Source organism: Nomascus leucogenys, chromosome 22a (assembly GCF_006542625.1).
Source record: "Nomascus leucogenys isolate Asia chromosome 22a, Asia_NLE_v1, whole genome shotgun sequence".
In the NCBI taxonomy this organism is placed as follows: Eukaryota; Metazoa; Chordata; class Mammalia; order Primates; family Hylobatidae; genus Nomascus; species Nomascus leucogenys.
In genome coordinates this window covers 102,832,217-103,797,051 of record NC_044402.1, presented here as the reverse complement: position 1 = coordinate 103,797,051, position 964,835 = coordinate 102,832,217, and the positions used below count along the sequence as shown (strand labels likewise).

The following is a 964,835-nucleotide window of genomic DNA, read 5'->3' as shown; positions in this document are numbered from 1 at the left end:
GTCAGGAATTCTGAAACTTGAGTGTGGACTGGAATCACCTGGAGGGCTTTCTAAACCAGATTGCTGGACCACACCTCCAGAGTTCTTTATTCAGTTGGTCCGGCCCAATTTATTAATGTATGTTTAACAAGTTCCCAGGTGTTGCCTATGAAACGGCCCTTCTGGCTCAAAAAGTCTATGATTCCAATTTCTGGCAGCTGGGAAACTCCATCTAGAGAGGTGCTTTGTACACAGCAGAATCTAAGATGCAAGAACATAAACCTTTGTTGCCACCAAGATTGATTAAGCAAAAAAGGGTAACTACAAAATCTGTAAAAGAGTATATAGTTATTAGGTTCAAGGATGAGATTGTGTACCTCATGAAAATCTTCCACTACTTCTCCATAGTTATTTAAGCTGATGAAGGTAATTGAAATCTGTTCATTTTTACAATTTTTCAGATGAACTGGTATGATAAAAGTGCATTTTCAAGCCCTTAGAGAGTTACAATTATAATAAAAGTACACACTTCACATGAACTTCTTATAAACATAAATAAGCAAACTCATTGCTCTAAGAACCCATATTTAAGAGCTTTAGTACAAGAAGATTTTCAAAATTATAGAAATCTAATATACCCATGTATGAGGTTGTGAAGTTATAACCTATCTTAAAAAAATCTCTTTCTTAAATTTATTCCAGTGTTTTAAAAATTATTAGCCCCTTCTAAGTCACATGTAACAGAAGCACATCTTACCTTTAAAAACTGTAACTTCTAGCAGGACAGGGTGGCTCGTGCCTGGAGTCCTACCTACTCAGGAGACTGAGACAGGAGGATCATCACTTCAGCCCTGGAGTTTGAGACCAGTATGGGGCAACATAGACCTTTGTCTCTGAAAAAAAAATTTTAAATGCATAAAAACAATTAATTTTGTATATGATTTAATAGCCATCTCTTTTTTATATTTTTTATTTATTTATTTATTTTGAGATGAACGTCTCCTGTGTCACCCAGGCTGGAGTGCAGTGGTGCAATCTTGGCTCACTGTAATCTCTGCCTCCCAGGTTCAAGCAATTCTCTTGCCTCAGCCTCCCTAGTAACTGGGACTACAGGCACTCGCCACCACGCCAGGCTAATTTTTGTATTTTTAGTAGAGATGGGTTTCCACCATGTTGGCCAGGCTGATCTTGAACTCCTGACCTCAGGTGATCCGCCCACCTCGGCCTCCCAAAGTGCTAAGATTACAGGTATGAGCCACCACATTCAGCCTATCTCCTTTATAAGAACATATTGTTGCTCATTTCAGGCTACAAATGGGTCAAACAAAAATCAAATTACAATATATAATCGTTATATACTGACTGACCTCCCTCATATCTTGGAAAATTCAAAATGTTCACATATTCATCAGATAAATTCAGGATGGATGCACTATGGAGAAAAGACCAGGGAAACAATGCTCAAGGCAGACACTGGTTTGAGGATTATTAAATCAATCCAGCTAAGAAATGATGGTGATCTCCAGGGAGAGGAGATGCAAAGAAATGGATGGAGTAATAAATATTTAGTAGGTAAAATCAATAGGGGTTGGTGAATGATTAAATATGGAAGTTAATGAAAGAGAGGAGTCAATGTTGGTGGTAAGATTGCTGGCTTGGGCACTTGGGTAGTTGGTGGTGCAATTTACATATAAATTATATAATATTTCACATGCCTGGAAAACTTCCAATTTACATTTATTTTCTGTATGTTTTGATCATTGTTATCAATAACACTGGCATACAGGACACTGTATTAGACTCTGTTGATACTATGCTACTCTAGGTAAGTTATTTAATTAAATAAAAACCTTCAGTAGTATAGCATGTTTTGCCCTCTCAAAAGTCTTTAACAGCTATGGAGGGAGAGGGGGCAAAATCAGAGTAATTAACATGTGTTCAATGCCTACTATGTGTCAGGCATTTATTCTGCATTTCACATAAATTAATCTTCACAACTAAATGCAAAGTAGGTTTTATGATCCTCATTTCCAGATTCAAAAACCAAGCTTTAGAGAAACAAACTAACCAAATATACTTGGAAGTCAGGGAGTTAGCAATTATACCTGGTTTTGATTTTTTTTAATGTTTTTCTTTTCCATTATACCATGCTAAATCACACTTCTAGTTTAACTCTGTAAATGTAGTACTTCAATAATGCACATAAACATTAATAATGCCTATTGAACATCCATTACATAACCTCTTTTAATTAAAAAAAAAAAAAAAGGTTAATTCTTGCCAGGCACAGTGGCTCACGCCTGTAATCTCAGCACTTTGGGAGGCTGAGGTGGGAGGATCACCTGAGTTCGGAAGTTTGAGACCAGCTTGACCAACGTGGAGAAACCCTGTCTCTACTAAAAATACAAAATTACCTGGGCATGGTGGCACATGCCTGTAATCTCAGCTAGGGAGGCTGAGGCAGGAGAATCACTTGCACCTGGGAAGTGGAGGTTGCAGTGAGCTGAGATCGCACCATTGCACTCCAGCCTGGGCAACAAGAGCGAAACTCTGTCTCAAAAAAAAAAAAATTGTTAATTCCTTTCAATAAAACGACTTTTTGATACTTAAAGGCATTCACTAAGTATAGAGTTTTTTTTTTTCTCAAAGCTGAACACAACCAATTCTTGTATTCTTCATCAAATATTTCACAGAATTATAGAATGTACAAGGTGGAGGGCATCTTAGAGATTATCTAGGACTTACCCCAACCTTTTACCGATGTGGGAACTGAAACTAAGAAATATTGATTGCCCAAGGATACCTAGTAAGTGTGAAAACCTAAACTCAAAATCAGGAGAAAGGAACAAAATACATTTTAGATACAAATATTATTTTTGAGCTGTTTCATGATATTTTGATGTAAATTCAGTTCTTATCCTTACAAGTAGCTGCCTCCTTCTGGGGTCTTCACCATCTTGTCAAAATCTTTAAAATGTGAACCCCAAATTGAACTCAGTATTCCATATTTCAAGCAAAAATGATACCAGACAACAATCCCAATACATTTTTTTTGGAACTTGACAACGTAATTTTAAAGTTCATGTATAAAAATAAAAACACAAGAGTAGCCAGGACATTTCTGAAAAAGGATAATCCAGAAGAAAACTTGTGGTTCTAATTAATAAAAACACATAAGGTAGCCTGTAATCCCAGCACTTTGGGAGGCCAAGGCGGGCGGATCACCTGAGGTCAGGAATTCCAGATGAGACTGGCCAACATGGCAAAACCCCGTCTCTACTAAAAATACAAAAATTAGCTAGGCGTGGTGGTGGGCACTTGTAATGCCAGCTACTCAGGAGGCTGAGGCAGAAGAATCACTTGAACCCGGGAGGTGGAGGTTGCAGTGAGCCAAGATTGCACACTGCACTCCAGCCTGGGTAACAGAGCAAGACTCGTCTAAAAAAAAAACCATAAAGTAGAGTAAATGAAATTATCACCAGAGTAGAATAAAAATTAAAAACTTGACTGGGCGCGGTGGCTCACGCCTGTAATCCCAGCACTTTGGGAGGCCGAGGCAGGTGGATCACAAGGCCAGGAGATCGAGACCATCCTGACTAACATAGTGAAACCCCATGGTGGCAGGCACCTGTAGTCCCAGCTACTCCGGAGGCTGAGGCAGGAGAATGGTGTGAACCCAGGAGGCGGAGCTTGCAGTGAGCCGAGATCATGCCACTGCACTCCAGCCTGGGAGACACAGCGAGACTGCATCTCAAAAAAAAAAAAAACTCTAAAAACTCAACCCTAGTAAATACAAGAATTAAATATGTGATCAACGTGACATTTCAAATCAAAGGGAAATAAAGAGTACTAGAACAACTAGATAACAGGAAAAAAATGTTAGATCATGATATAAAAATAAATACTGGGCCAGGCATAGTGGCTCACACCTGTAATCCCAGCAATTTGGGAGCCCAAGGCAGGCAGATCACTTGAGCTCAAGAGTTTCAGACCAGCCTGGGCAACAGAGTGAGATCCTGCCTCTACAAAAAAAATAGAAAAATTAGCTGAGCATAGTGGTGCACACCTGTAGGCGCAGCTACTCAGGAGGCTGAGATAGGAGGATAGCTTGAGCCTGGGAGGCAGAGGTTGTAGTGAGCCGAGACTGTGCCACTGCACTCCAGCCTGGGCAACACAGCCAGATCCTGTCTCAAAAAAATAATAATAAATAAATTCTGACTGAGAGAAGTGGCTCACACCTGTAATCCCAACACTTTGGGAGGCTGAGGCAAGAGAATCACTCGAGCCCAAGAGTCCAAAACCAGCCAACCAGCCTGGACAACAAAGTAAGACCCCTGTCTCTACAAAAAGAAAAAGAAATTAGCCAGGCATGGTGATATATGCCTGTAGTCCCAGCTACTCGGGGAGCTGAGGTGGGAGGATCTCTTGAGCCCAGGAGATTGAGGCTGCAGTGAGCCATGATCTGCACCACTGCACTCCAGCCTGGGCGACAGAGCGAGACTATGTCTCAAAATAATAATAAATAAATGCAACATAAATTCAAGATTTAAAGTTTTAAAAACACTAATAGAGGCTGAGCACAGTGGCTCACACCTGTAATCCAAGCACTTTGGGAGGCTGAGGCAGGCGGATCAATTGAGGTCAGGAGTTCAAGACCAGCCTGGCCAACATGGTGAAACCCGCCTCTACCAAAAAATACAAAAATTAGCCAGGCATGGTGGTGTGCATCTGTAGTCCCAGATACTCGGGAGGCTGAGGTGGGAGAATCGCTTGAACCGGGGAGGTGGAGGCTGCAGTGAGCCAAGATTATGCCACTACACTCCAGGATGGGTGACAGAATGAAACCCTATCTCAAAAAATGAATACAAATACAAATACAAAAACTAGCCAGGCATGGTGGCACATTCCTGTAAGCCCAGCTACTTGGGTGGCTGAGGCATGATAATTTCTTGAACCCAGGAGGTAGAGGTTGCAGTAAGCTGAGATTTCACCACTGCATTCCAGCCTGGGCAACAGAGCAAGATTCTGTCTCAAAAAAAACTTAAAGAAAATAAAGGTAAATATATGACATTGGAATGGAGAGGACTTTTCTAAATTACATTTTTAAAAAAAGGAAAATAAAAATGTTACACTTTCATATAATTTAAAATAGCACAAATAATTTAAAAAAGACAATCAGGAAAATGTCTGATGTTTATGATGAAGGGTTAATGTTCTTACTATATAAAGAATACATAAGAAGCTCTTAGAAATCAACAAGACAAATACCCAATAGAGAAAAGGACATAAACAGGCAAATTTACGGTGGCTCACGCCGGTAAACCCAGTACTTTGGGAGGCTGAGGCGAGCAGATCACGAGGTCAGAATTTGAGACCAGCCTGACCAACATGGTGAAACCCAATCTCTACTAAAAATACAAAAATTAGCCGGGCACAGTGGCGCACGCCTGTAATCCCAGCTACTCAGGAGGCTGAGGCAGGAGAATCGCTTGAACCCGGGAGGTTGTAGTGAGCCAAGATCACACTGCTGCACTCCAGGCTAGGTGACAGAGCAAGACTCCATCTCAAAAAAACAAACAAGCAAACAAAAGGCAAATTTACAAAATAAGGAATACAAATAGTCGATAAATGTAACTAAAAAAGGTTTGATACCCCAATTATCAAAGAAATGCAAGTAAAATAAAAAGATAACATTTCTCACCTATCAGATTGACAAAGATTACAAAGAATGACAATTAAGACAATATCAACCATACATATTCATGAATTTGATATAACCTTTCTGAAAGGCAATTTGTAAATGTATATAGTGTGTGTGTGTAATCTGAATGGCCGAATTGTAGGGTTTTTTTAGTTTTACTCATCTTAATTTCTCTAAAATGAACGTAAATTATTTTTCTACAAGTCCAGTGAGACTTTTATCTCCTTAAATTAGAAAGGATTTCTTTCTTTTTTTTTTTTTTTTTGAGACTGAGTCCCACTCTGTCGCCAGGCTGGAGTGCAGTGGCACAATATCGGCTCACTGCAACCTCCGCCTCCTAGATTCAAGCAATTCACCTGCCTCAGCCTCCTGAGTAGCTGGGACTACAGGCTATGCACCACCACAGCCAGCCAGCTAATTTCTTTCTTTCTTTCTTTCTTTTTTTGAGATGGAGTCTCGCTCTGTTGCCAGTCTGGAGTGCAGTGGCACGATCTCGGCTCACTATAACCTCCACCTCCCGGGTTCAAGTGATTCTCCTGCCTCAGCCTCCCAAGTAGCTGGGATTACAGGTGCCCGCCACCACACCCAGCTAATTTTTTGTATTTTTAATAGAGACGGGGTTTCCCCATGTTAGCCAGGATGGTTTCGATCTCCTGACCTCGTGATCTGCCCACCTCGGCCTCCCAAAGTGCTGGGATTACAGGCATGAGCCACCGTGCCCGGCCAGAAAGGATACTTTTATTAATGCAACCCAAGATGACTTTTTTTTCTTTTTTAGTAATTTTATCATCAACTTGATTTAAGTTATCTGTTAGCTTTTACACAGTACTCAGGATAAATGCATACAGAGTTTTTTATTAAAAAATGATGTGATTGGCTGGGTGCAGTGGCTCATGCCTGTAATCCCAGCACTTTGGGAGGCCAATGCAAGCAGATTCCTTGAGCTCAGGAGTTTGAGAAGCCCCGGCAACATAGTGAGACTCCGTCTCTACACAAAATAAAAAATTAGCCAGGTGTGGTGGTGCATGCCTCTAGTCCCCATTACTAGGGAGGCTGAGATGTCAGGATCACTTGAATCCAGAAGTTTGAGGCTGCAGTGAGCTATGATCATGCCACTGCCCTCCAACCTGGGCAACAGTGAGATCCTGTCTCTTAAAAAAAAAAAAAAAAAAAAGACCAAATTACTTTAAAAAAAAAAAATCCTAACTCTGCAATACAGCTGTGCAATACAGGATTCCATGCTTTATAGCTGTGTGAGTTCAATCTGTTTTTGCAGGAAGGGTTTCCTTTTTTTTTTTTTTTGAGACAGAGTCTCACCCGGTTGCCCAGGCTGGAGCCACGATCTTGGCTCACTGTTGATTCGAGTGATTCAAGTGATTCTCGTGCCTCAGCCTCCCCTAGTAGCCGGGATTACAGGTGTGCACCACCACACCTGGCTAATTTTTGTATTTTTAGTAGAGATGGGGTTTCACCATTATGGCCAGGCTGGTCTCGAACTCCTGAACTCAGGTGATCTGCCCACCTCAGCCTCCCAAAGTCCTGGGATTACAGGCGTAAGCCACTGCACCTGGCCACAATATTTTTGTTTTATGAGTCAAGGTCTCACTTTGTCACCCAGGCTGGAGGACAGTGGCCTGATCTTGGCTCAGTGCAGCCTTGACCTTCCGGCCTCAAGTGATCCTCCAATCTAATCCTCCTAAGTAGCTGGCACTACAGGCGCGCATCTGTATTTTTGCAGAGACAGACTCTCGCTATGTTGCCCAGGATTCTCAGACTCCTGAGCTCAAGTGATCGTCCCACCTTGGCCTCCCAAAGGGCCGGGATTACAGGTGTGAGCCACCACACCTGGCCTTTTCTCTTTATTATGAAAGTACAAACATACAAGTATGGAGAATGATATAATGAATAAACATTAATTTGTGACATGTGACAATGTCTTCCATTTTTACCTTACCTTCTCATCTTATTCTTATGCTAAAGAATTTTAAAGATAATTACAGTAATCAGGACATTTAACCACTACATCCTTTAGTACATATCTCTAAAAAACAAGGACATTTTGTTACACAATCACAGTATCTTTTTTTTTTTTTTGAGGTGGAGTCTTGCTCTGTAGCCCAGGCTGGAGTGCAGTGGCGTGATCTTGGCTCACTGCAACCTCTACCTCCTGGGTTCAAGCGGTTCTCCTGCCTCAGCCTCCCGAGTAGCTGGGATTACAGGCACCCACCACCACGCCCAGCTAATTTTTATATTTTTAGTAGAGATGGGGTTTCGCCATGTTGGCCAGGCTGGTCTCAAACTCCTGACCTCAGGTGATCCACCCACCTCTGATTCCCAGAGTGTTGGGATCACAGGCGTGAGCCACTGTGCCTGGCCACAATATCATTTTTATATCCAACAAAACCAACTATAATTCCCTCATATTATCCACTACCCCAATAGAAAACATTTTTCAAGAAGAAACTACTCTTTTTGGAAAAAGATAATAATTATTATCTCACACAGTTTCTGAGAATCAGGAATCTGGGAGCAGCTCCTCTGAGTGGTATGGCTCCAAGTCTCTCATAAGGGTGTAGTTCAGGTGTCAGCCAGGGATGCTGTCATCTGAAGGCTTGACGGGGCTGGGGAATCCTCTTCCAAGGTGACTCATCCACATCTTCTTGATGCAGATCTCAGCTCCTCATTCGTGGTTTTAGTTCCTCACCACATAGACCTTCTAGTAGAGCTGTTGCATCCTAGTTCTGGAGGCTGGAAGTCCAAGATCAGGGTGCTGGCAGTTTGGGTTTCTCCTAAGGTCTCTTTTCTGGCCGTACAGGCCATCTTCTTTCTGTGTCCTCATGTGGCCTTTCCTCTGTGTGCACATCCCTGGTCTCTTCACATATAAAAGATGCACAGGGCAAGGTATAAGGGAAGGCTTTCCCTGGGCTGCCACCCTCCAGGAGCCTCCACATGTTCAGATACCTGGAAGCTCCAAAAAATTTATTTATTTTTTTCTCCTTGAGACAGGGTCTTGCTGTGTCACCCAGGCTGGAGTGTAGTGGCTTGATCATGGCTCACTGCAACCTCCACTTCCTGGGCTCAAGCTATTTTCCCTCCTCAGCCTCCTGATTACAGGGATTACAGGGTGCATGCCATCATGCCTGGCTAATTTTTGTATTTTTTCTTTTGGTACAGATGGAGTCTCACTACGTTGCCCAGGTTGGTCCCGAACTCCTGACCTCAAGTGACCAGCCCACCTCGTCCTCCCAAAGTGTTGGAATTATAGGCATGAGCTACCACACCCAGCCGAAAATTACTCTTATAAAGAAGAGAGTACAGGCACGGTGGCTAACGAGGTGGACAGATCCATTGATTCAGGAGTTTAAGACCAGCCTGGACAACATGGCAAAACCCTGTCTGTACAAAAAATACAAAAATTAGCCAGGCATTGTGGCTTGGATCTGTAGTCTCAGCAACTCGGGAGGCTGAGACGGGAGGATCACTTGAGCTGGGTAAATTGAGGCTCCAGTGAGCCATGATCCTGATGGCGCCACTGCTCACCAGCCTGGCAACACAGCAAGACCTTGTCTCCAAAAAAAAAAAAAGGGCCTGGCGTGGTGGTTCACGCCTGTAATCCCAGCACTTTGGGAGGCTAAGGCGGGTGGATCACGAGGTCAGGAGATCGCAACCATCCTAGCTAACAGTGAAACCCTGTCTCTACTAAAAATACAAAAAAATTAGCTGGGCGTGGTGGCGTGCACCTGTAGTCCCAGCTACTCAGGATGCTGAGGCAGGAGAATGGCGTGAACCTGGGAGGCACAGCTCGCAGTGAGCTGAGATCGTGCCACTGCTCTCCAGCCTGGGCAACAGAGTGAGACTCTGTCTCAAAAAAAAAAAGAGAGAGAGAGAGAGAAGACACACTGTATACCCGGAACACAACCTGAAATTTAAAATTTTTTAAACATTAAACCATAAGAGAGTGGACAGTGTAAATTTGAAATTATGCACCATAATGTAGTTCTATGTATAGCAATGGGGTAGGCTGGGTGCTGTGTCTCACGCCTGTAATCCCAGCACTTTGGGAGGCAGAGATGGGTGGATCACTTCAGGTCAGGATTCGAGACCAGCCTAACCAACATGGTAAAACCTTGTCTCCACTGAAAATACAAAAAAAAAAGAAAAAGAAAAGAAAGAAAGAAAATTAGCTGGGTGTGGTAGCTCACGCTTGTAATCCCAGCTTCTCAGGAGGCTGAGGCAGGAGAATTGCTTGAACCTGGGAAGTGGAGGTTGTGGTGAGCCGAGATTGCACCACCACACTCCAATCTGGGTGACAGAGGAAGACTCCATCTCAAAAAAAAGAATGGGGTAGCTAGCTGGGTGCGGTAGCTCAGGCCTGTAACCCTAACACTTTGGGAGACAGACTGGGGAGGATCACTTGAGTCCAGAAGTTTGAGACCAGCCTGGGTAATAGAGTGAGACCCCAGTCTCTACAAAAAATAAAAAAATTAGGCAAGCTTGGTGGCATGTGCCTGTTGTCTCTGTTACAGGGGAGGCTGAAGCAGGAGGATCACTTGAACCCGGGGAGTTGAGGTGCTGCACTGAGCCATGATCCCACCTCTGGGCGGCAGAGAAAGACCCCATCTCAAAAAAAGAAAAAAAAAAAGAGAGGACCGTGGATCTCATCAAAGATGGCAGCGCCATCTGTGTCCGGCATTACCAGAAAAGTCTTCATGTGGACAGTCTCAGGGGCACCACGTAGAGAATTTTGGTCTCAATCCAGAAAAAAGAAAGAACCAGTGGTTGCTGAGACAGTAGAAGAGGTGAAAAAGGAATCTATCCTCAGTGTGTCTACCCTCATGAAGCCGAGCATACATACCGCCTGAAGATCTCCAGAGTCGTTTGGAATCTTATGTTAAAGAAGTTTTTGGTTCATCTGTTCCTAGTAATTGGCAAGACATCTCCCCGGAAGATGGTCATCTACAGTTCAATCTCTTGGCACATTTAGCTGGGTCATGTAGTCCCTAACTCCAGACTCCACCAGATGTGCAGGGTTAGAGATGTTCTTGATTTTCTATAATGTCCCTATTCAAGATAGATCTAAATTTGATGAATTCAGTGCCAGTAATCTGCTCCCCAATTTGAAAATCACTTGGAGTTACTAAGCAATTTGGAAGAGAAACACACTGAAATCATTTTTTTTTCCCTGAGCAAGGGGGCTACTTATTAGACCTTTTGATACTGCACCAGGTGAAATACTACCAGAGCTGTTCTCTAAACCCACTTTTTCTATGGAGGAATGTATCATCTCTTTTTTTTCTCATATTATGAATGGGCAAATAACAGGACTTTCTACTTTCATATTTGCTGGAACCTTTTTTTATTGTTTTTTTGAGACAGAGTCTTGCTCTGTCGCCCAGGCTGGAGTGCAGTGGCACGATCTCGGCTCACTGCAACCTTTGACCCCTGGGTTCACGCCATTCTCCCGCCTCAGCCTCCCGAGTAGCTGGGACTACAGGTGCCCGCCACCACACCCAGCTAATTTTATTTTTGTATTTTTAGTAGAGACGGGGTTTCACCATGTTAGCCAGGATGGTCTCGCTCTCCTGACCTCATGATCCGCCTGCCTCGGCCTCCCAAAGTGCTGGGATTACAGGCGTGAGCCATTGCACTCAGCCTGCTGAAACCATTTTTTAAATGAAATTAGGTCATTAATAATTTATGAAAAGTTTTGAGAGGACACTGTCATTAACTTGGGTTTAAGACAGGAGGACATTGCAAGCTCACACCCTTCATAGGCATAAAGTAGTAGTTGCAAGAAAATATTTTTATCCTGTTAGGACTCATATCTAAGATAGAGTTATTATACATTGCACATATACAAATAAGCTTGTATTAGATACCTATAAAGGAAACATGAAAGTATGTTGTATATTATTGACCGTCCTAGATTAATTTCTTTTGGAATTAAAGTAGATTTGTTAAAGTGAAAAAAAAGAAAGAAAGAAAAGAAAAGAAAAAAGAATAGGATAGAAAATGTATCTCCCAAAATATTTATATTAAAATTTGTATTTATTTATTTTTTTAGAGACAGGGTCTTGCTCTGTCTCCCAGGCTAGAGTGTAGTGGTGCCATTTTAGCTCACTGCAGCCTCAAGCTCCTGGGTGATCCACCCACCTCATTCTCCTGCCCTAGCCTCCCAAGTAGCTGGGTCTACAGGCATGAGCCACTGTGTCTAGCCTATTCATATTTTTGTTTTAAATTATGTTGAAGATTTTCTTAAACTTCAAGCTTCAAAATGTATTGACTGAGTTTTTATTACTGAAAAGTATACTAACCTTCATTTAATAATATGAATTACAGAGTTTGAAATGTAATAGTTTTTCTGATTATGCATTAATACCATTGGAACCTGTATGCTAAATATTAACTGACCTATGAAATGTATAATTTTCAAACCTTGCTAATTTTTTAAAAAACAATTTGTTTCTTGTCCATTGCAATAATATTGCAAACAAAGAGATTATACTTTTACAAAATTGCTAACTGAATACTATGATGCTTGGTAATAATGTCTCATTTATGTAGTACAAGGTTGATAAGAATAAGGGTATTCTTGGCCACCAGTTGCTATTTTCATGAAATAGAATGTAGAAGAGGTTAACAGCAAACAAAAACTGATTCATGATTTTATCAAAGTTATTTCATGTATCCTCTTGGAAAAGGAGTAGAACAGAATAATCTCGATATTTTAAAATGGCAGGGAACACTGAATTTAACTACAATTAAAATATTTCAGTAGGATTTCTTCCTTCCTCCTCCACAGGAATTAACAATATATATTTCTCAGAGATTTCTGTTAACTACTTCTATTATCTAAATGTCTACCCATATGACTAAGTGAATGATTCATATCACTGAAATATTTCATAGGGTTTTATAATGATATTTCAGGGGAAAGCATCATTTTAACTTCCAGCAGAAAATTTTCTGGCAATTATGGTTAATATACAGAAAAGTAAGAGTTTCATGAGTGAAATGGTTTAAGAAAAGAGATTTTTAGTGTATTAGAATTCTTTTGTCAGGGTGTGGTGGCTCACACCTGTAATCCCAGCACTTTGGGAGGCCAAGGCGGGGGGATAGCTTGAATCCAGGAGTTCCAGACCACTCTGGACAACATGGTGAAACACCATCTCTACAAAAAATACAAAAACTAGCCAGGCATGGTGGCTTGAGCCTGTAGTCCCAGCTACTCAGGAGGCTGAGGTGGGAGGATCACTTGAGCCCTGGAGGTTGAGGCTGCAGTGAGCAATAATCATGCCACTGCACTCCAGCCTAGGCGACAGAGTGAGAGACCATGTTTCAAAAAAAAAATATATATATATATATATATATACTTTTGCAACTTTAATAAATGTGTATTATGAATTTTTTTTCTTTTTTTACAAAAAGATTGGCATCTATTCATTGCCTACTTTGTAAAGAATTGTAAGACATTCTAGAGAGATTTAAACCACTTAAAAGAAAAATCGTGAATGAGACATTTATGGATATTTGCAAGAACAACTAGCATACACCCAAGAAGGATAGCCCTCAAAAACCACCGAGTCACAAGTACCATGCCCTCTAAAGTCAGACATGTTCGGGGGACAATTATACTCCAACCAATATAGTTGCTCAGAATTCCATTGCTCAGAGGGACACTGTGCTTGGGGTTTAATGCTTTGGGGGCACTGTCTTTAAATTTTTTTTTTTTTTTTTTTTTGGACAGAGTCTTGCTCTGACACCCAGGCTGGAGTGCAGTGGCTGATCTCAGCTCACTGCAAGCTCCGCCTCCCAGGTTCAAGCAATTCTCCTGCCTAAGCCTCCCAAGTAGCTGGGATTATAGGCATGCACCACCACGCCCGGTTAATTTTTGTATTTTTAGTAGAAACGGGGTTTCACCATGTTGGCCAGGCTGGTCTCGAACTCCTGACCTCATGATCTGCTCACCTCAGCCTCCCAAAGTGCTGGGATAACAGGCATGAGCCACCACGCCCGGCTGGCTTTAAATTCTTAATAATTTCATTTTTGAATTTGTGTTTTGTAAGTGAAGTCCAATGGGACCATGGAGCATGCACCAGGGACTTAGAGCCCACCTCCATGCATCCCCCTACAGGTTCCCAGTGACTAGCTGCCTGCTCCTTGGTGCCCCGATCCCCACCCAGCCTTCCTCTCCCCAACTCTGCTCACTACTACAACCACTATTGCCTTCTGCCCTGAGCAGTAATTGGATTACATTGGCAGGAAAGTGGAGGGGAGGCTCACTTTTCCCTGTGGTCACCCTCAGCCTCCAGTGGGGATCTGGATGCAGGTTGGAGGGGGCCCACAAGCAGTCTGTTTTGGAGTATTTTCAGGAAAGGCAAGGAAACACATGCTTTGGGCTGGCAGCACCACAGCATGTTCACCAGGTGACTGTCAGGGCTCTCTAGACCACCCCAGTCAGTAAAGTGTCCTAGTGCAGGAGATTTCAGTTCCTTGGGGTCGCATACACCAAAGGTTGAAAAGGCAGGGCCATGCGAAGAGGAGATTTCCTCCTCGACTAGGTCTCACAAATTATATAGCCAGTAGTGACTGTGCCTCTTACAATAAAAATGAACTCGAAAACCTTTATAAACGTCATAACATGGACTGTGGGACATCTTTCAAGTGTTTTGTTTGAAGGCTGGGCATGGAAATTGTGTAAAAGGAAGTGAAGAGGTATACCCGGAGCGTTTGCTGGATTGGGGCTCAGGCCAGAAGCTGCTTCTGGATTATCTCTGTGCACATGCATGCCATTGCAGAAAAGGGTCTTGTGGTTCTGAGACATCCTATGATGTCAGCTACTGATTAGATTGAGAAGAGCCCAAGGAAGCTGGATCAGTTTTAGGGCTAACCGAGAGAGTTGGTCCAGAATGTACCAAACTTCCTAAGATCACCCTGTAAATCTTCTAGATATGAAAAAAGAGAAACAGAACAGATTCACAGTTCTACTTCAATCCCAAATTTCATCTTGGGTTTGAAACCAGAAAAATCTCTGATCACAGAGAGAACAAGATGACATTTACCTTTGTGGCATCACTGTGCTATAGAACTGCCCTATTGCTTGATTTGCATTTTCTAATATTATATAATTTCTATAGGGCACCATCCAGATAGAAATATACCACAGAGCTCAATTCTTGTAATTAGACCCTGTATTGGAAAATATAAAAACCTCAAAGAGACAGAGATAAAATTTATACACACATTAAGAAAGGTTGTCATGGCAACTTTGCTTGAAGATATGTATTTTTAAATCTAAGTAAATTTGGCATTCAGAACATTTGCATCTCCCTCAAAGGTTCTGTATCAAGAATATTTTTAAAAATTGTTTTCAAATTTCTTCTGAATCTACACTTCCTTGAAAGCTTAAAAAATCCTATGAATATAATAGCATCATAGACTTAAGCACATATTTGCAGAAGGCCCTATATGAGAAAAATCCAAAGTGAAAGGGTAAAAACATTACTTTTCTACCCCCAGAATCCCTAGGCTTCTCCCTTTAAAACGTTAAATTGTGAGCAGGCTATGCCCATATAATCTCTACAAGGTCCTTTCATGCTCTAAAAATCAATTAGCTGTTAGTTGATGACCTTGCAATATATGCAACAAATTATGGAAACTGAACACACCTAGTGCTGCAGTGTAATTAAGCAACAATTAATACAGACCACTACAATAAATACTGCCCTGTAACTTAGCCAAACCAATTCTTAGCTTTGTTTCTTCTTGCTTTGAAAGCTCTCCAGTATTCCTAATCAGCATCAATGTTGAAAGAATTCCTTGATAAGATACCTAGTTTAATCATCTTGCTCATACATTGAAAATAAAGTGATGAGGCCAGCCGTGGTGGCTCATGCCTGTAATCCCAGAACATTGGGAGGCCAAGGTGGGTGGATCACAAGGTCAAGAGATGGAGACCATCCTGGCCAACATGGTGAAACCCGATCTCTACAAAAATACAAAAATTAGCTGGGGGTGGTGGCACTCACCTGTAGTCCCAGCTACTCAGGAGGCTGAGGCAGGAGAATTGCTTGAACCCAGAAGGTGGAGCTTGCAGTGAACCGAGATTGCGCCACTGCACTCCAGCCTGGTGACAGAGTGAGACTCCGTCTCAAAAAAAAAGAAAAGAAAAGAAAAGTGATGGGTCCATGCCTGTAATCCTAGCACTTTGGGAGACCAAGGTGTAAGGATCACTTGAGTCCAGGAGTTTGAGACCAGCCCTGGCAACAGAGTGAGACCCCGTCTCTACAAAAAAATCAAAAAGTTAGCCAAGTGTGGAGATGCATACCTGTAGTCTGAACTACACAGGAAGCTGAGGTAGGAGGATTGTTTGAGCCTGGGAGGCAGAGGGTGCAGTGAACTGAGATGGCACCACTGCACTCCAACCTGGGCAACAGACTGAGACCCTGTCACAGAAAGAAGAGAAGGAAGGAAGGAAGGAAGGAAGGAAGGAAGGAAGGAAGGAAGGAAAGAAGGAGGGGAGGGAGGGAGGGAGAGAAAAGAAAGACTGGGAAAAAAGGAAAGAAAGGAGAAAGAAAATACAGTGATGGTTTCACTCCCAGCAGTTCCTTGTGCTTCTTCTCCAATTATAGCCTATGACAGAAGCCTGTTGTGACCTTTGTCATGTAGTTATCTCCAAGTTTCTTCCTATGTTCCTCTCAGCCACTGACCTAAAATGTCCTTGAGCTATGTATTAGTTCATTTTCACACTGCTTATAAAGAGATACCCAAGACTGGGCAATTTACAAAAGAAAGAGGTTTAATGGACTTACAGTTCCATGTGGCTGGGGACGCCTCACAATCATGGCAGAAGGTGAAAGGCACGTCTCACATGGTGGCAGACAAGAGAAGAGAGCTTGTTCAGGGAAACTCCCATTTTTTAAAACCCATCAGATCTCATGAGACTTATTCACTATCACAAGAACAGAATGGGAAAGACCTACTCACATGATTCAATTAACTCCCACCAGCCAGTCCCTCCCACAACACGTGGGAATTCAAGATGAGATTTGGGTGGGGAAACAGCCAAGCCATATCATTCCACCATTGGCCCCTCCCAAATCTTATGTCCTCATATTTCAAAACCAATTATGCCTTCCCAACAGTCCTGCCAAAGTCTTAACTCGTTTCAGCATTAACTCAAAAGTCCACAGTCCAAAGTCTCAACCGAGACAAGGCAAGTACCTCTGCTTATGAGCCTGTAAAATCAAAAGCAAGTTAGTGTCTTCCTAGATACAATGGGGATACAGGCATTGAGTAAATACAGCCATTCCAAGTGGGAGAAATTGGACAAAACAAAGGGGCTACAGGCCAGATGCAAGTCCGAGATCCAGTGGGGCAATCAAATCTTAAAGCTCCAAAATTATCTCCTTTAACTCCATGTCTCACATCCGAGTCATGCTGATGCAGAAAGTGGGTTCCCATGGCCTTGGGCAACTCTGTCCCTGTGGCTTTGTAGGGTACAGCCTCCCTCTCGGCAGTTTTCATGGTCTGGCATTGAGTGTCTGTGGCTTTTCCAGGTGCACAGTGCAAGCTGTTGGTGGATCTACCATGCTGGGGTCTCGAGTATGATGGCCCTCTTCTCATAGCTCCACTAAGCAGTGCCCCAATGAGGACTCTGTGTGGGGGCTCTGACCCCACATTTCCCTTCTGCACTGTCCTAGCAGAGGTTCTCCACAAGCGTCCTGCCCCTGCAGCAACCTTCTTCCTGGACATCCAGGCATTTCCATACATCCTCTGAAATCTAGGCGGAGGTTCTCAAACTCTAATTCTTGACTTGTATGCACTTGCAGGCTCAACACCATGTGGAAGCTGCCAAGACTTGGGGCTTGGACCCTCTGAAGCCATGGTCTGAGCTCTATGTTGGTCCCTTTCACCCATGGCTGGAGTGGCTGGAACACAGGACACCAAGTCCCTAGGCTGTACACAGCACAGGGACCCTGGGCCCAGTCCACAAAACCACTTTTTCCTCCTAGGCTTCTGGGCCTGTGATGGGAAGGGCTGCTATGAAGACCTCTGACATGCCCTGGAGACATTTTCCTCACTGTCTTGGGGATTAACATTTGGCTCCTTATTACTTATGCAAATTTCTGCAGCCAGCTTGAATTTCTCTTCAGAAAATGGGATTTTCTTTTCTATTGCATTGTCAGGGGCAAATTTTTCAAAGCTCTGCTTCCCTTATAAAACTGAATGCCTTTAACAGCACCCAAGTCAACACTTAAATGCTTTGCTGCTTTGAAACTTCTTCCACCAGATACCCTAAATCATCTCTCAAGTTCAAAGATCCACAAATCTCTAGGGCAGGGGCAAACACCACCAGTCTCTTTGCTAAGACATAGCAAGAGTCACCTTTGCTCCAGTTCCCAACAAGTTCCTCATCTCCATCTGAGACCACCTCAGCCTGGATTTCATTGTCCATATCATCATCAGCATTTTGGTCAAAGCCATTTAACAAGTATCTAGGGAGTTCCAAACTTTCCCACATTTTCCTGTCTTCTTCTGAGCCCTCCAAACTGTTCCAACCTCTGCCTGTTACCCAGTTCCAAAGTTGCTTCCACATTTTTGGCTATCTTTTCAGCAGTGCCCCACTCTACTGGTACCAATTTACTGTATCAGTTTGTTTTCACACTGCTGATAAAGACATACCTGAGACTGGGCAATTTACAAAATAAAGAGGTTCATTGGACTTACAATTCCATGTGGCTGGGGAGGACTTACAATTAGAGTGGAAGGCAAGGAGGAGTAAGTTACATTTTACGTGGTTGGAAGCAGGCAAAGAGAGAGCTTGTGCAGGGAAACTCCCCGTTTAAAAACCATCAGATCCCATGAGACCCATTCACTATCAGGAGAACAGCACAGGAAAGACCCGCCCCCATGATTCAATCATCTCCCACTGGGTCCCTCCCACAACACGTGGGAATTATGAGAGCTACAAGATGAGATTTGGAGGGTGACAGAGCCAAACCATATCAAGCTGCTTCCCAACTCAGTACCCGGAGAGCTCTGGGTGCTAGAAGATTCAAGGTGGTAAAGCTCTAGGACATGAGACTGTGGGGTTCTCCCTCCTGGGGTGAAACACAGGAAGACAGAGAACACAGTAATAATGCCATGTATGTTTTGTTTACTGCTGTATCCCCAGTGTGTAGCATAAGATCTGGCACACATGCTCAACAAGCAACTGTTGTATGACAAATGGGTCCCATATCTTTGGGTGGGAATGGAAAAATCAGGACAGGGATAGGAGTCAGTGGAGCTAGAGGACACACTGGGCTCTGGCAGAAGAGAGGTGGAGGTAAGGGAGAGAATATGGTATTCAGGTGGTTCACTTTTAAGGCTATGGTCATTCTTAGACTAGAGAATCTCTGGACCATATATAGTTTAAGGAATTTGTCTCTAGATCATGTTGGGCAAAACGAGTTGTTTTATAAGAGACTACTTCTATGAAATCTGGATTTTACAGGAACTGGTTTCATAGATGTTGTTGGAAAAAAGAGTACCTTCATCAAATACATTTGGAACATTCAGAGTTTAACCAAGTTAAAGTAGGTTTCTTTTTTTTTAAGATGGAGTCTCGCATTTTCACCCATGCTGGAGTGCAGTGGCACAATCTCAGCTCACTGCAAGCTCCACCTCCCGGGTTCACACGATTCTCCTGCCTCAGCCTCCCAAGTAGCTGGGACTACAGGTGCCCACCACCACGCCTGGCTAATTTTTTGTATTTTTAGTAGAGACGGGGTTTCACCGTGTTAGCCAGGATCGTCTCAATCTCTTGACCTCGTGATCCACCTGCCTCAGCCTCCCAAAGTACTGGATTACAGGCGTGAGCCATCATGCCTGGCCTAAAGTAGGTTCCTTTACAGTAGGACTTTTTGGCTCTTCCAATATTAATATATATATTATAAATATCTGAGAAAGAATATAGTATGGAGAATCTGAGAATGAATATCAAGGAAACTTCTCAGAGTATCTTACAGGATGGTGTTTCATGAGACATTGTAGGAAATAATGCTCTCACTAACCTTGTAAAAAGCCCTTATCTTTAAACATTTCTTGGTTCAATGATCATCTAGTGATAAGATATAGAAGGAACAGGATGGGGTTGGGTGCAGTGGCTCACGCCTGTAATCCCAGCACTTTGGAGGCTGAGGAGGGCAGATCACCTGAGGTTGGGAGTTTGAGACCAGCCTGGCCAACATGGAGAAACCCTGTCTGTACTAAAAATACAAAAAAAAAAAAGATTAGCCGGGCATGGTGGTGCGTGCCTGTAATCCCAGTTACTCAGGAGGCTGAAGCAGGAGAATTGCTTGAACCTGGGAGGCAGAGGTTGCAGTGAGCTGAGATCGCACCATTGCACTCCAGCCTGGGCGGCAAGAGCAAAACTCCATCTCAAAAAAAAAAAAAAAAAAGATATAGAAGGAACAAATGACTACTTGGTTACCAACTATTTTAGTTGTATTTTGTATAGTACTATATTATAAATCTATGTTCACATCTAATACAGGCATGAGTGGAAGGCAGGCATACAACATCCTCTTAAACACTTCTATCAATAGAGTATTCAGCACATCACAAAGTAGCTTTATGGATAGTTTGGCTTCTGAATTTTTTTTTTTGAGACAGAGTCTCGCTCTGTCACCCAGGCTGGAGTGCAGTGGTGCAATCTCGGCTCACTGCAAGCTCCGCCTCCCGGGTTCACGCCATTCTCCTGCCTCAGCCTCTCCCAGTAGCTGGGACTACAGGCGCCCGCCACCACACCCGGCTAATTTTTTGTATTTTTAGTAGAGACGGGGTTTCACCGTGGTCTCGATCTCTTGACCTCGTGATCTGCCCGCCTCGGCCTCCCAACGTGCTGGGATTACAAGCGTGAGCCGGGATTCAGCGCCCGGCCCTGAATTTTTTTAAATTAATAGTAACATTAATAATTTCCTTTATTCTATGTGCACAGAACACCGGCAATAAAGATTTCATTCATTTACTCAAAAATATTTACTGGTTGCCTTTTTGGGGACAGGTACTTTATGACTTTATGACATAGTTACAATGGTAAAGTAACAAAATTTCATTTCATACCATCATGTGTTTAAAATTAAAATAAGTATTTTAGATGTAGATAAATATGTTTTTCTAAAAATTACCAAACAGGATTAAGTAATTTATTTGATCATGGCACTGTATCACATACTATAACAAGGTCTATTTATCACATACTATAACAAGATCTATTCCCAGTCTCTAGAAAGCCAGCCAACGGGCTGGGCGCAGTGGCTCACGTCTGTAATCCGAGCACTTTGGGAGGCCGAGGTAGGTAGATTACGAGCACAAGAGATCGAGACCATCCTGGCAAACATGGTGAAATCCTGTCTCTACTAAAAATAAAAAAATTAGCTGGGGGTGGTTGGCGTGCGACTGTAGTCCCAGCTACTTGGCAGGCTGAGGCAGGAGAATTACTTGAACCTGAGAGGGGGAGGTTGCAGTGAGCTGAGATCGCACCACTGCACTCCAGCCTGGTGACAGAGACTCGGTCTCAAAAAAAAAAAAAAAAAAAAAAGACAGCCACCGAACTGTAAACCAATTAAATTGGGAGTAGAACTGGAAGAGTGTGATTTATTGCCTTTATAGCCTGAATGTCTTACAAAATGGGTCCCAACTCAAACTTTACAATTATCCATTTAGTGTCATAAAACTCTATAAGTCAAATATTAAAACTGATCTATGTCTATTCCCTTTAAAAAAAGCCTATTCCCTGAAGCCCTTACAAAAATGAAGTAATAAAGGTATATGTTTAACATGTATGTATTTATTTATTTGAGGGTTGTGCTTTGTCATCTAGGCTGGAGTGCAGTGGCATGATCATGGCTCACTGCAACTTCTACCTCCTGGGCTCGAGCAATCCTCCCACCTCAGCCTCCTGAGTAGTTGGGACTACAGGTGTGCGCCAGCACACCTGGCTAATTTTTGTATTTTTTGTAGAGATGGAGTTTCGCCATGTTGCCTAGGCTAGTCTCAAACACCTGGACTCACCCAACAAGCCTGACTTGGTCTCTCCACGTGTTGGGATTACAGGCATGAGCCACCACACCCAGCTGGAAAATGTTTAAAATTAAGTGAAAAGTAGATCATGCTGCAATGAACATACTATGTAAAAATGTATGCACGTGGAACAGGGAAAAATATAAACAGTCGTAGAAATGTGGTTAGGTTGGTAGCATTCTTTTTTCTCTTAAAAATTTCTTTTTTTGGCCAGGCACTGTGGCTCACACCTATAATCCCAGCACTTTGGGAGGCTGCCATGGACAGATCACAAGGTCAGGAGATCAAGACCATCCTGGCTAACATGGTGAAACTCTGTCTCTACTAAAAATACAAAAAATTAGCTGGGCATGAAGGCACTCGCCTGTAGTTGCAGCTACTCGGGAGGCTGAGGCAGGAGAATTGCTTGAACTGGGGAGACAGAGGTTGTAGTGAGCCCAGATCATGCCACTTCACTCAAGCCTAGGCTGAGACCTCCAGAGTCTGGCTGAGACCTCCGGAGTCTCGGTCTGTCACCTAGGCTGGAGTACAATGGTGCAATCTCAGCACACTGCAACTTCCACCTCCCAGACATTCTCCTGCCTCAGCCTCTCGGCTAGCTGGGATTACATTCGTCTGCCTCCACGCCCACTAATTTTTGTATTTTTAGTAGAGATGGGGTTTCCCCATGTTGGCCAGGCTGTTCTTGAACTCCTGACCTCAAGTTTTATGCCCACTTTGGACTCCCAAAGTGCTGGGATTACAGAAGTGAGCCACGGCACCAGCCAAAAATGTCTTTTAATATTAGTGGTATATTATTCTCTCAATAAGCTTTTTTTTTTTTTTTTGAGACAGTCTTGTTTTATTGCCTAGGCTGGAGTGCAGTGGCACAATCTTGACTCACTGCAACCTCCACCTCCCAGGTTTTTTTTTTTTTTTCTCATGCCTCAGCCTCCCAAGAAGCTGGGATTACAGGCATGTGCCCCAAAGGCCAGCTAAGTTTTCTTTTTCTTTTTTCTTGGTTGAGATGGATTTTCACTCTTGTCACCCACACTGGAGTGCAACGGCGCAATCTCGGCTCACTGCAACCTCCGACTCTTGGGTTCAAGCGATTCTCCTGCCTCAGCCTCCCGAGTAGCTGGGATTAGAGGCACCTGTCACCACGCCCAGCTACTTTTGGTATTTTTAGTAGAGATGGAGTTTCACCACGTTGGCCAGGCTGATCTCAAACTCCTGGCCTCAAGTGATTCACCTGCCTTGGCCTCCCAAAGTGCTGGAATTACAGGCCCGGCCTATTTTTGCAATAATTATGAATAGCACACCATTTAAGCCTATTGATTGATCCCTCCTTAAATAACTAAATACACTACTGGCCAACATGGTGAAAACCTGTCTCCACTAAAAACACAAAAAAATGGCTGGGCACAGTGGTCCACGCCTGTAATCCCAGCACTTCGGGAGGCCAAGGGGTGTGAATCACCTGAGGTTAGGAGTTCAAGACCAGCCTGGCCAACATGGTGAAACCCTGTCTCTACTAAAAAAAATACAAAAGTTAGCTGAGTGTAGTGGCACATACTTGTAGTCTCAGCTACTCAGGAGGCTGAGGCAGGAGAATTGCTTGAACCTGGGAGGCAGGGGTTGCAGTGAGCCAAGATCATGCCACCACACTCCAGCCTGGGTGACACAGCGAGACTCTGTCTCAAAAAAAATAAATAAATAAAAAGAAAGGGACCAAGCTCGGTGGCTCATGCTTGTAATCCCAGCACTTTGGGAGGCTGAGTTGGGCAGATCACAAGGTCAAGAAGAGTTCAAGACCAGCCTGACCAACACGGTAAAACCCCATCTCTACTAAAAATACACAAATGAGCTGGGCGTGGTGGCACGCGCCTGTAACCCCAGTTACTCAGAAGGCTGAGGCAACAGAATCGCTTGAACCCTGGGAGGCGGAGGTTGCAGTGAGCCGGGATCGCGCCACTGCATTCCAGCCTGGTAACAGAGTGAGACTCTGTCACACACATACAAAAAAGATAAAGAATGACAAAAAGCTGTGCCTACATTCAGAGTGACAAGAATACTAATGTCCTGCTTGTAGAAAAGACTATTGGTTCAGAATATGTTAAATGCAAATAATATTTTGTATAATATATATAAATTACATATGCATAAAAAGAGTATCTATATTAGAATCTTTTTTTTTTGAGACAGGGTCTTGCTCTGTCAACCATGCTGGAGTGCAGTGGCACTACCATGGCTCACTGTAGCTTTGACCTCCTGAGCTCAAGCCATCCTCTCGCCTCAGCCTCCTGAATAGTTGGGACTACAGGTGGTGCCACCAAGGCTGGCTAAGTTTTTATATTTTTTTATAGAGACAAGGTTTTGCCACATTGCCCAGGCTGGTCTCAAACTTCTAAAAGCTCAAGCAATCTGGCCGCCTCAGCCTCCCAAAGTGCTGGAGTTATAGGCATGAGTCACTGTGCCCAGCCTACATTAGAATCTTAACAGTGGGGCTGGGCATGGTGCCCCACGCCTGTAATCCCAGCACTTTGGGAGGCCAAGGTGGGCAGACTACTTGAGGTTGAGCAGTTCGAGGCCAACCTGGCCAACATGGTGAAACTCCATCTGTACTAAAAACACAAAAATTAGCCAGGCGTGGTGGCACATGCTTGCAATCCCAGCTACTTGGGAGGCTGAGGCAGGAGGATCATTTGAACCTGGGAAGCAGAGGTTGAAGTGAGCCGAGATGGTGCCACTGCACTCCAACCTGGGCGATAGACAGCGAGACTCAGTCTCAAAAAAAAAAAAAAAAAAAAAAAAAAAAAAAAAATCTTAACAGTGGTTAACTTCAACTAGTGAGACTATTAACTGAGTTTGACATTTTTGTGTTTTCCTAGATTTTTCTATAATAAACATTATTATTTCATAATAAAGCAGTAAAGATTTTTTATACAAACTATTTTAAGATAAAATAAACAAATTTTGACATAGGGGTTATAAGTTAGGTAGAATCTATTTGTATAAAAAAATGGAACTGTACTTTTGTGGGCCAAATAAGCATCATGTAAGTTTTTTATTTTTCCCAAACACATGCACAGAATTAACATTGCCTTAAATTTTGTTAGCACAAGTTTGAAAGAGCTCTTTAGTTCATAAAAAAACGTTTTTTGGGCCAGGTGCAGTGGCTCACACCTGGAATCTCAACACTTTGGGAGGCCCAGGTGGGAGGATCGCTTGAGCCTAGGAGTTTGAGACAAGCCTGGGTGACGCAGGGAGACCGTCTCAAAAAAACAAAACCAAAAACAAACAAACAAAACCAGCTGGGCATGGTGGCATGCACATGTAGTCTCAGCTACTCTAGAGGCTGAGGTGAGAAGATCGCTGGAGCCCAGGAGGTGGAGGCTACAGTAAGCTGTGATCACATCACTGCACTCCAGCTTGGTCAACAAAGCAAGACTGTGCCTCAGAAAAAAAAAAGAAAAAAAAAAAAGAAAAGAAAAAGAAAAAAATTATGTGCTTATGGGTTTTTTTTTTGGATAGAGTTTCACTCTTGTTGCCCAGGCTGGAGTGCAATGGCACAATCTTGGCTCACTACAACCTCTGCCTACTAGGTTCAAGCGATTCTCCTGTTTCAGCCTCCCCAGTAGCTGGGATTACAGGCATGTGCCACCACGCCCAGCTAATTTTGTATTTTTAGTAGAGATGAGGTTTCTCCATGTTGGTCAGGCTGGTCCTGAACTCCTGACTTCAGGTGATCCGCCAACCTCAGCCTCCCAAAGTGCTAGGATTACAGGCGTGAGCCACCGCACCCAGCCGTTTGTTTTTGTTTTTGTTTTTGTTTTGAGACAGAGTTTTGCTCTTGTTGCCCAGGCTAGAGTGCAATGGCACGATCTCAGCTCACCACAAACTCTGCCTCATGGGTTCAAGCGATTTTCCTGCCTCAGCCTCCCAAGTAGTTAGGATTACAGGCATGCTCCATCATGCCAGGCTAATTTTGTATTTTTGGTAGAGACGGGGTTTCTCCATGTTGGTCAGGCTGGTCTCAAATTCCCGACCTCAGGTGATCTGCCCGCCTTGGCCTCCCAAAGAGCTGGGATTACAGGTGTGAGCCACTGTGCCCGGCCATGCTTATGTTTTTGAACAATACACTTCTGAACTATCAAAAAGAATATAAATCAAAATCACTGAAGTAGTTTTTAAAAACTCCAAAAGCTACAAAACTTAAATTACTTACTTCAATATCAATTAAAAACCCATTTGATAGTTCAATAACTTGAGTCCTGCTAGAATCATTCTATAAGCCATCAGTGATAGTGAAGTGGCCAAAATTTGAGTCATTTGATAAGTACAAAGAACACAGATTTTTGTCATTCTTACTGTGAAGAAAAACAGTGAATAACTTAGTTTATATATTACAGTATTTTTATTTAAAAAATTATCTAGAGAATAACTTTTTTTTTTTTTTGAGACAGAGTCTTGCTCTGTCGCCCAGGCTGGAGTGCAGTGGCACAATCTCGGCTCACTACAATCCCCACCTCCCGGGTTCACGCCATTCTCCTGCCTCAGCCTCCCGAGTAGCTGGGACTATAGGCGTCCGCCACCAGGCCCGGCTAATTTTTTGTATTTTTTGGTAGAGACGGGGTTTCACTGTGTTAGTCAGGCTGGTCTCAATCTCCTGACCTCATGATCCGCCCGCCTTGGCCTCCCAAAGTGCTAGGATTACAGGCGTGAGCCACCACGCCCGGCCAAGAATAACTTCTTTTTAATCATTTGTTAGTCATGTAACTATGGATAAAACATACTAATCTAGCTGATTCCTCTATGCTCTCTTTTCCTTGATTCCAATCATTATTAGTTATTCTACACTGCCTCATTTATTGGCAGTTATGCCAACTGGCTGACTCTGGTTCAACTGCCCTATTTTTGCTTTCATCATTGTTTATCATATCTCACTTGCTTTAAACTCCACCTCTTTCATCTCATCTGATCTGACACTTGGTTTACATATCAACTGGCTACTCTAACCTTCTACTGCCAGTTTCCAACCCATTCGAGGTACTTGGGTAACAAAGATGCTCTATACACACAAAACCACAGAAAATAAGTGGGAAGGGATAATAAATTTCACTTTATAGATTTTTTTTTTTTTTTTTTGAGACAGTTTCACTCTTGTTGCCCAGGCTGGAGTGCAATGGCATGATCTCGGCTCACTGCAACCTCTGCCTCCCGGGTTCAAGCAGTTCTCCTGCCTCAGCCTCCCGAATAGCTGGTATTACAGGCATGCGCCACCACGCCTGGCTAATTTTGTATTTTTAGTAGAGATGGAGTTTCTCCATGTTGGTCAGGCTGGTCTTGAACTCCTGACCTCAGGTGATCTGCCTGCCTCGGCCTCCCAAAGTGCTGGGATTACAGGCATGAGCCACCACACCCGGCCAAAGTTTTAGAATTTAAGTTATCCCCCAAAAAAATTTTTTTTTTCAAAAATAAAGACTGCATCCAATTAAATTCTATGTTAACTGGTAATGACTAGGTCTAAAATGTTAGGTATTTACCAATAAATGACATAAAACAACTCAGTAACAAAGGGATTTTTTTTAAGAGATAGGGTCTCACTTTATCACTCAGGTTTGGCTGAGTGCAGTGGTGTGATCACAGCTCACTGAAGCCTCCAACTCCTGGGCTCAAGCGATCCTCCCGCCTCAGTCTACCAGAAAATATTCTTGAAAGTAAAATTACAAATGAAATTCAGCAGTGTTAAAAATAAGCTCACTTGCAGACAATTATCATTTTTCTTCCTTTCTTTCCTATCTGTACTTGGCATATTTCCTATGGTGGCTGTCTTAAAGAAAAAAAAGAATCCTTCATAGTGTAGCCAAAAAAGCTGGACTAATATACAATGCTATCAGTAAAGTATTATATATAAAATTTATAAGTGCTAAAGTGTAATTTTGAAAGACACTTAAGATGCTTTTTTTTTGTTTTTTTTGAGACAGAGTCTCGGCCCTGTCACCCAGGCTGGAGTGCACTGGAACGACATCAGCTCACTGCAACCTCTGCCTCCCAGGTTCAAGCGATTCTCCTGCCTCAGCCTCCCAAGTAGCTGGGACTACAGGCGCAAGCCAGCATGTCCAGCTAATTTTTTGTATTTTTAGTAGAGATGGGGTTTCACCACGTTGGCTAGGATAGTCTCAAATCTCTTGACCTTGTGATCCGCCCACGTCAGCTTCCCAAAGTGTTAGGATAACAGGCATGAGCTACCGTGCCCAGCCTACTTAAAATATTCTTGAAATAGCTTCCCCCACCTCCTTTTTTTTTTTTGAGAATGAATTTCACTCTTGACACCCAGGCTGGAGTACAGTGGCACGATCCCAGCTCACTGCAACCTCCACCTCCCGGGTTCAAGCGATTATCCTGCCTCAGCCTCCTGAGTAGCTGGGATTACAAATGTGCACCACCACACCTGGCTAATTTTTTTTTTTTTTTATTTTTAGTAGAGACGGGGTTTCACCACGTTGGCTTGGCTGGTCTCGAACACCTGACCTCAATTGATCCACCTGCCTCGGCCTTCCAAAGTATTATAGGCATGAGCCACTGAGCCTGGGCTTTTTTGTTTGTTGTTTTTTTAAAGACAGGGTTTTGCTCTGTTGCCCAGGCTGGAGTGCAGTGGTGTGATCACAGATCACTGCAGCCTTGACCTCTCCTGGTCTCAAGTGATCCACCCACCTCAGCCTCCAGAATAGCTGGGACTACAGGTGTGTGCCACCATGCCCAGTAATTTTTTTGTATATTTGTAGAGGCAGGGTCTCCCCATGTTGCCTGGGCTGGTCTCGAACTCTTGGGCTCAAGCAATCCACCAGCTTCGGCCTTCCAAAGTTCTGGGATTATAGGCACGAGCCACTGTGCCCTGCCCCAATATTTTGTTACTTACTAGTGAGACTAAACACTTTTTCTAAAAGTCTGTTAGCCATGCTATCCTATAAAAGCTGTTTGTTCATGTCTTTTGTCCATTTATCTTTTTTTTGTTTTTCCTGAGACAGAGTCTTGCTCTGTGGCCCAGGCTGGAGTGCAGGGGTGCAATCTCAGCTCACTGCAAGCTCCACCTCCCAGGTTCAAACGATTCTCCTGCCTCAGCCTCCTGAGTAGCTGGGATTACAGGCATGTGCCACCATGACCAGCTAATTTTTGTGTGTGTGTTTTTTAGTAGAGATGGGGCTTCACCATGTTGGCCAGGCTGATCTCGAATTCCTGACCTCAGGTGATCCACCCGCCTCAGTCTCCCAAAGTACTGGGATTACAGGTGTGAGCTACTGCACCCGGCCAATTTTCTGTATTTTTAGTAGAGACAGGATTTCATCCTGTTGGCCAGGCTGGCCTTGAACTTCGGACCTCAGGTGATCCACCCGCCTCGGCCTCCCAAAGTGCTGGGATTACAGGTGTGAGCCACCGCACCCAGCCAATTTTTTTTTATATATTTTTAGTAGAGACAGGGTTTCATCTTGTTGGCCAGGCTGGTCATGAACTCCTGACCTCAGGTGATCCACCCGCCTCAGCATCCCAAAGTGCTGGGATTACAGGCATGAGCCACCACTCCCAGCCAATTTTTTGTATTTTTAGTAGAGATGGGGTTTCATCATGTTGGCCAGGCTGGTCTCAACTCTGGACCTCAGGTGATCCACCTGCCTCGGCCTCCCAAAGTGTAGGGATTACAGGTGTGAGCCACCGCGCCCAGCCTATGTTTCTATTTTATGCATATTCAACAAACATGATTCCCCAGCTTCTGCAAAATAATTTCTTTCTTCAAGAACATTGATTTTAGAGCTCACACTAAGAAAAAGAATACAAAAATAATGGCATAAAAAGTGAAAAAACAAAAATAAAAAGTAGAAAGCTAAAGTTTCCCATTAAAATGATCAATATACTATGCAGTAAGTCAAATGTGTACAATGAATTAAGAAAATATATAAAAATCCAAATTTACAAAATTAAGTACAAATAGGTGTTTATATTACAAAGTGATACTGGTTTATAAATGGATTCAACACAGTTTTTTTAAATGGTTGTTTTCCTCAACCAATTTAACAATGATTTTAAATGTATAAAATTTTAATATCTCTTTGAGACAGTGATCCAAGCTTCTTCCCTTGATGATGTTACCAGTTCATACTTTGTTTCAATAACTTGTCCCTCCACAGAAAGTAGGTGCAGTCTCTTCACCAATACACTAAGAAGTACTGTGGTCACCATATATGCAAACCTAGTCAGGAAGAAAGTCAATTAGTTATTAAAAATTATACTTTAAACCTGCACGTTCTGCACACGAACCCCAGAACTTAAAGTACAATAATAATAAAAAAATTATACTTTAATCATGTAGATTGCCCATTCTCAGCAACAGTGATCATCAAAATTCTAAGAACAGAGTCTGGCATTCTATTATTCACCTCAATTCTGGACACTCCTGTGTGCCTGAGAATCCAAGTGAGGAAAAAGTTTTCATTACTAATTCATCATCAAACCGATCTGGATCAAACCTGCAAAGAAAATTTGAGGTTAATCACAATATAGCTCCACTGGCATTTTACATGTTGACACGAAAAGAACACAAGTATGTAATAAAGTTAAAAATCAACTGAAAATAGAAAGCGCTCTTACATTATATTTATATTTATATATTTAAATGTCACTTATTTTTATGTTCCCAAATTATTTAACATATATTTAGTCTATTGCTGTTTCTTACCATATTCTATTTTTTGAGACAGGGTCTCGCTCTGTCACCCAGGCTGGAGTGCAACAGTGCAATCAAGGCTCACTGCAGCCTCGAGCTCCTGGACTTAAACTATCCTTCTACCTCAGCTTCCTGAGTAGCTGTGACTATAAACACGTGCCACCAGGCCCAGCTACTTTTAACAGTTTTTTGTACAGACAGGTTCTCCCTATGTTGCCCAGGCTGGTCTTGAACTCCTAGGCTCAAGCGATCCTCCTGCCTCAATCTCTCAAAGTGCTGGGATTATAGGTGTGTGAGCCACTGAGACTGGCACTTTATTATTTCTCTCTTTTTTTTTATTTTATTTTTTTGAGACGGAGTCTTGTTCTGTCACCAGGCTGGAGTGTAGTGGCATGATCTCGGCTCACTGCAACCACCACATCCCAGGTTCAAGCGATTCTCCTGTCTCAGCCTCCCAAGTAGCTGGGACTACAGGTGCGCGCCACCACACCCAGCTTATTTTTTTATTTTTAGTAGAGACGGGGTTTCGCCATGTTGGCCAGGATAGTCTCGATCTCTTGACCTTGTGATCCACCTGCCTTGGCCTCCCAAAGTGCTGGGATTATAGGTATGAGCCATGGCACCCGGCCTACTTTATTATTTCTAAATGATAGATGCAAAATATATTTCTCGAGAATACCAAGGTATAAGATTGTTACACGAGTTTATATTATTTTGTGAACTATAAGGATAAATCATAGAAAATCATATAATGAATATTTAAATTTAAGACCTGTTACATGAGACCACCCTATCAATATGTAAGACATTTTATATTGCTTCTTCAACTGAAATTTATGTCTTAAAATTGGAGGCTCCAGCCTTAAAATTATGTTTATCAATTATATTACATCAGATTTATTAATAGGTGAGAGAGGCTGGACATAGTGGCTCACGCCTGTAATCCTAGCACTTTGGGACGCCAAGGTGGGAGGATCGCTTGAGCCCAGGAGTTCGAGACCAGCCTGGGCAACATAGTGAGACCTCATCTCTATTAAAATTTTTTAAAAGGCTGGGCACAGTGGCTCAAGGCTGTAATCCCAGCACTTTGGGAAGCAGAGGCAGGTGGATCACAAGGTCAAAAGATTGAGACCATCCTGGGTAACATGGTGAAACCCTGTCTCTACTAAAAGTATAAAAATTAGCTGGGCGTGGTGGTGCATGCCTGTAGTCTCAGCTACTCGGGAGGCTGAGGCAGGAGAATCACTTGAACCTGGGAGGCCGAGGTTGCAGTGAGCCAAGATTGCGCCACTGTACTCCAGCCTGGCAACAGATTGAGACTCCGTCTAAAAAGAAAAGATATACGATGCTTCTCTTAAGCCACTGAATTCTAGGAGGGTATCTGGATTAAAGCGAATGAAATGCATACTCTATATATGTGTGATTATTATCATTATTTTTTATTTTTTTGAGATGGAGTTTCATTCTTGTTACCCAGGCTGGGGTGCAATGGCATGATCTCGGCTCACCACAACCTCCACCTCTCCTGCCTCAGCCTCCTGAGTAGCTGGGATTATAGGCACACGCCACCACACCTGGTTAATTTTGTATTTTTAGTAGAGAAGGGGTTTCTCCATGTTGGTCAGGCTGGTCTCAAACCCTCAGGTGATCCGCCCGCCTCGGCCTCCCAAAGTGCTGGGATTACAGGTTATCGTGCCCAGCCCATTATTTTTCACAGATGGCGTCTTGCTTATTCCAAGACCAGCCTGGCAACACAGCGAGATTCTGTCTCAAAAAAAATAAAAATAAAAATAAATTAAAAATTTAAAAAAAGTAGCCAGGCGTGGTAGCGTATACCTATAGCTCCAGTTACTCTGGAGGGTGAGGTAGGAGCATTGCTCTAGCCCAGGAGGTTGAGGCTGCAGTGAGCCCGTGTTTACATCACTGCACTCCAGCCTGAGTGACAGAGCATGACCCTGTCTCTGTCTCTAAAGAAACAATAAAAATAAAAAATAAAGTCAGGGAAATGAGGGGCCTAAGAAACTTTTTGTTGTATAGAATTTCTGTAAAGTCACTGAAGAAATATGCATATATTAAAAACAAAACAAATAACCCACGTACCACAGAACAAAAAAATTCCTCGCAAAAACAAGTATTTTTAAATGACTTAAACTCTGAATTTTTTAAAAAGGGAAATTCTTGGGAGCTAAGGTATGAGGACGTAAAGGCATAAGAATGATACAATGGACTTTAGGGACTTGGGGGAAAGGGTGGGGCGATGAGGGATAGAAGACTACACATTGGGTACAGTGTACACTGCTTGGGTGACGGGTACACCAAAATCTCAGAAATCACCACCAAAGAAATACCACCTGTTCCCCAAAAACCTATTGAAATAAAAAATAAATTTAAAAAAAGCAAAAAGAGAAGCAATAAAGAACAGAAAAATGCACTGGAAAAAAAAAAGGGTGGGGGGGCCGGGCGCAGTGGCTGTAATCCTAGCACTTTGGGAGGCTGAGGCGGGCGGATCACGAGGTCAGGAGATCAAGACCATCCTGGCTAACATGGTGAAACCCTGTCTCTACTAAAACTACAAAAAATTAGCCGGGCATGGTGGTGGGCGCCTGTAGTCCCAGCTACTCAGGAGGCTGAGGCAGGAGAATTATTTGAACCTGGGAGGCGGAGCTTGCAGTGACACTAGATCGCACCACTGCACTCCAGCCTGGGCGACAGAGCGAGACTCCATCTCAAAAAAAAAAAAAAAAAAAAAAGAAATTCTGCTTTTTTTAAAATTTTTTTTTGAGACGGAGTCTTGTGTCTTGCTCTTGTTGCCCAGGCTGGAGTGCAATGGCATGATCTTGGCTCACTGCAACCTCTGCCTTCCAGGTTCAAGTGATTCTCCTGCCTCAGCCTCCCAAGTAGCTGGCATTACAGGCATGCGCCACCACGCCCAGCTAATTTTTGTATTTTTATTAGAGACGGGGTTTCACTATGTTAGCCAGGCTGGTCTTGAACTCATGATCTTGCGATCTGCCCGCTTCAGCCTCCCAAAGAGCGGGGATTACAGGCATGAGCCACGGTGCCGTCTTGCTTTCATTTTCTTAAAACAGATGTTAATTACTTTTCACTTAGTATAAAAGTAGTAATAAAAGAGACAAAGAGTAGCAAATAGCAGATTCAGGTAAGAGAAAAAGCAGTGAACAGAAGATACAATGGGGATGCAAGTCAGGCTTGGTGGTTCATGCCTGTAATCCCACCACTTTGGGAGGCAGAGGTGGGAGGATGGCTTGAGCTCAAGAGTTCAAGACCAGCCTGGGCAACATGGTGAAACCCCATCTCTACAAAAAGTACAAAAATGAACCAGGCGTGGCGGCGCGTGCCTGTGGTCCTAGCTACTTAGGTGGCTGACGCAGAAGGATGGCTTGAGTCAGAGAGGTCGAAGCTGCAGTGAGAAGTGATTGCACTACTACATTCCAGCCTGGATGACAGAGTAAGACCCTGTCTCAAAAGAAAGAGAAGGGGATTCACTAGTTTTCTTTTGTTGTATCATTGCTACATATTGAATTTTCTCCTCAAAACTTAGGAAAGGAATGCAAAACGTGCAAACACAAAAACTGACAGTCACGAATACAATGACAAATATTTCATACTTGTGTGGAGATGGCCAAGTATTAGGATCTTGAAGTACCACACCAAGGGCATAAAGGACGAGGGTCTGTGAAAAAAAAAAATCCAATTAGTCAAGGACTAACAGAGATAAAATGACTCCTAGAAAGTCAACTTATTTCAAACTTCTTTTAATATGGATATTGAATACAAAATAATAATTTTAAAATAATGGAAGAAACCACAAGTGATTATTTTGGTGATCTTACAATAAGGAAGGCCTCCCTAAGCATGTCACAAAATCTAGAAACTATAAAGGAATAACAGACTTAACTACATGAAAATTTAAAATCTGCATCCAGAGTTCATGTCCTTTCTAGGGACATGGATGAAGCTGGAAACCATCATTCTCAGCAAACTATCGCAAGGACAAAAAACCAAATACCGCATGTTCTCACTCATAGGTGGGAACTGAACAATGAGAACACATGGACACAAGAAGGGGAACATCACACACCAGGGGCCTGTTGTGGGGTGGAGGGAACAGGGAGGGATAGCATTAGGAGATATACCTAATGTTAAATGTCGAGTTAATGGGTGCAGCACACCAACATGGCACATGTATACATATGTAACAAACCTGCACGTTGTGCACGTGTACCCTAAAACTTAAAGTATTAAAAAAAAAAAATCTGCATCCAGTTAAAAAACAATAACAAAAAAAAGTAAGCAACAGTAAAAGTTATTTGCTATATAACTGACAGAATTTGTATAATATACAAAAATATATACATAAGCTCACTAGAAAAATGAGTGAAAGTTATAGACAGAATTCACAAAAGAAAAATACAAACTTAATATATGTATGAAAATTTGTTCGATCTCTCCAATGATCAGAGAAAAGCAAGATTCATAAAATATACATAAGACTCAAATTCAGAGGCAGTGAGGATTTAGAAAAAAAAAAACATTCTCATACATTGTTGCTAAAAGTATAAAATGCCTTTTAGAGAACATTTTAAATTTAACATACACATGGCCCAGTGCAGTGGCTAATGCCTATAATCTCACCACTTTGGGAGGCTGAGGTAGGAGGATCACTTGCACCCAGGAGTTCCATATCAGCCTGGACAACATAGTGAGACTCCGTCTTTATAAAAAATAAAAAAATTTAGTCCAGCTACTTGGGAAGCTGAGGTGGGAGGATCACTTAAGCCTGGGAGGTCGAGGCTGCAATCACACCACTGCACTCCAGCTTAGGTAACAGAGCAAGACCCTGTCTAAAAATAATAATAACTGAACATATACATGGACTTTGACACAAAAACTCTGAGTCTCAGACTCTACTCAACACCTGTACCAGTATATAATTAAAAAAAATAACGTCAATCATAATTTCCACTAGTGGGGGCTGCTTAAATAAATTATGCTAGATGGGCATGGTGGCTCATGCCTGTAATCCCAGCACGTTGAGAGGTGGAGGCAGGTGGATCACCTGAGGCCAGGAGTTCGAGACCAGCCTGGCCAACATGGTGAAACCCCATCTCTACTAAAAATACAAAAATTAGCCAGGGCTTGTGGCGCTAGCCTGTAATCCCAGCTACTCAGGAGGCTGAGGCAGGAGAATCACTTGAACTCGGCAGGCGGAGGTTGCAGTGAGCCAAGATTGCATGACTGCACTCCAGGATGGGTGACAGAGTGATACTCTGTCTCAAAAAATTAAATTAAAAAATAAATTATGGTACATTCACACAATGGAATATTATGCAGCCATTAATAATAATGAGTCAAATCTGTATCAAGTGCTAGGTGTACTAATAGCCATGATACACTCAATAAAAGAAAATTAAAGAACAATATAGAAAGAGTAACTTTTCACATATAAATTCTGTTTAATACATATGTATATGTGTGTTTCTATACATATATACACAGAGTAATATACATACACAGAAACAGGTCTATAAAAATACATACTAAACTGCTAACAGTAGTACCTTTTGGGAAGGAAGACTTTTATATTGTTTGAACTTTAAAACAAGCACAGATTATTTTGTAACTAAAAATAATTTTGTCTTTTAATAATGGGTAGCATTTATTTGCCACTTTAAACAAATTTAAAATACACACCAGGCCGGGTGCAGTGGCTCATGTGTGTAATCCCAGCACTTTGGGAGGCCAAGGTTGGCAGATCACCTGAGGTCAGGAGTTCAAGACCAGCTTGGCCAAGATGGTGAAACCCTGTCTCTACTAAAAATACAAAAATTAGCTGGGTGTGGTGGCGGGCGCCTGTAATCCCCGCTACTCAGGAGGCTGAGAAAGGAGAATCCCTTGAACCTGGGAGGTGGAGGTTGCAGTGAGCCAAGATCGCGCCATTGCACTCCAGCCTGGGTGACAAGAGCAAAACTCCGTTTAAAATATATATATATACACACACACCAAAAGAGTTGAGAATAGCTGAATGAATTAAACATATTAAATGTTTTCTACCTCTCTAGGAATAATAAATTGGTCAATTTTTCCTTCAATATCTTGAAGCTGGGCAGAAACTGGAGTCAATTTGGCAGTTCGAACAGTTTCACAAAGCACATGCTGACAGTATCTGTTTTAAAAAAAATTTTTTTGAAGATGTTTATTTTGGGAGGCAGTTAGAAATATACATACATTTAAAAAACGTTCTTCAACAACTGCTCAAACATTCCCAACTTGAAATAGTCCCATCATAATTCTTATCTCCTTAAAGATATATTATATATTAGAAGTATATAAAGATTAAAATTTTATAAATTTTTTTTTTTTTTTTTTTTGAGGCGGAGTCTCGCTCTGTTGCCCAGGCTGGAGTGCAGTGGCGCGATCTCCGCTCACTGCAAGCTCCGCCTCCCGGGTTCATGCCATTCTCCTGTCTCAGCCTCTCCGAGTAGCTGGGACTACAGGCGCCCGCCACCACGCCTGGCTAATTTTTTTTTTATTTTTAGTAGAGACGGGGTTTCACCGTGGTCTCGATCTCCTGACCTCGTGATCCGCCCGCCTCAGCCTCCCAAAGTGCTGGGATTACAAGCGTGAGCCACCGCGCCCGGCAACAATTTTATAAATTTTAAAATAAATACATTTTTATAAGATTTGTTATAAATCTGTATATAACTCTAGGTAGATAAAGATTTCAACAAATAAAAACACTTTTAAAAGTAACAAGAAAACTCAGAATAATGTTTCTACAATTTTTAAAAAGTTTATTTTTAGCACGAAGCTAACAGAAAATTATAAAGAAAAATACACATAACCTAAGTAGAGAAACATTTTGTTTATATATTTCTAAAGATAACTAGGAAAAGTATTTTCAGTAAATATATCCTTAATGTATAAAACCTCTTTAAAAGTAATTAAAATAATCCAACAACCCCATAGAAACAGGGACAGAGAATACAAAAAGCAATTTACAAAAACTTACAAATAGCCTGAAGACATATGAAATGATACTCAACTTAATTAACAACTTAAAGATTGCCAATCGCAGCATTTTTTTTTTTTTACTTGCCAGATTGACAAAGATGAAAAAGAATGAGAGCAGATATTACTAGAAAAAAATGGAGAAAAAGACATTCTCATATCCAATTGGTGGAAGTATAAACTGGTAAAACCTTTCAGAAGCATAATTTGGCAATATATATCAAACTCTTAAGTGTACATCACAATGAGAAGAATAAAAACTAAAATGTATTGCAATCTTGCTATGAGTCAGTTCACTTAAATACTTTATATACAGGATCTTATCGAATCCTTACAAAAAACCCATGGGTGCTATTATTATTCTAATTTTACAGATTAAAATCAGAGGCAGTTATTTAAGATCACAGAGCAGGTAAGTTGTGTTGACAGGATTCAAATCTTAACCACTGTCCTACTGCATACATCCTTCAACTAGAAGCTCACTTCTAGGACCGTATTATACAGAAATACTTGGAAATATTAGTAAAGATGTAAGTACAGAAGTGTTAATTGTTTGTAACATCAAAAACAACAAAATCAAAAGGGGAAACATTCTTCCTTCCTTTCCTCTGTATAAATATTTATTACGTACCTGCTAATGTGAAGCACTGTGCTAGATACTGAGCTACAACAATAAACAAGAGATACACCATCAAAGGAGTTCAGAATCTAGTTGGCAGTGGGGAGGCAGATTGGATAGGACATAAAGGATGAACAATTAAGCATAGCACATGTTATGATAAAGGAAGTTCAGGGTATTACTGGAATATAAGGCAAGAGCAGCTACTCTAAGGAAAGGGCTTTGTAGAGAAATAAACACAGGCTGGGCTGGGCGCAGTAGCTCACGTCTGTAATCCCAGCATTTTGGGAGCCAGAGGTGGGTGGATCACTTGAGGCCAGGAGTTCAAGACCAGCCTGGCCAACATGGTAAAACCCTGTGTCTACTAAAAATACAAAAATTAGCTAGGTGTGGTGGTGCATGCCTGTAATCCAACTACTTGGAAAGCTGCAGCATGAGAATCGTTTGAACCCAGGAGGTGGAGGGTGCAGTGAGCTGAGATTGCGCCACTGCAATCCTGCCTGGGTGACAGAGAGGGACTGTGTCTGAAAAAAAAAAAAAAAAGAGAAAGAGAAATAAACACAGGCTGAAACCTGCAAAGCAACAACAACATTAAAAAAAAAAAAACTCAAACCACCACCCACAATAAAAAAAACTCCACCCCAAAACCAAAAACCAAAACCCGGACTTAACTAAAGAAGAGAAAAAAAGAGAATCTATACAGAGGAATAGTTTGTGCAAAAGCCAGGACAGGAGATAAGAAACTAAAGACTTTGAGTAGAGCTAAACTGAAAGCTATGAAGAGGCATAAGTGAGGATAAGGTGGGAGTACACAAGGCCCAGCTTTTGAAATGCTTCATAAGCTGTATTAGAGAGCTTAAACTTTTAAAAATTATTTATTTACTTATTTATTTTTATGAGACAGGTTCTTGCCCTGTTGCCGAGGCTGGAGTGCAGTGACACTCTATCATGCTGCAGCCTCAACCTCCCAAGCTCAAGCGATCCTCCCACCTCAGCCTCCCTAGTAGTTGTAATCATAGGCACATGCTTTTACATCTGGCTAATTTTTAAATATTTTGTAGAGACAGGCTCCCACTATGTTGCCGTGAATGGTCTCAAACTCCTGGGCTCAAGCAATCCTCAGCCTCAGCCTCCCAAATTGCTGGGATTATAAGCATGAGTCACTGTACCTAGCCCAACTGTTATGGGCTTAAGGGCACATTTACAAACGAACTTCACCTTCTACTTCATACACTTCTGTATGATAAAAACTTCAAAAGACAACTAGTATTACTTTTAAAATAATAGTTATAGTCAATGTAATAAATAAAACTTCCAACATTTAAAAGCCTCCTAGTTCTTTCCAGTGGTTATCTTCTTTTTTTTTGAGATAGGGTCTCACTGTCACCAGGATGGAGTGTAGTGGTGTGATCACGGCTCACTGCAGCCTGGACTTCCTGGGCTCAGGTGATTCTCCTATATCAGCCTCCTGAGTAGCTGGGACTACAGGCATGTACCACCATTCCTGGCTAATTTTTTGTATTTTTTTTTTTTAGAGATAGGGTTTTGCCATGTTGCTCTGGCTGGTCTTGCACTCCTGGCCTCAGGTGATCCTCTCACCTTGGCCTCCCAAATTGGTGGGATTACAGGTGTGGGCCACTGCACCCAGCCACTCTATCTTTTCTATAGTTGATTTTATGCTCCAAGGTAGGGTTGCTTGCTACCCAGTCTCAGACTTCTAACCTGGAAGCAGTCACAGTTGCAATTTTAAAAAAATTTTAATTAAGGTATAGTTATATGCAATAAAATTAACCCATTTTACCCGTACAGTTTGAATTTTAGTAATTGTATATAATTGTGTAACTACAACCACTAGTAATATATAAGACGGTTTCATTTTCTTCATGCCCCTTTGTAGTTGTTCCCCATTCTTAGCCCCCAACAGTATGCTTATCACCACAGTTCGCCTTTTCTAGAATTTCACACAAAGGAAATCATACAGTAGCCAGTATTTTATGTTTCACTTCTTTCACTTAAATCACTAAGATTCATCTGTGTTGCTGTGTGTATTGATATGGTGTTCCTTTTTATCACTTGGTAGTATTCTATGGTATGGTAATACCACAATTTGTTTATCTATTTACCAGTTGAACATGTGAACTACTTCCAATTTGGGGCTATTTTGAATAACACTGCTATGAATATATGCAAACAGGTCTTTGTGTAGTCATGTTTTCATTTATCTTGGAATGAAATTCCAAGGAGTGGAACTGCTGGGTCATATAAGTGTATGTTGAACTTTTTAAGAGCCTACCATATTGTTTTCTATTCTTTTGAGACAGGGTCTCGCTCTGTAACTCAGGCTGGAGTGCAGTGATGCAGTCACTGTAGCCTCGACCTCCTGAGCTGAGGTGATCCTCCCACCTAAGCCTCCTGAGTAGCTTGGACTACAGGCATGTCCCAGCACATCTGGCCAATATTTTGCATTTCCGTGTTGCCCAAGCTGGTCTTGAACTACTGGGCTTAAGTGATCCACCCACCTTGGCCTCCCAAAGTGCTGGGATTACAGGTGTGAGCCACCACGCCCGGGCAAGCCTACTATATTATTATCTAATGTGGCTGTACTATTTTTTATTACCATCAACAAAGTATGAGTGTCATACTTGCTTGACTTTATTAGTACTATTTCACAGGCTAAGTTAAACATTTCCCACACAACCTTATGATTTTAAAAAGCAGATTCATTTACCTAATAAAATCTACATATAAATACTTTAAGTCCTATAAAAATATGTAGCTTTCCTAGATAGCAACAATAGCTTTAAATTAGATAAACCAGTTCAAATTTACCTTTTAATAATCATCTCCGCTTTTTATTGTGTTCTTACCTGAGCTGCTCAATTTTCTCTGGAGTAATAGGACCATTTCCAAAAACTTGGTTTATCTCTTCATATAATTGTTTTTGAACTTCTTCAGAGGTGGTTAAAAAACAGATTGCCCAGGTACACACTAGGTGAAACATTATATGAATAACAATGAAAATAGCTAACTCGTGGCTTGGGTATAGAATAAGAAAAAAACTACTTATTTAGGGTGGGGTTTTTGTATTTGCTTTTTTTCTCCCATGATATAGAAGATAGAAAAGTGCTACTAAAAAGTAAAATTCTTCACAGGGTTTATATTTCATTGAATGGAACATCAATATTTACAGAATGCCCTCCAACAGACATAGTGCAATCTGGATGCCTTCTTTCTTAAAACTGATAAGTAACTGGAGCCACTTAATTTTACCTTAGGTAAAATAGTTATGATAATGAATAAATTTCATATCTGTAGGAGTGCTCAATGTTGGTTATTGCAATGGATTATCTGATGCACTCAACCTTATTAGGCCAATTTATCAGTTCACTTAGGAGCACTAATGAAATGATTCAGACAAATCAAGCTAGCAGATTTATCAATAAATCAATACTCTAAAATATTTACTTGTGATGGTAAATACACTGGCTCAAAATTTGTGAGTGGTTATTGCTTAGAACAGTTCTCAACCAGACGTGGTAGCTCACATCTGTAACCCCAGCACTTTGGGAGGGGATCACGCAGAGGGGATCACTTTGGGAGGGGATCTGAAGCTGGGGGATTGCTTAGGCTCAGGAGTTCAAGACTAGTCTGGGCAACATGGCAAAACCCCATCTCTACAAAAAACTCAAAAATCAGCTGGGTGTGGTGGTGTGTGCCTGTAGTCCCAGCTACTTGGGAGACTGAGATGGGATGATCGCTTGAGCCTAGGAGGTCGAGGCTGCAGTGAGCTGTGACCGTGCCACTGCACTCCACCCTGGGCAACCAAGCGAGACCCTGTCTCAAAAAAAAAAACCAAAAAAAACAACAAAAAAAAACAGTGGTTCTCAAAAACCACCTGGGAGATGGCTGATGCTATAACCTCACATTCACAAATTCTGGTTCAGTAGGTTTGTGGTAATGTCCCAACATCTGTACTTTTAACAAATGGAATATCACAGGCCGGGTGCGGTGGCTCACGCTTGTAATCCCAGCACTTGGGGAGGCCGAGGTGGGCGGATCACGAGGTCAGGAGATCGAGACCACGGTGAAACCCCATCTCTACTAAAAATACAAAAAAATTAGCCGGGCGTGGTGGCGGGCGCCTGTAGTCCCAGCTACTCGGAGAGGCTGAGGCAGGAGAATGGCGTGAATCCGGGAGGCGGAGCTTGCAGTGAGCCGAGATTGCGCCACTGCACTCCAGCCTGGGCGACAGAGTGAGACTCTGTCTCAAAAAAAAAGAAAAAAAAAAAAAAAAAAAAAGGAATATCACATTTATCTCAATTAACGCCAAAATCAGAAGATCACTGGCTCATGGCTTACTTTAGCTTAAACTGGTTTATGGATTATATTCACTGAGGAAATGAAAATGTAAAGAAATTACATGTTGAGAAAAAACCAGAAGAAATGAAAATGTAAAGAAATTACATGTTAAGAAAAAAACAGACGAAAAAGAGTAGTTATATTTCCTTTAGTAATACACTGGGATTATAATTATTAAAAGAATGGAACCTTCTGAACATATATACTACCTCTTTCCCTAGAATATGTTTGAGCTGACACCATCTGTAGCTCTATTGTTCCTGTGTCAAATACTTTTTAATATCCTTCTAGTAACTTGTACTTTACTTACCAATGATCTCTTTCCTGAGCTAAGGGTTAACTTAAACTTATCTCAAAGTTAATTTATAAAAAAAAAGTTCACCTGATTCACCTTATTACCCATATTGTTATCATTAAAATCAGTAGTTACCTGGTACTCAATTACTCTGATTAGTTTTCTTATATCTAGAGTTCACAAAAAACATGAGTGACTGCCTGTCCTTAACTTTTCCCTACATATGCCTCTTCATTATGGCTTCTGAGTGAACTGTAGAATTTCTGTTTTACAAGTGATGTGAAAACTTGTGCAGTGTACAATACGTATGTCACACAATTTTACAACATAGAGTAATATACAACTGAAGGATTCACCACAAAGATTTGCACACAGTGGTCAATCCTGTACTCTGCTTGACTATATTATCACTTAAAATTAATATAACAGGCCAGGCGCGGTGGCTCACACCTGTAATCCCAGCACTTTGGGAGGCTGAGGCGGGCAGATCACAAGGTCAAGAGAAGGAGACCATCCTGGCCAACATGGTGAAACCTTGTCTCTACTAAAAATACAAAAATTAGCTGGGCGTGGTGGCACGCGCCTCTAGTCCCAGCTACTTGGAAGGCTAAGGCAGGAGAATCACTTGAACCTGGGAGGCAGAGGTTGCAGTGAGCCGAGATGGCGCCACTGTACTCCAGCCTGGTGACAGAGCAAGACTCAGTCTCAAAAAAAAAAAAAAAAAGAAATTAATATAACAATATGAATTTAATAATCTCACATTGGCTGGGTGTGGTGGCTCATGCCTATAATCTCAGCACTTTGGGAGGCCGAGGCCGGCAGATCACGAGGTCAGGAGTTCGAGATCAGCCTGGCCAACACAGTGAAACCTCGTCTCTGATAAAAATACAAAAAATTAGCCAGGTGTTGTAGTGGGCGCCTGTAGTCCCAGCTACTTGGGAGGCTGAGGCAGGAGAATCGCTTGAACCCGGGAGGTGGAGGTTGCAGAGAGCCGAGAGTGCACCACTGCACTCCAGCCTGGGCGACAGAGCGAGACTCTGCCTCAAAAAAAAAACAAAACAAAAACAAAAAACAAAAAACAAAAAACTCACGTTGACTTTTGGTTTGTGGGGTTTTTTTTAGATAAGGTCACACTCTTGTCACCCAGGCTGGAGTGCAGTGGTAGTGATCACGGCTCACTTGAGGCCTTGATCTCCTGGCTAAAGTGATCCTCCCACCTCAGCTTCCCAAGTAGCTGGGACTACAGATGCATGCCACCATGCACAGCTAACTACAATTTATTTTTTTTTTTTGTAGAGATTGTGTCCCACTATATTGCCCAGCCTGTCACACTGGTTCCTTTGTAGGACTCTATTAAAAATGATGGCTGAAAATAGCTTTAAAATGTGATTTGAAGCCACTTAATGTGCTTTAAATACAATACTGAATAAGACACAATTTCATAGCTTAGAGATAACTTGGAAGGTCATCTGGAGCTAAACTCCTATTTTAGAAAAGGAGGAAAATGCAGAGATAAGTATCTTGCCCAAGGCTAATAAGGGGCAGAGTAAGGACTTATTAAGGTTTCTTGTTTATCTACTCTCTCAAAAACTTCGGAGGAGCCTTAAAAAACCACTAACCTACATCCAAATACATAGCAATACTCCTAAAATCTCCCTAAAAACTGAAAATAAGATTAAAATATTAATTCAACCTTGGAAATAGTCACTTTTCTTGGTGTCCGGAGCACAAGTGATTTAGATTTTTAAAGGTCTTTAGCAAAGACATATTTATTTTTAACGTAATGCATTTTAAAAACAAGGATTTTAAATCTATTTTTATATTAATTTTTTTTAAGCTGGGGTCTTGTTTTATTGCCCAAGTTAGGCGAACTCCTGGGACTCAAGCAATCCTCCCACCTCAGCCTCCAACGTAGCTGGGACAAGTGTGCACCACTGGACCAAACAAGTAGGCATTTTTAAAAAAAGGTTGAATAAGGCAGGACGTGGTGGCTCACACCTGTAATCCTAGCACCTTGGGAGGCCGAGGCAGGCGGAGCACCCGAGGTCAGTTCAAGACCAGCTTGGCCAACATGGTCTTTTCTTAAAATATAAAAATTAGCCAAGTATAGTTGTGGGCGCCTGTAATCCCAGCTACTCAGGGGGCTAAGGCAGGAGAATCACTTGAATCGAGGACGTGGAGGTTGCAGTGACCCGAGATCGCGCAATTGCACTACAGCCTAGGTGACAAGAACGAAACTCCGTCTCAAAAAAAAAAAAAAAGGTTGAATACATTATTTTTGACATATGCTTACCTAAATTCAATTTAATCATCTATAGTATCTGGACATTTCTATATGTCAAAGAAGAAAAATTTATGGGAAGTTTACATTTGTATCATTTTAAAGAAAGTTTCCTTAAACATTAAGGGATTTAAATGAAATCCTTCAAGTGAACACAAATTTTATAAAATTTATATTCATGTCCTAATACTTCCTTCTGTTTTTTTTTTTTTTTTTTTTTTGACACAGAGTGTCGCTCTGTCACCCAGGCTGGAGTGCAGTGGTGCGATCTCAGCTCACTGCAACCACTGCCTCTGGGGTTCAAGCGATTCTTTTGCCTCAGCCTCCTGAGTAGCTGAGATTACAGGCATGTGACCCCACACCCGGCTAATTTTTGTATTTTTAGTGAGATGGGGTTTCACCATGTTGGTCAGGCTGGTCTCGAACTCCTGACCTTGTGATCTGCCCACCTCAGCCTCCCAAAGTGCTGGGATTACAGGCATGAGTCACCATGCCTGGCCTCCGTTTGTTTTTTGACAAGGTCTCACTCTGTCACCCAGGCTGCAGTCCAGTGGTGCAATCATGGCTCACTGCAACCTCAACCTCCTGGGCTTAGGTGATCCTCCCACCTTAGCCTTCCTTACATAACTGGAATTACAAGTGTGTGCCACCAGGCCTGGCTAATTTTTGAATTTTTTATAGAGATGGGTTTCCGCTGTGTTGCCCAGGCTGGTCCCAAATTTCTGGGCTCCAGTGATTCATCCACCTTGGCCTCCCAGAGTGCTTGCATTATAGCTGTGAGCCACCGTGCCTGGTCCCCTAATACTTCCTTTAAGTATTTTTATCTTAGTATATTTTTATGCCTATAGAAGTATTTTTATAAATACTGTATAAATAAATGGTACTCCACCAATCTAAAAACCAAGTGAGGAAACTTAGAAACATATCAAATATTTTACAATTTTACATAAAAATCACCTTCAATTCCAACGAGAGGAGTTCTTTTAAATTGTGATTTCTGTGGCCTATATACTCTTGTTGGTAGACCTTAGTAATAGCAGACTAGCTTGGAGTCAAAGTGGACAGCAGCAGCAGGAAATGAAAAGCTCACTGTTCTGGTTGGAAAGGTGTCAACAGCAGTTCATTTTAAAGGCACTAACAAGAATTCACAATCCATAAAATGTGTCAAGAAATTTATGGCAATTTTCAGAGGTGGCTTTAAGCACTTGGGGTTAAGAAAAAAAGCACTTATGTGAGTCAGCCCTTTAAAACATGACTAAAAAAGACGGAAAAATTATAAAGAAGTCCTCTAAACAGTGTTTTATTTTTGTTTGTTTGTTTTGAGACAGTCTTGCTCTGTTGCCCAGGCTAGAATGCAATAGTGTGATCATCACTCACTGCAGCTTCAACCTCTTGGGCTCAAGTGATGATCCTGCCTCAGCTTCCCAAGTAGCTGGAACCACAGGCATGTGCCACCACACCCAGCTAATTGTTATTTTTAGCAGAGACACAGTCTCACTATGTTGCCCAGACTGGTCTCGAACTCCTGGGCTCAAGTGATCCTCCTGCCCTGGCCTCCCAAAGTGCTGGGATTACAGATGTGAGTTGCCATGCCTGGCCTTGTTTTTTTTGAGACGGGGTCTCACTCTGTTTTCAGGTTGGAGTGCACAATCACAGTTCACTGTAGCCTCCATCCTTGTGATTCAGCCTCTTGAGGAGATGAGACCACAGGCGCAAGCCATCATGCTCAATTAACTTATATTTTTGTAGAGAGAGGGTCTGTTTTCTGGGCTGGCCTCCAACTCCTGGCCTCAAGAAATCTCCCACCTCAGCCTCCCCAAGTGTTGGCATTACAGGTGTGAGCCACTGTGCTCAGCCTGTATATTTAGTAATTCCTCTGAAAAAGAAATCAATTTATACTTACATTTTGCAGTTATTATGCAACTGGCCAGAGAAAATATCATACTGTCTTCTAGGATCTAGGAAACAAAACTAAGTTTAGAAAGTGTGAAAAATGTAAGGTAGCCTATGTTAGGCCCTGCTAAAATAATCTACAGCATAAAATTAGTGTCAATGAAAAAAAAGTATATTATTTCATTATGATGTTTTCATTAAAACAAAAAACCAAATCTGTATAATGTGAATACCAACCTAAATACCACACTGCTTTTTAAAAATATTTTTAAAATTGATAAACTATAGTTGTATGTATTTTGGGAGTACAAGTGATTTTCGGTACATGTATACAACATGTAATGATTAAATCAGGGTATTTGTTGTGAATATTACGGGTTCATGATATACTTTGGTAAATAAACTCAGTCCTATTTTTCTGGCTTAGCCTAGTAAACAGCAATGAAGCCTCAGAAATAGGACAGAAGATCTCATCACTGTCCGGAAGCCGAATTCAATTTCTGCACCAACATATACCGAACTACTTCTGGCTACAAGGACTTGCATGTGTACAGTGAGGCAGAAGATTCCTACAATGAAGAGGTGTGGCAATAACAATTCACCTCATTGGCCTGACAATAACACAAATGCAGTGGTATGCTGGCAGTATTGTCAACAAGCCACACTGCCACACCTGGTCAAGCAGGCAAAGTGATTTAGTCTAATATACCTAACACAAGTCCTTCTCCTCTTTTGTAATTCAAGAATTTTGGCTCGATTTAATAATATTAAATAATATACAGCTGCCTCAAAGAGCTAAATAATAGAGACCAAGTACTTGTACTACTAATGATGTACAATAAAAGATGTACGATGCAGCTGGGCGCAGTTGCTCACACCTGTAATCCCAGCACTTTGGGAGGCCCAGGCGGGCAGATCATGATGTCAAAGAGATAGAGACCATCCCAGCCAACAAGGTGAAACTCTGTCTCTACTAAAAATACAAAAAAATTATCTGGGCGTGGTGGTGCACATCTGTAGTCCCAGCTACTTGGGAGGCCGAGGCAGGAGAATCGCTTGAACCCAGGAGGTGGAGGTTGCAGTGAGCAGAGATCGTGCCACTGCACTCCAGCCTGGCGACATAGCAAGACTCCATCTCAAAACAACAACAACAACAAAAAAACCCCAAAAAACATGAATGATGCTTCTCTTAAGCCACTGAACTCTAGGAGGGTATCTGGATTAAAGTGAATGAAAAGCACACTGTAGGCCGGGCATGGTGGCTCACACCTGTAATCCCAGCACTTTGGGAGGCTGAGGCAGGTGGATCACGAGGTCAGGAGGTCGAGACCATCCTGGCTAGCATGGTGAAACCCCATCTCTACTAAAAATACAAAAAATTAGCCGGGCGTGGTGGCGGGCGCCTGTAGTCCCAGCTACTCGGGAGGCTGAGGCAGGAGAATGGTATGAACCCGGGAGGCGGAGCTTGCAGTGAGCGGAGATCACACCACTGCATTCCAGCCTGGGTGACAGAGCGAGATTCTGTCTCAAAAAAAAAAAAAAAAAAAAAAAAAAAAAAAGAAAAGCACACTGTATATATGTGTGATTATCACTATTTTTTATAGATGGCATCCTGCTATATTGCCCAAGTTGGCCTTGATCTCTTGGGTTCAAGTGATCCTTTCACCTCAGCCTCTCAAGTAGCTGCGACTACAGTCATGAGCCATTGTGCCTGGCTCTGGCTTATTTTTTTAGCTTATAAACATTTAACAATTATATCACCTGTTGGTCACTAAGGTTCCCTTGTAATAAGGAGTCAATGAAAATACGTTGACTGAAGTTCCTTCCTTTTCGTTCTTTTATGATGTTCCTTAAAACAGACTCCAGTTGCATGAGGGCTTAGAGAAAAAAACAAAATAATTTTAGAATACAAGCATTAGTGGAGATTGAACTTTAAAAAAATAATTCTGTGCAATGTTACCATATGAAGAAGAAAACCTTCAAAGTTAGTAACCAACAACAAAGAAAGCTAATTTATGTTTAAACTCATCATTTTCTTCCTCCTTTCTTGCCAAATTTAACATAAATACAAAAAAGTGCACAAAGCATGTAAGTACAGTTTAAGGAATAATTATAAATCACCGCCAACCACCTAGGTCAAGAAGTAGAGCAATGCCAGCACTTGACTTTTTCTTTTATTTTGAGACAGAGTCTTGCTCTGTTACCCAGGCTGCAGTGTAGTGGTGTGATCTTGGCTTACTGCAGCCTTGCCTTCCCAGGCTCAGGTGATTCTCCCATCTCAGCCTTCCGAGTAGCTGGGACTACAGGCATGCTACCACACCCAGCTAATTTTTGTATTTTTGGTAGAGACGGGGTTTCACCATGTTGGCCAGGCCGGTCTCAAACTCCTGGGCTCAAGCAATCCATCCGCCTGGGCCTCTTAAAGTGTTGGGATTACAGGTGTGAGCCACCACGCCTGGCCTAATACCAGCACTTTAGAGGCCTCCAAACATATAAGCCTTTCTTCCCTGATAAGCCACCTTCCTTCTAAATTCTGTCTTCTTAACTCCATTCCTTTTCCCAAATCAGGAATCGCTTATTTAGGGATAGAAACAGATGTGAGATAATCAGAAAAGTAAATTTCTAAAAACCTAAAAGAGGCTGGGTGCAGGGGCTCATGCCTGTAATCCCAGCACTTTGGGAGGCTGAGGCAGGTGAATCACGAGGTCAGGGGTTCAAGACCAGCCTGGCCAAGATGGCAAAACCCCATCTCTACTAAAAATACAAAAATTAGCTGGGCTCAGTGGCAGGCACCTGTAATCTCAGCTATTCAGGATGCTGAGGCAGGAGAATCGCTTGAACCCGGGCATCAGAGGTTGCAGTGAGCCAAGATTGTGCCACTTCACTCCAGCTTAGGTGAGAGAATAAATAAATAAATATTTTATTTATCTCTAAATAAATAAATATATAAAATAAAAACCTAAAAGATACCAATAACTGATATCCAATGGCCCACAAAATTATACACAAATGTTTCAGTCTTCATCTTACTTGACCTATTATATCACTGATGATGTTGATAACATACTCTCCAAGAAACACTTTTTTTTTTCTTTTCTTTTCTTTTTTTTTTTTTGAAACAGAGTGTTCCTCTGTCACCCAGGCTGGAGTGCAGTGGCACAATCTCAGCTTACTGCAACCTCCGCCTCCAGGTTTCAAACGATTCTCCTGCCTCAGCCTCCCAAGTAGCTGGGACTACAGGCGTGTGCCACCACGCCCGGCTAATTTTTTGTATTTTTAGTAGAGACAGGGTTTCACCGTGTTAGCCAGGATGGTCTCCATCTCCTGACCTTGTGATCCGCCCACCTCAGCCTCCCAAAGTGCTGGGATTACAGGCATGAGCCACCACGCCCGGCCAAGAAACACTTTTTCATGTGGTTCCCAGGACTCTATACTCCCCTAGATTCCACACTTCCCTCCCGCTTTACTGCCTGCTCATTCTGTCTCCTTTTTTGATTCTTTTTCAATCTCTTGAATTTCTCAGTAAGGAAAGGCTCAAGGACAGGGCTCAGTTTTGGGACCTCTTTCCTTTTTCTATCTATATTCACTACCTGGTGATCTTTAATCTCAAGACTTTCAATGCAATATATGTACCACACACTTCCAAATCTGTATTTCCAGTCAGGAGTTCTTTCTCTTCAGCTCCAGACTCACATATCTAATTGTAATAACAAACTCAACCTCTGCACTTGGATGTCTGAAGCATACCAAACCCTGAACTCTTGAGCTTTCCCCCAAATCCTAGATCTTCCCATAGTCTTCCCCATCTTATTTCCCGACAACTTCCTTTTGCAATTAGGCCAAAAAGCTTGGTGTCTCCCTCTCCCTTATACCCTAATTTTAATCTGTCAGCCAATGTTGGTAGGTCTACCTTCAAAGTACCAAATTATTTTCTTACTCCTTTTTTTTTTTCTTGTTCTATATTTTCTGTTGCCTGCCACTTGGTCCAAGCCACATTATCTCTCATGCTGGTTTATTGCAGTAGCCCTCTAACTAGTTTCCCTGCTTTTGCTCTGGACCCATACAGTCTATCATACCAGTCAAAGTGATCCTTTTATAACATAACTCAGATTGTAACTCTGCTCAAAACCTGCCAGTGGCTTCCTATCTCATAGTAACAACCTAGTCACACAATGGTCTGTAAGCCATACAAAACCCATTCCTGTCTCCAGTCTTTCTGACCTCATTTTCTGCTCCTCTTCTCACTCACTTCATTCCAGCCATACTGGCCTTTCTGTTGTACTTCAAATACAGCAGAAGAGTCTTACTTCAAGGACTCTGTAATTACTTTTCCTCTACATGGAATATTCTTCCTTTGAACATCTGGGTATCCACATGTTCTGCATGACTGGTTTCATCTCTTGCAAGTGTTTACTCAAAAGTCGCCTCATCTTGGTGAGGCCTTTCCTAATAATTACTTAAAATTGCAATCTCCCAACCCCTGGTACTCCCTATCCCCTTCTGGTTTTATTTCTGTCTACAGCATTTTTCACCTTTTAATGTACTATTCAATTTACTTATTTAGATTACTGTCTGTCTCTTCCCACTAGAATGTGGTGCCACAAGGGCAAGAAATTTTGTTTAGGTTCCTCAGCACCTAAAACATGCCAGGATATCATAGATCTACATTAAATATTTATAGAATTGAATCAATATAATACACATTAGTGATTAAAATAAGAAATTATTCTCAGGCACAGTGGCTCACGCCTGTTATCCCAGCACTTTGGGAGGCTGAGGTGGGTGGATCACTTGAGGTCAGGAGTTTGAGACCAGCCTGGCCAACATGGTGAAACCTTGTCTCTAGTAAAACTACAAAGATTATTTGAGCACAGTGGCAGGCGTCTGTAATCCCAGCTACTTGGGAGGCTGAGGCCCGAGAATCGCTTGAATCCAGGAAGCAAAGGTTGCAGTGAGCTGAGATTGCACCACTGCAATCTCACCCAGCCTGGGCAATAGAGTGAGACTCAGTCTCAAAAAAAAAAAAAAGAAGAATTAAAATAAGAAATTATTAACACTATAAAGAAGTTATTCCCAGGCTTTGCTACACATTAGAAACACCTGAGAAGTTTTTTCAAACAACAGTAAAGCACAAGTCACACCTCACATCAATTAAATCTGAATGGTTACAGGTAGGAGTCAGGCTTCAATATTTTTAAAAAGATTCAATGTGTAGCAAAGTTTGGGAACTACTGTTGTACATTCTCAACCCTACAAGTACATTAGAATAATCTAGAGAGCCTTTACAAAAATACCTGATGCCCATGACACCCAGATCTCAGATTCTGAATAAACTGGTCTAGGATAAGGCCTGATCTTCAGGTTTTGTGCTTTAAGTTCTCCAACTGATTCTAATGTGCAAAGCAGGTTGGGAATTAAACACAGGAAGCTCTGATCTAGTCATGGGATCCCATTTTTATAAATACTAGAACATAATCATTTCTAATAAAAGCTCAAATTTGATTTATGCCCATGTTACAGCCCAAGGAACACATTATGCCAGACAATTTACTTTTATTTAGAATCAAAGAATATAAATTATTTTCATTTCATGTTAATTTAACCAATATTTCTGAAATACATTTTTTATCAAGGGGAATTAATCCAAATGCATTGATCAGGATAATCATAATGGTCATAAAAACCAGATAGCAGGAAATGCGTCAATTAAACTGGCTTTTTTTTTCTTTTTTACTTCTGTTGGACCAAGAAAATCACTCAAACAGTAAGCTAATGAGGACAGGGATTTTTGTCTCCTGTGCACAGAATAGGGCCTAGCACAGCCTCAATAAATGTTTGTTGAAAGGATGAAGAAAGAGAATCCTGTGAAGCAATACTATAATGTATAGAAAACAATCCATTTTTCTAATGCAGCCTCTGTATTTTAATTTATCCTGCATGCTTCCAAAAAAATGAATTGAGGTAGCTTACAATAAAAGTATTGGCCGGGTGTGGTGGCTCACACCTGTAATCCCAGCACTTTGGGAGGCTGAAGTGGGCGGATCACTTGAAGTCAGGAGTTCAAGACCAGTCTGGCCAACATGGCGAAACCCCATCTCTACTGAAAATACAAAAATGAGCCAGGCATGGTGGCAGGCACCTGTAATCCCAACTACTGAATCGCTTGAATCCCGGAGGCAGAGGTTGCTGTGACCGCACCACTGCACTCCAGTCTGGGCAACAGAGACTCTGTCTCAAAAAAAAAAAAAATTATTTTAAAAAAAGTATTAAAGCTTTATAATTATTCAACCACTGACAGAGAATACAGAACAAAAAAATAATAAGGGAGAATAATTAATTTGGGGGTACTATATTACATTAAAATTGCTATTTTTCTGTGTAAATTGTATAAAGTTGAAATCAATGCCAAACAACATTGAAAATATTTTTATTCAATGTTATAATGGCAAGAGTTTTTTAGGTTGCTAATTTTTTATTTTTATTTTTTTTTGAGATAGAGTCTCACTCTCTCACCAAGGCTGGAGTGCAGTGGCACGATCTCAGCTCACTGCAACTTCTGCCTCCAGGGTTCAAGTGGTTCTCATGCCTCAGCCTTTTGAGTGGCTGGGATTACAGGTGTGTGCTGCTGCACCCGGCTAATGTTTTGTATTTTTTTAGTAGAGGTAGGGTTTCACTATGTTGGCCAGATTGGTCTCAAACTCCTGGCCTCAAGTGATCTGCCTACCTCAGCCTCCCAAAGTGCTGGGATTGCAGGTGTGAGCTACCGCACTGGGCCTATGTTGCTAATTTTTTAAAAGTTTTTGAGATGGGGTCTCTCACTACATTGCCCAGGCCGGTCTCAAAATCCTCAGCTGAAGCGATCCTCTCATCTCAGCCTCCCAAGTAGCTGGGACTACAAGCATGTGGTACCATGGCCGCCATTTTTTATAAATATCTGTAATATTTAATCATGTTGACATTTCCCTACTAATTCCTATAATGTTGAACCTTTAGTTTGTTCCTGGTTTTCTACTTGCAGAAACAGTACTACAAAAATATCTTCATGAATATTGTCTTCTTTCATATAATTTCATCCATTATTTATGGTTCTTAGTATGCATTATTAAACTGCTTTCTTAAGATTATACCCTTATACTTTCCATTAATCCTATAGGGTATACCAGCTCTACAACACTCTCATTCTGCAGTCAGTGCTAGAGTTTCTTTTACTAACTTATCTTTCCTCGCTTCTGTTAAAGGAAACTTTCATTGAAGAAAATGTAGAAAAAAGCATAAAGAAAGAAAATATAGGCCGGGCACAGTGGCACATGCCTGTAATCCCAGCACCTTGGGAGGCCGAGGCGGGCGGATCACAAGGTCAAGAGATCGAGACCATCCTGGCCAACAGGGTGAAACCTTGTCTCTACTAAAAATACAAAAATTAGCTGGGCGTGGTGGCACACACCTGTAGTCCCAGCTACTTGGGAGGCTGAGAGGCAGGAGAATTGCTTGAACCTGGGAGGCGGAGGCTGCTGTGGCCGAGATCGCACCACTGTACTCCAGCCTGGTGACAGAGCAAGACTTTGTCTCAAAAAAAAAAAAAAAAGAAAAAATATAAATGACTTTTAATCTCACTATTCAGAGATAACTTTATTAAAACTGGGGCACATTTATTTTTTGTCCTCACTAAAAATTAAGAGTGACCAAACTTACCATCTTCATATTGCTTTTTCCGAGTTGTATTTTTATCAAGTGACCCATCTAGAAAGCCTTTTCCAATCTCAGACCAAACCTGAAAATAGGTAAATATACATATCTATTATCTAATAGGTAGAATTTAAAAAATAATATAGAGCAATGTAACCTAATGACTTAGGAACTCTTTAACTCTTTTTTTTTTGAGTCAGGGTTCTGGCTCTGTCACCCAGGCTAGAGTGCTGGATTGCAATGGCATGATCATAGCTCACTGCAACCTCCACCTCCCAGGCTCAAGCCATCCTCCCACCTCAGCCTCCCAAGTAGCTGGGACTACAAGTGTGTGCCACCAATGCCAGCTAATTTTTCTATTTTTTGTAGAGACGGGTTTCACCATGTTTCTCAGGCTGGTCTTGAACTCCTGAGCTCAAGTGATCTCGTCTCAGTCTCCCAAAGTGTTGGGATTACAGGCGTGAGCCACCTACCCAGCAGGAACTCTTCTCACCAACAAATCTGATAATTAAGCTCTCCTTCTCAACTGGCTGCACAATCCTTTACTCCACAGTTTCAGAGGAGAGGGTACAAATATATTTCAATGACTTCAGTCAAGGCACTTTCAAACTAATAAGTGGAAAGTGAAAAATTCCTTTTCTCTAAAAGGAGTAGGGAGAAGAAAAACGACACAGCAGTAGAGTCAATCCTCATTTTTTCTTCCCCCACCCCTAGACAGAGTCTCGCTGTGTTGCCTATGCTGGAGTGCAGTGGTGTGATCTCGGCTGACTGCAACTTCCACCTCCCGGGTTCAAGCAATTCTCCCAGCCTCAGCCTCCTGAGTAGCTGGGATTACAGGTGCCCGCCACCACGCCCAGCTAATTTTTGTATTTTTTAGTAGAGATAGGGTTTCCGGACCGGTCTCCAACTCCTGACCTCAGGTGATCCACCCGCCTCAGCCTCCCAAAGTGCTGGGATTACATGTGTGAGCCACTGCGCCCAGCCCTCATTTTTGTATTATACTGGCATAAGTGTAAAAATAAAATTCACGGGTAATTACAAATTTCTGTTTCACCTGTAATATTGACAAACATTGGCTGAGGTAAAGAAAAAGGTTAAAAGTTAGTCTGAGATTTGGATATGATAAGCAGCAGAATAGGCTTCCAAATTTTCACAATTTGGTCATTGGCCCCTGAAAAAACTTTAACCTGATTTTAATTCAAAAGTTCTAAAAGAATTTAGGGAAAGAACATTTATTAAACAATGACTAAATACTGTATTTGAAAAACAATAGATTTTTAAAAGTCCTCAATTCTTACCTTAAATGAAAACATTTCAGATTACTTAAATGTTAAAAAATCAAACTATTGGCCGGGCGCGGTGGCTCAAGCCTGTAATCCTAGCACTTTGGGAGGCCGAGGTGGGCAGATCACAAGGTCAGGAGTTCGAGACCATCCTGGCCAACATGGTGAAACCCCGTCTCTACTAAAAATACAAAAAAATTAGCCGGGCGTGGTGGCGGGCGCCTGTAGTCCCAGCTACTCGGGAGGCTGAGGCAGGAGAATGGCATGAACCTGGGAGGCGGATCTTGAAGTGAGCCGAGATCGCGCCACTGCACTCCAGCCTGGGGGACAGAGCCAGATTCCATCTCAAAAAAAAAAAAAAAAAAAAATCGGACTATTGAAACTACTGTAAAAATGAATAGCAGGCCGAGTGGAGTGACTCACACCCATAATCCCAGCACTTTGGGAGGTCAAGGTGGGCAGATTGCTTGGGCTAAGGAGTTCGAGAACACGGTGAAACCCTGTCTCTACGAAAAATACAAAAAATTAGCCCGGTGTGGTGGTGAGCATCTGTGGTCCCAGCTACTCAGGAGGGTGAGGTGGAAGGATAGCTTGAGTCTGGGAGATGAAGGCTGCAGTGAGCCGAGACTGTGGCACTGCAGCCTAAAAAAAAAAAAAGAAAAGAAAAAAAAGTAAATATTTATATAAGACCCTTAAAGTTCAAAAGCAGTTTCTAAATATGGCAGAACACAAGGCACAAATTCACAATGAAAGAGTTAAATTGATTTAGCTACATAAAAACATTAACATTTGTGATACTGAAAAAGTATCACAAAACTTTTATTTGCTATAAATAAATGTAAAAGGAAATAAAAACAGATTAAAAATAAAGAGCTGTTCTAGATTAGTAAGAAAAAGCAACAGAAAAATAGAAATATAGGCAAAACAGCCAGGTGGGCCTAAAATCCCACCTATTTGAGGTCAGAGGATCCCTTGAGCCCAAAAGTTTGAGACCAGTCTGGGCAACATGGTGATACTGTGTCACAAAAAAGTAAATAAAATAATGAAGAAACATAGGCGGAGGACATAAAAAAAAATCCCACAAAAGAAACCAAAGTGTTTAACAAAAGTACAAAAATATGATTTTTGGTTTTTTGTTTTTAAGACAGGGTCTGGCTCTGTCTCCAAGGCTGGAGTGCCATGGCACAATCATGGCTCACTACAACCTCCACCTCCTGGGCTCAAGCAATCCTCTGGCCTCAGCCTCATAAGCAGTTGGGACTAAAAGAATGTACTACCACATGCAGCAAATTTTCGTGTGGTTTTTTTTTGTCAAAGATGGGGTTTTGTCATGTTGCCCAGGCTGGTCTCAAACTCCTGCGCTCAAGTAATCCTCCTGCTTTGGCTTCCCAAAGTGCGAGGATTATAGGGGTGAATCACTGCACCAAGGCAAAAAGATGTTTAACCTCACAAGTAATAAAAGAATTACACAGGACGGGCGTGGTGGCTCACGCCTGTAATCCCAACACTTTGGGAGGCTGAGGCAGGCAGATCACCTGAGGTCAGGAGTTCGAGACCAGCCTGGCCAACATGGTGAAACCCCATCTATACTAAAACTATAAAAATTACCCGGGCATGGTGACAAGCGCCTATAATCCCAGCACTTTGGGAGGCCAAGGCAGGTGTATCACTTGAGGTCAGGAGTTCGAGACCAGCTGGCCAACATGGTGAAACCCTATCTCTACTAAAGTTACAAAAATTAGCCAGACGTGGTGGTGGGCACCTGTAATCCCAGCTACTGGGGAGGCTGAGGCAGGAGAACTGCTTTAACCTGGGAGGTGGAGGTTGCAGTGAGCCGAGATTGCACCACTGCATTCCAGCCCGGGCGATAAGAGTGAAACTCCGTCTCAAAAAAAAAAAAAAAAAAAAAAAAAGAACTATATATTTCAATCATAAAATGTCATTTTTGGCTTACTGGATAGGCAAAAATTTTGTTCTTTGAGACAGGGTCTCACTCTATCATCCAGGCTGGAGTGCAGTGGTGTGATCCTCCTGGGCTCAAGTGATCCTCCCCTCAGTCTCCTGAGTAGCTGGGACTACAGGCAGGCATGCCACCACACTTCACTAATTATAAAAAAAAAAAAAAAAAAAAAAAAAAAACTTGAGACAAGGGTCTCACTGTGTTGCCCAGGCTGGTCTTAAACTTCTAGGCTCAAGTAATCCTCCTGCCTTGGCTTCCCAAAGTGCTAGGATTACAGGCATGAGCTATCGTACCTGGCCTAGAAAGGCAAATATTTAAGGACCAACAATTCTAAATGTTGTCAAAAGAACAGGGTAAGAGCACACTAATATTGGTGGAAAAATACTTGGGACAACGTTTGTAGGGGGCAGTTAGGACATACAATATGCAACTGAAGGAAAGATGTATGTTTTTTCACATTTTAACACCTGTGAAATCAGTATGCATCTTACAACTGATGACATCTCCCAACTGTTTTCATATAAGTAGCAGTCATGATGCAGTCGTCAATAGCTCTGAATTCACAAACTGGTTATTATTCCTGGTGGCATGACTGGATAATGGCAATCCCTTGGTATTTAAGACATTAAAATATCATTTCAGGGGTGGGCAGGAGGATAAGAAATCACTTAATGGGTACAATGTACATTATTTGGGTGATGGATACACTAAAAGCCCTGAATTTACCACTACACAATCTATGCATGTAATAAAATTATACATATAACCCATAAATTTATACAAATAAAAAAAAATCTTTGAAAGCCCACTCTGGTGGCAAGGCTGTGGATGTAAAAGAAAAACAAAACACAAATCATTTGAGGAAGAATAAGTCCTGTTTATAGTCTGAAAAGTTTCCTTTGACAGCTTTTAGTAATATTAAGAAAACATCACATTCTTGCCAAAAATACGTATTTTGAATCTACTCATGAAATATCAAACTCAAATTGAGGGATAGTCTGCAAAATAACTGTCCTGTACTATCCAAAAATGTAAAGGTCTAGAAATGAAGAAAAGCTGAGGAACTGTTCCAGATTAAAGAGATCTGGTATCTAAAAGTACTGAGTAATCATGAATTGGGTCCTGGAATTGGAGGGGAGGAGACTGAGAATCTACAAGATTATTATTGATACAACCAAAGAAACTTGATAACTATGTTGTCACTACATAACAGAATATCCTTGCTCATAGGAAATATCAACTGCAATATTTAGAGGAAAACAGGCAAAATGTTCAATTTACTCTCAAATGGTTTGAGGAAAGGGGGAGGAATGGACAGATAGATAGGAGATGAATGACAAAAGCATGTGGGGCAAGATGAAACAACTGCTGAACCTGGGTAAAAGATATATGGGAGGGAGGGAGTTCCTTGTATTAACTGTAACTTTTCTGGAAGTTTAAAATTATTTCTATTTTGAGGTTATAAGAAAAAAAAACACCAGCATAAAAATATGCAGGATAGATATCAGCAACTGGAAGAAAATCCTGGAAACAGCGGTGAGATCGCTTTTTTTTTTTTTTTTTGAGATGGACTCTTGCTCTGTAGCCCAGGCTGGAGTGCAGTGGTGCAATCTCAGCTCACTGCAACCTCCACCTCCCAGGTTTCGGCGGTTCTCTGCCTCAGCCTCCCGAGTAGCTGGGATTATAGGCTCCTGCCACCATGCCCGGCAAATTTTTGTATTTTTTAGTACAGACGGGGTTTCACCATCTTGGCCAGTCTGATCTTGAACTCCTGACCTCGTGATCCACCTGCCTCAGCCTCCCAAAGTGCTGAGATTACAGGCGTGAGCCACCACACCCGGCCGAGATCTTTCTTTTTTTTTGAGACAAGAGTCTCACTCCATCACCCAGAGCTGAAGTGCAGTGGTGTGGTCTTGGCTCACTATAACCTCTGCCACCCGGGTTCAGACAATTCTCGTGCCTCAGCCTCCCAAGTAGGTTGAATTACAGGCGCAAGTCACCATGCCTGGCTAGTTTTTCTTATTTTCAGTAGAGACAGGGTTTTGCCATGTTGGCCAGGCTGGTCTCAAACTCCTGACCTCAAGTGATCTGCCTGCCTCGGCCTTCCAAAGTGCTGGGATTACAGGTGTGAGCCACTGCAGCCAGCCAAGCCTTGTTCTTGATAGGCAACAATCTGTATTATTAAACCACCCAGTATGATGAAATAATTGTTTAATTTATTATTATTTTTTTTTAGAGATAGGATCTCACTCTTGTCTCCCAGGCTGCAGTGCAGTGCTGCAATCATAGCTCTCTGTAGCCTTGAACTCCTGGGTTCAAGTAATCAATCCCTCATGCCTCAGCCTCAGTAGCTGGGACAACAGGCACATGCCACCATGCCTGGCTAATGATGAAAGAATAATTTTATTTATTTATTTTATTTATTCGAGGCAGAGTCTTACTCTGTCACCGAGGCTGAAGTGCAGTGGCACGATCTTGGCTCACTGTGACCTCCACCTCCCAGGTTCAAGTGATTCTCATGCCTCAGCCTCCCAAGTAGCTGGGATTACAGGCACCCACCACCACACCCGGCTGATTTTTGTATTTTTAGTAGAGATGGGTTTTTATCATGTGGGGCAGGCTGGTCTTGAACTCCTGACTGCAGCCTCCCAAAGTGCTGGGATTACAGGTGTGAGCTGCTGTGCCCAGCCTGAAAGAGTAATTTTAAATTTAGCCCCAGACTTACTGTGCCATGATTCTTCTGGAAGCAAATGACTTCCTGATCATCTTCAAATGTACTACCCATTACCATCTGTGTAACAGACTTCATAGCAAAACCGAGCATATGCTGGCTGAGGGGCACGTGCTGGGTCTCTGAGTAGGTGAGCCATTTATCTAATAATTCTTCTGAAAGCTGAATGAGAACAGAAAAGCACAATGATTACTATTTATTCTTTCTAAATCTCAGAAAATGTTACTAAGTAGATTCATTTAATAGCAAACAGTTAAACTCTGTAACCAAAGTCAACATTCAGGTAGGAATCTGTCAGACTAACACTAGCTCCATCTATAATTGCATCCTCAATGGTTCAGGTTCAGCTTCTGGCAAAGGGCTGATATGTAAAACTAAACAGAACCACTACCACAACAATAAAAACAGAAAACATAAATTAAAAACTCAAAGATAGAAAAACCTTAAACCCAATGGAAATTAAAAGACCATACTCTTGGTATCTAATTAAAAATAATGAAAAGTCTGCCACAGAATGCCTGTGACATAATAATCAATAAACACATGAATATATATAAAAGTCCTAAACATACTTCAGTGACAGAAACCTCTCAGTCTCTTTGTCATTCCTTCCTTCACCGAATATTTATTAAATACCTATGGAATAAAAACAGAGTCTAGTAAAAAGATTACAAACAAGCTTTAGGCCAGACACAGTGGTTCATACCTGTAATCCTAGCACTTTGGGAGGCAAAGGTGTGTGGATCACCTGAGGTCAGGAGTTTGAGACCAGCCTGGCCAACATGGTAAATCCCTATCTCTACTAAAAATACAAAAATTAGTCGGGTGTGGTGATGCACGCCTGTAATCCCAGCTACTCAGGAGGCTGAAGCAGGAGAATAGCTTGAATCTGGGAGACAGGGGTTGCAATGAGCCAAGATCACGCCACCGCACTCCAGCCTGGGTGAAACAGCGAGATTCTGTCTCAAAACAAACAAACAAACAAACAAACAAAAATTTGTAGATGTAATTAAATTAAGGATCTCGAATGAGATCATCCTGGATTTACGATAGAATCAAAATCCCTTATCTTTATATAAAATAAAGGTAGAAGGAAAATTTAAGACATAGATACACACAGAAAGTAAAGAGCTCTGAAAGAAAAACACAGAAAATGAATAACGGAATGTGGGTGCATAACAAATGAATAGTGTACAAAATCAAAGTATAAAGGTGGGAGAGAGAATATGGAGTTAGTAAGGCCCTAGCATTGTTGAGTAATTGGTAAAAGTTATCATTAACATTAGACTATAATAAGCCAAGCATGCCTATTGTAATCTCTAGGGCAGCGGTTCTCAACCAGGGTGATTTTGTCTTCAAAGGACATTCAGAAATGTCTGGAGACATTTTTTTATTGTCACAACTGGGGTGAGGTGCTACTGGCATCTAGAGGTAAAAGCCACAGATGCTACTAAATATCCTACCATGCACAAGATAGCCCTCTACAATAAATAATCATAGGTCTAAGTTTGAATACTGCCAAAAGTGAAAAACCCTACTCTAAACAAATATTAAAATAGTTAAAATATATAACTAATAAGCTAACAGAGAAAATGGAATACTCAAAAATATTTTATTATTTCTAAAGAAGGCATGAAAGAGGCCGGGCATGGTGGCTCACACCTGTAATCCCAGCACTTTGGGAGGCTGAGGCGGGTGGATCACAAGGTCAGGAGATCAAGACCATCCTGGCTAACATGGTGAAACCCCATCTCTACTAAAAATACAAAAAATTAGCCGGGTGTGGTGGCAAGCATCTGTAGTCCCAGCTACTCGGGAAGCGGAGGCAGGAGAATGGCATGAACCCAGGAGGCAGAGCTTGCAGTGAGCCGAGATTGCACCACTGCACTCCAGCCTGGGCGACGGAGCAAGACTCTGTCAAAAAAAAAAAAAAAAAAAAAAAAGAAGGCACGAAAGAAAGAAAGTATAAAAGTATAAAAGGCGTAGCTCAAATAGAAAACAAATAGCAGGCCGGGCGCGGTGGCTCACGCCTGTAATCCCAGCACTTTGGGAGGCCGAGGCGGGTGGATCACGAGGTCAGGAGATCGAGACCATCCTGGCTAACACAGTGAAACCCCCTCTCTACTAAAAATACAAAAAATTAGCCGGGCGAGGTGGCAGGCGCCTGTAGTCCCAGCTACTCGGGAGGCTGAGGCAGGAGAATGGCGTGAACCCCGGGGGGCAGAGCCTGCAGTGAGCCGAGATCACACCACTGCACTCCAGCCTGGGCGACAGCGAGACTCTGTCTCAAAAAAAAAAAAAAAAAACGAAAAAAACAAATAGCAAATGGTATACAAAGAGTAAAATTTAAACCCATATGCATCGGAAATTTCATTAGCTACAAATGAACAGAATATTTCAATTAAAAGATTAAAATAGGCTGGATTAAAAAAATACAACTATATACTAGTCCCAGGAGACATCCTCCAATTATGACAGAGAGGTTGAAAGTAAAAGAATGAAAAAAGATAAAACATTAAACACTAACTGAAAGAAAGCTAGTAGAGTTAGTATCAAGAAAAATAAACTTTAAGGCAAGAAAGATTACTAGAGATAAAGAGGGATATTTCATAATGACAAAGTAGTCAGTATCAAGAATATATAGTAAGACTAAGTTGGAAAACATTCAATTTCCTAACTTCCAAACATACAAACCAAAAACTGACAGAGGCTGGACACGGTGGCTCATGCCTGTAATCCCAGAGCTTTAGGAGGCTAAAGTGGGAGTATCGTTTGAGGCCAGGAGTTTGAGACAAACCTGGGCAACATAGTGATACCTCAACTCTACAAAAAAAAATAAAAGTTAGCTAGGTATGGGGGTGCACACCTGTACCAGCTACTTGGGAGGATCGCTTGAGTCCAGGTGTTCAAGGCTGCATTGGGCCATGATCACACTACTGCATTCCAGCCTGTGTGACAGAGCAAGACCTGTCTCTAAAACAAAAACAAAACACCCACGCCCCCACACAAAAACCTGACAGAGCTCAACAGAGCTAAAATAAAAAATACACAAATCCACAATTACAGAGGAAGAAAACTCCTCTCAGCAGCTAAAAAGAACAAGCACATAAAAAAGATCAACAACAATCAGAGAGCACACCATTTTATTTACCAAAAACAACCATATGCAGGGACACAGAGCAAGTCTCAAAGACATTTCTTTTTTTTTTTTTTTTTTTTTGAGACAGAGTCTCGCTCTGTCGCCCAGGCTGGAGTGCAGTGGCACAATCTCGGCTCACTGCAAGCTCCACCTCCCAGGTTCACGCCATTCTCCTGCCTCAGCCTCTCCGAGTAGCTGGGACTACAGGCGCCCGCCACCATGCCCGGCTAATTTTTTGTATTTTTAGTAGAGACTGGGTTTCACCGTGGTCTCAATCTCCTGACCTCGTGAGCCGCCCACCTCGGCCTCCCAAAGTGCTGGGATTACAAGCGTGAGCCACTGCGCCCGGCCTCAAAGACATTTCAAAGGATTGAAATAATTGAAGGTATATTCTCTGCCATTAGTGCAATTAAGCTAGAAATCAATACAAAACAGATAACTAGAAAAATTCTACCGTTCTGGAATTTAAGCACTATACTTGTATATAACCCTTAAGCTAAAAAAGCACAATGGAAATTAGAAACTATTTTGAACTAAATGATAATGGAAATATAGCACATCAAAACTTGCATACGGGCCAGGCGCAGTGGCTCACACCTGTAATTCCAGCATTTTGGGAGGCTGAGGTGGGCAGATCACGAGGTCAGGACATCAAGACCATCCTGGCCAATATGGTGAAACCCATTCTCTACTGAAAATACAAAAAATTAGCCGGGCCTGGTGGCAGGCGCCTGTAATCCCAGCTACTCGGGAGGCTGAGGCAGGAGAAGCACTTGAACCACGGAGTCGGAGGTTGCAGTGAGCCGAGATCATGCCACAGCACTCCAGCCTGGCGACAGAGCGAGACTCCGCCTAAAATTTAAAAAAAAAAAAGGCCAGGCGCAGTGGCTCACACCTGTAATCCCAGCACTTTGGGAGGCCGAGGTGGGCCGATCACCTGAGGTCAGGAGTTCGAGACCAGCCTGGCCAACATGGTGAAACCCCGTTTCTACTAAAAATACAAAAATTAGCCAGGCGTGGTGGCAGGAGCCTGTAATCCCAGCTACTAGGGAGGCTGAGGCAGGAGAATTGCTTGAACCCAGGAGGCAGAGATTACAGTGAGCCGCGCCATTGCACTCCAGCCTGCGGGACAAGAGCAAGACTTCGTCTCAAAAAAAAAAAAAAAGCTTGCCGGGCACAGTGGCTCGCGCCTGTAATCCCAGCACTTTGTGAGGTCAAGGCGGGCGGATCACAAGGTCAGGAGATTGAGACTATCCTGGCTAACATGGTGAAACCCCATCTCTACTAAAAATAGTAGGGCGTGGTAGCAGACACCTGTAGTCCCAGCTACTGGCGAGGCTGAGGCAGGAGAATGGCATGAACCTGGGAGGTGGAGCTTACAGTGAGCCGAGATCACGTCAGTGCACCCCAGCCTGGACAACAGAGTAAGACTCCGTCTCAAAAAAAAAAAAACAAAAAACAACAACGACAAAAAAACTTGTATATGACAGAAATATAGAGGGAAATGTATAGACTTAAATTCATATATTGGGAGGGAAAGTGCTGTTTATTAATGATCTAAGCAATCATCTCAAGAAACTAAAAAAAGAATAGCAAGTTAAAACCAATGAAAGAAGAAGGAAGGAAATAAACATAAGAGCATAAACAAAATTAGAAAACAAATATAATATATAGAGAAAAAAGTTGGTTCATGTAAAAAAATTTAACAAAATTCAAAGACACTATATCAGTTAGAAATGTATTGCCCCAACCTATAAATTCATTCTTTCTGCCTCGCTGTTAATAGACTTGCAGGTCTGGCATGGTGGTGTGCATCTGTAATCCCAGCACTTTGAGGGGCTGAGGCAGGAGGATCACTTGAGGCCAGGAGTTTGAGACCAGACTTGGCAACATAGTGAGACCACCATCTCTAATTTAAAAATAAATAATAAAATAAAATAATATAAAAATCGACTTGGGTCTTTTACATATTTTTCCTTTGCCACCTGGCACGATGTTAAGCTTTCTCAGTATAAGGTGCTAGAGAGACATTTGTAAGAAGAGTTTTGCTTCTTGGTTCCCCTGCTTGTCACAGAGCAGGCCACTGTGATGTCTGAAGCTTTCCAGTGTCAGGGTCCTGCAGTGCACTGGAAAGCAACCAGCAGCTTCCCCTATCAGCCCTCCCCGAGGATGCTTTTGTAAGAGATGTCCTCCAACCCTGCACCACCTCCTGCAGCATGGAGTGGCCAGCAGCTTGTCCTGCCAACTCCCCCAAAAAAGTTGTGCCTCAGGTGAGACACCTCTCCATGAACAGCTTTCCCCACCACCCTGAAGGACAGCATACTAGAGGATAAATTTCCAACCAGGTCCAAAGGGCAGATTTCCGACAAGTTTTGCTAATATGGCACCATAGCAACCCCTCTGCCATTCACAGCAGCTGTGGCTCCTCCAAGAAGCCTGAATCTCAGTCCTGAGGAAGAGGGGTCTTCTTAGTGCCCTCTGTCTTGGCTCTGGGGTTTGTGACTGTTCCTTATATCTGCTATTCCTTTTTTTTTTTTTTTCAAGGAGACAAAGGAGCCCAGGAGCTACAGGATGCAGTGCGCAGTGATCACTCCCATCCTCCTGCCTTGCCTCCTGAGTAGCTGGAACTATAGGCATGCACTACCACACCCAGCTAATATATATTTTTTACTTTTTATTTGTAGAGACAGGGTCTTGCCATTTTGCCCAGGATGGTCTTAAACTTCTGAACTCAAGCAGTCCTCCCACCGTGGCCTCTCCGAGTGCTAGGATTATAAGCATAAGTTACTGTGCCCAGCTGTATTCCTATATGCTTTAGAGTTCTCCTTAGAGTAGCCCCTATTATAATTTTTTTTTATTTTTGTAGAGGTGGGGGGGTCTCACTATGTTGCCCAGGTGAGTCTTGAACTCCTGGACTCAGACAATCCTCCCAACTTGGCCTCCCACAGTGCTGGGATTACAGATGTGAGCCGCCATGCTCAGCCTATAATTCTTTATATAAAACTTTCCCTGTTCAAATAATTATATGCCTTCTTTCTCCCATTGGACCCATACAGATAAAGACCTCTGGAAACACTAATCAAGAAAAAACAGAAAAAAAGAGAGAGAGAAAGCACTATGAATCTTAAAGACATTAAATATATAATGGAATGTTTGGCAATAAAGCAGGAAAAGAAACTAAAAATCTTAAAGTTGGAAAAAAGGAAATAAATTGTCATTAATCTCAGATACCAGCTGGGCTTGGTAGCCCATGCTAGTAATCCTAGGGCTTTGGGAGGCCAAGGACGGATGATGGCTTGAAGTCAGGAGTTCAAGGCCAGGGTGGGCAACAAAACGAGACCCTCTCTCTACCAAAAATAAATTTTAAAAATTAGCTGGCCATGGTGGCACACACCTGTAATCCTAGCTACTTGGGAGGCTGAGGCAGGAGGATCCCTTCAGCCCAGGAATTCGATGCTCCAGTGACCTATAATTGTGCCACTGCACTTGAGCCCGGGCAACAGTGCAAGACCTTGACTGAAAAAAATTAAAAAAGATACCTGATTTACCCTAATGTGATTATTACACATTGTATGTCTGTATCAAAATATCTCATGTACCCCATAAATATATACACCTATTAAGTAACCACTTTTTTTTTTTTTTTTTTGAGATGGAGTCATGCACTGTTGCCTGGGCTGGTGTGCAGTGGAGCGCTCTCAGCTCGCTGTAACCTCCGCCTCCTGGGTTCAAGCAATTCTCCTGCCTCAGCCTCCTGAGTAGCTGGGATTACAGGCACCTGCCACCACGCCAGGCTAATTTTTTGTATTTTTAGTAGAGACGGAGTTTCACTTTGTTGGCCAGGCTGGTCTTGAACTCCTGACCTTGTGATCCACCTGCATCGGCCTCCCAAAGTGCTAGGATTATAGGCGTGAGCCACCGCGACTGGCAAAAAAAAAACTTTTTTAATGGATACTTTTAAAGTTAATAAGGCATACTCTTAAGAGAACTACCAGATATTTAAATACAAAAATGCTTACAATGTGTAGTCAGAACATTTTCAGGAAGAATGAACAAAGTTATAGAAGAGGGAAAGGAAAATAAATCCAAACTGACCAAATGGATTTTTTTTTTTTTTTTTGAGACAGGGTCTCACAGTCGCCTAGGCTGGAGTGCAGTGGCGTAATCTTGGCTCACTGCAACCTCTGCCTCCCAGGCTCAAGCAATCCTCTCGCCTCAGACTCTTGATTAGCTGGGACCACAGGCATACGCCACCATGCTCAGCTAATTTTTCTATTTTTTTTTTTTTTTTTGTAGAGACAGGGTCTCATCACGAGAGGCCAAAGTGGGTGGACTGCTTGAGCCCAGGAGTTTGAGACCAGCCTGGGCGACATGGTGAGACCCCATCTCTATGTGAAAAATTTTAAAAATAATAAAAAAAAAACTTAATTTTATGTAAATATATCCAGTTGTTATGGAAGTTTAGAGACGGTACATGGAGGGAAGCATATTTAACTAAACTAGAGGCTGGAGTAGAAGTTAGCCAGGCAAGGCTGGGAAAAATGTTTCAGAGGAGAAAAAAGACAGACCTATGGAAGTAAGAGAGGAGTCAAAGAATTTAGGAACATTAAGTTATCAGTATTCATTCACTGATGTAATAAATATTGACTGAGGGCCTGCTCTATAACAAGAGCCAAGTATACAGCAGTAATCAAAATGAAATAGTCCCTACCTTCATGGAGCACGCACTTAAGTGAGGGAGACAGACACTCAAAGGATTACAAAAAATAGAATTACTGGTGGGTGTGGTGGCTCATGCCTGTAATCCCAGCACTTTGGGAGGCCAAGGCGGGTGGATCACCTGAGGCTAGGAGTTTGAGACCAAACTGGCTAACATGGCGAAACCCTGCCTCTACTAAAAATACAAAAATTACCGGGCGTTGTGGCATGCACCTGTAATCCCAGCTACTCGGGAGGTTGAGGAAGGAGAATTGCTTGAACCTGGGAGGCAGAGGTTGCAGTATGCCAAGATTGCACCACTGCACTCCAGCCTGGCAGACAGAGCAAGACTCCATCTCAAAAAGAAAATAAAAATAAAAATAAAAATAAATAAATAAAACAGAATTATAAACTGGGAAAAGTGTTGTAAAGGAAAGGCACGGGGTGTTATGATAGCATCTAAAAGGGGAAACTGGCCGGGTGCAGTGGCTCATGCTTGCAATCCCAGCACTTTGGGAGACGAAGGTGGGAGGAACACTTGAGGCCACGAGTTCAACACCAGCCTAGGAAACACAATGAGACACACGTCTTTACAAAAAATTTTAAAAACAACTAGCCAGGCATGGTGGCACATGCCTGTAATCCCAGCTACTCAGGAGGCTGAGGTGGGAGGATCCCCTCGGCCCAGGAATTTGAGGCTACAGTAAGCTATGATCAGGTCATTGCACTACAGCCTAGGCAACACAGCAAGACTCTGCCTTAAAAAATTAAAACAAAATAAATAAAAGGGGACCTATCTAGCAATGTGGGATGATCAGAGATAGCGTCCCTGGGGAAGTGACATTTAAACTAGGAGCTGAAAAATGAACACACATTAGCTAAGTGTGTGGATGACTGGAGGTGCATTCCACGCAATGGGAATGGCATAGACAGGCCCTGAGATAGGAGGGAACAGGGTACATCTGAAGACAAAAGAAAACAAGTGTGGCTAGACTATAAGCCAAATGAGAATGTGGGAAACCAGGCTGGAAAAGTAGCCAGGCTAAATCACAAAAAGTCCTGAAGACTACGTTAAAAATGTGGAGTTTGTCCCAAGAACAAAGGGGTTTTCAAACTAGAGTCCACAGATACCAAAGGGTCTGTTCGTGGAATCCAGTGCAGTCCACGAACTTGGATCAGGGGAAAAAACAATCGTTCTTTTTAACTAACCTCTGAATAAAACTTAGCATTTCCTTCGATTGTATGAGTATAGGCTCTGACCTTTTAAACCAATACAAATCTCAAAATATGTTCCCATTATAAATACTGGAAAAATCTCATAATAATAATTTTGGCCCTTGCATCACTACTTTAAAATCATGGAAGTTTCCAGAAGAATTATTAGATCTTGCTATTTAATGCATTAACAAAGAGGCAAATATAATATCACAAGATTTTTAAAAAGTATTAATATTTTGTAACTATATTGCTTTGCTTTAGCTATGCATTTAAAAATGTTATTCTCAGAAGGAGTTGAAGGTTTCATCAGACTGCCAAGAGGTACCTGTGAACTGCAAAGCATGGGAAAATACACGGGAAGGAAAGGGGAAAGAGAAATAAGCAATCCAGGTAAGATTATGGAAATCTAAACCAGGGTGATGGCAATGCTGGTGGGAGAGAAGTAGATCAATTTGAAAGGCATTTAGAAGGTAAAATTGACATTAGGGATTCTTTTCAAATATGATTTTCTTTTCTTTCTTTTTTTTTTTGGAGACGGAGTCTCACTCTGTTACCCAGGCTGGAGTGCAGTGGTACAATCTTGGCTCACTGCAACCTCCAACTCCCAGGTTCAACTGATTATCATGCCTCAACATCCTAAGTAGCTGGGACTACAGTTGCGTGCCACCACGCCCAGCTAATTTTTCTGTATTTTTAGTAGAGATGGACTTTCACCATGTTGGCCAGGCTGGTCTGGAACTCCTGCCCTCAAACGATCCACCCGCCTCAGCCTCTCAAAGTGCTGAGATGACAGGTGTGAGCCACTACACCCAGATCAAATGTGATTTTCAAAGAATACCAAGTGCTATAAAAATGCTTACAATACAATGGTAAATAAAAAACACAAAGACTATCCACATAGTATAATCTGATTACATTAAAATTCTATTGTGCACACAAAACATTGGAATGATAACAATTTTTTTTTTTTTTTTTTTTTTTTTGAGACGAGTCTAGCTCTGTCGCCCAGACTGGAGTGCAGTGAGCGGCATGATCTTGGCTCACTGCAACCTTCACCTCCTTGGTTCAAGTGATGCTTCTGCCTCAGCCTCCCGAGTAGCTAGGACTACAGGCATGTGCCACCACACGCAGCTAATTTTTGTATTTTTAGTAAAGATAGGGTTTCATCATATTGGGCAGGCCAGTCTCGAACTCCTGACCTCAAGTTGAGGCAGAAATTTAAAAATAAATATGCATTCATTCAAAGTAACAGGCAAGGCAAGGGTTAAAAAGAAAAGAACAAGTCCAGGCGCGGTGGCTCATGCCTGTAATCCCAGCACTTTGGGAGGCAGAGGTGGTGGATCACAAGGTCAGGAGTTCAAGACCAGCCTGGCCAAGATGGTGAAACCCCATCTCTACTAAAAATACAAAAAATTAGCTGGGCATGGTGGCGGGCGCCTGTAATCCCAGCTACTCAGGAGGCTGAGGCAGAGAATTGCTTGAACCCAGAAGGCGGAGGTTGCAGTGAGCTGAGATCACGCTACTGCATTCCAGCCTGAGCAACAGAGTGAGACTCTGTATCAAAAAAAAAAAAAAAAAAAAAAAAAAAAAAAAAAAAAAAAAGAAAAGAAAAAGAAAGAAAGAAAAAAACAAGTTTTCCTCTGCCTAGCAAACTCACTTCAAGGACAGTTATAAGATAACATTGTCCAGAAAGCCAAGGCCAAAGGAATAGGCTCCAAACACCACCACCCCCATCCAGAGTAAGGTTAAAGGAAAAAAAAAAAAGAAAAAGACAAATTTTTTTACTGTTACTCCTTTCCTTGGCTTCTTAAGCATGATTATGTATTACAAATGTCTGTATTTAGCCAGTTCTTGTTTTTCTTTCAAGGCAGCTACAAAGTCACCAGCTATGCAAGGCCACAGCTTATGTTATGCTATAGATTATGTGACCTGTCACTGTATGATTAACTGCTTTTGTTTTGCTTCTGTAAATCCGCTTATAAAAACCCCGCTCTGTCTTTGTTCAATGTTCAGTTTTTTGGATGTGAATCCACTGAGCTGGTGCGTACCTTAAAATAAACAATCCTCCTGTTCTCCATATCAGTCTCTCTGGTCCTCAGTTCCCCGCAACATTTTTGGTGACCACGAAAGGACCCAAGATGGCAGGTTTACTGTCTCCTTTGCCTCTGGGGGCCACAGCCCTGGGCCAGGGGAGACCTGTGAACCCAGGTGCTGCCGGGAGAACTTCAGCCCATAGGGGAGATCAGCTCTCCCTTGACCTGGCGCCCCTACCCAGCAGCACAACAGAACCTAAAGAGGGGCTACAGGACGATTTCAGAAACAGCACACTTCAGGAACCGCAGTAAGGTTTTGGGGCCCAAGGCAGGACCCATGGGGATGGAAGGGGAGCCTGATCACCTCCTGGGGTGTGCTGAATAGTCTGACCCAGAGGGGCTTGGGGTGACAAGAGTGGCTCGTCAATTCATATGAAACTCACACCCAAACCAACACAGGACGTGACAGTGGCTCGCTATGTCAGTTACAAAAGGGAAACTGGAGGTGGCAAGGGTGGCTCGCCACCCCAACTAGGAAACTGGAGGTGACAAGAATGGCTCACCACCCCAACTGGGAAACTGAGTGGCCACTCTCACCACCCCAATTACGAACACAGGAACTAGGAGTGGGGAAGTGTGTGAAAGTGTGTGAATGGAGGTCCCTAATTAGGCTCATCAGCCATGAAGTGGGGAGTCACAGATCTCTTAGCATGGACTGTGTGCTCCGAGAAAGCGTGGGGCCGACTAAGACTAGTGGCAATCTGCATACGGCTAATAGGAGCTGCCCTACAGCTCAGAGTTGTAGTGGCAATAAGGAACTCTCCAAAGCCAAGCAGCGTCTGAAAACTCCTATCATGGAGCACTTTGGGAGGCAGAGGTGGGTAGACCACTTGAGGTCAGGAGTTTGAGACCAGCCTGGCCAACATGGTGAAACCCTGCCTCTACTAAAAATACAAAAATTAGCCAGGTGTGGTGGTGTGCACCTGTAATCCCAGCTACTAGGGAGGCTGAGGCATGAGAATTGCTTAAACCTAGGAGGCAGAGGTTGCAGTGAGCCGAGATCACACCACTGCACTCCAGCTTGGGTGACAGAGTGAGACTCTGTCTCAACAACAACAACAACAACAACAACAACAACAAAATATATATATACACACATACATACATACATACATACATACAGAAACTTCTTCAGGTGCTCTCGACTCTCATCATTCCAACTTATACGGTGAGTCTGGATGTTAAGATTTTTGTTTTCTTTTCTTTTGTGTGTGTGTGTTTTGTTATTGTTGTTGTTTTTAATTTCAGAATAAAATTAGCTTAGAGGGACAGGAAAGAAAAGAGTAACAAAGACAGTACACACCAATACTCAAAAAAAAAAAAATACGATTATTTATGTTGTAGAACACTAGACCAAACTACTTATCACCTTACCTTTAGGAGGAGGGCAAAGTTACTCTTCAGAGAATTAGTCACACCATTTTCATACAATTTTTTCCTCATGTGGTTTTCACTCACACTGCCACCACCAGATTGATACCTTAATAATGACTTCAGCATGGTTTCAAAAGGGTCCGCTGAAACAGACAAATTAAATATTTCTCTATCAAAATAATCACTCAAAAATATATCCTGTAAGAGAACAAGAGATCAGGGAGGTAACGAATTGTAGCTGAAAGCATGGCAACTGTTTTTCATAATTCCCTTAACTGTTTTTATTTTTTATTTTATATATATATATATATATATATATTTTTTTTTTCTTTTGAGACAGAGTTTCACTCTTCTCGCCTAGGCTGGAGTGCAATGTCATGATCTCAGCTCACTGCAACCTCTGCCTCCCAGGTTCAAGCAATTCTCCTGCCTCAGCCTCCCAAGTAGATAGGATTACAGGCGTGTGCCAATACTCCTGGCTAATTTTGTACTTTTAGTAGAGACGGGGTTTCAACATGTTGGCCAGGCTGGTCTCGAACTCCTGATCTCAAGTGATCCGCCTGCCTCAGCCTCCTAAAGTGCTGAGATTACAGGCATGAGCTGCCGCGCCCGGCAAACTGTTTTTAAAATATGAACAATTTAAGAGTCAGTGAAAACTGGCAAGAACACAATATCCTGACTGGAATTCCACTGTTAAGTCATTAATACTGACATAAATTTTCTACCTATATAACTATCATGTCTTCAAATTTTTTTAAAAAAAGCACATTCCCCTGATTTTAAAGCAAAATGGATAAGTTTGTGATTTGTGGTTATCAAGTATTACAGTAAAATTATGTAGCTGAATTCAAAAATTTATTTTCTCCAATACTTGTTTCTTTAATGACTATTGTTTTCACATGCCTACAAAGATACACTGTCATTGTAAAAACAATTCAAACAATACAGAAAAGACAGAAAAATGCATCCCAGATACTGTTAACATTTTAGACATTTTTCACAGCTGTTATCATCTCTTTTTTTTGAGACGGAGTCTCGCTCTGTCCCCCAGGCTGGAGTGCAGAAGCACAATCTCGGTTCACTGCAAGCTCCGCCTCCTGGGTTCACGCCATTCTCCTGCCTCAGCCTCCTGAGTAGCTGGGACTACAGGCGCCCGCCACCACGCCCGGATAATTTTTTGTATTTTTAGTAGAGACGGGGTTTCACCGTGTTAGCCAGGATGGTCTCGATCTGCTAACCTCGTGATCCACCCACCTCGGCCTCCCAAAGCGCTGGGATTACAGGCGTGAGCCACCGCGCCCAGCCTAGCTGTTATCATTTCTTAACAGAGAGAGAGAGACAGAAAAATCTGTCAGATTTCACAAAGAACTACATTCTCCTCTTTCAGAGCACTTCTCTCAGTTCATTAGTGTGATAATTTGAATGTTTACATACTTCCCTCACTCTCCAACATTAGCCTAGAAATTCCATAGGAGCAGAGACCATTCTGGTTTTCCTCATTATATTCCCCGACAGAGCCATCTTTTCATGTTGTATAAAGCCTAGTAATTAAAAGCACAATCTTTTTTTTCTTCCTCAGAGATCCTTGTTCTACAAAAGCACAATCTTGAACCAGACTGCCTGACTTCAAGTCCTAGCTCTATCACTAATTAGCTGTGACCTTAGGCAAGTAACCTCTCTGTACCTCAGGTTTCTCTTCTGCAAAAAAGGGATAACCATAATACCTTCTTCATGAAGTTGTTCTGAGAATTAAATGAGTTAATATTTGTAAAGGGCTTGGAATAGTGCTGAGATATCATAATTGCTATATAAGTATCTGATAAAACCAATCTACATCATCATATTCAGGCCTGAAAGTATTCATTTATTCAGCCATTGATATTTAGGTTGCTTCAAATTTTTTTTTATAAACAATGCTAATATAAATATTTTCTCATATCTGTGATTATCAATTTATGGATCAACTCCTTAAGATATTATTGTTAGGTCAATGGTTACTGTCAACTTTTTTTCCAGAGAGCTTGTATAGTACATGTACACCACATGATTCCCCATTCCCTCATCAACAATGCGTTCTGCCAGTATTCTTCATCTCTTCTAGGGAGATAAGTAAAATTTCTCATTTTTATTTGCACCCAGCTGAATATTAGTGAGGCTGAAATCTTTAAATTTGTTTACTCCTTTCTTAATGATCTTGTTTTTGCCCATTTCTCTAAAAGGGCATTTTCTTTTTTCTTTTTTTTTTTTATTAATTTTTTTTGCACACAAAAACAATAAACATTTTCTAAAAATACATACAAACAAAAAGATGCATATCAAACATATTAGGAAGGTTACACATGGGAAGTCAGGGAATAGAAATGGGGGGTGGGAGTTAAAATAAATGAGAGAGGGACTTTATATGGATCAGTGATAATAACTCAATCCTCTATTTGACAAAGAAGAGGGAGAAGGAAGAGGAAGAAAAAGAAAGTGGGATAAAGGATCAGAAAGGGAGGAAAATAGAAAAAATTAGAGTATGACTCCAGGGTAGACCTGTTTTGTTGTCACTGAGTTGGTTGGTTGGTTTGTCTGTTGTATTTTTCATGTTTCGCCAAGTTGGCCAGACTGGTCTCGAACTCCTAGCCCGAAGTGATCAACCCGCCTCGCCCCCCAGAGTGCCGGGACCACAGGCGTGAGCCACCACGTCCAGCTCCCCCATTGCTTCTGGCCTCCGTGGTAGACCTCCCAGACGGAGCGGCCCGGCAGAGGCGCTCCACACTTCTTCCCGGACGGGGCGCCCGGGCAGAGGCGCTCCTCACTTCTTCCCGGACGGGGCGGCCGGGCAGAGGCGCTCCTCACTTCCTTCCAGACGGGGCGGCCGGGCAGAGGCGCTCCTCACCTCCCAGACGATAGGTGGCCGGGCAGAGGCGCTCCTCACTTCCCAGACGGGGCGGCCGGGCAGAGGCGCTCCTCACTTCCCAGACGGGGTGGCCGGGCAGAGGCGCTCCTCACTTCCCAGACGGGACGGCCGGGCAGAGGCGCTCCTCACTTCCCAGATGGTGGGTGGCCGGGCAGAGGCGCTCCTCACTTCCCAGACGTGGCGGCCGGGCAGAGGGGCTCCTCACTTCTTCCTGGACGGGGCGGCCGGGCAGAGGCGCTCCTCACTTCTTCCCGAACGGGGCGGCCGGGCAGAGGCGCTCCTCACTTCTTCCCGGACGGGGCGGCCGGGCAGAGGCGCTCCACACTTCTTCCCGGACGGGGCGCCCGGGCAGAGGCGCTCCTCACTGCCTCCCAGACGGGGCGGCCGGGCAGAGGCGCTCCTCACCTCCCAGACGATGGGTGGCCGGGCAGAAGCGCTCCTCACTTCCCAGACGGTGGGTGGTCGGGTAGAGGCGCTCCTCACTTCCCAGACGGGGTGGCCGGGCAGAGGCGCTCCTCACTTCCCAGACGATGGGTGCCTGGGCAGAGGCACTCCTCACTTCCCAGACGGGGCGGCCGGGCAGCGGCGCTCCTCACTTCCCAGACGATGGGTGGCCGGGCAGAGGCCCTCCTCACTTCCCAGACGTGGCGGCCGGGCAGAGGGGCTCCTCACTTCTTCCCGGACGGGGCGGCCGGGCAGAGGCGCTCCTCCCTTCTTCCCGGACGGGGCGGCAGGGCAGAGGCGCTCCTCACTTCTTCCCGGACGGGACGGCCGGGCAGAGGCGCTCTTCACTTCCCAGACGATGGGTGGCCGGGCAGAAGCGCTCCTCACTTCCCAGACGATGGGAGGCCGGGCAGAGGCGCTCCTCACCTCCCAGACGATGGGTGGCCGGGCAGAGGCGCTCCTCACTTCCCAGATGGGGAGGCCGGGCAGAGGGGCGGCCGGGCAGAGACGCTCCCCACCTCCCAGACGGGGCGGCGGCCGGGCAGGGGCTGCAATCCCAGCACCCTGGTAGGCCAAGGCAGGCGGCTGGGAGGCGGAGGCTGCCGCGAGCCCAGACCACGCCACCGCACTCCAGCCCGGGCAACACCGAGCACCGGGTGAGCGAGACTCCGTCTGCAGTCCCAGTACCTGGGGAGGCTGAGGCGGGCAGAGTACTCGGCGTCAGGAGCTGGCGACCAGCGTGGCCAACATGGCGAACGCGCACCTGCAGCCAAAGGAGAAAAAGCAGGCAGCGGTGGCGCGCGGCGGCAGTCCCAGGCAGTCCGTGGCGCGGGCAGCAGCGAGCTGAGTAGATTGCAGCGTGGGCCACAGAGGGAAAGGAAAGGAAGGGAAAGGGAAAGGGAAAGGGAAAGGGAAAGGGAAAGGGAAGGAAAGGAAAGGAAGGCTCTTTTTTCTTTTTTGAGATGGAGTCTCGATCTGTCATCCAGGTTGGAGTGCAATGGCACAATTTCGGCTTACTGCAACCTCCACCTCATAGGTTCAGGCGATTTTCCTGCCTCAGCCTCTCGAGTAGCTGGGATTACAGGTATCTGCAAACATGCTCAGCTAATTTTTGTATTTTTAGTAGAGACAGGGATTCACCATGTTGGCCAGGCTGGTCTCGAACTCCTGACCTCAGGTGATCCGCCCACCTCAGCCTCCCAAAGTGCTGGGATTACAGGTGTGAGCCACCATGCCTGGCCTATTTTTTCTTACTAGTTTTTAAGGACTATATATATTTAACATATTGGTGGTAAATTACTTTTCCATTTCTCTTTTAAACTTTGTCATGGTGCCTTTTTATTTAACAAAAATATGGCAATCAATTACTACCCATCAGGTGTAGCAATGTGTGGCCAACATTTTACCATCTCTCTTTCTTCCTTTCTCAAGGTGATTTTGACTTTGTTTTTAAGTTAGAGACAGTCTCAACGTGTCTCCCAGACTGGTCTTCAACTCTTGAGTTCAAGCGATCTTCGCACCTCAGCTTCCTGAGTAGCTGGGTCTACAGCTATGTGCTACCACATCCATTCAAAGTGTTTGTTATTGTACTAAAATTTTTCATTTTTATGTAGACAGATTTATCTAACTTGTGTTTTACAGCTCCTAGATCTTGTACCATTGTAAGAAGAGGTTTATCTACATTCTCTCTAACCAAAAAGAAAAAATTTAATATTTAACCATGTTTTCTTGTATTACCTTTATGACCTGATATTTTAATCATCTAGAATTTATCTTGATATAAGAAATAAGGCAGAGGCCAGGTGAAGTGGCTCACATCTATAATCCCAGCATTTTGGAGGGCAGAGGTGGGAGAATCGTTTGAGTCTAGGAGTTGGAGGCCAGCCTGGGCAATGTAGCGAGACCTCATCTCCACTAAAGAGTAAATAAATTAGCCAGGCATGGTGGTGCATGCCTATAGTCCCACCTACTCAGGAGGCTGAGGTGGGAGGATTGCTTGAGCCCAGGAATTGCAGAGGTTATACAGTGAGCTGTGATAGCACCGCTGCACTCTAGCCTAGGCAAAAGCTGGCCGAGTGGGGCGGGGGGAATAGAATAAGGCAGGGATTGAGATTTATTTTTTACAACTAGCTAAACAATATTCCCCAAAACATTTATTACTTTTCCCTTTTGTCATAAAATGCTATCTTTATCATATATATTTGGTTTGTCTTCTGAACTCTCTACTCTTTTACATGTTTGCCTAGCTTGACCACAGTATGAGAGTCTTTTTTTTTTTGAGATGGAGTCTCTTTCTGTCACCCAGGCTGGAGTGCAGTGGTGTGATCTCAGCTCACTGCAACCTCTGCCTCCCGGGTTCAAGAGATTATCTTGCCTCAGTCTCCCAAGTAGCTGGGATTATAGGCGCACATCACCAGGCCTGGCTAATTTTTGTATTTTTAGTAGAGACAGGGTTTCACCATGCTGGTCTCGAAATCCTGACCTCGGGTGATCTGCCTGCCTTGGCCTCCCAAAGTGCTGGGACACCAGGCAGGAGCCATCACGCCCGGCCAGGAGATTCTTTTTTTTTAAGAGACAGGTTCTTGCCCTGTCCCCTGGCTGCCTGGCTGGAGTAGAGTGGCGCAACCTTGGCTTACTGAAGCCTCAACCTCCTGAACTCAAGCAATCCTCCCACCTCAGCCTCCCAAGTAGCTAGGTCTACAGGCACACATATCACATCTGGCTAATTTTTGTATTTTTTGCAGCAATGGGGTCTCACTATGTTGCCCAGACTGGTCTTGAACTCCTGGGCTCAAGTGATCCTCCCACCTTGGCCTCCTAAAGTGTTGGGATTATAAGTGTGAGCCACTACGCCTGGCCAGTACAAGATTCTTTAAATTAATCTAGCTTTATAATACTCTATACTAACTGATGGCACAAGTATTTCCCTCATTAATATTCTTTTTTTTTTTTTTGGAGACAGAGTCTCACTCTGTTGCCCAGGCTGGAGTACAGTGGCGCATCTCGGCTCACTGCAACCTCCGCCTCCCAGGTTCAAGCAATTCTCTTGCCTCAGCCTCCCGAGTAGCTGGGACTACAGGCACACGTCACCACGCTCGGCTAATTTTTGTATTTTTAGTAAAGACAGGGTTTCACCATGTTGGCTAGGATGGTCTCGATCTCCTGACCTCATGATCCACCTGCCTCGGCCTCCCAAAGTGCTGCGATTACAGGTGTGAGCCACGATGCCCAGCCCATTAATACTCTTTTTAGGATTGTTTCCTGGCTGCTCATGTACATTTACTCTTCCAGATATACCTTGGAACTATTTTTTCAGGGTCCCAAAAAAATCCTGTTGGAATTTACACTGAGATTTTATCATATATGCTTATAAATTAAGGAAAAACACAATTATTTAAAATACTATCTTACATTAGGTAATAAGACTTCAGCACAGTGCCTAGCACATAGTACAAAGCATTCAATAAATGTTGGCTATTCCTATCCAAGAACGATATCTAGATCGATATAGTTTTTATTTATAAACAGTCATTCTTTTTTTATTTTTGTGAGACAGAGTCTCGCTCTGTCGCCCAGGCTGGAGTACAGTGGTGCAATCTTGGCTCACTGCAGCCTCCGTCCCCGGGGTTCAAGAGATTCTCATGCCTCAGCCTCCCAAGTAGCTGGGATTATAGGCGTGTGCCACCGCACCCGACTAGTGTTTGTATTTTTAGTAAAGAAGGGGTTTCACCATGTAGGCCAGGCTGGTCTCGAATTCCTGGCCTCAAGTGATCCACCTGCCTCAGCCTCCCAAAGTGTTGGGATTACAGGCGTGAGCCACCGTGCCCAGCCTAAACATTCATTCTTATAAGGTAAGGATCAGGTAATTAGAAAGACAATTAAACTTACATGTCTTATTGGGATTGATATGCTGCTTCAGTACATCAACAGTGCCCAAACTAACCACGAGGCGCCTGCCAAACCAGAAGGAGGCCACAGGCCCGTATCTCTCATGCAAATTAACCAGGAACTCATGCAAACTTCCACTATTCACAATATCTGGAAGATTACCATCTCTGGCAAAAGAACAACATTTGACAAAATAATCAATTTAACTTGGAAAAATCAGAAAAACAACAGTTGACTCTGAATTAACTGTGTCAATAAATGAGAACAAAGGTTCATGAAATTCAAATTACTGCAAAATACAAAACTCAATTCTATTTGCCTTCTTGCTATATTTCTATAGTTATATTTAGATATGGATTTATCTGATATTTTAAGAATTCTTAACACTTCAAACCAAATACGAAAGCTCCATAGGAACATCCGACTTAGATACTGGAAAGCTATCCCACTTTCCCAGCACCTAATTCTGAGATGGCAATGGACATCATCGGCTGGTGAAAATCATCAGATCAGCCATGGCAATCTTTTCTTTCTTTCCTTCTATCTTAATCCTCTTTTCAGCTTTCTCTGGCAAGGGGAAGTGAAAGCAATGAAATGTTTTGATTTACACAACCCTCCTTTCTGTTAACAAAGTTTAGGTTACATGCCAAGGTAAATTTAGGGCAATCAAAGGAATTGAAATAAGATGAGTGATCTAAAAATATGGTTTATCATTTTGATTTGTCTTCTGAACTACCTACTCTATTCCATCTGTCTGCCTGGTCCTACCACAAAATAACCTTAGTTTTCTTTTTATTTATTTATTTTTTTTAGAAACAGGGTCTGGCTCTGTGGTCTAGGCTGGAGTGCAGTGGCACAATCATAGCTCACTGTAGCATTAAACTCCTGGCCTCAAGCGATCTTCCACCTCACCCTCCTCAGTAGCTGGCAAGAGCTACCATGATTGGCTAAAAATATGGTTTAGTCTTGATATCAATAATGAATAATTAACTCTACTTAATTCCAAGAAAATAATTACTCACTTTTCTTCAGTTGGAGTAATCCCTGGAATTCCTGCAGCTTGTCTGGAAGCCTTAAAAAAAAAAAAGTTTATAATAATGAATTATCATATATCCCGTAAGTCAGATGTGTTTCACTAAGACATCTGCAGGACCTTAAATAATAGCTTTCCAATTAAGTTGAATCTATAAAATTATTTCCATATTAAAATACAAAAAAAAGGGGTTCTTTGCATGGAAAAGAATGATTTCCATGTCCTTTGCAGGGACACAGATGGAGCTGGAGGCCATTTTCTTTAGCAAACTAATACAGGTACAGAAAATCAAATACTACGTGTTCTCATTATAAGTAGGAGCTAAATGATGAGAACACATGGACACATAGAGGGGAACAATACATGCTGGGGCCTCTCGGAGGGTGAGAGGATCAGGAAAAACAACTAATGGGTACTAGGCTTTTTTTTTTTTTTTTGAGACGGAGTCTCGCTCTGTCGCCCAGGCTGGAGTGCAGTGGTGCAATCTCGGCTCACTGCAAGCTCCGCCTCTCCGAGTAGCTGGGACTACAGGCACCCGCCACCACGCCCGGCTAACTTTTTTGTATTTTTAGTAGAGACGGGGTTTCACCGTGGTCTTGATCTCCTGACCTCGTGATCTGCCCACCTCGGCCTCCCAAAGTGCTGGGATTACAAGCGTGAGCCACCACACCTGGCCAATGGGTACTAGGCTTAATAGCTGGGTGTGGTGGCACACACCTATAGTCCCAGCTACTCAGGAGGCTGAGGCAGGATAATTGTTTGAACCCGGGAGGCAGAGGTTGCAGTGAGCTGAGATCGTGCTACTGCACTATAGCCTGGGCGACAGAGCAAGACTCCATCTCAAAAAAAAAAAAAAAAAAAAAGGCCGGGCGCAGTGGCTTACACCTGTTAATCCCAGCACTTTGGGAGGCCGAGGCAGGCGGATCACGAGGTCAGGAGATCGAGACCATCCTGGCTAACACGGTGAAACCCCGTCTCTATTAAAAATACAAAAAATTAGCCAGGCGTGGTGGCAGGCGCCTATAGTCCCAGCTACTCGGGAGGCTGAGACAGGAGAATGGCGTGAACCTGGGAGGTGGAGCTTGCAGTGAGCCGAGATTGCGCCACTGTACTCCAGTCTGGGCGACACAGCAAGACTCTGTCTCAAAAAAAAAAAAAAATTATTTCATTCTGGATATTATTCTTCCTCTGTGTCAATTAAACTAAGGTGTTTGAAAAATTTAATATACACTCTACATCAACTAACACATATCCAGTACATTTTTCTTTGTTTTCTTTGTTCTGCGTTTATATATGGTCCCAGCTGGTTTGGCTTAAAAAAAAAAAAAAAATCAAGGTCCATTCTAATACTTTCATTATGATGATGCAAGAAACAGAAGAAAACTGCTGTGCTGGGCCGGGTGCAGTGGCTCTTGCCTGTAATCCCAGCACTTTCAGAGGCTGAGGTGGATGATCACTTGAGGTCAGGAATTCAAGACCAGCCTGACAAACATGGCGACTCCATCTGTACTAAAAATACAAAAATTAGCTGGGCATGGTGGCACACTCCTGTAGTCCCAGCTACTCAGGAGGCTGAGGCATGAGAATCACTTGAACCTGGAAGGTGGAGGTTGCAGTGAGCTGTGATTGCACCATTGCACTTCAGCCTGGGTGACAGAGTGAGACTCTGTCTCAAAAAAAAAAAAAAAAAAAAAGGAAACAGAAAAACTGCTGTGCTGGAGCCATTTTCTTGAGTGGGTGAGAAGGTAGGAGATCTAGTACAGGAGTGAAGAGATGGGGTGGGGGGCATTTAATTGGGAGCATAGCCAATTCATAGTAATAGGAGGGAACGTGGAATGTAAGGGCACAAATTTAGGCAGATAGGCAGGGTGGTGTGGAAATTATCTCCAGATTGGTTTTATTTTTTCAATGAAATAGGCCAGGTGTGGTGGCTTGCATCGATAATCCCAGTACTTTGGGAGGCCAAGGCAGGACGATCATTTGAGTCCAGGAGTTTGAGACCAGCTTGTGCAACATGGGGAAACCCCGTCTCTTTAAAAAGTACAAAAAATTCGTCGGGTGCAGTGGCCAGCGCTGTAGTCCTAGCTACTCAGGAGGCTGAGGCAGGAGGATCACTTGAGCCTGGTAGGTCGAGGCTGCAGTAAGCCAAGGTCACACCATTGCAATGCAGCCTGGGTGACAGAGTGAGACCCTGTATCAAAAAAAAAAAAAAAAAAAAAAAAGAGGCCAGGCGCAGTGGCTCATGCCTGTAATCCCAGTACTTTGGGAGGCCGAGGTGGGCGGATCACTTGAGCTCAGGAGTTCAAAATCAGCCTGGCACACATGTTGAAACCCCGTCTCTATTAAAAATACAAAAATTAACAGGGCGTGGTAGTGGGCGCTGTAATCCCAGCTACTCAGGAGGCTGAGGCGGGATTTGAGCCCGGGAGGCGGAGGTTACAGTGAGCCGAGATCACAACAGTGCACTCCAGCCTGGGAGATAATGCGAGACTCCATCTAAAAAAAAAAGAAAAAGAGGTGAGAGCAGATCACGAGGTCAGGAGTTCAAGACCAGCCTGGCCAACATAGCGAAACCCCGTCTCTACTAAAAATACAAAAATTAGCCAAGTGTGGTGGCACGCGCCTGTACTCCCAGCTACTCAGGAGGATGAGGTGGGAGAATCGCTTGAACCCAAAAGGTGGAGGTTGCAGTGAGCCGAGACCACACCATTGCACTCCAGCCCCAGCCTGGGTGACAGAGTAAGACTCCGTCTCAAAAAAACAAAAAAGAGATTATCAGTTATTGGTGAAGACAGAAGATGTGAAGATAGGGAAGGAATGAAAAGTTATATAGAAGATTTGGAGAGTGAATGCACCAGGTGATTTCCAGACACCCCACTTAAGGTTTATGAATTAAAATGAGACTGGTCACTATGGCTGTGTTCTTTTCTGCCTGTGTTTTTTTTGTTTGTTTGTTTTCCAGCTGTGTGGGTTCAGGGGTGGAATTGACAGAACATTTGATTTAATCACAATTAGGGTATGCTAGATGATTATGACAAATGGATACAGGGCAAAGGAACTGAAGGTATATGCAAAGGAGTGGTTATAGTAACAGACCATGGAACCTAAGCTTTTTTTTTTTTTTGAGACATGGTCTCACTCTGTCACCCAGTCTGGAGTGCAATGGTGCCGTCTTGGCTCACTGCAGCCTCGATCTCCCAGGCTCAAGCAATCCTCCTGCTTCAGCCTCCCAAGTAGCTGGGACCAGGGACCACAGACGCTCACCACCATGCCTTATTTATTTATTTATTTTAGAGACAGGGTCTCACTATAATGCTCAGTCTAGTCTCAAACTCCTGAGTTCAAGCAATCCTCCCACCTCAGCCTCCCGAAGTGCTGGGATTATAGGCTTGAGTCACCGTGCTGGCCATAAGCTTCTTAAATCATCAGTTTCTCCTTTATGACTTGACAGCCCTCATCAGCATAATGTAATTTCTCCTACCTTAAGAGTCTCTTCACCTCACTTCCCTCTGTAGTTACCAGCCCCCTTTACTGCAAAACTCTAAAGAGCTATCTATACTTGATTATCTCTGAATCCACACCATTTAGGTTTATCACCCCAGTTACACTGAAACCGCTCTTCTTAAGATTACAAATGTTGCAGTGGCTCATGCCTGTAATCCCAGATCTTTGGAAGGCTGAGGCAGGAGGATGCCTTCAGCCCAGAAGTTTGAAACCAGCCTGGGCAACAAAGCAGGACCCCATTTCTATAAAAAATTTAAAAATTAGGTTGGGCGCGGTGGCTCATGCCTGTAATCCCAGTGCTTTGGGAGGCCAAGGTGGGCAGATCACTTGATGTCAGGAGTTCGAGACCAGCCTGGCCAACATGGTGAGATCTTGTCTCTACTAAAAATAAAAAAATTAGCTGGGTGTGGTGATGTGTGCCTGCAGTCCCAGCTACTTGGGAGGCTGAGGCAGGAGAATTGCTTGAACCTGGGAGGCAGAGGCTGCAGTGAGCAGAGATCATGCCACTGCACTCCAGCCTGGGTGACAGAGCGAGACTTTGTATCAAAAAATAAAAAATAAAAAATTTAAAAATTAGCCAGCTGTGGTGGCATGCGCATGTAGTCCCAGCAACTTGAGAGGCTAAGGTGGGAGGATCGCCTGGGGCCAGGAGTTTGAGGTTACAATGAGCTATGATGGTACCACTGCACTGTAGCCTGGGCAACAGTGAGACTCTGTCTCTTAAACGAAACAAAACAAACAAAAAAATGATTACCAATGTTATTAAATTGTTAGGCCTTAACTTTACTTAAAATATCTGCAGCATTTGACTTAGCTGATTATCCTCTTCTGCTTAAAACATCTGGCTTCCTTCTATTTATGTGGCTGCTCCTTCTCAGTCTCCTTTGCTGGCTCTTCTTTCTCTCCTCAACCATTAACATTGGAGAATCCAGGGAATGGTCCCTGGGACCTCTTCTCTCCTGTATCTAAATTGTCCGGGAGATCGCAACCAGTTCTCCTCGCTTTAAATACCATCTTTACTTTGATAGCTCCCAAATATGTATCTTCAGCCTGGACTTTTCCCATAAACTCAAGACATATATTCAGTTACTTCTCAACATCTCCACTTGAATGTCTAACAGGCATCTCAAACCTAGCCTACCCAAAACCAACTCCTCATCTCTATAAATCCCCACTACCTCCCACTAAAACAAAACTAAAGAACCACCACCACCAACAAAACCCCTGATCTTCCCTGGAATTAATCTATCCTTCCAGATACCAGGCTAAAAATAACTGGTGTTTTCCTTGATGCCTCTCTTTCACATTTCACATCCAATCCACTGGGAAATCCCATTGGCACTATCTTCACAATTGACTAGTTCTCATTATCTCTGCCACTACTACCATGATCCAAGCTGAAATGATAATATCCTCCTAATTACTTGGCTTGCTTCCATCCTTACCTGGAGACCCATGTCTATTCATGACTTAGCAACCAGAATGATTCTTTTAAAATTTATCTAACAAAATTAAATTTTAATTCTATTCAATTTCAAATGGCATTCATCTGCTGAAATCCTCCAGCGGCACACAGCAAAAGTCCATAAAAAAAGCCTTACAAGTCATTTAAAATCTGTCCTTCACTCCCATCTTTTTAACTTTCTCTCCTCTGGTATCTTCTTCATTTACTACACTCTAACCACACTGGTCCCCTTGCTTTCCAGAAACACACCAGGCGTGTCTCCCTCTGAGGGTTTGCATTTGCTGCTCCCTCGACCCGGAATGCTCTTTCTCAGAATGGCTTGCACCTTCACCTGAATGACTTGCAGCTTCACCTTCTTCGAGTTTCTGCTCAAATGTCTCTGTAGCTCTTGGCCATCCTACTTTAAAACAACAATCTACCTATCCCCAACTTTATTTCTACCCACAATCCTATGTTATTTGTTTGTATTGTCTGTTCCCCTTCTCTAGGAAATAAATTCCAAGAGTCAGGAATTCTCTGTCCGGTTTCACGGCTGGATTCCCAGCACATGGAACCGTATCTGGCACATATCTAGTGCCAAGAATAAACAGTGTGCTTCTATGAGCTGATCAAAGAAGAGTATCATTTTAAAATCACCAAAAATTCAAGAACCACTAAAATTGTTTAGTTTCTCAGAAAACAAGATTTCAGGAAGTCCCTGATTGTGTAGTTGCAAGATTCCAGTCTAATCCATTTACCTGCTCGGAAAAGAACATTTAAGAAGGTGTATGGTCAATTCCAGCAGTTCAGCTACTTTTCAACTTTCACTGTAAAACCACCACCTTGCTTTGTAGAACAGGTGTTTTTTTGTTTGTTTGTTTGTTTTGAGATAGAGTCTCGCTCTGTCGCCAGGCTGCAGTGCAGTGGTGCGATCTTGGCTCACTGCAAGCTCCGCCTCCCGGGTTCAAGCGATTCTCCCGCCTCAGCCTCCTGAGTAGCTGGGATTACAGGCGCCCGTCACCACAGCCAGCTAATGTTTGCATTTTTAGTAGAGACGGTGTGTCACCATGTTGGCCAGGATGGTCTCGATATCCTGACCTCGTGATCCGCCCGCCTCAGCCTCCCAAAGCGTGCAGAACAGGTTTTAAAGACGGTCCTCAGCCATCAATGCTTTTGTTTTCAGACCCTCCCTCTCTGGCTGACGGAGGCAAGTGGAGAGAGGAGGACCGGAGGCTCGGAGAGGCGGCAGCGGCCGAGGCAACCTCGCACCCGAACCGGCAGCGCGGCGCTCTCCCCAAAGAAGCATTTGCCCCGGAGCCCCTAAGAGGAGCAAGACCTGGACCTCGAGCACTTTGGATTCCAGTCAGGATAGATCGATGGACAGATGGAAAGGAGGAATACACAAGTGCTGGGAGAATCCTCAAGAAAGGAGAAAGGGGTGGCGCGCCCAGGAGTCTCCTCTCTGACACACTGGGAAATGAAATTTGGGTTCGGCGGAGTTATGGCCAAAAAGCTGCCCAAAGTACTTGAGAGCCGCCTTGGTGAGTGACGCCAGGGTGCCTGGCAAGGTGAGGACGGCTCGCGGGGGGGCGGGCTTTTCCTCAGCAGCTCTACGCCCGCCTGGCCCGGCGCCTGAGGGGTAGCGGCGCAGCCGACGTAGCTCTCAGCGCTTGCCCGGAGGGGCGTCACGTGAGTCCGGGTGCGGTCCCCGCGCTGAAGCCCTGGAGAGAACCCGAACCCTCCCCTCAGGCCCGCCCCCTGCGGCCCGCAGCGGGCAGGTTGGCCTGGATGCCGGCGACAGAGAGACTGGGGCGGCGCCCGGGGCCCCAGAGAGCCAAGACGGCGCTCACCGGGTAGAGGTAGAGCACCGCTCCCACCAACGCCAGCAAGAAGGTAACGGCGAAGATCGCGAAGTCCAACATGGTTCTTCCGCCCAGGGAGCCACGTCTCGGATCGGCCGCTCGAGCAGCAGCGCCTCAGCCTGGCCCAATTTAAGGCGTAGCGTGTGGGCGGGGGCACCCCGCGGGACCCGCGAACCAACGGGCCGCTGGGGGCGTGACCGAGGCCTCCGGCCGGCGCCAGCGGAAAGAGCAATGGATCGCCGAGGAGCCGGGGCGTGGGTTCCTGGGCGCAGCAGGCCGAGGCTGAGGCCGCCTAGCGCCAGCCTCCACCCCACGGCGGGGATTGCGGTGCACACGATTTCAGACAGAATATGCCCGCCACTTGGGACCGAGTTGCTGGCGAAAGCAGCGCCCAGGTTTCCGAGAAAAGTTAGGAGTTAGCAGTGCTCTGTCCGCCCAACACTTTTCCCAATGGATTCAGAATTAAAACCTCTAAACCAATGATTTTCGAAGAGTGGTCGCCGTACCAGCTGCATCAACGTCGCCCTGGAGCTCGTTAGAGATTCAGATTATCGATGCCGGGCGCGGTGGCTCCACCTGTAATCCCAGCACCTTGGGAGGCTGAAGCGGGAGGATCACTTGAGCCCAGGAGTTTGAGACCAGCGTGGGCAACATAGTGAGACCGCCGTCTCTACAAAAAAAAAAAAAAAAAAAAAAAAAAAAAATTAGCCGGCAGTGGTGGCGCGCGCCTGTGGCCCCAGCTGCTCCGGAGGCTGAGGCTGGAGGATCGCTTTAGCCTGGGAGGCGGAGGCTACAGTGAGCCGAGATCGCACGACTGCACTTCAGCCTGGGCGACAGGGCGAGACCCTGTCTCAAAAACAAAACAAAAGGAAAACAAAATAAAAAGATTCTCTATCCCAAACTAGACCTACTGAATCAAACACTCGGGGTGGGCAGGGGTAGGGGGCGCGTACAACAGTCTATTTTAACAGAACCCTCCTGGGGACACTGTTACACACTTAAATTTGAGGGAAAACCATCACTGATCTAAGTGGGACAGGGAAGTCTCTGGGAGTAAAACAAGAGTAGATACGCCTTGTTTCGCAGAATTTCTGTCTGAAGTACTAGTAAATGTGGTTCTTTGACACTTTCTGGTGAGCGGAGGCTGCACACTGTTAGGTTTCCTTGCTCTGTTAACTGACTTTCGGTAAATTGCTTGAGTTTTCTAAGCTTCCATTTCCTTCTATGTAAAACAGTGAAAATAATACCACATGGAGTTGCCTGTAGGTTAAATTACATATTTTATGAAAATCACTTAGCACAGCTCCTGGCAAAACCGAGTAAGTGCTACCCTACGTCAGCATTTGGCGTTTGTTGCCCTGGGCATAAAATACCCTAGGACCCCTCTTTCTATTTCGCATGGCTCAGAAGTTTTGACGTGGCTACTGAAATACAAAGCAAGGCCTGCTACTTACTAGTGCTGCTTTTTGTGAAAGTGTGCTAAAAGAATTTATAGATTTTATAGCTTTAATAATATAAAATGTGAAGAACAGGCAGCAATTTGGCAAGAGAAATTCCAGATTGCATTTTACAGCTTCTATGATAAATGACTGTTACATAAGCAGGAAACATATCTCATTGAAAATGCCAACTCTTTTGGCATCTATAGCAAATATAATGAAACATGCTGTTTAATATTTCACTTGGCAGAAATTGTATTTTTAAGTCTTTCTCTGCATGTAAATATGCTTTAAACTGTCGTATGTTCAAAGTTCATTTTTAAGTCTCTTGTTTAGAATTTTAAAGATATTTCTTGTCAAACTGATGTTCCCAATAGGTTTTCAAAACAGTAAATGTAAGAGGTTTTTTTTGTTCTTGTTTGTTTTATTTGTTTGTTTTTGAGACGGAGTCCCCCTGTGTAGCCCAGCCTAGAGTGCAGTGGCGGGATCTCGGCTCACTGCAACCTCCGCCTCCCAGGTTCAAGCAGTTCTCCTGCCTCAGCCTCCCGAGTAGCTGGGATTACAGGCACGCGCCACCATGCCCAGCTAATTTTTGTATTTTTAGTAGAGATGGGTTTCACCATGTTGGCCAGGCTAGTCTTTAACTCCTGACCTCGTGATTCGCCCACCTGGGCCTCCCAAAGTGCTGGGATTACAAGCGTGAACCACCGCGCCCGGCCAAACCTAAGAGTTTTAACTGCATAAGGTAGCCATATAACCGTAATCTTAGGTACCAATCCTTCAGGATATCTAGAATTCTCTTTTAGTCCTAAATTGACCTACATCCTGAGACTTTCTCAACTTTGAGGGCTGTAAAACAGAGACAAAAATTCCAGAAATTGGTCAGGGCACCATATTTTATAGCGTGAGTCTCTAAAACTAGACATCTACCTCCTCTTCCTGTGTTCCTAAAATGTTTTGCCCAGATATTCCCTAAAAGCATATATAAACAATATGTATAATATATATATACACACATACACACACACACATATATATCTTTTCACACATTTTTCTGTATTGACATCTAAAATTTTTATCTTGACTTTAAAGGATTAAATTTCTGGCATATTATAAATATTCACGTTTTGAAATTGTTACAGCTCTCTTTTAAGTGTATGAAAAGGAATGTAAATATAATAGTGATGTGATAACTATAAGATTTTTTTTTAAAACACACAAACTTGGCCAGGTGCGGTGGCTCCACCTGTAATCCCAGCACTTTGGGAGGCCAAGGCGGTCAGATCACTTGAGGTCAGGACTTCAAGATCAGCCTGGTCAACATAGGGAAACCCCGCCTCTACTAAAATTACAAAAATTAGCCGGGTGTGGTGGCAGGCGCCTGTAATCCCAGCTTCTCAGGAGGCTGAGGCAGGAGAATCGCTTGAACCCGGGAGGCAGAAGTTGCAGTGAGCCAAAGTGGTGCCACTGCACTCCAGCCTGGACAAGAACAAAACCAAAAACAAAACAAAACAAAAAACCCATAAACTTTTTGTGAACAACTGGAAATTTTCCATGATTCCTTTTTCTGAACTTATTTTTATTGCACTTATCCGACAGAATTTTATTCTAATGAAATTATTTTTATCCTTGAAAGTAATTTTCTTCATCACCTGTCAAACTTCTCTTCAACATGTACTCATGTTGAATTAAAAAATAGTTTTTGGGGCCGGGTGTGGTGGCTCATGCCTGTAATCTCAGCACTTTGGGAGGCCGAGGCGGGCAGATCATGAGGTCAGGAGATCGAGACCATCCTGGCTAACACGGCGAAACCCCGTCTCTACTAAACATACAAAAAAAAAAAAAAAATTAGCTGGGCGTGGTGGTGGCGCCTGTAGTCCCAGCAATTCAGGAGGCTGAGGCAGGAGAATGGCATGAACCTGGGAGGTAGAGCTTGCAGTGAGCTGAGATCATGCCACTGCACTCCAGCCTGGGCGAAAGAGAGAGATTCCGTCTCTAAAAAAAAAAAAAATAGTTTTTGGGCCGCACACAATGGCTCATGCCTATAATCCCAGGACTCTGGGAGGCTCAGAAGTTCACTTGAGCCCAGGAGTTCAAGGTTATAGTGAGCTATGGTTGTGCTACTGCCCTCTGTCCTGGGTGACATAGTGAGACCTAGTCTCTAAAAAAAGTCTAAAACACACAAAAGTTTTAAACTCCGTGGCTTTAAAAACTCCTACAAATTTATTTATTTTAATTTTCTTTTCCTTTTTTTTTTTTTTTTTGAGATGGAATCTCCATCTGTCATCCAGGGTGGAGTGCAGTGGCACAATCTCGGCCTACTGCAATCTCCACCTCCCAGGTTCAAGTGATTTTCCTGCCTCAGCCTCCTGAGTAGCTTGGACCACAGGCACGCGACACCACACCCAGCTAATTTTTGTATTTTTAGTAGAGAGGGGGTTTCACCATATTGGCCAGGCTGGTCTCGAACTCCTGACCTCGTGATCCACCTGCCTTGGCCTCCCAAAGTGCTGGGATTACAGGTGTGAGCCACCGCACCCAGCCTTAATTTTCTTTTTTGAGACGGAGTCTCACTTTGTGATCCAGGTTTGGAGTGCAGGGGCACAATCCCAGCTGACGACAACCTCCAAATGAATCTCTGGTTGGCTACTACTAGATTCCTTGGGTTGGAATTGTGAACACACAATCTTCTTATAATATAGGGTCATTCTCAGGGTATGCTTACGTTATCACTGTCAGGTGTGTCTACCATGCAACTGTCACCATTGATGTTCATTCCTTCAGACTATGCCACCTGGGCTTCTTATGAGCTCGCTTCTAATTCCACCAAGAGCCATCAGTAGGCTGAGGCTGAGAAGAGAGCAGCTTTAGAAGCCTCCTGTTTTGCTCCCTCTCAGCTCTGAGCCATATTTGCTGGCAGGAGCTACATCCCACTATATATATATAGCTCTTGAGGTAGAGCTTCCTCCTATGATCCTCCAACCCTCTCTGAGCAACAGTAATATTTTCTCTCCTTGCCCCTTCAGACCTAGGAGTGACAATGGTTTCCCCTGTTGCTAGTCTCTGGATACTTCAGCATCCTTTATTGGTTCCCTTAATCCTCCCCACACTTTTGTATATAGTTTCTTCCTTAAAGTCTTTTGAACCATTGGAGTGACATACTGTTTACCATCAGACCTGACTCTAGTTGGCACAAGGAGTGGCTCCCAGAAACAGTTCAAACAGTTCCTCAAGTTGGAAATTCTAGGACCAGTTTAAACACATATTTGACAACCTCATGATGAGATTCATTCTTGATAGTGATAATGTGTAGCATGCAGTGACAAGAAGGTTATTCGAATTATTGCCAGTGGTGACATGGGATGGAATGTCAGTAGGGAAGAAATTTTACATGGTCAAGTGATTGTTGATAGCAACAATGGGTATTGCAAAAGATTGTGGAATAGGCCGGACGCAGTGGCTCATGCCTGTAATCCCAGCACTTTGGGAAGCCAGGGCAGGCCAATCACTTGAGGCCAGGAGTTCAAGACCAGCCTGACCAACATGGCAGAAACCCTGTCTCTACTAAAAATACAAAAATTAGCTGGACATGGTGGCACATGCCTGTAATCCCAGGTTCTTAGGAAGCTAAGGCAGGAGAATCACCTGAACCCAGGAGGCAGAGGTTGCAGTGAACTGAGATGGCACCACTGTAATCCAACCTGGGCGACAGAGTGAGACTGTCTAAAAGAAGAAGAAGAAGAAAAAAAAAAAGATGGTGGGCTAGATGGCTGTTTCTGACTGCATTATAGAGCTTAGGAAAAGAAAAAAAAACAAGTTTTAGGTGTTGACATTCCACCATAAGATGGTATAAATGAAGGACCAGAAGGCTTCCATTCTTCTCGAAAGAATATTTTGTGGCCAGGCATGGTGGCTCACGCCTGTAATCCCAACATTTTGAGAGGCTGAGGTGGGCGGATCACCTGAGGTCAGGAGTTAGAGACCAGCCTGGCCAACACGGTGAAACCCCATCTCTACTAAAAATACAAAAATTAGCCGGGCATGGTGGCAGATGCCTGTAATCCCAGCTACTTGGGAGGCTGAGGCAGGCAGAATTGCTTGAATCAAGGAGGCAGAGGTTGCAGTGAGCCAAGATCGCACCACTGCACTGTAGCCTGGGCGACAGAGCGAGACTCCATCTCAAAAAAAAAAAAAAAAAAAAAAAAAGAACATTTTGTGCAGCTGCACGGCAGATATGGCTGAGTTACAGGCCCTAAAATCTAATTGTGCAGGTTGTAGAGTTATAATGCCAGCTAAAAGCAGAATCTTGCCAAGTCTTTTATTCTAAATTAGGGCACCGTTTGAGAAGGAATAGGACTCTTAGATCAGTACATTTGGTCAGAGAAAGACAAAGCTGAAACCCCAAGTCCCGCTGAACCTTCCTTGCCAATGGGAGTGGGCCCATCTCCCCTGTCTGAGGAAACTAACTTCCCTCACGTGAAAGTCTTTCAGAAACTTCTTTTGGGTCAGTTATCTCTGAGGAAGAATTCCCATTTCTCCTCATTATTTCTAGGCAATAAAGACTGATAATAGGCTGGGCGTGGTGGCTCATGCCTGTAATCCCAGCACTTTGGGAGGCCGAGGCAAGCTGATCACGAGGTCAGGAGATGGAGACCATCCTGGCTAACACGGTGAAACCCTGTCTCTACTAAAAATACAAAAAATTAGCTGGGCATGATGGCGGGTGCCTGTAGTCCCAGCTACTTGGGAGGCTGAGGCAGGAGAATGGCGTGAACCCGGGAGGCGGAGTTTGCAGTGAGCCTAGATCGCACCACTGCACTCCAGCCTGGGCGACAGAGCAAGACTCCATATAAAAAAAAAAAAAAAGACTGATAATAATAAACTAATAAAATAATAAACATAATAATGGACTGTCTGGGTAAAAACAGTTAAACCCATCATGGCCCAGGGAGACAATTACCAGTTTAGTTCTTAGAGAACAGAGGCACTGCAAGAAAAAGGGGACAGGTGATGGTACAGCAGGGTGGGTAATTCGTCACTCACAGTTTACTATTGCCAGCACATAGTGATCATAAAAAGCAGAACACATTTGGTTGGTTCTATTGTTGTTTTAAAATGCTCTACTCATAATGCCTGGACCTGGAGCAGAACACTGCTTATACATCAAAGGAGCAATGAGATCTTGCTAATTTGTATTAGAGGGATGCTGAGAAGCATGTATGGAAATGGGTATTTGTTTAAGGAAAAGAAAACATAAAGGGTGGTAAGGGCCAAATTTATTTATATGGTTTCATTCACTCAGAATTTGGGAAGTCAATGTGTTAACTTGACATATTAGGCCATTTTCATGCTGCTGATAAAGACATACCTGAGACTGGGCAATCTGCAAAAGAAAGAGGTTTAATGGACTCACAGTTCCATGTGGCTGGGGAGGCCTCACAATCATGGTGGAAGGTGAAAGGCATGTCTCACATGGTGGCAGACAAGAGAACTTGTGCAGGGAAACTCTCCTTTATAAAACCATCAGATCTTGTGAGACTCATCCACTATCAGGAGAATAGGAAAGAGCTGCCCTCCCACCGGGTCCCTCCTACAACACATGAGAATTCTGGGAGCTACAATTCAAGATGAGATTTGGGTGGGGAAACAGCCAAACCATATCATTACACTTCAGCCCCTCCCAAATCTTCTGTCCTCCCATTTCAAAACTAATCATGCCTTCCCAACAGTCCCCCAAAGTCTTAAGTCATTTCAGCATTAACCCAAAAGTCCACAGTCCAAAGTCTCATCTGAGACAAGGCAAGTCCCTTCTGCCTATGAGCCTGTAAAATCAAAAGCAAGTTAGTTACTTCTTAGATGCAATGGGGGTGCAGGCATTGGATAAATACACCCATTCCAAATGGGAGAAATTGGCCAAAACAAAGGTGCTAATGGCCCCATGCAAGTCCAAAATCCAGCAGGGCAGTCAAATCTTAAAGCTCCAAAATGATCTCCTTTGACACCATGTCTCACATCCAGGTCATGCTGATGCAAGAGGTGGGTTCCCATGGTCTTGGGCAGCTCTGCCCCTGTGGCTTTGCAGGGTACAGCCCCCCTCCCGGCTGCTTTCACGGGCTGGCATTGAGTGTCTGTGGCTTTTCCCGGTGTACAGTGCAAGGTGTCAATGCATCTACCATTCTGGGGTCTGGAGAACAGTGGCCCTCTTCTCAGCTCTACTAGGCAGTGCCCCAGTGGGGACTCTGTGTGCGGGGCGCTCACCCCACATTTCCCTTCTGCACTGCACTAGCAGAAATTCTCCATGAGCACATGACCCCTGCAGCAAACTTCTGCCTGGACATTTAGGCATTTCCATACATCCCCTGAAATCTAGGCAGAGGTTCCCAAACCTCAATTATTGACTTCTGTGCACCTGCAGGGTCAACACCACATGGAAGCTGCCAAGGCTTGGGGATTGCACCCTATGAAGCCACAGCCTGAGCTGTACCTTGGCCCCTTTTAGTCACGGCTGAAGCAGGTGGGACTCAGCGCACCAAGTCCCTAGACTACACACAGCAGAGGGACCCTGGACCCAGCCCAGGAAACCATTTTTTCTTCCTCGACGGCTTCCAGGCCTGTGATGGGAGAGGCTGCCGCAAAGGTGGAGACATTTTCCCCATTGACTTGGAGATTAACATTCAGCTCCTCATTACTTCTGCAAATTCCTGCAGCCCGCTTGAATTTCTCCTCAAAAAATGGGATTTTCTTTTCTATCACATTGTCAGGCTGCAAATTTTCTGAACTTTTATGCTCTGTTTTCGTTTTCAAGCTGAATGCCTTTAACAGCACCCAAGTCACCTTTTGAATGCTTCGCTGCTTAGAAATTTCTTCCACCAGATACCCTAAATCATCTCTCTCAAGTTCAAAGTTTCACAAATCTCTAGGGCAGGGGCAAAATCCCACCAGTCTCTTTGCTAAGACATAAAAAGAGTCACCTTTGCTCCAGTTCCCAACAAGTTTCTCATCTCCATCTAAGACCACCTCAGCCTGAATTTAATTGTCCATATGATTATTAGCATTTTTGGTCAAAGCCATTCAACAAGTCTCTAGGGAGTTCCAAACTTTCCCACGTTTTCCTGTCTTCTTCTGAGCTCTCCAAACTGTTTCAACCTCTGCCTGTTAACCGGTTCCAAAGTCGCTTCCACATTTTTGAGTATCTTTTCAGCAACACCCCACTGTACTGATATCAATTTACCATATTGGTCTTTTTTCACGCTCTGATAAAGACATACCCAAGACTGGGCAATTTACAAAATAAAGAGTTTTATTGGACTCACAATTCCATGTGGCTGAGGAGGCCTCACTATCGTGGTGGAAGGTGAAGGGCACATCTCACATGGCAGCAGACAAGAGAACTTGTGCAGGGAAACTCCCCTGTATAAAACCATCAGATCTTGTAAGACTCATCCACTATCATGAGAATAGCATGGGAAAGAGCTGCCCCTCATGATTCAATTACCTCCCACTGGGTCCCTCCCACAACATGTGGGAATTGTGGGAGCTACAATTCAAGATGAGATTTGGGTGGGGACACAGCCAAACCATATCAGCTGAACACTTGAGAATGAATCTGAATATGCTTGTTTGGTTAACTGAAGTCTGGATTCAATGTTGGCCTACAGTCATTCAAGTTGGGATGCCAGAAATTTCCTGGCTGGAGTGCAGTGGTGCAATCATAGCTCACTGCAGCCTTGACCTCCTGGGCTCAAGTGATCTTCCTGCCTCAGCCTCCTGAGTAGCTAGGACTACAGGCATGTGCCACCACACCTGGCTATTTTTTTGTTTTGTTTAGTTGGTAGAGACAGGGTCTTGCTATGTTGCCCACGCTGGTTTCAAACTCCTGGCCTCAGGCAATCCTGTTTCAGCCTCCCAAAGTGCTGGGATTACAGGCATGAGTCAGCATGCTTGGCCTCACCTGTTTTTGTAAATAAAATTTTGTGGAAGACAGCTATGCTCATTTATGTTCTATGTATGGCTACAACAGCAGAATTGAATAATTGCTACAGAGTTATGTGTAAAATATTTATTGCCCGTCCCTTTATAGAAAAAGTGGGTGAACTCCTGCTATAGAAGAAGTACAAAGGTTTAGGGAGATGGAAATATGGGTGTGGATTTGCTTGATGTGTCAAAATATTCAACAATCACCCATCAAGTTAACAATTAGTCAAATAAATGATACTCTATCCTCCTGCCCCAAATCTATCTTTGTAGAGCAGAAAAGATTTCTTTTCTTACCCATCACTAGGTTCATGGCTGAGCCCCCTACAACAAAGGACAGGTTACCAAGAAAAAGTGTACAAATTGGCCAGGTGTGGTGGCTCACACCTGTAATCCCAGCACTTTGGGAGGCTGAGGCGGGCGGATCACGAGGTCAGGAAATTGAGACTATCCTGGCTAACATGGTGAAACCCCGTCTCTACTAAAAATACCAAAAATTAGCTGGGCATGGTGGTGGGTGCCTGTAGTCCCAGCTACTCGGGAGGCTGAGGCAGGAGAATGGCGTGAACCTAGGAGGCAGGAGAATGGCGTGAACCCAGGAGGCGGAGCTTGCAGTGAGCTGAGACTGTGCCACTGCACTCCAGCCTGGGTGACACAGCGAGACTCCGTCTCAAAAAAAAAAAGAAAAAGAAAAACTGTACAAATTAATTTTACGGTCGGGTGCAGTGGCTCATGCCTATAATCCTAGCACTTTGGGAGGCCGAGGCGGGTGGATCACTTGAGGTCAGGAGTTCAGGACCAGCCTGGCCAACATGATGAAACCTCGTCTGTACTAAAAATACAAAAAAATTAGCCGGGCCTGGTGGCAGGTGCCTGTAATTCCAGTTACTCAGGAGGCTGAGGCAGGAGAATTACTTGAATCCAGGAGGCAGAGGTTGCAGTGAGCCGAGATCACATCATTGCACTCCAGCCTGGGTGACAGAGCGAGACTCTGTCTCAGAAAGAAAAAAAAAAAGGAGACAGTGGTGCAGTTATAGCTCACTGCAGCCTTAAACTTCTGGGCTCAAGTGATCCTCCTGCCTTGGCCTCCTGAAATGCTGGGATTACAGGCATGAACCACCATGCCCAGCCTTAATTTTAAAATGTTAATCTAATTTTAAATTACTTGGGTAAACTGTACTTGGTTATTGTGTTAGGGTTCTCCAGACAAACAGAACCAATAGAATTGGCTTATGAGGTTAGGGAGGCTGAGAAGTCCTATGATATGCCATCTGTAGGCTGGAAAACCAGGACAGTCGATGGTGTGGTGTAGTTCAATCTGAGTCTGAAGGCCCAAGAAACTGAAGCTCTAACACACATCTCAGGGTGGAAGATGGATGTCCCAGCTCTAGAAGATAGAGGAAATTTGTCCTTCATCTTTTTGTTCTATCAACAGATTGGATGATGCCTGCCCACACTGGTGAGGGCACATCATCTTTACTCAATCTACTGATACAGATGCTAATCTCTTCTGGAAATACCCTCACAGACATACCCAGAAATAATGTTTTACTGCCTATCTGGGAATCCCTTAGCCCAATCATTTGACACATTATATTAACCATCACCGTAATAATGCATTATCCTTCTTATACATTGCTAGCATTGACCTGCTAATATTCCCTTAGGGATTTTTGTATCTTTGTTCATGAGACAATAGCTTAGTTTTAGTTTTTTTTTTTTTTTTTTTTTTTTGGTGGGGGTGGGGGTGGGGGTGAGGGTGAGGGATGGGATTATACATATTCCAATTTTTTTCTTTCCTTTTTTGTTGAGATGGAGTCTTGTTCTGTCACCCAGACCCATGCAGTGGCATATCAGCTCACTGCAAACTCCGCTTCCTAGGTTCAAGCGATTCTCGTGCCTCAGCCTCCCAAGTAGCTGGGATTACAGGTGTGTGCCACCATGCCTGTCTAATTTTCGTATTTTTAGTAGAGATGGGGTTTCGCCATGTTGGCCAAGCTGGTCCTGAACTCTTGACTTCATGATCCACATGCCTTGGCCTCCCAAAGTGCTGGGATTACAGGCATGAGCCGCCATGCCCAGCCCCAATTTATTTTTTATTGTCCATAGGATCTTAAATCATAATTTCTCCCACTCTTTTCCCCTTTCACTTCACTATCCAGTCTCCAGACATTTTTATACTCTTCTCAAGAGACAATGCCTTTCTGAGATTGCCACATCGAATCCTGCACACTAAGTCCATTTTTAATATACGGTACTCTGATCCACTCACATTCTTTCACTTTTCATTACTTTTGCACTTAGGATGGCCTTTCTCTTTCTGGGAGTCTTTTTAAAAAACTCAATGTTAGGCCCTCCATTTCCCTACTCTCTGCTTTCTTGGACCCACCTTCCTTTCTGCAGAGGTTTACTGTTGAAACTTGAGATAGCTCTGCTGGAATTTGGCTTTTTTGTATTTTTAATTTGAAGTCTGTACTGTTTGTCTTCTAGATATCTCGAAGGCATAGGGTTGTGAGGCTGTATTTGTTCTTCTTGTTCATCTGTATGGTTTTTTAAGAGGACATGTGGAAAGATTTGAAGTTAGGTAACTGTCCTTATCTTAGGCTCCCTGTAAGTACAGATTCATCCATCCATTTGGATTTTTTTTTTACCATTCATCCATTATTTTCCAATTCCCCAAATTGTATCATCTTCTCTCCTGTTTTCTTCGTCCTTATAGGTTTATGCCTTTAAAATATTCCTTCATTGGCCAGGCATGGTGACTCATTCCTGTAATCCCAGCATTTTGGGAGGCCGAAGCAGGCAGATCACCTGAGGTCAGGAGTTCAAGACCAGCCTGGCCAACATGGTGAAACCCTGTCTCTGCTAAAAAAAAAAAACCAAAAAACCCCAAAAAACAAAAAGTCTGTCCTGCATACACACGGGTGTCACAACCCATGAATACTGTATTTTCTTTTATTTTTTGGGGACAGGTTCTTGCTCTGTCAAGAAGGCTGAGTGCAGTGGTGTGATCACACAGCTGGACTTCCCAGGCTTAAGCCTCTTGAGTAGCTGGGACTACAGCTATGCACCACTGTGCCTGGCTAATTTTTGACTTTTTTATAGAGAAAGGGTCTATGTTTCCCAGGCCAAATACTGTATTTTAGATCTGTATTTGGTTGAAAAAAAATCTGCATATAAGTGGACCTGTACAGTTCAAACCCAAGTTGTTCAAGGATCAACTGTATGTAGTGAGAAAATATAAGCTCCAGTATCATTGTGTGAAACAAACAGATTTATTTGATGCTTGGAATGGTGTTATGAACTTGTTTTACAAAAGCAAGGCAGTCTTAATGAAGTGCATAACTAACCTGGCTTTGATTGTCCAGTGACTGAGAATCTTACCAGATGAATTAATGCAGGAAGTTTCCAATTCTAATGAAGTGTCTTCAATAAAGTGTAGTATAGTGAATGGATGGTGCTAGTAGGTAAAGGTTAATGTTCATCTCTGTTGTTTTGTTATTCTGGGTCTAGAGACAAAAGTACAAACAAGAACCTGGAACAGAGTTTGGCTTCTGTCTTATTATGGACTAGATTCTATTAACCTTGACAAAACCAGAAGGATTAGGTCAACATTTAGATTGTCAAAGTTGACTGGATAAAAGGTTCATTTTATTTTATTTTTAGAGACAGAGTCTTGTTCTGTTGCCCAGACTGGAGTACAGTGGTGTGATCATAGTTCACTGCAGCCTCAAACTCCTGGCTTCAAGTGATCCTCCTGCCTTGGCCTCCCAAAGTGCTAGGATTAGAGGCGTGAGCCACCACGACTGGCCCTAAAGATTAGAATTATGAAAGAATGTAGGTTTAAAAAATTCAACCTAATACATTATTTGGTTAACTACAAATGGAGATTTATGGCATATAATCATTTGCTAAGGGAAAAACTAAAACAATGTTTGTTTTCAGACAGGGTATTTCTCTGTCACCCAGGTTGGAGTACAGTGGTGTGATCTTGGCTCAGTGTAGCCTCCACCTGCTGGGCTCAAGCTAGAACTACAGGTGCATGCCACAATGCCTGGCTAATTTTTAAATTTTTTGTAGAGACAAGGTCTCTTTATATTGCCCAGACTGGTCTTGAACTCCTGGGCTCAAGCTATTCTCCAGCCTTGGTCTCCCGAAGTGCTATGATTACAGGCATGAGCCACTGTGCTTAGCCTGTAACAATGTTTTTGAGGTAGCTCTAAAGTGAAAGGCTAAATATCTGTTGTTACATATGACAAAAAATAGTCAATTGACATGTATCTTGTGCACATAGGATTACAGAAGAAATTCTGCTCATATGAGAAAGAAACAGTGATCAATTTTCTAATTAACAAATACTGTATTCAATCTCTTGTCTACTCAAATAACTTAGCCAAGGATAAGTTCTAATCAGACTCTATGAATTGAGAATTACAAATCAACTGAAGAAAGTAACATCACTTTTTTTATTTGATTCAAACCCATTTTCATATACAAAGCTAATTTATTATGTACAAAATAAATGGACATTCTTAGAAAGTGTTAGAATACAAATTTTCAAGGGCCTAAAATAAGTGCAAAATTTTCAATTATCTTTAATCATGCTATACAGAAACAAATCAAGTATTAGCTCATATATACACAATGAATTTTTAAAAATAGCACTTAATGTAATAAAACAAAACATACATCTCATATACTTAATTTTAAAAGGATGAGGAAGGAAAGAATGTATTGCACCAAACTAACAGTAACTTAACTACAATGAGAAAAATCAAAATTATTTATACATTTTTATTAAAAATTGCTCAACTTTAAAACGTTTTTGGGGGCATACAAATATCCACTGAGTCACAGTTTGCACAGTCAATAATTAGATATAAATACGGCATAATATTTTCTTTTTCATGGTCAATTCCAGTAGAATAAATGAGAAGGAACATTTTAAGATAAATACACAACTTTCTGAATTCCTTCAATATTTAAGTAGCAGCACAATTTCCAAGTACTTTTAAAAAACAAGTCATTCTGAATTTTTAGTTATTCTGCTCTGAATTGACTATGTGCATATACATGCATTCAAGTCACGGTCACTCTCTATAACACTGAAATGCTATTGGAGTCCCAGAAAAACTGACAAAAGAGATGAATTAAATATGTTTCATATTTTTATGCCTCAGTAGATTCATTTTTATAGCAATGAATCTGAGAGAAATGGCTGTCTAGCCAGATATGATTACTTTTTGCTAAATTTTTTGCTCCAAGTCTATAAAAGCAAACAACTGGAGGAATGAAAGCCATACCTGTTAAGAGTTTCTAAATGGAACCAACCAGCCACACAGTTTTCTAAGAAGTTTTCTTATATAAAGCTAATTACAAAATATGCAGTTAGCCACAAAAAAAGTTTGGTGATGTTGTTCATCAATCACAGTCTTTGAGAGTAGTAAAAAGCAGAATAGGAAAAAAACAGTTTAAAATATAAAAGATCTTTAATAGTAAGATCTACTATAACATGCCATAATTTTGGAAGAAAAATAGAAATTATTATAATTAAATTGCTAAAAAGTCATCTAAGAAAATCAAAATTTCAAAATTCCAAAGGAATTATTCTTTCCAAAGGGAAAAATAAAGTTATCCTCTTTAATCCCTATATAAAAAACAGACACTGACAGTTTTTCAATTAAGTTTGACTACTGATATCATCCTACCAGAACCACTTCTTAAAGTGTTTGTGATTAATATAACTTTCACATTCTGAAGAGTAAAACAATTACGTCTAATACAGACAAGTATCTTTTTCCTTCCAAATAAAGAGAAGCATTTATGAATTTGTAGGTTCAGCCCGCTAAATTGTAAAACATGTTGCTTAGTGTCAGAATATGTTACCAAAAGAAGACAACCCAAAATAGCATTTTAATGTTGACTAGTACACTGATTACCACAGAATTGCTAGTTTTAGTACATCTTAAGTTGAAATATTACTAAAATAAAAATTTTAAAGGTCCAATTGGAATAGGACTTCTTTTAAAAAGTAGTTTATTTTTAATTGATAAATTTTTAAAAATCCCACCTAAATCCTAATTTTTCTTCATCTTACAATGCTACATTGTAACAGCATTATAAGCCACTAATCACTCTGTACACTGAAAAATAATTATAAATTAATTTAAATAATGAGACAGCCATTACATAAGTGGAAACACAGACATACATATACCCCTCCACTAACAGTCAAGTTTGAAAAATGAATGGGTAATTTTTTTAATGACAAAATTATGTTATTACTATTATTGTTATATTTGCAAAATATGTTTCCAAGGAAACATGAAAACCGTACCATGAAAAACAAATATTGAATTAGTAGCTTTCTATTTGTTCTTTTCCTTCTGAATTTTCAGTTCATAAGATTATGGGCATTAAGACAAAGGTAAATATTGTTGAATGTGCCCTTTTACTTATCACTAAAGCCACTGGCTTTACAGGTCCAAATCCTGCAATGTGTTTAGAAATCACTCACATGTGACAAATGTCAATGAGATAATCACCAAACGAAGGAGATGTGTCTGATGAATTACTATAATCAAATAAGTATCTGATAATACAGCCACTATTAAATGAGATTTTTATACAGAAGAAAACCACATAACTGCTATAGTCTAGAATGGCCTTACATTTCTTAACACAGAAAACTGAATTATTTCCTGTTTGGAATTAAACATCTTAAATGTTAATGCTTTATTCTCTGTTATACCTATAAAAAATTAAAGATTATTTCCATACAGAGGCTGTACCTGCAAAAGTCATTGGAAGTAGTAGATAATTTATCCAATGCTTTTTAATTAGGAAAATTCTATTGATTACAAGCTTCAAGGCTATAAGAGATCTACTTTTATGTTTTAAATTCATCATGTTAGTCATGTTTTTTCTTCTTTAAAATGTTGCCTAATTCAAGTTTGCAAAACATTCACTGAAAGTCACCAGGAACTAATATTAGCAAACAGATGTACTTTTCTGGAGGCAAATATTAGTTATAATTTTCAAATGTGAACAGTCTAAAGAGAGTTCATGATAAAAATAATTCAACTGAAAGGAAATTTGGTTGTTTTTGTGGCAGGCAAAACAAAGATAATAAAGCCATTCCAAGCAAATTTGAGACAAAATGTCTCTCAGGATAATGATTAAGCCTATTTTCAAATAAGTCTGAATACTGGATCTGGTTTATAAAGATAAATGGACAAATTTCTATACAGAAAAAATTTTTAAGATATCACATAATAATCCTCAGACATAACTTTTTAATACCAAGAATATTAAGTAAAGAGATTCACGAAGTCCAAAGCAGTGCCTAGATATCTGTATATTTATAAACTCCATAGAGAAGTCTGATCTGCAATATCTATTAAGAACCACTGGCCTAGAAACTGCTAGATTTAAATTTAAAAAAATGTATTTTTGGAGGCAGGGTCTAACTCTGTCACCGAGGCTGAAGTGCAGTGGTGCAATCACAGCTTATTGCAGCCTTGATCTCTAGGCTCAAGCAAACTCTTTGCCTCAGCCTCCCGAGTAGCTAGGACTACGGGTGCTTGCCAGCACACATGGCTAATTTTTTAGTGTCTTGTAGAGGTTTGGCCCACTATGCTGCCCAGGCTAGTCTTGAGCTCCTAGGCTCAAGTGATCCTCCTGCCTCAGCCTCCCAAAGTGCTGAGATTATAGGCGTGAGCCACCATGCTTGGCCTAGATTTAAATTAAAGAAGGCAGGCTGTGGTCCACATTTTAAATCATATTAAAATGATGACTGATAACACTATATTGTTACCTACAGTCATCAAGAAAAATACCACATGACTCTGATAAATACAGGAAAACTCTATAGAGCAATGCTCTGGATGGAGTCAAGTTTAAAACAAATAATATGTTGAATATATACAATATACGAATTCAGCAAAAAGAATATTGAGAATGGATTTTGTTAAAGAGCAATGAAAATGTTTAAGATTGCTCACTTATTGCGGAGAAACAGTTTCAGCTGATGAGAGGCACAATGTGTAGGATAAGCCATGAGTATGGCTGATGATGCAAACAAACAAAAAGGAAACAAACAAACATGTTTCATTTCCTATATCCCAGTCAAAAACTGTATCCTAAAGATAGGTTCAAGAACCTGTTTCCAGAAGACAGGTTTAAATATATATATTTGAAAAAACCAACCTTTACACACACATATCCCCAACAGACACCCACGATATTACATATATTATTTAATAATATAACATTTATATTTAATATAGTCCTAGGACTTGCATCTTTTCAGTGGAAAGGTGGTAAAGATAATGCTACTCATTTTATAAATATATAAAAGGAGCTAACTTCCCTAAGTTCAATTACAAGATTTCTCAGTGGTCTCTTTAGTAGTAACAACATAAAATATACATAAAGGCAAAGGTCATATCTCTATCATTGTTAAATAAAAATCTGGTATCCAAGTTAACAGTTTCCCCTGACCACTCCTTTTCACACAAAATATAAAATGTCTTAGGTTAAGATTCAACCGTCAAATCTGAATTTTAATTCTGAGAGTGCACTTATTCTTTTCAGAAGCATAAACTTGATTTTCAATACAAGTACTCTGAAGGATAATTTTAATACGCCCTAAATAGAGAAAAAAAAGAAACCTCACTGGTGTTCCTTGCTAATGACAGAATGAACACTTGGTATTTTTTCTTCTACAAAAGGATGCACTGCACTGTGACCTAAAAAAAGTTAACAGATTTTTATTTTGTTATTAACTTCTTAATAACACACGTGAGCTTCACAGGCTAAAAAGAAAGACTAAACCAACTTGCCAAACTTCATTTTTATACACTTTCCTGATTTTTATGCCCTGATCTATTTTTCCTTCTCTCTTACAATTTTATCTGAGTAATACCAGAATACTGATTGAAAACAGCTGTAAAAAAATTTTATAAACGTTCTTTATTCTCTAAGCGTGCACAGCTATTTCATGTTTTAATACTTGATCTCATTTTCCAAAAGTAAAATAATTATCTTGGTATAAATCTCTTCCTATCACCAGGATGCTGAGATTTTTTTTTTGTCATCACCAGTATCAAGAAACAAAAGCATATAAAAAGTTTTGCAAAGATAACAGACTTTTTTTTTTTTTGAGATGGAGTCTCGCCCTGTTGCCCAGGCTGGAGTGCAGTGGTGCGATTTTGGCTCACTGCAACCTTGCCTCCTGGGTTCAAGCGATTCTCCTGCCTCAGCCTCCTGAGTAGCTGGGGCCTGCCACCACGCCCAGCAAATTTTTGTATTTTTAGTAGAGACGGGGTTTCACCATGTTGGCCAGGCTGGTCTCGAACTCCTGACCTTGTGATCTGCCCACCTCGGCCTCCCAAAGTGCTGGGATTATAGGCGTGAGCCACCACAACTGGCCAGATAACAGACTTGGTAAGAGCCAACTTGAGATACTATATTCACCAATTGAAATGTCCACCTATTATTTCATTCTAATGATACTGTTCATTTCTCTCATTACATAATATATAACTAATTTCTATGGATAACATCTAAATATACCAGAATCCTCAAAAGTACTTCTTTCCAATTATTTTATCTAGTGATTTTTAATTCAGTAGGCTATACTCTTTAAATGAGTAATATATTATTCAGCTAATAGTTGTTTGCTTCTTTTAATAGATAAAATTTAAGTTCCATTCTCTAGACTGTTGCTCGTATTCTCAAAGATTTTTCTCTAAATTCCGTATTTTTTTTTCTTTTCTTTGAGACAAAGTCTCACTCTGTTGCCCAAGCTGGAGTGCAGTAGTGTGATCTCAGGTCACTGCAACCTCCACCTCCCGGGTTCAAGTGATTCTCCTGTGCTGCTCAGCCTCTCGAGTAGCTGGGACTACAGGCACGTGCCACCATGTCTGGCTAATTTTTGTATTTTTAGTAAAGACAGAGTTTCACTGTGTTGGCCAGGCTGGTCTTGAACTCCTGACCTTGTGATTCGCCTGCCTCAGCCTCCCAAAGTGCTGGGATTACAGGCATGAGTCCACCACGCCCAGCCCCCATTTTTGGTTTTTACTTTTTGGAAAAAGCAATATAAGAAATACTTTCACTACCTCGTACATCTAGTATTAGTCCAGGTAGGATATCTATTTTATTGTGAACAAAACTTATTTGTACTATAAAGTAAAAACTGCTTATTTCTTCCATCTAAAAAGCAGCATAGTAAAACATCATAAACTTAGGCATTTTTTCTAATTATCTAAGTTTTAGAAAACTTATAAGCATCCAAAATAATTTTCAAATCCAGTATTAAGTAACCTTAAAAATAAAGAAGGCATTTTTACATCAAAATCTCTGAATAACAAAATAAAACTTAGTAGGTTTTGATTTAGAAAAAGTTTCTTAAAAAAAATCAGTATTTTAAAAACTAAAAATCAATCATGTTAGTTCTGCTGACTTGAAATCTCCTGAAAAACTGTAAGATAAAAAAAAATATAGTCACGGTGGCACCACGGGTGAAGCACTGGATTGAAACCTCCCATCCCCCCCCAAAAGAATAAAATAAATGGATGCCAGTCTCATTTATGCATCATAATTATTGCTACTGAACTTATTTTGAGACTTTTTTCAATACAAATTCCTGAAGTCTTAAGAAAAGACACCTTGACATTTACATATGTTCTATTTTACAATTGTTGTACCAGTTTATTTCAGTTATTTACCTAAAACATAGCTATTTTTTCCTTAATAAAACAGAGGATTTTTACTTATTGGAAAGAAAATTCTTCTATAGCTTTTCATTAGCCCTGACTCACATCAAATCAAATCTATTCAAAAGTTCCCCTAAACAGAATTCTTTATTTCTTAAAATTTTTTTACTCACTCAAAAGATTATAAAGAAAAGGGCACTGGATACTGTGGTCAACAGGAAAGCGAAATTGCAAAGGAAAAATTTCTCTAAGATTCAATTGAGAAGACAATTGGATGTAAGGACATCTATGATTTGTGGAACAAAAAAGAATACTATTACTGGTCACAGATCCCTTTAAAGAAAGCCACGTAACCACTCCTTCCTGAAAATGCATTTAACATACAAAATCTCTGCACAATTTCAGAGGGATTCACAAGTTCTCCCAAACACATGAAATCTCAGATTAATAACACTGGTAGTTGTAAAAGCTCTCTGACCTAACTCAAAAGATAATCTTACAAAAAATCTAAGTTTAACAATGTCTTTGAATTCTAAATTAAATAAATCAGACTTTTACTTTAAGATCTTAATAATCAAGCACAACATTTAACACTATAATAATAAAATTAGCTCTAATCCTAAAACATGAAATAGAAATTTTTAAATTACTATATATAAATGATTATTTTAAGTTATGCATATCTTTTCAATTCATTCATCAATCACACAGTTATCCTAAGTAAAAACTCAACATATTTGGGTATTACTAACTCTTAATTATTAGAGTAAAATAGTATTTGCTTAGTGAAGAGTCAAGAAATTTTGAACTTTGCAAATGCAAATTGTGCTGCAAATGCTACTTAAAAGGCCCAACTGTCAAAATCACAATTAGCACTTTTGCTTAATTATATTATTAAGGAAATACATCTGTAAAATGTATCTCTAGTTCCACTTTTTTCTACTCAATTTTTATTATTTAAGGACAGTAATAGATTTCAGTAACTTCTCATTAGTAACATGCTAAGTAGTAATAGAATTAGCTAATGTACCAGTTTCAATATTCTTATTTTATTCTTACCATGCCAACCTGTAACTTTTACTGAGTTTTGAAAATCCAAACAGATACTTTAAAATATTATCCCCAATCAGGAGTTCCATAAATAAATTGATATATTTTCATTACAGAGGTCAGTAAATAGGAAAATGATCACTTAAGAATGTATTTAAAGCCATCTCTCTCAACTGTCCCATTATCTGTACTCTTTTATTAGAAAAATCTTAAATTTTATCATTTGGAATAATAAGAAAATTGAACGAATTTCTCATCTTAGTTTGTTTTAAAAATGGATACAATGACCTTTAGGAATGGGCCACAAAATCAAATCAAATGTATTTTCTGAAATACAGCTTAGTATAGACCAAGAATTAGTTTATATACCACAGCAAATTGTGGTTATCTGTAAATGATTTTCAGGGATAAAAGCCTTGCAACATTGCAGAGAGTCGAGAGATGTGGTTAAAGTGACAAAGCAATAAATCAGGTTTCAGTAATCGTAACAGAAAATGGAAATAACAATCACTTGGAATCTTGAGTATTATATTCAGTTTCTCCAGCTGAAATCTGGCTGAGACGCTTGCTCGATCCCCACAATTTTCGAGAAAGCTGACCTGAACGCATCTGTGTAAAGTAATCCAAAGAAATAAAGAATAAATATTAAGAAAAAATAAATGATATGTAAGACACTGATTTTGCAGAGTGAAAAGAAACAAATTGTTAGCAGAATTATTAACACTTTAAAGGTTATCAATAATAGAGAAAGATGGCCAGGTGTGGTGGCTCATGCCTGTAATCCCAGCACTTTGGTAGGCCGAGGCAGGTAGATCACTTGAGGGCAGGAGTTTGAGACCAGCCTGGCCAAAATGGCAAACTCCCGTCTCTACTGAAGATACAAAAATTAGCCCAGCATGGTGGCACACGCCTGTAATCCCAGCCACTTGGGAGGCTGAGGCATGAGAATTGCTTGAACCTGAGAGGCAGAGGTTGCAGTGAGCCAAGATCGTGCCACTGCACTCCAGCCTGGGCATCATAGTGAGACTCTGTCTCTCTCTCTCTCTCATACACACACATACACACATAATAATAACAATAATAATAATGAAAGACTTTTACACTTATTTTGTCTTTGAGATAGGTCTAATGTCAGTGTGTACATTTAAACAATTAATGGCCTAGTTATGTCAAAGTTACCAGATTCCTTTATTTTACAAATTATCAAAAATACGTATTACTTCATCAAAATAAGCTTCTCAAAACTATTATTTTTAAAAAATTTTAATTAATTTTTTATTTGTTTGTAGAGATGAGATCTCACTATATTGCCCAGGCTGGTGAAGTCCAGGGCTCAAGCAATCTTCCCACCTCAGCCTCCCAAAGTGCTGGGATTACAGGTGTGAGCCAACACACCTGGCTCAAAATTATTCTTAATTTTGCTAACAAGACATACAGGTTTGGAGATTTTCTTTTCTAGAATTTGCAGTACTGTTAATGCCAATCATAAGGATAAGAAGAAAGTAAAATAAAGTTTTGATGAAAAGAAAGTAATTTTAAAATATTTTAAGACTTTCAAAAAATAATATTTAACAAAAGAAGGATAAAAAGTAATGTAGAAAACAAGGAGAGCATAAGGCCCTTGAAGGCAGGAATTGCATTTTGTTCACCATTAAATTTGCATCACCTACCATCCTTCCCAGTGTATAATAAATATTAACCAAATAGTAATTAAATCAGTGAATAAATAAATGTCTTTTAAAAGTGTTTATACATCCAGGTGGGACAAAAATCCCCTATGGTTTGTTACAATTACTTTCTCAAGTGCTTTTTTTTTTTTTCTACTTTTTAATGGTGATTCCACCTTTTTTTTTTTTTTTTTTTTGAGACAGGGTTTCACTCTGTTGCCCACGCTGGAGTGCAGTGGTGCAACCTCAGCTCACTGCAACCTCTGCCTTCTGGGCTCAGGCAATCCTCCCACCTTAGCCTCCTAAGTAGCTGAGACTACAGGAACATACTATCATGGTTAGCTGATTTTTGTATTTTTAGTAGAGACAGGGTTTCGACATGTTGCCCAGGCTGGTCTCAAACTCCTGGCCTCAAGTGCTTCACCCACCTCAGCCTCCCAAAGTGCTGAGATTACAGGAGTGAGTCACCATGCCCGACTTGCCACCTTTTTTAATGGTCACTTTTCCTTTTTTTTGAGATGGAGTCTCGCTCTGTTGCCAGGCTGGAAGTGCAGTGGCACGATCTTGGTTCACTGCAACCTGCACCTCCTAGGTTCAAGCGATTCTCCTGCCTCAGCCTCCCAAGTAGCTGGGACTACAGGCATGCGCCACCACACCCAGCTAATTTGTTGTTGTTGTTGTTTGAGATGGAGTCTTGCTCTGTCACCAGGCTGGAGTGCAGTGGCACGATCTTGGCTCACTGCAACCTCCACCTTCCTGGTTCAAGCAATTCTCCTGCCTCAGCCTCTGCCTCCAGAGTAGCTGGGACTACAGGCACGTGCCACCACGCCCAACTAATTTTTTTTTGTATTTTTAGTAGAGACGAGGTTTCACCATGTTGGCCAGGATAGTCTTGATCTCTTCACCTCGTGATCTGCCCACCTCGGCCTCCCAAAGTGCTGGGACTACAGGCGTGAGCCACTGTGCCTGGCCCATACCTGGCTAATTTTTGTATTTTTAGTAGAGACGGGGTTTCACCATGTTGGCCGAGTTGGTCTGGATGTCTTGACCTCGTGATCCGCCCACCTTGTCCTTCCAAAGTGCTGGGATTACAGGTGTGAGCCACCGTGCCCGGCCTAATGGTTGCTTTTCTAGGGTATATTTATTGGAATGATAAAAGATAAGCCTCATACAAAGTACTAGTGGCTTTGGCATGCTTGTTTTGCAGTTACATTTGCAGATGTATTTTCCGAAGCACTACTACCTTACCATCTGATTTTTACATATGACTTTCACTCTAATAGAATAATATATAAAACTGGTACATGATTAAAAAATATATATTAATCAAGATTTTGATGTTATAGATAAAAATAGATCTTGAAATAGAAATATCTTTTTGTAACTAAATATGGATCTAGTTCATATTCTACACTGTAGTACAGTCTTGCTCTGTCACCCAGGCTGGAGTGCAGCGGCGCAATATCAGCTCACTGCAACCTCCAATTCCCAGGTTCAAGTCAAGTGATTCTTTTGCCTCAGCCTCCTGAGTAGCTGGGATTACTGGCGTATGCCACCACACCCGGCTAATTTTTGTATTTTTAGTAGAGACAGGGTTTCACCACGTTGGCCAGGCTGGTCTCGAACTCCTGACCTCAACTGATCCGCTCGCCTCGGTCCCCCAAAGTGCAGGGATTACAGGCGTGAGCCACCATGCCCAGCCATAATAACATTAATTTAACGACACTTTTGTTAAAATAATATGCTGAAAAAAAGCATAAGGACTAAAGAAATTTCAAATATTTCTAAAACAGATTTTTACGATCTTTAACAGGTTATTATAGCCACTGACTGTGTGACAGTAATTTCTTCCCTTGAAATAACCCCGACAGATCCCATATTGTTAGATTTCTCAGAAAATACCAACAGTGACTTAAAAAAAATTTATAATGCTTAATTTAACTATGTAATAACACAAATTATTTGGAAGAATCAGTAAGTTACTGGAGTATAACTACAAAGATTTCCTAAGAGTGAGAGTTAGATTTATGATATCTGAATATTCAATAATTGATAAATCATTAGCAAGTAAATTTAACTATAGGAAACTCACTGAGAATAAGCACACTATATGGGGATATTTGTAGTTACAAATAAAAAATGATGCTTTTACAAAAGAACAACTGACAAATAGTTATGATGAGTATTTGTTAAAACTAAAGTAGTTTTATTGTTTGAGCCTACATTTTATTCTTTTGCAAAGGCTCTTACGTATTGAAAATCTAAGTTGTAGTCTTGAATCTAGATTTAGAAGACATGACCTTTCTTATTCCTATAGAGTGGTAGATAGAATTGCCAAAGGTGGGCTTTCAATAATAACATAAACATCACTCTTGAATAATAGCTTTATCCTGTTTTTATTTACTGCCTTTTGAAAAATCAAATTTGGTTTTTAATTTGTTTATCCCTAATGGTGACTTCTCAATCAGTTGGAATGAAGGAGAACCAAAGTTAATCCCCAACAGCATGAGAAATGAAATTACTGATGCTAGGTATTACCTCAGCAGGCTTGCCAACACCCACTACAATCAATTTGCCATCTTCTAAACCTACAAGAATATGGCTGTATTCTTTGGTTACACAAACACAATGGATAGGTAGTCGCATGGCTAATGGGTTGATGCTGAGATTCAAGCTAGAAAAGAAATAAAGAATACAGACATAATTACATGGATTTATAATGAATTCACAGGATTTTATATCTGGAAAATAAATTAATGCTCATCTAGTTCTGTATTCTAATTTTACAGATGTGGGAACTTGTGTCCAGAAAGTCTAAGTGACTCACACAAGGGCCTGTATTTACAGCATTACTTAAGATAATTGATAAATAGATTTTTTCTCTATTTTTGACATCTATTTTTCTTCTAACCATATATAATCAAACAAAATAATAAAACATGAACCTAAAATATAAGAATTTTCTTGACTTCCTAGAGAATCTTACTCTTTTTTCAATTTTCCAACCCATTCTATTATTACTTCAGTTTTTACATGTTACTATTACATTCATCATTTATCTAAGGTAAATAGTCTTTACGTTCCCTTTAGAGAGATTAGAGGGAAGGTGAGAGACAAAGTAAGGAACACAACAGTTAGATAGGATTCTATATGGATACTAACTAGATTTTTATCCTTCGTGTTTTTCCTAAAACAGATAGAAATAAAGTTCCTGTACTAGTCACCGTTCTCTGAGCCTCAGACTCCCAGTGGGCATTTGTTCTAGTCTTGCTCTGATCTTATTGTCAAAATGCAGCACAATACACACCATGTTCACTGCGGTTCCTACGTCTTTGTGCTTTATTTCCTCACATATTGCCTACCCCATCTCCAAAAGAAGGCCCTCCCTGTCTTTTCATGTCCATTTAATTCCTACTAATCCTTCATCAAGACTCCTCTGACTACTCAGATCCAGATCCATGCTAATCCTTAATGTCTTTAAAACTCATCATGCGCATGTAACTGGGACCATATAACTTAGCTCTTAAACAGTTCACAACAGTACACAAATATTGATATTTCCCCAACTAGTCTTTTTTTTTTTTTTTTTGAGATGTAGTCTCGCTCTGTCACCCAGGCTGGAGTGCAGTGGTGCGATCTCGGTCACTGCAACCTCTGCCTCCTGAGTTCAAGTGATTCTCCTGCCTCAGGCTCCTGAGTATCTGGTACTACAGGTGCCCACCATCACACCTGGCTAATTTTTGTACTTTCAGTAGAGATGGGGTTTCACTATGTTGGCCAGGCTGGTCTTGAACTCCTGACCTCAAATGATCCAGCTACCTCAGCCTCCCAAAGTGCTGGGATTACAGGCGTGAGCCACCACGCCCAGCCTCCAACTAGTCTTAAACCCCTTAAAAACCATTATTATGAGTAAGCATCACAGTATTGAGCACCTAGGCACTCTCATTAAATGCTTTTTGCCTTGCTGATTCATAAATGAGAGGTGGGTAAGAAGCCCAGAAATCTCGGGCCAGGTGCGGTGGCTCATGCCTGTAATCCCAGCACTTTGGGAAGGCTGAGGTGGGTGGATCACTTGAGGTCAGGAATTTGAGGCCAGCCTGGCCAACATGGTGGAACCTCGTCTCTACTAAAAATACAAAAATTAGCTGGGCATGATGGCACGCACCTGTATTCCCAGCTAATGTGGAGGCTGAGGCAGGAGAATCGCTTGAACCTGGAGGCAGAGGCTGCAGTGAGCCAATATCATGCCACTGCACTCCAGCCTGGGTGACAGAGAGCAGGTCTCAAAAAACAAAACAAAACAAAAACACATATCCACTACTCCAGTATCTCTCTCCTTCACTAGATTAAATGACAACAGATCTCCCTACCAATTTTATACACACACATGCTTAAATATGTTAAATATACTCTATTTTACCACAGTTAAAAAAAACTTTATAAAAATTCAAACCATCATTTGGACAAATTTCCAAATCCATAATACAGATTTGGTACTATGAACATTTTTTTCTAGCTCTACATATTTAAAACATTTCTTTTCAGACAGGGTCTTGCTCTGTTGTCCAGGCTGGAGTGCAGTGGTATGATCATAGCTTACTGCAGCCTTGACCTGGGCTCAAGCAATCCTCCTACCTCAGCCTCCCAAGTAGCTGGGAACACAGGAACATGCTACCATGCTCAGCTAATTTTTAAAGATTTTATTTTTAGTAGAGATGAGGTCTTGCTATGTGCCCAGGTTGGTCTTAAACTCCTGGGCTCAAGCATTCCTCCCTCTTTGACCTCCCAAAGTGCTGGGATTACAGGCAGGAGCCACTATGCCAAGCCTAAAAAATTTTTAATTGTGGTAAAATATATATAATGTAAAATTTTCTACATATTAAAAAATGTATATATATATTTCCTTTATGAATCCAGGAATACTTTAGCTTCTCCAATTTTTTATACTTGCTAAAAGATAAATTTTTATAATAAATGATAAATCAAAAGATTAAAAATCTTAGACTCCTGATTTTCACTCTAGACTAGAAGTACTGCCACCTTTTCTTAAGTGATACTTCATTAGTTTTTATTACTTACCTGTGGAGATCTCTTATAGACAGGAATCCTTGTAAGCTGCCTGTGACAACGTGTTCTCCAATTATACATATATCTGATACTTGTTCCTTCAGGATTTGAGACCCTAGATACTTGCCATTTATAGAAAACAGATGTAATGCATTCTTATCCTGAAAAGAATTAAGGAAAATTTAACAATTTCAAATAAAAACTGAGTTTTTATATTACCAGTTAAAACTCTGACTATAACAGAGTAATTATTTGGCTTAACATTTTGGGATAAAAATATGGCTATATTTAAAGACCAAGTGTGTAGACAATATTATTAAAGTGATTTCAAATCAGATTGCCAAGTAAATATTAAACGAGAAATCTCACTCTCTCCAAAGAAGAATTAAAATCTCATTTAGCCCTCCCCAAAACTCTACATTCTTAAAACAAAAGAAAAAAATTCTTTTTCTTTTGAGATGGAGCCTCGCTCTGTCACCCAGGCTGGAGTGCAGTGGCACAATCTTGGCTCACTGCAAGCTCTGCCTCCCAGGTTCCCGCCATTCTCCTGCCTCAGCCTCCCAAGTAGCTGGGACTACAGGTGCCCGACACCATGCCCGGCTAATCTTTTTCTGTATTTTTAGTAGAGACGGGGTTTCACTGTGTTAGTCAGGATGGTCTCGATCTCCTGACCTCGTGATCCACCTGCCTTGGCCTCCCAAAGTGCTGGGATTACAGGCGTGAGCCACTGCACCCAGACTTTTTTTTTTTTTTTTTTGAGGCCAAGTCTCGCTCTATTGCCCAGGCTGGGGTGCAGTGGCATAATCTTGGCTCACTGCAACGTCTGCCTCCTGGGTTCAAGCAATTCTCCTGTCTCAGCCTCCCTAGTAGCTGGGACTACAGGCATGCGCCACCATGCCCAGCTAATTTTTGTATTTTTAGTAGAGATGGGGTTTCACCATGTTGGCCAGGCTGGTCTGGAACTCCTGACCTCAGGTGATCCACCCGCCTCAGCCTTCCAAAGTGCTGGGATTACAGGCGTGAGTCACCACTCCTGGCCCCCCAAAATTCTTAATATTGAAAAAGCTTAGGCTGGGCATGGTGGCTCATGTCTGTAATCCCAGTGCTTTGGGAGTCCAAAGCAGGAGGATTCCTTGAGCCCAGGGGTTTGAGACCAGCCTAGGCAACATAGGGAGACCTCGTCTCTACCAAAAATTAAAAAAAACTAGCCAGGTGTGGTGGCACATGCCAGTAGTCCCAGCTACTGAGGGGGCTGAGGCAGAAGTATCACTTAAGCCCAGGAGTTTGAGGCCAAAGTGAGCTATAATTGTATCACTGATTGCGCCACTGCACTCCAGCTTGGGCAACAGAGTGAGACTCTGTCTCAAAAAAAAAAAAAAAAAAAAAAAAAAAAATATATATATATATATATATATATACACACACACACACATACACACACATACATATATTAATTAAATAAATAAATAGTGATGTCACAGACAGGAAACAAACATAAAATTGAGGGCTTGTTTATTTATGCCCTGCCTTATGCAAAAGGAATTTCAGTTGGCTATCATTTCCAGTTTCCACTTAAGCTTAAAAAATCCTACATAATCAGAAATTATTTTGAAATCATATATTACACAAGTCAATAGAAATCTCAATAATAAAATACTAATGTGAGGCTACCATTGTGGTAGAAGTCCATCTAATGTTAAGAAACGAACAACTGAATGATGAAAGAAAAACATCCTCTTTAAAATATGGTGTTCTTTCCTTCTTCAATAAACCTCATCTATAATGTGGGGAGGGAAAGATACGCTATTGGGAGTCTACCCCTATTGCATGAAAGGTCATATACCTTGAGGGTGGTCTTTTCTTCAATGCTGGAGTAGACAACAATATGTCCTTCCCAAGATATAGCCAAATTAGGAATGGTCAGGAACAGAGAACTCTCACAAGGTGGTCGTAAAGTCCTCATGTACTGACCTTTCTGAATGGTATGTATAATCACCGTTCCATCCTACACACAGGATATATCAGAAAATGAAAAAGACAAAGAAAAAGAACAGCAAAAAAGAATAAAAGTAGAGTGGGCCAGATAAAGAAATGTGGGAAAGGAACCAAGAAAATGATTATTCCATCAAGGATACATGCACCTTAGGAAAAATTCCAACTTCAAAATTTCAAATAGTATTTTATTTCCTAGAATGTCCTCTTCCCTTAAATAATAAAATGAATAAAATCCCAAAATGGCATTCAGTGTTTTCTTTATTTTGCAGTCTATTCTACTTTTGCAAAGTCCTATACAAATATGGTATAATATTTCTATACTCTTATCAATTCCTCTGAAAAACTTTTTAGTTATAAATGTTGGTAATAAATTTGTAGACAAAATAAATAGTATTTCTTAAAGGTGAAATCTTACCCTTGATCCTGACACTGCCATGTCTAGCTCAGTGCTGATGCCGACACTCAATACCTCATTGGTGTGTCCATAAAGAATCTGAAAAGGTTTAGATGCTAAGCCCACAGGAACACCTCCCTAATAATAAAAGAGAAAAGCAAAGGTAAAGGTGGTTTCTTGTTTCCTGTTTTTCACTAAGTTTATATTGCATTTAAGCCTTCTAATCACAAACTAACATCGCAACTAGTTAACAGCCACTGAGTCTATTCATGATAGTACTCATTCTTACATTTCTACTTGGATTTCTGAATTATTCTCCATCTCAAAAACTTAACTAAGCTCAAAACCTTAACATAAATTGTTGCAATGTGGACAGTCTTGGATTAATTTTTCCAAGTATGTTATTTCCCCTTTTAATCTACAGATTTATTCTTCCTTAACTTCAAATAAACTTTTTGTGTTATATTTCTGAATAACTTTATTTTTTTGAGACAGGGTTTCTCATTCTGTTGCCCAGGCTGGAGTGCAGTGGCATGAACATGGCTCACTGTAGCCTCGACCTCCTGGACTCAAGTGATCCTCCCACCTTAGCCTCCCTGAGTAGCTGGGACCACAGGCATGTACCACCATGCCTAGCAATTTTTAAAATTTTTTTGTAGAGATGAGGGTCTTGCCATGTTGCCCAGGCTGGTCTTGAACTCTGGGGCTCAAGTAATCCTTCCGCCTCAGCCTCCGAAAGTGCTGGGATTATAGGTATTGGCCACCATGCCCGGCTGAATAATTTTTCCATTTATTGGGATCGCTGCTTCAGGGACATCAATTATCTTTATGCTGACTGTCTTTGATTTTTATAGCTATAATTCTTTCTCTAACTGCTTTAAAGTTACCTTTTTATTGGCATTCACTCTGATTACATCTTTTTTTCCAGGCCACTAATTTGATTTGCAGCCACATCAAACCTCTTTCTTGTAGTTTCTGCTTCAGGTTTATTTGTGTTTGTAATGGTATTTTTTTAATATGTCTTGGCTGCAGCCCTTTGAAAAAACATTTGTGGTACACAGTAGGTATATATATTTATGGGGTATGTAATGGTACTGGTTTTAATCTCAACTTGATTCTTCTGCAACCTTCGTTTTCATCTTATAATGCTATTTTATCATTTCATGTTTGATCTTCCATTTTATTGAACTGCCATTCTTATGTTTTCCTAATAACACAATTGTATTGCAAAAAACTGCTCTCTGAGTCATCTTCCAGAAGAAAGACTCTTTCTTCATGTCTTTAGCGTGCTTTGTCTTTAGCATACACATAGTTGTATGTTATTTGTTTTATTTGAATAGTTGCTATTTGTATTTGTGATTATCCTAGACAACTCTGCCCACACCTTCCACCTGTTCCATGTGGTGTGCATTAATTCCCCTTGACACTCTGCTACCTGCGACAAATTTGTCTTTCCCTGTGAGTATCAGTCTGAGTGCATAGTGCACTATATTTAACTTTTAAAACTCAGGTAATTCCTATATTATGGAAGTAATTCCAGTTCAAGAGAAAGAGGAGCCCTTCCTAAATTTATTTGGTAAAGATTGCATATCCCCATACTAAACATGATAAAGACAGAACAAAAAGATCTATTTTACTTAAGAGTAGAGAAATCATTAAAGTACTAGCTAATAAGATACATCAGTGAAGTGTAATAACAATATTCCATAAACTATGTGGGTTTATTATAAAAATTCAAGGATGGTTCAAACCTAGGAAAGTTCTCAACATAATACATTACATCAAGAAGAAGTAAGAGAAAAATTATAAATAAGATAAACTGGGAAAAACAGCTGTAAAAAACATTATTGGAAATACAAAATTAGAACATGGACTGTGGATTAGCTAATGGTATTGTATAAATGTTAAGCATTCTGATTTTGGTAACTTCACTGGGTTTATGTACAAGATTGTCTTTGTTCTTAGAAAATACACACTGACCTATTTAGGGGTAAAGGAACATGATATCTTCAACTTTTAAATGGTTAAAAAAAATAAGATGCTGTAAGAGGGAGATACTAAAAGAGACTGCTAAGACACATGATACAAAATACACTATTTTTGCAAATTTTTTACAAGTTTGAAATTTCATTAAAACTATAAAGTTACCAAAAGAAAAAAATAATAGAAGGAAGCTAAATACTTAAATGTGAAAAACACAACTAGTGAAACCTAACAGCAAACACCATACTAAATGGTAACATTGGGGAGGCATTTTCATCAAAATTAGATATAAGGCAGAGATGCTCACTATAATTTTGCTTACCTTATTGTATTAGCTAATAATATAAGAAAATGAAATAATTAGTATATTAGAAAAGATAAAGCAAATCACATTTATTTTCAGATCACATGATTGTATTACCTACCTTATTTTCAGAAAATCCAAGAAATACTAATAACCATGAGAGTTGATAAGAGGATTTGGCAAAGTAATTCGATATAAGATAATTGTACAGAAATCAGTCAAATCACTATATAGCTTTTCTTTATATTAACAATAATCAGACACAAAAATGATTTTTAAAACCCTACTAAAAACAGTAATAAAAAACATGATAATTTGAAGTAAGTATCACAAGGTATCAGATCTAAATGAAAAAGAAAGAAATTTTATCAAAGGACATAAAAAGGACCTGAAACAAACATGAAAAGACACTTCCTATTTCTGTAAATAAATAACTATAAAAAATACCAAATTATTGGGAGGCCGAGGTGGGCAGAACGCTTGAGCCTAGGAGTTTGCGACCAGCCTGGGTAACATGGCAAATACAATCATTTTCTCTCTGCTAAAAATACAAAAACTAGCCAGGCGTGGTGGTGCATGCCTGGAGTCCCAGCTACTTGGGAGGTTGAGAAGCGAGGATTGCTTGAGCCTGGGAGGTCAAGGCTGCAGTGAGCCATGATTGTGCCACTGCACTCCAGCATGGACGACAGAGTGAGACCCCGCCTCAAAAACTACAACAACAACAACAACAACAACAAAACCAAACCAAAAAAACCCCAAACCAAATTAACATATAAATTAAATACAATTTCAGTAAGACTAAAATGGAGTTGTTTTTTTTTTTTTTTCTTCAAAAAAAGAGGGTATGGGGCCGGGTGCAGTGGCTCACACCTGTAATCCCAGCACTTTGGGAGGCCGAGGCAGGCAGATCATGAGGTCAAGAGTTCGAGACCATCCTGGCCAAGATGGTGAAATCCTGTCTCTACTAAAAATACAAAAATTAGTTGGGCGTGGTGGCGTGCACTTGTAGTCCCAACTACTCAGGAGACTGAGGCAGGAGAATCGCTTGAACCCAGGAGGTGGAGGTTGCAGTCAGCCAAGGTTGTGCCACTGCACTCTAGCTGGGCGCAGGACAGAGCAAGACTCCATCTCAAAAAAACAAAAAAAAACAAAAAAACAAAAAACAAAAGAGGGTATGGTTAAAACATAAGTTCATATGTAAGAATAAATACCTATATAAGACTAGCTGAGAACATTACACTTTAAGTGTAATGCTTCCTATTCAGAAGTAAACAAAGCCTTATCCAATGTAGATAAATAAATTACCAATAAATTAAAGATTGTAATATAAGAAAACAAAAAAAATTAGAAGAAAACAATTTTTTTTTTGAGATAGGATCTTGCTCAGTCACCCAGGCTGGAGTGCAGTGGCAGGATCTCAGCTCACTGCAGCCTCTGCTTCCCTGGCTCAAGCAATCCTTCCACCTCAGCCTCCCACGTATTATAGCTAGGACTACAAGCATGTCCCACGCTCAGCTGGGTTTTTTAAATGGAAGAAAATTTCTAGATACTTTTTATAAATTTGGAGTGGGAGAAAGCCTGTTAAGACAATGTAGAAAACATAGAAGCTGATCGGGCGCAGTGGCTCACACCTATAATCCCAGCACTTTGGGAGGCCAAGGCAGGTGGATCACTGAAGGTTAGGAGTTCGAGACCAGCCTGGCCAACATGGTGAAACCCCATTTCTGCTAAAAATACAAAAAAAAAAAAAAAAAAAAAAAAAATAGCCAGGCATGGTGGCATGTGACTGTAATCCCAGCTACATGTGAGGCTGAGGCAGGAGAATCGCTTGAACCCGGGAGGCGGAGGTTGCAGTGAGCAGAGATCATGCCATCTCAAAACAAAACAGAAGCTATTTAACAAAAATGATACTTCCTGGACCAATATTATTATGAGAATGCAATCAGGTTGATGAAAACTATAAATCTATCATTTCTAGTAGTCCCACAAGAAAGAAAGCAGAAACGTTACTATGCTAAAAGACAATAAAATAATTACTGTTTTCCTAGGAGAGGTAAGAAGGAAGAATCTTTGGAAAGCAATAGGGAATAAGGTAATGAATCAGACAGTAAACCTAGGAAAAAATGCGGTGATTCGAACAGGACAAAATGTGGGTAAAAAGAATACAAAGGAGCTCAGTCACTGCCAGAAAACAATTCGATGTCCTAGTAGAACATTTTGCTAGTACACTCAGGGTGAATCTCTGATCTAAATCAAGAACATTTAAATGTGTGACTACCTGTTGTGTTATTTGCCATATCATACATGTAGTATCTCTGGAACCAGAAATCAAATGTATTCCACAGTAATCTGTAGCTAAGCAAGTCACAATATCTGTAAGAAAAGGAATTAAATAAAATGAAATGCCTCGTTTTGCTAAACTAGAACTTTAAGAGCAATTTTTGTTAATGTTCAAACTATTTCTAAATCAGTTATGCCAACAGGGAGGAATGTAGACATGGTACTGGAAAAGCATTGGGGAAAAAAGACACAGGAAAGCAGCAGTGTCAAAATCACCTTGGACAGCTTTCTTTGAAATCTCCCTTCTCTGAGCATGAGAAGCAGACATGCGGTGTGGGGAATGACTACCACAATCTTGGGACGAGGTTAGATAGTTTGAGATGGATCCCCAGTTAATTTTCATATGCTACTTTGCTTTCTCATCCCCATTCACCTTCTACTCTCATTGGGAATTGTAATCCTATAGAATATATGTCCTTAGAAAAACTGCACATACTATACTATAAATTCACAATACAAATATATTTTTCCTAAACTGCAAACAGCTGAGGTAAGTGTTATCTTAGGATTGACTGGTACAGAATTAGCAGAAGACTCCATTTTCCTTCCCTAACAGGTTTATTAGAAAAAAATCTACTCAACATTTTATTCTTATATTGAAGACTAATACACTAAGAAGTAGCAAGTTAAAACTACATTCGACAATTTCATCACTCTCATGTTTAACTGTTAACATAGTAATACAGCAGTTGATGTCTTATTTAATGACAGCAGATTTTATTAGCATTTTGTCTTAAAATTCTTACTTTTATCATTCATTAAAAAAAAAACTTAGCCTAACATTTTCCAGATACTATGAAGCTGTATTTAATTTATATGGTGCTTTATTATACCCAAAATACATGAGACACTCCTACAGAAAGTATATATTTATAATCCTACACAATAAAAAAGTTCACTCAGCTTCAAAGGTAAAATTTAATGCTCTTTACAAGGAGCATGTACTACTTTTATACTTAAGAAAAAAAGAAAATTTTTGAGCATTTTTGGAAAAAAAGCTAATGCTTACCCATATGCCGGATGATGTGTGAGATAATTTTGCCTTTTGTAAGTGACATCACTTGAATGCTATTATCCCAGTATCCAGAGCTGAAGAGCAACTTTGCATCATGTGATACTACAAATAGCTTAGAAGTGATCTCTAGCCCGGGAGCAAAAGGACCATTCATACTGCGCTGAGTTCTGTAAACACAATTAAATATCAGACTTTTCCTTACAAGATCACGTATACTGATGTGAACTATTCTTTTTAAACCTCTCTAAAAAAGAAATAAAAAATTAGTCCCAAATGTCCTATTTGAAATGTCTATTAATAAACGATAGACTTTCAGAAAATACGTTATCTCACTGTAATATTTTTCATAAATTAAGAATATACATAACAATCTCAAGTGGTATGCGAAAAAAAGTGAGATCAGTGAAGGTGTGAAGAAAGCTTAAATCTTGGATTTCAAAGACAATTTAATAAAATTGGCAATTTTGTAAATGGCAGCCTTAAAGTTTAAAGACAAGACAGGATATGACAGGACTAGGAATATCAGAAATAAACTTAAACCAGGGATGTCCTACACAAGGTGATGAATAGGAGATAAATCAGGCAGATAAGTGTGTATCTAACAACACTTATGATGACTGTTCTCCATTTGAACCAAAGCAAGCATGCTAGTTTTATCAGCTTCCAAGTGCAATACCTGTGAGCTTAGCCAATCCAGATTCTGCAGAAAGACAAGTGATTGCAATTCAGTGTGTATACAGGAAATGAGCGCTAATTCTCATACTCTATCTATAAAACTTTATTGTTCAATATTAATTTGCTGAGAATATGCTTCTTGCAAAACATAACAGTACTATGTGGGATAAGAAAGAAAAAAATACATTTTCCTTAATCTCATGAAGTTGTATTCTAGTTGAGGAAGACAAAGATACAGTGATAACAATTACATCATTTTAAATAGTTTTCAAATACATGGTGTAATTTGATCCTCAACATGGAGTGTGATTTTTGAATTTTATTGTAATTTTAGTTTTTTTGAGGTGGAGTCTTGCTCTGTTGTCCAGGCTGAAGTGCAGTGGTGCAATCTCGGCTCACTGCAACCTCTGTCTCCTGGGTTCAAGCGATTCTCCTGCCTCAGCCTCCTGAGTAGCTTGGATTACAGGTGCCCACTACCATGCCTGGCTAATTTTTATATTTTTATTTATTTATTTATTTTCTTTGAGATGGAGTCTTGCTCTGTTGCCCAGGCTGGAGTGCAGTGGCGTGATCTCGGCTCACTGCAAACTCCGCCTCCCGGGTTCACGCCATTCTCCTGCCTCAGCCTCCTGAGTAGCTGGGACTACAGGCGCCCGCCACCACGCCTGGCTAATTTTTTTGTATTTTTAGTAGAGATGGGGTTTCACTGTGTTAGCCAAGATGGTCTCGATCTCCTGACCTCGTGATCCACCTGCCTCTGCCTCCCAAAGTGCTGGGATTACAGGCGTGAGCCACTGCACCCGGCCAATTTTTGTATTTTTAGTAGAGACGGGGTTTTGCCATGTTGGCCAGGCTGGTCTTGAACTCCTGACCTCAGGTGGTCCGCCTGCCTCAGCTTCCCAAGTTCTGAGATTACAGGTGTGAGCCACTGTGCCCAGCCATGAATGTGATTTAACTAGAAAAAAAATAAGCAAACAAACAGGACCACTCAGTGTAAGGGAAACACCACTTTAAGTGAGAACATAACTTTTGGAGATTAAAACACATAGGTCTTATTTTTACATAATAAAGTAGAATGAAATTACAAGGAAGTCTATTATTCCTAATGTAATTGTATTTCTATAACTCATATTATGGAAATTAAGTTTTGTATGTAAACCAGTATAAATTCAGGATATAACTTAAAAATAAGGGAAGGTTGGGGAGGGGAGGGAATGGAGGGAGGAAGGAAGGAAGAAGAGATAATCTGGATCTCAAAACATTACTTTCAGGGCCAGGAGGCCTATAATCCCAGCACTTTGGGAGGCTGAGGTGGGCGGATCACTTGAGGTCAAGGGTTCGAGACCAGCCTGGCCAACATGGTGAAACTCGATTTCTACTAAAAATAAAAATTAGCCAGATAATCCCTTGAGCTCAGGAGGCAGAGGTTGCAGTGACTGGGGATTGCGCCACTGCACTGCAGATCAAGACTCTGTCTCAATAAAAAACATTTCTTTCAGAATAAATGAATCAATTAATCTAGTTTTTTTCCTGGCAATATGGTATCTGGTATAGCTATTTTGCTTTAAATATTCATTTACTTACTTTGGATTTGTCACAGTTTGATCCTTGATGAATGTAAAGTAATTAGAAATGTTTCTGTCATAAGGCAACCATCCATGGGTTCCAATAACATAATTCATGCTTATTGTTATCTGGAAAAGAACATATGAAGACTCAAATTAAACGAAATATTAAGGAAAGCAGCCCAGAATAACCAGATGCTCACATGACATTGGCATTTATCACTTAGGGAACACTGTGAGACTGTGTACTCCAAACATGAAACTCATTAAGTACATCTTAAGATAATTCAAACAGAAAAAGCTCTTTGTTTATCTTTTATTTTTGGAGCCAGGGTTTCACTCTGTTGCCCAGGCTGGGGCACAGTGACATGATCTCAGCTTATTGCAACCTTCAGGCATGTGCCACCATGCCTGGCTAATTTTTGTATTCTTTGTATTTTTTGTAGAGACATGGTTTCACCATGTTGCCCAAGCTAGTCTCCAACCCCTGGGCTTAAGTGAGCCTCCCACCTTGGCCTCCCAAAGCATTGGGATGACAGGCATGAGTCACCACACCTGGCTTTGTTTATCTTATTGTAAGAAAACTTGTCCAATTTTTTTTTTTGAGATAGAGTCTTGCTCTGTCACCCAGGCTGGAGTGCAGTGGCATGATCTCAGCTCACTACAACCTCCCGGGCGCAAGCAATCCTCCGACCTCAGCCTCTTGAGTAGCTGGGACCACAGGCATGCACCACCATGCCTGGCTAATTTTTTGTATTTTTAGTGGAGATGGGGTTTTGCCAAGTTGCCCAGGCTGGTCTTGAACTCCTAAGCTCAAGCAATCCACCCACAGCCTCCCAAGTTCTGGGATTACAGGTGTGAGCCACTGCGCTTGGCCCAATTTATCTTTCTTTAGGAAGATTATTTTTTCTCATGATTTCTCAAAGTTTATTAGCACTTATCAGCTGGCAGTTGGAAGAAATTCAGGGACCAGTCTTACCATAAAAATATAATATATATCATTTAGAACATAAACCAGAAGGAGAATTTACAATGAATACAATGAACTGTTAAGGTCTCCCTGTAGTGACAGTCATAGTAAGTAAGTTCTCCTCTCTTCAAAATGAAAAGCTTTTATCTTCTTGATTATAAAAGTTAACAAGCTACCCCCGACAAACGAAATTCTGGTAACTTTAAAAAACGCAGGCACTTTGTGAGGCTCAGGTGGGAGGATCACTTGAACTCAGGAGTTTGAGACCAACCTGGGCAACATGGCAAAACCTGATCTCTACAAAAAATACAAAAATTAGCTGGCCATGGTGGTGTGTATCTGTAGTCCCAGCTACTCAGGAGGCCGAGGTGGAAGGGTCACCTGAGCCCAAGAGGTCAAGGCTGCAGTGAGCTGTGATTGGCACTCCAGCCTGGGTGACAGAGTGAGACTCTGTCTCAAAAAAAAAAAAAATACATATATATATATACACACACACACACACACACACAAACACACACACGCATATATATATACACACACATATATATATAAAGATTGAAATTCACAAGATTGCCACTGCTCAAAAATACTACTACTATTTTTGTATATCTTTTTATTTATTTATTTATTTTATTTAGAAGGAGTCTCACTCTTGTCACCCAGGCTGGAGTGCAGTGGCGGAATCTTGGCTCACTGCAACCTCCACCTCCTGGATTCAAATGATTCTCCTGCCTCAGCCTCCTAAGTAGCTGGAATTACAGGTGCCTGCCTCCACGCCTCTCTAATTTTTTGTATTTTTATTAGAGACAGGGTTTCACCATGTTGCCTAAGCCGGTCTTGAACTTCTGACCTCAAGTGATCCACCTGCCTTGGCCTCCCAAAGTGCTGGGATTACAGGCATGGGCCACTGTGCCCAGCCTATTTTGGTATATCTTTTTAGATTTTATTTTCTGAGCAAATGTTGCCCAGGCTAGTCTTGAACTCCTGAGCTCAGGCAATCTGCTCGTCTCAGCCTCCCAAAGCGCTGGGATTACAGGCATGAACCACCATGCACAGCCAAAAAGTGGCTTTAAAAAAATATTTATTTCCTCTTTTTTTCTAAGTTGTAATGAATATAGGCATAGCAGTGTGAAAAAGGTAAAAATCAACTTACCAGTAACTCAGGGCTGCCTTGAGACATAAAAGAACGATACTGATTTTTGGGGACGGTGGCCTTTAATAGTGGAATACCATCACTAATCCCCTACAAAATAAAAGAGGTTTAGTGGCTGGTTCTGCTCATCTTTATTAGGTACAAATTACCGAAAACCGTCTCTTTAAATAAGGATGAATCCTGTGATACATCATTTTACTCTCTTGAAACATCTAATCAATTAATTTAAAATGAAGGAAAGGAATTATATACCATGTATAGATGGCGTACTTGAAATTTCTGAAACTCATCACCTTCTATGCAACTATTCTGCTTTTAAAAAGAGATGTAGATTTCAAAGAGCAGCAATAATTTAAAACAGCCAATGATTTAGGATCTATCCTAAGTTACAATGACATACATATAAAGCAGAAAATATGGATCATATAAGAACATGTTTCTCAAATAAGTCAAATGAGAAAATTGGTCATGATTTATAGAAATTTCCTTTTGGGTCTAACTTTCAAAAAACACTTCTAACCCATTAACTGGGGTACTTCCTGAAAGCCACAGTAGGACTAGAAAATAAAGACAGCGCTCAGAAAACATCTGCCATTATCTTCTAACAATGTGAAAGAGAACAATAATTTGAACTCAGTTCCTTGATGTGACAATCGTTCACAAGTGATACCTAATATTTACTAGGTAAATGATAACATTATTGGGTATGTACTATGTATCAGGTGTTGTTCTAAGAACTTAATAGGGACTAAGTAACAAATTATAAAATTCATTATAATTTATAAAATTTTAAAAAGTTGATTATCTTTTCTCTTCACGTTGTGAATTAATCCAGAGAAGAATGACTTGCATTTGAACAAGGCAAAATGAAAATGGTGCCTGAAAAAAACCCATTTATTAAGCCCTTGCTTTCACTACTACCTCTACTTTCTTCACAGTTTGAACACCTATGAAGAGATGACCTACAAAAGGCCTTCTCTTTTCATATTAATATATGGGGAAATACCTTTTACGAGGATGAAAAGGGTACAAGTTATCCGTACCCAAGGAAATCTATGTGTTCTTTATACTGATCCAGATACTGAATGTGTCCTGGAGAAAGCTACTATGTAACATGGTGGGTACAGAGAAGGGCAAATGCGTTGCTGCACCTGCAAATGGAACTTGGAACGTACTATATTACAAGAAAAGTCACAAATGATTAGATAAGATGAAAATAGTTCTATTGGCATTATAGAAGAAATACAGTATTGCATGTCCATCAGATTATGGGTCAAATAGGGTCTCATGTTGTTTTACATGCAGTAAAGAGTTAACATAGCAGGCCTGAGACTGCCATCATTGTTACAGAAAGGCCTACTTGCAAGACTGGCCTTTGGTTGGCATCTGGGACTTGGCTGGTGAACAGTTCATCCTTACACTGACATAAAACTTTCCCTCAATGACAAGGGTGGCTCACTAAACCTAGAGTGTTTGTGCAAATAGTATGGTTTATGCCAAACACTTGTTTTTCTTCTGGAGTCTGGAATTTTGGTATGTGCTAGGCAGAGGGGTGTGTACACGACCAGCCTCCAATAAAAACCTTGGGCACTGGGTCTCTAATGAGCTTCTCTGACGACAAAAAATGTGTTTCCACATTTCATTACTGAAAGAATTAAGTAGATCTTATGTGACTCCACTAGGAGAGGTCTCTTGGACACTTGTGCCTGGCTTCCCCTGGACTTCACACCATGTGCCTTTTCCCTTTGCTGATGTTGCTTTGTATCCTTTCACTGTAATAAATCTTAGCCATGACTACAACTACATGTTGAATTCCGTGAGTCTTTCTGGCAAATCACTGAACCTGGGGGTAGTCTTGGAGACTCCCAACACATCCTGGGAATTAGTCATAATTTCTGAGCATTGTTTTTATGTGTTCTGAGTTCTATGCAACTAACTTTGATACTTTTGGAAACAACCAAGTTTGTAGAGTTTGTATTGCAATCCTAAATAACTATTTCAGTAAACATGGATTTAGGAAAAGAGTGACAGATTAATTTTGAAGTGCTTTCACAAACACATGAAAGCATCTACCAAAATACAGTGGTGTACCCCATAAAACTGTTTAATTATTACATCAATTTAAAAATACAGTGATGCTTACTACAATATTGTTCATTTGAGTAAAATGTACTATAAAGCTTTAACTGTTTTTTGTTTTTTTGAGACGGAGTCTCGCTCTGAGTGCAGTGGCGTGATCTCGGCTCACTGCAAGCTCCGCCTCCCGGATGCCATTCTCCTGCCTCAGCCTCCCAAGTAGCTGGGACTACAGGCGTCCACCATGATGCCCCACTAATTTTTTGTATTTTTTAGTAGAGACGGGGTTTCACCACCATGTTAGCCAGATGGTCTCAACCTCCTGACCTCGTGATCTGCTGGTCCCAGCCTCCCAAAGTTAACATAGCAGGCCTGGGATTACAGGCGTGAGCCACTGCGCCCGGCCAAAGCTTTAACTGTTATAAAACTCATAAACATTTTTTACACTACATTATCAAAAAATATAATTTTTTGATAATTCATTTTCCCATGGTATTGAATCTGAGAAACACGATGCAGTGATACTGCAATGCAGGGTTTTACAAACTACAGCCTATGGGACAAAGCCAGCCCACCACCTGTTTTGTAGGCGGTGGGTGAGCTAAGGATGAGTTTTATATTTTTAGATGATTACATTTTAAGTGGTTATATATGTATCTACAGAATATTTTTGAGTTTGCCTTTTGGCCTGCAAAGCACAAAATATTTACCAGTTAGACCTATCTCACCGCTGCATACTTTTCAAATAAGTTATTATTTGAAAGAAGAAAGAGTTTACCAACCTCTGCTGTATTGCAGAGACTGTTCAATGTATATTTTCAAACTAATCTTAGTAACTTCTTATTTTCAATTTTCTTTTCGTGAAGGGTTAATACTATCTGTCCTAACCACATTCATAGGTATGAATGCATTTTATAATCACATTCTGAATTACTCAAAGTAATTTAATATGTATATTTAAACATTTGAATTTTTTATTTAACCTCTTTCTTTTTTTTTTTGAGACAGAGTCTCGCTCTGTCGCCCAGGCTGGAGTGCAGTGGCACAATCTCGGCTCACTGCAAGCTCCGCCTCCCGGGTTCACGCCATTCTCCTGCTTCAGCCTCTCCGAGTAGCTGGGACTACAGGCGCCTGCCACCACACCCGGCCAATTTTTTGTATTTTTAGTAGAGACGGGGTTTCACCTGGTCTCGATCTCCTGACCTCGTGATCCACCCGCCTCGGCCTCCCAAAGTGCTGGGATTACAAGCGTGAGCCACCGCGCCCAGCCTAAACTCTTTCAATTACACCATTAACTATTCCTGTTTTACTAGACTACTCATTCTATCAATTAACAATGGACTTATTAGGATCTATTTTATATATGAGCAGACATTATAATTAAGAGCTATTAAGTTATCTCCATCTACATATCATCTCGATTGTCACAAGAAGCATTTTAAGTCAAACTATTTATTCTTCTTTGTCAGGAAAATGTGAAGTAGATGAAAGAAAGCCAAGAAAAACAGTTCAGACTACCACTCAGCAGCAAACAAAAGCTTCCAATAAAAATGTTTTAAAAATCCAACAACAGATTATTACAGTATAATTTACTATCTTAAATATTATAATCCTTACTTCCCATTAAATAATAAAAGAACTTTAAAGTGTACAGAATTTAGAGAAAACTCTTTTTGATATTACCAAGTAGGATATTACCTCTATAAAAAATGACTTGAGTTCAGGAAGGTGTTGAAACAGGTTTAGGGTTGAAGTGTCTATTTTGGTTGGCTTCTGCACTGCTTCTTCTGCTGATAATCTTGGAGGGTGTGGTTCCTTCAAAATAATTTTAAGGAAAAACAATTCCATATCTATATTATTAATCTCTCACTATGTTCCTTCATATACACCAGGCTCTAGCTACAATGAATTACATACCATGCATTGTTGACAATTACAGGCGTTGGCTCAGACTATTCTCTTAGCAGAGTTACTACTTTCTTCATTTCTTTGGAAACCCCACTTCTACTTTAAAGTTTTTCTTACTGATATCTCTCCTAAATTTTTAAGTCAGAATGTATTATTCTCTTTTATTATTTTTCCTTGGCAAATAATTTACATTTTAATTATAATTTATTTCTTTCTATATTGGATTACATATAGTTGTTTATGGTCTGTCTTCCCCAACTAGGTTATAAGTGCCTTAAAGCTAGAGAAGCCTTATTCATTTTTGGATTTCCATACTAGACCAGTATCTTACACATGTTAGATGCTTTGTAAAATTAAATGTAGTATTCAAAATTCAGAATGTATAATTTGGATGAATCTTTAATTCCTTGACAAGATCAAAATGTCAACACTGGCCGGGCGTGGTGGCTCACACCTGAAGTCCTAGCACTTTGGGAGGCTGAGGTGGGTGGATCACTTGAGGTCAGAAGTTCAAGACCATACTGGCTAACATGGTGAAACCCTGTATCTACTAAAAAAATTGGTCAGGCGTAGTGGTGTGCACCTATAGTCCCAGCTACTTGAGAGGCTGAGGTAGGAGAATCGCTTGAACCCACAAGATGGAAGTTGCAGTGAGCCAAGATCGTGCCACTGCACTCCAGCCTGGGTGACAGAGTAAGACTCCATCTCAAAAAGAAAAAAAGAAAAAAAGTTAACACTATCAGAATCAAATTATAGGTACTGCTGCATACTTTTCAAGTAAATTTTGTTCTTCCTCAACTTTCATGTCAGAAACACAGAACAGTATCATCTATAAATATGAAATAAATGGCAAGTAAAATGAACATTTCAAAGGCACAGTTAAAAGGCAAAACAGGATTCTATCTAAAGTAAATTCTTGCATCTCTACAAAAAAATATTGATTATAGGCAATAGATGTGAAAGCTGTAAGTACTAAAATATTTAGCTTTTAGATCGGGCGCGGTGGCTCACACCTGTAATCCCAACACTTTTGGAGGCTGAGGCAGGCAGATCACCTGAGGTCAGGAGTTCGAGACCAGCCTGCCCAACATGGCAAAACCCCGTCTCTACTAAAAATGCAAAAAATTAGCCAGGTGTGGTGGCGGGCCTCTGTAATCCCAGCTACTTGGGAGGCTGAGGCAGGAGAATCGCTTGAATCCAAGAGGCAGAGGTTGGAGTGAGCCAAGATCGTGCCATTGCACTCCAGCCTGGGCAACAACGGCAAAACTCTGTCTCAAAAAAAAAAAAAAAATTAGCTTTTAATAAATATTATTCACTTTATTTCAAATCAAAGGCTGATTTTTGTATCATTTTTATGACAATAAAAACTAATTAGCACCACTTGTGAAACAAAAAAGAAAGGTAAAACAGGTGTGAAAATATGGTAGCATCTATTTCAAAGCCCTATGAAGCATTCTGTTTTAGTCTATTACTTTTGCCTTCTGACTGTACCAGTAGGTAAGGGATAAAGCATTGACTTCATATATGACTATTCTGTAAAAACCAATGTTGGAGGTTCCAAGCAAACTGTTGCTAAGGAACAGTAAAAATTACAAAGCTTAGCCCAATTACTGTATTGACAGAAGTACACCTATAAGTTAGAGCTTAGATACACTACAATTAGCTGTGGCGATTTCAATTCAATACTGTATTCAAGAGAGATACAAAGATGATTAAGAGAAAGTTGCTGCCTTTAATGTATTTATAATGTACTGAGGCAAATGGATAAATATATAACCTAAGGCAGAAAGTGTCCTAATTAGGTAGCAAATAAAGGCCCATAAGAAGATGTTAAGGGATCTAGTTTAACAGGGAGCTTACAACTACTCATTCAGAGGAAACATGGCATGCCAGAAAGGCTTTGGAGTTAGATGGTCAGGCATATAATCCTAGTCACTTTCTTGTTGTGTAAACTTAGAAACTAAGTATTTAATTTCTCAACATTATAGGCTAGGTATTACTTTCGTGAGGCTTGGCTTTAACTCCTAAAAAATGAGGATAGCTGAATTTTTACTATGAAGATTAGGTAAAGTACCTAACAAACACAGTGATTGCTTAAGAACATATCTAGTTAATAAATGATTTGTTTTTGTGCATTCTACATCACTAAATTCATATACTGAAAAAGATCAAGACATCTTTGAAAACTAACATTAGATTAATTTCTATTAATCTAAACCTGTGTGACATCAGGAAGATAATGATTTAATTTCAGATACCAGTATAGGGAAAGAAATATATGTAGTAATATTTAATAATTTGATTCTACATTTTAAATATTCTATAATTTGATTCTAAAGACTGGGTTTGGGCTCTGGAAAGCAAGTGCCTTTTTGGGCAGATGTTAGCTATTATAAGTTTTATATGTGGAATGAGTCCCAGTATGAGGACAGTTTTAATGGCATACCCTAACAGGTACTCAGTTTTTCCTCTTGGAAATAATGTAAGACTTTCTGAGCAAATAGAAATCTTTCTGTGACTGAGAGTAATTGGCTATATATATGGATCTTGACTGCAATATTTTGTTGTGTACTTAAATCTACTTCTTAAGTTGACTTAAATCTACTTCTTAAGTTGTTGATAACACATATGACTTATGACTTACCTTTAATAATTGACAAGGTGTTTGCCCAAAATTATTAATCATCCCTTCTAAGGCTTTTCTTTCTTTCTCATCTTTTAAGGCATCCAGATCCACAGCTCCTAAAACCAGAAGAAGTCAACTTACTATAGAGTGAAAACAAATCAGCAAGCCACATCACTGATTAATGTATCAGGCTCATTGGTGTATGTGTGTGTACACATCTTTTTTTTTTTTTTTGAGACACAGTCTTGCTCTGTTGCCCAGGCTGGAGTGCAGTGGTATGATCTCGACTCACTGCATCCTCCACCTCCTGGGTTCAAACAATTCTCCTGCCTCAGCCTCCTGAGTAGCTAGGACTACAGGTGCATGCCACCACGCCCAGCTAATTTTTGTATTTTTAGTAGAGATGGGGTTTCATTATGTTGGCCAGGCTGGTCTTGAACTCCTGACCTCAGGTGATCTGCCTGCCCCACCCTCCCAAAGTGCTGGGATTACAAGCATGAGCCACCACCCTGGCCTCATTGGTATAGTTTCAATAAAATATTATTCCATTCTTCAATTTATAACATTGTGAAAAGGTAATTAAAAAAATCAGCAACTCATCAAACATTAAATATATATAGAAATTAGCCAAAATATTTTAAGCAATTCAAAGTTAAATGATATTCTATGAAGGTTTCTATTGGGCCAGGGGTGGTGGGTCACGCCTGTAATCCCAGCACTTTGGGAGGCTGAGGCGGGAGGACTGCTTGAGACCTGGAGTTTGAAACCAGCCTGGGCAACAAAGTGAGACTTCATCTCTCTAAAAAATTTAAAAAAATTAGCTGGGTGTGGTAGTACGCCTGCAGTTCCCAGCTACTCAGGAGGCTGAGGCAGGAGGGACTGGTTGACCCCAGGAGTTCCAGGTTGCAGTCAACTATGATTATGCCACTGAACTCTAGCCTGGGTGACAGAGCAAGACCCTGTCACAAAATAAATAAATAAAAAAATAAAAATTTCTTTTGCAAAAATACAAACTATACTCAGAGTACACCTAATTGTTTTGGTTATGATAGCCAAACTCAAACAAGAGTAATAACTACACAAAAATACTGCTTTAGGTTATTGCTTGAAACAAAGGTTTCAAAAGGTAATATTCTGGTTAACTGATTATACTCAGCCACACCTAATATGGATTGTTACACGACTAGTAATTGGCTAAACTAGGTAAGTCCAAGCTTCTAACAGCCTTACAAACCTATTACCTGAATGGATACGGCATGGCAAAAATATTCTCATTTACTAAAAGTCTCTCATAACTTCACACTATTCACAATCTTTAGAACTATTAGTCTTCTTAAGGATTAGTAAAGAACTACTTTTTAAAAATCATTTTAAGGCCATCAGAAGATATTCTTGATTCTGAGCTAAATAATGCCATCATATGTATCATTTGAAGAATCTGTTATTTGTAACTTCAAAGGCCTTGTTTCAAAATCTGCTACTCTTTAATACTGAATATTTAATGTTTGACTCAACTGGATAGGACAAATACGTTAGAGATCAAAAACTTTTATGATGTTAATAAGTGACATTTATAATTAGATTGGCATATATACACTTAACTACTATTACAAAAAAAGCAGCGGTCTCTTAATCTTTCAGGTAAAAAGATGTTTTTAAAATGTAGTCTTTCTCATATTAAATAGGCTTCAAATAACTGTAAACATATATTAAACAACAGTTTCTATCAAGGTAAAGCAAGAGAAAAAGTGTATAGATTTATACCTTCATAACTACAATAATAGAAAACATTGAGTGCCTCTACTGCAGCTGGTCCCCTCTGTTTATAGCCAAAGATCAGATCTATCCATTCATGAAGATGAGCTGAAACATATTCAGACTCCTAGAAAAAGAACAAATTTAATAATTAATACAGAGATATCTTCCAACTACACTGTAAATTCAGTTCTTTAAAAAAGTAAGGACAAATGAAACATTTCCACACACAAATCTTTCTGGCAGCAAAATAAAATTATCTCAAAATTTTTAGTAGCGTTGGCTTTTACCATGTTGGCCAGGCTGGTCTTGGAACTCCTGACCTTCAGGTGATCCACCCACCTTGGCCTCCCAAAGTGCTGGGATTACAGGTGTGGGCCACCGCACCCAGCCAAAAGTGAACTCTTTGATTTGTAAACACAATTTAAAGAAAATATAAAAAAGCCAGATATTGCTGGGTTCAAAAATAAAAAAAAAACATTGCAAAGCCAGGCATAGTGGCTCATGTCTGTTACCCCAGCACTTTGGGAGGCCAAAGCAGGTGGATCGCTTGAGCCCAAGAGTTCAAGACCAGCCTGGGCAACATGGCGAAACCCCCTCTCTACAAAAAATTAGCTGGGAATGGTGGTATGCACCTACAGTCCCAGCTACTCAGGAGGCTGAGGTGGGAGGATCACCTGAGCCCAGGAGAACATGGCTGCAGTGAGTTGTGATAATGTCACTGCACTCCAGCCGGGGGACATTTCTCAGTCCCGGGATCTCTAGAGGGCAAAAACTCTCAAAATGAGAAATTGCCTAAGGCAACTATCAAATCAGAATGTCACCAATAAAATATGGTCTTGGATATAGTTCAAGGATTTGGCTGTAAAATAATCTCTTGAGACCTCAGAAAGATTTAAGGTTGTGCCCCACAGACCCACTCAACTAGAAATTAGAGTGTCTAGGAATCTTAAGAGCATTTTTCCATAGTAGCCGTCCATCCAGCCCAAAGTAGAGAAGGGACTGTTTGGTAATGTTGAATGGCTTTTGTCCAATAGAGCTGACACATAAGAAACCTATAAAGTTTTAAATGGAATTAGACTAGTTTAAAGACAGAAACTGTTTAAAAAAGAAGAGAGACCTTTGGCTTTCAATTCACTGTGGTTAGGAAAGAGGCTGACAAAGATACTCATGTAAACAAAGTTTGTTCATTTATTTATTTATTTATTTTTATGGAATGAAAAGAATGACTTAGTGGGGAGCCAAAAGCTCAAAGGTAGAACCAAGAGCCACTGAGAACCCCTCTCGGGAAACAGGACTGGACCCTGACAGAAGATCTGAAAGCGTGTCCTTAACTGGAATTCTGAATTGCTATAAACCAGTATTTGTATTTGAGACTGCTAGGAGCCTCCTGCTTTTCTCCTCCTTTTGAATGGAAGTGTCTGTTATAAGTTCTCGTATCCTTTCATACCACTGTTGTTATATGGGGGCAAATAACTTGTCTCTTTAGTTCAGGTTTCAGATCCAAGAGGAGCCACATCTGAGTAGTTTCATCCACACACAGACTTGACTCAGATAATGAGATACTGAATTTTAGGCCTCAAGCCTTAATGCAGAATAGCAAACTACTGTCTGTGGGTCAAATCTGAGTTGCTGCCAGATTTGTAGATTAGTAGTAGAACACAGCCACATCCATTTGTTTTTGCACTACAATGGCAGAACTGAGTAGCTGTGACATACATCTTATGACCAACGAAGATTTACTATCTGTCCCTTTAGAGAAACAATTTGCCAATTCCTTCCCTAATGAGATGAGAGTTTTAGGGGAAGGGTGTCGAGAGGAAATGAATATATTTTGAATGTAGGAGGAAAATAATTTGTGACCAGAGGGCAGAATACATATTGATTTAAGATAGCTACAAATTCTTTCTCACTCTCAGCATTGAAAGATGGAGCTCAATTTCCCTGATACTGTTACTGCTTAAACATTACAAAGTGGCAGAAGTGATGCTATGAAGAAAGAGTGGAAGCTTCCACTTTTGGGGAGCACTTAGCTGCCAGATGAGGAGTCTGACTACCCAGTTGGAGAGGAGATATCCTGAGATTACATGGAGAAGGAGAAAAGCTAGCATCCTACCGTTTCGATGCAGCTTTCAGATGACTCCAATCCCAGCTGCCATATGACTGCTATTAACTGCATGAGAACCTCAAGCAAGAGCAGCAGAATTCCTCAGTTGAGGCCAGCCCACCCACTGAACTGTGGGAGATGATGATAAAATGGCTATACTTTTTTCTTATTGTTATACTTTAAGTTCTGGGATACATGTGCAGAACATGCAGGTTTGTTATGTAGGTATACACGTGCCATGGTGGTTTGCTGCACCCATCAATCCGTCATCTACATTAGGTATTTCTCCTAATGCTATCCCTCCCTTAAAATGGCTATACTTTTAAGCCACTGAATTTTAGAACAGTTTGTTACTCAGTAATACATAACTGAAATATATAATTCTAATATCTTATTAATAGGGTTGTGAAAGCTGTATGGATAAAAATGGAGTCCCTTATGCCAAAACCTAACAAAATCCAGCAGAGAGGCCATCAAGGAGGAGCTCTTATGCATACATGCCTACATGCCTACAATAAAGACTATGACAAAGACACTCTGAAAACCACAACCATACACCAAGAATACTTCTGCGAGGATGTCTGCCCAGCAACTGCCTGTTCAACCTTGGACTAATGCCATCCTTGTTATTAATCCGTGTGGTCAAGGACAATTGTTTCAAAACAATTTATGTAAACTTCCTCACTTTACCTTTAAAAACCCTTGCCTTCCTGGGTACATCTCTGGTGCTTAATGGTTCACCAGGGCACAGGTATTTTCAGACTGCAATTCATCATTCATTCCCAAATAAACTCTTTTTTTTTTTTTTTAAGATACAGGGTCTTGCTATATTGCCCAGGCTGGTCTCAAACTCCTGGGCTCAAGTGATCCTCTCACTTCAGCCTCCCAAGTAGCTGGGACTACAGGTGCACACCACCCACACTTGGCTAAACTCATTTTTGCTTTTCTAAATTTTTTCTAAATTCCTTATTCATGCATAGGGTTAAGGCATACAAATATTAAAATCAAATTCTGAATTTTATAAATATATACTTATTTTATAAATATATAATGATAAAAAATGTTTCCAAGTACTGGCTTAATTATTTTCAGAGTCCTCCAACACTTCAGTTTAGGTAAAGAATAAAGTGAGCTACTGTGGGGAAAAGTGGAGCCATCAATATCATCTGCAAGATAGCAACACAATAACCAATGTTAAACTAACCCTCACTAGTCCTTCAATTCCAAATTAGGAAATTTAGCTAAAAACTAATACTTTATTTATTTATTTATTTTTGAGATGGCTTCTCGCTCTGTCTCCCAGGCTGGAGTGCAGTGGTGTGATCTCAGCTCATTGCAACCTCCACCTCCTGGGTTCAAGAGATTCTCTTACCTCAGCCTCCTGAGTAGCTGGGATTACAGGCACCCGCCAACACACCCAGCTAATTTTTGTATTTTTAGTAGAGATGGGGTTTCGCCATGTTGGCCAGGCTTGTTGCAAATTCCTGACCTCAGGTGATCTGCCCGCCTCGGCCTCCCACAGTGCTGGGATTAGAGGCGTGAGCCACTGTGCCCGGCTTTTTTTAAAAGTGGCATTTAGGGTTTAGCTGCCTTTTTTTGCTTGTTTCTTTTTTTTTTTTTGAGACAGTCTCGCTGTCACCTGGGCTGGAATGCAACGGTGTGATCTCAGCTCACTGCAACCTCTGCCTCCTGGGTTCAAGCGATTCTCCTGCCTCAGCCTCTCGAAGTAGCTGGGATTATAGGCATGCGCCACCACGACTGGCTAATTTTTAAATTTTTAGTAGAGATCAGGTTTCGCCATGTTGGCCAGGTTGATCTCTGAACTCCTGACCTCAGGTGAGGCCTTGGCCTGCTTGGCCTCCAAAAGTGCTAGGATTACAAGCGTGAGCCACTGTGCTTGGCTTAGCTGCCTTTCTTTTAGAAACTTAGTGAAATCTTTCAGAGAAAACAAAAATGTACTCATCCTTGTTAGATTTGAAATAAATGTGAAAACTGTAAAACACCAAACTACACCAGCTTGGTGACTGGAACATTTACATATACAGCAGATAGACATTTTACAGAGCTGAAATGTTTAATATTTTGATATATATATATATATTTATTCATGGTACTATACTATAGTCTTACTATATCAGAAGATTCATATCCTCAAAATAAATTGCTATATTGTACTTTCTAAAGTCAGCATATACAATAGATTACAAACTAATCTAGAAAAATAATTAAGTCAAATTATCCCATCCTCTGGAAAACACAACTTTTATCTTATTATTCTGTCTAATAACTAAATGCAAAAGTCTTACCAAAGCTTTCCTATGTTTATAGATGAAATCTTCAGCTGATTTAGCCCATTTGGGGAGAATGACATCATTTACTAATTCTTTGGAAACTTGTAGACGACCCAAGTTAAATTCTAAGACATGTAAAAAGAAAATGTATCAAATCATTTTAGATTATAATAAACGAAGTAAAACAAACAATAATGAGGGCATATTCCTACGCAAAACATATTTTTTTCTTTTAAAATTCTTATCTATTGGAGTACATACCAGTTAATGTAAAAACAAAAATAACTAGTTTTAAATTAGCTATTATAAGGTAAATTAGAGTAAGAATTAAGTTGTTAAGCAAGAAAAGTGGGGGAAACTATAGCTACAACCCTTATTTTAATCTGACCAAAATGCAAAATTAAGTTTTCTTCTTACACTTAAAATAATGAGAAGGACACTGTCTCTCTAATAGTAAAATACAGCTCCTTAAAGCTTTTTGGTGTAACTCATACCTTAAACTCACCTACTGGAAGAGTTATATTTGTCTGGTGGAAGAATAATATATTTACATACCACTATTCTAAATAGATACTTGCATAGTAAAGATTTGCTCATATGGTTAGAACATGGCATTTTGATAAAATTTCCCCAAATATGAGGTTGTTTTGTTTACACAATGTCGCAGGGGAGAAGGGGGACTGTTAACACAAAAAACTTCAAAAAAGAAGGCCTTAAAATACCAGTATGCTGCCTTAAAATACCAGTGTAACACAAGTTGGAGAAGAGTTTAAATGTCATAAAATGACAGGATGCACAGGGTCTTTGGTTTTATGTTAAACCCATCACAGTGTAGCAGATATTATTCGTTGCCCACCTGATAGTCATTCCCTCTTTTTATTTGCTAGCAGAACCTTTATTTCATTCAAGTGTCCATCTCTGCCCTATATTTCATGCCCATTCCAGGTGACTGGTCTAGGGGTTGGTATATGACCCAGTTCTGGAGAGTGAGGAGAAGTTATGAGAAAGAGTTTCTCACTCTTAAGAAAGGACACAATGGATTAACAGCCTCACTTATTTCTATGATACTGTTGGATCTGCCTATGATGCCTAAAACTGCATTAGGCATTTGTGACCACGAGAGGAACTAGCCAAAGCCAAAATAGAATGGCAGAGTGAGAATACATAAAAAAAGTTGGCACTGATGATGCTAAGCTATCTGAAACTACCATACCTCAGGATTTTTATTATGGGAAACACTAAAATTTCCTTGTTTGCACAATTTTGAGTTGGTTTTATTAAATTTTTTTCCTAAAGGCATTCTGTTTTTCTTTGCTTTTTAAATTTTTTATTCTTAAAGGCATTCTAATTGATATATTTGCTTTCTCCCAAACCACTCATTTCAAAGAGGCAATGTATACCTAGAAGTGGAGGCCATCAGGACAATGGTGCTAAAGACAGCAACTAACTCTGATATAAATTGTTAAAGAGTACCTTAAGTTCTCTATCCAAATGTAGTATGCTTATCCCTCCTATTCTAGATACTCTGCTTTAGGAGAATCCAGTCCAACAGCTGACTGAGAGTTTAGGATCAGACTCAGACAACAGATTTACCTCATTTTCTGAAAGTCACCAATTCTGACTGCCTTACTGTGATGCCCTGCCTCCAACAGCTTATTCCAGAGTGCATGGTCAAAGTGACATTAAGCCCTGGATATGTTCTCCACAGTATGACAAATACTTGTACTGAATAAAAGAAGGGTCAAACATTAACATTACATGTTAGGGCAGGGAAAAAAGTTGGTAATAACCCTTTAATACTGGGGAACCTCTCTAAAGAACACCAATAGTAAAAATATTGCTAATTTCCTTATTTGTACTTAAAAGTAAATGTAAAACTACCTCACAGAAAAAGGATTTGGACATTTAAAAAGGTATTAATACTTAACTCCATACTTCTCTACTTCAAAAACACAACATAAATTTTCAAACATTATAATAACTTATATCCTGTCATTTTAATTTGCCTACTCTTGCATGCTCTAAATCAGGAGTTACGAAATTTTTCCTATAAAAAGTCAAAGAATAAATATTTTTGGCTTTGTGAGTGATATCATATCTGTTGCAACTACTCAAATATGCCACTATGCTTACTTTGAAAGTAACCTTCTATGATACAAAAATGAATTTGCTGGCCGGGCATGGTGACTCCCACCTGTAATCTAAGCACTTTGGGAGGCCAAGGCGGAAGGATCACTTGAGTCCAGGAGTTCGAGACCAGCCTGGATAACAAAGTGAGACCCCATCTCTACAAAAAAGAATTGCGGGCATGGTGGTGCAGATCCATAGTCCTAGCTACTCAGGAGGCTGAACTGAGAGGATTGCTTGAGCCCAGGAGGTCAAGGCTGCAGTGAGTAGTGATCACAGCACTGCATTTCAGCCTAAGGGAAAAGCAAGACCCTGTCTCAAAAAAAAAAAAAAAAAAAAAAAAAAAAAATTGGCTGGCTGTGTTCAGTGAAACCGTATATATAAAGACATGAGTTTGCCCATGGAGTTGGTTAATAGACCTGTAGTCAGCTGACGGTTAGTCTAAATCCTTGCCTTATCTAACTCAAACACTTTTAACCTAAGTGGTGAAATAGCATATGGTCATTTTTGCTTCCCTAGTAAACACTGTAGTCTGATAAATTCTCTTACTGATTCAAATTTGACTCCTTTAGCTTAGTTCCCTATAGCACTTCCCTGGAAGGTAAGACTCATAGCAATAGTTCAGCCCTGTTACTAAGTAATCCATAGACAGAATGAATCTTAAGTAATCTACAGGATATTACAAAAATGTCTTGAAAGACATTTTTGAGGCTCCTCCATTGGGACCTGCTAGTCAAATTTTTAATCCTCTATTTCTTACGATTTTGATTTTCCAAAAACTCTGGGAAATAGAAGAATTCAGGAATAAGTTCTTTAACATCATATGGATTATCCATAAGAGCTTGCCAGGTAGCAGGAATAGAATGGAACTGTCGATCTGCACAGTCAAACCTGCATGTAGAAATTAAAAGAGAACGTAAATATTGAATGAAATCAACAACAAGACATGAAACAAAACTTTTAAACTCCCTTCAGGGTTCCTAATGATTAGAGGTACTGTTTTCTGAATCTTCCTCTTTAATGCCTACACGTACAATTTACTCTCTTTATTATGATAATCTCTATCTTTCATATTGTGTTGTCAGGAACTAAATACTCTAATTTTAATCACCAGTAGCACCTTAGTTGAACTAGTTGAAAACCAAATCACACTGGAGAAAAATTTCAAATAAATTAAATGTAATCTTAAGAGTCTTTTTAGGGCTGGATGCGGTGGCTCACGCCTGTAATTCCAGCACTTCGGGAGGTCGAGGCAGGTGGATTACCTCAGGTCAGGAGTTCAAGACCAGCCTGGCCAACATGGTGAAACCTTGTCGCTACTAAAAATACAAAAATTAGCCAGGCTTGGTGGCATACACCTGTAATCCCAGCTACTTGGGAGGCTGAGCCAGGAGAATTGCTTGAGCCCGGGAGGCAGAGGTTCCCGGGAGATCGTGCCACTGCACTCCAGCCTGGCCGACAGAGCAAGACTCTTGTTTCAAAAAAAAAAAAAAAAAAGGCACTTTTGCTGAATAAAATTTATTATAGAAAGTGAATGTTATTTCAATATTTGAAAATCAGTATAAACATGATTATAAACATTATAGTATCAATATACTTGGTTAACAGATCTGTAGGAATGCTGCTGATTTAATCACTGATATATAAATATTTTTACAAACTCTTCCTCTTAAAACCAGACAGTGAGTTAGGGAAATAACTCTGTGGCTAAAGCTTTTATGTTTTACTTGCATAATCTATTGTCTTATTTTAATATTATTTAATTTTCAATTAATTAATTTTATGTATTTACTTATTTTAGAGATGAGGATCTCACTATGTTGCCCAGGCTAGAGTGCAGTGGCTATTCACAGGCACCATCATAATGTGCTGCAGTGTCAAACTCCTGGCTTCAGGAGATTCTCCCACCTCAGCCTTCCAAGTAGCTGGGACTAAGAGGCCCAGGCCACTGCTCCTGGCTTAATTTTATTTATTTAAATTTAATCATGGGCACTGCGTCTATAGTAGCTGAATGAAGCTCAAGTGGATATGTTGCAATTGTATTATGCTTTCCCTAATAAAACAACAGTATAAATCCCTTCTGTTTTATTTCATTTGATATTGTTTTCCTGGATTTATTAAGTATTTAATGGCCTTGAGTCTAAGGTAAGGCTATGCTACAAGGAAAAAAGGTGACATTAATGACCAATTTGTTTCTTGTTTTTTACGCCTATTTAATCTTGGTTTGAAGCAGAGCTGATCTTAACAGAATTTTGAATTTAATTATAATTTAATTATAGACATCTGACCATCTAAAACATTTCAGTATATAGTATATTCAAGAAGACATATAGTTTTGAGATAAAATTAACATATAAATTGCTCGTTTTAAGTGGACAATTCAAGGGTTTAATTCAGTATATTCATAATTGTGCAACTATCATCACAGTGAATTTTACAACATTCTCATCACTCCAAGAAGAAATGTTGTACTTGTTAGCAGTCACTGCCCATTCACCCTACTCCCACCCCGGAGACTGCTAATGTACCCTATATCTCTATGCCTATTTTTATTTCATTTTGCCTATTCTGACTATCTGTGTATTTTGGACATTTCATGTAAGTGATGTAATATGTGCCCTTTTGTCTCTGGCTTATTTTATTTGGCATAATGTTTTCAAGGCTCATTCATATTATAGCATCTATCAATACTTCATTCCTTGAATTCATTCATGGCCAAATAATATTCCATTGTATGGATATATCACATTATTCATTTATCAGTAGATGGACACTTGTTTGTTTCTACTTTTTGGTTATAAATTATATTGGTATGGCCAGGTGAGGTGGCTCATGCCTGTAATCCCAGCACTTTGGTAGGCCAAGGTGGGCAGATCACTTGAGATCAGGAGTTCATGATCAGCAAAACCCCATCTCTACCAAAAATACAAAAAAATTACTTGAGTGTGGTGGTGCACACCTAGAGTCCCAGCTACTTTGGAGGCTGAGGCAGGAGAATCGCTTGAGCCTGGGAGACGGAGGTTGCAGTGAGCTGAAACTGAGCCACTGCACTCCAGCCTGGGCGACAGAGTGAGACTCTGTCTCAAAAAGAAAAAAAAAAAAAGGCTGGTATGAACATTTATGTACAAATTTTTGTGTGCATATATGTCTTCAATTATCTTAGGTATGTATCTAGAAGTGGAATTTCTAGGTTATACAGCAATTCTATATTTAACTTTTTTTTTTTTTTTGAGATGGAATATTTCTCTGTCACCCAGGCTGGAGTGCAGTGACATGATCTTGGCTCACTGCAATGTCCGCCTCCCGGGTTCAGGCAATTCTCCTGTCTCAGCCTCCAGAGTAGCTAGGATTACAGGCACCCACCACCACGCCCAGATAATTTTTGTATTTTTAGTAGAGACAGGGTTTTATCATGTTTGCCAGACTAGTCTCGAACGCCTGACCTCAAGTGATTTGCCTACCTCAGCCTCCCAATGTGCTGGGATTACAGGTGTGAGCCACCACACCCAGCCCTCTAAATTTAACCTTTTGAGGAACTGCCAGACTATTTTCCACAAAAGCTACACCATTTTACATTCCCACTGGCAGTATTTATAAGGGTCCCAATTTCTCCACATGCTCTTCAGCACTAGTTACTATTTGTCTTTTTTATTATAGCTATCATAGTGGGTGTGAAGTGGCATCTCACTGTGGTTTTGATTTGAATTTCCCTGATGACTCATGCTGTTGAGCATCTTTTCGTGTGTTTACTGAACATTTGCATATCTCCTTTGAAGAAATGTTTATTTAGATCTGTTGTCTATTTTTTAATTGGGTTGTCTTTTTATTATTAAGATATAAGAACTCTTCCCCCTCCCTCTCTTTTTTTAATAGAGATGGGCATCTCACTATGTTGCCCAGGCTGAACTTGAACTCCTGGGCTCAAGCAATCCTTGTGCCTCAGCCTCCTGAGTAGCTGAAGTTATAGGTGTGTGCCACCTCACCTTGAGTGTAAGGGTTTTTTGTATATTCTAGGTACAAATATACAAAAGTCCCTTATCAGATACAGTTTTCATTTCATTTCATTTCTTTTCCTTTTTCTTTTTTTTTGAGATAGAGCTTTGCTGTGTCACCCAGGCTGGAGTACAGTGGTGCAATCACGGTTCACTATAGCCTCGACCTCCTGGGTTCAATCTATCCTCCCACCTCAGCCTCCCAAGTAGCTGGGACTACAGGTGCACACCACCACACCCAACTAACTTTCTATTTTTTGTAAAGATGGGGTTTTGCCTTGTTGCCTAGGCTGATCTCAAACTCATGGGCTCAAGTGATCCACCTGACCTGGCCTCCCAAAGTGTTGGGGATTAAAGGCATAAGCCAACATGTTTGGCCAGTTTTTACTTTCTTGATGGTGACCTCTGAAGTATTATACAATCTATTTTTGAAGCTTTGTAAAAAATCATTTAGTCATAAAATTATTAAAAGCTGAAAAGACCTAGTTATACTTTATTGCATTTTTTTTTTTTGAGACAGTTTCACTCCTTCACCCAGCCTGGAGTGCAGTGGCACAAGCTCAGCTGACTGCAACCTCCGCCTCCCATGTTCAAGTGACTCTCATGCCTCAGTCTCCTGAGTAGCTAGGACTACAGGCATGCCTAGCTAATTTTTTTGTATTTTTAGTAGAGACGGGGTTTCACCGTGTTGGCCAGGCCAGCCTGGTCTCGAAATTCTGACCTCAGGTGATCCACCCATCTTGGCCTCCCAAAGTGCTGGGATTAGAGGTGTGAACCACTACACCTGGCCTACTTTACTGTATCTTATGGAGAGAAAAGTATCTTCTATCAGATACTTACTTTGGGAGGCCAAGGTGGGCAGATCACTTAACATCAGCAGTTCAAGACCAGCCTGGGCAATATGGCAAAACCCCATCTCTACCAAAAATACAAAAAAATTACCCAGGTGTGGTGGCACACCACACAACACGCATCTCAGTGAGCTGAGATTGCACCACTGCACTCCAGCCTGGGTGAAGGAGTGAGACTCTGTCTCAAAAAAAAAAAAAAAAGATGCAATAAAGTATAACTGGATCTTTTCAGCTTTTAATAATTTTATGACTAAATGAATTTTTACAAAGCTTCAAAAATAGATTATATAATACTTCAAAGGTCACCATCAAAGGTTACATGGTACATGTAAAATCTGGGGATGTTTAGTGATCTTAGGGCCAGAGTCTCTTCTTGAAAGCCAAGGCTTATTGTACATACACAGAAATAAGGAACCCAGGCTAACTGTGAGAGATAAAAGCTACAGGGAAAGAGAACAGAATAGGCAATATTTACATAGCTCTGGATCGGGCAGGGAAGGCAAAATGGTTGTTAAAGAATAAGGCAACATGGGGAGCGGTGGCTAACGCCTGTAATCCCAGCACTTTGGGAGGCCGAGGCGGGTGGATCACGAGGTCAGGAGATCGAGACCATCCTGGCTAACACGGTGAAACCCCGTCTCTACTAAAAATACAAAAAATTAGCCGGGCGAGGTGGCGGGCGCCTGTAGTCCCAGCTACGCGGGAGGCTGAGGCAGGAGAATGGCATGAACCCCGGGGGGCGGAGCCAGCAGTGAGCCGAGACTGCGCCACTGCACTCCAGCCTGGGTGAAACAGCGAGACTCCGTCTCAAAAAAAAAAAAAAAAAAAAAAGGATTAGGCAACATGGAGACAAAACATGTATAAATAGGGAGCTATGTGGAGGATTTATTGAGGAACAGAAGATTCATGGAAAAGCTGATTTTCCTTCCTAGGAAAATGTACAACATAGGTAAGTTATAATACCCACAGTGTAAATACAGTGGTATCAAAGACTTGTTTGAGCTGCTGTAATAATGTAAGAGTCTCTTATTGCTCCTCCTTCCATTCCTCACGATACACATTTTTAGGACTATATAGGCATTGGCATTGGATTGGTTTGACTCTCAGGTGATGCCTTAGATTTAGCTCTAAATCAGATTTAATGCTAAATCCCTGGTAGATTCCTCAAAACAGTAAGAATCACAAAGGCACACTGGGATAACACTGAAAAAGGAATTCTCCTTAAGTCACTTGTGTGAGTCAGTTTGAGTGACTCATTCTCAAACTAGTTTATTTTTAGCTGATCAAAATTTAATACAGGAGAATAAAAAAGACATGTTACATAGTACATGACATGAAGGCAAACAGTTTTCAACACTAACATAGCATAAGAAAATAGCTTATTTACTCAAAACATACCTTCCACTCTGAAGTTGGATGTGGAGGGTGGTGAATGGTTCTACACGAATGAGATAGTGCATGACCCCCGCAGAATTTGAATAGTGAGTACCATAGTGAAACTTATCAATAGTTCCCATAGGATCCTCAAAATTTTCATATCTGTGGGGAAAAAATCCTAAAGTTTTATAACCACAATAATAAAGTACATAAGGGGGCATAAGTTTGTATTTTATTTCTGAAAATACGGTTTTTAAAAAGTCCATCCTTCTTCACATGCCTCACTATCAAGCTCTGTATTCATATCATCATTATACCATACTAGAAAATGAAAAAAGTTTTATTCCTTAATACTTTTCTCTGAACAACAAAATACCATAAATACTTCATTCTGGAATAGTTTTTATTTTTATTTTATTTATTTATTTATTTATTTATTTATGACAGAGTCTCGCTCTGTTGCTCAGGCTGGAGTGCAGTGGCACGATCTTGGCTCACTGCAAGCTCTGCCTCCTGGGTTCACGCCATTCTCCTGCCTCAGCCTCCTGAGTAGCTGGGACTACAGGTGCTTGCCACCACACCCGGCTAATTTTTTCTATTTTTAGTAGAGACAGGGTTTCATCATGTTAGCCAGGATGGTCTTGATCTCCTGACCTCGTGATCCACCTGCCTCGGCCTCCCAAAATGCTGAGATTACAGGTGTTAGTCACCGCACTCAGCCTGGAATAGTTTTTGTTATGCAATAATAATACATGTTCATTGTAGAAAAATTAGAAAATAGAGAATCAAAACAGAAGAAACTTAAAATCAACTACAATTCCACATCCCAGAGATAATTAACACAAATTTTTTGGTGAATATCTATCTATCCTAATGTATAAATTAATATACAAATTTTTTTACATAAAAGTTCTACATATATTGTTCATAACAATATATTTTTCATTTTTCATTTAATAATTTTCATTTAACAATTTTTCATTTAACAATTTTCTACAGACATCTTTCCAAATGACTGAGTAGTCTATTTTTAACAGGTACATAATATTGTATAGATGTAACACAATTTAACTATTTCTTTACTTTTTAGACACTTAGATTGTTTCCTTGTACTTTTTTTTTTTTTTGCTAGTATAAAGCACTGTGATAATTAAACATCCTTTTGTTGCCAAGGTAACAGGAAAAAAAAAAAAGGAAGAACCAGTCAAGAATTGTGAAAATTAATACCTAGAAATCTAAAGGTAAAAGAAAAAAGAGATGGCGGATAGGAAAAAGGCCTAAACCAGATTATTACCAAAAGATATACAGTGATTCTTCAAGGTCTATCACTGATACATGCGTAATTGGTCTGAACGGTGACATCTGAATTAGTGTGTATAAAATCTAAATAAGAATAAAAGTTTTTTGTAGGCCATAAACACTGAATTTCAAAAACGAAAATAGTAATGGGTTCATTAAGCTGGAGCCAATTTCCTTTTACATACTAATCATGAATATTCAGGGTAATAAAAAAGTTTTCAGGTCAAAGCCATTTGTATCTATGCAAAAATGTACCACTAAAATGTAAAACAACTTGCATCTTTAATTACCAATAAAATAAGTTATTTATATGAGTGTTTCCTGTAGAACACTGTTTTAAAAAATTACAAAACCTTCTTTTGGTTATTATCAGATAAAAAAGTTTGACTAATGGCAGTGATGGTATACATATATACACAGCAAAGTTCCACTGGTAAATCAAGTCAAATCAAATATTAAACATCGTAAAAATCCTAGGGAACGTTTGCAAAGAAAAAGTAGAAAAAAAAAGTACCATCTACTTTCATATCAATCTATAACTAAGTTAATTTGTAAAATAGTTTTGTTCTTATTATTAGAATTCAAAACTCAAAAGTCATCCCTAAGTTCACAGGGAGAAAAAGGGAAATTAAAATCAGGTTATTCTGTTGCCTGTGGGCAGCTTGCCTTGAAAAAATTAATCGTGAGAAGTTGACAGGGTAGATCATAAACAGAACTATAAAATTTTCTTCTTCTTATCAAAATGACATGTTCTAAATTGCCACACATTCTCTCTTCTTCATTCACATTATTACTGAAAACACATCAGTATAAGTTGTATATCTACCCAAATATTATATTAGACAGATACTTTAATATGTTTGATTATTAAGTTATAAAGTTTAAAACATCTTGGAAGAAAAATTTCAAGAATTTATTACTCTTTAGCACGTACTTATTGCCTGGTAAAAAGAAATTCTGAGCAATATCAATTTAAATTTGGTGATGAAGGGAAATCAACACAAGTATAGTCAAGATTTCTGAAGGGCAACCAAGATATTTTCAAGAAAACTTAGTGAAATAATTATCAGACTCTGATTATCAAAAGTAGTAGTACATTAAAAATAATTTTTTGGTTGGCCATAGTAAAAAATCAATACAAATTCAAAGAAGCAATGTGTATTTTACAAAAGGAATAAGAAGCACTTACTTTTCTCGCATAGCTTTGGCATTTTTTTCATTAACTACCCCAATTGGTTTGGAAAGATCTCGAAATACAGCAGGGTTATTAAGGTCCAATTCTTCCGAAGTATAATCTTGTAAAATCCAGGGAAACTAAAAGAGCCATAATTTACAATTTAGACATTCCTTCCTAGAGAAGCTAATATCCTCATATCTAATATCAAATGGTTACCTAAAGACAAAAAGGGATAGTCTCTAAAAATATTTTTTCCCTGTTGTAAATATCCATTCATCTTTAGTTCAATAACCAGAAGCATTATTTCCTATAATTCCACTGGAATCTTTTCTTTTCTTTTTTTTTTTTTGAGACAAAGTCTTGCTCTGTCGCCCAGGCTGGAGTGCAGTGTCATGATCTCGGCTCACTGCAATCTCTGCCTCCTGAGTTTAAGCGATTCTCCTGCCTCAGCCTCCTGAGTTGCTGGGATTACAGGTGTGCACCACCACGCCCAGCTAATTTTTGTATTTTTAGTAGAGACGGGGTTTCACCATGTTGACTAGGCTCGTCTCAAACTCCTGACCTCAGGTGATCCACCCGCCTTGGCTTCCCAAAGTGCTGGGATTACAAGCATAAGCCACCGCGCCTGGCCCCACTGGATATTTTCAATGAAGTGAAAGAAAAAAGGCTTTTATTTAAATTAGTTTTCATGTTTATATACTTTTTGAAAATAACTGGGTAGAAAACATACAGAAAGGCCAAAGTGTTTTTATATTTTTTAAATAAAAAATAAGTATCATGTATATACTTCTGTGATTTATAAAACTGTAGAGCAATTCCACATTTATAAGGTTTATGCAAAACTTACCACAGGATACTGTGCAAGGTCATTATAGGTTCGTCCTGCCATTGTATTTATTTGAATGAGGTAGTCAAAATTTGATATCTCTCTGTTTACCCATTTCTAGACAGCACAAAAAAGAGCAATATCAAAATTTAAAAATCTACATCTCTTAGACATTGGTAGCTATTACTGACAGGACCAAGAACGGGCTAAAAAAAAAAAGAAGGTACAACAGGGAGATAAATCAATATACTTTTCCTAAATTTACTTCTTTTAAAATATTGGTCTCTAAAAAAGGAACAGAAAATTCAACATAAATCTTATACCACAGTCTAGAAGGTCTTGATAAAAATTCTTTCCTAAAAAAAAAAAAAAGACTTGTCTTTTCTTCAATTAAATGTTTTATTTGAATACCTTAAAATTTTTATTTTATTTATTTATTTTAGAGAAATGGTCTCACTCTGTCACCCAGGCTGGAGTGCAGTGAAGCAATCATAGCTCATTACAGCCTCAAACTCCTGGGCTCAAGCTATCTACCTGGCTTAGCCTCCCAAGTAGCTAGGACTAAAGGCATGCCCTATTACACTGGCTAATTTTTTAAACTGTTTGTAGAGATGAGGTCTTGCTTTGTTGCCCAGGCTGGTCTCAAACTCCTGGCCTCAAGTGATACTCCTGGCTTGACCTCCCAAAGCATTGGGTTTACAGGCATGAGCCAATATGCCCAGAATAAACGTCTTAAAATTTCACATTTTACTTTATTTCATTTTTTAAATTACTTTTTAATTTTTGAGACGGAGTTTCACTCTTGTTGCCCACGCTGGAGTGCAATGGCATGATCTCAGCTCACTGTGACCTCTGCTTCCAGGGTTCAAGTGATTCTCCTTCCTCAGCCTCCTGAGTCGCTGGGATTACAGGCACCCACCACCACGCCCAGCTAATTTTTTGTATTTTTAGTAGAGACGGGGTTTCACCATGTTGGCCAGGCTGGTCTCGAACTCTTGACCTCAGGTGATCCACCCACCTTCGTGCTGGGATTACAGGTGTGAGCCACTGCGCGTGGCCTAAAATTTCGAATTTTAGAAGGACTATTTCACTTAGAAATTTTTGTTACAAATTGAAATTTTCATAAGTATATTAAAAAACAGTATCTTGATATACTAAAACTATCCAACTATTTTAATGAAACATTACATTAATTATCCTCAGAGGATACTTAAGTATAGCCCAATTGTTCTTGAGTGCCAAGTTGAGGGATCAGCACTTAAAGAATAAAGTTTATTGCAGAGGCAACAGGAAACGTACTTTATTAAGTAAAACTTTTTTCACTGGCAATAGTAAAGAATTGCTGATGGGTCTTGAATAAGGGCAACACTTAAGAAAGATTAATGTGTTTGTGGGAGGAAGGAGAGAACCAGGAAGCAAAGACCCCAATTAAGAGACTACGAACAGCCCTGGAAAGCCAAAAACAATGGCTTTCCTTTGAGTCCTGGCAGAACAAATTCAAGTGACACTGGGATATAAATAAGAATATAATTCATGAGAGCATTAATTCACTTTGGTGGTAGGAGAATTGGCATTTTTTGGCCCTTTCCAGGCCCTTTTTTCCTTTTTTTTAAACCTCATGCATTGATTATTTTTATTATTAAGACTTTAAAACCCATGTTATTATTATTATTATTTTTGTGACAGAGTCTTGCTCTTTCACCCAGGCTGCAGTGCAGTGGCATGAATCTTAGCTCACCACAACCTCCGCCTCCCCGGTTCAAGCGATTCTCCCGCCTCAGCCTCCCGAGTAGCTGGGATTACAGGTGCCCACCAACACGCCTGGCTACTTTTTGTATTTTTTAGCAGAGATGGGGTTTCACCATGTTGGCCAGGCTGGTCTTGAACTCCTGACCTCAGGTGATCCGCCTGCCTCAGCCTCCCAAAGTGCTGGGATTACAGGCGTGAGCCACTGCGCCCAGCCCTATTTTTTAAAAAGAGAAAATTATTGACGGATATACCCATGAACTGAATGATACAGGAGGTGGCAGGGAGGGCACTGTCTATGTGAGGGAAACAAAGGAAGATTCAAAGATAATTCAAAAGATCAGTCTGAATGGAAGAACAGTAGTTGTAAAAATCAGAGGAAAATAATCAGAAGAAGTCAAGTTTTATTTAAAATGAAGAGCAGAACAGTTCATTAGAGACCATTACAATTTCCTACCTGTGTCAATCCTGATGCTTTGAATAACTCCTGTGGTGATCTGCTTCCATAATAACTATTTGGAGAATGAAGTGACAACAGTCTGCTATATATTTTGTTTCTAACCTATAAAAAACAGCATTTTATACTTTAAAAACAAATCAAGACAAACTTGGAAGATTATGGTAGTCACAATAGCTGTATTGAGAGACAACTCACCCTTTTAAAGTATACAACTTAGTGTTGCGTGGTTTGTTTTGTTTTGTTGAGACAGTCTCTGTCGCCTAGGCTGGAGTGCAGTGGTGTGATCTCGGCTAATTTTTTTGTATTTTTTGTAGACATGGGGTTTTACCATGTTACCCAGGCTGATCTCAAACTCCTGGGCAACAAGTGATCCTCCCATCTTAAGCTCCCAAAGTGCTGGGATTACATGCGTGAGCCACCACACCTGGCCTCAGTGGTTTTTTCTTTTTACTATATTGAAACAGTTGCGTGACTATCACCATTATCTAACTTCAGAAATTTTTTATCACCTCAAATAGAAATCCCATAGTCACTAACAGCTACTTCTCAATTCTGCCTCCTTCCCATTCCCTGACAATTATTAATCTAATTTCTGTCTCTATCGGTTTGCCTGTTCTGGACATTTCATATAAACAGTAGATTATGGTTTTAATTTCTCTATTATACTTGCTGAGATCAAGCCATGTATGTTTACAAAAGTTATCATGTATAACGGAAATATTAGACTTTGAATCAGAAAACTTGCTCAAGTATACTTCAAATTTAGTTCTGCAATTTACTAATCATCTTGGCAAATAAATTAAATTAAACATAATATCTATCCTTATAGTACTGTGAATTATTCAGGGCTATACAAATGCAAAGTTATAAAATTCACTTATAGTTTCTTTAACTATTAAAAAAGGAATAATGGAATTTGCCTTTTTTTTTTTTTTTTTTGAGATGGAGTCTCGCTCTGTCACCCAGGCTAGAGTACACTGGCGTGATCTCGGCTCACTGTAACCTCTGTCTCCAGAGTTCAAGCAATTCTCCTACCTCAGCCTCTCGAGTAGTTGGCATCACAGGTGTGCATCACCATGACCAGCTAATTTCTGTATTTTTAGTAGAGATGGGGTTTCACCATGTTGGGCAGGCTGGTCTCAAACTCTTGACCTCAAGTGATCCAGCTGCCTCGGCCTCCCAAAGTGCTAGGACTATAGGTGTGAGCTCTCGCACCCAGCCAGAATCTGCCTCATTTATTTATTTATTTTGGAGACGGAGTTTCACTCTTGTTGCCCAGGCTAGACTGCAATAGCGTGATCTCGGCTCACTGCAACCTCCGCCTCCCAGGTTCAAGTGATTCTCCTGCCTCAGCCTCCCAAGTAGTTGGGATTATAGGCATGCGCCACCACGAACAGCTAATTTTTGCATTAGTAGAGATGGGGTTTCACCATGTTGGCCAGGGTGGTCTCGAACTCCTGACATCAGGGGATCCACCCACCTTGGCCTCCCAAAGTGCTGGGATTACAGGCGTGAGCCACTGTGTCTGGCCAAATTTGCCACATTTAATCTCATGGTTGTTATAAAGATTAGCTACTTTATACAAATGTACTTTAAAGACAATAAAGTTATACAAACACCTAGTACTTAGCAGGGACAGACTTAGTTTAATTACATGACACAGTTTTCCATAAAACACATGCTTTGTATTTTCCTATGAAGGAAAACTGTCTTGTAATAGTAAAAAGACTTCCTTTTGTAAAACTAGAAGAATGGTCTTTAAACATCTTAATCAAATCATCAATAAGTCAACCTGGGTTCCACAGAAGAATGGAAAATTAGTTATTGTATGTGCTAATGTGAGTCTTCTGAAAAGCAGATGCCAAGACACAATTAAACTGCAAATATTTTACTAGGGGAGATGCCTACGAGAGAAAATGGGAGAGCTCTACAAGGTGGGGAGAGCTGTCAAACTGTAATACATGTCTGACCTCAAGTGAATGAGAGAGGGAAGGAAGGCCGGGCCCAAGCATTCTCAGTAATGAGCCCAAGCTTACACAGCTACTGGTGGCGACAGTACATGGACCCTGGCAATCTGGCTTTAGAGCATATGCACTTAACAACTTACATTATTTAAGAATTTACTATATTCCTAGAAGAAATAGATTCCTCATTATTTTTGAATTTGAAACCAATCTAATTTAATAAATCTTGTCATAGCTTACATATTGTATATTACATCACAAGTGAATGTAATGAGGCACTAAAAATTCTACTTTATCTAGCCATATATATAAAAACTGAACTCCCCCAAAACTCAAATGTAAATAAATCTCAACAAAAATTCATACACTGATTAGCCCCCAAAGTATGTATTTTTTCCTCTAACATTTTATCTTGACAAAAGAATACAGCCCAAAGTCCCATTAGAGCTCACTAGCTGGAAACGTATTTAAAGCTAGCATTTTGGGATTTCCTGAAACCATAATACATACCTCTTTTTTGAAATTGAGAAAGTAGTTGGATTGGTCAACATGAAAAATCTCAAGGGCTGATCTTCTTAAGTTGTAACGCCGGAGGTGAATCTCCCGAATTTGAGAATGAGGCCACTTGAAATCAAAGCCTACTCCTGAAAACAGAAGAAATCTTGTGACTGAGATATCATATAAAGTTACTCATGCCATGTAGAAAATACCTCTTAGTTCTTGACAAAAGGTTTTAGGAAAAAGAAATTCAATTTCTATACTATATAAACCATTTGTTAAATGTGTTGGATATTTAAACTGGTTCTTTTAAATTATGTTAAAGTTCTATAACTATTCTACTGCCTTCCCATTGGAATACAATATAATTCTGAATACATCTCAGAAACAGTTTTCCTTTTCTCTGTATGCTGGCATCTTAGATTTAATCATCCTTTTATTATCACATAAAGGATGACATGAGAAGCCTATAGGAATAAGTACACATACAAAGGTATGATAAAATGAAGACTGTATTAGGTTGGGTGCAGTGGCTCACACCTGTAATCCCAGCACTTTGGGAGGCTGAGGTGGGTGGATCACATGAGATCGGGAGTTTGAGACCAGCCTGACCAACATGGAGAAACTCCGTCTCTACTAAAAAAAAAAAAAAAAATACAAAATTAGCCGGGCATGGTGGCACATGCCTGTAAGCCCAACTACTAGGGAGGCTGAAGCAGGAGAATTGCTTGAACCCAGGAGGCAGAGGTCTCAGTGAGCCGAGATTGCACCATTGCGCTCCAGTCTGGGCAACAAGAGCGAAACTCCATCTCAAAAAAATAATAATAACAACCACTGTATTTTGTAACTTACGTTTACAGCAATTCCCTAGAGCCAAACCCTTAAAAATGCACTGATAATTTTTAAAAAGCATTCCCTTCCACACCTTGGTGAATAACAAATTTGACTCCTTACTGACTTTCCATTTCTCCTTTTACATGATAGACAGTTCTATCTTACTGGTTTCTTCTTCTCATTTATGATTGATAAATTGGATACTTAATTATTGAACAGCAAAAATTATTTTTTCCAGAACTCCTCACCATCTTCTTTTTCAATGCTGCCATCATAGAAGTAAATGTGTTGAGTAGTGATTTCTAATCTGCCAGGAATTACATCAATTATTGTAATGAGTTCACAGTCTTCCATCAATACCAATTTTTCTTTTTGATCCTGTTCTTCTTTCTCATCACTGTAAAAACAAAAAGCCAATAAACAGAAAAATCTAACCATTTATTTTTCTTAAATAGAAAAGAATACCATATTTAAATATAATCTCTTTTTCTTTTTTTTGAGACAAGGTCTTGCTGTCACCCAGGCTGGAGTGCAGTGGCACAATGTCGGCTCAATCACTGCAACCTCTGCCTCCTGGGCTCAAGAAATCCTCCCACCTCAGCCTCCCAAGTAGCTGGGAATACAGGTGCATGCCACCATGCCCAGCTAATTTTTATATTTTTGATAGAGGTGGAGTTTTGCCATGTTGCCCAGGCTGGTTTTGATCTCCTGAGCTCAAGGGATCCACCCACCTCGGTCTCCCAAAGTGCTGGGATAATATGCATGAGCCACCGTGCCTGGCCTCAAATATAAATCACTTATCTGTCAAATTAATGTCCAGGAAAGAATATCTGAATTACCCTCAAGAAGTATTCTGCATATTAAATTACTTAGTGTCCAAATATTTTTATTACTCAATGATTCAGTTTCATTAAAAATAAGCTTTACATCCTGATTTTATATGACCCATTATAATAAAACACAGTGAACCTGTAAAACAACTAGCAGAGGACAGTTGAAAAATAAGGCAATATTGGTCATGTCATTTTAGTTATATTCTGGGAGACATGAATTGACCCACAAAATACATGAATCTGTGACTAAGACTGCATTGTAGTGGTGTTTGTAAATAATTATTAGAAGTACTAAATATGAATCTTAAACTATAAAATGAGACTTTCAAGAGTAACTAAAACTAGAGAGCATCACCATCATAGCATTCCCCTAACAAGGGAACTGGAGATAATGCAAAGAGCTACTATTGCCATACCTTACTTAAAGTGAAGTCACCTTACATTAGGAGAAATATTATTTATATTTGCTGGAGGAAGTAACTGGAGAGACAGTCTTTTGGTGGCCTAGGTGACTTTAACTGCCAAGTATAGAAATAGGAGCTACTGGGTGGGCGCGGTGGCTCATGCCTGTAATCCCAGCACTTTGGGAGGCAAAGGTGGGCAGATCACCTGAGGTTGGGAGTTCAAGACCAGCCTGACCAACATGGAGAAACCCCATCTCTACTAAAAATACAAAATTAGCCGGGTGTGGTGGCGCATGCCTGTAATCCCAGCTACTTGGGAGGCTGAGGCAAAAGAATCACTTGAATCTGGGAGGCGGAGGTTGCGGTGAGCCGAGATCACACCATTGCACTCCAGCCCGGGCAACAAGAGCAAAACCCTGTCTCAAAAAAAAAAAAGAGGAATGGGAGCTCCTACCACTCACAGAATGTTATTCAAGTAAATCTTTTAAGCCAGCTACTCTCTGGTCCTAGACATTTCATATCTGCCTTATGTCCAGGGTACCAATGACTAAGTCTAATTTTATTTTTAGTGGGTTTCCATGAGAAGTTCTGTATCACCAATTTAAGTTTGTAATGTTGCAACCATTTATTTAAAACTAAACTTTTCTTTTTTTTAAAAATAATTACTGGAAAGAATGTTTTCCCAAACACTGAAATACTAATATTTACAGTGATAAATAGAGCAATGAGTAACCCTTAAAAAGTAAATAGTCTGAGGGTTATTTATATTAAATGACAAAAAGTATTTTGGTTCTTCAGTGTAAAACAAATGAGTCTGACATCCATTAAATTCACTAGTCATCAAAGAAAGAAAAAAAAATCAATTAAAAAGCCAACTGAATATCCACCAAGATAGTTCCCTATATAACTGCCCCTACCCAGTACCCTGAAAATAATAAAGGAAATCTAAAAAAAATTACTGAACTAATACAAATAAAAATCCTGATTATGCTACCAAAGGATACTACTGAATCTAGTCAATTTGTAATATATATATTTTTTGAGATGGGGTCTCACTCTTGACACCCAGGCTGGAGTGCAGTGGTGCAATCTTGCCTCATTGTAACCTCCACCTTCCAGGCTCAAACATTCCTCCCACTTCAGCCTCCCAAGTAGCTGAGACCAAAGGCTCACATCACCACGCCAAGTTAATTTTTTGTATTTTTGGTGGAGACGGAATTTTGCCATGTTGCCCAGGCTGGTCTGGAGCTCTTGAGCTCAAGTGATCTGTCCACCTCGGCCTCCCAAAGTGCTGACAAATTGAGGGCCACCATGCCTGGCCCTCAATTTGTAATATTAAGATGAGCTTCAAAGAAATATTTGCCATGTGTAGTTTATAATGTAAACAAATAATATATTTGGGACATAGCTACTCATTCTTGGCTGAATATGTGGCTTTACGAACATAGAAAGTTAAATATTAGGCTGGGTGCAGTGGCTCACACCTGTAGTCCCAGCACTTTGGGTGGCCAAGGTGGGAGCATCACTTGGGGTCAGGAGTTTGAAATTAGCCTGGCCAACATGGTGAAACCCATCTCTACAAAAAATACAAAAAATTAGCTGGGCGTAGTGGCACAGGCCTGTAATTCCAGCTACTTGAGAGGCTGAGGCATGAGAATTACTCGAACCCAGGAGGCGGTGGTTACAGTGAGCTGAGATCGCGCCACTGCACTCCAGCCTAGGTGACGGAGTAAGACTCCATCTCAAAAAAAAAAAAAAAAATCAAATCAAATCAAAACAAAACCCCCAAAACTCACATTAGGGCAGATATACAAATCATGAACTTTAAAGGTAATCCCTAAGCCATGTACAGATCCACTGGCAAAGGATGGCAGTCTTACTGGATCAAGGGGTTTGTTTATTTTAGAGATGGCGGGGGGGTCTTGCTTATTTATTTATTTATTTTAGAGATAGAGTCTGGCTGTGTCACCCAGGCTGCACCGCAGTGGGGTGATCATAGCTTACTGCAGCTTTCAACTCCTGGACTCAAAGGATCTTCTTGCCTCAGCCTTCCCAATAGTTAAGACTATAGGCACACACCACCATGATGCTGGCTATTTATTTATTTATTTATTTATTTATTTATTCGAGTGGAGTCTTGCTCTGTCACCCAGGCTGGAGTGCAGTGGAGTGATCTCAGCTCACTGCAACCTCCGCCTCCTGAGTTGGAGCGATTCTCCTGCCTCAGCCTCCTGAATAGCTGGGACTACAGGCACGTGCCACCACGCCTTGCTAATTTTTGTATTTCTAGTAGAGACAGAGTTTCACCATGTTGGCCAGGATGATCTCAATCTCCTAACCTTGTGATCCACCTGCCTCGGCCTCCCAAAGTGCTGGGATTACAGGCGTGAGCCACCACGCCTCACCTATTTTTTTTTTTTTTTTTTGAGATGGAGTCTCGCTGTGTCGCCCAGGCTGGAGTGCAGTGGCGCAATCTCGGCTCACTGCAAGCTCCGCCTCCCGGGTTCACGCCATTCTCCTGCCTCAGCCTCCCGAGTAGCTGGGACTACAGGCACCCGCCACCACACCCGGCTAATTTTTTGTATTTTTAGTAGAGACAGGGTTTCACCATGTTAGTCAGGATGATCTCAATCTCCTGACCTCGTGATCCACCCGCCTTGGCCTCCCAAAGTGCTGGGGTTACAGGTGTAAGCCACCACGCCTGGCCTATTTTCTTAGAGAGAGGGTCTCACCATGTTGCTCAGGTTGGTCTCAAACTCCTGTCCTTTAGTGATCCTCTTGCCTCAGCCTCCTGAATAGCTGGGATTATACTCATGAGCTATAGCACTCAGCTGGATCGGGGGTTAAACACAACCTCTAACCAATGACTGACCACCAAGCTATGCTGACTCACAGACAATCCCTACTAGGCCAGGTTTTACAACAAAAAACAAAACAAAAAAATCCCAATGAATAGAGACACCATTGGCAACACACAGCCAGTTAAAACAGGCTCCACAGAATTAATTTGGGAAAGTAAACAAAAAAACAAAATCACAACAGTAACAACCATAACAGAGGGAGATCAGAAGCCAGATTGGCTACAGTTTGTTATCAAAAGTGTATAGTTTTTTTTACAAAAATTATGAGAAAACAAAGAAAAAGGAAAGTATGAGCCATAAACACAAAAGCAATAAAAAGAAACTGTCTCTGGGGGACCTCTGATGTTCAATTTAACAATGGTTTCAAAGTAGCTATCATAAATACATCAAAAGAACAAAAGGAAACTATGTTTAAAGAATTAAAAGGAATTACGGCAATGAAGCTAATCAAATAGAGACTATCAATAAAGAGACAGAAATTAAAAACATTTAAAAAAAGAACCACGCCGGGCATGGTGGCTCACACCTGTAATCCAGGCATTTTGGGAAGCCGAGGTGAGTGGATCACCTGAGGTCAGGAGTTCGAGACCAGCCTGGCCAACATGGCAAAACCCCATCTCTACTAAAAGTAAAAAAATTAGCTGGGCATGGTGGCAGGTGCCTGTAATCCCAGCTACTCAGGAGGCTAAGGCAGGAGAATTGCTTGAACCTGGAAGGTAGAGGTTGCAGTGAGCTGAGATCTCGCCACTGCACTCTAGCATGGGCAATAAGAGTGAGACTCTGTCTCAAAAAAAAAAAAAAAAAAAAAAAATAGCGGGTGGGGGGGCAAGTGATTTGCATATATAGTCTCCAAAGTAGATCTATATTAATGGCAAACAAGCACATGAAAAGATGCTTAACATTATTAGGTACTAGGAAAATGCAAATAAGATAGATAGGACTTCAAACCATCTAGGATCGCAATAATGAATTTTTACAAACCCACAAGGAAAATAACAAGAGTTGAGGTAGATGTGGAGAAATTAGAACACTCATACCTTGCTGGTGAAAATGTAAAATGACACAGTCCCTGTAAAAAACAGTTTGGTAATTCCTCAAAAGTTCAAACAGAATTATCATATGATCTAACTATTATACTCCTCAGTAGATACCCAAGACAACTAAAAACTTATGTTTGCACAAAAACTTGTACCTGAATATTCATGGAAGTACTATTCATAATAGCCTAAAAGTAGAAACAACCTAAATGCTCACTGATTGATGAATGGATAAGCAAAATGTGATTATCCATATTTTGGATAAACATAAATGGTTATAAGTGGAAAATTATTTAAAATATTATTCAGCCACAAAAAGGAATAAAGTACTCTTATATGCTATGACATGAATGAATCTTGAAAACATTATTCCAAATGAAAATAAGCCAGACACAAATTGTAGGAGTTACAGAAAATGTCCAAAGTAGGCAAATCCACAGAGACAAAGTAATTAGTGGTTGTCAGGTTATGTGAGAAGGGGAAAACTGGGACCGACCACTAAAAGGTACAAGATTTCCTTCTGGGGTGACATAAATATTCTGGAATTATATAGTAGGGATGGTTGTACAAATTTGTGAAAACACTAAAAAAACCCCACTGAATTGTATGCATTAAAAATGATAAATTTTATGTTTGTGAGATATACCTGGATTAACAAAAATAAAGACCTCCCTGGATAACAAACAGAGAGTTTGTGGCAATCAGACCTTCCTTATTAGAAATACTAGAGGGCTGGGTGCAGCAGCTCACTCTCTGGTGGCCTGTAATCCAAGCACTTTGGGAAACCAAGACAGGAGGATCATGTGGGCCCAGAGGTTCGAGACCAGCCTGGGCAACACAGTGAGACCCTGTCTCTGTAAAAAAATTTAAAAATTAGCTAGACATGGTGGTGCGCCTATAGTCCCAGCTACTCAGGAGGCTGAGGCAGGAGGATCACTTGAGACCGGGAGGTGGAGGCTCCAGTGAGCTGTGATCACACCACTGCACTCCAGTTGAGGTGACACTGGAGATGTCACCTTTTTTTTGAGATCCTGTCTCAAAAAAAAAAAAAAAAACCCACAGAAAAACACACACAAAAAAACTGGAGAAAGTCTTTTAGGCTGAAAGGAAATGATATCAGATGATAAATGAATGCACAAAGAAATAAAGTGCACAAGTATGATACTTGATAATTATGTAGCAAACATAAAATAAAGTATAACATATATTTGTTTTCCTCCTATAATTCATTTAAAGACAACTGCATAAAACAGCAACTATAAAACTGTATTACTGAACTTATACAAAGAAATGTAATACGTATGACAGTAGTAACACAAAGAGGAGATGAGGAAATTAATATATTTTACATTTGCTTAAAGAAAGTTTTTGAAGTACAACTTAAAAATTTTAAAATGTATCTAAGGCTTTTCAGGTTATCTGTTTCTTCTTGCGGGAGGTTGGGTAATTTGTATCTTTCAAAGAATTTGTTTCATTTATGCTGTCAAACTTACAAGCATAAAGTTATTACTATTCTTTTCAATCATTTTATTATTTGTGGCAATATCTCCTCTTTCAATCCTAATATAGGCAATTTATGTTGTCTTTCTTTTAGTCAGTCTGGCTAGAGGTTTATGTTTTTTGCTTTTTGTCTGTTTGTTTTTAATAACCAGGTTTCAATGTTTTTAATCTTTCTTTTTGTTTTTCTTTCATGAATTTCTGCTTTGTCTTTATAATGCTCTTTCTTTTGCTTAACAGTTTATATTTTGTGCTGTACATTTCTATCCGAACACAGGTATAGCTGAATCTCACAAATTCGACGTACTGCTTTCATTATCATACAGTTCTAAATATTTTCTAATTTCAAGGTCCAGTTCCATGTTATCCCAGTTCTAAGAAGCCTTCCTCAATAATCTCAGTTAATACTGATAAAATCCTAACAGCTGATACAGCATTAACTGTTGGACCCTGGAAATACACGGTGTTAGAATTTCAAGCAAATCTTTTCCACAATTTTGCAATCCCCTTTCTCAGAAGAAAATAATTTTAAATATTTATACATACACATTTGCTCTAGCTGTTATATCCTCTTCAGGAAGGTCTAATTTATCCTCCTCCATATCACTAACTTTTACTTGTTTCACTACTTCCAAAAGCAATGTATCACTGGAAGGCTGTGAGTGTTGGATACCTGTTTTAAACACAAAATATCTATTAAACATAAAGTAAAAAACAATATTATAGCCTTTCTGTAATTTCTGACTGTTGTGTTCCTGACTGTTAGATGATAACAATATGTATACTGTAAGTAAAGATGGTACTTTGATTTAGAGTAATCCTTGATGTTTGATGGCGATTTTGACCACTACTATTCATAAGGTAAAAAGAATAAATGTTTTAAAAATAATAGTATCTATTTTTAATAATGGTATTATTTGTTTCAGAAATAGGCCAAGTACTCTCTTTATTTATATTTAATTCTAAAGGTTGCCAATAATTAAGTCAAAGGAAGAAATATTCTAATTGTATTAATGTAATAGAACTATTTTTACTGTGCATTTGTACAAAAGCAATACTAAGAAAGAATATATGATAAATTGTCTTTAATTGGGAAATAATACACAGACCAAGAGCAGAAGTGTTTACTTTCTGGACCACATGGAATTTAATACATAATTCTGAGGCATACATATGCAATACATGTAATGTATTTTATAAACTAAACATCCTGTAAAAAGGCAGGTCTGGTATAATGAAAGAACATGGTCTATGAAGTGGTGAACCTAGACTCAAATTTAGTTTTGCCATTTATTAAGCCATATGACCCTTCTGAATCTATGTTTTCTAAATTGTAAAATGGAGACTTCATCACAAGGTTGTTATGTATATGAAAGGTAATATATGTGAAACATCTGGTACACATTAAATATAAAATAAATGATAGCTACTATTATATATTTACCTTCCAACTATCTGATTAAAATAAGAACAGTAATACAAATATATGCATAATTTATAGGATTGGAAAAAATTAATATACTTAACTATGAATAAAGATATTTCATTTATGGCAAAAATAATTCATATACAATATATAAAATAATACAATACTGCAAATAACTATAAATAACAAAACACTATAAAGATGACAAATCCTCCCTTAACTTCTCAAATGATACCACTGCTCAGACATAAGATGAATCAACATAATGTACAGCTGCATTTTTCTGTGTAAATCTGTTTGATCATACCTTCTTCTACATTGGGAAGTAGTGATTCACATTTTCCCTAGAATGAGTTAGTAACTATTTCTACTGAACATGTTTTTTCATGAGGCCTAATTTATTGTTAAAACATTTAATTAACGAAGTACATGACAATGCAATAAAAAGTGAAAAGAAGGAAGCCTAGGTAGTCTGATAAAAATAGGAAATTGACTTTATATAGATGTATGGTACTATTCCATTAACAGTATGAATTGAAAATCTGATGAAAGATTGGTGAAGAATGGAGAATGAAGGATGGACTGCAGCAAGGAGGCCAGCTGGCAAGCTACTGTAAGTTTGGAGAAAGCACCAAGCTAAGCCATGGCAATAGCAAAGGGAATGGAAATAAGGAAAAACATTCAAAGGTTATGTAAGAGATAGAATCAACAGGACACAGTACATAAAGAGCTATTATATGTAGGGATTTCAGAGAGATGAGGAGAGACTTGTGGATAATGTGGATTTTAATTTCAGCAACTAGTATATGGAGATACTGATAACTACAATACCAGATACAAGAGAAGTAGAAACTAGGGTAAGGAATACACATATGAGAAAAGATAATAAATTCAGTTTCAGAAATGTCATATGGAGACTGTGGAAGAGGTATCCCAACAGGCAGTTGGAAACATTGTTCCAGAGTTCAAAAGGAAAGTTGGAACTAGAAATACAGATGGGAAAGCAGCATTACATATATGGTGGGTTAGCCATGAGATCACTCAGGAAGAACATAGGTAAAAGGCAAGATGCTAGGAATGGATCTGGGAACATCATCATTTAAAGGTGTGCAGGAAAAAAGTTTTAGAAAAAAAGACTAAAAGTTGGTATAAAAAGTAGGAGGTTAAGCAGCAGAGCTAAGAAAGAAATATATTTACAAGCTGAGTGTGATGGCTCATGCCTGTAATCCCAGTACTCTGGGAGGCTGAGGTGGAAGGATCACTTGAGCCCAGAAATTCAAGACCAACCTGGGCAACAGCGGGAGACCTTGTCTCTACAAAAAAAGTTTAAAAAATAAAAAATTAGCTGGGTGTGGTGGTACACACCTATAGTACCAGCTGCTCGGGAAGCTGTGGCAGGAGGATCACTTGAGCCCAGGAGCTCAAGGCTGCAGTGAGTGGTGACTGCACCACTGCACTCCAGCCTGGGTGACAGAACGATATCCTGTCTCACAAAACAAACAAAGAAAAAAAGGAAACGAAAGAAGGAAAGAAATACACTTACAGAAGAGGATAACCACTAAATGCTTCAGAAACAATAGAAGCAGGGTGAGGACTAAAAATAAGTTGTTAAATTTGCCAATCAGAAAACAGCATGTCTAATAAAGAAGTACAGACAAAAAAAAATTTCTTAAATCAATATTTTTTTTTTTTTTTGAGAGAGGGTTTTACTGTGTTGCCCAGGCTGGAATGAAGTGGTATAATCATGGCTCACTGCAGCCTCAATCTCCTGGGCTCAAGCAATCCTCCAACCTCAGCCTCCCAAGTACCTGGGATCATGGGCGCACACGACTGCACCCAGCTGACTTTTAAAATTTGTTTTGTAGAGATGAGGTCTCATTATGTTGTCCAGACTGGTCTTGAACTCCTGGGCTCAAGCGACTCTTCTCCTTGGACTCCCAAAGTGCTGGGATTACAGGTATGAGCCACCACACCTAGCCAAACCAAACTTTTTTTTTTTTTCTTTTTGAGACAAGGTCTCACTCTGTTGCTCAGGCTGGAGTGCAGTGTCACGATCGTGGCTCACTGTAGCCTCGACCTCCTGGGTTCAAGCAATCTTCTCACCTCTGAGTAGCTCCAACTACAAGCATGTGCCATGCTGCAAAAAATCGTATTTTTTGTAGAGATGGGGTATCACTATGTTGCCCATACTACAAACCAAATATTTTTCTGATACATTTAAGAATATATTTTCTTTTTGACTCTTCAAATTCCCTAATTTACAAGTGGGTGTGTTCCAAAAGATGCTTCATAAGTCAGCTGTTTGAAATTAATAATGGATTTTCCATCCAAAATAGTACTTTAAATTATGGTTAGCTTTGCAGGTTAGCCCATAATGAAAACACTATTCTATACATCTGTGATGGATTGCTTATAAAAAGCAGTATTGGGGTAAGTAAAACAAAACAAGATAATTTTTAAAAAAAAGAATACCATGAATTCTGGCAGTTAATGAAAATACTCTATAGACAAAACTAAGGAGTAGGCAAAACATTTTGCAGTTAATTCTGAAGTATATGTCAAAGAACTTTAAAGATATTAAAGAGTGATGCCTTTTTTATGATTTCCAATTTCACCTTGAAATATATAATTTTTTTTCTGTACAGTTTTATTGTCACTATTACACTTGGAGTAAATTTTTAAAGTGAGAAAAACAAACAAAAAGAACAACTGAGACTAAGAAGGGACATAAAATTACATCTGTGTGCATGTGTCGAGGGGTGAGAAGGAGAGGAAAAAACAGAGGAAACTTTATGGAAGGAGATTTCTTAGCAAAAGTCAAGAAAATAATATGGAACACTATTCCTTAAGTAACTATTAAAGTCATTTACCAAAAGATGTTTTTTGGGTGTTAATGATAGTTACATTTCAAAGAGTAGAGAAAGATACTCTTTCTCTACAAAGATACTTTCTCTACAAAGATATCATTATCTTTGTAGATAGAAAGATACTTTCTCTACAAAGATATCATTATCTTTGTAGATAGAAAGATACTTTCTCTACAAAGATATCATTACAAAGATACTCTTTGTAATGATAGTTACATTTCAAAGAGTAGAGGAAAAGTAGAGAAAGAAGAGGATACAAGATTCTTTCAGAGAAAAAGCTATACACAACTGGCTATTGCTATGTAAGATAACACTCAAAGTTAGTGTTTATATCATGGACAAGGCCATTATTTTGAATTAAGGAAAACCACTTACTGTATCTGATTTATTTTAAAATGTAAGACTCTAAATGGTAGGCATCATGGCTCTCTTGATTTATTTTATGGCATCAAATGTTTTGGCCATATGTTAAGGCAATTAAAAAAAATAAGATCTGACCAGGCATGCTGGCTCATGTCTGTAATCTCAGCACTTTGGGACACTGAGGTGGAAGGACTGCCACTTGAGCCCAGGAGTTCAAGACCAGCCTGGCAATACGGTGAGACCTTGTCTCTACCAAAAAAAAAAAAAATGCTGGGCATGGCATGGTGGTATGCATTGGTAGTCCCAGCTAATCAGGAGGCTGAGGCAGAAGGATCAATTGAGCCCAGGAGGTCAAGGCTACAGTGAGCCATGTTCAAGCCTCTGCAGTCTAGCCTGGTCAATACAGACCCAGTCTCAAAAAAATAAAAATAGTTTAAAAATAACATCTAAAAGTTGGTACTGATGTCATCTAAAACTACAACATAATATGCCTATGACTACCAATGATTTGTTGTTGTTGTTGTTGAGGAGTTTCGCTCTTGTCACCCAGGCTGGAGTGTAATGATGCGATATCGGCTCACTGCCACCTCCACCTCTCGGGTTCAAGTGATTCTCTTGCTTCAGCCTCTAGAGTAGCTGGGATTACAGGTGCCTGTCACCAGGCCTGGCTAATTTTTGTATTTTTAGTAGAGACAGGGTTTCACCATCTTGGCCAGGCTGGTCTCGAGCTCCTGACCTCAGGTGATCTGCCTGCCGCGGCCTCCCGAAGTGCTGGGATTACAGGCATGAGCAACTGTGCTGGGCCCAATGATTCTTGATAAACATTTTGGGGTATTTCACAGACCTATCTTAACAAAGGGAGAGATGACAAGTGAGACAGTTATAAATGAAGGGCTTCCTAAAGAGTTGCAGAAACCTCTTAAGATCTGTTTTGAAATACTGTGAGGCTAAATTTTTGTTTGTTTTGAGACAGTTTTGCTCTTGTTGCCCAGGCTGGAATGCAGTGGCGTGATCTCAGGTCACTGCAACCTCCGCCTCCCGCGTTCAAGCAATTCTCCTGCCTCAGCCTCCTGAGTAGCTGGGATTACAGGTGCCCACCACCATGCCTGGCTAATTTTTTATATTTTTAGTAGAGACAGGGTTTCATCATGTTGGCCAGGCTGGTCTTGAACTCCTGACCTCAAGTAGTCTTTTTTTTTTTTTTAGAAAAAGGCATTGGCCAATCTAAGATACTAAGGGTCTAGAGCCCTATAAAAATAGGTTATAATAAAAGGTATAAAGGATTGCTAAGAATTATGGCTGGGTGTGGTGGCTCACACCTGTAATGCTAGCACTTTGGGAGGCAAAGGTGGGAGGATAACTTGAGGTCAGGAGTTGGAGACCAGCCTGGCCAACATGGTGAAACTCCGTCGCTACTAAAAATACAAAAATTAGCCAGGTGTGGTGGCATGTGCCTGTAATCCCAGCTACTTTGGAGGCTGAGGCATGAGAATCGCTTGAACCCTGGAAGCGGAGGTTACAGTGAGCCGAGACTGTGCCACTACACTTCAGCCTGGGTGACAGAGTGAGACTCTGTCTCAAAAAAAAAAAAAAAGAAAAAAAAAAAGGATTGCTAAGAATTCTGTCTAACATTAGTATTAGCCTCAGTCTTGATGAGCAAAAAAACTAAGAGAAAAGAACATTGTTTCATTGCAAGAGACATAACAGTTGATATGAAGTACAGTATACTTTTATAATTAAAAATTTTTTTCTCTTAGAAATTACAATCAATGGAAGTATTAAATCACCTTGGATTTAGGCCAAATGTAACAGGACTGAAAACATATAGTCATTTAAATATCAATTATAAAATGCCACCTTTCCTTCATAAGTAAACACATTTAAAACAATAAAATAACAATCATCAACTCCATGAACACACTCTCATTATCTTCAACATATAATTAAACAGTCATTGGAACTCACCCAGATTATCTCTCAAGGCACTAGCTTCCTCATGGGTTTTGAAATTATAATTCGGTACCAGCTTAAGTCTCATGCGGGAATAATTCTCTACATTAGCTAGCTTCCAATGAACTGGATTCTGTTTCCTAAGAATATTCATAAGCAAACAAGTAAAATTATTTAGCTTAAGTTACAAAGATTGTTTGATTTAAATAGTGTAAAAAAGTATCAAGTACTTTACATTTGTTTAGTACCATTTTATTTTATTTTTATTTTTTAGAGACAGAGTCTCATTCTGTCACCCAGGCTGGAGTGTAGTGGCACAATCTCAGCTCACTGCAACCTCTGCCTCCTGGATTCAAGTGATTCTCGTGCCTCAGCCCCCCAACATAGCCGGAATTACAGGCATGTGCCCCTACGCCCAGCTAATTTTTGTAATTTTAATAGAGATGGGGTTTTGCCATGTTGGTCAGGCTAGTCTTGAACTCCTGGCCTCAAGCAATTTGTCTACCTTGGCCTCCCAAAGTGCTGGGATTACAGGTGTGAGCCACCATGCCCAGCCTACTTAGCACCATTTTATAAAACTGTTCACATTTTTTATCTCATTTAATCCAAATAACTCTGATAGAACCAAAGTGAGTATGCATAGCTGCACTTTATACACGAGGAATCTAAAACAGACTACATTATTTGCCCAAGATAACAGAAGGTTTACAGGTAGCAGAAATAAGATTTGAACATGGACTTTCAGACTTACAGCTTGATAACTTTACTCTCTCACCGTTAAATGGGAGTTCTTAACTAGCTACACAGATGGTTTATGTTTCCAATAGTTTTCAAAATAAAAAATAATTTTACTACAAATAAAGACAATATAATTGCAAGTGAATCAAAGGTCTAAATATAAGAGCTAAAACTATAAAACTCCTAAGAGAAAAGATAATGATAAAACTTTATGACCTTGGACTTGGCGATGGTTTCTTAGATATGACACCAAAAAAACCCAAAAAAATAAAAACAACAACAAAATAGATTCAACTGGACTTCGTTAAAATTAAAAACTTTCCTATATCAAAAGGGCTGCTATTAATAAAGTGAAAAGGCAATCTACATATCTGAAAACCATATATATGATCAGGGTCTATCTATTATTCAGTATATATAAATATATAAATATATATATATATATATATATATATATATATACACTCTTACAATTCAACAAAAAAAATCAAACAATCTAAAAATGGGCAAAGGACTTGAGCAGATATTTCTTCAAAGAAGTTGTAAAAACGACCAACAAGCACGTGAAAAGATGCTAGACATCATTAATCATTAGGAAATGGAACATGAAATCATAAAATACCACTTTACCCTCACTAGGAGGGTCATAATAAAAAATCAGGAAATGACAAGTTTTGGTAAGAATGCGGAAAAATTGGAACTCTCACACATTGCTAGTGAAAATATAAAATGATGCAGCTGCTGTGGAAATCAGTCTGGCAGTTCCTTAGTAAATTAAACACAGAATTATCACACAACCCAGTAATTCCATTCATAGTTTATAGTCAAGAGAATTAAAAATAAGTGTTCAAACACTTGTACACAAATGTTCCCAGCAGCATTATTCAAATTAGCCAAAAAGTGGAAAACAATCCAAATGCCCATCAACTGTTGACTAGATAAAGAAAAGAGGATATATCCTTATAAGGGAATACCATTCAGCCACAGAAAGGAACAAAGTACTGATACATGCTACTACATAATGAAAACATTATGCTAAGTGAAAGATGGCAGACACAAAAAGTCACATATTGTATGATTCCATTTATATGAAATAACCAGAACAGGCAATAAATACAGTCAGAAAGCTGATTAGTGGTTGCTAGGGGGTGGGACAGAGGATAATAAGGAGTGACTTTTTAATAGGTACAGCATTTCTTTTTTAGGTGATAAAAATGTTATGAAGTTAGACAGTGGTGATGATTATACAACATTATGAATATACTCAGTGCCAGTGAACTGTACATTTTAAAATGGTTAAAAGGATAAATTTTATGTACATTTTACCACATTTTAAAAAGGCCTGTATAAAAAAAAGATAACATAATTAAGCAAAACAGAAGTGACTGAGGATCAGTTAAGTGAACTGTAAAATATTCAAACATACAACAGCATTAGCCCTAGCTCAAAGAGGTGGTATCAGAAAGACAGAAGTAAATTGGTTTAACACTCTCTAAGAGTCTAAAGTCCAATAAACTTCTTATCAAAGGGTCAAAGGAAGGCAAATAACTGTATGATAAAAAACAATACAACCTCGAATCATTCCAGACCTATAATTCACAAAAAGACAATAAATAAGATTAAAAGCACCCTTTTATAAATTGAACATTTAAGAAATTGGAGTGAAAGGGGGCATTTGCTCAAAAATTTCTAGACCAGAGTACTAAGGAAAAAAGAGTACTTAATAAAATTATATCCTCTTACCTTTTAGCCCAAGGTCCCCTTTCACATGTAAGATACAGCTGTATTGCTTTCCAGCGTCTAAGAGTGGCTAACTGTTGACTGCTAAGTTGTTTAAGCATATTATTATACCTCAGGTTCTCTTGGCGTGCTTTTCGATTAAATGGCTCCACAAACAGCTCCTGAAAGAAACAATAAAAAATAAGATCATTGACTCATATATTTACAGGTATATTTACATTTTAATTCCATAATTTAAAATTTTTGACCAATAATATCTTGCATTATGAGAAAGAAGCTAGTAACCAATAAGCTTTTCTTATTCCATTAGAATCATTTTCTTTGATGAAGTATGACACAATTTTACCTATAATCTATTTCTATTTTTTAAAACTTAAAAAGAAAAACCAACCAACAATAAACACTTGAAGAACTTCAGAAATGGAAAGTGCCTTAACACAGAACTTTTAAACTCAAGATAATTAACCTCCTACTTACTGTCAAGTAAAATAATTTTCCTCTGGGATCTTTTGATTTATAAGGCATCTAAAATGAGACTCAAGAGGAAAGAAAGTAGAAATTGTATACTACCAAGACATAACTTTAATCTGTGAAATTAATGCTTATAGGTTTCAAAGAAACAAACTGAAGACTGGCTTATCTAACTCATATCAATATTCATCTATTAGAAACTAAAATGACAGCATTAATTTGTTTCAAACAAACCAGCACTGAATTACATTAAAAAGAACAGTTAAAATTTTAAACAGTTCCTTCCTTCCTCCCTCCCTCCCTCCCTTCCTTCCTTCCTCGCTTTCTTCTTTTCTTCTTTCTTTTCTTCCCTCTGTGGCCCAGGCTGGAGTACACTCGGCTCACTGCAGGCTCCGGTGATTCTCCTGCCCTGGCCTGCGGGCTGCCTGGGATTGCCGGCGCGCGCCACCACCCCTCCCTCGTTTTTCTCCTTTGGCTGGAGGCGCGGTTTCGCCATGTCGGCCAGGCTGGTCTCCAGCTCCTGACCTCGAATGGTCTGCCCGCCTCGGCCTCCCGAGGTGCTGGGACTGCAGACAGAGGCTTGCTCACTCGGTGCTCGGTGTTGCAGGGGCTGAAGTGCGGTGGCGTGGTCTTGGCTCGCTGCAGCCTCCGCCTCCCAGCCGCCTGCCTTGGCCTCCCAGGGTGCTGGGATTGCAGCCTCTGCCCGGCCGCCGCCCCGTCTGGGAGGTGGGGAGCATCTCTGCCTGGCCGCCCATCGTCTGGGTTGTGAGGAGCTCCTCTGCCCGGCCGCCCCGTCTGGGAGGTGAGGGGTGCCTCTGCCCAGCCGCCACCCCGTCTAGGAAGTGAGGAACGTCTCTGCCTGGCCGCCCATCGTCTGGGATGTGAGGAGCGACTCTGCCCAGCCGCCACCCCGTCTGGGAAGTGAGGAGAGCCTCTGCCCGGCCGCCCCGTCTGGGAAGAAGTGAGGAGCCCCTCTGCCCGGCCGCCCCGTCTGGGATGTGAGGAGCGCCTCTGCCCGGCCGCCCCGCCTGGGAAGTGAGGAGCGCCTCTGCGCGGCCGCCCCGTCTGGGAAGTGAGGAGCGCCTCTGCCCGGCCGCCCCTTCTGGGATGTGAGGAGCGCCTCTGCCCGGCCGCCCCTTCTGGGATGTGAGGAGCGCCTCTGCCCGGCCGCCCCGTCTGGGAAGTGAGAAGCGCCTCTGCCCGGCCGCCCAGTCTGGGAAGTGAGGAGCGCCTCTGCCCCACCACGCATCGTCTGGGATGTGAGGAACGCCTCTGCCCGGCCGCCCCGTCCGGGAAGTGAGGAGCCCCTCTGCCCAGCCTCCACCCCGTCTAGGAAGTGAGGAGCATCTCTGCCCGGCCGCCCCGTCTGGGAAGAAGTGAGGAGCGCCTCTGCCCGGCCGCCCCATCTGGGAAGAAGTGAGGAGCGCCTCTGCCCGGCCGCCCCGTCCGGGAAGTGAGGAGCGCCTCTGCCCGGCCGCCCCTTCTGGGAGGTGAGGAGCGCCTCTGCCCGGCCGCCCCTTCTGGGAGGTGAGGAGCGCCTCTGCGTGGCCGCCCCTTCTGGGATGTGAGGACCGCCTCTGCCCGGCCGCCCCGTCTGGGAAGAGAGGAGCCCCTCTGCCCGGCCGCCCCGTCCGGGAAGAAGTGAGGAGCGCCTCTGCCCCGCCATCCATTGTCTGGGATGTGAGGAGCGCCTCTGCCCGGCCGCCCCGTCCGGGAAGAAGTGAGGAGCGCCTCTGCCTGGCCGCCCCATCTGGGAAGTGAGGAGCGCCTCTGCCCGGCCGCCCCGTCTGGGAAGTGAGGAGCGCCTCTGCCCGGCCGCCCCGTCTGGGAAGTGAGGAGCGCCTCTGCCCGGCCGCCCCTTCTGGGATGTGAGGAATGCCTCTGCCCGGCTCCCCCATCTGGGAAGTGAGGAGCGCCTCTGCCCAGCTGCCCCGTCTGGGAAGTGAGGAGCACCTCTGCCTGGCCACCCATCATCTGGGATGTGAGGAGCGCCTCTGCCCCGCCGCCACCCCATCTAGGAAGTGAGGAGCATCTCTGTCCGGCCGCCCCGTCTGGGAAGTGGGGAGCACCTCTGCCTGGCCGCCCCGTCTGGGAAGTGGGGAGCACCTCTGCCTGGCTGCCCCGTCTGGGATGTGGGGAGCGCCTCTGCCCGGCTGCCTCGTCTGGGAGGTCTACCACAGAGGCCAGAAGCAATGTGGGGGCTGGACGTGGTGGCTCACCCCTGTAGTCCCAGTACTCTGGGAGGCTGAGGCGGGTTGATCACTTGAGGCTAGGAGTTCGAGACCAGCCTGGCCAACATGGCGAAACATATGAAAAATACAACTGACAAACCAACCAACCAACCAACCAAGCGACAACAAAACAGGTCTACCCTGGAGTCGTAGTCTAATTTTTTCTATTTTCCTCCCTTTCTGATCCTTTATCCCACTTTCTTTTTCTTCCTCTTCCTTCTCCTTCTTCTTTGTCAAATAGAGGATTGAGTTATTATCATTGATCCATACAAAGTCCCTCTCTCATTTATTTTCTTTAATTCCCACCCCCCATTTCTATTCCCCGTCTTCCCATGGGCAACCTTCCTAATATGTTTGATATGCATCTTTTTGTTTGTATGTACTTTTAGGAAATGTTTATTGTTTTGTGTGCAAAAAAAAAATTAAAAAAAAATTTTAAACAGTTTTAGAGAGGTACTACAGCAATGTGTGGTTAAAAATACATGCCTTGGAGTTAGACCTGGATACAAATCTTAGCTTTTCTGAGCTAATTTTCTTATCTAACTTTATCTTTAGCTTAGTTGTTTCTCTTAGCTAATTCTCTGAGGCTCAGTGTCCTCTCATGTGTAAAATGAGGTTAACAATAAGTGTCATAATAAAGATGAACATTTAAAGTACTTAATATAGTGCTAGAAAAATAGCAAGTTCTCAATAACTTGTGGTTGTTGTTGTTATTATAATTGTTATTGTTAACTATTATTAGACTTAGTAGGAAATCAGTTGTTTTGGAATACAATGTTACTAAATATTTTAAACAGATCATTGCTGAGAAAACTGAGGAAGTCATGACAGCTCCATGGCAATTAAACATCAGTTCCACAGTTTTGAGGTTCAATAATATCAGGATATTCTTAAATTAGGTATTTCTAGAAAACCTAAAGGTAAAGTTATAGGGAAAGTGTTGATGAGAATACAAACTGGTAGAACTTCTCTCAGGGAAATATAACGGTATTTATCATAAGCACTACATACTAGTAATTCCACTTATCCTAGGGAAATCGTCTTGGATAGCCACAAAAATATAACTATAGGGATGTTCAATACTATTTGTAATAAAGAAAAAAACTAGTAAATGAGTCTATCAATGGGAAATACATTTAAATGTACTAATATATAAAACAATGGAATACTTTGCAGCCTGGCATGGGAAGATGTTTATAATATATTTTAAGTTAAGAAAGGAACAACGTTCTCATTTTGGCTTAACCAAATATATACACCTTAAAATTACTTAAGACTATTGAGTCGGCCGGGCGCGGTGGCTCAAGCCTGTAATCCCAGCACTTTGGGAGGCCGAGGCGGGCGGATCATGAGGTCAGGAGATCGAGACCATCTTGGCTAACACGGTGAAACCCCGTCTCTACTAAAAATACAAAAAATTAGCCGGGCGTGTTGGCGGGCACCTGTAGTCCCAGCTACTCGGGAGGCTGAGGCAGGAGAACGGCGTGAACCCGGGAGGCGGAGCTTGCAGTGAGCAGAGAGCACGCCACTGCACTCCAGCCTGGGCGACAGAGCGAGACTCCGTCTCAAAAAAAAAAAGACTATTGAGTCTTCCAGTTCATGAATACCGTGTCTATCTGTATTTATTTAGGTCTTCTTTAATTTGTTTCGTGTTTTTTATTTTTTGGCATATATACAGCAGATGCTGTACATATTTTGTTAGATTGATACCTAAGCATTTTATTATTTTTAGAGCTATTGTAAAAGTATTTTTAGAAAATCTGTTTCTCATTCATTATTCATTGCTAGTGAACAGAAATATGATTAAATTTTGTGTATTTTATGTCCTGCAGCCTTGCTAACCTTGCTTATTTATAGTAATTTATTGGTGTAATAGAGCCCTTAAGACTTCCTACACAGAGAATCATGTTCTTTAGATAGTTTTATTTCTTCCTTCCCAATGTGAATGCTTTTTTATATAGTTTTTCTATTCTTACTATATTTACTAAGATTTGTGGTACAACAGTAACTAAGAGTGGTGAGAATGAATATCCCTGCCTAGTTTCCTATCTTAGGGAAAAGTACTCAGGTTTTCGCCTCTGAATATGAAGCTAGTGGTAGGATTTTTGTAAAGGTTTAAGTACTTCCCTTCTATTCCTAGTTTGCTGAGCTCTGATTACAAATGGATGTTTAATTTTTTCAAGCACTTTTTCTGCATTTACTGATATGATAATGTAGTTTTTCTTGTTAAGACTACTAATGCGGTTCAGTATATTAACTAATCTTCAAATATTGAACTAGCCCTGCATCCTGAGGATAAATTCCACTTTGTTGTGTCATATATTATTATTACCATTATCATTGTTGTTCTTGAGACTGAGTCTTGCTGCTCATCTACACTGGAGTGCAGTGGTGGGATCATGGCTCACTAAAGCTTTGACCTCCTATACTCAAGTGTTCCTCCCACATCAGCCTCCTCAGTAGCTGGGACTACAGGTGTGTACCACCACACCCAGCTAATTTTTTAATTTTTCTGTAGAAATGGAGTCTCCCTACGTTACTGAGGCTGGTCTCGAACTCCTCGCCTAAAATGATCCTCCCACCTTGGCCTCCCAAAGTGCTGGGATTACAGGCATAAGCCTCTGTGCTTGATCTAATGTATTATTTTTAAAATATATTGCTAGATTTGTTTTGTAGCTATGTTCCTGACAGATACTGGTCTGTAGTTTTCTTGTACTATTTTTCTATGATTTCACTATGAAGGTAATATTACCCTCATCAAATGAGCTAGAAATGTTCCTACTTCTCTATTTTTGAAGAGACTGAGAAAGTGGCATAATTTCTCCATTAAATCTGTGGTAGAATTTGCCAGTGAAACCATCTGGGCCTGAAGTTTTCCCTTTACGAAGGTTTTTAACTATAAATTATATTTCTTTAATAAATATAGGACTTTTCAGGTTATATACTTATTCTTGAACTAGTTCTGGAAATTTGTGTCTGTCAAAAAATTGATCCATTTCATTTAAGTTGTCATATTTATGTGCATAGGGTGGTTTGTAGTAGTCCTTTATTACAATGTTGATGTCCGTGGAGTCAGTGGTGATACTGCCTCTTTCTTTCCTGGTATAAATAATTTTTCACATCATTCTCTCTCTCTTTTTTTTTTTTTTTTTTTTGCTTTGTCAATCTTGTTAGAAGTTTATCAGTTTTACTGATATTTTGAAGAATTGGACCTTGGTTTCATTGATTTTCTCTATTATTTTTCTGATTTCAATTTCATTTACTTCTGTTTTTATCTTTATTCATTCCTTACTTTTGCTTATAAGGATATGGATTAATTTTGTTTCTGTTTTCCTTTTTATTTATTTATTTTTTTTGAGATGGAGTCTCACTCTGTTGCCCAGGCTGGAGTGCAGTGGCATGATCTCCGCTCACTGCAACCTCCGCCTCCCAGGTTCAAGCAATCCTTCAGCCCCAGCCCCCCTAGTAGCTGGGATTACAGGCATGCGCCACCATGCCCAGCTAATTTTTGTATTTTTAGTAGAGATGGGGTTTCGCCATGTTGGCCAGGCTGGTCTCGAACTCCTGATCTCAGGTGATCCATCCATCTCGGCCTCCCAAAGTGTGGGGATTACAGGTGTAAGCCACCTCACTCGGGCATTTCTCTAGTTTCTTAAGGTAGAAACTTAAAATTTGATGCCTTCTTTTCTAATATAAACATTATGTCCTGTAAATTTCCCTCTAAGTGATGGTATGTATCCAGCCTCCTTAGGGGGATCTATTAACATACTGTCAGCTTAATAAACTTTTTACATAATCACTATATAGAACATTTTACTATTAATTGATCTTGTTACTGATTAGCTGTTTTTCTTCTAATTCTAAGATAATTTTTAGACAAATAATAGAAATACTGCTTGTTTTAAAATTTGGGGCCTGTATTACTCTTCATCAATATTAAACGCCTAAAATCAACAAGAAAAAGTAGATATTAAAACATTTACTTTTTACCTGAAATTTGAGCTTGCTTTCCCCTCCTTCCCGGTCTCGTTTATGCATATTGACCATTAAAGCTTCATAACAATCCTTCCAATAAAGTGCCATGTTCTCATGACCATCGTAAAATGTATGAGTTTCATACTGCTTCATATAAGGTACAATCTTACCAAAAAAAAAAGATACATAAAATTTAATATATGACTTCACCTCTATAAAAATGGTAAATTAGCAGAAAAATCTCGATCAAAAAAGATAAAACTTACATATTTTTCAATGTAAACTTGCCATTCATTTGAATTACAATATTCTTGAAAATCTTCAAAAAATGACGAACTACCATTGGTAAAAGGTAAAGAAGGTAGGTGCAAGTTCATGAAGAGAAGCTCATAAATTTTGGAAACCAGGGTACGAACAAGGGGAATCAGAAACGAGTAGATTTCAGTCTGTTCCTTGATTGATTGACTTAGAACATGTTCCAGCTTCCCTAAAATGTAACATGCTTCATCCTGATTTTCAATCACTTTGGTCTGAAGAAGGGTATTTAGCTTAGCTGATGCCATTGCACAAACCTGGAGGAAAATAGTTTAGATGAGAAAGAGCAGACTAAAGCAAACATTTAGTGAAAGCACAAGTTCTGCCTGGCTCTGTGGATTCAGAATTTTTATATAACTGTCAAGAACTGTGAAAGGTCTCAGATGTTACTTTGCCTCCAAGCTAAAGGGTTAGCTGTACAGTTTCACAGGTATTGGCAGAAGACACAAGACTCCTGAGTCAGAGACCAAGATCTACAGCAATAGCAGTAGCCAGAGTATCAGCATTTGCACGGTTTTCTCAAAGTGCAATTTCCACAGTGAGAGATGAAGAGGACTAGATGATGTCTGCACATGTAGACACATTTTAGGAGAGAAACAACCAGTATAAAGAGAACCCAAATCTTTTTTTTTTTTTTTTTTTTTTTGAGATGGAGTCTCACACTGTTGCCCAGGTTGGAGTGCAATGGCGTGATCTCAGCTCACGGCAACCTCTGCCTCCTGGGTTCAAGCGATTCTCCTGCCTCAGCCTCCCAAGTAGCTGGGATTATAGGTGCCCGCCACCATGCCCGGCTAATTTTTTGTATTTTTAGTAGAGACAGGGTTTCACTATGTTGGCCAGGCTGGTCTTGAACTCCTGACCTCATGATCCACCCGCCTTGGCCTCTCAAAGTCCTGGGATTACAGGCGTGAGCCACTGTGTCCAGCAAAGGGAACCCAAATCTTTTATACTGGGCAGCAAACTTGTCTGATTTTGCTATGGAGGGAGACATTATCTTTATTATACTGGATAGCAAACAAATCTTCCCTTTTCTCTGGAGGAAGACATAACCTCTATCTTCCAAAGTTGCTCATATGAACAACCTCAAAAATCTAGTTCATAACAAAGGCAGCCAGAGTCACTACTCAAGATATATAGAAACACAAGAGACCCATGGAGAACTGTCTACCAACAATGGCTGTAGGAAAAAGCACTCTCTTTCTCTGGATATGAAAGAAGTAGCATACAGCCCTAATTGCTATTGGCAGCTGTTTTGTGTCCGTAAGGGAAGCCAGCTTAACACAAGGTGACAGATGATAGAGAGTGGTGCTGTGAGAACAGCAAATAAATGGAACTGGAGCCCTGACTGAATCCTGCTTAAACTCATCTTAACTATGAAATTCTCAATTATATGAGCAAAAAAATCTTCTTAACTAAGTCAGTTTGGCTTGATGTTCCTGTTGTTTGAAATCAAAAGTACTTTGATACATAAAGAACAGGTATATAGGAGTCCAAGTCCTTGATCAGAAACCGAACTACCCTTAAAATTCCCGAGGAATATACATAGTCAGGGCACAAGCCCAGACAAAGAAATACTGTATACTACTACTAAGCTTTGGCCTTAATCCCCAATGAGGAAAGGTAAATTAGATCACTAGGGGTTTCCTTTTTCCTTGGCTACAGAAAGATCCAAGTCTTAAAATTAAAGCAGGAAAAATGATATATTGTGTCTCCTTCTCCCTTAACCCTATATCCTCACTTGGATCTACATTACTTCCCAAATAAATAAAAGAAAAGAAAAGAAAAAAGTATTAGAACCTGAAACCACTTCAAGAATGTATCTGTGCCAAAAGCTGGTCTGGGCTGTACACACAGGTCTTTGCAGGATAAGGCAACAAGAGACTTCAGGTACTCTTTCCATGTAAATCTTAGCAATGTAAACAGCATTAGAGGAAACAATCTCTAACATGACTCAAAGCTCTGTCTTCTCTACCCTGCTCATATTTTCCCCCAACCCATTCCTCTTACCACCTTTTAGTTTTTGAATCTGACTAAAGGAACTGAATTCCAATAGAGTCCAATAAATTAAAGAAAAAAAAGTCATACAATCCCTGCATCCGGGAAGTACCAATGTTAATATTGTGGGCTTTTCTTTGGTATGTGTTTAAGAAAATACTATTTACATAAAAAGTTAAATACCCAATGTTTTGCTTTTAACTTAATGTCATGAAATTAAATAAACACTAAGCTTACACATTTATTTAAAAGTACCAAGGTACTTTTAATGAATATAAGATAATTTACTTGACTACTGCTTTAATTTTGGATACTGACATATCACATACATATATTGCTTTCTTTTCCCTCATTATAGTCTTGCACTAGGGTCACCTGAGGAATTACAAAAAATACTGATGCCCAGGCTGGGCACGGTGGCACAGGCCTGTAATCCTAGCACTTTGGGAGGCTGAGGTGGGCGGTTCACCTGAGGTCAGGAGTTTGAGACCAGCCTGGCCAGCATGGCGAAACGCCATCTCTACTAAAAATACAAAAATTAGCTAGGAGAGGTGGCACATGCCTATAATCCCAGCTACTTGGGAGGCAGAGACCTGAGAATCACTTGAACCCAGGAGGCAGAGGTTGCAGTGAGCCGAGACTGTGCCACTGCACTCCACCCTGGGTGAAAGAGCAAGACTCTGTCTCAAAAACAAACAAACAAAAATACTCATGCCCTAGTCTCACCCCGTTCTGAATTAATTACTATGGGTGATGCCCTACATAGGTATTTTTAGAATGCTCCTCTAGGTGATTTAATGTGCAGCCAGGGATGGGAATCATTGGCTGAGCTAAGTCAACAGGGGGAGTAGGGAACCAGGCTAACTGGAGACACTATATACATCTAAATGAATCAACAACCATGCAGTCCTATTTTTGAAAGAAGCTGGGAAATCTTGGTTTTTATGTAAAATTTTTAATACTTAAATACTGGCAATTGATTAACATGTATGAGCCAAATAAAACAAGTTTGCAGGCAGCTCTATTATAACCCCTATACAGAAAGAGGTTCCTGTTCTAGCCTTTAATGTGTACAATCTCAGGGAAATATATTTTTACTTCTGAGAGAATAAAATTACACAATAGGCTAGAGAGAAATGTTTTAGGTCACTAACTACTAGTAGACAGAATCAGTCTTATCTGGGCCGGGTGCGGTGGCTCACACCTGTAATTCCAGAACTTTGGGAGGATGAGGCGGGCGGATCACATGAGGTCAGGAGTTTGAAACCAGCCTTGCCAACATGGTGAAACCCCATCTCTACTAAAAATACAAAAATTAGCCATGCGTGGTGGCACATGCCTGTAGTCCCAACTACTTGGGAGGCTGAGGCTAGGGAATTGCTTGAGCCTGGGAGGTGGAGAGATTGCAGTGAGCCAAGGTTGTGTCACTGTACTACAGCCTGGGTGATAGAGCTAGACTCCGTCTGAAAAATAATAATAATAATAATAGTCTGTCTTATCTGTAGGTGCTGTGCTTGTTCACTTATTTATTTAATGAGTACTTATAAAGCCCTTATTATGGAATGGGCACTGAATACTTTATTGTGAACCAAATAAATACACATTTTGTTTAGGAAAATTTCATCAAATTAAAAAACACTGAGGGTAAACTACAAATGGAAGAAAAAAAAGTCCTAACATCTAAAATAAAGAACTACCTGGCATGCTAACTGCAACTACTTTAACAGTCATTAGGCTAAAATTAATGAAAAAGCCAAAAAGGCTATCCTCATTCTACTTCTAGGTTGAAAAAAAAAAAAAAAAGAATACCATAATGAACATCTATGTGTATAAAGGTGGTTCTGTATTTTATTTTAATTAATTTATTTATTTATTTTGAGACAGAGTCTTACTCTGTTGCCCATGCTGGACTACAGTGGCACGATCTCGGCTCACTGCAACCTCCAACTCCTGGGTTCAAGCGATTCTCATGCCTCATCCTCCCAAAATGGGGTTTCGTTATGATGGCCAGGCTTGTTTCAAACTGCTGCCGTCAAGTGAATCCACCCACCTTGCCCTGCCAAAGAGCTGGGATTATAGGCGTGAGATACTGCGCCTAGCCAGTTTCATATTTTAGATTATTACTTTAGAATTAGTTTCAGAGTAGAATTACTAGACAAAGAGTATAATCTTTTTTTTAAAGTTCTTAGTTAATATATTTAAAAATTGCATTTAAGTCTGTATAATTCAAAATTCCACCATCTGTGTACTTTAATGCCCATATACTTGTTTAGCTTTTCCATATTTTCCAAGTTTTCTACAATTGAGTATGTGTTACTTTTAGCATGAAAGGAAAAAAAACCCTATTAGTAACATAGGGAAATGAGTTTTATATAATAGTAAGAAAAAGAAAAAATACAAAATCATCCAAATACATGACATCTGAAAAAGATATATCCATAGAACAAGAAAGAAGTAATGTACTAAAATGCTAATAGTTATTTTCTCTTACGTTATGCTGAATTATTTATTTTTTCCTCTATGCTTTTGTGTATTTTCTTTCTTTTTTTTTTTTTTTGACAGAGTTTCGCTCTTGTTGCCCAGGCTGGAGTGAAATGGCATGATCTCAGCTCACCACAACCTCTGCCTCCCAGGTTCAAGTGATTCTCCTACCTCAGCATCCCAAATAGCTAGAATTACAGGCATGCGCCACCGCACCCGGCTAACTTTTTTGTATTTTTAGTAGAGACGGGGTTTCTCCATGTTGGTCAGGCTGGTCTCAAACTTCGGACCTCAGGTCATCCGCCCGCCTCGGCCTCCCAAAGTACTGGGATTACAGGCATGAGCCACCACGCCCAGCCGCTTTTGTGTATTTTCTACAATGAGTATGTGTTACTTTTACAATGAAAAATAAGTATCTATTAAAAAATAGAATTACTTCTCTACGGCATTCACAATAATATAAATAAATAAAAATAAAAAATAGAATCATCAGACTATACTCTTTTTTAAAAATAGAGTGACCGGGGGCAGTGGCTCACACCTGTAATCCCAGCACTTTGGCAGATCACATGAGGTCAGGAGTTTGAGACCAGCATGTCAAACATGGTGAAACTCTGTCTCTACTAAAAACACACAAAAATGTGCCAGGCATGGTGGCAGGCACCTGTAGTCCCAGCTATTTTGGAGGCTGAGGAACAACAATCACTTGAACCTGGGAGGTGGAGGTTACAGTGAGCCGAGAGCCACTGCACTCCAGCCTAGGAGACACAGAGAGACTCTGTCTCAAAAAAAAAAAAAAAAAAAAGGTGGGGGTGGGTAACCTGTTGTCAGAATTTTAACCTCTCCATGTTCTTATTAATATTATATCTAGTTTATGTAAATCAGAAGCCAGCCACACCCCAACCTCCCTGCACCAAATACAAAAATGGAAACATCAAAATAAAATAAAAAGGGCCAGGTAAATAGCTGTGAAAATCTTATCATGACTAATCTAACCCAGGTTCTCACAAGTACCCCATGTAAGTAGAAAAGTGAGACTAAAATTCACGTCAAACTTTTTCAGCCTTTTCCATTTTAAATTTAAAACAGAAATAATAAATACTCCTTGTGACCAATATTTATATCTAAAACCTAGCACAATGCCTAGTACTTTGCAGGTTACTTAGTGTGTGATAAATAAAAAAATATGAGATAGAATGTAAAATTGTGAATTAGTAAAATAGCAGAAAAAATTTAAAAGGAATAATTTAAAAAATAATTTTTCTAAAAAACTCAAGCCCTAAACTGCACATACATAAAGTCTATACAGGCTACCTAGCACCTGAGTAGTTACACTGAATACAGATGATACGAGCAATGTTTCTAATATCAGCTATGTATAAATCCTGTAAAAGGAAGCCTTAAAATTATATACAGTTATTCATATCAGGAACAAATAACAAATTAACTGCCTCTCCAGCTCCTCAAAACTCCAAATGAAATCATGGATACTTTTAGAACTAATGAAAAACTTAAAATACCAAAAAGACATTTTAATTGGCTTGTTACATAAATAATACCTATGCTGCATGCAAGCACAGAAAATAATATAAAAGAATGGACAAACCTGCAAATTACCCCTTCCAATGAATCCTAGAAGCAACTGGATCTGAATTTGAGAGAGTTTTACCCATATTGGACTTTCAGAATAGCAGACTGACAGACAGTCAAAGAGCAGCATCATATCCTCTAAAAGCTATCACAAAGGAAAAAAATTGAGAAATAAAAACATTGAGTTTTTCTATTTACTGATGATCAATTTTCCCCAACATTAATACATACCACAAATATTTCAAAAACTAGTCCAATGTTCAGTTGACAAAAGCCAAAAGAATCATCCTAGTAATAGCTAACAAAATCTGTGACTATTCATCACATCTTATCCTTGTTTATTGAATCTGATTAAGCATTAACACTCTAAAAAGAGGGGGTGTAAAATTTTTCTTTGAATAAAGTTCTTAACTACCCAAAATATAATTTTAAAGAGATATTACTGCACCTTCTCGGTCCACATGTTTGAATTAACTAGTCCCTCTGACTGAAGAAAGTCCTGTATGATCAGCACTAGTCGGAAGGCGTTTTCGGCAGTTACTGGATTAGTTTTTGCTTCTCTGTTTTCTGAGACTGCCCATTCTAACATCTTTTGTAGCAAACTAAATGGAAAACAAAGTCCTCTTAAAACCATTGTGAGCTTAAAAAAATAGGATATTAAAAACAAAACAAAACAGCTTGAGAAGCAGCATTGTATCTCTAAAGATATACTATCTCTAGCAGGTATCCCTAGATACTGTAAATGGAAATTGATTTTTTTTTTTTTTTTTTTTTTTTGAAACAGAGTTTTGCTCTTGTCGCTCAGGCTGGAGTGCAACGGTGTGATCTTGGCTCACTGCAACCTCTGCCTCCTGGGTTCAGGCGATTCTCCTGCCTCAGCCTCCCGAGAAGCTAGGATTACAGGCATGCACCACCATGCCCGGCTAATTTTTGTATTTTTAGTAGAGATGAGGTTTTGCCATGTTGGATAGGCTGGTCTTGAACTCCTGACCTCAGGTGATCCGCCTGCCTTAGCCTCCCAGAGTGCTGGGATTACAGGCATGAGCCACCACGCCAGGCCTATAAATGGAATTTAACAATAATGGAGAAACGTTGAAATGTTTGGAGTATTTATCTTTAATATACGTAGTATTAAAAGTCAAAAGTTTCCTGTTTTACTTGACTATAAAAAAGCTATGACAATAATTCATATTCTATCCTTCAAAAGATACTTAAATTAGTTTCTTTAAAGCTGGAAATTGGCAAGGTTAGGGAAGAAAGCCTTATTATGCCTTACAGAGGGTCTTGCCCTGTGGAAAAAAGATGTAATACTTCCCTGGTGTGCTACCATTATAGACTCCTATTATCTACAGCAGGAGTGTCCAATCTTTTGGCTTACCTGAGCCACACTGGAAGAAGGACTGTCTTGGGCCACACATAAAATACAATAATAATATTTTAACGATATGTTTTAACAATAGCTGATGAGCTTAAAAAAATCACAAAAAAATCTCATAATGTTTTAAGAAAGTTTATGAATTTGTGTTGGGCCACATTCAAAGCCATCCTGGGCTGCATGTGGCCTGCAACCTGTGGGTTGGACAAACTTGATCTACAAGGAACCCTAAATCCTTCAGAGAAATAATTATCATGAAAACCCAACTCCCTTCTCTTAGCAGGAAACACTCAAATTTGGACAAGCCTGTAGAAAACAATGTATCAAGTCCTCAAATACTGCAAGAAAACAGTTTAAACAAAAAATCTGTAATCACTTACGATCCAAATTTACTTAAGACTTAAACCTCCTCATCCTGGAATGAGTTTGGGATTCCTCTTTAGATCCTACTAGTATGGCAAAAGATAGGAAAAGGAACTGAGCACAAAGTTTCTCTTTTTCTCCTTTGTTATATCCACAGAATACTGAAGAAATGTTCAATAACATTATTTTAGACTCCTGCTGTCACCAAAAGGAGGATGGAAAATCACTAACTAAATGCTTACGTTAGTTTTATTTCATCTGATGGTCGAAGTAGTTCACTGGATATTCCTGGTTTACTTAGTGCTGAAAACACTTGTCCTCGTTCAATCCAAGTATCATCATCAGACTTTTCTAGTCCCTTACACATTACATAATTCAAAATATGTGTCAGTAATTGAAGAAGCTCCTCCTCACATCTCTATGGAAAATATAAAGTAATTTTAAATAACTAGAGGGTGTAGTTGTTCAAAGCACATCATAAGAACCATTACATATAGTTCTTGTAATCATTTAACATATTTTTAAAGTCCTTAATGAACGTGGAACTTTACTAAGCCCTAGAGATATAAGATGAGTAAGACATTAGCTTTGCTCTCAAAAAACTCACAATCTAGTGACTTCCAGGTTTCTAAACCTTAGGTCATGAAACTTAGAACATGAATACAATATGAAATTGTTAACAACTGCTCACATATTTCTAAGGATTAGAAGTATATATCAGACATGAAAATAAAAACAACATTTGGAAAAATAAGCAATTTTACCTCTTGGCTTTCAAGTAAAGAGATGTCATCACTAAAGCCCATATCATTTGTGATGCTGCTTTCTTTGTCAGAGTGCACAGAAAACGATTTAGTAGACTCTACCGGGGATGGTGTGCTAGGCAGACTGTCTGGCACTTGACTTCCACTATCACTCATTTCACATGAGTCAGTTCCACTGAGGTCTAAACTCAAATGTGAAGGGTTACTATGCCAGAATTCTTCTTGATTCTCTGATTTGAAAGACAATTCTCCCACAGAGCTGTCTTCTGGAAATAATGGTGTGTTTGAGTCTAAAGAGTGTCTATCCTCCAAACTCCACTGATCGGAAGACAAATTAGCTGAGGCAAAAGAGGTGATTTTTTCCTCATCTGTTTTTTCATTAAAGTTCTTCTTAGTATCTTCAGTTGACATATTTTTATCATTGTCTTTCCTTAAAACAGCTCTACTGTGCTTATGAAGAGTATTTCCGTTTTCCAATTTTGCTTTTAAAAAAAGCCTAACTAAGGTGTCTTGCCAACCCACTTGTTGTGATATTTGATGCGCTGCATCTGGCTGGGACTGCAAAATTTGTAAAACCTGTAAAAAGATTTACAATACAAAATTCTTCAAAAAGCACACAGTACTTTATATCAAAAATAATCTCTTTTCAGTTATTTTAATGATAAAGTAATTTAATGAGAAACTATAGAAGAATATACTTTCAAAAGATTATATTCTTAATTAGATTATAAACTATTTGGAAGACTGGCACTCTGTTTCCAACTAATCTCCATATTACTCATTGTACAGAGTAAGAGTACACTAAAATATTTGCTGGAAGATCAAAAAGAAAAATTAAAATGAATAGGATGATGGTATATATTAAATAATAGAGTAATATCCTCTCAACTAAATACTTTCCATGAGCCCCTACATTTGTTCAGGAAATATTATTGCACACCTACTATGTGCTAGGCACAGTTTTAGGCACTAGCATTAGGGGAGTGAATAGGACACATAAGACATTTTGATAGAACCTGAGTATACCAAGGATGTTTTTCTGTCTCGTTTTTTTCAGGGAAAGTTAAATTTTTTTTTTGAGACAGGGTCTTGCTCTGTCGCACCAGTGCAGTGGTGTGATCTTGACTCACTGCAACCTCCGGCTCCCAGGTTCATGCAAGTCTCCTGCCGCAGCCTCCCGAGTAGCTGGGACTACAGGCACATACCATCACGCCCGGCTAATTTTTGTATTTTTAGTAGAGATGGGGTTTCACCATGTTGGCCAGGCTGGTCTCGAACTCCTGACCTCCTGTGATCTGCCTGCTCGGCCTCCCAAAGTGCTGGGATTACAGGCATGAGCCATGGTTGCTTTTGCAAAAACTTTTTTGATTGGTACATCTACACTAAAGTCTACATTGTTTAGTAAGTCTATATTATACAAACAGAACAAAAACTAAACTTTAATTCCAGAAAATGAAATTTCAGCAAGATGGACGCCACTGCTTAGCCAGAATAGTAAACAGTGACATGGGAATACATATGATCTCTACTATCCAATTGATTTCAATTTTTAGATAAAAACAAGTTCTTAAAAAGCTTTAGACATTCAGTTAAGATCTTTTAAGACAATTTTATCACAAAGCCAATAAACTTCTATGTAGATGAAAAGAACTCTAGCTTCCAGTGTTTTGAGTATCTGTCTTAACAGAAGTTTAGCTCTGACAAATTTCAGAGCAAGAGATGAACAATGTTGGTAAGGACTTCAATATTACTAGTACTAATATACGTTGATACAGAAGGCAAGGAGTCACAATGACGTGAAGATTCTTTCTTTATTAATGCAATATCAATCAGTGAGCAACTGTTACTTTATAGGTGCAGAATACCAATTTTTTTCCTCCCAGATTAAGATTTATTTGGCAAAGAAACTTTTCATGCTGACTTTAAAGTTTCCATAAAATATGACTTATTTTATACACAAAAAATAGATAAAACCAAGCTGTACTGAGAGTTCTCAGTTTCTAATTATACATGAAAAGGAAAGGATCAATTTATATGACCTGCTCCAAATACTCAGGGCTGAGTACATAGGGAAATAATCACTGTCACACACACTGTTTGTATAAATGTAAACTGGTACAGTTATTTTGAAGGACAATGTGGAAAAATCCATCAAAATGTAAAACGTTAATACTCTTTGAAACAGCAATTCTATTTCATGGAGTACGCCCTACAGATGTATTACCACAAATTGGAAAACATAAAAAGAATTCATAACAGCAGTTTGTAACATGGAAAAGCAGGAAACAACCTAAATGTCTATCAATCAGGAACCAGATAATACTTTATTAAATAGCCATACAATGAAACACTATGCATTTCCATTAAAGAGAAAAGGAAATTATACATATATATTATATAACAAATATATATATTTTTCTTTTCTGTCAGTTAAACTACATATGTGTGTGTATATATGTGTGTATATATATATATATATATAAACCATATATAGAGATCTCTTATTCTCACACACACACACACACACACATACATACATATATATATATATATCTCAAGAACTATGACAAAATCAGGAGGTAAAATCAAAAAAAAAAAGCAAGGAAGCAAATTAAATAGGTCAATGGTTACTAGTGGAGGACAGAGAAAGTTATGATCTGAAAGGGGAAGACAGGATAACTATCTCTTGACTTAGTTAAAGGTTAACTGTGTACTAAAGACAAATCATTGTTGGAATACTCATAAACAAATTATAGAAAATTATTTCCAGAAAGTTTCAAAAGATTCAGAAACTCTATAATATGGTATATTAATTAGAAATGGTCACAATCATTGAAGGTTCTTAATAAGAAAATTATTCTCTGGTAATAAATTGACTCTGGAAAGAACATATTTGCAGGAGACCATGAAGAACTAAGAAAACATTCACATGCTAATTTCTTATGATTACATGAAGTTAATTTACTTCAAAAAGAAAATTGTTTACTTATAAAATTATGTCATTTATAAAATAAATGAAATTTTGTATCTGCTGCAAAATAATACAAAGTTATTTATAGCATGATGGTGATGCTGCTATCATTAAAATACATCTTAAGAGTTTACTGACCTTTCTGCAGATGGCCACTCTAACATTTATATGTGCTCTGTGAGATATATATACCACAGATAGTAGATCTTTGAAATTAATAACAGGATCTGTGGTAGGAAAAACAAAAAGTTAAAATTAAATACCAGAGATAACCAAAGAAAGAACTGTGGATAATGTTTGTATAACATGCTGAAATAATTATTTCATTTTAAAATATGAATTATAGGTATGTTCAAATTTTAAAGAAAAAACAGGTTTAGAATGTTTGACATCCTCCTGAGTCAACCCTAAATAATTGTTCCTTTCTTTTGATTGCTTGAACATACTGTCCATACTGCATGGCTCTTATATTATTATTTATCTTTTTATATACATGTCTTATCAACAAGATTATAAACTAATCAAGACAAAGAACCTTATATCCCCAAACTCCCAGCATCTGGCATAAATTCTACTATCTGTCATTAAGTACTGAAAAAAATTATTTAAAAAAATTAGAAGCAGGGCATGGTGAAACATGCCTGTAGTTCCAGCTACTTGGAAGGCTGAGGTGGGAGGATCACTTGCATCCAGTATGAGGCTACAGTGAGCTATGATCACACCTGTGACTAGCTACTCCACACCAACCTGGTCAATACAGCAAGACTGTTTCTAAAAAGAAAAACCAAAAAACCAAAACAAAACAAACAAAAGAAACAAAAAAGAATATGTGAAATTAGTTTTCATTTGCCTTTAAAAATTTAAGTTCCTTAAAGAAAAAACAATCTTTTGTGCATATTTTCTGTAGTGTCCTTTTCTTGTTCCGTGGACTCACTTTTAACTTAATCACTTAGTCAATAAACATTTACTGAGTAAGGAACTGTGCTATGCCCTGGGGAGACAAAAACAACAAAACTACATACGATATGGTATCCAAGGAAGGCCCTGCTGAATCAAATAACAGATATTTTAAAAGCAGCCTGAGAAAGGTATGAAAAAAACTTACAGGAAAAAACATTTCTTAAATATGTTAGCTTTATCAGCCTTATTCATACCTGTATTTATGATTTGATGGGTGAGGTTTTTAATAAGAGAAGTATTAACAAGTGCTTCATTAAGAAGGAGTCCCAGTCCTGAGTAGCCAACTTCTCTGAGTCGAATATGTTGTTTACTACGCTCATAAACGTTCGTGCATTTCAACATTTGTTCCATAATCTGTTCACAACAAGTAATATATTCTCAATATAGAAAATTAAGAATAGCTTGTCATTTAACATTAAAAATGTTAACTTATTAACATTAAATATGTTAGTATTTATTAGCATTAATATTTAATGTTAGTAAGTATTGCTATTAACTTATAGCAATATTAACTTATAGAATAAAATAACGCTATTAACTTATAGAATAAGATATTGCCATACTTTGTTTTTGGAGCATCATTTTATTCCTTAAGTATAAAAATGTCAGCATTAACCCATTTATGCCAGAGGTTGCAATTTTTTGAATTGCAGACGTGTGAAAAGTCAGACCTTGGTGATGACCTTGAGCAGCGGGATATAAATAACTCCCACATGCTCAGTGTTCCAGTAATGGAACACTAGGCATAAAAGAATTTAATAGGGAGGAGCACTCCCTATTATACTATAATGTAAAAATGGATTTCAGAATAAACTGGGCAGGGCACAGTGGCTCATGCCTGTAATCCCAGCACTTAGGGAGGCTGAGGCAGGCGGATCACCTGAGGTCAGGAGTTTGAGACCAGCCTGGCCAACATAGTGAAACCCCATCTCTACTAAAAATACAAAAATTAGCCAGGTGTGGTGATGCGTGCCTGTAGTCCCAGCTACTCAGGAGGCTGAGGCAGGAGAATCGCGTGTACATGAGAGCTGGAGGTTGCAGTGAGCCAAGATCACACCACTGCACTCCAGCCTAGGCGACAGAGCGAGACCCCATCTCAAAAAAATAAACAAATTTTAAAAAAGAATAAACTGGACTGAAATTCATCTGTATTTGAATAATTGGTATGCTTAAAACTAGTTTAATTACATGGCAAATTAAAGAGAAATAATTTAAAATTTTGTTTCTTAATGAGAAAGGCTTAGATGGAAACAAATCATGTAGCTTGCAAGAACAAATGTGTGTCAATACACCTCTGGATCAATCTAATAATCCACTTAAGTAACAGTTATTAACATTAAAATAATTTTCAAGGATAAGTAAACATTTGTGAAGCAACTCTTCCATATATTTTATAAGTTACTGATCTCTCTGGACTCAGTTTCTTCATCTGTAAAATGATAATAGTAATAATACCCACTTCATAAAGTTATTGCAAGATTAAGTAAGCCAATATATGAAAAGTACTTAGTTCCTGACATACAGTGGTTGCTACATAAAGTTTGCTATTATTATTAGCTGTTGAAATGTTCTGAATTGCCACATAGACCCACCAAGTCAAGAAGATGAGAGGTTTTATATTGAGGATGGTATGACAAAGTGAATATTCCACTGAGATGATTTTCAGATTACAATATAATTAGTTTTTTAATATGCAAACAACTGAAATACAAAAACTACATATAAAAATAAGTTGAACATCTTAGAGAAATAGATATAAAAATAATTTATAGTCACAGAATGGATATATTGCAAGAAAATTCATATACCCACAAACGCCCCAAAATACAAAGATGTTTAAGAAATGTTTGTACCTTAAAAATGATTTCTCTTAGTCTGTCAGAGTACTTCTGATTTAAGAGCAATGCATACAGTATATCAGCATTTCCCGGTTCAAAAAGCAGTAAGAAAAGCTGACCTCTAGTTGGGCTGGTACGTAGGAGACTGAAGAGCACATCCAAAATTCCAAAGAGCTTTTAAAATTAAACAACACAAAACAAACCACCACATTCATATATACAAGCACAAATAAGGTCATAAGCCACAAAAGTTATTTAATTAAATCCTATATACTTTAATGTTTTATCTTAACTTCACTATATCTGATATGACGTCTTTTTAAAAAAATTCTGTTGAGACAGAATCTCCCTCTGTCACCCAGGCTGGAGTGCAGTGGTGTGATCACAGCTCACTGCAGCCTCGACTTCCCAGGCTCAGTGATTCTCCCACCTCAGCCTCCCAGGTAGCTGGTACTGCAGGTGTGCACCACCATGCCTGGCTGATTTTCTGTATTTTTGGTAGAAATGGGGTTTCGTCATGCTGCCCGGGCCAGTCTCAAACTCCTTGGCTCAAGCGATCCACCCAGCTCACTGCACCTGGCCTCTGATATCTTTGGAACCACACATGCTTTTGTCTTATTCAATTTCCTTTAGTATAACCTTTCACTATTCAAATTTACCTGTTGGACCCATATTTATCCTCTTTTATCCATATGAAAAGACATCTCCTCCATAAAGTCTTTCCTGGTCTTTGCAACATGTAAAACCCTCTTGGAAAACACCTCATAGAACTTTGTATCTCTCTTATAGATATTGTCATACTCTTCTTTGTTTATAGTTATTTGTAAACTTCTCTTATTGACCCCTGCCCCATTAGCTTAAAAGAATAATAATTCATCATTATATTACATGTAATGTCTAATATTATTGTGTGTAAACAGTAAGTCCTCAACAAATAACTCTTTAACTGAAATAACCAAAAAAAATATTGTTGGCAATGAATCATACATACAGCTATCACGAAATAAGATGGGAATAATGAGAAGCTTTTGAAGCGGTCCAACCTTATAGGAAAATAGCCTGCATTAACTCATCTAATACTGATAATGAAGTCATGTAACCACTAATAAATATTACATATAGAGGGCAAAATAGCCTAGTCAACATAATTCTACTTAAATTTGTGGTATTGCAGAGCTTATACCAGAAGAGCACAAAAATGGCTCTAAAATTTTTTTTTAACATTTGGGTTCTAGTTTCAGGTTTATCGGTTGTGTGACTTTTTAAGTCACATAATCTCTCTGAATATAAATTTCCAAAAGCGTACATGCAAAAAGTAATTCCTGGTCTGTATATGTTATAGCAGTGGTTCTCAAATTTTACCATGTGCACGAGAATAATCTGGAGGGCTTGGTTCAGCAGTTGAATCAGTAGTATATCTGCATTTCTAACAAGTTCTCAGGTAAAGTTGGTTAGGGGCCAAACAATGAGAACCACTAACTTAAAGGGTAGTTCTGAGGATTAAATGGGATAATGTACGTAAAACTAGACACATATTTATAATTTACTCTTTATGTAACATTTTATGAACCAAGGTTATGTTAGAAATCTACCTACTAACGGCTGGGCATGGTGGCTGACGCCTGTAATCCAGCACTTTGGGAGGCTGAGGCGGGCGGATCACGAGGTCAAGAGATCGCGACCATCCTGGCTAACATGGTGAAACCCCATCTCTACTAAAAATACAAAACTTAGCTGGGTGTGGTGGTGCGTGCCGTGCCTGTAGTCCCAGCTACTCGGGAGGCTGAGGCAGGAGAATCGCTTGAACCTGGGAGGCAGAGGTTGCAGTGAGCCGAGATTGTGCCACTGCACTCCAGCCTGGTGACAGGGCAAGACTGTCTCAAAAAATAAAAAATAAAAAAAAAAAAGGAAAGAAATCTACCCACTAACTTTGATGATAACTTCGATGATAGGTAAACATACACCATGTGGGCTATGAAAACAGGCTTCAGAATTGCCAGACAAAGCAATCATTTCCATATATTAAATTTTCTAGCTAATTGGAAATATTAAATTACACTGTCACCTATTTTATGAAAAATTTAGTTAGTAGATAAAATTTACTTCTGGCCTGGCATGGTGGCTCACGCCTGTAATCCTAGCACTTTGGGAGGCCTAGGCAGGTAGACCATTTGAGGTCAGGAGTTCAAGACCAGCCTGACCCACATGGTGAAACCCTGTCTTTACTGGAAAAAAAAAAAAAAGCAAAAAATTAGCTCAGTGTGGGGGTGCACACCTGTAATGTCAGCTACTTAGGGGGCTGAGGCAGGAGAACCACTTCTCCTTCTGGGAGTTGGAGGTTGCAGTGAATCGAGATCGTGCCACTGCACTCCAACCTGGGTGACAGAGCGAGACTCCATCTCAGAAAAAAAAAAAAAAAGATAAAATTTACTTCTTAAGTGCATAATATTGAATGTGACACTACACATATTTTACTATCAAAATATTTAACTAGACACAAACATACATTCAGAAGATGATGTAGCAACTCAAATGTTAAAAAGGAAAAGTAGATTTATCTTAGGCATAATACCTGTTCTTCTTCATTAGTAGCAGCTATGTACCCCATAATACTTTGTATCTCTTCATGAGATCCACCTTTGCACAGAAAATATTTAATTAGTCCATACAAAGAAGTCCTTATTGTTCGAATATCATCTAGAGACAGTTCATTATATTTACAACCATTCCTGAAAGACAAAACAAAGTATAAGAATTGAAATTTTAATTTTTACATTTCCTTTTTTCTGAGATGTAGTCTCGCTCTGTTGCCCAGGCTGGAGTGCAGTGGCACAATCTCGGCTCACTGCAACCTCTGCCTTCTGGGTTCAAGCAATTCTCCTGCCTCAACCTCCTAAGTAGCTGGGATTACAGGTACACGCCACCACGCCCAGCTAATTTTTGTATTTTTAGTAGAGACGGGGTTTCACCATGTTGGCCAGGCTGGTCTCAAACTCCTGTCCTCATGATCTGCCCACCTCAGCCTCCCAAAGTGCTGGGATTACAGGCGTGAGCCACTGCGCCCAGCCTAATTTTTACATTTCTATATTTTCTATATAAAAGAAGTCATAGTGTTAAAAAAATATTTCCATGTAATTCTGAGATTCATAGTAACTTTGGGTTGCTTTTCTTTTTAAGGAAAATTTTCTGAGTTAAGAGTTTCAGTGAATAAAATAGCTTATGTGAATACAACACCCACTGCATAGCAGACATAATAAGTGCTTTACATTATTAACTAATTAATTTAATCCTCAAAACAACCAAAGGAGGTAAGTTTTCTTATCTCCTTTCAAAAATGAAGAAACCCAAGCACAGAGAAGTTGAGTAATTTGCTTACAGTTGCACAATTAATGAAAGCCAGATTCAAACCCTGTGTATGTGATCCACTGTTCATCATTTTAACCTCCACTCTATCCTACCTCTTTCCAGGTAAAACATACTAGAATCGCTGGTAAAGAGAAAGTCTACGGTCTACACATTCCAGTCAAGTAGCAGACAGAAAACAATATATCAAACTGAGAAGGAACAAGGGCATCATACCCATAATAAATCCTAAGTGTATCTAGGAGAAATTGCACACCATACTTCTTTCGGAAAACTCTCCTGCTGTCTTTAATGATGGTTGAAAGATACTGTATGTGACCTAAAATAAAAAGTTCAATGGTAAGTAATACAGCTAAAATAAAGTCAATAGGTAGTTATAAATTTCTAAAACAACTATAAAATTTTTATCTGAAAGCCTGCTCTCACCGATTCGAAAGGGAAAATCTCCACGGTTCCAAATACGAAAGTCAAAGAGTAAATATTGATACATTTGTTGCAGGAGCTGCATATTTTTCTCTAATGATACTTGTTCAATTAGTAACTGAACTGCCATCAATACATTAACATCCATCAAGGTGCTTGGCACCTGAAACCAAACAGAAGAAGGTTTCATATAGTTCAGTTTAAATAACTGTCACTAAGCTATAATTTTAAATCATTAATCAGAACATCTACTAAGTGTAAAAACAGAAAAAACCACATTAGAAAAACAAAAACTTAAGTATTGGTTTTTCTGATATTATACCAGAGTATATTCTCCTAGTGTCATATTCCTAAAATAGTCTTATATTTCTCAACATCCCAAATATCAAAGCTATCAAACAAGGTTGTATACATCAAAGATTATACACTATTACATAAAATAGGTATTTCTTGTATAAGATGATTCCATACAAGTTTTTAAAAGACGCCTGTGAAACAAATTATATCCACTAATATAATTCAAGTTGTAATAATCTTTAAAAATATATTTATTAGGAAGAAAAAAATCCCAACATCAACTGCAAATCACAATCATTAGTTACATCAACACAATGTTAGACTGGCTCACCTTCTGAAGTAAAGCACCAAGAGTTGCAACTCCATGAGAGTGAATAAGATTGTCCTGGTTGATAGGATGTCTCTGAATAAAATGTTTCACAATCAAGATAAATGTTGCAACTAGGTTTCTCTCTAGTCTTGACTCTGTGGAATCAGGAACATATTAATTATCATAATTACTCTAATCACTTTTATATCACATTTTCTGTATCTTAATGCACACTGTTGCACAAAGTAGAAATCTGGTTCAGCAGTCGGCTTCCAACGCTCTATTGTACAGTAGAATCAGAAAAACCAGCAACTACGATATTGTATATTTATGTGCATATATTTTCTCTACCACAAATTTAACAATGTGGTCATATTTCCACTAAGAGTATAAACTAAGGATACTGGAGATTAATCTGTAGTTTTTTGATGAAAGTATTATAAACTTTCTGAATGATATTAGTAAAAGTAGAAACAACTGCTACAGCTACAAATGGTTAAGTTTCTTCCTAATGACAGTAAAACATTTTCATCTATTTCTCAATTAATTCTCAAATTTCTCAATGACTATTTTGTGTTAATTTCATCTTAATACCTGAGGCCTTTGTGGAAGTCAATACGAGCCAATCTCCTTCAACAGGTGTTATTGATTCAGGAACTGTGCTTTCATTCTTTTCTTCAGGAATATGTCCTTCACTAAAGTGGCTGATTTGTTCCAATAAAGGGAAGAGTACATTTAACCCGCCTATGCAGTTTATGATATCCTAAAGGGAAAATTATAATGTTTAAATCTTATAAAAGAAGGACAATTTTGTCATTTAATATCTTCACATGCATGAAGTTATAATTTGCTAGATAAACCTTTAAGCAATGTAGAGGATAACCTAAGCTGAAGGAATTTTTGTGTAGGAAGATGCTTTACAGGGTAGCCTCAAGGGTCACCATAATCAAAACTGAAGAGAGATCAGGCCAGATCATTTTTACTCCACCTTCATTTTCCAAAGTTTAGGGATTTCGAACATAGGCAAATGAAACATAGCCCCATAAGTGGACTTTATAATGTAACTCCAACAATGGAAAAACAACTGTCACTAGGCAATTAGGCATAATAAACAAGAGAATAAATAATGAAAAAAAATGCAGTTGGTGGTAGAAATATGACTGACTCCTCGACTTTTAGTTAACAAAAAGGTAGAGAGGGTATTTCAGCCAAAGTTCAAAGTTTTGGATATTTTGGGTAGCTTAATAAAATATTTTCTATATCTTTTGATAAGTTACTAATATCACTGGCTTCAGTTTCTTTGTCTGTAAAATGAGGATAATAGTAACACCCACTTCATAAAGTATTGCAAGGATTAAGTAAGCTAATATATAAAAAGTGCAGTCTCTGACATACAGTCTATACCATACAAGGTTTGCTCTTATTATTATTAAAGTGTTCTGAATTGCCATGTGGACATAACTTAAGTCTTCAAACAACCTCTTCATATTCTTTGCTTGCTTTCTTAGAAATAAATTTTATTGCGTATATTTCAGGTTTACAACATGTTGTAGTATACACATAGATAATAAAATCGTTACTATATATAGTGAAGCAGATTAACATTTCTATCATTTCACATAGTTACTTTGTGACAAGAGCAGCTAAAATCTACTTATTTAACAAAATTCCCTAATAAAACGTAATTTTATTAACTATAGTCGTCATGTGTTACATTAGATTTCTGGATTTGTTCATCCTACATATCTGCTACTTCGTTGGGCTTTTCTTGCTTGTTTTTGAGACAGGGTTTCGCTCTGTCACTCAGCTGGAGTGCACTGGACTGATCACAGCTCACTGCAGTCTCGACCTCCCAGGCTCAAGTGATCCTCTCACCTCAGCCTCCCAAGTAGCTGAGACTACAGGCATGTGCCACCACACCCAGCTAACGAGTGCATTTTTTGTACAAAGTTTTGCCATGTTGCCCAGGCTAGTCTCAAGCTCTTGAGCTCAAGCAATTTGCCCGCCATGGCCTTCCAAAGTACTGGGATTACAGGTGTGAACCACTGTGCCTGGCCCCATATCTTCTACTTTGTTTTGACTGTTTGTCATACCAGTTTTGAAGAGCTCTTTGTATAAATAAGTAAATTAACTTTTTGGAAGGCAAATATTATTTTACCAGTTGTCATTTAACTTTTTTGGTCTTTGATTTGGCTACAGTATAAAAATACGTCTTTCTCTTGATAATCTGCTGCTTTTTGATTTCCACATTAGCCAAAAGTCTAACTAGTTAATAATCCACATAGCTGTAACTCAGGCCACAAAAAAAGGCTTTGATTTTCAGGTATGTATGGCACATATAAACAGATTTCTATATATAAAATACCACATGGAATCAGCTTTGTAAAACCAGTCTTACAAGTAAAGCAAAAGTTAACTTATGAAGTGTCAATCATGTCATAAATCTTACTATGGTAACAGATTAAAAAAGTGTTCTGGCCGGGCATGGTGGCTCACGCCTGTAATCCCAGCACTTTGAGAGGCCAAGGTGGGCGGATCAACTGAGGTCAGGAGTCCGAGACCAGCCTGTCCAACATGGTGAGACCCTATCTCTACTAAAAAATATAAAAATTAGCTGGGCGTGGTGGCAGGTGCGTATAATCCCAGCTACTTGCTGGGGCAGGAGAATCGCTTGAACCTGGGAGGCAGAGGTTGCAGTGAGCCGAGATCCACTGCACTCCAGCCTGGGCGACAGCAAAGCTCTGCCTCAAAAAAAAAAAAAAAGAAAAAAGAAAAGAAAAGAAAAAGAACAAGTGTTCTTATACCAAAATTAAGGAGAAGAAAAATGCTTTATATACCATGAATAACATGAAATTAACACTAATTGATAGACAAATTTCTACATAGGCGAAATTATCTTAATGATTTCTGTTTCACTGAAATAATGTATTTGGTTGGTGTTAACTGATTGGAAAATTTTTTTTTTCCTGATTTACCAGCAAGTCCTCTTATAATTATCTCTTATTTCCCTGATTTACCAGCAAGTCCTCTTATAATTATCTTTTATATTTCTTTAACTTAGGTTATAACTTCTATTTAAAATATCATTTAAGGAAACACTATATTTAAGAATTAAGCCTCTCTCACCCTAAACAACCTTTACTAATTTAATCACTCAGTCAACACTTATTTGTTGCATAACCTTGTACCAGGAACTGGTTAAAAAAAAAGAAAAAAGCAGTGACCCTTCCTTGAAAGTTCTTTTGGACTACTAGAGCATTAACCAAGCAGTTCCTATTTGCCATGGTAAGTGAAATAATAAAGTGCTAGGGATACCAATAAGAGCAGTTTGGTCTTGGAAAGTAAGTAGAAGCCCCTAGATGGAAGCAAAGTTCCAGCTGTGACATAAATATGAGGCCAATGAAAAAGGAAAATAAGATTTGAGAACCCATACAGACATGGCAAAAACATTCAAACTCCACACAGACAGTTGCCCCTGCCAAGAATCAATTTTTTTCTCACTGACTTTATAATGAACGACATTATCCAAGGACTTGCTGCGCACAAAGGTAACTACATTTCAAACCAAAGTCATTCAACTACGTTAGTCATTTAACTTTGCATTTGTTTATCCTTCAAATTGTATGTTTGCATAACATTTTAACTGAGATCTATTATTCAGATCAACCTGGCAGTGCTTTGAAAACAAAATCTTTAATAAGAGTATCAGTAAACTTATGTAAGATGTTGCCCAACATTTACTATTAATTTACCTTAATGTCCCAGTTCACTACTTTGTTTCCTGTTAATCTTCCGTGCAAACAATTAGTAGATAAATCAAGACAGATTGAATTTTTACAGGCCTAAGAATAAAAGAAAAATATGGCAAACAACCAATTAGAACAAAACATAAATTTAACCACATGTAGAACATTTCACCATAATACAAAAAGGAATATAGGATAGTCAAAGATAAGACGCCCATAATGTGAATTTTAGTATTGCTGTTCTCTTTTAAAAGAAAGAATCAGGGCTGGGTGTGGTGGCTCATGCCTGTAATCCCAGCACTTTGGGAGGCTGAGGCAGGTGGATCACCTGAGGTCAGGAGTTCGAAACCGGCCTGGCCAACATGGTAAAACCCCCATCTCTACTAAAAATATAAAAACTAGCCGGGTGTGGTGGTGGGCACCTGTAATCCCAGCTACTCGGGAGGCTGAGGGAGGAGAATTGCTTGAACCCAGGAGACGGAGGTTGCAGTGAGCCGACACGGTGCCACTGCACTCCAGCCTCAGTGACAGAGTGAGACTCTGTCTCAAAAAATAAATAAAAATAAAAATAAAAAAGAAAGAATCAGGAATCAGATTCTAAAGCACCAATTTAGAAAAGTAGGTCACTGCTACTTGTCGTCTGACAGATGAGCTATAGCTAGAACTTGTTCACCAGCCACAGGTTTTTTTTTTTTTTTTTTTTTTTTTTTTTTTTTTTTTTTGAGACAGAGTCTCACTCTTGGCGCCCAGGCTAGAGTGTAGTGTTGTGATCTTGGCTCACTGCAACCTCTGCCTCCCAGATTCAACCAATTCTCCTGCCTCAGCCTCCCGAGTAGCTGAGATTACAGGGGTATGCCACCACATCTGGCTTAATTTGTATTTTTAGTAGAGATGGGGTTTCACCATGTTGGTCAGGCTGGTCTCGAACTCCTGACCTCAAATGATCCACCCACCTCGGCCTCCCAAAGTGCTGGGATTACAGGCACGAGCCACTGCACCCGGCCTCGCCAGTCACAGTTTTTAAATTTTTCTCTTTCAAACAAATATATGAAAATAGATTTTTGGCTTTAAAAAAATTCAATGTTTTACTTCCATTAGCACTTCCCTAGGCACAATTTCAACATACACATAAAACGTGTGATTAAAATGAGAGATAAACCACAGAACCAAAAAAAAAATCATGATATAAAAATACAATTACAGGCATAAGATACTATTTTCCCTCATGTTGTTGCCAGACAATTCTGGCTGCATTCAGAGTAAGAGCTTAGTCTGTAACTTTAGAAACAAAGTTATTTGCTAACCTCCATTCGTAAAGGCATGTTAACTTCATATTCAATCTGAATTTTCAGGTAATGAAGCATCCTTGAATCTAATCTAATCCCCATTCCAAAAGAAAGTAAACCTACAAATTTTAGCACACATGATGTAGCTACTGCTTTCCTCTTAAACAATTGAGAAAAATTGCTTTAATAAAACAAATACTTAAACATTAACCATCTCAGAGACAGACATGTCTTTCTCCAGTCGCTACTTTAGTCTGTAACTAAAAACCGTATCTATAACCTGTTTTAACAGAATATCTCCTAATGGTATGACTGCCTCTAGAATCCATTCCTCCAATCCAACTTTCACACTGCAGCTTAAGACCATTTCTAAAATGCGAACCTGATAACATTACTCTTCTGCTAAAAATTCTATCCATTGCCTATTATTTACTCTGACATAGAAGGTTTGCTATAATGTGACCTTGCTCTCTAGTCTCATCTCCTCTTGCTCAGTGTCCTATACGCAAATACATGTAGAACCCAGTTTTACAGTCTATGCCTTTTTAGGTGATATTTACCATGCATCCCTGCTCAACCTTGTCTTTTAAAACACAAATGATACCATCTTCTTTATGATTTTCTAGCTTCCTGGAATAATAAACCACTCCTCATTTGTACCCTCACTATTATTTTGTACATTATTCCAACAAAGAAATATTGTATATTAGTTAAGGATATAAATTAAACAGGCTGGGTTCTAACTCCAGGATTCACTAGAATTATGAGTCTAAGCAAGTTACTTATCTTACTGAGCTTCAGAAAACTAAAGCTTAGAAAAGATAACAGATAATACCATATACCTCTCAGGGCTTTTGTGAAGATTAAGTGAAACAATACACATGAAGCACTTAGCATAGTGCTTAACATATTGTTAACACCCCATAAATGGTAGCTAAAAAGAAAAATAAATGCTCATAAAGTTATGTTGAACTCATTTTTTAAAAAAATTATTTTACTTTAGATTGTAAGCTTCTTACAGACAGAGACTTTAATTTATTTATCTTTGTATCCTAAGGGTATAGCATAATTCTTGGCACTAAGAAGACATTCAATAAATTTTAAGCAAATGGATGACTAAATACCTCCTACAAATGAGTACAAAAAATAAAAAACTGTTGACTATTTAAAAAATCCTCTGGAGCAGCTTTTCCCAAACTAGCATTTGTTAATAACTAAGTTATAATAACAAAATATGCTCTATGCTCAAATACCTGGTGAAACAGTAGGACAAAACAAAAGTAAACTGGTTTCTTTATAGCAGAATTTAAAAAATGTATCACTAACCTCCAAGAGGGATATAAAGAATGCAACAGGGCCAGGCACGGTGGCTCATACCTGTAATCCCAGCACTTTGGGAGGCCAAGGTGGGCAGATCACTTGAGGTCAGGAGTTCGAGACTAGCCTGACCAACATGGTGAAACCTCGTCTTTACTAAAAATACAAAAAATTAGCCAGGTGTGGTGGCACATGCCTGTAATCCCAGCTACTCAGGAGGCTGAAGCAGGAGAATCACTTGAACCCAGGAAGCAGAGTTTGCAGTGAGCCAAGATCACGCCACTGCACTCCAGCCTGGCAACAGAGCAAGACTCCGTCTCAAAAAAAAAGAAAAAAAAAGCAACAGGCTGTATGCAGTGGCTCACGCCTGTAATCTTAGCACTTTGCAAGGCCTAGGTGGGTGAATCACTTGAGTCCAGGAGTTCAACACCAGCCTAGGCAACATAGTGAGACCTTGTCTCTACAAAAAATCAAAAAATGGGGTGGGAGTATTGCTTGAGCCCAGGAGGATAAGGCTGCAACGAGCCGTGATTGCGCCACTGCACAGCCACCTAGGTAATGGGAGTGAGACCCTGTCTTTAAAAAAAAAAAAAATAGAACCCAACAGTCCCCCAAATTTATTTAACTATAGAGTCCCTGTCTCACGACATAGCAACATTTTACAGAAACATTCCTTCAGTAATCTGTTTTATTGTATTTATCAATAGTCATATTAAGTTTCTTGGGGAAAAACAAGACAATAGCTATTTTTTGGTAGTATAGAATTTTTTACTTTCAATGGTAAAAAAAAAAAAAAAAATCCAGCCTTAATGTTAACAAATTCAAAGTTACTTTGTAAAAAGAATATGATGACCATAATGTCAAAAAGACCAGTCAGGCCTGGTGCGGTGGCTCATGCCTGTAATCCCAGCACTTTGGGAGGCTGAGGTGGGCGGATCACTTGAGGTCAAGAGTTCAACACCAGCCTGGCCAACATGGTGAAACCCCATCTACCAAAATGCGAAAATTAGCCAGGTGTGGTGGTACATGCCTGTAATCCCAGCTACTCGGGAGGTTGAGGCAAGAGAATCGCTTGAACCTGGGAGGCAGAGGCTGCAGTGAGCCAAGATTGCACCACTGCACTCTAGCCTGGGTGAGAGAGCGAGACTCTGTCTCACAAAAAAAAAAAAAAAAAAAAAAAAGTTGGCTGTCACACATCCAGAACTTGCCACTAAATATATTGTTTGGATTATATGCAATTATTTCTTAGCTATCTATGCTATATAGCGGAGAATGAAAATAGGTGTAAGATATAATTCTTGCCAAGAAATAACGTAAGATATATTAAACAAACATGTATCTTTGGGAAAAGAAGTTATACAAAGCAAACAAAAATATAAGACTCAAGAGACATTATAACCAATGCAATGCATAAACTTTGACTGGACCCAGGATTCATTTCTAAAAGGCTATACAAATATTTTTGGAAAAATTTGAATACAGAGTATATATTAGATGAATTATGGGCCATTTTCTTAGGTAGGTAGATGATTATGTAGAGATATTCAGGGATGAAGTGTCTTGATAGCTATGTCAATTTGTTTTCACAAATGATTTGAGACAAAGTCAGCAAATACAGTAAAACATTAGTAATTGCTTAATTTAGGTGAAGAGTATATAGGATATCACTTTACCATTCTTTTGACTCCTCTCTAGGTTTGAAATGTATCACAGCAAAAAGAAGGGAGAAAATAAAACTAATAAGCAAATTTTATTAGGTCAGATACAAAAAATAAATATTTAAAAGTAAGGCCAGACACGGTGGCTCATTCCTGTAATCCCAACACTTTGGGAAGCTGAGGTGGAAGAACTGCTTGAACCCAGGAGTTCAAGACTAGCCTGGGCAACAGAGTAAGACCCTGTGTCTCTATAAAAAATAAAAATAAAATAAAAAAAAAGCTCAGCATGGTGGCACATGCCTGTAGTCCTAGCTACTCAGGAGGCTGAGGGTGGGAGGACTACTTAAGCTCAGGAGTTCAAGACCACAGTGAGCCATGATCCCACCACTGCACTCCAACCTGGGTAACAGACTGAGAACCTGTCTCCAAAAAAACGGTGTGGGCTGGTGGAGTAGAAAAAAGTCCTTTTTCCTTTTACTTATCTAATAAAAGCAACTGAGGTCAGCAAGGACTGAGGAAAAAAAGACAAAAGAACTGGGAGAAACAAAAGAACTGGGAGGAAGAAAAGAACAGCAAAAATATTAATTGCTTCCACCATACTCAATGTTACATGGACTCAGAATATGTTTTGGTTTTGTGAGATTATACATTTTTTTTTTTTTTTGAGTCGGAGTCTCGCTCTGTTGCCCAGGCTGGAGTGCAGTGGCACAATCTTGGCTCACTGCAAGCTCTGCCTCCTGGGTTTGTGCCATTCTCCTGCCTCAGCCTCCCGAGTAGCTGGGACTACAGGCGCCCGCCACCACGCCCGGCTAATTTTTTGTATTTTTATAGAGATGGGGTTTCACCATGTTAGCCAGGATGGTCTCGATCTCCTGACCTCGTGATCCGCCCACCTCAGCCTCCCAAAATGCCAGGATTAAAGCGTGAGCCAATGTGCCCGGCCGAGATTATACATTTTTGTATATCTTTTTCTAGTTTAGCCAGCTGGTGCATGATAATAATTTATTACTTTCTTTTTGGTGTTTTTTTTTTTGGAGATGGAGTCTCAGTCTGTCACCCAGGCTGGAGAGCAGTGGGGCGATCTCAGCTGACTGCAATCTCTGACTCCCGGGTTCCATCAATTCTCGTGCCTCACCCTCCTAAGTAGTTGGGACTACAGGCACCTGCCACCATGCCCGGCTAATTTTTTGTATTTTTAGTAGAGACGGGTTTCACTATTGTTGGCCAAGTTGGTCTCGAACTCCTGACCTCAGGTGATCCGCCCACCTCAGCCTCCTAAAGTGCTGGTATTACAGGCATGAGCCACAGCCACTGTGCTGGGCCCTTTTTTTTTTTTTTTTTTGAGACAGGGTCTTGCTTTGTTGCCTAGGCTGGAGTGCAATGGCGCAATCACAGGTCACTGCAGCCTCAAACTCCTGGGCTCAAGGATCTTCCCGGCTTTGCCTCCCAAGTAGCTGGGACTACAGGCGCGTGCCACTAAGCCTGGCTATTTTTTTTTTTTTTTTGCATTTTTCATATGTTTTATAGAGACGGGGGTCTCGCTATGTTGCTTAGGCTAGTCTGGAACTCCTGGCCTCAAACGATCCACCTGGGCATCCCAAAGCGCTGGGATTACACGTGTGAGCCACTGTGCCTTCCGTCCATTTTCTCCTTTTGAAGTGAACATTTTTTCTTCTCTTTCTTTTTTTTTAATTTTTGGCTATATCACATTTAAAAAAACTGAGCACAATTCTGTTTCATCTCTCCTTCTAGTAAACTATGAGAATACAAATACAAACAATTTCACTTACTGAAGTCAATTCATCGGTACAACTTCCAACTGTAACTATTGCCATTAGTACCACAGGGATGACATAATGATAATATTTGGACCCTCGTGGAGGAGGTATACCTTAATTTTTACTGCTTCTCACCTTCCTTTGAAAATTCATGATTATTTTGACGGCAATTCAAACTCCTCCTTTTAATTACCCAATGAAATGCCAAAAGGAATAGAAAAGGAACTGCAGTTCACAACATAGTTATAACTAGATGGACAGTTCACAGATTTACTCTGACCTTTGCTGTGTAGTAAAGAAGGATGTTACCAGGCAGGTCGGCCATGTCAGACTCTTGACACTTCCAAGGGCTTAAACAATTTGGACCTGAAAATTATTTACACACATATACACACCATTGAATATATATGGTCTCCTTGGTTCTGTGTTATCAGAATAAAATTTAAAATTAAGCTGTTTCAAGCTACTCAAACAACACAGCTGAAACCCATTAAGCTAAAATTTACTTTGTTTCCATATTCCAGTTTATCCAAAACCTATAAAAATTGGGAAATAAATCAATTTCCATTACAGAAAATTTTTTTATATAGTATTAAAAAACTATTATCAGCCAGGTACAGTGGCTCATGCCTATAATCCCAGCACTTTGGGACGCTGAGGCAGGTGGATCACTTGAGCTCAGGAGTTTGAGACCAGCCTGGGCAACATGGCGAGACACCATTTCTACAAAAAAATATAAAAAATTAGCCAGAGGTGGTGGCATGTGCCTGTAGTCTCAGCTACTCATGAGGTGAGAGGATCACTCAAGCCTGGGAGGCAGAGGTTGCAGTGATCTGAGATTGTGCCACTGCACTCTGTCCTCAGCAACAGAGTGAGATATTGTCTCAAAAACAAAAACAAACAAAAATTATTATCTGGCCACGCATGGTCATGGTGGCTCACACCTGTAATTCCAGCACTTAGGGAGGCTGAGGTGGGAGGATCACCTGAGGTCAGGAGTTTGAGGCCAGCCTGGCCAACATGGTAAAAACCCCACGTCTACTAAAAATACTAAAAAATTAGCTGGGCATGGTGGCAGACGCCTGTAATCCCAGCTACTTGGAAGGTGGAGAATCACTTGAACCCAGGAGGCGGAGGCTGCAGTGAGCCGAGGTCGTGCCATTGCACTCTAGCCTGGGCAACAAGAGCAAAACTCTGTCTAAAAAAAAAAAAAAAAAAAAAAAAAAAGAAATAAATTATAAACAACCTAAGTAAATAACATGTCTTGAATCCAAGGAAATATGGAACCATTAAAAATGATCATTTAGGCCTGGCACAGTGGCTCATGCCTGTAATCCAAGCACTTTGGGAGGCCAAGGTGGGAGGATCACTCGAAGCCAGGAATTCAAGACCAGCCTAGTGAACATGGCGAAACTTTGTCTCTACTAAAAATAAAATAATTAGCTGGGTGTGGTGGCACACATCTATAATCCTAGCTACTTGGGAGGCTGAAACACTTGAACCCAGGAGACAGAGGTTACAGTGAGCCAAGATCAGCCACTGCACTCTAGCCTGGACAACAGAGCAAGGCTCTGTCTCAAAAAAACAAAAAACAAAAAACAAAAAAAAGAAAAGAAAAAAAAGATAAGGTTCTAATATAAAGTCTGAAATGTGGGCAATCCCATTCATCTCAAAATTCCCATGCAATCTAAAAAATACATTTAGACAAATAACAAGCTATTCTGCAGAGTTACATCACTCCTAAAAGCTTAACTCCTGAACATCCTGTTAGAATATACATATAATTTTGAAAGTAGTTAGGATCCAATAATAACTATTAGTACATATGTTTAAAATCATAGCCAAAAGAAAAACAAAATGAAAAACAGTTTGCAAACGTATTCAAGGTCCCCTAATTCTACCACCTTCATGAATTATTCAGGTATATTAATGTATCAGTTGAAAAAATGACAAGTTTTGGAATAAGGCTCATGATTTTGGAAGCAGTTATATAATTTCTTCTAGAGATACGGTTATATTTTGTTTCATCAATTCATTAAAATCTGTCAAAAGTACTGGCAGTGTTATGGACTGAACTATGTCCCCCTAAAATTCCTATTTAAAGCCATAATCCCCAATGTGACTGTATTGGAAATAGGGCCTTTAAAGTGGTAACTGGGATTAAATGAAGTCATCAGGATGGGGCCGTAGTCTGAGAGAACCCCTTATAATAAGAGACACAGGAGAGGCTGGGCACGGTGGCTCACGCCTGTAATCCCAGCACTTTGGGAGGCCAAGGTGGGCGGATCACAAGGTCAGGAGATCGAGATCATCCTGGCTAACACGGTTAAATCCTCATCTCTACTAAAAATACAAAAAATTAGCCTGGCATGGTGGCGGGCACCTGTAGTCCTAGCTACTCAGGAGGCTGAAGCAGGAGAATGGTGTGAACCTGGGAGGCAGAGCTTGCAGTGAGCCGAGATCACGCCACTGCAGTCCAGCCTGGGCGACGGAGCCAGACTCCGTCTCAAAAAAAAAAAAAAAAAGAGAGAGACACAGGAGATCTCTTTCTCCGTCCACATGCACACAGAGAAAAGACCATGTGAGAACATAGCAAGAAGGCAACCACCTTATAAGCCAGGAAGAGAAGCCTCTCATATAGAAGTGAGAGCCTGATCCTGATGTCACCTCCATCTTGAACTTCTAGCTTCCAGAACTGTGAGAAAATAAATTTCTGTTGCTAAAGCCACCCAGTCTGCGGTATTTTGCTAAGACAGCCCTAGCAGACAAATACAGGCAGTATTATGGATGATATGTGAAATATTTCCCAAAGGTTTGCTTTATTTATGCCTACAAAACAAAAAGTATGGTATGTGGAGGGGCTTTTTCTTCCCTTTCAGCTTCAATTAAAACAAATACATTCTTCACATGAAATATATTCTTCAGAATATATTTAGACAACAAAAAACCTCTAAATTTGCTTAAGCATTATGACTGTACATGCTTACCTGCTAAATATAATGCCTTCACCTGAGGAGGTTGCAGTGGTTCATAAAAGATGATAACAGATCCTAGCTGACCCTCCAGAGATGTGGGACACCCCCATTCACTGTCTTGGGTTCCAGCTGATATCAATTTGGTAATCAATTTTGATTTTTCAACTGTTCCTCCCCAGGAGGCTGATGACAGAATTCCACCAAATGATGTCCGATGAGGGGTAATGGGAGAAGAGAAAGGTGGATCTGGGATTTGGGATGGTGGAGGAGTGGTGGTTCTTTGCCCAGCTGAACCAATGCAACAGGAAGTAAAGGGCTAAAAACAAACAAAAAAATTACACAATTTTAATTAACATATATCCTCATATTTAACATAAAATTACACAATAAAATAGTACATAAAATTACACAAATAAATAAATTGAAAATAAAAGTGGAAGCAGTTTTATTTTTACCAAATCATGAAGTGTACATGCATGTGTATACTTACGAAATTATTAGCAAAATTACCTTGGCCTATAGAATTTGGATGCATTACTTTTATGACTCATTTTATATTCTTTGGTAATTTTTGAATTTTTAAAGTGTATATGATTAAGAACTTTTTTAACTTTACTATTTTTGAAAATAGAGAAAACTATTTTTTCTCTTTAAGATGTATAAATATTAATCACAAACTATCCTGAAATGGTCACTGAGATGAAAACCAACAAGAAATTACTTGAATCCCAGGACTTGAGAAATAATCTACTCTATTCCACTATCTTCAGAAAAGGCCCTCTAGTGTTCTTTGAGAACCACTTCAATATATAAACTCTATTTTATACCTAACTAAAATATGAAGGTTTTAAGCTTCTTCATTATTGTTTCAATTATAATCAAGTTAGAAGAGTCCATCACAATATTCTCTTACGTATTTCACATACTTAGAGAGCTTTTATTAAACGACAGATTGATCTGCTCTATTCATTTCTTTTGCTTTCCTGTTATAGGTCTTTCTTTCCAAGCCTTTGTTTCTTCCTTAAATGTTTTCCTTTTTTCACATTGTCTGACTTCATCTAATAATGACAGGCTGACAGAATTGAATATTAATGTGTGGAGTCTTACTACATAGAAAACACTTTAAAATCTGGGGCCACATATTTACAATAAACATAACCTTCTACCTTAACTAAAACATTTCAAGAATTCTCAATCAACAGGGCCTGTAAAGAGTAGGTTGGATATACTTACTTCATTCATGGCAGGAAATCTGAGAGGGGCAGAAACCTTCTGTTGTCCATTGTCATAGATATAGACGAAGCTCTGACCAAAAGGCCTTTTTCCAGGCATATGGACAATAGTTATGTTGTGCTGATAAAGTGAAACACACATTTAAAAGGATAAAATTATATTATGTCTTTGGAATGACAAATGCTTTCAGAATTTTGCTCTATAATTTGTACAAATAGTAGAACATTAAGATTAAGTCCGGGCACGGTGGCTCACGCTTGTAATCCCAGCACTTTGGGAGGCCGAGGCGGGCAGATCACGAGGTCAGGAGATCGAGACCACGGTGAAACCCTGTCTCTACTAAAAATACAAAAAAAAATTAGCTGGGCGTGGTGGCGGGCGCCTGTAGTCCCAGCTACTCAGAGAGGCTGAGGCAGGAGAATGGCGTGAACCTGGGAGGCGGAGCTTGCAGTGAGCCAAGATTGCACCACTGCACTCCAGCCTGGGCGACAGAGCGAGACTCCGTCTCAAAAAAAAAAAAAAAAAAAAAGATTAAACGTAGTTAAGTGTTAATTAAATTGATGTTCTCAAAGTAACAATTTTTTCCATAGTAGTACAAAAGCACGTAAGCATATTCTATAAAATATACACAATTGTAACAATACCTTTTCTGCATTTCCAAAGCTTTAGTATTCCTTAGAATCATTTTTAAAAATGAGAAGCATTTTATATTTTAGAAAACAATACAAACGCATTATTTAAAACAACCTATCAGCTAGGCACAGTGGCTCACACCTGTAATCCCAGCACTTTGGGAGGTGGGCAGATCAGGAGTTCGAGAACAGCCTGGCCAACATGGTGAAACCCCACCTCTACTGAAAAATACAAAAATTAGCCGGGCGTGGTGGCAGGCACCTGTAATCCCAGCTACTCAGGAGGCTGAGATAGGAAAATTGCTTGAACTCGGGAGGTAGAAGTTGCAATGAGCTGAGATGGCGCCACTGGACTCCAGCCTTGGCAACAGAGCGAGACTCTGTCTCAAAAGAAAAAAACAAAAAAAAACCACGAAACAATCTATCATCTCATTTTATTTTATCATTGTTTTAAAAAATCTTTTTTAGGAAATTGGGTCATGCTCTATAGCTGAGGCTTGAGTGCAGTGGCATAATCACAGCTCACTACAGCCTTGAACTCCCCAATATTCTCCTGAACAGCTATGATTATAGGTGCGTGCCACCTCACCCAACTAATTTTTTAATTTTTTGTAGAGAGAGTCTCACCCCAGGCTGGTCTTGAACTCCTGGCTTCAAGCAATCCTCCCACCTTGGCATCTCAAATTGTTGAGTTTACAGGTGTGAGTTACAGCACCCACCCCATCTCATTTTAAATTGAAATTGAAAATTAAATTTACTTACAGAGATGGGCGGATTACAAGGTCAAGAGATCAAGACCATCCTGGCCAACATGGTGAAATCCTGTCTCTACTAAAAATACAAAAATTAGCTGGGTGTGGTGGCATGTGCCTGTAGTCCCAGCTACTTGGGAGGCTGAGACAGGAGAATTGCTTGAACCTGGGAGGCAGAGGTTGCAGTGAGTTGAGATTGTGCCACTGTACTCCAGCCTGGCGAAAGAGCAAGACTCTATCTCAAAAAAAAAAAAAAAGTTTACTTATAGAAAACCTTAAGACATCCTAACATTCCATTTATTTATTTATTTATTTATTTATTTATTTACTTACTTAGAGACAGGGTCTCACTCTGTTGCCCAGGCTGGAGTACAGTGGCACCATCTCAGCTTACTGGAGCCTTGACTTCCTGGGCTCAAGCGATTCTCCCAACTCAGCCTCCCAAGTGGCTGGGACCACAGGCACAAATCACCATACCCAGGTAATTTTTGTATTTTTCAGTAGATACCGGGTTTCACCATGTTGCCCAGGATGGTCCCAAACTCTTGAGCTCAAGTTATCTGCCCGCCTTGGCCTCCTAAAGTGCTGGGATTACGTACAGGTATGCCACTGCGCCCAGCCTCATTTAAATTTTTTAGCAAAAAATGGCTGCTGTTGAATTTATGACAATGGTGGAAAATACCATTAACCATACTAGAAGTTAAATGTGATGCCCTAAAGCCTTACCCAGAGGGAATCAAAGAAACTGTGGTCAGGAAGCATAACCGTTGCATATTCTCTTTTTGTGCACACTGCCACGACCAACATACCTGAATGGGTAATAAAGGCTTCAAAACCCATGCCACTTCCTGTAAAAAAACTAACAAAAATACATATTATCAGAACTTTTGAAGTTGGTTGTTCAGTTTCATCATCATTAAAGTACATAAAACCATAAAGCCATCATGAACATCTTTACCAACAATTCTGTGGCTTAAATTCTATTGCCACACAGAAGTCCAACCTTGTTTCAAAGACCCCTTTAAAATCCATTTTGGTCATAGGAGTTTAGGAAATAAAAGGCAGCCTTGTAAAGTGGAATTCCACTAGTAAAAGTAAAAAAGTAAAACCACTAATTTTCAAATCTTTAAAATTCTTCCAAATAAGATTCAGTAAGCATAAATAAAGGTCTTTAAAATCACAAGGCATAGGCCAGGCGCGCTGGCTCATGCCTGTAATCCCAGCACTTCAGCAGGCTTAGGTGGGCAGATCACCTGAGGTCAGGAGTTCGAGACCAGCCTGGCCAACGTGGTGAAACCCTGTCTCTACCAAAAATACAAAAATTAGCCAGGCATGGTGGCTAAGTAGCCTGTAGTCCCAGCTACTTAGGTGGCTGAAGCAGGAGAATCGCTTGAACCTGGGAGGTAGAGGTTGCAGTGAGCTGAGATCATGCCACTGCACTCCAGCCTGGGCGACAAGAGCAAAACTCTGTCTAAAAAAAAAAAAATCACAAGGCATATTAAAAAGTAGTAGCTACAAAAGTCTGGATGTACATACACATAGGTTTTCTGTTCCTTCATATAAATATATAGCATATTTATATATAATATATATTTATAGCATATTCAATGGAATAGAAATCATTACTCATATCATTACTCATTTTTTATTCTTTTTTTTTGAAGCAGAATCTCACTCTATCGCCCAGGCTGGAGTACAGTGGTGCAATCTCAGCTAACTGCAATCTCTCTGTCTCCTGGGTTTAAGTGATTCTTGTGCCTCAGCCTCCCAAGTAGCTGGGATTACAGGCATGTGCCACCACGCCTAGCTAATTTCTGTATTTTTAGTACAGACGGTGTTTCTCCCTACTGACCAGACTGGTCTTGAATTCCTGACCTCAAATGATTCGCCCACCTCAACCACTTAAAGTACTAGGATTACAGGCATGAGCCACCACACCTGGCCATTATTTATTTTCATGGTGTTTTTTCTGTGTATGTGACAGTCTTGCTTTGTCACCCAGGTTGAAGTGCAGTGGTGCAATCACAGCTCACTGTAGCTTCAACTTCCTGAGCTGAAGTGATCCTCTCAGCCTTCCAAGTAGCTGGGACTACAAGTGTGTGCCACCACACCTGGCTAATTTTTTTATTTTTTGTAGAGATAAGGTTTTGCCTTGTTGCCCAGGCTGGTCCTGAACTCCTGGCCTCAAGCAATGCACCTGCCTCTACCTCCTAAAGTGATGGGATTACAAGCGTGCCACCACACCTGGCCCATTTTCAAGATTATTACTCCTTTTTCCCTTCACTTTTACACTACTTTTAAGAAGGAAACTTGTGGCCAGGCGCGGTGTCTCACGCCTGTAATCCCAGCACTTTGAGAGGCCGAGGTGGGTGGATCATGAGGTCAGGAGATCGAGACCATCCTGGCTAACACGGTGAAACCCTGTCTCTACGAAAAAAAAAATTACAAAAAATTAGCCGGGCGTGATGGCAGGTGCCTGTAGTCCCAACTACTTGGGAGGCTAAGGCAGGAGAATGTCGTGAACCCAGGAGGCGGAGCTTGCAGTGAGCCGAGATCGCGCCACTGCACGCCAGCCTGGGTGACAGAGCCAGACTCCGTCTCAAAAAAAACAAAACAAAACAAAACAAAACAAATAAACTTAACCAGCAATATTTGAGATAAACAGCTATTACTATGAAAGCAATGAAGCACTTATAATTAAACTGTATAAAGCTTAAGGATGAAGAGACTTTAGATAAGCTGTATATCTAAAAGCTAGATGCTCGGAAACAGTTTTCCTGTTTAAGAATCACAGCATATATTGTTATGACAGTATTAACTTATATTCCATAATTTTTACCAATACCTGTACAATTGTTTCCTTTTCCCTCCTTTGTTAGCAATGCCAAGAGTCAACTGATTCTGATCTAAGCAAAACCAAGCACTGAAAGAAAAGGCAGACCCTGGCCATTTCTGTATGGGAGGCACAGAAATTCCTGCCAAACTATGTGACAAATTGAAATACTGGAGGGCACTCTCTAGACTTAGTTTTCGGGCCATTGTCAGGATTGCTCGAGTCACGGGAGGGACATAAGGGTGACCAGACTCAGATTCATCCACTCTCAGCAATCTTAGTAGTCGACGGATTTCTTCTGAGCTCACTGACTGACTCCCCAAGGAACCATGGATTGCAATTAAGTTCTCAGCACAAGTTTGATGGAGGGAAGAATGAGAGTCAAGGGTTTCAATGATTCTAATCCCCATGTTTGCATTGACACAAGTAGTTCGACTCTGTCTATTAATACAACAAATTCTTTTCAGCCAATCAGAGATGAAGATTTGCAGGTCATGGGATTGTAGTTCTGGAAGCCACTGGATAAGAAGCAAGAGAGGGTGGACATTACTAATGCCCAAAATCCCAACTGAAGTGTGGTCACCCTCTACAGCCTGAAAAGCAACATAAAAGATAAAAGGTTAGTTACCATTTTCAAAACGGATATTAACAGAAATTCTCTTGATAAAGGTTATAAACTCACCATATTCATAAGTTCTTTAAGTAATTCCAGTGGTGGCTGACCCAGGGATTTTAATACTTCAAGCATATGTGTATAACCAATTCTTTCTTTAAATACTTCCTAGGGGATGGGAAGACAATATATCAAAGTACATTTTCAAAGACTGAGTATGTTGGAATATTAAAAATATTAAATAATACTCATTTATGCTAATTAACTTAATATTAAATAAAGAAAAAGATACGAATTCACTATTTGCCTTCTTAAATCACGTCTTCATTTTAAAATAGATTCCATATAACTTCTGGAGTAATAAAGTTATAATTATCTACCAAAATTCAAAATAAATGAAATTAACAATAACTGTGTTATAGAATTATTATATTATTTGCAGATTAGGGCATATGACAATTCTTGTATTTTCTTCACTTGATTTGCAATTACTATAGTAGTAGTTAAGTCAAAACAAAAATAGAGGAAAAAATGAGGAGACTGTAGGTAAGAGGAGTCAGATACCAGCCTAAAAAGACCCAATTAAAGAGTTCCTGCCAATTTTGAACAGTGGTCAGAAAGAAACTGAGTACAAAGAGTTTTTTCTCTGCTACTTGTATCTAAATGGTCTGAATTATCTGGAACATTAAGTTCATTTTAGGAAGTTCTATGTCACATGTATTTTTGAACCAGTAGGCACCCAAAGTCATAAAGTGAAATATAAAGACAACTGGAAAACCTAAAACATACTAAAGTGCCCCATTACATTAGGTTGGAATATATACACTCACTACAAAATCAAAAAATTTAACAAAACAAGTAAAGCTGGTTTCCTTTAGGGAGGGAAATGGTTGAATGTGGGTCAAGAATAGGAAGGAAATATTTTCTCATTATGTATTTTTGTTATATAATCTTTTGAATTTTAAACATGCCAGCTATTATACGACAAAAAAAAAAAAAACTTTCAAGGAAGACTGGAACATCTTTTTTGATGTTTGAATTTCAGAATACAGTACAGGCAATCCATTATACTCATAAACCAGTTATTTAGGACTTAAAATGGTTTCCATCTTACAGCAACTAGTATTAAATGGAGATTAAGTCACAAGCCAGACTGTAAAAGTTGTAAAAGCCTATTCAATAGGAACCTAACCATGAGTTAGGTCAACATTTCTAGGGCAAAAGTTAGAGTCTCCTAACACAAACCAATGTAATCTAAGGAATACAATGAAAGGCATGTTTCAGAAAACAGGGAGTAATTAATTCACTTCTGGTACCAGAAAGGTGAGGCATGAAGTATATTAGATGTGGCAGATAAGAGTGTAAAGTAATAATAAAAGTCACTGACACGTATTTAGCACTTATCATGTGCCCAGCACTATGCTTACCACTTCACGCAGATGACCTCACTAATCTTATCAGTATATGAGGAAACTACCAGTATAACTGGACAGAAGAACAGTCAGTGGCAGTGAATGAGAAGAGACAGAAAACTCTAAGGGTTAGTGAATACAAGAAGCAGAATTTCCATGGCCAAACAACCTGGAAAAACTAGTATCAAATTGATAGGCTATTCAAATGTGAAAAATGTTCATATTTTAGGCAGTCATAAACTAAGGGTCATTATTTTATTAATGAAGAAAAACTCTGATATAAAACTTAATTTTTTAAACTCATGAACCACAGAACCACTTAAAAGTATCCTTCCAACACCAGTGCTCACGTCCCATTCTTTGCCAACACTGTAAATCCTATCAGTTTGCAGTTCAATCATTAATGTCTTTTAAATAAAGCAGTGCCTATAGGGGTTTGTCTTAAAATTATCACAAGTATAGGCAAACAATAAGTAACCTCATTCTTATACTAAGATATTTTGTGAATGATTTTATTTCAGGTGTTAAACCACATGTATTATATACTTTCATATATCACTTCAGAATTTACATAGTGAAAATTGGCACATCTATTTAAATATTTTAAAACTTGGAGATAAAACAGGCTAACAGCAGACCTTTCAACAGAAACCCATACAAGCCAGAAGCGACTGGGAGCATATATTCAGCTTTCTTTTTTTTTGAGATAGAGTCTCGCTCTGTCGCCCAGGCTGGAGTGCAGTGGCATGATCTCAGCTCCTGCAAGCTCCACCTCCCGGGTTCTCACCATTCTCCTGCCTCAGCCTCCTGAGTAGCTGGGACTACATGTGCCCGCCACCATGCCTGGCTAATTTTCGTATTTTTTTTTTAGTAGAGACAGGGTTTCACTGTGTTAGCCAGGAAGGTCTCGATCTCCTGACCTCGTGATCCACCTGCCTCAGCCTCCCAAAGTGCTGGGATCACAGGTGTGAGCCACCGCACCCAGCCATATTCAGCATTCTTAAAGAAAAGAGGCTGGGCGCAGTGGCTCACGCCTGGATCCCAGACTTTGGGAGGCTGAGGGGGGTGGATCACAAGGTCAGGAGTTCCAGACCAGCCTAGCTAAAATGGTGAAACCCCACCTCTACTAAAAATACAAAAATTAGCCAGGTGTGGTGGCAAGCACCTGTAATCCCAGCTACTCCGGAGGCTGAGGCAGGAGAATTGCTTGAACCCGGGAGGCGGGGGTTGCAATGAGCCAGGATCACATCACTGCACTCCAACCTGGGCAACAGAGCAAGACTCTGTCTCAAAAAAAAAAAGAAAGAAAGAAAAAAGAAAAGAAAAAAAATTCCAAAGAATTTCATATCCAACCAAACTAAGCTTCCTAAGTGAAGGAGGAATAAGATCCTTTTCAGAGAACCAAATGCTAAAAGAATTCATTACTACCAGACCTGCCTTACAAGAGATCCTGAAGGGAGTGCTAAATATGGAAAGGAAAGACCATTACCAGCCACTACCAAAACACACTTAAGTACATAGACCCATGACACTATAAAGCAACCATTCACACAAGTCAACAAGTCTGTATAATAACCAGCTAATAATATGGTAGTAGGATCAAATCTGCACAGATTAATACTGACCTTGAATGTATATGGGCTAAATTCCCCAGTTAAAAGGCACACAGTGGCAAGTTGGATAAAAAACCAAGACCCAGTGGTATGCTGTCTTCAAGAGACTCATCTCCCATGCAGTGACACCCATAGACTTAAAGTAAAGGAATGGAGAAAAATCAACCAAGCAAATGGAAAACAGAAAAAAGCAGGGGTTGCTATTCTTACTTCAGACAAAACAGACTTTAAACCAACAAAGATCATAAAGACAAAGAAGTTACGTAATGGTAAAGGGCTCAATTTAACAAAACCTAACTATCTTAAATATATATATACACTCAACACAGAAGCACCTAGATTCATATTTCTTAGAGACCTACAGTATACTTGGACAGATCATTGAAGCAGAAAACTAATAAAGATATTCAGGACCTGAACTTAACACATGACCAAATGGACCTAGCAGAGATCTACAGAACACTTTACCACAAAACAAGAGAATACACCTTCTTCACATCTGCACATGGGACATATTCTAAAATTGACAACACAATCAGACATAAAATAATCTTCAGCAAATTTCCAAAAACCAAAATCATACCAACTACACTCTCGAACCATAGTACAATAAAAATAGAAATTAAGACTCTGAAAATTGTTCAAAACCATACAATTACATGAAAATTAAACTGTCTACTCCTGAACGACTCCTGGGTAAATAATAAAATGAGAGCAGAAATAAAGAAATTATTTGAAACTAATGAGAAGATACATCATACAAGAATCTCTGGGACATAGTTAAAGCAGTGTTAAGAGGGAAATTTACAGCACTAAACGCCCACATCAAAAAGTTAGAAAGACTGCCAATCCAACAACCTAATATCACAACTAGAGAACTGGAGAAACAAGAGCAAACCAATCCCAAAGCTAGCAGAAGACAAGAACTAACCAAAACAGCGCTGAACTGAAGGAAATTAAGACATCAAAAACCATACGAAAGATAGGCCGGGCACAATGGCTCACATCTGTGATCCCAGCACTTTGGGAGGCTGAGGCGGGCAGATCACTTGAGATCAGGAGTTCAAGACCAGCCTGGCCAACATGGTGAAACCCCATCTCTATTAAAAATACAAAAATTAGCCAAGCATGGTGGCATGTGCCTGTAATCCCAGCTACTCAGGAGGCTGGCAGGAGAACTGCTTGAACCTGGGAGGCAGAGGTTGCAGTGAGCCGAGATCGTGCCACTGGACTCCAGCCTGGGTGGCAGAGTGAGACTCTGTCTCCAAAAAAAAAAAAAAAAAAAAGAAATACAAAAGATCAACAATTCCAGGAGTTGATTCTTTGAAAGAATTAATAAAATAGATCACTAACTGAACAAAGAAAAAAAAAGAAGATCTAAATAAACACAATCAGAAATGACAAATAGGACATTACTACTGACCCCACAGGATACAAAAAACCCACAAAGACTACTATGAACACCTCTATGCACACAAGGTAGAAAACCTAGAAGAAATGGATAAATTCCTAGAAACATACAACCTCCCAAGATCAAACCAGGAAGCAAATGAATCCCAGTACAGACCAATAATGAGTTCCAAATTTGAATCAGTAATAAAAAGCCTACCCATCAGAAAAAGCCCAGGACCAGAAAGATTCACAGCCAAAATTCTATCAGATACATAAAAAAGAGCTGGTACCATTCCTACTGAAACTTTTCCAAAAAATTGAGGAGGAAGGACTCCTTTCTAACTTCTTCTATGAGGCCAACATCACCCTGATACCAAAACCTGGCAGAGACACAACAAATAAAGAAAACTTCAGGCCAATATCCTTGATAAACATAGATGCAAAAATCTTCAACAGAACATTAGCAAACAGAATCCAGCAGCACATCAAAGAGCTAATCCACCACGATCAAGGAGGCTTTATCCATGGGATGCAATGTTGGTTCAACATATGCAAATCAATAAATGTGATTCATCACATGAACAGAACTAAAAACAGAAACCACAAGATTATCTCAATAGAAACGGAAAAGGTTTTCAATAAAATTCAACATCGCTTCATGTTAAAAACCCTCAACAAACTAGGCATTGAAGGAACATACTTCATAATAATAAGAGCCATCTATGACAAACCCACAGCCAACATCATACTGAATGGGCAAAAGCTGGAAGCATTTCCCTTGAAAGCCAGAATAAGACAGGGATACCCTCTCTCACTACTCCCATTCAACATAGTACAGGAAGTCATAGCCAGAGCAATCAGGCAAGAGAAAGAAATAAAAGGCTTCTAAGTAGGAAGACAGTAAGTCAAACTCTCCCTGTTTGCAGACAATATGATTCTACGCCTAGAAAACCCCATAGTCTCTGCCTAAAAGCTCCTTGATCTGATAAACTACTTGAGCAAAGTTGCAGGATACAAAATCAATGTACAAAAATCAGCAGCATTCCTATACAACAACAATATCCAAGCTAAGAGCCAAATCAAGAATGCAATCCCATTAACAATCACCAGAAAAAGAATAAAGTAACTAGGAATATGGCTAACCAGTGAGGTGAAAGATCTCTACAACAAGAATTACAAAACACTGCTGAAAGAAATCCAAGATGACACCAACAAATGGAAAAATATTCCATGTTTATGAATAGGAAGAATCAATATTGTTAAAATGACCATACTGCCTGGGCTGGTATGGGGGCTCATGCCTGTAATCCCAGCACTTTAGGAGGCCGAGGTGGGCAGATCATTTGAGGTCAGGAGTTCGAGACCAGCCTGGTCAACATCATGAAACCCTGTCTCTACTGAAAATACAAAAAAATTAGCCAAGCGTTGGTGCACACCTGTAATCCCAGCTACTTGGGAGGCTGAGGCAGGAGAATCGCTTGAACCTGGGAGATGGAGGTTGCAGTGAGCTAGGATCGTGCCACTACACTCTAGCCTGGGTGAGAGAGTGAGACTCTGTCTCAAAGAAAAAAAAAAAATGACCATACTGCCCAAAGCAATTTACAGATTCAGTGCTATACCTATCAAACTACTAGTGGCATTCTTTACAGAATTAGAAAAATCTATTTTAAAATTAATATGGAACCAAAAAAGAGCCTGAACGGCCAAGGCAATCCTAGACAAAAAGAACAAAGCTGGAGGCATCACATTACCTGACTTCAAACTATACTATGAGATTACAGTAACCAAAACAACATAGTACTGGTACAAAAACAGATACATTGACCAGTAGAACAGAACAGAAAGCCCAGAAATAATGCTGCACACCTACAGCCATCCAATCTTCGACAAACATGACAAAAACAAGCAATGGGAAAGGGCTCCTTTTCAATAAATGGTACTGGGATAACTAGCCAGCAATATGCAGAAGATTGAAACTGGACCCCTTCCTTACAATACACAAAAATCAACTCAAAATGGATTAGACTTAAATGTAAAAGAGGACGTGGCAAAGATTTCATGATGAAGCCGTCAAAAGTAACTGCAACAAAAACAAAAATTGACAAATGGGACCAAATTAAACTAAAGAGCTTCTGCACAACAAAAGAAACTATCAACAGAGTAAACAGACAACCTACAGGATGGGAGAAAATATTTGCAAACCATGTATCCAACAAAGGTCTAATATCCAGAATCCATAAGGCACTTAGACAAATTAACAAGTAAAAGCAAATAACCCCACTGAAAAGTGCGCAAAGGACAAGAACGGGCACTTTTCAAAAGAAAACAGGGCTGGGTGTGGTGGCTCATGCCTGTAATCCCAGTGCTTTGGGAGGTAGAGGCAGGCAGATCACCTGCGGTTGAGAGTTCAAGACCAGCCTGGCCAACGTGGTGAAACCCCATCTCTACTAAAAATACAAAAATTAGCCGGGCTGTGGTGGTGCACACCTGTAATCCCAGGCAGAAGCATCGCTTGAACCCAGGACGTGGAGGTTGCAGTGAGCTGAGATCGTGCTACTGCACTCCAGCTTGGGCAACAGAGGGAGACCCTACCTCAAAAAAGAAAGAAAGAAAGAAAGAAAACATACGCAGCCAACAAGCATATAGAAAATGCTAAACATCACTAATCATTAGAGAAATGCAAATCAAAACCACAATGACATACCATCTCACACCACTCAGAATGGCTATTATTAAAACATCAAAAAGTAACAGATGTTGGCAAGGTTGTGAAGAAAAGGGAACACTTATACACTGCTGGTGGGATGTAAATTAGCTCAGCCATTATGTAAAGCAGTCTGGCAATTTTTCAAACAACTCAAAGCAGAATTACCATTCAACCTCGCAATCCCATTATTAAGTAAATACCCAAGGGAATATAAATTGTTCTACCATAAAGACACATGCATATGTATGTTCATCATAGCACTATTCTCAATAGCAAAGACATGGAATCAACCTAAATGCCCATTAATTGTAGACTGGATAAAGAAAATGTGGTATATATACACCACGGAATACTACACAGCCATAAAAACAAATGAGATCACATCCTCATATCCTTTGCAACAATGTGGATGGAGCTGGAGGCCATTATTCTAGGCGAACTAACACAGGAATAGAAAACCAAATACCACATGTTTTTACATATAAGTGGGAGCCAAACACTGAGTTCATATGGACACAAAGAAAGGAACAATAGACACCAGGGCCTACTTGAGGGTGAAAGGAAGGAGGAGGGGGAAGATTGAAAAACTACCTATTGGGTACTATGCTTATTACCTGGGTAGCAAAATAATCTGTACACCAAATCCCTGTGATATCCAATTTACCTATATAACAAACCTGCACATGTACCCCTGAACCTAAAAAAAGCTAAGAAATAAAAAAATAAAATAAAAGCTAAGAAAAAAAAAAAAAGCTGGAGGATAGATGTTTCACCTTAGCAGCTGGAGATTTGTTCATTACTGCTGTCAAAGCCTGAATGGTTGATATGGCCAAACAATCCAATTGTCCCTGAAACACCTATTGAGGGAGAAGGGGAAACAAGAAATTAACAAATGTGCTCACAATTTTTATAGAGTTAGGAAACCTTTGGTCTGAAAACCTGAAAAAATAATTACTTAACATGCATTACATTCCTCTTCCGATGAAATGGGTTTCTGAAACACTATAACCTGCAAGGAAAGTTACCTATTTAAAAGAAAAATAAACCACATGTCAAGGAGGATAAGGCAACATTCACTTATTACATTAAAATGTTTTGAGAAAAAAACAAGCTTAACACATGCTTTTTAAAAATAATGGACAATCTCAAGAGGAAGGGAGGGAGGTCTATCATTCATTGGAAATCCTATTACTTTTTTTTTTTTTTTTGAGATGGAGTTTTGTTCTTGTTGCCCAGGCTGGAGTGCAATGGTGCAATCTCGGCTCACTGCAACCTCCGCCTCCCAGGTTCAAGTGGTTCTCCTGCCTCAGCCTCCTGAGTAGCTGGGATTACAGGCATGCGCCACCATGCCCGGCTAATTTTTGTATTTTTAGTAGAGACAGGGTTTCTCCATGTTGGTCAGGCTGGTCTTGAACTCCTGACCTCAAGTGATCCACCCACCTCGGCCTCCCAAAGTACTGGGATTACAGGTGTGAGCCACCACGCCCAGCCAGAAATCCTATTATGTTTTAATTTCCCTTCAAAACTACACTTGAACCATCCAGGTTTAAATTCCATTTGCATGTATAAAAAGACAGCTAGTTTCCAAAGCCTGTTCATCTAGTTTCCAAAGCCTGTGTTAAAACTAAGATGGCATGTGCATATGCCAATTAATTATGCTTATAAACAATTAAATATATGTATTTTCATATAAAATGGAAAATTTGAGGCAGACACAGAAAATGAAATACATATCTCTAAGTATTGTCATGTTTTTGAGAAGGCAACTTTTAATCCTAAAAGTTGTCTGAAAAAAATAAAAACTAGCCTAATTTTGTCTATTACTGTTTAAGTTTCATCAAAAAAAAAGAGATATGTTAAATTCCAGGGCAGTGTATTTATAGCAAAAACAAAAACTACATCAAGAATATTAAAAAACTGAACACGACCGTTATATCCGGCTTAGACAATCATGAAAGCATAGAATCACTTACAATTTGGAATTGTAATGTGAACCTCTAAGAGACTATAATAATTGTTTTATTAATCTACATAAGTAGGCCTTAAGAGGGATTAACATTTATATAGAAATCTACAACAATATTCTGTAAACTGGTATTTCACATCTAGAATAAAAAATAATATGATAATGTCTCTTGTTACACAAAAATTCTATTTATAAACTTGGACGTTAACACAATGTTAATAAAAGACATTATGTAAGTTTTCTTGCAAATATTTTGGAAGAGAAAAATATTGATTTTTAAAGATAGTTTTTTTCAAACTAAATTACCTAATGTATTGAGAGAAGCAACATAAATTACATATTTTTGCTCTATCATACCTGTATAGACTTGAATTTCTAGAATACAAAAAGTCAAGTTTTATGCTAAATTAACAGAGAGTTCAGCATCTTCTTCCCTTCCTCCAAGATTCAGGTTGTCCATTGAATTGTAATCATCGCTTGTCAATAAGAAGCAAAGAATCAAGATATTAACAATGACCATACATATTCACAAGAAAGCCCTAAGGTCCCAATATACCACAGTGCTTAGAAAAGTCACCACCAGGTGGACAGCATTGATACTGAGATCCCATTCCTGTACTTTATATCTCCTCAAATTGAAAAGACCATACACACGTAGAGGGAATGGAATGGTACTGATTGTTTGTATCAACCACCAAGATATTTACCCTTTAGATGAAAGCAATTTTTAATTTTAACTTTTTAGTAATTTTCAAAAATAATTAATGAATATTAGAATTTGACAATGTTTGTGTATTTTAGGACATAAGAAGAAAAGCACAGGAATAGTTATTCCCATTGGCTGATTTTGGACTTCAGCTGAAACAAGATGCAGGCTTTGTAGATACCTGGTCCTCATTCATTTCTGTCAGTAATTTGTTGGCAAGGTCTTTCTCGTTCTTGTCTGCCACCTTATTGTTAGCATTTAAAAACAGCTGTTAAAAACAGAGACAAGAATAATGGAGAAAGAACATTAAATTGTTACCTATAAGCAGCAATGAAGATTAAATGGGTTTCCATGTATCTTGAAAATAAACCCAAGAATTCCCTTGTGAAATATACTACACTTTTAGAAATTAAAGATTATTCACTTTTTGGATTATGAACTAATAGTAGTTTAGATATTTCTCTCTTGGAATTCAAAGTTACTAAAATAAGAAACAATGGCAATAATTAGGATTAGTTAATATTCCTAAATTCTTAAAGAATCAGCAGAGAATGTCTCACAGTGATATGGTTTGGCTCTGTGTCCCCACCCAAATCTCATCTTGAATTGTAGCTCCCCAAATTCCCATGTGTTGTGGGAGAAACTCGGTGGGAGTTCTCATGGTAAGGGAATAAGTCTCATTAGATCTGATGGTTTTATAAAGGGAAGTTTCCCTGCACAAGCTCTCTTCTCTTGTCTGACGCCATGTGAGACGTGTCATTCACCTTCCACCATGATTGTGAGGCCTCCCCAGCCACATGAAACCGTGAGTTCATTAAACTTTTGTAAATTGTCCAGTCTCAGGTATGTCTTTATGAGCAGCATGAAAATGGACTAATACACACAAAAAAGAAGGAAAGTTGTTACTGACACAAACTAAAGATACTGTAGTACGTACCCAGTATGGTTCTATAGTTAAGGAAGTTTGTGAAGTGCTATCAAACTAACTTTACAAACGGTTCTTTCTAGAAGTACTTCTTCAGAGTCTCAAACATGCTAATGTGTACTTTGACAAGGGAGGTCAGGGTGCAGCATTTCCAAAATTTATCTGACCACACATTTTATTAAAACATTAGTTTAAAAGTATTCTCCAAAGTCATCAAGAATTGAGCTTCATTTATATTCATTTGTATTCTGTAAAGGAAAATTGAGATTATCTCTAGCACACATGGGCATTACCCTCTTCTGAATAAAATAAAGAAATCAAGTATTTTAGTTGCAGCATATAAAAGTCAGCATCCCAAAAGGCCTTCAACTTGCCCACAATTTGAGTACAGAGAAAAAAAATTCAAATGATATTCAAAGGGAGAGACAGATTTATAAAGGAATTTATTAAGAGCATCCTAAGGAAGAAGGTTCTTAGGAAGTTCTATTATTTCAGAAATGAGAAAACAAAAGGTCGAGTTACATGCTGAAATATGCAATATAAAATAAACTGCATAGAGGTATGGTATTATATGTTATGCAAGAATATATATAAGGCTTAACAACAAATTGATATATACACTACAGGCCTTGGAATCAGAGACCTGAGTTTGAATTTTGGTTCTGCAACTTATTGGCTGTCTGATTTCAAGGAAAACTACTTCTCCAAGCTTTTCTCAAAAATAGGGAGAAAAATACCTCATCAAATAGCTATACATATTAAATGACATAATCCACGCTAGCTTATTAGCATAGTATCCGGTACATAACAGAGACTTAATAAATGAAAGGTGTTGGCTGGGTGTGGTGGCTCACGCCTGTAATTCCAGAATTTTGGGAGACTGAGGTGGGTGGATCACCTGAGGTCAGGAGTTCGAGACCAGCCTGGCCAACATGGTGAAACTCCGTCTCTACTAAAAATACAAAAATTAGCCTGTAGTCCCAGCTACTTGGGAGGCTGAGGCAGGAGAATCACTGGAACCTGGGAGGTGGAGGTTGCAGTGAGCAGGGATAGAGCCACTACACTCCAGCCTAGGTGACAGAGCGAGACTCTGACTCAAAAAAACAAACAAAAAACAAATGAAAGGTGGTATTATTACAAGCAAAGGTTTTTAAAAGAATAATATTTCGGCTGGGCGCGGTGGCTCAAGCCTGTAATCCTAGCACTTTGGGAGGCCGAGGCAGGTGGATCACGAGGTCAGGAGATCGAGACCATCCTGGCTAACACGGTGAAACCCCGTCTTTACTAAAAATACAAAAAATTAGCCAGGCGTGTTGACGGGCGCCTGTAGTCCCAGCTACTCGGGAGGCTGAGGCAGGAGAATGGCGTGAACCCGGGAGGCGGAGCTTGCAGTGAGCCGAGATTGCGCCACTGCACTCCAGCCTGGGGGACAGAGAAAGACTCTGTCTCAAAAAAAAAAAAAAAAAAAAAGAATAATATTTCATATTTAGGTCAAGGGAAACAAATAGTCAGATAAAACTGGTCAATGTAAAAATGAGTAAAATCTTTCCAGAAAGCTGTAGCAATCCGTAAGAAGAATCTTTAAAACAATTCTTATTCTTTAACTCAGTAACTGTATTTCTAAAAATCTACCCTAACAAACAGTCAAATACACCAAGATTTTAGCAGCTGTAAAGACTAGGTAATGGTTTTGAATTCTTCTCCTTGCTACTAAAGATAATAGTTTTCTTCTTTGCTTTTCTCTTCTTTTTTTGAGACGGAGTTTCACTCTTGTAGCCCAGGCTGGAGTGCAATGGTGCAGTCTCGGCTCACCACAACTTTCACCTCCTGGGTTCAATCAATTCTCCTGCCTCAGCCTCCTAAGTGGCTGGGATTACAGGCATGCGCCACCACGCCTGGCTAATTTTTTTGTATTTTTAGTAGAGACGGGGTTTCACCATGTTGGTCAGGCTGGTCTCGAACTCCCGACCTCAGGTGATCCGCCTGCCTTGGCCTCCAAAAGTGCTGGGATTACAGGCATGAGCCACTGCGCCTGGCCTATTCTTTTCACTAATTCAAGTATTTTTGGGCAGCTTAAAAAACTTACATTAATTCAAATCATATCCCTGTAATTTAGTAAAACAAAATAACTGATAAATGCTTAAGATTCATCATATCTATCATAAACGTTAAATGTATGATTCCATGGAATTGTAAAGTACTCTATAGTATGATGAAACTCATTTGCCAAGCCAAGAAGCCTTTACACAAATACAGAAATCAACGCATACTTAAATAGGCTGATGAATCTCATACAAAAAGAAAGCATGAAAACAGCAGCAGTCATTCATAAATTGTTTATGATATTTTAAACTTTATTTGCCAAAGTTTCCAATGGGTCTAAATAGCAAAACTGTCTTGATTCTATACTACTATATAAAAAGAACATAAAGGATTCATTTCTTTACTAACAAACAAATAATTTAAACAAAAAGTAATCATGGACATCTGTGGCATCATGCAGTATATTTGGGGAGTTAGGTTTTCATAAGATTTCAAAGATTTTTATATATTCAGGAATCATATCGACTATGTCCATAAAATGTTTTTATATCAATAAAACCTTTGATTCTCCTATATTTAATATACAGAAAACATTTTTTCCTACTGACTAAACAGTGACCTTAAGTTCCAGTAATACAATTAGAAAATTATATATTACAATGGACTTAGGGTCAGAAAACCTGGGTTAGAAATCCTACCTCCATCAATTATTAGTGTTGACCTTGGGCTAATCATTTAATGCCTCAGGACATTTTTCCTTACTTGTATAATGAAGAAGTTTAGAAGCTTATTTCAAGGATTCCCCTTTGTTGTGAAGACTTAATGGCTTCAATGAATAGTGATAAATCTAAAGTAATTCTGACAAAAAAAATATTCCGGAAATAAGGAAGACTATTACTGCCAGCAGGGAAGGCCCAGGTCCCAAAGCTTGGTTTTCCCTGTTTTTTTGCTTGTTTTTTTGAGACAGAGTCCCGCTCTGTCACCCAGGCTGGAGTGCAGTGGTGTGATGGCTCACTGCAACTTCCACCCTCCAAGTTCAAATGATTCTTCAGCCTCCCTAGTAGCTAGCATTACAGAGGTGTACCACCATGCCAGCTAATTTTTGTATTTTTAGTAGAGATGGGGTTTTGCCACGTTGGCCAGGCTGGTCTCGAATTCCTGACCTCAAGTGATTGACCCACCTTGGCCTCCCAGAATGCTGGGATTACAGGCATGAGCCACCATGCTCAGCTGGTTTTCCCTCTTTAAAGGGATTTCTTCTCCAGCATTTTTGTTTCAAAACAAAATGTGATAGGTGGTATCAAATAATTAACTTTTAAAGGTCATGATTCCGGATGTAAATTTTAAGGAACTTTGGCCTATAAAGAACAAATATTAGCTCACCATCATGATAGCTATGACAAACAGCTTTGTATTTTTTAAAAAGATATTATTCATATCAGAAATTTGTTATATCTGAGTTTCATATACTGAAGAAAAACCAATGCTAACAAATTTTAGTAGGAATTATATTGTATCCTAGAGATGACCCTATAAAGCAGATTCTTTTTTTTTTTTTTTTTTTTGACGGAGTCTCGCTCTGTCGCCCAGGCTGGGGTGCAGTGGTGTGATCTCCGCTCACTGCAACCTTCACCTCCTGGGTTCAAGTGATTCTCCTGCCTCAGCCTCCCCAGTAGCTGAGACTACAGGCACGTACCACCATGGCTGGCTAATTTTTTATATTTTTAGTAGAGACAGGGTTTCACTGTGTTAGCCAGGGTGGTCTCAATCTCCTAACCTTGTGATCCGCCTGCCTCGGCCGCCCAAAGTGCTGGGATTACAGGTGTGAGCTACCGCGTCCAGCGGATTAGCAGATTCTTTACACATGTGAGATGTTGGCTTTATCATTGAATTTGTCTTTATAACAATCTACTTCATCAATATATTCTTTACTATTTGATTTTGATGCTGTTCTTTACTGCAGTGAAGTGACATAAATGCTTTCAGAGATATCCCTCAAAACAGTGTGAAAAAATTCAAGGAGCTGATACTAAAATCTTTATTCTGAATTACTCTCATAGAATTAACCCCTGGTATTTTCAGCAGGAAATCAATGAGAAGAATATCTCAAATAGAAAGGTAAAAGCTCTTTGAAGTAGTTTCATTTACAGAGGCTTTATAAGAAGCTCTCTAAAAAATTTCTGATACCATCATGATACATGGAAATATTCTATATACTCTTTTTTTTTTTTTGAGACAGAGTCTCACTCTGTTGCCCAGGCTGGAGTGCAGTGGCACAATCTCAGCTCACTGCAACCTCCACCTCCTGGGTTCAAGCAACTGTTCTGCCTCAGCCTCCTGAGCAGCCGAGACTACAGGTGCGCACCACCACACCCAGTTAATTTTTTTTTTTTTTTTTTTTTTTGTATTTTTGATAGAGACGGGGTTTCACCATATTGGCCAGGCTGGTCTCGAACTCCTGACCTCGTGATCCGCCTGCCTCAGCCTCCCAAAGTGCTGGGATTACAGGCATGAGCCACCATGCCTGGCCCCACAATTATTTTTAAAAAGACTTTAGAAATGTCTACAGGCTAGAAATAATCATATATAATTTATTCTATTTTTCTATATTTACCTTTTTTCCTATAAAAAAGAACATTTTCATAATAAAAAAATACGCTTTACCTTAAAAGTAAAAAAATGCTACTTCTACTGGATGCTCTCAGTTATAAGTGGGAGCTAATCAATGGGTACACATGAATGTACAAAGTAGAATAACAGACACCGGAGACTCCAAAAGGTAGGAAGGTGAAAGGAGGCTCGAGGTTGAAAAATTATCTATTGGATATAATGTTCACTATTTGGGCAATGGGCACACTGAAAACCTAGAGTTCATGGAATATATCCATGTAACAAAACTGCACTTTTACCTCTTAAATCTATAAAAAAAGTTTTTTTTAAAGACACGCTATTTCTTACATGAGAACTTATACGGTGAAATAAATTACAGCCAAACATTCAAGCCAGTTATGTGGGTAATAATTAATTTGAATGTGCATTTAAAAAATCAATCCATATATCATAAAATAAACTTCAATATGCCTATTTTAAAATTATGCCCATCAATAGCAGACGCAAGATATGTTCATTGTTAAAGAAAGATTTTTCTGAAATTTGACTTTAAAACATTTTTCTCACAGTGGCAAAGGAAAATATTTCTAAGCAATTAAATTTTATTCTTTTTAAGTTAAAACAGAAAATGAAAAGAATCACTTTCAAAAAAGAGACAAAAGCAGAGATTTAGTAAATTTATTCATCTGAACACAAGCATTTCCCCTATTGCAACATCCACGATGTCCTAGAGAAAAATGGTAAAAACATTTGATTCTGCAAAAAGAAGTAACTGTCTTTAAAATGCGGTTTCAAATTGTAACATAAGACTGACCCTTAAGATTTATGAAGCTGAATGTGCTTCTTTTGTATTTTAGAGCTTAGGTTTGTTAAACTGACCCCTAATTTTGTGGTGTGTGCCTGATCCTAGGTTCTCGTCTCTCTTAAATGCTACCCGCCTCTAGTTATTGTATTTGTTTGAGCTTCATAGGACTTCATTGAGTTGGTGATCGCTAGATGGCCTAGTTTGTGCAAATATGTGTTGGTTTCTCTCCATATTCCTTTAGGGTTTTATTGTTTACAAGCTTCTTTTTTGTATTGAGAGAAAAATAGCCAAAGCATCTTTGACATCTTTTCTGTGACAGGCAGAAAGACCTGGAACAAAGTGGGGATCTTTTTTTTTTGAGATGAAGTCTTACTCTGTCACCCAGGCTGGAGTGCAGTGGGATGATCTCGGCTCACTGCAACCTCCGCCTCCGGGGTTCAAGCGATTCTCTTGCCTCAGCCTCCGGAATAGCTGGGATTATAGGAGCATGCCACTACGCCTGGCTATTTTTTGTATTTTTAATAGAGACGGGGTTTTGCCATGTTGGCCAGGCTGGTCTCGAACTCCTGACCTCAGATGATCTGTCTGCCTCGGCCTCCCAAAGTGCTGGGATTACAGGTTTGAGCCACCGCATCTGGCCTAAAGTGAGGATCTTGAACCATCCTTTCTTTTCTGTTCTCCTTACCCTATTACCTACTGGACTAGATCTTTTGTCCTGAAAACTTGTCTCTTACTCTGCCCTCTTTTACATTCCCCTCCTCCAAAAGAAACCTATACACCCACACACATACTTGGTTAATTCTCGGGGTATCTCTGCAATTCCTAAATGATTTATGCAAAAATCCAGAAGAAGCTAGGAACTCTCCAACCCTTGTTCCCAATCTCGCAAGTCAAGAACTTTTCTTGATGTGATTCATGTTAAATACTTAGGACACTGCTGTATTTTGGATGGATCAAACCTACTTAATCTTTAATCTTAAAGCAGATAGAAACAATTGGGGGCCTTCCATGTAGAAAGTGGGGTCAGGAGGGCAAGAAAGGGAATATGAATATATATCCAAGTCACTCTGGAACTTTTATGTGGGTATAAGAAACTTACGTCAAAGTGGCCACAAGATTGTTTAATAGGAGATAGAAGGATATAACTCCATGTTTACTGCTAAAAACCAAAGCTTTGTGTGAAATCTTGAATTTATGGGGAGAGAGGGAGGGTACCTGTGTGTTCTTTTCCTGATCCCTTCCCCTCATTCCTGAACTGCAGAAGACTGAGCTCCTTTGGGCTTTGATGACCCCATCACTGAGGGGTTTATTTGATAGTTGATTTTGCTGTACTGGGTACTTCCTTTCCCATTTCCTAATCATTCTGTAATACACATGCTGACTCTTTTCCCTTCCCTCCTCCTTTCCCTGGGAAGATACAATCAATTAGTAAAGACTTACTGGTAGTGAAAAAAATTGTAATGAATCCTAATTTTCAAATTAATCATATTCCAATACATATCATAATAATTTAAAATTTGTAACATAGTTATACAGAGAAGGAGGGCAGTCTCCCATTGGAGTTTATATCATTTAATACATGATGTAGCTGTTCTAATACTTTTAAAATAAGCCTGAGTTTTAGACTCGAAAATACTAGCTATAGAGTAAAGATGAAAAAGGAGAGGAAAAGCATTTTTATGCCCCTTCTTTGGCAGAGTTGTGCAGCCAAACAAATTTTTAAACCAAATACATTTTGCTTCTGATATTTATTCTGCTCCCTTACCCTAGTATAATCCTGTTGTTCTAGGCAACCAACTGCAAATTTAATCAATTCAACTTTATTTATTAAGCTTCTACTGTGTGCCAAATACCTAATGATGGGAGATAAGAGATTAAAGTCAGCCTGCTTGCCTTCAAATAGACCACAGTTGAGTATGAAACACAAAAAGTTTAAGTGCCACCCCATAGACTTGTAAAGGATACTAATATGTATCTATCTAGACCCAGCAGCATCAGAAAATATTACGTAGTAATTTTTTTAAAAGAGCAGAAATTACTTCAAGTAGCTATAAAAGCATGAAGGAGATAGATTTAAAAAGCATGAATAAGAAAACATGAAGCGTTTAATAAGGGTCATTGTAAGAAAGGCTTAATAGGCAGGCCTTGGGTCAGATGTCTTTGAGCCTTGTACAAGTCATGGTATGGAGATTTAAAAAATCACTAGAATATTTTCATGGTTTGGGAGAACATCTTAAGCAAAGGATTGATATGATAACATCGATGTATCAAAAAGATAGTTTTGGCTTCAGTGTAGAAGCGTATAAGGGTGAAAAGGGGCCGGCCTTGGTGGCTCACGCCTATAATCCCAGCACTTTGGGAGGCCGAGGCGGGAGAATCATGAGGTCTGGAGTTCCAGACCAGCCTGGCCAAGGTGGTGAAACCCCATCTCTACTAAAAATACGAAAATTAGCCAGGCATGGTGGCGGCTGCCTATAATCCCAGCTACTTGGAAGGCTGAGGCAGGAGAATCGCTTGAACCCAGGAGGCGGAGGTTCAGTGAGCAGAGACTGCGCCACTGCACTCTAGCCTGGGCGACAGAGCAAGACTGTCTCAAAAAAAAAAGAGTGAAAAAGGAGAAAACAAGAAAATGTTGCAATAATCTGGCAAAAAAATTAAAGCCTGAAATAAAGCAATGACAGTGGGAATAAAAAGTCATATTTGAGAAATGTTTAAAAAATGAAATTGTCCACTTTGGTGACATAAGCAGATGTGGGAGATGAGAGAGATCAGGAAAAGTCGAGACTGATTTCCAAGTTTCTCCTTTGAGAAACTGGGTAGATAACGGTGCCTTTGACTTAAATTAGAAATACAGGAAAAACAGGCCGGGCACAGTGGCTCACGCCTGTAATCCCAGCATTTCTGGGGGCTAAGGCAGGCCAATCACCTGAGGTCAGGAGTTCAAGACCAACCTGGCCAACATGGTGAAACCCGGTCTCTACTAAAAATACAAAAATTAGCCAGGCGTGGTGGCAGACACCTGTAATCCCAGCTATTTGGGGGGCTGAGGCAGGAGAATCACTTGAACCCAGGAGGCAGAGGTTGCAGTGAGCTGAGATCATACCACCTCACTCCAGCCTGGGCGACTTAAGCAGCTGTAGGGATAAGATAAGAAAGGGCAGACAAAAGAGTAGGGGATGAACTGTTCCATTTTAGATGTGGCAAATTTGAAAATTTTGAGAGACATTCAAGTGGAATTTCTCAAGAGAGCTGAACTAACAACAAGAAATTTGGGTATTATACATGATATCTAAAGCCACACATCCAAAGTTGAGACATCCAAAGGATAAGCAAATTAAGAAAGGTTGGAAAAAAGAGCCTAGAACCAAACAGAGAATGCCAGTATTTTTAGAAAGGGTAATATTCCAGAAGGACTAAAGAGTGGCCACAGTGATACACAGTAAAAAAGATCAATGTAGAAAAGAAGGTAAGTGTGTTGACATTTCAGAAACAAATTTTTTTTTAATGTTTCAAGAAGTCTGTTCTCCACATTTCATATTTTGGCATCAAAATTCTGTTTTGCAACAAAATATAATCGTACATTGTGCAAAATTCACTTACAAACATATTAAAGTTTCTACAAATCTGCATTAACTTCCACAGCCTCTGAACAACTGCAGAAAAGGTTAACACTGATAGTGGAAAAGCTATCAAGTAGCTGGTTCCTTCAAAATTTTGTTTGTATTAGTGTTATAATATGATTTTGAGCTATCAAAAATATATTTACAAAAGTATCCTATTGATATTATTCAGCTTGATGTGGGATCTTACTTTTTCATTAATAGAAATATATATTTTTACATTAGGAAGTATGGGAATTATTACCAGTTTTCATCTATGAGCAACAATTTTGGAATTAATATATTTATTATTGTATGGGAGAATCAATATGCTATCAATGTTTCCATTTACAATGAGTACGTATTACTTTAATTGTAATAAAAAATGTTATTTGACCCTGAAAGGGCACCAAATCATTTATGAATTTTATTTAAATTATGCAAACATATCACATATTTGGAGAGAAGAATGGAAATAAACACCCAAAATCATCATTTGGGTCATTACATGGTGTAAAAGTTAGGAATAATGGCCATGAAGTCAAAAAGAACTAAACTGAAACTCTCGCTCTGAAACTTCGTGCCTAATTTATAAAGTAGTCATTATGAAGACAACATATATTTTGTGACCTCAAAAGAAAAGTGTCTGATACACAATTGGTACACAATAAATATTGGTTAGATAAATCATTTAATTAAAAAGCTATGTCTTGGCCAGGCGCGGTGGCTCACGCCTGTAATCCCAGCACTTTGGGAGGCTGAGGTGGGCAGATCACGAGGTCAAGAGATGGAGACCACCCTGGCCAACATGGTGAAACCTGGTCTCTACTACAAATACAAAAAATTAGCTGGGCATGGTGGCGCCCGCCTGTAGTCACAGCTACTCGGGAGGCTGAGGCAGGAGAATTGCTTGAACCCAGGAGGTAGAGGTTGCAGACTGCACCACTGCACTCCAGCCTGGCAACAGTGCGAGACTCCATCTCAAAAAATAAAGCTATTTCTTATACAAAAACATTATTCAGTGAATGACATACAATTTGAATTGGAGTAATAGGTTTGCACCAAACAATCCACATGTTTTATATAATACTCCCTATAATCAGTGGCCTGTATTTATAGGATATGTAACTTGGAGTCTACAAACTGTGGTAGAAGACAGTGTTTCCATGAGAAACAATTGTTTTTCAAAGACTCATCTTAGTATATTCAGACACAAATAGTTACAAGAGCTCAGAAGCAACTAATTACTTAAAGGGCCTCAAGGGTATTTCTGGATGGAATGAAAATAATATACTTCATGAACTGAAATTCTTCCCATACAAAGAAATTCCAGTTTGACTACCTTTAAAGTATTTAGACAATTACAAGTGATTTAATACTAGTTTCAATTCAAGATAAAACTTGGTTACGTAATTAAATGCAAACAGATTAAGTATAAAAATTAACAAAAATATGTTCAAATGTGAATCAAAACAAAAAATAGCTTCTTAAAATCAAAGACAACAACAATAATAGAAAAATACCTTGCAGTTTTGCAGCAGTCGTATGAGATGTTCAAAGCAATTGCTGTTAAGAAAAATGGCCTGAAGAACAGGCCTATCTGTACAATCTAACATGGCTGTGATGGTATCTAGGAAAATAAAAAGAAAATCATCCATGTAAAAATGAAAATTTGGGATCATACAAACATTTACTCTAATCATTTTTCTTTTTAATTTTTAAAACAATTTTGATGTTCAGTATTTTTAAAATGACACCAACACACAAAAGCACATAAAAGCATTTTTATGCTTTTAGAAGCTATACACCAAACAATTAATGTTCGTTATGAGTGGGTGGCAGGATATAAATAACTTTTCTTTTTACTTATCTGAATTTCCTAGTTTAGCTCTAATGAAAACGTTTTACTTCTATAAGGAACTATCAGTTAATAATATTTGTATTTAACAACCTTACACGGGAATACAATAAGAAATCATAATATATTGGTGAAGGAGCTTGCAGAGCATAGAGACAGAGATAAATAAGCAGAATGACACAGAACAACCAACACAAAGAGAAGGGAAGAGAAACACACACACACACACACACACACACACACACACACACACACAGAGGCTCTGAGGAAAAAAAGAAACAAAAACGGAAGCCCTCTAGAGAAAGGGCAGATTTTTGAAGTGACCTCTACAGAGATGTTATAGAGGCACATACAAAATTGATTGTATGTGACTCTTTACCATAGGTTACTACAAATGGTGCTTTCTGAAAATTTACTTTTCCTAGAATTTCAAAGTCATAGCTAACTTTCTTTTTAACACTGATGCTTTTAGGAGATTACACTTTCAAAACAATATAGAGACTTGACTTTGTTATGGTTAAAGCAAAGAGGTTGTAACAAACACATCAATTCTATATAAATTATTTTGAAGTCAAAGTCTAAGCAGTCATATGATATCTGAATTAAATAATCAATACTTTCCATACAATGGCCCTGTATTTCAAAAAAAGTGGTAGATATGAAAATAAAAAACAGACTCAGAAAAAGTTGTCATTATGTAATACTTACTCAGCATTTTGATCTGTAGAGCAATAAATCGGTTTTCCCACTGTCTGGACCTTCTTTGATTAGGTAAAGCTGAATGATCTGAATTTAGCAATTTAAAATAGTTCTCGAGAATAGTACTGGTTTCCACCTGACGCTGATCAGAGTTGCTACTGAGAAGGATATGTACCACTTCTGTAAGGCACTTCAGAGTTAGTTCTGCCTTCCTACCCACTTCTTCAGGATCTCCATCCTCCCAAGAATCACAATCTGCCAAAACTCGCATAAGAACTTCCATAGTGGCTGGAGAAATTGCTTGCAAAGCATTCCTCTGAAACATTAGAGACAATAAAAATGAAACCTAAAACTAATGAAGAGTTCTCTATGTTTGCAACAAGAATTTAATACATCTGCAGGCAACCTTTTCTTTTAATAAATACACAAAAATTTGTAACAGATACTCTGATAGACACTGCTGGTGGTTCATACATATTAAATCTTCCCTTCCTCTCAGAAAACTCACTTTACACTCTCTCTTGTGGCTAAGGGTAGCCATGTGACATAGTTCTGGTCAAGGATATATGGTAGTAGACTATGAAGAGGGTATCACTTTATAAATAAAAAGGGAAGGACGCTTTGTCCTTGGGCCTTTCACCTTTTCCTGCCTAGAATGTAAACATAATGCTTGCAGCCACCTTTATATCATGAAGAGATAAGTCCATGATTAAAGTAGCAGGCTACAGAAAGAATAGGAATATTGAAGGACCTCAGTCCTTGATGTTCTTATTGAGTTGCTGTACCAGCTCAGCCTAAACCTGGATTTCTTAAGCAAAATGAAACATAAAAAACCTGAAATCGATTAAGTCTCTCTAAGGTTTTCAGGCTGGTTACAGAAAATCCATCACAACTGATTTAAACATGTAAGATGACTGGTTTGGTTTTGATTCTACAGACATATTTCTGAAATTCCATATACTAAGTAATTGGTAGCTATATGTCAAGGTGACCAGAAAAACACAGAAATAAACAATATGTATTGCCCTAAATTGTTAAATTACAACATAATGAAACAGAACATAGTTATGCAAAATTATCTGAATTAGCACTTAAGCCATTAGGACTGTTTCCATCAATAATACATAATATAATATAATATAATACATAATATCAACAACAATAATTATTACTATGGAAGAAACTGCTAATGGCCCACCCAACATTCAATTTCCTTCACCTTCCTTATTCAAAGAAACTGATGTGTTCCTGGACACATGGCCACCTAGAATAAATTCACATTTCCTAGCCTTCCCTGCTGCTAAGGAGGCCAAGGAAGCAAGTTTTATCACATTTTTTATGTGGACATATTTTCCTTCTCTATAGTCATATGACTAAGGTTGGCAAATGAGATCAAAAGACAGGGAGTGTCAGCTTTTCAGGACCTCTTTGTTTTTTATTTTTTCGGACAAGATCTTCCTCTGTCACCCATGTTGAAATGCAGTGACATGATCAGGGCTCACTGCAGCCTCAACTATTCAGGCTCAAGTGATCCTCCTGCCTTGGCCTCCTGAGTAGCTGGGACCACAGGTGTGCACCATCATACCTGACTAATTTAAAAAAACTTTTTTGTAGAGACAGGGTCTCCCTGTGTTGCCCAGGCTCGTCTTGAACTCTGGGGCTCAGAGATCCGGCCACCTCGGTCTCCCAAAGTTCTGGGATTATAGGCGTAAGCCACCATGCCCGGCCTCAGTATCTCTTTAAAAGATACTTGACACATCACATTTGTATCCTTCTTCCTTACCCCCTCTATCTTAGAGCCCCAAATATGAACATAATGGCCAGAACTCTAGAAGCTATCTTGCAGCATGAAACAGAACAGTAAGCATGACAGATTGACATTCAAAAGAAAACTGAATCCCTGAAGATCCCTGAGGCACCAGATTAACTCTGAATTATTTATTATTTGTTTTTAATTAGAAAAGTAACTTAAGCTGTTTTAATTTTATTAACTGCTACATAAAGCAAATCATAGATCTAACTGATAAAACTTTTATTTACTTAGTTTTTAAAAGTACAAGTTTGTTAAGTGCTGTACATATATTACGTCATTTAGTCCTTACAAATCTCCCATAAATGTTACTATTTCCGTATTATAAATTAATAAGCTAAAACATATGTAAATAGTTTATCCAAGGTCACACAACTAGTTAGAGATGGACACTCAAACCTAGGTCAGGCTGGCTACAAAATCTTTGTTTTTAACATAACACAAAACAGAACAGGTTTCAAATACGCCAGTGGGAAGCCCAGATATGATGCTTTGGGAAAGGAAACCAGTAATTAGACTTTCATTTTTCTGATCCTTATGACACGACCATTCTTTAGCCTTTATATATTCATTTCATCTAAACCCCCTTATACTAATGCCATATTCAACAAACAACTTTCCAACTTTGATATAAATCCCACTATAGCTATGCCTGGATCGCAAGGATTTTCGGTACATAAAATAATAAATTTGACTTCCAGTATCTACTTGATTTTAGTGTTAGGTTTCATTATGGAGGTCTCCTGGGGTTTGACTACCCCTAGGCACTAAGAAGAACAAGGCTCTGTGTTTTCAAAAAGAGAAGGGGATCCAATCAGCTTCTACATTAGTCATAACAATGCCACTTCCATTTTCATTCCTGTATACTTATTCATTTTTTCACTGTAGTAGAGAAATGATAGAAATGGGGAGATAATGATCCAAAAGAAGGAAATCAGCTAATACTGGAATGTGATTAAGCAAACTTACACTGAAAAATAAGATTCTGGTCACCACCCCTCTCACTACAAGGACACTCTTTTCTTCTACTAGGGTGAAGAGGAAAAGGTCACACAGCCCACCTGGAAGCCTAACTAGGGACTCTGGCTAGGTGCCAGAAAAAGGACAGGGCAAATAAAACAAAAGAAATGGAAATTTCACTAGCGCTCTGGAGGCTAACAAGGTACAAGGGTAAAAAGGAATAAAAATATATTTTTTAAAAAGGCCATTGAGCATAAGGGCCATGCAATGAAAAAAAACATACAGAGAGAAAACAAAACAGAGCAAAAACAAGGAGGAAAGGGGAATTGCATTAATATCAACAGATAGGAAACTCTTTTTTTTTTTTTTTTTGAGATGAAGTCTTGCTCTGTTGCCCAGGCCAGAGTGCAGTGATGCGATCTTGGCTCACTGCAAGCTCCGCCTCCCGGGTTCACGCCATTCTTCTGCCTCAGCCTCCAGAGTAGCAGGGATTACAGGCGCCCACCACCATGCCCGGCTGATTTTTTTTTGTATTTTTAGTACAGACAGGGTTTCACCATGTTAGCCAGGATGGTCTCGATTTCCTGACCTAACAATCCACCCACCTCGGCCTCCCAAAGTGCTGGGATTACAGGGGTGAGCCACCACGCCCAGCCAGGAAACTCTTAATCTCAGAATGGTATTTATAAAATTAATACTCAATAAAATATATCTCAATTGGACATATTAAATAAAAAGAAATCTCCCAAATACATAAAGTCAACTGTTGATGAAGTTCACTTGAGAAACGAAAATTATACTCTCTCAAATCTCCAAACAGAATAAGAAATGATAAATAAATTATCAAACAAGTAGCAATTGCTTACTGCTAGAAGATTAAAAGTTCCCTACAGCTATAAGTTAAAAAGCCTTATAAAAGGCTCTTGAACTCAAATAAATATCTAAGCATTAAACTTCATGATGCTGTCCTGAATGTAGACAAGGATTTCCTCCTAAATGCCAAAAATAATAAGGTAATATGCCTAGTGTATTATTGGCATAATTTTGTATCTTTAAATAAAATTTACTTAAGTTTTTAAAAATACAGGTTTCTAAGTTTTTAAAATTATAATTTAAATACGTAATTTGGTACAACAATATTAAGAACATAGTACACAGATGCTAGTAAGAGAATGTTTAATGTGAAAGAAAAACTGATAGTTAAAAAAGAGAAGATAAAAACTTTCGACCTAAGATAGAGAAAGAAACAGAGGGATAGAGGGAGGGAATTACAGAGATTTATAAACTTGGATGGAAAAAACCAGATATCTTAATTTCTACTAATCTCTAACTAAAATTTAGTATTTCCTTCAAGTTTAAATGTAAGCAACAAAAGAACAGTAGTATAAATAATACTTGTGATTTTGTTGGCTAGGCACAGTGACTCACACCTGTAATCCCAGCACTTTGGGAGTCTGAAATGGGCAGGTTGCTTGAGCCAGGAACTGCTCAACCTGGGGAACATGGCAAAAGAGTGTCTTTACAAAAATACAAAAATTAGCTGAGTGTGGTGGTGTGCACCTGTAGTCCCAGCTCCCCAGGAGGCTGAAGTGGGAGAAATGACTGAGCCAGGAGGCCAAGGCTGCAGTGAGCCATGATAGAGACACTGCACTCCACTCTGGGCAGCAGAACAAAACCCTGTCTCAAAACAACAACAAACAAAACAAAACAAACTTGTGATTTTGTCATCAGTAAAAATCATATGCATTTTCATTTATTACAGCTGTTACAGTCTCTCAAAATATCATTTATGCTAATTTCTTCTTGGAAGTTACATTAGTTTCTAGACTTGCTGTTACACCTTTTTTAATTTAACGTATTATAAAGAAGCACATATTACTATGTCACAGATTTGTTTTATTAATATTTTAGTAACTGCATTTCAGTATAATTGGTTTCCTTTATTTCAGGCATTTAAAACATTCTGACAAAGGGCTTTATCAGATTGCCAAAGGGCTGTGTGGTATAAAAAGTACAAGTGTTAGGAACCTCTGATCTAAACTGTGTGGTTTAAGAAAACACATGTTTATACATGTACTTTCTGAACTATAATCCTTTTGTCAACTAGAATTTATATTCAAAGTTTATGACAGTGGTAAGGCATGGGGGACTCACGCCCGTAATTCCAGTACTCGGGGAGGCTGAGGTGGGCAGATCGCTTGAGCCCAGCAGTTTGACCCCCCTGGGCAATATAGCAAAATCTCGTGTTTGCTAAAAATACAAAAATTAACTGGGCATGGTGGTGTGTGCCTGTAGTCCCAGCTACTTGGGAGGCTGAAGTGGGAGGATTGTTTGAACCTGGGAGGCAGAGGTTGCAGTGAGCCAATAGTCGCACTTCTGCACTCCAGCCTGGGAAACAAAGCGAGACCCCATTTCAAAAAACAAAAACAGAAAAGTTTATGACAGCACTTAGATGCTTACCTTAAAAAAATACTAGAAATTCTTTTTTGTAAATCTAAAAACACTAGTTGGATTTGTTGAAAAAAAAAAAACATATAAACTTACAAAAAATACATTTAGTATTATAAGTACAGAAAAGAGTGAATAAATTTGTGTCTTTAGAAACCAAACTACTAGACTTTGATTTCATCAAATGGACTGATGAGGTTGACTTCCTCTATCATCTGAAATAAAAACTAGTGCTTGAAAGCTAACATAAATAAGAATTTACAATACCAAAAATTGTTAAATTTGTTTATTTATTCAGTAATTTTATTGTCAGTGCTAAATATTACTTAGGTTTTTTGGAAAATAAAAGAAGTAGATTAGTTATAATATATAAGTTCAATATTTGTATGGTGAATGAAATTATAAAAAGACAAAGAACATACTAAATAATCCATGGAAAGCTTTTTGCACTGTTAATTATAATTTTATTTATTAAATTTCAACACTTTCCTTACCTGCCCACCGGCTACAATGGCTCCAAAGAGATGCAGTAAGCAACATTTAAGACTTTCCTTGAGATGTTCACTTTCCTGAAAACATTCTGTAAATAATAAATAAATAAATAAATAAATAAGATTTGTCTTTCACATTATGATTTATCTTTAAGGAATGTCTGATGCAAACACAAAGAACTATTTGTGAAAAGGCTGATCTGTGTTAAAAGCCAGGGTTGATATGCATTTTGTCTTAGGAAAAGAAAAGAGAAGCCATCTACTAGATAGCATTTTAGGTATTTACGTCATCTCACTTAGTTCTCATAATTCTCCATATAAGGATATTTGGCCCCCATTTATAAATGAGGAAAAGGAAGGTCAGAAGTTAATATCTTGCCTGAAGTCACATGGCTACTAACTGACAGGGCTAGAAACTAACCCAAACCTGGCATAAAATTAGTTGTCTCTCTCTTTTTTTTTTTTCCTTTGAGATGGAGTCTCACTGTATCGCCCAGGCTGGAGTGCAGTGGTGTGATCTCAGCACACTGCAATCTCCACCTCCCAGGTTCAAGCGATTCTCCTGCCTCAGCCTCCGGAGTATCTGGGATTACAGATGCCTGCCACCACACCCAGCTAATTTTTGTATTTTTAGTAGAGACCTCAGATGATCCACCCGCCTCAGCCTCCCAAAGTGCTAGGATTACAGGTGTGAGCCACCGCACCCGGCCCCTTGTCAGGTCTTTATGCTGCTTTTTCTTTGTCCTATGCATGTATAGCCTTTTAAAAAAATAAATAAATAATTTATAATTTTAAAAGAAAGGTTACTATTGGTACCAGAATTTTAGAATATTAGCCCTGGAGTGGATCCAGGAAATCTTTTTGTCCAATTCTTTCATTTTCTAGTTGACTAGTGATGGTCAATTTTTACTAATGAGAGGCGTAATAGTCTTAGTAAAGAGACATCTAGGCTGGGCGCAGTGGCTCACGCCTATAATCCCAGCACTTTGGGAGGCCGAGGCAGGCGGATCACCTGAGGTCAGGAGTTCGAGGCCAGCCTGGCCAACATGGTGAAATCCCGTCTCTACTAAAAATGCAAAAATTAGCCAGGTGTGGTGGCGGGCACCTGTAATCCCAGCTACTTGGGAGGCTGAGGCAAGAGAATCTCTTGAACCCAGGAGGCAGAGGTTGCAGTGAGCTGAGATCGTGCCACTGCACTCCAGCCTGGGCGACAGAGCAACACTTCATCTCAAAAAAAAAAAAAGTACATAGTACATATATGTACTCCTGCATCATACTTTTTTTGCTTTTTAACTTAATACATTCTGGACATTACTACATCTTTCTACTTTTTTTTTTTTTTTTTTTTTTTTTTTTGAGACAGGGTCTTACTTTATTGCCTAGGCTGGAGGGCAATCACAGCTCACTGCAGCCTTGGCTGCCTAGGCTCCCGTGATCCTCCCACCTCGGCCTCCCAGGTAGCTGGGACTACAGGCACACGCTACCATGACCATCTAATTTTTTGTTTTTTTTTTTTTTTGTAGAGCCAGGGTTTTGCAATGTTGTCCAGGCTGGCCTCAAACTCCTGGGCTCAGGTGATCTGCCCACCTCAGCCTCCCAAAGTGCTGGGAGTACAAGGGTGAGCCACTGTGTCAAGCCTGGACATTACTACATCTTAACAGATACACCTGCCTAATTCATTTTTTGTAATGACTAGAGGGCATACACCACTACAATGTGTTACCTTCACTTAACCAGTTCTCTACTGATAAACTGCTATGCTTTTCCCCTTTCTTTTGATGCTGTTATGAATACCCTTTTGCATATGTCATTACACACTGGGACAAGACCATAACAATAAAATTATTTCCAGTAACAAATGTTACCAAAAAGAAACAGCTTTGAGGTAACCTGGATAGAAACTTATAATTAAAAAATTAAGAAGTTCCAGCTATATCAGAATAACTGGTACTACACATGGCTTTCAGCTATAAACAACTAGAAAACTGGAGAAAATCAGTTCCAGAAACTGGGTCACAGAACTGTGATACACACAAGAAGGAAAACAAAGTAAGCACAAGGATTACACCACAGATTCCTGTTTGGAGACACTTTCTGAACTGCTACATGGAAAGGAGGAACCCTAAAAGAACAAGCCATTTGCTGAGTTGAGGAGACAGAAATCAAAGTTCAGGGAGGCCTAGGCAACTGGAATTTGTAAAGCAGAGTACTGGAGTGGAGGAAGCTATACAGAGGAAGTGCTCCAGAAATATGCACAGGGCTCATTTTGTGTCTCAGTATCTATCCTCACACAATAGTGTGATATCCCACAAGATCGGCGAAAAACTACGAAGAAATTGTAAGCTAAGTAATTCTCTGATTTTACACAGAGCTAGAAGATGACAGAGTTCCATTCAGCCACAGTGGACACACAGAAAGATAATACATAAAAAGGACATAAAAACATATACCATGCAAACTCTCACCATAAGATTGCTGGATGGCTATATTAGTATCTGACAAAGTAGGCAAGAAATATAATCAAGGCAAGGAATGTTATTCATGATGAAAAGTGGAACTCAATAAATATAAATAAGAAAATACAACTCAATGAGTTTAAGTTTATTGAAGTCACAAAGAGTATTTTCTCTTGCCATAATGGAAATATATTAGAAAGTAATGAAAAAAAGATTATCTGGAGACCCTTTTCATGAGATGGCATTAAAAGGAAGGTGGTCCCTGCCCCTCCCAAAGCCAAAGCCAAAGCCAAGGCTATGAAGGCCAAGAAGGCACGGCTAAAAGGCATCCACCCCACCCCCCACACACATACAGTCTGCACATCACCACCTTCTGGTGGCCCAAGACACCATGGTTCCAAAGGCAGCCCAAACATCCTCAGAGGAACTGTCAGAGAAGATACAAACTTGACTACTATGCCAGCACCAAAATCCCTTTAAGCCACTAAGTCAGCCATGAAAAAGATGACAGGAAACACTTGTGTTCACTGTAGATATCAAGCCCAACAACAGATCAGACAGGCCATGAAGAAGCTCTATTGACAATGATGTGGCCAGGTCTACACCCCAATCAGGACTGCTGGAGAGAAGGCATATGTTAGACTGCCTCCTGATTATGATGCTTTCAATATTGCCTACAAAACTGGGATCATCTAAACTGAGTCCAGCAGGGTAATTCCAAATATACACTTTTTTTCACCATAAAGAAAAAAAGGGCTGGGGGTGGAGGCTCATACCTGTAATCCTAGCACTTTGGGAGGCTGAGGCGGGTGGCTCACTTGAGGCCAGGAGTTCGAGACCAGCCTGGCCAAGGTGATGAAACCCCATATACAAAAATTAGCTGGGTGTGATGGCGGGCACCTGTAATCCCAGCTACTCGAGAGGCTGAGATATGAGAATTGCTTGAACCCGGGAGGCAGAGGCTGCAGTGTGCCAAGATCACGCCACTGCACCACTCCAGCCTGGGTGACAGAGTAAGACCCCATGTCAAAAAAAAAAAAAAAGAAAGAAAGAAAGAAAAAAGGATCTGGAAACTCCCCCAACATGTGCAGATTAAACAATACATTCCTTTTCATTTTATTAACGTAATCTTTTTTAATTGACAAATACAAATTGCATATATTTATGGTGAACAATGTGGTGTTTTGAAATATGTATACATTGTGGCTAAATCAAACTGATTAACATATACATTACCTCACATACTTAACTTTTTTTGTGGTGACCTCTCTTTTAGCTACTCTCTTAGCCATTTTCAAGTATGCAATGCATTGTTACTAACTACAGTCACAATGTTATGTAGTAGCTCTCTTGAATTTATTCTGCCTAACCGAAATTTTGTACGAAATTTGACCAACATTTCCCCAATTTGAAAGTATTTTAAACCAAATAAGAAAACTTCGTTTTAACAAAATTAAAACAAACATATCAAAATCTGTGGGGCACAACTAAAGCAATGATTCATGTTCATTCTAGAAAAGAAGGTCTAAATAAAGATCTAATCAAAGATTGACCTTTCACTCTAAGAAGCTAGAAAAAGAAGAGCAATTAAGAGGAAGTTAATATTAAAGATAATAGAAAAAATAATGAAAAAGGAAACAAACAATAGAGGAAAATCAATGAAATCAAAAGCTGGTTCACTGGAAAGATCAATATAAATTTTTAAGAGACAGGGTCTCACTATGTTGCCCAGGCTGGAATGCAGTGGCTATTCATAGACACAATCATAGCGCACTACAGCCCCGAACCCCTGGGCTAAGGTGATCCTCCTGCCTCAGCCTCCTAAGTAGCCGGGACTACAGGTATGTACCAGGATCAATATAATTTAAAAACCTCTAGCTAGACCAATCAAGAAAAAAGAAGAGAGAAAAATGTAAATTATCAAAGTCAGGAATGAAAGAGGAGACATTAATTTAAATTCCACAGATTTAAGAAGGATACATGAAGAAATACTATGAACAACTTTATGCCAATAAATTCAACACAATTTATGTGATGAAAAACACAAATTCCTTGAAAGACATGAATTATAAAAACTAACACAAGAAGAAATAGAAAATCTGAGTAGCCCTTTATCTAGCAAATAAATTTACTCCATAATTTGAAACCTTTTCACACTGGGCACAACACACATGCCTATAGTCTCAGCTACTCAGGAGGCTGAGGTGGTAAGATCACTTGAGCCCAGGAATTCAAGACGAGCCTGAGCAACATAGCAAGATTCTGTCTCAATGAAAAACAAAACAAAACCTTTCCACAAGGTAATCTCCAGGTCCAGATCTGCTGATGAATGTTAAGAAAATCATAATAGCATTCTCAAACCAACTCTCACAGAAAATAGAGGAAAAGAGAACCCTGCCTAACTCATTTAATATGACCAGCATTGTTGTTTGAGCCACCAAATCAATAGTATTTTGTTATACCAGCCCAAGCAGACTAAGACAGATTTTGTTACAAAGAAATAGAGTGCTACCACAACAAAGACCTAAGAATACAGAAGCAGCTTTAGAACTGGGTAATGGGCAGAGGCTGGAAGAGTTTTGAGGTGCATGCTGCAAATAGGGAACTTCAGGGCAATTCTGGTGAGCTCTCAAACATAAATAAGGAGCATGTTATTGAAAACCAGTGGAAAGGTGATCCTTATTATAAAGTGGCAAAGAACTTGGCTGAACTGTGTTCTAGTGTTTTGTGGAAGGTGGAACGTGCAGCAAGCAATAAAATTGGATATTTAGCTAAGGCGATTTCTAAGCAAGTGTTGAAGGAGCAGCTTAATTTCTCCTTCTGACTGCTTATACTTAAAATGTGAGAAGACAGAAATAAACTAAAGAAGAAACTGTTAAGCACAAAAGAACCAGAAGCTGAAGATTTAGAAAATACTCAGCCTATCCAAATGATAAAAAACAAACAAACAAACAAACAAGAAAGCTTGTTCTAAAGAAAATACTGAGGGTGTGACTGATAAACACACCATGGGTATAACTAGTGGACCTAATCAGCCAGCTTAGTGAGGCCAGGAATGGATATGGGATTATACCAGAAAAGACACTACCATGTTGAACTAAAGGGGACAGAGAAAGTGGGAAGGAATGAAGGTAGACTGTTAGACTTCTTGGATTCTATAGATCAGACTACAAAGCTATTCAGTTTGAATGTGTGATAAGAAAAACTCTGAAAGCAATTCAGAGATTATGAGGGCTGCCATTCCCACCAAAGATCCAGGAGGCAAGGCTGTTTCCTCTTCCTTGGTTTCAAAGGGTAGGAGCACAGGTCAGGTTTCAGTGGGCCAGGATGACCTACCTAGTGCCTCAATGGTGGAGCTGCCCTCACAGACAGCATTATGGGTGGGGCCCTTGCAGAGAACTGGGGTCGGGGTGACACTGGCAACCCAGTGCACATGAAGTACAGAGTATCAACCAAAGAGGGCTATTCTCAAGCTTTAATGCCTAATAGAATTTACCTTACTAGGTTTTAGGCTTACCTGAGACCTGTCACCCCTTTATTCCTTCCACTGTCTCCCTTTTGGAATGGGAATGTGTATCCTATATCTGTTCCAACATTGTATTCTGGTTACATATAACTTATTTGTTTTCACAGGTTTACAGCTGGAAAGGGACTTTGAGTCAGGATGAATTGTAACTTCAGTCTCACCAGTATCAGATTTAGATATTTAGATAAGATTTTGAACTTTAGACTTACAGAGTTGATGTGAGAATGAGTTAAGACATTTGGGGCTATTGAGATAAAATGGATGTATTCTGTATGTGGTAAGTACATGAATTGGGGGGGCAAGGACAGAGTGGTATAGAGTGAACTGTGTACCCCCAAAATTAATATGTGGAAGCCCTAACATCTCCCCATGTGACTGTATTGCAGACAGGGCCTTTAAAGAAGTGATTAAAGTTAAATGAGGTCATAAAAGTAGAGCCTTGATCAAAGAGAACTAGTGCCCTTGTAAGAAGAGGAAGAGACAACAGTCTTTTTCCAACATGTGAGGACACAGCAAGAAGATGACTATCTGCAAGCCACAAAGACAGATCTCATCAGAAAATAAACCCTGCTGGACTTTCCAGACTCCAGAACTGTGAGAAATGAATTTCTGTTATTTAAGCCACCCAGTCTACAGTATTTTGTTATGACAATCCAAGCAGACTAAGACAAAAACCATATAAGACATACAAGGGAAAAAATCCTAGAAACCCTTACCGTCCTTGAACAGAGATACAAAATTTTTAAACAAAAAAATCAATCAAATGCAGTATTACATAAAAAGGATAATATACTATAATCCTAGCACTTTGGAAGACTGAGGAAGGAGGATCACTAGAGGCCAGGAGTTCAAGACCAGCCTGGAGGCAACACAGCAAGACCGTATCTACAAAAACATTTTGTTAAATTAGCCAGCTGATATGGTTTGGATCTATGCCCCCACCGAAATCTCATGTTCAACTGTAATCCCCAGTGTTGGAGGTGGGGCCTGGTGGGAAGTGACTGGATCATGGGGGCGGATCCTTCATGCATAATTTAGCAGCAACCCTTTGGTGCTGTTCTCATGACAGAGTTCTCATGAGATCTGGTCATTTAAAAGTGTATAGCACCTCCCAGCTTTCTCACTCTTGGTCCTGCTCCTGCTTCACCTTCTGCCTTAAGTAAAAGCTTCTGAGGCTTCCCCAGAAGCAGAGGCTGTCATGCTTCCTGTATTGTCTGCAGAATCACGAGCCAATTAAACCTCTTTTCTTTATCAATTACCCCAGTCTCAGGTATTACTTTATGGCAGTGTGGGAACGAACTAATACACTGCTTATGATGGTGCATTCCTCTAGTCCCAGCTACTTAGGAGGCTGAGGCAAGAAAATCACTTGAGCCCAGGAGTTTAAGGCTACAGTAAGCTATGATTATACCATAGCACTCCCGACTGGACAACAGAGCAACACCCTGTTTCTCAAAAAAAAAAAAAAAAAAAAAAAAAGAGAGACAGAGACAAATAAAAGTTAATTATATAATCACAACGAAAGGTAGTTTAGGCCAGAAATATGATGTTAAATATTTGAAAATCAATCTATGTATTTTGCCAATTAACAAGCACCTCAAACAGATGTAGTAAAAGTACACTTAAAAAAAAAGTCAATGTCCATTCAGTAATAAAAACTATTAGCAAACTAGGGTTAAAATAAGACTTCCTCTACTTAATAAAGGGCATCTATTTTTAAAAACATATAGCTAATATCATATTTAATAGTGAAAGACTGAATTTTTTCCCTTCTACATGTGGGAACAAGGATATAAAAATCAATATACAAAAACAAATTATATTTCTATATACTAGTTTTAAAAATGAAAAATACAATTTAAAACAAATCAGGCTGGGCATGGTGGCTCTCACCTGTAATCCCAATACTTGGAGAGGCTGAGGTGGGAGGATCACTTGAGGCCAGGAGTCTGAGACCAGCCTAGGCAACATAGTGAGACTTTGCCTCCATGAAAAATTGTATTAGCCAGGCATGGTGGCACATGCCTGTAGTCCTAGGTATTTGGGAGGCTGAGGTGAGAGGACGACCTGAGCTCACAGTTGGAGGTTATATAGTGAGCTATGATTGCACTACTACACTCCAGCCTGAGCAACAGAATGAGACCGCATCTCTCTCCAAAAATGAATAAGATAAATCATTTACAAGCATACAAAATATACAATACTTTGGGATAAATTAACAAAATAAGCACGTAACCTATATATACAAGAGACAAAGGCTTTTATGGGATACTTTACTTCTAAGCCAAGTGGCTCCCTGACACACCAATTTGATTTTATAACCTCACTTGGAGGACCAAAGAATAGCCCTTGCATGGCTGTGAGGACTCCTGACAAATAGAAACACCTTATACCGTTCTACTGGCAGGCTGGGTTTCCTGTCCTATATCCTCTAAGTGAGGCCAGTTTCCAGAGATGGTCTACTATGGAGCTTCATTACCTAGCTAAAGCCAGTATCACTACTGGTGGTCAAGCAGAGTCAGCACTGCAGTCATCTTCAGCAAGCAATCAAAGGACTATTTCTGTCTTCTTTCATTTCACAGGGAAAAGAAAGAACTGAAGCAAATATGGCAAAATGTTAAGTGACAAATTTGAATGGGAAATACATACTCAAGGAACACACAGTGTTCCATTTATAGTCTGCAAATTATTCTATATTTTTGAAAGATGGCATATATAAGTCACATACATAGGTGCTAACTCTCTCAAATTTCCTATTTTCAATAAAAATTCTGAAGTTCTAAAATATACCACCAGTGGCCAGGCATGGTGGCTCATGCCAGTAATCCCAGCACTTTGGGAGGCTGAGGTGGGTAGTTCACCTGAGGTCAGGAGTTCAAGACCAGCCTGGTCAACATGGTGAAACCCCGTCTCTACTAAAAATACAAAAATTAGCCGGGTGTGGTGGCGCATGCCTGTAATCCCAGCTTTTTGGGAGGCTGAGGCAGGACAATTGCTTGAACCCAGGAGGTGGAGGTTGTGGTGAGCCAAGATCGCACCACTGTACTCCAGCCTGGGCAACAAGCATGCGACTTCTTCTCAAAAAAAAGTAAATAAATAAAATAAAATATACCACCATCATTAAAATATTCAGCTATTCTAAAAAAATTTTTTGAGAACAGCAAATTAAATAAAACCAAGTACAATAATTGCAGCCAAACACAAATCACGTACCTTACTCCAGTGACATGTTCTTACAACCTTTATTTTATAAATTAACAAAGCTGAATCAAGATCGGAATCAGAGTAAGAATAAAAAGTAATCAGAGTAAGATGATAATCATAGCAAGAGAAATAAGAGGTGTTACTTACGATAAAAGAAAGGGACGAATTCCACTGTGAGAGAAGCTGGTTTATATTTCTGTCTGCTCTTTTCCACAGTACTAAGGATTCGTCTATCATTAAAAAGAAGTTAACAATAAATTACAACATGGGCAAGCAGACATGGCATAATTACAAGAACAATTATAAAACAAATTTAATATTTTACTTTTGATTCGTGTCTTGAACTATGTATCTCTAGGATTCGCATAATCTTGAAAAGGAAGTCTAGCCAATAACTGAACTGCTCATCAATTAACAGATTTATTTTTTTGAATTATGCAACATGGTAGCTAGGTTAAATCTCTAAATAACTGGAAAATGAACAAGAAGTCAGCCCTTAAAATTTCCAGCCTGTAAAAGATTTTGTTTAGCAGTAATGCTAAACTGACAGCTGAGACTAGTAGCATATTATTACAGTAAAGTTGAAATTTATCAGAAATCTCAGACACTCTGCCACTTTCTGAAACTTTATAATAATGGATAATGAGGCCATACGTTAGCTTCTTTCATATTGAGGATACAGATCCAGTATGGGCTGGGATTATTTTTGTTTTTAATGATAATTCCAGTAATTTTGATGGATGTTATGTTTCCTACAGGCTTTGGTAAAGCCAATACAAATTGCACGTGCTTTTAACAAGAACATTTCAATTCGATACAAAATGAATCTCTTAGATGGGCATAGTGGTGTGGAGATTGGAGAATAAAGAGTAGTGTTATGATGATACTTCCAACTAGTAGATAGTAAATTTTTTTAAATCACAGATATTTTTTCATTCCCTAAAAAAAGCATTTAAAATTACTAGACAAAGCCAACAAAAATAGAAAATATTTAAAGGACAGCCACATAGAAATTCTGTACATCTAAATATGATGTACTGATAAAGCACTGGTCTAAGATGCTTTCTTCTTAATGACCATAATTGAGCTACTGAAATTACTTTCCTTATAATTATTTCAAACCTAAGAAGAAATGTCAATAGATCATAGAACAAACCACATAGGACAAGCATAGGTGGACTCAGTGACGGCAAAATAAAGAGTTCTAAGATCCAGATCTACTATCTAAATTCATTAGAAATCATATTAGACCTCATTTGCTACTGCACTGCTTTCTAAATCTATGCCTATTTCCAGTGTGTGGAAGGCAGAACAGTGATTATACCAGCTGTATTTATTTTAATTTCAAACAAAACATGTTAGAACATTAATAGATCTTCTTATTTAATTAAGACCATTATCAAAGATTTTCATGTCTTTGTAACAATACAAAATTCACTGGAGTTTCAAATAAAAAATTCAATCACGTGGTAGAAAAACTAATTTTAAAAGGATAAAATTTAATTTAGCTTTCAGTTAGGTTTTCCCATGAGATTATTTCCAGTTTGTGCATTCATTATAAATTATGGTATTAACTAATAGATTGCTTATATCCTATCCAAACAACCTATGCTACAAACAATAAACATCCTCACTTGATTAACATAATAAAAATGTACTTCTACAATTCGTGATCAACGACTCATTCTAAAGTTCCTGTGTTAGATGTAACATATGAACATAATTTCCAATATATTTGTGGTAAGAATTTAATATGCTAACATAAACAAAAGGGGTGAGAACTATTACATATATTAGAACACAAAAATTAAAGCACAAGTAGTTTGTACTGCATGTTTTCAATAAGTTAGTAGAGCTAAAAATGAACTTTAGTCTTATACCATTTGTAGAATACAGCATAGTTAATTGCTCCATTATTACTTGATATTTGGGCCAAGCATCTAGCATTTAGCAGATGCTAATACATATCAACCAGTTCTGAGAGGGCTGTAAAACACTTATTTGCATCTCAGTTTTCTAAGTTTATGTTCTTGGTTGATTTAACCAGGCTTCTTTTTTTTTTTTGAGACGGAGTCTCGCTCTGTTGCCCAGGCTGGAGTGCAGTGGTGCAGTCTCAGCTCACTGCAAGCTCTGCTTCCTGGGTTCATGCCATTCTCCTGCCTCAGCCTCCCGAGTAGCTGGGACTACAGGCGCCCACCACCACACTCGGCTAATTTTTTGTATTTTTAGTAGAGACGGGGTTTCACTGTGTTAGCCAGGATGGTCTCAATCTCCTGACCTTGTGATCCACCCGCTTTGGCCTCCCAAAGTGCTGTGATTACAGGCGTGAGCCACCGCGCCCGGCCACCATGCTTCTTTTTTGTACTCATATCATACCTAGGACATAATCATTGTACTCACATCATACCTAGGACATAATCATTATTCTTAATTTTATTTGGAAAAAGTCCAAGTTCTGGCAAAAGATGCAACAATAAGAATAGATCAAAGAACATCAAATAGAGTTTACCCAAGTTCACTGTTAACACTTTATCCCCAATTTTTTTTTTCTTTTAGAGACAGGGTCTTGCTCTATTGTCCAGACTGGAGTGAAGTGGTGCTATCCTAGTTCACTGCAACCTCTAACTCCTGGGCTCAAGCGATCTTCCCACCTCAGCCTCCTGCAAAGCTAGGATCATAGGTGCAAACCACCATACCCAGTTAATTTTTTTTGTTTTTTGTGAAGATGGGGTCCTGCTATGTTGCCCAGGTTGGCCTCAAACTCCTGGGTTTAAGTGATCCTCCTACCTCAGCCTCCCAAAGTGTTAGGATTACAGGCATAAGCCACTGTGCCTGGCCTCATTATATATAGGAAATTACATATATCATGGTCCTTCATGTCTTAATATTTTAGTGAATATTTGCTAATAAGGATATAGTTTTATATAACACCACAGTATAGTTACAAACTTCAATAAATTTAACACTGATACAATACTTCTATGTAATCTACCAACCGTATTCCAGTTTTGTCAGTTCACCCACTAACATCCTTTGTAGTATTCCCTCTTCCAATACAGCTTCCAGGCCAGGGTCAGGTATTGCATTTAGTGTCTCTTTAGCCTCTTTTAATCTGAAACATTTCCATAACCCCATTTGTGATATTTTTAAAGAAAGTTGTCCTCCAGCCCTCCTTTTTTAAAAAATTAGAATGTTCTTCGCTTGGGATTTGCTTGTTTTCTCACAATTAGATTCAGACTATGCATGCTTGGCTGGAATAACACATAAGCAAAGATGTGTCCTTCCTAGGGTTATCACATGTGGAGCACATGATACCCATCTACTTCTTACTGATGATCAGTTAATTTTGATCATCCAACCAACTGGATTATTTGGCCCAGTACTGTCCAAAATAATTACTGATTGTTCAATTACAAGTAATAAGTAATTGTGGGGAGACATTTTAAAACCATACTCATGGCCGGGCGCAGTGGCTCACACCTGTAATCCTAGCACTTCAGGAGGCTGAGGCAGGTGGATCAACTGAGGTCAGGAGTTCAAGACCAGTCTGGCCAACATGGTGAAAACCTGTCTTGACTAAAAATAAAAAATTAAGGCCGGGCGCGGTGGCTCACGCTTGTAATCCCAGCACTTTGGGAAGCCGAGGCGGGCAGATCACGAGGTCAGGAGATCGAGACCACGGTGAAACCCTGTCTCTACTAAAAAAAATACAAAAAAAAAATTAGCCGGGCGTGGTGGTGGGCGCCTGTAGTCCCAGCTACTCGGAGAGGCTGAGGCAGGAGAATGGAGTGAACCCGGGAGACGGAGCTTGCAGTGAGCCGAGATCGCGCCACCGCACTCCAGCCTGGGCAACAAAGCGAGACTCCATCTCAAAAAAAATAAATAAATAAAAATAAAAAAATAAAAAAATAAAAAATCAGCCGGGCATGGTGGTACACGCCTGTAAACCCAGCTACTTGGGAGGCTGAGGCAGGAGAATTGTTTGAACCTGGGAGGCGGAAGTTGCAGTGAGCCAAGATCACGGTACTGCACTCCAGCCTGGGCAACAGAGCAAGACTCTGTCTCAAAAAAAAAAAACAAAAAACAAAAAACAAACAAACAAAAAAAACCATACACACATCATGCTCCCAACAAAAACTTCCCCTAGGTTTAACATCCATGAATGATTCTTGCCTGATCCAATCTTACGATGATGTGTGCAAAATGTGTTTTTTTCCCCAACTCCAGCATCTCCTCTATATTTACTAATTGGCACATGGAATTTTACTGTAAGCAACACCCTTCACTTCCCCCTTATCTATCTATCACTGGTATGAACTCATAAATTTTCTTCCTGAATGGTTAAATAATTCGTTACTGTAATTATTTTGTGCATATATTGTCTGAGGTTTGACAAGTAGGAGGCACAGGGCATACCTTAACATAATTAAATTATTTTTCTCTGTGGCAAGGCAAGGAATCCTACTAAACTTGCACTAGTCACAAAGTAGGAACTCGATAAGAATATTTTTGAATCAATGTTTAAATGAATGAACAAGTCATATTGAAGGAAGATTTCTTTTTCTTTCTTTCTTTTCTTTTCTCTTCTTCTTTCTTCTTCTCTCACTTCTCTTCTCCTTCCTTCCCTCGCTCCCTCTTTCCTTTCCTTTCCTTTTTCCACTCCTTTCTCCTCTCCTCTCCTTTCCTCTCTCTCTCCCTCCCTCCCTCCTCTTTCTTTCAGGTTTTGCTGTCACCCAGGCTGGAATGCAATAGTGTGATCACAGCTCACTGCAGGCTTCAACTCCTGGTTGATCACTTCAGTGATCCTCTCACCTCAGCCTCCCAAGTATTCAGAACTAGAGGCACACATCACCACACCTGGCTATTTTTTTTTTTTTTTCTAGATGGGGTCTTACACTCCTGGCCTCAACCAATCCTCCTGCCTTGGCCTCCCCAAGTGCTGGGATTACAGGTGTGAGCCACCATGCCTGGCTGATTTATTTCCCTAAACTTATTTTAGTTCCACTTGAGGAAATCCTTCTAACTTTCTGAGGTTCTGTAAGTAGAATCAAAATTGAGATACCAGATTAATCAAATCTACAGAACGCATCTACTTGTTGTCATCAAATAAGAAAAGAAATAGTTTTACATGGCTCTGTATTTGGAATTATGTTAATTTTAATTAAATCTATTCTAACCTGCTTTTGCTATTTTGGTAAGCAGTAAACACAAACAATGAATAAGAAAATATATATCTTCTAAATTTCCACTTAATTTCAGAATCAGATTAATAAATAAGGTATAAATTATTGCTGTAGATCCCTTTGTATAGGTCTTCCATGAGCAATGGATTTCTCCTAATTCTATTTTTTAATCTCCCTGTCAAAGTCAAAGAAACCCAAAGAATACCCTGCTTTACCATTTATCTTTGAAGCAGTTCTTACATTACTGGCAAGATTGTTGTGCATATTAGAGATAACACATACACAGCTTCTAACGTAATTCCTGGCAAATATATGCATGTATTCATTAAATGCTGCTACTCATCCTCTACTTTGCCCCCCTTTCTGCTGCCATCTTACATATGCAGAATTATCTTCCTATATTATATTAATAGTATATAAAATTTTCTTCTTTTTGGGTCTCTGGGCTGCGCTCCTAGCTCGGGATCCCTCTCCTCAGCTCTGAGAGGCCTTAGGTGGTTCTGTGGCAGCCTCTGTTGCCTGTGACCTGCAGGCCCTGCAAGATCCCTGGGCAGGATGCCAGAGCATGCTGGAAGCTGGAACATGGACTCAGTGACTTTTGAGGATGTGGCTGTAACCTTCACCCCTCAGGAGTGGGCGTTGCTGGATTTTTCCCAGAAGAAACTCTTATAGAGATGTGACGCAGGAAACCTTCAGGAATTTGGCTTCTACAGGAAACAAATGGGAAGACCAGAATGTTGACGATCAAGTCAGAAAATATGGGAGAAATGTAAGTCATATGGTAGGGAGACTGTGTGAAGGTAAACAAAATAGTCAAGGTGGAGAAACCTTCAGCCAGAATTCAAATCTTAATCTGAACAAGAAAGTTTCTACTAAAGTAAAACCATGTGTATGCAGAACGTGTGGAAAAGTCTTCATATGTCATGCATCTCTTCACAGGTATATTATATCTCACTCTGGATACAAACTGTTTGAGTGTGAGGACTGTGAAATGAAGCCATATAAATGTAAACAATGTGGCTTAATTCTCTCACAGGTGTTTGAAGACACATGGTAATGCACAGTGACAATGGATTTTATAAATGTACAGTAGGTGGGGAAAACTTTATTTTCCCCAGTTTATTTCAAATGCACCAGAAAACTCACACTGGAGAAAACAACCCTATAAATGTAAACATTGTGATAAAGACTTCAATTATTCCAGAAACTGTCATGAACATGAAATAACTCATAGTGGAGAGAAACCCTATGCATGCAAGAAACGTGATAAATTATTAGCTTCTTCCTATGCCCTTCGACAACACGAAATGATTCATACTGGAGAGAAACCCTACAGATGTAGAGAATGTGGTAAAGCCTTTACAACTTCCAGTTTCCTTCGTAAGCATACAAGGGCTCACAGTGGAGAAAAGCCTTAGAAATGTAAAAAATGTGGTAAATCATTCACATTTTCCAGTTCCCTTTGATGACATGAAAGAACTCAAACTGAAGAGAAACCCTTTGGATATAAGTAAAGTGGTAAAGCCTTCACTTTTCCCAGATCCCTTCAACAGCATGAAAGAAGTCATACTGGAAAAAAACCATGTGAATGGAAGAAATGTGGTAAAGACTTCAGATGTTCTAGTTCTATAAGAACAAATGAAAAAACACATAGTGGGACTGTGAGGAATACTGGAAAACACGCAATTTTCCCAGTTCCCTTTGAAAACTAACAAAAACTCATACTGGTGGAAAAATGAATGTAAAAAAACTGGTAAAGTCCTCAGTTTCCCCAGTTTCTTTCAAAGACATAAAAGGGTTCACAATAGAGAAAAACCCTGTAATTCTAAGAAATGTGGCAAAGCCTTCAGTTTTTCCATTTTTCCTTGAAATATGTAAGAAGTCAGTGGAGATAAGCCTTATAAATTTAAATGTGTGGTAATTTCTTTAGTTCATAAGTTTCATTTGATACCTAAAAGAACTCATTTTTGAAAAATTCCTATAAATGTACAGAGTGTGAGAATACTTTCATTTGTCTAACACATGTTCAAAGATACATGGTAACAAACTGTAGATGGACCTTATAAATGTGAGAGCACTCTGGATTGGAAGCACAGTAGTCTGGAAAATACAGAAGTGTTTTCAAATTTAACAATTACTTCAAAAGTTTTGTAAAACTCTCACTAGTAAGAAATTCTATAAATGTTGGTAAGTTGGAAAGCCTGATGTAAATTAATGCTCACAAATGCACATAAGTGGAATGTAATTATAATTACAAATATTTTGCTTATCAGCGGTTCATTGTTAAAGAGGGTCTCTGTGCTTTTGATTTCCACTTTCGCAAGAAAACATCAATGTGAAAATTCCGTAGATACTCTTAGCAATGCTACATGAGTTTAATAGGTAGTGGTTTTTTAAAAATTAAATTAGTAAAATTCTTCTCTCTTAAGTGTGTTGGATCTCTGGGTGAATTAAAATGTATTCCTATATGGAGGTAATTTTAATTTTTATGTAATTTTTAAAGTTATCTGATTAATGGGCCAGTGAAAAATGTGTTTTTGTTAATATTTGGAATTTTCTGACTGGCCTCATCTGGCAAGTTTTGGTTATCCATATATGTTTTCTACTTTATATGGGAAAATGACTCTTTTTTGGTGTAATAATCTTTATTATATTTTCCTTTTTAATAAAGAGTTATTATCAAAAAATTTTTCTTCTTTTTGACTCTCAAAAACTGTTTTTAGCTACGAATTTTATTTAATTTGTTATCAGAGCTAACTTTTTATAAATCTTCTCTCCCCAACTTTAAATTCATTTTGCTCTTATTATTAAAGATTCCTTTAAAAGCCTCTCTTCTGCCATTTTCAGACTGATTTTATGTTCCTCTTTCTGTATCTGTCTTGCTGTCTATAAAGAAAAATTATGTCATTGTTTCAAAACTTAAAATGTTCTCTTAGATTTGCCACTGCTGACAAGTCTAAGGCGGAGGACGGAGAAGTAGCAAGAGTAGGAGGAAGAGGAGGAGATACACTTTCCTTAGAGAAATCTCTGGCATACATGTCAAAACAGGGGGAACACTGATTAGTTAGAACCAAAGTGCTAATGAGTATAAAGACTACAGATGAAGCACTGTTAAGTGTCTCTTTGTATCTTTTCTTTTTAAAAGACAGGTCTCTATAGCTAACTGAAGCCTTGAACTCTTGGGCTCAAGCAGTCCTCCCACCTCGCATCCCCAGTAGCTGGGACAACAGGCATGAGCCATCATATCCGGCTCCCTCTTTGTATCTTTAAAGACTCACAAGCAGGGCATAAGCAGAGATAAAAGGTAGTCACGGCACTAACTGACAACTATTTCTACCCATTCTAGTCACATGGTAGATTTTAACTTGGCCCCACTGTAGTAGATAGGGACATGTAATCACAGTTCTGGCCAATGAGTTCAGAATGAAAATGACATGTGTCATGTAGCATGACCAGACAAGACAAGAACATTAAATTGCCAATTTGACACTTTTCAAAACTTTTTCTCTCACACATGGTGACCAGCAAACGCTAAAATGCTGGCTGCTCTGTTAGCCTGGGATCTTTAGTGACTCTGATGAGTAGAGGCTCTCTGCCTATTCACAAAAGACAGACAACATGAAAAAGTAATAAATCTTTTGTTATTCTAAGCCCCTTGTTTGTTACTGAAGCATAATTTATTCCTCCTGTCTAACTGAAATTATGTATCTTTAACCAACATTTTCCTAATCTCCATCTCCCAGGATGTATTCTTTTTTTTTTGAGACAGAGTCTTGCTGTTTCGCCCAGGCTGGAGTGCAGTAGTGCTATCTTGGCTCACTGCAAGCTCCACCTCCCGGGTTCACGCCATTCTCCTGTCTCAGCCACCCGAGTAGCTGGGACTACAGGCGCCCGCCACCGCGCCCGGCTAATTTTTTGTATTTTTAGTAGAGACGGGGTTTCACCATATTAGCCAGGATGGTCTCGATCTCTTGACCTCGTGATCCACCGGCCTCGGCCTCCCAAAGTGCTGGGATTACAGGCATGAGCCACCGCGCCCAGCCGATGTATTCTGATTTCAATAAACTATTACATCACTATATAGAACATACAAAAGGTGTTACCACATAGTATATATAAATGTTCTCTCAGTTACCAATTCTTCACCATCATCTAATTGTATGGTGGCTATACTACCATGGGAACCCTGAAAAGCCTACAAAAATAATTTAGTAATGAAATGCTGCAATCATGTTGCAGGAAGTAGAAATTATTTACAAACGGGTCGTGTTAAGTTGAAAATGAAAATGGAAAATCGTGAGGAGATTTAGGAGATTTAAAAAAGAGGTCTGATTGAGAGTGATGAAACAATTCTTCGTAATCTGTACCCACAGGTAAGAATGATATGTGACTTTAAAATTCCTCTCTTTGAGTTCTGTACTGGTAATTCAGCTATTGTCACTAAGCTACCAACCCACCCTTCTATATGCTCTCTGCTTTGTGATGCTGGGGCAGGCATCATGCAAACTTTCTTTTTCCAGCTGCCTCCCTTTTGGGCTCCCTAATAGAGGGTACCAGATGAAGCGTGGAAAAAAAAAGAGAGCAAGGACTGGTTCCATATTGCTCTTTTTCTCTATACTCATCAGCATCACTCCAGCAAGAATTCTTAATTGTAGTAATGGCAGTTGGTTCCTGTCTTCAGCTTATTTTTGGCAATCCCAGAATGAGCCTCTTGACTGCTCAAGAGATATCAGCACCAGCTATGCAATGCTCCTTCCTCAGAGGTCTGAACCTCAGTGCTGTAGGGCCTCTTCTCCAAAAGTCTAGATTCTGATAACTCCATTCTCTTCCCTTTGTTCTCATGACCCCAGGGAAACTAGCTGTTTCCTAAAGTCAGTGTCCCACCTTTGATTTGTCAATTCTCTAATATTTATCAATTTCCTTGTATTAGATCTTCTCTTTTAAAATATCAAGTGTGAGGAGGCTGCGTGCAGTGGTTCGTGTCTATAATCCCAGTACTTTGGGAGGCTAAGGCGAGAGGATTACTTGAGCCTAGGAATTCAAGACCAGTCTGGGCAACATAGTGAGATCTCGTGTCTAAAAATAAAAATATTTAGTCTCATTTATGTTTTCCTTATGGGATCCTGACGACAGAAGCTCTACAATTAAAAATAAATGGACAAAGGCCGGGCACGGTGGCTCCCAGAACTTTGGGAGGCCGAGGCAGGCAGATCATGAGATCAGGAGATCGAGACCATCCTGGTCAACATGGTGAAATCCCGTCTCTACTAAAAATATAAAAATTAGCCGGGCGCAGTGGTGCACTCCTGTAATCCCAGCTACTCGGTAGGCTAAGGCAGGAGTACTGCTTGAACCTGGGAGGTGAAGGTTGCAGTGAGCTGAGATCATGCCACTGTGCCACTGCACTCCAGCCTGCCAACAGAGCAAGATTCTGTCTCAAAAAAAAAAAAAAAAAAAGAAAAAAGAAAAAAAATGGACAAAATACTGCTAGAAAGCATTTTCGAATTATAAAGTATGTTTTTTAAAAAAGAACTTTTCTTGAAAAATATGTATACTGTATTTGATGCTACTCTGCCTTTAACATTTCTTATCAGATTATTAGTATTCAAAACTGCATTGCAAAATACAAGTTCAGGGCATATGTAATTATTCAGAAGCAGAATTTATCACTAATTCATTCCCTCCAACATATTTCTCTAGCTCAGAGTTAAACCTGTGGGTCTTATATACTTCTTTCCAATTGCTTTCATAGAGAAGACCTGCTTTGAAGAATCAAATATATTATGACATTCAGGTTTTAAATGAACATTATTATTTATAAGACATACCCTGAAATTCTATGTCTCCAATTCCGATATGGATCATATAAGCTTTCACAAAATGCCAATGCGTGGATCACAAATTCTTCAATAGATGTCTGATCTGCCATTTCCTTCTCTTTTTTTTTGCTTTTTAACTGAGAACAAAGTTAAACATAAATTAAAGACATATCTTACTTATCATCTAACAATAAGTCATTTGTATTCAAACAAGCCAAACTTTTCCTTTGAGACTAAGAGTCATTTAATCATATGGACTGGATATAGCCTCTAAGATTTTAAATATGTCCTACGATAGGTTTAAAATAAATAGCCAAACATCTTTTGAAAAAGTAATGTTTTCAGTAGGAAGGATATGTGATAAATAAATAATACATAAAAATCACAAATTGTATCATTTTAAAAGCCATTTATAAAACTCTTGAATTTTTAAATTAAATAACAGTATATATAATAACTACTTGTCTATATTTAGGTAATATGTATAAGATTTCTGAAATACACATTACCCAACAATAAGTTTAAGTCTCTTCTCAATTATTACCTCTTCTGAAAATATTTAACTATACTAACTATAATATAAAAAATAGTAGGCCAGACAATGGTGGCTCATGCCTGTAATCCCAGCACTTTGGGAGGCCGAGGCGGGCAGACCACCTGAGGTCAGGAGTTTGAGACCAGCCTGACCAACATGGAGAAACCCCGTCTCTACTAAAAATACAAAAGTTAGCCGGGCGTGGTGGCACATGCCTGTAATATCCAGCTACTTGGGAGGCTGAGGCAGGAGAATCACTTGAATCTGGGAGGCAGAGATTGTGATAAGCTGAGATCAGGCCATTGCTCTCCAGCCTGGGCAACAAGAGCAAAACTCCATCTCAAAAAAAAAAAAAAAACCAAAAGTAAAACCTAGTTGCTCTCAGTAAAGTGACAAAAAAGATTAGTTCACACCTACTTGCTGAATATAGAGTGTTGTCATGGTGATGACATAATTAATGTACGAGCAAGTCCCAATTTCTTCCACATTTGATAGATTTCTGTGAGAAAAAGAGACTTTAATTTTTTGCATAAGAATGGTGAACAAAACATATGTTCATGAATTCAGCTTGAATTATGAGAACACATACTGGCAAACAAAATGCAAATGACATCTATTAAAACATAAAATCAATGTGGTTATATAACTGCTTTCCCACCAACTGTGAAATACACCTCAAGCACCATTTAACTACTATAAACAGATAACATTTAAAAAGTATATGCTGATTAGTATCTATTTATTATTGAAAATTGGAAAATATCACAAAGTAGAAACAGAAGAGAAAAAATAAACACCAATATCTTGCAATCTAAAAATAAGCAACTATGTTCATCTATATTATTTCCTTACAGATTTTTGTCCCTATGCAGATTCTTAGTTTTCTTTTTTGTATATACTGTTTTCATTATAACACATGTGCAGTATAATCATTTTCACTTTGCTTTTTGAATTACGGTTTCCTTTTAAGGCTCTCATATTTCCTCAACTACATTAAAAGTCCTTGAAAAAGGGCTAACAGCATCTTTACTTACTCTAAGATGGCACAGTACCATATTTTGTTTAAAGCAGTGGGTTCATAAGTGCTTAGTGTTTAACTAAAATATGGTCCCTCATTTTTATTCCATTTTTATAAGACTGAGGTAAAACAGACAATATTTACTATACCTAAAATCTTTTCCTTGACATAATAAAAAAGCAACGTTCATTAATTTTGTTATGAGATATTGTGATCTTGTAAAACATTTTATATCTTAAAATCCAGTAAATGCTAATTTTAGAAAAATTAACAGAATTAACAGACTTCTTCTGGTTTTTTTTTTTAAGAGATGGGATCTTGCTCGGCTGCCCAGACTAGAGTGCAGTGGTGCAATCACAGTGCACTGCAGCATCAAACTCCTGGCCTCATGCAATCCTCCCACCCCAGCTTCCTGAGAAGCTGGGACTACAGGTATGTGCCACTAGGCCTGACTAACTTTTTACATTTTTTGTTGAGATGAGGGTCTCACTTTGTTGCCGAGGCTGGTCTTGAACTCCTGGGCTCAAGCAATCCTCCTGCCTCAGCCTCCCAAAGGGCTGGGATTACAGGTGTCAGCCACCACACCCACCCAACCAAAAGACTTCTTAATGTAAGAAGTCAGACTGGCATGACAACTTGGAGAAAACAGGGTACAGGCAGAGGCAAAATTGGAAGCCTCTGCAAGAATTCTGCTTCCAATAATAGTGGACTAAGATCAGTCCTCTCCCTGAGAACAACTAGAAAACATGGACAAAACATTTTTTAAAAAATCTGTTTAAAGGCATGAGAAAATTAATAAGGAAGTGAAAAATTATAGATCCAAGATACAGAACAAGGAAACACAGAAACAGATGAGACCTGCATTTAGATCCATTTTTGCACTCATGACTTGTACCACTCCTGACAAAGGAAACAATGAGAAGCTGCCGATTACATCTGACAGTCTCACAGTGCTGAAAAGGGACAAAAACTAGAATTCAGAGCCCGAAAATGACTGTCTCTAAGGCTATGGTTTAAGATCCCAAAAGACAACACTCAAGAAGTAAAGGTGAAATGAAAATAGATTAGTAGTCACAGAGACTAAGTCCAAGTCAGCTCAATCATTCACTGTATTAGAGGGATCCTACTTTTCCAAAAACAAATGTACATTAACTGAAAAGAAAGACAATATTATCCCCAGCCTAAAAGTATCTCTATGATTTTTCAAAAACAATAACCAACACTTACTCAAAAATAACAACTCACATGAGAAGGCGACACAAGTTTGAAAATCAAAAGAAACAATACACAAAAGAAACAGACCCACAATTTGAGCAAAAGAAAAAGAAAAAGAGGTTGAGTGTAGTGGCTCATGCCTGTCTGTAATCCCAACACTTTGAGAGGCAGAGGCAGGAGGACTGCATGAGCCCAGGAATTCGAGACTAGCCTGGGCAACGTAGCAAGACAATAATTTAAAAAAAAAAATTTTTTTTTTTTTGAGACGGAGTCTCGCTCTGTCACCCAGGCTGGAGTGCAGTGGCATGATCTCGGCTCACTGCAAACTCCACCTCCTGGGTTAAAGCGATTCTCCCACCTCAGCCTCCCAAGTAGCTGGGATTACAAGCGTGTGGCACACCATTCCCAGCTAATTTTTGTATTTTTAGTAGATATGGGGTTTCACCACGTTGGCCAGGCTGGTCCAGAACTCCTGACCTCAAGTGATCCACTCGCCTTGGCCTCCCAAAGTGCTGGGATTACAGGCGTGAGCCACTGCACCCTGCCAGCAAGACAATAATTTTTTTAAAACAATTGGCCAGGCATGGTGGTGTGCCTCCCAGCTACTTAGGAGGCTGAGGTGGGAGGATCACTTGAGCCAGGGAGGTTGAGGCTGTAGTGAGCCATGATCATGTCCAGTACACTCCAGCCTGGGTGATGGAGCAAGACTCTGTCTCAATTTTTTAAAAAAAGCATAATGCATGAAAGAAAAAAGTTAAGTCAAACTTTATTAAAATTAAAAGCCTCTGTTTTGCAAAACACTATTAAAAGAATAAAAAGGCAAGTCACAGACTATCAAAAAATATTTGCAAACCAGATACCTGCCAGACACAGTGGCTCAGGCCTGTAATCCCAATATTTTGGGAGGGTGAGGTGGGAGGACCACTTGAGCCTAGGAGTTAGAGACCAGCCTGGGCGATATAGTGAGACCTCATCTCTACAAAAAATAATCAGCCAAGCATGGTGGCATGTACCTGTGGTCCCAGTTACTTGGGGTGGGGGGTACTGAAGGAGGATAACTTGAGGACGCAGTGAGCTGTGATCACGCCACTGCACCTCAGGCAACAGAACTCACTGCACCTGGGCAACAGAGTAAAACCCTGTCTCAAAACAACAACAACAACAACGACAAAAAAAACCCCAGATACCTGATAAAGGAATTACATCTCACAACAGTCAAAGATGTCTTAAAACTTAATAAGAAAACAACCCAATTTTTAAAAATGAGCAAAAGATCTAAATAGACACTTCACCAAAGAAGATACAAATGGTATACAGCCATATGAAAAGATGGCGAACATCTTTTGTTATTAGGGAATTGCAAATTAAAACAATAAGATACTACAAACACCTATTAAAATGGCTAAAATATAAAAGAATAGTATAATCCAATATTGGAAACCATGGAGAGCAACAGGAACTCTCATTCATTGTTGGTGGGAATGCAAAATGGTATAGCCATTTTGGAAGATAATTTTGCACTGACAAAGCTAAACATAAGCTTACTGTATGATACAGCAATTATACTCTTCAGTATTTACCTAAATGAGTTGAAAACTTATGTGTATGCAAAATCTGCACACAGATGTTTGTAGCAGCTTTATTCGTAACTTCCAAAAATTGGAAGTAACCAAGATATCCTGCAACAGGGGAATGAATAAACAAACTGTGGTATGTCCATAAGTAGGGTATTATTCTGTGACAAAAAGAAATGGGCTATCAAGCTACAAAAAGACACGGAGGAGGACCAGGTGCGGTGGCTCATGCCTATAGTCCCAGCACCTTGGGAGGTCAAGACGAAGGATCACTTGAGCCCTGGAGTTCGAGACCAGCTTGAGCAACATGGCGAAACCCCTTCTCTACAAAAAATACAAATAAATAAATAAATAACTGGGCATGGTGGCATGTACCTATAGTCTCAGCTACTCAGAGGCTAAGGTGGAAAGATAAATTGAGCCCAGGAGGTCAAGGATGCGATAAGCCCTTATCAAGCAGCTGCACTCCAGCATGGGTGACAGAGTAAGACCTCGTTTAACAAACAAACAAACAAGAAAAGTCATGGAGGACGCTTAAATGCATATTGCTAAGTGAAGGAAGCCAGTCTGAAAAGGCTACATTCTGTATGATTCTAATTATGACACTCTGGTGAAAGCAAAACTAAAGACACCATTAAAATACCAGTGGTTAAGCCTCATTCTAGATGAGAATGGGTACTGCTGATCATGGTGTCCAAAAAAGTTAATGTGGCTAAATTGAGACACAGGCTATGCTTCCATCACAGAACCCATGCTGCAGTGGTGACAATGAAACCTGTAACATTTGGTATGCTTATGATTAAAAAAAAAAAAAAAATCAGTGGTTGCCAGAGGTTGGGGTGGGCAGGGGTGTGGGGTGTGTGTGTGTGGGTGTGTAAGGAATGAATAGGTGGAGCACAGGCCATTTTTAGTGTAGGGAAACCATTCTATATGATCCTATAATGATGATTATGTCAAACTTATATATGACAATATAAATTAGTCAAAACCCATGAAACTATACAACACAAATAGTGAACCCTAATGTGCACATGGACCTTAGTTAATAATGTATAAATAGTGGTGCATCAGCTGTAATAAATGTATCATACTAATGCAAGATATTAATAATAGAGGAAACCAAGGGGTATGGGAAAGCAGTATGTGGGAATTCTAGATTTATATAAAAACAGCTCTAAAACATAAAGTCGATTAAAGTTTTTAAATGGAGCTTTTAAAAAGTAAAGTGAGGTCTCTGGAAATAGAAACATGTTCTGTGACTGGTAGCTATTGAACATTAAATTTATCATAAGAAACTATCTCCTACCCAAAAAATTTTTTTTCAACCAAAAAATTTGTTGAGCATTTCATTGCTTCCCTCTATTACCAAAATCTAAACATAATGAATTTAAAACAAATATCTGTAGGATTTTTTTATTTCAGCAAAATTGTAGTAGGTAGCTAGCAGAAAATATAGCAAATTATCAGAGGTCAACTTATGTCTTACTACCTGAATAAACCCTTTCCCTTTAATCTTTTTTTTTTTTTGAGCAGAGTCTCGCTCCATCACCCAGGCTGAAGTGCAATGGCACTATCTCGGCACACTGAAACCTCTGCCTCCCAGGTTCAAGAAATTCTCCTGCCTCTCAGCCTCCTGAGTAGCTGGGATTTCAGGCGCCCACCACCACGCCTGGCTAATTTTTGTATTTTTTTGGAGAGACAGGGTTTCACCATGTTGGCCAAGCTGGTCTCGAACTCCTGACCTGAAGTGCTCCACCTCCTCGGCCTCCCAAAGTGCTGGGATTACAGGTGTGAGCCACCGTACCCGGCCGCATCCTTCAACCCTTATAATTTTTGTATTATTTTTCCAAATTTTAAGGATGAGGAAAAACACACAAATAAAAACATGTCTAAGGCTCTTGGAGAGCCTAAATTAGGGGTGAAATGTTTTAGCAATTATTGCTCAATCATTCCATAATTCCTGCAAAGGCAATGAGAAATTAAGCCAAAGGTGACTAAGAGGTAAATTAAGTCCCTACTCATCTACTAATTAATTATAAAATATTTATAAAACAAATAATGTATGTTATAGAAAGTGGCTTCCAAAAAGAAAATAGATTTAAAGATATAGAATGTAGCTTCCGAAATGAAGATAGGTTTCAAGAGGAATATGAGCCAATAAACCAATGGTTCCTGAATTCTTATATGCATATGCCCCTAAACCAATGGTTCTTGAATTCTTATATGTAGATGAATGTGGAATGCTTGAAAAATCCAGATTTTGAGCCCTTTTGAAACGAATTTCCATAAGCAAGGCTCAAGCTCTATATTCTACTAAGTTTCCTTGTTGTTATTCATGCATACCAAAATGTAAGCACCACAGACCTAATTTATAAATGTGGGAAATGTGATAACCTACGGGATAATTACACTTTATTTGATAAAATGATAAAATGAAATATCTGAATGATTTATTTTCACAAATAATAACACAGAGTAATAAAAATGCATATACATTTACAGGTGAGAACCATATGAAAAATACTGGTATAGTAATTTCTTGCTGAAGAAAAACTGTCATTGACTTTAATATAATTTTTTTAAATCTTGGCTAATGATGCTATAACTAGGTATAGTAACTAAAAGGATTTCCAACATACTAACAAACCACAAGCCTATTCCAAAAAGTACACTTACTCTTTAAAGCTCCATATGAACTACAAACATCACTAATAATAAATAAAATTAATTATTATTTTGGTAATGTAACAATTACATTAAAACAGATAATTAGCTTATTTTTTTCTTTTTTATTTACTTAATTTATTAAAGTTCTAGGATACATATGCAGAATGTGCAGGTTTGTTACATAGATATACACGTACCCTGGTGGTTTGCTGCACCCATCAACCCATCATCTACATTAGGTATTTCTCCTAATGTTATCCCTCTCCTAGCACCCCACCCACCGACAGGCCCAGTGTGTGACGTTCCCCTCCTCATCTCCATGTGTTCTCATTGTTCAACTCCCACCTATGAGTGAAAACTAGCTTATTTTTTCTACTAGATACCTGCAAAGAATAATGAAGAACTTGACAAGCAAAATTGACAATGTTTGCTGTTGTTCCTCTAACCCATCTGCCATTTTCTGAACACACTGTAGCAGCTGGATCCTCAGAACCTGCAGAATATTATCAGGAAGCAGAGATATTCCTGGAGGCATATCATCTACCCTACAACAGAAAGGGAAAAAAATAAGAAGCCTGTTGAAATGTAAGAAGAAAATATCTGGCATTTAAATGAACTTCATTTTCAGCCCAAATCCTAAAGAAGCTCTTTTATTCATTCCAGATACTCTGTGCCTTCTCGTCTGCAACACACCACCAGATGATTAGTAACTAGATTATTAGAGCAGAGTGGTTTTTCTTATTTCAGAAGAGGGTTACTAAAGAGAGAGACAGACAGACTATTTGATATCTTCAATTGTACTATTTTTAATGAAAATATTTGGGATAAATTATGTTCCACTTAGAAATACTATGTATACTAAATACTGTGTATAGCAGTGTGCATACCATTTCTAAAAGAAACAATAACTGTAAAGTAAAAATGAAGTATCTACATAACTAGTTTAATATGTCAACTGTTGGCCAGGTGCAGTGGCTCACGCCTGTAATCCCAGCACTTTGGGAGGCCGAGGTGGGTGGATCACGAGGTTAGGAGCTCGAGACCAGCCTGGCCAACATGGTGAAACCCCATCTCTACTAAAAATACAAAAAATTAGCTGGGTGTGGTGGTGCACACCCAATGATTTCATTGTATCATTTTACCAAATAAAGTGTAATTATCCTATAGGTTATCACGTTTCCCACATTTATAAATTAGTCCCAGCTATTCAGGAGGCTGAGGCAGAAGAATCGCTTGAACCCAGGAGGCAGAGGTTGCAGTGAGCCGAGATTGTGACACTGTACTCCAGCCTGGGTGAAAGAGTGAGACTCTGTCTCAAAAAAAAAAAAAACAATTTGTCAACTGCTTTACTAAACATCATTGTTTAGTATAGACTCCCCAAGCCATGTGATCACAAGAGAGAGAAAAGATAACCAGCAAAAGGAAAGAAGAGAGATAAAAGGGTATTAAAAAAAAAGGGGGGAAATGTAGAGCTCTGAGCATGGGCATCAACAGAAGACTTTAAAAAGTAATATATCAATATTTTGTGACAAATGGTTTCTATGTAAGACTATATGGTTCTTTAAGGGCAAATGCCAACATCAGAAATGAGTGGTTCCTCTTGTGTTTCTTTCATAATAAAAACCCATACCTGGATTGAAAGTCTAAAGACATGGGTACTAAATCTCATCTCTGTAACATAGAGCTGATCACTTAACCTTTGCAGTTCCCCATGGACGGTGAAGTACCCAACCTCATGAAATAATAAATCTGTGTTCCGAGAGGAGATGGTTTTAAGTGGGCTATGCAGATGAGCACAAGAGATGTATGGAAGGTCACTCCTGTGGTCACACAACCAAAACCAGAGAATACCTCCCTCCCTCCACATCAAAAATCAGTAGCTTAAATAAAACCCTATCATCTCTGGGGATGGCAGAAAATCCAAAGCATAACAAAGCATGGATATCTTTTTTTTTTTTGAGATGGAGTCTCGCTGTGTCGCCAGGCTGGAGTGCAGTGGCGCGATCTCGGCTCACCGCAACCTCCGCCTCCTAGATTCAAGGGATTCTTATGCCTCAGGGTCCCGAGTAGCTGGGATTACAGGCACATGCCACCACACCCACCTAATTTTTGTATTTTTCGTAGAGACGGGGTTTCACCATGTTGGCCAGGATAGTCTCGATCTCCTGACCTCGTGATCCGCCTGCCTTGGCCCTCCAAAGTGCTAAGATTACAGGCACGAGCCACCGTGCCCAGCCCAAAGCATGGATATCTTACCAGCCTGAAAGATGTGGGCTTAGAATCAAGGCATGTTGAGTCACAGATAATGAAAAAAATGCACTTTTCTTATAAACCTGTTTCTGGCCTGAGGTCTATACCTGGTTGAAACCTATGCCAAATCAGCTAAGAAATAGAAAATTGGCTGGGCAACATAGCAAGACTTCATCTCCACTGGAAAAAAAAAAAATTAACCAGGTATAGTGGTACATGTCTGTGATCCCAGCTACGTGGAGGCTGAGGCAGGAGGATTGCTTGAGCCCAAGAGTTCCAGGTTGCAGTGAGCTATGATCATGCCAGTGCACTTCAGCCTGGTTGAGAAAGAAAGACCATTTCTCAAAAAAAAAAAAAAAAATAAGTAAATAGAAAGAAATAGAAAATTGTGACTGCAACTTCTCTCACCATTATAGTGTGTTCAAAGAGATTTTTACACCATACTTAAAAACTGTTGCTAACCTGAATGGGTAGACAATTCCTGTGCTGCCACAGAAGGCATTACAGTAGAGGGACCTGCAGAGAGAGGTTAATATTTCCAGGGAAATGAGAGATAGGAAATATCCTGGCAAGTCCAAAAGACTTGTGGAAGACCTGAAGACATTGACCTAAGGAGAAGGATAGTAGAAACACAACTGAAGGGGCCAACATCTTAGAGTTCATCTAAAAAATGGAAGTAATCATACAAGTAGTATGTTCTATCAATATTTAATATTCTGTTAACATTTTAATAAAACAGATACAAAATAAAATTTTAAACACAAATGAAAAAATATCCATTCTCATGTGGGTTGCCAGTACACGACAGGTGGTTGCCAATACTTCTACAGGCAACTACATGTCTACTTGTGTGGTTTTTTTTTTTTTTTTTGAGATGGAGTTTTGCTCTTGTTGCCCAGGCTGGAGGTGCAATGGCGCAATCTCAGCTCACTGCAACCTCGGCCTCCCGAGTTCAAGCGATTCTGTTGCCTCAGCCTTCCGAGTAGCTGGGATTACAGGCAAGTGCCACCACGCCCGCTAATTTTGTATTTTTAGTAGAGACGAGTTTTCTCCATGTCGGTCAGCCTTGCCACCACGCCGGCTGATTTTGTATTTTTAGTAGAGACGGGGTTTCTCCGTGTTGGTCAGGCAGGTCTCAAAATCTCGACCTCAGATGATCTGCCCGCCTCGGCCTCCCAAAGTGCTGGCATTACAGGCATAAGCCACCACGTCCGACCTGTATGTCTACTTTTTAAGGAATGGCAGAGCTTTCGATGTGAATCTGCTGTGGTCTGAATGCTGGTATTCCTCCAAATTTCATATGTTGTAAACTAACCCCCAATGCAATAGTATGAAGAGGTGAGGCATTTAGGAAGTGATTAAGTCATGAAGGCTCTGCCCTCATGGATGGGATTAGTGTCTTTATAAACAGAGTGAAGGGAGCTGCCCTGCCCCTTCCTCTGTGTGAGGACACAGTATTCATCCCTCTGCTGTGTAAGGACACAGCAAGAAACAGAGGACAGGCCCTCACCAGACACCAAATCTGCTGATGTCTTAATCTTAGACTTCCCAGCTTCCAGAACTGTGAACAGTAAATATCTACTGTTGTTCTTGGCCGGGCTCGGTGGCTCACGCCTGTAATCCCAGCACTTTGGGAGGCCGAGGCGGGTGGATCACCTGAGGTCAGGAGATGGAGACCATCTTGGCTAACACGGTGAAACCCTGTCTCTACTAAAAATACAAAAATAATTAGCTGAGCCTGGTGGCGGGTGCCTGTAGCCCTGGCTACTCGAGAGGCTGAGGCAGGAGAATGGCATGAACCCGGGAGGCGGAGGTTGTAGTGAGCCAAGATCAGGCCACTGCACTCCAGCCTGGGCAACAGAGTGAGACTCTGTCTCAAATAAATAAATAAATAAACAAACAAACATCTACTGTTGGTCCTTAAAAAAAAAAAGTTTCTAGTTCTGTAATCCACAATTTTTTTAAGAGATAGGGTCTTGCTATATTGTCCAGGCTGGTCTCTAATTCCTGGCCTCAAGCTATCCTCCCACCTTGGCCTCCCAAAGGGCTGGGATTATAGGCTTGAGCCATTGTGCCTAACCTATAAAATTCGAGTATCACCTGCCCTATTTTACAGGGGTCTGAAACCAGAAGGTCAATATGCATTTTCAGCTGTGAAATATAGAAAGATCTATAAAAACGTAATATATTTTAAACATGCTATCACCAAAGCCTCAGAATCTTTTCATAAGCCACTGTATACTAATTTCCTATCCCTTTAAGAAAAATACCCGAATCTGAACAGAGCTCCCTAAAGCATGCCTATGATTAAATGACAATTATACTTTATAGTTACCTCTTGTTCAGCTTATGCTTAATATGAAGTATTGCTAGTATTTTTACACTGTGTAAAAGGCTGTTTAACTATACGCAGAAAAACCTGAAGCACATAAGTAGTCACATGTAGAATACAGTTAGCCTCTTTCTGAACCATCCTACAACATAAATTAAGAAAGTGTTTTATAAAATGAACACCTGATTGTAATTAAATTATACAGAAAAAAGCCACAAAGCATATTATAAGGAATGCCAAATTCTATAACCCAGTTACAAATATTTCATTTTAGTTGGGGCACCATTTCACTTGTAGCTTTGGATACTTTCATTCTCTTATTTATAGGTAGTACCAGAAAATATCTCATTAATATATATATATATACACATATTTTTTTTCCTGCTAAAGGGCTAAAAAGAGGTAATCTAAAAATAATATACAAAGATTCAGATACAACCAATTTTCAAAATTAAGCAAAGCTATTCCTCCTCACTTTTCCAAAAACGTATGTCAACAAGAAAGAAAACATTCTACTTTCCAATATTTTATTCCACTTATTTAAAAGAGTATTTCCTTGTCCTTGGTCATCCCATTCTCTATATGCACATTGGTTTTAATAAATAATTAGTAAAAAAACAGCTTCTAAAAAATGACTAAAGAGGACAAAAATTAGCTCCTAAGAAAGATTTTTTTTAATTATAAAATTGGGGCTTGGTTGAACATGCCTTACAGATAAAGTTGAAATTTTTGGCCGTGTTCCTAATGTTATGAGCATTTAAGGACTTGGAAGCATTTTCCCACCTCTAGGGCTTTACTGTTCAAAATCCTATGCTTCTTTTGTTGCAGTTTCCCAAATTCCACAAATCTGTTCCATTCCTCTGTTTGGCTATTGAATGTCTACTGTAAACCAATGGTTGTCTGTGTCTACTACAGGAAGCAGCCTAGGTTGAAGTTCAAAGGCTTTATATTCTAGTAAAGCCATCTCTGCTTTACATTATGAATTCTCTAAGGTCAGTTTACTTTATATGAGGATTAGCCATATGTCTCTTATCTTCAAGGTGATTTGACTAATTTCATAAAATATCTTGTACATAGCATGTACTTAAAAATTTGAATGTTTTCTATTAGAAAAATTAAATTCATGGTTCAGTTTTTTGACAAAAACATGAAACACAATATTAACTAAACAAATTATATCACAAATACAGCAATGCTCTTGGTGTTCTTCGTGTTACTTTAAACATAGTGGCAATATAAGTCTACATAATGTTTTTGGAAACAATGTCCCAAGAAAGGAGACACTGGTAATGTATGGATAATAACAACTGTACCTTAGAAACTTTAGAAGCCTTCATTCTAATATTCCAAACATTTAAAGGCTCAAATCCTAACTCTATAAAATTCTGAGCTCCATGATTTAAAGCAAGCTATAAATTATTAAAACAGAAGTACTTCTAAGCACAAATCATAAGAATATTATTTTGTTGGTAAAAATTAGTAATAAATAATTTTATTTTGAGAAAAGGTCAAGATTTAATACTCCCTAAACTTTATAAACCTAACATGAATAATATTCTAATGAGGAGGACATCTGAAACTGGATTTATAAATAATGAAGTACTAGTCTTTTTTTAGTACACTCACATCCTTACTTGAGTTCAGTATCCTGGTCCAAAGCTCTAGCGACGTCTCTGGATTATCACAATTACCTCTTAACTGGGCTCCTTGCCTTCAGTCTCAACCCTCTCCACCAGCCACTAAAGTGACTTTGAAACACAAACTTGATCAAGACACTCTACACAGAAAATTTTTCAGTAGCACTCTTATTTTCCATAACAACAACAAAAAAGTCAAAGTCCATTTGTATTGCATGCATGGTACCTCATGATCTGGCCCCTATTTGATTCTCTAGACTCAATTCTCCTTTACTACTTCTGATTGCCTACCTCTATCCCCAAAATGCAAACACTTTTCCTCCTTGAAGATTTAATTCTCCAGATACTCTTTCTCATCATTAACCACCAACCATTCTTCCCTTCTCCCCTCAATACATTTTTTTTTTTTTTTTGAGACAGGGTCTCACTCTGTCACCCAGGCTGGAGCGCAGTGGCACGATCACAGCACACTACAGCCTCAACTGTCTAGGCCAAATCGATCCTCCCACCTCCCACCTCCGCCTGCCAAGCAACTGGGACTACAGGTGCACACCATCATTTTTAATTATCTGTAGAAACAGGGTTTCGCCATGTTGCCCAGGCTGGTCTCAAACTCCTAGGCTCAAGTAATCTGCCTGCCTCAACCTCCCAAAGTGCTGGGACTACAGATGTGAGCCACTGCACCCGGCCAACACTTATCTTAAACTGGCACTCCTTTTGTGGCTAGATGCCTCTCCCCATTTTTCTTGCATTTTACCCCAGCCAATCTCTCTTACTGAACAACTATTAGGCCTTCAAGATAGCTTAAGATATAGAAAAAACTTTATCTGAAAAGTGGGCCTGGGAAATGGTATGAAAGTGGGGAGTGGTGGTGGGTGGAAAAATGAAAGATTTGTACTTTCAGTAGTACTTTTCCATAAATTTGAATTTTTCCATTTTATGATTTTTAAATCTAGTTCCTAAAAATCTAAACACTTCACCTCCTCTAAGATGTTTTCTAAGGTCCTACTGTAAGGCCAGGAATGAAAATAAGTTTCAACTCATATGCCTATTGTATAATAAAGAATACATATCTGGTCTTTGTCTCAGTTTTCTGGCACATAGCTTCAAAAACTCTTGAGATTTTTTGAGTGATATTCAGAATATCTTTTGTTATTCATAATAAGCCCTATGGATTACACCTGAGTCTATGCAAATGAAGTGACTCCAGGTAAGCCCTTAGTTTCAATAGAAGGCTGCTCCTATCAGAAAGACCAAGCATTGGCCAAGGGGCGGTGGCTCACACCTGTAATCTCAGCACTTTGGGAGGCCGAGGCAGGTGGATCACAAGGTCAAGAGATCGAAATCATACTGGCCAACATGGTGAAACCCTGTCTCTACTAAAAATACAAAAATTAGCCAGGCATGGTGGTGCGCACCTGTAGTCCCAGCTACTCGGGAGGCTGAGGCAGGAGAATTGCTTGAACTTAGGAGGTGGAGGTTATAGTGAGCCAAGATCGTGCTACTGCACAGCCTGGCGACAGAGCAATACTCCTTCTCAAAAAAAAAAAAAAAAAAAAAAAAAAAAAAGAAGAAAAAGAAAGAACAAGCATTAATTAGAGGGCTGGAACTTTCAGCCTCACCACCACTTATACTCCTAGGAAGAAGGAAATTTAGCTCAACCACATAATCAATTATGTAGTAAGACTCCAATAAAACTCTGGACACCCAAAACTTGAAGAGCTTCCTAATTAGTGAACACGCTGATGTTCAGGAAGGGCAACACACCTTGACTCCATGGAGAGAGGGTGTGGAAGCTCTGCCTCCAGACTCTTCCACACCTTGTCCTATGTGTATTCATTACAATAAAGCTGTAATCATAAGTATAGTGCTTTCAGTGAGTCTTTCAAGTCAGTGTAGTGAGTCACTGAACTTGAGGTGGGGAGGAGGTGTGAGAGCCCAGAATTTATAGCCAGTTGGTCTGAAGTGTGGGTGGTCCCCAAGACTTGTAGTGGCTAATGTCTGAAGTGAAGGCAGTCTTACAGAGGACTTTGCCCTTTATACTTGTGGGATCTGGTAGTTAGTGTCAGAAATGAAGTGTGTTGCAGAACACCAGTTGGTAGTGTCCTAGAAAAGCAGAGTTTTCTAGAAGCCAGGTCTGGCATCATCAAGAAAGACTATTGTCATCAATTAGCTATGTCTCTATGAGAATAGGGTTATTCATGAGTATCAAGAGGGTAACATAATTGCCATCCTTGTAATATGTCATCAATGAAATCTTTGTGCCAAAAATGAAAAACTCATCCAAGGGTAACAAATTAGTGTTTCTACATACCTGGTAGGCAGCTTTTCAAAGTCAACGTCTAAAAACTGTTCATAGCTAGAAACAAAAGTGTCCAACCATAGCTTCAGGTAATCTGGATCTTTCTGAAATAACAAAACCATTATAATATTAAGTATGCCTATCAGGAAAAAAAAATGCTTCCACACCTATTAAGCAGATACCTAAAGAATCAATACTATGAAATCTCTAAGTGATATTTAGGAGTACATATGTGCTGTTTTAAAATGTATATTAAGTATATAGAACTGTCAAATGGCTTCTCATGTCACTCAAAGAGCTAAAATCTTAACAATGTCTTATAAAAGTTTAAACAATTTGCCCTCCCATATCCCTGTAACCTTGTCCACTGTTACCCTGTACTATACTGGCCTTCTGGCTGTTTCCTGGGACATGCCAGACATGCTCTCAACCTAAGGACTTTGCACTGGCTGTTTTCTCTACCCAGAACACTCTTTTCCCAGGTATCTGAATGGCTACTCCCTCATCTTCAAGTCTTTTTTTTCTTGACAACTGAACATTTATTTATGTGCCTTTCTTCTTATGTGTATTTCAAGTCTTTTCAAAACAAGGCCCCAGGACTCTCCAGATTAAATTATGTCTCTGGGCTTGGTCCATTGCTGCAGGAGTCTTAGGGAGCCTTGTACAAATGCTTAAGTTACTCATTTACCAACAATAAACCCTAGGATAGAAAATGCAACAAAGCAGGACTCCTTCTTCCATGGCATGTGCTGATTTCTGATGAGGCAGCAGCCAATATAGAAAACACTGGAATTTTTCCTTAGAACTGGACTGTGATGAGAGGTGCTTGCCATGAACATAAGCTACTATATTTTCTTTAACCCTTCCTTTCCAATTTTTGAAGATAAGGCAGGGAATAATCTTCTCTGAAGATACCTGATGATAATTTCCCCCAAAACAATAACACATGCTTCCACTGCACTGTGCTTTCAAATATTCTGGGTCTTGTTCAGCTGGCAGATGAGCTGACTGATGCATTCACCCTGATAGCCATGTGAGCCCACCTCCTTGAGGAAGCCCACTATATTTTTGGTATATAGTGGAGGTTGCAGTGAGCCGAGATCGCACTACTGCACTCCAGCCTGAGCATGATGGGTCACCGAAAGGTGGAAAGGGCGCAAGAACTATGAGATCTCCTGGAAACACTTCCCTGGGAAGGCAATTTCATGAATGAGGTCTTCCAAGCAAATGACACCAAACTTCTCCAGGTGCTCCTCAATCACTATGTTGTCTGTCAGAGCGATGGTCTTACTCTTGACCTTGGCTTGTTCACTTTTCAAAGTGAGTTCCCACACAGACTTCAGATTTGGAAATCCCAAGGTCACATAAGTTTCCACTATAAGCAGCATTTTTAGGTTCTGGGAGTTGACTTTTACAAAGACACCACTAAAGATTTTCTTCAGGCGAAGTCTTACAATGGTTCTCTCCACCAGTAAACTCATGCCATTAATCTTTTTGATGTGTACAACAAAGGCCGTGGCATGTGTATCTGGCAATTCCAAGGCATGAGGTCTCACTTCTAGTCGTCTGAGACGCACCTTGTCACATTTCTGCCTCCAGGAATCATGTAGGAATGATTCCAGTCGCTTAAACCTGAGCCTTTTTCCTTTCCTCTGCTCCTTCTTTGCCAAAAGTGCCTGCTTTGCCTGAATGGCTTTGAGGGTTTGATAAGCCTTCCTCTTTTTCAGGAGATTTTCTGGAACCAAAGGGATTTTAATCTGCTCTTGCTCTGCCATCTTTCTAGTGTTGAACGACTGATCATGCACAACCCCACCCCAAGTCATTTTTTAAATGACATATTCTCAATGAGGCCTATTTTTACTCCTTCTTAAAACCAGAAACCTCACCACCCCTTTACCTTACCTTATCATGTTCCCTCCACCATGATCCTTGACCACCTTTCATCATGCTGTATAATTTCCTTATCAGTTTATTTTTTGTCACTTCCCCAGAATATAGTTTCACAAGTGCAGAGATTTTCATTTGTTTGTTTACTAATGAATACCAGTACCTTAAATAGTGGCTGGTACTGAGACTGTGCTCAATAAATATTTGTTCCATAAATTAAGAATAAGTGTAACATGCATAAATGAAATCAAATTGGAAATGGATCATTAACGTAAACATAAAAACTGAAACCCAAATTTTCTAGAAGAAAATACACCAGGCACAGTGGCTCACGCCAGTAATCCCAGCACTTTGGGAGCCCAAGGCAGGCGGATCACCTGAGGTCAGGGGTTTGAGACCAGCCTGGCCAACATGGTGAAACCCCATCTCTACTAAAAATACAAAAATTAGCCAGGTATGGTGGTACAAGCCTGTAGTCCCAGCTACTCGGGGGGCTGAGGCATGAAAATTGCTTGAACCCAGGAGGTGGAGGTTGCAGTGAGCCAAGATAATGCTACTGCACTCCAGCCTGAGCAACAAAGCAAGACTGTCTCAGGACAGGACAGGACAGGACAGGACAGGACAGGACAGGACAGGGAAGGGAAGGGGAGGGGAGGGGAGGGGGAGGGGAGGGGAGGGAGGGGAGGGGAAGGGAAAGGGGGAGGGGAAGGGAAAGGGGGAGGGGAAGGGGAAGGGGAGGAGAAGGGGGTGGGGGAGGGGAAGGGGAAGGGGAAAGGGGAGGTGAAGGGGAAGGGGAAGGGAAAGGAAAGGAAAGAAAAGGAAAGGAAAGAAAAAAGACAGGACAAGACAAGACAAGACAAGACAGACAAGAAAGACAAGACTAGACTGAATAACTTTGCTACCTGGGGATAAAGAGAGGTTTCTTAGCTAGGACAAAAAAATCATAAACTGAAAAAGAAAAAAAAGATAACTGGTATTAATCAAAATTTAAAACTTTTACTCATCGAAAGACAGTATTAAGAAAATGGAGGCTGGGTGCAGTAGCTCACGACTGTAACCCCTGCACTTTGGGAAGCTGCTGTGAGAGAATCGCTTGAGCCCAGGAATTCGAGACCAGCCTAAGCAACATAGTGAGATCCCATCTCTTCAAAAAATAGAAAAAAATTAGCTGGGTGTGGTTGCACATGCCAGCAGTCCCAGTTACTCAGGAGGTTGAAATTGGAGGAATTCTTGAGCACAGGAAGTCAAGACTGGAGTGAGCTATGATCATGCCACTGAGTGACACGTGCCATTAGTAAACGAAAAGATGAAAATCTCTGCACTTGTGAAACCTATATTCTGGTGACAGAGTGAGACTCTAAAGAAAAAAGAAAATGGAAAGACAAACCACACTGGCTGAAAATATTCTCAGGGACTTGTATGAAAAACATAAAGATCTCCTACAAATCAATAACAAAAAGACAATTCGATTTAAAAATGGGCAAAAAGTCCTCTCTCTGGTCCGTGCCTCCAAAATGACAAAGAAAAGAAGGAACAATGGTCGTGCCAAAAAGGGCCGCGGCCACGTGCAGCCTATTCGCTGCACTAACTGTGCCCGATGCGTGCCCAAGGACAAGGCCATTAAGAAATTCGTCATTCGAAACATAGTGGAGGCCGCAGCAGTCAGGGACATTTCTGAAGCGAGCGTCTTCGATGCCTATGTGCTTCCCAAGCTGTATGTGAAGCTACATTACTGTGTGAGTTGTGCAATTCACAGCAAAGTAGTCAGGAATCAATCTCGTGAAGCCCGCAAGGACCGAACACCCCCACCCCGATTTAGACCTGCGGGTGCTGCCCCACGTCCCCCACCAAAGCCCATGTAAGGAGCTGAGTTCTTAAAGACTGAAGACAGACTGTTCTCTGGAGAAAAATAAAATGGAAATTGTACTTAAAAAAAAAAAAAAAAATGGGCAAAAAGTTTGGACACTTCACAAAAGGGAATACACAAATGGCCAAACGGCATCCTAATCTGTGATCAATATCATTAGTTATCCAGAGAAATGCAAATTAAAACCAAATAAGATACTATTATATACCCACTAGAATGGCTAAAAGTAGAAAAACTATATCATGTTAGTGAAGACGTGCAGTAACTATAACTCTCATACATTACTGGTGGCAGTATGAAATAGGATCACCACTTAGAAAAGTTTAAGTTAAATATACACATATCAAACAGCCCAGCCATTCCTCTCCCAGATAAATGAATACAAATATCCACAAAAACACTTGCACAAAAATGTTTATGGAAACTTTGTTTATAATAGCCCAAAGCTGAAAACAAAAATTCTATCAAGTTAACGGATAAACAAATTGTTGTACATTCATAAAATGGAATACTATTCCAGGAATAAAAATGAACTATTGATACTTACAATGACAAAAAAATTTTTCAAAAATCTATTGAGCAAAAGATGTTAGGCATCAAAGCACATACCACTTATTTATTTATTAATGTATTTATTTGTGTATTTATTTATTTATTTATAAGACAGGTTCTCACTGTTACCCAGGCCAGAGTGCAGTGGCAAAATCACGGTTCACTATGGCCTCAAACTCCTGAGCCCAAGGAATCCTCCTGCCTCAGCATTCCAAGTAGCTGGGATTATAGCTATCATGCCTGGTTAATTTTTGTATTTTTTGTAGAGACAGGGTCTTGTTACGGTCTCAAACTCCTGGCCTCAAGTGATCCTCCCACCTTGGCCTCCCAAAGTGCCAGGATTATAGGTTGAGCCACCTCAACCAGCCTGATATCACTTATATGCAGTTCTAGAGCAGTCTATGGTAACAGAAATTAGACAACATGGCTGCCTCTGGGAGGACTGACTGCAAAGGGGCACAGAGGGAACTTTCCTAGGTGATGGAAATTTTCCATTTCTTGACTAAAGTAGCGTTTATACAAATGTTTGCATGTATCAAAATTCATCACATTTGACACTTAAAATCTGTGTATTTTAATCTTTGTGACATTTCAATAAAGCTGAGTTGAAAAAAAACTATGATCCCTTGGAAATTTTTAAGTATATTGACTGTATCTCAAAAAATGATGCTCAATTCTTTTCCTTTGCCTCCTCAGTACTTCCTTATGTCAGTCAGATTTCAACATGTGATTTAGGAGTCTCAGTTATGTAGTCATTAAATATCATTGCTTAAGTACTGCTCTTGGTTAAAGGGAACTCAAGGAACTTACTTCCCCGAAATAAAAGCATTACACTACAAATCAAAATCTAAAAGAATGTTCCCAAAATATGCAGGGACTACTGACCTTTTGTGTATTTGCTTTTTCTATTAATATACGGTTCTAAAATCAGCTTGTAAACTATGGCTCTCTACATCATTACTGAGAAATCAGAAGGAAATATTTTAGAAAAAGAGCTACCTTTTGTGAGAAATTTTCTCAAGAGTTTCACTATTTCCTTTTTTACATGTCCAACTAGAATGTGATTCATTTATTCATTCATTTATCCATTCAAGATAGAACTCCAGAAACACAAGTAGCTGAAGTTTTCCTTATCATTGTTCCTCTCCAGTACAGCAGAGAATTACCTCTTGGCAAAAGACACAAAACAGTCACACAACACCATAAAGAATTAATGCATTTCTCTCCTAATGCATATTTTATTTAGGAACTCTATCGTATCTGGTTCAAATTCTAAAGGTCTGGCTACCAAATGTTTGGCAAGCACAGAGTTCACCTACAAAATTGAGCAACTATAAGGGAAAAAAAGTACTTAAATTTGGAGGTGTTTCATTTATTAAGAAGTAAAGCACTCACAATTTTTTGAACATCTGCCATACACTAAGTAGTACAGCAGGCATTTAAAAAATATATCACCCCATTTACTCCTTACAACTATGCAATGAAGAAGATTTAATTTCCCCCATTTTACAGGTTAGAAAATGGAAGTTCTAAAGATGTATAATTTGCCCAGTCACACAGCTAGTAAAGGATAATGCTGGAATTAAAATATAAGAATACACAAATCCAATATGTGCTGTTTTCACTACACTACAATAGCTTTAACTGTGTGCATAAATAAAATGGATCTTCAGTGGGAAAAAGAGGAAAAGAGGAGCTTCATCAGGATCAGTAAATTCAAGGTAATAAAGTATTTAACATACAAAAAAAGCCACATTTTATACATTCTATAAAAACGCTTAGATCATTTCACTGCCAAAGGCCATGAAAAGAAAGATCCCCACACATAGAAACAATATTAATTAAATCTCAAGCTGAGTCACTTTCATGGTTGAGTTTGCTTTATTGAAACACCAGCGTCAGGCCTATCTCACCATTTGTACAGTATTTATTTACTAATACAACACACAAATGTATTAAGTAGTGCAGGAGTGCTGGAGCCAAATTACTTGGACTCTAATCCCTGCTCTGTCACTTTCTTAAACAAGTCAGCCTATGTTTGTGCATCACTTTCTTCCTCTATAAAAATGAACATAATGATGTCTCACAGGACTGTTGTGAAAATTAAATAAGCTAACCCATGTCAAGGGCTTAGAATGCCTAGCACATAGTATATGCTCAATAAGTATCAATAAAAATTATTTTCATAACCTACTACGTGCCCAAATCAGGAAACTCCGACAAAACAGTAATGTTCTGTGCTATACATATCTAAATGTTTCATGATCTCCTTTGACACCTAATTTTAAATTTTACTCTTTTCATTTCAAATCTCTTTGCATTTATTATCTGTGTGACTTTCAGCAGGTAACTTTACCTCTCTGAGCTGTTCTTTGTCTGTAAGATGATGATAATACTTCCCACCTCATAGGGTTGTTGAGAGCACTAAATGAGATAATGCACAAAAGGCACTCAGTAGTGCCTTATATTTAGCAAATGCTCAGAACATGTTGGTTACCACAATAATTATAATACAGACTTTGCCATCAAGTTGGTCATGATCCAATGTAAGAAAATAAGCAAAATAATTACAAAATCAACTTTATTGATTCGGTACTCAAATATTCATCCAATCATCCCATCTGCCATTAATTAAGACAAATAATCTTTCTTTCTGGACTGTTAGGTAGCTCCCTATACACACCTACTAATGAGATTTTTTTTTTTTTTTATATATGTATTTATTTACTTGAGACAGGGTCTTTTTTTTATTATTATTATACTTTAGGTTTTAGGGTACATGTGCACAATGTGCAGGTTTGTTACATATGTATCCATGTGCCATGTTGTTTTGCTGCACCCATTAACTCGTCATTTAGCATTAGGTATATCTCCTAATGCTGTCCCTCCCCCTCCCCCGACCCCACAACAGTCCCTGGAGTGTGATGTTCCCCTTCCTGTGTCTATGAGTTCCCATTGTTCAGTTCCCACCTATGAGTGAGAACATGCGGTGTTTGGTTTTTTGTCCTTGCGATAGTTTACTGAGAATGATGTTTTCCAGTTTCATCCATGTCCCTACAAAGGACATGAACTCATCATTTTTTATGGCTGCATAGTATTCCATGGTGTATATGTGCCACATTTTCTTAATCCAGTCTATCGTTGTTGGACATTTGGGTTGGTTCCAGCTCTTTGCTATTGTGCATAGTGCCACAATAAACATACGTGTGCATGTCTTTATAGCAGCATGATTTAGAGTCCTTTGGGTATATACCCAGTAATGGGATGGCTGGGTCAAATGGTATTTCTAGTTCTAGATCCCTGAGGAATTGCCACACTGATTTCCACAATGGTTGAACTAATTTACAGTCCCACCAACAGTGTAAAAGTGTTCCTATTTCTCCACATCCTCTCCAGCACCTGTTGTTTCCTGACTTTCTAATGATGGCCATTCTAACTGGTGTGAGATGGTATCTCACTGTGGTTTTGATTTGCATTTCTCTGATGGCCAGTGATGATGAGCATTTCTTCATGTGTCTTTTGGCTGCATAAATGTCTTCTTTTGAGAAGTGTCTGTTCATGTCCTTTGCCCACTTTTTGATGGGCTTGTTTGTTTTTTTCTTGTAAATTTGTTGGAGTTCATTGTAGATTCTGGATATTAGCCCTTTGTCAGATGAGTAGGTTACAAAAATTTTCTCCCATTCTGTAGGTTGCCTGTTCACTCTGATGGTAGTTTCTTTTGCTGTGCAGAAGCTCTTTAGTTTAATTAGATCCCATTTGTCAATTTTGGCTTTTGTTGCCATTGCTTTTGGTGTTTTAGACATGAAGTCCTTGCCCACGCCTATGTCCTGAATGGTATTGCCTAGGTTTTCTTGTAGGATTTTAATGGTTTTAGGTCTAACATTTAAGTCTTTAATCCATCTTGAATTAATTTTTGTATAAGGTGTAAGGAAGGGATCCAGTTTCAGCTTTCTACATATGGCTAGCCAGTTTTCCCAGCACCATTTATTAAATAGGGAATCCTTTCCCCATTGCTTGTTTTTGTCAGGTTTGTCAAAGATCAGATAGTTGTAGATATGCAGCATTATTTCTGAGGGCTCTGTTCTGTTCCATTGATCTATGTCTCTGTTGTGGTACCAGTACCATGCTGTTTTGGTTACTGTAGCCTTGTAGTATAGTTTGAAGTCAGGTAGCGTGATGCCTCCAGCTTTGTTCTTTTGGCTTAGGATTGACTTGGTGACACGGGCTCTTTTTTGGTTCCATATGAACTTCAAAGTAGTTTTTTCCAATTCTGTGAAGAAAGTCATGGGTAGCTTGATGGGGATGGCATTGAATCTATAAATTACCTTGGGCAGTAGGGCCATTTTCACGATATTGATTCTTCCAACCCATGAGCATGGAATGTTCTTCCATTTGTTTGTATCCTCTTTTATTTCATTGAGCAGTGGTTTGTAGTTCTCCTTGAAGAGGTCCTTCACATCCCTTGTAAGTTGGATTCCTAGGTATTTTCTTCTCTTTGAAGCAATTGTGAATGGGAGTTCACTCATGATTTGGCTCTCTGTTTGTCTGTTATTGGTGTACAAGAATGCTTGTGATTTTTGAACATTGATTTTGTATCCTGAGACTTTGCTGAAGTTGCTAATCAGCTTATGAAGATTTTGGGCTGAGACAATGGGGTTTTCTAGATATACAATCATGTCATCTGCAAACAGGGACAATTTGACTTCCTCTTTTCCTAATTGAATACCCTTTATTTCCTTCTCCTGCCTGATTGCTCTGGCCAGAACTTCCAGCACTATGTTGAACAGGAGTGGTGAGAGAGGGCATCCCTGTCTTGTGCCAGTTTTCAAAGGGAATGCTTCCAGTTTTTGCCCATTCAGTATGATATTGGCTGTGGGTTTGTCATAGATAGCTCTTATTATTTTGAGATATGTCCCATCAATACCTAATTTATTGAGAGTTTTTAGCATGAAGTGTTGTTGAATTTTGTCAAAGGCCTTTTCTGCATCTATTGAGATAATCATGTGGTTTTTGTCTTTGGTTCTGTTTATATGCTAGATTACATTTATTGATTTGCGTATGTTGAACCAGCCTTGCATCCCAGGGATGAAGCCCACTTGATCATGGTGGATAAGCTTTTTGAGGTGCTGCTGGATTCGGTTTGCCAGTATTTTATTGAGGATTTTTGCATCAATGTTCAAGGATATTGGTCTGAAATTCTCTTTTTTGGTTATGTCTCTGCCAGGCTTTGGTATCAGGACGATGCTGGCCACATAAAATGTGTTAGGGAGGATTCCCTCTTTTTCTATGAATTGGAATAGTTTCAGAAGGAATGGTGCCAGTTCTTCCTTGTACCTCTGGTAGAATTCGGCTGTGAATCCATCAGGTCCTGGACTCTTTCGTTGGTAAGCTATTGATTATTGCCACAATTTCAGAGCCTGTTATTGGTCTATTCAGAGACTCAACTTCTTCCTGGTTTAGTCTTGGGAGGGTGTATTTGTCAAGGAATTTATCCATTTCTTCTAGATTTTCTAGTTTATTTGCATAGAGGTGTTTGTAGTATTCTCTGATGGTAGATTGTAGTTCTGTGGGATTGGTGGTGATACCCCTTTTCATTTTTTATTGCGTCTATTTGATTCTTCTCTCTTTTCTTCTTTATTAGTCTTGCTAGTGGTCTATCAATTTTGTTGATCTTTTCAAAAAACCAGCTCCTGGATTCATTAATTTTTTGAAGGGTTTTTTGTGTCTCTATTTCCTTCAGTTCTGCTCTGATTTTAGTTATTTCTAGCCTTCTGCTAGCTTTTGAATGTGTTTGCTCTTGCTTTTCTAGTTCTTTTAATTGTGATGTTAGGGTGTCAATTTTGGATCTTTCCTGCTTTCTCTTGTGGGCATTTAGTGCTATAAATTTCCCTCTACACACTGCTTTGAATGTGTCCCAGAGATTCTGGTATGTTGTATCTTTGTTCTTGGTGGTTTCAAAGAACATCTTTATTTCTGCCTTCATTTCATTATGTAACCAATAGTCATTCAGGAGCAAGTTGTTCAGTTTCCATGTAGTTGAGCGGTTTCGAGTTTCTTAATCCTGAGGTCTAGTTTGATTGCACTGTGGTCTGAGAGACAGTTTGTTATAATTTCTGTTCTTTTACATTTGCTGAGGAGAGCTTTACTTCCAACTATGTGGTCAATTTTGGAATAGGTGTAGTGTGGTGCTGAAAAAAGTGTATATTCTGTTGATTTGGGGTGGAGAGTTCTGTGGATGTCTATTAGGTCCACTTTGTGCAGAGCTGAGTTCAATTCCTGGATATCCTTGTTAACTTTCTGTCTCGTTGATCTGTCTAATGTTGACAGTGGGGTGTTAAAATCTCCCATTATTATTGTGTGGGAGTTTAAGTCCCTTTGTAGGTCACTCAGGACTTGCTTTATGAATCTGGGTGCTCCTGTGTTGGGTGCATATATATTTAGGATGGTTAGCTCTTCTTGTTGAATTGATCCCTTTACCATTATGTAATGGCCTTCTTTGTCTCTTTTGATCTTTGTTGGTTTAAAGTCTATTTTATCAGAGACTAGGATTGCAACCCCTGCCTTTTTTTGTTTTCCAGTTGCTTGATAGATCTTCCTCCATCCCTTTATTTTGAGTTTGTGTGTGTCTCTGCACGTCAGACGGGTTTCCTGAATACAGCACACTGATGGGTCTTGACTCCTTATCCAGTTTGCCAGTCTGTGTCTTTTAATTGGAGCATTTAGCCCATTTACATTTAAAGTTAATATTGTTATGTGTGAATGTGATCCTGTCATTATGATGTTAGTTGGTTATTTTGCTCATTAGTTGATGCAGTTTCTTCCTAGCCTTGGTGGTCTTTACAATTTGGCATGTTTTTGCAGTGGCTGGTACCGGTTGTTCCTTTCCATGTTTAGTGCTTCCTTCAGGAGCTCTTTTAGGGCAGGCCTGGTGGTGACAAAATCACTCAGCATTTGCTTGTCTGTAAAGTATTTTATTTCTCCTTCACTTATGAAGCTTAGTTTGGCTGGATATGAAATTCTGGGTTGAAAATTCTTTTCTTTAAGAATGTTGAATATCGGCCCCCACTCTCTTTTGGCTTGTAGAGTTTCTGCTGAGAGATCAGCAGTTAGTCTGATGGGCTTCCCTTCGTGGGTAACCCAACCTTTCTCTCTGGCTGCCCTTAACATTTTTTCCTTCATTTCAACTTTGGTGAATCTGACAATTATGTGTCTTGGAGTTGCTCTTCTCGAGGAGTATCTTTGTGGCGTTCTCTGTATTTCCTGAATCTGAATGTTGGCCTGCCTTGCTAGATTGGGGAAGTTCTCCTGGATAATATCTTGTAGAGTGTTTTCCAACTTGGTTCCATTCTCCCCGTCATTTTCAGGTACACCAATCAGACATAGGTTTGGTCTTTTCACATAGTCCCAAATTTCTTGGAGGCTTTGTTCATTTCTTTTTATTCTTTTTTCTCTAAACTTCCCTTCTCGCTTCATTTCATTCATTTCATCTTCCATCACTGATACCCTTTCTTCCAGCTGATTGCATCTGCTACCGAGGCTTCGGCAATCTTCGCGTAGTTCTCGATACTTGGCTTTCAGCTCCATCAGCTCCTTTAAGCCCTTCTCTCCATTGGTTATTCTAGTTATCCATTCGTCTAATTTTTTTTCAAAGTTTTTAACTTCTTTGCTATTGTTTTGAATTTCCTCCCGTAGCTCAGAGTAGTTTGATCGTCTGAAGCCTTCTTCTCTCAAACTCGTCAAAGTCATTCTCCGTCCAGCTTTGTTCCGTTGCTGGTGAGGAACTGCGTTCCTTTGGAAGAGGAGAGGCGCTCTGCTTTTTAGAGTTGCCAGTTTTTCTGCTCTGTTTTTTCCCCATCTTTGTGGTTTTATCTACTTTTGGTCTTTGATGATGGTGATGTACAGATGGGTTTTTGGTGTGGATGTCCTTTCTGTTTGTTAGTTTTCCTTCTACCAGACAGGACCCTCAGCTGCAGATCTGTTGGAGTTTGCTAGAGGTCCACTCCAGACCCTGTTTGGCTGGGTGTCAGCAGCGGTGGCTGCAGAACAGCGGATTTTCGTGAGACCACAAATTCAGCTGTCCGATAGTTCCTCTGGAAGTTTTGTCTCAGAGGAGTACCCGGCCGAGTGAGGTGTCAGTCTGTCCCTACTGGGGGGTGCCTCCCAGTTAGGCTGCTCGTGGGTTAGGGACCCACTTTAGGAGGCAGTCTGTCTGTTCTCAGATCTCCAGCTGCATGCTGGGAGAACCAGCATGTTCTTCTGGTTCTTCAAAGCTGTCAGTCAGACAGGGACATTTAAGTCTGCAGAGGTTCCTGCTGAATTTTTGTTTGTCTGTGCCCTGCCCCCAGAGGTGGAGCCTACAGAGGCAGGCAGGCAGGCCTCCTTGAGCTGTGGTGGGCTCCACCCAGTTGGAGCTTCCTGGCTGCTTTGTTTACCTAAGCAAGCCTGGGCAATGGCGGGAGCCCCTCCCCCAGCCTCGCTGCCACCTTGCAGTTTGAACTCAGACTGTTGTGCTAGCAATCAGCGAGACTCCGTGGGCATAGGACCCTCCGAGCCAGGTGCGGGACACAATCTCCTGGTGTACCGTTTTCCAGGCCCGTTGGAAAAGCGCAGTATTAGGGTGAGACTGACCCGATTTTCCAGGTGCCGTCTGTTACCCCTTTCTTTGACTAGGAAAGGGAACTCCCTGACCCCTTGTGCTTCCCGAGTGAGGCAATGCCTCGCCCTGCTTCGGCTCGCACCCAGTGTGCTGCACCGACTGTCCTGCACCCACTTTTTGGCACTCCCTAGTGAGAAGAACCCATTACCTCAAACGGAAATGCAGAAATCACCTGTCTTCTGTGTAGCTCAGGCTGGGAGCTGTAGACCGGAGCTGTTCCTATTTGGCCATCTTGGCTCCACCCCGAGATTTGTTAAATTTAAATCCAGTCATCTCCTCTGTCCTGCCCAAATACTTTCAATGGCTCCCTATTAGTAAAGGATGAAGTCTGAACACTTAACTTAGAGCTGTGCTGTCCAATATGGGGGCCACTAGTCACATGTGATTACTTAAATTATGTTAAAGCACAACAGACGTTTAGCTTCTCATAACACCCACTAACCTTTTGGGAGGCTTTAGAGAGGATAATGGAATTAAATGATCCATGCAATTTCCCCTAGTTCTTCAGAGACAGGGTTACAGCTAAGAATAGGGGGAATGCTTTATTTGCTCTATGCAATGATATTTGGATTACAGTATTCACTCAAGTTTTAAAACTATCAAATTTTAGATGCATACAAATATTTCAACCATATGATGGGCAGTTCCTAACTTAAATATGAATTGAATTTTAAAAGTTCATCTAAGTCAGTTATATTTATATTTTCTAATATCCTACCAAAAGAAGATAAATTCCCCCCACAGAAACATTGTAAAAGTGACTAATCTTGCAAGTCAGCCCTCAAGTTTTTCTGATACAACCTAGCAACTATTAAAAACGTTTATTAAGTACAGGCCAGCCAGGCACAGTGGCTCACGCCTGTAATCCCAACACTTTGAGAGGCCAAAGCAGGAGGATCACCTGAGGTCAGGAGTTCAAGACCTGCCTGACCAACATGGAGAAACTCTGTCTCTACTAAAAATACAAAATTAGCCAGGCGTGGTGGTGCATGCCTGTAATCCCAGCTACTAGGGAGGCTGAGGCAGGAGAATTGCTTGAACATGGGAGGTGGAGGTTTCAGTGAGCCGAGATCGCGCCATTGCACTTCAGCCTGGGCAACAAGAGTGAAACTCCATCTCAAAAAAAAAAAAAAAAAAAAAGGCTGGGTGTGGTGACTCACACCTGTGATCCCAGCACTTTGGGAGGCCAAGGTGGGCAGATCACAAGGTCAAGAGATTGGGACCATCCTGGCCAACATGGTGAAACTCCGTCTCTACTGAAAATACAAAAAATTAGCTGGATATGGTGGCATGCGCCTGTAGTCCCAGCTACTCGGGAGGCTGAGGCAGGAGGATCACTTGAACCCGGGAAGCGGAGGTTGCAGTGAGCCGAGATCGCTCTACTGCACTCCAGCCTGGAGATAAATCAAGACTCTGTCTCAAAAAAAAAAAAAAAGCACAGGCCAACCATGTACGAACTAGGGACCATGCTAGACCATGAATATAAAGACAAATAAAATACAGTCTTGTCCTCAAATTGCTCGTGGTTCAAGAGAAAAGAGGTATAAACAAGTAAATGCAAAACAGCCTGTGAAGCAAAACAGTCTGTGAAGCAACACAGTTGTGAAAAATACTGAAATAATACAAAGAAGGGAGTCATTGATTCTGTCAAGGGTGGGGGTAAATGTGTAGTCCCAAATGCTCAAAAAGGTTTTCAAAGAATCATAAACAGATACTCTCAGGGAGGGTCGGGGGAAGAGAGGAATCCAGACAGAGAGAAAACAGCAAGGTATGTTCGAAGATGTATAACATTTGGTATCATTCCAGTGTGGAAATGATAGGAAGCAGTGGATAATCATATAGGATTATAAGACTGGAGAAGTCAGCATTTCCTAACCAAGTATTCATCCCAACACTTTTCACTTAGATGATAATAGATACAATTGGAAAAGTTTTTTAAAAAAGGGTGGTGGGGGTTGTGACAGTAGAAACTACTGATCATCATTTCCTAGATCCGGTATTTCATTATGAGTAATTTCTGCAAAAACCTGACAATTTCCTCATAATAACACCATTACTACTAGAAAGATTTGCAGAAGAAAGAGCTATTTATTATTCTCAATCCCACTTCCAGATTCTTAATTAAAAGTATATCCAGATGCAGACTGTGTTTATGCTACTCATCCCAAGATGTTATGTAATGGATAGTGGCCTGTTCATTATAAACCGATTCCTTAGTACATGCCAACTTTCTGATATATGTATATTTCCCACAACAACTGAAAATACATACAATAAATTTGGGAACTTTCACACTTAAAAAGGTACAACTTCCGGATGGGCATGGTGGCTCACGCCTGTAATGCCAGCACTTTGAGAGGCCAAGGTAGGTGGATCACCCGAGGTCAGGAGTTTGAGACCAGCCTGGCCAACATAATGAAAACCTGTCTCTACCAAAAATACAAAAATGAGCCAGGTGTGGTGGTGTGTGCCTGTAGTCCCAGCTACTCGGGAGGCTGAGGCAGGAGAATCACTTGAGCCCAGGAGGTGGAGGTTGCAGTGAGCCAAGATGGCACCACTGCACTCCAGCCTTGGCAACAGTGAGACTCTGTCTAAAAAAAAAAAAAAAGAAAAAAAGCTACTATTTCCTTCGCTCTTTCTTTGGGTTTCTGTTCTTATGCACGATCTCAGCTCACTGCAAGCTCCGCCTCCCAGGTTCACGCCATTCTCCTGCCTCAGCCTCCCAAGTAGATGGGACTACAGGCGCCCACCACCACACCCAGCTAATTTTTTGTATTTTTTAGTAGAGACAGGGTTTCACCATGTTAGCCAGGATGGTCTTGATCTCCTGACCCCATGATCCGCCTGCCTCGGCCTCCCAAAGTGCTGGGATTACAAGTATGAGCCACTGCGCCCGGCTGTTCTTATCTTCTTAAACAAATGATACAATAGTTGTCTATTCCTGCATAACAAATTACCCAAAATTTATTAGCTTAAACCAACAAACATTTATTATCTCACTGTTTCTTACGGTCAGAGTTCAAGAGTGGCTCAGGTTGGTGCTTCTGGCTCAGGATTTCTCATGATCTCGTAATGAACATGCCAACTAAGGACACAGTCATAGCAAAGCTTGACTGGGCTGAAGGAACCACTTAAAAGCTCACTCATACGGTAGTTCGCAAGAGCCTTCTATTCTTTACAAGATGGGCCACTCCGTAGGGCTACTCATTACTGAACTTCTGGATTCCCCTGGAGTAAGCAATCAAAAAATAATAAAGAACAACTGAGGTGAAACAATAGTGTCTTTCATAGCCTAATTTTGGAAATGACATACTATCACTTTTGCCAAATTCTACTGATCACACAGATCAACCATGGTACAATGTGGGAGGGGATTGTACACAAGAGTGTAAATACCAGGAGGTGGGATCTGAAGATTGGCTACCATAAATGACTAGTTCATTAAGTTTTAGTCTTTTTTATTTCTAACATATGTATTTAAATTTTCCTAAGTAATTCTGTAGCTGCCAAGTTCTAAAATGTGCTTTTATCGTTCAATTTTTTAAAATTCCAATTTTTCCCCCATTTCAAGACAGTCTATTTCTTTTTCAAAACTGCCAGGTCACTTTTTTCATATTTCTATGATTCTAAGATTCTTAACATTTGACATCTTTGAAATTAAAATGCATCTCAAAATTGCCCTTAGAGAGGTAGCTGACATTTGCTCTTGCCTGTTCATGTGCAAACCTGGTAGTAGACTTCATATTGACGTTCCTTCACTAGATTAACATGTATAGTTAGTACTACACATAAGTTTAACTACCATTCAAAATGTCTTCAAAAAATTATACTGTGATTAGGCAATAAAATGAAATTGTGTACAAAGAAAGGCATTGAGAACAGAGCAATAGGATATAATTTGACATTAACGAAGCAAATATTCATTACCACAGGAATGATCACAATGGTATGTTTTCTGATGAAAAGCTTAGTGCTTTATAAACTTGAAAATGAGAGATACTCTCAAATAGATGAAAAGGAAATACGCATGTGAAAAGATTATCTACCATAAGCCAAACAATGCAAACGAAGACAAGAGAAACTGCCAAATCACTAGGAAAAGATGAGAGAAATTTCAAAACAATGAGAACCTGATATGGTCAATTCATAGATCAGGAAATAAGTTATAAATCTGCAGTTTAACTGCCAGCATTTTTCTAAATGTTACATAAAGTAATGGCATATTTTATAATCAATGTTTTCAGATTCCATGATATATAGAATCTGTTCAACTTTTTTTCTGAGATAGCAACAACAGCTCACTGCAGCTTCAACCTACTGGGCTTGAGTGATCCTCACACCTCAGTCTCCCAAGTGGCTGTGACTATAGGCATGCACCACCATGCCTGGCTAATTTTTGAATTCTTTTTGTAGAGACAGGGCCTCACTATGTTGCGCAGTCTGGTCTTGAGTGATCCTTTTGTCTCAGTCTCCCAAAGTGCTGGGACTACAGGTGTGAGCCACTGTGCCTGGTATATTTATTTTATAATCTCTGCCTTCTACTATCAACATATGAAGTCTTTCTAGATCCATGTTTACTGTCTACTTCTGTTGGTTCTCACTCATGCACTTTCCCCTGAAGTCCTAGTGGAGGGAGGAGAGTTAAGTGGGTTTGCTTAGAATCTAGTTGTTCCTTATGCCAAAGGTGTAAGCTTTGGGAATCAGAAGGGAAATTTTCTTAGACTTCTCATTCCGGTTAGTCCCTTGGCTTTACATTTGATACTTGTTCTTTATTATTATTGTAAATTGTTCTTTATTATTATTATTATTATTATTATTATTTGATCACTTACTCTGGGGGAATCTAGAAGTTCAGTACTGAGTAGCCCTATGGAGAGGCCCATCTTGAAAAGAACAGAAGCCTCTTCTAACTTCTACCCACTTACAAGGCCATGAAAACAAAAGCTCAAGTTCACTAGGCAAAAGAGGCTTTCATTTACCTAAGTTTCTGCTTTCGTTAAGATTTGGTTTCATTATGCCTTACCATGTTGCCAGTTTTTCAATGCTTTTAAGATGTTTCGGTCATGCCTTACGCGTGCCTGGAACATCTTCTGTAACTATTAAGCTACTATACATTCTTTAAAATCTTTATTGATGCTACCTCTTCCACTAAGGTATACCTGATGACTTCATCCCTCCATCTTGCTTTAGTTTACTTATTATCTGGACCTACAGTCTAAGTGGGAAACTGATTCTAGCTGGAAAAGCATGCCCTCAGATGAAGTCATAGTCAATTAAATAGATGAAGGCAAAAATTTTAATGAAAGGAAAACCCATCACATCCAAGAAAGGTTTGGAAGCCACTTTAACACAAACAAAAGTAGTAATACTGTAATAGAGGTGTATGTATACAAAATAGGCTTAGAATACACCAATTCCTGGTGAGAAAGGTTTCAAATTTTACTTTTTGTATGTTTTTATTAGCTTTTTTTTTTTTTTTGAGACAGGGTCTCACTCTGTTGCCCAGGCTGAAGTACAGTGGCAAAATCATGGCTCACTGCAGCCTCAACCACCTGGGCTTAAGTGATTCTCCCACTTCAGCCTCCTGAGTAGCTGGGACCACTGGCACATGCCATCATGCCCAGCTAATTTTTGTATTATCTGTAGAGGCAGGGTTTCATCATGTTGCCCCAGGCTAGAATTTCTTAAAAGTTTATGTAACTATCCATTCAGATAACTAATAAAGTTCCAGGTCTGAACAATATACTGTGGAAAAATCACAGTTAAAATCAGCAGAACTGGCCCACATCTGCAATGTTAGGTAAAATATGTCCTGTTGCATGAATTCTGTGTTTATCTTGGAGTTTCACACATGGTGGTCAGGTAAAGAAGCTTCTGATGCAGGCTGGGTGCGGGGGCTCACGCCTGTAATCCCAACACTTTGGGAAGCTGAGGCGGGCAGAGCACTTGAGGCCAGGAGTTTGAGACCAGCCTAACCAACATGGTAAAACCTCGTCTCTACTAAAAGTACAAAAATTAGCCAGGCATACAAAAATTAGCCACCCTATAATCACAGCTACTCAGGAGGCTGAGGCACGAGACTCACTGGAACTCAGGAGGTGGAGGTTGTAGTGAGCTGAGATCACACCATTGCACTCCAGCCTGAGCAGCAGAGCAAGACTCTGACTCAAAAGTTTCTGATGCAGGTGTTTTTGGGAAGTCAGTCAAGTTATCAAAAGGGCGCATTGTGGTCCAGGATATAGATGGTAGGGAAGGCTGTGCATGTGTGGGGACAGGGGGTATATGGGAATGCTCTATACTTTCTGCTCAATTTTTCTGGGAACCTAAAACTGCTCTAAAAATACAATTTATAAATTTCTTAAAAATTAACCAAATAAAAAAATAGGAAAATATAAAATTCAACGGACATGTGCATACAGCAGGCACCCAATAAAAATGAGTCAAATGGGACTAAAGTTAATTCTTTAGGAAAGAAAAATATTATTACTATAAATGTATTAAATATATTAACATGTCTATATTAATATATAGACATGTTAATATAACATTGACACTTGTCAAATGGAGTTTAAAACATTCCATGAAACTTGAAATGATCTTCAAGTTTCATGTCAAGTTGAAGTTTTTCAAATTAAATATATTAATAATTTGTAGTAGTAAATGTAATTAATTTACACATCCATAAAGAACTAAAAGTCTCTGAATAATGAGATTTTCTGTAACTGACTTCCTGAATACCTGTATTTTCTAAATTTTCTACAATTAAGTTATATATCTTAATTAAAAAATTAAAGCTCAGCATAAAAGTAAAATATTACTATTTTTTCTTAGAACATAAATCCAATCAAAAAGTCAAGCCAGGCACAGTGGCTCACGCCTATAATTCCACCATTTTGAGAGGCCGAGGCATAAGGATTGCTTGGACCAGGAGTTCAAGACCAGCCTGGGCAACATAGCAAGACCTTGTCTCTTTAAAAAAAAAAAAAAATTGGGCCAGGCTCAGTGGCTCACACCTGTAATCCCAGCACTTTGGGAGGCCGAGGCGGGCGGATCACTAGGTCAAGAGATCGAGACCTTCCTGGCTAAGGTGGTGAAAAACCATCTCTACTAAAAATACAAAAATTAGCTGGGCGTGGTGGCATGTGCCTGTAGTCCCACCTACTTGGGAGGCTGAGGCAGGAGAATTGCTTGAACCCCAGAGGCGGAGGTTGCAGTGAGCCAAGATCACGCCACTGCACTCCAGCCTGGTGACACCGCGAGACTCCATCTTAAAAAAAAAAACAAAACTGTTCAGAAAATAGCCAGGTGTGGTGGCACACACTTGTAGTGCTTGGAAGGGTGAAATAGGAAGATCACTTGACCCCACGAGTCCAAGGTTATAGGGAGCTACTACGATTATGCCACTGTACTCCAGCCTGGGTGACAGAGCAATGCCCTGTGTCTTAAAACAGAAAGTCCATATATTTTTCATTTTTCTCCATAAAATAAAGTTCATTCACTAGAAAGGTTAAATCTTGTATTTTGAACAGACAAAAATCACTCAATAAAAAAGAAGTATAAATTCATCTCAGAGTGGCATCATAAATTACACACCTTTCCTACCATTCAAATGTTCAGTGTCAGTAAAAATTATGTAGTAGTTAAATGCATCAAACAACATTTTTTTTTTACAGAGGTAAACTGTTTTGAAATGCTTGACTTTTGTGTGAAATGGGTATATCATTTAATCTTCTTTAAATCTGAGTAGATACCTCTACCAGCCTGAATGTAAGTCACAAAACATCAAGAAAAATGTTGATATCTCTTAGATGTGGCTAAGTTATTTTTTCATTTTTTAAGACAGCAGGGTCTGTATAAAATATATTTGAGTAGAGCTCATTTCCATTAATGAAAACAAAGTGGCACATTATAATGTAAATTCCATTATTTTAAATAAAAGCTGACAAAGGGATGAGGAAACAAGTGTTGCTAACCCTTGCCTGAATTCTGATACCTTCAAAGGATTTCAAATATGGCTATGGCACATTTCATAGTCAATCTACATAGTTCCCCATATCTTAATAGATTTTGAATGACCAGAACAAAATTGTCACAAAAAAACTGAATTATATTTCCACAAAAGAAATCAAGGGTTGGGGGTGAAGGAGTTAAAAATAAGAAGAAGAAATCAAGGGTTTTTGTCAACAGCCAGGCTGAACATATATTAAAACACTACAAGGCATTAAACCTTGATCTAGAAGCAATTTACTGTACGTCTTTAACAATGAAAGACTACTGAAAATTAAGTAGAACACCTGATTCCAAATGAACCTACTTAAAATGCATAATGAGGATTCTACTAAAGGAGAATATTTAAGCCAGAGGCAGTGACTCACGCCTGTAATCCCAGCACTTTGGGAGGCCGAGGCAGGCGGGTCACAAGGTCAAGAGATTGAGACCATCCTGGCCAACATGGTGAAACATTGTCTCTACTAAAAATACAAAAATTAGCTGGGCATGGTGGTGCACGCCTGTAGTCCCAGACACTTGAGAGGCTGAGGCAGCAGAATTGCTTGAACCCAGGAGGCGGAGGTTGCAGTGAGCTGAGATCACACCACTGTACTCCAGCCTGGAGCCTGGAGACAGCAAGACAAAGACTGTCTCAAAAAAAAAAAAAAAAAAAAAAAAAAAATTTAAAATTGCAACTACTGAATACCAATAATTAAAGCAAGTAACAACAGTGATTCTTTTCAATTATGTGAAGTCTTAATAATATCATTTCTCTGCAACACAATAGACTAATTATCCACATCTTAATGTATACACACATAAAACTATTCTTGGTAATTGTATAATATATTCTAAGAGGTGCAAACAGGTAATATGAGAAATATCAGCAGACCTATAAAAAATGAATAAGGTAATAAAATATGTAACATTATAAATTACACTGATCTATGATTTAAAGCGGTTATACACAAAAAAACAGACATAAATATACATGTCTCAGCCCCAAATTCTGAAGCTAACATAACAGGAAAACCTAATCTTTTTCCTGCTAAAATGAGGAGCAAGACAAGTATATCCCTTATTTCCATTACTATAGAATATTATGTAGGAGTTATAAGATAATGTAACTAAACAAAAGAGAACTAGAAGCAGAAGAATTAGAAGGGGAGGGAAGTCCTCATTTTCTGTAGGGGACTTCCTAACGCAGAAGGCAAGCTGCTGAGAGAGCTGCTTAGTCACAACAAAGTGTAGTCTCCAATGCCCACTTCAGATACAGCAAAAGGAAAATGACGGGGGAAAAAAAAAGAACCTCCAAGAAAACACAGCCAAGAGCAAAAGAGTAGCCATGGCAGGTACTGAGTCGTATGATGGAACATTTCTTCTCCGAGGATAGAGAAACTAGGCAATATTTGCCCAGTTGGATTTGCAGAGGACAGATACCAAGTGTCCTCTGAGTTCACAGATCATAATATCAAGAAAAACCACAATTGGATCTATATATACCACAGATCCCATGTTTCAAGACTGGTATCATGATTGGATGAGAGTTTTGGAGTTCTTGAGATAGATATGAAGTACATTTTGCATATAGGAGAAATATGAATAATTGTGCCTAGAAAGAAGACTGCAGCAGATTGGATCTTTGGTCCCAATTCTTTACTTGCTTGTAGCAAAACCTGCAACGTAATTTTGCAGAAAGGAAAAAAAAGCTGTAGCAAACGCAGAGCAATCAAAGTACGTCAGATATAATGATTGTTCAAGGATTGTTTCTAAAACTAAGGTCCAAGAATGCTCGGAGTTGTCAGAAATATTTTCAGAGGTCTATAAGCTCCATATAGAAATTTTTAAAGTTTGCACTCCTGTTGTTATTAATTTCTAAATTACTTTAAGCATATTAGGAAAAACTACCTCACGACTAGTATTGCTAATCGATTTCACAGGTCACATTTGGATTGCTACCAAGGGATCATCAGTGACAGTTCAATTCATAAAGCAATATTTTTCAAATTACAGATCTCTGGATTTACAGATGGATCCCTAGGTATCCGAGAATTTTCAGATGCTCTACAGCAGTGCCACACAAAGTGTGGTACACAGAACAATAAAGGTCCTTGGCCAGGTTAGTACAAAGATAAAGAGGAAACATCTATCTACAAACTTTAGTAGCAGTTTGGTAGTAATTGTAAGTCTATTGAATTTAATAATAAAAAATTAATAATATAAGGACTTGCATTTTTAACTTTTTCACTCTTTTCAGAACTGCTTTTGCAAAAGCCATCTATTTATTTATTTATTTATTTTTATTTCAGACAGAATCTTGCTCTGTTGCCTAGACTGGAGTACAATGGTGCGATCTTGGCTCACTACAGTCTCCGCCCCCCAGGTTCAAGCGATTCTCCTGCCTCAGCTTCCTGAGTAGCTGGGACCACAGGCCTGCACCACCATACGCGGCTAATTTTTGTATTTTTAGTAGAGACGGGTTTCACCATTTTGGCCAGGCTGGTTTCGAACTCCTGGCCTTAAGTGATCTGCCCACTTCGGGCCACCAATAATATGTAAACTGTCAAATCCAATACATGCTCCATAATGCTTTTCCTTTTTTTTTTTTTTTTTTGAGACAGTCTCACTCTATTGCCCAGGCTGGAGTGCAGTGGCACAAACCTGACCCACTGCAACCCCTGCCTCTTGGATTCAAGTGATTCTCTTGCCTCCTAAGTAGCTGCCAATTACAGGTGCATGCCACCCCGCCCAGCTAGCTTTTGTATTTTCAGTAGAGATGAGGTTACATCATGTTGGCCAGGCTGGTCTCAAACTCCTGACCTCAAATGATCCTCCCGCCTTGGCCTCCCAAAGTGCTGGGATTACAGGCGTGAACCACCAGACGTGGACCATAATACTTTTCTTGACTGCCATGTTGAATTTGACACCCCTGACTACTTGTTTCTTTCTTTTTTTTTTTTTGTGAGAAAGAGTCTTACTCTGTTACCCAGGCTGGACTAGAGTGGCATGATCCCAGCTCACTGCAGACTGAAACTCCTGAGCTCAAGCAAATCTCCCACCTTGGCCTCCCAAAGAGCTAGAATTATAGGCATGAGCCACTGCACCCAGCCAATATCCCTTTACTTTCTGAGGCAACCCAGTCACTCCTGGCTCCTCTCTCTTTTAAACTTACAAACTCTTCTTTCTCTGTCACCTATTTATTTATTTATTTAAATAACAGAGACGTGGTCTCACTGTTTTGCCCAGACTGGCTCCAAAACTCTGTCTTCTTCTTAAATGACAATGTTCTTCAGGACTTCCTTTTACCTTCTTCTTATTCTCATAATAACCCTCCAATAATTCCCAATATGAGAACTCTCAAATCTTTATTTCCAGCACAGACCTCTCTTCTGAACTCCATATATTGAGTATTTCTATCTGAATGTCCCACAAACATTGAAAAGTCAGCATGCTTACCTGAAAATCTAGTGATCTTGTCTAGCTAACTGTGAATGGGAAGACCACAGGGTTTTTTTTTGTCCGAAACAAACAGAAAAAAAAAAACACACAGGAAATTATTTCAGACTCTTACACATCTGCACATTATGCTCCACATCTATACTTAAGTACTATCAATTTCACCTTCTTCCAGGGAAATTTAAAGTTTGATGCTCAAAAGGAAAGAATTTAAAAAGTTAATGCATCTTAACAACGTTTTCATTTCAGGTCCACTGATATAAACTATACATTTCTTGCTTTCATACCTAAATTCTGAAAACAAACATGTAAGTGGTAACTACTAGTACTAGGCTGTTAATGATTTTGTTTTGTTTTCTTTAGAGTCAAAGAACATTACCTTCCTTACATACAAGGCCGTTATCAAGCCATAGAAAATCAAGAGCCATTTTCATACTTTGCACATACCAGAGACTTATTAAATGTGGCTTAAATTATAAGAGTTGATATGTATTGGTCCATCTTACTAAAAACTTATTTAGGATTATAAACAAAATTGTACTAATAAGTTAATAATTTTCTCATTAAACAAATATTCACTAATTCCATTTTTCCAAATCTATGTATAAAAAGAGATACTTGCCTTTTAACTGAATAAAACACCTCTAAATTCTATTTTCTTTTTGAAACAAAACTTTTATTCTGAAAAGGAAGTTTACTCTGAGCTCACTGCAAAACTATCTATTTCAGTCATATTCCAGATTTAGCAGGACAAAGGGCAACAGCAGGAAATGGAGCATCATCAACATCCAAAATAAATTTGGTTTAGAGTAGGGAGGACCCTCAAATCATTATTCAAGATAATTAAGCACTATCCTTGAAAGCAAAAATAAGTACTGATTTAAAATCAGTTAAGACATTCTCAGTTAAGACATTCACGAATACAGCTTCATGACTACTGATAAAATAGTAAGAGAACATTGCCCTTTATTATTATATTAATACAAGGGCAAATGGAAGTAATCCTGATACACACATGTCCACACCCACACATCTGCAAAATACTTATAAAGATTACATTTTTATCTCTTTTCCTCTTAAAATATAAAATCTCTTTTCTAAAAAATTTTGACAGATAGTTAAAATAGTTATGTTTTTCCATTTGACAGATGAGAAAACTGAGATACAAAGAAACTAGGTTAACCTTTTAGGTCCTTAAGATCAGACACAGAATTGGGACTAAGTATCACCTCTAATACTGTAGCTTCACAAAATTGTTCAGGGCAAAATTCAATCTCAATAAAATAAAATGAAATAAAAAATTTTTTAAAGCTAATGACAAAAATGAACCATGGTTTTCAGTCTACACTGCCACATTTCAAAACGCTGTGCTTTTGAGTCACTTTGTATCTTTTTACCCAGTTAATGCATTTGATACTTTACACCAGACAGAACAAAAATAGCTTAATCTTATCTAGACTTTGAGAGGCTCAGTTTCTTCTACATATTCTGGTGACCAACTAACTGCAGCACTCCCAAAAGGCTAAGTGTCTAATAGGAATACGTCCTTAAGTCTGTCCAAGGGTTCCAGTTGAGATAGGGAATTTATGATACATGTCTTTTTCTTTCTTTTTTTTTTTTTTTTTTTTTTTTGAGACAGAGCCTTGCTCTGTTGCACAGGCTATAGAGGGTAGTGGCGAGATCTCGGCTCACTGCAACTTCTGCCTACTGGATTCAAGCGATTCTCCTGCCTCAGCCTCCCCGAGTAGCTGGGATTATAGGTGCCCGCCACCATGCCTGGCTAATTTTTTTGTATTTTTAGTAAAGACGGGGTTTCACCACTTTGGCCACGCTGGTCTCAAACTCCTGACCTCATGATCCACCCACCTTGGCCTCCCAAAGTGCTGGGATTACAGGCGTGAGCCACTGTGCCCAGCCGATACATGTCTTTTTCTACACACATATATGAATCTCAAAACTTTGTATATAATAATATAGAAACAAAAATTGTTCTCAGCACCATCTCTCTTACTGTAAGTACGTTAAAAGTGAATTATCAAAAAATACAGTGAATAACATGGTGCCTACTACATACATATAAACTAATTTTTTTTTTTTTTAAATGGGGTCTCACTCTGTCACCCAGGCTGGAGTGTAGTGGCACGATCTTGGCTCAATGCAACCTACACTTCCCAGGCTCAAACAATCCTCCCACCTTACCTCCTGAGTAGCTGGGACCACAGGTGTGTGCCATCATGCCTGGCTAATTTTTTGTATTTTTGGTAGAGATGGGGTTTCACCATGTTGCCCAGGTTGGCCTCAAACTCCCAAGCTCAAGTGATCCACCTGCCTCAGCCTCCCAAAGTGCTGGCATTACAGGCATGAGCCACCACACCTGCCCTGAAATCTTCAGACATTAAAAAAAATACTGGGCTGAGTGAGTGGCTCACGCCTGTAATCCCAGCACTTTGGGAGGCTGAAGAGGGTGGATCACCTGAGGTCAAGAGTTCAAGACCAGCCTGGCCAACATGGTGAAACCCCATCTCTACTAAAAACAGGAGTTCAAGACCAGCCTGGCCAACATGGTAAAACCCGGTCACTACTAAAAATACAAAAATTTAGTTGGGCCTGGTGGCATGTGCCTATAAATCCCAGCCACACAGGAGGCTGAGGCAGGAGAATAGCTTGCACCCAGAAGGTTGGAGGTTGTGATGAGCTGAGATTGGGCCACTGCACTCCAACTTGGGCCACAGAGTGAGACTCCGTCTCCAAAAAAAAAAAAAAAACAAACAAACAAAAACAAAAAAAAAAACAAAAAAAAAACTGTATACTTAAGTACTAGTATTAAAATACTTCTATACTTAAGAAAAATACACTCAGACAAGTAGTTAACTACTGAACGAAATCCAGATACAAGATTAAACCTGTTCAAATTAATGTTTAACTTATAAGAGCTATAAGAAATGTGCTGTTAATCAAATCCTTGACCCTGGGTGGGGACAACCATTTGAAGGCAAGAAGAGTTCAGACTATATAATTTGGTTTTTTTCCTTTTTTTTTTTTTTTTTTTGAGATGGAGTCTCACTCTGTCACCCAGGCTGGAAGGCAGTGGCGTAATCTCTGCTTCGCTCACTGCAACCTCTGTTTCCTAAGTTCAAGCGATTCTCCTGCCTCAGCCTCCCAAGTAGCTGGGATTACAGGTGCATGTCACCATGCCCGGCTAATTTTTGTATTTTTAGTAGAGACGGGGTCTCACCATGCTGGCCAGGCTGGTTTCAAACTCCTGATCTCAAATGATCCATCCACCTCAGCCTTCCAGTGAGCCTTACAGACATGAGCCACTGCACCTAGGTTCAGACTATACAACTTGAATTAATAGTCTTATACACTAGTGAAAGAATCTTTAGAAAGCAGAAATGTTGGGTGATTAGAAATCATCCTGCTTGTATTATGCAATAACTACATAAGGTTTACAAAGTAACCTATTAGGAAGAAGACACATGTTTCTAACAATTTAATTAAAGCCTATTCCTAGAAGGAGAAAGTGAAGTTAGGCCTGAAAAGTTTGGTGAGAAACCAAATTGCACATCACAAAGAAATGGTAAGTATGTGAGGTGACAGATATGTTAATTAGCCTGATTTGATGATTCCACAATGTATGCATGTATCAAAACATTACATTGTACCCCATAAATACATACAATTATTATCAATTAAAAATAAAATCAAATAAATTGCCAAGTTTTATACTCAAATTCTTTCAAATATTGGGACTCCATCTGCTAAAAACTGAAACTGCTAATTGATTTTAATTCTACTTAAAGGACTTTAGTCACTAGTATTTAAGCTTACAACTGAACCCAGGCAGAAGACATATGTATTCCATTAGCATTCTTTTAGCATTGCTATGACCAACCCAAGGGTTATTTCTGAGGTAGTACTACTACTAGACCTACTGAACTTTTGCAATGTTCAGGGACAACTTTTAAAACATGACAGAAACGCTGTGATGGTAGGTACCTTAATATTGACCTATTGTTAATACACTGTGGAATATCTGTGCCAAGGTTAGCACTGTGGCAAATACGGAGGAGGTCTTAACCTTACTGCCCGGAAGCAGTCCTTCATAACTCTTCCAAGGTGTCTTCTTTAATCAGGTATGTATACAGTGTTTTGTGTAGACATCAAACCAAGCAAGGCAACAAAACAGCAGACACTTTAATCATTAAAGATGGACTTTATACTCAAGAAAAACAATTGATCATCTTGGGAGGATGCTAGTAAATTAAGTCATTGTGAAAACTGACAAAGAGAATCAAACATATATGCCACCTGCCTTCCCTTTAAGGAACTGTAATCAAATGCTGATAGAGACAGTTCTCAATATAAATTATACAGTTTTGCAAAATCCTAATAACACATATAGGCAAAAATCACAGATGGCCACTACACTAATAAATTATTCTAGCCCTCCACACCCAAAACAACCCAAATCAATCAGGCCTCTGTTCGGTCAGTTTCCAGATACCAGAAGAGAGGAACAATTAAATAAAATCAAGGGAATTCAGTGAGCAAAATGTTCAAACTGTAGAAAACTCTAAGGTCAAAATCTGGTTTCTTCAACACATAAACAGCAAAGAATAAAAATATGGTGAAGGGGAGCCTATAGATGAAAATGTTTAGCAGATATTTTCAACAAAATACCTGTATACTTTGTTTTAAATATTGAGCCAAACAGTGGGAAAATACGAATATTAAGACACTAGCAGGAAAGTAAGAACATTGATCACATATTTGATAATTTTAAAAATTGTGTTGTGATTGTTTTTAAGAGGAGTTATTATACATATTTAAATATTCACAGATAAGATCATAAATTGTCTGGGATTTGCTTTAAAATAATTAAGAGATAGGGCAAATTGACAGTTATACATAAACTGTGACTGAACATGAGCTGGTAATAGTCGAAATTGGGTGACAGACACAAAAGAGTTCATTATAACATCTTCTCTACTTGGTGCATGCTTGAGAATTTCCACAATAGAAGTTTAAAAAGAAAGAACTAAAAAGTTCTACATAACAATCTACAGAATAAGAACAACAACAACAACAACAACAAACTGCTTATCCCTCAGAGGTCAAAACAAACAAAAATCTGAATACTGAGTTAGATAAGCATTCTCCCTGTATATACATACATGCACACATGCTTACTCAACAAATGAGAAAAACTGAGACCTAAAGAGGTAAGTCTTGTTCAAGGTTACAAAACAAAGCAGCAGCAGAGCCAAAACTAAACTACAATTTCAAGCTCACAAAGAGGTCTAAGAAGCTTTTGAAACTAAGTGGTAGAAAATATTTTCATAAGAAGATCTGAGTCCTCAAGTGGTCTGAAAGCTCATTAAAAGTGTAAAAAAAAAAAAAAAAAGCCTTAAAAGTTTGTCAGGTGGGAAAAAAAAAAAAGTCAGCTGCTTTGAGAGGCTAAATGCTAGAGTGAGAATAACAAGGCAAAAAGTATAGAGAACAACTGGGTACAGTATTTGGTAGTCATCCTCATTAGAAAGAAGACTTAAATCTATGAGGTATATTTGGTAGCTACCTGATTCAAGGTGTCTGCAGAAGAGAATGTTGTCTACCTTACAAAAAGCTTATTCATTAACCAGTAAAATAGAAAATCACGGTTTTAAATAGTCTTTGACAACAAGTGAAAAAATTTTAAATCTTATTAAGCACACAAATTATTTAAATCTTAAACCTAAAAATGAGATTTATATTCCTGTCCAAGAAGAGATAGGCTTCAAAATCTGACAGTGAAGGGCCTTCATTATTGAGGATTAACATTTCAAAAGAGAAGGGATGCATGTTTATATTAAAAGCCATTAAGAATAAAATTCAGTGTATGCCAATGAACTATACTATCTGTTTAATAAGCTTTAATATTAAATTTAATAGTAAATCTACCTAAAAAGAATATAACTTATTAATGAGACACGTAACCCCATTCACCAATGTCATTTTGAAAACAGTAAAACCTAGTAAGTTTGATATATTTTTAAATAAATCATTTTCAAACTAGTGGGTATTCATACTAAAAATTAATTTTAATTTTTGGTTAACGTGTTAGTGATTATTTTCAAAAGTGGTGAACTGGATTCCTTTTTTATTGGAAGCGTCTATTTTTAAAAAGACATTTCTGGTATTAAATTACGCAAGACTAAAAGCTATTTTAAAAATTCATATTAAGCATTTCAAAGTATATGTCCTTTAGCGATTATAATATATACCAAACCAGGAAGTCAAAGAAAATTCCAGTGTAATCTCTAAATTTAATATGACAGATAAATGAGACCACTGTTAAATAATAATCTGCCTTTTAAGGAGCATGAAAGGATAATGCAGAAACAGAAGCTGTGACTTGAGAATTTCACCACACAGACTTAAATTAACTCAAATAGTACATTGGGGTGTTTCTCTGACCCTTGCCAGTATCTTCAAAGTAATAATGTACCTCCTCACTTGAAAAACATGTTTTTAAGGAGTACTCTTCTCAATAACCTAAAATCAAAGCTATCAAGTAAAAATTCACATAAAGACAAGGAGGGGAAAGAACATTATTTCTGAGTGACAAAAATATTAAAGAGTAAAAATGGATAAGTACGCACTTCAGTCAGGTAGTACTGTGTTTCTCGGCTACTCAGTACCCTGTAACCCTTGGATCAGTTTTCCCATCAGTAAAAGGGGATGATCACAATATTCACCTCACAGTATTGTAGTGAGGAAGAAATCAGACAATGCTCAAAGAGTGCTAACTTAGTGGCAGTCACACAGTACGCAGTTCAATCAATAACCTTGTGATGCAATTTCAAAGGTTCGTTCCAAGAAAAATGCTTAATGCCCTTCTCATAAAAATGTCTCTATCCTAAACTCACTTGTGGGAGAAAATGAAAAGCACAAACAAAAATAAAAATATTTTATTTTTCTCTTAAGGGCATAATTTCACTTATATAATTTTAGGATCATTTGGGGATAAGTATCAAATAAAAGCCACACCCTACAGTTTTTAACAGTATGCCAATATTGTATGTGTGTTCAAACCTGAAAAAGAGGAAAACAGAAAATCCTTTAAGTGCTTTTAAGTTTGGGGTTATTCGTATGACTAAATACACTATTATCTATTAAATAAAGTGTTAATACTGCCAGTCACAAATTTTATAATAAAGTTTTAAAACATAAAAATAAAAAGGAAAGCAATTACCTTTGTACAATAAAGCATCCAAAGTTCAAAGAGCCTCTCTCTGGATGCCATTCTGGCTTTCACTCTGGCACTTTAAGTTTTCCTTAAAAAAATTATGTTCAAGACTACAGCAGGTCCATTTTATTTTCCAAGTTTTTCAGCCGTTACAGTAAAGCTCATAGCAGTAAGGAAAGCAAAAAGAAGTGAAACAAATGGACTGTCCTCCGGTTAAAAGCAAAAAGGCAATTTCAGCAGTCACTCTAACATATCTTCATCAATGGTAGTTGGCCAACTAAATAAATCTGTGAAAGAGAAAAACATCCACAGGTTAGAAAAAGAGGCCATATTAAAAAATCTATACTTATCAGAAACTAAAGATGTATCTTCTCCACTTCCCGCAAACAATCCGATATACTTTAACATGGACTGATTAGATTTCATAGAAACTTGTGTTTCAGGAAAACATCACAGCTAACACAGCATGTCCACCATAGAATCCTCTAGGGCAGACAGACTCCTAGAGATGGGTACATGTTCATAACCAGAAATGCGTCCAGTGAAAATAAGGAGCAAGACTCCCTTCCCACTCATACCTTTTGTACAGATACAAGGAAAAGGCCCACATCTCAGACATTTCAAATACATCAAAGCTCTTAGAATGTTCTTGTTCTGGTCTCCTCTTCAAAGCTGGGGCCAGGCGCGGTGGCTCACGCCTGTAATCCCAGCACTTTGGGAGGCCCAAGTGCGTAAATCACCTGAGGTCAGGAGTTCGAGACCAGCCTGGCCAACATAGTGAACCCCTGTCTCTACTAAAGAAATACAAAAAATAAGCCGGGCGTGGTGGCGGGCACCTGTAATCCCAGCTACTCAGGAGGCTGAGGCAGGAGAATTGCTTGAACCCGGGAAGCAGAGGTTGCAGTGAGCGGAGATCACGCCACTGCACTCCAGCCTGGGCGACAGAGCAAGACTCCGTCTGGGGCGTGGGGAGTTGTTGGGACTGTTTGCTGTGTTGCAGGGCAGGGCGTGGGGGCGGGGGAGGAATTCCCAGTTCGTTTGTTGTAACAATCCTCGGAGAGTGGAAGTCCACCCGCCCACCTGGCCTTTCCACCTTTCCATCCAAGAGAAGTGGGCACGCACGCACCGGGAGGAACTTCCCGAAGAAGCATCCAAGTGTTTGGGGGAATCTTTTAATTTCCTCCTCACATCCCAGACAACCCAAACAGAGGCAAACTTAAGGTGTGCCAAGCTGCCAAGAGAAGTTCTAGAGCTGAGGAATGCGGACTTGGCGTCTCCCGACCGCGATCCCAGCCTGCACTACAGTATCGAAACACTCTGGGACAGCCTAGCCCACTCACAGCCGCCCCTCACTGCAGCCCCTCCACCGCCAAGCACCGGGGCCCTCCCATTTCTCGCCATGCCGCCCCCTCTTCCCAACGGCCCGCTCCCCATCACCGCGCTCACATTGTGTGCCGCGCCGCAGCCGCCGCCCGGCCGCCGTCTAACTGCTTCCCTTGACCCCTTCCCAAGGCGAAGCCCCGTGTCACCCCGCAGCCAGGCAGGCGGGCGAGCGGGACGTGGGGGCGGGGCGAGAGGCCGGGAGGAGCCGGGGGCGGAGCTGCCCCCTGGGCTAATCATTTCGGCCGCTGAGGATTTACCCAGCCCTCGGGCTGCAGCTGGTCAATGGTCGCGTAGGCCGGGGATGGGCGGGGTGACCTGAAGCCCCGCCCCAGCATACCTGCGCAGCCGCAGTCGACAAGCTGTGGCTGCCCATCTCTTTGCTGGCGCCGGCCGCGGCGCTGAAACCAGCCTTCCCTCAGCTGGACGTGGAGGAGGGCTGACGTGCCGACGTCTACGCCCGCCCCGCTTTTCGCTGATGGCGTCATTTCCGTGAGTCATCTGAGGGCGTGAGACCCTACGGTGTTAAAGGGGATTTTGTTTCACTTATTTGTAGAACCGGGATTGGTTCTGGGAATTTAAGAGTAATGTAAAAAGACAAAAGACACACGCACACACCCCCAAAATATCCTGTTTTCCTTTTGTGCCTGCTTTCGTCGTCACCGAGTGTCATATCCAAAGGGCTTATTTTACCACCACTAAAGACTTCGAAAGGGTTTTGCTTTTTCAGAAAAGAAGCAAAAGGCATTTACTAGCTATAGGCAACTTTCAGAGAGATTTTGTTTTGTATAAGGAAGGAAAAACGCGTAAGATAACTCACCTTTGTTAAACCTAAACATTTCCACAACTTTTTATTGTGAAAGATTTCAAGTATATTCAAAAGTAAACTAGTATAACGAAACCCTGTATACCGTCACCCAGCTTCAAAAATGATCAACTAATGTCCTATCTTGTTTCATTTGTTTTTTTTTGTTTGTTTGTTTGTTTTTTGAGACGGAGTCTCGCTCTCTCGCCCAGGCTGGAGTGCAGTGGCGCAATCTCGGCTCACTGCAAGCTCCGCCTCCCGGGTTCACGCCATTCTCCTGCCTCAGCCTCTCCGAGTAGCTGGGACTACAGGCGCCCGCCACCACGCCCGGCTAATTTTTTTGTATTTTTAGTAGAGACGGGGTTTCACCGTGGTCTCTATCTCCTGACCTTGTGATCCGCCCGCCTCGGCCTCCCAAAGTGCTGGGATTACAAGCGTGAGCCACCGCGCCCGGCCATCTTGTTTCATTTGTAACAACGATCCACAAATTGCCTGTGAAGAGCCAGAGAGTAGACGAGGCGCAGTGGCTATCGCCTGTAATTCAGAATTTTGGGAGATCTAGGCGGGCGAATCCCTTGAACCCAGGAGATGAGCCTGGGCAACAGAATGAGACCCTGTCTCTGCAAAAGAAATTTTAATTAGCTTGGCGTGGTGGTGCACGCCTGTAGTTCCAGCTACTTAGAAGCTAAGGTGGGAGAATCGCTTGAGCCTGGGAGTAAAGGTTGCAATGAGCTCCGATGGCGCCACTGTACTCCAGCCTGGGCGACAGAGCGAGACACTGTCTCAAAAAATAAAAATAAAATAAAAAAAAGCCAGACAGTAAATGTTATAGGCTTTGCAGCCCATTCTGTTTGCAACTTGCTTAATGAAAATCAAAAGAACAATATTTTGAGATATGAAAATTAGACGAAATTCAAATTCAAGTTTCAGTGTCCTAAAATTGTATTGGAACACAACCATGCCCATTCCTTTAGTATTGTCTATAGCTGCTTTCACTCTACCATGGCAGAATTGAGAGTAGTTGCTTGCAAATTACGCCTTCAATTTTTTATCCTGAAATTACATTTTACATTCAGCATTTCTCCTTGGTTGTCCATTAGGCATGTGAAATTTTGAAATGTCAAAACTTCGGGGGAAAAATATACTTTTCCTTTGGGATACCCTATTTTAGTACTTAGCAACTCTGTTCTTGCACTTGCTCAGTACAAGAACCTAGGAAGTGTGCTTGCTCTCTTCCTCATGTACTTCACATCCAATCTAATCTTTTCAGCTATATCTCCAAAATATACCTAACCATCTCTCCACACTTTCTTCCTTAAATGGATGGTGGTATAGTAGTAGTAACCACTATCTTGATTTCTTTTCCTTTTTTTTTTTAATTAAAGGCAGGGGCTTCGTATGTTGCCCAGGCTGGTCTCGAACTCCTGGGCTCAAGGGAGCCCCCTGCCTTGGCCTTCTGAAGTGCTGGGACTTCAGGCATGAGCCATTGCACCTAGCTGTGGCTACTGGCTTTAAAATGGTTGAAGTTATACAAAATATTTTCTAGCTTATGGTAATAGCCTTCCAACTTGTTTCCCTGACTCTGCCCGTGACTCTACCCCCAATCCATGGATTATTCTCAGCATAGCAAACAGAGCGATCTTTTAACATGGAAGTAAGATGTCACTTCTCTGCTAAAAAGCCTCCAATGGCTTCCCATTCCACTTTAAAAGGCCTGCAAGGACCTACTTCATTTTCCTCCAACATTTTCCTCTCTGACTTCTCCAACTATTCTGGCCTTTCTTACCTTACTTGAGACATGACTTCTTTGCTGCTTTTCAAAGGCACAAAGCACACTCCAGCCTCAGGGATTTTCACATGCTAACCCTTCTACCTGGACATCTCTTTCCCCAGATGTCTGCACAAAATCTTTTTTTTTTTTCTTTTTTTGAGGCAGAATCTCGCTCTGTCACCTAGGCTGGAGTGCAGTGGTGTGATCTTGGCTCGCTGCAACCTCCACCTCCCAGGTTCAAGCAATTCTCCTGCTTCAGCCTCCTGAGTAGCTGGGATTACAGGCGCCCACCACCACGCCTGGCTAATTTTTGTATTTTTAGTAGAGATGGGGTTTCACCATGTTGGCCAGGCTGGTCTCAAACTCCTGACCTCAGGTGATCTACCCGCCTTGGCCTGCCAAAGTGCTGGGATTACAGGTGTGAGCCACTGTGCCCGGGCTGCACAAAATCTTTAAGAACCACCTTATCCAGGCTGGGTGTAGTGGCGCACACCTGTAATCCCAGCACTTTGGGAGGTTAAGGCAGGATTGCTTGATGCCAGGAGTTCGAGACCAGACTGAGCACCACAGTGAGACCCCCACCTCTATAAAAAAATTAAGAAAAAAATTAGCCCAGTGTGGTGGTACTTGCCTGTAGCCCTACCTACTTGGGAGGCTGAGGCGTGAGGATCACTTGAGATTAGTTCAAGGCTGCAATGAGCTATGAGCATGTCACTGCACTGCAGCTTGGGCAAAAGAGCAAGACTCTGTCTCTAAAAAAGTGAAATAAAATAAAAAGAATCACTGTATCCATGAAGCATTCCTTGACCCTTCTTGCCAAAATAGCAACCTCTCTTCCTTCTTTACTCTTTTTCACTGTAGCACTTATCAGCTGATATTAAATGTATCATTTGTTTGTCCAGCGTGTGTTCCCCCTAAAAATGTAAGCACCATGAAAACAGGGACTTGTTCACTGCTATATCTTCAGTTTCTTGAACAGTTCTGGAACACACAGTAGGAATTCAATAAATATTTCCGGGCTAATATGAATGAAAGAAATTAGCTTTTTCACCATATGCCTCTATATCCTGAATCTGTCCAGTTTTTCTATAAACTGTTAATTTACAGCATGTTGGACTCTTCAAAAGACTAGCACTATAAAACATAATTTGTAAACTAGAGCAAAAAGTAATAAATGTGTTGTCTATAAACAAAAGTTGATAATATGGTACAACTTGCTTCTCAAACTTTCACGTGCATACTGATAACCTGAGGATCTTGTTAAAATGCTGATTTTGATTCCGTAGGGCTTGGATTCAGTGGGTCAGCAGTCTATCAAGCTCCCAACTGATGCCAGTGCTGCCAATTCACAACCACACTTTGAAAGTTTCCTACAGTTAATACAGAATGCATTTGGTTGGTTTTGGAGGCAACACTGATAGATTTGCATGGATTCATCCATCTATTCTTATTTTCTTCCCCTTGCATCTGACTGGTGACACAGATTTGAAGAGGTATAATCTGTGGCTGTGACACAAAACCAAACCAATTGCCACATATAGGCATTGAATCTCCAAGCATGACATTATTGCAGTTACAGCTAGAAAGAGAGAAATACATTGTCTAAGATGCCACATGACAGTCCCTACTGGGACTCAAATGATAGCACTATTTTGCTTTGGTGTCTATCATAGAGGCAGTCCTCAGCTTTGCCAGCAAATAGGAAGACTCCAGAGGACTGACCCTTAATAAACACACAAAGAACTAAAACATGTAACCTGTGTGTCCCTTCTTTCTGTCTCATAGGAGATCTCAAGTTATGCATTGACAAGGAGAAACTCAGAAAACTTAACCTGTATTGTCTCTAGGAGTCTACTAGTTGATTCTCTTTTCCATATGGTAATTCAACTAAGGCTGGTGCCCATCAAACTTCTGTGAACCAGGATTACCCCAGTTTAATATCTTTTTTCCCTTTTCCCTTAGACAAAATACCCAATGGATATTAGTAGAGAATTAAGTAGTTCTTTTTCTGAAGGGTGCAAGTGTTCCCTAAAGCTACAGAGAGGGGAGATGAGGAGTTACGCCTTTGTTTAGATAATTCTTTCCTTTGTACCACATACAAGGCAATAATTATAACACCTCACTGCATGGGTTTAATAAGATGTCCCTCCTGGATAATACCTAGTTTCTTAGTTCTCAGTTCTCCTGTGTCTCTTCCCCGTAGTCCTGTCTTTAAACCATTCCCCTCTATAGTGTCCCCATTATACTCACAGAGTAAGAAAGGGTAGATCCCAGCCCCTTCTTGAGCCTGGCAAATTCTACTGCATTTAGGTAACATCTAGGTGTCAGCTAGATGCCAACATTCTTCCTCTGTTGAGGCTTCTGATGGCTCCCAGGAGTGGGGATAAGCTTTGGTTTCATGAGTGAGCCCCTCAACAACATTGAGATGTTTCTCTACCAATCAAACTACAGCTACTTTTTCTCCCAGTGTACCTTAAGATAAACACGTTTACCACCTTCAGAACATTTTCTTTCATAAGACTATATGACCCAGCAGCTTCTAAAATAGCCTGTCCTTTTATGTTAAAAGTATATATGTGGCCTGATTTTCATGAAGAAGGCCTCCACATTAATTTAAATGGTCGTGTACTCACATAGCGTCTCAGTTTATGTCAGAGCTATGAGTTTCAGTTCATCTCACCAGATATAACCTTAGAATGCCACTAAATTGGCCGGGTAGGGTGGCTCACGCTTGTAATCCTAGCACTTTGGGAGGGCGAGGCAGGCGGATCACGAGGTCAGGAGATCGAGACCACAGTGAAATCCCGTCTCTACTAAAAATACAAAAAATAATTAGCGTGGTGGCGGGCGCCTGTAGTCCCAGCTACTCGGAGAGGCTGAGGCAGGAGAATGGCGTGAACCCGGGAGGCGGAGCTTGCAGTGAGCCGAGATTGCGCCACTGCACTCCAGCCTGGGTGACAGAGCGAGACTCCGTCTCAAAAAAAAAAAAAAAAAATGCCACTAAATTTATTAACAATGAAAGAATATACCTGCCAGCCAGGCATGGTGGCTTATGCCTGTAATCCCAGCACTTTGGGAGGCCGAGGCAGGTGGATCACTTGAGGACAGGAGTTCAAAGACCAGCCTGGTCAACATGGTGAAACCCCATGTGTACTAAAAATACAAAAATACAAAAAATTAGCTGGGCATGGTGGCAGGCACCTGTAATCCCAGCTACTTGGGAGGCTGAGGCAGGAGAATCACTTAAACCCAGGAGGTGAAGGTTGCCATCAGCTGAGGTCACGTGCCATTGCACTCCAGCCTGGGCAAGAAGAATGAAACTCTTGTCTCAAAAAAAAAGTGTATTATGGCCCACAATGTGGTCTAGCTTGGTGAATACTCCTTGTGAGCTTAAGAATGTGTGTTCTGCTGTTGTTGGATAAGTAGTCGACAGATGTCGATGTTACTGTTCAATTCAACTATGTCCTTATGTCTGCTTGATGGATCTGTCCGTTTATATAATAGAGAGGTACTTAAGTCTCCAACTATAATAGTGGATTCATCTATTTCTCCTTGGAGTTCTATCAGTTTTTGCCTCACATATTTTGATATCTGTTGTTAGGAAAATATGTGTTAAGGATTGTTATGTCTTCTTGGAGAAATGACCCCTTTATCATTATGTAATGGTCCTCTTTATCACTGATAACTTTCCTTGTTCTGAAGTCTGCTCTGTCTGAAATTAATATGTTTACTTCCTCTTTCTTTTGATTAGTATTAACGTGGTGTGTTTTTCTTTACCCATTTACTTTTAATCTATGTGTTTTTATATTTAAAGTGGGTTTCTTGTAGATAATATATAATTGGGTCTTGTTTTTTGATCCACTATGTCTTTTAAATGACATATTTAGACCATTAACATATAAAGTGATTATTGACATAGTTGGATTAACATATACCATATTCATTACTATTTCCTATGCATTGTACTTATTCTTTGTTCTTATTTTTGTCTTTCACTCTTTTTCTGCCTTTTACATATATATATATATATATTATTTTTTTTTTTTTTTGAGACAGGGTCTTTGTTGCGTAGGCTGGAACGCAGTGGCATATTCATGGCTTATTGCAGCCTCAAACTCCTTGGCTCAAGTGATCTGCCCACCTCCATCTCCCAGGTAGTTGGCACTACAGGCACACTCTACCATGCCCAGTTAACTTTTGTATTTTTTGTAGAGACAGGGTCTTGCTATGTTGCTCAGTCCGGTCTTGAACTCCTGGATTCAAGTGACCCTCCCACCTTGGCCTCCCAAAGTGGTGGGATTATAGGCGTGAGCCATGGCACTTGGCCAGTGCCTTTTAAAATCTTAATTATTTAATATGATTCCATTTCCTCTACTTTTGTAGCATATCAGTTTTACTTTTTTTTTTTTTTTGAGACGGAGTTTCGCTCTTGTCACCCAGGCTGGAGTGTAGTGGCGCGATCTCGGCTCACTGCAACCTCTGCCCCCCAGGTTCAAGCAATTCTCCTGCTTTAGCCTCCCAAGTAGCTGGGATTATAGGCGCCCATCACAATGCCCGGCTAATTTTTGTATTTTTAGTAGAGATGGGGGTTTCACCATGTTGGCCAGGCTGGTCTCGAACTCCTGACCTTAGGTGATCCACCCACCTTGGCCTCCCAAAGTGCTGGGATTACAGGTGTGAGCCACTGTGTCTGGGCCAGTTTTACTTTTTTTTTTTCTACCTTATTTAGTGGTTGTCCTAGAGTTTGCAGTATACATTTACAACTACTCAAAGTTCACTTTCCAATAGCACTATACCAATTCATAGGTATTGCAAGAACCTTATAACAAAACATTCCTAATCATTCCTAATTCCTCTCTCCTGTCCCTTATGTCATTTCTGCCATTCACTTACACATAAGCAATTGTGTGTATATACACGCACACACAATTACATTGTTGCCTAGTATTATTTTGAACAAACTGTTGTGTGTTAGATTAACTGAGAATAAGAAAAATAAGAGTTTATATTTTATATTCATTTATTATTTCTCTGATGCTCTTCATTTATTTATGCAGAGAGTTTCTGACCTATGTGTCATTTTCATTCTCTCTCAATAAGTTCTTTTTTCTTTTTTTTTGAGACAGAGTCTCCCTCTGTCGCCCAGGCTGGAGTGCAGTGGCGCAATCTCGGCTCACTGCAAGCTCCGCCTTCTGGGTTCACGCCATTCTCCTGCCTCAGCCTCCCGAGTAGCTGGGACTACAGGCGCCCGCCACCATGCCCGGCTAATTTTTTTGTATTTTTAGTAGAGACGGGGGTTTCACTGTGTTAGCCAGGATGGTCTCGATCTCCTGACCTCGTGATCCGCCCACCTCTGCCTCCCAAAATGCTGGGATTACAGGCATGAGCCACCGTGCCTGGCCTTAATTATTTCTTATAAGGAAGGTCTATTGGCAACAAACGCCCTCAAATATTGTTCATCTGAGAAAATCTTTGTCTTTCACTTTTATATGATAATCTTACGGGATACAGAATTCTAGGCTGTTTTTTTTTCTCTCAGTATGTTAAACGTTTCACTCTACTGTCTTCTTGATTGCATGATTTTTGATGAGAAGTTGGATATAATCCTTATCTTGCTCCTGCATAGAAAGCTGTTTGTTTTCCTCTGGCTTCCTTCAGGATTTTCTCTTTATCTTTGATTTTCTGTAATTTGAAAATGATAGCCTAGGTGTAGTTTTTTTTAACCACTTATCCTGCTTGGTGTTCTCTGTGCTTTCTGGATCTCTGGTTTGGTGTCTATTGCCAATTTGGGGAGATTCACTGTCACTGTTGCTTGAAATATGCTTCGCTTCCTTTCCTTTTTTTCCTTCTGGTATTCCTATCACACACATTTATACCTTTTGTAGTTATTCCACAGTTCTTGGATGTTCTGAATCATTTTATTCAGTCTTTTTTCTCTTTGCTTTTCCATTTTAGAAGTTTCTATTGACATATTCTCAAACTCAGAAATGTTTTCTTAGCCATGTCCAGTTTACTAATGAGCTCATCTTCATTCAGTCTACTAAGGAGGATTCTTCATTTCTGTTATAGTGTTTTTGATCTGTAGCATTTTAAAAATTCTTTCTTAGAATTTACATCTGTGCTTACATTGCCCATCCGTTCTTGCATACTGTCTGCTTTATCCATTAGAGCCCTTAGCATATTAATCATAGTTGTTTTAAATTCTCAGTCTGGTAATTTCAACATGCCTGTCATATATGAATTTGGTTCTGATCTTTGCCTTATGTCTTCAGGTTGTTTTTTGCCTTTTAGGATGCTTTGTAATAATTTTTTCTTTTTTTTTTGAGATGGAGTCCCACTCTGTAACCCAGGCTGGAGTGTAATGGCACAATCTTGGCTCACTGCAACCTCCGCCTCCCGTGCTCAAGCAATTCTGCCTCAGCCTCCTGAGTAGTTGGGATTACAGGCACGTGCCACCGCACCCGGCTAATTTTTGTTTTTTTGTTTTTGTTTTTCAGTAGAGACAGGGTTTCACCATATTGCCCAGGCTAGTCTCCAACTCCTGACCTCAGGTGATCCACCCACCTCGGCTGGGATTATAGGCGTGAGCCACTGGGCCCGGCCTGTAATTTTTTCTTGATAGCTGAACATGATGTACTAGGTAAACGGAACTGCAGTAAATAGACCTTTAGTAATGCAGTGGTAAAATGTGGAGGAAAGGGAGGCTTCCTGTAGTTCTGTGATTAGATCTCAGTCTTTTAGTGAGCCTGTGCCTCTGAACTGTGCTTTTCAGTTTTTCCCCACCTTAGCTGGTACAGGATGATTAGTATGATTAGTATGCTGCGGTTATCTCCCTTCTCCCACGTGGACGTCTAGAGCTGAATGCAGTTGGGTATCTCCCTTTGCCTAAGACGGTTAGGCTCTGGTAACACAGTTTCTCTTGAGGGCAGGCCTTGTTAAGAAAAATAGAATGGCTGGATGTAGTGGCTCACACTTGTCATCATAGCGCTTTTGGAGACCAAGGCGGGAGGATTACTTGAGCCCAGGAATTTCAGACCAGTTTGCGCAACATAGTGAGACACTGTCTCTATAAAAAAGAAAAAAAGAAAAAAAAAGGCCAGGCGCGGTGGCTCACGCCTGTAATCCCAGCACTTTGGGAGGCCGGGGTGGGCGGATCTCCTGAAGTTAGGAGTTCGAGACCAGCCTGACCAACATGGTGAAACCCCGTCTCTACTAAAAATACAAAATTAGCCTGGCATGGTGGTGCATGCCTGTAATCTCAGCCACTTGGGAGGCTGCGGCAGGAGAATCACATGAACCTGGGAGGTGGAGATTGCAGTGAGCTGAGATTGCGCCATTGCACTCCAGCCTGGGCAACAAGAACGAAACTCCATCTCAAAAAACAAAAACAAAAACAGAATGCCCTGGGTTTTTTTCTGTGTGTGTGTGGTTTTTTTTGTTTTGTTTTGTTTTTAGATGGAGTTTTGCTCTTGTTGCCCAGGCTGGAGTTCAATGGTGTGATCTTGGCTCACTGCAACCTCCACCTCCTGGGTTCAAGTGATTCTCTTGCCTCAGCCTCCCAGTGGCTGGGATTATAGGACCCTGTTACCACACCTGGCTAATTTTGTATTTTTAGTAGACCGGGTTTCACTGTGTTGGTCAGGCTGGTCTCGAACTCCTGACCTCAAGTGATCCACCCGCCTCGGCCTCCCAGAGTGCTGGGATTACAGGTGTGAGCCACCGCACCTGGCCGCCCTGGTTTTTTTTTAATTTTTATTTTTATTTTGTTTATTATTTTTTTTGAGACGGAGTCTTGCTCTGTGGCCCAGGCTGGAGTGCAGTGGCGCAATCTCGGCTCACTGCAAGCTCCGCCTCCCAGGTTCACGCCATTCTCCTGCCTCAGCCTCTCCGAGTAGCTGGGACTAAAGGCGCCCGCCACCACGCCTGGCTAATTTTTTGTAATTTTAGTAGAGACGGGGTTTCACCGTGGTCTCGATCTCCTGACCTCGTGATCCGCCCACCTCAGCTTCCCAAAGTGCTGGGATTACAAGCGTGAGCCACCGCGCCCGGCCGTATTGTAGGTTTTTTTTTTTTTTTGAGATGGAGTCTCGCTCTGTCGCCCAGGCTGGAGTGCAGTGGTGCAATCTCAGCTCACTGTAAGCTCCGCCTCCCGGGTTCATGCCATTCTCCTGCCTCAGCCTCCCAAGTAGCTGAGACTACAGGTGCCCGCCACCATGCCCGGCTAATTTTTTTGTATTTTTTTTTTTTTTACTAGAGACGGGGTTTCACCGTGTTAGCCAGGATGGTCTCCATCTTCTAACCTCGTGATCCACCCGCCTCGGCCTCCCAAAGTGCTGGAATTACAGGCGTGAGCCACTGCTCCTGGCTCTATTGTAGGTTTTACATGTTACTGAAAAAATAAATCATTAAACATATTGTCATTTGCTGTGTAATTTCATGTCTGTGTACAAAGTCCATGCAATATTTCAGAAGTTAAAATAATTCCCTTTTTATAACAAGTCATTCTGTGCATTTCTGCTCATTTTCTCTTTAAAATAAATGTCTTCAATCCTTTATTATGAGCAGAATTATTTCAAATCTAGGCCAAGTAAGGAAATTTAAGAATCTAAGATATAATGGTTGTGGCTTAATCTCAAATATAAAAATTACTCACCTAAGTATTAGTAGTAGCAGTCTGATACTACCTGCAAGTTCTTATGTCTATATAATTTCAACTCCTATTTATACATGTAATACTAATAAACATGTCACTTATTCCCTATAATTGTCTTCAGCTATGAAATAAGAAAATAATATTTACACTTGGCTCTATCCACAGAAATTTTGTGAAGAAAAATTGAGCAACATGTGAATACACTTTGAAATAAAGTAACAAATCCTATCTTATGAGAAAAATACAAAACTCAAATGATATATAGTATATATAACAGGTTTTTCTTTTTTTTTTTGAGACGGAGTCTCGCTCTGTCACCCAGGCTGGAGTGCAGTGGCACAATCTCGGCTCACCGCAAGCTTATAACAGGTTTTTCTACAAACTACGCTTCAATGCTGTCATGGCATACCAGCTGATAAACTGCTCTGCTAGTTTCCTAGGACTGAAGGCCATTTCATACCTGCCCTGGAGAATACAAGAATAGCTACAGTTTTAACTATTAGTACAGCAGTAAAAACACACAAGGTTTTCCTTGCATGCCACTCTGGATTTGATTCAACTTCTCAAAAATCTTACATCCTTAGTTCACCTTTTTAAAAGTCCTTCAACTCATCCCAATATTGCTAATGTAGTATTTCACAAATGCTGTCTTATTCATTGGCTTGATATCTCTGAATTTTAACTACTTGATTCAACTGCTGTAACTTGAATTATTTTGCTCCATCTTTTCAGTTTAATATTCTAATGTTTTAAGTATAAATGTTTCCCAAAGTGCCCTGGCATTGAGAGTTAAGAAGAGAAAAAAGGGAAAAGTTACTATTCCACTGAAATTTGTATTAGCAGCTGGCTGGCTTCCTCAGAGTTCCTCCTAAAATTCATTAACCATCGACATCATTCAAACAAATGAATCCATGCTGCTCACCCTAAAGCACAATGCATGGATTTGCCTGTGTGAAGCCACATGATCACAAATCAACATCTTCCCTGTGACCTTCAATTTGGTGTTCCTATTTGAACCCACTTATTTCAGTCCTTTTTTTTTTTTTTAAGACGGAGTCTCGCTCTGTTGCCCAGGCTGGAGTGCGATGGTGTGATCTCAGCTCACTGCAACCTCCGCTTCCTGGGTTCAAGCAATTCTCCTGTCTCAGCCTCCTGAGTAGCTGGGATTACAGGCGCATGCCATTACGCCCAGCCAGTTTTTGTATTTTTAGTAAGAGACAGGATTTCACCATATTGGTCAGGCTTGTCTTGAACTCCTGACCTCAGGTGATCCACCCACCTCAGCCTCCCGAATTGCTGGGATTACAGGCATGAGCCACCACGCCCGGCCAGTTCTTTATCTTAATGCATGATATGTGTCTCTGAATAGTTCTTTATTATACAGGGGTATCTCAATTTTAGCTGCTCTAGAAGATGGCTATCTTTTTGATGTGGCTCTTTGAACTTCCTAAAGTGGATTTTCATGTGAACCACAAAATCTATAAGTTGGATCATCATAAACATACGCCCCTAACTTTGGTGAACATTTTTGGTCATTTTTGTATGATTCAGTAATAAATAGATAATTGATTTAACTTAAATTGATCAACTCAAGGGAAACTTACCTTGTGTTTGGCGATCCAGATTTAAACTTAATGTCATTGTCTAATGTCATAACTAGATTTTCTTCTGTGTTCCACTTAATTTTCAATTTTCATATCAGAACAAATTATTTGATAATCTTAGGTACATTTAAAGTCATTGGTTAATTACATGTGATTCAATAGTGACACTAAGTAAACGTCTTTTTAAGACTTTGGAGTCAGACAATTCTACCCTTTCCAGATGACCTGCGGAAAACTATTTACCACTTTGGACCTCTTCATCTAAAAAAAATGGGACACGATAGTTTCTTTTGCTGTGCAGAAGCTCTTTAGTTTAATGAGATCCCATTTGTCGATTTTGGCTTTTGTTGCCATTGCTTTTGGTGTTTTAGACATGAAGTCCTTGCCCACGCCTATGTCCTGAATGGTATTGCCTAGGTTTTCTTGTAGGATTTTAATGGTTTTAGGTCTAACATATAAGTCTTTAATCCATCTTGAATTAATTTTTGTATAAGGTGTAAGGAAGGGATCCAGTTGCAGCTTTCTACATATGGCTAGCCAGTTTTCCCAGCACCATTTATTAAATAGGGAATCCTTTCCCCATTTCTTGTTTTTGTCAGGTTTGTCAAAGATCAGATAGTTGTAGCTATGCGGCATCATTTCTGAGGGCTCTGTTCTGTTCCATTGATCTATGTCTCTGTTGTGGTACCAGTACCATGCTGTTTTGGTTACTGTAGCCTTGTAGTATAGTTTAAAGTCAGGTAGCGTGATGCCTCCAGCTTTGTTCTTTTGGCTTAGGATTGACTTGGCGATGCGGGCTCTTTTTTGGTTCCATATGAACTTTAAAGTAGTTTTTTCCAATTCTGTGAAGAAAGTCATTGGTAGCTTGATGGGGATGGCATTGAATCTATAAATTACCTTGGGCAGTATGGCCATTTTCACGATATTGATTCTTCCAACCCATGAGCATGGAATGTTCTTCCATTTGTTTGTATCCTCTTTTATTTCATTGAGCAGTGGTTTGTAGTTCTCCTTGAAGAGGTCCTTCACATCCCTTGTAAGTTGGATTCCTAGGTATTTTATTCTCTTTGAAGCAATTGTGAATGGGAGTTCACTCATGATTTGGCTCTCTGTTTGTCTGTTATTGGTGTACAAGAATGCTTGTGATTTTTGTACATTAATTTTGTATCCTGAGACTTTGCTGAAGTTGCTTATCAGCTTAAGGAGATTTTGGGCTGAGACAATGGGGTTTTCTAGATATACAATCATGTCATCTGCAAACTATCATCAGAATGAACAGGCAACCTACAGAATGGGAGAAAATTTTTGCAACCTACTCATCTGACAAAGGGCTAATATCCAGAATCTACAATGAACTCAAACAAATTTACAAGAAAAAAACAAACAACCCCATCAAAAAGTGGGCAGAGGACATGAACAGACACTTCTCAAAAGAAGACATTTATGCAGCCAAAAAACACATGAAGAAATGCTCATCATCACTGGCCATCAGAGAAATGCAAATCAAAACCACAGTGAGATACCATCTCACACCAGTTAGAATGGCCATCATTAAAAAATCAGGAAACAACAGGTGCTGGAGAGGATGTGGAGAAATAGGAACACTTTTACACTGTTGGTGGGACTGTAAACTAGTTCAACCATTGTGGAAGTCAGTGTGGCGATTCCTCAGGGATCTCGAACTAGAAATACCATTTGACCCAGCCATCCCATTACTGGGTATATACCCAAAGGACTATAAATCATGCTGCTATAAAGACACATGCACACGTATGTTTATTGCGGCACTATTCACAATAGCAAAGAGTTGGAACCAACCCAAATGTCCAACAACGATAGACTGGATTAAGAAAATGTGGCACATATACACCATGGAATACTATGCAGCCATAAAAAATGATGAGTTCGTGTCCTTTGTAGGGACATGGATGAAACTGGAAAACATCATTCTCAGTAAACTATCGCAAGGACAAAAAACCAAACACCGCATGTTCTCACTCATAGGAGGGAATTGAACAATGAGAACTCATGGACACAGGAAGGGGAACATCACACTCCGGGGACTGTTGTGGGGTGGGGGGAGGGGGGAGGGACAGCATTAGGAGATACACCTAATGCTAAATGACGAGTTAATGGGTGCAGGAAATCAACATGGCACATGGATACATATGTAACAAACCTGCACATTGTGCACATGTACCCTAAAACCCTAAAGTATAATAAAAAAAAAAAAAAAAAAAAAAAAAATGCAAAAAAAAAAAAAAAAAAAAAATGGGACACGAAATCTCCCATTCCTTACAGCCTGCCTACTCCTTTCAAAGGTGAATTTAAAAAGTGAAAAATTCATTCCATTGTGTTGGGAGTTAGGTTTCTATTGGAAGAGAGGGGGAAGAAAACCCATCATGTTGGGAGGGTTGGTTAATTGAAAAAATATCTACTTAAACTTATCCTCTGCAACAAAATAATTTCACTATACTAAAAACAACACATAAGAAAGCTATAGGAAATTTTAGATAAATGTTTATCTGCTATCTAGTTGAAGGAGGAGAATTGTTTAAGCACAGAAGTCATCAAAATTAAAAGGCAAACTACAAACCAGGAAAAGTAACAGAGAGTTGATACACTTTATAAAACATGTTGCACTTCACACAATAGCCTTGAAGAAAAATGAGATGAACCTAGTATAGTGTGACATGGTAACAAATCTCAGACTAAAGTAGGTGTCCACAATTAAAACAACAAAACTATGCATTACACTGCTACATAATAAAGATTTTGACTTTCGTTTGTCTGTGGTTCCTGATAGTGAATCTTGGAATTTCCCAAGTACTAGGAGTATATTTGTTATTCATGAGTGCCTTGAATCACACCTGAGTATATGCAATGAGATGACACATGGTGGGCCCCTAGATAGCTTCAGGATGGGAACTGGTCATGCTATAAAGACCAAACATCTAATTAGAGGGTTGGGTTGGGGCTTTGAGCCAATGATATCAACTCAGCCTCCTGTCCTCCAGGAAAGACAGGAGGACTGAAGAATGAGTCCAATCATGGGCCAGTGATTGAACCAATCATGCCTATGTAATAAACCCCCCTGAAAACTCTGGACATGAAACTCAGTAGGTCTTCCTGGTTGGTGAATACATTGATATGAAAAGTGAATAACACGTCCTGATTCTACAAGAGGGCACAGAGGTTCTGCATTCAGGACCCTCACAGACCTCATCTTACATATCTGTTCATTTGGTCATTTCTGGTTTGTATCCTTTCTAATAAAACTGTGGTTGTAAGTATAGTACTTTCCTGAGTTCTGTGAGTTGTTCTAGCAAATTATCAAACCTAAAAGGGGATGTGAGAACCTCTCAGATTTGTAGTAGTTGAAAGTGCAGGTGGAGCTGGGAGTGGTGGCTCATGCCTGTAATCCCAGCACCAGCACTTTGGGAGGCGGGCAGATTACCTGAGATCAGGAGTTCAGAGACCAGCCTGGCCAACATGGTGAAACCCCATCTCTACTAAAAAATACAAAAATTAGCTGGGTGTGGTGGCACATGCCTGTAATCCCAGCACTTTGGGTGGCCAAGATGAGTGGATCACCTGAGATCAGGAGTTCGAGAGCCGCCTGCCAACATGGTGAAACCTCGTCTCTACTAATAATACAAAAATTAGCCAGGTGTGGTGGTGGGCACCTTTAATCCCAGCTACTCGGGAGGCTGAGGCAGGAGAATTGTTTGAACCTGGGAGGTGGAGGCTGCAGTGAGCCAAGATCATGCCATTGCACACTAGCCTGGGCGACAAGAGCGAAACTGCATCTCAAAAAAAAAAAAAAAAAGAAAACAATTTAAAAGTGGGTGAGCTATGATGCTGGCTGCAGTTAAAAAAAAAAAGAATAAAAAACAAATAAGAAAACAAAAATAAAAGTGGGCGAGGCTGGGCATGATGGCTCATGCCTGTAATCCCAGCACCGTGGGAGGCCAAGGTGGGTGGATTGCTTGAGCCCAGGAGTTTGAGACTAGCCTGGGTAACATGGTGAAACCCCATCTCTACAAAAAATTAGCCAGGCATGGTGCATGTGACTGTAATCCTATCTACTATGGAGGCTGAGGTGGGAGAATTGCTTGAGCCTGGGAGGCAGAGGTTGCAGTGACCTGAGATCACACCACTGCACTCCAGCCTGGGTGACAGAGCAAGACCTGGTCTTAAAAAAAAAAAAGTGGGCAAAAGATTCAGACACATCAATAAAGAAGATACAGAGATAGAGATGGCAAGTACAACATGAAAAGATGCTCAATAGTGGTTATTAGAGAAATGGAAATTAAAACCACAGTAAGATACTACTACCCACCTATTAAAATCTCTAAAACCTAAAAACTGTTCATAACAAGTGTTGGCTAGGATATAGAGAACCTGGAACTTTCATACACTGTTGGTGGGAATATAAATTGTTACAACTACTTTGGAAAATCATTTGGCAGTTTGTTAAAAAGTTAAATATATACCTAACATATGACCCAGGAATTCTACTCCTAGATATTTACCCAAGAGAAATGAAAGCATAAGTCTGTACAAAGACTTGTACACAGATGTTCATGGGAACTTTATTCACAATAGCCTAGAACTATTAATGTCCATCATCAAAAGAATAAACAAATTATGATATATTCATAAAATGCCCTTCTACTCAGCAGCAAATAAATGATTTATTCATAAATGCTACAATATAGACAAATCAAAAAATTACTATGCTGAGTGACAAAAGCCAGACCAAAAAAGGTTCATACTGTATGATTTCATTTGTAGCAAATTGATCTTAAAGAAAGCAGATCAGTGGTCTGGTGATGGTGGGGTGGCAAGGAGGATTAAATAAGAATGGATCACAAAGAAGTACTATGAAACTTTGAGAGTGATGAATATGTTCATTACCTTGCTTATGGTGATTTTATGGCTGTATACATATGACAAAACTTATCAGATTGGGTACTTTAAATATGTACAGTTTATTGTATTTCAATTATACCTCAATAAAGATATTTAAAAATAAAATCCCTCCTGGTACATGATTCACATCCTGTACTCTGGTTTTAGTATTCTTATACCCAAATCACATCACCAAAGATTTTCCATATTAACCATACAAATTATTTATTTTTCTCAGGAATCACTTTAGCATCCATTAATAAATGAGTTTTTTCTATTCCCAAAGTTTTAAGAATTCAGTCAGCAAGGAATACTTGTATTATTCAACAGTAAACTTTATAGATAACATGTATGTGGCAAAAGTATACTAAGGCTTTGTCCTTATGACTAAGTTAATTAAGTAGAATGACAGATTTTTAGATATTATTTAAGATGTTTGATGTCTAAGCCAGCTGATGGAGAAGAACCAATGCAGTATCCCTTCTTGAGAGATTAAGATTTCCAAGGTCCTCAAAAATAGGTACAGAGTGGAATAAAGTTTAAAAAAGAGCAAAGAGGGAAAAAATTAATAATCTCTTCTCTTTTGATCACATACTTTGTCATTACTCCTAAAATATAAAGCTGTACTTGAAAATGTCATGGTGCCAAAATGTCGGGGGCGGGGGGGAGAATTACTTATTATACACATTGTTTTAAAATGTTGATGCTTGGCTGAGTTGCAGGGTATTAAATGCATATATATCTCCCCAAAATGTAATGCCAACAGGAGTTACTTGTAGTTATGCTTAAAACTTTCAGGTTCCAAATTGGACATAAATCTCTGGCCAAAATTCTCAGGTATTCAAGTGTTTATTCAGCATCTTCAAGATGAACAAAATTGCCACTATCTCTAAGAAAAACATAAAAAGAAAACTAACAAGTATAAGAAAAAAAAACAGGATTTTTAATGAAAAAAATACATAACAAGGACACTATACATCAAGTTGCTATATATATATACATATATATATATATGCACACACATTTTTTAAACCTCTTTTTTTAAACCTGGTACAAGTTAAACAACATCTTTCTCATACCCACATGATTAAGTATGTATTCTGACAGGATATAAAGAAGATGAAACACAAGCTGGTGGGTCTCAGAATTAGAAACTCTGATGCAGGACCAGATCCCAAAAGCTATGTTTTCTATCACTTTTGTGACGTTTAGGAAACATTTACCTTGCATAAGATATAAAAGCTTTTCCTTTTAAGTATACTAACTGTTTGTACAGAAAATCGCTATTGAGGGAAAGGTCCACCATGGCTGTATTTATCTATAATTCACTGTAGTATATATAAAGTTCACTTGGAAGTTGGGAATGTGAAAACTATAATGAATAAACAAGCTGAGCTGTAATTGTGAATTTCTTACTGCTAATTTAGAATGTCCAACTCACTCCTACAGATATTACAACTTACAATACATGACACACAAAAAAAAATGTCAAACTTTGCTGTAGAGCTGTTAGAGAAAGCCAATATAGATACTGAAGATTTTAGGAGCTTGTATTTAATACCCTATACATTTCAGAATAATTAAACATTTTAAATATGTAAACATAGTTTTCAAACAGTGATGCTGAGCACCTTTAAACACAATACTGATACATTGTGACTAAACATGCATTTAGATGACAGTGAATTTTTAAAATCTAATTTAGAAACCATTTTTAAAGAGCTACTCATTGAAATACTTACATGAAAATACTGATAGCTCCAGTTTCTACCTAAAAACCAAAAGAGTACATAATTAGGGATTTAAGCTTTTCTTCATGCTCTTGGTTTTTGTGGGGTTTTGTTTTTTTGGTTTGTTTGTGGGAAAGTTGCTCTGTAACTTTCTGATTAAAAACCAGTATCAGAAGAGACATTCACACAGAATCAAGTGAGAAAAATATTATTTTTTTATATACCAAAGTCTGAGTCCTCTGACACGTCTCATCCTCACAGGTAACTGACTAGAGTTTGTATATTAACAAGCATTTCTCCTTAGCAACTCAACATCAAAAAAGAAAGGAATGTCTCCAAAAGAATGTAGTTCAGTTGGTGAAATAGCTAATAATAAACCATTACCACTATTACCACTATTGAGAGGTAAAGATTTATTATTTAGAATCTTGAAAGAAAAGGATTCCATAAAAACTAGAAATAACAAATGAAAAGAATATTACCTACAGTGAAACACTAAACTATAAATTAATTTGGACTTATTCCTTTTATGTACACACAGATTAAGAGAAATCTGGATTTGAGGTAATTAAGAGCTGTGTTTAACTTAGTGTAACATAATCAAATTTGGCAACCTGCCTGTATAAAATGCCAACATCAAATATTTTCAATTCATAGGAAAAAGTAATTTTTATTAAAAATCATACATATAACTAAATATTAGCTTTGCATTAAAAAGGGTATAAATAATAAACTTTATATTAAATAAAATATAAATCTAAAGAGTAAGGAATATTAGAATTCCACCTACCTCTACTATAACAGTACTTTATATTTAGATACATGTCATGTACCTGAAACAAAGTCAATTAAGAATGGGAGGCTGGACTTAGAAAAGCCAAAAGTGACTCATATTCATGTAAAGTATTAAGGTTAAATTTGATATTATATTGTGAATGTTTTGAATATTAAACATTGATATCCATTTAAAATCTTTATTTTTAAAATATAAAATATACCCACAAATGGTCTCTGGAGAAACAAAAGCCTTTAGGTTAATTTCCTGACAATTATAGTTGATATTTCTAGTTTACCAATCTTTTTTTTTTTTTTGAGATGGAGTTTTTCTCTTGTCACCCAGGCTGGAGTGCAATGGCGCAATCTCGGCTCATTGCAACCTCCGCCTCCGGTGTTCAAGCGATTCTCCTGCCTTAGCCTCCCAAGTAGCTGGGATTACAGGTGCCCACCACCACACCCAGCTAATTTTTGTATTTTTAGTTCTAGAAACTGGGTTTCACCGTGTTGGCCAGGCTGGTCTCGAACTCCTGACCTCAGGTTATCCACCCACCTCGGCCTCCCAAAGTGTTGTGATTACAGGCGTGAGCCACCATGTCCAGCCTAGTACCAATCTTTAGACAACAGATGCTTAGAATGAATATACTGCTTAGTACTTACTTGGTATTTGAAGTTAATATACTTACTTAACAAAAAAAATCCCAGATCAGATGTTTTAAAGTTTTAAATATAAACTAAATTTTAAACTATAAATACTTACCTTAAAATACTAGAAATCCTAATATCATCAATTCAGTAAGAGCTCTGGCATAGAAAAATGTAACTACAAATCAAATTATCTTTTAACCAGCTCTGGATCTTCATTACAAAATAAGGGGGAAAAAAATCCTCTGCTGTCATCAAAAAGTTTCCCAAATTATCTGTAAACACCAAGGAATTCTATTATTCTTTTTCAATTCTCTCAATTTCTACATATTTCTGCCTATAGTGTTTTACTTCTAATATAGCACAAATTCATGCTACATATGTTGACTTCTGTTGCTTATCTGATTAATTCAAGTAAAAATTCTCAGTACTTACCAAGACACTTTAAATTTCTATTAGATAACCATTAGTATACTATTGGTTTGTAGTTAAAAGTACAAAAATTAGAAGGGAAGAGGCTAAAATGCAACTGCACAGTTTCCACAGATGTAGCTGCTGGACTTTGTGTTATGATGTAAAATCTAATACTTCATCTTTCTTAATGAGATAGATTATAAACATTTTCTTACCTGTCTGGCAATTAAAAATTTCTTCACAACTTTAAAGAGAGAACAAGTTCTTTCAGAACTTAAAAAAAATTCATGATATACATACACACATACAAACATACATTCACACAATGTTTTTGTTGCTGTTGTTCTTTTCTGTTTTGTAATAAACAAAATTGAATATTTCCAAGGATAAGTTAACTATTTGTGTTCAGACTATATTACTGTGGATAAATTCAAAACAACTTTTGAAATACTGGCCTTATTAGATAATCAAAGAGCATAAAAATTATACAAAATAAGAAGAGTAAAACATCTCTTAAGGAAGGTAAAAATATGGAACTGGCAACAAATATATCAGTTTTAAATAAAAGCTTCTCATCAAACTGGTCTTCATTCCAATTATCTCAATGCCATGCTTTGACTATATTCACCTTCTTTTCTAAGACATCAGAAGTCACCAGAGTTGTAAGTTCTGAAAAGCTTCAATAATTTATGTAGCAGATAATTTCTTATAGTCCACAATTTTTTTTGCTTCCATAGACAATGCTGGTTCTTTGGGCTCTTGCTTAACTTGGCTCACAGAAATGGTACTTTCTGGATTTTCTTCAACTTTAAAAACAAACAGAAAAATCCTAAAAGTTAATATATTTCATGACACCGGAAGAGAGGGGAAAAATATTTTATATTCTAAAAATAATTTCTGTGAAAACTTTTGTTCTTCAAAGCAAACTGCAAATCTTTTCCCACAAAAGTGCCCAATCCAGAACAATTTGTGTGCAAAGAAGTAACAGAGAAAGTAGGAGTTAACAGGGTTTACTTCTACGTTGACAGAGATTAGTAATAAAGTGAAGGTAACAAGGTCTTGGGCTAAATCTAAATGCCCAAAGTCTTACTAGTTCCCTTTCAACTCAACATTTATTTTGTAATTCCAAATCTTCCAGGAGTTTGAGACCAGCCTGGGCAACATAGCCCCCGTCTTTAAAAAAAAAAAAAAAAAAAAATTAAAGAATTTGCCCAGTATGGTGGCGTGTGCCTGTGGTCCCAGCTACTTGGGAAGCTGAGGTGGGAAGATCGCTTGAACCAAAGAGGTCAAGGCTGCAGTGACCTGTGACTGCATCACTGCACTCCAGCCTGGGTGACACAATGAGACTCTGTCTCAAAACAACAAAAAACCAAAAATGAAAATCTTCCTTTTAACCTTTATATATGCCTACTTCATTTCATTTTTCTTTGTGTATGTGTGCATACATCAATTCTTCCATAATAACCTTTGCATGAAAATATTTTTCCTTGTTTAATTTTTTCCTATTTTTTCATGTACTCTAAAATGACCTTCCTGATTTCACATTACCACAGATTTTCCATGGAAAACAGGTAATTAGGGAATAAGTAATTTCCATGGTACTAAATAATTAGAAATAAGAAGAAGAAAATTTAAGGTTAAAAGTTCTGAAACCCAGGCTAATGAAATCTCCTTCTCTCTCATAATTTTGCTTCATTTATATAATATCATAGACCCACTGGGTAGAAATAATAGTTTTATCTATAGTATAATATAGTGATAATAATCCACAAAGGTTACAACAATAACATCATAAATTGATTTCAACTTACTAAGAGCTGAGTGGTTGTCTATAATCTGTATTGGAATAGTCTGCACATCTCCCAACAGAATCCGATGAACAGTTCCTTCCAGATTCCCTGTATCCTCAACATCTCCAACTTCTACCAGCTCGTCCATTGCAACTAGATTTTGATCTGGTTCTGGAAGGTTACCCATGGTGGAGGCAGTACTATTGTTTTGGGTTAAGCATGTATCTCTTTGAAGGCTATGACTTTGACCAAGCAGTAGAGAATTATTATTCATTACAGCACTTCCTATTGTATCCAGAAGTCCTGAAGGACTAGAGGACGGCTGGTTATTTACTGATATCACAGCTGGTGATTCATCAGGAGAGGTGAACCTTGGTTGTAACTGCAAACCCTTTTAAACCAAAAAGAGTACATCAAAATGTTTGAATTTCCTATGTATGATATTCTCATAGGATACACTATTCTTTTGACAAAAAATCCGAACAAATAAAAAGAGTATGTTTAAAAATAATTATTAAATGAAGAAAGAAACAATAATCAAGGGAAAAGTAGTACAACTAAATTTATTGCATTCATAGTCAACCTTAAACTTTTAAAAAACATACTGTTTGAATTATCTCAAATCAAGAAACAAAAAGATCAGGAAATTAACAATGAAAACATATTTGATCATTATTATAATTCTGTAACAATTCTCTAAAATCCCTAGGAGAAGAAGAGGTAAATGGAGGAATAAAGAAAAGGGCCTCAAATTTGGATATTTTACTGGATACCTACCTGTAGTTGTGTAAATATTTTGGGCTGAAATGAGGAGAGTGAGGAGAGCAAGTGGGTTGGCTCAGGAGACAAAGAACCCCCAGTCTGATTTGTTTCCACTTTGGTGGTAATTGATTCTCTTGGTGAATTTCCTAAATTATATTAAAGAAACTATTAAAACAAAATAATTTTTATGGCTTCTATGAAGTCATAAAAATACTTTATTACAACCCTTTCTAGCAGAACTAAAATAGGAAATAATTTCAAAGTTTTGCAAAGGACTTCAATAAGTCATCTAGTCCAAGGGTCCCTGACCCTACCGGTCTGTGCCTTGTTAGGAACTGGGCTGCACAGCAGGAGGTGAGCATGAGGCAAGCAAGCCTTACTGCATGAGCAAGCCTTACTGCGTGAGCTCTACCTCGTGTTAGATCAGCAGAAGCATTAGATTCTTGGATCTAAGTTGCATGTTGCTTATGAGAATCTAATGCCTGATGATCTGAGGTGGAACAGTTTAATCCCAAAACCATCCCCCCAACTCTCCACCTTGGGTTTGTGGAAAAATTGTGTTCCACAAAACCGGTCCTTGATGCCAAAAAGGCTGAGGACTGCTGATGTAGCCCACTATTTGCAGAACGTGGCAGATAATGAGAATCTCTAAGGGATGTTTAAGAAAATATAGATTCCTAGGTTTAACCTCCATTAATTTTAATTTGGTAGATCTAGAATGGGATTGTCCCTCCATATCCATGGAAGACTGGTTCCAGAACCTCCATCAGAAATAAAAATCTGCAGATGCTCAGTTCCTGATATAAAATGGCACAGTATTTGCATATAATCTAAGCATATCCTCCCACAAACTTTAAATCCTCTCTGGATTACCTATAATACACAATACAATGTAGAAGTCTTCCAATATACTTTAAATCATCTCTAGATTATAATAGGGAAAAAAATATATGTACATGTTTGGTATACATCCAATTAAAAATATATGTTTGGTCAGCGGTTTGTTGAAGCCATGGATACAGAACTCATAGATACAGAGGCACAACTATATATATATGTATTTTTTACCTTGAAAGATGCTATATCTGTAACTCGAATCTAGTGTGTTCTCCGTACTATAATGCTGGACTATACTAAACTTCTCTGGAAGTGTGAAATCTAAGGAGCTTCTCAATTAACATCAAACTTAATTCACCTTTTGTAGCCCTAGTAACTAGGACAATACCTGGAAAAATTGGTCTTTAATGATAACAGCATTAAATTTATTTCAATAACTCATTTTGGTATAAATGAATAAAAATAAAAACTGTTTTCTTAGTATCTCAAATTTAAACTAATTGTAGGGAATTTGAATCATTCTCATGTAATTCTTATATGTTAACCCAAATATATTCATCTCTTTAAGTCAGTGAAGAACTAATTATCGGCCAGGCGAAGTGGCTCACGCTGGTAATCTCAGCACTTCGGGAGGCCGGGGCAGATGGATAACTTGAGACCAGGAGTTTGAGACCAGCCTGGGTGAAATCTTGCCTCTAGTAAAAATACACAAATTAGCCGGGCGTGGTGGCATGTGCCTGTAGTCCCAGCTACTTGGTGGGCTAAGGTGGGAGGGTCACTGGAGCCCGGGAGGCAGAGGGTACAATGAGCCAAGATCGTCCCACTGCACTCAACCATGGGTGACAGAGTGAAACCCTGTCTCAAAACAGAAAGAGAAAACCTAATTATCAATGAATATTTATTGCTTCCATAATACAACTGACTAATTTTAAAATGGCCATAGTATCAGAGAAGAATGGATTTAAGCAATAGGCTTTCTGTGTGAACTTCAATATGCTATATAACTCAGTTTCTTTTTATTTTTTATTTTTTTTGAGACAGTCTCACTCTGTTGCCCAGGCTGGAGTGCAGTGACGCAATCTCGGCTCATTGCAACCTCTGCTTCCTGGGTTCAAGCGATTCTCCTGCCTCAGCCTCCTGAGTAGCTGGGACTATAGGCGTGTGACACCATGCCCAGCTAATTTTTGTATTTTTAGTAGAGACAGGGTTTCACCATGTTGACCAGGCTAGTCTCGAACTTCTGACTTCAGGTGATCCAACTGCCTTGGCCTCCCAAAGTGCTGGGATTACAGGCGTGAGTCACTGCACCCATCCTATAACTTAGTTTCTAAACTTCAGCTTCCTCATCTGTAAAATCAGCACAAGAGTCCTTTCTCAATGGACCACTGAGAGGACTAAACAGCACTCACGCATTTCTTGGCTTCTTCATTATTAATGTCCTTTTACTTCACTACTGTAGTCACTCACCACTATCATCATACTCTGGATGATCCTACCTCTAAAATCTCAAGTTTAAACATCTCATTCTCTGATCACAACCTCTTATTCTTATTTTTAGATTTTTATTCTTTTTTTGAGATGGAGTCTTGCTCTGTCATCCAGGCTGGAGTACAGTGGCATGATCTCAGCTCACTGCAACCTCTGCCTCCCAGTTTCAAGCGATTCTCCTGCCTCAGCCTCCTGAGTAGCTGGGATTACAGGCATGTGCCACCATGCCCAGCTAGTTTTTGTATTTTTAGCAGAGATGAGGTTTCACCATGTTGGCCAGGCTGGTCTCAAACTCCTGACCTCAAATGATCCGCCTACCTTGGCCTCCCAAAGTGCTGGGATTACAGGTGTGGGCCACCGTGTCCAGCTACAACCTCTTATTATTCCAGAGATTTTGCTCAGGTACTTCACTACAATTGTTCTTCAACCTCATGTGAACCTCCAGTCAATTAATCCCTCAGTTTTCTTCAGATCCATCAACCTCTTTCTTAATAAAATTCTTTCCCCATCCAGCTTACAGTCCTAGGTCTATAATTTCAGTCACCCTTTTACAAGTACCTAAACTCTCTTGCCTCTCTGTCCTTTGGTCATATCCCTCCAGTAAAACCCTAACTCTGCATAAAAATGGCTTTCCTGCACCAATACATGGGAAGCCGAGTGCCACTGAAAAAGAAACTCACTAATTCTACTACTACCAATTCACTATTAACCTTGATTGGACCTTCACCTGTATCTGGCAATGTTTCACTCTCTATCCAGGATAATTTCTAATTTGCATTTCCCTCAAATCCATGCCACCCTTCTTGAAATCTTTCCTTATCCTTAGCACTCTTACAGAGAAAAGGAAAGCCAACAGAAGTTTCCTCAACTTCCCATCACCATCTTCATCTATCTTTTCAGTTCTCTACTCTTAAAATACCTTCCCTCAACCCCATTTGCCATTGCAAAATTCCTGAAAAAGTGGTACACTTTTTAAGGAGTCCCTACTCCTTCCTCATCTCCCATTCACCCTTCAATCACCCCAACATGGCTTCCTCCCAATCCACTCCATTGAAATGGCTCAGATACTCAACTTTACAAATCTAGTAAGTCCTTTATTCTCTCTCCTGTCCTACCAATGCTCTATTCTTTTGCCAGTGTTGCTGAGCTCAGTAAATGCTATCAGTCAGTTGCTCATTATAGAAATTCAGAGGTTTGGCCGGGTGCAGTGGCTCACGCCTGTAATCCCAGCACTTTGGGAGGCCAAGGTGGGTGGATCACCTGAGGTCAGGAGTTTGAGATCAGATTGGCCAGCATGCCAAAACCCTGTCTCTACTAAAAATACAAAAATTAGCCAGGTATGGTGGCGTGCGCCTGTGATCCCAGCTACTCGGGAGGCTGAGGCTGGAGAACCACTTGAACCCGGGAGGCGGAGGTTTCAGTGAGCCGAGAACGCACCACTGCACTCCAGCCTGGGTGACAGAGTGAGACTGTCTCAAAAACAAAAAAAGAAATTCAGAGGTTTAACTTTATATAGGGGGTGAAGTTATGAATGTACTTAAAACAAAAGAGATTACAATTTGAGTACTAAGAGGAGTTTGCCATGCATAAGAAAAAAGACATTTCCAGAAGAGAGAAGAAATGCAAAAGGGTGGAAATAAGTTTGAACTATTGAAAGGGCACAGCAGTAAGAACACATGAGAAAAAGCAACCATAAAAAATGGACCATAGTTCCCAGATCAGGGCATCTTAGGGTTATTACTACTGGAATTAGCCAGACTTATAGTGAATTAGCTACAGTTAACTGTGCTAGTTATCAGCTTCAAAATGTCAGTCATAAAAAAGCATTAAAAACAAAATATAAGAGGAAATTAAAATAGCAGGAAGTATGTTGATAAACCATAACATAGCTGCTCCTACATCTTTGGATCCTGGTTTCCTTATCCATAAAATTTGATTAGATGAGATAATATCTTCAGTTCCTTCCAGTTAAACACCATTTGAATTTATATCTTAAAGGTATTCAAGAAAACCTACCTTCTGCAAATGTAACTGTCACGGTCTCTTTGAGAATATTCCCACTGTCTGTAGTCCATTGAAGCTGAAATGGGAACATTTATTTCAGTAAAAATAAAGCTCTTATATTGAAAAATATCTTAAGACGTCATTACAACTGTCATATTTTATTCACAGTATGTGATTTATTCTGCAACTACTCTCTTCACTTGTTCACATTCTTCAAGCACAAGTATACTTTACTATACAAATACATTAAATTCCTGAGTTCAGATAGCAAGGATTTAGACAAGTGTAGATGACAAGGACTACTTCTAACAATTAAGAGTTATTGGGCTGGGTACAGTGGGTCACGCCCATAAGGCTTGGGAAGCCAAGGCTGGAGAGGTGCTTGAGGCCAGGAGTTTGAGACCAGCCTAGGCAACAAAGTGAGACTCAGTCTCTACAAAAACTTAAAAAATTAGCTGAGTGTAATGGCTGGTGCCTGTAGTCCCAGCTGCCAGGAGGCTAAGGAGGGAAGACTGCTTGAGTCTTGGAGGTCGTGGCTGCAGTGAGCCGTGATTGTGCAAATGCACTCTGGCTGGGTGACAGTGAAACTCTATCTCAAAAAAAAAAAAGAAAAAAGACAAAGAGTTATGGATTGTAAGAAATAGTTTTGGCTTTTAAAATATCCATATTTTTTCAGATACTGCATTTGGATAACAAGTTAGGAAAGCAAAAGATACTGCATCTCAGATTTTAATGGCATAATCACTAGCTGTATTGTAATTAGTTGTTTCTGGGTAATTAATCTCTTCAGACTAGGCAAAATTTTCACAGAAATGACTAATATTCAGGGAGAAACTACCATATCAAACTATGAGTTAAGGTCAGGCGTGGTGGCTCACACCTGTAATCCCAACACTCTGGAAGTCCGAGGAGGGCAGATCACGTAAGGTCAGGAGTTTGAGACCAGCCTGGTCAACATGGTGAAACCCGTCTCTAATAAAAACAAAAAAATTAGCTGGGTATGGTGGCTGAAACCTGTAATCCCAGCTACTTGGCAGGCTGAGGCAGGAGAATCGCTTGAACCTGGGAGATGGAGGTTGCACTGAGCCAGGATCATGCCATGGCAATCCAGCCTGAGCAAGAGAGAGAGAGATTGTCTCAAAAAAAAAAAAAAAAAAGTATGAGTTAAACTGATATCCATAGATGGCATATGGAACCAACATTATCACTTTGGGCAATCAGGTATGAAGAACTGTATGTATGTATGTATGGATGGATGGATGGATTGATAGATGGATATATATTTATTTATTGAGATGGAGTTTTGCTGTTGTCACCCAGGCTGGAGTGCAACGGCATGATCTTGGCTCACTGCAACCTCTGCCTCCCGGATTCAAGTGATTCTCCTGCCTCAGCCTGGCAAGCAGCTGGGACTATAGGCACCTGCCACCACGCCCGGCTAATTTTTGTATTTTTGGTAGAAATGGGGTTTCACTGTGTTGGCCAGGCTGGTCTCGAACTCCTGATCTCAGGTGATCCACCTGCCTCAGCCTCCTAAAGTGCTAGGATTATAGGCACAAGCCAACACGCCTGGCCCAAACAACTGTATTTAAATTTGCCCATTTATTAAAAAAAGGGAGGGGAAATATATACAATAGTACTCAATAAATGTCTGTTAAATGAGTAAGAATAATTTTTACAGAGAAAATACATGTTGATTTTAAAATAAAGATTAGTGGTTTTTTGTTATTGTTTTTCAGATGAAGTCTCACTCAGTCTCCCAGGCTGGAGTGCAGTGGCGCTATCTCAGCTCACTGCAACCTCCGCCTCCCAGGTTCAAGCGATTCCTACCTCAACCTCCCGAGTAGCTGGGATTACAGGCGCACGCCACCACACCCAGCTAATTTTTTTTTCTTTTTTTAGACGGAGTCTCGCTCTGTTGCCCAGGCTGGAGTGCAGCAGTGCAATCTCGGCTCACTGCAAGCTCCGCCTCCCGGGTTCAAGCCATTCTCCTGCCTCAGCCTCCCGAGTAGCTGGGACTACAGGCGCCTGCCACCATGCCTGGCTAATTTTTTGTATTTTTAGTAGAGATGTGTTAGCCAGGATGGTCTTGATCTTCTGACTTTGTGATCTGCCCACCTCGGCCTCCTAAAGTGCTGGGATTACAGGCGTGAGCCACTGAGCCTGGCCACACACAGCTATTTTTTGTATTTTTAGTAGAGATGGGGTTTTGCCATGTTTGTCAGGTGGTCTTGAACTCATGACCTCAGGTGATCTGCCCGCCTTGGCCTCCCACAGTGCTGGGATTACAGGCACGAGCCACTGTGCCTGGCCAGTGTTTTTATTGTAGAGTTGGGAATTCACTGATTTTTCTTCTTGTGAAAGTAATAAAAAACTTTTAGTCATTTTCTAAACATTCAGAGTATTTACATTTTAAGAAAAAGATGCTATATATATATTTTTTTGAGACGGAGTCTCACTGAGTCTCCCAGGCTGGAGTACAGTGGTGCAGTCCCAGCTCACTGCAAGCTCCGCCTCCTGAGTTCAAGTGATTCTCCTGCCTCAGACTCCCAAGTAGCTGGGATTACAGGCGCCCACCACCATGCCCAGCTAATCTTTGTATTTTTAGTAGAGATGGGGTTTCACAGTGTTGGCCAGGCTGATCTCAAACTCCTGACCACAGGTGATCCACCCGTCTCGGCCTCCCAAAGTGTTGGGATTACAGGCATGAGCCACCATGCCCGGCCTATTGTATTTTCTTATATTGCAGTTATTCAGATGGCCTAACACTAGCCATTCTTAATAAACTAAACATTAATAGAAGCTGAGAAAGATTCTGTAATAAGGAATTATGGTTGTAATCATACCGTTGCCGGAATAATCTCTGAGTTATATACCGTATCTCCATTTCTCAAGGATTTCTGTACCTCATGGATGTGATTTTTTATATCATTTACAGTTGGAAAAAAAGATAAATTATGTCTTTCAGGTACCTCATCAGGTTTGAACAGTTCCCTTTCCACAAATTTTCTGTAAAGAATACAAAATGGAATAAAGACATAAACCATTTAGCAATATGCCTTTAGATCAAAAGACAGAAAGGTTCTCTTTTGGTATAAACTTCTATAAAGTATGGTTTGTAGCTCTGTAAGTAATTTATATTTTCCTATTTAAACTTTTTCCATACAACATAGAATTATTGCAGACTATAGAAATATAATATTTTCATTGGTAAAACATCTAAATATATTAGAATGAGTTTTGTTATTATTATTTTTTTTTGAAATGGAGTCTCACTCTGTCACCCAGGCTGGAGTGCAGTGGCGTGATCTCAGCTCACTGCAACCTCTGCCTCCTGGGTTCAAGTGATTCTCCTGCCTCAGCCTCCTGAGTAGCTGGGACTACAGGAGTGTGCCACCAGGCCCGGCTAATTTTTTGTATTTTTAGTAGAGACAGGGTTTCACTATGTTGGCCAGGCTGGTCTCCATCTCCTGACCTTGAGATCCGCCCGCCTCAGCCTCCCAAAGTGCTGGGATTACAGGCATGAGCCACCACGCCCGGCTGAGCTTTGATATTTTTATGAATTTAAAGAAATCATTATTTTCAGTTTAAGTATAATAATGTTTTTAATGCTTACTATGTCAGGCACTGTATGGAACACTTCACATCAAATATCTCCTTTAACCCTTAATGATCAATGACATAGGTACAATTATCATTTTCACTTTACAGATGATAGAACTAAGGATTGTAGAAGTGAAATAATTTGCCCAAAATCATACACCTACCTAGTAAATAAGAGAGCCTGGGCCTATACCCAGGTTATGTGCGTAAACATCATGTTACATTGCTTCCAAAAGTATCAATTAATATTATATGAAATATGATGGGCTTGAATTTTACACAGAGACAAAAGAAGATAGAAATAGAAAGCAGCACTGTTATTTAATTGTATAAAAAATCAATACATAAAAGAAATGATAAAATTTAACATATATATGCTTATTACATTTGGTGGACCAAATCGCAGAACTGTATCATACTTCCCTTCTTAAGATTCAGGTTTAGTAAATAGTGAATGGCTTTACCAAATTTTTGCCTTATGCTAATGATGCCCCAGTGGGAATAAATATAAAATGTCTAAGAAAACTGCTAAATAGAAAAGTCATGTATTAATTAGGAAATAATTCTAGGAATTACAGTAAGCTCTCAGTTAACATCATTGTTAGGTTCCTGGAAACTGAGACCTTAAGTGAAAGGACATATAACAAAACCAAATTATTTTCTCCAATGCTATAAGAAAACAACACTGAACCAGGTGCGGTGGCTTGCTTCTGCAATCCCATCTTCTTGAGTGGATCACTTGAGGCCAGGACTTCAAGACCAGCCTGGGCAACATAGCAAGACCCCTGTCTCTTTTACAAAGAAAGTTAAAAAAACAACAAAAGAAAAGACATTGAAAAGAATGATATAACTCAAGGACCTGCTGTATTTCCTTTCGCTTAAAGTAGCAGTTTTCAAGAACCTATTGATGACTTTAAGAGGGGGATTACTATATTTTGTTATTCAGATCAGATTACACAATAATCAGTAAGAGCAAGGCTAAGTATCATAAATCATGGTAATGGGCACAGGCTATAGAGTTAGGCCTAAATTTCAGTTCTGCCACTGCCTTTTTTTTTTAGACGGAGTCTCGCTCTGTAGCCAGGGTAGAGTGCAGTGGCGCGATCTCGGCTCACTACAACCTCTGCCTCTCGGGTTCAAGCAATTCTCCGGCCTCAGCCTCCCGAGAAGCTGGAACTACAGGTGCATGCCACCACGCCCAGCTAACTTTTGTATTTTTAGTAGAGACGGGGTTTCACCATGTTGGCCAGGATGGTCTCGATCTCCTGACCTCATGATCTGCCCTCCTCGGACTCCCAAAGTGCTGGGATTAGAGGCATGAGCCACTGTGCCTGACTCTGCCACTGCCTCTTAAGGCAATTATTTAACCACTCTGAGACTCCAGTTTCTCATGTGTAGAATTGGGATAAATATACCAACTTTATAGTGCTGTTGTAAAACTAAATGAGATCATACATGTAAAAAAGCCTAGCACAGTACCTGGCACACACAAATTAAGTAATTATATAATTACTTATATAATTATTATTATTTCCTGAGGATCAAAAAACTTAGACCAGAGTACTACAAATACAATTTCATTAGACAAAGAATTATCCAAATTATTGTGTTGTAATAAAATTTAACTGCATTTCAAATAGTCTGAAATAGTATCTTGGCCTAGGTTTTAAAATCTTTGGTTCTACAAAGGTTTTTTTCTCTAAAAGTATTAACTAATTCATTTTATACATCATTTAGAAATAGTCCAATTTGCCAAATCCAAATATAGAATGTCTCAAATGAGTAATCAGAATTATAATAAACCATATTACACCATTGCTTGCCAAGCATTTGTTAGAAAATGATCAGTTTATAAATAAGATTATTTTAATAAATTAATAAACTATATTCCTTATCTACCCTGATAGCATATATTTTGGAAAATATCTCCAATGTTCACTGTATTAATTAAAGCAACAAACAAAACTGAAAAATATAAAAGAACAATGCTCTTCTATTGTACCTTAGCTGTTTCCTTACTGCATACACTTGTTCTATTCCCTGTGATACTAATTCTTGAATCTTATGTGCTACTTGAGGATGTAAACGTGAGGGTAATGCACAATTCTCATCTCTAACTGCAGTTTCCTCTTCTTCAAGAGAAGACACAGGAAAAGGAGAAGGTGACAAAGTGAGGCAGGGAGTCTCTAATTCATGATACTGATGAGCTTGCTGTGTAGGTAACTGTACATACCACCTGGTAAGAGAAAATATTTAAAATTACTAAAATTTAAACATTAAAATTATTTAATATTATTAGACCAAAGTAGGAATCATAGTTACTTAGGTTAATACTCATAAAGGATTAATCCTTCAAGAAAAAATTATATATGGTTATTTCATATCAAATAAAATTTAAAATGATCTCTTAACTCTTCTAAGATCTGCTTTATAGCCAATTAAATTAAAATAGTTGTAAATATTTATAGACTTTCACTGTGGTCCTACAGTTGAGGGAGACACAGGGATTTTAAGTATATATGAAAATGGCATTTTAAATTTCATATTAATTGTATTATTTTGGGTTCACGAGAAAATTCATATTAAGTACATTTTACCTCAAAATAAAGAGAAGACATTGTAAATCATCATCTTTTGAACTGTGTATTTTCCCTTCATCAAACATTTGTCCCAAATTACACTTCTCTGTTACACCTACCATCCTTCCAACCAAAGATAGAACCTGTCAAGATTGAACTTTATGGTTGATTCTTCCCTCACAGGAGCTCAACATACTGCCTCTACAGCACTCCCAGCTCCTGCTGGCCAAGTGAGCAAGAGAATTAACTAAAGGTGAATGCAGATCTCTTGGAGAGCCATGCCAAAAAAAAAAAAAAAAAAAGAAAAGAAAAGTAGATGGTAGGAATATGAACTAATCTGGTAGGATACTGCCTTAATTGATATTTCTGTATAAAATTCTTACAATGACTGATAATGCCTACTTAAAAATTATATGCAATGCTCTTCAAACTGCAGGATCTAATTTTTTTAGTGATATTTTTGACTTTCATTGAAGGATCTAATTATTGACTCAATTTATTTTTCACATACCTAAAAGTTTTTTTTAAAGATCACACAAAAACGATATTCCATACACTTAAATCCATTATACAATAACAAATTATTCACCCAGACTGACACATAAAGGAAAGTAAAAAAGAATGCTAATATTTCTCATTTAAAACCTAAAGCATAAAAGGTGTGAAATGGAATTTTATTTACGGCTTAGAATTCATTTCTGGCTGCCATTAAGTAATCAAAGATTAGTTTTAAAAAAATGACAGGCAGCTGAAGTTTCTGCTCATAGTAAGTATCTAAAACAAAGTACTAAATATATAATAAAGTGTATTAAGTATGTCTTTGTCATTTTGAGAAAAAGCTCTTACATGGTATATGGTATACAGAGTATATGCTATACAGTATGGAATAATTCTTTGGTCTGAATTATCTACAACTTGGGGCTGAGAAACTCAATGGCTTACACAGTGGCAAATCAATTTAATACCTAGGGAACTATTGATATCTCTACCTTATAAAACCATTACTAAATGAAATAATTGGAAAACTATAATTTCCCTTACAAAATAACTCTTGGAAATTGAGCTAATTAATTTCTAAAATAAAAGAACTATAAAAATGTCATACCTAAGAACACCACCAGCATCTACCAAGTTCTTCTTTAGCATGTTAAAAGCTTTCTCCTGCTCCATTCTGATAATTTTCTTGTCAATTTTGGGGTCTGTAGGAACTCTATATTCAGGAAACTTCTGTACCTTTTTAATGTAAATCCTTTACACAAGATAAAGAAGAATTTGTTTCATTATATTATAATCTCAAGATAATCTATCTTATCAACCAGAAGTCTACTTTAAGCATTTAAGCTTAGAGAAAATTCAATTTATCTGTAAAGTATTCAGAGGCTTATATAAAATATATGCCATATTCTCAGTTGTATTAATATCAGCAAATTAAAAGTAAACATTATTTGAGTAAAAATATCTAAGTACTTACAGATTTTACCATTTTTTTCCCCTAGATTTGCCTTCTCTTCATTCTCCTGGAACGCATAATCACCTCATGCCTGGATTACTTACTTACTTACTTACTTAATTAATTAATTTATTTATCTATTTTTTGAGATGGAGTTTTACTCTTGTTGCCCAGGCTGGAGTGCAATGGCATGATCTCAGCTCACCACAACCTCCACCTCCCGGATTCCAGCGATTCTCCTGCCTCAGCCTCCCGAGTAGCTGGGATTACAGGCGTGTGCCACCACTCCCGGCTAATTTTGTATTTTTAGGGGAGACAGGGTTTTTCCATGTTGGTCAGGCTGATCTGGAACTCCCGACCTCAGGTGATCCGCCCACCTCCGCCTCCTTGAAGTGCTGGGATTACAGGTGTGAGCTGCCATGCCTGGCCCTGGATTACTTTAATAGCCTCCTTCCAGGCCTGTGCCTCCAATCTTTCATTACTCAAATCTACTTGATAATTCAATGTCACATGCGATTCTGCCTCAGCCTCCCCAGTAGCTGGGATTACAGGCATGTGTCACTATGCCTGGCTAATTGTTTTTGTATTTTTAGTAGAGACGGGGTTTCACCATGTTGGTCAGGCTGGTCTCAAACTCCTCACCTCAAGTGATCCGCCCACCTCAGCCTCCCAAAGTGCTGGGATTATAGGCGTCAGCCACCGCACCCAGCCTCTATAGCTTTATTTATATGGTTCTCCTAACCTACAATATCATCCCTCTAACTCTCTACCCACCCAAATTCAATTTAAACTTCAACATCCAGTTTAAATTGTACTTTCTTTCCTGCCATGAATTTGTATGGATATATTCCTTCTTTAAATACCTAAATAGGTAGTTAAATCATATATTTCACACTATATTCTATACTATCATGTTGTCTACTAGTTTTTGTTTCCTGATCCGTTCCCTGGGATTAAGTAAAATTTTATTCCTCTTTTGGTTCCCTCCTTCCTATGGCACCCAGTGTAGTTTCTGGGCACAGAGTAGATAGTCAAAAAGTACTTGTAGAATGATAGAAAATAAAATTATTTCTTCACATGTAGAGGTTTTCTCCCAAGTTATACCTAAAGTTTTTATATTGCTTATATTTAAGAAGCAGTTGATAAGTTTCAAGTCAAGGCTAAATGGAAAAAAGAAAAGCAACTGAAAGTTTGTTTCACAGTCAGGTTTAAATATTACCTAAAGTTAATATTATAGGATTAAATATGAAAAGCCTTGTAAATAGGCTTTAAAAATTTCTTGAGAATGCTGAGGTATTTAATTTATTTTATTTTATTTTTTTGAGACGGAGTCTTGCTCTGTTGCCCAGGCTGGAGTGCAGTGGCACAGTCTCGGCTCACTGCAACCTCCGTTTCCTGGATTCAAGCGATTCTCCTGCCTCAGCCTCCCGAGTAGCTGGGATTACAGGGGCCCGCCACCACAGCTGGCTAATTTTTTGTATTTTTAGTAGAGACGAGGTTTTACCAGTTGGCCAGGCTTGTCTCGAACTCCTAACCTCATGATCCACCCACCTCGGCCTCCCAAAGTGCTGGGATTACAGGCGTGAGCCACCATGCTCGGCCAAGAATGCTAAGGTATTTATAATATGAGATGTGATGCTAAAAGTGTTTCACAGATCAACTAAGTCCAACCACTACACATTATCTTTTAAATTTTTTATCTAACTTAATAGTTTAAAACACTTTCAATACATTTTAAGTCTTAAAATACTTTCAATGTCTAAAAAATTTACATTCATAAAGGACATTGTAAAATCTTTCATTGGTTCACATTTTTCATTCTTACCCAGAGCAGTGACTACTCTGTAGTCCTAATCGATCTAAAACTTACTATGTTGGTCTCATAATTTGCTGGTAAATTGATAAAATCGCTCTAAAAAGCAACTTTGCAATATTTGTCAACATTTTTAAAAGATACAGCCTTTGCCCTAGCAATTTCATTTCTAGGAATTTTTCCTACTGAAACACTTGTAGGAGTGCACAAATATGTACAATGTTAATAACTGCACCTTTGTATAATACTAATAAGGAATACCTTTCACAGCTTACATGAATTAAATAATTCATCCATAAATGGAATATTATATGGCTATTAAAAAATAGTAATTTTATGTACATATATGGAGTCAGCTTTGAGATACACTGAGAATGAAAAAAAGGAAAGTATGTCATACATTCACACTAGTATGTAGCATATCTGTGCAGTAGATAACCACAATAGGCATTCAGATTGAGAATAAATCTATGTGAATTCATATCAAGAAAAAAGGTACACTACTATGCAAGTTTAAGGAAAGAAAATATTAGTGAGCTTTACTGAGATTTTCAACAACATTTATAGGGGTTAAGAAGGAGATCTCTGTCTCTCTGCCTTTATATGCATCCATATACACAGAATATCTTTGGAAGATGACTCAAAAAACGAGTAAGAGTTGTTGCTTTAAAGACAGAACAAACGTGGGTAAGAGAAAATTTAGAATTCACTGTATACTTTTTGTTACTGTATAAACCTAATAAAAATATGTGTATTAGCTATTCAAAAATAAGTTCTTAACAAAAAACAAATAAAAGAAAATAAAGCTTACCGAGCTGGACAAGTGGCTTTGTAGAGCTGACAAGACCTGCTTTCCTGCTCACTGACTTTTTTTAACTGGAAACCTTTTCTTCTTGGCCCATACTGACACTCCATTACCACAGCTCTACTCCCTGTGGGCCAAAACCAACTATTGATATTAATTCAAGTGTCCATCTATTCTAGACACTAGATTAAAAGTAACTTGGTGGTGGCAATGTCAAAATCTGTCAAGTATACAGCTTTAAGGAAAGAAAACATTAGTAAGTCTTACTTAAATATACAAACATATAAATTTTAAAGTTTATTTAAAAATTTACCAAAGGTACCATAATTATGGTAAGAAAATTAGTGAATATCACATTTACTGAATGTCTACCGGCATATAATTTTTTTTTTTTGAGACAGAGTCTCACTCCATCACCCAGGCTGGAGCGCAGTGGTGCAATCTTGGCTCACTGCAACCTCCACCTCCTGGGTTCAAGCAATTCTCCTGCCTCAGCCTCCTGAGTAGCTGGGACTATAGGTGTGTGCCACCATGCCAGGCTAATTTTTGTATTTTTAGTAGAGACAGAGTTTTGCCATGTTGTCCAGGCTGGTTTTGAACTCCTAAACTCAAGTGATCCGCCTGCCTTGGCCTCCCAAAGGCTGCGATTTAGAGGCATGAGCCACTGCGTCCCACCTGACATATGGTTTTTATACCATTTTATAAATAGTGAGCAAATGTTACATTTGGTTAATAAATATTGGTATCATTTAAATTTTTATTTCCTTTTATAATTATTTTCTTATTTTTATTTGGGCTGTTAATACAGCAGCCAGCCCTAAGATGGCCCCCAGTAATCCATGCCTTCTAGTATTCATGTCCTTGAGTAATCCCCTCCCCTTGAATATGGGCTAGACTTACTAACTTACGTTTAATAAATATGGCCAAAGTGGTAGGAAGTTATTTTTGATACTAGGTTATAAAAAGACTGTAACTTCCATTTGGGTACTCTCTCTTACTCTTGCTTGAATTGCTCTCTCTGGATGTAATCAGCTGCCATGTGGTAAGGGAGCTCTGTGGAAAGGCCCATGTGGCAAGGAATAAGGCCTGCTGACAGCCACAAGAGTGAATCTGAAAGTAGACCCTGTGTCCGTCAAGTCATGAGATGACTGCAGCAGAACCACTTTGCTGAGTCACTCTTGGATTCCTGACTCACAGAAACTGTGAGATAATTAACGTTTGTTGTTTTCAGCCACTACGTATGGGATAATTTGTTACACAGCAATAGATAATACAAATAAGTAGATGTGAAAATTATATAACTTAAGATTTTAAGTTGAGTATCTTACACTACTGTAGGACACAACAAACTTTTAAAATATAAAATAAAAACACCAATTACTAATACAAATGTTGATAAAGCTGACATTAAAATATAAAAACTTCTGTTTAAAAGACAACATAAGTAAATATAAAAGTAATAGTGTGAGAAATAGCATTTTATAACATATATAACATAGTAATTCCCCATGTAGAATTACTATGTAGACTACAAACAATCATAAATAATTAATAAACAACCACTCAGAAAAATGGGCAAAGGCTATGAATAGCCAAGTCAGAAAGAAAAAAAAGGTAGTAAATGAACAAAGAAAAAGATGTTCAACTTTACTAGTAAACAGGGAAATGCAAATTAAAACAATAGTAAAATATTATCTCATACTCCTTGGAATGGCAAAAATAAAAACATTCGACAATACTCTAAAACAACTGAATCCACTGATCACTCTGAACACCACAAACAGAGAGACACACACAGATGGCAATAAGTACACAGCACACTGAGGAGGTATTCTTGCAAATATCAAATCTGCATTTAATCAAGGCTCTAGACCTGTTTACAGAAAATACAAAAGATAAAGAACAAAAACTGTATCATACAGATGGAATAAGCAAAACCCAGAATATGGCAAATATTACAGAACAAACTACCTAGAAGAGGAGAGAAATCTTCAAATGAAAAGAAGTTTAAGAGATTTATTAACTAAATGCAGTCTGTGGACCCTGTTTGGATTTGAATTTCAACAACCTTTGAGGGGAGGAAAAAAACCTGTGAGATAAGTGGGAAAATGTAAACACTCAACATTTTATAACATTAAAAAGTTACTGTTAATTTTCTTATTAAGTGTGATAATGGGATTGTCATATATGTATGTTTGTATAGATATATACACATATGTAAGGAGTCCTTGTCTTTTAGAGATATATACTTTAGTATACACCATATACTTTAGTAATTACAGATGGAATGATATATCTGAAATGTGCTGTAAAACCATCTAGGGAATGAGGAAGTGTAAGGGGTATGAGACAAGATTGACCGTACACTGATGGTTGTTGAAGCTGGAAGATAGATACCTAGAGTCATGGGGTTTCTTATATTATTATCTCTACTTTGATTCACATGTAAAAATTTCCATAATGTAAAGGTTTTTTAAGGCTGGGCACAGTGGCTCACGCCTGTAATACCAGTACTTTGGGAGGCTGAGGTGGGCAGATTGCTAGAGTTTAGGAGTTTGAGACCACCCGAGGCAACATGGCAAAACCTCATCTCTCCAAAAAAATACAAAAATTAGCTGAGCATGGTGGCATATGCCTACAGTCCCAGCTACTCAGGAGGCTGAGGCAGGAGGATCTCTTGAGCCAAGGAGATTGAGATTGCAGTGAGCTGAGATCACACCACTGTACTCCAGCCTGGGTGACACAGTGAGACTCCGTCTCAAAAAAACAAAACAAAACAAAACAAAACAAAAAAAAGATTTTTAAACATCTGGCAATGCTAAGTTATGAAGTAAAAGTGGGGAAATGAAATTTTCACACACTGCTGACAGGAGTGAAAATTGGTACAAGTTGTCAAACCCTTATGTACAAATCTGAAATCCAAAAAGCTCAGAAAACAGTTTTTTCAGGACTCACTTGGCTGCAAAACCAGGCCTGAGCTGTGTGAGGTTATTTATAGTCTTTATTTGTTTCTCTTGGTGTGACTATCTATCTAATAAAGAATTGGTGTTTGATTATGTGATATTGGCTATAACAGGGGTGTCTAACCTCCGGATTGCACCACTACCAGTCTGTAGCTTGTTAGGAACCAGGCCGCATAGCAAGAGGTGAGCAGTGGGCAAGCCAGCAAAGCTTCATCTGTATTTACAGCCACTCCCTATCACTTGCATTACCTCCTGAGCCCTGCCTCCTGTCAGATCAGTGGCAGCATTAGATTCTCATAGAAACACGAACCCTATTATGAACTGCACATGCAAGGGATCTAGGTTGCCGGCTCCCTATCAGAATCTAATGCCTGATGATCTCTCACTGTCTCCAGTCACCTCCAGCTCAGACCTGCTAGTTGCAGGAAAACAAGCTCAGGGTTCCCACTGACTCTACATTCTGGTGAGTTGTGTAATTATTTCATTACATATTACAATGTAGTAATAATAGAAATAAAGTGCACAATAAATGTAATGTGCTTGAGTCATCTCAAAACCATCCCCCATCCTGGTCCGTGGAAAAACTGTCTTCCACAAAACCAGTCCCTGGTGCCAAAAAGACTGGGGACTGCTGGTCTATAGAATACCTGCTAGGAGTATTACATAATGTTACCATATTACATTCAAAAAATTCAGAATTCTGAAATATACCCGGTCCAAAAAAATTCAAAGGGATTCTGGACCTGTACAATCACTTTGAGAGCAATTTTAAGATAATCTTGTAAAGATGAAATGGGTATAATTCACAACCAGCAATTCTACTTTAAGGCATATACTCTAGAAAAACTAATTACAGCTTTTCATTAGAGTATATATAGTGTGGAGGTTTGACTACAGCATTCTTTGTAATGATGAAAAGTTGGAAACAACCTAAATGATGATCAATAGAAAAATACTTGTGGTTTGGTCACATGCTGGAATATTACCCAATGATTAAATTGGATTAACTAGGATTTATAACTATCAATACCAACAGATGTAAAAAAAAGGGTGAGTGAAAATATTTGCAAAACAATATCTACACTTTACTATTTATACATTTTTAAAAAATCCAAAACAATAAAATATATTATTGTAGATACAATATGTAAGGTAAAGTATAAAAATACAGACTAGAACGATACACATGAAATTCATGTAGTAGCTACCTATGGAGGGTTAAGGAGATTAGAACTAGGATGGGAAAAGGGAAGACTATAGGATTTCAAGTTCATTTTATTATTTGTTAATTTTTTTTTTTAAAGACAGGGTCTTACTCTGTCACCCAGGCTGAAGTGCAGTGGCATGATCATGGTTCACTGCAGCCTCGACCTCCAAGGGTCAAGTGATCCTTCCACCTCAGCTTCCCAAATAGCTGGGACTACAGGCCCATGCCACCATGTCCAGGTAATTTATTATTTTTTGTAAAGATGAGGTCTCCATGTTTTGCCCAGGCGGGTCTCAAACTCATGAGCTCAAGCAATCCTCTCGCCTTGGCCTCCCAAAGTGCTGGGATTAGAGGCATGAGCCACCACGTTTAAAATAAATAAATAAATATATAAATAAATAACCCAGCTTATTTATTTTTAATGTTGCATTTCTTTTACGGAATACTGATGAAACTCAGGCAGAAGTGGTTACATTTATCTCATCTTCTCTTAAGTATTTCTCATTAACCTCAGAGGTCCAGGATGAAACTGCAACTCTTTCGGCTAAATTAGTGCCCTGATAGTCCTAAAATAAATCGCTTAGTTTTAGATTCTTTGGGGCTCTAACTAGTCTAAGAGATTTGCTTGAAACTCTACTCCCTTAGTAAACAACTAACCCAGTGTCTGAGAATACTGTATATAACATACCTAATGCTTGAGAACTTTAGTATCAGAATTCTATAACTCTAGATTGTATACAAATTCTATACAGTAACTCCAGAGTTATAAGCTACATAAAATAGACATAAATTTCTCCCACAATACAAATTAAGAGAGAAGGCTAAAATATTTAATCTGAAGGGGAAAAACACAGCTGATGTACATATTTAAAATAAAATTGCTCTTTTAACATTTTATTAAATAGGTTTAACTGAGACTTCGATATTTTATTTTTCAGTATAATACATGAAAGAAGTCTTATTTATTCATTGATATATTAAAATGCAATCTTATAAAGTAATTGATTATATTTTCTATAAGTTTTTTCAATGTAATATGCATTTTAATCAATTCACATTCAATTGTCAGCTACCAAAATAAAAATGTTATCACCTTAGGAAAATCACATTTTCACAATGGACTATGGCTGCTGCTGAACCTTTAAAAATAATTCTTTAAAAAAGTACCTGCATTAACAAATGGGATTCCATCATACGGGACATACTGGGATTTCCACATCAAGCGTGTAGCAGGCTTGGCTGGGCTTGGAGACTGACGGGTCCCCCAAACACTCTGTGTTTGCTGCTTGTGAAATGTTAGGACACTTTCTAATTCAGTCTCACTTACACAGTAGCCACGGTATGAATCTCCAATTTTCTGCATGTGGTAGAAATTAAACAAAATTACTAGCAAATACACTTCATTGCATAATAAATGTAATGAGATGGTTGTCCAAAATGGAAGACTCATCACCTTTCACAAGAGAATGTCATTTGTGCCCTCAGATCAATGGTCTATTACAACCAGTGGGTCTGATTTGAGTTCAACCAGGTGTTTGTTAGGGAATATAATGCCAAACTCATTGCCATACTTTCTTTATCAACGTCTTGTTTGAGAGAAAGAATATTTAGAAAAGATAACTTGCAAGAACATATAATGTATATCCATTCTTTCAGATATTTAAAAATCTATCCTGGATCAATCCAGATCAGTGTAAAACTAGCCACAAAGTACTCATTTCCTATGGGGTCTCCTTTACTGAAACTGATTTTTTTTGGTGGAGTGAGGTTGGGAGGAGAAAGGAAAGAGGAGGGAAGGAAGGAGGGAGGGAGGGAAGGAGGGAGGGAGAGAAGGAGGGCAGGCAGGAAGGTGGGAAGGCAGGAAGGTGGGAAGGCAGGAAGGCCTGAGATTAATTTTGATAGGATGCCATGCATCTATTAGAAACCCAATGAAAATTGTGAGTGACTGATAAAAAGGCTGTAGAAAAATTTGCACATTATATCAACATTCTTTTTATGAAGATCCTTCTCTGAGGCCGGGTACGGTGGCTCACGCCTGTAATCCCAGCACTTTGGGAGGCCAAGGTGGGCAGATCACCTGAGGTCAAGAGTTCAAAACCAGCCTGGCCAATATGGTGAAACCCCATCAGTACGAAAAATACAAAAATTAGCTGGGCGTGGTGGCGCTTGCCTTTAGTCCCAGCTACCTGGGAGGTTGAGGCACAAGAATCCCTTGAACTTGGGAGACAGAGGTTGCAGTGAGTTGAGATTGTGCCATTGCATTCCAGCCTGGGCAACAGAGCAAGACTCTGTCTAAAAAAAAAAAGATCCTTCTCTGAGAGAAATTTCTGTCTGGTCTTAGTACCAAAAATAGTTAATGGTTTGCTTTTATCTTATGGAAATTAGCATAGTTTTTAAATCTAAAAGGCACAGAGTTTAGTAACTACGTTTTCCCTTTTGAAAAGCATATACATAGATTATAGACAAGTACATGTATACATGCACACACACATAGTTGGTTAAGACATGTATTTTCTTACTTCCATTTTATGTTCCCATCCTTGTCTTTCTTTATTGTTTAGCTCTCACTTTTAATTTCTACCTTGCTAATATATTTTACGTATTTTTTGTAAGCTCTCTTAAATTCCTTCTAAAACAAGGAAAGGTATAAATAAATAATGTAAATTAATTGATATTATCTATATACAACCATTTGAGTATCCCTGTACTAGAGGAGAAACTTTTTCTTTTCTTTTTTTTTTTGTTTTTTTTGTTTTTGAGATGGAGTTTCACTCTTGTTGCCCAGGTCAGAGTGCAATGGCGCTATCTCAGCTCACTACAACCTCCACCTCCTGGATTCAGATGATTCTCCTGCCTCAGCCTCCCAAGTAGCTGGGATTACAGGCGTGCATCACCATGCCTGGAATTTTTAGTAAAGACAGGGTTTCGCCATGTTCACCAGGCTGGTCTCAAACTCCTGATCTCAGGTGATCTGCTTGCCTCAGCCTCCCAAAGTGATGGGATTACAGGCATGAGCCACTGCACCCAGCTGGGGAGAAACTTTTTTTTCAATACCAACAGAAAAAACATGTTAACTGTGATCTCTTACAATGAAATGCAGAGACCTAGAATTGACTCCATGTATGTTTCCCCCTTAGAGGAAATAAGAACAGAGATGTGGGCAGAGAGGAAGAATACATTTAACAAATAGAAAGGTATCAAAATACTGTTGTGGCTGTACTTTTGGTTATAATAGTTAAGAGATAATCTGATGCCAAACAATATATTATCTGCAATTTCCTCTAAAATAATGAAAATGCTTATGTTTATAATTTTTCTGCTAACCTAGACAACTCTTTATCAAAATATTCACTACAAATAAATGAATATAAATTTTAGCTATACTATAATTTATTTATAAATAAAATTAGAATATATGTCAATAAAGAAAAAAATCAGTATAATATAATCAGAACCATATATACTTATAAATAGGCTTACAGATAACATTTTAATACAGTATTGACATTTGTCCAGTTAATACACTTTAGTCAAATCTGAAAAAAATGCCTATAGTAAAAAAAATCATTAAATGAGAAATTCAAAAAATAAAAGATTACTAAACAATATTTTGAACCGAAATGCAGAAAATATTTCCTCAGCCATTAACCCAATTTTTTTTTTTTTTTTTTTTTTTTTTTTTGAGACGGAGTCTCCCTCTGTCACCAGGCTGGAGTACAGTGGTATGATCTCAGCTCACTGCAACCTCCGCCTCCTGGGTTCAAGCGATTCTCCTGCCTCAGCCTCCCGAGTAGCTGGGACTACAGGCACGCGCCACCATGCCAGATTAATTTTTGTATTTTTAGTAGAGAGGGGTTTTACCATGTTGGCCAGGATGGTCTCAATCTCTTGACCTCATGATCCACCTGCCTCAACCTCCCAAAGTGCTGACAGATGTAAGCCACTGCACCCAGCCAACTCAAAAAATTTTTTTATCACTGATACAGCTTGGGAGAGGAGAAAGAACCCCTCACTGGGAAAGAAGTGGTTCATCTTGGACAACCATACTCAAGTCTGTTGGACAGTAGTACTCAGTTTCTTACAAGATATATGATGATTTTAGGTAAGCCACACAATGCACTATAGTTGTAACATAATGTGATTTGGTTGCGTGATTGTTTTAATAAATGCTCTAATATCCATAGCATTCCATGAGGCTTGTAATAATGATTTTTAAAACCCTCATCAAACAATCACAACAGTAACTTTAGGAAACCACTGAAAAACCATGACTAATAAAAGGTAGGGGGAGAAAAAGCTAAAACTACACACACACATACACACACACACACACACACATACATATATGTATATACACACATGTACTCTACTTAGAAAAGCAACAACGATAATGTCTTAACAAATGTAATACATATAGCACAAGGTTTTTTATGAGAAATTTTCTCAAAATATTAAAATAGAATGTTTTTTCTTTCCCATATTTTAAGATTTGTTTAAAACAATGAAGCATTCTGATAGTTAAATGTTCACTACCATCTATGGTTTGTATATAGAGTAGACATGGTCCCTTTCCTCAAAAAGTCTAATTGTTATGTAACAGTGAACAACCCACGCTAGTAAATAATTTTATTTTTTAATTTTTTTTTGAGATGGAGTCTTGCTCTGTCATGGACTGGAATGTAGTGGCGTGATGTTGGCTCACTGCCACCTCCGTCTCCTAAAATCAAGCGATTCTCCTGCCTCAGCAGCTGGGACTACAGGTGCCCACCACCATGCCCGGCTAATTTTTGTATTTTTAGCAGAGATGGGGTTTTGCCACGTTGGCCAGGCTGCTCTTGAACTCCTGACCTCAAGTGATCTGCCCTTTTTGGCTTCCCAAAGTGCTAAAATTAGAGGAGTGAGCCACCGCACCCGGCCTAAGCTAGCAAATAATTAAGAATGACAATTAATACTAAAGAACTTAAAGAGAGAAATAGGTAAAGGCTAAAATAATCATTAAATAATTTATAGAAAAGATATGTAGGACTTGCATTGGGATTTGAAGAATAGCTAGAAATGGTAAGTAGAAGAAAAAAGTAACATACAGGAAAAGGAAATAAAAATGGGTAAAGGGCCGGGCGCGGTGGCTCACGCTTGTAATCCCAGCACTTTGGGAGGTCGAGGCGGGCGGATCACGAGGTCAGGAGATCGAGACCATGGTGAAACCCCGTCTTTACTAAAAATACAAAAAAAAATTAGCCGGGCGTGGTGGCAGGCGCCTGTAGTCCCAGCTACTCAGGAGGCTGAGGCAGGAGAATGGCGTGAACCCGGGAGGCGGAGCTTGCAGTGAGCCGAGATTGCGCCACTGCACACCAGCCTGGGCGACAGAGCGAGACTCCGTCTCAAAAAAAAAAAAAAAATGGGTAAAGGGAGAGCTAAAAAAAAATTCTGGAGTATCTGTCGAAAGTAGGAGGACTAGGCTAACAACAATGAAGATGAGTTTGAGAAAAGTAGGGAAAAAAGTAGGACAACGTAGGATGATACCAGATTATGAAAGGTATCATAATCTTTGAAGCTAGCTACAGTGGCTAAATAATGTGGAAAAAATAACACGACTTAATTGGGCACTAAGAAAAGACAAAACGATCTTCAAATACAAGTAGCCTTAGAAAAACATACATTAGGGACCAGAAATGGGAGGGTCAAAGATGTCAGGGGCAGGCTATTCCTGTAATCAAGCACAAGAGGACAAAGAACTATTGAAAGATGGGCCAAAAAGAAAAAGATACTTTAAAGGAAAAACTAAAATCTGGTGATGACTTCTGGGCGTGGTGGCTCACGCCTGTAATCCCAGCACTTTGGGAGGCTGAGGTGGGAGGATCACCTGAGGTCAGGAGTTCAAGACCAGCCTGACCAACATAGCAAAACCCCGTCTCTACTAAAAATACAAAAATTAGCTGAGCATGGTGGCACGTGCAAGTAGTCCCAGCTACTCAAGAGGCTGAGGCAGGAGAATCACTTGAACCTGGGAGGTGGAGGTTGCAGTGACCTGAGACAGCGCCACTGCACTCCAGCCTGCGTGACAGAGCGAGACTCCATCTCAAAAAAATAAAAAAGAGAAAGAATCTGGTGACTACCTAAATGTGGGAAAGGAAGAAATTCGTACAAAACTTTATGCCTGGGTATCTAAGAAAATGGTATTTGTCATTACACAGACATGGAATTTTGGAAGTGGAGCTAGTTGTGGCATGGTAGATGATTTCAGTATGGGATATGGTGAATTTGAGGTGAAATTCAAATAAACCTTCAAGCAAGTAGCCAGATATCTGGGACAAGAGGAAGGCAGAATTCAAAATCTGACTTGGCGCAGTGGTTCACACCTGTAATCCCAGCACTTTGGGAGCCCGAGGTGGGTGGATCACCTCAGGAGTTCGAGACCAGCCTGGCCAACATAGTGAAATCCCATCTCTGCTAAAAATCCAAAAATTAGCCAGGTGTGGTGGCACATGCCTGTAGCCCCAGCTACTCGGGAGGCCGAAGCACAAGAATCACTTGAACCCAGGAGGCAGAAGTTGCAGTGAGCTGAGATTGCACCACTACACTACAGCCTGGGGGACAGAGTGAGACTCTGTCTCAATAAATAAATAAATACATAAATATATATATATATATAAAAACTGGTGATACAGACTTGAAAATCATTTTTATAGATGTCAGTTGAAAGTCAACAAAGTAGGTAAGTGCTCCAAAAGACAAAATATAGAGAAAAAAGACAGTCAGAAAGTGAGCCTTGAAGAATTTTCTACTGATAATATGAAAAAAAAAAAAAAAATAAGTACAAGCAAAGAAAGAAAAGAAATGGTTGAAAAGTAAATAGTAGAGAAACATGATAGTGAAGTTTCATGGACTACAAGGGAAGAGAGTTGCAAGAGAAGAAATAATAGTGAAATGTAGAGATTTATATAACCTCTGCTTTAACAGAGCTTAGAATCTCTAAGAATTCAACAATAGATGAGACCAGATTTAACACAAACAAAATATTGTAACTATAGCCTATATTAGTTGTACTCATAAGTGGCATTTGGGGATGACCTGTGGTTATAATCAGTTAAGTAATTCTAGGTAATGATTATTTTTAACTCACCTCACAGCTCCTAAGACGGCAGGCCCATATAGGTGTGTTAGAAGAAAGTGGCTGAAGAGGTGCCAGAAGGGGTTCTTCCAGCATTCTGGGATAGGAGAGGAATATATATAAATATGCAGTTCAATGAACACACAAAATGCATTCAACTGCTTTATCCTCTTAGTATGAAAGACGAATATTGAAGTCATCAATAAGAAATTTTAACAATAACTACAGATTGATCTGATGGGTGCATTAGTTATTATTTTCTTTAACCATTACTATTTTATTAACTGCTAAGTCAAAGACCTAAATTTCTTCTTCCAGATATCTGTAGTCCCAACAACTTCAAGTGTTTTATATATCTCTCCCAAAGCTTATTTCGTGCTCTTATTATATAGCTGTTTTCATTTATCAAAAAAATGATAAATTTGACTAGTTTGAAGTAACATTATGTGTCACTGCTTGGACTTTTGGCTAAGATCAAGTGAAAAGTAACATTATTAAGGTCTAAGAATAAATGTCAAAAATAATGTCTTAATTCAAAAATACTTTTATGGAACAATTAAAATAATATAAACAATATATAAGCCATGTACATATTTCCCCAAAATATCATAGTATTATTTTAAAACAAAAACAAAAACTGAAATAAAAGTTAGCAAAAAACATTTTAAACATTTTGGCACAGAGGAATTCTATGCATAAAAATGTGATAAAACAATTTTAAAAATTTAGGAACTATAATGATTTTTTTTTTTTTTTGAGACAGAGTCTCGCTCTGTCACCCAGGCTGGAGTACAGTGGCGTGACCTTGGCTCACTGCAAGCTCCGCCTCCCAGGTTCACGCCATTCTCCTGCCTCAGCCTCCCAAGTAGCTGGGACTACAGGCGCCGGCCACCATGCCCAGCTAATTTTTTTTTTTTGTATTTTTAGTAGAGATGGGGTTTCACCGTGTTAGCCAGGATGGTCTCAATCTCCTGACCTTGTGATCCGCCTGCCTTGGCCTCCCAAAGTGCTGGGATTACAGGCATAAGCCACCGCGCCCAGTCTTTTTTTTTTTTTTTTTTTTTAAATGGAGTCTTGCTCTGTCGCCCAGGCTGGAGTGTGGTGGTGCAATCTCGGCTCACTGCAACCTCCGCCTCCCGGGTTCAAGCAATTCTCTGCCTCAGCCTCCCAAGTAGCTAGGATTACAGGTGCCCACCACCACACCCAGCTAATTTTTGTATTTTTAGTAGAGATGGGGTTTCACCATCTTGGCCAGGCTCGTCTTGAACTCCTGACCTCGTGATCTACCTGCCTTGTCCTCCCAAAGTGCTGGGATTACAGGAGTGAGCCACTGCGCCTGGCCATGAATGTTTCTTTATTCTGAAAAGTCTGTTAATGTCAGACTAAATAAACTAATAAAATTTTCATACTGTTTCAAAAGATAACAGATGTCACTGAGGAAAAGTGGCACTTTTGACATTTATAGCTTCCAGAGTAGCCGCCTTATGACCAAGATGCCTTAAAATAACTAAAGATATATTCAATGATAGTTCCTTCTATTTTCTGATTTTCTCTATAGTCAGCCAGCTTTAAATGTGTAATTTGTAAAAAGATTTCCACGGTGATATTAAAAGATGAGCTTCTCTTTCCCATGGACTCACCTGGTCACTGACTTTTTGGGCAATGTGAAGGATGTTTGAGGATGAAGAATGTAATTGCTGGTATTGTCTGCTACAGTATCCACTCTTACAGTTGATAAGTTTCCGTCACTAGGTTTCTCTTCAGGGACATCTTAACGACAAAAACAAAAACAAAGTAACATCAATATCTTGAATAAGACCATAAGAATATACCTAACTAAAACTTATGTATTTGTAATAGGTAAAGAAAATTTATGCTTTATTGAGAATAAAGGAATAATGCTTTATTGAGAATTTCTCTGATACTTGTTTACTTTAAATTATAATATTGACTACTGTAATTTTATAATTAAGTTTTAGAATTTATATTGAACAGCCAGGATATAAAAGTGGTAGAAATAATTGTATATTAAGAGTTCTGCAATATATAGGAAAATATAAAACTAATTTTGTTTATATACTGTGCTCATAATGTTTTCTGCAATCTATGTTTTTCTCTTAATGTCTTAATGACTATTAACAAAGAATGATAACACTAAGGTAAAAATATCTGCCCTAAAGCATTAGCTATGAAGAAGCAACAAAACAGTATAGCTATGAGGTTAGAAAAGAAATTCAAATAGAGGGAAAAGGGAGGAAAGCAAAAAAAAAAAAAAAAAAAAAAAAGAGAACTAATAGGCATATTACCAAACAGGTAAAGAAAGACTATACAAGGAGAAATAGAGAGCATGATTCTCTTTTCTGAATCTGAAGGGGCCAAGGAAAGAGGAGAAGAGCAAGAGGATAAAAAAAACAAAAAAGTAATGAGTCACATGGCTAATAAAAATATTGATAAAGATATAAGTGGCCAGGTGAAGTGGCTCACGTGCATAATCCCAGCACTTTGGGAGGTGGAGGCAGGTGGATCACCCAAGGTCAGGAGTTCAAGACCAGAGTGGCCAACATGGTGAAGCCTCGTCTCTACTAAAAATATAAAAATTAGACAGGCGTGGCTGCAGGCTACTGTAATCCCTGCTACTCAGGAGGCTGAGGCAGGAGAATTGCTTGAACCTGAGAGTCGGAGGTCGCAGTAAGCCGAGATCATGCCACCAATGTACTCCAGCCTGGGGGAAAGAGAGAGACTCTGCCTCCAAAAAAAAGATATAAATAAAAACTTCTGAAGCTATTAACACTATATTCTTGCTATTGTTGCTGTTATTATTACTGTTATAATTAATAATAATTTATTTTATGCTCACTGGTCATTTGGGAGGAAGCAGGAGTCAATCAGCTTCATCGAATTCTTAAATGAAATAGCTAACCTAGACAGGAGTTGAAAAATGAACTTTGAATTTATTTGGGCAAAGAGCTGTTTTCTAATTATTTAATTCATAATCTTTTACCTAAAAACATCAACTTTAGCACTGACTTTCATAAGTTGATTTTTCTAAAATATTTATGTTTTTAAAACACTCTCAAATCCCCTATATCCCATTGTTACTCACCCCGAGGACTATTCACATCCACAAGCTGCCCCTGAGGTATAATCACTTGTGCCATTCCTGTCTGGGTAGATGGAATTACACGAAGTACCTGTCCATTTTCTGTTGGGCTGGCAACGATCATCTTGGAAGCATTTAAAAAAAAAAAATCAAATGCATATGCCTAGACTGATTTAATAAAAATTATTAATTAAATAAACTATTAAACACATACCTAGCTCTATGATGGATTCTATGATTTCCCCCATTTTATAGATGAAAACATTGAGGCACATAAACATTTTTTTCCAAGGTCTCACAACTTATAAGTGGTGAAGCCAGGATTAAAAATAGGCAGTTTGACCCTAATCCTAGGGTCTTAACCACCAACAGTCTTAATCATTATACATGGATGAAGTCTAATTACTTGGTAATCTGAACAAGTCTGTCTGGACGTAATACATTTACCTTTTGCCACTTACTATATTATTCATACGTTTCACCTATTTGTGTGGCAATCATTTGTCTTATATTTAAAGTCATTTTCCTTAGTTTAAAAATGATAACTTGTTGGTCAGGCGTGGTGGCTCATGCCTGTAATCCTAGCACTTTGGGAGGCCAAGAAAGGCAGATCACGAGGTCAGGAGTTCGAGACCAGCCTGATCAACATGGTGAAACCCTTTCTCTACTGAAAATACAAAAATTAGCTGGACATGGTGGCACGCGCCTGTAATCCCAGGTACTCAGAAGGCTGAGGCAGGAGAATCACTTGAATCTGGGAGGCAGAGGTTGCACTGAGCCAAGATCGCGCCACTATACTCCAGCCTGGGCGACAGAGCAAGACTCTGTCTCAAAAAAAAAAAAAAAAAGGTAACTTGATAAATGTCTAATTAAATAGGATTTATTTTGGTATCTCAGCATTTATATATAGCCTCTATGGTTCAGAAAGAACTGTACTACAAAGTGCCTCAAAAGTCTGAAAACACAGGGAAAATAGTATATTTATTGTACATTTTTTCAGTTTAACAACTGAACCTACTCTATCAAATTTAGAGCAATATCAACTAAAAAGGCATATGAAGTTGAAGAAAAACTTTTGGGCCTATCATTTGGAAGTATAGCTAATACAGTATTTGAAATTAAGTCTATCAGCACTTAAGACTTCCATCAGCACCACATAAATTTTATTACTTAACATACTACTCTCCTATTAACACAGTTTCAGTTTTACTGTTTTATCCAAAGTCTGCTGTCCTCTTTAGTGCAGCTAACAATCCTTAATCATTCCAACCCACTTTCCCAGACTCCTCTTTTGCTAGGTAAAACATGAAAATATTGCTGATGCTTAATAGGGACTGCATTCCAACTTTTAAGAGAGTTACTTGAGGCCAGATACAGTGGCTCATGCCTGTAATCCCAGTACTTTGGGAGGCCAAGGGGAGAGGCTCACTTGAACCCAGGAGTTTGAGCTTGGGCTACCTGTCTCTACAAAAAATTTTAAAAATTAGCTGAGTGTGATGGCATGTACCTGTAGTACCAGCTACTCTGGGGGTTCAGGTGGGAGGATCACTTGAGGCTGGGAGGTCGAGGCTGCAGTGAGCCATGATCATGCTGCTGTACTCCAGCCTGGGTGACAGAGCAAAACCTTGTCTCGAAAAAAAAGGGCCATTTGAAAAAATGCAAACATAAATTTGAAAAAAATTAAAAAAAAATTTAATGTTGGGGGAAAAAACTTCAACAAACTAGAATGCTTTAAATATTAATATAATCATAAATAGTTCCCAGAAATTAAGAATGGGAATTGTTTCCTTCCTTTCCCAATGTTCAACAGGTTTCTTGAGATAAAAATATCCTGCCATAACTCTTATCACTTTAGCATGAAACAGCAACTGCAAACTCTGATGACAACAACTGCTTACACGTGCTCAGTTCATAGGAAGTGGCAGCACTTCAGATATATTACCTCATTTAATCCTCATCACCTGTATCTCAGGTATATCCATTTTATAAATGAGGAAACTGTCACACAGAGGTTACAAAACTCATACAAGGTTACACAGAGCTATTTAGTGGTAGGCTATAATTGAAACTCAAGCAATCTGACTCCTTCAAACTACCACTCTGTACTAGCTCCCAATATTTGACAATGCTACTTAACCTAAAAAAAGACAAAAGCAAAACAATATAAAAAACCCTGCTGGACATTAAAAGGCAACAGTAATAATATTGTTTTAAATTCTTTTTTTTTTTTTTGAGACGGAGTCTCGCTCTGTCGCCCAGGCTGGAGTGCAGTGGTGCGATCCTGGCTCACTGCAAGCTCCGCCTCCCGGGTTCACGCCATTCTCCTGCTTCAGCCTCCGGAGTAGCTGGGACTACAGGCTCCCGCCACCGCGCCCGGCTAATTTTTTGTATTTTTAGTACAGACGGGGTTTCACCGTGGTCTCGATCTCCTGACCTCGTGATCCACCTGCCTTGGCCTCTCAAAGTGCTGGGATTACAGGCGTGAGCCACCATGCCCGGCCTTAAATTCTTTACCCCTTATAATGAGATTAACTATCTGTGAAAAAAATATGTATATATATATTTTCTAACTTTTAGGAATGGGGGGTATGAAAAATATTCTATTCATTCTTAGAAAATAAGTGCTGTGGTTATTTTTAAGTCAAAATTAAACACAAATAAGTTTTTTAAGTTATTCAATCATATACAAGTTTCATAATTAAGACTGATCTGTGGAATATCCTCTTAATTTTGAAACTATGTTTCCCAAGCATAGTAGATAAAAGTCTCATTTATTTTCTCCCTTCTTAGCTTAGTCCCCCTGGTACCTAAAAAACTATTTTCAATTCATATAATCTGACAATGACAATGTTAATATTACTTTTCCTATTTAAAGAAAACCCAGCTAATTACCTTCAATCTTTGCTATGAAAGCAAACATGGTTTTGAAGAGTGCTACAACACATTCTATTTCAGGCAGACCATGAAAATTATCAGAAAACTTTAGCTGAGTGGTCTTTTACCTACAAGGCCCTTTGTGTACAATATTTCTAATAAATTCAAAAGATCAATTCAGCTTCACTCCAAAACATCTTCATCCATTGCAGATTCACCCACTTCAGAATCTTTACTAACAACTTTTATATAAAAAGTCATATTGGGCCGGGCACGATGGCTCACGCCTGTAATCCCAGCACTTTGGGAGGCCAAGGCAGGTGGATCACCTGAGGTCAGGAGTTTGAGACTAGCCTAGCCAACATGGTGAAACCCCGTCTCTACTAAAAATACTAAAATTAGCCGGGTGTGGTGGCAGGCACCTGCAATCCCGGCTACTCCGAAGGCTGAGGCAGGAGAATCGCTTGAACCCAGGAGGTGGGGGTTGCAGTGAGCTGAGATCATGCCACTGCACTCCAGCCTGGGTAACAGAGTGAGACTTTGTCTCAAAAAAAAAAAAAAAAAATAATAAATAAACAATAAAAAGTCATATTGAAAAAAAAGGAAGGTATATTTCTTTAAAAAGCTCCATTTGGCAGATGGCAGTGGCACATCCCTGTAGTTCTAACTACTCTGGAGGCTATGATCATGCCACTGCACTTAAGCCTAGGTGACAGAGTGAGACATAGCTCTTTTTTTTTTTTTTGAGATGGAGTCTCACTCTGTTGCCCAGGTTGGAGTGCATGGAGTGCAGTGGCATGACCTTGGCTCACCACAACCTCCGCCTCCCGGGTTCAAGCAATTCTCCTGCCTCAGCCTCCTGAGTAGATGGGATTACAGGTATGCACCACCATGCCTGGCTAATTTTCATATTTGAAGTAGAGATGGGGTTTCACTATGTTGGCCAGTCTGGTCTCAGACTCCTGACCTCGTGACCTGCCCACCTCGGCCTCCCAAAGTGCTGGGATTACAGGCGTGAGCCACCATGCCCAGCTGAGACATATCTCTTAAAAAATAAATTATTTAATTAAAATAAATTAAGAGAAACAAAATGCTTAGCTAACAAACCCACAGCCAACATCATAGTAAATGGGCAAAAGCCAGAAGTATTCTCCTTGAAAACCAGCACAAGAAAAGGATGCCCTCTCTCACCACTCCTATTCAACATAGTATTGGAAGTCCTGGCCAAAGCAATCACGCAAGAGAAAGAAATAAAGGGCATCCAGATAGGAAGAGAGGAAGTCGGACTATCCTTGTTTGCAGATGACATGATCCTACATTTAGAAAACCCCATATTCTCCGTCCAAAAGCTCCTCCAGAAGATAAACAACTTCAGCAAAGCCTCAGTATACAAAATCAATGTTTAAAAATCACTAGCATTCCAATATACCAACAACAATCAAGACAAGGGCCAAACTAGGAAGGCAATCCCATTCACAATTGCCAGAAAAAGAATAAAATACCTAGGATTACAAGAAGGTGAAAGATCTCTACAATAAGAACTACAAAAGACTGCTCAAATAAATCAGAGAAGATACAAACAAATGGAAAAAAAAATCCACACTCATGGACAGAAAGAATCAATATCATTAAAATGGGCACACTGCACAAAGCAATTCAGATTCAATGCTATTCCTATCAAACTGCCAATGGCATTCTTCACAGAACCAGAAAAAAACTATTTTAAAATTCATATGGAACCAAAAAAAAGGCCAAATAGCCAAGGCAATCCTAAGCAAAAAGTACAAAGCCAGAGGCAATATGTTACCTGACTTCAAACTATACTACAAGGCTACAGTAACCAAAACAGCATGGTACTGGTATGAAAACAGACACATAGACCAATGGAACAGAAGAGAGAGCCCAGAAACAAGGCTGCACACCTGCAACCATTTGATCTTCAACAAAGCTGACAAAAACGAGCATTAGGGAAACAACTCCCTGCTAACTAAATGGTGCCAGGATTACAGATTAGCCACATGCAGAAGACAGAAGCTGGATCCCTTCCTCACACCATATACAAAAATAAACTCAAGATGGACTAAAGATTTAAATATAAAACCCAAAACTATAAAAACCTGGAAGACAGCCTAGGCAATACCATCCTGGACAAGGGAATGGGCAAAGATTTCATGACAAAGACACTAAAAGCAATTGCAACAAAAGCAAAAATTGGCAAATGGGATCTAAATAAACTTAAGAGCTTCTATACAGCAAAAGAAACTATCAACAGAGTAAACAAACAACCTGAAGAATGGGAGAAAATATCTGCAAACCATGCATCTGACAAAGGTCTATTATCCAGCATCTATATGGAACTTAAAACAAATTTACAACAGAAAAACAACCCCATTGAAAAGTGGGCAAAGGACACGAACAGACATTTTTTTTTTTTTTTTTTTTTTACTTTAAGTTCTGGGATACATGTGCTGAATGTGCAAGTTTGTTACCTAGGTATACATGTGCCATGGTAGTTTGCGCACCTATCAACTCATCATCTAGGTTTTAAGCCCCGCATGCATTATTAGGTATTTGTCCTATTGCTCTCCATCCTCTTTTCCCCGACCCCCCAACAGGCCCTGGTGTATGATGTTCTCCTCCCTGTGTCCATGTGTTCTCATTGTTCAAATCCCATTTATGAGTGAGAACATTAGGTGTTTGGTTTTCTGTTCCTGTGTTAGTTTGCTGAGGATGATGGTTTCCAGCTTCAGCCATGTCCCTGCAAAGGACATGAATTCATTCTTTTTTATGGCTGCATAGTATTCCATAGTATATATGTGCCACATTTTCTTTATCCAGTCTATCATTGATGGGCATTTGGTGTAGTTCCAAGACTTTGCTATTGTAAACGGTGCTGCAATAAACGTACATGTGCATGTGTCTTTATAGAAGAATGATTTATAATCCTTTGGGTATACACAGAGTAATGACATTGCTGGGTCAAATGGTATTTCTGGTTCTAGATCCTTGAGGAATCATCACACTGTCTTCCACAATGGCCAAACTAATTTACACTACCACCAACAGTGTAAAAGCGTTCCTATTTCTCCACAGCCTCGCCAGCATCTGTTGTTTCCAGACTTCTTAATAATCGCCATTCTAACTGGCGTGTGATGACATCTCATCGTGGCTTTGATTTACGTTTCTCTAATGACCAATGACGATGAACTTTTTTTCTTATGTTTGTTGGCCACATAAATGTCTTCTTTGGAAAAGTGTCTTTTTATATCCTTTGCCCACTTTTTGATGGGTTTTCTTGTAAATTTGTTTAACTTCCTTGTAGATTCTGGATATTAGACCTTTGTCAGATAGATAGCTTGGAAAAATTTTCTCCCATTCTGTAGGTTGCCTGTTCACTCTGATGATAGTTTATTTTGCTGAGCAGAAGCTCTTTAATTAGATCCCATTTGTCAATTTTGCCTTTTGTTGCAACTGCTTTTGGTGTTTTAGTCATGAAGTCTTTGCCCATGCCTATGTGCTGAATGGCATTGCCTAGGTTTTCTTCTAGGATGTTTATAGTTTTAGGTTTTACATTTAAGTCTTTAATCCATCTTGAATTAATTTTTGTATAAGGTGTAAGGAAGGGGTCCAGTTTCTGTTTTCTGCATATGGCTAGCCAGTTTTCCCGGCACCATTTATTAAATAGGGAGTCCTTTCCCCATTGCTTGTTTTTGTCAGGTTTGTCAAAGACCAGATGGTTGTAGATGTGTCATGTTATTTCTGAGGCCTCTGTTCTGTTCCATTGGTCTGTATATCTGTTTTGATACCAGAACCATGCTGTTTTGGTTACTGTAGCCTTGTAGTATAGTTTGAAGTCAGGTAACATGATGCCTACAGCTTTGTTCTTTTTGCTTAGGACTGTCTTGGCTATACGGGCTCTTTTTTGGTTCCATATGAAATTTAAAGTAGTTTTATCTAGTTTCCACATAAACTTTTCAAAAAGAAGACATACATGCAGTCAACAAGCATATGAAAAAAAGCTCAATATCACTAATCATTAGAGAAATGCGAATCAAAACCACAATGAGATACTATCTCACACCAGTCAGAATGGCCTTTCTTAAAAAGTCAAAAGATAACAGATGCTAGTGAGGTTGTGGAGAAAACAGAACACTTATACACTGCTGGTGGGAGTGTAAATTTGTTCAACCATTGTAGAAAGCAGTATGGTGATTCCTCGAAGAGATAAAAACAGAACCACCATTCGACCCAGCAATCCTATTACTGGATATATACTCAGAGGAATATAAATCATTCTTCCATAAAGACACACGCACGTGAATGTTCATTAATGCCCTATTCACAATAGCAAATAAATGGAATCAATCTAAATGCCCATCATTGACAGATTAGATAAAGAAAATGTGGTACATATACACCACGGAATACTATGCAGCCATTAAAAAGAACAAGATCATGTCTTTTGTGGGAACATAGATGGAGCTGGAGGCTACTATCCTTAGCAAACCACACTGGAACAAAAAACCAAATACTGCATGTTCTCACTTACAAGTGGGAGCTAAATGATAAAAACTTATGAACACAAAGAAGGGAACAACAGACAATGGGGTCTACTTGAGAGTGGAAGGTGGGAGGGAGAGGAGCTGAAAAAATAACTATTGGGTACTAGGCCTAATGCATGGGTGGATGAAATAACCTGTACAATCTGAGTTTACCTACATAACAAACCTTTGCACGTACCCTCGAACCTAAAGTAAAAGTTAAAAGTAAATACAACAAAAACAAAAACAAAAACAAAAACACCAAATAGCTCCATTTGGTAGGAGATGTTGATAAAGGGGGATACTGTAGCATGTGCACGTACAGGAAGTACATATATATGAAAATCTGTGTACCTTCTGCTCACTTTGGTCATGAACCTAAAGTTGCTCTAAAAAATACAGTCCACTGAAACAAACAAAACCAAAAGTTCCACTAAGTTTCCCGGAATATTCTCTCTCTGATCTTCAGTTCTTTGAAGAAAATTCTTTCTTTTTTTTTTTTTTTTTTTTGGTTTTTTTTTTTTTTTTTTTTTGAGACAGAGTCTTGCTCTGTTGCCCAGGTTGGAGTGCAGTGGCATGATCTTGGCTCACTGCAACCTCCGCCTCCTGGGTTCAAGGGATTCTTCTGCCTCAGCCTCCCAAGTAGCTGGGACTACAGGCACCTGCCACCACGCCTGGCTAATTTTTGTATTTTTAGTAGAGACAGGGCTTCACCATATTGGCCAGGCTAGTCTCAAACTCCTGACCTTGTGATCCGCCTGCCTCAGCCTCCCAAAGTGCTGGGATTACAGGCGTGAGCCACCACGCCCGGCCGAAAATTCTTTCTTATAATTTGTTTCTCACACTTTTTTTCCATGCTTCATACCATGTTTCCTATTTCATGGTTTCAAATAACCTTCTGTGTCATCTCCTACCTAAACAATGTAAAACCACCTTTGTACTTACTTTGTATAGAAAGTTTAATCTAATTACAAAGAGTGTTAATTAACTTTTTTTTGGACTCAAATAAACAACTTTGCTCAGAAAGGTACCCTAGGTAAAATGACAACCCTTTTACACATTCAGACTCCTTGATCTTCCTGTTGGAAAAAAAAAAAAACTTTCTAAATGTTCTGATAGAAACTAGAATAAATGTCAAACAAAGGGGAAACTACAGAAGTATTTCATTCTGGACATGAAAAATTAAAATGTAGTTGGTTAACATTTAAATTATTTGTTGAATATTAACCTCTGCCAGTGATGCAGTATGGTTCTGGGCATAGGCCCAGAAAGCCTGAACATAAACAAAAAGGATTCTCCTGCACACAGTCACCTCTCAACCAATTACTGTTAACCCTAGAATTTAGATAACTCAATTTGGCTGGATCATAAAGGAGCGAAATGGCATAGATTAACTCTAGAATGCTCTAGATTATGAACAGAAACAAGGGTTAATTCTAGGTAAAATGTTTACCTGTGGTATAATTTATAATTAAAGTTATGCTTTTAAAAATAATTTATTTTTATTATGAAAGTAATAAATACTTATTGTAGAAAATTCGGAAAATTCAAGTAAACAAGAAACACATTATCCTTCACAGTATTACTTATGTTAAGTATATACTAAATAACCAGAGAGCAACTTAGAGGTTTTCTTAGTAATTTTCCGTATGTCAGTCAAAACAATCTTTCACCTCTTTGGCTCAAACTATGAACTTGGTCAAAAATACTTTTAGCCAACAGTTTGAAAAGTATTTAGCCATCCTCATCTTTTTATCTTTATGCATTGTTACTCACATGGCACAGATTTACCCACAAAGATCAGCAAGGATATGTCTAATTCCCCATATACTAGTAGTACCTCCATTGCAGTACCTTCATTACTTTCTATTTCTTCAAGAAAACATACCAGCAAGTGGCTTGCAGGTCAGTGAGATGTTGATATATCAAAAACTGGAGTTTAGGCCGGGCGTGGTGGCTCACACCTGTAATCCCAGCATTTTGGGAGGCTGAGGTGGGTGGATAACGAGGTCAGGAGTTCAAGACAAGCCTGGCCAACATGGTGAAACCACGTCTCTACTAAAAATACAAAAACTAGCCGGGTGTGGTGACAGGCGCCTGTAACCCCAGCTACTCAGGAGACTGAGGCAAGACAACTGCTTGAATCCTGGAGGCGGAGGTTGCAGTGAGCCGAGATCGGGCCACTGCACTCCAGCCTTGGCAACAGAGCAAGACTCCATCTCAGAAAAAAACAAACAAACTGGAGTTAGCCTAATATGTGTCTGTGTGTGTGTGTGTGTGTGCGCGTGTGCGCGTGTGCGCATGTGTGTACGTTCCATTAAGTGTAAGTTCCATGTCAACTCTGGCATTTCAGAACTAGTTACAGAATATGTTACATTTCCAATTGATCTCAAAGCACAAGTGTGCCCAAACACAGAGACCCGTAAGTACTGTTTACAGTACTATTTGTAGTCCTGAATGGAAATCTTTTAGAATCCTTACATAAAAATGAAAGTCATGGAAACAGTATTTTAAACACAATGTGGCTGGGCATGGTGGCTCACGCCTGTAATCCCAGCACTTCGAGAGGCCAAGGCGGGTGGATCACCTGAGGTCAGGAGTTCGAGGACAGCCTGGCCAACATGGTGATATCCTGTCTACTAAAAATACAAAAAAAATAGCCAGGTGTGGTGGTGGGCACCTGTAATCCCAGCTACTTGGGAGGCTTAGGCAGGAAAATCGCTTGAACTCGGAAGGCAGAGGTTGCAGTGAACCAAGATAGTGCCATTGCAACTCCAGCCTGGGCAACAAGAGTGCAACTCCATCTCAATTCCCCTCCCCTCCCCTCTCCTCCCCTCCCCTCCCCTGCCCTCCCCACCCCTCCCCTCCCCTCTCCTTTCTTTCCCTCTGTGGCCCAGGCTGGAGTACACTCGGCTCGCTGCACACTCCCTGCGTCCGGCTCCCATGATTCTCCTGCCCTGGCCTGCGGGCTGCCTGGGATTGACGGCGCGCGCCACCACCCCTCCCTCGTTTTTCTCCTTTGGCTGGAGGCACGGTTTCGCCATGTCGGCCAGGCTGGTCTCCAGCTCCTGACCTCGAGTGGTCTGCCCGCCTCGGCCTCCCGAGGTGCTGGGACTGCAGACGGAGTCTCGCTCCCTGCGTGCTCGGTGTTGCCCGGGCTGGAGTGCGGTGGCGTGGTCTTGGCTCGCTGCAGCCTCCGCCTCCCAGCCGCCTGCCTTGGCCTCCCAGGGTGCTGGGGTTGCAGCCTCTGCCCGGCCGCCGCCCCGTCTGGGAGGTGGGGAGCGTCTCTGCCTGGCCGCCCATCATCTGGGTTGTGAGGAGCTCCTCTGCCTGGCCGCCCCATCTGGGAGGTGAGGAGCGCCTCTGCCCAGCCGCCACCCAGTCTAGCAAGTGAGGAACGTCTCTGCCTGGCCGCCCATCGTCTGGGATGTGAGGAGCGACTCTGCCCGGCCGCCCATCGTCTGGGATGTGAGAAGCGCCTCTTCCCGGCCGCCCCGCCTGGGAAGTGAGGAGCGCCTCTGCCCAGCCGCCCCGTCTGGGAAGTGAGGAGCGCCTCTGCCCGGCCGCCCATCATCTGGGATGTGAGAAGCGCCTCTGCCCGGCCACCCCGTCCGGGAAGTGAGGAGCCCCTCTGCCCGGCCGACACCCTGTCTAGGAAGTGAGGAGCGTCTCTGCGCGGCCGCCCCGCCTGGGAAGCGAGGAGCGCCTCTGCCCGGCCGCCCCGTCTGGGAAGCGAGGAGCGCCTCTGCCCGGCCGCCCCGTCTGGGAAGCGAGGAGCGCCTCTGCCCGGCCGCCCCGTCTGGGAAGCCAGGAGCGCCTCTGCCCGGCCGCCCCCTCTGGGAAGCGAGGAGCGCCTCTGCCCGGCCGCCCCGTCTGGGAAGCGAGGAGCGCCTCTGCGCGGCTGCCCCGTCTGGGAAGTGAGGAGCGCCTCTGCGCGGCCGCCCCTTCTGGGATGTGAGGTGTGCCTCTGACCGGCCGCCCCGTCTGGGAAGTGAGGAGCGCCTCTGACCGGCCGCCCTGTCTGGGAAGTGAGGAGCGCCTCTGCCCGGCCACCCATCGTCTGGGATGTGAGGAGTGCCTCTGCCCGGCTGCCCCATCCGGGAAGTGATGAGCCCCTCTGCCCGGCCGCCACCCCGTCTAGGAAGTGAGGAGCATCTCTGCCCGGCCGCCCTGTCTGGGAAGTGATGAGCCCCTCTGCCCGGCCGCCACCCCGTCTAGGAAGTGAGGAGCATCTCTGCCCGGCCGCCCTGTCTGGGAAGTGAGGAGCACCTCTGCCTGGCCACCCCATCTGGGATGTGGGGAGCGCCTCTGCCCGGCCGCCCCGTCTGGGAGGTCTACCACAGAGGCCAGAAGCAATGTGGGGGCTGGACGTGGTGGCTCATGCCTGTAGTCCCAGTACTCTGGGAGGCTGAGGCGGGTTGATCACTTGAGGCTAGGAGTTCGAGACCAGCCTGGCCAACACGGTGAAACATATGAAAAATACAACAGACAAACCAACCAACCAAGCGACAACAAAACAGGTCTACCCTGGAGTCATACTCTAATTTTTTCTATTTTCCTCCCTTTCTGATCCTTTATCCCACTTTCTTTTTCTTCCTCTTCCTTCTCCTTCTTCTTTGTCAAATAGAGGATTGAGTTATTATCACTGATCCATACAAAGTCCCTCTCTCATTTATTTTCTTTAATTCCCACCCCCCATTTCTATTCCCCATCTTCCTATGTGCAACCTTCCTAATATGTTTGATATACATCTTTTTGTTTGTATGTACTTTCAGAAAATGTTTATTGTTTTGTGTGCAAAAAAAAAAATTTTTTTTTAAATAAATAAATAAACAATGTAAGTCAAAAGTGTCAAGAAATTAAGGTCATTTAGTAAGACTAATACATTTTCCTAAGGAGCATAAAACTGGTTACTTATAAAATATACTCACCATTTGTGAATTGGATTCCCCCAATGACTGAAGTTCATATTGAATAGCTTGCCCATTTTGGTCCACTAGATGGAATTGCTCTGCAGAAAGAGTCTGTGTCTGAGTCAGGGGCCCTGGTACATTCTGTGATATGAGTGAATTATTTGCTTCAGGAGTAGTGATGGGCAAAACTGTAGGAGAATCATTTTGTCCAAAGGAAGAATCTCTGGAGTCCATACAGGTTAGATGCTTTTGCAAGGAAAAAAAAAAATCACTTCAGTCTTTTTAGGATATACTATCACCATTTTTTTTAAAAGATGTGTATAATAAAAATGAAAAGACATCCATTTTTCAGTTGTTTTTACTTTTTTGTAAGAGTTGTCAATTCACACAAATTGCTATACACAGAAAGTATTTCTTAAGTAAAATTGTTGATTATTATACTTACTATCTTAATTTTATCAAAATTGTCCACAGGAATGGAACCTGAAATAACATAATATAATTCAACCTATAGATTTTTCTCTGTATATAAAATTTTTATGAATATATCTTAGCATTAAGTTCTGTATTATAATATTAAATCTATCATAAAATATGTGTATAATTAAATATAAAAAAATTTTTTTTTTTTGAGACAGAGTCTCGCTCTGTTGCCCAGGCTGGAGTGCAGTGGCATGATCTCAGCTCACTGCAAGCTCTGCCTCCTAGGTTCATGCCATTCTCCTGCCTCAGCCTCCCGAGTAACCGGGACTACAGGCGCCCGCCACCACACCCGGCTAACTTTTTGTATTTTTAGTAGAGACAGGGTTTCACTGTGTTATCCAGGATGGTCTCAATCTCCAGACCTAATGATCCACCCGCCTCGGCCTCCCAAAGTGCTGGGATTACAGGCGTGAGCCACTGCGCCCAGCCAAAATTCTTATTTTTTTTTTTTTTGAGATGGAGTTTCACTCTTGTGGAGTGCAATGGTGCGATCTTGGCTCACGGCAACCTCTGCCTTCTGGGTTCAAGTGATTCTCCAGCCTCAGCCTCCCAAGTAGCTGAGATTACAGGCGCCCACCACCACGCCCAGCTATTTTTTGTATTTTTAGTAGAGACAGGGTTTCACCATGTTGGCCAGGCTGGTCTTGAACTCCTGACCTCAGGTGATACGCCCGCCTCAGCCTCCCAAAGTGCTGGGATCACAGGCAGCCACCACGCCCAGCTCAAAATTCTTGAATACACTAAATATAACAGCTATCCCTTAAGCATAAAGAGCTGTTAAATGGCATGCTGTTTTACCCTAGGATGGAAAAAAGTTCCCAGCTGAATCCATACCTCAAATACTTGAGCATTGGTTTTTGACTCTTCACCATCATTATGGTTGACTCTTAATGAATCATTAGATTGTTCCATGCTGACATCATATTCAATTCCATTTTCTTCTATTATTTAATAGCTGAAAGAGTTTAAATAGCTGATCAACTAAAGCACTTAGTATTTTTGTGGAATGTTTTATCTTAAACAAATCTCTCATATTCCCTACTGTGGTACCCTATATAATTTAGGTAAAATCATTTCCATTCTATAGATTAAAAAATTAACACTTTTTAAAATGACTTGCCAAGGCACCAGAATACATTCAATGCAGGGCAAAAATTAGTGTTATATAGTTCCCTCATCCTATCTTTAACTACACTTCTGTACTGGCTTTTTAAGATTGCTTTTATGTGACAAGGTACTGGCATACCCTTTCAAATACTTCTAAAATTCTCATATTACCAGAGATTTAATGCAAATAAAGTTTTTCAACTTTATGAGTTGGGTATGCCCTATTGTAGCAGTATATAATTTTAAAATAGATATCCTGGTGTAGACAGAGATTATATATATACAATTTTTACCATTAATAGACAAGCATCCCACTTAACATTAGTTTGACAAGCTTTGAAAAGGAAGATATATTTAAAAATAGAAAATGAAGAAATATATATATCAATAACTCTGAGCCACTTAGGTCTAGTACAGTAGTTCTCAACTGGGGCAATTTTGTAAAGCTACAAAATCAGTCCAGTTTTAATATATGGCTACAAAGTATCTTTTAATTGCTTCTCCTTTAAGATTTTAAATTATCACTTATATCCTAATCAATTAAAAAATCAATTGCAAAAATTCCAAAAAGCCTGTAGTTACCTTGGGCTATAGAAGTAAAAGCAATTTTATTTTATAACTTTCTGGATGGGTTTTGAATTTTATATATTATACCTATATTATTTGAGAATAAAATTATTTAGAAGGGGTTTCAAAATAAAAAGAGCCTCCCATCAGTGGCAATACGGCAAATAGATACTGTAAGAAAACTGTCTTCCTACAAAACATACAAAACAAAAAACAGAAAGTTGACTGAAAATAAAATCTTTATTTTGTGTCCAGGCTTTGCTACAAGAAGTGCCAACAATCAAAGGCCATTCCCCACTCCAGTGACCACCCTCCCCTCCCCCCAACCCCAAAAGAGCAAAAAAAGAAGAGTCGAGCATAAACAAAGAGGAAACTTTCCCCAAGGGTAGTTCTAATACATTAGTTTTGCGGCTAAGAAACTGAAGTTGGGACAAATAGCTGGTAGGGGAGGAAAACTTAAAACTCCCAAGATAAGGATAACAACCTGAAAGGTTCAGGGTGAAGAGTGTAACCTGGCTCTGGTAAGAAAAAATGCAGCTACTATTTGGAGAAAAACAAACCCAATTAAGACTCCAGTATCCTTTCATATTAAGATCAATCAAATATAAGCTAACAATCAAAGAATACCAAAAAACAGGCAATTAGCCACCATGAAATTGAGTCACTAGATTCAGACAGCCCCTAAAGACTTCCCATATTGGAAACATCTAAGATTGAATATAATATAATTATTTAAGGTCTACAAAAATGAATCACAGAGATAATCAAATAATAAAAACTATCAAAAGTTTAATTTTTAAAAAAAACAGGCTGGGCACAGTGGCTCATGCCGGTAATCTCAGCATTCTGGGAGGCCCAGGTGGGTGGATCACTTGTGGTCAGGAGTTTGAGACCAGCCTGGCCAACACGGTGAAACCCTGTTTCTACTTTAATACAAAAATTAGCTGGGCACAGTGGTGCATGCCTGTAATCCTCACTACTTGGGAGGTTGAGGCAGGAGAATTACTTAAACCCAGGAGGTGCAGGTTGCAGTGAGCCGAGATGGCGCCACTGCACTCCAGCCTGGGTGACAGAGCAAGACTTTGTCTCAAAAAAAAAAAAAAAAAAAAATGAAAAACTGCTGAAATTAGAAGGTCAATGGGGCCAGAAACAGCGGTTCATGTCTGTAATCCCAGCACTTTGGGAGACCAAGGTAAGAGGATTTCTTGACACCAGGAATTCGAGACCAGCCTGGGCAACATAATGAGATCCTGTCTCTACAAAAAAATTTAACAATCAGCCATGTATGGTGGTGTGGGTCTGCAGTCCCAGCTACTCAGGAGGCTGAGGTGGGAGGATCTCTTGAGTCCAGGAGTCTGAGGCTGCAGTGAGCCATAATCATGCTACTGCACTCCAGCCTGGGTGACATAGTGAGACCCTGTCTCAAAAAAAAAAAAAAAAAAAAGGCAATGGATAAGTTAAATAGATGATTAGATGCAGAAGAAATCATTAAATTGGAAGATAGATTTTAAAATTACCTAGACTGCATCATAGCAAAAACAGAAGATAAAATATATGACAAAGAGACTTAAAAATAAGAAAAATAGAATGTATAGTATGCATATAAGTCTCAAAAGAATAGAAAAGAGAAAATGGAGCAGAGACAATATAGATGCTCTTAAACTTATGATGGAGTTACTATCCGATAAACACACTGTGTGTTGAAAATACCTTAAGTGGAAACTATCATAAGTTGAAAGTGCATTTTTGACTTACAGTATTTTCAGTTTATAATGGGTTTATCCAGATGTAATGCCATCGCCATCATAGGTTAAGGGGTGTACTAAGTATGTATTATTTTCACACCATCATAAAGTGGAAAATCATAAGTTGAATTAATGTAAGTCAGGGACCATCTGTATTTGGAGAGATAATGGCTGGCAATTTTTCAAAACTAAAGACATGAATCCACAGATAAAGGAAGCCTTACTTTTAAGTATTCCAAGAGAAATAAAAAGAAACCCATACTCAATGTAGTGAACATGCAACATTCTAAAGAGGAACTGGAAAATGCAGCTAGACAGATAAGACAGACCATAAAAACACCCCTGAGCCTAGGTAACAAAAAATACAAATTAAAGAAAGAGAGATAAGACAGACTCCCTACAGAGTATTGAAATTAGACATACAGTGGCCTTCTTAATAGCAACATGGTAGCAGAAGTCATAGGAATATTTAAGGTTTTAAGAAAGTAGATTGGCCGGGTGTGGTGGCTCATGCCTGTAATCCTAGCATTTTGGGAGGCCAAGGAGGGTGGATCGCTTGAGCCCACAAGTTTCAGATCAGCCTGGCAACATGGCGAAACCCCATCTCAAAAAAGAAAAAAAGAAAAGTAACTATCAATAAACAATTGTATATGATCCAAACTATTTTTGTCTACTGTCTTACCTTCAGAATAACCAAAAAAAAAACCCACAAAAACCCTTATTTTTTTCAGAAAAGAGAGTGAAAGGAAGATACTTTAAGATAAAAAAAAAACTGAAAGTTGGCTGGGCATGGTGGCTCACCCTGTAATCCCAACACTTTTGGAGGCCGAGGCAGGCAGATCACTTGATGCCAGGAGTTCAAGACCATCCTGACCAACATGGCGAAACCCTGTCTCTGCTAAAAATAAAAATAAAATAAAATAAAATAAAATAAATTAGCTGGGTGTTGTGGCGCATACCTGTAACCACAGCTACTCGAGTGACTAAGGCACGAAAATTGCTTGAATCCAGGAAGTGGAGGCTGCAGTGAGCCAAGATCGTGCCATGGCACTCTAGCCTGGGCAACAGGGCAAGACTGTCTCAAAAAGAATCATAATAAAAAATGAAAACAAAAAACTGAGAGTTTACAATTGGCGTCTCGTATATGAAAGAAATTTCTAAACAACACACTTCATATTTGATAGCACAACAGGGTAACCACAGTCAATAATTTAATCATATTTAAAAATAATTAAAAGAGTATAATTGGATTGTTTATAACACAAAGGATAAATGCTTGAAGGAATGGATAAATGCTTGAGGGGATGGATACCCCATTTTACATGATACGATCATTATACATTGCATGTCAGTATCAAAACATTTCATGTACCCCATAAATATCTACAACTACTACAATTAAAACAATTTTTTTTTTTTTTACAGTTGGCTGGGTGCAACGGCTCACACCTATAATCCCTGCACTTTGGGAGGCTGAGGCGGGTGGATCACCTGAGGTCAGGAGTTCGAGACCAGCCTAGCCAACATGGTGAAACTCCATCTCTACTAAAAATACAAAAACTAGCCAGGCATGGTGGCGCACGCCTATAATTCCAGTTACTTGGGAGGCTGGGGCAAGAGAATCACTTGAACCCAGGAGACACAGGTTGTAATAAGCCAAGATCACACCACTGCACTCTAGCCTGGGCAACAAGAGCAAGACACTGTCTCAAAAAAATAATAAATAAATAAACAAATAACAATAAAAAAGGAACAGTTAAGTCATGCCATACAAGCACATTATAGAAGGGAAGAGAAAAGATATACACCAAATATAAAATATTTGGTACAGGAATTACCTCTGTATTTCTTACCTGTTAGGTAACTGAATAAAGCACATTATTTTAGCAAAAAAAAATATATTTCAAAAAAACAAATATATATATATATTTTAAATTATACGTTAGGTTTTAGGGTACATGTGCATAATGTGCAGGTTTGTTACATATGTTATAGCAGAAAAAGGTCCTGAGATGCTTGAAAAAATGGCAAGCAAACAAATTAATAACTCTATAAAAATCTAAACATTCTCTGTATAAAATAATAATATTGCAATTTTGTATGTGTGTTTTAAGGACAGAAATAAAACACTATAGAACTAAAAAATGCATGTAACTCTAGAGGGTGTGATGATAGATAATATATCAATTTATAAAATATAGCAATGATAATATGCACAATATATCAAAATTTATGGGCTGCAACAAAAGCAGTGCTTAGAGGGAAATTTAGAGCAATAAATACAACAGAATTGAGAGTCCAGAAATACATACCTATAGTTAAATTATTTTTGACAAGGGTGCCAAAAGCATTTGATGAGGAAAGAATACTATCTTCAACAAATGGTGCCAGGACAACTGAATATCCACATGAAAACGAATGATGTTGAACTCCTACCTCATACCACATACCAAAAATAAAAAATGGATCAAAGAGCTGAATATAAGAACTAAAACCGTGCAACTCTTAGAAGAAAAACATAGAGGTAAATCTTCATGTCTTTGCATTTGGTGATGGTTTCTTAGATATGGCACCAATAGGACAAGTAAAAGAGAAAACAGATAAATTGGACATCGTCAAAATAAAAAATTTTGTACAAAGGTCACCATGACAAGAGTTAAAAGACAACCCATAGATGGGAGAGAATATCTGCAAATCCTATATCTGATAAGGGTCTGGAATACGTAAAGAACTCACACAATTCAACAACAAAAAGACTACAATCCAAAATAACCCAATTACAAAATGGGCAAAGGTAGAGCCCAAAGATAGATCAAGACCCTGTCTAAAAACAAACAAACAAACAAAATCCCATTATGCTAAGTGATAGAAGCCAAGCCACACATAAAAGGTCACATATTATATGATTCTATTTACATAAAATATCCAAAATAGGTAAATCCATAGAGAAAGAAAGTAGACTGGTGGATGCCAGAGGCTTGTGGGAAGGTATAATGGATTAATGGGTACAAAATTTTATTTTGAGGTGATGAAGATGTTTTGAAGCTCTACATGGCACTTTTCCAACTTTGTGAATGAACTGTCGGTAAATTGTTCATTTTAAAGGGATTAATTTTAAGTTATATGAATTTCACCTCAATTAAAAAAATAAAATAGTACCATCAAAATGTGTGTGTACATATATATGCATGTGTATACACAAGCAGGAAAATATGAACGTGGACTAGATATGTGATACTAAGGAATTTTTCTTGGGATGTTCAGGCATTCCATGAAAAAAAGGGAAAAAAAAGGAATTTTGGGGCTGGATACAGTGGCTCACACTTATAATCCTAACACTTGGGAGGCTGAGGTGGGAGGATTACTTGAGAATAGGAATTCCAGACCAGCATGAGAGTTCAAGACCAGCCTGAGATCCCGTTTCTACAAGAAACTTAATAAAAACAAATTAGCTGGGTATGGTGGCACATGTCTGTAGTCATACTTATTTGGGAGGCTGAGGTGGGAGGATGGCATGAGCCCAGGAGTTTGAGGCTGCAGTAAGCTGTGACTGTACCACTGCAATTCAGCGTGTGCAACAGAGTGAGACTCTGTCTCTAAAGAAAGTATTTTTGGTGTTTTTAGGTATGTGAATGGTATGATAATATTAATACTTATAGATAAAATTATTAGAATGTCCAGGATTTGTTTAAAAAATATCAAAGTAAGGCTGAGCATGGTGACTCACGCGTGTAATCCCAGCACTCTGCGAGGCAGAGGTGGGTGGATCACCGGAACCCAGGATTTTGACACTAGCCTGGGCAACATAACAAGACCCTATTTCTACTAAAGATCAAAAACATTAGCTGGGCATGGTGGTGTGTGCCTGTAGTCCCAGCTTCTCGGCAAGCTGAGGCAGGAGATCACTTGAGCCCAGGAGCTGTGATTGTACCACTGCACTCCAGCCTGTGTGACAAAATGAGACCTTGTCTCAAGAAAGTAAATAAATACCAAAGTCAGAGAAAAGGGTACAATTGATAGAGAAGTAAATAAAACAAGATTGGTCATACACTGATAACTGTACACTGGCTTCATTTACTATTCTACTAATATATATATATAAAAATATATATATAATACATAAATATATATAATATATAAGAATATTCTACTATTCTACTAATATATAAATATATAATATATAATATACAAATATATATAATATATAAATATATATTAGCATAGTAAATGAATATATATATTATATATAATATATTTATAAAATTTATATTTATATTTAAATATATACAGGAGTACATATTATATTATATAATCATAAATAATTACATATAATTATATATTATATATAATATGTATTTTTTTTTGAGACAAGGTCTCACTCTGGCCCTCAGGCTGGGGTGCAGTGGCGCAATCTCGGCTCACTGCAACCTCTACCTCCCCGGTTCAAGTGATTCTCCCACCTCAGCTTCCCAAGTAACTGGGACTACTGGCGCACACCACCATGCCCAGCTAATTTTTGTATTGTTTGGTAGAGATGGGGTTTCACCATGTTGGCCAGGCTGGTGTTGAACTCCTGACTTCAAGTGATCTGCCCACCTTGGCCTCCCAAAGTGCTGGGATTACAGACGTGAGCTACTATGCCCAGCCTACTCCTGTATGTTTTTGAAATTTCCCTTTAAAAACTTTTAGGCCAGGTGCAGTGGCTCATGCCTGTAATTCTAGCACTTTGGGAGGCCAAGGCAGGCAGACTGCTTGATCCCAGGAATTCCAGACGAGCCCGGGCAACATGTTGAAACCCTGTCTCTACACACACAAAAAATTAGACAGGTGTGGTGGCCCTCACCTGCAGTCCCAGGTAATCAGATGGCTGAGGTGGGAGGATCACTTGATCCTGGGAGGTCAAGACTGCAGTCAGCTGTTATCATAGCACTGCACTCCAGCCTAGGTGACAAAGCAAGACCTTGTCTCAAAAAACAATCAAACAGCAACAAGAAAAACCAACTTTTAAAAAAGTGGATAGAGTTTAGGGCCAAAATGACAAATGTATTATCATAGTGCAAGACCTCATGATAATTATCTCAGCCAAGTTAAGAAAACAGAACAAGCTTGAATTACTGGACATATTTAAAATTCATTCCAAACAATTAAAGAACATATGTTCCTCTCAAATTCACATGGAACTGAACCTGTGGCCCATGGTGTGGCTCAGGACGACTTAAAATGCAGCCCAACACAAATTCGTAAACTTTGTTAAAACATTATGAGATTTTTTTTTTTTTTGCAATTTTTTTAACTCATCAGCTAACATTAGTGTATTTTATGTGTGGCCCAAGATTATTCATCTTTTTCCAATGTGGCCCAGGGAAGCCAAAAGATTGGACACCCCTTCTTTAAACCCTCATATTAGGAAAGAAAGCTGTGTTCCCTGTTTGTATAGTGGTGTGTAAATTAAAAAAAAAAAAAAAGAAAAGAAAAGAAGACTATGGTCAAAGGATACAAAATTTCAATTAGGAGGAATAAGTTCATAGTGACTACAGTTAATAGCAATATATTGTAGTCAGGTTACATCAGCAAGATGGCCCACTAGAAGTCCCTAGCATTCATTTCCCTCACAAAGACAATCAAAACAACGAATAAACAACTACATTTTAACAAAAATAAATGAGGGAGAGCATTGACGAGCACAGAAACTTGGGATGACCACATAGAGAATGGAAGGAAGCATTTGGCCTCCACCACCCAATTCCCCAACTGGGAAGAGCTAGGAACCAGGAAGAACTCCCTGCAGCAAGGAGGGAAGCAAGAGGATTCCAGTAACCAACCCTACCAATAGACCTCACCACTGAGGTTCCCTGCAGTCTTCACAGGCACCAAGCCCAGCTGAGGAAGCTCTCTGGAGTCCACACTGCTATGCTGCCCCGAGAGAAGAAACCGACACTGTGTCCCAAGCACTGTAGTTCATGTAGCTACTGTGCTATGTCATCTTGGAATCCTAACTATGGCTGGAGTGTGTCTTGCTCCGGGGCTGAGTAGCCACATTTCCCTTTTATCCCTGAGGCTAAGCCAAGACTGAACCACACTAGCCCAGTGGCCCAACATCACCAAGTTGAGCTGCAAGCAGCTGTTATACCCTTGTACAGGGGTCGGGGGAAGCAGAGGTGGAGCCACCCAACCTACCCCTCCTATCACCCCCTCAGGCCAGAGCTGAAGCAGTATCCTGCCTCCTAGGGAAACAGTACCTTAGCTGCTCAGAGCAGTCATGCTTCTCCAGTGCATAAGGTGAAGCAACTCCCCACATTCCAGGAAATGATGCCTGGGCCTCCCAGAACAGTCATGCCCCCCAGGCTTAAGCTGAAGCAGCACATGGGCCCCTGGAGAACTGGTGCTGTGGCCAAGTTGAGCAGATGCCCATCCCAGGGCTGAGCTGACAGTATCCTGTGTCCTAGGGAAACATAGCAGTGGTTGAGCTGAGACACTCTGCCCTACAGACCAAACTTATCTAGTAGTCATCTTCCCTAGAGCTGGACTAGCCCCCTAGAGTCTGAGCTGCTAAGACACCCTTCTCCATAGGGAGTACAGTCATTGCTATGCTGCTCCCTACACCCCCAGGGTCTAAACAACAGCTGTACTCCACCATTCTGGGGCACTTGCTGCTGCTGCTGCTGCTGCTGCTGCTGCAACTGGCCTCACAGAATCTGAGATACTGCCAAGTTCCCAGGGACTATAGTTACTACTACACGGTGCTTCATCCCCCTGGGACTTGAGTTACCACTGAGCCCTATTGGCTCATGTTCCCAAATTGTAGCTGTACCCTGCTCCCAAACCTCCAGGGTACCCCCTCCGTTCCCCTAGGGTTGGGCCAGTTCTGTGCCCTGCCTCTCAGAGGTAGAATCACAGCTACAACCTAGCTCCCTGGGCCTGAGCTGCTAGAGGGTATCTGAGAGTCACAGATCCTAGCTCTGTGGTCAGTCTACATCCAACTCTGCCACAGAGTGCTAACCTGTACCCCAAAACTCAGATGCCATAATAGGTTTGTGAGACCCTGAGATGGTCTGGATCCATGTCCCCACCCAAATCTCATGTTCAATTATACTCCCCAATGTTAGAGGTGGGGCCTGGTGGTAGGTGATTGGATCATGGTGGGGGTTTCTCATGGTTTAACGTCATCTGCCCAGAGCTCTCCTTGAGATAGTGAGATCTGGTTGTTTAAAAGTGTGTGGTATTTCCCCACTCTTTCTCTTCCTCCTGCTCCTGCCATGTCAAATGCTGGTTCCCCCTTTGCCTTCCACCATGACTGGAAGCTTCCTGAGGCCTCCCCAGAAGAAGAAGCCACAATGCTTCCTGTACAGCCTGCAGAACCATGAACCAATTAAACCTCTTTTCTTTATAAATTACCCAGTCTCAAGTATTTGTTTATATCACTGCAAGAACAGACTAATACAGACCCTGTGCCTAGCACCAGTACCTGGAACCCAGTGCTACTGTAGCTACTTGTAGGCTATTCAGACCTGACACCTTGGTTAAGTCTTCCCTTTGGGAAGAAAATTAGAATAGGAGTACTCCAAAAGCCTTTGACACCAAGGACATTAACAACCTATGCTGCCACTGTCACTGCCACAAACTTCTTTTTTTTTTTTTTTTTTTTTTTGAGACGGAGTCTTGCTCTGTGGCCCAGGCTGGAGTGCAGTGGCGCAGTCTCGGCTCACTGCAAGCTCCGCCTCCCGGGTTCACGCCATTCTCCTGCCTCAGCCTCTCCCATTAGCTGGGACTACAGGCGCCCGCCACCACGCCCGGCTAAGTTTTTGTATTTTTAGTAGAGACGGGGTTTCACCGTGGTCTCGATCTCCTGACCTCGTGATCCACCCGCCTCGGCCTCCCAAAGTGCTGGGATTACAAGCGTGAGCCACCGCGCCCGGCCAGCCACAAACTTCTACAGACTAGGCCACTGAGCACTCAGTTATTGCTGACGTTGAATGCAGCTGAAGAAGCTGCATGGAAACTATACCACTGCACCTATCCACAAACAGACACTACACCCTTCCTGACTGGCACGATAAAACCCAATTGCAGGTGAGTGTCTTTCTCTACAAAGCTACTCTAGAAAGTTTGGAAAAGGCAATTGTTCCACCAAATACACAGATATTGACACAGAAACACAAGGAAGTATGATGCTATCAAAGGAACATAATACAGCTGACCCTCAAACAATGCAGGAATTGGGGTACCAATTGCTCACACGGTCAAAAATGTGTGTACAACTTTTGACTCCCCAAAGGCCTAACTACTAATAGCTTACTATTGGCTTACCAATAACATAAACAGTCAATTAACATATAGTTTTATATGTATTATATACTGTATTCTTATAATAAAGTTAGCTAAATAAAAGTTTATGACGAAAGTCATGGCCAGGCGCAGTGGCTCACGCCTGTAATCCCAGCACTTTGGGAGGCCGAGGCAGGCGGATCACCTAAGGTTGAGAGTTCGAGACCAGCCTGGCCAACATGGAGAAACCCATCTCTACTAAAAATATGAAATTAGCCGGGCGTGGTGGCACATGCCTGTAAACCCAGCTACTCAGGAAGCTGAGGCAGGAGATTCGCTTGAATCAGGGGGGCGGAGGTTGCGGTGAGCCAAGATTACACTATTGCACTCCAGCCTGGGCAACAAGAGTGAAACTCCGTCGCAAAAAAAAAAAAAAAAAAAAAGAAAGAAAGAAAGTCATAAGGAACAGAAAATGTATTTACTATTCATTAAGGGGAAGTGGATCATCAAAAAGGTATTCATCCTCATCATCTAAATATAAGTTGAATAGGCTAAGGGAGAGGAAGAAAAGGAGGGGTTGGTCCCGCTGTCTCAGGGATGGTAGAGGCTGAAGAAAATCTGAGTACAGGACCTGTGCAGTTTAAACCCATGTTGATCAAGGGACAGTCGTAACTCTCTAGTAACAGGTTCTACTGATAAAAAGGCAACGAGTTGCCAAAAATTTTTCAAAACAATGATCTTAAACTTAACAAGAAACAAGAAAATACAAATAGATAATTCAATGAAATCAGGAAAACAATTCACAATATGAACAAGAAATTCAACAAAGAGATATGAATAATAAAAAGAACAAAACAAAAATCCTGCTGCTGAAGAATTCAATGAACGAAATAAATACAATAGAGAGCTTCAATCACAGACTTGATCAAGCAGAGAGAATTTCTGAACTTGGACACAGGTCATTTGAAATTACCCAGAGAGAGAAAAGAAGGAAATAACGATGAAAATGAACAAAGAAAATCTATAAGAAATATGGGATACCATTAAATACTGTAAAACACTGAACGAGGCCAGGTGTGGTGACTCAGGCCTGTAATCCCAGCACTTTGGAACGCCGAGGCAGGCGGATGACTTGGGGTCAGGAGTTGAGACAGGCCTGGCCAACATGGTGAAGCCCTGTGTCTACTAAAAATACAAAAATTAGGCAGACACGGTGATGCACAAGTATAATTCTGGCTATTCAGGAGGCTAAGTCACGAGAATCGCTTGAGCCCAGGAGGCAGAGGTTGGAGTGAGCCGAGATCGAGCCACTGCACTCCAGCCTGGGCGACAGATTGAGGCCCTGTCTCAAAACAAAACAAAACAAAACAAAACCCCCCCGCACACACTGAATGAAATAAATTGGAGAACACACACAAAAAATGGAGAGACATCGCATTTATGGATTGGAATAATTAATATTGTGAAAATGACCATACTACCAAAGGCGATCAACAGATTCACTGCAATCCATATAAAAATACCAATGAGCTGGGTAAATGGCACACATCTATGGTCCCAGCTACTCAGAAGGCTGAGGCAGGAGGATTGCTTGAGCCCAGGATTCCAAGGCCAGTCTGGGTAATGTAGCAAGACCCTATCTCTTAAAAAACAAAACAACAACAACAACAAAAAAACCGAAATCCCAATGATAGTCTTCACATAAATAGAAACAACAAAAACCTTAAAATTTGTATGGAACCACAAAAGACTTTGACTAGCCAAAGCAATCCTAAACAAAAAGAACAAAGATAGAAGCATCACGCTATCCGGCTTCAAAATATATTACAAAGCTATATAACCAAAACATCACAGTACTGGCATAAAAACAGACACACCAATGGAAGAGAATAGAAAACAAACAAACAAACAAAATCTACGCACTTACGGCCAACTGATTTTCAACACAGGCACCAAGAATATTCACTGGGGAAGGGACAGTCCCTTTGATAAAAGGTCCTGGGAAAACTGGATATCTGTATGCAGTAAAATGAAAGTGGACCCCTAGCTCTCACCATATATAAAAACCAACTAAAAATGGATTAAAGACTTAAATGTGAGACCTGGAACTATAAAACTACCAGAAGAAAACACAGGGGTAACGCTTCAGGACATTGGTCTAGGCAAAGATTTTATGGCTAAGACCTCAAAAGCAAAAATAGACAAATGGATTTGTACCAAACTAAAAAGCTTTTGTACAGCAAACTAAACAAGCAACAGAGTGAAGAGACAACCTGCAGAGTGGAAGAAAATATTTGCAAACTATTCAACAAGGGATTAATAAATAAATAATTTCATTTAGAAATGGACAAATGAGCTGAACAGAGACATCTCTCAAAAGAAGATATACAGGCCAGGCGTGGTGGCTCACACCTGTAATTCCCACATTTTGGGAGGCTCAGGCTGGAGGACTGCCTGAGGTCAGGAGTTTGAGACCAGCCTAGACAACATGGTGAAACCCTGTCTCTACAAAAACACAAAAAATTAGCCAGGGATGGTGGCACGGACCTCTGGTCCTAGCTGCTCACACCTAAGCCCAGGAGACTGAGGCTGCAGTGAGCCGAGATTGAGCCACTGCACTCCAGCCTGGATGATAGAATGAGACCCTGTCTCACGAATAAGACATACAAATGGTCAACGGGTATATATCTTAAAAAAAAAAATTTCTAAGAATCGGGTAAATACAAATCAAAATCACAATGAGCTATCATCTCACCTCAGTTAGAATGGCTATTATCAAAAAGACAAAAAATAACAAATGCTGGCAAGGATTTGGAGAAAAGGGAACTCATACATTGTTGGTGTAAATTAGTACAGCCATTCTGAAAAACAGTATAGATATTACTCAAAAAACTAAAAATAGACTACCATATGATCCAGCAATTCCACTAATGGGTAAATATCCAAAGGAAAGGAAATCAGTAAGTCAAGGAGAAAGCTGCACTCCCATGTTTATTACATCATTATTCCACAATGGTCAAGATATGGAATCAACCTGAGTGTCCATAAACAGATAAACTGGTAAAGAAAATGTGGTATATATACACAATAGAATACTATTTAGCCATAAAAAAGAATGAAATTCTGTCATTCACAGCAACATAGATGGGCTTCGAGGACATTATGTTCGAGAAATAAGCCAGGCACAGAAAGACTGCATGTTCTCACTCATGTGTAAAGTTAAAAGGTTGATTTCATAGAGGTAGGGAGTAGAATAATGGTTACTAGAGGTGGGGAAGGGTAGGGGAGGGAAGGGAACAGCCAAACAGTTGATGGTTACAAAAGTACAGCTAGGACAGAGTGTGGTTGCTCATGCCTGTAATCCCAGCATTTTGGGAGGTCAAGGTTGGAGGATTGCTTGACCCCAGGCAACCTGGACAACATAGTGAGACTCCATCTCTACCAAATATAGTAATTAAAAAATTAACTGGGCATGGTGGTGTACACCCATAGTCCTAGCTACTCAGGAGGCTTAGGTGAGGGCTGCTTGAACCTGGGAGATCAAGGCTGCAGGGAGTTGTGATCACGCCGCTGCACTCCAGTCTAGGGGACAAGAATGAGACTCTGTCTCAAAAAAAAAAAAAAGACAGCTAGATAGGAGGAATAAGTTCTAGTGTTCTATGGCACTATAGGGTGACTATAATTAACAATATATCATATATTTTCAAATAGCTAGAAGAGCAGATTTTGAATGGTCCCAATACAAAGAAATGAAAAATGTTTGAGATGATGAACATGCTAACTATCCTGATTTGATCATTACACGTTTTATACATGTATCAAAATATCACACTATACCCCATTAACTTATACAATTATGTGTCAATTGAAAATAATGAAAGAAAAAAAGCCAAAAACCCCACAATATATTACACACTTGAAAACTGCTGCAAGAATAGATTTTAAATATTCTCACCATAAAAAAAGTATACAAGTAATACATATGTTAATTAGCCTGCTCTAACCCATCCAGGATATATACGTACACCATGTTGTATATCATCAATATACACAATTTTTGTCAATTAAAAATATTTTTAAAAACATGCTTTTATGGGAAAAAAAAGACTGAATTAATGAAGTATGTGTCCATTTTGAAAAGTCAGAAACTAAGAAATGTGAGCACATAAAAATGAAGGCCATATTAAAGGATGTAATTCAATGAAACAGAATAAAAAGACACAATGCAGATGTCAACAATGCCACAAACTGGTTTTCTATAGAGAAAGGAAGAAAAAAAAAGCACAAATAAGCCAGGCACTGTGGCTCATGCCTGTAATCCCAGCACTTTGGAAAGCCGAGATGGGCACAATGCTTGAGCTCAGGAGTTCGAGACCAGCCACAGACAACATGATGAAACCTTATCGCTACAAAAAAATATAAAAATTAGCTGGGCATGGTGGTGCATACCTGTAGTCCCAGCTACTCAAGAGGCTAAGGTAGGAGGATCATCTGAGCCTGAGCTACAGTGAGCTATGATTGCACCACTGCCCTCCAACCTGGGCAACAGAGCAAGACTCTGTCTCAAAAAAATAAAAATTTAGGAATAAACTTGACAAGAGATATGCAAAATACATGTATTGTAAACTACAAAACCTAGGTAGGAGAAATTAAAGAATATCTAAATGAGTGACGACATATACTGTATCTATAAAATGGAAGACTCAATAAGATATTATATCTTCCAACTTGATCTATGTATTGTATATTATCCCAACCAAAATACCAGTAGGTTTTTTAAAATTGAGAATCTGATTCTAAAATTCATATGGAAGTGCAAAGGTTAAACAGCCAAAACAACTTTGGAAAAGAAGACAAGGTTGGAGTTCTTACACTACCACTGATTTTTAGACTTAATACAAAGATATAACAATCAAGATATTATGGTATTGGTGTAAAAATAGACAAATAGATCAATGGACAGAATAGACAATCCAGAAATTGACCCACACATTATCTGGCCAACTGCTTCTTCTTTGGCTGAGCTAGCTGAGGCTTTATTTTGAAAAAACAATTGAACTAGGTTTTCTCTGTTTTTAAAACTTTGTTTTAACCAGAAGGCTTTGAAAGGTATAAACTGGTTTTCAGTTGCGAGCATGAAAAAGAGGGGGTCGTCTAGGAACCACTCTAGGTTCCCTTAACGGTGGGCTGAGGTCCACAATTGGGCCTCAGGTGGGTCTCCTGTTCCCTATGCTTCCCTGCACGGTTGCCTCCCCCACAGGCTCTGGTCGGCCAGAGGAGGTAGGTAGGCTGGGAGGAGTTGCAGTGGCATTCACTGCAGGACATCAAAGGACTCAGATACTAGCTTCCCATTGTGGATCTCGATCCTCTTCACAACCACGGCCCTGAAGGAGCTGGTGCAGCTGAAGGAGGTGGAGCCCCTACCAGAGCCCAAGCTGGATTGCAAGGGGCCCTAGGTCATACTTGTGGCCAAAGCTTGTGAGGCCCCCGCAGGCCGAGCTCAGCCCCTTGAGTAGCCACTGGTGGTTTTTGTAGATACTCATGTTCTGCATCCCAGACTCCACCTGGCTCTCCTTGCCTTTCAGAAGCTTCTTGTAAGTGGAGATCTTGATGTCCATGGCCAGTTTAACATTCACCAGCTCCTGTTACTCAAGCAGCTGACAGATCATGTCTTGCTTGGCTCTCTGCAGGGTGGTTTCCATCTTGTCACTGGCATCCTTAATGGCCAGCTCCCCCTGCTACTCAGCATCTGGGATGGCAGCCTCCAAGGAAGCCCTCTGGCCTTTGAGGCCCTCATTCTCAGCCTGAAGCAAGCTGATGTTCTGGTTCATCTTAGAGATCTGTCTTCATGTGACGCAGGTCATCCTTGGCTTCCCAGGCAGCGTCTGCAGCTCCTCACACTTGATCATATTCCTAATACTCCTCGTACATGCTTTCAGTTTCAGCTCAGCTGCAGCTGGTGATCTCCTCATACTGGGCACGGACCTCGGCAAGGATGCCATTCAAATCGAGGAAGTGGCTGTTGTCCATGGACAGGACCAGGGATGTGTCCAAGAACTGGGACTACAGCTCACAGATCTCCTCTTCATACAGCTGAATGAGGAAGCTGATCTTGTCAGTCAGCTCTTCCAGGTGAGATTCCAGCTTTACCTTGTTCATGTAAGCTACATTCATATCCTTCTTGATGAGGACAAATTCATTCTCCATCTCTGTAGGCTTGGTTATTTAAACTTCACACTCTTGATAGTCCTCCACTGGTCCCTCCATGTTGCCAAGTTCTGCCTCGAGCTTCAGCTGCTCCTGGCTCAGTGTGTCCAGTTGCTGCTTTAGGTTGTTGATGTAGCTCTCAAACATGCTGTCCATGTCGCTCCAAGCTACCTTTTGTTGCTGCAAAAGGATCCACTTGGTCTCCAGTATCTTGTTCTGCTGCTCCAGGAAGGGCACCTTTTCAATGAAGGGGGCAAACTTGTTGAGGGTCTTGATCTGCAATTTCTCCTGGATGCATATAGCCTGGATGTTGGTGTGTACATCCAGCTTAAGGGGACTTGGGAGGCTCTAGGTCACTATGGCAGCCGTGATGCTCCTCCATACCAGCAGACCTGGCATAGCCTCCCCCTAGACCCATGCCAGTGTCCAGGCCACCCTGGAAGCTGCTGCTGTTGCCCATCCAGGAGAAGCTCTAGGAGTTGATGCAGACATCTGGCCCGCTCTTGTATAAGCAGCTGCCAAGGGCCTACGGACCAGAGGTGGGAGGATACCTTGTATGGTGGAGGATGGAGTACAGGCAAGCAGGCTGAACTGGACAGATTTGAGATGGAGCTGAGAAGCTATTTCTAGGTAGTAGTCAATTGCTTTTTGACAAATATATCAATACATCAAGAGAAAAAGGACACTTTTTAACTAATGGTGCTAAAACAACTAAATAGCCATATGTAAAACAATAAACCTTGACCCTTACCTCACACCAGATAGCAAATCAACTTGAAATGGATCACAGACTATCAAATGATAAAACTTCTAGAAGAAAACACAGGAGAAAATCTTTGTACCCTTGGACTTGGCAAAGATATATTAAACATGAAACGAACAGCACAAAATATAAAACAAAAAAATCTACAAATTGGACTTTGTCAAAATTTAAAATGTGTTCTCATTACAGATGGGAAAAAATATTTGCAAAACATGTACCTGACAAAGACCTTATATTCAAACTCTAAAGAACTTTTACAACTCAGTAAGACAACTCAACTAAAAAAATTGGCAAGATGTTTGAAGATACAACTTCACTAAAGAAGATATATAGCTAGCAAGTAAGCACACAAAAAGATGCTGATCAGCATTAGTCATTACGGAAACAAAAATTAACATCACATTAGATTTAAGTCTTTAATCCATCTTGAGTTGATTTTTGTATAAGGTGAGAGATGAGGATCCAGTTTCATTCTCCTACATGTAGCCAGCCAATTATCCCAGCACTATCTGTTGAATAGGGTGTCATTTCACCACTTGAAGGTTTTGTTTGCGTTGTCAAAAATCAGTTGGCTGTATGTATGTGGGTTTATTTCTGGGTTCTCTATTCTGTTCCATTGGTTTATGTACCTATTTTTACATCAGTACCATGCTGTTTTGGTGAGTACAGCCTTATAGTATAGTTCAAAATCAGGTAATGTAATGCCTCCAGATTTGTTCTTTTTGCTTTGTCTTGCTTTGGCTATGTGGGCTCTTTTTTAGTTCCATATGAATTTTAGGATTGTTTTTTCTAATTCTGTGAAGAATGATGGTGGTATTTTGATGGGAATTGCACTGAATTTCTAGATGGCTTTTGGCAGTATGGTCATTTTCACAATACTGATTCTACCCATCCATGAACATGGGATATGTTTCCATTTGTATATGTTGTCTATGTTCCAGCAGTGTTTTGTAGTTTTCCTTGCAGAGGTGTTTCACCTCCTTGGTTAGGTATATTGCTAAGTATTTTACTTTTTTTGCAGCTATTGTAACAGGGGTTGAGCTCCTGATTTCATTCTCAGCTTGGCTGCTGTTGGTGTACAGGAGAGCTACTGCACAAAACTAATTGTGTACATTAATTTTGTAACCGGAAACTTTGCTGAATTCTTTACTTTTTGTTTTTTTGAGATGGAGTTTCACTCTTTTGCCCAGGCTGGAGTGCAATGGCCATGATCTCGGCTCACGGCAACCTCTGCCTCCCAGGTTCAAGCGATTCTCCTGCCTCAGCCTCCCAAGTAGCTGGGATTACAGACATGCACCACCACACCTGGCTAATTTTGTATTTTTAGTAGAGATGGGGTTTCACCATGTTGGTCAGGCTGGTCTCAAACTCCTGACCTCAGGTGATCCGCCCACCTCAGCCTCCCAAAGTGCTGGGATTACAGGCGTGAGCCACCTCGCCTGGCCTTCTTTGCTGAATTCTTTAATCAGTTCTAGGAGCTTTCTGAAGGAGTCTTTAGAGTTTTCTAGGTAAACAATCATATCATCTGCAAACAGTGACAGTTTGACTTCCTCTTTACCAACTGGGATGCTCTTTTATTTCTTTTTTCTTTTTTGAGACAGAGTCTCACTCTGTCACCCAGGCTGGAGTGCATTGGTGAGATCTTAATCTCAGCTCACTGCAACCTTCGCCTACAGGGTTCAAGTGATTCTCATGCCTCAGCCTCCCAAGTAGCTAGGATTACAGGAGCCCGCCACCACACCCAGCTAATTTTTTTGTATTTTTAGAAGAGGTTTCCACATGTTGACCAGGCTTGTCTCAAACTCTGGACCTAAGGTGATCCACCCACCTTGGCTTCCCAAAGTGCTGGGATTATAGGTGTGAGCCATAGCAACTGGCCTAGATGCTCTTTATTTCTTTCTCTTGTCTGACTGCTCTGGCTAGTAGGACTTCCAGTACTATGTTAAAGATGAGTGGTGAGAGTGGGTATCCTTTTCTTGTTCCAGGCCAGGCTGGTAGCTCACGCCTGTAATCCCATCACTTTGGGAGGCTGGGGCAGGCAGGTCACTTGAATCCAGGAGTTCAAGACCAACCTGGGTGACATAGTGAGACCCCCATCTCTACAAAAAAAATTTTTTAAATTAGCTGGGTGTGGTGGTATGTGTCTGTGGTCCCAGCTACTTAGAAAGCTGAGGTGGAGGGACTGCCTGAGCCCAGGAGGTTGAGGCTGCAGTGAACCATGATCATGACAGGGCAAGACCCTGTCTCAAAAGATTAAAAATTTCTTTTTAAGGGCTCGGTGTGGTGGCTAATCCCTATAACCCTAGCACTTTGGGAAGCCAAGGTGGAAGAATGGCTTGAAGCCAGAGTTTAAGATCAGCCTGGGCAATATAATGAGATTCTGTCTCTATTGAAAAAAAAAAAAAATCAGCCAGGCATGGTGGTGAGTACCTACAGTCCCTATAGCTCCTTGGGAAGCTGAGGTAGGAGGATTGGTTGAGCTCAGGAGTTTGAGGCTACAGTGAGTCATAAACATGCCACTGCACTCCAGCCTGGGTGACAGAGTGAGACCCCATCTCAGGAAAAAAAAATTTTTCAATAAATTTTTAAGTTTTATTGTTTATGTCATTAAAACAAATATATGTTAATGTAGCAACATCCGAAAGTTAAAGCTACTTATAATTTTACAGAAATCACTATTGACATTTTTGCATATTCTTCCAGATTTTTTCTAAGCATATGTATTTATAAGCAGATATTCATTCACAAAATGAATTATTACTACACATGCAAGTGACTGTTCTATGTGCTGGAGATACAAGGATGATCAAGACGCTTAAAATCTCTACGTATAAAATTTATATTCTGTGTGTTTTATAACTATATCTGAATTTTTAATATCAGGTTTATTTCATGATATCACAGAGGAACTGAACATTTTAAGTGAACTCATGTTTGCTAATTAACACAATTATGGAAAATGCAAAAGAAACTGACCTGAATATAGAGATTTAATTTAATACAAAGCTGTCTGATGGCAAGGTAATAGAAATTTCTTCAATTTACTGAGGTGTTTACATAGATCTAAAATTTTCTGGAATTAAAGAACTTTGGGCCAGGTGCAGTGGCTCACCCCTGTAATCTCAGCCAGCACTTTGGCAGGCCAAGGCAGGGAGATCACAAGGTCAGGAGGTCGGGACCATCCTGGCTAACATGGTGAAACCCTGTCTCTACCAAAAATACAAAAAATGAGCCAGGCATGGTGGCACGCACTTGCAGTCCCAGCTACCTGGGAGGCTGAGGCGGGAGAATTGCTTGAACCCGGGAGGCGGAGGTTGCAGTGAACCGAGATTGTGCCACTGAACTCCAGCCTGGGCGACAGAGTGAGACTCCGTCTCAAAAAATATAATAATAATACTAAGATTTTATGTTTTTAAGAGTTGATTATCCTGATTTTTAAAATTCATTTAGGCCGGGCGCGGTGGCTCACGCTTGTAATCCCAGCACTTTGGGAGGCCGAGGTGGGCGGATCATGAGGTCAGGAGATCGAGACCACGGTGAAACCCCGTCTCTGCTAAAAATACAAAACAAAATTAGCCAGGCGTGGTGGCGGGCGCCTGTAGTCCCAGCTACTCGGAGAGGCTGAGGCAGGAGAATGGCGTGAACCTGGGAGGCGGAGCTTGCAGTGAGCTGAGATTGCGCCACTGCACTCCAGCTTGGGTGACAGAGCGAGACTCCGTCTCAAAAAATAAAATAAAATAAAATAATAAAATAAAATAAAATTCATTTAACTATTATTTATTGACTGACTTCCAATGTGCACTATACAGAAATACAAAAGAACTCTATTAAAACAGGAAACTTTTTACAAAGTTAGATTCAACTGCAAATAAGGTCCTATTGAGGGGCTTATTAAAAATCTATTAGGAATATAACTTTTTAAAAATTTATCTTTTTCTTGCTTTTTTCCTATTAGGAATACAATTTACTATTCTAAAGTAAATTGTCAAGAATACGATTTAAATACAGTTTAATTTTCTTTTTCTTTCTTTCCCTTTTTTTTTTGAGACGGAGTTTCACTCTTGTTGCCCAGGCTGGAGTGCAATGGTGTGATCTTGGCTCACTGCACCCTCCACCTCCCAGGTTCAAGGAATTCTCCTGCCTCAGCCTCCTGAGTAGCTGGGATTACAGGCAGGTGCCACCACGCCCAGTTAATTTTGTATTTTTAGTAGAGACGGAGCTTCTCCATGTTGGTCAGGATGGTCCTGAACTCCCAACCTCAGGTGATCCGCCTGCCTTGACCTCCCATAGTGCTGAGATTACGGGTGTGAGCCACCACACTCGGCCTTTTTTTTTTTTTGAGACAGAGTTTCGCTCTGCTGCCCAGGCTGGAGTACAGTGGCACGATCTTGGCTCGCTTCAACTTTCGCCTCCCAGGTTCAAGTGATTCTCGTGCCTCGGCCATCTGAGTAGGTGGGATTACAGGCATGCACCACCATGCCTAGCTAATTTTTTAATTTTTAGTAGAGAAGGGGTTTCGCCATGTTGGCCAGGCTGGCCTTGAATTCCTAGCCTCAAGTGATCTGCTCACCTTAGCCTCCCAAAGTGCTGGGATTACAGGCATGAGCCACTGCACCTGGCTTAATTTTTAAAGTAATCTGAATATTCACTGTCTAAACATGATGACATCGAGATTAAAAAAATTTCTTAATATTTCTGAGAGCTCTTTGACTTTTAAAATATAAGCACTATTATGATAGATCAATTAAGATTATGAATTTAGGCCGGGCACGGTGGCTTACGCCTGTAATCCCAGCACTTTGGGAGGCCAAGGTGGGCAGATCACGAGGTCAGGAGATCAAGACCATCATGGCTAACACGGTGAAACCCAGTCTCTACTAAAAATACAAAAAAAACTTAGCCGGGCGTGGTGGCGGGCACCTGTAGTCCCAGCTACTCAGGAGGCTGAGGCCGGAGAATAGCATGAACCCAGGAGGCGGAGCTTGCAGTGAGCTGCGAGTGAGCCACTGCACTCCAGCCTGGGCGACAGAGCAAGACCCCGTCTCAAAAAAAAAAAAAAAGATTATGAATTTAATTGTCATATTTATAAAATAAAATGTATTGAATCTCAACTATCCTAAATATTAGCTAGAATTATCAACAATCACTCTACTATTCTGTGATATAGGACCTATTATTATCATCATTTTATAGAAAAAGATGATGAGGTTCATTGCTCAAAATCACAAGGTTATCATTTATTGAGCATTTACCATAGTAAGGTACTATGCTAAAAGTGTTTTACCTATATCATTTAACCCTTTCAACAACACTGTGATTCAGTTACCTGTTCCAATTTACATATAGATAAGCGGATAAGTAACTTTCCCAAGATTACAAATACGCTGACTGGTTGAGCAAGAACTCAAACCTACACGTGTTTATTTCAAAGCCCGTACTCTATTATTACAATAGGAACTTTTTCAAGGCAATAAACAAGGCTCTCTTCTGCCTTCATTAGTCAAAAAATCCATAGATTTAAATCTTTTTCTGGATAGGTTAACAAATTAAAGATGTTAAAAGAAATTATTTGTTCCTTTTTGTTTTCAACTTTTGCTGGTTGAAATTTAATTAGAAGCAGTACCCTAACATACAAAAAACTCTATCTCCGACACCACCCAAAAGCTAGAGCTCTAACTACGCAGGCATTGTAGCCACTGAAAAAACATTAGGTAGAACAGATTGAGAAGTGGAGTTTAGGAAGAAGTTGTAAAAAGTGTCAATAGCTTAGGGGTAAGAATTCCAAATATTCCCAGTTTCCTGACAGGTACTCTGATCCCACTGCAAGTTACCTTTACTAGTCTAATTTTTTTTTTTTACTTTATTTACTTTTGCTCACTCACTCTGAAATTTCATCAGTAAAATTTTCATTGACGTTAATAAGCCCTTTTTCTTAAAAAGAAAAAAACTTTGGAGAGAACATCAGCCATTAACAAATTGGTATAAATTTATGTAAGGATAGGTTTCTTTCTTTAAAACGAGTTAAAAAGAGCTACCCTGAGGGAGTGAAAAGTTTTACTTGGAGGTGAGAAAACAAGTACAGGTGAGCCTCAAAGAACTTAGAGGGATTCAGCAGGCCTGCACAGAATGCTGCAGTGAAGACTGAGGGAAGTATGACTGCCTTAGGTAAGTACACTAGTTAAGGGGTGGGGAGTATGTTGACAGAGGAAGACTGCCAAACACAAACCACCTATGCAGAATTTTGCCCATATTGGGATTTTGCCAATGGAATAAAAATAACTATATTTTCTACTGCCTTCCGGAAATGAAAATCTATGGGTTAAAGACTTTTTGTGGTTACATTGAGAAAATATTAAAGTAGTTTCTATACGGAAAAGTGGGTTTTAATATGACGATTGACCTAACCCATTGTTGAAATGAAGATTAAAAGTACATTTTTAAGTTACAGACACACTTTAAAAAAAAATTTGGATGCAGTGAAAAGTATTACCTCTTTCTTCCTCCTTTCTTCCATCAATTTGCTTTATCTTCTTTAATCCTGACAACTGCAGAGTGACTTAAAATAGCTGATTTTCCCAACTATCCTGAATGTCAGTACATGCTATAAATTTTTATCCCTAGCTGACAATTAACTCCGTCAAAGTAAAGTTTTTTTGTTTGTTTTTGTTTTGTTTTGTTTTGAGACGGAGTCTTGCTCTATCACCCAGGCTGGAGTGCAGTGGTGTGATGTCGGCTCACTGCAAGCTCCACTTCCTGGGTTCATGCCATTCTTCTGCCTCAGCCTCCAGAGTAGCTGGGACTACAGGTGCCCGCCACCATGCCCAGCTAATTTTTTTTGTATTTTAGTAGAGACGGGGTTTCACCATGTTAGCCAGGATGGTCTCGATCTCCTGACTTCGTGATCCGCCCGCCTCGGCCTCCCACCGCGCCTGGCCCTGTCAAAGTAAAGTTTATAAGAATGCAGTTATTAGGCCGGGCGCGGTGGCTCACGCTTGTAATCCCAGCATTTTGGGAGGCCGAGGCGGGCAGATCACGAGGTCAGGAGATCGAGACCACAGTGAAACCCCGTCTCTACTAAAAATACGAAAAATTAGCCGGGCGTGGTGGCGGGCGCCTGTAGTCCCAGCTACTCAGAGAGGCTGAGGCAGGAGAATGGCGTGAACCCGGGAGGTGGAGCTTGCAGTGAGCTGAGATCGCGCCACTGCACTCCAGCCTGGGTGACAGAGCGAGACTCCGTCTCAAAAAAAAAAAAAAAAAGAAGAACACAGTTATTAATATTAAATAACTAAGTATAAAATGGTTTTTCCAACTGATGAACATAAATAGAACAAAGCACCTATATACAAAGGGTAATTTGACTTTTTAAACATGTAATAGACAATAGTTAACTTTTTAAAATAAAGTTGTTACTTTCAATTAGTTTAAAAAAATTACCTTCAGATAGTGGCTCAGGTTTAAATTCCAGGCCTCAAGCATTCTACTACCCCCAGAAATGTCCTTTCTTGTCCACTGAAGTTCTTCCTTTTGGGGGCACTAAATCATGATAGCTGTAGCTTCATTTATGTGAAAGCTTTAATTGGGTCTTCACAGCAGCATTTTCTCTGTAATGAGAAGGTATTTAATGTATATTTTATTTTCCTACACATAAAGATAATTATTACATTTTGTTATGCAGGTTTTATTTTAAAATAACTATTATCAGCCTGGTGTGGTAAAACCATCAACTGACTCATTTAAGAGAACTAAAGACAAGGACTGACTTTACAGGTAACTGCATGTATCTTGGGACAAGTGACAATCTCTCTGTGCCTGTTTCCTTGTCTAAAATCAGGTATTTGGAATATTTAAATTCTCACATTTTATAACTATCACTAAAACAAAGATCTCTAGCAAATTACATTTTTCATCAATGAAAATACTTACTATTAGGGCATCTTATGGAGCCACAAGAAGCTTGAAAATAAAAGCTCTTCTCCCCATGCCCTACCTCCCAAACCCTAGAATTGACAGGCTTATTTCTTAAGCAAGCGTATTACAATTAGATAAAGAGAGCAGAAAGAAAAAAGAAAATATTAAATATGGAGCCTAAACAGTTAATGATTGGATTTCAGAAAACACACTAAAGCATTACATTTTGCCAGCAAATTGCTTTCTAGAATGTTTTGTTATCACATTTAAAAAGTGGATTTTATTTTATATCAAAAGTAAAGATTGGAAAGCATCTGTAAAATTAGTAGCTCAGCGTATTTATTTTGGGAAGAAAGGGCTTTTTATTGTTTTTATACAGTGAATGTATGGCCGAGGGGTAGAGACGATTCAGGTTGTTGCCATGTCTCTTTCAAGGACAATACTAGGGCCATTGCTGTTATGATCTTATTCAACAGCAATTCTATCAGTTCAAAATTTTGGAGGTAATTTCTTATGTGTAATATTTTAAAAAATGGTCTTAACATCCAATCATGTTATTGAGTATCCTTCACAGACTTCTGTGTATTAAAATATTATTGTTACAACCAATAATCTGAGAATAAATCCCTAAATAGGATAATTAAAGAGAAAGCAGCTTGAAGTTGAGTTTCTTTCAATTCCAGATACCTTGGTTAATGTCCTAAGATGTAAAAGATCTGTAAATCTATTCATTATCAGTGCCAGATCTTATTAACTACATTAAAAAATATTGCTCAGCGGGATGCTGGTGGCTCACACCTGTAATCTCAGCACTTTGGGAGGCCAAGGTGGGCAGATCACGAAGTTAAGAGATTGAGACCATCCTGGCCAACATGGTGAAACCCCATCTCTACTAAAAATACAAAAAAATTAGCTAGGTGTGGTGGTGCGCACCTGTAGTCCTAGCTACTCAGGAGGTTGAGGTAGGAGAATCGCTTGAACCTGGGAGGCACAGGTTGCAGGGAGCCAAGACTGCGCCATGGCACTACAGCCTGGTGACACAGCGAGACTCTGTCTCAAAAATAAATAAATGAATAAAATATTGCTCAAAAGTACTTTAGAAAATAAAATTTACCACATCTTTTAGAGGTAGATAAATGACATAACATTCCTTTTATAATATGTACAAAATTAGTATGAATCAGTGGTGTCAAAAATGAAATCAAGACTAATTCACAAATATTTTAATAGGATAATTTATTTTTTAAGAATCAGTTTTTAAAGTTATGTTAAACATCGAACTTTTAAATGTATGCAAATATATATAAACAATAACCTATATTAATTTTTAAATTTTCTGCTGGATGCAGTGGCTCATGCCTGTAATCCCAGCGCTTTGGGAGGCTAAAGTGGGCGGATCTTGAGGTCAGGAGTTGGGAGGCCAGCCTGGCCAACATAGTGAAACCCCGCCTCTACTTAAAAAAAAAAAAAACAAAAAACAGGCCAGGTGCAGTGGCTCATGCCTGTAATCCCAGCACTTTGGGAGGCCAAGCAGACAGATCACAAGGTCAGGAGATCGAGACCATCCTGGCCAACATGATAAAACCCTGTGTCTACTAAAAATACAAAAATTAGCTAGGCGTGGTGGCGTGTGCCTGTAATCCCAGCTACTCGGGAGGCTGAGGCAGGAGAATCACTTGAACCAGGGAGTTGGAGGTTGCAGTGAGCCAAGATTGCACCACTGCACTCCAGCCTGGTGACACAGCCAGACTCCATCTCAAAACAAAACAAAACAAAATACAAAAATCAGCTGGGAGTGGTGGCAGGAGCCTGTAATTGCAGCTACTGGGGAGGCTGAAGCACGGATCACTTGAACCTGGAAGGCAGAGGTTGCAGTAAGATGAGATCATGCCACCGCATTCCAGCCTGGGCAACAGAGCAAGACTCCATCTCAGCCGGTACAGTGGCTCACGCCTGTAATCCCAGCACTTTGGAAGGCCGAGGTGGGAAGATCACAAGGTCAGGGGATCGAGACCATCCCGGCCAACATGGTGAAACCCTGTCTCTACTAAAATACAAAAAAATTAGCCAGGGATGGTGGCAGGCACCTGTAGTCCTAGCTACTCGGGAAGCTGAGGCAGGAGAATCGCTTCAACCTGGGAGGTAGAAGTTGCAGTGAGCTGAGATAGCGCCACTGCACTCCAGCCTGGTGACAGAGGGAGACTCTGAAAAAAAACGAAAAACCAAAAACAAAACAACAACAAACAACAACAACAACAACAACAAACCCTCCAACTCAAAAAAAATAAAAATAAAAAAAGCACTTTTTAATTTTCAGGGAAAAAAAATCTAAGGCTGATGTTCACAATGTCAATTTTATTTGTGGTTTGTTCTCCCTATAAGCTTCCCTGTAATCCATTTCTAGCCATTTTTTACTCTGCACAAACAAACTTTTTACCTCTTTGCTCTTTGATTTTTTTTTTTTTTTTTTTTGAGATGGAGTTTCACTCTTTTCGCCCAGGCTGGAGTGAAGTCGCGAGATCTTGGCTCACTGCAAACTCCACCTCCCAGGTTCAAGCAATTCTCCTGCCTCAGCCTCCTGAGTAGCTCGGATTATAGGCACCCGCCACCATGCCTGGCTAATTTTTGTATTTTTAGCAGAGACGGGGTTTCACCATGTTGGCCAGGCTGGTCTCGAACTCCTGACCTCAGGTGATCCGCCCGCCTTGGCCTCCCAAAATGCTGGGATTAGGCTGCTCTTTGAGAGCTTTACAAATTTATTTAATCCTTACAATGACTCTGAGGTAGATCTTTTTGTCTCTGTTTGTAGATAAGAAAACTGGAACTGTCAAGAAACTTGCTTAAGATCACAGAGTGCATTAGGTTCGGATTCATACTCAAATTGGAAAAAAAGAAAAACACAAAAAACAATTAGGACTCCAAAGCCCTAATGCATAGACTTTGTATCCTATCACACTGTGGCATTATATATATAAAACAAGAAACTTTATAATAAAGAGAAATGTATTTTCCAAACTGTGGTTCTCCAGATAACAATGTGTCTCCATGAGGACCATATAGTAAATACATCCCATAAAAAATGATTACCAACCAAAAGCTTGCAATTAATGTTCCAACTAAAGAAAAAGACTCAAAGTAAAAGCATCAGCTATCCTAGGTACTGCTTGGAGGCAACACCAAACATGACACATAAATCATTGTTGAAAAAACCGTAAAACATAATGCTGGGTATTTAGTTATGCTGAATGCTAAAACTAATCTTTCCTTAACCAAAGGTCTCCGTCAAAAGAAAAGTGTATTTTAGTCAAGTCAGGATTTCTGTTTTGCAAACTGAAAGTCTTATATTATTAAGCATATATTCAGGTTATTTATTTTCCTGATCATAATTTTCAATTCAAATTAAGATCAAACTCTATTGACTCTGTCAGGTACTGTATATTCTCATTTTGATAAATTTCAAATTAATGATAAAAATGTATTAACCTGCTGATCAATTATACATTTTATAAATATATTTTAACCAATGACATATTATCAAGTACAGATTCAATGGCAAGATTTCATTAAGAAAGTGTTTCAAGCTTCAGGTGCCCATGACTTATTTAATGTGTAAATCCTCACCACTACAATAACCACATGGTTAAACGACCACCACTTCCATTAGCAAGCCCAAGCCTAATAAGTGATCTCCTGGGACTTCAGAACAGAGGTTTTCTAATTTTATTCCTCCACTCAATGTGGCTATTCTCCCTTATCTGTTCACACTGGCAAAGCTTCTAGTTAAACTGGAATTGGTAACTATTTGATCATAATTAACATATACTGCTTCCGATGCCGCAGTTAATTCTTACAGTTGATAAAAGTGTGGCACAAGAAGGTTAATCAAGTAGCAAAGGCAGGATATGAACCCAGGAATTCTGGTTCCAGGGCCCGGATTCCGAGCTACCAAGGTAAGTAAACTGAAAAGAGTCCTACTTTTATTGTCATTGCTCTCTAATAAAAATTATTTTTTTCTTCCAGTTGTTTAAATCTCATCTCATTCTCTATTTAAATATTAGGCGTTCATTTAAATATTAGGCGTCTACCTTACAGTAGGACATCTTTAAACAAGGTAAAAAAGGAAAGCTTTAGTTGTCTTCACCTGCACACATACCGCTCTGCCCATAAATTGTGCAATCCAGTTCTGCCTGATTCTAAACTGCTTGTCTCTTGAAGCGAATGCCTTAAAAACTGACATTGGGATCAGGATAGTTATCTCCATCTATCCTCCCTCAGAAAAACAACTATATTAGAGTAATTCTTGAGAACATTGAGAACAATATACAGGCCTTTGGGTAACTTCAAGACAAAAAGGGCAAAAAGTCGGGGAGAAGGTGTGGGAGGATGATTTTCCCCTTCTAAACGTAAGGTATAAAAGGGCTCAGAAAGCGGAAAAAAAAACCCTAAAAAGCAAGGTGCGGGACGGCGTGAGGGACCACACATTGGGCGCTCCGCCCAAGGGGTCCGGCTCCTTCTCCGCAGCGATGGCGCGTCCTTGGGCTCAACAACCCTCCTCAAGACACCTAACCTCCTCCTTCTCCAGCCTGCCCCTCTGGGGACTGCGAGCCCCGTCTCGGGCCGGGGGTCGGAAGCCCTGCCATGTAGGACCCCGAAAAGGCCCCCAAGCTTGGCGCGGAGGGCGCCGCCAGTGACCGGCTGCGGCTGGGGGCGGGGGCCGGCAGTTGCTCGGAGCTCCGGTGGGTCAGGAGGTGACGGGAGGAGGAGGAGGCAGGAGGAAGAAAGGGGGGTTGGGAAGTAGCGTCCGGTAGGTCCGCGCAGACAGCGCTGCCAGACTTCTGACTCCCCCAGTCCTGCCGCCGCCGACAGCCCCACAAGCCGGCATGGGAAGTCCGCCGGAGCAGAGGGGAGAAAATTCAAAACGAGTCTACTCAACCTCGTCTTGGCTCCGAGGCCCCGCCATGGAGACCAGCATAATGCGCAGGCGCGCCCCACCGGGAGCGCGCAGCGCAGTCCCACGAGAGTAGGACCACTATCGGCCACCGTCGACCGTTTCCTCTTTCATCCGTTCTTTTTTTCGTATTTCCGCCTCTCGCCTCTGTAAAACCCGCAGTTAGAGGCGAGACTTAGGAAAAACCTCTGCCGAGTGAGAATCTGGTTGGGAATATGTATGAGAAAAAAAAACTGGCAAGGCGTTAGTCAAGCAAAGCTGAAGACAGAGGAAATTTGATATCTGGCTGGAGTCTAAAGGATTTAATGCAAATAAGATATTCTGAGGGCAGCGTGGCAAAAAAAGACTACAATTCCCGGTGGTCACAGCGTTTGAGAAGCGATGCTTTCTGAGACTTGTAGTAACTAGGAGCTGTGTTTGAACTATCCAGGCTCAGGACAGCCTCTTGAAAAAAAATTTTATTAATAAAGCAGATTTTAATGGGATCTTTTTCCTAATCGATTACGGGCCCACACGTATGGGAAGAATTCTAACAATGATTAAAGGGACATGCTACCTTTAAGACTATGCTTTTCTAATCGATGACTCCTAAATCTAGGAGTAGGTAGTCGATGTTTGTGGTCTGGGAGTCTGTAGAGAGGCAACCGCGTGCTTTCTGCGGAGGAGACCGGGGGACAGAAAGCAGAGTCCAGGCTTAGACTGCAGCTCCTCGCTTACCTGTGCAGTCTAATTTTGAGCTGCCTCTTTGTAGTCCTAAAAGGCAGGAGCTCCGTGTTGTGGGTCTGCTAACCCGTACGTTTCCGTGGGCAAGTCGTGTGTACTCCTCGCCATGGCTCAGCTCCAAACACGCTTCTACACTGATAACAAGAAGTAAGTAAGTGTTCCACCATTCGCTCCCTTCCCCAGGTTCCTTTCCGACCACCCCTTTGGTATGACCTTGTGGATCCCTGGTTGTTTCTACTGTCACCCCCACCCTTTTTTCTGAGATTACCTCCCTTCTAACCAGTTTCGTAGGTTCTATATAATTTGAATTGTGATTGTGAAGGAGGCTGAAGGGCTTCAGGTTTGCTTTCTGAATGAAACATTTTATATGTGTAATTTAACAATGAACAGTGGGCCTTGTTATAGGGTGTCTGCTAGTGGTGGTTCACAGTTTTTGAAAACACGTTTTTGAAAGTGGAAAAAAACAGTTTTTGAAAATGGAAAAACATATTTACCATTTATATATATCTATATAGATATATAAACATTTTAACCAATGGTCTCAAGGTTAGCACTCATTCGAAAACTAATTATATGCTGCCTTGTGGTATATATTGCATTGTTAGTTTTCTTTGTGTTTGCCTGGTCTCTTCCAACTATATTGGAAGTCTCTTGAGGGCAGGGACTATATATTAGGCTTCTTGGATTAGCTGAGTCAACGAAAAATGTCAAATTTTTCAGTGAAAATGATAATAAATATTTGTTGTGTTAATAAACTAAAGTTAGCCATAAACTAGGAAACTCCCACCTGAGTTATACCTGTGGTTTTGTTTGTAGCTTTATGAGGAGAGCTAGTAAATCATCTTCTCTCCCCTTGTGTTGTTGCTGAAAGTATACATAAATCGCATTATCAATGCACCTGAGTATACATACTTACATACATAGCCTTAATACTTCTCTAGGAATGTGGTGATGCATTAACATAACCACTGTGTTTTTTAATTGAAAGTAGGTTTTTTTGTTTTTCTTAAAATAAAATTTTTTGAAATATGTGGGGCTTTTGTTTGTTTGTTTGTTTTGGTTTTTTTGGAGACAGAGTCTCACTCTGTTGCCCAGGCTGGACTGCAGTGGTGGGATCTTGGCTCACTGCAATCTCTGTCTCCCGGGCTCAAACAATCTTCCCGCCTCAGCCTCCAGAGTAGCTGGAATTACAGGCATGTGCCACCAAGCCTGGCTAATTTTTGTATTTTTAGTAGAGACAGGAATTTGCCTTGGTGGCCATGCTGGTCTCGAACTCCTGGCCTCAAGTGATCCGCCCACCTCGGTCTCCCAAAGTCCTGGAATTACAGGCATGACCCACTGCGTCCAGCCTTGAGATAATTATTGATTCACATGAAATTGTAAGAGATAATAGGCCACTGTGTTTTAACCCCTGAAATGAATGGATATATGTCATATGTGTGTGTTTGAATTTAGGCCCTCCAAAAGGTAAAAAAAAAAAGTAGAAATTAAAATTCTTTGCCGAGTGCTGTGGCTCATGTCTGTAATCCCAGCAGTTTGGGAGGCTGAGGAATGCAAATCGCTTATCTCAGGAGTTAGAGACCAGCCTAAGCAACATGATGAAACCCCGTCTCTACCAAAAATACAAAAAATTTGCCAGCATGGTGGTGCCCACCTGTGGTCCCAGCTACTTGGGAGGCTGAGGTGGGAGGATCGCTTGAGCCTGAGAGGCAGAGGTTGCAGTGAGCCAGGATCAATGCAACTGCACTCCAGCCTGGGGAACATAGTGAGACTCTATTTCAAATAAATAAATAAATAAATAAAAATCTTGCTTTTTCTTTTTGCTTAATATTTTGGTCAGTAAAATGGAGGCAGAGGGGCTAATATAATTGTCACACACACACACAAGAATATACATATATGTGAATTATATACATAAATATATAGCTATAGCCTTATTGCTGAAAGTGTGGTTTGAGGATCATCAGCACCATATCTGCAAAGTTGTGCAACCATCACCACAGCCAATTTTAGAACATTTTTCATCATCCTTGAGCTGTTTATTAAATAATACCCCCAGCCCTAGGCAACCACTGATCTACTTTCTATCTCTGTAACTTTATCTCCATTTTGAATAAATGGAATTATATAATGTGATCTTTTGTGACTGGCTTCTTTCACTTACTATGATTTTTAAAAAATGGTTTCATTATGTCATAGTATATATTAGCACTTCATTCCTTTTTATGGCCAAATAATAGGCCATTGAATGGATGTACCATATTTTTCCATTCATCAGCTGGTGGGCATTTAGGTTGTTTATACCTTTTAGCTATTATGAATAGTTGTTATGTGAACACTCATGTACAAGTTTTTGTGTGGATGTATGTTTTCATTTCTCTTGCATATATACTTAGAAGTGGAGTTTTTGGGTCAGATGTAATTCCATGTTTGAGTTTTTGAGGAACTGCCAGAGTGTTTTCCAAAGCAACTGCACCATTTTACGTTACTGCCAGCAACAATCAGGGTTCCAATTGCTCCATATTTTCACTGACACTTGTTATTAGCTGTCTTTTTACTTATAGCACCCTAGTGGATGTGAAATTATATTTCATTGTGTTTGATTAGCATTTCCCAGACGACTAATGATGAGCATTTGCATGTCCCTATTGGGCCATTTTAAAGTTTGTGTTGTCTTTTTATTATTGAGTTATAAGTGTTCTTAATATAGTCTAGATACAAGTTCCTTATCAGATACATGATTTGCAAATATTTTCTCACAGTCTCTCTTAGAAGAGTCTCCTAATCTGCCTCCTGTCATGTGTTCCTCTATTTCAGTGCCCATTGTGCAGCCAGAAAGATCTAACTAAATAAAATCTGATGATATTTCTAATTTGCACTGCTGTGATAGTTCTTCATTACCCACAAAAAAGAAGTAAAAATGATTTCACGTGATATATAAAGCACTCCATGTGTATCTCTTTAGCCTTTGGTCACTTTAGAGCAAAGTCAGATTTTCTGGAAGTGGCAGGTTGGGCAGTTTAACAACTCCTAGCTATTGTTTTGATGTTCTCCCTGCTTTCATGCATACTGCTTCTTCCAGCCTACCCTTCCCTCACCTGGCAAAAACTCACTTCTCTTTTGAGACAGGGTCTCGCTGTGTCACCCAGGCTGGAGTGCAGTGCACTGGTGTAATCTCAGCTCACTGCAGCCTCGACCTCCTGGGCTCAGGCAGTCCTCCCACCTCAGCCTCCCAAGTACCTGGGACTACAGGCACATGCCACCATGCCTGGCTAATCACTTTTCTAAATGTAGCTTAACAGTCATCTTTTTTGTGGATCGTTTCTGGCCCTGCTCCCCTGCCTTCCTCTTCTGTGGTTAAAATGACCTATGGTGTCTTTGTTCTCTTTTTACATGTCACCTAATGGCATTGTTCTTATGTAACGTCATTCTATTTGATTACCAGACTTCAACCTCATCTTAGAACAGAGACCATGTTTTAATTCATTTTTGTTTACAACATGTAGCAAAATGTCTGGCGTTTATTTACCCAATAAATGTATGTTGAATTCGTAAAAGCATATTTGTTCAAATATCTGTAGACTTGATCTTGACATATCATTTCCTTTTTATAGATATGCCGTAGATGATGTTCCCTTCTCAATCCCTGCTGCCTCTGAAATTGCTGACCTTAGTAACATCATCAATAAACTACTAAAGGACAAAAATGGTGGGTATATATGCTTAGGAGAGGGCACAATGCCCCTAATTATTCTAAAATGCATTAAATTTTTAGTTCCTTTTTTGGCCTTATGATACTGTATGAATTTTGTAGTGGTAAAATTTGTATGTTATGAAGTACAGGTTCTTCTACTGGATGATACTGTAAATACTGCTTTGAGAGAAAAGTTTTCAGAAAAAAATTTCTGTTTAACCTGTTTTTAAGGCAATGTGGAAATATGGTGGTTGTAGTTAAGGAATAAAGATTTTGGTATAGTTGTAATATAGAGGTAATCGAGATACTGATTGTTCTACGGAGGGCTGAGTTATGTAGGCATAAAACAAGCGTTTTAGTGCTTAGGCCCCACTTACTAGTGAAGCACAAAGCAAAATGACAATATCAGTATTTGAGTGTTTAGTGTAATATCAAAATGCCAGTATGAATACCAGTATTTTATTTTTTGTGTCCAGAATTCATAAAAAAAGGGTATAACAAAACATGCAAGAATATAAAACATTTAAAAGATACAAATATTAAATATATACTATTGTACTAATATGTTATTTGCCCATTAAATTAATATGAACAATGTATGTAAAAATATCAATGAAATAAGATTGGCCATGAGTTAATAATTGTTGAAGTTTGTAATCCCAGCACTTTGGGAGGCCGAGCCGGGTGGATCACGAGGTCAGCAGTTTGAGACCAGCCTGACCAACATGGTGAAACCCCGTCTCTACTAAAAATACAAAAATCAGCCAGGCGTGGTGGCACATGCCTGTAATCTCAGCTGCTAAGGAGGCTGAGGCAGGAGAATTGCTTGAAAACCCGGGAGGTGGAGGCTGCAGTGAGCCAAGATTGCACCATTGCACTCCAGCCTAGGTGATGGAGGGAGTCTCAAAAAACAAAATTGTTGAAGTTTGGTGATAGGTGTAAGAGGCTCCTTATATTATTTTCTGTATCTCATTGTAGTTTTGGTTGATATTTCTGAACTTTTCCATGTGTATGAAATTTTCTATAATAAAATATTTTTTAAAAAGTAAAGAAACATTACATAAAATAGAGAAAATTTAAACATGAAACATTAAGTGATTCTCCTGCCTCAGCCTCCAGAGTAGCTGGGATTACAGGTGCCCGCTACCATGCCTGGCTAATTTTTTGTATTTTTAGTAGAAACGGGGTTTCACCATTTGGTGAGGCTGGTCTCGAACTCCTGACCTCAGGTGATCCACCCTCCTGGGCCTCCCAAAGTGCTGGGATTACATGTGTGAGCCACCATGCCCAGCCAGAGGCAAGTGTATTTTTATGCAGATGTTTCCAATGCTGCAGAGCTCTTCTGACTCTATCCTAGTTGGAGGAATGGGGAGGTAAGAGTTATAAACTAATGTGTAGTATTTTCCCCATCTTCGTCTTCAAATAATCACATAATTTTTTTGTGAAATTTGGGATGATGTTTTTGAGCAACTTTATTGCCTTGGGATGGGGGAGGAGGGGACAGGGTCTGCAATCTTTTTATTGCTAGCAAGTATTCAATATTCAAGGATATTTACATAGCATTTCCTGTTGATCCTTGTTTTTGTTTTCATCATGGATATATAGAGATTCTGATGCATAGTTACCTTTATAAATTTCAAAACTGTTATATAGTCTATTTGTTGAAAAAGTCTTTGAACTAGAATAAGAAATATTCTTTTTAATTTTTGTAGGTACATGGTAGGTGTATCTATGGGGTACATTAGATATTTTGATATAGGCATATAAGGTGTAATAATCACATCAGGGTAAAGGAGGTATCCATCACCTCAAGCATTTATCCTTTGCGTTACAAACAATCCAATTATACTCTTTGTTGTTTTTAAATGTATAATTAAATTATTGACTATAGTCACCCAGTTGTGCTATCAAATACAAGATCTTATTTATTCTTTCAATTCTTTTGTACCCATTAACCATCCATTTCCACTTGCCTCTCACTTCCCCCACTACCCTTCTCAGCGTCTGGTAACTCTCCTTCTACTCTGTATCTCCATGAGTCCAGTTGTTTCAATTTTTAGCTCCCACAAATAAGTGAGAATATGCAAAGTTTGTTTTCTGTGCCTGGCTTATTTCACTGAACATAGTGACCTCCAATTCTACCCATGTTGTTGCAAATGACAGGATCTCGTTCTTTTTTATGGCTGAATAGTACTCCATTGTGTAGAAGTACTGATTTACTGATTTCTTTACTTTTAAGTATATACCAAGCAGTGCTATTGCTGGATCATATGGTAGCTCTATTTTTAGTTTTTTGAGGAATCTCCAAACTGTTCTCCATAGTGGTTGTACTAATTGACATCCCCACCAAGGTTTATGAGGGGTCCCTTTTCTCCATATCCTCATCAGCATTTGTTATTGCCTGACTTTTAGATAAAAGCCATTTTGGCCTGGCACGGTGGCTCACGCCTATAATCCCAGCACTTTGGGAGGCCAAGGTGGGTGGATCACGAAGTCAAGAATTCGAGACCAGCCTGGGCAAAATAGTAAACCCTATCTCTACTAAAAATACAAAAACTAGCCAGGCATGGTGGCAGGTGCCTGTAAACCCAGCTACTCAGGAGGCTGAGGCAGGAGAATTGCTTGAACCTGGGAGTCGGAGGTTGTAGTGAGCCGAGCTCGCGCCACTGCACTCCAACCTGGGTGACAGAGCAGGACTCCGTCTTGTGGGGGTGGGAAAAAAAAAGCCATTTTATCTGGGGTGAAATGATACCTGATTGTAGTTTGATTTGTATTTCACTGATGATCAATGATGGTGAGCACCCTTTCATTTGCCTGTTTGCCATTTGAATGTTTTCTTTTGAGAAATGTATGTTCAAACCTTTTGCCCAATTTTTAATCAGATTATTAAATTTTTACCTACAGAGCTTTTTGAGCTCCTTATATATTCTGGTTATTAGTCCCTTGTCAGATGTGTAGTTGGCAAATAATTACTCCCATTCTGTGCATTGTCTCTTCACTTTGTTAATTGTTTCCTTTGCTGTGCTTTTTAACCTGATGGGATCGCATTTGTCTTTCTGCTTTGATTGCCTGTGCTTGTGTGGTATTAATGAAGAAATTTTTGCCCAGACCACTGCCCTGGGGAGTTTCCCCAATATTTTCTTGTATTAGTTTCATAGTTTGAGGTCTTAGAAATATTTAAGTCTTTAATCCCTTTTGTTTTGACTTTTGTATGTGGCAAGAGATAGGGGTCTAGTTTCATTTTTTTGTGCATATGGATACCCAGTTTTTCCAGCACCATTATTGAAGAGACTGTCTGTTTCCCAGTGTAGGTTTGACTTCACTGTAGATGTATGGATTTGTTTTGGCTTCTCTATTCTGTTCCATTGGTGTATGTGTCTGTTTTTATGCTAGTACCACGCTGTTTTGGTTACTATAGCTCTGTAGTATAATTTGAGTCAGGGAATGTGATTCCTCCAGGTTTGTTCTTTTTGCTTAAGATAGCTTTGGCTATTCTGGGTCTTTTGTGGTTGCATGTAAATTTTAGGATTTTTTTTTTTTTCTGTGAAGAATGTCATTGGTATTTTGATAAGGATTGCATTGAATCTGTAGGTTGCTTTGGGTACTATGAGCATTTTAACAATATTAAATTCTTCCAATCCATGATCCTGGAATATCTTTCCTTTTTTGTGTGTCCTTTGCAATTTCTTTTTTTCTTTTTCTTTTCTTTTTTTTTTTTTTTTTTTTTTTTTTTTTTTTGAGACAGAGTTTCACTCTTGTTGCCCAGATTGGAATGCAATCGCGTAATCTCAGCTCATCGCAACCTCCACCTCCCAGTTTCAAGCGATTCTACTGCCTCAGCCTCCTGAGTAGCTGGGATTACAGGTGCCTGCCACCACGCTCAGCTAATTTTTGTATTTTTCCTAGAGCCTTGGTTTCATCATGTTGGCCAGGCTGGTCGAGAACTCCTGACCTCAGGTGATCCACCTGTCTCAGCCCCCCAAAGTTCTGGGATTACAGGCATGAGCCACTGCACCCAGCCCTCTTCAATGTCTTTCATCATTGTTTTATAGTTTTTGTTGTAGAGATCTTTCACTTCTTTGGTTAATTCCTAGGTATTTTATTTGTGGCTACTGTAAGTAGAAATACTTTCTTGATTTCTTTTTCTAATTGTTTGCTGTTAGCATATAGAAACGCTACTGATTTTTGTATCATGCAACTTTACTGAATTTATCAGTCCTAATTGGTTTTTGGTAAAATAAAGATTATACCAAATATAACATTATATCATTGATTTTTCCAAATATAAGATCAAATCATCTGCAAACAAGGATAATGTGACTTCTTCCTCTCCAATTTGGATGCCTTCCTCCCTCCCTCCCTCCCTCCCTCTCTCCCTCCCTTCCTTCCTTCCTTCCTTCCATCTGATTGCTCTAGCTAGGACTTCCATTGCTGTGTTGAATAACAGTGGTAAAAGTGGGCATCCTTATCATGTTCCAGATGTTAGAGGAAAGGCTTTCAGTTTTTTCCCCATTTAGTATGGGGGTCTATTGTATATGACTTTTATTACGGTGAAGTATGTTTTTCTATACTCAGTTTTTTGAGGGCTTTTATCATGAAAGGATGTTGAATTTTATCAAATGCTTTTTCAGCATCAATTGAAATGATCATATGCTTTTTGTCCATTCTGTTGATATTATGTATGTATTAGGGTTCTTTAGAGGGACAGGACTAATAGAATAGATGTATATTTGAAAGGGAGGTTTTTTGTTTTTTTTGAGACGGAGTCTTGTTCTGTCGCCCAGGCTGCAGTGCAGTGGCACGATCTCGGCTCACTGCAACCTCCACCTCCCGGGTTCAAGGAGTTCTCCTGCTTCAGCCTCCTGAGTAGCTGGGATTACAGGCGCGTGCCACCAAACCCGGCTGGCTAATTTCTGTATTTTTAGTAGAGACAGGGTTTCACCATGCTGGTCAGGCTGTTCTTGAACTCTTGGCCTCCCAAAGTACTGGGATTACAGATGTGAGCCACTGTGCCCAGCCAAGAGGGAGTTTATTAAGGAGTATTGACTCACACAATCACAAGGTGAAGTCCCACAATAGGCTGTCTGCAAGCTGAGGAGCAAGGAAGCCAGTCCAAGTCCCAAAACCTCAAAGGTAGGGAAGCCGGCAGTACAGCCTTCAGTCTGTGGCCGAAGACCCGAGAGTCCCTGGCAAACCACTGGTTCAAGAATCCAAAAGCTGTAGAACTTGGAGTCCAATGTTTGAGGGCAGGAAGCATCCAGCACAGGAGTAAGATAAAGGCCTGAAGACAGATCCAGTCTGGTCCTTCCACATTCCTCTGCCTCCTTTTATCCTAGCCATGCTGGCAGCTGATTAGATGGTACCTACCCAGATAGAGGGTAGGTCTGCCTCTTCCATTCCACTGACTTAAATGTTCATCTCCTTTGGCATCACCATCACAGACACACCTAGGAACAATACTTTGCATCCTTCAGTCCAATCAAGTTGACACTCAGTGTTAACCATCACAGTGTATTACATTGATTTGTGTATGTTGAACTATTCTTGCATCCCTGGCATAAATCCTACTTGGTCATGATGATCTTTTTAATGTGTTGTTGAATTTGGTTTGCAAGTATTTTGTTGAGGAAAGAATTATTCCTGTAAGAGAAGCTTTGCAATTCCAGTATGTTACCCAAATAGTTGGGTAACATTTTTCTAAACATATAGACTGAACATTATTCCTTCTGTATAGACTGTTACCATATTGCAACTCTGAAAGAAATAATGAATATAAGTACAGTAGTGGTTCTCAATAGCTGTTAATCCCGATAATTAGGTAAAAGACTGACAAGGAGCATTATGGTGGATAGAATCAGACTGATATAATCCAAGCGCTAAGATGGGTCTTAATATCTTAAAAAGAGACACAACCAGATCCTATTTGCATCCTGATGGGATGTAATAGGAAATAGACAATACTGCCTGTGAATATTCTTGTCAAAAAAAAAAAAACAACCCTGAAATCTAACCAGGCATTTACCATTTACCTCTGACTAGTTTATAGGATATTTGTGTGATAAAGAAACATGTTAAAGGACACCTTGAAGATGGAGTCAACAAAACCCAGAATGTTACAAAACAGATAACCCACTTTGATCAACAAATACATGGCAAGGAGAAAAAGGAGGAGGAACTGTTAAAGATTAAAAGAAACATTAATCAAATATAATGTATGGATTATGGATGCTGATTTTTGAAAGCTCACTGTAAAAGAACATTGACTGTTTGATATTAGAAGGAGTGATTGTTAAATTTTAAAATATTGTGACAAATTTTTTAAGTCCTTATATTTTAGAGATACATACTAAAGTATTTACAGATGAAATGATATAATTTCTGAGATTTGCTTTAAAATAAACCAGCCGGGGAATGGAGGGTGGAATATAGATGATGTTCCATTAGTTGGTGGATGTCAAAATGGGCAGTAGTGATGAGATTCATTGTTATTTCTACTTTTGTGTATGTTTAAAATAATAAAAGTTTTCTAAACCAAAATAATTATACCAACAACAGTAAAAAGACATTATACTAACAGAACAAAGTATTTCTGATCTTAAAAATTACAGAGAAACTCAGAGGCCACACTGGGATAATAGGTACCTGTTTGTTTGGGGCGTTCTCATGTATCTCTGCCAATATTACTTTAGACATTAAGAGTGATAATTTTGTTATGTATTTTCCTCAGAGTTCCACAAACATGTGGAGTTTGATTTCCTTATTAAGGGCCAGTTTCTGCGAATGCCCTTGGACAAACACATGGAACTGGAGAACATCTCATCAGTAAGTTCAAATACTTACCTTCTGTATTTCACTTGAGGCATTGTCAGCTATTGTAGTTAAACTCCTTTTAGAATCACACTGAATCTATCTTTAGTAGCAAAGATTCTTTTTAATATATTGGATATATATATTGTGTGTTATGTATTGTATGTATATTTTATGTGTGTATTGAATATATATAGTGTGTGTATATATATATGTATATTCAATTTTGAAGCCCTCTTGTTTTGTGAGAGTGTTTTATTCAAGAAATAAATGAACACATTCTTCATATTTGTGGAAGAACTGGCAAGAAAGAGAATAGCAAATATGTGTGTACAAATATTGGTGCACAAAATAACTGGGCAAATATAAAAACTATGGGTTAAGTTATTGTTATTTTTCCCTTTTATTTTCAAAGTTTCCTTATATTGCTTTTATGATTAAAAATATAACTTATAATTGTTATTTGTTTTGTGATTTTAAAAATTGTGGTAAAATATACATAACATAAAATTTAGAATTTTAACCATTTTTAAGTATACAATTCAGTGGCATTAAGTGCATTTGCAATATTATGCAACCATCACCATTTTCCAGAATTGTTTCCTTATCCTAAACAGAAGACCTGTACCCATTAAACAATGTGCTTTTTTTCTTAATTTTAGTGTTTTCTTATATCTTCTTTTTTTTTTTTTTTTTTTTCTGAGACAGAGTCTCCATCTGTTGCCCAGGCTGAAGTGCAATGGCACAGTCTTGGCTCACTGAAACCTCTGCCTCCTGGGTGCAAGTGATTCTTGAGCCTCAGCCTCCGAAGTAGTGGGATTACAGGCATCTGCCACCACGCCTGGCTAATTTTTGTATTTTCAGTAGAGACAGAGTTTCACCATGTGGGCCAGGCACATCTTGAACTCCTGACCTCAGGTGATCCGCCCGCCTCGGCCTCCCAAAGTGCTGGGGTTATGGGTGTGAGCCACTGCGCCTGGCCTAAGGCTTTCTTATATTCCTTTCCCCCCCATTTTCAGCATAAGTTTTACAAGGCCATTAATATTTCTTCTTTTTAAAATTTTTGTTAGGAGACAGGGTCTTGCTTTGTTGCCTAGGCTGGACTTGAACTCCTAGGCTGAAGCAGTCCTCCTGACCCAGCTTTCCTAAGGTTAATAGCTGGGACTACAGGTGTGAGCCACCATACCAAGCTATTATTTCCTAATATCACTGTTAGCTTACTGTTAGGTCAAATAAAGTTTTTGACTTTTTGAATGGCTCCAAATTTCCTGAGTTATAAAGGGGACTAATATGAAGAATATAAACGAGATATATTAAATTAGGGATTATCTTCATAATGTAGTATTTTAAAACTATACCACCTGACTTGTTGCTGGTTTCTCGTGACTAGGAAGAAGTTGTGGAAATAGAATATGTGGAGAAGTATACTGCACCCCAGCCAGAGCAATGCATGTTCCATGATGACTGGATCAGTTCAATTAAAGGGGCAGAGGAATGGTATTGCCAGATTAATGCCCTTCTCTCTCTTTTTTTTTTTATCTCCTTCAGTCTTTTTAAATCCATATGTACATATTTTTCTGTGACTTAATGTTATTTGTAAATTAATTTTATGATCTCTGTATCAGTGGCCGTGCCAAACAGAAAGATCTTTTCATTCAGTGTCTTCAAGAAGAAACAGGTGACCAGGTGCGGTGGCTCATGCCTGTAATCCCAGCACTTTGGGAGGCCGAGGAGGGTGGATTACGAGGTCGCAAGATAGAGACCATCCTGGCTAACACGGTGAAACCCCATCTCTACTAAAAAAATACAAAAAATTAGCCGGGCGTGGTGGTGGGAGCCTGTAGTCCCCGCTACTCGGGAGGCTGAGGCAGGAGAATGGCATGAACCCGGGAGGTGGAGCTTGCAGTGAGCTGAGATAGCCCCACTGCACTCCAGCCTGGGCGACAGAACGAGACTCTGTCTCAACAACAACAACAAAAAAAACAGGTATTTATTAAAAGGTACTCTTTTCTGTTCTGTTCAAGATGTAGTAGTTACAATTATTGTTGTCTTTTTTTTTTTTTTTTTTTTTTTTTTTTTTTTTTAACGGGGTCTCCCTCTGTTGCCCAGGCTGGTTGCAAACTCCTGGGCTCAAGCAGTCCTCCTGCCTCAGCCTCCTGAATAGGTGGTATTTCTCTACACCCAGCAGTATTTGTCTTCTGAATAAGTGATGTATCTTAGAGCATTTAATTTATTTGGTTCGATTATGTTGCTTTTAAGACCAAGGATATAGTTTGTTTCATAGAGGAAAAAAGTAACTTTTATAGCCATAGATCTCCTAGCCTAATACCATAAAGATGCATAGCATACTATTTTAGGGCTAGAAAGAGCAGACTGGACTCAGGAAAGAAGGTACAGGTATCTCAGGGCAAATCGTCACTAGCCTTGCTTGTAGGAAAACACCTCAAGAGTAGATTATAGTAGGAGCTTACTTCTTTCAAAGAATGCCTTCTTGGAGTTATTACATAAAGTTATATTTCTTCTAGTTTTACTTTTAGTTTAAATGGTTTTCACTGGTTAAGTACAAAGTACTTCAGGTCGACAGCCAGGCGCATGGCTCATGCCTGTAATCACAGCACTTTGGGAGCCTAAGGCAGGTGGGTCACTTGAGATCAGAAGTTTGAGACCAGCCTGGCCAACATATTGAAACCTGTCTCTACTAAAAATATAAAAAATTAGCCGGATATGGCAGTCTATGCCCATAGTCCCAGTTACTCAGGAGGCTGAGGCAGGAGAATCTCTTGAACCCAGGAGGCAGAGGTTGCAGTGAGCTGAGATCACACCACTGCCTTCCAGCCTGGGCAACAGAGCAAGACTCCATCTCAAAAAAAAAAAAAAGTACTACAGGTTGGGTATTCCTTATCTGGAAATGTTTGGTACCAGAAGTATTTTGGATTTAGGTTTTTTTTTGGGAGGGGGTTTGGAATATTAACATATACATAGTGAAATATTTTAGGGACGTGATTGAAGTCTAAACATGAAATTATATTTCATATACAGCTTATACACCTAGCCCAAAAGTAATTTTTTACTATGTATGTATATATTTTATATATACTATGTGTATATATATATTATATGTAATTATATAATACATATAAATATGTACATATATACATATATATATATATATACACACACACATATATTATTATTATTTTTTTGAAACGGAGTCTTGCTCTGTTGCCCAGGCTGGAGTGCAGTGGCGCAATCTCGGCTCACTGCAAGCTCCGCCTCCCAGGTTCAGGCCATTCTCCCGCCTCAGCCTCCCGAGTAGCTGGGACTATAGGCGCCCGCCACGACACCTCGCTAATTTTGTTTTTGTATTTTTAGTAGAGACGGGGTTTCACTATGTTAGCCAGGATGGTCTCGATTTCCTGACCTCGTGAATCACTCACCGTGGCCTCCTAAAGTGCTGGGATTACAGGCGTGAGCCACCATACCCAGCCAATTTTATACAATGTTTTTAATAATTTTGTGCCTGAATCAAAATTTTGATTGCGTTTTGACTATAGCCTGTCATTATGAAGTCAGGTGTGAAATTTTCTACCTGTGGTGTCATGTTGGCGCTCAGAAAGTTTTGGATTTTGGAGAATTTTGGACTTATTTTCATATTAGGGATGCTCAATCTGTATTAGGGCCTACAAGTAATTTGCTTAGCTTTTGTAAGAGTTGTATTATTTACAACAATATAGAAATGAAATCAGCCAGGCATGGTGGCTCACGCTTGTAATCCCAGCACTTTCGGAGGCCGAGGTGGATGGATCACGAAGTCAGGAGTTCGAGACCAGCCTGGCCAACACAGTGAAACCCTATCTCTACTAAAAATACAAAAAAAAATTAGCCGGGCATGGTGGTGGGTGCCTGTAATCCCAGCTACTCAGGAGGCTGAGGCAGTAGAATCGCTTGAACCTAGGAGGTGGAGGTGGCAGTGAGCCAGAATTGTGCCACTGAACTCTAGCCTGGGTGACAGAACTAGATTCCGTCTCAAAAAAAAAGGAAATCTAGGATTTGCCAGGTATTATTATTATTATTATTTTTTTTTTTTTTTTTGAGACAGAGTCTTGCTCTGTTGCCCAGGCTGGAGTGCAGTGGTGCAATCTCGGCTCACTGCAAGCTCCACCTCCCAGGTTCACGCCATTCTCCTGCCCCAGCCTCCTGAGTAGTTGAGACTACAGGCACCCGCCACCACGCCTGGCTAATTTTTTGCATTTTTAGTAGAGACGGGGTTTCACCGTGTTAGCCAGGATGGTCTCGATCTCCTGACCTCATGATCCGCCTGCCTCAGCCTCCCAAAGTGCTGGGATTACAGGCGTGAGCCACCGCGCCCAGCCATGCCAGGTATTATTTTTAGGAGGTTGAGAAACTTCAAGTGATCTGATCTAGTATATTTTGAAATCTCAATCTTCATATCAAAGAAGAGTTTAAAAGTATAATCCTCAAAGTTACTTTGTCATTGCCAAAGAAACAAAATTCATTTTCAGGGTTTGGAAAAACTGCTTTTTGTGTTTCATAAGATTTTTTTTTTCTCATAGGATCTTGACTGGTTCTTATGATAAGACTTCTCGGATCTGGTCCTTGGAAGGAAAGTCAATAATGACAATTGTGGGACATACGGATGTTGTAAAAGATGTGGCCTGGGTGAAAAAAGGTTAGGACATTTTGCCTACACTTAGAGGAATCCTAGATAGGGATTTGGAGATAAGCCATTTTTGGTGCTGGGGAAGAATGGGGAGTGGGTGGGAAGTATCTCATACCTCCGTTATTATGAGGTCTTTCAAAAAATATAGTGTTCAAGAAGATTACATAAAAAATTCATAAATTGTTAGAAGTGAATCTTCATTAAAATTACATCAGATAATATACATTTTCAACTTAATATTAAATGTATTACATTCATCTTCTAGTTTCTTCTGTTTGTTTTTGTTTGTTTGTTTTGTTTTGTTTTGTTTTTGAGATGGAGTCTCGCTGTGTCACCCAGGCTAGCATGCAGTGGCCCAATCAGGGCTCACTGCAACCTCCACTTCCCAGGTTCAAGTGATTCTCCTGCCTCAGCCTCTCAAATAGCTGGGACTACAGGCACCTACCACTGCGCCTGGCTAATTTTTGTATTTGTAGTAGAGACTGGGTTTCACCATGTTGGCCAGGCTGGTCTCGAACCACCTGAGGTGGTGATCCACCCGCCTCGGCCTCCCAAAGTGCTGTGATTACAGGCGTGAGCCACCGCACCTGGCCTGTTTGTTTGTTTTTTGAGGCAGTCTCACTCTGTTGCCCAGGCTAGACTGCAGTGGCTCCATCTCAACTACTGCAACTTCCGCCTCCTGAGTTCAAGTGATTCTCCTGCCTCAGCCTCCCGAGTGGCTGCAATTACAGGCGCCTGCCACCACACCCGGCTAATTTTTATATTTTTAGTAGAGACAGGGTTTTGCTGTGTTGGCCAGGCTGGTCTCAAACTCCTACCTCAAGTGATCCGCCTGTCTTGGCCTCCCAAAGTGTCAGTATTACAGGCGTGAGCCACCACACCCAGCCATCATCATCTATTTTTGAAGAATCTTTTCTTTATACCACATCAACCTTTTAAACCTGGCCATATGAGTTATCATTTTGACATCTTTTTCAATAACAACAAAAAAATTTAGTTCTTCGGTTTCAGAACATGATGTATTCTAAATGGTATACTGATTTGTTTCTTATTCCTGTGTTCTCCTTTCTCCAGATAGTTTGTCCTGCTTATTATTGAGTGCCTCTATGGATCAGACTATTCTCTTATGGGAGTGGAATGTAGAGAGAAACAAAGTGAAAGCCCTACACTGCTGTAGAGGTCATGCTGGAAGTGTAGATTCTATAGCTGTTGATGGCTCAGGAACTAAAGTAAGTAGCTAGAATGTAATGAGTACTGTGTTAAATTAGAATTTGAACTTGTTGCTAAACATTTTTTTCTGCATATATTCATTGTGTTGGCCTAGTTTCCTAACAATCGGTGACAAAAAGATAGGATTTCAAAGCAAGAGTAAATACTCATGCAATAGGAGATAGTCACTTGCTCAGTTTAAGTATCCCTGGTTTAGAACCTTATATAAACTCCAGAAATTTTAAGAAATGAGGTATGGGCCAGGCGCAGTGGCTCACGCCTGTAATCCCAGCACTTTGGGAGGCCAAGGCGGGCGGATCACCTGAGGTCAGGAGTTCGAGACCAGCCTGGCCAACATGGAGAAACCCTGTCTCTACTAAAAATAAAAATAAAAAATAAGCTGGGCGTGGTGGCGCATGCCTGTAATCCCAGCTACTCGGGAGGCTGAGGTTGGAGAATCACTTGAACCCGGGAGGCAGAGGTTGCAGTGACTGAGATTGCGCCATTGCATTCCAGCCTGGGCCTAACAAGAGGGAAACTCAGTCTCAAAAAAAAAAAAAAAAAAAGAAATGAAGTAAACAAGCCATTCATTTATATAACCTTCTTACCTCATAGTAATTGACATATTTCCAATCTATATCAGCTACTATTTTTTTTTTTTTTTTTTGAGACGGAGTCTTGCTCTGTCCCCCAGGGTGGAGTGCAGTGGCGCGATCTCGGCTCGCTGCAAGCTCCGCTTCCCGGGTTCACGCCATTCTCCTGCCTCAGCCTCCCGAGTAGCTGGGACTACAGGTGCCCGCCAACACGCCCGGCTAATTTTTTGTATTTTTAGTAGAGACGGGGTTTCACTGTGTTAGCCAGGATGGTCTCGATCTCCTGACCTCGTGATCCGCCCGCCTCGGCCTCCAAAGTGCATTACAGGCTTGAGCCACCGCGCCCGGCTATATCAGCTACTCTTAAGTGCTGTCATCAACTGAAAATGCCTAGTTGATCGTCTGAGCATTAGCATACACTAAAGTTAGTGCTAAGAGAGTTTTACTATAGTACCAATCTACTCTTTATCATGACAAAATGTTAAAAGTTAGTGAAAAGGTAACAAACCTGAGGGCAATACCATATTGATTTATTAATATGGAGGGTTGTAAATCCACTTACAATTTGAAAGTTTCCTAAGCCACACTGAAGTATTCTGGACTTAAGAGTGTTTCTTTGACAGTTAGGGTAACAGGATGTTTGTATTCAAAGGTGAAGATTTATGATTTTTCATATTGAGCCGAAAAGTTTTATATGTTGTTTAGTCCAAACTTTAGTGGATTAACTGTACCCCTTCTTTTTGGTTAAGGAGAGATAGAAACTCAACTTGAACTTATTTAGCCTTAAAAGTAAATGGATTGTGAGATCCAAGGAAAGATTGAACAACCACATCACAAGAAGGGGAATGGTGCATTTGGGCCTCAAGAACCAGTGGAATAGAGGCTTGAATGTGGTCCACACACCCTCTCGCTGTCTTGTCTCTCAAGTTGACTTTATTCTCTCTTACTTCAGATTGGCTTTCTTCAAAAGATATGGCAATAAGCCTGGCCTTCAAGATTTCCCAGATTTTATGTTCTGTCCTATCTGCCCCTGGAAAAAAGCTAATTTCAGCCCTCTGGAACACAAGTTCTTTGAAAAGGTCCTGAATGAGGAAGAGACCTACTGATGTAGGCAAATAATATGAATCATATTACATATGTCTTTTCCCTTCATATACATCTGTTTAGTTTTGCAGTGGCTCCTGGGATAAGATGCTAAAGATCTGGTCTACAGGTAAATTAAATATTTATTTTACCTTGACTTAATAATGTTGTTTCAAAAATTTAAATTCGGAGGCCGTATGGTGGCTCACGCCTATAATCTCAGCACTTTGGGAAGCCAGGGTAGAAAGATCACTTGAGGCCACGAGTTCAAGATCAGGCTAGGCCACATAGTGAGACCCTGTCTCTACTAAAAGTAGAAAATTAAAATTAGCCAGGTGTGGTGGTATGCACCTGTAGTCCTAGCTCCTTGGGAGGCTGAGGTAAGGGGGTTGTTTGAGCCTAGGAGTTTGAGGTTTCAGTGAGCTATGATGTCATGCCACTGCACTTCAGCCAGGGTGATGGAGTGAGAACCTGTCTCAAAAAAAAAAAAAAAATCAGTTTAGTGAAAGGGGACTTTTTAACCCATATTTTGCCATAAAAAGAGACCAGTATAGCAACAAATTCATATATTTCTTTGTGTTTCAAGATTTTTTTTCCTACCCCACCACCCCCTTACTTACTGGATAGTGTCACTGAATTGCAAGTTTCAAAAACATGTTTGGTGCAATAGGACATAAATACCTTGATTCTCAAAGTTCTCTTATTCAGGAAGCTTGGAAGTAAATAAAAATACTTTCCGAGCCATTTTGACTTAAGTAATGTAAGAATGACTTTTGAGTCATTTTACTGTTAATTTCTTAGCTAAGCTGGTTTACTTAAAAAAATTTTTCAATGCAGTTTTACCAATATTAATATTTTTACTCTGAAAGCATAGATCAAAAGGAACAAATTGAGGAAGGAGGAGGAAGGACTTTTAGAGGAAGGTGCTTTCATAGTAGTAAGAAGACACTGATGAGAAGAAAAGAGGAAAAAACACACACCCATAGATACTTATATTTTAAGACCTAGTAGCTACAACTATTTATTGCATAGGTAAACAGATCAGAATACCTCTGTTACTTTTTAGGTAATTGCTGTGTTACATACACAGTATAATACCCCAAATGCATTTCACAAAGACTTGAGGGGGATCAAGAAAAGCTTAACCAGTTTTGAATAATTATGTGTAAGATGGTGGGAAATATATAATCCATTTTAGATTTTACAAAAATGATGAAAGCAAATAATTTGGTGGCAAAAAGTGGTTTGGTTTAGAAAATTCTTTAGTAGAATTTTTTATTTTTTGATAGGGCTGAGTAAATGAGATTGTATATGATTAGCTATTAACTTTAAGGGGTTTATAATCTAGTTTGAGAAATATTAATATCCATAAAAGCCACAAAACATTTTAATGTTTTACGTATTTTATGTTACCTATTTAATGTAACATAATATGCATGTTACTGTAACGTATAATGTAACATATATTACATATTTAATGTTGCATATTTTATGTAGTTTTCAATCTGGGTTTGCTGCCTAACCAAGTGATGTATAACAAAGATTTTAAAAACTCAAAAAAACCAGAAACATTTTTGGTAGAAAAATGAAATTAAGAGAATAAACATGACTGAAATGTATGTGCGTTTATCATGTGTTTACTTTATCCTTCCCTCCTTCATAATGTAAATGTAATGTCATAACTCTCCTACAACTAACAGTAAGCAATTTTTCATAGCTATGATAAAATGATGAATATTTATAACGATGACCTTAAAGATAGCAAGATTTTAAACTACTTAGATTTTAGTTTTCTTTTTTTTTTTGAGATGGAGTCTTGCTCTGTCGCCCAGGCTGGAGTGCAGTGGCGCAGTCTCGGCTCACTGCAAGCTCCGCCTCCCAGGTTCACGCCATTCTCCTGCCTCAGCCTCTCCGAGTAGCTGCAACTACAGGCGCACGCCACCACGCCCAGCTAATTTTTTGTATTTTTAGTAGAGACAAGGTTTCACTGTGGTCTCAATCTCCTGACCTCGTGATCCGCCCGCCTCAGCCTTCCAAAGTGCTGGGATTATAAGCGTGAGCCACCGCGCCCGGCCTAGATTTTAGTTTTCTAATGTAGTTTATGTTTTATTTTTTATTTTTGAAGATTGATAATCTAGGTAATATTTTATATATAACTTTCTGTTAACCAAAATGATGAGGAATATTCATTCCCTAACTAGTTGTGATAACATGGAAAAACTGTATCTGGAAATGTAAAGAATTCTTTCAGACAGTTCACGATTAATACTGTTTTTAAAATGTCAAATCTAATTCTCTATGACACAGTCCCTACAGATGAAGAAGATGAAACGGAGGAGTCCACAAATCGACCAAGAAAGAAACAGAAGACAGAACAGTTGGGACTAACAAGGGTCAGTATTTGTGAGAACTGACTGTACTTGCCTTAGGCCTGTGTTGACAAATATATGGTAATTTAATACGGTCTTTCTTGTTTATGTTTCCTTCTGTCTTACCTTGCTTCTTTAACCATGATTATCCTTTTTTTCAGTAGACTTGTAAATTTTTATTATAAGCAAAGTATTGTTGTTACATTTATTTGTATCTTTGAATGTAGTGGCATTGAGCCAGGCTTATGGTTGCTAGGTTGATGATTTAGTTATTATGTTTGATCTCATGCTGCATTCTGGACCTTTTAATTATTAAAACTTACACTAAAGTGAAGCATCTAATTACCTGGTTGTTGGATAATATTATCTGTTTCATGCACTGAGTATGTAATTTTTATAAGGGATCCTAGTTATATCTTCTAAATCACTAGAAACCAAGAGTTTAATTTGGGATTTGATTCTGTCATTTAGCTGTTAGATTCCATTAAGTCAAACTCTGAAAGTTTATCCAGATTTTTTCTTACTTTTAAAAGTACTTAATTGATAAAGATTGAATATATTCAAGGTGTACTACATGATTAGATATACATAAACATTGTGCAATGATTACCACAATCAAATTAATTAGCACATCCATCACCACCCATGCTGTACATTAGATCCCCAGAACTTGTTCATCTTATAACTGAAAGTTTGTGCCCTTGGACCAACATTTCCCCATTTCCTCACACTCCAGCTCCCGGCAACCACTGTTGTACTCTGTGCTTCCTTGAGTTTGACTTTTCATGTGGATTATTATTTATCCTGTTACAAAGATATTTGTTATAATGTGACCTAACCTATATTTATATACTTTTTGTGAAGGGCGATACTGAGTCAGGTTTAGAAAAAGACTTTTCATTCATTTTCTAATAGCTATAATGAATGTGCAGTAAATAAAGCACACATTTACACATTAATTCTTATAGTCACCAATAAAATATCTTGTAAAAATTGTTGAAAATGAAGAATAAAATGGGATCATAAATTATCAAATAGAATGTAATATTAGCGCTTACTGGTTCCAGCTGAAAGTAATGATTTATAATTTCTTAATACATTTAAACATAGACTGATGAATTGCAAGAGGAAAGATCTGGCACTTACTCAACTTCTTTACTCTGGTAGGCTAAATTAAAGCTAGAAATGGAGGCTGACTGTGGTGGCTCACGCCTATAATCCCAGCACTTTGGGAGGCCAAGGCGGGCAGATTGCTTGAGCTCAGGAGTTTGAGACCAGCCTAGGCAACATGGTGTTACCCTGTCTCTACAAAAAATTTTTTAAAAGTTAGCTGGATGTGGTGGCTTGCACCTGTGGTCCCAGCTACGCCCAGCCCAGGAAGCAGGTTGCAGTGAGCCAAGATTGTGCCACTGGACTCTAGCCTGAGCAACAGAGCGAGACCCTGTCTCAAAAAATAAAATAAAAAATAAAGCTAGAAATGCCTTACCATTTGGATATTGTGCCAGTGGGAGTTTATATTCATGCATATCCCTGATCGAACTTTTAAATAACATATCTGAGTAGGAAAAGATTTCCTGAGTTATAAAAATGTTTTACTGAGAAGGTAGCTCTTTTTTTCTTTCTTTTTTTTTTTTTTTTTTTTTTTTAAAGAGACAAAGTCTTACTCTGTTGCCCAGGCTGGAGTGCAGTGGCACAATCATAGCTCACTGTAACCTCAAACTCCTGGCCTCAGGTGATCCTCCCACCTCCACCTCCCAAAGTTCTGGGATTACAGGCTTCAGCCACCATCCTCTGCCAATTTTTTTCTCTTTTTAAAGTTTGGCATTCAGCTTAAATGTTGCTCAATGAAAAAAAAATTTTTTTTTTTTTTTGAGATGGAGTCTCACTCTGTCGCCCAGGCTGGAGTGCAGTGGCATGATCTCGGCTCACTGCAAGCTCCGCCCCCTGGGTTCACGCCATTCTCCTGCTTCAGCCTCCTGAGTAGCTGGGACTACAGGCCCCCGCCACCATGCCCGGCTAATTTTTTGTATTTTTTTCATAGAGATGGGGTTTCACCGTGTTAGCCAGGATGGTCTCGATCTCCTGACCTCGTGATCCACCCGCCTCGGCCTCCCAAAGTACTGGGATTACAGGTGTGAGCCACTGCACCCGGCCTGCTCAATGAATTTTTATAAATATGTATACTCAAGTAATTACTACCCAAATAAAAATGTAGAGATTTACCAGTACCCTAGATGTCTGCCTCTAGCCTGCCTCTCAACCAGTAGCTCCCTAAAGGTAATCACTTTTGATTTTTGCCATCTTAGATTAGTTTTACCTATTTTTAAAATTTCATATGATATCTGTAAGATAGATCTTTTCATTAATATATAGCATTCCATTGCAGCATCAATATGCCACAATTTATCCATTATTGAGACAGGGTCTCACTCTGTCACCCAGGCTGGAGTACAGTGGCCTGAACATGGCTCACTGCAGCCTTAACCTCCCCAGACTGAGGTGATCCTCCCACCCCAGCCTCCTGAGTAGCTAGGACTATAGGTGCATGCCACCATACCCAACTAATTTTTTTTTTTTTTTTTTTTTTTTTTTTTTTGTAGATACTGGGTTTTGTCATGTTGCCCAGGTTGGTCTTGAACTCCTGGGCTCAAGTGATCTGCTTGCCTCAGCCTCCCAAAGCCTCTCAAAGTGGTGGGATTACAGACTTGAGCCAACATACTCAGGCTATTTATTATTCTTTTGATGGACCTTTTTTTTAACCCCCCTTTTGAGAGGAGTGGTGCAGTGGCATAATCATGGCTCAGCTGCAGCCTCAACCTCCAGGGCTCACACAATCCTCACACCTCAGCCTCTTGAGTAGCTGGAACAACAGGTGCATGCCACCATGCCCTGGCTAATTTTTTTGTTTTTTAAAGAGATGGGGTCTTGCTATATTGCCCAGGCTGGTCTTGAACTCGTGGCCTCAAGCAGTCCTCCCACCTCGGCCTTCCAAAGTGCTGTGATTACGGGCATAAGCCACCATGCCTGGCTGTTACTCCACATCTTTACCAGCACTTGATATGGTTACTTATTAAAGTCATGATTAACTTTTAATAAGCCCTGGATCTTTGATAATTATGAAATGTTCATATTTTTAGCTAATTTTTAAGTTGTTATTATTCATTTTTTTATAGAGATGGTGTCTTGCTTTGTTACCCGAGCTGTCTCAAACTCCTGGGCTCAAGCAGTCCTGCCACCTCATAGCCCATTTTTTAAGAGTGTTGTCTCTATTTTACTTACTGATTTTTTTTTTTTTTTTTTTTTTTTTACTTACTGATTTGTAAGAGTTATTTATGTATTCTGGATTTAAGTTCTTTGCTGAATATATGTATTTAAGTATTTTCTCCCAGTCTGCTTTGCTGATACCATTTATTTCTAGGTGCATACTTTCGTAAGCTTGCTCCCATAGTTCATTTTATTTGAGAGAAATAATAGTATATTGAGTTTATCATTTAGCTTTTTTCCTCCTTTCACTGGTTTTTCCTGAGAAATCATTTAGCTTTTTATAGGGTTTAAATTTATACATTCATAAATTATTAAGTCATGCCAGAAACTCTTGAAGTGCCAATTACAATGAAAATGTTGCTGCGTCAGAAATAATAGAAAAATTTGGGGCCCGAGATGGTGGCTTACACCTGTACTTTGAAGCCAACACTGGAGGATCACTTGAGCCTAGGAGTTTGAGACCAGCCTGGGCAACATAGCAAGACCCCATCTCTAAAAATTTAAACATTAGCCAGGCATGGTAGTGTGCAACTATATTCCCAGCTACCTGAGAGGTTGAAGTGGGAGGATCACTTGAGCCCAGGAAGTCAAGGCTGCTGTGAGTTACGATTGCACCACTGCACTCCAGTTTGGGCGACAGAGTGAGGCCTTGTCTGAAAAAAAGCAAATAAAAATTTGGATTTTAGCAAAATAATAGAAAAAAGAGATAAGACATATCAAAAATAGGTATCTTCTCTTTGCATTTCTTTCTACTGCCTGAAATGTGTTAATGTGAACAATGCTGCCAGTTCATTTACCTATCATTTGCTTCATATATTAACATACAATAGTCTTTTCCTCCTTAATTCTCAAAATTGCTTTTTTCCCTCCAGTACTACTATTCCACTTAGTTTGTAGTGACAATGCAAATGTTGACTTTTCTACTTTGAAAGAAAAGTTTTAGTAAAGGAAAATTCACTTTTTGGTGTATAACCATTTAGTTTCGATGAATATATAGAATCATGTAACTGCTACACAACCAAGATATAGAACAGTCCATCATCCCTGAAAACTCATATTGCCCCTTCTTGTCAACTTGCCTCCCACCTCTATCCTCTGAAAACCACTGCTCTGTTCTCTGTCTCTATAATTTTTCCAGAATGTCATATAAGTGCAGTCACACAGTATAGTGTATATAGTCTTTTGTGTCTGGCTCTTTTTACTTAGCATAAAGCATTTAACATTTTTTGAGGTTGTTGGAGGTATCGATGCTGAGTAGTATTCTGTGGTATGGATATGCCACAGTTGGTTTAATCATTCACCAGCTGAAGGATATTTGATTGTTTCCAGTGTGGCAGTTGTAAGTAAAACTATCAATATTTGTATTTAGGTTTTTGTGTGAACCTGTCTTCATTTCTGTTGGGTAAATGCCTAGGAATGGTATAGCTTATTCATATGATAAGCTTGCCTATTGTTTTTACCATGTCATTTTCTATTCTAGAGCCTTCTGATTACCTCTATGTCACCTTTTCATTTTGTTTTAGATGACATCAGAGATTGTTCTGTTTCTCACTCCTCTATCAGGTTCCTTTACTTCTTTCAGGAAAATGTTAAAAGAGACCTCAGGGATCATTTGGTCGAGGAGTTGGCAAATTACAGCCCAACAGCCAGTATGGCTGTCACCTATTTTTGTGCTACAGAGAGCTAGGGATGGTTTTTACAATTATAAGTGTAAAAACAACCCCTTATTAAAACAACTGTGGGCCAAGTGCAGTGGCTCACACCTGTAATCCCAGCACTCTGGGAGGCTGAGGCGGGCACATCACCTGCAATCAGGAGATAAGACCAGCCTGACCAACATGGTGAAACCCCATCTCTATTAAAAATGCGAAAAGTTAGCCAGGCGTGGTGGCACGCGCCTGTAATCCCAGCTACTCGGGAGGCTGAGGCAGGAGAATCGCTTGAACCTGGGAGGTGGAGGTTACAGTGAGCCAAGCTCATGCATTGCACTCTAGCCTGGGCGATGAGCGAAGCTCCGTCTCAAAAAAAAAACAAAAAACAAAACCGTGGTATTATTCATACAACAGAATACTACTCAGCAAAGAAAAACATACAACTGTATGTGGTCTCTAAAGGCTGAAATATTTACTTGCTGGTTCTTTACTGAAAAAGTTTGCTTTCTGATCCAGTTATAACTCCTTAATATTACAGATGAGGCAATATTTAAGGAAGTTAAATGTAGCAAGGTTATATAAAAGTAGATTGACTATCCCCTATTCCAGAATTCTTTTCCTCTTTTTTTTGAGATGGAGTTTCGTTCTTGTTGCCCAGGCTGGAGTGCAGTGGCGCAGTCTCGGCTCATCACAACCTTTGCTTCCTGGGTTCAAGCGATTCTCCTGCCTCAGCCTCCCGAGTAGCTGGGATGACAGGCATGCACCACCACGCCTGGCTAATTTTGTAGTTTTAGTAGAGATGGGGCTTCTCCATGTTGATCAGGCTGGTCTTGAACTCCTGACGTCAGGTGATCACCCGCCTTGGCCTCCCAAAGTGCTGGGATTACAGGTGTGAGCCACCGCGCCCGGCTAGTTTTTTTGTTTGTTTGTTTTGTTTTTTTGTTTCTAAGAGACAGCCCAGGGTAGAGTGCAGTGGCACAATCTCAGCTAACAGCAACCTCCACTTCCCAGGCTCAAGCAGTCCTCCCATGTAAGCCTCTCAGGTAGCTGAGACTACAGGAGTGTGCCACCATGCCCAGCTCATTTCTATATTTTTTTGTAGAGACAGGGTTTCAGCATGTTGCCAGGCTGGTCTTGAACTCCTGAGCTCAAGTGATCCACCTCGGCCTCCCAAAGTGCTAGGATTACAGGTGTTAGCCACCATGTGTGGCCTCCTTTCTTTTTTTTTTTTTAGAGACAAGATCTCTCTTGTTCACACAAAAACCTAAATTACAATTATAAAGCGTTGTAAAAAACAACCCCTTATTAAAACAACTGTGGGCCGAGTGCAGTGGCCCACTGCAGGAGTGGGCCTGGCTGGAGTGCAGTGGCGTGATCGTAGCTCACTGTAGCCTCAAACTGCTGGGCTCAAGTGATCCTTCTACTTTAGCCTCCCAAGTAGCTATGACTATAGTCATGTGTCATTAAGCCCAGCTAATTTTATTTTTAGTAGAGACGGGGTCTTACTATGTTGCCCAGGCTGTTCTCAAACTCCTGGGCTCCAGTGATCCTCCTGCTTCAGCCTCCCAAAGCATTGAGACTACAGGTATGAGCCTCTGTGCCTGGCTCTTCCCACTCTCCTTTATATACTCCTTATATTTAAGGTAGATGCTCTACCTAGTCAACTAGTTTGGGGCTTTTAGTTTAGAAAGACATTAGAGATTGTGGAGTATTAATAAGTGAACTGTGTACATTATTTAAAGATTAAATAATAGGACTTAAAGATGCTGAGGAATGAGGTGGTAAAAATAACTTACTGAGATTAATTTACCTGGAGGAGTTATGTAGAAATTGGCAGCATATTTTGTGTGAAGGTGCTGAAACCTATATCTGTCTGATCACAAAGGTTTTTATGTTAACTGTGAAGCAATTTCACAAATAACCAGTCTAAGGGAGGGTTCCCACTGGTTGGAGGATAGTAAAGGTCATCGTATGCCAGGCACCAGGAATAGAAGTGTGAATACTTTCACCCACCGCATCCTGGGCTGCAATTTTGCCAGTTGCCTGAATCTGGTGAGGAAGAGCACACATGCAACACGTTACATGAAATGGGTTCATTGCTTACAGATAGGCAGCAAGGAACAACAGAAGCCGAGGATCCATTGTGAGCCAGTCCCCCAAGGCTCAAGAAAGCTGCCAGGGGCAAATGGAGTGTTAACTGCATATGCCTCACTTGCAGCACAGCTGAGGGATCTCAAAAAACAGCCTGCCCTGGTTTTTGTACCCTGGGGTCACTTGACTCTTTCGGCAAAGTTTGAAGGACATCCTGTTTCTAAGAGCTGGAATAGAGTCCCCAGGCTATGCTGGCCAGTTGCTCCCTATCTCAGGATGTTATATTCCCAGAATGTTCTATAGTTATTTTGAGAACTACAGGCAAGAAGAAAAGAGCGGGGAGAAACTGTATCCATCAGTCCAAGGCCGTTGGGAAACCATCCAGCACTAACCTTTAATATAACATTTGTCAGCTGGGAGAGTTAAGTTTGTGTTAATGCTGATCAAAATGAAAAGTAGAACAGATGAGGAGCAGCAGATTATAGTGGAAAGACTACAGAGGAGTGATATTTGGGGTCAAACTCAAGTTTGCCACTTATAAGCTCCATGACCTTGGGCAAGTTATCTTTTATCAGCCTCAGTGTCTTGTATAAAATAAAAACAAATATCCACTACATTGTAAAGAAAGAAGAAATAAGTCAGGATATGAAAGATGGGCAGTTTGTCTCTGTCATGTGGGCTTTGTAAGTAATAAGTACTATTATTATTTCAATTATTCTGTAATTAAAACACTTTCCCCTTTTGGGGGTCTTCCTTTCTAGACTCCCATAGTGACCCTCTCTGGCCACATGGAAGCAGTTTCCTCAGTTCTGTGGTCAGAGGCTGAAGAAATCTGCAGTGCATCTTGGGACCACACAATTAGAGTGTGGGATGTTGAGTCTGGCAGTCTTAAGTCAACTTTGGTAAGACAAATTCAGTGTTAAGTGATAAACTTCTAGAGTTGGTTTTTAGTCTACCATGGTTAATGTTCTTTCCTTTTCTTTTTCAGACAGGAAATAAAGTGTTTAATTGTATTTCCTATTCTCCACTTTGTAAACGTTTAGCATCTGGAAGCACAGATAGGCATATCAGATTGTGGGATCCCCGAACTAAAGGTGAGTCATGTAAACCGCTGGGGGAAAATATGTGTGAATAACATCTATTTCTCGTCTCTCTGGAGATCTACAAAAAAAAATTTCTGGCCAGCCGTGGTGGCTAATGCCTGTAATCCCAGCACTTTGAGAGGCCGAGGTGAGTGGATCACAAGGTCAGGAGTTGAAGATCAGCCTGGCCAACATAGAGAAACCCCACCTTTACTAAAAATACAAAAATCAGCTGGGTGTGGTGGCGCGTGCCTGTAATCCCAGCTACTTGGGAGGCTGAGGCAGGAGAATCGCTTGAATCCCAGAGGCAGAGGTTGCAGTGAGCCAAGATTGCACCACTGCACTCCAGCCTGGTGATGGAGCAAGACTCCATCTCAAAAAAAAAATTTCTACAAATATTTTTTGAGCTCATTCTACCTACTTCTCTTTTTTAAAATTCAACTCTTGTCTTTTTTGCTTTGTTCAGATGGTTCTTTGGTGTCGCTGTCCCTAACCTCACATACCGGTTGGGTGACATCAGTAAAATGGTCTCCTACCCATGAACAGCAGCTGATTTCAGGATCTTTAGATAACATTGTTAAGCTGTGGGATACAAGAAGGTAAATTCTATTTATGATCTACAAGAGAAACATATCAATTACCTGTTATAGAAAGGAAATGAATACTGAAATTCTTATCTAAAACCAGAAGAGTAAAAAAAGCCTCATGGTTTTGCAACCTCATGTGACAAATACTGATATGCAAAAGAAAAGCCAGGATCAAAAAAACTTTTGGCCAGGCACAGTGGCTCACACCTGTAATCCCAGCATTTTGGGAGGCTGAGGCAGGCAGATCACCTGAGGCTGGGTGTTCAGGACGATCCTAGCCAACATGGTGAAACTCTGTCTCTACTAAAAACACAAAAATTAGCCGGGCATGGTGGCGCACGCCTGTAATCACAACTACGCAGGAGGCTGAGGCAGGAGAATCGCTTGAACCCGGGAGGCGGAGGTTGCAGTGAGCCGAGATTGCGTTACTGCACTCCAGCCTGGGCAACAGACTGAGACGCCATCTCAAAAAGAAAAATAAATTCATGTTAATATGTTGTTTTTTTTGCATATAGATAGCTAGACAAACAGTATATAAGGCCATAGTTTAGGGGTTAAAAAAAGTAGTCAAGGAAGTGTGAAAATGGGCCTAATTATAAATAAATTCTTATAATGAGATAACTTTTTTTCCTGAATATATTTGTTATAATAAATGTCTGTGGTCTACCAATGATACAGGAAAAAGAGGAGAGGTGATCAAATAAACAGAATTTTAAGATTAAGTGGTTACTGGGGCAAGGTTGGTAAACCCTGTGAAGTTTTCAGATAAGTATAAGTGATTATTCAAATGTTTGTTTTAACACTGTGAATGCGTATAACATGTTAATATTTTCATCTTTTAGTTGTAAGGCTCCTCTCTATGATCTGGCTGCTCATGAAGACAAAGTTTTGAGTGTAGACTGGACAGACACAGGGGTAAGAATTTATTAGTTATTTGATGAAGAGGAAAGTGTACTAGAATAAATCTGGTGTTTGTGTTTATAAAATGTATTAGTTTCGGGCCGGGTGCAGTGGCTCACGCCTGTAATTGCAGCACTTTGGGAGGCCGAGGCAGGCAGATCACGAGGTCAGGAGATCGAGGCCATCCTGACTAACACGGTGGAACCCCGTCTCTACTAAAAACACAAAAAATTAGCCAGGCGTGGTGGCAGGCGCCTGTAGTCCCAGCTACTTGGGAGGCTGAAGCAGGAGAATGGTGTGATCCAAGGAGGCGGAGCTTGCAGTGAGCTGAGATTGAGCCACTGCACTCCAGCCTGGGAGATAGACTCCGTCTCAAGAAAAAAAAAAAACACATTAGTTTGAATATATTTGATATTTATAATTCTGTATTATTTCCCTTAATATTATTTATAAAATGTCACCTGTCATTCAAAGAAGAAACAAATTCGTCCTTTAATAGGCCAGGCATGGTGGCTTATGCCTGTAATCCTACCACTTTGGGAGGGAAGGGGCGAGGATTCTTTGAGCCCAGGAGTTCAAAACCAGCCTAGGCAACATAGTGAGATGCTGTCTCTACAAAAATTAAAAAATTAGCTATCCATGGTGGTGTGACCTATAGTCCAGCTACTTGAGCCTGAAGCAGGAGGATCACTTGTGCCTGGGAGGTCGAGGGTGCGATGAACTATGATCGCACCACTGCACTCTAGCCTGGGTAACAGAGTGATACCCTGTCTCAAAATAATAATAATACTAGGAATAGTAAATTTGAAATTTTGGAGCATTTTTTTTTCCTTGTGAGTATAGTGGGTTTTTTGTTGTTTTTGCTGTTGTTGTTTTAAGAAACAAGGTCCTCTGTTGCCTGGGCTGGAATGTTAGTGGTGCAGTCATGACTCACTGCAGCCTCGAACTCCTGGGCTCAAGCAATCCTCCCACCCCCATGTGTATCTTCTTTCTTTCTTTCTTTCTTTATTTTTAGAGATTGAGGCTTGAACTCCTGGGCTTAGGTGATCCTCTTGCCCTAGCCTTCTGAGTAGCAGGGACTACAGGCAGGTGCCACCACATGTGGCAAATTTTTAAATTTTTTGTAGAGACGTGGTCTCACTGTGTTCCCCAAGGTAGTCTTGAACTCCTGGCCTCAAGCAGTTCTCCCGCCTCAGCCTCCCAGAGTGTTAGAATTACAGGTGTGAGCCACTGTACCTAGCCCCCACGAGTATCTTCATGAAACATTTTACATCCAAAAACTCACTACTTAAGACTAATTGGATCAAAGTGTTTACCAGTTGGAAAAATCTTATGACATAAGTCTACATTATAAAATGTGTTTAAAGAATTACAATTTAATTATTTTTATGTATATACATAAGCTCTTACTGCCTAAGAATTCTTTCCAAATATAAGTCCTAGGGCTACTTGAATAATTTGTAATATACAATTAATGTGTTGTCCTTTAAAAACTTTTAATTTTCTTTAATAGGTAAAACTGTATCCCTTTCAAACTTATATATCTTGGCAGATGCTTTATAGAAAGTACAACAGCATATTGTGTCTCGACCAAATTTAAATGATAGCTTTTAATGTTTTAATATACTGTATAGTAGTATAGTAGTGAAACAATGTTGGTCCCTTTACTAACTCTCAATGCAAGTTAACTGCTCACCCATAATTCCTTTTGTAATGAAAATCGTTAGTATTTAATTAGGTTTAGCTATGATGTGAAATAATTATATTTACTTATGTTTTCTTGTCTTTTTCTCTCCTTTTACACAGCTACTTCTGAGTGGAGGAGCAGACAATAAATTGTATTCTTACAGATATTCACCTACTACTTCCCATGTTGGGGCATGAAAGTGAACAATAATTTGACTATAGAGATTATTTCTGTAAATGAAATTGGTAGAGAACCATGAAATTACATAGATGCAGATGCAGAAAGCAGCCTTTTGAAGTTTATATAATGTTTTCACCCTTCATAACAGCTCACGTATCACTTTTTCTTGTTTTGTATTTATAATAAGATAGGTTGTGTTTATAAAATACAAACTGTGGCATGCATTCTCTATACAAACTTGAAATTAAACTGAGTTTTGCATTTCTCTTTAAAGGTATTGGTTTGAATTCAGATTTGCTTTTTTATTTTTATTTGGTTTTTTTTTTTTTTTTTGAGATGGAGTCTTGTTCTGTTGCCTAGGCTGGAGTGCAGTGGCGCAATCTCAACTCACTGCAACCTCCACTTCCTAAGTTCAATCAATTCTCCTGTCTCAACCTCCCAAGTAGCTGGGATTACAGGCACACACCACCATGTCCTGCTAATTTTTGTATTTTTAGTAGAGACGGGGTTTTGCCATGTTGGCCAGGCTGGTCTTGAACTCCTGACCTCAGGTGATCTGCCCGCCTCAGCCTCCCAAAGTGCTGGTATTACAGGCATGAGCCACCGTGCCTGGCCGAATTAAGATTTGTTTTTGAAATGCTGTAAAAGGTTATATTGGAAATCCAGTAATTAATTGTTGAGATTTTTATTTCTGTTAGAGACTTAGATTTTTTTAAGTTAGCTATTTTAAAAAAGCATTCAAAAAGATTAATGAAAATTGTAGTAGAGAAAAAGTTAGAAATTTAGTTCCTTTTGGCAGAATAAATGTTCAAGAAAATTAGGCTGTGAGGGTATTCAGAACATTAAGAAAAATGTAGGCTGGGCACGGTGGCTCACACCTGTAGTACCAGCACATTGGGAGGCCGAGGCAGGTGGATCACCTGAGGTCAGGAGTTTGAGACCACCCTGGCCAACATGTCAAAACCCTGTCTCTGCTAAAACTACAAAAATTAGCTTGGGTATGGTGGCAACCGCCTGTAATCCCAGCTACTTGGGAGGCGGAGGCAGGAGAATTGCTTGAACCCGGGAGGCAGAGGTTGTAGTGAGCTGAGATTGTGCCACTGCACTCCAGCCTGGGTGACAGAGCAAGACTGTGTCTCAACAACAATAACAAAATGTTGATTCGGCAGGGCACGGTGGGTCATGCCTGTAATTCCAGCACTTTGGGTGGCCAGGGCGGCTCACCTGAGGTCAGGGGTTCGAGACCAGCCTGACCAACATGGTGAAACCTTGTCTCTACTAAAAAAAAAAAAAAAAAATCCAAAAATAAATTAGCCAGGTGTGGTGGCGCACTCCTGTGGTCCCAACTACTTGGGAGGCTGAGGCAGGAGAATTGCTTGAACCCGGGAGGTGGAGGTTGCAGTGAGCCGAGATCATACCACTGTACTCCAGCCTGGGCAGCAGAGCCAGACTGCATCTCAAAATAAAAAAAAGTAGATTGCCAATTTTTGAAGAATTCATCAAGATATTTTAAGGAAGGCACTTTATATTAAATATATGTCAGATCCTTTAGAAACTGCATACAGTTGGCCGGGCACAGTGGCTCACGCCTGTAATGCCAGCACTTCGGGAGGCCGAGGCGGGCGGATTGCCTGAGCTCAGGAGTTCAAGACCATCCTGGGCAACACAGTGAAATCTCGTCTCTAATAAAATAGAAAAAATTAGCTGGGTGTGGCAGCATATGCCTGTAGTCCCAGCTACTCGGGAGGCTGAGGCAGGCGAATTGCTTGAACCCGAGAGGCAGAGGGTGCAGTGAGCTGAGATTATGCCACTGCATTTCAGCCTGGGCGACAGAGCGAGACTCTGTCTCAAAAAAAAAATTGCATTGCATACAGTTTTCACTGTAACCTCCTAATCTTTCCTCATGTGTAGATAAGAATAAATTATTTAGACAAAACCTTTCATCAGTATTAAACATTCTACAGATTTTATGGTATCATTAGCATTTATCTTTATGCATGTGTTATATAAAAATATTTAAAGTAAGTGTAGTTTTAAAATGTTATTTCCATCATTAATGGATTGATACTCCTTAAGTAAAGCATTCACAACCTTTTAGTAATATTTGGGAAATATGTTTGGTCTCATTATTAGATGGTATTACATCTCAAATGATGTTCCTGTTGCAGAAGTCTGCGAAACAATATCTATACTTGGCTGCAATTGAGAGCTAAACAGTGTATTGAATGTATTGAACCAGTTAGGAGTTTAGTTCTCTGTAGAAAACCAGAGGTGGTCCAGGGCTGGTGTAGTTTTTGTTCCACATTCCTTAGGATCCTAGGCTCCCTCCATCCCTGGGATGTGGTCCTCATTTTCACATAGACCAAGAGCTAGAGCTCCAGTTATCATTTCTTAAAGTATATTTTAATGCCAAAAAAGTGAATAAAGGTGGCCAGAAAATTCATGCACAGAATCCTTGTTTTTCTCGTTTTGTGATGATTGGTGTAAGTTTTATTGTATTTGTAGTGTCTGGAAATCTTCTAACTTTGAGAGGACAAAGATGAATTCTTAGTCCTGTTTTGGATGGTCTTCGAATGATCCTTAAGGGCAGTTATTTAAAATGTCTTTCTTAACTCACCCAACCTGGGCTGACCGAGTGTAGTCTGTATGAACTAGATGGTTAAAGTAAAAGTAAAGAAGCCTATATATCAGATGCAGTAGACAAAAAAAAAAAAATGGCATCCGGAACCAGTCCCCACCTATTCCCAATCCTGGTTCCACAGCAGAATACATTCATAGTTCAGGCATTCTTCCTTGGGATAGATACAATGTAAGTGACCAAGTCTCTTGGACAAGTATTGTTTCTGATCAATCCCTGCCAAACTCCTTTCCATGGTTAACTCAGGTGGTTAGATCTTACTCCCTGAACAGAAGGAATATGAGAGGTCAAAACATGCCTAGACTATTCAGTCCTCTTATATTGCTCTGCACCCTTTCCCTCAAAAGCCGTGAGACCTTTCAATGGTCCCAGTTCCTCTACCAGAACACCAGAGATGCCTGCTTTACATGGGCTTATATGCTCCCAAGAATCACTTGGATAAATGAGTGGTGCTGCTTTCCCATGGTTGGGTAAAAGCTAGGAACCTGACAATACAGTGCTCAGAACCTGCTGACCAGTACTAGTTATGCTGTCTTGCCATAGTAGTGCAGTTCTTTAAAGTGTTGATACTTGCTCTCTTACCAGGTTTTTTTTTTGTTTTTATGTCGAGACAGGGTCTCACTATGTCACCCATACTGGAGTACAATGGTGTAATCTTGGCTTACTGCAACCTCCACCTTCTGGGCTCAAGCTGGCCTCCCACCTCAGCCTTCCAAGTAGCTGGGACCACACCCAGTCAATTTTTTATTTTTTATTTATTTATTTATTTTTATTATTACTTTTTTTGTAGAGATAGGGTTTCGCCATGTTGCCCATGCTGGTCTTGAACTCCTGGGCTCAAGCTATCTGTCCACCTGGACCTCCCAAAGTGCTGAGATTACAGGCATGAGCCACCGCACCCAGCCCAAATAAAGTTTTAAGAAATTACTTGGCTAGGCATGGTGGCTCACGCCTTTGTAGAAAAACATAGCTTTTCTATGAGAAGATGATCAATATTTTCTTTTCCTTTGAATTTGGAATTACCATTTTGGAACTGTTGTCAACAATGCATAATAATACATCAGAATGCTTCCTAGTATAATATTGGAGAAAGAACAAACAAAAGTTTAAATTGATATAAAATGCACATAATTGAACAAGCAACCCTGCAAAAAAAAAAATACTATCTGGGAATTTCTGATAATAACGCTGAAATCTGTTCACACAGTCTAAAGTTCTTTTGATATATCATAGTTTTGAAAAAAAGGTAACAGTTTACAATATATAACAAATATAAGGAAAATACTAAATTTTTTGAAAGATACTAGTTTTTATTTTTGTTCATTTTTTAGAGACAGGGTCTCACTATGTTGCCCAAGCTAGAGTGCAGCAGCCGGATTATAGCTCACTGCAGCCTCTAACTCCCAGACTCAAGGGATCCTCCCACCTCATCCTCCTAACTAGGACCACAGGCGCATGTCACCACATCTGGCTGATTTTAAAATTTTTTGTGGAGACAGTCTTGCTGTGTTGCCCAGGCTGGTTATGAACTCTTGGCCTCAGGCAGTCCTCATGCCTCAACCTCCCTAAGTGCTGGGATTATAGGCAAGCCACTGTGCCTGGCCAAAAATACTGATTTTTAATAGATATTACTATGGCTCCTATTCTTACAGGAAAAAATATGACATTTTAAGACTATATGCAAGGGATATTCCAATAATATCTTTTTTATTTAAAAAGCCACTAATTAGAATCAGATTTCATTAGGCAAGTGAAATCCAGATTTTACTAGCCAGAAACTGCCAGGTGTAGAAACTAAAATGTAGAACATTTTAGTCACTTCATTGTTGACATTTTTGACTATCATAGATTAAGTATCAAACACAATAATAGTATTTTGTTATATGAACCAAATGTATCTCTTTTTACGAGACATAGTCTAGCTCTGCCATCCAGGTTCAGCTCCTGGGTTCAAGGGATCCTCCTGCCCCAGCTTCCTGAGTACGTACCTCGGAGTACAATTGAATGCTGCCACACCCAGCTAATTTTTTTATTTTCGTGGAGATGGAGTCTTGCTGTGTTGCCCAGGCTGGACTCCAACTCCTGACCTCAAGCAATCATCTCACCTTGGCCTCAAAAGTGCTAGGATTACAGGCATGAGCCACTGCATCCATCCTGAACCAAATATATCTTTATAACTTAGGAGAGAAACTTTTTTGGCTGATTGGTTTTATAGAATTAAACCTAATGTTTGTTCTAATAGCAGTTCCATTGATTTGCAGATGTGAGGAAGTAAATTTTTTTCTTGCAGTGTCTATCAAAGTAACAAGGAAACTATATCCTACCATAATAATCCTCTACAGGTAATAAATTATTTGCATTTTATAGGAGAGAAAAATATATGTTAAAGTTTTTGAACAGTCACACAGGCAGGAAATAAATGGCAGTGAATTTGAACTTGGACTCACCTTGGACAAGCTCTTAACTGGTATATATTTTGTCAATCTTATGTCGTTCATAAGAATGATGTTTTTATAAATGGAAAGAATGAGTGTGGAAGTGTCTTCACTTACCTAACAGAAAGGTTATATGTGGCTGGGCGCCGTGGCTAACGCCTGTCGTCCCAACACTTTGGGAGGCTGAGGCGGGCATATCACCTGAGGTCGGGAGTTCAGGAATAGCCTGACCAACATGGAGAAACCCCGTCTCTACTAAAAATACAAAATTAGCCAGGCATGGTGGCGCATGCCTGTAATCCCAGCTACTCGGGAGGCTGAGGCAGAAGAATTGCTTGAACCCAGGAGGCGGAGGTTGTGGTGAGCCAAGATCGCGCCATTGCACTGCATCCTGGGCAACAAGAGCGAAACTCCGTCTCAAAAAAAAAAAAAAAAGTAATATGTAAATTTAAGTGACATTTATGAGTACGAATTACAATAATATGTTCACCTTTGCATTTTTTTGCCTTTAAAATTAATTTCAATTTTAGTGTACCACTAAACGTATTACTGTAATAGTATATAAATGTATACTTTAAAGATCAATTTCTGTATATTCTAATAGGAATTGTATATAAGCAAAAATGAATTTTAGAAATTACCCTATTATTCATGTAATTATGTCATTCATGTTATTTAAAGGAAACCGCAATCCAGACAGGTTAAGTACCTAGTGTGAAGGTATGTAACCAATTAATGGAGCTGGGCAACATACATCTGAGTAATAAAGACTACAAATAAAGTATCTTGTTAGGAACAATCTGATGCAAAGTTTAGAAACATGTCAAACAATTCTATGTATAGTTAGTGAAAGTGTAATAACGTGCCTGAGACTTAATACCAGATGAAGTTCAATGGTTGTTTCAGGGGGAGGAAATAATTTTTAAAACGATGTCTGTAACATTTCACATTTATAATCATCGTAATAATTCTAATTCTAGAATTGGGTCTAATTCTAATACTGTGTCTAGCTTTACTGGAATAAACAGAAATGTAGTAGGGAAGAGACAGAATGTTTAGCTTGCAGTATGTAAGTAATTACTCATGTGCGTATCTGGGAAGATAGCTCTCCATGGCCCTGCTGTCACTGACCTATTATGCTTCTCCTGACGTCTTTGGTAAAATCCAACAGATTACAAAGAAACTGGAATGCCTTGAAGAAATGGAGCTTTTTGTATGATGTCACATTCAATAGACCTCTAATCCTTAGTAAAACAGTACAAAACAGTAGAATAATTTTTAGTGTTTTCTAATATCAACTGAGGTTTTATTTCAGAGATTAACCAGAGGTTTGCACAAAAACAAAAGTGAAGACCATTAGTATTTAAAGAAACTAAGACTCTAGGTTTGGATCCCATTTGTGGAGCCCCACATTCCAAGTCATCTAATGTTCTTGTCTAGTTAGCTTGTAAAAGTCTACAATGGAGGAAAATCCCCTTTTTTTCCCTTAGTATAAATGTGTTATATGTTGATAGAAAGTTAAATAACAGTTCGATAAATGTACTTCTAAATGAAATTTAAAAGTACTTTAAAGGTGTTAAATTATTTCACTTTCTAAAGAGGTTTTATGCAACACTAAAATGTAATGACTGAGCTGCCTCCTTTTGTTAAGAGACTGGTGCAAGTGGAGTCTCGCTGTGTCACCCAGGCTGGAGTGTAGTGGCACAATCTTGGCTCGCAACTTCTGCCTCCTGGGTTCAAGCGATTGTCGTGCCTCAGCCTCCCAAGTAGCTGGGATTACAGGTGCATGCCACCACATGTGGCTAATTTTTGAATTTTTAGTAGAAACGGTTTCACCATGTTGGCCAGGCTGTTCTCAAACTCCTGACCACAAGTGCTCTGCTTGCCTCAGTCTCCCAAAGTGCTGGGATTATAGGCGTGAACTACCATGCTCTTCCTAGTGCAAGCCATTTAAACATTGTATCCAACAGCTAAAGAAAGAATTCATTCCACAGGCATTTATGAAATATGAGAGACTTGACTCCTGTCCAGTAGAAGCATCAGCAGCCAGCTCTACATTATTTTCTGATACTATTCCTACACTGTGCCACCGTGTTTCCTTAGCGACTTGTGAAGAAAAAGTGATTATATGAAGTGTAAATACTACACTTCATTGATGGCTTGGAGATACTGTGTATCCTTCTGTAATTTTACCCAGTTAAGTGAATAAAAGCAACAGGCGCGGCCCGTAGCCACTAGTCTGACTTCCTGGTGTGTTCCTTGGAGGACTTTAGTCGGCCTCAGATTGAGCTGAAGAAGATATTAGTTTACTGTTCCCTTGACTTAAAACTTCATCTTGTTGAAACAAACATTTTCTAACATACCGCAAGAACTTTACCATGGGGCATAGTAAAATTTGAAAGTCATTTCACTTGCCATGTTATTTATTCCTTGGTGAGAAAGATCTGTTCTCTTCAGATATTTTATAATGTATCCTTCAGTTGTGAATTAGCTATCTTCGTTTCATTTCGTTCATTGGTGGACTCAGCATTCATTCAGGACCTAGTTTGTATTAGGCACTGTGCTAGGTGCTAAGGCTGCAGAAATGCGTAAGGGTGGAGCAGCTTTGAAGCAGCTCAGCACCTAATGGGGAAGACAGGCAGGAGATCATTACAGCCAGAGAGCAGTATGCCCCTTAGGAGAAATGCCTCATTTAGTAAGATTCAGGAAAGCCATCCCAAGGAAATAGGTCAACCACTCATGTTTGCCAAACGCTAATTTTTACCCTTCTGAGGAAAGTTGTAGACTCCTCAAAAAACAAAATTTTGCACATAATCTCAGGTATTTGCCTATTCCTTGAAATCCAAATATCTCAGGGTAAAAAGTCTAAAGACATTTAATGTTTTCAGTCCAAATTAACCCTCTGTAGCTTGCCACTTTTCCTATTAAAAGTATACTTTCCAGGTTAAGGTGAGTATTTTGTACTGTTAATATTCTAGAACCTCGGCCGGGCGCGGTGGCTCACGCCTGTAATCCCAGTACTTTGGAAGGCCGAGGCGGGCGGATCACGAGGTCAGGAGATCGAGACCATCCTAGCTAATAGGGTGAAACCCCCGACTCTACTAAAAATACAAAAAATTAGCTGGGCGTGGTGGTGGGCCACTGTAGTCCCAGCTACTTGGGAGGCTGAGGCAGGAGAATGGCGTGAACCCGGGAGGCGGAGCTTGCAGTGAGCCGAGATCGCGCCACTGCACTCCAGCCTGGGCGACAGAGAGAGACTCCGTCTCAAAAAAAATAAATTATAGAACCTCACCCCATCTTTGTCATCATACAGATTTTAATTATCACCTCGAGTGTTAGCCTTTTAATTCTTTGCTAGCCTATGTGTCGCAGTTGTAATTAATAATTCATATTCTGCTGTTTTAGAAAAGTTCTTTTAAGTTTTGGAGTCACCTTTAAAAAGAATGCAGTTTGAATTTATTAAATTATCTCCTACTAGTGGTAAATAGTTTTGCCTTCCTTTTTTTTTCCTGAGACTTTCAGGATCCGGTTTTACCTTTTACTGTTGAAGATTCATCATAAACATTATGGATATGGACGTGTGCATTTGAGATTGGTTATGAACAGTTGTTAACTTAGACCTCTTTAAACCTTTAACGCGGGAGTTAAATACAGCGGGCGAACGCTTTCCGCGTCCGGAGCACTGGTGCTAAGGAGCCGCCCCAGAAGGCCCGGCAGGTCCGGGGGTGGGGGTGCTCGGAGGGAGCCGGGAGGGCCACGGGTCAATGCCTTCCACTTCCCCACGCCACAGCGAGCTCACACTCAGCTCCTCGTGATGTTCTGACCGGCTTGGTGTTTGTCATTTCACTTTATTAAGTAAAGAGGAAATCGGGAAAGGAGGAATAGAGAGGGTCCCCGAGTTCATTCAAGAGCAGACCGAGAGATGCTTCGGTCCCGAGTCCGGCCGGTGGCGGGGTCAGGCCGGCGCCCGAGGGGGGGCGAACGCGGACGCCGCCAGGTCGCGCGGTTTAAATCTCCCGCCTCCCGCAACGGGAGCCTGACACCTCCACGCACTGGTGCGGAGGGGCACTGGCTGCCGAAGGGCCCGGAGTCGGCGCGGGGCTCGCGGGCGGTGGCCGGAACGGGTGCCGGGACGGATCCCCGCGCGGCCGAACGCGACTCGAGGCGGCGGAGGAGCGGCGCCGGTAAGCGTCTGCGGCCTCCCCTCCGCCCCTCTTCCCCTTCAGGCGGCAGTCAAGCCCGGAGACCAAATCCCGGGTTCCCATGGCGACGCCGGGAGGCGGGGGCGCGGCGGGAGGCTCCGGCCACACGCGCGCGCGGCTTCTCGGGGCCTTGGTGGCCTCCTCGGTTCTCTCGGGGACCCCGGCCGCTGTCTGCGGCCTTCTCCCAGGCGACGCCCTGCTCGGGGTTCTGCCGGCCTCCCCCCAAGCAAAACCCGCAAGGAGCAGTTTCTGGCGCGGCTAGGTCCCCTGCGGCCGAAGGGCGCCTCCCTGCCACGCTCGCTGTAGTGAAGGAGCGCGGCAGCCTGGGGCTCGTTTGGATGATTTCCCTCGGCGGTGGAGGTCGCTCCTAATAGAGGCGGCGGCCAATCACCTAAACAGCCCTCAGGTGCTTCCCTGCTGACCTCTTTTTAACGTGGTGCTTATTTTTATTTCGCTATTATTTTGTAATGGGAATGTCTTCCTTAGAAACTAATTGGCAACCGATGGATGAAAGCAAAACATAGTAAATGTGCGGTTTGAGCTGAACTGCAGAATGCACGGGCCCGCGAGGGGCTCCGCGCACAGATCCTGCTCCCTAGGCCGGGAACCTGGCCCCACGGCACAGATCTGGCTCCTGGAAACGCGCGTCAGCTGATCAGGTGCCCAGGTGATGTCAGTGGTCAGATACCTGATGCTCTAAGGAAGACAGAGGGGGAAAGCGGGGAGTCCATCCTGGCAGCTCACCCGCGATGCTGAGGCGTTGCTAGTAGAGGGGGTGGAATCATTTTTCGTGTAATAGATGATCTTGATGCACACAGCATAAAAGCTGTTATAAACTATGGTTCTCTGTAAAATAGATTGTTGGGAAGATAACATTTTTCCATGGTTTTGATTTTTCCCAAAAGTATTTATGTATTGATTTATTTGGTTCTGACTCAGGCGACGTACTGTAAGACGATATTACTTTAATCATCTTCACATCAGTATTTATGGAATAGCCACAGGTGCCTCATCCTTTAGTAGGAGTTAATTATATATTTACTGGCCGAGTAAACATCTCCGAATGGTATGTATGTATTTTTATGTGACCAAAATTTTAAATCGTTTAGTATTTGTTATCTGTGTCTATCATAGCCAGTATTCTTTGAAATCTCTTTATTTAATAGTTCAGAATGATTGTTTATCTAGTCGTTGAAACAGCTATGTGGAAGGCAGTGTTCTAATTACCAGTTTAATTTTAGAGTTAGAAGGGTGCTCAGAGATCAGCCAGTCCAAAGAGGAAAAATTGCAAATATGAGACTGGTGGAAAAAGTAGGATGCCATATCTTTATTATAAATATCATAAAAATATAAAACAAAGTTTATACCAGTTATGGAACTAGGACCAGATATCAAAATATTAGATACAAAATGGATAATATACTGTCTTGTTCTACTATACTGCCAAACTTTGTGATTTCATTGTGTGATTCTATATTTACCTTTTTTCTGTACTTTTATACTTTAGCTTTTTCAGTACTCCCTGTGCTTCCTTTAAAATTTTATTCTTTTTATATTCTTTAACAACAACAGATGGGATATGTGAGTTTTAAATATATCTGTAACTGGAAAGATTTCCTTGTTCAAAGTAGATTTTGTTATTTAATAATATTCTTATTACCCTGTTCCATTTTGTCTATTTTTCATTCATCACTTAAGGTTTGTGTTTTTTTCGGAAATCAAAATTTTCAAACTTGTGCTTGGATCCAGTATTCACCATTAAAAGTTAGTCACCTTTTATGTATCTCATTATTATTTTGCCATTATTGACTCACTTGCATGTAACACTAGGGTTTTAAAATTCCTTTTTTAATTTAGTTGAGATAAAAAAATAAAGACTAAAGTAACACAATATTTATATTTACAGAGGCCAACATTAACAACTGTTAACATTTTGTTGTATTTCTTTCTAGTATTTTTTTAGATAAGGAAATAAAACATTTCCAATAAAGCTGAAGTCTCATCCCACCCATCCGTAACCAGGTACTCAACATCATGAGTTGGTATCTGTGTTTCGTGTTTTTTAAATTATATTTTATACGTGTCTATTATTGCATGTGTTTTTAAATTTTAAATAAGTTACATCATATTGCATATAGCCTGCACTTGTGTTTTTCACTCAGTGTTATTTTATTTTATTTTATTTCTTATTTTATTTTATTTTTTTGAGACGGAGTCTCACTCTGTTGCCCAGGCTGGAGTGCAGTGGTGCGATCTCGGCTCACTGCAAGCTCCGCCTCCCGGGTTCCTGCCATTCTCCTGCCTCTGCCTCCCAAGTAGCTGGGACTACAGGTGCCCGCCACCACGCCTGGCTAATTTTTTGTATTTTTAGTAGAGTCAGGGTTTCACCGTGTTAGCCAGGATGGTCTCGATCTCCTGACCTCGTGATCCGCCCACCTCGGCCTCCCAAAGTACTGGGATTACAGGCGTGACCCACCACGCCTGGCCTCACTCAGTATTATTTTAAAAATTGATTTGGATTGATATTGATAGTTTTAGCCACTGACGTATTTGTTTTAAAGGTTTTTTGTTGTTGTTGTTCTTGTTGTTTTGAGACGGAGTCTTGCTCTGTCACCCAGGCTGGAGTGCAGTGGCGCGATCTCAGCTCACTGCAACCTCTGCCTCCTGGGTTCAAGAGATTCTTCTGTCTCAGCCTCCCAAGTAGCTGGGACTACAAGCACATGCCATCACGCCCAGCTAATTTTCTTATTTTTAGTAGAGATGGGGGTTTTACCATATTGTTCAGGCTGGTCTTGAACTCCTGACCTTAAGTGATCCACCCGCCTCAGCCTCCCAAATTGCTGGGATTACAGGCGTGAGCCACCGCACCCGGCCTTAATTGTTTTATATAGTATTCTGTCATATGAATATACTACATTTTTATCTGTATAGCTTTTTATTAATATACTTAGATTGTTTCTAGTTTTTTATTACAATGCTAAAATAAGTAGACATTCATTTGGTAAATACTTATTGAGTATCTACTGTGTGTCTTGCACTGTTTGCTCACAAACAGATGAAAATCTCTGCCCACATAAAGGTTTAAATACCTAGCAGTAGAATTGCTAGGTCATGAAGTAGGAGCATGTTTAGTTTTATGAGAAACTGCCAGACCATTTTCCAGAATGGTTATACTATCTAATGCTTTCATCAGCAATATATGAGTTCCAGTTACTCACATTCTCACCAATTTTGGTGTTGTCAGTCTTTGTCATTTACGCTATTATCGTGGATGTGTATTGGTGTATCATTGTGAGTTGAGAATTCATTCCTGCTCTTGCTTTTGTCAAAAGTTTTTTTTTTTTGAGGGGATATTCAGATAATATACAATTAGCCTTTTTTTTTTTTCTTTTTTACTTTGGCTAAACAAACCCAAACAACCATTTCGAAGTGTACAATTCAGTGATATTTATTGTTTTCACAATGTTGTGAGATCACCAGCTCTCTCTAGTTTGAAAACGTTTTCATCGCCCCATGAAAACACTCCTTATTAATTACTTGGTCTGTAGTTTTTTTGTTGCTGAGTGGTATTCCATTGCGCAATATACTATAATTTGTTTATTCACCTGTTAATAGATATTCTAATTTTTGGCTATTTTGAATAAAGCTGGTAAGAACATTTACAGGTCTTTGGGCATATTTTTCATTTATCTTGGGTAAATACATAAGAATACAATTGCTGGATTGTGTGCGTTTCCAAGAAACTCAATTTTTTCTGAAGTGGTTATACCCATTTTATATTCCCACGACTAATGTATGAAGGTTCCAGTTGTTCCTCATTGTTGTCAGCACTTTGAATTGACAGATTGGTTGTTAGCAAGATCAAATGGGGGTGTGCTGATATCTCTTTGTGGTTTTAATTTTTGTTTCCCTGATGAATAATGTTGTTGAATGTATTTTTATATGCTTAATGGCCACTAGTATACAGTCATACACTGCATAAAGGTGTTTTGGTCAATGATGGACCACAGATATGATAGTAGTCACATAAGATTGTAATAGCATATTTTTATTGTACCGTTTCAGTGGTTAGACATGTTTAGATACACAAATACTTACCATCATTGTGTTGCAGTTGCCTACAGTATTCAGTACTGTAATATGCTGTACAGGTTTGTAGCCTGGGAGCAATAGCCCCTAGGGATGTGGTAGGCTTCTAACATCTAGGTTTGTATAAGTACATTCTATGATGTTCTCACAATGATTAAAATCACCTAATGACACATTTCTCAGAACATATCCCCACAGTTAAGCAATGCATGACTCTATATGAATATCTTCTGTTAGTTTGCTCAAATAAAAATTTATCTATTAAAATGAGATTTTCTTATTACTCAGTTGTAACTATTCTTCATATATTCAGAACACAGGTCTGTTCATATGTGTGTGTGTAGGTATCAAAAGTTTCTTCCAAACTTTTCATTTTCTGACTTGTGTTTTTCAAACAGCAATTTTAAATTTTGGTGAAATCTAACTTCTTTATTTTTTTTCTTTTATAATGCATGTTTTATTTTATTTTTATTTATTTATTTATTTATTTATTTGAGACAGAATCTCGCTCTGTCGCCCAGGCTGGAATGCAGTGGCGCGCTCTCTGCTCACTGCGAGCTCTGCCTCCCGGGTTCACGCCATTCTCCTGCCCCAGCCTCCCGAGTAGCTGGGACTACAGGCGCCCGCCACCGTGCCCGGCTAATTTTTTGTATTTTTAGTAGAGACGGGGTTTCACCGTGCTAGCCAGGATGGTCTTGATCTCCTGACCTTGTGATCCACCCGCCTCGGCCTCCCAAAGTGCTGGGATTACAGGCGTGAGCCACCGTGCCCGGCCATTATAATGCATGTTTTAAATAGTCTAAGAAATCATTGTCTGCCCCAAGGTTGCAAAGATTTTTTCTTCTGGGAATTTTACAGTTTTTTGAGACGGAGTCTCGCTCTGTTGCCCAGGCTGGAGTGCAGTGGCATGATCTCGGCCCACTGCAACCTCCGACTCCTAGGTTCAAGCAATTCTCCTGCCTCAGCCTCCTGAATAGTTGGGACTACAGGCACCTGCCACCTCGCCCAGCTAATTTTTTGTATTTTTAATAGAGACGGGGTTTCACCATATTGGCCAGACTGGTCTCGAACTCCTGACCTTGTGATTCACCCACCTTGGCTTCCCAAAGTGCTAGGATTACACGTGTGAGCTACCGCGCCTAGCCGGGAGTTTTACAGTTTTAAATTTTACATTTAAGTCTGTTACACACTTTGAATTACTCTTTGTAAATGATGTTAATTAAGAGTTGAGCAATTCTTTTGACATATGGATATCTGGTTGTCCTTGTATTGTCTGTTAAAAGTCAATCCTTTCCACCAGTGAATTGCTTTGGCACCTCTGTTAGTCCATTTTGCGTTACTATAAAGGAATACCTGAGACTACGTAATTTATAAAGAAAAGCAGTTTATTTGGCTCACAGTTCTGCAGGCTGTACAAGAAGCATGGTGCAGCATCTGCATCTGATGAGGACCTCAAGTTTCTTCCATCATGGAGGAAGGTGTAGGGGGAGCAGGCGTCGCATGGTGAGAGAGGGAAGAGGGCCACACTTTGTTAAACAGCCAGCTCTCACGTGAACTTATAGAGTAAGAACTCACTCATCACCAAGCCATTCGTGAGGAATCTGCCCCCATGACCTCCCAGAAGGCCCAACCTCCAATATTAGGGATCACATATCAACATGAAATTTGGAGGGGACAAACATACAAACTATGTCAGTGCCCTTGTCAAAAATCATTTGGTTGTATATTTATGGATCTATTTCTATGTGTTCTTTAATTTTTCTCAGCAAAGTGCTAATAGTTTTTAATAGCACTGTGGTACATATTTCACTGAATTTGTTACTAAATATTTCGTGACTTTGAATGTTATTAAAAATGAGAGTGGATTTTAAATTCCACTTTCTAAGCTGGGTGTGGTGGCTCACACCTATAATCCCAGCACTTTGGAAGCCTAGGTGAGGGGAATGACTTGAGGCCAGGAGTATGAGACCAACCTGGGCAACATAGGGAGACTCCATCTCTACAAAAAAAAAAAAAAATTTACTTCCTAATTGTTTGCTACTAATATATAGAAATGTGATACATTTGTTTTACATTGTCTAATTCACTAATTGCTGAATTTGCTCAGATCTGTTGCATTAGATCTAGTAGATTTTTTAAAGATTCTTTAGGATTTTTTGCATACATAATTATGTCACCCGTGAATAAAGACATCTTTGCCTTTTCCGTTTAAATGTGGAAGTGGTGTGACCAGTCATCTTTGCCTCTTTCCCAATATTAAAGGAAAATATTCATTATTTCACAGTTAAGTATGATGTTAGCTGTGTGGGTTTTTTTGTTGCTATTTTTTTTTTTTTTTTCGGGATGGAGTCTTGCTTTGTCACCCAGGCTGGAGAACAGTGGTGCACTCTCGGCTCACTGCAACCACCGCCTCCTGGTTCAAGCTGTTCTTCTGCCTCAGCCTCCCGAGTAGCTGGGATTACAGGAGTGCACCACCATGCCCGGCTAATTTTTGTATTTTTAGTAGAGACGAGGTTTCACCATGTTTGCTAGGCTGGTCTTGAACCCCTGACCTCAAGTGATCTGCCCGCCTCAGCCTTCCAGAGTGCTGGGATTACAGACGTGAGCCACCATGCCCGGCCAAAGAGAAGATTTTTTTTTTTTTTTTTTTTTAAAGACAGAGTCTCACCCTGTCGTCCAGGCTGGAATGCAGTGGTGTGATCTCGGCTTACTGCAACCTCCACCTCCTGGATTCAAGCAATTCTCCTGCCTCAGCCTCCTGAGTGGCTGGGATTACAGGCAGACACCACCATACCCAGCTGATTTTTGTATTTTTTAGTAGAGGCAGGGTTTCTCTATTGGCCAGGCTGATCTCCAACCCCTGACCTCAGGTGATGCACCTGCCTCAGCCTCCCGAAGTGCTGGGATTACAGGCGTGAGCCTCTGTGCCCAGCCACACTTGGCTAATTTTGGTATTTTTTGTAGAGATGGAGTTTCACCATGTTGGCCAGGCTCCTCTGGAACTCCTGATCTCAGGTGATCCACCCACACCAGCCTCCCAAGGTTCTGGGATTACCGGCCTGAGCCACCGCACCTGGCCCATAGACTGATTTTGAAATGCTAAACAAATCTTGCATCCCTGGCATAAATTCCACCTAGTTAGTCATGTTTTATCCATATGTATATATATATACATATACATACATATACACTCACATACTACTCTATTAGATTTGTTAGGATTTTGCGAAGGGTTTCTGCATTCATATTTAATAAAAATATTGATCTGTAATAATCTTTTCTTGTAATGTCTGGTTTTGAGGGCAAAGTTATGCTGGCTCATAAAATGAGTTGGGAACTATTCTTTCCTCTTCTACTCTATGAAAGAGTAAGTTTGGTTACATCCTAAATGTTTGACCGAATTCAGCAGTGAAGCCATCTGGTTCTGAAAGGGTTTTGTTTGTTTGTTTTTTTGTTTTCATGGGATTTAAAAAATTATTACTTTTTAAAATGAGTATAAGATAACATGGATGATCTCTTTCTTTCTTGTGTTAGTTTTTGGTAAGTTGCATTTTTCAAGGAATTTGTCCATTTAACTTAAGTTGTAGAATCTTTTGGCATAAAGTTGTTAAAAATATACCTTTCTTAATCTTTTAATGTCTGTAGGATCTATAGTGATGTTCCTTCCTTTATTTCTAATATTGCTCATTTATGTTTTTCTTTCTTTGTTGATCAGTCTTACTAGAAGCTTCTTAAATTTAATAATTTTTTCAAATCAACCCATTTTTAACTTTAATTTTCTTATTTATCCATTCTCTATTTACTGACTTATTTTTATTTCTTCTACCTGGGGTTTAATTTGCTCCTCTTTTTCTAACTTCTTAAGGTGGAAGCATAAATACTTGATTTTATACCTTTTTTTCTTTTTTTATTGAGATGGACTCTCACTCTGTCACCCAGGCTGGAGTGCAGTGGTATGTTCTCGGCTCATTGCAACCTCTGCCTCCCAGGTTCAACTGATTGTCCTGCCTCAGCCTCCCAAGTAGCTGGGATTACAGGTGCTCGCCACCACACCCGGCTAATTTTTGTATTTTTAGTAGAGGTGGGGTTTCACCATGTTGGCCAGGCTGGTCTCAAACTCCTGACCTCAAGTGATCTGCCTGCCTCAGCCTCCCAAAGTGTTGGGATTACAGGCGTGAGCCACTGTGCCGGCCCTTTTTTTCTAATGTAGATACTTAAAGCTGTAAGCTTTTCTCTAATCATGCTTTAGTTGAATTCCATGACTTTGGGTATGTTTTTATTATCATTGAGTTTAAAATATTTTAAAATTCCTCTCTGATTTCTTTGACCCTTTATTTATTTATTTATTTATATTTATTCTTTTTTTTTTTGAGATGAAGTCTCACTCTTGTTGCCTATGCTGGAGTGCAATGGTGCAATCTCAACTCACTGCAACCTCCGCCTCTCGGGTTCAAGAGATTCTCCTGCCTCAGCCTCCCGAGTAGCTGGGATTACAGGCACCTGCCACCATGCCTGACTAATTTTTGTATTTTTAGTAGAGACAGGATTTCACCATGTTGGCCAGGCTGGTCTCGAACTCCTGACCTCAGGCGATCCACCCACCTTGGCCTCCCAAAGCGCTGGGATTACAGGCATGAGCCACCACACCTGGCCTATTTATTTAGATATATGTTATTTCCAAATATTTGGGAATTTTCTAGATATCCAATTGCTATTGATTTCTGTTAAAACCTTTTTACTTTTTTTATAGAGATGGAATCTTTCTATGTTACCCAGCCTGGAGCACAGTGGCATGATCATTGCTCACTCCCTGCAGGCTCACACTTCCTGGGCTCAAGCAATCCTCCCACCTCAGCCTCCAAAGTCGCTTACACTACAGGCGTGTGCCACCACTTCTGGCTTTTTTTTTTTTTTTTTTTTTTTTTTTTTTGTAGAAATGGGGTCTTACTGTGTTGCTCAGACAGGTCTCAAACTCCTGGCCTCAAGCAATCCTGCTTCACCCTCCTGAGTCACTGGGATTACAAATGGGAGCTACAACACCTGGTTTCTATTGATTTCTAAAGTAGTAATATTGTAGTCCAAGAATGTTATCTGTGTTATTTCAATACTTTTATTTTTCTGCCTAGCATATGGTCTGTTTCAGTGAATCTTCCAGTTACCCTTAGGGAAAAATAATGTATTCTGCTCTTGGTGGGTGGACTGGTGTATAAATGTCAATTAGGTCAAGTTGGTTAAAAGTGTTGCTCAAAAAAAAAAGGAATGGGGGAGTGGGGGAGTTGCTTAAAACTTTTATGGTTTCACTTTTTTTTTTTTTTTTTTTTTTGAGACTGAATCTCACTTTGTTGCCCAGGCTGGAGTGCAGTAGCATGATCTCAGCTTACTCAACCTCCGCCTCCTGGGTTCAAGCGATTCTCCTGCCTCCGCCTCCCCAATAGCTGGGATTACAGGCATGTGCCACCACACCCAGCTAATTTTTGTGTTTTTAGTAGAGATGGGGTTTCACCATGTTGGCCAGGCTGGTCTCGAACTCCTAACCTCAAGTGATCCGCCTGCCTCAGCCTCCCAAAGTTCTGGGATTACAGGTGTGAGCCACTGCACCTGGCCTTCACTTTTTAAAAAAATGTCTACTTATGTCAGTTACTATTCTGGGGGCAGTGTTAAGTCCCTCATTGTGGTTATAAATTTGACAGTTTCTCCTTTTAGTTCTGTCAGGTTATTTTGTTTTTTCATGTATTTGGGAGCTTTGTTATTTAGTAACATCCACAGTTAAGATTGCTATGTCTTTATTTTTTATTTTTTATTTTTTGAGATAGTCTCGCCCTGTACCCAGGCTGGAGTGCAGTGGCACAGTCTTGGCTCACTGCAACCTCTGCTTCCCAGGTTCAAGCGGTTCTCCTGCCTCAGCCTCCCTAGTAGCTGGGACTACAGGTGCAAGCCACCACTCCTGGCTAATTTTTGTATTTTTATTATTTTATTTTATTTTGAAATGGAGTCTTGCCCTGTCCCCCAGGCTGGAGTGCAATGGCATAATCTCGGCTCACTACAACCTCCGCCTCCTGGGTTCTAGCAATTCTCCTGCCTCAGCCTCCCAAGTAGCTGGGATTACAGGCGCCCGCCACCACACCCAGCTAATTTTTGTATTTTTAGTAGAGATGGAGTTTCACCATGTTGGTCAGGCTGGTCTTGAACTCCTTACCTCAGGTGATCCACCTACCTTGGCCTCCCAAAGTGCTGGGATTACAGGCGTGAGCCACTGTGCCCGGCCTGCTGTGTCTTCTTGATAAACTGACCCTCTTCTTATTAAATGTCCATCTTATCCCTGGAAATACTATTTATCTTGAAACCTGTTTTTTCAGACATTAATATATACTTAATGTTTATTCTGTATATCTTTATGCTTTTCCTTTTAACTTCTCTGTGTATTTGTGTTTAAAGTATGTTTCTTTCTTTCTTTTTTTTTTTTGAGACACAGTCTTTCTCCCTTGCCCAGGCTAGAGTGCAATGGCATGATCTTGGCACACTTTTATCCCCGCGTCCTGGGTTCAAGCAATTCTCTTGCCTCAGCCTCCCAAGTAGCTGGAATTACAGGCATGAGTCACCACATTCGACTAATTTTTGTATTTTTAGGAGAGATGGGGTTTCACCATGTTGGCCAGGCTGGTCTCAAACTCTTGACCTCATGATCCACCTGCCTCGGCCTCCCAAAGTGCTGGGATTACAGGCGTGAGCCACTGCACCCAGCCTAAAGTATGTTTCTTTTAAATTACATGTATTTGGGTTGTACTTGTCTATCCTGTATTACAATCTCTGCGTTTTAATGGTGTTATATAGTCCATTTGTATTTAATGTCATTTTTAATGTGTTTGGATTAACCATATTGGTGTTCCTTTTCTGTTTTCCCATTTATTATTATTATTATTTCAGACAGAGTCGCACTCTGTTGCCCAGGCTGGAGTGCAGTGGCATGATCATGGTTTACTGTAACCTTGAACTCCTGGGCTCAAGCAATCTTCCCCTATCAGCCTCCTGAGTAGCTAGGAGTACAGGTGTATGCCACCACACATAGTAAATTAAAAAAAATTTTTTTTAGAGACAAGGTCTCACTACGATGCCCAGACTGGTCTTGACCTCAGGTGATCCTCTTGCCATGGTCTCCCAATGTACTGGGCATGAACCACTGCACCCAGACAAAAATGTTCTTAATGCATGTGAATTAAAGAAATTTAAGAAAATTCCCTTAATTTTACAGGGTCTTGGCTACTTCCTTTATGAAACTGGGATAATAAAAACTGCCATTTTTAGCTTTCTGGGGATATTATGAAGACCAAAGGAGATAAAATGTGTGAAAATGTTTAAAAAGTTTTCAGGGTTCTATAGGTATAATGATTATTACTTTAGTGAGCAGTAGTACTAAGATTATCAGGAACTTTAAAATATCTTAAACTCTAAGAAAAGTACCTTTTGCATAATTTTGAATCCTTTTTGAAAAATTATTAAGATCTAGTCCTTTCATAAGAATATTAGGTCAAGATGGTAACCTCTCTGTGGGTAACTTATCTGCTTAGTGTGGGATTTGTGGGACTGATTGAATGATGATAAGTAATTGCCATATTCTTTCTACTTTAGATAAACACAAGTTTGCATTTAATGTAATTGGATTTTGCTATGTCAGTGTCTTATTGATGTTATGATTACAGTGCCAATCATAGCACCCAGAACAAAGCTGGCATTAAATGTGCATATGAAACTGACTGTCATATTGGGACTATTTTCAAATTTCAGCTAATTTTTGTTCTGCATGAGTTATAGTATCTCTGTGTGTTTGTAAATTTCAACTATTCTAGTCCCGGACTAGATCAGTATCTCAGTAACCAAATCATGTTTGGCTAAACAATAATTAAGATCTGACCTGAAAAGATTTATATTTATAATCTGAATTCAATTATAATCTAATGTTAAGGCCGATACTTTATAAAATGTATTTAGGGCAGTTTGAGGGGCAGATCCTCAATTTGTCACTTGTTGGTTTGTCTTTCATATCAGTTACCCTTAATAATTGTAGTAGGCTTCATTTCATCTCTATCCATGAAAGGAGACAGACAAAAGAGCCTGTAATCTAATGTACTTATTGATTTGCCAGAGCCAAAAACCATTCCTGAATTAATGGGCGGTTGATGAAAGATTAGTCAGGCAGAGCCTTTAAAGTATGATGTATATGATATAGCCATCCACCACATAGCAACAGGGATATGTCCTGAGAAATGTGTCCTTAGGCAATTTTGTAATTGTATGAATGTCATAGAGTGTACTTATACAAACCTAGATGGTGGAGCTTGCTACACCCCTAGACCATCTGATACAGCCTGTTGCTCCTAGGCTACAAACCTGTATAGCATGTTCCTGTACTGAATACTGTAGGCAACTGTAACACAATGGTATTTATGTATCTAAACAAAGGAAAGGTTTGCTCAGTGGCAAACCATGGCTATGACATCACTAGGCAATAGGATTTTCTCTTATTATAATAGTATATTTCTCCATTATAATCTTTTTTTAAATAGGTTTCTTTTTTTAAATTTTGCTTTAATTTCTGGGATACATGTGCAGAACATACAGGTTTGTTACATAGGTACACATGTGCCATGGTGGTTTGCTACACCTATCAACCCGTCATCTAGGTTTTAAGCCCTGCATGCATTAGATGTTTGTCCTAATGCTCTCCCTCCCCTTTCCCCCAACCCCCGACAGGCCCCGGTGTGTGATGTTCCCCTCCCTGTGTCCATGTGTTGTCATTGTTCAACTCCCATTTATGAGTGAGAACATGCGGTGTTTGGTTTTCTGTTCCTGTGCTAATTTGCTGAGAATGATGGTTTCCAGCTTCATCCATGTCCCTGAAAAGGACATGAACTCACTCTTTTTTAATGGCTGCATAGTATTCCATGATGCATATGTGCCTCATTTTCTTTATCCTGTCTATCATTGATGGGCATTTGGGTTGGTTCTAAGTCTTTGTTATTGTAAATAGTGCTACAATAAACATATGTGTGCATGTGTCTTTATAGTAGAATGATTTATAATCCTTTGGGTATATATCCAGTAATGGGATTGTTGGGTTAAGTGGTATTTCTGGTTCTAGATCCTTGAGGAATTGCCACACTGTCTTCCACAATGGTCCAACTAATTTACACTCCCACTAACAGTGTAAAAGCATTCCTATTTCTCTACATCCTCTCCAGCATCTGTTGTTTCCTGACTTTTTAATGATCACCATTCTAACTGGTGTGAGATGGTATCTCATTGTGGTATTGATTTGCATTTCTCTAGTGACCAGTAATGATGAGCTTTTTTTCCGTATGTTTCTTGGCCACATAAATGTCTTTTGAGAAGTGTCTGTTCACATCCTTTGCCCACTTTTTGATGGGGTTGTTTTTTTCTTGTAAATTTAAGTTCCTTGTAGATTCTGGATATTAGACCTTTGTCAGAAGGATAGATTGCAAAAATGTTCCCCCATTCTGTAGGCTGCCTGTTCACTCTGATGATAGGATGATAGTTTCTTTTGCTGTGCAGAAGCTCTTTAGTTTAATTAGATCCCATTTGTCAATTTTGGCTTCTGTTGCGATTGCTTTTGGTGTTTTCATCATGAAGTCTTTGCTCAGTCCTATGTCCTGAATGGTATTGTCTAGGTTTTCTTCTAGGGTTTTTATGGTTTTAGGTCTTACATTTAAGTCTTTAATCCATCTTGAGTTAATTTTTGTATAAGGTGTGAGGAAGGGGTCCAGTTTCTGTTTTCTGCATATGGTTAGCCAGTTTTCCCTGCACCATTTATTAAATAGGGACTCCTTTCCCCATTGCTTGTTTTTGTCAGGTTTGTCAAAGATCAGATGGTTGTAGATGTGTGGTGTTATTTCTGAGGTCTCTGTTCTGTTCCATTGATCTATGTATCTTTTTTGGTACCATGCTGTTTTGGTTACTGTAGACTTGTAGTATAGTTCAAAGTCAGGTAGCATGATACCTCTAGCTTTGTTCTTTTTGCTTAGGATTGTCTTGGCTATATGGGCTCCATTTTTGTTCCATATGAAATTTGAAGTAGTTTTTTCTAATTCTTTGAAGAAAGTCAATGGTAGCTTGATGGGAATGGCATTGAATCTATAAATTACTTTGGGCAGTATAGCCATTTTCATGATACTGATTCTTCCTATCCATGAGCATGGAATGTCTTTCCATTTGTTTGTGTCCTCTCTTATTTCCTTGAGCAGTGGTTTGTAGTTCTCCTTGAAGAGGTCCTTCACATCCCTTGTAACTTGTATTCCTAGGTATTTTATTTTCTTTGTAGCACTTGTGAATGGGAGTTCACTCATGGTTTGGCTCTCTGCTTGTCTATTATTGGTATATAGGAATGCTTGTGATTTTTGCACATTAATTTTGTATGCTGAGACTTTGCTGAAGTTGCTTATCAGCTTAAGGAGTTTTGGGGCTGAGATGATGGGGTTTTCTAAATATACAATCATGTCATCTGTAAACAGAGATAAGTTGACTCCCTCTTTTCCTGTTTGAATACCCTTTATTTCTTTCTCTTGCTTGATTGCCCTGGCCAGAACTTCCAATACTATGTTGAATAAGAGTAATGAGAGTGGGCATCCTTATCTTGTGCTGGTTTTCAAAGGGAATGCTTCCAGATTTCGCCCATTTAGTATGATATTGGCTATGGGTTTGTTTTAAATAGCTTTTATTATTTTGAGATATGTTCCATCAATACCTAGTTTATTGAGAGTTTTTAGCATGAAGAAGTGTTGAATTTTATTGAAGGCTTTTTCTGCATCTATTGAGATAAATCATGTGGTTTTTGTCATTGGTTCTGTTTATATGATGGATTATGTTTATTGATTTGCGTATGGCGAACCAGCCTTTCATCCTAGGGATGAAGCAGACTTGATCATGGTGGATAAGCTTTTTGATGTGCTGCTGGATTCAGTTTGCCAATATTTTATTGAGGATTTTGGCATCAATGTTCATCAGGGATATTGGCCTGAAATTTTCTTCTTTTGTTGTGCCAGGTTTTGGTATCAGGATTATGCTGGCCCCATAAAATGAGTTAGGGAGGAGTCCCTCTTTTTCTTCCTTTTTTTTTCCTTGAGATGGAGTCTTGCTTTGTTGCCCAGGCTGGAGTACAGTGGTGCGATCTCAGCTCACTGCAACCTCTGCCTCCCGGATTCAACCAATTCTCTGCCTCAGCCTCCTGAGTAGCTGAGGTTCCAGTCACCTGCCACCACGCCCAGCTAATTTTTGTATTTTTAGTAGAGACGGGGTTTCACCATGTTGGCAAGGCTGGTCTTGAACTCCTGACCTTGTGATCCGCCCGCCTTGGCCTCCCAAAGTGCTGGGATTACAGGCGTGAGCCACCACGCCCAGCCGAGTCCCTCTTTTTCTATTGTTTGGAGTAGTTTCAGAAGGAATGGTACCAGCTCCTCCTTGTACCTCTAGTAGAATTAGGTTCTGAATCCGTCTGGTCCTGGGCTTTTTTTGGTTGATAGGCTATTAATTACTGCCTCAATTTCAGAACTTGTTATTGGAGGCCAGGCACAGTGGCTCACAGTTATTGGTCTATTCAGGGATTTGACTTCTTACTGGTTCAGTCTTGGGAGGGTGTATGTTTCCAGGAATTTATCCATTTCCTCTAGATTTTCTAGTTTATTTCCATAGAGGTGTTTACTATGTGGGAGTCTAAGTCTCTTTGTAGGTCTCTAAGAACTTGTTTTATGAATCTGGGTGCTCCTGTATTGGGTGCATATATATTTAGGATAGTTACCTAATGTAAAGGACGAGTTAATGGGTGCAGCACACCAACATGGCACATGTATACATATGTAACAAACCTGCACGTTGTGCACATGTACCCTAGAACTTAAAGTATAATAATAAAAAAAAAGAAAATTCTTTTCTTTAAGAATGTTGAATATTGGCCCCCACTCTCTTCTGGCTTGTAGGGGTTCTGTAGAGAGATCCGCTGTTAGTCTGATGGGCTTCCCTTTGTAGGTAACCTGACCTTTCTCTCTTGCTCCCTTTAACATTTTTTCCTTTGTTTCACCTTGGAGAATCTGACAATTATATGTCTTGGGGTGGCTCTTCTTAAGGAGTATCTTAAATGGTATTCTCTGTATTTCCTGAATTTGAATGTCAACCTGTCTTGCTAGGTTGGGGAAGTTCTCCTGGATAATATCCTGAAGTGTGTTTTCCAACTTGGTTCCATTCTCCCCGTCACTTTCAGGTACACCAGCCAATCATAGGTTTGGTCTTTTCACATAGTCCCATATTTCTTGAGGGCTTTGTTCATTCCTTTTCATTCTTTTTTCTCTAATTTTGTCTTCATGCCTTATTTCAGTAAGTTGATCTTCAATTTCTGATGTCCTTTCTTCCACTTGATTGATTCAGCTATTGATACTTGTGAATGCTTCACGAAGTTCTCTTGCTGTGTTTTTCCGCTCCATCAGGTCGTTTATGTTCTTCTCTAAACTGGTTATTCTAGTTAGCAGTTCCTGTAACCTTTTATCAAGGTTCTTAGCTTCCTTGCATTGGGTTAGAACATGCTCCTTTAGCTTAGAGCAGTTTGTTACTATCCACCTTCTGAAGCCTACTTCTGTCAATTCGTCAAACTCATTCTCCATCCAGTTTTGTGCCCTTGCTGGAGAGGAGTTGTCATCATTTGGAGGAGAAGAGGCATTCTGTTTTTTGGAATTTTCAGCATTTTTGTGCTGTTTTTTCCTCATCTTGGTGGATTTATCTACCTTTGATCTTTGAGGCTGATGACCTTTGGATGGGGTTTTTGTGTGGGGGTCCTTTTTGTTGATGTTGATGTTACTGCTTTCTGATTGTTAGGTTTTCTTCTAACAGGCCCCTCTTCTTCTAACAGGCCCCTCTTCTGCAGGTCTGCTACAGTTTGCTGGAGGTCTACTCTATACACTGTTTGCCTGGGTATCACCAGCAGAGGCTGCAGAACAGCAAATATTGCTGCCTGTTCCTTCCTCTGAAAGCTTTGTCCCAGAGGGGCACCAGCCTGATGCCAGCTGGAGCTCTCTTGTATGAGGTGTCTGTTGACCCCTGCCAGGAGATGTCTTCCAGTCAGGAGGCATGGGGGTCTGGGACCCACTTGAGGAGGCTGTCTGTCCCCTAGCAGAGCTCAATTGCTGTGCTGGGAGAATCCTCCTTGTCAGGATCAGATGCTCTCTTCAGAGCCGGCAGGCAGGAACATTTTAAGTCCACTGAAGCTGTGCCCACAGCTGCCCCTTCCCCCAGGTGCTCTGTCCCAGGGAGATAGGAGTTTTATCTAAAAGCCCCTGACTGGGGCTGCTGCCTTTCTTTCAGAGATGCCCTGCCCAGTGAGGAGGAGTCTAGAGAGGCAGTCTGGCCATAGCCACTTTGCTGCACTGTGGTGAGTTCTGCCCAGTCTAAACTGCCTGGCCTCTTTAGCACTGTCAGGGAAAAACCGCCTACTCAAGCCTCAGTAATGGCAGATGCCCCTGCCCCCACCAAGCTTGACTGTCCCAGATCAACTTCAGACTGCTGTGCTGGCAGTGAGAATTTCAAGCCAGTGGTTCTTAGCTCGCTGGGCTCCGTGGGAGTGGGACCCACTGAGTGAGACCACTTGGCTCCCTGGCCTCAGCCCCCTTTCCAGGGGAGTGAATGGTTTTGTCTCACTGGGGTTCCAGGCGCCACTGGGATACAAAACAAAAACAAAAAACTCCTGCAGCTAGCTCGGTGTCTGCCCAAACAGCCACCCAGTTTTGTGCTTGATACCCAGGGCCCTGGTGGTATAGGCACACGTGGGATTCTTCTGGTCTGCGGATTGCAAAAACTGTGGGAAAAGCATAGTATCTGGGCCAGACAGCCCAGTCCCTCGTGGCTTCCCTTGGCTGGGGGAGGTAGGGCTCCAGCTCCTTGCGCTTCCTGGATGAGGCAACACCCCACCCTGCTTCTGCTTGCCCTCCATGGGCTGTACCCACTGCCTAACCAGTCCCAGTGAGATGAACTGGGTACCTCAGTTGGAAATGCAGAAATCACCCGCCTTCTGTGTTTGTCTCGCTGGGAGCTACAGACCGGAGCTGTTCCTATTCGGCCATTTTACCAGATCTCTGCTCCATTATAATTTTATGGGACCACTGTTGTATATATGGTCCATCACTGGCCAAAATGTCATTATGTGATGCATGACTATATATATCTGTACACACACAAAATATATATGTATGTATACAAAGACTAGACATTGTCTTATTACAATAATACAACTTAAAGAGATTTATGACTTTTCAGAATATATTTTAGAACCATAGCTGAGATCAGGGGTCTGCAGACTTTTTCTGTAAATGGCCAAATAGTAAATAATTTTTGCTTTGTGGGCTGTGCAATTTGCTGGATGTACCTAACTGCCTTTGTAGCAAGAAAGCAGCTAAAGACTAATTTGCCAGCAGGCCATAGTTTGCCAATCAGTGCAGATCTCTGAATTGAGTTGGGACATGTTCTTGGTTAGGGAGATCATTTGCCCACAGATGACTTTCTTCTGAAATGAGTTAGATCACTTTAGTAAATTTGTTTCGGTTCCTTTTATTAGATTGAGTCCCATGCAATTGCTGTTTTTGTAGGTAAAAAATGGCCTAATGTTGGCAATTTCACATGGTCAACCAAAAATTTAAAAATATGCTGTTGGGCTGGGCGCAGTGGCTCACGCCTGTAATCCTAGCACTTTGGGAGACCGAGGCAGGTGGATCACCTGAGGTCAGGAGTTCGAGACCAGCCTGCCCAAAATGACGAAACCCCATCTCTGTTAAAAATACAAAAATTAGCTGGGCATGGTGGCTAATCTCACCACCTCCTCCCTTCTCCCCACTCCAGTAGTCCCCAGTGTCTACTATTCCCATCTTTATGTCCGTGTGTACTTAATGTTTACCTCCCACTTAAAAATGAAAACGTGGCATTTGATTTTCTGTTCCTGCATTAATTTGCTTAGGAAAATGGCCTCCAGCTGCATCCATATTGCTGCAAAGGACATGATTTTGTTCTTTTTTATGGCTGCATAGTATTCCATGGTGTATATGTATCACATTTTCTTTATCCAGCCCACTGTTGATATGCATCTAGGTTGATTCCATGTTTTTGCTATTGAGACTAATGCTGCAGTGAACATACAAGTGCCTGTGTCTTTTTGTTTACCACCCTTTCTATTTTATTGAAGGTCTCATTTGTTCTCACTGCTTAACTATTTATATATGTATGTAGATAATTGCCATATAATATTTCATTCTAAGCTCTGATAAAAAGTAAAATGAAAAAAATATAACATGAATTCTTAAGTGCCAGCAATTTCTATTTCAAGCACTTTATGTATATTTCTCATTTAATTCTTATAACAATCCATTTACTTCATTATTCATATTTTACTGATGAGGAAACTAAAAGAGAGATTAATGTAACTTGCACGAGGTCCCACAGCTAATAAAAAAAAGTTCTTAGGTTCAAACCTAGACAGTCTGACTAGAGACCCAAGCTTGAAACAATTTTTTATTACTACAGTTTTAATTACCTGTTGGAAATTTTGGAAAACTCTGATGTTCTTGATCATTTCAGATTCAAGATGTCACAGATGAAATGTCTAACCTTCCCACTTAGAGAACTGCTTCTTCTAATTGCCCTTATTTTTCTGGGGCAAAGCTGCTTAATCATTATTTACCAAGTTCTGTAGATATCTGCCTTCATAGCCATTCTTACACTAATGCCCTTGGTCCAGGCTTTTATTAGATTATGTCTGGAATATGGAGAGATTGTTCTGAACTCTCTGTGTTTAGTCTCTCTGCTAAACAGATCTCTACAATCTGTACCATCAATCTGCCTTTCTCTTCTTCAGCATGTATTTGGAATAATATTTCTTTGCCTCCTGCTGTTAAAATCTGTTTTTCTTCAACATACAGTTCAAAGGAAATTTCACTCATGGTACCCAGCACACCAAAGTTTCAGTCCTATTTCTGTTATTAATTAGGTGTTCGATTGTTAGCAGGAGAGGGGGAGACCAGCTCCCTTACACATAAAGTTCATGTGATTTAATATATAGTCTTGTAATAACTATTTTAACTTCTCAGATATTTTTATATGCACTTACTGATTATTAGTCACATTTCAGGTAAGATTGCTACATAAAACTATAAGCATTTAATATATATTTAACAATGAATGAATGAATGACTCACTTTTGGATAAGGGTTTGCAAGTGTTGGATAGTGTGGTATTTTCATCAACATTTGCTGGTTCCTAACTTCCACAGCTCTCATTACAGTCTTGTTACAGTGTTGGGTGTGTTAGGCTTCAGGGACAGGCCTCTGACCTTCTTCTGTCCTCCTTTGATCTGCCTTGAGACTCTGAGTGTTTCCCTGAGTTCTGTGAGCCACTCTGGGAAATTAATCGAGCCCAAAAAGGAGTCTTGGGAACCCCCACTTGAAGCTGGTGGGTCAGAAGTTCTGGAGACCCTGACTTGCAACCAGTCTCTGGTCTAGTGGGGGTGAGGGCATAGTCTTAGGATCTCTACAAAAAAAAGAAAAAAAAAATTAGCCGAGTGTGATGGCATGCACTTGTGGACCACTTGAGCTTGGGAGGTCGGAGCATAATGGCGCTGCTGCACTCCAGCCTGGGCAACAGAGCAAGACCTTGTCTAAAAAAAAAAAAAAGAAAGAAAGAAAGAAAGAAAGAAAGAAAAACCAAAAAGGGTAAAAGTATAACTGGTCTTCATAAGAAAACGTTTTTACAATAATAATAGTTATTCAAATAATAGTTATACATGTTAATTGTAGCAAATTTGCTGCAGAAAACTGTCAGAAACTACAGTAAACTGTCATCCATGATCCCACTGCAGAGAAAACCATTGCTGACATTTTTGAGCATTTCCTACCAGTTCCCCCCTTCCAAAGTTGAATTATTTATAAACTGTCATTCTGAGGAATGTTGATTGTGTTTGTAAGAAAACTCATGGCTTAGGAGCCAGAGTAAGCAGGACTACTATGTTAAACAGCAGGTTTGACTAATATATTTTCTTAATTGCATCAAACACTAGTGTTAATAATATTAAGTCAAAAGTCTTCACAGATTATTTTTCTCAAGAGGATTTCAGTGCTTCAGTGTGCACATTAACATCAGTTCCACTTTATTTTCAGTGATGTCATAGTAATGAGACGTTATAAGTGAATACAAATCTATCTCTAAAGAGGTTATTGATTTGTTTTATTTTACTTAAGATTTGAATTGAAAATCCAGGAGACAGCTAAAAATTTAAATATTGTGTAGTGTAAAAAGGAATAAAGTATTCCTTTTTTTTTTTTTTTAAGACAGAGTCTTGCTCTGTCGCCCAGGCTGGAGTGCAATGGTGCGATCTCGGCTTACTTCAACCTCTGCCTCCCGGGTTCAAGTGATTCTTCTGCCTCAGCCTCCCGTATTATTACAGGCGCCTGTAATAATAGCTGGTATTACAGGCGCCTGCCACCATGCCCAGCTTATTTGTATATTTTTAGTAGAAACAGGGTTTCACTATGTTTGCCAGGCTGGTCTTGAACTCCTGACCTCAAGTAATTTACCCGCCTTGGCCTCCCAAAGTGCTGGGATTACAGGTATGAGCCACCATGCCGGGCCCCAAGTATCTTTTATGAAGAAATTACTTGAGCCTATGCTTTTGCTAAATAAGAGTGAAAACTGATAGAGGCTGTAGTAGAATAATGGCCTTCCAAAGATGTCCATGTCCTAATTCCTGAAACCTATGAATATGTTACTTTCTGTTGCAAGAGACTGTGTTCAAAGAGACTTTGAAGATGTAACTAAGAATATTGAGATGGGGATATTATCCTGGATTATTTAGGTGTGTCCAGTATAATCACATAGGTCTTCTTAAGGGGAAGACAGAAAGATCAGAAGAAGATAAGACAATGTGATGACGCATAGAATTAGAGAAAGATTAGAAGATGCTATGCTGCTGGCCTTAAAGATGGAGGAAGGGGGACCACATGCCAGGAAATTTAAGTGGCTTCTAAAAGCTAGAAAAGACAATGAAATGGATTCTCCTTTGTAGCCTCCAGAAGAAATGCAGCCCTCTGACAACTTTATTTTAGGACTCTGATCTCCAGAATGGGAAGACAGTAAATTAATTTTGTTGTAAGTTACTAAGTTTGTGATCATTTTTTATAACAGCAATAGGAAATACAGAGGGAATATATCTTTCTCATTCTTGATGTTTCCTACTATGTTAAAGGAGCTCAATTAGTTTAACTCCTAGTCTTTTTCTACCCTCTCATTTCTTCCTAGAGGAGGAATGGCTTGTCTGGTAAATTTGGGAAGCAAAAATTGGGCAAGTTTATCTCAATTCCTTCTTTCTTCTCTCATACAGGGAAGCCTCTGGTGATTCAGTTACCTCTGACTGGCTTGTTGAATTTAATTTTAGTGCTCGGTTATGAGGATTATTTGGCTCTCACAGTAAGCTGTATCCAGAAACTTGACCATTGTCAGTAGCAAAAATTATATGTTGGCTTCCAGCTGCTACTTGTTATTTGTTTATTTTTTATTTTTTTAATTTTAATTTTCTTTTTTTATATATTTTTTGAGATGGGGTCTCACTTTGTCCCTCAGGCTGTAGTGCAGTGGCACATTCATAGCTCACTGCAGCCTCAAACTCTTGGGCTCAAGTGTCCCAGGTAGCTGGGACTATAGGCATATGCCACAATGTATGGCTAATTTTTTTATTTTTGGTAGAGATGGGGTCTCACTTTGTTGCTGAGGCTGGTACACCAATCCTTTGACACAGCAAATCCAATTCTAGATTTTTATCAAAGAGAAATGGAAACATTTGTCTGCAAAAATACTTGTATAGGTATGTTCATAACAGCCTTATTTACAATAGTCCCAAACTGGAAACGCTGGTACATTGATACAATGGAATTCTATTCAACAATCAAAAAAAAATAAACTGGGAAAAGCTAAGGAAAAAAACCACATTCATTGCTTCTGATAGGGATTGGCAAGAAAGTGATACAAGGAAACTTTCTGGATAGTTGGAAATGTTCTATATAAGATATCCATTTGTCAAAAGTATACAGGTAAAGAGTTTGCACCCTGGGCCCTAGAGCCAAGCTCTTGCTGTGTGTGGCTGAACGCTGGGTACCGGCTCTGCTGCTACAGACATCTTGGCTTTACTCCAATCCTAGAGCTACTCTAATGCTGCACTCACTAGTGCTCTTATTCTCAGTTCTCTTAGCTGTTTAACAAGCATCTGCATCTCGCATTCTGTCACGCAGCAGCAAGGATCCCTGCATCCCAGACACCAATGCCATTACTACCTGGGAACTCAGAACTGCCGTACCTCCACACATTTGTGCATCAGGCCTGAGTTCTGTGATTATTCCATGGGTGCCACTCATCAGGCACCAGTGTCAAGACGGATCCCTTCAGCCATAGCTTCTCCGGTGGGAAAAAAAATAGATTGGGGCGATCTTAGCAGTCATTGCCACCAAAGACCCCAACAACTCTTGCTGCCACTGCAGAAACTCACAACATTGGCTGCTATGGATCCCTGTGATTTTTATCCATACCAATCTCAGCAGACAGAGCTGCACAGAGACCACACAGCTGGCACCCTGACTAGTGCCAGAACCACTGCACCCCACCCCATGGAGGAAAGTCAGTCCACAATGAAACTAGCCCATAAAGTCTACAAAAGGTAACTGTTCCACTAAGAGCACAGACATTAATGTAAGGCAACAAGAAAAATGGGAGACATCATACCACCTAAAAAACATAACCTCCCAGTAGCTGACCCCAAAGAAATGGACATATATAAACTACCTCTCAAAGAATACAAAATAATTGCTTTAAGTTTAGTGAATTTAAAAAAAATACAGAGAAACATTTCACTGAAATCAGCAAAACAATAGTTAACCAAAATAAGAAATGTAACAGATTAAAATTATTTTTTTAAAAAAATCAAATTCTGGAGCTGAAAAATACAATTAATGAACTAAAAAATGCAGTAGAGAGCATTAACAGCAGACTTGATGAAGCAGAAGAATTAATACGTGAACTCAAAGACAGATTATTTCAAAACACAGTCAGAGAAGAAAAAATGAAGCTTAGAATATTTAAAGCTTATAAGATTTTCTTAAAAGAGCAAATATCCTAGTTATAGGAGTTTAAGCAGGAGAAGAGAAGGACAAAGGGCCAGAAAGTTTACTTAAATAAATAATAGCAGAAAAATTTCCAAATCTGAGGAAAGGTATAAATATCCAGGTATGAGAAGGTCAAAGGTCTCCAATCAGATTCAACCTGAACAAGATTACACTAAGATATATTATAATCAAACTGTCAAAAATCAAAGATGAAGAGAACATCCTGAAAGTAGCAAGAGAAAAGTAAATCACATACAAAGGAATTCCAGTAAGGCTAGAAGTGGATTCTCAGGAGAAACCTACAGGCTGGTAGAGAGTGGGATGATAAATTCAATGTGCTGAAGGAAAAAAGAAAACTGTCAACCAACAATACTTGACAAAGTTGACCTCCAGCAATGATGGAGATAAAAGCATTCTCAAACAAAAACTGAGGTAGTTCATCACCACCAGATGTGTCTTACAAGAAATGATAAAGGGAGTTCTTCAAGCTGAGAGGAAAGGATGCTAATGAGTAACACAAAAACATCTAAAAGTATAAAACTCATTGGTACAATTACACAAATTTAGAATAATAGTATAATGGTGGGTCTTTAATATGAATGTTAAAAAACAAAACTATTAAAAATAATGGCTACAATAGGCCTGGTGCGGTGGCCCATGCCTGTAATCCCAGCACTTTGGGAGGCTGAGGAAGGCAGATCACCTGAGGTCAGGAGTTTGAGACCAGTCTGGCCAACATGGTGAAACCTTATCTTCACTAAAAAAAATACCAAAAATTAGCTGGGCCTGGTGGCAGGTGCCTGTAATCCCAGCTACTCGGGAGACTAAGGCAGGAGAATCACTTGAACCTGGGAGGTGAAGGAGCCAAGATCATGCCACTGCACTCCAGTCTGGGCAACAAGAACAAAACTCTATCTTAAAAAAAAAAAAAAAAAAAAGACCAGCAGCTTCCCTGCTCCTTCTGGGATCTCCATCTGGTTGAGCCCACCTGCTTCCACTCCTGCATTGACCATGTCCATCATGGTGACCCAGAAGTCCTACAAAGTGTCCACCAGAGGTGGCCCTCTGGCCCCCAGGCCTTCAACAACTGCTTCTATGTGCGTGGGCCCGGTGCCCGCATCAGCTCCTTGAGCTTCTCCCAAGTGGGCAGCAGCAGCTTTTGGGGTGTCCTGGGCAGAAGTTATGGTGGGGTCAGCGGCATGGGAAGCATCACTGCCATCACAGTCAACCAGAGCCTGCTGAGCCCCCTTAACCTGGAGGTGGAACCCAACATCCAGGCCTTGTGCACCCAGGAGAAGGACCCTCAACAACGAATTTGCCTCCTTCATAGACAAGGTACAATTCCTGGAGCAACAGAACAAGATGCTGGAGATCAAGTGGAGCAGCAGCAGAAGACGGCTCAGAGCAACATGGACAACATGTTCGAGAGCTACATCAACAACCTTAAGCAGCAGCTGGGCTTGGAGAGGCTGAAGCTTGAGGCAGAGCTTGGCAACATGCCGGGGCTGGTGGAGGACTTCAAGAACAAATACGAGGATGAGATCAACAAGCATACAGAGATGGAGAATGAATTTGTCCTCATCAGGATGTATGTGGATGAAGCTTATATGAACAAGATAGAGCCAGAGTCTTGCCTGGAAGGGCTGACTGAAGAGATCAACCACCTCAGGCAGCTGTATGAAGAAGAGATCCAGAAGCTGCAGTCCCAGATCTTGGACACATCTGTGGTGCTGTCCATGAACAACAGCCACTCCCTGGACATGGACAGCATCATCGCTGAGGTCAAGGCGCAGTACGAGGAGATGGCCAACCACAGCCAGGCTGAGGCTAAGAGCATGTACCAGATCAAGTATGAGGAACTGCAGACGCTGGCTGGGAAGCACGGGGATGACCTGCGGCATGCAAAGACTGAGATCTGAGATGAACCAGAACGTCAGCCAGCTCCAGGCTGAGATTGAGGGCCTGAAAGGCCAGAGGGTTTCCCTGGAGGCTGCCATTGCAGATGCCGAGCAGCGTGGGGAGTTGGCTGTTAAGGATGCCAGTGCCAAGCTCTCCAAGCTAGAGGCTGCCCTGCAGCGGGCCAAGCAGGACATGGCGTAGCAGCTGCATGATTACCAGGAACTGATGAACATCAGGCTGGCCCTGGACATCAAGATCACCATCTACAGGAAGCTGCTGGAGGGCGAGGAGAGCCGGTTGGAGTCTGGGATGCACAACATGAATATCCATACGAAGACCACCAGTGGCTATGCAGGTGGTCTGAGCTCGGCCTATGAGGGTCTCATAAGCCCCAGCCTCAGCTGTGGCCTCAGCTCCAGCTTTGGCTCTGGCGTGGGCTCCATCTCCTTCAGCCACACCAGCTTCACCAGGGCCATAGTTGTGAAGAAGATTGAGATCCACGATGGGAAGCTGGTGTCCGAGTCCTCTGACGTCCTGCCTAAGTGAACAGCTGCAGCAGCCCCTCCCAGTGTGCCCCTCCTGCAGCTGCCCCAGAGCTTGGGAGGGAGGCCGCTGTGCAGGGGAGCACAGGGAACAGAAGACCCACCTGAGGCTCAGCCCTAGCCCTCAACCCACCCGTTGGGGAGTTTACTGCCTGGGGATCCCCCTTGCCCACTTCTCCAGCTACAAAACAATTCAATTGCTTTTTTTTTGGTCCAAAATAAAACCTCAGCTAGCTCTCCAAAAAAAAAAATTTAAAAAATTTAAAAACAATAATAATAATGGCTACAATAATTTATTAAGGGATATACAATATAAAAAGATGTACATTGTGACATCAAAACCATAAAATGTCAGGCAGGGTAAAGTGCATGCAATCAAAGTTAAGTTGTAATCAGCTTAACATAGCCTGTTATAACTATAATCTGTTTTGTGTAAGCCTCATGGTAAACACAAAGCAAAAACCTATAGTGGATAAACGAAAGATACAAAGTAAGGAATTAAAGTATACCACTAGAGAAAAATCGTCTAATCACAAAGGAAGAAGGCATGAAAGGAAAAAAGAACAAACTGTAAAACAACCAGAAAACAATGAACAAAATGGTAGTACTAAGTGATTACCTATCAATAATTACCTTGAATGTAAATAGATTAAATTCTTCAACCAAAAGATAGACTGGCTGAATAGGTTAAACACACACACACACACACACACACACACACACACACACACACACACAAAGACTTAACTGTATGCTGCCTGGAAGAGACTCACTTCACCTATTTTTATTTATTTTTTTTTTTTTTGAGACGGAGTCTCGCTCTGTTGCCCAGGCTGGAGTGCAGTGGTGCACTCTTGGCTCACTGCAAGCTCTGCCTCCCAGGTTCATGCCATTCTCCTGCCCCAGCCTCCCAAGTAGCTGGGACTACAGGCACCCACCACCATGCCCAGCTAATTTTTACATTTTTAGTAGAGACGGGGTTTCACCTTGTTAGCCAGGATGGTCTCGATCTCCTGACCTTGTGATCCACCTGCCTCAGTCTCCCAAAGTGCTGGGATTACAGGCGTGAGCCACCGTGCCCAGCCAAGACTCACTTCACCTTTAAGGACACATTTAGGTTAACTGAAAGGATGGAAAAAGATACTCCATTCAAATGGAACCAAAAGAGAGTGGGGTTAGATATAATCATATGAGGTGCAGTACACCGATACGGTTTGGATATTTTGTCCCCTCCCAGTCTGATGCTGAAATATGACTTCCATTGTTGGAGGTGGGCCTGGTGAGAGGTGTTTGGATCTTGGAGGCAGAGCCCTCATGGATGGCTTGGTACTGTCCCCATGGTGATAAGTGAGTCCTCACGGGATTTGGTTGTTTAAGGGAGTATTGTGCCTCCCCCTTCTTCTCTTACTCCTTTTCTCACCATGTGATGCACTGGATCCCAATCCCCTTCCACTATAAGGAAAAGCTCCCTGAGGCCTCATCAGAAGCAGATGCTATAGCACCATAATTCCTGTACGGTTGGCAGAACCATGAGCCAATTAAACCTCTTTTATTTATAAATTACCCAGCTTCAGGCATTTCTTTATAGTAACACAAAAATTGACACACACTTTGTCAAAAAACTATAAAATGAGACAATTATTATATAATGAAAAGGGATCAATTCATCAAGAAGATATAATAATTGCAAATATGTGTGCATGCAACATCAGAGTTCCTAAATATATAAAGCAAATATTAATAGATCTGAAGAGATAGATAGCAATGCAATAATAGGAGACTTTAATACCCCACTATCAACAATGGACAGATACCCAGACAGAAATTCAGTAAGGAAACACTGGAATTCAACTACATTTTAGACCAAATGGACATAACATATATATGCAGAACATTCCATCCAATATTAACAGAATACAAATTCTTCTCAAGAACACATGGAACATTCTCCAGAGTAGATCATATCTTAGGCCACAATATAAGTCTTAAAAATTTATTAATTGAAATTAGGTAGCTTTTTCAACTGCAGTGGTATGAAACTCGAAATAATAAGAACATTTCACAAATATGTGGAAATTAAACATCATGATCCTAAACAACAAATGGGTCAAAAAAAATTTAAAGGGAAATTTAAAAAATCTTAAAACTGCCAGGAATAGCGGCTACACCTGTAATCCCAGCAGTTTGGGAGGCTGAGGTGGGTGGGTCACCTGAGGTCAGGAGATCGAGACCAGCCTGGCTAACATGGTGAAACCCTGTCTTACTAAAAATACAAAAAATTAGCCAGGAGTGGTGGTGGGCACCTATAATCCCAGCTACTCGGGAGGCTGAGACAGGAGAATCTCTTGAACCTGAGAGGCAGAGGTTGCAGTGAGCCCAGATCACACCATTGCACTCCAGCCTGAGCAACAAGAGTGAAACTCCATCTCAAGACAAATAAATAAAATTAAAATCTTGAAACAAAAATGGAAATACAATATCCCAAAACTTAAGAGATGTTGCAAAAGAAGTTCAAAGAGAGAAGTTTATAGCAATGAATGCCTGTATCAAAAAAGAAGAAAAGCCCTAAATAAACAACCTAATGTTATCCCTTGAGGAACTAGAAAAAGAAGAACAAACTAAGCCCAAAGTTAGGAGAAAGAAGAAAATCATAAATATCAGAGCAGAAATAAATAGAGACTAGAAAAACAGTAGAAAAGATTAAAAGAAGAGCTGGTTTTGAAAAGAGAAAAGGCCGGGCGTGGTGGCTCACGCTTGTAATCCCAGCACTTTGGGAGGCCGAGGCGGGCGGATCACCAGGTCAGGAGATTGAGACCACGGTGAAACCCTGTTTCTTTTTTTTTTTTTTTTTTTTATACTTTAGGTTTTAGGGTACATGTGCACAATGTGCAGGTTTGTTACATATGTATCCATGTGCAATGTTGATTTCCTGCACCCATTAACTCGTCATTTAGCATTAGGTGTATCTCCTAATGCTGTCCCTCCCCCCTCCCCCCACCCCACAACAGTCCCCGGAATGTGATGTTCCCCTTCCTGTGTCCATGAGTTCTCATTGTTCAATTCCCACCTATGAGTGAGAACATGCGGTGTTTGGTTTTTTGTCCTTGCGATAGTTTACTGAGAATGATGTTTTCCAGTTTCATCCATGTCCCTACAAAGGACACGAACTCATCATTTTTTATGGCTGCATAGTATTCCATGGTGTATATGTGCCACATTTTCTTAATCCAGTCTATCGTTGTTGGACATTTGGGTTGGTTCCAAGTCTTTGCTATTGTGAATAGTGCCGCAATAAACATACGTGTGCATGTGTCTTTATAGCAGCATGATTTATAGTCCTTTGGGTATATACCCAGTAATGGGATGGCTGGGTCAAATGGTATTTCTAGTTCTAGATCCCTGAGGAATCGCCACACTGACTTCCACAATGGTTGAACTAGTTTACAGTCCCACCAACAGTGTAAAAGTGTTCCTATTTCTCCACATCCTCTCCAGCACCTGTTGTTTCCTGCTTTTTTAATGATGGCCATTCTAACTGGTGTGAGATGGTATCTCATTGTGGTTTTGATTTGCATTTCTCTGATGGCCAGTGATGATGAGCATTTCTTCATGTGTTTTTTGGCTGCATAAATGTCTTCTCGCATATCTACAACTATCTGATCTTTGGCAAACCTGACAAAAACAAGAAATGGGGAAAGGATTCCCTATTTAATAAATGGTGCTGGGAAAACTGGCTAGCCATATGTAGAAAACTGAAACTGGATCCCTTCCTTACACCTTATACAAAAATTAATTCAAGATGGATTAAAGACTTAAATGTTAGACCTAAAACCATTAAAATCCTACAAGAAAACCTAGGCAATACCATTCAGGACATAGGCGTGGGCAAGGACTTCATGTCTAAAACACCAAAAGCAATGGCAACAAAAGCCAAAATTGACAAATGGGATCTAATTAAACTAAAGAGCTTCTGCACAGCAAAAGAAACTACCATCAGAGTGAACAGGCAACCTACAGAATGGGAGAAAATTTTTGCAACCTACTCATCTGACAAAGGGCTAATATCCAGAATCTACAAGGAACTCAAACAAATTTACAAGAAAAAAACAACCCCATCAAAAAGTGGGCAAAGGACATGAACAGACACTTCTCAAAAATGAAACCCTGTTTCTACTAAAAATACAAAAAATTAGCCAGGTGTGGTGGCAGGCGCCTGTAGTCCCAGCTACTTGGAGAGGGTGAGGCAAGAGAATGGCGTGAACCCGGGAGGCGGAGCTTGCAGTGAGCCGAGATCGCGCCACTGCACTCCAGCCTGGGGGACAGAGACTCTGTCTCAAAAAAAAAAAAAAAAGGAAACAAAATTGATAAACCTTTAGTTAGATTAATAAAAAAGAGAAAACGCTTAAAATCAGAAGTGAAAGAGGGAGAGTACAGCTGATACCACAGAAATACAAAGGATCATAGACTACTATAAAAAATGATACACTAGGCCGGGTGCAGTGGCTCATGCCTATAATCCCAGCACTTTGGGAGGCCGAGGTGGGCAGATCACTTCAGGTCAGGAGTTTTAAGACCAGCCTGGCCAACATGGTGAAATCCCATCTCTAACAAAAATACAAAAATTACCTGGGCTTGGTGGCACACACCTATAATCCCAGCAACTTGGGAGGCTGAGGCAGGAGAATTGCTTGAACCCGGGAGGTGGAGATTGCAGTGAGCCAGCCTGGGCGTCCAAATGAGACTCCATCTCAAAAAAAAAAAAAAAAAAAAAATATATATATATATATATATATATGTGTGTGTGTGTGTGTATATATATATGTGTGTGTATATATATATGTGTATATATATGTGTATATATATGTGTATATATGTGTATATATATATGTGTGTGTATATATATATATATATATATATATATATATATATATACACACTAACAAATTGTATAACCTAAAAGAAATGGGTAAATTCCTAGATACATACCAACTTATAAAGACTAAATCATGAAGAAATTGATAATTTGAAAAGACCAATAATGAGTAAGGAGATTGAATCAGTAATAATAAGTCTTCCATTAAAGAAAAGCCCAAACTTGATGATACCACTACTGAATACTACCAAACATTTAGACAATTAAAACCAATCCTTCTGAAACTCATCCAAAAAATTGAAAAGGAAGATCTTCCAAACTAATTTTACAAAGGCCTGATACCAAAGGCAGACAAAAACAGTACAAGAAAAGCAAATTATAGGCCAATATCCTTGATAAACATAGATGCAGAAATCCTCAAGAAAATATTAGCAAACCAAATTCAACAGCACATTAGAAGGGTCATTCACCATGATCAAGTGGGATTTATCGCTGTGAATCTGCATATTCACCATATGCAAATCAATAGTGATACACCATATTAACAGAATAAAGGACAAAAACTTTATGATTATCTCAATAGATACAAAAAAGGCATTCAACAAAATTCAGCATCCTTTCATGATAGAAACACTCAACAAATTAGGTAGAGAAAGAATGTCTCTCAACCTAATAAAGGCCTTGTATGACAAGCCTATAGCTAACATAATGCTTAGTGAAAAGTTGAAAGTTTTTTTCTGAAATCAGGAATAAGACAAGTATGCCCACTTTCAGCACTTCCATTCAACACAGTATTGGAACTCCTCACCAGAATAATTAGGCAAGAGAAAGAAATAAAAGGCTCAGACTGTCAATGAAGAAGTTAAATTGTCTGTTCACAGACAACATGATTTTATATTTAGAAAACTCTAAAGACTCCACCAAAAAACTATTACAAGTAGTAAATTCAGTAAAGTTGCAGGACACAAAATTAACACAAAAATCAGTAGTGGTCAGACATGGTGGTTTATACCTGTAATCCCAGGAATTTGGGAGGCTGAGGTGGGAGGATCACTGGAAGACAGGAGTTTGAGACCAGCCTGGACAACATAGACACCCATCTCTACAAAAAAAAAAAAATTAGCCAGGTGTGGTGGCACAAACTGTAGTCCTAGCTACTTGGGAGCCTGAGGTGGGAGGATTGCTTGAGCCCAGGAGTTTGAGGTTACAGTGAGCCATGATCATGCCATTGCACTCCAGCCTGGGTAACAGAGTAAGACTCCGTCTCCAAAAAAAAAAAAAAAAATCAGTAGCATTTCTACATACTAACAACAAACTATCTGATAAATCTGGCCAGGTGGGGTCCCTCACGCCTGTAATCCCAGCACTTTGGGAGGCCAAGGTGGGAGGATCACTTGAGGTCAAGAGTTTGAGACCAGCCTGGCCAACATGGTGAAACCCTGTCTCTAGTAAAAATACAAAAATTAGCCAGCCGTGGTGGCATTCACCTGTAATCCTAGCTACTCAGGAGACTGAGGCAGGAGAATTGTTTGAATTTGGGAGGTGGAGGCTGCAGCACCACTGCACTCCAGCCTAGGCAACAGAGCAAGACTCTGTCAAAAAAAAAAAAAAAGAAAAAAAGGAAGAAATCAATAAAACAATGCCATTGACAATAGCTAGTAAAAAAATTAAAATACTTAGGAATAAATTTAACCAAGGAGATTTAAAATGTATACACATTTTAAAACATGTTATACTTCATAAATATATACAATTTTTACTTGTCAATTAAAAATAAATAAACCTGGGCAACATAGTGGGACGTTGTCACTACAAAAATAAAAATAAATTAGCCAGGCATGATGGTGTGTTGCCTGTGGTCCCAGCTACTCCAGAAGCTTAGGTGGGAGGATTACTTGAGCCCAGGAGTTTGAGACTGCAGTGAGCTATGATTGTGCCACTGTACTCTAACCCAGGCAACAGAGTGAGACCCTGAATCTATAAGTAATGAAAAAAGTATATAGGTAAAAATTAGAGATTTCAATGTATGTAAATTTTATGAAAACGCTATATTATGATGATGATGGAGTGAGGTGGTAAAGAATGGGTAAACATATCAATGATGTTTTTAAAATGGCAGCACATTGATAATTGAGCTGCTATTTTATTGTTGTCTGTGTATGATAGGGTTTTTTGTTTTTGTTTTTTTGAGACAGAGTCTGGCTCTGTCACCCAGGCTGGAGTGTAGTGGCACAATCCTGGCTCCCTGCAAACTCCACCTCCCAGTCTCAAGTGATCCTCCCACCTCAGCCTCCCTAGTAGCAGGGACTGCAGGTGCTTGCACCACGCCCAGCTAATTTTTGTATTTTTTGTAGAGAAAGGATCTTGCCATGTTGCCCACGCTGGTCTTAAACTCCCAAGCTCAAGTGATCCACCCGCCTCAGCCTCTCAAAGTGCTGGGATTACAGGTGTGAGCCACCACACCCAGCCTCTATGCATGTAAAAGTTACATAATGCGAAGAAATTAAGAAAGAAACAATAGTCTTATATTTACCAGGACATTTAACAATTACAGTCCTTCCATTCTTTTCTATAAATCCAAATTATCTGGTGTAATATTCTTTAAGACTGAAGAATTTGTTAGCATTTTTAATTCAAAAATTATTTTTCTTTGAGAAAATGGTATATATTTGTCATGTACATTACGTTTGAAACACTGTGGAATGGCTAAATCAACATAATTAACATATGTATTACCTCATCCTTTTTTTTGTGGTAAGAACACTAAAAATCCTGCCTCATAGATATCTCCAAGAATATAATACATTGTTATTAACTGTAGTCCCTTTGTTGTACAATAGAACTTACTCCTCCTAACTGAAATTTTGTGTCCTTTGACAAACATCTTCCCAATACCCCTCCCTCCAGCCTCTAGTAACTACCATTCTACTCTCTACTTCCATTAGTTCAACTTTTTTAGATTTTACATGTAATTGAGATCATGTGGTATTTGTCTTTCAGATTTATCCATGTTGTCACAAATGACAGGATTTCTTTCTTTTTAAAGGCTGAATAGTATTCCATTGAGTATATATACCATATTTTTTAATATGTTCAGCTGTGATGTACATAACGTCTGTAATGTTGGCATTTCTGAAAGTCTACAGATCTGATCAGGTAGTCTCTCAGAGCTTTATTTGAAAATATCTTTATTTTGCTTTCCTTCTTTTTATTTTTTAATTTTTTGTTTTTTTAGAGACAGACTGTCACTCTGTTGCCCAGGCTGGAGTGCAGTGGTGCGATTATAGTTCACTGCAGCCTCAAACTCCTAGGATGAAGCAATCCTTCTGCCTCAGCCTCCTGAGTAGCTGGGACTAAAGGCTCACACCACCATACATAGCTAATGTTTCTTTTATTTTTTTGTAGATATGTAGTCTTGCCATCTTGGCCAGACTGGTCTTGAGCTCCTGGGTGCCAGTGATCCTCCCCCACAGCCTCCCAAAGTCCTGGGATTACAGGCCTGAGCCCTGTGCTCCCGCTACTTTCATTTTTAAAAGGACAGTTTCAATAGATGTGGAATTAGGGGTCGACAGGTTTTTCTCCTCTCAGTACCTTAAATATATCCTTCCATTTAGTCTGACTTTTTTTTTGTTTTTATTGAGAACTGACCTGTTTGTATTTTTGTTACCTTGTGTATAATATGCCGTTTTTCTCTGTTGCTTTCAAGATAGGTTTTCTTTGCTATCTTTTTTTTTTTCTTATATAGATTTAAGCAGTTTGTCTGTGATGTGTCTATTTGTGTTTTCTTTGTATTATCCTGCGTGGGGTTTGTCATTTAGTTTATTGGATCTGTAAATTAATGTCATTCACAAATTTGAGGACGTTTTATTTCTTTGAATACTTTTCTATCCCATTCTATCTCTTCTTTGGGTTCTCCTCCTTCCTCCTCCCACCCCCTGCCCCAGTTTTTAGATTGGTAATTTTTGGTAAGAAGAACCTTTTACTTCTGCCATCTTCAGTTTGCTCTTAATCTTGTCCAGTTATTATTATTTTTTAAAGAGGCAGTCTGTCACACAGTCTGTCACCCAGGCAGGAGTGCCCTGGCATAATCATAGTTCACTGTAACCTCAAACTTCAGGGCTAAAGAGATCCTCTTGTATCAGCCTCCCAAAATGCTGGGATTACAGGTGTGAGCCTCCACACCCAGCTGCAGTGAATTTTAAATTACAGTTACTGAACTTTGTAACTGGAAAGTTAGAGTTTTACTTGTTTTCTAATATTTTCAATGTGTTCATTTATTGTGCATACATCCTACTTTAAGTCTGTGTATATGTTAATAATAGTTGCTTTAAAGTAATTATCTCATAATTGCAGTATCTGGGAAATTTTTTTTTTTTTTTTTTTTGAGACAGAGTCTCACTCTGTCAACCAGGCTAAAGTGCAGTGACTCACTGCAACCTCTGCCTCCCGGGTTCAAGCGATTTTCCTGCCTCAGCCTCCCGTATCTGGGAAATCTCTGTGGTCTGTTTTTATTGACTGCCCTTTCCCCACTGGAGTATGGGTCACATGTTCTTATTTCTTTGTATGTCTAGTGTTTTTTTATTGGATACTTGGGATTTTGAATGATGCATTTGAGAGTTTCTGGATTCTGTTTTGCTTCTCTGAAAAAGAATTTTTATTCTAGAAGCCAGTTAACTTGACTGAACTCAGACTCCAAACTGTCTCCTCTGGAGTGGTAGTGCTGAAATCTTCACTTAGTTATTTCCTCTTTCAGTAGCTGATTTTCTGCCACGATTCCTGGGTTTCCCTCCCTTGCCTCATGATTCGTTTAGTGATTAGCACAGGTCTTGGGAGGACTTTATACACAAATTTTGGGGTTTCCTCCTCTTTGGCTCCCTACCTTTTATGAAATCCCTCCTAAATATCTGATAGTTCTGCTAGCCTTGAACTCTGTTATCTGATACATCAAGCCAATAAGACTTGGCTTCCTGCCTAACCTACCCCCAGTAGCAGCAGATTTAGCAGGCCCTTGGTCATAAAAACCACAAATGCGCAAATCTCACTTTTGCAGATTTATCCTCCCAGTCACTTTCTCCCTTTGCCAGGGAACGTGTGTCCTCTGCAGGCAAGATAGTTTCCAGAAATGGAGGAGTCTAGTTTTTTGCTGTCCAATCAGATAAGTTACTCTTTCTCTCCCAAAGAGATACGGAGAGAGTGGTTGCGAGGACAGGAGTATATTGTTTGAGCTACATCAACATGGAAGTTGATGTAGGGAAGAGGTATTCTCTCCTGATACTCCCTAGTATTTTGTACTTCTAATTGAGCCTAAACCTGCAGTCAGTTTAGTAGAAGAGATTAACAGTTTGTGATATGGTTGGACTGCTGATAATTATTATAAAGTTGGGAGTAGAGGGAAGGAGGAGGAGGACTGAAAGCAGTTGAGGGCAACCAAAAGCAGAAAGAAACTGGATGGGAAAGAAAAACTAAGTTTCTCTTAAGACGCTCGATGTGTCAGGACAGTATAATGCTTATATCAAATCCATGCTCCCTAGGTACCCAAATTAAATTCCCTCTCTATTCCAAATTATGTCCAGAGAAATTATTCAGGATAACATATTAAGAGGTTTGGCAATTAAATGGTGACTAATATATACTGCCCAGGAATGTAGAAGGATATCCAAAGGATAATAATCCAGAGGATATTTGGAAAATTGGCCACTTTGTGGACTTTACAGCTTGTCCTTGTTCTATTTTATGCTTTTTATTTAAATCTACTTTGTCTGATATTAATATAGCTATTCTAATTTCATTTTGTTTGTATTTACCTGGTATATCTTAACTCATATCTTTATTTTTATCTTTCTGTGTCCTTTTGTTTTAGGTAGATCTCAAATAGCATATAGTTGGATTTCGATTTTTTTTCTATGATTTGAGATTCTTTGTATTTAAAAAGAAGTTTGCATCTATCATACTAAATAATATAATTGTTCTTCTTCCATCTTCTTGTTTTGTACAGTGTGTTACATGCCTTACTCTTGTTTTTCCCACTCGGTCTTTTGCTTTTGCTAAAGTTTTTCTGGCTCTTTTGTTTTACCCCTAGTAATTTGGAAATTAGACATTCTATTTTTATTTAATTAGTAATTACTTCAAATTAAAAGAAAGTGAACCTCTATTTCTTTACTAACTTGAAAAATACAATAGCATCTATCGATGTGCCTGGAAATAACGAATGAGTCACATACTTTAGTATTTCCCTTTTGTTCCTACTCTTACAGTTTGTTGGAATAATTTGGGCTTTAGATCCGAAATGTTATTAGTATTTATTCTTTTTACATATCCTTAAAGAAATACTTTTCACATTTGCATTTCCTTATATAGCCATGTTAACCTTGTTAAGAATAACTTCTTGGAGGTTATTTTTTATTTTTTTTGAGACGGAGTCTCGCTCTGTCGCCAGGCTGGAGTGCAGTGGCATGATCTTGGCCCACTGCAACCTTCGCCTCCTGGGTTCAAGTGATTCTCCTGCCTCAGCCTCCTGAGTAGCTGGGATTACAGGCACATGCCACCATGCCTGACTAATTTTTTGTATTTTAGTAGAGACAGGGTTTCACTATGTTGGCCAGGATGGTCTCAATCTCCTGACCTCGTAATCCGCCCACCTCGGCCTCCCAAAGTGTTGGGATTACAGGCGTGAGCCACTGCGCCTGGCATACGTTAATTTTTATGTTTACAGTTTACAATGTCCATCTGTATTTCTTTTATAACATATCGTCCCTTATACTTAAGGACTTTATTTGTGTTGATTTATTGGACATTAAAATATTTCTTTGAGTGATTTTTTTTTTTTTTTTTTTTTTTTTTTTTGAGACGGAGTCTTGCTCTGTCGCCCAGGCTGGAGTGCAGTGGCGCAATCTTGGCTCACTGCAAGCTCCGCCTCCCGGGTTCACGCCATTCTCCTGCCTCAGCCTCCCAAGTAGCTGGGACTACAGGCGCCTGCCACCACGCCCGGCTAATTTTTTTGTATTTTTAGTAGAGACGGGGTTTCACCGTGGTCTCGATCTCCTGACCTCGTGATCCACCCACCTCGGCCTCCCAAAGTGCTGGGATTACAGGCGTGAGCCACCGCGCCCGGCCGAGTGATTTTTAAAGAGTATGTGTTGGAATCTTCGAATATCTGAAAATATTAAATGGATATTTGACATAGCGATTATTGGCCGGGCGCAGTGGCTCACGCTTGTAATCCCAGCACTTTGGGAGGCCGAGGAGGGCGGATCACGAGGTCAGGAGATCGAGACCACGGTGAAACCCCGTCTCTACTAAAAATACAAAAAAATTAGCCGGGCGTGGTGGCGGGCGCCTGTAGTCCCAGCTACTTGGAGAGGCTGAGGCAGGAGAATGGCGTGAACCCGGGAGGCGGAGCTTGCAGTGAGCCGAGATTGCGCCACTGCACTCCAGCCTGCGCGACAGAGCGAGACTCCGTCTCAAAAAAAAAAAAAAAAAGACATAGCGATTATAACTATAGGAAATTTTCCTAAGGAACTGATATTAGTATGTAAAGATGTATGTACAAGTTTATTTTGCAGTTTTATTACAAAAGCAAAACTTAGAAAGTAATAAACATCTATAGATACCAAATAAAATATAATTTTTTCTAGACATAACTGCAAAATCGTAAGTTTTATCTCCTTTGTCATCTAACTAAAATTAATATAAATATAATTAATCTTTTGCCTGTTTCTTGTGCAAGTTGAAATTATAGCATACATTTAGACCATATAAAGCAAGCCTTAGCATGTCTGACTGAGAACATTAATATTAGGGGCCAGATGTGGTAGTTCACACCTGTAATCCCAGTGCTGCATGAGGCTGAGGCAGGAGATTGCTTGAGCCCACATTATTCTGAACCATGATTGCACCACTACACTCCAGCCTGAGCGATGGAACGAGACCCTGACTCTAAAAAAAAATTACATTTAGTACCTTTTTTCCATTTGTCAGATTAAATATTGGCTAGCTAAACATATTTATTGAGTTTTTTTTTTTTTTTTTTGAGACGGAGTCTCGCTTTGTCTCCCAGGCTGGAGTGCAGTGGCGCGATCTCGGCTCACTGCAAGCTCCGCCTCTCAGGTTCACGCCATTCTCTGCCTCAGCCTCCGGAGTAGCTGGGACTACAGGCGCCCGCCACCACGCCCGGCTAATTTTTTTTTTATTTTTAGTAGAGACAAGGTTTCACCGTGTTAGCCAGGATGGTCTCGATCTCCTGACCCCGTGATCCGCTCGCCTCAGCCTCCCAAAGTTCTGAGATCACAGGCGTGAGCCACCGTGCCCGGCCTATTATTGAGAATTTTTAAAAGAAGTTTAATTTTAGTCTGTTCATTGTAGTCACTCCATGGATTCCTCTGGGCAACCTAGACCAGAAGATAATCAGTCAGTAGTCAGCAGAATGCAAAAGAAATACTGGAAAACTAAACAGGTCTTTATCAAAGCAACAGGAAAAAAAGAGGATGAGCACTTGGTGGCGTCTGATGCTGAACTGGATGCTAAACTTGAGGTAAATTTGAGCATTCTGTGTATTGCATATAACCAGCCATTATTTGGGCCCCAAGGGGAACTGCAACAAGTTTTCACACTGGAGAGCTTATGGGGATAAATGCAAATTTGATAATAGAATGTTTAGTTGTATCCAGCTGTCAGTCAGAGCTCTTTTAGGAGGTCACAGCTCTCACAAACTGAAAATTTGCAAAATTGGTATTCACTAACTTAGATAAAATATGAATAAAGTAGTTTCTCTGGCACGCATAGTTTTCAAGCTAAGTCTTAATGATTACATTCCCAGTTGAGACCATATACTCATTATATATCAAGTCATACTATTTTGTAGTACTTTGATGTGAAGTCTTATACCTCACTGAAATAATTAAAATCAAATAGCAAATGAAGATAATAGTTATTGTTTCTATTTTATTAAAAGATAGTTATTGAAATATTTCCTAATGCCTTTTTGGCTGTTTTTTATTTTAAATAATTGCCATGAAACAATTTTAAACCAATAAATGGTTTAAAGTAATTAGGCTAATTAGAGAAGAGTGTAATATAAATGAATAAAAAAGTCTGATTTTTTTTTTTTTTTGGACGGAGTTTCGCTCTGGTTGTCCAGGCTGGAGTACAATGGGGCAATCTTGGCTCACCACAATCTCTGCCTCCTAGGTTCAAGGGATTCTCCTGCCTCAGCCCCCTGAGTAGCTGGGATTATAGGCATGTACCACCATTCCTAGCTAATTTTGTATTTTTAGTAGAGATGGGGTTTCTCCATGTTGTCCAGGCTGGTCTCAAACTCCTGACCTCAGATAAGCCACCGTGCCCAGCCCAAAAGTCTGAATTTTTAAATGCAGATTTAGTAACTCAACATATATATACTAATTAAAGCTAACTCTTAACAAATATTTCTAAGCAGGGATTCTGTTATGCTTGGAATATAATCATTATGGTGGGATTCTTAAAAATATGGGTCTAATTAAACTGGTCTTGATCAAGTATTTTCATCCTGCAAAAAGTAAACTTATCTCATTGCCAAAACAAATATGGAAATAGATAAAAATTTAACAAGCTTTTACTATTTGTGTTGAAAAGTATTCCTAGGATTCAATGACAAACGTGTAAAAATGAAGACTTTATTATTACTGGTGTTGTATGTTGTAACGCAACAGGAACTTGTTCCAGATATATTCCCATAGAAGTGGGAATATATGAGGTTTTGGTATTGTTTTACATTGTTAGGTCATCTGTGGGTGACATGTTTTATATTTAGTGTAAATCTGGCCATTAGATGAATATTTGGAATCAACCAAGAACTTTCTCCCACATTTGTACTATTTTTTAAGAATGAGAAACAGTTTTATTATAAAAATAAAAATAGTACGTAAACCTTGCAAAGACCTATGGAAAAAATAATCAAGCATAGTCACTTCATCTTAGAACTATCTTTTCTGTATTTTTTTTTTTTTTTTTGAGATGGAGTCTCGCTCTGTTGCCCAGGCTGGAGTGCGGTGGCACGATCTCGGCTCACTGCAACCTCCGCCTCCCAGGTTCAAGCGATTCTCCTGCCTCAGCTTCCGAATAGCTGGGATTACAGGAGCCTGCCACCATGGCTGGCTAATTTTTGTATTTTTAGTAGAGACAGCGTTTCACCATGCTGGCCAGGCTGGTCTCAAACTCCTGACCTCAGGCGATCCACCCACCTCAGCCTCCCAAAGTGCCGGGATTACAGGCATGAGCCACTGCGCCCAGCCTTTTGCATTCTTTTCTAATCTTCTTCTATATGTACTTAAAACAGATTTTACAATTGCCAAATCCAGATACCAAATACACTTCAAACATGTCTAAACTCATAAGGAAAATTGATGCCTGCTCCTCCTTTTAAGATTTTAGTGTTTATTATCAATCTTCTTTAGGTTTGATCAAACATCAAAATAATAATAAAAACTGCTCCACAGATAGAATGTTCAGGCTTCTTGATGATATTAGGCATCTGACAATAAAAGGGTTAGGGCTTAATATTATATAGCAGTACCAAGGTCTTCTTGAACTAAGTCACATAAAAATTCTTTAGTGTAGATTCTGAACAGACAGGCCTTGCTAAAAAAAAAAAAAAAAAAATCTGTAATCCCAGAACTTTGGGAGGCTGAGGCAGGTGGATCACAAGGTCAGGAGTTCAAGACCAGCCTGGCCAAGATGGTGAAAGCCCATCTCTACTAAAAATACAAAAATTAGCCGGGCATGGTAACAGGCATCTGTAATCCCAGCTACTCAGGAGGCTGAGCCAGAAGAATCGCTTGAACCCAGGCGACAGAGGTTGAAGTAAGCTGAGACTGCACCACTGCACTCCAGCCTGGGCGACAGAGTGAGACTCTGTCTCAAAAAAAAAAAAAAGTCCTCATTGTATCTGTACTGTAAAACTTATGCTTGCTTGTTTATCTGGGAACACCTACATTTATTAATTTGTGTGAAGAGTTATGTCATGTATATAGTGTGGCCGCATCTCAAATTTTCATTTGCTTAATTTTGAAACGAGAGTCTACTGGATATTTTATTTCTTTTCTGTTAGCAATTAGTAGCAGTAGTAATGAAAGAATTAATATCTATAGAAAATCCTAAAAAAAGAATATAAAAATAATTTATATTTGGTGTTATAATACATTATTTAATTTTTATAGTAAATTCACTAATCTGTTTTGTTTAGACCAGTATGAGAGAAAAGCCAGACTTCGAGTTAATACTTTGTAAGGTTATCTATACTCTGTTCATCTGTGGTTGGCAATATTTGATGCAGTTTATATTAGATTTATGTTGTTGTTATTTAGATAGTTTGGAGCTGAGATGAGGACAAATTCTTCAGTTTTAATTTTTTGTTTGCTCCCATATATTTATCATCATTTTTTTCCAGCTCTCATGGGGGAATGTGCTTTCTACATCGGAAGTAAAACCAAAACTGAAGCATGTCATAGCCAAGAAAAATAGACATAATGTTTTTAAAACAGACATAATACTTATAAGAAAATGTTATGCTTTTGGAGTGCTTATAACATATATTTGTTTATGGTTCTTTAAATTGTCCTAATAAAATTTATATCTCAAGGTTTTTCACTCCGTTCAAGAGACATGCATTGAACTTCTGAAGATAGTCGAGAAATACCAGCTAAGACTCAATGGTATGAAATCATAGATATCTATCTGATAATTCCCATTTAAAATAAATATTAGCATTTTTTAAAATGAAAGATTTAATGTAAAAGTAGAACAATTTTGTGAATAGATTCTTATGGCAAAATACGAATATTTACAGTGACCTGTTCTCAAAGGCCCCAGTATTCTCTTTTTCCTCAGTTAATCAAATCCTCTGACCCAGATTTATTTTTTGCTGATATTCTTATTTTTCTTTGAGACAGGATCTTTCTCTGTCACTCAGGCTGGAGTGCAGTGGTGCTATCACAACTCACTAGTCTCCACCACCTGGGCTCAAGTGATCCCCCTGCCTCAGCCTACCAAGTAGCTGGGATTACAGGTGTGTGCCTCCATACCTGGCTAATTTTTGTATTTTTTTGTAGACACAGGGTCTCACTATGCTGCCCAGACTGGTTTCAAACTCCTGGCCTCAAGTGATCCTCCTGCCTCGACCTCCCAAAGTGCTGGGATTACAGGTGTGAGTCACCATGCCCAGGCCTGCGCAGCATCTGAAATAGATTTGTTTCCATCACCTAAACCTCTCTTTCTTGACTCTCACTTGCCCTTGCAGTTAAATTCCATTCCTCTGCTGCTCTTCACAGAAAAATGTGATGTAATTGTCTGTATTCATGATCTCTGTTACTTTCCTTCCAATTTCTCTTGTACTCACTCCAGTCAAGTTTTCATCCCCATCACTCCACCAAATTTCTCTTGTCAAGGTCATGATTAACCAACTCCTGTCTAAATCTGGCTTATCACATTATTTAACACAGTTATTATTTCCTATTCCTTGATACACTTTCTTCACTTGGCTTTCCTGGTTTTCCTCCTCCTGGTCACTCTTTCTTGGCATTCTGCCTTTGCTGATTCTCTTCTCTCCTGGATTGTTCGGGATAAAACTCAATCTTTGGATCTCTTCTCCTTTTTTAATTACAGTGGGCCTGCTGGACATGGCTACCTCTCTAATCACACCTCCTAAAACCTTCTCCTCTTTTTTTTTTTTTTTGTTTGAGACGGAGTCTCGCTCTGTCACCCAGGCTGGAGTGCAGTGGCGCGATCTCGGCTCACTGCAAGCTCCGCCTCCAGGGTTCATGCCATTCTCTTGCCTCAGCCTCTCTGAGTAGCTGGGACTACAGGCGCCCACCACCACGCCCGGCTAATTTTTTTGTATTTTTAGTAGAGACGGGGTTTCACCGTGGTCTCAATCTCCTGACCTCGTGATCTGCCCGCCTTGGCCTCCCAAAGTGCTGGGATTACAAGCGTGAGCCACCGCGCCCGGCCAAACCTTCTCCTCTTTAGCCATATTAATATCTTACATGGTAGGCATATCTGCATAGTGGAATCCCTAACTTCCTTTGGGTATTTGGTCAAATGTCATCTTTTTAAATGAGGCCTTCCCTGAACTGCATATCTAAAATGCAACACTGTCTGCCCTCAGAGGGTACAAAAAATACAATACAATACAATACAATACAATACAATACAATACAATACAATACAAAATACAATACAATACAATATCCCTTTCCCTCAAAACTCCCTGTCCAGTTAACAATATTCAACATTCTATATATTTTGTCCATTGTTTTTCTTCCCACCACTAGAATATGCCCTCCTGAAGGACAGAATTTTTTTTTTTTTTGAGGTGGAATCTCACTCTGTTGCCCAGGCTAGAGTGCAGTGGCACGATCTTGGCTCACTGCAACCTCCGCCTCCCAGGTTCAAGCAATTCTCTGCCTCAGCCTCCCAAGTAGCTGGGATTACAGGTGCCTGCCACCATGCCTGGCTAATTTTTGTATTTTTAGTAGAGACGGGGTTTCACCGTCTTGGCCAGGTTGGTCTTGAACTCCTATCCTCGTGACCCACCCACCTTGGCCTCCCAAAATGCTGGGATTACAGGCGTGAGCCACTGCACCTGGCCAGGACAGAATTTTTGTGTTTTATTTCTGTGTCCCCAGTCTAGAAACAATGTCTAGCATGTAGTCAGTGCTTGATAAATATTTGATTTCAATGAATCAATAATTTTTCTTATGTAGCTATGTAAATTAATCTCATCGCTTTACAATCAAAGCTTATACATTGTCTCATTAAAGACATAAATCCAATAAAGCATGATTATTCAAGTATTTTTTTTGACTACCTGCCATGTGCTTTTCCCAAGGAAATAGTTGGAGAAACAACTTTTTGCAAAAAAGAGAGACAATATAAGTAGTATGTAATTGAGTTCAGAATAATGATATAGACATAACTCTGAATTCCTAGGAATGAAAAATAACTGTGGATTAGAGTAATTGGCAAAGGCAACTCCATAGACAGGAATTGAGGTAAAACTTAAAGGATTTATAGGAGTTGAACATGTAGAGAAGAGACTTGGAGTTTAAAGAGCTTAAAGAATGGGAACAGCCTGCATAGGCAGAAGAGTTTGTCATTGAAACTAATGGGAGGATAAAGGAACAAAGGAAATTTGGGGTCAAATTACTAATGACCTTATGACCTTTTACTGCTTGGTAAAATATATCGCAATCACTGGACTAAATGAGTCCTGTGATAGAAATGAAAATGTGAAGAAAATCAGAAAGTTTATATACCCTGAAATCACTAGATCTTTTAGCACTCTGGTGGAGCATTTCAGAATAAGGAAGGGAAACACATATATAGATTTAATTGTGTATTTTCGCTTCAAGATTGTGTATAAATATGTGATTTCTTGAAGACGACTGTATTAATACATCTGTTGGGAGTAACATCAGACAAATGCAGTAGGTTAGTCCAGCACCATAACTTTATGGGAATCTCTTGACTCGGGGGAGAACACCTCAGGGAGGGGTCTCTGTAGATTATGGCAGGCAGGTCTCAACACAGAAGCAGCACAGACTCAGCCTCATTGACTGCCCTTTCTGCAATGATAAAGGTAAGCTTCAGTGATCATTTATGTTCAGCTGATACTTGATAATGAAGTATTCCAAGTAGTCAAAGTGCTTTCTGAACCACCATACCCAAATGAATATTTTCTAGTAGTTTTAATTGAGGTATATTTTATGAAGTTCTGATTCAAATAATGTGTAAACTGTACATCTCTCAAGTAATCAGCATTAAATTAGCATGACTCCCCAAACCCCATCCGCTCTGGATCAGGTCAGTTGTGCATGGTTTTATTAGAGATGAGACTACAGACTGTGTAGACACCTTCCTCATTACACCATTGTGCTCTCCTTGGGTCACCCTTGTAGGCATGGCGGCGGGAACAGGGGTAGTGGGGAGGCAGCATGAGGAGGCCTGAGTTGCTTGCCCCACAAGCAACTAGGCCTACTTGCTGCCCCACAAGTAGCCAGGCACTTCCCTTTCAGTTTTAACTTTGATTTTTCTATCAGTGAAGTAGGATGAAATTAGGCATGACATTTGTTGTTGTTTATTTACTTTAAGCTTATAATTGGAGCACCGTGGGCTTTCCCCCTTATTAGTCTTACTGTCGTTACAGGATCAGCTTACACTAGATCAGTGTTTCGTAAATTGTGGTGAAGGACTTTTTTTTGTTTCATGGTTTACTTTCAATCTGTTGTAAACTGATACCTTTGTAAAATTCAATAAAAATGAATTTTTAGCTGAGCATTGTGACTCGTGCCTGTAATTCCAGTGCTTTGGGAAGCTAAGGTGGGAAGATGGCTTGAGGCTAGGAGTTTGAGACCAGCGTGGGCAACATAGTGAGACTGTGCCTCTAAAATAATTTTTAAAAAATTAGCCAACCACTGTGGCTCATGCCTGTAGTCTGAGCTACTCAGGAGGTTGAGGCAGGAGGATCACTTGAGCCCAGGAATTCGAGGTTGCAGTGAGCTATGATCAAGCCACTGCACTCCAGGCTGGGCGTCAAAGCAAGATCCCATCTTTTAAAAAAATAACTTTTAGAAAAATGAAATAAAATACGTGAAAAATGTATTATAAGCGCACTTTATTAGATTTGACAAATATAAAATGCTCAAAGTCTCTACACAGTTATTCTCAGTTTCCTTACTTCTTCGCTTGTCACAGCTTGGTAACAGAGGATTCTGGACCAATACTGGTCCATGGCCCACACTTTGAGCAGCAGTGCACTAGATGACAGTTTTTAGGGTTGCTGGAGCAGAACTGTGGACATCTGTGAGTCTGCGATACCGAGCATAGGAAACTGAAGCCAGGAGGGAGTCAAGAATAAATTAACAAGTTTAAATAGGGAACAAATACTTTGTAAGAGGCAATGATCCTAAAATATATCTCTGCACATTTGAAAATGCATCATTTATGGCTTTATTTTGTAGTTTTGAGGGATTTTTGTCACTAAAAATCAGTCCTTCTCAAAGTGAGGTCCATAGATTCACTGTGTCGAAACCATCTGGAGTGCTGATAAGAAGCCAGATTCCCTAGACCTATGGAAAGTAGAGTCTCTGGAAATGGAGCCCAGGAATTGCATTCAAAAAATACGTCTCTCTACTTCTTCCCCCAAGTAAATCTTGTATACAGAGTTATTGCTGTGAGATTTTTAGTTGTGTGTGTGTTTTAAACAAATGATGAAAGGAAACAATTAACTACACTGTAATTTTTTTCCTAGTTATATCAGAGGAAGAAAATGAGCTAGGGCTCTTTTTAAAGTTTCAAGCAGAACGGGATGCAACTCAAGCTGGCAAAATGATGGATGCCACTGGCAAGGCACTTTGTTCTTCAGCCAAGCAAAGGTTTACCATGGTTGTTCATTATCTTGAATCTGTAGTCAATCTGACAGTTTTGACATATGTACTTAAATTTGCATATTTGTAAAGGTGACTGTTCATTCTAATAAAGGGTTAAAGAGAAATATATTGCAGTTATGTTGTGACACCTAATTCTTAATTACTAATTTTGCATTCAAAATAATTATTTAATGATTGATGTTCTTGGTTGCTTCATTTCTAGAAATAACCTTTAGGCCTGTATTTATATTTCTTTTATTTCCCCTAAAATCAGACAAGTGTCAGTTATATTTCTCAACTGGTTTAATGGAACAGTCACAGAATGACTAACATCTTAAAAATGTGTATTTCCAATTTCACTTTTTGATACTATACTATTAATATAGTGCTACTTTTTAAGTAGAAGAAATTTTTTCTTCTTAATTGCATACTTTGCAGTTATTATTTCAGTTTCTAATATAATGATACCTACTGCAAAGAATCTCCTGTAATTACTAAACCTAGCCCAAATCTTTTGCATTTAAGAAGAATAAAACAGTCCTTATCAGGCCTATAATGATGGTGTCCAGTTTATATAGCTTTATTCTGAAACATCACATCAGTGCAAAAGTCTATCTTGAAGGAAGTGACGTGGAGGTACTAAGTACAGGGCCCTCCAATGGTCATTAAGCAAAAAGGAGGAATTGGATTTAATTTGTGTTTCTTAAATACTTCTTATCTTGTCCTCATCCTCAGCTGCTAAGAACTCCATACTCATTAATTCTGCTAGCAAAACTCAGGTTTTCCCTGAACTTGTCAAATGAAAGGCTTTCTGTTAATTGGATTATGCTCTATGAATACAGGTTCTCTGTTCCCCTCAGAACTGTTTTCTAAATGGCAGATTTACTTGGCAGGTTATTTATACATGGAATAACATCCAAAGTATTGCAAAAATGACATATTTCCTAAAGTAACAAGGGAGGAGGTGTAGACACTTTTTTTTTTTTTTTTTTGAGATGGAGTTTCGCTCTGTCGCCCAGGCTGGAGTGCAGTGGCACCATCTCGGCTTGCTGCAGCCTGCAACTCCCGGGTTCAAGCGATTCTCCTGCCTCAGCCTCCCGAGTAGCTGGGATTACAGGCACCCACCATCACACCTGGCTAATTTTTTGCATTTTTAGTAGAGACAGGGTTTCACCGTGTTGGCCAGGCTGGTCTCAAACTCCTGACCTCAGGCGATCTGCCTGCCTTGGCCTCCCAAAGTGCTGGGATTACAGGCGTGAGCCACCGTGTCTGGCCAACACATCTTTATTGATAATTCAGAGTTGGCTATATGATCCTTATTTGCTTTCAAAATCTCCTATAGGGAACTGAATAATTTTTTACTTATAGATTCATCTTGTTAGCAAAGATGCTTTTTCATTGGTTTAAACCTTTGTTTTGTTTTACTTATGATGTGTTCAACCCTCTGATTTTTACCTCTCTGCCATTAGATTGGCCCTGTGTACTCCTCTGTCTCGTCTGAAGCAAGAAGTAGCAACATTCAGTCAAAGGGCAGTATCTGATACCTTGATGACAATTAATCGGATGGAGCAGGCGCGCACAGAATACAGAGGAGCTCTGCTGTGGATGAAAGATGTATCCCAAGAGCTGGACCCAGATACCTTAAAGCAAATGGAAAAGTTTAGAAAAGTATGAAAATGTATCCCTTTCCTTTTCTTGGTATATGAAATATGGAACTGCCACAGAATAATTTAATTAAGATAACAATTTCAGATTTTTTTGAGAAATATATGTTTCATTATACATTCTTGGTTGCTTGGAGACTGTAGTTGAAGTACAAAAGTTTGTCACACTTTTATTTTTACTCTTGGAGTGGCATCTTCACACCATCTACCTTTTTATTAATTTTTTAATCTGTCTCATGATAGATCTAAATTACTTCTTAAATGTTGCTTGCTTGGACTTTTGAGATTCGTTTGCAGGAAGAAAATAGTTTATTATACAGGGACAAAAGGAATTTAAGTAAAAATTCATGTAAAATGATTGTTAATTATAAGAAAATATGAAGGTTATCAAAATTTTTATTCTGTCACAATACAAAGTTTGGCCACAGACTTACTAAGCAACTATGTATGAACATGTTTTTGCTAAATAAACTCCTTATTATAAGTTATAGCCCCTAATTGTACTATACATAAATAATAAAATTCATTTTATCATTCATTTCATAAATAGAGAACCCATAATAGAAATCATAATATTTAATACTGATGGAGCCTGACTCTGGGCCAGCTATTAAGTGGTTTGCCTCATTGATTACACACAACAGCCCTATGAAGTAGGTGAATACATGGCCTCAGGCCACAAGAACCTTGTATTCCATCCCTTTTACAATCTTTGACAGTGAGAATACAGTCCAAGGGAGTGATTTTTTTTTTTTTTTTTTTTTTTTTGAGACGGAGTCTCCCTCTGTCGCCCAGGCTGGAGTGCAGTGGCGCAATCTCGGCTCACTGCAAGTTCTGCCTCCCAGGTTCACGCCATTCTCCTGCCTCAGCCTCTCCAAGTAGCTGGGACTATAGGCGCCCGCCACCACGCCCGACTAATTTTTTGTATTTTTAGTAGAGACAGGGTTTCACTGTGGTCTCAATCTCCTGACCTCGTGATCTGCCCGCCTCGGCCTCCCAAAGTGCTGGGATTACAAGCGTGAGCCACCACGCCCAGCCGAAGGGAGTGATTGAACAACATTGTGAATGCACTAAATGCCACTTAATTGAACACTTTAAAATTGCTAATTGTATGTTATGCAACTTTCACCTCAATTTTTAAAAGAATGATAATGTATTAGTCTATTTTCATGCTGCTGATAAAGACATACCCAAGACTGGGAAGATAAAGAGATTTAATGGACTTACAGTTCCATGTGGCTGGGGAGGCCTCACAATCATCTAGAAGGCAAGGAGGAGCAAGTCATATCTTACATGGATGGTGGCAAGCAAAAAGAGCTTGTGCAGGGAAACTCCCCCTTTTAAAACTATCAGATCTCGTGAGACTTATTCTCTATCACAAGAACAGCATGGGAAAGACCTGCCCTCATGATTCAATTATCTCTCACTGGGTCCCTCCCATAACACGTGGGAATTCAAGATGAGATTTGGGCAGGGACACAGCCAAACCACATCAAATACAATCCAAGTCCCTATCTGGACCCTAAAAACCCTGCATGGCCTGATCCCTGGTCCCTCCACAACCACATGTTGTACTTGCTTCCTACACTCCAGGAAGAATGTGCTCTACCTCCTTGCTTCTTGTTCTTCTAACATGATAAGGTCTTCACCCCCTCCCACTCTCAGGACCTTTGTCCTTGCTTGTCCCTAGTTCTGGAATGCTCTCCCCAGGGTCTTAGGGTAGCCTACTCATCATCTTTCTGTCCCAGTTCAAACATTATGCATGATCTCACCAAGGACTTCCATGTCATCAGTCACTCATTTCTGTTTACTTATTTGCTACCTTTGCAACTATATATTTATTTACTTCTTTTTTTTTCCTGTGCCTCCCTACCCAAGGATGGTGGGGAAGAACATTGTTTTGTTCACCATAATATCTCAGTGCCTAGAACAATGCCTTGCATATAATAGGTACCTTATATTTGTTGAATAAATTAATATATTAAAAAGTTGAGTATTCACACTACCTGATGGCATAACTCACCATTTATTCAAGAAATATAATAGGCTTCTACTGGAATTTATAAATATCTGCATGATTCAGAAATATTATTGTTTCTCAGTGCTTTAACGAGGTCCCCTTTCCATTTATTCTTCTGCTCTTAGCTAAGTGCTATCCATGAATAGTTTTAGATGTTTCTTTTTATTTGGAATACTTTCTCAGCATAAAGATATCTTCTGGGAAGAATCTCCTACAATTACTAACAGTAGCCAAAATCTTCATCATTACTCATGAAATATTAATGATACAGGGAAAAGAAATTAGTCTTTATTATAATTTATTTCTGAAAATATGAACCTGTATACTATATCTGTAATAATATACTATATTTATACTATATATCTATAATAAAAATTAGCATTTTTATTGCAGGTACAGATGCAAGTGAGAAATAGCAAAGCTTCTTTTGACAAGTTAAAGATGGATGTTTGTCAGAAAGTGGATTTACTTGGAGCTAGTCGCTGCAATATGCTATCTCATTCACTCACTACCTACCAGGTACCCACCTCCATGGTCAGCATGTCCTTGCAGTAAAGATGAGTGGTGAGATTCCTTTTTAAAAGTTGTCTAAAGGGTGTAAAAATTTATGTGTGATTAGATTCCTTTGTTTGCTATAATTGCTTTATTGAGGTTATGAAAGTCAGAGAGTCAAAAAGTTCTGAAAAAGACCTTAGAGACTGTCTACTTCTGTAGTTCTTCTCTTTGGTGTCATAGGAGAGAGACTTAGGGACCATTTGAGGTTGAAGAGGGGAATGTTGAAGAGGCAAAATTTAAGGCCCATTTGCCCTGGTTTAACCAGAGCTGTTCCACTTCTGGGTTTGAAGTTTTACATACAATTTCATCTGAAGCAAAGATTCTGTGCCCCCAAAAGTTTAAAACCTTTTCTGTCATTTTATGGATGAGGAAAGTGACACCTATGAGAATTAAAGTGAACGGCAATGTTGGGCTTAGAAACCAAAGTTTTCTATTTCTAAGTTATATGTTCTTTTCATTCTGTCAAGTTGCCATCCCATATCACTTTAACCTCAGAAGTCTCACTTGTGCTTATATTACCACAAATCACATATAAATAACACACACATGAATAAGTTAGACATTAATAAGTAGGAGTTATTGATTTTTACATATATTTTTAAATGGAAAAAATTGAATAAACTGTACTTATATAAGAAAAGAGTAATAAACTACAGGAAATGGACATTCACTCCTGCTTTTAGGGAGTCTGCCTATTTCAGTTCAGTACTGTGGGAATGGAGAAAGGATGCACTTGAAAATAACAGTGTGTGATATCTGTTTAGCATCTTGCCTGAGACACAATAGCTATGAGTTCATTTCTCCTTTATTCTCCATTCATCCTCCTCACTTTAATCAGGAACCTTGAAGCAGCAAGGAAAATTTCCAATTACTTGAGTTAGCTTGAGAACACATTTTTTGGCAAATCTTTCTTGAACTCTAGATGAAAGGCCAGATTTAGTGGCAAATGTAATTTTTCTCCAATTAAAAAGTTTTATATATTCCAATCAACATAAAGATTACACATATTTCCTCCTTTAACAGAGATTGGTATTTTTGTGCTTTTAACATTTCTCTTTTTGATATCTCAGATGTTCTGATCCCTAAGTTTTCATTCTCTTAGCTGCAGTCACTCTCTAGGTGGCTCCAGTGTGCATTCCTGTGCTGTTTATACAGTTACCCACACGTGCAGACACAGATGCCGATTCTTTTGCACAAGTACTATTTGCAGTGCTTTATGGTTCCCTAAACTTGGAAAATTGAATTTAGTTCCTGCTGCTTCTTATCTGGCAACTGTTCATCTACTAAACTAGTAAGGAAATGTAGCACTTAAAAAATCATGGAGGGGAAGCAGAACTGTAGTGTCACCTTTTCTTTTTTTGCAGAGAACACTGCTTGGATTCTGGGAGAAAACAGCTCGAATGATGTCCCAAATTCATGAAGCCTGTATTGGCTTTCATCCGTATGATTTTGTAGCTCTCAAGGTACACTGTGTTCCATGTTCTCTTGTTTAGATGTATTATACTTCATTTGGGTGATAACGTTGAAACTATTTTTTTTTTTTTTTTACCAAGGTTAATTTAAAATTTACAAAACATTGAGAAACATTTTCCTTCAGCCAAGGGTCAGCACTTTCCTAATTGTAAATGTTGCCAGCAACACTGAAATACATAGAAATACTGCTGGCAGCCTCAAGATACTAGTAGGACAGGGAAAAAGAGGGAGAAAGTAAAAAGAAAATTTAAATGCAAAGGAGATAAGAAAAGGCTATGGAAAGGAAAATCTTAAGAGGGACAAGTGATGGAAAGTGGTCATGTGCTCTCAAAAATGACCAGATTACCTACCTGACAGTATTAGAAGTTAGAGAAAAACTTTGTTTTGCTTTTACACTGATGTCATGGATATGGTTCGTGATACCAACATTATGTCAGGTTTCAGTATCTTTTAACTTACTATTCATTCTGCCATATTTTCAGTAAAGCTTGAAAGTGCTGGTTTGGTCAAGCTGCATGTGGTATTTGTGATAGGCTCATATCTTGCATATTTCTGGGGTTTAGGATGGATGTTAAAGTCATGTTCTGACATGGCATCTTCTAGCCCCAAAGATGCCCTTGAATTAGGTTGTTTTTTGTTTTGTTTTGTTTTTACTTTTAATATAATAAATGCTTCGCTGTACGGCATACTGTGTATTTAGGCAAATTTTATATCCAATTTCTGCTCAGAATCAAAATTGAAAATCTTTAGCTGTATTTAGAGCATTGCGATACAGGCTAGCAACACAGTTTAAGTCTTCTTTAGGCCTATTACTAAGTTGTTAAACTAATCTGTGGCTACCCCACATCAGAGTATGTGCAGTTTGCACAGGCAGCCAGGAGAAACAAGTATATGAAGCTCAGTAGCTCAGTTCAGATTACATTAGCATACATGTCCTGTATCTTTCACTCTCTAGTTCGGAACTTCCTATTTCATATGGTTCTTTAGAATTTATATTCTCATTTTCTTTGCAGAGAAGAAGAAACAGATTCTTTCTGTATACTTAACATTGACTTTCTTATCCTTAGCAACTACAAGACACTCCAAGCAAGCTTACTGAAGACAATAAAGATGAACAAATAGGCGGTTTTCTTACTGAACAGCTCAATAAGTAAGCAGGCATAAGTCATCTGTGTCATGTTATAGAAGTCCTGGATACCATCATATGATATATGTGGAAAGAATTGTTTCTTCTCTTACTGAATATTTATTTCTATGTCATTTTTCCAATCAACACTAAACATTTTTGTCATAGTCTGTTTTGTGTTGCTATAACAGGATACCTGAGACAGGGTAATTTATAAAGTAAAAAAGTTTAGCTCATAGTTCTGCTGGCTGGGAAGTTCAAGAGCATGGCCCTGGTTTCTGGTGAGGGCTTTAGTGCTGCTTCATAACATGGCAGAAAAGGTCAAAGGGGAAGCAGACCTGTATGAAGAGGCAAAATCAAGGGGCGTGCTGGCTGTATAACAACCCATTCAGAAGCATTCCTGAGAGAACTAATCCAATCTTATGAGAGTGAGAACTCACTCATTACCATGAAAAAGGCACCAAACCATTCATGAGAGATCTGCCCCAATGACCCAAACACCTCCTACTAGGTCTCCACCTCCCAATACTCCCACGTTGAGGTTGGGGTCAAATTTCAACAAGAGTTTTGATGAGGAGAAATTCAAACCTTAGCAATTTGTTTTGAAACCTTATATATATTTTCCATTTTTTTCTTAATATCCAGATCCTACACAAATTTTTTCCATTTTTTAACATAGCAGGCAAAGGACATGACGGAAGTATCAAACTAATTGGGGTGATTAAGAGTCTGTCATTTGGGATACTGAGCCTTGTATTAAGAGCCACAAGTACCTCTAGTGACTCTTGAAAGGGGTAGCTAGAGAGAAGGAAGGGACAGGTACCAGCAGCTGTGAAATAAACTATTAGAAACCTGTTTCCAGAATAACATACATAGGACTGGGACTGGTTACCTGAAAATACGGGCTGTTGCTATGTACATCCTTCATGCCCCATTTCCCTTTGTCCCTTTGTTTTTCTTTCAAAGCTGCTATTTAATTCTCATTTTAACCAGATTCAATATATTAACGAACTCAGAAATAAGGGCCAAACAGTGATAAACCATATATTGTTGAGTAGAAGGTAATCCTAAGAGAGTGGTTTGTTATAAAGCCCAACGCGCCTTGGAGTTTGCCTCTTGGCACATGTCCACTTCCCCTTTGACCTTCTCTACCATGTTATGATGCAGCACTAAAGCCCTTGCCAGAAGCCAAGGCCATGATCTTGAACTTCCCAACCTGCAGAACTAAATGAACCTTTTTTCTTTATAAATTACTCAGTCTCAGGTATTCTCTTATAGCAACACAAAATGAACTAAGACACAAACGTAATATAAGACATTTTCCAATCTTCTCTATGAGGAAATCCAAACCAATTTGTTTTTGCTAACTTGAATGTATGTTTTAAGATAAACATTGATCAAATGTCTAGTTATAAATTAAATTTGTGAATTTATATATTGACTTTTTTTTTTTTTTTTAACAGAGTCTCACTCTTTTTGTCCAGGCTGGAGTGCAGTGGCATAATTGCAGCTCACTGCCACCTCCCCCTCCCAGGTTCAAGTGATTCTCCTGCCTCAGCCTCCCGAGTAGCTGGGATTACAGGCATGCATTAAGCCCAGCTAATTTCTGTATTTTTTAGTAGAGATGGAGTTTCACTATGTTGGCCAGGCTGGTCTTGAACTCCTGACCTCAAGTGATCTGCCCACTTCAGCCTCCCAAAGTGCTGGGATTACAGGAGTGAGCCATCATGCCTGGCCTATATTGACATTTAAAATCATATGTTACATGAACTATATTAATTTAGTAAAATTTTTCCATTCTCACATTTCACAAGAGTTTTATTCAAAATCTTCTTATGTATCTTTAGCATTATGAGAGCTACTTTTCAAGTAGCTCTATTAACTAACTAATAGATGGCCAAGCTCTTCACCTTCTCTTCCATCCAAGTTCTTTAAAAAAACATAATACTGTTAGGGAAAATTTTATTACAGGTCATGAATATTTATTTGCTCTGTAGGTTTATTAGTGTAGTATTTACAAGTAAATACTGTATGGATTTTTAAGTATCTTTAAAGATTTATTAAAAACAACTTTCAATACTAGCAACTATGAGGTCATGCCCCAGGTGTAGTGACTATGTCTGTGTTCAATTTCTTTTTCTTTTTCTTTTTTGAGATGGAGTCTTGCCCTGTCACCCAGGCTAGAGTGTAGTGGCATGATCTCAACTCACTGCAACCTCCACCTCCCAGGTTCAAGCGATTCTCCTGCCTCAGCCTCCTGGGTAGCTGGGATTACATGCACGTGCCACCATGCCCAGCTAATTTTTGTATTTTTAGTAGAGACAGGGTTTCACCATGTCGGCCAGGCTGGTCTCGAATTCCTGACCTCGTGATCCACCCGTCTCAGCCTCCCAAAGTGCTGGGATTACAGGCATGAGCCACCACGCCCAGCCCAATTTCTTTGTCTTAACTTTTTGTCTATTATATCAGATAGATGTTACAAATATCCAAAATTAGTATTGATTGAGGATATTTTAGGCTAACGTGTCTTGCAAACATCACTTCGTTGTTCAAAATAGGGTACTCCATCTTTTCTGGTGTTCTTCATTCCCTTGATTGAGTTCACAAGTGTTCTTAAAACCTTTCAAGGCTTGAAAATGAAACTTCTTACTTATGGTTTTGATGGTGAAAGTTCTTGAAGATTGAGTACTGAGCATGATGCCTGGTGTTTTGTAGATACTCAGTAAATGTTTATTGAAGGAATAAGGGGTGAAAGGTCTGTATAGATCTATAAAAGAAGTAGGAAATTCACCAGATATAGATTTTAGGGGATCTAGTGGACAACGATTTTGTTTCCTGAGTAGAAAATTTTTTTAACCATATAAAGCTGTTTGGGGAATATGAATCACAAGTGTATTATAACAAAAAATCTACATTTTTTTTTGTTTTTACTTCAGGCTAGGTTTGTCTGATGAGGAAGCAAGCTTTGAGAGTGAACAAGGTAAGATGGTAAATTTATTACTTTGAAATGGTCACATTTTAAATGTCAAAATAGTTTATCACAGCCGTTTTTTTTTTTTTTTTCTGAGACAAAGTCTTGCTCTGTCCCCCAGGCTGGAGTGCAGTTGCGCGATCTCGGCTCACTGCAAGCTCTGCCTCCCGGGTTCATGCCATTCTCCTGCCTCAGCCTCCTGAGTAGCTGGGACTACAGGTGCCCGCCACCATGCCCAGCTAATGTTTTTTGTATTTTTAGTAGACAGGGTTTCACTGTAGTAGCCAGGATGGTCTCAATCTCCTGACCTTGTGATCCGCCTGCCTCAGCCTCCCAAAGTGCTGGGATTACAGGTGTGAGCCACCACGCCCGGCCTCCATCAGCTTTTGTTTTGTCTGGGCAAGTCTGTTTCTCCTTCATTTTTTATCGGGCAAAATTCACCCCCGATATTTCACGTAGGTTCTTTACTATTTTCCCTAAGTGTCGGCTGGTCTGAGAAATAAAGGGATAGAGTACAAAAGAGAGAAATTTTAAAGCTGGGTGTCCGGGGGAGACATCACATGTCAGCAGGTTCCGTGATGCCCCCCAAGCCACAAAACCAGCAAGTTTTTATTAGTGATTTTCAAAAGGGGAGGGAGTGTATGAATAGGGTGTGGGTCACAGAGATCACATACTTCACAAGATAATAAAATATCACAAGGTAAATGGAGGCAGAATGGAGGCAGGGTGAGATCACAGGACCACAGGACTGGGGCGAAGTTAAAATTGCTAATGAAGTTTCGGGCAGGCATTGTCATTGATAACATCTTATCAGGAAACAGGGTTTGAGAGCAGACAACTGGTCTGACCAAGATTTATTAGGCAGGAATTTCCTTGTCCTAATAAGCCTGGGAGCGCTACAGGAGACCGGGGCTTATTTCATCCCACAGCTATGACCGTAAAAGACAGCTGCCCCCAAAGAGGCCATTTTAGAGGCCACCCCTCAAGGACACATTCTCTTTCTCAGGAATGTTCCTTGCTGACAAAAAGAATTCAGTGATATTTCTCCTATTTGCTTTTGAAAGAAGAGAAATATGGCTCTGTTCCACCTGCCTCACCAGCAGTCAGAGTTTAAGGTTATCTCTCTTGTTCCCTGAACATTGCTGTTATCCTGTTCTTTTTTTCAAGGTGCCCAGATTTCATATTGTTCAAACACACATGCTCTACAATTTGTGCAGTTAACGCAATCCTCACAGGGTCCTGAGGCGGCATACATCCTCCTCAGCTTATGAAGATGATGGGATTAAGAGATTAAAGTAAAAACAGGCATAGGAAATCACAAGGGTATTGATTGGGGAAGTGATAAGTGTCCATGAAATCTTCACAATTTATGTTCAGAGATTGCAGTAAAGACAGGCATAAGAAATTATAAAAGTAGGCCGGGCGCGGTGGCTCACGCTTGTAATCCCAGCACTTTGGGAGGCCGAGGCGGGCAGATCACGAGGTCAGGAGATTGAGACCACGGTGAAACCCCGTCTCTACTAAAAATACAAAAAAATTAGCCGGGCGTGGTGGCGGGCGCCTGTAGTCCCAGCTACTCAGAGAGGCTGAGGCAGGAGAATGGCGTGAACCCGGGAGGCGGAGCTTGCAGTGAGCCAAGATTGCGCCACTGCACTCCAGCCTGGGTGACAGAGCGAGACTCCGTCTCAAAAAAAAAAAAAAAAAGAAATTATAAAAGTATTAATTCGGGGAACTAATAAATGTCCATGAAATCTTCTTCTGCCATGGCTTCGGCCAGTCCCTCTGTTTGGGGTACCTGACTTCCCGCAACAATTTTTGGAGGATGTTTTCGCTGGATATACTATTCTTGGGTAAAAGTTTTTTTCCTTCAGCAGTTTAAATGTCATGCCACTTTCTCCTGGCCTATAAGGTTTCCACTGAAAAGTCTACTGCCAGACATTTTGGAGCTTCATTGTATGTGATTTGTTTCTTTTCTTTTGCTGCTTTTAGGATCTTTTTTTTATCCTTGACCTTCGGGAGTTTCATTACTAAATGCCTTGAGGTAGTCTTCTTTGGGTTAAATCTGCTTGGTATTCTATAACCTTCTTGTACTTGGATAGTGGTATTCTCTAGGTTTGGGAAGTTCTCTGTTATTACACTCTTTGAATAAACTTTCTACCCCATCTCTTTCTCTACCTCCTCTTTAAGGTCAATAACTCTTATATTTGCCCTTCTGAGACTATCTTCTAGATCCTGTAGGCATGCTTCATTGTTTTTTATTCTTTTTTCATTGTTTTTTGAGACAGAATTTCAATCTGTCACCCAGACTTGAGTGCAATGGCACAATCTCGGCACACTGCAACCTCTGCCTCCTGGGTTCAAGTGATTCTCCTGCCTCAGGCGCCTGCCACCATGCCCAGCTAATTTTTTTTTTTTTTTGAGATGGAGTTTCACTCTTGTTGCCCAGGCTGGAGTGCAATGGCACCATCTTGGCTCACGGCAACCTCCGCCTCCTGGGTTCAAACGATTCTCCCCTGCCTCAGCCTCCCAAATAACTGGGCTTACAGGCATGCACTACCATGCCCGGTTAATTTTGTATTTTTAGTACAGACAGGGTTTCTCCATGCTGCCCAGGATAGTCTTGAACTCCTGACCTCAGGTGATCCACCTGCTTGGCCTCTCGAAGTACTGGGATTACAGGTGTGAGGCACTGCACCTGGCCTATTCTCTTTTCTTTTGTCTCCTCTGGCTGTATTTTCAGATAACCCGTCTTCAAACTCACTGATTCTTTCTTCTGCTTGATCAATACTCCTGTTGACTCTGATGCACTCTTCACTATATCAATTAAATTTTTCAACTCTGGAATTTCTGCTTGATTTTTAAAAGTTATTTTAATCTCTGTTAAGTTTACCTGATAGGATTCTGAATTCCTTCTCTGTGTTATCTTGAATTTCGTTGAGCTTCCTCAAAACAGCTATTTTGAATTCTCTCTCTCAAAGGTCACATATCTCTGTCACTTCAGGATTGGTCACTAGTACACTATTTAGTTTGTTTGGTGAGGTCATGCTTTCCTGTATGGTCTTGATGCTTGTGGATGTTTGTTGATGTCTGGGCATTGAAGAGTTACGTATTTATTATAGTCTTTGTAGTCTGGGCTTGTTTGTACCTGTCCTTCTTGGGAAAGTTTTCCAAGTATTCAAAGAGCATTGAGTTGTTGTCATCTAAATCTTTGGTCATTGTAGCTGTATCTGCATTGGCGGGGGGCACCCCAAGCCCAGTAATGCTGTGGCTCTTGCACAATTGTAGAGATACTGCTGTGGTGGTCTTGGGTAAGATCTGGGAGAATTCCCTGTATTACCAGGCAGAGACTCTTGTTCTTTTCCCTTACTTCCCCCCAAACACATGGAGTTTCTCCAAAGCCAGCAAAATACTGGGTCTCAGCCTGGGCCTCCAGTTACCACTGCTTGGCTACTGCCAATATTCACTCAAGGCCCAAGGGCTCTACCATCAGCAGGAAGCAAATCCAGCCTGGCTTGTGTCCTTCTCTTCAGGGTGGCAAGCTACTCCCTAGCCTAGAGCAGATCCCAGAATGCCATCTGGGAGCCAAGGCCTAGAGTCAGGAACCTTAGGAATCTACTTGGTTCTCGATTCTACACCAGCTGAGCTGGCACCCAAGCTGTGAGACAAAATCCTTCCCACTCTTCCCTCTTTTTTCCTCATGCAGAAGGAGTCTCTCCCTGCAGCAGGTACTGCCTGGCTATCACTGATATTCACCCAAGGCCCAAAGGCTCTTCAGTCAGCTTGTGGTGAATGCTGCCATTTTTAGGACTCTCCCTTCAAGGTAGTGGGCTCCCCTTTAGCCCAGGGCAGGTCCAGAAATGCCATCCAGAAGCCAAGGGCTAGAACTGAGGACGCCAGGTGACTTCTTGGTTCTCTACCCCACTGTGGCCAAGCTGGTGCCCAAGCTGCAATAAAAAGTTCCCTTTACTCTTTCCTCTCCTTACCTCAAGCAGAGGAAGTCTCTCCCTGTGGGCACCATAGCTTAGAATGCACTGGGTCACACCTGAAGCTGGCACAGCCCTGGGTTTTACCCAAGTCCCATGGTGAGTGCTGCCTGGGTGCTGCTTATGTTTATTCAGGGCCCAGGGTCTCTTAGTCATCAGGTGATAAATCCTTCCAGGATTGGGTCCTTCCCTTTAGGGCAGCGCCTTCCCTTCTGTCCCTGGGTATGTCTAAAAATGTGATCTGGGAGCTAGGGCTTGGAATGAGGGCCTTGGGACTCTACCTTGTCCCCTATCCTACTGTGGCTGAGCTGGTATCCAAGTTGCAAGACAAAGTCCCCTTTACTCTCCTTTCTCCTCTCCTCAAGCAGAAAGGAGTTTCTCCTGGAGCTGTGAGCTGCACTGCCTGGGATTGGAGGAGGGGTGATGTAAGCACTTCCTTGGCTGGCTGGCTGGTATCCCACTAGGTCACATGTACCCTAACTCCACTGGCTCCAAGCCCAGCACAACACCAGGACTTGCCCAGGAATTGCAGTGCTTGTGGCCTAGACTGCCTTTCAAGTTTATTTAGAACCCCAGAGTGCTTTAGCTTGCTGTGGTGGGGCTTGCTGGAACTCAGATTCTGACCAGTGGGATGGGCAGTTCCCCTCTGGCTGGGGCTGGTCTAACTGCCCCCTCTGTGAGTACTGGCTGAATTCTGCCCCATGTTGCTTTCAGCTGTGGCAGGCAGCACTGAGTTCTAATGCAAAGTCCCACAATCACTGCACTCTCCCTCCCACAAGCACAGATTCTCTCTCTATACCATGTGGCCGCTGCCAAGAGATGGCAGAATGGTGGTGTTGGCAATTCAAGACTGTCTTTCCTATCTTCTTCAGTGCCTCTTTCAGTGATATGTAGTTAAAACCAGGTACTGTGATCTCTCACCCAATGTTTGGTTGTTATGAAGGTTCTTTCTTGTATGGATAATTGTTCAATTTGGTGTTCCTGTAGGGTACAGGGGGAAATGATGGCTAGAGAGTTCTATTAAGCCAGCTTGCCCTGTCTCCTCTCCCCAAAGATAGGTGCTTTTAAATGCAAAAGTCCAGTTTATAGGGTTGCATGATTAAGTTTTGAGTTTTCCCTCATACTGAAATTTGTGTTATCTTTAAAAAAGAAATACATGTTATATATACAGTCAACATATATTTGAATCACTATGGTAAAGAAGAGTACAGGCTTTGAAAACAGAAAAATCTGAGTTTATATCCTGGCTTTTTAAAACATATCATTTATGGCTCTCTCAGTTGTCTCATCTGAAATAGGAGTTATTTATGCCTATCTTACCAGGGACATTAAGGATAGTAATATTGACAAACTCCATAGCACATAGTAGGTGACCAATAAATAAAAGAAAAAATATTTTCTTTTTTTTCCTTTTCTTCTTTTTTTTTTTTTTTTTGAGACAGAGTCTCACTCTTGTCAGCCACGTTGGAATGCAGTGGTGCAATCATGGCTCACTACAGCCTTGACTTCCCGGGTTCAGGTGATCTTCCCACCTCAGCCTCCTGAGTAGCTGGGACTATAGGTGTGTGCTACCTCGCCCAGCTATTTTTTTGTATTTTTTTTGGAGACTGGGTTTCACCATGTTGCCCAGGCTGATCTCGAACTCCTGGGCTCAAAGCAATCCGCCCACCTCAGCCTCCCAAAGTGCTGGGATTACAGGCGTGAGCCACAGTGCCTCGCCGAGGTATTTTCAAGTACACACATAAATAGATTATACTGATAAAAGAAACAATGTAAGAGACCGTTGTAATCATGAACTCGTATACCTAACCTAGCTTCAAAATGTGTTCAAAAGGTTAGCTAATTACATTTGCGTATGATCCTATACCCCACAAATACAGAACATTTCTTTAAGTCACAAAGGAAATATAACGAACATTGCTGTAGTCTCAACATCTATTCATGCTATTATTTTATCTTTTAAATTTTGCCATGTCAGTAGTTATCTCCCCTTTTAAATTTCAGATATTCATTTGTTCCTTCTCCCTTTTTTCTTGATTAATCTTGCCAATGGTTTATTATTACTATTCTTTCAGCAAACCAACTTTTGACTTTGTTAATCCTCTCTATTGAATATTTTTGGTTGTATAAATTTTAGTTCCTATATTTATTATTTTCTTCTCTTTACTTTGATGTTTTTCTTTCTGGTTTGTTATTGTTGTTGTTGTCTTGCTTTGTTGCCAAGGTTGGTCTTGAACTCCTGGCCTCAAGTGATCTCCTGCCTCAGCCTGCTCAAGTGCTGGGATTACAGATGTGAGCCACCATGCCCAGCCATCTTTCTTTCTTTCTTTCTTTAAGGCTATATTCCTCAAAATTTTAATTTTCCTATATCTTACAAGTTTTCTTTTAAAACAGCTTTATCAAGATATACTTTATGTATAATGAAACTCACTCATTTCAAGTGTATAAGTCAGTGATTTTTAATTTATTACTGAATGGCACTACCATTTCCATTAATCAATTTTAGAACATTTTCATCCCCTCAGTAAGCTCTCTTATGCCCATTTGCAGTAATCCCTGTTCCCACCCCTAGCTAACCACTACTGTTCTTTTTCTCTGTATGAATTTGTATTTTCTGGACATTTATAAGTAGAATCATCCAATATGTGGTCTTCTCATGTCTAGCTTCTTTCACTTCATTTAATGCTTTTGAGGTTCATCCATGATGGGGCTTGTATCAGGAGTTCCTTCCTTTTTATTAATGAATCCATTGTATAAAGGTCCATACATTTTGATATATAGTATTTTCATTATCATTCAATTTCAGTTATTTAAAAATTTTCATTCCATCTTCCATGACTCATGACCATGAGTGATTTGGAACTGTGTTTCTGAAATTGCCAAATTATGGAAATAGAAAAATTCATCTTTTTGTTATTGATTTTAACCAAGTTGCATCATGGTCAGAGAATGTGTTCTTGTGACACTAATTCTTTGAATTATTGGAACTTTTTCTTTATGGAATAACAAGTAGCCAAGTTTTGTAAATGTTTCATGTTTCTTGAGAAGAATGTATACTCAAACTGTTGAATGCAGGAGCCTGTTTATATTGTTAAATCAAGCTTGTTATTTGTGTTGCCCTACGTCTTCTATATCTTTACTAATTTTTGTTTACTTGTTGAGAAATCTGTTTTAAAATCTTCCTCTGTTAAATTGGATTTTCAACTTTGTCCTGTAGTCTTTGACTTGATGTATTTTGAGGATCTGGGGGTAAGGGGTGTTACAAATGTTTGTTTCTTGGTGCCACAAAGAAACAGCATTTGAACATTAATTTTCTTAGACAATTTTTACTTTTTGTAGAAAGGGTGCTCATCACAGATGGAACAATGGTGAGAGCACACCTGAACAAAGGGAGGAAGCAATTTTTATCCCTTATGCAGCTTGTCCCTGCTACTGTGTCCTGTCTCCATTGGCTGGAGCCAGACCTCACAATCTAAACTGAACCCAATTGGCTAACGGTTTAAAATTTTTCTAAATAGGTAAAGGCAAGGGAGAATAAAGGAAAAGAGGAAGTTGCTTATGCCAAATAGGGAAGGGGCATAGGCTGCAAGCTGGAATGTGCCCATGAGCATGTCCAGCACAAATATCTTGGGTAAGGTGCAAGGATATAGAATGTACTACGTGCCTGTGAGCATGTCTAACAGCTACATTAGGGCTTAACAAAGAGTTATTAGCACAAAGCAAGGAGGCTTGACGGAAGTTAGTCTTTAAAATAAATTATTATTTTTAACGCTTATGATTTATTTTTTTAATGAGAAGGAAAATTTGGAGAAGAAACTTTTTACTTTCTACAGGGGTATATACAAGTTTAGAATTTTTATATCATTTTGGTGAATTAATTTTTTATTGTTATACAGTGACCTTTTCTGGCTTTAATAATACTTTTTGGGGCCAGGCGCGGTGGTGCATGCCTGTAATCCCAGCACTTTGGGAGGCTCAGGCAGGCGGATAGCCTGAGCCCAGGAGTTCAAGACCAGCCTGGGCAACATGGTGAAACCCCATCTCTACAAAAAATTAGCCAGGTGTGGTGGCGTGCACCTGTAGTCCCAGCTACTCCAGAAACTGAGGGGGGATGATCAGTTGAGTGTGGGTAGGTAGAGGCTGCAGTGAGCCAAGATTGCTCCACTGCACTCCAGCGTGGTCGACAGAGTGACAACCTGTCGAAATAATAATAATAATGAATTTTTGGCTTAAAGTCTCCTTTATATTAGTAGAGCATAACTAGCTTTCTTTTATTAAATAATATTTTCTTAGTATCCCTTTTCCATCCTTTTCCTTTCAATCTTCCCATGTCCTTTTTATTATTATTATTTTTTGAGATGGAGTCTTGCTCTGTCACCCAGGCTGGAGTGCAGTGGCACAATCTCAGCTCACTACAACCTCTGCCTCCTGGGTTCAAGCGATTCTCCTGCTTCAGCCTCCTGAGTAGCTGGGATTACAGGCACCCACCACCACACCCAGCTAATTTTTTTTAGTAGTGACATGGTTTCGCCATGTTGGCCAGGCAGGTCTCAAACTCCTGACCTCAGGTGATCTGCCTGCTTCGGACTCCCAGAATGCTGGGACTACAGGTGTAATGCCTAGCCCTCACCATGTCCTTCTAACTGAGATATGTCTCATAAACAAGGTTTAGTTGGATTTTTTTTTTAAAGCCCAGTATGTCAACTTGTCATTCTTTTAACTGGCAAGTTTAGTCCATTTATGTTTATTGTCACTATGTTTGGACCTGTATTTTCTGTTTTCCATTTGTTTTGTCCTTCCAATCCCATTATTTTATCTCCTGTTTTGGTTCATTTTGAACTATTTGAAGTGTTTTTTTTTTTTTCATTTGTTTTAAAAGTTTTCTTCATCCTCCCCCACCCCTGCCATTTACTGATTTGAAAGTTATACATTTTATTTCCATTTCTGATTTTTCTAATTTTCTACAAATTAGAACATCATTCTTGTTTTACAAAAAAATTGAGATTTACCAATATTTTTCCTGTCTTACTATTTCTTTCTATATTTCAGATCTTCATTGTGAGTTCATTTTCCTTTCTCCTTGACTACCTTCTTTAGATATATTTTTTCTTTTTTTGAGACAGAGTCTTGCTCTAATTCAATTTCTGTATCTGGCTGCTTTTAGGATGTGCTCTGTTTTTGGTATTCTGCTCTTTCAGCACAGTGTGTCAAAATGTGCAATTTTTATTTTTTAATTTTTGCTAGTATAAATTATATTTCTTATATTTGTGCCTTTTACTAGTTCTGGAAACTGCTCAACCATTATTTTTTTTAGTGTGATAAAATATGCATGACTCAACTATTATCTTTAAAAATATTCTGTCTCGGCCAGGCACGGTGGCTCACACCTGTAATCCCAGCACTTTGGGAGGCCGAGGCGGGTGGATCACGAGGTCAGGAGATCGAGACCATCCTGGCTAACACGGTGAAACCCTGTCTCTACTAAAAAATACAAAAAATTAGCTGAGTGTGGTGGCACGTGCCTGTAGTCCCAGCTACTCGGGAGGGTGCGGCAGGAGAATCGCTTAAACCTGGGAGGCAGAGAATGCAGTGAGCTGAGATCGTGCCACTGCACTTCAGCCTGGCGACAGAGTTACACTCCATCTAAAAAAAAAAAAAAAAGTATAAAGCAGCCTTTGAATTAAAAGTAGACCATATCCTTAATAGCCCCATGTAGAACAATGAACCTGGACCCCTATCTCTCACCATATACAAAATCAACTCAAAATGGATCAAAGACTTAAATATAAGAGCCAAAGCTATTAAAATATGAGGGAAAAACCTAAGGAAAATGCTCCTGGACGTTTTTCTGGGCAAAGAATTTATGACTGAGACCTCAAAAGCACAGAGAACAAAACCAAAAATAGATAAAAGGGACTTAATTAAACTAAAAAGCTTCTGCACAGCAAAATAAATTATCAACAGAGTATAGCTATAATCTCTTCAGTGGGATAAAATATTTGCAAACTGTTCTTCCAGCAAGGGACTAATATCCAGAATGTACGAGGAACTCAAATAATTCAACAAGAAAAATAAACATTAAAAAGGGGGCAAAGAACATGAATAGTAGACATTTCTCAAAAGAAGACATACCAGTGGTCAACAGGTATATGAAACAGTGCTGAACATCACTAATCATCAGGGAAATGCAAATCAAATCCACAGTGAGATATCAGCTTACCCTAGTCAGAATGGCTATTATTAAAAAGACAAACAATAACAGATGCTGGTGAGAATGCAGAGAAAAGAGAACTCTTATACACTGTTGGTGGGAATGTAAACTAGTATAGCCACTATGAAAAACAGTATAGAGATTGCTCAGAAAATTAAAAATAGAATTATTTGATCCAGTAATCCACTAGTGGTTATCTATCCAAAGAAAAATAAATTAATATATCAAAGTGATACCTGCACTTGCACGATTATTGCATGAGTATTCATAATAGCAGGGATATAGAATCAACCCTAAGTGTCCATCAATGGATGAATGGATGAAGAAAAAGTAGTATACATACACAAGGGAATACTATTCAGCCGTAAGAAGAATGAAATCCTATTATTTGCAGCAACATGGATAGAACTGGAGGTCATTATCCGAAGTGAAATAAGCCAGGCACAAAAAGACAAATATCATACATTCTCACTTGTATGTGGCAGCTAAAAATTTTGATCACATTCAGGTAGAGAGTAGAAGAATAGATAACAGACTGGAAAGGGTGAGTGGTGGGGCCAGTGAGGAGGATGAAGAGAGGTAAGTTGAAGGATACAAACAGTTAAATAGAAGGAATATACCAACGTTTGATAGCAGAGTACGGTTATTATACTTAACAAAAATATATTGTACTCAGATGACAAACACACTAAATACCCTGACTTGACCACTACTCATTATATACACGTACCAAATTTCACATGTGCCCCACAAATATGTACAAATTGTTAACAGTAAACCATATCCTTGTCCAGGCATGGTAGCTCACACCTGTTATCCTGGCACTTTGGGATGCCAAGGTGGGAGGATTGCTTGAGCCCAGAAGTTCAAAACTAGCCTGGGTAACATAGTGAGACCCTGTTTCTACAAAAAATTTAAAAAAATTATTCAGGCATGGTGACACACACCTATAGTCCCAGCTACTTGGGAGGAGTCCCAGCTACTGAGGTGGGAAGATCTCTCGAGCCTGGGAGTTGGAGGCTGTAGTGAGCTCTGATCACGCCACTGCACCCCATCCTGGGCAACAGAGCAATGACGCTTTCTCAAAAAAAAAGTAGACCATATCCTTAATCACAATAGCCAAGATATGGAATCATTGTAAGTGTTCATCAACAGATGAACAGATAAATAAAATTATGGTATGTGTACACAATGGAGTACTATTCAGCCTTCAAAAAGAAGGAAATCCTGTCATTTGTGACTAAATGAATGAACCCAGAGGACATTATGCAAAGTGAAATAAGCCAGACACAGAAAGACAAATACTACGTGATCTCACTTACATGTGGAATCTAAAAAGTTGAACTCATAGAAGCAGAGAGTAGAGTGGTAGGTAGTTGTGGGGAGGGCACTGGGGGGATGGCCAAAGGATACAAAATTTCAACTAGACAGGAGGAGTAAGTTCAAAAGATCTATTGTAAAACGTGCTGACTGTATTTAATAACAATATATTCTTGAGAATTGTTAAGAGAGGCTGGGCATGGTGGATCATACCTGTAATCCCAGCACTTTGGGAGGCCGAGGCAGGAGGATCACTTGAGGTCAGGAGTTCAAGATCAGCCTGGCCAACATGGCAAAACCCCATCTCTACTGAAAATATAAAAATTAGCCAGGTGTGGTGATACGTGCCTGTAATCCCAGCTACTTGGGAGGCTGAGGCGGGAGAATCACTTGAACCCCAGAAGTGGAGATTGCAGTGAGCTGAGATTGTGCCACTGCACTCCAGCCTGGGCGACAGAGCAAGACTCTGTCTCAAAAACAACAATGACAACCAATTGTTAAGAGAGCAGTGTTCAATACAAATGTTAATTAGCTAAATTTAGCTATTTCACAATGTATTACGTATATCAAAACAACATGTTGTATGTGATAAATTATATGCTTTTGTCAATTAAACAATAATAAAATCGTAGGCCATATTCATTCATTCCATATAAAATGAACATCCATTGTGTCAGAGTGTCAAGGCATGGAGATCAGGCAGAACAAGTATAAAATGACCTAGAATGAGAACAGCTCCACCAAGGAAGGAACAGGCTTTGGAATGTGAAAACTTACATTTCAAGGGGACAGAGACTTAATAGAGTACCTGAATACCTCTGGTATTATGTTTTATATATATATACGTATATATATATATATATATATACATATATATATATATATACGTATATATATATATATATACACACACACACACACACACACACATATATATATACACACACACACACACATATACATACACAAATGTGATTTTTATATATAAGATTATTTAAATTTTTATGTTTCCCTTTTGTATGTTTTCGATTCTGATTTGGTCAACTGAACACTTGACCTAATGATAAAATATTACAGTAAATAAGTTTGCTGAATTTCTTCTTGTTCAACTTCTCTTTTATGTGCTTTTGATTTAGGAAACAAAGATCACAATGAAAAACATTCTCAAATGACAGAATTTGGAGCACCTCAGTTTTCTAACTCTGAAAATGGTAAGAAATAATCATTTCACTCTACATATGAATGATTCTTTAAAATTCTTCAATTTTCATTTAACATTTATTTCCTTAACATTAGAAACTGTCTCAGTCTCTACATAAGAATGCAATTATGTGCCTCTACTTTGTAGCACATCACAATGGAAATTAAATAATTATTTGTTTTGTATGTTTGGGTCCTATCAGAATGTATCCGTATAACCAGGACAGCTAGGGCTGTGTCTGTTTTTCTGTCTCATGTATCTCAACCACCATCAGTATAAGCCTCAGGAAATACTTGTTGAATGAATGAATACAATTGTTTGTATATCTAGTGTCATTAGATATTAGCAAAATAGTAAATGTCATTCAACATTAAATAAATTAAAACCACTATTTAAGAAACAAAAGTATGCCCCCAACATTCTGGTTTCCTTATCTGTAAAATGAGGATCAAGACTAAATCAACTTTAAGGTACTTCCTAAGCATTAAATAACTACCTTGAATATCTTTCTCAAGCAATTAGGTTGTAAACATTTTCTCCTAGTTTGTCATTTGTCTTGTGACTTTGTTTCTTTAAATTTTTTTAAGTTAAAAAAAATTTTTTAAAGCTTTAAATACAGTCCAATTGGTTAGTCTTTTCTTTTATTGGATCTGGACTTTAGTCATAGTCAGGAAGCTTTTCCTAAACCCAGATTATAGAAGAATTCTCTTATGCTTTCTTCTGGTATTTATGTAGTATTATTTTTTACATTTAGATCTTGAATTCATTTGAAGTTAATTCATGTGTACAGTGTTAGCAATGGATCAAATGTTACCTTTTTTTTTTCCCCCAAAGGCTATCCTTTATATAATTTTTTTTTTTAAACAGTCTCGCTCTGTCATCCAGGCTGAAGAGCAGTGGCACCATCTTGGCTCACTGCAACCTTTGCCTCCTGGGTTCAAGCAATTCTTGTGCCTAAGCCTCCCAAATAGCCGGGATTACAGGTGTGTGCCACCACGCCCAGCTAATTTTTTGTATTTTTAGTAGAGATGGGATTTCATCATGTTGGCCAGGCTGGTCTCAAATTCCTGGCCTCAAGTGATCTGCCCACCTCAGCCTCCCAAAGTGCTAGGATTACAGATGTGAGCCACCGCGCCCAGCCCTTTATATAATTTTTTAAAATGCCATCTTTGTCCTAGTATTGAGATAACATCTTGTCATATACTATATTTCTGTTTCTACTTGGGTATATTTCTAGACTCTCTTTGTATTCCAAATGGTGTGTGCATGCACCAGTGCCACATAGTTGTTGTTGTTTTTTTTTTTTTTTGAGACGAAGTTTCGCCCTTGTTGCCCAGGCTGGAGTGCAATGGTGCAATCTTGGCTCACTGCAACCTCTGCCTCCCGGGTTCAAGCAATTCTCCTGCCTCAGCCTCCCAAGTAGCTGGGATTACAGGCATGCGCCACCACGCCTGGCTAATTTTGTATTTTTAGTAGAAGCAAAGTTTCTCCATGTGGTCAGGCTGGTCTTGAATTCCTGACCTCAGGTGATCCGCCCGCCTCTGGATTACAGACGTGAGCCACCGTGCCCGGCCTACATAGTTTTAATTATAGAAACTTTCTTGTAGTTTTACGGCCGGGCGCAGTGGCTCACGCCTGTAATCCCAGCACTTTGGGAGGCCGAGGTGGGCGGATCACCTGAGGTCGGGAGTTCGAGATCAGCCTGGCTAATGTGGTGAAACCCTGTCTCTACTAAATATACAAAATTAACTGGGCATGGTGGTGCATGCCCGTAGCCCTAGCTACTCGGGAGGCTGAGGCAGGAGAATCGCTTGAACCCAGGAGGCGGAGGTTGCAGTGAGCTGGGATCATACCACTGCAATCCAGCCTGGATGGCAGAGTGAGACTCTGTCTCCAAAAAAAAAAAAAAAAAAAAGGAAAAGAAACTTTCTTGTAGTTTTAGTATCTGGTAAGGCTAGAATCCCCCCTCCTTTTTTTTTTTTTATTATTTTCTTAGCTATTTTTGCATGTTTACTTTTTCAATTTGAATATAAAATTGTGGGACTTTATTAAAAAGCTCAATACTTTATTGTAATCACATTAAATGTGAAAACTGACAGGTTGATCATGTTGAGACATCCTCATGAAAAACAAGGGACATCCTTCCATTTATTAAAGTTTACTTGTATATCTTTCAGACTTTCTTTTCATACAGGTTTTGAACATTTCCTGTTGTTTATTTCTATGCATTTTATCTTTCTAGTTGCTGTTGTAAATGAGGTTTTCTTTTCCATTATATATTTTTATTGGTTATTTTGTATATATGCATGCTATTCACTTTTGCATGTTAGTTTTATATCCTGGTATATAGCTGAATTCTTTTATCATTTGAGTTATGTCATCTGAAAATAGAGATAATCTTGTTTTTTTCTTCTTACCAACTCATAGATTTCTCCTGTTTAATTACATTGGCTACTACCTTCAGAACAATGTTAACTAGTAGTGAACATTTCCTGACTTTAGCGGAAATGCCTATAATATTTCTGAACTAAGATGCTGGACACAGATATATTTCATGATGTTAAGGAAGCATCCATCCATACTTACTTTCTTAAGAATTTTTATTAGGAATGGTTGTTAATTTTTTTTTTCTTTTTTTTTTTTTTGAGATGGAGTCTCACTCTGTCACCCAGACAGGAGTGCAGTGGTGAGATCTTGGCTCACTGCAACCTCTGCCTCCTGGGTTCAAGCGATTCTCGTGCTTCAGCCTCCCAAGTAGCTGGGATTACAGGTGCATACCACCACACCCGGCTAATAGTTGTTGAATTTTGTTGGCAGCATTTTCAGTATCTATGTCAGCAATTATTTGCTTTTTCTTCTTAAATATATTAATATGATGAACTATAATAATAGGTTTCCTGATATTATATCATGTTTGCATTCCAGTTGTAAGTCCAGCTTTGTCATTTTATACTACTCTGCTTGCTAATATTTTACTACTCTTTTTGCATTCTTTTTTTTTTTTTTTTTTTTTTTTTTTTGAGATGGAGTTTCACTCGTCACCCCGGCTGGAGCGCAATGGCACATTCTTGGCTCACTGCAACCTCTGCCTCCCAGGTTCAAGCAATTCTCCTGCCTTGGCCTCCCAAGTAGCTGGGATTACAGGTGCACACCACCATGGCCTGGCTAATTTTGTATTTTTAGTAGAGATAGGGTTTCACCATGTTGGTCAGGCTGGTCTCAAACTCCTGACCTCAGGTGCTCCACCAGCCTCGGCCTCCCAAAGTGCTGGGATTACAGGCATGAGCCACCACACCTGGCTCTTTTTGCATTCTTCTTCTTTTTTTTTTTGAAACGGAGTCTCTGTTACCCAGGCTGGAGTGCAGTGGTGTGATCTCTGCTCACTGGAACCTCCACCTCCCAGGTTCAAGCAGTTCTCCCTGGCTCAGCCTCCTGAGTAGCTGGGATTACACGCACCCACCCACCACACCTGGCTAATTTTTTTTTTTTTTTTTTTTCTGGGAGAGACGGGATTTCGCCATGTTGGCCATGCTGGTCTTGAACTCCTGACCTCAGGTGCTCCACCCGCCTCAGCTTCCCAAAGTGCTGGGATTTGCTAAGTGTGAGCCACTGCGCCTGGCCTCTTATTCATTTCTTAACCTATGAAAACGTCTAGGTCTAATGCTTTCTTGTATGTGTGTGTTTTTTGTCTCTCTCTATAGAAATCAGTCTGTTTAAGCTTTTAATCTTTACTGGGACTGATTTTAATAAATTATATTTTTCTAAGAAGTTATTCATTTTGTCTAGACTTTTAAATCTATTTGCAATAGAGTTGTCCAAAATTTCTCTTTATTTTAACAGCTCTATTTAGGTATAATTTAAGTATCATAAATTTCACTCATTTTAACAGTTCCTAATTTTTAGAAAATTTAGATTATGCAACCATTACCACAGTTGGATATTAGAATGTTTCCATTACCCCCCAAATTCTCTCACGCTTGTTTTAAATTAATCTCTGATTCACTCCAAGCCGTAGGTAATTAGTAATCTGTTTTTGTCTCTATAAATTTGCCTTTTCTGGACATTTCATATAAATGAAGCCAAACAAAAGGCAGTCCCTCATTTCTGGCATTTTCCACTTAATGGTTTTTAGAGTCATCCATGTTGTTGTATATATCAGTAGTTTATTATTTTTTATTTTTTGAGACCAAGTCTCACTCTGTCGCCCAGGCTGGAGTGCAGTGGCGCGATCTCGGCTCCCTGCAACCCACCTTCTGGGTTCAAGCGATTCTCCTGCCTCAGCCTCCCCAGTAGCTGGGACTACAGGCACGTGTCACCATGCCTGGCTAATTTGTTTTGTATTTTTAGTAGAGATGGGGTTTCGCTGTGTTAGCCAGGATGGTCTCGATCTCCTGACCTTGTGATCTGCCCGCCTCAGCCTCACAAGTGCTGGAATTACAGGTGTGAGCCACTGCACCCGGCCAGTTTATTACTCTTTATTAAGCAATAGTATTCCATTGTATGGATATACCATCTTATGTTTACTTATTTAACAGTTGATGGACATTTGGATTGTTTATAATTTTTGGCTATTATACTACTACTACTACTGAACATTCATGTACTTCTCTTTGTGCGGGCATACATTCTCATTTTCCTTAGATTCCCAGGAGTGAAATTGCTAGGTTGTATGGTGAATTTAACTTCTTAAGGAACTGCCAAACTTTTTTCAAAATAATTGCACCATTTTATTTCCATCAGCAAAGTGTGAGAGTACTAGTTTCTCCACATCTTTGCCAACATTTGGTATTGTCTATATTTTATTTTATTTTTTGAGATGGAGTCTCGCTCTGTCACCCAGGCTAGAGTACAGTGGCACGATCTCAGCTCACTGCCATCTCCATCTCCTGGGTTCAAGTGGTTCTCCTGCCTCAGCCTCCTGAGTAGCTGGGATTACAGGCACGTGCCACTACACCCAGCTAATTTTTGTATTTTTAGTAGAGATGGGATTTCACCATGTTGGCCAGGCTGGTCTCGAACTCCTGGCCTCAAGTGATCCACCTGCCTCAGCCTCCCAAAGTGCTGGGATTACAGACATGAGCCACTGTGCCTGGTGTATTTTAAGTAACAGTTATTCTAGTGCTTTTTTTTTTTTTTTTTTTTTGAGACAGAGTTTTGCTCTTGTCGCCCAGGCTTGAGTGCAGTGGCGCAATCTCAGCTCACTGCAACCTCCGCCTGCCAGGTTCAAGCGATTCTCCAACTTTGCCTCCTGAGTAGCTGGGATTACAGGCATGCGCCACCATGCCTGGCTAATTTTGTATTTTTAGTAGAGACAGGGTCTTGCCATGTTGGCCAGGCTGGTCTCGAACTCCTGACCTCAGGAGATCCACCTGCCTCAGCCTCCCAAAGTGTTGGGATTACAGGCATGAGCCACACTGCCTGGCTATTCTAGTGCTTTTAATTTGTAGCTTTGATTTGCATTTCTCCAGTGACTGATGGTGTTGAGACTCTTTTCATGTGCTATTGTCCATTCGTATATCTTCCTTATTGACAAATCTATTCAAATCTATTGACCATTATTTAATTGGGTTGCTTATCGTATTAAGTTGTAAGAGTTTATATGTTTTTTATAAAGCCCTTTATCAGATATATGACTTGTAAATATTTTGTCCCAGTCTTTTTATTTTCTCAATTTTGCCTTTGGAAGCATAAAATTCTTTATAAGTCCAAGTTATCATTTTTGCTTCTTCCAGCTGATTGCTCTATTGATTTCAACAGTGTCTGGAGCATAAATTGTTCCACACATTTGGACTCATTTAAATTTGGACTCATTTAAAGAAATAGTTCTTAAGGTCACTGAAATTTGTGGTGACCCCAGCTGGCTTTTTCCCTGGTTCCTTCAGGCAAAGTAGCTGGTCTACAGTTTAGCCTACATGTTGAGACTGTAAGTCTTCTCCAGTTGCCTTTTACTAAAACCTCCACTGTTTTGAAAGCATCCTTAGGGTTGAATTTCTCTACACTCTGTTACAAATGAAGTCAGTGACTTTGGAAAGGGATTAGGAACCATCAGTTTTATGGTCTGCTTCTCCCTCACTCCCTGCAAGGAAAATCTCTGAGTCAGAGCTTGAGCTGGGAGTGGGGACAATGGCATACTTCTTTCTGAGTGTCATCCTTGCTCTAGGAGCTGAGTGCTAGGTGAGGAGAGTGACGGTAGCCTTAGGTCTTCTTGGCTTGCCTGTTTCTTCATGAAACCACCACTTTACTAGCAGGGTCAAGTGGTCAGGGGCCCTATATTCTCAGCACACTACACCAAACTCAGACTTCCCAACCCATGAGGGATCTGGGGAGAAGATGGGAGCCTCTATCATCTATTGACTGCACTCACCTAGGACTTAGCCTCAGGTAACTGGGGACAGGATGTGAAATGCTGGCATCTTACTCCTCCTGGGAAGTTAGCCCTTGACTGACAGCTGGAGAGCGAAGGAGCCCTGTGTTCTGGCTGCACCAGACTGGAGTGGAATCTCCATCTTGCTAAGTTGGAAAGCAGGAAGATGGGACTGGTTCTCAGTTCAAATACCACGAACTCTTGCTGTTTTTCCTAAATTATAGTAGATTTTCTTAAGTAAATATTTCTTCATTTGCTGCATATCCTTGGGACCATTTCCAGAGACTTTAAATGCTTATTTATTTTGAAAAATAACTTTCACCAATTATGCTGGGGTGCAGGTCAGTGATGCCTCTCCCTTTCATTTTTATTGATAAAAATGTTTAAGGGATAGGATTTTTCTTTTGTTCATGCCATTTAAGTATTCTATTGTCAAAAGGTAAAATTACAACAAATTTAAAGACCTTAATTGGCTTTTATTTGCAATTCTAGAATCAGGCAACACCCCATTCTATAACATGGAATGAGTGTTCTGAGGAGGTTGGTTTTATAGACAGAAAAGGACCAGGGAAAACAAAAAGTGGATTGATCATTGCAGTTACTTTTCTTGTAAGGGTTAAAGCAGAGGGGACTTCCTTATCATGCCAGCTAGGACTGGCCTGTGGCCTGCTTGGGGACTTGGCTGTGATGTCCCTCTCCTGATTTCTTGAAAGGCCAGATAGTTTGGTGATATGGAACTTTAGCATGAGTGACTCCATTTTGGTTTGGTCTGTTGGGTCTAGTACAAGAGCTCAGTCCAAATCATGGTCTTCTATACATTTTACTTAACACCATGGATTATGATATAAAATATTTCCTTCATCATTATTTTTCCGAAAGTCCATTCCCTTTTCAACATTGTTTGGTAGAAGGTTTTAAGATTTACAGATGTAACAACCTTTTTGTTTTTATAGTTTCATTTTAGAATTGCCTTTTTATTGCATTATGATGAGAGCATGTTGTTTGTAATGTTCCTACTTTAAGAACACAATTTTTTTGTGTGTGTGCCTTAGTATAATCAACTTTTGTACATTTTCAATGTGTGGTTAGGAAGAATGTTTCTATTACCAGGGTTTGTGTTATCCAAAATAACTACATTATTGATTATGCTCTTTTGATCTTTTTTATCTGTTGTCCTCTTGGCCTGTTTTTTAGTCAGAGTGGTATATTAAAGTCTCGTATTATTAATTTGTTTCTACTTCTTTTGCATCTCCTTTGGTTTCTGACTTAGGTGGTAGCTTAATTATTTCATATATAGCATTCATAATGGTTATATCTTCATTGTGAAATGTGGCCATTTTGACCTAAATCCTGCCTAATTAGAAATAACTTTCACATAAACTTGCAGTCACTTTGTTTGTTTACAATTATGTTAATACAGTATGAAAACAATGAAACAAATTTGATTCATCCTGTGGTCTTACTGTCATTTCCTAAAATCAAAAAAGCCTTTCTGTTTTTATTTACACTCAATAGTTGCAAAAGATCTACCTGTAGATTCACTGGAAGGAGAAGATTTTGAGAAGGAATTCTCATTTCTGAACAACCTCCTAAGTTCTGGTTCCTCAAGTACTAGTGAATTTACCCAAGAATACCAGACTGCCTTTGGGAGCCCCAGTGCCAGTCTCACGTCCCAAGAGCCTTCCACGGGGTCTGAGCCCCTCGCTCATTCTTCTCGATTCCTTCCTTCACAACTCTTTGACCTTGGCTTTCATGTGGCTGGAGCGTTCAACAGTAAGTGTCTATGAACCATTTGGATATATGTGCTTTATCTTTGTGAAGCAAAACGGTGTGCTTATTGATGCTAGAATCAACAAGATTGATTTTAACGTCAGCACTACTAGATAAAATCTGCAGTCCACCAATCAACTGGAAAAATATTAGTCACCTCAGGAATCTGTCAACAAGACAGGCTGTCAGCAAGACAGGCTGTTTCCCTGCCCACCTTCACCAGACCCCATGTTTTCTTCACTGATTTTCCCAAGCATCTCGTTTAAAACACTTGACCTGCTAATTACTCCTACCTAGGGCAATCAATACTGTTTCTTCCATCAAGCAAAACTTGCTGTGTTCAGAGTTGACAAGAGGAAAAAGAACAGCTCTGGAGGCTGGTTCCCTTTCTGGGCAAGGCAGCAGGAGAAAGAGTCCACCATCCTGTGTCCAACCCTGCACCTTGGGGGTCACTTTGCTTCCCTCATCCATATTGGTTACCAAATTCTGTCAGTTCGGTTTCTGAAACCTGTCTCAAATTTCCCACTCCTCTCTGCCTCAACACCAGAGACATTTAGAGCCTATTGGTTTCCTAGGTTACTGCAAGAGTTCCTAACAGGTCTCCAACCCCCAATTCATCCTCCACACTTCTGTGGAGTTCTCTCTCCAAGCAGCAGATTCTGATGTCAGCACCTGGCTTACATTTTATAAAATGAAACACCATGGTTTCCAGGGATAAAACGTGCTTATGTCGCATTTCCACCCATATCTCCTATCCCCTATTGAAGTGAAGGAAGAATACTTGCTGTTTTCTATAATCACACTGAGTGCTCCACAGCCCTCTGATGCATCTACCTGTGCTTGTGTTGCTTCTTCTGCTTCTGATGTTCAGTAATGGAGCTCGGACGTGGGCCTGAGTATTAGATCCCAATCCAGTGTTTTCTGCATGATTGTCAGTCCTTGAAGTCCTCCTCAGTACTGCCAAATGGAAATGGTTTCTCCCTCCTCCCATGGTGCTTTGCTTTATCTACTTTCATGGCTCTAATCCTACTTTATCTTGCTTTACATCCCAGTCTCTCACATCCTAGATTTTAACCCCTGGACGGGGGGACCCCTCACGGCACTTCAGTGTCTTAATGCATTGTACTTTGTATTAAATACTGAGGTACATGCTTTATCTACAAGCATCCCAAGGGCATGATATGTGGAGTGAGTCATCTTTGTACCTTCTATGACAGCAGCATGTTGTTAGCTCAATTAATAAACTAAATGTTAGTTAAATAATCACTCAGTAAGAACTGATTGAATAGAATAAAAGTAAGAATAGACAATATTATTTGATAAAGAGGCACTCTATCTGGGATAATTCAGGTGTTTTTGCTACAGTAAAATCTTTAAAAATATTTATTCTTGTGTGGCATACCAATGGCCCAGTAGCTATAAAGATTTACAAACTGATTTCATTCTCCACTATCAACTCCTCCCTCTTCCTCCATAAATTGCCACGTCTCTAGCAGCACTGAACTTTTAGTTTCTGGCAATGCAATTATCAAAAATATTTTTTAACTACTCAAAATATGTGCTCTGATCCCTACCTGTAGGCAGACAGGATATTCCCATTTAATAGCTGAACAGTTGAAAACCACAGTATTTGAGTAGCTTGCTCAAGGTCATCAGACAGTTTAAATAGTTAAGACAGGACCAAAATCTGCCCCTGCCTCTTTGTGCAGAACTCTACTTTACCAGTCTTTCCTTTATATCTACTTTTCGCTCTCCTGTGGTACAGACCAGGAAAGGGAGCTTCCCTGGGAATTAAAAGATCTGTGTTTGAGGAACCCTATCTACATTGGGCCTCAGATCTTCTCTATACAAGGAAGGGATTAGGGAGGATAATCTAAATTCCTTTCTAGTGCTGTGCCTTAATCATAGCATAAATGGTTTTTCATGTTGTAGCAAACATTTCTCCACATTCCCATAGAGTATTCATAATGATATGTTTTAATTACAAAATACTGTCATTTTATACAACATAAGCTACCTGATTCCTTCCTTATTGTTTCTACTTGTTCATTATTACAGATAATGCTGCAAAAAAAAAAAATCATGCATGTGCTTTTTCCTTCAGCTAAATTATTTCCTTAAGAAAAATTGCTAGGAATGGGATCACTGAGTCCAAGGGTATGAGCATATTTATAGGTTTCAACATTCCAATTATCAGGCCTGTTCCTTCCCTTCTTGACTCTTTAGAACTTCTTCCTATAGCTTTTGCATTTCAATTATTTTTTAAATATCCCACATATTTATTTCAAAGCCACTTTGAAAAATGTAAGGAAGTCGGATCCAACTCTATCTGAAACTAAGATGATTAAAATATATGACTACAGATACATTTTCAGTATTTTATACCTCTTATACTATAGAATCTTACCCAGATACAAAGACTGGAGGACTTAGATATTTTTACCTTTTCTTGTTTTTCTGATGCTGCTTCCTATTTGATTAACAATGGACAATTTTTACTTCTTTTATCCCAGGCTGGGCCTCCCAAGAGGAATCAGAGCTTCGTCTTTCACACACTGATAACCAGCCAGTGCCTTCACAGAGTCCAAAGAAATTAACAAGATGTAAGTTATTTATTTATATATTCTTCATCATTGCTTTAAGAATCAGTTGAATTCAGATAAATTTAGAAAAGGATCACTTTATATTGTTTTCACCTCATTGTCCTGAAAAAGTTTAATAATGAGTTATTATTAAAATGAAAGCTATACTGCTTATCCTTCAATGTGGAAAGGATTTAATAGAAATTGAGCTTGGGGCCAAGCACGGTGGCTCATGCCTGTAATCCTGGACTTTGGGAGGGCGAGGCGGGCGGACTGCCCGAGGTTAGGAGTTGGAGACCAACATGGTGAAACCCCAACTCTACTAAAATACAACAACAACAAAATTAGCCAACGTGGTGGCAGGCACCTGTAGTCCCAGCTAGTCGGGAGGCTGAGGCAGGAGAATTGCTCTAAACCCGGGAGGCAGAGGTTGCAATGAGCCAAGATCGTGCTACTGCACTCACTCCAGCCTGGGCGACAGAGCAAGACTGACTCCAAAAGAAAAGAAAGAAAGAAACTGTGAGCTTGGCAAAGCGTACTACATTTTGTACTGTAATCTTTTATAGTTTGTGTTAAGGTTTGTTGGTAATGGATATAAAATTAGGGATACAAGATACTTTCTGATTACAGGATGCCTATTGACAATGCATTCAAGCACTTAAGTTGGTTACCATATTAACCTTTTTCTTTTCTTTTTTAATTGAGACAGAGTCTCGCTCTGTCACTCAGGCTGGAGTGCAGTGGTACAATCTCGGCTCACTGCAACCTCTGCCTCCTGGGTTCAAGCGATTCTCCTGCCTCAGCCTCCCAAATAGCTGGTACTATAGGCACATGCCACCATGCCCAGCTAATTTTTTGTATTTTTAGTAGAGACAGGGTTTCACCATGTTACCCAAGATGGTCTCAATCTCCTGACCTCATGATCTGCCCGCCTCAGGCTCCCAAACTAACTGCTAGGATTACAGGCATGAGCCACCACGCCTAGCCCATATTAACCATTTTTAAGAGTACAGTTCAGTAATATTAAGCATGTTCATACTGCTGTGAAACAGATCTTCAGAACTTTATCTTGTAAATCTGAAACTTTATACCCATTAAAAAACCTCTTCTCCTAAGTCCCTGGTAACCACCATGCTGCTTTCTCTGAGTCTGATTACTTTAGATACCTCATACAACTGAAATAATGCAGTATTTGGCTTTTTTGTGACTGGTTTATTTCATTTTGCATAATGTCCTCAAGGTTCATCCTGTAGCAAGTGACTGGATTTCCTTCCTTTGTAAGGCTGAATAATACTCTATTTAGTAGATACAACACAACTGGTTATCTGTTGATCCATGGATCACAGTTTTTAAACAAACAAACAGCCTACTGAGATATAATTCATTCCCTTCACTGGTCTTCAATACTCTGCTGTAAACAAGAGACCTCTCTTATCCTCAACTCATTTATTTATTATCAGTATAGATTAATATGTTTTCTTTTGTTGTTTTTTTGGAGACAGAGTCGCCCAGGCTGGAGTGCAATGGTGTGATGTTGGCTCACTGCAACCTCCGCCTCCCAGGTTCAAGTGATTCTCCTGCCTCAGCCTCCTAAGAGCTGGGTCTACAGGCATGTACCACCACACCTGGCCAATTTTTGTGTAGAGATGGGGTTTCACCATGTTGGCCAGGCTGGTCTTGAACTCCTGACCTCAAGTGATCCACCTGCCTCGGCCTCCCAAAGTACTGGGGTTACAGGTGTGGGTCAGTGGACCTGGCCTGATTCCTATGTTTTCAGTGGTTTATAATCACCACTGAACTTATTGATTCTGGTGCTCACATTGTTCCTGTGTTGGCCAGTGGGAGCCCTTTCAGGCTGACTTCTGAATCCTTGTGATATCAGTGTCTTTAAATTTTGAAATAATTTCAGACTTATAGAAAGACTACAGAAGTTAATACAAAATACTACTATACATTCTTCACTTAGGTTTCCAAAATGTTACCATGTTTGCTTTACACTCATACTCTCTCTTCCCCACCCCCCTATCATATACATATAAATTTCTTCTGAACTGAAATAGTTTAAGTAGCAGACATGATGCCCCTCTGCCACTAAATATTCACTGTCTATTTCCTAAAAACAAGGACATTCTTTTACACAATTACAGTACAAGTCAAAATCAGGAAATTAACATTGCCATAGGACCATTATCTACTGTAGACCTTATTCAGAGTTTGTCAATTATCCCACTAATGTGTCAACTTCATTTTAGTTTTTCATAGTCTAGGATCCAACCCAGAATCACATATTGCATTTAGTAAAGTCTCTTTAGCCTCTTTTAATCTGGAACAGTTCCTCAATCTTTATGTCTCATGACCTTGACATTTTTGCAGTGTACAGGTCATTTATTTTGAATATTCCTTGAATTTGGGTTTAGCTAATATTTTTTCATAATTAGACCCAGGTTATGCATTTTGGCAGGGCTACCAGTGCAGGAATGGTGTTGTGCCTTAGTAAATCCTATCAGGGGGTGCATGATGTCTATTTTGTTTCATTCCTGGTGATGTTAAGCCTGATCACTTGGTTATGGTGGTATCTGCCACGTTTCTCCGTTACAAAGTGACTGCTGTATTTTTCCCTTTGTAATTCGTAAGTATCTTGTGGGAAGTGTTTTGAAATACTGCAAATGGTTTGTTTCTACTGAAGTTTTGCCCACTAATTTAGCATTCACTGATAATTCTTCCATGAAATATTTATTACTGTAGTTGTTGCCAAACGGTGATTTTCTATTTCCTCATTCCCTCTGTATTTATGAGTTAGTGTTCTACTGAATGGGAAAGCTTTCCCTTTTTCCCTACTTATTTACTTATTCATTGATATCAGTGTGGACTCCTGGAATCTATTTTATTCTTCCCAGTACTTTGAGGTCAGCCAGTAGGGGAAACCCTCGATTCCAAGCAAATCACAGATTTCACACTGGCAGGTTCAGAATACAGCCATCCCTCAGGGATTCAGAGTACTTATAGTAATACTTTTCTTTTTAAAAACCAGCTAAAACAAGTTGTGCTTAATCATTTAAAACAGACACTATAAAGTAAATAAATTTCAGAAACGAACACAAAAAAGCAAAGGCACTATTTACCTATAATTCTTGAGGCTGATTTTCGAGGAAAAATTTAGGGGAAAAAAAAAAACTTCTCACCAAGAAGGTACAATAAAACTAAACTTAAGAATTTAACAGGCTGGGTGCGGTGGCTCACACCTCTAATCCCAGCACTTTGGGAGGCCAAGGTGGGCAGATCACGAGGTCAGGAGTTCGAGACCAGCCTGCCCAACATGGTGAAACCCCGTCTCTACTAAAAATACAAAAATTAGCTGAGCATGGTGGCACGCGCCTGTAGTTCCAGCTACTTGGGAGGCTGAGGCAAGGAGAATCACTTGAACCCGGGAGGCAGAGGTTGCAGTGAGCTGAGATCATACCATTGCCCTCCAGCCTGGGCGACAGAGCAAGACTCCGTCTCAAAAACAAAAAAAACAAAACAACAACAAAAAAATTTAATAAAATTGATGTTTTGGGTTTTTTTTTTTTTTTTTTTTTTTTTGAGACAGAGTTGTGCTCTGTCACCAAGGCTGGAGTGCAGGGGCATGATCCTGGCTCACTGTAACCTCTGCCTCCTGGGTTCAAGCAATTCTCCTGTCTCAGCCTCCCGAGTAGCTAGAATTACAGGCACGCCATGAAACCTGGCTAATTTTTGTATTTTTTGGTAGGGACGGGTTTTCACCATGTTGTCCAGGCTGGTCTCAAATTCCTGACTTCAAGTGATCCACCTGCCTTGGCCTCCTAAAGTGCTAGGATTACAGGCATGAACCACCATGCCTGGCCATAAAATTGAAAATTTTAACAACTTTAAAATTCGTTCATTAAGAGCCTCACTTCATTAGTCATTAAGGAAGTACAAATTAAAAGCAAAATGGAATTCAAGACCTACCTATTACAATGGCTAAAATGAAACAGAAAAGAAAGTCCTTAATTGACAAGAATGTTAACTAGAATCTCAAAAACTGCATGTAGGAGTGTAAACTGGTAATACCACTTGGAAAACTGGCAGTTTCTACTAAAACTTAACATACATATGCCCTGTGACCAAGCAATTCCACTCCTAAGTACATACCTAACAGAAACGCATCTAACCATTGACTAAAATATATGCTAGTTAGCATTACTGTGATACTGTTAATAATACACCAGAATGGGATTTACCCTGGCATTCCCTGGGGTTGGGGATGTGTGAATAGTGACTGGAAGGATGTCAGGGTATCAGGCATGAGGGGAGCTTCAGAGGAGTAGTCATTTTTTTTTTTTTTTTTGAGAGAGGGTCACACTCTGTCACCCAGGCTGGAGTGCAGTGGTGCAATCTTGGCTCACTGCAACCTCTGCCTCCCGGATTCATGCAATTCTCATGCCTCAGCCTTCCAAGTAGCTGGGATTACAGGTGTGCACCACCACACCCTGCTAATTTTTTAAGTAGAGACAGGGGTTTCACCATGTTGGCCAGGCTGGTCTCAAACTCCTGACCTCAGGTGATCTGCACACCTCAGCCTCCCAAAGTGCTTGAATTACAGGTGTGAGCCACCATACCCAGTCATGTTCTACTTCTTGATGCTGATATTGTTGATGAGTGTATTTACTTTATGAAAATTAATTACGTTTAATTTGGGCTTTTTCTCTCTGTATAGAATTCATTTTCTGCTTGTTATCCTATAAGAATCTCTGGAGGCAGTAATGGTGTATACAAGGAGAGCCTCTATAAAAGATGTAACGGCAGACCTTTATTTCCCATTGTGACTGATGAATATAAAACTCCCTTACATTTGCATAATGCTGTACAATATTTACATACTTTTCAGGACTCTTCAATAGCTGCATGAAGGAGGTCAGGTATTATCTTAGTGACATCTATTCTTCTGGCATAATGACTAATAGTGCCCCTATTTACTCTCATGTATCCTGATATAATGATGAATCATATGGTTACTACTTTACAGATGAGGAGACAAGAGCCCCTGAGGTTAAATGACTTGCCCACTATTACTCATTAGCAGGTGTTACGCCCAGGACTCAAAGCCAGATTTTGTGTGGGTATCACTGATACTACTTCAGGGTACTCAGAAACAGAACTGGACACACAGAGTGAAGCCTTTCACTCTGCCCTGATCCTTGGGGCCCTGGATCCCTATACCCCAAACCCCAGCCCTCTGGCCTGTGGTGAGTGAGTGTTACCGTGATGTGAACGAGAATTGCCTTGGCACTGCCTTCTACCCTCCACACTGTGACTCTGGTTTCATGTCCAGTTCTTAGACTGTCCTCTGGGTCTCAACCCTGCCTTCTGGGCTCCTTGGCTTTCAGGGGCCTAGACTTCTGAGATGACCCACTGTCTGTGCCACTGTGCATTCTTTATTAGTCCCAACCTTCAGCCCAAATGTACACTCTTGAATATCTGCCACAGTGCAACTTGTAGAATCTTGAGAAATAAAATTTTCCAGTCTCCATAAGGAGATGTGAGGGATCTAATGAACAAGAAGTTGTACCTGAGATAAAATGCATACTGTAAAATGCACACATCAAGAAGTTTTAAAGTGCACATGGAAAAGACATAACAACTGTAAATCAAAATGACAATGTTGGGAGTGCTAATGTGGTAGGATTAGGGGGAATTTTTTTCCTTATGTCTAATATTTTTGTAATACCACTTTTATAATAAACATAAATCAACTTGAAGCAGTGTTTACAAATTTCATTTCTTACTTGATATGAACAAGTTTACTTTTAAACCTTATCTGAGAGTCTTCTATAAGTGATCTTAAATGTTCTGTGGAGACCACAGTATTGCTTGCCTTTTCACTTTTAACTCAATTCCTTTCTCAGAGCAGCATACAATTATTTAAATATAGGCGCCTTATCAAAGCACAAGTTATCTGCATTTGCCTTTCAAAATTATCTTAAACCAGGAGCAGTGTTTCATGCCTATAATCCTAGTGTTCTCGGAGGCTGAGGTGGGAGAATCACTTGAGCCTGGGAGTTCCAGACCAGCCTGGGCAACATAGGGAAACCCCAGTCTCTACCAATTAAAAAAAAAAAAAAATCTTAAGGGGACTATAGTTGATAGATTATTGTCAGTTATCTTAATTTTTTCTTAATTCAAAAGAAGCACCTACTTCAAAATCATAAATGTGGTACAAAAACGTGATTTCAAAACTGAATCTCTTTAATGTGTTTTTTTTCTTTTTTAATAGCCCCCAACAATGGCAACCAAGACATGTCAGCCTGGTTCAATCTGTTTGCAGACTTGGATCCACTTTCAAACCCAGACGCTATTGGACACTCAGATGATGAACTACTTAATGCTTGACTGAAGTTATAATGTCACTTCAGTGACCTTGAGACATGAATTTTGCAACGTATTTCCTTTGTGGAAAGGAGTTCCTATTGTAATCCACACACAAAAGCACGGTGTTTGTGAATATAACACCTGTCAGCCAACTTTAGACAGATGGTAAAGACCACATTTGAATAAGTACACATCTTTCATATCTTGGATTTGCAGCTGTTGGTACTATGTGGAAAATATTAGAAACTTCTATGTGGAAAATATTAGAAACTACAGAGTCTGTGATATTTAGATACTGAAATTTATGTCAAAATAATGGCTAGCAATAATTCTGTCAATATGGAGTTGAGCTCATTTCTTTGGAAACCCTTTTAAGTTGCCTTGCTGGCTGTGAGAATTTTATATGTGGATAAAAAAGATAGCATGTAAATTGGGTTGTGGTTTGGGGTCAGTTTTTAAATGAAATAAATAGTAGCAAGGAGGATTTTCTGTTTTGGAAAACAGCATTAGAACCAGACCAGCTTTGTTTTGGGTTAGAGAGACAGAATAAGATTTGAGAACTCAGTTTGCTTTAATGAAATCACAGAGAAACTTGGTACTTGTTTTTCTTCATTTGGAGGCTAAAATGTAATGTTTTTTCATTCACACAAAATAATGGACACTCCCTAATTCCATTATTAAATCTTGAAGAGGAAGTAGCAGGATAATTAATTTGCTAAGCCCATCCTCTGCAGAAACAGAAAAGTCTATCTTCCCATCATCTCCTAAAACTCAGAATGCACAGTAATACTTCTTAAGGCTTGTACAAGTGTCTTCAGACCCACTTTTTTATACACTTGCTATATAGTATTATGCAGTATTTATATTATTCCTGAAAATAAAATGATGGGAGAATATTCCCTAAGCAACTGGCAATAGTATTCCTGAAATACCTAGAAATTTCTATCTGAATGAGGGAGACACTTATGAACACCTTATCCTTACATATATTTGCATACTTATCCCGTATTTTGTGACATAATTTAACCCAGAATTACTTTCTGGCAGACATACAGAAAGCTCTGCGTGATCAATAAGGGAGTGTCTCATTTTTCTACTTCCCTCTTTCTGTGGGTGACATAATCTGAAGCTCTACTTGATTACTAAGCAAAATCTGTTACCCCTACAGGGTTTAGAACCTAAGTATTCGAGAGGAAGGCTATTTAATGGAAGTTAGTGTAAGCTGATAAAAACATAGCTACTGTACACACACATCAATCACTCAATTTCCTGTCCTTTTTTCTTGCCCACCCTTTAATTAATTTTGAAGCAATTTCCTAAGTGTTTTATATTTGTCATCCAGTCCATTGCATTTTCATAAGAAGACATTTTGACTGGCCGGGTGCGGTGGCTCACGCCTGTAATCCCAGCACTTTGGGAGGCCAAGGCAGGCAGATCACAAGGTCAGGAGATGGAGACCATCCAGGCTAACATGGTGAAACCCCGTCTCTGCTAAAAATACAAAAAATTAGCCAGGTGTGGTGGCGGGCGCCTGTAGTCCCAGCTACTCCAGAGGCTGAGGCAAGAGAATGGCGTGAACCTGGGAGGCGGAGCTTGCAGTGAGCTGAGATGGCGCCACTGCACTCCAGCCTGGGCAACAGAGCAAGACTCCGTCTCAAAAAAAAAAAAAAAAAAAAAAAAAAAAAAAAAAGACATTTTGACTAAGTTATTCACAGTAGCTTCCATGTGCTCTTAGTTCTATTCTAAACAGGCTTATTTAGAAGAGGATTGCTTGTAATGTTTGTCATGGTACATAGAAAACATTGGACCAGAGTAGGTGAAATGCAGTCCATATCCCATCCATAGCCATCTATAATAGTAACTGCCCACAAGCTCTCCAGAAAACTACTACAATGGCCAAGTACAGTTTAGGCTGGAAGGACCTTATCTGAAGGTCAGAAACATTGACTCAGATAAAAGGTATGAAGTCTTTCCATAAAATCTTTTCACAATATTACTCCTATTTCTTTATTTTAGATTTTAATGAGCCATTACTTATCTCTTTAGAAGCCTTTTTTAAGTCTTCCTTTATACTCAGTGAAATTTCCCAGAATGCAATACTGCACTGTTCTGCCAAGTTCCAATCACCAAGATATGATCATGAGTCCCAGTCTGAATTCTATACCCATGGTGACTCTGGTGCTCTCAACTTTTGAGTGCCTCAGAAAATGCTAAAACTTTGGCTGGGCATGGTGGCTCACACCTGTAATCCCAGCACTTCGGGAGGCCATGGCGGGTGGACCATTTGAGGGCATGAGTTTGAGACCAGCCTGGCCAACATGATGAAACCCTGTCTCTACTAAAAATACAAAAATTAGGCAGATGTGGAGGTACATGCCTGTAATCCCAGCTACTCAGGAGGCTGAGGCAGAAGAATTGCTTGAACCCAGGCAGCGGAGGTTGCAGTGAGCCGAGATTGCACCACTGCACTCCAGCCTGGGCGACGGAGCGAGACTCCGTCTCAAAAAAAAAAAAAAAAGCTAACTTTATGTCTTGAGAGTTCGTACCATTTTTCTTTGTAGTGGTCACCTTGCTAATGTATTAGTTCTGAGATATTAATCTCCCTCACATGTGTGCAAGGAAGTCCCTGTTATCGAATACAGATACTTTAACAAGCAGACAAAGCAGAAGCCCAAAGTCCATACTAGGAACACCCTAAATTTTCCAAAAGCAAAAGTTCTCCCGAAATGGAGACATACAAGGGACTTTTATTATTCTGTTACTAGTTTCTATAACATTTCTTCTTTCAACACAGTATATGTTTCCCATTTAACCCAGAGCAACATTAACTTCCTTAGCAAGTCCAGTTCTAACTTCCAGTAAGTCCAACCACTATTTTTGAAGAGCATATCAATAACTTTATCAAGATGAAGGTAACCACATTTGTATTTCCTCAAGATTAGTTATTTGAAGCTCAGCAGCTTTTGTGGTCAGAAGGAAATTTTCCTCTAATAAACCAATATTGCTAATATAAAAAACCACCACACTGAAGAAAGGAGGGAAAGGACGGGATAAGCACAGAACAGAGAATGACTGGTTGCTTTTTGTCTTAATCTAGATAATCCATTCAATAAGAAGTAAATTAATTATCCTTAACCAATGGTAGGCTGAGAACAACCCTCAAAATAGGCATTTTTTATGTTAAATGGGGAGAAATATCTATACTTTATTTATACTGGATAAGAATGTGTTTAAGTCTAAAAAAACACCAGATGAGCTAAACTTTGCCTAGTGTGTCTACAACCATTTTTTAGGAGAGGCAGGAATACCAGGGCATAATAAGATCAGATTGGTGTAATTTTGTATGTTTTTGAAATCCTTCATTAATTGTAGAATCTTGATATGATTAGAAACAAACTGTATTTCGGCTGGGCGCGGTGGCTCACGCTTGTAATCCCAGCACTTTGGGAGGCCGAGGCAGGCGGATCATGAGGTCAGGAGATCGAGACCACGGTGAAACCCCGTCTCTACTAAAAATACAAAAAAAAAAAAATTAGCTGGGCGTGGTGGCGGGCGCCTGTAGTCCCAGCTACTTGGAGAGGCTGAGGCAGGAGAGTGGCGTGAACCCGGGAGGCAGAGCTTGCAGTGAGCCGAGATTGCGCCACTGCACTCCAGCCTGGGCGACACAGCGAGACTCCGTCTCAAAAAAAAAAAAAAAAAAAAAGAAACAAACTGTATTTCAACAAACAGGTTTCAGTATTTGCAAATTGAAAAAGTGTTTTGTATTTCAACTATAAATATTTCATGTATATGTGTAGACCATCTAGAAATGTAGAGGTCTTACAGCATTAGAACGAAGGAAGTTTACATGTGTTCTATTTTTCTGAGCCTCTTTTAATAAAGATTGCAAGATGGCATAAAACAAAAGTTCGTTTCCTGAAGTTTTTGATACAATTATTGTTTTCTTATTCAAAAACTTGGGTTTTACCTCAAGATCATAGTATTAGGAAAGTACATTGAGTTGATATGGACATGGGAGAACGAAAATAAAACCAGGGCAATTAATATCCTTGTAAGGCCGGGTGCGGTAGCTCACGCCTATATAATCCCAGCACTTTGGGAGGCCAAGGCAGGCAGATCACTTGAAGTCGGGAGTTTGAGACCACCCTGGCCAACATGGTGAAACCCCATCTCTATTAAAAATATAAAAATTAGCCAGGCCTGGTGGCAGATGCCTGTAATCCCAGCTACTTGGGAGGCTGAGGCAGGAGAGTTGCTTGAACCCAGGAGGTGGAGGTTGCAGTGAGCCGAGATCAGACCATGCACTCCAGCCTGGGTGACAGAGTGAGACTCCGTCTCAAAAAAAAAAAAAAAATCCTTGTGAGATGAATTCCTTCTTATTTCATATGGAAGGGGACTATGTAAGATATGGGAAATAATATAATGCACGTTATTTGTCAAAATACTTTCAGTAACAAAAACTATCAAATATCAAAAATCTGAGCCTAGACACAAACAATTAAATATAAACCATAGTATGTAACCTGACTTATTGAAGGCAGGAATAAAAAGAAGAGAGCCAGAATTGATTCAGTTATTTTTGTCTTCCATAGTGTTGGCAGGACCCTGCATTTCTCTACCTTGAGCAATGAAGCAGTCCCAGAATTTTGGAATATAGCAATTAGGAAGAAAAAACAAACTTTAAAATATTAATTCAGTAGAACTGAAAGTAATACATTTCATGCAACAGTAAAGTGCTTAAACATGGCAAAGAAAACTATGGGACAAGATGAGAAGAAAAATGGTTGGTAACGATGGGTCACATCCAGAAGACCAACATAAGCTATTTTTCCATCTTTTTCTGTACCATTTAAAATACTAAAGAGTTCAAAACAAACTGTCCTTGGCATTTAAAGTCAAGACATGGTTCTTCACTCAGTGGTGTAAATTAACCACTTATTGGCCAAAGAGTAAATACAAAAAGGAAATGAAGTTCTGACTGGTGTCGTGGGTGAGATTTTGCAGTGTATGTTTTTACATTTGTAGTGTACGTTTTAAACTTCCGGTTTTCTTGCTGCCTCAACATCCCCACAAACAGGCTGTGATCACCTGGCCCAGTGTGATATGGGTGGCCCCTGCCACAAGTTTCCCTTGCTACCTTGCCCATGACCTAGTAACATTTAAATGCACCAGTGAAATTCTCTTTTTCTTGTGTGCTTCTCCCTGACCCGAAAGCTCCTGCCCATGTCTTAGGCCTCTCTGCTCCCCACCTGCTTGGCTGAGCCCCCTCCCATGTGACCCCCTCTCAGCATGCAGTGACTGTCTCTCTAGGACCTGTGAGTATATTACAACTTTTTTCCCTGTGTCTTTCCTGTGATATCCCTTGTGGCTACACCTCACTGACCATAACCTAAAAAGACACATACAAAAAACATGAAAGAAAAAGTTGTTTCTTGGGCTGGCCTGGACGAACAGGGAGCCAGGAGCTCGACCCCGGCTGTCGGAGGCGCAGTGAGGCCTGGTCTCCGGCTGCCAGACCATGCTGAGCAGAGCACGCGGCAGGCTCGCCTCAGCGCTGCGGGGCGCGGTCACCCGTAGGTGCCTGCACGCGTCGGGGTCGCAGCCTTTGGCCGACAGGAGCAAGAAGACTGAGGAGCCGCCCCACGCCTTCGATCCGGCGCTGGAGTTACTGGTGTGCCCGCTCTCCAAGAAGCCGCTCAGATATGAAGCATCAACAAATGAATTGATTAATGAAGAGTTGGGAATAGCTTATCCAATCACTGATGGGATTCCTAATAATATCATATTAGGCAGCTAGGATGAAGCATCAAAGAAGCAAGAAGTGGAGCAGCACTAGTTCGTAATTTAAAAAAATAAAAAAAACTCAACAGCCAACTTTCCTTAGTACCATATACCTTTTAAAACACAGTGGCAGGTAATAAGTGGAAGAGAAGAATGTTTCTGTCTCTTCCTACGTTGACTGTTCTTATTCCACTGGTTTCTTTAGCAGGACTGTTCCACTCAGCCTTTGTGGAAGAAAACTTCCCACAGGGCTGCACTAGCACAGCCAGCCTTTGCTTTTACAGGCTGCTCTTGCCTATTACCATACCGGTGTATGTATTCTTCCACCTTTGGACCTGGGTGTTATTAAACTCTTCATGCATAACTGATGCAACTAGAGTCAATACGCTGTATATATTAATGATAGCTCTTGGGCATCTATCTCTGAAAGCTCAAATGGATGGAATTTAGTTTGTGGGAAAGAGGCTTTGCTTTGAGCATATCAGGCTCAGGACTGTGAGAGGCTTAAGTTGCAGACACTTCTTTTATTGTACTCTTGTTCTGCCCTTGTTTTTTGAAGGCTCTGACATAACTGCTGTATCAGAAGAAACATTTTGACAGTGTCTTGTTGGAGATAAACATCCCTAATTGACATGTGATGACTATTTCTTATTCCATTCATCTAAGAGTCATTGAAATTTTGTTTTCTTTGTTTGTTTAGCTTCAAGGTCTTTGGTAGTCACATGTTAGGGATGACTGAAATAATTCCAAAGGAGTGATGTTGGAATAGTCCCTCTAATGGAAAGAAATGCATTTGAACAAATGTGATATAGAACCAAATAATCAAATAGAAATTTCATGTACTTACAAAAATTGAGTTTGTAAAATTACCTTCATTTCTTTGACATTAAATGCTTATAGCAATAAAGATGTTGACACTTTCTTATAAAAAATTAAAAAAAATAATAAAAAGTTGTTTCTTTTTTCCCATTTTAAAGTAGTATCTTCTAGAAGAAAAAAATCAGCCATAGCACTACTGTCTAGGAATAACCACTACTAACATATTTTTGGTTATTTTTTTTGTAGTGCCTTTCAAGCACACATTTGAATTGTGATCCAGATGATTTTACTGTCCCCTCTCTCTTAAATGGGCATACCAAGTCACAGAGATTTGAAAACCAATTATAGGCTGGGTGAGGTGGCTCACGCCTGTAATCCCAGCACTTTGGGAGGCCGAGGCAGGCAGATTGCCTGAGGTCGAGAGTTTGAGACCAGCCTGGCCAGCATGGTGCAACCCCGTCTCTACTAAAAATACAAAAATTAGCCGGGCGTGGTGGTGGGCGCCTGTAATCCCAGCTACTGGGGAGGCTGAGGCAGGAGAATCGCTTGAACCCAGGAGGTGGAGCTTACAGTGAGCCGAGATTGCCCACTGCACTCCAGCCTGAGCAAAAAACCAACTGTATAAGTCTTTCCCTCAAAAAAGCCAGGTATATTAAAAACCCACCAGAAATGTGACTGAAGTTCGTTTTTGCCTCCCTAAAACCTGTGCTCCCCAAATTAAAGAGTATTTCTTTTTATTTTCTGCAGCTATAGCAACATTAAAAACCAGAGAGTTTGAGAATGTCTGTCACTAACGTCCTTGATCAGGAGCTGATAACTAACCAGCTCCTTTCTTTTGACCCTCTGAACTAAGCTGCCAGCAGCTGTAGCAATGAAGAGGATCACAAAGAACAAGGCAGTGTGGCCCAATGTCACATAATCTGCAATGACTCCAACATCTTTATTTTACCAGTGTCACTGGTGCAAGCAAAGTAGCAGTAAGACTACATGATTAACTCTGAATTCCAGAGTCAGACTTGGTTCAAAGACAGTCTGACAGTCTCTGACATTTCCCAGATGTGTGACCATGGAAAAGTCAACCTAATTCCAATTTTGTTATCTGTATGATAGTAAAAATAGCAGTACCTGGCTTCAAAGGGTTATTATAAAGATTAGGGTAAAAGTAATATGTAAAGTGTCCGATATTCGGTAAGCTATCAAGAGGCATTATCAATTTTTATTACAATTTCAGTTTATCTTTGACGATTTTAAACTTTACAAGCTAAAATGAATTTTATGAGAACACTTCCCATGACCAAAAACCACTGGCTCCCCTATGGAATGAATAAACTTACCTGACAAAATATGAAGGCAGATAAATGTTTGTTTACAGTTTCATATTTTCTAAGTGATAGCACTATTGTCAGCATTTCCTTAATCACACAAATAAAACAGGTTCACAAAGGTGACTTCTTGGCCCAAGATCCCATAAACATTACGCATCAGAGCCAGAACTAGCACCCAAATTGTGGCCCTAAATCTAGGACTTTCTCTGTTTCTCCTCTCAATTATCCCAATGATCTAAAAAATAATTACTTAAGATATAGAATTGAGACAAATGGTTATACTCCTGGTTTTTAACTATTAGAGCCTCCAAGATAGACTTCTACAAAACAATGATTCAGCAGGACTAATCCACACTAGCGCATAAAATCAAAGTTAGAATATATGGAAATAAATTCTCAGTTTGAGGATGATGCAAAATGATGAAAGAGAATTATTCTGTTTTTTTTTTTTGGTTTGTTTTTTATAAAACCTAGAAATTTTGGAGCTACTTATTAAAGGGAAGTAGAAACAATGTCTTGAAGACCCCAGTCTCATTTCTGCATTAAGATACCAGACAAACCTAAAAGTTGTAGCTACAGCAGTGTTCTTCATATCGTTTTAATACAACCTTCAGTGAGAAATACTTTTTATACTACAAGCTAGGACATATGTATATATCTCTGACAAAAGTTTTACGCATGAAAACTACTCTCCTTACGTATGAATATACTTATGTTTTCTATTCTGCTTCATTTTTTAAAAAGTTGGTTGAACTCATTTAGTTCATATCAAGACCCAAACAGTTGGGAAAACACTGATTCAAAGAGCTACAAAGGCTATTGGCATTATCATACTAAAATATATTTTAAAAGCACACCTAATCTTAGCAAAGGAGAAAAAACAGTATCTGTTACACATTAGCAGGGAGGTGCTATGAAGAAGAGACTACAATGACTGTATTTCACATATTTGCTCTCCTCAACCTCTTAAAAGGGGGGGTGGGGGAATACTGAGAAAGAAAGGGAGAAAATTTTACGTGCCAATTTTAGAATTCTCTTTGCATTTGATACTATGTTAAATTATTGTGTAAATATATTAGCTATCCCCAAACTCTGGTTAACTTTTTTGCTCAGAAATAATAATTCAAAAATTTTAACAGGCTAGACACCATGGCTCACACCTATAATCCCAGCACTTTGGGAGGCAGAGATGGGAGGATCACTTGAGGCCAGGAGTTCGAGACCAGCCTGAGCAGTGTGGCAAGACCTTGTCTCTATGAAAAAAAAAATTAAATAAAATAAATTTATATAAAAATTAGCCAGGCATGGTGGCACATACCTGTGGTCCCAGCCACTTCGGAGGCTCAGACAGGAGGATCCCTTGAGTCCGGCACTTTGGGAGGCAGAGGTGGGAGGATCACTTGAGGCCAGGAGTTTGAGACCAGCCTAGGCAATGTAGCAAGACCTTGTCTCTACGAAAATAAATAAATAAAATAAATTTATAAAAAAATTAGCCAGGCGTGGTGGCACATACCTGTGGTCCCAGCCACTTGGGAGGCTGAGGCAGAAGGATCCCTTCAGCCCAGGAGCTTGAGGCTGCAGTGAGCTGAGTGAAAGTGCCACTGTACTCCACCCTGGGTAACACAGCAGAGAGACTGTCTCAAAAACAAAAAAAAATTAATTTGGTGACCAAATTACTGTGTTGACTTATGTCATTAAAATGTGTCCCTGCTTTCTAAGTTATCACAGTTGTAGCCTTCTGACCAGCTCTGTTGTGTGGATACAGACAAAACCCCCAAAACTCAACAACTGTCCCCTGAAACGGAACGACTATCTTGCGTATATAAGCCACTGTCACAAAGGAAGAATATGGCTGGATTACCAAGAATTAACAAAACAAAAAAACTCCTCTTATGTACTTTATAATGAATGTAAGTGACTGCCCCAGCTAAGTTACCTCTAATAAAACTCTGAAGCAGTGAATTCCTCACGCATGGGTATCTCTCTGTGCTGCTTATATTTTAATGTGTGCCTAGCACTTACCCCGAAGAGCAGGTACTTTCAGTTCTAGGGCAAGTGAGGGGTAGCAAGGAACCTGCTGCTGAACACAAACACATTTTTCTATTAGTCCGAGAAAAACAATGTACCACTTAAAAGCTAGATAAATAACCAGTCCAAAAAGAAATGTAACTTGAATTTAGACAACACAAAAATTCACAGAAAAAAACTCAAGAAGAACAGACTTTATTTTTAACATAAAAGTTCTATTTTCTTGTGAGGCAGCAACAAGTGTTCAGGTACTGGGAATACATAAGTACAGCGTAACAATACCGATTACCATTGGAAATGCTGTTTTTTGAGAGAATTGTTAGAATAACAAAATGTTTTAAATTGCATTTTAAAAAGAGTTACACAGCTTCCACAGAGACAAAAAATGAAGACTTAAAAAAATTCTATTCTTAAACAAGACTGTATAAACAAAATGCTGTTCAGGGCTGCTCTGCTCATCATCAATTTGGTCAGAGTAAAACTTAAAAGTGCGGAGTTAAGCATTCTTAGCTTTATTTTGCAAATTCAGCACTTCCACTCATCTGGTTTTGAGACATCAAAATTCCAAAGACTAAGGAATGAACCTTAAGTTTACAATAGTAAAGTAAATGCAGTAGTGGCAAATTTTCTTTTATTTTCCTTCACAAAAGAAAATCTTTATAACCCAGTCCTAGTCTTGGACATAGTGAAAGCTATAAATTCTGCCTTTTTTTACACTTTCTTTCGGTGAAAGCCAACAACTGAAAGCAAAGAAAAAGGACTTTCATGTCGCCAAATATTCCACAGTTAGCAAGAGCACCTTCTAAAAGACTGATTTGGACTGTGGTCATAAGTATTAAGTATAAGAAATATAAAACAAATTGAATAATCTAGTTGAAAAATAATCTTGACATCCATGCTCACCACATGTAACCAAAGAGGCAAAACCGGTATTTTTAAAACATAGTTGCTTACAAAAGCCATGACAAGTAATAGACTCAGTCATGATCAGAAACTGTAAATTTATATAATTTTTATCATCACAAAGAAGAAATTGTTTCAAGATTAAAAAAACCTAAGATTGACAAAGTGAATAACCAAATAGTTCCTTTCTCTGAAAGACACATGCTACCCATTTCTTTTAATGCAATGGAAGTAAATTTTTATAAAATTAAAAAATTTTAAATTATATTCCCATTGAAGCTATTCTATTTACCTTCTGTACAGTTTTCTACAGAATAACAATAATTATGGAGTGTAATTTTAGAAACCAACATTATGCATTCTATTGAGGGTGTCACATTTCACTGGAAAGCTGGAGACCCATTAAAAAAAAAATCAACCACCAGGAACTAAGGGTTAAATAAAACAGCTGAATGAACCTATGGTTAATATTTTTTCAAGACTGTGATAAAGCTTACATGCTTAAAAATTAGCCCTTTGGCACTGGCAGTTAGAGTTGTTTTGTACCTTGTACCTTTTTTTCAAATCTCAAGCTCTATTTCTCCCAAACCCCAGGGATCTGTCTGGTTGCCATACAATTCATTTACCTGCAAATTCACATTCTCCTTACAACCAAACATTAGACTATAAGTTCTATTTATAAGACTGTAAATAATTCTGAAACTTGTTCTTCCATTCCAATTTTAAGTTACTTTAGATTAAGGATATATGAAACTCCACAGAAAGATATGAATTAGACAAATATGCACAACAGAGCAAAAGGGAAAACCTCTACAGAGTGGCATTCTAGTTCTAAAATGCCATTGTGACTGGCAGGGATAGAGATGGAAGAGGAACGGAAGTGCAAGGTCAAGAACACAGATTTAACAGAATTCAAGTCATCCAAAAACCAAGAGTTCTTTTTAAATAACTTGTTTTTAACTTCCTCTACCCCCATTCTGATTTCCGTTTTACCTTTTCTTCTGAACTTCTGATACAGTAGATACTCAGTGGTGATACAGTCAAGTTATAATGCATAACAAAGGAGGCAAAATATCAAGGCTCTCAGTGAGAAAATGTAGACCCCAAATAACTGAGCTTTTAATGACTGAGAAGCCATAACGTACTAGTTCCAAATAAATTAGTTTTGGATTGAGAAAGTACCCAAGTTCATCAATCCTACCATCTAAAACCTGACAGATTTATTCAAATGTTTGAATTTATCTGATTTACCTAAATGCATCTCGAATTTAAACTCAACAGGGATTATTTTAAATTGCTTAGATGTTTTAAAGGTACATGAGTATAAGAAGTCCTTTCCGAAGATTTATTGCTACCACTAGGTTTTCCTTGATAGAATATGTCTGGGTAAGCTGACATATTAACCTTCTAAACTGTATCCTCTTTATAAGGATTTAAAAACTTTTTTCTACCTTATAATATGTACAGGAACAGTAAATTATTGCATCATAAAGTAGTATATGAAGAAATGAAAAGGATGCTTTTATTCAATACTGTTTGCTGAAACTCACTTTTAAAAAGAGCTGCTCCTGGACAGGTGTGGTGGCTCACACCTGTAATCCCAGCACTTTGGGAGGCCAAGACGAGCAGATCACCTGAGGCCAGGAGTTCGAGAACAGCCTGACCAACATGGTGAAACCCCATATCTACTAAAAATACAAAATTAGCTGGGTGTGGTGGTGCATGCCTATAATCCCAGCTACTTGGGAGGCTAAGGCAGGAGAATTGCTTGAACCCGGGAGACAGAGGTTGCAGTGAGCCGAGATCACGCCATTGCACTCCAGCCTGGGCAACAAGAGTGAAACTCCGTCTCAAAAAGAAAAAAGCAGCTCCTTAATCTCACTACCACATACCCAGAAATCAAATACTGATGTCATGTGATACTGGCAGTGATTTATATTAGGATGAGCCCAAATCCAAAACTGCATGGAGTTTTCAAAGGTGCTTATCGTTCATACTCAAGTTCTGGTCTATTTTCCCCACTATGTGGAGCGTTAGGGGGTAAATTAGCAAAATCTGTAGGCAACAAATCTCAGGGCCAACCACCACCACAAAGAAAAATGTCAGTCGCAGGATTCTGCGGCTACAGTTTGGATCACTATCCACTGGATTACACTCCTGGCAAACTACTAGCCCAACCAAATCCACAAGACAACAACATCACAAGGGCAAAGGAGGAAATCCATGCACAGCCATTTCAGGATCTCTTTGGGGCTATCATACAGTGATGATTAAAGGCAGAATGACACCTGTGGTGAAGGAGGAAGAGCGTGTGATATACACACACATACATATATATATATCACAGAAAACCAAAGGGGCTCCTTACTCTTAGCTAGCAATCAACACTGGATAGTTTCCTTTTGGCTCACCGACTTCTAAATCAAGTTCCAATATGGGTGAGAACATATTAAAGCACTTGTCTTCAGACTACAACTTTTCTGACCACATGGTGAAATGTGTACAGGAGTAGTGAAGAAAACAGCAGTTATACAAATATTTCACCCAAAGCACAAACTTTTGACATCAAAAACATAAATCACGTAATGTACGAATATTGCTTTTTAATCTCTTTTTATATATAGTTGTTCAATGCATTTACCTATCAATCCTTGTTTGGGAGAAGAACATAGTCATGAGATTAAGATTGCTGGGAAAACATCAACAATCCCTTTGGTCCCAAAGCTGAAAACAGCTGAGAAAAGCACACATCTAGAAAGGGAACAAGAAACAGAGGCCACCAAAGAATCTTTTGAATATCCTGTTTGCTATGTTTCAGAAAATGTAACATTGGTATATTATAAAATAGTCATTTTCATAGAAAAGATGGTTCTTGCAGCATCAGTCACATCTCCCTTTAGGAATCATGTTGGCAAGGATCAGGGGTGTGTGTGTGTGTGTGTGCGCGTGTGTGTGTGTGTGTGTTTTAAAGAAGTCTAATTCGAAAACAAAAACGTGATATTGTCTCTCCAAAGGTAAAGAATGAGACCTTTCTTGTTTCAATCAGTGCTTTGATAAAAAGCAGGCTAAGCACTGAGGGGTGGCGTTCACAAGTGGGGCAGAGCCGTCACGGGGGATCCTTTCTTCCAGAAGCCTCACCGTCACATGTCGCTGGAAAGCTGGAGCACATCACAGCCGACCAGAAGCGCACGATGCCATCAGAATCCAGTGATCTGAGGAGGTTCCCAATTTCCCAGAACAACAGCCACATTGCACTGTGACCTATCCTTCAGCTTCCTCAATTGGTTCTGGTGGTGGGAGTAGAGAAGCTGGTGGCATGACTGTACTTGTTCCTCGAGAGACTCGGTCTTGCTCTGTGTTTGTAGACAGGGAGGCCACAGCAATAGGCTGCAGCAGAGTGGTTGTCATGCCAGTGGTGACTGTCAGGCTGTGGCCAGAGCCCTTGAGTGTAAGATCCGGGGTAGGAAGGAGTGGCTTGAGGATGCTGACGAGGCAGAAAGCAGATCCACTTTTAGGAATGAAATTCACCTTGTTTTTGTCAGGACAATAAAAGGCTGGGATTTCATGAAGCTGTTTTGGCCTAGACACAGAACAGACAACCCAATGCTTTTAAGTCACTGAACTTAAAAAAAAAAAAAAAAAAAAAAAAGCTTGGAAACAAGCTCTTTTATTTTTAAAGAACAGTTAACTTACATCACAGAAAAGGAATATAAAACTCAAGCTCTGTCCCCCCTTCAAACACCAAGGACCAAAGTGCTATCTGACATGATTCAACATATGTATCTTAGAATGCAAGAAGCCCTCATCATCACTGCTTACAGTTCCCTCGACAGCCCCATTACCATGCAGGCAGCTCAGCCTGATGAGCACTGCATGTCAGCGAAGAGCTAACACGGTCAAGGGAATAATGAATTTCCTATAGCAAAAGAAAATCTAGATGTTTAAAGACATGTATGCCTTTATGTATGGTATATTCCACTGCCATGATTTTTCGGAGGTCTACAGTATACTGGAAGGAGACAGCAAGGAAATTAAAGATATACAATGTCCGCCTTTTGCTAAGTTCCACCATTGCATGACAAAAACTATGGTAGGCATGGCTTTTCTCCTCAAGTGCTTGTAAAAATCTCTTTGATGGAAACAATTCTTTGAGTTAACCATGATAGTTTTCTGAGCAATATAATATAAATGTGAAATCAAAATAAAAACTTCTTTGCTTTGAAAGCTTTTTATTAAAGCCAAATTCTTCCCTTTTCTTAGGTCCTCCTGAAAATTAACCCAAATTGTTGAAAAAGATATTGGTATTAATGGTAATTCATGAAAATTAAAAGTATAAAAAAACTACATCGTTAAAGTAACACAGAAATGCCACAAAACCAAGGTGGGAGAACCTAAATAAATCAAGACTTAGGTTGAGTCTCATCTCTTCCAATGACAATAAAAATCTAAATCAGCCAGCCGTGGTGGTTCACACCTGTAATTCCAGCACTTTGGGAGTCTGAGCGGGGAGGCTTACTTGAACCCAGGAGTTCCAGACCAGCCTGGGCAACATAGTGAGACCTCATCTTTATAAAAACCTTTAAAAAAAATAATCTAGTCTGACAGCATGCACCTGTAGTCCCAGCTACTTGGGGGGCTGAGGTGGGAGGATAGCTTGGCCCTGGGAGGTGGAGGTTGTACTGAGCCATAATCAGGCCACTGCACTTCAGCCTGGGCAACAGAGCAAGACCCTGTCTCACAAGAAAAAAAAAAATCTAGATCAGTTCAATAAAAATCCAAGTGTGCACTAAATTCTGAGGATACAAAGTTGAAACAATCCACAAGGAGGAGGTGGACTAAATTTATAGTTCTTGTGGGGTGAGGAGTGATGGGGACAGAACTGTGTTTCAACATAACTAGCTTCCTTTATAATCTTGCATATATGATGCATTTAAAACATTATTCGGAGAAGGGATCCACAAGCTTTACCAGACAGACTGCCAAAGTTGTCCACAGCACAGAAGAGTTGTTAAGACCTCCACAAGAGAATCTAACAGGCATGATAACAAAGGTTTATAAAAAGGTTTAGAGGTAGCACAAGGGGGTGGATAACCTGTGGCCTGTAGGAAGAGGGAGGGTTTGGTAGTAACCTTCTGAGCTGGGTTTTGAAGAATGAGTAAACAGCAGATGGGGAGTGGACACCAAAAAGATGTGTGTTCCAAGTAGACAATGATTAGGTGGGCAGATTTTTATTAACAGTGAACACTATGGAGAGCTTTGGCAAATATAACAATTAAGAACAAAGAAAAATACATCATGTAAGTTATGTTCAACTGGGCACTATTCTTTGTTGAATAGTTGAGTACTTTTAGTGCCACAAGTATATTTGGATATATTACTGATAACAACAACATACACCCTTCTATTTTTATCATCTGAGAGCATGATTTTCAATACACTGAACTTGAGGAAGCTGAGGTTATGTTTCCATAATTAAATAATGCCTTAAATTTTCCTTTGAAGACAGAATTACCGAAGTTAACTTTCATTCTTGTAGAATAAAAAACTTCTTGTAGAAAATGAAAAGGCTAATTTTAACACTTCCATCCAAATGAGGCCGAGATTTTTAATTAACTTATTTGTTTGAGGTTATCTTCTTAAAAATGACTTAAGATGGCCGGGCGCAGTGGCTCACGCTTGCAATCCCAGCACTTTGGGAGGCCAAGGCGAGCGGATCATGAGGTCAGGAGATCGAGACCATCCTGGCTAACACAGTGAAACCCTGTCTCTACTAAAAGATACAAAAAATTAGCCAGGTGTGGTGGTGGACGCCTGTAGTCCCAGCTATTTGGGAGGCTGAGGCAGGAGAATGGCGTGAACCCGGGAGGTGGAGCTCGCAGTGAGCCAAGATCACACCATTGCACTCCAGCCTGGGCGACAGAGTGAGACTCCGTCTAAAAAAAAAAAAAAAAAAAAAAAAAAAAGACTTAAGACTCGTGGCTGCTAATAGGTCTCTGGGATGAAACTTTACATTTCTGAAGTACAAACTTCCAAATTTAGATAAAGTTTTTTATCTGGAATTTTTTTTTAATGACAGGAATCTAAAAACCATTTAACTTCCTTGCTGCTTTCATGAAAACAGACTTACGATATACCTCACACAAAATAATGTAAACAGTAATAACTTGTCTAACTGATCAGATCAAGAAACAGAACATTAACACCAATATAACATAAAGCACCAAAAAAACTCTCCTTGTGCCTTCTTCTTCCTGTCACTACCCCAGCCCACCAAGAAGAATCACTTTCCTAACCTCTGTGGCTTCTAAGAGCACATTATCCAAGAAAAACATGACCCACCACAGGATATGTGACCTCCACATATGCTAGCAGAAGCTGCAAATACTAACGTTACTTCAAAGCATTCTTCAACTTACAAGTCATACATAGAAAGAAAAAATCTCATGCTGTTTTTAAAATTTTATTTTTTCTTAAGCAGTTATTCCAAAAGGATTGTGTCTCAAAGTAGATATAACTTAAAAATGCCTCTATATTGCAAAGAAGCCATAATGTGTAAGAATCTAAGGACTTCATTAGCTGGGATCAGGAAAGAGTATATTCAACTTCATTAAAAAGGACTTACTAAGTGCAGATGACATGGCTATGGTATGTGCTGTTATCAAAAAGATTATAGAGACAGAAGTACAAAATCTGGTTTTGTCCTTTTTGGGCCCAAATCCAACCACCTATTTTCTTTCAGGTAAACAGATACATTTCTAGAAATCAGAGATCACTCCTTACCCCATCCCAACCCCCCAGTTCAGGTCACAGTTAGTACTTTAAAGCAAAAGTAAGACTTAGTGAGAACAGTATTCTTAAAAGAATGGCTAAAGCTAAAATGTTATATTGGGACCAACAATCTACCCTTGCTTTCATTATAGTGTGCACGGTGGTTATTGCTCTAATTTTGACATATCTGGGACAAAAAGAGACTAATTTTTTTAAAAGACTTTGAGTAACTTATTTTATTGACAAAAGGTTAAAATTACTTCTTAGATATCCACACTTAGTTACGACTGCTAATTTGTCTTTGGAACATAATTAAAATATTAATAGTGTTTTTGTGTTACACAGTCTTTCTACCAGTAAAACGTATAATAAACATTACATTAAAAGAAAAAGAATAGGTTTACCTTCTACTAAGAGATCAATGTGCCACAAAACATGTAATATGACTGGGCACGGTGGCTCATGCCTGTAATCCCAGCACTTTGGGAGGCAGAGGTGGTAGATCCACCTGAGGTCAGGAGTTCGAGACTAGCCTGGCCAATATGGTAAAACCCCATTTCCACTAAAAATACAAAACTTAGCCAGGCATGTTGGTAGGTGTCTGTAATCCCAGCTACTCGAGAGGCTGAGACAGGAGAATTGCTTGAACCTGGGTGGCAAAGGTTGCAGTGAGCCAAGATCATGTCATTGCACTCCAGCCTGGGCGACAAGAGTGAAACTCCATCTCAAGAAAAAAAATAAAAACAAAAACAAAAAACCCAACCATGTAGTATGTTAGGGTTTATCTTATGCTTGATCTATCTACAGACACACACACACCCCTCTGGTCTTTTCTTCTCTCCCTTTAAAGATAAATAATGTAGTAGTACATAGCTCAGACACTGAGTCCTCAGAAACTTTCCGAATGCAATAGTCTAAGGCAGGTACCACAGGACACCACCCAACAAATATTTAAAGTCATTTCTTAAAAACAATCAAAATGCTTTGGAGCCAATCAACCAAATCTCTACATTTAGCACTTAGGCAAGTCCTAAGGGCCAGTGAGTAAATCAAAGAGCTCAACTCAGGCCGGATGCAGTGGCTCATGCCTATAATCCCAGCACTTTAGGAGGCCAAGGCGGATGGATCACTTGAGCCCAGGAGTTCAAGACCAGCCTGGGCACATGCCAAAACCCCATCTCTACAAAAACTAGCTGGGTGTGGTGGCATGCCTGTGGTCTCAGCTAACTGGGAGGCTGAGGTGAGAGAATTGCCTGAGCCCAGGGAGGTCGAGGCTGCAGTGAACTGTTGACTGCAACACTGCACTCCAGCCTAGGTGACAGAATGAGAACCTGTCTCAGCAGGGTTGGCGGTGGAGGGGGGCAGGCACAACTCCAAACAAGTACACTTGGGCCAACAGATTTTAACCTAATAGAATGAGCCCATTTCTGCTTTCCAGTTCCAAAATAGTGGTAAAGAAGCACATGGTTCCACTCCCTGCCACAGAAAACCAAAAACAAATATGTATTACTGAGGTGATTACTAGCAATATCCTAGAATTCAAATATGAAGAGAGAGTTCCTGGGGCCACAGAGAAGTGAAAAAACCGAGAATCAGACTTCCACATCTGTGACAACCCTACCCTCATTCTGCCCAGCACAATTCATGGTTTCTACACTAGAAAAACTGAGACTGGTTTAGACAACCAGCTTCCCCACAATCCTGGGTTCCCTGACAAGACACTGCCTTAACCCATGGGAAGCATGGTAAATACATGAAAGGAAAAATATGCCCAAGGAAAGGCGAAAACAAAGAGGGGAGGCAGAAATGCCATCCCCAGCCCTTGGAAACTCTGCTGTGCAATTCGGTGAAAGCACATCACAGTGGTTCAGCAGCACCACACAGGTCCCTCCGGCAGGAACTCCGACCTAGCCTTCCCACGCTGCTGGGACCTTTGGGACCTCCCCCATTCAGGAGCAGCAGCCTTTAGGTTGTTTACTAGAGCCATGGTGGACCTCTGTTTAAGGCGCCACCTAGAGCCAAAAAGGAGGCAGCAATCAAGCAGTGAAGAATCTGTAAGCAAATATATCCAGTAAAAACCAAAACAAGCCAGATAGAGAAAACTAGAATAAATAATCCTTCAATGCAAAGACATAAACCTATATCCACAAGAATTAACAGCAAACAGGGAACCATGATCTCCTCAAATGGACAAAGCAAAGAACCAGTAACTGATGCTAATGAGACACCAATATGTGAATTTGCTAACAATAATTCAAAATAGCAGTTTTAAGAAAACTCAGTGATCTCCAAGATAACACATAAAAACAATTTGGAAATTTATCAAATAAATTTAACAAAGAGATTGAAATAATTTTTAAAAATCAAACAAATCTTAGAACTGAGAAATACATTTGCAGAACTAAAAAATTCATAAGAGTTGTGATATAAACAGGAGATGAATCAAACAGAGGAAAGAATTGGTGAGCTTGAAGACAGGCTATTTGGAAATATACAGTCAGAGAAGAAAAAAGGAAAAAGGATGAAAAGGAACAAAGACCATCTACAAGATACAGAAAATTGCCTCAAAAGACCAAATCTAGGAATTATTGTTCAAGAGGATGTCGAATGATAGCAAGGGGTAGAAAGCTTATTCTCAGAAGTAATAACAGAAAACTTTCCAAAACCTGAGAAAGATATAAATACCCAGGTACAGGAAGGTCAGGGAACACCAAATGGCTCTGACCCAAAAACAACTACCCCAAGACATACAATAATTAAACATTCAAAGTCAAGGACAAAGAGAAGATTCTAAAAGCAGCAAGAGGAATGAAGCAAATAACATATAAAGGAGCCCCAATTTGTCTGGCAACAGACTTCTCAATGGAAACTATACAGGCCAGAAGGGAGTGGAACATGATTTTCAAACTGGTGAAAACAATGACCTAATTTCTTGAGAATACTAATGAAAAAGTATAAGCCAGTATTTTCATAATGGGCATAAAAATCATCTGAGCTACTTGTTAAAGATGCACAGCTCACGTCCTACCTCCATATTTACCCATACTAAGTCTGGGGTAGGGTCTTGGAATCTACAGTTTCTACTAACTCCCCAGGTGACTATGATGCAGGGAGTCCCTGGAACAAATCTGCTATAAAACTGGCTTAAACTCTCAGCTAGTACCACTTAAAACTTATAAGCTAATATGGTGAAAAAACCTAAAATAAGCAGTTGCTAAAACAAGAGTTTTCAATTACAGTCACAGAAGCAGATAGGAGACTGGTGTTTCCTAGTAGAGAAGTTGAAGGGATTCAAAAACAATGCTCTTTGTGTGGTTAAATTATTCAGAATTCAGGTTCAAGGAAGCACTGACAAGAAAGCACATGAGAGAAACAAAAGAATGCCTTTTTTTTTTTTTTTTTTTTGAGACAGTCTCGCTCTGTCATCCAGGCTGGAGTGCTGTGGCACGATCTTGGCTCACTGCAATCTCCGCCTCCCAGGTTCAAGCAATTCTCCTGCCTCAGCCTCCCAAGTAGCTGGGATTATTACAGGCGTGCACCACCACACCCAGCTAATTTTTGTATTTTTAGTAGAGATGGTGTTTCACCATGTTGGCCAGGCTGGTCTCCCACTCCTGACCTCAGTGATCCGCCCACCTTGGTCTCCCAAAGTGCTGGGATTACAGGCATGAGCCACCACGCCCAGCCTAGAATGCCCTATTTCAAATCACTCCAAGATGTTAATGATAAAAGAAGATGACAAACTGTGTAAACTGCAGAAGGCTGGACAATCTCCATGTTGTATCTCAGGATTTGCAGTAAAAAGAAGCCAAAAAGGGTGGCTCTCGGACTTGGCAACCACAGTGAAATTAGACAGCGAGGGCTAAACACTGTCATCATATCTCCAAATAACATTCATCACCTAAATCGCTCCATCTCACACAAACCTCAAATCCTTAGTCATCACTTGTAAAGCAAGGAGCCACAGGCTGTATACTTTCTGGGTGACTTATGAGTTTAAAATGGGAGTAGCTGACTAGAATACTAGCCAAAAGAAGTATGTGAATATAGGAGATCACATACCAAGGGCACTAGATACTACTGTTAGTTTAAAATCCTGCTTAGGCCAGGCGTGGTGGCTCACGCCTGTAATTCCAGCACTTTGGGAGGCCAAGGCGAGCGGATCACACAAGTCAGGAGATCGAGACAATCCTGGCTAACATGGTGAAACCCCGTCTCCACTAAAAACACAAAAAATCAGCCAGGTGTGGTGGTGGGCACCTGTAGTCCCAGCTACTCGGGAGGCTGAGGCAGGAGAATGGTGTGAATCTGGGAGGCGGAGCTGGCAGTGGGCCGAGATCACACCACTGCACTCCAGCCTGGGAGACAGAGCAAGACTCTGTCTCAAAAAAAAAAATCCTGCTTACATTATCTTCCTCACAGTGAGGTAGGGGTGTGTGTGTGTGTGTGTGTGTGTGTGTGTGTATTTTTCTTTTTTTTTTTTGAGATGGAGTCTCGCTGTCGCCCAGGCTGAAGTGCAGTGGCGTGATCTCGGCACACTGCAACCTCTGCCTTCCAGGTTCAAGCAACTCTCCTGCCTCAGCCTCCTGAGTAGCTGGGATTACAGGTGCCCGCCACCACGCCCAGCTAATTTTTTTGTATTTTTAGTAGAGACGGGGTTTCACCATGTTGGTCAGGTTGGTCTCGAACCCCTGACCTCATGATCCACCTGCCTGGGCCTCCCAAAGTGCTGGGATTACAGATGTGAGCCACCGCGCCCAGCCATGTGTGTGTATTTTAAATGTATTTATGAGAATGGATCTTGCTATGTTGCCCAGGCTGGCCTCCTTGAAAGAATGGAACCACACTGAGATTTCCTGGTCTATCTGGAATAAATATACTGCTAAATTCAACATGTAAACATGACTGGATACATGTTCACAAATGACAGCCACAGAAGACATTTTGCAAACAACTAAAGAAATTTGAATAACAAGTGGGTATTAGCTGATATTAAGCATTACTGTCAATTTTCTAAGATAATCATACTGTGGTTATATAGTAGTACTGTGGTTACTTTTAGCAAATACTGCAAAATGTCAGCTATTATCTAATCTGGGTTGTAGATATATGAGTGATCACTATACTATCTTTCAGCTTAAAAATGCTGATAATAGGCTTGGCACAGTGGCTCATGCCTGTAATCCCAGCACTTCAGGAGGCTGAGGCAGGAGGATTGCTTGTGCCCAGGAATTTGGGACCAGCCTGGATAACACAGTGAGACCCTGTCTCTCCAAACTTTAAAAAATTAGCCACGCTAGGCCAGGCGCAGTGGCTCATAACTGTAATCCCAGCACTTTGGTAGGCCGAGGCGGGCGGATCACGAAGTCAGGAGATTGAGACCATACTGGCTAACGCGGTGAAACCCCGTCTCTACTAAAAATACAAAAAATTAGCCGGGTGTGGTGGTGGGCACCTGTAGTCCCAGCTACTCGGGAGGCTGAGGCAGGAGAATGGCGTGAACCCAGGAGGTGGAGATTGCAGTGAGCTGAGATTGTGCCACTGCACTCCAGCCTGGACGTCAGAGTGAAACTCTGTCTCAAAAAAAAAAAAAAAAAATTAGCCAGGCTAGTGGTGTGCATCTGTATTCCCAGCTACTTAGGAGGTTGAGGCAGGAAGATCACTTGAGCTCAGGAGGTAGAGGTTGTAGTGTGACCTGTGACTGCATCAGTGCAGTCCAGCCTAGATGACAGAGTGAGATCCTATCTCAAAAACAAAAAAAGCTCGTAATAGTTTATTTGTAGGGATGGTGGAAGGGATACTTACGAGCATTCCTCAAAGACTTTGACCCTTTCACAGCCCTCAGGAGGTTCCCTTTTGAACATATAACTGTTGTTAGGTTTTGGTGAGGTTGCATATTTGGGCAAAGGAGAATTGTTCCCATTCTCTGCAAGAAATGACACATTAGATTACTACATAAATGTAGAGTCATACTATATTTAATTGTTCTTGGACTAGCCCACCATGAACTACTTGAGGGCAGGAACAGTGCTTTATTAATCAAGGAGATAATTAATGTTTGTTAAATAAATGCACACACAAATAAAATATTTATTTCATTTCCACTTACAATTACCAGAGCCTAGGCCTGTATCACATAATCCTCAGTAGTGAACACTGATCTAGCTGGCTGCCTTATTTCTATTCTTTACAAAACAAATGCACTGAAACACTACTTCCATTTTTCCCAGTACAAATATCTGAAATGGTTCTTCACTGGTTGCTGATGATTAATTCTTGGCCTGCGCTTCAGAATTTCTCAGTTTGATTTCTCTGCTTCTCTGGTTACAATCTTTGCTCCAGGTAGTCAGAGCCACTGGATGCCAAACATTTTTTTTGCCTATGAATTTCCCTTACCTAAAAGGGGTAAGTTCTGTTTATTTTCCAAAAGGTCCTTCAAAGTCTGGCTCTGACTCAAGTTTTTTGAAATCCTTCCAAATTAACCCTATCAGAGGAACATTTCTTTACTCTGATATTCTTGTTTAGTGCTGATATCCTCAATTTATATTAACTTACAAATTTTAATATGTTAAATATCTGTTTTAAATTTTCAGTCTGTACCAGCTAAGCTACAAACTCCTTGCTGGCGGCAGCACTACAGCCCAGTTTTCATACAAAAGAAATTCACAGAGGCCAACCAGCTACTAAAATCAAATGGATCAGGACACAACATTTATTGAGTTTATTTATTCATAGACTTTCTACATGTTATTGACGTAGAAGTAGAAAGAATGGGAAATCAAGAGCCAGATTTTATCTGACCCATGTTTTATCAGACCCAGAAGCTAGCAATGAAAGTCCAAAGAATAACAGTTTACAACTTTCCACAGTTTAAAGTAACTTCTTCACTGAATCTTCTGTCTTCTGCACTTGTTACAGTTTTAATGACTTAGGTGATGAGTAGTAGCAGCCAGTCCTAACAGCAGAGCACTTTAGGACATTCAACACACTGTATGGAGGAGGTTCTAAATAAATGACTACTGAACTGAGCTTTAGAATTTATAAATGTCATTATTATTGCTTTCAAGTACACAACGTAACCTGGATTAGGCTAAGAAAATACTGTTCTGACATAGATGCAAGGCTAATATTTGTTTTAAAAGACAAGAATATTTGTAATTAACATTCAAACTGCTTCTATTTCCAGGTTATTTCTAAGATACTTTAAGGGTATTTTTAAAAGTACCCTCCAACGTTTTATATCAGGCTTGCTTTGAACACTCATCCTACATTGATATAAATCTGTTTAATCCTTGTTTAAAATGTCACAAGTACAGATCCTAAAAAACACTAACTTGAAGGCTTTGTATTGATTTAAAAAGCATTAAGGTAATAAAATAATGACTATCAGGTGACAGAGACCAAAGTACTTTTCAGAGCAAGTGCTCATCTCATTTATTCCAAAAACAATGTTTCTCACCAATAAGGAAGTTGTATTAACAAGTGCAAAAAAAGAGCTACAAACTAACAAAAGCTCATAAACTTGCCCAACTAGACCACAACTGGGCATGACAGTCAAACCTGTTTACACCCCAAATTTAAAACCTAGGCTTTGAATACATTAACTGAGTAGCCTCGAGTGTGTGTGTTCTGCTAGAAAATGAATAGAATGAATGATACAACAGGAGGTATTCCGTTATCATCTAGTAGCACATTCCTCCAGCACTGTACCTTTATCTCTGGGATCAACAAGCAGGTCATCAGCTGAGCAAGGACTCTCCTCGCTACCTTCATTGGAAATGGTGAGGAACGATGTTGGGGACACGGACTGGGAACGGCTGCTGTTGTTGCTTCCCCTGTCTGCCCCACCAGGGGTCTGCGTGTCAATGCTGCGCGTGCTGCTACTTCTCTGTACAAGGGGGGGTGGAGCACGGTGGCCATCTGGAATATCTTGCGGCTGTTACAAAATTGTAAAAACATAGGTATATTTATAATTAATTTCGAATCACCAGCAATGAACCCAGTGTCAACCTTCCCGTATAGTGCCAGAGACTCACAAATCAGAAATCCCTTCCTACTTATTAGGATTTCATGTTGCATGTTAGTGACATCCCTGTCTAATCTGACTCCCAATTCCCAAGGCCTGGCATACAGCAGGTGGCCAATGCTTGTTGAATAAATGAATTGTACTGAATCACTTATCGTGTGCTAAGGGTTATTTTAAAAATTATAAATGAGGGCCATGAAATCTAGGTGTAACACTAGGTTCCACATTAGAGGAAAAAGGTTATTCATCATGTGAACCAGGGACACTGATGCCACGCCCTGAAAGGATTTTTTCAAGTCAACCCTCCTAAATGGGGGAAAGGTTAATCACAGAAGTGCTAATGATGGGGAGAAAATCAAGTACACACACAGAGGAAAGCCTGTGTGGATCACTTAGCAGGGAAACCAACTCCCTGCACATCTTTGATTCATTTACCTTTATTATATCGGGAATCTGTACCCCATCAAGCAGGATAAAGGAGAAGGTGTGGGGAGCTGTGTTTTCTCTAAGCTAAACCAACCTTTTATCTTAAGGGAGAGGATCTTAAGCATCAATACAATACTCCATTCCTCCTTCACTGAAGAATAGAGAGACGGTTAGATAAATAAATATACTCTGTGACATGGTTTTTGAACCGAAACAGTTAATTTTTCTGTTTTACATAGCAACTATTCTCATGTGTTCTAGTCAGTAGAGAGAATAGGCAGAAGATCGTTTCTTTTTTTTTTTTTTTGAGATGGAGTCTCGCTCTGTCGCTCAGGCTGGAGTGCAACAGCACGATCTCAGCTCACTGCAACCTCCACCTCCCGGGTTCAAGCGATTCTCCCTGCCTCCCAAGTAGCTGAGATTACAGGCACGCACCACCATGCCCAGCTAATTTTTGTATTTTTTTAGTAGAGACGGGGTTTCACCATGTTGGCCAGGTGGGTCTTGAACTCCTGACCTCAGGTGATCCTCCTGCCTTGGCCTCCCAAAATGTTGGGATTACAGGTGTGAGCCACAGTGCCCAGCTAGATCATTTCTAAATGTACTTTATGATGACATGGCCTAGCATGTCAACCAAAACCAAATAGTCACTGACATTCAAAAAAGGAGCAGATAGATTCATGCTTAAAAAGTATTCAATGTCATGTAAACTTCTGCCCCCCTTAATTAGTAAGCTAAACTTTTGTTAAATGGAGTTATAGCAAATAAGAAGTATATCACCTAATGGTTTCTAAATACAGACAAACAAAAAATAGTTTCTGTTCAGTAATCCAAATTCAAGTCAGATCAGTTGCCTCTATGACATGCAACAAAATGAAAACTTTTCATTCACTCTCCCAGGTCAAAGATTTTCAAAAGAGATAAATTTTTGCTCTCTCAATGAGAAGGAAGAAACCCAAGTAAATATGGAAACCCAAACTGTGCATTTTTAATAATTAGGAGAGTTCAAGAATGATTTTAAGATACAAGATCACTTACTATAAGTTGCTCTTCCTTTTCCCCAGTCTCTTTAATTATTATTTCAATCTCCTGATTCAATCCTTCCACGCTATTCCGGAACCGGGAGCCTGTTGATTTGGTGATGGGAATTACAGGAATAAGTGCACTCTTTGGAACAGGAGCCTTAAGAAAATCGGATGGAGAAGAGAGGCTTAACATTACCTTCTAATTTTCTAGACTGAAGCATAATTCCAACAGACACAAGTAACTCAAAAATAAATCAAAGTTTACAGGCCTCACAAGAAGTGTGAGTGACCAAACCTGCTCCTTAGCATGTATGAAATATAATTTAAAACCCAAATCCCACACAATGAGGGTAGGATTTTGAAAATTTATTCACACCTATGAATGACTGCAAAGGGAACAGGGATAAATAAATATAGTAAAAGAACGTCAACCTCAGAAATTCTTTTATGACTGTAACAGAGCTCAGATTTCAAAATATAACTCTAAACTCTCCTAGTGCCACAATGATACAGTTTGGATGTCTCACCCAAATCATGGGGGTGGATCTCTCAAGAATGGTTTAGCACCATCCCTCTTAGTACTGTGAGTTCTTATGAAATCTCGTTGTTTAAAGGTGTGTAGCGGCTCCCACTTCTCTCTCTTGCTCCTGCTCGGCCATGTGACCTGTGTGCCCCTCCTTTGCCTTCCACCATGATTGTAAGTTTCCTGAGGCCTCCCCGGACACTGAGTAAATACCAGCGTCATGCTTCCTGTACAGCCTGCAGGACTGTTAGTCAATTAAACCTCTTTTCTTTTTTTTTTTTTTGAGACGATCTCACTCTGTCACCCAGGCTGGAGCACAGTGGTGCGATCTCGGCTCACTGCAACCTCCACCTCCCATGTTCAAGCGACTCTCCTGCCTCAGCCTCCTGAGTAGCTGGGACTACAGGTACCCGCCACCACAGCTGGCTACTTTTTTTGGTATTTTTAGTAGAGACAGGGTTTCACCGTATTGGCCAGGCTGGTCTCAAACTCCTGACCTTGTGATCCACCCATGTCAGCCTTCCAAAGCGCTGGGATTACAGGCGTGAGCCACCACGCACAGCCTCTGTTTTCTTTATAAATTACCCACTCTCAGGTATTTATAGCAACATGAGAACAGATTAATCTATACACTTATTTATATTCTGGGGGGGATTTATTATTTTGTTTCTTCTTAAAAAAAAATAAGATACACGTGCAGAACATGCAGGTTTGTTACAAAGGTACACGTGTGCCATGGTGGTTTGCTGCACCTATTGACCAGTCCTCTAAGTTCCCTCTCCTCACCTCCCACCTCAAACAGGCCCTGGTGTGTGTTGTTCCCCTCTCTGTGCCCATGTGTTCTCACTGTTCAACTCCCACTTATGAGTGAGAACATGCGGTGTTCAATTTTCTGTTGTTGTGTTAGTTTGCTAAGGATGATGGCTTCCAGCTTCATCCATGTCCTTGCAAAGGACATGATCTCATTCCTTTTTATGGCTGCATAGTATTCCACAAAGTATATGTACCACATTTTCTTTATCCAGTCTATCATTGACGGCATTTGAGTTGGTTCCATGTCTTTGCTATTGTAAACAGTACTGCAATAAACACATATGTGCATGTGTCTTTATAGTACAATGATTTATAATCCTTTGGGTATATACCCAGTAATGGGATTGCTGGGTCAAATGGTATTTCTGGTTCTAGATCCTTGAGGAATTGCCATACTGTCTTCCATAATCGTTGAACTAATTTACACTCCCACCAACAGTGTAAAAGCATTCCTATTTCTCCACAGCCTCACCAGCATCTATTGTTTCCTGACTTATTTTAATAATTGTCATTCTGACAGGCATGAGATGGTATCACATTGTGGTTTTCATTTGCATTTCTCTGATGATCAGTGATGTTGAGCTTTTTTTCATATGTTTATTTTTTTTACATGTTTGTTGGCCATGTAAATGTCTTCTTTTAAGAAGTGTCTGTTCATATCCTTTGTCCATTCTTTGATGGGGTTGTTTTTTTCTTGTAAATTTGTTTAAGTTCCTTGTAAATTCTGGATATTAAACCTCTGTCAGATGGGTAGATTGCAAAAGTTTTCTCCCATTCTGTAGGTTGCCTGTTCACTCTGATGAGTTTCTTTTGCTGTGCAGAAGCTCTTCAGTTTAATTTAGATCCCATTTGTCAATTTTGGCTTTTGTTGCAATTGCTTTGGCGTTTTTGTCATGAAGTCTTTGCCCATGCCGGTGTCCTGAATGGTATTGCCTAGGTTTTCTTCTAGGGTTTTTATGCTTTTGGGTTTTACATTTAAGTCTTTAATCCATCTTGAGTTAATTTTTGTATAAGGTATAAGGAAGAGGTCCAGTTTCAGTTTTCTGCATATGGCTAGCCAGTTTTCCTAGCACCATTTACTGAATAGGAGACCCTTTCCTCATTGCTTGTTTTTGTCAGGTTTGTCAAGGATCAGATGGTTGTAGATGTGTAGTGTTATTTCTAAGGTCCCTGTCCTGCTCCATTGGTCTATATGTCTGTTTTGGTACCAGTACCATGCTGCTTTGGTTACTGTAGCCTTATAGTATAGTTTGAAGTCAGGTAGCATGATGCCTCCAGCTTTGTACTTTTTGCTTAGGATTGTCTTGGCTATATACACGGTCTTGATTCCATATGAAATTTAAAATAGTTTTTTCTAATTCTGTAAAGAATGTCAATAGTAGTTTGATGGGAATAGCATTGAATCTATAAATTACTTTGGGTAGTATGGCCATTTTCACAATATGATTTATTTATTTAACAGAACCACTTCCAAAATCTATGTAGAGAGTTTTAAATTAAAAATGTTTTTATTGTCACAGTATTACTTTTGGAAAGAACTATCTGGTTACATAATTACAGGATATTACTTGTTTCCTGACAAGATACTCAAAATAAAATACGAAACAAGCATTAACAGAGGTATCTGCCAAAGCTAGTAACATCAGTGTGCCAGATGAACATCCTGCAGATTCTTCTGCTGTCTAGCAAAGAAATGTGATTAACCTATCCTTCATTTAGGAAAGTTTCTTTGGAAAACCTCTTTCAGGAAGAGGTGGGCAAGAAGACAAAGGTAACAGGGCCTCTAATCAATGACCATTAGTTTTATTCCCTGATAACCTTGCTGTCTGATACAGAACTTAGTGTTAAATCTCTATTTCTCCTTTTATTCCTGCTCCCCTTTAGAACTGGAAAAAAAAAAAAAGAAAAAGCATAATAAACACAACAAGAATCCTTGGCAAACACAAGAAATTTGTGATTAAAAAAGGCCAAGGGGAAGCTCCACGCAGAAGTGCTGAGTGAGCATGTCTCCACGCTCAGTTAGTGTTGGGTCCTCATATGTAACACAGGACACAGAAACCTACCTCATGGCTTTAAGGATGAAATGACAGGAAACCTGGTATGGTGCCTGGCGTCTAAAGCATGAACGCTCAGAAAACAGTAGCTGCAATTTTTATTTTGTATTTTCCCTATTATGTATTTTATTCTTAAAATAATTCTTTATCTTTTCACATTTTTTTCAAGTGTCACTTATTTTCTTTCACATATAGTGTCTCCTGATTTTTCCCTTTTTATAAGTCCCTCTGTTCCCACATTCCCCACAGCCTCAAGCTTCTATATTACTTATTCCCTTTACTTCCATCTCTTCTTTCTGATCCCTTTTCCAATCTCAGCATCCACTACCAAAGGAAAGAAAAATCTTAAGTTTTATAGAGAAAATTTATATAAGTTTTAAAAATTCAACTTATATTTTTGAGCCAGTCTCCATAGCTCAGATCTTTGGTGCACAGATATACAATTTTCAAAACCTTTTTTTTTTTTTGAGATGGAGTCTCGGTCTGTCTCCCAGGCTGGAGTGCAGTGGTGCAATCTCAGCTCACTGCAACCACAGCCTCCCGGGTTCAAGTGATTCTTGTGCCTCAGCCTCCCGAGTAGCTGGGATTACAGGCACCCGAGACAATGCCCAGCTAAATTTTTGTATATTTAGTAGAGATGATAGGGTTTTGCAACATTGGCCTGGCTGGTCTCAAATTCTTGACCTCAGGTGATCCACCACCTGGGCCTTCCAAAGTGCTGGGATTACAGGCGTGAGCCACTGTGTCCAGCCTCAAAACTATTTTTTTGAGGAAGAGCTTAGCCATATCCATAGATCTATTCTCTTAGTCTAGTTCATTTGATGTGAACACTTGTCCTGGTTAGACCCTTTCAGCTTTTGTAAGTGGTGACAACTCTATATACAGTTTAGTGGGTGGCTAAAGCACAATCAATGTCATAAATCAAGTACTGGTCAGACAATAAAACTTTAAGTCACTAACACTCCATAGGTATAAAAACTCAAATTCCTGAGGTAACCTGCAGTAGTCAGCTGAGCTATACACTTCAAGTAACACAGAGTGATCTGTAAAGAATGATGCAATTTTTAGAAGGTGAATTGTAAAATAATTTTGCAAATTTGCAAACGGAAAATTATGAGACTAAAGCTTGATCTATATGTCTTCAAGGGTTTAGCCCTTATACTTTTTGATTTTCCCTTTCCTCAAATATAAACATAAATTCTATGTGCAGAGAGAAACCTACACACCTAATTTCTCAACATTTTCTGTTCTACCTACTGGAACAAGTTTCATATACGCCAGATATTTCACAAAAGCAGGAAGTGAAAAGAACATTCTTCCTTTGCCCCTTAATGTTTATTCAACTAAAAGCCAATGCATGCATATAAAACAGACACACACACAGATTTATATTTCACCCAGAAAAAAAGACTATTTCCCCAAAATATCAGAAGCAAGCTACACCTGGGGACAGAGGTGGTATTTTTTTCTTTTGGATTATTTTTCTACAATTAACCTGAGGAGAGAAACTATGTCTTATTAATCTCTTTAGTGCCACTGCCAAGCACAGAGCCTAGAACATACAAGACGCTTGTTCAGTAAGGCTGGTATATGGATGTGTGTCTCCCCCTAAAATCATGTGTTGAAGCCCTAACTGCCAATGTGGCTGTATTTGGACATGGGGCATCTAAGGCAGTAGTTGAGTTTTGTTTTGTTGTTGTTGTTTGAGACAGGGGTCTCACCTTGTTGCCCAGGCTGGAGTGCAGTGGCATGATCTTGGCTCACTACAATCTCTGCCTCCTGGCCTCAGGTGATCCTCCCACCTCAGCCTCCCGAGTAGGTGGGATTACAGGCACATGCCACCATGCCTGGCTAATTTTTGTACTTTTTTGGTAGAGACAGGGTTTTACCATGTTGCCCAGGCTGGTCTCAAACTCCTGGGCTCAAGCAATTAGACGGCCTCAGCCTCTCAAAGTGCTGAGATTACAAACATGAGCCACTGTGCCCAGTCAGCAGTAAAGTTTAAATTAGGTCATATGGGGGGGGGGGCGGGCAGCCCTGGTCCAAGAGGACAACAGAGAGACACCTCCCATTCCCATGCACACAAAGAGCTCATATAAGCACACAGCAAGAAGGGAGCTGTCTGCAACCCAAGGGGAGAACCCTCAACCAAATACCAACCCTGCTGGCACCTTGATCTTGCACTTAAGAGTCTCCAGAACTGGAAGATAAATTTCTGTTGTGTAAAGTCACGTAGTCTATGCATAATATTTTGTTACGACTGCCTGAAAAGACTAATACACTCACCTTTAGTTTTTTTTATTTTTACAGTTTTCAATAGACTTAAGAACATACTTAAAATAAGCCAGAGATATAGTGATCCAGAGAACTTGAATATGTCCATAAAAAGTTTGCCCTGAGAAACTATTTTTAACTTCATTGTTTACTCTTTTTTTATTTAAATAATTTTAAAAATATAATTAGAGATAGGGTCTCACTATGTTGCCCAGGCTAGTCTCGAACTCCTGGCCTCAAGTGATCCTCCCAGCCTTGACCTCCCAAAGTGCAGGGATTACACACATGAGTCACTGTGCCTGGACTGGCATTGTTTTCTTTATTGCAAAAGTAAAAAAATATTCAGTGAAGAAAGAAAATTAAATAGATGTCAATCACCAGAGATAACAACTATTAATAATTTTATAAAAACTCTTCTATTTAGTCCTTTTTCTTCTATATACATATACATTTTTAACCAGAAACAGATCATACCTAGTGTTCTGAACCCAGTGGTTTTTTTTTTTTAACATTATACCAGACCTGTAACCTATCTCTATGCTTTAAAATGTTTAACCAAATCATTTTTATAGTTAGATAATATTTCATTTTATGAGTGCATTACTCAAGAAATCAATGCTCTATTAAACAAATAGTTTTCAATTTTTCACTATTACAGAACCATACTGTCATGAATATCCTCTTAGACAATTATTTGCACACATACGTAAATACTTCCTTAGAATAAATTCCTGGGGTGAGGAGCTATTTTTCTGGGGGGACACAAAGGATAGTAAAGATTTTTCAGGACTTTGATTCATCATGCCAAACCGAACAGTAAAATATTTTTACTCCTCACATTTTTATCTGCACTCTATGAATATATATGTTTCATGAAACTCTCTAAGCTGGATTTATTTTTTCTAAACCTTTGCTAAGTTTCATAAACTACCAGTGCTCTCATTCCTTCAGTTTTTACATTGTAGAACACACAATGAAATACTAATCAGTTATGTATACACATGTATACATACACACACAACCACATTTTTCTTTATTCATTCAACTGTTGATGGGCACTTGGTTGATTCCATACAATGGCTACCGAGAGTGGCTATGATAAACATGTGAGTGCAGGGTATCCCTTTGATACGTTAATTTTTGTCTTTTTGATAATAGCCATTCTAACAGGGGTGAGGTGATATCTCATTATGGATTTGGATTTGATTTGCATTTCCCTGATGACTAGTGAAGATTAACTTTTTTTAATATATATTTGTTGGCCATTTAATCTATGTCTTCTTTTGAGAAATGTCTAGTCAGACATTTAATCTGTCTCTTCTTTTAAGAAATGTCTAGTCAGATTGCCCACTTTTTAATGGGATTCTTTGTTGTTATTATTGTTTTTTGCTATTGAGTTCCTTGAAGATTCTCGATGTTAGTTCCTTGTTGGATGAATAGTTTGCAAATATTTTCTCCATTCAACAGGTTTTCTCTTCACTCTGTTGTTTCCTTTGCTGTAACAGAAGCTTTTAAATTTAATATAGTCTTACTTGTATATATTTTTTTGTTACCTAGGCTTTTGTAGTCCTAGTCATAAAATCTTTGCTTAGACCAATGTGCTGAAACATTTCTCCTATGTTTTCTTCCAGGAGTTTTGTAGTTTTGGGTCTTACCTTTAAGGCTGTAATCCATTTTAGGTTGATTTTTGTATGTGTTAAGAGATAATGGTCTACTTTCATCCTTCTGCATAAATCAGTTTTCTCAGCACTATTTATTGAAGATGTTCTTTCCTCCAGTGTATGTTCTTAGCACTTCTGTCAAAAATCAGCTGGCTGAAATGCATGAATTTATTTCTGGGTCCTTTATTCTGTTCCATGGATCCATGCTGTTTGGATGACTATAGCTTTGTGTAATATATTTTGAAGTCAGGTAGTATGATGCCTCTAGCTTTGTTCTTTTTGCTTTGTATGGCTCTATTTGGGGTCTTTTGTAGTTCCATTCAAATCTTAGGATTGTTTCTTCTATTTCTGTGAAGAATGTCATTGGTATTTTAATATAAACAATATTTTAATTGCAATGAATCTATAGATTGCTTTGGACAGTATGGTCATTTTAACAACATGAATTCTTCCTATGAACATAGGACATCTTTCCATTTGTGTCCTCTTCAATTTCTTTCATTAGTGTTTGCAGTTTTTGTTGTAGATATCTTTCATTTCCTTGGTTAAATTTATTCTCAGGATTTTTTGTTGTTGTTCTTTTTTAGCTATTGTAACCTGAATTGCTTTCTTGATTTCTTTTTTAGCTAGTTCACTGTGAGTGTATAGAAACACTACTCATTTTTATATATTGACTTTGTATCCAGCGACTTTACTAAATTCATTTATCAGTTTTGTGATTTTTTTGTAGAGTCTTTTGGTTCTTATTTTATGTACAGATAAATTGGAACGGGTAGGTTTTTCTATATATAAGATCATGTCATCTGTAAAGAAAAATTTGACTTCCTGTCTTCCATTTTGGATGCCTTTTCTTTCTTTCGTCTGGTTGCTCTGGCTAGGACCTCCAGTACTACACTGAATAACTGGTGAAAATGGGCATCCTTGTCGTGTTTCAGTTCTTAGAGGAAAGGCTTTCTGCTTTTTCCCCATTCGGTACAATTTAGCTGTGGGTTTGTCACCTATTGCTTTTATTATGTCAAGGTATTTTCCTTCTATGCCTAATTTGTTGAGAGTTTTTACCATGGAGGAATGCTGAATTTTATCACATGGTTTTTCTGTATCTATTACAATGATTGTTGGTTTTTGTCCTTCATTCTGTTGATGTGATATATCACATTTATTGATTTGTCTGTGTTGAACCATCTTTGCATCACTGGAATAAATCCCACTTAATCGTGTTATATTACCTTTTTGATGTGTTGTTAGATCTGCTTTGCCAGTATTTTGCTCAGGATTTTTGCATCTATGATCAATAGGGATACTGGCCCATAGTGGGTTTTTTTTTTTTTTTTTTTTTCCGGTGGTGGTGGTTGTGCCTGTGTCTGGTTTTGGTAAAGGGCAATGCTAGCCTCATAAAATGAGTTAGGAGAAACTCCTTCCTCTATAATTGTTTGCAATCGTTTGAGAAGAACTGGTGCTAGTTCTATTTTACGTCTGTTAAAATTTAGCAGTAAAACCATTTAGTTCTGGGCCTTTCTTTGTTGGGACAATTTTTATTACTAATTCAATCTCATAACCAGTAACGTGGTTTGTTCAGGTTTTCTACTATTTCCGGGTTCAATCTTGGTAGGCTGTATGTGTCAATGAAATTACCCATTTCCTCTAGGTTTTCCAATTTGTTAGTGTATAGTTGTTCACGCTTATCTTTAACAATCTTTCTTCTAATACTTTTCGGTTTGGTTTGTTCTTACTTTTCTAGTTCCTTGAGGTAAACTCTTCAGATTGTTTATTTGAAATCTTTTTTTTACTGTAGGCATTTATTGGTATATACTTTCCTCTTAGCAATTCTTATACTGTATCTCATAGGTTTTGGTATGTTGTATTTGCATTTTCATTTGCTTCAAGAAATTTTTTTTATTTCCTTAATTTCTTCATTGGCCAATGGTCATTCAGAAGCATGTTAACTTCCATGTATCTGTACAGTTTCCAAATTTCCTTCTTTTTACTGATTTCTAGTTCTAGTCTGTGGTATGAGAAGATACTTCACAATTTCAATATTTAAAAATTTGTTGAGATATGTTTTGGGGCCTAACATATGGTCTATCCTGGAGAATGTTCCATGTGCTGATATGTGTATGTGTATTCTGTAGCTACTGCATGAAAAATTCTGTAAATGTCTATTAGTTCAATTTGACCTACAGTGCAGATTAAGTGCAATGTTTCTTTCTTGACTTTCTATATAGATAATCTGTTTGATGCTGAAAGTGAGGTCTTGAAGTCTCCAACTATTATTGCATTGGGGTCTATTTCTCTCTTTAAGCTCTAACACTGTTTGCATTATATACTAGGTGCTCTAGTGTAAGGTGCACATATATGTACAATTGTTATATCCTCTTGCTGAATTAATCCCTTTATAATTACATATAATAACCTTCTTTGTCTTTTTGTCTTTTGACTTGATGTCTATTTTGTGTTATAGAAATACAGCTAATCCTGCATACTTTTGGATTCCATTTGCATGGAATAGCCTCTTCCATCCCTTCGCTTTAAATCAATTATGTGCTTTTACAAGGGAAGTGAGTTTCTTGCAGGCAGCATACTAATGGTTCTTATTTTATTACCCATTCAGCCAGTCTACATCTTCTGATTAAAGCCATTTATATTCAAGGTTGTTATTGATAGGTGAGAACTTACTCCTGTCAGTCACTTTAATTGTTTTTTGGTGGTTTTGTATATCCTTTGTTTCTTTTGTCCTCTTTTATTGTTTACCTTTACATGTGGTGGGATTCTTGTAGTGATAATATTTGACTTTCTCTTTCTCATTTATGTCTGCTCAACCAGTGAATTTTATATGTCTGTGTGTTTTCATGATGGTAGATATCCTCCTTTCATTTCCAGATGTAGGACTTGCTTAAGTATTCCTTGTAGGGCTGACCTAGTGGTGATTAATTCCCTCAGTTCTTGCCTGTCTAGAAAAGACTTATTTCGCCTCTGTTTTTTTTTTTGACACAGACTCTCATGCTGTCACTCAAGATGGAGTGCAGTGGCACAGTCTCCACTCACTGCAACCTCTGCCTCCTGGGTTCCAGAGATTCTCATGCCCCAGCCACCTGAGTAGCTGGGACTACAGGAGTGCACCACTACGCCCAGTTAATTTTTGTATTTTTAGTAGATACAGGGTTTTGTCATGTTGGCCAGGCTGGTCTCAAACTCCTGACCACAAGTGATCTGCCTGCCTCAGCCTCCCAAAGTGCTAGGATTACAGGCATGAACGACCATGCCCAGCCTCTCTCTCTCTCTCTCTCTTTTTTTTTTTTGAGACAAGAGTCTCACTCTATCACCCAGGCTGGAGTGCAGTGGCGCAATCTTGGCTCATTGCAACCTCTGCCTCCTGGGTTCAAGTGATTCTCTCGTCTCAGACTCCCGAGTAGCTGGGATTACAGGCACCTGCCACCATGCCCAGCTAATTTTTTTTTTGTATTTTTAGTAGACATGGGGTTTTGCCATGTTGGCCAGGCTGATCTCAAACTCCTGATCTCAGGTGATCTGCCCACCTTGGCCTCCCAAAGTGCTCGGATTACAAGCATGAGCCACCACGCCCAGCCAACTCTCCTTCATTTTTGAAGGGTATTATTCCTGGGTAAAATATTTTTGGCTAGCAGTCTTTTTTCTTTCAACATTTTGAATATATCATCCCATTCTCTCCTGGCCTGTAAAGTTTTGGCTGAAAAACTTACTATTAGTCTGATGATGCTATCATTGGGATGTTTGTTCCTCCAAACCTCATGTTGAAATCTGATGCACAATATTCAAAGTGGAGCATAACAGGAAGTGTTTGGGACATGCAGGCAGATTTTTCATGAATAGATTAATACTTTCTCTAGGGAAGAAGTGAATTCACTCTGTTAGTTCCTGCAATAGCTGGTGGTTAAAGAGAGTCTGGCACCACGCCTCTATCCCTCTTGCTTCCTCACTTGACATGTTATCTCTGCACACACTGGCTCCCCTTCGCCTTCCGCCATGAGTGGATGCAGTCTGAGGTTCTGGACAGTCTACAGAACCACGAGCCAAATAAAACCCTTACCTGTATAAATAACTCAGCCTTGGGTATTCTTTTACAGAAACACAAATGAACTAAGACAGACGGGGATTCTCTTACATGTGACTTGACACTTTTCTCTTGTTTTTGGAATTCTGTCTTTGACTTTTGACAGTTTGACTATAATATGCCTTGGAGAAGACCTTTTTGGGTTAAATCTATTTGGGGATCTTTGAGCTTTCTGTATCTGTATATCCATATCTCTTGTAAGACTGAGGAAGTTTTCAGCTATTACTTCACTCAATAGGTTTTCGATGCCTTTGACCATCTCTTCTTCTGGAACTCTCAAAACTCAAATACTTGGTTGCTTGTTGCTTCCTGTATGTCACAGAGGCTTTGTCATCCCTTTTTATTCTTTTTTGTTTGACTGGATTGTTTCAAAAGACCTGTCTTCAAGTTGAGAAATTCTTTCTTCTGCTTGATCTAGTCTATTGCTGAAGCTCTCAACTGAATTTTTATTTCATTCTTTGATTTCTTCAGCTCCATGATTTGTTTGGTTCTTTTTAATCTATCTCTTTTATTCAATTACTTATTCAAATAACAAATTATTTTCCTGATTCTTTATATCGTTATCTGTGTTCTTTTGTATGTCATTGAGTTTCTTTGATATCACTATTTTGAACTGTTTTTCAGGAATTTCACCAATTTCCTTTTCTTTGGGATCTGTTACTGAAGAATTATTGGGCTCCTCTGGAGATGTCATGGTTCCTTGCTTTTCTACTTTTCTTATATCCTTATATAAATACTTGTACATTTAGTTTAACAGTCACTTCCTCCAATTTTTTGAATTGGCTTTCATAGGGAAAGCCTTTTTCCTATAGATTTATCTGTTGCATTGCTTGGGTAGCTTTGTCTTTGATTCTGGGTGGGTGCAGTAGTGTAGTCTCAGTATGATTTCTTTGGCCATAATCAGCAACAGTGGTGTCTCTGAGTTTCTCAGCAGCTTAGGCTGGAGTGGTTAGTGAAGGCTGTGGTAAGGCTTTGCAGGGTACAGGAATACTAGCCAGGCTAGTCCTCAGGCATTAGCAGTGGTGGCAGTGGGCCTGGTGTGCTGGTCCTTAGACCCCTGGGTGGCATACACAAGCACCAGTATTGGTGGGTCTGGGTAAGCTAGTCCTTGGACTTCCATGTGGCATGCTCAGGTGCCAGTGGTGAGCTGGGCAGGTGGGTCCTCAGGACTCTGGGCAGTGTGTGTGGTGTTGGCAGTGCAGTAGCAGTGGTGGACTGAGTAGGTCGGTCTCCAGGCCCCGAGGTGGTTTGTGTAACTCAGTGGCAGCAGCAGGCTGCATGGGCCAATCCTCAGACTCCCAAGAGGTGCTTGTGGGGGGTGGTGGCAGGCAAGGCCATCCTTATGCCACTGGAGGGTGCATGCATGCACTGGTAGCATCATTTTTGAGAGTTCTTTATACGAGGGTTATTAGCCCTTTGTGTCTGTGGTATACGTTGTGAATATTTTCTGTTTTTTCAGTTTTTATACTTGGTTTATAATGTTTTTTGCCATACAAAAATGTTTATATAATTAAACTTATCAACCTTTTGTTGATTATGAATTTTGAGTCATAGAAATCTTTTTTTCTGCTGAGATTACAGAAGAATTCACTAATGTCTTCTAATACTTACATGGTTTTGTTGTTTACATTTAGATCCTTAATCCATTTAGAGGTTGTTTTTGTATATGGTGTGGTCTAATTCTTTTTATAAATGGCTACGACTTGTCCCAGTGCTAGTAATTCAGAAGTTCATCTCTGACCAGTGATTTGAGATGCCTTTACCATACAGTAAATTTCTGTATGTACTTGAGTCAATTTTTGGGCTTTCTAGTCTATTCCTCTGACCAGTTTGTCAATTCATGTACCAGTAGCACATTGCTTTACTTGTAAAGGCTTTATAGTATGTTTTGACATCTGGTAAGGCTAGCTGCCCTCATAGTTTTTCCTTTTCACAGCTTTGCTGGTTATACTCACATATTTACTTTTCCCTATGAGCTTTACGTAGCAAGTTCTATTAGTAGCAACTTTTCTAATGCTGTAAAAAAGCTTACTGATATTTTTATTGGGATTGTGTTAAATTTATGAATTAAATTAGAAAGTATTATATTAACTCATCCTATCCAAGAGTAACACATTTTACATTTGTACAGGTCTACTTTGTATCTTTCAGAAGTGTTTTTAATTTTCCCCATGTAGATTGTGTAGTACTTATTAATTTCATTCTTATGTATTTAGTTGTTTTTGCTGCTACTGTAAATTGGGATTTATTTTCCATTACATCTTCTAGCTGGTTGCTGTTTGTATATATAAATGGTATTGATTTTAGCTTGTTAATGCTATGGACTGCAATCATACAAAAACTTTTCATTGGCCAGGCGCGGTGGCTCAAGCCTGTAATCCCAGCACTTTGGGAGGCTGAGGCAGGTGGATCACGAGGTCAGGAGATCAAGACCATCCTGGCTAACACAGTGAAACCCCGTCTCTACTAAAAATACAAAAAATCAGCCAGGCGTGGTGGTGGGCGCCTGTAGTCCCAGCTACTTGGGAGGCTGAGGCAGGAGAATGGCATCAACCCAGGAGGCAGAGCTTGCAGTAAGCCGAGATTGCGCCACTGCACTCCAGCATGGGCAACGGAGCAAGACTCCGTCTCAAAAAAAAAAAAATTTCACTGGTTTTATTGATTCTCGGACGTTTTCCAGATATACTAGATATACTATCATATTATCTGAAAGGGAGTTTTATTTCTTCATCACCAATTTTTTTTTTTTTTTTTTTTTTTGAGACAGAGTCTTGCTCTGTCACCAGGCTGGAGTGCAGTGGCATGATCTGGCTCACTGCAACCTCCACCTCCTGGGTTCAGTGATTCCCCTGCCTCAGACTCCTGAGTAGCTGGGACTATAGGCATGCACCACCACTCCTGGCTAATCCTTTGTATTTTAGTAGAGATGGGGTTTCACCATGTTGACCAGGATGGTCTTGATCTCCTGACCTCGTGATCCACCTGCCTTGGCCTCCCAAAGTGCTGGGATTAAGGCATGAGCCACTGCGCCTGGCCTTCATCACCAATTCTAATGGCTCTGACTTCTCTTTTCTAACTGTATTAGTTAATACCACTAGTACAATGTAAGCAGAAGTAGGGATGGTAAGAATTCTTGCCTTGTTCCTGATCTTAGTGGAAGTATCTCTCATGTTTCCCCATTAAATAGCATGGGATCTTAAGGTAAAGAGAAGTGTGTATATGTGTGTGATCATATTAAGAAAGTTTTCCTTATTTTAATGTTCTTGAGTATTTCTAACATACATGGACATTTCCCAGGGGCTTTTTTTTTTTTGCATCAATGTAGATAATCATATGATTCTTTTTGTAACTAGAAAAATTTTAAAGCAGGTACAGTCAAATGACCTCCATAGCCATTAAATTATCTAGCTTCAAGCAATATGACTTCCATGTACAACTTCCCCAATATGAACAAGCTATGAAATTCACTGCAAAGTAAAAGAATGTCATATATGGCTCAATAGCTACAGACCATCTAAAGGTTAGAGAATATGTACCAAAGCCAATTATTTTAGATTTAGAATAGCTGAACTTCCACACTTCTTTCCTGCAATAATTAGGCAGCAGCTGGTTAAGATGCAAAAATGGCTTACTAAATTTTGCTCCATAAACTATAAAATAAGCACAAATACACTATACACAGTAATAATGCAAAGCAACCACTATATTCTAGAATTCAATAACTATATATTAAAAAGTGCCATATTAGATCTTTTATTACTTAAGTGTTAGTCATGATAAAAATTAAATACTTTTTTTTTTTTTTTTTGAGGCAGAGTCTCGTTCTGTTGCCCAGCCTGAAGTGCTGTAGTGTGATCTTGGCTCACTGCAACCTCCACCTCTCAGGTTCAAGTGATTCTCATGCCTCACCCTCCTGAGTAGCTGGGATTAAAGGTGTTTGCCACCACACTCGGCTAATTTTGGGATTTTTTTTTTTTTTTTTTTTTTTTTGAGATGGATTCTCACTCTGTCCCCAGGCTGGAGTGCAGTGACGCAATCTTGGCTCACTGCAAGCTCCACCTCCCGGGTGCATGCCATTCTCCTGCCTCAGTCTCCGAAGTAGCTGGGACTTCAGGCGCCCGCCACCACACCTGGCTAATTTTTTATATTTTTAGTAGAGACAGGGTTTCACCATGTTAGCCAGGATGGTCTCAAACTCCTGACCTCAAGTGATCCACCCACTTTGGCCTCCCAAAGTGCTGAGATTACAGGTGTGAGCCACCATGTCCAACCTAAATACTTAATTTTAAATTTGCTGTCTTTTAATCTGAAAAACAATTTGGACATGACACATTTTTCATTGTTCATCTCAATGGTATATATTAATGAAAAATGGAAAAATAACAATGACTAACAATAGAGAGGCCAGACACAGTGGTTCACACCTGTAATTTCAGGACTTTGGAAGGCTGAGTCCGAGGGAGGATTGCTTAAGGACCAGACTTCGAGACCAGGCTGGGCAACATAGGGAGACCCAGTCTCTATAAAAAATTTTAAATATCAGCCGGGCATGGTGGCACACGCCTGTAGTCCCAGCTTCTTAGGAGGCTGAGGTGGGAGAATCGCTTGAGCCCAGGAGGTTGAGGCTGCGGTGACACGGTCACTCCATTCTAGCCTGGGTGACAGAGTGAGACCCTAGGAAGGAAGGGAGGGACCGAGGGAGGGGGGGAGGGGAGGGGAAGGGAGGGGAGTGGAGGACGGACAGACAGACAGACAGGAAGACAGAAAGACAGATGGAAAGGGAAGGAAAAGGAAAGGAAGAAAGCAGGCATAGAAAAGCATAGAATATCCATAATATGATATACCACAGGACCATTAAAAACGATGCTTTGGACAATCTCAACAATATTAACAAAATATTAACATTCAAAGAACATATGGGGATTTTTGTTGTTGTTGTTTTGAGACAGAGTCTTACTCTGTCGTCGAGGCTGGAGCATGATCTCAGCTCACTGCAACCTCCACCTCCTGGGTTCAAGCAGTTCTCCTGCCTCAGCTTCTTGAGTAGCCAGGATTACAGGTATGTGCCAACACGCCTGGCTAATTTTAGTATTTTTAATACAGACAGGGTTTTACCATATTGGCCAGGCTGGTCTCAAACTCCTGACCTCAAGTGACCCACCCACCTCAGCCTCCCAAAGTGCTGGGATTACAGGCGTGAGCCACCACACCTGGCCGACATAAGGTTTTACAAAAAGACTGAAGCTGCATTTTGTTTTATAGCGTAAGTAGCACTTACTAAGCACTTAATATGTGCTAGGCATTGTTCTAAGCACTTTATATATATTATTTTATTTACTTTGACAAAAGCGCTCTCTGTAAAAACAGGCAGTTACTACCCCCATTTTACATTGAAAAAATGAGACTCTGAGAAGCTAATAACCTAGGGTCACAGAATCAGGACTAAACTTACATCCTACCAAATTTAAAATGCCCCCAAATATTGAAAAGTTATCCCTATACAGTGAGAGTATATGATTCTTAATTTTTATCTTTTGAAATTTTCAATTCTCCTAAAAGTAGTTTCCTATCCTTTGATAATCAGAAATTTTTCTAAAATGAGTACTTCACTAATCTTAGATAATTCAGAAATATATTTATTTAAGATAGTCTGAATTGATGTCTCTTTTTTTTTTATAAATTCTCCATTTCCCTTAAAGATGTCCTCACTTCCACAAACTTGAGTTGACAGAAAAATGAAGTCTTGTGATCTTCTGTGATAATTATAAGTAGGTTGTTCTGATTCAAGTCTGAAAGTTGTTTCTTTAAAGACTACCTTAGATATGACACCAAAAGTAATTCCCATAAAAGAAAATAATAATATACTGCCAAAAAATTTTTTTTATGTTTGTGCTGTGAAAGACAGTAAGAGAACAAAAGACAAGTTGAGACTAGGAAAAAGTATCTGTAACTTACCCAACAAAGGATTTTTATCCAGAATGTCTAATAAGCTCTCAAAACTAGTAACAACAACCAACCACATTTGAAAATGGGCAATATGATTTGAATAGACACTTCACCAAACAGGATACACAGATGGCAAATAACCATATGAAAAGATGTTCATTAGGGTAATGCAAATTAAAATCAAGATGAGATGTCCTTCAACAAGAATTTAATATCAATAGCTACATTGTGGGAAATCCATGTAATGGAATACTATTTAGCAACTAAAAGGAATAAACTGGCTGGGCACGGTGGTTCATGCCTGTAATCCCAGCACTTTGGGAGGTCGAGGTGGGCAGATCACCTGAGGTCAGGAGTTCAAGACCAGCCTGGCCAACATAGTGAAACCCCGTCTCTACGAAAAATACAAAAATTAGCTGGGCATGGTGGTGTGTGCCTGTAGTACCAGCCACTCGGGAGGCTGAGGTGGGAAAATCGCTTGAACCCAGGAGGCAGAGGCTGCTGTGAGCCAAGATCACGCCACTGCACTCCAGTCTAGACTACAGAGCGAGACTCTGTCTCAAAAAAAAAAATTAAACTATTGATACACACAACTACTTAGAGGAAATGCAAGGGCACTATCGTTGAGTGAAAGAAGACAGTCTCAAACGATTACATACTGTATGATTCCATTTTTATGACATTCTCAAAAAGATAGGGTTAGAGTGATGGAGAACAGAGTAGTGCTTACAAGAGATTAGGGATGGGGGAAGTATGCATACAAAGGAAAAGAATGAGGGAATGTTTTATCTTGACTATAGTGGTGGTGGTATAATCTACATACATGTTAAAATTCATAAAATTGTACAATCAAAAATGTCCATTTTATTACACAATAATTGAAAAAAATAGAGGAAAAAGATGACAGGGTCATATCTTTACCTGCCTAATATTGTCTCTTTAGGTCCTTTCCTAGAGACAGTTACATGCTGAAGTAAATAATAAAATGTGGGAAGAATTTTTTTTTTTAAATTCAGTCCACGTATGACTTAGGTATACCTTAAAAGTTAGGTGTATCTGTTATAGATGAAGTCAACTGATTAGCCCAGTCAGCTTCCTGTCTTTTAGAGTTCCTGTTTTTGACTCATTTCATTTTAATGCTAAAAGCCAACAACTTCCCTCACTTCCCACAAGCCCCATCAGCAGCCTAGCATTGGCTCAACTGTGGTACACTGGTGATAAGCAGTAGCTGAGTAGGGGAGAGAGATATAGCGTTAATTTTTTTTTTTTATGAAAATGTGCTTTGATAGGCAAGTAGGATGGAGAAAGGTCTATACAGCAATTCAACAGAGTTTCATGAGAGAAAAATGAGCCAGAAACCCTAATACAACCAAAGGGAAGTGAAAACTGATGATTGGCTGATTGTTGATTGATGGACTAAAGCAGGGTCTCCCTCTGTCGTCCAGGCTGGAGTGTGGTAGGGGCAATCATGGCTCACTGCAGCCTTGACTTCCCTGGTTCAGGTGATTCTCCCACCTCAACCTCCTGTGTAGCTGGGACTACAGGTACGTGCCTCCACACCTGGCTAATTTTTTGTATATTTTGATGAGACAGGGTTTCACCAGGTTGCCCAGGCTGGTCTCAAACTCCTGGGCTCAAGTGATCCATCTACGTCGAACTCCCAAAGTGCTGGGATTATAGGCTTACGCCACTGCCCTGCGCCCAGCCAAAAACTTGTTTAGAATGGTAAAAAAATTAGTAAGCACCTGAAAAAAAGCTTTCCAATCTTAAGGGCTTTTGATTCCAGACCACCATGTGGCCTTGATTCTTAACGTCCTGTCACTGTTACTTCATTTCTGTCCTCCAGCAATCACTGTCCTCTCATCTGGTACCTTACCTTTACAGCTCTTCCAAGCTGCAGTTATATTCTGTAATAAAGGTCACAGCAGAAGTACCTATTCTCTCAATTTTGAAATGGCAAAAAACTTTTAAAAATTAAATAGCATTCATGCTCTGTTTTGGACTGACATCCCAAGATTTTAGTGTAGGACAGTAATTTTCATTTTCAAATTACAATGCACCTTCCATTCCTCAGAGAAAAGTAAGTTTCTCTCTTTTTCTACCTCACTGTCTCTTGGCTCTCAAACCCTCCTAGGCTAGTACGTGTCTTCAGCGCAGATGAAGAAATAAGAAAATCCTATAGGAGGGCTTTCTTGCTTGAGGCTATAGTAACAGCCACAAAACACCCACACACTTTTAAAATTCTTACCTCAGGGGGAGGGATAGCATTAGGAGATACACCTAATGTTAAATGACGAGTTAATGGGTGCAGCACACCAACATGGCACATGTATATATACGTAACAAACCTGCATGTTGTGCACATGTACCCTAAAACTTAAAGTATAATAAAAAAAAAATAACTACTGTAAAAAAAAAATAAAAAATAAAATTCTTACCTCAGAATTAGTTTATGTGACTGTGAAGATGCTGGCATCTCCCACCCTTGTTACTAACATCAGACTAACACTCGATCAAATAATTCTGAAATGTGTTGGCTATATTTTCTAATGAGACAATTTCATTTAAGCATCTGACGGTTTTGTCATTTGGGGAAACCTTTGACATGTGAAAGACTCTAGCTCTAAGAAACCTGGCAGTATTTATTCTTCCTAATGAATAATCTCCCCTGAATTTCCAGGGGAAAAAAACATGCAGAAAAGTATGTGAGAATTCTTTTCTAACTGTAAGCCCAAGAAAAACGATCTTTTGTTAACTAGTAGCTGTAGACTACACCACTATCCTAACAGCAATACTGTCCCTTCATTGTTAAGAGATTAATTTCCTAGTAAAAATCATCTTCTACATATTGTGAAATCCAAACAAAATACTGTAATAACTTGTAAAAAGTCTCAGAAAAACACACAAAGAATCCCCCAAATACTCAAGCTTCCTAATCAAATAATATAAAAACCTACCTTGAGAAAAGAATAAATACTGAAAAAGCTTTAAGTGCACACACACACAAAATGGACCCAACTAAATAACCGTAATTAGGAAAATGTTCTACAGAACCTAAGACAGCAAAAATGAAGCATTTGTAATACTCACAATGTTCCATGTTAAATACAAAAAGGCAGTGTAATCTAACATATGATTTGCTCTCAATGAGGAATGCAAAGAACAAAACACTTAGAAGAAAAAAATGTCAGCAACAGGGGAGAGAGATATAGAAATACAGCTCTCCTTTGGAAATTTTCCTATTTCATTCAAAAAATTCTTTAGAGGTAATTTTTCTATTCGACTTTTCTTAGTTTCTAAAATTTCTATAATGAGCTTGTGAGTACTTTTGTAATAATAAAAGCTTTAAAAAGTTTAACAAGGAATTGGCAAGGAAACCAAGTCTATTTACGTCTTTTACATTTAGGTGCTCCCTCAAATGGCCTAAGATACTGACAAATTACTATGTGCTTAGAATTGCATAAAGAGTTTTATAACATTTTATCCCATTTAAGCCTCTGGACAACACAACAAACAGGTAATATTACTATGCAGAGAAACTGAGGAACTTCACACCTCTAGCAGGCAGCAGGACTCAGACTTCAAGCCAAACAGTCTGACTTCAGAGTGCACTGTTAAATAACCTCCCTGTTTACTTTTTTGATTCTTTTTAAGCATCTAATTTACTATTTCTAGACAACTGTATTCATATTTTATATATTTATGTTTTTCATGTTGGTTGACATTTCTTTAAAAGCTTTACTAAAATATAAGGTATAATACCATACAATTCACTCATTTAAATTATATAACTATGGGTTTTTTGTTGTTGCTGTTTTTAAGAGACGGGATCTCATTATGTTGCCCAGGCTGGTCTTGAACTCCTGGGCTCAAGTAATCCCCCCATCTCAGCCTCCCTTAGTAGCTGGGACTACAACGGGTACCACCACACCCAGCTAACTTTGGTTTTTTAATGGTATTGAACAGAGCTGTGTGACCATAACTGCAATCTATTTTCAAATCGTACCAAAAGCAGCCCCTCATTAGCAGCCATTCATCATTTCTCCCCAACTTTCCCAGCCCTACTCAACCACCAGTCTGTTGGAGGAAGTCAGGGACCCCGAACAGAGGGACTGGCTGGAGCCGCAGCAGAGAAACATAAATTGTGAAGATTTCATGGACATTTATCAGTTCCCAAAATTAACACTTTTATAATTTCTTATGCCTGTCTTTACTGCAATCTCTGAACATAAATTGTGAAGATTTCATGGACATTTATCAGTTCCCAAATAATACTCTTATAATTTCTTATGCCTGTCTTTACTTTAATCTCTTAATCCTGTTATCTTTGTAAGCTGAGAATGTACATCACCTCAGGAACACTATTGTACAAACTGATTGTGGAACATGTGTGTTTGAACAATATGAAATCTGATTGTAAAACATGGGTGTTTGAACAATATGAAATCAGTGCACCTTGAAAATGAACAGAATAACAGCAATTTTAGGGAATAAGGGAAGACAACCAAAGTTCTGACTGCCTGCAGGGTCGGGCAGAATACGGCCGTATTTTTCTTCTTGCAGAGAGCCTATAAACGGACGTGCAAGTAGGAGAGATATCGCTGAATTCTTTTCCCAGCAAGGAATATTAATAATTAATACCCTGGGGAAGGAATACATTCCTGGGGGGAGGTCTATAAACGGCCGCTCTGGGAGTGTCTGTCTTACGCAGTTGAGATAAGGACTGAAATATGCCCTGGTCTCCTGTAGTACCCTCAGGCTTACTTATTAGAGTGGGGAAAAGATCCTGCCCTGGTAAATTTGACATCAGACCAGTTCTCTGCTCCTGAACCCTGTTTTCTGTTGCTTAAGATATTTATCAAGACAATACGTGCACAGCTGAACATAGACCCTCATCAGTAATTCTAATTTTGCCCTTTGCCTTGTGATCATTGCTTTGCCCTTTGCCTTGTGGTCTTTATTGCCCTTTAAAGCATGTGATCTTTGTGACCTACTCCCTGTTCGTACATCCCCTCCCCTTTTAAAGCCCTTAATAAAAACCTGCTGGTTTTGCGGCTCAGGTGGACATTACAGACCTATCAATATGTGATGTCACCCCTGGCGGCCCAGCTGTAAAATTCCTCTCTTTGTACTCTTTCTTTCTCAGACCAGCCAACACTTAGGGAAAATAGAAAGAACCTACATTGAAATATGGGGGGCGGTTCCCCCAATACCAGTCTATTCTCTATCTCTATGGGTTTGCCTATTTGGGGTATTTCCTAAGAATGGAATTGTATGTTATGTGCCCTTTTGTGTCTTTTTTTTTTTCACTAGCATGTTTTGTTTCTTTCATTTATTTATTTATTTCATTTATTTATTTATTTATTGAGATAGAGTCTTGCCTGTCGCCCAGGCTGCACTGCAGTGGCACGATCTCAGCTCACCACAACCTCTGCCGCCCAGGTTCAAGTGATTCTCCTGCCACAGCTTCCCAAGTAGCTAGGACTACAGGCACGCGCCACCATGTCCAGCTAATTTTTTTGTATTTTTAGTAGAGATGGGGTTTCACTATGTTGGTCAGGGTGGTTTCGAACTCCTCACCTCAAGTGATCCACCCAACTTGGCCTCCCAAAGTGCTGGTATTTCAGGCATAAGCCACTGTGCCTGGCCAGCATAATGTTTTCAAGGTTCAGGCATGTTGTCGCATGTATTGGTACTCCATTCTTTTTTATGATCAAATAAAATTCCACCGTATGGATATACCACATTTTATTTACCCTTTTATCAGCTGATAGACATTGGGTTTTTTCTACATTTTGGCTATTATGAATAATGCTGCCATTAACATACATGTACAAGTTTTTATGTGGACATATATTTTCAATTCTCTTGGGTATATACCTAGGAGAGGAAGTGCTGGGCCATTTGGCAATTCCATGTTTAGTCTTTTGAGGAACTGCCACACTATTCTCCAAAGCAACTGTTTACATTCCTACCACTAATATATCAAAGTTCTAGCCAGGCGCAGTGGCTCACGCCTGTAATCCCAGCACTTTGGGAAGCTGAGGCAAGTGGATCACCTGAGGCCAGGAGTTCAAGACCAGCCTGGCCAACAAGGTGAAACCCCATCTCTACTATAAATGCAAAAAAAAAAAAAAAAAAGGCTGGGTGCGGTGGCTCATACCTGTAATCCTAGTACTTTGGGAGGCCGAGGTGGGCATATCACCTGAGGTCAGGAGTTTGCGGCCAACCCAGCCAACATGGTAAAACCCCGTCACTGAAAATACAAAATTAGCTGGGCGTGGTAGCACATGCCTGTAATCCCAGCTATTCAGGAGGCTGAGGCAGGAGAATCACTTGAACCTGGTAGGCGGAGATTACAATGAGCCAAGATCATGCCATTGCACTCTAGCCTGGGCAAAAAGAGTGAAACTCTGTCTCAAACAAACAAACAAAAAAAAAGTAGGCTGGGTGCAGTGGCTCACACCTGTAATCCCAGCACTTTGGAAGACCGAGGCGGGGAGGATCACAAGGTCAGGAGTATGAGACCAGCCTGGCCTACACAGTAAAACCCCATCTTTACTAAAAATTCAAAAAATTAGCCGGGCGTGTTGGTAGGTGCCTATAATCCCAGCTACTCAGGAGGCTGAGGCAGGAGAATCGCTTGAACCCAGGAGGCGGAGGTTACAGTGATCCAAGATTGTGCCACCGCACTCCAGTCCAGGCGACAGTGTGAGACTCCATCCCAAAATAAATAAATAAAATAAAATAAAAATAAAAGTTTATATATATTTTTTAATTGAGAAGGAGCTTCTCTCTTTATATATATATGAATATATATAATGTATAAATGTATATATAAATATATATATATATATGTTCCAATTTCTCCACATCCTCCCCTAACACTTATTATCTGTCTTTTAAATTACAGCATTCTAATGCATATGAACTGGTATTTCACTGGAGTTTTGAATTGCACTTCCCTATTGACAAATTATGTTGAGCATCTTTTTCATGTGTTTATTGGCTATTTGTACATCTTCCTTGGAGAACTCTCTGTTCAGATCCTGTGCCCATTTTTAAATGTTTTTGTTAAATTATTGAGTTGCAAGAGTTCTTTACGTAGTTTAGACACAAATGCCTTATCAGATATATGATTTGTGGGTTACTGAGTTGCAAGAGTTCTTTATGTAGTTTAGACACAAATGCCTTATCAGATATATGATTTGTGGGTTATCCTGTTCTGTGGGTTATCTTTTCACATTCTTGATGATGCCCTTAGAATCACAAGTTTTTAATTTTGATGAAGTACAATTTATCTACTTCTTCTTTTCTTGATTTTGCTTTTAGTGTCATTTCTAAGAAGCCATTGCCTAACGCAATGTCACAAACATTATGACTATATTTTCTTCTAAGAGCTGTTAGGTTTAGCTCTTACATTTAGGTCCTTGACGATTTTGAGTTACTTTTATATATGGTGTTGAGGTAGATAGATAAACTTTTAAAATCCTATTTCATTTTTTATTTTATTTTTTCATTGTTTGTTTGTTTATTTAGAGAACTCTATCGCCCCCGGCTGGAGTGCAGTGGTGCGGTCTCAGCTCACTGCAACCTCTGACTCCCAGATTCAAGCTATTCTCGTGCCTCAGCCTCCTGAGTAGCTTGGATTATAGGCGTGCAGCACCATGCCTGGCTTATTTTTGTGTTTTTAGTAGAGACGGGGTTTTGCCATGTTGCCCAGGCTGGTCTTGAACTCCTGGGCTAAAGCAATCCACCCGCCTCGGCCTCCCAAAATGCTGGGATTACAGGCGTGAGCCACCATGGCCAGCCTTAAATCATATTTTAAAAGTTAAAATTGACATCATCCTTAACTTCCATCTCTATTTTTCTCAAATCTCGTCAACCATCAGCTAGCACCAAGTTTAAAAACCTCAGACTCTGAAGTTAGAATGCCCAGGTTAGAATTCTGGCTGTCTCGTGTGACCTTAAACAATATACCTAACCTCTCTGGGCCTTGATGTTCTTTTCTATAAAATGGAGAGACTAACAAACCCCACCTTAAAGATGAGGATTGAATGCCAATAATGTATCCAAATGCTTACCATAGTAAACCCTTTTAATAGAACTCAACTATTAATTCTTACCTTCTAAATATCACTCAAGTTCATCCTCAGCAGTTTAAAAGTTTCTACCGTACCAGAGGCCATCATTTCTTACTTGGATCACTAAATCCTATTCTTAAATTATTTCCCTACTTCTAATCTTGTCTCTTCCCAATTCATTCTATATCTGACCCCATAATGACCATTATAAAATAGTCACATATCCATATCCTGCATTTATGTAGTCTAAATGTCTTAATAAGTGAACATGGCGACTTTCAGGTTTGGCTGCTATTTACCTCTCTCTCCTGCCTAATCTCTTACCACTACTCCTACCTGGGGACATGACTTTTTCCACCTCATACTTATCTTTCAGGGATCAGCTAGACACCACTTTCTCTGAGACGTCTTTCTAGATGACTCCATCCTATTCCAAATAAACACATCTTCTATTGCATTCTGAATTCTCCCTATCAACACATTCATTATACAGTGTTATAATTAACTTTCACTCATATCTCTTTAATATGAGAACTGGTGAGGACAGACAATATTTCTTTATCGCCACATCCCCTAATGAGTACTACAGTTACAGGCCAAAATGATTAATAAATATTGTATGGGTTGATGAATGGCCTCAAAAGTACACATGTATCATGTGGCACTTTTCTCCACTAGATAGAGAACCCACCAAAACAATAACTTAATAGAAATTATTTTCATGTTTACAGCCTAAGAGTTTCTTTTTAATTTTTTTTTTTTTTTTTTGAGATGGAGTCTCACTCTGTCACCCAGGCTGGAGTGCAGTGGCACGATCTCGGCTCACTGCAACCTCCGCCTCCTGGGTTCAAGCCATTCTCCTGCCTCAGCCTCCCAAGTAGCTGGGGTTACAGGCACCTGCCAGCCTGGCTGATTTTTGTATTTTTAGTAGAGATGTGGTTTCGCCATGTTGGCCAGGCTAGTCTCGAACTCCTGACCTCAGGCGATCCACCCACCTCAGCCTTCCAAAGTGCTGGGATTACAGGCGTGAGCCACCGAGCCCGGCCAGCATGAGTTTCAATTAAACATGAGTACTACCGTCATTACTATCATGATGCACATGTGCCTGACTTGTGGTTGGCTGATAACACTAAATAAAATGAGAGAAATAGTTGAGATGCTTGATGTGTCAAGTGTACAAAACTCAAACTAGATGAATTATTTTTCAAGTTTCTCTATTTTCTTGTCCTTACCTTCTCTGCAAGGAAATGTTTTTAAATTAAATATAAATTTCAAGTAAATTCCAACAATCTTTATTAAGTAAATTCAACTTGCAAGAAGAAAAAAAGGAAATTTGAATAACCACTTTAAAACTGTTGGTTTTAACACAAGTTTAAAAAATAATCACTTCAGAAACTTCTGAAGTCCTAAAACTAGCCACTTAATTCAATAAAATTCCATCCTAATCCCTATTCTACTTGGAGTAAAAATATGGACTGGGAGTAAAAATATGGACTGAGAGTAAAAAGTGGCCTTATTTTTCAGAAACACATACCATTTATTTATGAATGAATGAGAGGAAGGGGAAGGTTGGCAAATTCATCTGTAAAATCATCTGGGTCTTCAGTCTCTTGAGAGTGAGACTGGGTTTTTAATTAACACTCCAAATTCAAAAGTTACTAGTCTTTACAAATTTTTCATTTCTTATTTTGTCAATTTAAAATTTCTGTTTCTCCAGAAATAAATCTAGTTTATACAGGTTTCAATATACACTAATACTAATGTATAACCATATTTTTAATTAAAATATCTTAAATACAGAAAAAAGTTACTGTAAATTATAATCGAACTATAAATTTGGCTGGACATAGTGGCTCATGCCTGTAATTTCAACACTTTGAGAGGCTAAGGTGGGAGAATCACTCGAAGCTAGGAGTTAAGAGACCAGCCTGGGCAACATAGACCCCATCTCTACAAAAATAAAAATAAAAAAATAAAAATATTAGCCAGGCGTGGCGGTGCACATATGTAGTCTCATCTATCACATAAACCCAGGAAGTCGAGGCTGTAGTGAGCTGTGATCACCCTGCTGCACTCCAGCCTGGGTGATGGAGCAAAACAAACAAAATCTCGATAAATCTGTGAAATCAAATCTGACCCAAGTATTAATATTTTGGGGCAAAATCAGTTTGAAAAATTCTATACCTTTACCCATACTTTCCATTGCAAACAATCTATATATTTAACAAACATCAGACACTACCAAACTATAAAAGGGGTTGGCCTGCCTTCTCTGTAAAGGGCCAAATAGTAAGTATTTTAGGCTTTGTGAACCAGACAGTCTCTGTTTCAACTACTCAATTGCAGAAGATTGGTTCCAGGACAGGACACCCCTCCAAATACCAAAATCCACAGATGCTCAAGTCCCTTATATAAAATGGCATGGTAAGTGCATATGATTTAGGAACATCCTCTTGTATATTTTAAATAATCTCTAGATTACTTATAATACCTAAATACAATGTAAATACTACGTAAATAGTTGTTATACTGCATTTTTATTTGTATTTTTAATTATATTTTAAAATATATTTAAATTTATACATATTCTATTATATTTTTCCAAAAATATGTTTGATCCATGGTTGGTTGAATCCATAAATGCAAAACCTGAAGATAGAGTCAAATGTTTATTTTTATGGCATAAAAAGGAGCAATAGACAATACATTAAAAAATGAGAGTGACTGTTTTCTAATAAAACCTTATTTACAGAAACACATGATGGGACATTCTTGGCTCCCAGGCCAGTTTGCCAACTCCAGTATTATAAAACAATCTTGAGAGTCACAGAACTAACTAAGCCTTCTAGTTTCCCTCTACCTTCCAGGCCCTGCTGCCTTACTGTTAACATGGAACATTCAATCTAGCCTTCCTCATTCCCAAAGCTTCAATTCTGGAACTTGAAAGATCCTCAAGGACCTGAAATGAACTTGCTTTCTCCTTGCCAAGAGATCTCATCCAATTTCAATTCAGTAAAAAAAAGTGCTCTTTGGATGGATGAGCCATCAAGAGCAGTTCATGGGTTCTACTAAAAAATCAAAACAGATAAAGGTTTGTCTCCATCAAAAGACTTCTATGAGACAGGTATTTTTTTTTACATTTTTTTAAAATTATACTTTAAATTCTAGGGTACATGTGCACAACATGCAGGTTTGTCACATATGTACACATGTGCCATGTTGGTTTGCTGTACCCATTAACTCGTCATTTACATTAGGTATTTCTTCTAATGCTATCCCTCTCCCATCGCCCCAGCCCACAACAGGCCCTGATGTGTGATGTTCCCTGCCCGAGACAGGTATTATTATTCCCTTCTTCACATGAGGAAACTGAGACTTAGAAAGGATAAGGTATTCAGCCAGGGCCTGTTCCATACCCAATGCTTAATTCTCTGTATCATTCTGCCTCCAAATTATTGAACTGATAAAGCCAAAAATATGGTAAACCAAAACAGATAAGCAGCTATGTCTCCTAGAAGTCATATCTTAGGTCACTAAAGGAAAATATCATTTTGTCAACTTAATATTCTGTTTTCTTATAAAGACTGTGATTCAGTATTTAAATCGCTGTTTCAAATATGTTTTTGAGCATTTTTGTCCTAAACAATTACCAATGAAATAACAAATCACCAGAAAAACAACAAATTCCTTTTCTGGATTTTGTGGTATTGGCACTCTTACCTGACACTGGTTAATAGCCGCATGGTTGCCATGAAATGGAGACTGTCTTTCTTTATCTCGATGATGCCGACTGCTGTGTTTACTTCTCTGCAACTGCTGGCGTAATTTTGCAATCTGAGAAAGCAAAAATAGCAAGTACACCAGAGTGTTTTCCACACAAAATAAAAACACATCCTTGCTTAATAAGAACCAGTAAAACTTACCCTTAATAAGTCCTTTGAATTTTTGAACCATATCACAAAGTCTCAATTTTGTTCATAATTTTATACATATATACACATGCATGTATGTGTATATGTTCCAACACTGTTCTCAGCCTTCAAGCTTCCCAAGTACTACACAAATAGTTTTCAGCACTTAGAATAAATTACATTACAGTTTTCACAGAGAATTAAAAAAATAACAATCATTCTCATTGCCTTTACTATAAGTTAACTTTTATTTCAATTTAGATTTCTTTATTGAACACGTAGCTTTCAACAGCTCCAAAAATTACACAGTATTTAAAAATCAACTGAAGCCATGAAATATATTCACAGATATCATCTTTAAATAATGAATGCAACTCCAATGAGTATCTTATTTATTCTTTGACCGAGTTTTTGCATTTCTACATTATGTGTGAAATGAAAATGTCACTAATTAGCAGCACAGAAAATGATAATCATAGCATGGAGCCATAATCATCATGGTTATAGTGAGTACTGCATTTCAGAAACATCACCATATATAGAAAAATAATAAATGTGGCCGGGTGCAGTGGCTCACACCTGAAATCCCAGCACTTTGGGAGGCCAAGGCAGGCAGACTGCTTGAGGTCAGGAGTTAGAGACCAGTGTGGACACCATGATGAAACCCCACCTCTACTGAAAAAAACAAAACTTAGCTGGCCATGGTGGCATACACCTGCAGTCCCAGGTACTTGGGAGGCTGAGGCACAAGAATTGCTTGAGCGTGGGAGGCAGAGCCTGCAGTAAGCCAGATTGCACCACTGCACTGCAGCCTGGGCAACAGAGTGAGACTCCGTCTCACAAAAAAATAAATAAATAAATGTCAATTTGTTGTATTGTTACAATTTTTAAATCTGATGTTAACAGACAGGTATGAACTCTCCTAAAAAAAGATAAAAATACATAACCAGGTAAGTGATACATAAATCTCCCTACTGAAATCTTTATTAAATCAACACAATAATTGTTTTTCTGTTATTTCACAAGCCAAAAAGAAAAAAGAAATCAATGGAAAACGACAAATCCTTGCTGCCCATAATATCAAGGAAATAGCCAACAAAAGGATCATATTTCCACACCCATTATCTTAGAACCAGTTTTCTGACCTCCTTAAGTTGATCTGTACTGCCCCAAGATGCTGAGCGCTTGTGAGACCCTTTCTTCTTTTCAGAGTATTCTTCAGCCCATGCACTCTCTGTCTGTAATGAAAAAAGAGGGGAGGTGTATTTTAACAAAAATCATTTCACAACAATGTCTACCATATTTTTCTATTATAAAACATATTTCCATTACAGAAAAATTAGACATTAAAAATAACACAAATTACTCAAAATTCTCCTGGCACCAGTTACTTAACTGGTATTAATTACAATTAATATTTTGGCATATTCATTTTTATTGCTAATAAAAAATTAGTATTTTTACATAATTATAATTATACTACAAATAAAGCATTTATGGAACAAAGTTAACTATACATAGTAGAGTGACTATAGTTAACTAACACATAATAGCTAATAATGTTAGTTATTATTGGCATGCACCAGGCATACTAATAATAGCTAACATTCTTGTGCTCTTATGTGCTAGGCACTGTGCTTTCATGTGCTTTATCTGACTTAACACATGTAAGTTGCCTAAGGTGTTACAAGCGGCAAAGCCAAGAAATAAACCTGAGACTCCAGAGCTCATAATATTAACTTCTATATTATGTCTAGTCTTGCCATAAGTATCTTCAGAGAACAGCTTCAAAAATGTTAAACCTGGCTGGGCACGGTGGCTCACGCCTGTAATTCCAGCACTTTGGGAGGCCAAGGCGGGCAGGTCACGAGGTCAGGAGTTCGAAAACAGCCTGACCAACATGGTGAAACCTCGTGTCTACTAAAAATACAAAAATTAGCCGGGCATGGTGGCATGTGCTTGTAATCCCAGCTACTCAGGAGGCTGAGGCAGGAGAATCGCTTGAACCCGGGAGGTGGAGATTGCAGTGAGCCGAGATCGTGCTACCGCACTCCAGCCTGGATGACAGAGGGAGGCTCCATCTCAAAAAAAAAAAAAAAAAAAAAAAAAAAAGGTTAAACCTTAAGTAGTTATACTAAACCAGAATTTAAAGAGTGTATTGGGAAAGAAAATACAAATGGGTCCCTAGCACATGAAACTATGCTCAACCTCACTGATAAGAAGGGAAATGAAAGTTAAAGCTTCAACAAGATTGAGCAATTTGCTAATATAAACTCTCCTATATTGTTAGTGGGAGCATACGGCCTTTATGGAGGGATATTCAGCACCTGCTGTCAAAGTTATAAATGCACAAACTGACACAGCAACCCCTTATTTAACAATTTATCCTGCACAGATACCAAATGCACATCTTTATGTACAAAATGACTTGCCTATTATTCCCTGTAGCACTGTCCTTACAAGTAAGACTGAAACAATGTAAGTAAGTTAGATTTATTTAGGTTTGGCTAAATAAATTATAGTATACCTTTATAACAGAGTACTGTGCAGCTATAAAAATGAATAAGGAAATTCACAATACACAGACATGAAATAATCTCCATGATATACTGTTAAGTGAAAAACCTCAAGGCTCGGTACCATGTGTATAGCAACTGCCTTTATATGGGACTGCTAAAAAGAATGCATGTGTATATAAATTATATCTGGAAGAAAATACATGGTAACAAAGAAAATTGATACCAGTGGCTGTCTCTGGGGAAAAAGACCCTTAGTGTATTCCCTTCTGTACCTTTTGAATTTTGTACTACATGAAACAATAAAAAATACCAAAAAATACTGTGCAGTTTGAATATCTTTTGCACTATTAACGTACCAATTACTAATTATAAAATGGTCTAGTTTCAAATGGGGAAGGAAAAGTTTTCAAAAATGAAGAAACTGTGATTCTAATTAGTCATGTCCCAGGTCTGGATCTTCTCCTTATAGCTAAAAGGACTCCATTCTGACAAAGATCCTTAGTACACTGAATCAAAAGGACGGGCTACAATTTGGTCAACTTCCCACCACTCTATGCCCTATTTCACCCTAAACTCCAGTTTCACTTTGAGGTTACCAACTGATGTCACACATCCCAGAGGTGACCCCTACTGTACTTATAATTTCTCATATTAGGGTCCACAGGCTCTTTAAGTCCATTGTTAAAATACCTGTCACAAAGATCAACATGTAAATAGGACCATATAGCATAAATAGTATCAAAATCAAAAACCAAAATCAAAATAATAAACTTAATACTATAAAATTTAAAATCTTAACAAATGAATTCTTTTTTTTTTTAACTTTTAAGTTCAAGGGTACACGTATTGGTTATATAGGTAAACAGGTAAGCTTGTGTCACGGGGGTTTGTTGTACAGATTATTTCGTCACCCAGGTACTAAGCCTAGTACTCATTAGCTATTTTCCCTGATCCTCTCCCTCCTCCCACCCTCCACCCTCTAGAAGGCCCCAGAATCTGCTCTTCCCCTCTGTGTGTCAATGTGTTCTCATCATTTAGCTCTCATTTATAAGTGAGAACATGCAGTATTTGGTTTTCTGTTCCTGTGTTAGTTTGCTAAGGATAATGGCCTCTAGCTCCATCCATGTTCCTGCAAAGGACATGATCTTGTTTATTTGTATGGCTGCATAAGTAGTCCATGGTGTATATGCACCACATTTTCCTTATCCAGGCTACTTGTTGATGGGCATTTACGTTGATTCCATGTCTTTGCTATTGTGAATAAGCAGCATAGTATGCGTGGTTCAGAATCACATATGTTGGTGTTAAACAAACATGTTTAAGTTTCAGATCAGTTAAATAACATTTTTTGGGCCAGGCGTGGTGGCTCATGCCTGTAATCCCAGCACTTTGGGAGGCCGAGGCGGGTGGATCACGAAGTCAGGAGTTTGAGACCAGCCTGGCCAACATAGTGAAACCCCGTCTCTAGAAAAAGTACAAAAAATTAGCCGGGCGTGGTGGCAGGCACCTGTAATCCCAGGTGCTTGGGAGGCTGAGGCAGGAGAATTGCTTGAACTCGAGAGGTGGAGGTTGCAGTGAGCTGAGATCTCGCCACTGCACTCTAGCCCAGGTGACAGTGAGAGGCTCCATCTCCAAAAAAAAAAAAAAAAAAAAAAAATTGTATCTTAGACAAGATGCTTCTCTTATATGAATTTTTAAATTCCTCATTTTTAAGAATAACGTCAGGCCCGGCACAGTGGCTCATGCTTATGCATGGCTAATCCCAGTGCTTTGAGAGGCCAAGGCTACAGGATCACTTGAGCTCAGGAATTCAAGACCAGCCTGGGGAACACAGGGAGACTTCGTCTCTAAAAAAATGTAAAAAATTAGCTGGGCATCATGACTCACGACTGTAGTCCTAGCTACTTGAAAGGCTGAGGTGGGAGGATTGCTTGAGCCTGGGAGGTTGAGGCTGCAGTGAGCTGTGCTTGCTCCACTGCACTCCAGCCTGGATGTCAGAGCGAGACCCTGTCTCAAAAATAAAAAGGAATAATGTCATCTACATACTAAAATTATAAGGTAATTAAAGGAGTTAGTATATGTAAAGGGTTTAATTTTTAAGCATGGTGCCAAGAACAAAACATTCACTCAGTAAATGTTCATTATTATTTTCATTCCATTAGGCCAAGTAGTTGTAACTTATTTTGTTATCTCTATGGTCATAAAGATATATGAAAGAATACAAATAATTTTTGATGAAAAAAAATGACCATAATAATTTCAAGTAAATCAGAGGATAGAAATAGAATAAGTTTTATGAAAATAGTTTTTTGCAAATTCTAATCAAATGTAAATGATAACCCAACTCTTTCATACATATTACTTATTTATATGAAAACTTCAGGCTAAAATCATGATGAAGAGATGCTTTATAAATACAATTTCAAATTCAAAAATTGTTTAAATTTTTATCGTTGCATTTCAAATGTTAGTTCAGTATTTAATTCAGATCTTATAGAGGTTCTCAAATACAGTTTGAAAAAAAAGTTGGTTTATACCTCTCCTCATGGAAGAGGGGAGGAACCCTTAGAGATAAGAGGGAATCCCTCTATTTAGGAAAACTCCTTAATATATTAAGTGAAATACAAGGTTGCAGAAAAATGTATAGAATATGATATTTTGTGTGTAACCAAAAAAAATCAGTTTTTCTTGTTCATTTGTGTTTGTGTGTGTGGTTGTGTGCTTGGCCACATGCAACCTCCAAGAAAATAACTGATGTAGGCAAGGATCATCAATGGAAGTGAAAACTACTAGGTAAAAGCTACTAAAGAACAGGATATTTGTGCTGTGCCAAAACTCGCAAATTACTTGCTAATTACAAAACCAAAAAGTTTATTTTCTTTCCAAAGTGAATAATTCATTTAAAAACTTAATGTAATTAAGGAAAAAAGTATGAGAATGACCTGTTCTAAATTAAGAAAGACTTAAGAGAAACCAAGTGCAACGTATGAATGTCAAACTGGGTCCTTTTGGGTCCAAGTGTAATGTACAAATGTTGAATTGGGTCATTAAAAAAAAAAAAAAGACATATTGGGGAAATTTTAACATAAACTGGTTATTACGTGATATTATGGAATTGTTAATTTTTTTAGGTGACCTAATGCTGTTGTAGCTATATAAAAAATATTCTTAGGAGATATATATCAAAATATTTAGGGATAAAAATGTCATGATATCTCCAACATACTTTCAAAAATTGCAGCAAACACACACACACACACACACACACAAGATAGGTAAAGCAAATATGAGTAATGTTTAAAACTCTTGAATCACAGCTGTAGTATTCTGATTTTTTTTTGTACATTTAACATTTCCATAATAAAAAGGAGAAAAATCTTAGGTCATTTCCACTGATATTTTATGAACTCCATTTAGGACAATTCCATAAAGAAATACCTCCATTAGAAAGTATTAGACCAACAAATCAATACAGAAGAATGACAGAGCTACAAAGTCATCACTTTGGAACTATTATAGTAATAACTGACTTAAGTAATAATCATCAAGAAATGCTAAAACCAATGAATGTTTCTTGGAGAACAGAATATTTACAATCTCAAATATTTCTCCACAAATTACTTATTAGTTACAAAGGGTTCTGATGGATCAAACTTTTAACATCACTGACTTCATGTACCTCTTGATCCACAGGCACAGAAAGGAACATACATCACATACAGTATTCCTAACAAAAATGTAATAAATTGAATCTTATCATAAAGGAATATATAAACCCAAGTTGACAACATTCAAAAAAAATACTGGTCTACACTCTTAAAAAAACATCAATGTCATGAAAGACTCAAAAACTCAGGCTGAGGAACTTCTCTATATTAAAGGATATTGAAGAGAAATGACATGTAAATGCCATGTGTGCTCCCTGACTGGATCCTAGCTTACAGGGGAAATTGCTACAGAGAACAAAATCTGAACAACTGAAAAATCTGGAATATAAACCATATATTAAATAACAGTATTACATCAATCTTAAATCTCCTGAATTTGATACTTATATTAAATAACAGTGTTATATCAATCTCAAATCTCCTGAATTTGATAATTTTATTGGTATTTTTAAAAGTCCTTGTTCATATACATGCTGAAATAGTTAAGAAGAGTTAGAATGTCTGCAACTTACTAATGATTAGCAAATAATAACATAATTGTACATACAGACACAAAAATAAAGCAAAATGTGGCAAATGTTACTTGGTAAATATAGGTGAAAGGTGTACTGGTACTTAATATCCTTGCAACTTTTCTGTAAACTTAAGATTTTTCTCAAAATAAAAAGTTTTAGAAAATCAGGAAAATTATTAAATGACAGTAATTTTAAGTATAAAAATTAATTCAAAGAAAAGCAAAGGTATATAAAAGATTCCCATAGATTTATTAAGAACAAATTAAAGATGATGAGATTAACAGTATTAATTACTAAGACAAATAAAAATAAGCATAAAGAACAACAGACAGCTTTGCTCACTTCAGTGATAAGATGTTCAGGGCAGGAAAAAATACCTAGCAAAGACATCAGTTTTACTGATACGCCTAATGCAAAAGACAATTGCTTTCTTTTTTCAACTAAGAAGCTGTGCTTTGATTGTAGGACACTTAGGTATTAATAAAAAGTAAAATTGAGTCCTAATTAAATGTTTTCATTTTGATCAGTCTTGTCTTACGTACTAGAAGGCTTATATTAAAGTATCTAATAATGGGTCAGACACTGGATTAATGATTGGAGGTCAAGAGGAAATACAGCTCTTATTCTCGAAGAGCTTCTTCTAGGAGAGAAGGAATAAATAGCTAATTATGATATATGTGATGACAGAAGTCCCCTAAGAAAGGCATCTAATCCAGAATTGGAAGGACAGGGGAGGTCGGTAGGCACAGTTTTATGGAATGAGGAGATACTACCAGAGTTATGAGTCATCCAGTCAAATGGTGGGAAAAGCATTCCAAACAAACTAGATCGCTGGGAAGCATCAGTGAGTGGAACACATAGGGCCAGGTTCATTACTGAGACCTGGAGTACGTCTTCAAAATTATTTTTAATGAGGTTAAAAAATGTATTAGTTACTCCTTGACAAATATAGATGCAAAGATCCTCAATAAAATACTAGCAAACCCAACCAACAAAATTTTTAAAAAATCATATACCACAACGAAGTGGAATTTATCCCTAGGATGCATAGACGATTGAATAAACAAAAAAATCAACTGATATAATATACCACATTAACAAAATAAAGAACAGCATTATATGATCATTTCAATAGATGCAGAAAAAACTCACAAAATTCACACTCTTTCATGATAAAAACAAACCAGGAATAACAGAAAAGTATCTCAACATAATAAAATAAAATTCATAAAGGAGAAGCCCACAGCTAACACCATATTCAATGAAGAAAAACTGAAAGCTTTTTCTCTAGGATCAGGAACAAGGCAAGGATGCCCCACTCTTGTCACTTCTATTCAACACAGTACTAGAAGTCTTAACCAGGACAATTAGGCTAAACAAATAGCCTCCAAATTGGAAAAACAAGAATTAAAATTATCCCATTTGGACACAACATTATGTTACTATAGAAAACTCTAAAACTCCACAAAACAAACTGCTATAACTAATAAACAAGTTGCAAGATAACAAAATCAACAACAAAAAATCAGATGTGCTTCCAAACATTAACAAATATCTTAAAAGGAAATTAGGAAAAAAGGTTCTGGAATCTAGAGAGCAAGATGGCAGAATACAAGGCTGCAATGATTGTTCCCCCAAGAAGGACACCAATTTAACAGCTATCTATACAGAAAAAAGCACCTTCATAAGAACCAAAAATCAGGTGAGCACACACAATATCTGGTTTTAACTTCGTGTCACTAAAAGAGGCATTGGAAGAGGGTAGGAAAGACAGGTTTGAATAGCCAATGCCACCATTCTCCCTCCCCACTCCACCTCCTTGCCACTGCAGCGAGCTCTGTGGTGTGCACTTGGGAGAGGGAGAACACAGCAGTTGTGAGACACTGCACTGAACTCAGTGCTGCCATCACTGCAGAAAGCAAAACTGGCTGAACTCGGCTGACACCCACCCATGGAGGGAGTACTAAAACTAGCCTTAGCCAGAGGGGAATTGCCCAACCCCATGGCCAGAACGTGAATTCCAGCAAGCCACATCACTGCGGACTAAAGTGCTCTAGGGCCCCAAATAAATTTGAAAGGCAGGGTAGGACACAGATACTGCAACTCCTAAGGTAACTGGGCTCAGAGCCAGTGGACTTGGAGGACACGTGACCTACTGACATACGAACGGGGCAGCCAAGGGAGTGCTGGTGCCACCCAACCCCAGGCTACACAGTTCACAGCTCCAAAAGAGCTATATTCTTTGTCTTGCATCTTGGATACCAGCTCAGCCAAAATAGGATAGGACACCAGTCAGAGACATGAGGCCCCCTTTCTAGGCCTTAGCTCCTGGAGGACATTTCTAGACACACCCTAGGCCAGAAGGGAACTTGCTGCCTTGAAGGAAAGAAACCAGTACCAGCAGGACCCATCACCTGCTGACTAAAGAGCCTGTGGGCCCTGAGAAACCAGCAGTCATGGCCAGGCAGTGTGGACCTTGGATAAGACTCTGAGCCTTGCTAGCTTCAGGTGAAACTCGGCATGTTCCCAGCTATGGTAGCTATGGGAATACTCCTGCTTGAGAAAAGCAAAGGGAAAACAAGTAAAAATAAAGGGAACTTTGTCTTGCACCTTAGGTACCAGCTTGGCCACAGTGGCAGAGAGCACCAAGCAGGCTGTTGGGGTTCTCAATTCCAGGCCTTGGCTCTAGATGGCATTTCTGGACCTGCCCTGGGCCAGAGGGGAAACCACTGCCCTGAAGGGTGAGTTCGACACCAGCCAGCATTAACCACAAGCTGACTGAAGAGCTTTTGGGCCTTAAGGGAACACTGGCAGTGGCCTGGCAGTACTACCTGTGGTAGTGGTGGCTACAAGGTGAGGCTCCTCTGCCTATGGAAAGGGGAGGAAACAGTGGGAAGGACTGCATCTTGTGGTCTGAGTGCCAGCTCACCAAGCAGACTTCTAAGGTTTTTGACTCTAGTCCCTGGCTCCCTACAACACCTCTAGACCTGCCCAGGGCCTGGGGAAACTTACCACCAGGAAGGGAAGGACACAAACCTAGCTGATTTTGCCACCTACTAACTGCAGAGCCCAAGGGCCTTGAGCAACCATAAGCACTAGCCAGATAGTGGTTACAGCAGGCCTTGGGTGAAAAGTTGTGCTGGCTTCAGGTCTGACCCAGTGCAATCACATTGGTAGTAGTCACAGAGGTGCTTGTGTCATCCCTCCCCCAGCTCCAAGGGGCTCAGAACAGAGAAGGACACTCTGTTTGGGAGAAAGAAACAGAAGAGAAAAACGGTCTCTGCCTTGTAATCCAGATAATTCTTCTGGATCTTAACCAACATTGTCAAGGCAGTATATCTACAACTCTGCAAGAATATCACAACATTATTGAGCTTGGGGTGCACCCTAATAAAGACACAGCTTAGATTACAAGACCTATGATTTGTTTTTTTGAGACAGGATCTCACTCTGTCACCCCGGCTGGAGTACAGTGGCACCATCTCAGCTCACTGTAGCCTCAACTTCCTGGGCTTGAGTGATCCTCCCACCTCAGCCTCCAAGTAGCTGAGACTATAGGCATATGCCACCACACCCAGCTTGTTTTGTATTTTTTTTTTTTTGTAGAGATGGGGTTTCACCATGTAATCCAGGGTGGTCGCAAACTCCTGAGCTGAAGCAATCTGCCCTTCTCAACCTTCCAAAGTGCTGGAGAGTTAAAGGTGTCAGCCACTGCACCCAGCCAACACCCAGTCTTTGCAAATATCTGAAAAGCTTTCCCAAGAAGGACAGGTACAAACAAGCCTGGACTACTTTTCAATGCCCAGACACAGATTAACATCCATAAGCATTAAGACCATTCGCGAAAGCATGACCTCAGCAAATGAACCAGAGACCAATGCTAGAGAAACAGATATGTGACCTTTAAGATAGAAGATTCAAAATAGCTGTTTTGAGGAAGCTCAAAGAAATTCCAGATAACACAGAGAAGGAATTCAGAATTCTATCAGACAAATTTAACGAAGAGATTGAAATAATTAAAAAGAAGCAGAAATTCTGGAGTTGAAAAATGCAACTGACATACTTAAGAATGCATTAGTCCTTTAGTAGTAGAACTGATCAAGCAGAGGAAAGAATTAGTGAGCTTGAAGACAGTTTATTTGAAAACACAGACTCAGAAGAGACAAAAGAAAAAAAAGAAAAAGAAAACAATAAAGCATGCCTACCAGATCTAGAAAATAGCCTCAGAAGGGCAAACTGAGTAGTTATTGGCCTTACAGGGGAGGTAAAGAAAGAGATAGGGTAGAAAGTTTATTCAAATGGATAACAACAGAGAACTTCCCAAATCTAGAGAAAGATACCAATATCCAAGTAGAAGGAGGTTATACACCACGAAACAGACTTAACTCAAAGAAGATTACCTCAACACACTTAATAAAACTCCCAAAAGTCAAGGATAAAGAAAGAATCCTAAAAGCAGCAAGAGAAAAGAGACAAATAACATGTAATAGAACTCTAGCACATCTGGCAACAGACTTTTCAGTGGAAACCTTACAGGCCAGGAGAGAGTGGCATGACATATTTAGAGTGCTGAAGGTAAAAAGCTTTTACCCTAGAATAGTATATCTGGCAAAAATATTCTTCAAACATGAAGGAGAAATGAAGACTTTCCCAGACAAACAAAAGCTGGGGGATTTCATCAACACCAGACTTGGCCCACAAGAAATACTAAAGAGTACTTCAATCAGAAAGAAATAGATATTAATGAGCAATAAGAAATCATCTGAAAGTACAAAAGTCACTGGTAATACTAAGAACCCAGAAAAACACAGAATATTATAACACAGTAACTGTGGTGTGTAAATTATTCTTAGGAGAAAGACTAAATGATGAACCAATCGAAAATAATAACTAAAAGAATTCTTTAAGACACAGACAGTAAAATAAATAAATAGAAACAACAAGTTTAAAAGCAGGGAAAGGAAATTAAGGTGTAGTTTTTATTAGTTTTCCTTTTGCTTGTTTGTTTGCAAACAGTGTTAAGTTGTTAACAGCTTAAAATAATGGGCTATAAGACTATTTGCAAGCCTTGTGGTAACCTCAAATCAAAAAACATACAACAGATACACTAAAAATAAAAAGCAAGAAAATAAATCATACCACCAGAGAAAATCACCTTCACTAAAAGGAAGACAGGAAGGAAGGAAAGAAGGAAGACCACAAAACAACCAGAAAACAAATAACAAAATGGCAGGAATAAGTCTTCACTCATCAATAATAACATTGAATGAAAATGGACTAAACTCTCCAAACAAAACACACAGTGGCTACATGAATAAAAACAACAGACCCAATGATCTGTTGCCTACAAGAAATACATTTCATCTATGAGGAAACATAGGCTGAAAAAAAAGGGATAGAAAAAGATGTTGTATGCAAATGGAAACCAAAAAAGAGCAGGAGTAGCTATATTTAGACAAAATAGATTTCAAGACAAAAACTGTAAGAAGAGACAAAGAAGGTCACTATATAATGATAAAGGTGTTGATTCAACAAGAGGATATAACAACTGTAAATATATATGCACCCAACATTGGAGCACACAAATACATAAAGCAAGTATTATTAGATCTAAACAGAGACAGACCCCAATACAGTAAGAGCTGGAGACTTTACCACCCCACTTTCAGTATTGAACAGACCATCTATACATAAAATCAACAACAAATAAATCAGACTCAATCTATACTATAAACCAAATGGACCTAATAGATATTTGCAGAACATTTCAACCAACAGCTGTAGAATACACATTCTTTCCTCAGCACATGGATCATTCTCAAGGATAGACCATATGTTAGGTCACAAAAAAAAAGTCTTAACACATTCTGAAAAATCTGAAATAATATCAAGCATCTTCACTGACCACAATGGAATAAAACTGGATATCAATAATGAGGAATTTTGGAAACTATAATAAAAACGTGAAAATTAAACAACATGCTCCTGAATGACCAATGGGTCAATGAAGAAATTAAGAAGGAAATTTAAAAATTTCTTACAACAAATGATAATGGAGGGCCAGGCGCAGTGGCTCACACCTGTAATCCTAGCACTTGGGGAGGCCGAGGCAGGTGGATCACCTGAAGTTGGGAGTTCGAGACCAGCCTGGCCAACATGGTGAAACCTCATCTCTACTAAAAATACAAAAATTAGTTGGGCATGGTGGCATGTGCCTGTAATCGCAGCTACTTGGGAGGCTGAGGCAAGAGAATTGTTTGAACCCGGGAGGCGGAGGCTGCAGTGAGCCAAGATCACACCATTGCACTCCAGCCTATGCAACAGAGTGAAACTCCTTCTCAAAAAGAAAAAACAGATAACGGAAACACAACATACCAAAACCTATGGGATACAGTGAAAGTAGTACTAAGAGGGAATTTTATCGCTAAAAGTGCCTACATCAAAAAAGAAGAAAAACTTGAAATAAACAACCTAATAATGCATCTTAAAGAACCAGAAATGAGCAAACCAAAACAAAATTAGTAGAATAATAGAGATCAGAACAGAAATAAATGAATTTGACATGAAGAAAATACAAAACAGCAACAAAACAAAAAGGTGAGTTTTGAAAAGACAAAATTGACAAATCTTTAGCCAGACTAAGAGAAAAAGAGAGATCTAAATAAATAAAATCAGATAGGGAAAAGGAGATATTACAACTGATACCACAGAAATGCAAAGTATCATTATTGGCTACCATGAGCAACTATATGCCAATACGTTGGAAAATCTAGTATAAATGGATAAATTCCTAGACACACACAACCTACCAATATTGAGCCATGAATAAATCCAAAACCTGAACAGACCAATAACAAGTAACAAAATCAAAACCATAATAAAAAGCACCCCAGCAAAGAAAATCCCAGGACCCGATGGCTTCAGTGCTGAATTCTACCAAACATTTAAAGAAGAACTAACACCAATCCTACTAAAACTATTCTGAAAAACAGAGGAGGGAATATTTCCAAACTCATTTTATGAGGCCAGTATTACCCTGTTACCAAAACCAAACACTTCAAAGAAAAAACTATAGTCCAATATCACTGATGAATATTGATGCAAAATTCAACAAAATACTAGCAAACTGAATTCAAGCACACATTAAAAAGATCCCTTATTATGACCAAATGGAATTTATCCCAGGGATGCAAGGATAGTTCAACAAATGCAAATCAATCAATGTGATATATCACATTAACAGAATGAGGACAAAAACTATATGATCATTTTGATGCTGAAAATGCATTTGATAACATCCAACATCTCTTCATGATAAAAACCTTCAAAAAACTGGGTACAGAAGGAACATATCTTCACATAATACAAGTCATTTATGACAGACCCATAGCTAGTGTCATATTGAATAGGGAAAAATGGAAACCCTTTCCTGTAAGATAGGGAACATGACAAGGATGCCCACTTTCACCACTGTTACTCAATATAGTACTGGAAGAGCTAGACAGAGCAATTGGACAAGAGAATGAAATAATAGGTACCCAAACTGGAATGGAAGAAGTCAAATTATCCTTGTTTGCAGATAATATGATCTTATATTTGGAAACACCTGAAGGCTCCACCAAAAAAAAAAAAAAGAAAAAAAGAGAGTTGATAGATTCAGCAAGGTTGCAGGATACAAAATCAACATACAAAAATCAGTGACATTTCTATATGCCAACAGCAAATAATCTGAAAAAGAAATCAGCAAAGTAATTCCATTTACAATAGCTACAAATAAAATAAAATACCTAGGAATTAACTTAACCAAAGAAGTGAACAATCTCTTCATTGAAAACTGTAAAACACTGAGCGAAGAAATTAAAGACACAAAAAAAAGGAAAGAAATCCTATGTTCATGGATTAAAATAACAGATATTGTTAAAATGTTCACACCAGCCAAAGCAATCTATAGATTTAATGCAATCTGTACCAAAATACTGTAATATTCTTCACAGAAACAGAAAAAAAAAATCATAAAATTTATAAGGAGCCACAGAAGACCCAGAATAGCCCAAGTTATCCTGAGCAAAAAGAACAAAACTGGAAGAATCACATTACCTGACTTCAAATTGTACTACAGAATGACAGTAACCAAAATGGCATGGTATTGGCATACAAACAGACACATAGAGGTCAGTGGAATAGAAGAGAGAATCCAGAGATAAATCCACACATCTACAGTGAACTCATTTTTGACAAAGATGCAAGGACATACCTGGGGAAAGGACAGTCTGTTCAATAAATGGTGCTGGGGAAACTGGTTATTCTTATGCAGAAGAATGAAACTAGACCCTATCTCTCACCAGATACAAAAATGAAATCAAAATGGATTAAAGACTTCAATCTAAGACCTCAAACTATGAAACTACAAGAAAACATTGGGAAAACTCTCCATGATGTTGGTCTGGGCAAAGATTTCTTGAGTAATAACCCACAGGCACAGGCAACCAAAGCGAAAATGGACAAATAGGGTCATATCAACTTAAAAAGCTTCTGCACAGTAATGGAAACAATCAACAAAGTGAAAAAGACAACCCAAATAATGGGAGAAAATATTTGCAAACTATCCATCCAACAAGGGATTAATGGCCAAAATATAAAAGGAGCTCAAACAACTCAATAGGCAAAACTCTAATAATCCAATTTAAAATGGGCAAAAGATCTCAATAGATATTTCTCAAAAGACATACAAACGACAAACAGGTACATGCACAGGTGCTCAATCACTGGTCATCAGAAAAACACAAATCAAAACTACAATGAGATACCATCTCACCCCAGTTAAAATGGCTTTTATCCAAAAGCCAGGCAATAACAAATACTGGCAAGGATGTGGAGAAAAGGGAACCCTCAAACACTGTTGGTGGGAATGTAAATTAGTACTACCACTAAGGAGAACAGTTTGGAGGTTCCTCAAAAAACAAAAAATAGAGGAACCATATGATCCAGCAATCCTACTCCCAGGCATATACCTGAAAGAAAGAAAATCAGTATATTGAAAAGGTATCTGCACTCCCATGTTTATTGCAGCACTATTCCCAATAGCCAAGATTTGGAAGCAACCTAAGTGTCCATAAACAGACAAATGAATAAAGAAAATGTGGTACATACACACAATGGAGTATTACTCAGCCATAACAAAAAGAGATGCTGTCATTTGCAACAGCATGAATGGAACTGGAGGACATTTATGTTAAGTGAAATCAGCCAGTCAGAGAAAGACAAACTTTGCACGTTCTCATTTGAGGGAGCTCAAAATTAAAACAATTGAACTCATGGAGACAGAGAGTAGAAGGATGGTTATCAGAGGCTGAGAAGGTTAGTAGCAGGCAAGAAGGGACAGTTAATGGGTACAAAAAATATAGTTAGATAGAATAAGATCTAGTATTTGATAGCACAATAGGGTGACTCCAGTCAACAATAATTTATTATACGTTTAAAAATAAGTAAAATAATATCACTGGAATGTTTGTAATACAAAGAAATTATAAATGCTTGAGGTGATAGGTATCTCATTTATTCTGATGTGATTATTATGCATTATAATCAAATATATTGCATCAAATATAAAAATATCTCAGCTACCCCATAAATATATACACCTACTATGTACCCATAAAAATTAAAAATAAGAAAAAAATTAAGAAAATTAGGAAAGCAATCTCATTTACAACAGCACCAAAAATAACATAAGAATAACCATAAATAAGGAAGTGAAAGACTTGTATACAGAAAACTAAAAAACATTGATTAAAGAAATTAAAGACAACAAACAGGCATTTCATGTTCATGGACTGGAAGACTTTTAATACTGTTAAAACGTCCACACTACCCAAAGTTATCTACAAATTCAGTGCAATCCCTATCAAAATCCCAGTGGCATTTTTATGGAAATAGGTAATAATTCTAAAACTCGTGTATTGTGAAATTACAAAAGACCACAAATAGCCAAATAAATTTTGAGAAAGAACAAAGCTAGAGGCATCATACTTCTCAATTTCAAAACATATTACAAAGTTACAGTAATAAAAATAATATAGTACTGGCATAAAGATAAGACATACATCAATGGGACAGTATAGGGAGCCCATAAATAAATCCACACATTAACACTCAACCAATCTTCAAGGAGGGTGCCAATGGGGAAGGACAGTCTCTTCAACAAATGGTGCTGGGGAAACTGACTCTTACCCCATACAAAAATCAACTTAAAATTGATTCAAGATTTAAATATAAGACACGAACTATAAAACTCCTAGAAATAAACATAGAGGACAAGCTTCATGATACTGGTCTTGACAATGATTTCATGGCTATGACATCAAAAGCACAGACAAAAAAAAGCAAAAACTAAAAAGCTTATGCACAACACAGAAAACAACAGAGTAAAAAAGCAACCTAAAAAATGAGAAAATATTTGCAAACCATATATCTGATAAGGGGCTAATCTCCCAAATACATAAGAAACACATACAACTCAATGGCAATAAAACTAATAATTAAAAAATGGGCTGGCCGGACGTGGTGGCTCACGCCTGTAATCCCCGTACTTTGGAAGGCAGAGGTGGGCAGATCACCTTAGGTCAGGAGTTCAAGACCAGGCTGATCAATATGATGAAACTCCATCTCCACTAAAAATACAAAAATTAGCTGGGTGTGATGGCGGGCGCCTGTAATCCCAGCTATTTGGGAGGCTGAGACAGAGAATCACTTGAACCCGAGAGGCAGAGGTTGCAGTGAATTGAGATCGCTCCATTGTACTCCAGCCTGGGCAACAAGAGCGAAACCCTGTCTGGAAAAAAAAAAAAAAAAAAGAAAAAAAAAAAAGGGCTAAGGACTTGGAAAAAAAGGGGGGGGCTAAGGACTTGAATAGACATTTCTCCAAAGAAGACGCACAAATGACCAAGAGGTATATAAGAAAATGTTCAACATTAGTAATCGGGGAAAGATAAATCAGAACTACAATGAAGTATCATCTCGCACCTGTCAGGATGGCTATTATCAAAAAGTCAAGGGTTGGTAAGGATGTAGTGAAAGTGGAACCCCTGTACACTGTTGTTGGGAATACTAAACAGTAGAGCTTCTATGGAAAACAGTATAAAGGTCACTCAAAAAATTAAAAATTGGCCGGGCCTAGTGCCTCGCACCAATAATCTCAGTGACTCAGGAGAGGTTGAGGTGGGAGGATCGCTTGAGGCCAAGAGTTCAAGATCAGCCTGGGCAACAAAGTGACACTCCATCTCTAATTTTTTTTTTTAATTATTCAGGTGTGGTGGCACCTGCCTAGAGTCCAGCTATTTGGGAGGCTGAGGCAGGAGGATCACTTGAGCTCAGAAGTTCGAGGCTGCAGTGAGCTATCATCATGCCACTGTATTTCGGCCTGTGCAACAGAACAAGACCCAGTCTCTAAAAACAAAACAAATAATTAAAAATGGAAAACCCACATGCTCTAGCAATTCCAAAAGAACTGAAATCAGTATTTCAAAGAGGTATCTGCACTCACATGCTCACTGCAGCACTATTCACAATAGCAAAGGTGTAGAAACAACCTAAATATCCATTGGCAGATGAATGGATAAAGAAACTGCGGTATATACATACAATGGAATATTATTCAAGCATTCAGTCTTAAAAAAAAAAGAAATTCTGCAGTATACGATAATATGAACTATGAGGACATCCTACTAAATGAAATAAGTCAGTTACAAAAAGACAAATACTGCATGATCCAACTTATATGAGAAATCTAAAGTCGTCAAATCATAGAATCAGAAATGGAATGGTGATTGCCAAGAACTGGGGGGATGGAGAGAGAGAGTTACTAACCAATGGACATAAAGTTTCAGTTAAGCAAAATGAGTAAGTTCTAGAGATCTGCTGTATAATTATCATACCTATGGTATTTATACTGTATTGTACACGTAAAATTTTGTTGACAGTAGATCTCTTCTGACAATAAAATAAAAAATTAGACTGGGTGTGATGGCTTATGCCTGTAATCCCAGCACTTTGGGAGGCCAAGGCAGGTGGATCACCTGAGGTCAGGAGTTCGAGACCAGCCTGGCCAACATGGTGAATCCCCATCTTTACCAAAAATACAAAAAATGAGCTGGGCATGCGGGCGCGCTCCTGTAATCTCAGCTACTCGGGAGGCTGAGGCAGGAGATTGCTTGAACTTGGGAGGCGGAGGCTGCAGTGAGCCAAGACCACACCACTGCACTCCAGCCTGGGCAACAGAGCAAGACTCTGTCTCAAAAAAAAAATAAATAAGTTACACAATCATGAAACTATTTGTTTTATTGATTGATTGATTGATTGATTGATGGATTGACTGATTGACTTTTGAGACAGAGTCTTACTCTGTCACCCAGGCTGGAGTGCAGTGGCATTATCTCAGCTCACTGTGACCTCCTTCTCCCAGGTTCAAGCGATTCTTGTGCCTCAGCCTCCTGATTAGCTGGGATTGCAAGCGCACACACCACCACACCTGGCTAATTTTTTGTATTTTTGGTAGAGATGGGGTTTCACCATGTTGGCCAGGCTGGTCTTGAACTCCTGAGCTCAAGTGATCTACCCGCCGTGGCCTCCCAAAGTGCTGGGATTACAGGCATAAGCCACCATGCCTGGCCATAAAACTATTTGTTTTCAAGGATTCCAAAATATAACCCTTCATCTGCTAGATGTGCCCAGCCTATTTAATGGGCCAGGTCCAGTGGACCACACCTGTAATCCCAACACTTTGGGAGGCTAAGGCAGGAGGATGGCTTGAGTCCAGGAGTTCAAGACCAGCCTGGGCAACATAGTAAGACCCCCCATCTCTACAAAAAAAAATTAAAAATTAGCCAGGTGTGGTGGCATGAATCTGTAGTCTTAGCTACTTGGGAGGCCGAGGAGGGAGGATTGCTTAATCATGATAGGTCAAGGCTGCAGTGAGCCACGACCATGGCACTGCACTCCAGCTGATGACAGACAAACAAGACCCTAAAAAAATAAAAATAAAAACAACAACAAAAAAACAATGTATGGTGTCACTGGCCTAGAAAAATTTGATCTAACATGTGAAATAAGAAAGGACAGGAACACAACTCCAAGTAGTAAAGATTTGGAAATTAAAATTCTCAGACTCCCGGGCTTACCCAAGGAAGGCAAAGCTACTGACAGGCAACAACAGAACTTACACTGAAGTCACTGAATTTAGGCCCCCAAAAAAAGATTTTAACATTTCCTTTACTCCTAATGTTACACTTTCTACTCCTGTTACATTCTAACTTCAACCAGTAGACCAAGGTTTTATTGAAAACAGCTAATGTTACTCAAAAAGTAATTTTACTTCTTCATTTTCATAACATTAAAATATACTTTTTAGTATTGCTTAGATCTACCAAACATGTAAAATAGTGATATTTTTACTCTAAATTACAGACTATTCTTTCAATTCAAAGAAAACAACCTGTAAACAAGTTTGTAGATTTATAAACAGCTATCTTCAGTAATTCAACAATTATCTCTAGTTTAACAAATATTCAACTTTTATTGTTTTAATCACAGGACATCTTACAAAGTTTCTGAATTCAGATCTTTTCCATCAATTGGAAAACTCAGAACTTTTCCATAAATAGCAAATGCCAACCTATAAATTGTAGAACTAAAATACTTTCATAAAATATTCAGAAGCCAAGGTCCTTTTAGAAAAAACAAACACTTTCATAAAATATTAATCAAAATCAACCTTTGAGGGTTTAAAAAAAAATAGCCTCAGAAACACAGAGGGCCCAAGAAAAAATAATGTAAGACTTTTAAAAGCAAAAGATGACTGGTTTATGCCATAAAGAAACTAAACCAAAGAAACAGGAAAGAGACAGACGTGTGGGGGCATGCGACTGTAGTCCCAACTACTCAGGAGGCTGAGGCAGGAGGATCCCTTGAGCCAAGGAGTTTGAGGCTGTAGTGCATGGTGATTATGCCTGTGAATAGCCACTACACTCTGGCCTGGGAAACACAGTGAGATCTCGTCTCTAAAAAAATGTTAAAAATAAGAAAGAAATAGGAAAGAAAACCAGACATCAATCACCTGGGTCACAAAAAGTTAAATACTCAGATGAATCACCTATAAGGTAAATAAGCCTAGGTTAAGAAAGTTGGAAAGAAAATACCTTCTGAGTCAAAGGAATCCCAAATAATGCAAGCACACATACACATTACAGTTTCTCTCCCTAAATTGGTATAGTCAGCAAATACGAAAGGCAGTCTGAAAATCAGGTAGTTTAAACCAAATTAATAGACTTGCCACATAGGTAGCTAATGCTGGAAATATAAATTAGTCTAACGTTTTTGGAAGGCAAACCACAAAGGATCAGACAAGAATCTTTAAAAGAACATGGAGGCAGTGTGGGGGCAGAGGTTGGTGACATTGTAGCTCTGTACAAACTCTAAAGCAGAAATGACAAATCAGTCCTATAGCCAATTAGGCCCACTGACATGCTGGAGCACTAAGCTAAAAGGCTTTCAGGCTATTTGAACATACACAGAATAAAGAATGGCTGCCAAACAGACAGGAAAAAAAGAGAATACCTTTGTGTCAAGTAATGATGATGATAAATAATCATGTACAGTAAAACCTTAATCATTCACTCATTCCCATGACCAAAGCAAATGATGAGGTGGGGTATGGGACAGGAGGAGAGATTAACATCTTTCGAAACTTGTTCCATGTTCTTAATTTTTTTTGTTTTTTTTTCTTTGTTTTGAGACAAAGTTTTGCTGTTGTTGCCCAGACTGGAGTGCAATGGCGCAATCTCGGCTCACTGCAACCTCCACCTCCCGGGTACAAACGATTCTCCTGCCTCAGCCTCCCGAGTAGCTGGGATTACAGGCATGCACCACCACACCTGGCTAATTTTTAGTAGAGATGTAGAGTATTTTTATTTAGTAGAGTATTTTTAGTAGAGATGGGGTTTCTCCATGTTGGTCAGGCTGGTCTCGAACTCCCGACCTCAGGTGATCCGCCTGTCTCGGCCTCCCAAAGTGCTGGGATTACAGGCGTGAGCCACTGTGCCCAGCCCTCTTAACTTTTTAAATGCTGCATTTCTCTTTCTCTGTATTTTCCAGAATTTCCTTCTCCCATTTCCAATCTTCCCCTAGGAGGTGGAAAGGCCTGAGAGGAATACATAATTATTTCAAAATCAGGGCAGGCGCGCTGGCTCACACCTGCAATACCAGCACTTTGGGAGGCTGAGGTGGGCGAATTACCTGAAGTCAGGAGTTCGAGACCAGCCTGGCCAATATGGTGAAGCCCCATCTCTACTAAAAATACAAAAAAATATATATATATATATTAATTAGCCGGGCATGGTGGTAGGCACCTATAATCCCAACTACTCAGGAGGCTGAGGCAAGAGAATTGCTTGAACCTGGGAGGCAGGGGCTGCAGTGAGCCGAGATTGCGCCACTGCACTCTAGCCTGGGCGAGACTGTCTCAAAAAAAAAAAGAAAAGAAAAAAAATCAAGAAACCAGGGCTTAGAGTAGTGACATGATAAAATTTGCCAAAAGTCTACATCAGCTTTCTGAAAGCACCCACTTACAACCTAAAATAAAGTATTTCCAACATACTCTTTGCTGCAGCACTGTCTAGACCGGCAAATAACTGCTAAAAGTGCCCCAGGTCCCTTGCTAAAGGCAGAAATCACTTATCAGTCTCAGCAATCTTTATCCTGAATCTTTTCAACAGGATGCTCCAGGAAGGCAATAGCAATAGATCAAATTCCTTAGGGGATAAAACCTACATTCTATCCTTGTTCAAATCCGACAATAAAGGTAATCACTTTAATTTTTAATTTAACAGAGAACATTTATTGAATGCTTACTAGGTGCCAGATACTGTTCTGAGAGTTTTATATGTTTTCTTTATTTAATCTTCAAAATAACCTCAAAAAATTGGTACTATAGTTCTCCCATTTTACAAAAAGGAAACAGAGGCACAGAGATGTTAAGAAAGTGTCTGAACTCTAAAGGAGATATGCAAATGGCCAGTAAGCACATGAAAAGATACTCAGCACCATTAGTTATATGGGGAAACAAATCCTAACAATTACATACCACAACACATCTGCTAGGACGACTATAATTTTTCAAAGAAGTGTTAGTGAACATATAGAGAAATTGGAATTATATACCTTCATACATGGGAATAGAAAATGATCCAGCTGCTGTGAAAAACAGTTTGGCAGTTCCTCTAAAAACTAAACATCGAATTATCATATGACCCAGCAATTTCACTCTCAGGTATATATTGAAAAGAACTGAAAGCAGGGATTCACACAGATGCTTGCATGTACACTGCAGCATTGTTCACAACAGTCAAAAGGTAGAAACGCCCCAAATATCCATCCACAGATTAATAGGTAAATAAAATGTGGTATATTGGTAAGTGGAATATTATTCACCCATTAAGAGAGATTAAGGCCAGGTGTGATGGCTCTTACCCAGCACTTTGGGAGGCCGCAGTGGAGATCACTTGGGGCCAGGACTTCTAGACCAGCCCGGGTAACATAGAAAGATCCTCTCTACTAAAAACTCAAAAAACTAGCTGGGCATAGTGGTGCAAGCCTATAGTCCTAGCTAATCAGGAGGCTGGGCAGGAGAGGCATCCCTTGAACCCAGGAGGTCAAGGCTGTAATGATCTGTGATCATCCCACTATACTCCAGCCTAGGCAACACAGAGAAGGAGGTAGGAGGAAGTAAGGATGGAATTAAGCTCAATAAATGATACAACATGAATGAACCTCAAAAACATTATGCTAAGTGAAATGAGTCAGATGCAGGAGAACAAACTGTATGATTCCACTTGCATGAAATGGGCAAATTCATGGAAACAGCAAGTGAGATAGTAGTTAAGTATTAACTGCCAGTGGTATTAACAGTGAGGAAAAAAGGAGGATGGGGAGTTACAGGGTTTCTTTTTGGAGTGATGAAAAAGTTTTGGAAATAGTTAGCAATGGTTGCACAACATTGTGAATGTGATTAATGCCACTAAATTATATGCAGTTATACCTCAAGAGATATTGGGAGTTCAGTTCCAGACCACTGCAATAAAGGGAGTAACACAATAAAGCAAGTCACATGAATTTCTTTGGTTTCCCAGTGCACATAGAAGTTATGTTTGCACTATACTATAGTGTATTAAGTGTGCAATAACATTATGTCTTAACAAACATACATATCTTAATTTTAAAATATTGATTAACAAAATGCTGCCAGGCGCGGTGGCTCATGCCTGTAATCCCAGCACTTTGGGAGGCCGAGGCAGTCGGATCACGAGGTCAGGAGATCGAGACCATCCTGGCTAACACGGTGAAACCCCATCTCTACTAAAAATACAAAAAATTAGCCAGGCATGATGGCGGGCGCCTGTAGTCCCAGCTACCTGGGAGGCTGAGGCAGGAGAATGGCATGAACCCAGGAGGCGGAGCTTGCAGTGAGCCGAGACCGTGCCACTGCACTCCAGCATGGGCGACAGAGTGAGACTCCATCTCAAAAAAAAAAAAAAAAAAAATGCTCATGATCATCTGAGCCTTCAATGAGTTACAATCTTTTTGACAGTGGAGGGCCTTGACTTGATGTTAATGGCTGCTGACTGATCAGGGTGATGGCTGCTGAAGGCCAGGGTGGCTACAGCAATTTCTTTCTTTTTTACTTATTTTATTTCTTTCTTCATTTTTTTGAGACGGAGTCTCACTCTGTTGCCCAGGCAGGAGTGCAATGGCGTGATCTCGGCTCACAGCAACCTCTGCCTCCCGGGTTCAAGCGATTCTCCTGCCTCAGCCTCCTGAGTAGCTGGGATTACAGGTGCACGCCACCACGCCCCACTAAATTTTGTATTTTCAGTACAGAAGGGGTTTCACTATGTTGGTCCGGCTGGTCTCGAACTCCTGACCTCATGACCCACCCACCTTGGCCTCCCAAAGTACTGGGATTACAGGTGTGAGCCACCGCGCCTGGGCAGCAATTTCTTAAAATAAAACAACAATGAAGTTTGCTGCATCAACGGACTCAGGTCCTTTCACAAATGATTTTTCTGTAGCACATATTGCCCACAGTACAATTTCTGTCAAAATTGGTGACAACCCTCTCAAAATCTGCTACTGCTTTAACAACTAAGTTAGTTTATGTAATATTCTTAATCCTTTGTTGTCATTTCAACAATATTCACCACATCTTCACCAGGAGTAGATTCTATCTCAAGAAACCACTTTCTTTGCTCATCCATAAGAAGCAATTTGTCATGCTTAAGTTTTATCATGAGACTGTAGCAATCACATCTTCAGGTTCTACTTCTAATTCTAGTTATCTTGCTATTTCCACCACATCTGCAATGACCTTCTCCACTGAAGTCTTGAAACCCTCAAAGTCATCCATGAGGGTTGGAATCAACTTCTTCCAAACTCCTGATAATGTTGATATTTGACCTAATCCTACAAATCACAAATGTTCTTAATGGCATCTAGAATGGTGAATCTTTTCCAAAAGCTTTTCCATTTACTTTGCCCAGATCCATCAGAGGAATCACTATGGCAGCTATGGCCTCATTAAATGTATTTTCTTAATAATAAGACTGGAAAGTCAAAATTATTTCTTGGATCCATGGGCTGCAAAATGGATGTTGTGTTAGCAGGCATGAAAGCAACATTCCTCTCTGTGTGTATCTGCATCAGAGCTCTTGGGTGACCAGTTGCATTGCCAATGAGCAGTAATATTCTGGAAGTAATCTTTTGTTCTGAACAGTAGGTCTCAATGGTGGGCTTAAAATTTTCAGTAAATCATGCTATAAAAAGATGTGCTGGCATCCAGGCTTTGTCGTTCCATGGATCAAGCAAAAGCAGAGTAGATTTAGCATAATTCTTAAAGGCCTTAGGATTTTCAGAATGGTAAATGAGTACTGGCTTCAACTTAAAGTCAACAGCTGCATTTGCCCCTAACAAGAGAGTTGGCCTGTCCCTTAAAGTCAGGCATTGACTTCTCTCTAGCTATGAAAGTCCTAGACGGCATCTTCTTACAAGATAAGGCGATTTTGTCATTACAAATCTAGCTGGGCGCAGTGGTTCACACCTGTGATCCCAGCACTTTGGGAGGCCAAGGTGAGAGGACAGCTTGAGGCCAGGAGTTCCAAGACCAGCCTGGTCAACATAGCAAGATCCCGTCTCTACAAAAACATTAAAAAAAAAAATGCAAGCATGTCAGTGTGTGCCTGCAGTCCCAGCTACTTGGGAACCTGAGGCAGGAGGACTGATTGAGCCCAGGGCCCAGGAGTTAAAGGTTGTACCGAGCTATGACTGCATTACTGCACTCCAGCCTAGGTGACAGAGCAAGACCCCATGTCAAAAAAAAAAAAAAAAAAAAAAAAAACTCTTGTTTAGTGTAGCCATCTTCAACAGTAATCTTAGCTAGATCTTCTGGATAACTTACTACAGTTTCTATATCAGTACTTGCTGCTTCACCTTTCACTTTTATGTTATGCAGATGGCTTCTTTCCTGAAACCTCATGAACCAACCTGTTAGCTTTAAACTTTTCTTCTGTAGCATCCTCACCTATCTTAGCCTTCATAAGAACTGAAGAGAATTAAGGTCTTACTCTAGATTAGGCTTTGGCTTAATGAAATGTTGTGGCTGGTTTGATCTTCTATCTAGATCACTGAAACTTTTTCCATATTGCCAATAAAGCTGTTTCACTTTCCTATCATTCATAATGCTCATTCAAGTAGTACTTTTAATTTCCTTCAAAAACTTTTCCTTTGCATTCACAACTTGGCTAGCTGTTTGGTACAAGAGGCCGAGCTTTTAGCCTATCTCAGCTTTTGATCTGCCTTGCTTTCTAAGCTTAATCACGTCTAGCTTTTGATTGAAATAGAGAGACATGTAACTCTTCACCTCACTTGACCCTTAGAGGCCATTGTAAAGTTACTAATTTGTCTAATTTCAATACTGTTGTGTCTGAGAAAACAAAGAGGCCCAATGAGAGGGAGAGACTCAGGGGAACAGCAGTCAGAATACACACAACATTCATCAATTAAGTTCCCTGTCTCATATGGGCATGGTTCATGGCACCTCAAAACAATTAACAGTAACATCAAAGATCACTGAGCACAGATCACCATAATAGATACAATAATAATGCAAATGGTTGAAATATTGCAAGAACTACCAAAATGGGGCAGAGACACAAAGTGAGCACACTTTTGGAAAACGGCACCGACAGACTTGCTCAATGCAGAGTTGCCACAAACCTTCAATTTGTAAAAAAACACAATATCTGTGAAGCCCAATAAAGTTCAATAAAATGACATAGGCATGTATTTTTAAATGGTCAAACCAGCAAACCTTATGTTATATATATTTTACCACAATTTTTAAAAGTTGATTTAACTAGCATACACTTGGGGAAAGCCAATATCTGCAAATAAGGTATTTGAGAGTTTTGGATTAATTGTGTTAGTGCTAAATTCACTTGCCAAAGATGAGAGCCCATCATGTAGCTGAAAGGATGGAGTACCCAGTTATCCTTTAGGAGATTCTACACAAGCTTTACAAATAAGATTAACAGTATGATAATTATAAATTTTCTTTCTTTCTTTCTTTCTTTCTTTTTCCTTTTTGAGATGGGGTCTCACTCTGTCACCCAGGCTGGAGTGCGGTGGCACGATCTCGGGAGGTGGCACGGCAACCTCCACCTCCCAGGTTCAAGCAATTCTCCTAACTCAGCTTCCCGAATAGCTGGGACTACAGGTGCACACCACCACGCCTGGCTAATTTTTGTATATTTAATAGAGACAGGGTTTCACCATATTGGCCAGGCTGGTCTTGAACTCCTGACCTCAGGTGATCCGTCCACCTCAGCCTCCCAAAGTGCTGGGATTACAGGTGTGAGCCACCACACCCAGATCTAAATTTTCTTTTTATTTGTACCCTTAACATTCCCAATTTGGGGGATATTTAGAAAAAGGCAGGGAATACAGGGTTTATATTTTAATTCAATTGTTAGGTCACAACAATTTGCTGAAAAGACTTACTGAACTGCATCCACAGATCAAGCGGATCCCAATGGCTTGTATGATAGCATACTCTTACTAATATGACAAAACGTTTGAACCCACTGAAACTAAAACCGCAGTGGAAATAAAGTGTGCTGCAGAAATGCTCAAGGAAATAAACATCTACAAATTTAAATGTGACATGTGGATTAAGCAGAAAGCAAGTGGACACCGTATTCATTTTCCAAACTACATGCCCTAAGCTCAGCAAAGTTACAGACTGTGAATAACTACAGAGTTTCACAGAACTCTTTGGTTAAAAAAGTCAATTTTAGGCTGGGCATGGTGGCTTATGCCTGTAATCACAGCACTTTGGGAGGCCAAGGCGGGTGGATCACCTGAGGTCAGGAGTTTGAGACTGGCCTGACCAATATGGTGAAACCCCATCTCTACTAAAAATACAAAAATTAGCCAGGTGTGGTGTCGTGTGCTTGTAGTCCCAGCTACTTGGGAGGCTGAAACAGGAGAATTGCTTGCACCCGGGAAGCGGAGGTTGCAGTGAGCTGAGATCAGGCCACTGCACTCCAACCTATGCAACACAGTGAGACTCCATTCCAAAAAAAGAAAAAAAAAGTCAATTTCAGAAAAGATTCATTACTTTTGATGAGTACAGAGTCTACGTTTTCATTTCTGTAGTTGGCACTAAAGTATAAACACCAAGGTAATCCAAATCCCAATTGTCTGCCCTAACAGTAGGATTCCGTTCCAAAATTATCAGAACAGAAAATAAACTGAGCCCACTAAGAATACCTGGAATTTTGGAAATCAATATACAAATCCAAAACCACCACAGAAAAGTGTGTTTACTCAGTTCTTTAATAAACATTCTCTCAGGGCCAGGCACCTTGGCTCACGCCTATAATCCCAGCACTTTGGGAGGCTGGCAGATCACTTGAGGTCAGGAGTTCGAGATCAGCATGGCCAACATAGCAAAACCCCGTCTCTACTAAAAACACAAAAATTAGCTGGGTGTAGTGATGTGTGCCTGTAATCTCACCTACTCAGGAGGCTGAGGCAAGAGAATTGCTGGAACCCGGGAGGTGGAGGTTTCAGTGAGCCAAGACTGTGCCCCTGTACTCCATCCAGCCTGGGAAACAGAGAGAGACTTCATCTCAAAAAATAAAAATAAAAATAAAAAACATTATCTCGGGCCATGTGTGGTGGCTCACACCTGTAATCCCAGCACTTTGGGAGGCCGAGGTAGGCAGATCACCTGAGCACAGGAGCTTGAGACCAGCCTGGCCAACACGGTAAAACCCCGTCTCTACTAAAAGTACAAAAACTAGTCAGACATGGTGGTACAGCCTGTAGTCCAGCTCCTCGGGAGGCTGAGGCATGAGAATCGCTTGAACCCGGGAGGCAGAGGTTGCAGTGAGCCAAGACTGCACCACTGCACTCCAGTCTGGGCGACACAGTGAGATTCTATCTCAGGGAAAAAAAAAAAAAAAAAAGAAAGAAAAAAAATTCTTCAAAAAATGTTGAGACCAGGAGTAACGTAAATCCGAAGTCTAAATCAAGATGTACTTTACCTGATTTTCAACAATCAGTATAAGCAATCTTTTAAATCTTTAAATGTTTTTCATTCTTCACTAGCAATAAAGCTATAACTGTTTTGCTCATTCATTCCTTTGCAAATATTCCTTGGGCAATTTATTCTGCATCTAGTATTAAGTCCTGGGCATGGAAATACAGCAATAGACAAGCCAGACACAATCCCTATCTTCATAGGTCTTACTGTCTAGTGAGTGTAAGAAACCATAAATAAATAACTACACAAATATTTAACTAATTATAATTGTGGTAAGTAAGAAACTACACCAAACTAAGACACAGTCTTCAACTGGCTGTATGATCTTAGACCTCAGCTTCTTCATCTGTAAAACTAAGGGGTAGATGTGAATGATTTCTTCTTTGCTTTTTCTTTTTTTTGACAGGTTCTCACTCTATTGCCCAGGCTGGTGTGCTGTGGTATGATCACCACTCACTGCATTGACCTCCCAGGCTCAAGTGATTCTCCTGCCTCAGCCTCCCAAGTAGCTGGTACTACAAGTGTGCACCAGCATGCCTGGCTAATTTTTGTATTTTTTGCAGAGATGAGGTTTCGCCATGTTGCCCAGGCTGGTACTGAACTCCTGGGTTCAAAAGCCATCCACCCATCTCGGCCTCCCAAAGTGCTGGCACTATAGGCGTGAGCCACCCCACCTGGCCCTGAATGATTTCTTGAGATCCCTTTATATTAAACAATTTTACAAACCCAGAAGTATAAAACTTTGCTTCCAGAGTCCCTTTGTCAGAATATTTACATTTTTAGGATCAGCAAAGTAATACAGTCCCCATCTCCCAATACATGAAGGTTTTTTTGGCACAAAAACGTAAGGTTAGATGGTCACTAATCTTTGCTGTTACAAATTTTTAAGACCAAATTCCATATATTAAATATACTATGATATTGTAAACCAAGCTTGTCCAAAACCTGCGGCCCATGGGCCTCATGAGGACCAGGATGGTTTTGAATGCAGCCCAACACAAATTCGTAAACTTTCTTAAAACATTATGAATTTTCTGCAATTTTTTTTAAGCTCATTAGTGTTAGTGTATTTTATGTGTGGCCCAATACAATTCTTTGTCTTCCAATGTGGCCCAGGGAAGACAAAAGATTGGACACCCCTGTTGTAAACTAACTTATAAAGAATAAGTGGGAAAAAAAGTATGTCCATAAAATTATCTGTATGTATCAGAATTACTTTCATAGCTATTTAAAATGAACATTCCCAGGCCCCAACCAAAACCTACTATAGAATACCTGGAGGTCAGGCTTGGAATCTGCTCTTTTTGGTAAGTTTCTCAAGTTAATTCTAATGTACACTAATGTTTGTTCTACTCAAAGCAGAACAAATAATATTAGAAGAAGTAGCTTCAGAGAAAAACACTTCAGGATAAGAACTATAATAAGCTTACCTGTGTAGCTTTGTCCCTCATGCAAGGTGCAGCTTGCCCATGGCTATCCCGAGGCCAGTGTCCAGCAAGATATGGTGCAGCAAGAGTATCCAGGGAGGAAGTGCGTCGGATAATACTGGAGGGGCTTGAAGAAGGCTGTCGTGTTTTCTCACCTAGAATTAAGACAAAAATGCTTGTTTTAATAAAATTAGGAAAGAAACAAAGCAGAAACTAAGTTTTAAACTATGCAGAAAGTTCTCCAACTTAACTACAGTAATCCCTTTTAACCACAGGGGATACTTCCAAGACCCCCAGTAAAGATGCCTGAAATGGCAGATTGTACTCAATTCTGTATACACCATTTTTTTCTATATATACGTATCTATGATAAACTTTAACTTGCAAGTTAGGCACAGCATGAGATTAACAACAATAACTAATAACAAAATAGAACAAGTATAGCAACAAGCCAGCATCACTGCTCTTGGGCTTTGAGGCCATTAAGTAAAACAAAAATTCCTCGAACATCAGCACTGCAAAACCATGACAGTCAATCCAATGACTGGGTGGGCTCCAAAGTGACTAGCAGGTAGGGAGCATGGACAACGTGCATAGGTTGGACAAAGGAATGATTCATGTTCCTGGTGGGGGATGCGAGACAGCAAGACATTTCGTCACCCTACTCAGAATGGTGCAAATTTATAACATATAAATTGTTTATTTCTTGAAATTTTCCAATTAATCTTTTCAGACCAAGGTTGACTACAAGTAACTGAAACCATAAAAAAAAAAGATAAGGATTACTGTATGTAAACAGAAACAAAAAGGAACAAGCTACTGATATATACAATAACTTGCATGACTCTCCAGAGAACTATACTGAGTGAAAACAGTTGACCCACCCTAGGCCTAGCAAATCTAAATCTCTAGGGATTGGGCCCAGGAATTTTCTATAGAATCAATGTATCTCTCATATCCAACAAATTCTTATTGGATCTCCTTCTTGTTTATAAATTAAACCCTTGTGTGATACATTTCAGGGAAATGGGAGGACATAATGAAAATAAGACAGGAAGGTAATTATCATGGGAAAATACAAATAAATCAGTGACAATCTTTCACTAAATATTGTCACTAAAAAATTAGTGACAATGTTATTTGATAATGACATCTAAAAGTAATACTGGTTCTTAGTGATGATCCTATTCCTCAATCTTCACAGAGGATGGAGTAATAACACATCTGCTTCACAATAACTTAGTACCAGCCCAAAAGATTAAGACAAATTAACCTTGCTAATTGATCCCTTGCCTTTGAGAGTATCCTAGGGGATGCATAAACCAAATCAACTGCCAAGAACCAACCACCAGCTTTGTAACAGGGGTAGGTTTCATTTCTGAGCAAACAAAGTGGGTATTTGCCAATATAATAATTATAAGACATCCAATGTAAATTAAAATAGTAAAATAATATAGTGGCAATAAAGCATATTACTTATTAATGTAATATTACTTATTAATGTGAGGAAACATTAATAAGTAATGTGAGGAAAGACACATATAAAAAAGTGGGTTTTGGCCAGGCGTGGTGGCTCAAGCCTGTAATCCCAGCACTATGGGAGGCTGAGGTGGGAGGATCACCTGAGGTCAGGAGTTCAAGACCACCCTGGCCAACATGGCAAAACCCCGTGTCTACTAAAAATACAAAAATTAGCCAGGCGTGGTGGCGTGCGCCTGTAATCCCAGCTACCCAGGAGGCTGAGGCAGGAGAATCGCTTGAACCTGAGAGGCGGAGATTGCAGTGAGCCAAGATCGCACCACTGCGCTCCAGTCTGGCGACAGTGAGTCTCTGTCTCAAAAAAAAAAAAAAAAAAGTGGGTTTTGCAATAACATCTTCAATAATGCAGGCCAAGCTTTGATACATCAAAATAAACTTTAAGTACCAACCAACACCTCATACATGATTTAATAATTGGAAAATAAATCTATGTATAATTTTCTGTGAGAATAATTCTAACTACCCTTACCCAATAGTTGCCAGTAAAAAAGGAAAATGTGTTCTCCTAAATAAATGGACCACATTAAAAGTATATTCAACGTGCACATTCCTTTAAGATTAAGCCCCCAAATCAAAGTGGCATTAAAAAAACTATTTCAAAATTAATGATCAATTTTAAAGTTTATTTACGAAAAGAGCACATAACAATGAATTGTAGAAAACTAGAAACAACAAAATGTCCAAAATGAGAAGATGATTGGATACATTATGGCAGAGTCATATAATGTAATATGATAGGTCATTCAAAGAATAAGCACATAGATACACACGTCCTGGTCTGAAGAGTCATTCATGATAAAGTCAGTGAAAAAAGGCAAGTCCTCACACGTTTACAAAAGGCATGATCTCTCATACTTTGTTTTAAAAAGTAATTAGATGTGCATAAAAGTGTTTGTTTTGTTGTTTTTGACACAGAGTCTCGCTCTGTCACCCAGGCTGGAGTGCAGTGTGGCGATCTAGGCTCACTGCAACCTCCACCTCCCAGGTTCAGGTGATTCTCCTGCCTCAGCCTTCCAAGTAGCTGGGACCACAGGTGCCAGCTAACTTTTGTATTTTTAGTAGAGATGGGGTTTCACCATGTTGGCCAGGCTGGTCTCGAACTCCTGATCTCAAGTGACTCGCCCACCTCGGCCTTCCAAAGTGCTGGGATTACAGGCATGAGGCACCACACTCGGCCAGTGTTAGTACATTTATTTTTTAAATCTGGAAAAAGTATGCACCTAACCTTCTGGGGGACAGAATTAGTGTTTTAATTACTAATTTAGGCATTTCTATAATGTTTGAATTTTTATATGGAGTATACTGTCTGAGAAAAGGTATTAAAACAATAGAAACACTTTTAAAACAAGTTACTAATTTTCTGAAATCATAAAATGCTTAAAAATACAAAAGTACCTATATCAGATTTTGGGAATTTTTATGGTTTATATCTGGGGTTGGGAAAACTACAGCCTACATGCCAAATCTGTCTTGCACCAGTTTTTTGTATGGCTAGCAATCTAAAACTGGCTTGTACATTTTTTAATGGTTGAGGGAAAAATTAAAATATTTTGTAATCCACAAAAATTAAATCATATTCGAACTTTAATGTCCATAAGTAAAGTTTTATTGGAACACAAATATGATCATTCATTTATAAGTTGTCTATGGCTGCTTTTGTGCTAAAAAAAAAAAAAGGCAGAATTAAGTACACATAGCAAAGACCTCATATGGCCCTCTCATTGCTTCACACTGCTGCTCAGCACTACAAATCATAATGACAAAGTTATGCCATGTGTATCTCTTGTCTGGGTGAAAAGTCAAATTCGAAGATGATACGTAAAATTTCATATAGATCAGCATCAGCAGATGAACATTTGCAATTGATTTGATGATATGGAATGCTAACTTTTAACTAGAATTAAGTGAAATGTTATCCCTTTAAAAAGAATTCCCTCTTCTCATTAGAGCTGTATTACAAAAAACGCATTCAATTATTATATTTTGAAATGTTGTCCTTTAAAAATTTGTGAAAAATTGTATGTTCTCTTATTATAGTAGTGCCTACATAGTATCTTTGATTTTACCTCTTGACCTGTAAAGTCTAAAATTTTACTATGTGGTACATTACAGAAGTTTGCTGACCCCTGGTTTCTACTGCATGTCTTTATGTCTTGGTTTCTGTGCTACAACACCCTCATATATTTTATCTTTTGGCAGGGGAAGGGGATGAGCTTAGCTCATTTATGCTTAACTTTCATAGGGGCTTTAAAAATATTTTTAAGATATATTCATAATATTATATTACAGTGTTATTCCACTTCTATAAGATGGCAAATACATGTATGAAAACACCTCTTGACACCTCTCCATATTACATTATTATCTTGGTAAGGGTCTTGCATAGCTACAAGTACAAAAGTTCAGGTGCTGGTTATGTGACCCACATAAGATTCAATTCCACCAATACAATAGTTACAGCAACTGTGTTGCTGATAATCATAAAAGCTGCTTCACAAATATGTCTGAGACACATAATTTGCTTTCTCAGTTATTTCACTATGGCACAGTTATTTCACTAATACGTAATTGTTATAAATGCTACCTATCTTTCCATGTTCAGTTTTCCTTTTGTAGCACATTTTCAGAAAACAAATGCAGTATATACTCATTTTCAGGAAAATATGTACCCACATTATTAACTGTGACAAGTGAAACGCAATAAATATACATGTTCACAATTTTTCCTCTAACTAAAAAAAAAATCTCTTTTGGGATAGTCACAAGAAAACTAGTCTCAGCTGGCAGGGTGGGGAGGCACACACACAATGTAAACTGGTACATATGCATTATATCAAATGGCTAAAAGCTGTCTGGCACTTTTCTTCCCTAACTATGACCATTGTTGCTTCAGTTGCCTACCGGTACATTAATTCAACAGAACTTACTAATGGATCTGATTTAATTTTATTTTTTTAATTAAAAATCTAAGGGTTAACTTTTCAACCAGTCTGCCAAAGATTATTAAAATTACTGGATTATTATTATTTCTTTTTTTGGGGGAAAGAATCTCACTCCATCACCCAGGCTGGAGTGCAGTGCCATGATCTCAGCTCACCACAACCTCCACCTCCCAAGTTCAAGCAATTCTCCCGCCTCGGCCTCCCAAGTAGCTGGGATTACAGGCATGCATCACCAAAACACCTGGCTCATTTTTATACTTTTAGTAGAGACAGGGTTTCTCCATGTTGGCCAGGCTGATCTCCAACTCCTGACCTCAGGTGATCCACCCACCTTGGCCTCCCGAAGTGCTGGGATTACAGACGTGAGCCACCATGCCCAGCCTGATTATTGTTATTTCAATAATGAACTGGAGAACAGATGAGTTATACGTGTAAAAATACTGAACATTTTATCTTTGGAACTCCCTTCCTTTAATCCATTCGTTCAGACAGTAAGGGCCTGTGAGCCAGTGCTAAGCCCTAGAAATTAAAAAGAATAAGTCACAGCCTGTAATAAAGAACACAGTCTACATCTACCTTGTCATTTTTCCATTTCAATCCAAGTTTCCAAAACTGACAGGATTTGGTGCCTAATTATTAAGGAGGTTATAGGAGGAAAACTTGAAGAGGCAAAGATGACTCAAAAGTTCCCAGACTAAGTGAACAAAGGCTGTATTTATAAGGAAATCCACAGAAAGACTGACAGCTAACACGACTCTTCATGATCTGGCCTCTGAAGCCTCACTTTTTTGCCTGCACTGCCTTGATCCCTACACTAAGACCATGGACTTGCAGTTCCCAGTATGTACTGTGCCCTTACATGCCTCTAGGTGTTTGTCTCTACCCTTATATCCCTTTCTTTGGTGTGGCTAATTCATGCTTAACCTTTCAAAATTCAGTTCAGATGTAACTTCCTCTGGAAAATCTTCCTCAAGATTTTCCACCGGAACCCATAGTTCACTGGAAAGGTTCCTGACTGTTCCTGTGTTCCGGTACAGAGCATGATTCTGCACGGCAGGAATTTTATTTCCCACCCCCCATCCAATGATTGAGGCAAACCCTGATACAGGCAATATGTTGTAAATGGCCAACGAAAAAATTAATTTTCTTTGTTAATTTCCTAAATGAAGAAGACTTGAGATGCAAAGAAAAGAATGAGTTCTAATGTTACTATTATTTATCAACAAGGACAAGTGTATGCAATAAATTCACATGCTTTTTGGTTAATTCAAAGTAAATAAAAACTATGGCTCGAACTTGACTTGTTCTTTAAAAATTATGTCTCTAGAGAGATTAACTACATGTAGCAGGGTGTAGCACTGAAAATTTCAGTCAATGCCTTGGGCTCTGGAGTTCAGAGTTCCCCACTGTGAGTACCTGCTCAACTGGTTCCTGGGTAACTTCAATTGCACTAGTGGAGCATCCCAAACCATGACCCTTAGGTATTCCATTACAAAGGTTCTACAGACCTTGATATACTAGTGTTAGATATAAATATTTTTAGAACTTGATTGGGTACTTTTTTTTTTCTTGGAGACAGGGTCTCACTCTGTCACCCAGGCCGAACTGCAGTGGCAGGATCAGGGCTCACAGCAGCAGTGGGATCAGGGCTCACAGCAGCCTTGCTATCTTGGGCTCAAGAGATCCTCCCACCTTAGCCTCCACAGTAGCTGAGACCACAGGCACGCACCACTACGCCCAGCTAACTTTTGTATTTTTTCTAGGGATGGGGTTTCACCATTTTGCCCAAGTTGGTCTCAAACTCCTGAGCTCAAGCAGTCCACTGGCCTCAGGCTCTCAAAGTGCTGGGATTACAGGCATGAGTCACTGCGCCTGGCCTCAGGTATTGTCTTAAAGGCTGTATCTCCCATTATCCACAGAAACAGCAAGCAAATAAATTAGACATGTTTAGTTGTTCAGAAAGGACAGAAAATTTTTCAAGTATACAAATGATAAATATTCAGCATAAAGAAACCTAAGAGTGTTAAAAATTCTAATAGTCCACCATCCAGAGCTAACTGCTTTTGTTTTTTTAGACAAGGTGTTGCTCTGTCACCCAGGCTGGAGTGCAGTAGCATGATCTCGGCTCACTGCAACCTCAAGCCTCCCAGGCTCAAGTGATCCTCTCACTTCAGCCTCCCAAGTAGCTGGGACTTCAGGTGTACGCCACTACACCTGGCTAATTTTTTGTATATTAGGTAGAGATGGGGTTTTGCCATGTTGCCCAGGCTGGTCTCCAACTCCTGAGCTCAAGCGACCCACCCACCTCAAGCTCCCAAAGTGCTGGGATTACAGGTGTGGGCCACTCTGCCCAGGCAGAAAACCACTTTAATGAGTATTTATTTACAGAAATCTGTCTACCCTTGGACATACATACGATTTTATATAAACGAGGTCCCATTATACATTCAATTACTTATTGTTGAGAGAAATAAAAAGGGTATGTCAAGAACCTATTTCCATGACAATAAATTAAAATCTATTACACATCACTATTTTTAATACTTGTACATTATCCTATTTGGTAGATTCACTATAACTTAATCTTCTATTAATGGACACTCACGGCAGATAGGTACCCTTTTAGACTTGTTTCAAGATCCGTTCATGAAAAGTTTCTAGATGTCAAATTACTATATTCAAGATAACGGATAGATTAAAATTGGAAGTACTGACAAACTGCCTTCTACTGAAAAAATTTTGCAAAAACCTATAACATCACGAGGGTACCCATTCTTGTGTATTTTATCAATTTTCACCAGTCTAAAAAAGATAAAAATATTTCATTTGTATTTCAATAACTGAGTTCTAAAATAGTCATACTTTTACTGGCAATTTATATTTCTTTTATATATGAACAATATTTCAAAAATATTACTCCAAACCTTTCTTTTCTTAATCTTAGAGATCTTTTCTTTTGGTAAAGATTTAAATTCAAAGAGCTTCTATCAGTTTCATTATAGTTTCCTTTTCTTTTATGAAATTCAAGTAAAAATAACTGTAGTTGATTTTATTTTAAAAAGTACGTATATTGTGAATAGTGCCGCAATAAACATACGTGTGCATGTGTCTTTATAGCAGCATGATTTAGAGTCCTTTGGGTATATACCCAGTAATGGGATGGCTGGGTCAAATGGTATTTCTAGTTCTAGATCCCTGAGGAATCGCCACACTGACTTCCACAATGGTTGAACTAGTTTACAGTCCCACCAACAGTGTAAAAGTGTTCCTATTTCTCCACATCCTCTCCAGCACCTGTTGTTTCCTGACTTTTTAATGATGGCCATTCTAACTGGTGTGAGATGGTATCTCACTGTGATTTTGATTTGCATTTCTCTGATGGCCAGCGATGATGAGCATTTTTTCATGTGTTTTTTGGCTGCATAGATGTCTTCTTTTGAGAAATGTCTGTTCATGTCCTTCGCCCACTTTTTGATGGGGTTGTTTTTTTCTTGTAAATTTGTTTGAGTTCATTGTAGATTCTGGATATTAGCCCTTTGTCAGATGAGTAGGTTGAGAAAATTTTCTCCCATTCTGTAGGTTGCCTGTTCACTCAGATGGTAGTTTTTTTTTGCTGTGCAGAAGCTCTTTAATTAGATCCCAAATGTCCAACAATGATAGACTGGATTAAGAAAATGTGGCACATATACACCATGGAATACTATGCAGCCATAAAAAATGATGAGTTCATGTCCTTTGTAGGGACATGGATGAAACTGGAAACCATCATTCTCAGTAAACTATCGCAAGGACAAAAAACCAAACACCGCATGTTCTCACTCATAGGTGGGAATTGAACAATGAAAACTCATGGACACAGGAAGGGGAACATCACATTCCACGGACTGTTGTGGGGTAGGGGGAGGGGGGAGGGACAGCATTAGGAGATATACCTAATGCTAAATGACGAGTTAATGGGTGCAGCACACCAACGTGGCACATGGATACATATGTAACAAACCTGCACATTGTGCACATGTACCCTAAAACCTAAAGTATAATAATAAAAAAATTTTTAAAAAATTTTAAAAAAAGTATGTATAATATAATTTAATTCTTGTAAAATTTGTCTTTCATCCACTATCTAAACTTCTTGCTACACACACACACAAAGGAAACGCAAAATTCTGAGGACACTGGCTGCCTCCAAGAAGGGAAACTTATCAACAAAGGCGCAAGGAAGACATTTCACTGTATTCCCAATTGTACCCTTGGAATTTGCCATGTGAATTTACTATCTATATTTTTTGAAATTCATATTCCTTGATTCAGTGATTCTACATCTAGGTATGCATACAGAAGAATAATCAAATGCCAAAAAAGCTTCAAACACAAAGATATGTCCAAAAATTGAAGAACAGGAAAACTGATAGAAAATACATAGAATATTAAAGATATTTAAAATTATGTTTTTAAAATGATAAACTTACATGAGAATTTATTTATAATCTAAGGGAAAATTTAGGAAAAAATGAATTTCCACAATTTATTTCTAATTTTGCATCTTCTTCAGTTATTTCCGTGTTTCTTTTTCAGTTAATTTCTCCACCAAGTTTTCAAACATTAACAGATACCATAACCAAATATTGATACAGGCCCAGCAGTACCTAATTAATAATTTATCCTAGTAAGAAAATGATTGATTTAACCAAAATGATTTCCCATAGGCATAGTATCAAAAGATAAGGACTATTTTAGAAACTTAAAAATCCAATTAGTAATTATTCTTTTGTTAAACATGAGGTATCATTTACATAAAATACAATGTACCAGGCTGGGTGCAGTGACTCACGCCTGTAATCCCAATGCTATGAGAGGCTGAAGAGGGAGGATCACTTGTGGCTAGGAGTTTGAGACAAATCTGGGCAACACAGTAAGACCCCCATCTCTACAAAAAATTTAAAAATAAGCCAGATGTGGTGGCACGTGCCTGTAGTCCCAGCTACAAGAGAGGCTGAAGCAGGAATATGGCTTGAGCCCAGCAGGTCAAGGTCAGAGTGAGCTATGATTGAGTCACTGCACTCCGGCCTTGGTGACAGGGCAACATCCTATCTCTAAATAAATAAATAAATCTGCACCCATCTTTGGAGTTTTGAAAGCCAAATAAGCCATTAAATCACTACTACCATCAAGATTCAGAACACTGCCATAAGCCCTAAACAATTTTTCATGCTCCTTTGAAGTCAATCTCTCCACTCTTGAATCCAGGTAAACTCTGACCTACTTCCTATTATTAAAGGTTAGTTTTGCTTTTTTAAAAGGTGTCATACAAATGTCATCACATAATACTTTTTTGTGTCTGACTTCATTTACTCGGCATAGTGTCTGTGAGATCCATGCTTGTTGTTACATGTAACAGTTCATTTCTTTTTATTGCTGAGGAGTACTCCACTGTATGAATATAGGTGGTGGTAATTATGTCAACTCCTTCTGGTTCTCAGGTCTTTGGACTTAGTCTAGAACTATAGTAGCTCTCCTGGGTCTCCAGCTTGCCTACTGCAGATAACGGGACTTCTCAGACTCCATTAGTGCATGAGACAATGCCTTAAAATAAATCTGTGTGTATGTTATTGTATCAATAAAATATATGTATCCTATTGGTTCTGTTTCTCTGGAGAACCCAGACTGATACAAAATACTACAATTTGGTTATCTAATACCTTTTTTTTTTGAGACTGAATCTCATTCTGTTGCCCAGGCTGGAGTGCAGTGATGCAATCTCAGCTCACTGCAACCTCCCCCTCCCAGGTTCAGGAGATTCTCTTGCCTCAGCTTCCCGAGCAGCTGGGATTACAGGCATACGCCACCAAACCCGGCTAATTTTTGTATTTTTAGTAGAGGCGGGTTTCACCATGTTAGCTAGAATGGTCTCAAACTCCTGACCTCAAGTGATCCGCCTCAGCTTCTCAAAGTGCTGGGATCACAGGCATGAGCCACCCCGCTCGGCCTCTAATAGCCTACTGATGAGCGTCAGATTGCTTCCAGTGTTTGACAATTAGGAATAAGTCATATATGAAAATTCTTGAAGAAATCTTTTTATGGATAAGTGTTTTCATTTTTCTTGGGTAAACAGTGGAAATGCTGGATCTTAGGACAAGTGTAAGTCTCCCTTTAAAAGGAACTGCCAAAATGTTTTCCAAACTGGTTGTACCCAGTTTACACTCCCACCAACAATGCATTACAGCTCCAGTTGTTCCACTATCCTCATCAACATCAGGTATTGTCATACTTTTTCATTTCATTCATTCTAGTAGATGAGCAATGGTTCACTGTGGCTTTAATTAGCATTTCCACAGTACCAAATGAGGTTGAGCTAAAGTGCTTTTTGGCCACTTACACATTTTCTTCAGTGACATGTCTGATCAAATCCATTCTCCATTTTTTAACTGGTTTGTCTTCTTATTAAATTGGATTTACGTATTCTGGATGCAAGTTCTTTGTCAAATATATGCATATGAACAGTTTTGCCTTGTCTTCTTTTTGGCTTGTCTTCTCAATTTTTAATGGTGCCTTCCAAATAGCATTTTTTAATTTTAATAGACTACAATTTATCGACTACTTCTGCTAATAGTTCATGCTTTTTGTGTCCTAAAAGACCTTTGCCTATTCCAAGGTCAAGATGATTTGCTCCTACGTTTTCTTCTAGAAGTCTTTCCATTTTACCCTTCATATGTAGGTCTTTCACCCATTTGGAGTTCACTTTTGTGTATAGTTTAAGGAAAGGGATTATCCCCCTCCCCTATATGGATATCCAGTTGTTCTAGAACAGTTTGTGGAAAATAGTATTCTTTCTCCTACTGAATTACCTTAGGAACCTTTATCAAGATGTGTGAATTATTTCTCAATGTTCTATTCCTTTCCATTGATCTGTACCTCTGTTCAAAGGTAAGTTCTCCAATTTTAATTATTCCTTTTCAATATTGTTTTGGCTATTTTAGTCTTTGCAGTTTCATATGAATTTTAGGATCAGAGTAGGAATTGTGAGAGTTGACATCCTTAGTTGTTCCTGATCTTATGAGGAAAAAAATGTGATGTTAACTGCAGGCTTATATTATATATACCTACCTATAATAAAGCAGTCCTTTAATTAGAAGGTTGACCTCTAGTCCTAGTTTCCTGAGCATTTCTAACATGAATAGATGGTGAATTTTATCAAATACTTTTTCTGTATAAATTGAGACAATTGGCCAGGCACAGTAGCTCACGCCTGTAATCCTAGCACTTTGGGAGGCCAAGGCAGGTGGATCACTTGAAGTCGGGAGTTCAAAATCAGCCTGGCCAACATGGTGAAACCCCATCTCTACTAAAAATACAAAAATATTAGCCAGGCGTGGTGGTGGGCACCTGTAATCCCAGCTACTCGGGAGGCTGAGGCAGGAGAATCACTTGAACCCAGGAGGCAGAGGTTGCGGTGAGCGGAGATCACACCACTGCGTTCCAGCCTGGGCCATGGAGCAAGACTCTGTCTCAAAAATAAAAAAAAATTTTTTTAGATAATCATGTGGTTTACCTTCTTTTCTCTTAGATAACAGAGTAACATACATAGACTATTCTTGTTATTTATGGTAGTTATTTTTTCTATAAAGTCACAATGAACAATAAATTAGCAAATACTGAGCCATTATTCCCAGGGAATACAGTTATATTCCTATAAGCCTCTAATCACAACACTTCCATCAACCAATCAATACATAATCTTGTTTAACATAATATATGTTTCTGTTTAAAGATATCTTATTTAATACATATTACTGGCTCATTAACATTAAACTCATAGGCAACAGCACTGTAATTCTTGCCTAAATGAAGGTATCTAATACATGCTAATTTCTCCAGAAAGCACATTATAGCTTTCTTGCACTTAAAAACATTAAACAGCACTTCAGTACTGTGCTTGGGGGCATAATGATTTCAAACAACAAAATCATTAGCAAAAAATCTGAAAAATTTGGCATGATCATGAAAAGGACATTTGTTTATAATACAAGAGCTGAAGAAAAAGGGAGAGAACGTTGCTTGATTCAACTGGGAATGTATATGTTGGACAATTCAAATGTTCCACTGCACACATGTCCACAAATGACCACAAAAGAGCAAGAAAGTATTGAGTTTGGAGTTACAAATAACTTTTAGCTAGTGGGCAAATTTGCCAGTACAAAATCTGCGAATAATAAGGATGGACTGTACACTGATTTTTTTACTACTAAATCAAACTTGCATACTTGGGGTAAACTCTACCTGGTCATGATGTATCATCATTATATTTATACTGCTGGATTCAACTTGCTAATATTTCGTCAAGAAGTTTTGGGCCAGGTGCAGTGGCTCACGCCAGTAATCCCAGCACTTTGGGAGGCCGAGGCAGGCAGACTGCTTAAGCTCATGAGTTCGAGACCAGCCAGAGCAACATGGCAAAACCTGGTCTCTACAAAAAATACAAAAATTAACCAGGTGTGGTAGTGTGTGCCTGTGGTCCCAGCTGCTCGGGAGGCTGAGGTGGGAGGACTGCTTAAGCCCAGGAGGTCAAGGATGCAGTGAGCCATGATTGCGTCACTGCACTCCAGCCTGGGTGATACAGCAAGACCCTGTCTCCAAAAAAAAAATTAAAATTTTGTGTTCTGTAGTTTTCTTACAATGTCTGTGTGGCTTTGGTATTGGAATAATACTACCTCATAAATTAGTTATGGTATTATCTCTTCTATTTTCTTAAAGGGTTTATGGGCAATTAGTATTATTTCTTTCTTAAAACTCTTACACAATTCACGACTGATGCCATCTGGTCTGGAGTTTTCATTTTGGGAATATTTTAAATTAAGAATTTTTAAATAGATACAGGGATATTCAGGTTTTCTATTTCTTCTTGAGTCAGTTTTGCTAGTTTGTCTCTTTTAAGGAATTTGTCCATTTCATCTTGCTGAATTTATTGGCATAAAGTTGCCCATAATGTTCCTTTATTATCCTTTTATGTACAATCTGTAGTAACATCTACTTTTTTCATTCCTGATATTTAAAACTTGTATCTTTTTTCCCTTCATAAATTAACTAAAGGTTTATCAATTTTATTTATCCTTTCTAAGAACCGACCTGTGATTTAACTAATTTCCTCTACTAAACAGGTTTTTGTTTTGTTTTGGTTTTTTGTTTTTTTGAGATGGAATCTCACCCTGTCGCCCAAGCTGGAGTGTAGTGGTGTGATCTCGGCTGACTGTACCCTCCGCCTCCCGGGTTCAAGCAATTCTCCTGCCTCAGCCTCCTGAGTACCTGGGATTACAGGCACATGCCACCATGCCTGGCTAATTTTTGTGTCTTTGGTAGAGATGGGGTTTCACCTTGCTAGCCAGGCTGGTCTCAAACTCCAGACATCAGGTGATCTGCCCGCCTCAGCCTCCCAAAGTGCTAGGATTATAGGCATGAGCCACTACACCTGGCCAACAGTTTACTAATTCACTGGATTCTGTTAACTTTATGATTTCCTTTCGTCTACTTACTTTGGGTTTAATTAGTTCTCTTTCTAGATTAAGGTAGATGCTTAAATTATTATTTTAGACCTTTCTTCCTACTATAATCATTTATAAACATTTTCTTCTACTAACTGTATGCCACAAAATGTATTATGTGCTTTCATTACCATTCAGTTCCAAATATTCTGCGACTTCTTCTTTGACCCATGGATTATTTAGAAATGTTTAATTTCAAAAATATTTGAGATTTTTCAAGAATCTTTCTGTTACTGACTTCTAATTTAATTCTGTTGCGCCCAATTAACATATTCTGTATTTCACTCTCTTTAAAGTTACTGAGGCTTATTTTATGGCTCAGCATACAGTTTATGCTGGTGAATGTTCCAGGTGCAGTTGAAAAGAATATGTACAGTGCTGTTGAAGCAGGATATTTCCCTGACCCCTTCTCAGGCAGTTACAGGGATGCATGGGCACTGGAACTAGCCAGCCACTTCGGCCTTGGCAGGGGCCAGCTCCCATTCACTTGTTGCTCCACCCCTCACAGGAGGGGGAGCGCAGGTGAGAGAGTGCAGTGGTTGGGCGACTGCTTTTGGGTGCCAGCAAGAGCGAACTCCATACTAGCCCCAAGACACCATCTAGGGGAGGGTGCTCATGACCCTTGAAGCCCGAGGGGAAATGTTACAGCACCCTTTTATCTTTGCCATCCGCAGACGGCTTAAGAGTTAACAGCTCAGTGGAGGGTCAGTGTGACAGCCTTTTGCACCCACACTCGTGGCATCTGAGTTCTTGTCCAGCACCCAGGAGGAACAAGGTCACACGAACCAATAGGAAATGATAAATGCGGAAGATTTTGTTGCCGATGAAAGTGGCTCTCAGTGCGAAGGAGTGCTAAAAAGGAGACAGAGCAGGAAGGTATTCTTCCCCTGGAGTCCAGCCATCCAGACTCCTCTCTGAAGCTGTGCTGTCAAGCTGTCCCTTTGAAGTCAAACTGCTTCTGACATCCAACTATAGTCTCCAATGTCCAGCTGCTTCTCTTCCTTCTGCGAGCAAGGCCTGGGGTTTTTATGGGCACAGGATGATGGGCGGGGCAGGCCATGAGTGGTTTTGGAAAAGGCAACATTTGACCGGACAAACAGGGACGTCAGTTCTCACACTGGGCCATATAGTACCAGGCCTTTTCAGTTTGAGGGCGGGACCCTCGCCAGAGACTCACCCTCTTCTGCCCAGAATTTCCCTGCCTCCTGTCCGTATCACTGTCGCTGAGTGTTCTACAATGCAACTTAGGTTGTATTTGTTGACAATGTTATTAAGTCTTCTAAATTCTGATTTTCTCTCCACTTATACTGTCAATTACTGGGAAACAAATGTTGAACATTGCTTTATGAATTTTGAATTTTTCCTATTCGATGCAAACACTCTTACAATTAATAAATTAACCCCCTTGTCATTTTGAAAAGTCCCTCTTTTTTCTTGGTAATATGCCTTACTCTGAAGTCTCCCTTAAACAGTAATCATTATATTAGCTTTCCTATGCTCAGTTTTGTACAGTGCATCTTTTTCCATCTTTATACTTTTAACCTGTTTCTTTATATTTAATGTCTTGGTAGATGTCATATAATTAGACCTTACTTTTTGTTAAATCCAGTCTGATAATCTCTGTATTTTAATTTAAATGGTTAAACTATTTAATATTATATGGTCATACCAACCTATCATCTTGCTTATTTTCCATTTTTTCTACCTGTTCTTTGTTCTTTTTTCCCCTTCTCTTCCTTCATAATCTTGGTTTGGTTGGTAATCTACTGACACATTAGCTATATTTCTTTTATTTTTTGCTTAGTTGCTCTATCTAGGGTTTTATAATATGCATCTTTAACTTATCACACTGTATCTTCAAATAAAAATCCATCATTTTACATATAAGACTCTCAGGCCTAATACTTCCATTGCTGCTTTCTGTCTTTGTGCTACTATTGTCATTAATTTTATGTAGATATTATACACACGCAATATGTTATTATTTTGCTTTAGGCAATTATCTCATAAACAAATCAACTAGTGTCCGAAAAGTCCTTTTATCTTACCATTAATTATTTCTGGTGCTTATTCTTTTGTATACCAAGTTTCTATCAGATATCATTTTCCTTCCACCTGAAGAACTACCTTTAGCATTTTTTATAGTGTAATTTACTGTCAGGTTTTGTATGTATAAAAAGCCTTTATTTTGAAGGATTTTTTGCTGGGCATAAAATTCAACCTGGGTTTACAGTTTCATTTTCTCTATTGGCAATTTAACAATGCCAAATTCTATTTTGCTCTGTCTTACATTGTTTCTGTCAAGAAATTTGCCCTTTTTTTGGTTGTTTCTCAGTATATAAAATGTCGTTTTTCTTTAGCTGTTTAAAAAACTTTTTTTCTCTTTATCACTGGTTTGCAGCCATCTGATTATGGTGCCTTGGTATGGTCTTCTTTGTGTTTATTCTGCTTGAGATTAATTGAACAACTTGGATCTGCATGATTATAGTTTTTATAGTCAGGAAATTTTTCAGTCATTATTTCTTCAGACTTCTTTATTATTATTATTATACTTTAAGTTTTAGGGTACATGTGCACAATGTGCAGGTTTGTTACATATGTATACATGTGCCATGTTGGTGTGCTGCACCCATTAACTCGCCATTTAGCATTAGGTGTATCTCCTAATGCTATCCCTCCCCCCTCCCCCATTTCAGACTTTTTTTGTGGCTCTTCCTTCTTCTTCTTCTGAGAGTACAATCACGCCCATGTTATCACACAGATCACAAAGGTTCTGTTCATTATTTCTTTTAATCTTTATCTTACATTCAATTTTTGTGTGGTTTCCACTGCCGTTTTCAACTTCACTGATCTTTTTCATCAGATAAGAAACTGCTATTGTCTGCTGTTAACCTCAGTCAGTAAATTTTTCATTTCAGTTAAATTTCATTTTAGAAATTTTGATCAGTTCTTTTTAATATATTTCATTTTTCTCATTACATTCATGTTTTCCTTTAAATCTCTGAGCACACTGAACACATTTATAATGCCAGTTTTAAAAAATTTTTGTCATATAATCTCTGTTATTTCATAGTCTGTTTCCACTGCTTTAGTTTTCTCATAGTTTACATTTTCCTGCTTCTAGTCATTTTTTACTGGATGCTAGACAGTATCATGTTTTTAAGTATTGGGATTTTGTTACCATTCTTGAAAGATTCTTGTGCTTTGTTCTGAAAGTCAGTTAAGTAACCTGTTTATCAACTTGATCCTTAAAGTTTGTTTTAAGCTTTTGTTTGGACAGATTGGGAGTAGCCTTTACTCTAGGCTAATTTAGCCCCACTTTTAAGGCATGGCCGTTTTGGGGTCTCTACTGAACATACTGGGTGATGAAAAACAACTTAGCACTCTGGTAAGTGCTTAACAACTCCCTAACCCTGGGAATTACTTAACATAGAGCTCCTCAGTCATTCCTTGTCCAGCCTAATGGAGTTTCACTGTACACATATTCTATATATTACTTCAGCAAAAGCTAAAGAAAACACCTATTCAGATTTCTAGAGCTCTTTTTCTATACTGTTCCCTCTTCTCTGAAACTTTGTCCCGCTCTTTCCAGCCACTGCAACCTCTCTGAATTCCAATCCCTATCTCAAATCAACAAGGCATCATGCCCTGAGATTCCCCCTGCCTACAGTGTGATCTAAAACATGTCTTCTGCCAGAAATCTAAGGCAATCATAGTGCTCACCTTACTATGTTTCCCTTTTCTCAAAAATAATATTCCCACAATGCCTATAATCTACTATCTAAAAAACAGTTGTTTGATGATATCTTTTGACCAATTTTCTGTTTACCATAGAAGGGACTATTTCTCCATCATGGCCAGAAATAGAAGTCTCTTCATGTCCAAGTATTAATATATCATATTATTATGATATTGTTATAGGAGTTATTAAGAAATTATTTTAGGCAGATAGGAAAAGGAGTCCTTGGGAAGTTTTTGTTTCTTTTAAAGCAGCTCTAGAAGTTTCTTGTCCAGCAGGAAAGCCCCGGCTCTTAGAGCTGGGCCAGCAAACTTTGATATGCAAATGCTGGCCATCAGAAACGGGGTCCACCCTTGTCTGGGTGCAGAGGCTCACACGTGTAATCCCAACACTTTGGGAGGCAGAGGCGGACAGATCACCTGAGGTCGGGAGTTCAAGACCAGCCTGGCCAACGTGGAGAAACCCCGTCTCTACTAAAAAAAAATACAAAATTAGCTGGGCGTGGTGACGCATGCCTATAATCCCAGCTACTCAGGAGGCTGAGGCAGAATTGCTTGAAGCAGGGAGGCGAAGGTTGCAGTGAGCCGAGATCTCGCCATTGCACTCCAGCCATTGCACTCCAGCCATTGCACTCCAGCCTGGGCAACAAGAGTGAAACTCCCCCTCAAAATAAAAAAAACACTGGGTCCACTCAAACATGGCGATTCCCACTGTCTTCTTCCTTGCCCCACCCAACATGTGCCTGGCAACATGGCTGCCCCCACATATCCCCATGTATGTAGAACATCATAGCACCCTGTATTTGCATATTAAAAGGCTAGGGTGGGAGGGCCAGTTTTTTCACGGGCTATGTGAATGACATGCCTGGTCAAACCAATCCCCTGAGCCCTGTGCAAATCAAACACCACCTCCTCCAGCCTCCTCATATAAGCAGCCACTTTTCTACCACACACAGGGTTTCCTCTCTTGGCTTAGGAGCCCCACTCCCTCTGTCTCTGTACAAGGGAGCTTCTTCCTTCTCTCTTGCCTATTAAACTCTCAGCTCCTTAAAACCACTCCACGTGTATCTCTGTCATTTTATCTAATTGGGTGCGAGACTAAGGACCCTGGTGTCCCTCCACTCATCAGAGCTGTAACAATATAATTATATGATATGATATAATGATATAATGATTATAATATATATCATATTAATATATCACACTTTAAACTAAACTGACTCCTGATATATCATCCAGAACTACAAACAACTCTTTTGCTTTGTGAGTTGTTTTATTCACAAAACTGTTTTCTATGCATCAAGGACTAGATGAATAATAGGGAGAAAAACAGCTAAACACAACAAACATTGAGCAATTAATACTTATTAAGCATTGAGCAAACTGCTTCCACGCATTACCTAATTTAAACCAACACTCTGAGGCAGAAATTACTCAATTTGTTAATTCAATAAATATTTATTAAGCACCTATTATGACTCCACATTCTTCTTGGTGCTAGCAGGGAGCACACAAGTAAAAATACAAAGATTTTAGGAGTTTATATTCTACTATCATTAATCCTACCCTCCAGATTAAGAAAGTGGGGATGGAAAACTTAACTTGTCACTTAGTTTGTAAGAGACAGAGCCAAGACTTGAGTGTAAATCTCTTTAAAATTAGAATCTGAGGAAGATCTAAACCACTACACATTAGAAGGCCTCTCACAGAATTCATAGCCTAGAGAGAAATACAAAAAATTAAGTATATATAACACAGTATGATGTAAGAGTGGTATGTCCATACTATTAGAGGAAAACTCATAGGGCACCTCCTGCATTTTACTATAAGCAGTAAGAAAAAATCCAGTGGCAGCTTTCACACTTTGCTTAGAAATCTCTTTGGGGCCGGGCGCCATGGCTCACGCCTGCAATCCCAGCACTTTGGGAGGCCGAGGCGGGCAGATCACAAGGTCAGGAGATCGAGACCATCCTGGCCAACATCGTGAAACCCCATCTCTACTAAAAATACAAAAATTAGCCGGGCATGGTGGCGCATGCCTGTAATCCCAGCTACTGGGGAGGCTGAGGCAGGAGAATCACTTAAACCCCAGAGGCGGAGGTTGCGCCACTGTACTCCAGCCTGGTGACAGAGTGAAACTGTCTCAAAAGAAAGAAAAAAAAAAAAAAGAAAAGAAACCTCTTTGGTTTAGTAACACTCAGTTCATCAGCCAAGCTTCCTATTTTCCATGCTATTAATGGCAAGGGTGCTTCTATGCTTTCTGCCTCTACATAGTAAGAATTCTCCTTCCTCCATTTTTCAACAATATGCTTCTCATCACCTTTTAAGTTCTTAACCCCAGCTTCCTCAAAGTCCAGATTTATGCCAATAGTCTGTTCAAGGGAATTTCTCTATCATGACTGACAAAATTCTTCCAACCTCCTAAGGCTTCTTCCGCATTTCTATATATTTGCTGTGGCAGCACCCCTCTTGCAGGCATCAAAATTTTTATCAGTTAACTACTGTTTCAGAAAAAATTACCCCAAAACTTAGTGGCTTAAAACAATGAACATCTGACCAGGCACGGTGGCCCACACCTGTAATCCCAGCACTTTGGGAGGCTGAGGCAGGCAGATCACGAGGTCAGGAGTTTCAGACCAGCCTGACCAACATGGTGAAACCCCGTCTCTACTAAAAACAGAAAAATTAGCCGGGTGTGGTGGCGCATGCCTGTAATCCCAACTACTCAGGAGACTGAGGTAGGAGAATTGCTTGAACCTATGAGGCAGAGGTTGCGGTGAGCTGAGATAGCGCCATTGCACGCCAGCCTGGGCAACAAGAGCGAAACTCCATCTCAAAAAAAAAAAAAAAAAAAAAAAAAAGAACATTTATTATCTCATAGATTCTCAGTGTCAGAAATCCAGGTATGATTCAGCTGGATGCCTCTGGCTCAGGGTCTATCACAGAGATACAACCAAGGTATCAGCTGGGGCTGCAGTTATCAAGGCTAAAATGGGTTTTCTTCCAAGTTCATTCATATGGCTACTGGCAAACCTCAGTCCCCTGCTGACTGTTGTTGGCCACAGACACTAGTTCCTTGCTACATGGGCCTCTCCACAAGACTATACAAACGTAGCAAGTTACTTCCCCAACAGAACAAGCAAGTAAGAAGGGAAGAGTAATATATAAGTGACAATCTTTCAGTAACCTAATCTCAGAAGTGACATCCCATCACTTTTGCTATATTCTTTTTTTTTTTTTTGAGACTGAGTCTCGCTCTGTCCCCTGGGCTGGAATGCAATGGTGCGATCTCAGCTCACTGCAACCTCTGCCTCCCAGGTTCAAGCAATTCTCCTGCCTCGGCCTCCCGAGTAGCTGGGATTACGGGCACATACCACCACACCCAGCTAATTCTTCTGTTTTTAGTAGAGACAGGGTTTCACCATGTCGGCCAAGCTGGTCTCAAACTCCTGACCTCAAGTGATCCGCCCACCTCGGCCTCCCAAAATGCTAGGATTACAGGGGTGAGCTGCCGCATCCAGCCTGCTGTATTCTTTTGTTAGAATTGAGTCACTAGGTTCTGCTCACACATAAAAAGGAGGGTATTACACAGGGCATGAACAGCAGAAGGTGAGAACAACTGGGAGCCATCTCAGAGGTTGTCTACCACTAGAGGTATGACCAAGGTGCTAACACCACAAATGAGGGGTACTAAAGAGGAGAGGAAATGCCTAGAAGAGCAAGCAGAGGTTTTCTGAGAGAGGTAGCACTTGGCCTTTTTTTTTTTTTTTTTTTTGAGACAGGGTCTCACTCTGTCGCCCAGGCGGTAGTGCAGTGGCACAATCTTGGTTCACGGCAATCTCTGCCTCCTGGGCTCAAGTGATCCTCCCTCCTCAGCCTCCCAAGTAGCTGGGACCACAGGTGCACACCACCACACCCAGCTAATTTTTGTATTTTTTGTAGAGACAGAGAATCACCTGTTGCTTAGGCTTTTTGTTGTTGTTATTTTTTTTAAGAGACAGCGTCTTACTCTTTCGTCCAGGCTGGAGTGTAGTGGCACTCATTATGACCTTGAACTCCTGTGCTCGGGCAATCCTCCCACCTCAGCCTCTTGAGTAGCTAAGACTACAGGCATGCGCTACCATACCTGGGCTAGTTTTTAAATTTTTTGTAGAGATGGGGGTCTCACTATGTGGCCAGGCTGGTCTTGAACTCCCAGTCTCAAGCGATCCTCCTGCCTGAGCCCGCCAAAGGGCTGGGATTACAAGTGTGAGCCACTGCATCGGGCCCCAACTTGTGAAAATGAGAACTTGAAAATGATGGAGGAAGAAAGAGCATGCCACAAAAACAAAAGCAAAATGGTGAATTACAGCTCTGGAAACTCCATGTATCTTACAATGATTGAAACAAAAAGACCGTGCAATATGACCATGAATTGGCCAGAGAAGGTCCTAGATGCTATGCCAAGGATTTTGGTTGGATTTTGGTTTTTATCCTAAAGGCAGTAAGGGAAATGACATAATTAGACTTGTATTTTAGAAGAAATTTCTGGACAGCACTATGGATGGAGAAGAAACTGGGTCAGGAAGACATGTTAAGTAGCTATTATAGTAAACTAAGTGAGCAAGGCAACCAGAATCATGCAACATGAAATGTTTTACAGCAACTCAAGAGGTTGGTAGTACCGGGTCCTCCTAGGGGTATTTCTCTGCACCTCTGTGCTATGTCCATATTGAAGGGAAGGGGAAGAGAAGTACAGCAAAGTAGATAGAGTATGGAACTGGAAACCATCCAGACCTGGTTCAAATTCAACTTCATCAGTTATACTAAGTTTTATTACCAACTGGTTAAGTTCCTTAATTGTTCTGGTAACAGGGTTGTTATGAGGATTAAGTGAAAACATGTATGTACAGAGCCCAGACACAGTAAATAGTATCTAGCATTATTATGTGTTCCCCAAGCTTCAGGCTTAGGCAACTAGGAGATAATTAGCTCAGTTTCAAACCCACTGAGTTTGATATAGCTATATGATATCAAATTGAGACTTGATAGGCAATTTTATACATTAGTATGGATTTAAGAGTGTGTCTAGAGTTCTGTACCAGAAGGAGAAATTTAGAAGTAATCAAGTATAGACAGGTTAAAGCCATGGATAGCAGCTAATGAAGCAGAAAAGTAAGTACTGTATGGAACCCTAGGAAACAAGAACATTTCAGGGGTTGGGGGGTGCAGGGAGGAACATTTCAGGTACCGGAAAAGAAAGAGAAGTTTGAAAAGAAGCTGCCTCACTAGAATGCTATGTGGATTAAATAAAAAATAACACAAAACACCTATCATGTAGAAGACACTGTAACCTCGTTCAAGAGCCATTTCAATAAAGTCATCAGGCAAAAGTCATACTGGATACTCTGAGGCACAAACAGGAAGAAGTTAGACATAACCTTTTCAAGAAGGCTCCTTATGAAGAGAGAAAGAAATAAAGTAAAATCCATAAGAAATAGGGTAGGCCGGGCACAGTGGCTCACACCTGTAATCCCAGCACTTTGGAAGGCCGAGACAGGTGGATCACCTGAGGTCAGGAGTTCGAGACCAGCCTGACTAATATGGTGAAACCCCATCTCTACTAAAAAATACAAGAATTAGCCAGGTGTGGTGGTAGGCAACTGTAATTCCAGCTACTTGGGAGGCTGAGGCAGGAGAATCACTTGAACCCAGAAGGCAGAGGTTACAGTAAGCTCAGATTGCACCATTGCACTCCAGCCTGGACGACAGAGCGAGACTCCGTCTCAAAAAAAAAAAACAAAAAAAAACAGGGTAGGCTAGCCTTTAATTCATCACTCTAGAGCAGGAACTAGCAACTTTAGTCCAAAGCAAACAGTAAGACGAAATACTTTATGGTGAATTAAGGATTTCGCCCTCTAGCATACACGAAATCAGCCAGCTACAACCAAAGTTCGCACTGCCTCAGTCTGTAAATACGCCATAGCTCGCTTCTGGACTCCCGTTGTAGTCTTTCATTTCTTTTGCAAACAATTAAAAAAAAAAAAAAAACTGCAAGAGACTCACTTGCAACCAAAAATATGTTAACACCAGTTTTCAAAGAGTGACAATAAAGGAGGAAAATATGGAAAGTGAACAGAACTTAAGTCTCATATTTCAAAAGGTACTTTAAGACCTTTTTGTTTTTTAAAAGAAATGAGGTCTCACTCTGTCGACCAGTCTGGAGTGCAGTGGCATGAACGCAGCTCACCGTAGCCTCGACCTTCCAGGCTCAGGCAATCCTCCCACCTCATCCTCCAGAGTAGCTGGAACTACAGGGGCATGCCACCATGTCAGCTTGCCTGGCTAATTTTTTTTATTTTTTGTAGAGACAAAGTCTTGCCATGATGTTGCCCAGCTGGTCACGAACTCCTGGTCTCAAGCAATCCTTTCATCTCAGCTTCCCAAAGTGCTAGGATTACAGCCATGAGCCACCACACCCAGTCTGTCACCTCCGATCTTACACTTTCAATAAACATTTACTAAATTATGATATACATAGATACCAAGTGCTGTCAAAACTTTAAAAAGGAAATTAAGAAAATTCCACTGCATTTCTTTGTTAGATGCCAAATTAAAGACTTACATGAGAATATCAAGTTACAATTTTGTGAAAAACTAAATGACTTCCCTTTATTTTTACTGTTTGTAAAAGGAAATAGTGAGTTAAAAATAAAAAAAGAAAATAGCGCCAGGTGCGGCGGCTCGCGCCTGTAATCCCAGCACTTTGGGAGGCTAAGGCGGGTGGATCACCTGAGATCAGGAGTTCAAGACCAGCCCTGGCCAACATGGTGAAACCCCATCTCTACTAAAAATACAAAAATTAGCCAGGCATGGTGGTGCATGCCTGTAATCCCAGCAACTCAGGAGGCTGAGGTGGGAGAATCACTTGAACCCAGGAGGTGAAGGTTGCAGTGAGCCGGGATCATGCCACTGCACTCCAGCCTGGGCGACAGAACAAGACTCCTTCTCAAAACAAAAAGGGGGGTGGGGGGGCGGCTGGTGGAAACAGTAATTAATTATATGCTCAACATGTAAATAAAAAAGAAGAAATGTGATTTTTACAGGTCTTGAAGACCCTATTAAAATTAATGAAATTTTGACGGCTAAGTGAAAATTCTTCAGGGTCAAATGGGTCAATTCCTTACAATTCCCAGGTTCCCTTTCAGTTAGGTCACAGCCATGCAACTGGTCTGGCCATAGGTTATGAATGAAGTAACTAACGCACCTAAAGCTGATGTACTTTCTCCATGATTTTTCCCATCCACATGGCTGAACAGAAAAAAAACTCTCAGATTGTGGAGTTTCAGCATGGGTCTCTGAGTCATTGATTGGAAGAGAGCTCTGCCAGAGAGCCACCCAACCTATATTGAACATGATAAACCTTTGCTGAGTCACAACAATTTCTGGGATTTGCTGCAGCAGGCAGTGGTAACCACCCTAATACAAAGCAAATAAAGTGAACCAGCGTGGGAGGCGCACGGTTAGGGTACGTACTTACACTGCTCTACCAATATATGGGAATTTTAATCAAAATCAAAGGAAAAATTCACCTATTTTGAGAATATACAATGTATTTCACCATTCATAGCTGAATCTATCAATGTCCCACCCATTTCCATTCACAGCCAGTGTGGAGAACACCTGCAGTTTCTATGAACAGTTCTCCAGACAATTTCTCAGCATCTGGGCCTCTCTGCCAGAGCTTTCTCTGCCTGAAGGAACATACTCAGCTTGGCAGCAGGACAAGCAAGAAAGCCTGGGAGTTACTCCCAAGAAACTTCAACCAGTGAAGGGCAAGAGGTAGTAAATGTCTTATCCCTCAATGGGACAATCCAGAAGCATATTCTCTAAGTAATCTAGCAGAGGGAGCTCAGCGAGACTGACGACCAGTTGCCCAATGTGGTATACTACTTATTAAAGCAGGCTTATTAACTTTTGTCCCTTCCCTGTCTCTTTCCTGCTTCTTCAACATCCTTAAATGAACTATTTGGAACCAAATAAATCCTTGTCTAAGGGTCTTCTTTTGGTGGAACCCAAATTAAAACACCATGTAGCATTAATCTCAAAACGGTGTTTATGATCCACAAAACTACAACCTTCTTGTCAATACAGTGAATTATGTGGGAAGCAATATATTTAAATCATTAAGTTATTTGTCTGGCTCTTTGGATATCAAACTGAAGATCACAATTACTTTAGATTTAGAAATAAGGAGAAAGATCAACACTTTCAAGCTTTCAAAATTAGTAAAGCTTTGCATATTTGGCAAATTTATTTGCAGCTTTAAATACAAGGAATTAAACTTCAAAATGCTAACACCATGCTAGCACTATTTTTGCCTGCCCAGTATACTCATTTCCCCCAGGCCTTCCTGTCTTTTGGTAACAGATGCTAGTCCCTAACAGGGTGAGTACATGACCATGCTCAGCTAATAACAATAATTCATTCTTCTGGATGCAGTAACTGACTCTGAAATGGGCATAGAATGAAACATAATCCTTCCCTGTAATTTTTCTAGCTGGAGTTGGTGGAGAAGAAGCCCTCTTGCCTGTGGGTCTTGCAGATGGAAATATGAGTCTTGAATGATCTGTGGCCCTGTTCCCTGCTATGTAGACAAAGTCTCTACGCTAAAAAGTATGCTCCTTGGCTGGGGGCGGTGGCTCATCCCAGTACTTTAGGAGGCTGAGGCAGGAGGATCACTTGAGGTCAGGAGTTCAAGACCAGCCTGGCCAACGTGTTTCGTGAAACCCCGTCTCTAAAAACACAAAAATTAGCTGGGCATTGTGGCAGGCGCCTGTAACCCCAGCTACTCAAGAGGCTGAGGCCTGAAAATCACATGAACCCAGGAGGCAGAGGTTGCAGTGAGCCGAGATTGTGCCACTGCACTCTAGACTGGGTGACAAGCTAGACTCCATCTCAAAAAAAAAAAGAAAAGAAAAGAAAAAGAAAGTATGCTCCTTGAGGACAGAAACTTGATGTGTCTTATTTCTTTTTTCATTTTTGCCCCTTAAGCCTTTAGAACAAACTGGTATGTCTTATTTCACCACTTGTTTCCCCAGCAACTAAATAGTAGCTAGCACACACCAGGTACTCAATAAAGACTTGCTGATTTAGACAGTACGTGAGAATGAAGCTAACAAACAGACCCACATGAAAGATTAAGAAACTAAGAGAATGTCCTGAAAGTACTTAGACAGTACGTGACAATGAAGCTAACAAACAGACCCACATGAAAGATTAAGAAATTAAGAGAATGTCCTGAAAGTACTTAATCTTTGTGGCCACATCTATCCATGTTCGTGGTTATTTCTTCAGTTCTACGGTCATTCTGCTGAGTTTAAGCTGAGTTGTCATTTGCAATCAAGAGTCTAGAAAAATACTTCAAGCAAACAAAGAAAAAAATCCAACAAACTGGATAAAGCAAATTAGTGCGTTAATATTTCTTCAACTTTGACCCAATAAAGCACTCAAGGATAAGGTGGAAAAAAAGCAATACTCATCCAGTATTTTTGTTCTGAAAGATGATTTAAGGAAATACTTTCATAATGACATGCCTGAAAATCCCACTTGAAACAATGTGAAAAACATTTTTTCTTAGTTATGTTCCATGTTGGCAAAAACAACTCAAATGATAGTTTTTATCATTCAAATTTGATTCAGTTAACAGAGTAACTTCCAAAAAAAAATCTAGAAAATTGGAGGAGTAAGAACATCTTCTGATTCACTCCCCAAAATAAGCAAACTTTATCCTCTCCTTATTTTACAAAGCTAATCTTTTTTTATTGCACTCAGGTAATAAAAACAGAACAATTCACAGATTTCCATACTATTTGGGACTGAAAAGCCTGGTGATAAGTAGTCCCACCCACACTGATACCATATGACTGGTACAGAAAAATATCTAGGTTTTAAAGATTAAGCTGTTTCTTCCTAGAATCACTGCTGCTTTATTTTTGAAATACTTATTTTGAAATCTCCAATATCATAGCATGATTTTTGTGTTTACCAAATCAAGATGTGGGTTTAAAAGACTAAAAAAAATCTGTCCCTAACACCATCTTACAACCAACTTCTACCAATTATTCCAGATCAGTCTGTCTATTGATTTATCAATGTATTTAATCTCTGCTTCAACCAGAAACTGTCTGAACCCTTCTGCAAGAAGGGAGGAACTTTTGGCATATATTATTCCTTATTTTGGTGTTCTTTCAAATTTTCCAGCTTGGTAGGATACCTATTCATAATAGGTTTAATGTTGACTAAATTATATTATATATAACACCGTGAGAAGATTTTAAAAACACAGTGCCCAAAATGAAGCAGACATGAGTTGAAATCCCACATTTAGAAATTCTTTGAAACATTAAATTACTTAGTTCTCTTGGATTGAGTATTCTCATTTATAAAATGGAAATAAACACAGCCCTTAGAGGCATATATTTAATGCATGAGACGTGCATTCAAATATTACTTTCTTTCCTTTCCCTTTCTTTGCTGATACAGAAAACAAAACTTGACCCCAAATCTACCATCCTATACCACACTTTAGAAAATGTTCTTTTATTTATTTATTTATTTATTTATTTGGAATAAGATCTCACTCTGTAGCCCAGGCTAGAGTACAGTGGCACGATCAGAGTTCACTATACCTTCTTTTACTTTCTTTTTTTTTTTGAGAGAGTCTCGCTCTGTCACACAGTCTGGAGCACAGTGGCGCGATCTCAGCTCACTGCGACCTCCACTTCTCAGGTTCATGCAATTCTCCTGCCTCAGCCTCCCAAGTAGCTGGGATTACAGGCACCCACCACTACGCCCGGATCAGAGTTCACTGTACCTTCTAACTCCAGGGCTCAAGCCATCCTCCCACCTCAGCCTCCCAAGTAGCTAGGACTACAGGTGCATGACACTGCATTTAATATATATTTTATATCTTTATATAAGTATATATAAAGATATAAAAATATATATTTACATTTATATTTTTAAAAATATATTTATATATATATATTTATAATATATTTTTTTAAAAGATGGAGCCTTACTATGTTGCCTAGGCAAACTCCTGGCCTCAAGCAATCTTCCCATCTCGGCCTCCCAAAGTGCTAGAATTACAGGCATGAGCCATCATGCCTGGGAACAGTGATTTTACTTCTAATACTACTCTACTACTATCCTCACTATTATCACCCTATAACACCTCAGTCCACTACTCTTTTCTGTGGTTCAGCCATGCTAGCTGTCCACTTCACTACTTATTAATTATCTCCTCATCTGTCAATATCCCAAAGGCCTCCAAAGACTGAAACCTAGCAGAAATAAATATAGCCAGCATACTACTTCAACTTGAGTAGAAATAGGTAATTTAACTTAAGTTATCTAGTTTAGTTTAGATCCCTACACTATCTAGTGAGGCCAAATGGCTAAGGTTTATCTTGAGATTTGTCTAAAACATAACACCAGTACCATTCAGGAATACCTTGACACAGTTATTCCTCTCGATATAATTATCACCTTCATTGTAATAACTGGATTCAAGAACAGAGCAATATTGTTTCTATGGAAAAAGAGAGAACACGTGCACGCACATGCACACACAAACACAGACACACACATAGACACACACACACACACACACACACACACACACACACGAAGCTTTTTTTCTTTAAGCTACCTCAAAAAGAAATACTTAGGCCGGGCTTGGTGGCTCATGCTAATAATCCCGCCACTTTGGGAGGCCGAGGCAGGTGGATCACTTGAGGTCAGGCATTCGAGACCAGCCTAGCCAACATGGTGAAACCCCGTCTCTATTAAAAATACAAAAATTAGCCAGGTATGGTGGCATGTGCCGGTAGTCTCAGCTACTCGGAAGGGTGAGGCAGGAGAACTGCTTGAACCCGGGAGGCGGAGGTTGCAGTGAGCCAAGATCGCACCACTGCACTCCAGCCTGGGTGACAAAGCAAGACTCCATCTCAAAAAAAAAGAAAAATTTACTAAAGTAACTCAAATAAAGGCCTGGAGCAAGTCCCAGTTTTTACGACATTTTTACTCTATTTTTAAACTCTTTAAAAAGCATTTAACTTTATCTTAAATCACTGCTATAACACAGACTTTTGATCAGCATTTTTATTATAGAAATGAAACATATTGGCCAGGTGCGGTGGCTCACACCTGTACTCTCAGCATTTTGGTAGGCCGAGGCAGGTGGATCACGAGGTCAGGAGATCGAGACCATCCTGGCTAACACAGTGAAACCCCATCTCTACTAAAAATACAAAAAATTAGCTGTCCCAGCTACTCAGGGGGCTGAGGCAGGAGAATCACTTGAACCCAGGAGGCGGAGGTTACAGTGAGCCAAGATCGCGCCACTGCACTCTAGCCCGGGCAGCAGAGCGAGACTCCGTCTCAAAAAAATAAGAAAGAAATGAAACATGTTATTTCAAAATAGTCAAAAACCAGAAGTGAATACAGCAGAAAGTGAAAGTTATCTGTAACATACCCCCACATCCCACCCACCAGTGAAAACCCAGCTAGCAGTGTCAAAATATAAACATACATAGTACATGCTCAGATACAATTTAAAAAAAAAATGTGGCTGGTTGAACTCTGACTCTTCAAGCCTTCCACCTCCCATCCTCACCTAGAATTATGACTGTACATATGGTACATATGTGTGTGCGTTTGTGAACGTGTAACACCAATACATTTTACCAAAGTATTTTTCCAATGCAAACTTCAATGAGTAAACTTTTTAGTTTTCTGAAAACCATAGGTAAACTGTTTCTATTTTTTTCAATTTTCATGTTTATTTTGCTAAAGTAACTTCCTTCTGTTTCAATTGCTTTTAATGTAAAGTTTACAATAAAACAATCTGCTTTTGACTACATCAGATTTTCTCAACAAAGTCTCTATCATCAAAAGGTTTGCTTTGTAACAATACCATTCCCAATTTAAGCAAACTATGCAGACACAAATTGCAGAATGAATGTTTTCTTTTGTCAAATTTTAGTCATAACAAATGTTGCCATAATACATATTTATAGCTACTTGTTTGTGTTTGTAATATTTATATTAATAAGTCACTACCAGTGGGTAAGATGAATGGTTTGTATTAATTTCTTAGCTGACTACAGTAGGCAGAATTTTAAAATGGTCTCCCAAGATTTCCTGTCCTGCCAGGTGCCATGGCTCACACCTGTAATCCCAGCACTTTGGGAGGCCAAGGCAGGCAGAACACCCGAGGTCAGGAGTTCGAGACCAGCCTGGTCAACATGGTGAAACCCAGTCTACTAAAAATACAAAAATTAGCTAGGCATGGTGGCATGCACCTGTAGTCCCAGCTACTCAGGAGGCTGAGGCAGGAGAATCGCTTGAACCTGGGAGGCAGAGGTTGCAGTGAGCCAAGATTGTACCACTGCACTCCAGCCTGGGTGACAGAGCGAGACTCCGTCTCAACAACAACAAAAAAAAATAGATTTCCTGTCCTAATCCCCAGGACTGAAAATATAACGAGATATCACATCCACGATTATATCATGTGCCAAGAGAGATTCTGTAGATGAAATTAAGGTTGCTAATCAGTTAGTAGTGAGTTATCAATGGGGAGATTATCCAGGAGGGCCCAATCTAATCACAAGTACCCTTTAAAAATAGAAAGTTTTCTTTGACTGGCTGCAGAAGAGCAAGTAAGAAAGATTCTATATGAGAGACATTCCATTGCTGGCTTTGAAAATTGAGAGGGTTGGACAACTGTAACCCCAGCACTTTGGGAGGCTGAGGTGGGAGGATCACTTGAGTCCAGGAGGCAGAGGTTGCAGTAAGCTTAGATCACACCACTGCACTCCAGCCTGGGCAGCATACAAAACTCTGTCTCAAAAAAGAAAAAAGAAAGTTGAGAGGGTCATGTGGAAAAGATATGAGAGCAGCCTCAGAGTTGAGAGTGACCCCTAAAACTAACAGTCCACAACAATGCAGTCATCTCAGTCCTATCACCTCAAGGAACTGGATTCTGCCAACTCCATGAATGAGTTTGGAAGCACCTTCTTCCCCACCAAAGTCTCCAGATTAAAGCCAAACCCAGCTTGATCTTGATTTTGGCTTTTGAGACCCTGAGCAGAAAACACAGTGGAGCCTCCTCCCTGCTCCAACTTTCAACCTACAGAACTGTGAAATAATAAACGGATATTGTTTTAAGCTGCTATATTTGGGGCAATCTATCACATATCAATAGAAAACTAATACACTGACCCACAGAGAAACCCGTAAGTAATTCCTTCAGACTGACTCCTTATAAGTGAGGCCAAAACTACTACGGTGAAGGCAGATGAGGCACGTGTTCTGAGGGCAAAATAACTTACTGGATAGATAAATTACTCAAGGTAGGTCATGCATGATAACAAACTATCAAAATTTTAAACAGGAGTCAATCATGTACTTGCATGACTCTTAATCTTTGCCCTGTTGGACCCTATCTTTAAAATTTTCATAACCAGTTCTTTGAATTGTGTTAAATTAATTTTTATTTTGAAGCATTTTATTTAAATATTATTTATCTCAATTACCAAGCTTTCTGGCAGACACCAAAAACATGTATCCAGGGCCAATGCCTCAGTTGTCTCATTCTCGTCTCGTGCCAATTCTGAGACTAATCTAAACTTTCTGCCTAGCACTATTAGCCACACAAATCACTGAGCAGTTCTCAGACATTCCAGGCTATTCTACTATGTTGCCAAGCTAATTCTTTCAAATATTTTTATCATTTTTCCTACCATATACATGAATGGCAGTGAAAAGAACAGCTTAAAACCTCTAGAGTCAATATATTCTTTCGGTTAAATATAACTTCAGAAAAGATATCTAATTAAATGTATTCAAATCATCAGGAGCTAATGGCATTCACCCTTAAAGAGGGATATCATGAGATAATTAGTTACTATTTGTGAAAATGCACAGAAGTATGTAAATGAACTGGAATGTATTATTTGAATATAAAAATCGTTTTCTAGATTTACTGATAGGAACTGTGGTTCAACATGCTTCTTTTTGGAAATGATGAGTTTGCACTGTGTCATCCACATATTTTAACCTCATAGCCCTTGTATCAGTATACTTTACAAGACAGTTAACAAAAATTAAAGGTTTGGTCTGCAGCCTTTGAACAAAATCTGGTGTATAAAAAGCTTAATGGGGCTGGGCGCAGTGGCTCACGCCTGTAATCCCAACACTTTGGGAGGCCGAGGTGGGCGGATCACCAGAGGTCAGGAGTTTTTGAGACCAGCCTGGCCAACACAGTAAAACCCTGTCTCTACTAAAAATACAAAACTTAGCCGGGTGTGGCAGCGGGTGCCTGTAATCCCAGTTACTCAGGAGGCTGAGGCAGGAGAATCGCTTGAACCCGGGAGGCAGAGGTTGCAGTGAGCCAAGATCACGCCACTGCACTCCAGCCTGGGCAACAAGAGTGAGACTCTGTCTCAAAAAAAAAAAAAAAAAAAAAAAAAGGCTTAATGTGACTGAATATCCAATGTGAATAATGTAATGAATTTAATCCAGCAAAGTACTAAATGTATAAAACACATACTATTTCAGAGAAGATTATAACATATTAAGTAATGTTTGCCATTAAATAAAAAGATACAGGCTTTTCAATAAAAACCAGTAAAACTCTCTCTATATAAATGTAGCACAACAACACTATTTCATATACTAAAGCTCACTAACTATAGAGTTACCCACAGCTGAGTCACATAGCATAATATCTTCAGCACAAGTGCACAGTCAGAATCCAAAAGTTCAATTTCTGTAATCACATTCAAACCACAATGGAACTCAATCTAGTACCAAATGGAAATTAACGTTCTGTGCACTGTTTATAACAGCAAAAGACTATCCAATAATAAATGTGGAACATCCACGCAATGGAATACTACATAGCAATTAAAATGTTGTAGAAGTGTACTTATTGATATGGAAATTGTTTCCAATATTTTAAGTGGTTATAAAACTATGAATGTATAATTTTAAAAAGAGTGCTTCTAACGCTTCATTATTCTAAAGCTAAAAATAGTTATTTCTTAATTTTTTATTTCTAATTAACAATCATACATGTTTACAGGACAGAGTGTGATGTTTCAATGCATGAATACACTGTATAATAATCAAATCAGGGTAATCATCATATCCATCATTTTAAACATTTATCATTTCTTTTTTTCTTCTTCTTCTTTTGAGATGGAGTCTCACTGTATCGCTGGGCTAGAGTGCAGTGGCATGATCTCGGCTCATTGCAACCTCCGCCTCCCGGGTTCAAGAGATTCTCCTGCCTCAGCCTCCCGAGTAGCTGGGACTACAGGCGTGCACTAATTTTTGTATTTTTAGTAGTTACGGGGTTTGACCATGTTGGCCAGGATGGTCTCAATCTCCTGACCTTGTGATCCATCCGCCTCAGCCTCCCAAAGTGCTGGGATTACAGGTGTGAGCCACTGAGCCCAGCCAACATTTATCATTTCTTTGTGAGGAAAACATTCACAATCTCTTCTAGCTATCTTGACTACATTGCTATTAGCTATAGTCACCCTACTGTGTAACAGAACACTAGAACTTATTCCTCCTGACTGCAACTTTGTACCAGTTGACTGACTTCTCCCAGTCCCCTCCTCCCCCATCGCCTCCTCTTCCAGCCTCTGGTAATCACTATTCTACTCTACTCCTATGAAACGAACTTTTTTAGATTCCACATGAGTGAGATCATGTGGTGTTTGTATTTCTGTGCCTGGATTATTTCACTTAATATAATATCCTCCAAATTCACCCATGCTGCCACAAATGACAAGATTTCATTCTGTTTTATGGCTGAATGGTGTTTCTATATACTACCAGTCTGTACACGTACACACACACACACACACACACACACCTACCTCACATTTTCTTTATCCGCTCACCTGTGGCTGGGCATTTAGGTTAATTCCGTATGATGGCTATTGGCTATTGTGAATAGCTCTGCAATAAACACAGGAGTGCAGGTATCTCTTTGCCATACTGATTTCATTTCCTTTGGATACATACTCAGTATCGGGATTGTGGGATTACTGATCTCTTTTTTTTTTTTTTAGATGGAATCTTGCCTTGTTGCCCAGGCTGGAGTGTAGTGGCACGATCTCAGCTCACTGCAACCTCCACCTCCCAGGTTCAAGCAATTCTCCTGCCTCAGCCTCCCAAGTAGCTGGGATTACAGGCATGCACCACCACACCCAGCTAATTTTTGTATTTTTAGGAGAGACAGGGTTTTGCCATGTTGGCCAGGTGGTCTTGAATTCTTGACCTCAGGTGATCTGCCTGCCTCAGCCTTCTAAAGAGCTAGGATTGCAGGCGTGAGCCACCGCGCCTGGCCTAAAAATGTAATTTTTTAATGTTAGCTGACTCAGCAAGTGGATGAGCGACTCTGGAGTCTGAAAAGGCCCAGGTTTATACACTCATTACACCACTTAACAGCTATCTGACCACAAATAAGTTAATTAACCTCAATGTTAAAATGGTAATAATACCTACTTTATAAAGGCAGTTTAAGAATTACATATTCAAAACACTTAGCATTATAGTTGGAATACAGAAGGTACTCAGTAAGTAACAGTTAACAGTTTTACTATAATTGTTTTCCTATTTTTACAGTTTTACTATTTCTCATACTGTACTCAGACTTTCAAATATGTATCTGAAATTAAAAGTTGATAGAGGCAGCGTGGGAAACGCCTACAGTTCTGGCTAAGATGAACTAACACACTTCTATCTCTAGCACCAATTATCACTAAAAACCCTGGACAGCATATATGGAGTCCTCTGAGGATTCAAAAAAGTAAATAATGGCGCTAGATTGGGGAACAAAACAAAAACTAGAAGAACTGATAGGGAAGTGATTCACTGAGTTTTTCCCCTCCCATATATCCTGGATTAGATTCAAGGGCATCCCAAATCTTAGGAGTGCACAGTAGGAGTGGGCAGGAAAAAGTCCAGGAGAAACACTTTCTTTGTGGTCAATGGACTAGGTAGGAGGGCCCTGCAGTATTCATATTCATACTGTAGCCTATGGGTGGAATCCCAGCTCTTTTTCTCTCTTCTTTACTCTTCTGGCCCTAGCCCAAGTCAAGTACTGGTCACAAAACTGTACTCCCATGGCTTCGGCAGTGACCACAAAGGCACCTAAAACTGAGAGAATCCTTCCCTCTGACCAGAGGAACTGAGGCTCTGTAACTGGAACAGTGCAGAGAGAAACCAGGTTATTTCTTCCTCTCTTGTCACCATCTTGGTCTAGAGGCACATCCAGTTGTAGGAAGTTCATGATAGTGTGGAGAGGTTAAAAATCCTGGCTTTGTCATCAGAGAATGAGGACAAGATCTCCTGGGAGACAGAGTGTGAAAATAAATCATAGAGAACAGGGAGCTGAAAAGGGAACCCTCCTAAATCTATGTATGAAGTTGCAGGCACACCAAAGGCTGTGCATGTATAAACTGACCCAAAATAGTATAACACAGATCTTGAGACCTAAATTAAGATATAGATACCTACCACCACTCAGGTCCCAGACTGACTCCTGGGAGGTACATACACAAAAGACAGACCCAAATAGTACTGCAAAGACTGTGAAAAGTAAATTGACATTAGAACGACAGCCCACTGAAGGTGAGATGACACTTGGAGTATGAATCTAACCAGGCTGATTGCCTGCTAAAAGAAAAAACTTAACATTTCCAGGTGCCTTAAATAGGACTCAGAGTCTCAAGTAAAATAGTCAAAATGTCCAAACAAGCAGGAGACACCAACCCTAAGATGGCTTAGATTTTGGAATTGTCAAAAATTAAGCAGCTATTATAATCATGCTTTCCGAAGTAAGGGCAAATACACATGAAATTAATGAAAAGATAAACACTTTCATACAGAAATTGAAACTATAAAAAAGAACCAAATGAAAATTTTAGATTTAAAAAAACTAAAATAAAAATTACTGAATGGACTGAATAACAATGTGACAGAAGAAAGAAACAGTAAGCCTAAAAATAGATCAATAGAAATTATTTCACCCAACAAGGGTGAAAAAAAGGTGGGGGAAAAAATGAGCACGGTGGTGGCCGGGCGCAGTGGCTCACACCTGTAATCCCAGCACTTTGGGAGGCCGAAGTGGTTGGATCACAAGGTCAGGAGTTTGAGACCAGCCTGGCCAACATGGTAAAACCCTGTCTCTACTAAAAATAAAATAAAAATAAAAAACTGGGCATGGTGGCATGTGCCTGTAATCCCAGCTACTTGAGAGGCTGAGGCAGGAGAATCATTTGAACCCAGGAGGCGGAGGTTGCAGTGAGCCAAGATCACGCCATTGCACTCCAGCCTGGGCAACAGGGCAAGACCCCGTCAAAAAAAAAAAAAAGCACGGTGGCTCACATCTGTAATCCCAGCACTATGGGAGGCCAAGGTGGGCAAATCGCTTGAGCCCAGGACTTTGCCACCAGTCTGAGCAACATAGTGAAACCCATCTCTACAAAACAAATACAAAAATTAGCCAGGCGGGATTATGTGCGCCCGTAATGCTACTCGGGAGAATGAGGTAGGAGGATCACCTGAGCCCAGGAGGTAGATGCTGCAGTGAACTGAGATCACACTTTTGCACACCAGCCTGGGCAAGAGAGCGAGATTCCGTCTCAAAAAAAAAACAAAAAAACAAAAAGGCCAGGCGTGGTGGCTCATGCCTGTAATCCCAGCAGTTTGGGAGGCCGAGGCAGGTGGATCACCTGAGATCAGCAGTTCAAGAGCAGCCTGGCCAACATAGTGAAACCCCGTCTCTACTTAAAATACAAAAATTAGCTGGGTGTGGTGGTGCATGCCTTAATCCCAGCTACTTGGGAGGTTGAGATAGGAGAATCGCTTGAACCCGGGAGGCAGAGGTTGCAGTGGGCCAGAACACGTCACTGCACTCCAGCCTGGGAGACGGAGCTATATTCCATCTCAAAAAAATAAAAATAAAAAAGACAGGAAAGAGCCTCAAAGATCTGAGAATATCAAAAAGTTCATGTCAGTGAAGTCCCAGAAGAACAAAAGAAAAAAACTGGAGCAGAAAAAAAATATTTGACAAAACAAAACCTTCCAAATTTCATGAGAAACATAAATAATTAAGTGAACACGAACAGGATAAATGTATGCCCATAAATAATCAAACTACTAAAAAATCAAAGATTAAAGAAAAAAATTCCCAAAGGAGCCAGTGAAAAACAACACATTACATACAAAGAAACAATGATTCCAGTGATTACAGATGTCTCATCAGAAAGCACAGAAGACAACAAACTACATTTTTGAAGAGCTAAAAGAGTAAAACAATAAACCCAGGATTCTACATCTAGTGAAAATTTCCTGCGGTAAAGATATTCTTAGGCCGGGCACAGTGGCTCATACCTGTAATCCCAACAATTTGGGAGGCCAAAACAGGCGGATCACTTGAGGTCAGGAGTTCGAGACCAGCCTGGTCAACATGGTGAAACCCTGTTTCTACTAAAAATATAAAATTAGCCAGGTGTGGTGGCTCATGCCTATAGTCCCAGGACTTGGGAGGCTGAGGCAAGAGGATCACCTGAACCCAGGAGGCAGAGGCTGCAGTGAGCCAAGATCACGCCCCTGCACTCCAGCCTGGAAGACAGAGATTCTGTCTCAATTTTTTAAAAAAAGATATTCTTAGGTGAAGGAAAACAGATAATTCATCAGCAGCAGACCTGTTCTAAAACAAATGCTAAATGTAGATCTTCAAGCAGTAGGAAAATGATACCAAAGGGAAACTGTAACTTTAGGAATAAAGGAAGTGCAAATGAAGTAATAAATATACTTGTACATAAAACATTTTTCTCCCCTTAAATTCATTAAAATAGGTATGACTGTTGAAAGCAAAAATTATAATGCTGAGTATGTGGTTTTCAATGCTTAAAGATGTAACATATGGAATAACTGTAATGTCAAGAGGCTAAAGAAACATAGATTGCGTGATTTCTGCATTTCACCTGAAGCAGTAAAGTATTAACTCTAAGTAAAATATAAATTTAGGTATGTATATTGTAATCCCCATAGCAGCCACCAAAAACAAAACATACAAAAAGTCAAAAAAAATACATAAATGAATTACTAAGACAACAGTCAAGCAATCTGAAAGGTAGGAAAAGGGAGATTATGGAACAAAAGCAGAAGGGGCCAGGTGAGGTGGCTCACACCTATAATCCCAGTACTTTGAGAGGCCAAGGCAGGAGAATCACTTGCCTACAAGGTTGAGACACTTGCCTACACAATCACTTGCCTACGAGGTCGAGCTTAGGCAACATAGTGAGACCCATCTCTAAAAAAAACATTTTAATTAGCCAGGTGAGGTGGCATGCGCCTATAATCTCAGCTACTCAAGAAGCCAAGGTTTTAGGATCACCTGAGCCTGGGAGGTCAAGGCTACGGTGAGCCGTAATTGTGCCACTGCACTCCAGCATGGGCAATAGAGCAAGACCCTGTCTCCAAAAGAAAAAACAGCACACCTATATCCAAATATATCAATAATGTCAATAAATGTAAACGGTCTCAACACAACAATTAACATACAGGATCATCAGACTAGATTTAAAAAACACAAGACCTACTGGGCATGGTGGCTCACCCCTGTAATCCCAGCACTTTTGGAGGCCGAGGCGGGCAGATCACCTGAGGTCAGGAGTTGGAGACCAGCCTGGTCAATATGGTGAAACTCCATCTCTACTAATAATACAAAACCTAGCTGGGCCTGGTGGCACATCCCCGTAGTCCCAGCTACTTGGGAGGCTGAGGCACAAGAATTGCTTGAGACCAAGAGGAGGAGTTTGCAGTGAGCCAAGATCATGCCACTGCACTCCAGCCTGGGTGACAGAGGAAACTGTATTTCAAAAAAAAAAATAAAATAAAATAAAAATAAAAAACAGAAGAGCCAACAATACGCTGTCTATAAGACATCCCTTTAAATACAACAAAGGATGGAATTATAGAAAGGATAGAAAAAATAGATCTTGCAAACTCTAATCAGAGTAGACTTAAGAACAAGAAAAATTACCAGGGATAGAGGGAAATTATACAGTAAAATGGTCAATTCACCAAAAAACATAAAACAATTGTAAATGTTTATGGACTTTTTTTTAAAGCTTCAAAATACATGAAGCAACAACTGAAAGAAGAAACAGAAAAATCCACTATATTTGGAGATTCAACACTCCTTTCTGAGCAACTGATAAAACAAATAGAAAATCAGCAAAGATATGTAAGACCTGAAAACCACTATCAATCAATCTGACCTAAGTGACATTTATAGAACACTCCACCCAACAACAGCACAATACACAAGGGCATGTGAAACATTTATCAAAGTAGATCATATCCTGGGACATAAACCTCAACAAATTTAGAAGAAATGAAATCAAATAAGGTATGTTCTCTGATATGAAATCAAATTTAAAAATCAATACAAGAAAGCTATCTGGAAAAATCCCAAAATATTTAAAAACTGAATAAAACCCTTCTAAGTAATCTGTGGATCAAAGAACAAGCCTCGAGGAAAACTAGAAAATACCTGGAACTGAATTAAAATAAAAATACATATCAAACTTTGTGACATGAAGCTAAACAACTGCTTAGATAAAAATGTATGGCATTAAATGTTTCTATTAGAAAAAGAAGATTTCAAATCAACAATGTAAGCTTCCATCTGAGAAACCAGAAAATGAGCAAACTAAACCAAAAGCAAGTAGGAGGAAGAAAATAAAGACGAGAGCAGAGATGAATGAAATGAAAAAATAACAAAGAAAGTAAATGAAACTAAAAGCTGGTTCTTTGACAAGACCTATAAAAATAATAAACCTCTCTAGCCATTCTGACCAAACAAAAAAAGAGAAAAGATACAAATATTCAAATCAGGAATGACCGAAAGGATGCCACCACTACAAACTCCACAGATAATAAAAAGAATAATGAAATACCACAACTGCATGTCCACAAATAAACCAATTCCTTGAAAGACACAAGCTACCAAAGTTCATTCCTCAAAAAAGAGATTATCTAATAGTCCTGTATCTGTCAAAGAAGCTGAATTTATAGTTAAAATTTTTCTAACAAAAACATTCCAAAGGTAGTGAGTTCTCTCGATTGTTCACTGTCTTACAGATCAAACTCCCTGTTCTACTCTTTCTCCCCTTTCTCATTACCGCACTAAACTAGTCTTCAACACACACACACACACTCTCTCTCTCTCTCTCTCTCTCTCTCTCTCTCCCCCTCACTCTCTTCCCACACCCACTCCAGGCCAAGATGATTTCACTGGGGAAATTTTGGCAATCAAGTAAGAGATACTATCAATGCTACATAACCTCTTCTAAAAACAGATAAGGAAGGGAACACTTCACAACTCATTTTATAAAGCCAACTTTCCCCCAACACCTAAACCAGACAAAGGCATTACAAGAACAGAACACTACAAACCAATATACCTCATGAATATAGATGTGAAAATCCTCAACAAAATATTAGCCAAAGACACTGGAAAACTGGCAGTTTCTTATAAACATACACTTACTATATGACCCAGAAACCCCAATCTTAGGTTTTTAACAAAGAAAACAAAAACAAGGTTCACCAAAAAAACCTGTATGTTTATAGCAGCTTTATTCATAATCACCCAAAACTGCAAACTCCCCAATACCCTTCAACTAATAATGCATAAACAAAGTATGGTACATTCATATAATGGAACACTACTCAGCAATAAAAAGAAATGGACTACTGAAACATGTAATAACATGAATGAATCTCAAATGCACTATGCTAAGTGAATGAAGCTAGAAAATGCTACAACTCATTTATATGACATTCTGAAAAAAGTAAAACTATAGGAACCAAAAAATTAATTTTTCCATCTTAAAACCAAACCTACTCCAGAAAAAGCATTAAATTATTTAAAACTTAACAAATAATCTTAATCCTGGGGACATTTATTTTTCTTTTCTTTTTTGTTTTGGGGGACATTTTTTCTAAAGAGGACATATATATATATATAAAAATGTATACTCATACCAGCCCCAAATAGACACTTATAAAGGTGTTTTTACTAGAGTAATTTGTAAAGAGAAAAAGAAACAAATGCCCATTAGAAGTTTATAAATTTGATAGAGTATTCAACCTTATATATAACAACACATTATGCAAGAGAGAACCTGGAAGACATATTTCATTAGTGATAGAAAATCATTTCTTTTCAACCACCATAGTAATAAATGATTAGGGCAAAAAAAATTTTTTTTGGTGTTTGCCGCACTTTAATTGCCAAGAGGATATAATACATTCAAATAAATGAAGAAAAATGGGTAAACAAACGGACACATTATGAGGATTTCTAAGGTTCAATTAACATGTGTGAATTTCTCAAACTCCAAATTATCAGGGAAATTGACTATAAGACAAGAAAATAGTTTTCAAGATAGACAAAATCCAGTGCTACTCAAAGCTTCCAAACTAATAGAGAATGAATACACAAAAGATAAATGTCAGGCACAAATGTTCATGCCTGTAATCCCAGCAACTCTGGAGGCTGAGGCAGGAGGATTGCTTGAGGCCTGGAGTTCCAGACCAGCCTAGGCAACATAGCGAGACCCTGTCTCTTAAAACAAAACCAAAAGTTAAATATTTTTTAAAAGATCAACAGAGGATGCGGCATGGGTCTTCACTTTTGTGGGGGTTTCTTTAGTTGCTATTGTTGTTGTTTTTGAGACAAGGTCTTACTCTGCTCAGGCAGGAGTGCTGTGGCATGATCATGGCTCACTGCATCCTTGACCTTCTGGGCTCAAGGGATCTTTCCACCACAGCCCCCTAAGCAGCTGGGACTACAGGTGTGTGCCACCTCACCTAGCTAATTTTTCAATTTTTTTGTAGAGAGGAGGTACTGCTATGTTGCCTAGGCTGGTCTCGGAAACTCCTGAGCTCAAGTGATCTTCCAGTCTCGTCCTCCCAAAGTGCTGGGATTACAGGCATGCGCCACCATGCCCAGCCTGTTTTGTTTTTTTATTTTTTAACAGGAAGCCATTTATTCATTTGACAAGATTTGTATTGAGTCTCACTTAAATCTTGCAAGTTCTCCCTTTCTGGACTGCAGGTTACTGAGATTTAGGGGTAAAAAAGTTTAACTGCTAGAGAGAATGTCCAAAGGTGTGGGTCCTCAATCTTCCTTATACAATTGAGATATAACGTCTCTGAAGTAGAACAGGAGCATTCCCATGACATTAAATTAATTTCCAGGAGTAGACCTTCCAAGAATTCTTAGAGATAGCATTAATGGCATCTGCTTTCTATAGAAGTGAAAGATCTCTACTCTACAAATCACCCAGCAATTCCTGACTCCACACAAAGCACTCTGACGCAAGATAGAGCCACATATGGCCATATTAGGCTTTTGTCATGAAGTACTACTCTTTTCGGTAATACTACATATTTTCTTCTTTGTATTGTCAAGCCCTGAATACTGCAAAAATCTGAATTATCTCTTTCTTAAATTCTAAAGACAAGGATGTGTTCTCAACATCCTGCTCTGCACCAAGTGAGCATGGGTTCTAAAATAATATAAACAGGCCAGGCAGGGTGGCTTGCACCTGTAATCCTAACACTGGAAGGCCAAATAGGATTGTCTGAAGCCATGAGTTTGAGGCCAGCCTGGGCAACATAGTGAGACCCCATCTCTACAAAAAAAATAAAGAAATTAGCCTGGCAAGGTGGCATGCACCTGTGGTCCCAGCTACTCAGGAGGCTGAGGTGGGAGGATCACTTAAGCCAGGGAGGTCGAGGCTGCAGCGAGCCAAGATCATGTCACTACACTACAGCCTGGGAAACAGAGCAAGACCTGGTCTTTAAAAAAAATAAAATAATATAAACAGACATCCCTTGTTCTTATCTTTTTTTTTTTTTTTAGACAGAGTTTCACTTTTGTTGCCCAGGCTGGAGTGCAATGGCACCATCTCGGCTCACTGCAAACCCCACCCCCCAGATTCAAGCAATTCTCTTCCCTCAGCCTCCCAAGTAGCTGGGATTACAGGCATGCATCACCATGCCTGGCTAATTTTGTATTTGCAGTAGAGACAGGGTGTCTCCATGGTGGTCAGGCTGGTCTCAAACTCCTGACTTCAGGTGATCCGCCCGCCTCGGCCTCCCAAACTTGTCTTTATCTTTAGAAATACCAACATACATGCACAATGGGAAAATATAATTGAATGGTTTTCCCAGACACTACTAAATATAGCCCATTATATCCCAGTAGAACATCATGTAAAATAACAATTACAAACTTTTGGCTGGGCGTGGTGGCTCACGCCTGTAATCCCAGCACTTTGGGAGGCCCAGGCAGGTGGAACACCTGAGGTCAGGAGTTTGAGACCAGCCTGGCCAACATGGTGAAACCCCGTCTCTGCTAAAAATACAAAAAATTAACCGGGCGTGGTGGTGGGCGACTATAATCCCAGCTACTCAGGAGGCCGAGGCAGGAGAATCGCTTGAACCCAGGAGGTGGAAGTTGCAGTGAGCCAAGATAGTGCCATTGCACTCCAACCTGGGGAACAAGAATGAAACTCCATCTCAAAAAAAAAAAAAAAAAAAAGAATGGTAAATTAAGGGCCCAGAGCAGTGGCTCACACCTGTGATCCAGCACTATGGGAGGCTGAGATGGGCAGATCACCTGCGATCAGGAGCTCGAGACCAGCCTGGCCAACGTGGTGAAACCCCATCTCCACTAAAAATACAAAAATTAGCTGGGTGTGATGGCAGGTGCCTGTAATCCCATCTACTCTAGAGGCTGAGGCACCAGAATTGCTTGAACCGGGAGGCAGAGGTTACAGTGAGCTGAGATGGCACCACTGCACTCCAGCCTGGGCAACTGAGCATGATTCTGTCTTTAAAAAAAAAAAAAAAAAAGAATGGTAAATTAGAAGGGAACATCCAAAAATAATCATGAGCTGTGATGGTTATTATTGAGTGTCAACTTGACTGTATTGAAGGATGCAAAGTATTGTTCCCGGGTTTGTTTGTGAGGGTGTTGCCAAAGGAGATTAATATTTGAGTCAGAGGACTGGGAGAGGCAGACCTACCCTCAATCAGGGTGGGCACCATCTAATCAGCTGCCAGTGAGGCTAGAATAAAGCAGGCAGGAGAAGATCTTGGAAGAGCGGACTTGCTGAGTCTTCCGGCCTTCATCTTTCTCCCGTGCTGGATGCTTTCTGCCCTTAAACATCACACTCCAGTTTCTTCAGCTTTTGGACTCTTGGATTTACACCAGTGTTTTGCCAGGCGCTCTTAGGCCTTTGCCACAGACTGAAGGCTGCACTGTCGGCTCCCCTACTTTTGAGGTTTGGGGACTCGGACTGGCTTCCTTGCTCCCCAGATTGCAGACAGCCTATTGTGGGACTTTACCTTGTGATCACGTGAGTCAATAATCCTTAATAAACTCCCCTTTATATATACATCTATCCTATTAGTTCAGTTCCTCTAGAGAACCCTAATACATGAGCCTTTTCCTTTATCCTCCAAATTTTCCATATTTTTATTACTTTTAAATGTTAAAAATTTTAGTGCATTATGCTCCAAAAGTCCATGGCCTACTCTGTATGAATACAGAAAATGTAACAGCATTTATGAAACAAGTTAATACTGGCAACATTATTAACCCAACCACCCAAGTAGGTTCCAAATCCCAGCCATCATTACACTCTTTCATCTACCAAATCTAATCAGTTAACAAATCCTATCAATTCTTCACTTCTCAAATAAACCCTTTTTCATTCACACTAACTAGAACCACCCTATTTTCAAACAAAGAAATTGAGGCTGCTGAAAATAGTAGAAATTAGGATAAATATAAAAGACTTTCTTCCTATTTTTAATTGCTCTAAAACACTGGCCAACAAGATGAAACCCAGTGTCTACTAAAAATCCAAAAAAAAAAAAAAAAAAAAAAATTAACCAAGTGTGGTGGTAGGCATCTGTAACCCGGAGGCTAAAGGCAGGAGAATCACTTGAACCCAGAAGGCAAAGGTTCCAGTGAGATGAGATCGCACCACTGCACTCCAGCCTGGGCGACAAGAGCAAAACTCCATCTCAAAAAAATAAACAAATAAATAAATAAATAAGCCGAGCACAGTGGTTCACACCTGTAAATCCCAGCACTCTGGGAGGCCGAGGTGGGCAGATCGCTGAGGTCAGGAGTTCGAGACCAGCCTGGCCAACATAATGAAACCCCGTCTCTACTAAAAACACAAAAATTAGCCCAGTGTGGTGGCACATGCCTGTAATCCCAGCTACTCGAGAGGCTGAGACAGGAGAATCACTTGAACCCGGGAGTTGCAGTGTGCCAAGATCACACCATTGCACTCCAGCCTCGGAGACAGAACAAGACTCTATCTCAAAAAATAAAAAATAAAAATAAATAAATAACAAGGCATTACAAAGTTTATAACAGAGAGAAAATATTTGATGAATAACAAAGTATTTGAAATTATATCACAAAGGATGGGTGGAAGGAAACAGAATTATATATAAGGTTCTACCATATTAAATATTAGACAACACACCATCATTCACAAAGTTCTACTAGACAGCAGTGCTCTAGCACAACCACTTTAGAACACAGTAAAAAGAGGCAACAATAGTGAAGATAGGGAAGACAGAAAAGAGAGAGGGAAGGAGACATTCTGGTAGGTAGATTAAACTGTACAATTAAGAGTTTACTCCTTGAGGGCAGGGACTCCAAAATATAACAGTAAGATGAAATGATAAAACATAATCCAAAGGAGGATGGGGAAAAAGTGTTCATGAAATTCAGATATGAACTGATATCAATTCCCAAAATATATCTGACAACACAAAGAAAAATGCACACCCTTCAGACCCAAGAAATTCTATTTCTAAGAATTTGTCGGCCAGGCATGGTGGCTCATGCCTGTAATCCCAGCACTTTGGGAGGCTGAGGCGGGCAGAACGCCTGAGGTCAGGAGTTCGAGACCAGCCTGGTCAACATGGTGAAACCCCATCTCTACTAAAAATACAAAAATTAGCCAGGTGTGCGCCTATAGTCCCAGCTACTCAGGAGGCTGAGGCAGGAGAATCGCCTGAACCCAGGAGTCGGAGGTTGCAGTGAGCCAAGATCACCCCACTGCACTCTAGCCTGGGCAACAGAGCGAGACTTCATCTCAAAAAAAAATAATAATAATAATAAAAAAAGATTTTGTCCTACAGATAAATTCATATATAAGTGCACAAGGAAGTATATACAAGAATATTCAACCTAGCATCATTTAACAGCATAAGGCTAGAAATGATCTAAATGTTTATAAATAAAAGCCTGATGAAATAATGCATGGTCCACTATAAACCTATGTGCACAACGACATACACGCACACATACATACATACATACATACATATATATATATTTTTTTCTTTTTGGGGGTGGTGGGGACAGAGTCTCGCTCTGTCACCCAGGCTGGAGTGCAGTGGCGCAATCCTGGCTCACTGCAACCTCCGCCTCCCAGGTTCAAGCAATTCTCCTGCCTCAGCCTCCCAAGTAGTTGGGACTACAGGCGCACACTGCTATACTCGGCTAATTTTTTTCTGTATTTTAGTAGAGACGGGGTTTCACCATATTGCCCAGGCTGGTCTTGAACTTCTGACCTCAGGCAATCCACCCATCTCGGCCTCCCAAAGTGCTAGGATTACAGGCATGAGCCACTGAGCCCGGCTGACATATACATATATTTGAATATACATAGAATAGCTCTGGAATTATACAAAGAAACAACTGGATTTCTCTTGAGAAGAATGAACCGAGACAAACAGCAAGAAAACTGCTGACTGTATTCTCCTTACCATTTATAATTTTTATCATGTGCACATTATTACCTGCAAAGAAAGAATGGGGTAGGGGAGAGAGAAGAGGAAAGAGAGAGACATTCTGGTAGGTAAATTAAACCATACAATTACAGAGTTAGTTCCTTGAGGGCAAAGACTTCAAACAGCAGCCTATACTAGCTCATGAAGAAGAAGAAAAACGTCAGTAAATTTCTTTTGGGTTAAACTAGCACTAATTTCATCTCAACTGCTACATGCCAGCCTCAATCAAAAAAATGCCAGATACTTCCTATTAAATAATACTAAGAGAATACAAATACATAAACTCACTAGAACAATACACGGGAAAAGAGGCTAGAGCAAAAAGAAGTTTTCAACCAAGTTGTTTTGGAAGCAGGTGTTAGGTGGTAACTTAGCTGCAGCCTGATCCTATGCTCCACCTAAGATTTCCTCATCTGCCCCAAAGTAAGTTCTAGATTTCTATGGAAAGAATAAAGTCTTGTCATTCACATGTAAGTGATGAATATTTTGCTGTAGTTTTCAAATTCTCATATGCATCAACAAGCTTTTTCTTGTTTAACAAGCATCAAGGTCAAGGAAAAAAGTTTCATTTCAGTTGAATATGAAATCTGGGTGTGCTCATTTCAAGCTCAACCCAGAACTGAGTATTTGTACAGAAAATATATATATATATATACATGTTTTGTTGAAATAAATAAATTCTTTTTTCAATTTTGAAAATATCACTTTTTATGCACAGGTCTAGAATAGAGACCAAGAAATCACCACACATTAATAATTCTGCTAGACCTATATTTGACACAGATCATGTTACAGAAAAAGAAATTTTTGAAGCTCTCATATAAAATTGTGTTAAGCTATGTTTTTTTCATATTGCCTTGCTTTATGGTTTTAGTAGCTTTACTATAAACATTATAAATTTTCCTATTGTAAAAAATAACTTTCCTAAGTTCATTTAAATTAAATACACCTTTAGAAAAATCCCATTTTGTCTTATACAAATTATTTAATCAAAACATTGTGGTTGCCTTATAAGTTTTTAAAAATCTAAGAAAAGGGAAGAGATTAATTCAAGAAAGGTAAGCTAAGCTTAACTGCACATTTTTCCCCCAAAAAAGTTAGTTAAAACATCATGTTTAGTCTTAAAAGGTGGCTGGGGGTGTGTCTTATACATATCCTAGATCACATAATATCTCATTAGCATCTTGTATACTAAAAACTGGGGATAAAACTATTGTTATCACTTAAGGTAAAAAAATACATAGGAATTTCTTTAGAAGGAAAAACTAAAGTTTCCTTTACTTCACTACTCACTTGCAATAATGATGATATCCTTAGGGGAGAGAAGAAAACCATACAAAATGAACAGGCTAATAAGATGGTCAAACAAACAGATTCCTAGAGAAATCAGTCATACTCAAAAGAGCATAAATTATTACTAGAGCAATATATCTCAACTTCCTGGTCACAAATGCCTGGGTTCCCTGAGAAACGGAAATTATGCCAAGGGGTCTCCAGAACAAAAAGATTGGGAAAATCTGCACTATAGAAATTAACGAGACAGGCTCTGGACTTAAGGACACCACACATATCCTTAGGCATGATACTGAGGTCTCTTCCCTGGGGAAACTGGCCCAAGAGAAGAAAAAAAACCTACTTTTGGGATTCCCTGCATCTTCTTTCTAGAGTAACATGCTCCAGACTAGCAGCCTCATCTAAACACAGAAAACATTTCATCAGCATTTAGTGTCTCACTTAAATATTAATAGAAACTGGCCAGGCCGAGCGGCACTCTGGTTGGTGGAGACAGGCGGATCACTTGAGGTCAGGAGTTCAAGACCAGCCTGGCCAACATGGTGAAACCCCCCCAAAATTAGCCAGGTGTAGTGGTGTGCCCCTGTAGTCCCAGCTACTTAGGAGACTGAGGTGGGAGAATTGCTTGAACCCGGGAGGCCATGGTTGAAGTGAGCCAAGATAGTACCACTGCACTCCAGCCTGGGCAACAGAGCAAGACTCCATCTCAAAAAAAAAAAAAAAAACTTTTAGAAAGGCATTAACAGGACAAAGAACAAACAGCAAGGCAAGTGCTCTTGAAGAATTGAAATATAATGGCCAAAATGTAAAAATCAATAAAAGGAACACAAGATAAAAATAAATCTGATAAGCCGGGCGCAGTGGCTCACTCCTGTAATCCCAGCATTTTGGGAGGCCAAGGCAGGTGGATCAGCTGAGGTCAGGAGTTCGAGACCAGCCTGGCCAATTTGGTAAAACCCCGTCTCTACTAAAAATACACAAAATTTAGCTGGGCGTGGTGGCGCGTGCCTATAGTCTCAGCTACTCGGGAGGCTGAGGCAGGAGAATTGCTTGAACCCGGGAGGCGGAGGCTGCAGTGAGCCGAGATCTCTCCACTGCACTCTAGCCTGGGCGACACAGCGAGACTCCGTCTCAAATAAATAAATCTAATAGAAATAAAAACAGGCCAGGTGTGAGTAATCCCAGCACTTTGGGAGGCCAAGGCAAAAGCATCACTTAAGGCCAGGAGTTCGAGACCAGCCTGGGCAATATAGCGAGACTCAGTCTCTATTTTTTAAAAGAAAATATATTTTGAAATTTTAAAAAATAATAAAGAAGAAAGCAAACGGATGAAGATATGGAAACTAGGACAGAAATTGTTAAATTACAGATGTGCTCCAAGATATACCACAACTAGATAACACAGGTTCCAAAAACAGAAAACAAAGATAACTGAAAGGAGAAATAATAAAAAAAAATTCCCAGAAATAGTCTCTAGATTGAAAAAGCCCACAGAGTAACCAGCACAGTGAACAGAAAACAATGAAACACCTCACAACAAGGCGATCCTCATTTCAGAATGGTGGTAACCCTTCCATAGAGGACACACACCATCACCAACAAAGGATTAAGAATCAGAATGGCATCCAAATTCTCAACAGCAATTCCAAAAGCCAGAAGATGAAGTGCTTTCAATATTCAGTGGAAAAATTATTTCCAACCTACAATTCTAATTCTATACCCAGGCAAACCGGCAAGTATAAAGACATCACTGAAGATATTCAAGGTCTGGGTATAACATATACCTCCCATGTATCCCCTCTCAAAAAACTATTGGAAAACGCACTCCAGCAAAACAACATCCAGAAATTAGAGTATCCAAAACAGGAGAGAAGTGAAGAGAATTCCCAGGGAAGTTCCCAGTTCTAATAGCTGTGCCACAGATGTAGAGATCAATGAGCTAATTTGGAATAGGAGGATGAGGGACTCCAAAAGACACATCTCCAAGGAAAATAAACAAAAGTAACTGTCTGCTATGTTTTTAATTATTTACAGGAAAGTTTCCATTATCAAAACTTTCTTAGGGATAAATTTGTGATAGGTACATAGAAAACGAAGCAATCAATATAAAAAACAATTTTAACCTCAAGGACCATAAAAAGTTATTTAAAAAGAAAATATAACTGTAGTATACCACAAGGCTCTACTGTAATCAATATTTACATAGTCATAATAACATTAATACTGATTTAACCAAAAGATGCTACACCTACAACGGAAGGATTCCGTAGCATGGTGATTAGAGAATTAAGTGTACATTTTCCGTAGTAGCAAGTCACTACGTAATACATAAAACTGAAAAAAAAAAAAAAAACTCCTGAAGCAGTAGTATAGCATATTATTTAGAAATGTGTAGGCCAGGCACGGTGGCTCATGCCTGTAATTCCAGCACTTTGGGAGGCCAAGGCGTGTGGATCACTTGAGGCCAGGAGTTCGAGGCCAGCCTGGCCAACATGGTGAAGTATAGGTTAGTGTGATTCTAAGTCAAACGTCAGCAAACTACTTCCCACATACCAAATCCGGTCATCGCCTGTTTTTCTTTTTTTTTTTTTTTTTTTTTGAGACGAGTCTCGCTCTGTCGCCCAGGCTGGAGTGCAGGGGCGCGATCTCGGCTCACTGCAAGCTCCGCCTCCCGGGTTCACGCCATTCTCCTGCCTCAGCCTCTCCGAGTAGCTGGGACTACAGGTGCCCACCACCACGCCCGGCTAATTTTTTTGTATTTTTAGTAGAGACGGGGTTTCACCGTGGTCTCGATCTCCTGACCTCGTGATCTGCCCGCCTCGGCCTCCCAAAGTGCTGGGATTACAAGCGTGAGCCACCGTGCCCGGCCCGAGTCCTAATTTTTACCCCCAAGTTCAAAGTGTATCCCTGAGTTTTAAAATGTTATTTGCCACAATCTAGAAAATTATCTGAAGTTCCTGAGAGCACAAACCAAATACATCCACAACTGAGTTCATTTTCTTTTCCCAAATCTGTTCTCCTCACTGTTAACAATTAGAACCACCATCCAAACTATCACCCTCAACTCCCCCTTTCTCAATCCCTACATCCAACAGTTTGCCAAATCAGTCTTTTCAATCTTTTTCACTCTTGCCATTCCCATTGCCATTCCACCGAAATTCAGGTGATCAATGCCTTTGTGAGTTTCTCCTATCTCAAGTCACACTCTACTTCATCTTATTTTATATATATATATATATATATATATATATATATATATATATATTCTATTTATTCTAAGAATATAATTACTAGTAATAATAACTGTGAGTGCCTAAAGCCTTGGATGAGAAGGAAGACAATGATGTGAAAATATCTGGCCAGGCGTGGTGGCTCACGCTTGTAATCCCAGCACTTTGGGAGGCCGAGGTGGATAGATCACAAGGTCAGGAGTTCAGGAACAGCCTGTCCAACATGGTGAAACCCCGTCTCTACTAAAAAAAAAAAAAAAAAAAAAAATACAAAAATTAGCCAGGCGTGGTGGCACACGGCTGTAGTCCAGCTACTCAGGAGGCTGAGGCAGGTGAATGGCTTGAACCTGGGAGGCGGAGGTTGCAGTAAGCCAAGATCACACCACTGCACTCCAGCCTGGGTGACAGAGTGAGACTCCAACAAAAAAAGAAAAAAAAAGAAAATATCTGCCAGGCGCGGTGGCTCACGCCTGTAATCCCAGCACTTTGGGAAGCTGAGGCGGATGGATCGCCTGAGGTCAGGAGTTCGAGACCAGCCTGGCCAACATACTGAAACCCCGTCTCTACTAAGAATACAAAAGTTAGCTGGGCGTGGTGGCAGGTGCCTGTAACCCCAGCTACTCGGGAGGCTAAGGCAGGAGAATCGCTTGAACCCGGGAGGCAGAGGTTACAATGAGCCAAGATCTGCCATTGCACTCCAGTCTGGGCAACAAGAGTGAAACTCCATCTCAAAAAAAAAAAAAAAAAAAAAAAAAAAAAAAAAAAAAAAAAAAAGAAAATATCTAATATTGAGATTTCTATACCCCACACACAGATTACGAGGATTTTATTCCTTGAAACAATTATCTACAACAAGTACCATTAGCATCCCCTTTTTACAAGTAAGTGAACTTGCCTAAAGTTAAACTGCTAGCAAGCAAATGGCAACTCCAGGATCTGAACCCTGACAGTCTGGCTCCAGAGTACATACTATTAACCATGGAATACTTTCTAATGTATAATTCTATTCAAAGCCATTCTGAAAACTTACGTCTCTCCTTTCTTTTTCTACTATTTCTGCTCTCCCCATCCCAACACCCTATTACCCTACATTTCAAGCCACAAATAACTGAATATGATAGGCTTATTTTCAGACCTCTAAGATCCAACTGCAAAGTTCTGTTCTTCCCTTTCTAATCCAATTCAAAATTCATCTCCTCTGAGGGAACTTCTATACCCATCCCCTGTGGAATTATTCACTCTCTAAGCCAGAGAACTCATCACATTATATGCTTACGTATCTGTCTTACATGGCTAGTTTGTGAGTCTCTGGAATTCCTTGTGTCTTTTATATCTTTGTATTACACTGTTAATAACACAGAGTAGTTCAACCAAAGCTTACAGAATTTAATTAAATGTAAATTCTACTAGCCAAGACATAAAACTAATAGTTTCTACTTTGCCTCATCTTCATTGCAAAATATATACATCACAAACCAAAAGAATTTTTAGCCAGGTGTGGGTGACTCGTGCCTCTAATCCCAGCACTTTGGGGGGCTGAGGCAGGCAGATAGCTTGAGCTCAGGAGTTGGAGAGCACCCTGGGCAACATGGTGAAACCCAGTCTCTACCCAAAATACAGAAAATTAGCCGGGCATGGTGGCATGTACCCGTAGTCCCAGCTACTCGGGAAGCTAAGGTGGGAGACTCACCTGAACCCGGCAGGCAGAGGTTGCAGTGAGCCGAGATCGTGCCACCGCACTACAGCCTGGGTGACAGAGACCCGGTCTCCAAAAAAAAAAAAAAAAAAAAAGAATTCCCTTGAATGTGTAATGTTAGCAGCAATCCTCCAAATGTTAGAGAAACACTAAATTCTTAGAGATGTATTTCATAAGGTACTAGAAAGTAGACATCAAAGATGACACAAATATGAAGTTCTGGTATCTTGCTTCTTGATTCTGCCTATTAGTCCAAAGAAGTTATCACTTTTTGCTGCCCTTGGCACTCCCCAACTCCAATAAACAACCAAATTTATACACAACTTAATACATCCAAAGGAAGGGGAAAACTAGCAAGAACACGACTTGCTATATATATATTTTGTGGTGGTGGTGGTGGTGGTTGTGACGGAATTTTGCTCTTGTTGCCCAGACTGGAGTGCAGTGGCACGATCTCGGCTCACTGCAACCTCCGCCTCCTAGGTTCAAGTGATTCTCCTGTCTCTGCCTCCCCAGTAGCTGGGATTGTAAGCGCCTGCCACAACGCCTGTCTAATTTTTTGTATTTTTAGTAGAGACGGGGTTTTGCCACGTTAAGCAGGCTAGTCTCGAACTCCTGACCTCAGGTCATCCACCCACCTTGGCCTCCCAAAATGCTGGGATTACAGGTATAAGCCACCGAGCCTGGCCAAATTTTTTTTATTATACCACACACCCTAAGTAATTCTGAACCACAGACTACACTTTGAGAAACACCATTCTGGATGTTCACAGGCAATGTTATCACCAATTTGAAACTTCATACAACCATGAAAACTGAACCTACACTGGTAATTTATGTTAAATACACTAAAACTAGAAGCAAAACTAATATGATACACAACAGCTAACTTTTATACTGAGGTACTGTGCTGTTTTTCAGTTTTCCCATATTTAATCCCTACTATCATATGAGGTAGATTTCACCACCCATTTCACAGATGAGAAAGATAACTTTCCATGTCACATGGCTTCTAGTTGGCAGAACACAGGTATTAAACTCAAACTGTCTACCCAAAGTATATCCTCCTCACCTCTATGTTATACCATCTCTCCATCTGTAATCTATTTGACATTTTAATAAATAAAATGAAGTTGGGTAAAAGGAGAGAAGGCACAAAAATAAACTTTCTGGTTAACACTGTTGCCTAGGTACCTTTTCTAAACATACCTCAGTTCCTAATGACAAACGGCTTTGCTATGGAGATGACAGTCACTGAAGGGGGGAAGTTTAAAGTATCTGTCAGGGATGGGTGCTTGGATTACTTTATAGTAGTCAAGAGTAGGAAGTTCTACATCAGCCAATTAGCTCTAACCCCAGAAGAATAAAGCAACTGGATAGGGATCTTGATACCTTCAACTTAGGGAAAAAGGGACTCTGAAGTTTACAAAGACTTTCCTTCCAGATTTAGTCATATAAAAACAGCAAATGATTTCATCATAGTTTTGTGTGTGTTATGAACACCTGAAATCTGAAAACACTGTGTTCTACTCTGCATGGATATTTACTAGAGTGAAACAACAATTCCTGGGAAGGAAACTATGAGACATTCATACTAGAGTATGACTTAATAACAGACAATATTTCTCACACCTAGGTGAAAGTGCTGCACTAGAAAAATAAGAGTTTTTATTTTTCTAGTTGGCGGAACACAGGTATTAAACCTGACCTCCGGTGATCCACCGCCTCAGCCTCCCAAAGTGCTGGGATTACAGGTGTGAGCCACTGCGCCTGGCCAAGTTATTTTTTATTATACCACACACCTTAATTCTGATACAGATGAACCACAGACTACACTTTGAGAAATAAGAGTTTTTATTTTTCTGGATTTATTTATTTATTTTGGTGGGGGAGCAAATGGGGATAATTTTACAGCAAATACTCTACGGGATGATCTAGGGAAGGGGAGCGTTCAAAAACATGAAGCGAGGACACGGGAGTAGCCTGACATCCCAGCAAATAGAGCCCTCCTAGAGATCAGAGGAAATGAGCACCTTCCTCCACACCTTGCCAATACTTAATTCAACCCAGCTCTCCTCAGGGTGTTTCTCTGAGTGTCAAACAGTTGTTAAGAGAGCCATATTCTGTTATCAGACTACAGGCTGTGCCTCCTTCTGCCACCTCTACTGCCCACTGAAGCCAGCTCCTTCCCCTCCACCTGATGCACTATGCTGACTCCAGAAGGCTGAAGGACTGAAGCAGTTTTGTTCATATCTGTAAGAGTTACTTAACTAGTAGCTGGGCGTGGTGGCTCACGCCTGTAATCCCAGCACTTTGGGGAGGCCGAGGTCGGCAGGTCACCTGAGGTCGGGAGCTTGAGACCAGCCTGACCAATGTGGAGAAACCCTGTATCTACTAAAAACATAAAATTAGCCGGGCGAGGTAGCGTATGCCTGTAATCCCAGCTACTCGGGAGGCTGAGGCAGGAGAATGGCTTGAACCTGGGAGGCAGAGGTTTCGGTGAGCCAAGATTGCGCCACTGCACTCCAGCCTGGGTGACAGAATGAGACTCAGTCTCAAAAAAAAAAAAAAAAAAAGTTACTTAACTAAGTACATGTAATTTTGGTATGCTATATATTTCCCACGTTCTATCTTACACATCATGATGTCACTTCCTTGATATAATATAAAGACATGGTCTTTGGAGTACAACTGACCAAAGTTCAAATAAATACCAACTCTGCCACTTGTTACTTAACCTCTCTAAAAGCTATAGTGGGCCGGGCGCGGTGGCTCACGCTTGTAATCCCAGCACTTTGGGAGGTCAAGGCGGGCGGATCACAAGGTCAGGAGTTCGAGACCAGCCTGGCCAACGTGGTGAAACCCCGTCTCTACTAAAAATACAAAAAAATTAGCCGGGCGTGGTGGCGGGCGCCTGTAGTCCCAGCTACTCGGAGAGGCTGAGGCAGGAGAATGGCGTGAACCCGGGAGGCGGAGCTTGCAGTGAGCCGAGATCCCGCCACTGCACTCCAGCCTGGGAGACAGAGCAAGACTCCGTCTCAAAAATAAAAAATAAAGTTAAAAAAAGCTATAGTGAGGATTAAATGAGATTTTGCATAAAAACCACCTGCCAAATAGTAAGAGTTCAGTAGGTGACACAGGTTATGAAGCAGGGAGGGGAAGTCTAGTACTTTAATCACGGTTTTAGAAAAGCATTCTGCATTCTCAAAAGGTTTAAAATAGTGCTCTGGGCCAGGCAATCCTAGCACTTTGGGAGGCCAAGGCGGGCAGATCACATAAGGTCAGGAGCTCCAAACCAGCCTGGCAAACATGGTGAAACCCAGTCTCTACCAAAATAACAAAAATTAGCCGGGCATAATGGCGGGTGCCTGTAATCCCAGCTACTCGGAAGGCTGAGATGGGAGAATCGCTTGAACCCGGGAGACCGTGGTTGCAGTGAGCCGAGATCACATAACTGCACTCCAGCCTGGGCAGCTGAGCAAGACTCCATCTCAAAAAATAAATAAAAATATAAATAAAAATAAATACATAAATAAAATAGTGCTCTGGTTCTAATTAGAAAACACTATTCGGGCCGGGCGCAGTGGCGCACACCTGTAATCCCAGCATTCTGGGAAGCCGAGGCGGGCGTTTCACCTGAGGTCAGGAGTTCGAGACCAGCCTGGCCAACATGGTGAAACCCTGTCTCTACTAAAAATGCAAAAATTAGCCGGGCATGGTGGCGGTCGCCTGTAATCCCAGCTACTCAGGAGACTGAGGCAGAATCGTTTGAACCTGGGAGTTGGAGGCTGCAGTAAGCCGAGATCGTGTAACTGCACTCCAGCCTGGGCAATAGAGACTCTGTCTCAAAAAAAGAAAACACTATTCATCATTTTCCAGGGCAATTTTCTCTAAGTAAGTATTATCTAAAACTTTCATAAAATAAATAGAAAGAGTCATCCTATTCCTTCCATTTCGGAAACTATTTCATCTGAATTTGTTTCCTGAAATTCCCAACCATTCTGTCTGGAAGATTCTAACAGAAGTTCCCCAGACAGGGAAAGACAAAGATGTATGTTGACAAAAATGAATACATAACTAAAAACCACCCATTTCCTTCCTCAAGGCAACAAGATTATAAATTTTATTCCTTTCCACTTCCCACAATTTGAATTTCTCTTTTGAGTTACTCTTTATGAATGACTCCATTAGCACCCAGCAGCTCCATTCAGGACTTCCCCCAAGAAAGCTTCCAGGTAAACAGAAAAACAACGAATGTTAGCTCCCTAAAACAATAACAAGATGGAGACAAACACTGGATTCTGTTTTTCTACATTCAAAACACAGAATCAGTACACAAAATCAGAAATACACCCAGAGCCTCAGACAAAACCCATAAACCTTCCTAAGGAATCTTGTTTAATTCTCACTTCTTGCTACCCATTTACCAAGTCTTGGGAAATGCTAAAACACGGTTCTCAGCCTCGTCTGTTCAGTGATCCAAATCTGCCACTGCTAATGCATTCAGTACCCCAGATCTGAAACCGTTTTGTGAACAGAAATACTTGGCAGCAGCAGATATGGGCTATGCCAACATTAACCTTGTCCCTAAAACAAAGTGACAAACCACTCCTAGCCTCACCCTCGAGGGAGGGTAAGCAGTAACGACTCCTCCAGGAGTAAGGCCAGGACGCCAGGTTTATCATTAAACCTGCTCAAGCCCAAGGTTTAGCCGCTGCACCTCCACCGCCAGGGAGCCGCGCGGGGCGGGCAGAGTGGTGAATGAGGCGGGCGGGCGGGCGGGCGGGGCGCAGGGTAGGCCCGGGAAAGGCGGGGCCGCACTGCCGGGTCCCCACCGCCCGGCACCGCCCCCAGCCCCGCCCCCAGCCACCCGGGCTCCGCGGCAGCTCTGCAGTCCCCGCGCGATTGCAGCCTGAGACTGCAATACCCGCGCGCCCGGGACCCCTTCCCGCAGCCGCCTCCCCCTCGCTGCGCGACCCCTAGCACTTACCTGCTTTGCAAACCGGGGCGCTGGGGCTCCTCTTCTCCGGCGAGCTTCGGCTCTGCTCAGGAGACCTCCTCCGATGCCGGACGCGGGCTGGGGGTGGGGCCGCGCTCACCTCGCCGGTCCACAGGTGGGTGGGCGACGAGCTGGGCGACGACACGGTGCCCAGCAACGGCGGCGGCGGCGGCGGCCGTGGGGGGCTCCCGCGAGCTCCAGGCGCGGCGCCGCGCGTGGGGCTGGTGCCTCGCGTGGACGTCGCGGACGCGCCCGTCTGCGTGGCCACCGTGGGGCTGGTGCGCGCGGCCGCGTTCCCGCCGCCGCGCGTGGGGCTGGTGCTGCGCGAGGCGGTGCGCGGGCCGCCGCCGCCGCCTGCGGGGCCTGAGGCGCCACCACAGCAGCCACCGTTGTTGTTGCCGCCGCCGCCGCTCCGCGTGGGGCTGCCATGTTGCTGCTGCTGCTGCTTCAGCTGGAACGGAACCGTCGCCCTCATGGGCTGCAAGCGGCTCCCGGGTCCCCCGGCCGTGGCGACCGCACCACCCCCAAGGGAGCCGGCCGGCGTGGGGGACCCATTGCGCCTCACCCGCTGGGACATGGTCCCCCCCTCCCCGGTGACTGGGCGAGACGGGGGGTTTTGTTGTTGTTGGGCTGCAGGGGGAGGATTCTCGAGGCCGGAGGGCAGGCCCTCCGAGACGGGGTGACGAAGCCGGACTCCGGGGTGCAGGGGGCGACCGGGCCGGGGCAGGCAGCAACGAGGTGGTGCAGCAGTCGCCGCCGCCGCCGCCGCCGCCGCTCCTCATCAACAATAGTGTCTCCTCCGCTGCCCCCGCCCCCCACGATCGCCCATTGGTGCAGCGTCAGCCGCGCTCGAGCCGCTCCACCGCTCCCATTGGCTACGAGCAGCTCGGGTCCCGGGCCCCCGAGGCCTTGAGAGCCTGGGTGTGCGCGGAGACCGTCTGCTCTTTAAAGAGAAAGAGACCCGCCCCCGCGGGGAGGGAGCGGAGGAAATGGGCCCTGTGTGTATGTGTAGTGTGTGCGCGTGTGTGTGTACACGTGAGTGCCCGTGTACGCGCGCGCCTAGCCACGCGCGCCTTTCCCTTCCGGCCGGGGGGAGCCCTGGGGACTCAGACTCTGGAAGATTGCCAAAGGAAATGTCCGGACCCGGAGCAGTTCCCAGGGATGGTCTGAAGCCTTTTCCGCATAACTCATTTCCTTATCCCAGTATTCACTTGTATTCACCTGTACGCGCATCTCTTTCGGACTTTTATTCTTAAGGTTTTTGTTCTGCCCTAATTCCATCTACCTATGGGCAGGGCTCAAAAGGAGAAGAAATTTAACTAATCTTACTGGCATTTTACACCCCTCTTCTTTTATTTTTTAGAGCTCTACAAAGAGGCAAATCTCAGGAAGATTAAACTTGCCTGTTAGAATACGATTTTAGATAGTATCTGTAGAGTTCAGTTACCACATGTTATTCCTACTCTCCTGTATCTCAAGTAATCAAGACTATTTTAGTCAGCTGCTTCGCTGTTCGCTGATACCTTGGAAGGATGGCTGCTACCTTACCAGTTTGTAAAGTGCTATAATTTACGGAGGGCCTTATTTGATTCTACACGATCATTGTTTGAGATAGAACTGGGACAGCCATCCATATTTTTGTCTAGCGGAGGAGGAAACAAGTCTTTGGTGTGGCAAAGACTCGGGAAGGCAGGCAGTGACACTATTTCTAAAATGACCTAAAGGGCTCCTCATCAAGAAAATAAAAAATGGTGGACACAAAACCTACACTCCCACCTCTCTGGCTATAAATTGCCTATCCATGACCTCTTTTCCCTTTACTATTTTTATTAGTTGTACATGCTAGACAGATTTCGTCGTGTAAAAATGTGGGAGTGGAGGGCATAGTATGATTCACTCTGGACCTGAAATCCTGCTGGGTCCCTGTGCGCGGTGGTGGAGGCTTTTTTTTTTTTTTTTTTTTTTTGAGAAGTCTCGCTGTGTCACCTAGGCTGGAGTGCAGTGGCGGAGTGCACTGGCTCGATCTCGGCTCACTGCAACCTCCGCCTCCCGCGTTCAAGCAATTCTCCTGCCTCAGCCTCCCAAGTAGCTGGGATTACAGGTGCATGCCGCCACGCCCCGTAATTTTTCTATTTTTAGTAGAGACGCGGTTTCACCATGTTGGCCAGGGTGGTCTTGATCTCTTGACCTCATGATCCGCCCACCTTGGCCTCTGAAAGTGCTGGAATTACAGGCATGAGGTGGAAGGCTTTTAAAGACCTAGAGAGGAGGCTGGGTGCGATGGCTCATGCCTGTAATCCCAGCACTTTGAGAGGCTGAGGCGGACGATCACCTGAGGTCGGGAGTTCAAGACCAGCTTGACCAACATGGAGGAAACCCCGTCTCTACTAAAAATACAAAATTAGCCAGGCGTGGTGGCGCATGTCTGTAATCTTGGCTACTCGGGAGGCTGAGGCAGGAGAATCGCTTGAACCCGGGAGGCGGAGGTTGGAAGGAGCTGAGATCGTGCCATTGCACTCCAGCCTGGGCAACAAGAGCGAAACTCTGTCTTAAAAAAATAAATTAAAAAAAAAAAAAAGACCTAGAGAGGAAATTCAAATCCCATGGCCGCCACTTACTCTGTGACCTTGGGTGGGTCACTAGCCAGTCTCCTTATCTGTAAAATGCAGTTAAACAGTACCATGTGCTTCATACTGTTGTTATGATTATTAACCAAGGATTATATGAGAATGTGGTGTGTAGAAGGTGGTCAGCACTTCCAGAGTCTCCACGTGATTCAGAGACCCACATCTCTCCTTACCATCCATTCCCCTTTCTCCTCCTCTCTCCCCCTCCACAGAGAAAGCCCCAGCCTCTTAGCCCAGGAACCTGCCTTAAGTTGGCTGGTGCTCTGGATAGATCTGACGTCACTATCTGGCCCCTACAGCCTGGTGTGAGGCCAAAAACAGCTTCTCACTGGATAGGAACATACAGGAAACTGCCGGCAGGATCCATGCAAAGAGCCAAGTCTGGTCTGAAAACAATGGATAGACAAGATATGCCTTTAAATAAGGATGTAATGCCAGCACTTTGGGAGGCCAAGGCAGATCACTTGAGGTCAGGTGTGTTCGAGACCAGCCTGGCCAACATGGCGAAACCCTGTCTCTACTAAAAATACAAAATTAGCCAGGCATGGAGGCACATGCCTATAATCCCAGCTACTCAGGAGGCTGAGGCAAGAGAATAGCTTGAAACCTGGAAGTCGGAGGCTGCAGTGAACGGAGATCTCGCCACTGCACTGCAGCCTGGATGACAGAGCGAGACTCTGTCTCAGTAAATAAATAACTCATGGAAGCCGTATGTGGTATTTTGTCTTGTGCAAAGTAGGACCTCAATACATATTTAATGAACTAATCCAAAGGAAGTCCTGCAGCCCTAGTGTCCTTAGTTTCCTGATCAATTGATTTGGATATCACCAAACTAGAGACATCTTTGTTGGTGGCAAGAGGCTTTTAGCTTGCCTGAGCTGAAGAACTGATTTCAGCAGATCTTATTAGATTTCATTAAATCAACTGATTTCACTAGATCAAAGAGCTTAAAAAAATGTCCTTGGCTCAGTCATGAGATCTGATGGAGCCATTTCGCCTTTTGCTTCTAGTTATGTTTCCTGCAGAAACTCAAACCTACAGTTCCAGAAAATTTGTTTTCGTCTTATTTGATAGCTTACCTCACTCATCAGTGTAGGGCTTAACTTTAAACAAATGAGAGCACTTCAATTAAAGCAGATAATTAACCACTTCAGCACCCTTTGTACTAAAGGATATTTGTGATGACTTGTAAATCAAAGCTTTGAAACCATGAAATTTGGCAGGGCACTGTGGCTCATGCCTGTGATCCCAGCACCTTGGAAGGCGAAGGCCAGGGGATCACTGAGCCCAGGAGTTCAAGACCAGCCTGGCCAACAAGGTGAAACCCTGTATCTACAAAAATTAGCTGGTGCATGCCTGTAGTCCCAGCTATTTGGGAGGCTGAGGTAGGAGGATCGCTTGAGCCCGGGAGGCAGAGGTTGCAGTGAGCCAAGATCATGCCACTGTACTCCAGCTTGGGAGACAGAGTGAGACACTGTTTCAAAAAAATAAAAATAATTTTTTAAAAAGTATTAAATTATTAAAGAATGCTAAAAAGAAAAGAAAAACTTGCTTCAATACCTTAGAGCTCTTCAGTCTGTTTTTAAGATTTAATGACAATGAATAAAAGCATCATATACTCTTGCCCTTGGCTTCATTATCTATTGTTGAAGATTCAAAGAAAACTGTGCATCAAGGTGATGTATTGGTTTTTAGTTTGCTGGTTTATCTACAAAGAGAGTCCTTGTATTTCAAGGATCAACAAAATAAACATATCTCCCTCTAGTTTAACCCTGCTCTTCTTAGGATATAATTCAAATTTTCCCATTTTCTCTCCGAGGTTGAAACGTGACTATATAAAATTGTAGACAAAAAGCAACATATTGGAATTGGTTTGTCTAAACTTCAAAAGACAAATTATTGATAGGCTCATTTGCTCCTGTGCTTGCTTAACTCTACAATGATCCTGCCGTGGTAAAAGAAGATGGGTTTTATGAAAAAGTTTATTGTCCTGTAATGGTTTCTTTTCTTCCTTTAGTTATTCTAGAATCAGCTGTATCCACTTACAAACCTCTAAAATGGCATTGAATGGAACATTATACAGCCATCAAAATGGTAATTATGAACTCACAAATTCCTTTCACTTTAAAATGAAAAAAATCGAAAGTATGCACCCATTGTAATTATAATAATTAATCGTATAAAAGGCATAAGCCTTTTATAAATTACTGTAGGGTAAAATACTGACATGAAAATAGAGGCCTGAGGCCAGGCACAGTGCCTATAGTCCCAGCACTTTGGAAGGCCTAGATGGGCAGATGCCTTGAGCCCAGGAGTTCAAGACCAGCCTGGGCAACATGACAAAACCCCATCTCTACAAAAAATTTTAAAATTAGCTGTACATGGTGGTGCATACCTGTAGTATCAGCTACTCGGGAGGCTGAGATGGGAGCATCACCTGAACCTGGGAGGTCAAGGCTGTAGTGAGCCGTGAATACACCACTGCACTCCAGCCTGGGTAACAGAGTGAGACCCTGCCTCAAAAAAGAAAGAAAATAAAGCCAGGCACAGTGGTTCACACTTGTAATCCCAACACTTTGGGAGGCTGAGGTGGGAGGATTGCTTGAGCCCAAGAGTTTGAGACCAGCCTGAGTAACGTAACAAGACTCCATCTCTACAGAAACTTTTAAAATTAGGGCCTGGTGCAATGGCTCACACCTGTAATCCCAGCACTTTGAGAGACCAAGGCAAATGGATCACTTGAGGCCAGGAGTTTGAGACCAGCCTGGCCAACACGGCAAAACTCCCTCTCTACTAAAAATACAAAAATTAGCCAAGCATGGTGGCACACACCTGTAATCCCAGCTACTTGGAAGGCTGAGGCACGAGAATCGCTTGAACTCAGGAGCTGGAGGTTGCAGTGAGCTGAGATCATACCACGGCACTCCAGAAAAAAAAAATACATATATATATATTTTAGCCAGGTGTGGTGACACGCACCTGTAGTCCTAGCTCCTTAGGAGGCTGAGGTGGGAGGATCCTCTGAGCCCAGGAGTTTGAGGGTGTAGTGAGCCATGATTGCACCACTGCACTCCAGCCTGGGTGACAGAGTGAGACCTTGCGTCTAAAAACAAAAAAAGAGGTTTTTCCCCAAGAAATGTTGATACATGATTTCCTAATAAAAAGGAGAATTATAAGAACTTGAACTCCTGAGTGATATTCTGTACATAAAATCTGACTGTTACTTCACTGAAATTTGTCTTAGGCCAAATGTGTGTCCATAGCACTACATATTTCCAGCTGTCCTTCTTACCTCTGTGACTGTGCCTTGGTCACTTGTGCTGGCTCCTTCTCATTCTGACCCTTGAAAAGTAAGAGTGCCTGAGAACCTCATCTAAGCCTCTCACTTCCTAGACTGGCAGCTGCATTTGTGCCCAGAATTCCACTGACCATCACACTGCCATCTCTTCAACTGCCTGCTTGGCATCTCTTCTCCTATATCTCACAGGTACCACAAACCTTGTCCACAAATAAAATTCATCATCTCTTCACCACCACCAAGTGACTCTTCTTGCAGTCTTCCCTATCTCAGTCAGTGGTACCACCATCTGCTAAGTAGTCTAAATCAAAACCCTAGAAGTCACCTTGGCTCTCCCCCTTCCTTGGGGTAAGGCTAGCGAATCACTGTATTTTAACTACTCTTATTCCTAAATCTCTCATGAATCTACAACTATTCTCCAGACATACCATCCCTTCTAGCCAAGCCTCTATCTTCTCTGGCCTGCACTCTTACTCTTACTTAGCCAGTCTCCCTAGATCATCTCTGCCCCACCCTACTTCTCCAAGCTCCCAATTCCCCACACATCTATAGTGGTATCTTAAAACCACAAACGTAATCACCTCACTACACAGCCTAAAGCTTACCATCCTTTCTTAGGACCAATCCCCCAGTCCTGAGGCTTCCCATAACTTCCATGGGCCCACCTCTGACCTGTCTTCCTCTCTAGGCTCCTGCTATACTGCTCTTCTTTCATTTCTCCCCAAAACAATACTCTCATCCTAATTCCTTCACACATGCTAGTTCTTCTCCTTGGAACACGTCTCACTCTTGTCACGTGGCCAACTTCTCAGTTTTTAGATGGAGGAGGCCTGGGTTGTCATACCCACCCACCCCACTTAAGTTAGTTTCCCTGGGTTTACAGTAACATCATACTTCCCTATTATAGCCATCATAACATGATTATTTGTTCAATATCTGTATCTCTTTCTCAGTGTTAACCTCCATAAGAGTTTATTTGTTCACTCAAATATTCATTGACTGCCTTCTATGTGCAGAGCACTGTGATGGCTTTACAGTGGTGAGCAAACCCACAAGCTCCTTGTGCTCATGGACTTAACATCTGCTGGAGACAGTGAGCAAGTAAATAAAACATGCATGGGTGCACACACATATAACTACACATGTAAATAAATTACAACTTGCAAAATTCTGTAAAAAAAACACAGTGCCATCAAAGAGAACAATAGCAGAGATCTAGCTAAGCTAGGTGAGAACTCCTTTCTGAAGTTAAGATGAGACCTAAAAGATAAGAATGAGCCAGCCGAGCGTGGTGGCTCACCCCTGTAATCCTAGCACTTTGGGAGGCCGAGGCAGGCGGATCACCAGGTCAGGAATTCAAGGCCAGCCTGACCAACATGGTGAAACCCTGTCTCTACTAAAAATACAAAAATTAGCCGGGCACGGTGGCATGCGCCTGTAGTCCCAGCTATTCAGGAGGCTGAGATGGGAGAATTGCTTAAACCAGGGAGGCGGAGGTTGCAGTGAGCCGAGATCGTGCCACTGCACTCACTCCAGCCTAGGCAACAGAGCAAGACTCCGTCTCAAAAAAAAAAACAATGAGCCATCATGGAAAGAACATTTTAAACAGGAAATAGCTGCATAGAGCCTGAGAAAGGAAACAGCTCTCTTTGTTTAAGGAACCAGAGGAAGGGCAGCATCAGCAAAGGTGAAGAGTAGTTCAGAGATAAGATGGGAGAGGTAGAGGCTAGATGATGCAGAGATTTTTAGACCCTGGTAAGGGATTCAGATTTTATTCTAAGTACAATAATGTATTTTGAATAGAGCTGAGCTCACTCATTGCCTCCATCAGCACAATGTCTCACTCAAAAGAAACAACAGACACCTGTTAAAGTAGAAATGAAAGGCTAATATTTACTGAATTCTATGAAATAAGCATGATATTTGACATATAACAAAAGGTTATGAAAGGGGAATTTATTTGCATGAGTCTCAATAGACATGATTAAAAAAACCTTGATCTTTGTCTCCAAGTTCTACTCATCACAACACAGCAACAGTCTCCAGTCTCTCGTCTCTCTAAAAATAGGCCAGACCTGGACCTGGCTCTTCTTTCTTTGGCGTCATTCTCTCACCTCCTAGGCTTCATTCTTGCTTCTTGAATAGCTCCCTGCCTTTGCTAAGCTAAAGTGTATCAATCTGTTCTTTCTGACCTATTTCTGCATCTCTAATTAATTTATCCTGAGTAGCACAACAGAAGCTCCAGAACCCAGAGGAAGAATCTTCTCAGGAAGGTTTGGGAATTAAAGTGTGCTGCTGTTGCTGTTGTTTTCACGCTGGGAATCCACTCTGGCTACTGTATGGAGAATGGCTTGTAGGAGATCAGGAAGTAATGAAAATCATAAGAAGCCTATTGCAAAGAAGTCTGAGCAAGGGGGATTTCAGAGACAGAAAAAGGGGATGGATTTAAGACCTACCTTCTAGGTAGAGTTAATTCGTCTTGCAGATGATAGGAAGTATGGGAGGTCTCTCGGGGAAGTCCCCCAGATTTCTAGCTTGAAAATCGTGGTAGATGGTGGTGTGTTTATAGAGAACGGGAAGAGTGGAGGGAGGAAAAGCCATGGTATTGAAATCAGTTTAGGTTTGTACATACTAGGTTTGAGTTTCTAATGAATTATTTAAAATAAATGTTGAGGCCAGGTGCTGTAATCCCAGCACTTTGGGAGGCCGAGACAGGCAGATCACTTGAGGTCAGGAGTCTGAGACCAACCTGGCCAATATGGCAAAACCCCCATCTCTACTAAAAATACAAAAATTAGCCAGGCATCGTGGCGGGTGCCTGTTGCTCGAGAGGCTGAGGCAGGAGAATCGCTTGAACCCAGGAGGGGGTGCAGTGAGCCGAGACCACGCCATTGCACTCCAGCCTGGGTGAGAGAGCAAGACTCCGTCTCAAAAAATAAATAAATAGGCCGGACACGGTGGCTCATGCCTGTAATCCCAGCAGTTTGTGAGGCCGAGGCAGGCAGGTTGCCTGAGCTCAGGAGTTCGAGAGCAGCCTGGCTAACATGGTGAAAACCCGTTTCTGCTAAAAATACAAAAATTAGCCAGGTGTGGTTGTGTGCACCTGTAGTCCCAGCTACTCTGGAGGCTGAGGCAGGAGAATCACTTGAACCTGGGAGGTGGAGGTTGCAGTGAGCCGAGATCACACCACTGCACTCCAGCTTGGACAACAGAGCAAGACTCCATCCCCGAACAAAAAAATAAATAAATAAAATATATGTTGGATATATAAAACTCAGTTTCAGAGAAGTCAGACCATGAGGTTTCAGCACATAGACATTATTTGCACCCGTGTGACACATGAGGCTACCTAGGGATTTACCATTACTTCTCTGCCTTACCACAGTGCCTGGTACACACTAAGTGCTCAAAAAAATTACAATTTAAGATCCTGTCTGTCTTGTCCACCTTTGTATCTTTATGCCTAGCAGAGGCTGGCATATGGCAGATACGCAATAATTTCCTGCTAAAGAAATGAATGATTTAGCAACTATACCATTCACAGTAGCAAACAAAACAAAACAAAACCAAAAACCTACTGATTTCAAACCCATGATTTTAGACTCCAAAGCCAATTTAGTTTCACCATATGATGGTACTCTAGTTCAGCAGACTGTCTCAAAAATCTAATAAAAAAGACAGGCATATGGTATCTTCATGATATAAATGAGGAAACTAAAGGGGTTAAATGGCTTCCTAAAATTAGAACTGGGGTCTTTCGACTCTTATTTCAGCATCCTTTCACTACAGTAGGGTGGTGATTTTCTTTTTTTTCTTTTCCTAAGAGACTCTTGAGACAGGATCTTGCCTGTCACCCAGGCTGGAGTACAGGGGCGTAATCGCAGCTCACTGCAGCCTTGAACTTCCAGGCTCAGGTGATTCTCCCACCTCAGCCTCCCAAGTAGCTGGGACTACAGATGCATGCCACCACGCCTGGCTAATTTTTGTATTTTTAGTAGAGATAGGGTTTCTCCATGTTGCCAAGGCTGGTCTTGAACTCCTGGGCTCAAGCGATCCACCCACCTTGGCTTCCCAAAGTGCTGGGATTACAGGCATGAACCACCATGCCCAGTCAGGATGACTTTCAACAGACCAGCATCTGCTCAAGATATTTTGTACCTACCATCTAACATGCTGGGAAGAAGAGAAAAGGGACGAAGAAGGAGAACCAAAGAAATTATGTTTGGAATTGGTGAATATTACCACTTAGAACAATCTACTTTTCTGCCATGCTTCAATATTCCATCAAGATTCAATTTAAGACGAGGTTCAATGGTGCATGCCTATAATCCCAGCTAATTGGGAGGCTGAGGTAGAAGGATGGCTTGAGCCCAGGAGTTGGAGACCAGACTGGGCAACATAATGAGACTCTGTCTCAAAAAGAAAAAAAAAAAAAGTTCAATTCAAATATCAGCTGTCATAGGGCCTTTTCTGGTTCTTAAAAGGACAGTATTGCTCCTTCCCCTTTTGGTTTATTGACATTGTACTTTCAGAGATATGGTTTCCACTATACCAGCAGTTCTTGTATCTTTTCAGAAACTCTTCAATCTATGTATTAAAATATATGTTAATTGAGGCTGGGCACAGTGGCTCACAGCTGTAATCCCAGCACTTTGGGAGGCTGAGGTGGGCAGATCACTTGAGGCCAGAAGTTCGAGACCAGCCTGGCCATTGTGGCGAAACCTTGTCTCGCCACTAAAAATACAATAATTAGCTGGGCTTGGTGGCACATGCCTGTAATCCTAGCTACTCAGGAGGCTGAGGCACAAGAATCACTTGAACCCAGGATGGGGAGGTTGCAGTGAGCCAAGATTGCACCACTGCACTCCAGCCTGGTAACAGCGAGATTCTGTCTCAAAAAAAAGTATGCTAATTAAACAAAAACATGATATAGAACAGTGTATACTACCAATCGCTTTTGCTTTTTTTTTTTTTTTTTTGAGACGGAGTTTTGCTCTTGTTGCCCAGGTTGGAGTGCAATGGCGCGATCTTGGCTCACCGCAACCTCTGCCTCCTGGGTTCAAGCAATTCTCCTGCCTCAGCCTCCCAAGTAGCTGGAATTACAGGCATGCACCACCACGCCTGGCTAATTTTGTATTTTTGGTAGAGACAGGGTTTCTCCATGTTGGTCAGGCTGGCCTCGAACTCCCGACCTCAGGTGATCTGCCTGCCTCGGCCTCCCAAAGTGCTGGGGTTATGGGCGTGAGCCAGCGCACCCGGCCGGCCTTTGCTTTTTAAAGACTTTAGTTATATGCACATGCATAGAATATCTGGAGGTTCTCCCAAGAAACTGGCCTCTGAAAAGGGGAACTGGGAGGGGTAGAGAAAGGAAGAACATGTCCTTTTATATACACCCTCTTTGTACTATTTGAAGTTTTAAAAGCAATGTTTATGTATTCATTTTAGCCCCTGAAGAAAGATCTAATGTAAAAAAAGTAATCTCAGAAAACAAGGTTATTTTGGTGAGCATTACAATTTGAAATTAGGGTTTATAAATGATAGTTTCAGTATCCAAAATATTTCTGTATTTTGTTTGGATTGAGCAATATTGAGAAAATCCTTATTAATACAGAGAAGTAATTGCAAATGGCAACCGTGTTTTGTTTTGTTTTGTTTTGTTTTTTGTTTTTTGAGATGGAGTTTTGCTCTTGTTGCCCAGGCTGGAGTGCAATGGCGCGATCTTGGTGCCCCCAAAACCTCTGCCTCCAGGGTTCAAGCGAGTCTCCTGCCTCAGCCTCCCAAGTAGCTGGGATTACAGGCATGTGCCACCATGCCCGGCTGATTTTTAGTGGAGACAGGGTTTCTCCATGTTGATCAGGCTGGTCTCAAACTCCCGACCTTAGGTGATCCACCTGCCTCGGCCTCCCAAAGTGTTGGGAATACAGGCATGGGCCACGAGCATGGCCAACGGTGTGCTTTTAATTGCTTTGCAACTAGGCAGACTCAGACTTGAAATAGGAGCAATGGAAAATACTGGAAAAAATAATAATAAAGAGGAGATCAAATGGAGATATAGATGCTACAAGAATGGCAGAATATGGATAATTGTTGAAGCAGGATAACAAGTATAGGGTGGTTCCTTATTCTATTGTTACTTTGTATCTATTTCAGTGGCCATGATAAATGTTTTAAAAATTGGTTCACAAAAACAGACAACTGCTCATATGCTTTCTCACAAAATTCAGGCAAACACTGAAAATGTATAAAGCTCTAAATTTAAGAATCTGCAAAACCCTATCTACCTCACCTGACATGTTATCCATGTATTTGTTATTGTACATAAGAATGTACATCAAACAGATGAACTTTGCTAGATGTTTAATTGTGCTCAGCACACATAAGCTGTGGTTGCGTAGTTACCTGGAGATTTTTCTCTAAGGAGAGATATGCAGACCCGGATTTAAAAAAGAACAGTTTAGCTGGCCGGTTGGTTCAGTTGGTTAGAGTGTAGTGCTAATGAAATAGACCAGGCCGGGCATGGTGGCTCACGCCTGTAATCCCAGCACTTTGGGAGGCCAAGGCGGGCGGATCACAAGGTCAGGAGATCGAGACCATCCTGGCTAACATGGTGAAACCCCGTCTCTACTAAAAATACAACAAATTAGCCAGGCATGGTGGTGGGCGCCTGTAGTCCCAGCTACTCGGGAGACTGAGGCAGGAGAATGGCGTGAACCCAGGAGGCAGAGCTTGCAGTGAGCTGAGATTGCGCCACTGCGCTCCAGCCTGGGCGGCAGAGCCAGACTCCATCTCAAAAAGAAAAAAAAAAGAAAAGAAAAGAAACAGACCAATGTAAAGCTACAACCTTTTTAAGTAATGACATGTTTACAATAAATTCAAATATATGCTCTAAAATGACAGGAAAAATTTAACACTGAAGTCTACATAAAGAAAATACCAGCCAGACACAGTGGCTCACGCCTGTAATCCCAGCACTTTCGGAGGCCGAGGCAGGCAAATCACAAGGTCAAGAGATCGAGACCATCCTGGCCAACATGGTGAAACCCTGTCTCTACTAAAAATACAAAAATTAGCTGGGCATGGTGGCGCACACCTGTAGTCCCAGCTACTCCAGAGGCTGAGGCAGTAGAATTGCTTGAACCAGGGAGGCAGAGGTTGCGGTGAGCCGAGATCGCGCCACTGCGCTCCAGCCTGGCAACAGAGTGAGAATCCACCTAAAAAAAAAACAAACAAACAAAAAACAAAAACCCTGTCAGCAGATATTAACTAGTAGTGGCCCCGATATATTAAAATTTATTATATTGGCCAAGCACGATGGCTCACACCTATAATTCTAGCACTTTGGGAAGCCAAGAGGCAGGTGGATCACTTGAGACCAGGAGTTTGAGACCAGCCTGGACAACATGGTGAAACCCAGTCTCTACTAAAAATACAAAAATTAGCCAGATGTGGTGGTGCACACCTGTAATCCCAGCTACTCAAGAGACTGAGGCAGAATTGCTTGAACCCAGGAGGCGGAGTTTGCAGTGAGCTGAGATTACTCCACTGCACTCCAGCCTGGGCAACAGAGTAAGTGAGACTCTGTCTTGAAAAAATAAATAAAATAAAATAAAATTTATTATATTAAATTAATCGAATTTTATTATAGGTTTTTAAATATTTAAAATATGTTTTGGGCCAGGCACGGTGGCTCAGGCCTATAATCTCAGCACTTTGGGAGGCCAAGGCAAGAGGATTGCTTGAGCTCAGGAGTTGGAGACCAGCCCAGGCAACATAGCAAGACCTCATCTCTATAAAAAATCAAAAAATTAGCCAGGCAGGGTGGTGCACACCTGTAGTACCAGCTACTCAGAAGGCTGAAACAAGAGGATTCTTTTAGCCCAGGAGATAGAGGCTGCAGGATCTGTGATCACACCACTACACTCCAGGCTGGGCGACAGAGCAAGACACTGTCTCAAGAAAAACAAAATATGTTTTGAAAATGAAATTCAGATCAAAACATATACTGCACCCCTGAAACACAGAGTACTTTAAAAACTGTTCCACTGGAGTGTGATAAAATTAAAGGCAGAAAATATATTTTATTCATCTCTGTCTCTCTAATATCCAAGACAATAATTTGATGAATGAATATTGTTAACAGAAGCTATGGAAAAATTGATTTATAAGTCCAAAGTAATCTTATTAGAAATTCATCTGTGTTGATTTTTTTCTGAGTACACAAAGTCCATTCTCACATAAACAATTCAATATAAAAATTATTAAATTAGAAAACAAAATTCCACAATTCCCCCAACCTTTCATTTTTCTATGTATAATGTAATATATATTTGTAAGACTTTTTTTTACTTAAAAAAATAGGCTCGGCCAGGCACGGGGGCTCACGCCTGTAATCCCAGCACTTCGGGAGGCCGAGGTGGGCGGATCACCTGAGGTCAGGAGTTCAAGACCAGCCTCAACATGGAGAAACCCCGTCTCTACTAAAAATACAAAATTAGCCGGGCATGGTGGTGCATACCTGTAATCCCAGCTACTCGGGAGGCGGAGGCAGGAGAATTGCTTGAACCTAGGAGGCAGAGGTTGCGGTGAGCCGAGATCGTGCCATTGCACTGCAGCCTGGGCAACAAGAGTAAAACTCCATCTCAAAAAAAAAAAAAAAAGATCACATTATGGGTATAATTTTTGAAACCTGTATTTTTTTTCCCTTAAACATATATCTAAGGACATCTTTTGACTCAGTAGACATCTAGAGTCTATCTCATTCCCTTTAAAGAATACATAGTATTCTATCATTTGGCAGTACCGTAATTTAACCAGTACCCTGCTAATGGACACACCATTAGATACATTGGTCTATGATACCTTTACACTTATATCTTTTCACTCTTGAGAGAATATTTTAAATTTTAATGTTATATAAAAGCAATCTACATACACAGTTTAAACAAATACTATTAGAAGGATGATTTTTTTGTTTTGGTTTGGTATTTTTTGAGACAGAGTCTCGCTCTGTCACCCAGACTGGAATGCAGTGACGTGATTTCGGCTCACTGCAATCTCCACCTCCTGGGTTCAAATGATTCTCCTGCCTCAGCCTCCTGAGTAGCTGGGATTACAGGTGCACACCGTCACGCTCGGCTAACTTTTGTACTTTTAGTAGAGAAGGGGTTTCACTATGTTGGTCAGGCTAGTCTCGAACTCCTGACCTCAGGCAATCTGCCTGCCTCACCTCCCAAAGTGCTGGGATTACAGGGGTGAGCCACCACGGCAGGCCAGGGATGATTTTTCAAAGTAGTCATTTGCTTATTTTCATTGCCCTTCCCAAAACCTCAAAAGAATTGTTAAATCTCTCTGAAAGTGATAGTGGTTTGTTTTTTCCCTTAAAGGCATCCAAATGGAACCTTCTTTTCTCCTGCTCTGTCTGAACTCGATTATGTTCTAGGACTTCTGTATAGCTATCCTATGATTTCCTGGGATTTCTCTACACTTGTCTGTGCATGTATCCCATGTTCCCTCAACCCAGGGTCTTCTTTTTTTGTTTATTTGCTTGTTTATTCCTTTGTTTTATAATTGCTTCCTAAAGAAAGAGCATATAGAAGGTTAATTTTTTATAAAAATAACCAGCAGGATTGAAGTTGCTCCTTTGAATTTGCAATTCAACATGAGAAATCTCCTCAGGGCTGGTAAAAAGAGGCCTTAACCTCTGTCTTTAGATTTACAATCTAATGCTTGCTCAGCCATTTTACCTGCTCCCCCCACCTATGTTCATCAATCGTTGATTGTTTTCAACTAACCACAAAGTTACCAGAACACTATACCTGCTACTCGGCGCAAGAGCGGAGATAGTAGGCACTGCCTTAAGCTTCCTAATTCAAGCAGGAGTAGACCAACCAGGAACTCTACTAGGAGAAGATCAGATGTACAATGTTATTGTTACTGCCCACGCGTTCGTTTTCATCTTCTTTATGGTGATACCAATCATAATTGGGGGTTTCGGGAAACGGCTAGTCCCTCTGATAAGTGGTGCACCCAATATGGCATTTCCCCGGATAAATAATATGAGCTTCTGACTTCTCCCTCTATCTTTTCTGCTCCCTGCTTGCATCCTCGATAGTAGAAGCCGGTGCTGGAACCAGCTGGACAGTTTATCCCCCTTTAAGAGGAAACCAAGCACATGCAGGAGCCTCTGTGGACCAGACTATCTTCTCGCTCCACTTGGCAGGTGCCTCTTCTATTTTAGGAACCATTAACTTTATTACCACTATTATTAACATAAAACCCCCAGCCATGTCCCAGTATCAAACACCTCTTTTCGTCTGATCAGTCCTCATTACGGCAGTCCTTCTACTCTTTTCCCTTCCGGTGCTAGCCGCCGGGATTACTACACTATTAACTGACCGTAACCTCAACACTAATTTTTTTGAGCCTGCTGGCGGGGGTGACCCTATCTTGTACCAGCATTTATTCTGATATAAAACTACCTTCCACTGCTACCATATAACCAAAGATATTTTAGGTTTAATTTTTCTCCTACTCCTTCTAATAACTCTAGTACTATTTTCACCTGATCTCCTGGGCGACCCAGGTATCTACGCTTTAGCCAACCCCTTCAACACCCCACCACACATTAAGCCAGAGTGGTAGTTTTTGTTTGCCTATGCAGGCTTAAAATCCAAATGACATGGTTCTCTAAAAATTCTATAATCTGAATCAACGTGGTTATCCACAGCCTATTTATCAGCTTCATCAGCCTACTATATTTTAACCAATTCAGCGATAAATAAGGTTGTTGGATCAGGTGGTTAATAGCTCTTGGGTAGTAAGTATTATTACTAGCATATTTAGTGAACCTGAGGTATTTTAAGTATAAACAAATGCTACAAATAGAGGAAGGGATCCTACTAGTGTGTAAAATAAGAAGTATGAGCTTGCATTAAGGCATTCTGGTTGATTGCCTCAGCGGGTGATGATAATTAGGGTAGGAACTAGCGTGGCTTCAAAGAGGATATAAAATATAGTTAGTTCTGTGGCTGTGAATGTTGTGATTTTAAAAGTCCGTAGGGAGATCAGTATAAAAATATAGAGCTTTTTTCATGGGAGTGATTCATTGGACAGGTGATATTGGCTTGCTAGACTTATAAGAGGCAGTAATCAAGCTGTTAAGATTAGAAGGGGTGATATCAGCTGGTCAGAAGAGAAAACTAATGAGAAGTTGGATGAGCTATCATTGAATTGGTTAAAAAATAGTAGGCTGATGAGGCTGATGAGTAGGCTGTGGATAACCATGTTGATTCATATTAGAATTTTTAGAGAACCATGCCATTGGTAAAGTATAATTGTTGGAATAATAATTTTTAGCATTGAAGTAAATTTAGATTTTGTACATAATCTAGACTATATGTACTGGAGATTGAAACTAGTAAGGCAAGGCCCACTGTAGCTTTACAGGCAGCAAATACTGGAAGAATAATGGGTATTATGGATGCTAGAGTGAAATGTATATTTAAAGTTACGAGTATTTATGATAAATACTGATAGTATTATGCCTTCTAGGCATAATAGGTATGATATCAGGTGGGATCGATAGACGAATACTCCTAGCAGTGGTATGGTATATGCTAATATAATATTGATATAAATCACGGGGATTTGGTAAATATGGTCTACCATAATCTAATGAGTCAAAATCATTTATTTTGACTTAAACTATTTACAATTCAACACAGTCTAATCCTTTTTGGGCTCATTCATAAGTCAAGCCTAGGATTAAAATGGTAACTAGTATAAGGGCTGTGCTGATCATTAGTGTCAGGTTGGTTGTTTGAAGGGCTCATGGCTGCAGTAGTAGCAGAGCGATCTCTGAGTCGAAGAGGAGGAATGTGATGGCTACTAGGAAGAATGTAATGGAAAAGGGGAGGCAGGGGGAGGCTAGTGGGTCAAATCTGCATTCCTAGGGGCTGGATTTTTCTATATAGATATTAAGTTGTGGGAGCCAAAATGCGATTGTTATTAGTAATAGGGCCAGTAAGGTGTCGGTTACTAGGGCTAGTGTCAGGTTGATTACTCTCTTTCGGATATTATGGAAACTAATTGATTGGAAGTCAATGGTACTGTTTATACTAAAAGAGTAGGACCCTTATCAATAGATAGAGACATATAAGAACAGTCATACTACATCTTCAGCTTCAAAGGCAAAGTGGTGGTTGGATGTAAAGTGGAATTTTAATTGGCAGAGGAGGCAGATAGTGAGAAATGTTGATCCAGTAATAACATGAAATCCATGAAAGCCTGTGGATGTAAAGAATGTTGAGCCATAGATGCCATCAGAGATAGTAAAGGGGGCCTGGAAATATTCTGAGGCTTGTAGAAGGGTAAATACCTAAGATAATTGTGATGGATAGTGCTTAAAGTATCTGCTTTCGACTACCTTCTATCAGGCTGTGGTAAATGCAAGTAATCGAAAATCCTGATGTAAGTGATACAGATGTATTCAGGAGGGGGACTTCTAAGGGGTTGAGGGGAGAAATACCTATTGGGGATCAGTGTCCCCCTAATTCTGGAATTGGGACTAGACTAGAGTGGTAGAATGCCCAGAAGAAACCAGCAAAAAATACTTCTCAGATAATAAATAGAATTATTCCATATCAGAGGACTTTTTGGACGATTGATGTGTGGTGGCCTTGAAATGTTATTTCTCGGATAATGTCACGTCATCACTGGTATATAGTTAGTGTGTGGGTTAGTAGGCCCAGTGTTAAAAGGGTGATAAAGTTAAAGTGAAATCACATGGCCAGGCCAGATGTTATTAGGAGAAATAAATGAGAGAGCTCCTGTTAGTGGTCAGGGGCTGGGTTTGACTATATGGTAGGCATGTGTATGGCGGGTCATTATGTGTTGTTGCACAGGTAAAGGCTTACTAGCAATGTAAAGACATAGGCTGAATAAGGGCTATGGCAAATTCGAGGATGGTTAGTAGGATTAGAATAATGAGAGCGATTGAAGCTGTGGGAAGACTGATAGTTGATAGTACTAGTGTGGCTCCTCTGATTAAATTATTAGCAGGTTTCTGGGTGTAATGTTGGCTGTTAATCGCACAGCTGGTGCCATTGGTTGAACGAATAGGCTAATAGTTTCAATGATCACTAGCGTAGGGATAAGTGGTATAGGTGTGCCTTGTGGTAAAAAGTGAGCTAAGGAGGTTTTTGTCTTGAAGCAGAAGCCTGTAATGATTGTGCCTGCTCATAAGGGGATTGCTATACCTAGGTTTATTGATAATTGGGTAGTTGGTGTAAATGAATAGGGTAGAAGCCCAAGGAGATTGGTTGAGGCAATGAAGAGAATTAGGGAGATCAGTGTAAGGGATCAGGTTCGTCCTTTAATGTTATGGGTTATTATTATTTGTTTTAGTACAAGTTGAATTAGTCACTGTTGAATGGAAATCAATCAGTTACTGATTAGATGACTGGAGGTTAGAAATAGTACAGGGGGAAATAAAATGATTAATACTACTGCAGGTAGACCTAGAATTGTTGGGGTAGTAAGAGGTGAATAGATTTTCATTCGTTTTAATTCTTGGGAGCTTTATGTTTTTGTGTTTTGATTGTTTTTGGTTATAAAGGCTATATAATAAATGAAATTTGATAATTTTAACTGAATAATGGAGCATAAAGTTACAATTATTGACAGGATGACAATGGATCATGTGGAAGTATCTAGTTTAGGCATTCACTGCAAATAGGTGCAGATCCCCTCAGTCTTTAACTTAAAAGGTTAATGCTAGATAGCTTGACAGTGATATTATAGTGCAGACGTGGATCAGGTTTCAAAGCATTTTAAGGGGGTTAATTCTAGGACAATAAGTATAAAACTGTGGTTAGACCCACAAATTTCTGAGCACTGTCCATAGTAAAGGCCTGGACATGTAGCGGTTAAGGTCGTTTGATTTAAGCGTCCGGGGATTCCATCTGTTTTGAGGCCCAGTAAGGGGATAGTTCATGAATGCAGGATGTCTTCGGATGAGATTAATATATGGACAGGGATCTCTATTGGGAGAATTGTTCAGTTATCAACTTCAAGGAGTCGACGTTCTCCTGGCTTTAAGTCTGCTGTTGGAATCATATAAGAATCAAAGCCTAACTCTTCATAGTCTGTATATTTATAGCTTCAATATCATTGGTGGCCAATTGCTTTGACAGTAGGAGAAGGATTGTTAACCTTGTCTACTATGTGCACAATAGATAGGGATGGGAGGCCAATTAAAATTAAGATAATGGCGGGTAAAATAGTTCACACAGTTTCGATTTCTTGAGCATCTATGGTGCCAGTATGAGTTAATTTTGTTGTGAGTATTAGGGAAATGATGTCTAGGACCAGGGAACTAATTAGGAAAATAATTATAAGAGCATGGTCATGGAAAGTGAGTAGTTCTTCTATAATAGGGGATGTGGCATCTTGAAGGCCTAATTGAACTGGATGAGCCATTAAGACATATAGGATTTAACCTATAAATTTGCTTTGACAAAGTTATGTAATAATTTAACTAATATCGAGAGAGTCATAGAAGTTATGGGATTGGCTTGAAACCAGTTTCTGGAGGTTCAATTCCTTCCTTTCTTGTTTAGGCTTTCAAGTAAGTTGGCTCTCCAAATGTGCAGTAGGGTGGTGGACATCTGTAAAGCCACTCTAAATTAGTAGATGGTTGTTCAATTGTTAGTATTTTTTATTTTGAAGCACAGGCTTCTCAGATTATAAACATCATTAGTATAACTGCTGTTAGTGAGATAAATGAGCCTATGGATGAGATAACATTTCACGCGGTGTGCACATCAGGATAATCAGAGTAATGTCGAGGCATACCACATAGGCCGAGGAAGTGCTGTGGAAAAAAGTTAAATTAACACCTATAAATAAAATGGTGAAGTGGATTTCAGCATAGGTCTGATTAAGTGTGTAGCCTGAAAATAGGGGGGAATCAGTGGACAAAGCCTCCTATAATAGCAAATACCACTCCTATTGATAGGACATAGTGGAAATGGCCTACAACATAATATGTGTCATGTAAGACAATATCTAGTGATGAATTAGCTAGTATGATGCTGGTTAAACCTCCCACTGTGAAATTTTTTGAAACATTGCATGTTTGCAAATGTCTTTGTTCCACCCTTACATTTAATTGACAATTTGGCTTGAAAATAATATTTCCAGCCAGGCATGGTGACTCACACCTGTAATCCCAGGACTTTGGGAGGTTGAGGCAGGCAGATCACCTGAGGTCAGGAGTTCAAGACCAGCCTGACCAACATGGAGAAACCCCATCTCTACTAAAAATACAAAATTAGCTGGGCATGGTGGCGCATGCCTGTAATACCAGCTACTCGGGAGGCTGAGGCAGAAGAATCGCTTGAATCCATGAGGCAGAGGTTGTGGTGAGCTGAGGTGGCACCATTGCACTCCAGCCTGGGCAACAAGAGCGAAACTCCATCTCAAAAAGAAAAGAGGAGAGGAGAGGAGAGGAGAGGAGAGGAGAGGAGAGGAGAGGAGAGGAGAGGAGAAAATTTCCTCAGAAATTTGAAGACATTGCTCCATTGTCATACAGCATTCGGTGCTGCTGATGATCAATCCAATGCCATTCTCGTTTTTGATCCTTTATATATGAGCTCTTCTGTCCTCTCTGCAAGCTTTTAGGATCTTTTCTTGGTTAATGTTTTTCTGAAATTTCATTATGTTCTGCCTCATGTAAGGCTTTTTTTTTTTTTAATTCCCTGGGATGGACACCAGATGTTTTTCAGATGGGAAAATATTATTGTACTATTCTTTGATAATTTATTTTCTTTCCCATACTAGACCTACCCTACCCTGAGAGGATGACTATAGACTATATGAACTATAGACTCACCCAGTCTACCTTCTGGTTAGGTCTGGCCAATATCAGATCAGATCACAGGAAGAGAGAGAGATCAGAATATTTCTCCCGTATACTCAAATTATTATCTCTGTATACTCAAATAATACTTTTCCTCTGGTAGATTTCACTTTGGAGTCATCAAGCGGGATCCACTTGCCTCATTGTAGGATTCCTGAATTTGCTTTCTTGTCTTGTTGCTGTTGCAGAGCCCCATCTCTCAGGCACTAGCTATATCTATCATTGGAAGGCCCTTCCTCCTTGGCTCTAGTTCTTATTGGACCCCATTTACACGGCCTCCTCCCCTTGCACTTTCAGCCCTGGGAGTGTAATAGCTTCTCATTGCTGCTGGTCCCTGGACACTATACCACCTTTGTTTGTCCCCTTAATCCTTGCTGCTCACAGTCCCGTAAATAGTCCTTTCATAAAAATCTCTTTATCCCAACCATGTGCTCATGTGCTGAATTAGGTTTGCTGTTGGGACTCTGATACAATATTTATCTCTCACTTTTTTTAGAGAGAGTGTGTTGCTTTGTCATCATAACTCACTGCAGCCTCAACTCCTGGGCTTCAGTGATCCTCCTTCCTCAGCCTCCTAAGTAGCTGGGACTACAGATGTGAGCCACCATGCCTGGCTAACTTTAAAAAAAAAAGTGTTTTTGTTTTTTTTTAACAGAGACACATCTTGCTATGTTGCCCAGGCTGGTCTCGAACTCCTGGGCTCAAGCAGTTCTCCTGCCTCAGCCTCCCAAAGCGCTGGGATTACAGGCTGATCCTTTAACTTTGTCCTCTATTTTCCATCTATATGTCATCTCTTGAATCTACCTTCTGGGAAATGTTCTCGTCTTCATCTTCCATACTGTCTATGAATTTCCCATTTCAGCAATCATATTTTTCATTTCCGAGAGCTCCCATTATTCATTTTCTTTCTAATTTTGTATTGTGGTCAAATACACACAACGTAAACTTGACCATCTTAACTATTTTTAAGTATATATTTCAGTGGTATGAAGTACATTAATATTATTGTGCAACCATCACCCATCTTCAGAACTCTTCCTCTTGCAAAATTGAAACTCTTTCTCCATTAAACAATAACTCCCTACTCCCTATTCCCCCAGCCCTTGGCAACCACATTCTTTCTCTTTCTCTACCTCATATAAGTGGAATCATATAGAATTTGTCTACAGATAATTCTTTCTTATCATAGCATTCCATTGTTGTTTATGTTTCATAATTTATTTCTCTTCCTGCATTGTCTTTGTTTACTCTAAATTACATTGTTTTAGTGTCTGATTTCATGATGGAGGCATTCCTCAGATGTCGAGTGACTTTCACGTAATAGTTTATTATTACCTCCATATACTCAAATAATACTTGTCCTCTTGTAGATTCACTTTGAAGTCATCAAGTGGGATCCACTTGCCTCATTGTAGGACTCCCGAATGTGCTTTCTTGTGCTGTTGATTTTTTTCCAGAAGTGAATTTGCCAGTCTTTTGCCTAGCATTCTTGGAGCCAAGTGCAGGAATTAGCCTGAGCACTTCAAGTTCAGAATGGACTTTCATTTAATGGGAATATTTGTCCAGAAGAAATTCCTTGAAGTGAAATTGTGATACCCAAGGGCATGCATTTTAAAATTTAATGGATTCCAATGCAATTTTGGAAGCATCCAAAGAAAAAGCCTTGTTTTTTGTTTTGTTTCTTTTAGAGATAGAGTCTTGCTCCCAGGCTGGAGTGCAGTGGTGTGACCTTGGCTCACTGCAGCCTTAACCTCCTGGGCTCAAGCAATCGTCCCATCTCAGTTTCCCAAGTAGCTGGGACCACAGGCACATACAACCACACCCAGATAAGTTTTGTGGGTTTTTTGTAGGGACAGGGTCTTGTTTTTTTGCCCAGGCTGGTCTCGAACTCCTGGGCTCAGGCCGTTCTCCCGCCTTGGCATCCCAAAGTGCTGGTATTACAGGCATAAGCCACCAAGCCCAGCCCAAAGAAAAAAGTTTAATATAGTTAAAAAGAACCAAGAAACACATTTTATAAGCGTTCTATGTCAGCAGAATTTAATGAAGTGCTTTCCTTATGGAATTAATGTTCCAAGAGGTAAAATAGACTGAAATCAATCCTGTTTTGTTTTTCCATGGGTCCTACTTGGCTTCAGAATCACTGTTAACATAGGCTATTTGAAAGACTAAACTTCTCTCATCCTTCTAGAAAACAAAATTAGATTACTTTAAAAGCCATTTGATCGGTCCTACAGTAGAGGCAAAAAATGGAAACCTATGAAGAGGTGCTTGGTCTTATCTATCTATAAGGACCGAAGGAAGTAGCAGCTAAAAAAAAAAATTGCTTAAACCATATGATCTTTGGTAACTAATATTTAAGTTTATGACAACTGCTTGCAGAAAATCCCAGGGTAGTGATTGTCCTATAGGTTGCCTACCTCTTTCTGGATTATAACTAGCTTCTTGCCCTAACCATTCCCATAACCTATATGCCACAAAACATGAAGATTAGTGATTTCCAGAGTACCTAAATCCTATCCAGGTCATAACTGACTTATAGGATCTAGCTCTATGCTAATCTAAGTAGGTTTTCCTTTTTTAAAAGTGCTGATTATCTTACCCCATAAGGTTGCTCCAAATTTTGTCCTAAATTCCTCACTACATAGCAGATAGTAAGACATGCTTTATAAACTCCTCTCCAGAGAGGCCAAGCCTCAGCCAGAAATAGACATTTCCCTTCCAAGATGATTGCAAGGAAGTCTTTAAGTTCTCAGTCTCTATGGTGACAGCTTGATGGAGATAGTTGAGGACTCGTACATGAAATATGCCTTGCCCTTTCAAATTCTGTAACAGCTGCTCAACATGAGCTCACAGACACCACTCATTGCTGTGTGATAGCAATCACTTTACCACTGCTGAACTGGAGCTGGGATTTCTTAACAGCGGGGAAGCTGAATATAGAAAAATACATCCAAAAGACATTGTATCTAATTCATTCCTTTTCTATTCTTTACTCTGAAGATATAGTTGAATTTTGCGTGAAGAAATGTAGTTAAATGCTGCATATTGGCAAATGTACAGCCCAAACATTGGTTTATAGTCAACAAAATTTGAGCTTATACTATTTGCCAGATACCGTGTTCTTTACAGATGTTCTAGTATTGTCAATAAATATTTGTGAGTGAATGGTTTTAAGAGCACTAATGTTGCCAATGATTACCGCTATCTCTTCTCAATATCACTTAGCCAGGCCCAGAATACACAATGAATTCAAAGGGCAGAGTGCCATGTCACTACTTCCTGTTACACACAGTGGGGTGTAGCTTTGCCCTGACTTATATAGTCCTTGGTCAGTTGACAAAATTAACTGAGCCATGATACCAAGCAGAATGACTTAGGCAGCCAACATACGAAAAAACTTAACCACTTACCCCTCCCATGTAGTGAAAAGATACTTGACTCCTCCCATGTAGTGAAAACATAGGCCTGCCCAGACTTGGTATTTAGAAAACTAAAATAAGACTCTTTGTTTGACTCAGCTTCTAAGTAGTCATTACATATGGGGCACAAAGATCTCTTCTTGAAGATCTCTCTAGGAGAAAAGAGCTGCAATGGACTAGTGGCTCCCTGACCTGTGAATAAGGACAATCATCTATTATGTTACTGTTTTTTTGTGTTTTATTTAAATCACAGTCCTTTCAAAATCTCTACTAACTTGATTTTAAGTACATACAGTTCTGAGGGAGAGTTGCAGCATAGATTACTTCTCAATATATGCATGGTCTAGTAATAGTGAGGATGAAAAGAGGAAACCAAAAGGGAAGTTAAATTCATATACAATATATATTACTAATAAAATGGCAATCCCATACTGTCTTGTCCACAACCCAAGAGGGTCTACACTAACCAGAGTCTTGGCTTCCTTTCCTTTCCCTCCCTTCTGACATGATTTTCCTTCAAGGCTCTGTAAGACTGACATTTTGAGCTAATTCTTCTCTTAGAACTTCCCCCAGTTTCTCATCACTTCCCTCACTGTAATTCTACTGATCCCTAAATCTTCTCTAACTCAAGAGCAGAGGACTTCTGATTGGAAAATAACCTCAACCCAAACTTCCCCTTCTTATTCTGGCAATTAGAGTTACTATCCTGGTAGGACTTCAGGTTCTTAGAAATAGGATGATAATAATCATTTTATTGATCGTTAACATTTATTGAGCAATCACTATGTCTTAGGCACTGGGCTGCACACTCTACACACTATATACCACATCTGTACCTTATAGCAACTTCATACACAGTTACTATTATCCCCCTCTTTTTTTTTTGAGACAGAGTCTCACTCTGTTGCCAGGCTGGAGTGCAGTGGCACGATCTTGGCTCACTGCAACCTCCGCCTCCCAGGTTCAAGCAAGTCTCCTGCCTCAGCCTCCTGAGTAGCTGGGATTACAGGCGCATGCCACCACGCCCAGCTAATTTTTGTATTTTTAGTAGAGATGGGGTTTCACCATGTTAGTCAGGCTGGTCTCAGACTCCTGACCTCGTGATCCACCCTCCTAGGCCTCCCAAAGTGCTGAGATTACAGGTGTGAGTGACCGCGTCCAGCCTATTATCCCCATTTTTATGGATAAGGAAAAGAAAGGATAGAATGGTAAGTGGATTGTCCAGGAGTGTATGGTAAATGCTAGAGGCAGGATTGAATCCCAGGGAGTCTGAGTCTAGAGGTCATACTCTCAATAACTGCACCAGGGTAGTTTTCTTCCCTTGCTCTTTGACTTCAGAGACTCAGTCTAGTATAATGTTAAGTGTCTTTGGAGCCAGAGTGCCTGGATTCAAATTTCAGTTCCTCTTTTATAGCTGCATGATCTAGAGCAAGTTATTTAACTTCCTCTCATGGTTCTAAGTCATCCCACTGGGTGCCATGACTCTGATTAACTCCATCCAGGTTTGATCATTGCAATTAATTCCTAAATATTTCTGGAAATACTATGTATTATGTTAATATGTACTTGTTTTTATAGTACTTAATGTTTCTGTGCATTCTCTATTCTCACAGCAACTTTTCAGTCTTCAATGCCTGAGATCATGGTTTCTCTTCCTTTTCAACCTTTCCTTCATGCTAAGGTAAGTGCTTCGTAAATGTTGAGTGACTGATGGCATGAAACAGTCATTGCAAGAAAGATCTGTTAGAGGCAAAGTAATGTGACACTGGGCCTTGCATTACTTTAAGTCCAGGTAACAAATAACTATGCATTCGGCAGCTTTGCAGATCGGGGTAATCTTCAGAATAAGTCAAGCCTTTGCTTCTGACAGAGCATCCTTTCAATGGCAGCCAGAAAACTGATCTCTTGATTCTCCATCCCTAGGTGTGTAGGCATGCAGACAGAAGAAAGCAAGGGATAGGCTGCCATGACCTGTCTACGAGACTTTGCCAAGACACTGCAAAGCCAGTAACCCCCACAATGAGGAGAGGAATTAGACTGCAATTAACTCCTTGTCATCTGCTATAGCAGAGTCAGTAACACACGGCAGCCTTCCCCTTCCTTTACTGAGAGAACACGTTCTTCCTTCCAGATATCGCCTTGGATCTCTGATCCTGAGGACATCCTATGTCCTCCCTCCTAATTCCAAAAGAAGCAAAAGGCCGGGCGCAGTGACTCATGCCTGTAATCCCAACACTTTGGGAGGCTGAGGCAGGCAGATCACAAGGTCAGGAGTTCGAGACCAGCCTGGCCACTATGGTGAAACCCTGTCTCTACTAAAAATACAAAAATTAGCTGGGCATGGTGGCGGGTGCCTGTAAACCCAGCTACTCGGGAGGCTGAGGCAGGAGAATCGCTTGAACCCAGGAGGTGGAGGTTGCAGTGAGCCAAGATTGCGCCACTGCACTCCAGCCTGGGCAACAGAGCAAGACTCCATCTTAAAAAAAAAAAAGAAGCAAAAGAAAATCAGATCCATAGTTGGTATCCAACTCTGTATGAGTGAGACATAGAGGGGAGGAGGTCTAGAGATTTGCAAAGTAACACTTGAAAAGGGATCCAGCAGAACTGAGTCATAGATCACCTTTAATCATTGTGCCAATTACTTCTTTGGTAGAATGACAAATGGAAAACAATCATTGAAACCACTGAAATAAAAACTAAATCATTCCAATTATAGCAAACAGAGCAGAGAAGGCCTGTTAACATTCACACGAAAAGGTAGGGGTGATCAAATTCCATGAGGCTTAGGTATGGCTTTTACTTGGAAGGTAGAAAAAAATTAAATCCTTCATAATTCAGAAGGTAGAATCATAGGATTTTAGAGCCGAAATATTTTTGAACTCATGTAATCCAAGTCTCATATTTTACAAATTAGGAAACTGAGGCCTAGGGAGGGAAAGTCACTTTCTAGAGACCACAGGAATGATAACAGAGCCAGGTGAGAGCTCTGGTCTCCTGCCTTTCTAATGCATCCACTGACGAGAAAAGATGCCTATATCTGGGAAAGGCTCTCACGTTCAACTAAGGCCCAGGAAACATGAATAAACCTGATAACTTTGTAGAAAGAGGAAGTTCTCATACCTCCATTCCCTGTATACTGGGCCACGACACAACTGTCCTCGTTTTTCTCAAAAGTTTCAGGTTCTCTGATTTGCATGTTGATCTCATGTTCAAGTGGGACAAAAAAAGCATGCAAAAAGAGAGAGAAAGAAAAAATATAGCATAACATAAAGCAGAAGCAACCTTCTTCATGGCTTAGGGGTGTTTAGTAGCAAACTAAGAATCAAGAGGACCTGGATTCTCCTGGCTCTAGCTCTGTCACTTTGCCAAGTCATTTAACATCTTTGTGCCTCAGTTTTCCTATCTGCAAAATGAAACCATTCTATAGTAAATGATTTCTAAGGTCTCTTTCATCACTAATATTTTAGAATAATATTAGAGCAATATTCAATCCTCATGATACTAATATAATTTTATCATATCCTAGATTAGAAAGATATATCCTATCTTTCTATCATATCCTAGATTAGAAAAATAAGGGTGATGAGCAAGTAGTTGATTGTGAATTCATTCGAACAAATTTTTGTTTGTTTGTTTGTTTGTTTTGAAACGGAGTCTCACTCTGTCACCCAGGCTGCAGTGCAGTGGCATGATCTTGGCTCACTGAAACCTCTGCCCCCCGGGTTCAGCGATTCTCCTGTATCAGCCTCTCGAGTAGCTGGGACTACAGGGGTGTGCCACCGTCATTGTCTCAAATTTGATCCTGGGTCAAAGCAAAATGCCAGGACTCTGGAGTGCATGCTCATTGCTTTGCTGTGAACATGGACATATCCTCGTAAGCATTTCTGTTAATTTGGGCAACCAAGCACAAGAAGTGGCCTATGAAGTATGTGCTATGTAATATGAAAAAAAAGAAAATGAAAGGATGAAATACTAGTATATAATTAAGAGATTCAATTGCAAAAACTCTTTACCTGAACACAAATTCTGAAAGTTAACTTTGTTCTAATAAATCTCACCATTACTCTTCACCTTCATGTTACTAACAAACTTCCTGAAAGTTTTCTTCATCATCTAATTCCACTCGACAAAATAACCTTTATTTTCTGGCTTTTCTAACTTACTTTTCAAACAACCAAGTTTCTCAAAGATTGCCTAACAAACAGCCCACTGACCTGTTCCTTCTGCCTCTCTTTGAGACCTGTATCACTGTTGCGCATCCATTCTTCCTTGAAATTTTGTCTTTTATCTCTTGTAGAGCATTTCCAGCACTATCCTAGTTCTCCTCCTGTCTTCTGCCTTTCTCTCATTTCTACTGTGTATTCCTTTTTTTTTTTTTTGACACAGAGTCTCGCTCTCTGTCGCCCAGGCTGGAGTGCAGTGGCGCGATCTCGGCTCACTGCAAGCTCTGCCTCCCGGGTTCACGCCATTCTCGTGCCTCAGACTCCGGAGTAGCTGTGACTACAGGCGCCCGCCACCACACCCACCTAATTTTTTTGTATTTTTAGTAGAGACGGGGTTTCACCATGTTAGCCAGCATGGTCGAGTTCTCCTGACCTCGCGATCCGCCCTCCTCGGCCTCCCAAAGTGCTAGGATTACAGGCGTGAGCCACCGCGCCCAGCCCTACTGTGTATTCTTTTTTGTTTATTTGAGACATAGTCTTGCTCGGTCCCCTAGGCTGGAATGCAGTGGTGTGATCTTGGCTTATTGCAACCTCCGCCTCCTGGGTTCAAGTGATTCTCCTGCCTCAGTCTCCCGAGTAGCTGGTATTACAGGCTCGTGCCACCACGCCTGGATAATTTTTGTATATTTACTAGAGACGGGGTTTCACCATGTTGGCAAGGCTGGTCTATAACTCCTGACCTCAGGTGATCTACCCGCCTTGGCCTCGAAAAGTGCTGGGATTACAGGCGTGAGCCACCGTGTCTGGCCCCATTTCTACTGTGTATTCTTTGTTGGCTTTCTGTCCATAAATATGGATCTTGTCCTTGAGCTTTTTTTTCAACCCTCACTATACATAGCACCCCCTCCTGGGAATCTCATGATATTCCCAGAACTTAGACTCTCATTTCTGCAGAGGATTCTCAGTTCTAGAGGCATTCTCAAGACTTATCAGAGGTGTAAACAAGGTACTTAATGCCAGATACCCCTTCTATTGTAAGACTAAAATTTCAACCTCTGCTATTGTTGTATACTACCTACTTATGCAGGTATAGTGAGGCTAAATCTGTCACCACTCCATGTAACAACCAGGGGAGTGGCTGCATTTCACTTCACCAACAACAGTTTCAATGGCCATGCAGGTATATTATACAAAGTGAAAGCTTAGCATGTAGAATCATGTACACAGCTAACCTCTAATTATTTTATTGTGTCTTGACGTAGATGTTGTCCTTCTATTCAAACACTGCCTGTTTTGTGCGTAAATTACCCAAGCTACAGAAGTAGAGGAAGGGCAGGCCTACAGGAATATAACTGGAGTGGTAGGCCCAGCCTCTAAAGAAATAACAGACTTTAGGAGAAAAACGCCTGCAGTCAATTCTCTCATGAATGAGACGTAAATAGGCACCCTGTGCTTCCAAAGCCAGAAATCACAGAGATCAGGACGCTGAACACAGTCACCCTCCTTTCCTTCTGAGAACCCCCTCTATTGTAAAATTTTCTCCCCAGGTTGGAGAATAGAGCTCAGAGCCTGTCTGATCATAAGTCTTAAACCAAGACGAATCATTCAATCATAATGTCATTGGCTTCAGCAGTGTCCTATGATTAAGCAAAAGCCTTTCCAAAGAGCTTCCAAAAAGGAATAAAAGTACACTGAGCACTCCATTGCACATGAATGAACAGGACATTACTATATAGGGGCAAATAGAAACAGTTACAAACATTAAGTAAGCTTTCATATCCCACTGACACTCTCCTTTGCAGCCAGAAAGCAGAAATAGCTAAAGGAAAACTACATGACTAGAAAACTGTTCTCTAAAACATGTTATAGGCATGGTGTAGACTTTTCCGTCTTCTTTCTTTTTTTGGGGTGTGTGTCTGTGTGTGTGTGCTGGGGGCAGGGGTTCTTCTAAAATATTACAAAGACTGGCCAGGCATGGTGGTTCATGCCTGTGATCCTAGCACTTCGGGAGGCTGAGGCGGGAGCATTGCTTGAGCCCAGGAATTCAAGACCAGCCTGGGCAACGTGGTGAAACCTCGTCTGTACAAAAATGAGACATAAATAGACACCCTCTGCCTCCAAAGCTAGAAATCACAGAGATCTTTGCAGATGATATGCTTCTTCACGTGGAAGACTCAATTCAATGAAAAATGAAGGTGGCCAGTGATAAAACAATAACTAGGAAAAAAGGCAAGTACCTTCAGACCTGCCCTGTCCACTCCTCCCACCCCACCTTTCTGGACACAGTCACCCTCCATTTTAAAATTTTAAAACCAACCACATTTTAAAATTTTCTCCTCAAGTTTGAGAATAGCCCTATCAGGCTCTGAGCTCATACCTATAGGTGTGGTGACATGTGGCTGTAGTCCCAGCTACTTGGAAGGCTGAGGTGGGAGGATCACCTGAGCCTAGAAGGTAGAGGCTGCAGTGAGCCCTGATCGTACTACTGCACTCCAGCTGGGGTGGCAAAGTGAGATCCTGTCTCAAAAAATACTAATAATTGTTATTATATCTATATATCTATATATACTTCAAAGACTTAGTATGGGAAAATTTAAATGCACAGTTAAGCAATATATAGAAATAAAACAAAGAAAACTCATCCATATCATCCCCAAAATATAATGAACTTTTCCAGCCATTTTTCTGTGCATTTGTCTATGTATTTCACATAGAGAAAGAGCAAGGATCATACTACTCATATTATTTTGTAGCCTGTTCTTTTCACTGATAATATATGCCATGAAATTATTTCTATGTCATATATAACCCTAAGGCCTTGTTTGTTGGTTTGTTTTTTGAGACAGGGTCTCACTCTGTCGTCCAGGCTGGAGTACAGTGGCACGATCTCAGCTCACTGCAACCTCTGCCTCCTGGGCTCAAGTGATTCTCCTGCCTCAGCCTCCTGAGTAGCTGGGATTATAGGCATGCACCACCACACCCAGATACTTTTTTAATTTTTAGTACAGAAGGGGTTTTGCCATGTTGGCCAGGTTGGTCTCGATCTCTTGGCCTCAAGTGATCCACCTGCCTCAGCCTCCCAAAGTGCTGGGATTATAGGCATGAGCCACCACACCTGACCCTAAGGCCATTTTTAATGGTGGTATTAAATATTCATATATGAGCTAAAAAGTATGATTGAACTATTGTACAGACTGCATCCTAATTTATTTATTCTCAATTCTTAGATGAGGTTTGTATAATTGGCTGAATTGTGTTCCCCCAAAATTCATATGTCGATATCCTAACCCCCAGTACTTCAGAATGTGACTGCATTTGGAGATAGGATTTTAAAGAGATAATTAAGTTAAAATGAGGTCATCAATGGGCCTTAATCCAATATGACTGGCACCCTTATAAAAAGGGGAAACTTAAACATAGACACTTACAAGAACCATGTGAAGATCCTGCTGACAGCTTGATCTCAGACCTTTAGCCTCCAGAATTGTGAGAAATAAATTTCTGTTTAAACCACTCAGTCTGCCGTGCTTTGTTATGACAGCCCTAGAAAACAAGTATAGGTTGTTTACAATTTTTCTCCCATTAAGAACATCTTTGTATTTCACTCTCTGGGCACCTATCTAACTATTTCCTTTGAATACATTTTGAAACAAGGATTGTTGGGTCAAAGAGTATCTTTTTTATGCTTCTGATATGTAGTGTTTGTCAAATTGTCCCAGCTAAGGGTGCGGTTTCCAGACTACTTCCAAGGCCACTAGTCTTCCTGGTGCCAGAGGTTTTCATAGGTTTTTCCTCTTTTTTCTAATTATGTGTTTTCAAATTTTCCATTAGAAATACATGTTACTTCTATAATAAAAAATATTATCTTTTTAAAAGGGAAAAAGAGTCTTATTCAATATAAAATATCTCCATATTTGACTGAATTAAAATGAAACTGTTATAGAGTTTCAGTTCTGTTTTGCTTTGTTTATCTGTCCCCCAAGCTGGAGTGCAGTGGCCCTATCTCGGCTTACTGCAACCTCCGCCCCCTGCCGGGTTCAAGCGATTCTCCTGATGCAGCCTCCTGAGTAGCTGGGACTACAGGCACCTGGCACCACGCTCAGCTAATTTTTGTATTTTTAGCAGAGATAGTGTTTCACCATGTTGGCCAGGCTGGTCTCAAACTCCTGACCTCAGATGATCTGCCTGCCTCAGCCTCCCAAGGTGCTGGGATTACAGGTGTGAGCCACCATAGCCGGCTGAGTTTCAGTTTGTTTTTTTTTTTTGAGACGGAGTCTCGCTGTGTTGCCCAGGCTGGAGTGCAGTGGCGAAATCTCAGCTCACTGCAAGCTCCGCCTCCCGGGTCAGTTTTATAAGATGAAAGAGGGAGGTGGATGGTGGTGATGGTTGCACAAAATTTTGACTATATACATACCACTCCATTGTAGACTTAAAATGGTTAAGATGGTAAATTTTATGTGTATTTTAACACAATAATTAAAAATTGAAAATGTCACATGAAACAGTGGTTTGAAGAGACAAAACTGAAACCTCATTAAGAGAATGAAAAGATAAGCCACAGACTAGGAGGAAATATTTGCAAAAGACGTATCTGATAAAACAGTGTTATCTGCCCGGGTGTGGTGGTTCAGGCCTGTAATCCCAGCACTTTGGGAGGCCAAGGTGGATGGATTACTTGAGTCCAGGAATTCAAGACTAGCTTGGGCAATATAACAAACTCTATCTCTACAAAAAAAAAAAAAAAAATAGCCGGGTATGGTAGCTCAGGATGGCTCGAGCCTGGGAGGTTGAAGCTGCAGTGAACTGTGATCACATCACTGCACTCCAGCCTTGGTGACAGAGTGAAACTCTGTCTCCAGGGGAAAAAAATGTTGTTTTCAAAAAATATATACAAAGAACTATTTTTAAAATGTATTTGTTTATTAGAGATGGGGTCTTGCTATGTTGCCTAAGCTGAATTAGAACTCCTGGGCTCAAGGGATCCTCCTGCCTCAGCTTCAGAAGTAGCTGGGACAACAGGCACAAACTATCATGCCCAGCTCAAAATACACAAAGAATTCTTAAAACTCTGGGAGCTAAGCTATGAAGATGCAAATACATAAGAATGATACAGTGGACTTTGGGGATTCGGGGGAAAGGTTGGGGGGTGAGGGATAAAAGACTACACATTGGGTACAGTGTACACTGCTCATACACTGCTCATGATTTGGTGATGGGTACACCAAAGTCTCAGAAATTACCACTAAAGAACTTATTCATGTAACCAGATACCACCTGTCTCCCCAAAACTGATTGAAATAAAAAGAAAAGAAAAGTAGCTATAATTGGTGTCATTTAATAATAAAGTTTAATAATAATTTCTGGTCACTAAAAAAAAAGAATTCTTAAAACTCAACAATAAGAAAACAACTGAATTAAAAAATGGGCAAAAGAGGCTGGGCACGGTAGCTCACACCTGTAATCCCAGCACTTTTGGAGGCCAAGGCTGGCGGATCACGAGGTCAGGAGATCGAGACCATCCTGGCTAACACGGTGAAACTCCATCTCTACTAAAAAAATACACACACAAAAAAATTAGCTGGGCATGGTGGTGGGCGCCTGTAGTCCCAGCTACATGGGAGGCTGAGGCAGGAGAATGGCATGAACCCGGGAGGCGGAGCTTGCAGTGAGCAGACATCGTGCCACTGCACTCCAGCCTGGGCAACAGAGTGAGACTCCATCTAAAAAAAAAAAAGGGCAAAAGACCTGAACAGATACACATCACCAAGAAGATACACAGAAGGCAAATAAGCAATGAAAAATCCACAACATCATAAGTCATTAGGGAATCCCAAATTAAAACAACAATATCAGTACAAACCTACTAGAACGGCTAAAATCCAAAAGAGTGACAATACCAAATGGTGACAAGGAGGTAGAGCAGTAAGAACTCTTACTCATTGCTGATGGGACATCAAAATGGTGTAGAAGACACTTTGGGCAGTTTCTTACAAACTAAACACACTCATACATACGATCTAGTGATTGCATTCCTTGCTATTTACCCTAAGGAATCAAAAACTTAAGCCTACATGCCAGGCATGGTGGTGCACGTTTGTAGTCCTAGCTATTGGAGGAGTTGAGGTCAGACGATAACTTGAGCCCAGGAGTTCAGGTCCAGACTGGGCAACATAATGAGATGCCGTCTCTAAAAATTCTTCAGTAAAAAAAATCACACAAAAATCTGCACACAGATGTTTATAACAACTTTATTCATAACTGCCAAATCTTGGAAGAAAATAAGAAGTCAACTAAGGATAAATAAACTGCAGTACATCCATTGGATGGAATTTTATTTAGTGCTAAAATGAAAGGAGCTATCAAGCCATCAAAAGACATGGAGGAAACTTAAATGCATATTGGTAATTAAAAGAAGCCAATCTGAAAGGGCTGTATGATTCTAACTATGTGATGTTTTGAAAAGGCAAAACTATGGAGGCAGTAAAAAAGATTAGTGGTTACCAGGGATTAGGGGAGGGAGGGATAAATAGGAGAAGCACAGAGGACTTTTAGGGGAGTGAAATTATTGTGTAGGATACTGTAATTGTGGACACATTATACATTTGTGAAACCCATAGACTGTACAACACCAAAAGTGAACCCTAATATAAACCGTGGACTTTGGATGATAATGTTGATGTATGCATGTAGATTCATCGATTGTAATGTAAGTACCACTCTAGCGCATGATGTTGATAGTGAGGGAGGCTGGTCATGGGGAAGAGGTCATAAGAGAATGTGCTATATTTTCCACTCAATTTTTCTGTGAATTTGAACTGCTCTATAAAATAAAGTGTATTAAAAAAACACAGGCCAGGAGCCATGGCTCAGGCCTGTAATCCTAGCACTTTGGGAGGCCGAGAGGCAGATCACTTGAGGTCAGGAGTTTGAGACCATCCTGGCCAACATGGTGAAACCCCATCTCTACTAAAAATACAAAAATTAGCTGGGCATGGTGGTGGGCGCCTGTAATCCCAGCTACTCAGGAGGCTGAAGCAGAAGAATCACTTGAACCTGGGAGGTGGAGGTTGCAGTGAGCCAAGATTGCGCTACTGCACTCCAGCCTGGGCGACAGAGTGAGACTCTGTCTAAAAAAAAAAACCAAAAAATTAAAAAATAAATTAAAAAAAAAAAACTACAGTCTCAGAGAGAGATGCATGTTGGATCAAGTCATTTTTTAGGAAAGTAATCTGATCTTAATCAGATCATTCTTACGTGTTTGTATCATTCTTTTGTATATGACTTGATCTATTGGATCAAGTCATTATTAGGAACCTGTCCCAGCAAACTTTCCAGTTTAGTAAAAGCCACCATCATTCTCCCACTTACTGAAGCCAGAAACCCAGATGTTGTTCTCGACAACTTCTTTGACTTCACTTCCCACTTTCAAATATTCATACTCAAAACATATTTTAATTTTCTTTCCATCACTGTTGCCACCTTTTGAGACCAATCCACCATTGTCATTCTCCAAAACTAAAAATACTCCAACAGGTCACCTAGCTTCTATCTTTTGGCAGATTTCAATCAATTCTCTACACAGTGGCGGCCGGGCGCGGTGGCTCACGCTTGTAATCCCAGCACTTTGGGAGGCCAAGGCGGGCGGATCATGAGGTCAGGAGATCGAGACCACGGTGAAACCCCGTCTCTACTAAGAATACAAAAAAAAAATTAGCCGGGCCTGGTGGCGGGCGCCTGTAGTCCCAGCTACTCAGAGAGGCTGAGGCAGGAGAATGGCGTGAACCCAGGAGGCAGAGCTTGCAGTGAGCTGAGATCGCGCCACTGCACTCCAGCCTGGGCGACAGAGTGAGACTCCGTCTCAAAAAAAAAAAAAAAAAAAAAAAATTCTCTACACAGTGGCCAGACTAATCTTTTGGAAACAAATTTATGTCACTTTACTACTTAAAACTTGACTGGATTTTTTTTCCTGCACTTTGAATAAAAGTAAAACTCTGTAAGGCTGGTCAGGCATCTGCCTATCTTCCAACCTCAACTCACGTCTCTCTCCCTCTTGCTCATCAAGCACCAAGGACATGAACCATTCTTTACCACCCAGCCTAGCAGAGTCTCCTATAATTCTTCCTGTTACTCTCTGCTTTGGGATCTAGTTTGTTTCCTTCTATAGCTCTTTGAATGTTATAAATTCTTGTTTACTTATTCTCTGTTGATTGCTCCCACTAAACAGGAAGCTCCATGAGAGCAAGACTTCATCTGTTGGGTGCCAGGCAGTGTTCTGCCTAACATGGCAATACCAGCACCTAACATTGCCTGGCACATAGTAGGCAGTGGTGTACCAAAGATGAAGCAATGGGAGTAGAAAGCCATTGGTGCAGGCAACAAGAAGATGCATTTAAAAACAAGAATAAAAACCGGCCAGGCACGGTGGCTCATACCTGTAATCCCAGAACTTTGGGAGGCCCAGGCAGGAGGATCACCTGAGGTCAGGGGTTCAAGACCAGCTTGGCTAACATGGCAAAACCCCGTCTCTACTAAAAATACAAACAAAAATTAGCCAGGCGTGGTGGCGCACACCTGTAATCCCAGCTACTCAGGAGGCTGAGGCAGGAGAATCTCTTTTTTTTTTTGAGACAGAGTCTCACTCTGTCGCCCAGGCTGGAGTACAATGGCTCTATCTCTGCTCACTGCAAGCTCCGCCTCCTGAGTTCAAGCGCTTCTCCTTCCTCAGCGTCTTGAGTAGCTGGGATTACAGGCACGCGCCACCATACCTGGCTAATTTTTGTATTTAGTAGAGACGGGGTTTCACCATGTTGGTCAGACTGGTCTCAAACTCCTGACCTCGTGATCCGCCCGCCTCAGCCTCCCAAAGTGCTGGGATTACAGGTGTGAGCCACCACGCCCAGCCAGGAGAATCTCTTGAACCTGGGAGGAGGATTTGCAGTGAGCCGAGATTGCACCACTTCACTCTAGCGTGGGAGACAGAGCAAAACTCTGTCTCAAAAACAAAACAAAACAAAAAACAATAATAAAAACCTAGAAATTGGTCCACTTTTTATTACCACCATGAGATTTTAGTTCATGGTGGTAATAAATGTCAGGGATACAATATTCCTCTCTCCAAATTTGTTTTGTTGTTCTGAATTCTATGATTGTTGCTATTACTGAGTTTTATTAATGTAAGCTTCAAATTAATACATTTATATTATTTATGTCTCAATAAACATTATTTTACATAAAAGTTAATTAAGAGAATTTCCAGTTATACAGTAGGCTCCTGACACATGCTGATTCAGCTGCAATATTCATGTCAGGAGTGCATTTGTAACAGCTTAGAATTGTTCTAGCTCACTTTGGGAGCAGTTTGTATTTCAGATCCCTGTGGAACTACATATTCTTGAATTTAAACAGGAGGTTCAAAATACGTGATAGCACGTGGTGGTAGAAATTCAAAAACAGAATGATTTCTATTCCATCACAATATGATCAAAGTTTCATTTCTGTTTAAATTTTTTTATTTTAATTAAAAAAAATTTTTTGGTAGAGATGAAAGTTTCATCTTGTTGTACAGTCTGGTCTCGAATTCCTGGCCTCAAGTGATCCTCCCACCCCAGCCTCCCAAAGTGCTGTGATTACAGGCATGAGCTGCCACACTGGACCTGTGTTTAAATTTTGAAACAGTGAAATAGACAGCAAACTGCAAGAAGTAACATTTTGTCTGGTTAGTGCATATTTTAGTTCATACATTAAATATACTACCACATTTAAATAATATATTAAAATTGAATTTTTTTCTTTTAAAATATTTTTATTTAATACACTGCAATATCACTGTTCATAACTGCAACACACTAATATATAGGCATATTTTTTCTATTTTTTTAAAAAGTTAATATAATTTAAAAGTCTCAACTTCTTTCCTAAAAAAAGATTTTTAGTGATATTTATTTTATTTATTTATTATTGTCATGATTAAATATATAAGGTTTAATAAAATAAAAATTTCACTCGTTTATTTTTTTTCTGTTTACACTGATTTTTATTAAATAAGGCTGGTAGTGGAACATATTTTTATTTAATGCGTAAACATAGAAGTCTCTTTATCAGAGAAACTGTATATATTGATGAATACGGTTGATGGTCACATCTATGGGTTAATTCTTTAAAAATCAGAACCAATAATTAGGATAGATTTGATGCTCTCTTTATTACATTGTGAACTGTCTTGTGTAGTCATTCTATTGTCGGAATGACAGCTTGTACAAATTTCAAGAAAATAAGAAGATACATATGAACTCCAAGTTCTCCCCCTCCATCTGCAACAGTCTCAACTATTTTCTTCATCACCTCAGCATGCCCGCATGGGTGAACTGAACACATGGGAGGTGGTGGTAGATGAGAGGGATTTTCAATGGTCCCTGTTTTCTTCACATGATCTTGACTGATGTCTTCATACATGTGCTCAACTGTTAAAGGCTGCAGTTGCTCATCATAGCCAAACAACCATAATCGTGGAGTCTGGTAATATTTATCATAAGTGATGTAAAGGTCGTAAATTCTGGTTTGCAAAATAGCATCTTCATCGCCAGCATCAGTTTTGGCTTTACAAGCTTCTACTATTTTCCTTGTATCTAGGGTAGCCTCATCTGCTTCCAACAATCCACTCTCTTCATATTCTTCCATATCTGCAGCTTCTCCTTCATCTTCCTTTTCTTCCTCTTCACATAGTGCTGAGCAATCTTGAAGTTTTACACTGTCCTTGTTTTCCAGTGTGATCTCCTTAACTGCTTCCGTTATTCCTGTAATGCTTGTGTTATGATGTGTATCTACCCATCCGCCATCACCATCCTCTTCTTCAATGATAGCTTCCAATTCCTCTGAATATTCCATCTGTTTGCACGGCTTATAGCACAGCACATTTTTGGTTACCAAAAATTGTTTGCCTGTGGGTAGGTATCCCTTCACTTTCAATTCTTCCCCTGTAGCCCATTGCCATGTTGGACAGTGGTGGACTATGTTATTTCCAGCTGCCACAAACTCTTCTGGGGTGATTACACCTGTTTCCTTAAACTGATTCCTTGAGGACCGGGGTCAGGTACTCAGCCACTTCCAGTGACTTTCCCTTCACCTTGTTAATCACATTCTGCATCCTGGGGTCCCGTGATGGGATGGAAAGGGCAGCCGGGTCAGGGGCCGGGGAGAGAGAAAATGTCCCCGCTGCCGCCGACTCACATCAGCACCTGGCCGGCGGCACTCGTTCACTCATGTTTCTTTTCTGGCCGTTAACAGTATTCGTTTCATTTCTTTTTTTTTTTGGCAGAGTCTCACTCTTGCCCAGGCTGCAGTGGCACAATCTCGGCTCACAGCAACTTCCGCCTCCTGGGTTCAAGCGATTCTCCTGTCTCAGCCTCCCAAGTAGGTGGGGTTACAGGTGCCCACCACAACGTCCTGCTATCATTTCATTATTCTCTCTTTTTTTTTTTTTTTTTTCCGGGAGACGGAGTCTTGCTCTGCCGCCCAGGCTGGAGTGCAAGTGGCGTGATCTCAGCTGACTGCAACCTCCGCCTCCCAGGTTCAAGCAATTCTCCTGCCTCAGCCTTCCAAGTAGCTGGGACTACAGGCACATGCCGCCACACTCGTCTAATTTTTTTGTATTTTAGTAGAGACGGGGTTCACCATGTTGCCCAGGCTGGTCTCAAATTTCTGAGCTCAGGCAATCCGCCCGCCTCCGCCTCCCAAAGTGTTGGGATTACAGGCGTGAGCCACCGTGCCCGGCCAAAAATAAATTGTATAAAGGAGGAGACTAATGTACACATTAGTCAATTTTATTATTATCATTATTTTGAGATGGGGTCTTGCTCTGTCACCCAGGCTGGAGTGCAGGGGCAAGACCTCGGCTCACTCACTGCAACCGCTGCCTTCCGGAATCAAGCAATTCTCTTGCCTCAGCCTCCAGAGTAGCTGGGACTACCGGCGCGTGCCACCACACCTGGCTTTCTTTTTTTTCGAGACAGAGTCTCACTCTGTCGCCCGGGCTGGAGTGCAGTGGGACGATCTCTGCTCACTGCAAACTCTGCCTCCTGGGTTCAAGCGATTCGGCTGCCTCAGCCTCCCAAGTAGCTGGGATTACAGGGATGTGCCACTATGTCATGCTAATTTTTGTATTTTTAGTAGAGACGGTTTCACCGTGTTGGCCAGGCTGGTCTGGAAGTCCTGACCTCAGGTGATCCGCCCACTTCGGCCTCCCAAAGTGTTGGGATTACAAGCTTGAGCCACCGCGCCCAGCCTACTTTTTCCTTTTTTAAATTGAGCAGTTAATTTCCTTTCTATTTACCCACTATCTGTTTGGGGAGGAGTTTACTTACTTAGTCTAGAGGAGAGAGAAATGAAACCCTTTAATTTTGCTTTTGGGTGGAGACTTATTAAGGAAGGTGCAGGAAAGAGCAGTGTGGAATTACAGGACACAAGGACATATTGTTACTTCCTATAAAATTGGCAGCTTTTATATTGCTTTAATTTGCACTGTTTTCTTCTCACCCTCTCAAATTATGCAACTGCATGTTGATTTACATGATAAATGTGTAACTGAAAAGACTATTTGTACCAGAGGAGAGTCTATTTAATGAAAAGTATTGGTGAATCCTTTTAATTAAAGAATCACTTTTTGTTCTATAAAATCATGTTTTCAGGTAGCAGATTTGCTTAAAGAGAGGCACATCTGTAGGCTGAATAATGGATTTTACGCTTTTTGAATTCTAGCCTGAATTTCACTCACGTTTTGGTCCAGAAAAGGCAGTTTAACAGGATCAGTAGCATCAATAACCTTACCCAATATAAAATTGTAAGTTATCCATTGTATACTGTTGAAAATACTAAAAGTCAAATTTGGGCCCCCATAATTTAGGTGAAGATAAATCATATAAAGTTTAGCAATAAATGAGGAGAGCATTTCAAAATAAGATATCTAAGAAAGAGGCTAAAGGGATGGGGAGAAGGAGAAGGGGATTTTGTAGTTTAGAGAAGAACAAACTATAGGGAAGATTTTCATTAACTTTTTTTTTTTTTTTTTTCTGAGACAGAGGCTCACTCTGTTTCCCTGGCTAGAGTGCGGTGGTGCGATCTTGGCTCACTGCAACTTCTGCCTCCCAGATTCAAGCTATTCTCATGCCTCAGCCTCCCAAGTAGCTGGGATTACAGGCTTGCATCACAACGCCTGGCTAATTTTTATATTTTTAGTAGAGATGGGGTTTCACCATGTTGGCCAGGCTGTCTCGAACTCCCGGCCTCAAGTGATCTGCCCGCCTTGGCCTCCCAAAGTGCTGGGATTACAGATGTGAGCCACTGCACCCGGCCTCATTAACTTCGAAATCGATAAAAGGATATCATCTACTGCTTTCTTTGACAGGATAGACTATAAGAACAAATAGCCCAGGGTTACTACTAGAAAAATTTTGGGTTAGAAACAGTACAAATAAATCTTTGTACAAATAAGACTGTGAAGGTGAAGGGCACTGGGGTGAGTTTCTGAAGTTACTAGCACACAGCTCCGTACTTCTTGGCCTCAGTTATCAGGGAGGCAGGGGTTTGATGTAGAGCGAATATTTCTGAATGCCTCTTCCCTTTGGTCCTACCATGCTGAAAGACTGAATTGAAACTCTTTCTGTTTAATCTTTCTTTTCTCAAGCATGGCTTTCCTTTTCTACTTTTCTTATTTCTCCTATCAAGTTAAAACAAAAATGCATTAAAAAGAGAAGGCTCAGATGGGAGCAGTGGCTCATGCCTGTAATCCCAGCACTTTGGGAGGCCAAGGTGGGCGGATCACAAGCTCAGGAGTTCCAGACCAGCCTGACCAACATGGTGAAACCCCGTCTCTACTAAAAATGCAAAAAGAAAATCAGCTGGGCTTGGTGGCGGCTGTCTGTAATCTCAGCTACTCGGGAGGCTGAGGCAGGAGAATTGCTTGAACCCCAGAGGCGGAGGCTGCAGTAAGCTGAGATCACGCCACTGCCCTCCAGCCTGGGTGACAGTGCGAGAATCCATCTCAAAAAAAAAAAAAAAAAAAAAAAAGAAGCTTCTATGCAAACAACCAAGCTGAGTGTATGATGATTCTGAGTACCCCATTTGCTTGGTGATGCTTATATAATGAATGTTTGGGGTTTAAGGTAAGCCACAGTTTTGTTTAGTTTTGGGTAGTCATTTATCCCATGAATAAGTGTTGGAACCTTATTTAGATACAGGTTTCAGTGAGAGATGCGGGCGTGGAGAATGGAGAAATAAGGTAACCATGGACTTCCTATGAAAGAAGACAAAAGTGTGCACCAATGGAAAGGGCAGACAAGCTGCCCTACGCCAGAGCCTTAGCCAGGGATGGCTCGCCTCTCAAGTTCACCTCCTCTCAATTCCACAATGCCAAGTTTTTCCTCTAGGCTCTTATATTCACATTATGTCTGCGACAAAAGTTCTCACAGCAGGTACAAACCAAAGATTACAAAGATTAGGAAGGTAATATAAATGGGTAAATCTAGTTGGATTAAGACAGCTGGAAGTTTCTGGGTTTGGGGAAGGTCCAGGTCCCACCTAAAAGGCATTCAGATAAAAACAAATGTTAAATACTCTGCAGGCCAAACAAAACACAGCTGGCTGGCTAAATTTAGCCCTATGCTCATCATGCTTTCCTCCTTTCTTAGAGAATAGAGCTTAAAGTACTCCTCTTGTATGCAGATATGTACATGATACAGAAAATCAAAGTAATTGAGAGGGAAGACTTGATAGAGCATGATTTACTGAAATTCTACATACCTTAGGAGAGACTATTTCCATAATTTTATTCAAACTGTGAATTGAAGAATCTTGGTTCTGGTTCCTTGTTTTATTTTTACTTTTTTTTTTTTCTGAGACAGAGTCTCACTCTGTCGCCCAGGTTAGAGTGCAGTGGTGAGATCTCAGCTCACTGCAACCTCTGTCTCCCGGGTTCAAGAGATTTTCCTGCCTCAGCCTCCTGAGTAGCTGGGATTACAGGTGTGCACCACCACGCCCAGCTAATTCTTTTGTATTTTTAATAGAGACGGGGTTTCACCATGTTGGGCAGGCTGGTCTCAAACTTCTGACTTCAAGTGATCCTCCCGCCTTGGCCTGCCAAAAAGCTGGGATTACAGGCATAAGCCACCGCACTGGGCCTGGTTTCTGGTTTTAATTCTTCAAATCTGCTTTGGGATGAGAAATATAAACTATTTCTGTGTAAATCCCTTTGAAAGGGTGGAGCTTCCTCCCCCCATCACCCCAATAGGTTGAAATTTGATTGCTGCGTCAGATATAATCCATAATAGTTTAGCACTCCCCAGATTATTTGGGGGTATTTTGATTTATCAGGATAGATATAGTGATGTCTCATTCTTTCCTTTTTTTTTTTTTTGAGACAGAATTTCGCTCTTGTTGCCCAAGCTGGAGTGCAATGGTGCAATCTCGGCTCACCGCAACCTCCGCCTCCCAGGTTCAAGCAATTCTCCTGCCTCAGCCTCTCAAGTAGCTGGGATTACAGGCATGCGCCACCATGCCCAGCTAATTTTGTATTTTTAGTAGAGATGGGGTTTCTCCATGTTGGTCAGGCTGGTCTTGAACTCCCGTCCCCAGGTCTGCCTGCCTCGGCCTCCCAAAGTGCTGGGATTACAGCCGTGAGCCACTGTGCCCGGCCTTTCCTATTGCATGTTCATCTTTAGTAAAGCAGCTATCAGTAGCTTCATTTGCCACCTAAAACTTCCAATATAAGTTCTTATAATTGGAGAACTTTCAGTCAGTTTATACATCTAGAGGAATCTTTTTTAATTTTTTATTTTTGAGACAGAGTCTCACTCTGTCACCCAGGCTGGGGTGCAGTGGTGCAATCTCAGCTCACTGCAAACTCTGCCTCCTGGGTTCAAGCATTTCTCCTGCCTCAGCCTGCTGAGTAGCACGCACTACAGTCACACGCCACCACACCTGGCTAATTTTTGTATTTCTAGTAGAGATGGGGTTTCACCATGTTGGCCAGGATGGTCTTGATCTCCTGACCTTGTGATCCACCCGCCTCAGCCTCCCAAAGTGCTGGGATTACAGGCATGAGCTAACATGCCCGGCCATATAGAGGAATCCTAATGAAAAATTAGAGACTCAAAAAGCTTTATAGTAATAGGAAAATAGTACCTGTTTGTTTTTATTATGATAATATACAAAGAGACACTGAAGGCTCTTCAACAATTCTGAATGTAAGAATGCAATTTTTAGGTAGAAAGTAACAGAGAAGAGAAAATAAGGAGAAAAAGTAATTAGAAATTGTTTCTTCAAAACATTAAGTATCAGCTTGGCATTATGCTTATGCCTATAATCCGAGCACTTTGGGAAGGTAAGGTGGGAGGATCACTTGAGGCCAGGGGTTCAAGACCAGCCTGGGCAACATAGTAAGACCCCCATCTCTGAAAAAAAAAAAAAGAGCCAGGCATGGTAGCATGTGCCTGTAGTCCTAGCTACTTGGGGGACTGAAGTGAGAGGTTCACTTGAGCCCAGGAGTTTGAGGCTACAGTGAGCCCTGATCATGCCACTGCACTCCATCCTGGGCAACAGAGTGAGACTCTGTCTCTTAAAAAATAAATAGGCTGGGTGCAGTGGCTCATGCCTGTAATCCTAGCACTTTGGGAGGCAGAGGCAGGCGGATCACAAGGTCAGGAGCTTGAGACCATCCTGGCTAACACGGTGAAACCTCATCTCTACTAAAAATACAAAAAATTAGCCAGGCGTGGTGGCGGGTGCCTGTAGTCCCAGCTACTCGGGAGGCTGAGGCAGGAGAATGGCGTGAACCCGACAGGCGGAGCTTGCAGTGAGCTGAGATGGTGCCACTGCACTCCAGCCTGGGCGACAGAGTGAGACTCCATCTTAAATAAATAAATAAATACATAAATATCAAACTAGTCAGCTTCTTGTAGCAGAGAGCAGAGGGGAGGGTAGATCTGGAGAGGAAATATGAAATATCCAACAGCCATGAGTAGAAATTGATATGGGAAAGAGGAACAGGAAGATCAGTGATAGCTGACTAGAAACATTGGATGCCAGTTCTCCTCAGAGAGAAGAACCAAAGGTGAATAATCACGGCCCAAGTGGAATACTGAGGGAAGAGTGCCAGAACCCACAGGAAGAAGTTGGGGCACAGAAAAAAGAGGGAAGCAAGAGTTTGGCAGAGATAATCCCCAAGGGACTTGCAGTCCTGTGGAAACGGTAGGTGGGGATGTTTTTAGCTCCTTTCACTCACCCTTGCTGCAGCAGACTGCTGGTTTCCAAACTGTCGAAGAGCCCCTCTGCCCTCTTGAATTGGCACCAGTATGAGCAGTGATTTGAGAACTTCTTGAGGGCAGAGCACCAAGTTGCCAGCTCATGCAGGATTGCTCACCCTGCCCGTAGACCCGAGCTGAGGTGGTGGGTGCCATACTGGTTGTGCACCCATTGAGTGTCTCTGTCCTGCCCAAGGAATCTCAGTCCTTGTGTTGCTGCATTACTGGATCCCCTGTAAACATTCCCTAGCACCTGCTCAGGCTGTAGCAACCACAAAGGGCCAGTGGGATCCAGGGGGAGCTGTGGCATTCCTGGAGGTATAACCCTCAGGGCAAACTCTCCATAGGGGAAGGGAGTGTACACTGTGCCAAAGCACCCCTTGGGACAAAGGAGACGAGAGTACAGGGTCTCCTCTCCCTGAGAGCTCCCTGCTTGTGCACTTAAGGTGACTGTGCCCCTTCCAGCAGAGATGCAGGTGTGGTGCTGGAAGAGTGTGTTTCAACCCCAGTGGGCAGGCAGCATTGGTGCTCAAGAAGGGACATAGAGAGGGGGACTTCTCCCCTACAATCATTGCTGTGTACATAGCCAGGCTTTTCCTATGGGGGGTTGGCACAAGTGTGCCTATGGATGGTCAATGCAGGGCTATTAGGGGTGGGTGCACCCCAACTGGCAGTGTTCCCCCCACCACCCCAGGCCCAGCTTGCATGAAGAGTGGGGCCCGTCTCCCTCTCTACATGGAGCAACAGTTTTCCTGCAGAGATCAACGAAGCCACAAAGTTGTCTGTGTTCAGCAGAAGGAAGAGGTTCCCACAGGAGGCCATTTCAGTGGAGGGCTCTGGGACAGGCATTTCTGTGGCTCTCAGCTATACTGCAGCCTAGAGATAAACGACATTGCCTATCTCAGGGTCACAAAGCCTCAGGACCGGGGTGTGATTGGGAGGCAAATCGCATTCCTGCTTGGTCAGGACATGGAGCTGGTGCAGCCCTCTCTGCCTATGATGGAAACCTCAGCGCATTTCACCACAAGCCCCCAACCAGCCTCATCAGGGTTTGTTTCCACTGTCACTGGGGTATCCGAAGGTGAGCTTAGCAGTCCAGCTGCACCCAGCTTCGTCCTCCTTTCCTGGGGTAAGTAGGGAACTCAGGGCACCCAGCATTCCACAGATCAGTCCACCCACAGATCAGTCCACCCACAGATCAGTCCACCCACAGATCAGCCCACCGCCTGAGACAAGAGACAGCCCCTCCCAGTAAACAAAGATTAAGCACGCACACACCCTCGGCATCTGGCTCTTACCCGTATTCGCCACCTGCTGGTCTAGAGATGGAACTGCACAACCCAATACAAAACCATTTGACAGAAGTGCAGTGCTATGAACCAGGTAAGCTTTCTGAGACCTCCACAATCTCAGCCCTGAAGAAGGTAGTGGGCCTGCTAATATGCCCAGCACGGTGCTACTACAACCAGCATTTGGGAAAGCCACTGCAAAAAGGCTAACTATAACCAAGGAATTCATACAGAACTTTGGCCCCCTGACAGCACCCAGAATTGAAGCTAAACAACCATTCACAACACACATTACAGTCACACCCTCAAAGGGGATAATTCTTTTAAAAGTCCCATGCAATGAAAAGTAAATTCAAAAATAAGAAGTGAGAGATTCTCCAGATGAGAAAGAACCAATGTAAGAAGTCTGTCAGTATGAGGAAAGAGTGTTTCAACAACCTCAAAAGATTACATTAGCTCTCCAGCAATAGATACTAACCAAAATGAAAATTCTGAAATTACAAAGAATTTTCAAAATATATATTGTAAGGAAGTTCAATGAGATCCAAGAAAAGGTGAAAAAACCAACATGAAGAAATTAGAGAAACAATTCAGGATATTAAGGAAAAATTTACAAAAAAGAAGAAAATTTACTAAAAAGATATTTTAAAAAACAACTTCTGCAAATGAAAAATGTATTATAGGAATTACAAAATACAGTTGAAAGACTTAGAAATAGACTAGACCAAGCAGAAGAAAAAAATTTAGCAGAAGAAGACAGGTCTTTTAATTTAACCCAGTCAGACAAAAATAAAGAAAAAAAAATTTTAAAAATGAGAAAAGCCTTCAAGAAATATGGGAATATGTAAGGTGGCCAATCCTATAAATGATAGGTATTCCTAAGAGAGAATAAGAAAAAGTAAAAATCTTTTGTTTTCTTTTTTTTTTGAGATGGAGTCTTGCTCTATCGCACAGGTTGGAGTGCAATGGCGTAATCTCGGCTCACTGCAATCTCCACCTCCTGGGTTCAAGCCATTCTCCTACCTCAGCCTCCTGAGTAGCTGGGATTAACCATACCTGGCTAATTTTTGGATTTTTTTTTTTTTTTTGAGATACAGTCTCATACTGTCGCCTGGGCTGCAGTGCAGTGGCCCAATCAGGGCTCACTGCAACCTCCACCTCCCAGGTTCAAGCGATTCTCCTGCCTTAGCCTCCCGAGTAGCTGGGACTACAGGCTCCTGCCACCACGCCTGGCTATTTTTTTTTTTTTTTTTGTATTTTTAGTAGAGACGGAGGTTCACTGTGTTGTCCAGGCTGGTCTCAAATGCCTGACCTTGCATCCACCTGCCTTAGCCTCCCAAAGTGCTGAGATTACAGCCATGAGCCACTGCGCCCGGCCAATGTGTGTACACCCATCATCACATTAGAACTAACATCCCCCTAGAATATTACGATTAATATCACAGGGTGTACACACACGGTGTACACTCACTGTGACATTAGACATAACATCCTCCTAGAATATTACGATTAATATCACAGGGTATAAACACACGGTGTACACCCACTGTGACATTAGGTGTAACATCCCCCTAAAATATTACAAATAATATCACAGGTTGTACACACATCGTGTAACCCACTGTGAAATTAGCAGTAACATTTCCCTAGGATATTACAAATAATATCACTGGTGGTTTACCCACATGGGGTACACCCCCTGTGACATTAGAAGTAACATCACTTTAGGATATTACAAGTAATATCATAGGGGGTGTGCACACATGATGGACATCCCCTGTGACATTAGGAATAACATCCCCCCGGGAGGCTGAGGCAAGAGAATTACTTGAAACCGGAAGGCAAAAGTTGCAGTGAGCTGAGATCGCGCCACTGCACTCCAGCCTGGGTGGAAGAGCAAAACTCCGTCAAAAATAAAAATAAATAAATAAATAAATAAATAAAGGAATAACATCCCCCCTAGGATGTTATGAATAATATGACAGGGGGTGTCACCCCCTGTGATATTAGGAGTAACATCCCCATAGAATATTACGAATAGCACTGGCAGTTTACACACATGGGGTACACACCCTGTGACCTTAGAAGTAACATCTCCCTAGGATATTACAAAGAATATCACAGAAGGTGTACACACATGGTGTACACCCCTGTGACATTAGAAGTAACATCACTTTAAGATATTACAAATAATATCACAAGGGTGTGCACACACGGTGGACATCCCCTGTGACATTAGAAATAACATCCCCCTAGGAGAGTATGAATAATATCACAGGGAGTGTACACATCCCCTGTGATATTAGGGGTGATATCCCTCTAGAATATTACGAATAATATTACAGGGCATGTACACACATGGTGTACACCTCCTGTGATATTAGGAGTAACATCTCACTAGAATATGACAAATAATATGACAGGTGACGTACACACATGGTGTACACCCCTTGTGACATTAAAAGTAACATCCACCTAGGATATTACAAATAATATCACAGGGGGTGTACACAGATGGTACCGTATGTGTAAACCTCCTGTGACAGTAGGAGAAACATCTTCCTAGCATATTACGAATAATATCGCAGGGCGTGTACACACATCGTATACAACCCCTGTGACATTAGAAGTAACATCCCCTTTGGGAGGCCAAGGCGGGTGGATCACAAGGTCAGGAGATCGAGACCATCCTGGCTAACATGGTGAAACCCTGTCTCTACTAAAAATACAAAAAAAAAAGTAGCGGGGCGTGGTGGCAGGTGCCTGTAGTCCCAGCTACTTGGGAGGCTGAGGAAGGAGAATGGTGTGAACCCAGGAGGCGGAGCTTGCAGTGAGCCGAGATCACGCCACTGCACTCCAGCCCCGAAGACAAAGCAAGACTCTGTCTCAAAAAAAAAAAAAAAAGTAGCATCCCTTTAAAATGTTAGGAATAATATCACAGGTGGTGTACATACATGTACACCTTAAGTTACATTAAGATTAACATCCCCCTAGGATATTATGAATAATATCACAGGGCGTGTACACACACATATGGTGTACACGCCCTGTGACATTATGAGTCACTGTCCCTGTAGGATATTAGGAATGGTATCGCCCCCTGTGGTGTACACACATGGTACAACCTGTTTCATAGCAGTAACATCCACCAAAATATTAGGGATAATATCCCCCTAGCATATTACGAATAATATCACAAGGGTTGTACACACATGTTATACAACTCGTGTGACATTAAAGGTAAAATCCCCAGAGGTTTTGATGAATAATATAACACGGGGGTATACACACATAGTACACATCTTAAGTTACATTAGAAGTAACATCCCTCTAGGATGTTATGAATGATATTACAGGGTGTGTACACATATGGTGTACACCTTAAGTTACATTAGGAGTAATATCCCCTTAGGATATTATGAATATTATCATAGGAGGTGTACACACATGGTGTACACTCCCTGTAACATTAAAAGTAACATTCCACTAGGATATTACAAATAATATCACAGGGGGTGTACACACATGGAGTATTGCCCCTGTGACATTAAGAGTAACATTCCCCTAGGATATTACAAATAATATCACAGGGTGTGCACCTTCTCTGACATTAGAAGTAACATCCCCCTAGGATATTAGGAAGAATATCACAGGGTGTACACCCTCTGTGACATTAGGAGTAACATCCCTCTATGATATTAGGAGTAATATTACAGGGTGTACACTCCTTGTGATATTAGTAGTAACATCCCCCTATGATATTATGAATAATATCACAGGGTGTGCAGCACCTGTGACATTAGGAGTAACATTCCCTTAGGATATTATGAATAATATCACAGTGTGTACACCCCCTATGACATGAGGAGTAACATCTTTTTAGGATATTACAAATAATATCACAAGTTGTACACCCCCTGTGACATTAGAACTAATATCCCCATAAGATATTATGAATAATACCACAGGAAGTACACCCCTTGTGACATTAGGAGTAACATCCCAGTATGATACTATGAATAATATAACAGGGTGTAGACCCATTGTGACACTAGTAGTAACATTCCCCTAGGATATTACGAATAATATCACGGAGTGTACACCTTCTGTGACATTAGGAGTAATATTTTTCTAGTATATTATGAATAATATCACAGTGTGTACACCCCTTGTGATATGAGGAGTAACATCCTCCTAGGGTGTTATTTATAATATTACATGGTGTACACATTAGGAGAAACATCCCCCTAGGATATTACAAATAGTATCACAGGGTGTGTAGGTGATCCACCCATCTTGGCCTCCCAAAGTGCTGGGATTACAGGTGTGAGCCACCACACCCAGCTGTAAAAATCTTTTAAAACCTATTTGAGGAAATAATTCAGGAAAACTTCCCTGGGCTTGCTAGAGACTTAGACATAAAGAAAGACTTAGAGGTAAAGAAAGCTCAGAGAACAACATGCCTTGTTGAACTTTGCAAGACAAATCTCAACTAGTCATATTGCCATCAGACTATCCAAAGTCACTAGGAGGGACAAAAATTTTAAAAGCAGCAAGAGAGAAGCATCTAATCACTATAAAGTACTTCATAGCAGAAATCTTACAAGCCAGAAGATAGTAGGGTCCTATTTTCAGTCTTCTTAAGGAAAAAAACCTGCCAGCCAAGAATATTGTATCCTGCTAAGCTAAGTTTCATAAATGAAGGAGAAATAAGGTCTTTCCCAGACAAGCAAACATAAAGGGAATTTGTTGCCACTAGACCAGACCTACAAGGAATGCTCAAAGTAGTTCTGAACATAGAAATGAAAGGACGATACTTGCCACCATAAAAGCACACAAAAGTACAAAACTCACAGATCTTATAAAGCTATTACACAATTGAAACTACAAAGCAACTAGGTAATAATTAACATTATGACAGAAATAAAACCTCACATAGCAATATTAACCTTGCATGTAAATCAACTAAATGCTCTACTTAAAATATATAGGCTAGCAGAACGGATTTTAAAAAAACAACAGGCCGCCGGGCGCGGTGGCTCACGCTTGCAATCCCAGCACTTTGGGAGGCCGAGGCGGGTGGATCACGAGGTCAGGAGATCGAGACCACAGTGAAACCCCGTCTCTACTAAAAATACAAAAAAATTAGCCGGGCGTGGTGGTGGGCGCCTGTAGTCCCAGCTACTCAGAGAGGCTGAGGCAGGAGAATGGCGTGAACCCGGGAGGCGGAGCTTGCAGTGAGCCGAGATTGCGCCACTGCACTCCAGCCTGGGCGACAGAGAGAGATTCTGTCTCAAAAAAAAAAAAAAAAAAAAAGGCCAGGTGTGGTGGCTCACACCTGTAATCCCCGCACTTTGGGAGGCTGAGGTGGGTGGATCATCTGAGGTCAGTAGTTTGAGACCAGCCTGGCCAACATGGTGAAACTCTGTCTCTACTAAAAATCCGAAAATTTAGCCAGGCATGGTGGCACACACCTGTAACCCCAGCTACTTGGGAGGCTGAGGCAGGAGAATCGCTTGAACCCAGGAGGCGGAGGTTGCAGTGAGCCAAGATTATGCCATTGCACTCCAGCCTCAGCAACAGAGTGAGACTTCATCTCAAAAATAAATAAATAAATAAAAATAACAACAACAAGATCCAATCATATGCTGCTTACAAGAAACCCACCTAATGAGTAGTCATTTACAGACTTAAAGGAGTGGAAAAAGAAATTCCACACAAATGGAAACCAAAAGTGAGTAAGAGTAGCTATACTTGTATCAGATAAAACATACTTTAAATCAACAACAGTTAAAAAAAAAAAAGACAAAAGAGGTCATTATATAATGATAAAGATTTCAACAAGAAGATACAACAATCCTAAATATATATGCACTCAACACTGGTCCACTCAAATTCATAAAACAAATACTACTAGACCTAAGAAAAGAGATAGACAACAATACAACAGTACAACAGTAGGGGGACTTCAACATTTCACTTATAGCACTAGACAGATCACCAAGACAGAAAATCAACAAATAAACTTGATTAAAACTGAACTCTAGGCCAAATGAACCCCATAGATGTTTACAGAACATTCTACCCAAAATGGCAGAATATACATTCTTCTCACCTGTTCATGGAACATTCCCCAAAATAGACCATATCCTTGGCCAATAAGCAAGTCTCAACATATTTTGAAAAATCAAAATCATATCAAATATTTTCTCAGACCATGGTGGAATAAAACTAGAGATCAATGCCAAGAAGAACTCTCAAAACTATATAAATACATGGAAATTTAACAACCTGCTCCTGAGTGATCTTTGGGTAAATGATAAAATTAAGATAGAAATTTTTAAACATTTTTCTTTTTCCTCTTCTTCTTCTTGAAACAAGGTCTCACACTGTCACCCACATTGAAGTGTAATGGCATGACCATAGTTTATTACAGCCTCAAACTCCTAGGCTCAAGCGATCCTCCTGCCTCAACTTCCCAAGTACCTGGGACTACAGGCACATGCCACAATGCCTGGCTTTTTTTCCTTTTTTTTTTTTTTGAGACAGAGTCTCACTCTGTCACCCAGGCTGGAGTGCAGTGGCATGATCTCAGCTCACTGCAACCTCTGCCTCCCAGGTTCAAGCAATTCTACTGCCTCAGTCTCCCGAGTAGCTGGGATGACAGGCATGCGCCACCATAGTCAAATAATTTTTATATTTTTAGTAGAGACAGGGTTTCACCATATTGGCCAGGCTGGTCTTGAACTCCTGACTTCGTGATCTGCCCACCTTGGCTTCCCAAAGTGCTGGGATTACAGGTGTGAGCTACCACGCCTGGCCCAAATTTTTTTTTTAATTTTTTAATAGAGATGGAGTCTTGCCATGTTGCCCAAGCAGGTCTTAAACTTCTGGCCTCAAGTAATTCTCCCACTTTCACCTCCCAAAGTGCTGGGATTACAGTTGTGAGCTACTGTGCTCAGCCTAGAAATTTAAAAAATATTTGGAATGAATGAAAGCAGAGACACAACATACCAGAATCTCTGAGATACAGCAAAAGCAGTTGGAAGAGGGAATTTTATAGCATTAAATGCTTACATCAGAAAGATAGAAAGATCTCACATTAACAACCTAATGTCACACCTCAAGGAACTAGAAAAACAAGAACAAACCAAACCCAAAGCTGTCAGAAAAAAGAGAAATAACAAAGATCAGCCAGGTGCGGTGGCTCATGCCTGTAATCCCAGCACTTTGGGAGGCCAAGGCAGAAGGATTGCTTGAGCCCAGGAGTTTGAGACCAGCCTGGGCAAGATGATGAAACCCTGTCTCTACAAAAAATACAAAAATTAGCCAGGTGTGATGGCATGTGCCTGTAATACCAGCTATTCAGGAGGCAGAGGTGGAAGGATGGCTTGAGCCTGGGAGGGTGAGGTTGCAGTGAGCTGTATTGCACCACTGCATTCCAGCCTGGGTGACAAAGCAAGACCCTGTCTCAAAAACCAACAACAACAATGGATCAATGAAATGAAAAGATTCTTTGAAAATATAAACAAATTGATAGAATGTTAGCTGGATTATCCAAGTAACAAAGAAGATTCATATAAGCACAGTAAGAAATGATAAAGTTGATATTACAACTGATACCACCAAAATAAAAAAGATCATCAGAGACTACTATGATTATCTATATGTGCACAAACTAGAAAGTCTAGAAGAAATGGATAAATACCTGGAAACATACAACCTGTCAAAGAATGAGCCAGGAAGAAATAGAAAATCCTGAACAGACCAATAATGAGCCGTGAAATTGAATCAGTAACTAAAAAATCTCCCAACAAAAAAGGCCTAGGACCAGACGGATTTACAGCCTAATTTTATCAGACTTACAAAGAAGAACTGGTACCAGTTCTTCTACTCCTACTGAAACTGTTCCAAAAAATCGAGGAGAAGGGCATCCTGTCTAACACATTCTACAAAGCTAGTATCACTGTGATACAAAAGGCAGGCAAGGACACAACAAAAAAGGAAAAACTAATGCATATATTTATATTTATATACACATATACATATATACACATACATATATACACATACATATATACACACATACATATACTATATATACACACACACACACATATATATATATAGAGAGAGAGAGAGAAAGAGAGAGAGAGAGAGAGATGGAGTCTTGCTCTGTCACCCAGGCTGGAGTGCAGTGGCTCAATCTTGGCTCACTGCAACCTCTGCCTCCCGGGTTCAAGCAATTCTCCTGCCTCAGCCTCCTGGAGTAGCTGCACTGCAGGCACCCATGACCATGCCCAGCTAATTGTTGTATTTTTAGTAGAGACAGGGTTTCACCATTTTGGCCAGGCTGGTCATGAACTCCTGACCTCAGGTGATCCACCTGCCTTGGCCTCCCAAAGTGCTGAGATTACAGGCGTGAGCCACCGCACCGAGCCTAGCTGCCAATATTCTTGATGAACACAGATGTAAAAATTCTCACCAAAATACTAACAAACGAAATCCAACATCACATTGAAAAGATAATACAACACAATAACTGGGTTTTCTTCTAGGGATGCAAGGATGGTTCAACATACACAAATCAGTAAGTATGATTCAACACGTAAACAGAATTAAAAACAAAAAACCATATGACCCTCTCGATTGATGCAGAAAAAGCATTTGATAAAATTCAGCATCCCTTCCTGGTAAAAACCCTCAAACAAACTACCTCAAAATAATAAAACTCATATATGACAAACCCACAGACAACATCATACTGAATGGGGAAAAGTTGAAAGCATTCCCTTAAGAACTGGAACAAGACAAGGATGCCCACTTTCACCATTCCTATTCAATATAGTACTGGAAGTCCTAGTTAGAGTAATCAGACAAGAGGAAGAAATAAAAGGCATCCAAATTAAAATTATATCTGTTCGCTGATGATTTGGTCTTTTATCTAAAAAACCCTAAATAATCCTCCAAAAGACTCCTGGGTTTGATTAATGACTTCAGTAAAGTTTCAGGATATGAACTAATTTATCAAAATCAGTAGCATTTCTATATATCAATAATGCTCAAGCTGAGAACCAAATAAAGAACTCAATCCTACTTACAATAGTTAAAAGAAGAATAAAATACCTGGAAATACTTTTAACCAAGGAGTTGAAACATCTCTACAAGGAGAACTATAAAACACTGATGAAAGAAATTGTAGAGTAAACAAATGGAGAAACATCCCATGCTCATGGACTGAAAGAATCAATATCATTAAGATGACCATACTACCCAAAGCAATCTACAGATTCAAAGCAATTCCTATCAAATTACCAATGTCATTTTTCACAGAATTAGAAAAAGCAATCCTAAAGTTCATATGGAATCAAAAAACAGCTGGACTAGCCAAAGCAATCATAAGCAAAAAGAACAAAGCTGGAGGCATCACCTTACCTGACTCCAAATTATACTACAAGATAAAGTCACCAAAACAGTATGGTATTGATGTAAAAACAGACACTTAGATTAATGAAACAGAATAGAGAACATAGAAACAAAGCCACATACCTACAGCCAAATGATCTTCAACAAAGTTTATAGAAATATAAACTGGGGAAAGGATACCTTATTCAATAAATAGTGCTGGCAAAATTGGATTGCCATATGTAGAAGAATGAAACTGGATCCCTGTCTTGAGTTAATAAAAATTAACTCAAGATGGATTAAATCCTTAAATGTAAGACCTGAAATTATAAAAATCCTGGAAGAAAACCTAGAAAAAACTCTTTTAGACATTGGCCTAAGCAAAGAATTTTGAAATGTATTTGCTCAAAAGCAAATGCAACAAAAATAAACGTAGACAAATGGGGCCTAATTAAACTAAAAAGCTTCTGCACAACAAAGTAAATAATTGGCCAGGTGCAGTGGCTCACGTCTGTAATCCCAGCAGTTTGGGAATCTGAGTAGGGAGGATCACTCGATCCTAGGAGTTCAAGACGAGCCTGGGCAATATAGCGGGACTCTGTCTCTACAAAAAAATTAAAAGATTAGCTGGATGTGGTGGCACATGGCTACAGTTCCAGCTACTTGGGAAGCTCACTTGAGCCCTAGGGAGGTCAAGGTTGCTGTGAGCCATGATCACACCACTGCATTCCAGCCTGGGCAACAAAGCAAGACCCTGTCAGAAAAGAAAAGAAAAGAAGAGAGGAGAGGGGAGGGGAGGCGAGGAAAGGGGAGAGGAGGGGAAGGAAGGGAAGGGGAGGGGAGGGCAGGGGAGGGGAGGGGAAGGGAGGGGAAGAGAGAGAGAGACAACCTACAGAATGGGAGAAAATATTTGCAAACTATACATGTGACAAAGGGTGGATATCCAGAATCTACAAGGCATTCAAACAACTCATCCAGAAAAACAACATCATCAACAAATAGCCCCATTAGAAAGTTGGGAAAGGAAATGAACAGGCATCTTTCTTTTCCTTCCTTCCTTCCATCCTTCTTTCCTTCCTTCTCTCTCTCCCTCTTTCTCTATCTCTCCCCTTCCTTCCTCCTTCCCTCTCTCCCTCGTTCCCTCCCTTCCTCCCTCTTTCATTTCTTTCTCTCTCTCCTTCCTTCCTCTCTTCCTCTTTCCTTCTTTTCTTCCCCTCTCCCTCTCTCCTTACAGATAGGGTCTCCTTCTGTCACCCGGGCTGGAGTGCAGTGGCACCATCTCAGCACCTCACTGCAATCTCTACTTCCCAGGTTGAAGTGATTCTCTTGCCTCAGCCCCCCGAGCAGTTGTGATTACAGGCGCCTGCTGCCACGCCAGCTGATTTTGGTGTTTTTAGTAGAGGAGGTTTCACCATGTTGGCCAGACTGGTCTTGAACTCCTGACTTCAAGTGATCTGCCTGCTTCAGCCTCCCAAAGTGCTGGGATTACAGGCATGAGCCACCACACCCATCAGCATTTTTCAAAAGAAGACATACATGTGACTAACATGAAAAATGCTCAAGAATATTAATTATCAGAGAAATGCACATTAAAACTACAATGATCATGCTGGCGCTTTGGGAGGATGAGGTGGGAGGATTGCTTGAGACCAGGAGTTTGAGACCAGCCTAGGCAACACAGCAAGATCCCATCGCCATTAAAAAAAAAAAAAAAGAAACACAATGTGTTACCAGTCAGAATAGCTATTATTGAAAAGTAAAAAACCAACAGATGTTGGTGATGATGTGGAGAATAGGAACACTTATATGCTGTTGGTGGAAATGTATATTACTACAACTTCTATGGAAAACAATATGGAGACTTCTCAAAGAACTAAAAATAGAACTACCATTCAACCCAGCAATCTCACTACTTGGTATCTACCTAAAAGAAAATAAATTATAGCAATAGATATCTTCACTTATATGTTTATCTCAGCACTATTCACAATAACAAAGATGGAATCCATGGACTACTACTCAGCCATAAATAAAAATGAAATCTTATCTTTTGTAGCAACATGGACGCAACTAGAGGTCATTATCTTAGGTGAAATAACTCAGAGACAGAAAGTGAGAAACAGCATGCTCTCACTTCTGGGTAGAAGCTAAATAATGTGTACACACGGACACAGAAAGTGGAATAATAGACATCGGGTGGGAAGAGGGTAATTGATGAATAATTACTTTATAGGTATAATGTACACTATTTGGGCAATGGGTACATTAAATGCCCAGTCTTCACCACTATGCAATATATTCATGTAGCAAAATAGCACTTGTACTCACTAAGCCTATTTAAAAAATTAAATATCAAGAAAGCCAGAGTTGTCTGAGCATGGTGGCTCACTCATCCTGTAATCCCAGCACTTTGGGAGGATGAGGTGGGAGGATCACTTGAGCCCAGGAGTTTGAGACCAGCTTGGGCAACATAGTGGGACCCCCAACTCTATCAAATAATAACAACAATAAGATGGGTGTGGTGGTGTGTCTGGAATTGGTTCCTTCTGGTGGGTTCTTGGTCTTGCTGACTTCAAGAATGAAGCCGCAGATCCTCGTGGTGAGTGTCACAGCTCTTACAGATGGTTTGTCCAGAGTTTGTTCCTTCAGGTGTTCAGATGTGTCTGGAGTTTTTTCCTTCTGGTGGGTTCGTGATCTCACTGACTTCAGGAGTGAAGCCGCAGACCTTAGCAGTGGGTGTTGCAGCTCCTAAAGGCGGTGCCTCAGGAGTTGTTTGCTCCTTCCAGTGGGTTTGTGGTCTCACTGACTGCAGGCATGAAGCCTCAGACTCTCGCGGTGAGTATTACAGCTCATAAAGGTAATGCAGACCCAAAGAGTGAGCAGCAGCACGATTTATTCCCAAGAGCAAAATAAGAGAGACTCCACACACTGGAAGGACACTGGAGTGGGTTGCCGCTGCTGGTGCAGGTGGCCAGCTTTTATTCTCTTATTTGGCCCTGCCCACATCCTGCTGATTGGTCCATTTTACAGAGTGCTGATTGGTCCATTTTACAGAGCCCTGATTGGTCCATTTTACAGAGTGCTGACTGGTTCATTTTACAGAGCGTTGATTGGTCCATTTTAGAGCGTGCTGATTGGTGCGTTTTTACAGAGTACTGATTGGTGCATTTACAATCCTTTAGTTAGACACAAAAGTTCTCCAAGTCCCCACCCGACCCAGAAGCCCAGCTGGCTTCACAACTTTCAGTGGCATGCACCTGTAGTCCCAGCTACTTGGGAGGATGAGGCAGAAGGATCACTTGAGCCCAGGAGGTCAAGGCTGCAGTGAGCTGTGATCACACCACTGCACTCTAGCCTGAGTGACAGAATGAGACCCTGACCCCTCCAAAAAACAAAACACCAAAAAGAAAGCCAAAGTCAATAATGTTTTTTTAAACCCTAAAGCCTAACTTTGCACATAAAAGGCTTTCATGGAACTCTGCTAAACTTTGATAGAATCCTGGCAAATGCTAGGGTTCCATGAAAATGTTTGAATGACTATACAGACACCTCTTCTGATGTCTCAGAAATTATAAATTATATTTTACTGTGGGACGAAAGTGAAGTCATAAGGTAGCAGAGTCATGCTTATTCAGGCTTGGCTTTGGTATTTGCATTGTCCTGGAGAGGAGTTACCGGTAGGCTTTCTGCCAAGCCCAAACCTTCTCAGCCCATGGAAAGCATTGGACTCTTTAAATGGTGTTTACAGAGCCTGTCCTACTAAGTATTCATAATCAATAAGAAAATGTTGACTGGGCATGGTGGCTCACGCCTGTAATCCCAGTACTTTGGGAGGCTGAGGCGGGCGGATCACCTGAGGTCAAGTCTGAGACCAGCCTGGCCAACATGGTGAAACCCCATCTCTACTAAAAATACAAAAATTAGCTGGGCATGGTGGTGCACGCCTGTAACCCAAGCTACTTGGAAGGCTGAGGCACGAAAATCACTTGAACTTGGGAGGCAGAGGTTGCAGTGAGCTGAGATCATGACACTGCACTCCAGCCTGGGCAACAGAGCGAGACAGTCTTGAAAAATGAAAAAAAAAAAAAAAATACAAGTACAAAAATTAGCCAGGTGTGGTGGCACACACCTGTAGTCCCAGCTACTCGGGAGGCTGAGGCAGAATTGCTTGAGCCACTGGGAGGCAGAGAGGTTGCAGTGAGCCGAGATGGTGCCACTGCACTCTAGCCTGGGCGACAGAGCTAGACTCTGTCTCAAAAAAAAAAAAAAAAGAAAAAAAAAGAAAAGAAAAAGAAAAAGAAAAAAAAATGTTATGAACCAAATTCGACAACAGAGATACCTATCTATTCTTCAAAAAGAATGGAGAGGCCTCCAGTTACTAGAACATGGAACAAGAGAGCCACCTAGTGGTCAAAGTGGTGCAGAGACTTGCCCCTGAGCACCAGAGAAACGGTGATTATAGTGTTTTATTAACATAATTGAAAAAGTAAGGAATAGAGGAATAGAAACACTGCAGTAAAAAACAAAAAAGTAAAAGCATTGAAGAAAGACCTATTTTCCAAACTTACCTTCACTCTTTCTGAAACCATGGTGTTGAATGTAGGTAATACTGGTACTCATTTAAAGTTCTCTGTATATATTGCACATCCATATATTCCCTCAGTGCTTATTATTTTGTCCTTTTTAACCTGAAAGATGTGCACAAATCTCACAGAATAACTAAATAAATTGCCTGCAGTGAAATTACTTTCCAGCACATTGAGTGACTCAGATGGATTAAGAAGCCTGGTTAATAGAGGTTAAATGAGAATGTGCTTTAAAATAAAAAGACTATTTTGGTATCATAATAGCATTAAATTAAATATTGGTACTTCAGGAACAGAAAAAACTGTTAAGACTCCCTCTCTGATGCAAAAGGCTGACAATTTAGTAAGGAAATATATAAGCAGCTTAATAAAGTGTGAAGTAGAGATAGAGTAAGATACATTTGGGAAGGTACATGGCTACTATATGGTAGGAAACTTGGAATTTGAGGTTGAGTAGCTTGAACCCGGTGTGCTGGTAAGAGCATCGAGAAAGATGACTTGCAGCAAAGTATAAAATTGCTTGGATAAGGGAGAAACTATATAAAAAAAGGGAAAACCAAGGTTACAGTGGGGTTTTGAAACTCAGCTAAGAAAGAGCAGTGGGAGTTAAGACAAGGAGATGTAGTACTTTTTACTTACTTTTTAAAAAAAATTTTACTTTTCTAAAAGTGAGGTGTGACTTCTAGATGGCACCACCAAGTGTCATGGATAAGCCGATTTACTAAAAAAACAAAAACAAAAACAAAAACAAACCATTTTTCTTTTTTCTTTTTCTTTTCTTTTTTTTTGCGGGGGGGGAAAGGGTCTTGCTCTGTCGCCCAGGCTGGAGTGCAGTGGCGCTATCTTGGCTCACTGCAACCTCTGCCTCCCGGGTTTCAGCAATTCTCCTGCCTCAGTCTCGCAAGTAGCTGGGAATACAGGTGCATGTCACTACACCCGGTTAATTTTTGTATTTTCAGCAGAAATGGGGTTTCACTATGTTGGCCAGGCTCGTCTCAAACTTCTGACCTCAGGTGATCCACTTGCCTCGGCCTTCCAAAGTGCTGGGATTACAGGCGTGAGCCACTGCGTCCGGCCAATAAAATGTTTATTTAAAAAAATAGTAGTTCCAAAGTTCTGCATGACATATAAAGAGAATAATGCATTTCCTTAAATACTTTTTTCCTTACGAATTTAAGCATATTTTCCATGAGATTTTATATAAACAATTGATTAGTTCAATCATCATTGAAAAAGTTGGTAAACAAAGGAAAACTTCCCTTTTATCTGTCCCATTTATCACACTTTCAAAAAGAACTTAAATAGGCCAGGCGCAGTGGCTCATGCCTGTAATCCCAGCACTTTGGGAGGCTGAGGTGGGAGGATCATGAGGTCAGGAGATCGAGACCATCCTGGCTAACACGGTGAAACCCTGTCTCTACTAAAAATACACACACACACACAAAAATTAGCCGGGCGTGGTGGCGGACGCCTGTAGTTCTAGCTACTTGGTAGGATGGCACCACTGCCCTCCAGCCTGGGCAACAGAGCAAGACTCTGCCTCAAAAAAAAAAATCAAACATACAAATAAGGGATGCTTGTTTCCTTGAATAGGAAATAGTTTTGAGGTTTTGTCACCTTTTCTAAGTAGGTAGACAGGAATGGAACAGCTCCAGGGTTGGAAAATTAGCTAGTTGAGGACTTGATGGGAAAGGGAAGCACTGGGCAAGAGAAGGGAGCTGTCCTTGGAAGATCACATATCTGCAACTGATACAACCCCCTCTCCATCTTTCCAGCACCCACCGTTTCAGAACACAGTGTTCCTTTCAAGGCTGCTCTTCATACTTTTTTTTTTTTTTTTTTTTGAGACGGAGTTTTTGCTCTTGTTGCCCAGGCTGGAGTACAGTGGCACAATCTTGGCTCACTGCAATCTCTGCCTCCCGGGTTCAAGTGATTCTCCTGCCTCAGCCTCCCGAGTAGCTGGGATTACAGGCATGTGCCACCACACCCGGCTAATTTTGAATTTTTAGTAGAGACGGGGTTTCTCCATGTTGGTCAGTCTGGTCTCAAACTCCCAACCTCAGGTGATCCGCCCACGTCGGCCTCCCAAAGTGTGGGGATTACAGGCATGAGCCACCACGTCCAGCTTCCATGCTCATTTTACAGTGCAGGCACAGGGCCACTTCATCAAAATTTCCTAGTACAAATGCTCTGTGCAACAAGTTGGTCTCATAATGCATTCATTTAAAAAGATCAAACTGAATTTCTGAGTGACTTACCCGGGGAAGGCTCGGTTCTTGAAGCATCTCTACAGAGACCATAGGTGAAAGTTGTCTACCTATATTTTTGGAACCAAAAATTTGAACACATGATGTAATAACAAATAAATATATAAAAATTTTTCTATTTTTAGAACTTATAAAGGCAGGACCCTTTGTCAGCTGCACATTCCCTGACATTTTTCATTAACCTCCCTTTCCAAATTAGAACCCTGAAGTTAACAGTCTTTCTCTCTCCAATGCTCATCTTAATGGTTCACTGGGTCCTACCGATTCTGTTTAACCCAGACCCAACCTGCTCCCTCTTCTCTGCCATCACTGACTCTACCTTGGTTTAAGGCTTTCATTATCTCTCACCAGCACCATACTGTTCTATGTATTTCTTTCTTTTTTATTTTTTTTTAATAGAGACAGGGTCTTGCTATGTTGGCCAGGTTGGTGTTGAACTCTTGGCCTTAAGCAATCTTCCTGCCTTGGCCTCCCAAAGGGCTAGGATTACAGGTGTGAGCCAACAGGCCTGGCCAGGTATATGTATTTCTATGTTTCTCCCTTCCTCTCAATTCATCCTATATACTACTAACTGAGTTACCTATTTTGAAACCTCATTGTTTAAATTCTTCCATGACTTCTAGGATAAGTTGAAACTCTAAGAACAGCATGCTAACCCTTCTGTGATAGCTGTGTGTGTAGTCATCTCTCTCCATCCTTCCATGTAACATCTCATATCCTACTCTCATTGAATGTCCTCTCATCCCCCTGAAAAAACTCTACCCTCTCAGGCTTTCTAGAGCTTTGTGGATGCTGTAACTCTGCTTAGAGAGTCATTGCTCATCCCTTAATTCTTATTCACATTTTGACAGTCATCATAGTTATCAAAAAGTTACCCAATTCAGCAAGACTGGATTAAGTATCTTTGCCATGTACTCCCACAACACCCTGGGCTTTCACTTCCATAACAATTGGATTTGTACTACAATTTTCTCCAAATCTACTGTGAGCAACTTGAAAGCAGGGCTGTTTATCTCCTAGAATAGTATTTGCCACACATTAGATGTTCAAAAAAATTTTTCTGATGCCCCTTGAAAATGGGACTTACTGGTCACAATGGAAATTGCATTTTATTTGGAGTTTCTCTCATGTCCCCAGTGCAATCCCTCCTCTTCTAATCTATCCTGCATACTTGTCAGTCCAAACCTCGTCGCATTGCTTCTATCAAGGTCCTTTCTTCCTCAGAAACTTTGTTCTCCCTATTGTCTCTGATAGCAGCCCAAACACTTGGATCTGGCTTTCAAAAATTATACTATCTGTTTGAATCTACTTTGTCTGTTTTATTTCCAGTCCATGTCCTCTCTTACTTCTGGTCACTTCAAATATTGTCTACACTTTCTTTTCTTTTTTTTTTTTTTGAGATGGAGTCTTGTTCTGTCGCCCAGGCTGGAGTACAATGGCGCCATCTTGGCTCACTGCAATCTCCACCTCCTGGGTTCAAGCGATTGTCCTGCCTCAGTCTCCTGAGTAGCTGGGATTACAGGCACATGCCACCATGCCTGACTAATTTTTGTACTTTTAGTAGAGACAGGGTTTCACCATGTTGGTCAGGCTGGTCTCGAACTCCTGACCTCCTGATCCACCTGCCTTGGCCTCCCAAAGTGCTGGGATTACAGATGTGAGCCACCGTGCCCTGTCTGTCTTCACTTTTTCTATTGATGTCTCATCCATCTTTTCGAGACCCTGTTCAACATCATTTCCTCAACTGAAGTCTTCTTTGGCTCTTCAAACACATATTGAGCATATAATTTACCACTTATTTGGGCATTTACATGACATCTTACTTCAATGCAACAATTTCCTGGATAGGCATGGAGGAGATAAGGCCAACCCAGGAAATTGTCGGGTAAGGGAAGGCAGGGATCATATTATACTTTTTGGTATTTCTCAGTACAGCAATGATTCAATTTTGAAAAAGTGAGTAATAATAAATCATATCCATAAAATGAAACCTGCTAAAATATAAAATTTGGCCTTTGATCTGAAAGATGTTGTAGAATAAAGAGGAAGAGTAATCACTAGTTCACTAGCTGTTTTGCAGAGAAGGATGTAAACCAGGTAGATAGATAGGTATAGGTGTAAATGAGAATATTTTACTTGTGGCAAGTCATTATTAAAAGGTTCAGCAGATTATTATTACACATTTTTCCCAGGTCATCACATTTTCTCTAAGGACATTCAGGTATAATTTTGAATATTACATAGTGGGTTCTGTAGAAAACTGCAATGGTATCCTGTAACATACCAGATTGTAAGGTTACGCAGATGCATATGAGTCCAAATGAAAAGGATACCCCAAATCTCTTCCATCCCTAAAATAAAGTATTATTTAAGGTGACAACAGAGCCTATGGGAGTAGGTCATGTTTTCCACAAGCAAAAGTTCCCTTGGCATATAGGTAAAAGTGGCCCAGCACCCTTTTAAGGATGGTTGCCCATGGATTGACACGAGATCCTGCTCCAGGACACTTCACTAACACACTGAATTAATCTGGAGACAAACAATGTGTGCCTTCACAAACTCATATTCTGCTTTAACAAGGCCTTCTATTTAAAATACTAAGATCCAATCAAAAAGATTATTTGATGATGTGAAGCGCAAACACAATATTAGGCCAATAAAAATAGCTGTTTTGGTACCTGATAGCTTTTCTGCACCCTTAAATTACTCCATGAATATTCCTGGTTACTCTAACTACTGACCTGTTTTTATTATTTGTTTATTTTCGAGACGGAGTTTCACTCTTGTTGCCCAGGCTGGAGTGCAATGGTGCGATCTCAGCTCACCACAACCTCCACCTCCCAGGTTCAAGTGATTCTCCTCCTGCCTCAGCCTCCCGAGTAGCTGGGATTACAGGCATGCACCACCACACCCGGCTAAGGAGAGCTTGAAAATTGCAGTTCAAAGCAAAACGTAAAATGCGTTAGAATCTCATCACTTGCCAGTTCTGTGAATGGGCAGAGTATTTAATTTCTCTTTCAGTTTCTTCATTTATAAAAGGGGGATAGTAATACATATTTTGTAGAATTGTTGTGAGAATTATCAACAATGTATGTAAAATAACTAACACAGTGCCTGGCATATAATAGATGGTCAGAAAATAGCAAATTTATTATACTAAATTTAGTTGTTTTTTTTTTTTTTGAGACAGAATCTCGCTCTGTCACCCAGGCTGGAATGCAGTGGCACGATCTCCGCTCACTGCAAGCTCCACCTCCCAGGTTCATGCCATTCTCCTGCCTCAGCCTCCCGAGTAGCTGGGACTACAGGCGCCTGCCACCGCGCCTGGCTAATTTTTTGTATTTTTAGTAGAGACGGGGTTTCACCGTGCTAGCCAGGATAGTCTCGATCTCCTGACCTCGTGATCCACCCGCCTCGGCCTCCCAAAGTGCTGGGATTACAGGCGTGAGCCACCACGCCCAGCCAATTTAGTTTTTTTTTTGATGTATCATACTGAGTTATGAAAGTCATATTAGATAGAACATTTACTATTCTAGTGCAAACTCCCTAATTATCATACTAACAATTTCTGGTGACCTCTTAAAATAAAAAAACACAATTACTATTGTCATTAATATGATCTTTAATAAACAGAATAATGCACCATTTTACAGCAAGCCTTTTTAAACCTAAAGAACTCCTTAAAATCTCCTTCTCCAATGTCTCTGTATCAATACAATCTTTTTATTTAGGTTTATATATATCAAAGCATTTACTTACACTTATTCATAGAAAACTCTTTAGTGGCTTAATGTCAGCTTTCATAGTGGCATCCATAGATAATACAAAAGAAAAGTGATTTGCTTTATTTTATACTCACACTGATCCATCAAACACAACTTATACAGCATAGCAAGGCTTCAGACAGCTTATACAAAAGCAAAATAACTGAAATTATTCATAAAGTCATATATGATAGTCTATCTGTAATGTAAGAGCAAAACACACCAACAAAAGATACCCGTTAACAAGAAAGAGGGTTCTGAGGAAGTGCGAGTATTTTCTAGCCTTTCTTTTTCCAGAAAAGCATCCTCAGAAGTGAATACTCTGTAGCTTATGTTTCTCCTGTCCATTCAGAAAAAGCATGACAGCTACACATTTCCATGTTTCAGCTACTACAACACCCTAAGAGTTAGTGTATTTTACAATTATCCATGTATCTTTATTTGAAAAATTATCAACAAAAAACTGAGGATGATTCCAGCTTACATAAACACTGATACAATATAATCTCTATGGAAATGAAATAACAAGGCATACAAAAATTGCTTAAATAAATAAATGTGGCCAGAAAAAGAAAAGCCACAGAAGTCAAGCAATTCAATGTTAAACTGGGACCTATCTATCTTTGAATTGCATCTTTTAGTAATTTTTTCTTACTGTTAAGCTTCTTTAAAAATATGTTTCCTTTACGTACTTACGAGGATTGGTAACAAGATGAAAAGCCTGAGACAAGAGACTGGTTACAGATAACTTCCTAGGATTTTAAGTATATAGCATATCAATTTAGAGCTTGAACTTGTCTGATTCAAAGAAAAATTCTGTTTGACAATGTGATAAATACATGTTATTTTCTCAAAACCATCCAAGCTATTACTAAAGTTATAAAATATTTAGTTCACTTTTAGAAGGCTTTATAACGTTAAACTGTCTCTTGAGAAAATCCTATCTGACAGGAACTACTTTACCAAGCTCCCTTATTAAAAAACAAACAAAATGAAACAATTTGTCCCACATCATGTATGGTCATTTGACCAAAGAACAGAAATATAAGTCGTTTTAAGTCAGTGCTTCAACTCTAAAGGCCTAAATTTGTTGCAACATGTAGCCAATTAGTTGAGTCATTCCCTCTGTTCAGTAATTACAAAACTGGGCAACTTTTTATGATTAATGAAATCTGATATTATATCTATGTGAAAAACTCAAATAAGATGAAACATTAAATGAACTGTGCAACAAACACTTTAAATATTCAACTGGATCTAATTGCTTACTTGCTACCAATTGAACTTTTTCAGTGTACAAAGGGATGAAAGGGGCCCTGAGTTTTTAAGTAATATGATGTCGGTAGAATGAATCTAAAACATGAAGATGTTTCTGAAATCTAAAGGTATAAATAAAATGGATAAAACCCACATGTTGCCTTTTAAAACTGAAAACCAAATCAAGTTGTAGTTTCAAATACAGTAATTTGCTTAAAAATTCAACCATAAACTGGACACCCTAATGATGTGATTTTGTTCTGAAGATTCCTTCTCTCTTACCCAGATTTTAAAATGGGTTTCAAGTTGTTTTAAAAATGTGTATGTTCACCATGTTTAATAGTAACACTACAAACATCACAGTAATAACAGAATTGGAATTTTAAAGATATGATAGATTTATTTTGAGCCTAGTTTTAATATACAGCATAAATTCTTCTGAAGTACTTTAAAATGTATCTGCCATGAGATAAATTTCTAAGTTTTTCTCTATATGCACACTCAACTGAAATCAGTCACCTAAAAGTTAAATGAAAGTTGTATAGTCCAGTCTATGTTGCAAAATAGTATTTCAAAAGTGGTCTACAAAAATGTCCATAGATAATACCTGATTAATGTAGGGTTTGCTTTTGAAAGTTAATCTTGCATTTAGTGTTTAATATTTGATACAAAAAAATATGTAAAAGGTTGTGGCTCAATCATAAAACTAAGCTTGCTGCAATATAAGTTAAAACATTTTAATGGCAAAATGATATACAATTCTGTATGCATGACTTTTTAGTTATAACTAATGAGAATATAAAATCATAAAATTCCACAATAGAAAATGTTAGATAACACAAAAATTAAGTGCCGATTTGCTGGTAGTCTGATGGTTGAATCCACTTTCAAATAGAAACATCTTAACTCTCGATTCTATCAAACTATCAAACTATTACTTAACTGGAGTAATGAACTTGAATATAAAAGAAAATATAATTTTATGTTCTTAAATATAAAGTCATTAAAATAGGACTGAGGAGAAAGAGCTGAAGAATTGAGACTTAAGTGTTCATTGAGAGGCCTGAAGCATACTGAAGACTAAGAATATTGGGGATGATGACCAACTGCTCTCTTTTTGGTCCTACTGGGTAAAAGAAAAAAATTTAAAATCAAAGAGGAGGGAGACAGAATAGATATGAAGAAAACTTTCCTGACACAGACTACAAATCAGATAACTGAGGTTTGGAGTAAGTCAGACATAAAGTATGAGGTGATTTTTTTTTTTTTTTTTTTTTTTTGAGATGGAGTCTCTCTCTGTCGCCCAGGCTGGAGTGCATTGGCGCGATCTCGGCTCACTGCAACCTCTGCCTCCCGGGTGCAAGCGATTCTCCTATCTCTGCCTCCCAAGTAGCTGGGACTACAGGCGCGTGCCACCATGCCTGGCCAATTATTTGTATTTTTAGTAGAGATGGGGTTTCATCGTGTTAGCCAGGATGGTCTCAGTCTCCTGACCTCGTGATCCACTGTCTCAGCCTCCCAAAGTGCTGGGATTACAGGCGTGAGCGACCGAGCCCAGCCTAACCATGAGGTGATTTAAGGAAAGTAATGGGAAGGTGCACTTAAATGCCCTGTGATTCCCTCTTTTCTTTATGTTAATCTGGAAACTTGTAGAAAAGCCTTCTCTTGATAACAAGTTTTATGTAACTAGCTCAAACAGTGATTTGCCAGATTTACTTAATTAAGCCATATATTTAGGAGGGAATCATGCAAAGTAGTTTTGGGTAAAGTTTGCACAGTTCATAATCTAAAAGTTAAAATGCAACCTTATATGCTGAAGAGTAAACTGCCAATAACAGTATATTTAGAAACACTCCATTCTGAAAAAGTCTTCTGGGGTTTATGTGGGAGTGTTACAATTTCTAGAATGACTGGTCTAGATAATCAACATGTGTGTACAGATTTTAACTTTAAGAAGTTAGCTGGGAAGATAAAGCAATATATGAAGCAATCTGTGAATACTTACATAATAACCTGCACATAACAGGTAGTAAGTTCAACATAACTTTATAAAATGTTGTATAGAAATATAATCTCAAATTCTAGGAGTTAATGATCTCCAATAAAATATTCATGTCCATAAATATGAAAAAAGGAAAAGTTCATTGAAATATTTTTCCATTTTAAATGACTTTCAGGAGGCACTTACAAAGACTGGAAATTTCAGTGTAAAAGCTACAGCCTACCAATTCCATTTGGCTGTAGAAGTCAAATTTGAAAGTAATTTAAATAAAAATACTTGCCAATGTTTTGTGATTAATTCCCACTGAAGCCCACACTTACTTGAGTGTTCCTTTCTCTCTTTAAATATTTTCACACTCAGAACCAATGCACATTTTCTGGAACAAGTGGATACATGTAAAGAAGCTATACTAAACTGCTTTATAAAAAGGACATTATATCCTTGTATCCTTCCTATATCCTACTCAGTTGGTTCTATGGATCAGAAAATTTTCCAAAGTTATTAAAAGCAGAAGTTTTGAAGGTGGATTCAAAGGATTGATGAGACTGAAATTCTTTGTTAAATTAATTCCCCCAAATCTACTATGGAATCAATTTAGGGAAAGGTCTCTGTTCCCAAAAGCTAGCTTAACTTTTTCCTTAAAATTTACTTTACCATTAGTTCTGCAATGTAAGAATGTTAGGAGTGCAGTGAAATGATTTTAAGATTCATAATGGGAGATACAGGATTGAGTTTTGTCTTGAATTAGTAATTATTTCTCAAGCAACAATCAGCATAGATATGTCTATGTATCTTATATTTGCCTAACTTCCCAATCATGTGGTTTGGCATATATACAAATGACAATTGTGCCAGAGTATAGTGACTGAATTTTTATGGTTTTTTTTGAGACAGAGTCTTGCTCTGTTGCCTAGGCTTGAGTGCAGTGGCACGATCTCAGCTCACTGCAACCTCCGCCTCTCGGGTTCAAGCGAGAACTCTCCTGCCTTAGCCTCCTGAGCAGCTGGGACTACAGGCGCCCACCACCACGCTCGGCTAATTTTTTAAAAATATTTTTAATAGAGACGGGGTTTCACCATCTTGGCCAGGCTGGTGTTGAACGTCTGACCTCGTGATCCACCTGGCTCGGCCTCCCAAAGTGCTGGGATTATAGGCGTAAGCCACCGCACCTGGCCTGAATTTTTAAAAAAAACGTTAGCCCATTACACATCCTGTCATATGGCATGTAGGCAGTGTGGTATGGATGAAAGAGATGTGGAGAGAGGTAGACATAGACTGAAATCCCAGCTTTGTCTATTACTAGATGTGGATCTTGGGCATATTACTTAGTTTCTCTTAGCTTCAGTTTCCTCATCTGTAAAATGGGAATATTAATTACAATGCTCATATGGTTACTCTGAGGTTTAAAAGAAATAGCATATATATACTTCAGCATTCAGTATGTGCCTTCTCATAACTTCCTACACTGGTTAACAGTGGTTTTTTTTTTTTTTTTTTTTTTTTGCCAATTACGCATTTAGAAAGTTTTAAGAATTTACAATTAAATTGTTTTTGTCTAAACATAATTCAAATCAAGTTCTTTCAGTGACCTAATTCTGGTATACAGTTAGGATTTTGTTAAGGGAACTAATATTAGACTTTACCTATTATGATGCTTTTAAGGTTACATTACCATCCAGTGAAATAAATTTTAATATTTTTAGTTGATCTTTTATTCAAAAGGACCCCACTTTTCTACATAGAAAATTTTGTGATAGCAGTTAAATGTCAACTTTAAGAAACATTTATTATCAGATGAGTATTAGCATATAAGTAATTAAGTCATTTAAAATAATTTTGCTTGCTTGTATATTACAGATTTTAAGTCTGATATACAATTTAAAATTTATTAAAATGATATATACTTTCCACCTTTCCTACTTTTTCAGTTTACTAAGAAAAACTGGTGAAAGGAAATTATTTGTTTTAAACATGTTTGAATGAAATAGTAAACTATTCAGTTATTTTAATCTGGCATATTAATTTTTAAAGCATTTTATTATAATTTTCCCAATATTAAAAAATGTTGGACAACCTACAATCAACTGGCCCAAATACAAATATAGCAGAACGTAAGATAACTCTTCTGGCAGGAAAAGATCAGTTAGACCTCAAATGGTCATTTATCCTCAATGCTTCAAATTGGAGAAGGAATATAATTTATTTTGATTCAAAGTTGTCCTACAAATATTTGAAAACAATATCCTAAAATGCATGTTAAAGATATTTAAGGGCAAGAGAACTAAGTGAAAATGTACTAGGAAAGATACAAATAATTCGTTAATAAAAGAATAATAACTGTGAAAAAAATTACGTGCCAGAAGACTGAAAATCGATTAAGGGGCTGAATCAAGAGAAGGGCCAATAAAACACAAAACGTGGAAATCCTGGGCACTAACAAGATACTCTTAATTCTATGAATCCAGAACTGTGTTCGGCAATCCAGCTGAATAAATGGTAGGTATAGTAACATCTAACTTGTAAGATCACAGCACATGGCAAATGAGAAGGCTTATATACAAGTAAATCACAAATATTTTGGACAGAAAATTGGGAAATTTAGGCTGTCTTTAGCTGAGTGGTAAGATAGAGGAATATGAGTGAGAAAATATTGTTCAAGAGATAAAAACATAAATCAGAAATTTGGTGATTTGTGTTTTCCTCTTAACCTTTTAATCCCTGGAACTATCTTAGAACTAAACTATATAACATTTACTAAGTACTCTGATAATCGAAAAAAAAGTAAAAAAAGTGAAATCATCAGTTTGCAAATTAATAGAAAATAATTTCTCTTTAGAAAAAAGTCCATTATTTGACAGAAAGTGCTTTATTTAAAAAAAACATGCAGAGGTTGTTTTAGAGAAGATTATAAGTAATGAAAGAAGCAAAGGGCTTTTAAAAATAATATGATTTCAAGTCATGTTATTACTAAAAGGTATACTCTAATGTAAATAATAAATGCTGCTCACATATCAAAGATAATGTGAAAAACTGGCAAAAGGAAAAATTATGAAAATAGGATTAAGGAAGATAACACACAATTTTGAAAAGAGAGAAGTTTAGTCTCAGTCTGCTCAAAAAAGGTTTGATAGCAGCCCTTCCTTCATAGGGACTTGGTATGCCACTTGATTTTTCCTCACAGTGTTTTAGGTCATGGGAAGAGGAATCATTTTCAGATAAAGTCACCAGTCTTTGCTTGGGAACAGGGTAAAAGATACTATAGGTTCAGAACTATAAATTACTTCTGAAGTTACAATAGACAGTAAGTGTAATTTTATGACTCAAAGATGGCCTATTCAGAGAATGAAGGCTATAACACTATTTTGTCTTAACCATTTATTTACCTACTTAAAAATTCCGTAAGTATAGCTCTATAAGCTTACCAATAAAAATGTATTTCTTAAATAAATGAACATGGAACATGAACATACATAGAAAAATAAAATAAAACGGGAAATGGCTAATATTTGATGTCCTGCATTTTGTTCTATTCTCTCTTATGAACTCCCAAAACCAGAAGCAAATAAGTTTATTAAAATGCCTGGAAGGAAACATTTAGGATTTGGAAGGTTAAAAGAAATGGCATTTCAAATCAGGTTTTGGTAGTTCCTTCTTTAGAGCCCTTTCAGACAATGTTTCTGTATTCTCCACGATAAGGAGAGAGAGAAAGTAAGAAATCAGGTAGCTGCTTCTCCTGTGCAAAATTCACTGTTATAGAACTGACCTTCAAAAGTAGGGGAGATGGGGCAGAAAAGTGTTTATATTATGGAAGAATATGTGCCCTGTTAGGAAGAGAGCTTACAAGAAACCTTATTTGTGGCCTATAAACTATTGCACATTCAAACAAAACACAAGAGAAAAGATGTCCAACAAGATAATATGTTCAGGAACGTATCAACATAAAAACTAGCTTGTGCCCAGAAATAAAACATGGATACCAGACACCACTGCAGTCAAACCTGTCTTAATTTGCTTCTGTTTTAATGACCTTAAGAAACTGGTCCAAACTGATTATCAGCAATACATTGTTTTTGCTTTTTTTTCTTAAAAAAATATTTTGAGACCACTTTTGATACACACACATATAACTCTGTGGTCATAACAGACAAATATAACTTTAGCGAGACTAAACAAAAGTGCAAAACTTAAAAAACAAAATTTAAAAATATGGAAGCATAAGCTAAATTTTTCTGCATAGCTGAAATCTATTTAAAGCAAGTCCTTGTTGCAGGGGTGGGAGGGGGTGCTGACAGGAGGATAAAGCAGTTTTTTTATTTTTATTTTTAAACATCTTCTGCATGTTTAAATGATGCAAAAAATAATTTCACTCCATAGGCTTGAAAACATTTCACAGACAGTTCATTCCTATATCTTTAGACACCATGGTTGTGGCAGTGCCTCCTTCTGCAAGGTAAACAGCAGTGCTGGATTTGGAATGAACTGCCCTGTTACTGCCATTATTGTTGACTTCACAGTCCAGTGATTCAGTGGAGATGACCCAGGTGGAGGGGCGCCACCGCTTAAGAGAATAGGGAGTTTTCACACGTTTCTTGATCTTTTCACCTGATCCTGATTTGCCATCTTGTGTTGACTCACCTACTGAAAATAAAAGTGCAGAAAAATGAACTATTTAACAAACTTAAGAAATAACGGGTAAGGGATGTAACTCAAGAAAAGGTCAAACCAATGTTTCAGGAGGATGCTAATGAACATTTCTTGAAATTCATAATGCCAGGCAATGTTTTTCTAGGAAAAGCTTAACCAACTTATTTTTGAGACTCTTTAACCCAAATGTTTCAATAACTGATTGACTTATTTTATAAGGCAAGGAAAAACACACACACACAAATAAAACAGAGGAGAACATTTAAAGTTCTCAGCCATATTCTCAAATCTTCTGGTTTTGGTAGAGATCTTAACTTGGTAAAATGTACTTAATCATTGTATTTAATTGTATTTAATGCTCAAGGTGGATCAAATTTTTTTTTGTTTTTTTTTGGGATAGAGTCTCACTCTGTAGCCCAGGCTGGAGTGCAGTGGCATGATTTGACTCACTGCAACCTCTGTCTCCCGGGCTCAAGTGATTCTCATGCCTCAGCCTCTCAAGCAGCTGGGACTACAGGCGCATGCCACCATGCCCAGCTAATTTTTTGTATTTTAGTAAAGACGGCGGGTTTCACCATCTTGCCGAGGGTGGTCTCAAACTCCTGAGCTCAGGCAATGTGCCTGACTCAGCCTCCCTAAGTGCCGGGATTACAGGTGTGAGCCACCATGCCCAGCCTGCATCAAATTTTAAAGGCACCTGGCATACAGTATTTTTCAGAAGAATGACAGAAATATTAGAGTACAAATATTCTAATAATTTCCTCTTCCTGTATCTGACAAGATGTCTTTTTTCTTTTTTTTTTTTTGAGATGGAGTTTCATTCTTGTTGCCAGGCTGGAGTGCAATGGTGTGATCTTGGCTCACCACAACCTCTGCCTCCAGGGTTCAAGCGAGTCTCCTGCCTCAGCCTCCCAAGTATCTGGGATTACAGGCATGTGCCACCACGTCTGGCTACTTTTGTATTTTTAGTAGAGACCGGGTTTCTCCATGTTGGTCAGGTTGGTCTCGAACTCCCGACCTCAGGGGATCCGCCCGCCTCAGCCTCCCAAAGTGCTGGGATTACAGGCGTAAGCCACCATGCCCAGCCTATCTGACACGATGTCTTACTGACTCAGAGCCCTGCAATAAGGGTCTGTCAACTGATCTATAATACGCCACTCAAGCAAGGGGCTAAATTTTACTGATTGTGTTTTGAGACCTGTATCCTTCCTTCAAGCCCATTTTGTAGCCCTTGACAATAAAACGTAACTTTTTTTCATAAATGCCTTAGTCTAAAAGAGAATTAGGCTGGGCACAGTGGCTTACGCCTGTAATTCCAGCACTGTGGGACACCGAGGTGGGTGGATCACCTGAGGTCAGGTGTTCGAGACCAGCCTGGCCAACATGGCGAAACCCCTCCTTTACTAAAATACAATAATTAGCAGGGCATAGTGGCACATGTCTGTAATCCCAGCTACTTGGGAGGCTGAGACAGGAGAATCACTTGAACCCGGGAGGCAGACGTTGCAGTGAGCCGAGATTGTGCCATTGCATTATCCAGCCTGGGCGACAGAGTAAGACACTGTCTCAAAAATAATAATAATAGTAGCATAAAATAAATCATTTTGTATAACAATAACTTACAGATTTTGGTAAGCTCCCCTGTTTTGTGTTGCAATCCCTTTAGGGCAAGAAATCAAACGTCAATTTGAGTTATTTGTTTAAGATGCTATGGGGCTCACAGTATCATAGTATAGGTATAGAGTCCCAGCTACTTGGGAGGCTGAGGCGGGAGGATGACCTGAGCCCGGGAGGCTGAGGCTGCAGTGAGCCATGATCTTGCCACTGCACTCCAGCCTGGGCAACAGTGAGACCTTGTCTCCAAAAAAAAAAAAAAAAAAAAGTATAGGTATGGGAGAGACTCAACACATAACTCTTGAAAAAGATGATACCAAGAAACTAAGAAGAATCTTACAGTTTTTGTTTTGTTTTGTTTTTCAGAGTCTCACTCTCTTGTCCAGGCTGAAGTACAGTGGTGTGATTATGGCTCACTACAGCCTTGAACACCTGGGTTCAAGTGATCCTCCTGCCTCAGCCTCCCAAGTAGCTAGGACTAAAGGCGCACACCACCACCCAAACTAAGTTTTAAATTTTTTGTAGAGATGGAGTTTTGCTGTGTTGCCCAGGCTAGTCTTGAACTCCTGGACTCAAGTGATCCACCCACCTCAGCCTTCCACAGCACTGGGATTACAGGTGTGAGCCACTGTGCCTAGCCTACAGTTTCTTTATAGTAATTTTTCCGAAATTTCTCTGGATCTTTAAGATTTATTAAGGTTAGTTTGATAAAACCTAAATGCAGACATAATCAATATTAATATGTGCAGTAAAATGTTTCAAAGATTATACTGGTATAACATTAACTTGGAGGTCTTGAACTGTATTTACTTAATTTCAACTTTTCATAGCAAGTATGTGAGTTGCATTATAAAGCAGCAGCCACATAAAGCACATATTAAATTGGGTAATTATTCTGACTATTGTGACACTGACTTTTTAATTATCAATGACAAAAATATTACTTTTTTCTTTACAATAGTCTAATTACCTTTGAGGCCCAACCAAATGGCTTATTTATTTTTTTTCCTGAGATGGAGTTTCGCTCTTGCTGCCCAGGCTGGAGTACAATGGCGTGATCTCAGCTCACTGCAATCTCTGCCTCCTGGGTTAAGGCGATTCTCCTGCCTCAGCCTCCCAAGTAGCTGGGATTACAGGCAGGCACCACCACACCCAGCTAATTTGTGCTTTTTTTTTTTTTTTTTTTGAGACAGAGTTTTGCTCTGTCACCCAGGCTGGAGTGCAGTGGAGCAGTCTCGGCTCATTGCAACCTCCGCCTCCTGGGTTCAAGCAATTCTCTGCCTCAGCCTCCCGAGTAGCTGGGATTACAGGTGCCCACCACCACACGCGGCCAATTTTTTGTATTTTTAGTAGAGACGGGGGTTTCACCATCTTGGCCAGGCTGATCTTGAACTCTTAACCTCGTGATCCACCTGCCTCAGCCTCCCAAAGTGCTAGGTTATAGGCGTGAGCCACCATGCCTGGCCATTTTTGCATTTTTAGTAGAGATGGGGTTTCACCATCAGCTGATCCACCTGCCCTGGCCTCACAAAGTGCTGCGATTATAGGCATGAGCCACCACGCCTGGCCCAAATGGCTTATTTTATTTCATTATTGAGATGGAGTTTTGCTTTTTTGCCCAGGCTAGAGTGAAGTGTCATGATCTCGGCTGAGATTACAGGTGCACGCCACCATGCCTGGCTAATTTTTGTATTTTTGTAGAGATGGGGTTTTACCATGTTGGCCAGGCTGGTCTTGAACTCCTGACCTCAAGTAATCTGCCCACCTGGGCCTCCCAAAGTGCTGGAATTACAGGCGTGAGCCACCGCGCCTGGCCTAATTTTTTTATTTTTTAGTAGAGATGGGGTTTCGCCATGTTGGCCAGGCTGGTCTTGAACTCCTGACCTCAGGTGATCCACCTCCCTTGGCCTCCCAAAGTGCTACGATTACAGGTGTGAGCCACTGCACCCCGCCTCAAATGGATCATTTACAAAAGTGGTAAAGGTAAATAATCACTAATTGAAATATATCTATTAGTTGATTCTAAATAGTTATTTAAATGGCCCCAAAAGACACACAGGAGAGATTATATGATCCCTCCACTTACTCTGTATACTGCTGCCATCCAGGACATTTGTGGCTGAAAGATCCAGAGAATTAGGCCTCTGTGCTCTTCTGGGCTTTGATGGCCCAGGATCTGCTGCTGTGCTTGGAACACCCTGTGTAAGAACATCTTGTTCTGAACATGGATTGCTGTTGTTGTTATTGGAATTAGTTCGGCCACCTTCTAGTGGCCGTTCCCTCCTGTCCACAAGACGATCCAGAACACCTTCATCATGGCCAGCTTGTTGCTCTCGTCTCAGTAAAGGCTCATGCTCATCAGGACTGGAATTAATATTCAGCCGGGTGTCCTCACCGATAAACTGATTCTGCAACATTTCTTGGGCCCTATGTGTCACTATGTTGGTTGTTTGGCCAGATAGTACTGTCCCATTGGCATATTGGGTTGTGGCAGCATGGGAGTTAACACTGTGGTTTCTACCTGCCACACCATTCATGGTGACTGTCACCACATGAGGTTCTGCTGCATTGATTGTATTCATCTTGGCAACTCCAGTTTCAACTTGTTTCAAGTTTGATTTGTGCTTGCTGCCAAATTTTAGCCGGGGCTCTTTTGTTGAATTTTTGGTGTTCAAAGGCAAACTAGTAGGTCTCTTGGGAAGGTTCTGCTGCTTGGGGAGAGGATAGATCTGAGTAGGCAGAACATCAGGAATCAAACATGCTTGGCCATTTGCAGCCTGTGTGAAGTCCTGCTGTCCAGTTGCTTCTACTGCAAGTTTTATGAGTGGGTAAAGCAAGCTAGAACTAGTACTGCTCAGTGGGTCTGGGCCACTGAACTGTTTAAGAGAGTGCTCCATGAGATTCTCATCAGAGCTTTCCTTGAGGTTCTTATCAACTTCTTTTGGGTCTAGCTTGTTGGTCTCCAAGTCTTCTTCTGTCAGCTGTAAGCAGACAGGGGTTGGCCCAATTGACTGTGCAACATTTGTGGTATGCAGATTTGTTTCATCTGGGTATGGCATCTCAGATATAGTAGTCATGCCAGTACTTGGCGTGAGGCCTGTGGTGTTTGTGGTTGTTGTGTTGGTGGAGAGGCTGGTGACACTTGTTTCAGGGCTGGGGATTCGAGCTTGTGCTTGCTGTCGTTCATAGTTAATTGAATTTCGGTTTTTTTCCCCTATAGTCAAAGGTGTGCTGGACATAGAATGCTCAGAGGAAATATTCTTCACGATGCTGTCAGTATGATGGATAGAGTCTTCAATGTATGAGGAGGAAGAATAATCTGGATAAGGACCAATTTTTGGCACACGCCTATTATGTGACAGGTTGCTTAAAGAAAGAAAAAAAGTATCACATTGAGAACATACATTTATGACAAACTGTCTCTCCAAATTTAACACCTCTGATTTTAAAGTCTGAGTTGTTTTTCATTTTCTTCCAAACATACATTTTTCTAAAGGTTAAAAAGTCTAATCAAATAATCAAGTGTCAATTAATAACTTGATACGTGTTAGTTTTACATGAATTAAGCCTACTGAAAAATGTATGTAGAGGAGATATAATTTTTATAAATGTTCATTATTTTGGTTTATAAGAGTTAATTTAAAAATCTCCCCTATAGTTTTATAACATCATGAAATACATATTTATGGAATGTATATTCATACAACCAGATGTTATGTTTTATGAGAAGAAGAACCACGGTATATGTTTTCTGTATTTCCGTAATTCTAGATGCATAGTGCCTACTCAAAAGGTATGTTATCAATTAAGTTCCAATGGCCAAATGGTAAAAAGAATATAAGCTTTTAGGTTGTTCCAAAGGCCTCCACTAAGAGGCACGCCCTAGTAATGGCACATATCTTTCTGGGGTAGTTTGAGTCGTATCAGTAAAAGTCCTTGAGCCTAAGGTATAAGGCAGAATATGATGTTCAAATAAAGGATCAAAGATTCAGAACTGCTCTCCAATTATCATGGGTTCTTTGCTGTCATTGTCATTCCTTGGGAGTGACAGTTATTTATAAGGGAGACGATAGGAGGAAAAGAAGAAAAAGTTGTTACACAGTACAAGAAAAGGAAGCTAAGGAGACATGGAGGGTAAGACTCAGTAAAATAAAACCTAGAGTTAGAGTAACTATGCGATGAATTATAATTTTGAGGAAATTATTAGTAGAGACTGGAGATGAGAAGATGCATGCAGAAGGTTGAGCCGAATGACACAGGAGGCAAAAAATGGCCAAATCAAGGTGGGCCATCAAGGTTTTTTTTTCTTACCATTCAAGAAAAGTTTGAAAGCATTCAAAATAAAAGCTTTAGCTGACTTTTGAGAGAGGTATAAACATCATACTAGAGGACATGGAAAATACAGAGATGAGCGGAGATAAAAGCAGAAGACTGTCCTCAGGTATGTGTAAAGTGAGACAATTTATAATTAGAATTGCCAGTGTCTAACTTCCTTGATTTGCTGATACACAAGGTATAAGAGTTTATATTTGAAACTAATTTGACCTATACAAAAGTAGTGCAAACCAAATTTTTGACCTATGGCTAATACAAATAGCTTTCACAAATTAGAACAGAAAATAGGCCAGGCGCAGTGGCTCACACCTGTTGCCTATAATCCCAGCACTTTGGGAGGCCAAGGCAGGCGGATCACCAGAGGTCGGGAGTTTGAGACCAGTCTGGCTAACATGGTGAAACCCTGTCTCTAATAAATATACAAAATTAGCTGGGTGTGGTGGCTCGTGCCTGTAATCTCAGCTACTCGGGAGGCCGAGGCAGGAGAATCGCTTGAACCCGGGAGGCAGAGGTTGCAGTGAGCCAGGATCACGCCACTGCACTCCAGCCTGGGGGACAGAGTGAGACACGGTTTCCAAAAACAAACAAACAAGCAAACAAACAAAAAAAACAAAAACCACACAGAAAAAAAAAAAAGTTTCAAGAATCGAGTTTTTTTTATTTCAATTTTCTCCAGTAACCCTTTCCTGGATGCCTTTCTGAAAGTTTTAAACATGTATTAGACAAAATGACAAAGTCAAAGAAAGGCTTTTTTACCCCAAACATAGAACAAAGAAATACAGACGTAGAAAGTTCCAAATTGTAGGAATTTTTTAAAAGCCTTTTTATTTAGAACCAAAAATCATAGTTCTAACAAAGAAAATGTCTTGTAAAATAATATTAATGATGGAATAGAAAGACCTTTGAATTGCTTTCATGTAAAAGTAGTAGTAATATATTTCATAAGAAAGAGCATTAGATAGGAAGTCTAGAAACCTTAGTGTCAGTGAAACAGTGGTTAGATAGGCAAGTTCATAGTTCCATTTACTTAAAAAAAAAAAGCAGAGGAGGAAGGAATAATAACAAAGGATAAATGAGACAATTTATATAGAAGTGCTTATGAACTTCTGGAGTTATAAAAACATTTTACCTTTATTATTGCAGGAAAGTTGGACCATAAATACAGAAAGACTAACTTCTTTCACTATACCTTTACATATAAAAAAATACAGATTTCATCTTGCACTTGTACCAAATAAAAATGTTCAATAGAAGAATAGGAATATTGAAAGGAAAATGATAACTTTAGACTGTATGAGGTAATCATTGAATCATTAGGCTGGTTTAAAAGTATTTATTTTCTATTCTTTGTTGGGTCTCAGTTTCTAATACTGATTGATAGATGCCATACCCCTTAGGGTCTTACCGTTCATTCTGCATAGCAGTAGACATTGGATTGACTGTTGGGCTCACAGATTTGTTTCTTTCCCAAATCATCATAAGTTCAGCCATCCTTTCCTCAGCACACTGTGCAGTAAGCCGAGCCTCTGCATCCTGGTCCCAACAGTCTTCAATTGTCTCCTTGAGTGACCTCACTGCCTGTAAGACAAAGTACATGTCAAACCGTGTGTCTTTAAAAAAAAATGTACTGAGCTTTTCAGTTCACAACATGAGGTAAAAGAAAAATCAATTATCTTAACCAGTATTTTACATAGCTCTAATAACATATTTTAGGCTTCAAGGATTATGGAACATTCTCAAAAGGTGATGAACAAGTAAGCAAACAAGATTTACCTTAACTCTTTGAAGAATTATTCATAAAGTAAAAGCAACAATAAGTCACAGATGTTTCTTCAAGGCCACAAGTTTAGGTCATTGTTGCTAATTCACAGTTATGTTATGTCAATCAATAGCCACTAATTCTGCTTCAAAAATAAGTTTTGAGTTTGATGGAATTTGGGGACATTTGGCTATCTTCTATCTCTAGGTGAGCTTTTCTCCTTTACCCCCAGTTAAGAATACTTGGTTGGGCGCAGTGGCTCACGCCTATAATCCCAGCACTTTGGGAGGCTGAGGAAGGAAGATCACCTGAGGTTAGGAGTTTGAGACCAGTTTGGCCAATATGGTGAAATCCCATCTCTACTAAAAATATAAAAAAATTGACCAGGAGTGGTGGTTCACACCTGTAATCCTAGCACTTTGGGAGGCCAAGACGGGTGGATCACGAAGTCAGGAGTTCGAGACCAGCCTGGCCAATATAGTGAAACCTTGTCTCTACTAAAAATACAAAAATCAGCTGGGTGTGGTGGCACGCGCCTGTAGTCCCAGCTACTCAGGAGGCTGAGGCAGAAGAATCGTTTGAACCAAGGAGGCAGTGGGCCAAGATCACGCCACTGCACTCCAGCCTAGGCGACAGAGAGAGACTCTGTCTCAAAAAAAAAAAAAAAAAAAAAAAATTAGCCAGCATGGTGGTGTGCGTCTGTAGTCCCAGCTACTTGGGAGGCTGAGGCAGAATTGCTTGAACCTGGGAGGCGGAGGTTGCACTGAGCCAAGATCATGCCACTGCACTCCTCCCTGGGTGACAGAGTGAGAATCCACCTCGAAAGAAGAAAAAAAAGAGTGCCTCATTTCACCCTTAAAACTTACAGACATCTCTTCTTTAAACTAGTTCCAAAACAGTAGTATCAAAAACAGTCCCATTCTGTAGTATTCCTATTAGCAATGAACAATAGTCTCCCTATAATAGTCTCCCTTTGGCGGAAAGCTAGTTTTTTGTTTGTTTTTTTTTTTTTTTTTTTTTTTGAGATAGAGTCTCGCAACGTTGCCCAGGCTGGAGTACAGTGGCATGATCTCTGCTCACTGCAACTTCTGTCTCCCGGGTTCAAGTGATTCTCCTCCCTCAGCCTCCTGAGTAGCTGAGATTACAGGCGCCTGCCACCACGCCCGGCTAAGAGGTTTTTTTTTTTTGTATCTTTAGTAGAGATGGGGTTTCACTATGTTAGCCAGGCTGGTCTTGAACTCCTGACCTCGTGATCCACCTGCCTTGGGCTCCCAAAGTGCTGGGATTACAGGCGTGAGCCACTGCGCCTGGCCAGGGGAAAGCTAGTTTTAACTCCCTTTTTAAAAACAGACTAGGTTTGTTTTTAAACATCCACATGATTCAATCATTCTACTCTTAGGTATTTACCTAAGTAAATGAAACCATATGTTTATACAAAGACTTGTATATATCTATATCTGCTACTTGGGATGCTGAGGCAGGAAAATCGCTTGAACCCAGGAGGCGGATGTTGGAGTGAGCCAAAATCGTGCCACTGCACTCCAGCCTGGGCGACAGAGCAAGGCTCTGGCTCAAAAAAAAAAAAAAAAAAAAAAAAAAAGGCTGATACGCCCTACAAGAAATGTTAAAGGGAGTCCCTCAAAGGACATTAGACAGCAAGTAGAACCCAAAAGCCTACTTAGGTAACTATAAAAGCCACTATTATTGTATTTTTGGTTTGTAACGCCTTTTTAAAAACAAAAACAAGAAAAGGGGTCTCATTCTGCTGCCCAGGCTGGAGTGCTGTGGTATGATCACACGTTACTGCAGCCTTGAACTCCTGGACCTAAGCAATCCTCCTACATCAGCCTCCTGAGTAGCTGGGATGACAGGCAAGTGCCACTGTGCCTGGCTAAGGCACCATTGTGCCAAAATGATCCTTCTGCCTTGGTCTCCCAAAGTGCTGGGATTATAGGCAAGACCCATCACATCCAGCCTCCTCCGTTTTTCTTATTTAAGAGAGAAAAGCATAAAATAATAATTATAAGTCTAGGCTGGGCATGGTGGCTCATGCCTGTAATCCCAGGACTTTGGGAGGCTGCAGTGGGAGGACTGTTTGAGGCCACGAGTTCAAGACAAGCCTGGGCAACATAGCAAGATTCCATTTCTACAATTTTTTTTTTTTTTTGGAGATGGGAGTCTTGCTGTGTTGCCCAGGCTGCAGTGCAATGGCGCGGTCTTGGCTCACTGCAAGCTCCACCTCCTGGGTTCATGCCATTCTCCAGCCTCAGCCTCGCGAGTAGCTGGGACTACATGCACCCACCACCACGCCTGACTAATTTTGTATTTTTAGTAGAGATGGGGTTTCACCATGTTAACCAGGATGGTCTCGATCTCTTGACCTCGTGATCCGCCTGCCTCGACCTTCCAAAGTGCTGGGATTACAGGCGTGAGCCACTGCGCCTGGCCAAAAATTTTTAAAAATTAGCTGGATGTGGTTGTGCACACCTGTGGTCCCAGTTACTCAGGAGGCTGAGGTGGGAGGATCACTTTAGCCTGGGAGGTCAAGGCTGTATCGAGCTATGATGGCAGCACCGTGCTCCAGCCTGGGTGATACAATGAGATTCTGTACTCCCGCCACCACCCCCAAAAAAGAATGTCTAAAATTAAAAAGACTGGCAATACCAAATGTTGGCAAAGATGCAGAGAAACTGAAACTCTTATGCACTGCTGGCCAGAATGTAAAATGGCACAACCACTTTAGAAAACTGGCAGTTTCTTTTTTTCTTTTCTTTTTTTTTTTTTTGAGACAGAGTCTCGCTCTGTCACCCAGGCTGGAGTGCAGTGGTGCGATCTCAGCTCACGGCAGCCTCTGCCTCCTGGATTCAAACGATTCTCAAGCCTCAATCCCGAGTAACTGGGATTACAGGTATGCACCACCACACCCGGCTAATTTTTGTATTTTTAGTAGAGATGGGGTTTCACCATGTTGGCCAGGCTGGTCTTGAACTCCTGACCTCAGGTGATCCACCCGACAAGCCTCCGAAAGTGCTGGGATTTCCAACGTGAGCCACTGAGCCCGGCCACAAAAACTGGCAGTCTCTTAAAAAGTTAAACATGCCGGGCGCGGTGGCTCATACCTGTAATCCCAGCACTTCGGGAGGCCGAGGCGGGCGGATCACAAGGGCAGGAGATCGAGATCGTCCTGGCTAACACGGTGAAACCCAGTCTCTACTAAAAATACAAAAAAAATTAGCTGGGCGTGGTTGCAGGCGCCTGTAGTCCCAGCTACTCGCGAGGCTGAGGCAGGAGAATGGCGTGAACCTGGGAGGCGGAGCTTGCAGTGAGCCGAGATCGCGCCACTGCACTCCAGCCTGGGCGACAGAGCCAGACTCTGTCTCAGAAAAAAAAAAAAAAGTTATACCTACCACATGATTCAACCACCCTACTCTTAGGTATTTACCTAAGTAAATGAAACCATATGTTTATACAAAGACTTGTACATGAATATTCATAGCAGCTTTATTTGTAACAGTTGAAACTGGAAATAAGCCAAATATCCATCACGAGTGGATGGACAAACTGTATCATATGCATACAATGAAATACTACTTAGCAATTAATAAACTATGGCTACACATAAGAACATGAATAATAATTATAACTAATAATATTAGTTATAATATAACTAATATTATAACTAATAATGAACATGAATAATTATAACTAATAATTAATTATAATAACTGAAAATAATTATACTGAAAGAAGCCAGAAAAACAGTACATTTATATGATTCCATTTATATAAAATTTTAGAAAATGTAAACTAATCTCTAGCGACAGAAAGCAGATCAGTAGTTGCGTGGGGACTCATGGGGGACACCGAAAGTTGAGGAGAGATTACAAAACGGCACAAGAAATCTTCTGGGGGTAATTGACATGTTCACAATCATGACTGTGATGATGGTTTTATGGGTGTATACATATATCAAAACATACCTAAATGTACACTTTAATATGTGCAGTTTATCAATTATAGCTCTTTAAATGTACAAAAATTGAGAATAAATCAGAATTGAAAACATAAATATTCAGGCAAAATCTGATGCGTCCTTTCAAAGGGGACTCTAACTCTAGGAATAGGTAAATAATGATACCTTAATGCTTGTGTAAATAAGTTAAAGGGAGTGGCATTATTAACACTGATGAGGAAAGACAAGTAGGGGAAAAAAAAAGAATAGAAAAGATAAACAAGGAACTTTTTCAATCTTTCCTACCCAAAGGAAGGAAAATGCAAGTTGGATCTTGTGGGTGGGTCATAAAATCAGCTCAGTGGTTTAAAACAAACAACTCTAACCAAAACTGAAATGCTCTAGATTAGAACAGAAAACACTAGGATACAGAGTAGGTGGTAAGGTTAAGTATTATACTATATGTAATGAGGTAAACTTTGCTTTTTTTTTGAGATGGGGTCTCACTATGTTGCCCAGGCTGGAGTGCAGTGGTTATTCACAGGTGAGATCATAGTGTACTACAGCTTCACATTCCTAGGCTCAAGCGATCCTCCTCCCTCAGCCTCCTATGTAGCTTAGACTACAAGTGTGTACTATTGCACCTGGCTGTAGTTGTATTTCTTAATGTGGGTTGTGTCAGACAAAAAAGTATGTAAAATGTTGAATTCTAGATCACAGAAGAAGTCTGTAGATTTTGTCCAAAAGAGAAAATGGAAAAACTAAAAATATGTGAAAAGAACTGGTAGTTTCTTCTGAAATGTACTATATATTTCTTAAAAAGAAAAGACCAGAGGGCAAACATGAACTGAGGAAGAGTTGCTGCATTTTTTTTTAAGATGGAGTCTTACTCTGTTGCTCAGGCTGGAGTGCAGTGGTGCAATCTTGGCTCACTGCAACCTCCACCTCCCAGGTTCAAGTGATTCTCCTGCCTCAGCCTCCTGAGTAGCTGAGATTACAGGCACCTGCCACCACATCTGGCTAATTTTTTGTATTTTTAGTAGAGACAGCGTTTCACCATGTTGGCCAGGCTGGTCTAAAACTCCTGACCTCAAGCAATCCACCCGCCTTGGCCTCCCAAAGTGCTGGGATTATAGGCATGAGCTGCCGTGCCTGGCCTTTTTTTTTTTTTGAGACGGATCTTGCTCTGTCGCCCAGGCTGGAGTGCAGTGGCATGATCTCTGCTCACTGCAACCTCTGCCTCCCGGGTTCAAGCGATTCTCCTGCCTCAGCCTCCCAAGTAGCTGGGATTACAGGCATGCACAACCACACCCAGCTCATTTTTGTATTTTTAGTAGAGATGGGGTTTCACCATGTTGGCCAGGCTGGTCTCGAACTCCTGACCTCAAGTAATCCACATGCCCCAGCCTCCCAAAGTGCTGGGATTACAGGCGTGAGCCACCGTGCCTGGCTAAGTTGCCACCTTTTATGTGAAAATATATTAGGATAAAACCATTGATTACAAGAGGTTATACAAAACTAACAATAAGGAATAAAGAAAAGCCAGGCAAGTGATTTTAACAGGGGAGAGAAAAGAATTCAAGACAGACTAAGAAATGGAGTATAAACATTTGGAAAAGAGGCTGGGCTCATATCTATAATCCCAGCACTTTAGGAGTTCGAGGCTACAGTGAGCTATTATTGTCCCCCTGCACTATAGTATGGGTGACAAAAAACTGGAAAAGAATGGAAAACATGAAGAATGGTAGTACAGTTAAACAAATTATACCTGAAAATTTTATGTAGGAGGAGAAAAGCTACTTTAAAATAAACGTGGCCTATAATTTTTTATTTTACCAATTTAAAATATTTTAACATAAAACAAAAGCCTTAAACTGTGTGTGAGGGCCAGGCATGCTGACTCATGACTATAATCCCGGCACTCTGGGAGGCCGAGGTGGGAGGATTGCTTGAGGTCAGGAGTTTAAGACTAGTCTTGGCAACTACCCTGTCTCTACAAAAACAAAACAAAACAAAACAAAACAAAATAAAAAACAAAACAAAAAACTGGCCGGGCACGGTGGCTCATGTCTGTAATCCCAGCACTCTGGGAGGCTGTGGCAGGTAGATCACGAGGTCAGGAGTTCGAGACCAGCCTGACCAATATGGTGAAACCCCACGTCTACTAAAAATACAAAAATTAGGCATGGTGGCACGTGACTGTAGTCCCAGCTACTTGGGAGGCAGAGGCAGAAGAATCGCTTGAACCCAGGAGGCAGAGGCCGCAGTGAGCCGAGACTGCACCACTGCACTCCAGCCTGAGTGACAGAGCGAGACTCTGTCTCAAGAAAAAAAAAAAAAAAAACAAAAAAAAACCCAAAACCGTGTGTATGTGATTGTTAAAGCAGTTCATTTTTACTGTAAATTCTGAAACATATAGGAAGAAAAAGTCATTTATGAACCCAATATTGAGAGATAACTATGGTTTAACATTTTCATGTATTTCCTTCAGATTATTTTCTATGCTTTCATTTTTATCAGGAAAGTATTCTTCCCCCCTTTATTGACTAAACTATGCTTGAGTCCCTGGCAGTTTATAAAATTAAAGCTAGTTTTTATATTCATTAATATTTGAAAGATTTTGAGTTTTACTACTAAACGAATGTTTCTTAATCTCAATGCAACTATGAAAGCAAAAATGGCTTCTTTAGACATAGCTGCATTTCTCTCTTTTTATAAACTATGTACTTGCTACCTAACTCTAGTATTGGATTGTCACTGCAGAGAAGCAGTTTATTGATTATAGCACATTAGATTTAAATGGATTCCCTGGAAGTGAACCAAGTATTATGAATTCCTTACTTGGCAACCTACTCTATACTGTAAGTAAAAAGTTTTCAGGTAAATATGCATATGATGCATATCTCATAATGATAGGGTTGCCGAGAGATATTTCAGAATAATAGATCCCATTTGTGCTGGTGAAATAAAACAATTTAAGGAAGATAAGGTTGTATTTTACTAGAATAAAATTTCACAGATTTTTCTTTTAGGGATACTCTATTGTGAGGCTGGTACCTCTGATTAATTCTAGTAAAGTATTCAGCCTCTCACTTGCTGTCAGGGACCTCTCAAAAATCTGTCCCAGTTCCCATAGCAGGGACTGTAGTTTTGGAAGCAATCTTGGACATATGTGCTTGACAATAGGCTCTTTCATTGCCACACACTTAAAAGATTTCAATCTGACTTGAAACAGAAGCCAAACTTGAAAGTAACCTACTAAGATAACCAATGAAGACAGTGCTCATTCTAAATCTGTATGGAAACTATAATGTGTCTCTAGGCTTTCTCTGACATGACATCACCCCACTTAAATCAGGATCCAAAATGGAAATACCATTTTAGTCCTACCAAGACAATCTAAAACTGAAATGTGAAAATATATAGTAAAATAATTCAAGTTGCTTATTTTTTCATTTTTTGTCCTTTTATTATAGTCAAGAAAATTAATTTGTATAAAGTATAAAAACAACACCTTCAGAATGAATCACTCTTACTACATTCTGAAAATAAGAACAGATTGCTACGGAAAAGGCAAACAAGAGTTTCTGGAAATATAATTATGATTGTGGAAGCTAAAACTTTAATGAATAGATAACTGATACAAGGGTAATAGTGAAAACTAAATGAGTCATTTGAAGATAAAGCTGAGTAAATCTTGAAAAATGTAGTAAGGGAGGCCAGGCGTGTGGGGAGGGGAGGGGAGGGGAGGGGAGGAGGGGGAGGGGAGGAGGGGGGAGGGGGAGGGGGAGGCAGAGAGGGAGCAGAGGAGGTGGGAGGAGGGAGTGGAAGGGGGGAGGGAGGGGAAGGGGGAGGGGGAGCGGAGGTGGTGGGAGGAGTGAGTGGAAGGGGGGAGGGAGGGGAAGGGGGAGGGGGAAGGGAGAAGCAGAGGGGAGGGGGAGTTGGAGGGGGAGGGGAGGGGGATGGGAGGAAGAAAAACATAGAAGGAGAAAAAATGGAAAATACAAGAAAAAAATGATTCTTAGAATGTCAGGTGGTACAGTATTTGTCTAGTGGGAATTCCAGAAGGAAGAATTGAAAGAAAAGAAATAATTTAAAAAATAATACCAGGCCAGGCATGATGGCTCATGCTTATGATCTCAGTACTTTGAGAAGCTGAGGTAGGAGGGCTGCTTGAATTCAGGAGTTTGAGACCAGCCTGGGAAACAAGGCGAGACCCTGTCTCTACCAAAAATTTAAAAAGCCAGGCAAAGTGGTATGCACCTGAAGTCTCAGCTACTCAGGAGGCTGAAAAAGGAGAATAGCTTAAGCCGAGGAGTTCAAAGCTGCAGTGAGCCATGATGACACCACTATACTCCAGCCAGAATGACAGAGCGAGATCCTGTCTCAAAAAAAAGAAAAAAGAAAGAAAGAAAGAAAGAAAGGAAGGAAGGAAGGAAGGAAGGAAGGAAGGGAGGGAGGGAGGGAGGGCGGGCGGGCCGGGCGCGGTGGCTCACGCCTGTAATCCCAGCACTTTGGGAGGCCGAGGCGGGCAGATCACGAGGTCAGGAGATAGAGACCATCCTGGCTAACACGGTGAAACCCCGTCTCTACTAAAAATACAAAAAATTAGCCGGGCGAGGTGGCTGGCGCCTGTAGTCCCAGCTACTCTGGAGGCTGAGGCAGGAGAATGGCGTGAACCCCAGGGGGCGGAGCCTGCAGTGAGCCGAGGTCGCACCACTGCACTCCAGCCCGTGCGACAGCGAGACTCCGTCGGAAGGAAGGAAGGAGGGACGGACGGACGGAAGGAAGGAAGAAAGGAAGAAAATTCCTCTGAATTTAAGAAACTTTTGAATTTTCAAACTGAAAACCTATCCAGTGCCAAGCAAAATGTGTGTAAAGATCCATGCCTACAAACATCAAGGTGAAATTTCACAATTCTAGTGATAAAGTCTTAAAAGCTTATAGAGAAAAGAAATTAAGAGGATAAAACAAAAACATAACAAAACAAAAAGCAATGAAATGATTCAGGCTGGCATTGAAATTCTCACTAGACTGGAGACTAGGGCCTAGAGCACATGGAGATTGTAGGCTAGAGAATGATGGAGTAGTAGTTTCAAAGTTGTGAAGAAAATAATTATGATATTGAAACTATTATCCAGCCAAATTATTACTCGAGTGTGAGGGCAAGATAAAAACATTTTTAAACATGCAAGGACTCATAATGTTTACCACCATATACATACTAATACACATTACTTAAGGAGGAACTTCATCAAAAAAACAATCGTTTACAAGAAAGAGAATGACATGCGATTTTTAATGCTGCTTCTGAGTACAGCCTAAAAACAAGACAAAGATGACAAGAAACCAAAAAGAAATCATTTGATTATGACTTTTTTAATTTTCAATTTTTATTTTATGTTTTAAGATGGGGTCTCGCTCTGTCACCCAGGCTGGAGTGCAGTGGCACGATCTCAGCTCGCTGCAACCTCTACCTCCTGGGTTCAAGCAATTCTCCTACCTCAGCCTCCTGGGCAGCTGGGACTTGATGACATTTTTTTTAAAGAGAGAGGGTCTTACTCAGGCTGGAGGGCAGTGGTGTGATCATAGCTCACTGCAGCCTCAAACCCTTGGGCTCAAGTGATGGATGATAACTTAAAACATTCTCCCCAAAGTGCAGGGGAGATTTTAGTAACTAATGTAGAATTTTTATTTCCTATAAATCCAAGCACAATAGTTGGTTGTGCAGTGAATGCTTACATAGTCATAATACTACAAATTTCTCATTATTGTATTTAAATATTAGATGAATTTACAGACAAAACATAAATCATTTAATAATAGAATATTACAAACTGGGAGAAAGTAAACGAGAGACAACTTAAGAATAGATAGAGTATTTGAAGTTATAATGGTAATCTTTGGAAGAGAAAAAAACCCAAAAGATTGCTAAAGCGAGTTACTTATGGAGAGTGATAGTAGGGAGAGGTAGTTTATTCCTTTTTAATACAATAATTATAATATATCATCCAATAGAATGATCATATGATTTTATCAGTAGAATACTGACCAAATGGAGAGAAATAGATACATCTAGAGGTACTGACATTAAAAAAATGTGTTTAAGTAAAAAAATAAACTTCAGAAATGATAGTGGAGAGATTATCCTATTTATACTAAAAGATTATATAAGTGTATATTTGTTAATTTGTAAGATGTTTTCAGTGTTGTAACAACAACTTACTCAAAGGCAGGGGACTTGAGATATTTCATTGTTGTGAATTTTACATATTATAAATATATATCATATATAAATATATAAAAATATATATGTATATGTGTATGTGTGTGTGTGTGTGTGTATATATATATATACATACTTTTTTTTTTTTTTTGAGACAGAGTCTCGCTCTGTCACCCAGGCTGGAGTGCAGTGGCGTGATCTCGGCTCACTGCAACCTCTGCCTCCCCGGTTCAAGCAATTCTCCTGCCTCAGCCTGCCAACTAGCTGGGACTACAGGTGCATGCCACCACGCCCAGCTAATTTTTTGTATTTTAGTAGAGACGGGGTTTCACCATGTTGCCCAGGCTGGTCACGAACTCCTGAGCTCAGGCAATCTTCCCACCTTGGCCTCCCAAAGTGCTGGGATTACAGGTGTGAGCCACCGCACCCAGCCGAATTATATTTTTAATGATTAGCAGAATTCATAGGCTGCACCTTGGTTTTTTTCAGGTCTAGCCTAAATTTTCATTAGCCATTGGTTATGTAAGCCTGCACTACTTAACAGTTTTGATACTATTCTCAAGAGAGTAAGATAGAATTTCAATAATATTTAAAATATTAATATGTTAATTAATCCAGCTGTTACCTAATCTGGCAAACTTATGACACATTAGTTATTCTCTCTAAATAGTATTTTAAGCTTGGAAAAAAACAAAATGGAACTAAAAACTGACTTTTTTTCATATTGAAAAATTTGAAAACGTAACATCATAAAAATCAAGTTGGATTTGTGGCATCAGGCAACTCCAAAAACTATTAACATTATTAACAGTCTATTTTTGCTTCAAACAACATTAAAACATATTCAGTCATAAGTCCTCTCTTTAATAACTTAGTTTTTTCTTACCAGGCTATTTTCTTTCCAGGCTTCTGGGAACTTGGGTCTCTGTTTTTCCCTAGACACAAGAACCTGCATATCCTCAAAAGTGGGATGGTTTCCAACTTCTGTCTGAAAAGCCATCTGGTACTCTGGTACGGATTCCCCTGTGGATTTGTAGAAAGAATGACAGAATAAAATTTCTAATTATCATAAATGACAGAATAACGGGTATTTCTGATACCAAGTAAGCAAAAAAAATTGTGTCACAATCTTTTTATTTTTTAACCCCTTCAGGCACATTTGGAAATCCTAAAGAGACCTTGCTGTAGGTTTAATGATTTTTTTTTTCTTTCTTTCTTTTTTTAGATGGAGTCTTACTCTGTTGCCCAGGCTGGAGTGCAGTGGCACAATCTCAGCTCACTGCAACCTCTGCCTCCCGGGTTCAAGTGATTCTCTTGCCTCAGCCTCCCGAGTAGCTAGGATTACAGGCGCACACCACCACGTCCAGCTAATTTTCGTATTTTAGTAGAGATAGGGTTTCACCATGTTGGTCAGGCTGGTCTTGAACTCCTGACCTCAGGTGATCCACCAGCTTTGGCCTCCTAAAGTGCTGGGATTACAGGCATGAGCTACCACGCCCATAATAAATGCTTTGCTTAGAAAAGTCTCAAATATTTGTTGATAAATCAAATGGTAGTTTCAATGATGGATAGGTATTTTTAAATGGTTTCTGGTATTACTAAACTCAGGGAAAAAAGACTATTATGTTTATAGGGCACACTTAATACTTGAAAACATGCCTGAACACTGATCCCATGGAGGGGGGTAAAGATGAAGAAAAACTCCAGGACCTAGTGCAACAAATATGCCCACAGAACCAAATATAAGTGGGTGGGTTGAACAGTCACTATGTCTCATTACATCATTGGTTCTATTATAGTCCAGCCAGACTGTATCAAATGTTACAAAAATATTTATGATAATGGTCATTTGAAAGAAAAATCAATAGACTTTAAAAAAAATTTTTTTCAAAGAAACGGTCTCACTTTGTTGCCCAGGATGGAGTACGGTGGCATGATCATAGCTCACTGTAACTTGAACTCCTGCACTCAAGTGGCCTCCCTAATAGCTAAGACTACAAGAGTGTGCCACCATGCCCAGCTAATTTTTAAAAATATTTTTGTACAGATAAGGTCTTGCCATGTTGCCTAGGCTGGTCTCATACTTCTGCCCTCAAATGATTCTCCTGCCTCAGCCTCCCAAGGTGCTGAGATTACAGATGTGAGCCACTGTGCCCAGCTCTAAAAATTCCTTTTAACTAACAGGTAGTATTTAGATCATGGACTTAAATATTATTAACTATTTTATCACTATTTAATAACCCTATTCATTGCCAATAAGCACAATCAACTCTGATGTTAGGCTTTTGATTTTTACAAAATATGATAATAAAATTAAGTTTATATATATAATATATTGAATCACATAGAAGACCCCTGGGACCAACACTCAATGATCTACTAGAAACCATGGCAAAGAACACAGAACGAGAGACTGTTCCTGTCTCTTTACCCGTCCTCCCACCCTATTAAAATGACTAGATAAATTAGAAGAAAGAACATCAAGACAGAGGATAAGGCATTTAGGTTCTAATCTTTGCTTCATCTTGACCTTGGAAAAGTCATTTAACTATTCTGTTTTAGACTTCCCGTAAGCAAAATGGCAATGTCTGCCACCTTCCTTATATCACTTACATGGAGATAATACAAAGTTATAATGACCCAGATGGAAACCACATTACAAATAAGTTTATGTTTCATTTAAGTTTTGTTTCTATTTGAATACTCAAAACAACTCATAAATACTTGCCCTCCACCAATATTAAAAAAGATTTACAAAGATTAATTCTATTATCTATGCAGAATTGCCTGTTTGTTGTAATACTGCCTTATGTATAAATACAAGTGATTTTCACATACTGTAAACATTTAAGCAGATACTTAGTGTTGATCAATAACATCAACATTGAACTTGAGAGATAAAATTAAAGGATTTCATAATCATGCCAGTTAGTATATCACTTTCTTCCTTGAAACCCCATGTGATAAAACCTTATCCTATACCATCTGTGAACTACAAGATATTTGCTAATGTATCTGATCTGTCTCTGAGACATACACACAACACATACACATACCTTCCAAGTGTTATTTATTTTTTTTCAAATGCTGGTGTAGTAGAATAACTAAAAATTCCCAATTTTACTCTTTTAAAAAATTAGGTCCAAATTATAATTTTAAAAGTTGCTAAATGAAATTGAAGCACAATCTTTTATGAATGCAATGGTTAAGAATTACCAAATAAATTTCCACTAAATCTTCACAGTTCAAAATCTAATTGTTCAACAGAAACTTGTTTAGCGCTAACTTAGTGTTAGGTATTAGAGATACAAAGGTGAATGTTAATGACAAAAATCATTATCATGGAAGATAATAACCTTATTGGATTTCCTTAAAACCTTACTGGATTTCCTTACTATCGCTGGATTGCTCAAGGAAAGTTTCATAATCTCATTTTCTTTAGAACTGCCCAAAATATCTTATAGTAATATCTAGCACTATCAGATACCATTCCCTGCTTCTCACCCCATGTGCCACCTGTTAACTATGTCTCTACCAGTTAGAGACCTTTTTTTAGCTCCCTTCTCAAATTACACTTATTCTTTCTTCCTTTTTCTATCTCTCCCTTTTTTCTTCCTTCTCCCCCTTCTATTTAAACTTTGTAGCATTTCACTCTTCCTCTGTAATACAGATAATTCATTTATTTTACTAACATTTTATAGAGAAGTAACCTTCATTACATAGTGTTTCCATTTAATAACACAGCACATACTGCATTTTGAGGTATATCATAAAAGTTTAAAAAATGTTTTATAAGAATTTTATAGTTAGTATACACTATTCTCTAGGTTTATTAATATATATTTATATGATCCTTTTTTCTTTTCTACTTCCACCTCATTTAATTGTTAAAATTTTCAAGAGTGCCCTGTATCCCTTGACTGTGCTTTTTAAATACTTTCGCCTCCTATATACACTCTGTAACATGATTTCTGTGTTCTGTATTCCACAGAAACTCTTCTAAGAATACCAATGACCTCCTCCTATTCAAATTCAAAAATCATTCCTCAGTTCTGTTTCCTCTTGACCTTTCAATTACATCTATTGCCATCAATATTGGTGTGTTTTTTTATTTTTATTTTTTAATCAGCTTCCTCAGGCTGAAATCTTAGTTCTTAAAGTTTTCTAATACTGACTTACAAGGCATTAGGATTTTTCAGTTTTCTCACTATTTTTCTGATCATTTGTCTTAATTAACCTACTTCATGGGGGTAGTACCCTAATATTCAGTCATTATTCACCTATTTTTCTTTCTTTTTATGTTCCAGTTAAAGGAGTGCATCGACTCATAACTTCTCAGTTACCATCTCTATGTAGACAACTCCCAAATAACCATTTTAATCTTAAATTTCCATCTTATTTATTATTTTTAATTGTCTTTAAAAATTTATTTAGTTGTCTGTCAATACCCCATCGAATAGTCTCCAAGATTAACTCATCTTTCTGGTTGCCACCCTCACCCTCACTTTTTTTTTTTCTTTTTTTTGACACAGAGTCTCGCTTTGTCACCCAGGCTGGAGTGCGGTGGCACAATCTCTGCTCACTGCAACCTCTGCCTCCCGGGTTCAAGCAATTCTCTTGCCTCAGCCTCCCAAGTAGCTGGGATTACCAAGTCCCGCAAATTTTTTTGTATTTTTAGTACAGTTTTTTTGTATTTTAGTACAGTTGGGGTTTCACCATGTTGGTCAGGCTGGTCTCGAACTCCTGACCTCAGGTGATCCACTAGCCTTGGCCTCCCAAAGTGCTGGGATTATAGACGTGAGCCACTGTGCCTGGCCCACCCTCACTGTTTTTTTAGACCTCTGAATAGTTCTTTTTTTTTTTAGAGATGGAGTCTTGCTCTGTTGCCCAGGATGGAGCGCAATGGCGACAATCTCAGCTCACTGCAACCTCCGCCTCCCTGGTTCAAGCAGTTCTTCTGCCTCAGCCTCCCAAGTAGCTGGAATTACAGGCGCCTGCCACCACGACCAGCTAATTTTTAAATATTTTTAGTAGAGATAGGCTTTCACCATGTTGGCCAGGCTGGTTTCGAACTCCTGACCTCAAATGATCCACCCACCTCAGCCTCCCAAAGTGCTAGGATTACAGGCCTGAGCCACTGTGCCCGGCCAACCTCTGAATATTTCTCAATTCCTTTGAATCCCATTCTTTTTATTTTTTGAGATGGAGTGTCGTTCTGTCACCCAGGCTGAAGTGCAGTGGCGTGATCTCGGCTCACTGCAACCTCTGCCTCCCAGGTTCAGGTGATTCTCCTGCCTCAGCCTCCTGAGTAGCTGGGATTACAGGCGTGCGCCACTGCACCTGTCTAATTTTTGTATTTGTAGTAGAGCGGGGTTTCACCATGCTGGCCAGGCTGGTCTCGAACTCCTGACCTCGAGATCCGCCCCCTCTCAGCCTCCTAAAGTGCTGGGTTTGCAGGCATGAGCCACCACGCCTGGCCTGAATCTCATTCTTTTAATAGATAACCACAAGTACAGATTTCTTCTCTGCATTTTCTCCCAAATTTGCCTCTCCCCATTTCCATATCCAAGATTACAGAGTATTTTAAAGCAACTCTCTTCTTATTCCTTTTTTATTTTTTCTTATTATTCCTTTTTTATTCCTTCTTATTCCTTTTTTATTTTTTATTCCTTATTTATTATTTTTTATGTAGAGTATACATAACATAAAACTGACCATTTTAACCATTTTTAAGTGTATCATTCTGTGGTATTAAGTACATTCACACTATTGTACAACCATTACCACTATCCATTTCTAGAACTGCTTCTATCTTCCCAAACTGAAACTCTGTACCCATTAAACAGTAACTCTCCATTTCTTTTTCCTTTTTTAAGCCCCTTCTAGTTCTATTTCTATTTTAATTAATCCTACATATTTGCTAAAATAATCTTCTGAAAACAAGATTTCATTGCCTTTCCCTATTCAAACATTTGATATCTTTCTTTATTATTTATCAGATCAAAAGCAATAGTCATTCTTTGAACACAGTAGTTTTTCAAAATATATTGCTTGTAGCAGTGTACTAATCTGATGAAAAAATCATTTCAGTCAGACATGCTTCTAAAACAAAAATCCTACATGAGACTATTAACAAAGAAATTATCAAACTGTGGTCAAAGTTCTAATAATACAATACTTGTGGGTTTGGGTGTGGTGGCTCATGCCTGTAATCGCAGCATTTTGGGAGGCCAAGGCTGGAGGATCACTTGATCCCAGGAGTTTGAGGCCAGCCTGGGCAATACAGCAAAACCCTGTCTCGACAAAAAATAAAATATTAGCCGGGCGTGGTGGCATGCACCTGTAGTCCTAGCTACTTAGGAGGCTGAGCAGGAAGACTGCTTGAGCCCAAGAGTTCAGGGCTGCAGTGAGCTATGATTGCACAACTGCACTCCAGCCTGGGCAAGAGTGAGACCCTGTATCTTAAAAACAAAACAAAAACAGTACTTGGTTTTTTTGTTTTTTTTTTTTTTTTGAGACCAAGTTTCACTCTTGTTGCCCAGGCTGGAGTGCAATGGTGCAATCTCAGCACTGCAACCTCTGCCTCCTGGGTTCAAGTGATTCTCCTGCCTCAGCCTCCCAAGTAGCTGGGATTACAGGCATGTGCCACCACACTCAGCTAATGTATTTTTTTTTTTTTTTTTTTGAGACGGAGTCTCGCTTTCTCACCCCGGCTGGAGTGCAGTGGCGCAATCTCGGCTCACTGCAAGCTCCGCCTCCCGGGTTCACGCCATTCTCCTGCCTCAGCCTCTCCGAGTAGCTGGGACTACAGGCGCCCGCCACCAGGCCCGGCTAATTTTTTTGTATTTTTAGTAGAGACGGGGTTTCACCGTGGTCTCGATCTCCTGACCTCGTGATCCACCCGCCTCGGCCTCCCAAAGTGCTGGGATTACAAGCGTGAGCCACCGCACCCGGCAGCTAATGTATTTTTAGTAGAGGCAGGGTTTCACCATGTTGGTCAGGCTGGTCTTGAACTCCCGACCTCAGGTGATCCACCTGCCTCGGCCTCCTAAAGTGCTGGGATTACAGGCGTGAGCCACCACATCCGGCCAAAAAAAGTACTACTGCAATTACTGCAATTTTCAGAAAAATGCCTCAATTGAATCTCTGTATTTTTAATTAACTAGAAAATGTACTTCTAGACAACTGATTGATCTGCACTTAATCTAAATAATCACTGATTTATTTCATTATATTTTTGAATTACAAACTAATGTTTGGCCTGGTGCAGTGGCTCACTCCTGTAATCCAGGCATTTTTGGAGGCTGAACTGGGTGGATCACTTGAGCCCAAGAGTTTGAGACCAGCCTGAGCAACATGGTGAAACCTTGTCTCTACAAAAAAATACAAAAATGAACCAGGCTTGGTGGTGCATGCCTGTAGTCCCAGCTACTCAGAGGCTAAGGTGAGAGAATCACATGAGCCTGGGGAGGTCAAGGCTGCAGTGAGCTGTGATCACACCACTGCACTCCAGCCTAGTGACAGAGTGAGGCTCTGTCTCTTAAAAAAATTATCTATACATATACATATACTTGATACATACATATGTGTGTGTGTATATATATATACACACACACATATATATGTGTGTATGTGTATATATATATACACATACATATACACACTTGATATATATAAACTAATGTGTAATGCCTAATGTCTTTAAAGCCAAACAATTCAACTCCACTATTAATCTTTTTAAATTAAATAGCTCTATTTCATAAATTTGTCCAATGCTAGTTCCTTTTTCTATGCTTTTAATGGTGTTATTCCTAAAAGACAGTGGCCACACAGATCAAATCATCTGTATAGCACCTAGAAGAATGCAATGCCAGATTTATAGTTAAAGTTTTTAGATGATACTATAATGACGTAATCCCTAAGAAGGGAAAACTATAAATTCATTTGGCTATTTCAAGTAAGCCTCAAACAAACATTCACTTAAATGAGTATTCTTTCTCTTTTTTTGAGATGGAGTCTTGCTCTGTTACCCAGGCTGGAGTGCATGGTGTGATCTCGGCTCACTGCAACCTCTGCCTACTGGGTTCAAGCAATTCCTCTGCCCCAGCCTCCCAAGTAGCTGGGACTACAGGTGCTCGCCACCACGCCTGGCTAATTTTTGTATTATTAGTAGAGATGGGGTTTTACCATATTGGCCAGGCTGGTCTCAAACTCCTGACCTTGTGATCCGCCCGCCTCAGCCTCCCAAAGTGCTGGGATTACAGGTGTGAGCCACCGTGCCAGGCCTTTTTTTATTTTTTTGAGACAGAGTTTTGCTCTTGTTGCCCAGGCTGGGGTGCAATGGCACGATCTTGACTCACTGCAACCTCTGCCTCCCGGGTTCAAGTGATTCTCCTATCTCAGCCTCCTGAGTAGCTGGGATTACAGGTGCATGCCACCACGCCTGGCTAATTTTTGTATTTTTAGTAGAGATGGCGTTTCACCATATTGGTCAGGTTGGTCTCGAACTCCTGACCTCAGGTGATCTGCAAGCCTCAGCCTCACAAAGTGCTGGGATTACAGGCATGAGCCACCGCACCTGGCCAATGAGTATTCTTTCATTGAAAGGAAGGAAGAAGAGGAAAGAGGAGGAAGGGAAGGAGATAAAAAGAGAGGGGAAGAGGAAGGAAGGAAGGAAGAAAGAAGGAAAGAAGGAAGGAGGGAGAAAGGGAGCATGAAAAAAAAAAGAAAAAAGTGTTTACAAATAATTCATTGCTTCTAATTCCTTATGGGTTCAACTCAGTAAACATCCTAAGTGTAGCTTGTCTCAAACACTCAGATGGTGCATAAGGAAAATGTTGACTGCTAAAGCAATCAGAGACCAAACAAAATACAGTTAGATAAGCTATTACTGGCAATTAATTAAATTGCACTCAGATGAAAACCTGGAGTACTCTAAAAAAAAAAATTCCTAATTTGCATCCTGCTGCTAATAATGTTTCTAAACACTAGATGGCAATGAACTAAAGGTTTAAATGAAAGTAAAAAGATTCTTACATAAAAGTTGAGTTAGGTACTATAGGTAGAGAAAGAAGATATAACTGCTTCACTTCAAAAAATATCAACTTTTGACAGTAGTTTTTACCTGGGAAGAGGTCTGTACATCTCATAAATATCTCCCAATAGATTAGTCCAAGAGCATACATGTCTACTTGTTTCAAAGCTGATTCACAGTCCCTCAAGTTCACAGCTCCTTCTAGCACTTCTGGTGCCATATATCTGATAGTGCCAACCTGATAAATTAGAGTGATATTTTTTAGACAGAGAATGTAGCATATTCTGAAGAACAGACATTAGACCAGAAGTTATATGTAAATCTTAGTCATGTCAATGTTATTTGACCCTAACCATGTCATTAAACCTTTCTATAACTTATTTTTTACCTATAAAATGCCCTTCCTGAATAATTAAACTGTGGTAAATCCATTTTAGTGACTACTATTAATCAATCAAAAATGAGCTAGACTTTCCTATGTATATCAACATAAATAATCTGTAAGATACAGTGAGAAACTTGCAAAACAATATGTATACAACTTAATCTTTTTTAAAATTCACAAAAATACAGCTGGGTGGCCGGGTACAGTGGCTCACGCCTGTAATCCTAACACTTTGGGAGGCCGAGGCGGGCGGATCTCGAGGTTAGGAGATCGAGACCATCCTGGCTAACACGGTGAAACCCCGTCTCTACTAAAAAAATATAAAAAATTAGCCAGGCATGGTGACAGGTGCCTGTAGTCCCAGCTACTTGGGAGGCTGAGGCAGGAGAATGGCGTGAACCCGGGAGGCGGAGCTTACAGTGAGCCATGATCGCGCCACTGCACTCCAGCCTGGGCAACAGAGAGAGACTCCGTCTCAAAAAAAAAAAAAAAAAAAAAAATACAGCTGGGCGTGGTGGCTCAGACTCGTAATTGCAGCACTTTGGGAGGCCGAGGTGGGTGGATCACCTGAGGTCAGGAATTCAAGACCACCCTGACTAACATGGAGAAACCCCATATCTACTAAAAATACAAAAATTAGCCAGGCATGGTGGTACATGCCTGTAATCCCAGCTACTCAGGAGGCTGAGGCAGGAGAATTGCTTCAACCTGGGAGGCAGAGGTTGCGGTGGGCTGAGATTGCACCATTGCACTCCAGCATGGGCAACAAAAGTGAAACTCTTATCTCAAAATAAATAAATAAATCAATAAATTTTTAAAGTCACAAAAATACATATATGTTGTGCATAGACAAGTATATATGAATGCAGAGAACAAAGTTGGGAAGGATATGTTCCACATTGTAATGGTGATTATCAGAAGGTGGACTGTGTTATCTTAAACTTGGTAACTTTACCCTTGCCTCAAAAATCAGTTCCTACAAATTTGTTCCTAATGCTTATAAAAATGACTTGGAATGGCAGAGAGTTCCAAAATAAACTGATGAACTTTACAAAGGCCTTCATGAGATGTCTTTTATATTTCCTACTTTTGTAATTCCTAGTATTCTATAATTGGCAGTATATGAGGATAATTGTCCTGAGTCTCACTCTGTCCCCAGGATGGAGTGCAGTGGCACAATCTCAGCTCACTACAACTTCCGCCTCCTGGGTTCAAGCGATTCTCTTGCCTCAGACTCCCGAGTAGCTGGGATTACAGGTGCGTGCCACTGCGCCCGGCTAATTTTTGTATTTTTAGTAGAGACGGGGTTTCACCATGTTGGCCAGGCTGGTCTCAAACTTCTGACCTCAGGTGATTCACCCACCTGGGCTTACCAAAGTGCTGGCATTACAGGCGTGAGCCATCACACCCAGCCAGTACATGTTTTAATTAAATTCATTATCATTTCAAAGTACATCAGTGTGATACCTTTTGTATACACTCACCTCGCTAATGGCTGCATTATCTTCCTCCCCTGGGCGCACCAGTCTATTTCCAGTCAGCCTCATGGACAATCCAAAGTCACTAATGACACAGGTTCCATCATTTTTCACTAGGACATTTCTGCTGTTTAAATCTCGATGGGAAATTGCAGGTTTATAATGATCTGTTTGGATAATTTCAAATATTTATCAATGAGTAAAAGGGACTATTGAACATGAAATGAACATACATAAATATAGAAGTAGTGTTATTTTTCTGCCCATTAATTTTCTAATAACAAAAAAAGAGAAATCGAAATTTCAACTCACACTCATCACTATTTTCTAATATATTTTATAATATAACTCCTGTTGCATGTATAAACATTAACTAAAACTAACAAACATGCTGCTGCTTCAGATTCTAACATGTACTTGTTTTTTCTCTTCATTTATAGTATAGGGCTGTAAAAGGAGGCAATAAAGAAACGAATATTTGGTATAAACATTAAAAAAAAAGTCTGCTTGTCTAAAATAAGTATCAGTGAAAAACTAATGGAGCTCCAAAATTTTAATGTAAATCTTAAACTGCTCTCCTATGGCTTAACAGATCAAATCTGTGACAGCACATTCCAGTTCTGCCCTGAGGTTTAGCCATATCTCTAAGCCCACCTCAGCTTTTCAAATCTAACCAGAAATAGTTTTACAATGGTTTGGAAAAACAAGTGGAGGAAGTGGTATCTCTCACCAAGATATGAAAACTTGTTTTTCTCATTTTATAGAAGCAAAGTAGTGTTATGCTCCTTCTATTACTTTTTTATCCTTATCATAGGACTACAGGCTCCAAGAAGCAGAGAGAACATCTTTTACCTGACTTTAAAAGGCTTGGCACAGAGTAGACACACAGTAAATGATTGCTGACTGAAAGAATGAATCTAACCCAAGCCTCTCACCAAATATAAGTACATTATATTTTTCTTCTCTGTAAGGAAATCTTATATAAACCTTATATTAAATAAAACCATAGCTCTGGAACTGAAAAAAATTCTATAGCACAATTTCTGAAATTTAAAATATCTGCCTAGGTATAGAGAAAAACAGAGCAATCAGAACAAAGTCAATACATTTACTGAGGATTTGTATTGTGGCACAAATAGACTCAGTATTGAGATGTATTACTCTCATTAATGAGCATTCAAATGCAATTTCACCAATAATGAAACTATAAATAATAATAATCCTTGATGTAAAACAATTAAGCAACAGTACAATTTGAAGAAAAAATAGGAGTTATTTCTTCACCTAAGAGTTGATTTCTTTCTCATTTCCTCCCTTACCCACTTCCTGTTCTCCAGTCTTCCAAAGCTTGTATTAACTTGGCTCCTACTCAATTCCTGCAAGAGCTGCATTTCTTTCTCTGAATAAAGCCACAACATAAGTATATGTCGTACAATCTTGAGCTAATATTTATATAGGAAAACTCAAGGAAACATTGGAATATATTTATCTAATAATACCAAATCAATGGGTAGAACTATAGACTGCCCTTTTGAGACAAGTTTTCCCTTTTAAACTCCCCTCTGTACTCATTTTCATTTTCTTTATTTGGGTGTGGAGGGAGGGTGGATCACACAATAATTTTGCCCTGGGCAGAACACTGCAGTAGGCAAATATCTCAAAGGAAGGCGCAACAAGATATTAGTTACATATATTTTTAAAACCTGAACAAAAATAGTCAATCTATGGATATTTATACATATATATTACTAGTGCTATCCCCCTGCCCTCCCAAGGACATGAAAGACTATATACAAACTACTTAACAGTAATTTTCTGGTGAAGTCTGAGTTGTCTATATCTATTTTTTTGGTCAGATATTTCTTTGGTAATAAGCATGCGTTGCTATTATAATATGGAAAAAATTCATAGGGAGATCTTATTACAAATAAATAAATAGGTTCAATTCTTCCTTATTCGGAAGCAACAAACAGCTGAATAAGTAATAACAGTATAATTCCTTACTACCAAATTTCTACTCTAAATAACAAAGTTATATCTGAAGATGCTGGGAAGGATAGAATTCAGTGAAAGAGCACTTCAAGTAAAAACAGTATAGTATACGCATACAGATGATCTTTTACTTACAGATGGCTTGATTTATGATTTCTCAACTTTACAGTGGTGGGAAAGCAGTAAACAATCAGTAGAAACCACACTTCATTCCTTTTTTTCACTTTCAGAACAGTATTCAATAAATCACATGAGATATTCAATCCTTTATTATAAAAGTAGACTTTGTATTGGATGATTTGGCCAACTGTAGGCTAATATAAGTGTTCTGAGCATATTTAAGATAGTTTAGGCCAAGCTATGATGTTCAGTAGGTTAAATGTATTAAATGCATTTTCAACTTACAGTATTTATAACTTATGATCTTTTTTTTTCTTTTCTTTCTTTCATTTTTTTTTAAAACAGGGTCTCTGGCCGGGCGCAGTGGCTCATGCCTGTAATCCCAGCACTTTGGGAGGCCGAGGCGGGCAGATCACGAGGTCAGGAGATCAAGACCATCCTGGCCAACACGGTGAAACCCTGTCTCTACTAAAAATACAAAAAATCAGCTGAGCGTGGTGGCGGGCGCCTGTAGTCCCAGCTACTCCGGAGGCTGAGGCAGGAGAATGGCGTGAAGCCAGGAGGCGGAGGTTGCAGTGAGCCGAGATGGTGCCACTGCACTCCAGCCTGGGTGACAGAGCGAGACTCCGTCTCAAAAAAATAAAAAATAAAAAATAAATAAATAAAACAGGGTCTCGCTCTGTTGCTCAGGCTGGAGTGCAGTGGCATGATCTTGGCTCACTACAGTCTTGACCTCCTGGGCTCAGGCAGTCCTCCCACCTCAGCCTCCTAAATAGCTGGGACTACAGGTGCATGCCACCACAGCCAGCTAATTTTTTTATTTTTGTAGAGATGGGGTCTCACTATGTTGCCAAAGATGGTCTCAAACTTCTGAGCTCAGGGGTTTGATTCTCCTGCCTCAGCCTCCTAAAGTGCTGGGATTACAGGGATGAACTACCATGCCCAGCCAATTTATAATCAGTTCATTGGGATGTAATCCCATTGTAAGTCAAGAAACATCTGTACTTGGGAATATTTTTTATTTTTATTTTTAATTTTTTTTGAGATGGAGTCTCGCTCCATCGCCCAAGCTGGAGTGCAGTGGTGGCAATCTCAGCTCACTGCAACCTCTGCCTCCCGGGTTCAAGCGATTCTCCTGCCTCAGCCTACCGAGTACCTGGGACTACAGGCGCATGCCACCAAGCCCAGCTAATTTTTTTTTGTATTTTTAGTAGAGACAGGGTTTCACATGTTGGCCAGAATGGTTTCGATTTCTTGACCTCGTGATCCACCCACCTCGGCCTCCCAAAGTGTTGGGATTACAGGCTTGAGCCACTGCATTCGGCCAGGGAATATTTTTTAAATAATCAAGTAAAAAACATAAATTCTGGGCAGGCACAGTGGCTCATGCCTGTAATCCCAGCTCTTTTGGAGGCTGAGGCAGGTGGATCACCTGAGGTCAGGAGTTTGAGACCACCCTGGCCAACATGGTGAAACCTTGTCTCTACTAAAATACAAAAAATTAGCCTGGCATGATGGTGGGCGTCTGTAATCCCAGCTACTTGGGAGGCTGAGGCAGGAGAATCGCTTGAATCCAGGAGGCAGAGGTTGCAGTGAGCCGAGATTATGCCATTGCACTCCACCCTGGGCAACAGAGTGAGACTCCAAAAAAAAAACCCATAAATTCAAATAGCTACTATATTTATATGCAATAGCAGTATCTATGTACTTAGTTTTTAAAAAGGTGACTATTACCCTTATTTAGTGGTAACATTAGCTAATGTTTCAGAGTAACAGCTCTGTTTAAATAAAACTTATATCTGATGGCAATCATTCTTTTCAGCCTACATTTGACTTGAAACCTTGCTAAATTTTGCAAGCCTTGAAAAGGGAGATTAGGATGGTATTTTAAGTTCTGTGCTAAGCCAACTTTTTAAAGGCAGTATAATATTTAAGAGCTAAGTGGACACAGTCCAATGGTTAATGTGCTAAAGCACTACAGCAAGTGCATCAAGTTGCTGACACAGGCAATACTTTGGACAATTCTGTATTTAGGAGAAGCAAGATGTCAAGATAAATGAACTGATAAATTATTCAGGAGAAATTATTTATACATGAAGCATCAGCTAGAAAAGATGATCCATGCTAATATACAATGAAACAAAGATCTAAGAAACTGATATATTAAAGTTCTCTTCACTAAAGATGTCAGAGAGACTGAAAAAATAATGTCAGGGCTATAATATGACAAGGAAATGTAGCAAGGGATGACGGTAGAAGAAAGCACAAAGACACAATTACAGCAAAGCTAACTTAGGGGTGTCTATGAGGTGAGGTGTATATTGAAACAAAGTGAGAAAGCAAATTTATTAAAGAGATGCTCCAGGCTGGGCGCTGTGGCTCATACCTGTAATCCTAGCACTTTGGGAGGCTGAAGTGGGCAGATCACCTGAGGTCGGGAGTTCAAGACCAGCCTGACCAACATGGAGAAACCCCATCTCTACTAAAAATACAAAATTAGCTGGGCGTGGTGGCGCATGCCTGTAATCCCAACTACTCGGGAGGCTGAGGCAGGAGAATTGCTTGAACCCGGGAGGCGGAGCTTGCGGTGAGCTGAGATCGCACCATTGCACTCCAGCCTGAGCAGCAAGAGCTAAAGTCCGTCTCAAAAAAAAAAAAAAAAGAGATGCTCTGAACAACTAGCAAAAATATGCATGAAAGGTGAGGAAGACCACAGTTATGACAAGGAATATAACTACATAGCTCTGAAACATGAGCAAAGACTGATCCCCACAATGTATTCTTCTCTTCCTACCTAGTAACAGAACCCAGTATTATTTGAGGCAGCAATGCAAGCAGGAAACAACAACTATATTCCCAGCCTCTTTTGGAGCTAAGTGTGGACTAGGTTCTGGGAAACAAACAAGCATAGGAGTGAGACTTCTGGAGACAGAAAGGGACAATTCCTTTTACCTTCCCTTACTTTTCCCTGCTGACTGGCATGATGGACAATGAGGTGACTTTGAAAATGAAAGCCAGCCAGGCGCGGTGGCTCACGCCTGTAATCCCAGCACTTTGGGAGGCGGAGGTGGGCGGATCACCTGAGGTCAGGAGATCGAGACCATCTTGGCCAACATGGTGAAACCCCATCTCTACTAAAAATACAAAAATTAGCTGGGCACATGCCTGTAATACTTGGGAGGCTGAGGCAGGAGAATTGCTTGAACCAGGGAGGCAGAGGTTGCAGTGAACTGAGATTGTGCCATTGCACTCCAGCCTGGGGAACAGAGCAAGACTCATCTCAAAAAAACAAACAACAATAAAACTCATGTTCCTCATAAATATATACACTACTATGTACCCACAAAAATTAAAAATTAAAAAAAATTAATGATGCATTGTAGTTCACTTAAACAAAATTAATACAAGGAAAATATAATATAGCCTAGCTAAGAGGTTCTTAACCTAAGGTCCATAAATGGGCTTTAAAAAGTCTGAAAATACCCTAGAATCAAAAGAACATTTTTTTCTTTTATTTACTTATTTTTCTTTTTTGAGATGGCGTTTCGCTCTTGTTGATTCTCCTGCCTCAGCCTCCCGAGCACCTGGGATTACAGGCACCTGCCACCATGCCCAGCTAATTTTTTTTTTTATATTTTTAGTAGAGATGGGGTTTCACCATGTTGGCCAGGCTGGTCTCGAACTCCTGACCTCAGGTGATCCACCCGCTTTGGCCTCCCAAAGTGTTGGGATTACAGGGGTGAGCCACCATGCCTAGCCTTATTTATTTTTCAGACACAGTCTTGGTCTGTTGCCCAGGCTGGAGTGCAGTGGCGAGATCTTGGCTCACTGTAATCTCCGCCTCCCAGGCTCAAACAATCTTCTCACCTTACCCTCCTGAGGTGCACACTACTATGCCTGACTATTGTAGAGACAGGGTTTCACCATGCTGGTCTTGAACTCTTGGGCTCTCTGCCCGTCTCAGCCTCCCAAAGTGTTGCGATTTCAGGTGTGAGCCATGGTACCTGGCCTCTTTTATTTTAAACTCAGGGGTACATGTGCAAGTTTGTTATCTGGGTTTATGTATGATGCTGAGGTTTGAGGTACAAATGATCCTGTTATTCAGGTAATGAGCATAATACCCAACAGGTAGGTTTTTTTTTTTTTTTTTTTTTTTTGAGACAGAGTCTCACTCTGTCGCCCAGGCTGGAGTGCAGTGGCGTGATCTTGGCTCACTGCAAGCTCCGCCTACCGGGTTCATGCCATTCTCCTGCCTCAGCCTCCTGAGTAGCTGGGACTACAGGCACCCGCCACCATGCCCAGCTAATTTTTTGTATTTTTAGTAGAGACGGGGTTTCACTGTGTCAGCCAGGATGGTCTCGATCTCCTAACCTCGTGATCCGCCCGCCTCAGCCCCCCAAAGTGCTGGGATTACAGGCATGAGCCACCGCGCCTGGCCCCAACAGTTAGTTTTTTAGCCCTTGCCCCTCTCCCTCTCCCCACTCCAGTAGTCCCTAGTTTCTACTGCTGTCATCTTCGTGTCCATGAGTACCCTATGTTTACGTCCCACTTATAAAGTGAGAAAATGTGGTATTTGGTTTTCTGTTCCTGCTTATCATAACCTACTATAGCTCCATCCATGTTGCTGCAAAGGACGTGATTTCATTCTTTTTTATGGCTGTGTAGTATTTGATGGTGTATGTGTAACACATTTTCTTTTTCTTTTTTCTTTTTGAGATGGAGTTTCACTCTTGTTGCCCAGGCTGGAGTGCAATGGCACGATCTTGGCTCACCACAACCTCCACCTCCCGGGTTCAAGAGATTCTCCTGCCTCAGCCTCCCGAGTAGCTGGGATTACAGGCATGCACCACCATGCCCGGCTAATTTTGTATTTTTAGTAGAGATGGGGTTTCTCCATGTTGACTCAGGCTGGTCTTGAAATCCGACCTCAGGCGATCCGCCCACCTCAGCCTCCCAAAGTGCTGGGATTACAGTAGTGATCCACCATGCCCGGCCACGTAACACATTTTTTATATCCAGTCCACCACTGATGGTCAACTAGGTTGATTCTGTATCTTTGCTATTGTGGATAGTGCTGTGAAAAACAGAAGACCTGTGTCCTTCTGGTAGAATTATTTGTTTTCTTTTGGATATACACCCAGTAATGGGATTGCTGGGTCAAATGGTAGTTCTGTTTAAAGTTCTTTGAGAAATCTCCAAACTACTTTCCACAGTGGCTGAACTAATTTATACTCCCACCAACAATGTATAAGTGTTCCCCTTTCTCCAGTCTCAACAGCATCCGTTTTTTGACTTTTCATTAACAGCCATTCTGACTGTTGTAAGATAGTATATCATTGTGGTTTTGATTTGCATTTCTCTGCCGATTAGTGATATGGAGCATTTTTTCATATATTTGTTGGCTGCTTGTATGTTGTCTTCTGAGAAGTGTCTATTCATGTCATTTGCCCACTTTTCAATGTGGCTATTTGTTTTTTGCTTGTTCAATTGTTTAAGTTCCTTATACATTCTGGATATTAGACCTTTGTTGGATGTGCAGTTTGCAAATATTTTCTCTCATTTGTAGGTTGTTTACTCCGTGGATAGTTTCTTTTGAAAAGAACATTTTCTAAGTATGCTCGCATGTATATCTTGGAGGAAGAATGTTCAGAGTATGAACAGGAATTCATTTTTCTTTTTTTTTTTTTTGAGACGATGTCTTACTCTGTCACCCAGGCTGAAGTGCAGTGGCATGATAATAGCTCATTGCAATCTAGAATTCCTGGGCTCAAGCTATCCTCCCACCTCAGCCTCCTGAGTAGGTGGGACCACAGGTGTGTGCCACCTCCAGCTGATTAAAACTTTTTTTGTAGAGATAGGGGTCTGATTATGTTGTCTAGGCTGGTTTTGAACCCTTGGGCTCAAGCAGTCCTCCTGCCTCGGCCTCCCAAAGTGTTGGGATTATAGATGTGAGTCACTGCACCCAACTCATAAATTATTAATGGACAAGAATTTTTTTTTTTTTTTTGAGAGGGAGTCTCGCTTTGTCACCCAGGCTGGAGTGTAGTGGCGTGATCTTGGCTCACTAGAACCTCCGCCTCCCAGGTTTAAACGAATTCTCCTGCCTCAGCCTCCTCAGTAGCTGGGAATACAGGAGCGTGCCACCATGCCTGGCTAATTTTTTCTATTTTTAGTAGAGATGGAGTTTCACCATGTTGGTCAGGATGGTCTCGAACTCCTGACCTCGTGATCCACCTGCCTCGGCCTCCCAAAGTGCTGGGATGACAGGTGTGAGCCACCGTGACCGGCCAATAATTAAATTCTTAACGGCCCCTGTAAGTCTTGAAGTTCTTTTTCTTTCGCTTCTTTGTTTTTTGAGACAGGGTCTCACTCTGTCACTCAGGCTAGAGTGCAGTGGGGTGAACACAGCTCAAACAGCCTAGACCTCCTGGACTCAAGCAATCCTCCCACCTCAGCCATCCAAGTAGCTCAGATGATGTGCGCATGTCACCACATCTGGCTAACTTTTTTATATTTTGTAGAGAAAGGGTCCCACTATGTTGCCCATGCTGGTCTCAAACTCCTGTGCTCAAGTGATCCTTGAGATCCACTTGGTCTTTCCAAGTGTTGGGATTACAGCCATGAGTTACCATGCCAGCCAAAGTTCTTTCTCTTATTCTTCCTGTTATATCTCTTTTCTTTTTTTCTTTAAAATTAATTTATTTGTTTCTCATCACAAAGTACAGGGAAGAGAATGCAATGGCTGTAATCCCTTGGTTGCGTATCTTCCTCGCCTACACATCCATAAATACCCTGTACAACACCAGGCTCATACTGTCCCCACAGGCATTTTCTCACATCCTAACAGCTGCAGAGTACAGTATATGACAAGGTAGGAAATATAAACAGATTCCCCATTCACAAGGTAGGGCACCTCTTCAGTTAGTGTTCCAGTTCACATTTGCTTTTTTTTTTTTTTCTGAGACAGAGTCTAGCTGACAGCCAGGCTGGAATACAGTGGTGTGATTTCAGCTAACTAGAACCTTCACCTCCCAGGCTCAAACAATCCTCCCAGCTCAGCCTCCCAAGTAGCTGGGACTACAGGTGCATGCCACCACGTCCAGGTAATGTTTGTATTTTTTGTAGTGACAGGGTTTCACCATGTTACCCAGGCTGGTCTCAAACTCCTGAGCTCAAGCAATCCACCTGCCTTGGTCTCCCAAAGTGTTAGAGTTACAGGCACGAGCCATCACGCCTGGACTCGGCGTGATGAACTGAAGTAGCAGGTTGTTTTTACTAATGATTTTATGAAACTCTCTTGCAAACAAGTACATCATAGACAAATTATGTCTGCACAACTCTTAGAGTTGTTTAAAGTAACCTAATAGAAAGACAGTGACTAAGATTCATTCCTTATCTCCAGCTTTGTAAGTCCCAGGCTGCCTAGGGCACCTGGACTGCTGCCCCTGGGTCGCCTACATCCCCATGGCAACAATGGAGGAAGGGCAGGCCAGGACAAGCATGAGGAATAAACAGTCTTTATTGGACTCAGATTAGGAGTCTGTGGGCCTTGAGGACCTTGGTGTATTTGTCAATGTTCTTCTCTATGTTGTTTTCGGCCTTTTCCCATAGCCTCATGAGCTGTTTTTCTTCTGGTAACAGATCTTCTGATAATAGACCTTCCTCTTCTCCTCCATGGTGGCTGTCATTGCCTGGTATTTCCAGTCAACCTTGTAAGCCCAGTGCCCCAGGTAGGCAAACTTTCTTCAAGGCTTCAGACTTACAACCTTGAGGGTGGCAGAAACCACCAACTGCTTTTTCTGGTCATACGGCAGTGGGATTCCATCAAACACCTTGAGGTGATCCAGGGCAGCCTAGCCTTGCTTGGTCTTGTGGGGCAGCCTACTGCAGGTGGTCTGCCAAAAGATGTGGCTGGGGACCCATAAATGGTAGGGTCCTTGGGAAAGGTTGGTGTTTGTCTGCTTGCAGAGGAAGGCTAGATACTTTAACTTGTTTCTGTAGAAACTGCCAGAAATGTTAATGTCCTCACAGGACATGAGCACTACTTTCTCTGCTGGGTCATGATAGCCTCCAGGTAGCCCAGGAGTTTGACTCAGCTATCAAGCACCAGGACTGCCCCTTTGCCATCTTGGCAGCTGCGTGGGAAAGCCCTTTCTGTTACATTTCAAATGCATTTCATGTTGAATCTTTCAAACAACTGACTAATAATAAATCTCCAATAATATAAATTATACTTTTACTTTGAAGATATAATTAAAATTTCCTGTTGTGAATTTTGAACCCACATGAGTGTCAATTTCATCTATTGACTATCTTACCTCCTCGTGGTAATTCTGTGTGAAGATAAGCCAGTCCTCTAGTAACAGAATGAGCAAGACGGCATGAGCTTACCCAGTCACTTGTGTGGAGACTTAAATACTTGCACAAAGATCCCTATATAGAGGAAAAAATGCAAAAAAAAAAAAAAGGTAGAATTAACTTACTTTAACATGAAGAGTAAATTAGCATCCTTATAAAGAATTTGCAAGTAGGCTAGGATTCCATGAAGATCTAATGAACTACTACATTTCAGAATCTTGAAAGAGTTAGTATCGCCGGGTGCGGTGGCTCACGCTTGTAATCCCAGCACTTTGGGAGGCCGAGGTGGGCGGATCACGAAGTCAGGAGATTGAGACCACGGTGAAACCCTGTCTCTACCAAAAATACAAAAAATTAGCTGGGCTTGGTGGCGGGCGCCTGTAGTCCCAGCTACTCGGAGAGGCTGAGGCAGGAGAATGGCGTGAACCCGGGAGGCGGAGCTTGCAGTGAGCCGAGATCGCACCACTGCACTGCAGCCTGGGTGACAGAGCGAGACTCCGTCTCAAAAAAAAAAAAAAAAAAGAGTTAGTATGACATTTCTGAGTATAGAGAGGAGAGGAAGGGATGGAAAGGGGAATTTAAACATTATCAATTTTTATGTCTCCAATATTAAAAATTATGAATGATTATTTCCTTTTAAACAATTCTTTGATCAAATTAAGATAGAAAAGTGTATCATTCACCAGTATGAATACAAATTATATTGTAATGGTTAATAAGCAGAAAACAAAAGGCTTTTTTAAATACATTCATGTATGTATTGGTGCCACTCAAAGTGCTTATCTACAAACTATTACCAGTTGCTGATGAGAAAAGAAGTTTGCATCAGAATGAATGTCAAAGTACCGCTTCTTTCATTGAAAAACTTGTTATCAAAAAATTAAATGAAAAAGAGAAAGAAAGAAAGAGGAGACAGCGAAACAAACAGTATAATTAGTTGATTCACATTCTAGTGTGAGATCCTTATTTCATTGCAGACCATTAATAATCCAGTTTGTGAGTCAGCAATGCTCTATCTGTAATACAGTGGTCCTCTCTGAAGTCTGATTAACAACTAATATAAATGTCAGTTTATTTTTTTTTATTTTTTGAGATTGTGTCTTGCTCTGTCACGCAGGCTGGAGTACAGCGGTACAATCTCGGCTCACTGCAACCTCCGCCTCCCAGGTTCAAGCAATTCTCGTGCCTCAGCCTCCCAAGTAGCTGGAATTACAGATGTGCGCCATCACACCCGGCTAATTTTTGTATTTTTAGTAGAGACGGGAGTTTTGCCATGTTGGCGAGGCTGGTCCTGAACTCCTGGCCTCAAGTGATCCACCTGCCTTAGCCTCCAAAAGTGCTGGGATTACAGGCATGAGCCACGCACCTGGCCTCAGTTTATTTTTTATGAAGAACTTACATTGGGATAATACTCCATCACAAGCAAATATTCCATGCGTCCATCTGCAGTGACTCTCTCATCTCCAACTATAAAGCGGGCAATGTTGTCATGTTCCATCAAAGGCACTCTATAAATGTTCTTTTCGTTGATAAAATTCTGACGGTTTGCAAAGGAAAATACTTTTACAGCAACTGGACGCTCATCCAAGGAGCCTTTATATACTGCTCCATATCGACCTCGGCCAATCAGCTGCAAGTGTTTTAAAGAAAGCAAGGCATTAATATCACAATTGAACAATCAAATTTACTAAATAATAAACTACAAATTTAAACGGAATGCCACAGCTCTCTGTTGCTTACAGTTTATTCCATTATCAAGAAATTAATAAATTCTGTTCTAGTATGGCTGATGAAGCTCCTACCAGACCCAGCCTGCCCATAGAGAACATTTATAAATGCTGGACAAAATTAAAAAAAAAAAAAAGATCTAAAGGCAGATAAATCTTGAGAGGCATTAAGGCTTTGAGAAAAAAGTGGCATGGGGCAAGCTACCCATTTTAATGACTTTTAGCCTGAGGGCAGGCTGAAATCAGCACTGAGCAGTGGAACTAAAATTGCTAAAGAAAACCATTCTAGGCTGGGTGTGGTGGCTCACGCCTGTAATCTCAGCACTTTGGGGGCTGAGGTGGGCAGATCACTTGAGGTCAGGAGTTCGAGACCAGCCTGGCCAAAGTGGCGAAACCCTGTCTCTACTAAAAATATAAAGATTAGCCGGGTAACATGGCACACACCTGTAATCCTAGCTACTCAGGAGGCTGAGGTGGGAGAATCACTTGAACCCAGGAAACGGAGGTTGCAGTGAGCTGAGACCATGCCACTGCCCTCCAGCCTGTGCAAAAGAGCAAGACTGTCTCAATTAAAAAAAAAAAAAAAAAAAAAAAAGAGGCCAGGCGCGGTGGCTCACGCCTATAATCCCAGAACTTTGGGAGGCCGAGGTGGGTGGATCATGAGGTCAGGAGATTAAGACCATCCTGGCTAACACAGTGAAACTCCGTCTCTACTAAAAAAATACAAAAAAAAAGAAAAAAAAAGTCAGGCGTGGTGGCGGGCGCCTGTAGTCCCACTTACTCAGGAGGCTGAGGCAGGAGAATGGCGTGAACCCAGGAGGTGGAGCTTGCAGTGAGCCGAGATTGCGCCACTGCACTCCAGCCTGGGTGACCGAGTGAGACTCCGTCTAAAAAAAAAAAAAAAAGAAAAAAGAAGAACAGAAAATTGTTCTGGCCTTGGGAAACTCAGGACATATTTTGGACAGCCACAGTTGCTAGAAAGTGAGGGGAGAACCTAGAAAGGAGAAATTCAGAGAGAGGGAAACCCAATGAATATACAAGAGAGTCTCCAGCTAAAGATAAAATAACTGAGGCTGGGCACGGTGGCTCACGCCTGTAATCCCAGCACTTTGGGAGGCTGAGGCAGGTGGATCACGAGGTCAGGAGTTCGAGACCAGCCTGGCCAACATTGTGAAACCCCATCTCTACTAGAAATACAAAAATTAGCTGGGCGTGGTGGCACGCACCTGTAGTCACTTGTGTGGAGACTTAAATACTTGCATAAAGATCCCTATATAGAGGCTGAGGCTGGAGAATCACTTGAAATCGGGAGGCAGAGGTTGCGGTGATCCCAGACCATGCCTTGCACTCCAGCCTGGATGACAGAGTGAGACTCCATCTCAAAAAAAAAAAAAAAAAAAGATAAAATAACTGAACTGAGATTTGAGCTTCTGCCCCAGACAGGTTTGTGGTATGTGTTCAACCAAGTTTACTGCTTACTAAAACAAAACAAAACAAAAATCTTTTTGAGACAGTCTTGCTCTTTCGCCTAGGCTGGAGGGCAGTGGCGCGGTCTCAGCTCACTGCAACCTCCGTTTCCCGGGTTCAAGTGATTCTCCTGAATAGCTAGGATTACAGGCGTGTGCCATGTTACCCGGCTAATTTTTGAGTCCAGTGTTCCACAATACAATATTCACAATATCCGGAATACAAAAAAATTACTCAACACACAAAGAACCAGCAAAATGTAACCCATTCTCGTTATTTTTGGCTTCTGGGGATTGCTTTTACTTTTTATTAAACAGGCTGGGGATTTACCATCATTTATTTAAGGATATATGTTGTGTTTCATACACTGTTTCCAGGTCAAAATTAAACAAAATGTCCTTTAAAAAGGTTATATCAATATATAGTTAATTCAGCAATGTTTGGAAGTGTTTCTATCACTTAATCATAGCTAAAATTCCATGGGTTAACCAGTATTTCTTTCAGCCTTGTAAATTGGACATCTTACTGTACATTTCTTAGCCACACTTACTTCTTTTGTGAATTGGCAGTTAATATCTTTTGTCCTTTTTTTTTTTTTTTGAGACAGAGTCTCGCTGTAGCCCAGGCTGGAGTGCAGTGGCGCGATCTCAGCTCACTGCAGGCTCTGCCTCCCGGGTTTCACGCCATTCTCCTGCCTCAGCCTCCCGAGTAGCTGGGACTACAGGCGCCCGCCACCTCGCCCGCTAATTTTTTTGTGTTTTTAGTAGAGACGGGGTTTCACTGTGTTAGCCAGGATGGTCTCAATCTCCTGACCTCGTGATCCGCCCGCCTCGGCCTCCCAAAGTGCTGGGACAGGCGAGAGCCACCGCGACCAGCTTTTTTTTTTTTTTTTTTTTTTGAGACAGGGTCTCTGTCACCTAGGCTCACCACAACCTCTACCTCCTGGGCTCAAGTGATCCTTTAACCTCAGCCTCCCGAGTAGCTGGGACTATAGGCATGTGCCACCACACCCAGCTAATTTTTGTATTTTTTACAAAATAAATGGGGTTTCACCATGTTGCCCATGACTTGTCTTGAACTCCTGGGCTCAAGCAATCCACCCACTTTGGCCTCCCAAAAGAGCTGGGATTACAGGTGTGAGTCACAGCACTCAGCCTTTTTGTCCATTTGCCATAGAATGTTTCTTTCATCTTGATTTATATCAGTTCTTTATCAAGTCTTCCCTTATATGTTGAAATTTATTTTTCAAATTTTGCTTTTATCTTTGTTTATGGTATGTCTCTCCCAAAACAGAAAGTTCTTATAATTTTTTATATAGTCAAATCTATCTATTATTTAATAGTCTGGTTTGGGGACCATAGTTTTCAAGTCATTCTTAATAAATATCATAAAAACACTCATCATGGTAACACTTTTAATGTAGCTTCTGAGATATCACCAAATGAAACTTAAATTCTATATATAAGAGCCTTATGTATCTACAAAAATAGGTAATATATGCAGACAAGGAGTATTTATTTGTTGTCTATTATGGATCCCTTGTGGCACACTCTTCTCAAACTTTCGTGTCTTTATTCTCATACCCTGTACAAATCTGTACTCAGAGGTCAACCTCTCTCTAAATATATTTTTTTTCTTTTTTATTTTTTGAGATGGATTCTTGCTCTGTCACCTAGAGTGCAGTGGCATGATCTTGGTTCATTGCAACCTCCACCTTCTGGGTTCATTGCTAGCCTCAGCCTCCCAAGCAGCTGGGACTACAGGCAGGCACCACCACTCCCAGTTAATTTTTGTATTTTAGTAGAGATAGGGTTTCACCATGTTGGCCAGGCTGGTCTTGAACTCCTGACCTCAAGTGATCCCCCTGCCTCGGCCTCCCAAAGTGATGGGATTATAGGTGTGAGCCATCACACCTGGCCATATTTTCTTTCTTTCTTTTTTTTTTTTTTGGTGTGTGTGTGGCAGAGTTTCGCTCTTGTTGCCCAGGCTAGAGTGCAATGGTGCGATCTCGGCTCACCGCAACCTCCGCCTCCCAGGTTCAAGCAATTCTCCTGCGTCAGCCTCCTTAGTGGCTGGGATTACAGGCATGCACCACCATGCCTGGCTAATTTTGTATTTTTAGCAGAGACGGGGTTCTTCATGTTGGTCAGGCTGGTCTTGAACTCCCGACTTCAGGTGATCCACCCGCTTCAGCCTCCCAAAGTACTGGGATTACAGGCATGAGCCACTGCGCCTGGCCCGTATTTTCTTTAATAACCCCCTTTTCATCACTTTCTTATCCACTGTACTTTTCTTCGTAGCACTTACTACTACTTGCAATTATATCATACATTCCTGTACCTGTTTGTAGACTCCCCAACTCAAATAGAAGCCCCAGGAGACATATCTGTGTTGTTCACCTATGTTCCCAGTGCCTAGAATAGGCCTTGACAAAAAATTGTAATTTAGTAAATAAGGGTTAAATAAATGAATGAATGTCTTAATGATTGAATGAAGTCACTGTTCCAGGTCTAGTATCACAGTAGAAACAACAGTCCATAATCTAACGGCAAACATACCTCCAACAGTTTCAGATTATCTAGGTCAAGAGAGGGTTCGGATGCTGCTGCCTCCATCATGTTCATACTATGAAGACCTTGTTTACGGTCTCCTATAGGAACAGGAAACAGGTTACTAATATATGGTTTTCTTAAAATGAATATCTTTTTATACTTTTTATAATATTACACTTAAAAAGAAGAGCTGCAGAAAGATTAGCAGCAAGATTTATGCCTAATGTCAATAGGAATAAAGCTATGTACTAAACTAGGTAATACCTATAAATGAAGATGAATGCAGAATAGCATGAAAGCCAAATTCTGGGAAATACTTCCATGATGACTTACTTTAAAAGTTTAAAACCCTAAGCAATATTATAAAAACTTTAAAGAAGATTGTATAGAAGTTATTCAAATGAATGAATGAATGCTGATTTCCTAAACAGTCCATCAAACCTAAAGTATATTAGAACCTACTTGACATTTGATGATACTGAGGAATTACTGTTATTTTTTTCAGATGTGAAAATGGTATTACAGATATGTATTCTTAAAGCTCTTGTAGAGATAATATTTATAGATATATAATATCTAATTAAATATTTATAGATATATGATATCTGTGATTTGCTTCAAAATAATCCAGTGGCATGGAAAGGGGTAGTGACTGATAATTTAAATGAAACAATACTGTCCATACGTGATACTATTGAGGCTGGGTGTATTTTGCATAACTTTGAGACTATTTTTTTTAACACAGGGAATTTAAAATGAGCAAATAAATTGATTAAATTGCATGTTTAATAAACGATAGGACAAAAATGGTAATTTTTACCTGTCAACATTCTGTATCCAAAGCATAAGGCAACTATCAAAACAGCTAATACAGAGACTGATGCCAAAGCAATGATTATTGTCTCATCTCGGTTAAATGAATGAGGTGGACCTAAAAGAAAACAAATTTTGAAATGTCATTTTTTTTTAAAAAGTATTTTGTTAAATACTAACAGACTGCCCTTTAGAAAGGCTGTACCCATGTATAATCAAATTAGTAATGTTTTTGCATCAAAGGAAATGAAAGAAAAAATTAGTAATAAATGTGATAATTACAAATTATATTTTTTAATCATACAGACTATTCCATATAGATTTGGAACACTAAAACACCAAGTAGGTGTGCTCCTAATTATTGAAACATCAACTATACCATGAAACAGATTAGATAGGATAGTAAAATATTAAGAGTCTTAGAATCTAATAGTTTTAGAATCACATTTGGTTTTAAATCCTCAATTTCCTCATTTATAAAAATAGTACTCTGTATTTCCCAAGTTAGCTGTAAGATTTAGATGGTAGTCTAAGTACTTAATAAAATGTCAAGAATATATTATTTGGCTGGGCACAGTGGCTCATGCCTATAATCCCAACACTTTGGGAGGCTACTGCAGGAGGATCACTTGAGGCCAGGAGGTCAAGGCCAGCCTGGACAACATAGCAAAATGCCAGGCATTAAAACAAATTAAAAAAAAAAATTAGGTATGGTGGCATGCACCTGTAGTCCCAGCTACTCAGGGGGCTATGGCAAGAGGATTGCTTGGGCCCAGGAGTTTGAGGCTGCAGTGAGCCATGATTATACCACTGCACTCCAGCTTGGGTGATGTAGTGAGACTCCGTTTCTTTAAAAAAAAAAAAAAAAATTTTAAAGTTTTTTTAAAAAGGCTTATATTATCTATGCAATAAATGGTAGTTACGCTTATCAATATTGGTATTTTTATTAATGAAAATAGCATGGCTTTGCAGGCGGTTAAATCTGAATTGGACTTGAAGCTCAGTTCTTCCACTTAACCTTAGGAAAGTTTCTTCACCTATCTGAGCCCAAGTTTACTCACTTGCAGAATGGAATGGGAACACACATAGGTAAGTCACAGGGCTATCACAAACATGTAAATATTTTATGTGTTAAGTTCCATTCTGTGGGTCAGATCATGTCTAGAGCAAATACCCTTTAGGATGGATGGCCACAAACTACAGCATATCCAAAAGACAGCAAGTACAACTGTGAAGGTATGAGACCTCTGAACTGTGATGGGTAGAAAGAACTGAAAGCATCTGATGAGGAAAAAAAAGAAAACTTGGGAGGTTATGATAGCTGTCTTCACATCAGAAAATGGACTTGATTTGGACCAAGAAAGAATAACCAGTTCCAATCAGTGTATCTTCAAGGATAACAGCCTTTAGTTTAACATACAGAAAAACATGGCTTATAAACAGACCTGTCTAAAATAGAATGAGTTACCCTATGAAAGAGCTGTTCATTGTTTTACTAGACGTAGTTATGCAATGTTTGGTAATGCTGATCAGAAGCTGCGCTTGATGACTGCCAGCATCTTTATTCATTCTTTATTTTCAATCAAAATCAAGCATATTATACTCAAATTAGAAGCTTCTATGGTAAAGTAGGATGCCTCTATGGCAAAGAGTTCCTCTAATGGGCATTCCTGTTTTAATGAATTTATTTGTCTCAATCAAATTAAGTAGAAGTTGCTTATTAAAATGTCTAAACTATATTTCTATAGAAGGATCTGTTGAAATAACACTGAAATACTCTTAATTTGCAGGCCATTTATTATATTTTCTTTTTTCTTTCTTTCTTTCTTTTTTTTTTTCTAAGAGAGTCTTGCTCTGTCGCCCAGGCTGGAGTTCAGTGGTACAATCTCAGCTCACTGCAAACTCCACCTCCCAGACTCAAGCAATTCTTGTGCCTCAGCCTCCTGAGTTGCTGGGATTATAGGTTTGTAGCACCACACCTGGATAATTTTTTGTATTTTTAGAAGAGATGGGGTTTCACCATGTTAACCAGACTGGTCTTGAACTCCTGGCCTCAAGCTGATGTGCCCACTTTGGCCTCCCAAAGTGCTGAGATTACAGGTGTGAGTCACTGTGCCCGGCCCATTTTTTAGATATTAATAGATTTTAACACATTGATCATTGTGCCTCCTTTTAACATACAGAGTAAGTTACAGGCAGAAAAGCTACATATAAAACTCATTTTACCACAGTGAGATATTATTTCACATACACTGGCATGGCTACAATTAAAAAAAAAAAGAAAATAAAAAGCGCTGGCAAGGATGTGGATAAATTAGAACTCTTGTACATTGCAAGTGGGATATAAAATGGTAAATATACAGTAGAAAACAGTTTGCAAGTTCCTCAAAAAGTGAAACATGGAATCACCATAAGACCCAGCAATTCCACTCCTAGGCATATATCAAAAAGAACCAAAAACAAGTGTTCAAATAAAAGCTTCAACACGCATGTTCACAGCATCACTATTTACAATAGCCAGAAGTGGAAACAACACAAATGTTCATGAACTGATGAATGGATAAACAAAATGTGGTATATACCTACAAAGCATTTACAAAAGGTTGAATATTCTATGATTCCATTGAAATGAAATACGCAGAATAGGCCAAATCCATAGTCAGAAAGCAGGTTAGTAGATGCCAGGGACTGGGAGAGGAGGAAATAGGGAGTGACTGCTTATTAGATACAGGGGTTCCCTTGTGGGGTGATGAAAATGTTTTGGAACTAGACAGAGGTAATAGTTGCACAACACTGTGAATGTGTTGAGTGGTACATTTTAATATGACTAATTCTAAGTTATGTGAATTTCACTTCAATTAAAAAACAAAGGCCGGGCACGGTGGCTCACGCTTGTAATCCCAGCACTTTGGGAGGCCGAGGTGGGCGGATCACGAGGTCAGGAGATCGAGACCACGGTGAAACCCCGTCTCTACTAAAAATACAAAAAAATTAGCCGGGCGTGGTGGCGGGCGCCTGTAGTCCCAGCTACTCGGAGAGGCTGAGGCAGGAGAATGGCGTGAACCTGGGAGGCGGAGCTTGCAGTGAGCCGAGATTGTGCCACTGCACTCCAGCCTGGGCAACAGAGCGAGACTCCGTCTCAAAACAAAAACAAAAACAAAAACTAAAAAAACTAAGGCCAGGCGCGGTGGCTCACTCCACATGTCATCCCAGCACATTGGGAGGCTGAGGCAGACGGATCACAAGGTCAGGGGTTTGAGACCAGCCTGACCAACATGGTGAAACCACATCTCTACTAAAAAGACAAAAATTAGCTGGGCATGGTGGCGCGTGCCTGTAATCCCAGCTACTCAGGAGGCTGAGGCAGGAGAATCACTTGAACCTGGGAGGCAGAGATTGCAGTGAGCCAAGATCATGCCATTGTACTCCAGCCTGGGTGAGAGAGCAAGACTCCATCTCAAAAGCAAACAAACAAAAAAAAAACTCATTTTAGAATTTGCTAAACCTAAAAGATAAGCCATTTTCAATACATACACATACACGTACACACACAAAACTAAATAATTTATAGATTCATGACTATACACGGATATTTTATGTGCTTATAGTTTTTCTTTTCCAGAAAGTCATATAGTTGGAATGATACAATATATAGACTTTTCAGACTGCCTTCTTTCATTTAGCAATAGGTACTTTAGGTTCCTCCATGTCTTTTTGTGGCTTAGCAGTTCATTTCCTTTTATCACTGAATATTATCCATGTCATAGATGTACGATCTCAGCTCACTGCAACCTCCACCACCTGGGTTCAAGTGATTTTTCTGCCTCAGCCTCCTAAGTAGCTGGGATTACAGGCACGCACCACCACAGCTGGCTAATTTTTGTATTTTTTAGTAGAGACAGGGTTTCACCAGGTTGGTCAGGCTGGTCGCGAACTCCTGACCTGGTGATCTGCCCACCTTGGCCTCCCAAAGTGCTGGGATTATAGGCATAAGCCACCGCGCCCAGCTGAAAACTGGTATTTCTTTAAATATTTGTTACAATAAAAAAATTCGTAGGTCTAACATGAAACAAAGTTTTGCTACATCCAAATGAGAAAGGCTGAATATTTAAATGTGTTCTTACATTCTTGTGTAATTCAAGTAAATATGAGTTAATAAAGATTATCTTAAGTCTTCTGTATAAAAAATAAAATTAAATATTAAATGTAATATTAATACGGCATTATGGATAAAACTGTCTCTGCAAATGAGTTAAGATATCCAATGTTATAATTCCCAAAAGAATTGAACCATATTACTTATTTGAAAAATGTATTTTGAATTCAACTAGGAACGAGAAGTGATAAGGAATCTTTTTATTTTTAAAAAATCTAGTTTTTAATTCTGAAATATGTGTACACGTTTAAATTTCAGTATTTAAAACTTAGATTAATGTCCTTTAAAAGACATTACCAATTAAATAAAATATTAAAATTTTAATGTAACAAAGGTTAGATTTTGGAAAGACCTGAAAAACCAAATGTTGTACATAAAAAGCACAGAATTAGTACATTTGAAAATTTAATAATAAAGATTTTTCCACTAAGATTTAGCTTTCTAGGTTTTTTTTTTTGCTTTTACTAAATTATGAGAACATTGTATATAGCTAACTAATGTGTATTTTATCAAGCTTTTATTACAAAATAGAAATGACAATTTTCCTAGTCTTAGTTGTTGGAAAGTGATTTTAGCATTACCCAAATTTCCGGAAATTGGATAAATTTATATAATACTAATATAAATAGTAAGGTTTCTAGAAATGTTTCCATTTGCAAAATTGTTTTTGTTACTAATATAAGCAACAAAAGCTTTTTATAGCCTATGAAGAAAAGCAGTATCTTAGAAACACTAAAAATGATTAACTATATACATGGTGCTTACTTTTTTTTTAATTCAAAATAAGAGGTACTAAAAAGTATGCTGCTTAAACTACGACCAACTATGACTTATCCCCTAGAATGTTTATGCTTTACTTCTTGATAAGCTCCTTTAGATTTATTTGGACAGAGATTATTAAAATCACTCTTATATAGCCTGTAAAAATAAAAACAGAAGCAAAATAAATTGGTGTTAGGTATTCCTAAAACTTTTTCATATTTAGAGTTAGATTCTTCTGAATATCTTTTCAAATTTGTCAACTATGTCCTATTTTTCCATACATTTCTACCTTATGTGTCATTAAAAACATCACTGAGAATCATAACCCAACATTTCTTTAAAACATTCTTTTGACTTTTGTCTCTGGAATTTTCTTTCCATCCACTAACACTGACTGAAAATTTTAATGCAGATGCTTTCTTGATCATGCCAGAAAGTGCCAATGGAAGGTTGCTTGTTCTAGTTTTAATCTTTTTATTATAAAAAACTTACTACTATACACAAAAGTGTAGTGTACATACAAATTCCAAATGCCCATCGCTAAGTGTAAGCAACCATCAACATTTTGTTATCCAATGAAACATTTTCAAACAATACAACTCATTTGACTTCTCATATGGTTTGTTGACAGAAACACTGAAGGGTTGCTGTTGAGTGGACACTCTGCCAGAGTTAACAATCAAGTTCACATTTACATAGGTGACAACTCCCATATTTCATCAATTTTAATACATACATTGATCACATATTAAAATCTCCTACAGTGGGATATATCATATTTGTGGCATTGTAAAATTACTTGACAGTATTTCTTTTTCTTGGTGATAAGGAAATAATAGCCTCAGCTGGGTGCAGTGGCTCACGCCTGTAATCCCAGCACTTTGGGAGACCCAGGCGGGTGGATCACTAGGTCAGGAGTTCGAGACCAGCCTGACCAACATGGTGAAATCCCATCTCTACTAAAAATACAAAAATCAGCCAGGTGTGGTGGTGCGTGCCTGTAATCCCAGCTGCTCAGGAGGCTGAGGCAGGAGAATCGCTTGAACCTAGGAGGCAAAGGTTGCAATGAGCCGAGATCGCACCACTGCACTCCAGCCTGGGCGACAGAGCGAGACTCAAAAAAATAAATAAATAAATAAATAAATAAATAAATAAATAAATAAATAAAAATAATAATAGTCTCAACTGACAGCTTTTTAGATAAGATAAAATGACTTATCATATCACATATGTTAAAATGTGTAAAAGGGGCTGGACACGGTGGCTCACACCTATAATCCCAGCACTTTGGGAGGCCGAGGTGGATGGATCACCTGAGGTCAGAAGCTCGAGACCAGCCTAGCCAACATGGTAAAACCCCGTCTCTACTAAAAATACAAAAATTAGCTGGGCATGGTGGCACATGCCTGTAATCCCAGCTACTCATGAGGCTGAGGCAGGAGAATCGCTTCAACCTGGGAGGCAGAGGTTGCAGTGAGCCGAGATGGCGCCATTGCACTCCAGCATGGGCAACAAGAGAGAAACTCCATCTCAGGGAAAAAAAAAAAAGGTGAAAAAAGGCCAGGCAACAGTGGTTCATGCCTGTGATCTCAGCATTTTGGGAGGCTAAGGTGGGAGAAATGCTTTAGGCCAGGAGCTTGAGACCAGCCTGGGTGACAGAGCAAGACTTTGTCTCTACAAAAAATAAAAAATTAGCTGGGTGTGGTGCACGCCTATAATCCCAGTTACTTGGGAGGCTGAGGCAGGAGGACTGCTTGTGCCCAGCAGTTTGAGGATGCAGTGAGCCTTAATTGTGTTACCACACTCCAGTCTGGGTGACAGAGCAAGACGCTGTCTCGACCAATGTGAAAAAAAGTGACTCCCACTTCTTCTTAGAGTACAGAAAGATGCAAAGAATTTTGTTCCCATCTTAATAACAAGCCAAAACACTTCCCTGATAATGTCAGAAAACCTAAAAATCATAACCTTTTCTTTAAAAATAAGATCTAAGGACAAAAGGAAACTAAATGGATTAAAAAGTAGAATATGAAAAGACTCTTCCAAGAGTGAAGAGACCCAAGGCTGCTCTTATCCTAGGTAAAGCAGTGGGTGGAGGAGGACACCACCGTACATGTGAGTAGGAAGAAACAGCTGAACATTTAATGAATTCCTTTTTTTTTTTTTTTTTTTTTTTTTAAGGCAGAGTCTCACTCTCTTGCACAGGCTGGAGTCCAATGGCATGATCTCGGGTCACTACAATCTTCGCCTCCCAGGCTCTAGCAATTCTCCTGCCTCAGCCTCCTGAGTAGCTGGGATTACAGGTGCATGCCACTACGCCCGGCTAATTTTTTTGCTGTTATTGTTTTTTGAGACAGAGTTTCGCTCTTGTCACCCAGGCTGGAGAGCAGTGGCATGATCTCAGCTCACTGCAACCTCCGCCTTCTGGGTTTGGGTTCAAGCGATTCTCCTGCCTCAGCCTCCCAAGTAGCTGGGATTACAGGCACATGCCACCACGCCCAATTAATTTTTTGTATTTTTAGTAGAGACAGGGTTTCACCATGTTGGTCAGGCTGGTCTCAAACTCCTGACCTCGTGATCCACCCGCCTTGGCCTCCCAAAGTGCTGGGATTACAAGTGTGAGCCACCGCACTCAGCCTATGGACTGAATATGTGTCCTGCAAATTCATATGTTGAAGCCTAAATCCCCAACGTGACAGTATATGGAGGTAGAATCTTTGGAAGGTAATTATATAATGAGGGTAGAGCCCTCATGAATGGGTTTAGGGCCCTTATGAAAAAAAAAAAAAAAAAAAGGCTGGGCATGGTGGCTCATGTCTGTAAGGTGGAGGCCAAGGTGGGTGGATCACCTGACAACTTGAGGTCAGGAGTTTGAGACCAGGCTGGCCAACATGGCGAAACCCTGTCTCTACTGAAAATACAAAAAATTAGCTGGGCTTGGTGGTGTGTGCCTGTAATCCCAGCTACTTGGGAGACTGAGGTAGGAGAATCGCTTGAACCCAAGAGGCGGAGGTTGCAGTGAGCTGGTATCACACCACTGCACTCCAGCCTGGGTGAGTGAGACTCTGTCTCAAAAAAAAATTAATTAATTAAAAATTTAAAAAAGAGAGGCCGGGCACGGTGGCTCACGCTTGTAATCCCAGCACTTTGGGAGGCCAAGGCGGGCGGATCACGAGGTCAGGAGATCGAGACCACGGTGAAACCCCGTCTCTACTAAAAATACAAAAAAATTAGCCGGGCGTGGTGGCGGGCACCTGTAGTCCCAGCTACTCGGAGAGGCTGAGGCAGGAGAATGGCGTGAACCCGGGAGGCGGAGCTTGCAGTGAGCCGAGATTGCGCCACTGCACTCCAGCCTGGGTGACAGAGCGAGACTCCATCTCAAAAAAAAAAAAAAAAATTAAAAAAAGAGGAGACACAGGATCTATCTTTCTGTTCTCTGCCATGTGAGAACATTGGCATGGGAGTTACATGTAACATGTAAGTCACAATGAGAAGACAACAATCTGCAGGCACTATTAAGGACACGGACTTCCCAGACTCTAGAACTAAGCACCCAGTCTACACTACTTTGACTAAGACACCTAGGTAGGAAAATTTGTCCTGAGGCATTACATCAAATATTAGCAACCATGATGAACAGTGATTTAACTTCAAAATTTAACTATAATTTAACATTATCATTAACAACCAGTTGTTAGGAAATAAGTAGTCTATTATTGATAATATTACACTCCCAAAATATTTCAGGTAACAGTGGTAAAGTAGTTTAGTGAAAAGAGCTCATAAGTTTTAGTCCCACTTTAGCGACCGTGGACAAATTATGTAATTTTTCTGGGCTCTTACTTTTTTTTTTTTTTTTTTTTTTTGAGACGGAGTCTCGCTCTGTCACCCAGGCTGGAGTGCAGTGGCACGATCTCGGCTCACTGCAAGCTCCACCTCCCGGGTTCACGCCATTCTCCTGCCTCAGCCTCTCCGAGTAGCTGGGACTACAGGCGCCCGCCACCACGCCCGGCTAATTTTTTGTATTTTTAGTAGAGACGGGGTTTCACCGTGGTCTCGATCTCCTGACCTCGTGATCTGCCCACCTTGGCCTCCCAAAGTGCTGGGATTACAAGCATGAGCCACCGTGCCCGGCCTACTTCTTTATCCATAAAATAAAGTGGTTATAGAGTGCCAGCACCACCTCTAGCTTGCCAAGCTGCAGCCAAAGGAGAAGGAGAATAAGTAAGGAGGTCTCTATATCATGGCTCATAAAAGGCACAACAATGTCCACAAATCAAGTGGAAGTAAAGCATCCAGTAAGCAAGTGGTTACGAAAGTTGCTCATAAGAGACCAAGCACAGGGCTGACACCTGTGATCCCAGCTACTCAGGAGGCTGAGTTGGGAGGGTTGCTTGAGCTCAGGAGTTGCAGGTTGCAGTGAGCTATGATTGCGCCACTACAATCCGACAGAGTAAAATCCTGTTTCCAAAATTTATTTAAAAAAAAAAAAAACTGCTCCTAAGAGAGTGTCCTCTACAGGATAGGTGAAGAAACCTCAGAATTACAGACCTATTTGCAAGGCACTCTGTAATAAGTCCTAATCAGAAGTCCCCTGAACTTCTGATTGGCAAACTTTTCTTCCAGCATCTGAGGTGAGAAATTTGGGACTTCAAAATAGATTGGCACATCTAGAGTACAGCTATTGGTGTTTTGAAAATAGCTATCTCTTTGGTTGAGTAGGCCTATCTGGTTGGCCTTTTTGAAGACATTAACCTGTATGTTATCCATGGCAAACGTGTAACAATCATGCCAAAAGATATCCAACTAGCACAATGCATTTGCAGAAAGCATCCTTAAGAATCTACTATGATGGGTCGGGCACGGTGGCTCACACCTGTAATCCCAGCACTTTGGGAGGCCGAGGCGGGTGGATCATGACATCAGGAGTGCAAGACCAGCCTGGCCAAGATGGTGAAACTCTGTCTCTACTAAAAATACACAAAATTAGCCAGGCACAGGGGCAGGCACCTGTAATCCCAGCTAATCGGGAGGCTGAGGCAGGAGAATCGCTTGAACTCGGAGGGCGGAGGTTGCAGTGAGCAGGGATCACGCCACTGCACTCCAGCCTGAGTGACAGAGTGCGACTCTCAAAAAAAAAAAAAAAAAGAATCTATTCTGATGGAAAACTTCTGTTGAAAAAATATTATCTTCTTCCTTTTATTGGTAGTTCTGAACATTATTTTTTCCCCATAGGGTCAAAAGGCGCCTAAGTATAAGATTGTGAGTGAAAAAATAGGGAACAGAAATGAGGTATTGGTAGTTTTTCCATTTTTATTTGCATGTGGATTTTCAATATAAATGTGGGACATAAAGCATTAATGCAGGTCAAAACATTTCAGTGAATAAGTTTTAGAAGTTCAACTTCATAACAATTATTTAATTTGTTCTTTTGATTTTTTGTTTTGTTTTTGAGACAGGGTCTCACTTTGTCGCTCAGGCTGGAGTGCAATGGTATGACCATGGCTCACTGCAGCCTCAGCCTCCCAGGCTCAAGCGATCCTATCACCTAAGCCTCCCAAGCATCTGGTCTCATGCCACCACGTCTGGCTCATTTTTATTTTTTGTAGAGACAGGGTTTTACCATGTTGCTCAGGATGGTCTCAAACTCCCGGGCTCAAGCAACCTGCCTGTCCTGGCCTCCCAAAGTGCTGGAATTACAGGCATAAACCACCATGCCTGGCCATAACAATTATAAATAAACCTGTTAAATTTTTCTGGATAATGCCTGCATTTGGATTTTTGGAAAATAAGTAAATTTCTTATTGACAGCAACTAAATGATGTTTGCAGCATTTTAATCATAGAGTAGGTTCCATCTGTTCACTCTACTTTTTTGAGTTGTCCTACATTCAAGCACATGTTTTTAATGCTGTCTTTTTGCTGTTCCTGTTTGTTATTAAAATACATTAAACTATAAAATAAAAATAAGTGGCCTTATAAGTGACTTTTAAGGTCCTCCTGCTTCCAAAACTCTGTATGATGAGTCTTCTCATACAGTTTTTTGGAGGCTCAGCATTCTTTGCTTTTATTCTCAAATTTATAAAAGAAAATGCAAAACTTTTACATTAAATATTCATTAATTCAAAATCTGAAATATGGATTATTAATTCATATATTGGAGAGGATGAAAAAAGTTTTAAAACAGTTTAAACATGTTATAGTGCTGGGAAGGGAACAGTGTGCCCTCTTTAAATGACACAGAACGGGGGAGGTAAGTGATGGGTAGAGAAAGGTGTGTCCCTGGCTAGGGCTCCACCCCAACAGATCTAGGTGAGGGCAGGCACTCCTGCTTTCCCGCCCAAATGTTGCATTTCCAAGACCACCCTGACCCGCCATGTCCCCATCCTGGGCCTATAAAAACCCGAGACCCTAACAGGCAGACACACAGGCGGCCAGATGTAAAGAGAAGCACATCGGTGGAAGAAAGTGGCTGGTCGACGAGAGGAGCACGCCAGCTGAAGAGCACAACGATAAGCACCCGCACGCCGGCAGGCCATCGACCGAACGACAACGACCCAGAGTTTGGCTGGGGCAGACACAGGAGAGCCCTGGCCACCAAGCGCCCCAACTCCAGGAGAAAACCATCTCCCTTCTGGTTCCCCCATCTGCTGAGAGCTACTTCTACTAATAAACCTTGCACTCATTCTCCAAGCCCAGGTGTGAGCCGACTCTTCCCGTACACCAAGGCAGGAAACCCTGGGATACAGAAATCCCTCTGTCCTTGTGATAAGGAAGGGGGTCTAATTGAGCTAACACAAGTCGCCTATAGATGGCAAACTAAAAGAGCACCCTGTAACACACGCCCACTGGGGCTTCATGAGCTGTAAACATTCGCCCCTAGACACCGTTGTGAGGTCAGAGCCCCACAGCCTACCTGTCTGTATGCTCCCTTAGAGGTCTGAGCAGCGGGGCACTGAAGAAGTGAGCCACACCCCGCATCACACACCCTGTCAGGACAAGGGAACTTTTCCCGTTTCATTATAAACCATATGATTGGTGAAATTTCAAATAAAAACTTTCCAAGTCTATATCACGTGGTCTAAAAATATGAGGTCCCTGAAAAACTGCAGGAAAAATACTTCGATATGTGTATTCACGTGTATGTGCAATAAAAGAGGCCTTTAACTAGAAAACTCCTATTTTTTGTTGTCTATTTCTTCAAAATAAAAAAATCTTTTTACATAACATACACTACATCTATGTTATACCTGAATTGTCTTGTTCTCCTACTTCTAATAAACCCTCTTTTTCTTCCCTATTAGTTTTCTCAGTTAAATACTCAGCCAAATGTAAACACTGCTACCTATGCCTGTGCAATAGTTGGGCTTATACAAGCAAACACTTCCTGAATGCAGAACAGACAGGGAACCTCTGTCTGCCTCATTGGAGCCTGGGATGTTTCTGTTTACAAATCCTGGAGCCAGGCGGGGGCCACTGCTGGAGGCGTTCTGTCTGTTTCCTTGCTATACTCAGCTTTTGTCTGGGTCTGTGTCAAAGAAAGAACAACATTGTTACATGTGCAGCAAGCAGCAAAGGGAAGCTTAAATATAACACACTAGTGGTTATGTCAGCTCCTTAATCTTTTACCACTGTGTAGAAAGGCAAATTGGGGATTAGTTTTTGTAGTTTTCAAGCAATGCAGCTTTCATACAAGTAGAGAAAAACATTTAAATCCAAAACGATGTGATCAGTTAAATGAATTCCTTAGCAAAATAATCCAAATTGTTAAGATATTGTTTCTGTACTATGATTTATTGTGGAGCTCAATGTTTTGAACAAATGTTTTTATAGGAAATGAACGTTGATTTCTTTTAATTAATATGTTTGGAATGGCAGTAATCATAATCAGACTAATGTTTATATTTAATGCCCTAAAAAATTGAGATGGGGCAGATTTCTTGTTTCTTCAAACAAGTAGTTAATATGAAAGACTGGTTTAAATTTAACTTGTTAATCATTTTGAATAGATCTAGCTTGGAAGAAAAAGCAAAAAATAACAAAAAAGAAAAATAGCCCATACTTTGCTAATTGAGTCAAGGCATTCGATGAGTGAATTATGAAACACTGAAAAACTGAAGGAGAGAGAGAAATAACAGTCTGAAGTTAAATTCCACCCCCGCCAAAAGGTTAGAAAAGACATGAAAAAATGGGAAAAACATTCAGTGCCCCTCCTCCTTAACTTTTAGCTTCATAAGTATTTACAATTTTAATTTCTTTAGAATGTATTTTAAATAGCTGTTTTATGATTAGGAGAGACAATTCTGGCAATTTATTTTATTAAAGAATGAATTAAAACAGTTAATTATATTTGATTGGAATAAAATAATTAAATAAAAAATGGAAAGATCACATTTAAGTAAACGGACTAGGAATTTTAAAAATACAAGAAAAATAGAAAAATTAATTTGCAGACCATTGTACATCAAAACATTTCATCGAAGAATAAACACCATTAAATATACTCTCAAAGTATTTTTGGTAAAATTCCACTTTAATTACCTCTACTGTACTAAGATTGTACTTTTTAGATATGATAGAACAGAGTCTGCTACTCTATACAACTTTAAAAAAAAGTATGTAATGATTCTTAGAAAACACCAATAACCTAATTGAGTAAGAAATGTCTATTTAAACCTAAAGTTACCACTAGAAAAATGGAAACCTAGTCACTATAATATTCATTATTTAAAACAAAACAAATTAAAAATAAAATTCACCATACAGGAAATTCACAAGACTCACAATATAGAACTAAACCAAAAAGTATGTCACTCAAAGATCCCTGGTCAATTTTCCTAACTGCTCTACAAAATGACAATTCTAAATTCAGAATCCATACTCAAGAACTCTGTTTTCAGAAAATGACCATGAACTAATTTGACTATCAAAGTGAAAGCTATATCTTCCAGTTATTTACTGATTGAACAACAAAATATGAATCGCATCAGCAGGCAACTCCCTCAATCCATTTTATGTTATTTTAATTATCATAGTAAACCTTTGCTCTCTTATAAGGAAAACGAGATAGATATTTGGAGAAAAACATATAGCTTTTTTTCCCATTAAATTTCTGCTGGTCCGTTTCCTAGTTGTCTCCCTTGCTCTAGCTTTCCCATTTCGCACAATGATTTCTTTTTTTTTTTTTTTTTTTTGAGACGGAGCTTTGCTGTTGTTGCCCAGGCCGGAGTGCAATGGCGGGATCTCCGTTTACTGCAACCTCTGCCTCCTGGGTTCAAATGATTCTCCTGCCTCAGCCTCCCAAGTAGCTGGGATTACAGGTGCCTGTCACCACACCTGGCTAATTTTTGTATTTTTAGTAGAGAAGGGGTTTTGCCACGTTGGCCAGGCTGGTCTTGAACTCCTGGTCTCAAGTGATCTGCCTGCCTAGGCCTCCCAAAGTGCTGGGATTACAAGCGTGAGTCACCACTTGTAACGGCCAGCCTGATTTCCATTTTTTAAACCTTACAAAATACATCCCACAAAATTATATACATTTTTGTGTATAATGTATAAGCATTATACACGAAAATGTTTATAATACAAAATGCAGAGCTTAGTGAATCATTATGAAGTAAACACTTACGTAACTAGCACCAAGGCCACAAAATACAACACCAAGGGTCCCAAAAGTCTCTTACCTGCTCCTACCTGTTCCTAACATCCTTCCTCTGCCCCAGATTCTGACTTCTGTGGTAATCATTTCCTTGCTTTTCTTAATAGTATTACCATCACTGAATGCTGAGTTTTGCCTATTTCTGAAATTTATATAAATGGAATTTTTGTGCCTTGCTTCTTCAGTTGAATAATATGTTTTGAATATTTAACCATGGTGTTTGTATGTAGCTGAAAATAATTCAGGGCTGTTTTTCTATGTAACAAATGTAGCTACTTTTCCTTGTAAGGAGTCTGGGGACTATAATGACAATAAAAAGAACATTGTGTGTAATTCCTATTACATTCCACAAATGTATACATTTGATTTTTTAGTTATATTTAGGATTTTATCTAATTTTGTTGCTAAGAGAAGAATTTTAAATGAAGCAGACAAATAGGCTGTACATCCTCTAGCTGTTTCTCTTTCGGCACTAGAGGCAGTAGTCAGCAATAAGGCAGGCCAGAGTTAGTAAGAGATGCACCTGGCCGGGTGTGGTGCCTCATGCCTGTAATTCCAGCACTTTGAAAGGCAGAGGTGGGTGGATCACCTGAGGTGAGGAGTTCAAGACCAGCCTGACCAATATGGTGAAACCCGGTCTCCACTAAAAAGACAAAAATTAGCTGGGTGTAGTGGCGGGTGCCTGTAATCCCATCTACTCTGGAGGCTGAGACAAGAGAATTGCTTGAACCTGGGAGGCGGAGGTTGCAGTGAGCCGAGATCGTGCCACTGTACTTCAGCCTGGGGGACAGAGTGAAACTCCAACTCAAAAAAAAAAAATAAAAAAAGAGATGTACTTAGGGAAGGAACAGAATAGACAGAAAAGCTTAGGAATAAAGAGATAGGATGGGCTCTGAGCAGTGGCTCATGACCGCAATCTCAGTACTTTGGGAGCCCAAGGCGGGGGGATCACTTAAGCACAGCAGTTCAAGACCAGCCTAGACAACCTGCCAAGACCTCATCTCTACAAACAATTAAAAGATTAGCCAGGTGTAGTGGCGCATCTGTGTAGTCCCAGCTACTCAGCAGGCTGAGGTGGGAGGACTGCTTGAGCCCAGGAGTTCCAGACCAGCCTTGGCAACATGGCGAGACCCCATCTCTACCAAAAATACAAAAATTAGCCAGGCATAGTGGTGCATGCCTGTAGTCCCAGCTACTCGGGTAGGAGAATCAATTGAACCTGGGAAGTTGAGGTTGCAGTGAGTCAAAATTGTGCCACTGCACTCCAGCCTGGGCAACAAGAAGACTGTCTCCAAAAACAAAAAACAAAAACAAAAAAACATTGCTCAGGTCGTACAAACCATACTACTTATATAGTGAGAGTAAGGAAGTAACAATATCAAGGGCACTGATGACCCTAAAGGGAGTTTAGATTAATTGTTGCTGGTACATGATCTCCAAAACAGACACTTCTTTTCCCTAATCCTACTCTTTACCCTTCCTATTCTTTTATGTTCTCTTCTTTCTCCCTGTACATATTTCTGTCTGCAAACCTGTCTCAGAGGCACTCACATATCCTGCTTAGAAGCACTGGAGAAATTCTGGCATATGCAGGAAGTTCTATTTTTAATGCAACTCTATCTTGGTTTTAAAACAAAATAAAACAAAAACAGACAAAAGTAAAAGCTAGCAGAGTGAGAAAAGTATTTTTTATTTATATCGTTGTGGATACATTTTGGATGTCCATTTTTACATACAAAGAACTTATTTTCATTTTCAAGGAAATGAATGTATACCATATACAAAAAATAAGTGGTACTAAATGTATAGATTCCAATACATACTTGTGTGTGTGCATTTGTGTGTATATATGTATGTGTATATATAGATATCTTTGAGTAGCTACATATTTAGTACAAGCTCTTGTGTGTGTTTGTGTGTGTGTGTACATACCTTTTGACTTTAGAAGGTAACTCTCTTTACTTCCTAAAATTGTCACTTTCCTATAAAGTGCCGTGGCCTCGTGATAGATGGAGTGTACCTCCTTGCCCCTTGACTTTGAATCTGGCTATATAACTTGATCCGACCAATGAGAAGCTGACAAATATAAGGAGAGCAGAAATCTAAAATATGCTTGGGTAGTTGGGTTTGCACTTCTTGTGAGCAGGCAATCCACTATTGATAGAAGCTTTAGTAAATGTTGCCCCTTGATCGTGGGTCCCAGACAAAAAGATATGAATTGATCCTGAAGCCTGAAGCTGAGTCCTGCCTAGATCAGTCAAAATCCAGCTGTTCTACAGACCTATGATTATGAGAATAAATGCTTGTTGTTAAAGCCACTGAGCTTAGGGGTGGCTTGCTGATGAAGTATTATCAGCAACAGCTGACTGATACATTAGTATGCCCACTACTGCCCATGTAACATCTTACATAGGTGTGTGTGAACATATAAAACTTTCAGTTTTCTAAAAATTCTGTCCATGTTTTTCTCACAATTGTAGACAAAATTTTATCCAAACAAAGGAGTCTATAAGTAATGCCCAGAATCCCACTACTAACTATAAAATGAATTTTAACACTGTTAAAATTAATCATGTTTGTTTATTTAAAACACAGCACTTCAGTTGTTTTGTGGGGTAAGATATGTAATATTCCTAAAGATCAACATTTATTTACCACTTGTGAGATGTATAAACCTTAAACTACAACTTTAAATCTACTTCTATCTTCAGCACCTTCTTCTTAGTCCAATTATATTCTAACTTTCTCTCTAGGTTATATAGGAATTCCATCTATTGTGACTTAAATTTCTTAATCACCACTGTCTTTACTTTTGTAATTGTCTTATTCCTTGCTTTTTGTTCCCTTAACTTTGTTTTCCTTTTTCATATCTCCATTTACTTTAAAATCTGAAAAACAGTACACAAAATGGTACAAAAGAGTAACGAAGGCCGGGCACAGTGGCTCACGCCTGTAATCCCGGCACTTTGGGAGGCCAAGGAGGGTAGATCGCCTGACGTCAGGAGTTTGAGATCAGCCTGGCCAATATGGTGAAACCCCACCTCTACTTAAAATACAAAAAATTAGCTGAGTGTAATGGCAGCCACCTGTAATCCCAGCTACTTGGGAGGCTGAGGCAGGAGAATCACTTGAACCCAGGAGGCAGAGGTTGCAGTGAGCCGAGATCACGCCGTTGCATTCCAGCCTGGGTGACAAGAGCAAAACTCCACCTCAAAAAAAAAAAAAAAAAGAGTAACAAAAAGACACATACCTTATGATTCCACTTATGTGAGGTACCTCAAGTAGTAAAATTCATCAGACCGAAAGTGGAATGGTAACTGCCAAGGGTTGGGAGCAGGGGAGATTGGTGAGTTGTTTAATGGGTATAGAGTTTCAGTTTTCCAAGACAAAAAGAGTTCTGGAGGTTGGTTACACAACAGTGTGAATGTACTTAATGCTACTAAACTGTGCACTTAAAAATTACTGTGAGAGTAAATTTTATATTTTTAAAAATGGTTAATCTCTGGGCATGCTGGCTCACACCTGTAATTCCAGCACTTTGGGAGGCTGAGGCAGGAGGACTGCTTGAAGCCAGGAGCTTGAGACCATCCGGAGGAACACAGCAAGACCCTGTCTCTACAAAACATTAAAAAAAAGATTCTAGCTACTAGGGAGGCTGAGGTGGGAGGATCACTTGAGCCCACGAGTTTGAGGCTGCTGTGAGCTATGATCATGCCACTGCACTCCAGCCTGGGAGACAGAGTGAGAACCTGACTCTCTGTTTTTTTTTTTTTTTCTTTAAAAAGGTTAAGACAGTAAATTTTACATTTTAAAAAACAGTCTAAGGATGGTTCTCACCTTTTTCAAAAGATGTTTTATTTTTAAAATATTAAGAATATACATATAAACACCTGAACTCACACAATTTTCAGTATTTATAAAATGCTTTATAATACTGTCAGCAATTATGTCATACTATTGTAATTATTGGCATAATTACAATATTCCAATCTACCCATATTCCTTCCTGACATATTCACCCTTACACCCTCAACAGGAGTTCATGGATAGGGATAATAAAGAGAATGAGAAACAAAATCTTATTCACCTCTTTATTGCCAATATTTGCACAGTGGCTTGCATGCATAGTGTGTATTCAATACCTGTTGAATGAATGAATGAATACATGAATAAACACATGATGGGGAGCACTAATGACAAGATTATACTGGAAATAGGCCAGGCGCAGTGGCATGCGGAGGCTCACGCCTGTAATCCCAGCACTTTGGAAGGGTGAGGCAGGCTAACCACCTGAGGTCAAAAGTTCAAGACCAGCCTGGCCAAAATAGCAAAACCCCATCTCTTCTAAAATTACAAAATTGGCCAGGTGTTGGTGGCGCACCCCTGTAGTAAAAAAATCTGAGGGTGGGGCCAACAATCTGTTTTCAAGGGCCTCCAAACTGATACTGATTAATGCTAAAGTTTGAGGATCATTATTCAAGTGCTCTCAACAATTCTGCAATCAGTTTAATAATTTGCTGTCCTTTCTTACATAAACTAGCTAGGTGGTATTTTCTTCTAGGAAACTGAACCCAGACCAGTTCAGAAAAACACAGAAAGTATAATTTGATTGTGGTGCAATACAGGCAAAGTAAACCCTTCAGAATAGAACACTTGACTTTATAGCAGTGTTCTGGCATTTGCATTGATTTGTGATAGAGAAGCAGCCTCAAATATTATCCTTTACGTTTTTATCTTATTGATTTTTTAACTGTAATTCAAGTTTCATGGAAATCTGATCATTATTTATTAGCGATATAAAGACAAACTACTTACTATTCCAGGCAAATTATTATGTTCAAATTCTTGTTAGTATTAACTCTGATGTATGAATCTGATTCATTATACAGAATTCTCAGTTTTCAGTCTACAAATTCATTAGAAGTGCCCAACCTGGGGTCTTCTTTAGCCATTAAGTTCCTAGATGACTATTATAAAACAGACTAAGTTACTTTCAGTGTTAGAAAAAAAAAAAAACCTCTTGAAAATCAAACTTATTTATGCATAATAAAGCTTCATAGGCTTACATATGCTAGGTGTCTTTGCTTAAGTAAAATTTTATTTTCAGAACATAATTAAAAAATAGTTTGCTATCACGCGGATAAAAAGTTCTATTAGGCAGGCATATTTTTTATTAGTAAAAATGGGGAAATCAATTATAATAAATATAATTTGTACAGCATAATTTCTTTCAGAATATAAGACCCATGAGAATACAGCTCACTGTAGCCTCCATCTCCCTGGGGCTCAGGTGATCCTCCCACCTCAGACTCCTGAGTGGCTGGCACTACAGGCATGCACCACCACACCCAGCTAACTTTTTAAAAATTTCTTGTAGAGGCAGGGTCTCACTATATTGCCCAGGTGGATCTTGAACTCCCGGACTCAAGCAATTCTCCTGCCTTGGCTTGCCAAAGTGCTGAGATTATAGGTGTAAGCCACCATGCCCAGTCTTAAAGTTCTTTATTCTAAGTAGAATGGTCCATATAATTCATTCTGAAGATGAATAAAAATTGAAATAAGACTATGAACATGGGCAATAAGCCTTTAATGTGTCTTTTTTTTTTGGAGACAGAGTCTTGCTCTATCACCCAGGTGCAGTGATGCAATCTTGGCTCACTGCAAACTCCACCTCCCGAGTTCAAGCAATTCTTGTGCCGTGGCCTCCTGAGTAGCTGGGACTACAGGCGTGCACCACCAGGCAGGCTAAGTTTTTTTGTATTTTTTAGTAGAGATGGGGTTTCGCCTTGTTGGCCAGGCTGGTCTCAAACTCCTGGCCTCAAGTGATCCGCTTGCCTTGCCCCACCAAAGTGCTGGGATTACAGGCGTGAGCCACCCTACCCGGCCTGTTTCATTATTTTGCTATTTCAAAATAATACAAATATTTCAGAACTCATGTTGATAAGTAAGTAGACAATTTCAAAAGAGAGACACAAATTCTGTGTCTATCTGTTTTCTACTTTTCTGTATGACATTATGCTTTCCATTAGCATGGAGAACTAAGGCAATCTATGTTCTAAACATCCTTTCTTTCTTAAGACAAGTATTCCTCCTCCTGCCGGGAATGGCATGTCAAAGTGTATGGGGGCATTTTTTTTAATTGTCATATTAGGGTTAGAGGGCTATTGGTATTAATGAGTGTAGACCAGGAACTTTAAAATCCTTCAACGCTTGGGATGGTCTGGTACAACTGATGTTTCATCCTAAAGGCCAATGGCAGTTCTTTAGAGAACTGCCCTTGCCCTCACCCTAGGCACTAAGCCCTCACTTAGCAATTAAGGATCTTGAGATCATCCTGCATACGGTGGTTTCTGAATTCAAGGACAGATGTCCTTATAAGATAAAGGCAAAGGGGCTGGGGGCCGTGGCTCATGCCTGTAATCTCAGCATTTTGGGAGGCCCAGGCGGACGAATCACTTGAGGTCAGGAGTTTGAGACCAGCCTGGTCAACATGGTGAAACCCCAACTCTACCAAAAATACAAAATACGCAGGCATGGTCGTGTGCAACTGTAGTCCCAGCTACTCAGGAGGCTGAGGCAGAAGAATCCGTTGAACCCGGGAGGCAGAGGCTGTAGTGAGCTGAGATCATACCACTACACTCCAGCCTGGGTGACAGAGTGAGACTCTGTCTCAAAAAAAAAAAAAAAAGATAAAGGCAAAGGATATTTGAGACACGTAGAGATGAAGGCCATGTGAAAGCAGAAGCAGAGATTAGAATTATGCAGCTACAAACCAAGGAACACCAATGATTTACTGAAACCTGTCAAAGCTAGGAGATCTCAAGGCATGTAACAGTTTCTCCTTTACAGCCTCCAGAAGGAACCAACTCAGCCAATACCTTGGCTTTAGACTGCTGGCCTCCAAAGCTGTCCAAGAATAAATTTCTGTTGTTTTTAGCCACCCTATTTGTGATAATTTATTATGGCAACCCTATAAAAAAGTTTCAGGTAAAAACCATTCATACTTAGGATCACTAAACACATCTCAAAGTTCTATAATTAAAAAACAGAGGCATTAATTACCATTTATATTATTCAAAAATAATTAGAAACTATTAGGCATTGGCTGGGCACAGTGGCTCATGTCTGTAATCCCAGCACTTTGGGAGTCCGAGTCGGGAGGATTGCTTGAGCCCAGGAGTTCGAAACAAGCCTGGGCGACAGAGTGAGACCTCATCTCTCACCTCTATTTTTTCTTTCTCTTTTCTTTTCTTTTTTTTTTTTTTTTTTTTTGAGACGGAGTTTCACTCTGTCGCCCAGGCTGGAGTGCAGTGGCGCGATTTCAGCTCACTGCAAGCTCCCTCTCCCAGGTTCATGCCATTCTCCTGCCTCAGCCTCCCGAGTAGGTGGGACTACAGGCACCCGCCATCACGCCCGGCTAATTTTTTGCATTTTTTTTTAGTAGAGAGGGGGTTTCACCGTGTTAGCCAGGATGGTCTCGATCTCCTGACCTCGTGATCCGCCCGCCTCGGCCTCCCAAAGTGCTGGGATTACAGGCATGAGCCACCGTGCCCAGCCTTTTTTTTTTTTTTTTTTTTTGAGACAGCGTCTCGCTCTGTCGCCCAGGCTGGAGTGCAGTGGTGCGATCTCGGCTCACTGCAAGCTCCGCCTCCCGGGTTCACGCCATTCTCCTGCCTCAGCCTCCCCAGCAGCTGGGACTACAGGCGCCTGCCACCAAGCCTGGCTAATTTTTTGTATTTTTAGTAGAGACAGGGTTTCACTGAGTTAGCCAGGATGGTCTCGATCTCCTGACATCATGATCCACCCGCCTAGGCCTCCCAAAGTGCTGGGATTACAGGCGTGAGCCACTGTGCCCGGCCTTATTTTATTTTGGAAGGAAGCAAGGAAGGAAGGAAGGGAGGGAGGGACGGAGGGAGGGAGGGAAGGACGGAGGGAGGGAGGGAGGGAGGGAGGGAATATTAGACACTGACACTGAACAGCGTATTATAACACAAAGCCTTGATTTTTAAACAACAGACACGTATTGGGGGGAACAACCAAAGTGATGTGACTAAGATATCTGTGCTGTTTAAAGTAGTTCCTATAACAGTTGAAAATGAGAAATACAGATGCTTCCCGACTTATAATTTTTTGACTTTACTATAGTTTAAAAGCAATGTATAGAAAGCTTACTTCAAATTTTTATCATCTTCTGGGTTAGATATATAGAGTAAGATACTCTCTCATGATGCCTGAGTGCAGTGATGCAATCACACCTCACTGCAGCCTCAAACTCCTGGGCTTAAGTGATCCAACTGCCTCAGCTTCCGGAGTAGCTAGGATTATAGGTGTGCACCACTATGCCCAGCTAACTTTTCTTTTTATTTTTCAGACACAAGGTCTCACTATATTACCCAGGCTGGTCTCAATTTCCTGGCATCAAGTGATTTTCCCACCTCAGCCTCCCGAAGTATTGGGATAACAGGCATGAGCCACTGTACCCGGTCAAAAGAACACATTTCTGAGTAACAAGTTCCAATACCAAATAAAGAATTACTTCTTGCAGGCAGCAAAAGAATATATAAATTGAACTACACCCAAAGTAAAAGCTTTGGGCTGGGCGTGATGGCTCATGCCCATAATAGATCCCAGCACTTTGGGAGGCCTAGGTGGGCGGATCACCTGAGGTCAGGGAGTTCAAGACCAGCCTAGCCAACATGGCGAAACCCCATCACTACTAAAAATACAAAAATTAGCCAGATGTGGTGGCACACACTTCTAATCCCAGCTACTTGGGAGGCTGAGGCAGGAGAATGGCTTGAACCCGGGCGGATGGGGGCAGAGATTGCAGTGAGCTGAGATCACACCATTGCACTCCAGCCTGGGCGACAGAGTGAGACTCCGTCTCAAAAAAAAAAAAAAAAAAAAAGCCAGGCATGGGGTCATGTGCCTGTAACCCTAGCTACCTGGTAGGCTGACGCAGGAGGATCACTTGAGCCCAGTAGTTCAAGGTTACAGTGAGCTATGATCATGCCATTGCACTCCAGTCTAGGCAACAAAGCAAGACCCTGTCTCTTAAAAAAAATTAAAAATAGCATTTTTATCATATGATTCTGCAATTCTATTTCTTGGTATACATCCAAAAGAATTGAAAGCAGGGTCTCAAAGAGATATTTGTATACCCACATTCATTGGAGCTTTATTCATAATAGCCAAGAGGCAGAAGTAACTCAAGTGTCCATGATGGATGAATGGATGAATAAATGTAGTATTTACCTAAAATGGAATATTATCCAGCCTTCAAAAAAATTCTAACACATGCTACAAGATGGATGAACCTTCATGACACTATGCTAAGTGAAATGAGCTAGTTGCAAAAAGACAAATATGATTCTACTTATATGATATACTTAGAGTAGTCAAATTCATAGAGACAGAAAGTAGAGGGTGGCTGGAGGGCCTGAGAAGAAGGGGTAATAGTGAGTTGTTATTTAATGGGTACAGAGTTTCAGTACTTGAAGGTGAAGAGTTCTGGAGATTGGTCGTACGACAATATGAACTATACTGAACTGTACACTTAAAAATGGTAAGATGGTAAATTTCACATTTTGTGTATTTTACCACAGCTAAAATTTTTACAAAATAATTTATTGTAACGTACATACACTACATGCAGCTGTCTTGACTAAAGACAGAAAACTGCTCTGAAAAATAATTAGGAATAAATTTAACAAAAGAACTGTAAGACTTGTACACTGAGTAAACTATAAAACATTGTTGAAATAAATGAGAGAGGGTCTAAATAAATGGAAAGATATCATGTTCATGAATTAAGAGACTTTCTAGTGTTAATATAGCAATACTCCCCAAACTGCCTATCAAAATCCCAGTTGTCTTTTTTCAGATATGGAAAACTGATCACAATACATATGGAAATGCAAGGAACCCAAAACAGCCATAATAATCTTGAAAAAGAAAAACAGGCCAGACACGGTGTCTCTCGCCTGTAATCCCACCCAGCACTTTGGGAGGCTGAGGCAGGTGGATCAGCTGAGTCAGAAGTTCGAGACCACCCATGGCCAACATGGTGAAACCCTGTCTCTACTAAAAATACAAAAATTAGCTGGGCATGGTAGTGCAAGCCTGTAATTCCAGCTACTCGGGAGGCTAAGGCAGGAGAATTGCTTGAACCCGGGAGGTGGAGGTTGCAGTGAGCTGAGATCACACCATTGCACTCCAGTGTGGGCAACAAGAGTGAAACTCCATGAGAGGAGAGGAGAGGAGGGGAGAGGAGGGGAGAGGAGGGGAGAGGAGGGGAGAGGAGGGGAGAGGAGGGGAGGGGAGGGGAGGGGAGGGGAGGGGAGGGGTGGGGAGAGGAGGGGTGGGGAGAGGAGGGGAGGGGAGGGGAGGGGAGGGGCGGGGAGAGGAGGGGAGGGGAGGGGAGGGGCGGGGAGAGGAGGGGAGAGGAGAGAAAAGAGAAAGAAAAAGAAGAACAAAGTTGGAGAACTCAGCTTTCTCTATTTTAAAACTAATTACAAAGCAATAGTTATCAAGACAGCGTGGTCCTGGCATAAGGATCAATGGATCCTTGACATACTGATGAATGGAATAGAATTAAGAGTTCAGAAATACACCTTTGCATTTATGGTCAATTGATTTTTTTTTTTTTTTTAGACGGAGTTTTGCTCTGTTGCCCAGGCTGGAGTGCAGTGACGCAATCTCGGCTCACTGCAACCTCCACCTCCCAGATTCATGCCATTCTCCTGCCTCAGCCTCCTGAGTAGCTAGGACTATAGGCACATGCCACCACGCCTGGCTAATTTTTTTGTATTTTTTAGTAGAGATGGGGTTTCACTGTGTTACCCAGGATGATCTCCTGACCTCATGATCCGCCCACCTTCGCCTCCCAAAGTGCTGGGATTACAGGCGTGAGCCACCGTGCCTGGCCTGTCAATTGATTTTTGACAAGGATACCAAGACTTTTCAATTGGGAAAAATAATATTTTCCACAAGAGATACCGGAAAACTGGTTATCAAACAAAAGAATGAAGTTGGACTCCCTACCTCATGCCATATACAAAAATTAACTCAAAATGAATCACAGACCTAAATGTAAGAGCTAAAACTATAAAACCCCAAGAAGAAAAGACAACAGCAAACCTTTGTGACTGTGTATTAGAAAATGGTTTCAGGTTGGGCGTGGTGGCTCACACCTGTAATCCCAGGACTTTGGGAGCCTGAGGCAGGCAGATCACCTGAGGTCAGGAGTTTGAGACCAGCCTGCCCAACATGGCAAAACCCTGTCTCTACTAAAAATACAAATGCTAGGCATGGTGGCGCACACCTGTACTCCCAGCTACTCGGGAGGCTGAGACAGGAGAATAGCGTGAACCCAAGAGGTGGAGGTTGCAGTGAGCTGACATCGCGCCACTGTACTCCAGCCTGGGCGACAGAGCAAGGCTCCATTTAAAAGAAAACAAAGAAAAAGAAAAAGAAAATGGTTTCAGAGTGACAAAATAAAAAAAGATAAATTAGACTTCATTAAAAATGTCAAAACTGTGTACCTCAAAGAATACCACCAACTAAGTAAAATGACAAGCCAAAGAATGAGACTTGTACTATGTAAAAGGAACTTTTACGGCCGGGCGCGGTGGCTCACGCTTGTAATCCCAGCACTTTGGGAGACCGAGGCAGGCAGATCACGAGGTCAGGAGATCGAGACTACGGTGAAACTCCATCTCTACTAAAAATACAAAAAATTAGCCGGGCGTGGTGGCGGGCGCCTGTAGTCCCAGATACTCGGAGAGGCTGAGGCAGGAGAATGGCGTGAACCCAGGAGGCGGAGCTTGCAGTGAGCTGAGATTGCACCACTGCACTCCAGCCTGGGCGACAGAGCAAGACTCCGTCTCAAAAAAAAAAAAAAAAAAAGAACTTTTACAACTCAACAATAAAAAGACAAATATGCACAATTTTTATATGGGCAATGGGTTTGAATTAACATTTTACCAAACAAAATATACAACGTTTAAGAAGCACAGGAAAAGATGCTCATCACCATTATTCATTAGGGAAATGAAAACCAAAACCATAATGAGATATTACATCATACACATTAAGATGACTATAACCAAAAAGAAACTGGTCACTATTTTCAAGTAGAGAAAGGTTAAAAAATTGGAAATGAAAAGAAAATAACAACTGAAAGTTGGGAGGAAAGAATAAAAGCTGCCAAAGGTTAAAACACAGTAGTGCTTATTACTGCACACCCCATCTCAAGCATGTGTTTGGAGGTTTTAATGTGTAAATACAAATACTTAACTGTATTATGTGCCACTCTGATGGGAATGTTGATAATGGGGGAGGCCATGCATGTGTGGGAGCAGGGGGGGATAATGGGAATTCTCTTCTTTCCTCTCAATTTTGCTATCAACCTAAACTGCTCTACTTTTTTTTATTAAAAAAATTTTATTATCTCACAGTTTCTATGGGAATCTACATACTGTTTATGTAAGTGCTCTGCCAGGATCTTTTACAAGACTGTAATCAGGGTGTAGGCTGGTGCCATAGTCATCTCAAGACTCAACTAACACAGTATCTATTGCTGAGCTCACTCAATAGCTGTTGGCAGGATTCACAAATTGTTGGACTATGGGCCTCAGTTCCTTGCTGGGTATTGGCAAGTTAGCTGACCTCAGTTCTTTGCCAGGTGGCCCTCTTCGACAGAGCAAGCACAAAAGAAGAGCGAGAGAGAACACATCAGCAAAATAACAGTCATGGTCTTTTAAAACCTAATTACAGAAGTGATATACCATCACTTTTGCCTAATTTGTTAAAATCAAGTTAAGTCTAGCTCACATTCAGAAGGACAGGATTACACAAGGGTGAGAATACCAGGAGGCAGGGATCACTGGGAACCATGTCAGAAGCTGCCTACCACAATATATATACTTTTGATTTTTTTCTTCTTTTTTATTTTTATTTATGGTTTGAGACAGGGTCTCGGTCTGTCACCCAGGCGGGAGTGCAGTGCTGCAATCATGACTCACTGCAGCCTCGACTTCCTGGGCTCAGGTAATTCTCCCACCTCAGCCTCTCAAATAGCTGAGACTATAACATTCACCACCACAACTGGCTAATCTTTTTGTTCTTTCGTTTCGTTTTGTTTTTGTAGAGACGGGGTTTTGCTATGTTACCCAAGTTACTATTGAAACTGCTGGGCTCAAGTGATCCACCAACTTCAGCCTCTCAAAATGCTGGGATTACAGGTGTAAGCTGCCATGCCTGGCCCTTCTTAGAGGGGTCTTGCTCTGTTGCCCAGCCTGGAGTGCAGTAGAGTGATCATAGCTCACTATAGCCTTAAATACCTGGGCTCAAATGATCCTCCCACCTCAGCCTTCCAAACAGTTGGGACTACTTTGGAAGTACAGGCACATGCCACCATGCCCTGCTAACTTAAAAAGAGCCTCAAGTCACAATGTTCTGTCAACCCATTCCAAATACATAGCCTCTTTTATGTTTTTCTGTTTAAAGACAACTTATTTAACGTACTGTATATGATTGTATATGGTTGATTCATTGACACTTAACTCATAACCAACAGCACTGTAACTCATGCCTGAATTTTACCTCACACATGTATTTCTCCTTAAGGTGTATCACAGCCTTCTTGTTCTTTGGAACACTAGACAGCACTTTGGCACCACTCTTGCAGGCCATTTCAAACCACAAAAGCAACAAAAAGCATAAAAATGCAAAAGAGTACCACTAAATAGACTGAAAAGGATACTTGTTTATAGTATGAGAACCGAAACAAGAAGGCAGAGCATAGCCTTGTTCAACCTAAGCTAGGAATGTGCACATTGGGTGACTCAAATTTTCTGCCACTCTGTGCATGTCTAGGAATGACCATGAAAGCACTGTGAATATTGGTTTTGGGGTTACAAATACATTTTAGCAAGTAAAAGGGGGGCAAAACGGAATTCAGGAACAATGAGGATCACTGCCTCTTATTTATTGCTAAACACTTTTACAAATATACAATTGGAGGAAAAAAGGCAGAATATCAGTTTTTTCAGGAACAACTTCCTATAGCTTTTATTATTTATTTATTTATTTATTTTGGAGATGGGAGTCTCACTCTGTCGCCCAGGCTGGAGTGCAGTGGGGTGAACTCAGCTCACTGCAACCTCTGCCTCTTAGGTTCAAGCTATTCTCTTGCCTCAGCCTCCCGGGCAGCTGGGACTACAGTAGCCTGCCACCACGCCCAGCTAATTTTTGTATTTTCAATAGAGACGGGGTTTCATCATATTGGCCAGGCTGGTCTCGAACTCCTGACCTTGTGATCTGCCCGCCTTGGCCTCCCAAAGTGCTGGGATTACAGGCGTGAGCCACCGCTCCCGGCCTAGCTTTTATTTTTTTTCTGTGTATGAAAGATGCAGGAAATAGTATGTGTTCTGTTTCTCAAGTATAAGGACATAGGAAACAACAAATATCATAGGATACTCAATAACAATCCTTCAAATTAAAAAAAAAATCACAGAATATAGGCTTTCATACATAATAAATAAAAATTAGCAGAAAAGTATCATTTATGGTAAAAGGAAAATGATATGGGGGAGGATGTTTGTAATAGTTTCTAAAATGACTTAAAGACAGTTATTTCCTAAGAAAGTAACTGTTATTTATTGAACGTCTTCTCTATGTGGGCACTTTAGTGTATTATCTTGTTTAATCTAAACACCCACATAAATTGGATACTGTTATTTTGCATATGAACTAATTGATGCATAGAGGCTAAATAATCTGCTCAAGGTTATGTTTAGCAAGTTTAACAGCAAGGTTTTTAACCCAGGCACGACGATTGATGACCTATGCTCTTAATCATTACACTATATAACATTCCAAACAATCAAGTGAAACCTTATGCTTCTGTCCCTCAAATTATCCTTTTTTTTTTTTTTGGCAGTTGATTCAGCTAATTTCATATTACAGCTAATACAAAATGTGTTGTTTTTAATGAGACATTTTGAGAAGTGCTTATAACAGTATATTGAAGTTGTCGGTGTATTCTTAGTCAAAGTTGTCTGTTCAACTATTATGTAACTTATTTTATTTTTTTTTTTTTGAGTCTCGCTCTGCAGCCCAGCTGGAGTGCAATGGCGCAATCTCAGCTCAAACTTCCGCCTCCCAGGTTCCAGCAATTCTCCTGCCTCAGCCTCCCAAGTAACCGGGATTACAGGCACATGCCACCACACCCAGCTAATTATTTTGTATTTTAGTAGAGACAGGTTTCATTGTGTTACCAAGGCTGGTCTCCAACTCCTGAACTCAGGCAATCCACCCGCCTCGGCCTCCCAAAGTGCTAGGATTACAGGCATGAGCCACCGCACCTGGCCTACTTAACATTATTTTAAAGATGCTTGTTACTCATCTTGGTTTTTAGATAAGACTAAAGATGCTTAGTCTCATCTTGGTTTTGAATGTATTTTAAATGTTTTAATTATCTACGACCCTATTATAGTATGTTTGTATCTGAAACCACTAAATAATTATTAGATGGGTAATTAGTTTTTGCATATGAAAATATGCAGAAAATGCTCAGTAATCAGAGAGCACATTATAAGGAAATGAGACACAGTTAAGGCAGGAAGAGAGGGACACACATGGAATTGGAAATCCTAAAAAGACAATAAAAATTGCAGTTGTTGAAATAAAGACATGGAAATTATTTCATAGTCTACAACCAATTCTGTCTAGTATTTCAGAAGATACTTATTAAACACTGGTCAATTCCACCATACATGCTTGGGACTTAGATTTTTTTTTTTTTTTTTTTTTTTATCTTGAGACAGAGTTTCACTCTTGTTGCCCAGGCTGGAGTGCAATGCTGCGATCTTGGCTCACTGCAACCTCCGCCTCTTGGGTTCAAGCAATTCTCCTGCCTTGGCCTCCCGAGTAGCTGAGATTACAGGCACATGCCACCATGCCCAACTAATTCTGTATTTTTTTTAGTAGAGACAGGGTTTCTCCACATTGATCAGTCTGGTCTCAAACTCCCGACCTTGGGTGATCCGCCTGCTTCGGCCTCCCAAACGGCTGGGATTACAGGCATGAGCCACTGCACCCGGCCAGGACTTAGATTTTACAGACGAAAAGCTTCCACTGAGTTTATCAGTTAAAGCCAGGTCAGTTAACAGGTTTTGCTTTGTTCATCAGGCAAATAAGTAATGTAAAATTTTAAAAACCCCAACATGAAAAAGGATTACTTTTTGAGAGAAGAGGAGCAAGGTATGTAGGAAGGTAGGTAGATACGGGATAGAGGCTGGCATTCAGAAGTGCAGAGCTAGCAAAACTTCAGAATGAAAACTGTCTGATGAACAATAAATAATGTTTAAATGGAATCTTGTTACTACTGCATTAAAGAATTAATATTTTCCTAAAGAATGCAACCTTATATTTCTCTTGTCCTGTGCCTTCTACATTATATATATTTTTTAATTTTTTATTTTTGTGGGTACATAGTAGGTATATATACTTATGGGGTACATGAGATGTTACACTAGTATTTTGAAAAAGTATAAAAATGTGGCCAGGCGTGGTGGCTCATGCCTGTAATCCCAACATTTTGGGAAGCCGAGGCAGGTGGATCACCTAAGGTCAGGTGGCCAGCTTGGCCAAACTACTAAAAATACTAATACAAAAAACCTGCACTCCCACCTGGGCAACAGAACGAGCCTCTGAATCAAAAAACAACAACACAATAGAAAAACCTGACAACTATGAAACATATATAGTAACCTGGAAAATATTTATGTTAAACAAAATGGCAGGATCTAAAATGGATGTATATTACAAATACAGCTATACAAAAATAAAAGAGAAAAGACTGGAAAGAAACATTCAAAATATTAACAATGGTTGTATGTGGGTGTAGAGACTATTGGTGATTATTTTTTTCCTTGCTACTTATGTCATTTTTCTCTTTTTCCAGCACTTTGGGAAGCCGAGGCGGGCAGATCATGAGGTCAGGAGATCGAGACCATCCTGGCTAACACGGTGAAACCCCGTCTCTATTAAAGATACAAAAACAAATCAGCTGGCGTGGTGGCAGGCGCCTGTAGTCCCAGTTACTCGAGAGGCTGAGGCAGGAGAATGGCGTGAACCCGGAAGGCGGAGCTTGCAGTGAGCCGAGTGAGCCACTCGGCTCACTTTTTTGAGACTCCATCTCAAAAAACAAAACAAAACAAAACAAAAAACCTTTCCACAGTCTTCCCACACAACCCACTTTTTTTTTTTTTTTCTTTTTTGAGACAGAATCTCTTTCTGTTGCCCAGGCTGCAGTGCAGTGGCACGATCTCAGCTTACTGCAACCTCCACTTCCCAGGTTCAAGAGATTCTTCTGCCTCAGCCTCCTGAGTAGCTGGGACTACAGGCACATGCCACCACACTTGGCTAAATTTTTTGTATTATTAGTAGAGATGGGGTCATATAGGCTAAGCTGGTCTCAAACTCCTGACCTCATGATCCACCTGCCTCGGCCTTCCAAAGTGCTGGAAGTATAGGCATGAGCCACCGCGCCTGGCAATCCACTTATTTCTTTGCTAAGTTTGCACAGTTTTTAGTAATTTTATTTTTTATTATTTTTGGTGAGACAGAGTCTTGCTCTGTCGCCCAGGCTGGAGTGCAGTGGCATGCTCTCGGCTCACTGCAACCTCTGCCTCCCAGGTTCAAGCAATTCTTCTGCCTCAGCCTCCTGAACAGCTGGGACTACAGGTGTGTGCCACCATGCCCAGCTAATTTTTGTACTTCTAGTAGAGATGGGGTTTCACCATATTGGCCAAGCTGATCTTTAACTCCTGACCTTGTGTTCCACCTGCCTCGGCCTCCCAACGTGCTGGGATTACAGGCATGAGCCACTGCGCCCAGCTATTTTATTTTATTTTATTTATTTATTTTGAGACGGTGTCTCGCTCTGTCACCCAGGCTGGAGTGTAATGGCACAATCTCTGCTCACTGCAACCTCCGCCTCCTGGGTTCAAGCGATTCTCGTGCCTCAGCCTCCCGAATAGGTGGGATTACAGGCGCCCACTACCACACCCAGCTAATTTTTTCTATTTTTAGTAGAGACAGGGTTTTTCCATGTTGGCCAGGATGTCTCGAACTCCTGACCTCAAGTGAGCCGCCCGCCTTGGCCTCTCAAACTGCTGAGATTACTGGCGTGAGCCACCAAGCCTGACCAGTTTTTTGTAATTTTAAAATGTGTTTTTGTTAAAAATTTTTATGTTAATTTTTTTTTAAGACAGGTTCTCCCTCTGTAGCCTAGGCTGGGGTGCATTGGCACAATCTTGGATTATAGCAATTTCCGCCTCCCAGACTCAAGCAATCTTCCCATCTCAGCCTCCCAAGTAGCAGGGATCACAGGTGTGCGCGACTATGCCCAGCTAATTTTTGCATTTTTGGTACAGATGGGGTTTCTCCATGTTGCCCAGACTGGTCTCAAACTCCTGGGATCAAGCGATCCGCCTGCTTTGGCCTCCCAAAGTGCTGGGATTACAGGCATGAGCCACTGTGCCCTGCCATAGTGAAAAATTTTAAAGGAGAAAATTTTTTAAAGGAGAAAATTTACAAAATATTAAAAAAAAAACATAAAAAACATTCAAGGCTGAAGCCAGGTGTGATGGCTCATGCCTGTAATCCCAGCACTTTGGGAGGCCGAGGTGGGTGGATCACCTGAGGTCAGGAGTTTGAGACCAGCCTAGTGAACTCCGGTTTCAAACTCCTCACCAAACTTTCTATTTATTGTTATATGGCCATGAGCAAAAGTTCTGTTTCTGAATTTTATATTTTAATTTCTTTCTTTAAACTTCAACAGATAAAAGTATTTTTATTTTGGTTAAACACCTAGCAATTGCAGACTAAATGTCTGACATTCGATATTACAGTAGTTACTTTTCTTGAGGTTAGTGCAAAAGACAAAACTGATCTTGTTTGCCAACTTTAACTTCACTCAATTTTTTTGTCTCAAGAACAAAATATATAAATTGAGTTAATGCTTCCAAATTAGAGCGCTATACTTAAAACACTTTCCCTTTTTATTGCAATAGCACTACTCATTTTTAGCTGGCAATATTCCTACTTTTGGGTCAAAAGGTTATAGTAAACTAAACTAAGACCTAGGTAACAATCTGAAATGTAAGACAGCTGTAAAGATCTTTGAGGATGATGTATGAACAAATTCACTTTCTCTCTCTGTTTTTGAGACAGAGTCTCTGTCGCCCAGGCTGGAGTGCAGTGGTGCAATCTTGGCTCACTGCAATCTCGGCTTCCTGGGTTCAAGTGATTCTTCTGCCTCAGCCTCCCAAGTAGCTGGGATTACAGGCTCGCGCCACCACGCTCAGCTAATTTTTGTATTTTTAGTAGAGATGGGGTTTTACCATGGTAGCCAGGCTGGCATGGAACTCTGGGACCTCAGGTGATCCACCCACCTTGGCCTCCCAAAGTGCTGGGATTATAGGCATGAGCCACCCCACCTGGCCACTTTCCCTCTTTCATCTAGCTAGAGGTACAAGTGAAAATTAGAGACTTTCTTTTGTTTGTGAAAAATAAATGTATCCAATTCAATACAATCTCCTAATAGAAGCTAATGGCCTTCAGTAGGTAGAAACTACAGCTATAAAGAAAATTTCCTATTGCTTTCAGTTTAGTGCTTCATCAACAAATCAAAAGAAATAATCAAAACTGATTATCCTAGAGTATGGTCTGTTAAAATTTGTTGACTAAGAAAATTCTTGAGATGTGCTATATTTTAACTTTTTAAACTTTAAAAATTGTTTAAACTTTTTATTTGGAAATAATTTAAAACTTACACAACAGTCACAAGAATAGTACAAAGAATACACCATATACTTTTACCCAGATTTTACCTATTCACCCTATTGATACCATTTTACTGTTTGCTTTTATTACCTCTCTCTTTCTACACACACACACACACACACACACACACACACCTTTTTTTGAACCAATACACAGTAGAATCATGGTCCTTTATTCTTAAACACTTCTTAGATTATTTCCTAAGAATATGGTTATTCTCTTATAAAACCACAGTATTGTTATCAGCTTCAGCACATTTAACATTGAAACAACATTTTTCTCTAATCATCATGTCCTTTATCACATTCCTGTCATCCAGTAAAAGACAGGCACTGCCTAGTTGTCCAGTCTTTTTTGCTTCCTTTGACCTAGACCTTTCCCACAGTCTGTTTTATATGACATTCACATTTTTTAAAAATGCGATCCCCCTTTTTGTAATAGAACATTCCTAATTTGGGGTTTCTGTGATATTACCTCATGATTAAATTCAGGTTATGCATTCTTGACTGGAATATAGTACTATATTAGTTATGTGTCCTTCTCTAGGTATCACAGATTTCCATGTGTCCTTCTTTAATAATGTTAACTTTTATTATCTGGTCAAGGTGTCCATTTTTCCAGTTTTATAATTACTAATTTTTCCCTTGAGATATGTGGAAGGCATGCAAATATCCTGGCTCCTCATTGAAACTGCCCCTACATTTAGGATCCTTTGATGATTCTTGCCTGATCCAATCCTTAACACAATGGTTGCAGAATGATAAGCTGCCAACTCCAGCAATCCTACATTTACCAGTTGGCACTTGACATTCTACTCATGATTCATTTTCCTTCCAGTGGTTCACACTTCATTAATGTACTTGTTTAGCACTCAAACTAACCCAGATTTAGCCAGTGGGGGTTCCTTCCAGCTGGCTCCTATGTCCTTATGACAGGTCTCCATGATATTTTTAGGTACTTTTCCTTCCTTTTTTTGCTTTGTTTTGTTTTTGAGATAGGGTCTCACTGTTGCCCAGGCTGGGGTACAGTGGCCTGATCACAGCTCAATGCAGCCTTGACTTCCCAAGTTCAAGTGATCCTCCCACCTCAGCCTCTCAAGTAGCTAGGACTACAGGCATGTGCCACACCTGGCTACTTTTTAATATTTTTTGAGATAAGGTCTATGTTGCCCAGGCTGGTTGTGAAATTCTGGGATCAAGCAGTCCTCTTACCTTGGCCTCCCAAAGTGCTAGGATTACAGGCTCTTTCCTTACTTTCTTACAAAAATTATTAAAACATTACAAGATGTCCCAGGCTTATCTTGTATCTATCCTGCTCCAGTCTTGGGATAAATCATTTTTCTAAGAAGCCTTGGTTCCCATTTTTATTTTTATTCTTATTTTTTGAGACAGCCTTTCACTCTTGTTGCCCAGGCTGGAGTGCAATGGCATGATCTTGGCTCACTGCAACTTCCGCCTCCTGGGTTCAATTGATTCTCCTGTCTCAGCCTCCTGGGTAGATGGGATTACAGGCGTGCACCACCACGCCCAGCTAATTTTTGTATTTTTAGTAGAGATGGGGTTTCACCATGTTGGCCAGGATGGTCTTGATCTCTTTACCTCGTGATCTGCCCGCCTCAGTCTCCCAAAGTGCTGGGATTACAGATATGAGCCACTGCACCCGGCCTCAACTCATTTTCTTAATCCTATAATGCATCTACGATGGTTTCAGAATTGCTTTGCCCACACTACTAAAAGACAAATCTTCTCAAAAGAGTTCAGTATTTGTTTGCAATTCTCCTCCATCCTTTATATCACATCTTGCACAAGAGTGTATATAGTCAAATACTGTGCTTATAAATCACTTGGATTAGTTCTTTTTCTCTTCAGGGTTTTTTTTTTTTTCCCTTATCTTTCAATAACTTTGGTATCAGAGTAGTTATTGTAGTAATATGAAACACAATTGGGGCCGGGCGCAGTGGCTCAGGCCTGTAATCCCAGCACTTTGGGAGGCCGAAGTGGGCGGATCATCTGAGGTCGGGAATTTGAGACCGGCCTGGCCAACATAGCGAAACCCCATCTCTACTAAAAATACAACAGTTAGCTGGGTGTGGTGGTGGGCACCTGTAATCCTGGCTACTTGGGAGGCTAAGACAGGAGAATCACTTGAACCCGGCAGGCGGATGTTGCAGTGAGCCGGGATCGTGCCACTGTACTCTAGCCGGGGTGACAAAAGCAAGACTGTTTCATAAAAATAAATAAAATAAAAATAAAATTGGGTTCATTTATTTCAGTTTGCTTATACTGTGAGGAATTTTTCTCCTTTCCATTCTTAGGTACTTAATTTTTTTTGCTTACGTAGAATAGTGACACAATGACGACAGTAAAAACTACATACAAAAAGCTACACTCAGACCGGACGTGGTGGCTCACACCTGTAATCCCAGCACTTTGGGAGGCTGAGAAGGGCGGATCACCTGAGGTCGGGACTTCAAGACCAGCCTGACCAACATGGAGAAACCCCGTCTCTACTAAAAATACACAATTAGCCGGGTGTGGTGGCACATGCCTGATCCCAGCTACTAGGGAGGCTGAGGCAGGAGAATCGCTTGAACCTGGGAGGCGGAGGTTGTGGTGCGCCAAGATAGCACCATTGCACTCCAGCCTCAGCAACAAGAGCGGAATTCCGTCTCAAAAAAACAAAACAAAACAAAAACAAAAAAAAAGCTACACTCAGAGAACATTCACTCCTTTCCATATTCTTTCTGTCTCATTCCTTGGATCCCTTATAAATAACCAAGTTCATTATTTTCTAATTTATTCTTTCTTTGTTTCTTTTTTTAAAGATAAGTCAATAATAGATAGGCTTTTTTATTTTCCTTCCAGTCCTATACAAGACAGCCTACTATATATACTTTTTTACATCTAATATTACCGGTGAAAATCACTCTGTGCTAGTTCATAGAGATCTTATCTTTTTCTTATAGCTGTATAGTTGGTACTCCATTACATGTATGTACCATAGTATATTTCAACTAATCTCCTATTCTTGGACATTTACTTCCTAATATTGTGCAGTCACAAATAACACTGCAATAAACAACTCAATGTCTATGTATATTATCTGGAAGAGGTATCTTCCAGATAAATTCCAAGAAATGTGAAAGCTAGGTGAAAAAGTAAGCACACATGTAGTTGTCTTAACCAAATTTCCCTCCATACAGGTTGGAAAGTACTACATTTTATTTTATTTTGAGACAGAGTCTCACTGCGTCACCTAGGTTAGAGGGCAGTGGCACAATCGCTGCAGCCTCAACTTCCTAGGCTCAAGCAATTCTCCAACCTCAGCCTCCCAAATAGCTGAACTACACATGCGCACCACCACGCCTGGCTAATTTATTTATTGTTTTAGTACAGATGGGATCTCACAATGTTGCCCAGGCTGGTCTTCAGTTCCTGGGCTCAAGTGATCCTCCTGCTCTGGCCTCCTAAAGTGCTGAAATTAGGCATGAGCCACCGTGCCTGGCCAGTACTATATTTTACCAAAGTTATTTAGTAATATATTGATGCCTTGGAAGTCCTGGTGCATCTCTTTCAGATTTCAGGTGTTTGCCACATGTAATCTTACGATGCTGGAACTCTACCTCTCACTCCTACCAACGTTGAATTTTTTTTTTTCTTTTAGGTTCATTCTTGTTGCCCAGGCTGGAGTGCAATGGTGCAATCTTGGCTCACTGCAACCTCTGCCTCCTGGGTTCAAGCAATTCTCCTGTCTCAGCCTCCTGAGTAGCTGGGATTACAGGCGCCTACCACTGCGCCCGGCTAATTTTTTACTTTTGATAGAGATGGGATTTCACTAGGCTGGTCTCAAACTCCTGACCTCAGGTGATCCACCCACCTCAGCCTCCCAAAGTGCTGGGATTACAGGCATGAGCCATCACGCCTGGCTTCAACCTTGAATGTTTTTATGGTTTTTTTTATATTTTGCAAATCTTTGGAGAAAGGAAATACAAAGAAAAGTTAGTTACTTTACTTACTGAGTGGTGTTGTGTCAGGAGGTGGAAAATTCTCAGTAAAGTTGACATTACATAAATCTGTGCTACAACAGCAGAAACGGTATGTTCCATTCTGAATTGAGGGAGGAGTGGTAGTTACTACACATTCTTCATAGTGACACTCTTGGGGATCTCCAATGTGAGACCAACATCCTATAAATCAATATGAATACAAAAAAGGAGACAATATGATAAAGAAAACTGAAAGAAAAACAACAAACTAAGCAGTAATTTCAATAAATGTGAGAGTACGTGTAAGCTATGAAACAGTTTTGCAAATCAACAGGAAACATATTTTTAAGAAACAGAAAAATGGTAAAGGATACCAAAGACATTTCATGGAGGTAAAAAGGCCACCAAAAAAGGTTTAACTGCATGATTAATCTAAGAATTATTTATTTATTTACTGAGACGGAGTTTCGCTCTTGTTGCCCAGGCTAGAGTGCAATGGCGCGATCTCAGCTCACTGCAATCTCCACCTCCTGGATTCAAGCCATTCTCCTACCTTAGCCTCCCGAGTAGCTGGGATTACAGGCATGCGCCACCACCGTGCCTGGCTAATTTTGTATTTTTAGTAGAGACGGGGTTTCTCCATGTTGGTCAGGCCGGTCTCAAACTCCCGACCTCAGGTGATCTGCCTGCCTCGGCCTCCCAAAGTGCTGAGATTACAGGTGTGAGCCACCACACCCAGCTAATCGCACCCAGTTAATCGAAGAATTATTAAAGCAAGAGTAAGGTTTCATTTTGTTTCATTTTGTCTATACCAAGGTTTAAAATATCTAGGTTTAAAAATTAATATGGCTGGGCACGGGGGCTCACACCTAGAATCCCAGCACTTTGGGAAGCCAAAGTAGGAGGATCACTTGAGCCCAGGAATTTGAGACCAGCCTGGGCAACACAGCCATACCACATCTCTACAAACACTTAAAAATTAGCTGGGAATGGTGGTGCCTGGCTGTGGTCCTACCGACTTGGGAGGATTGCTTGAGCCCAGGAGGTCAAGGTTGCAGTGAGCCATGAATGTGCCACTGCACTCTATCTTGAGTGACAGAGTGACATTCTGTCTCAAAAATAAAATAACAAATAAATAAATAATATATATCAGAAAATGGCTGGGCACGGTGGCTCACGCCTGTAATCCCAGCACTTTGGGAGGCTGAAGTGGGCGGATCACGAGGGTCAGGAGATCGAGACCACCCTGGCCAACATGGTGAAACCCTATCTCCACTAAGAATACAAAAATTAGCTGGGCGTGGTGGCGCGCACCTGTAGTCCCAGCTACTTGGCAGGCTGAGGCAGGAGAATCGCTTGAACCCAGGAGGTGGAGGTTGCAGTGAGCCGAGATCCCACCATTGCACTCCAGCCTGGGTGACAGAGAGAGACTCCATCTCAAAAAAAAAAAACGAAAAAGGATTCAGTAACACAGACACCTTAATACGGTGTTGGAGGGAATATAAATGAACAGTACTTTTAGAAAGCCACATGGAAATTTTTATACAGTCTTTAAAATATTGATATATCTTATAACCTAATAATTCTACATCAAGAGATCTATTTCAAGAAACAATTACATACAATCAAAAAATTATGTTGAAAGTTGTTCACTGAATAACTGTGTTTTACTATGCATTACAGTGAAAACATGAAAATAACATAATGTCTACCAATAGAATAATCTGTAAGTAAACTATGATACATATATACAATGATATGTTGTGCAAAAGTTAAAAAGGTTTTCAGAGATTCTTTAAAGACATGTAAAAATGCTTATAATTAAGGTGGAGAAAACTGGATATGAAATTGTTTATACAGTATGTTCCTATTTTTTTTTTTTTTTTTTGAGACGGAGTCTCGCTCTGTCGCCCAGGCTGGAGTGCAGTGGCGCAATCTCGGCTCACTGCAACCTCCGCCTTCTGGGTTCAAGCGATTCTCCTGCCTCAGCCTCCCCAGCAGCTGGGACTACAAGCGCCCGCCACCACGCCTGGCTAAGTTTTGTATTTTTAGTAGAGACAGGGTTTCACTATGTTAGTCAGGATGGCCTTGATCTCCTGACCTTGTGATCCGCCCGCCTCGGCCTCCCAAAGTGCTGGTAGATTACAGGCGTGAGCCACCGCGCCCAGCCGTTCCTAATTTTTTAAAAAGTACACGCACATAAAAACATAAAGGCATGTGGAAAATGCACCTGAAGAAGATAAACTAATACAGAAAAAAATATATATATTTTTGTTTTGTTTGTTTGTTTTGATTTTTTGAGACAGAGTCTTGCTCTGTCACCCAGGCTGGAGTCCAGTGGCGCGATCTCGGCTCACTGCAAGCTCCGCCTCCCGGGTTCACGCCATTCTCCTGCCTCAGCCAGTAGCTGGGACTACAGGCACCCGCTACCACGTCCGGCTAATTTTCTGTATTTTTAGTAGAGACGCGGTTTCACCGTGTTAGCCAGGCTGGTCTCGATCTCCTGACCCACCCGCCTCGGCCTCCCAAAGTGCTGGGATTACAGGCGTGAGCCACTGCGCCCGGCCAGTAAAAATATTTTTAAAGAGTATATTATTGTAGACTTTTGTTTTCTTTATAGTTCTCTATATATTCCAAAATTCATAGAACGAGCATGTATAACATTATAAGAAAGATGTTTTAAAAATAATCTAAAAATAAATAGCCTTTTATAATTTTGGTGCTTGTGGATATGGAGATATATATATATATACACACACACACATACATATACACTTTTTTTCTTTGAGATGGAGTCTTGCTCTGTTGCCCAGACTGGAGTGCACTGGTGACATCTCAGCTCACTACAACCTCCGCCTTCCAGGTTCCGTGATTCTTCTGCCTCAGCCTACTGAGTAGCTGGGACCACAGGCGCACACCACCATACCCGACTAATTTTTGTATTTTTAGTAGAGACGGGGTTTCACCATGTTATTAGCCAGGCTGGTCTCAAACTCCTGGCCTCAAGTGATCCACCCACCTTAGCCTCGAAAAGTGCTGGAATTACAGGCATGAGCCACCACACCTGGCTTTATATATACACTTTTAAATTCACTGTTTTTCTGAACAGGATTTTAACATACTCCCATGTCCTTTTTAGATAAATATCAATTGTATAAAACATAGTCATTTCAGGTAAGGAAAGTATCACTTACCTTGTTTTACAAGATTTATGTCCCCTTTTGATTTCTCCCAAAGGCCATAGCAGGTGCTACCTTTTGAGCATAATATTGTCCCATTTTCATGAGAGATTCTACTCTCACCTATCCCAAGGTCTTGCTGATATGGATCTTTAAATGCACATAGCCGTTCTTGATTCTGCGAAGCTAAAATAAAGGAAATAAAGGAAAAATAAATTATTTAATGTTTTCAAAATATTATTATATAAAATCTGTCTTATCTGAATGACTTTACAAATTTCCCTCTAAATTATTTGAATTGAAATCTTTAAATAAATTTGTAATTTTACATTCAATGACGTTCTTCTGTTCATGAATTCATTTGTAAACTCCAAACAAGAAGGAAATTTTAAAACTCTCATTTCCCAAAAGCAATCCCCTCCGTACTCAAATTATTCTCACCACTGTTTCTTCTATTAAATAACTTTGGTGTCCAAATAAAGAAACATCATCAAAGAAAATGTCCATGTTCAAAATTAACAAGTCTTCAAAACAAACCTAGAAGGCTGCAAAATTTTGGAAATTGCATAGTACTTACTTTTATCTTATTTTATAGTCAGTTATACAAAGTTACATACATCATTAGGTATGGTAAACTAATGATACAAAAAGTAACTATGAATGGGTACATGATTTCTTTTTAGGGTATATATATGTTCTAAAATTAAACTGTGGTAATCATTGCACAAGTGTGTACATTTGCAAAAACAATAACTGAATTGTTCACTTAAATTGAGTGAACTTCAGGTATAAATTATACTTCAATAAAAAAAAAAATTCTTTCTCTTTCTTCGTTTTTTTTTTTTTTTTTTTGAGAGAGTTTCGCTCTTGTTGCCCAGGCTGGAGTGCAATGGTGCAATCTCGCCTCACCGCAACCTCTGCCTCCCAGATTCAAGCAATTCTCTTGCCTCAGTGTCCTGAGTAGCTGGCATTACAGGCATGTGCCACCACGCCCGGCTAATTTTGTATTTTTAGTAGAGATGGGGTTTCTCCATGTTGGTCAGGCTGGTCCCGAACTCTCGACCTCAGATGATCCACCCAACTAGGCCTCCAAAAGTGCTGGGATTACAGGCGTGAGCCACCATACACGACCAAAAAAATTACTTTCTGATATTCAAATTATCAATATAATAACCAGAAGAAATGCTCAATAGACTTATCCTAAAAGGACAACCTAATGTACTTTTAATGCCAATCTTTCTCCATACACGTAATCCGATTTAACTAATTTTTGTAGAACATTTGCCACATAATTTATCAGCTAATAAATATTTACCAACATTGCTGAGAATACTAAAGTAAAAGGTTATCAGAAGCAATATCTGATCTTTATTTCATTTCTTACAGTAGGCTTTCCTAATGTGTTTGACTAGCCAAAATAATAGTCTAATACACTTGGCCAATATATTCCTTGGGGGCTTCTGACTTGTTTCTTTATTTTGGATGTATACCTACTTAGTATGGCTTAATTCATATGCACCATAGCACTGAGGCTGATTTATTTAAATAATGTTTCTGAACAAAACTAGTAACTAAATTCTGGAGATGAAATTAACCAACAATAATAAGAAAACTTAAAAATTTTGTAGATGCTGGTCTTTTATCAATAGCTTAAATATTCTAGATATGATTCATAGGACTAGAACACTGAAAAGAACTGTAGTGTCAGCCGATCAATCTTTCCATTTTATAAATGATTATATAGTGAAAAGCTTCACTCATACCCTTGTTCCCATTTGTCTATTCCAATGTTCCCCTCCTTCCACCCCAGGAAACCACTGTTCTTGGTTACTCAGGCATCCTTTCAAACTTTACCATTACATATTTTCTAAATACATAATATTTACATATTTATAAATGAAGAGATTGAGTTAAGTAAAGACAATGCATAAAAATAGAACCTCTATCACACCTGTAATCCCAGGCACTTTGGGAGGCCAAGGCGGGCGGATCAACTGAGGTCAGGATTCGAGACCAGCCTGGCTAACATGGTGAAACGCTGTTTCTACTAAAAATACAAAAAATTAGCCGGGCATGGTGGCGTATGCCTGTAATCCCAGCTATTCAGGAGCTGAGGCAAGAGAATCACACGAACCCGGGAGGTGTATGTTGCAGTGAGCTGAGATTGCACCATTGCACTCCAGTTTGGGCAACAAGAGCAAACCTCCATCTCAAAAAAAAACAAAAACAAAAAAACAAAAAAAAAAACAACCCAAAACCATAAGGGCCTGTGGATAGTTGAGCATTTAAAAAAAAAAAAAAAAGTATAGTTAAAAAAAAAAAAAAAAGGTATGGGGTGGTTTATCCCAGATATGCAAGCCTGGTTCAATATTCAAAAAATCAATTAACGTGCTCTATTAACACCCTGAGTACAAATTAATAGATAAACAGTGGTTACTAGGCTGGGCACGGTGGCTCACGCCTGTAATCCCAGCACTTTGGGAGGCAGAGGCTGGCAGATCATGAGGTCAGGAGTTTGAGACTAGCCTGGCCAACATGGTGAAACCCCATCTCCACTAAAAATACAAAAATTAGCCAGGCGTGGTGGCGCAGGCCTGTAATCCCAGCTACTCAGGAGGCTGAGGCAGGAGAATCACTTGAACCCAGGAGGCAGTGAGCCGAGACCACGCCATTGCACTCCAGCCTGGGCGACAGAGCGAGACTTCATCTCAAAAAAAAAATAGTGGTTCCTAATTTTGGCAGTACTGCATGCAAGGGAGAAGAATGTGGAAATGTGTGGAAGTGGTATTTTACTTTGTTTTGGTTTACCTGTCAAAATGCCTGAAGCATTTTCACTGGCTCTTAGTCCAGTCCCCAGGAGAATTAAATATTCTAATATACAAATAGCTTTGCAGGTGAAAGGACCATCTCTTCAAAATGCCACCCCAACCACATACGGGAAACAACAAAGAAAATGTATACTATATACATATGTAACAAATCTGCACGCTATGCACAGTACCCTAGAACTTAAAGTATAATTAAAAAAAAAGAAATTGAATGATAAAAAAAGAAAAAAATGTATATTATGATTTCTTACCTTTAAAAAGATAAGAAAAATACAATAAAATATAAATTATGCAGATGTTTGTGGAATAACTAAGAAAATGTCAAAGGGATGTCATTTTTTCTTTTTCTTATCATTAGCTAAACAACTGAATCCAGTCAATTCTTATTCTCAATTGAACTGCTGCTTCTGATTTAAAACTCTCAATTTTCTAGCTTCCCTTTCTTCCTGGAATTATCATTTTTGTTCAAAACTGTTTGCACAGGTTATGATGAGCATTATATTTTTGGAGGTGAAGTTTGATTTTAGTTCCTTTTCAACAACCTAGGAAGGTTAGACTAATTATACATGCTTATTGATGTTCTTTTATTCAACAAACATACTAGCATGTATCTAAGCATTTTTTTTTTTTTTTTTTTGAGATGGAGTCTTGCTCTGTCCCCCAGGCTGGAGTGCAGTGGTGCGATCTCGGCTCACTGCAAGCTCCGCCTCCCAGGGTTCACGCCATTCTCCTGCCTCAGCCTCACGAGTAGCTGGGACTACAGGCGCCCGCCAACACGCCCGGCTAATTTTTTGTATTTTTAGTAGAGACGGGGTTTCACCCTATTAGCCAGGATGGTCTCGATCTCCTGACCTCGTGATCCGCCCGCCTCGGCCTCCCAAAGTGCTGGGATTACAGGCTTGAGCCACCGTGCCCGGCCGCATTTTTTTTTTTTTTTTGAGACGGAGTCTTGCTCTGCTGCCCAGGCTGGAGTGCAGTGGTGTGATCTCGACTCACTGCAACCTCCCTCTCCCGAGTTCAAGCCATTCTCCTGCCTCAGCCTCCCAAGTAGCTAGGATTACAGGCATGCACCACCACGCCCAGCTAATTGTTTGTATTTTTAGTAGAGACGAGGTTTCATGTTGGCCAAGCTGGTCTCAAACTCCTGACCTCAGATGATCCACCCACCTCGGCCTCCCAAAGTGCTGGGATTACAGGCATGAGCCACCGCACTTGGCCTGTTCTCTTTTTATTATATGTGTTTTTGATCACCAATACTTTCAATATAAAAAGTTTGGTGTGGCCAAGTGCGGCCTCTCGTGCCTGTAATCTCAACACTTTGGGAGGCTGAGGCAGAAGGACTGCTTGAGGCCAGGAGTTTGCACCAGCCCGGGCAACACGGTAAGGTCCCCACGAGGAATTAAAAAATTTTTAAATATGGTAGTGCATGCCTGCAGTCCCAGCTACCTGTGAGGCTGAGGCAGAAGGATAGCTGGAGCCCAGGAGTTCAGGGCTGTGGTGAACTATGGCACCACTGCACCCTAGAGTCTGGCTTACTAGGGCAATACTGTACCCTATCCTGGGTGACAGAGTGATACCCTATCTCTTAAAAAAAAAAAAAAAAGTTTGGTCTTTTCTCAGGTCAGGAAAATAATACTAATTTATGCTCTGTTAACTGTTTTCATTCATTTTTCTTACATCTTTTTCTGGAAATGATGACATGGATCCATATTATGGATATATGATTACGGATCCATGGTCTCCAAAATCAGCACATTCTAATTTATCGTTCTCATTGTTTCCTCTGCTTCTGTGAGGGTTTCTCAAGGTGTTCTTCCAATCCTCTTATTCAATTTTGTACTACAATGTCCATTCTTTACTTCCTTTAGCACTAATTTTATTTTTTCTATTGAATTTTTAGTTTAGCTTGAAATCCTTCAAGATATCAGTACAGTATGTTCTTCCTCTCTGTTTAAAAAATATTCTTAAAGTTTTCTTTTTCTCCATAGCATGGATATTCTAAGGTCAAATGCCAAAAAATTTAAACACTGGGCTTTTTTAGTTTAATTTCAAGTAATTTTCAGATGTAGAATCAACCTTTAAGAATTCTTTTTTATGGCTGCATAGTATTCCATGGTGTATATTTGCCACATTTTCTTTATCCAGATTACCAATGATAGGCATTTAGATTGATTCTACGTCTTTGTTATTATGAACAGTGCTGCAACAAACATACACGTGCATGTGTCCAAAATGGTTGAATTAATTTAGACTCCCACCAACAGTGTGTAAGTGTTCCTTTTTCTCCGCAATCTTCCTGGCATATGTTATTTTTTGACTTTTTGATAATAGCCATTTTGACCAGTGTGAAATGATATATCACTGTGACTTTGATTTGCATTTCTCTAATGATCAGTGATACTGAGCCATTTTTTCATATAATTGTTGGCCACATGCTTGTCTTCTTTTGAAAACCATCTATTTATTTCCTTTGCCCACTTTTTAATGGGGTTGCTTTCTTCTTGTAAATTTGTTTAAGCTCCTTATAGATGCTGATTATTACACCTTTGTCAGATGCCTAGTTTGCAAAAATTTACTCCCATTCTGTAGGTTGTCTGTTTACCCTGTTGATAGTTTCTTTTGCCGTGCAGAAGATCTTATGTTTAATTAAATCTCGTTTTGCTTTTGTTTTTTGTTTTGCTTTTGTTGCAATTGCTTTTGGCATCATCATGAAACCTTTGCCTGTTCCTACGTCCAGAATGGTATTGCCTAGGATGTCTTCCAGAATTTGTATGGTTTTGGGGCCATTATCCTTAGCAAACTAATACAGGAACAGAAAACCAAACACCGCAGGTTCTCACTTATAAGTGGGAGACAAATGATGAAAACACATGGACACATAGAGGGGAACCCCACACACTGGGGCCAGCAAAGGGTGAAGGGTGGGAGGAGGCAGAGGATCAGGAAAAATAACTAATGAGATACTAAGCTTAATACCTGGGTGATGAAACAATCTGTACAACAAACCCCTATGACACAAGTTTACCTGTGTAACAAACCTGCCCATGTACCTCTGAACTTAAAAGTTAAATTTAAAGAAAATTCTTAATAAGGTTCTATTTCTTGTGATGTATAACTTCTACTATTTTTATTCAACAAGTATAGAGCTACATTGACAGATCATTTTTGCCAAAGTTGTACAAAAATACAGATGTTTGCCAAACAACTAAAAGTAGGTAAAAAGAGGAGTGTGAGGGTTGTGAAAGTGAGTTGCCAAATGGTAGCTGACAAAAAGTTTGTTAAACAAGTATCCAAAAAAACTATAACCTTAGAAAAGAAGAGAGTGCACTCAATCAAAGAAGAAGGCTTAAAGGAGAAAAATAAAAAGGATTTTTAGTAGAGAGACAGTATAAAAACAACTTTATATTTGGCAGCAGGACATCTTACTTTCTCACTCCAACATTTTGAGAACAGCCTACACTTTTTCTATCTTCAAGATATTGCATGCAAGGTAGGTCCATAAATGTAAAACTCTAGAAACTGTACACAATTACGAAGACCAGCTTTTCAAATTAACTCTATAAAAACTTTTTAGAACCTAGTGATAACCAATTTATACACAGGGAAGATTTGGCAGGGATAAAAATTGTAATTATAAATAAGTTTGCTTATAGGCAGATACAAATTGAAGTCCCAAATGTATAAGAAAATTGGGTTAGAGAATGCAAAAAATACACTTGTCAAATAAAAAGAAAGCCATCTTTTTGAATAAAGAAAAATGTGCACATGAAAGAAACAATCACCACTGGTTATCATCTACTCTAAAGATCTGTTAAACTCAGAGTTATAGAAAGGATAAAGAGGAAAATTTGACAGAATACAGCAGAGGCCAAATTCTAACTGAGCACACTAACAAAGATAGACTGTAAGAGAATTAAGCATTTAATTTTAAAAAAAAATTTTTTTGTGAGACAGGCTCTCACTCAGTAATATTGCCCAGCTTGAGTGCAGTGGCACAACCTTGGCTCACTGCAACCTCTGGCTTTCAGGCTCAAGGGATCCTCCCACCTAAGTCTCCTGAGTAGCTGGGACCACAAGCACATGCCACCAAGCCCGGCTAATTTTTGTGTGTGTATGTGTTTTGTTTTGTTTTGTTTTGTTTTTCTGTAGAGACAAGGTCTTGCTATGTTGCCAAGGCTGGTCACAAACTCCTGGACTCAAGTGATCCTCCTGCCTTGGCCTCCCGAAGTGCTGGAATTGCAGGAGTGAGCCACAGTACCTGGCTCAAAAATTTTTTAAATATTATATATATGGCAAATAAATGCTTTAAACAAAAAGTATCACTATACAGAATTGTCCATGTGTTACCATATCATTTAAACTGAAGGTGTCCAATCATTTACTTGAAAAACAAGTAAAGTCTGGGCATGGCGGCTCACACCTGTAATCCCAGCACTTTGGGACGCCAAAGTGGGCAGATCACCTGAGGTCAGGAGTTCAAGACCAGCTTGGCCAACATGGAGAAACCCTGTCTCTACTAAAAACTACAAAAATTACCCGGGCGTGGTGGCGGGTGCCTGTAATCTCAGCTACTTGGGAGGCTAAGGTGGGAGAATCGCTTGAACCCCAGAGGCAGAGGTTGCAGTGAGCCAAGATCACACCATTGCACTCCAGCCTGGGTGACAGAGCAAAACTCCATTTCAAAAAAAAAATAAAAAACAAAAAAGTCAAACTTGCAATCTATGTCTTGTCCTTTGAGTAGAAGTGTCTCATTCTATTATATGATGTTGGGGGGAAAAAAATGAAAGTATGACACAGAAAAATTAGCATAGATTTCCAAAGATTTTAATGGCTTATCTATAATACTCTCTCTCTCTCTATATATATATATATAAAATCTTGCTAAAAATAATATAAAATATCTTTATATTATTGCTTGCTAAAAATAATATATCTTTATGTCATTTTTCTGTTTCTTCTTTTATTCTAAAAAAAGTCATTATAAATCTATATTGATGAAGAAATCATTAGAAATAGATATTAGTCATGAAAAGTTATTATATCATGTTCATGATAAATGAGCTATCTTAAGGCTGGGCACAAAAAAAAAAAACCCTTGATCATCTGAAGCAATGAATAACTGAAACATGATATGACAGCTACAGTATACAAAACCCAAACATATATAAGGCTATTTAGTGTTCTAACTCAAAATCTTATTACATGAGGTTTAATCTCATTCATTGTTTTGGATCAGATGCTAATACTAGTGTCTCTCAATAGATAGACAGATGATTGATAGGTAGGTAGACAGATAGATAATAAATCTGTTTTGAAAATATGGTGAATTTGGCAGACAACGGTATATGGGTTATTGGAAAGGTATATCCCCTTCTAAAAATCCCAAGGCACTTTAAAAAAAACAAAGGAGTGAAAAAAGGAAAGAATACAGGTTCAACTTACACATTTATATACAGTTATTAGGAGAGTTCACACTACTGTGTGTCTTCTAAGAGATACCCACATATGAAGCTATGTATACTGTATAGTTTACATGCAATCTCCACACTCGGGTTCACTGTGAGTAGCAGAGATATATGAAACGGCTTTGAAAAGTGCTATACAGGCTGGGCACGGTGGCTCATGCCTGTAATCCCAGCACTTTGGGAGGCCGAGGCTGGTGAATTACCTGAGGTCAGGAGTTCAAGACCAGCCTGACCAATATGGTGAAACCCTGTCTCTTCTAAAAATACAAAAATTAGCCGGGTGCAGCGGCATGCGCCTATAGTCCCAGCTACTTGGGAGGCTGAGGCAGAAGAATTGCTTGAACTCGGGAGGCAGAGGTTGCAGTGAGCCGAGATCGTGCCACTGTACTCCAGCCTAGGCGACAAAGCGAGACTCCCTCTAAAAAAGAAAAAAGAAAGAGAGAAAAGTGCTATATAAATAGAACCAATCGGTCAGGCGCAGTGATTCACGCCTGTAATTCCAGCAGTTTGGGAGGTCGAGGCGGGCAGATCATGAGGTCAGGAGTTTGAGACCAGCCTGACCAACATGGTGAAACCCCATCTCTATTAAAAGTACAAAAATTAGCTGGGCGTGGTGGCGGGCACCTGTAATCCCAGCTACTTGGGAGGCTGAGGAAGGAGAATCATTTGAACCCGGGAGGCAGAGGTTGCAGTGAGCCAAGATTACGCCATTGCACTCCATCCTGGGCGACAGGGCAAGACTTCATCTCAAAAAAAAAAAAAAAAAAAAAAAACATAGTGTCTTTGTGATGAGATCTGAAACAGGTAATTAGCAACACTACTTTAATTTTTTTTGAGACCTAGTCTCGCTCTGTTGCCCAGGCTGGAGTACAGTGGCGCACTCTTGGCTCACTGCAAACTCCGCCTCCCGGGTTCACACCATTCTCCTGCCTCAGCCTCCCAAGTAGCTGGGACTACAGGCGCCCACCACCACGCCCAGCTAATTTTTTGTATTTTTAGTAGAGACAGGGTTTCACTGTGTTAGCCAGGATGGTCTCGATCTCCTGACCTCATGATCTGCCCGCCTCAGCCTCCCAAAGTGCTGGGATTACAGGCGTGAGCCACCGCGCCCGGCAATACTACTTTAGTTTTAAGATAAAAAGTACACAAAAGAACATACCATGAAAATAATCCAATAACACTTTAAAATAAAGCTACTCATTTTGGGCCAAAAAACACTTTAAAATAAAACTAATCACTCCCCACAAACAAAAAACTCTCCACTTCTTAATGGAGTTCATTATAATGGATTTTTATTGAGGAAAGCAGACTTCAAGTAAGACACAATCACAGCATTGTTTTCTCACTCAAAATAAGACTAATGTCTTTTGTGTGATCAATAGCTATCATGACAGACTTCCGTATACTATATATTCAGCACCATCCAATATAATTTTCTGTGAAAATGGAAATATTCTATAATCTACATTGTCTAATACAGTAACCAGTAGTCATATTTTTTTATTTTTATTTTTTTAGATAGAGATGGGGTCTGGCTATGTTGCCCAGTCTGGTCTCAATCTCCTGGGCTCAACCAATCCTCCTAACTTGGCCTCCCAAAGTGCTGGGATTACAGGTGTGAACCACCACTCTCAGTCACCTTATTTGGATATTAAGCACCTGAAATATGGCTAGTGTGACTGAGGAACTGAATTTTTAGTATTGTTTTAATTTTAATTAATTGCAATGTAAATTTAAATAGCCACTGCTGTAAGACTTAAAATTGTGTCCCCCTCAAATTCACATACTGAAACCCTAACCCACAATGTGATGTTATTTTGACATGGAGCCTCTGGAGGTAACTAGGTTTCAAGGACGTCATGAGATAGGATCAGTACCCTGTAAGAACAGACACTGCAGAGCTTGCTTCCTCTCTCTGTGCTATGTGAGGACACAGAGAGAAGGTGGCCATCTGCAAGCCAGGAATAGAGCCCTTACCAGGGATCCAAATCATCTAGCACCTTGATCTTGGACTTCCCAGCTTCCAGAGCTGTGAAAAAATAAATTGCTGTTGTTTCAAGACATCGAATCTATTGTATTTTGTTGTGGCAGTCCAAGCCAACTAATATAATCACGTGTCTCTAGTGCTATTTTAGATAGCGCAGCTCTATATAGTTTATATAAATATACTAAGCACTATATATAAACAAAATTGTCAAATTGTAATGATGTTTTGGTTTTGTCCATTAAAGCACAACTGTAAATTGTTCTGATAATCCCTGCTTCTCCTAAAAGACTTCCTCCTCACAGCCTCAGAGCAAGTACTATAAATGAGTGCTCAGTAACGTAACAAGTTACTAGATAACAAGTAACAAGATACTAGGTAAGTTACTTGGTTATAGACTATAACCAAAAATCAAATACCAGGCCTCTTGGCTTTATCCCTGATTTACTTCCAGCAAGTAGCCTTCTCTTACATAAATGGAAATCTAAAACTTTAGTATTCCAGTAGCATCTGGATATTTAAATTCTACATATTCAGGGCTGGGTGCAGTGGCTCACCCCAGTAATCTCAGCACTTTGGGAGGCCAAGGTGGGCGGATCACTTGAGCTCAAGAGTTCGAGACCAGCCTGGGCAACATGGCAAAACCCTATCTCTACCAAAAATACAAAAAATTAGCCAGGTGTGGTGGTGTGTGCCTGTAGTCCAGGCTACTTGGGAGGCTGGGGTGGGAGGATCGCTTGAGCCCGGGAGGTGGTGATTGCAGTAACCCGAGTTCACACCACTGCACTCCAGCTTGGGTGACAGAGTGAGACCCTGTCTCAAAAACAAAAATTAAAAATAAATTTTTTTATTCAGAAATAAGAAAATAATAAAATGAGGAGTGGTCCCAGTCTTACTGCAATATTTTACTCACCTTCTTGATAGCATCTCTTACTAAAAATTTTTTAATTTTTGTGGGTACACAGTAGGTATATATGAGGTACATGAAATATTCTGATACAGACATGCAATAAGTTAATCACATCAGGGTAAATGGCACACGTATCCCGTTAAGCATTCTTTGTATTACAAACAATCCAATTATACCCTATTAGTTATTCTTAATGTACAATAAATTATTGTTGACTGTAGTCACCTTGTGCTATCAAATATTAGATCTTATTCATTCCATCTAATCATACTTTTGTACCCATTAACCATCCCCACTTCTGCCCTGTCCTTACCCCCTCTGCCACTACTCTTCTCAGCCTCTGGTAACCATCTTTCTACTCTTTACCTCCATGAATTCAATTGTTTTAATTTTGAGCTCCCACAAACAAGTAAGAACATGCAAAATTTGTCTTTCTGTGCCTAGCTTATTTCACTTAACATAATGTCCTCCAATCCATGTTGTTGCAAATAACAGAATCTCATTCTTTTTTATGGTTGAATAGTACTCCATTGTGTATATGTACCACATTTTCTTTATTCATTCACCTGTTGATATACACTTAGGTTGCTTCCAAATCTTGGCTATTGTGAACAATGGTGAAGAAAACAGGGGAGTGCAAACATCTCTTTGATACAGATTTCCTTCCTTTTGGGTATATACTTAGTATTACTAAAAATTATTATTAAAAGTAATAGAATTTTAAATAATGGGCAGAATTTCTGATAATGAAGGGACTATAAAGAATTTACTCAAAAAAAATGACAGTATATATGAAACTGCAATGATAAGATCCACAATTTGGTCATGTCACGTCCATGCTTGAAACATTTTAGTGATTTCCTACAATCTTCAGGAAAATTTCCAAAATCCTTAAGATGTTGTACAAGGACCTACATAATCTAGAAACTCCAAATCCCTCCAGCTTCATCCAGATAGCACACATAAAGTACCATTCTCTTTTTCACATCAAGGCCTTCACGCATTCTGTTCTCTTTACCTGGAGTGTCCCATTTACTTTCTGTTCCTCTTAAACATTTCTCTGAAGACTCCTACTCTAATTACCCCAGATCACTGAGGCGGGATCCCCTATCATATACTTCCATAACATTCTATACTTATTCACACAATCCCCATACTTCTTACTACTTGTAAATGTGCTTAGCTTGTTCATTAAAGTATAAGCTAAAATAAGAGCAGGGGCTGAGTCCTTGTTCACTATTGTGTTTTTAGCACATGGCATTATACTTGGCATTCAACAAGTATTTATTGAATAAGTAAATCATTGATGTGCTTCTTTCCCCTAACTTTTGCCACTAACAAGAACTATTAGAACCAATTATTTTAAGAGACAGGGTCTTGCTATGTTGCCGAGGCTGGACTTGAACTCCTGGGCTCAAGTGATCCTCCTGCCTTGGTCTCTGGAATAGTTGGGACTATAGGCACAAGCCACAATGCCTGACTACTAGAACCAATCTTTTTTATTAATGAAAACCAAAAACAAAACAGGAAAACGAAATCATATATGACACAAAAACTCATACAATAGCAATTCATTTACAATATGTAAACAACTGTTCATAAATTGGTGATCAACAAAATGTGATACATCCATATAAGTTACTACTCAGCAATAAAAGGAATAGATTATGTAACAATATGGATAAATATCAAAAACACTGTTCAGAGCAAAAGACATCATACACAAGTGCATATAGATTCCATTCGTATGAAATCCTAGAGAATACAAAGTAATCTAAAGCAGATCAGTCATTGCCTGGTGCTAAGGGCAAGGGGCAAACAGAATACAAAGGGGCATAAAGAATCTTTGGGGGATGATAAAAATGTACTGTATGTTGAGTATGGTGGAGAGTTTCACGACTATTATACAATTATAAAAACTCATCAAATTGGCCAGGCGCAGTGGCTCACGGCTCTAATCCCAGCACTTGGGGAGGCTGAGGCAGGCGAATCACCTGAGGTCGGGAGGTTGAGACTAGCCTGACCAACATGGAGAAACACCATCAATTAAATGGGGCATTAAAAATAAAAAATAAAAAAATTAGCCAGGAGTGGTGGCTCATGACTGTAATCCCAGCTGCTCGGGAGACTGAGACAGGAGAATCGCTTGAACCTGGGAGATGGTGGTTGCAGTGAGCCGAGATCATGCCACTGCACTCCAGCCTGGTTAACAAGGGTGAAACTCTGTCTCAAAAACAACAAAACAAAAACTATTCAAATTGTAGTTTTTTTGTTGTTGTTGTTTTGAGACAGAGTCTCATTCTTGTCCCCCAGGCTGGAGTGCAATGGCACGATCTCGGCTCACTGCAACCTCTGCCTCCTGGGTTCAAGCGATTCTCCTGCCTCAGCTACCCGAGTAGCTGGGATTACAGGCGCCTGCCACCACGCCCGGCTAATTTTTGTATTTTTAGTAGAGACGGGGTTTTGCCATGTTGGCCAGGCTGGTCTCGAACTCCTAACCTCAGGTGATCCTCCCGCCTCGGCCTCCCAAAGTGCTGGGATTACAGGCGTGAGCCACTATGCCTGGCGCGAATTGTACAGTTTTAAATAGATGCAGTTTATACCTCAATGAAGTCCATTTTTTAAAAGGCAAGACACAATATAGAGCTGAACAGGACAACACATAGTTCAGGGGAATTTAAATATTTTTCATTCATGTTATTAAAAGGTGTTATTGCGTCACAGAATCCTAGGCATAACCTATAATTGAAAAGTAGGATCTTTGAGTGAATATAAATTTTCCCATAAGTTTAATTGATAGAAATTTTTTAAGACCTTCACTGTCATTCTGTATCTAAAAATACAAGAGTCACGTAACACTCATTTTTCAGTAGTTGTAATATATTTATCTGTACTGGAGAAGCCTAAATGCCTTATCTTTACCCTGGAATGAAGTTCAGGGACTAATTCTGGGCATGCTTGTGTGTTTGGCTTTGGTTTATCTAAATGTCAAAATGAACTATCTAAAATAAACAACACAGGAACCTTGCAGTAATGGGGCAAATAACTAAATAGCTGAGGCAACAGTATTCCTTTCCCAGAACACAAACTTCTCAGGACAAATACAACTGGGATTTCAGAGTATCGCAAATTCTGTTATGAAATGTATGAAGAACAGAGTATCTTAGTCTAACATAATTGTCCCTATAAAATTTAGTGTAAACTCAAATTTCTAAATTTAAGTATCTAAATCAAGCAAGAGAGTCCTCTATTTTCCCAATGTTATGATGAAATCTTTTTTTTTTTTTTTTTTTTTTTTTTTTGAGATGGAGTTTCACTTTTGTTGCCCAGGCTGAAGTGCAATGGCGTGATCTGGGCTCACTGCAACCTCCGCCTCCCAAGTTCAATCGATTCTCCTGCCTCAGCTTCCCAAGTAGCTAGGATTACAGGCATGTGCCACCACGCCTGGATAATTTTGTATTTTTAGTAGAGACGGGGTTTCTCCATGTTGGTCAGGCTGGTCTCAACTTCCCAACCTCAGGTGATCTGCCTGCTTCGACCTCCCAGAGTGCTGGGATTACAGGCATGAGCCACCTCGCCCAGCCCATGGTGAAATCTTTTGTAAAGCAAATACTCCTTTCAAAAATAAAATATTTATCCCTTAATTTACATATTTCTGTATCCAGAATACAACAGATTAAATTATCATTCTGCTGAGCATTCTCATGATGTCAGAGAAAGATCATAGTAGGAAAGAGATTAAAATCTTCATTTGGTACCTGTTCAGCATGTTCTCAAATTTGATGTTGTGTTGGGGATCCCTGAGACCCACAGAATTCAGCACACAGTCGTACTCAAGGCTATAATGCTTTTTTTTGTTGTTGTCGTTCTTGTTGCTGTTTTTTGAGACAGAGTCTCGCTCTGTCGCCCAGGCTGGAATGCAGTGGTGCCATCTTGGCTCACTGCAACCTCCACCTCCCTAGGTCAAGCAATTCCCCTGCCTCAGCCTCCCAATTTGCTGGGATTACACGTGCATGCCACCGAGCCTGGCTATTTTTTTTTTTTTTTTTGTATTTTTAGTAGAGACGGGGATTCACCACGTGGGCCAGACTGGTCTGGAACTCCTGATCTCAGGCAATCCACCTGCCTCAGCCTCCCAAAGTGCTGGGATTACAGGAGTGAGCCACTGCACCCAGCCTCAAGGCTAGAATATATTAAACAGCAAAATAATACAAACCAAAATCAGCAACAGGAAAAGACATATGAATTAAAGTCGGGAGAAAACCAGGTGTAAACTTCCATCAGTTCCATGGAGTTACATAGGATGCGTTTAATTCCTCTAGCAGTGAACTGTGACAAAACATGTGAAATGTTGTTTAACCAAGGAAGCTCCTTAGAGACTCAGTGTCCAAAGTTTTTATTGGGTCACGGGTCACATAGGCATACTTAGCCTAGCAGGTATCCAAATTCCCAGAAGAAAGGGAGGCATTCAATCTAATGCAATTTCCACATTGTTTGCACAAACACTTTAGGCATAGTAAACCACTCGTATCGGTTTGGGAATGGTGGGAACATTCCCAAAATCTAAATTCCTAAATGCCAGCTAAGGGCCAAGTTGCAAGCAGGCCATTCTAAAGATAGCAGTCTCAGGTCTGTTTTTTTTTTTTATTATTTATTATTATTATTTTTTTTGAGATGGAGTTTTGCTCTTGTTGACCAGGCTGTAGTGCAACGGTGCAATCTTGGCTCACCGCAACCTCCACCTCCCGGTTTCAAGTGATTCTCCTGCCTCAGCCTCCCGAGTAGCTGGGATTATAGGCATGTGCCACCATGCCCGGCTAATTCTGTATTTTTAGTAGAGACAGGGTTTCTCCATGTTGGTCAGGTTGGTCTTGAACTCCCGACCTCGCCTGCCTTGGCCTCCCAAAGTGCTGGGATTAGAGGTGTGAGCCGCCACCCCCGCCCCAGGCCTGCTATTTCAACTCTTTTCTGTACACCTAAAGAGAAAGGCAAGCAAAAGCTGATTAAAACAAAAAATACACACACACACACACACACACGCACACGCACACACACACCAATTCTAAGCTGACAAAATAATCCAAGCTTTCCCAAACAGCAATAAGGTATATTGTTCTCTCCTAATTCAGAGCCAACAGCTAAACCACAGAAAAGCACATAAGCCACGCTTAAACCTCTAAGAGGCTTATATATCCTGGAGTCTACATAAAAATCAGTCATTAAAGAGGCCGGGCACGGTGGCTCATGCCTGTAATCCCAGCACTTTGGGAGGCCGAGGCAGGCGGATCATGGGGTCAGAAGATCGAGACCATCCTGGCTAACACGGCAAAACCCCATCTCTAATAAAAATACGAAAAATTAGCCAGGCATGGTGGCACGCACCTGTAGTTCCAGCTACTCGAGAAGCTGATGCAGGAGAACTGCTTGAACCCGGGAGGCGGAGGTTGCAGTGGGTCAAGACCACGTCTTTGCATTCCAGCCTGGGCAACAGAGCAACACTTTTTTTTAATTATTATTTTTTGAGACGGAGTCTCCTTCTGTCGCCCAGGCTGGAGTGCAGTGGCACAATCTTGGCTCACTGCAAGCTCCGCCTCCCGGGTTCACGCCATTCTCCTGCCTCAGCCTCCCGAGTAGCTGGGACTACGCCAGCTGCCACGCCTGTCTAATTTTTTTGTATTTTTAGAAGAGACAGGATTTCACCATGTTAGCCAGGATGGTCTCGATCTCCTGACCTCGTGATCCGCCCGCCTCGGCCTCCCAAAGTGCTGGGATTACAGGCTTCAGCCACCGCGCCTGGCCAACACTCCGTCTCAAAAAAAAGTCAAATACTTATTAAGTGCGGGTTATGTGCCCGGCAGTATTCTAAACTAGGAAAAATGCTGGGAATAAGACAGTGCCCAACTACCCTTAAGGTGTTATATTCTAATGGTGTAAATATAAGTCATAAACCCATAAACAAATAAATAAGAATTCCATGAGACGGTTTTAGATGACTATTTTTTCAACTCATGTTGCAATGGGTGGCCATCCTCATTAGCTACTCTTAAAAGAGGACTAAATTTTGAATATCCTACAAACATTCTTAGCCTACATAACCTGCCTGGAGAGCATCATAAAATAACAATTTTAAATATGGATGTTCCTAAGACTCCACATTCCCTTTCAAATTTCTATATTAAAAAACCAAATATACAAATATGTATAAGTGTGCTTACTTACTAGAACATTATTTATAATAGCAAACACTAGTAATCATTTCTCTCTTTTTGTATATGTGAGACAGGGTCTTGCTCTGTCACCCAAGCTGGAGTGCAATGGTGCAATCACGGCTCACTGCAGCTTCAAACTCATGGGCTCAAGGGATCCTCCCAGCTCAGCCTCCCGAGTAGCTGGGACTACAGGCACATGCCGCCATGCCTGTCTAGTTTTTTAAACACATTTTGTAGAGATGGGGTCTAGCCATCTTGCACAAGCTATTTCAAGCAATCCTCTCACCTCAGCCTCCCAAAGTGTTGGGATTACAGGCGTAAGCCACTGCACCCGGCCAGTAATCAGTTCTCTATAGATATATTTAGGTTGTCAAAATCATAATATGCCCCAAAATAAAATACTACGCAGTCATGAAAAATTGTTTAGATGTGATTTGTTGACAGAGTCTTGCAGTGTCGCCCGGGCTCGAGTGTAGTGGCGAAATCTTGGATCACTGCAACCTCCACCTCCCAGGTTCAAGTGATTCTCCTCGCCTCAGCCTCCCAAGTAGCTGGGATTACAGGCACCCGCCACCATGTCCAGCTAATTTTTTTGTATTTTTAGTAGAGATAGGGTTTCACTATGTTGGCCAGGCTGGTCTCAAACTCTTGACCTCATGATCCTCCCACCTCAGCCTCCCAAAGTGCTGGGATTACAGGTGTGAGCCACCGCATCCAGCCAATCTACAATCTATTTTTAAAGGGAAAAGACCATATTAAACACCAGCATAATGTAACTCCATTTTTAAAAGTTTATGGCTAGGTGCAGTGGCTCACACCTGTAATCCTGGCACTTTGGGAGGCCGAGGTGAGTGGATCCTGAGGTCGGGAGTTTGAGACAAGCCTGGCCAACGTGGTAAAACCCTGTCTCTACTAAAAATACACAAATTAGCAGGGCGAGGTAGGTACATGCCTGTGATCCCAGATACTCAGGAGGCTGAGGCGGAAGAATCACTTGAATCTGGGAGGTAGAGGCTCAGTGAGCTGAGATGGTGCCACTGCACTCCCTGAGCAACAGAGCAAGACTCTGTTTAAAAAAAAAAAAAATTTATGTGAGTGTGTGCACATAGGCACAAAAAAGGTCTACAGACGATATCCCCAAATGTGGTAGGATCACAAGTATTAATATATTCTTTGATCTATTACACTAATACTATATTGAAATGAATGCCCAGTAGGACCATCATTATGATTTACAGACTCAAAAACACAAGCGAACATAAAATGGTAGAGCTAAAAATTATTATGCATATTTAATGAAATAAAATTATTTCAACAATGTATTAATTTTCTTTCTTTTTTTTGAGATGGAGTTTCACTCTTGTTGCTCAGGCTGGAGTACAATGGTGCAATCTTGGCTCACCACAACTTCTGCCTCCCAGGTTCAATCATTCTCCTGCCTCAGCCTCCCAAGTAGCTGGGATTACAGGCATGCGCCACCATGCCTGGCTAATTTTGTATTTTTAGTAGAGACAGGGTTTCTCCATGTTGGTCAGGCTGGTCTCGAACTCCCAACCACAGGGGATTCGCCCACTTCGGCCTCCCAAAGTACTGGGATTAGAGGTGTGAGCCACCACGCCTGACCTGTATTAATTTTCAAATTTCAAATTCTTTGTATAAAATTGTGTTTGTGGCTGGGCGCGGTGACTTATGCCTGTAATCCTAGCACTTTGGGAGGCCGAGATGGGCAGATCACGAGGTCCGGAGATCGAGACCATCCTGGCTAACACGGTGAAACCCCATCTCTATTAAAAATACAAAAAATTAGCCAGGCGTGTTGGCAGGCGCCTGTAGTCTCAGCTACTCGGAGGCTGAGGCAGGAGAATGGCACGAACCTGGGAGGTGGAAGTTGCAGTGAGCTGAGATTACGCCACTGCACTTCAGCCTGGGCGACAGAGCAAGACTCCCGTCTCAAAAAAAAAAAAAAAAATTATGTTTGTAGGGCTAGGCACGGTGGCTTACGCCTGCAGTTGCAACACTTCAGGAGGCCAAGGCAGGAGGATCACTTGAGCCCAGGAGTTTGAGACCAACCCTGGCAACATGGCAAAAGACAGGCAGTAACAAATGCTGCAAGGGTCTGGAGAAAAGGGAACCCTTATGCACTGTTGGTAGGAATGTAAATTAATAAAACCACTAGAGAGAATGGTTTGGAGGTTCCTCAAAAAACTAAAAATAGGCCAGGTGCAGTGGCTCACCCCTGTAATCCCAGCACTTTGGGAGGCTGAGGTGGTTGGATTGCTTGAGCCCAGGAGTTTGAGATCAGCCTGGGCAACATGGTGAAACCCTGTCTCTACAAAATATTAAAAAATTAGTCAGGCATGGTGGCACACATCTGTAGTCTCAGGTACTTGGGAAGCTGAGACAGGAGGATGGCTTCAGACTGGGAGGTTGGGGCTACAGTGAGCTGTGATCGCCCAACTGCACTCCAGCCTGGGTGACGGGGGAGACTCTTTCTTAAATATATAAATAAATACAAATATAAACAAATAAAAATGTTTGTATGTCTTGCGGGACTCCTATACAAAAAAGCATCTGGATAGCATTTTCAAGTATATGGTGATGCAACATAGCCAGTATCTCACATATTTACTACACTTTAAAAAATGTCTAGGCCGGGTGTGGTGGCTCACACTCGTAATCCGAGCACTTTGGGAGGCCAAGGCAGGTGGATCACCTGACGTCGGGAGTTCGAGACCAGCCTGACCAATATGGTGAAACGCCGCCTCTACTAAAAATACAAAATTAGCCAGGCATGGTGGCACATGCCTGTAATCCCAGCTACTTGGGAGGCTGAGGCACGAGAATCGCTTGAACCCAGGAGGCAGAGGATGCAGTGAGCTCAGATCGTGCCATTGCACTTCAGCCTGGGAAACAAGGGTGAAACTCCATCTCAAAAAATAAATAAATAAATGTCTAATTCACTAAGAAGATTATTTGGCTTTGTTATTAAAAATTTAAAAACAGGGGGTGGAGCCAAGATGGCCGAATAGGAACAGCTCCGGTCTCCAGTTCCCAGCCCCAGCGACACAGAAGACGGGTGATTTCTGCATTTCTGAATTGAGGTACCGGTTTCATCTCACTAGGGAGTGCCTAACAGTGGGTGCAGGACAGTCGGTGAAGCGCACTGTGCGCGAGCCAAAGCAGGGCGAGGCATTGCCTCACTCGGGAAGCGCAAGGGGTCAGGGAGTTCCCTTTCCTAGTCAAAGAAAGGGGAAACAGACGGCACCTGGAATATCGGGTCAGTCCCATCCTAATACTGCGCTTTTCCAACGGGCCTGGAAAACGGCACACTAGGAGATTGTGTCCCGCACCTGGCTCGGAGGGTCCTATGCCCACGGAGTCTCGCTGATTGCTAGCACAGCAGTCTGAGATCAAGCTGCAAGGCGGCAGCGAGGCTGGGGGAGGGGCGCCCGCCATTGCCCAGGCTTGCTTAGGTAAACAAAGCAGCCAGGAAGCTCGAACTGGGTGGAGCCCACCACAGCTCAAGGAGGCCTGCCTGCCTCTGTAGGCTCCACCTCTGGGGGCAGGGCACAGACAAACAAAAACTCAGCAAGAACCTCCACAGACTTAATTGTCCCTGTCTGACTGTCAGCTTTGAAGAGAGTAGCGGTTCTCCCAGCACGCAGCTGGAGATCTGAGAACGGACAGACTGCCTCCTAAAGTGGGTCCCTCACCCCTGAGCAGCCTAACTGGGAGGCACCCCCCCAGTAGGGACAGACTGACACCTCATTCAACCCGGTACTCCTCTGAGACAAAACTTTCAGAGGAACTATCAGACAGCTGAATTTGTGGTCTCACGAAAATCCGCTGTTCTGCAGCCACCGCTGCAGACACCCAGCCAAACAGGGTCTGGAGTGGACCTCTAGTAAACTCCAACAGACCTGCAGCTGAGAGGCCTCTCTGGTAGAAGGAAAACTAACAAACAGAAAGGACATCCACACCAACAACCCATCTGTACATCACCATCATCAAAGACAAAAAGTAGATAAAACCACAAAGACGGGGAAAAAACAGAGCACAAAAACTGGAAACTCTAAAAAACAGAGCACCCCTCCTCCTCCAAAGGAACGCAGTTCCTCACCAGCAACGGAACAAAGCTGGATGGAGGATGACTTTGATGAGTTGAGAGAAGAAGGCTTCAGACGATCAAACTACTCTGAGCTACGAGAGGAAATTCAAAACAATAGCAAAGAAGTTAAAAACTTTGAAAAAAAATTACAAGAATGGATAACTAGAATAACCAATGGAGAGAAGGGCTTAAAGGAGCTGATGGAGCTGAAAGCCAAGTTTCGAGAACTACGCGAAGATTGCAGAAGCCTCAGTAGCAGATGCGATCAACTGGAAGAAAGGGTATCGCTGATGGAAGATGAAATGAATGAAATGAAGAGAGAAGGGAAGTTTAGAGAAAAAAGAATAAAAAGAAATGAACAAAGCCTCCAAGAAATTTGGGACTATGTGAAAAGACCAAACCTACGTCTGATTGGTGTACCTAAAAATGATGGGGAGAATGGAACCAAGTTGGAAAACACTCTGCAAGATATTATCCAGGAGAACTTCCCCAATCTAGCAAGGCAGGCCAGCATTCAGATTCAGGAAATACAGAGAACGCCACAAAGATACTCCTCGAGAAGGGCAACTCCAAGACACATAATTGTCAGATTCACCAAAGTTGAAATGAAGGAAAAAATGTTAAGGGCAGCCAGAGAGAAAGGTCGGGTTACCCACAAAGGGAAGCCCATCAGACTAACAGCTGATCTCTCAGCAGAAACTCTACAAGCCAGAAGAGAGTGGGGGCCGATATTCACCATTCTTAAAGAAAAGAATTTTCAACCTAGAATTTCCTATCCCGCCAAACTAAGCTTCATAAGTGAAGGAGAAATAAAATACTTTACAGACAAGCAAACGCTGAGTGATTTTGTCACCACCAGGCCTGCCCTAAAAGAGCTCCTGAAGGAAGCAGTAAACATGGAAAGGAACAACCGGCACCAGCCACTGCAAAAACATGCCAAACTGTAAAGACCATCGAGGCTAGGAAGAAACTATAGCAACTAACGAGCAAAATAACCAACTAACATCATAATGACAGGATCAGATTCACACATAACAATATTAACGTTAAATGTAAATGGGCTAAATGCTCCAACCAAAAGACACAGACTGGCAAACTGGATAAGGAGTCAGGACCCATCAGTGTGCTGTATTCAGGAAACCCATCTCACATGCAGAGACACACATAGACTCAAAATAAAGGGATGGAGGAAGATCTATCAAGCAACTGGAAATCAAAAAAAGGCAGGGGTTGCAATCCTAGTCTCTGATAAAATAGACTTTAAACCAACAAAGATCAAAAGAGACAAAGAAGGCCATTACATAATGGTAAAGGGATCAATTCAACAAGAAGAGCTAACTATCCTAAATATATATGCACCCAACACAGGAGCACCCAGATTCATAAAGCAAGTCCTGAGTGACCTACAAAGGGACTTAAACTCCCACACAATAATAATGGGAGATTTTAACACCCCACTGTCAGCATTAGACAGATCAACGAGACAGAAAGTTAACAAGGATATTCAGGAATTGAACTCAGCTCTACATAAAGTGGACCTAATAGACATCTACAGAACTCTCCACCCAAAGTCAACAGAATATACATTTTTTTCAGCACCACACCACACCTATTCCAAAATTGACCACACAGTTGGAAGTAAAGCTCTCCTCAGCAAATGTAAAAGAACAGAAATTATAACAAACTGTCTCTCAGACCACAGTGCAATCAAACTAGAACTCAGGATTAAGAAACTCACTCAAAACCGCTCAACTACATGGAAACTGAACAACCTGCTCCTGAATGACTATTGGGTACATAATGAAATGAAGGCAGAAATAAAGATGTTCTTTGAAACCAATGAGAACAAAGACACAACATACCAGAATCTCTGGGACACGTTCAAAGCAGTGTGTAGAGGGAAATTTATAGCACTAAATGCCCACAAGAGAAAGCAGGAAAGATCCAAAATTGACACCCTAACATCACAATTAAAAGAACTAGAAAAGCAAGAGCAAACACATTCAAAAGCTAGCAGAAGGCTAGAAATAACTAAAATCAGAGCAGAACTGAAGGAAATAGAGACACAAAAAACCCTTCAAAAAATTAATGAGATTTAGGAGAGTGGAGCCAAGATGGCCGAATAGGAACAGCTCCGGTCTCCAGCTCCCAGCCCCAGCGACACAGAAGATGGGTGATTTCTGCATTTCTGCTTGAGGTACTGGTTTCATCTCACTAGGGAGTGCCTAACAGTGGGTGCAGGACAGTCGGTGAAGCGCACTGTGCGCGAGCCGAAGCAGGGCGAGGCATTGACTCACGCGGGAAGCGCAAGGGGTCAGGGAGTTCCCTTTCCTAGTCAAAGAAAGGGGAAGCAGACGGCACCTGGAATATCGGGTCAGTCCCACCCTAACTGCGCTTTTCCAACGGGCCTGGAAAACGGCACACTAGGAGATTGTGTCCCGCACCTGGCTCGGAGGGTCCTATGCCCACGGAGTCTCACTAATTGCTAGCACAGCAGTCTGAGATCAAGCTGCGAGGCGGCAGCGAGGCTGGGGGAGGGGCGCCCGCCATTGCCCAGGCTTGCTTAGGTAAACAAAGCAGCCAGGAAGCTCGAACTGGGTGGAGCCCACCACAGCTCAAGGAGGCCTGCCTGCCTCTGTAGGCTCCACCTCTGGGGGCAGGGCACAGACAAACAAAAACTCTGCAAGAACTTCCACAGACTTAAATGTCCCTGTCTGACTGACAGCTTTGAAGAGAGTAGTGGTTCTCCCAGCACGCAGCTGGAGATCTGAGAACAGTCAGACTGCCTCCTAAAGTGGGTCCCTCACCCCTGAGCAGCCTAACTGGGAGGCACCCCCCCAGTAGGGACAGACTGACACCTCATTCAACCCGGTACTTCTCTGAGACAAAACTTTCAGAGGAACTATCAGACAGCTGAATTTGTGGTCTCACGAAAATCTGCTGTTCTGCAGCCACCGCTGCTGACACCCAGCCAAACAGGGTCTGGAGTGCACCTCTAGTAAACTCCAACAGACCTGCAGCTGAGGGTCCTGTCTGGTAGAAGGAAAACTAACAAACAGAAAGGACATCCACACCAAAAACCCATCTGTACATCACCATCATCAAAGACAAAAAGTAGATAAAACCACAAAGATGGGGAAAAAACAGACCAAAAAAACTGGAAACTCTAAAAAACAGAGCACCTCTCCTCCTCCAAAGGAACGCAGTTCCTCACCAGCAACGGAACAAAGCTGGATGGAGGATGACTTTGATGAGTTGAGAGAAGAAGGCTTCAGACAATCAAACTACTCTGAGCTACGAGAGGAAATTCAAAACAACAGCAAAGAAGTTAAAAACTTTGAAAAAAAATTAGAAGAATGGATAACTAGAATAACCAATGGAGAGAAGGGCTTCAAGGAGCCGATGGAGCTGAAAGCCAAGTTTCGAGAACTACGCGAAGATTGCAGAAGCCTCAGTAGCAGATGCGATCAACTGGAAGAAAGGGTATCGCTGATGGAAGATGAAATGAATGAAATGAAAAGAGAAGGGAAGTTTAGAGAAAAAAGGATAAAAAGAAATGAACAAAGCCTCCAAGAAATTTGGGACTATGTGAAAAGACCAAACATACGTCTGATTGGTGTACCTGAAAATGATGGGGAGAATGGAACCAAGTTGGAAAACACTCTGCAAGATATTATCCAGGAGAACTTCCCCAATCTAGCAAGGCAGGCCAGCATTCAGATTCAGGAAATACAGAGAACACCACAAAGATACTCCTCAAGAAGGGCAACTCCAAGACACATTATTGTCAGATTCACCAAAGTTGAAATGAAAGAAAAAATGTTAAGGGCAGCCAGAGAGAAAGGTCGGGTTACCCACAAAGGGAAGCCCATCAGACTAACAGCTGATCTCTCAGCAGAAACTCTACAAGCCAGAAGAGAGTGGGGGCCGATATTCAACATTCTTAAAGAAAAGAATTTTCAACCCAGAATCTCCTATCCCGCCAAACTAAGCTTCATAAGTGAAGGAGAAATAAAACACTTTACAGACAAGCAAACGCTGAGTGATTTTGTCACCACCAGGCCTGCCCTAAAAGAGCTCCTGAAGGAAGCACTAAACATGGAAAGGAACAACCGGTACCAGCCACTGCAAAAACATGCCAAATTGTAAAGACCATCGAGACTAGGAAGAAACTATAGCAACTAACGAGCAAAATAACCAACTAACATCATAATGACAGGATCAGATTCACACATAACAATATTAACGTTATATGTAAATGGGCTAAATGCTCCAATCAAAAGACACAGACTGGCAAACTGGATAAGGAGTCAGGACCCATCAGTGTGCTGTATTCAGGAAACCCATCTCACATGCAGAGACACACATAGACTCAAAATAAAGGGATGGAGGAAGATCAAGCAACTGGAAAACAAAAAAAGGCAGGGGTTGCAATCCTAGTCTCTGATAAAATAGACTTTAAACCAACAAAGATCAAAAGAGACAAAGAAGGCCATTACATAATGGTAAAGGGATCAATTCATCAAGAAGAGCTAACTATCCTAAATATATATGCACCCAACACAGGAGCACCCAGATTCATAAAGCAAGTCCTGAGTGACCTACTAAGGGACTTAAACTCCCACACAATAATAATGGGAGATTTTAACACCCCACTGTCAGCATTAGACAGATCAACGAGACAGAAAGTTAACAAGGATATCCAGGAATTGAACTCAGCTCTACATAAAGTGGACCTAATAGACATCTACAGAACTCTCCACCCCAAGTCAACAGAATATACATTTTTTTCAGCACCACACCACACCTATTCCAAAATTGACCACATAGTTGGAAGTAAAGCTCTCCTCAGCAAATGTAAAAGAACAGAAATTATAACAAACTGTCTCTCAGACCACAGTGCAATCAAACTAGAACTCAGGATTAAGAAACTCACTCAAAACCGCTCTACTACATGGAAACTGAACAACCTGCTCCTGAATGACTATTGGGTACATAATGAAATGAAGGCAGAAATAAAGATGTTCTTTGAAACCAACGAGAACAAAGACACAACATACCAGAATCTCTGGGACACATTCAAAGCAGTGTGTAGAGGGAAATTTATAGCACTAAATGCCCACAAGAGAAAGCAGGAAAGATCCAAAATTGACTCCCTAACATCACAATTAAAAGAACTAGAAAAGCAAGAACAAACACATTCAAAAGCTAGCAGAAGGCTAGAAATAACTAAAATCAGAGCAGAACTGAAGGAAATAGAGACACAAAAAACCCTTCAAAAAATTAATGAATCCAGGAGCTGGTTTTTTGAAAGGATCAACAAAATTGATGGACCACTAGCAAGACTAATAAAGAAGAAAAGAGAGAAGAATCAAATAGATGCAATAAAAAACGAAAAAGGGGATATCACCACCGATCCCACAGAAATACAATCTACCATCAGAGAATACTACAAACACCTCTATGCAAATAAACTAGAAAATCTAGAAGAAATGGATAAATTCCTCGACAAATACACCCTCCCAAGACTAAACCAGGAAGAAGTTGAATCTCTGAATAGACCAATAACAGGTTCTGAAATTGTGGCAATAATCAATAGCTTACCAACCAAAAAGAGTCCAGGACCTGATGGATTCACAGCCGAATTCTACCAGAGGTACAAGGAGGAACTGGTACCATTCCTTCTGAAACTATTCCAATCGATAGAAAAAGAGGGAATCCTCCCTAACACATTTTATGAAGCCAGCATCGTCCTGATACCAAAACCTGGCAGAGACATAATCAAAAAAGAGAATTTCAGACCAATATCCTTGATGAACATTAATGCAAAAATCCTCAATAAAATACTGGCAAACCGAATCCAGCAGCACATCAGAAAGCTTATCCACCATGATCAAGTGGGCTTCATCCCTGGGATGCAAGGCTGGTTCAACATACGCAAATCAATAAATGTAATCCAACATATAAACAGAACCAAAGACAAAAACCACATGATTATCTCAATAGATGCAGAAAAGGCCTTTGACAAAATTCAACAACCCTTCATGCTAAAAACTCTCAATAAATTAGGTATTGATGGGACGTATCTCAAAATAATAAGAGCTATCTATGACAAACCCACAGCCAATATCATACTGAATGGGCAAAAACTGGAAGCATTCCCTCTGAAAACTGGCACAAGACAGGGATGCCCTCTCTCACCGCTCCTGTTCAACATAGTGCTGGAAGTTCTGGCCAGAGCAATCAGGCAGGAGAAGGAAATAAAAGGTATTCGATTAGGAAAAGAGGAAGTCAAATTGTCCCTGTTTGCAGATGACATGATTGTATATCTAGAAAACCCCATTGTCTCAGCCCAAAATCTCCTTAAGCTGATTAGCAACTTCAGCGAAGTCTCAGGATACAAAATTAATGTACAAAAATCACAAGCATTCTTGTACACCAATCACAGACAAACAGAGAGCCAAATCATGAGTGAACTCCCATTCACAATTGCTTCAAAGAGAATAAAATACCTAGGAATCCAACTTACAAGGGATGTGAAGGACCTCTTCAAGGAGAACTACAAACCACTGCTCAATGAAATAAAAGAGGATACAAACAAATGGAAGAACATTCCATGCTCATGGGTTGGAAGAATCAATATCGTGAAAATGGCCATACTGCCCAAGGTAATTTATAGATTCAATGCCATCCCCATCAAGCTACCAATGACTTTCTTCACAGAATTGGAAAAAACTACTTTAAAGTTCATATGGAACCAAAAAAGAGCCCGCATCGCCAAGTCAATCCTAAGCCAAAAGAACAAAGCTGGAGGCATCACGCTACCTGACTTTAAACTATACTACAAGGCTACAGTAACCAAAACAGCATGGTACTGGTACCACAACAGAGACATAGATCAATGGAACAGAACAGAGCCCTCAGAAATGATGCCGCATAGCTACAACTATCTGATCTTTGACAAACCTGACAAAAACAAGAAATGGGGAAAGGATTCCCTATTTAATAAATGGTGCTGGGAAAACTGGCTAGCCATATGTAGAAAGCTGCAACTGGATCCCTTCCTTACACCTTATACAAAAATTAATTCAAGATGGATTAAAGACTTATATGTTAGACCTAAAACCATTAAAATCCTACAAGAAAACCTAGGCAATACCATTCAGGACATAGGCGTGGGCAAGGACTTCATGTCTAAAACACCAAAAGCAATGGCAACAAAAGCCAAAATCGACAAATGGGATCTCATTAAACTAAAGAGCTTCTGCACAGCAAAAGAAACTATCATCAGAATTAACAGGCAACCTACAGAATGGGAGAAAATTTTTGCAACCTACTCATCTGACAAAGGGCTAATATACAGAATCTATAATGAACTCAAACAAATTTACAAGAAAAAAACAAACAACCCCATCAAAAAGTGGGCAGAGGACATGAACAGACACTTCTCAAAAGAAGACATTTATGCAGCCAGAAAACACATGAAGAAATGCTCTTCATCACTGGCCATCAGAGAAATGCAAATCAAAACCACAGTGAGATACCATCTCACACCAGTTAGAATGGCCATCATTAAAAAATCAGGAAACAACAGGTGCTGGAGAGGATGTGGAGAAATAGGAACACTTTTACACTGTTGGTGGGACTGTAAACTAGTTCAACCATTGTGGAAGTCAGTGTGGCGATTCCTCAGGGATCTCGAACTAGAAATACCATTTGACCCAGCCATCCCATTACTGGGTATATACCCAAAGGACTATAAATCATGCTGCTATAAAGACACATGCACACGTATGTTTATTGCGGCACTATTCACAATAGCAAAGAGTTGGAACCAACCCAAATGTCCAACAACGATAGACTGGATTAAGAAAATGTGGCACATATACACCATGGAATACTATGCAGCCATAAAAAATGATGAGTTCGTGTCCTTTGTAGGGACATGGATGAAACTGGAAAACATCATTCTCAGTAAACTATCGCAAGGACAAAAAACCAAACACCGCATGTTCTCACTCATAGGTGGGAATTGAACAATGAGAACTCATGGACACAGGAAGGGGAACATCACACTCCGGGGACTGTTGTGGGGTGGGGGGAGGGGGGAGGGACAGCATTAGGAGATACACCTAATGCTAAATGACGAGTTAATGGGTGCAGGAAATCAACATGGCACGTGGATACATATGTAACAAACCTGCACATTGTGCACATGTACCCTAAAACCCTAAAGTATAATAAAAAATAAAAATTATAAAAAAAAAAGAGATTAGCAGCTGGCAGGCAGTGATGCACAGCAAAAACAAAAACCAAGAGGTGAAATAGTTCTGAAATAAAGAAGGTTTTAAAGCTAAGAGAGAAAAAAAAAAAAAAAAAAGAGTTTTAAATTAGAGATTACTATTTTTTTAATCCTTATATTTATCTTCCATCACAGTTTCATGATTTCTCCTCAGGAGATAAAAAGTAAACACTTTGAAATAAAACTGTATTCCAATTAAAAAAAAAAAAATTTAAAAACATAAGATACACTACTTCCGCCGGGCGCGGTGGCTCATGCTTGTAATCCCAGCACTTTGGGAGGCCGAGGCGGGCGGATCACAAGGTCAGGAGATCGAGACCACGGTGAAACCCCGTCTCTACTAAAAATACAAAAAATCAGCCGGGCGTGGTGGCGGGCGCCTGTAGTCCCAGCTACTCAGAGAGGCTGAGGCAGGAGAATGGCGTGAACCCGGGAGGTGGAGCTTGCAGTGAGCCGAGATTGCGCCACTGCACTCCAGCCTGGGCGACAGAGCAAGACTCCATCTCAACAACAAAAAAAAAAAAAAAAAAAAAAGATACACTACTTCCAAATGTAGAGTTAGTTCTAGAGAAAAAGAAGGGTAAATAAAACAATGGACCATTCCATCCAAAATTACATTGAACATTTTAGAACATTTATAGTGTTCTAAAAATCACTAGTGACCTCCACCAAACATTTTAACACAAAAGTGTTTCACATGTAGAACACATCTAACTAAAGTCTTAAAAAATTTTGATGTAACTATATACACCAACACTAACACAAAAAACAACCCAGGCAAGTATATGGAGCAACTGGAACCCTCATACTTTGGTGGTGGAAATGCAAAACAGTATAGGCACTCTGGAAAAAATTTGGGCACTTTCTTAACAAAAGTAAACATATATTTACCTTGCACCCCATATATTTTCACTCTTAAATATTACAAGAAACAAAAACATACATTCACACCAACACCAGTATATAAGATATTCATTCACAGCAGCATTGCTCCCAATAGCTATTCAGCAATAAAAAGAAATAAACTTGACACAAAAGACTATACAATATATGACTCCATATATATGAAATATTAGATACAAATACAAAAATGTCTCATTTACTACGAACATCATTTGCTTTTGTTTTTAAAGATGGAAAAGCAGCTGGATGTGGCTCACACCTGTAACCCCAACACTTTCAGTGGCCAAGGCAGGAGGACTGCTCAAGGCCAGGAGTTCAAGACCAGCCAGGGCAACACAATGAGAACCCATCTCAACAAAATATTTTAAAATTAGCCAGGTGTGGGGGTACCTGCTTGTAGTCACAGCTTAAATGGCTGAGGAAGGAAGATGCCTTGAGCCCAGGGGTTCCAGGTTGCAGTGAGCTAGGATCATGACTGAATTCTAGCCTGGGTGACACAGCAAGACTCTGTCTCTTAAAAAAAAAAAAAAAAAAAAAAAAGATGGAAAAGCATAACATATGCTCCTAAACGAATAGCTAATTCTATATTAGTTAACTTGAATTATTTAGTAAATTAATTTCACATATATCAAATACTAAAGACAAAACCAGAGAGAAAATCCATCGACAGTTGCTTGGAGTGAGGGGTGGGAGCAGGAGCAGTGGCAAACAGGCAAGAGGGAAAACTATGGGGATGATAAAAATATTTTTATTGATTGTGGTGGTGGTTACATAACTGTATACATTTGCCAAAACTTATCCAGCTGGAAACATAAAAGAATAAATTTTATTTTGTGTAAATTAATAATGCTGTCCAAAGAAACCCCAAAACACAACTTACCCATAACCTACTATCCACTACCTCCTAAAACAAACCCCACTAAAAACAGCTCCAAAATCCTAAATAAAATATACATACTATTTGGTCAAATGTTATTGTAATTATATATATATATATATATATATATATATATATATATCCACAATAATATACAAATATATATACATTAGTGCTCCCAGATATCTAATCTTAAAGTAACCCCTTGGCTTTTTCTGTGCCTGGCCATTAATTCATATATAAATTCCTACCAAAATACTTACTTATAGAAACAACTATGTTTTTCTTTTTCTTTTTTTTTTTTTTTTTTGAGACAGAGTCTCACTCTGTTGCCAGGCTGGAGTGCAGTGGCACAATCTCAGCTCACTGCAACTTCTGCCTCCTGGGTTCAAGCAATTCTCCTGCCTCAGCCTCCTGAGTAGCTGGGATTAGAGGACACGTCACTACGCCCAGCTAATTTTTGTATTTTTAGTAGAGACAGGGTTTCACCATGTCAGCCAGGCTGGTCCCGAACTCCTGATCTCAGGTTGAGAGGTGGAGCCAGCTGGACTTCCTGGGTCGACTGGGGACTTGGATAACTTTTCTGTCTAGCTAGAGGATTGTAAATGCACCAATCAGCACTCTGTGTCTAGCTAAGGATTGTAAATGCACCAATCAGCACTCTAAAAATGCACCAATCAGCGCTTTATGTCTAGCTAAAGGATTCTAAATGTTCCAATCAGCAATCTGTAAAATGGACCAATCAGCACTCTGTAAAATGGAGCAATCAGCAGAACATGGGCAGGGCCAAATAAGGGACTAAAAGCTGGCCACCCTAGCCAGGAGTGGCAACCCGCTTGCATCCCCTTTTGTTCTTTTGCTCTTCACAATAAATCTTGCTGCTGCTCACTCTTTGGGTCCGCACCACCTTGAAGAGCTGTAACACTCGCTGCGAAGTCTATGGCTTCACTCCTGAAGTCAGTGAGACCATGAACCCACTGGAAGGAAGAAACTCCGGACACATCTGAACATCTGAAGGAACAAACTCCAGACGCGCCACCTTTAAGAGCTGTAACGCTCATGGCGAGGTCCGTGGCTTCATTCTTGAAGTCAGCAAGACCAAGAACCCACCAGAAGGAATAAATTCCGGACACAAGGTGATCTGTCCGCCTCGGGCTCCCAAAGTGCTGGGATGACAGGCGTCATCTGCACCTGGCCAACTTTATTTTTCATAACATGGTCCATTCCAACAAGAATAAATTAAATGGGGGGATCTTATTACTGCAATAAAACATGACACAGAGTACTGAAATGGGAATCAAAAGAACAGCTCTTTGAAGTGACATGAGACATAAAAATTTTGTTTTGCTACAATGCAAAAGGTCTAACTTTTATATCACCAATCTATCAAGATTTCCTTTTTATCTTCCCATCACACTAAATATAGAAAGGCTTTTTCAGCCTGGCATACTGACTCACGTCTATAATCCCAGTGACATGTAGCTGAGTAAGGAAGACTGCTTGAGGCCAGGACTTTGAGACCAGCTTGGGCAACATACTGAGACGCTGTCTCTACAAAAAATTTAAAAACTGGGCCAGGTATGGTGGCTCACGCCTCTAATCCCAGTACTTTAGGAGGCCGAGGTGGGCGGATAACTTGAGATCAGGAGTTTGAGACCAGCCTGGCCAACATGGCAAAACCCTGTCTCTACTAAAAATACAAAAATTAGCTGGCCATGGTGGCACATGCCTGTAATCCCAGCTACTCGGGAGGCTGAGGCATGAGAATCACTTGAACCCAGGAGACAGAGGTGGCAGTGAGCCAAGATCACGCAATTGAACTCCAGCCTGGGCAACAGAGTGAGACTGTTTAAAAAAAAAAAAAAAAATTTAAAAACTTAGACAGATGTAGCAACGCACACCTGTAGTCCCAACTATTTGGGAGGCTGAGGCAGGAGGATCACTACAGCCTAAGAGTTCAAGGCTGCAGTGAGCTAGGATCACACCACTGCACTCCAGTGAGACTCTCTCTCTTTTAAATTTAATTTAATTTTATTTTTTGAGACAGGGTCTCACTCTGTCAGCCATGCTAGAGTGCAGTGGTGTGCTCACAGTTCACTGCAGCCTACTTCAAGTGATCCTCTCACCTCAGCCCCCCCAATTAGCTGGGACTACAGGTGAGTGCCACCATGCCCCGCTCTTTTTAAAATTTTTTGTAGGTTGGGCATGGTGGCTGATGTCTATAACCCTAGCACTTTGGAAGGTCGAGGTGGATGGTTCATTTGAGCTCAGGAGTTCATGACCAGCCTGGGCAACATGGTGAAACCCCATCTCTACAAAAAACAACAAAAAATTAGCTGGACATGGTGGCATGCCTGTAGTACCAGCTATTTGGGGGGCTAAGGCAAGAAGACCACTTGAATCCAGGAGGTCAAGGCTGCAGTGAGCCAAGATCACACCACTGTGCTCCAGCCTGGGTGACAAAGTAAGACCCTGTCTTAAAAAAAAAAAAAAACTGTAGCTATGTTGCCCAGGTTGATCTTGAATTCTTGGGCTCAAGTAATCCTCCTGCCTTGGCCTCCCAAAGTGCCGGGGGCGAGGGGGCAGTGGGGTGGCAAAGAGGGAGGGAAAGAAGGAAGGGAGGAAGGGAGGGGAAAGAAAAAGAAAGAGAGGGAGAGAGAAAAGGAAGGCGGAAGGGGAAGGGGAAGGGAACGTGAAGGGAAAGGGGAAGGGAAAGGGAAGGGAAGGAGGGGGAGGGGAAGGGAAGGGGGAGGAAGGAGGTGGGGGAGAGAGAGACTTCCAGTATTCATTTCTGTTTTACTTTATTTTCTCACTGCGTGACTTTTTTTTTACTGTTAATCATTATAATCCATCTGTCCTTTATTTACATATGTATGATGTGAAGTGAGATTATAAATTTTTATCCAAAAGCAAACAAATCCATTCCTGGGTGTTAAACTTATATTCACCCCCACCCCCCCCCCCCCACACACACACAGACAAACCTCATTCTTCCCAAACAAACCAACACCACAGATCTTTTGTTCCTACCTCTGTCACCAGATTAGAAGCTTACTTGAAACAAATTACGTAATTTCTCTAGGTTTCGTTATAAAATTTTTTTTTTAATTTGTTGAATTAAACTATCTTTAACACTTCATCTCTCTCAATATCTAGGAATTTCTTCACAAGCACCTGTGCCCCAAATTATTTCAAAAATAAATTTTCTTATGAAAAAAATAAATAAAATGAGGATACTTTCATCCATCTCTATTCTATGCTTCTAAGTTCAAATTCACTTAGGAAAACCTGCCCTGAGAATTATTTAGCAAGAATTTAAAGCAGTAACCTACTTCTTTTATTTGAAAGGTTAAAATTTTGCTGAGCAAAGTTAAATATTGTAAATGACAAATAATCGAGACTAACAGAAAAGAAAATGAGCAGAGAATAAAACTGTATCTCTTTCTTTAGGGCCATAAAGTTCTCAATGATAGGCAGTTTTACGCCCCAGGGGATATTTGGAGATGTCTGGAGACATTTTTGGTTGTCACTACAACAGGTGGTAGTACCACTAACATTTGTCAGGAAAGGGATGTCAGGGATGCTGGCAAAGATCTTACAATGCACATATGGCTCCCCCACATACACACACACAAATTATCTGGAAAAAAAATTATCTGGTACAAGATGTCAATGGGCTAAAGGTGCAAAACCCTGCTCTGAAGGCAAATACAAGGTAATATATCTTCCAATTTAGTGGGCAAAGACCAACAGTAAAAGTATCACCTGTTTGGAAATACAAGTAAACATAAAGACACATTCTTTCTTGCACCAATCTTGAAAAGCCTTTTTATGTGTTACATCCAGGAAATTACAACAGCACCTGCACTAGTATGGCTAAATGAAAACAACAAATAGCAAGTGTTGCTGTGGGCGTAGAAAAATTGTAATTTTCAATATTGCTGGTGGAATTATAAAATGGTACAACCACCTTGAAAAAAGGTATGAAAGTTTCTCAAAAGGTTAAGCAGAGTTGCCATATGACCCAGCGACTACTTTCCTAGATATATGTATAACCAAGAGAATTGAAAACATGTCTACATAAAAACTTATACACAGGGCCAGGCGTGGTGGCTCATGCCTGTAATCCCAGCACTTTGGGAGGCTGAGGTGGGCGGATCACTTGAAGTCAGGAGTTCAAGACCAGCCTGGTCAACATGGCAAAATTCTGTCTCTACAAAAATACAAAAATTAGCCAGACATGGTGGTGTGTGCCTACAGTCCCAGCTACTCAGGAAGCTGAGGTGGGAGAATCGCTTGAGCCTGGGAAGCAAAGGTTGCAGTGAGCTGAGATCATGCCACTGCACACCAGCGTGGGGGACAGAGAGAGACCCTGTCTCAAATAAATAAATAAATAAATGAAATTATGTACTCATATGTTATCTCAAAACAATCTCGAGAAAGAAGAACAAAGCTGGAAGCCTCATCCTTTCTAATTTGAAAACGTATTACAAACCTATAGTAATCCAAACAGTATGGTACTGGCATAAAGACAGAGATATAGAACAGAATAGTGTCCAGAAATAAACCCTTGCATATATGGTCAAATGATCTTCAATAAGCATGCCAAGACTACACTACACCACCTGTTGTAGTGACAACCAAAAAGGATAGTCTCTTCAATAAATGGTGCTGGGAAAACTGGATATCCACATTCAAAAAGAAAGCAGCTGGACCCTTATGCTACATACAAAAATTAACTCAAAATGCAAAATTCATTAAAGAGCTATGCATAAGACTTGAAACTATAAAACTGCTAGAAGAGGCTGGGCATGGTGGCTCACACCTGTAATCTCAGCACTTTAGGAGGCCAAGGTGGGCAGACTGCTCAGGAGTTTGAGACCAGCCTGGGCAACATGGCAAAACCCTGTCTCCACCAAAAAACACAAAATCAGCCAGGCATGGTGGTATGTGCCTATAGTCCCAGCTACTCAGGAGGCTGAGGTAGGAGGATTGCTTAAGCCTGGGAGATCTAGGCTGCAGTGAGCCATAATTGCACCATGCACTCCAGCCTGGGTGATAGGGTGAGACCCTGTCTCAAAGCAAAACAAAAGCAAGCAAACAAACAAAAACCTGCTATAAGAACACAGTGGGAAAACTTCATGACACTACATTTTGTCAATTATTTCACGCACAGGACACCAAAAGCACAGGCAACAAAACCAAAATAGACAAAGGGATTACATCAAACTTCTATGCAGAAAAGGAAACAATCAACAGAATGAAAACCTAAGGAATGGAAAAAATTATTTACAAATAAAATATCTGATAAGGGGTTAATATTCAGAATTATACATTCTGAATATTATATATATTATGTATTATAATTTTATATATATTATATATATAATTATATATACATATTTATATATATAATATATATATAATAATATATATATTATATATATAATTATGTATATATAATTTTATATATTATTATATATATATAATTTATATATATATAAATAAATATATAAAGAATTCCTACAACTTGGTGACCAAAAAACCCTAAATAAACTGATTTAAAAATGGGCAAAGGACTTCAATAGACATTTCTCCAAAGATATACAAATGGCCAACAAGCATATGAAAAGATGCTCAAAATCACTAATCATCAGGGAACTACAAATCACAAACACAAGATATTACCTCACTCCCAACTGGATGGCCATTATCCAGAAAAACAGGACTGGGCACAGTGGCTTATGCCTATAATCTCATCACTTTGGGAGGCCAAAGTAAGAGGATCACTTGAACCTAGTTGTTTGAGACCAACCTAGGCAATATAGTGAGACCCCCATCACTAAAAAAAAACTAGTCGGGTGCAGTGGTGCACACCTATAGTCTCAGCTACTTGGGACGCTAAGTCAGAAGGACTGCTTGAGCCCAGAAATTTGAGGCTGCAGTGAGCTATGACTGTACCACTGCACTCCAGCCTGGACAGCACAGTGAGACAAGAAGACAGGCACAGTGGCTCACGCCTATAATCCCAGCACTTTGGGAGGCTGAGGCGGGTGGATCACTTGGAGGACAGGAGTTCCAGACCAGCCTGACCAACATGGCAAAACCCTGTCTCTACCAAAAATAAAAATAAAAATAAAAATAAAAATAAAAATAAAAATAAAAATAAAACAATTAGCTGGGCATTGTGGCACATGCCTGTAATCCCAGCTACTTGGGAGGCTGATGCAGGAGAACCGCTTGAACCCGGGAGGTGGAGGTTGTAGTCAGCCAAGATCGCGCCACTGCACTCCAGCCTGGGTGACAGAGCAAGACTCCGTCTTGAAAAAAAAAAAGAAGAAAGAAAGAGAAAGAGAGAGACAGAAAGAGAGAGAGAAAGAAAGGAAAGAAAGAGAGAGAGAGAGAGGCAGAAAGTGTTGGTGAATATATAAAGAAATTAGAACCCTTGACCCTTGTGCACTGTTGGTGGGAATGAAAAATGGTGCAGCCGCTATGGAAAACAATATGGAATTTCCTCAAAAAATTAAAAATATTACTACTACATGACCTAGCAATTCTATTTCTGGGTATATATCTAAAAGAATTGGAAAAAATCTTGAAAAGCTATTTGTACACATACAGCCATTATATTAGTCAGCTTGGGCTACTGAATACCACAGACTAGATGGTATAAAGCTATCTGAGCAGTCCAAGATCCAGGTGCTATCCATCGGTTCCTGGTGAGAGCTCTCTTCGTGGCTTACAGATGGCCATGTTGTTGCTGGGTCTTCCCAGAGTGTAGAAAAAAGATCTGGTGTCTTCCTCTTCTTATAAAGGAACCAGCCCTATTGGATTAGGCCCCAACCTTATCTTATTTAACCTTTATCATCACCTCCTTACAGGCCATATCCACAAACCCAGTCACACTGGGAGTTAGGGTTTCAATATATGAATTTGAGGAGAACACAATTCAGTCCACAGTACACATGTTCACTGTATTATTATTCACAATAGGCAAGAGGTGGAAGCAACTTAAATGTACATCAACAGATATTCATCTGTTGGTGGATGAACAAACAAAATATGGTATTTACATACAAGAGAATATTATTCAGTCTTTTAAAAAGAAGTAAATCCTGTCACATGCTACAACAGGGATGAACCTTGAGGACATTATGCTAAGAGAAATATGCCAGTCACAAAAGATGAAATAGTGCATACTTATATAAAGCATCTAAAGCAGTCAAACTCACAGAAACAGAAAGTCAAATGGTGGCTGGCTGCCAGGAGCTGGAGGGAGGGTAAAGTAGGAAGTTGTGTTTGGTGAATGTAGACTTTCAGCCATGCAGGATAGGGGGATTCTGGGCATCTGTTGCGTAACAATGTGCATGTTGTTGACGACATTGTACTATATACTTGAAAATTGTTGGGAAAGTGAATTTTATTATATGATTTGCCAGTTTAAAAAAAAAGAAAGGAAGTACTAATATATACTAAAACATGGATGAACCATGAAGTTAATCACAAAAGACTACAATTTATAGATTTCAGTTTATATAAGACACCCAAAATAGGTGAAGATACTGAAACAGAAAGTAAACTAGTACTTACCTACAGCTGGGATAGGGGAGTGTGTGTGGAAAAGAACTGGGAATAACTGCTAATGAGTACAAGATTTCTTGCTGGGGGACCATAGAAGCATATGAGCTATAAAGTAACAGATCACTGAAATTTGAGGATAACAATTTTAAGATTCACTTAGACTAACTCCCTTTGTAACAGGTTAACCCAGATAAAGTACATGACACCCCCAAGAAAACATTTCCATTATCCCACTTTCAATGCATTTTATAATTCTTTTTTTTTTTTTGAGAGACAAAGTCTCGCTCTTGTCCCCCAGGCTGGAGTGCGATGGCACGATCTCGGCTCACTGCAACCTCCACCTCCTGGGTTCAATCGATTCTTCTGCCTCAGCCTCCCAAGTAGCTGGGATTACAGGCGCCTGCCACTATGCCCGGATAATTTTTGTATTTTTGGTAGAGACGGGGTTTCACCATGTTGGCCAGGCTGGTCTCGAACTCCTGACCTCAGGTGATCGCCCACCTTGGCCTCCCAAAGTGCTGGGATTACAGGCGTGAGCCACCACACCTGGCCACATTTTATAATTTTTTTTTTTTTTTGGAGACAGAGTCTCGCTCTGTCGCCCAGGCTGGAGTGCAGTGGCGCGATCTCGGCTCACTGCAAGCTCCACCTCCGGGTTCACGCCATTCTTCTGCCTCAGCCTCTTGAGTAGCTGGGACTACAGGCGCCTGCCACCACGCCCGGCTAATTTTTGTATTTTTTGTTTTTTTAGTAGAGACGGGGTTTCACCGTGTTAACCAGGATGGTCTCGATCTGCTGACTTCGTGATCTGCCCGCCTCGGCCTCCCAAAGTGCTGGGATTACAGGTGTGAGCCACCGTGCCCAGCCTTTATAATTTTTAAATAAAGTATATTAGTGACAATTCAACCTTAGTGTTTTGAATTTCAAAAAAGATATTTATTGCACTCTTATGTTGATCCCTGCTTTCCCTTCAAAGTAGAAGAGAGAAAATAAGGGAAGAAAACTTTGAAAGACTAGTATTAAGAATATTTTCTTAATCCTAGCACTTTGGGAGGCCGAGGTGGGCGGATTGCCTGAGCTCAGGAGTTCGAGACCACCCTGGGCAACACAGTGAAACCCCATCTCTACTAAAATACAAAAAATTAGCCAGGTGTGGCGGCATGTGCCTGTAGTCCCAGCTACTCGGGAGGCTGAGGAAGGTGATTTGCTTGAACCTGGGAGGCAGAGGTTGCAGTGAGCCAAGATCGTGCCACTGCACTCCAGCCTGGGTGACAGAGCAAGACTCTGTCTCCAAGAAAAATAATAACAATAATAATAATATTTTCTATGTGAGAAAGCAAATAAATACTAGTCAATGTGTATTTAATATCTTAATAAATATACAACACCATTTCATGATTAGGAGTAGAAAGGATCGTTCTCAATGTGATAAAGGCATCTATGAAAAACCTACAACTAACATCATACTTAATGGTGAAAAACTGAAAACTTTTCCTTCAATGATCAGGAATGACACAAAAATGTTGGCTTCCCCACACCTATCCAAACTTGTACTGGAGATTCCTCTAGCCAGGGAAAGTAGACAAAAAGTAAAAATAAAGAAGAAAAAGAACAATGAAATAAAAGACATACAGATTAGAAAGTAAGAAGTAAAGTCATCTCTGTCTGAAGATGGCATGGTCTTGTATTCTGCAATGTTGTTGAACTTTTATTAGCTCTAGTAATTTTTTGTAGGTTCCTTAGGATTTGCATATAAACAAATCCTAAGGAACCTACAAAATCCAAATTTGCTTGTATATAAGCAAATCCTAAGGAACCTACAAAAAAATTACTAGAGCTAATAAAAGTTCAACAACATTGCAGAATACATCAATATATAAAAATCAATTGTATTTCTATACACTAGCAATGAGCACTCCAATGCGAAATTAAGAAAATGAGCCCATTCATAATACCTAATACCATCAAAAGAACAAAATTATTAGGAATAAATGTAACAAAAAAAGTGCAAGATTTACACAATGAAAACGGCAAAACATCACTGAAAAAAATGTAAACTTATCTAAACAAATGAAGAGACATCCCATGCTCACTGATTATTAAGACTTAATATTTATTAAGATGGCAGTACTCCCCAAATTTATCTACATATTCAATGCAATCTCTTTCAAATAGCAGCTGCCTTTTGAGTAGAAATTGACAAGCTGCTGCTTTATATGGAAATGCAAGGGACCCAGAATAGCCAAAACAATCTTGAAACAGAACAAAGTCAGAGGATTCACATTTCCTGATTTCAAAACATAATACAAAGCAACAAATCAAGACTGTAGCACAGTGTGGTACTGAAATAAAGACAGACATGCACATCAATGGAATGGAATTCAGAGTTCAGAGATAAACCCTTATATACATGGTGAACTGATTTTTGACAAGAGTGCCAAGACAATTCAATGGGGAAAAAATTACCCTTCTCAATAAATGATGCTGTGGTAACTGGATATCCATGTATAAAAGAATAAAGTTGGAACCCCTAACCTTGTATCATAAGCAAAAATTAACTGAAAATGGATCAGAAACGCCAAACGTCGTAAGTAAATCTATAAATATCTCAGAATAAAACATAGGTGTGGATCCTTTATGATCTTGGATTAGGTAACAGCTTCTTAGCTGTGACACCAAAAAGCATAACAAAAGGAAAAATAGAATGTCAACAAAATTTAAAACTTCTGTGCTTCAAAACACACCATAAAGAAAGTGAAGACAACTCACAGAATGGGGGAAAAATTTACAAGTCATATAATTAACAAGGTACTAGTATCCAGAATATAAAAAGAACTTTTATTTATTTTTTTGAGATGGAGTTTCGCTCTTGTTGCCCAGGCTGGAGTGCAATGGCGCGATCTCAGCTCACCGTAACCTCCACCTCCCGGGTTCAAGCGATTCTCCTGCCTCAGCCTCCTGAGTAGCTGGAATTACAGGCATGCGCCACCATGCCTGGCTAATTTTGTGTTTTTAGTACAGGCAGGGTTTCTCCATGTTGGTCAGGGTGGTCTCGAACTCCCAACCTCAGGTGATCCACCCGCCTTCACCTCCCAAAGTGCTGGGATTATAGGCGTGAGCCACCGTGCCTGGCCATAAAAAGAACCCTTACACCTTAACCACCTGACCCAGCAATTTCACTCTTGGCTATATGCAAGAGATATAAAAACACATGTCCACAAAAAAAACTTGTACGTTAATACTCATAATGGCATCATTCATAATAACTAAAAAGTGGAAACAACCGCATGTCCATCAATTGATGAAAGGATAAAGGAAATGCAGTATATCCATAATAGAATATTATTGGGAAATAAAAGGAAATGAAATGCTGGATATGTTACAACATGGATGGACCCTGAAAACATTATGCTAAGTGAAAGAAGCCAGACACCAAAGACTATATATTATATGATATGACTCAACTTATAGGATATATGTCTAGAACAGGCAAATTTGAGACAGAAAGTAGATTAGTGGTTGCCAGAAGCTTGGGGAGGGAGTGAATAAAGAATTACTGCTAATGGATATGGGACTTCTTAGTGGTGTAAGAAAAATGTTCTAAAATTGATGGTGGTGACAGTTGCACAACTCTGTGGATACGCTAAAAAGCACTGAATTCTGCACTTTAATGGGTGAATGATATGCTATGTAGATTATATCCCAATAAAGCTGTTATAAAAAAGAAAATGTATACATGAATGGAAACAATTTTATAAAATAACATAAAAAAGGTTAAAATTTATTGCAACAACTGAAAACATAAGAAGAGATACAAATGATCGGTTGAAATTCCTAAAGAGGTAAATTTAGAGTTTTTTGGCTGGGCGCAGTGGCTCATGCCTGTAATCCCAGCACTTTGGAAGGCAGAGGCAGGTGGATCATGAGGTCAGGAGTTTAAGACCAGCCTGGCCAAAATGGTGAAACCCCATTTCTCCTAAAAATATAAAAATTAGCCAAGCGTGGTGGCAGCCGCCTGTAATCCCAGCTACTTTGGAGGCTGAGGCAGAAGAATCGCTTGAACCTGGGAGACAGAGGTTGCAGTGAGCCGAGATCACGCCACTGCACTCCAGCCTGGGACCGAGCGAGACTCCGTCTCAAAAAAAAAAAAAAAAATTTAGTTTTTGAGGAAGCCCCAAAATAAATGCTGATTGACTAAAAATTTTCCATGTGAATAAAATGGGAAAGCATGGAAATAAGGAAAAAAAGAGATATGAGAGGAACACAATTCTTACTGCAAGGCGAAATATTTTGTAAAGACCTAGTAAAGAATTCTAGAGTCATGTTTCTTGAAAATCTTCCAAGTTTAACAAAGCCAATTCGGGCTGAGGTTATTTTCAGTACCACTGGAAAAATTGTATGAAAAGAATACATCATTTTCTAGGAATAGGACCACATATATAAGTTAGAATTATAAAATATTACTTGGAAAGAACTAGAAGTCAAATTTTCCATAATAAAGCAGGAATTCATCCCACCTGTAACATCTCTGACAGATGATCTACTTAGATGTTTTCAGGGGTGGCAAGCTCACTAATTCAAAAGATAGGCCATGCATTGTTTCAATTTAAAAAGCTTACAAGCAGGCCGGGCGCGGTGGCTCAAACCTGTTATCCCAGCACTTTGGGAGGCTGAGGCGGCCGGATCACAAGGTCAGGAGATGGAGACCATTCTGGCTAACACGATGAAACCGCGTCTCTACTAAAAATACAAAAAATTAGCCGGGCGTGGTGGCGGGAGCCTGTAGTCCCAGCTGCTTGGGAGGCTGAGGCAGGAGAATGGTGTGAACCCGGGAGGCGGAGCTTGCAGTGAGCCGAGATTGCACCACTGCACTCCAGCCTGGGCGACAAAGCAAGACTCCGTCTCAAAAAAAATAAATAAAATAAAAAAATAGTAAAAAGCTTAGAAGCAAATTAGGTATCTTTGTCAAGATAAAGGGATTACAGGCGTAAGCCACTGTGCCTAGCCAAGATAAAACTAAGTTTTCATGAAAATGGCCAGTTTATTATCGCTATTACCAGTGATGTACCATTTTATAGTTAACTTAGTATAGAAACATAGTATAAGAAATGCTTTTTTGAATCATGACCAAATGCAAACATAAACATAAAACTAAAACAAAAATTTCATGGAACAATACTTAAGGCAGTCAAGGCCGGGCGCGGTGGCTCACGCTTGTAATCCCAGCACTTTGGGAGGCCGAGGCGGGTGGATCACGAGGTCAGGAGATCGAGACCACGGTGAAACCCCGTCTCTACTAAAAAATACAAAAAAATTAGCCGGGCGTGGTGGCGGGCGCCTGTAGTCCCAGTTACTCGGAGAGGCTGAGGCAGGAGAATGGCGTGAACCCGGGAGGCAGAGCTTGCAGTGAGCCGAGATTGCGCCACTGCACTCCAGCCTGGGCGACAGAGCGAGACTCTGTCTCAAAAAAAAACAAAAACAAAAAAAAATACTTAAGGCAGTCATGTGTGGCTTAATGACAGAAATATGTTCTGAGAAATTTGTTGTTAGGTGACTTCATCCTATGAATATCATAGAGTGTACTTACACAAACCTGGATGATAATAGCCTATTACATACCTAGGCTATATGATATAGCTTATTACTCCTAGGCTATAGGCTAGTTGTATAACTATTCCACTGAATACTGTAGGTTGCTGTAATACAGTAGTATCTGTGTATCTAAACATAGAAAAAGTAGAGCAAAAATACAGTATGAAAGATAAAATACGGTATACCTGTATAGGGCACTTACCATGAATGGAGCTTGTAAGACTAGAACTTGCTTTAGGTCAGTGTGTGAGCCGTAAGTGAATGTGAAGGCCTAGGACATTACTGTACCCTACTGTAGACTTCATAAACACTTACTTAGACAACATTAGTTTTTTTATTTCCTTGATAAATTAACCTTAGATTACTCTAACTTTACTTCATAAACTTTTTAACCTGTGATTTAACTTTTTTTTAACATTTTTACTCTTATAATAAAACACTTAGCTTAAAACACAAACATACTGTATAAGTGTACAAAAACATTATATATATAATTTGAGACAGGATCTGGCTCTGTTGCCCAGGCTGGAGCGCAGTGGCACGATCTCAGCTCACTGCAACCTCCGCCTCTTGGGTTCAAGCGATTCTCCAGCCTTAGCCTCCGGAGTAGCTGGGACTACAGATGCCCACAACTATACCTGGCTAATTTTTTTTGTCTTTTTTCAGTAGAGATGGGGTTTCACCATCTTGGCCAGGCTGATCTCAAATTCCTGACCTCAGGTGATCTGCCTGCCTTGGCCTCCCAAAGTGCTGTGATTACAGGCAGGAACCACCACACCCAGCCTGCCCAGCTTATTTTTGAATTTTTTTGAAGAGAAGGGGTCTCACCATGTTGCCCAGGCTGGTCTGTAACTCCTAAGCTCAAGCAAGCTGCCCACCTCAGCCTCCCAAATTGCTGGGATTACAGGCGTAAAAATATTTTTTCTTTTTTTTTTTTTTTGAGACGGAGTCTCACTCTGTCACCAAGGCATGAGTTTGAGCCCAGACTGGGCAACATACTGAGATCTCATCTCCACAAAAAATAAACAAAATTAGCCATGTATGGTGGCACACCTGTAGTCCTAGCTACTCGGGAGGCTGAGGTAGGATGCTCGCTTGAGCCCCAGGGGTCAAGGTTGCAGTGAGCCAAGAATGCGCCAGCCACTGCACTCCAGCCTGTGTGACAGAGCAAGACACTGTCTCAAAAACAAACAAACAAACAAAAAGATTGGGAAACAAAAAGAAGTCAGAAGGAGCCAAATCAGGACTATATTGATTTTCCACTGAAACTCTTTAAAAATTGCCCTTGTTTGATGACAGGAATGAGCAGGAGCATTGTCATGGTAGAGAAGGACTCTTTAGCAAATTTCTCCCTAGTGTTTTTCTGCTAAAGCTTTGGTTTTCTCAAAACATTCTCATAATAAACAGATGTTATCATTATTTGGCCCTCCAGAAAACCAACAAGCAAAATACCTTGAGCATCCCAAAAAACTGTTGCCATGACCAGTCCACTTTCGCTTTGACTGGACCACTTCCACCTCTTGGTAGCCATTGCTTTAATTATGCCCTGTCTTCAGGATGTATTGGTAAAGACATGTTTCATCTGTTACAATTTTTTCAAGAAATGCTTCAGGATCTTGATCCCATTTGTTTAAAAATTCCACTGAAAGCACTGCTCGTCTGTAGCTGATTTGGGTGCAATGGTTTTGGCCCCCATTGAGATGAAAGTTTGCCCAAGTTTAATTTTTCAGCCAGAATTGTGTAAGCTGAATCACTTAAGATGTCTGTGATGTTGGCTATTGTTTTTGCTGTTAATCATTTGTCCCCTTCAAATAAGGCACAAACAAGGTTAATTTTTTCCTTGCAAATTTCCTTGCAGTCTGCCGCTGCAAGCTTCATCTTTAACATTGTCCTGTCCTTTTTTATTTATTTATTTTTTGAGACAGAGTCTCGCTCTGTCGCCAGGCTAGAGTGCAATGGTGCAATCTTGGCTCACTGCAACCTCTGCCTCCCAGATTCAAGCAATTCTCCTGCCTCAGCCTCCCGAGCAGCTGGGACTACAGGCACACGCCACCACACCCAGCTGATTTTTGTATTTTTAGTAGAGACGGGGTTACACCATGTTGGCCAGGATGGTCTCGATCTCTTGACCTCGTGATCCGCCCGCCTCAGCCGCCCAAAGTGCTGGGATTACAGGCATGAGCCATGTGCCCGGCCTGTCCTGTCCTTTTTAAAAACGAGTTATCCATTTGTAAAACTGCTGATTTCTTTGGGGCATTGTCCCCATAAACTTTTTGTAAAGCATCAATGATTTCACCATTCTTCCATCAAAGTTTCACTATAAATTTTATGTTTGTTCTTGCTTCAATTTTAGCAGAATTCATGTTGCTTTGATAGGAGCTTTTTTCAAACTGATGTCTTAGCCTTCCTTAGTGCCTCAAATTAGATCCTGTTCAAGTTTATTTTGGCACAAAAAATTTTTGAAAAACATGCAGAGTTTTTTCATAATATGCATTTTCCACGAACTTTCTGAGGTCTCCTTGTCTATCTATCTATATATTTATCTATCTACCTATCTACCTACCTAACTACCTACCTACCTATCTACTAACTCCTATTGGTTCTGTTTATCTGGAGAATCCTGACTAATACAAGTCCTAAAGATCCTGGAGGTCCAGTAAAGATGAAATTTAGTAGACAGCATGCTTGTCTCGATCTAGCAAAGTAACATTTTTGAACATCCTAGACAGATGCTACCTTACCAGCTGGCAGATGGCTATATGATTTTCAGCCTCAAAGGTTAATTTAGATATAGGACTTGCTTACAGCTAGATCTGGCAAGGCAACACTCTTAAACATCCTTACTAGATACCACCTTACCAGCTGGCAGATGGCTATATATGGAATAAGGCCAGGTCAAACCTCAAAACAACAAAGTAGATTGAACAGCTGAGGATCCCTTTATCATTTTAGTTAACAACAACGACAACAAAACACACAGATTTCTGCTGCCTTTGGTGTATTTTTAATTAAGGTAAAAACTTGCAAAACAAATGCCAACACTATATGATAAAATGACTTTAAATACTTTAAGATCAGAATCTGAGAAACAGAACAGATGTACCTATCTGTTGCATGTTAGATAACATCTAATCTAAGATCATTTTAGATTTAAAATAATAAAATCACAAAACAAAGAGTCAACACAAACTATAATTAAAGAATGAGCAAGGCTGCGACTTACACTTAATTCATTATTATTTATGCTAACTTATGGTTTTTTAACCTTAGTACTACTTGCATTTTGTGCCAGATGATTCTTTGTTGTGGAGGCTGTCCCACATATGGTAAGACGTGTTGCAGCATCCCTAGATTCCATCGAGTAAATGTTAACAGCATCTCTTAGATGTTACAACCAAAAAATGTCTCCACATATTGCCAAATGTCCTTGAGTGCAAAATCACCCCTACTTAAATACCACTGTGCTAATGGAATGAAACAGCATGGTACAGAAAAATCTCAAATAACCGGTAAGGAATAAATCATTACCTGGTGTTAGATATTAATTACTTTTCTGCTTATATGTGAACATGGACAACCTTTGTGATCTGAAAATTAACATTTCAAATTACAAAATGAAAACAAATCTTAAAGGAATTTTCTGACTGCATAAGCCCTTAAGAAGCCTTGATGAAAGAAAGGGAAGAGAACATTCATCATTTAAACTCTGCTGTGTTGTTTTGCTTCATACTAGTTATTCTACATAATTTATTGTTTTTAATGGCAACCCCAAACACATATTTGTACATATACACACACATACCTATACTTAATATATAAGTACCTATATTTATATATAAATAGAATATTTCCGAAAAAACGTAAGAAACTTAACAATGGGCCGGGCGCGGTGGCTCACGCTTGTAATCCCAGCACTTTGGGAGGCCGAGGCGGGCGGATCACGAGGTCAGGAGATCGAGACCATGGTGAAACCCTGTCTCTACTAAAAATACAAAAAAATTAGCCAGGCGTGGTGGCGGGCGCCTGTAGTCCCAGCTACTCGGAGAGGCTGAGGCAGGAGAATGGCGTGAACTCGGGAGGCAGAGCTTGCAGTGAGCCGAGATTGCGCCACTGCACTCCAGCCTGGGCGACAGAGCGAGACTCCGTCTTAAAAAAAAAAAAAAAAAAAAAAAAGAAACTTAACAATGGTCACTTTAAATATGAAGAAAAAGAATTAGAGATCTAGAGTAGAAAAAAAGAATTTTTCATTGGCCACTCTTTTGTACTGTTAGAATTTTAAAACAGTCATTGTGGCTTAACAAAGGGAGTAAGTTCTGAGAAATGCCTTGTTAGGAGATTTTGTTATTGTATGAATATCATAGAGTGTTCTTACACAAACCTACATGGTATAGCCTACTACACACCTAGGTTATACAGTCTATTGCTCCTAGGCTACAAACCTGTACTCTGTTACTATACTACTGAATATTGTAAGCAATACTAACATAACACAATGTTAAGTATTTATGTATCTAAACACAGAAAAAGTACAGTAAATATACAATATTACAATCTTATGAACCATCATCATATATTCGGTCTGCTGTTGACCAAAAAAAATCATTAAGTGGTACATGACTATAAATGAATGTTTTACATTTTCAATTTTAAAATGCATTTAAATAAACCAAATTGTAATATAAATGTATCACTTTACAGATTAGAAAACTGAGACTCAAAGAGGTTTAATTGACCATGCTCACTGAAAAGCAGTATTAACAAAATTCATACCTATGTTTGTATTACTCTCAAAACACATCGACAGCAACAGAATACCTTGAAAAACATGTGTTTTATTTTTAATATCATCCAGAGGGAGCAATTTTTGTATTCTAATGTATTTATCTTTATACCATGGTTCCTACAAAAAAGACAATAAAATATATGCAAAATCTGTTATATCTCCAGCAAAGGAGACATGATGGACACCAAAACATTAAACTATTACTTAAAATTTCTTTCCCAAAATCTTAATGAAGTAGCATATTTTAGCATATTGAAGTTGTTTAACAGCTGTGGAAATGTATCTTGGTCTCCTCTAATCGTGAAAAATCCCAAATCTTTCTAAAGTTTTTAATCATTTAGAGTTCTTAAAATATAGATTAAGTTCGTCAAGTTTTTTTTTTTGGGGGGGGGGACGGAGTTTCACTCTTGTTGCCCAGACTGGAGTGCAATGGCGCGACCACAACCTCTGTCTCCCGACTTCAAGCGATTCTCCTGTCTCAGCCTCCTGAGTAGCTGGGATTACAGGCATGTGCCACCACACCTGGCTAATTTTCTATTTTTAGTAGAGATGGGGTTTCTCCATGTTGGGCAGGCTGGTCTTGAACTCCCCACTTCAGGTGATCCGCCTGCCTCAGCTTCCCAAAGTGCTGGGATTACAGGTGTGAGCCACCGCACCTCTCCAAGTTGTTAATGTTATAAAATGCTTTGAATGAAAGTATATATAACCAAAGGACCCATCCATTTGGCAAACTGGGCAAAAAGAATGGGTCAAAATGATTCATCAGTAATGCTGTCAGTCAAAGTTAGCAGTCCAGAAGATCTACTCTAGGCATCTACCCTACTTAAGTATACATCATTAATCCCATCCTATAATGCAATTAACTTAGCCCATTCAACAACTCCACATATTCAACAATTCCACATATTCAAAGTCTGAAAAATAAAAAGTAAACAATCCCAACTCTCAAGAAATGTGTAATCTAATGGGAAAGACAATCATGTAAACAATGAATCATAGAACAAAAAGAATGTATCACTTCTTTTTTTTTTTTTCCTTATTTATTTATTTATTTATTTTTATTATACTTTAGGGTTTTAGGGTACACGTGCACAATGTGCAAGTTTGTTACATATGTACCCATGTGCCATGTTGATTTCCTGCACCCATTAACTCGTCATTTAGCATTAGGTGTATCTCCTAATGCTGTCCCTCCCCCTTCCCCCCACCCCACAACAGTTCCCAGAGTGTGATGTTCCCCTTCCTGTGTCCATGAGTTCTCATTGTTCAATTCCCACCTATGAGTGAGAACATGCGGTGTTTGGTTTTTTGTCCTTGCGATAGTTTACTGAGAATGATGTTTTCCAGTTTCATCCATGTCCCTACAAAGGACACGAACTCATCATTTTTTATGGCTGCATAGTATTCCATGGTGTATATGTGCCACATTTTCTTAATCCAGTCTATCGTTGTTGGACATTTGGGTTGGTTCCAACTCTTTGCTATTGTGAATAGTGCCGCAATAAACATACGTGTGCATGTGTCTTTATAGCAGCATGATTTATAGTCCTTTGGGTATATACCCAGTAATGGGATGGCTGGGTCAAATGGTATTTCTAGTTCGAGATCCCTGAGGAATCGCCACACTGACTTCCACAATGGTTGAACTAGTTTACAGTCCCACCAACAGTGTAAAAGTGTTCCTATTTCTCCACATCCTCTCCAGCACCTGTTGTTTCCTGATTTTTTAATGATGGCCATTCTAACTGGTGTGAGATGGTATCTCACTGTGGTTTTGATTTGCATTTCTCTGATGGCCAGTGATGATGAGCATTTCTTCATGTGTTTTTTGGCTGCATAAATGTCTTCTTTTGAGAAATGTCTGTTCATGTCCTTCGCCCACTTTTTGATGGGGTTGTTTGTTTTTTTCTTGTAAATTTGTTTGAGTTCATTGTAGATTCTGAATATTAGCCCTTTGTCAGATGAGTAGGTTGCAAAAATTTTCTCCCATTCTGTAGGTTGCCTGTTCACTCTGATGGTAGTTTCTTTTGCTGTGCAGAAGCTCTTTAGTTTAATGAGATCCCACTTGTCAATTTTGCCTTTTGTTGCCATTGCTTTTGGTGTTTTAGACATGAAGTCCTTGCCCACGCCTATGTCCTGAATGGTATTGCCTCGGTTTTCTTGTAGGATTTTAATGGTTTTAAGTCTAACATATAAGTCTTTAATCCATCTTGAATTAATTTTTGTATAAGGTGTAAGGAAGGGATCCAGTTTCAGCTTTCTACACATGGCTAGCCAGTTTTCCCAGCACCATTTATTAAATAGGGAATCCTTTCCCCATTTCTTGTTTTTGTCAGGTTTGTCAAAGATCAGATAGTTGTAGATATGCGGCATCATTTCTGAGGGCTCTGTTCTGTTCCATTGATCTATGTCTCTGTTGTGGTACCAGTACCATGCTGTTTTGGTTACTGTAGCCTTGTAGTATAGTTTGAAGTCAGGTAGCGTGATGCCTCCAGCTTTGTTCTTTTGGCTTAGGGTTGACTTGGCGATGCGGGCTCTTTTTTGGTTCCATATGAACTTTAAAGTAGTTTTTTCCAATTCTGTGAAGAAAGTCATTGGTAGCTTGATGGGGATGGCATTGAATCTATAAATTACCTTGGGCAGTATGGCCATTTTCACGATATTGATTCTTCCAACCCATGAGCATGGAACGTTCTTCCATTTGTTTGTATCCTCTTTTATTTCATTGAGCAGTGGTTTGTAGTTCTCCTTGAAGAGGTCCTTCACATCCCTTGTAAGTTGGATTCCTAGGTATTTTATTCTCTTTGAGGCAATTGTGAATGGGAGTTCACTCATGATTTGGCTCTCTGTTTGTCTGTGATTGGTGTACAAGAATGCTTGTGATTTTTGTACATTAATTTTGTATCCTGAGACTTTGCTGAAGTTGCTAATCAGCTTAAGGAGGTTTTGGGCTGAGACAATGGGGTTTTCTAGATATACAATCATGTCATCTGCAAACAGGGACAATTTGACTTCCTCTTTTCCTAATTGAATACCCTTTATTTCCTTCTCCTGCCTGATTGCTCTGGCCAGAACTTCCAGCACTATGTTGAATAGGAGCGGTGAGAGAGGGCATCCCTGTCTTGTGCCAGTTTTCAGAGGGAATGCTTCCAGTTTTTGCCCATTCAGTATGATATTGGCTGTGGGTTTGTCATAGATAGCTCTTATTATTTTGAGATACGTCCCATCAATACCTAATTTATTGAGAGTTTTTAGCATGAAGGGTTGTTGAATTTTGTCAAAGGCCTTTTCTGCATCTATTGAGATAATCATGTGGTTTTTGTCTTTGGTTCTGTTTATATGCTGGATTACATTTATTGATTTGCGTATGTTGAACCAGCCCTGCATCCCAGGGATGAAGCCCACTTGATTATGGTGGATAAGCTTTTTGATGTGCTGCTGGATTCGGTTTGCCAGTATTTTATTGAGGATTTTTGCATCAATGTTCATCAAGGATGTTGGTCTGAAATTCTCTTTTTTGGTTATGTCTCTGCCAGGCTTTGGTATCAGGACGATGCTGGCTTCGTAAAATGTGTTAGGGAGGATTCCCTCTTTTTCTATCGATTGGAATAGTTTCAGAAGGAATGGTACCAGTTCCTCCTTGTACCTCTGGTAGAATTCAGCTGTGAATCCATCAGGTCCTGGACTCTTTTTGGTTGGTAAGCTATTGATCGTTGCCACAATTTCAGAACCTGTTATTGGTCTATTCAGAGATTCAACTTCTTCCTGGTTTAGTCTTGGGAGGGTGTATTTGTCGAGGAATTTATCCATTTCTTCTAGATTTTCTAGTTTATTTGCATAGAGGTGTTTGTAGTATTCTCTGATGGTAGATTGTATTTCTGTGGGATCGGTGGTGATATCCCCTTTTTCGTTTTTTATTGCATCTATTTGATTCTTCTCTCTTTTCTTCTTTATTAGTCTTGCTAGCGGTCCATCAATTTTGTTGATCTTTTCAAAAAACCAGCTCCTGGATTCATTAATTTTTTGAAGGGTTTTTTGTGTCTCTATTTCCTTCAGTTCTGCTCTGATTTTAGTTATTTCTAGCCTTCTGCTAGCTTTTGAATGTGTTTGTTCTTGCTTTTCTAGTTCTTTTAATTGTGATGTTAGGGTGTCAATTTTGGATCTTTCCTGCTTTCTCTTGTGGGCATTTAGTGCTATAAATTTCCCTCTACACACTGCTTTGAACGTGTCCCAGAGATTCTGGTATGTTGTGTCTTTGTTCTCGTTGGTTTCAAAGAACATCTTTATTTCTGCCTTCATTTCATTATGTACCCAGTAGTCATTCAGGAGCAGGTTGTTCAGTTTCCATGTAGTTGAGCGGTTTTGAGTGAGTTTCTTAATCCTGAGTTCTAGTTTGATTGCACTGTGGTCTGAGAGACAGTTTGTTATAATTTCTGTTCTTTTACATTTGCTGAGGAGAGCTTTACTTCCAACTATGTGGTCAATTTTGGAATAGGTGTGGTGTGGTGCTGAAAAAAATGTATATTCTGTTGACCTGGGGTGGAGAGATCTGTAGATGTCTATTAGGTCCACTTTATGTAGAGCTGAGTTCAATTCCTGGATATCCTTGTTAACTTTCTGTCTCGTTGATCTGTCTAATATTGACAGTGGGGTGTTAAAATCTCCCATTATTATTGTGTGGGAGTTTAAGTCCCTTTGTAGGTCACTCAGGACTTGCTTTATGAATCTGGGTGCTCCTGTGTTGGGTGCATATATATTTAGGATAGTTAGCTCTTCTTGTTGAATTGATCCCTTTACCATTATGTAATGGCCTTCTTTGTCTCTTTTGATCTTTGTTGGTTTAAAGTCTATTTTATCAGAGACTAGGATTGCAACCCCTGCCTTTTTTTGTTTTCCAGTTGCTTGATAGATCTTCCTCCATCCCTTTATTTTGAGTCTATGTGTGTCTCTGCACGTGAGATGGGTTTCCTGAATACAGCACACTGATGGGTCCTGACTCCTTATCCAGTTTGCCAGTCTGTGTCTTTTGATTGGAGCATTTAGCCCATTTACATTAAACGTTAATATTGTTATGTGTGAATCTGATCCTGTCATTATGATGTTAGTTGGTTATTTTGCTCGTTAGTTGCTATAGTTTCTTCCTAGCCGGGATGGTCTTTACAATTTGGCGTGTTTTTGCAGTGGCTGGTACCGGTTGTTCCTTTCCATGTTTAGTGCTTCCTTCAGGAGCTCTTTTAGGGCAGGCCTGGTGGTGACAAAATCACTCAGCATTTGCTTGTCTGTAAAGTATTTTATTTCTCCTTCACTTATGAAGCTTAGTTTGGCGGGATAGGAGATTCTGGGTTGAAAATTCTTTTCTTTAAGAATGTTGAATATCGGCCCCCACTCTCTTCTGGCTTGTAGAGTTTCTGCTGAGAGATCAGCTGTTAGTCTGATGGGCTTCCCTTTGTGGGTAACCCGACCTTTCTCTCTGGCTGCCCTTAACATTTTTTCCTTCATTTCAACTTTGGTGAATCTGACAATTATGTGTCTTGGAGTTGCCCTTCTCGAGGAGTATCTTTGTGGCGTTCTCTGTATTTCCTGAATCTGAATGCTGGCCTGCCTTGCTAGATTGGGGAAGTTCTCCTGGATAATATCTTGCAGAGTGTTTTCCAACTTGGTTCCATTCTCCCCATCATTTTCAGGTACACCAATCAGACGTAGGTTTGGTCTTTTCACATAGTCCCAAATTTCTTGGAGGCTTTGTTCATTTCTTTTTATTCTTTTTTCTCTAAACTTCCCTTCTCTCTTCATTTCATTCATTTCATCTTCCATCAGCGATACCCTTTCTTCCAGTTGATCGCATCTGCTACTGAGGCTTCTGCAATCTTCGCGTAGTTCTCGAAACTTGGCTTTCAGCTCCATCAGCTCCTTTAAGCCCTTCTCTCCATTGGTTATTCTAGTTATCCATTCTTCTAATTTTTTTTCAAAGTTTTTAACTTCTTTGCTATTGTTTTGAATTTCCTCTCGTAGCTCAGAGTAGTTTGATCGTCTGAAGCCTTCTCTCAACTCGTCAAAGTCATCCTCCATCCAGCTTTGTTCCGTTGCTGGTGAGGAACTGCGCTCCTTTGGAGGAGGAGAGGTGCTCTGTTTTTTAGAGTTTCCAGTTTTTGTGTTCTGTTTTTTCCCCATCTTTGTGGTTTTATCTACTTTTTGTCTTTGATGATGGTGATGTACAGATGGGTTTTTGGTGTGGATGTCCTTTCTGTTTGTTGGTTTTCCTTCTACCAGACAGGACCCTCAGCTGCAGGTCTGTTGGAGTTTACTAGAGGTCCACTCCAGACCCTGTTTGGCTGGGTGTCAGCAGCGGTGGCTGCAGAACAGCAGATTTTCGTGGGACCACAAATTCAGCTGTCTGATAGTTCCTCTGAAAGTTTTGTCTCAGAGGAGTACCCGGCTGAATGAGGTGTCAGTCTGTCCCTACTGGGGCGGTGCCTCCCAGTTAGGCTGCTCAGGGGTGAGGGACCCACTTTAGGAGGCAGTCTGTCCGTTCTCAGATCTCCAGCTGCGTGCTGGGAGAACCACTACTCTCTTCAAAGCTGTCAGTCAGACAGGGACATTTAAGTCTGTGGAGTTTCTTGCTGAGTTTTTGTTTGTCTGTGCCCTGCCCCCAGAGGTGGAGCCTACAGAGGCAGGCAGGCCTCCTTGAGCTGTGGTGGGCTCCACCTAGTTCGAGCTTCCTGGCTGCTTTGTTTACCTAAGCAAGCCTGGGCAATGGCGGGCGCCCCTCCCCCAGCCTTGCTGCTGCCTTGCAGCTTGATCTCAGACTGCTGTGCTAGCAATCAGCGAGACTCCGTGGGCATAGGACCCTCCGAGCCAGGTGCGGGACACAATCTCCTAGTGTGCTGTTTTCCAGGCCCGTTGGAAAAGCGCAGTATTAGGATGGGACTGACCCGATATTCCAGGTGCCGTCTGTTTCCCCTTTCTTTGACTAGGAAAGGGAACTCCCTGACCCCTTGCGCTTCCCGAGTGAGGCAATGCCTCGCCCTGCTTTGGCTCGCGCACAGTGCGCTTCACCGACTGTCCTGTACCCACTGTTAGGCACTCCCTAGTGAGATGAAACCGGTACCTCAAGCAGAAATGCAGAAATCATCCGTCTTCTGTGTCGCTGGGGCTGGGAGCTGGAGACCGGAGCTGTTCCTATTCGGCCATCTTGGCTCCACCCCAAGTCGCGAGGATTTCTAACTGGCCACCGCACTGCCTTGAGAGTGAGTTATTTCAGGAGTAGGCTCATGATAAGAGAATGAGTTTGGCCTCCTTTCTTCTATGCAGTGAACTCTCTTTCCATGTTATGAGTCAGCAAGAAGGACCTCAATCTATGCAGCCCCTTGATCTTGGACTTCCCAGCCTCCAGAACCAGGAGGCAAATAAACTTCTATTCCTTATAAATTTCTGTCTGTGGTATTCTGTTCTAGCAACATAAAATGGGCCAAGACAAACCCTCTTGATGCAGGGAAGTGGCAAAGTTCTAGAAGATCATCAAGGGCTGGAAATATTGCTGTGGTCATTCCAGAGAAATGCAATAGATGTGACGGGGCGCAGCGGCCACCGTAAGGCGTAAGAGGCGCCAAGCGCAGGTTCCAGTCCCCCACTTCTTTCAACAAATACTGCATACTGCTATAACTGAACTGTGTTCCCCCCAAATTCATATAATGAAGCCCTATCCCCCCTCAGTGTGACTATATTTGGAGATAGGGCTTTTAGGTACTAACTGAGGTTAAATGAGATGATAAGGATGGGGTCCTAATCCAATTGCATTGATGGCCTTATAAGAAGAGAGAGAGAGAGATTTCCTTCTCTAATTTCACAGTGGAAGGCAACCCAGAGCTCTCACCAGAACCTGACTGTTGGCACCCTATCTTGGACTTCTAGCCTCCACATTGGGAGAAAGTAAGTTTCTGAAAATATGTTTAAACCACATATTCTACAGTATTTTGTTACTGCAACCTGATATGGATTGGCTCTCTGTCCCCACCCAAATCTCATCTCGAATCGTAATCCCCATAATCCCCACGTGTCAAGGGAGGGAGGTGGCTGGATCATGGGACAGTTTCCCCCATGCTGTTCTCATGACAGTGAGAGGGTTCACACGAAATCTGACGGTTTTACAAGTGTTTGGAAGTTCCCACTTCATGCTTCTCTCTCCTGCTGCCTTGTGAAGAAGGTGCCTTCTTCCCCTTCTGCCACGATTGTAAGTTTCCTGAGGCCTCCCCAGCCATGTGGAACTGAGTCAATTAAACCTCTTTCCTTTATAAATTACTCAGTCTCAAGGAAGTTCTTTATAGCAGTGTGAAAATGGACTAATGCACAGCCCAAGCAGACTAATATACTGCACAATCTCTCTAGGGAATATCAAGGAATATTTTAAAATATCAGCATCACAGAAATATAACTTGAGCTAAATTGTGATAGATAAGTAAAGATTCAAAAAGCAGACCAGGAGAGAAGGAAATTCCAAGCAAGGGGCGTATCATAAGCAAAAGCTTAGCGAGAACGTGTTAAGTTCCAGTAACCATAAATAGTTCAGTGTTACTGGAATGCAGAGTGGGGAAGGGGGAGTAGTAGGAAATGATGCTGAAAATGTAAGCAGGAACCAGATGATGGATGTGCCATGATAAGGAGTATGAACTTCATTTTGTAGGGCACAGGGAACCACTGAAGAATTTTAAGCAGGGGAATAAAATGAATAGATTTGTATTTTAGAAAAGTACTCTGGCAGAGTGTGAAAAAGAGATTGGGGGAAGAAGAAAAGAGGGACATTTACCATCTAGAAACCTACTGCAATAATACAAACAGAGAACTGATAAAGGCAGGAGCAGAGGAAAATAAGAAAGGAATAGATTATAGAGCTATTTATGGGGCCAAATGGAACTAGTGTAGGCCCTGAAGTCACACAAAATACTTTACTTTCTTAAACTTGCTTTTGCTTTACTTTGTGGACCCACCCCAAAATCTTTCTTATACGAGGTGCAAGAACCCTCTCTTGGGGTCTGGATCAAGACCCTTTTCCAGCAACACTATGGGCACATGCAAAGGCTTACAGTTAGATATATGTGGAAAGAAGGAGAATTTGTGATGAACCTGAAAATGCCAAGATATCAAGAAATACAAAGGCATTTGAGAATAGTAAGAACAGAACCATTGGAATAAATCTTTCCATTCTGATGGACTATAAGACAGTATGTGAGTGTACACATGTGTAAGAGAAAGGCTAGGGGCAGTGGCTCACACCTGGAATTCCAACACTTTGGGAGGCTGAGCAGGCAAGATCTCGAGCCCAGGAGTTCAGGACCAGTCTGGCAACACAGCGAGGCCCCACCTCTACCAAAAAAAAAAAAAAAAACTTTTTAAAAATTAGCCAGGGTGTGGTGGCATGCGCCTGTGGTCCTAGCTACTCAGGAGGCTAAAGTGGAAGGACTGATTGAGCCTAGGAGTTTGAGGATGCAGTGAGCTATGACTGCACCATTGTGCTCCAGCCTGGCAGATGGAGTAACATCTCTTAAAAAAAAAAAAGAGGAAGAGAGACAGAAACAGAAGGAGAGAGACAGACTCGACTGTGGGGACAAGGGAGAGAGACTGGCAGTGTGTAGAGAGAGAGAAATAGAGACTCTGACATTATGTGCATGCATGTGTGTGCACGTGCTAAGGAAAGGGTAAAAGGTAAAGTTAGCATAGTAGAATATTATATTCTGTCCTATAAACACTGATCTGCAGACAGGAGGGAGCTACGGCTCTTTGTTGGGGATACAAAAAAAATGAAATTGCAATTACACCCAGGGGAAATTACACTGAATGCAGAACTGTAATAGGAATAGATCAGAGGTAAATGAAATAATGAAAGGCATTATTTATTTATTTATTTATTTTTGTGGAGACAGGATCTCACTCTGTCACCCAGGCTGGAGCACACTGGCATGATCTCAGCTCACTGCAACTACCGCCTCCCAGGCTCAAGTGATCCTCCCACCACTCGCCTCCTCAATAGCTGGGACTACAGCTGCGTGCCATCATGCCTGGCTAATTTTTGTGTTTTTTGTAGAGATGGGGTTTGGCCATGTTGCCCAAGCTGGTCTCAAACTCCTGAGCTCAAGCGATCCACCCACCTCAGCCTCCCAAAGTGCTGGGATTACAGGCATGAGCCACCATGTCCAACCATAAAAAGTATTTCCTATAATGGTGCAGTAGAGGCATAATACAATTCTTAACTAGAGAAATACTGTGGGAATGGAAAAAAATGTAAATGAAGTGAAGAAATCAAACTACCTCAGAGAAATGATAGTATAAGAAGGAAAAAGTTTTAAGGTTCAGAGGAAAACAAAGCCTTGTTAAGGGCTTGCTTCTTGTTTGTTTGTTTTTACTTAATTTGATTTTTGGTCCACAAAAGCACTGTTTGCTTACTGTAAAAATTTTGTTGCAGAAATATATAACACATCCAATTAATCACTAAATCCAATATACCTGCCTTCTTTTTCTTGAGCCAGGGTCTTGCTTGATGCCCAGGCTGAAGTGCAGTGGCGCGATCTCAGCTCACTGCAGCCTCAACCTCCCGGGCCTAAGCAATCCTCCCACCTCAGCTTCCTGAGTAGCTGGGAAGTACCAGGCACACGTCACCACCTGGCACACCTGGCTAATTTTTGTATTTTCTGTAGAGACAGGGTCTCACTATGTTGCCAGGTTGGTCTCGAACTCTAGGGCTCAAGTGATCTTCCCGCCTCGGCCTCCCAAAGTTTTGGCATTATAGGCGTGAGACACCTCGCCAAGCCCGCCTTCAATATTATCACTAGATTCCATCTAAATATACCACTTCCTATCCAATGCACCATCCTAGTCTTGACTATCATCATATCTCGCCTGAATAACTTTAATGACCTCCTTACTGGTTTCTCCACATCCTCTCATAATCCAATCTCTACATGGTAACCAGAGCAATTTATTTTATTTTACTTTTAAAGAGACAGGGTCCAACTTGGTACCCAAGCTAGTGTGCAGTGGCACTATCATAGCTCACTGAAGCCTCAAACTCCCACGCTCAGTCACTCCTTCTGCCTCACCCTCCTAAGTAGCTAGGACTGCAAGTGCGTGCCACCCACGCCCAGCTAGTTTTTAAATATCTGTAGAGACGGGGTCTCACTATGTTGCCCAGGTGGGTCCCGAACTCCTGACCTCGAGTGATCCTCCTACCTCAGCCTCCCAAAGTGCTGTGGTTACAGACATAAGCCACCACACCCAGCCAAAATTTATTTTTCTTTTTTTTTTTTTTTTTTTTTTTTTTTTTGAGACGGAGACTTGCTCTGTCGCCCATGCTGGAGTGCAGTGACACGATCTCGGCTCACTGCAACCTCCGCCTCCCAGGTTCAAGCGATTCCTCCCGAGTACCTGGGATTACAAGCGCCTGCCACCACGCCTGCCTAATTTTTGTATTTTTAGTAGAAATGGGGTTTCACCATGTTGGCCAGGCTAGTCTCAAACTCCTGACCTCAGGTGATCAGCCCACTACGACCTCTCAAAGTGCTGGGATTACAGGCGTGAGCCACCGTACCCGGCCATAAACTAAATTACATACAGCAACAATCCCCAAATCTCAGTGGCTTTAAATAACAGAGGTTTATTTCTTGCTCATGCTCTATTTCCTATGGGTCACCAGGCAAGCTCTGATCATCCTTATCACTGAGGGCCTAAGTAAAGTGTTACTTCTGGCCACAGCATTTAATCGCTAATGTAAGATCATCCAAAACATTTTTTATCCTTCTTTCAAGCACTTCTTTGTTTAAGGATGCATCTTTTCAGATAGCTATCAACCATACAGGTTTCCTATTTTGTGAATTGCCTATTCAAATCCTTTCACATTTCCCTTTTGGATTGTTACCTTTTTAAAAAATATTTTTCATATTTTGGATAATAATTCTTACTTGATTACATATGTTGCAAATATCTTAATCTGTAGCTGTTTTTTCACTTTGTAATGCATCCTGCTGTATAGAATTTTAAAATGCAATTCAATGTATTAATCTTCCTTTTATTATTTCTGGGTTTTGTGCCCTTTTAAATAAATTCTTTTTTAGACCAAGGTCAAAAGGATATATTTTTTCTTCTAAAAGCTTTAAATTTTTCACATAAAGATTTTTTAAATGAGATTTATTTTTTCAGATGTTTCGAAATGTGAGTTTGCCAACTCGGATTTTTGGTTTGTTTCTCTCTCTTCCAACTCCCACTCACCAACTCCTCCACAGCATCTTTCCAGGTGCTTCCCCTCTATATCTGTTAAATAAAGTTTAGCTTAAAGCTGTCTCCTCATATCTTTTAATTTCGGCCTAGAGATTTTTCTACATAGTGAACTGTAACCCAACTCAACGTGTAAACAGATTATATAACATACTCTTGTATTAATCACAAAGTTTTGGCCAATCACATGTTGCCAAATCTTCAAACCATGTTCAAATAAGACAAATGCCAAGCTGTAACCAATCGGCTATTTCTCTACCTCACTTCTGTTTCCTGTACATTACTTTCCTTTTTCTGTCCGTAAATCCTCTCCAACCATGCAGCAGCACTAGAGGCAGACTGAATCTATTCTGGTTGGGGCAAGGGGTAGAGGGGTGAAGATAGGGGTAGTCCTGACTCATAAAAACTTACTTGCTCAGCTGGGCACAGTGACTCACACCTGTAATCCTAGCACTTTGGGAGGGTGAGGCAGGTGGATCACCTGAGGTCAGGAGTTCGAGACTAGCCTGACCAATGATGGTGGCATGTGCCTGTAGTCCCAGCTACTAGGAACGCTGAGACAGGACAACTGCTTGAACCAATGAGGCAGAGGTTGCAGTGAGCCGAGATCGCACCACTGCATTCCAGCCCGGGCGACAGAGCGAGACTCCATCTCCGGAAAAAAAAAAAAAAATTGTTTGCTCAATTAATCTCTTAAATTTGTCTTGAAGTTGTCTTAAATTTATCTTAAAAGTTATTTTAACATATCTATCTCTTGCTCTCAGTCCAAAACCAGGTCTTATAATGGTATTTTGAGATGCCAACCTTGTAAAGACATTGGAGATATTGCAGATGCCTTTATAGAGCAAGTGAGTATATTGGCTAAATTCCTGGTACTAAGGGTGTCTCTTAATTCTCATATTCCTTAGGTCCACAGCTTATTTTATTTTTTGAGATGGAGTGTTGCTCTGTTGCCCAGGCTGGAGTGCAGTGGAGCGATCTCAGCTCACTGCAAACTCCGCCTACCGGGTTCAAGCAATTCTCCTGCCTCAGCCTCCAGAGTAGCTGGGATTACAGGCACCTGCCACCATGCCCAGCTAATTTTTGTATTTTTAGCAGAGACGGGGTTTCACTGTGTTGGCCAGGCTGGTCTCGAACTCCTGGCCTCGTGATCCCCCTGCCTCAGCCTCCAAAAGTGCTGGGATTACAAGCGTGAACCACCACGCCCGAACTAGGTCCACAGCTTATAAAAAACGTGTTTTATTTTGTTTTTTCTTGAGACAAAGTCCTGCTCTGTCGCCCAGGCTGAAGTGCAGTGGCACAATCTTGGCTCACTACAACCTGCACCTCCTGGGTTCAAGCAATTCTCTTGCCTCAGCTTCCCAAGTAGCAGGGATTACAGGCACATGCCACTATGCCCAGCTAATGTTGGTATTTTCATTAGAGACAGGGTTTCACCATGTTGGCCAGGCTGGTCTCAAACTCCTCACTTCAAGTGATCTGCCCACCTCGGCCTCTCAAAGTGCTGAGATCACAGGGGTGAGCCACTGCGCCTGGCCTTTTTTTTTTTTTTTTTTTTTTTGAGACAGTCTTGCTCTATCACCCAGGCTGGAGGGCAGTGACATGATCTTGTCTCACTGCAAGCTCCGCCTCTAAGGTTCAAGCAATTCTCACGCCTCAGCCTCCCATGTAGCTGGGACGTCTGCACGGGCCACCACATCCGTGGTACGTGATTATACAAATATAATTTTTGTATATTTAGTAGAGACAGGGTTTTGCCACGTTGGTCAGTCTGGTGTCGAACTTCTGGCCTCAAGCGATCCAACCACCTCGGCCTCCGAAAGTGCTGGGACTACAGCCATGAGCCACTGTACCTGGCCTTTTATCATTTCTCTTTTAGAGAGGTCTTATGCTATTGCCCAGACCAGAGTACAGTGGCGCCATCATAGCTCACTGCAGACTCGAATTCCTGGCTGAAACGATACCCCTGCTTCAGCGTCCTGAGTAGCTGGGACCACAGGCGCACGCCAACATCCCAAGAAACATTTAAAATTTTTGTAGAGACAGACAAGGGTCTTGCCACTGTGCCTAGGCTGATCTTGAACTCCTGGGCTCAAGCAATCCTCCCACCCCAGCCTCCTAAACTGCTGGGATTACAGGTGTGAGCCACAGTGCCTGGCCAATGAAAAAAAGTTTTTAATACCAAGAAGCAAGATGCTGTTCTCTTTCTGGCATCCTTTCAAGGAGACAGAGCCCCCGTGTCTGAAGTGGGAGCCAAGTTCTGATCTCCTTCTCACGTGGTCACTTTTGGACCCTGTCAGTCTGGCAGGAAATCATGGGAAAAACTGCCAACTTCTGGCCCCGGAGTTTAGTTAGGTAGAACACTTTGCTTTTCTATTCCAAGGAGGTGTTAAGCTTCATTTTTGAGCCTAGTCATGTTATTTTTTAATATTTCACCTGTCAGCTGGGCATGGTGGCTCACACCTGTAATCCCAGCACTCTGGGTGGGCGAGGAGGGTGGATCACTTGAGGTTTGGAGTTCAAGACCAGGCTGGCCAACATGGCAAAACCCTCCACTGACAGTCCTTGGGTCATCATCTGGTCCTTATATCTTTGTTGCTTTTTACTAATATCTAGCTCCCTATCTTTATTATTTTAAAAGAATATACAGGCCGGGTGCAGTGGCTCGCGCCTGTAATCCTAGCACTTTGGGAGGCTGAGGCAGGTGGATCACCTGAGGTCAGGAGTTTGAGACCAGCCTGGCCAACAATGGTGAAACCCCGTCTCTACTAAAAATACAAAAATTAACTGGGTGTGGTGACATACACCTGTAATCCCAGCTTATTCAGGAGGCTGAGGCAGGAGAATCGCTTGAACCCACGAGGCAGAGTCTGCAGTGAGCTGAGATCACGCCACTCCACTCCAGCCTAGGAGACAGAGGGAGACTCTATCTCAAAACAAAGCAAAACAAAACAAAACAAAAACAATTTACAAACTTCATTGAAGATCAGACACTGGAAATGGCTAACTTAAAAAACTTTATGGCCGGGCACAATGGCTCACGCCTGTAGTCCCAGAACTTTGGGAGGCTGAGGCAGGCGGATCACGAGGTCAGGAGATCGAGGCCATCCTGGCTAACATGGTGAAACCCTGTCTCTGCTAAAAATATAAAAAATTAGCCAGGCGTGGTGACAGGCACCTGTAGTCCCAGCTACTCGGGAGGCTGAGGCAGGAGAATGGCAGGAACCCGGGAGGCGGAGCTTGCAGTGAGCTGAGATCGCCCCACTGCACTCCAGCCTGGGCAACAGAGCAAGACTCCGTCTCAAAGAAAAAAAACAAAAAACAACTTTATAATGAGTACTTTGAATCAGCTACAAGAAAAATAGCAGCTGTCATTCACATGTATCTTTGAAACTGTTTTCTACTTACTAAAGCAAGCTTTAACAGCCGGGTGCGGTGGCTCACGCCTATAATCCCAGCACTTTGGGAGGCGGAGGTGGGCGGATCACGAAATCAGGAGATCGAGACCAGCATGGCCAACATGGTGAAACCCTGTCTCTACTAAAAATACAAAAATTAGCTGGGCTTGGTGGAGTGTGCCTGTTATCCCAGCTACTTGGGAGGCTGAGGCAGGAGAACAGCTTGAACCCGGGAGGCGGAGTTTGCAGTGAGCCGAGATCGCACCACTGCACTCCAGCCTGGCGACAGAGCGAGACTCCGTCTCAAAACAACAACAACAACAACAAAATACAAACTTTAAAATGACATTACATGTTATTTACTCTACAGTCACCTATCAATTTCTTGAGTACTCCTGCTCAACCCATCCCACATTAAAAAAGAAAATCAAAAGTTCCCCCCAGTTGTGTTTTCTCAACATCTATGAATCTCAGTGGAAGTGACTTTTTTTTTTTTAATGGGCAGAGACTGGGAAAGGGAAGTTTCTAGTCTATAGTTAAAGTCTAGTTCCATTCACCTCCCTACTTCCAAATTCTTAAAATTCCTGTCTGCCAAGCACCATTCAGTCTTGTATAATGCAAAACTTGTTTAAAAAAAAAAAGGTGGGGGCGGGTACCTTTGCTATCAAATACTATAGAGAGTGCTAAGAATACTAGTTACAGAGTTAAATTTCTGAAGAAGGAAGCCTTCTGCGATGACAACTGTACATCTGCAAATAGGTCCTGGCCTGGTTTTAAACTTTTTTCTTTTTTTTCCTTTTGGAGATGTGGTCTTATTGTCCAGGCTGGCCTCAATATAATTTCTCTCTCTCTTTTTTTTTTTTTTGTGATGAAGTCTCACTCTGTCGCCCACGCTGGTGTGCAATGGCACTATCTCAGCTCACTGCAACCTCTGCCTCCTGGGTTCAAGCGATTCTCCTGTCTCAGCCTCCCAGGTACCTGGGATTACAGTCGTGCACCACCATGCTCGGCTAATTTTTTTGTATTTTTATAGAGACGGGGTTTCACCATGTTGGCCAGGCTGGTGTTGAACTCCTGACCTCCAGTGATCCACCCGCTTTGGCCTCCCAAAGTGCTGGGATTACAGGTGTGAGCCACCTCGCCTGGCCTCAATTTCTCTTTTTTAAATGAAGCCTGGTAACATTTTTGTTCCTTCTAAGTTGGACCTCATAGATTAAAGGAATCAATTACTAAATATTGCCTTAAAAACTCCTCATCCTGGCCGGGCACGGTGGCTCACGCTTGTAATTCCAGCACTTTGGGAGGCCAAGGCGGGTGGATGACCTGAGGTCAGGAGTTCATGACCAGCCTGGCCAACATGGTGAAACCCCATCTCTACTAAAACTACAAAAATTAGCCAGGCGTGGTGGCATGCACCTGTGGTCCCAGCTACTCGAGGCAAGACAATCGCTTGAACTCGGGAGGTGGAGGTTGCAGTGAGCTAAGATCAGGCCACTGCACTCCAGCCTGGACGACAGCAAGACTCTGTCTCAAAAAAAAAAAAAAAAAAAAAAAAAAAAAATCATCCTGCTACAGATATTTGCATACTACAGACAGGACGTATAGGGTTATAAACACATATTTAGTAATGTTAGCAGGCCTCATCTGTCAACTTAAACCCAAAACCCTTAACTGTAAACAATGTTAGAAAGGAGTCTGAATGTTTTAAGACAAAGCAATAAAATTCACAGTTTATCTGTATAAATTATTTTAATTAACTATACTATCTTATTTAATAAGGATATTCTCTTCGAGTTTAATTTTGTAATTGCTCATTATTTCTTTGAATAAATGTATTTTGAATAGATGTTTGTAAAGCTACCTTTTGATGGTCAAGAGTCTTTTGTATTTTTTTCTTAATCTTTTATTTTTTGTTAGATACATCCTAATTTCTCTAATTATTATAAGCAATAAGCAACATAAGGCAATTAATTATTCAATTATATCTATAGAGGAAAAATGGAAGGGATAAAAGCATTATTATGAAAATTTTCTGATTTCTTTACAGCAAATGACTATCATTCCATTCCCTTGTGGGATTTATTTTAATTTTTTAATATAATTTTTAAAATATGTAAAATAGAGATGAGGTCTCACTATGTTGGCCAGACTGGTCTCAAACTCCTGGCCTAAAGCCATCCTCCTGCGTTGGCCACCTGAAGTGCGGGTATTCCAGGCATGAACCGCTGTGTCTGGCCCCTTTGTGTTTTTAATAATCTTTTTTCTAATTTCTCATATTGCTTTTCGGGGAAAAGCATTGTAAAGAGTAGTGAAAAGCTAAAGAATCAACAAGACGCTGTTTTCCTCTAGAGACATTTGACACTCTAAACATTTAAGACCTTACTTACAGAAACTGAAATACTTCACTCTTTCACATTTCCCAGTTAAGACTTCATTTAAAAAAAACATACGCTGGGTGCAGTGGCTCATGCCCGTAATCCCAGCACTTTGGGAGGCCGAGACAGGTGGATTACGAGGTCAGGAGTTCAAGACCAGCCTGGCCAAGATGCTGAAACCCCGTCTCTACTAAAAATACAAAAATTAGTCAGGAATGGTGGCGTGCGCCTGTAATCCCAGCTACTCAGGAGGCTGAGGCAGGCGAATCGCTTAAACCTGGGTGGCAGAGGTTGCAGTGAGCCAAGATCTCGCCACTGCACTCCAGCCTGTGTGACAGAGCAAGACTCCGTCTCAAAAAATAGAAAATAAAAATAAATAAATGAACAAAAATAAACATAAATCCGAAAAGAAATTTTTAAAAACTACCTAGAAAATGTTACACTAATTAGTACATGGCATTTTAAATAAATGAATCGCTGAATAAAAAAGTAAATTGTTAAAACAAAAGTACATCATGTTAAATTTGACTTTAAAATGAAGGCAATTTAATTTTCAAATAGAAAGATATGAGGGAAATCTTACTATTCTTGCCATCTGAGGACTAAACTCTGACCTTTTTCTTCTCAAATTTGTATCTGAGGGACCTGGGGAGTCACGCCTTACAAACCATAAAGTCTCATCAGAGGGGTTTTATTTAACCCTATATAAAGTGGCTTACTTTCCTACCTGACTCTGGCATAACATCACATGACAGATAAGGAAAGAAATCAAAATATTTTAACCCCAAATATGTTTATTTGCCATATCTTGAAATAGCCTACAAAGCTGTCTCTTGTGGGGAAAATCTACATTCTGCAGAGAATCCCCTTCCCTTTCCAGGTCTTTTCCCTGATCCAGGAAGAGAATCCACTAAGAGTCTGGCACCTTTTTAAGACTGATAAGATACATTTACAATCTATTCTCTGTGAAGCCTGCTACATGGAAGCTTCATTTGCATAAGAACCTTGGTCTCCCCTACCCCTTATCTTAACCCAGACATTTCCTTCTATTGATTCCAGGTCTTTAGAGGGTAACTTAACTCTTTGAGCCAATTACAAAATCTTTGAATCTGCCTATGACCTGGAAGTCGCCCCTTTCTGAACTGAAGCAATGTTCACCTTACATGTGTTGACTGATGTCTGTAACTTCTGTCACCCTAAAATGTATAAAATCAAGCTGTAACCCAAGCACCTTGGACACATGTTCTCAGGATTACTTGAGGGCTGTGTCATGGGCCCTTGGTCATTCATAATTGGCTCAGAATAAATCTCTTCAAATATTTTACAGAGTTTGAGTCTTTTTGTCAACACATCTAATTAAATGTCAAGATAAATTTACAGATGCCTTTATTGTATTTCTTAGGCAAAACAGACAATGTCATCTAAAAAGAGATTTTTAATCTGCAGACTTTGGAACCAGACCCTGAGTTCTGGCTATTATATTGGGCAAATCACTTAATTTTGTCTGTTCTCATTCCTCATGTAGAAGGGCCTGGATGCTTTAGAAAGATTAGATAAGAAATACAAGCATACATCAGAGATATTGCAGGGTTAGTTCCAGACCACTGCAATAAAGCAAATATCACAGTAAGGCAAATCACATGAATTCTTTGGTTTCTCAGTGCATATAGAAGTTATGTTTATACTGTAGTCTATTAAGTGTGCAATGGCATTAGGTCTTAAAGAAAACATAATGGACTGGGCACGGTGGCTCACACCTGTAATCCCAGCACTTTGGGAGGCCAAGGTGGGCAGATCAGGAGGTCAGGAGATCAAGACCATCCTGGCTAACACGGTGAAACCCTATCTCTACTAAAAATACAAAAAATTAGCCAGGCATGGTGGTGGCCGCCTGTAGTTCCAGCTACTGTGGAGGCTGAGGCGAAGAATGGCGTGAACCCAGGAGGCAGAGGTTGCAGTGAGCCAAGATCGCACCACTGCACTCCAGCCTGGGTGACAGAGTGAGACGCTGTCTCAAAAAAAAAAAGGAATATAGAAAAAGCCATGATCAGGCCCCTGCACTCCAGCCTTGGGACTCCGTCTCAAAAAAACAAAACAAAACAAAACAAAAAACATAATGTACATTCCTTAATTTAAAAATACTTTATGGAAGGCTGGACGCAGTGGCTCATGCCTGTAATCCCAGCACTTTGGGAGGCCGAGGCGGGCGGATCGCCTGAGGTCGGGAGTTTGAGACCAGCCTGACCAACATGGAGAAACCCTGTCTCTACTAAAAAATACAAAATTAGACGGGCGTGGTGGCGCATGCCTGTAATTCCAGCTACTCAGGAGGCTGAAGCAGGAGAATCGCTCGAACCCGGAAGGCAGAGGTTGCGGTGAGTCGAGATCGCGCCATTGCACTCAAGCCTGGGCAAAAAAAGGGAAACTCTGTCTCAAAAAAAAAAAAAAAAAAAAATTAGCTGGGCATGGTGGCAGGTCCCTGTAATCTCAGCTACTCAGGAGGCTGAGGCAGGAGAATAGCTTGAACCTGGGATGCAGAGGTTGCAGTGAGCGGAGATCATGCCACTGCACTCCAGCCTGGACGACCAAGGGAGACTCCATCTCAAAAAAGAAAAATGTCCTAGGCTGGGCGCCATGGCTCACGCCTGTAATCCCAGCATTTTGGGAGGCCAAGTCGGGTGGATCACAAGGTCAGGAGATTGAGACCACCCTGGCTAACACGGTGAAACACTGTCTCTACTAAAAACACAAAAAATTAGCCAGGCGTGGTGGCAGGCGCCTGTAGTCCTAGCTACTCAGGAGGCTGAGGCAGGAGAATGGTGTGAACCCAGGAAGCAGAGCTTGCAGGGAGCCGAGATCACACCACTGCACTCCAGCCTGGCCAACAGAGCAAGACTCCATCTCAAAAAAAAAAAAAAAAAGAAAAAGAAAAAAGTCCTTTATTGTCATTTAAACAATGTTTACAGCATCTGCACAAGTAGATTCCACCTCAAGAAACAACTTTCTTTGTTCATCCATAAGAAGCAACTTTTAAACATGGCACGGTGGCTCATGCCTGTAATGCCAGCATTTTGGGAGGCTAAGGTGGGAGGATCTCTGGAGCCAAGGAGTTCGAGACCAGCTTGGGCAACTTGGTGAAACCCTGTTTCTACAAAAAATTTAAAAATTATCATTTGGGCGTGTTGGCTCACGCCTGTAATCCCAGCACTTTGGGAGGCTGAGGCGGGCGGATCACAAGGTCAAGACATAGAGACCATCTTGGCCAATAAGGTGAAACCCCATCTCTACTAAAAATACAAAAATTAGCTGGGCGTGGTGGCACGTGCCTGTAGTCCCAGCTACTTGGGAGGCTGAGGCAGGAGAATCACTTGAACTCAGGAAGCAGAAGTTGCAGTGAGCCGAGATCGCACCACTGCACTCCAACCTAGCAACAGAGCAAGACTCCGTCTCAAAAAAAAAAAAAAAATTATCCAGGTATGGTAGTGCACACCTGTAGTTCCAGCTACTTGGAAGGCTGAGGTGGGTCGATAAAGCCCAGGAGGTTGATGCTGCAGTGAGCTGTGACCATGCCATTGCACTCCAGCCTGGGCAACAGAGTGAGACCCTTTCTCAAAAAGAAAAAAAAAAGAAGCAACTCTTCCTCCATTCAAATTTTCTCATGAGACTGCACCAATTCAGTCACATCTTCAGGTTCAACTTCTAATTCTAGTTCTCTTGCTATTCCACCACATCTGCAGTAACTTCCTCCACAGAAGTCTTTAACCTATCAAAGTCATCCATAAAGGTTGGAATCAACTTCTTCCAAACTCCTGTTAGTATTGATATTTTAACCTCCTCCCATGAATCACTGATTCTCTTAAAGGCATCTTGAATGGTGAATTCCTTCCAGAATGTTTTGCATTTACTTTGCTCAGATTCAGAGGAATCACTATCTATGGCAGCTATAGCCTTATGAAATATTATTTCTTAAATAAGATTTTAAAGTTAAAATTACTCCTGGATCCATGGGCTGCAGAATGGATGTTGTGTTACCAGGCATGAAAACAACATTCATCTCCTTATACATCTACATCAGAGCTCTTGGGTGATCGGGTGCATTGTCAATGATCAGTAATATTTTGAAAGCAATCTTTTTGTCCGAGCAGTAGTTCTCAATGGTGGGCTTAAAATATTCAGTAAGTCATGCCGTAAGCAGATGTGCTGTCATCCAGGCTTTGTTGTTCCATTTATAGAGCACAGGCAGAGTATATTTAGTATAATTCTTAAGGGCTCTAGGATTTTCAAAATGGTAAATAACCATTGGCTTCAACTTAAAGTCACCAGCTGTATTAGCCCCTAACAAGAGAGCTGACTTGTCCTTTGAAGCTTTGAAGCCAGGCATTGATTTCTCTCCAGTTATGTTTATTTATTTATTTATTTTTCTTTTGAGATGGAGTTTCGCTCTTGTTGCCCAGGCTGGAGTGCAATGGCACGAACTTGGCTCACCGCAACCCCCGCCTCCCAGGTTCAAGCAATTCTCCTGCCTCAGCCTCCCAAGTAGCTGGGATTACAGGCATGCACCAACACGCTCAGCTAACTTTTTGTATTTTTAGTAGAGACGGGGTTTCTCCATGTTGGTCAGGCTGGTCTTGAACTCCCGACCTCAGGTGATCTGCCCGCCTCGGCCTCCCAAAGTGCTGGGATTACAGGTGTGAGCCACTATGCCCAACAATTTCTCTCCAGTTATAAAAGTCCTAGATGGTATATTCTTCCAACGTAAAAATGTGTCATCTACATTGAAAATCTGTTGAGATTCAGCCTCTACTAACTTTAAACTTTTCTTCTGTAGCTTCCTTACCTCTCTCCGTTTTCACAGAAGACTGAGAGGGCTGGGCGTGGTGGCTCACACCTATAATATCAACACTTTGGGAGGCCGAGGTGAGCGGATCACCTGAGTTTGAGACCAGCCTGGCCAACGTGGCAAAACCCCATCTCTACTAAAAATACAAAAATTAGCCGGGCATGTTGGTGCACACCTGTAGTCCCAGCTACTTGGGAGGCTGAGGCAGGAGAATTGCTTGAACACAGGAGGCGGAGGCTGCAGTGAGCCAAGATTGCACCACTGCACTCCAGCCTGGGCGGCAGAGGGAGACTCCGTCTCCAAAAGAAAAAAACAAGACTGAGGGTTAGGGTGTTGCTCTGAGATTAGGCTTTGACCTAAGGGAATGTTGTAGTTAGTTTAATCTATCCAGACCACTTAAACTTTTTCTCTATCAGCAATAAAGCTGTTTAATTTTCTTATCATTCCTGGGTTCACTGGAGTAACACTTAATTTTCTTCAAGAACTTTTCCTTTGCATTCACAACTTGGCTAACTGGAGCAAAAGGCCTAGCTTTCAGCCTGTCTTGGCTTTCAGCATGCCTTCTTCCCTAAGCCTAATCATTTTTAGCTTTTGATTTAAACTGAAAAACATGCCACTTGAACACTTAAAGGCCACCGCAGGGTTATTGATTGGCCTAAATTCAGTATTTGTGTCTCAGGAAACGGGGAGGCCTGAAAACAGTGAGACAGACAGGGGAACGACAGCTGATAGAACAGTCAGAACACAAACATTTATTAATTAAGTTTGCCATTTTATATAGGTGTGGTTCCTGGTGCCCCAAAACAATTACAATAGTAACATCAAAGATCACTGATCACAAATCACTACAACAAATGTAATAATAAAAATGTTTGCAACATTGCAAGAATTACCAAAATATGACACAGACATGAAAAGAGCACATGTTGCTGGAAAAATGGTGCTGAGTGACTTGCTTGACGCAGAGTTGCCTCAAACCCTCAATTTGTTCAAAACACAGTTATCTGTGAAGTGCAATAGTGAAGCACAATAAACAAGGTATGCCTGTGTATGTACACATATACATGAAACATATATTAATAATATAAGGCTGGGTGTGGTGGCTCATGCCTGTAATCCCAGCACTTTGGGAGGCTAAGGTGGGCAGATCACTTGAGCTCAGGAATTCCACACCGCCTGGGCAACATGGTGAAACCTCATCTCTGCTAAAAATACAAAAAATTAGGCAGCGTGGCAGTGCGTGCCTGTGGTCCCAGCTATTCAGGAGACTGAGGTGGGAGGATCATTTGAGCATGGGAGGTGAAGGTTGCAGTGAGCCAAAATAACACTACTGTACTCCAGCCTGGGCAACAGAGTGAGACCCTATCTCAAAAAAAAAAGTAATATAATAAATAACATGTTTAATATATAATGAACAATATGTAATATATATTAGATAGATGGATATCATACACATACAATTGATTCTTGTATGTTCTATATAGTTATTGCAAACACTGAATTAGTGAACACTGAACCATTGCTTCTAGGAGAAATACAGGGTTAGATTCCTATAAGCCTGTGCTCACCACATTTGCATTAACAGATCAATATATAATGTTGTTTTGTGTGTGTGTGTTTGTTTAAAGTCACTTTATTTTGTTGATGCACTGACACTCAACTCCTGGCTACCAGCACTATAATTCATGCCTGTATAACTCATGACTGACTGAAGATTATCTAACATAGGTATTTTCTCCATAAGGAAAAGAGCTTTCTTGCACTTAGGAACACCAGACAACACTTTAGCACTGTATTTGTGGGCCACTTTGAACAGTAAAATCATCAGCAAAAGGCACAAAAATGAGAAAAATATGGCACTAAATGGGCCACGAAGAGGACACTTGTTTATGGTATGAGACCTGAAACAAGAAGTCAGAATGTGGCCTTGTTTGACCTCAGCTGAGAACGTGTGCATCAGGTGACTTACATTTTTCACAGCTCTATAGATGTCCTTATATGACTACAAAAACACTATGCATATTAATTTGGGGGTTACAAATAAATTTCAGTGAGTAGGAACATTTACAAATATGGAATCCAAGAACAATGAGAATCAACAGCATGTAAGTGTGTACACACACACACAGCATATAGTACACATTAAACTAATACTTCTCTTCCTGCCCTAATTTCATATTCTTACAACTATCAGTGAAATAGTAATTACTGAAGAGCATAGGTATAAACATAAGAAAATCAGTTTGCACAAAAAATGTCTAAAATAATGTGGTTAATGATTATATAAACTCTACTATCCCTTTAAGATTTATTAGACCCAGATTATAAAATTTACAAAACTAAAAATTCTTGCTTATATTTTTATTGAGAACTACAGGTGCCAAATATAAATTTTATATATATATATATATATATATATTTTTTTTTTTTTTTTTGAGACGGAGTCTTTCTCTGTCCCCCAGGCTGGAGTGCAGTGGTGCGATCTCGGCTCACTGCAAGCTCCGCCTCCCGGGTTCACGCCATTCTCCTGCCTCAGCCTCCCGAGTAGATGGGACTACAGGCACCCGCCAACACGCCGGGCTAATTTTTCGTAATTTTAGTAGAGACGGGGTTTCACCGTGTTAGCCAGGATGATCTCGATCTCCTGACCTCGTGATCTGCCTGCCTCGGCCTCCCAAGGTGCTGGGATTACAGGCGTGAGCCACCGCGCCCGGACCTATAAATTATATTTTTTAAAGTATAACAGAAACGGCCGGGCACAGTGGCTCACGCCTGTAATCCCAGCACCTTGGGAGGCCGAGGCGGGCAGATCACGAGGTCAGGAGATCGAGACCATCCTGGCTAACACGGTGAAACCCTGTCTCTACTAAAAATACAAAAAAATTAGCTGGGCGTGGTGGCAGGCGCCTGTAGTCCCAGCTACTCGGGAGGCTGAGGCAGGAGAATGGCGTGAATCCGGGAGGCGGAGCTTGCAGTGAGCCGAGATCGCGCCACTGCACTCCAGCCTGGGCGACAGAGTGAGACTCTGTCTCAAAGAATGAATCTGCCAAAAGTATTACCTGAAATTTATTGATGCATTTTGGTGATTTCGTTTTGTTTGTTTGTTTTTTGGTGACTTCATTTTACTATCTCAAGAATTCCTTCTATCATCTTAAATATACTTAAGATTATTAGAGACACATACACGTCTCTAATACATGTGTTTTCAACTTTTTAGTTGGTAAATATTTTAAACTTACAGAAAAAAATGCAAAAATAGTATAGAGTTTTTGTATAACCTTTACCCAGTTGCTCCTAATACTAACAAATCTCACATAATCACTTACAATTATGAAAACCAGGAGATGTACACTGACACAATTAACTTAAATATAAGATCTCGTTTGAATTTCATCAATTTTCGCACTAATGTCCTTTTGCTGGTCCAGGATTTAATCAAGAATTCCAGAAATTGTAATATTTCTTTAGATCACTCCAATATGCAATAGTCCCTCAGTTCTTTCTTGTTTATGACTTTGAAACTTTTTTAAAGTACTGGGAAGTTATCTTGTAGAATGTTCCTCAATTTGGGTTTATCTCTGTTTTCTCATGATTAGACAAAAATTACCTTTCCTGGCAAAAAATACCATAGAGGTGATACTATGTCCTTCTCAATGCACTGCATCAGGAAGCATCTGACATGTGTTAAATAAATGTATAGAAAACCACTGTTTTGGGCTGAGTTTCTACACTAGACTCCAACAGAGCACACAAAACCTGAATGGAGTCACTCCTGCTAGGCACCACATAATCAAACCAAACAATAAAATGGGCCAGTTTTCTAACAAACAGGCCATTCACAGCAACTGTTCAGAAGGGGCCCAGTTTATTTGTGCTAGCAAGATAATGAAGTTCCTCTCTGTTTTAACCCTATAAGGAAAGAAACTTTGTAATGGGCAATCACTCTTTTTCCTTGTTTCTGCCTTCTTTAGCTTTTTGCTACCAATAAAGCCTGCCTCCACTGCTCAGCTCATTGGAGTGCCTTTGTAAATCTTTAGATGGGATGCTGCCTGATTCATGAATTGCTAACAAAAGCCGATTAATCTTTAAACTCAGTTTGTCAAAAGTTTTGTCTTCTGACAGATGTCAATGTGTCACCAGCTTACAGTGGTATCTCCAGATTTCTCCAATGTAACTAAGGTTCCCCTTTGTCATTAATAAGTATTTCGTAGAGAAGATACTTAGAGCCTATTTAAATACCATGTTTCTTACCACGCTTTCACCCACTAATTTTAGCATCCATTGGTTGATTCTTGCCTGCAACAAGAACCTGCCATGGAGATCGCCTAATGATGATTTCCTATTTCCGTCATTCCTTCTATTTATTAACTGAAATTCTACTGTAAAAACAAAAAAAGAGCTGCCTCTCAATTTTACTGTGAACATAAAATTGCTCTAAAAATAAAGTTTACTATTATTTTATTATTATTTTAAAAAATAAAAAGACTGGGCACAGTGGCTCACGCCTGTAATCCCAGCACTTTGGGAGGCCAAGGTGGTGGATCACGATGTCAGGAGATTGAGACCATCCTGGCTAACACAGTGAAATCCCATCTCTACTAAAAATACTAAAAATTAGCCAGGCATGGCAGCGGGCGCCTGTAGTCCCAGCTGCTCGGGAGGCTGAAGCAGGAGAATTGCGTGAACCTGGGAGGCGGAACTTGCAGTAAGCCCAGATCGTGCCACTGCCCTCCAGCCTGGGTGACAGAGCGAGACTCTGTCTCAGATAGATCAGATAGATAGATAGATAGATAGACAGACAGACAGACAGACAGATAGGCTATCCTTTCTCCCTTGTTTATATTAGTATGGACTCACTGATATTTATTATATTCTATGGATTCGAATCCTATACTATGGTTATTTATTTAGTCTTAGCTCTGACCAATGGAACTATCTCTTCAAGTTGGTTAGATCCTTTCATATGCCCCTATCACTTTTTTAGTTACTTTCTGATACCATTAAACGTTTCAGGTTCATTTTGATTTTCCCTGCCTCAGTCCTGGAATCAGTCATTTCTCAAGGGTTCTTATTAGTGGAGAATGTTATTTAGAAACCAAGATCTGAGGCCAGGCATGGTGATTCACACCTGTAATCCCAGCATCTTGGGAGGCCAAGGCGGGCAGATCACTTGAGATCAGGAGTTTGAGACCAACCTGGACAACATGACCAAATCCCATCTCTACAGAAAACACAAAAATTAGCCGGGCGTGGTGGCAGATGCCTATAGTCCTAGCTACTAGGGAGGCTGAGGCAGGAGAATCACTTGAACCTAGGAGGTGGAGATTGCAGTAAGCCAAGACCGTGCCACTGCACTCCAGCCTGGGCGACAGGGTGAGACTCTGTCAAAAAAAAAGAAAAAGAAAAGAAATCAAGATCTGGGGCACTATTGTGGTCACTGCTACTGTGGTGTTCCTAATTCTAGGTTCTCTCAGTGGAAAGAGTTAGGAACCTAGGTCTTATTATCCACAATATTTTCTTATTTGTTTACTGCAAGTATATATTTAAAGTAGAATTGCTAACCCCTGCCCCTATGAGAAAGAAACTTACTAATGACACCACAATATTTGCATATAATTCTTTTTGTCTTTAGCCTTATAATTTTCCAAAGTATCTTAGGCTAGTTATTTTCTTCCCCAACCCCTTCAGTGTATTACCCATTTATAATACAATTAGATTTGTGTGTTATTGTTTATATACCTTTTTGAGTTCTCCCCACATCCTGGTTGACCTGCATGATTCGTTTGTTTCGGGAGATCATATGCCTGTTATTTTTGTTTTTGTTTTCATTAACGAAATAGTAGAGACAGAGTCTCTACTATTTTGCCCAGGCAAGTCTCGAATTCCTGGGTTCAAGTCATCCTCCTTGCCTCAGCCTCCCAAAGTGCTAGGATTACAGTCATGAGCCACCACGTCCAGCCTGTTTTAGAGATCATATACCTGTGGGGTTTTTGGTTTTGGAAAATATAATTTTTTTGAAATATATGTGTAATCTTATATATATATTTTGAGACAGAGTCTTGCTCTGTCATGAAGGCTGGAGTGCGGTGGCGCGATCTCAGCTCACTGCAACCTCCCTGCCTTCTGGATTCAAGTGATTCTCGTGCCACAGCCACCCAAATAGCTGCGATTACAGGTGTGCACCATCACGCCTGGTTAATTTTTGTATTTTCTGTAGAGACAAGGTTTCGCCATATCGCCCAGGCTGATCTCAAACTCCTGGCCTCAAGTGATTCACCCACCTCGGCCTCTCAAAGCGTTGGGATTACAGGCGTGAGTCACTGCGCCCAGCCTCATATACCTGTTTTGATGAACATTTAAGAAGAGTACTTTGTTCCTTTGGCTAATTATGAGACTAGGAAGAAAGTGCAGTATCTCCTTGACAAGGAAACACTCACACTACTCCTGATATTAATGAATCAGTTGAAAACGTCCAGACACGTCCAGACATAGAAGACAATAATATACCACAAAGCAGATAAAGCAACAGATAAAAACAAATTTTAAAAAATACTTATACGACCATTGTTTGATGTTATACCCTGTGTTTTCAAGATAGTTCAAGTGGAATGCAAAATAAAAACATGGATAATCTTCCTGTTTCCTTGTAGGTCCTACGCCCTATTTCCTGCTCCTTTCAAATCTCAAAGATAGAAGACTGATTACAGTGCCTGGAAGTCCTTCATGTAATTAATACTAATGCTTATAAGAACTGAATTTTTATTTATTCTAAAAACATTTGTTGCATGCCTCCCCTCTGTACCAGACACAGTGTGAAGTGCTTTATGTACATTTATCTAATCAAATAAGTGCTTTGGAGAAGACCCATTAACTATGCTATGGTTCACATTCATTTGTTTCCTCTCTAGATCTTATACACCACTGTGCCAGTACAGTCAAGGTCTGGTGATAATGAAAAGCTAACAGCAAAAATTTGTCAAAACTAACCTTTTATGAGAAACAATTTAACCTACTGGTGCACTTAGGTGGATATCTGATAGAGCTAAGAAGCAACCACAGACATATGGTTTCTGTGAGGAAATAAGAATATGAAATTATTTTGCCACCTAAAACTGCAAAAGTAAAAAGCACTTCATAGAAGAATGGTCCTTTAGCATTTTACCCAAAATCACAGACATGACTATTCAGAGCTATACATTATTTTATACAACAAACAGATTTGGTTTTTCTCAATCTTGTTTTCTTTATGAAATCCTGAGTTAAAGGCCAGGCGCGGTGGCTCACGCCTGTAATCCCAGCACTTTGGGAGGAAGAGGAGGGCGGATCACGAGATCAGGAGATCAAGACCATCCTGACTAACATGGTGAAACCGCATCTCTACTAAAAATACAAAAAATTAGACGGGCGTGGTGGTGGGCACCTGTAGTCCCAGCTACTCGGGAGGCTGAGGCAGGAGAATGGAGTGAACCCGAGAGGCGGAGCTTGCAGTGAGCCGAGATGGCGCCACTGCACTTCAGCCTGGGCTACAAAGCGAGACTCCGTCTCCAAAAAAAAAAAAAAAAAAAGAAAAGAAATCCTGAGTTAAAAGAAGTTATGTGGCCGGGCGCGGTGGCTCACGCTTGTAATCCCAGCACTTTGGGAGGCCGAGGCGGGCGGATCACGAGGTCAGGAGATCGAGACCACGGTGAAACCCTGTCTCTAGTAAAAATACAAAAAAAAATTAGCCGGGCGTGGTGGGGGGCGCCTGTAGTCCCAGCTACTCGGAGAGGCTGAGGCAGGAGAATGGCGTGAACCCGGGAGGCGGGGCTTGCAGTGAGCCGAGATGGCGCCACTGCACTCCAGCCTGGGTGACAGAGCAAGACTCTGTCTCAAAAAAAAAAAAAAAAAAAAAAAAAAAGGAAGTTATGCAGAATAAAGTATAAACACAGTTGTTTGTTTGTTTTTTGTTTTTTTTTTTTTTGAGACAGAACTCCGTCGCCCAGGCTGGAGTGCAGTGGCACCATCTTGGCTCACTGCAAGCTTCACCTCACGGGTTCACACCATTCTCCTGCCTCAGCCTCCCGAGTAGCTGGGACTACAGGCGCCCGCCACCACACCAGGCTAATTTTTTTGTATTTTTAGTAGAGACGGGGTTTCACCTTGTTAGCCAGGATGGTCTCGATCTCCTGACCTCGTGATCCACCCGCCTCGGCCTCCCAAAGTGCTGGGTGAGCGACCACACCCAGCCAAATACAGTATTATTAAGGAGCAGTACCGATCACAACAAAATTTATGATAACCAACAAGGTGCCCAAAATGGACAAAACAAATATAAGCATGAAGAATAACACCTGAGGCCAGGCACAGTGGCTGACATTTGTAATCCCAGCACTTTGGGAGGCCAAGGCGGATGGATCAGGAGTTTCAAGTCATGAGTTTGAGACCAGCCTGAGCAACATGGCGAAGTCCCGTCTCTACTAAAAAATACAAAAATTAGGCCAGGCAGTGGCTCACACCTGTAATCCCAGCACTTTGGGAGGCCATGGTAGGCGGATCATTTGAGGTCAGGAGTTCGAGACCAGCCTGGCCAACATGGTGAAACCCTGTCTCCACTCAAAATACAAAAATTAGCGCATGCCTGTAGTTCAAACTACTTGGAAGGTTAAGGCAGGAGAATCACTTGAACCTAGGAAGCAGAGGTTGCAGTGAGCTGAGATCACGCTACCGCACTCCAGCCTGGGCGACAATCGAGTAAGTCTGAAACTGTCTCCAAAAAAAAAAAAAAAAAAAAGGAAAATTAAAAAAAAAAAAAGAATAACACCTGAACAGGACTCCTCGGGTATACTAATCCAGACCTTAACCACTACTATCAGACAATTATAGCATTACTACAGCTTTAAGTTTATTACGCCATTCTTGCCATCCTTGCATAGCAGCCAGGGCACAGTAGCAACCAAGTGAAACACTTGAATTACCAAGTCGCAGCCTCTAGTGTGTGCCTAACCCTAACTTCGAATGACACCATGATCCAAAAAGCCTGCCAATCTCTGGCACAGAGGTTTATTTATTCACTGATGCTCAATTCTGTATGGTTTCCCCTTACAGCAGGGTAAAGCCATAAAGGATAAGTTAACTGTACCTAGAGAGCAATTTTAATATGCTACAAATATTCCACACTCATGAAACTATGTTCACTTTCCAGAAAATAGAACAGTAGGACTCCTGTTATGGCTTGGGCCTTAAATTCCTATTAAACAATTTATTACTGTATAAATGGTTAACAGCATATAACCAATTTCCTTAAACCCAAGTTAAAACCTAGCATCCTCCTGACAAGGACTAGCCAGGGTTCTCAAAACAAAACAAAGTAAGAGCATCTTCTCTGCCAAACAGTACAAAGAAAATTATATTAATTCTCATTGGAGGGGGTGCTCACAGCCCCAAGGGGCTACAACGTACTCGAAACACAGAAAGAAGGCAATGGTGTTTTATGAAACTAACAATGAAGGAACCCTATTATATCCTTTATTTCTCCTATTCCTTGCCTATATTAGTCACCCATTTATGCTGGATATGGTAACATAAAAGGAAAGGTAGAGATAGGGCCACCCATAATTCCTTTTCTTCTCAGTCCTTCCCTACTCATCAGTAAGCAGAAGGTAGAATGTTGGTAGAATATGTATTCATCAAGAAGTGAAATAAAAACCACTGAGTTAGTTTGTACAGAGTTTCTACTGTTCTAGCAAAAACAAACTACACATGCAAGTGCAAGCTACAAAATGACTGTATAATTTCACTGTTTCCACAAATGAGGTAAATATTCTTATATTTGCATTTTAAATGGACACTGTATAACATATAGGGATGAACAGTAAAATTCAGGCTAATGATTTAAAATTCTAATTTTTCTTTGCTTAGACTGACGTTAGATGATAAATTTTTTAAAATATGACAAGTTGAAGGAGACACCACAAAGAAAGAAAAAAGGTATGTATTTTAGTACCTTTAACAGCACATTTTCCCTGCTTTTTTTTTTTTTTTTTTTTTTTTGAGGCAGAGTCTCACTCTGTTGCCCAGGCTGGAGTGCAATGGCTTGATCTTGGCTCACTGCAAGCTCCGCCTCCCAGGTTCATGCCCTTCTCCTGTCCTCCTGAGTAGCTGGGACTCTGGGCACCCGCCACCACGCCCAGCTAATTTTTGTATTTTTAGTAGAGATGGGGTTTCACTGTGTTAGCCAAGATGGTCTCCATCTCCTGACCTCGTGATCGCCCGCCTCGGCCCTCCAAAGTGCTGGGATTACAGGCATGAGCCACCACGCCCGGCCCGTTTTCCTGCTTTTTGAATAAGGGAGCCCCCATTTTCATTTTGCCCTGGGACTTGCAAATTATGTAGTCACCCTACCAACAATCAACCTTTTCCTGTCTGGACTTCTACAGAATGAATAAAAATAAGATAGCAGAGGAAATCATGGAACAGTTAAACAGTTCTAATTACTGTATCTGACTTTCTTTTCAGGCTTCAGGACCACAAAACTTCATTAGTGTCCAATTTATAGTACAATAAGAAAAAGCTGACCAATGTTGTAAATGGAGTTTAAAAAGTGTACAGGGCTAGGTGAGATGGCTCGTGCCTGTAATCCCAGCACTTTGGGAGGCTGAGGTGGGAGGATCACTTGGGTCCAGAAGTTCGAGACCATCCTGGGCAACATAGCGAGACCCTGTCTCTACAAAATATTTAAAAAGTACCTGGACATGTTGCACACACGCCTGTACTCCCAGCAACTTGGGAGGCTGAGGTGGGAGGATTGCTTAAGCCTGGAAGGTTGAGGTGCCAGTGAGCCTCCAACCTGGCACTCCAGCCTGGCAGAGCAAGATCCTGTCTTAAAAAAAAGTCTCCACACACATAAAGATTGGAATGATAGACACTGGGGACTCCAAAAGCAGGGAGGGAAGAGGGCACGGGTTGAAAAACCACCTATTGGGTACTATGTTCACCATTTGGGTGATGGGATTAGTAGAAGCCCAAACTTCAGCACCACCCAATATACCCAACCCATGTAACAAACCTTAACTATGAATTCCAAAAGGAAATATATTTATCTAGTTTATTGCTGTATCACCAATATCTGATGTTCATTAACTATTAATTCATAAAATAAACTATGATCATTGCTACTGGACACTCATCTACAAATCCATATACCTAGCAAAAGACAAATTTTAGGCCGGGCTCAGTGGCTCGCGCCTGTAATCCCAGCATTTTGGGAGGCTGAGGCGGGCGAATCACCTGAGGCCAGGAGTTCAAGACCAGCCTGGCCATCAAGGTGAAACCCTGTCTCTACTAAAAAAAATACATAAAAATTAGCCAGGTGCGGTGGTGCATGCCTGTAATCCCAGTTACTTGTGAGGCTGAGGCAGGAGAATTGCTTGAACCAGGGAGGCAGAGGTTGCAGTGAGCCGAGATCATGCCACTGCACTCCAGCCTGGGCGACAGAGTGAGGCTCCATCTCAAAAAAAAAAAAAAAAAAAAAAAAAGACAAATTTTAACTCTAAAATGAATGACAATAAGTCATTTTATTAGGTCTTAAAATTATATTTCTAATCACAGTAATTATAAGACTTACAAATTTGGTAAAATGATATTCAAGTACCATTGAAATGTAAAATATAGAAAGTAAAAGCCCTTAATATCTCACTCTTTTTTTTTTTTTTTGAGACGGAGTTTTGCTGTTGTTGTCCAGGCTATAGTGCAATAGCACAATCTCAGCTCACCACAACCTCCGCCTCCCAGGTTCAAGCAATTCTCCTCCCTCAGCCTCCCAAGTAGCTGGGATTACAGGCATGTGCCACCACACCCAGTTACTTTTGTATTTTTAGTAGAGACAGGGTTTCTCTATGTTGGTCAGGCTGGTCTCGAATTCCCAACCTCATGTGATCACCCTCCTTGGCCTCCAAAAGTGCTGGGATTACAGGCGTGAGCCACCACACCCTGCAATATCTCACTCTCAAGTGAGTGTACATCCACATAAACTAAACTGTTCAGTAGGTTTGAAACTTTTTAAAATATAAAAATATGAAATCTAAAGAATGTGAACAAGTAAGATGACCCTATTATAATCTTGTTTTCTTAAAATGAGTCAAACGTTAACTTTCTAGAGGTATCACTTTTACTTAGATTTCTAATTTGAATGAAAAACTAAGTATTATTTTGTTCAAAATTATACGAGAAAAAAAGGCTCATGCCTGTAATCCCAGCACTTTGGAAGGCGAAGGCAGGAGGATCACTAGGTCAGGAGATTAAGACCATCCTGGCCAACATGGTGAAACCCCATCTCTACAAAAAATACAAAAATTAGCCAGGCGTTGGCAGTGCGCAACTGTAGTCCCAGCTACTCGGGAGGCTGAGGCAGGAGAATTGCTTGAACCCGGGAGACGGAGGCTGCAGTGAGCCAAGATCACGCCACTGCACTTCAGCCTGGGTGACAGAGCAAGACTCTGTCTCAAAAAGAGGAGCGGAGCGGAGGGAGGGGAGGGGAGGGGGAAGGGGGAAGGGGGGAGAGGGGAGGGGGAAGGGGGAAGGGGGAAGGTGGGAGGGGGAGGGGGGAGGGGGAGGGGGAGGGGAATGGGGAGGGGAGAGGAATGGGGAGGGGGATGGGAGGGGAAGGGGGAGGGAAGGGGGAGGGGGGAGGGGGAGGGGGAGGGGAGGGGAGGGGGGATGGGAGGGGAAGGGGGAGGGAAGGGGGAGGGGGAAGGGGGAGGGGGAGGGGGGGAGGGGAGGGGAGGGGAGGGGGAGGGGGGACAGGAAGGGGCGGAGGGTTCATCTCTACTAAAAATACAAAAACTGGCAGGACAGCCGGGGTACGGTGGCTCACGCCTGTAATCCCAGCACTTTCGGAGGCCAAGGTGGGCGGATCACCTGAGGTCCGGAGTTCGAGACCAGCCTGACCAACATGGAGAAACCCCATCTCTACTAAAAATACAAAATTAGCCGGGCGTGGTGGCACATGCCTGTAATCCCATCTACTCCAGAAGCTGAGGCAGGAGAACGGCTGGTACCCGGGAGGCAGAATTTGCTGTGAGCCGAGATTGCACCATTGCACTCCAGCCTAGACACCAAAAGCGAAACTCTGTCTCAAAAAAAAAAAAAAAAAAATTAGCAACACAGGGTGGCATGCACCTGTAGTCCCAGCTAGGGAGGCTGAGGCATAAGAATCGCTTGAACCCGGAAGGCAGAGGTTGCAGCAAGCCAAGATCGTGCCACCGCAATCCAGCCTGGGTGACAGAGCAAGACTGTCTCAAAAAAAAAAAAAAAATACACACACACACACACACAATGCAAGTCTTGCTATTAGTATTGTTTCTTATTAACTGAAAAAAAATGGAAAGGCTAATGGGAGAAAAAGTTAGAGAGCATTCAAGGCTTAAATTAATTCTTTTTTTTTCTTTTTTTTTCTTTTTTTTGAGACAGAGTCTTACTCTGTTGCCCAGGCTGGAGTACAGTGGTGTGATCTCGGCTCATTGCAACCTCCACCTCCTGGGTTCAAGCGATTCTCCACCCGCCTTGGCCTGCCAAACTGCTGGGATTACAGACGTGAGCCACCACGCCCGGCCAAATTGATTCTAATAATACAAGTATGCTAAACTCATTTGACACAATAAACACATAAAGTTACTAGGTAAAAAAGGCCTATTCCGCCTCCCACCTCCACCTCTACCTCATTCCCTTCCCCAACTGCTCCTCTTGGATGTCAGGGAAGTCTGGGTTCTGGATCAACTGAACATCTGGCTATAATTCAGCATTAGCTTAATGAAGCACTGGCAACTTTTAGGCATTACAGCCTTCCCCTAAAAGACAGAGGACCCACAAGCAAAATTGTACTAACAACAGAGCTCTTTACAAAAAGCACTTTTGAGCCCTTTTTGCAGCACGTTCATTTTAAGCAACCGCTGTGATTTCCAACATTTTACTGCATCATACAGAACAATCCCAAAAGGAAAGTCATTCAACAACAAAAATTAAATTATATCTTTGTTGGGAAGCTGGGTTAATTATTATGTTGAGGCTCCTTGATTGATGCTGCATGATTCCTTAATCTGAAACTTTCTCAACAAATTTTTGTCCACTATATTTGTTAAAGACTAACCTTTTGGCTCACTTTTTGCTTTAAAAATAAAACCCCAAAAATACTGCTCATTTATATCAACTTAAAATGTTATATAATGAAGATTAACCATCTCATTGACTTATACCAAGTAAAAGACTAGGTATTATACATGTATTAAGGATTAACAACCTATACAGAAGATGAAGCTATTTCAGTTGGGGTGCAAAACTTGGTAAATGTGGTCCTACTGATCATTATCTCCAAAATTCATTAGCAAAACAAACCACTTGTATCTATTTTTATTTTAAGAATGCCTTTGCCTTGAAATGCTTCAGCAAAGTTCTTAGTACACTGTAATTGTCTGTATCCGCTACCAGAAAAATGTGCACCTACTGGAGTAAAAAACATCTATTAATACAAATGATAAACTATTTAAATTCACTCTTAGAACCATGTTCCTTTCAGGTATTGCCACCACATGCCATCTAATTTTACTCTTATATAAAAGGGGAGATGAGATGTGAGCTACTATTGGCAATCTTCATCAGTTCTCCTTCACTCACTACTGCTAAGTTGGGTGGCATGCAAACAAAAGACATTTGCATACTCAATAGGTTGAGTGACATCCAACTGAAAGAAAGCTGCCAATCTTTGCCTGGCTTAGATAATAAGAATGTTATAAAATATTCTTTCCATTTTATGCCCTTTCACAATTTGAATTTTTTGTCATGTATGTGTATTATTTTGAAGTAATTGTATTTTTTAAAGTTACCAGCTTAAAACCATTTTATCTAAATCAAGAATAATTTAGGAGAGTTCAGAATTCAGTATTAGAATAGATTATACAAGTAGAATTAAGTAATTTAAATAAGAAAAGGCTTAAATTGATTTACATGAATGAAAGAACAAAATACTAAACAAAAATGTTTCACAATTAGTAGCTAAATTAAAAATTAAGTCAATTTCTAGTGGCAAAGTTAAAGATTTAAAACTATGCACTTCAGATAATTATATTGAGACCTGAGCCTAAGTATAATTTGTTATGAAAATCACCAAGTAGAAATAAAAACATAAATTTTAAAACTCTCATTAAATATAACCATTATGCTCATTAACTATGAAAAAACAGCAATGTGTGCTATTATCATTATCGTCTACTAAAATCTAAGACTACTTCCTCTATCAGTACTTTTAAAAGAATTTAGTTTTCAGTCAACGCATAGTTAAAAATCAGCCTTTGTATTATTCAATTCAAATCTAATTCAGCAGTCAAAGAATACTACATTAAGGGTGGCATGATGGCTCACCCTATAATCCCAGAACTTTTGGAGACCAAGGCAGGACGATCATCTTGAAGCCAGGAGTTCAAGACCAGCCTGGGCAACATAGTGAGATGTTGTCTCTACCAAAAAAAAAAAAATTAGCTTGGCATGGTGGTATACACCTGTAGGCCTAGCTACTCAGGAGGCTGAAGCAGGAGGATGGCTTGAGCCCAGGATTTAAAGGTTGCAGTGAGCTATGATTGTACCACTGCACTCCAGCCTGAGAGTGACAGAGCAAGATCTCATCTCCATAATAATAATAAACTAATTCAACTATGTATTCTTTTTTTTTTTTTTCTTAGACAGGGTCTCGGCTCTGTCACCCAGGCTGGAGTGCAGTGGCATGATCTGTGCTCAATGCAGATTTGAACTCCTCCTGGTCTCAAGTGATTCTCCCACCTCAGGCTCCTGAGCAGCTGTGAATACAGGTGAGTGCCATCATGCCCTGCTAATTTTTTATTTTTTGTACAGACAGGATCTCACTATGTTCCGCGGGTTGGTCTCGAACTCCTGGGATCAAGTAATCCTCCTGCCTCGGCCTCCCAAAGTGCTGGGATTATAGGCACTGGCCACCAAGCCCAGCACTCAACTACACGTTCTAAATCCAAAGAGTCTCTGCTATTTAAAAAACAGTATATTACAGAAGTAGGCTTGCAATGATACCAAAATGCTACTTGACAGTACTAGAGGAAAAAATCCAACCTGCCACTACCCTTGGCCATCTTGACTAGTACATCTGCCTAACCAGTCTTCCTGTTTTTCCTATGGCTCCTCTCTAATTCTTCTCTACCGATAAACCAGACTGGTCTTTGAAAAATGAAAATTAGATTATGAAATTACTCTGCTTAAACTCTTTCTAAAGCATTTCTCATTTTCTCAGAATAAAATTCAAACTTCATCTTTACCATGGCCTACAAATCCCCACATGATTTGGCTCCTGGCTGCCTGTCTAACCCTTTGTCGTGCATCTCTCTTCCTAGTTCACAACATTCGAGCCACAACAAGCTCCTTTCTGATCCTGTGAAATATCGAGCTCTTTCTTACCTCCTAGCCTTTACACTTTCTCTTCTTCTATCTGGAATGTTTTTCCTGCAATTATTCACATATCTGGCTGATTTCAATTCCTCAGGTCTCACCACATAAGGAAGGCTTCACTGACCCCCTTTACCTAATGTGAGTGGGCTTCCCCAATTACCCTCTAATATAGCCCTGTGGCATTTATCACAATCGCTAATGATCTTGTTCCTTTATGTATCTACTTATTTATAAACTTTTTTTTTTTCTTGAGACAGTTTCGCTCTTGTTGCCCAGGCTGGATTGCAATGGCGCGATCTCAGCTCACGGCAACCTCCGCCTCCCAGGTTCAAGCAATTCTCCTGCCTCAGCCTCCCGAGTAGCTAGGGTTACAGGTATGCGTCAACATGGCCAGCTAATTTTGTATTTTTAGTAGAGATGGGGTTTCTCAATGTTGATCACACTGATCTCGAACTCCCAACTTCAGGTGATCCGCCCGCCTCGGCCTCCCAAAGTGCTGGGATTACAGGCGTGAGCCACCGCACCCTGCTATGATCTGTCTTCTTAACAAGTATGTAAATGCCATTGAAGTCAGGGATCCAGATGCCTTGTTCATTGCTACAAAATACTACGGTATTTTCTCAACCTAACCGAATCTACATAAACATGTAAAAGCTAGATTACAGAAGGCAGGGTTCCAACTTACTTTGCTCAATACCTCCTTATAGTATTACTAAACAATGTTCAAATGTCAGTAGACATGGGAAAACCACAAGAATATTCAAAACTCAGCAGTTAAGTATTTTGTCTTAGTGTGTTACAAACTTGCCTTCTCCTTAAATATATAATTTCTTCCAACTTATTTTAACTGCTTCCCTGCAGAAAAGCACTAGGCCAAGTTATCTCCCTTGATGGCTAAATGGCCTCCTGCCTCCTTCATTAAGCGTACATGGCAAAATTAGGTGCATTAACAGCATACGATTTGCTTCACATATAGCCTTTTTTTAAAAAAAAAAAAAAAGCCAGTTTTTTTCACCTGCAATTAGAAAAGAGCTGAATGAGAAATTTCCCTAAAAACAAAAGGAAATCTTTATATTATTTTGTTTTCAGACAGCATACATTATACAGAAGTTAACTATCAACTGATATCTCATTGAACCTTTAGAACTTGATATATAGTCTCATTTAAGTAGATCACAGTAATAAGAGAAAATGATTCTCTGGTTTCAATATTTTATGACTAGATATCTATAAAGAAAAGTAAGTACAGGTAAGTATAGATTTTTTTTTTTTTTTTTTGAGACAGGGTCTTGCTCTGTTGCCCAGAGTGGAGGGCAGTGGCGCAATTTTGGCTCATCACAATCTCCGCCTCCTGGGTTCCAGCAATTCTCATGCCTTAGCTCCTGAGTAGCTGTGATTACAGGTGCTTGCCACCATGCCCGGCTAATTTTTTATATTTTCAGTAGAGACCGAGTTTCACCATGTTGGCCAGGCTGGTCTCAAACTCCTGACCTCAGGTGATCCGCCCACCTTAGCCTCCCAAAGTGCTGGGATTACAGGCGGGAGCCACCATGCTCGGCCAGAAAATCTTTAAAGATGACAATATAAGGAAGCATTTTCGGCCAGCCGTGGTGGCTCACGTCTATAATCCCAACACTTTGGGAGGCTGAGGTGAGAGGATTGCTTGAGCTTAGAAGTTCGAGGCTAGCCCGGGCAACATGGCGAGACCCTGTCTCTAAAAAAATTTTAAAAATTAGGTGGGCATGGTGGCATGCCTGTAGTCCCAGCTACTCAGGTAAGGCTAAGGCAGCAGAATTGTTTGACCCCAGAACGTGGAGGCCCCAGGGAGCCATGTTTGTGCCACTGCACTCCAGCCTGGGTGACAGAGAGAGACCCTGACTCAAAAAAAAAAAAAAAAAAACAAACAAACAAACAAACAAACAAAAACCTACACTTATCTACATTTACTTTTCCCTATAGATATCCAGTCATAAAATATTGAAACCAGAGACTGATTTTCTTATTACTGTAATCTACTTAAATGAGACTATAGACCAAGTTCTAAAGGTTCAAGGAGATATCAATTGATAGTTAACTTGTGTATAACGTATGCTGTACTGCACGTCGCAACATTTCTGAAATTGGGGTTAGTTTTACAATCACTGTAGTTTACTTGGCAGTGTTTTTTTCCTAGTGGTGTCTCCTATGATTGATGATGTCTTAGGTTTAAAAAAATATGACATTTTTGAGGAAAAAGTATTATTTATTTATATTTATTGACCCTGCTCCCAACTTTATTACACTGGAGATTCAAGATATCAATAAAAAGTTTCTTGCTCAGGCCGGGCACGGTGGCTCATGCCTGTAATCCCAGCACTTTGGGAGGCCGAGGCAGGCGGATCACCTGAGGCTGGGAGTTTGAGACCAGCATGACCAACATTGAGAAACCCCGACTCTACTAAAAATACAAAATTAGCCAGGCGTGGTGGCACATGACTGTAATCCCAGCTACTTGGGAGGTTGAGGCAGGAGAATTGCTTGAACCCAGGAGGCAGAGGTTGCCTTGAGCCAAGATCGCGCCACTGCAGTCCAGCCTGGGCAACAAGAGCGAAACTACGAAACTCCGTCTCAAAAAAAATAAAATAAAAAAGTTTCTTGCTCAAGATAACTCTAAGGCACTCACATCAATGAAATACATTGTTGCTGTATCTGTAAAATCCAAAAAATTCAAGCATGCAATATCTCTGATGTACCATGTATATCACATTTTACCAAATAATTTAAATGGGGCTTCTTTTCATATATCTCTTTATGATGTTCTCTGCCTTCATTTATTTTTTGCTTTCCAATTGTTTCCTCTTACCTGACTTTTTTGCAGCCAAACAAAATAGATAAGCCTAGATGCCCCAAAGACCCCAACTATCAAGAATAAAAATATTGAGAAGAATCTACCTGGTAAATGCAACCCTAAACAGTATCAGGGAGCTCTTACATGCACATCTCTGTTCTTCTGCACTGCTACTTTTACTGCTACCTCCTTAACCACCTATACTCCCTTTACAATACTTTCTTCACATAGAATGATAAACCGTCAGCCAGATTTCAAGTCTTCAGAGCTGAGTACAGCAACTGAGCCAATACTAAATAAGGCAGACTACATATACACCAAATAACTCAGCCTTCATCACTACCCTCAGCTCATCCTGCAGCTCAGCGGAATAACTGCTGATCAGACCTAAAACTGAGTGGCTGTAGGGATGATAAAGGATTTTTCAAGTTACCGATTTTTCCCTTCCCTTTTCTTGTGCAGTCTAGACCACTTGACTAGGCCTCTGAGCCTCTATCCCTGTTTAGGACTGGATCACTCCTATTAATCACATATTTGATCACTGTGCCTTTGCCACCTGGCTGCTCTCCCAAAGAACATCTCCATCATCAGGCCAACTTCCCTAGCCCAGCCTCAAAGGAATAGTAAGCTTTTTTTTGTTTTTTGTTTTGAGACAGAGTTTCACTCTTGTTGCCCAGGCTGGAGTGCAATGGCGCTATCTCAGCTCACTCCAACCTCCGCCTCCCAGGTTCAAGTGATCCTCCTGCCTCAGCCTCCCGAGTGGCTGGGATTACAGGCTCCCGCCCCCATGCCCAGCTAATTTTTGTATTTTTAGTAGAGACGGGGTTTCATCATGTTGGCCAGGATGGTCTCGAACTCCCGACCTCAGGTGATCCACCTGCCTCAGCCTCCCAAAGTGCTGGGATTACAGGCACGGGCCACCACATTCAGCTAAGAACTGTAAGCTTTTATCCCTACCTGTTCAGCCACAGTGACTTATCCATTGCCCAAATTATTACTATCTATGTGCATTCTGTATATCTTACTCCAAATTTGGACTTTTAAACTCACAATTTAGTAGTTGAGCATAAACCATCATGTTTATGTTCTTATCCTATAATAGCTTCAGTTCTGGGACCAAGATTCACACTTCTGTATCCTAACACAGTTAAACATAGTATATATTCAGTGAATACATTCTAATTTGGAAACAGAATTGATCAAGCATAGTAATCTTTCTGGTAATGAATCACACATTCCTTATACACAATTGGTGTAAAGATACTAATCGATTTGTCCTACCTTGCTTAGTTTACAGAGAGAAAAATTCACAGAATTTAAAAGTTGAAAGGCAAGTCAATGTGATAAATTATATCTTACAACATGAAGAAGTCATGAGAGGAAATATGGTTAAGAGTAAAGACTTGCCGGGGGTGGTGATGCATGCCTGTAATCCCAGCACTTCGGGAGGCCGAGGCGGGTGAATCACGAGATCAGGAGTTCAAGACCAGCCTGGCCAATATGGCGAAATCCTGTCTCTGCTAAAAATACAAAAATTAGCCAGGCGTGGTGGCGGGCGCCTACAGTCCCAGCTACTCAGGAGGTTGAGGCAGGAGAATCGCTTGCCCGGGAGGCGGAGGTTGCAGTGAGCCGAGATTGTGCCACTGCACTCCAGCCTGGGCAAGAGTGAGACTCCGTCTCAAAAAAAAAAAAAAAAAAAAAAAAAAAAAAAGAGTAAAGACTTTTAGAAATCAAGAAGATACTAGTTTGAAATATAGTTCTGTCACTTTCTAGACTCTGGGTGATTTATTTAATCTCTCTGTGCCTCAGTATCTTTATTTATGAAAAAAATCTATATTTTTCATAAATATATGAAAAAGAAAGCTGATATAAGAATCAGATTAAATAAAGTAAGGCACATAGCATAATACCTGCCAGAAGGAGGTACTCGATGAATAATTCAATAATTATTTTTACGTATCATTAGACAAAGTACTTATTCTGTTAGTCTGTTTCCCTAATTCTAAAACAGGAAAAATACCTACCTTTCAGCTACTCTGAGGATCTAAGGAAAACGTATGTAAAAACACTGCATTTCACTTGACACATAGCAGGCACTCACAAAGGGAGAAGTTACTTTTGTTAAACAGTAGCTATTTTACTTAATGTGTTACTTTTAGTAAGCATCTAATATGGTTCTCTGTATATTTTATGAATGTCGGTTATTTTGGGGGAAATATTATTATTATTATTATTATTATTATTTTTCAGACGTTGTTTCACACTTGTTGCCTAGGCTGGAGCGCAATGGCACAATCTTGGCTCACTGCAACCTCCGCCTTCCGGGTTCAAGCAATTCTCCTGCCTCAGCCTCCAAGTAGCTGGGATTACAGGTTCCCGCCACCATGCCCATCTAACTTTTTTGTATTTTTAGTAGAGACAGGGTTTCACCATGTTGACCAGGCTGGTCTTGAACTCCTGATCTCAGGTGATCCACCTGCCTCAGCCTCCCAAAGTGCTGGGATTACAGGCGTGATCCACCATGCCAGGCCAGGAGTAATCTTTTATACAACGGGTTCCTTCAAACAATAATGAAATATTTATTAGCAACAGAAATTCACTGCTCCTCCAACACAGTTCTCAAGACAATTACTGACGATATGACTCAGTTGAATCTCACAGGAATCTCTCTCTCATTACCTTAATTAGATGCCATCTTCTAAACAACAAACTGTATAATTAGTGACCTAAATAAGTAAAACGGGCTTGAAAAGATTTCAAGAATCAGCTCACCTAACTTACAGGTGATAAATGCAACCCACAGAGTATATTCTCTTAGTAATTTTAATATTCCTATCTGTTAACTTCCTTCTGGTACTGTCATTTATTTCATTGTTTAGAATTCTGTTTTCAAATATAATTCTTCGCTTCAAGTAGTACCCTCAAGGCTTTCTAACATTAAAACTACTGTCTCGGCTGGGCACAGTAGCTCACACCTGTAGCCCCAACACTTTGGGAGGCTGAGTCAGGAGGATCGTTTGTGCCTAGGAGTTTGACACCAGCCTGGGCAACATGGAGAGACCTGTCCCTACAAAAAAAAAAAAAAAAAAATTTTTTTTTAATTACTACCAGAGGTCACAGTCAAAGAATCGTACACTGCTTTGGAGCCTACTCCAGTATAGATCAAAGCAAAGGCAAGGGCAATAAGGCTACACCAAGCTGGGGCAGTTTGGGTGGAGATAGAAAGACAGTATGAGAGAAACTTAGTAAAATATTTTGTCTCCTTCCTCTCCCAGACTCCCCAAACTCTGTCCCTTTATCTCTTGCTACCATTATTCTAACCTTAAGTGTATCACATCCTGTGAAATAGGACTACTAGAATGGACTACTAGGGTGACAAAGAATTCCAGTTTAATTCCAGTTTATGCTATGTATTCCCATACACCAATGGCAGAGACTAGGTTCTAACTCAAAGTTGATCTGAATGTATTAAATGTAGGTACATGCTGAGCCATTTTAAGTCACTGATACTAGTCATTTATTTACCTATTTGATGCTCCCTTAACTTTGTTGTTGTTGTTGTTGTTGTTGAGACTGAGTTTCGCTCTTGTTGCCCAGGCTGGAGTGCAACGGCACGATCTTGGCTCACCGCAACCTCCGCCTCCCGGGTTCATGAAATTCTCCTGCCTCAGCCTTCCAAGTAGTTGGGATTACAGGCATGTGCCACCACGCCCGGCTAATTTTGTATTTTTAGTAGAGACGGGGTTTCTCCATGTTGGTCAGGCTGGTCTTGAACTCTCGACCTCACATGATCTGCCCACCTCGGCCTCCCAAAATGCTGAGATTACAGGCGTGAGCCACTGCGCCCAGCCAGATGCTCCCTTAACTTTTTAAAGCTAGAAACTCAAACAACTACAGTTCTTAGACATTTTTAAATGAAAATAAGTAAGGCTCTACAATGAGAGCCAGAAATGTCTGGGTTCCAATGATCAGGCATTTTACCCAATTGATATTAGTCACCTACTTACCATGACACACATAAAATATACTGTGACATGTCAGCAGAAGTATATTTTACACATATCAAATAACCTGTCCCTAAATGATACTTTCAACTCAAATGTAACACTTTATTTGGAATTCAATGATGAGAAGACAACTTGACTATATAAGAGACAGTACAGTCCAGCAGTTAAGAGTGTAGACTGGGTCGGGCGCAGTGGCTCATGCGTGTGATCTCAGCACTTTGGGAGGCTGAGGCAGGTGGATCACCTGAGGTCAGGAGTTCCAGACCAGCCTGGACAACATGGTGAAACCCCATTTATACTAAAAAATACAAAAACTAGCCAGGCGTGGTGGCAGGCACTTTAATCCCAGCTACTTGGGAGGCAAGGCAGGAGAATCGTTTGAACCTGGGAGGCGGAGGTCGCAGTGAGCCAAGATTGAGCCATCGTACTCAAGCCTGTGGGACAAGAGCGAGACTTCTTTCAAAAAAAAAAAAAAAGAGTGTAGACCGTAGGCAGGGTGCAATGGTTCACATCTGTAATCTCAGCACTTTGGGAGGCCAAGGTGGGCAGATCACGAGGTCAAGAGAACGAGACCATCCTGGGCAATATGGTGAAACCCCATCTCTACTAAAATACAAAAATTAGCTGGGCATGGTGGTGCGCTCCTGTAGTCCCAGCTACTCAGGAGGCTGAGGCAGGAGAATCACTTGAACCCGGGAGGCGGAGGTTGCAGTGAGCCGAGATTGCGCCACTACACTCCAGCCTGGTGACAGAGTGAGATTCCATCTCAAAAAAAAAAAAAAAAAGTGTAGACTGTAGCCGGGCATGGTGGCATGCATGTATAATCCCAGCTACTCGGGAGGCTGAGGTAAGAGGATGGCCTGAGTTGGGAGGCAGAGGCTGCAGTGAACTGAGATTGCACCACTGCACTCCAGACTGGGTGACAGCCTGTCTCAAAAAAATAAAAGAGTGTACAGTGGTCAGGTGTGGTGGTGCATGCCTGTAATTCCAGGACTTTGGGAGGCCAAGGCAAAAGGGTCGCTTGAGCCCAGGAGTTCAAGAGCAGCCTAGCGCCCATCTCTACAAAAAAAAAAAAAATTAGCCGGGCATGGTGGTACACACCTGTAGTCCCAGCTACGGGAGGCTGAGGTGGGAGGATCACTTGAGCCTCCAGGAGACTGAGGTTACAGTGAACTGTGATCATACCACTGCACTCCAGCCTGGGTGGCAGAGCAAGGCCCTGTTTTATTGAAAAAAAAAAAAAAAAAACTATAAGACTACTTACTAAGGTGCAGTGGCTCACACCTGTAACCTCAGCACTTTGGGAGGCCGAAGCGGGCGGATCACCTGAGGTCAGGAGTTTGAGACCAGCCTAACCAACATAGAGAAACCCTGTCTCTACTAAAAATACAAAATTAGCTGGGGGTGGTGGCACATGCCTGTAATCCCAGCTGCTCAGGAGCCTGAGGCCGAAGAATCACTTGAACCCGGGAGGCAGAGGTTGTGCCATTGCACTCTAGCCCGGGCAACAAGAGTGAAACTCCAACTCCCAAAAAAAAAAAAAAAAAAAACAAAAACTACTTACTAAAAGCATTTTTGGTAGTTGTACATAAGGTAGAGGCTCTTCTAAGATAACACAAAACCAGATGTTATAAAGGAAAAAAAAAAGCAGTTGTAATTGCATAAAGTCATTTATATCATATATTTATATCATGTAACACCTTTAAATCAGTAAGAAAACAAACAAATCATTAGAATAGGCAATTCAGAGAAATACAACTGGCTGACAAGCATGAAAAGCTTGGCTCTACTAATAATTAAAGCACTCCAAACAAACAAGATACCATTTATTTTGCTCTGGCAAAAATTGAAAAGAATGATATTACATAGTATTTGAAAAGGTATAAGAAAATGGAGATGCTCGGCTAAGCGCAGTGGCTCACACCTGTAATCTCAGCACTTTGGGAGGCCGAGGTGTGTGGATCACGAGGTCAGGAGTTCGAGACCAGCCCGGCCAACATGGTGAAACCCTGTCTCTACTAAAAGTACAAAAATTAGCCAGGCATGGTGGCACGTGCCTGTAATCCCAGCTACTGGGGGGCTGAGGCAGGAGGATGGCTTGAACCTGGGAGGCAGAGGTTGTAGTGAGCCAAGATGGTGCCACTGCACTCCAGCCTGGGCAGCAGCACAAGACTCTGTCTCAAAAAAAAAAAAAACAAGAAAAAAAAAAAAAAAAACACGAAAGAAAATGGAGGTTCTCATACACTACTGGTAGAAATGACAGTACAACCGGCCAGGCACAGTGGCTCACGCCTGTAATCCCAGCACTTTGGGAGGCCGAGGTGGGTGGATCACGAGGTCAGGAGTTCGAGACCATCCTGGCCAACATAGTGAAACCCTGTCTCTACTAAAAATACAAAAAAATTAGCAGGGCGTGGTGGCGGGCGCCTGTAGTCCCAGCTACTCGAGAGGCTGAGGCAGGAGAATGGTGTGAACCCGGGAGGCAGAGCTTGCAGTGAGCCGAGATGGTGCCACTGCACTCCAGCCTAGGGGACAGAGCCAGACACTGTCTCCAAAAAAAAAAAAAAAAAAAAAAAAAGAAATGACAGTACAACCTATTTTAAAGAAATTCTGGCAGTTCATTTCAAGATTTTAAATGTACAAATTTCTGACCATGTGATCTTACTTCTAGAACTGTCCCACATGAATAATCACAAAACTTTATGTATAATATACGCAATATTATTCCACCTTGTTTAGAAGCAAATTCTAATTATACAGATATTTATTTATAGCACATATAAAAAAGCATTAAAGATTATACACCAACTATTAACGTTGGTTACATCCAGGAAATGAGATTAAGGAAACACGAGATGATGTTTTATTTTTGTATACTTCATTATTATTTCTACACTTCACCATCATCATCGTTTAAAAACCCTTTTTAATGGGCCAGGTGCAGTGGCTCACACCTATAATTCCAGCACTTCCGGAGGCCGAGGTGGGCAGATCACCTGAGGTCAGGAGTTGGAGACCAGCCTGACCAACATGGAAAAACCCCGTCTCTACTAAAAACACAAAATTCGCCGGGCGTGGTGGCACATGACTGTAATCACAGCTACTCGGGAGGCTGAGGCAGGAGAATCGCTTGAACCCAGGAGGCGGGGGTTGCGGTGAGCCAAGATCGCGCCATGGCACTCCAGCCTGGGCAACAAGAGCAAAACTCAGTCTCAAAAAAAATAAATTAATTAAAAAACCCTTTTTACAATGACTTTGTATAAATTTAGAATCTTAAATAACAAAAAGTTTTTTAAAAGAAATGATAAAATCAAAAGCAAAAACAAGTCTTTTTTTTTTTTTTTTTGAGACAGAGTCTTACTCTGTCACCCAGGCTGGAGTGCAGTGGCGCAATCTCGGCTCACTGCAACCTCTGCCTCCCAGGTTCAAGTGATTCTCCTGCCTCAACCTCCTGAGTAGCTGGGACTACAAGCTCATGCTACCACGCCCGGCTAATTTTTTGTATTGTTAGTAGAGACAGGGTTTCACCATGTTAGCCAGGATGGTCTCAATCTCCTAACCTCATGATCCGCCCACCTTGGCCTCCCAAAGTGCTGGGATTACAGGCGTGAGCCACCATACCCAGCCTTTTTTTTTTTTTTTTTTTTTTTTTAATTTAAGAGACAGGGTCTCAACCTGTCACCCAAGCTGAAGTGCAGTGGCATGATCACAGCTCATTGCAGCATCCAATTCCTGGGCTTCAGTGATCCTCCCACCTCAGCCTCCCAAGTAGCTGGTACTACAGACTCACACTCAGTTGATTTTTAAAAATTGTTTGTAGAGACAGGGTTCTCACTATATTAGAGTAGAACACAGTAAAAACCTAAGACTAAAATCTTGCTTTTTTTTTTTTTTTTTTTTGAGACTGAGTCTCACTGGGTCGCCCAGGCTGGCATGCAGTGGCGCAATCTCCGCTCACTGCAACCTCCACCTCCCAGGTTCAAGGGATTCTTCTGCCTCAGCCTCCTGAGTAGCTGGGACTACAGGCACCCACCACCATGCCCAGCTAATTTTTTTTTTGTATTTTGTTGTAGAGACGGGGTTTCACCGTGTTAGCCAGGCTACTCTCGATCTCCTGACCTCGTGATCTGCCCGCTTCGGCCGGGGATTAAAGTGCTGGGATTAAAGGCGTGAGCCACTGCGCCCAGCGTATCTTGCTTTTAAAAGAAGGACTTAGCAAGGAATCAGTATAACTCAATTTCTTACAAACCTAAGTAAATGGACAAACAATGTCTTTTTTTTTTTTTTTTTTTTTTTATGGAGTCTCGCTCTGTCACCCAGGCTAGAGTGCAGTGACACAATCTCGGCTCACTGCAACCTCCACCTCCCGGGTTCAAGCGATTCTCCTACCTCAGCCTCCCAAGTAGCTGGGACTACAGGCATGCCCCACCACACCTGGCTAATTTTTGTAATTTCAGTAGAGACAGGGTTTCACCATGTTGGCCAGGCTGTTCTCAAACTCCTGATCTCAGTTAATCCACCCACCTCGGCCTCCCAAAGTGCTGGGATTACAGACATGAGCCACCGTGACAGCCAAACAATGATTCTTAAGAAACAGCTGTACAAATGGAACAAGTTGGTGTGAAAAACTAAACTGAATTTATAGATTAGCATTCTTGATAACATTTCATCAAGCTAACACATTGGTTTAGCCAAAGGAAAAAACAATTAAATATCTCAGAAAAGTTATATCCCACATAAAACTTTGTTTGAATAAGTAACATGAATAAATTCATCTCTTCATATGACTGTTTTTAATCTTGCCTTTCTTATCACTACAATACAGTCGTTTGTGAAGTAACTAAATAAACGTTATTCTTCACACTAGACTGGCCCTATGGGGTTTTAATCACTAAGAACACATGGAAACATTAAAAATGTATCCTCAACTAAATATGTCATCATCACTCTTCTAATCTAACTGGTGTTCTTTTCCAAAACTGAAGCTTTGAATCTTCCATGATTTTTTTTTATTATCCACTGACATTTGAATGCTACACATGAAACAAAACCTAAGATATTTGCTGTCATCTACAGCAAAAGAAGAGACTATACCTAAGACATACTTCAATCTGGACAATTATTCTGGTATGATCAAAATGCCAGTAAAATTTTCAGATGCCTAAAAGATTCCAAATATTTTATACCTTTAGACTAACACTTTATATATTATATGAATGTTTTGCTTTGGAGCCATAGGGGCCTGACCTTGATTCCCAAGTGTCCCACTTACTCAGTTTACTCATCTGCAGAATAAAGAAAAATAATAGTACTGATCAGTCTGTTTAGAGGATAATAAGATAACATAGTAAATATGTAAGGCACTTAGTATTAGTAACTATACTAAAGACGAGAAATGCTCATGTGTCTCTTCACTTCCCCAATATAGATTAACTGTTGCCACTGTCAAATTATATAGAATAAGGTATCTTAAATCTAATCTCTTCTAAAATATTTAATTTTCAGAATTTTTCCTAGTTTGTAAAGTTAAAAGCCCAATAAAAGTTGAGCAAGACAGAGGTTGGCACATGAGGTCATAAACTGCAGAAGCCAGATTGTGTACAATATTTTAAATGACTATGACTATTATTCTGAATGAGATGGGAAGACAACAGTTTTAAGCAAAGAAATGTCTTATCTAACTTATGTATGAAAAGGGTCTGCATGGGCGTGGTGGCTCACACCTGTAATCCTAGCACTTTGGGAGGCCAAGGCGGGCAGATCACGAGGTCAGGAGATTGAGACCATCCTGGCTAACACAGTGAAATCCCATCTCTACTAAAAATACAAAAAAAATTTAGCCAGGCGTGGTGGCACGCGCCTGTACTCCCATCTACTCGGGAGGCTGAGGCAGGAGAATTGCTTGAATCTGGGAGGTAGAGGTTGCAGTGAGCCGAGATCGCGTCACTGTACTCCAGCCTGGACGACAAAGCGAGACTCTGTCTGGAAAAAAGAAAAGAAAAGAAAAGAAAAGAAAAGGGTCACTCAGGCTACTATGTTGAAAGGAGACTGTAATAAAGCAAAGATGTTAACAGAGAAAACAGAGTCTAGTAAAAAAGTACAAGTAAGAGAAGACAGTGGCTTTTAGATTAAGGTAGTAGCACAGTGGAGGTGGTAAGAAGTAGTAAGATTCTAGATATATTTTGAAGATAAAGCCAAGAGTTTTTGCTATCAGATTGGATAAGAATGTGGAAAAAAAGAAAGAGAAGAGACAAAGATATCTCTAATTTGGGGCCTGAACAACTGGAAGGATAGAACTGACATTTGCTGAATAAGCTAAGACATAGGAGGAACAGGTCTGGTGAAGCAGCTTCAGAAGTTCAGTTTTGGACAGGTTAAGTTTGTGATAAATATTAGACATCCAAGTAGATACGACAGATACACAGTTGGCTACATGCAACAGAATTTCAAGGAAAGAAGTCTGAGATAGAAATAAATTTGAAACTTGTCCGCCTTTAGATGCTATTTAAAGCCATAAAACTGGATGAGATCACCAAGAGGGTGGGTGCAGACAGAGAAAGAAAAGGTCTAAAGACTGAATCCTGAAACACAACATTTAGCCGTCAGGGACATAAGGAGGAACTATCAAAGTTGCTGGTGAGGTAGGAGAAAAATCAAGAGAGAATAGTATCTTAGAAGCCAAATGAAGAAAGTACTTGAAGGATGAAAAAAAAGGATTAAATTGGCCATGCTGCAGATAGGTCAAAACAAGAACTTGGAAATAAATCAAAAAACAAGCAGGACATATGCACAGAAGTATTAAATATGGCATTGTTTATTAGAGAAGAAAATCAGAAACAACCTAAACATCTCCCAATATGAATTAAGTACATAACAAATACACTCAATGGAATGTCACACAATTATGAAAAAATGATAGTTATTAAGATCACATATACATGACTATGACGTATTATTCTATGTAAAAAAAAGCTATAATTAATAGATATTATAAACTCACAACCATATAAAAATACATGCTTTTTTTTTTTTTTTGCTGGGTGTGGTGGCTCACGCCTGTAATCCCAGCACTCTGGGAGGCCAAGGCGGGCAGATCACGAGGTGAGGAGTTCGAGACCAGCCTGGCCAACATAGTGAAACTCCGTCTCTACTAAAAATACAAAAATTAGCCAGACATGGTGGCGTATGCCTGTAGTCCCAGCTACTCGGGTGGCTGATGCAGGAGAATCGCTTGAACCCAGGAGGCAGAGGTTGTCGTGAGCCGAGATCACGCCACTGTACTCCCACCTGGGCAACAGAGCGAGACTCCGTCTCAAAAAAAAAAAAAAAAAAAAAAAGGCATCTTTTTTTTAATTAGAAGAAAACATACCGGCCAGGCGCGGTGGCTCACGCTTGTAATCCCAGCACTTTGGGAGGCCGAGGCGGGCGGATCACGAGGTCAGGAGATCGAGACCACGGTGAAACCCCGTCTCTACTAAAAATACAAAAAAAATTAGCCGGGCGTGGTGGCGGGCGCCTGTAGTGCCAGCTACTCAGAGAGGCTGAGGCAGGAGAATGGCGTGAACCCGGGAGGCGGAGCTTGCAGTGAGCCGAGATCGTGCCACTGCACTCCAGCCTGGGTGACAGAGGGAGACTCCGTCTCAAAAAAAAGACAACATACCACAACAAAAAGTGTTAGGGTTGTGTGAAGATTAATATTTTTTCTCTTAATTTTTCAAATGAAAACAAAATTTTAAAAAAGCTTGCCCTAAAAGGTTAGCCTTGTGTGTCTACTACAATTATATATATTTGCTCATAGACTATTCTTATTTACAAAAGCAAAGATTGAACACAGATTAATAATAATAGAAAGTCTTAACTAATGCCTCATCTAAATGAAACAAAAAACTGGAGAATCTGGATTACTGGCCAAATATTTATACATCCCTTCACACTTAACACATTTTGTTCTAAATTATCCTATTTTGCACTAAACTTACTGGGGCAGAATGAAAGTACATGATGGTGTATATTTTTGACACCAATTATAAGGGCAAACTATTGTCTTGAAGGAGAAAGGGGAAGTGAGATCTGGCTTTAAGAAACTGAAATTTCTCGGCCAGGCACGGTGGCTCACGTCTGTAATCCCAGCACTTTGGGAGGCTGAGGCAGGCAGATTACCTGAGGTCGGGAGTTCGAGACCAGCCTGACCAGCATGGAGAAACCCCGTCTCTACTACAAATACAAAATTAGCTGGGCATGGTGGTGCATGCCTGTTATCCCAGCTACTCAGGAGGCTGAGGCACAAGAATCACTTGAACCCGGGAGGTGAACGTTGCAGTGAGCGGAGATCTTGCCATTGCACTCCAGCCTGGGCAACAAGAGCAAAACTCTGTCTCAAAAAGAAAGAAAGAGAGAAAGAAAGAAACTGAAATTTCTCAACCTCCATTTGCATCTAACCTTCCAGAACAGATGTGGATCAAATACCTAACTCTCCCAAATACCTAACTCCATCTAAAATTCTTAGGCCAATGCCTCTGGCACAATACTTTATCATGTCTCATAATTTTTCCACCAAGTCCACTGTGGACACATTTAAGATGTGAATGATTGCACACATTTTGCACTATATCTTGATAATTTGGGTAATGTATTTTAAACGTTACTGATGCAAAAGGCAGGGTTAAGGTACAGTGTTGGGCATTGTGATTCCAGGCATGCATATAATCTTTCATATCAGTGCTTTTTTTTTTTTTTTTTTGAGATGGAGTTTCGCTCTTTTGCCAAGGCTGGAGTGAAGTGGCACCATCTTGGCTCACTGCAACCTCCGCCTCCCGGGTTCAAGTGATTCTCCTGCCTCAGCCTCCCAAGCAGCTGGGATTATAGGCGCCCCGCCACCACGCCCGGCTAATTTTTGTATTTTTAGTAGAGATGGGGTTTCACCATGTTGGCCAGGCTGGTCTCCAACTCCTGACGTCAGTTGATCCACCAGCCTCAGCCTCCCAACGTGCTAGGATTACAGGTATGAGCCACCATGCCCAGCCCATATTAATGCTTTTGAAAATAATTTTTTTTTTTTTTTTTTTTTTTGAGACGGAGTCTCACCCTGTTGCCCAGGCTGGAGTGCAGTGGTACGATCTCGGCTCACTGCAACCTCCGCCTCCCAGGTTCAAGTGATTCTCCTGCCTCAGCTTCCCGAGTAGCTGGGATTACAGGCATGCGCCACAACGCACGGCTAATTTTGTTTTTTTCTTTTTTCTTTTTGACAGAGTTTCGCTCTTGTTGCCCAGGCTGGAGTGCAAAGGCACAACCTCGGCTCACCGCAACCTCCGCTTCCCAGGTTCAAGCAATTCTCCTGCCTCAGCCTCCTGAGTAGCTGGGATTACAGGCATGTGCCACCACACCCGGCTAATTTTGTATTTTTAGTAGAGAGAGGGTTTCACCATGTTGGCCAGGTTGGCCTCGAACTCCCGACCTCAGGTGATCAGCCCACCTTGGCCTCCCAAAGTGCTGGGATTAACAAGCGTGAGCCATGGCGCCTGGCCTAATTTTGTATTTTAGTAGAGACCGGGTTTCACCATGTTAGTCAGGCTGGTCTCAAACTCGTGACCTCGGGTGATCAGCCCGCCTTGGCTTCCCAAAGTGCTGGGATTATAGGTGTGAGCCACAGCACTCGGCCAAATTTTTGTATTTTTTGTAGAGCAGGGTTTCATCATGTTGGCCAGGCTGGTCTCAAAATCCTGACCTCAAGTGATCCGCCTGCCTTGGCCTCCCCAAGTGCCAGGATTACAGGCGTGAGCCACTTCGCCCAGGCCACACTGCAAATTTTTAAAAGGAAAAAGATTTTGGGTAATTGCTTAATGCACAAATTAAGAAATGTTTGTTCCTAATGTTTACCAGATTAAGCAAAAAAAGATATAGATTAAGTAGTAATTACCACAAAAAGTAGAAATAAAGTTATAGAACTTGAGAGTTAGAAACAATCTTAGATCCAGTAGTTCTCAAAGGTACCTAAAATTTACTGGTTGATGGGGGCATCAAAGGCAGATTCCCAGGCTCGTTGTCCAGAGATTTGGATTCAGTAGGTCTAGTGGGGTACCCATGAATCTGCATTTCGAAATGATCAAGTACAACCCCATATTACAAGTGAGACAACTATGTTAGGTAACCTATTTGCCCGGAATCACATAGAATCTAGGTCTCATTAACTCCCAACAGTGGTCTTCCCACTATACCTCTTAAACTACATACTTTATAGTTGAAGGAACTAGGACAAAGAAAACATCACTAGTGTGTTATGTGAGTCAATAAACAATCCTAGAATATTCCTGGTTGAAATTCCTATTTATTATTCATTCACTAAGTATTTCTTAAATGTCTACTAAATTATAAAACTAATAAGACATGAATACTGTCCTCTGGAAGCAATTATCAGTTTGAAGAACAAGGCAAATACATAAAACTGATATCTGGCCAGGTGCGGTAGCTCACACCTGTAATCCCAACACTTTGGGAGGCCGAGGTGGGCGATCAGCTGAGGTAAGGAGTTTGAGACCAGCCTGGCCAACATGGTGAAACACGGTCTCTACTAAAAATAAAAAAATTTTGGGCGTGGTGGCTTACACCTGTAATCCCAGCACTTTGGGAGGCCAAGGCAGGTGGATCAAGAGATCAGGAGTTCGAGACCAGCCTGGCTACCACAGTGAAACCCCATCTCTACTAAAAATAGAAAAATTAACCAGGCATGGTGGTGCACACCTATAATCCCAGCTACTTGGGAGGCTGAGGCAGGAGAATGGCTTGAACCTGGGAGGTGGAGGTTGTAGTGAGTTGAGATCGTGCCACTCCACTCCAGGCTGGGTGACAGAGCAAGACTCCATCTCAAAAAAGAAAAGAAAAAAAAAACAAAAAAAACTGATATCCAACAGCACAGCAATCTACGAGTCGGTGCCAAAATAAGTGGTGTGGCCAATTATAAAATTAACTGATTCACACAGATTCCACTCAGTATTTTTTAATGGTTAGAATTTACCCATTAGTGATCAATATTCAATTTATTCTCTTTTTGTTTAAAAAAACTGGCCTTTAATGAAGGAAAGGTTTTGTCTTGTGTGAACAGTTATCTCTCTCCTCACTACTCATCCACATCAATACCACTACTATCACATCATCCCACATGCCAGAATAGCTTTTGTAGAGACCAAAGTTTATATCATTTTAATGCAAAAAACTAATTAAGAGCTCGGCCCTCTTCAAAGGGTAAGAAAAGCCTCCCTTCTGGACCATCTTACTGATTATATGTGGTCTACTGCGCATTTCAATTCTTCTTTCTTCTGCAATAGTACTATACATCCAAATATTACATTAGCCTCATCATAGGCAAAGTGTACTTTGATACCTCTTGTTTCTGAGCTTAGCCATATGACTTGGTCAGCCAATGGGATGTTAGGAGAGCATAGTCTGGAAATGTGCTGGCAGGGTTGGGCCTGGCCTCTTGCACTTCTGCCAATGCCATGACACAAGCTTCCCCCAGACAGATGTTACTTCTCCCTCTAGCCTGGACCCCAGAAGGAGACACGTGGAGCAGAATAAATGCCTATTGTTGCATGCCACTAAGATTTTGTGGTTGCCAATAATTACACAGCAAAATGTCACTGAATCACCATATTTAAGAAATCCAGCCCAAGTGTGGTGGCTCACGCCTGTAGTCCCAGCACTGTCGGAGGCAGAGGCAGGCAGATCACGAGGTCAGGAGTTTGAGATCAGCCTGGCCAATATGGTGAAACCCCGTCGCTACTAAAAATACAAAAATTAGCTGGGTCTGGTGGCACACACCTGTAGTCCCAGCTACTTGGGAGGCTGAGGCAGAAGAATCACTTGAACCTGGGAGGCAGAGGTTGCAGTGAGCTGAGATGGCGCCACTGCACTCCAGCCTGGGTGACCCAGCGAGACTCTGTCTCAAAAACAAAAAAAGAGAAATCCAGGGCCAGGCACAGTGGCCCACACCTATAATCCCAGCATTTTGGGAGGCCAAGGCGGGCAGATCACCTGAGATCAGGAGTTCAAGACCAGCCTGACCAACATGGAGAAACCCTGTCTCTACTAACAATACAAAATTAGCCAGGAGTGGTGGCACATGCCTGTAATCCCAGCTACCCGAGAGGCTGAGGCAGAATTGCTTGAACCTGGGAGGTAGAGGTTGCAGTAAGCCGAGATCACACCATTGCACTCCAGCCTGGGCAACAAGAGCGAAACTCAAAAAAAAAAAAAAAAAAAAAAAAAAAAAGAAAGAAATCCAAACAATCAGGACGGATGATATAAAGCAGTGCTTCTCAAGCACCTGCTTGAGTGAGACTCTGGGGGGTTCTCCCAGAGAGATTCATTCAGTACATCTGGACTATAGGGCCAAAAATATGCATTTTTATCAAGAACCCCAGATAATTCTGTTGCAGTACCCACACTTTGAGAAAAACCAAAATGAAGATTACTAAACTTCAGTTACTCAGTAATATTCACTAACATTAATCTTACTTTATATAATGTGTGTGTTCCTCAAGAGATGTATGTAAAATTGCAATCTAATGAAGTGAATTATTTCAAATGCATTACAGAAGTTGACCTTTAAATAATAGCTGTGTTGTATTCTTTTATTAAGAATTCATTCATGGCCGGGCCTGGTGGCTCACGCTTGTAATCCCAGCACTCTGGGAGGCCGAGGCGGGAGGATCACGAGGTCAGGAGATCGAGACCACAGTGAAACCCCGTCTCTACTAAAAATACAAAAAAGTTAGCCGGGCGTGGTGGCGGGCGCCTGTAGTCCCAGCTACTCAGAGAGGCTGAGGCAGGAGAATGGCGTGAACCCGGGAGGCGGAGCTTGCAGTGAGCCGAGATTGCGCCACTGCACTCCAGCCTGGGCGGACAGAGCGAGGCTCCGTCTCAAAAAAAAAAAAAAGAATTCATTCATAAACCAAGCCGGCACATCTTATTTTTCATAAATTCTTTTTTTTTTTTTTTTTTGCATAGAAAATGTTCTAAGAATTAGGCCAGGCATGGTGGCTCATGCCTGTAATCCCAGCACTTTGGGAGGCTGAGGCAGGTGGATCACGAGGTCAGGAGTTCGAAACTACCTTGCCAACATGGTGAAACCTCGTCTCCACTAAAAATACAAAAACAAAAAAAAATTAGCTGGGCATGGTGGTGCACTCCTGTAATCTCAGCTACTCTGGAGGCTGAGGCAGGAGAATCACTTGAGCCTGGGAGGGGGAAGTTGTGGTGAGCCGGGGTCGCGCCACTGCACTCCAGCCTGGGCGACAGAGTGAGACCCTGTCTGAACAAAAAAAAAAGAAAGAAAGAAAATGTTCTAAGAATTAAGGAGTCCAAGAACTCCATAAGTGAGAAAGAGGGAATCAAAAGAAATGATTTATCCATGACCCCAAAAAAGGGTGTGCTATCAATCAGTCTTCTAGGATTTATTTTCCTGTTCAGCTGCACCGTTTGCGCCTGTCCAGTTAACATCACTGAATCTGTGTAACCCAAATCCACACAGGCCCTCTCTAATCAGCTTGCACTTAATGAAGCTGCACTAGCCACTTCAATATTAGGCCAAGCAAAGTTTTACATGTTCAGAACTACGACATTTGCATAACCACTGCTGCACTAACACCTTGTAAGTGTCCCTGCTTCTTTACAAAGGTTGATCTGGTGAAGGCATCCTCCATCTCATATACCCAATAAGATGAGAAGTTGTTGCTGCTAGTGCTGCTGTTACCATTAATGTGGTATGTAAGGGCGCACACTATAATCCTGGCTCCATAATTTACTGACTGTGTGGTGAGTTATTCAAATTCTCTGTACTTTACTCTCCCTCTATGGAAAAGGGGAATCATAATAACCTACAATATAAAACTGTCATGAAGATGAAATGAAAAAATATATGTAAAGTTATTTGAATAGCTGATGGTGCATGGCAGGCACTTTTAAATACTAGCTATTATCATTACTGTTACAGGTCTGAAATCCAGCTTCGCAAATTTTGTCATCTGGAGCTATGCAATACCAAAGAAAAAAAAGACTACAACCACTTTTAAGCAGTGATTCTTTTACTCTCTCCCTTTTAAGAGACACTATTCTAAGATGATTGTATTACCAAACAAAAATTAAGTTTATTTTTAAATAAATGCTTTTTCTCTTACTTCTGATCACAATATTATGAGCAGGTCATCATAAATGAGAATCTATATTCTAAAAAGGTTAAGAATAACAAATAACAATTCTGAGATTTCTGCTCATGGAACGTTTAAGGCCTTTTACTCCATGTTTTATAGGAACCACATGGCTTATGGCTAGAGAATTTAAATAGCTAACACAATACAAAGAAATTTAGAGAAAAATCATTTTTACTCTGAAAGCAACTACAATTATTAGAAAGATTAAGATATAAGTTTTAAAGTAAATTCAGAAGTTCAAATTATTTTAACAGAACCATAGAGATTTATCATCAATTTAACAGACATTAATCAACAGTAGCCATTATTCAACAATATCAAAAGCATAAAAGGAAACTTCAAATTTTCTTTCGGCATTTTCCTAGTTCAGTCTTTCAAAATGAAAATAAGCAAGTAACCTCTGTATCTAACATACCAACGAGAAATTTGTTTAATGTGAAACACACTTATCAAAAGAAAAAAAGTAATTCGAAAGAGTCATTTGGTCCTTTACTCGTTTTAAAAGCACAATCTATTTGCCCATCATAAACCAAGTGTACGAGTCATATATAGAATTCACTCCTGAAAATTTCCAAAAGCAAATCACCAAAAGGCTGCTTGAAAAAATAGTTGCAAATAGAAGATAAGGTCTTTTTCCTAAGGTTTCTGAGAACTGAAATGAAAATATCCAAAGGAAAGGATGACTACCACCCTTTAGACTTTAGTGAAATGTCAAAGAACTTTCGGAGTCAAATCTCCTAGAAGTCTAATGTCAGGTCAAAGTTGTCTCGACAGCAAAGCCAATAGATGCCAGGTGACTAATAGTAAAGTTATCAAACCGTATAATACAATATATCAAGAATCTCAGTTCTGGCTTCCTCAACATTTATTCATTCGGTAACATTTCTGAATAATGAAAGGAATATGGATTCCCAGAGTGATCTAAATCTCAAAATAAGGTTCAAGTGTGTGTTCTCTAGTTGATGTTCTTTTTACTATACGCCAAAACCGCTTCTTTATAATAATAATTTTAAAAATTTACAGGTCTGTTTCCAGAGATCTCATAATAGGCACTGTTCACTGGTGATTAAAATATTATTTTTAATCGTTGCATTACCTCACAGCTAAAAATGTCAAGATACCACACCCAATATGTCTTTTTCACCCCGTGAAGGGGGGTGGGGTGGGAATATGGAAGTGGGGATAGGAAAATACACAAGAATATTAAAGGCGATTTCCCTGGAAGGCATGGAGCAGGCGCGCAGGCACCGGGTCGCAGCTTTGCTGCACCGCGATCGGGGGGACGCGTGGCGAAGGGCAAGCACAGGCCTCTGCCTCTGCGTCTGCGGGCTCCCTCCCTCGCCACCCGCAGGGGCAGTGGCCGGGACGCGCCGGCCGGGGCTACTCACCGGCCGCAGTGCTGACCAGCAGGATGGTCCATGGTAGCCAGGGCACCCGCCAGGGCCGCTGCAGCGAGGAAGTCATCCCTGGGCCAGCCAAGAAGCAGGAGAGCAAAGAAAGAAACATGGGAAGTAGACCGGCGGAGAAACAGCCGGGAGGCTCGTCTTCTCTCCCGTGGACTGATCCTGCCCGTATCACAATACAGTTTGAAAGGACAAATGGCAGATGAGAGGACCTAGCTGCAGAGCTTTCATGCCGCTGCAGAAATTCCCTTCATTTCTCTCCCTCGCGGCTGGGGGGGTTCCTTCGCCTCGGACGGGGTGCCGCGGCCCTCCAAACGGAAGGCATGTCTGTGGGGAAAGCAGGGAGCCAAGAAGAAATCCCCCAAATTATTTCCCTCGTAGTTTCACGATATCAAAAAAATATCCAGGTCTGGGAGAAAACATATCCAGGGTGCGGAGGGCGGGGATTCGATCCGGGGTCGGGGGGCGAGGGTCAGAACTAGTTCCCGACTGCCGGGAAGGACGAAGCCGGGCGGGCGGCGGCGGCGGCGCCCGGCAGCCCGAGTCGCATCGTCCGCGGCTCCGGGAAGGCAGGATTCCTTAAGTTTCGCTTCGGTGCTTCCTTCACTCTGATTTCGAAAACAACAAATCCTCTTCCTTGGCTGGATCAAAAAAGGTGCCTGCCTCCATGGACAAGCTCACAGTCCCCACGCCTTCGCAGAACAACCGTGAGAGGGTTGGGGAGGCCCTGGCGAAGGCTGAGGAGAAGTAGGAGCGGGGGAGGGGAGGGGTCGCGGCCCCGGCCCGGGCTCCCCGAGACGGCGGGCGGAGGGGGTGTGAGAGGCTGCCCCTTCTAGCCCTCCCGGCGGCGCTCCCTTCCCTTCCTCGCTTTTTATTCCTGCCGCTCGATCTTGCCTGAGGTAAATTCCACCATGAAAGCCTCGTCTTCTCCCGTCAATGGCTCTTGTGAGCGAATCACAACCCCCCGAGGAAGCCGCTGCCGCCGCCGCCGCCGCCGCCGCCTCGTTCTCCCGCAGCTCTGGGCTCCGGGCGGAGCTCGGGCGTCGCGGACCGAGGGCGGGGGGCGGCGGGAGGGCGGATGAAGGTAGCCGGGGAAGGGGGTGGGCAGTGAGGCAGCGAGACACCCTGCGTCCCTCCGGGAGGCACTTCCAGTGGCTCCGAGCAGACCAGACACAAAGGGGGGAGTCGCCGCAGCTGCCAGTCTGCGGCGCTCCCGGTCACCGGAGTCGCCCCGCCTCCGCCGCCGCCTCCACCTCCTCCTCAGTCTCCGGCTCTTCCCGGCCCTGTCTGTCTCTAGCCTGTGGTGCAGCGCGGGCGGCGGCGGCGGCGGCGCCGGCGGCGGCGGGATGAAGCCCGCACTGCGCCTGCGCGCTCACGGCCCCGCCCGGCCCCGCCCCTCGTCCTGGGCTGGCTGAGAGCTCCGAGGCCCCAGCGCGGCGCGTCTCTCCAGTGAATGGCCGGGGGCTGGGTGGGGCAGCGGTGGGCAGCGGTGGCCTTTCTCCTTCACACACACACACACACACACACACACACACACACACACACACACGCTTTCCAAATGTGCATGGCTTGGGATTCGCGTATGTGTTTAAGAGACGACGGCCACATCTTTTTGTTCGGCGTTCAGCACACACACACACACACACACACACACACACACACGCTTTCCAAATGTGCATGGCTTGGGATTCGCGTATTTGTTTAAGAGACGACGGCCACATCTTTTTGTTCGGCGTTCAGCAGACTCCTCCGAGTTCCGGGATTTCTCCCGACTGAGGCGTCTCCGTCTCCTCAGTACTCTCGGAGGAAAGCCTCGAGGGGCAGAAGTGCCCTCTGTTGTTTCACGGGGCTGGAACCTCCCTCTCCGCAGCCCAAAGAATCCGGATGGACCCGCCTTTCCCAGAACCGGAGACCTTGGCCTCCTCAGGCTCCCCTCTGACTCAAACAAAAGCCGGAATTGGA

At 40.2% G+C, this 964,835-nt stretch overlaps 10 protein-coding genes, 1 non-coding gene and 6 pseudogenes across 31 annotated transcripts; 8 read left to right on the top strand and 9 right to left on the bottom strand.

Moving 5' to 3' along the window:
• The first annotated feature begins 10,347 nt into the window (after positions 1-10,347).
• On the top strand, positions 10,348-10,821 carry LOC100604589 (annotated as a pseudogene).
• An 18,877-nt stretch (positions 10,822-29,698) lies between these two features.
• On the bottom strand, positions 29,699-88,877 carry LOC100604025 (cytochrome P450 20A1). 2 transcript variants are annotated; one of them, XM_003253966.4, is made up of 13 exons: positions 88,176-88,877; positions 81,367-81,416; positions 80,345-80,511; positions 73,111-73,253; positions 60,583-60,750; positions 54,621-54,699; positions 48,690-48,805; positions 46,939-46,993; positions 40,968-41,088; positions 36,525-36,636; positions 34,079-34,143; positions 30,163-30,252; positions 29,699-29,975 (listed from the first exon to the last, which is right to left on the bottom strand). In XM_003253966.4, the coding sequence occupies exons 1-13, from the start codon at positions 88,245-88,247 to the stop codon at positions 29,825-29,827; spliced, it is 1,389 nt and encodes a 462-aa protein (XP_003254014.2). In that variant the 5' UTR covers positions 88,248-88,877; the 3' UTR covers positions 29,699-29,824. The 2 variants fall into 2 exon arrangements, 1 of the variants encoding a protein (XP_003254014.2); XR_004027823.1 differs by lacking the exon at positions 36,525-36,636.
• A 19,410-nt stretch (positions 88,878-108,287) lies between these two features.
• Positions 108,288-315,658, bottom strand: NBEAL1 (neurobeachin like 1). Its single transcript, XM_030803003.1, has 56 exons — positions 315,515-315,658; positions 314,075-314,355; positions 282,446-282,537; positions 274,296-274,457; positions 267,856-267,937; positions 266,913-267,040; positions 256,049-256,131; positions 246,719-246,804; positions 241,016-241,322; positions 239,973-240,079; positions 228,649-228,735; positions 226,569-226,652; positions 218,741-218,839; positions 218,071-218,651; positions 215,952-216,084; positions 213,842-213,961; positions 212,621-212,924; positions 209,914-209,999; positions 203,601-203,690; positions 200,443-200,611; positions 199,870-200,003; positions 199,245-199,404; positions 199,035-199,137; positions 198,028-198,184; positions 195,471-195,629; positions 193,812-193,971; positions 192,796-192,884; positions 189,687-190,262; positions 189,165-189,340; positions 187,633-187,786; positions 187,201-187,329; positions 181,070-181,375; positions 180,819-180,968; positions 174,130-174,287; positions 171,664-171,788; positions 165,589-165,715; positions 158,659-158,807; positions 157,589-157,722; positions 155,112-155,216; positions 152,930-153,025; positions 152,095-152,219; positions 149,628-149,768; positions 144,147-144,277; positions 141,275-141,384; positions 136,871-136,988; positions 135,125-135,222; positions 132,271-132,387; positions 128,497-128,586; positions 126,393-126,502; positions 124,128-124,300; positions 123,057-123,151; positions 118,513-118,629; positions 117,946-118,107; positions 116,115-116,263; positions 113,574-113,709; positions 108,288-109,977 (listed from the first exon to the last, which is right to left on the bottom strand). The coding sequence occupies exons 2-56, from the start codon at positions 314,123-314,125 to the stop codon at positions 109,876-109,878; spliced, it is 8,172 nt and encodes a 2,723-aa protein (XP_030658863.1). The 5' UTR covers positions 314,126-314,355; positions 315,515-315,658; the 3' UTR covers positions 108,288-109,875.
• LOC115832666 lies at positions 271,898-272,031 on the top strand. Its single transcript, XR_004028184.1, has one exon. It is a non-coding gene; the product is annotated as a small nucleolar RNA SNORA1 (small nucleolar RNA).
• On the bottom strand, positions 283,637-284,208 carry LOC100603466 (60S ribosomal protein L7-like 1). The gene is made up of 2 exons (XM_003253965.1): positions 283,790-284,208; positions 283,637-283,679 (listed from the first exon to the last, which is right to left on the bottom strand). Exons 1-2 carry the CDS (start codon positions 284,206-284,208, stop codon positions 283,637-283,639), a joined length of 462 nt encoding a protein of 153 aa, XP_003254013.1.
• On the top strand, positions 285,814-286,266 carry LOC100603119 (40S ribosomal protein S26-like). Its single transcript, XM_003253964.2, has one exon. The coding sequence runs from the start codon at positions 285,835-285,837 to the stop codon at positions 286,180-286,182; it is 348 nt and encodes a 115-aa protein (XP_003254012.1). The 5' UTR covers positions 285,814-285,834; the 3' UTR covers positions 286,183-286,266.
• A 17,210-nt stretch (positions 315,659-332,868) lies between the features above and the next one.
• Positions 332,869-412,687, bottom strand: CARF (calcium responsive transcription factor). Of its 15 annotated transcripts, XR_004027800.1 has the most exons (20): positions 412,577-412,614; positions 411,785-411,865; positions 407,170-407,336; positions 399,724-399,782; positions 390,740-390,942; positions 381,916-382,036; positions 380,617-380,844; positions 368,274-368,394; positions 366,811-366,940; positions 365,183-365,267; positions 359,227-359,416; positions 353,896-354,016; positions 350,927-351,070; positions 349,245-349,478; positions 346,486-346,648; positions 343,652-343,715; positions 339,326-339,456; positions 338,570-338,939; positions 336,460-337,564; positions 334,032-334,966 (listed from the first exon to the last, which is right to left on the bottom strand). XR_004027800.1 is itself a non-coding variant. In XM_030802739.1 (16 exons), the coding sequence occupies exons 3-16, from the start codon at positions 381,991-381,993 to the stop codon at positions 337,446-337,448; spliced, it is 2,178 nt and encodes a 725-aa protein (XP_030658599.1). In that variant the 5' UTR covers positions 381,994-382,036; positions 407,170-407,336; positions 411,785-412,626; the 3' UTR covers positions 337,093-337,445. The 15 variants fall into 15 exon arrangements, 3 of the variants coding, with proteins under 3 accessions (XP_030658601.1, XP_030658599.1, XP_030658600.1); XR_004027802.1 differs by lacking the exon at positions 412,577-412,614 and having other exon boundaries at positions 411,797-412,299; XR_004027798.1 differs by lacking the exons at positions 390,740-390,942; positions 399,724-399,782; positions 411,785-411,865 and having other exon boundaries at positions 332,869-334,084; positions 334,938-334,966; positions 337,387-337,564; positions 412,577-412,687.
• On the bottom strand, positions 398,077-398,924 carry LOC115832294 (annotated as a pseudogene).
• Positions 412,675-447,908, top strand: WDR12 (WD repeat domain 12). 3 transcript variants are annotated; one of them, XM_030802742.1, is made up of 13 exons: positions 412,675-413,461; positions 416,929-417,023; positions 423,736-423,830; positions 425,206-425,312; positions 428,390-428,505; positions 429,571-429,725; positions 431,466-431,511; positions 433,689-433,774; positions 441,519-441,659; positions 441,746-441,851; positions 442,306-442,438; positions 443,269-443,341; positions 445,133-447,908. In XM_030802742.1, exons 1-13 carry the CDS (start codon positions 413,421-413,423, stop codon positions 445,208-445,210), a joined length of 1,272 nt encoding a protein of 423 aa, XP_030658602.1. In that variant the 5' UTR covers positions 412,675-413,420; the 3' UTR covers positions 445,211-447,908. The 3 variants fall into 3 exon arrangements, with proteins under 3 accessions (XP_030658602.1, XP_030658604.1, XP_030658603.1); XM_030802744.1 differs by having other exon boundaries at positions 413,304-413,465; positions 445,133-445,470; XM_030802743.1 differs by lacking the exons at positions 412,675-413,461; positions 416,929-417,023; positions 423,736-423,830; positions 425,206-425,312 and adding an exon at positions 428,166-428,195 and having other exon boundaries at positions 445,133-445,470.
• A 6,172-nt stretch (positions 447,909-454,080) lies between these two features.
• On the top strand, positions 454,081-544,581 carry ICA1L (islet cell autoantigen 1 like). 3 transcript variants are annotated; one of them, XM_030802782.1, is made up of 14 exons: positions 455,170-455,534; positions 456,421-456,490; positions 494,416-494,584; positions 497,669-497,741; positions 502,337-502,460; positions 503,924-504,122; positions 506,532-506,657; positions 508,058-508,156; positions 509,234-509,316; positions 512,229-512,272; positions 524,914-524,988; positions 532,858-533,115; positions 535,626-535,715; positions 541,969-544,581. In XM_030802782.1, the coding sequence occupies exons 3-14, from the start codon at positions 494,423-494,425 to the stop codon at positions 542,082-542,084; spliced, it is 1,449 nt and encodes a 482-aa protein (XP_030658642.1). In that variant the 5' UTR covers positions 455,170-455,534; positions 456,421-456,490; positions 494,416-494,422; the 3' UTR covers positions 542,085-544,581. The 3 variants fall into 3 exon arrangements, with proteins under 3 accessions (XP_030658643.1, XP_030658642.1, XP_030658644.1); XM_030802784.1 differs by lacking the exon at positions 455,170-455,534 and adding an exon at positions 455,551-456,232; XM_030802783.1 differs by lacking the exons at positions 455,170-455,534; positions 456,421-456,490 and adding an exon at positions 454,081-454,450.
• On the top strand, positions 479,646-481,413 carry LOC100600858 (annotated as a pseudogene).
• A 2,066-nt stretch (positions 544,582-546,647) lies between the features above and the next one.
• LOC100587774 (protein preY, mitochondrial) lies at positions 546,648-547,959 on the top strand. The gene has a single exon (XM_030803367.1). It carries the CDS (start codon positions 547,582-547,584, stop codon positions 547,858-547,860), a length of 279 nt encoding a protein of 92 aa, XP_030659227.1. The 5' UTR covers positions 546,648-547,581; the 3' UTR covers positions 547,861-547,959.
• Positions 547,960-547,997: 38 nt separating this feature from the next.
• Positions 547,998-548,212, top strand: LOC101179273 (annotated as a pseudogene).
• Positions 548,213-552,195: 3,983 nt separating this feature from the next.
• Positions 552,196-689,046, bottom strand: FAM117B (family with sequence similarity 117 member B). The gene is made up of 8 exons (XM_030803459.1): positions 688,238-689,046; positions 629,301-629,452; positions 599,663-599,755; positions 598,327-598,440; positions 569,178-569,321; positions 567,398-567,623; positions 565,493-565,613; positions 552,196-556,499 (listed from the first exon to the last, which is right to left on the bottom strand). The coding sequence occupies exons 1-8, from the start codon at positions 688,821-688,823 to the stop codon at positions 556,181-556,183; spliced, it is 1,755 nt and encodes a 584-aa protein (XP_030659319.1). The 5' UTR covers positions 688,824-689,046; the 3' UTR covers positions 552,196-556,180.
• Positions 689,047-727,874: 38,828 nt separating this feature from the next.
• On the bottom strand, positions 727,875-728,815 carry LOC100599968 (annotated as a pseudogene). Its single transcript, XR_001113940.2, has one exon. The product of XR_001113940.2 is annotated as a ubiquitin-like-conjugating enzyme ATG3 pseudogene (transcript).
• Positions 728,816-756,112: 27,297 nt separating this feature from the next.
• Positions 756,113-964,184, bottom strand: BMPR2 (bone morphogenetic protein receptor type 2). The gene is made up of 13 exons (XM_003253956.3): positions 962,859-964,184; positions 851,592-851,762; positions 848,428-848,598; positions 809,997-810,107; positions 809,183-809,274; positions 804,830-805,060; positions 803,391-803,505; positions 792,967-793,127; positions 791,188-791,335; positions 782,950-783,086; positions 771,532-771,704; positions 767,878-769,157; positions 756,113-764,171 (listed from the first exon to the last, which is right to left on the bottom strand). The coding sequence occupies exons 1-13, from the start codon at positions 962,974-962,976 to the stop codon at positions 763,921-763,923; spliced, it is 3,159 nt and encodes a 1,052-aa protein (XP_003254004.1). The 5' UTR covers positions 962,977-964,184; the 3' UTR covers positions 756,113-763,920.
• Positions 802,574-803,246, bottom strand: LOC105739114 (annotated as a pseudogene).
• Positions 964,185-964,835: the final 651 nt, after the last annotated feature.

What these genes read in the sequence shown, in the direction of transcription:
- LOC100604025 (XM_003253966.4), bottom strand. Translation starts at nt 88,247, where the DNA reads ATGTTGGACTTCGCGATCTTCGCCGTTACCTTCTTGCTGGCGTTGGTG. An exon ending in GAAAAAGCAATATGAAGATG is followed by an intron (nt 48,806 to 54,620) that starts GTAAGTTTGGTC and finishes TTTTTCTCTAAG; the next exon opens with CCCTCATGCAACTGGAGTCT. An exon ending in GAGAAAATTGAGCAGCTCAG is followed by an intron (nt 36,637 to 40,967) that starts GTAAGAACACAA and finishes TTTTTAAAACAG; the next exon opens with ATACTGTCAGCATGTGCTTT.
- LOC100603466 (XM_003253965.1), bottom strand. Translation starts at nt 284,208, where the DNA reads ATGGCAGAGCAAGAGCAGATTAAAATCCCTTTGGTTCCAGAAAATCTC. An exon ending in GTGGAAACTTATGTGACCTT is followed by an intron (nt 283,680 to 283,789) that starts GGGATTTCCAAA and finishes TTGAGGAGCACC; the next exon opens with TGGAGAAGTTTGGTGTCATT.
- LOC100603119 (XM_003253964.2), top strand. Translation starts at nt 285,835, where the DNA reads ATGACAAAGAAAAGAAGGAACAATGGTCGTGCCAAAAAGGGCCGCGGC.
- NBEAL1 (XM_030803003.1), bottom strand. Translation starts at nt 314,125, where the DNA reads ATGGCATCCAGAGAGAGGCTCTTTGAACTTTGGATGCTTTATTGTACA. An exon ending in CAAACTGTGACAAATCCAAA is followed by an intron (nt 124,301 to 126,392) that starts GTAAGTAAATGA and finishes TTGTGTTTACAG; the next exon opens with AACTCAGCGCAGTATGAATG. An exon ending in TATGGCAAATAACACAACAG is followed by an intron (nt 118,630 to 123,056) that starts GTAGTCACACAT and finishes TTTTATTATTAG; the next exon opens with GGAGGTGTTCCTGTGGGCTT.
- CARF (XM_030802739.1), bottom strand. Translation starts at nt 381,993, where the DNA reads ATGGAACAATCTAATGATTCATTAAGAGTCAACCATAATGATGGTGAA. An exon ending in GGGAATCCAATTCACAAATG is followed by an intron (nt 368,395 to 380,616) that starts GTGAGTATATTT and finishes AATGCTTCCAAG; the next exon opens with ATGATCGTTGCCAGCCCAAC. An exon ending in AAAGCCACTTGTCCAGCTCG is followed by an intron (nt 351,071 to 353,895) that starts GTAAGCTTTATT and finishes TCTTGTGTAAAG; the next exon opens with GATTTACATTAAAAAGGTAC.
- WDR12 (XM_030802742.1), top strand. Translation starts at nt 413,421, where the DNA reads ATGGCTCAGCTCCAAACACGCTTCTACACTGATAACAAGAA. An exon ending in GTGGGATCCCCGAACTAAAG is followed by an intron (nt 441,852 to 442,305) that starts GTGAGTCATGTA and finishes TGCTTTGTTCAG; the next exon opens with ATGGTTCTTTGGTGTCGCTG. An exon ending in AAGCTGTGGGATACAAGAAG is followed by an intron (nt 442,439 to 443,268) that starts GTAAATTCTATT and finishes TTCATCTTTTAG; the next exon opens with TTGTAAGGCTCCTCTCTATG.
- ICA1L (XM_030802783.1), top strand. Translation starts at nt 494,423, where the DNA reads ATGGATTCCTCTGGGCAACCTAGACCAGAAGATAATCAGTCAGTAGTC. An exon ending in CTTACTGAACAGCTCAATAA is followed by an intron (nt 509,317 to 512,228) that starts GTAAGCAGGCAT and finishes TTTTTACTTCAG; the next exon opens with GCTAGGTTTGTCTGATGAGG. An exon ending in AAGCTTTGAGAGTGAACAAG is followed by an intron (nt 512,273 to 524,913) that starts GTAAGATGGTAA and finishes CTTTTGATTTAG; the next exon opens with GAAACAAAGATCACAATGAA.
- LOC100587774 (XM_030803367.1), top strand. Translation starts at nt 547,582, where the DNA reads ATGCTGAGCAGAGCACGCGGCAGGCTCGCCTCAGCGCTGCGGGGCGCG.
- FAM117B (XM_030803459.1), bottom strand. Translation starts at nt 688,823, where the DNA reads ATGTCCCAGCGGGTGAGGCGCAATGGGTCCCCCACGCCGGCCGGCTCC. An exon ending in TGAGGGACAAAGCTACACAG is followed by an intron (nt 599,756 to 629,300) that starts GTAAGCTTATTA and finishes TTTTCATTACAG; the next exon opens with ACAGAGAGTGCATGGGCTGA. An exon ending in GTACAGATCAACTTAAGGAG is followed by an intron (nt 598,441 to 599,662) that starts GTCAGAAAACTG and finishes TTGCTTTCTCAG; the next exon opens with ATTGCAAAATTACGCCAGCA.
- BMPR2 (XM_003253956.3), bottom strand. Translation starts at nt 962,976, where the DNA reads ATGTTTCTTTCTTTGCTCTCCTGCTTCTTGGCTGGCCCAGGGATGACT. An exon ending in ATAATGCAGCCATTAGCGAG is followed by an intron (nt 791,336 to 792,966) that starts GTGAGTGTATAC and finishes CTAATTTATCAG; the next exon opens with GTTGGCACTATCAGATATAT. An exon ending in GGATGGCAGCAGTATACAGA is followed by an intron (nt 764,172 to 767,877) that starts GTAAGTGGAGGG and finishes TTTTATTTTCAG; the next exon opens with TAGGTGAGTCAACACAAGAT.